Source organism: Coccidioides immitis (genome assembly GCF_000149335.2).
Source record: "Coccidioides immitis RS genomic scaffold supercont3.3, whole genome shotgun sequence".
Taxonomy (NCBI): domain Eukaryota; kingdom Fungi; phylum Ascomycota; class Eurotiomycetes; order Onygenales; family Onygenaceae; genus Coccidioides; species Coccidioides immitis.
The window spans coordinates 843,052-1,835,391 of record NW_004504308.1 but is presented as its reverse complement, the minus strand read 5'-3'; the positions used below and the strand labels follow the sequence as shown (position 1 = coordinate 1,835,391).

The following is a 992,340-nucleotide window of genomic DNA, read 5'->3' as shown; positions in this document are numbered from 1 at the left end:
CTTCTGTAGCATCTAGTCTTTGAAGCACTGTACTGTTAATATTGTTGATAAACTTATCTTAATTCTTGTAGACATTTAGAGTATGGCAAAGCTTTTGTATGGCCCACAGGCTCTCTACTTTTGGCTATATGGTATCAATTCTGTCTATCCCCCATGTAGTGACAAGCCTATTCTTGATCTTTTGTATATTAATGTGACATCATTCAACATTCAGAATAATCTTTTAAGCATCATGGAAATTGGCTTCAAAATTGGCATGTATAATATATTGCCAAGCTCTGGATCTTTCAATATATCAATAGAAATAAGTCACTAAGTCAGTGATCACATCAGTCACTCATATAAGTGTGTTCATCAGTTCAACTTGCAGACCATAGCAGTGGTGCAGAGCTTGGTTATCAATATATTCTATAGCTGCTGTTAGGTTATTAAAGAAATAGCTATTCAAGTTGACCCCACTGTCTCTGATAACAACCAGACCTTGGTTTTTGATTGCTGGTGCTAAAGAAGGCAGATTGCTTCATCCAGCTATTTTTAAAGAATATCAGGAATCAAAAAATTTGTAAATGAAATGTTGAATCTGTAAAAAGAATCAAGCTTGAATGTAAAAGAAAGTAAAAGCTCCAGAAAAGAAAAATTGACCTTTAAATATCTTTAAAAAATTCAGAAAAAGTGAAGACTTATGCAAATAACAAAGAAAGAGAAACTTTCTGAAAGAGCAAGTAAAAACTTCACTTTTGCAAACAAAACACAACAAATTAAACATCTTGTGGAGGTATAACAACAGCAAAGCTCCAGTCATCTGATATAATAGTTGGAAATCACATTTACTCCATTTCTTCTTAATCATTTTTATTTTCACTCTGATTTAAGAAGCTGACATTCAAGAAACTGCTAGAGAGAATATTAGATCAACTTCTGGTGGCATATTTTTGAGAGATGTTCTTCATCTCTACATCAGAATCTGCTGGGCTATTATTAAATGGCTTCATTCCAGGTTTTATAAGATACTTCTTTAATCTGTTTTCTGCAATAAATTCTTTGAGTTCAGTGCTGTCTAACTCTTCAAGATAATAGGCACCTAGTTCTTGATTGATGGACTTAACTCCATAGAATTCTAGTCATTAAAAGCACAGGGTGTTATTTCTAGACATATTCTGTTCTTCTTTAATATTGTGAAGCAAGACAAGGTCTCCAGGTAGAAGAGGGTTGGTCTGAATATTATGGATATTATTAAAGTATTTCTTTTTTCTAGTGTGCATTCAGAGCTGATAATAAGCTGCTTTCAGAATATTCTCATCTTATCTTTTAATTTGCTGTGCTTATATCAGAAGCAGATCTTTAGTTATTTAAATCTTTTACTAGAGAATTGTTTATCAAGTAGAAATCTCAAGTTCAATCAGAAAAACTGTCTCCTGGTCTATTAGCAATCTATAAGAGAAAACACCAGTACTAGCCTTAGTCATCATTCAATCTACTATCAGAATCACAGAAAGATATTTAATTCAATCTCTTTTAGTGTTATTGATAGCTTTAGCTAGCCTATCAGCTAAAGACTTATGGCCAACTTCCACCATACCATTTGCAGGAGAGTTATAGGACAAAATAATAATGCATTTAATGTTGAATTTCTTCAGTAAGATCTCTACAATATTCTTATTTTCTGGTCCTCTATTCATAACAAATTTAGCAGGCAGCCCCATTAACAGATGATATTCTTATAAAGAAATTTGGCCACAGCTTCAGCTGTTGCCTTTTTTAAGACTCTAGCTTCCATCTATTCAGTAAAGTCACATCTAGCAACAACCAAATAATTTTATTCTCAACAAAAAGGCATGTGCTTGATATCCACCCTAACTTTCTTTTAATAGGTAGAGATCCAGATAGAATAAAGCTGTTCACTCAATCTTTACAAATCTCTTTATTGATATTGAGAACAATACTTTACATAAGCAGATACATCTTTATACATCTCTGATCATCAGTATCAAGCTTGTAGAGCAGAGTATATTCTCTCTTACTCTTTATGATTAAATTTGTTGTGCATCATGTGTAAAATTTGTTCATGCTGATCTTTATTATCCACAACACATCTTAGAGACACACCAGATCCTGCTTGTTTAAATAGTTAATCAGCCTCCATCACATATTTAATTATCTTTCTTCAGAATTTTGCATACTCTTTCCCTTCTATGCTTAATGATTTTGATAGAGTGATTAGATATCATGCAATTTTCTCCAATTCTTCTGAATATGTGAAGTCCAGTATTCTAAGGTCTTCACTATCAAGAGCTCAGCCAGCTAAAACTCTTATAGAATTTATAAAGACAAACAGATCTTCATCTTTTTCAGATTCAGATTGTTCTTCAATATCTAGTTCTCAGCAAGATAGTTTATCAGCAGCTGTGTGTTTTGTCCCAGAAACATGTTTAACAGTAAAGTTAAAAAGATATATCCAAGCTATTCAATTGATAATCAAAGCTTCTGGAACATCTGTAGCAGTTCTATTAAGTTAGATGACAAGAGTTTTTGCATTAATTTCCAAAGTAAAGAACACTCCATATATATGATGTTGAAATTTCTTAAAGACTTTCAAAACAGCTCTGCATTCTTATTTGTCAGCATTATATGTTTTCTCTGAATCATTTTATACTTCAGATTCATATTATGCAGGATGTTGAGCTTCTTGTTGCTTCTGAATAATACATTCTTCCCATTTTAATTCACTGGCATTAACAGCCACAGTGATAAGCAAAGAATCTTGTTCATAATTAATTGAAAGAATAATAGAGAATAAATATAACTTTTCTTTCAAAAGCATAAAGATATTATTTTGCTCTTCAGTCCATGTCTATATAATATTTTGTTGAAGCAGATAATATAAAGATTCAGCTATCCAACTATAATGCTTTATAAGTATTCAGAAATATCCAGCTAGCTCTAGAAATTCTTGTAATTCTGTAATGCTTGTAGGAGTAGACCAATTCACAATTTTAGCTATCTTGACTTTCTCAGATTGTCATCTGTCATAATTGCAGACTCATCTAATAATATTAACTCCAGACATGCAGAATTGAGATTTGGTGCTGGAGATTCTGGCTCCAGAGATTTCAACAAGCCATAAAATATAGTTCAGATTCTGCAGATAATCATAAACAAATCTTCTTATTTCTGAGAGAACTTCAGTTTCATCTTTAACATGCAATTCTTTTATCTCAAGATCATTCATAAAGACTTAAGCAATCTCTGGAAAAACCTTATGTATTATCTTCATTATCCTGTGTTGGGCTTGAGCTGGCAAATTCATTGCCCCTTGGACTAAAGTTATATGGTGAAAGAGCTTAATAGAGATTGCAATAACTGTCATATCTCTGCTTTCTTCAGCTAACAGAAAATTATTGTATTCAGAGAATAAGTCATATAGACTAGCTATAACAAGTTCATTAAAGTCTTCAGCATATTCATCAACATTAGAAGAAATAAAAGTGTCTCAAATAGTAACTTTGTTGTACATATGTGCTGCATCAACTAAACAATATTCATCTTTCTGTTTCTTTGTGACCAGAAAATAGGAATTGGTATATAAATCATGACAAGGCTTCAATATTTTAGCTTTTAATCTGTTCTGAATAATTTTAATTAGCTTATTATGTAGAGCATGAGAAATTCAGTAAGTCTTAGTCTGCCAAGTCTCATAGGGCTCTGTCTGAATAATCTGGGGAGGCAAGTATTCAGAATAAACATTATATAGATCTTTGAATGATCAAGCCAATGCTTCTTCACATTTATAAAGAACTGATATGAAAAATTCCTTCTTCTGACTTGTCAGTTTGAATCCAATTTTAAGCTTCTCAATTCTCTTATTTGTTAGCCATTCTCCAACAGGAAAGGGTGTAATTCTAGGCCTAATATAATTATCAAATTCACAATTAAACACAACACATTTCTTCTTAGAGTAATACTTATTTAAATAAACATCCATCCAATTATCTAGATCTTCTGGCTTGCTTCCATCAGATTTTCCAGATGCTAATAATCTTATCTTATCAGCTTTCTGCTTATAAGCAGTGCACACTCTCCAGACCTCTGAAGAAGACAGTCTGATATTTCATTTACTATTGAAAATATCTGTCTGACACAATTTCTTCATGACAAAATCATAATTTTTATTCAGAGATGCATAAATTGATCAAGCACTTTATGAAATAGGTTTTCAAATTAAGCTGGAATTAATATCATATATGTAATGTTTGCAGTGAGCCATGATGCTATCTGAATTAGAAAGCAGAGATTGGAAAATCTGAACTCTCAATGCAAAATTATTCTTGTCTTCTGATTGGTCCATTTGATTCACCAGTACACTAGTTAATCTGATTAGGCTTAGCATGCTTTTGGATTCACCAATGCTGGAATTATATTTCTCCTCATCACTATAAGCACCAACACCAGTAATGCTGCCAATGCTCTCAACTTCTTTATTTTTTTCAATCTCCTGATCTTCAACCTTCTCATTATTAATTCTTATACCCATCATCTTCATCACATCTTCTTCATTCTTCTCAGGCCTTGTATCTACAGACACTTATCTAATTAAATGCCTGTTGAATCATTTAAATGATCACTGTTTAATTTATCAGTCATATATTTCATGTTGCTTGAGTTTAACTTAAAGCCTTCAAAAACTAGGCAACATATTTATTCTTCATTATAAATTTCACAGTTTGCTCTGCTGTTTTCTGAGGTGTTGCACCCTCAACAGGCAGCAAATTGCCAAGATCTTTCAAGAATAAGTTGCTGATTCCCTCCCTCAAATATAAGGAAAGGGGTATGTGTAACAATATCTCCAATTTGAACAGGCACTTTGTCACAAAACACATAAAAAGAAGCAACTTCTCCTGTTTGAACAACCATGGTCACTCACAGCTTATTTTTCATTAGCAGATTCAACATTTCAGCATACTTCTGAGATAACAAATTGATTTCTGAACCAGTATTAATCAATGCCATTAATTCTTATTGGTTTATAGTGACTGGTGCATATAATGAATGCATTCTATATGCTGTTTTAGATTTTGGCATCATAAGCTTTGATGTAAGTTGACCAGAATTAATGTTTAGCTCAGACTGAACTAGTTTGGAGACTCCAACCTTTGTATAACTTTTACTAGTACTGTTATTCCAGCCTGATCTGTAGAACACTTAATGAAGTTTTGGTGATATATCTATAAGCTTCTTGACTAATAATTCAATCTTTCCATTGAGAATTTGACCCATTAATTCATTGGCATCTGTTGAATCACAGATTTGAGAGAATAAGCAATCTGTTGCAGAATATCTTGATCTTTATTTCTCTGTGAACTTGTTCTGAATTTCAGACTTCTTCTGATTGATTGGTTCAATGTCTTTCATGATATCATCATCAACACTAGTCTGATTATTCTGGTAAGTAATAAATTGTCTAGTATGCTAAGTATAGAGTATTGCAATCTTAGCTCTTTGATTGTTCTTAGCTTCTTCAACTATTGGAACAGGGTACAATGGGATGCCTTGTCAAAGTAGGCGAGTTGGTTGATATGGTGAGAGCTCAAGAAAGGTGAAAAATCACCATATAGTAAGGGTATGATTGAGTAGTAAGTGTAGAGATAGACATGTCCTAACAGACACCTAAGCTTGCAGGAAGTAATAGTACTAAAGAGCTCCATACTAATACAGACAGCTTTAATGAGGAACAGTAGCAAGTTTCATGAACAAGAAATCTTCATATTTGCTAACTAATAACCAAACTGATAGTAAGAAACAAGTGTGCAGAAAAGAGCAATGGTGCATGAAGATAATAAGCAAGAAGCAGAGGCTACAGGTGGTTTATATAGCTCAAGAATAGTAGCTTGGAGTGGTTTGCATCTCAGACTGGAACAATCTTTGTTCTAATGAGATACTAGAATCCCCATTATATTTTCTCCTGGTCTTCAATATTGGTGTCCCCTGACAACAAGCAACATATAAAATAAAATAAAACCAATTTAGTAAAATAAGAGAATAATAAATAGTAATGAGCAGTCTGGTAAGAAAAAACATAGAAAATAAGAATAAGAAGAGTGATAGCAGCAATCTCTAATAGTAATTATCATAATTCTCTTCTTCCACCAAGTTCTTGAGAGAAGGAGAAGGCCAAACTGATGCTGAGTCAATGTTGTTGTGCACACAATGCTAATAGAATTTATTACCAAAAGCTTTCTTTTCAATTTAGTAAGTCTTGACAATGGCATCTAGAGCAATTCACATGGTCTTTAGATATCAGTTATTAATAAAGTCCTGAGTCTTTTTGTCATCAAGGCCAAAGAGAATATCAAGTTTCTCAATTATCATGAGATTGTCCCACCTAATTTATTCTACCAGGGCATCTGATATAGCTTCTAAGCCTTGTAATTGAATAGTGGTAGGGAATTAATATAGAATTAATGTGTAATAATTTGAATGGCTGGATGGAGCTGAAGATCCTGAAACTAGATCTCTATATGCAGCAGAGAGCTAAAATCATGTACCAGCTTTATTAACTTCTAGATGTTCATGGTTCTCTTGAATTGCCACATACCAGAGTAGCATAGTGCATTGAATCTTTTTGCATGGACCATGGGCTCCATGGGGTAGCAGAGAACTTGTAATTCAGATATCACCAGACTTGCAAATGATATCAGTTCATCTAATACCAAATTTTCTTTTGTTATCTTTGGTATACATTGTATCTTTAATGCAGTGAACATAGCCATTAGTGAATAAGTCTTGTTCTTTAACTAGTCCCCACTAATTCTCTAGATAATTATGCATTTCTGACAAGATTTCTGTACAGTCATCAGGCTCTTCTGCAGTTAAGATCAAGAATTCTTGTATCATGTTAACACCTCTTCCAGTAGTAATAGCATCTGGAACATTGATATTAATATGACAAAACCCAGTTTTATCCCCTGGCTTAGCATACTTGGTGTAGTATGGATAGAAGATTAATTTCCAAGTGTGGTCAAATCTTATCAGTATGTATTATAGATAGTATGCAGGGTCCTGGCATATAAGTTGTTGACCAATACTGTGATACATTAGTCTCAACCATCTGTAATTATCACAACCTCCCATTATTCACTAATGATGATAGTACATGTTGTATTTGCTGTTGATCTGGGTGAGTACTGTGGTAGTGGTATCTTGTAACTTATTGTTCCACCAGCATATTAGCTGAGAAATGACAACAGATCCAGTTGTTTCCCATTTCTTCTGAAGATTGCTGGTGGTGAACTTGTTAACTCCAGTTATTTACATATATCAGTTAAAGTCAAAGATCTTCATCTTTGCAATCAGAGAGATAATTGGCTGATGTTTGAATTTGTAAATGCCTAAAGCATCTTCAGCTCTAGCTGATTTATTTGTCAAATGGAACCAGAGATAGATGCTGTCATCAGTCTTGAGTGAGCCAATATTATGATGATTCCTATGAATGTAAGTTAAACAGTTGAGAAGCTTCTTTCTATTAAGTGTGCAAGTCTGTAAATCAAGTTTTGAAGCCATTAGTTTAGCATGGTCATAGTATAGATAGATGTCAGCTTTCTTATTACTAAAGGTCTTTCCTAACTGCTCCAGGATGTGAATAAGCTCCAACTCCAAATATATTTTAGTACTCTTTATCTTTTGGAGAAGCTGCTGTTTGAAACCACAGCAACAGCAAGTACCAGAGCATACTGTCATGACAGATTCTTCTTGTTCATGTTGGGGTATTTTCTAATCACTTTCAGGAGAAATAACAGACTCATCTTTATTGTCTAGGTCTTGAAGAATTTGATGTGCTGACATAACTGCAATTCTTTCACTGTGGTGCTTCAGAGCTTCTGATTGGCTGGGTGGATTGGCCAGCATGCTGGTGAATTCAAATAACAGCTGTGATTGGCCAGTTTCCAATCCATGTGATCTAATCAACATTGTACTATATATAGAGGCTCCCAATACATTGTAGCTATGCAATATTGACATCTCACTCATTGAAACATCTCTTGATGATCTTGGTGACTGTGATTCTTCTAGTAGATCTTGGGGGCTGCTTGCAGTGGGAGGGCTCCTAGTGATATCCTGAATTAAATGTTAGGAGCTAGATGACTGTGGAAGAGCCAACAGCTGTAGAAGACTATAGTTTCCAATAGTAAGTTCTTATCAGTATAGAGCATCTCTTGAAGAAAGTTTCCAAGCACAATTAACTTCTTTGTCAGCTGTAGTATAATTACCTGACAATATAGCTAAGCTTCAGCAATGTCCAGCTTCTGTAGTATCTAGTCTTCAGAGCACTGCACTGTTAATATTGTTGGTGAACTTATTCTAATTCTTGTAGACATTTAGAGTATGACAAAGCTTTTGTGCAGCTTACAGACTCTCTACTTTTAGCTATATAGCATCAATTCTGTCTATCCCCCATGTAGTGACAAGTCTATTCTTAATCTTTTGCATATTAATTCAATATTATTCAATATCCAGAATAATCTTTCAAGTATTATAGAAATCAGCTTCAAAATTAGCATGCATAACATGTTGTCAAGCTCTGGATCTTTCAACATATCAATAAAAATAAGTTACTAAGTCAGTGACCACATCAGTCACTCACATAAGTGCATTTATCAGCTCAACTTGTAAATCATATCAACAGTACAGAGCTTGGTTATCACTGTATTTCATAGCTGCTGTTAGATTATTGAAGAAATGGCTATTCAAGTTGACTCCACTATCTCTGGTAATAACCAGATCTTGGTTTTCAGTTGCTGATACTAAAGAAGGCAGATTGCTTCATCTAGCTATTTTTAAAGAATATCAGAGATCAAAAAATTTGTAAATGTCAGAATAACAGAATAGAAGAAAATGTTGAATCTGTAAAAAGAATCAAGCTTGAATATAAAAGAAAGTAAAAGCTTTAGCAAAGAAAAATTAATTTAAATATCTTCAGAAAAAGTGAATGCTAAGTAAATAATAAAGAAAGAGAAACTTTCTGAAAGAGCAAGCAAAAACTTCACTTTGCAGGCAAATAAAAGAAACTTCTCAAATAAGCAAGCAAAAAAACTTCACTTTTGCAAACAAAATACAACAAATTAAACATCTTGTGGAGGTATAACAACAGCAAAGCTTCAGTTATCTGATATAACAGTTAGAAATCATATTTGCTCTATTTCTTCTTGATCATTTTCATTTTCACTCTGATTCAAGAAGCTAACATTCAAGAAACTGCTAGAGAGCATGTTAGGTCAACTTCTGATAGCATATCTTTGAGAGATGTTCCCCATCTCTACATCAGAATCTGCTGGGCTATTATTGAATAACTCTATTCCAGATTTTATAAGATACTTCTTCAATCTGTTTCCTGCAATAGATTCTTTGAGTTCAGTACTATCTAACTCTTCAAGATGATAGGAATCTAGTTCTTGATTGGCAGACTTAACTCTATAGAGTTCTAGCTATCAAAAGCACAGAATATTATTTCTAGACATATTCTATTCTTCTTTGGTATTGTGAAGCAAGACAAGGTTTTCAGATAGAAGAGAGTTGGTCCAAATATTATGGGTATCATCAAAATATTTCTTATTTCTAGTATACATTCAGAGCTGATGATGAGCTGCTTTCAGAACATTTTCATCTTATCTTTTAATTTGCTATACTTACATCAGAAGCAGGTCTTCAGTTGTTCAAATCTTTTATCAGAGAATTATTTATCAAGTAGGAATCTTGAGTTCAATCAAAAGAACTGCCTCCTGGCTCATTAGCAATCTATAAGAGAAAACACCAGTACTAGCCTTAGTTATTATTCAGTCCACCATCAGAATTACAGAAAGATGTTTAATCTAATCTCTTTTAGTATCATTGGTAGCTTTAGCTAGCTCATCAGCCAAAGGCTTATGGCCAACTTCCACCATACCATTCACAGGAGGATTATAGGGCAAAATAACAATATATTTAATGTTGAATTTCTTCAGTAAGATCTCCACAACATTCTTATTTTCTGATTCTTCATTCATAATAAATTTGGCAGGCAGGCCCCATCAACAGATAATATTCTCATAAAGAAATTTGGCCACAGCTTCAGCTGTTGTCTTTTTCAAGACATTAGCTTCCACTTATTTAGTGAAGTCACATCTGGCAACAACCAAATAATTTTATTCTCAACAGAAAGGCATGTGCTTGATATCCATTCTAACTTTCTCTTAACAGATAGGGGCCTAGGTAGAATAAAGCTCTTTACTCAATCTTTATGAATCTCTTTATTAACATTGAAAACAGTACTTTACATAAGCAGACACATCTTTATATATTCCTGACCATTAGTATTGAGCTTGTAGAGCAGAGTATGTTCTCTCTCACTCTTTATGGTCAAATTTATCATGCATTATGTGTAAAATTTGTTCACACTGATCTTTGTTGTTCACAATATATCTTAGAGACACACCAGATCCTGCTTGCCTAAATAGCTGATTGGCCTCCACCACATATTTAATTACTTTTCTTCAGAATCGCATATACTCTTTTCCTTCCATGCCCAATGGTTTTGATAGAGTGGTTAGGTATTGTATAATTTTCTCCAATTCTTCTGAATATGTGGAGTCCAGTATTCTAAGATCTTCACTATCAAGAGCTCAGCCAGCTAAAACTCTTATAGAATTCATAAAGGCAAACAGATCTTCATCTTTTTCAGATTCAGGCTGTTCCCTAATATCTAGTTCTCAGCAAGATAGTTTGTCAGCAGCTGTGTGTTTTGTCCCAGGAACATGTTTAACAGTAAAGTTAAAGAGATATATTCAAGCTATTTAATTGGTAACCAAAGCTTCTGGAACATCTGTAGTAGTTTTATTAAGTTGGGTGACAAGAGTTTTTGCATCAATTTCCAAAGTAAAGAGCACTCCATATATATGGTGTCAGAATTTCTTAAAGATTTTTAAAACAGCTCTGCATTCTCATTTGCCAGTATTATATGTTTTCTCTAAATTATTCCATACTCCAGATTCATATTATGCAGAATGTCAAGCTTCTCATTGCTTCTAAATAATGCATTCTCCCCATTCTAATTTACTGGCATTAACAGCTACAGTGATAAGCAAAGAATCTTGTTCATAATTAATTGGAAGAACAATAGAGAATGAATATAACTTTTCTTTCAAAAGTATAAAGACATTATTTTGCTCTTCAGTTCATGTCTATATAACATTTCATTAAAGCAGATAATGTAAAGGTTCAGCTATCCAACTATAATGCTCTATAAGTATTCAGAAATATCCAGCTAGCTCTAGGAATTCTTGTAATTCTGTAACACTTATAGAAGTAGGCTAATTTGCAATTTTAGCCATCTTGGCTTTCTCAGGTTATCATCCATCATAGTCACAGACCTATCCAATGACATTGACTCCAGACATGCAGAATTGAGATTTGGCACCAGAGATTCTGGCTTCAGAGACTTTGACAAGCCATAGAACATAATTCAGATTCTGCAGATGGTCATAAACAAATCTTCTTATTTCTGAGAGGACTTCAGTTTCTGTAAGGATTTGCCGCGAAACCCTTACACAGACAAACAGCACCTGTGAAGGCCAGAGGCCTCAGCTCACAAGCTGCTGGGAGTTGCATGTGTCCTTGCGAGGCACTAAGTCACATGCTTGCGAGCACACATAAAAGACCATCACTGTGTGAACCCCTTGCTGGGAGCCAGTGGCAATCTTGTTTACAAGTTGTACATAGTTGCCAGAATACAGACCTTTTACCTTGTGTACTCTTTTTCCATGTATATTCCTCCTAGAGATTCATTGTCACGCTGATCCACACATACAATCCTCACAGTTTCATCTTTGACATACAATTCTTTTACCCCAAGATTATTCATAAAGGCTCAAGCAATCTCTGGAAAAACCTCACATATTATCTTTATTATCCTGCATTGGGCTTGAGCTGGTGAATTTGTTGCCCCTTGAACTAAAGTCATATGATGAAAGAGCCCAATAAGGATTGCAATGGCTGTTATATCTCTGCTTTCTTCAGCTAATGGAAAATTATCATATCCAGAGAATAAGTCACATAGGCTAGCCATAACAAGTCTGCCAAAGTCTTCAGTGTATTCATCAATATTAGAGGGAATAAAAGTGTTCTGAATAGTAACTTTGTTATATATATGTGCTGCATCAACTAAACAATATTTACCTTTCTGTTTCTTTGCAATCAGAAAATAGGAATTGGTATATGAATTATGGCAAGACTCCAATATTTTAGCTTTTAATCTGTCCTGAATGATTTTAATTAGCTTATTATGTAGAGCATGAGAAATTCAGTAAGTCTTAGTCTGCCAAGTCTCATGGAGCTCTGTTCAAATAATCTGAGAAGACAAGTATTCAGAATAAACACCATATAGATCTTTAAATGATTAAGCCAATGCTTCTTCATATTTATAAAGAACTGATATGAAAAATTCCTTCTTCTAATTTGTCAGTTTGAATCCAATTTTGAGCTTCTCAATTCTCTTATTTGTTAGCCATTCTTCAACAGGAAAGGGCACAATTCTAGATCTAATATAGTCATTAAATTCACAATTAAACACAATGCATTTCTTCTCAGAGTAATACTTATCCAAACAAACATCCACCCAATTATCTAGATCTTCCAGCTTGCTTCCATCAGATTTTCCAGGTGCTAATAGTCTTATCTTATCAGCTTTCCACTTATAAGCAGTGCACACTCTCTAGACCTCTGAAGAAGGCAGTCTGATGTCCCATTCACTATTGAAAATGTCTGTCTGATGCAATTTCTTCATGACAAAATCATGATTTTTGTTCAGAGATGTGTAAATTGATCAAGCACTTCATAAGATATGTTTTCAAATTAAGCTGGAATTAATATCACATGTGTAATATTTGCAGTGAGCCATGACACTGTCTGGATTAGGAAGCAGAGATCAGAAGATTCAAACTTCCAATGCAAAATTATTCTTGTCTTCTGATTAATTCATTTGATTCACCAGTGTGCTGGTTAATTCAATTAGACTTAGTGTGCTTTTGAATTCACCAACACCAGAATTATGTCTCTTCTCATCATCATAAGCACCAATACCAGCAATACTGCCATCAATCTCCTGATCTTCAATCTTTTCATTATTAATTCTTATACTTATCATCTTCATCACATCTTCTTCATTCTTCTCAGGCCTTGTATCCATGGGCACCTGCCTAATTAAATGCCCATTGAATTATTTAAATGATCACTGTTCAATTTATCAGTCATATATCTCATATTGCTCAAGTTTGGCTTAAAGTCTTCAAAAACTAGGCAACATATTTATTTCTCATTATAAATTTCACAGTTTACTCTGCCATCTTCTGAGATGTTGCATCCTTAACAGGCAGCAAATTGCCAAGATTTTCCAAGAATAATTTACTGATCCTCTTCCTCAAATATAAGGAAAGAGGTATGTGTAACAATATCTTCAATTTGAACAGGCACCTCATCACAAAACATATAAAAAAAAGCAACTTCTCCCATTTAAACAACCATGGTTACTTGTGGCTTATTTTCCATTAGCAGATTCAATATTTCAGTATACTTTCAAGACAACAAATTGATTTCTGAACCAGTATCAATCAACACTATTAATTCTTGTTGGTTTATAGTGACTGGCACATATAACAAACACATTCCATATGCTGTTTTGGATTTTGGCATCATAAGCTTTGAAGTAAGTTAACCAGAATTGATCTTTAGCTCAGGCTGAACTGGTTCAGAGACTCCAACCCTTGCATGGCTTTTGCTAGTACTGTTATTCCAGCCTGATTCAAAAAACACTCAATAAAGCTTTAGTGATACATCTATAAGCTTCTTGACTGATAATTCAACTTTTCCATTGAGAATTCAACTCATTAATTCATTGGTATCCATTGAATTACAGATCTGAGAGGATAAGTAATCTGTTGCAAAATATCTTAGTCTTTGTTTCTCTACAGACTTACTCTGAATTTCAGGCTTCTTCTGATTAATCAGTTCAACATCTTTTATGATATCATCATCAACACTAGTCTGATTATCTCAGTAAGTAATAAATTGTTCAGTACACTGAGTATGGGACATTGCAATCTTAGCTTTTTGATTATTCTTAGCTTTTCCAACTGTTTTAATATTGACTGATGTTCTTTCTTCCAATGGTTCATATTTCTTATTCAAATCAGATTCTCCATCAGATATTAGGTATGCAAGCTGTCCTGTTTGGACCTTCACACTGGTTGAATTTGCAGGAGATATCTCTTCTTACTGATTGACCTTCTTTTTAGGGCTTGTTAACTTCAGAATTACTCATTCATTCTCTTTTATAGATCATACAATATACATGTTTGGGATTCCAGATTTAGGAGTGACAGCTCAATAGTTTTGACTCTTAGAGTCTATGTGTAAGTTCCCTTTATTATCAATATGGCAGTATCCATTACTCATATTAGATTGGTATTCATAACACTGAGATTGATAATGTCCAGGTTTTCCACAGTAGAAGTATGAGAAATGTGTCAAAATTTCTTCAGTTTGAGCTTCTTCTCATTCACAAGCACTACTATAGCCTGTCATAGAAGAGTCATTTCAAGCCAAATAGAGGTTAACTGGCAGTTGAGTATTCTCTTGTACAGTTGTAGGATTAACAGTCACATTTGTTGGATAATTTAGTATAGATTTTGGAGGTTCTTCTCTCTGCAGTATATAATACTGATTGAGTTTCTCTTGTATCTGATTTGATTGTACTCTCATGACCAATGCCAAATTTGTGAACTTATTAGTCATCTTTTCAATAGCAGCTTCAATATTGGTGCTGTCAGAGCCCTTGGCTTTGACTTTCAATTCAGATTCTTTAGTCTTTGCAAAACTAGCTGTTTTCTTTAGAGCTTCAACTGTAGGGGGCTTGTTAGCTAATTGATATCACTCACTAAGCTTCTCTATTTTCTTTTGTTTTATTTCATCTTCTTTAAAGATCTTCTTATTTCCTTTATACTGGTTGATCAAATCCATGGTCACCCAAACAATCTTTCTAAAATTAATAGATGACATATCATCTGAAAGATTGAGCTTGGCCTTGTCAATAATCTTATTTCAGAGCTTCTCAGATAGCTCCTGAAGAAACCAAGACATCTTAGTGAATTTATCAAGTCTTCCATTTACTTGAACTGTACTGGCAATAGTAGTGTATTCTCAAATATAGATATGAATGTTGCCATTCCAAGCATGTGGTTTCTTTGTAATTGCCTGGAGGTAATCCCAATAGTAAATCTTGTAAGTAATGTCTTGATCACAAAATTCATGAATAATCTCTTTGAAGAATACTTCCCAATTATCTTCTTTGTAGTCTTTTAAGGTCTTCATCCATTCTCCAATCCATGTAACACAGTACCTAGCCAACCATTCAATAATATTTTTAGAGTCAATTACCCCATGATTCTTGCATATCTGATAAAACCTTTCAATAAACAGGATAGCATCTCTGCTGTCAAACCAAGATGTATTTGCTGTGCTAGGGAAAGACATAGGAATGTGGGAATGAACCACAATTCTCTTGTCCTCATCCTGTGATATAGTTACATATGATTCTGTAGTACCTTCAGCCATAGTTGATTCTGATTCCAATTTCTTGATTTCTTGATCTTTGATCATATCACACAGTATATTCTGTTTATTAGTCAATATCTTCCAAAAACCTGTTTATTGAGCAAGCTCTAGATAAGAGACATTCAAATCTAAGCTCCCTAATCTTATTTCTAAATAAAAAACCTGATTAGTACTGTGTTCCTAGTCTATAAGATCTTATCTTGAAATAGTGTATTGCTTTATATGTCTCAGAATTTGTTTTTCTCTTTCTTGATAGTCACCAAATCACTGCATTATTATCTTCAGGTCTCAGCTTGGTCATCAAATGGAACAGAGTACAATGGGATGCCTCATTAAAGTAGACAAGTTGGTTGATATGATGAGAGCTCAAGAAAGGTGAAAAATCACCACATAGTAAGGGTATGGTTGAGTAGTAAGTGTAGAGATAGACATGTCCTAACAGACATCTAAGCTTGCAAGAAGTAATAGTACTAAAGAGCCCTGTACTAACACAGGCAGCTCTAATAAGAAACAGTAGCAAGTTTTATGAACAAGAAATCTTCATATTTGCTAACTAATAACCAAACTGGTAGTAAGGAACAAGTGTGCAGAAAAGAGCAATGGTGCATGAAGATAATAGGCAAGAAGCAGGGGCTACAGGTGGTTTATATAGCTCAAGAATAGTAGCTTGGGGTGGTTTGTGTCTCAGGCTGGAACAATCTTTGTCCTAATGAGGTCCCAGAATCTCCACTACACTATCCTGATATTGACTGATGTTCTTTCTTCCAATGGTTTATATTTCTTATCTGAATCAGATTCTCTATCAGATATTAGATATGCAAGTCATTCTGCTTGGACCTTCACACTAGTTGAATTTGCAGAAAATGTCTCTTCTTGCTGATTGGTCTTCTTTTTAGAGCTTGTTGACTCCAGAATTGCCTATTCATTCTCTTCCATAGACTATACAATATACATGTTCAGGATTCCAGATTTAAAAGTGACAACTCAATAGTTTTGACTCTTAGAGCCCATGTGTAAGTTTTCTTTGTCATTAATATGGCAGTATCCATTACTCATATTGGATTGGTATTCATAACACTGAGATTGATGATGTCCAGGTTTTTCACAGTAGAAGCATGAGAAATATATTGAAATTCCTTCAGTTTGAGCTCCTTCTCATCCACAAGCACCACTATAGTCTGTTATAGAAGAGCCATTTCAAGTCAAATAGAGATTGACTGGTGGTCAAGTATTCTCTTATACAGTTGTAGAATTAACAGTCACATTAGTTGGATAATTTGATATAGGTTTTGAAGGTCCTTCTCTCTGCAGCATATAATACTGATCATAATTCTCTTGTATCTGATTTGATTGTACTTTCATGGCCAATGCCAAATTTGTGAACTCATTAATTAACTTTTCAATAGCAGCTTCAATATTGGTGCTGTCAGAGTTCTTGACTTTGAATTTCAATTCAGATTCTTTAGTCTTTGCAAAACTAGCTGTTTTCTTTGGAGCTTCAATTGTAGGGAGCTTGTTAGTTAATTAATATTGCTCATCAAGCTTCTTTATTTTCTTTTGTTTCATTTCATCTTCTTTAAAGATCTTCTTATTCCCTTCATATTGGTTGATCAAATCCATGATCATCTAAACAACCTTTCTAAAATCAATAGGCAATATATTGTCTGAAAGATTGAGCTTGATCTTGTCAATAATCTTATTCCAGAGCTTCTCAGGTAGTCTCTGAAGAAATCAAGACATCTTAGTGAATTTATCAAGTCTTCCATTTGCTTGAACTGTACTGGTGATAGTAGTGTATTCTCAAATATAGATATGAATGTTGCTATCCCAAGCACATGGTTTCTTTGTAATTGTCCAGAGATAATTCTGATGGTGAATCTTGTAAGTAATGTGTTGATCACAAAATTCATAAATAATCTCTTTGAAGAATACTTCCCAATTATCTTTTTTGTAGTCTTTCAAGATCTTCATTCATTCTTCAATTTATGTAACACAGTACCTAGCCAATCATTCAATAATGTTTTTAAGATCAATTATCTCATGATTCTTGCACATCTGATAAAACCTGTCAATAAACAGGGTAGTATCTCTACTGTCAAACCAAGATGCATTTGCCATGCCAGAGAAAGATATACAAATGTAGGAATGAACCACAATTCTCTTGTTCTCACTCTGTAACATAGTTGCATATGATTCTGTAGTATCTTCAGCTATAGTTGATTCTGATTTCAATTTCTTGATTTCTTGATCTTGATCATGTTACACAGTATGTTCTGTCTATTAGTCAATATCTTCTAAAAACCTGTTTATTGGGCAAGCTCTAGATAAGAGGCATTCAAATCTAAGCTCTCTAATCTTATTTCTAAATAAAAAACCTGATTAGTACTGTGTTCCTAGTTCATAAGATCTTATCTTGAAATAGTGTATTGCTTTATGTGTCTCAGAATTTGTTTTTCTCTTTCTTAGCAGTCAATAAATTACTGTATTATCATCTTCAAGTCTTAGCTTGGTCACCAAATAAAGTGGGGTACAATGAGATATCTTATCAAGATAGACAAGTTGGTTGATATGGTGAGAGAACAAGAAAGGTGAAAAATCACAATATAGTAAGAGTATGATCAAGTAGTAAGTGTAGAGATAGGTATGTCCTAACAGACATCTAAGCTTATAAGAAGTAATGGTACTAAAGAGCCCTGTAATAACACAGGCAGCTCTAATAAGAAACAGTAGCACATTTCATAAACAAGAAATCTTCATATTCTCTAACTAATAATCAAACTGGTAGTAAGGAACAAGTGTGTAAAAAAGAGCAATGGTGCATGAAGATAATAAGCAAGATGCAGGGGCTACAGGTGGTTTATATAGCTCAAGAATAGTAGCTTTGGTGTGGTTTGTGCCTCAGACCAGAACAACCTTTGTCCTAATGAGGTACCAGAATCCCCACTACAATAACTACATAAATTTTATAATCAAATTTCTTTACTTGACAGATGAAGCTAGAGTTAACAAAAAGAACTATAGAGATAACTTTCTAAACAAGATTTCAGAAAAATTAATTGTGCTGTCTATTATATTCCGCATGAATCTATCTATCTTTCAGAAAATTCAGAAAATATACTTCTAGCTAACTTATTCATTAAGTAAAATTAGTAGCTGAAGAAAATAATAGCAACACACACATAAAGCAAGCATGACAAGATCTATCTATATAAAGCTTGTTAGCTTGAAATCTGGTAATCTGAAGTTTACTGTTCTCTTATTCCATGCCACTATCTCTAAGCCAACAGATTTTTTTATAAAAAATAATTAAATTAAGAATGCAGTATACTATAAATACAAAAGAAAAGAACATCTCTCAAGAAACTGTATCTGAAGATCAAGTATACAAATAATTATACAAGAGATTAGCTTCAAATTCAAAATCAAGTCAGGAAAAGAAAAAGTCTGAGAGAAGTCTTTATCTCAAACTTAAAGATCTTTCTAGACAACTTAAACTTAAGCAGATTAATAGACAGAAGATTTTTTATTATATTTCATAAAGTAGTCTTTAATAGATATGCTATAACTATAAAATCTCTAGTCAACTCCAGAGCAAAGAGATATATATTTATTGATTAAAGTCTTATATTAAATCTCTGCACCAAATATAGATTGCATCTGAAGAGGCTTTCAGATAAGTATCAGATAAAGAACTTTAAAGAGAAGAAAAAAAGATCTATCACACATCTTATTCAGCTATATCTCTGAATTAATGGAAGAAGATTTCTGAATATTCCCATGCTGCTAGCAGATCTCAGAAGCTATTTAATGATTCTTGAAAGAGTCTGACTTGTGAAGTAAAGAATCTGACTTGATATAAGAAAACAGTAACTTGTCTGATCTGAACAGTAAAAAGTAAGCAATAAAGTAATTAAGAAGCTTTAAATTCCAGTATAGCAAGCAGACACAAGTTATCACAATCTGTTGATAGAGATCAAGAACATAAAGTTAAAAACAGCACTAAATTCAAAAGAATTAGCCAGTACACTGATGAATCAAACTGATTAATTAGAAGTCAGCAAGAGCCATACAGCTCCAGCTTCAAGCTATAGAGCTGACCTCTAGCAGATACAAATATCTCCAGTAGTAGATATAGTATTTATCAGCACAGCTTCTTTTTACAAAATAGTAAAGCAGCAGAAAGCAGTCATCTATATTATTAGTCTCTGTAAAATCAATAGTCTTCTCAAGAAGAAAAAGAAGAAGACTATTGTCAGAGCAGAAGAAGATAATGAGAGACTAATTAATAAGAACTTACTAGAATACTATAGAGAGTTCTAGAATATATTCTTTAAGATAGTATCAGACCAGCTGTTCTTTTTCAGACTTACTATTGACTACAAAATCAATCTGGTCAAAGAATCTAACTCTAACAGAGACATTAGCCATACACCACTTTACAAAATAAGCATGAAGAAGCTAGAGATAATTAAAAAGTATCTTGAAGCTAATCTGAATAAAGATTTTTTCTCTTCTACAGTAATATTATTCATCTCTTTAATTCTAATTGCACACACTGGCAGAAAGATAAGATTCTGCATAAATTATAGGAAGCTGAACACTATCTCAAAAAAAGACTGACACTCTCTTCTCTTGATTAACAAGATTATGAATCTTCCAAATAGAGTGAGATTCTTTACAAAGCTGGATATCCAGCAGAGCTTTTATTGAATTTTAGTGAATTTTGTCTCTCAAGATCTAACTAGTTTTCATACTTAATATAGAACTTACAAGTACAATATTGTTCTATTTGAGCTAAGTAATAGACTCTCTATCTTTCAGAGATTTATTAACACCATCTTTTTTAACTTTCTAGATAAATTCCTGGTTATTTATATAGATGATCTGCTGATCTTTAGCAGAACTCTCAAAAAGCATAAAGAGCATGTGCATCAGATGCTAGCTTGACTATGAAAAACATGTCTTCAAGCAAGCATTGTAAAATGCAAATTTCATGTTCAGAAGACAAGATTCTTAAGATTTATTATTAGCATCAATAGTGTGGAGATTAATTCAGAGAAAATCATTATCATCAGCAACTGAAAGATTTTCACCACAGTTTAAGAGATTCAATTCTTTTTAAACTTTTGCAATTTCTACCACAGATTTGTACAGTTATACAGTTTGATTTCTAAGCTGCTGTACTGGCTGATCTGAAAGAATCAACTATTTAAATAGATAAAACAATGCAGACAAGCCTTTAACTAGTTAAAGAAAGCACTAACTGAGGCTTCAGTTCTTTGATATTATAATTCAACCCTGAAAATAAAAGTGGAGACAGATACATCTGATAGTATAATTAGTAAAGTTCTCTTCCAGAAGTTTGAGAATAATCAGTAATATCTAGTAATCTTCTATTCAGCATCAATAAGTGAAGCAGAGCAAAATTACAAGATTCATGACAAAGAGATATTAGTAATAGTACATGCTCTAGCAGAATGGCATGTTAATACTGAACTGAAAGAATTACAACAGGAGAAGAGATTTAAGATCTTCACTAATTACAAAGTATTAAAGTACTTTATAATCAAGAAGAAGCTGAATATTCAACAGGCTTGTTGAATCAAATTTCTATTCTGATTCTACTTTGTTATTTAATATCAGTCTGAGAGACAGAACACTCTTACTGATATATTAAGCCGCTCTGAAATCCAGAAACATTTAAAAGATCTTTCTCTGCAACTGCTACTGAAGCCAGAATATATTAACTTTAGAATTCAAGAGAAACAGCCAAAGAAAGTTAACATGGCCACTCTGAAGAGAGAAGATATAGTGCTAATAAACCAGATTCTGACTGCAAATCACATCATCAAGTCATTCAAGAAATGGCAGAGCCAGATAAAGAAGAACAGTAAATAAAGTATGAAAAATAAGCTGTTGTACTTTAAAAGCTATCTTGTTATTTCAACAAAGAAGAATTCCAGCATGAGAATCTGTTTGCTTAAGAAGATTTATGATCAGCTCTTTGTAATACATTCAGAAAAGAAGAGAACTATAGAGCTAGTTAGCAGAAGATTCTATTAGCCTAATTACTAAAGAGATATAGAGCAGTTTGTAAGCAACTATCTGATCTGCAGAAGAAACAAAATACTCTGAGATAAAGCTTCAGAACTGTTGAAGCTACTACCAGTTTCTGAAAGACTCTGGCAGCATATCTTCATAAATTTTATAAAAACTTCTATAAGTAAACAGAGCCATAATGTTATTTTAATTATTATTTGCTGGCTGAGCAAGAAACCAATATTATTGTCAACAATCTGTCAAGTGAATGCTATAAAACTGGCCAAGCTATTTCTGGAAGAATACTACTGATATTATAGAGCATCTGATATCATTATCTCAGATTAGAGATCTTAGTTTGTTTTGAAATTCTGGAGAAAGATTATAAAGATTCTGTTATGAATATAGATCTAGGCCAACCAAGCATCAGACAATGTCAGGTGTTCAGGGGTATTCACATGACCCCAACTCTGAATATATAAGGATCACACAATTTGCAGAGATTGTGGGAACCCCAGTGTTCAGTCTCTGAGTGAGAGAATCTCTATATTCTATGCACAACTTCTTTTCATCAGTTGCAGGTATTGTATCTACTTAGCTCTTTTGTATCTCTAATTCTGGAAAAACCTATATGATCTATAACTGGTTCTCCTAATATTCTGAACACTTCAATATATAATTGCCTAAGTTAGTATGATGCCACCAAGATCTACAAGACAAACTATAACAATACTTCATATTGCAGACCCAACAGAGATAGACATTAATATGAAGAAGATGAACATTAATGAAGATACTGGTAGCAGTGAAGCCATCACCAGTAAGATATCAGCAAATAATATAGATAATAGAAATACACCCCTCAATATATTGAACAAAATCTGAAGAGAGAAGATCTTTGAAGAAAAAAAACATGTCTGCAAAAGAATCTAGCAGACATATATGAACAAAATAAGATACACAGACTGCAGAAGCAGATAGAATACAAGCAGAGAATAGTAAATAATAATTTTTCTTTAGAGTTTCTCTTACACATACAACCAATAGAGAAGTCAGATAATTTTGATGATGTGAAGTCTTTAAAAGCATCTTACTACCATAACAAATTACTTAGTGAGTGCAAATTGTAGCTAGCTTTAATAAGACAACAGTTTCATCTGAGAAAATTATTATAAAAGACATCAGATGCAGTCAGGATTGATTAAGTGTCTAGCTATTTTTGTGACAAATCTTAGATGCATTAGCAGATGTTGGAAATAGAGAGAGAATAACTACCCATATCATGAAATGAATTCAAGATGTGGTGTAAGAATAATATTAAATCTAAGATAACTTGTAGTTAAGGCACAATGCAGCATTATTATAATACTGTTCAACAAGAGAATCAATTCATACTCTCATTTTTCACATATATTGCTGAACTTAAACAGAATCTGAACAGTTTACTAGATAAATTCTTTTGTATATTCTTTCTACAGATAAAGCTCAGATCAATAATCTGGACTGAACTGGATACTGCAACACCAACTAAAAATAGTTGTGGAATTACAAGAACAAGCAATACTTATTGAGTTCATTCTAGAAAAGAAGAAGCAAAGTCAGTAGAACAAGAACCAAAATAAGAAGAAATAGAAAATCTCAATCTTTCAAGAGAAAGATGTGTTCCAACAAGATAATGAAAGAGATTATTCATAAACAAAGAAAACACTAGTGAAACTACTTCCAAAAATATTAGAAGAGAAACACAAATAATAAATGAATAAAGAGCTCTGTCTAAGATGTGGTTAATTAGACTATAGAGTGAAGTTCTGTATAAATAGCTCTAACAAGTTTCAATAAACAGACAAAAAGAATGAGAATTGGGTGCAAACTAGAATCACAAAACTCATGCAAGACTCAGGTCAAACATTAGAAAGACAGAGTGTTAATCTAATAGAGAAGGCAAGTAGGCACAGTATGTGTTTGTTGGCCACACTGACTACACTGTCAGATAATCTTATAAAGCAAGCTGTACTGTTGGACTCAGATACTACAATAGACAGTATCTTCTATAAACTGGTATCCCAATTGAACTGAGATCAACCAGAGATACTCATAAAAGTTATTGAGATGTTGAATGAAGCTGAGGCTGATTGATATAGTATTTACAAGGCCCAACTCACTATAATAGACTTCATGAGAATCACAAAGATAGTAAAATATATGTTCACAGTGATTGATATGATTGATGTGAATATAGTTCTAGACATGCTGTGGTTAGAAGATTTCAACCTGAATATAGACTGAAAGAACAAGATGTGATATTACTGATTCTCAGAGAAAACAGAGAAACTTCTGAATGCAGGTAGATTTCTCTAAGCAGTATATATCATGAATAAACTCTTTTATATTAGTTTTGCATCAGATGACAACCAAGTTCTGACAGAAGTGCCTGAGTGATTGAGAGACTATAAAAATATTTTCTCAGAAGACAAAGTGATGAAGTTACTGAAATTAATAAAGATCAGTTATCTGATTATTCTTAAAGATAGCTGTGAGCTTCTGTACATGCTAATCTATAAACTATTACTCAAGCAGATGGAGATTCTATAAGAGTACATCAAGAACAAGTTATGCAAGAGTTAAATATGTCTGTTACAAAGTCTGACAGAGACTCCAGTATTGTTTGCACTCAAGACTGATGAAGAACTCAGACTCTGTATTAATTATTGTGATCTCAATATAATCATGATAAAGAACTGCTACCTCTTCCTGTTAATAGACAAGATATTAAGCTGGTTGATGGAAGCATGCTACTTTTCCAAGATAGACCTATGTGATGCCTACCACTGAATTAGAATCAAAAAAGAAGACAAATGGAAGACTATATTTTGTACAAAGTTTGGAAGTTTTGAGTATCTTGTCATGTCTTTTGAATTGTCAAATGCACCAGCAATCTTCCAGTTCTATATTAATAGAGCACTGGCAGGCTTGGTTGATGTATGCTGTGTAGTTTATCTAGATAATATTCTTATCTTCTTGATCTCAGAGGAGGAGCATGAGAAGCATGTTAGATTAGTTATGAAGTGTCTAAGAGAATACCAGTTATTTGCAAAGCTTGCTAAGTGTGCTTTCAAAAAATAATAATCTTGTATCTTGAATATATTATTGATACTGAGAGTATTAAGATGGACTCAAAGCAGATACAGATAATTATAAAGTGGCTCTTATCATAAAGTTTCCATAATATTCAGATATTTCTGGGTTTTGCAAACTTCTATTGAAGATTCATACAAAAGTACTTAGTTATTGTGATGCTGTTGACAGATCTCTTGAAAGACAGTAAAAATAAATAAAAGAAGAAATTATTTCTTCTGATATCTGCTGTCAGAAAAGTATTTTGCATGTTAAAAGCAGTCTTCTCTGAAGAATCTGTCATCCATCACTACAATCCAGAATGTAGAATATGTCTGAAAATGAATGCTTTGAAATATACTGCAGATATAATATTGCTACAGCTGTTTGATGATGAGTGACATCTAGTTATCTACTGGTCATTCAAGTTTGACCAGATCCAACAAGCCTATAGCATGCTGGATAAGAAGATATTGGTCATTGTCTGAGTGTTTGTTCATTAGTAACAGTACTTAGAAGAAATAAAGTACTCTGTAGAGATTATTATAAATCATGCAAATCTTTGTTCATTTATAAAGTTCATGAACAAGATGGCATAATAACAACATATAAGATAGATAGAGATTCTTGAGATGTATAACTTTGAGATTCTCTACTGCTCTGAAAAGCATAATCCAGCAGACATATTATTACAAAGACCAGATTATATCAAACTAGAAGAAGACATTAATCTGCTGATATATATACTCAAACAACATTACATGAATGATGTTCCAGAGTGAGATCTATTTAAAGAAACTTTCTTTAATAAAGAAGATATTCAAGTATGTGCTGCTTGTGCTGTCCAAAGCAGTGGGGTAGAGATGATGCAGAAGAGATCTGATGGCACCAAGATAGTTAAGTTAGTTCAGAAAGCACTAGCCAGAGATGCTGGGGAGGCTCAACAAAAAAATTGCAGAAGATTCTGGATTCCCTATATATGCATAAACATGATAACAAAAGATAAAAAGATCTATAATAAATTAACTGTAAGTGTATTAGATCTGCTGCTAGAAGCATAGAGAAACAATCTCTCTGTACAAGCAAGATTTGCTGAGGCAGAATCTTAGCAGTCAGAGTGAAAAATAGACAAATAAGATCTTTTAACAAAAAGTAGCAGAATCTACATTTCTAATAATCCAGCTCTAAGACAGGAACTACTACAAGTCTATCACAACAACTTATTTGCAGGTTACTTTAGTATGGTGAAGATATTTGTCTTGCTCCAGCAAAAATACAATTAGTAATTAATAAGACAAGATATTCAGATATACATATATAAATGCCAAACCTGTTAATAAGAGAAGACTCCAACACACAAATTATATGAATTGCTCACATTATTATCAACACTTAGTGATTTCTGGTGTTCAATATTCATGAACTTTATAACAGACCTCTCTTCAAGTGAAGAGAAGAGAAATTCATATAATACAGTTCTGATTGTTGTGGATTGATTTATAAAGCTTGCATGTTTTCTTGCATGTAGAAAGAAAATTAACACATTAAAGATAGCAAATCTTCTGTTTAGAAGAATATTTAAAGACTTTGAATTTTCAAATAATATTATTTCAGATCAGGGATTTGTTTTCACAAGTAAATACTGGTCAGAGTTATGTTTTCACATGAAAGTTAGATAAAAACTTAGCATAGCATTCCACCCACAAACAGACAGCCAAATAAAGACACTGAACAAGATTTTGGAGAGATATCTTTGTGCTTATTATAGCTATAGATAAGATGATTAGAAGAAGTAACTTGTATATACAGAATTTGCATACAACAGATTAAAATACTCTGCAATGCACATGTCTCTGTTCAAAGCAATATATAGCTTTGAATCTAGAGAACCAGACAAAATCCAGAAGTTGGTCAACAATGACAACAACATACAGATAATGTCTGACAGGAGACTGAGAATAATCTTCACATTAAGAGATAGTCTGATAGAATATTTGATGAAAGTAAAAGAGAACCAAGCACAATTCTATAATCAAAGATATCAAGATAAAGTGTATGCATCTGGTGATGAAATAATGTTGTTATCAAGAAATCTATAAATAATATATTCTTGCAAGAAGTTAGATGACAAGTACTACAGATCTTTCTCAGTAATAGAGGCCATAGAAAATAATATATATTGACTGAAGCTCTCTTCACAGATTCACAACATTTTCCATGTCTCATTACTGAAATCATACTGTATGAGAACAGATAAGACACCAATGTGTTCTTCTGTGGTACTAGTGAATAACTATCATGAGTGAGAAGTAGACAAAATCTTGAATGACAAAGTATACTATTGTAAGAAATGTTATCTAGTGAAATAAAAGAGATTCTCTATTGAGAAATTAATATAAGAATCTGAGAAAAACCTTGAAAATGCACAAGAAGTTCTTAAGAATTATCTACAAAAGAAGTAAAGTCACTCTAAGACAAACAAATCTACATACAAAAAGAAGACTAGATATGCTAAAGACTATCACATGTAATGAAACTATACAACTAGTAATGAGAAGAGGTACTACAAGAACATCTGAAACACAGCCATAACAGAGATGAACCAGTCAAAGATGGATGTGATTCTGGAGTTGCCAGAACTGATAGTACAACAACAGACAGTATTGTAATAGAAGTAGGCTTAACAGATGAAGAACCACAAAAAGAACAAATTACATCTATAATACTCTGAAAACCAGAGAAGACAATGTTGGCCAGATAGTTAATGAAAGATGTAAGATTAATCTAGACAGAGATTAGTCTGATAACAAGAGAAAATAGTGAAGAAAATCTACAAGACTGCTTTCTGTAACACTTCAAAAAGCTTTGGCTTTATTCATTAAACAAGTGGTGAAATAATTAAGCAAAACTCAGATATTTCTGATTTCATTTTCTATCTGAGACAGAATAGTATAAACTGAAGTTATTAAATAAAGAAGCTTAAACAGATTATCTTTAATAGATTCTGTTTTGTACACAAGATTCATGATTTTGGTCTCATAATGTGATGCAGAACAACAGTGTTTTATAGAAGATTCTTCAAGATAAGAAGTAGTTTGATGGCAACAGTATTTGGCAGCTCCAGAGTCAAGCTCACAAAACTCTCACATAAGTACACTCATGCACTTTACATTGTATGGATGATGTGAATCAGCTATGTCAAAACTATAGTATTTTTCTTAAAGTTGCAAGAGCCAATAAACTAGTTTGATGGTGGATTCTGGAACCCACAATTATATCAGAACAACAAGAAGAATAAACAAAGATATACTTATATTATAACAGATACAGATTTGATATTCTAAATAATAAGAACAAGATTTCTTCTTGATACTCTATAGACAAGACTTACTTTCATCCAGACAGTCTGTAAATATTAAGTAAATGCAGACAAAGTACAGAAGAGTGTCTTCTTTGTTATATGCAACAGAGTCTTTTAACAATAATATTGTGATAAGTTACAAAATAAATAAGAAACAACATCTGAGCTTAAACAAAGCAGAAGAAAAAGAAGAAAGAAAAGAGCCAGAAACTTTTTATTTATACTCATACTACAATACATTAAAGTTGCTAGTCTTATGACTTGTTAATAAACAATATGACAACAGACAACAGATAATATAGTAATCAGACAAGCAAACAAACAAAGAAATGAGTACATGACAAAATACTGGATGTTTGTAATAAAATAATTACCATTCTACAACAAAGAATGTCTACTGCAACTGGTGGTGATACACATGCAGAATATCTATATAGATAAGCAGTAGTAATGCAGAAGCTTGCATATTCAAGAATCTATAATGCTCCACCAATGATAGAGAAGCTATAATGATGTATGAAAAACCACTTTAGTGGCTTTATGCCTCAGAGTTCAAGACCTCTGGGGAGAGAGATAGTGTTATAAATGTAGACCTAGACCAACCAAGCATTGAATGATGTTGGGTGTTCAGGGGTATTCATGTGACCCCAACTCTGAATGTATAAGAATCACACAATTTGCAGGAATTATAGGAACTCCAGTGTTCAGTCTCTGAGTGAGAGAACCTCTATATTCTACACACAACTCCCTTTCATCAGTTGCAGGCATTGTACCTACTTAGCTCTTTCATATCTCTAATTCTGGGAAAACCTACATGACCTACAACTGGTTCCCCTAACAGATTCTGAATATTAAGCTGAAGCTCTCCATAGCTCACCATACTCAAACAGATAAACAGACTAAGATTACAAACCAGCATCTTATCACATGTCTAAAGCTGTATATTAATTACTACCAGAATAATTGGAATGATCTTTTACTGATGATAGACCACACAGTAGCTACAGTTAGCATCAGTACTAGAATCTTATTATTTCAGATAATAAATAAATACAAATCAAGAATCTTTTTTGATTAAGAGAAGCAATCACTGGAGAATGCTTCATTATTTCAAAACAGAAGAATTAGTCAGAAAAAGACTTAGAAATAAATAAGATCTTTACAAAAGATGTGAAATAAGACTCAGTAAGATATAAAGAAGGCACAGAGAGTTATAATGATTTAAGCAAATAAGTACCACTGCAAATCTGATTTCAGTATTAGAGATAAGATATTCTTGTTATTAAAGAACTATAGTATTGACTAATCAAGCAGAAAGCTGGCAAAGCAGAACAAAGACTCTTTTAAAATATTGAATAAGATTGATAATAGCTACCAGCTCTAGCTATCAAGCTTTATAAAGATCTACTCTGTGTTCTCTCTGAATAAGCTAAGAAAAGCTGCAGATGACTCTTTTTCTGACTAGAGTACAGATTCTTCTGACCCTGTTATAATTCATGATAAGAATGAATGAGAAGTGAATGAAATTCTGGCAAGCTAGATCTATAAAAGAAAGCTTCAATACTGAATCAAATAACTAGAATTCAATTCAGACTATACATGGTATTCTACACAGAATCTAAAGAGTTGTTCACACAAGATTTGTATCTTTCATATGATAAATTCTACAAAGCCAGAATCACTGAAACAGTTAGAGTAATAACAGAGAGCATGAGAGGTTGGGGAATATCTTTCAGATGAGGCAGCTGATAATCTGCCAGCATGAGCATGCCTAGGCTGGTATTTGGGACCAGAATAGGATCCTATTTCCCATTAAAGCTAGTTCTGGTCCTGAATTTAGAACCAGCCAGGATCCTAAATATGAAATCTTAGTCCCATGTCCCATCCTACTCAAGAGCTTGAGATTTCATTCCTATTTCTATTCTATAAATTATTTCCTGGTCCCATTCTCAAATAGAAAATTATGTCTTACATCTCATTCCAGTAAAGAAGATAAACTTCTACTTTCTGTTCTGGCCAGATTCATATTAGAACCAGAATAGAATCAGGTTTTTCAGTTCAATTATGTTAAATTTATAGAGAAGAGTCAAACTAATTAAATTTTGTATAGACTGTTACCAAATTTCATTACTTTTTTGATGAAGATGAAACTTTTAGAAAAATCAATTTGATTGTTAAAACTCAAAAGAAATAAAGTATTAACACTAATTAATAATTAAAATCAGCAAATAATCAGAAACTGTTTAAATAGTAAGTTTATCATTATTATTATTATTCTCTTTCTTCTTTTCTTTCTTCTTCTTTTTTTCTTACTTCTTCTTCTTCTTCTTCTTCTTCTTCTTCTTCTTCTGCTACTTCTCCAGAACTGGCTTTATGAACCAGACAGGAGCTCTAATACCCATCATTTAATAGGTGGAGATTCTGACAGCACCAGAAAAAGATAGAGAGACAGTAGTGAGCAGTAACAGTGGTGGTGAAGTAGCAGTAGCAGTAGTTAGCCAAGTGAAAGCAGCATACAGATGACAGATAATAGCAGCAGAGACAAAGCAATCAAATGTATTAATCAGATCAAAATAGTTTAATCTAATCTTGATACTAATATCAAGCACAAGCTTTATATTATAAGCATTGATTATAACATACTTACAGTATACTATTTTTATAACAGAGTTTATATTACTCAGTATAATTATTAATACTATTGTCAATAATAACTTATACTTAATGTAAGGATTTGCCATGAACCTCTTACACAGACAAACAGCACCTATGAGGGCCAGAGAGCTTGGCTTGCAAGCTGCTAGAAGTTGCATGCATTCTTATGAGGCACTAAATCATATGCTTGGAAGCACATATAAAAGACTGTCACTGCACAAATCTCTTGCTGAAAGCCAGTGGCAATCTTGTTTACAAGTTGTACATAGTTGCCAGAATACAGATCTTTTACCTTGTGTACTCTTTTTTCATGTATATTCCTTCTAGAGATTCATTGTCATGCTGATCCACATGTATGATCCTCACACTTAAATAAAGTGTATAAGATTGCTTTAGCTATCTTCTGAAGTAACTTAATAACAGTATATTATCAGCAATATTTATATTCTTAATGACAAGATAAAGTAATTTTTCAAACTGATTACTGAAACAGAACTACCAGAAAGATTAGCTTAGTAGAGCTCTAAAAGTAATAGATTTTCTTGATAATATCTATTTTTACCAATTAGTATCAAGATCATTACCAAAAATTATTACTTTTTGACATACAAGTGCTGGTCTATTAATTTTGAATGAGAAAACAGAGATAGAGATTCTTCTAATTAAAGTTGATTAGATTAATATCTTTATTAGCTTTATATTAATTATTCTTCTTTAGAGCTCATTCTTTCAATGTGATCTTGTGCCACTTCTCTCTGACTGTGTGAAATGAACATGCACAGAGAAAACTAATATCTTATCAGTAAATAATATATATCAGAGCAGTATTCTGCAAGCACTTATCTCTTAATATAACTTATTGTGACAGCATAGTTTATTATATGAGAGGATATTAAAAAGTAGTAAATAAAAAGAAAAAGAGAGAAAAATCATCAATATTAGCTCTGAAGAGAAAGAAGAAGAAGAGAAAGAGAAAGAGAAGAAAAGAGAGACTAATCTAATATTATTATTCTGTAGCTAGTATAATAACAACACATTAAGCTTGCCTATAGTAACATGTCTGTAGAATATAAACAATGTGTATAGTAATTATTTTACAATACTTTATTAATACACTTTATAATCTCATTATTCTGTAACTAGTATAGCAATAATATATTAAGCTTGCCTATAGTAATGTGTCTGTAAAATGTAAATAATATGTATAGTAATCATTTTATATAAGTACTTAATTAATACACTCTATAATTTTATTATACAGTATCTCTAATTCAACTCATTATATATAATTATAAAAATAAAGCCAAAGTAATATTTAATAAGAGAGAAGACCTGTGCAGCGCAGAAGCACCACCAGATCTTAAAAAATTATTAAAAAAAATATATTCAAGACAGAAGAAATAGATCACAAGATATACTATAATATACTAAAGAGAATCTGAGTCAAATATAAGTAATATATACTCTTAGTAAGTTGCATTAAATTATATTAATATTTATTACAGACAGAATAGCAGTAAGGAGAATTACAAGATAATTAAAAATAAAGCTATTGAAGAGTTAATAATTAAGTAATTTGTTAAAAGCAAGTCAAAAAAGTATTATAAGCACCAGCTTATAATCTCTAAGCAAAAAAAGAGAAAGAAGAAGAAGAAGTATTATCAAGAAGAAACTACAGAGATCAAGAATAAAGCTTAACAGAAAAAGAAGATAGAATTTAAAAGTAACAAAATTTGATAATAATTCTAACAAATTTAAACTAAAACAAGTCAGATACAGTATTTTATTATTGCATGTAGAAAAATCTAATTCTGTCAAATAATAGTCAGACTTGAGATCAGAGTCATGGCTTATGATTATAATTATTTTGCTGCAGTTAGTATATTGAGAGAGAGGATTAAGAAAAAAATAAGAAAATTTCTGAGCTAATTACAAAGTCTGATTAAAGATAATAACAGCTTATCTACTTCAGAAAAGATAAAGAAAGATAATTTTAAGATTGTGATGTTCTCTGATAAGAATAATAAAAAGAACAATAAGATGGATGATAATTGAATTATTAATATCTAGAGAAGAAAGTTAGATTTTTAGTTCTTTTTTTATATTAATTTGAGAATGAGGTGCTATTAAATTAGCAAAATGTTTTATTTTCCTGAAGAAGAATATTCCATTTTGTAGATAATAATAATTTTTTGTAGTTTGATTACTGTATAGAGTAGAATGAATCTAACTAGCTGAAGATTATCAAATTTTGCTTGAACTATTATTGAATTTTATTACTTTTTTAACTAAGACAGAACTCTGAGAAAATTTAATTTAATTATAAAAAAAAAAAAACTTGATTAATGACTGAAGCCAGCAAACAAGCAAAATCTACAGAGATTTCTTCAGAATTAATCATAGTTTAACATGGTAAAAAATAATTTGTATTGTGAAAGAAGCTGCATTATAAGTTATTTGTTACTTGATGATTGACTACTGAAGCTGCTTAGTTAGTTAAGAATAAGAAGTATGATGATCTCAACTGAAAGATAAAGCAACATTATTCTGATTTTTGATCAAAATTTAATCAGATAGTAAAGCATTCTAAGAATACTTCAGAAATAATTTGCAAGCATTGTCAAATCTTTCTTAGTTATTCAAGCTTTTCTTGAAATAATACAAGTGGTCTAAAGAAGTATTTAATCAGCAAAAATTATATAAAAACTAATGACAGATAGAGTAACACTCTGATTAATATAATAATAGATTATAGATTTTAATTTTATAAATGTAACAAATTGTAGTAACAGTTCTGATATCTTAGCAACAGTTTTTAAAGCATTTTCAAACAGATTCAGATCTGTCTGTTTTCAAATGTAATCAAGATAATTTTCTTCAGCAGCTTGTGCAAACATTAATATTCTTGAATCTCTTATTTTATGTTATCAAGAATTCAGCATTCCACACATTAATAATTATGCTTGACTCTGCAATAGCATTACAGATACCCATACAAGAAATATTATATTAGATTATAAATAATATGTACAGTTAGCTATTTCAAAATCTTCTCTTTAACCATGACTCAACAATCAAGATATCTCTAACAGTAAATAATTAGACAAGTTCTAATAATCTTATCTTTATAGTAATTAATGATTATTATATTACAAAGAATTGGAAGTATTGTAAGCATTTACTCAGTTTTAAAAGTTTAGAGAGTGCATATACTAATAAGAATATAGCAGAGATTTTCCAATAATTGTTAGCAGCATGAAGACTTGAGAGCAATCTTCTTGCAATTACAAGTAACAATATATCAAATAATAGTATCATGCAAGTACTACATATTTTATATTAGTTAAGGCTAGAATTGTAGCAGTTGAACAAGACAACTGATTAGAATGCAGAGAATAAGACAATACTCTGTCTTGCTTAGACTGGTATTCAGAACCAGAATCGGATTCTATTTCCTATTGAAGCTGGTTCTGGTTCCAAATTTAGAACCAGCTGGAATTCCAAATATGAAATCTCAGTTCTATATCTTATTTCACCCAAGAGCTTGAGATTCTGTTCTTATTTCTATTCTACAAATTATTTCCTGGTCCCATTCTTAAATAGAAAATTATGTCCCACATTCTATTCTAGTAGAGAAGATAGACTCCCATTTCTCATTTCAGCCAGATCTATATTGAGACCAGAATAGAATCAGATTTTCTGGTCCCATTATATCAAATTTATAGAAAAGAGTTAAACTGATTAAATTTTATATAAACTATTACCAAATTTCACTACTTTTTTGATAAAGATAGAATTTTTAGAAAAATCAATTTAATTATCAAAACTTAAAAGAAACAAAGTATTGTAGTGGGGATTCTGGTACCTCATTAGGACAAAGGTTGTTCCAGTCCAAGGTGCAAACCACCCCAAGCTACTATTCTTGAGCTATATAAACCACCTGTAGCCTCTGCTTCTTGCTTATTACCTTCATGCACCATGGCTCTTTTCTATACACTAATTCCTTACTACCAGTTCAGTTATTAGTTAGCAAATATGAAGATTTCTTGTTCATGAAACTTGCTACTGTTTCTTATTAGAGCTGCCTGTGTTAGTACAGGGCTCTTTAGTACTATTACTTCTTGCAAGCTTAGGCATCTGTTAGAACATATCTATCTCTACACTTACTACTTGACCATACCCTTACTATATGGTGATTTTTCACCTTTCTTGAGCTCTCACCATATCAATCAACTTGCCTACTTTGACAAGGCATCTCATTGTACTCTGTTCCATTTGGTGACCAAGCTGAGACCTGAAGATAATAATGCAGTGATTTAGTAACTGCCAAGAAAGAGAAAAACAAATTCTGAGATACATGAAGCAATACACTATTTCAAGGTAAGATCTTATGGACTAGGAACACAGTACTAATCAGGTTTTTTATTTAGAAATAAGATTAGGGAGCTTAGATTTGAATGTCTCTTATCTAGAGCTTGCTCAATAAACAGGTTTTTGGAAGATATTGACTAATAAACAGAATATACTGTGTGATATGATCAAAGATCAAGAAATCAAGAAATTGGAATCAGAATCAACTATGGCTGAAGGTACTACAGAATCATATGTAACTATATCACAGGATGAGGACAAGAGAATTGTGGTTCATTCCCACATTCCTATGTCTTTCCCTAGCACAGCAAATACATCTTGGTTTGACAGCAGAGATGCTATCCTGTTTATTGAAAGGTTTTATCAGATATGCAAGAATCATGGGGTAATTGACTCTAAAAATATTATTGAATGATTGGCTAGGTACTGTGTTACATAAATTGGAGAATGGATGAAGACCTTGGAAGACTATAAAGAAGATAATTAGGAAGTATTCTCCAAAGAGATTATTTATAAATTTTGTGATCAAGATATTACTTACAAGATTTACTGTTGAGATTACCTCCAGGCAATTACAAAGAAACTGCATGCTTGAGATAGCAACATTCACATCTATATTCAAGAATACACTACTATTGCCAGTACAGTTCAAGCAAATGAAAGGCTTGATAAATTCATTAAGATGTCTTGATTTCTTCAGAAGCTACCTGAGAAGCTCTGAAATAAGATTATTGACAAGGCCAAGCTCAATCTTTCAGACAATATGTCACCTATTGATTTTAGGAAGGTTGTTCAGGTGACCATAGATTTGATTGACCAGTATGAAGGGAATAAGAAGATCTTTGAAGAAGATGAAATGAAACAAAAGAAAATAAAGAAGCTTGGCAAGTGATATTAATTAGCTAACAAGCTTTCTACAATTGAAGCTCCAAAGAAAACAGCTAGTTTTGTGAAGACTGAAGAATTCAAATCAAAATCCAAAGCCAAGAGCTCTGATAGTGCTAATATTGAAGCTGCTATTAAAAAGATGACTAATAAGTTCACAAATTTAGCATTGGCCATGAGAGTACAATCAAATGAGATACAAGAGAATTCTGATCAGTATTATATGCTGCAGAGAGAAGAATCTCCAAAATCTATACCAAATTATCCAATAAATGTGACTGTTAATTCTACAACTGTACAAGAGAATACTCAACTGCCAGTCAATCTTTATTTGACTTGAAATGGCTCTTCTATAACAGGCTATAGTGATGCTCATGGACAAGGAGAAGCTCAAACTGGAGGAATTTCAACATGTCTCTCATGCTTCTACTGTGGAAAACCTGGACATCATCAATCTCAGTGTTATGAATACCAATTCAATATGAGTAATAGATACTGCCATATTGATGACAAAGGAAACTTACACATGGGCTCTAAGAATCAAAACTATTGAGTTGTCACTTCTAAATCTGGAATCCCAAACATGTATATTGTACAGTCTATGGGAGAGAATGAATGGACAATCCCAGAGTTAACAAGCTCTAAAAAGAAGATCAATCAGCAAGAAGAGACATCTCCTGCAAATTCAATCAGTATAAAGATCCAAGCAGGACAGCTTGCATACCTAATATCTGATGGAGAATCTGATTCAGATAAGAAATATGAATCATTGAAAGAAAGAACATCAGTTAATGTTGGAACAGTTGAAGAAGCTAAGAACAATCAAAAAGCTAAGATTGCAACACCTCATACTCAGTATACTGGACAATTTATTACTTACTGGGATAATCAGACTAGTGTTAATGATAATGTCATGAAAGACATTGAACTGATTAATTAGAAGAAGTCTGAAATTCAGAGCAAGTCTGCAGAGAAATAAAGATTAAGATATTCTGCAACAGATTGCTTATTCTCTCAGATCTGTGATTCAACAGATGCTAATGAATTAATGAATCAAATTCTCAATAGAAAAGTTGAATTGTCAGTCAAGAAGCTTATAAATGTATTACTGAAACTTCATCAAGCATTCTTTGAATCAGACTGGAATAACAGTACTAGCAAAAGCCATACAAGAGTTGGAGTCTCTAAACCAGTTCAGTCTGAGCTAAAGATCAATTCCAGTCAACTTACTTCAAAGTCTATGGTGCCAAAATCCAAAACAGCATATGGAATATGTTCATTATATGCACCAGTCACTATAAACTAACAAGAATTAATGGCATTGATTGATACTGGTTCAGAAATCAATTTATTGTCTTGGAAGTATGCTGAAATGTTGAATCTGCCAATGGAAAATAAGCTGTGAGTGATCATGGTTGTTCAAACAGAAGAAGTTGCTTTTTTTTATGTGTTTTGTGATGAGGTACCTGTTCAAATTGGAGATATTGTTACACATACCTCTTTTCTTATATTTGAGAGAGAGGATCAGTAACTTATTCTTGAAAGATCTTGGTAATTTGCTGTCTGTTGAGGGTGCAATATCTCAGAAGATGGTGGAGTGAACTGTGAAATTTATAACAAGAAATGAATGTATTGTCTAGTTTTTGAAGACTTTAAGCCAAACTCAAGCAACATGAGATATGCAACTGATAAATCAAACAGTGATTATTTAAATAATTCAACAGACATTTAATCAGACAGGTGCCTGTGGATACAAGATCTGAGAAGAATGAAGAAGATGTGATGAAGATAATAAGTATAAGAATTAATAATGAGAAGGTTGAAGATCAGGAGATTGATGGCAGCATTGCTGGCATTGATGCTTACAGTGATGAGGAGAACCATAATTCCAGTATTGGTGAATTCAAAAGTATACTAAGTCTAATCAGATTGATCAGCACACTGGTGAATCAAATAGATTAATCAGAAGATAAGGATAATTTTGCATCAGGAGTTTGGATTTTCTGATCTCTGCTTCCCAATTCAGACAGTGTCACAGCTCACTGCAAACATTACACATGTGATATTAATTCCAGCTTAATTTGAAAATCTAACTCATGAAGTGCTTGATCAATTTACACATCTCTGAACAAAAATCATGATTTTGTCATGAAGAAATTGTGTCAGACAGACATTTTCAATAGTGGATGGGACATTGAGCTGTCTTCTTCAGAGGTCTGAAGAGTGTGCACTGCTTATAAGTGGAAAGCTGATAAGATAAGATCATTAGTACCTGGAAAATCTGATGGAAGCAAGCCAGAAGGCCTAGATAATTGAGTGGATGTTTGTTTAAATAAGTATTATTCTGAGGAGAAATATATTGTGTTTAATTGTGAATTTGTGTTATGAATATAGACCTAGACCAACCAAGCATCAGACCACATTGGATGTTCAGGGGTATTTACATGACCCCAACACTGAATGTATAAGAATCACACAATTCACATGAATCATGGGAACCCCAGCATTCAGTCTCCAAGTGAGAGAACTTCTATATTTTATGCATGACTCTCTCTCATCAGTTGCAGGCATCATATTCACTTAGCTCTTTTGTACCTCTAATCCTGGGAAAATCTATATAATCTATAACTGGTTCACCTAACATTCTGAACACTCCAACATACAATTGCCTAAGTCAGTACAATGCCACCAAGACCCACAAGATAAATCACAACAATACTCCACATTACAGACCTGACAGAGGTAGACACCAACATAAAGAAGATGAACATTAATGAAGATGCTGGTAGCAGTAAAGCCACCATTAGTGAGACACCAGCAGACAATACAGACAATAAAGATACACCCCTCAATATATTAAACAAAATCTGAAGAAAGAAGATCTTTGAAGAAAAGAAGATATATCTGCAAAAGAATCTAGCAGACATACATGAACAAAACAAGATACACAGGCTGCAGAAGCAGATAGAATACAAACAGAGAATAGCAAACAATAATTTTTCTTTAGAGTTCCCCTTACATACAAGACCAATAGAGGAGTCAGATGATTTCAACAATGTAAAGCCACCAAAAGCACCTTACTATCATGACAAATCACTTGGCAAGTGCAAATTATGGTTAGCTTCAATAAGACAGCAGTTTTGCCTGAGAAAATCATTACAAAAGACACCAGATGTGGTCAGAATTGATTAGGCATCCAGCCATTTTTATGATAAATCCCAGATGCATTGGCAGATGTTGGGAATAGAGAGAGAACAACTACTCATATCATGGAATGAATTTGAGATGTGGTGTAAGAACAACATTGAACTCAAGATAACTTATAGTTAAGACATGATGCAGCATTATCATGACACTATTTAACAAGAGAATCAACCCATACTCTCATTTTTTATGTACATTGCTGAACTCAAACAGGATCTGGACAGTTTACCAGATGAATTCTTTTGTGTACTCTTTCTATAGATGAAGCTCAGATCAATCATTCAGACTGAACTAGATAAACTGCAACACCAACCAAAAACAGTTGCAGAATTACAAGAACAAGCAATGCTTATTGAGTCCATTCTAGAAAAGAAGAAGCAAAGTCAGTGGGACAAGAACCAAAATGAGAAGAAATGAAAAATCTCAATCTCTCAAGAGAAAGATGTGTTTCAACAAGACAACAAAGAAGATTATCCATAAACAAAGAAGATACCAGTGAAACCACTTCCAAAAATATCAGAAGAGGAACATAAACAACAAATAGATGAAGAGCTCTGCTTAAGATGTAGCCAACCAGGCCATAAAGCAAAGTTCTGTACAAACAGCTTTAACAAGTTCCAGCAGACAGACAAAAAGAACAAGGATCAGGCAAAGGCTAGAGCTGCAAAGCTCATGCAAGATCCAGATCAAATATTAGAAAGACAGGGTGTTAATTCAATAGAGAAGGCAAGCAGGCACAGTATGTGTCTGTCAGCCACACTGACTACACTGTCAGGTGGTCTTACAGAGCAAGCTGCACTGTTGGACTCAGATATTACAGTAGACAGTATCTTCTATAAATTGACATCCCAATTGAACTGGGATCAACCAGAGACATCTATGGAAGTTATTAAGATGTTGAACAGAGCTGAGGCTGATTGGTACAGCATCTATAAGGCCCAACTCACTATAATGGACTCCATGGGAACCACAAAGATGATAAAATATACATTTACAGTGATTGATATAGTTGATGTGAATATAGTTCTAGACATGCCATGGTTAGAAGATTTCAACCCAGACATAGACTGAAAGAACAAGATATGGCATTATCAACTCTTAGAGAAAATGATAGAACTTCTGAATGCAGGTAGATTTCTCCAAGTGGTGCATATTAAGAATGAACTCTTTTATGTTATTTTTGTGTCAGATAACAATCAAGTCCTGACAGAAGTGCCTGAGTGATTGAGAGACTATAAAGATATTTTCTCAGAAGAAAAAGCAGCAGAGTTGCTGAAACTGATGAAGATCAGTCATCCAATTATTCTTAAAAACAGCCACAAGCCTCTGTACATGTGAATCTATGGACTATTGCTCAAGCAGACAGAGATTCTATGAGAGTACATCAAGAACAAGTTATACAAGAATTGGATATGTCTGTTATGAAGTCCAGCAGAGACTCCAGTGTTGTTTGCACTCAAAGCTGATGAAGAACTCAGACTCTGTATTGATTATTATGGTCTTAATACAATCACAGTGAAGAACCATTACCTCTTGCTGTTGATAGATAAGATGTTAAGCTGGTTGGTGGGAGCATGCTACTTTTTCAAGATAGACCTATGTAATGCCTACCACCAGATTAGAATCAAAGAAGAAGACAAATGGAAGACCATGTTTTGTACAAAGTTTAGAAGTTTTGAGTATCTTATCATGTCTTTCAGGTTGTCAAACACACCAGCAATCTTCCAGTCCTATATCAATAGAGTGCTGGCAGGCCTAGTTGACATATGCAGTGTAGTTTATCTAGATGATATTTTTATTTTCTCAGTCTCAGAGGGAGAGCACAAGAAACACATTAGACTAGTTATGAAGTATCTAAGGGAATATCAGTTGTTTGCAAAGCTTGCTAAGTGCACTTTCAAAAGACAAATGATCTCATATCTCAGATATATCATGGATAACAAAGATATTAAAATGGACCCAAAGCAGGTACAGATAATCACAAAGTGGCTCTTGTCACAAAGTTTTCATAATATTCAGGTATTCTTGAGTTTTGCAAACTTCTATCAGAGGTTCATACAAAAGTATTTGATTATCATGGCATTATTGACAGACCTCTTGAAGAGCAGTAAAAAGAGAAGGAAGAAAGAATCTTTTCTTCTGATATTCACTGTCAGAGAAGCATTTCATAAGTTGCAGGCAGTCTTCTCCAGAGAGCCTGTCATCTGGCACTATAATCCAGAATGTAGAATACATATGAAGACAGATACTTCAGAACATGCTGCAGGTATAATATTGCTACAGCTGTTTGAAGATGGGTGGCATCCAGTTGTCTACTGGTCATTCAAGTTTAATCAGACCCAACAAGCCTATGGCACACTGGATAAGAAGATGTTGGCCATTGTCTGAGTGTTTGTTCATTAACAGCAGTACTTAGAAGAAATAAAGTACTCTGTAGAGATTATTACAGATTATGCAAATCTTTGTTCATTTATGAAGTCCACAAACAAGATGACACAACAACAACACATAAGATGAATAGAGATTCTCAGAACATATGACTTTGAGATCCTCTACTGCTCTGGAAAGCATAATCCAGCCAACACATTATCACAAAGACCAGATTATATCAAACTAGAAGAAGATATTGGTCTGCCAATGTATATGCTCAAACAACATTATGCAGATGGTGTTCCAGAGTGGAACTCATTTGAAGAAACTTTCTTTGATAAAGAAGGTATTCAAGTATATACTGCTTACACTGTCCAAAGCAGTGAGGTAGAGATGGCACAGAGAAGACCTGGTGACACTAAGATGATTGAGTCAGTTCAGAAAGCACCAGTCAAAGATGCTGGGAAGGCTTAATAAAGGAATTACAGAAGATTCTAGATTCCCTGTGTATGTGCAAACATGGTGATGAAAAACAAAAAGACCTATAATGAATTAACTATAAGCATGTGGAATTTGCTGCTAGAAGCACAGAGAGATAATCCCTCTGTACAAGCAAGATTTGCCAAGACTGGATCTCAGCAGTCAGAGTGGAAAATAGATAAATAAGGTCTTTTGACAAAGAGTGGCAGGATCTACATCCCTAATAATCCAGCTCTAAGACAGGAACTACTACAAGTCCATCACAATGACTCATTTGCAGATTACTTTGGCATGGCAAAGATATTTATCTTGCTCTGGTGAAAATACATTTGGTAATTGATGAGACAAGATATCCAGACATACATATATGAATGCCAAACCTGCCAATAAGAGAAGACTCCAACACACAAATCATATAGGTTGCTCACATTATTGCTGACACCCAGTGGTCTCTGGTGTTCAATATTGATGAACTTTATAATGGACCTCTCTTCAAGTGGAGACAAGAGAAACCTATATAATGCAGTTCTGATTGTTGTGGATTGATTTATGAAGCTTGCATGTTTTCTTGCATGTAGAAAAAAGATTGACACACCAGAGATGGCAAATCTTCTGTTCAGAAGGGTGTTTAAAGACTTTGAATTTCCAAACAATATTGTTTCAGGCCAGAGATCTGTTTTCACAAGTGAATACTGGTCAGAGCTATATTTTCACATGAAAGTTAGATGAAAACTTAGCATGGCATTCCACCCACAAATGGACAGTCAAACAGAGGCACTGAACAAGATTTTGAAGAGATATCTTCATGCTTATTATAGCTATAGACAAGACAACTGAGAGAAGTGGCTTGTGTATGCAGAATTTGCATACAACAGATCAGAACACTCTGTAACACACATGTTCCTATTCAAAGTAATGTATGGCTTCAAATCTAGGGAACCAGACAAGATCCAGAAGTCAGTCAACAACAACAATGACACACAGATGGTGCCTGATGGAAGACTGAGAATAATCTCCATATTAAGAGATAGTCTGATAGAATGTTTGACAAAAGCAAAAGAGAACCAAGCACAGTTCTATAACTAAAGATATCAAGATAAAGTATATGCATCTGGTGATAAAGTGATGTTATCATCAAGAAATCTACAAACAATATATTCTTGCAAGAAGTTAGATGACAAGTACTATAGATCTTTCTCAGTAATAGAGACTATAGAAAATAATGCATATTAACTGAAGCTCTCTCTGAGCTATCAGATTCATGATGTTTTTCATGTCTCATTGTTGGAACTATACTGCATGAGAACAGATGAGGCACCAATGTGTCCTCCCACAGTACTGGTAGACAACTATCATGAGTGGAAAGTAGATGAAATCTTGAACAATAAAGCATGCTACTGCAAGAGATGTTATCTAGTGAAGTGGAAAGAATTCTCTATTGAGGAATCAATATGAGAACCTGAGAAAAATCTCAAAAATGCACAAGAAACTCTTAAGAATTATCTAAAGAAAAGATGAAATTACAAGAAGACAAATAAATCTATATACAGGAAGAAAGATAAATATGACATGAAACAAATATAAAGATCACAACACATCTATAAAATCAAGAATTTAACAGCAAGAAGACATACTACAAGAGTGCCTGACATGCAGCTGTAATGGTGATGAACTGGCCATAGACAAGCAAGACTTGAGAGTCACAGGTATGTTTGGTATGACAACAGACAGGATCACAACAGAAGATGCAGTCATAGAGAAAGGCATTACAGATAAAGAAGTATGAAGAGAACAAAATATTTCTACAACACTCTGAAAACCAGAAGAAACAATGTTGGTTAGATAATCAATAGAAGATGTGAGGTTGACCTAAGCAGAAGTTAGTCTGAGAACAAATAAGATGGTACAGAAGATCTATAAGACTGGTTTCTGTACTGCCTCAAAAAGCTTTGGTTCCACTTGTCAAACAAGTTATAAGATAGTCAAGTGAGACTCAGATGCTTGCAACTTTATTTTCTATCTGAGAGAGAACAGTATGAACTGGGCTTGATGAATGAGGAAACTCAGACAAGCTATCTTTAATAGATTCTGTCTTGAACACAAGATCCACAGTCTTGACTACATGGCATGAGGCAGAATGATGATGTTTCATGGAAGATTCTTTAACAATAGAAGTGGTCTGGCAGCAGTGATATTTAGTGACTCCTGAGTCAAGCTTACAAAATTCATGCACAAGTATACTCATGCACTTGATGTTATATGGACAATATAGATTGGCTGTGTCAAAACTATAGTATTCTTCTTGAAGTCACAAGAGCTGATGAACTAGTTTGATGGTGGATTCTGGAACCTACAGTCATATCAGAACAACAAGAAGAATAGATAAAGATGCACTTACATCACAACAGATATGAATTTAATATTCTAAATAATGAGAACAAGATTTCTTCTTGATATTCTATAGACAAGGCTTGTCTTCATTCAGGCAGTTCATAAACATTGAGTAAACACAGACAGAGTATGGAAGAGTGTCTTCTTTATTGTACACAACAGGGTCTTTCAACAACAATATTGTGATGAGTTATAAAATGAACAAGAAACAACACCTGAGCCCAAACAAAGCAGAAGAAAAGAAGAAAGAAGAGGGCCAGAAACTCTCTATTTATATCTGTTATAATGCATCAAGATTGCTAGTTCCACAACTTGTTGATAAACAATGTGACAATGGATAACAGATAATATAGCAACCAGACAAGCAAACAAACAAAGAAACAAGTACATGACAAAATGCTGAACTTTTGTAATAAAATGATTGCTGTCCTACAATAAAGAATGTCTACTGCAACTGGCAGCAATACACATGCAGGATGTCTATATAGACAAGCAGTGAGTAATGCAGAAGCTTACACATCCAAGAACCTACAATGCTCCACCAATAATAGGGGAGCTACAACAACATACAAAAAACCACTTTGGTGGCTCTATGTCTCAGAGTCTGAAGCCTCTGGGAGGGGGGATAGTGTTATGAATGTAGACCTAGACCAACCAAGCATCAGACAACATCAGATATTCAGAGATATTCATGTGACCCCAACACTGAACATATAAGGATCACATGATTTGCATGGATTATGGGAACCCCAGCATTCAGTCTCCAAGTGAGGGAACCCCTACATTTTATGCATGACTCTCTCCCATCAGTTGCAGGCATTGTACCTACTTAGCTCTTTCATACCCCTAATCCTGGGAAAACCTACATGACCTATGACCAGTTCACCTAACAATTTGATGATTATATTAGGCCTAGAATTGTGCTCTTTTCTGTTGGAGAATGGCTAACAAATGAGAGAATTGAGAAGCTCAAAATTGAATTTGAACTGACAAGTCAGAAGAAGAAATTTTTTATATCAGTTCTTTATAAATGTGAAGAGATGTTGGCTTAATCATTCAAAGACCTATATAGTATTTATTCTGAATGCTTGCCTCCCCAGATTATTTGGACAGAGCCCCATGAAACTTGACAGACTAAGACTTACTGAATTTCTTGTGCTCTACATAATAAGCTAATTAAAATCATTCAGGACAGGTTAGAAGCTAAAACATTGAAGCCTTGCTATAGTTCATATATCAATCTCTATTTTCTAGTCACAAAGAAACAGAAAGGCAAATATCATTTAGTTGATACAGCATATATGTACAACAAAGTTACTATTCAGAACACTTTTATTCCTTCTAATGTTAACAAATACACTGAAGACTTTGGTGGACTTGTTATAGCTAGTCTATGCAACTTATTCTCTGGATATGATAATTTTCTGTTAGCTGAAGAAAGCAGAGATATGACAGCCATTGCAATTTCTATTGGGCTCTTTCATTATATGACTTTAGTTCAAGAGGCAACAAATTTGCCAGCTCAAGCCCAATGTGGGATAATGAAGATAATATGTGAGGTTTTTCCAGAGATTGCTTGAGTCTTTATGGATGATCTTGGGGTAAAAGAATTGTGTGTCAAAAATGAAACTGATGTTCTCTCAGGAATAAGAAGATTTGTTTATAATCATCTGCAGAACCTGGACTACATTCTATGGCTTGTCAAAATCTCTGAAGCCAGAATCTCCAGCACCAAATCTTAATTCTGCATGTCTGGAGTCAATGTCATTGGATGGGTCTGTGACTATAATAAATAATGACCTGAGGAAGCCAAGGTGGCTAAAATTGCAAATTGGCCTACTTCTATAAGTGTTACAAAATTACAAGAATTTCTAGAGCTAGCTGGATATTTCTGAATACTTATAGAGCATTATAATTGGATAGCTGAACCTTTACATTATCTGCTTTGACAAAATATTATATGGACATGGACTGAAGAGCAAAATGATATCTTTATACTTTTGAAAGAAAAGTTATATTCATTCCCTATCATTCTTCCAATTAATTACAAACAAGATTCTTTGCTTATCACTGTGGCTGTTGATGCCAGTGGATTAGAATGGGAAGAATGCATTATTCAGAAGTAATAAGAAGCTTGACATTCTGCATCATACAAATCTGAAGTATGAAATGATTCAGAAAAAATATATGATACTGGCAAACAAGAATGCAGAGCTGTTTTGAAAGTCTTTAAGAAATTCTGATACCATATATATGAAGTGCTCTTTACTTTGAAAATCAATGCAAAAACTCTTGTCACCTAACTTAATAGAACTGCTACAGATGTTTCAGAAGCTTTGGTTACTAATTAAATAGCTTGGATATGTCTCTTTAACTTTACTGTTAAACATGTTCCTGGGACAAAACACACAGCTGCTAATGAACTATCTCACCAAGAACTAGATATTGAGAAACAGTCTGAATCTGAAGAAGATGAAGATCTGTTTGTCTTTATAAATTCTATAAGAGTTTTAGCTGGCTGAGCTCTTGATAGTGAAGACCTTAAGATACTGGACTTCACATATTCAGAAGAATCAGAGAAAATTGCATGATATCTAACCACTCTATCAAAATCATTAGGCATGGAAGGAAAAGAGTATGTGAGATTCTGAAGAAAAGTAATTAAATATGTGGTGGAGACTGATCAGCTATTTAGATGAGCAGGATCTGGTGTGTCTTTAAGATATGTTGTGGATAACAAAGATCAGCACAAACAAATTTTACATATAATGCATGATGAATTTGACTATAAAGAGTGAGAGAAAACATACTCTGCTCTACAAGCTCAATACTAATAGTCAGAGATGTATAAAGATGTGTCTGCTTATATGAAGTACTGTTCTTAATGTTAATAAAGAGATTTGTAAAGATTGAGTGAAGAGCTTTATTTTATCTGAGCCTTTATCTGTTGAGAGAAAGTTGAGATGAATATCAAGCACATGTCTTTCTGTTAAGAATGAAATTATTTGGTTGTTGCCAGATGTAACTTCACTAGATAAATGGAAGCTAAAGTCTTGAAAAAGACAACAGCTGAAGCTGTGGCCAAATTTCTTTATAAGAATATCATCTGTCAATAGGGCCTGCCTGCCAAATTTGTTATGGATGGAGAATCAGAAAATAAGAATGTTGTGGAGATCTTACTGAAGAAATTCAATATTAAACATATTATTATTTCACTCTATAACCCTTCTGTGAATGGTATGGTGAAAGTTGGTCATAAGTCTTTGGCTGATGGACTAGCTAAAGCTATCAATGACACTGAAAGAAATTGAATTAAACATCTTCCTGCAATTCTGATGGTGGATTGAATGATGACTAAGGCTAGTACTGGTGTTTCCTCTTATAGATTGCTAATGGGCCAGGAGGCAGTTCTTTCAATTGAACTTGAGATTTCTACTTGGCAAACAATTTTCTGGTGAAAGATTCAAACAACTGAAGACCTGCTTCTAATGCAAGCATGGTAAATCAAAAGATAAGATAAGAATGTCTTGGAAGCAGCTCATTATCAGCTCTGAATGCATGCTAGAAATAAGAAATACTTTAATAATACTTATAATATTTGGACCAATTCTCTTCTACCTGGAGATCTTGTCTTGCTTCACAATATTAAAGAAGAACAGAATATGTCTAGGAATAACACTCTGTGCTTTTGATAGCTAGAACTCTATAGAATTAAGTCTGCTAATCAAGAACTAGATTCCTATTATCTTGAAGAGTTAGACAGCACTGAACTCAAAGAATCTATTGCAGGAAACAGATTGAAGAAGTACCTTATGAAATCTGGAACAGAGTCATTCAATAATAGCCCAGCAGATTCTGATGTAGAGATGAGGAACATCTCTTAAAAATATGCCACCAGAAGTTGATCTAATATTTTCTCTAGCAGTTTCTTGAATGTTAGCTTCTTGAATCAGAGTGAAAATGAAAATGATCAAGAAAAAATGGAGCAAACACAATTTCCAACTGTTATATCAGATGACTGAAGCTTTGCTGTTGTTATATCTTTACAAGATGTTTAATTTGTTGTGTTTTGTTTGTAAAAGTGAAGTTTTTTGCTTGCTTATTCAGGAAGTTTCTTTTATTTGCCTGCAAAGTGAAGTTTTTGCTTGCTCTTTCAAAAAGTTTCTCTTTCTTTGTTATTTGCTTAGCATTCACTTTTTCTGAAGATATTTAAAGATTAATTTTTCTTTGCTGAAGCTTTTACTTTCTTTTACATTCAAGCTTGATTATTTTTACAGATTCAACATTTTCTTCTATTCTATTATTCTGACATTTGTAAATTTTTTGATCTCTGATATTCTTTAAAAATGACTGAATGAAGTAATCTGCCTTCTTTAGCACCAGTAACTGAAAACCAAGTCTCTGGTCATTACCAGAGACAGTGGAGTCAACTTGAATAGCCATTTCTTCAATAATCTAACAGCAGCTATGGAATATATTGATAATCAAGCTCTGCACTGTTGATATGATCTACAAGTCAAGCTGATGAATGCATTTATGTGAGTGACTGATGTGGTCACTGACTTAGTAGCCCATTTCTATCAATATGTTGAAAGATCCAGAGCTTGACAACATGTTATGCATGCCAATTTTGAAGCTGATTTCCATAATACTTGAAAGATTACCCTGGATGTTGAACAATGTTGCATTGATATACAAAAGATCAAGAATAGGCTTGTTGCTACATGGAGAATAGACAGAATTAATGTTATATGGCCAAAAGTGGAGAGCCTGTGAGCCACACAAAAGCTTTGCCATACTCTAAATATCTACAAGAATTAGAATAAGTTTGCCAACAATATTAACAGTGCAGTGCTCTAAAGACTAGATGCTACAGAAGCTAGACATTGTCAGAGCTTAGCTATATTACCAGATGATTATACTACAGCTGACAAAGAAGTTAATCACACTTGCAAACTTTCTTCAAGAGATGCTCTATACTAATAAGAACTTACTATTAGAAACTATGATCTTCTACAGCTGTTGGCTCTTTCACAGTTATCTAGCTTCCAATGTTCAATTTAGAATATTGCTAGAAGCCCTTCTACTGCAAGCAGCCCCTGAGATCTACTAGAAGAACTACAGTCACCAAGATCATTAAGAGATGTTCCAATGGGTGGAATGTTGATGCTGCATAGCTGTAATGTATTGGGAGCCTCTATATATAGTACAATGTTGATTAGATTGTGTGGATTGGAAACTGGTCAATCACAGCTGCCATTTGAATTCACCAGTGTGCTGGCCAATCTACCCAGCTAATCAGAAGCTCTAAAGCACTGCAGTAAAAGAATTACAGCTATATCAGCACACCAAACTCTTCAAGATCTAGATAATAAAGATGAGTCCATTATTTCTTCTGAAAGTGATGAGGAAATACCCCAACATGAATAAGAAGAATCTGTTATGGCAGTATGCTCTGGTACTTGCCATTGCTGTGGTTTCAAACAGCAGCTTCTCCAAAAGATAAAGAGTACTAAAACACATTCAGAATTGGAGCTTATTCATATTCTGAAGTAATTAGAAAAGATCTTTAGCAATAAGAAAGCTGATATATATCTATACTATAACCATGCAAAACTAATAGCTTCAAAACTTGGTTTGCAGACTTGCACACTTAATAAAGAGAAGCTTCTTAACTATTTGACTTACATTTATAGAAATCATTGCAATATTGGCTCAGTTAAGATTAATGACAGTATCTATCTCTGGTTCTGTTTAGCAAATAGACCAGCTAGAGCTGAAGATGCTTTAGGCATTTACAAATTTAAACATCAGCCAATTATCTCTCTGGTCACAAACATGAGAACATTTAACTTCAACCAATACATATGAATAACTGGAGTTAACAAGTTCACCACCAGTGATCATCAGAAGAAATGGGAAATAACTGAATCTGTTATCATTCCTCAGCTAATATACTGATGGAACAATAAATTACAAGGCACCACCACCACAGTACTCATCCAGGTCAACAGTAAATACAACATGTACTACTATCATCAGTAAATAATTGGAGGTTGTGACAATTATGGATGGTTGAGAATAATGTATTACAGTATCAGTCAACAACTTATATGCCAGGACTCTGTGTACTATCTATAGTATATACTGACAAGACCTGACCATGCTTGGAAATTAATCTTCTATCCATACTATATCAAGTATGCTAAGCCAGGGGATAAAACTGGGTTTCACCATATTAATGTCAATGTTCCAGATGCTATTACTACTAGAAGGGGTGTTAATATAATACAAGAATTCTTGATCTTAACTGCAGAAGAGCCCAGCAACTGTACAGAAAATCTTGCCAGAAATGCATAATTATCTAGAGAATTGGTGGGAACTAGTTAAAGAACAAGACTTATTCACTAATGGCTATATTCACCATATTAAAGATATAATGTATACCAAAGATAACAAAAGAAAATTTGGTATTAGATGGACCAACATCATTTGTAAGCCTGGCAATATCTGAATTACAAGCTCTCTGCTATCTCATGAAGTCTATGATCCATGCAAAAAGATCTGATGCACTATGCTACTCTGGTATGTGGTAATTCAAGAGAACCATGAATATCTAAAAGTCAATAAAGCTGGTATATGGTTTCAGCTCTCCACTGCATATAGAGATCTAGTTTCAGAGTCTTTGTCTTCATCTGGCCATTCAAATCATTATGCATTGGTTCCATATCAATTCCCTAGTACTATTCAATTACAAGATTGAGAAGCTATATCAGATGCCCTGGTAGAATGAATTAGATGAGACAACCCCATGGTAATTAAGGAACTCAATATTCTCTTTGGCCCTGATGACAAAAAGACTCAGAACTTTATTAATAACTGGTGTCTAAAGGCCACATGAATTACTCTGAATACTATTATCAAGACTTATCAAATTGAAAAGAAAGCTTTTGATAATAAATTCTATTGACATTGCATGCACAACAATATTAACTCAGCATTAGTTTGGTCTTCTTCTTCTTCTGAGAACTTGATGAAAGAAGAGAATTATAGTGATCACTATTAGAAATTACTGCTATCACTCTTCTTATTCTTATTTCCTATATTTTTTCTTACCAGACTGCTTATTACTATTTATTATTCTCTTATTTTACTAAATTAGTTTTATTTTATTTTATATGTTGTTTGTTGTCAGGGGACACCAATATTGAAGGCTAGGAGAAAAATGTAGTGGGGATTCCAGTATCTTATTAGAATAAAGATTGTTCTGGTCTGAGGTACAAACCACATCAAAGCTATTATTCTTGAGCTATATAAACCATCTGTAGCTTTTGCATCTTGCTTATTATCTTCATGCACCATTGCTCTTTTCTACACACTCATTTCTTACTACCAGTTTGGTTATTAGTTAGAGAATATGAAGATTTCTTGTTCATAAAACTTGCTACTGTTTCTCATTAGAGCTGTCTGTGTTAGTACAGAGCTCTTTAGTACTATTACTTCTTGCAAGCTTAGGTGTCTGTTAGGACATATCTATCTCTACACTTACTACTCAACCATACCCTTACTATGTGGTGATTTTTCACCTTTCTTGTGCTCTCACCATATCAACCAACTCACCTACTTTGACAAGGCATCCCATCATACCCTGTTCTAGTATGCTAAGCCAAGGGATAAAACTGGGTTTCACCATATTGATGTCAATATTCTAGATACTATTACTACTGGAAGGGGTATTAACATAATACAAGAATTCTTGATCTTAACTGCAGAAGAGCCCAGCAACTGTACAGAAATCTTGTCAGGAATGCATAACTATCTAGAAAATTAATGGAGACTAGTTGAAGAATAAGACTTATTCACTGATAGCTATGTTCACCACATTAAAGATACAATATATACCAAGAATGATGAAAGAAAATTTGGTATTAGGTGGACTGATGTCATTTGCAAACCTGGTGATATCTGAATTACAAGTCTTCTGCTATCCTATGGAGTCTATAGTTCATGCAAAAAGGTCTAATACACTATACTACCCTGGTATGTGGCAATTCAAGAGGATCATAAATATCTAGAAGTTAATAAAGCTGGTACATGGTCCAAGCTCTCTGCTGCATATAGAGATCTAGTTCCAGGGCCTTTGTCTTCATCCAGCCATTTGAATCATTACACATTAGTTTCATATTGATTCCCTACCACTATTTAATTACAAGACTTAGGAGCTATATCAGATGTCCTGGTAGAACAAATTAGATGGGACAATCCCATGATAATTGAGGAACTTGATATTCTCTTTGGCTCTGATGACAAAAAGACTCAGGACTTCATTAATAACTGATGTCTAAAGGCCACACAAATTGCTCTGAATGTCATTATCAAGACTTACCAAATTGAAAAGAAAGCTTTTGATAATAAATTTTATTGGCATTGTGTGCATAACAATATTGATCCAGCATCAGTTCAGCCTCCTCCTTCTTCTAAGAACTTGGTGAAAGAAGAGAATCATAATGATCACTATTAGGAATTACTGCTATCACTCTTCTTATTCTTATTTTCTATGTTTTTCCTTACCAGACTGCTCATTACTATTTAGTATTCTCTTATTTTACTAAATTGGTTTTATTTTATTTTATATGTTGCTTGTTGTCAGGGGACACCAATATTAAAGGTCAGGAGGAAATGTAGTGGGGATTCCAGTATCTTATTAGAATAAAGATTGTTCCAGTCCAAGGTGCAAACCATCTCAAGCTACTATTCTTGAGCTATATAAACCATCTGTAGTCCCTGCTTCTTGCTTATTATCTTCACACATCATTGCTCTTTTCTACACACTCATTTCTTACTACCAGTTCAGTTATTAGTTAGAGAATATGAAGATTTCTTGTTCATGACACATGCTACTGTTTCTCATTGAAGCTGCCTGTGTTAGTACAGGGCTCTTTAGTATCATTACTTCTTATGAGCTTAGGTGTTTGTTAGAACATACCTATCTCTACACTTACTACTTGACCATACCCTTACTATATTGTGATTTTTCACCTTTCTTGTGCTCTCACCATATCAACCAACTTGCCTACCTTAACAAGGCATCCCATCATACCCCACTTCAATACTTCTTAAAATATAGTCAAAATGCCTTCTACTTCTGATTCTTCTTCTGAATCTGAACAGCAAGATCTAAAGTCAATTCTTAAGCTTCTTGCTAAAGAATCTCAGAAGAAGAATCATATTCTTGTGCAAAAAGAACTAAATACTTGTATCTTGAGTATTCAAAAAATCTTTTCTTTTAAAGAAAAAGAAGATACTACTGTTTTTGAGAACTCTGAACTTCAAAATCTTGAGAAAAGAATTATACAGCTTGAACATCAGAAAAAGATGGCTACTGACAGTAGTAATACTTTATAAAGCTGCTCTCAAGAGAAAGTATCTACTAGTAATACTTCTAAATCATATTCTTCTGCTTTAAAAACTGGACTAAATACTAAATCTTCAGTTAAATCTTTTTTATTCTTTAAAGTAAATGGTAAAGAAGATAGAAAACAGTTCTCTGAGCCAAAACTCTTTAGAGAAAGAAGACTAATTCTCAAGATGAATACTTAAGTACTTGAAGAGATTAGTAACAAAGCTTTCTTCTTTAGAAATAGAATAAATATCAGCTTTACTGAAGCAAATATTACTGAAAAACCAGTTATTTCTTTAATTACTAAGTCATTTAGAGACCAATCTCTAATTCTAATGATAATAAAAGACTTTTCAGCTGATTTCCTTCAAAAACACAAGCAAACTTGGATATCTATATTCTCCAATCTAATGAACTTTGATATAGAGAGCATGAAAATTCACAAAGATGAGCACTGGAGAGTCTTTATAGTTCATGGTATCTCTACAGAGATCTTTAATATAGAGAATGGATTATCTCTTCTAAAAGAAGAGGTAGAAATCTTTAACTCTATCTCTTTAAAAAGAACCCCAATCTGGCTATCTTCTGCTGAAAATAGAATACAGAAAAGACATGCATCTGCTGTCTTTCATGTTCAAAATACTACAATAGCTGAAAATCTGAAAACAGTTGTGATTGCTAGACAGAACCTTAAAGTTTGTAAATACAAACAGTCAGAAAGATTTAGAAGCACAGTGCAATGCTTTAACTGTCAAATCTATGAATATACAGCACCAAATTGTAAAAAAAAAGCTAGATGTGGTATCTGTGCTCAAAAACATCAAACAAGTATGAATGAATGCTCAATTTGTAAGATTACTGGAAGAAAATGTATACACTCTACATTAAAATGTGCTAGTTGCCTAGAAAATCATGTGGCTAAAAGTACAGAGTGTGTTTTCTTTAAAAAATCCAACTATTCAGCACAAAATACTAGTAAATCAATGCAACTAGTAAGAGCTGAGCAGAATCTTTCCAGAACTAAACCTGTTTCTAAGAGATCTCATGAAACAGATTCTGAAGATGAAAATCAAGTTGTACTCTCTAAGAAGAAAATTGAAGTTAGACCACTATTTATTAATTTATGTTAAATAAAACTTCAAATACTTTTTCAAAATTGATCTTTCTTCAGAATAATGTTGGAAGAAATGAAAAGTCAATGCATACATGTCTTGATATTGGGTTTGAAAAAAAAATTGATTATATTTTATTTCAGAAACCATGGATGAGCTCAGATAATCAGTTTACAGTCTTTCATAATGCATATTATTGCATTCTTCCTGAGAATAAAGATTTGACATCTAGAGTAGCTATTTTTGCTAGAAAATAGTCCAGATATCAACCCTGCTTATGATCTGACATATGCTCTAGTAATGATCTTCTAGTTATAGATATTAAAGATAAATACAATCAGTTTGAAACCATACAACTGATAAATATCTATAATCAAAAAGATCTAGAGGACAACTCAAATCTTTGGACTATTGAGAGAGAAGTAGTAAATATCTCAGCTTCCTAATACTCTATTGTTACTGGAGATATGAATACTCACCATTCATGGTGGAATTCAAATATAATCAATTCAGTTAGAGCTGAAAAACTAGTAGAATGGCTTGAGAAGAATAATATAAATTTAATAAATGAGATAGACAAAGAAACTTTCTTCAGACCAAATCTATCATCTAAATCAATTATAGATTTGACCTTCTTCTCCACCAACTTAACTCAAAAGATACATGAGTGGTGGATTGATGAAGCTCTTCACTCTGGCTCTGATCATGAAATTATTCAATTTAGTATTGAACTAAATACTGAAAATCTTGTTGAAAATCCACTTTATTCAAATCAATATAACTTTCAGAAAGCTAATTGGGAGGAAGTAAATAAATCTCTTCTTCAAAATCTAGAAAAAGAAGAATTTCAATGGACTTCAATAGAAAATACTCCATCAGAACTTGAATTAAAAGCAATTAAATTAAGAAATCTAATTCAAATCTCTATTGAGAAACACATTCCCAAAAAGAGAATAACTGAAAGATCTAAGCCTTGGTGAAATAATGAGCTAAAAATCAAGAGAAAAGCTATAACAAAAGCCATTAGAGAACTGAAGAACAAGCAAGTTAGCTTAGAGTTCTTTCAACAAACTAGAAATGACTACTTTAATGCTATTAAAGAGGCAAAGTAATCTTGTTGGAATGAATTTCTGAAAAATGCTCAAGAAAAAGAGATTTTTAAAGCATATAAATATACCAAAGAAAAAAGAGTGAAAAAAAATCCTATTCTAGAATTCTCAAACTCTGAAAATGAAATAGAAAATAAAGGTATTTCTTTTAAAGAGAAATGCAATGCTTTTATAAAAACTCTTTTCAGAGAACTACCAAGTTATCCACCAATAAATTGGAATGAATATCATGAAAATCCAGATTGGGAATGACTTAATCTTCAAGAAATAGAGATCAAGAACTCTATTTTTTCAGGCTCTAAAACCAGTACACCTGGCCCAGATGGTATATCCTTTCTTATACTATAAAAAATCTATCCAGTACTTAAAGATAGATTTTTCAAGTTATACTCTATACTATTTGAAAAGGGATATCATCCAGAAATCTGGAGAGAAGCTACTGGAGTTATTCTAAAGAAACCAAATAGAAAGGCTTCCTTCATTACTAAAATCTTACAGAATCATCTCTCTACTTAACTGCTTGAGAAAAGTTATAGAGAGAGTTATTGCTTCTAGATTTTCTCATTGGGCCTCCTAAAATAAACTACTATATTTTGATCAGTTTGGAGGAAAGAAGCAATGCTCTGCTATAGATGCTGTAATGAGCTTAGTACATGATATTTAATTAGCAAAAGCCAATAAATTGGTAGCCTCAGCTCTTTTTATTGATATAAAAGAAGCATTTGACTATGTTTCACTAAATAGACTTTTAAAAGTCTTCTCTGATTTGCAACTACCTAAATCACTAGCTATATGGATTTTTCATTTTATGCAAACAAGAAAACTCCAACTGGTTTTTGATGGTGAGAAACAACAAGAAAAGATATCTATAAATATTGGAATTTCTCAAGGTTTACCTCTATCTCTAATACTTTTCTCTATATATACTATATTTCTCTTTAAGAATAATAATGATCTAGATCTTAAAGATATCAGAATTCCTAGTTATATAGATGATACTGGACTTGTTGTCTTCTCTTCCTTATTAGAGGAAAACTGCTTTAAGTTAGATAAAGCTTTACAAGCAATGTCTAATAGACAAGATTCTCATGTAGTTCAATTTGATATGGAAAAAACTGAGTTAATCCACTTTACTAAATTATTTAGTGAAGATAACTCAGTTAAACTACATGATCAAGTTTTTAAACCAAAAAAGCTAGTGAGATGGTTAGGTATTTGACTTGACAATACTCTTACTTTCAAGAACCATGTTGAAATTAAGATATCAGCTGCTGAAAGAGTTCTTAATTAAATAATCAGACTTTAAAATACTGAAAAAGGTCTTACTTTTCAAGCTATGAGACAACTTTATATAGCTTGTATTACTTCAGTAGCTGATTATGGTGTTCAGATTTGGTGGAAGAATCAAAAAAATCTTTTTTATAAGTATGAGAAACTTTAAAACTCTGCTTTAAAGAAGGTTCTAGGAGCTTTTAAAACTTCTTCAATTTATGCTATAGAGATTGAAGGTGCTATTCCTCCTGCTAAAGTAAGGTTTAATAGACTATGCAGAAACTATGCTTATAGACTATTAAAAATGCCAAAAGAATATGCAATTAGAAAAAAAGTATCTTCTAGCTTTCCACCTTATAATAATGGTGTTGATCTTGATTGGAAAAGGTTTTTAGATTGGAATCAATCAGAATTAAACAATGAATATGTTGTACAAACATCAACTGAAAGAAAAAGAAAAAGAAGAAAAATCAATAAACAAAAAAAGTATCCAAGTCAACTATTCAGAATTTGTTTAATGATTTCAAATATATTATCTTCTCTAAAAACAGAGAGAATCAAAGCAAAATGGAATGCACCTTGGTCTGAAAATCTAGCTGATTTGATAGATATTCAAATTGAAAATTCAGACAAGAAAACAGCTAAAGATAGTCACATAAATAGAATTAAAAATCTAGATAATAGATCTTTAATTCTCTATTCAGATGGATCCAAAGCTGAAGAAAGTCAATATGCTGGTGCTGGTGTATACAATCTACAAGATAATATTAGATTTTCATGGAATCTAGGAAAATATCTTGAAGTCTTTGATGCAGAACTGTTTGCTATAAATAAAGCATTTAAATTAGCAAGTTCTATCTCTCAGTCTCAATCAAGATCAATATCAGATATCTGGGTGTTTTCTGATAGTCAAGCTGCTATTTAGAGACTCATGAATCAAGATCTTAATTCTGGCTTATATTATCTTCAATCTATAAGTAAAACTGCTAAGTCTTTTAAAAATCAGCAAATTAATCTACATCTTCATTGGGTTCCTGCACATGTAAATATACATGGAAATGAAGAAGCTGATCTAGCAGTAAAGAAAGCTACAGAATTGAATCAAGTTTGTTCTGAAAGATATATATCTCTTACTTATATAAAAGAACAAATAAAAGAACAAGCAATAATAGAGTAGTTTGAAGATCTTTTTAATAGAGAAAGTTTTATAAATCACTACTCTCAATTCAAAATAAAACCCAGATGGAAAGCATCTACTCTTTCTATATCTAAGAAGATATGATCAACTATTTGCCAATTAAAGCTTGGTCATGGATATTTCAGATCTTATCTAATAAGATTATCTGACTACTTTTCCAATTTATGTCATTTCTGTAATTGTGTTGAAAATCCAAAGCATCTACTATTAGACTGCTCAGCTTATTATACTGAAAGAAGAAAAATTTAACAAGAACTTGATATTTCTCAACTATCTTTAAATTTTATTTTTGAAACTGAATTAGGCTTAAAATAGCTAGTTTTATTTCTGAAATGTACTGGAATAGCTACTAGACAGTGGCTTTCTGTTAGGAGAACTGGTCATAGGTCATGTAGGTTTTCCCAGGATTAGGGGTACAAAAGAGCTAAGTTGGTACAATGCCCACAACTGATGGGAGAGAGTTGTGCATAGAATGTAGGGGTTCTCTAACTAGAAGACTGAATGCTGGGGTTCCCATAATCTATGCAAATCATGTGATTCTTATACATTCAGAGTTAGGGTCACATGAATACTTCTGAACACCCAATATTATCTGATGCTTGATTGATCTAGATCTACATTCATAACACTATCCCCTTCTCCAGAGGTCTTGGACTCCAAGGCATAGAGCCACCAAAGTGGTTTTTCATACATTATTGTAGCTCCTCTATCATTGGTGGAGTATTATAGATTCTTGAATGTGCAAGCTTCTGCATTACTACTGCTTGTCTATATAGATATTCCATATGTGTATTACTGCCAGTTGCAGTAGACATTCTTTGTTATAGAACAGTAATTATTTTATTACAAACATCCAGCATTTTATCATATACTTATTTCTTTGTTTATTTGCTTGTCTGGTTGCTATGTTATCTGTTGTTCATTATCATATTGTCTATCAACAAGTCATGGGACTAGTAACTTTATTGTATTATAGTATAAGTATAAATAAAGAGTTTCTGACCCTCTTCTTTCTTCTTTTTCTTCTGCTTTGTTTAAGCTCAGACATCATTTCTTGTTTATTTTATAACTTACCACAATATTGTTATTAAAAGACTCTGTTATACATAATGAGGAAGATACTCTTCTGTGCTCCATCTATATTTACCTGATATTTACAGACTGTCTGAATGAAAGCAAGCCTTGTCTATGGAATGCTAAGAAGAAATCTTGTTCTTATTGTTTAGAACATCAAACCCATATCTGTTGTAATGTAAGTATATCTTTGTCCATTTCTCTTGTTGTTCTGATATGACTGTAGGTTTCAGAATCTGCTGTCAAACTAGTTTGTCAGCTCTTGCAACTTCAAGAAGAATACTATAGTTTTGATATAGCTGATTCACATCACCTGTACAACATAAAGTGCATGAGTGTACTCATGTGAGAGTTTTGTGAACTTGACTCTGGAGTCACTAAATACTGTCACTGCCAGGCTACTTCTCATCTTGAAGAATCTTCTACAAAATGCTGTTGTCTTGCATTACATCATGAAACTAAAACCATGAACCTCATATTCAAAACAGAATCTATTAAAGATAGTCTGTCTGAGCTTCTTTATTCAACAACCCCAGTTTGTACTATTCTGTTTCAGATAGAAAATGAAATCAGAAACATCTGAGTTTTACTTAATCATTTCACTACTTGTTTAACAGATGAAGTCAAAGCTCTTTAGAGTGTTACAGAAAGTAGTCTTGTAGATTTTCTTTATCATTTTCTCTTGTTATCAGACTAATCTCTGTCTAGGCCAATCTTATATCTTCCATTAACTGTCTGGTCAACATTATCTTCTCTGGTTTCCAGAGCATTGTAGATACAATTTATTCTACTTGTAACTCTTTATCTGTTAAGTCTACTTCTATTGCAGTACTGTCTGTCATTATACCACCAGTTCTGGTGACTTCAGAACCATGTCTGTCTTTGGCTGGTTTATTTCTATTATAGCTGTGTTTCAGACACCCTCATGGTACCCCTTCTCATCACTAGTTGTTTGGTTTTGTTATGTGTGATAATCTTTAGCCTGTCTAGTCTTCTTTTTGTATGTAGATTTATTCATCTTAGAATAACTTTGCTTTTTTTGTAGGTAATTCTTAAGAACTTCTTGTGTGTTTTCAAGATTTTTCTCAGGTTCCCACATTGATTTCTCAATAGGGAATCCCTTCCATTTCACTAGGTAGCATTTCTTATGATAGTACACTTTGTTGTTCAAGATTTTGTCTACTTCCCACTCATGATGGTCATTCACTAGTACTGCAGAAGGGCACATTAGTATCTCACCTGTTCTTGTGTGATATGGTTCCAGTAATAAGATATGGAAAATGTTGTAGATCTGATAGCTTGGAGGAAGCTTCAGTCAATATGTATTATTTTCTATAGTCTCTATTACTGAGAAAGGTCTGTAGTACTTGTTGTCTAACTTCTTGCAAGAATGTATTGTTTATAAATTTCTTGATGACAACATTACTTCATCACCAGATGCATATACTTTATCTTAATGTTTTTGATTATAGAACTGTGCTTGGTTCTCTTTTGCTTTTATCAAATATTCTACCAGATTATCTCTTAATACAGAGATTATTCTCAGTTTCTTGTTGAATATTGTCTGTATATCATTGTTGTCATCAATTAACTTCTGAATCTTGTCTGATTTTCTAGATTCAAAGCTGTACATTGCTTTGAATGAGAACATATGTATTGCAAAGTGTTCTGATCTGTTGTATACAAATTCTGCATACACAAGCCACTTCTCCTAATTATCTTGCTTATAGCTACAATAGATATAAAGATATCCCTCCAAAATCTTGTTTAGTATCTCTGTTTAGCTGTCTGTTTGTAGGTGGGATGCTATATTAAGTTTTTATCTAACTTTTATGTGAAAACATAGCTCTGATTAGTATTTACTTGTGAAAACAGGTCCCCAGTCCAAAACAATATTATTTAGAAATCTGAAGTCTTTAAATATTCTTCTGAATAGAAGATTTGCTATCTCTGGTGCATTAATCTTCTTTCTACATGCAAGAAAACATGCAAGCTTTGTAAATTAATTCACAATAACCAGGACTACATTATATAGATTTCTCTTCTCTTCACTCAGAGAGAGATCCATTATAAAGTTCATGGATATTGAACACTAGAGACCACTGGATGTTGGCAATAATGCAAGCAACTCATATAATTTGTGCATTGGAGTCTTCTCTTTTTAGTAGATTTAGCATTTATGTATGTATATCTGGATATCTTGTTTCATTAATTACCAATTGTATTTTTGCTGAAGCAAGACAAATATCTTTACCATACTAAAGTAATCTGTAAATAAGTTGTTGTAGTGGACTTATAGTAGTTCTTATCTTAGAGTCAGATCTTTAGAAATGTAGATTCTGCTGCTCTTTATCAAAAGACTCTGTTTATCTATTTTCCACTCTGACTGCTGGAATTCTGTCTTAGTAAATCTTGCTTGTACAGAGAGATTATCTTTCTGTGCTTCTAGCAGCAGATTTAACACACTCACAGTTGGTTTATTATAGATCTTTTTGTCTTTTATTACCATGTTCACACACACATGGGGAATCCAGAATCTCCTGTAATTTCTTTGTTGAGTCTCCCCAGCATCTCTGGCTAATGCTCTCCAGACTGACTTAACTGTCTTGGTGTTATCAGATCTTCTCTACACTATCTCTATCTCACTGCTTTAAATAGTATAAGCAGCACATACTTGAATACCTTCTTTATCAAAGAAAGTTTCTTTGAATAAGTTCCACTCTGAAATATTATCTGTGTAATATTGTTTAAGTATATACATCAGCAGACCAATGTCTTCTTCTAGTTTAATATAATCTGGTCTTCATAATAATGTATCAGCTGGGTTATGCTTTTCAGAGTGATAGAGAATCTCAAAGTCATATACTCTGAGAGCCTCTATCCATCTTATATATTATTATTGTGCCATCTTGTTTGTGGACTTCATAAATAAATGAAGATTTGCATAATCTGTAATAATCTCTACAGAGTACTTCATTTCTTCTAAGTACTGTCATCAATAAACAAATACTCAGATAATGACCAACATCTTCTTATCTGATGTATTATAGACTTGTTGAGCCTGATCAAACTTGAATAATTAGTAGACAACTGAGTGCCACCTATTTTTGAACAGCTGTAACAATAATATATCTGCAGCATGTTCTAAAGCATCTGTCTCCAGACATATTCTATATTCTGAATTATAGTGTTGAATGACAAGCTCTCTGGAGAAGACTGTTTGCAACTCACAAAATGCTTCTCTGACAGCAGATATCAGAAGAAAAGATTCTTTCTTTCTTCTCTTTTCACTGCTCTTTAAGAGATCTGTCAATAATGTTATGATAACTGAGTACTTTTGTATGAATCTTCAATAGAAGTTCACAAAACCCAGAAATATCTGAATATTATGAAAACTTCATGGCAAGAACTACTTTATGATTATCTGTATCTGCTTTGGGTCCATCTTAATATCTTCATTATTAATGATATATCTGAGGTATAAGATTGTTTATTTCTTGAAAGCATACTTAGCAAGCTTTGCAAACAACTAGTATTTTCTTAGATATTTCATAACTAGTCTAACATGTTTCTTGTGCTCTCTCTCTGAGACAGAGAAAATAAGAATATTGTCTAGGTAAACTATACAGCATATATTAACCAGGCCTGCCAGTGCTCTATTAATATAGGACTGAAAGATCACTGATGTATTTAATAATTCAAAAGACATGACAAGATACTCAAAACTCTCAAACTTTGTATAAAATGTGATCTTTTATTCATCTTCTTTTTTGATTCTAATCTGATGATAGACATTATGTAGATCTATCTTGAAAAAGTAGTGTGCTCCTGCCAACCAGCTTAACATCTTATCTATCAACAGCAAGAGATAACAGTTCTTCACTATGATTGTATTAAGATCATGATAATTAATGCAGAGTCTGAGTTCTTTATTAGTCTTGAGTGTAAATAACACTAAAGCCTCTGTTAGACTTTGTGATGGATATATTTAATTCTTGTATAACTTGTTCTTGATATACTCTTGTAGAATCTCCATCTGCTTGAATAATAGTTTATAGATTGGCATGTACAGAGACTTGCAGCCATCTTTAAGAATAATCAGATGACTGATCTTTATTAATTCTGGCAACTCTGCTACTTTTTCTTCTGAGAAAATATCTTTATAGTCCCTCAATTACTTAAGTACTTCTGTCAGGACTTGATTGTTGTCTGATATGAAAATAGTATAAGAGAATTTGTTCTTGATGTGCACTATTCAGAGAAATCTATCTGCATTCAGAAGTTTCACTGTTTTCTCTGAGAATCAGTAATGCTATATCTTGTTCTTCTAGTCTATATCTGGGTTGAAATCTTCTAATTACAGCATGTCTAGAACTATATTTATGTTAACTATATTGATTACTGCAAACATATGTCTTACCATCTTTGTGGTCCCCATGAAGTCTGTTATAGTGAGTTGGGTCTTGTAGATGCTGTACCAATCAGTCTCAGCTCTGTTTAACATCTTAATAACTTCCATGGATATCTCTGGTTGATCCCAGTCTAATTAGAACATCAGTTTGTAGAAGATACTGTCTACTGTGGTCTCTGAGTTCAAAAGTGCAGCTTGCTCTGTAAGATTATCTGATAATGTAGTCAGTGTGGCTGACAGACACATACTGTGTCTGCTTACCTTCTCTATTAAGTTAACATCCTGTCTTTCTAATGTTTAATCTGGGTCTTGCATGAGCTTTATAACTCTAGTCTTTGTCCAGTCCTCATTCTTTTTGTCTGTCTGCTGGAACTTGTTAGAGCTGTTCATACAGAACTTTGCTCTATAGTCTGGTTAATTATATCTTAGATAGAGCTCTTTATTCATTTGTTGTTTGTGTTTCTGTTCTAACATTTTTGGAAGTGGTTTCACTGGCATCTTTTTTGTTTGTGGATAATCTTCTTTGTTGTCTTGTTGGGATATATCTTTCTCTTAAGAGATTAAGATTTTCTGTTTCTTCTTATTTTAGTTCTTGTTCTACTGACTTTGCTTCTTCTTTTCTAGAATAAACTTAATAAGTGTTACTTGTTCTTGTAATTCTGCAATCATTTTTAATTAATATTGCAGTTTATTCAGTTCAGCCCAGATGATTAATCTGAGCTTTATCTGTAGAAAGAATATATAAAAAAATTCATCTAATAGACTGTCCAGATTCTGTTCAAGTTTAGCAATATACATAAAAAATAAGAGTATGAATTGATTCTCTTGTTAAACAGTGTCATGATAATACTGTATCATATCTTAACTATAAGTTATCTCAGATTTAATATTATTCTTACACCACATCTCAAATTTATTTTATGATGTAAGTAGTTGTTCTCTCTCTATTTCCAATATCTGTTAATGCATCTGAAGTTTGTCACAAAAATGGCTGGACATTTAATTAATTCTGACTGCATCTGGTACTTTTTGTAATAAATTTCTCAGATGAAACTGCTGTCTTATTAAAGCTAATCACAATTTGCACTCATTAAGTGATTTGCCATAATAGTAAGATACTTTTAAGAGCTTCATATTATCAAAATCATCTGACTTCTTTATCAGTTGTATCTGTAAGAGAAACTTTAAAGAGAAATTATTATTTATTATTCTCTGTTCATATTCTATCTGCTTCTGCAGTCTGTGTATCTTGTTTTGTTTATATATATCTGCTGGATTCTTTTGCAGATATGTCTTCTTTTCTTCAAAAATCTTCTCTCTTTGAGTTTTATCTAATATATTGAGGGGTATATCTCTGTTGTCTATATTGTCTGCTGATGTCTTGCTGGTGATAGCTTTACTGCTACCAGCATCTTCATCAATATTCATCTTCTCTATATTGGTGTCTATCTCTGTCAGGTCTGCAATGTGGGGTGTTGTTGTGATTTATCTCATAGATCTTGGTGGTATTGTACTGACTTAGACAATTGTATATCAGAGTATTCAGAATGTTAGAGGAACCAGTTATAGATCATGTAGATTTTTCCAGAATTAGAGATATGAAAGAGCTAAGTTGGTATGATGCCTGCAACTGATGGAAGAGAGTTATATATAGAATATAGAGATTCTCTAACTAGAAGACTGAACACTGGGGTTTTTATAATTCATGCAAATTGTGTGATTCTTATATGTTCAGAGTTGGGGTCATGTGAATACTCTTGAACACCCAACATCATCTGATACTTGGTTGGTCTAGATCTATATTTGTAACACTTTCCCAAATATGTTAATTTTATTTCTTTTTAATTTGTATCACATTGCTACAAGAATTATTATTTTTCTTTAAAATTAATATTATGCTCTATCTGCTATTTGACTTTTGTGGAGAAAGAACATCTCATATTGTCTTGAAATACTTTGAAATTTGTCCTTTATTCAGTTTCTACAATGTATACTAAGTAAATCCTAACAGAGAAGCTGTTAGGTAGTCTTCATAGTCACTGACTGCATAAGACTATAATGAATAATAATAATAATAATAATAATCATAACAATACTCTGAAAACCAGAGAAAATAACATCAGCTAGACAGTTAATGAAAGATGTAAGATTGACTTAGACAGAGATTAGTCTGATAATAAGAAAAAATAGTGAAGAAAATCTACAAGACTGCTTTCTATAATACTCTAAAGAGCTTTAGCTTCATTCATTAAACAAGTGATGAAATAATTAAGTGAAACTCAGATATTTCTAATTTTATTTTCTATCTGAGACAAGATAGTACAAACTGAGATTGTTGAATAAAGAAGCTCAGACAGACTGTCTTTAATAGATTTTGTTTTGAACACAAGATTCACAGTTTTGGTTTCACAACATGATACAGAATGATGGTATTTTATAGAAGATTCTTCAAGACAAGAAGTAACTTGACAGTAACAATATTTGGCAGCTTCAGAATTAAGCTTACAAAACTCTTGCACAAGTATACTCATGCACTTTATATTGTACAGATAACATGAATCAGCTATATTAAAATTATAATATTCTTCTTAAAGTTACAAGAGCTAACAAACTAGTTTAACAGCAGATTCTGAAATCTACAGCTATGTCAGAACAACAAGAAGAATAAATAAAGACATACTTATATTATAACAGATACAGATTTAATATTCTAAATAATAAGAACAAGATTTCTTCTCAGTATTTTATAGATAAGACTTGCTTTTATTCAGATAGTTCATAAACATCAAGTAAATATAGATAAAGCACAGAAGAGTGTCTTCTTTATTATATACAACAGAGTCTTTTAACAATAATATTATAACAAGTTATAAAATAAACAAGAAACAACATCTGAGCTCAAACAAAGTAGAAGAAAATGAAGAAAAAAGAAAATCAAAAACTCTTTATTTATACTTATACTACAATATATTAAAGTTGCTAGTTCTATAACTTGTTAATAGATAATATAACAACAGACAACAGATAATATAGTAATCAGACAAGCAAATAAAGAAAGAAACAAGTATATAACAAAATATTAAATATTTATAATAAAATAATTACTGTTCTACAACAAAGAATATCTACTGCAACCAGTAATAATATGCATGCAGAATATTTATATAGATAAGCAGTAGTAATGCAGAAGCTTGCACATTTAAGAATCTATAATACTTTACTAATAATAGAGAAGCTACAACAACATACAAAAAACCACTTTAATAGTTTTATACCTCAGAGTCTGAGGCCTCTGAAAGAGAGAATAGTGTTACAAATATAGATCTAAATTAATCAAGCATTGAATAATATCAGATGTTCAGAAGTATTCATGTGACTCCAACTCTGAATGTATAAGAATCACATAATTTATATGGATTGTAGAAACTTCAGTGTTCAGTCTTCTAGTTAGAGGACCTCTATATTCTACACATAATTTCCTTTCATCAGTTGCAGGCATTGTACCTACTTAGCTCTTTTGTACCCCCTAATTCTGGGAAAACCTACATGACCTACAACTGGTTCTCCTAACAAAAATCTACATGACCTATGACTGGTTCTTCTAATATTACCAGAGATCTCATGGACTTGTTCATTGTGATCAATCTCCCCACCTATCTTATAGATATCTTTGAATCAGATACCTTCATACCTTGGTTACTTTCCATACCATTGAAGTCCTATGATACTGTATGATTGTACCTGATTCCACTACTCTTGAGAAGGCACAATAGCCTTGCCCTGACTCTGATATACCTGCATGGAAACTCTTTGTCATCAGAGCAAGACTGCCTACTTAACCAGAGCACTATTAAACTATTGATCACTATCTCCAATCTGTTGTTACTCTCTTTGAGCTCTTTGATACCCTTCAAACCCTAAAGGACCCTGAGAGATGCCCAGTCATCAACACAACACTATATGGTGATTTTGGTGTCCCGCTTGCTTGGTTGTCCCACTTGGTTGTGGAATACATTATTTACTATATCAGCTGTTGCACTATCTTCTGTTGTTTTTGCATTATCTTCTGTTGATTTAGCATCATCTGTGCAATATTTAAAGTTCATTCTCCTCTCTAGACTTCTGCCCATTATCTGGTGAGTTGTCTCTAAGTCTATCTGATTATCTAAGCTTGATTTAGAATGTAATGTAATCTGCAAGCAAGTGAAATCCACAAGTGAGCGAAAGATTAAATTAATGCATCTCAACTAACTAGAATTTAACCCAAAATACTAACACTCAACAACCCCTAAATAAATTAAATTATATTGCAATAGAACTGGGGCAGCTTCTTCTTGTATAGTCTAAAATATAGCAGTTTGTATATCTTGGTGGTGTCTGTGAATGTGATGCAGACTCTGAGACTGCAGGCTCAGAAAGTTAAGCAACCAACTGTTCAACAGATTGAGCAGGTGGAATGGCAAGCTCAGTAATCTCTTCTCTAGTTAGATCTTCTTCATATTGAATTTGATGCTTAGATCTTGTACATTTTTGCTTCTCTTTTTTATTTACAGCAAATATATTCTGATATTGCTTTTTTATAATAGTAATGTTGACCATTTTATATTTGCAAGCTCTGATAATTTAATCAAATTCTTCCACTAAACTCTGAAGTGAGCTCTCAAGCCTCTGCTCTATAAGATTCTTGATCTTATCTACCTGCTTATGCAATTGCTGGAGGTTGTGAGATGTTTGTAAAATTCAGAATAATACTGAGTTGCTAGATTAGCTAGCTGGAAAAGTAGAGGTTTGGAGTTAAATATCCAGCTGCTGAAGAATCTGATCTGGATCAAATAGGGCTATTCCAGTAGCTATAAAGCTATTTTGAATGTTCTGAGTCTTGAAGATCTCTGTATATGCTGTAGAATAAACATTCAGAAAATCTGTCTTCTTAATAATGTTAATTTCAAGCTGCATTTGCTGTTTAACTAGACTGTCATATATTTACTTCAAAACTGCAAAAACACTCACATCAAGAGACTGCAAGAGATGGAATGAATATGGTGATATATATAGAGAAATAATCTTATTCTTCTTGCAGATATAGTTAAATTCTGGGGTAAGATAACTGCTGTATCTATCCAGAATAAGAAGTATATGAGTGCTAACTCTCTGTGGATTTGCAGTAGAAATAAATAGCCTAGTCAGCTATTTCATTTTTATCTCATCTGTAGTTCAGTTATTAGAACTAATATCAAGTCTCCAGCTAGCTGGAAGCCTATCAAACCAGCCTTTCTGTAGATTTTATTCTTTAAGAATGATGTATGGGGGCAAGACCTAGTCTGAGACATTGACTGATTCAATTACTGTGATTTATTCTTAATTTTCAGACTGTAGAAGCTTTGCTTGACTATAGTGCTCAGCACTAGTAATAATCTTGATAGTTGTGCAGAGGCCTATTGCAAATCCAGTCTTATTAAAGTTGTAGATATCTTTTATTAAAATTTTATACTCAGTAATTATATCTTTCAGAGTCTTAAATCAATTCTGAATAATCTTTCTATCCTTATATTTTGCTTGCTTGTGATTATAGTATCTGGAATAGCAGTATTTGAGCTCTTATAGAGTTTAATCAGATTTGACACCTATTTCTAGCTAACATGAGAGGGAGAAGAGGTAGGATCTCATATTGTAAGAAGATGATTGGCCGTATTCTCAACAAATACTGGTTGGGGGGGAATTCCTTGTTTAGCTAGGTCTAGAATTCATTAAACTAGCTGATTCTCTTCAGGCTCAGTCAATTTGGTTGAATTTGCATGTAGACTGATTTGTGCATGTCTTCCTTTTGCTTGATGATATAAGGTAGTATAAGATATATTAAATAGCTGTGCAGCTTCAGCAATTGAGCTAATTTCTTGCTTTTTAAGAGTAGAAATAGCAAGTTCAATCCTTCCCTCTATTTCTATAGAGGATCTTGCATTTTTATTGCGAATTGGTGGCATTCTGACGCGTTGAAGTGGATGGTTGAGGAAGTTGAAAAAAATCTTTCGCTCGCTTGCGGATTACGTTAGAGAGATTCATTGAAGTCTTCTGATTAGAAGTTCAGTGCTCCAGTTCATCCATATGATTTACCATGGCTTTGGCGTTGCCAGATGCTTGATTTGCTTGCTAGATACATTTAGTAGCTATTTTGCTCACTCTCTAATTAAGTGCCAGAAAGCTACAGGTTTTGACTCACTCTTTAGCTTGGTGCTAGAAGGCTACAGAAATTGCATGTATAGAAGATGTCTATCTCAACATACACTTTTTCTTGTACTCATAAAAACTCTTTATTCACAAGAATAACTGTTCAGAGTGTTAATTATAAGCTTTATTAATTAATTAAGCTGTAAACCAATCTTATACACTTGCTCTTCAGCACAAAGGGCTATAACCTGATGGAGGACTCATATGCTTGTCATTCACTAAGCTACCTAAAGGGGAATCTTGGCTAATCTATGTGGGTCACATGAGCAAGGTGCTAGTCCATACCGGAAAAATGAGCTTTTCGGGCAACCATCAGAAAATGTTTATCCAATGTGACCTGTTGAACCACAGATTGCAAGCTTGAAACTGTAGATCCACCATATATTTACAATGCACATATAAAGGGTCCAAAATGTATAGAATTTAGAATATATAATGCACTAATTGAGGGTTTTAAACCCAATTCAGAAGCTTTTTAATTGCTAGAAATTAACTACTAAGTGTTTACAGAACCACCTGCACAACCTGAATTGTAATGAATTTTTTTTTTTTTTTTAAATTTCAGGAGCCTTCTCACTGGTTGAAGTCTCTGGTTCAGAGACAAAATGTAAAGTGAGTGCAGAAGAATTATCAGGGCAAGCCTATTCAGACTGCTTGATTATACTTTCAAGCAAATCAGCTCTGCTGTCTCCAGTTGAAGACAAGCCTGACACAGATAGGTTCAGCTGCAACTAAATGAAGAGAGAAGATATGATTGGAGTGAAGAAGAAAGAGAGAGAAGCAGATACAGCAGAGAGCAGAGCAGCAGTAAATCAGTCTATCTTAATTACTGATTTGCAAATAATTTCTTCTGTCTTTTGCTTTTTCTGTCATCAAATATTAAAGTCAGTTTAATTTATTCTAACATTGCATCAAGTATACTGACTGCAGAAGATAAATAATTAAACTTTAAGTTCCAGCAGATATCAGTCAAGATCCTTTCAATATTCTATATATATAACTGCATTAGCATGAGTTAAATATATGATCTTCAATTAGTTTAATCTATCTTAACAGAGCAGAATGTGTTCTCTGCAAGCTCTTTTTATTTAACTTGAATAGACACAAGCTTTTTTAATACTGTTAAAGTGGCAGCACCAACTTCAGTATTAAAAGAGAGAAGAGAAGAAGAGTTGTCAGTTTGAACTGATAGAGATATTATTTTGGCAAGTATTTTACTGAGACCAGCAGTCTGTTCTGTCATGCTGGTTTTCAGTTCTTCTCAGAGCATCATGTTCTTAAGTCTGAGAAAATTATTATGGTTAAATAGCAATACTGCCACTTTCTTCTGCATCTCTGAAGAGACAGAAGCACAGGCTTTTTTATCTTCTGCATAATTAATGTAGGTCTTGATGATTTCTTGCTTGTGTGAACAAGGCTTGTTACTGTATGCTGTATATATGAATGTTAAACAGCAATTACAGAGTGTATTGTCTATAGTGAGCTCTTTTTTAACAGCTAAGAGCTTTCACTCTGGCTTCTTCTTTGCAGACATTAAGAAGTGCTCATTCTGAGCTGCTGCTAATTTATATGTTTGCAGAGCTATTTTTTGATATTTCTGCATATATTGTTCTTCAGTTTGCTGCAGTTCCTTATTTCATTTGAAATCCACCACTTACCTTAATATTGGAACAGGGGGAGAGAGGTGACAAGAAATATAATGAGCTTAAGAGAAGGAAAAAAAGAAAAGAAGAGAAGAAGAGAGAGATTTTGTGTGGGAAGAGATTATTATATCTAGTGTGTTCACTTGATTGTTTTGGATTTCCTAATTAGAATGTGTTTATTTATACATTACTAAGTGCTAACTTATTTTGCTTAGAGCTTTTATGGCTAATTACAGCAAACAATAAAGAGATATATATTGAATATAGCAAAATTCAGCTCTTGCAAGCATTGATATAACAGAGCATTGCATTGAAGTCTAGATATCAAACTCTGAAATCTATTTTGAAGCACAAACTAACAGTCAATTTTAATCTGAGAAGATATCTTTCATGTATTTAACTAGAATCTGTGTCTCTTTCAGAGTTTGCAACCAGTTGCAGCTGGCACAGGTCTCTTTGAACAGACAGGCTGATTTATTACAGTCTCAAAATAATTCTCTGTAATATTCTGCAAAGAATTCTGATTCTTCTTATTTGAATTATCATTCTCTAGCTTCTGCAGGGCTTGCACTACCTGAGCTGGATGTGAATTGGGTTCCCTGGGTGGCATACTAGATGTTAACAGAACTGCATTCAGAATTCCTGGCAAAGTCTCAATATAAATAATCTTTGGCTTTCTTGGTTGAATCTTCTGTTGGGTGAAGTTGTCTGAATTAATATCTCTCAGTTCTGGTTTCTGTGTCAAGCAGTCCCAGAGCTTGAGTACAGAATCCCAGGTGTAGATTAATGAGATGAATATGTTCTATTTTAGATTGTTGTCATCAAGATATAGCTTCATGTATGCTGCTAAATTTGCATACACCTCTATTGCCATAACTGTCAATCATGGCAATTAAGATTTACCATTAACTTATATTCAAAATATTATTTCTCTTGTGGAGCTGACTTCTCAAAATTGACATATGGCTTAACTCAGTAAAAGACTTTACAGAATTGGTCCCACTTGAATAATTAAGTAAAATAGCTGATCAGCTTTTGTTGATTGGTTATTTCATGAAGTCTGAAATTAGAATTCTCAGTTAAGCTGAGTTCAATATATTTTCTGATATGATCCTGCTAATGAGATCAGTTTATATTATAACTAGAAGTTTAGAGATGTTGTTCTAATCTTCAAGCTACTCAAGATCTTATATTTTCAATCTTTACAGAGGTCCAACATATATCTGGAAACTTCACAAAAATATGAGTTGTTTCTGGCTTTCCAGTTCTTAAGACTCAGCATCTTCTGGATGGTATCCAGAATCAGGTCAGTATTTAATGTTGATATATAGGCTTATTGCATCTGATTTTGTATCTTATGCTCCACCACTCAAACCCACTTTTCAATCTCTGTATAATTAGAGAATGCTTTGATTTGAGTACTTGTATTTAAATCAAACAATGTCTCTTGAGCCTTTGGCATGCTGTACAATTGAGGCCATGGGAATATGTAAGCTGTCTTTTTTGGCACTGGCATGCTCTGTGTCTCCAACATTTTGGCTATCAGATTGATATGGTTCAGAGTGAAGTGAGAATGAACAAGAGTAAATACTTGAATTTTGGAGGGGTTCACTATCTATTATATAGTTGACTCAGAGTGCATTCAACTACCCAAGTTGCTATTTGGATCTGTATCTATATTTCTCTACATTCTAAAATTCAACACCACTAAGTGATTGATTTCTTTGAAATAGATTAATTATCCAGAACAATGCAGATCATTACTGATCTTGCATCCCTTAGAGCTAATTACAGGTCTAGATAATCAGGATATTACAGTTGATCTGTAGCACAGTTAGCACATTTTGTGGCCGCTCTAACATTTAACTTTGCTATAATACATTCAATTCCCTAATTAAACAGCAATTTTCTTTCTAATTTCTATATACTTTGTCTCAAAGAAATTCTGCAGCAACCCTTACTGTTTCTGCAACTTGAAACTTAATTACTGTGGAAACCAGTGTATAAACCTCAAGCAAACATACAATATCTGAGGTATGTGAGGTGCATACAGAACTATATATTTTGAAGATGACTTTATTTATTATTTCCAGTCTTGCAGTTTTGAAGACACAGACAGCATGCTTATTTATTACAGAAATTGCAAGATTACAATCACATTTTATCTTCAGTAGAATCTGACATTCAGCCAAACAATCAAACTGAGAAGTCAGAGTTGAATGTAAGATCTTGAATTCTCTGTCAGTCTGCATCATTCTAATTACTGTGTACAGAATACAGTAAGTCTTTTAGATGTCTCTGATACTCTGTCTGACACTCTATTCAACACTCATTCTGAACCAGAAGATATCAGAGTGCAGGAGATTATACAAGAAGTAATGGCAGCTCTACCCATGGAATTAATTAATAACAATGAATCACAACAGTATGAAGAGCCTGAATCCAAACTCTGGTTACAGACTATATTACATCCAGTGCACCCAGTTAACAATGGAGATTCTGATTTTCATTCATAACTAGAGAATTCATTGGGCAACCAGCCAGCTGAGATCTACATTCTAACTATAATGAATGACCTGTTGAAGGTTCTAGTTCATGTGTGTGTGAAGTCTGATGAAATGCTGGACCACTTAATACTTGCTTTAGAATTATGGTGTGAAAAATTGGGAATATCTTGCCAACACTACAAGACACTGTGGGAAGTCTTACAGATTTCTGAAGATATTAGTGCACTGAGATCTCTATTATTAGAGCTGAGCACATTAAAGAAGAAATGCAGAGCTCAATTCTCTATGCTTCCCATTTGACAGGCATTCATACTGACTGTTTCATTGAAAATGCCAACTCTTTCATCTGCTGAGAAGCAACTAATACAGACATCTCTCACATTTAATTTATTCTTTCAGAATTCTGTGGCTCTTTTATTATTACTGGCAAGGTCTCCTGTATTTCACAAGAAGATATATATTGGTATGGCCAATCTAGTTAACAATCTGACTGAATTGTGACAATCATAAAGCTGGGGGAGCTTTATTAGATATTTATCAGGTGACTTTGCATGGTACTCTGACAGAACACCAGTCTTTTCTTTTGATTTTATTTGTTTTAGGTGCAACAATGCTGCATGTAGATGCACTTAAAATAAACAAGAAATTCATATCAGAAGAATTTAATTTGTGAGTTGGAATCAGAAACTGGCCTGCACAAAATCTGGTGAAATTGTTCTTATTATTCAGTACACTATTACTGCCAACAGCTTTGATAAAAGAATTCATTCTCTGAGATCTCTGCTTTGCCTGAACAAGCTGCTCTTACTGGAAGATCAGGAAACTCACATTATACATGAAGACAATATTCTAGCCTGACTAGATGTCCATCTTGACTATATCTTTAATGGATTGGGTAGCTACAAACCCTCAGAAACAAATGAGCTCTTTGTATAGTGAGTGATGAATACAATTCATGACACATTATCTGTACAAGAGCTCCAACTTAGCACTCCACTCCAGGGTGAACTGGAAATCACAGCATACAGAAGAAATATACTGATCAAGATGCTCTGCCCAGATGACTCTATCAAGAGAACTATATTCATTCTCTTCCAGCTGTTTATTGATGAATTTGATCTATATCAGAACATGTACCAAAATATAACTGACTTCTATATAATTCCTGCAGAACTTAATGATTCCAAAAAAAGATGATAAAACAATGTATATATAATTACTCTTAGGTCTCATGCTACAAATTTTTCTGATATTGTAGAGGCATTGGCTCCTGGTTTACAAGTAGTTGAAAGAGAATTTGACATTATAGTGAAGAAACTGTCAGAGTCATTGCTTCTTGTATTACTTATCTTGATAACATGCCACAGCAAAATAATAATGCTGAAATTAAATACTCTACTACAACAGTCTTCTGTCAGAGCTATACTGTCTCTGATGCAGAGAGATTCAATATAAATTTCAACTTGGTGAAACATGGCTGATATCATTATCAGTTACTCAATTTGCAGGCTAAAAGTGAGATGAAGTGGACTGTTCAGAAGTAAGAAGCACTGTGGAAGACCTATAAATTAATTAAGAAAAGTTCTCCAGTTTTGAAGATCTATCCAGTACTGAATCTGGTGACATTTTTTCTCTCTGACCCCTGTTATAGTGAATTTTCAGACCTGTCCAAAATTGCACATACATTATTGATATCACATATATTGATATCTGAGGGGCAGAAGAAATACTGCCAAATTCTACAGAAATTTCTATTTTGAAGATGCTGGGCCTGACTGCAGTTTCTAATTATTTATCTGAAGTTCTATCAAATTCAGAAACATACTCAAGCTTCAATTGTGATTCTAATTATACTCTGCTTTGCTCTAAAGTCTGACTGGATTTAGACTGTTGTTCAGCAGGCTCTCTATAACTTCTTTAATGAACAGTTAATTGATTCTGATATTCTGTGTTTGTTGCTTGCTAAAATCTTTGGTGCTATTGCAAGAAATAATTCACTATTAACTTCTCAGATATCTGTTGGGTATAATGAACTTAAAAGTGTGGTTGCCAATGCCTGAACTATACTTCAGAAAGTGATAGATACTACTATTATAGCTGCTGAAGCATCACAGTTGGCTAGTCAGACAGTATAAATACTAAGATTATAACAGAATTCACCAGTATTCAATCAGATTATTACACCCCTGACAGAGAATATTTCAATCAACACCATCAGTATTGCTCTGAAAGCAGATAAGATATTACATGCTTTGAAACACTGACCAAACATGCATATTGAGGTGCACTATACTAACCAGGCAAAGAAGTATGCTGTGCTAAATAACTGCAATATACTGATTGAGAAGAATAAATACTGTGAATATAAAGTATTTGTGCAGCAAACCAACAAGTATGATATTGAAAAGATTTTACTAATTTATAAGAGCTTCAAATGCACTATATTCTTGACTCTTGATGAGGCTCTTATGGAATTGAAACTCTATATCACCAGCTAGATGAAGCAACTTTATTGTGAATATCTGATTCTCATGCAAGATTTTATGTGATTGGAACACAATAAGCAACAAGATGATAATGAGAATGCTGATGAAGCTGATGACTCATATGCTATCACCCTCTTTCATATCTTAATCAATGCCTACTGCTAACTACCAGCTAGCTGTAAAGTTATAGAATTGCTTGATTTACAAAGCACACAGCTTTCTGAACTACCAGTTACATATTTCTTTTTGCAAAAGCTCCAACTTTCATACAGCAGTGATTGGGCATATTAACATATGCTTGACAGAGATTCAACTCTAATCTGATTGTTTTAAAAGCTAATCTTTATATTTAATAAAGATGTGCATTGCACTACATTGAAACTCAATAATCTGGTTGAGTATACTTGTGCATTGAGCATCAAGATCAGACAAATAAGATGTATATTCATTCACAACCAGGGCAGCAGCTGAAGGGTTTTTTTTGCTATATTCTCTGCTTATGAAATTCAGCACAAAGAGAGTACTAAATTTGCTGATTTTGCAGGTGAATTGGGATGAGATTCATATAATTGGTCTACCTGCAATTCACAAATCAAGCCTTTACACTATATCTGTCAGTAAAGATTCTGAAAGACTCAAACTAGATTCTGCTCTGCTGACTATCTTTCTCAACTGTACTTGGAGTGTTTTCTTTTTATAGATGGATTGGGTGGTTTGATGTATATAGTATTACATATTAGTTGAAATCCAATTTCTCTCTCCAGTGTCTGCTGGGGTAACTATACTATAATGATTTCTATACTATAATGGTTTCCCTCCACATTTATAAACCCAAAAAGGTATCCCAAACATTCCTAGATATATTTATTGATCAGGGGTTTCAACATTTCCTGATTTCTATGTTAAGGATTGGAAGCTATGTTTCCAAATTCAGAACATATATATTTTTAAACTTCCAAACAACTGTGGATTCAGATAAACATATATTCCGATGTAAACATATCAGGACTAGTGGATCTATGGTTTACAAATCCTCCCCATTTCTGCTATGGGTTGGATTACCTAACACAGCTGAACACTCCGTACTCCGCACAGAGCACCCTCTTTTGCATCATGCCACTGTGCTCAGGGCTGTACTTCATAACTTGTCAGTCCTGTCATTGTAAACTGAGATTGCTGACTTCGATTTTCAAGTCATATAGCGAAAATGAGGACTATCTTATAGATGGAAAACTTGAGGCTAACATTCGCTCGCAGACTTTGGTTTACCATTCGAGAGACTCAAAGTGGTGGATAAAAGAGGTTCACAACTTACAGAATGAACCGACAGTAAAACATAGGACCTTGAAAAAGAAACGTTCGCAAAGAATTCCGAAACTTTGTCAGGCTCATAGACTACAGTGCCAGAAAACTCGTTTGAAATCACGGACGGAGTCTTCCAAGTCCTCAACGTCAACAGCAAAACGCCATATATTCTCAAGATTGTGAACCGGCCCCTCTATAAGCCCTATGACACGGAGGTCATACGCGAAGAGCTCAAAAACCATGAAATATTCCGAGGCACGCCGTGTACGAGCAGCCGGTATCGCAGTATCTGCAAACCCTTATATGACATCGAACACAAGGGATCAACCTCTGATAGTCACTGGTATTGTGCTGGAATTCTACAGTGGTGGCTCTATCCAGAGAGCCTTGAACATACATCACCTGCTTGGATATTCCTGGAAACGGTGGCCAAAACAAATTGCTACTGCATTAGGCCGTTTCCACATGGCCGGAAAAACTCCCATGGATATCAAGCCTTCGAACGTTGTTCTGGATGCGGATGGAAATGCAGTGCTTATCGACATCAGTGGCATTGGTGGAATCACACAGGGGTGGCGTGCCCCGGAGATCCGAGACGGAATATCACTTAGCGAATTCCCGTATGAGGTGCGTAAATCGAATGACACTTGGGCTTACGGAAAGTTTCTGTCAGAACTATTCTACATGTAGAAGACAGCCCTACTGCGAAGACACTGGAGCGGATTGCTGGTTGCCTAATGGTAGAAAATGTGCATGCACGCATCACTTTGTTTGAAGCCATCACGGAACTGGAGCTTTCCGGTATTGACAACATTGAGGGCTCATGCAAGGAGGAACAATCCAACTAGAGCGATCACAAAATATTGTTTCTCCTTAATATCCTTGCCTTGATTTGCTTCAATAATCATCTTCTTCGTCGAATCCGCCACCTGTTCTGGGACCTTCACGAACGGCCAGAAAGCATTCGGAATGTTATGGCCATAGAAACCTAGCCCCTACCTGGACCTTCCCTCTTTAAATTTGGTTATTGTCACAGCCACTGATGCCACTGTTCGGCGAACTGCTGGTAGAGGCGTGCTTGCCTAACGATATGATTTTACGATGATAGAGATCTTGAGCCCAACAAGGTATCTTTTGCAGCCGCATGGTCCGTTTCCCGTCAGCTCGGTGTTTCCGCCTCACTGGAGGAGGCCATCCATCAACAGACAGCGATAGAGCCATATGATTGTTAGGCAGGAGTTGTTGATTCGACTGTAGATGGCTAGAAAATTTGGGTACACCTACACCCCAGCCGTCTATCCCTGCCTTTATCGGAATCGCAACCACCACGATCATGGTAGTAGCCAATTGACTTTGAAATTTGATGTGGCAGGCCTGCAGAGTCTACGCCAAACTGAGGGTAGAGGACCGTGCGGCTCCGGAAAACTGCCTGCTGGTTTGAAGATTTATATCGCCATTGAGCCAGAGCTCATCCACCCACGGCGCAGTTACCTGCATCCGGTGTTCAAGATGTCGATGTGGCGATGAATTTACCGAGTATTCCTACCGGCCTGGAATTCATGCATGCGCACGAGATGCTCGACAAATAGTTCCAGAATTAGGTAGCTTTAGCAATTAATAGCAAGCATATCCATTTGAGTTCCTCCATCAAATTTCCTCCTGTTCAACTGTCAAGACTAGTCATCAATGAACGGGCGTTGATTGGATAGGCTCTGATCTCTTGGCAGCAGAATGCGATTGGCCACCATGCGATGACATAAGCAGCTTCGGCTGCTTTGATGAAAAGTTGGCGAGTTGCCGCTTTCGGAAGTGCAGAAAGCCAGCAAGACAAAGAAAACCACCGGCGGGCAACAGGGAACATATGTAATTGCATAGGCAGAGCAGGTTGTCCTCTTGGTGAGCTAGTCATCAGCTATCCAGCATCGCTTCCGTCTGCCGTAGCCGGTCACTACATTGCGTGCAAGCTGTCGTCTTCGGCGCGACACTCTGTAGCTTTAGGTTTGCGTTTGGGCATCGGGATATTCCTGCGCGCCAGAACCGGGGACAAGGCTCGTATTTTTGCCGGTCTCTACGCAGGATTAGCTCTGTGGATCGTGTGGGCGTTTTAACGGGCAACCAACTAGCGGTGTCCGTCGTTCCTTCGCTGCATCGATGCTACCCCTCCATCATAGACATGTTCACTCTCTCGTGAATATCGTCAAACAACCCCAATCCTATACCCCTCGACTCCTCATTCCTTATCGAGCTACATCCGCCGCTACTCGATCCGCCAGAGCCAGTCTCAGATACCTTTCCACCTCCGTGGGCGCCAGATCTACTTCCCTCCAGATTAGCTCACCCCACCTCAGAGCTACCCCGCGTGTTCCCCTCTTTGGATCTCGCCGGTTCAAGAGATACTGCTCCTATCGAAAAATGTGTCGTGCAATGGGAGACGATGCCGCAGGAGGCGCCGCCTCCATCGCCGCCAACCGCGAGGTTCTCCCTACTAACGTGAAGCCCCGCCATTACGACCTGACTCTGGAGCCCAACTTCGAGACCTTCACCTTTGACGGGACAGTGGTCATCGAGTACGTTGCATTTCCCACGGAGATTCCTTCTCTTGCTGCTGCATGGATGCTGATATATACTGCCATTGTACAGTCTTGATGTCGTCGAGGACAGCACCTCTGTTACCCTTAACTCCGTGGACATTGACATCCATTCGTCAACCATCATCTTGGACGATGGAAGCGAAGTGTCTGCCTCTTCGCTTTCGCTGGACCAGGATAAACAGAGAGCGACCGTGAAGTTCAACCAGACCTTCGCCGCAGGCTCTAAAGCCAAGTTGAAGCAGACTTTCACCGGGAAATTGACTGACAACATGGCTGGTTTCTACCGATGTGCCTATAAGGACGCCAGTGGAAATAAAAAGTATATGGCTTCTACTCAGATGGAAGCGACCGACGCCCGACGAGCGTTCCCCTGCTTTGACGAGCCGGCATTGAAGGCTGAATTCACCATCACTCTCATCGCGGACAAGAACTTAACTTGCATCAGCAACATGAACGTGGCTCATGAAGAGGAAGTTCATTCCAAGATGAGTGGCGGTCCAAAAAAGGCCGTGAAATTCAACAAGTCACCGATCATGTCGACATACCTTGTTGCATTCATAGTGGGTGAGCTCAACTATATCGAAACCAACGCCTTCAGAGTCCCCATTCGCGTGTATGCGACTCCCGATCAAGACATCGAGCATGGTCGATTCTCCCTAGATCTCGCCGCCACAACGCTGAATTTCTATGAGAAAGCGTTTGACAGCGAGTTTCCTCTTCCAAAAATGGACATGGTCGCCGTCCCTGATTTTGCTGCTGGTGCCATGGAGAACTGGGGCTTGATCACCTATCGTATCGTGGATTTACTCTACGATGAAAAGACCACCGGCGCAGCAACAAAGGAGAGAATTGCTGAGACTGTCCAGCACGAGCTTGCTCATCAATGGTTCGGTAACTTGGTGACTATGGACTTCTGGGACGGCCTATGGCTCAACGAGGGATTCGCTACCTGGATGTCGTGGTACTCCTGCAACAAGTTCTTCCCTGAGTGGAAGGTTTGGCAGAGCTATGTTGTGAACGATCTTCAACAGGCGCTTGCACTTGACTCTTTGAGAAGCAGTCATCCCATCGAAGTTCCTGTCAAGCGTGCGGATGAGATCAATCAAATCTTTGACGCGATCTCTTACTCTAAGGGCTCTGCCGTTCTGCGCATGATTTCCATGTACATGGGCGAAGAGAAGTTCCTGGAAGGCATCCGGTTGTACCTCAAGAAGCATGCCTATGGCAACACAACAACGACGGACTTGTGGGCAGCCCTGAGTAAAGTGAGTGGCAAACCGATCGAGGCGGTTATGGAGGTTTGGACAAAGCAGGTCGGATATCCCGTCGTTACTGTGCAGGAAAAGCCTGACCAGAAGGCTATTTCCATTAAGCAAAACCGATTCCTTCGAACTGGAGACGTCAGGCCGGAAGAAGATGCAACAGTGTACCCGGTTGTTCTGCGACTTAAAGGCAAGGAAGGTGTTGACGAAAGCGTTATGTTGGCAGAACGGGAACGGGAAATCAAGCTTCCGGAGCTGGATTTCTTCAAACTCAATGCTGACCACTCAAGTATCTTCAGAACCCGTTATACCCCGGAAAGACTCGAAAAGTTGGGCGAGGCTGCCAAGGCGGGGCTTCTCAGCGTTGAGGATAGGGCTGGGATGATTGCTGATGCCGGGGTGCTTGCATCATCTGGATACCAGAAGACTTCAGGCAGCCTTTCCCTACTCAAAGGATTTGATAGCGAATCGGAATTCGTGGTGTGGAACGAGATCCTCACTCGACTGGGCTCCGTTCGCAGTGCATGGATTTTCGAGGATGCTCAGGTTAAGGACGCACTGAAGACCTTCCAGCGCAACCTTGTCAGCGCTAAGGCACATCAGCTCGGCTGGGAGTTCTCTGAGGAGGATGGCCACGTTTTGCAGCAATTCAAGGCTTTGATGTTCGGCGCTGCTGGAGCTGCCGGTGACCAAAAGGTCCTTGACGCTGCCAAGGATATGTTCAGTCGGTTCTCTGCTGGGGACTATTCGGCTATTCACCCTAATCTTCGCGGAAGCGTCTTTGACCTTGTTCTCCGCAATGGTGGAGAGGAAGAATACAATGTCATCCTTGATCGATACAGAAATGCCCCTACGTCCACCGAGAAGAATACAGCGCTTCGTTCCTTGGGAAGTGCTCAACAACCAGAACTGGTGCAGCGAACCCTTGCGCTGGCTCTTTCGGATGAAGTTAGGGTGCAGGATATCTATATGCCACTTTCTGGCGTTCGAATTCATGCCCCCAGCATCGTTGCGCGATGGGAATGGTTGAAGGCCAACTGGGAGACCGTGGTTAAGAGGCTGCCACCTACGTTCACCATGCTTAGCACCGTCGTACAGCTCTGCACTGCTAGCTTGTGCACCGAGGAGCAATTAAATGATGTGCAAGAGTTCTTCAAGGATAAGGACCAGAAGGTGAGTGTTTCCTCTTTGCTATCTAGGGAGGGCCTTGCTGGACTTTAATATCTGACAATGATGAATAGGGTTTCGACCGATCTCTGGAGCAAAGCTTGGATTCCGTCCGTGCGAAGACTGGTTGGCTGCAACGCGATAGGGAGGACGTCGAATCATGGCTCAAAGCGAATGGGTACCTTGGAGATTCGAAGCTGTAGGCGACTAGATTTTTCCGGCGTTGATGGCTCTCAACTCAGATGTCGAGTAGCTAGGAACATGGATATGGCTTTAAATTGTGTGTGTATAGTACTCGGATGGACTGGGTGCATATTAGCACGTAAAACAGTAGAGGGCAGTTGGTGTTTACTTTTGGAAGACGCGAGGACATTTCTCAACCTGAAAGCCGGAGCCAAGGACCTTTTTGGCCATCTTACTCCGTAGAGAGATGGTGAACTGGGTGGACGGTGACCATATTCGGCCGGAGCAAGTAGTCGTCAATCCGGCCTCCTTGTGTGCAGAGCACTAATGCAATCTTGGATAAGATTTCTGTACGGAGCGCGGGGTACGTATACTCCGCACTACACATACACAGTACAATGGTGTGTGCAGATCAACTTCTAGTGAGATGAGCTCACTGTTGTTGATGGCGATCGCCAGGGCGACCTCAGGTCCTTACCGGAATCGGGGAAGTTCAGGCAATGGTGGATCCATGGTGGAGCCACTGTTCTGATTAAGTTATTATCTCTTAATACAGTAAACCCTCGCTATAACGAACAAAAATCCTTTCCAAAATTAAATCCTCATACAAATATTCGTTAAATATCTTCAAAAATTTCCTTTATAATTCGTTATATCGAGTTAAAAATGCCACCCAAAAGGTAATTTTAAGGTTTGAGGGCCTCTAATTAGATACTGCTGAAATTGAGGAGGATGAGGTAAATATGGAAGTTCTTCCTCAGATTAACACTTCGGAGGCTATAGACCTGGTAAAAACGCTTCACTTGTACGAGGAGCAGCAGGATCAGGGTGATCAGAGCCTAATTCAACAGCTAAATTACTATGAGAGAAGATTAGGAGCACGGAGGGTTGAAAATCAGGAGCAGCAGGATATTTGAGCGTACTTTGGACGCTCAACTAATTAATACGCCTGGGCGAGAGTCTTGTGTTAGTGTCCGCAGTTATGGACCCGAACTCTGGAGCTTTACATTGCCAGCAGAAAATGTTACAATATCTCTGAAACGAAATTATTATTTATTGCGCTGACAATTCGCCATCCTCTTTTTCAAATATATTCCCTTTTTGCTCGCTCGAGCCACTTCAAACTGCATAACTGGAAAGGGACAGCTAGGAAAGCAGCGTCTATCCAAAGGTAGAAACGTTCCAAGTCTTGTTGTCGAATAAAAAGAGACTTTGTCTAGGGAGCAGGGAAGCTGTGTTTACAAGAGTTAAGGGATAGGGAAGGGTTGGTGAGGGAGAATGGGCGATATAGAAGACAGGGAGCAGGCCGTCCGATGCTAGCAATATTCCGGGGACTATCATATTCAAGGGGCTTAATCAATGTCGCAATCAGCAAACCAGGAATGCGCCAACACTTCACGCGCTGTTGCACGCTTCCGAGGATCCAAGTTCGTCATTCTCCGGATAAGGTCCTTGAAGTTGTCATCATCGACGTTCGGCCAGTCTGAAAAAGGTTTGTAGGGATGCTACTCTGCCACTCGATCATCCCAGAGACATCCTATGACTTGGCAGTTGACTTCCTCATCTCCAACGTGCTTCATGAGCCCGTTCAATCCTTCTCGGTCTCAAAAAAAGGAGACTTGACGTTGCAGGCGAATGATATGAGGGAATGCACCTTGTGATTCATGTTTCCGCAAATCGTCATCAGCTCCGAAGATAACTTGGCCAAGCATAGCGTAGATGCACTGAGTAAATTAGCTAGAGCCCACTCTCAAGTGGGACAACCTACCACAGCTGCGAAGGAAAAGATGTCAGTAGGCTTGTTAAGCTCTCCCTTAAAGTAACCCTCTGGACTACGCCAGCTATCATTGCCAGGTAACATCCCTTTAATGCACCTCCCTTTAGGGAGATAGGCTGCGTTTTCGAGATCAATGAGCTGAACCTGCTCAACAATAGTCTCTGGACCAGTACCACGATAGTTAACCATGATATTGTCAGGTTTGATATCTAGAGGGGATTAGGTCTAGGTTAGGCAACTGAAGAGTGCTCACTTCGCATCACCTAAGTGGACAATGTCATGGCTGTGCAGCTCAGCAATCCCACGTAATGTGGCTTTAAGAATCTGCTTCCGGGCTTGAATGGGTATTTGATTTCTAACAAGAGTCAGAATGTCATCATTCATGTACTTGTACACGAATATCCGCTGATCCGAAATGGTGTCATATGGTAATCGTAAAAACTGGCTTTCACGAAGTCGCGGGCGTATGTCCTCATTGAGGCTCGAGAAAATGGGCTTTGGGATATCTTTTAAGATAAATTTGTCTTGTCCGGATCTGGAACACTGTCAGTTGACCTGCTACACGAGGGAGCGGGCATGGCCGCACGTTGCCAACCAGACGCGGCCGAGATGCGGTCTCTCCTGAATCAGTTGCTTGAAGAGATAGCGGCGTCCAGCAGCACCTATCAATTCAGTGGGTGGAGGTGACATATTCGCGTTCCTTCTGATTGATCACGCCGAGTGACTCGAAAGTGTGAAAGGCCAGTCTTTTTTTTTCGTCAGCAGAAACTACTGTTGACGACGCGAATTGTTTCTCAGGTTTGATTCAGTGAACGTTTCACGAAGTTGGCTTCCTCCATCGCGTTAGACATCTTAGGTAAGCGGCCTGAAATCCCTTGATGTAACTAGTTAACTAACTATAAAGCTTCCCTAGTCGTCTCCTCGCCATATTCCCGCTCCAAATTCCTACGCGCGCTATCATGGCCCTTTCTACTTCGCAACCCACCCCCCTAAGAAACCTACCCATGTAACTCAACCTACTTCGTGGCTCCCTATGCTCGCTGTGTGTGCAAGGCTTTATGCAAATGAGATATTACTTGTGATGATGCCAAGTACTTCTGGCTCGGATGTTCCGGCTCGGATGTTTCGGCTCCCTAGTCAAGTGTAAGAGAAGTGGCTATAACCGTCGGACAGAGAACTCACTTCATGGCCACTTTGACTGTTTCGGTTCAGAGTATCATTGTACTTTTCTGCTACTACAAGAAACTCGTTTTGGACGGTCTGCGAAAGAAATGCGCGTTCCCAAGTATCGGTCTTCGTGACGTATGCAACGGCGATTTGTTTTCCGAGAGAGGTAGTAACATGCTTAATGATTTGGCATGCTCTAAACATCGTTGGCTAAGTGTCCGGGAGGGAAGTCGGGAATACACAGTTCGAGGCAAATACAGTTGTGAGGGAGTGAGGAGTAACGATAGACAGTTAGAATAGAAGAGGTATCTACCTCATGGCAGACGGGTCTCGTCTTTTTCTACCCGACAATACCACAGGAGTAAACGCCGCAACACACACCATACATCATTGCTGCCAATCATCCACTGTTTTGCTTCGCCTCTTGCTCTGCACCTTGCCAAGGCGGCTACGCCGTTTTCTGAGGACACAATCGGAGTGGTCTCGAGTTCCTGGTGGCCCCAGCACGTCCTTATTTGTAGCCCAAGCCTAGGATTCGAGTGTTCTGTCCGCAGACCACGTAATCGCAAAGAAGAAGTGGATGTACGAAATATCATTTTGATTGTAGATGAATTCATGGGTGATAGCGTGCCGGGTGCCTGTGATAAACTCAGCTTCGCTAGATGCTGATAAGATTGAAACGTACGTAGGCTGCTGGGAGACCTGCTCATCTCAATGACACCAAAGCTTTACCAGCCAGGATGCATCATTGGAGGACTGCGTCCTGAATTAAGCCATTGACAGGATATCAAAGAAGGTTTTAAAAAGTAGTGTTTTTTTTTTTTTATAAAAAAAAAAAAAAAAAAATTGGCTGTCAGTTGTAAGGGTGGGAACCAGAGCACTGTGTGATGCTGCCAAATGTCCCAAGTGAGTATGCAAGTCAGAATTAGAACTGACAAAACAGCCTTGCTGAAGGCGAAAAAGAATTCCTTTCCCAGCCACTCGATGAAAAAGAAACACGTTAACGAATGGTTAAGGAAGAATTGAAATGGGGTAGAGGCTCGCAAAGAGCACTCCTTGCCGAACGCTTGCACATTCAACACGATTCTTGGACTTGTCTGGGCGGGCCGATCCGCCGACGAGATATTCAATAGAATTGCAGTGAAAAGGGAATTTTGAGAAACACAAGATCGCAATTAGGGTATCTGGAAGAAACATCGGCGACAGATGGAGATCTATAGAGCCTAAATTTTGACCACTATTTTTGTGTCTGGTAGATGGTATCTGAAGCGTAGAGCTTGATATGGTTTGTAAATAGCAGCATGGATCTGGTGGAAACAGGAAATGGAGATTTTCAATCAATTCTCCTGCCTGAACATGGGACAAGAAAATAGAGGAATTAAGTTCTATGCCAGGTAGGGGGGGAAAAAAGAAAAGGAAAGGAAAAGAAAAGAAAAAGAAAAGAAAAGAAAAAGAAAAAGAAAAAGAAAAAGAAAAAGAAAAAGAAAAAGAAAAGAAAAGCCGGAACTTTCTAGCTGACTAGTTGTTCCTGTTGTTTCTGTATCAGGAGCGTTCGAGGTCCCAAATCCGGGGGGAGAAAGTCAATCCAGCCCAACAGCGACTTTCGAGGAGAAAGTATGTAGATAGTGAAGCCCAACCCACTGCGAACGATGCTGTGGAAGGCTGGGTGCCCGCCCTGACACCATGAAGCTAGCCGACAGCGACTTGTGAATTGTGGCCTTGGGAGTACAAGCCTTGTCAAGGAAGGCCAAGCATTTTCTGTTGGCTGTCACGCCTTTTGTTTGAGGGTTGCTCTCAAAATCCGCCTGCCACCTGGCAATAAATTTATTTATATCCCCAGCATTTCTCTCTTTTCGTCAATTGCCGATTCTGTTTCCTTCATTTAAATATACCCTCCCCCCCCGTTATTTATTTTATTTTTATATTTAGCCCACATCCACTACTGAGCTTCTGGACGTATGTTATTTCTCCCCTCCTGATCTATGACACAGACCACGAAGCAACGGTGAAATTCACCACTGGCTCACGGCAACAGAAGTTCTGGTCTCACGGCTTGCTTCCCGCCTTGAGTCGCCGCGCAGCCGTGCCTGTGTCGCCCGCACACACCCCCTCTTCCCCGGGACAACGTGCCCATCCTTCCTTCGCTGTCAATGGCTGCTGGTGCGGCTCTCGGGAGATCCTCAGTTGTGCTTATCTAATTGTACCAGCTGCCGACAGGGCCACGTGCTCCGGGGGGCGCCAATTAGCCAATCAGGGGCGAACGTGGCTGCGTCAATTGAACAGCCACCAGCATCATCAGTACTTGCCCGAGCCAGCACCGCGCTATTATCTCTCTCGCGCGCCCTCTCTGTGCCTGGCTTCACGCTCCCTTGTCACTCGCGTGGTGCGGGTGACCGGCGAGCCCTCGTCGTTCCTTTGGGCTTGGGATAAGGGTTGTAGGATCCCGGAGCAGAGCCGTTTATTTTAATATTTGTGTAACTTTTATTTTTTTTGTGTCTGACCTTTCCCTGGGTTTCTTGATATTGATGGTTTTTTGGTTAATGGCTGGCAGGTGACAGTATAGTTATCCGCACATCCCGTTCCCTTTCACATTTTAATTTCCTTTCTTTTGTTTTTTGGTTGCTTTTGATGATACCCCCGCTCTTTTGAGCATTTTTTTTCACTTTTTACCGTACGGTGTTTTTTTTGGAAGAAATTCCATCGTGGAAGGCTCCCGGATTCACCTCCTAATTGAAGTTGATCCGCGCTCAAAAAGTCAAGAACTCTTTCTCACGATGGAACAAGCTGGTGATCGTACGGCCTTGCTGTCGCATCGGGATGATGAAGAGTCAATTGGCCTGGGTTCTCATCCCGCCGACGTCTTGCCTGCATCTAACAATTCAGTGCACGGGGGACGCGGCATTACTTCGAAGCTTGGCAAGAAGAGTACTTTGGCCACGCTTCTCAAACTGAACCTGGTCACCGTCGTCACAACTCTGATGCTTCTGGTTCTTTTTGGCGGGATTTTTGCGCCGTTGTATGTATTCTGCTTTCCTTTCTTCTCCCTGAGGTTCATTTCGTTCCCATTCCAACCACAGCTACCCACTTGTAAATCAGGGGGAGGTCAGTTGGTCAAGTGAGGCTACTGGTGCTGACTGATTCAACGGCAGCCTCCATGGACGAGTGTTTCGGAGACGAGATCTTAAATGCACTAGTTTCAAGCTCGGATACCAGTGCAACCAGCCGTTTGCTCAGCTCTGGGGCCAATATTCCCCCTATTCTTCTCTGAAGTCCAAGTCTCCCATCTCTCCGGATGTACCGTCTGGGTGCACTATTACTTTTGCCCAAGTCCTGTCCCGGCATGGAGCAAGGTATCCCACGAAGAAGAAAACCGAGCTCTACGCAAAACTCTTTGATCGGATCAAGGAAACTAGCAAGTCTTATGAGGACGACTTCAAGTTCCTGAAAAACTTTGAGTATACGCTGAAGAGTGATGATATGACAGAATTCGGGAACACCCAACTCTTCAATTCTGGGGCAAAATTCTACGATCGCTATAGGGGTCTGGCGAAGGAGATACGACCGTTCGTTCGAGCTGCCGGGTCTCCGAGGGTGATCAAGTCAGCAGAGAGATTTATTCAAGGATTCCAGAAGTCCTTGGTCCTTGATCCTGATGGTGTCGAGAAGGATAGACCCCCTATCGTCAACTTGATCATCCCTGAAGGAGAGTCGAGTAACAATACACTTGACCACTCTTTATGCGAAAACTTCGAACAGGATAATTCAGGAAAAGAGAAGCAGAATAAATTCGTGGACCTATTTGCCCCTCCAATCCTTGAGCGTGTGAAAACTCACCTCCCTGGCGCCAATATTACGGTCACAGATGTGATCTATCTCATGGATATGTGCTCCTTCCACACCGTGATGTTGACGCCCGACGCGAGCAAACTATCTCCATTCTGCCAACTCTTCACTCCAGGCGAATGGGTTGACTATGACTACTACCAGTCTCTTGGGAAATATTACAGATATGGGCCAGGCAGCCCGCTCGGTGCTGAGCAAGGCATGGGATTCACCAACGAACTCATAGCCCGTCTCACAAACACCCCCGTCAATGACTCGACTTCCACCAACCGCACTCTTACCTCTAACCCGACCACCTTCCCGCTAAACGCCACTCTCTACGCAGACTTCAGCCATGATAACACTATGATAACGATCTTCACGGCCTTGGGACTGTTCAATAGCACGGGACCACTCCCCCTTGACCGCATCCGGACCCCCGTAGAGTCGGACGGATTTTCTGCGTCGTGGACGGTCCCGTTTGCCGGTAGGGCTTACGTTGAGAAGATGAAGTGTGACTGGTCGCCAAGGAAGGATGACGAGTTTGTGAGAATCTTGCTAAATGATCGTGTTTATCCGCTCCATGGGTGTAACGTGGACTCATTAGGCCGGTGCGAGCTTAATGATTTTGTTAAGGGGCTGAGCTATGCAGCGAGCAGGGGAATGTGGGACAGATGCTTTATTAAGAAATCGGGTAATAGTTAAGGGGGAGTGAAATGTTTCTTTTTTGGTGTTTCTTTTTACTTCGGGACCTTTTGATAGGAATGGGTGAATTTTGGGAACGACTTGATGATGTAATTATGATAGATGACATGAACAAGGACTAAGCGGGGCGAATGAGGTATTGCGACAAGGGATGATACGGTTTTCTTTTCAATTAATATGGTTACACATATCTCATCTGATAATGGAAATACTACGATAGAAATGCTTTGATCAGCATATGACCTCCCAGCTTTTCCACTGTTTGTCAAGTGCTTCCGGCATGTTTCTGATAACATCTTAACTGCCAAGAGCATATCAAAGCTATTGGTGACATGGATGAAAAGGTAAATCGAATTCGAGGAGTTGAAAAATGCAACATAGGAGAGGAGCGTCACACATACACATCAGCCACCGAACACCAAAGTCGCCTTATAGACCAAGCCCAATCCCTATATACACATGCGGGCAATAGCGCCTTAATAAGAGCGAGGATATGAAGTCGCTAACATAGAAGCCAAGGGGGGTATTTCTATACTCGAATCCTCATAAAAATAACAATGGAGCAAGCACTTTTTAATAGCGAGGAAGAAATATATAATACAAAGACCAAGAATTAGGGCGTAGAGCTGTCGTTGCTTGTCGCAGATTGGGGCATGAAGTCAGAAGGTTGATTTGACGATTCCGGCTGTGGAAAGGCGTTCACTCCCGGTAGACTTCGAGGCTCTTTATCATAGAATACTGCACAGAAGGCACTGGGTTAGCGTTTGCCCACTGAGCTGCGAGAGGATGGAATATAGCATTCTCACCTCTTTCGTACAACGCGTAGCTTGTATATAACAGAATAGGTAATGCGACGATCGTTGCTGTCCATCTAGTCCGTGAAAGAAACGCCTTAGATTAGCCGCTCGTCTGTTGGGAGTAAGAAAAATCGGGAGACAAATGCCTCTATATGTCAAACTATCACACACCTTCTCGCAAAACTTTTATATGGCTTTGAATTACGGATATCCTGCGCCGCCGCTTGTTGCCTTGACTGGGCTGGCATGCTCCGCTGGGCTCCGATCCTTGTGATTTGATCGAAATTTCGTACTGTGGGAGAGGACTGCCTTGCGCCGGGCTTGAAGCTATTAGTTGGGTCAGGGAGGACCTGTCGTGATTTGGATATTGAGGACGCCAGTTTGGATGCTGGCGTCTTGGGTGGTGTGGAAGTCGCTGGCATTACGTCTGGAATTGTAGCGCTGGGATCTTCGGCGGGCGGAGCGGAGGGGGAAGGGCACGCAAGTGACGCAGTGTGGTGCCGAGGAGTTGGCGGCGCAGAGAGTGGAAAGGATATTATAGTGTGCCGGGTGCGAGGATACAAATGTAATCCCCCGGGATGGGTTTCCTGCACGGGAGTTCTCCTCTGGAGGTTGGTTTTGTGGCACGTTTCCTTGTCTTTCACGCTGTTACTCTTTTTTTGTGATGCAATTGTCTTTCCTGGCCCCGAATTCCCGGAGCTTTGGATTCCCCGACACACCAAGCTAACTTAAACTAACTAGTTTAGTTAGCTCGGCGACCACTTTCAAAATGTCTCTTTAACCATCGTTCTCGCAACGTCGGCGGCAAAAAATTCTATCCTTCGGCATAGATCCTCAATTCGGCTGTTCTTTTACATCAGTAGCTGTTTTCTCAACGTCTCTGGTGCGCTTGTGCCTGTTTTTCTTGTTCTGCCCGCTTTCCTGGCCCGTCATTGGAGGTTTTGTGTCGCTATTCGAATCCCAGAACAGTTTTCGGGGCGTCCTTTTGAAAGAGGATAGCATGATGTCTGTCTTCTGGTACATATGACTGCAAATATATGTACAGTTGTCTCTTCTCCTATGGGAATCTCTGTTGAAGCATGATTTCTCGTCTCTGGCCCGCCAGGGTATTTCTACGTTGTAATGATTTTTCTCACTCTGACTTTCTATTCGGCTGCCTTTTTTCTGAAGCGCACCCCTTTGAACTGGATGCTCACGTCTGGAGAATCCCAAGGCGTGACTACAGGAGTATGGAGAAGGGAGCAGGAGTTCTCGTTTAAGGCCAATTCACCGTTGATTCCGACTTCAAGTCAACATACTTAAGATGCCTTTGAGGCATGCATAAGAAAATAAACACAAACCATATTCATGCATTGTGATAAACAAATTGCACCAAACCCCCACCAAACAAAATGAAAGAAGCAGGAAATAAAAGCACAACACAGGATCCTCTAGGACCTGGCCGCCCACCCGCCCGTCCTCCGAAACACCAACCCCCAACCGCCCAACGCCTGCTTTTATAAGTTAGCTCAGAACCAGGACTTGGTTTAAGTTGATTCACATACCACGCCTAATTCTGAAGTTTGGCGTAAAACGCCCTTCGGCGGGCCTCCAAATCCACCTCCACCTCCGGTTTGAAATCCGGAGCCAATGCTGCCGAGGCCAGCTCAAGCAGCAGGCAAACCGCCCGCTCGTCCTCTTCTCTGAGGACCGTTAAAAAAACTGGTCTTTCGACCACCTCTGTATAGAAGGAGGAAAACTGTTAGGTTTCGTTTTTCTGATTTAAGAAAAAAGATGGGCGTTATCTAGTTGATATGTGAGACACACACACCTTCTTTCTGCTTCCCCTTTCCCTTGCCACTTGCCGCCCGCGGCTTTCGTGGCTTCGGGGTTGTCTTTCGCTTCGCCAGCTCCCTTTTCTCGGCTACCTGGCTATGGGGAGCCGAGGTGTAACCGGCCTCCCTGGCCCGCTGGGAGGGCTTTCTTATTCGAGTCGAGGCTCGGACCATTTTTATTTATTTATTTTTAAAAAGTGAAAGGAGGATGAGAAGAGAGTCTGTGGCTTTTTGAAGTGAGCATGAAGTGGGAGGGGGTCAAGGCTCGAAGCAAAAAGAGAAAGAAACGAGAGAAGGGAGAGCGCTAAAGCTTGATATAGCCCTCGAGGGCAGTAGCACACTGCTTAATAGGCCATTCTGATGGTATTTATTCATTCAGCTGCCAATTCAGCATGTATGAATGATGCTTATCTTATTGTGTTAGTGAATATGTTGGTATTAGGCTATAAGGAAGTTCAATGGGATGTTCCGCTCAATATTGCCTTTTGACGGATACTATGTGAATTTGAAGCTCTTTTGGCCTATTTGGCTATCAATGGAATGGTATTCTTTTCAGTCATTGTTGAGTGGGTGATTTATTTGATAGCCTGATCAATAGTAGCATTCCCAAATCGCAAGAATATGGGCAAAGTACAGACTCTCATCAATGTGAGTGTCAAGTGAAGCTTGAGCCAAGCTCCCAAGAACCGACGAGAGACTTTAGGATTTCGTGCTAGGCTTGATTTCAAGGGCAACTTGTAGCATTATAATATTAGACTCCCAGGTCAATCTAGGGATGTCAACGCGACCGCGCGGCTGGATTGGAGCAAGCCCTTGACAAATTGCACAGAGCTAGTACTGCTCCCATTGCGCGATGCAACTGAGGTGAGATCATTCATGTGCATAGGTATTCTGGGGTCATCAATGGAGTAAGAGCTAGATGAAAGATAGAATGGGCTTTGAGCGGCGCATATGGCCCCTAATAAGGGCCAGTGTATGGTTAGATCACTCCTCTAGCATATCATGGCATAAAAATTGAAGATCTCAACTTTCACTTGTCTCGGATGCGCTAACCCCGTATTGGACTAGCTTAGGGCTGGAGTACGTGTATGTAAAGCTGGTAAACTTTGTATTTGGGTTACCGTAACTTACAGCCCAGTTACGCAAGCGCAACGCCGGAGCTCTGTATCGCCTGGGAGTCTGGCGTCGTGAAGTGCTAGCTAGGCCTGTCCATTGCGGCCACGATTTCCTGGGGGTTTGTCGGGTTGTCGTCACAACAGACTCGAGAATGCATTTTAGCACGCTAGTTCAATTCGGCCTTTTGGCCCTTTCTGCGTTTCCACCTTCTTTGGCCGCGGCGAGCTGGGGATTTGGTGACGCCACGCTGTCAATTCAACAGAAAGGTGCTGGCGTTGGCGGAGGGCTGAAAGAGAAGTCAGACTCCCCCGCGGATTTTCTCTTGGGATCATGTTAACGCTCTTGCGTAGATTCTCGGACAAGAAGCCACTGTCGAAGCCGGTTACGTTGGGAAAAGCTGACACGTTGAAGCTCTTCCTCACAGCCCAAGAAGGCCGCACCGCGAAGAAACCCCATCAGGCTTTCCTTCTCCTAAAAGACACCGCATCGAATCTGGATATTTCCTACCCGCTAACGATCAAAGATAGTGGAAAAGCAAGGCTGGAACTGGTTAGTATTTGGGCCATCTCCCGATCTCGGAACTAGGCGACTAAATGGCGGTTAATCTAGACGCACAAAGACCTTCCTGTCCAGCTGCTGAAATCCGAGAACCCGCTTGATGCAAATTTGGTAATTGCTTCGTTTGGTTCTGCCCCGGGATACAACAGTCCGGTATTTCGTCTTTTGATCAAGCGAGACCCGAACGATGCACTCCCGACTCCAAATACTCTCAGATATGGGAAGCTTGATGAGATCCATCATATCTTCAAGACGGACCCCAAGAGCCCGCCTATAGTTATTTCTCTTGCATTTATTATCGCCGTCCTCGCATCTTTGCCCGTGCTGGCAGGTTTGGTAAGTGGTACCGCATGGTCCTGCGTGAAAGCGCATCTACTGAACTAAGAATATAGTGGATGTACCTGGGTGTGAACCTCAATCAATTGCCAATGGCTCTAAAATCCTCGCCTATTTCCCATTCTATATTCGTGGCGTCGATATTTGGCTTAGAGGCCGTGTTCTTTATGTATTATACCTGCTGGAACCTTTTCCAGACTCTCCCCGTCGTCCTGGCTGTGGGTGGAGTGGCTGTTCTCAGCGGCAGTCGTGCTCTCAGCGAGGTTCAGGAAAGGCGGTTAGCCGGCCTACGATAATAGGAGACGGTTGTGGAATGCTCTGCGCTTTTTTTTTTTTTTTTTTTTTTTTTTAATGCGGAGATCATGTAAATTATTGGCTTTGCGTTTTCTCTTACAGTTATACCCTCGGAAATAGGCTTCAAAAGTGCTGGGGAGGGGTGTAGATTGAATTTACCATATGGATGATTTCCATGCACTTGTATCTCCAGAGCATGTTCGAGCAAGATTTCAGAACGAGAGCAGAGGTGTTGTGTTCCTGTCGTCGGCTTGGTTGCAATGCCCAAATAGCTCCATTGCTATCCCGTAGTGGCTTGCGAGCTCCGGACCAATCACATCTCGCACGAATAATGAATCGCGGAATCCAAGCAATTTCTCCGCCGACCATTCCGCCAGCCATTCTTGCAAGCACCGCAACGGCACACCACCCTCCTGGCCCGCGACATTCACATAACATGGGCGCGTCAGCATCAAAACCCGCTCGGGCCGCAGCCTCAGCGGCCACCAGACGACAGTATCCCAAACAGCCTTCCCCATCAACAACCACCTCACATGCCCAAGAACCCACCGCCCCGAAAAGAAAAGCGGGACCAGTCTACCACTCCAAAGAACAGGCCAGCCGGACAAAAACCGAAGGTATACACAAACATAGACACACCAGACTCCCCGACTTCAACCCCTACCCACCCCCCGAAGCCCCCGAAAAATAACGAACAATCTAACACTCAACAGCAATCGACCTCGACGCCCGCGACCCACACTTCGCCGCCTCCCTCCGCTCGATAGGCCCCGTAATCCCCAACCCAACCCTCTCTCACTCCAGCACCTTCAATCGTCCGCCCGCCACCACCACCAGCACTAGCATCAGCAGCAGCTCCTCCTCCTCTTCCACCTCTTCCTTTTCCGCAACCCCCTCTCCCCCCAACCCCGCCATCCAAATCCTCTCCGCCCGCTCCAACCTCGCCAAATTCGCCGAACAAGAACTCGAGTCCTTCGGCAAACAGAGCCACGCGGGCCGTCAATTCCTCGACGTCGTCACCATAAAGCAGATTCTCGGTATGAGGGACAGGGAGGGGATCGGCCCGGACATGATCGAGAGGCATTATAGGCTAAAGGCGGGATTGGTCGGCAGATTAGGGGCGAAGGGGGTTGTGGGCGAGGTTCGATAATGATAATCTTTTCCTTTTTTTTTTTTTTTTTTAAAAAAGAAAAGGGAACTCTAGGAACTCCTCTGAGGAGTCATGGTTCCCAACCGCCCTTCTCTAATCTGTTGGGGATTTCTTTGCATGGGTGGAAATATTTGGGCCTTTTTGTATATTCCATGGATATGGCGAAGGTGAAAGGCGCAAAGGTGATTTTGAAACCATCTCTATTTTACGCAATCATAGGCGCGATTGTATCTATGTGCTGTACGATATGGAGTCCATTTACGTCCCGATCTGCCAAAGGTGGAAAGCAAACATTGAGCAGCTAACAACGTGTAATTGTCGGTGAAAAACCGTACGTTGCTTCCATTTTCATGCAATTATATGCTACACATCAAACACCTTTTAAATCGATGCTCCGCCTAAGACTTGAATCCGTGTTGACCATGAAACTCTGTGAAAACCAGTGTATTCCAATCGCAATGCTATAAGCAAGAGGCTTTTTAAAAGTTATCCAAAATCCATTATAAAAAGGTACAATTTAAAAGAACAGATAAGCCAGGTTTCATACTGCGTAAGAGTGAGATGTCAATTTGAGAACAGATACAAATGAAACCACCAAATTCACGGCGCTAAGATCATTAAAGGTCAATAGTCTCAGATGTAAAACATCGAGTTTTCGAGGTTTGGGTGGATTCTCAGCTCATCCTCACTCGGACCCTGTCCAGTTTGTCCAGAAACAACGGTTTCCGATGGACTTGCGTCAAAATAGCTGCTGAGATAACGTCGCGCACGTTCGCAAGCAAGGTCAGCGTAGTATGCTGGCGGACAAACGCTGACCGCCTTAGTCGCACGGCCGAAGAGGTAACAAAGGTTATGAGTAAGATTCTCCAGGGCGTCGCTCGTCGCAGCTCCCGTTTTCCGTGCTCTAAAGATCTCATCCAAAATAACAAAGTAATGGGCCGGTTTGGCCGTCCCATGGAGAGCTGTATGGGCCTGCAAGTAGAAATCCCAATTCCGCGCCTCAGTGACTCCTCGGTCGACAATTGTTCCGTTGACTGGATTGGAGTTAGCATCAGCTTCGTTCAAAGTCACTGGGTAAAATCTCGTGCTATGGCGCTTGCCAACAACGATAATGGAAATCCGCGGAAGGTTCTTTTTTGTCCATGTTGCTGGATACAACCGTTCGCATGCTTTGCGTAATAAAGGCAGCTCTTCTTCTAGGACCCTATTATACTGCCCTTCGGATACTCCATCCCGATAAACGAGAAGATTCTCAGGTAAAGTTGCATTATTTCTCCTCTGCCAAAGTCGTAGGCGAGATTCGAGCATTTCTTGAAGTTTATCAACCATTTCCGCTTTTGGCTCTTGCTGCAGGCGAATTGACGCCGGCCATTGTGCCAAATATTTATCAACGTTTGCAACCACGGCCGCGACACTTGGTGCTTGCGAAGACGAGCCGGGAGAAGGATGAGTGACGTCGATACCAACAAGCATAGTCTTGCCTTCCCCAACGACCCCCAATTTTGAGGAGTCAAGAACATGATTCGTGCCACCCAGCTTCAAATTGAATTTCAAGGCGACATTCGCACAATATTGAATTCCTCGGAACTTATTCGCAAGCACACAGACGGTGTGAATTCCATTTTGAATATCACCCCGATACTTCACTCGGTTGTAAATGCTCGAGTCTTCAAGGGGTAGGATGACGAGCACAAATTTAACATACGGATGCCTTTCCAAAAGTCCGTCGAAAGCACGATCAACTTTGTCAGCAAGCGTCTCAGAATTATCTCTATCGTAGAAACGCTCCCCGAACCAGACTGGTGGAAGAGGATTCGAGACCTTGAGTCCGTGCTTTCCAGCGGTTGATATAAATTCTTTGATCTTCTCCGAGATATCTTGATCGGTTGCGCCTGGAAGATATAGGTATGTCCACTGCGATAGCGTGGACGCCTGCGGGAACTTTACACCTGTTAAATTCCAGCTTGCTCCCTTTGCATATTTTGAACTCTCTCCATAACGAATCACAGGTCCTTCCAAAACACGGCCATCAACCGCAATCAAATGGGGGCTGATCGAGAGACCCATGTTTGTCTGCTCAAGATATTAGTACCATACGCACGATTCTAAAAGGCTGTAACATGGCAAAGACGAAATCCAAAGAGCTTACCAGCACTTGCGGAGTATTTGGAGCGACGCCAATTACCTGGGTACCCCTCCCGGTGATGGATTTGGCATTCTCGTAAGGTGGTCTTACGGCAAATTTAATCATTGCCCGCGATTGCGTTGGAGTCAACTTGGTATTCGAAGGCTGACCTTCCTCAACATAGCAAACTTCGCCCGGTAGATAGCTTGGGTTTTGCTTGCTACCAACATTGACAACAGGCATTTTTAAGTCCATCACACTGATATTGTGCGCACGGCTGAAATATTCATAGACACTGATATACCCATGGTCAGGGACCGCCCCGGCTTTATCTTTTTCTTTGCCTTTGCCGCGTTTGCCTTTCTTACCACCTTTCCCTTCTGATTGGCTTTGGCCTTCTTTCAGAGGACCTTTGAGGTAAAAGTGTACCTTGTCTGGGCCAGCTGCGAAGTGTGCAACACGCGGAGGGTGTTCGAGACCACGTCCGTCATCTGTATTCGCGAAACCAGTGATCGTCTTCACCCTTGGAATTCGTTGATTTCCTTTAACTTTCTGAAGATGTAAGAGTTGAACTCTCTTGCCTTTCAAAAAAGTTTGTAGCCTCTTATAATTCCCGCCTATAGCTGTGATAACCATTTTTAACGGACCTTCATTTAAGCAAGCAATGTGTTTCACTTGTACATTCACAAGAAGCCGAGCGGTGGCAGCACGCACACTAACGAAGTAGCCTCTCAAGGCTTCAAGGCCACCTTGAAGATTCGATTTCTCGGCGCTCGGTCCCAGTTGAAAATGGCGGTTCGCGCCAACGGTGAGAATATTTCCCTTCGTCTTCGGGGAATGTCCCACGACTATGTTCAGCACTTGAAGGATTTCCTCCTTTCTATCATATCTTTCACTTAGGTTCGCAGACGACAAGTAATTGAGGATGTCCGCCACACCAATGGACCCTGTGGCAAGGACACGCACTTGATAAACATCTGGATCGGCTGGCGGCGTATCCTCATTGTCCGCGCGATATGCGACATCGAAAACCTGCGACTCAAATTGAAGCGAATCACGGCAGACGAGAGTTGCTTTGAAATCGGTTGCAATACGACCACGGAATTCCTGGAGATGATCTTCCAGTAGCAGCTCGATGATTCTTTTCACTTTTTTTCCCTTTGGTTCAGGGCACTTGCCTGGAGCCTTGATTTCAATGTTGTAACGGTAGAAGGCCGTATTCTGCTTGGCAACCAACTGGAAGTAATTTGCCCACAGAAGAACATGTCGACCTCGGGTTCCATATCCTGGGCGAAGCGGGAATTGGCGATCCAGGGAGAGCGCCTCCAGCCCTGGCTCCCGAACTTTACTATTATACTCGTTCTCTATGGTTTTTGTGCCTAGATCAAGTGTTGGCGCAACGGGCGGGCTTTACACGTGGTGAGCAGCCGTCGCGTGTTCCCATGCTGGGTAAAGTTGGAGAGATAAAACTTTGCCTACCTGAATACTTGCGGTTCAGCGTGAGGGCGACCACCACCACCACGGCCTCCTCTGCCACGTCCGCGGGCCTCGCCACCCCCGCCGCGACCCCCGCCGCGACCTCCGCCCTGACCTCCACTAAAGCCTCCGCGACCACCCCGATAGCCACCTTTAGGCGCTGGAGAAGACATTGCGGGTATGATAGATAAAGAAAAACTAAAGATTCGAGGAAGAATAGAGTGCGAAGGTGTAGTGAATGGGAAGAGCTAAGAATTGGTGATGAGTACAGATGGTCTCTGGGATAAGATTGCTGTGGGAGTAAGATATATGAGTTGCCAGAGAGGTTGAGAGCGGACGGGAAGCTGAATTTGTACTCCAGGAAACCTGGCAACAGGGAGGGAAATGCCGGGCGACCTGAAAGAAGAAGAAGAAGAAGAAGGAAGAAGTGGGTGATGAGAGCCAAAGACAACTGGAAGGTGCGAATGAAGCAGGCAAATTATGCGCTCATAAGCTTTGTGCGCGTGTGTTGTGTGTGTGTGTGTGTGTTATGTTTGTATATTTTGGGCCTGCTTTGTAGCATAGGAAGGAGCAATGGCTCTCGCACTCACAGGCGATTGCCAAATAAAGGGAAGTATTTAGATCTTGGTAATTGGAGTAAGCGCGATGGTGAGCTTTTTATCATGGAGAACTGGGAAGGGAAGTTCACTTTAGCTAGTGGGGCAGGAGCTGCCCAACCCCACATAGTACTCCCGATTGAGTATAAAAAAAGGGAAAAGAAAAACAAAAATTAACAAAGCACTCTGTACTCCGTACGGAGTACCCATACGGGAGTACATAGTTATGGAGTGCCCCATTCTCCTCCGGACTCTGTACGTGGCGTTTGGGTACTTGGCGGAGCCCTCAAGGTTGGTGAGTAAAAAAGTTAACTTCGCATGCTGCAAAAGAGAGGTCACTTTCCATTGTTTAGTTACTGGTCAATTGACTTTTTTCAAATCAAAAACAGGTCGCGTCCTGCAGAACAAGGCTGGGGAAACTGCACTCTTACCCTGTAATTACCCCTCCAATTTCCTCTTATCTCAAGCATCAATGGCATCATCTGGCATGGCAATTCCTCCCATCGTTGCCTATTGAGATTCTCTTTTATTTGCTGTTTATTTTTGGGGCCAAAAGGAACCTCCGTTGCCACCTTGCAAGGCGAACTCAACAGGAAAAGGCGGGTTATTCTGAAGCGAAACGCACGGAATCTTCCCTCTCTTTCATGCAAAGATGGGTTGAGAAGGAAACCTCCTATCCAATCGATGCAAAGGGCGACAAGTTTTTGCAAACTGCGCCCCTTTCCCCCAGTGGATTGCGCAGTGTCCTAGGCATTCGGACTGTTTTAAAATTGCGGCACCACTGAGGTGACTCACACATATCCATCCAGATCGTTTGTTGAGGGGAGGATTCTCCGCGTATTGTCTACCAATCCTCTCTTCTTCAACGTACCACAGAAGGTTCGATTGGACTGTCGTGTTCGTTTGTGATGTGGAGTCGTCATGGGTGAAAGCGCCGGAAGAGAGAACCCCTGTCCTTTTTTTTTTTTTTCCGGCTCGAGTCTTCTATCCCTGCATCTGCAGCACTCCTGGGTTCATGCAGCTCGAAAGGCTCCGCTAGACTCAAATTTGACAGTGAGCGAGAAACTAGATAACGCCATCTTCGCTTTGCTCGAGTATCCAATAAGGGAAAACATCCACAGAGAGTACTCCAAATATAGATACATACATACGCGGCTAAACAGTACATTTTCGCGTCGATCGTGACAAGGGAATAGAGAGAACTCGGACGGAGCATGCACCAGCGAATGAAATGATAACAAAACGCCCGCCTCCCCCGTATCCACCAGACAAATCCCAAACCGTTAATGATAAGAATCGCAAAAACAACAACCCCAATATCACCATGCAGCATGTCCCCCATCGATTCTCAAGTCACTCCCAGTCATGAAACTGCTTGCATCGCTGATTAAAAATACGGCTGCGCCCCGATATTCGGCCGGGTTGCTCAGCCGACCAAGCATATTTTCCTTGGGCCACTGGGTCTTGCGTTCTGGATATTCAAGGAAGAGTTGTTCGACCATAGCAGTGACGATATAGCCGGGGGATATCGTGTTGACACGAATTCCGTGCACACCCCATTCGGCGGCAAGGTTTCGACCCAGCTGGATCACGCCAGCCTTGCTCGCGTTGTACGCCGGACAAATCAAACCCTGCTCAACGTGGGAAACGATTAGCTGTTTGTGATGTTTGCATATGGGTTAAAAAGGTGGGGTAGGAATCCCAGATCGGGAAAGGATAGGCGGGGAAAACGCACTCTGTTCGCAACCGTGCCGCTCATGCTTGCGATCATGACAATGCTTCCGCCGTTTCCGAACCGAATCATCTGTTTTGCAACCGCCTGAGCAGTCATAAATACGCCCGTGATGTTCACCTCGAACATTGTGTTGGCGTCCTTGGCTGTGTATTCCAACGCGGGTGTCTCCTGTTGGATGCCGGCGGCTGCGATCAAGCCATCCAGACGGCCCTGTTCATTGGCGATGTCTTCGACAATTTTGTTGAGCTCCTCTGCATTGCGCACATCGATCTGGCGATAATGCAATTTCGTTCCGAGCTCCTCTATGGCTCGCTTCTGGATACGATAGAAGTCTGGTGACTGATACGAGATGATCGTAAGGGCAGGCCACCACGAAGCAGGGTCTTTACATGGTAAAAAGTAAAAACTTACTGGCTCCTCAAGCCTGTCGAGCGCATAAACAGTAGCGCCCGCTTCCAACAAGGCCTCCGCCTGGGTCAGACCGAGGCCCCTTGCGGCTCCGGAAACAAGGACGACTTTGTCGGTGAGGATGAATTCGGGGAGTCTTCTCTTGGTTCCTAGGAATAAGGGCCGTTGAGATGCATCGATGGGGTTCTTTTCTTCGTTTGGTGGGCTGCTTGGGCCGCGGGGCGCCATCCCTGGTCTCCCGGTGCCGTTTTGACCATGGTCTTCACTATCGTTTGTCATGGTGATATGCGAAACGGGCTATCGTTTACAAGAGGGAGAGCTGGAAGTATATAAAAGGCCGCTGGGTGCTGTTGCTTCCAGTCTTCAGTATCTAAGGAAGCGCGAAGGATTTCTCATGAAAATTTTCTGAAAACTAGAAGCCGAGTGATTTTTTTTTTTTTTAATATATAGAGTGCTCCCGCTGATCTCCAGGCTATGGTCGCCCATGGCCGGATGACAGCTTGAGTGGGGTTTGATGCCAATAGGTTAGATCATCGACGAGCATTCCGAGTCTACGCTGCTCGGTGTTTCCCAATTAGATGTATCGTGATTTTGGATCGCGCCTGGCCGTGGTTGGTGAGAACAACTAGTTCTGTGGAACTTCCAAGAGAGCGCGAATGATCCTGTGTATACGCGTGCGCTCGTGCTGGGGGGCATGGCTCGGCACCCATGGGCTAACTAACTACGCTGGGCCCCGTAGGTTGGTGGCGCGACCAACAACCAGCGACCAGCTTCAGCTCGTCAGATGGTCTCGTTTTTCTTTCCTTTTTTTTTCCTCTTCGAACAAGCATCCCGCTTCGTGGTTTGTGACAAACCTTGCGGCCAGTGAGACAATAGGCATTCGGGGGCGGAGGAGTACACCGTGGAAGAGAAAGGCTAGTGCCGTTTCGTTTGCGTTCACCGGAATCGGAGGATGCATTCAGCATTATCGACCTGGAGGACTGGCAGTGATAGCGCCAATCGATGGACGGAGGTCAGATGAAAGCGATCCTGATTAGGTCCCGTCAGGCGTCATAGACTCCGATTGTAAAATGGATACCGAGAGCTTGAAAGCCTCATCGGCCAGCCTTGGCGACACACACGATCTTGGTCTTGGTGGTCGTCGTCGTCAGTGACACGGAGTCGGGAAGCCAGGCTATCGGATATCCAAATCGGGTAAACCCGAAAACGAGACAACGCGGAAGCTCCGATGAGGTATGGTGGCCACGGGCAGCCGCCAAGCCAGCGGAGGGAGTGGTGATCTTGGGTGCCGCACTCAGAGAACAGTCGCGAATGACAGGATGTCGCAGCTATTGCTTAAATGTTGGGCGAGCATCATCATTTTGCTGGTGCGAATTAGTGTCTTTATGACTCGAAAGTGGTGTTATGATTCTGGGGCTCTAAGGGGCGACTAACATTCGAGCTGGTTGTCGAGGTTCGATCCTTCTCCCGGGAAATGCATCGGCGCTGACCCTCACACACCCCTCTTTCGCCGGCCCGAGATTTCTGCATGGAATTTCGATAGAAGCGCTAGTTAAGTCCTTGGGGGGAGTGGGCCAACCCGCAACCTAGAACCTTGAACACTGCCAACGCTGTGGGGGTGAAGTCCCTGCTTGTACGCATGATTTTTGTTTAGGCTGAACTACACTCTGAACTGCGAGGCCATCACTCCTTGCATTGGTGGCAGAACGATCTAGAGTGCGTTACCCTGGAGTAAAGCTCGGCTTACACCGGAGGCCCCTTTGGAGTCTCTTGTTTGTTTGCCGCCTTGAACTCGCTTTGATAAGAGCATAGATCCCCCAGTTTCTACAGCACTCGATGAGATTCTAAAGATTGGATGATTTAATTCCTTCCTCCCCGCTAGCTTTCTCCAGGACAATGACTCTTCCGGCCGCTTATGCCCACGCGTCTGAGGGGAGGGTTCGGAGATACACCGAGTGTGGTCATATTTAACAGCGCTCAGATAACGATAGATGTCCTCACGTAGTCTTCAAAAACAGTCACTGGATCTATCAAAGACTTCCGTTGCTATTTTTACCCTCCTAATCGATGTATTCCTCGTAGATGCCAAGGTGCCAATGTTTAAGAGCAGATATGGTATGGCTACTGCGTTGAACTTTCTGTAAGGCTGAAATCTAGCTCCGGTCCACGAAGAGTGGTAATGTTTTATCAAAAGCTTCTGTCTCCCTGGTGGCTGGTTTTTGAAGGGCCCGTCTGACACCTCCCTGCCACCCTCAGCATCAGAAAAGGTACGGCAAGGGATAGAAATCTGAGCTAGTGCTCCTGCTACCCTCAAGAGACTTTGTGTGGCCACATGGAAATGCCATTCGCGCCCCGGATCCCCTAACGAGGTGTTTAATTATCAGCCACAAGGGACACAATCTCCCCAGGGAGTGAATGTTAAATAGCATTAACTTAGTGAGTAATTTGGGTGAGGAAGTGGCTTCAGCCCTGCTCCTTATTTTTTTTTCCCTCTCCTCGAACATCCTACACTCAAAAGTCCAAAGACTAGAGTAAGGTACCGTATTTGAATTGCGAATGTATGGCGCTCGCCAGCCTCCAAGACCGTCGATCGAAAACCCCCAGAATCCAGGCAACAGTTAGGAATGATCAGAATCCCCATCACCTAACACAAACGCCACGAGGAGACATGCAGCCACGGCCACAGGTGATGCTATTTTCCACCTAGGTTTCGCACCAACCATCGGACAGCTTGCAGTCAACTGCAAGTCCAAGGACTTTTTCTCTTCTTTCGAGCTCCTCGTGGCAACAGAGGAAGATTCATGGAGCAGGAGATCGGGAAGAGGCATGTAAGCTAATTATGCAATGAATGTAGAAGCCGATTCAACAAACCCATCATCGAGGGTCAATCTTTGAACTTTTGCGGCTGGTGGGCTTGAGAGCTGCTTTGGTGAACATGGGATAGAGGCCGCGTTAGTTGGTGAACGTCAGTAAATCTCATCGGATCTCATTCGAAAGTTTCTTTGGGATTGAGCGAAAGTGTTTAAGAGTCTTTTGTTCTTATTTTTAAAACGCCTACCATTGAAATGGAACCTCTGATCTCGGTCCGCGTCCCAGCCGCTAGTTATATTTTCTTTTCCTCTCTTTTCTTTTTCTTTTTCCTTTTCTTCTTTACTGTATCGTTTCTTTTCTCTTTTGTGGCGAGGGCCCGGGGGGCATGCTTAAACGGATGGCTAACGGTGGATGCTAGTCCCTACCATGGTTGCGTCTCCGGAAGGTTGAAGATTCCATCAATATGATATTCGGGCGAGGAAGGCCACTTCTCTCGGGATTGGCTCGCGGGTTTTCCGTCGATCATCCCAAGACAACATTCGGGGGCTGTGGCTTATTTTCGGAGCTTTTGCCCAACTCATGCCGTGATGTGTCAGTGAAACAAAACAATTGCACCGAGGCTCACATGCTGGTAGAGCTGGATAACTACCAACGAGATCACCCTCACTCGACGCTGCGGTTCCGAGTTCGGAGTACAGAGGATTTCCCGCCTTCGCTGTGGCTGCGGTGGCTGGAACAACGGGATCTCTAGAAAGATCTGCAGTATGGGAGGGGTACCTCATATTGCTTTGTCGAAAAGCACCGAATTTGACAGCAAGCTGGGGAGGGGCAGGGAGCGCAGCAGCGCTCCGTCTGTCAAATTACATGAGCCCGATAAGGGCTGGAGTCAAAAAGCAAATGGGTATGTTGTGTTTACTGAGAGATTTGTATTCGTTACCCTCTCAATAGTGAATGGAATAGGGAATTATAGCCAATCCGGCCCAGCAGAAGCGTGGTCTTTCATGGGTGAAAACCCCCGTCCGAGTACCGAGTAGAAGAGAGTTGGGGGAAAGTTCACTATGTACCTTCGCGCAACCGAAACATCCGACGACCCGTGGCCGATCGCGCAGGATGACATACAGCTGTGACTTGTGTGCAGGGATGGGTTGACAGCCACTAAACTCATAGCTAAATCCGGCGAAAACTTTCCGAGATGCGTTGGGCACAAGCACCGCTGCAGGCTTGCGCTGTCACTTCGGCGCCCGGCTGGGGAATCAGGGTCGTACGTAACTACTGTGTGGCATAACTAACTAACTAGTTAATGCGGCCTGTCTCCCTCTTTTTTCGGTCGTGGTGCCCCATGGCTATCGATGTAACCATGGGATGTACGGAGTATGGACATAACTACAACAATACCACTTATTACTTGGTTTAACCAACTCCCTCCTCCCCCCTTTTCTTGGTATAGCTTCACTCCATTCCCAGACCCGTCCAACCGGTCTGAGGAGCCCTAAAGGCTGTTTCGATTTAGCTTTCATGACAGACCAGCCAACGGCCCCACCAAGAGCTCCTTTTGCGGTGATTGTTTAACTTGTTCAAGCTTTTTTTTGCAAAGTTCGGAGTTTCTGATGGAGATGTTGGTTCTGCAACGTTCCTCCCGCGTGGAGGAGACGATATTTTTATTTTTGCCTTTGGTATAATAAGAAGACATTGTCTTCCGCATCTAGAATGCTGTCTGTCGCTTTTTCCAGCCTTGTCAGCCACTTGCACGGCTATGATATAGAATCTTTCTGTTGTGCTTCTTTTGTTGCTGATTCCAATTGGCATAAAGCGTCATCATGAGACCTATCGGGGCCGCTGTCAATGCCCTCCTAACAGCAGCTCTGCTTGCAGGTTAGTTCTGTGACACCTTTGGGGATCTACGACCAATCAAAAAGAAGAATCTGACGTCAATGGCCAGGCACGGCTGGGGCATCCGCAATTCCATTGGATTCAGACGTACATATCCGAGCTCTGCCTAATGCTCCGAATGGCTATACTCCCGCGAATGTGCCTTGTCCCGCCAATCGTCCGACCGCTCGGAGTGCCGCCACCGTTTCTCCGGACGAAGCCCGTTGGCTGGAGAAGAGAAGGAAGAAGGCCATGTCGGCACTGGCTGGCTTCTTCGGTCATGTATTCATCCCCGATTTTGATGCAGTGGCCTATATCGGGAAGTATGCCGAAAATCTTGCTCAGCTGCCGAACATTGGGATCGCCGTGTCTGGAGGAGGATATAGAGCCTTGATGAATGGTGCCGGCGCCATAAAGGCGTTTGACTCTCGTACCGCGGGTTCGACATCTAAAGGTCACCTCGGTGGTCTTCTTCAGTCGGCGACCTATTTATCAGGTTTGAGTGGCGGAGGATGGTTGGTCGGCTCTCTGTATTTGAATAACGAGACATCCGTGGATGCCTTGACAAGTGGCATGGAGGGAAAGGCATGGGACTTTCACCGTTCTATCTTTCAGGGCCCCAAATTCACCAGTTCCACTTTCCTAGACATCCTCCGGTACTACGCGCAGCTTCAAAGCGCCGTGGCTGGGAAACAAGACGCCGGATATAAAGTTTCTATTACGGATTACTGGTATGCGGTGGAAATTCCTCTTTTTTCATCTTCAACTAAAATACTGATATCAGAAACAAAAATGTAGGGGGCGCGCTCTCTCCTACCAGTTTATCAATGCAAAAGAAGGTGGTCCTTCATATACGTGGTCTTCGATCTCACTGAGCTCAGATTTCCAGAATGCTGAATACCCAATGCCAATCATTCTCGCCGATGGACGGAACCCGGGAGAGAAGCTTATCCTCGGAAATGCTACTGTATTCGAGTTTAATCCGTGGGAGTTCGGTACTTTTGATCCAACAATTTTCGGCTTCGTCCCTCTTGAGTATCTTGGCTCCAAGTTTCAAGCTGGGGTCCTTCCTAGCAGCGAATCGTGTGTCCGCGGCTTTGACAATGCTGGGTATATAATGGGCACCTCTTCTTCACTCTTTAATGAATTTGCCCTTCGTCTGGACGAGGTCGACATACCCAAGTTCATCAAAGATGAGCTACGGAAGATTCTGAAGGCCCTTGGAGACGAAAATAATGACATCGCAGACTATAGCCCCAACCCGTTCTATCAATATGCGACTGGGACATCTCCGTTCGCTGGCGTGCTATCTCTCCCCCTTGTTGACGGTGGAGAGGATGGTCAAAATATCCCTCTTCATCCGCTAATTCAGCCGGCGAGAAATGTTGACGTGATCTTTGCCATCGACTCTTCTGCAAATACCAAGAACAATTGGCCAAACGGAAGTTCCCTAGTAGCTACTTATCAGAGAAGTTTGGACCCGTCTGGAATTGCCAACGGAACATCGTTCCCTGCAGTGCCGGACGTAAACACATTTGTGAACCTTGGGCTAAATACGAGGCCCACATTCTTCGGCTGCGATAGCTCGAACACCACCAAGCCTACCCCTCTCGTTGTTTATATTCCAAACTATCCGTACACGACCTTCTCTAACATTTCCACCTTTACCCTAGCTACCCCGAATGAGACTCGGGATGCAATCATCAAAAACGGCTATGATGTGGCTACCATGGGCGGCGGCACCGGAGAAAAGGAGTGGCCCACCTGCGTTGGATGCGCTATCTTGAGTCGGTCGTTTGAGAGGACAGGCACCGCGATTCCGGCTGCCTGCCAGGAATGCTTCAAGAAACATTGTTGGGATGGAACTGTCAATAGCGCCACTCCGGCGGACTATGCCCCGAGTGTGGGACCACCCAGCGCAGGTGCAAAGAGCGCCGCATCTGCCAGGATTCGCGCCTCTCCAAGTAAGCACAGTGTTGTTGTCTTTTCCGTTGTTGTTCTAGGCATTGCGGCGTCTTGGTGATACTAATTTCCACCCAGTGATCTAGCTTTCCTATATTTTCCTTTGGCTCCCTCTTTTGACCTCCCCGCATCTAGTTACAAATTTCCTATTTTCATCTCTCCTATACTTTGAATTCTTTTCCTCTTGATCGGATAAAGGGGCTCGACATGGGATTTTAGGTTTCGCTTATTCGGATATATACGCTAAGGGGGGGAGGGAGCTTCACTTTCTTTCAGTGGGATAAAAGCTTTTGGCTACGCTCCTTTTGTTTGTTAGGTTAGTGCTCCTAGGCAACAGGCTCAAGGCTTTTCAACTGCTTTCTTGAGAAATGGACGCCCTCTTGAGCGTAGTTCTATGGATCGTGAGCCCCCTAGGGCGACCCTACGCCAAGACCAGCCAGATCGCTCACTCTAGTTATCCGTTGCCCCGGCAACCGCTGAACGGCGACAAACAACAAACACAAACTCGGCTTTCGGCGAAACGACCGACGACGTCGCTCAACGCTCACCTCCAGATCTCCAGCTCTCCAGCTGTCCACGTCGCAACTGTTGCATCTATGCTACTTGTTCTAGTTCGTGTCCTAATACATATAGCTAATTATAGCTAGCTCTTATTCAATTCCATTCAGTCCTTCAGTATAACTCCATTTAGTATGCTCGAAAGCCCGGAATCCGGTTGAGATTCAAGTACAGCGGTGATAGTGAAAAGACCGTCTTAGACAGTACTTCCATACCCATTTCCATCATTAAGAGCTTTAGGTCGACAACATGGCTCGAAGAGCACCTGAGCCACCTTCCCCTCCGAAGCGTGTCACCCGAGCGAGAACGCGAACCGTGGCTGAGAAGGAAGAAGCTAATAAAGAAACAAACAACGCGATGGCTGCTTCGACGTCGATCACCACAGCGCCGAAGAGAGGAAGACCACGAAAGAATACAGCGGCCGTCGAGGTTCAGTCAAAGCCAACCACCAAACCCGCTGCGACTGACACGCAAGGGGGTGCCGCGAAACGACGAGGACCCAAAGCCAAACATGTCCAATTACCGGTCGACAACGACTCGAGCGACGATGAAGTTGATGTTGTTACTGTTAGAACGGCAGCTAAGCCTCTGTCAACCAAGACCTCAACTTCGTCCTGCACAAGGACCACACGAACGAGGAAAGAAACTCCCCGCTTGCCCGAGAACAGTGGGCATAGTGAAGACGACGATGATGAGCTTGCGCAGCCCCGCCAGCACAAAGGAAAAGTCGTCCGATCGAGAAAAACAGCGACTTTGGCTTCTAACAAAGGCGGGGCATCATCTACCGAATCCGCAAATCAGGCTATTGCTCGCCGAGGAAGAAAGGCAGCAAACGCAGGTGGTTCATCTCGGATGAAGCAATCCGTAGCCGCTCCAGCACGGACAGTTTCTACGCGGAGCAAGCCAACCACCAACGCTCCCAAGAAAAAGGTCGCCTTCTTGGATATGACAGAAGATTTTGATAAGGAGAACCAGCCTCTACCGCCCGAAATGACTGAGAAACAGAAGGGTAAGGCCGCACTTGGCCTAAAGGCGAAACCGGTTCGTCGGCCGGTTACCCCTGTTTCCCGGGACGAGGAGCAGGCCTCCAACGTCAAAGCCCAGGTTAAAAAAGAACCTCTATCGCCTAAAAAGCCAAATCAACTCGCCAGAACCAGTCCTTCAGGCAGTTCGGACGGTGCCTTCAGCGCCGCTAGCTGGACAGAATCGGCACCTTTTTTGAAGACGCCTCGGAAATCACCGGTCAAGCTTCCAACTTTGCGTCCATCTTTGGCATCTCCGGCGAAGAAAATAGATTTTAATGCCTCCCGAAGATTAACCGAACCGATACCTAGAGGAAAAAATCCAGCGGTTGATCAGGAAGATACGATGGCATGCGGAAGAGAGTTGATGTCCTTGAAAGACTCGATTATGATATCCACTCCTGCGCGCAGACCCCCACCATCTCCTTACAAAGACTCTATCAAAGAATCGCCGAGAAAGGCCCCCATCATGCTTGAACCAATTGATAGTACTCATCACCAAATGTCAGCCGCTCTTAAAATATCTCCTCTGAAAGTATCCGCGATAAAGCCAAAGGGTATGCCGATTCCTTTGCAATGGTCCGTTGCACCTTCGGAGTCGCTGATAAAAGAAAAGAAGTCTTTATTCCAATCTCCGGCGAAACGACTGATATCACCATCCAAGAGGTTTCCACCCATGCTCGATGGAGAACACAGTGAGTCGAGTGTGAACAACATTGGGCAAGATTCTTGCTCTGAATTTCGGGCTCTAGACACTCAATTTGGACAGAAGAGACAGGCCGAAAGTGGCGAATCAAACAGCCCTGCCCGAGAGGACATGAATGACGACGTAATGGTTGATGAAAATGAGCCAATGTTCAACGATGACGACCAACTTCAAGTGTCTGATATGGCAGAAGTTTCTCGAAAGCTGGACGTTCAACTATCAGCTCATATGGAGGATCCGTTTATAAGTCTAGGAGACAAATCTAACATTTCTACTCCAGCGCGTGGATATGAGGTTACGAGCGGAAATTCCAGCATCAGTTCTATTAGACATTTTTCTGGTGTTCCGCCTCCGGCACCGTCACCTCCGGTGTTCACATCTTATTCCCCTCGGCTGGATTATCGTGGTGACCTACCTGATGAAGAATCAGACGATGAATCCATGATTACTGTGACCCCCAGCAGAAGTCCAGCTAGGAGGCAGTCGATTCGTCTGGTGAATGGAGCGGACAGTTCTGAGAACATTGGATTTACGCCGTTGGCAAACAAACTTAGCCAATGGAAGCCAGATAATCAGGAAAGGAAGTATCCAAATCGCAGGGGAATGTTTTCAATCGGCGATGAGGAGCAGCTTGGTGCAAAGAGTGCTCGCCATTCGTTGGCCATGAGGCACCTGATATCCCAAGGCCCTAGAATCACATCTGTGGTTACCCAAGCTGAAGAAACTCTTTTTGAGGGCGAGACAGCTTTACATGAACCTGATACCACTATCGATGGCGATATGCTGAACGGTGATGATGGCAACTTCACGATCCTGGAAGACTGCGATGAGGATACTCTGACAGCCTTTCCTCTGGAGCATAAAGTAGACATAGTAGAGGATGGAAGTGAAGATTTGCGAAGTTGTGTGGATGAAAATATGGCTCCTCAGGAACCAACTATCACAATCAATGCTGCGTTTTTTGAAGAGACAGCACAGCATGAGCCCCAACCGCACAGCCCTCACCGGATGCTTCCTATGTCAGTGACACCTGTGAGATCGGGTCCACGGTATACACGCACTGTTCATACAGTGTCTAAAGTACCTTTAAAGAGTGAAGACGGATCTCTAAAAGTTCCCAGAAAAAGAACTCGATCCTTTTCGTCTGGGGCCAACTCGTCGCCACCATCTACCCCAATCGTCACCAGGAGCAAAACTCTACCTTCACCGCGCAAGGCTAGAAGCCCATTGAAACCATTCATTCCCGTTGAAGACGAACCTGATACCCCTCCTACGCTTGCACTGCCCGAAAGACCGAAATGTGCACCACCCTCGACAGCTTCTAGCCCATCTAAATCGCCACGCAAGCAGCCTCCAGGGCATGATGGCGTCTTACAGGGGGCTGTGGTCTACACAGATGTTCATACAAAGGAAGGAGCTGATGCAAGTGGCATATTTGTTGAGCTTCTTACTCAAATGGGTGCCCGATGTGTAAAGTCTTGGAACTGGAACCCAAGGACAAGTCTCTCCCCTGTGGATGGGGTCGAGCCAAAGGAGAGCAAAGTAGGGATCACCCATGTCGTTTTCAAAGACGGCGGAGTACGAACGCTAGAGAAAGTTAGAGAAGCTAACGGTGTCGTGAAATGTGTTGGGGTCAATTGGGTTCTTGAGTATGTCCCTCCCCACCCTTCCCCTGAATTTTCAAGGATGCAGTGCTAATTCTATCCCACCCCAGCTGCGAAAGGTCAAACAAATGGCTTGACGAGGCGGAATATGCTGTTGATATAAGCATGCTTCCGCGTGGTGGACAGAAACGGAGAAAGAGCATGGAGCCGAGAGCCCTTGGCAATGTCAATGGGACCGTAGTGACACTAGATTGCTCTTCTTCGTCTTCGGGTAGTGGCCGCTCCAGCGTCGACCCGGAAACAATGGAAGAGTTCATGAGACTCTCCCCAACGCCCACACCCCGGTCTTCACGAGATAGCTCGGTAGATTCAGATTATAACGACTCAGAAGACGTGTTGGCAACTCCCAAACCCAAGCGCCGGCCACGTTCATCAATGGCGCCACCTGAAACACCAGGGTATTCCTATGATTACGATCCGGCTACGTCGATGTCACCAACCACGCCATACCATCTATCTCAAGGGGCAAAACTGATGCAGCAGACTTGTCCGCCAAAGCAGTTACGTCAGGGGCTGTTTCCCGTGGATGGAAATAATGAGGAGCAAACCGAATCGTTGAGAATTCGACTCGACGCTGCAAGAAGGAAGAGCTTGATCTGGAAACCCAAAATTGGAAGTCCTCTAGGGCGGCAATTGTGAGCGGTCGCAGCTAGATTTTCCTTTTTTTTTTCCTTTTTTTTTCCTTTTTTTCCTTTTTCGTGGAAGAATACCCCGTTTAATGTTTTGAGTTATTGGAGTATAACTTGGTGCTTATGGCTCTAGGTTGGATTTTTGGGAATATTGATATCTGGTATGCTGGGGGGCTAATTTCGAGGTTGTATCCACCACCACAGGGCGGCCAAGTATTCTAATAGAGATGCATTTGGCGGCGATGTCTAGCTATATTTACTTTGGTCAATAATGGGAAATAGAATTTGTTCTATTGAAGCTTATGACTATTCTTATGCCGAAAAATGAGCTTTTCTAGACGAAATGGAAAGAAGGAGCCCGAAACCTGTACTCAGAGGCAGAGCCTGTATCCTTTTTGTTTGTTTTAAAAGATTGTGCTTCAAATGGTATTCGCAACCGGCTCATCCAATTCTTCACGGTAGAAACCGGCTACCAAAAATGCCAATTCCAAGGCTTGCTTTTCGTTCAATCTCGGGTCGCAGAACGTCTCGTATCGCTCGCTCAAGCCGTCTTCAGTCAAACCTGCTGCTCCGCCTACACACTCCGTTACCGCCTCTCCGGTTAATTCGAGGTGCATGCCTCCGAGGTAGGAGCCAAGAGAGCGGTGGATTTCCAGGGCCTGCTTTAATTCGGATAGGATATCGGTAAAATGTCTGGTTTTCACCCCCGATGGAGTCGCACGGGTGTTTCCATGCATAGGATCGCACTGCCAGACTGGTACGTGCCCCGAGGCCTGCACGGCTTTGATATGTGCGGGCAGATACTCTGCGATTTTTGATGCGCCGTAGCGAGATATTAGAGTGACTTTCCCGATTTCTCGGGATGGGTTGACGATGTCGAGGAGGGAGATTAGTTCGTCGGGTTGCATGGTAGGCCCGATTTTAATGCCGATTGGGTTGGATATACCGCGGAAGAACTCGACGTGCGCCCCGTCAAGTTGGCGGGTGCGATCACCGATCCAGAGGAAATGGGCAGATGTTGCGTAGTACCCAGTCGGCGAAGGTCTAGAGTGCATGCTGGCCCGCCGTGCGGTGGTGTTGTCCGACCCTGGAAGAGCTATCGCGGGGTGTTTTAAGAGTCTGGTTAGGCTTTGTTCGTATTCGAGCATGAGACCCTCGTGGCTGGCGTAGAAGTCTACGGTTTCAATGCCGCGGTCGGTATCAAGTCCGACCGTTTGCATGAAGCGGAGGGAGTCTGTGAGTCGGGAAACTATTCTTTCGTATTTTTCTTTGATCGCTGGGGTGGTGATGTGTCCTAGACCCCAGTCCAGAGGGGAGTGGAGATCCGCAAACCCGGACGAGAGTGCACTGCGAACGTAGTTGAGAGTCGCCGCGGAATGGAAATAGGCTGAAACCAGCCTTGACGGGTCAGGTTTACGAGATTCGGGCGTTGGGTCAAAGCCATTGACATTGTCTCCGCGGAAAGATGGCATTGTTACGCCATTTATCGTCTCACAGGGGCTTGATCGTGGTCTAGGAAATGTTAGAAGCCCGTCTTAGGTCAAGATAACAAAGGAAAGCCATACTTTGCGAATTGGCCAGCGATCCGGGCGATGCGAATAACTGGTTTATTCGATCCTAATGCCGCCGATTTAGCTAATATTCTCCCCTTTATCGGACGAAATATGCTAGCGGCAACTAACCCCAAATCAAAATCAAGCTCATTTGCAAAATCAACTTGATTTTGGATTCGATCATATCCTGGTTGCAATAGTCAAAGAGCTCAGCACAGTCACCACCTTGAAGGACAAACGCTCTTCCGAGCGCCGCATTTTTCAGACTGTCTTTAAGATTTGCAACCTACTGAATGATTAGCAAACGTCAAGGTAGCGAACGAGGAGAGGTAAAAGCAGTCAAATGATGCATACACATACCTCGTAAGGAGTCACCAAGGGCGGTAGTCTCTGCAATTTCTGCAGAGCAGCCTGAAAGCGCTCTTTGTCTTCATAGACAACCTCTTGCTTTACTGGCTTTAAAGTCCAGGCTAGGATATACAGCAGCAAGGTTAGACACAAGAGTGAACTACGGAAACACGGGAAGCTGTTCTCTTACACGATGGAGTCCAGTTGTCGTCCATTTTCAAGTTTCCCTAACCCAAGCCTTGCGCTTAGACACCCCTCCAGCGGAAAAAAAAGAAAAAAGGCGAGAATCAAAGAGAACGCAGATGAAGTGACACAAGACGGAGTCGCAATGGATTCTTCTTTAGAAAATTTATGATTATAAACACGTTTACATCCCCTTTCAAAGTTTCCGGCGTCGAGAATGCTTCACCGTCCGGCCGCGAATCACCAATGACTCATTCGAGAGTTATTTGACTCGGGGCGGAAAAGAGTCTTCAGGTTGAAAATTCTTTTTTCTGCGGCTTTTCAACCCCTGCACTTGTCAACGCAAAGGCGCATTCGATGTTTGCCCGTCTGATATGTGGCCCGAGTCGAAATCTAAGGCGAAGCTGATGAATGATTTGTGAGGGACACAGAAAAAGTCAATTTCGAGAAAACTTTCCTTGCGCGCGCACGCAGTCACTTCGTTAAATTTAGCTACACCCAGGCGAGCACTGCTCGCTCCTCGGCGGCCTCTTACGTTGTCTAAGACTTTGCGTTAAAATTGCATTGATAGGTATTCAAGATATAACTCGCGGGGGTCAATGGCAGGGAGATTTTGAAGATTTCCTTGATGGCATTCGTCTGGCGCGTCTTACATGTCACGGCGCCTTTTGAGAAGAATTTCCAAGTCGCATTGATGCCGATGAGTAGCAGTTACTTGGGAAGTTATATTCCTGACTGTCACGATGCATGGCAAAGGGATTCGAAAGGTCACACACATACGAGCCCCAAAGCCAGCTCGGACCAAGCCATGTGTTCTGCACAAAAGTTGCCTTTCTCGGGCAAAGGTGAATGACCAACGGCAGCAGGTCACTGACTAGTTCTCAGGCATGGGACAAAAGGGATCTGGCGATATCCTCTAGCCCCCTAAATACTCCGACCCTTGCACGAAGTAGTAGCCTTTCAACGAGGCTATGCGAAGCTCTCAACTTTCGTGAGGTTATCTATTTATTTATTGTATCCGCCCCTTGTTGGATCTTCTCATTGTCCATTGCTCCATCGTCTTGAGCCTTCGGTGGCAGATTTCTTTATCTAAAGCTATATCTTTTACCTTACCATACTTGCCTTGCCGGTCATGCCATTATTGCCCCCTTCGCTCGCACCAAGGGCGATAGTATCGCTACAATCCTCAAACTTGTCGCACACGCTCGGCTATGGCCAGCTTACTCGCATGGTAGCAGCTTCGGGTTTCCGACAGCGATCATTACGTCCCCGCGGCATGCCGCATTTCCGATGCATCAACGAGGGACGGAACGGCAATGCCTGGCCATCGGACACCACAAACAAACCGGGATCTCGCGCCACCACGGCATCGACGCCCCGGGTGCCCATTCTGGATCAACTAGGTGCTTCACGCCCCGTTAAGATCACGATCATCATTTGCCTCTGCATCTTCGGCACCATGGAGACCGTCTTCTACGCCAAAGCCGCAATGCGCTATTTTGACCCTCCCGAAGAGCACCAGGATGAAGAATCGGATTAAATCCTACAGAGATGTAGACGGTATGGTTTCTATGACTTCCTGTCATTGTTATCGCGGGGGCTGAGATCGCTTTGGCTTTAGTTCCGAGCCTTTTGAGTCATGCTAGCGCGCGCCTTGGGAAGCAAAGAAGAGCTCTCAACCTGGGATTTACTTGAATGTAGCAAAAATTGGGCGACGTATTGGTATCACCGGGTTCTACCTTTCTGGCCGTTTTTGATGATGGTTACTTTGTATTATAGAGTGGGTTTGGTTTTCGAGTTGGATTGGATGGCTTCGCAATTCCACTCTGTCAAGATCTCCCGGCATGTTCCGAAAAGTCATGGGATGTACTTCATTCTGTAGGGAGTACTCCGTATAGGCGTCGGATTGGGACAGAGCGCAACATGTGGAGTATGTTGCCGGGGGCCAGATCGCATGGTTTGGCATGCTTGGAGAGTCCAATCAACGAGCATTTCGGATCATAAGTTCTGTTGGTGGTGAGTTGGCTAACCAACGCCATCATAGCAAGGTTGCCACAGGGCTACATCCAATAATCCATCAGAGCCTTTTTGCTCCCCTGAAAAGAAGTTCCAGCATCATCACAAGATCATCCTGTGTTGATGGAACAATCTGAACACTGAGATTTTCTCTGATTTTGTGGTCAAGCTGCTCAGGATGTGCACCATAAAAGTGCATAGGCTTAGCACAGGTCAGCAACCCTTGTGAGGTTTACAAAAAAAATAATCTCCTCCAATGCATCTGGAATCACCAAAGTCATCTTCTATGATAGGGAGAGTTTGACCTCATAACTAGATTCTCATTAGATGCACGAGCATTTGTTTATTTAAATCTCCGGAAATCATCCTGAGTAAACTTAGGCGGTGGAAGAGAGCGTCGTGGACAAGGCAAATCTTTGATTTATTTCCTCCCGGATCTCTGGTATGGCTGGCATTCGTCCATTCGGGATACTCGTAGCCGTCACGATAGATGATATGGCCAATTAAAATGCTGATGGAAATTACGGTCGTAAGATTGATAGTGGTGCTTGTACTCCGTTTATGACCCAACAGCACCTTAATGAATAGCAGATACAATGACTTCTCGCTGTCCTCGCGGTTTGCGTAGTGGTCTTTTGTAACTACTGTGAAGGATCGACTCTTTTTTTAGCTCTGGTGTCGGTCACATGACTGGAGATACTGCCGGGACGCCTTCGGGTGGGTGTTTTAGGTACATAACTGTTGAACGCGACGGCCCCACGGCCTCTTGCGCAGACGACGTGAAACCAGTACGGAGGAGACCACGGACACAATGGCGGAACCTCTGCCTTCGGCCACGCAAGCAGCCAAAGCTGACAGCGCTTCAACCGCGCCCGATGACCTTCCCGCCAACGCTGAAGATCGCGCCGCTGTAGTCGCTCTCTCCTCTCTCAACACCACCGCCGCAGCCACCGAGGATGCCCAGACGGGGGTTGCTCTCCCCTCGAAAGCCGACCAGGAGGCGCTGGGCAAGGCGATGAGTCGGCTGGAGGCTCTTGCGAGTGCGACTGGGAAGGCTGGGGGCAGCGCTGCTGCGGCCACGGGTGCATCGAAGAAAGATACTACTCCCGCCGGAAAGAAGGAGGAAGAGAAGGTTGTCAAGAAGCCTGCAGTGAAGGTCAAGGCGGAAGATGTCAACATGTTGGTGAGTAACGGTGTCGCTTACACTTCTCTGGCCAACCCTCTTTTTCTTCTGGCTGGAATTTGGTTTGCTCGTTATTGGATAACCAACCTTGTTTCACTGCGAAATCTCCAACATATATAGGTTGAACAACTTGATCTTGCTAAACCAAAAGCTATTGAACTGTTGAAAACACATGAAAACGACCCTATCAGGGCCTTGCGTGCGTTTATAATGCCGCCTACATCTGCTGCGTGAAGTCCGCCAAACCCTGCCTTGTTTAAGAGCAGCTTCGGATACTCGGGAGGTTTTGGCCTGCATATCTTTCCAGGCCATATGGATGTAAAGCGTTGAAGTGCTCTTGTGACATTAAGGAAGTATGCTTCAAAAAGTATGAGGATCCACCAGGTTATCTCTCCATTGCCACCCCCACAATCCACAGAGAATGCTCGGCGATTAAAGCACTGGCTTCGGATTTAATAGCATATATGCGCGGATGTATGTATGTATGTATGTATGTATGTATGTATGTACATATAACCCGGATTGGATATATGTGTGGATCACATATACCAAAACATGCGATCACAAAATCAGACTTCTTTTACAGGATAGCCAAAACCAAAAGATCACGTTCAGGTCGGCACGGCATTCCCTTGCGATTGTTCATTGAGACGGAGAATGGTGTGTTTTATCTCCTTTTCCTTTCTCCGTATTTCCCTCAAATATGGTCCAAGTAAGAGCCCAATTGAGTATCGCTATCAAAGCTAGCGCCCACCAGACACCTCCCACAATGTTATTTTTCAACCCCAGGCCCAATCCCCATCCAGCAAGTAGCGGGCCTACTGCTCTTGCACCGCATGCGACACTTTGCGCTACACCATGTACCGTGGCTAGGACGCTGGGATCAGGCACAGAGTTATTAACCAGGATAACAGTCGCCGGAATAGAAAATGTCCTCGAAATGACCTGCAGGAATATCACAGCCGACAGGGCAGGCCAGATGACATACGATCGATCTGGTAACAGGACGAGAAAAGGTGCCAATGAGTAGGCCAGAGGAGAAAAAGGTAAAAATACCCTGAATGCTCTCAACGTGCCGAGGCGGAACTGCCATCGCGGGTAGACGAGTATCTGGAATGGCAGACCGATGATTCCAATTATGGCGGTTGCTAGGCCGACGCGAGAGCTGGGCATCCCTAGACCGCCTCCGAAGAGGAAAAGACCCTCGCGACTGTTTGGAGCGCGGGGCGCCGGCAGGAATAGGAAACATAGAGCATTGAAAGCGCTCGTGTGTAGTGGAAGCACGAAGTGGGTGAGCAGGGTAAGGAGAACGTTCCGGGTCCAAACTTGTCGAAACGGAGGGCGCTTGCGACGGATGGTGGGTGTTCGATTGGTCGTGGGACTCGCTGGTGCGGATCGAGATGGTTCACTGGGCTGTAAGTCGATGGAGTCCACTCTTTCTTCGTCGAACGTTTGGTTGAGCGGTCGATAAGTGTAAGAAGATGGCCGCCTTGCAACCTTTTTCCACAACCAGCGACCCCAATCGGAACGATGTCTGACAATCTCGTGTGTCTAGTGGTTGGAGGGGGGGGGGAAAGGTTAGCTCAAGGAATCCGAAATCCGTGGGCTCAGGGAAGAGCTTACTTCATCAAGTCCCAAGAACACTGCAACAAGTGCGATTAACATGAACAATGCACTGATGAAATTTGGTAATGCGTAGGGCCATTGCTTCATCCACCAGACACCATCTTTGCCACCGATCAGGGAGCCGGGACCAAATAATCCAGGGTAGTTCTTGACCGGGTCTGCTAGAATCCCACCAAGTATCGGTCCCAAGATCATGCCAGTGTTAAAGCACATAGGTAGAAGCAGAAACGCTCGCGACTGATACCTAGTAGATCTCTATCAGAAACGAAACAAAAACAAATTTACAAGGAGTGTACGGATATTTTGATAAACTTACTCTTTCCCTTCGATTATCTCTGCAATCATCGCTCTCATCACTCCCGCATTGCTATTCAATGCACCGCCTAGTATTCGGAAGACCACAGCGGCAGCGAAGGACTTAGAGAGACCAAAACCAACAGAGGATAAGCAGGCACCAAACAGTCCTATAAGCAACACCCGCTTCCTGCCAAAGAATTCGGTGTCTGCTAGCCGTCCCCATATCACACCCGTAGCAAACTGCGCAGCAGTAAAGCATCCTTGCAAGATACCTGCTTGTGTGGAAACCGTAGAGTCTGGAAGCGATGGATCGAAGGATTTCACCTGGTGGAACATATAGGCTTGAAGCGACGTCTGTGCAAGAGGCTCTGCTAGACGGGCAACGGTGATGATGGCCAACTGGCCCTTTTTCGGAAGCGAGCGCCACGACACCGGCTTCGCGCTAGGACCCTCAGCGCCATCGAGGGCAGTGGTCTCGTCTTCCTCGTTGTACGAGTATCGACGTCTGGGGCGGGAAGGAGAGAACGGAGGCTCGAGCGGAGGGCGTGACACTTCAGACATCACACCTGTTAGGTCCGGAGTGCCCGATTGCACGCTACGATGATCGTCATTACTCATCCGCCGCCGCTGGTCGCTGCCATCAGAAAATGGTCGGCTAAGCTCATCTTCAGATGAAGCGGACTCAGCGAGATCATCTCTCGATTCAAAACGCGATCCCATTCAAAAGGTGACGGGAACTTGGAGGCATGCCCTTTGCCAAGCGGCCTCGTGCAGACAAGCTTTTTTGATTGTTGCCGATTGCCGGGAAAAAAGCGCGGGCCAATAGTTAACTTAACTGCTAGGTTGCCCGGCTGGGTGGGCTGGTTTCTCAACTCTCACGATGCACTGAACAAAGTATATAGAGATCATGGAGTACAAACGGAGCTTTTATTCAAAAGATAACGCTTCGCAAAGCCTCTTGCTAATTCCATGCTTACCCAATCCTAAATCGCTGTTCGTGGCGATGACGATCCCGGCTCACTGTTGACGGAGGAATATATTCCGCTTTCTTTTGGATGGCGGAACCTTGATTGCATCGTTTAACGAAAACTGCTTCCTAGCGGCGGAAGCATTTGCGGAGTATTTCTTCAATGGTTCCCTGATATGATCATATTCGACAAATAACCGGGTGAATGCTATACCATGAATCTCAGTCGTGTGAAACGGTTAGTCCAATGTGAAGCAAACCGTCCAAGGTGACGACTTAACTGTGCCAAAACCCGGGATTACTTGCCTATAGGAAGTATGAAGGCCGTAGAATTACTTCAAGAGACAGTTCACTTACACAAGAGACCCGTATCGTCATCTGCACTCTTCTTGGAGTGTACTTCTTGTGCCGTTGGTGAATAGCGATAAAGGAAAAGGAGGACGAAAGGGGGTAAGACGGGGTATTAATTACAGCATGCGCTTCAGCGACTCGCAATATGACTGGAGATGGCAGACACGCTAGGAATATATGCTTAATTCTCGGATATCTACTGGTCCAACTCCAGGCCACATGGTAAAATTACACGTTTTCTTTGTTTCTGTAACCCCTATATGATGATTGATGGGGGCATATCAGGAGGAATATACACCCTGCAAAAATAATGATTTGAAGTCTAGAGTCAGAAAATTTGACAATTAGCATAGATTCTTTGAAGCTGATGGTATCCTGTCGTCAGTAACCGTCCTTGGAGAAAACTCCGCCCTTGACCCATCATGCGCTCGGAATATAATTAGGCCTGTAGAAAACTGGATGAAAGCCCAAATCGCCAGATCCCCTGTCACTGGTGCCATTTCTTTCAAGAAAGGAGAGAGAAAAGCGATGGAGCGAGATGTATCAAGGAAGGACGTAGTTGTGCTATACGAGATAGCAGCGCCACGTCTCTACCACTATAATTTGCACTCAATTGTCTGTCCACCTTCCCAGGTATCACCCGGCTCAAGGGTCTGCCAACCGACTACCGATCCCGCCTCAACACAGATCATATTTTTATATGCTTCGTCAGGAGCAAAATCGGCCATTCCCTTGGCCTTTTCAATCCACGGGTTCCACACAACGACGTCATTCAGCGACTCACGGGTAATAGAGAAGATCGGCTTGTCAGATTCCGACGCTATAACTATTGGCACTTTGGGGTCCAGAGACTGATAGACCCGGTCTACCTCCCCTTCAACTGCGAGTGCCGGGGATGATTCTGTGAAAATCTCAGCGTTCCGGACTTTATCAACGTATGTTTTCGACTGAAGGTTCTGGACTCGAATTTTGGAGATATCCTATTTAGAGCCCAAGTGTAAGCCACCTTGGAGGGGAATCCGTAATTCTACGGTGGGGATGGTGTGGCCCCTACCTCGACCTTAAAGTAAGAATGCAGCAGTGTCTGAAATTCAAACGATTTCAAGCCCTCGTTCTGTACCCGTAATGAGGTCTCCAGGCTTCGTTTGCTCAAAGTAACGCTGTAGACCAAGCCAAATTCATAGGGCCAGTCGCCTTTGAACTTGTCGCTAAGCATAGAGTTTGAGAGGCCAAAGTCAAGCTTAACGCTTGCTCCGCTCTCTGACTCGGATGTAGATTTACCAAGCAATTCCCATGAGGAATTACGCACGAAGCCGTGTTGTGGAAGGGCGGACGTGGCATGATTCTGCGGAGGAGGTCCAAACACCTAAGTCAAAAACATTGCGAGCCAAAGTCAGTTTATTGTCGTCTGTAGTAATCTAACGGATGGGATGTTTAGTCTCTCAGCGTACGGGGAAGACCAGTGGAATTCCACCACGAATAGGTTTTGAGCCGTCCAGATGGGCCTTTTCACTCAGGAACAGTAGCTCGTGTCCGTTGGCAAGCTTCCATGAGGTGACTGTGGCTCCAAAGAGATGAACTGTGACTGATTCCCCCGAAGCCAGCGAGGCCTCTACCCTCCCGTCCTGAACGGTGACCGACGGTTGCGGGAGAGAGGAGGTGACTGGAATGGCAGCGGGCTTGTTTGAACGGTCCATTGTCGCCGAGTTCAATTGCTTGCCAGCGAATGCAGGTCGAGAGATGAGTTGCAGGACAGAGAGCGAGCTGGCGTCCAATGGACCGATATGAGCTGGAGGGGCCAGTCGGTCTTGGGCTCAGACAATGCGTGTCTGAGCCAACAGCAAAATGACATAACACTGGCCGTTGTTTGGTGTTCGCCCCGCCGCCGCCACGGGTGCCTTCCAGCGGTGGTTGCCGCCCGGTGATTGGCTGGGCCGGGCGCTCGGCGGGTAGCCTAGCAATTTAGTGCGGGGTACGCAGTAGGGGCTTGCTGGGGGGCTCGCCGCAGGGAGGTCGCTGGGCATCGTGCAGCGCGCACTGCGATCCACGGACGGGGAGGATGGGATGAGCCCATTTCGCACCCAGGTCTCGAACAAGTCTGATGGTCGAGTGGGACCGCACATCGACACTAACCACCCTGACGGCGCTCCTTGTAAGCACCACTTAGACTACCTGCGCTTTCAGGGGGTCACACGCGGCCTACTGGTCGAGCATATAGTAAAATCAGGGCGTCGCTTAAAGAGCCGATGTACGTACGGAGTATATCGTGGCCTTATTGAGTGTAAATTAGTGGTAGGTACTCCGTACAAACGCTGTTCATGATGACTTTCCAGGTACACAGGCCCAACTATCAACGGCTAACTGAATCAAATCCCCTTCAATTCTCCTTCTCCTTGACGCTAGCAAATGGCAACAAACATGGCCTCGCTGTGTCACTTGTCTTCTTGAGATGAAGCTAGTTTTGCCCTCGCTTTGTTCCTATCTTGCTATCAAGCACAGCAATTAGAGCAGTGGTTGCCCACAGCCCGTAGTCAAAACATGTGCAACTACATCTCATCTCTAGAGAGAGGGGGTGATAATGCTCATCAAAACCAAACTTGAAATTGTACTTGTTGGCTGTCACAATCATTTTCCCTCACTTCTGCCATGGAAATCAAGTTGTGTGCAATTAGTAATAGAAGCTCATGGAAGTGTCCAAACTAGAGCTTAAGACTCTTAATGTTGTCGCCTTCCAGGGAAATTGTGTCATCATCGGAGTCGACCCAGCTTTCTGTGAGCATGGAGTGAAAGCTCTTGCTGCCTTCCATCAACTTGGCTTTGTCAATGTGAGTTGGCGCGAGCTTTTCTGACAATGTGTTTTATTTGTTTTCGGGTCAATTTCCATATCCCTTTCACGGTGGTATTCGATAACCTTCACTTGTAGATTGCCAGCGTCAGTTCCCACGTCTGATGCAAGGAGATGTTTGTTCAAAGCAGTGGATGGATGTGATGGAACGGTACCCAATTGTTTAGATTTGTTAAAGGTTGATAGAAGGAAATCTGGTCTGCTTCCTCCACTGAGCTTCCCAGTCATCATCTCAAGCACTGAATCCGGAGCAATGGATGTGAAGAAACATGTAGAAGCATAATAGAACTAGGTAAAGCTTGGTTGAAACAACGAGCACCTGAGATTACAGAAACAGGGATCCCAATACCAGCGCCATCCATATGCATAGTCCTAGTGTCAAGACATAATCAACAGAAGAATCGAGCACGCTCACCTGGAACACCAAAGGGTAACGCATAAAGATTTGATGAAAGAGTCCAGAGCGCCATCACATCTAGAATACAATAGGGATAATAATCATATATGCAAAGGGGGGGGGGAAGGGAAAAAAAGGAAGGTTCTCATCACCCAGCATGTCTTCTCACTGCTTCATGAGCTTCCATTTTAATATCAAACATAACATCGTCGATTTCCCGCAAAAAGGTCTTCTCGAAGGAAGCTCCTTTGATGCAGTCGAGAACGGATCGGAGAGATGCAAGGACAGAGACATTGAGAGTCTCCGGGCCATTCTCTACGAGAGGCTCACATGGAGTCGCCTTTACTTGTGGGATGTTGTCCTCTCCAGTACCGCCTTCTGATCCGGTCTGCTCGAACACTGCGACTCGCTCCACCTTCGAAACATTGTCCATCTCTGATCCTCCGCATCCAGAGGTTGCCTCGGCATCTTCAGTGGCCGGCCTTCCGCGAAGCCGGAGTGATCTTCGTTGAGGACATGTCTGCGAACCGGGAGAGCCTGGATTCGTCGCCTTTGGCTGGTTTTTGCGTGCGGATGGCCTGGTTGACTTACGACTCCGTTGTGATTTTGTTGACTGCATCTCACTCGTTAGACCGGGCGATTCCTGCAGGGCTGTCTGATCTGCAGAATTGGAGGTAAATCCGGAGAGGTCCGGGCCTGGGCATCTTCCAACCTCGACGGAGAGACCTGTACCACGAGTAAGTCGCTTTGTCCGGTCCTTCCGAGTGTCAGCAACGTCTCTTTTTCGCTTTTTCGCAGAGGTCGAAACCCGGGCTTTAGCATCAGATAACTCTAGGTCCATAGAAAGCTCTAGGTCTTGCTCAAGCTGGGAAGCAATCTGCTGTTCTAGCTGGTCGCTGAACGAATCGGGAACAAGGTCAACGTCCTTCTTCTGTTCCGCACTATCCTTACGTGCTTCGAGTAGGGCAGGTAAGGCCCGTCTATTTGTGCCGGGAGGGCCTTTAGCGATTGGCTTTTCGACGGGAGGATCGTCGGATGATGGTGACTGCGACTCCTGTGACTCCTGCGGGTCATGAAAGAAGGTGTCAACTGCGATTGTAGGACCTTTCTGGACACATGCACCGTTTCCTTGAATTTCAACGACATTATTTTGGTTGCCCGGTGGAGTTGGCCCCAATGCTACAGTTCCACTTCTGAACTGCGAGTGAGGAGTTGCTGACGATGATTTACTGCTCGGCTGATTGGGTTTCTTTGGTGTTTTAGTTTTCTGAGGCCTCGATGATGCTGAAGCAGCGTTGATGTTGGGTGAGGAGCTCCACTCAAATGCTGATAGAGAGAAATCGGTGAGCTCCTGTGCGCTCTGTTCTTTAGAGCCAGGTGTCGGGGAAGAAAATGTGAAATCATCCTCATTCGCGCCTGATTCCGCCGCAATAACGGGAGTAAGTGGCTCGCTGGCGAATTGGTCCGAATCCGGGTGGGTCTCCTTGGAGGCAGCACTCGGAATCTTGGGGGATATGGCAGCTGTGGGAGCACCGGGAAACAATGATGCATTTTCTAGACGCTGCCTTTCCCTCACATCCTTTTGACGCTCCGTAAGGAGTTGTGTTTCTGGCACAGCATTGGATGATGGAGAAGACTCCACAGGGACAAATTGTATTTGTGAACTATCGTGGCGTAACCGGGATTTTGGTGTTGCAGTTTTACTACTTTTAGGCGAACAAGCTCTCCGTTTAGTACGGCTATCCTTCTTCGAGGATGAGGGAGTAACCATCAGGGATGGTGAGCTTGAAGGTCTTTTATAAATCCTGTCGCGCCGGTTCATCGGTCCAAGTGGCGAGTCGATATTTGGCGACTCTTCTGGAGAACTTAGGAAATTATGTGGCGGAAAGGATTCCTGACCATTATTAGCAAATTAGGCGCAGACTGGGAACGTATTCGTGAATACCTTGAGTTCCATTTCATGCTGCCAGCCTGGGAGCCGGATGCTTGTAGATGCCCCCAACTTTCCCAACGCTGCCTCTAATCGAGCTGGGTACTTCAGAGTCTCCTGTAGCCCGAATGTCGAGTTCCATTCTCTAATAAAGCTGTTAACAATGGACTTATGGCGCGATTCAAATCCGGAGGCGATCATTGGAGTCAACTGATTCAATAGTTGGGAGTCAGTACTCCCAGAGGAGCGCAGGGACTGAAAACTAGCCAACACGATGTTCCGAACCTATAAACATGAACGTTAATTTTCAAACTAATTGGCATCGATAGCTTTTACCTACAGCCATGGCGAGGCACTTATCAGAGCCAGATGTGGCGCTATATTGGCCTTGAGCATCAGTGATCCACACGGAGAGGCCATTTTGAAGCTTCTCCAAGAGCGTTGATTGAAAGTCCGGAGGGCATTTGTCAAAGCAGCGCGCCACTGCTTCGAGCAAAGTAAGCGTATCGCTTTTGCTAAACTCCTTTTGCTTGACATAGGCATCCTGTAGGGCTCTTGTAACGAGCAACAGCAACTTTTCGCAAGAAATACTGTTAATGTTTTGATCCTTGGGGCCGGTAATTGTTTGCGCAAAGGGCGGCAATTGCTTTGCGGCATGGGTACCCGGAAAGACAATGGCTTCGAATAGCTTTACGACGCGTGGAATTGATAAAAAAGAGGCACTATTGCAATCTTCAGAGATTGCGTCAATCGCAGCAGATACAGCGGCGTCATCCCCTTCGGTTCGCACAACTGAGATCATAGATTGGAAGAGCTCGATCCATTCTGGCAAAGAACCCGGCAATTTATTTCCGACTTTCAAAATGGCAACAGCCTTGTTGAAATCGCCAACACTGATGTCATCTCGTCGCTTATTCGGTGTGCCCATATGAGCTTCCTTCAAGCACTCCGTTGTTACAGTGGATATAGCTTTCCAGGCATCTTGCACACGAGATATAGACTGTGGAATTTCCGTCCCGGCTTCTTCGAGGATTTCTGTGAATTGTCGAAGTATCTCCAATCGGGGGCTTCTTGAGGAGTGTCCAGATACAGCGAGCCGGATTAAGTCGTTGACAAGGTCATAGTATTCGGAAGTTGGTGCGGAAGGAAAGGAATTAAGGATCATATTAAATAAATGAAGAATAGGGGCCCGTGTGATTCCATCTTTTTGGTGTCGGTGGGTCGGAGTCTGCGCCGGTTGAAAGGTGTCTTGGGTGGTTCTCAAAAGTAACTTGTCAGTAAATGGAAACGGCGTGATAATTGATATCATGTTGGTTAATAAAAAGCGGAAGCGACTGAGGAATAAATCAAGTTTGTCTGTCAATTTTGCATTCAATGATGTTTGGGTTTCTCTCCAGACGCGTTGAAGCATGTCCAGTAGGGCTGCAATAGCTTTCATTAACTCTGAAGAGGGCTGAATTTCTTTGCTGGACGCGTCGGATAAGGCCTTCATCATATGAATCCAGGCAAGGCCTATCGGGGAGCCTGTAATGGCTTCGTCACTCCAGTCGGCGTTCTTGAAAAACGATTCAAAAATCGGAAGGATTACAGCAATCCTTGACCGCACCCATCTGCAATCCAGTCGTAGCAGGTCTTCTGGCTTGAACCTTGCGGTTTCAAGCACTTTTCCCTCAACCCAAACTTTAGGATGGGGATTCCAAAGGAGTTCCGCAAAGATTCTACATGCAAATCGCATGTTACTATGATTCGAATTCAATCGATGCTGGAACGGAGAAGATATATATTCTTGCCAGCAGGCATCCAGACGTTCATGCGAGGCGGAGGGTCGAAAGGAATAATAAAGTAAATTGCAATAGCTGGAAAGCGCCCGATCGATGAGCGGAGTAAAAGTCTCATCCTTTCTACGTTCTAGTTGTAGAAATATCGGCTTGCTCAGAAAGGTCAGATCCTTCCCAGCCGGCTCGTTTGTTTGCGATGCATATACCAAACGATCCCAGGCAACCAAAGCTTGAGTCTTCGTTGGCGTGTCACTGCAATTAAAGCACTTCTGTATAACCAAGATCCACCGCCTGAAACTTGCCCATCCGTTCAAAGACGCTCGTGGCTTCCGTAGGAGGAGAATAATAACGCTCCAGATCTGAGGCACATAAACGCTTCCATCTCGGCTTGTGACCATTGTTATCAATCGGCTGCATAGTTCGTCAGAAAACTTTGCACCATTTTCCATGGTCAAGTCTAAAGCATCTTGAGTAGCCTTTGAGATTGACGGGTTTGGACCAAATGACTTTGCAGCCTCCAATCCGAGTTTAATAGCTCGTACTCGGATGTCTTTCACTCGATGAAACATAGCCTTTATAACATGATCAATCCACAGGCACGCATAAGTTGCCATCAATGAGCGTGCTTGCTTCAGTAGACCTTCATAGATACCTAATCGCATCATAACTATTGATTTACCGCCGAGCCGGGTTGTGATATCCTCTAAAGTGTGCAAGAGCAGCGTGATTCTCGAGGAGGTGAAAAGCTTCGGCTGAAAACTCTGCACATATAAAATGCGCATATCGTCGATGACAATAGTCTTTGGTGTGGACGGGTTTTGAAGAGATCCAATGGCAAGATCGAGGACAAAGCTTTTGAACTCATCCGAAATACGTCCAGCGAACTTGGGGTTCCAAAGAAGCAAACACAGGAGGCTTGAAGCTTGGTGAAGAAGAGATATTTCAAGATGTTTGAATGCGCTTGATGTAATAGTGAGGTCTCGGCGAATATATTGCGTTAATAAAGGCATCTTCTCTACTAATGCAGCCGCATCGGGCAGGTCAGCGTATGCGGCCAGGCTGCCCAGTAACTGCATATATGCATCGGTTCTTGAAACGCGACAATCTCCTTCAAGCTGCTGCATAATGTAGTCCAACATGCTAGGCAGATCGTCCGTCGGACTCGACCGTGGTTCGTCTGGGGACTCGACATATGGTCTGCTCTTGAGAATGGACTTCGCTGGTTTGCATTGTTTTGAGGGACGTAAGCTCCGCAAAGGAGGCCTTGAATTCTTTGCAAGCGAGGCTGGAAACTCAGGTGCCTTGATATAACTTGTCAATGGAGAGAAATTCACGCGTTTCAAGCTTCTCGCTGAGAGTGGATGCGGGGAGATTAGAGACGTTGAGGGGCGTTCGTTGGCAGGAGGGGAGCATTGAAGTTCAGACGTCCGTCTAACTTGTTCTGTCCGTGAGACTGATGAAGATCGTGGAGGAGTTGGTGGGCGGGCTGGGAGGGCGCTCAGTCCGCCTTTGTCGACCATGCTTGCCAGGGAGAATAAAATGAAAAACGATCAAAACTGCCCAATTCAAATCAAAACATGCGAATAAAGAACATATCGAACATAAACTGTTGGGATTGAGTAATCCTCCAACTCGAGGCTATGGAAATTCATCCCGCGCGGTCTGCTTGGTAACTACCTTTTTTTGCCATGAGAATCGGCGGCAAGCGTTGGATGCTGAAAGCGCGAGCCGCGTGAGATCGCGGTCGTGTAGTCGACGCGTCGAGCATGATTATATAATAGATTCCAATTTAACACGCGGGTTCTTGGCGCTCTTCGGAGCGAGCAGGAGATCGTCTGCTCCGTAGCTCCGGCAAAGAGTTGCATTTCATCGCAAGCTCCCCCACATCAGCTCTCTATGCTCTCGGATGAAGGAGCTCCCAAAAGCATACTCTGTACTCCGTACTCCGTACAGAGTAGTTAACATGACTTCCTGGGGGAGAAAATGTGGTCAATGACTGCATTAACCTTTGCCTGCACCCCATATGGAGGATCTCCCATTCCAATTGTATTGTTTTGGTACAACAGGGCATCTCTACGGAGTACCCCAAGCAGTTTGACTTGAACTACCTCAATGCATCCCCCGTAGAAATCGAATTCCTTTTTGCCTTTTTTCCCTTTTTAAACTAACCTTTATGTCAGCATCTTGTCCCCTTCATTAGCAGCATGCCTCACCTGTCCACCCCAAAATCCCACTTTACTACATTTTCGCCGTAGCGCGACTTTATTGCCATCAATTTGAGCCTATTCATCAGCTTTAAACTATAATGGGCGGCATACTCCGTTTTAACATGGTTGATATGAGAAAGGGATCTACTCCGTACAGGATACTTCAAACCCGACGCCTTTCATGTCGCCAAGATGTGAATTTGTTGAGCGTGACTGTGTAATTTGCCCTAATCCTGGCACTACCTAAATGTTGATCTGTCAACTCGCTGCCAGTTGGAAGCTGGACTCTCTTGCTATCCAACCAACCTTCTCTATCCGTCCCCACCCCCTCCGGCCTCCTCTTTTTGTGTCTCTGTGCGTGCAAGAGTGTGTGCTGGATGCAGGCTCGTATCAGAAAACAAAGAGATGATATGAAAAACAGGGTGTTATTGGCTACAACTATGCAGCAAGCAGGGAAACAATTTGGATTATACAGTAGAGTGATTCACACCAAAATAGGAATTGTGCTGAAGTTTGAAGGATGGAGCAGTGCATGTAAAATTAACTAAGCAACAGTTTGGTGCATTGATAATGAGGAGCCATGGACTGTGCATTACATCGTGCGGGCTGCAAAGTCTAGAGGAGTGGTCCAGAATGAACAGTAGCCACATAGGTAATGGCTGCTTGGACGGTGCTGCACATTATCCTGGACGAGATCCTGGAGAATCCTGTAGTCTTTGTGTCCCTATGCCTTGGTTTTCTTCCTGTAGCGGTGGTAAAGCTAAAATTTCATAATGAGGACTGTTCACGGGGTAGATATCTAATCCATGCAATGGTCATTGAAGGAAAGTTTTGTCAAAATCCAGGCACCTGATGAATGACAGCTATCAGGTGATGATCTCGCAGCAGATTTCTTGCATGATGGTCAACTTCGTTTTTTCGGGCGCTTTGAACCTCACCCATCAATGGTGCACCGCAATTGGTGGGAGCTGGGTTGGAGGCGCCGGGACCGGTCAGCGGGACGATTTTTTTAGCTCATAAACTCTCGATTGAATGCGGGAAAAGCTCTTATCGGCCAGGCCAAAGCCCAGATATTTAGTAAGTAGTATTTATGCTGTAAATCCAAGCTAGGCTACTTCCTCCAATTTGCGCGCCCTAGAACTGAAGCACTGTCTTTGCGATCCGGCTATAAACGCCGGGGTGTTTGTTCGCGACTTTGTTTGAGGAGCTTCGGGTCGCAACCGATCATTGACCTTACCTAACTCCTGGCCCACCACGACGGCAGCTCAGTTGGGCCCCGAAACTTCTTAACGTTTCAACCTTCCTCCTCTTGACCGTAGCAGCTTGAGGAACAGCTTCGGACTTCACTCGAAGTCCTTCTCTATCGTCAGCATGGATACGCCCGAACTACATGGCCAAGGTGCGTTCTTTACAGGGTGGCGCAACGATGATGCTTTCCCCACCCATAATCTCTCCCAGGTCATCACTGCGGCTAACGCGGGGGGTAGAAAAGCTCGAAGAGGTCACACGGCTTCTTGACATCCTCAAGAGAGATTTCGGTGAGAGAAGACTCGAGCGTGCCAGTATGTGGATAGCGTATCGCCGAATATTTTGCATTTGCTAAGGCAGGTTTTCATAGGACGCATTGAAGTTCTTCAAAAGCTTCGCGTTCATGGGCGCAAACCCGAGAATGCTGGTCCCATTTTTGAAAAAGAGGCATGGAAATTATACGCAGACCCATCTGTCGCCGAATTAACCGGTGATTAGGGAATCGATGTTCTCTCCTCATACGGATTTGGGGAAAAGGACGTTGAAATATCTCGAGAAGCCCTTCGTTGTCTTGCGAATGCTCTCTTCCTCGAAAAAGAGACTCGTCAAATATTTGTGGACTTGGGAAATGGGCATAAGGCGGCTGAGAAGCTCAAAGTGAGTTCTGACAGGCGTGGTTGTTCCAACAAAGCTGCTAACTCATTATGGTGAAGGAAGACAATTCAGACGATGAATTCCTAGCCGCCCGTCTCCTATTTTTTACAACGTACGGTTCTAATTTGGATTTTAATAAGCTATTTGACGAGCACGCCTTAGGAGAAAGCATGAACAATGTATGTCTGGCGATGACGCTTTCGGCTTTTCTTCCATCTGCGGCTAACGTACATATCCAGCACATATATCGGCATTCAAAACAATTTTCTAAAGGCAAAAAGAAGGAACTGACGCAGATTGATGAGCTCGGTCTATCAGAAACTCTCAAGCTGATGTATAACGTGACTAGCTATTACCCTGACCAGGTCGATGCATTTTCTCCTTCGATTCCCCATATATTGAAGATTTTAAACCACATTGAGATACCCACGCCACCGCTCCAGGCACCTGTGAACTATTTAATCAACGCTTTACTTAATCTCGACCTTGAGGCCAAGAAAACCAACCATTTCAGCACGAATCCTCTCTTTCCGAAGTTTGATCAAAACTGCAACGTTGATAAGTTGATTAATATCTTGGACCAAGCCGTTGCGGTGCATAAACCTTCCCACTTGGATACGTTGGCGCTACCCCTTCTCACCCTCCTAAGGAAAATCTACGATATCGCACCTGAAGGGCCCCGGAAGTATATGGAATGGCTTCTTCTTCCAGACGACAGCGAGAGAGACCTACCAATTGGACAGTCGCATACGCTGTCTTCGAGACTTCTGCGTCTTTCGACATCCCCTGTTGCTCCTCAGCTAAGAGAAGGCATATCAGCGCTGATGTTTGAACTATCTGGCCGTAACGCCAGTGATTTTGTGAGGAATGTTGGTTACGGGTTTGCCGCGGGATTTCTTATGTCCCACAATATGTCTATCCCCGAAACTGCAAAGGAGGCATTCAGCACGAGACCCACGAAGCCAGGCGAGCAACCCGTCCCGATAAACCCGATCACTGGCCAAAGGCTTGATGCTGAGCCCCAGGATACCGGACCTCCAATGACAATGGAAGAAAAGGAAAGAGAGGCAGAAAGGCTCTTCGTCCTTTTTGAAAGGTAGCTCTTTGTCCCTCTAAAGTTTAGTCTGTTTCTAACTGACAACCGTAGGCTTCGAGCAACGGGCGTTGTTAACGTCGAAAACCCTGTCAAAACTGCACTTAGCGAGGGCCGCTTTGAAGAGCTGGACGATCTTGATTAACACTCGATGCAACCTATTATCTCATTTATTATCTCTGCCAATCGGCTATGAGCGCCTCTAACGCTTCCTGTTTTTGTTTGAATTTTGACAAATGTACGGAGTATGATACTGGGAGGAAATGTTGGCTTGGAAAGCAAGGTTTTTCCAATCTATTAATTCTAATTTCAATGCAAATATGGAATGCTCCGTAAGGGGCACTAACTAAAGAATGAGAACGCAATGACGATTGCAGTTTTTTCTCGGCAGAGATGTCAAGGCAAATTTTTCGGCCATCCAAGGCCAAAGAACCTGATTGTACGGAGTAGGTGTCATTATAACCGGAGATAGCCCGTGGTTCTCAACGGGAACCCGTGTAACTACGTCACTCTCGCCAATTTATCAAAGCTCCTTTGTTTTCACCTCCATTGCAGAACTTGGATTCCGCCGAATCCGGGGAATGGCGGCCAGCAGAAGCGCATTCAAAGATATGTCCGCTGTGGGGTTCCGTCAGCTGACTCCGGCCCAAAGCACAACTTCGAAGTTTCAGCTCCAGTTAACCAATGTAATCCACCCAAGCGAGACCGCCCCCCGAGTGAGACACCAAAATATACATACAAATCTCAACTTTGGCTCACTTACAACATTGTTCCAGTAAAAAGACAATAAAATACTATAACTTAAGAAATAATTATTATATTTAGATAATTCTTATAATTTACAAAGTTTATTATATCTGTATACGGAGTAGTACCTTCTTCATATTATAATGATCAGACATAAACTTGTTAAGATATAAGAGAGCAAAAAGTTGAGATTTGTATGTGCGGAGTATATTTTGGTTTCGCTCGGTGGTACGGAGTAGATTACGTGGTTGGTTAGTTAGTTATGTCATCTGTGGCGTCATCGAAAATAGTTTAGCACATGAGCCACATATGTGGCTTGAACCGTCCCGAAGCCACCTGCAGGTTCGTGAAGCTTCGTGGGGACGAGGGGCATTGGACGAGGGGCATTTATACACAGCGTGACGATTTTTGGTGTAAAGGTCGAAATATCCTACTAATTGGATTGCTATTTTTCCCTGGACCATTTGAATTGCTATATACCCCATTTAACTCAGCATTTGAATTTAAACGACTGTCACGATCGAATTGGCTGAGCGAACAGCTCCGTCTCGAAGGACTCTCTCCAACGAAAAAATCAAAATGTCACAACCAGTACCAGCAGGATTTGATCCAGAGAAGGCAGAGAACTTGGAAGATGTGTGTTATAAACAAGTGGCTTTGATTTTTCTTTTCCCCCTATTTTACATCAACAGTACTAACATAAAAATCCTTTTGCTTCTGCAGATTGAGAAGCAGTTTGCAGTGAAAGGTTCGTCAATGCCTACAACCAAAGGCTTTCCTTCCTCCCTTTAAGACCAGTAACAAGCATACTGAATTTTGGGCGCTTTCATTAGCTGTCCAGCAAATGGCAACATACTGGGCTATCCTCGAGAAAACACCTGGCTCCAAATTACGACTTACGAAATTGGATGACGAGATATATGAGCATTTCAGAAATGAATTTCCTGGCTTCGATGTCAAAGGCACTATTGATGAAGACCAAATGAAAAGCAAAGAAGGAAAAGAGAAGTGGCGCGATTTTGCTATGGCGTACGAGAAGAAGGTTAATGATTACAATTTTGGGACGTTGCTAAGGAAAAATCCGAAGTGGGAGTATGGTGAGAAGGAAACCATGTTCGGTATGTCCCACTGACCATCGGCTCTGACATGATAACCATGCGGTTTGCTGAGGCCCTTTTGGAAGACATTGCTAATGACGTTTTTGATCTTGGGAATTCCAGTGATTCGAATGCAATTCTATGCCATAGAGATCGCAAGGTGAGCAGGTCGACGGCTATCTGATATTTCTTCTTTCCGCTAAATTTTCCATTCTAGAAACCGAGAAGGCCTCAATGACTGGATTTACGAAGAGTCCCAAAAAGGGGCTTAGAATACTTCGTGCAGCTAATGGTGTTCAACTTAAACAGCTCCATCTACCTATTATACGTGCCTGGACTCTTGCACATCGATTGCTGAATTGAAAATTCAGCTTGAATTTGCATATGTTGCGATGCATTTTGAAGTCAGCATCAGTTTCACGAAACACCAGACTTGTACTCTATACACATACATGCCACACATAAGGTCGGCAGATACAGTTCTTGCTTTGCCATGCACTACACTGTGGATTTTAGTTTGATTCTGGAGCCCGGACTGAATATTGTCTATTGTACGGTCAGCCCGTCTCTGATAAGATCAATAGATTGTCCAACGAAGAGTCAAGTTACAGACCATGTAAATATACATACATGAATTGGCTACAGCACAATTATCCAAAGAGAGTCCATCGCTATGCCATACATATGCTAAAGAATGACAAACAAGCTAATCTAATGTAAGTCTAAGAGAGGGGGCTAATCCTCGGGAAATGATGCATGAAAAAGACAAAGAGGGACACATTTATGCCACATTGGCATTGCATATAAAAAATGTATGTATTTAATTTCAGTTCTGCAGTGTTCGACTCAACGCCCTTATCAAGCGGGGAGAAAAGAGGGTAAACATCTTTCTTAAACCTACGCTGAAGTTGACTTTATGAACATTTGTGATAATCATCGCTTTAATCATAATTCTTCTGTTCCGATGTTGGCGGGTTCAGATCAGCCTCTTCATGAGACGAGGCGTGAGAAGTGCCGGCCGTTCGATTTTCGAGAGGCAACTCCTCAACCGGCGGGAGTTCATATTTGGCACTCTGCCATGGTTTGACCCTGAGAATATACATCGTATCCAATTCTTCCAAGGTGCGGCCCGAGCCTTCAATAACCCCGAAATACACAGTGGCCGCTGCGAGAAACAGACATCCGGCGAAAACATAGCCGTATCTGAAATCAATCTTCTCGGTGATAAAGGGGGTAAAGAAGCCGATGAGGAAGTTCCAGAGCCAGTTAGACGCGGTGGCGAGAGCCATTGATCGTGCACGGTAGCGAGATGGGTATAATTCTGCGACGATGGCCCAGATCATGGGGCCCCATGTACTTGCGAATCCAAGAATGAACAGACAGGCGAAGACAACCATGGCAGTGCCTGCCTTGGGAGTGCTCTCGGGGCGCTCCAAATCCAGAGCGAAGTGGCCAACAGATGCAAAGATAAGGAAGCAAATGAACATCCACCCCGCACCCACGATCAAGGATTTGCGGCGGCCAAAGTGTTCAATGTTGTATAAACCGAGAAATGTACTGCCAAAATTGACAGCTCCGAGAATCATTTGAGTTACATAGCTGTTCTCGACGCCAGCGCCTTTAAAGATAACGGTGCCATAGTAGAAGAAGTAATTAGCACCGGTCAGCTGTTGAAGTGCTTGAAGGATGATGCCAAGCAGGAGCCTATATCTCATTCTGGGCGCACGGAACATTTGCCACCAACTTTCATCTTTGGCAGCCATATCCTCTTCGTACTTTTGCTGGATCTCGACGAATTCTTCATGTAGCCTTTTATGATTTTCAGGAATTCCGTAGAACTTCATCATTGTTCTCTTTGCTTCCGCGATCTTGCCTTGGCGGTAAGCATACCGTGGGGACTCGGGGAAGAACATCATTCCAAACCCTAGAATGAGAAGCCAAAGGAAAGTGACCGCCATCGGAATTCTCCACGAGCCAGTGTTGTCAATTCCCTCAGTTCCGTAGTTGATACAATTTGCGACGAATATACCTAAGGTAATAAAGAGTTGATAGGTACTAAAAATAAAATGTTAGCGTGGTGCTTTCGCCTCTTTGTGCTCGGTAGTATCCTACCTGATCATAGCACCCCTGATGTGCTTAGGGGCACTCTCACCCTGGTATAGGGGTACCAGGAGCGAGAGAGCACCGACTCCAAGACCAGCGATCCAACGACCAATAACAACTTGCCACCAGTCTGGTGCTTCTGAAGCCACTTGGACAATGATACCGACAGCGAGCACAATACACCATGAAGATATTGACCACTTCCGCCCCAGTCGGTCTGCAATGGGTCCAGCAATCAACGCGCCCATCAAAGTACCGACAGAAAGCTATACACGACACATATCGATCATTAGCTTTGTCCATCCGAAGCTCCACGACAATGCGCGAAGACACTTACTATTGCCACGATCAAACCAGACCTAACGTTGCTGAAATGATAGCCATCCCCGGTGGCGTCTTTCTCACCAAACCTTTTCAAGAAATCCTCCATGGCCAGGATTCCAGAAATCTGGCCGGTATCATAGCCAAAGAGAAATCCACCCATGGAGACGAACATCCCCATGATAACTGAGTGCAATGTCACCCATCGGATTGGAGTTTCCACGAACTGGCCGGCTTGGGCCTCTGCATGTTGAGCGGAGACATCCTTTTCCAATTCAGATGAGGCTCTATTTCGCCCAAAATGGATATAATCTCTAAGTTTTTCCATTTCTCACTTCTTGCGAGATATGTAAGAAGTTGGCAAATAGTTATATCTCCACTGATATATCAGATGCACACGAAGGTGTAGTGGAAGGGGTGTCAAGGGATGGAGGGCAAAAAAAAAAGGCAAAAAGAGGCAACTTCCCCGTAGCTAAGATGACGATCTTAGCCAACTTTTGCCGACGCATAATTTTATGTTCGACCGACGTGGAGCATCTGGAGCTTTTAAATCCCCCAGTATTGCAAACTCTGCGAGCTAGTATCTTTCGCCGTGCCAAACAAGGAAGATGGTCAGGCGTCTCATATCCCTGGCGCTCCGGCTCGAGTCAACTGACATAGTGGAAACTGGAAGCTCAAACCGCTCCACGAAGCCTTGGGAGGTCATGGCCGGCGAGAAAATCTCTGGGTCAGTCTCCATGGGGAACCCCAACACCTTGGATCAAGCGTCGGAGATCTTATCGGCGGGGCGAATAAGTGTACAGATGTACTCCGTACGGACTGCGTACTATGTAGAGATTGGGCTGCGCATCGGCAAGCCACTCCAGGATGAAAGCCGGGGTGTTTCAGTTCCATGGTTTCCATTTCACACATAGCAAATCGGACCACATACGTGCCACCGCATCAAAGTAAAATCAGTCAACGTTGGAAACTCTATGTAGCCCGGAACGCTGATAACCGATGTTCTTTTTTCCTTTTGCCTTTCGGACCTTGAGGAAAATCGGTGGAGAACATATGTGGAATCCCACCTATGACGTACCGACTGGGCAAGGTATCCAGCAAGCAGTGATGATCTTCGCCTTCGTTCCCTTTTGATAGCCGCTAGTTACCTTACTAGTGGCAACGAATATCGAAAATGTGGAAGCCTCATTCCTTCTACCAAGGCCGTACGCCTGAAGGACTCGCTTTATTGATAAGGCTATCTGTAGGGACGGGACCGAAAAGCTTGTATAGAGTAATTATGCAGTTAACTTTTCAGAACAAGATGCGGTCATATATTTCATGCACCTTTGGCATGGTGAGTGCGCCTCCACGCAGTGGAGACTGGCTACTCACGGAGGATTTTTTTTTTTTGGCCAGCACCGGACGATGGGCCTTGGGCTCGATGAGAACTTTTCTGGGCAGATGAAAGTTTAGTTCAAAGGTAAGCTACTTATTCTGTGTAGGGCTACTCCGTACCTAGTTGAAAAATCACTTTTGCTCGTTTGGAGATGTTTTTGGATGAATACGTTTGTTAGACTAGCAACTGCAAGTGGTCCGCTGGAATTCCAATCCTTTTCTCTTTGAAGTGCTTAGCCTACTCCTGATTCCATTTGATACTTGCTGAAAGGACGGGAGTTGACTGGAAACCCAAGGCAGCAAAGCAAAATTTTGGCCTTTTGGCTCTTTAAACTTAGCCGCGCAAAGCCTTTGAAAACCGTAGTGGTGTTATTGTCGGATCGAGTCCATGTTCAATTGCCATCACCTTATTCAAAAGCTACGTGGTTATAGCTTCATCATAACCGTGGGCTGAGATCGGCATCTAAGCTTAAAATAGTTGGTTAATATATGCCCCAGATGTAGTATATCATCCCCAATCAGCCGTCGCTGCTCCGAAGTTCATGATAGCTAGTTGTCTTTGGATGATGGGGTCTATTACCTCTCATCACCCATCCGGACTCTTCTAGGCTAGTTTGCCAAAATGATACTTGCCAGCCAACCTCTAATGCTTCCCATGACCTGGATAACTGCCTAGTGCCGAACTTCACAAAGTGACTTCGCCCTGACAAACATGGACCTTCTACCTACCATCGTAAAATCGAGATAACCGGCACCGAGCCACGACCTAAATGCCCAGGCAGATAACGATTTGCTTCAACCTGGCAAATTCCATACCGACGGGTTCAGTGCTGAGCGATTGAGGCAGCTGCTCGTCGTCACGGTGCGTTTGACCATGCCAGAGTTGTGAGAATTTGTCTTCATTTGGTGAATTAAAACTAGCGACATTTTCTCACTTGATCGAGCTGGCAATCAAGTCTAGCCCAGAGGGGAAGTTGTGGGGAGTAACTCAGTGAGTTCGAATCTGAGAGGTTCAGTCATTGATCGCTCGTGTGTATGCGTGTGTATTCTCAATTCGGTTAACTCCAACATCTTATGCTTCTTACATCTTTAAATAACGCAGCTGGATGCTTGTCTGGAGCGGTGCTCGTGCAGGTTTTGATGTATTTATTGCCATCCTAAGAGGCAACTCTGCTTTTTCGGCGTTTCTCTCCCATCAATTGACGTAAAATAATCAAAAACTTGCCCAAATCCAACTCTAATTTGCCTGCATGGATTCATCTTCACAAATAAATCTTCCTGAAGCTGATGGTTTGGATGGCCCCTTCAGCATGTTGAAAACGTAGATTTTGATGGCAGTGAGACAAATGCTCACTTGTTAAGAGCCGGCATGCGACGAAATTCCAGTAGGGCTGGATCGACAGTGCTTATCTACTTTGTATGCAGCTTGCAGTCGAGGTTTGCGCGGTGGCGTCTGGCTGTGCAAGGCTGGCGGCGAGGTAAAACACTTTTAAGGCGAACTCTTTTGGCCTGCAAACTGGGATTTGCTCGATTTTCGGGCCCATGCCTTCTCGTGGGCAATCCAGACATTTAACAGTCTCTTGTTCGCGGATTCCATGTAATTATAATCTCGTTGGATGGTCGTCGGACCACGAGAGAGAGATAGATGGATACCAGGAGTACCACGAGTCATAAAATCAAGTCCCCTGAGGCAGAAATCAAGCTCCTTGACGACCTAAAACCCACATCCAGAGGTACAGAGTGTGGATTAGAAAAGTTGGAATACCATGGACACTCACAATTTGGGTTGCAGCCCTGTCTTGGCTTCCAACCAAGGCTCGTCTCGGGAGCCGGACTCTGTGCTTCCGGCCGTGCGATTTTGATGGAGGACTTGTATGCTTGTCATTCGCTAAGCTACCTAAAGGGGAATCTCGGCTAATCTATGTGGGTCACGTGAGCGAGGTGCTAGTTGGATTACCTAACAGATTTGGACCTCACAAAACCTGCCCCAGGGCGAAAACAAATACCGTCTGGCATCGCTGACAGGGTGATATCACCTTGAAAGGCTCGTCGCGAGAGACTGCAGCTGGACGCGTGGGATCGACGTTTGTCGAGGCTAGGTGTAAGCCAGTGACACCGTTGCAGACAACCCCCTCTTTTTCTTGAGAATTCCCGTGGACTACTCCGTAAAAGACGGGGATTGAAGCATGGGCCTGTTGCGCCAACCTATCATCTTGCCAAACAGCTCGCCATGCACTGAGCGCCAAAAATGGCTTTGCGCCATTTCTTGGAGATAAGAAGTTTCCATTGGATAGTTTTTCCGTTTTGATGGGAAAATGCATATATGTCCTCCATATGGCTGACTCCATATATATCTATCGCTTCTGACGGCGTTTCTTTGTTACTGTGGTGCTTTGGAACAATATACGAGAACAATAGCAAGAGAGCCTCCAAGAACTCCTATTGACATACATTCCGCCATGTCTCTGGGATCATTATCTTCACTCTCCACCAATCTATTCTCATATCCATCCGGGATTTATTGTGTTGAATCCCACGCTCACGAGCAGAAAGGCTAACTGTCGCATGTTTTTACCTTCGTTTCCTCTTCAAATTAGCTTAAACCCGAACAATGATATCTGATTTCTGGCATGAGACAGTCCACTGGCATCAAGCATTTCCATGGCTTCAGAAACATTGGCAGGAGAGATGTTAGCAGAAAAAGTTTCTGTTTGCGACCCAGGACCGGAGAGGGCATGGATGTCGTTATTTTACTTCACAACAAGGAGGCATATCATACCCTTCCTTGCAGCAGTGATATTTGCCCTCGCGAGTGGACTCACATTTCCTCTTCTTGCAATCATACTTGGTCGCATCTTCAATGAGCTTACGAATTTTGGCGCCCATTCGATCGCCACAGCACAGCTGATGGATGCAATCTCCGTCAATTGCATATTCCTGTTTGCTTTGGGACTCTCCATTTGGTTTATCCAGTCTGCCTATCTTTCTTTATGGATTGCTTTTGGAGAATTGCAGGTAAAGAGAGCTCGCGACGAGCTTTTCAAAGAATTGCTCGCTAAGGAAACGAAATGGTTTGATTTGACTACAGATGGAGTCACTGCGCTTCTACCACGCATTCAATCGTAAGCGACCTTGTGCCAAATTGATTGAATGACAACTTTAAGCTGATAACTTTTCTAGACACATGCGAGATTTCCAGTTGGCAGTTTCTCAGCCTTTGGGCTCTGTATTCCAGGGCATGGTCGCGTCTCTCACTGGCCTCATACTGGCGCTTTATATCTCATGGAGCCTTACTCTTATCTCCCTTGCCACGGTTCCTGTCTGTGCTGTGGTCATATCCGTAATCTCGATGAAAATACAGCCGGAGATCAAAGCACAGCGGCAAGAATTGGATAGAGCCTCTAAATTTTCCAGCAACGCTGTTTACTCGATCGACATCGTTAAAGTAATGAATGGACAGGCCCTGGAAATAGAAAATTATATGTCTGCAATTCGCGCGGCTGCCCGTCACTACCTCAAACAAGTACGATTTACTGCTATCGAAATAGGATCTATCCACATGTTAACGTTTGGAATGTTCGTTCAGGGCTTTTGGTATGGAGCCTATCTTGTTTCAGTCGGAAAGTTGAATCCAGGACAAGTCTTAACCACATTCTGGGCATGCCTCCAGGCCACGCAGTCAATCGAGAATATCATTCCTCAGCTGCTTGTTCTTGAAAAGGGAAGGGCCGCGGCGACAGCCCTCAAGGACATTCTTGGCCATGTGCACCCGATCGACGGCTCGACTGGATTGATGAGCGAGAACAAAACTCCGCGATTTTGCGATGGGGACATAAAATTCGACAATGTAAGTTTCGATTCCGCTTTCCAAGGCATATGTTGACTCCTCTGAGGTCACCTTTGCGTATCCATTTCAACCCGATCGCTTGGTTTTGAACCGCTGCTCCTTCTTCTTTCCCGCTGGCAATATCACTTTTGTCGTTGGGAGGAGTGGATCAGGGAAAAGCACCCTAGGAAATCTATTGTTGAGGTTTTATGCTCCCGCTTCTGGGGAAATATTGATTGACGGTGTTCCAATTCATTCTTTGGACATCAACTGGATTCGGAACAATATCACTTTGGTACAGCAACAAAGCCCGCTCTTCAACGAATCCATCATTAGAAATATCGCTTTCGGTGCTCAAGACCCTGTCTGTGTTAGGCTGGATGATATTGTCGGCTGCGTCTCTTTTGCGCACTTGAAAGAAACTGTCCAGTCCATGCCTAACGGCCTTGATACCGTGGTTGGGCTGGGCGGTGACCGCCTTAGTGGCGGACAGCGACAGCGGGTGGCTTTAGCCAGGTCGCGTCTGAGGGATACGCCTATTCTTATCATGGATGAATCAACAAGCGCCTTGGACTATTATACACGAATAGCCATTATGGACTCCCTTCGGAAATGGAGAAAAGGAAAGACTACAGTTATTATCACGCATGATCTATCTCAGATAGACGAGCAAGACTTTGTCTATGTCGTGGATAATGGAAGAGTATCTTGTCAAGGATATAAGACAGGGCTCGATAGTCAACATCAGCCCATTATCATTCCTTCGCCAAAACGCGCTAGGATCAAGTCCAGCGGAGTGGGCGATATTACGTCAGGTCCCGTATCGTTTGTTGGCTATCCAGATGCCCAAAGGCCTTCGAGCTTTCTACCCCGGCCAATGAGCCCAGACTATTCAGTCAATAATTGCTCCCGTCTTGTCTTTTCCCCGGTGTCTTACTCCCCAGTATTTCGTCAGTCGCGCTATCATTTATCTTCAAATCAGCCTAGCCCAAGTCATTCGCTCGAACCGTCGGCCCATTTCCAAAGTTCAATGTCCCATTCAGGGGAACATGGCACCAGATTCACGGCACTATCGCCTTTGAGCAAGCATTCAGAAGTCGAGCAACTTAGGTATCAAGCTTCAATATCAGAGGCTTCACCGTCCATTCATCAACAAGGTTCCCTATTCCAAACCTTGCGTACTGTTGTGCCTTCTTTATCCAAGACAGAAAATATTCTCTTGACATTGGGGTTCATCGCTGCGTTCTTTCACGCTGCTGCCACCCCGGCATTTGCTTTTCTATTCTCTGAGTTGCTCAGCACATTCTACCTGACTGAAGACCGTCTTCCAGCTGCTCTACGTTATGCGCTGGGCATCCTTGGCGTGTCGATTGCAAATGGTATTGCGTCCTTCTGGCTGCACTACCTTTTAGAACGTTGCGGGCATGCTTGGGTCGATCGATTGCGTCACCAAGCAATCAGTCGGATCGTCCAACAGCCTAAAACTTGGTTTGAGAATTGTCCTAACAATGCTTCAAGCTTAGTTAATTGTTTAGATCGTAATGCCGAGGAAATGAGAAATCTTGTGGGGAGATTCTCTGGCTTTATGTTTGTTGCTGCCGTGATGATGGTGATGGGCACAGTATGGGGTCTGGCACTATGTTGGAGACTAACTTTGGTTAGCTGTGCATGTGCCCCGGTCCTTTATGCGCTTACAAGAGTGTTTGAGAAAGTAAGCGGGTATTGGGAAGCTCGCTGTAACAATGCAGCAGAGGTCGTGTCGGGTATATTCTCCGAGACGTTCTTGGATATTCGCAACGTTCGATCCCTGACTCTGGAGTCCTACTTCCACAGAAAGCATTTTCTGGCAAACTTGGAGACTCTAACTATAGGGATAAAGAGAGGGTGCTATACGGGCTTCATGTTTGGCTTGTCAGAGTCATCTATCGTATTTGTCTACGGTATGTGGCAAAGCTCTTTGCAGTTCACTACAGGCTCTAACAGTTTCACGCAGCTCTTGTATTTTACTATGGGGCATTATTGGTTTCTTCGATGCAGTACTCCACAAAGGCAATCTTGACTGTCTTTTCTATGTTGCTGTTTAGCATGGCCAATGTTAAAGCGGTCCTTTCCCTTGGTAAGAGCTAAATTCTTGCATACGATCTGCAACTCAATACCAACATTCTCTGCTAGTTCCACAGATCAGCTCTTCTAGAGATAGTGCCACTCAGGTTTTGCAGCTCGCAGGGCTACCGAGTGATCGGTCTCATGAGCACAAAGGCCATCTGCGTATCCTACATCCGGTACCAATCAAATTCACTGCTGTTAATTTCAGCTATCCATCCCAGCCAGACAAACTTGTTTTGCACAACTTCAACTTGACCATCAATGAAAACACCTGCACAGCCATTGTAGGTCGCTCTGGTTCGGGCAAGTCCACCATCGCATCCCTTCTTCTCGCACTTTACCCCATCAAGACCAGGAGAATTAGGCATCTAGGGCAAAAAGAGGGTTCAATATCCCTTGGAGGCCTAGACCTTCGAGAAATTCACGTCCCAACGCTCCGCTCACTGATATCCATCGTTCCCCAACGACCCGTGATATTCCCCATTTCCATCCGTGAAAACATCAGTTACGGGCTCGAGGAATCAAGTTTCTACAATACACTCGAGAACGTTCGTGCTGCCGCTAAGGCAGCTGGGATCGATGATTTTATCTCTTCCCTTCCATCAGGGTACGATACCATTGTCGGTGATGGAGGTGTTGGCTTGTCTGGCGGCCAAACGCAACGCTTGGTTATTGCCAGGGCACTCATCCGTCGGCCGCGAGTCTTGATTTTGGATGAGGCCACATCGAGCTTAGACGTTGAGAGTGCGGCAGCTATTAAACGCACGGTTAGTAGGTTGATGAGGGTGCGGGATGGCCGACGCGGTGGTGGCTTAACAGTGGTTATTATTACCCATGCGAAGGAGATGATGCAGGTGGCGGACAGGGTGGTGGTGGTTGATAAAGGGGAAGTGGTTGAGGAAGGACCTTTTGAGGACCTGGTAAATAAGCATGGTGGTGAGTTGAGAAGGCTGTTGAGAGTAAGTGAGTGCATGTGATTGAATGATTTCCAGATGAACATGTCATCAGCAGGCTGACATATCGGTTGGGTTACATTTTGGTGGGCATTTTGATCGCTTGCAAGGCCTTTTTATGCGATGATTAAATTGGTTTATGACGACCGGAATGTCTGGGGCCGGACATCATCCAATTGCAATGTATTAAATTCTGTATTAATATTCCATACAGATCAAGAAGTATAAAAAAATCCACTGAGAATATGATGCTTCGTAGAAATGGCTACCCTGGACCAATAGCCTTCAGAGAAACAGCGTTGTCCTTATTCACAAACACCAAGCCATGCCCTTTGAACAGAGCCCCATCAGCAATTTTCCTCCTCTTCCTTGCCCACGGGAATGCAATGTCGACAATCCTTTCCAGCAATCCACCAAGTTTGGTATTCTCTGCGTCTAACCACTCGACCTGCAGTGTCAGATCCTCGTGGGCTTCAGCAGTGCTCGGGATCAGAGCACTCCTTGCGGAGGTGCAGGAGGGGGAGAGCGAAGAGCCCTCCAAGGCGCAAGCTTGCTCGTACGATAAGTCTAGATGGATTCGTGGGGCCTGGAACTGGGCTACAGATCCGGGTGACATGGTGTAAGTCGTAGGGACTCCGCGGGTTAGAATTCTCGGTTGTTTTAGCGCACTTTGCGCATAGGTCTGGGAAGATGAAAGGGAAAGAGCACGCTTTGGTTTTGGTGGGCAAGGACAAGGTGTTGTATCAGACTGAACTGGAGATCTAAGTGGCCGTGATGACTTCGTTTCATCATCTTCTATCGTTGATGCCGGCAGCTTTGTCGATATTGAAGACACACGAGATCTTATCGAGGGTCGTGCGCTGGGAAAACCGCGATTTATCGGCACTTCCGGGTTTCCTTCAGATCCCTTCCCGGCTGTTGTCGGTGTTGGGACTGTAGATGAAGTGGAGTGATTGTATGATCTAAAGATAACGCTCTCCGGGGCGTTGGGTATGACACATTTTTGTGCCGCAAACTTTTTGATCTTGGTTTCAAGTGCGCGGTTGAACTGATCCAAACATTGCACCATTCGAGCTTTCGCAGGTGTCGGAAAACTCACTTCATCAGATCGGGGAATCCTCCACCGCGGGTAGAGAGTCCCATGGGAGCTAGGCGTATAGAAGTCCCCGTGGGTTTTTATCAACAAATCGCACAACAAGCATGCCTGTTTATTGGATACGATAACCCGGGGTTGAGTGACCGTATTCATTTGACATTCGTAATGAAACAGCAGCTGAATTTCGGCGTGCACTCGTTTGTCCAACTCGGGATGCTTCTGCAGTTCTTGTTCAATTTGACTTAAACTTTTCCCCGATTGCTCTTGAACCAAACGCACAAAATTCTTCTGTCTACGCGAAGTAAGAGAACGACTAAAGAGGCCTCGACGAACAGATAACGACTCGGCACCAGTCTTGCTCTCACCAAAAGGCTTGACCTCTTCTATGCGTAAGTCATGAAAAGCATGGAATTTCCGGGCCGCTGATAAGAGGTACCGTGCCGCATGGCGATACTGATGAAGTTTATTGAGGCTCCTGATCATGTCGTACCTGGGATGACTGGGGTTGTTCAAAATTAACCTGGTATCAATAGGACGAAGTACCCGCCCAACACGACGTATGATATCGTTAAGAATTGCCCTCCCTTGTTCTGATCTTGCATCACGAGATGGAAGGCTTTCAAGATCGCCAAACAAATCTATCAAAGAATCGACTTGCTGCCAATAGAAGTCAATATCTTTAGGTTGTTTTTGGTCCCAATCCAGCAGTTTTAGGTTATCACGAAGCTTGTGTATAAATGGCACTCTTCCCGATTGTCGCGAGGACTTCGCATGACGCGATCGGAGACGACCAAGTAATCGCAATTGGCAAGCGCCGATGATCTCGTTCAGCAGCACATCTTCTTGCTTTTTCAGGGGCTCTACACCACCATTAGTGATGAATATATTTCAGTCTTCACCGACAAACCTGAACATGAGGCCCTCCTCAAAGCACTGATTATTCTGGCGAATGCATCTTTTCGATCTGTCTGGGGTCCCGCATTTACAGCAGTCCGAATGGTAAGGCTGTGTCCATCGAGCGACTGCTCGACGCAAACAGCGCCCACCTTCCGAGGATTATCTGTGTTTGACAATAAAATGGCAAATGCCTCTGCTGTTCGCCGCTCGTCCTCGAATGACAATATGAAATGCGACGCACGGCCATCATCAATGAATTTAGATGGGATGGGGTTTTCCGGAACTGGCTCCCTCGGATTTAACAATGCCAGCAGGGCTATATTTTCCGCGATAGCGCCAAGGCGTGCCATTGTCTGTGACCCGGATCAAGAGAAGAGTTCGACATCTTGGACCATCCGGTGGGGCCTCCGGCTTGAATATGACTTCTTTTCTTGAGAGATGAACTGTTCTCCGTACATCAATGTGATATGACGTGGCGACCTTCGAGACACATGCAGGGCATCACGGCCGAATAGCAATGTATTTTGCATTTGACGCGTGCCGTTGGTCCAAGTACCAGCCAGGAAGGATGTGTTAGCAATTGGCCTATCAGGTTCACTAAGGCGTAGCTTTGCAGGAGTGCCAGCAAATCCAACGGTCAACCTGCTCAATGACTTGGCTTTGCAATTGGATGAGCCACATGTCCATGTTCATGAGGAGGTTCGGACTGCGCTCCGACATGCGATGGGAGTTCGCCGTCGGCCACTGGTTGGCTTAAATGCGGGGAAGCCCAGCCAACACCCCTGGTTTAGTACTCCGTCCCTCCATCTACTTCAGGCCCACGCTGCGGAAGACCAACTACCATCATAAAACAAGTCCTGGCAGAAGATGGTCCAGGGACAGCCGAAACCTTGTACCACGGCCGATACACCTTTCGCCGCGTCACTGGCATAGTTTACGAGTTGTGGTGTATATCGCGGCCTCGTGACACCCACTCAAACGCCGTGAGGCCATGTGTTCTACCTGATTTGCAGTGGTACTTGCTTTGAAGCAGTGGTCATTTCAGTTTTGTAAACATGCTTGTAGCCCAGAATGTCCGGCCTATGCGGAACGAACGTAGATATGAGTAGTGGAATCTCTATCACAGCCGGCTGCGCAACAAAGAATCCAAATCACAGTTCTATAGATTGAACACTTACCATGGCAAGGCATGCTGAGATCAGAGAAATTTTTCAGATCCGGCGTGTTTTGTAAAAAATTGACGAAGAACAGTGCAACAGATCCTCAAAAGGGATTAGTGTAGAATCAGAGTTTCCATACCCCAAAGGGGCTTGGAAACAAACACACCATATCGGAATTTTGTAGGCCCGAAAAACCGTGGAACCCTGATGAACCCACCATAAACAGCACCTGAAAGGTTCCTGCAGCAGGAATGACATGTTTACTGTTCCTGAATAGGAAATGGTTCTCATTTTTAAAGGTTCCCCTGCCTGAGAAATGTTCCTGATTGCTGTAGAATGATTTTGAAATGGCAGGAATGTTCTCAGAGTTGCTGAGAATGTTAGTAGAAACCCAGTTGGAATGCTGTTGGGAATTAACTACTACAATCCTAGTTCCAGGCATCATTCATTTCTAGTCCTTGATCAAATATGTACAAAGCAGGCAAATCTCAGAGAAATAAAACATCCCAGATGCATAGTAGAAAGGTTCTGGAATCATGACCACTGAAAACCAGATTGCTGCTGGCATCCAACACCTCACTAATCAGTACAGTATAAAGACTTGGCTTTTTAATTACAGAAAGTTCAATAATGGTATAGTTGCTGCCCTCTAGATCTATCTGCACAATTAGTAGATCTAAAACCCAATCTCTCATCATTTTCAATACTGGAATCACTAAAAAGAATACCCTTTCATTTGTATGCAATTCATGAATGAAAATGCTGGTAATTTGCCCAATGATGGGGCTGGTTCCATATATATACTCAATCAAATCATCAATTATTAGTTTGATTTGCTGGTCTCCAAGTGAGAAAGTAATATTCTTATAGAACTGTATTGTGGTTGAGCCTGGTTCCATCATGAATGGCTTATTCCAATCTTGCTTATATGCATTTTGAAGTTTCTGCAAAAATAGGTGGAGATTCAGTAATATAGATAGTCATGCATTCAGGATATCTAGCACTGGCACCATTTTTTCTGTAGATTGTTGTGCCCAGAGATTCAGAGAATACTCACCAGCAATATCTTTGTCTTCAGCATCCAGTGCCTCAAATTCATCTTCATGCAGATTGGTATTTAGTTAGAGTAAGTCCACAAAAAGAGTTGGGCAGTACTTATAGAGATTAGAGATATACTGGATCAAGAATAGCTTACTATTGACAAATACTTCTTCAAGTAGTAGAAGCAGTGTACATCTAAAGCTCTCTTGCATTAACAGAACCTTTTCAACATCTTACTTGTTTGTTCTCTGAATTAGCTTCTTGTATTTCTGATGCTTGTCCTCTCTAATAAGAATATTGCAATTGTTTGGAATTGCATATTCATTTGCTTGTGCTGGATAATGTATGCTGACATGCATATTTGGACAGTTTTTAAAGCTTCAAATTGTCTTTATCTTCTTCTTTAAATTAAAATTTTCTGCAATTGGAATGCCTGTCTCTTTGGCATATGAATCAAGTGCCAGGAGCTTAATTGAAATGGGAGATGGCCTTATACTAATTATAGAAGCTGCTCTAGATCCTGCTTGAGTGCCTGCTGGATGAATAGTCTCAACAGCTGATACAGCAGTATTAATTAAACTTTATAGATTCTGTCAGGCTGTTATGATAATCTCTTGTAATCCTGTGGAGGCAAATTAAGCTGGTGATTGGAATGTTAGAATGGAATTGCTGTGTATAATTCTAGTATAAATCTGAACAATCAAATTCTTTGTTAATCTTCCAGAGTGATCTTTAAATATTATGGGCATTATTTGTTGCACTGCTAGATTTATCCATTCCTGAATTATGTAGCATTGGAGAAGAAGTAAAATTATGATAGATGCTTGCACATACTTCTGTAATTAATAGGATTCCAAATGAATAAGTGAAGATTGAAGACAGATCTATCTCTGATGAAATGGAAACCTCTAAAGCAATTTACAGTATTCTTTTTGATTATGGGGTGTAAGAATTACTGAAACCAATAAATAGTGTGCCAGTTTTGATATTTCTGAAAATTCACTGTAACATGGATCAGAAGAAAAGAAGATCACCAGATTAAGAGATGAGCATATTTTGAGTAGGCTGGTATTCAGGACTGGGATGGGATCCCATTTCCCATTGAACCTGGTCCCTGTCCCAAATTTAGAAACAGCCAGGATCCCAAATATGAAATCTCAGTCCCATATTCCATCCCACTCAAGAGCTTGAGATCCTGTTCCCATCTCTATCTCAGAAATTATTTCCCAGTCCCATTCTCAAATAGAAAATTATGTCCCACATCCCATTCCAGCAGAGATGGTAGACTCCCATTTCCCATCCTGGCCAGGTCCATAGTGGGACTGGAATGGGACCAGGATTCCTGGTCCCATTATGTCAAATTTATAGAGAAGAGTCAAACTGATCAAATTTTGTGTGGACTGTTATCAAATTTTGTTACTTTTTTGATGAAGGCAGAACCCATAGAAAAATCAATTTGATTGTCAAAAGAAATCAAGTATTAAAACTAACTAATAGTCAAAGCCAGCAAACAAACAGGAACTGTCTAAATGACAAGTTAATCATTATCATCATCATCTTCATTATCATCATCATTCTTCTTCTCTCTCTTCTTCTCCTTCTTCTCCTTCTCCTCCTGCTCCTCCAGAACCAGCTTTGTGAACTGGACAGGGACTCTAATACCTGTCATTTGACAGGCAGAGACCCTGATGGCACCAGGGGAAGACAGGAAGATGGTGGTGGGCAGTAGTGGTGATGGTGAAGCAGCAGCAGTGATAGTTGGTGGAGCAGAGGCAGCATGCAGGCAGCAGATGGTAACAGCAGAGGCAGAGTGATCAGGTACATCAATCAGACTGAAATAGTTCAACCCAATTTTGGCACTGATGCCAAGAATAAGCTTCATATCATCAGCATTGACTGTAATATGCTTATAGTGTGCCATTGCCATAACAGAGCCTATATTACTCAGTATAATTGTTGGTGCCATTGCTAAGAGTAACTTACACTCAAACAGAGCACACAAGATTGCTTCAGCTGTCTTCTGAAGTGACTCAATAACAGTACATTGCCAGCAATATTCATGTCCTTGGTGACAGGACAAAGTAATTTCCCAAACCAATCACTGAAACAGGGCCACCAGCAAGATTAGCTCAGTAGAGCTCTGGAAGTGGCAGATTTCCTTGATGGCACCTATTTTCACCAATTAGCATCAAGACTGTTACCAAAAATCATTACTTTTTGACAACACAAATGGGACTGGAGTTTCTGGTCCCATCCTACACTTTACTGGTCCCATCCCATATACAATATTGAAATCCTGGTTCTATCCCATTTTGTCATGTCAGGTCCCGGGCCTGTCCTACTAGCTAGATTTTGATCCTGGTCCCAATCCCATCCCAATCCCAGTTCCCACAGAACTGTCCCAATATGCTGTTAAACAACCTGGTCCCATCCTATTAAGCTGAGCTTCAACCTGATCCCATCCTCGGGATGGGAATTGGGACAGGAATCTGGGACCAGGACAGGAAATCCCAGAACCAGATACCACTCTAATTTTGAGCAATGCTGTCTGCTCTTCAGCTATTCCATATTTCTTACAGAGGCTTTGCTTTAAAGCTTAAGTTTCTGTAGAGTTGATTTTTTCTCTCTGCTGCAGAATCTGAAAATGATAGTGTTCTTTAACAATGATATCAAAATTCATGTCATGTTGCTGATTCTCTGAAACCATGCAGCTCTGACAAGAACATGTTGCTGTAGACTCTTTTATTCTAGCATTAGCATTCTGTTGCAGTATATTCTCAAGAAAACAGAGACAAGAGAAAATAACTCTAGTGACTCTCTTACTAGAAATATTCACATTAATGCTCTTGTCAAGTAATGCTAAACTGGACTTCAAGACTTCAATCACATCAGGAAAATTGGTTCCATGTGGCCTGAAAGTAATTGTATAAATATTATTATGCTTGACTCTTTTGGTAGCTTTCATGCTGGCAGGTATCATGTAGACATTCATAAGACTTTAATACATGTTCTGGTATAGGCTGAATCCATTAATGAAAAGTTGGTAGAGAAGAGATATAATCTTTTTGCTGTTGGAAAATGTTTGCTTCAATACCTTTCTATCATATGCTGCTATTTCTAGCTCACCATGTAGTGAAGTACTTATATTAAGTGGTTGAGCTTCCAGTGTTCCTGATTTCAAAGTTAGCACTTGCCACATGAAATATTGGGCATTTGGAAGCTCATATCCTGAATTCTCCATATTGAATCCATAGTTCAGATATATGTCAACTTGGAAAAGAATATTGCCTGCCAAAACAAATGTTTCTTGACTTTCAAGAGCAAGAACTTCATTTGGGTGGTGCTGTAGATTTAGGCTGGTATTTGGGACCAGGACAGGATCCCATTTCCCATTGAACCTGGTCTCTGTCCCAAATTTAGAAACAGCCAGGATCCCAAATATGAAATCTCAGTCCCATGTCCCATCCCACTCAAGAGCTTGAGGTCCTGTTCTCATCTCTATTCCAGAAATTATTTCCCAGTCCCATTCTCAAATAGAAAATTATGTCCCACATCCCATTTCAGCAGAGATGGTAGACTCCCATTTTCTATCCTGGCCAGGTCCATAGTGGGACCAGGATGGGACCAGGATTCCTGGTCCCATCATGTCAAATTCATAGGGAAGAGTCAAACTGATCAAATTTTGTGTGGACTGTTACCAAATTTTGTTACTTTTTTGATGAAGGCAGAACCTATAGAAAAATCAATTTGATTGTCAAAAGAAACAAAGTATTAAAACTAACTAATGGCTGAAGCCAGCAAACAAACAGGAACTGTCTAAATAACAAGTTAATCATCATCATCATCATCTTCATTATCATTATTGTTCTTCTCCTCCCTCTTCTTCTTCTTCTCCTCCTCCTTCTTCTCCTGCTCCTCCAGAACTGGCTTTGTGAACTGGACAGGGGCTCTAATATCTGCCATTTGATGGGCAGAGACCCTGACAGCACCAGGGGGAGGCAGGAAGGTAGTGGTGGGCAGTAGTGGTGGTGGTGGAGTGGCAGCAGCAGTAGTTGGTGGGGTGGGAGCAGCATGCAGGCAGCAGATGGTGGTGACAGGGGTGGAGTGATCAGATGTATCAATCAGGCTGAAATAGTTTGACCCAATTTTAGCACTGATACCAAGAACAAGCTTCATATTGTTGATGTTAACTGTAACATGCTTATAGTGCACCATTGCCATAACAGAGCCTATATTACTCAGTATAATTGTTGGTGCCATTGCTAAGAGTGACTTACACTCAAACAGAGTGCACAAGATTGCTTCAGCTGTCTTCTGAAGTGACTTAATAGCAGTATGTTGCCAGCAATATTCATGTTCTTGATGACAGAACAAAGTAATTTCCCAAACCAATTGCTGGAACAGGGCCACCAGCAAGATTAGCTTGGTAGAGCTCTGGAAGTAGTGGATTTCCTTGATGGCACCTATTTTCACCAATTAGCATCAAGACTGTTATCAAAAATCATTACTTTTTGACATATGAGTGCCAGCCTTCCAATTTTGAATGGGGGGACAGGGGCAGGGATTCTCCTGGTCAAAGTTAGCCAGGTCAACATCTTTATTGACTTTATGCTAATTGCCCTTCTTCAGGGCTCATTCTTTCAATGCAGTCTTGTGCCACTCCTCTCCAGCTGTGTGAAATGAATGTGCACAAGGAAAACTAACATCTTGTCAGTAAATAATGTGCGCCAGAGCAGTATTCTGCAAGCACTCACCTCTTAACATGACCCATTTTGTCACAGTATATGTTTGTTGTACATGTGGATGTTGAAGCACAGTAAATAAAAAGATGGTGGGGAGAAGGGAGGGGGGGAATCATCAATGTTAGCCCTGAAGAGAAAGAAGAAGAAGAGGAAGAGAAAGAGAAGAGAAGAGAGACTGACCTGATGTTATTATCCTGTAGCCAGCATAGCAACAACATGTTGATCTTGCCCATAGCAACATGCCTGTAGAATGTAAACAATGTGTATAGTAACCATTCTACAGTACTTGGTCAATACACTCTATAATCTCATTATTCTGTAGTCAGCATAGCAACAACACATTGAGCTTGCCCATAGCAACATGCCTGTAGAATGTAAACAATGTGTATAGTAACCATTCTATGCAAGTACTTGATCAATATACTCTATAATCTCATTATCCTGTAGCCAGCAATTCAACTCATCACATACAATCATGAAGATGGGGTCAAAACAATATTCAATGAGAGAGAAGACCTGTGCAGCACAGAAGCACCACCAGGTCTTGGAAGATCATCAAAAAGACATATTCAAGGCAGGAGAGACAGATTGCAAGGCATGCCATGATGTGCTGAAGAGAATCTGAGCAAAACATGAGTGGTATGCATCCTCAGTAGTTTGTGTTGAATCATATTAACATCCATTGCAGGCAGAATAGCAGTGAGGAGGATCACAAGACAATTAAAGATAAAGCCATTGAAGAGTTGATGATCAAGCAATTTGCCAAGGGCAAGTCAAAAAAGTACCATGAGCACCAGCTCATGGTCTCTCAGCAAAAGAAGAGGGAGGAAGAGAAGAAGTGTTGCTGAGAAGAGGTTACAGAGACTGAGAATAAAGCTTGGCAGAAAAAGAAGATAGAATTCAAAAGTAATGAAATTTGGTAATGGTCCTGATATATTTAGGCCAAAACAAGCCAGATGCAGCATTCTATTGCTGCATGTAGGGAGGCCTGATTCTGCCAAATGATAGCCAGACTTGAGGCCAAGGTCATGACCCATGGTCATGATTATCTTGCTGCAGTTAGTGTGTCAAGAGAGAGGGTTGAGAAGAAGATGAGGGGATTCCTGGGCCAATTACAGGGTCTGAGTGAAGACAATAACAGTCCACCTGTTCCAGAGAAGGTGGAGAAAAATAATTTTGAGGTTGTGATGTTCTCTGATAAGAATGATGAGAAGGACAATGAGGCAGAGGATGATTGGATTATTAATATCTAGAGAAGGAAGTTAGGTTTTTAGTTCTTTTTTCATATTAATTTGAGAATGGGGTGCCATTAAATTGGCAAAATATTTTATTTTCCTGAAGAAGAATGTTCCATTTTGTAGAAGAAGAAGATTTTATAGTTGGTTGCTGTACTTACAGAGTAAAATGAGGCTAACTATCTAGAGATTATCAAATTTTGTGTGGGCTCTGACCACATTTTGTTACTTTTTTGACTAAGACAGAACTTAGAGAAAAATCAATTTGATTATGAAAAAAAAAAAAAAAAAAAGAAAAACCTAATGGCTGAAGCCAGCAAACAAGCAAAATCTACAGAGATTCCTTCAGAATTGACCATAGTTCAACATGAAAAAAAACAATTTGTATTGTGGAAGGAGCTGCATCATAAGTTGTTTGTTACTTGGTGGTTGACTACTGAAGCTGCTCAGTTGGTTAATGATAAGAAGTGTGGTGACCCCAACTGGAAGGCAAAGCAACACCATTCTGATTTTTGGTCAAAATTTGATCAGATGGCAGAGCATTCTAAGAGCACTTCAGAGATGATTTGCAAGCATTGTCAAACCTTTCTCAGCTATCCAAGCTTTTCTTGAAATGGTACAAGTGATCTGAAGAAGCATTTAACAAGCAAAGATTGTACAAAAACTGGTGATGGACAGAATAACACTCTGGTTAACATAATGGTAGGTCATGGATTCTAATTTCCCAAATGTAATGAATTTTAGTAACAGTCCTGATATCTTAGCAACAGTTTCTGAAGTGTTCTTGAACAGATTCAGATCTGCCTGTTTCTGAATGCAATTGAGACAATTTTCTCTGGCAGCTTGTGCAAACATTAATATTCTTGAATCTCTTATTTTGTGCTATTGAGAATCCAGCATTCTGCATATTAATAACCATGCTCAACCCTGCAATGGCTTTACAGATACCCACACAAGAAACATTATATCAGGTTATAAATGATATGTACAATCAGCTATTCTGAAATCTTCTCTTTGACCATGACCCAATAATTAAGGTATCTCTGGCAGTGAATAATTGGACAAGTCCCAATAACCTTGCCTTTATGGCAATTAATGGTTATTACATTACAAAGGATTGGGAGTACTGTAAGCATTTACTGGATTTTGAAAGTTTAGAGGGTGCTCATACTGGCAAGAATATGACAGAGATTCTCCAACAATCACTAGCAGCATGAAGGCTTGAGAGTAATCTTCTTGCAATTACAAGTGACAATATGTCAAACAATGGTACCATGCAAGCACATCTTACACATCAGTTGAGGCCAGCATTGCAGCAGTTGAACAAGACAACTGATTGAAATGCAGAGAGTGGGACAATACTCTGTCTTGCTCATGTGATTCAACTTGTGATTTGAGAGCTGGTTTGCAATCTCAAGATTCAGCCAGACAATGATACTCTACCCACTATCTTTAATGAGAGCTCAATTACTGATGATCTAGCATCAACAGACACATTTGCAAATACTCTTAGAAAGGTAACAAAATTTGGTAATGATCTTGATATACTTGAGTTGATTTACTAATCTTTGCTTGACAATAGATTTGTCTTGTTGCCAATGCAATCAATGCCTCCCCCCAACTTGCTGCATGTTTCTGAGAATATCAACAAGAGAACCAGCACAAGATGATTCAAGATGTTTGCACAAGATGGAATTCCATCTATAAGATGTGTGTTTGTGTCTTGTTGCTTTGACAAGCTGTGGACTCATGGATTCAGAACTCATCATCAAAATACCAAAGACTTTGCTTATTGGATCATGACTGGAAGCAGCTAGAGTATATGGTTGGACTGTTGCAGTTATTCAGTTGATTTACCAAGATACTGTCCAAAACAACAGGCCCAACAATTCATCTGGTATGGACAACATACAATCATCTTTTCCAGCATTTAGAAAGAGAGGAGGACAAGGTCCAACAGTTGATAACAAGAGAGAACATTCAAGAAGCTATCAAAACTGCCAACTTGAAATTCCAGAAATACTATAGTGATACTGAGCATCCAAAGGATGAGCTGCTAGCTGTAGCTGCTGCCCTCCATCCATCATGCTGCATGAGAGCATATGATTCAGAGAATTGGACCAGTAATGAGTGTGAAACATACTGACAATATATTTTGAGGTTTTACAAAAAGCATTATGAGAAATATGAACAGCCAAGAGAAGTAATACTTGATGTAAATGATGTATATTTGTTATAAGTATTATTCTGATTTCTTCTCTGCTAACTTCTCTAGGATATTGAGCAAATGATTTTTGAGAGACCCCATCAAAAACAAGCAAATTTCCAAAATGAAATGGAGCAATATTTAAATGATGAGAATTTGACATCATCTCAAGCTCTAATTCTGGAACAGTGGAGGATGCTAGAGCCTGATTTTTCAACTGTTGCTCAGATGGCAAGGAACATTCTGGCTATACCTTTAACAGGGGTTGGGATAGAATGGATTTTCAATATTACTTGGGATACATGTTATTATTAATGATTGCAGCTCCATGCATCTACAATCAAGAAGATCATGCTGCTTAAACATGAAGATAAGATGCATATGCTGGATGAAGCACTTATATCACATAAGGAGTTGGCCAAGAAAGTCATCCAAGACAATCAAGATGATCAAGATACCCCAGAGATTATATGGGAAGAGATTGCAAGCCTGCTAAATCCACTACTCAATCCAGATGAGGAACAGGAAATATGTTAATGTTATCAATAGATAGACTCAAGTAGCTAATAGCTTGCAATATGATCCAATTATGCAAAGAGCATTACCAAATTTTAGTACTTTTCTGAAGTTAAATAAATTGATAAAATTATGTTAGGACTGTTACCAAATTTTATTACTTTTTGACAACACAAATGGGACTGGGGTTCCTGGTTCCATTTTACACTTTACTGGTCCTGTCCCATATACAATATTGAAATCCTGGTCCTATTCTATTTTGTCATGTCAGGTCCCAGGCCCATTCTACTAGCCAGATTTTGATTCTGGTCCCAATCCCATTCCAATCCCAGTTCCCACAGAACTGTCCTAATATGCTGTTAAATAACCTGGTCCCATCCCATTAAGCTGAGCTTCAACCTGATCCTGTCCTCAGGACAGGAATTGGGACAGGAATCTGGGACTGGAATGGGAAATCCTGAAACTGGATACCACTCTATGTAGATTCAAATGGAATAATTTCCTGCCATAAAATGTTGGCATGAATTGGTATACTGGTTGAATTCAGAGAGTGATTGCATTTTCAGCAATTGAATTTGATTTTTTATTCTGATCAACAAATTAGACTTTTTCTAAATGATTATGGTTCATTAGATCTTTATTGCAGGGGCAGTCAGTATTATGGCATTGGTAGAGAATAAAGTCAGAGAGAAATATAGACTCACTATTGTGGTAATATGCAAATTCACTCAAGAAGTATTTAATGAAGCTTCCCCAGCTTTAAGATTGCCATAACTCTCTTGAGTTATCAACTAATTCAGCCATTTCTATATGCAGTTTCTTCTGGAAAATCAGCAATTTCACAAGTGTAGATATCAATGCAATAGAGTCCTGAAAATACATGTTTGTGCACAATGCCACTTGAGCAAGCCTTTTGTCTGCATCTGATAATGTCAGCATTTTCTTTGAAATGACAGACAGTAGTTTTTGATAGATAGATAGTATCAGAAATTGTGACTGGCATCTCTTCTTTAATGTTGATAGTTCAGTAGACATAAGTTTCAATAGCTTGATATCTGTCAGGTTCTGGAGAATTTCTCTCAGTGATTAATATTGCTGTCAGAATATGTCTGTATACTCATACCACAATACAAGAGACATTAGAAATTGATCTATTTAATTATATACTTTGGCCTGTAAGTGTGAAATAACTTCTGATGATTCATTCTCAAGAATTGGCATTGTTACTTGAGTATCTATTATTTCTGAATCTTTATCAATTTCTGGATCTTCTTCAATCAGAATTTTGTTTTCTAGATATGACAATTCTGCATCAGCTGCAGCATCTTTCAATATTTTATATAATTAATTGTCATCATCAGTATATGCTGGGCCAGCATCACCATTGCCAGTATCTAATGTAGACTATATAATATTAGCCTCAGCATTTAACAATTCTGATAAACAATTTTTCACACTATAAGATCAAATTCATCATCATTGGAAATTGATGCCAAATCCTCCAGCTGTTCTGACTGTAGTGGTGTCAGATAGATACTGCTTTCATGTTCAATTGACTGACAAATGCTCTCTCCACTTGCTTGACTCTGAGTCTGTTGTTCACCAGCAATTGAAGTATTATTGCTTGGATTTGAATCTTGAAGTGTGATTTTCTTGACTTTTCAGAGATTTAAACACAACATTTCAATGACAAGGCTATTATTGATTGTATGAAGTTGTAAAAGAAATGCATGGAATGCTCTTGAAGTGAAGTATCTTTGATTACTCTTTCAGGAAGCAAAGATTATCTGTTATCTATTAACAGAAAATGTGGGGAAAATTACTGATAGAATATGAAGTCAGGAATAACCACTTTCATGCTGGAGTCAGAAAGCTTGCAATTGATATAGATTATAGTATATTCAAAATTCTACAAGGGTTTTAGAGTTAAATTCTTCAATATAAATGATGAAGCTTTCTTTTTCAACAAATTCAATATGGGTAACTTTAATGACATTGCTGCCATGGGAACCAATGCAGACATACAGGGGGTGAATATACAAGATCAGAATTCTGAAAAAGACAAAGAGAATAAGAAAAGAGACAAGAAGCACAAGCAAAGAGTTCAGCATTCTGATGCAGAAGAATATAAGAGAGAGAATTAGCCAAAAGAGAAGACTCTGAAATGGTAAGTGAGATAAATGTATTTCACAACATTCAGCAAGGAAAAACTTCCTGAAATTATAGAGGAAGTATATAAAATAAATGATGAAGACTCATATGTCTTTAGTTCAGCAAGAGTATCTGCTCTGGAGTTTTTAAAGAGCTGGAAATGTAAAATATTGAGAAAGATGAGTGTTAGTATACTGCTCTGTAATATTGAGAGATCTTTTACTGACTGCTAGCAGAAGCATGTCAAGAATGTAAAGAAGATTGACCACAAGAATAATTCTGATATTAACATGCACTGTTACCAGAATCCTGACAAACTCTTTACATATTTTGCAAAGCACTTTGATCCTGAAAAATTCTTTGAGATTTTCTTCTGGGCAGAGCCAATTGTTGATTATGAGAAATCAAAGCAATTAGAATAATGGTATATCAAGTGTATGTCAGAATTGAAGACAAATATAAGATAATGAGCATTACTGACCTTAATTTAGAGATATATACTAATTTGATGGTGTAGATCAAACTGCATGATAATCTCATGAAGAAATTAGACTGTAAGAAGGAAGCCATCAGAGCATGACAGGAAATTCTTGAATTTTGAAACTATATAGAACAACATCTGCAATATGAGAATGTCAATAAAGAGAACTTTGTGGAAAAGAGAAAGAAAATCAAGAAGAAGACAAGAGCTTCAGCTTCTGAAGCTGATAAGTTAGCAATTCTTACAAAGATTTGATTTTCAGATGAGACTCTGCCAAAAGAGTGAACTGCAAAATACTGAATTAGTAATGTCAAGCTCTCTTGAAGCATCTGCACATTGATTAGCATGTATATATATATGATATAGAATCCAAACCTGAGCAGCACTGAAGCTGCAATAATTCTCACAATAATCCAACAGGTAAAGCAGCTGTATAGTAGAAATCAACTTTTCAAGAATTCCTGCCAAAAATCTGCTGGAGGATTGCTTGTCAGGGTTGTATAGATAATATAAAAATCAACACATCTAGTAGAGCACATGTCAATAAAGCTCTATCTAATTGAGACAGCTCTCACATATATAAACAATCTCTTCCACAACTTCTTCTCTTTCTCTTCTCTCTCTCTCTCTCTCTCTCTTTTCAAGTCTTTCTAACCTTCATTTCTCCACCCCCTCTTTCTCTCTTTCATTGGTATTTCTTTTTGAATTCATTAATATACTTTAATTTGCAGAGGTAGGTGATCTGAGATATATGAGATTAGCAAAAGCTGATGCATTTTGCAGAAAAACATGTTAAAATGATAAACACACATGAAACTTCAAAAGAGAACAAGCCAGACTGTAAACCAAAAGATAAAGCTTTAGATAAGCTATCAGTCTTCTGTCAACAATATGTTATAACATATATAACTCTGAAAAATCTTGGAAAGCCCTGTAATAATATCCAGGACTCTGGTAATACTTACTCAAACTACTTACAAGACAAGAAGCATTGCTGTAACTTTCCTGAGATAATGATTAATCAGATTCTTGAGTTACAAAGTGCATACTTCAAATAAGCAAATACAACAAATACTGTCATTAAAAATGCTCATGAAGTGGGTGTTGTTACTTTTGCTCAAGCTATCAATAAAGAGTTAAAAACTGTTCTTGCAAATATGCTGAAAGAGACTTCTTCTGTTGATGATAAGCCAGATGCATTAAATAACAAAGTCATTAAAGCTCTTCAAGAGATTTTCACAATCTTGAAAGAAATTCAGAAAATTCAAGAGATAAACTTCATTACAGTCTCCAACATAAAGAATGCTCTTAATATAAGTTTACTTCACTTCTTATCTTTAAGATAAAGATTCTAACTTTCAAAAGAATATGCCACAACTTATTAATTCAGATCTTCATGCAGCTCTTGCTACTTACTCAGCTTCACCTGCAAATAACTCCCTTCCTTCTCATGCTGTAAGATATTCTCTTAGAATTGAATTAGAAAAGGGATCTAATAAGAGTGAATTAGTTAAAATATTCCTTTAACAGTGCTTCTGATTCTGAAGCAAAAAGAACCTGCTTAAGCTTCTCACTGTCATAAACTGTTTCTGAAACTCCAACTCCAATCAGAAGTCTTTAATTTTCTCTGTTTTCAACTAGTATGTGTGCAAATAATATTTCTCAAAATATACTGACTGTTTACTCTGACAGAGCAACAAAGTATAGCACTAAAGAGTGCATCTTCTTCTCATAATGTAACTCTGACACAAACTGTTATTTCTGCAAAGCCAAGCACACCAGCAGTCAAAAATCCCAATGCCAACAAGAAGAATGCTGAAAAGAATGATGCTGACAACAAGAATGCTGATAACAAGAATATCAACAAGAATGATGCCAACAAGAATGCTAATAACAAGAATACAAACAAGAAGAATGCTGAAAATGAGAATGTCAAAAAAGCTGATGCAAATGTTACTTCTGATGTTAGCAGCAAAGATTTCCAAAACTGGTTTTTTGGTTGGGGTGATCTATAAAGCAGCAGAAATTGTGTCACTACAGTAGTTATCTAGTTTTCAAAATTAAGAAAAGGTTCTTTCAATTTGAAACAAAACCCCCAATCTCATGGTTCAAATTTCAGTTACATTCTAGAACTGAGCTCATTTCCTGAAAGGAAGCATTCTTGGAAAGGTAATAGGAATTCTACAGTGCTCCAACAGTTCTCTATTTAGATTATGGTTCTCGCACGATTCCTAATTAGGTTACTGTGAGATCTCGGAAACGTAAGGGTTTTTCGGACCAACGAAATCCCGATATGGCAGCTAGCGCGCAGGCGGAACAACCTAATTCCGGACTAGGGCTGAAATAACACCTTCACAGCGCGTTCAAGTTTAACATCTCATCTTCCTCCATCTCATCGTCTTCCACTGTGGAGGTTACCAGTGGCTACTGCTTCTCACTTTTCTCACCCGCTCTCATGTTGGGTCACACCAGTCGCCCATGTGGCCCAGAGGGTACCATTTACGAGAACGAGAAAGGATTTGACAACAATTTGAGGATTGAGATCGCTCCCACAAAGGTTGACTTTATTAAAACGCTGAAAAGATCAGACACGTCATTGATATTCCATGTGAACTATGATGGCAAGCCCCGCGTTCTGAAAGTTGTATGTGCCTTGACCATCGCTATATGCCAAACCTACCAATTTCTGACCATGCCCAGTTCCACAACGAAGAAGACGCCGGGTATGCTGATGATGGGATTCGTGATTTGAACCGTGCTCGCTGCGAAATCCGGGCCTACTGCAGTCTCAAGCGATCTGGTGTATGCGACAGGGGCTACGTACCACAGTTTTATGGATACACATTTTCTCTGAACCAAAAGGCCTTTGCCCCCTATCTGGATGCCTTTCAGCACGATGCTGGCCTTCCAAGTGCTATTTTGCTGGAATACCTCCCGAACGCCTTGTTAATGAACTGCGTCACGTACAGCGAAGAGCGAATGGCCAAGGCAGTCAATGGTATCCAACAGATCCATTCAGCTTTGGTTGAACACAATGATCCTTATCCCAAGAACATTATGATCGTTCCTGGTGACCCAGAAAGAGTTGTGTGGATAGATTTTGATGTTGCGATCACTTATCCCGACATCACTTATATCAGAGAGAGAGAACGTAACTGGTTCAAGTTTGAAACCAAATGCGTTGAGAGTGTTGGAGTGAAACTTGTTGTTGTCTCAAAAAAATTTCCCTGCTTATTTCCTTGTCACTGATAGGTTTTACAGGCAGATGATCAGAAACGAGGCCTCCCACCAAACACAAAATATTACTAGGCTGGTTATCACTTGACGTCCCAAGCATGTTGCGCAATTGCATTTCCTGCTTCGTTCTACAGCTGCTAGTCATCATCCGCAGCCCCCAACATCCCGAGATACCAAAGCCCGAGAAGAATGGTCAAACTTCCAGGCCCTGCTGCTGCCCATGGTATGGCCTGTGCTACCAACAGGTTACCATTTGAATCGAGTCTCTTAATAGGGACCAGCTCAGTATCAGTTAGGACAAAGCCATACCGCGCGTTGTGCTGTTTCATGTAATAGTTGACCTGTGGAAACTTAATTAACTAATTAGTTAAGAGGCCAACTAATTAACTCATGGCAGATGCGAGTGCGGAAGGGAGGCTCAATCGGTGAGACACATCCTGATTAGCTGCCCAAAATTCCGTCTGCTCAGAGAGGACATCATATGGAAAGAGGAAAGAAGGACAACAGACCTGAGAATAATGCTCTCACAGCAAAAGTACAGCATCAGGGCAGCCAGATTCATGATGGAGACTGGACTTCTTGGGCAATTCTGGCATATCAACACGGAGCCAGCAGAGCAATGAGTCCCCCTGAAGAGTGATACAGGACAAATAGATGCAGCAGCAGAGATGCGCGGCATCCTGGATGCACCAGCTAAATGGCATTGAGGGATCCATCTATATTTTCTATATACATTCCATTTCTTGCTTTTTTGACGTTATGGCGGTTGGGATGGAAAACCTGTATATCCGTGTTATTGTGTTTGTTTAGTTTGTATCTAGAGCACGTGACTGAGCTGGCGATCACGTGAGGACAAGCCCGCATAGCTGCTGACAAAGCGGCTGGGGCCGGTGGATGACATAATCAATCAATCAATCAATCAAACTAACTAACTAACTAGTTAACTTAACTCATGGCTTGGCTTTAAGCCGGTAACCTTAACCAAAATGCCCCTTAAAAAGCGCCCGCCGTGCAGGGCTGCTGGGTACGTATGAAAACTTCGCATGTGTACGGAGTAATTACTCGGAGTCTACGGAATATTGTGTCACTGGTTCCTCTTTCTTACTCTACCTATCGTACAGCATTGTAATAAGGCATACTTCATTCATACTATAGTCCTTAAGGCATTCCTGCTAGCCATATTTGCGAACCACGGAGGAGCACCCGTGATTTAGTATATTTTTTTCGCCGGCAAAAACTGAATGCGTATCAACCATAGAGGGGATTCGAAAAGACAAATATCTGATCTAATTGTGTACGGGGAGATGAATCAGCGGAAGGAATGCTCTCTTCCAAGCTCCAACCACAACTTTCCAATCTCTCTCTCAAAGATAGCATGTGAAGGGAGCAATCATCCAGGATAGGGGTGGGATGAACTCAGGGTCCTTTGTTGTTCCCTAGAGATGATCAAATATCTTCACAGGGCGAGTTGCGTGATGCAGTTGAAAATTGTCACCCCATCACTGAGGTAATAGAATCGAGCTCCCCGTGCTGAGGGCATGGATAGCACATTGAAAAGTACCCAAGAACTAGCAATGATAGTCACTTGTGAAAGACTGAAGAAACATGATGATAAAAAAGGTTACTGCAGAAAAGAGTGGACTTCAGCTCCGGGGAAAGGTGAAATTTTCCACAGGGTGCGAACATTGTGTGTGGTTCAGAATAACTGAAATCCTCCACAGACCTAGTGAATGCCACTTCAAGGCACTGCGCTGAAGTGCAGGACACACAAGTCTTTGTCTATTAGTCCTTGCATTTTGCAGTCATGGCCCTCTGTTAGAACTCTCTATCATTTTGCGTCTATTCCTCATGAAATACAGCCCATACGTCTATATGGGATCTGGGAATATTCCGAACGATAGGACTCCTTGAAGCAAACCTTCCAGAGGTTTGTAGCAGCGCCAACTCCATTAAGTGTCCTGGGTGGTGTCAATGTCCATCCGCAATTCCCGCGCACTATCATGGCTCATTGGCTTTACATGCGAGGAAAGCACGTAGCAGGGATAATGACCATCCGGATGCATCTCTATATAGAGAGCAGACAGAGACACTCAAGACATTCAGTGCAGCTGCCCTGGAACCGGACAGAAGGAAAATCTCTATCCAATGAGTGTTGCCCATTGGAAGAACCTGGCGCGTATGTCTTTCGAGAACCAGGAAGCGTTCAAGCCTCAAAACCCCAATCTGGGTCAAGGAGAAGTTCTAGAAACCGCCGATAATGACATTGACATATCGTCATCGATGGCAGATCTTGTGCGCCTGGAGAGCCGGGAAATATTTGTAGTGGAGAAGAACGGGCTGAATACCCCTGTGACCTGTTGGCCAGGCAATGTTAGAGCATGTACACTTCTCTCGGCTGACTTGATTTCCTCCACCCCCAAATGGCATGTGAGGTTGCATCTTGCGAGTGCGGTTCCCGTGGCTTAGAGTGAGGAGTTGGCTGAGGTGGTTGGCAAGTTAGCCAAAATCCAAGAAAAGCAGAGCTTAATGAAGGGAGGAGGATGGTGCTTAGCCATTGCACCCGTATTCCGAAGGTTTTGCACCCAAGGAACCGTTGCACTGCCCGCACGGCTTGTTTGCCGGAACTGGCCTGGCTAGCCGCTCGCCAAATTGCTGCTTTGAGGATCCCACCAACCAGCGCAGGCCATTGAAGCCACTCGCTGACTCGGACGCCGTGCAAATTCCGCTTTGCTTCCCCATAGGGCTGACCGAACCGTTTCGGTTGCCTCCTTGTCTCCCGTCGTCTTTTTCTCCTGGATTGATGGATAGTTATCGCCAAACACCGCTCGGAGGCAACACAAAACTTTTCTTTCCGTGGGCCAGTCTTCTCGAAACTTCTCCCCGTGTTTCCCAGTCGCAAGATACCAGTCGCAGCAACGGCAACAGGCCAATCATCGCGCGTTGTTTCGAGTGTCTGCAGTGTAGATATGTTTATCGCCTGAAAACGTTCGTTGCTTTTGCTTGCGCCTTACGGAGATATCCCTCTACAAGCTGTTGCAATGATAAGCGACGACGGTCGTCCGGGATCCAAAACTACAAACCTCATCGTGGTGGGTTGAGAGTCGTGCTCTGCACCCAGATCCCATCCTAACAACCGCCAAAGCTAATTTGCAATTGCTTTATACACTAGGGTTGTGTAATAGTCCTTGCTATCCTCTGCGTCATTATCCTGATATACTTCGTCCTGCGAAGCCTTCGTGCTCGAAACTACGAGCCAAAATTTATCCCAACAAAATTCTTGAAGCGCAAATGGAAGGAATGGGTGCCCCGTGCCGCTTATGGCCACGTTCCAAGCAACTCTGGAGCGGGACGAGACGGCTCATCGTCGCTCGATTTGGTGCAGAATACGGCCTATGCAGGTGCAGGAGCCGCGGAAATGGAGGCGACACAGGCGGCAATCGACCGACACACATCCATCCGATCTATAATAACCCTTCCTGCCTACTCACCCATCCCTAAGCCGTCCGAACAAGTGATCGGAAGGGAAGGAGAGCGGGCCGGTATGGATGTCGTGGTGGAGTTTCCGGAAACAATGGACGAAGAGGAGACCCGGAGAGAGGAAGAGATGGAGGCTCTGTATCAAATTCGACTACATCGCAGGCAGGAAATTGCGGAGCGAGAGGAAAGGCGGCGGATACGCCGGGAGGCGCGTGAACGTGGAGACTGGGTGCTTTTAGAGCAACTCCGTGCGGAGAGCAGCGCTAGGGTGCAGGCCCGCGCAAACAACGAGACAGTGTCCGCAGCCTCGCTCTTAGCGGAGCATCAGTCTCGGGGCCGTGAAAGACGCATATCAAGTGTATCATATGCCGCTGTTGGGCATGTCCGCCATGATGGCTCTCGTCTGCGCGCAAGTTCTCAGGGATCGGATTCCCGGCCCCTCCTAGATACCCCCGCGGCCATGGCCCAGGGCGGAAGTGGAATGCCGCCGATGCATCGTCGTACTTTGTCCAGCACATCTGTCCTGTCACAGTCTACAATCTCCGATGCTGAAAATGCACCCACTCCAGAAACTGACATTGCAGACTCTTCTATCCCACAACCTCCACCCTACGAAGATCTTGGCGAGGCTCCTCCGTACCCTGAATCACCGCAATTTGCTCACCAGCCGACCCAGCTCGCTCCAAATAGCAATGTACCTAGTATTGCTGTCGAGAATGCGACGCCACCCCCTAGCACTCCTCATTCGCCCGTTTTTCCTTCCAGAAGCGCTGTATCTGTTCCACCATAGCCTTCCCATAACTAATCATGCATATCCACCTCTCCTACTAGTCCTACTAGGATTAATGCTGCACCGATAAACTTCCGAGTCGGTATTTATACACCTACGGCCTCAGCCCTAACCCACTGCCCTTTTTTATCCGTTTCGTGTACTCCGAATAAATCCCATCTAACGAACTCATGACTCTTTGGCAAAATCTTCTACAAATCCTTGCTTAACATTTGGTTTTTGATTAATAGTTGGGTGCCTTGGTTTTCTTTCCTCCTCGCCTCCGGGTCTACGGCATACTCGGTTTGCTTTTGTATTGACCACATTGGCGTGCTGATTTGCCATAAGAATATCTTTTTTTGTTCACGGACAGAAGAACATAATTACATCAATTGTCCTGTATATTTGTCATTGTTAATATCTTGATATCACCCGTTTCTTGAACCTTGAGCAGTTATAATTGCCCTTTGGGCTTTGGGTTGTCAGTCCAATCGGTGTCGAGGAAAGACTCAGTTACAAAATTTTTGTCAGGCTTGTTTTTTCTGTCTGGAATTGTTATCGAGTTCTCATGGCAACACTGAGACATGACGGCCTGATCCTCAAAATTAACTTTGATTAACTAACCGGACCCGTCAGTTCATTTGTCTTCGCAAAGGCAGATAGGAACCTCCAGCTCCCTCTGCAAGGTAACGTTTGGGTTAGAGTTGAAAACGGCTCGTCGCCTTCGTTCAACAACAACAGAAGCACTCTCCGAGCCTCACGTCCGTCAACTAGGTTGAGAATAGTTCGAAGAATGTTAGCCGACCTCCGTTTGTTTTCGATGATGGCGCGGTTTTGGCTACTTTCGTTCATCATAGATCCGAGTTTCGACCATCCAGACGTCCCCACCGGTTCGCGGTGGTTCAGTCGAATCTTGTTCAGCAGGGCATGGACCCGTAAAAATTCCCATCTAACATTTCCTCTTATGCTCAGGGCGAAATAAATAAATTTTCTGAAGTTCAATTCATGCCTCAATTCAAGCTTAGAGCATGGGTATTGACATCTAACTTTACAGGGTTTACTTTAGGTAATATGCTCCCCGAGGTCTTCCTATTCCTAGGACTCGATCCGTATACGTCAGTGTCTTTGGGCCGCCCTGATTTTATCCCTTAATGCCGCCATTTTTGTGGTATCGGTCTCCGGTGATGCGCCGATAACTTTGACGGTTGCCTCCAATATCGGCTCTTCAATTTCGAGAAACTTTCCTTCCGCGGAGTAGATCAGCTGTCCATGGCGAGACTCGTCAGCCATCAAAATCACAGCAGAGCGAGCGACGTCCTCTGCAGATTGAACTTTCCATCCAACAGCCTCCAACAGGGCCCGGGGAACAATTGCTGTGTCCGTCCAGGCGGGAGCGAGTGAGTTTATACGAATGGAGAGGCCGGGATACAGATCGCGAGCCACAAGCCCACGCATGAAACCTTGTGAAACATTAGCGATGTGAAGCGCTAGGGCGAAAACGAAGCACAATGGGAAGTCTCGCTTACCTATAACTCCATGTTTTGAAGCGCCTTCACAGCGCTAGTTTCAGTATATATCCCCGGGAATATAGGGAAAATTTAAACTTTGCACTTACAATAGTCGACCATTCCGAATCTTTGGAAACCTAAGGCACCGTCAGGTTCCAACCCATTTTCCAGAGAAAACAGAAAAGGATTGTCAGGAAGCCCGAACACATACCACTAGCCGAGGCCGTGATGACGATACTTCCGCCACTCTCCTGTTTTCTCATATACCAGATAGCTAACTTCGTCATGTTAATGACGCCCATCAAGTTCACCTCCAATGTAAGTCTACTCGGCTCCAATGGGTCGCCATCATCGTCAACCCTTTCGTCAAAGTAGTCCGCCCGGTGGCTAATACCGGCATTGCAAAAAGCATGGTCAATCCGGCCGTATTTCTGCTTTGTCTCGCGAAACCAACCGCATAGATCTTTCCACTTCGTGACGTCAACAGGCGTGAATATCAAGCCATCGGCCTGAAGAACATCATCAGGCGGAGGTAAGAGATCGCCGATCGAGACCCTCGCTCCAAGAGATAGGAGGAGTTTAGCCGTTGCGAGACCGATTCCGGAAGAGCCGCCTGATATGATCATGTGTTAGCATGCGTTTAAGGAATAGATGTCGATGCGTTGAAAATGTGTTTCGCGCCACTAGGGCGACCATTATACTTACCTGAGATGGTGACCACTTTATCCTTGAGGCCCGTCAACGATTCGTCCGTGATAGTAATCGATGTCATTTTGAATGGCCTCCCGCAAGTAAATTATCATAAATCTGTTTCTATTTGATACGGCAGAAACGCTGTGATAAATGTTCTTGCCCGAAACCCAAGGGGGCGCGGCATGCACCGTTACCCTCGTCCGCTGCTAAGGTTTTAACGCGGGGTAACTTGTTATGTATGTCTTGAATACATGCATGCATCATGGGCTCAAGGCTCGTTCTCAGGGGATTGTTGACCAGCGCCCTGGTATTAACTACATACTATGAAGTGGAGTTGCTTTTCCCCACAGACTGGCCTTCTCCACTCGTCAATTAGATCCGAGGATCGCATTGCGTCGTTTGGGTGACTAGACTCTGATAAACGACTCCGCGATGCCTCGGAACGCTGAATTTTATTCAACCGACGATGCCAGAATTCAATCGGCGCCTTTTGGTGGTTGTTTGGCCTTAACATTTAAAACCTCCCATTCTCGGGCGGAAGTCGAGGTTACACCTCCTAGAAATCAACCGTCCTCCGAGAGAAACGCAGTGCTTTAACCGTAATGGCTGGCTTTCCGCTTGAGCTCCCCAGATCCCGAGAGTTTGCGGTGGCGACCTTCTGGCCCAGTCTCTGAAGTATTTAGGAGTTACAGATGTGTATGGGCTACATGGTGGTCATCTAGATGCATTTCTCATAGGATGTGAGTTCATTGGCATCAGGCTGATAGACACTCGACATGAAACCGTCGCAGTCCAGGCTGCAGAATGATACTCCAAGATCCCCAGCAAGGTTGGCGTCTGCTTTGTGACTGCCAATAGCGGGTGAGAAAGAAAACATCCACATGAGTTTCCAACGCTTTCGATCCTGTAATATTTACAGAGATTCCAGGTACAGCAATGGCCTGCCAGGATTGGCCACTGCATATGCAGATCGAAGTTCGATCTTTTGTATCACATCTTCGGCGCCACTGCGGGATGCAGAAAACAATTCTCTCCAGGGAAGCATAGATCAAGTCGTCGTGGCGAAGCCCTTGACCAAATTTGCACACCGTATCACGCACGCCGAGGATATTCCCCGTTTAGTTTCTCATGCATTTCGAAATTCCGTAGCTGGCCCAGCAGGTAGGGAAGAAATAGAATCACGGATGATATATATATCAAGGCTTACGGAGTATAGGTCCCGTATTGATTGACTTTCCGATCGATGTGCTGTTCTCTCCTGTTCACCAGTCAAGGATATCGTGGGGATCCATTTCTTCTCCGATTCCTTACCCCTCGGGTCCTCATAAGGATGCAATCGAAGAAGCACTTAATATCTTAAAGCAACCAACACGCCCTGTGATCATTGTTAGGACCGGTGCAAGGTCACAAAATGTGCGTAGGAACGATTGTACACAGTCTCGAGCTGACTCCTAGGGTGCAGTGCGCCCCAGAACTGCTCAAGTTATTCAAAGAAGTACTCGGCCTTCGTTCCTATTTCACAGCCTCTGAATGGTGGAAATGCAACAAATTTGGCGTTACTTCGGGCTATAGGGTACCCTCCGCCAGATGCAATTATCCTTCTTGGAGCAAGAACTGGAATGTACCTGGCTGGCCGCAGCGGGGCAATTATCCCTAAGGAAGGATGCAAGGTTATCCAAGTTGATCTTGACGGCGGTGAAATTGGTAGATCATTGCCTATTGATCTTGGGATCGTCTCCGATGTTGGCCAGGTTTTGATTGCATTGAACGAGGCGTTGTCCAAGTCCGAAATTCGAGTGCAAAAGGAATGGGTTAAGGTTGCCACCAGCATCAAATCTGTTCAAAGTCGACACGAGCAGGAACCAACGGGAATCAGCCCGGGCTGTCCACATCCATTTCACGCTCTTAAGCAATTTTTCAGTTCCCTCAAACCAGGGAGCATCATTTGCACCGATGGTGGTGAATGCGAACCCTGGGCTTCCCACTGTATTGCTTTGGCAAGTCCTCACGTAGTGCTCAGGTCAACCGGGTATCTTGGATTCCTAGGAAATGGATTTGGCTATGCTTTAGGCTGCAATTGCTGCTCCAGACCGCCAGATCATCAATGTCCAAGGCGATGGCTCCGCAGGATTCCACTTCATGGACCTGGACACGTATGCCAGGTTCCAGCTCAATATCATGACTGTTGTTATCAATAATTACTGTTGGGGGATGAGCTCAAACGGACAGGATCTCATTTATGGGACAGAAAACCCGGCCCGACCGATCAGCAGCCTCAGTCCCGCGACCGCCTTCGAAATTGTTGCAAAGGGGTTGGGAAATGAGTCCGCCCGGGTCGATTCAATCGATGACATCCAGAAACCCGTGGAGGAGTTATCCGCGGTTGAGGGGCCGTCATGTATCAACTTGATTGTCAGCAATAAGCCGACACATGCTTAGCACTGAACGTATGGTGGGTAATACACACAACCCGGAGATGGTTGTGATTCCATACTATGATAATATTCCTCGGGCATACTATAAATCGAAGTGACAGTTTGGAGATGAACAAGGGCGGCCGGAAACGGGCAATCAACCAGTGGCAGAAGCACCGATTTGTGATATAGAGCAGCTTAACCAAACAACTGGTGTACCAGTAAGTAGGGATTTAGTTAGCCACCAAGCAGTTTGTTTGCGGTCGTGGTGGGCCCCAGTGCATATTCCAGCTCGGAGATGTGGAGAGGTCCAGTCAGCCGGAGAAGGTTGTTCCGGCTCCCCGGCAGACCAGCGGATCGGGCTCAATGCAAATTATTTGTTACATAATCCGGCGCTGTGGGTCTGGGCCGGGACGGGCAAGAAGGGGGGGGGAATCGCGCTTTCCCGTTCCTGGATTTAGCGCGAGGTGAGCGCCCGGAACGTAAACAAACAGAGAGCTTGTCGTTCTTGTCCACCATCTGTCGGCAAACTCTTCCTCAAACTGAGAGGACTGCCATCGAAGCTTTGTCAAGCTTGCATATGGCATTTATATGTTTTCTTGGATACTGATTCAAGTCCTATACCCTGCATCCTTTCGTCTTATCTTGGATACGGCGCGAACCGGACGCGTAGACTTCGGGTATCAAGGGTATGTCTCTGAATCTATGAGGGCTGGCTTGGACCACCCAGCGATTTTTTGCACGCGTCCAACTAACCACGCCGAAATTTATTCAGAAGCGAAAATTTGTTTGTTGAGCTCCGATGTCTCCTAACGACCACACCAGTACCTCCGATGTGTTGGCTCGGAGCCAGCCATCGAGAGACTCCACCCTCTCAGACTTTGATCCTGACAACGATGTTCTGATATCAACTCAGCAATTAGCCAACGAGAACGCTCTCAAGGAAGCTGAGGACCTCGATTATGCCATCGACACCTCCGCCCTCCATAGAGCGCTACCCCATTTTACCGATGCTAGCAGTTCTGATGAATCGGAAGCCCTGTCGATCGAAATCGGCAGGGGAGGGAGAAACATCCCAAGAACTGATCATACTCATAGTTCTGTCCTATCGTTTGAGGATAGTAAATTAGCTACATCACCCGGGGCCCGGCGCGAGGACCTTCCTGAACCACAGTGCTCAAGGCCAGCATTACGGTCAATCTCTAATAGAACTGTGATGAGGAATCAGGACAATCTTCGGAAAGATGCTCAGATTCGGCATGCAAGCCACGTGTCACAAAAAGAGAATCTTGATCCGAAGGAGCTTAAAATTCGAAGTAGAAGACAGGCAAATTCGAGCCGGCGACCCTCAAGAACTCAACGTCGCACATTGTCTGATATGCATGCAAAGGTCCTGGAGAGCTATGAAGGCTCATATCTGAGCGATGAGCGTCCTCCAACTCTCGATGGGCAGTCTAAGAATACTCGGTTCGGAAGTAAGAAAGGTCAAAAACACGTCGAAAGTATAGCCCATGCTGTCAATAACGCCGCTGGCAAACCATACCCGGGGATTGGGCAGAATGTAGCGGATTTCACGGAAGAAAACAACACAGATATGACGGGAACGAATGACGCTTTACATGAAACTGCCAATCACGAATCATTTATCCTCCCGGACATGCCGGACATGTCTGAATTGGTGTCAGGTATTTACCACGAAGGTATGCCGGCAGGAACACGACAAGGCCGGTCGCGAACTACTCGTTTTGCCTCTCCACCTGCTGTGACTATTTCGGCGGCCTCCCAAGAACACGTTGCTTTTGATGGTGTTCCTATCCCAGAGGATGAGAAGGCGATATTCGCATCACTTAAGTTGCTCCAGAACAAGGTTTCTTCACTAGAGAAAGAAAATTTATTAGTAGAGAACCGACTGGAGGAACTTCAGCAAGAAAATCAAGTACTTCGAGCTGAACGATCTAGCCGCAAAAAAAGGGAGGAAGGAAAGTTACATATGTATAGAAGAACGGAGGATGAGTCAGGTCGAGGTGCGGCGACATTGGCCGTTGAGAGAAATAGTAAGTTCAGCAAGGAAATCCGCCTAGCCTGGCTAACTAGATGATTTAGGGCTGGAGACGGCCAACATGGCACTTCAGAATCGCCTCGATATTGCCAACCACAAAATTGCAGGCCATGATGGAAACATGCGAAGAGTAATGAAAGAGCGCGATACTGTGATGAATAAACTCGGTGTTGCGTATCTCAGCTGCCAGGAACTTCGTTCTCAGAATGAATCACTTCGCCGAGACAATGAAGAGCTTCGGAGCCAACTCTTATTATTAACGTCGATGCCAAACGTGGACGAATCGAACCCAGATGCTCTGTCGAAAGCCAAAGCACACAAAGAAGAGACGACGTCTAGGAGCGGATCTCGAAGGAGAAGAAACTCTGAATTACTTGATCTCGAATTCCTTGATGAAGGAGATTTGGGTGTCGAAGAAGGTCCCGAGGACCCTTGTAATGGACATCGAAAGCATCACAGATGTTGCCATACTCACGATCAAACCCTTGAATCGACCCAAGATGATGCCCTGAGATCGAAGCAACGTCAAAATCATTACGAAGATTTGTTTTCGCTTGACCTTTCTAAACGTTGTCGATCTAAGTCTCGGGAACGACGGCGCGGAAGCCGCTCTCAAACCGGAAAGGAAAAGAAAGAACCCAACACAAGCAAACAGCGTGTAAAGAGGGCAGTTATGGAAAATGATAGTGACCTGTCAGATGCCGAGATCACAGTAGAGTCGAAATATCCCCGCACAGATGGGAGAAACACCCAGGATTTAACGTTCCTTAGTTTCATCGATGTAAGTGCCCCTATGAAATTTCTTTAAGGTTGTCCTTTGCCCTGTTTCGACTAACAAGAGTCTAGCGCCATGAAATTGCACTCCTTCGAAAAACGCTCGAGGAAGAGCGCATCGCACGTAAACAGCGACGTGCAAAAGAAACAACCCAGGTTCCCTTAAAGGGTGCGGCTCGAGCCCATTTTGATCCCTTACAATTGGATAATTTGACAACAGGGTCGAACGTCCAAGAATCAAGGATAGAACCTCAAGCTGGAAGGGAACCAGCAACCAATGCGAAATTGAAGATCTCTGAGCCTGACACTGCCCAGGCCCGGGATGAAATGGCGGCCCCTGAAACAGCACAAAGCACTCGCTCCATGCCCGGGCGCCGACGATCTCAGAGCAAGGCAGGCGATATGACATCCGCCATTATTCTACCAGACATCACATTGCATGGCGTTACTAGCAAGTATGAGGCGATTAAGGTTTCTGCAGCTGCGCAACGTGTTCTTGATGAAGTCGCCAGCCACGAAAAAGAAAACTGTTTCGTTTGCCATGAATCTCAAAAGCACAATCCTGCACAAGAAAGTGTGAACCTTCCACCAATCAAAGTCCCTCGGCCAATCCCAGTCTCGCAACGTCGACCTGGACCGTCTGCCTGTGGTAATGAACCGACGCTGCGTCCATCCCAGAAACCGTCCATAGCCTTAGCCTCTGTTCTCAAAGCCCTTGAGGACGAACTAGCGCATTTGAAAATGCAACTGACAGTATTTCAAACCACCTACGCCAAGCACGATCCATCACTTAATAAACGGCAGCGGAAAGCCATGTGTCCAAAAATTGCAATCCTCATGACTGAAATTGAGAAAAAATCGGATCAAATATATTCTCTCTATGATGTTCTGGAAGGACAAAAGAAACATGGCGAGGAAATGACTGAGGAAGAGGTTGAGGTCACGCTGCATTCACTCGGAATTGCAGCCCCAGTCAGCCGGCAACCAAACCTCACTGAGCGACTGGGCCAAGATTTCCAGGAAGGAAAGCATAATACAGCTCATGAGGCTAAGCTGAGCGATAGCGATGACGAGGAATTGCCTTGGGAAGGGTTTGATGACACTATAGAATCAACCTCGAAAGCTTTCTCGGCTAAAAAGCCGAGTGGATATTGATCGAAGAAATGCACGCATACACTATGCCTTGCATATCGTTTTTGCATATCAGGATTGATAGTTCAGGGCATTACATTACCATTGGGTTTACACTCTATCCTCGGCCCTTGCATTTAATCAACGGCTATGGAGGATTCTTCAACCCCTTGATCCAGAAATCCTGTGATCTGTAGTCTCCTGCCCTTGATTCCCGTCCTGGTTTTTGACTGGCATGTTACCTGCATTGTGTCCCAGAATTGGTCGAGTCGGGTACGTTACATTGGTTCACCGCATTCAAATGGATGAAGACAGGGTTGCTGCGCTGGGTGTTTACTTTATCATTGCGGTACCATTTCTTCAAGCTTTTGGGTTCACCTTTGAGGCCATTGGCTTCGGCTACCCCTTTAACCCCTTTATCGCTGTATGGGAATAATTATATTACGCTTGGCTTTTTGTTGGGCTTTTATTTGTGATTGGTGATACAACCTGTATTTGACTCTTCGAGACGCTTTGGGATCGCGTCAGGTCGCTGGTCAAGTGGATTCGTTCGATTTTGTTTGGCTATCTTTTTTCTCCTTGCGGAATACTTTCAATATAAATTCTTTTACCTTCATCTGGGACACGCGAAAACTCGGTGGTGCATCAAACCCATCTATGGTTCCAAAACTGCGCCTGCATGCTGAAATTTCGTCACTGGAGAATAATAACGCCGCGCAATAACCATAAAACAACACCGACTTATAACCATAATATATAGAATGATGCAAACCCAAGATTAAAAAACGTCGTCGCTGGATATTGTAGGCCGATGAACGCCCTCCTCTGCAGCTTTACCAGTTGCCAAAGCTGAATGACTTTCGGACGAGAGCGACGAGGGCCCGATTGGCGCAGATGGCGGATCTTTTGCTAAGATTTCCTCCTCAATAAAGCACCCCAAACCTGCAAATGCTTCAAGAAGGGTTCTGGCGTAATATTCTTTGAGGTCATATCCTCCGGCAAGCATCCGAACATCATCCCTTATCGGGTCAAGGTACGGAGATGGATAGTGATCTTTTAGTGTGTAGTAGTCGTGATTAGTAAGAGATAATCCACCAGCGAAAGGATCGTATGGCTTCTCAGGTTCTGGAGTCTTGATTTTTCTGAGGCCTTTGATCAAGCACGGACCCGCGGCCGGGGTGGCACCAGTGTCTCCTGCAGGTAGAGCTTGAGCACCGGCCTTTCTAGATTCCGCCAGCAGGGCAGCCTGTTTGCGCTTGATGCGCTCTTCTTCGCTACGTCTAGCGGATGATTTCTTCAATAAGCCTCCGTGTTTGGCTTCGCGCGCGATTGCCTCTGCGTCCTCGTGGGTGCCAGTGGCGAGGCGTGTGATGATCTCTTGTCGTCCTGCAAGTTTGGCTCGTCGTGCTTCATCGTAGTCCTGCCTTGCGGCTTGACGGCGTTGTCGAAAAGCTTCTTGCTCGAGGGTTTGCTGTTGAAGGAGGAAAGCGGATTCTTGAGATTCGAGAGTCTTGTTGTGACGGATTGAAGCGGCATTTTGGGCAGCGTATTCAGCAAGTTGGGCTTCTGTCTTTGCGACGTCTGTACCGTAGACGAGGTTGGCTATGATCTCCTCACGCTGCTCGAGGAAGTCATCCCAGGCGCGTTTACTATCGAATTCCTCCTCGCGGCGGTTTAAGCTAGATAAAGTGATGGTTAGCTATCCCGTCCTTATGGCTTTGTGGGTCAGACAACAGAAGCGCTTTTTTCTCCGTACATTCCCATCACCCCCTTTCTTATATCAACCTCCCGCTCGACACCTATATCTTCAAATGTCTGCTTTCGAAACCGATTTTTGCGAAGGGTCTTATGGCATCCCGCTACGGGACACGGTGCAGGGCCGGCGGAGAATATTCGATCCACGCATGACTCGCACATCTTATGGTAGCATTCCGGATTGATGAGAAACAGCATGTCCGGGTTGAGATAACGTGAGGACTTGCAGACGGGGCATACTTCTAAAAGTGCGCGAAGGGTTAGCTAGAGAGCAAACGGCCAGCCTGCCGGGTAAAAGCATACCGTCGTCTTCGCCATGGCGGCTGGCGCCATTCAGTTGGGAAGGCATCTCTTGGAAATGAGGTAGTCTGTCCTTGGCCTCGCGACTGGGCAGACGCGGTTGAAAAGTGGTGAAGCTCAAGGCATCCTGCTGGCACTGGTGGATAAATGGTCTGCCATTTAGCTAGCTTAATGCCCGCCGAGTTGATAATCCCACCCCTTTTAACAAGAGCTCCGAGTAGAAAGCCAATCCCAGCAGTCCTTTTCACCAGCTCCAAGTCCGCCGTGCTTGGCAGCGGTGGAAGTGAGGTGCAGTCGGGCCGATGTATCACGTGACATAACTAGTTAACCTTCTCAACATTCCCGCTTCGTCTCGCATCCGCCGAACGGGATCGCCTGTTTTCGGATTCACGATTGCATCTCCATACCAGTGACATTGGAGGAGTGATGGAGCCTCGATATTACGGAGTACATGTGCCTGCGTCGATCGGAGCTGCGGATATAAGTGCCACTTTTTTGACGTGTCCTTGCGTCCCTTATCGCACCATGTGCCTTAATGCTTGACGTGGATCCTTCGTGGCCAGTGTGTGCCGGAATAAATCGAGTTTGGCGTGTTTCCTAGGGTTGCTCAAGCCGGACGACTTCGCGTATAACATCCATATCGTTCTCCTTCCCCCAGTTGCCACTTACACTAGGCGTTTTCTCCGGGTTGAAGGAGCTGGAACCAGGTTATTCAATGGTGGAATACAGTCACTCGAAAGGAATGGTGCTAGCCACTAGGTACGGCCCCAAGGTTCAGCCTTGGGGCCGATCTCCAAATATCAGCTGTGGTACCTTATCATGGACAAGTGGTCTGGGAAGGCAGTAAAGTCAAAAGGGTTCTTCTAACTCACGGCTACGTTCATAGACCATCGTCTACCTGGAAGGCCTTGTGTTTACTTCCAATTGTTATCTTATTCAACTAGTTTCTGAATCAGCCATCCAGGACTTCTATTTCATGTTACACGCCATTAATGCATTGAGAAATTCTAGGTGACTGCGGGGCTCACTGAAGCTATTCGCCCAGCTCCAGGGTGTATTCGAGATTGGTGGGTTATTCAGGAATGGGCAGCAGCTCAAATCGCAAGTATATCAAGTGCCAAGAGGCAGAGAAACCCTACCTCGAAAAATCCCTCTTTCTTCCATTCTTTACAGGTGGAAATTACCAACCACGTGAAGTTAAACTTTCGAGTACTGTACGCCCCTCCTATGACGCAGCTCTAAACCTGAAAGTTGGCCGATAAAAGTCAATGGCCATCCGCGTGCTGATCCTTTTTGTTCGGCTTGGGGGACCTCGAATTTTTGCCATCGAATGCCTCCTCTTCAAGTTCATTTCGACCAGATGCCATCAGAATGGATCCGGTGGCAGGAGCACCTCTAGTAATTGGCATCGAAGCCCTTCGCACCCTTGATGACTGGCTCGAGACAGAAGACATCGTCAAAGCATGGTACGGTGCAGATTGCAATACCTTCTGCGAACTTTCCGTTTCCAGAAGCACAGGAGAAGAAAAACCCAGGTTGGCTAAAGTTTTTGCCATTGACAATGAGCGGTGGCCCGATGTTATCAGAATTTCTCTCGAAAAGGCCCAGAATTGGTGGAGAGCCCATTCCAGTGGACAATGTTGCTGGTTACCGCTCTACAGATCACTTTCTGAGCAAATGCCCGGTGCCTTCATCAAGGGAGTAACAGACGGGATATCTTGTATTGGGATAGCAAATTCGCTGCCGGCAGCTCGAATGGACTTTTGGGGATTGGTGGTTTTGGGCTACGCAAACGGCGGCATTCCTCGAGTCGTACGAGACAGCGCCATGGCATCCTACAGGGCAACCTTCGACTGCAGGAATTTCACCTTGGTCATTTGGCAGAATTCTCTAAACTCCATGGCTGTCGCCCATATCATACCGAAAAGGCATACCTCGTTCGACCGGCATAGTTTAGATAGCAAGAAATGGCAGTTGCTACTGAACACCGGCACTACCGTGATCCAGCATGAGGATCCACTCACTCGGTGGATTGAGCAGGATGCTCCTAAGCCACCCTACGAGTTGCTCGGTAAAGATTGGGACCAAAATATTCAATGCACCATCTTTGATTATCGGTTTATTAAATATATGAAGGATAAACTGCGCCAAAGTATTTACTATGCTCATGGTGCATGGAGAGATGTTCAATCCCGATATCTGGACGACCTCTTTATTCAAAACCAAGCTTCACAAATCAGCAAAAATCTCCTCAAATCCAAAGTGATCTTGGATCTGGAGACCTGGAATTCTTTCTGTGATGAAATGGTTTCGAAGGAAGACGTTCTTCATTATTCTCAGAGGCAGTTACACCAACTCCAGGGTGAAGTTGAAAGAGGGAACATCAAGCTGAATAATCTCCTTCAATGGCACAAGAACATTTTCGCCTTTCACAAGCTCCTAATTATATCGCACCAAATACCTGAAGAGCTGGAGACCCGAGGGATGGGGAGAATGGTACTTCTAGCCGGCTCTTCGCACGGAATTTTAGAATGAGACGAATCGACATATAACTGCACAAGACCTTGATTTCGCGTTACTACTTTCATTTCGGCATATGTATGTACATTGTCCGTTAGCAGGCCATTCCATCGGCATGGGAACGAACAGTTTTTAAAACAAGAATTCGGTATTTCCCACTTCTATTCAAGATACTGCGCGGGGCAAACGCATCATCAAAATATCCAATCCGAGGCCGTGCTGATCTACAGTTACGGGCCAATAAGCGCGTTCGCAAATCAAGGGCAATGAATGACACCACCGTCATGTGTATGACAACCCTGAAACAATGGTGTTTAGCGCTTCATTCCTAAACTAGGGGGGTTTGCAATACTAACAGGTGGCACAGCGGCTGTCGTTGTCCCTGGAGGTTGCGAGGTAGTACTTGGCTTTGGGGAAGGAGTCCCTGCACATCCAATTCCCGGAACGGCTATGTCAAAACCATACACGTCCGCAGCGAAATATTGGAGGGCATTGCTATCACGGACGGCAAAAGAAGAGTTATGGGCTCCGAGCTCGAGCACATCCTCGTATGAATCGCTGAAATGTTCGATATGGCCCTCTCCGATTGCAGGGAGATGGTACAGCCGGTGCAGCAGGTCAGTACCGAAGTATGTATTGAGAGGTGAACCGGCAACGGTGTAACCTCTTGTACAGAAGTACTCAAGGAATAGCCGAGTTGTATATGACAGCGGGCAGATCACGGTTTCACCGGTAGCGTTAGACCCCCGCCAATGACCACCCCATTCTTTGAAGCATGTGAATTCAGTTTTCATTCATTCCGTGAAATGGAGTTTCTCGGGCGAATGTACTTACTTGGTAATTTGCAATTACCGTCGGGATTGTCGCAGCGGAATAGAGTGTTCGCCTTATTGGCATTGACGATTCTGTCCAAGTTGCCAATAACTTCTCCTGAGGGAGCATTACCAAAGTATTTCCGGTATATGGAAGAGCTATTGCTAAATCGGAGAACGTGCTCTTTTGCGTGGTTGGCTAGGGTGATGGCGTCTTGAAGTCCTCTCTCGATCAACCGCCTTTCAGTGACGTTGCAGGAATCATGGATAGGGTATTGAGTGACTGCGCCATGATTCCATGCAGGGAGATCATGACCAGGGTAAGAATTTCGCCCTGCGAGGGGAGCAGCATGAAGGGGGCTGACAACGGCCAAAAGGGAAACGAGATATAGTTGCATTTTGGAAAGCAAGGTCAAGGTCCCTGTTTCGATTGTGACTGGGGGGAGGAGAACTTGGGCCTGGATAGCTATTTAACGCATGTAAGTTTCCATCCACGCAAGGAGGATACAAAGATACATCCAGCCAGACTCTCTCTGGCCAACTCGCTCTGCACTGGCAGAGTTGGCCTTACACGCGCAAGGTTCTCAAATTGCACCGAACTAGTCAATTAGCCCAGTGTGTCCGGGTGCCGCATCTCGGGATGCTCCACAGTGAGCCGGCCCATATCTCCTGGACGTTGACGGCCTTCCCGTGGTCACGATGCCGGCGCGGTCCCCTCCCTTCCCCCGATTGCCACCATTGATGATGCGAGGTGGCCTGCGTAGCTGAGTCAGCACCCCAAGGTTCTTGATTGTCCAACTTTAATTCGACGTTCACACCGGACGTCCTCCATCCCATCCGCCTTCGTGATGTCAGGTGTTTCTGGCGGGCTGGCAGCTCGCTTACTGGAGCGATGGGGTTCGTTCTCTCTCCGAGTCCGTGCCCGTGCCCATCTTGGTGCTTCGTTTCCCGGCAATCGCGTGCCTTTTGCCTGGCTGTCAGACGTTGCCAAGCCCAAATATGGAGCTTCGCGCCAACAATGCTGTCTCCGAAGGTCCTCAGCAACCCGAATCCCGCTTCTCTCCCTTTTGGCGCTGCCTTGCCGAGTGGCTTCGGAGAAAAGACCACGTTCTTCTCAGTCAGCCTGGCTCGTGTCCACAGCGGCGTCGGCTAATGTTCCGGTGACTTTTCCACCAAAGTCCTCACATATGGATGCTTTAATTGGACGAGCAAGGTCTCAGCCAACTTGGCGGTAACATCCCGTTTTAATGTCTCTCAAGGTGGGATATGGCACTCCTTTGTATCTTGGCGATATATTTAATTTTTCCATCCGCGCTGTTGGATGCAGAGCGTTTGCCTGTTCTGGCGTTCTTCGGAGATCTTTCATTTCAAATACGACTCCATCTTGAACAGGATTCTCTCGTATTGCAGCGAGAGCATTGGTGGTTACTAGTTTTTTTTCTTTTTTGAATGAGAACCTTTGCCCGCGCGGCCCGACTTCCATTCGTATTTGAAGGCTGAGGACCTTCCCCCAGTACTCTGTATAGTCCACTGCCATTCGCAATACTTTCCGTGTTTCAAGCTCGTTGACCAGATATTTCTGTCTGGCTGTGCTTACGACATGTTTTCGAGAATCTTTTCCAGCATGTCTGGTTGGACTCAGATTTGTCTTATTACATCACTGCTAGCTCCGCAACTATACGCACAAAGCCTTTCTAATTGCCATCGCCACGGCTCAACTGAGTAAGTGGCCAGCCTTGGGGATCGGGGGACTTCATTAACACATTGTTCCAGATATTGCTACGGCCCTGATGGCCAAGAGACTCCTGTCACGACACATCTTTCGGCTCCTTCAACCGCACCAAATGCTGCAAGCGCAACTCCAACCGCTACAAATGCGGCTCAGACAACAGCCATCACGAGCTGCCACCTGCACGCCACCAAGACGTATGTAGTCCCTGTGCGAAATCACCGAAACTCCTTCTCACATATAGACAGTTTTTGTATCGCTGGAGACGGCAAAGAGGTTCAGGTAACGGGGCCGGCAGGGCCGAATACTACGCCACCTACTCAATATACCGATTGTCATCGACATGGATCTAAGTTGTACGTGCTTCTCGAAACTTCACCTTTATCAATCCCAACTACGGACGTCGAACAAGGATGCTGATTTCAATCCTAGGTACTGCGTAGGCCCTAACAATGAAGAAGTCGAGGTGTTGGCAGCAGAAGCCTCAAGTCCTACAGGAGGGCACGACGGCCACAACCATGGCAATGACCAGCAGGAGCTCGATTGCCACTTTCATGCAGGTGTAGAGTATGTTTTCTGAAATGATCTCTCCCACCAGCATAGTCGCTAACCGAACAAGACATTGTGTCCCAAAAGGCGGATCGGAAAACGAGCCACAATTAGTTTGTGACAGGATCGACCGCAATTACAACGTTCCTTACCGTATTGGTTCGCTTTTCGCTATTTTGATCACCAGCGGTATCGCCGTTTTCGCCCCCATACTTTGGAAGCGGTTTTCTCCTTCGACGGCAAGCGCATCGGCGTTTCTTATCATCAAGCAGTTCGGTACCGGTGTTATGGTTGCTACTGCCTTCATTCATGTTAGTTATCCACTTCCAGATCCCTTGAGTGTCTACATCTAATGTCATCATTAGCTTTTGACCCATGCGCAGCTTACGTTCGCGAACAGGTGTCTCGGACGCCTTCAATACGAAGCCACGGCTACCGCCATCATGATGGCGGGTCTGTTCTTAACTTTCTTGTTGGAGTACTTTGGCCATAGAGTGATGGCTTCGAGGATTCGTCCAGAGTCTGACCGGGAGGGCTCGGTATCTAGCTCAACACAGCAGGCAAACCAAAAGGATTCGTCAAGAACGTGTGCCGTTGCTCCCGAGATGTCCCATCAGCATGCACCACGAAGCGATAAACTGAGTGTCATTCTTATGGAAGCTGGAATTGTTTTCCATTCTATTAGTAAGTTTAACATCCAGGATAAGCGGCCCTCGTTTAGCAGAGGATAAATCTGACTCTGTATAGTTCTCGGTCTCACTCTCGTTGTTGCTGGAGATTCGGCATACACACCTCTGTTTATTGTGATTATATTTCACCAAATGTTCGAAGGCTTGGCCCTTGGGTCCAGAATTGCCGACCTTGCCAAGATGGCGACCGGTATGAAACTCATCATGGCAACTATATTTACACTCATCACTCCAATTGGTATGGCTATCGGACTTGGCGTCCGCAAGACGTTCAACGGAAACGATAGAAGCACCATTATTGCGATTGGAACTCTCGACTCTTTCTCTGCAGGCATTTTGACGTGGGCATCCCTTGTAAATATGTGGGGTCATGATTGGGTTTATGGGGAATTTAGACAGACTGGGGTTATGAAAACCTGTCTTGGAATGCTTTCTCTGCTTCTGGGTATGATTGCAATGGCTGTGCTAGGAAAATGGGCATAATGTTTATGTGAGATATTTGCTTTTTTTTTTTTTCTTTTGGTACTGGCGGAGGATTTTATGGGATTCATACTGCATTTCAAGCCTTTTAGACTTTTTTATCTTTTCACTCTCTCTCATGTCGTCCACACTCTCATTTTAATGTCACATGATAGTTATTTTAGTTCACAGTGAACTTGATCGTTATTCACATGATAAATCAAACACCAGTTAAAATTTCTTAATTTCAACCTTCATGCTCTGTACATTCGTCTATCCACAAATCATGAGTGCAAAGGCTTGCCAGTGTTTGATATATCACATGAATAAGTTGTTAAGTTCAACTCCATAGGAGTTCATAATACCTACTCTGTACGGGGTACGGAGTACGGAGTACAAACTAAATAACTAAGTTACTTAACTAGTTAACCTAGGTGCTTGGCTTTATTATATAATCAACTCTCTTGATTATGTAACTAAGTTGGATCCAAGGCGCGGTCTTCGGGCACTCCAGCAACTCAGCGTTTTTTCCTCTTCAAGCTCCAAGTCGTGAGCTCGAGCTAAACAAATACGATGTCTACATCAGAAGATATTCTCTCAAGTCTTGAGCGCCAACGTGCGGAGTTGGAGCATCAAATTTCCGATCTCCAGCAATCTCTGTACAAATGGCGTGTCTGGGATGCAGAATTCGACGGCTTAAAGGAAGAGTTATCCGCTCTCGATGATAACAGCTCAAAGGAAGATATTCTTCGCACTGCAAAGGATTATGGCGGATTGCTCGTTACTGAAAATGAGATCAAGAATTTGCTAGGCGAACCGCAGGGCGTGAATCGGAACCGACGGCAGGTCATCGAGGTGATTGGACGCCGTGTTGATTATGTACGAGATAATATCAGGACGTTGGAAAAGAGGATTGAGGTGGCTGAGAAAAAGTTACTGAAGATGCTGGTCGTTGAACAACCTGGTGGGGATCTTAATGAAGAAGGACTACCGATGACGGATATTGTGGAAGAGCTTGACGACGCAGGGAGGGTGATATCAGGTTCTACGACTACACCGGGAAGGTCAGCGGAGGAAATCTTAGAGGTTCTTAAAAGGGCAGGCGTGAAAGATATACCGGAGGGCAACATGGAAGATTCAAAGGCGATATCGGAAGCGGAAAGCAAAGAAGATCCTAATCCCATGGGCGTGGACGCGGGCCTCACGACGGATACAAAGGTGACCGATGCAAATGAAAGTACTGGACGGTTTGAACACCGTTTGGCTGATGGTGACGTGGCAAGTGGTTCGGTCTCCAACATTCCGACAGTTGGCTCGACTGTGAGTAGCCAATCTGTGTCTGAGCAAATGGACAGGGATGGTGATATTCAAATGCCAGAGATAGACGAATCTCCTGAAGACGCTGCATTGCGTAGAGAGATTCTCCAATATGGTCTTGAAGAAGTTGGAGCTGTGGTTGCGGAACTCGAAATAGACGAATCTGGCAGTGAGTTTTCCATATCCGACGAAGAATACGATGACTATATCATGAGTGATGAGTATGAAGAGGAGGATGAATATGGTCGGGCCACAAGGCGGGTTCTTTCCGATGAATATCACAGGCAAATGCGAGACCTCGAAAAGAAACTAAATGCCAAGAGTTTGCACAATATTGGTCCTGACCCCAGTATCCTCCCTCCTGAAGTTAGACGGGATCTGGAAGAACCTGACTTGAAGCCTGCAATATCTGGGAAAAATGAAGACAAACTGGCAAAGAAAAAAAAGGTTGCCTTTGCAGACGAGCTAGATATTGCACCAGATCCATCTACTCTCGCTCCAGCTGGCAACTCACCCGAAAGTCCTAGGAAGCGGAAGGCTCCTGAAACTCCAGCTATCCATGATGTAGTAATGGAACATTCTAGCGCACCGAATAACACTGCTATTTTCGAGTCGAAGCCAAGGAAAAAGGCATCGCGCTTCAAAATCGCCCGGGCAGGTGAAGGACATGTTCTGCCGGAACCCGTCTCTGTGCCTCTCACCACAAATTCGCAAACTTCACCCCCATTATTCCGCTCGAAAGCTCCTCCAGTCACGCCAACACTTTTCCCAGCTACGACTTCGGATCCAAAACCTTTTTCTCAGCCAATTGAAGACCCAGATTCCGATTTTTCCAGATCAAGCACGATCGCCGATAATCTCATTGAACGTGAAGTCAATGACACTTCAGCTCTCCCTCCAGATCCTGAGGACTTCGACGAGGCCTTTCTCAAGCGACAGATTGCAACGGAATTTTACAATCTTCGAAACAGGAAAATCCAGCAGGAGGGCGGATTCATGCGAGAAGAAGACGAACCTCAAATCATTCCTCTTGATGCCGAGTCAAATTCTAATAAACCGCGCATGAGTCGTTTTAAATCTGCCAGAGTGAAAGGGAATTCGGGGAGTTAACGTGGTATGTACTCTGCATCAGCATTACGTCATGCACATAAATCAGATGCATTCAAATTACAAAAATCTATTCGATAAATATTCTCTCCGTACTCCGTACCCACCAACCTATTCCCTTTAGATCTTTATGTTGCTTTATCTTTTTATCCCAGAGCATACCTCGAAAGGTATGTCTTTGAAAGCCAAGCTTTCTTGGAATTGTCAGAGGGGTAAACAGCCCGGTTGTTTATCACTGTCTCACCACATTTGATTAATCAACTTGGTTTGCCTCACATTTCGGCTGGTCCCAGGGATATCTGTTGATGGACCATGTTGAATACATTGACTTTCCAAAATCAACTTAAAAAACACCTCACATAATATAGGTGCTTCTTTAAGGGTGAGGTCTCTGACCACCTTTCCCCCGCTATCCCTCGAAGTCTTCTGAGAAGGCATCGGATGTGATGTGACCATGGGATTGTGGTTACGTTTCCCTCACTACACCCCATGCAAGTCAATTATCTCCGCCATAGGAATATAAACCTGAACCTTTATATGCGTACTTTAATTTTGTTACAATACATCATAGCTATAAACATTCGTAAAAATCATAAGCAAAATCAGGGCCTCTCTTTATCGAACTTACAAGCCAACATCAACCCCCGTTGGGTCATCACAGGTTTAGTGGGAAGTGTTGAAACTTACTCGCTCTAAGACAAAAAAAGTCCAAACGCAAAGCAAAAGCGGTAACGATCAAATGTATCACCAACGTTGAAACATGAATCCAGGTCCTGGTGGTCCCTAAATCTGATATAGCAAGAAGAAGAAGTGGGTAAAATATCCAAGTGTTCACTGCCAGAGGTGAACAAGGCCGGGTGATAGAGAGGATTTTGAGGAAAGCAAGTGTGATGGCAACATAATGGCCATTTATTCGGTGTCTAATGAGACTATAAAAAGAAAATCGTCGTGGAGGGGGCATGAGGAGATGGTTAGCTGCAGGTATCCGCTGGTGGTCTGGATGTAGAATGGAATGATCGGTGTCCGTAGGAGAGTGGATGAGTAGGGTATTTTCGGATGGCCGGATCTCTTCTCCCATTTCGGGAACTGGTTCAGAGGTGCGTCTAATGTCGATTGTTTTGTTGGTTCCGTAGCCATGCGCGTTACGGCTTGGGGTGATTCCGGTACCTAGTCCATTACTCGGACTTCGCATTTCTGGTGCAGGGTTCGGCGATTCAACGGGGAGGGCAAGTGATTTCGAACGTCTTTCTGCCGAACGGCCGTTTCTATGGTACCTGTGGCTATCGGAAGCACCTACACCAGTTTGTATTCCACTTAAAACATCTGCAGCGGTTGGGCGTTCATTAGGGTCAACGGAAAGCATTCTTTTCAAAAAGCTATAAAGCTTTTCGGGGAGTTCTGGTCTAAGGCGTCTTGCGTCATCAAATCCAGCCCACTGGCTTATTTCAGTGCGCAATTCATCTAAGTCCTCTTTGTCTTCATCAATGACATCGGCATTCCGATAAGGAAGTTCTGCAAAACAAAGAAAGTAGAGAATCATCCCCAGAGAAAACACGTCAGATTTGAATGTGAAATTTCCAAAAGGACCATTGGGGGAGAGACGCCGTAGCACTTCGGGTGCGCAGTAGGAAATGGTTCCTGTACTGCCAGTAGAATTTCGAATAGTGTTTTCCGACTGGACTTCCCCAAAATCACTGACCAAAACTCGGAGCTCGCGCCCAGTTTCATGGAGTAGGCAGTTGCTCGGTTTCAAATCACGATGAATGTAACCATTTTCATGTAGGTACTTCAGGCCTGAGGTTATGTCCTTGAAAAAAGAATATATCTCCTCAAACTGAAGCTTGACCGGACCGCCGAAGCTAGGGACTTCGGGCTCACCTTTGGATCTTCGGCGCAAGCGCTCTTTCAGTTGCTGTGGTGTTACGGCCGACTGAACCGAGCCACAGACATACTTTTGCAAATCTCCGGCGTTGCAGTACTGCTGTAATATAAAGGCACATGGCACGCTTGGACCAAAATTGCTCAGTTTCGCATTTTCAAGCCACACATGCCGGTATGGCACCAAGTTTTGATGCGACAGACCCTGGAGCAGCTGAACTTCAATTAATACCTTCTTTAGCCACTCATGGTCATCTCCTACTGGAACACGTTTGCAGGCAAATTGGCCCAATGGAACACCATCGAGGACGTGCTTAACGAGTAGTACAACACCCTTTCCGCCTCTACCGAGCACGCCTTCTTCGACAAAAAACCGCTTAAAATATCCCTGACTGAATGCGGTGGAAGAGATGCCAGGAGACGCCGGAGCTGTGGTATCATCACTGTACGAAGAGCCTAGGGGTGAACCCTCGAGCGGTATCGGTTGTACTAATCGCCTTCGGGGAGACGGGGGTCCAGATCGTTCGGAGGTGCCTGGTAGCGTCGCATCAAGCATACGAAAATACTCAGGGTTAACGAACCCATGCTGAGCAGCTGGAGTGTGCCCTCGTTCTCTGTTAGTGTGGTTTCCATCTCGCAGCCGCTGGTGACAGTAGGGACATTCTGGCGGTTCTATGTTCGTTGGTGCATTATCGGCGCTCTGGAGGACTAGCTGCTTGGAGGCACGGTCGAAGACTACCACTGCATCATTATGACGACTGCAGGTCATCAACATCAGCAAAAGAATCTGCTTCTCAACTTCTTCTCATTACCTCGGTTGAGGCGTCCTTACAGAACGACGTCACGACTGGAGGCGTATGGAACAATTGACATGCTCCGCTCGTCTCGATCAGACATTGTGTAACAACCGCCCAGTCGCTGAAGGCCGGGAGCAAAGATAGAGATGATGTATCATTTCCACTGTAAGGGGCCAAGGCAGTATTTGCCAGATTCTCCTTGTGGAGTGGCAATTAGGTCTTTGAAGCTGGGTGGTCTGGGGACATGATACTGGTTGGCAGGACAAAAGCCCGTTGGCAGCCACGTGACCGCGGCAAGCCTTTCCAAGACCCTGGACCTCCATGCTGGTGGTGACACGCACGGCTAAGTTAACGGCTTGAAGTTTGGTCTCTACGTCACGGGGGAAAACAAGTAGAAAGTAATTTATACAATTGGGTATCTAAGTTACTCATGGGGGTACGGGTCCATGGCGCCCGGGAGAGAGGTAGCTGCTTGTTAGAGCTCCTAAGAACATCATCCCGCTGGGGGGAAGAGATGGCTCCAATGGCCATTATAGCAAGCCGGGTGGCGATAGGACGTCCGCAATGGCGACGCCCCATGCAGGTAACGCGGGGCCAGTTGTCAGTCCAGACAGGAATCGACACAAAGCAGCCAGTGAAGGCCATGTGTCACCTGCAGACCGCCCTTGGGAGTCCTCCGAGAATTGCTTTCTGATGAAGCTGGTTCTTGCGATGCATGAGTAAATAACTGGCGAGCCGGGCTCAACCAAACTAGTTCCACTAGGATATATCCGAACTTTCCTATTAGGACTACTCTTCAACCCGTGGCATCGCCGGAGTCAGAAGAGGCCTCTTCTTCATTGCCAGACCCTTCCTCACTGTCGTCAAAACCGTTAAAACTATCGTCCTCATCCTCGGGATTCTCCGACGAAAGTTCTTCGGCGATATTGTCATCATGGCTCCCCAAGTTTTCGGCCTTTCTCTTACGGGAGATTTCTCCTAAACGACCATCACGTCCCTCGATCCTCTCGTTCTCTTCACCTGGTGTGTGGGGAGGAGGGGTGAACCACGGTATCTTCCCTCGGAGGAAATCATTTATAACCATCTTAGCTACACCGTCAAGATCAGGCTCCCCTCCTTTCAAGAGTCTGCCACCTTTTCGGGCTAGTATGCTAAGGAAGTCAATGGCATCCGTGTAGTTTTTGATTTCGTAAGTTCTTTCAATATGCTTCCGCTGCGTTCGTTTAAGAACACCAGGAATGTACTGCTCGGGATTTTGAACGTTTTCCACACGAACCACTCCACGGAGTAAGATGTCCTCCTCTGTGTCGGTGTTACTTGGTGGCACAACTCCGGGGCAATCAATCAGGTAAATACGCTTCATCAAGGTAATATACTGCCAAACTTTTGTTTCTCCAGGAATGGGAGCCACTGTGCAAACCTTTTTCTTTCTGAGAGTGTTGATTATGGAAGATTTTCCCGTGTTTGGATATCCGATAAACCCAACAGATATTTGTTTCCGGTCTGAGTGAAGGGATGAAAACTGGCGAAGAAGCTGGATCAGGGACCCCTTGCCGAAGGAATTATTGATAGAAGCATGGAATGCGAGTGTTGGGTAGTCTTTGGACAAAGCACGTACCCAAGACGCCTTTTATCAAAATAGAGTTAGCATCCGGAATATAGTGAGCTTCGTATAAATCGAGTATGCGAAGGATAAATGTGTGAAATGTAACTAAGAGAACTGCTATGAGATCACCCTAATGGTGAGAGCAGAGCTCAACTCAAAACAAAACACACCTGGCCCTGTACGACAGCGCTTTCAGAACAAAAGCAAGTCTAACCTCGAACCTCAGAAAGAGGCCAAGGCGGCGGGCGGAGTCAATCTGCCAAAGCTGTAACAGACAAACTTCCATCGAGAGAGCAGTGCTGTGCACCGGAAGGAGTCTTGACATGCGATGGCACTGGTTCCAGTGATTGGGAGATCATGGTAATGGGAAAGAGAAGCACAGAAAGGCTAGGGATAAACTCACAGCTACACCGGTTGGCACTAAATCGCATTTGTTCAACACGAAGATGAGATGTTTATGTGGCGCTTCCTCGCGGATGTACTTTTCAATACTTCTGCAGCGAGTTCCTTCGGGATCTCTGGCATCAAGAACATGAATGACAACATCGGATGAATCGATAACTTTATAAAGTTCATTCCAAATTCTCTTGCTCTGCCCTTTGGAAAAGACGGGCTCCCTGGCGGCTGTGAGTTCTCCATCTTGCTCTGTATTATCACCGGTTTCACCCGATGTTCCACTCAGCAATTTTGCTTGCTCAAGCCTTTCCAGATAAGTGTCGTGCATCTTCTCTGTCTCGCCGGCAAGCTCTTCCAACGTTCCCACACTAAGTTTGACCCGCTTCCTTTGTGCTTTCGGGCCAAATGTGTCACTGAATGGTGCAGCCTCCACTGCAACCTTCGCTTCATGCTGCTTCAAGCCGTTTGGAGCTTGTCCATCACGAATTAAACTCATTGGGAGCTTATTGGTTTTAAGGAGAACCTGGTAAGGATCGGACGCTCGTTCTGCAACGGCTTCTCGGAATGAATTCAAGGCCTCCTGCGAAATAACTCTGGTGTTCCCAAACCATTTCCTATTGGGTTCAATCCTTGCATTTGGTACCTCTCGAGATTGGTAGGAAGCAGCTTTCGTGACGTTGCCAAAGGCGTCTCGCTGTGCCCGACCCTCTTTGTACATATTAAGAGTCTTCACCTTCTTTGCATTTCTTTACAAGCGGTTAGCATGATCCAAGAACACAAGAAATGCTTTATATTAAGCAGATTGAGTCAGTGTTACCTATAGAAGTTTTCACCCTTGACCCGAACATTAGCCATTCCATCCCCCGTCTTCCCCTGCCGCTCTCGACGAGCAGCTTCCTTTTTGCCTGTGCCCATGATGCGGATCGATCAATCGATACTGCTCTAGAGGCAAGATGGCAATAAAACTTGGAGAAGTGGTTCAGGCCACTGTTGCTCCGCACTTTCAGCAGAAGGACAACAAACTTGCTGACGGACGAAAAGCAACAAAAAAGTCTGCGCAAGGAAATTTTCTGGTTGTGGGCTAAACGCCAAGCTTCCATCGTGCACGGACCAAGTCAAGAAATTTGCTTCAGCAACACCACAACCTCACGTCTTCTCCTCGACCACGAACCGCTAACGGAACATAGTGGTGTCCAATCCTCCAGGTGTCGCCATGGCGTCAATAATCGAGTCCGGCGTCAAGTCGACGATGTCTCTGTGTCGGACATGCCACACCACTCGAATCCAGGCGAGGCTGTTCTCCTCGTCTCCATCCTCAATGGTTGGTCCGGAATCTCCCAATTATATCGACATCCCTCGAACAATCCAACCCTACCTTCCTCGAAAAAAGAGAGCCAAGGGTGTGCTACCCGTTCCGCGTGAAATATTTCCGGCCCGACGACCGGACAAGCCTTCAGAGTCTTACATCGCCAACGCAACCCCCGAGCCAGCCAGCAACAAACCAAAAGTTGACAATGACCACCCTTTGTTCGAGCAGCTTGAGTGGAAACGCAGGATGGCAGCAGTGCGACGAAAGAATTTACGAGAAGGTCTCCTCGAGCTACACGAGCGAAAACAAAAAACGGAAAGCAAGGTTTTGGCCCGAAGCAAAGCACGACAGGCCCAGAACAGACAGGTCCTCAACCAGCCATCACGAGAGGATGAGCGCCTGACCAGTGCGACAATCGTGCAGGCCATGGTATCAAAGAAGAATCCTATTCTTCCCGACCCCAATGCCGAAGCCCGGCTTGCGAAGTCCTTGGCCAATGTCGCCATGAAACAGCAACTGAAAAGCGAGGAGAGAATGGACGCAATTCACTCACTGTACATGAATGCTCGCGATTTTATTATCACTGAAGAGCAGCTAAATGAGGAGATTGAGCGAGTTTTCCCTGCTGGAGATAACCCTGAATGGATGAACGACCAGAGAGCTGGTGAGAACGTCTGGAATCTGGGTCCCCCGCCAACCGTCAGTTCGTTGGTGCATAGGAAAGATGATGAAAACTCCAGATGGGATCTGGTGCAAGATCGGACGAAGAAGATTGCGGAGGCACTCACTGGAGGCAAGATCTAACCTGTATGCTGAGCGAATTGTCTATTCAACTAAGAGCATCCTGTACTATACATGTGTCACATTTTTCGAGTCTTCTCGTATATTTTCGTCAAAGTTTTACCCTGGGACAGCCAATTTTACTATTACCTTAGTTGCCACAGCTATGAAATCAAGTCGAATTCTCTTTTCCCTCCAGCTCTCTTAATAAACCGTATGCTACGAGGATTGATCCGGAATTTGGCTCTTAACCTTGTTATAAACCATGGGAGTAAGCAAAAAAGATCAATAGACTTCCACCACCGTACTTCTTTAATCGTACATGCCAATGCAGTAAGGTCTACTTCATAATTCGGTCGCTCGAAATCCATTGACAAAAATCCACTACCACCCAGAACCAGTCTTGGGCGCAGACATGCCGCCCTCGTCAAGCCTCTTCTGTCCACCGCCAGCCTTGGTAGGCTTGGACTGAGCCGCCTCATGCTTGCGGAGCTCCTCCGGAACTCGCGATATCGAGGACTTCATAAGCATCTGTTTAAGATCATACCTACGAAGTAGAGTATTGTTAGTCTCAAAAACCAATATATCACTTTGTAAATGAAGGAACAAAAGAGATCCACGTACATGACATCCGCATCCTCGTTTCCAAGGAACGTGATCGCCACACCACTCTTTCCAGCACGCCCAGTTCGTCCGATACGATGTGTGTAACTCTCAATATTTGTCGCCATGTTGAAGTTAACCACCAAACTAACGTCTGGCACATCAATACCACGTCCTGCGAGGTCTGTAGCGACAAGCACGTCCGTATTCCCATTACGAACGGACGCCAACGCTGCTTCTCTTTGTTCCTGGGTCTTGCTACCATGCAGAGTAACTGAAGAATATCCCATCTGTTTAATATCACGAGCAACAGCATCGCAATTTCTTTTAATATTAACGAAGACAATAATTGGAGGTCTGAATTCGCCTGACGCAAGGATATCTGCCAGTCTTTTCTTCCGTTTATCCTCACCAGAGATGAATTCAACTCGTTGCTCGACGGTATCAACGGCTTCGCCAATATTACCAATGGTGACAATTGCCGGCCTCCGAAGATACTTTCTCGCTATACGTTCCACGGCGGAAGGCATGGTTGCAGTATACATCATTGTCTGCCTGTAGCGATCTTTGCCTCCAAGATGCTGGCTCATAGCGCGCGCGTCTTCTGCTTCTTCTGTATCCGGCTTCTCGTTTGAAACCGGAAGAGCATCAAGGATTTTGTTGACAGGCTCCTCAAAACCAAGATCAATCATACGATCAGCCTCGTCCATGATCACGTAGCAACACTGGCTGAGAACAAGGATACGCCGTTCGATACAATCCACCAGACGACCAGGGGTAGCGATGATGATTTCAGCCCCGTTCCTGAGACTGAAGGACTGCTCTTCTAGGGAGTGCCCACCAACGATACTGACAACGTTGAATCCTAGTGGATTACAAAATTTCCTGGCTTCATTCTCAATTTGTTGCGCCAGTTCACGCGTAGGGGCCAATATGATAGCGTAAGGTCCATCGCTTTTCCTCCACTCGAACTCGTCGAGACGCGGTAACTCGGCGATGTAGACGAGAAGCGGAAGCAGAAAAGCGGCCGTTTTACCGGAACCAGTAACCGCAACTCCGATAAGGTCTCGATTTTGCAATGCAATAGGTATAGCTGCTCTCTGGATGGGTGACGGATCTTTGTACCCAACCTTATCAATGATCTCAAGCAAACGTTTCGGTAAACCGGATTCGCCCCACGATCGCATAGGATTCGGAATGCTGCCTCCTTTTGTGCTAATATTGAAGTCTTCTTTGAAAATTCTCCAATCTCTTTCACGCATCTGATCCAGCCGTTTCTGGCTCCAATGCAAATCCAACCCGTTTCGGCCACCTTCTTCTCTCCTGCGTCTTTCCATTTCAAGAATTTCCCGTGCTCTTGCGCTACCTGCCTCCAGGTCTCTATCCTCAAGAGCTTTCGCATATCTCTTCGCCGCGCTATCGACTACATCGTCAGAGAACCCAGCTAATCGACCTCGGCCAAAGAAGTTCATCTCAGACCGATTCTGGTACAGCGGGTTATAATCAGGGCTAGTGTCCTCATCCGCATTCCATTCAAAGTTGAACTTTCGTTCGGTTGTACGTCTTCTTTTCTTCTTGGCAGAGAAGCTAGATGTTTGGTCGGCGCCCATATATCGCTGTCTGGTGAGCAGGGCCTGAGCATCTTCAGGTGCCGTTCGTTTCTCGCCTGTGGCAGCCGAATCGGACGGTACTTTATTTCCTGGCCGCGGGTCATTATTCTTCGCCTGAGAGCTACGCATGGCAGCCGGGGCCGTGGGTATTTCTCCTCGTAGCGCACGCGGCGCAGTGGGAATTGAGGTCCTCGAGCTTCCATTTACATTATCATATCGGGTGGTCGGCGAAGCACGGCCATTCGAATTGCCACCCCCGCCATTAGAATCTGACATCATACTGCCGTTCGTACTTGCAGCTCTTATTCGTCTCTCATGCTCGATTTCTTTCGCTCTTTTCTCCAGTGCAAGTTTCTCACGTTGGGATTTTGTAAGAAATTTAGGCTATATATGCAGAACAAGCAGTTAGTTATAGTTCTGTAAGATCAAATTAATTTTGCAATACAATAAGCGGATATACAAGTTTGAGAACGAAGAGCGTACCCTTGAAGCTGCTTCATCCGCTTCCTTCTTCTTCCTTAATAGCTCCTCGACACTTAAAGGTGTAGTTGACTTTGAGCTTCCCCATCCTACTTTCTTCTTCTTTACCACCACCGGTACAGTATATGTAGACCTAGGAACATCTTCCGGCGGCGGGGGCGGTGCAAGGGAATCTGGCGGAGGTGGAGGAGGAGCCGGGTCCGTTGGTGGCGGAGGAAGGGCGGATTCGTCAGGAGGCAATGGAGGAGGGGTTGGCGGACGTTCAATAGGCTCCAGAGGGGGCTGTGGAGGAGGAATCGCAGAGGTGCCCTCAGTTAACATGCCATCCATGATGCTATTGCTTAAGTACATCCTACTGCTGTCTCGTTCGAAGCCAACGCGCTTGAGATAAGCCAAGGATTCGGGCAACTTACCTAAAGATTGCTATCACATGACCTTGTTAGTTATCGCCACTGTGATGACTAATAGATGCAAACGGTGCAAACACCAAAGCGAGGCCACTTATGGGCAAGGCTGCAAATGAATAGACCTCCAGGCCATTGAATTTCGAAAGTTATTCTAAGCATTGTTTCACCTTTATAAATCTTATGTATTGCAATCAAAAAACAGCTATGAATAAAAGCAAACAAATTAGTAGAGTACATGCCGAGAATTCAGACAAGGAGGGCCAGACGCTGTCCACCCTGATCGCAGAGCATCGTACACTCATCCCCACTGAAAGCCGTGCTGCTAATCCCCAATATACAGAGGCCGTCATTATTGTTCCATGATATGCCTGTCGCGTAGGCTTCGTCTATACACCAAATAACCTAACTTCCCCTAAGCAATTTTGGAAACTGTGGAATATACCTAACAGTATAACTACGGATACTTGACAGGCATGGCCTATATAAATGTCAGCAAGGTGGTCACCTAAAGTAGAGCCAAAGATAAAAACTTACGGCCCCATTAGATGAAACTGGTGGCTGGTAGTACTTGTTATAAGGATTATCAGGCACTTGGGTGGGAGGTTGAAGAGGGGACTGGACAGGAACCTCAGCAGACGTTTGGTTACCGTTTTCAACAGCTGTGGGTTTAGCAGTATTATCTTTCTGAGCTTCTGCATTCTTCATGATCGTTTGTACAGACTGGGGTCCGTTCACTTCACGATCGAGAGCCATGTATTCTTTCGCGGCATCCTTTGAACCTCGCTCCAACAGGTAGACCATGTAAATCTGAAGTAGTTCCTTGGCCACTTGTGTGGATAGGCTACTCTTTGTGCGGACATCCTCGATGACCTGCTTGATTCTTTCGTATTGAGTACCTTCCACATCAGCGCTTGTTGGTTGCTCGAGCTCAAAGGTCAAATAACTCATCCAGAACGGACGGCTATCAGGATACCAATGTTGGTTGTTTTGAAAGACTTGTCGAGCCTCCTCTGGTACTCCCTTAATCTTCCAGAGAAGATTAGCCCATTCGGCGACCAATGCAGATTTCGCCTGAATATCGCACTGGGTGGAATCAATCTGTGACTTATAAACGTCAATCGCAGCATCCAATCCTCCGTGACGTCGTGACATGTTTGCGAACGATATTATTGTTTCCACATGGCCAGGCAGCGAAACAAGGATCGCACTATGGACATCCTTGGCAATATCGGTTCTGCCACACATCTCTTCGAAGTAGGCGTAGTGCAACCGAATAGTGGGCCTCGAAATTGGGACATAAAGTGTGCTAGCGCGTTGGTATATATTTCGCACCTCTTCTTCTTTTCCGTCCTGGGCGGACATCCATCGGGCATAACGCATCCAAAATTCATCATAGTGGGCACAAGTGACGAGACATCTCTCATAGAGAAATTGCGTTCTTGCATACGATCCCTCCGATTCTTCGAAGTCAAGGTACTTCCTCCAGTTAGCCAACTGTCCATCGTCAAGTTCCGTTACATGGAAGTAAGGACGTTTAATCTCAGACTCGTAAGTCCATCGCTTGGTAGTCTCCGTTTGTGTCCGAGTGAAGGTTTCCAAATGATAGCCATCCACGCGCAATCGGACATCCCTTTCAATCTCTGCTTCACTTCTAGATCCCGGCGGGATGCCGGCTGCAGCGCCTTCAACCTCTGCTCTAAATTGAGCGATAGTCTCAGGAGGCGCAAGCTCCGTCAAGGGTCTAGCTTGTGCTAAGTGACGATACGTCTCGAAGTATCGCGCATACTGGTGCATAGGGATTTGGATGATTCGGCCCAAGATCGCAAATATCCTATTGTCGCCAGCCTCTAAGTTCTCTTCAAACTGGAGATACTTATCCCAGAAAGGGTGCGACAGAAAATCAAGGCCTACACAATTGGCACCACGCTCAAAGAGCCTGTTCATTAAACTGTCAGCGAACAATGATCACACAAAAAGGAGGGAGGGAGAGAGAGGGAGGGGAATTGGGGTGGAAAGGGGATAAAGGATGGCAAACATGGCATATGAATGGATCTGTAGGTATCAAAGTGCCGAATTGTTGCAACGTATCATGGTGCTTTCATATCATCGTGCGCAAAAGTAAGGAGCTATCTCCGAACTGGCCTAGTGGGTGGCACGATGAGAAAAAGAGATAACAGCCTGAAATTAAAGGGTGAGAAGTAGTTTCCAAGGAACCTGGGTAGCAGACGACTATCTCACCCACGGAGGAACCTTTGATGAATATTAATCTGCACCACATGTCCTCGCAATCACATCATGACTCTCTAACTATGGTTGGTATAGTTATAGGGGCAGGGAAACCAACGCATTGTGTATACTTACTCTCGAATGACATCTGGATCATGAGTGGTATCAACCTTAAAGGTACAGTAGTTTGTCCAAAGGTCTACTGAATTCGTGATGCTTGCGACACCTCTCTCATAAACCTAAGCCACAGCATCAGTTCCCCATCCATCAGGCAGACTGTTGACCAGAAGAGACACTAACCATTTCAGCGGACTCCGTACCAGCGATAGAAAACTCCAAGTCGGCATATTTTTTCCAGTATCCGAATAATAAGGGAAATTTGGCCAAGAACTTGTCGTATATTGCTCTCGTGGTGGTGATCGCCTGGGGACTGGAGTTCCGGTTGATGCCGCCTTCTTGGCTTTCGGCAGCCCGAACTAGTTTCTCCCAGTTCTCGAAATTATCGGTATCCTCAAGCTGTTGCAATAAGCAAATGGCCCGAGAATATATGGGAATCCCGAGTCGGCTTCTCAGGTTCACTTACCACCTCCGCATTCAGCTTCTTCAGCTCCGCGTTCTCTTCATCAGTACCAGCAAAGTGCAAGTCTGCCATGGCGGCAGGTACGTTAGGTGTGATATAAGGGAAAGAAATCAAGCTTCAGTGCCTATCAGGCTGTGAGAAGCGAATAAGGCGTGGTTGGGGATGGAGAAGAGGAGGGGAAGATTGAAAGAAAGGAAGCGGTTGCGGCTGGACAAGCGCCTCAAGTTCAGTGCACAAAACGCGGCAATACGTATTTTATTTCCAGCCCTCACACAGAACTCGTAAGTTACGGTACCCGTTGTAATGGATGCTCCCATCAAGCGCAAATACGTCAAAACATTCGTGGTCACATGATCTAGAATTTCCGCCGAAATCTTAAACGCTGAAATCAAGTTTGACAAAAGAAGAAACGGACAAAGCAGATCAGGCACAATGGCCACTAAACAAGCTGTAACGAGTCTCACGGAGACACTACCTGTCAGACTACGCAATTTTTTTGCCCGCTATCCTCCCCAATTCTACTCAGCTGCTGCGATCCCAAAACCCACGCCGCCCGCTGATGCAACTATTCCCGGTGCCGCTCCAAGCCCTTACACTCCGTCTCGGGACTCCAAGCCCTCCAAGATAGCTGAATTGTCCAAAAACTCATTCTCCCTAACCGACTCCCTTCTCCGATCGATCCCAGACTATCCAAATCCTTTTCTCCCATATAAGAACCCAGAGACCAACCGCTGGAGAGGTGCCGTGATATCTCTCCGCAGACAGAATGAATTGGTCAAATTAGCGCGAGAGCATGGGGTAGAAGAGTTATTACCGCCGGGAAAGAAGTCATCAGAATACCGTGAAGCGAGAGTGATTGAGAAAGGCTTGCGAATCAAGGGCACAGGTATTGGACAGAAGGTGAAGGGTCATAAATGGGAGAGGACGTTGAAGACCAGGTTGGAGGAGAGAAGGAAGGCAATGTTGGAGATGCCGGAGATGATAAGATTATGGAAACAGGTATGTTTGATGCTTCGGTTCCCTGGTTGTGTATGCGAGGATATGAGCAGGCTAACAGTAACCCTTCGTTTAACAGCGTGGACACGGAAGAGGATGGAAGAAATATCCCCGATAATAGGCGCATACGCAAAGCAATTCGGATGCTATGTTTTGTTAAAGATTTTTCCCTTTCAACCTGCGTTACGGTTTCATTTTTGGGCGACACATCGGGCGGTTGTACGAATACGGGCGCCAGCTTTTGAATATACTTACATCGTTCTGTCTCCTTTACTATCCTCATTCCTACTACAAATGTGTACAATATCAAAGAACAACTGAAAATCCACTAAACAGCTTTAGTCAGGCCTCACAGCCTCCCACATGGCGTCTCGAAAATAATGAGGCCTGTGCAAATTAATACTCTACCCGAATCCTAAGCAGATATATGCAGCAAGATTTTAGGAAAATAAATATCATTAACAAAGTTCAAGAGAAATGCGACCTTACGAACTCCCATAAAATGGTTCAACTCTATCCCCAACCTTCACGGTTGGACAAAGCCCCTGGCGTCCCGACGAAGCATTAGCCAAACAGATATGACGCCCAAAATACACCTTTCCATTGATCTTCCTTGTCTTCGCGAGCGTTGAATACGGCTCTTCGCTTCGAACACCCGTATCCTGGTCGATACACACCATCTGACACCGCTGACAGGATGAAAGGACATCGAACCTCCAATTTCCTATCCGGAAGCCGGACCAATGGTCTTCGATGTAAGGATGTTCTGTCAAGGATTCATTATCGCCGGTCCGCCTGTCCATTCTCGAAGGGGACAGGTCCTCAGAAACGATAATATTGGCACGAAAGACATTACAGGGTACTGTTTTGGCGTTGTTTTGGCGTGTCTTTATCTCCTCATTAAGTCTATTGACACTTGACCGGGAGACAAGAAGCATGGGGCTTTCGTTTGATAGAAGAATAGGGTTTCGGTGAAGTGAAGGTCTGGGCTTGGAAAATGTGGTCGACAGAATGCTTGATCGCTTATTCGTCTCGGTTGCAGGCAGGCGAGGCTTATAATATCGCATTGTAGACTGAGGAGGTAGTCTAGCGAGAGTGCAAGGGGTGGAGAGGAAATCCGAAAAGAAAGCTGTTACAGTTGGAGTCGAGTATACCCGTACGGTGACGGTATCTCCACAAACCGTCGCTGCCTTCGCATTCTGCTGCATCTGAACAGCTGTTTGCCCCTTCGTATCGTCAGGGAATAGGGGTATTTCGATTGAGTTCCAGTCCTCGGATCCAGTGGTCCCACAAGTAATTCGCAAGAAGCCTTTCTTGAAATCAATAATGGGGCGGATGAGAGCCATCCTGGGATACTTCTTTTGATTAAGCGCAGTGTTTGTCCCCAAATGTATAAGGCACCACTCCCTATCCCATGCGAGGCCCTCTGGCTTGACCTCCCATTGTTCACCCTCAGGAATGACAAGTGCTCCGCAGCTCTTAATCGGATAAACGTAAATTTGTTCAATATAAAACTCTGGATTCAGGGGGGTCGATGGGACCGGGGCTTCGGGCAGAGACGTACGCTTTTCTTTTTCGACATAGAAGTCGGAAATAAAATTAACAAAGGTATCGATATCTCGCATACTGCTCATCGCACCGAGACTAACTCGTATTGCTCCAGACGGCTTTTCGCCCATCAAATCAGTTTCATCGCCACAGCGCAAGCCAGAGGTATAGTTTCTCTTCATCTCTTCGGGGTTAAAATGAAGATATGATGCTATTCCGCCAGGGTTGCAAAGACCTCCGGAGCGAATATGAATGTCTTTGACGGCGGCGAGTTTCTCAACGTCCGAACTCCCTACCCACGACCCACGACTATCCTTCAAGTTGAATGCGACCACCGGTCCCTGTGTAGCTGGATCGCCATATGTAGAATACGACGATTTATATATTTCACAGACCTTTTCTCCGTTGGAATGTCTCAAACCTTCGAGGCGACAGTATAAATTCTTCGCTAGTGCGGCAGTGTGCCAAGACACATTTCGCATTGAACCATATAGTCGCTTATGTACATCAAGCGCAGAATGTACCGCCACGATACTGTGGAAAGGTAGCGTTCCATCCTCAAGTCCGTCATGGACGGCATCGTTTCGTTTGGCATGCCATTCCTCTCCGAGACTGATGACCATTCCGACCGTACCTCCACCAAAATAGGTTCTCTTTTCAAAGGTATGTCTTGCCTCCTTGCGAACGATAAGAACGCCGATGTCCGGAAACCCAAATATCTTGTAGAGGCTCAACACGGTGAAATCGGGAGCGGAGTCCGAGTCACTCAGATCCAATGGCGAACTGGAAACATGGGCTGCCGCATCATATAAAGTAAAGACATTCTGCTTTCCTCCTGTCTTCGCTCGAATGGATTTGCACCATTCAAGACCCAAACGCGATCCAGTCATGTTTGACTGGGCGGGATATGCGAACAGCTTGGGGTATGGTTTCTCCTCCTGTCCGCTCGGCGAAGCACCCAGACCATCAATCCACTCTTGTACGCCATTGGAGTCAAGGAAGCACCTGCTTCCTCGAGTCGCAACATTTCGCGGTCCAACCAGACTGGTATGCGAATCCAGATGATACCCATACCAAAAACCCCTTTGGTCATAGTCCCGCAAAGCCTCTGTAACGAGTTTGATGCCTGCAGTAGCATTGGCGACAAAGACAATATCAAAATCGTCCGGGCTTGCGTTAAAGAACTGTAACAACCTTAGCCGTGCATCGTCTACCCGCTGAGTAGACAGCTGAGAAGAAGAAGACGCAGAGTGCGGGTTCCCGAAAATGTGGGAGGTCATCTCCCGTGAAAAGTCATCGATGAGGCTTTTTGCATATAGCGTTGCACCTCCATGGTCGAGATAAGTCGTGCCTATAAAGGCACCGGTACAATTAGCAATCATCGCCATTCTACCAGCCCTGATGGATTATGGAGATGCTCACTTTTTAGCAGAGGAAACTCACGACTCCGTATCGTCTCCACGTTCTCCGGGTAGAGGTTTTCCGCACTCTCGCCATCCACGGCACCGGCGTCTACCGTCTTCTGCTTGCTAGACGATTTCTCACTTGTCTTCAAAAATGACGCATCATGTCTTTCTTTCCTAAGTCCAGAAATCCTCAAGAGTGTCGACAACGACATCTTCCCCAGCCACAATCTATAAAGGCAACAAGGTTAAATTGTAAATCCTAGCCAGTCATATATAAAAAAAAAAAAAAGAAAAAGAAAAAGACACTGCCGGTGGGTCCAAAGAAGGTGAACATACAAGAATATCCCCCAAAGCACCACGAAGCCCTCCATTATAAAGGTATCCCGGAGCTGATTAGACGCGAAAAGCCCCCGAGGGAAGCAGCGCAGTGCCCGCGTCCTCCAGGTTGAATCTGCATCCTAGCTCACCAGGCAGCGGGGGCGTAGTATCGCAAGTCATCCACCAACTTGGATTCTTTGCAAGAGGGCAGGTGGCCATTCAAAAAGTGAGGTCATCAGAGATATGTTTTCTTCTGAGGTATACTGAAAAGTGAACCAAGGTGCTTTGGTTAGTACAGAGTACAAGATGGCGAAACTTATATTACACTAGCTCAACTCCCGGCAACCTGGAAAGTGGGGCATTATTCAGGTCGCCGCCGTCAGAGCAACCCGAGGCCAGCTTGCAGTTAAAATGTAGGGTATTAAAGAGTTGTGCTGGGGATGATTCCCATGTAGTGGAATATTTACTCTCTTGGAACACAGAACTCGGTACGATATCGATTCGAATCAAGCCTATCAATTTAACTTGCACGGAGTTCAGGGTATGCTTGGCGCGGTACACGTAATTTCCTATTTTGGTTTAGCTTGCATATCTGGATAAAGTGTGGGAGGGTTTAACAAGATGAACCCAAGCCTCTCGGCCAAGGTGATGTACTCGCTGGCCCTGCCAGTGTAGCGTGCGTGCGGCCTCGCTCAGGCGGCTATCGATATATTCTACCATAACAAGTCTTATGAAGCAACTCTCTTAGGTCTTCATAAGCTCTTACTGTGATGCACCAGCTTATATCTACTTATTCTGATCTATCAAAACATTATATTGCAGTGAATACGCTAATATAGAATATCTATGGGTTAATTCTTATTTCTGATCTGTAGATATTTCCTTGATAGCTATGTTAACCATGCAGAACAAAATGGATTGTCTCAGACAAACTTGTTGCCCTTGGGTGGTTTGCTTGCACAAAGAACAGCACCCTCCCCCCAAACACAGCAAATATTTTCAATCAGCTTTATTAGTCCGCAAGCACACCCAGGATGATACACCTAAATATCACTGTCGCATTGATAGTCACAAGCAATCATTGGCAAGTGCACTCCTACCCCTTGCAACCGCATATGTTGGGTTGAAGAAAAGTGGAATGAACATGCTAACAAACATAAGAACAGCGCAACACTTAGGAGGTCCAGCCTCAATTCTTTGAAGGCTGGCACAATCCAGAGCCTGGTTATCTTTGACACAGGCAAGGATTGATAGTGAAGCACAGAAATGGCTTGAAAGGCGTTACGAGAAAGCTAATGCCCAGCACTGATCATCCGAACCCGGGTATGCAAGCCACCATTTACGGACATGCAGCCTTCATTGATCAGGGGATTCACACCCAGTTTTAGAGCAATTATCAGAGCAGGGAAAAAGAGATAACAGTGCAATCCATCCATGTGATCATACATACAGGGCATCTATACATAAAAAGAGATCATTAAAGTCGTAAACATAGCTGAAGGGCTATTGCAAAAAGGAAACGCATAAGTCATCAAATCATGTCACGGATATCCCGAGTCCTAGCCTTCCGGAGAATTAGCATGGAATCATCTCGGCAAGGCCTTCAAAAAGAGATTACTCTGCACCGTCGTGAGATAAGATCTTCCCAATATTATCTTCGGGGCCGGAAGAGCCATTACCATATTAGAAAAGAAAAAGAAGACACCGAAATCAAACATGATAATCACCCCGTCGACCAGAGCTGCTTCGATGGCGATGCTGGCTCCGTCTGCTGGAATGGCTATGCCGGCGCGATCTCTTCTCTCCCTGATGCTTAGTCTCATGCTGCCACAAGAAATACGCGAAAATGGCCGTGAAAAAGAACGACATCGTGTTCAGAATAGCAAACGCAAAGGAAGCCTTCAGCATCGAACAGACTTTCGTTGGGTCTTGGCTAAGGGGGTTATTTGTCCGCTGGCCCCAGAACCCAAATGGTCCTAGGGACTGAAGGAATTGGCTGCGGGTAAAGCTGTTACAGTTTTCGACAGCAATGCCCCGGAGAAGATAAACACTTGCGACGAAGGAGCCGAAGAAGCAGATGTCGACGAAGGAGACGAATATCGCGGATCGTTTGGTGCTATTGTAGCGGACGAGCGTTTCGACTGCCCATACGGAAGCAAGCACGGTGACGATGAATAGCACGAGGATGTAGGTTGGGGTGAGCATGTTGGCCTTTACGAAGCCATCGATGAACCAGGACTTTGGTGATAAAATCATGTCAGCAAGAATGGGAAAAGTCAAGTAACGACACATCTTCTTGGACATACCAGCATGCCCAAGGGTGGGATGAGAGTGACCAGCTGCCCTGCCCTCCAACAGATGAAAAAGAGTCCGGAAAACATGGCTATAGTAGGAGCGTGCAATGTGACAGAATTGATATCACTTCTCGAGGTTCAGGCGCAAATGGTTATCTCGAGTGAAGAGGATGTTGGACAGTGGCTCAAAGCCACTCACTGACTGCAGCAGAAGCAATGCAAAGCACTTGATCCTTGTAATTAATATTCAAAGAACAGAGTACTTCATAGCAATGGCTGGATGTTGTTTTCGCAGAATAAATTCTTTCAGCTCCTAGGCGAAGGAAGAACGGCAACAAGACCTCTGTCTTCTGTGTGCAACGTCACAGTAGGGAACAATCAGTGAACAAAAACTGTCCTAGCAACAGCTCACTTCTGCTGTCAACAAACCCCAAACACCCAGTTAAACGGTGATAAAGGAATATGACTTGCAGCAAGACAAATATAATTTTGACAGCAGTTCATATCTGTCCAGCCGTGCCTTCATAAGGCCGGGGGGAAAAGACATTGTGTGGGAGGCTGGGAGAACAAAAAAGAAAATACGATGGCGGGGATGGATGGACAAGATGCCACTAGTACGGCTTGGCCCTTTGGCAAAACACCCAATCATGAGGCCAAAGAGGGCCGCCAGCTTCGCTGTCGGCAAAGGTGTGGATGCCCATCGGCGTCATTGCTTGCAGGAACCAGCGTCGTTACTCCGTAGGGCTCGGGCGTTAATCCAACTGAAACCAATCGAGGCCCCCTCCCCACGCGAAATAGTATGCTGATCCCCCAGCATGTCAAGCGTTAAGCTACACGCGTACTCCGTACAGAGTACAGAATACAGAGTACGGCGTCCAGACAGTGATGCAGCCGTCCAATTTCAATCTTCTGGGTATATGCGTCATGCTTCATAGATAGAAATTTAAGTCTAGGGCTTGATTCAAAGGCGCTTCAACACTGGTCATAAAGGAAAAAGTTTACAACACACCCATAGCAATGTGCTGCTCATCAACCAGTCAACAAGGTCTTGAGAGGTGAACATAGTGCCCATAGAAACATCGACAGAGTTATCCTCAGCTTAATATTCCAAAAGTCATACAACAAAGAGCGTTCACCCAATACCTGATGCTTGTGATTCAAAAAAAGAAAATTCAACCTATGCTTTGGCGTACATACAGTAATAGGGTTAGACTTTGCAAGATCAAGGCTTCGTGCATCATAATGCTCAAAAAAGAGAGACACAAAATTCCCAATTTCGCAGCCCACGAAACCTTAAGCCGAAAATTGCAGTGTGAAAATAAGCAAGAAGAAGCGCCTGACAGTAAAAACTCCAGCTGCCGAATTATGTCTGAACTCATTTCCCAAAGACGGAACGAAATATAAGCAAATATAATATGCCATCATCGACGGAGTGGGCTGGGCGACGACGGCCTTCGTTGGGACGATGAATGAAAGGCGATATCTGTGGGACGGCCCGAATCCAAACGCTCTTGGGATTCGCTTGCTTGGGTTCCTCCCTTGTAAGCTGATTGCATCTCGTAGCCGCCATGTGAATCACCACTAGATGACGAGTAGTTAGGATCTACGTCATCATGTCTTCGTCTTGAGTACGCCCGTGGAGGTTGGAATGGATTGTCGCCGACGGCTGAAAACTCAGTCTCTCGTCGCTGTGAAGGAGACATTGGCGGCCTAGCGGACGTTACCCCCTGATACTCCTCGTCTCGTGGAGCCATGGGTTTAGCTTCGTCATCATCATCGTCGTCAAGTTCGAAACGACGTCGTTCGACTAATTCTGGAGGCTGAGGGATAGTTCCCCAGGTCCGAATGGGATGTGCTCTTCCCTTCTTCCATGCTTCCGTAATAGACGGGAAATACTGTCGGTAAGACATCCATGCGCATAAAATGCCCAGCAACGATCCTGATATCACGTCAAATGGGTGGTGGCGGGCGTCCATGATTCGCGACACGGAAACCAGCCCCGCGCCAAGTGTGGGCATTAGGACCACGAAGGTCTTCCAAACTTCTCCTCGACTATCCAAAACATGAAGCTTGCCCGCAAGGTAGAGCGAAAGGTAAAAGAGTCCGGCAAATGCGGCTAAATGAAGGGAAAATGTTAGAAAAATCAACAATGTAAGGTCACTGAGCAACTAGGGGAGGATTATCGTACAGCTACTGTGTCCTATAATGGAATAAACCCCGATTAGCCTGGTATATTAACGCGAGTAACGTCCTGTCTGACTTACCAGAAGGGAAGGATCTAAATCCATCTTTCATGATAGCGTTGTCAGTTTGGGTGCAGATAGTTGAATTCGACAGCCCAAAAACTGGTGCGTCCTCGCTCCCGGGCCGTGGGCGACAACGATCGATGAAGTCCGGTCGAGGCTTCCCCGCGGCATTCTTCAGGGCGCTAGTGATAACGAAAGCGGCGGCCTGGGACAGAAACAGGCCAAGAATCCCGCAGTTCAATTCCCAAAGGCGATCCTTCAGCCGATACTTCCCCATCACCTTCCTTCGTCCAGTGGCAGGATTGGTGGGCTTGTGGTGCGAAAACAGCCCATCTATGACAATCGTATATACTGCTATCACGACGATGGGGACACCGCCGGTGATGGCGAGGGCTAGATACATCGGGATGCTCTCATGTTCGGCGAAGGGATATTGAAGGGTGTAGTTTCGGAGGGAGAAGTGCTGATGGTGGGGCTCGACTTTATCGAGTATGAAGAAGCCGATGACAAGGGCACTACAGATTTGTTGGTGTTAGTCCTCGACGCCGAATGGGGAATTTGGTCACATGTGTATTCGCGGAGGAGCAGAGGGACGCACACTAGGATAACATAGTCTAGGATGTACCTGGGCACGCTGTCAGTAAGGTCCCATCCTCCTAGCAGGCCAGCCGAATCACTCACGATATAATCACCCTGGCGCGAAGTGGCTTTTTGGAGAAAGGGAGTTTGTTTGGGAGCTGGGACTCCATCACTTCGATCCTTTCGCACGGCGAAACACCAAAGTCCAGCTCATGAAAAGAAGGGGAAAGACAAGGAGATGTGAAAGAAAGACAGGTCAAGTATCAAGCATTCAAAGAATGAAGATTCTCGCTATCAAAAGTCAAGCAAAATATTACAGCTAAAATGCAAAAGAAAGGGAAAAAAAAAGAGAAAAAGAAAAAATAAGTATCACAGAGCAGGATGAAGAGAGTTGAGTCCTGTGCTGCAGCATTTCAAGAGGGTAAAATTAGCTTCTTGGTTGGCTGTGCCTTAACTGGGTTCGGGGACTCGCCCGCCCCATCAACCCCAAGAACGGACCAGAACCGTTGTCAGAGGCGCCCTGGATTTGCTGATACTGTACTCTGCTTGACAGCGCCGCTGCGTCTCCCACACACCGAGAGACCTCGAACCCGTTGGCCTCCGTACTGGCTGAGGAACTGTCTCTCTGTCTACTTACGACTCCTCCATGCTCCGTCGGCCGGTGTCTTTTCGTCAGTCTGCTTGACCTCGCGACCAGACTCCCCTTTCATGCGCTTCTCTCCTCGCTCAGAGTTTGGCGCCCAGCACAGTCCACGTAACCGCCAAGCATTCAGCCATCGACGATCCCTTATGTAATTGTGGCTGGTTTTCCCATCTGGGGTTGCTCCCAAACTCACTCCGAACTTATTGGCGCTGACGGGATGATGGACTGACGACGCCGTCACAAATATAGAAACGGTCAGGAGGTTCAACGGCTCCGAAACATCGCCGCTACGGAGGGAGATCCTTGAGCCTTGAGCTCGTCATCTTCTGGGGAGAACTCATACCGACCTCGAAGGACACGACGAGGCAGCACCCTGGGCCGGCCGTGAACCCTGCACGCCAGCCCTACCAACAGGAGCTGCAGGCCGCGCACATTCTGACACCATTCAGTTACCTCGGGGTAATTTCCTCGAAGATTGATGGTTCACGGCAGAATGGGTGTCTCAATAATGACCTTGCTCTCGACCAAGTGGCAGCCGGAGAAGCACACCGCTCCGCTTCCGTTACGCTATCAAGTATGCAGAAGTATCCACGCCCCAGCATTCACGTAGAATTCGCAATAGTTATTAGCCAGCAAGGGTGCTTTCTAGTCTCCCTACATCTTGACTTTGAAGTTTGCAGTCCCTGACATCCAGTGTTCTTCCGGGCTATGCAGGGAAGACTGTTGAGCTCAACACCAGGCGGTATCAATAAAACAAATAAATTTTTGAAGAAAAAAAATTCCTCTGCAAATAATAGCCAAAACATGGCCATAAACAGGTGCTGCCCTTTTCTTTCTTTTCCTTTTTTTTTTTTTTTTTTTTTTTTTTTTTTTTAATTTTTAAAGAAAAGAATTTTTTTAGGAAAAAGAGAGACTGCACAAGCTCGACTTTCCAGAGATCCGAAATTCTAGCATTCTCCCTGATTCAGATTTCCAAACAGCCCTTCTCGCCATCTCGGAACCCCAGCAACAAATCAGCCGGATTACCATTGTATATTCCCCAGTTCTTTGCAAGAGCGCACCTACCTAAGCGCCCAACTCTACTGGCCGGTGCAGCGGGTGATGAAGAGGCCGAATCTATTCGCTTTTCGTTAGCTATACAAAAATTTCGCCTTGATCCATCCATGCAAACTTACGGAGGGTCTCCATAATTTTGGAAGTAGCTCAGAACCGTCGACCCAGCATTTGACATTTGAAACGCAATTTTCTCTCCCATCGGACACTGGAAATTCGCAATACTATACGCATTTCCAGGCTGCATGGCAAAGCTTCCATAATCCTCACGCACCGGCGGTGCATTGTTGAACGTGGACGTGACCTGAGCTGGAGTCTCGAGCTTACCGAAGCGAATATTCCCATCCCCTTCGAAAGTGTAGTAGTTGGATGGGTGCTGCATCGTGCTTGGGAAGTGGAAAACGAGCGAGCAGGTCTTGAGCTCGCCGCCCGCGGGGATGTCAAAGTTGAATAACGACGAGATAGTCGATGACACTTGGCCATTGAATGAGGTGCCCAGCGCAGTGTCGGGTGCAGACGAGTTCACGGGGACAATCAAATGCGGGAACTCGAAATTGTCGGTGAGTTGGGTGCCGCAGATGGAGCTGTTTGCTGATCTCAATCTCAGATGATCCGGGGCCCCGATCGCCTCGGATTTGATGTACAAGGCATTCGCACCGATTGCGAGAAGACAACCAATAGCGAAGAACTTCATTTTGAGAAGATCAAACGGAATGTTATGATAGCTTAATAAAGAGAGCTGACTATGCGAGATCTCGGGATGCTGCACTGGAGTGCCTCTCAACGCCGGCATAGGATTCGGGAGATTAGACCTTTTTTATATTGCGATAGATAAACTGGAGGGTTCTCTCTGATCTTCCCCTCCCTTGCAGGTTGTTCTCAAGTTCGGATGAGCTGTTTCACGGGATGCCACAAAAGATAGTTAAACAAAGGTATCGAGAACCGGCAAAATTTCGGGTTCCCATCAGGCTATGGGTCATACTCGCTGGCCCTAGATGACAGGTGGCAGTCGAATTCAGGATAACAAACATGGCATGCATGTCAATGTAGCCAGATATGTACGACACGGCATACAAAATAATGCAAGCAACAATATTGGATATATGAGACCGGGAATTGTGTGATCTCGGGCCCTAGGAGCCCAAATTCAACATCTAAAAAAAATAATTTCAATTCAAAGGACTAGAAAATCCTTCGCACTAGACCAGGCTAATATTTGCGGTGTAGACACAATATGGCATGCTGAACACCTGTCTTCAAATACTCGGGTCCTAGAAACATGTTTCCAGAACAAGAGCAAAGTTGTGCCTGAATTCCCAGGAGATGTCAGACATTTGACGGACAGATCAATAGCACAAAGCATTTTCAAGATACTTACAACGCAAAAGTCCAAGTATCCCTGTAGATATGTGGTTCAGTGTCATGTAACATTGCCTCAAGCAAGCAAAGCCTATCACTAGCAATGAAGAACAGCAATAGGAACAACACAGCTTCATTACGGTTAGCTCTAGCAGATTGTATTATTAAACATGGAACATTCCTAATAAAATATGAAAGAAAAGTCCATGGATATCCTCAAAGACCTATTGTCCATCAGTTAAAACCTAGCTGCTATAGTTGTATTCGGGAAAGTAGCGTCTAAATGTGGTCCCGTTACACTGGACAGTGAGCTTCTGATAACAGTTGTAGTATATCTCTCTCAATGTGAAAGATTATTCAAGCTTCACAATGCAGAAAGCCTGCTCTGTCACTTGAGAGTCACATTTTGTGATCCGCCCGTGGCAGCCAACACCCGCAATTCTCGTGCAATTTCGCGGGGAATGGCTCGGCTCCAACAGTAGTGACCACAGAAAGTGATACTAGTTATGGATGTGATCTAAATGCAATGCAATCAAGTCATTATCTCCATATTGGACATGAATTGAATGCACGGCCAAGCTAACCCAAACGAGTGCTGGACAGGTTGCAGAATGAAACAGGGATTGAACTGGACTAAAGAGGCAGATGGGAAAGATAAATAGTAACTTTCCTCCCAGTTTTTGTTTTGTTGCATCGTAGCAGCCCGGAAATGAGATATCTCGTTCCAAATAGGATCGCTGTGAACTTGTGGCAGGTGTAAAGAACTATGATTTGCATCGCATGGTCTATATGCATGAGAGCGGAGGACACCGAATACATTCGCAGAGCCAGATCTCCTTCTGCAGCGTTAGCGTTGCCCAAGGTATCTGGAGCGCAGTGTAACTATGTCCGATGCACAGAGGCAACGTGGTTTGGGAGTACATCACTCATGTCAAAGAGAAATGGGCGTCGTTGTGGACCTGACATAAGGACAATCTATTTATCAAACTCGTTTCACCACAGGACACTTCACATAGGGTCAATGATCTTGGTATGTATGGGGGCAAAATGAACAGTTAAACCATTGAATAGACCATACGGCGTATATACTCCATGAAAGCCTATAAAGAGGGGTAAAGATTTGCAGGGCCATGCGACTCATCGTTCCTTGCAAATTCCACGTGTAGCTTGGAAAATGCGAGACCAGTACCAATGTCTATGACACACTTTCAACGGCTTCGAGTCGCACGGGCTGGAAGTCGAGTGCCTCCATTAGTTCCGCGAATACCGTGTCGTCCGCCCCCATGCGGGAACTTTCTAAAGAGTGATCAAAGTTCCCGACATAATCACGGCGCGTGGCATTCCAAAGCGTCGTAAATATGTACGGAGTACGGAGCACGTCGGCCAAAAAAAGGACTAGGAAGCTTCTGGAAGGTCCAGGCCCATTTCCACAAACTCCACAGCCGAACCGCTTCAAAGAGTAATCTGGAATTCGACTGTCCCACTAGACAGCAAGCTCTGTACGCAGCACTCCGTAGCGCAATCAGTTTACATTGCGTTCGTCGACCCATGCATGGTTTCAGACTTGCATATTTCCCGTCTGGTCTGTGCTTTCGATCGAATAGGAGTTCGGAGAGGCCGCATGTATGTCATAAGCCCATCCGAACCATTCTCTGTCCGGATATCTTCTCGTCAAACTGCAAAACATAGCCCGACCTTGGCGATTGCTGGATACTCAGCAATTCTATCAGCCCCCGAACAAGAGGCGGGTAACAAAAGACAATGTGGCTCAAATTACAGATGAAATCGACGTACTGCATCCCCCATCTTCAACTCACAAGTGTCCAAGGATATCTCGATAATGATAACCAACACACATCGCCATTGCTTCTGAGTCTGAGAGGCGTTGTCCATGTTCCCACCTAAGGCGGCAGCGTATGACATTCGAAGACAGGGGCTCAGGGGGTGGGTTGAGGAATATCATTTCTCCGTCGAAGCGTGCTGAAAATAAGGTTCGAAAGTCATCCGGGATTAAGCTTCTTTTTCCGCGCCCTTGATTGGCTACCAGCACCTGCGTAATTTAAAATACCGGGAACAGCCTAATTTACAGCCCCAAACCTGGTGAGCCGCTTGGCATTCCGTACTTTCAGACCGGTTGCTCACGTGACCGTTGACATCTGCGGCCCGAATCTCTGGATCATGGAACCAGATCGCGGGTGGTTAATCCGAAGGATGATTGGGTTCCTGGGCAAAAGCAAGCCATGCTTGAAAGGGGCCCAGAGTGGAGATGTGACCGGTCACAAAACTACTATCCCACTTGCGCATCACATTGTTTCCTACTCTGGTAAACAGTTGAATTTCTGCAGTAAAACTGGTGTGGATTCTCTTTCCTCCAGTAACATCCGCGCACTTATGTTGATATGTCATAAAGACCTGGAGGGTCTCTTTGGACCGATTCTTTCTTGATGCACCGTACATGCTAACCATGTGGACGTGTCCGTTTCGAATATGTGATACGTTCTTTTGATTGCGATCTCTTCAGCCTCATTGCTCTTCTCTGCCTTGGAAATTTCTCACTTCGAATATTTCTTTGTTGATTCGAAGTATCCGTATGTATTATACGGAGTAGGTACATGAGATATGTCCAAAATCACTGAAATTATTTTCAATCTGGTCAAACTATACAGCCAAAAAGAACCCCCCCACCAACTCCCCAAACCATAGAAGGCATAGAGGCACCCTTGGAAAGAAAGGAGCATGAAAAATTTCATGCCACACCTTGGCATGGCAGTGTAAAAGCGGTGTCCCACACTTCTCATCGGAGGGAGTCAACAAACTCCAGAGCACCAAACGCACCGATAGTAATATCCGGGCATCTCCCTATGACTCGCGACACATCTTAACCTTAGTAAAACGTATTTATTTGCATAAGCAATCCGAAGGCTTATATAACGAAAACAAGCAAAGGGTAGCAAAACTTAGAGAGCCCAAGGAAATGGAAATAGAACACAAATAGCAATGGTGCAACCGGCAGGATAAATGACAAAATGTGGAATAAGGAAAATGATTATGCTACGGGGCAAAGAATAAACTTTCAAGGAAGCATAGCGAAGAACTCGTGCCACCCAGGGTATCTTGAGGTAAAAATACAAACCAGACATTTGGACGGGGTTTGTGGTCCCCAGCCAGAACAAATAGTAACGATAGAATACGGATGCAAAGAAACGCAAAGGGTGTGTTGAAGAATGAAATTGGTCTTCCATGATCACGCATTATAAAACAATAGGAGAGTAAGACGTAGATTACGAGCATTGCCTAATCAACGCCTGCACACTCGGGTCGAAGTCGACCTCAAATTAAATACTTCCAGGTATTCGAATGAGCCAATCCAATCCGAAATATGCAATAAAGGCAGTCAATACAACCAAATCAATGGAGTCACCCTTTTGGAGGTTGTTGTTGATGGGTAAACATGGCGTCATGGCTCTGCGGTGATGCGGGAGGGTGAGCACGATAAGGAGCGTGGAAAGGTGGTTGAAATTGCTGTGAAGCCTCGGGAGTCGTTGCGGATGACGGGGGCCATGGGGACTGCTGAGCGGATTGATAGCCTGGAAGATTAAATGGTAGTGGTTGAAGAGTAGTCGGCAATGACACTCCCGAAGATGGAGGACCGGTTCGCGACCGGACATTGCGACGAGACGTTACCCGACCATCTGACTCTGATTCAGATGCCTGAGTAAGAATTACCGGGGCCTGCTCCGGAAATTGAGGAGAAGCAGGACGAGGAGGGATATGCACACCCGGTATCCTACTGATGTAGTCACGGAAATAATCGCGCTCACTTCGATAAAATGCGACCGCTTGCCTTAAAAATTTCATGTCCTCCTGCAGTTTTTCTAAGATGCGGGCTTTTTCATTTTCAGTTGCCTTTTTCCTTTGGCGGAATCTCCTTGAGGCGTGGCTGTTTTTCTTCCGCTTGTCGGACGCTTTTTTTGAACCAGAATCCATGTCAATGGTCACTGGTATCAGCCCCTGAGTGCTTTCCATTGCCATCTGATGAGCTATAAATGGAGGCAATCCCACTTGGGACAGTGGTAAAGGCTGTTGCAGCATATGCGCTGGCGACGCCTGCTGGAAGGGGCTGTAAGAAGAATGTGGAGTGCTTGGGGCAGTATCTTGTGAAGGTGGAAGAGTTGTTCGCTGTTCAGGGAGAAAGGAGGGTTGAGGGTGACTATAACTGCCCGGTAAAGTTGCACCGCTTTGTGGAGGCGGAGATTGGATGAAAGGGAATTGGGCTACATCCATGGTTCCTGGGTATGAAGCAAATCTGGTTCCCAAGCTCGCAGCACGAGAAGCGGGGGATCGAGGGGTCAATATTCGTCGTTGATGGAGCCTTGGAGACACGGATCTGTCGAGTCGAAAGCGCGCGGGGTCCGTTTGGGAAAGTGGTACAACTGGAGACGGGGAGGGAGAGGGGGATGTCGACGAAACGGGGGACTCTAGTGGGCCATTGCTGCCTTGGTGAGAGGGTGATTCGAGAGTCGGATTTGCGGGCGGATTCAGAATTGAATCCACTGCGATTGAGCGAGATGCTGCATGAACAGGAGTAGTATCACCGGCCGTGGAAGGGAATCTTTCTGGCTCATGCTGGAGCTGGCTGGAACCTTCAGTTGGCGAACTCTGATCGGGGATATCTGGCACATGCGACCGCTTCGACATAAGCTCCTGGTCTCCTCTGGAGAGCCGCGTCTCTGGGCATGGGTGGTCCTTCCCTCTCTCTGAAAGGCTATGCACCTCGAGCAGTCGAAGTTGAGAGAGGGAGGGAGAACCTCCTGGAAGGAGATCAGCCAATGAAATTGGTTTCGGATCACAAGTCGGTATGCGCGTCTGCCGCGAACAATCAGTCAAACGACACAGCTGAGATACTCCAAGGGCAGCCACGTTGACGGATTGAAAGAATGTTGAAGTAATGGACGAAAATTTGGGTGATCCAAAGGGATATAAGATTGAGAAGCAACTTTGAGTGAGGGATGGCCGCAGAGGGTGTTTCAAGGTGGAGGGATTGAATAGGATAACATGGAGGCTATGCTTCACCGGAAGAAAAGAAATATAAGAGTGATCACAGTCAAGCTTCCAGTCTCAAGGACGATTCGTAAAGTATATAGGAGAACCCTGACATTGGAGTCATCCGAAAGGCCTGACAGAGCAAAACATGCTCCACGCTTCTGTAGGCCACGAGCTCCACAACAGCAAGTTAAGCGTTGGTGAAAACAGGTTAATGGAACGGGGACCCACGGATTACTTGTTGATGGGGATACTACGAGAGATGGGGGGCAGAAGTTAACTAGTGTGGGATTTGGATCAGATTCTCCATCTCAGGTCACACGCTAACCGGCGAGAGTCGAGCACCCGTGAGAATGGTCGGATTCAAATGCTAGTGGATCACAGAGGGGATCAAGGGTGCTAGACTCGCAGGCCCAATTGGGCGAATCAATTTGTTGCACAGCCCGCCGCTTTTTTTTTTCCTTGTTCCAGGCTGTTTTGCAGTAATAATAGTCCAAAGTTGTCCCAACTCCAGAGAATCCTGACGGAGTCGATTCGACACAGTCTCCTGAATGGTCCACTTTCAAAAGTTAATACTAATAAGCTGTCGTAACGGCGATGGGATCCTGTACGGAAGAACATCGAAATCGTCGTCGGCTCGTAACTTGACTGCCGGGAATTGGACGAATCGCGACTCAGGGACTCCGAGTTAGTTAACCATCGCTAAAAGGCAACATCTCATGTTGGCGCTGACGGAACGCTGGAAAGCGGACTAAGTCACTGCCATGACCAGCATGACCTTTTGAAATCTCGCCATATTTCTCGTCAGAACGAGATTCGAGCAGGCCATATCAGAAGAAGTGGTGGCGGCTGCGACGGCCCCAAGCGCCTCCATCGTGGTGATGCCCAATAAAGCCATGCAAGGAGGTCAGTCAAATTTGCGTAATGTTAATCCGGAATATCAGTATTCATGTGCCGTAAGATTACTCTAGTTCATACTGAACGTACCGTACAAAGCTCCGCTCCAAACACGCCATGTATTACGGTATGATACATACGTCGTCATGCACAGCGACAGAACCCATGGAGGAATGAAATCCGCTTGGCGCAAGATCACACCTGTGACAGCGGCCCAACAAGGTTAATCTCCAAAGGCGCCGTTCTCTGAGAAATCTCTGGTTCCAATTTTATCCTTGTCAATATCAATCCTATTTCTGATGGCGCATAAAAGCACTGACGACTGACCCTGCAATCCTTGTCAAACGTGGGGAGGCGCTTCGCGCGCCGTTAAGCCAGGGCCGAAAGTCTACTCAGAACCATTCACGAAGTACATTCATTCTTTCCCACGAAGCAAACTTGCTGCACGAAAAAATACAACACTATGGATCGATGAAGTGTATATTTCGATCATTATACTCCGTACTCCTGAGCCAGAATAATATGCTTGAGATACAAGGCGATCAGGCCTCCTTGGGTTGAGAAGAGAATAAAGGTGTAATTCCCAAAGAAATGAAATTGGCAAAGTTCCAGGCAAACAACGTGCCTTTGAGCCACCAAAAGGATTTACCGAGGAGATACAGAGAGCGGCCTTGCAAGTTTCGGGCGCAGCTTCCAACAAACACTCCTCGATCGCAATTTGACCAGTTGTAGCGTCTCACTGCGTTTCCCATGCCATGGTCACGAACACATCACCAAACACATTTCACCAGTACCAAAAGGCATCCTCTGGGCACGCTGGATATTCCCCGCTGTCCATAAATTGGCTCCTGCCAAACCACATGAGCTAGCCGCTGAATAACTCGACTTTCCATTTCGGAATATTGTAAGGCGAATGGGCGTCATACGGCCCCATTTGCATTGGCATGGTGCAACGCGTATCAAAGTGCCCGATTGGGAAAGGGAAGCGCTCCGTTCCGGGGCGTCAGCATATCTGTCCAGCAATTTGTACCATTTTGAGCGTCTATTTTCGAACGTAACTACGGAGTAGAATTTCGTCTTATATAATTCTTGGTGGGCGTCAGTCCGTTCAGAAGAAGCTCGTGAATTCTGCCTGAGAGGACAAACCAATGCCTTGTTACCGCCCCCGGGATGCTCAAAGAGTTAGGCACGTAAGCAGCCGGAATGGTCAGTCACCCCCGATCGAAGCATCCTCCCCTTCAAGAGTCGACTTCTCCAGGCTCCAGGGCCAAAAGTCACATAAATTGTCTAGGCCGCCTCTGAAAGTTAGGATGGATACAGCGACGTACGAGTGCAAACCCCAGTTCAAGTTCAATCTGCCGTAACTGGTCTCGACTCCAATTGTCGAAGTGAGATCTCCAGCGGTCCTATTTCTTGCCCACCTTTTGGTATCCAGGATGCAACATTAGTAAGTATGCACTTCGTACAAGATACTTCCCTTCCAGGTTCGGAATAGCGGAAGCAGAGTTACCGTATGTAAACTATGCTTCCGTAACCAGGTGGTAATATGAGATTACTGGTGTTCCGTAATACTATTACTGTAATGGAACATCGCACTTGGTTGGCGGGAAACAAGCCTGAATGCGCTATCAACCTCGAAGTTTTACCAAAGCTCCAAATTTCGAGATCAATGCTTTTTCGACGCAATGCCATGCAGAAGAGTTTGGAACTGGTGGACATCCTGACCGCTGCCATTGCCCAGATTTAGTATCAAGCCATGCCATACCTCCCCAATGGCGCACTGCATAAAGCGCAAGAGACTCCCTTTCATTCCGTCGTCGGTCTCGAAAGATAGTCCTCCATCCTCCGTCGACTCCGTACCTCGACACGTCTTTGGCGCCAGCGGAAAATTGATTCTCCATTTTATAAGCTTCGTCGTCACTACAGAATTATCATGGAGAAAACTGCTGGAACGGAACAGGGATGTGGGGCCGAATGCTCGCCTCGCCTTGCAAAAGGGACGGCCAGTCTCAATTCTCGAAGCGCTCCCCGCAGCCTTTCTCGAAGCATTCCAGGCCCCAAGTCCAACGAGGCAGGGCTTTCTGGCTTTCTGGATGGCAGACGGATCTCTAACGCGGATGGGCTTGTTTCAGCCCAAGCTTCGGAGATAGATTGAATTTGTGAGGGAGTCGCGGGCCCCGCGGCGAGAATTGCTCCCCTTGGTACGGAGGAGCTAACGTGTTAAGTCACTGGCCACGCATTTCGTCCCTGGGGCTCGCCGAGACACAGTCAAAGCCCAGACTCTCAGTAACATGTTTGGGCTAAAGAAATTGCATTCCTTCTCACTGATACAGCTGTCTGCTGATCGCTTTGTTTTAAGCAGATATCCTCCGTTCCTTTGAGTCTGGCGCTGGTCCTGTCTCCATTTCACTGATACGATATCAGCGTTCCCTGAGTACAGATTGTCAGATCAATCCTGTTTAGGAAATTCCATGTCGATCTTCTTAGAATAGAGATCCGTGATTGGATTCCATCAAACAAACCCGGCCCCACGCAGGCCCTGATCATGTGTTTTCGTGGACACCGCGTCGCTGGTTTCAACGGCGGATAGTTCCGCGATTGAAGCGACATTGCAGCATACTTTTTTTTTTGGAAACTCAAAAGAAAGTATCGACGAGACTTCTCAGGGCCAAAAAGCCATCTCATCATACGGCACACTAAAATCCTGTTCTTGAAACGAAAGAGCCTCGTATCTGAGATGAATTTAAATGATAAACTCTGTGCTGGATACATCGAGGACATCGCGACTGCTTGGTGTCCTACGCAAGGGAAGACACCGAACCCCGCAAAATGCGGTTGCCGCACCGTGTGATGGCTCTCCAGCCTTGCCACAGGGTGACTTGCAGCAACCAGTTAATGTATGCACACAATACGCATATGCATCTGGTATGTCAGCCCCCGGAAAGTAATGTGTTGGCCGCTCTCATTCTCCGTCCATGTGGAGTTGGGAACCCGTACCGGTGCTTTTCCACAGCTCACCGTATTTTCAAAATGACGGAACTGCAACCAATGCGTGACGGCGACAAGTGAGATTGGTTGAATCTTATATATGTTTACCCGTTACTTCAGATACATAAATACCTTCAATCATGGTCTTATTCAGGCCTCCAGCCGTTCAAACAAATGTATGTCCGTACATACATACGGAGTGCATATGCTTCGTACCTCTTCGTTCACGACATGTGGCCGCCGATTTTTCAGAGATCCCGAGGAGGGACAAAGGGAGCCGTTATATCTCCCTGCTCTTTCCCCGTACAATACCTTACGTGGCTTAAAGAAACACCAATCCCATAGACCGGTTGCGTTCGAAATTCTCAACCCGTCAAATCAAATTTCCAGTCTTACTTGGCAGAAAGCGTACGCAGGACCACGGTATTACATGTATGTACGTATGTACTATACAGAGTACATCCCTACAATAACGATATACAAATATTGAAATGTGGAATGATAAAGCTCTCAACGCAAATGTTCCCCGTCACAGCATCACCTTTTTCCGTCTCTGGTATCAACTGGGGTTGATAAATAGTTAATGTTAATAACCAAGCAATTCAGATAGGAAGAACCGGCAGGCCTCCTAACCGGGCTTGTGGTCATATTTAAATTCTGACCAGGTGCTTCAAGGATGACGGAAGAAAGGACACTTCCTTGCAATGGCGATCCTCGATCTGAGCCATGTTATCGCCTCAACACACTTGAACGTCATGAGCTAGTTGAAGGAACATCCACTCAACACAAAGACAACGGTTGTGCTCAATTAGCGGTGGCCGGTCAGATCCGGAGCACAAACGTTCCACGCTCTCGGTTCATATCGTCCGCGAGCATTTCGGCCGGTGGACAATCGGTTTCTGCCAAGTAGTATTTGTTACGGCCTTCAATTGAAAATTTCCCCCATTGCGCGAGAGGATGCGATGAAGATATTTTACCTTGTTTTACTGCTCGCAGCTTCTCAGAGATGACGATCTTGCTGGTTGGAATTCCAAATCCGTCTGCAGCGCCCGTGAGCTGCCTCCAAAGAAAGCCCAGCTGGCGCTGATCTCTCTAGGAAAGTACAAGCTTGAAAGCTTCAAGAAAGGGAACGTTGGCGTCCATTTCTGGGCAAACCAGTCCCTAAATGGCTATTCCTAAGGAAGCGGGGATTATGCGGACATAGGACAAAGCACATATATGTGCAGGTCAAGCAGATGCATCCTATCTAGCAGTTTCCACATTATCAAAATGAAAGGCCATTGAGCCTACCAAATTAATGGTGTCACAATCATGGGTTGGGATATTCCGTCATCCGTTGTCCGGCCCCTTGCCCGAATAACAGCGAAGTCTCTGTTGGATTGATATGGCGCATCCTCGATCCTTTCGTCAACACGACAAGGTTTGTGTCGAATGCATCTTCAAACACGACATTATTAACAACGCATACATACCAATTTTCTTGAGGTTATTGTCTTGCATGGCTAGTTTCCGACTGTGGAAATAATTAGAGATAAGGGGCACCGAGTTGGTGACCAGCACAAATTACGGCCATCCACTCTTGGGGGGCAGAGCTCGGAGCAACAACAGCGAGCCTGGTTCGATGCGCCCCTGTTTAGCATCATCTGCATGAAGGCGAAACTTTAAGCTTTGAATCATCTGCACCAACGAAATCACCAACGGTTTGAACAGGGATTCTCCGTACAGAAGTACGGAAGACACCCTTATTAGCGCAATGCCTCTCGGGTATGAAAGAACCCGCCGCTTTTCATTATTCCCTGGTTTCCAATCCCAGGCACCCTTGCCATCCGAGCAAGGGAAGGACTGGTCTGGCTGCGATCACTTTTCAGCCCGTCGTCTCAATTTATTCCTGGGTCTGCCCCTGAATCTGACATCAAGTTGACACAATTTTCCTCCGAATACACAGATGCTTCACCATCCCTTGAAGTCGTGGTAAAGAAATTCCCTGTAAACTCGGGGCAAGCTACGCACTCTGGAGACTGTCCTCGGTACTCCGTAAGCCTCTACCTTTGAGTCGAGGACCCCGCAGCATCCTTATCATCCATGGCAAGCCCATCTAGCACAATGTCTGTGCCGGCGGTGAATGTTAGTAATTATCGTGTGGCTGAATGAGAGCCCAAGATCTAGCAGCTAGAAGACAGCTTCCGCCTGTCACCTTTGCCACTTCGGGATTGTTGATTTTGCTGAGCCAGAATCTCTGTTTGTTATTAACAACTCAATTCTTTAGCAAAGATTCAGAGGTATGAACCACAGACGCATATTATTAGCTTTCCTTTTTGAGTTGTCTGCTTCTGTTTCCCTGTCCACAGTTGCAAAGATTTGTTTAGTACAGGCAGAGCTGTAATATTTGCAGTCATTTTTTACTCTCACTCAGCAGTTCATCGCCTCAGAATAATGGATGGCAGATATTTGACGTGCTTAACCGAATCACTGGTACTGGCAGATCTAGGAGAATTTGGGCATATTTTCATGTTCAATACATGCAGTTTTCATTTGCGGATATACACCAATCCCGGCTTGTTTGCCTCTCTTAGTGAGATAAGCCCTCGAGCAGCGTCCGCCGAAGTGCAAGATAAAGCTGGATGGAGGGAACAAGTCCATAGATATGCACCGAGACAAATGAGTACTTTTAGATAGGGATCCTGCTGAAACAGCTAGAGTATTGACATCTTTTGTTTGCTAGTCATTTTCAACAAATATCTTGTCAAAATACTCATAAATAACAGTGAGGCTCCCCCGGTAAGATCGATACAAAGCCAGGAATACCGCAGAGGCACAGAATGCATGATTTCCTCTTGCCCGAGCTCCCTAGCAAATGGGATGATATCAACCTCTCAAATGACGTGGCCCTAATTCGCATTATTGTCCCCCGATCAAAAAGAAACACGGACCGCCATCCGGTTCAAGGGTCAAACGCTGGGTCGGTTGCATTCTCACAACAAACTCAAAATCGGAAAATTTCATGACGATCAGGCCTATGGTACGGAGTAATATGGCCGGGAACGTTCTTGACATGAAGCATGGCATTACCACTGATGCGAAGCATTCGATCGATGTGGGCGGCTTCGCAAACTGACGTCGATCGGGAGCTGCAAGATGTCTCACATCTCCGAGGGGGGGAGAGGGGGCCCAAGCACTTTGGGAGAACCCGATCAGACGGAACCTACATATTTCTGACCTGCCGATACGGTGAACCGGAAATGGAAACGTTACGTGCCTTTGAACAATTTTTACATCAGGGCTTTGACCCCATGGATCCTTCCGCTCTGCTAATTGGCATGGGTCTCACCTCCTTGGCATCACAACGAGGGACCCCAGGCCATAGTTATGCTGTAGTAAGTCCACTCATCACAAAAATAGTTTGTTGGTGCAGGGAGGAGGGAACTGGCAAGATCCATGCATCCGGATTCTCATCCCAAGGTAACCAGGAGTCCCTTGAGCGGTACCGAGAAGATGCTAGCCGTTCGAGAGAAGCAAACAGAAATTAACTTTAGCCTGGGCCGCAAACGCCTATCACAACTATTTACGGCAGTTGTTCAGGAAATTCCTGATTATATTCTTCTGGGAGGGGTTGAGTAGGACAAACGGCCAGTGACATGCTCGAGTGAATGGCCCACTGGCGCTCCAGCGTTGTATGTATATCGATTCTTGAGCCACAGCCTAAAGAGCGGGAAATACTCCGTGCTCTGCACATTTCACTAGGTGCATGATATGTATCCCTTCAACAAAAGGATCTGCGGCTCCTCAGCAGCTCGGAATTTCCTGATCTTCATCTGCACCCGCCTGAAGAAACGTTGGAAGGTTGATGCTGACTTCAACGGACCCTGTTGGGCACAAAAAACCAATGATTCCGCTATTCGGGATTTGATTTAAATCCCGAATTCACCAAGATCTGCCTTGTCTCCGCCGACTATCGGATCATGGCTGGGGAAAGACCTCCAGCTTTTACGGAGTGCCACTTTGGCAGAACGCTGCTGTTTGCCATGTGGCACAGTTGCAGCTTGGGCCGCCTCCCGAGGTTTCCTAGTCCCTGGCTCCTGGGCACGCCGGCGCCCATTTAGTCCAAGGGCGAGCCCGCCAGCAGAGTGGGGGGGTGCATCGGGTCGAACCTTCTTTCAGGGTTCTCTATGGGACTGGTCGCCGTCTTGTTTAAAAAAAAAAAAAAAGGGGCCCGCACAGTAAATTAAGAGGATTTGCCCCCTGTTTCTATTAATAATTTTTTGTTTGAAGAGAACGTATCTTACAAACTCTGCTAGAATCCGCTCAAAGCCCACTCGACAAGCCTGCAAAATTTGGACACGGGAACACTCACACTTCGCGTTTTCATATTCCCAGCACGCCAAGGACTTCTTGGTCGGGGATGTCCTGATAGTGACGGAGGCTTTGAAGTTCTATCCCCGTTGGCTGCAGATAGGGGGTGCAGAGCTCTCCATGACTGCGTGCTCCTTTTTGCTGAGAGGGGAAAAAAAATAAAAATAAAAAAAAAAATAAAAAGAAGGCGCAAAGTAACAACTTGGGTTGTGCATCATTATGGTGCAGCCTGTGTTTGGCTTTGCGGGTGTGCAGATGTCCCCAAAGAAGGTGATATGTGATACCAGGGGTGAGCTTGCTTCAAACTTCAAATACGGAGTGCATATTTTTCGTTGTTCAAGAACTATGTTCAAAATACGGTGTTGGATCCAGCACTTTGCCTCGTCAGCGCCCTGACGAACAGTATCCTGGATCAGATCCAATGGACCTCTTCGGTTCTCAAATATCTATGGCCACTTCGTAATGGCGATTATTTGGCACAAATTCAATCAACAAGTCTTCCAGAACCGCAAGGATGAGCTGGTTTGGAACTGGAGGCCCATATTTCTTTTCCTCTCAGTTTTAAGTCAACGACAGCAATCATACCACCGTGAAAAGGATTTTTGTATCCGCGTGTGTATACTCCTAATGTCATGTTACTTCTAACTCCCCACGGAGGTCTTTTCATGCTCGTATTGGAATATTGAGCTCTAACGGCATATCCCAGAATTTTTTTTTGAATCATTTCCTTGAGATAACTCCTTCCAGCACCTGCGAACAATCCCGATACACCCACCCATTTACTTGTCCATTCCGTCCCCATTTTCAAAGACACCGCTCCCTAGATTCTGCTAGCTAGAAGGTGCTCTCGTATGAAACAACACTTGATGAAACGTGGTACAAACCCATGAAGAGGAAGCGTGTCGGGAACTCTCTGCCTGTGACTTTCCGAGTAAGCATCCAACATGAAAGTGCTTATACTTATGTGTCAACCCGCCCCGCGATTACTGACAGTTGGCTCTTTTTTTTTTGCTGTAGATGCTGACAATACGTATCCGTGAGAGATTCGGAATGAACACCTTAGCTCCATCCTTTTTATTTTCGATTTGGATGCCCTCTTTTTGTAATTAATATGTTACGCTATTGTCGACTTGACGTCGAAAAGCCCTCCGAAGCTCTATTCAAATTGTACGGTACAAGGGGGTTTGCTGACCATGGAAAGCCTCAGATATCTCTGTGGATTCTGGATACCTGCATAATATTCCACTCGACCGGATTAATAAATCAGTACCCATGTCGAACCACCCTTTCCTATACCTCCGCCCTAGAAGTGAGACCTACGATTCTACAGCAGTATGCCCGATAGCATAGGTGCAGGGAAGACATGTATGTCTGACATATGAGCCCATGAGGGAGCCGATTTGGCTTTTTCAGCGGTGCTTTATGGATAGCATACTTCCCATTCCAATCGTCAAGACATATACTTGTTTTCTTCTTAGAGGTTTGGATTATGTTCATACAAATCGGTTCATTCGGACAATGTCAGGCTTATATCTTGTATTCTAGATCTAAAACTTAAGACTATCATGGTCACGTTCGATTGTATGTACTTGATGGCTATATGAATCTCCAGCTTCATTGTCTGACCGGCCTACCGCTACCACAATGACTTGGGGTCCCTGAGAAAAACAAGGAACATACAAAGAATTGTCAGTTTCTGACTGTCTCCGAGGCCCAATCATCAGGATGACTGGAGTACTTTACCCTATCTAGCGAAAGCAATCTTGTGCACCAAATCTGTCATTGGTTGTGGCTTGGAAACCGGTGCAAACATATAGAACGTGGATATTTTTGTACGTTCTCCATATATTTACAGCCAGTTTCAAGAATTAACCCGGACACTCTTTTGTCATTCAATTCTGCTCCTACTCATATGCATGATTTAGTGTTCATATGCACTCAAGTTTCTGAGCTTTTTCCATCTCTGGCAATCTCCACCTTATCCATTCAGAAAACATCGCCGACTCTGCCGTCGCTTGTTTCTCTGGCCTGAATTGGAGAACTAGGCGAAGAGTGGCTAGCATGGCTGCTGTCTTTTTCCCACCAAATTCATTTATTTTACCTTCCTGTTGCACAGCCTATATCTCCTGCTCAGTCGAATAGTCAAGAGATGGGCATAAACTTCGGCTTTGATTTGGCCGACTTGTCTCGTCAAAATATTTGCGACATGCCCTCCACGTGTACCACTCGAACGCTGGAAACGATGATAGCCCCAGGAAGTCTGCGTTCTGAGAGGCGATGTCGTTCCGCGACGCAAGCGTGCCATCAATGAAGGACCGTGTTCCAAGAATGGACCACATAGCGCAAGCGAGAGTCCAGGTATCAGATGGAAACGGAAGAGATCTTTTAGGCTTAAAAGGACATTAGATGGTAAGATAGGACGAAAGAGTGGCATGGCACCGATTGCCAGTGCACTGCTATATATGTAACAGCCAAAACTAACTGCGCAGCCAGAATTCGGGCTGTCATAACTTCAAAACATCAAGATAATCTTGCAGCCACACTATCACAGGCTGAGATGTCACATAGCATGTATGGCATCCATTAGGATCCAGAACTTCAAGTTGACCTTGAATTATAGGGATAACGGTCCGGCCTGGATGATTGGCCGTACTGTTTACCATGACGTGTGAAATCTCAGTCTTATGAGGAGGTGTATCTGCAATCTGATTTTGCCCGCAACATAGGCTGCCTGTTCTTGGTCCTGCCCAAGCTAGGCGGTGAAATATGTCCGATAAACCCAATATATGGACCAGTTGGTACCGGAAGAACATCCCCAGTGAATGTGCCAGGCTGATATTTTTCTAGCCTCCCCACGCCACCAATCCATTACGCCATCCAACACGTCCACGACGTCTTCCGCCCATCTTCCACTCCCCAAGGTCGATGCGGAGTATATGTACATATATGCTTATATCTATATAAGGATGGGGGGAATTTTAGCTGAGGACAAAGTGGGGTTGAACATTGCAAGCAATGCTAGATCTCCATAGCAATGAAATTAGATATGCAGGGTGGCATACAGCGATGAGTCAAGTACTCCATGGTACATATGGTAAGTACATACGACCATAGGAGGTGGAAAACAGGGCTTCCCGTCCGCTCAGCCGTACTTAAGGCACCTGCCGGCCGGCTAGTAGTTGGGTGGGTGACCACCAGCAAATCCCGGCTGTTGTATGTTGGTCTTAAATCTTTTTTGGACCCATTCTTGTGTAATCATGCTTCTTCCTGGGTAATCTTCCCTCACTGCTTTTCTTCACACATCTTTGCCTGAGCTTCCAGGATCTTCTGAGGTCTTCTGGGCTGCCTCACACAACAATCTCTTACTAGCATCCCCATTGACCCAGCCTCTGTGGACCCTCTGTTTCCTCATCTTGGTTGATGTTGTCTTTTCATTTGCATGTAACTAGTTATGGGAAGAATGTAAGTCAGCTGCTTCTGGTGTGCTAGTTGGCACTCTCCTGCACCAGATCACCACCAGTATGAATTGGATTCTCTTGAATGGCTGCTGGATATCATTAGGATGATGAGAGCAGAATAACACCAAAGTCTCATTTGTTTTCAGTCCAACAGAAGAATGGTTTCACCCTCCAGTCTGCCAGTTAAGCTCATCTTGCTTATCTTTAAAGAACTTAGTGATCTAGCTGATATTCTGCACCCTGTGCAATGCTGCTGGTGCTTGCACAGCATATTAGAACACAGCAATAATTAATTAGATGTTTTCAGAACAATCATTGTAAGATGGTTTAAGCATCTGTGTTTAGCTCTCACTGACAGTCTGCTTCAGGTCCACATGCCCCATCACAAGTATGATATCCAGTTATGCTTGTTCATCAAGGCAAACCAACATCATGCCATCCATTATTCCAACCATACTCAATTACCCCTGCCCTGCCAGCCAGAAAGCTCTGTCTTTCTTGGGCTATACAATGGTTCTGCCAATGTTCTGACAGAAGAATTTGTATGGTAGATTGCTTGCTGTTGGCAGGGGCTGCAAGTTCTGCAGGATCACTATCTACATCTGTCAGTTTGTACATTGTCTCACTGTTTGGTTTTTTCTATATGTGAAGACAACACTTCAAAGGCAATGTGTGACTTATTGGTAGTTGAGGGGTGTCTCTCTGCAGCTGAATGTTGATTATAAGGTGTCTGTTGAGTTGTCTGTGGTGTGTTTTAACTCAAGGCAGACCCAGTGATTTTATCAAGCTTTGACAGATATCTATCTGGCTTGCTATTGAGGCTGTGTCTCTGGCATGGGTGTCAGTGTGTCAGACAGACTCAGAGTAAGTGAAGGTGTTTGACTATGTAACTACTTTTTAGAAAGATAACAGCAAGAGAATAATTGTCTTACTCTTGTACTTGGATGCATTTCAGCATTTATGGAGAGTGTGAGAAGCCTGAGTGATGATACATCCTGATTCTTCTGTGAAATTGAAGGAAATTGAAGAGCAGGCAGGATTGTCAGAGGAGACCATGGCCATTTCATTAAGGTGGAGAAGACTCTACAAAGAATGAATTGAAGTGCTGGAGCACTTCTGAACTCTTTGATTACAATTGAGGTTGATAGGTGGAGCTGCCATTGGTAGCTTTGTTGAGAAAGGTGTGAGGGGAGACTGGTGCCAGGGTGTACAGATTTTGAACTCAATTAACTATCTGTTTCTGGATCTCAGACAACAATTCCTGCTACCTCAATACATTTCCAACAAACCCAACCCTCCAAAGTCTCGCAAATCTTCTAATATTATCTTGACAGACACTTCATATCTGCTGGATATCTTTTTCACTGTTTGTCCAGAGGACAGGATTGCAATGAAGCTGTTGGGGCTCACTGCCTTGTCCAGTCTGATTGGATCATCTAGAAGCTGTCAGAAATGCATTGCTTTGGGGTTGAATGGGAATGGATGACTTGTCTGAAGTTCCCAGTCTGTGATAGAGTGATGCTGACTTGTCATTCTTGATGTCCATTTTGCCTTCTACTTGATACTTCTCCTTTCTGTTTCTCCTTGATACAAGTCTGGCTATCTTCACTCAGGAGACCAGCAAGATAATGTACTCCATCTTCAAGTATGGTTTTACAATCTATAAAATGGAGAGAGATTGCCTTTCCTGCCACAGTAAACAGGGGAGAGAATGTTGTGACCTTTCAGCTGTTTGGTGCTTGGGGTCTGCTGGAGAACCTCTATGTATTCAACTGGCCAGACATCAAGCTCTGCCACCACATCATGCCACTCCTGAAATGATGGTGGCATGGCCAGTGCTAGCAGGGTAAATGCAACCACCCATGTGACTGCAGTACACTCAAAATCCTCTTCAAAGCCCTTATGAACATCCTGATTTGGCACACACACAGCATATTGAATGATGGATGGCTTATCAGGAATATGAAGAAAGATAAATGTCTCTCCAGTGCAAACATATCTATTTTGCACACCCTTGCCAACCATGTATGAGAAGAGCTGGGTGATCACAACTGTGACTAGATGCCTTGAATAGAACTCGGGCATATCTTGCTCCTTGTCAATCAAGGTATCCCCTGGAAATTAGATTCTTCCCAGGGGAGACCACTGCCAAAAGATGGTGGTGCCCCCTGGAAATTGGGAGAGGGAGAGAGAGAGAGCTAGATTTCTCTCAGGGGAGCCTGGAAAATAGATTCCTTCCAAGCAATCTGTACTTCTAAAAATAGTAAGCCATGCCAAAAATAAGAGTTTCAGGTGAATTTGGTTTATTTTTAGCATTGCTACAGATTTTGACATGCCTATTTTTGGGTCTTTGGTTTCAACCTGTAATCATGAGAGATTGCTTGAATTTCAGGATCACTGGAAATATATTGTTTTAGACTATGCCAGCAATCTTGGTCAATGAATGTGTCAGCAAATTAACACAAGATTCTAGATATATAAGGTAACAATGGCCGGACAGAGATCTAAACTTTAATCACTGTTAGTCAAGCTTGATTGAATTGACCCTGGCCTTTTGAATTTCAGCTGACCATGGAATCAACCCGACTGTCACTGCTTGCTAAGGAAACCATGGAAAAGATCATTGCCATTGCATCTCAGGCCATTCACAGAAAATGCAAAGCAAATGCAGGTATTGAGAATGTTAGGCCCAACAGTAACAAGCCCACAACAAATGTTCCAGAGCTGCAGAAAAACAATACAGCAGTCACAATTCCAGCAGTAATAATGCTCTAATAGGAATACATTCTTTGTGCAGATGCTGTCCAAATCATATATGAGTATCCACACTGGCAGAAACAGGGATTCTGGCGCAGTGTTGAGGAGTTTCTGCCCGCAGAAGACAATTCTCACCTGAACTCATTTCTCAAGATATCTTAGTGTATTGATATTCTTGACACAGAGGAGCAAACGCGGTTGGTACAGCTGTAATTAGCATGCATGTTCCAATATCAATGCTACCAGCAGGTGATCAATGACAATTTGATTTGATTGGTGGCTAAGGTCTGTGGGGGCACATTGGAGTTTGTGCTGAGGAAGATCTATAATGAAAACTGGGACACAATAGATAGCTGAGAAAAGGCAACATGTTGATGCAGATTGAAAAGATGTATTGAGCTGGGGAAAAGATGGCAGAATGTGTCTGACTGGTTGTCATTTGGTGCAGTTATTCTCTGTAGAAATAGACTGGCCACTATCATGTTGGTCCTTGGGCCCTGCACATTATGTTGGATGCTGACTGTCTGATAGACAATCCAGCAACCAACTGGTCTGTCATACTGTCTTTTCACATATCCTCATGGCTTTTCCTGATGCTGTTGAGATATTTAAGAAATTGGATTTTGGTCAAGATTTGCTTCATTCAAATGCTATACTTCCTGAGTTGGACACCACATGGATTGCGGAAAACATTATAAGGTATTTTCAAGGAATCCAGCAGCCATGTGAATCAAGAAAGAGGAGCTGGTTCTAGCAAAGTTGTCAGCTGGGGGTTTTCATTTTGGTTTGCTATTTCTTTACTTTGGTCCTGTCTATTTGCAGTGTTTTGAATTAGAGTAGTTCATCAAATGTCACTTGATTCCAGGAGGCCACCTTAAAGTAGCTTTGTGGCCATGCCACAAGCCAAATTAATCATGGCTACCTAGTTGATATAAAAATCAACAGGATATCATAGAGATGTCCTAGCAGGAGAATCATAGGAAAAACCATCTGAGCAAAATGATGCAGTACAATCACCTTTTGTGGCTTGAGTTGGTGAAAGAAGAAGTTGGACCCAAGGTTATTGATGGTTCAAGGCTTGCACACATGGTTGGAGAAATGCATGTGCCCTTGGAAAAATTTCCCCATCTGATAATTTTTTCTAGGCTGGAGGCACAAGGATGCGGCCCTATGGTGGATCAGTAAGAATGGATGCTGCAGTTCTTGGCAGCATTATGGGGTGATACATCTTTGGGCAGACAAAACTTCCCTGAAGTTAAGGCACCCGTGCATCTTTGTGGACTGTGATCCAACATATCACCCAGTCACTCCTGCCTTTGAAAGTTTGAAGATCTGCCACTGGAAAGAGACCCTTCCAGTCAACTGGCCCTCTCTATCTTTTGAGAAGTCTTGTGATATTATCCTCTCCTGTCTTCTCTTTCTTTTCTCTGATGTCATTTGTATCTTTACAGATAATGTTGGTGGCATAGAGGGTGTATGATCCCTGTTAACAACATGGGTGACCATTGAATCTGCTTCAAGCTTGCCTTGTTGCATCCACCCGTGGGTGATCATTGTCACTGGCGCCACACCCTATGACAGTGTGACCTGGCAGATGTTGGATGAAACTGATCTACTTCTTGATCTTCTACACCCTGAGAATGACTGCCTCTTTTTGTCTTTTGCTCACATTAAGATATCATGTCTGCAAGAAGTGTCCCCAGCTGACACTTGTTATGTGGATCTGGAGTGTGATATCACAGAGAAGTTGCATGTGATTTGTTGGGATTGAAAGGCCAACTGGCTTTCATTCTCAGTAGTACATCTAAACACATTCTTCCATGATGCATTACAGCACATGACCAAGGACTGTCTTGGCTCCTTCAATTTTCTACAGTCATTGAGGAGAGCAAATGCTGCCAATGGGTCAAGCATGTCACACCTCCAGGTGTTCTTCACAGAAGAGACAGCACAGCTGCATGTTTGTTATGATGAGCTTGTGTCATATGTGTCCTCCGCAATCCTGATGGATGCCTATCTCCCACATATGCACAGTATGTTGTCTTGACCTTCCATTTTCAGCCTGTAGCTCACCACCATCTAGAATTCTGCTCTTGTGCTGTCTTTTGTACCCTGTATTGGAATACAGTTTACAGTGCCCTGCAATAGGCTTCTTTCTCTCACACCTTTGCTAAGTTGCTGAGCCAGCACATTGAGGATAATCTTGCAGAGCTTTTTGAGTTAATGGAGATGAGTGGGGAGCCATCCCATCAGCTTCATTGATACAATATAACCTGCAGGAGGGAATGATGGCAGGCCTTGAAGTTCAATTCATCCTGCTTTGGCTGTATACTATGGCATTCACAGCACCCCCTGCTGTGTGGCTATTCCATGTGTGACACATGCGTGCAGATCCATGGTGAGAGAATTACTGGCGCATACAGTGAGTTTGTCACTTGGGAGTGCATTATTTGCCAAGACCCTGTTTCTCTGAAGGTCCAGATCAAACTATGTACTGCTGGACCCTGTGTGCTCAGCATTGATAGAGGTGGTTCCCGTGTCATAATTTCAATTCAAATTTTATACCTCATGCAGAAGCATCTGGGCCCTGATCTGCTGTTATTCATTATGGTAGACTTTAACATTGGAACTAGTTCGGGTATGTGTTGTTTTCTGCTAAAGGCCTACTTGCTGATTCTTGCAGGTGGTTATATTGTTCTGAATATCAACACTGGCAAATATGATATTGAGGAGACAAAAGATTTCTTTGTATGCCTTTTTGAAAAGTTTCTTAATGAACAGCAGGAGGGGTGCTGGATAACTTGATTTATATGGCCTTTGACATTGGATGGCAAGTATGATGGTGGGGCTTTGAATAATGTTCTTGCCAGACACTTTGGGCCCACTGTGCGGATGTTTGAAACACCATGGTTGATAGTGTTGGGTGGCAAGGTTGCTGTCATGGCTGCCACCATTGACAATGGGAGCCTGTTCCTTTTCACTAATTACAATGCTGAGATGCTCTTGAGGAAAAATCACAGTATGTTGTAACCCTGTTATATGTTTTCTTGCTGACTCTGGATGTAGGATACAGGTGCTTTGAAAGGGGGGGAAAGAGGGAACCTTTTATCTGGAAAGTGTAGGTCTTTGGTTGGACAGTCTTGTTTGAATTTTTCCACTAACTTCTACCCTCAGAGCCCAAGCCACTTCTGCTGCTCCACTGTATGATTCCCCTTTGATGATCTTCATTTACACTTCTAAGATATCAACAGGCTATTTCCCTCAATTATGGTTGACAGCATTAGCAGTTTCCAGGATGGTGGTGTGTGGCCACAGAACAACAATCCTGCTGTTCTAGGGCTGTTGGAGACTTGTTGTGTGTAGCCAGCAAAACTGATACTGGATGCCCTCATATTACTTGGCACAGGTTATCTGGTGGCCCCTTTCCCCAAGCAATTAGGCTTCTGTAATGCTATGGTAGATGGATGGGCCACCCATGGTTATCACACATTCATGTTCTTGTATGATGATGAGGGATCCATGGAAGGACTCTGGAGTGTAATGAATGATCAAATGTGAGAAAATTACATTTGAATAAATGTTCCTCTGAGTGCGCGCCTGCTGATGAACAGGGCCAATACCATGTATGTCTTATTCTGGTATTTCCAATGACTGCTGGTACAGTTGCAAGAAATGATCAAACATGGTGCTTTGTGTCTGTTGGTGTCCAGCTTTGTCTTTGAGCTGGATGCAAAGCCACAGTTTAGCTCTGGCCTTTTTCTTTGTCTCGGCACTATTTGATGCTGTAGTCCAGCACAGCCTACCATTCAGGTGTTGGCCTCCCTTTGCCCCGGCTGTCTAGATTATTATAAGGATGATTTGAATCTAGGTCTGAGTTTGTTGGAAGATGATGTCTGTACCCACTGTTGTTGCTACTACTGGCTGGTCTGGTTCTCTGTCTGACATCTGGATGAGCCAATCACACTGTCTTTACAAGGTGATGTTTCACATAGGCTAAGCAGCTTTCTGAATAGCCCCAAGTAGTTCATTGAACAGCAGGGCTCGGATAATGACTTTCGAGATGCTAACCATGGTATTCCTTGGTGTATCTACTGCAGCAGATGTGATGGAATGGTAATGGAAGAGTATATTGAGATCTGATGTTAAGCCCTATCTTTTCTGCTGTTCAATTTCCCGTGTTCTTTCTCTGACATCACCACCTTATTCAACTCCCCAATGCATTTTGTTGTTGTGTCAATGGAATTGTGGATTATTTTTTTGAGAGCCAAGAGCTGTTTTTGGAGTGCAACAATCTTATCTTCACAATTGGGGAATGATGTTTGCATTGAGGTATCTGTGACATTTGCGCTGCTAGAATCACCAGATTCAGTTGCCATTTCTATTATACATTAATATGCCAGCATTGAGCTCTATTTGAACCACTCACCTTGGTATTTCAGTCAAAGAGAAGACATTCAACCAAATGTGGGTAAACAGCAGAAGTAGGTATGGCTCTCTTAAGATAGCCTAAATCCTGTGTTATGTTGTTAAAAGACTGAGCTCAGAAGAGTACCCCACTGATAATAAAAACTGCCAAGTTATGTTTTATATGTTGATGGTGTGGGGGCAAGTAAGAATCCAAAGTCTATAAATAATGCATCTCCTGCCCATCTCCCTCTAGCTGTAAATGTTTTTCTTAACACAAAGGCACCTCTACCCATGATGAATACCTCCTCAGTTGAAGTGATTCAGAAAAATGAACCAGTGTCTGGAGCCCTCAAAAGCATGACCACACAAAAGCTGAAAAAGCTTCAGTGCTCTGTTCTTCCAAACAGGCTGGGAATGGAAATTTAAGCAAGCTCTTCAACTGTGGGCATATTCTCAAATATGATAAAATCTTCCCGACAAGCCTCAAGGAGACGCATACTTAATAGAGACCTTGCTGGTATCTCATAGAAAGGGAAAGATTTGGGCAGGTAACATGAGGTGAGGGCATTGACTGGACAGCTATACCAGAACACATTAAGAGTGACTTCAAATATCCCATGCTTTTCTTGGGGTTGTTTTTCTGAGTATTCCAAGACACCAGACATATTAATACTTCAATTTATTGCATGCTGGAAAAGGCAGCTCTCTTCAACTGAACATACAAAGTATTGTGTGAAGATAATGGTGTTGTATGTTGCAATGGTTCTATAATGTTGTGAGTGGGGAACTAATGGAGGAAGGAGGTAACTGACATCCAAGCCTGATGTCCTATTCTAGAGTCATTAATGAATGGCCAAACATTTCTATTCTCTGATCAGCCAAAATGTCAGAATAATGAGAGACAATGTCTTACATATCAATTGGAATTACAACAATGCACTTAGGGGGGATATATCTTAGAACTTCCACCACAATGGTTGCAGCATTATCATTATGCTTGAAGCCCTCTAGCCTGCACATTGCATTCTCAAAGTGATAAGTTTGATATGGAACATGTTGATGCTTTTCAGCAGGGCTCCTGATAGATGCTTGGGTACAGGTGCACCACTCTGCTTCCCTGGACTGCAGTGCAAAAGGAGCAATGTAAGTTGAGTGGCAGAACAGATAATGACACTTAATTACAGTGTTCTGTGCCTCAAAAGCTTTGTGATTCATGATTGTTCATGTGTTAGGAACAATCATGAGGAGAGAGCCAGAAACTTAGTGAGACAGAGTGGAAAGAGGAGCTTAATATGCATGAAAGGCCTTGTGTAGTCCATGGCTGGATAGAGCAGTTGATTTCCAGGGAGATATGGCTGTCTTTATAATGTTCAAAAGCAGCCTCGAACTGTGACTGTGGGCAGGGATGGAGAGAAGAACTGGTAGCTGGGAGCCTGACTAGGAAAGACAGACTAAGCCAGTGCTGAGGATAGCTGGCAGGATATCACAAACAGGGTGTATCCATTCTTGATCTTCCTCTCAAACTTCATTAGCATGGTCTTTGAATTCTGAGGGTAGCCCATTTATGCCATTGCTCTGGAGAACCATTTTTGTGGATGCAGCTACCAAGTAAATTCTGATTCAGGTGAAATGATTCCCTGAAGAGAGCAGGTTGAGCAATTTGCTAGTCAAAAGCCACACTTGCTGTATGTGCAAGACACATCAGGATTGTGATTACAATTAGTGACAAGTAGTCCATGCAATACTCAGTTGACATCTATTCATAACAACATGAGCAACCAATTCTCTGAGGTGTCAGCAGAGCAAGCGCATGTGGGGAATCACAGCAGCCTTTGCTGGTGGTGTGGATCCTGAGGACCACTAGCTGCAGAGATTTTGAAATTATCTCCTCCACAACTCAAACACTAGAATGTAGGACCAAGTCCAGGTCAAGTTGGCTGTCAATGTTCTTCAAGAAGCACCCAACAATATTCTTTTGGAGTTGTGATGCGAAGTCTTGACTGTAATTGCAAGCCTGAGGCAAAAACTCACCATTCCTTCAGATGGGTGCTTTGGTAATTGGTGCTCAGGAGCCTCAGAACTTTGGCACCCATCACCAGATCCACTCAAGAGGGCTGATCCTTGAACTAGCAGATCCACCAAAGTCATTCCTGGGAATGACATGTGGGTGATTTGCGAAGTGATCAATGAGTTGACACTTTGACACTTTTGTCAGGTCTTGGTGACAGAGAATTTCACCATCTTTCCTCCAAACCTCAGCAGAATGGTGAATCAAACATGAATCCCTCTCTATTTGATGCCTCATCTTCATACTCACTTCACTCACAATGTGTTTATTTGTGTTCTGTTGATTGGAAAAATGAAACTTTGCAAAAGAAGTTTGTGTTTGCAGAAGCTGGACCAGCTTTCAGTCACTTCATTCTTGATTTCAAAGGCCATCACATCTGTGTACAGATTTTGACCACACCTCTACACTTCTCTGAATATCCTGGCCAACTCTTTTATCCTTCTCATGTTCACTATTGATGGTGTTGTGGGAATGCGGAGAAGGATGGCCACAAGTGACCATTGCAGACAGCAGTCCAGCTTGTATATGACTCTCTCTTTCCCTTTCAAAAGTGGAACTTTAGCCTTGTTGAGTACTTGTAAGTCATCTGTTAAAAAAGACCCGAGCATGGCTGACCCTACAGTAGCACCAAAGAAGATGGATTTGAGAATGTACCATCTAGCTCTTTATGCATTTGACTGGCAGGAGCAGATATGATGCAATATTTATCAGAGGCTGCTGAGCAGGTCTTGAAAGCTGACAGTTGTTATGACAGTAATGATAACATGTTTGTAGCAGGCACTGTGCAGCCTCACTGTAATCAACAGCATCAAAAACATGATCAGGAAGGAGGCCAAGGGGTGGTTGTACAACAAGAAGACAAAAGAGCAGAGCAAGGCAACAATAGACTTGACACTCAGAAACAGCAGCATACTGAGCAGCAGTCTCAAGGCCACTGGACTGGTAGAAGCAGCAAAAATGTAAGGATTCGCCCGTGAACCCCTTACATGGATGAACAACACCTGCAAGGGCCCAGGGCCTGGGCTTGCAAGCTGTTGGGAGTATATGTGTCCTCACAAGGCACTAAGTCATGTGCTCGCGAGCACACATAAAAGGCTGCCACTGTGTGAACCCCTTGTTGGGAGCCAGTGGCAATCTTGTCTACAAGTTGTACATAGCTGCCAATACCAGACCATTTATCTTGTGTACTCTTTTCTATATACAATTCCTTCTATAGATTCATTGTCATGCTGATCCACATGTATAATCCTCACATTTTGCCACTCTTCTTTGGTGACACCTGACAATAGTATTAACATGAAGAAGCCAACCCCCTGAAGCTTGTGAACCTGGGACACCAGCAGAAAATCTATTTAAAGAACAAACTCAAGTTTGCAAGAAGATGACAAATCTTGAAACCATCTCAACTCTCTCAACTGTGGATGAAACTGAAACTAGCATTGTGATCTCAGAGAGAGAGTCTATCTTAGCATTAAGAGATGAAATCCAACAACTTCATGAGAAAACCAAACTACTAAAGAGAATGGTGAAATGGCAAGAAAAGTTAAATACTCTCCAGACCACCCAAAAGTACTTGTGAAGTAAATCTCTTGATATAGTTATCTCCAACCCAACATCTGTAAAGTATCTGTCAGTCTTGAGACTACCACAACACACAAAGCTCTATCAGACTGGCTTCTATATAAAATATCAGCAGTTCATCTCCAGCATTAAATCTACTCACAACATGAGCAAATTGAATGATGAGGAAACCCTCACATATGCTCTCACAGGACTTGATTACATTGAAAAAGATCTCTGAAAGATTTATCACAAAAACAACTCACTGAAGAATAACTGAAATGGTCTCAAGAAATTTCTACACATAAGACTAGGAGATCTAGTAAACTGTACACAAAACTCTTGGCAAGCAATCTTTAATCTTCACAAGAGTTTGGATGAAACTGACCAAGTCTACTGCCAACAATTTCTAGATCTCATAACAGAAATTGATGAAGAATTTGAAAGTTTTGAAAAAATGAAGAAGAACCTATATATAGAGAACTTGAATGAGCTCATGCAAGCTAAACTGAATGAACAGCTGGAAATACCAGATGATATTGATGAGATAATAGCACTGACTACTCAACTCTAATCAAGTGTGATAGCAGTTCTTGAAAAGAATGCCTTACACATGAAGTCTATCAATTCAGTTGGAAGTACTTACAGAGATATGAAGACTGATGACTCAAGACTGCAAACAGATAAGAGAAGTTAACTTCAGAGACCTGCTCAGAAGATGAAGAAAGATCTTATCAAGAATTATAAAGCTTTAAGAAAAGAAGAAAAGTACTTTGAGTATAACTAAAAGAGACATCTCACAAAAGACTGTCCCAAGAAGAAGAGTAGCAAATAGGAAATTGGGGAGCCACAAGTAGATAGAATCAATATAATGAAGTTGTTCAAGAAAAGTCTTCTTGCTCTCCCCCCCATTATTCTAGGCATGTGAAGCTCAACTGACAGAAGTATCACCTGGTCAGCACTAATAGACTCTGGTTATCAATCTCTAGTGATTAGTTCATGATTGGCCATGAAGCTAGCACTAGAGATGCACAAGATGCCTATAGAGATTGAAACTGCTATAAATCATGAGAATATCACTCTCACAGAAGAGATTGCAAATATATTCTTTGAAGCTTGTGACTCTCAGAAAAACTAACAGTTGTTCCATAAACAAGTGATGGTCACAAACATAAAAGATGAGATGCTAGTGGGTTTGAGCTAGCTGCAGTGACACAATCCCAAGATGTATTTCAGAGAACTAAGGCTAGAGTTTCAAACTGTATGTCACAATCCACTCACAAAGATTAAACCAGTTAATCTCTTGAAGCTAGTGAAGGGAGGGAAGCCCATCTACATGATAACTCTTCACAAATCAGAACAGGTGGTGACAGCAGATCTAGACCTCCAGATACTGAAAGCTTACTGCAAACTTGTGAAAGTATTTAGTGACAAGAGGGCTTGAGAGCTGCCACCACATCATGAAGATGATTTGGCTATAGATCTTGAGCTGGAAAAGCAGCCAGAATTTGAAAGAATGTACAGACTTTTGCAAGCTGAACAAGAGACTCTTCATGAATATCTGAGCAGTGCTCTAATTCATGGGTTCATCTGCTCTTTCAAGTTATCCACAGAAGCACCCATTCTGTTCACATCCAAGAAGAATGACAGACTAAGAATGTGTGTGAACTATTGCAATCTGAATTCAAAAATGGTCAAGAATAGATATCCCCTACTACTAATTAAAGATGTATTGTATAAGCTTGCAGGAGCTGCAATATTCACTCAGTTCGATGTCAAGAATGTCTATTATAGATTGAGAATTTGTGAAGAGAATGAGTGGAAGACTGCATTTTAGACTTCACAGAGGCTATTTGAGTACTTGATAGTATCTTTTGAACTTGTGAATGCACCAGCAGCCTTCCAATCATATATTATGAAGGCACTTAGTGAATATCTGGATGTATTTGTGGTGGCCTATCTTGATGATGTGGTTGTGTACTTGACTCACAAGAAAGATCATGAGAAGCATGTGAAATTGGTATTTAAGATACTCAAGAATGCAGGTCTTTATTGCAAGCTGGCAAAGTGCAAGTTCAATGCTTGCAAGATTGACTATCTTGAGTATGTTATAACACCAGAGAGTGTTCTTATGGAGAAGAGCTATGTGGACACTATTCTTGACTAGCCAGAGCCAACCAGTAAGAAAGAGATTCAGATCTTTTTAGAATTTGTGAACTTTTACAGGCACTTCATCCCAAGATTCTCTAAGATAGCCTGTGGCCTGACTGCTCTTCTAAAAAAAGAAGAAGCAAAGCTAAGCAGGCACACATGAAGAGAGATGAGAAGAGAGGCCAATACTTTCATGACTGAAGAAGGTCACAAAGTCTTTATAAATCTAAAAAGAGTGTTTACAGAAGCTGTTATGCTTCACCATTTTAATATAAAATAAAAGACCAGACTGGAAACAGATGCATCTGGCTTCACAGTGTATGGTATCCTATCACAACTGGCAAAGAATGATGTTTGAATTCCAGTTGAGTTTTATTTGCAGAAGATGCAATCTGCAGAGATGAATTATAGCATTCATAATCAAGAACTGCTTGTGATTGTGGAGTCATTTAGATATTAATACTGCTGGTTGAAAGACTTGTAAACACCAGTTCAAGTTCTTACAGATCATGATAGCTTGTGCTATTTCCAGACTGCTCAAGACCTCTTGCAAAGACAGATCTGCTAAGCACAAAGACTGACAGCCTTTTAATTCATGGTTGACCATGTGAAAGAAACCAAGAACCTGGCAGATGAACTCTCATAAAGACCTGATTATATCAAGAAGACTGGTCTAGATAACATGAAGAGTTGTGAGACTGCAAACCAACTGAGAGTGATGCTTGTGAAGGAGCAAGAGATTACAGAAAAGTTGGGACTGACAGCCCAAGTTTCTCCTAATCAGAGAGAGAAGAGAGGAGATGAGAACACACAACTCACCTCTGTAAAGCTTTGGATTGCAACCAAGAAACTACTTGTGAAGATTATCTTGAAAGACACATGCAAAGTGAAGAAGATTGTAATCCAGATTCAGAAGATCAAAGATCTGATTTGCAAGAAGAATTCTTATAAGAAGGGCAGCTCCAACCTGTTGGCATCATTACCAAATCTACTGCAAAGTGACAACTATGCAGCTGAAGTCCACAAAGACATTAAGACAGGCATGAAGAAATTTATGATGTGGAAAGAGAAGAAGAGCATCCTCTATAGAAATGGTTGTATATATATCTCTCAGAATAAGATCTTGCAAATAGAGCTGATCAGGCATCATCATGATCTATCTCTTGCAGGGCATTTTGCTACAGCAAGAACATACAAGCTTATAGCTCACAAATACTTTTAGCCAAGAATGAGAGAACTGGTAAAGAAGTGTTGTGAAGCCTGTAGGGTCTGCCAGGACTCAAGAAGAGTTTACAGAAAATCTCAAGAAGAACTATCACCCTTACTAATTCTGAACTGCTCTTGGAGATCTATTAGCATGGATGTTATTACAGATCTTCCTGCAAGCCTGAATTTTGAGAAGATGCAGTTTGACTGTATTCTGATTGTAGTGGACCAGCTCATAAAGATGGCTCACTTTATCCCTACAACAAAGAAGCTGACATCAAAGGAATTGGCTCATCTCTTTGTTCACAAAATAGTGAGATTACATGGATTACCCATGAGCATAGTAACAGATCAAGAATCTCTGTTTGTAAGTGAATTTTGGAGTAATTTAACTCACATCTTGAAGATCACAAGAGTAATAAGCATGGTGTTCCACCTGCAAACTGATGATTAAACTGAGAGACTGAATAGTGTGCTAGAGCAGTACCTGCAAAGCTATATCAGTTATGATCAAGATAACTGAATGATATAGTTGCCAATGGCAGAGTTCACATACAATAACTCATGGCAGGTCTCCACACAGAAATCATCTTTTCAGCTAATATATAGGTTGAATCTGTAAATAGATCTGTTGGATCCTGAGAAGTATGACTATGTGTACAAGAATTCAAAGAATCAGGTGGAGATAATGAGATTGCTCCATGAGAAGGCCAAGAAATCACTTATGAAGGCACAAGCCTACCAGAAGAAGTACTATGACCAGAAGCATACTGTAAAGACTTTTCAGATGGAAGACAAGATGTGGCTTGACCTTTGCAATATCAAGACCACACAGCCTAACAAAAAATTGAATTTATTGAGGCATGGGCCTTGTAGAATTGTGGAGAAGATAGGCTTGTGAGTCTACAGACTGGAGCTGCCTCCAGATCTGTAAACTCATGATATTTTTCATGTATTCCTGCTTTGCAAGCACAAGACCCACAAAGAAATTGATAGCTCACCTCATCATGAAGTTTGTGAGGTGAATGAGAATGAAAAAAAGTATTAGATCTGTAAGATAATTAACTTAAAGAGAGAGTGTTGTGAGCTGTGGTACAGAGTACATTAGAAAGATTATGATGATGAGAAGAACAAGATATGAGTGCCCACAAGCAATGTCTGTTTACTGAGAAAGCTACTCCAACAATTCCATAGTAGAAACCTGGACAAGTCTGGTTTGCAAAAAAGATGGATGGAGGTAGTAGAGCTAGAAAATGGGTTAGAGAGAGAAAAAATATAGTCTGAACTGAATTAAATTGATTTTAAAACAAGAAAAAGAACTAAGCTAAGAACTATATAAGAGTCTCCAGCTTTCTCTCATGAAGACCTGTAACAACTATCTATAATCTCACTGCTGGAAAGAGCAAGCAAGATGCTCATGATATAGACAATTGTTACACTTTTGACCCAAGTCTACAGAGATGCACTCTGTAAAGACTATATTACTATAGTCTTGCTGAGCTCTCTTGCAGGCAGAGCACTTCTGTCTTGATGGTGACTGGACCCCAGCTTGAATCATGAGAATACCCTCATAAAGCTAAGCATGCACAGTTAACTGATTTGAATTATTCAAACCAGCAATAAGCATGGATCTTTGAATAGGCTTGTGACACCATACTCTTTTGTGAGCAGACAAAGCTTGTGCCCCAGTATGAGGTGGGAGGCCTGGAAGAACCACTGAATTAGTCTGCAATACACCAGTAAAAGTACCAGCTGGTGGCAATTGAGTGAAGATGATCTGGAATCATCATTGTTAGTCTTGCAGAGAGAGTGCTGGACAATTTCAGGCATTCTGCAGAACTATAACATTCACAAATTCTGCCAGAGCAGGGGGAACAGCAACAACAATCTAGAGAGAATTAGCTGTAAACTGAAATATGATAGAGAATACTCACATTTCTAGCCAGAGCTGGTGCAATAACTGCAGAGAGGAGAGGCAGAGCAGCAAGACCCTAACTTTATCAGCACATGAACCAATGTTAGCTTGCAAGAAGTACTTACAGCTTGAGCTGGCAGAGAAGAAGCAGCAACAACTAGTGAAGAAGAGAAAGAGAAAGAAGCAATAATACTCTAGAACTGTCAGTTGCAAGCACTTCTCAATCTCTCAGAACTACTCACTAAAGGCCCAATATCTTCTATAAAGGGGGGGATGAGGGTTCTCTCAAGAGAGAAGAGAGAAGAGAAGTCATGAGAGAGAGAGAAGAAAGAGAGTAAACTGACAGCTTCTAGCAAGCATCAGCATCTCTGCAAACCAAACCCCACACAAAGACAAAATCTTATGATCATGTAAAGCAAAGACATAATTAGAGATGAACTTACCAACTTGTGATCTTACAGCCAGATGGGCAGAGCATTAAGATGTAGCTATAGTTTTCTTTCAAACATCAGAGATCTTCTGCAAGCCTGCCTCCCATACAAAGCAGTGCTTGAAGGGTTCACTTATCTTAGTAATAATAATATAGACTAGAGAAGGAAGAGAAGAAAAAAAGAGAAAGAGAAAGCAAGAGAAAGCTCTCTCTTAAGCTAGTGCTCATTATCTAATAATAACATGAAGCTAGTGAGAACAATAGAAACTCTCTACATATTGTTGTGTTATTGAGCTCTGTTGTGTTATTATGTTGTGTTATGTTATTAGAGTTGTGTTAATATTACATCTCTAGTGAGGCTGTACTCTTTTCCTTATAAGAAAATTTTTATTTTTCTCAAGAGGTTTTGTTTTTCTACTCATGAAGATTTTTAATGAGATAGCTGCCTTGAGAGATCAAGACTTACAAGAGAGGGAAATCTGTAAGAATTTGCCTGCAAACTTCTTACATGAACAAACAACATCTGTAAGGGCTCAGAATCTGGACTCACAAGCTGTTAGAAGTACATGTGTTCTTGCAAGACACTAAGTCATGTGCTCACAAGCACACATAAAAGACTGCCACTGCACAAATCTCTTGTTAGGAGCCAGTGGCAATCTTGTCTACAAGTTATACATAGCTGCCAATACCAGACCTTTTACCTCATGTACTCTTTTCTACATACAATTCCTTCTATAGATTCATTGTCACGCTAATCTACATGTACAATCCTCACAAAAAAAAAGCAAGCAGTACATGAAGACAACTGTAATAAAGACTGTAGCCCATTGATGAATGATATACAGGTGAAGAACCTCACCACCCCTTTCATTAAAACCCTCAAAGTCACTATATCTGATGTCACCAGAAGAGATACATTGGATCCAGTGCCAGACTTCCCACAAATGGATGAATCTCATGATCTTCATATGCAAGCAATAGAGTTATGTTCTATATTACAGAAAAGGGCAGCCCAATATAAAAGCATCTCAAGAGAGAAGATTTTTCTCTTATTTTGTTTCTTTCTTGTTGCAGAATATGTGATCCAATAGGACAAAGATGACAGAAAGGCCACAGTTGAGGTGAACTAACTTTTGAGAAACCACAGGTGGGATTATAAACCTTCATCTCTGGCAAATATATGAAAGGAGATCAAACTGGTAGACTGTATTGCTGCCTGTTTATATAATGTGTGGGGTCAAGACAGTGATCAGATTTATGAGGCAATCTTTAGTGAGTAGCCCATTGTTCCATACTTGGTGCCAAACTAATGAATTAGAGGATGAGGTGTACCAGCATGTTTGAGCAATTAGTTGATTATCACAGCAGGCACAGAAGCTCACAATCAACAAGATACACTGCAAATTTAAGATATGGAATTGATGCTTTGACCCTCAACAGTCTTTCAATCTAGTGACTATAATGGCAGAGCACCTTGGATACCCCTCTAATGCTGCCATGAACACCCAAATAAGTGAGGCCATCAGCTATTGGAGCTATCTTCCTAGTAGATCAAACAAATTGACCCCTCTGATCACAGATGATATCAGTGATGGGAGCATACATTTAGATAATGATGGTGATGACAACAGCCAGTCATGGTCTGAAGGCTCAACTTTAATTTTTTCTAGTGACCACAATAATGGCTCTGATGGAGAGGGAATTGAACCTCCGGGGCCCAAAAGGGGAAATGAAAGCTGTAGAGAAAATAGTCAAACAACATCACTCTCAACAGATGCACAGGGCGCACATGCCACCAAAAGTGTAAAGCCTGCCCTTTATTCTTAGGAAGGACTTCTATTAACCTATCTGCCTTTATATCAGCAACCACCAACTTCATATAACCTGTCTCAACCAGAGACCCTCAGCTGTACAGCAATTTCAAACAGCAGGGGATCAAGTGGAAGTGAGATTCAGCAATTGAATCTGTATTTAGGTGTCTATTGAAGACAGGATCAGTTGGCAATGATAAAATACATCAGTTTGAATCTGGATAGAATATTATTTTCTTGTATGGATTTGACTTCATTGTCATCTGTTGTGAATGTATATAAAACAACTATTTCTTTTCAGATTAGTGCTTTGGAGATCTCATCAGTTCTAATGATGATCCATGTCTGTAGTCACATTATGTTCATTGTGTAGATTCTGCCCTAGTGAGTTGCTGTTTGCAGCCCTAGAGCTCTTTTTTTGCTTTCTAATTTCTCTTTTATTACTACCATTAATTAGCATGGAATTTGTTGAAAGGTGGGCTATCATTAAAGCAAGTCTTGCATATCCAACAAAGAAAAGTTTAATGGGAAACTGCATAGTTACAGAGTTCCAGAACCTACAGGCATGTTGGTCAACAAGCAGACTGATGTTGTGCTGGAGAATATATTTGAATTAATGTACCTTATATGTCAATTTGACAGGCAAAGCCCTCCAGCATCAGTATTTATTTGGAGCTGCTAAGTTCATCTACAAGAATCTATAAGACAACACTGGGCCTGTACAGGCTAATCAGATTCAGCTAGCAGAGGGGAAAGTGTTGCTCTGCAGTTGAAAAAGATTTTATATGATATATGAGTTTCACCAACATTCTTAGCCTGTTAATTAATGGTATACTATAGACTTGCTCTTGTTTCCAATCTGAAATCAACATGATAGCTAGTGAGAAGGCTGAAAAAGACTCATTGAATTAAAATGATTGTCAATATATGGCAGTTCAAGTTGCTATTAGTGATTCTTGAGATAATTTAGTTGCCTTATAGATATCTATGCTGCTTTTCTGAGCCATTTTCTTTTTTTTAAGGTGTCTTGATTAAATAGTTGTCTTTTTTTGTGGTTTGCAAGAGATGCATGGATACACCAGCTTTAAATACTCTTTCTGCAATCTCTATTATTTATTCAAACAAGTCACTCCATCTTATTATTAAAACTTCTTCTCAAGAACTAGTCATTATGAATTCTTCTTCTGCAAAACAGACTGTAAGTTTGAAAACATCTATCAAGAAGTCAGATAATGAATAAGAGTTGGTTACCAGATAAGCATGCTTCATGTAAAGCAAAATCTGTTAGCTGAACCACATCAGATTATTATTCTTGTTTCAGAATCAGTCTTTTCTGGAAAAAAGCTAACAAGAATCTGCTCCAAGCTTACAGCCAAATAGCAATGTTAATAAGATCATTACCTGGATGCAAAATACTTACTGGAATCTTGCTCTTGCAGAGCAAACATGTATGGAAATTAACCATCAAACACCAATAATCCAACAGAAAATAAGAATTGAAAGACATATAAAGACATGCATATAAGTCTTCTAAAATATCACTATAGATTCTTTTTAGAGTCTCAACATCCTTCAGCTCTCTCTACCATTTATGAATTAGCTAATCATTACAGCATGCCTGCAAGAATGTAGAGACATGAAATTCATTACTTTCTGAATTATCTACAGTACAGGCTGCTCAAAACATTAAATCATCTTCATACATTTATAGATACTGTCTCTTTAATAATAATTTCTCTTTGTAAAGCTGCTTCAAATCTGAATAATACATGAATTGAGTGCTTAGAGAATCTGGCCCACTACAGAATGATTGTGGAAAAATCAGATCTTTATAGAGAGGTTTGGGCTGGAATGGCAAGATATTGATATAATAAAGCTGCTGATAAGTCTTCTCAAGTTAGGAAAATCCAGCATCATCTTGCTGTTCTTGCCAAATCTAATATTCTTCTTCAGTTGTTCTTTTTCTCCAAATCCCTGATCTGTGTTGAGTCATTCCCAAACACCAAAGAATCAATTTTATTATTGAACCCTCTTTTGAACTTTGAGAAACTGGGTCACTACCCTCCTATAATATTACTCTTTGTGAGAGCTCATTTAATTCTTTTTAACAGGGAGTTGATACTCTTCTTTCTCAAGTATGCACTTGAGTTTATATCTTGCTTGAAAATCTCAAAATTCAAATAGACAGAACAAGAAGTCTATATTACTTCTATCAACTTTGCTTCTCTTCTTGAGTTTGATGCTTGTTCTCTTCTCAGCAAACTGTTATCAGATGCAACCTAATTCTCTATTAATATATCTAATGTTAAAGATTTGTATCAGTCTCTTTCTGTTTTCCATCTGACTCTCCATCTCATTAACTCTAATTTTAAAGATTCCACTGAGACTATTTTCTATATCTCATGTTTTGCATTTCACATTCTTGCATTGACTCTCAAGTATAATAGCAGCAAAAATGTTCTCTCTCATATACATGTTTTCTTAGCTTTTCTTTGGTCTCTATTATTGGTTTCTAAAGCTATAACTTACATTGAATCACAAGTACTGTAGCAGGCCTTAATTATCTTTCTGAATGCACTAAGTACAGAGGGGTTGAATATATCTCATCTGAGAAGTGAGAATTTCTCTATAGCAGGAAATAAGATAAGCTGTCATCTCTCAGATAATTTCTTTATGTATAGTTTGAGCTGGAGCCAACTCTACTATTCTTCTGACTTCTTTGATTATCCATCTCTTGTGAGCTGTAATCAACAGTATTTGGAACTTTCTAGTGTCATAACATCTAGAACTGAAAGGTGCCTATGGCTTGACTGTCATCTTGCATCTGTAAGTAGGTCAATGGCAGCATTGTGAAAATTTATGCTAACTATTCAACTCAAAGTCAGATAGATGGATATCTTTTGATGAAGAAAAGAAATTCATGCTTACTGACTATAGCTTGAGGCTTGAGACTTATACAGAAACTTCTGGACTATTCAAAAAACCAGCCCACTTTGTTGATGAGAGGGAGAGGCTTCAGTTGATCCAGAAGATAAATGGTTCTTTAATAGTATTTTAGACTCAAGCTGACACCTTATCAGTTGCCAGGCTTTTTTCTTGATTAAGACAGATCCTACATCATTAGATGGACTTAGAAGTTCCTAACCAGAGCCATCTGAAACATAATACTAGGGGAATTTTGAATTCAATGGTTTTTGTGTTATGGGATACTGGTTCAGGTGGAATTATTATCAATGATAGACAACTATTATAAATACAATATTTCGGGTTGCACAATTTCATCTCTAATACAGCTAGTGGCTTGAAAATAACAAGGGCTTGCGGGATACCAGCAGCTGTTCTCCACACCTTTACAACCCCCACAGAATGGTGGTTCTGTGCGGCAGAAAGGATCACAAGCAAGCAATATATCTACATCACAACTACCGCCCGTGGCATTAAGTATGATATTCAATCGCGAAGAGAGAAATTTTACTAACTGCAGATGGCAGTCAAGCAGCTGGACAATCAGATAATTTTGACGAGGTGCAGCCAGCTGAATTTAGCCAACCTTCCAATCCACTCCTACAGCAATAACCTGCTTCAAATCCTCAGGCACAAACAGATTTGGCGACTAGAAATTCATTTGCCCAAAATGCCAGAGATCCTGGTGGGCTTCTTGATGTGCTCTTCCAGATGATGGAATCAGCAGAACATTAGACACCTGGCCTCTGGTTCTTTGGACTGCTAAGTTAGAGACAGGACCCAATCTTCCAGTGAATGCATGGCATCCTCTGCTGTTATTTCATGAGACACTTCTGGCTGAGAAATTGGATTCAAATCATCAGTTATCTATTCTGGGATATGAATATTTTTATGTCAATATTACCTGCAAAATTCACAACTGTCACATTAGTGCTATATACTTGGACATAAGAGCAATTTTATTGACTTTATGTGACACAAGGCCATCATCTCAAGTCACCTACTATTGCCAATACCTATGGGCAGCCAGCTGGGGCATGCTAAGCAGAAGTGTTTGGGTAACAATTGTTATATACAAAAAAAAGAAGAAAAGAAAAAAAAATACAGTGCTTCCTTCACTCCATCTCACCAATCAAAAACACAAAAAGACTGAGAGATGAATATTAATCAGATTTCTTCTAGAAATTACAAATACTGTTTTCTTTCTGTAAGTATTCAAGCATCTGCTATTTCAAGTTGCTGAGATTTAGAGAAATCATTACAGCTGATTATAATCTTCATCTGAGCTGGCAACAAATTGCAATTATAGTATAGTGCTAATTAATAATCTTCTTTAAGTTGAAAGAGAATAATGCAATCAAACTCAGTTTGTACTTTCTCAGATGTAATCTTCACACTCTTATACAGTAATGACAAGCAGAGCTGAGCAGTATAAGTCTTAAAGTTTATGTAGTGATGAATATCTTCATCTTCCTGCAGATCCATGATGTAAACCTCAAGACAGACACAAATTATTATGATGTTTGCAAAGACAGTAAATTCATCACTCTTTAATAGAATAGACATTAATTCATCAGCAATCACTCTCAGTTCTGCTTTTAACATCTCATGCTGATTCTTTAACTTTCTGTCTGTTAATTTAATGCTGTCAAACTGGTGAAAACTTGCTAGTACAGAGGCAACATCACTATATTCAGAATCAGAAAGATTATCAGATTGAGTCTATTTCTCTTTTCAGTTTATCTGCTTCCAGAAAATAACATTTTTATACTTTTTTTAAAGCTAGTCTATATCTGGAGAATCAAATGCAAGAAGAATCAAGTATAGATAGAGCAGACTCTGATGAAGAGCAAGACTTGAAGTCTATAAGAAAAGTAAGTCAAGAATCATATCAGAAGAAGAGATAATGTAATGTCTATCAGAGTTCTCTTCATGCAGTTCAGTGCTTTACTATTTATGTCCTGCAGTGCAATCACATAATCTTGCAATTTCTTTAACAAAAATAGACCATAATTTATGATTTCCAGCTCTTTCTTTACTTTTTCCACAGTAATTCACTCTAATTGATACAGTGGTGACTTTCTGAGCTGGAAGACATAATTCTTGAAGTCTATCAGATTTAGATTGTGGAGCTTTGGACAAATTACAAAGATATCAATACTTGCACAGAGTATCATGATGTTTGCAGCAGCATCAAACTTCAGAATTGGAAGATCAGGTATCTCTTTATTTATGTCAGCAAGTGTTCTCACTCTTGTCATTAAAGCTTTCTGCTGACTCTGAATGACTTGTGCATTTAATGAAGAATCAGTGAATTGCTTATAGTAGCTAAGTGTAATAGCAAGAGTTTCATAAGCAGAGCTTGAAAGCATATAGAGTATATCTAGTTTTCTTTCCCAATTCTCTTGTTTCCAAGACAGAATTTTCTTCTCTTGACCCTCAAGATTGCAGCAGGCACCAAGAAGCTGATATCAAGAACATCATTGTATTACCTGAGCATACTCATAAGCAAGAGTGAACATTGATAAGGAATACATATTTATACCCACCAGCAGTGCAACATTCAATAGAGCTATCCTTATACAGAAAATTCTTTTTGTGAAGAGGTGAGAGAGCACACTATCAGAAAACACACAAGTCCCAACAACCTATCCATTGGCGGGTTCCTGGAAAGAAAAGACAAATCAGGAGGATGAAACAAATGTCTCAAGAAAGAAGAGATTGCAGAAAAAGAACAACTACTTATATAGAAATTGTTGTACTTTTCATCCACAAGCTCAAATTAGTGTAAACTTGATAATATCTAGTACTGCATGTCCAAAGAAAAACCTTACTCATAGTTATAGATCACTCATGTCCTGCTTTTGATTGCATGACTATCTTGCACAGCAGGTGACTGTCTGGGTGGTTGGAGGATTGAGCAATGTTTTCTGGTGTGGAGACTCAATTGTATGCATGACACATATAGCACCTTTGCTAAAGTCCCTTCATTTCTTGTCTCTCAGAACTGCCAGGGGAGTACAGGTCCAGCTCACATGTTCACACCAAGTAAGGCTGTTAAGGGCAGGTCTTTGTATTCTATCACTTGTAATCTCTCACATAGTCATATAACAACAGAGATGGAGCCAAATTCCCCTCATTAAAGTATTCTGGTTATTGCTTTCAGGCCTGCTTGCCCTTGCCCAGACAGCACCTGTAGGAATAGAGATTGACTTTGATTTCTAAGGTCTATCAGACTAGAACATATTTAACATTCATTAGTTGACAGGCTTCTGCAGGTTATATAAGATTCCAGATATGTACAGCATCCAGTAATATTCCAATGAAGAGATCAGGCTTTATGAAGGAACAGTAGTTAGAGTGCACAGGTTAGAAAGACAGTCTAGATGACACACTTGAACTAGAACTAGAAAATATCTTTTCTGAGAGAAGTTAGTCATGGGGGAAGTGAACAAGAGCAATCAAGAATGAAATCTCAATATTAAGCTTGGTCAGCAGTTGAAAGCTAATGAAGCTTACAAGCAGTTTAAAATCTAATTGATTTAAGCCAGCCCTACTTGATGCAAGAACATGACCAATACAAATACAGTACTCCACAACCACAAGCGCCTGCAAGCCTTGAACCACAAAGCTGGTAGGGCCAGGGTAAAACATTGCAAGCTAATATGAGGTTTCTTTACATGCTGCCATGTATTCTGTCACAAAAAAGAGCCCCTATCAACCCTTTCATGTTTGAATGTGGCCTGTTTAGCACACCATGTGAGTGGCTGCCACCTGATATCACACTAGCTGAGAGAAGTCTCTTGCCTTGTCCCCCACTAATTCAACAATATCTCCCAAACCACAGAGAGTCTGATGGCAGAAACAATCAAAAATCAGGTTAAGAGAAACAGCCTCCTCTACAGTATTGAAAAAGTTCCAGACAGAAACACATTCTGGTGAACTGTTTCTGGCATTATTAACAGAATAGAATCTTTCCAGATTATTCTGCCAGCAGATGATAACTTCCTTCATCAAAATTTACAGAGTGTCCTGCATAATATCAGCCACTTCTGGTTGTGCACAGAGAACTGGAAACTGGTTTTTCACCTCATTTTATTTATAGAACAAGTCTGGAATCTCCTTTGCTTCTGTCATTCTAATTATAGTAATATGGTGTCCCTGTTCCTATATTTTATTAGTCAATAAAACCTTGCAGAGTGCATACTTTCAAAGCAGCTTGAAGCTTGTTCAAGTGCTGAATTATTTGTGGGTAGATACCTTCCACAAAGTGAAAGATATCATGCACCAGAGTCTGAGAATCTTCTGTAAAAGAGGAGCAGGCAAGCAGTTCAAAATGCATATTGTAGGATGTGCTTGTCAATGCAACTTGACAGACCAATGAGAGGCTAATTTGGTTGACTCACTACTTTATATACTATCACAAACAAACAAGGCAATGAAAATTCAAGCCAGAGACCTGCTTTCCCGCATTCATTTTGCTTTGGAATCAATTGATGTTTTGCAATTTGATACAGTGCCAAACTGGAATTTCAGCCATGTAAAATGGCCTGAGAGCTCTGCAATTAAACCATACCAGTGGACAGCTACCTGCATCCAAATAATCCACCTCCCAGGATCATATCTCTTGAGCTGATAGACTGCAGCTTCTGAGGGTGCAGGAGAGCAACAAATGAGTGCTGCCATACACATAATCTCATGGTCATTAATATTACCCCTATCAGATGATCAGATTGGCCTACCACAAATTGAAAGATGGTGCAACCAAATTCTACCACCAACAATACCACATAGAAAGCCTGGTCCCTCCTAAAGAGCTTGAGATATGTCTTCAAATCAGGGGCTTCAGGCATTGATTGACGCAAAAACCATTGTGACAGGATAAAGTCTAGACAGAATTCTTGGTGTTTTGGAATGAGTGAACACAAATGAGGGATTTGGAGTAGAAGAACAGCTGAAGAAGAATGTTAGGTCTGGCAAGAACAGCAAGATGATGCTGAATTCTCCCAACCATGGAAGACTTGTCAGCTGTCTTATTATATCAACATCTTGCCACTCCAGCCCAGATCTTCCTGTCACAAAGATCTGACTCTTCTACAGCTATTTTATATCAGGCTAAATCCTCCAAATATTTAATTCATGTATCCTCAAAGCTCAGAACACTCTCAAGAAGCAGGGCCATTATAGAATAGACAGTAGATATGAAGGCAAGCATTTAATCCAGCACCTCAGGAAGCCTGTAACACAAAAATTCCAGAAATGAATGAATTGCATGTCTCTACATTCTTGCAGGCATAATATAGCAACTGGCTAATCTCTGAAAGGCAGGGCTTGCTGACAGATGCTGGAATGTCAAAAAAAAATCATGATGCTTGTGTAGAAGGGTCCTATGCAAGGTCATGAGAGCCTGCCATTGCTCATTGGTCAGGGTTGAAGAGTTATTGGCTTGTTGGCAGTCAATCTTAATACATTTTCTTTTCACAAGAACAACACCAGCATAGATGATGCAAACTTTATTAATCAACTGCTCTTCTGTGATCTGATGGATCTCAGACTGCAGAATTAATGTGTTGACAGGTATCTCATTTGCAGGCTATGATCTCTTCTCTAATACTGATATTGTGGCAACAGGTAAGTCATAAGCTGTGTGCTTTCTGGCACCAGCAAAGACTCTGTGGGTTCCATCATCATAATTTGGAGTGAAGACATTGGGCTGGAGCTGTAGATGAATGGGAGTGCTGACAGCAGCAGCAGATTTGTGGGGCAATTGGTGTTTGCATGACTTTCCTGGGGTGAGAGATCTGTTCTGGAGCTGGAGGGAAGACAGCTTAGCTGTGTGGTTGGCAACACTTCTATAATATGTCAGGACAGCCTGCAATTGTGATAGAGTGACAGCAGAAAGAGGGTTGTTTCTTACTGTTGGGGCATAGCTGCAGTGGTGGCTGGTGATAATATTTGGTGGGTGAGGCAAAGGCACCAAGGGAAGAAAGTGAATACTGAGCACACTGTTGCTTTGTGATCTTGAATTGATGATGAGATTGATAATTTAATTCAGTCAAATCTGCACTTTTCTTAAATTTATATGGGATTTTTGTGTGAAGGATTACAGATTCATGGGCAGTGGCCTGATTATCAGGGTGCACCATTGCAAACTGGGTTCCAGCAGCTCGCGCCAGCTCAATCTGTGGCCCCAGTTAGGGGGAGATTTTTGCATGGAAGATATGCGGCTCGCCCAAAGGTCAGCCCATTTTGGGTGTGGACTAATAAGAAGGTCAGTTAAGAAAAATACCTTTTTGACTGACCACCATAGATTTTCAAGCTGCGCAGGTTGCTTCTCCAATTACCCTATTAGCTTAAGACAGGCTTGCACCCCCACATTATAGCTACAAGCCATGCATATAAGCTTGATGACAGTGGTCAGTGTTGATAGTGTGGCACTTTCACCTTCCCAGAAATGCATACCTTGTGCTGTACAAGATTCTCCTGTTATGCAATGAAGGTGAATTTGTGGATCAATCTATGCTACTGTTTTTCTGGGTGACCTTGTTTGCACTTTCATTATCTTCCAAAATTTTGTGCTGACAACCTTCTTTATTTATCTTTTCATGTGCCACAGTATTGATCTGGTTCATCCTTATACTATTGATGATGGCTCAGGCTAGAGCATTGTCTATAGCTGATAGTAGTGTATGTTCAAAATGGAGGCTCTAATCAGTGTATTGTCTATATTAACTTTAGTCTGAAGCATACAGGCTCTCTGATCAGTGAACTCCATCCAGCCAACATCAATTTATGCCAGCAGTCTCTCTCCATACCCAGTTTCTGAAGTGTTGACTATAACATGGAGTTCTTGTTTACCTCTGAAAAGACAGAATTAATTTAACTAGCACAGACTTTTCCAGAGATTCCATCTCTAGCAATCAAGTCTTTATCTCTTTTTGAGCATGTTTCAAGGTCACTCACTTTCAAGACAGATGAAGAACTACATATCCATTTACAAAGATTCATTGCAAAACAAGACAATATTACTGCAACTCATATACTAGTCTGTAAGCACCACAGAAAACTGAGATGTAAATATAATGGTATTATTAATCTGGAAGCAGAATTTATGAATAAACTGAACCAGCTACTTATTAATCATAAAGATAATCCTGCAAGACTAGATTCAGCACTTCTTACACTTTTTAAACAGTATCAAGATATCTAAAATAAATACTCTTCTTTTAAGAATAACTATAATCAATTGGAAGACCAGTTAGACAGAAAAGAATTTAAGCTTGAAGAAGTTATCAAGACTCTAAGAAAAACAGGAGACAGAGAAGAGAACAAAGATTTATTCAGTAGTTCTAAGAAATCAGTCAAGAATAATGCTCCAAACTTTACAGAGATATACCACTCACTAGTCATTCAGTACTATTTTCAGATAGGCAATATGAACTTACTGAAAGAGGAGCTTTGGAATCTATATACTGAATATGATATAGCACAGGAAGATCAAGCTACAAAACATAAATATGAAATGGCTGTACAGAACTCTAGTCTTCTGGAATTGCTACAAAATTTTGCAAAATATGAAGAGGAGATACTTGATGATCTTACTGCTGTAGATAATAATATCCAGCAATTGAAGATACAGTGTGACATACTTGACCTGCTTGACAATTCTCAAGAATCAACCTTATTAGATCTACTTGAAGTGATGGAAGATATTTCCAATCTTCAATAAAACAGAGAAAGATCTTTCTTCTTTAAGAAGAATCTGGATCTACAAACTTTTGCAGAGACAAAAATCAGCATAACAGAGTTCATTAATAAATAGCTCCTCCATCAGCTCTTTAAATTACTGCTTGACCAGCTCAGATCATTTACAGAACCAACAGAATTTCCAGTGTGCAAATCTCATCTGGCAAACAATAGCTGGATAAAATTGTCAGTGAATCTTGAAACTCCAGACTCCTACCTTTTTAAATCTGTGGCTCCAATTGGTAACAATATAACTCTTGATATGCTCTCTCCCAATGGGCACAATTCTGATTCTTGTACACCAAAAGATGAACTGTACCCACTGTTGATTTCAACTGCTCATGGGTTTTCTTAGAACAGATTTTGAACAATAACAGTTCTAATTCCATGCTGGCTGTTAAAAAGGCAACCCAAACAACAGTGCAATATCTTTGTATCAATATTTTTGAGCCTGATACAAAAACTGTTTTCATCTTACTAGAGCACTTTGGGAGAAAGAATGATGAATAGTGTTGTTGGGATTGATACTGCCTCTCAGGCCCAGATGTTTGTTCCATGGGATGGAAGTTTGGATTATGCTGTGACCCCAGGTTGTTATGGAGTTACACCATCAATATATTCCTTCAGTCCCTCCCTGCACTGTACCTTGCAGGAACCAGAATCCATTTCAGAATCTTCTGAGTAGTGGTCTTGTCATAGCAAGACATGCTGAGATTATAAAAAGCTCTGAGTGCAAATGTAAGAGAGGTGGATGTGTTTGATGGATTGCAAGTTGCCTGAACCACCCATACTTTGCCAGAAATAAAGGTCACAACTGTGGCCAAGAGAAATGTCAGTGTTGCATTCATCTAAAAAGGAAAATTAATGGGCAATGAACATACAATTAAAGGACCATCTGAGTATATTAATTCTGGCTCTGTATATTTGGATTTTGAGGGATCCCAATGTACTTCATTCATCTGGTGATATATGATCAAAGTGATTCCCATTATTTCACTTTGAAGAAGATAGTCCTTACAGCTCCTGTGCTGATTCAATGGTGAGTGATCTCAGATCATAATACCTCAGTGATCCAGCCAGTGTCAAAAGAGACAATGCACAAGAACACAGCAGTGGCGATCAGCAGCCAAGCCTTGACCAAGGATGGAAAACAATGGACCATCACACCTATGGGACAGGAAGAGGGATGGTAAGTCACAAAGTGTCACAATGTAGACAAATAGAGTTAAGAGATGAGAACTGTTTATTCTCTTACTTTGCTTCAGTTTTGATTGTAACTTCTTTTTTCAAGTCATCAATAGCTAATTTCATCCAACCAGTCCAACTATAGTTGGTGGGCGGGCAGAGGAAATACAGGGAGTCTGGAGAGTTGATCCTCACACATTTCTGGATAGCTTGTTCAAGACTTGATGGGGTTGAAATCCTAACCTCTTTCTTTATCATGTCTCTGCAAACCACTTCCAAATCCAACATTTTCTGTAGCCAGTCAAAGGAGATCAGATCTGGCATTTCTGATCTATACATGTGAAAAAGCGCACACATCAGTTCACTGAACTCACACAGGCCTGAAAAGGGCTTGTAGCTGACACATTCCATGATAATTGATGCTTGATGTTTTGACATGACACTGAAGTTGTTGATCCAGTCAAGCTTCATCTGCTTTGCCTCTTGCTCCACTTTGGCACATGACCCCAGCCTAATGTAGTTAGTACAGTACAGAGTACTCTGTACTGTATCACTTTTTATTGTCTTGTGACTTTTCACCTTTTTTTTTTTGACTGTGCACACTCTGGCATTGGATTCTATATCAGTAAGTACTTTTTCTTGTGAAGCATAAGCAGGATTGAAAAAGCTTGCTAGTCTTTGTGACTGTGGATCCTTCAAACCATAACCAACCACTCACGCGTCTATTCTTCAAAATGGCAGAGCTTCCTAGATGGAGGTGGAAGGCAGTTGATGGCCTGGATAAGATCCCATCCATCAAGCAGGAGTGGCTTGAAATGGTCACAATGTATAGCTTGATGGATGCCAAACTCCAAGACTTGTGCTTCTATGGTAGGCCACTCAGTATTTCAACAGAAGTTGGCAGTATTCCCTGACTTTATTTCTCTGGATAAGGTTCTTTCTCTGTGTCAACTGTATCTAAAGAAGCCTTCCTCACTGTCCAATGCATTTAGCCAGAAGTGATGGCTGTTGGGGATGCATTACCATATATTCTCAGGACAGGATCATACTTCAGTGAAGAACATGTTGCCCAGGCCACAAAGCTTATCAATAGGAAACTTCTCAGACTCAACAAGTTAGACACTCTGTTTGATGTCATCTGCTCCCAAACAAAGACACCTCACAAATAATTATGCACACTTGCAGATGGACTAGGCCCTTTCTCAATGCTTGTTAGTTTAAAAAGGCAAATTCTGGACAAAGAACTGCATACTACCCCAAGAGAAAAGTCTCTCCCTATAACTTACACACAAAAAAAAAAGGGACATTACAATGCTTCTCAAAGTTCATCAGGCCAAATGCCTGATTCTCCAACCCCCAGGCACCCTAAGTGCTTGCATCTAGGAGACTTTGATGCCATAGATGACCATCCAGCTCCAAGCAAGCCTTCTATTCTGCCTAACATTGAACTTCCAGAAGAAATCTTGGACAAAATTTCAGATGAAATCCCAGACCCATGGACTTGTACTGAGACTCTGGTGGTTGATTTTATGGTCAATCTTCTAGGGGGTTTAGCATGCCTCTTACAGCCCCTTGCTTACCAGACTGTCTGCATGGCTAATGCCTTTGAGACAACCTATCAATTTGGCCCACTTCTAAATGGTCCAACCACTTCAAATCATATACAGTTCCGAGCACACATAGACAGGAGCATCTCCTTTAGCCTGCCTCCAGATAAAAATCTTCCTGAAATGATAATATTTGAAGCCAAGCATGCCCATCATGAATCTGGCCAAGGTGTTCCTGTCATGGGACAGCAGTCAATGGAGCATGTTGCATATATCTGAAAATGACACAAAAATGATCAATTGGTGAATTTCCTCTCCCTCTCTCTTTTCTCAACAGAAGCTTTGATGGCTAATATCTTCTGTGTAGCTGAGGAACCCCAGAAGCTACCATACTTTCATGATTGCACAGGATTTCCTGTCCTTTCACAATCGCATTGGGACTTACAACAAAGAGTACCTTGACTATATTTTTAGCCCTGGTGATGTACCTGTTGTTTCTCAAAGGGGGAAAAAACACTTTCTTTGAATTCAGGAGTTTGGGCTGTTCCAAGTTGATGAGAGAGATAAGATGGAGCTTCTCATTCACATTATACTCTGCTTGATAATCTCACAACTTACACCAACCAATGAGAGTGATCTGATTCAAAAGGCTCTGAGTTGACCCCCCACCAGGGAAGGGGGAGGTGTACTAGCTCTCAGCAGTGATGGACAACCTTATCCTTTACATGTAGCCTAAATTTCTAATCTTATTTGAATCAACTGAGGTTCACAGGTGTGGATCTACAAACAAGCCTGTTTTGTTTGAAATGTGAGCTTCTACTTGATTACAGAAAGGCAGATAATTTCATGAATCAGCTTAGATAAAGAAACTAGTTCAACATGCTCTATTACAATTTCACTTCAATCATGCTCAGCATTTTCTAATTTGTCTATAACAGTGTGGTTGTAAGAAGAATGAATATGTGCTGTATCTGATACAATTTTTTGCAGGGAAAGAAAGGTTGGAAAGCACTCTATTGCAAACCACATGACTCAACTGATAAACCAGCATTTCAAAAATGGCCTTGTGCACTTTTTTTTTCCACACCCACAACATCAACACATTGTTGGAGGAAAACACCAAAACACTGACTAGGGTACTTCTCATATAGAGACCAATTCTTCTTGATGTAAGCCTTCAACTCAGCAAAGAATTTCTCTATTGGATTTAGACTTGATAAATAGGGTGGTAAGTATAGTAGTTTCACCCCAGCATCAGAGCACATCTGCTTTATTCTGGCCAAGTGGTGAAATGATATGTTATCCATAACTAGAACAGATTTTGGTTCTGGCCACTGCCCACAGTGCTGGAGCAGCTGCACAATAATCCTGTCTTCAATTATTGCAATTGCAATTATGGCCCGGGAGCCAGAAATCTTGTCACTTGAAAGTATGGAGTATAGCAGCTAGTAATCTTCCACCATGTGAAAGATTTGATTACAAGTGATGTTGACACTGATGGCAAGAAAGAATATACAGAACCTACCAATGTTCTGTCTCACCAATACTGTGTTCAACTGTTCATTCATCCAGCCCATTTAGAGTCTCACAAATTTTCTCTCATGCCCTGTGCCTTTTGTAAATGTATATAACATAACTATTCCTTTTCAGATTAGTGCTTTGGAGATCTCATTGATTCTAATAATGATCTGAGTCTGTTGTCATGTTATGTTCATTGTGTAGATTCTGCCCCCTAGAGCTCTTTTTTTGCTGTCTAATTTCTCTTTTATTACTACCATTAATTAGCATGGGATTTGTTGGAAAGTGGGCTATCATTAAAGCAAGTCTTGCATATCCAACAAAGAAAAGTTCAATGGGAAACTATATAGTTGCAGAGTTCCAGAACCTACAGGCATGTTAGTCAACAAGCAGACTGATATTGTGCCAGAGAATACATTTGGATTGATGTATCTTATATGTTAATTTGGCAGGCAAAGCCCTCCAGCATCAGTATCTATTTGGAGCTGCTAAGTCCATCTACAAGAATCTATAAGATAACACTGAACCTGTACAGACTAATCAGATCCAGCTAGCAGAGAAGAAAGTGTTGCTCTGCAGTTAAAAAAGATTTTATATGGTATATAAGTTTCACCAACATTCTTAGCCTGTTAATTAATGGTATGCCATAGACTTGCTCTTGTTTCTGACCCAAGATCAACATGACAGCTAGTGAGAAGACTGAAAAAGACTCATTGAGCTAAAATAATTATCAATATATGATAGTTCAAGTTGCTATTAGTGATTCTTGAGATAATTTGGTTGTCTTACAGATATCTATACTGCTTTTCCAAGCCATTTTCTTTTTTTTAAGACATCTTGATTGAATAGTCACCTTTTTTTGTGGTTTGCAAGAGATATATGGATACACTAGCTTTAAATACTCTTTCTGCAATCTCTATTGTTTATTCAAACAAGTCACTCCATCTCATTGTCAAAACTTCTTCTCAAGAACTAGTTATTATGGATTCTTCCCCTGCAAAACAGACTGTAAGTTTGGAAATATTTATCAAGAAGCCAGATGATGAATGAAAGTTGATTACCAGGTAAGTATGCTTCATGTAAAGCAAAATCTGTTAGCTGAACTGCATCAGATTATCATTCTCATTTCAGAATCAGTCTTCTCTAGAAAAAAGCCAACAAGAATCTGCCCCAAGCTTACAGCCAAATAGCAATGTTAATAAGATTATTATCTGGATGCAAAATACTTACTGGAATCTTGCTCTTGCAGAGCAAACATGTATGAAAATTAACCATCAACTCACCAATAATCCAACAGAAAATAAGAATTGAAAGACATATAAAGACATGCATATAAGTCTTCTAAAATATCACTAAAGATTCTTTTTAGAGTCTCAATATTCTTCAGCTCTCTCTATCATTTGTGAATTAGCTAATCATTACAGCATGCCTGCAAGAATGTAGAGACATGAAATTCATTACTTTCTGAATTATCTACAGTACAGGCTGCTCAAAACATTAAATCACCTTCATACATTTATAGATAATGTCTCTTTAATAATAATTTCCCTTTGTAAAGCTGCTTCAAATCTGAATAATACATGAATTGGGTGCTTAGAGAATCTGGCCCACTACAGAATGATTGTGGAAAAATCAGATCTTTATAGAGAGGTTTGGGCTGGAATGGCAAGATATTGATATAATAAAGCTGCTGATAAGTCTTCTCAAGTTAGGAAAATCCAGCATCATCTTGCTGTTCTTGCCAAATCTAATATTCTTCTTCAGTTGTTCTTTTTCTCCAAATCCCTGATCTGTATTGAGTCATTTTCAAACACCAAAGAATCAATTCTTTTATCTTTAAACCCTTTTTTGGACTTTGAGAAACTGGATCACTACTTCTCTATAATATTACTTTTTATGAGAGCTCATTTAATTCTTTTTAACAGGGAGTCAATACCCTTCTTTCTCAAGTATGCACTTGAGATTATATCTTGCTTGAAAACTCCAAAATTCAAATGAATAAAACAAGAAGTCTATATTACTTTTATTAACTTTGCTTCTGTTCTTGAGTTTGATGCTTGTTCTCTTATCAGCAAACTGTTATCAGATGCAATCTAATTCTCTATCAACATATCTAATGTTAAATATTTGTATCAGTCTCTTTCTGTTTTCTATCTGACTCTCCATCTTATTAACTCTAATTTTAAAGACTCCACTGAGATCATTTTCTATACTTCATGTTTTGCATTTCACATTCTTGCATTGGCTCTCAAGTACATTGACAACAAAAATGTTCTTTCTCATGTACATGTTTTCTTAGCTTTTCTTTGATCTCTATCATTGGTTCCTGAAGCTATAGCTTATATTAAATCATAAGTATCATGACAGGCCTTAGTTATCTTTCTGAATGCACTAAGTACAGAGGGGTTAAATATATCTTATCTGAGAAGTGAGGATTTCTCTATAACAGGAAATGGAATGAGCCACTATCTTCCAGACAATTTCTTTATACATGGTTTGAGCTGGAGCCAACTCTACTATTCTTCTAACTTCTTTGATTATCTATCTCTTGTGAGCTGTAATCAACAGTATTTGGAACTTTCTAGTGTCATGGCATTTAGAACTGAAAGATGTCTATGGCTCAGCTATCATCTTGCATCTGTAAGTAGGTCAATGGCAGCATTGTGAAAATTTATGCTAACTATTCAACTCAAAGTTGGATAGATGGATATCTTTTGATGAAGAAAGAAAATTCATGCTTACTGACTATGACTTGAGACTTGAAACCTATGCAGAAACCTCTGCACTATTCAAAAGAGCAGCTTACTTTGTTGATAAGAGAGAGGGGCTTTAGTTGATCTGGGAGGTAAATGATTCTTTAATAGTATTTTAGACTCAAGCTGACACCTCATCAGTTGCCAGATTATTTTTCTGATTAAAACAGGTCCTACCTCATTAGATGGACACAGGAAGTTTCTAACCAGGGCCACTATACAGCCCATGCAAGCATCTGAAACATAATACTAGGGAATTTTGAATTCAATGGTTATTGTGTTGTGTGATATGGTTCAGGTGGAATTATTATCAACTTAATATGTTTAATGATAGGCAGCTATTATAAATACAATGTTTTGGGTTGCCCAATTTCATTTCTAATACAGCCTGTCTCAGTGGATTCTTTAATGCTGTGGGTTTGTATCAAGACACTAGTCTCTATGTAGTTAGTCTCCAGACTAGTAGCTCGGATTCTCTTTGATCTGATGCAGAGTTTTTGTTAGGTAGTCCAACTAGGACCTTGCTCATGTGACCTACATAGATTAGCTGAGATTTCTCTTTAGGTAGCTTAGTGAATGACAAGCATACAAGTCCTCCATCAGGTTATAGCTCTTTGCACTGAAGAGCAAGCATATAAGATTGATTTACAGCTTAATTAGATATTGAAGCTTACAATTAACACTCTGAACAGTTATTCTTGTGGATAACAAGGTTTTACAAGCACTAAAGAGGGCATACATCAAAGTGAACACCTTCTATACATGCAAACTCCTGTAGCTTTCTGGCACTGAGCTGGAGAGCAAGTTGAACCCTGTAGCTTTCTGACACCTAACCAGAGAGTGAGCAAAACATCTGCTAAACACATCTAGCAAGCAAATCAAGCATCTGGCAACATCAAAGCCATGGTGAACTGTACAGATGAACCAGAGCACCAAACCCCCAACCAGAAGGCTCTGATAAATCTTTCTACACCCTAAATCAAGCTTAGATAGTTAAGTAGGCTCAGAGATGACTGGCCAAATGACAAGCAGAAGCCTAGAGAGGAGAGTGAACTTCAAATATTATACAGAATGATGCTGCAACAATAGAAGACAGTACAACAGCTGGCACAGCAAATAAGTCTCTTGTCAGACCAAGAAAGCCCTGCAAACACACCTGCAACAGTGCAGGAGAACCTGGAGCAAGAAGCTCAACAAGAAGAGAATCAAGAGATAGACTCTGAGAACAAACTAGAAGAATATGTCAGCAACCTTATAGACACAAATATGTGGACTGGCAGAGCAATCACCCAATTCATGAAGATCTCAAAAACAGTAAAGAAGTCTATGACCCTGGCTAGAGCCAGCAACTACCTAGCATAGAGCAAAGCCATTCTAAAGATAGCTCATCAAGTAGATACCAAGAAGATTATCCTGGAAAGACAAGAGATCTCATCATGGTCAGAGAACTCAAAGATTTCATAATACTGGAACATTCAGAATAAATAGCTACACAGTCTAATCAACAGTACAATATCTGTACAAGCTAGAGAATACTTCAAGAAATCAGATAGTCTTAGTGCTTACAAACTCTGGAAAGCTGTAAGAACAGCCTTCCAAGAAAAATCTGAGATACAGCAGGAAAGCCTATTGACAGAGTTAGTGAGAATGACACCACAGTCCACTGGCTCAGAAAAAAATTATATAGAGAGATTTCTAGCAATCTGAAAAGAATTTGAGAGATTAGAGTTCAAACAACTGGACCACACCCTACACAATATTTTGAAGATGAACATTACATCTTAATGGAGAGAGTTCATACAGAATCAATTTGATATGGCATGCCAGAGCAGAACAAATCTACCAGAGAAGAATTTGGAAGGCCTATTGAAGAATATTCTCCACCAAATCCTCAAGAAAGACCAGAAGAAAGACAGCAGATCTACAAGGCCAAATACAAATGCAATAACAAGCTCAGATCCCCAAAGATCTTATAAGAATGCAAACTCCAAATTCAATCCAGAGAAGGGCTCACTGCAAAACTGGAACTGCTATACCTGTGGCAAACCTGGCCACTTAGCTAAATTCTGCAGATCTAACAAGAATATAAAGCCTAACAAGTCTAAGAAAGACTCTAAAGACAAAAGCAAGAAAGCAACAACAGTTGCAACAGACAAGATTTATTCAGTTCACAGAGCAGCCTTTTCTACAAGAGAAGCCCACAAATCCACAAACAGATGAATTCTTGACTCTGGAGCTAGATCCCACATGACCTCATGTACAGATCTAGTTCAAATGGACCTAAAGAGCTATGCAACACAACTGCTTATAGCAAACAGTTTGAAATCAGTCACCAGAGGATTCAGCATGGCTAGTATCCAAACCAACAATAGTGAATTGAGTATTGGGGAGATTAGAATCATGCCTGACCTCCAGGTTAACCTCATAAGCTTTGGAAAGCTTATACAAGACAGCTTTACAGTGGAACAGCTCTATGTCAACAGAGAACACATCTTCCTACTAGAATCAGCAGATAAAATGCAGAGCTTCAAAGCCATGCTTAATAAGAATGACATTCTAGTTCTACAAACATCTAGAATAAACAACTTACTGGCATATGTGTTTCCAGTACCTACAAAACTTCTAGAGCCCTGCTATGTAACAGCAACTCTAGAGAATAAAGATGACACACTTTTGGCACCAAATCACCTGGCAAAGACACCAGAAATCAAGGAGAATACAATGGCCAATTGGCACAAACACTGGAGGCATCTGAACACCCACAATATAGCTATTTTAGCTAGAGATCTGAGAATGGCAATGCAAATAAAGGGAGTAAAGAAGCTAGAGTTCTGTGAAACCTGTACTAAAGCTAAGCAAGCTCACAATCCATTCAAATCTAGAACACACTCTATAAAGCCTGGAGCTAAAATTTTTATTGATATTGCAGGTGGCAGTCATACCCTATTCACAGACTCCAATCCTCCAAGCTATGGCAGAGTGAAGTATTTCCTACTTATAACAGACAATGCCACACAATACAGGTGAATCTACCTCCTGAAGAAGCAGATAGAAGCTCCAGAAACTCTGAAGAACTGGATCAACATAATTAAAGCATCTACTGAATGAAAGATTGGCACTATACTGTCCAATGGAGCTCCCAAATTAATGAGCCAACAACTGGCTGAATTCTACAGAAGCAAGAGTATACAACAGGAGATTACATGCTCATATACATCTCAACATGATGGAACAAGTAAACAAGAAATACAACTTCTTTATGAGCACACAAGAAGCATACTTATAGACTCAGGACTTTCTAATAAGTTATGGGGTGAAGCTCTCACTACAGTCTTCATGATGATGAATCTATCACCTACCTCAGTGCCTCTATACAGATGCAAGAACACAAAGCCATTGACACTGTTTGAAGTCTGGACAGGTCACCAACTCCATTGCAGATGAGTCTATAGATGAGGATGTAACACCTACATGAAGATTTTGAATGAATTCTCAAAGCTCTAATCTAGGTTCAAGAAGGTCAAATTTGTAGGATATCATGGCATGCACACCTACAGGCTTTGAGACCCAGAAACAAACAGTATAATGATCTCACAAGATGTTATATTTAACAAGAAATTGGATCAAATCCCTACAAATTCACTAATCAAAGCCAAATACATTGAACTCCTGGAGAAGTACAATTACATAGATCTATTGAACAGCTGGCAACACAAGCTACTAGCTTACCTTGCAAAAGAGAAGCCAGAAATCATAAAGAAACTTGTGGACAGCAAATTAGAGGCTTTAGAGCTCATATATCTGGATGAAGAGCAAGAAATCCTCTCAGATGCAACAGAAGAAGAAGAGACAAATGGAGCTGAGCTTCCAGTACTCAGCACACATACAGACATACCAAAATCTATCATCAAAGCCAAACACTCCAAAGAATGGCTTTATTGGAAGAAGGCTCTAGATGTTGAAGTCTCCAAACTATAAGAGAAAGGCACCTGAATTCTAGTTAAGAAGAAACTCAAAATGCAGATCCTCTCTGGCAAATGGGTATTCAATAGAAAGCTCAACAATACAGGTGGCACAGTACAATTCAAAGCCTGTTGGGTTGTACACAGATTCAAACAGCAAGAAGATGTTCACTACAAGAAAATCTATACAGCAGTTGTTAGTGGACCTACAACAAGAGTCTTCTTTGCTATCTCAACAGCCAAGAACTGGAAGGTCAGAGTCTTTGACTTCATGACAGCCTTCCTAAATGGCACTCTTTCAGAGGACAAACATGTATACATTCAACTACCCACTGGATTCAAGCACAGGCGGGGTAATCTAGTAGAACTCTTACACCAGGGACTCTACAGGTTGAAGCAAGCTGCTAGGCTCTGGTATCAAGCAGCTACTGACTATCTGAAATCTCTAGAATTCCAGATTTCTCCATACAACACAGGCTTACTCTACCACAAGAGGAAACAAATCTATCTAACCCTACACATCAACAACTGCTGTATAATGGGACCCAACAAAGCTGACATAGAATGGCTCATCAAGAAGCTTCAGGAACACTTCAAGATCAGGGAGGTTACAGAGCAAGGCCATTATCTAGACATGCGGGTTCAAAAGCAGCCAAATAGAGACTTTTTTGTGAACCAGGAACAGTATATTGAGGATCTACTGAGCGAACATATTGCATTTGCAGTCAATTATCTGGCGAGATTCAACAGCAGGCCCAATAGGGAGAGCTGGGCGGCATTCAAGCAGATCCTACACTACCTCAAGAGCACAAAATCAAAAGAAATAGTCTTCAAAAGGGATATGGATCCTGAAGACTTGAAACCAGCAGCCAGTTCAGATTCTGACTGGGCTGGAGCCGACCCTGCATACAAATCCACCAGCAGCTATATTATTACCATGAACAGAGCTCCAATCTTGTAGAGATCACAGCACCAGACATCAATCTCAAAATCTACAACCAAAGCAGAGTACTTGGCAGCTAGCAAAGCTGCTTGTGAACTGGTTTAGATCAACAACCTGTTGATAGACACCAGGGTAATTAGTGAAGGCTCAGCAAGGCTAAGGAGCTCAAAATTAAGTGTTGACAACAAGAGAGCTGTTGACTTAGCCAAAGCTGAAGCTATAATGTGAAAAGCATGCCATATTGAGATTCAGCACTATATGCTAAGACACTGGGTGCAAAAGAATGAAATCTTGATCAAGTATGTTAGAAGCAATGCAAATAAAGCTGACAGACTTATGAAGACTCTTGCAATGGATCCCTACACTCAATTCATGAGTGCAATAGGGGTGACAGGCTAATACAGCAAAATATGGAGGTTTATCTGTGAAGCCAGCAAAAATACTGTATTGTAGTGAATGGAGCTAAGCCTAAAGAAGAAATAAATCTGGATTTTGTAATTAATTTTTATCATGGATTTGAGAGATTTGGAAGCTTTGAATCTTTGTGGCTCTTGCTCACTGCTGGAGCTTGTTGCATAGGGGGGTGTTAGATAGTCCAACTAGCACTTCACTCATGTGACCCACATAGATTAGCCGAGATTCCCCTTTAGATAGCTTAGTGAATGACAAGCATACAAGTCCTCCATCAGTTTTCATCTTGCTTCTCATGATTCTCTTACAATAAGACAGCAAGAGCACACATCTATTGAGTTCATATTCTGTGGTTCCTATAGCTTCTGCTTATGGTTAGTAGCCTTGTAGGCCCTTTGAAAGTTTGAGATTTAAATGGTATAGGCCTCTGTCTCCACATTCATTCAACACTTCCCCTGTCAGAGTCATGTGATCTTGTAGAAAGCCCTGAACTGACACATAGTGTAAGGAAAGATCTTCAAAGAGATTCAAGGCTGTACCTTTCAAGGGACACACTGGAGCACACAGATAGGCACCATCTGTCAACACATCCTTGACCCTGCTAATAAAGGTAGCTTGGCAGCCAAACAGTGCTTCTGATGCCAGGAATACAGCTACATAGGCACTACATGAGAGCATGCATGAATAAAGAATCAGGCCCCAAGCCACCCCCAAAGTGCGCTCTCTGCAAAGAGCAGCATGTGGCATGGAGTAATGCCAGCTGGCACAAGTGAAACAGGCCAGGAGTACCAGGCCAGTCTTCTACCATGAACCTGATGGCTCAGAGACCCATCAGGCAATGACCACAAACCAGTTATACCCACCAGAATCTCAGAGCAATGGCTCTACAGCAGCTCAACAATCAGACATCATAGATCTGGAAGACACACCTACCCCTAGCCTAAACCCGAGCCAGTCTCAGTACAGATTACACAACTCCACCACAAACAGCAAAGGATGATGGTGGACAATATACTGGTCATGAAGATCCACATCACCACAAAAAGGGACCCAGAAAGAGAGGAGCCATAGCCCCTCAAGTCAACATTCACACTAGCCACTTGCAGCAAGAGACACTAATACAGTAATTAACCTACAGTACAGAGTACAATGTCATGAAATCTAAAGACAAGGTCATGGCAAGCCTTCTGAGAGACAAAATAATTACCAAATACAACATTGTGGCCATCCAGAAACTATGGAGAAACCCCTTCAGGAACACAACTCACAACCCTATCCCTCAATACTTTGAACTGGCCTACATGGATGATAGAAAGACAAGAGTATGCTTTTTCATTAACAGGCAAATCCCCAGCTGCCACTGGACAGTATCCTCCCTAGATCTCTCAACACTAGCTCAGAATGAGGGCTAGAGAAGAGGTTGTATGCATACACAATGTCTACAATCCAATTCCCAACTTGGAGCCAACAAACAGTGCAATCACAACTCTACAACAGGCCATGCTACAACACCAGGGCAAGGAGAAGATCATAGTAGAGGATTTTAACCTACACCACCCATACTGGAGAGGGGCAAACATATGCAAGGAGGACCCAGAATCAGAGAAACTGCTTCTCCTACTGAACAAATATAAACTAGGTCTGCTTTTCCAACTAGCAACCATCACATACCAGACCAAAAGAGCGGAAACAACAATTGACTTGGCCATGGCAATTCAAGATGCCCTTATTAGATGCTGTGTGACCTACAGGCTAGATCATGATTCAGATCACCTACTGATAGAGATGCTTCTCACTATAGATAACACTGGAAGAACAACCCCAGAGAGATGGCAATGGGAGAAAACTGATAAGAAACTTCTCTACAAGTAACTTTAGCAGCTCCTGCCAGAAACAAGCCCACTGGAGTCACCTGGAGATATAGATGCTAGGGTGGAGACCATGGTGGATGCAATCACCAAGGCAGTGGAGGAATCAACCTCCAAGGCCAGACCAGGATGGACCCCAGAGTGCAAAGAGGCCCGGATGGAAACCAGACAGTTGAGATGCCAATATTCAAGACTGCATACAGTTACTAATTATCAATAGACTCTCCCTACCTGTTTGGCTCCTATGGTTGAAATTCCCAAGGCAGCCAGAGACAACTATTGGCCCTATCTCAAAGATCCATCAAAGTGATGTTATGAAGCACATGAGCTAGTCTACCAGCTCAAAATGTTGAAAATTCCTGACAATCCATTCAAGACCAGAGCAATACAGGAGCATGTGGCCACCATTCAATGTTGTCTATCTTATATACATGGAAGGCCTTGCGCATGCTCCATAGCATCTCTATGGTTACTAAACAAGGAAATTGGTATAGCCCCACCAACTACAGGATTAAAGAAGATGATATAGAGTTTTACCTGGAAGGTAGAACAAGAGATACCTTTGACAGCTGGTATCAATTCCCAATTGATTCATTTGAGAGAATGTCTGACAAGAACTTTGGGAGAATCTTTCAACAAGAAAAGAATAGTATAGTAACTTTCAATAAGAAATTGATGGATGGATACTTGAAGCTAATTGAACAGATTTGTTGTCAACTGAAGATAATGGGCCTATGTCCATTCCCTTGGCCCTGTCAACAGGAGATAACAAGCATACATCCATTCCCTTTGAGCTATCAACTGGAGATAATAGGCCATTGACTGAAGATAATAGGCATAAGTTCACTGCCTTCCTGCCAACTGGAGACAATAGGCCTACTCCCTTCATCCTGTCAACTGAAGATAATTGGTCTACATCCATTCCCTTGGTTCCATCAGCAGTCAAGGAAGCACTGCTAGACTTTCATGAGTCTCCAAAGACACACAACTGAGGGGGATGTTATGTGTTGACAAGATCTTCAAGACAGCATAAGTGGCATCTGAGTTAAGGAATCAAGTCTGCACACCAACTGGTGACAGCAATGCTGAAAGACACATCCCAACATGAAGAAAGAGAGGGCTTGAAAATAGAATCTTTGAACTTTCAACTCATCACCCAGGAAGACAAGCAAATTTCTACTGCTGACCACACACCATGCACTTATGAATTCTCTCTCCCTAAATTGCTCTCTTTCTTCCTTACCTTATTTACCCACTCCTCTACATTGGCCACCACATCAGCAGCTATTTCCATTGGAATGTCCTTATTCATCATACAGGCTATTATTAAATGGCAGAGCACCCTTTATCGGGATAGTATACCCAATTGCTGTCAGGGCTGTTTGAATGTGAGTTGCACACAGCTTGGCACCACCATTTACAGAAACCTCATGTGCAATCTTCACAACATTTTTGATCTGGTTCAGTCAATGTGTTAGCATGTTCCCTGTCCTAATTGATGTTGTATACTTACCTGATGACCATTTAGACTAATTTCAGCAAATATGCTAAGCTCACTCTTCTCAACATCCGCCTTTGCTTCACTGAGAAAGTGGTTGAAAATACCTTGACAGGTGGTGAAATCTAAATTGTCATATCAGAGCTTTAGGTGGATTTGATCAAGAATAGCAGCATCAAAGTTGCTGAAAAGATTTGTGGTGAGAAAGAAAATTCTGCTATAGTATTTGAGTGTATGAAGAAATGTAGCAACAAGCCAGTTCCATTCCAGCTGAAGACCATGTTGCTGTTGTAGGTATACATCAGCCTCATCTAGTAAGAGGACTGCCCCCCAGTCACTGGCAATGTGAAAGGTATGGGTGAGTTGGACTTCAAGCTCCTCAGCATTTGCACTTAAATCCCCAGAAGAGATCTAAAAATAGTTAGCAGACAACTATTTTCAGGTAATGAAAACATACTGAGTAGAATGGCTGTTTGAGTTGTTCTGCAATGGCTTCTGCTGTAAGTGTCTTCCCCACTTCTGGCAGGCCACTATCTCATGATCAGCATGGTTCATATGCTACAACAAGCAAAGAAACATACTGCAAAAGTATGATGACACCTTGTCCCTTGCCTTTGATAATGTCATCAAAGTGTGCTGTATTTGTCACACAGACACAGCTCTCAATGAGAGATTTGATGACTGTTTTCTTGTCTTCAGGGATGGTTAACATGTCAAATGGGCTGTTTGAGAATCTGATCTCCTTGATATTCTCCACAGCAAATTCCCCTAGATCAGCAGTTAGTCTAATGTCAACATATCCCATGGGGTATAAATGCCCACCCCAAAGCTTCTCATTCAGGGAAAAGCCGAGCACTGTTGGACTGCATAGAGCTAGATCATTGTTGTGCATCTCACTAGAATCTATGCCATTGCTTTAGATGTGGTTGATGGTTTTGCTTTCCAGAACCTCACTGAACAAATCAGTGACATGTGGCTTTTTGGTCTCCAACCTGGTGTAGTTTGGGTTCATCTTGCAAAAAAGCCCAGCATCAACCATGATTCCACTGTTCACTTGAATTTTCACAAGTCTGTCCTTCTGAGAGACAAACAAGTGTCCCTGATACTGGCAATGATAGCAGCCCATTAGTGAGACAAATTTCCAACTGCTTGATACCAGGCGTGATTTGATTGCGGGGTCTGGGTGGTATCCCAGGGGATATGCAGGGAGATTTTTGATTTGCCTCACTCCTCAGAAAATCTCTATAGACAAAGTCTTGGTAGATTCACCAAACACCTCCCCATCAAAATCAAGATAGTGACCATGGATTTCAAAACAAATCCCCTTCATTGACTTTTTCTCCTTGCTGAAACTGTATTGAATGCATTGAGGTAAATCAGTTGAAGGACAGGTCACATAGACTAGTGTGCCTGATTTGAAAAAGATCCATAAGAGATTGAATGATATTTTCTGCTGACTCAAGAATAAGGCAAGTTGCTCTGAGATGGACTTATACACCTCCTTGAGATGCTGTACCAGCAAGTCTCAGTGAGCCATGGCCTCATCACCTTGGTCATTTTGCGCGGCACAGGGGCTGGAATACTTTCTCAACTTGGGGAGGAAATGATACAACAAGTCCTGCTTGACCTGTACCATGTCATTAGCTTAGGAGAACCTAGGGAAAGTACACATAACAATACCACAGGTTTGTCTATCCCAAGGTCAGCCATCCTGATATCTTTTAGAATGGCTCTCAAAATGTCTCGCAAACCTGATGACTTGATATTGATGTAGGTTGTGATCACACCAGTCTCATTATCTGAAGGATCATGTCAGCAGTATCACAATTAGGATTGTGTGCTACTTACAAATCTGTTTATGAACAATGAATACATATTTGTCCAATTCACTCATGTCTTGAGCAGGGGGTGAATCAACTATCTTGTAGTTATATGTCTTCTTGTCCCAGCTGTATTCTGTAAGTAAGGTCTGATATATTATATGGGTCTCAGCATACACTTTGTTGACAGTTTTGTATTTCATCTTGGAGGTGCAAACCCTTCCCTTCTCTTGATCCTTTTTGTTGCCATTTTCAGAAATGGTAGACCTGCTTGCTGAACTAGAACCAGGTGATGATCCCTTCATTTCAAGGACCTCTATTAGAAGGCTCCTGAGCTCTTCCCTTGTAACATACTGCTCTAGAGCTCTTGTGGTAGGGGTGTTTGGAGGAGTTAGGGCAGCAGTGGCCTTGTGATCAGGGTTCATTGCTTTGGGCATAGTGATAGTTAATGAAAAGTGGTGTTTGCAAATAGTGTCTGGGGCACTGGCTATTTGGGCTTTTTATGTTTTAAACATGTGTTCATTATCACCTCAGGATTTGGGGAAATCATGCCTTCTTATATGCCATTCTGTGGATAGTCACTGAATGATCTAGCTTCTGTTTCTGCTTGGGCCACCAATACAGATACAGGGGAAGGAGACCATTTTGATCTTGTTGAACTGAGGTGGATCAAGGGTGCGCAACTTGAAAGCTCGCCTGAGTGTCTGTATGCATTCTCATGTCCAATAACTGTGCAGATCTAATTCATCTTTGCATGAAGATACCTCATAATAGCACAGGAGAGTTTCAATTCTCATAATAAAACCCATGGCCTATATTGTCACGCTATCAAGATCACCAAATTCCTTGTTAGAAATGTAACAGTCAAAACAAATGCTTCCTGGTGATATTCTGAGTCTGGAGCCAATTAGAGTATGCCAGGTGATTTTTGCCTCATTCTGCTAAATCCTGTAAAATTTTGAAAATTTGCGGGGATGACAAGCATGTGAGGTTGGTTTTAAAATCCTGTGAAACCCTGCAAAATCTTGTAAAATCTTGCCATCTACCAGATTTTTCACAAGAATAAATGATAAAGAATTAAAGATAATGTCCACCAATGCTCAGCCAGCACTAAGCAGTGCATTTCCCTACATATCATTTCATACAGAGATGAATCCTGTATTTTCTTGGACAAGTGGCTTTACAGATTTGACAAACTCTGAACTTGAGTCCCTTCTTCTGCAATGCCACCATGCAGTTACATCACTTGAAGTCAAGCTTGAGCATCAGGAGCTCAAAAAACCATTGAACAGGAATTGTGACATTCACCACTATCATAGATGTCTTCAGGAACTGGCTAAGCAAATCCAAGTGCAAGGGTGACTTGAGGGAAGAGCTAAGCACCATGCTGAGACCACCATTGGGATCCTAGAATCAGAACAAACAAAACACAATGAAATAGTTTATTGAGAGTTTTTACAGGATATGCAGCATCACTGTGGTTATGATATTGCTTTGCTTTGTGCTGCATGCTTTAGAAAGCATAAGGTAGTGAGCCTTAAAGCCTCCAAGAGAGTGGTCCTTCTTGATCAAGTTAAGCAGGAGTCGCCCACACTGAAATGTCCTGAATTGAGCAATATCATGGATGGCTTTCAGACATCTGCTGTGGTGCCTCATCATAAAAGCAGTATGTAAACCTTTATTGCAGTGACTGCACCAAAGAAACTAATTTCACAATTTGGAACTGGTCAAAGAGCACTCCAGGAAGCATCCCTGCCATGAAAGTATGCTTTGCAGAATAGAACTAGATAATCTTAAGGATAACATTATCTTGAATGCAATAAACTGACAAAATAAAACAGTACAAGAACTGAAAGATGCTAAGAGCTTGCTTAACCTGGTCCCATTGCAGCAATCAATAGTGGAGCTGAAATTAATGAATCTTCTTTCCTTCTTTCAACAGTACCAGAGCAGTTGCCAAAAGCTTGAAATGGTATGTCCATGGGATGGAGATCCCCTACCATCAATCAATTTAACAGTGGAACCCTTCACCAAAATGCGCGCGAAAATAACATTCTCCATTGAACTGAGTAATGTATTTTGTTGATATATTTTTGATTCAAGAGTGAGATCAGAGGAAGTATCAAACTGATGGTTTGCCAAGGAACATGCAACTCAGGCCGCACTCCACAAGAATGATGACATGACCAGGTTTTTGGTTGGGACCTGTTTGTACAATCTTATCCTGCAACCAGATAGCTCCTGCTTCATCATCTCTTTTGACAAGCACTGTGCCAACATTCAAGACTGTAAAATCTGGGTCTTTCAAGTTTGCCTCCCCAGGTTCCAAGAAGACATCCTCCTGTAACTAGATATCATGAGCAAAGATGACCTTTCTTTTCACACACAAAAATGCCCTACCATTTCTCCTACTTTCTCCTCAAGCTGTTGATCATCATCCACTGAAGACTCTGTCTCTTCAAGATTGATTATTTGACCCTTTCCAGTCATAGCCATTGGAGGATTTGAGTGAGAGTAGATAGACAAAATTTAGAAGGGTGACAAAACTTCATGTTCCACAGTTAACTATGGGGTTGCTTTTTTCTCTATTAGCATTCATTTCTTTGATGGTGTCTTTGTTAGGTCCGGCTCACTGCAGTAAAATATGGTGAAATTTTCTGCATTTCCAACGCATGTCATGAAATCAATAAAATGATCATAAATAATGCCAGGCTTCTTCAAAAGTTGGGTAGCAACACATCCCACCAAGGAAAGGTGGGGTCAGGTGAACAATTTTCCTTCCTGAAAGGACAGAAATCTGTAAAATATCAAAAGATTTCATGAATATCTGTGGCCAGTTGACACATGATTGACAATCCAGTGTCAGATGTTGAGCACAATGATGACATTATTTCTTGACTCACTATAGTTGCTGCCTAAGCCTCTTGACTTTGTGCCGCCACATGACTAGGTGAGCTCAGCTTGGATTTACTATCTACCCACTACCACTTAACTCATTCCTCTCTCATTACAGATGATTACTTTATTGGAGGTGATTCTTGCTCAAGGCAATTAGATCAACTGGAATTCTTGCCAACAAATTTGTCACTTATTCAATTGTTTTGTGGGTGTCTCCAGATGTGCACAAAAAGCAATTTTGCTCAACAAAACCCTCTTTTTGACTATTATAAAACATTATTTCTGTAGAGTGGCTAATTACAAAAGATTCTACTGAAGGAAATCAACAATAATATCAACACCAGATATATGCTGTGGTTTTCCTTCTGTTCCAAAGGAACTGAGTGACAAACAGAAGGCTGCAATTGAGCATGACCCACAGCTTGTCAAGTTGTCTGGCCAGCAACAGTCTGAGTCCAGTGTATTATACTCAAACATAGAAACAAGTTTCATTGGTTTTTAAGCCTTGAGTCCTCAAAGATGGAAAACTGACACCATGTTACACCACAAGAGCCACAAACTGATCTTGTTCTCTGCTTGTATGCCTTGTGCATAGCAGTGCAGTTCCAACAATAGTATTCTCCCTCCAAAAAGCACTTCTGTTGCCTTGTATTCTTCAGGACCCTCTCCTTCTCCTTCTCCTGCTGCCACTGCCACTGCTGCTGCCACTGCGCACACAACAAGCTTGAATCAAATATTCCTGGGTATGCATGGTCTGCCTCCCACAAGGGCTCTTGAGTCCAGTTGACTCTCTTCTGGCTCTCTGTATTTTCTTGCAGCACCATCAAGCTTTATCTCTTATGGATCACATTTCCCAGCCTTAATTGCTGATCTGTCACGCATCCCAGTAAACAGGAATTAGTTGGCATTCCAGTAGTGCCAATGCATAGCAGTCCTTGGTTCCTACAGGGCCACATATACTGGATGAATAATCAACTAGTGCCTGGGAGCACTCAGGTCTCTCTTGGAAGGCTGTCCTTACAGCTTCCCAGAGTTTGTAGGCACTAAGGCTATCCAATTCCTTGAAGTGTTCTCTGGCTTGTGCAGATATTGTACTGTTGATTAGGCCATGTAGCCATTTATTCTGAACATTCCAGTATTGTGAAATCTTCAAGTTCTCTGGCTGTGGTGAGGTCTCTTGTCTTTCCAGAATAATCTTCTCAGTATCCACTTGACAAGCTACCTTTAGGGCTTTGCTCCATGCTAGGTAGTTGCTGGCCCCAGCCAGGGTCATAGGCTTCTTTACAGTCTTCATGATCTTCATGAATTGGGTGATTGCTCTGCTGGTTCGCATATTTGTATCTATAAGGTTGCCAACAAATTCTTCTAGTTCATCCTCAGAGTCTATTTCTCAGTCCTCTTCTTCTTGTTAAGCTTTCTTGCTCCAGGTTCTCCTGCACTGTTGCAGGCGTGTTTGCAGTGCTTGCTTGGCCTGACAAGAGGCTTATTTGCTGTGCCAGCTGTTGCACTGTCTTCTGTTGCTGCAGCATCATTCTGCACAATATTTGAAGTTCACTTTCCTCTCTAGACTGCTGCTCATCATTTGGCGGGTTGCCTCTGAGCCTACCTGACCACCTAAGCTCAGTTTGGAGTGTAGAAAGGTGCATTGAAGCCTCCTGGTCAGGAGTTCAGTGCTCTGGTTCATCTGTACAGTTCACCATGGCTTTGGTGTTGCCAGGTGCTTGATTTGCTTGCTAGATGCATTTAGCAGGCGTTTCACTCACTCTCTGATCAGGTGCCAGAAAGCTACAGGGTTCAACTTGCTCTCCAGCTCAGTGCTAGAAAGCTATGGGAGTTGCACATATAGGAGGTGCCTATCTCAATGTACACTCTCTTTAGTGCTTGTAAAACTTGTTATCCATAAGGATAACTGTTCAGGGTGTTGATTGTAAGCTTCAATATCCAATTGAGCTATAAATCAACCTTATACACTTGCTCTTCAGCACAAAGAGCTATAAGCTGATTGGCTTGGCTGGCCCAATTTATCAATTGGCGGGATTCTTGCAGCACATGACAGGTGTAGCATGTTTTCCACTTTGCAGCACTAGTCTCAAGAGAGAAAGAATTTGGTTAACTGATGTTTGTTAACAGAATGCAGCCAATCAGCATACAAATGGCTTTGTAAGAAGAGATTGTCAAGTTCTCTCCCTGGCTGCAGATATGCTAATGGGACGGCCTGTTGCTATTGTCTTGTGCTGCACCATTCATTACTGAAGGCCAATGTTTGACCACAACATCACTTGAGCCAACATGCCACAAGATTCTGGTGATGAAGTCATGCTCATTGAATGTTTCTGGCCCCACCAAACCACAAATGTTTGGTCCTATTACTCTGCTTGCAACCCTCATTGAAAATCAATAATTTGGCCAGTGAACTGAACAGAGCTCTCTTGAGGATTCTATGTGCCCCACTGCAAAATCCTTTGTGTCAGATGATTGTCTTGGCATAATAATGTTTGGCTTTACCTCTCTTAATGATGGCATTTCACTCTTCTGGAGATCCAAAAATTCGCACCAAAGCTACCACTTCTACAGTAAATATAAATGTCTTTTGGTTGGGCCTAGCAGGTAAGGATACTATTCCATCATGTGTCACAGATAATTTGACAAGACTTGCAAGCCTGTAGTCCAGTTCACCTGCAGCCAAAATGCCATGCCTGAAGATCCTGCTCTTAGCATAATTTCTTGCCTTCCAGCTGACAGCATTCTCATATGCTCCGCATTTGAAGAATACAAACATGCTCTAGAAGGGTCTATAAAGAAATCTTCTAATGAAGGCTGGGTTCCACTAGGGAAATTTGGGAAGCAATGCAAAGCCCTATTTCATTACAGAGTTGATGTAAGTTTGATTGTTCGAGAGCACAACATCTTACTGATACTTAATAGTTAGCAAGCAATCCATTCATCTCCCATCTGTGTGGTCTGTATGAAGAAGTGATGAAAGATACAGTAATACTGTCAATGGTGGAGAATGATATTCATCTTCTGCTCTGGAGAATACTACTGGGGAAGGTTTTGGTGATAAGGCCAGTGGACCATGCACTGTCCAAGAATGTTGGGTTCCCAAGATACATCAAAGATTCACACAAGATGCAGGATGTCAAAGAGATTATGCAAGCTCCAGAGGAGGGGTTGCACCTTGGTCTAAACCAGGTTCTGATAATGAATGGGGACTTGGTAATTAGATTTCCAAAGGCTGGAGGAGGTGTTTATATGATGAAGGCAATATACAAGAAATAAAAAACTGCAAGTTAAACTGGCTATCTCATGAGCATCAACCCTTATCTAGAGCAAGAAGACTCTCAGCAAATAGTGCACTGCTAAGGGTTTGATCTGATCTGATTCCGCCAGGATTGTTGAACAAGCTTAGTTGTAATGTGAGGTCCGCCTTGATCTGACTGAATAGACTAATACTCAAAGTCAGGTCAGATTGCAAGTTGGTTCTTGCTAATATGGCCTGCAAGTTACTGTTTTTGTAGAACTGTGAGACTTCTTGCTCCTGGGTAAGAGAAGTCTTGCTTTCACCCACTTCTAACTCCTGCATTCTGACTATGCTTGGTATGTCCAGTATGCCTGGATCCAACATATGGTGGGGTCTTCACTCTTTGCCTTCATCCTCTATAACTCTGGTGTTGGTCACAGTACTGGTGCCACTGGCTGAACAGCCTGAATCAGTGGTCTGGGCAGCAAGGCCAGGAGTAGAATTGGAACTGTTACCACTGACTGTTATTTGTCTTCTTGGCCATACATCATTGCCATCACCAATTTCCACACAGTGTTGCTTTCTAGAAAAATACCAGGGGTTTAGCAGTGAGGTTTCCTGAAAGCCAGGGGTCCTTTCCATGCTAGCTGTGACTGTTGATTTTTTGGTACCCAAGCCAGATGCAAAAGTGCCCTTGATTGAGAAACCATCACCTATAAAATTTATTAGCCCTGCAGCTCTGTATGTTGTTGGGTCAGAAGGGTGACTTGCTTTCTGAGTTGGTTGGAGTTGAGTGTTTGTATTCAGGCACACCCACTGAGCTTGGGCTAGTAATTGATGCTGCAAAGGAGAATGATCTCCCATTGCAGTTGAATTCACATGATTGAATCCTTAGTCATCTTTAGTGAATGCATGTCTTTTCTGGGTGATGTTTTACCTTGAACATCTAGACTAGTCAGTCTCAGAACATGATTGACTTCACCCCTCTTGCAGTTCATTGCTTCAGATGATCTTTTGTCAGCTATAATCCAGTGAGATAGTTCTGTTTTGGCCACATGAGCTAGTATATTAAGTCCCTCCAGATTGTAGTGAGCCATGTTCAGAGTATGCACAACTGGGTTTGGCAATGATTCATCATTAAAGGACACTTCAAAGGAAATGTCACCATGCTCTGCCAGTGGTTTGCAGGAATTGATACTGTCCAGTCCATTCTCACCAGCCATGATCTGAGGGTGTAGGCTTTCTGGATCTGGAGCTGGATGCTGAAAGAGATTCAGCATTCTAACTGCTAAACTGCTGTTAGCTATCCTCCTGACACCCGAGGATGATTCACTATGCCCTTCATGGTTCTTGGCTTTAGTAAAGCCTAGGTCAAATGGGAAAGGCAATGGCCAACCTTCATCATTGTCCACCACCCCAATGACTATACACATATTAGCACCAGAGTATTGAAACAGCATTCAAGACAATGAACAGTATTCACTGAATCCCTGTTCGCGTGGTGCAACTGAGTTGACATTTTGTTGACTAAACATGGTGCTGATTTGTGGGTCATCTTGTATATGTCTAATTATCTCATTCAAAGCTCCTGAATCTGTTAGAATTGAGACAATAGATTGACCAGTCCAGATGTGATACCTTCATAGACTGCTTGGGCCTGGTCCATTTGAGGAAATATAGTTTCAGCAACCAATTGTACAGAAGTATACTCCTCTTGTCAGATGAGTAGATCATAACAACTTTGAAGAGCAGGATACCTGATGTTTCTGAATAGTTCTGCAAAAAATGAAAACACTATCATGGATTCATGATAAGCAGGATATTGCCTCTCAGCAACAAGGTATTTCTGTCCCTGCTTGATTCCAAGGTACGTGGTCTTGTCATCAGGTATTCCTTTGTACTTGAGGAATTCATGAATAGTAGCAAACTTCTCGCGCGGTGGCTTGGGATTGGAATTGTTGGTTAGAATATCCACATGAGATGAGCCACATGTCTGTTTCTCCCATGCCTCCTTCTCCAAAGCCAGTGACCACTCAGTAAGAAAACATAGGTATTTCTCCTAGTTGGTTGAGTGTTTTGATGCCAAATGCAGGTCAGTGACATAGGGGTCTTTGTTTGTCCATGTTCTCTGAAGTAAATCCTCCACTGGAAGACTGAGAAAAGCATTGATTTTTTCTAAGATCTTCAATGAATGATCAAGGAGTTTGACAGTGGCTGGGGCATGATCTTCTGTGAGCTTCCTGTGAACTGACCCAACTGCCTTCCTAACAGATGCCTCTAAATGAAGAAGTGTAGCTGAAGAAGCTGAAGTTATCACTTCAAGAGCTTGACTGACTTCTGGCATGGAGGGCTGTATGTCCAGCATTTTCCATCAGTTTTGCAGATCTGGTGTGGAAGAGATCTGGCATGTTCTTGAGATCTCTGGTGAATGAGGGCATACACATAGAGTGTCAAACACTCTATGTATGGGGCCCCTATCACTGACTAACCCAATTCTAGAGCGGGGAGATCCCTTGGTGTTTTCTCTACAAGCTTGACTGGTAGGGAAAGTATGTGGTGTTCAGCTGTGTTCCTAAAATTTATGAGTGCACTGATCTCAGAATTCCACAGTAGTATAGAGAGGCTAAATTGTCTCTCTTGCTGAAGATATCAATTGCATTCTGGATTCTTGCCTCACTGTTGCTTTCTCACTGCTCTTGAGTTTAGTTTTGCTTGCTGTGTGTTGCAATACTTTCTCTGCAAATCACTCTTCCTTGATGGTGCAAGTCTCAGGGTTTGTGGAATGTTGTGGTTGTTTTGCATGTCATCCTCTCCGGACAGGAGCTTTGAGATTTCCATTGCTGAGCAGAGATGATCCAGCTCTTCCTGGAATACTGCTATTTTTATTGGCACTGACTGGGTATCTTCAGCTTTCTTCTGAGAGATAATAATCTGTGTTCTCTTGTCCTTTGACTCCTCTGAATACATTATAACCTTAAACTTCCTCAAAATTCTGCTCATAATAGAGCCACAGCCACCCTTCCTTCCTTGTTGAGCATCTTGTTTTGCAATATCACCCACTGGCTTAGAGTGGTATCCAGTTCCGGGATTTCCCATCCTGGTCCCAGATTCCCATCCCAATTCCTGTCCTGAGGACAGGATCAGGTTGAAGCTCAGCTTAATGGAATGGGACTGGGTTGTTTAACAGCATATTGGGACAGTTCCATGGGAACTGGAATTGGGATGGGATTGGGACCAGAATCAAAATCTAGCTAGTAGGACAGGCCCGAGACCTGACATGACAAAATGGGATAGGACTGGAATTTTAATATTGTATATGGGATGGAACCAGTAAAGTGTAGAATGGGACTGGAAACTCCAGTCTCATTTATGTTGTCAAAAAGTAATGAAATTTGGTAATAATTCTAACATAATTTTATTAATTTATTCAACTTCAGAAAAGTACCAAAATTTGATAATGCTCTTTACATAATTGGATCATATTGCAAGCTATTAGCTACTTGAGTCTATCTATTGATAATGTTGACATATTTTCTGTTTCTTATCTGAATTAAGTAGTGGATTTAGCAGGCTTGCAATCTCTTTCTGTATAATCTCTGAAGTATCTTGATGATCTTGATTATCTTGAATAACTTTCTTGACCAACTTCTCATGTAATATGAGTGCTTCATCTAGTATATGCATCTTATCTCCATGTTTAAGCAGCATGATCTTCTTGATTGTAGATGCATGAAGCCATGATTGTTGATAATAACATGTATTCTAAGTAATATTGAAAACCTGTTCTACCTCAACTTCTGTCAAAGATATAGCCAGAATATCTCTTGTTATTCAAGCAACAGTTGAAAAATCAGGCTCTAGTATTCTTCACTGTTCTAGAATTAGAGCTCAAGATGATATCAAATTCTTGTCATTTAAATATTACTTCATTTCATTTTGGAAATTTGCTTGTCTTTAATGGAGTCTCTCAAAAATCATTTGCTCAATATTCTAGAGAAGTTAGCAGAGAAGAAATCAGAATAATACTTATAACAAACATACATTATTCACATCAAGTATTACTTCTCTTGACTGTTCATATTTCTCATAATGCTTTTTGTAAAATCTCAAAATATATTATTAGTATGTTTCATGCTCATCACTGATCCAATTCTCTGAATCATATGCTCTCATGCAGTATGATGAATGGAGAGCAGTAGCTACAGCTAGCAGCTCACTCTTTATATGCTCAGTATCACTATAGTATTTCTGAAATTTCAAGTTGGCAGCTTTGATAGCTTCTTGAATATTCTCTCTTGTTGTCAACTGTTGGATCTTGTCCTTCTCTCTTTCTAAATGCTGGAAAAGATGATTGTACATTGCTCATACCAGATGAATTGTTAGATCTGTTGTTTTGAACAGTATCTTGATAAATTAACTGAATGGCTGCAACAGTTCAACCATATACTCTAGCTGCTTCCAGTCATGGTCCAATAAGTAAAGCCTTTAGTATTTTGATGATGAGTTCTAGATTCATAAGTTTACAGCTTATTGAAGCAACAAGGCACAAACATACATCTTATAGATGGAATTCCATCTTGTGTGAACATCTTGAATCATCTTGTGCTGGTTCTCTTGTTGATATTCTCAGAAACATGCAGCAAGTTGGGGGGAGGTATTGATTGCATTAGCAACAAGACAAATCTATTGTCAAGCAAAGATTAGTAAATCAACTCAAGTATATCAAGACTGTTATCAAATTTCATTATCTTTCTAAGAGTATTTGCAAATGTGTCTGTTGATGCTAGGTCATCAGTAATTAAGCTCTCATTAAAGATAGTGAATAGAGTATCATTGTCTGGCTGAATCTTGAGATTGCAAACCAGCTCTTGAATCACAAGTTAAATCACATAAGCAAGACAGAGTATTGTCCCACTCTCTGCATTCCAATCAGTTGTCTTGTTCAACTGCTGCAATGCTGACCTCAACTGATGTGTAAGATGTACTTATATAATACCATTGTTTGATACATTGTCACTTGTAATTGCAAGAAGATTGCTCTCAAGCCTTCATACTACTAGTAATTATTGCAAGTGATTTCAATAAGAAAAAGATAATATTCCTCTTTGACAAGGCATCTGAATTAATGGTCTCTTGCATATTATGAATTACATAAATGTTGATACATAGGATTTCCTGAATAGAGCAGAGCATTATTTGAGAAAAGCAAAAATTAGAATTAACTGTCTTGAGTTTAAAGAAAACACATCTTGTGTGTGAATAATCAATACTTGTCACATTTTCCATCTTGCCAATGTTTTCAAGAGCAAATGCTATCAGCTTCATTCTGAGAATTATATACCTGCTCTGGTAAATAGAGCTGTATTGATCTGTAGTCTTGAACTCTCTAGTCTGTAGCAGAGAGATCTTCTGCATGATAAGAAGCTATGTAAGCTTATACTTCTGAATAATGCAACTCTGATGGTACTGTATGGTCAGTATTAGCTGCTAGTGGTCAAGAAAGTCCTCTGGCTAACAGATCAATGGTGAGTAGTGGAGCTTTACAGCAGTGATAAGCTATCATTATTTTCAGTATCTAACAATCAATAAATCTGCAGAAATGCAGAAACATCTTATATATATATACATACATATATATATGTTTGTTCATGGCTGCAAGTGTCAACACACATCTATCTTAATTATGTATAGACAGAGCTGAAGTAAATTATTAAGAAAGAGTCTCTACTATCATTATGTCTTCTTGCAAGCATTAAGAATGAATTCATATGGTTCAAGACAATTACTCTGTTTTAGAGAATATAGGCTGCATGTGTCATCTGGTAAAGGAACTGCCTCAGGTATTACAGCAACATCTACAGCTGATACATTTTCTGAATAGAGATATAAAAGATGCTGCTATTCAACAGCTATTTCTCCAGCAATACCAGGAACAAAAAAACTTCTTAAAGAAAATTATACTGCAGTTGAATGATTCTACTGCTAGCAAGAATAGTTCTCTTATGTTTGTGGAGAGTAACTCTTTCTCTGCTACAAGCTGTACAACTAATCAGAACTTCTGCCATGAGAGTAAATTATATTCTTGCTTATGATCTGTAATTAATCATAATTTATCTGACATTATACATGCAAGACTGCTTTTTCTTTTCTGTAATGTGATCTGCATATTTGTCAATGATTTCTCTAGTCTAGATGTAGCAATCACCCAGGTGAAATCTTGAGCTGAGATTGGCAGTGCATTAACCCTGCCACCTGCCATTCATTCAATAATTATGATTATTATCTCTGAGACAAGTGGGTCAACAGCAGACATTCTTCCAGACAGCACATGTATTAATGCATTCTTCTTCTTTCTGAATGTAGTTCATTTCAACATCAACCAACAATTCTCAGTTCATTAGCTGAAAGAGAAGGTTTCTTACCAGGCTGCATTGACATATATTACACATCAGCAATACTACTGTTTATTTTCAGCACTGCATCTAACTGAATTATTTCAAGATGCAATAATATATACTTCTAACAGTACTATTGATCCATTTGATTTTGCATTAGCAGCTTGAAAACAGCTTAAAACTCAACAGAATAAAGTGGACCATCTTTCTATTTTTTTAAAGCTCACAATAGATAACAGACTATCTTATAATGCCATATCTTCTGTTGTTGCCTCAAGTATACTCATGGATGCATATTCAGAGAAGATACATTGTAAGATGATTTCAGATAACTTTTCAAGAACTTAGTTCACTCTAACCTGTAATATAGACTTTGATCTCCAAGTTATTTTTAATTCATTTTATCAGCCAAGATGTACAAAAACATTCATTCAGTTATCTAATAGTACAGATCACACAGGCTTCCAGTGTAATAATATTCAATACCATCTGAAAAAGTTCTTTTTCAAACTAAAGACTGGGAAGTAATCTGCTGCACAAATTCATACTGATAATCTAGACTCCCTCAAGAAAAACCTGAAGTTCTTTATATCAAACCAGACCTGCTTGATCTGTCTCCTTCAAGTATCAGAGTGTATACTCCAATATGGACACTTAACCTGTAATGTTTGTGTTCAGATCTTCAGCCATCTAGTTGTTGATCACAAAGACCATTTTGATATTAGAACTTGCATGCTCTGTAGTGACTTAAGTCCAAATCTGATCAATCTTAAACTAAAAACAGTCAGAGTAAGAATAATTGCAATTGCCAGAGGAGGCTGCAGAGACATTATATTATTAGAGATATTGAAGTCCCTACAGACTCTTCTTGGTGACTGTCTTTTGAACAAGATGTTTAACTTGACAGTTAGGACTAGCTCAGGTATACTTCTCTGACTATCATCTACAGTTGACAACCTCTCACTAATTTTGATATAGGAGGGCTGATTATTCTGGAGATATTTATATTAAAATGAAGTATTAAGTACTGCTCTACAGTATTTGAAGATCTTCTCAAGCAATATTTTCACCAGTTCAATGGTTCTCTCTGGCACCACACAAGATCTATCATGCAATGGCTTTTATTCAATGCCATGTATAATAAGAAAGTCTTAAAGAATTGCTTGCAACAAGTATTCAGCACAGTTTGGCAGCTCTTTAGACACATACATGATACTGTTTCAAGCACTAAAGTTGCTGTATCAATAATGAAGAACAGAAACATTCCAGCATTAATGGCAAACTACAACAGCTTCTCCTTCTATAAAAGAGGTCAAGGTGCATCTGAATCCATAATGGTTTACTACTTGACTTTCTAATTCAAGTTTGATGCAGGCTACACATTGGTCCAAGCAAAACATACTGATGATGAGTCATTTCTATAGAAAGCATGAATTTTCATCTGTCTTATATGTGATCAACTTCTACTGACTCTACATTAATAAAGAAAATACACAACATCTGCAGCTTCAGTGTACAATGACTGCTCTTTTATTAAGCTATTAGACTAATAATTGACTAGTTATTTCAAGCCACTACTTACTGCCAGAGAAACCTTTACTGATGAAGAACTCTGAGTTCCAAACTCATCTGATATAGCACACCAGAAAACAACAGAAATATGGCCAGACAATATTAGCACCAACATGATTCTTGTCCTCAGAACAGGTATGCCACACAAGAAGAACCAACAATATGGCCTGCAAGAAAACTTCATTATACAGCTCTGGAGATTTTTCATGAGTTATCTAGATGGAGTCAAAGCTTTAAGAAAGACTAAGTCAAACATCTTTTGAGTTAATCCTTCTGTTCCTGAACTATCTAGACTGAATGACTGGCATAGCTTATTCTTTCTTCATTACTCTGTTCATCTTTAGCCTCATTCCAAGCAAGAGCTTGTTGAGATAACAATCAAGTTACTGGCCTCTAGTCTCTTTTTTGTGCTTGATGTGCACCTACAGTTCAAGAAAGAACAGTATTACTGCCATGACTTCATCAGATGTTAAACAGACTGTCATACATTTATCAAGACTCTTAGCAAGCTAAATCTCTTGAATATCAAGTTTATTACAGCCTGTAAGATATTGACTAAGTGTGGTTTGGACAGTAATATCTGCAAGACCTGCTATTATTATTGTAAAAGTATCAGTTTTTATGTTCAACATTCAAGTAAAATAATCAGCTTATCACTACAAACAGCCAAAAATACATATCATAATCTGAGTGGGTTTTCTCAGAACATGAAGTGATTTGTCCAGCAACAAGATCTTGATGCTCACTTTAGCACTTACAGCACTTCTAGTACTCTCAAGTGCAGCATATGTAACCAGTGCCTCTATAAAATTTGTCTCAAGCAGAAATCAAATACATTGCCAAAAACAATGAGAAAGCATATACAGATTAGTTGACTTTCTTAAGAATATCAGTTCTATATTTTTAGGGAGCAGGTAGAGCTATTTTTTCAATAAATAGACTATATACCTTGAGAAAGAAATTTCATAATTTAATTTAAGCAGTCTCCAAAACTCCAGAAAAGTTCCCAAGTAAACAAGAGTGAATACTATAATAAAAGCTCTAGATGGATAAGTGGTGGAGAAGCCTGAGAAATAGTAAACTGAAAAAGTAGGAACACACAGAGCAATTAGCTCTGTAATCACACAGCTACACACCAGCAAGATTGGCCTCTGTGTGTACCTGCACCCCTACCTATGAATGTGAATGCAGAAGAACAATACTGAATGCAGGCAGGCTATAAATAAATAAATAAAGGGTTAAAAGCCCGGGGGGAATAAAAAGCCTGAGGGGGAAAAAATAAAAAGCCTGGGGGAAATAAAAAGCCTGGGGGGAATAAAAAGCCTGAGGGGGGAAAAAGCCTGGAGGGGATAAAAAGCCTGAGGGGAATAAAAAGCCTGAGGGGGGGAAAAGCCTGGGGGGAATAAAAAGTCTGAGGGGGGAAAAAAGCCCAGAGAGGGGGAAAAAAAGCCTCCAGAAGTGGTGAGGGGAGGGGGAGAAGCCCTACTGCATTTCTTCATTTTTGCATTTCTGCATTTCCACATATCTGCATTATAGTTAGAGCAATATAAAACCTCTCCTATTCCTCATGGAAATAACCAACATAAACATGAAAAAAATAAAGATACTCTTATTGCCAGGTGAAGTGCCACATGAAGGGCCAAGGCACTCATCTCAGAAGAAGAAATTCACATCCTCATATATTACCAACAGAGGTGGGACTGATTTTCAGCAGCACCATCTAATCAAGACAGCAGTAATCTCAGAAAAGAAGCCAATTGGGGAGATTTCAACCCAAACTGCTACTCTAGCTGCCAAACCACAGAAAGCATTCTCTGGTGTTCCAGCATCATCTATCAAGAAACATTCTATCAGAGAAGGAAATACTGAATCTTCCAATACAGTTTACACATCATCTAGTATACTCTAGCAAGATGACCAAGTGCACACAGAAGAAACCTCCAGCACACTTCAGAAGAATAAGAGAGAACATTCTCTTAAAGAAAGAGTTTTTGACTATTCTGATTTAGATCAGGCATCACCTACTACACCCTAGCAAGATAACCAGATACATGCAGGGGAAAGCTCCAGTACACTCCAATAGAATAAGAGGAAACATTCTCTCAAAAAAGAAGTTATTGAATATTCTAATCTTGAGCAGCTCTCAAGTGGAATAACCTTCACAGAAAAAGAGATCATGGACCCCATAAAGATCATCAAAAAAATCTATAAATTGAGGTCTTGGGAGAGTTCACAAGTAATGCAGGCACTTTTCATCTGGAAGTCAGATGAGCATCCAGATATAACTAATACAGTTGCTGATCTAATTCTTAAAATCAGAGATCACTCCAACAGAATAAAATATGATATCAAGAGCATTGCAGCATGACACAGCCTCCAGAAGAATATACTAGCTCATAATATTATTCTTGAACAGCTTGGAGCTCCAGAACAATAGAATTACTGCATTAATTATTTTCAGAAGACTACTGATCTCATAATGTCTGATAATTCAAGATACTTCTTCTCAACAAATAGTTTCAAGAAAGCTCATGAAGCTTCTCAGAATATCTACACTATTAATCTCAGAGTTAATAGTAGATATCTACAGCTTCATTACAATATTATTGCATGGGTTCAATCTTCTACAGCTGAGTGTCAGGTATTCATCATTTATGAACACCAGAGAATAAAAATAGCACTATTAAAGTCAAGCTAACAGCATTCTTTCAACAGATATCATCTCCCCTAAATGAGATATCATGACAGACTGACATCAGAAAGAAAAACCTGGCTCACAAATCAGGCATCACTTAACAGAATTCAACTTGTGACTAAAGACATTAATGAAGAAAGATACTGTATAAAAATAAAGTATCTTAACAGTCAAGTCAGTTATGAGTCATTAGCAAAACTATACATACTATTTTATCAGAGTCCAGTAACCATCAATCAACTGATTCAGAAGCAATACCTGAGACAGAAGCAAAGATTTCTCAAGGCACTCAAGATTAATGAGACTGCTAATGAAAATCTAGAAAGCTCTTTCAACTCTTTCTGCCCACAAAATCATGTCAATACTATATCATCACAACAACATCTTAAATTTGACCCATTTCATCCTCAGAAATTGGCAGTTACACAACATTCTAGCAGAAAGACCAGCAAATTTCTCAACAGAAGACAGTCAAGCTTACAGCAAGTCATAATAATTAGATCAAAGTCCAGTTAGAAGAAAGATTCAAAGCCACATGAACAGTTTCAGTTAGTAGAGAACATTTTTTTACTGGGGGAAGAGAGCTCAGTTGAGTTAGTCAAGAAAGATCTAGCAAGCTCAAGTTCAGACTAATATTAGTCAGCCAGAAATAATCAGCAGCAAGTTGCCAATAGCAAGACTTCTTCTTCAAGACATAGTTCAGTTACTGTTGAAACAGCATCTCACTCAAGACTGGAATGGAGCTTTATGAACTTCTTCTCAGTCAAGAAAGAGCAATGAGTTGGTTATTTTCACTAGTTTTCTCACTGATATAGTATCTTCTGTTTTTCTGTTTGCAGGCCATCTGATAGAGAGGGAAAGCTAGAAGATAGTTTGAGCTGGTCAATACATAAGACTTTTGAATTGGAGATTTTGCACATAATACTGTAGTACCATCAGATAATCTGTTTGTTCTAGCTATTAGTAAATTTAACATTGAATGCAGCTTCTTAGAGGCTGGTCAGAAAGAGGCTTCCAAATCCATTGAATTCATTATTAGTGATAACAGCAGTGGAAGTTGGTGTATAATATCAAAAATACAGATATCTGTCTGATTAATCTTCTGATCACAATGGTATGCAGTGCAATGGAATAAAACTGCATTTAATGGCAAATCAGACTTATTAACTGTCACACTATAAAGACCTGTTGATTTGATAAGTTTAAGACTCTTGATTTTCTATCTAAAAAAGTGATGAAAATCAGCTCCTTATACTTATATTCAGTTATAGGCAGCAGAGATAATCTGCAGGTAGTAGCTATGCTGTCTTGTGCTAGTCTTGATCACATTGTGTAAATCTGTTGACAATACCTGATCTTGACAATACTTGAAGAAACCTATACTTGGAGAACAGTTTTCAAATAGATGAGCATGTAAGATTTTTCTATATATAGTCAAAGACATCCAGATATCCATCAAGACCAATGTGGTGCATACCACCAGGATATGAAATATGGAATGAGAGCCCTATAGATTGAACTTGCCAGAATATTGACTTTTGGAAAACCTGGCCTTCAGAACCCCATGTATTAGGGTCAATCTCTCTCTTATGTGCTGAGTTAAAAAACTTACTGCATAAAATAAAGTTCCAGATAGCAGACAGCCTGCTTTTGCCAGAGTGAAGAGAAAAACTTTTTCTTATCATCACACATTCAATGCCATGATTATCCAGAAAGAGGAATCTGGCAGGATGCAAATGAAAATCAAGAGATGGTCAAGATATCCTGTCCCCAAGAATGATCTGTAGGTGGACTCTGGAGGTAGATGGTGATACTTTTACCACCACTCTTTTGAAATTTACAAATCAACTTCAGAACATGATCATGGCCTACAGAATCTGATTGTAAATATGATAATTCAACACTTGGCTATTTTGTGATGGGGAAATAGTAAAATGGCTTTCTCTGTTTGCAAACACAGAGTAATATCTTTTCAGATCTCAGTAGTCACCTGTGTGAGAACCTGCACATTTCTGACCAGGCCTGATTGCTCTTGATGTGGTGCATGCCTGTAGATATAAAGTCTGACTGATCTTCTGCTGTCTGAAAGAACTGTCTTCTTTTGTTTTCTCTCTCTCTCTCACTCTCTTTTTCTCTTGCTCTTCCTCTCTCTGTGCTTGCATAATCTTTACTCCAGTTGCATGCCACTCTTCTTGTCTGGTGCTCTGCTTATCTTGATTGTATACTTCCTGGCTTCCCAGCTTTCTGGCTCTCTGATCCACTGTCTAGCCAGCTTGTTCTCTTCTGTTCTCTGGATTGTCTGATTCTTTCTGTACTTGTGTGGGAGTGGTATTCTTTACTTTTGTTATCTGCTGACTGATCTGGCAGAGGCTTGCAGAACAAGCAGTTGTGTGAACTTTTTCATAATAGACAGAGCCAGCCAGCCCTTCTTCTTCTTGCTTTTCTCAGAACCTGTGTGTGAAATCATTTGATTCAGCTGCCTCTTCAGCTGCTGTATTGTCTTGCAGGGAAGACAGGCATACATGTCTTAGTTGGAGGTGTTGTGTGGTGAAGCGGGGTACGATGGGATGCCTTGTCAAAGTAGGCGAGTTGGTTGAGATGGTGAGAGCGCAAGAAGGATGAAAAATCACAACATAGTAAGGATGGTAATGGCCGAGTAGTAAGAACAGAGAAGCATGCCTTAACGGACGCCTAAGCTCATAAGGAATAATAGTACTAAAGAGCCTGTACTAACACAGGCAGCTCTAATGAGGAACAGTGGCAAGCTTCATGAACAAGAGATCTTCATATTCTCTAACTAATAACCAAACTAGCAATAAAGAATGAGTGTGTAGAAAAGTACAAAGGTGCGCGAAGGTATTGAGCGAGATACAGGGGCTATGGGTGGTTTATATAGCTCAGAGATAGTAGCTGAGGGGGTTTTGCGCCTCGGACTGGAACAACCTTTGTCCTAATATGGTACCGGAATCCCCACTACAGTGGTGATCTCTGGTGGTTTCAATTATAGCTGGTGCTGGAAGGGTGATCAGCTGGAACAGTGTTTTTGACTGCATTGTGCATGTCTGTTCAGGGGAAAATTCTCTCATGTGCTCTGATATGCATGGACTGGACTGACTAACTTTTTGACTTTTTGACTTTCCATGGCTTTCAATGACTTTAAGGGGACAGATCACAGAAGATGAGAATCAAGATAGAATGAAAAGGGCTCAGGAAAGTGGGGTGAGAGTTCTGAGCTAGCAGCCATGCTATACAATTGGTGAATCTCCTACAGTGGTACAGTTGGGAGAGAGAAGAAGAAGAGAGAGGAGAAAGCAGAAAGATGAGAGAGATCAAGAATATTTAAGAAAGTGATGTTTCTGTGCCTCTCAAGCTGGCCTTCTCTTTGAAATATCCACCATCTTATTGTCTGTCTTCCAACTTACCAGTGATTGCAACCAGTGGTCTCTACAACCTTTCCAGCCATCCACCAGCAATTTTGCTATGATTTCTCCCAGTGCCAGAACAATGAAGCCTTTTGATATCAACAACATAAATGTGGTGGATTTGACTGGTGACTCTGATGAGGAGGACACCATGAATGCAGATATGTTGCTGGATATGTTTGGAGTGTCTGGGCCTGAAATTACAGCCACTTCCACACTAGATATGATAGAAGAGTCACAGACCCTAAATCAAGCCTGGATATGTTATTCTGACCTTGACCTTTGTGGATAATGATCTGGGCAGCCAGATGGGTGATTGACTCCCACACCCCCCCAGGAGGTTGGTGGCTTTGTTGTCACTGGTCCCAGCACTGTCAGCACTGATGGCGCGGGCCATTGGTGCCAGTGGTGGGGAGTACTGGAGATGCTGGAACTGAATGTGTGTCCCCACTGCCACCTGATTGGGTGCTGTGCGAGCTCACAGTGCATGGTTATCTCTGAATAATGATGAGCAGTGTTGGGGATGTAGAGTATTATACTTTGACTTTCTTCAGTGTGGATGAAGCCCATGCCAATCACACACCACCAAAGCTGTAGATCACCATAGGATTGGCCCTGAAGCCACTTCCCCTCCTCCCCTGAAGAGATGTTGGGCTGGATAGCCCTCCTGCTGGATCTGATGCTGTGTGTGAGTGGCCTTACTCAGGTTGTATCTGTGTTTATTGTTTTCTTGCCTTGGTGGATGTAGTCCAATATGCATATCATACATGACCTTTTATTGGTAGACATGACTCTGACTTCCATCTTTTTCTATCAGCTCTTCATTGTTCCTATTGTCTTCATTGTTTGTGATCTAGACTGATATCAGAACTATCTAGATGTTGAGGCTTGATAAAGTAGAAATCTGACTTCTGCAAAAGTGACTCTGAGTCACAATCTTGGTGCTGCCTCTGAATATGCTCCTTGAAATTGTCCTTTCACAGCCATATCTTTCCTGAATTGCAATATTGTGCCGCACATCTATAAACTAGACTGCTGTCCAACACCCCATGAACAGATTTCTGATGCCTTTTAAGTTTGCTTTGAGTTGGAAAGTGTCTATTGCAGTTGCATATGTCATAACTGTATTTCTTGTCATGTTTCTTCATATGTTTTCTACTATTTCATGAGTCTTGATTGCCCAATAAGCCTGAGTGTGTGCTTATCTTTTGTCACTGGGAAGATACCCAGCCCATGGACATCCCAGGGCATCACATTTTAGAGTAGTATTTCCAGCCTGTATAAGATAACAATAGTGCTGGTAGCAGCTGGTGGAACTTCAGCCTGGTATGCTAAGATTATCCCATTTCTTGCTGCTCCCTTGAAGTTGGAGTAGCTCCTGATCTTTGTCTGTGGACCAGTATTTGCGGGTGTGGTTTCCAAGAGCCATCATCCCAGGCACGGGCATGACAGATGGCTGATTGCCTACTAGTGGAGAGGCATCTGCCAACTTCACCAATGGTTTGCAGCTTGATACCAAAATACCAGTGTGGTTTTAAGTCCTATCATCTAGCTGTAAGAGTGATGTGATGTCCATCTTGCTGTAACTTGGTTTCATGATGTGTTCTCCTATATAGCATTGATCATCAGTTCTGCACAGCAGTTTTGGGGAGATGGGACTCATACTGAGACTAAATATTTATGCAAGATAGGTGAAGCAGCACCAGGCAGAAAGAAGAGAAAAGGCAGAGGGAGCTGGAGCAATGGGTTTTAGTACAAACTAGAGATCTAAAACTGAACCTGTCCTTTCTCAGATACATCTACTTTTATGGATATGGTGGTTCTTGGTTTTCTTGTGTTAAAAGAGATAGCTTCAATGAATGTCCTCCAGAGGCAGCACTGACAGATTCCTGTGTGCCTACCTCTATATGTTCTAGGAAGAATGAAATCCACTGTCTCTTGGTCTAGGCATTTCTACATCTAGATTTGTATAGATTTTAGACTTGTATGAATGCTAAGGATGGAATTGGATGTTGACTAGTGGATGCAAGAGATAATCACTTGCATAGCCAAACAGACCCCTTTCAGTTCCCTTCAACCTGAATCTAACCTCATCCATGAATCTCAGCATGAACTTCTTTAAGAAAAGAATCAACAAATTTAATCTCCTCCACAATGTGATGCAAGTTGTTGTCATGAAGATCTTGTTGTTTCAGAGGATGGCTGTCCTGAGTATCTATCATGTGGTCCTTATCTACCTCAGCAAAGTTGTCACAGTCAAGAGGTATGAAATCTATATTGTTTGAATATAGGGTCATAGCAAATCATATTACACCTGGGAGAAAAACTATATTATTAAGTTGAGAAACCAGAGACACAGCTGGCTAGCAATAGTGAACTTGTTCAATGAAGCTGTTGATGCTGATTAACAATGGACAGAAAAAGCTATCAAATTACAGTAGAAGCACATCAGGTGGTGTAGAGATGATACATCAGGCTGTAAGACTGAGCATTGAGCTCCAAGCCACTTAATATAAGTACTAAATAAAGTTCTTCATACAAGCTTCTCTTGCAGACTCTCAAATAGAAACAATCTACTGTCAGTGGCCTGGATATCTTGATGCCCAGCTCTAATCTTAATCATCACACCAATTAAATGGAAATACAAACAGATAAATGTTGACAAGAGAACTGGATAGATGAATGTGGAGAGAGGGACAAGTACTTGATAGAAATGTTGGAGTATGTTTATTTGGTGCTTAGTGCTGTATATAATTAGCAGTCCTAAATTTATTCCAGTTCAGCTGCTGGAATAAGCATTCTTTAAGATATAAATACCAACCAAACCATTTCTCCACACCAGCAGGTAGGAACCACTGGAATGTCAAATAAATAAGACTTTTTAACTGAATTATAGGCTGGCATGTAGCAGATTATACTTGATATTCACTTTCTCTGGAGAATGTTTATGCAAGAGTCTTGAGATGCTCACTATATTGCTGACCTGCAGAGAATGCTAGCCAAAGTGGGTGAAGCAAATCAAAAAGCATAACTTACCTAAAATAAATTTCTGGAATGTTATAATTAGATAGAGACTAAGTACAAGCAGCTGGTAGAGCAATACAGGCAGCTGGCAGAGTAGTATAGGCATCTTGTAGAGAAGTATGGATAGCTCTGAAAGATGTACATTAAGTTGCTTGTGCTTAGAGAAGAGCTTGTAAGCAAGTTATCTGATACTGTTGAATTATAAAATGTAGTGAATACAACAATCATAATGCTGGAAGCTGAAATTGAAATCTACTGGTGGTGTTCATTTTCTACTCAGGATGACAGTAAGAAGACAGGTAATAAGGCTTAACATATTTTTCTACTGGTGGGTGGACATGTGATTTTTATCTGGATGATGTTTGTATTGGTCAGCTATTGCTTCTTCATGTGCAATTGGAAATGTATGGACAACCTGAAATGTATGTAAGTGCCTAGTGGAAAGCTGGTTGTTTAAATAAGGTTATTAAGGTTAACAGAACTGCTGCCTGCTGTGCTGTGGTTAAAATCACTTATCTACCTTAACACACACTAGTGACATCATGTTTTATTGGTAAAACAGCTACCCTAAGACTGAGAGAAGAGTTGGAAAAAGATCAAAATTGCCTCATACTAAGCTAAGTTTAACATGTCATAATTCAAAAAGCAACCAATAAGCAAGCATACACAGCAGGGAAAGCAACTAATGACAGGCATCCAGCACCATTTTCAATGGGGACAAAGAGTGTTGCTGTTGGAGAAATAGGAATATGGGTTGCATAACTGCTGTCAGAGCTTTGTAAAGTTCTTTGAGATGGCCTGGATATTTCTGTATAGAACACTCCTGATGATATTGTTGAGAGACCAGAAGATAGCTGGAGTAAAGCAGGAATGGTTGGTTGAATTATGCCTGTAGCTGTTGGCAGAAATATTAATGCCCTGTTGCTCTCTACTACAGTGATGTAGGTTGCATCCAAAGGCATATATAGTGAGAATGGATGTGTATATAGTGTCTTTATACCTGCTATAGAGTCAGAGGGGTGCTCTAATGTTGCTTGGGAGAAGCTCAGTGACATGCTTCCATCTGGTTGGCTTGCAAGAGAAAAAGCAGAAGCCAGAAAAAGTGTAACTGTCTGCATGTTTATTATTATAAGAGTTCAATATTGCTAATATGGCTAGCATCTGAAAACTGGCAAAAGTGTGGATATAAATACTAGTAGGCAAATTTCTTTGTATCAGGCTGATAAATCTTCAGATCTGATGAAATGTCAAATTGAAAATCAAGCACTGAAGCTTTAGCTGCCTGCTCTTTGACTTTTCCTGTACCCCTTTAGTACTGACTTTGCTAACCTAGATATAGAGTGCCCTTATTGTTCTTTTCCCTCTATCATTCCACCAATTATAATGTTGTAAGATGGTCTCTAAACATATCAGTAGGTCTCAAAATCAAACATCCCATACTAAGCTGAAGCTAAAGATGGTATGCTCAGAATTCAGATTCCATCAACTCAAACCTGCAATCTCTATTGAAAAATTCTGAATAAATCAAAGATAGCAACCTCCCATCTTGATATGCTTTTCACCAGATATCTCAGCAGCCACTTCAAACAGGCATTTGAATGATTATGCCAGAGAATTTGGAAGACTTTTTATGCTATTCTGGCATGTAACAGCAGCTTCAAAAATTTGGAATCTGTCTTACAAACAACCTTGAATAGAGAAAAATAAGATAGTGATGGCATTGAATCAGACTAAATCACATCTTTATGTCTGACAATAATTGCTTAAAAGAAATTTAACCTTTGGAAGAATATTGCAGAAAGTGAATGAGAGAATAATCAGAGGTAAACTGGAGTTGACTCAAGCAAAAGAGACAATTAGAAAGGTTGGCCAAAACATATTTCAGGGTTTTGAGAGCAAACTTCAGTTGTATATTATCCTCCAAGTGATGGGAAAATCCAGGAAACCTGCCATCTGGCAGTGCTCATGGTCATACTGCAGAGCATTGGGGTCAGATGTTTGAACATAAGCTGATTTGAAAATGATATCTTGGCTCTGGATTTTGTGAGTTTGCCTTTCTCAAGATTTGATTGTTCCTTTCACTTTAAGTTAGTAAACTGCTGAGAGAATGATTGTGAGTTCCAATTATCATCTTATTTCCAGTCCTTATTCACTCTCTCAATATTTCAGGTACCTTCAAGCTTCATCTTCTCTTTGAATCTCAGCATGAATTTATCTACACTCTTGTTTTCTGTGGTATCTAGTTCATTAATGCCCACTATAGACAGGTAGTAAGGAAATGAATGGTGGTTGTGGTGCCATCTGGATCTCCAGCTATCACAGTACTGCTAGTTCAACCTGGTGCCTCAACTCTGGTAGGTGGTGACTTGCTACTGTATTATTCAAAGACAATACTGGTAGTTTTATGTAATAATCTTGAGGATTACATTAAACAGCAAGTTTGTTTTTTTGGTTGCTATGCTGCATGGATTATCACAGACATTGAGGTAGTAGTTAATCCAGAGCATCCAGTCAATTTGAGAGGAACATGGTGCAATACGTTTATATGAATGGAAATTAAATACTGGCATTTTCCACAGAAATCTATAAATAATTAAATAAACTCCAAATTAAATAAGCTTCCAAATTGAGATTAAGATTATAAAAAGGTATTTCTGTATTCCTACTTCTTTATTTGTGCATTTCTACCTTTGGCTGATTTCTCAAAGTAAATATGAGCATGATGTAATTCTATTGATAGCTATTTGTACTTTATTGTAAAAAGAAACTATAGAGATTATGGACAGTCTGGAAAGTTCATTAAAGCAGAAATAACCAGACATCTTTGGAGTTACTGCAGAGAATAGACTACTGAAGTGAAGAAGAGCTTTTTCAAATCTCTAAATTTGGCTACCATCCACTGTATTATTTGTGGCTGATGTTCTGAGGAAAGCAAGTGTATTATGCTCTAGCATTTCAATTTGTTGAGTGGAATCAGACAGAAGATTTTCAAGAATTTTTCTTGCAAAAATAGCCTGCTTAGGTTGTCTCTGGTATTTGCATTTCTGTAGAATATAAGTTGTCTTTTTGCATCCATCCAAGAGTCTATAGTAAATGTGTTGAATTGCTTCACAAAAATTTGCTTTCACATAGAGTTGTTCTTGTTCATGGAGAATCTGGTCCCTGCTTGATGGAGGTAGGCTTTTTGAATATTTAAGAGCTCTTGAAAGTTGTTCAAGATTGAATGTTGTTCTGCTGCACTGCTGGACCTGAAGGTCCAGTGATGATATGGGAATTATTTCTCCTGAAGATGTAACAGAGGCAACTTTAATCTGATCAGATTGCTCCATTTTTTTTTAAGTCAATACTAGTAATCAAATAAATCATGTTAGAAACTACATATCTTGCAGAAAGTTTAGTATATAAAAAAGAATACTAGATAGTTCAAATTTTATAGTAAGAGGCTTCAAGACTTATATGAAGGATTTGATGAAGATATTTTGATATTTCTGTTAATCTTTATTTTTAAAGTGGTGCTACAAATATTCCACCTTTCCCCACACACATTGGAGTACAGAGACTGTTTGCTAAAATCTTTTAATTAATGCTGATCTTGATTGTATCTTCTCCCTATCAAATGAGAGGTGGCATGGGAAGCCAAGATAGCAGAATACATACTAGCCATGTTGAAGCACAGATTGTAGGTTGTGAGAAGTGTTCCAACAAAATTCTCCCTCAGCTTTTCAATCAGAAACACCATGATAAGCCAGAATAAACATGATAATGAGGTGCTTTTCCTTCATTTCTTCTCATTCTTGTCATTCTGTGCATTAAATTCTGCAACTGCCTCTTGAGGTAGCCCAGGCTGATCTGCACATATCAGAGAAAGCTCAGTATCACAAACAACAGACAATTCTGAATGATCAAGTCTTGAGTTCCATCATGTCACTATCTAGATGCTGTAACTTCTAGTTCTCAATAGCTAGTTCATCTACTAGGAGAATACCCAGCAGCTTCTTATCAATCATTAATTGTCTTACAGTATGAGTATCAGTGTGAGTAAGTAGCTTCTAAGATACTGATACCACAGGTCAGATTTCAATCTTGACCAGTCTACATTCTCATTCATTTTACTCTTGCAGAGTTTGGCAATAAAATTATGTGAATTCTGAATGAACTTCTCAAGATATGCCATAAGATAAAGGCCACAGTCAGAATTATTAGACTGCTTTGATATGCCTTTCACCATCATGTCTTTGACATTTTTGCTGTTAATATCAAGTGATTGTTTTGCCTTGCCTTCTTCCCTAAGATACTTTCAAAGAATGTCTATAGTTTATCATCATAAATATCTTAAGAAATCAATTAAACAAGAGAAATGCATATTTGAGCTAAAAGCCAAATAATCAAACAGCATATAAATTAATCATATACTTGTACACAAATCTTCTGAATATAGCATTACACCATCTTCTTCTTTGCAAAAGTCCCTCTTTATTGCATTGATTACAGCTAAATGCTCTCCATATCATCTGTAATGGACTACCTCCGGCAACCTGACAAGAAGCAGCTCAAAGCACTTGCAAAGAAACTGAACTAACTTCTCAAGAAAGACTTACCATTTTCCTGTCTGGATCCAGCTCTTCTTAATTCAGATTTCAATTTTAGTCAAGAGCCATTCTCAGATAGCACTACAAACTTATAGAGATTCCAGGCCCCATTTTGAATCTTTCTGAAGCACTATTAGAAAAAGTGGCCAAGAAAGTTGAAGATCTTTCTGAACAGATTCAGACTCTGAAAGCCAAGTGGATATTAATCATGAATAGCTAAGTAGTTAAACTGGAACTCAGTCTTCAGAATAAGAATGAGTGAATACTTCTCTTCTTCTTGTTATCAGCAGCTTGGTACTGACCCTTTCAGAAAAATTAACTACTTGACAAATTATATCAAGCAACGGCAGCCTTTCCTCCAGCATATCAGGAATGCTATTCATGATGTGTCAGTTAAATACAAGAAAAAGTAAGATTCAGAGAGACAGATAGCAAGAGTTTTTCATTTATTATAGCTATTTTCTATCTATTTTATTCAGTTGATAGTAATCTTGAACAACACTCTCCTGCACATATAATATTCCTGCTGCATCTCTCTTCTATCATGTGATTTTAGAGTTATTTTTATCTTCTGGATATACTGTGGATTTAGTCAGTTATATTACACTTATTACACCACTTTCTGCATTCTCTCTAAAAATTGCTCTTTAGTATCTTCATGACATTTCTGGCAAACTTCAAGCCCAAATCTTTCAAAATAAAAGGACACATCTACCTGCTTTATTATTGAATTTGCAAATTAAGGGCCTCATGACAGAAAATTCTAATCAGCTCTTACAGGTAAGTAGGACAAGAATAAGAAAAATATTATAGATGGTTAACCAGACTAACAATAGAAGATCTTATCCACTGTCAAAGCTTTTAACCAGAAGCTACTGGAACTCTAGATGCAAGAAAGATATTAAGATCATTCCAGCATACAAGAGACTTTAGATAGATTGCTCTTTCAATACACCATTATACTAAAGCCAGCTTGGAAAGACTAAATGAACTGATGGATATGCTCAAGCAACATAATGCCAGTTTGCTTATTATGGTAGAAGAGCAGGATAAACTAGTCAAGTCCCTAAAGTTGAATCTGGAGCACCACAAAGTGTCAAGAAATAGGAATCCAGATATCATGTAAAGTAACTTTCTGAAATTTGCTGTGGACCACTACCTATTTGGCTACATCTGATACACAATAAGCAGAGCACAAAGTGGGCAGTATTGCACCACTCTCATATCCAATCATGTTATCAACATGATATCTGAACTGTGCCTGGTAATAAAGAATGCAATCAGGGCAATTCCTCAATTAAATCATGCTGATAATAGTACAGCTCAATTCAGTCTATTCAAATTTGCCCTTGGTGTTGGAGCCCTGTCTTTGTTAAACACATGAATTCTCATCATGTGGGGCTGTGTCAGCACTGTTGAAAGACTAAGAATTAGATTGATGGAGTCTCGGAAGGACCTACAAGGCTACTAACCATATGCAGAAGCTATAGGAACCACAGAATGTGAACTCAATAGATGTGTGTGCTCCCCCTCCTCTCATCCCAAAGGATTGTGGGATGAGAAGCAAGATGAAAAACTCTGCATTGGATCAAAGAAGATCTGAGCCACTAAGCTGGAGACTAACTACATAGAGACTAGTGTCTCAACACTGCCCCCTAGACTCCAGCAAGTACTGGGAGAAGACAAATTTCTAAATATATAAATCCAACAAATTCAGGATCCAAGCTGATTCAATAACCAAATGAGTGGAATATTTCTTAGTAAATGGTAAGCAGAAGTCTAAATTGGAGGTTGAGCTCCAAATCTGTTGCTGGTGTAATGTTGTTGTAGGTTATGCCACTTCTGCTGGTGTTTGTGTTATCCTAATCAAGCAAGTGTGAATGTAGAATCCATGTTGTTGAGATTCAACATCTGTAAGAATTCTTTAAATTTTTGTTTTTCAAGTGACTTCATCAAGCTGTCTGCTGGATTCTCTGTTCCTGGTATATGGTAGAGCTTCACTCTTTCCTCTTTGAGAAGCTCCTTCATGAAGAACCAATGTGTATCCATTCACCTGGTGGCCAGTGTGTATGTTGGCTTGTGAGCTAGTGCTATAGCATTCACACTATCTGTATATATAGGAATCAGAGCTTTTGCTGGAAGGTTGAGATCTTGTAAGAGCTTCTGAATCCAGAGTGCTTCCTTCACAGCAGAATCAAGAGCACAAAATTCTGCTACTGTACTTGACAGTGCAACAATCTTTTGGCATTTTGAGCTTCATACAATGGGAGTTCCCATATAAAATACTACATATGCTTCTGTTGAGTGTCCTTCCTTGCAGTCTTGGTGACTAGCATCCATATAGACTTGTAATTCTGGGATTCCAGGCTTCAGGGTGCCTCCAAGGGTTAGGTCTAGCATGGGAGATTCTTTCAAATAACACAGTATTTGTTTGCTATATCCTAGGTACTCTAGTGTTGGCTTTGTAGTGAATTGTTGGAGTTTGTTGACAGCCAATGTAATATCAGGGTAGCTCTTTATCAAGAACCAATTGAGAGCTCCAAGAAGCTGTTGCAGCCAGTTCACAATGCTTTCAGCAACTACTGAACTAGGCTCAGGCTCCTGTGTAAGCTGTACTCCTTCTGCCATTGGGGTGGTCTGGATTATTAAGCCACTCATGTAGAATTTGGCAAGAACCTTTTGAACATATGATTCTTGAGAGAGATAGATTATTTGCTTTGTATGATCTTGTTCAATTTTGCAACCTAGAAATCCCAAAAGTTCACCTAGAGATTTTATAGGGAAGTAATTGGACAGCTTGTTTTTGAAATCAGTAATGGTTTCTTTTGTAGAAGCAGCAATAAGGGCATCATCAATGTAGATTATTAGTAGCAGGCCAGACTCTTTGTCTATAAATATACATGAATCTGTATTCTTTAGTGGCTTTAAACCAATCTCTATGAGAGCTTTTGTGAAGGTCTCCTGCTAAAGATGTTCTGCTTGCTTCAGTCTGTACAGAGCTTGCTGGAGTCTGCAGATAAAGTCTTTTCTTTCTGTTTCAGTTGGAAGACTCATGTAGATCTTATGGTGCTTAAGTATGGCATGCAAGTAGACTGTAACTATATCAACTTGTTCACAGTGCATATCCTTAACCACTATTTTTATAAGTGTGAGCTTGATAGCTGATTCAGTGACTACAGATGCAGCAGTCTTGTCAAAATTGAGGCCAGAGTGTTGGAAATTACCGCATATGACTTATCTAGCATGGAAGGAGATAATGTAGCCATCAGCATTCACTTTCAAGTCAAAAACCCATTTGCCAGGTAGGATTTTAGCTGTAGAATCTATTGAATTCATCTCAACTAGCTCCCAAGTATTGGCAGCTTCTAGCTTCTTAATTTGTTTTTCCATAGCACTCTTCCATTCACTGGTGTATTCACTAGTTATAGCTTCTTTGTAGTTGTGTGAAACCTTAACTTTGTAAGCTAGCAGGTTGGCTGTAAGATAGGAAGTGTAATCTCCATATAGCCTTCATGATTTGCCTTTAGTTGTACAGCTTGATATGTGTCTTGCGGGCTGAGGGTTTGGCTCTATTGAAGCTGTAGGTTCTGGTTCATATGTAGGTGTGGATTTGGTGCTCTGTCCTGGTTCTTCCAACACATCTCTGAACATCTTATTGTGGATTTGGCCCTTGATAAAGTCATTGTTGCTATCTCCATTATATGGAGGCTCTGGTGTTTCTTTGATAGTCTCATGGACAGGTTCTTGGAATCTCACCATGTGTTCAGGTGCTGAAGAAGTCTTCTGAGCTGATGATATTATTGTTTGAAGCTGTGGGCCATGCATTTGCTCCTGCATCCAGAAAGGTATTGGGATCTCAAAGTTCTTAATCAGGTTAGCTCCTTGAGCACATGCCTCTGTAGGCTCTTGTGTTGAAGCTGGTAGAAGCCTAGTAGCAGCTTGCTTCACTGCCCCCATAGCTTTCTGCTTTTGAAAGCTTGGAATCACAAAGAGTTCTGTAAATCTATTCTTCAGCTTAGAATCTTCCTTTTTTGGGAGATCTGGAATGGCATTGACATCCTCATTGAACTTGGCATTGTGTGTATGTATAATTTTGCCAGTCTCTGAGATTCAGATCTTATAAATATGTCCATTCTCACCTTCATATCTGACTAGGTAACTGAGTTGAGCCCTGGATTTCATTTTATATGCCTTATTGTAGTTTGCTCTATCCTCTAGCAAAATATGTGTGTAGGCTATACATCTGTAAGCTTGTAGATGCTGTAGGTTTGGCTTCTTTTTCCAAAAGAGCTTGTATGGTGATTCTCCACCTCCAGCCAGAGGAATTCTATTTATAATGTAGCAAGTGGTTTGCAAGGCCAGATCCCAGACTTCTTGTGGAAGCTTCACTTCTAAAATCATGACACAACTTATTTCTACTAAATAGCTGCTGATTCATTCTGCTACACCATTTTGCTGAGGTGTGTATGGAGTGGTCACTTCACATTTGATTCCACAGGCCGGGGCGAATTCCTTCTTAAATAGTGAAAATTTGGTGCCTCCATCCATTTGTATGGTATTCACATAGAAGTCTAGTAGATTCCTGAGCCTCTTGACATGCTTCTGGAGGCTACATGAAGCTTCAGCTTTATTCTTGAGTAGTATAACTCATTTAAAACACATACAGTCATTCACAATTATTAGAGCATATTTGAAGACTTGAAGACTTGTTAGCTTTATGGTTTGAAGATCAATATGAATCTTCTGCCCAGGAACTGTAGACTGAATCTGTGGTGTTCAGGATATCTGCCATTTTGATCTTTCTAGTGCACATGCTTTGCAATGGAAAGTATCTTGGCCTTCTATTTTGATTTCCTGGTCTTTTGCTGCTTTTTGTGTGGTAGGGAATACACAGTGTCCCAGCCATCTATGGAGAAGCTGTAGTGTGAGCTTTATAGTAGTGTATGTTTGTTGAATGACTTTCTCTTGCTGATGAAGTGACTCTGTCTTGAGGATTGTAACACCATCACTTTTCTTAGCATATCTTACTAGTTTGTGGTTTCTTTGTGTTTGCAGTGTGTGGTCTACTTCCATAAAGTAGAGATTCAACTTTTTGGTCAACTGGTTCATGGAAAGCAAATTCATGCCTAACTTTGGGTTATATCATGCATGTATATAGATCTTATTGACAATGCCATTCTGAATGATGCATCTAATGTGTACTATGCCACTACTCTTTATGGAAATGATTTCTCTATTTGAAGCTCTGTACCAATGGTCTGTAGTAGAATCAAAGCTAGTAAAGTAGGCTTTATTGCAACAAATCAAGTGGCTGCAGCATGTGTTAATGAGCCAGGTTTCCAGACCAACAGCTCTTTCAGATACAGATGCCATCAAGCCAGATCTGAATGTCATGCTGGTGAAGCTATTTTCAAATCTCATTATGAGATGATTTTCTCCTGTATAGGCTGGTATTTGGGACCAGGACAGGATCCCATTTCCCATTGAACCTGGTCCCAGTCCCAAATTTAGAAACAGCTGGGATCCCAAATATGAAATCTCAGTCACATGTCCCATCCCACTCAAGAGCTTGAGATCCTATTCCCATCCCTATTCCAGAAATTATTTCCTGGTCCCATCCTCAAATAGAAAATTATGTCCCACATTCCATTCCAGCAGAGATGGTAGACTCCCATTTCTCATTCCAGCCAGGTTCATAGTGGGACTGGAATGGGACCAGGATTCCTGGTCCTATCATGTCAAATTTATAGAAAAGAGTCAAACTGATCAAATTTTGTATGGACTGTTACCAAATTTTTTTACTTTTTTGATGAAGGCAGAATCTATAGAAAAATCAATTTGATTATCAAAAGAAACAAAGTATTAAAACTAACTAATAACTGAAGCCAGCAAACAAACAGAAACTGTCTAAATAATAAGTTAATTATCATTATCATCATCTTTATCATCATTATTGTTCTTCTTCTCTCTCTTCTTCTTCTTCTTTCACTCTTTCTCCTTCTTCTTCTCCTTCTTCTTCTCCTGCTCCTCCAGAACTGGCTTTGTGAACCAGACAGGGGCTCTAATACCTGCCATTTGATGGGTGGAGACCCTGACAGCACCAGAGAGGGGGCAGGGAGATGATGGTGGGCAGTGGCAGTGGTAATAGAGTGGTGGCAGTAGTAGTTGGCAGAGCAGGAGCAGCACACAGATAGTGAATGGTGGTGGCAGGGGTGGGGCAATCAGGCACATCAATCAGGCTGAAATAGTTCAACCTGATTTTGGCACTGATGTCAAGAACAAGCTTCATATTGTTAGTGTTGACTGTAACACATTTATGGTGTGTCATTGCCATAACAGAGCCTATATTACTCAATATAATTGTTGATGCTATTGCTAAGAGTAACTTACACTCAAATAGAGTGCACAAGATTGCTTCAGCTGTCTTCTGAAGTGACTTAATAGCAGTATATTGCCAGTGATATTCATGTTCTTGGTGACAGAACAAAGTAATTTCCTGAATCAATTACTAGAACAGGGCCACTGACAAGATTAGCTCAGTAGAGCTCTGGAAGTGGCAGATTTTCTTGATGGCACCTATTTTCACTAATTAGCATCAAGACTGTTACCAAAAATTGTTACTTTTTGACATATGAGTGCCAGTCTTCCAATTTTGAACAGAGGAGCAGGGGTGGGGATTCTCCTGATTAAAGTTGGCCAGATTAACATCTTTATTAGCTTTATGCCAATTGTTCTTCTTCAGGGCTCATTCTTTCAATGTGGCCTTGTGCTGCTCCTCTCCAGCTGTATGAAATGGACATGTACAGGGAAAACTAACATCTTGTCAGTAAATAATGTATGCCAGAGTAGTATTCTGCAAGCACTCATCTTTTAATGTGACCCATTTTGTTGCAGTATATGTTTGTTATATGTGTGGACATCAAAGTGCAGTAAATAAAAAGGTGGTGGGGGGGGGAGGGAAATTGTCAATGTTAGCTCTGAAGAGAAAGAAGAAGAAGAGAAAGAGAAAGAGAAGAGAAGAGAGACTGACCTGATATTATTATCCTGTAGCCAGTATAGTAACAACACATTGATCTTACCTATAGCAACATGTCTGTAGAATGTAAACAATGTGTATAGTAACCATTCTACAGTACTTGATCAATATACTCTATAATCTCATTATTCTGTAGCCAGCAATTCAACTCATTACATACAATTGTGAAGATGGGGCCAAAACAATATTCAATAAGAGAGAAGATCTGTGTGGCACAGAAGCACCACCAGGCCTTGAAAGATCATTAAAAAGACATATTCAAGACAGGAGAGGTGAATTGCAAGGCATGCCATAATATACTGAAGAGAATCTGAGCAAAACATGAGTGGTATACATTCTCAGTAGTTTGCATTAAATCATATTGACATTCATTGCAGGCAGAATAGCAGCAAAGAGAATTGCAAGATAATTGAAGATAAAGTCCCTAAAGAGTTAATAGCCAAGTGATTTGTCAAGAGCAAGTCAAAGAAGTACCATAAGCATCAGCTCATGGTCTCTCAGCAAAAGAAGAGAAAGAAAGAGAAGAAGTGTTGCTGAGAAGAGATTAAAGAGGCTGAGAATAAAGCTTGACAGAAAAAGAAGATAGAATTTAAAAGTAATAAAATTTGATAATAGTTCTGACATATTTAGATCAAAACAAGCCAGGTGCAGCATTCTATTGCTGCATATAGAAAGGCCCAATTCTGTCAAATAATAGCCAGGCTTGAGATCAAGATCATGGCCCATGGTCATAATTGTCTTGCTGTGGTTGGTGTATCAAGAGAGAGAGTTGAGAAGAAGATGAAGAGATTTCTGAGTCAATTACAGGATTCAAGTAAAGATAACAACAGCTCACCTGCTCTAGAGAAGGTGGAGGAAGATGATTTTAAGATTGTGGTATCCTCTGATAAGAATGATAAGAAGAATAATGAGATGGAGGATGATTGAATTATTGATATCTAGGGGAGGAAGTTAGGTTTCTAGTTCTTTTTTCATATTAATTTGAGAATGGGGTGCTATTAAATTGGCAAAATGTTTTATTTTCCTGAAGAAGAATGTTCCATTTTGTAGAAGAAGAAGATTTTGTAGTTGATTGCTGTACTTACAGAGTAAAATAAGACTAACTATCTAAAGATTGTCAAATTTTGTGTGGGCTCTGACCACATTTTATTACTTTTTTGACTAAGGCAGAACTTAGAGAAAAATCAATTTGATTGTGAAAAAAAAAAAAAAAAGAAAAATCTAATGGCTGAAGCCAGCAAACAAGCAAAATCTATAGAGGTTTATTCAGAATTGACCATAGTTCAACATGAAAAAAAACAATTTGTATTGTAGAAGGAGCTGCATTATAAGTTGTTTATTACTTGGTGGTTGACTACTGAAGCTACTCAGTTAGTTAATGATAAAAAGTGTAGTGACCCCAACTAGAAGGCAAAGCAACATCATTCTGATTTTTGGTCAAAATTTGATCAGATGGCAGAGCATTCTAAGAGTACTTTAGAGATGATTTGCAAGCATTATCAAATCTTTCTCAGTCATTCAAGCTTTTCTTGAAACAGTACAAGTGGTCTGAAGAAGCATTTAACAAGCAAAGATTGTACAAAAACTAGTGACAGACAGGGTAACACTCTGGTTAACATGATAGTAAGTCATGGATTCTAATTTCCCAAATATAACAAATTTTAGTAATGGTTCTGGTGTGTTAGCAACAGTTTTCAAAGCATTCTCAAACAGATTCAGATCTGCCTGTTCCTGAATGCAATCAAGACAATTTTCTCCAGCAGCTTGTGCAAACATTAATACTCTTAAATCTCTCATTTCATGCTATTGAGAATCCAGCATTCCACACATTAATAATCATGCTCAATCCTGCAATGGCTTTACAGATACCCACACAAGAAATATTATATTAGATTATGAATGATATGTACAATCAGCTATTTCAAAATCTTCTCTTTAACCATGACCCAACAATCAAGGTATCTCTGGCAGTGGATAATTGGACAAGTCCCAATAATCTTGTCTTTATGGCAATTAATGGTTATTACATTACAAAGAATTGGAAGTACTGTGAGCATTTACTGGATTTTGAAAGTTTAGAGGGTGCTCATACTGGCAAGAATATGGTAGAGATTCTCCAATAATTACTAGCAGTATGGAGGCTTGAGAGCAATCTTCTTGTAATTACAAGTAACAATGTGTCAAACAATGATACTATGCAAGCACATCTTATACATCAGTTGAGGCCAGCATTACAGCAGTTGAACAAGACAACTGATTGAGATGCAGAGAGTGAAACAATACTCTGTCTTGCTTATGTAATTCAACTTGTGGTTCAAGAGCTGGTTTGCAATCTCAAGATTCAGCCAGACAATAATACTCTACCCACTATTTTTGATGAGAGCTCAATTACTGATGATCTAGCATCAACAGACACATTTGCAAATACTCTTAAAAAGATAACAAAATTTGGTAACAGTCTTGATATACTTGAGTTGATTTACTAATTTTTGCTTGACAATAGATTTATCTTGTTGCTAATGCAATCAATGCCTCTCTCTAACTTGCTGCACATTTCCAAGAATATCAACAAGAGAATCAGCACAAGATGATCCAAGATGTTCACACAAGATGGAATTCCATCTATAAGATGTGTGTTCATGCCTTGTTGCTTCAACAAGCTGTGAACTCATGAATTCAGGACTCATCATCAAAATACCAAAGGCTTCACTTATTGAATCATGACTGAAAGCAGCTAGAGTATATGGTTGGACTGTTGCAGTCATTCAGTTGATTTATCAAGATACTGTCCAAAACAACAGGCCCAACAATTCATCTGGTATGGGCAACATACAATCATCTTTTCTAGCATTTAGAAAGAGAGAAGGACAAGGCCCAACAGTTAACAACAAGAGAGAACATTCAAGAAGCTATCAAAGCTGTTAACTTGAAATTCCAGAAATACTATAGTGATATTGAGCATTCAAAGAGTGAGCTGCTAGCTGTAGCTGCTGCTCTCCATCCATTACACCACATGAGAGCATATGATTCAGAGAATTGAACTAGTGATGAGCATGAAACATACTAACAATATATTTTGAGGTTTTACAAAAAGCATTATAAGAAATATGAACAGCCAAGAGAAGTAATACTTGATGTGAATGATGTATATTTGTTATAAGTATTATTCTGATTTCTTCTCTGCTCACTTCTCTAGAATATTAAGCAAATGATTTTTGAGAGACTCCATTAAAGACAAGCAAATTTCCAAAATGAAATAGAGTGATATTTAAATGACAAGAATTTGACATCATCTCAAGCTCTAATTCTGGAACAGTGGAGAATGCTAGAGCCTGATTTTTCAACTGTTGCTCAGATGGCAAGAGACATTCTGGCTATATCTTTAACAGGAGTTGGGATAGAATAGGTTTGTAATGTTGCTCAGGATACATGTCATTATTAATGATTGTGGCTCCATGCATCTACAATCAAGAAGATCATGCTGCTTAAACATGGAGATAAGATGCATATGCTGGATGAAGCACTCATATCACATAAGAAGTTGGTCAAGAAAGTCATTCAAGACAATCAAGATGATCAAGATACTTCAGAGATTGTACAGGAAGAGATTGCAAGCCTGCTAAATTCACTACTCAATTCAGATGAGGAACAGAAAATACATTAATGTTATCAATAGATAGACTCAAGTAGCTAATAGCTTGCAATATGATTCAATTATGCAAAGAGCATTACCAAATTTCAGTACTTTTCCAAAGTTGAATAAATTGATAAAATTATGTTAGAACTGTTACCAAATTTTGTTACTTTTGAACAACACAAATGGAATCAGAGTTCCCAGTCCCATCCTACACTTTACTGGTCCTGTCCCATATACAATATTGAAATCTCAGTTCTATCCCATTTTGTCATGTCAGGTTCTGGGCCTGTTCTACTAGCTAGATTTTAATCCCAATCCCAATTCCATCCCAATCACAGTTCCCACAGAACTGTCCCAATATGCTGTTAAACAACCCAGTCCCATCCCATTAAGCTGAGCTTCAACCTGATCCCATCCTCAGGATGGGAATTGGGACAGGAATCTGGGACCAGAATGGGAAATCCCGGAACCGGATACCACTCTACTCCTGTATTATTCTTAGCATCTTCACTGGAATTTAGTTGCTGAGATTTGAATTGACTCTGGTTTTTCTGTTCAGGATTTGTGTGCTATCTTCCTTTGTGCCTTGATCTCATCCATAAATATGGCTTTGGCTTCCATTCTTGATATCTCTTGTTGGTAAAAAGGTGAGGGCATTGTTGTATGGCATGACCCAGAGTCTCACAATATCTGTAGTTGTCACCTATTTTGCTAGATATTTTTTCACATAAGGATTTGACATGATCATCTCATGAGACTCCCTTTTGTGGAGCATATTTCCATATGATTTGCTTGTTGGGGGCAGTCTCTTTGAATTTAGTTTGTCCAGCCATATATATACTGCTCAGAGCTTCCACATATTTCTTTGCCTCCTGCACAAGATTCCTCATATCCTGATATGTTATGTCACTTGGGTTTGTATTTCAAACTATTGATAGCACACTATCCACATAGTTCTTATTAATCACTCATACACCCTCAATTATCTTGTTAATCACTAGGGAAGGATATAATGGATGAGGAGCTTACAATGTCTCCTGGTATCATTCAAGCAGTACATCAAGGTATTGCATAACTGACCTATAGTCATGTTAATGTGTGTAGAAATAATTCTCCACTGCATGAATGCATGTATTTTTATCAGGCTTTAGGAAGAGCTGCTTTGTATAGAATATCATGAGAGCAGGGTCATTAATGTTGTCTCTATAGTGCTTGCTAATTCAATCTCAAGCATCATCTTTCATGCTTAAGCTGAGCCATGTAGTGAAGAATGTCATGGTACTTCACCATTTGATTTGTATATCTTCAGAAGCCTCTGTAGGCTCTGGCACCACTGCATCATATAGAATCCCCCAGCCATAGTGGTTTAGCTGCAACCTGACAATGTTTAACCAAGTATTCACATTTTTCTTGCCTTGTAGCATGGGGATTGACTGAATTGTTGTTCCAGTGATGTCTGTAATCATTTTGTCTGCTATATTGAAATTCCTTTTGATTTGGGGAGTTGTTTCTCTGAACTGGTGGCCTGCAATGCCACCCTGTAGAAAGCCAACTCACTGTGTGATGCCTGCTGGCTGTGAATGTGAACCCACATTGGTGCTAGCATCCTCCATATGTCCTGCTGGACTCATATTTCTGGAGGTTGGATTGGGGGTTGGAGCTGAGGAGCTCTCCAGATCAATGTCCATCATTTCATCAAGAGTTTTTCCTCTTTTGGCAACTCCAAAGGCTTCAAAGATTCCTAAAGAAGGGCTCAGAACCTCTCAGAAGGACCTACAAGGCTACTAACCATATGTGGAAGCTATAGGAACCACAGAATGTGAACTCAATAGATGTGTGTGCTTCCCCTCCTCTCATCCCAAAGGATTGTAGGATGAGAAGCAAGACAAAAAACTCTGCATTGGATTAAAGAAGATCCAAGCCGCTAAGCTGGAGACTAACTACATAGAGACTAGTGTCTCAATATGGAGGCCTATCAGACTAGATTAGAAAGAAGTCTTGACAAATGCCAAGACCAGCCTTCAACCAGATCAAATAATTTATAGATTTCTCTCTTTCTGTCTTTCTGTTTTTTTGTGTATTTACATCAAATATATACTACAAACAAATAACTGATACTTGCCTGCTTGAAACAGACAAGCTCAGACTCTTTTTCACAATACTTACAAGCCAGCAGATGAAATTTTCTTTCCCTTCATATTTAATACTGAGCAAGATGCAGCTGCACTGCCTTCTAAACAAAATTCTTGATATAATATTATCAAATTTACTCTTCAATTCCATAATAAGATTGGCATATGCCAATAGGCAATTCAATCTTGTCACCTGAAGCCAGATTAGCTAATCAAGATATAAAACCTTTATACTTTACACTATCATTAAAGAAGGGCAAATGAAACTGTGCAAGAAGATTTTGACTAATAATTTGAATAACAGTAACATACCAGTGTCTAAACCATATTATCTTATGCTTGAAAGATATAATATTAAAGAGCTTTGGAAGTTTGTGAAGAGAAGGTCTGGCTATAGATCTGTTATCATGAATTTTGAATTCAGTAGCTCTACTCCCCTTATGTTAGCTGCTTAATATAACAGCAATAATATTATTGAATGGCTCCTCAAACATAACATAAGTGCTCCACAGAGAAACAGCATTATCTTAACAGCTCTAACTATTACTATATAGTATGAACAATTGTCAATTGTCAAGTTACTCTGCAGAAAGATTCCAGTACTTTCACAAGAAGTAAAAATAGTCAATACACTAGAGAGTCAGCCTGATGTTTTTGATATTTTGCTTGATGCTGGTGCAGCAATCTATAGAGGCACTCTACAGATATGGAGGCACTATCAAAACTGTGCAAGTCTCTCTATACTTGCTCACCATAAAATCAATCTTAGCTACAAAGATCACTATGGCAAGAGTGTGCTATATTATATAGTCTCAGGAAACCTGAAAGCTACCAGCTTTTTCATCACCCATGAACTTGACCACAATCTTCAAGATGAAAAATCAAGAACCTCTTTATACTATACAGTCAATGGGCTCAAAATCTATCAGTCATATGATAGATGGCTCTCTTTCTATATTCAAGTCATTAAGATTCTGATAGCTGCAGGTGCTGACCTGCTGCTTCCATGCAAGAATAAAGGAGACACCTTTCTAACACAAGCATACTAATACAAAAACTCTAGCAAAGTGGTGCACTGTTTGCTACCAGAGCTGGCAGTTATAGATACTCAAGCTCTTCAACAGAAGAAGAGAGAGTTGCTGAGCAGAACTTGTAGAGCTAGAAGTATTATATAATACCCCCCATGCTTTTCAGCTTACAGACTTCTCTCAAGCAAACTTCTTCCAGGCTCAATTTACTCAAAAACACAATAAAAAAAAAATTGCCAAATTGAATTCTAGTTTCTCTATTCAGACTAGTCCAAATATATTTCTTGTCACTGTTTGGCCTCTCTCTCATGTAAATAACTACTGATGTTGAAATCTCTTATATTGCAGTAATTATTTCACATTTATTAATTTCATACATTTACTTTTACTAACCCTCTGCCTCTCAAGTATTAGATATCTCATCAGTTCAGGCATTCATATTATATTACCAGGGATACAGTCACATACCATTTGTACTTTTACAGCAGTTACTGATGCTTGAGTTAATGATAATCTTAATGCCATTCATCTCCAGAATCACAGCATTCATGATTTTATTTACTTCTGCACCACTGCTGCCACCACTGGCTGCTGCAGCAGCAGCAGAGGCAAAGAAGACCTTGAGAATCTCCATTTATAGATGATAAACAAACTCTTTATAGAGGTCAGTCTCAAGCATCTTTATTGTTCCATTGGCCTTGTTCACAGCTGTACTAGTACATTAGTTAAGGGAAGAAAGTTTTATAGAGATCTAATACATATATATGTAGTTTCACTAGATGCCCCTCTCCCCTAGCTTTCTAATTCCCTCTCGACACATGATCAAGCAGCCTGATGCAGTTTGATATCATCACCATGAAATTTTTAATAATGTTTTGTTGTGCCAGTAGCTGTTTCTCTAGCAAGAAGAGCTGAATGGAAAGCATTAACATAATTCTACAGCCTCTGAGATGCTTGATTACATTGATTGACATTTTCTTCTGGCACCTATCAGTTCTAGCACATATTCTCAGAACCTATCTCTTTTATCTTTGACTTGATTGAATGAAATTCTGTACTTCTTCTCATCTAGTGCTGAACAGAAGGCCCATCTGATATCTCAGCTATATATTAGATTGGAATCATGATGCTACCACCAGAGGCAGAATTAATTAGAATGTCAGTTCATATGCAAGGTTCCAAGACATAATAAAAATAGAATCATGATGCTACCACTAGAGGCAATTCACATGGAAAATTCAAAGACATAAAAAGATTAGATTCTGCTGCAATATCTTTTCTCATCTTCAAACTTTACCACATTCTGCCCTTGAAGCTTTTGCCAGCTTTGCTACTTGCTATTCATATACACCATTCTCCCATGCTGATATATCTCCAACCATAATGAATGCAATCTTGTCTAGACTTCCTCTTCAGTTCTTTAATAAAAGCCTTTCTGAGCTTGCATATACTTCTTCTGAGCAACACACTACAGTGGAGCCTGTCTACAGCAACAAGAATAAAATCAAAGAACTTGAGGCCAAGTAAGCTAACTTCTTGTATATCAGAAGCTTTAAACTAACCTTCTTATAAAGTTGCCTTGTTAAAAGAGTAAGTACAGAACAGAATCTCTGGCATAGAACTAGCTAAACTTCCAGTATTGTGAAAGGACTGCAGAGATATTTGAATCATCTTAAGTCATGAATAAAGAAAGTTCATGCAGCTCTCTCAAAGTTGAGTAAAGAACTCCAGTCAGTATCATCAACACAATTTAGATTAAGTATGATACTACATTTGTATAGTTGAGAGAATTCTAGCAAGACAGAATATTAGTTAAGTCTTCTGTTGTTATAGATGGAGACTGTTTATTATTACATTGCATGGTTCTTTATGGTGCATGGATGACTTATTCCATGAGACTCAGAAAGAGAGAGGGGGGAATTTTAATATAGATATTCTACTTTATATTATATATATTAGCAATCATGTCTTCTTGAATAAGAGAAAATACCCAACCTTCAACAATGAAATTTCACCATTTTGAAAAGCTCATTCAGTCATTTCTCAGACTCTGATAAGAAAGTAATGCAAAGCTCTGTTGCTATATTCTTTTCAGAAAGTAATATTTTTCTGTTTCAAGCTCTTCTTAATAGCTTCTGTCTAGCAGATCTTGAAAGACAGTTGTTGCTGACACATTAATTTCTTGTTCTTTAATATCATGGATCAACTCACTCATCATTATCTTAATAATAGAGTTGGGGAGTTCATCAGACTGGTCAAGCTATCTTCCATCTGCAAGCTAGCTTCTTTCTTGCATTCTGAGAAGAAGCCATGTCAGATCTTCTCAGCTCTAATAAAAGAAAGCTATAATATCTGCTTTCTAGTCATTTTTACAGATATAGCTAACCAGAGTACTAATATTAAGCTCACTTAGAGTGCTGAATGATGGATAATTCAAATTTCTCTGCTTCTACATCTTGCCTTTTCTGAGGAAAAGATGTGAGGCAAGATAGGAACAATAAAGTAAGAAACTCAGCATATTTCTACTTGTTGACAGACTCTAATAATACTGCTCTGCTATATAAGTACATTTCTCAGAAGACTACTATCTCTATCTCATATCTTTTCAGATATTTTATTTACTAAGATAATGTTTTTGGTCTTTTCTTTATAACTGTTGAGTATATTACTGGCAAGACTCTTTATGAAATTAATGTGCTATATCTTTCAGATGAGCTGAGATTGCATCTGCTTGATCAGCTTACTGATATCTACATTCAACTCTATCACCAGCAGTTTAATCACATTAGGGCTCTCACACTTGATGATGATGATGAAAAGTGGGTATTCAAGCATAACCACTCTCTCACTATTGAGCTGAATGACTAGAAACTTAGCAGAATAAACAGTTCAGAGATCATTCCTGTCCACCAAATCTATAATTTCACTATTGATTATGTCTATGCCATTCTAAAATTAGTTTTCAATAACTTTTACCATGGGAGAGATAGTATTCTTAATGAGAAGAATGCATGGAATTATTTATACAGCATATTTGCATTTCAAGGCATTATAATGAAATGAATCAATCAAGAAGACAACTACAGGCTGTTCATTCTCATGCATGGGGATTTTTACCCCCCCAATATCTTTGTGGATGATAATTTGAACATTATCTCAGTCATCAATTGGAAGTGAAGTCACACAGTTCCACCACAAATGTTTGTTCTGCCATCTTGAATTACCAGCCAGAAGCTGCCAGCTGCCACAAGAAAGCTCTATAACTATAGTTTTATAGTACAGGCTTCCCACTTTGAGTGAGCTATAATGGAAAGAGAAGACAGATACTATAATCCAGAGAAGAGGTATAAATATACTCTTTCTATAGCTCAATGCTTGGCAACAAACCTCCTGCCAAAGAAGATGTTTATTGTGTATGTACTCTTGAAACTTGCATGTAAACTGGTGGTGGGCTAGTTGCTTGTGCTTCTCTAATTTTGTGTACTTGTGGTAGGTACAGCTGTACATATTCTGATTGCTAGAGGAGTCCTGGGGCTCCCTGCCTGACTTGCACAAGGGTAATATCAAGTCACTGGAAGATTAATATGTGAGAGAGAAAGAAATATCATTTGTTGTACTCAACAATTTGCTGTTGGTTTAATTCATCAATGGGGAATATTTGGGGATCTGGCACACTAGTCTATGGCTGTTACTAGTCTCTTTGGGCAGTTGAGAGTATAATGATGATGGCTTCAAGCTGTATTGCTTCTGGACCCTCACAAGAGTCTGTAAGAGGAAAAAATCATACTGTGCTGGCTGAGAGAACATTATAATGGTTCACTCTGGCATCTTCTGGCATTTAACAAACTCTGGGGGCCAGATAGTTTCAGGTTCTGCCCACTGCCCAGGCTGTAGTAGTTGCTTAGTGGACAAGAATGGAAAGGGCTGCTGTGGATGTGTGCTGTGGTGCATGAAAGAGGGCTGTATGTAGAGAAAGCCCTGCCAGAAGAGGCTTGTTGGCCTTTGACAAGCATCTTGCATGATGACATGTCTGAAGATGTTTGACAGGATTCTGGTAGAATTGGAAGAGCCTGGTAGTTGAACCGCGAGGGTAAACTGCAGTATGGCTATAACCATGTAGTTGGCCTGCTATTACTATTAAACTGTAAGCATCTATTGAGCTGGTGGCAATACTGTCTTCAGGAAGAAGGTTGCTGACTTAGCTATTTTGAAATTTCCCAAACATGCATAGCAAACACCAATGTTCTGACAAAATTGAGATTGAGAATTCATTGAGAAACTCAGCTTCAAGTCTGGTGAAGAGGAGGGTAATGCTTCTAATTAACCACAGCAAGCTCCAGTCACCAAGATCCAGGTTGACAGATTTGTGACATATCAAATTTATAGCTGCTATGCTTCCTCTGATGCTGTTTTGCAACCTGTTGGCATGCAGTTGTGGAACTTCCCAGATGGTGGAGTTAAGTAACAGATCAACTCAAGCATTACCAAGAGCTTGTGAGTGTTCAGTTTCTCATGCCTCATTGGAGGAGGCATCCAGCTTCAATTCATGTGACTTATTGATAGTTGACATAAATATTAGAATGCTGGGAGCATTGGGGCAACAAAGGTCATGGGTTGTGACAGGCTAAGTATCATTGCTGAGGTAAGACAAGGTTTCACCCAGAAAACTTTCTGCCACTGAAGAGTGTACTGAATGCATGTAGGACAACTCAAGGGGATGCAAATTGTTAGAGGGGCAACCATGGGCTGTGGAATTAGGAGTACTGGAGGCACTGGGGATGAGTGTATGCTGCTATCTAATATACAAGCAGCAAAAGAGGTGGAGTAATGTTTGCTGACAGACAACTCACCATCCAACTCCCAAAGTAAGTGGTGATGGATGGTGAACTTTGAATCCCAAAGGCATAATGGTTAAATGGGCTGTGGCAAAACTGAAGACTGATAGCAGTGTCTGGAAGGTAATCACACTGCAGCTGTGCCCCACTGCCATGCATGTCTACATTCAGAGGCTGGTTGGGAGGTAGCTTGATATTGCCTGATTCAGACAAGACTGGTGCTAAAACAAGAGATGAATGAAGTGCCTATTGTTCCATAGTCTGGACAACTCCACACAGCATTAGTGATTGTGACTGTGGCTTGAATTTCTGGGGGCTGGTTGCAGGCATAGAGCATGCGCTGACCAAGGTGTACTCTAAGTGTCCAAAGTTGGGTGGTATGGCAGATGGTATGAAGCAGAAGAAGAGGAGCTGGTCCCTGAGTTCAATATCAACCGCGCTCGTGATTGTGTCTGGCTCTAGGTCAGAGCTTGTTGGAGATATTACTCCTGCACTCAATAAGGAAACTTGCTTTTTTGACCTGTTGACAACATTGAAGCAATGAGCCACTACATAATTAATTGCTTCAGAATAGCTATGCTCAACTATGGACTTTCTCATTACAAACTTCTGATGACCCCCTCAAATGCCCTTACATGATCATTTTGCAAGCAAAGTGTGCAGATATATCTCTGCTTGATGTTAATGTAGTATAACCACATAATAAAAGATTATGAAGCAGAAGAGAAGTATCAGTCTGTCTGATTAATCTTCTGACTTGAAGAAGAGCCAGAGTCTTGTATCTTGTTACACTGTATTTTTGTAAAGTAATCTCTATAGTGGCTTTTGACTCTCAAACAAAAGTTTCTATTATGGGTGCAGAGCATGTGGGCAGCAATCAACTCAGTCTGTTGAAGAATTAGAGTTATCATTGGTTTAATGTACAGAAGCTAGCCACTGCTGTAAAATACTTATTATTTTGAAAGATCAGCTGATTAATCTTTGCACTTTCAGTGTGCCAATATAATAAAATAATGCATCTGAAACACCTCTACAGCCCTCTAAATGAAAAGAAGAGGCACACCAGGCATCTGAATGACATAATAATAGTGATCAACAGATGTGATAATACATTAAAGCTGAGAATTGATATAAGAGCTGTCTTCTCTTTCTCTGCTCTTCTTTCAGCTACTGAAATATTCTTGCTCAGGTCTGCTAAACACTGCATTTTATGGAGAACTGCTAACTAGAAAGCAGAAGTAATTAATAGAGAGCAAATAGAGAATTTAACAGTCTTTAAGAAAAAGAACTGGATTAAGTGCTGTTTGGCAGACAAAAATCTTTAATACAAGCTCTCTAGAAAGCAATTTCAAGAATCAAGAAAAACTCATGTATCTCAGATGGAGGCTGCTGCATAAAGTGGAAACATTACAGCAAATATATTATAGCAAAGCTTCTTATTTTCCTGTTGACTTCTCCACTATTGATGATAACTAGAAGAATGTGGTAGAAACTGTACTCCAGTTTCAAAAGATATCTCTAAAGATGCTACCCAGGCCACTCCAATAAATTTAAAATCAAGCAGTCACTAGAGAGATTCTAGACTGCAAGAAGCTCTGAAGAAAATTTATCTGCAAGAAACTGCAAACTATTTTTCAAGAGCTGGTTCAAGAACATAAAGTCAATCTGAGGTCATTCACTACTGGATACTCTTGTGTTCTGGAAACAGTTTTTTTGTGCAATAGAAATTTCTGATAGTGATTCTATTATTATTTAAGTAACTGGAATTGCCTTTTCAAATATGAACAGAGAGACCATATGTATTTTGACTAGAGAAGCATTTGCAATATTCAGAATGTCAAGATAATTACTCTTATATAGTCTTGACAGAGTGTTCCATCTTGGCCCTACATGTTAAACTATAGTTGATCTGAATATCACACAATCACTAATTTGCCAAATATCTGCTGTATTCAAGAAAGTAATTCTGTAAAATATTAGCTGGTTAAGGTCATGAGCCTTTTGAAGCACAATAGTGAAGGCAGAGTGAGAAAATTACTTTATATCATCTCAGAATTAAGTAATTCCTCCCTCACACCTGTGTGATGAAGAACTAGCTGCATGATAATATTTAAGAGAGAGATTAATCTTGTTTCTCAACATCCATATAATTTCATGTTTCCCATAGGGTAAGGCAACATGAAAGCACAAAAACAATAGTAAGCTAAAAAAAACAATAAGATTCTCAAGTTTTCTTTCTTCACACATTCCAATTCTTAACTAGCAGAGAATGACACTTGTTCTTTTAATGCATCAGCTGTATAGCAAACATGATGTATTTACAACTCCAGAAGATTCATATGCTACAAAACAGCATCTGTTCATTTGCACAAACATGTCTGTTTCTGAACATATTTGTATTATGTTGAATTAAGGAAATGAAGCTTCAATAGCTATACTGCTCTAGTGTTGTACACCATGAGATTCTTTATACCAGAGAGCCCATGTATTGAAGAGCAACTCATCTTGGCTCACCTCCTTCAACATGTCCCATGGGTGATGGAAGTCTATCACCATCCAGGTCAAAATTTGTTGGAGTTCTCTGATATCCATGTCATTCTGTTTAAGTCAAATCAGAAGCTCAGAGGCTGGCAAGACTGTAGACTTTGAATAAGAACACAAGATGAAGATGGCCACATTTTGGATTTGAGAAAGTAGTGACAGACTAACAGTAATAAAGGCACTGGAATATGACTATCTGTATACAACCAAACCCATCATGTCATTATTATTGCTCTTCAGAAACTTCTGTGATATAAGAGTATAGTTATTGTTAAGGCATTGATTTTGAGAAGCTCTTGTCTTGGTGGATGGACTCTATGACTGCAAAAAGAGAATAATATGGTAAAGCTTAATCACTATGCTCTTTGCAGTTACCTTCTTAGCTCTATACAGAGGTGATTGACTGAGCTCAGCAGCATGGGTTTTGAAATCTGTTTGGTTGTAGATATTGTTCTCTAGTAATGAAGTGATGGCAAAGATTCTGACATACATACAGAGAATCATGATGTTTGCAGCAACATCAAATTCATCACTCTTTAATGAAGTGGGCACCATTCTACTTGTGTTCTCACTGGCCATTACTCTAACTGCAGTCATTAAAGCTATAGTCTGATTTTTTATCTTCTTGCCTGTCAATTCAATAACTGAAAATGGTTCAAAATTTCTCAAGGTACAGGCAAGATTCTTGTAGTTGTCATCTGATAAATCATGCAGTTAGCTGTATCTCTCCTTCTATTTGCTTTCTTGCCAGGAAATTACATCTATCTCCTTTTTTCAAAGCCTGTAGATAACAGGTTCATCAGAGCTGAGGAGAATCAGGTATAAATACAGCAATATCTGTTAGACAGTCTATCTATACAGTAAGTAGAAAACAATAGTAGTAAAAGTAACATTGCATACCAGAACTAATTCTGTGTCATTAAAACATACTCTTGCTTCAAGTTCTCCCATGTTTTGCATTACAGTCACTATTACTGGTTAAATTAAAGATATGTCTGGATATGTGTGTATCTTGAACAAAGATTAATAGAGTCAAAGGATAAGAAGTGAACAATTTCACAAACTTGAGACAGAAATTTCCCTATATATATATACAGCAAGAGAGCCACTTCTTAAAGAACTCTTTTCTAACTCTGTATCTGATGAGTGCTGACAAAAATTTAGTATATGATATCTGATCTCCAGGCATTTACAGAGTCTGAAAAAAGATAATTGTCTGTGTATCATTCTGTCAAAGACATTACAGACATGTTTCATCTGAATACTGGAATCTATATCTGCTGATATACAGTACCCTATTTCTGAAGCTGCTCAGGCTGTAGTAGCTCTGGTTAGCCTGTTAACAAGACAAGAATATAAGAGATAATTCATCTTGCATTACCACCACTTCTAACTTCTTTCACAAAGCCAAGCTGTCTGTAATATTCTGTCAAGCTCAGATAGCTGAGATTTTAGTGCTCATCCAGAATGCAAGCCTTCCAAGTCCAGAAAACCTCTGTGCATTCTCAGGCAGATGCATCATGTTATCCAATCAATGCTGGTTTCTTTTTAATCTTGACAAGCATTAATGAGTGGATTGGTGCTGACAACAGGTAACTATGAAAGAACAAAAATATGAAAAGCTACTCAAACAGAGTTAGCTTCAAAATTCATGAGCTCATGAGTGTAGAATAATTTTGTCAAGATTTAAAAATACAGCACCATGACTGTTGGCAACTAATGTATATATTTGACAGAGGACTGTGATATTTTTGCATTAATCTAAAAGACATGATTATGAAACTGCTAGCCAGAAAAACCAAAATATCAAGAGTCTAAAAACCCACTTTATTAATCTTCTTGAGGTGGATATCACTGTTGTAATCACAAGTCAGAGTGCCCTATAATAAAGGGCAATTATATTACTCACAAGGCAAGAGTTGACTTAGGTGGGATCAGGTTTGAGAAGCCACTAGTCAGGTGATGTTAGTGCAAGAGCTGTTTGTTGTAACAAAAATTTGCAGTATATAGAGAACTTACCAAGGAATAATGATGCTACATTTTTCTTTCTTGACCAACTTCAATACTGCATTCTCAAAGCATAGAAGATAGCAGAAATTAAGTTAATGGAGTGAAGTAATTCCATAGGCAAATATATCCTATCTTTGATAACTAACATGCTACAGTGCCATCTAAGGTAGAAGTTTGCCTTGCATTTTACTGTAATGGTCTGTTTCTTGGTCATAAAGATATCTGGTGTATGCTACCATCACCTTATCTTCTTGAGTTGATCTGCTAACATTGTTTGCCTCTGCAGTAGCTGGCTTTGTATCTGGTCTGTGTTAGAGTCATAGAAACCAAAGAGATATATGAGATCATTGCCTTGAGCATTTCCAGGGGCTACTGACTGGCTAAGCAGCTGGATATTCTTGTTGGCCTGGTTGGAATTCTTCAGGCAACCACACATCTTATTGAAGGAAAGAGAGAGATCAGTCATGACTGTGGACTCTTGTAACAAAAATAATAAAATGAAAAACAAGAGAGTCAAGAGCATGAGAGCTTGATTTTTTGAAAATGCTTCAGTAAAAGTGAGATTCTTTTGATCTTTATATCTCTCTTTAATACTATCATTGATTATAAACAATTAGAAAGAAAGATGCAAAGGAAGTCATAAAGCTAATTCAGGAAAGAAGAGAAATCATAAGTGTGCCAATCATAAGCTATCAATGTATGGGTATAGATCCTGTAGTAGAACCAGAAATGAACACTCTAGTATACATGTGGACAGCTCTCTACATCCAAATAATCTATATCTCACAATTGTATCTCTTGAGCTGATGGACTGCTGCTGTTGAGAGTGTGGAAGAGCCACAAATAAGTGCTGCCAAGCACAGAATCCCATGGCCATTGGTATAACTGATATGGATGAAAAGATTTCCATGTAGTAAAAAGGCATAGTGGCACAGCAGGCCTTCAGTAGGTTTGAAAGCCAAATGCACTACTTGAGAAAAGAATAAAGCTGGGTCTGGAAGAGGCCATTGACAATACACTCCATTCAATATATCTGTGGATTAAGAGTTAACTTGGTATTAAAGGAAACAAGATGTGTCATACCTCATATTGTGGATGGAAGATGCTTGACAAGCCCAGCAGCAGTAAGCAAAATGAGTGATCTGGGAAGTTAGCCTTATTGAAAGCTCAAGTACATTGACCACTCACCATTGCCAACAAATTTCAAGACAATATAGGTGATGAGAGTCAGAGTATGGATGGTTTCTGCAATAACTAAGACCCAACTTAATTATTGATTATGCAGAAGTGAAATCGCAATCAGCAATGCACAGGCTGTATTGAAAAGTACATCAATAGGGAGCTCCTCTGGTATAATAGGCATTTTCATCAGGTTTTGCAGATTGAAGAGATCTGGCATGTTCTTGAGGGCTTTGGTGTGATTTGAGGCCCCACACATACAGTGTTTGAACACCTTATATGTGGGGCCTCAATCCCAGCTAACCCTTGGCCGGGCCAGAGTGGAGATGTCAGCACAATGCTCTCTTGACATTTTTTCTACAAGTTGATGCACACTTTTCTTGTAGATTCTTACCAGTGGCATTCAGCACATTCCCAGGATTATGAGCGCACCAATCTCAGAATTCTGCAGTGGCTTGCGGATTGCCCTGAAATGTTCAACCAGATGAAACATAAATGGGCTGGGGATGCAATTGGCAGGTATATAGAGAGGCTAAAGTGTCTCTTGCTGAAGATATCAGTCATGTTCTGGATTCTTGTGTTGCTGTTGCTTTATCTCACTGCCTACTAATTTCTCTTGACTCAATGCTTGTGTCAGCCTTATTGAGACATTGCTGCCTTATGGCTCTCTTCTGGTGCACTGTCAGAGATTGGCCTGAGTCCTGGGGCATGTGTTTTGTATTTGGTCATTGTCAACAGCATGAGGCTTATCTTCAGACCATTGGGGGGCTGGATTTCAAGCTATCAGACCAACCAGCCGAGCATCAGGGCTACACATGCAATATTGTGATGCAGTCACCAGACACCAATGAGGCTGTTAGAAAACATGGAGGGTCCTTAGGCAGTGCCAAACAGAAAGATGACAAGAAAAAGTGAGCTTACTTTATGTGTTGTCTTTGAGAATCTGGCTAAATAATTTCTTGTGAATGCAGTTCACTTACAGTGGCAAGTCTTTCATCTGGCCAGACTCTCTAAAACTTTAACCTATAACACAGCAAACTTCAAGAGAGCTCCTCCATCTATACCAGGTCAACCTGATACTGCCCAATCTAAAGCCAACAGTTTTGATTTCAACAGGGGGTCTTGCTATTATGCATTGCCTATAGGTGGTCATGGTCCTGGGGATTATGTTCAGAGACTGAATTCCTGTGTGAAGCCTCTGTCAACACCTTCACCAACACCTCCACCTTCACCAATAGGGTTGTCTTGATTCAGCTTCACTGATGATGAAGCAACTGTCTGGGGAAAAGCCCTCCAGAAATTCAACCACCACACTTTGTGCAATAATTGATTTCACAATCTTGACTACAGCACCTTTTCTTCAACTGTTTTGAGACAGTATGCCCTATCAAGCAATGGCCACCCTGTCATCCAGCACCAGCAGCAGAATTTCTTATATTCATTTGCCTACCACTTATCAAGTAAAAGGCACTAACACATATGTTTACCCTCCTTCTGGCCTTGTTCTCCCCTGAAGCCTTTCCATTTTTATTGATGCTTCCTTCCTAATTGCCTGCTTTTGTAGGACTCCATTCATTGACTGTTTTTCTTAAGACTCTTTCTAATGTTTTTCAGCGTGAAGAGGATGCCTTGCTAGCCCCACTTTCAAGTGGGTCTTCTGAGGTGGACTGTGAGTTTAAATTGAAAGACCCACACTTTACCACTACTCCAATCCTCTTCTCATTTCTTCTCTGCCCTTCTTTTTTCTTTTGTGTTAGTCTGGCGCTTCCCATGAAGATTTCCGGATTGGTTTTGTAATAGCTTGCTTTTTGGGTGCATGATCTCTGTATGTCATGCTTTTTTTTTAATGTACATCATTAATTGCAGGAGCTTCTGAAAGAGCTTAATGCCAGAGAGATTTGCCTCTAGCTATCTGTTTGAATATCAGGATTGGAATGCCAGTGAGCTTTTTGAAAGCTTCAGTGTTTTCTTTTATTGCTGCTTTTTTCACATCCAAGCTTCTGCATCTCACTGTTGTTTGAGGAGATGGCAGATCCTTGTCTAACATGATATCTCTTTGGTCACATGATACACTCAGAGCCTCTTTCAGCTCTTGAAACCATCTGGGTGCTGACTGGTGAAGGAGTGATGCAATATGGGGCATGTGGGCAGCCACCAGCCCTTCAACATCAACACTAACTGCTGCACATGGTGGTACATATGCTCCCCTTGTCCCTATGGCATGTATCAGCAGTCTTATGTTTTTTTGTGTTCTTCCCCACAGCATCAAACACAAGATTGACCAGCATCAGCACCTGGGTACCCACATTCTGATCTTGCAATGCTTTCACTGGTCTTAGTGCCAACATCTGGTCCTGGTTATGGGTTACAAGATTACACTTCTCCCCTGCAAGATACTGGAAAAGTGTCCTCTCATTCATCATATTACAATTTGTATGAGGCTGCTCTCAGTGGGTCAGCACTTCCATCCCCCAAAGATTTCATGGTATGGCTGTAATCATGTGACCATGGTGATTCCTTTAATGGCTTGGCAGGATGACCCTTACAGGACTCAGAATGGCAAGAAAGCTGCTAATTAGATTCAAGTACCTCAAAGCATTTCTTTCTATATTGAATAACTTGTCACCAGGCCTTGATGCGGATTAACAATGGTCTGATGTAGTACTGACAGAGAAAATACTTGTGTGACACCAGAAGTGAATTCTCTGCAGTACACTAGGTGGAAAGGTGGTCTTTCATACACCAGTCCCTATTTTAAGCTATAAGGGGATTTTCAAAGATCACCCTGATTGCATACAGGGCAAGCTATGGTACAAGAAAACTTGAAGTCAGAAAACATAAATGGCACTATCCCCGCACATATGCATCTGCACCAACCCGGCCTCTTATGGCTGTTTGGGATGCCATAACAGGCCTGGGAGTTACAGGCTCCCAGACTCTTTTGCCCCAAGAAGAAAATATATAAAGTGGTGTATCTTGAAATTTTTCCTTCTTGGTTTCTGAATACCATCTCCTACTGTCCTATATTGATAGCAAGATGCAGGGTAGAGTGATACTTGTAGAATTGCTCTATTCCTCCATACCTCTCCTCTTGTTCTTGTTTCTTTTCTCCATTGCCTGTTTCTGAAGGATTTCCTCTAAAGGTAGCGCGACTTCTGAAGCATTGGTACTGTGTTGGCGAGTTCTAATCTGCTGCTTGGTTGCAATTGTGATGTTGAGCTATATAAGAAACTCAACATCTTCTGGCTTATGACCACATCACTTACAGGCCTCAGGTGGTGGATGCGCTTATTCTCATCAGCTCTGCTGAATCAGAATCCAATGTTCCAGCAGTAGAGGCCAGACTTGTATGCCCTTTCTCTTTGATCTTTTGAGATTTCTTTTCTGCTGACTTAATTTATTTCCTACAGCTTTACCTATGGACCTCAAGCTTTACATGGCTGGTGACTTTGCTATTGTGTATTGATTCAAAGACAATTAGCTATTCATTCTACAGTACCTGGACAATATATTTGACTGCTGAATTTGTTTTTATTGTGGTGTCTGCTCTGCAGCGCATTCAACCTCAGTCTAGCAAGATTGCTTTTGAAGGCCTCAGACTCGCACTACTTATAATGCTTGTGATGTCAGCTGTTTATGCTTCACATACCTCACCAGCTAAGGGGAACTCTGATCTGGAGAGAGCACCACTCTTGGCACTGCAGGAAGAGCTAAATGGCCTTTACAAGATACAGAGCAGCTCTGGTGTATGCAGCTCTGCTTATAATATTCAGAATCATTGGAACTTCTTTAAGGCATGTGCCTATTTCCTGAGAGAGTGACTGTCACTAACTGCTCTGTGTCAGTTGATGTTTTGTTTCTTTTGGCCATCAGGAAAAAAATGTTACCAGCTCCTCCTGGGCATTGCAGGGTGCCTGGTTGCTGAATGAGTGGTGAACATCACCATCTCTTTAGTTTGGTCTAGTCACAGATTCACTAACAGGCTCCAATAGTAGGCCATCATCACCCATTTCACTTTGAATGTGTAAGTGTTGCTGATTATCCAAAGGAACTGTCCTGTGGAAACAAATATTAGTATTTATACTATTACAGTGGCTTGGTTCAAGTGGTGGTTTGGCATTGCTCACAACACACCTGTAGATACTTCTTGACAATTATGCATATCTCCAAATAACTATTGTGGCATTCAACCATATCATGTCTCTGTTGAGTGATTTTCATGACAAGAAGAACTCAACCGCTCTGGCACAAATTATTTTTTATGGTTAAGGAGCACAAAGTGTGGCCAAGCACATATGTTTTTATGTGGCCCTGATGATTGTGGATCTGGCCTTAGCCATGGGTACACTGTATTACATCTTTGGTTCCTATATGTTGTTAATTGTTGCCACTATAGCTGTAGTGTTAATGTGGACATCTAGCAAACTGATCCACTGTCAATGAGATGGATGGAAGTGCTGGACAGATAAATGGATACACAAGACAACCATCTTCCAAGAATCTCTCAGTCAATGAAGGACAGTGTTGTACTTCAATTGTGTACCATATGAACAATCTTGAGTCCAGTCTGCTGTTCAGGACCAGCTGAAGTCCAAGGCTGTGTCAAGGCTCTGGCATGATATGGGGACTGCTGCGCAATCAACAACTCTCCAGCTGGGGCTGGGAGCTGCCTTGACAATTGCTGCATACAAGATTTGCTCTGGTATGAAGCATGTTGGAAGCTTTGTAATGCTGCTCACTTACTGAGCTCAGCTCTCAAGCCCTCTACAGGTACTCATGAATGGATTTGGGGATTTGACAAAAGATATGGTGGAAGCTGAAGAGTTAATGGATGTTTTGCATCAGACATCAAGCATTACTGACTGATCAGGTGCTCAACATCTGGTTCTTAGACAAGGTCACATCGACTTTCAAGGGGTTAAATTCACATATGATGACAGGGAACTGGTCTTAAAAAATATCAGTTTCCATGTGCTGGCTGGCAAGAAGACTGCCATTGTTGGAGACTCTGGTGCAGGAAAATCAACAATTCTAGGTCTCCTCCACTGGTTGTATGACCCAAATGCTGGGGTTATCAGCATAGACAAACAAGACATATCCAAGGTTACACTTGACAGCCTGAGAGCAATCCTTGGAATTGTTCCTCAAAACATGACCTTGTTCCAGTGCTCAATTAAGGACAATGTTCACTACACAAGGTAAGATGCCAGTGACAAGAAAGTCAAGAACACGTGCAAAGCTGCTGCCATTCATGACAAAATCATGAGTCTCTCATGTGGTTATGACACTGTAGTTGGAGATGGTGGTGTAGGGCTGTCTGGTGGTGAACTGAAATGCATCACAATAGCACAAGCAATTCTCAGAAACCCAAAGATTGTTCTCCTGGACAAAGCTACCAGCAGTCTAGACAGCAAGACAGAAGCATGTGTCCAACAAGAATTGAAAAAACTTTGTGCTGGCCAGACTACAATTATTATCACATAAGTGTCTCTGGGCCTCAATCACTGCATCTACTAATAGTTTCCATCATAGGCATCACCTTTCCACCATCATGGATGCAGACCAGATTCTTGTGATGGAGGATGGGAGAATTGTTGAGAAGAGTACACATTCATATTTGCTGAATCACAAGGGCTCTTACTATCAGTTGTGTGAACTACAAGGTCTCTTATGATTAGCAGGACAGAGTACAAGAAACCATCAGATAATGCCCTAGATTAGAGCTCAATATGTAGCATTCTTCTCCTCTGTGTCTTTGCAGCTGCTACTACTTCTTTCTGACTTCATCCTGCCCTGTGATAACCAAGACCTGTGGCAAGGATCACCCGCTCACCAGATATCAACTCAACCCCTATTCCAAATAAATCAAGCAGGGAGGATGAGGACTCTTGGAGTAGAATTTTCCTTTTTTTCCCTTTTTTACTTTGTCTGGGTTGGTTCTTCTTTCTGAGAAGGAGGGAGAAAGTAGCTAGTTAATTTCCTGGTTCTCAAAGATCATGATAAGGGTGGTCTTTGCACCTTCATCTTCAACCTGGATAGGGTATGCACATCAGAAGAATCTACAAGAAATGTTTTGACAGTAGCTGTGTCACCAAAGAGGCAGCTTTTGATAGCTCTTTTCAATCTCTTCTTGGTCCAAGTGATAACTTCCCAATTTTCTGATATATGGGAGAATTCAACTTTCTCTGTGCTGTTGTCTAGTGATGTAATTGTGCTTCCCTCATTTGAAACATTTACTCAGTCCTTAAAGGACAATGCAAGTACATTGACATCTTGGTCCTCATCTGTGTTTATCTCTATGGTTACAAATCACTGCCCAAGTTCATCAATCTTGTATGCCACTCTTTTGGCCTGATGATCAAAGGTGAATACCAGTTGATACCTTCCACCATTGTATGTGGCACTAAGTAAATCATAGTGGCTGAGTACCATGTGAAGGAAGGTAATTGTTTTTTGTTCTGTTTTGCTTGAAGAGAAGTAAAACTAATGGGTGTATAGGACCAACTGCCAGAGATAGCCAAAGATCCACATGCTGTAGTGGTGTATGACAATTTCAACTTTAAGAATTCTGTGCGAGACCAAGCAATGGGCTTTTCCTGTTTTGTCATGCACAACCTGATGTCTGCTATCATAGTGGTGCCACCATTTCTTCCTGAGGGTGGTCTCTTGCAGTCTATGTTGAATGTCAGCAAGCTAGTGTGTCTTGAAGACATCATCAAGTCTGTTGGTATAACAAGAGATGAGACTTCAGTACAAATATTGTCTTATTTCATCACACACATGATTGCCACTGTCCATCTGTCTGCTGTCAAGTCTGTGTTTCACAGAAGCAACTCTATGCCATCCATGCCAGTTGTTGATTGCCTGCAACCCTCTGCAATGTTCAGTGCTATATTCTACAATAAGGGTACTATTGAAGGGACATGCAACATTCACAAGAAGGTACAGTTGAAGAAACTGGCAAGACTGATTTCTCTGAAAATTCAGCATGGAGTTGTTGATATTTATTCAGTGTTCCCCATTGTTCACACTTTAGTAACCCACCTCTCTATATTGGATATGGCATCCTTGAGTGAATGCTTACATTCCAAGAGAAAGAAAAGGATTTCTGCCAGGCTGAATTCATCCTCCAGAATCTTCAACAAAAATTCTGTTGTGAGTTGTTTGACTGCCTCATCATCAGACAGCTTACTCTAGATGCAGTAATCTTCACCTGAATGTGCAGAAGAGTCAGAAGCTCATCTCTCTATTGACCAGCTGAAAGTAGACCCTCCAGTCAACACAACCAGAGCAGATGAGTGCCTTGTCCAAGTGCTTGATGTAGTTCAATGTCATGATCAGCACTCAACCTTCCTGCAAAGATACACCATCAATGGTGTTGAGGAGACCTGAGAGAGATGAGCCTTGAAGATTGCCATTTTTCAGAGTGGCAGAGACCTGGCTGCCTTCTTCTGTGACTGGTTTATTCTTGGCTGCAAGGAGTAAAGAGAGTCTATCACAACTGGAAGACACTATATTGTGGATGATGCCAACTCAATTCTTGTCTTGTGTAGGTGATATATACTGTCAGGTATTCTCACGCAATGCTTGAGATGGTGTCAGATGTCATGACAATAAGTTTATGAGTATGTGTCATTAGATACAACAGATAGAAGTCTTCATGACACTATGGTATACCATCTGATATGGTGATGTTGGTTTAATCTGGTGTTTGGTCAACTCATTATGCGCGTGATTCTATGGGGCGGAACAATCCAATTATGGCATGGAGATGCTTCACCTGCAATGGCTACTTACCCCACAGCTCTCAACAGAGGAGCTGCAGCGTGCCATATTGGTGTCAAGTCTGGTTAATTTGAGTGGAAGGCCAAATGAGTTCAAGGCTATCAATGTTGCTTTAGAACACATCAATTGTTGTTACACCATCAACATGAAGATGCACAAAAACTCTATGTATGACTTTACTAAGATGTTTGACCAGTTAGCCCTAGCAAGCTCCTATGTTTTCAAGGTGCAGTCACTCCTGGAATATCATTTTGGTCAGACTTCCAACTCAAGACACTGCCGTCAATAACATACTGAGTCTTGGTGGCTCTGGTGGAGAGAAGCAGTATAAACCTTGCTGTGTCTGATGATGATTTGTTTTACCTTGCACAATCAGCATCTGACTAGCGCTGTGAATCATGGAGGCAAGATAGGATACACAAGGGATCTATTCAGTGCCTCAGGAAAGAGCAAGAGCAAAGAATGGTGTTTAGGTGGAGAATATAATGTGTACTAAATTATCTTGCCTTTCTTCACCTTTGATAACCAAACCCAATCACTGGCAGAAACCTTGTATTTAGTCTAGTGTACACATTTCCCCATCCTAGCTACCAACGCGACTCTGGTGTATACTGCAATATATGTTGGCGCATGAAATGCCCTCTTCATGACTCCAATTGCAATCTCCTTGAGTTCACAGCTGTTAGTGTATGGTAAATTTCTTCTTGAATATACTTACCACACTTCTTATCTGTGGCCCCCTTCCTGCTCCACATTAACTACAGGTCCAAGATCACAGCTGATTCAAGACTGGCAAATAAAACTCACTTCTATAACATTAGAATCACATTTCACTTGTGTTCTTTGGTATTCAATATGTCATGCCACCACAAGGCACCTTTCATGCCCACAGGAGTATTTCAGCTTTTTGTAATCACACATTTTGGAGATCAATGTGATAATAATGTATTTATGGTCTGATAGCAAGTGTGCTTAGTGAGTTTGAATAGACAATAGATGGTCTGGACCACCTGCAGTGTTCAGAAATATTACAGTACTAAATGATACTCAGCATCTTGCATTCTGAAGAATGGGTCAATGAACCAGACATAAACAGCAGAACTCTGTTGTTGATGCAGAAATGCTCTCTTGTGCATATAGAAGGCATCTTAATCTCCCCTCCTTCCTTTCTTTCTGTCTTTGTTTTTTTAACTGCTAGCCCTAATCCACCCACATGAGTTTGAACCCAGCCTGCCAACTGAGTCAAATCTTGCTGCCAGAAAATTGCTGATCAGGGCAGACCCTCTGTTGTCCACTCATGTAAATTTCCATTCCTGAAAGCCATGTCAAACATCATGTCTTTGCTTACCTGTCAGTAGACTTGCACAAAGAATCAGGTGAAACTGAGCAGGAAATAAAACAGCTCAGGTCAGTGGCATGGAGTGCCCATAGTTCTTATTGGCTGAGATACATGTCTGATCCCTCCAAGAGATCTTGTTGTGTGCCTGGAGATATAATACTTCTAGCATTCATGCTCTGATGTAAAAGAAATAAAGAATTAGGGAAAGCAGGAGTTACTGCCACCACATTGTGAAGGCAGGAGATGAATTGAATTTCTACCAGTGTTTTGAAAATCTCAACTGCATGTTGGCCACTATCAAGTCTGCAACTGGTACTGTATGACTTCCTAGTAAACCAAGCTGTCCTAACAAGTTATAGAAGAACTGGAAATCATGATGGAGATGCAAGATCCCAATGAATGGCCTACTTACCTTTCTATGTGTTTGCCAACAGTGCTGCTGGCACCACCAACACCATCAACCATTGAAACACTTGACAACATTCTTGAGGTTTTACCACATCCCACAGCAACAGAGAGCCAAGTTGGGGTTGATCAGATGCAACAAGAAACATTTTGGGTCAGGGACAGAATCCCAACTTGTTGCATGGTGGAAGAGAATCAGGTACTCAGTGAACCAAAAAGAATGAATGGAAATCAGCATGAGCCCATCACCAGGGTATTTAAATATTGGGTGGATGAAGAGAACAAAGCACTCCTTGAAGTGAGACAGGCATATCCTGACAAAAGCTGGAATGAGATTTCAAAACATGTTCACAATTGAACCCCTGGTGCTTGCAAGAACCAGTATGGCAAGCTGCACAAATCAAAATCTGTTGTCTGGAAAGGAAAAAGTTGGACAGCTGAAGAAAACAAAAAGCTCCTTGAACTGAGAGAGGCATATCCTGACAAAGACTGGTGTGATATTTTGGAACACTTTCACATTCAAAGTCTTTCTGCTTGCAAGGTCCATTATGAATGGATCATCAAGAGGAGATGAACCAATATCTCCTGAGGTCAAGTTGGAAATCAAAGAGGGGCTGAAACATGCCATGTAGACAGAGAATTCCCATAGTCAACATATTGATTGCATTGCTAGAACACAGACTTGATGTCTTTTTTGGGTTGTCTAGCAGAGTTTTGTAGACTGCATGTCAAAGGCACCAGGCAGCACATCAGATATCTCTAAGCTGGGTACTATTCATGGCACTTACATGATTCTCCTTCATTTAAATGAAGTGACAGACAACATGAAGCTGGAGAGACTAGCCATCCTTCCATGCCATGAGTGGGAAAGTGCATTGAGAGTTCAACCTGTTTTGAGCCCTAGACTGATACCAGCCTTTCTGATATCTACATTCTTGGACTAAGATGTAAATGTACTCCAAACTGGCAAGTGACCTCAGATCCTTTGGTGGCTGGCAGGCAGGTTGCTTTTGGAATTTGGGCTTTGTTTCTGGGTTAAATTTTCATCACCATTGGTGACAGAGAGCATTTACTCCAAGAAATTGACTCTTGTTTTGTATCCCATTTCAAAGTCCGCAGCAAACTGGATATGTATTGGTGATATGTCTGCAATCTGTATCCTTCTGATTCATGGAACTTAATGATCTCTGTGTAGAGCTTGAATTACTCAACCATCATTTAATCTCATTTCCACACATACATTTTGCTTGTGATAATAATTGGTACCATGTATACTCCATATGTCACTAATAGCAAGATATCCATTCTACACCTTATGTGGCTCATTTGGAAGACAGATACCTGATAAATTGGTCCATTTTGACCACAGATACTACTCTACAGAGGAAGCACACAACACCCTGGCTCAGCAAATCAAGAAGTGCGTCAAGCAAATTCGCGAAAGGAATAACAAGCAACACAAGAGGGACATCATTGTCTGGTAAGAAGGGCAGCTGAACTCAGAGATTGATTTTCTTAATCAAGAGTGATTTGAGAACTGGAATATAGCCATCTGGGCACCCATTACTACTGGTGAGAGAATAACTAAGGCAAAAGCCTACCTGCGGACCCTGAAGGAGCAGAATGCAAACATAGATTTGCCAGTCAAATGGATAGACTGCTGTACATCCAAAGAGAATCATACAGAGAGATGGGAAAGAGAAGCACTAATCCAAGTCTATACTACTGACAATGACCCTAACAACAATGAACTGCAGCTTGAAGAGTCACCACTGCCCAACAAAAACAATTTCTGATTAATGAAGATGCTCATTGGTATATGGCAGTCATATGCAATTTGCCAAATTTGAGGTGCTCTGTATCTGAGAGCCAGTTGGCTGAGAATACTTTGACAGAGGAACCACAAGGCCAAGCAGAGGAGGACAAGAAGGTATATTTCCTGCAGTCAACTGTAGTGAGTGTTGACAATGAGCCTTATGGAATTACTGTGGCCCAAGAAAGAAGTTTTTGTCTAACTCAAACCCAGGTTTCTGAGAGGGAAGACCTCAAGTCAGTAATGAAGAAACACCATCCACCCGCCCAGGAATATGACCCTCAGCAGCCCATCATCATTACATTCAAATGGTATTAGCTACCAGCAGATTTCTCTTCAAAATTCATGATATAATACTCTTACAATTTGTGTACTTTCTAGAATGATAAAAATAAGTTCATTAGAAATATAAAGAACTTGCTCATGGCAAGAGTTTGACTTGATGCTTTACTTCAAGAGAAAGAGTTAGTAATACACTTCCTGCAACATCATCAGCCCAATCAAGTTTCAACAATGGTGTTGGGTCATAGCAAACCATATTACACCTGGAAGAAAAACTATATTGTTGAGTTGAGAAACCAGGGACACAGCTGGCTAGCAATAGTGAACTTGTTCAATAAAGCTGTTGATGCCAATCAACAACAGACAGAAAAAGCTATCAAATTACAGTGGAAGCACATCAGATGGTGCAGAGGTGATATATCAGGCTGCAAGACTGAGCATTGAGCTCCAAGCCACCTAATGTAAGTACTAAATAAAGTTCTTCATGTGAGCTTTTCTTGCAGACTCTCAAATAGAAACAATCTACTGTCAGTGGTGTGAATATCTCAATGCCCAGCTCTAACCTCAATCATTGCACCAATTAAATGGAAATACAAACAGATAAATGTTGACAAGAGAACTGAGTAAATAAATGTGAGAGAAGAGATAAGTACTTGATGGAAATGTTGGAGTGTGTTTATTTGGCACTCAGTGCTGTATATAATTAGCAGTCTCAAATTTATTCCAGTTCAGCTGCCAGAATAAGCACTCTTTGAGATATAAATACCAACCAAACCATTTCTCTACACCAGCAGGTAGGAACTACTGGAATGTCAAATAAATAAGACTTTTTAACTGAATTATAGACTGGCATGTGGTAGATTATACTCAACACTCACTTCCTCTGAAGGGTATTTACACAAGAGTCTCAAGATGCTCACTATATTGCTGACCTGCAGAGAATGCTAGCCAAAGCAGGTGAAGCAAATCAAAGAGCATGACTTACCCAAAATGAATCTCTGGAATGTTATAATCAGACAGAGACTGAGTGCAAGCAGCTGGTAGAGCAATACAGACAGCTGGCAGAGCAGTATAGACATCTTGTAGAGAAGCATGAACAGCTCTGAAAGATGCACATCAAGTTACTTATGCTTAGAGAAGAGCTTGTAAGCAAGTTATCTGATGCTGTTGAATCACAAAATGTGGCAAATACAACAATTGTGATGCTGGAAGCTGAAATTAGAATCTACTAGCAGTGTTCATTTTCTACTCAGAATAACAGAGAGAAGGCAGGTGACAAGACTTGACACATTTTTCTACTGGTGGTTAGATGTGTGATTTTTATTCAGATGATGTTTATATTGGTCAGCTATTGCTTCTTTATATGCAATTGGAAATGTATGAACAATCTGAAATGTATGTAAGTGTCTAGTGGAAAGCTGGTCATTTAAATAAGATTATTAAGGTTCACAGAACTGCTGCCTACTGCACTGCAGTTAAAATTGCTTATCTTGAAGCCCTTAACATGTGCTAGTGACATCATGTTTCATTGGTGAAACAGCTACTTTAAGGCTAAGAGAAGAGTTGGAGAAAGATCAAGATCAGCTCATACTAAGCTAGATTTAACACACCATAATCCAAAAAGCAACTAATAAGCAAGCATATACAGCAGGAAAAGCAACCAATGACAGGCATCCAGCACTATTTTCAATGGGGACAAAGAGTGTTGCTGTTGGAGAAATAGAGATACAGATTATATGGCTGCTGCCAGAGCTTTGTAAAGTTCTTTGAGATGGCCTGGGTATTCCTGTATAGAATACCCCCAATAGTATTGTTGAGAGACCAGAAGATAGCTGGAGTGAAGCAGAGATGATCAGTTGAATTGTGCCTGTGGCTGTTGGCAGAAATATTGATGTCCTGTTGCTTTCTACTACAGTGACATAAGTTGCATCTGAAGACATATGTAGTGAGAATGGATGTGTGCAAAGTGCCTTCATGCCTGCTATAGAGCCAGAAGGGTGCCCTAATATTGCTTGAGAGAAGCCTGGTGACATGCTTTCATCTGATTGGCTTGCAAGGGAAAAAGCAGAAGCCAGAAAAAGTGTAACTGTCTGCATGTTTAGTATTATAAGAGTTCAATATTGCTAATATAGCTAGTATCTGAAAACTGGCAAAAGTGTGGGTATAAATACTAGTAGGCAAATTTCTTTGTATCAGGCTGATAAATCTTCAGATCTGATGAAATGCTAAATTGAGGATCAAGTGCTGAAGCTTTAGCTGCCTGTACCTCTTTAACACTGACTTTGCTAACCTAGATATAGAGTGCCCTTATTGATCTTTTTCCTCTATCATCCCATCAATTATGATGTTGTAAGATGGTCTCTAAACATATCAGTAGGCCTCAAAACTGAACATTCTATACTAAGCTGAAGCTAAAGATGGTATGCTCAGAATTCAGATTCCACCAAATCAAACCTGCAATTCCTATTGAAAAATCCTGAATAAACCAAAGATAGCAACCCCTCATCTTGATATGCTTTTCACCACACATCTCAGCAGCCACTTCAAACAGGCATTTGAACAATTACACCAGAGAATTTGAAAGACTTTTTATGCTGTCCTGGCATGCAACAGCAGCTTCAAAAATTCAGAATCTGTCTTACAAACAACCTCAAATAGAGAAAAATAAGATAGTGATGGTATCAAATCAGACTAAATTACATCTTTATGTCCAATAATAATTGCTTAAAAGAAATTTAACCTCTGGAAGAATATTACAGAAAGCAAACAGAAGAATAATCAGAGATAAACTGGAGTTGACTTAAGCAAAAGAGACAATTAGAAAGATTGGCCAAAACATATTTCAGAGTTTTGAGAGCAAACTTCAGTTATATATTATTCTTCAAGTGATGGAAAAATCCAGGAAACCAGTAGAGCTAAAAATGCATTCAAAATTTATGGTCAACATTGAAAGCCATATAGTTGTATATCCTGTTTGACAACCTGACCAGATGCAACATAAGCTCCTTTATGAAGGCTAACTCCCAGGTATATGATACATTCAGGGCCTACCCAACACTCCTGCTCTATGACAATGGAGTCTTGTGTTGGAACATGAAAGGGAATACTGGCTGTCAGTATCTGGACACCTGCTCCAATCCAAGTACATGCACCAATCCTGATAGGAAAGTTGTCAAGAAACTGGCAATTCTCACTTATCAGGACATCCTCCCCAATTTGAAGATTTTACCCATAAAGGCATTTGAAGGGCGATTCAATGAATAACTCCAGGTGACAGGGAAAGAGGGCCAGCATTTGGTCATGGCATCAGAATGTGTAGAAAGAGCTGATTCTGCTCCTGCTGGCAAATTGTGGAGTCAGGCTTACAGGCCTCATTAAATCTCCACAGTGCCATCCAGCAACACTCACAGTCATACTGCAGAGCATCAGAGTCAGATGTTTGAATATAAGCTGATTCAGAAATGATATCTTAGCTCTGGATTTTGTGAGTTTGCCTTTCTCAAGATTTGGTTGTTCCTTTCACTTTAAGTTAGTAAACTGCTGAGAGAATGATTGTGAGTTTCAATTATTATCTTATTTCCAGTTCTTATCCACTCTCTTAATATTCCAGATACCTTCAAGCTTCATCTTCTCTTTGAATCTCAGCATGAATTTATCCACACTCCCATTTTCTGCAGTGTCTAGTCCATTAATGCCCACTATAGACAGGTAGTAAGAAAATGAATGGTGGTTGCAGTGCTGCCTGGGTCTCCAGCTATTGCAGTGCTGCTAGCTCAATCTGGTGCCTCAACCCCAGTAGATGGTGACTTGCTACTGTATTATTCAAAAACAATACCAGTAGTGTCATGTAATAATTTTGAGGGTTACATTAAACAGCAAGTTTGTTTTTTCAGTTGCTATGCTGCACAGATTATCATGAACATCAAGATAGTAGTCAATCCAGAGCATCCAGTTAATTTGAGAGGAACATGGTGCAACACTTCTATATGAATGAAAATTAAATACTGGCATTTTTCACAGGAATCTATAAATAATTAAATAAACTTCAAATTAAATAAGCTTCCAAATCAAGATTAAGATTATAAAAAGATATTTCTGTATTTCTACTTCTTTATTTGTACATTTCTACCTTTGGCTGATTTCTCAAAGTAAATATGAGCATGATGTAATTCTATTGATAACCATTTATACTCTATTGTAAAAAGAAACTATAGAGATTATGGACAGCCTGAAAAGCCCATTAAAGCAGAAATAACCAGACATCTTTGAGGTTGCTGCAGAGAATAGACCACTGAAGTAAAGAAGAGCTTTTTCAAACCTCTAAATTTGGTCACTGTCCACTGTATCATTTGTGGCTGACACTCTGAGGAAAGCAAGTGTATCATGCTTTAGCATTTCAATTTGTTGAGTGGAATCAGACAGAAGATTTTCAAGAATTTCTCTTGCAAAAATAGCCTGCTTAGGTTGTCTCTGGTATTTGCATTTCTGTAGAATGTAGGTTATCTTCTTGTATCCATCCAAGAGTCTATAGTAAATGTGTTGAATTGCTTCACAAAAATTTGCTTTCACATAGAGTTGTTCTTGTTCATGGAGAATCTGGTTCCTGCTTGATGAAGGTAGGCTTTTTGAATGTTTAAGAGCTCTTGAAAGTTGTTCAAGATTGAATGTTGTTCTGCTGCACTGCTGGACCTGAAGATCCAGCAGTAATATGGAAATTATTTCTTCTGAAGGCATAACAGAGGCAACTCCAATCTGACCAGATTGCTCCATCTTTCTTTAAGTCAATACCAGTAATCAAATAAATCATGTTGGAAACTACATACCTTACAGAAAGTTTAGTATGTAAAAAAGAATACTAGATAGTTCAAAATTTATAGTAAGAGGCTTCAAGACTTATATGAAGAATTCAGTAAAGATATTTCAATATTTCTGTTGATCTTCATTTTTAAAGCAGCACTATAAATATTTCATCTTTCCCCACATGCATTGGAGTGCAGAGACTATTTGCTAAAATTTTTTAATTAATGCTGATCTTGATTGTATCTTCTCCCTACCAAATGAGAGGTGGCATGGGAAGCCAAGATAGCAGGATACATACTAGCCATGTTAAAGCACAGGTTGTAAATCATGAGAAGTGTGAGAAGGGTGTAGCATTCTTCTCCCTCAGATCATCACATAAACAAAATGCATTTCAACAAAATTCTTCCTCAGCTTTTCAATCAGAAATACAGTAATAAGACAGAATAAACACAACAATGAGGTGTTTTTCCTCTGTTTCTTCTCATTCTTGTCATTCTGTACATTAAATTTCACAACTATCTCTTGAGATAGCCCAGGCTGATCTGCACATATCAGAGAAAGCTCAGTATCACAAACAACAGACAATTCTGGATGATCAAATCTTGAGTTCCACCATATCACCATCTAGATGCTGTAACTTCTAGTCCTCAATAGCTGGTTCATTCACTAGAAGAATACCCAGCAGCTTCTTATCAATCATTAATTGTCTTACAGCATGAGTATTGGTGTCAGTAAGTAGCTTCTAAGATGCTGACACTACAGGTCAGATTTCAATCTTAGCCAGTCCATATTCTCATTCATTTTACTCTTGCAGAGTTTGGTGACAAAATCATGCAGATCTTGAATGAACTTCTCAAGATATGCCATAAGATAAAGACTGCAGTTAGAATTATTAGACTGCTTTGGTATGTCTTTCACTGTTATGTCTTTAATATTTTTGCTATTGATGTCAAGTGATTGTTTTGCCTTGCCTTCTTCCCTAAGATACTTTTAAAGAATGTCTATAGTTTGCTATCATAAACACTCTAAGGAATCAATTGAACAAGAGAAATGCATATTTGAGCCAAAGCTAAATAACCAAAGAGCATATAAATTCACCACACACTTGTACACAAACCTTCTGAATGTAGTATTGCATCATCTTCTTCTTTGTGAAATTCCCTCTTTATTACATTGATTACAGCCAAATGCCCTTCATATTACCTGTAATGGACTATCTCCAGCAACTTGATGAGAAGCAGCTCAAAGCACTTGCAAAGAAACTGGGCTAACTTTCTGAGGAAGACTTACCACTTTTCTGTCTGGATCCAGCTCTTCTTAATCTAGATTTCAATTTTAGCCAAGAGCCATTCTCAGACAGCACTACAAACTCCACACTTCTCTCCATGAATGAGGCTAAAACTTTTGAGAAAATGGAGATTCCAGGCCTCATTTCAGATCTTTCTGAAGCACCATTAGAAAAAGTGGCTGAGAAAGTTGAAGATCTCTCTGAACAGGTTCAGACTCTGAACACCAAGTAGATATTGATTATGAATAGCTAAGTGGCTAAACTGGAACTCAGTCTTCAGAATAAGAATGAGTGAATACTTCTTCTCTTCTTGTTACCAGCAGCTTGGTACTGACCCCTCCAGGAAAATCAACTGCTTGACAAATTATATCAAGCAACTGCAGCCTTTCCTCCAGCATATCAGAGATACTATTCATGATTTGTCAGTTAAATACAAGAAAAAGTGAGATCCAGAGGGACAGGCAGCAAGAGTTTTCTATTTATTCTAGCTGTTTTCTGTTCATTTTATCTAGTTGATAGTAACCTTGGACAACAACCTCTCTGTACATACAATGTTCCTGCTGCATCTCTCTTTTATTATGTGATTTTAGAGTTATTTTCATCTTCTGGATGTACTGTGGGTTTAGTCAGTTATATTACACTCATCACACCACTTTCTGCATTCTCCCTAAAAATTACTCTTTAGTGCCTTCATGACATTTCTGGCAAACTCCAAGCCCAAATCTTCCAAAATAAAAGGATGCGTCTACCTGCTTTATTATTGAATTTGTGAATTAAGGGCCTCATGGCAGAAAATTCTAATCAGCTCTTGCAGGTAAGTAGGACAAGAATAAGAAAAATATTATAGATGGTTAACCAGACTAACAATAGAAGATCTTATCTGCTGCCAAAGCTCTCAACCAGGAGCTACTAGAACTCCAGATGCAAGAAAGATATCAAGATCATTCCAGTGTGCAAGAGGCTTTGGATAGATTGCTCTTTCAATACACCACCATACTGAAGCCAGCTTGAAAAGACTAAATGAATTGATGGATATGCTCAAGCAACATAATGCCAGTTTGCTTATTATAGTAGAAGAGCAGGATAAACTAGTCAAGTCTCTAAAGTTGAATCTGAAGTGCCACAAAGTGTCAAGAAATAGGAAACCAGATATCATGTAAAGTAACTCCCTGAAATTTGCTGTAGATTACTACTTATCTATTTGGCTACATCTGATATACAATAAGCAGAGCACAAAGTGGGCAGTATTGTGCTGCTCTTGTATCCAATCACATTATCAACATAATACCTGGACTGTGCCTGGTAATAAAGGGTGCAATCAGGGTGATTCCTCAATTGAATTGTGCTGATAATAGTATGGCTTAATTCAGTTCATTTGAATTCACCCTCAGTGTGGGAGCCCTGTCTTTGTTAAACACATGAATTCTCATCATGTGGAGCTGTGTCAGTGCTGTTGGAAGAGTAAGAATTGGATTGGTAGAGATCTATCAGACTAGATTAGAAAGGAGTCTTGGTGAATGCCAAGACCAGCCTTCAACCAGATCAAATAATTCATAGATTTCTCTCTTTCTGCCTTTCTGCCTTTTTGTGTGTTTACATCAAATACATACTACAAACAGATAACTAACACTTGCCTGCTTGAAACAGACAAGCTCAGACTCTTTCTCACAACACTCATAAGCCAGCAGATGAAATTTTCTTTCTCTTCATATTTAATACTGAGCAAGATGCAGCTGCACTGTCTTTCAAATAAAATTCTTGATATAATATTATCAAATTTACCCTTCAATTCTGTAATAGCATTGGCATATGCTAATAGACAATTCAATCTTGCTGCCTGAAGCTGGATCAGCTGATCAAGATATAAAACTTTCATACTTCACACCATCACTAAAGAAGAGTGAATAAAACTGTTCAAGAAGATTTTGACTGATGATTTGAACAACAGTAGCATACCAGTGTCTAAACCATATTATCTTATGCTTGGAAGATATGGTACTAAAGAGCTTTGAGAGTTTGTGGAGAGAAGATCTGGCTATAAGTCTGTTATTATGGATTTTGAATTCAGTGGCTCTACTCCCCTGATGTTAGCTGCTTAATATAACAGCAATGATGTTGTTGAATGGCTTCTTGAACATAACATGAGTGCTGCATGGAGAAACAGCATTATCTTAACAGCCCTAACTATTGCTATGCAGTATGAACAATTGTTAATTGTCAAGTTACTCTGCAGAAAGGTTCTGGCACTTCCACAAGAAGTGGAAATAGCTAATACACTAAAGAGTCAGCCTGATGTTTTTGATGTTTTGCTTGATGCTGGTGTAGCAATCTATAGAGATACTCTACAGACATGGGGGCACTGCCAAAACTCCACAAGTCTCTTCATACTTGCTTGCCATAAAATCAATCTTAGCTACAAAGATCACTATGGCAAGAGTGTGCTACATTATGCAGCCTCAGGAAACCTGAAAGCTACCAGCTTTTTCATCACCCATGAACTTAATTCTGATCTTCAAGATGGAAAATCAAGAACCTCTTTATACTATGCAGTCAACAGGCTCAAAATCTATCAGCTATATAATAGATAGCCCTCTTCCTATATTCAAGTTATTGAGATTCTGATAGCTGCAGGTGCTGACCCACTGCTTCTATACAAGAATGAAGAAGACACTCCTCTAACACAAGCATATTAATGCAAAATCTCTAGCAAAGTGGTGTGCTGTTTGCTATCAGAGCTGGCAGTTATAGATACTCAAGCTCTTTAACAGAAGAAGAGAGAGTTGCTGAGCAAGACTTGTAGAGCTAGAAGTATTACATAATACTCTTCATACTTCACAGCTTGCAGGCTTCTCTCAAGCAAACTTCTTTCAGGCTCAATTCACTCAAAAACACAATAAAAAAAATAAATTACCAAATTGGATTCTAGTTTCTCTATTCAGACTAGTCCAAATATACCCCTCACTGCCATTTGGCCTCTCTCTTGTGTGAATAACTACTGATGTTGAAATCTCTCATATTACAGTAATTATTCCCCATTTACTGATTCCACATGTTCACTTTTACTAACTTTCTGTCTCTTGAGTGTTAGGTACCTCATCAGTTCAGACATTCATATTACATTGCCAGGGACACAGCTGTGTGCTGTCTGTGCTTTTCTGGCAGTTGCCAGTGCTTGAGTCAATAATAATCTCAATGCTATTTATCTCCAGAATTACAGTATTCATGATTTTATTCACTCCTGCACTACTGCTGTTGCTGCTGGCCACTACAGCAGCAGCAGAGACACAGAAGGCCTTGAGAGTCTTCATTTATAGATAATGAACAAACTTTTTATAGGAGTTGGCCCCAAGCACCTTTATCATTCTGTTGGCCTTGTTCATGGCTGTACTAGTATATTAGTTAAGAGAAGGAAGTTTTATAGAGATCTAATACATACATATGCAGTTCCACTAGATATCTCTCTCTTTTAGCTTCCTAATTCTCTCTTCTGACACATGGCTGAGCAGCCTAATGCAGTTTGACATCATCACTGTAAAATTTTTGATAATATTTTGTTGTGCCAGTAGCTGTTTCTCTAGCAAGAAGAGCTGAATGGGAAGCATCAATATAATTCCACAGCCTCTGAGATACTTGATTGCATTGATTGACATTTTCTTCTGGTGCCTATTAGTTCTAGCACATATTCTCAGAACCTATCTCTTTTATCTTTGGCTTGATTGAATGAGATTCTGTGCTTCTTCTCATCTGGTGCTGAACAGAAGGCCCATCTGATATGTCAGCTATATGTTGGGTTGGGATCATGATGCTACTGCTGGAGGTGGAGTCAATTAGAATGCCAGTTCATATGCAAGGTTCCAAGGCATAATAAAAATAGAACCATGATGCTACCACTGGAGGCAGTTTGCATGGAAAATTCAAAGACATAAAAAGGTCAGATTCTGCTGCAATATCTTTTCTCATCTCCAAACTTTACTACATTCTGCCCTTGAAGCTTTTGCCAGCTTTGCTACTTGCTATCCATACACACCATCCTCCCATTATAGTCTCAACCAGCAGCCCCTTCAGCCAGAGTATACCAACATGGCTGACATATCTCCAACTATAATGAATGCAATCTTGTCCAGGCTTCCTCTCCAGCTCTTTGATAAAAGTCTTTCTGAGCTTGCACATACTTCTTCTGAGCAATACACCACAGTGGAGCCTGCCTACAGCAATGAGAATAAAATTAAAGAACTTGAGGCTGAGTAAGCCAACTTCTTGCATATCAGAAGCTTTAAACTAACCTTCTCATAAGATTGTCTTGTTAAAAGGGTGAGTACAGAACAGAACCTCTGGTATAGAACTAGCTAAACTTCCAGTATTGTGAAAGGGCTGCAGAGACATTTGGATTGTCTTGAGTCATGAACAAAGAAAGTCCATGCAGCTCTCTCAAAGTTAGGTAAAGAACTTCAGTTAGTGTCACCAACACAATCTGAATTAAGTATGACACTACATTTGTATAGTTGAGAGAATTCTAGCAAGGCAGAATATTGGTTAAGCCTTCTGTTGTTATGAATGAAGACTGTTTATCATTACATTATATGGTTCTTTGTGGTGCATGGATGACTTATTTCATGAGACCCAGAAAGAGAGAGGGGGAGTTTCAATATGAATGTCCTACTTTATATTAATATATGTTAGCAATCATGTCTTCTTGAATGAGAGAAGATACCCAATCTTCAACAATAAAATTTCACTATTTCAAAAAGCTTATTCAGTTATTTCTCAGACCCTGATGAGAAAGCAATGCAAAGCTCTGTTGCCATATTCTTTTCAGAGAGTAATGTTTTTCTGTCCTGAGCTCTTCTTGACAGCTTCTGCCCAGCAGATCTTGAGAGACAGTTGTTGCTGACACATTAATTTCTTGTTCTTTAGTATTATGAATCAACTCACCTGTCATCATCTCAATAATAAGGTTGAGAAGTTCATCAGACTGGTCAAGCTATCTTCTATCTGCAAGCTAGCTTCTTTCTTGCACTCTGAGAAGAAGCCATGCTGGATCTTCTCAGCTCCAATGAAATGGAGCTATAATATCTGCTTTCCAGTTATTTTCATGAACATAGCTGACCAGAGTGCTAATATTGAGCCTACCCAGAGTGCTGAACAATAGATGATCCAAATTTCTCTGCTCCCACATCTTGCCTTCTCTGAGAAGAAGATGCAAGGCAAGATAGCAATAATAAAGTAAGAAACTCAGTATATTTCTGCTTGTTAACAGACTCTAACAACACTGTTCTGCTATATAGGTACATTTCTCAGAAGATCACCATTTCTATTCTACATCTTTTCAGATATTTCATCTATCAAGATAATGTTCTTGGCCTTCTCTTCATGACTGTTGAGTACATTACTGGCAAGACTCTTTATGAAATTGATGTGCTGTGCCTTTCAGATGAGCTGAGGTTGCATCTGCTCAACCAGCTTGCTGACATCTATATTCAACTTTATCACCAGCAATTTGATCACATCAGGGCTTTCATACTTGATGGCAATAATGAAAAGTGAGTATTTGATCATAATCACCCTCTCATCATTAAGCTGAATAACCAGGAACTCAGCAGGATGAACAGCTCAGAGATCATTCCTGCCTGCTAAACCTATAATTCCACCATCAATTACATCTATGCTGTTCTAAAATTAGTTTTCAATGACTTTTACCACAGGAGAGATAGTATCCTCAATGAGAAGGATGCACAGAATTATTTATACAGCATATTTGCATCCCAAGGCATCATGATGGAATGGGTCAATCAAGAAGACAACCACAGGCCATTCATTCTTATGCATGGGGATTTTTGCCCTCCTGCCCAATATCTTTATGGATGATGATCTGAACATCATCTCAGTCATCAATTGGGAGTGGAGTCACACAGTTCTGCTACAAATGTTTGTCCTGCTATCTTGGATTACTGGCCAGGAGCTGCCGGCTGCCACAAGAAAGCTCTATGACTATAGTTTTATAGTACAGGCTTCCTGCTTTGAGCAAGCTACAATAGAAAGAGAAGACAGATACTATAACCCAGAGAAGAGGTATAAATATACTCTTTCTATAGCTCAACACTTGACAACAAACCTCCTGCCAAAGAAGATGTTTATCGCGTACACACTCTTGAAACCATGCTATTTGGGGAATGTCTACTGGAACCTGTTAGATCAGGCATACTATGGTGAAGACAGCAGCAAGAGAGTAAAGAACTTCTTCAAGCTTCCTCTGCAGAAGCCACTAGTGGAAGAACTACAGAAAAAAATATCCAAATTTGAGGCTTTCAAGCAGGAATTGGAAGCAGCAGGATTAGAACCAATTGCACCCGAGCTAGCCAAACTGAAGAAACAAGACCTCCCATCTGTGAAACATGAGCCCGCTGCTCTACAGTAAATATGAGAGCACTTTGATGTTGAGAGTGTTGTTCCTTTCCTCCCTCATTGGTGGTATTGGTTGCTAGTTGGTGTCAGTGTCTCTGTCTGCTGCATTATGGTTAGACAGCAGCAATAATGTGTAATGCTCACCTAGTACCTTTTCTCTTCAGCCTTGCTGTGATAGCAATGTGATAGCTTGTTGTAAAACAAGAATCCTTTCCTTAATATCTTCCAATTCCACCTGATGCCTTTGTATTTCCTCATCAGTGAACATTGTTTCAGTGTGGTGGCACAAGTCCCACAAATGTTTTGCACTGGAGAAGAGTAGCTTTAAGTTTGCATCCTATTCTTTCAGAGATTTTATAGTCTTCAAGCTTAAGTGCCTGTTGTTGGAGTTGCTCTTGCTCCTTAAGTTTTGCTTGAAGCTCAGTACTGATATTATCAGAGAGAGTTCTGGTAGTCTGAGAAGCCATTTTATTTTACCTAGAGAAGTGGGGGCGGATTAGCATCCAGGCAAAATTAGGGAATGGATACAGATCCCTTACACATGGAATGGGTTTGCTGTATCAGAACAATTTGACCCTCAGCTCTGCAACTTCAAGAGGAAAGTATCTTGAGAGGAATGAGGAACTGATCTCATTTTTATGGTTGTTGGAGCAATCCTCCTGTTTCTGTCTGTCCTTTGATGCCAGTACATCCTGCAGAGAGTCAGAACAGATCAACCAATTGAGTAAGAAGGAACATGCTGGCATGCATGATTGCCTGATCTGAAGACCTCAGGCAAGGATTTGGGGACCACTCAGGCTTATCTTATTTGTTCTATCATCCTTTGTGCAGGCATCACATCCCACAAAACCCTTCACATGGCACTACCCCATTGTCTCTCAGCCAATCAAACCAAGAGCCATAATTCTGCAGCAGTGGCTGGTTTGCCATCCTCTTGACTGATTGGATTGATTAGGGCTCTCTGTCAACTCCAAGTGGTCTGATGTTCTTCCAATGACTTCTGCCTTCTGAGGTCAGTGCCCAGTGACTGCAATGGGGCTGAGATTATTCACACATCCACTCATATTTCTTCTGCCATCATCCTCTCACTCTGCAGAGCTCACCAGATGGAGACTGCCCAGAAATGAATGGAGCGCGGATATCCAAATATTAACTGGGATGGCCTTGATGAACATCTCAAACAAGACCATCTCCATCTGCAAGTTGTTCCTTTTTTGGAAGACCATGGCATTTTCCCAGCTATTATGGTTCAAGAGGGGATGAGCTGCTGTAAGTTTTCCTGTATCTACATGTTTCACCAGTAGAATATCACCTTAGCACACCACCTTTTGAGGCCTGGACTTGCTGGATCAAAGCTCAGCACAACAAGTCTCCTTCTATCAGTTAACAAAACACAGTTCCTATTGTTCATGTACAAGTGTTCTGGTGATTTGATTTCCACAATGACACTCTTGGGTTGCCAATATATTGTGTTCCCCCACTGTGTCTTAATCAATAAATAAAAGTCAAACTCCTTGCAGTCTGAAAACTCAACAAACATAGAATCTAGAGTACCAAACTCTTGTAGCCATGCCATCCAATTACTGGAGTCTGAAATTGAAGATTTAGGCTAAAGAGTTGCCCAAAGCCCATCCTCCTGTAACAGCATATCAGATTCAGGGAACCCCTCTCACCACAAGCCATCCTCATCTTCCCTGTCCAGTTGCTGGAGATAGTGTTTGTTGCTCCAGTGAACATAGTTCTGCTTTGTATGGCAATTCTCCACAATAAGAAGTTTTCTGGTGATGCAGTCAGCCATGAGCCTTAAACTGTCTGAGTAAAGCTCATTTACCATTGGTGGATGTTGATATATTGTCCACCTTGGAGAGACTTTCTTGCTTGCTGGTAAGACAAGGTATGTATACCAGGATGTCTGGCTGCCAGGTAGCATTCCAATTGAAACAGCATGAAGGCACCCATCTTGAACCTCAAAACAGATATCTTTCTCAATATCAAAGCTCAAGAAGTTGTGGAGTTGGACTGGCATTTTGGGGATGATTTTGCTAGTATCTAACCTGATGGCTTGTATGTACTACTCTCTGGTACCCGCAGCCTCTAGCTGATAGCCATACACAAGCAGTGTGCAATCATTTCAGATGAAAGTAGGGTGTTGGGTAGACAGAAGTGTTTTAACCCATGAGATGTTGGAGTAGATATTAATGATATTAAGTGCAAGGAGAGAGCATGACTCTGAAAAGCTCAGATAGGATATAAAGCCACTGCTATAATGCAGAAGCTCATATTGGCAGGGACCAGTCTCCAGAGAAAGATGTTTGATGTGATCCAGGGAGATATCCATCACACCAATACTACTGGTGTCTTGGTAGCAGAGAACACCATCTTTCATATGAAATCTGATTATATTGTCAATCTGACCCACAAAATAGAGGCAGCCTGTATCCATGGCATTCATTCTAAAAACAGTACAGTGTATGGCATCATAAAAGCTGATTTGCTTTTGATCCACCAACTTTGTGTCAAGAGTATGAGGAATGTGTGCCTAGGAGGAAGTCAGCATTACTTCTAATAATATCAGGCAGGGAGGTAGTACCTGAACAGCAATGCAAGCACAAGCATAATTCTGAGTTAAACTGTAAATTTCACAACAGCATTGGCTGAAGACATAGTAATTCTGGGGCTGAAGGTATGCTGCAATTTCACATATTAGTTCTCTTGGAAGAACTGCAAGTCTTGCATGCTTGTTTTGCTCCTGAATTTTGGCTTGCAATAATTTTGTCATACCTGCAACATGAGCTGCCACAGAATATTGAGAGAGTTGCTTGAAGAGGCAGCCCTGGCAAACCAGAAGCCTTTGGAGAAGTGCCAAGACCCTAAGCCCAGAAAGGGAGAATTGAAAGGGCAGGCACAGTGTTAGATAATCCAACTAGCACCTCACTCACATGACCCACATAGATTAGCCAAGATTCCCCTTTAGGTAGCTTAGTGAATGACAAGCATATGAGTCCTCCATCAGACACCAACATTTCAGTCCGCGCATTCACCATCTGAGAGCAACTAGATCAAGTGAATAGAGATGCAAGCAGAACAAGCAGTTGACAGAATAGCCCCTATCATTAACCTGTTCTTAATTGTCACCTTGTCCACAATCATCCAAAAGGAACATAGGTGATCATCTCTACCATTCACTCAGTATTCCACTATCCCTAGTCATTCACTTGTCCTAGTCATTTACTTGTCCCAGCCATTTGCTCATCCTAGTCATTCACTCAGCCTAGTCATTCACTCATTTTAGCCATTTACTCATCCTACATCTACAGAATGTTACTAGTCATTCACTCACTGACATTCACTCATTCTAGTGCCTGACTTGCTCTAGCCATTCAGCTCATTTCAGACTTTATATATAGTGGCCGAGAAAGACAAAATAGGAAGACAGTTACAGGTATTAGGCAAGAAAGCCCAAGACAAAGTTCCCTTGCCACAGACACCAAGACAACACTATATCTGAATTGGCATAGTGGTGCTAGGCCACTCTAGGAAATTAGGACCTTGCACCATCACAATTATCACTACATACAACAGTAAATCTATCTTGTCATTCTGATCCCCATTGGCCTGTGATATTCTTTGGCAAATCAGACTCTCTCATGAGCTTGTGCTTGACAGTTCCTCTTTATCTAAAGTAGAAAGGTCTTGCAAATCACAAAGATGGCAATAATAGCTGTTACATCTCAAAAGCTCTGTATGTATACCCCTTTTTATAATCTTGCTGTCACCTACTACAAGTATCTGGTCTGCCTTCTTGATGGTAGAAAGGCAGTGCCTGTGAGAATAGTTAGCAGCAACACTATGCCATCTTGAGAAATACTTATGCAATGATTATTGTGGTCTGACCAGTCAAGAGCTGCTGCAGACCCTGCTGAACTTGTGATTTTATCTCACTGTCCAAGCTGGCAGTGACTTCATCCAGAAGAACAATCTTTGGATTCTTAAGAATCACCTGTGCTATTGCAACATGCTGCTGTTCCCTGTGTGACAGGCTTGGCCCACTGTCTCCCATGACAGTATTGTAGCAATCAGGGAAACTCATAATCTTATCATGAATGGCAGCAGCTTTGCATGCATCTATGACCTCCTCATTAGTGGCATCCAGCCTCCCAAAGCAAACATTGGCCATGATCATGTTACTGAAGAGCTCTGGGCTCTGAAGAACAATGCTGAGTGTTGCTATCAGACTATCAAGAGTGACTTTGGAGATATCCTGCCCATCAATATAGATAGTTCCAGCTGTTGGATTGTAAAATTGGAGGAGCAAACCTAGAATTGTTGATTTTCCTTTTCCAGATTTTCCAACAATGGCTGTAATCCAGTTTGGAAAGGCTTCAAAATTCAGATCTTTTAAGACCTTTCTTCTGGGATCATATTTGACATTCTGGAATGCTACCTGTCCCTCTTTGTAAACCAGCTCTTGAGCACCAGACTTATTGATGATAGTTGGCTTCTGGTGCAGTAGGCCAAACAGAGCCTCAGCATCTATCATACCCTTGACAATATTTCTGAACCCAGCCATGAGCTGATTGAGAGGGCCAGAGAGCTAAGCCCAATAGATAAAAAGCATATCAGACAACAAAGAGACAATATCCTCCAAGAATTATCAAGGAGTAAGTTTGCCTTTCCTTTGCCCTTTCATGTAATGAGAGGACTAACCTGACTTAGGAAACACACAAAAAACCAGTGTAGTATGTGAAAATAAAACTGAGTTATCTCATTCTAATTGTGCCATCATAGGGGAATGCAGGGAGAACAGCCATTTGCCTGGGATGTCACTTGACAAAATGGAAGAAGTCATCTCACAGTGCTGGAAAGCCACAGAGGCCAAACCAAAGACTGGCTAGCAGGCAGGCTGTCTTGTGAACAGAGAAAACACTAGTGTGTTCATGGGAAAGTTTTGCAGTGATGGTGGGAACTGTTTTTGATTGTAGTGTCTTAGGTATAGTCAGGGGCTGTTTTGGAAGTGTCAGTATTAAAGGCTGGAACAAGATGTGGAACACAAATATATTACATATCATAATAAAATCCTGGGCCTGAGCCATTCCCTCCCTTGGAATAGAGCCTAGTCAGATTCAGATTGAGATTTGCTGCATCTATCAATGGCCTCTTTGCCCCTTTATCTCTGTCATTTTTCCTTGTTGGTGTTGTCAATACTGTTGTAGCTGGACCTTTTAAGAAGCCTCTGCCAACTGTGAGAGCCAACTGACAGACCATCTTTTGCTGTTTGGATGGAAAGATGTTGCAGCTCCAGAGAGAAGATAATGCTAGCAAGCTCATTTTTTGTGCTTTTTGCAGTAACAGCCATGTTCTGATACAGAGGTGACTGGCTGAGCTCAGTGGCATGATCTTTGGGATCTGTCCTGTAAAGTACATCATCTTCTAGCTCTGGAACAATAGCAAATATTCCAATGGGGGCGCAGAGTAGCATGATGTTTGCATGAATGCTGAACTCATCACTCACTCAGGAAGTGGATTCATTTTCATGAGTTATCTCACCTGCACTTGCCTTGAGTTTTGCCATCAGACCCATAACCTGATTCTTCACTTTCTTGCCTGTCAATTCAATGTTTTCAAATGAAGCAAAGTCCCTCAGAGTGCAAGCAAGATCTTTGTAGTCATCATCCAAGAGATGATTAAGTTGTCTGTATCTCTCTTTCCAGTCACTGTGCTGCCAGAAGACCACATCCATCTCTTTTTAAAGCCTGCAGACAACAGGATAGTTGCACCTGCAGAGAATCAAGCATAGATGAAGCAGGCTCTGGTACACAGTAGACCTCTCAGTCTAAAAAAGCAGTGAGTAGAGAATTCTAGCAGTGGACCTGAGAGTGCATACCAGGATAGGCCTTGTGCTGTGAGAATGCTGTCTTGCCCTGAGGCATGCAAGCCTTGCTTTAAGCTCTCTCATTTCCTCCTTGCACCTTCTCTAACAAGCTTAAGTGGCACCATTGAATGTTGAATATTGCCAGGAGTCTTGGGCCATGATGGGTCAGTTAGAAAAATTTGAATTCTCCCAACACAATCAGCAACTGCAGGCAGAGGAACATCAAGAATCACTCTCCAGCACTCAGGATGTTTGGTGATACCCCTTTGAATGATGTTGTGGATACAATATAGAGCCTTTTCTAGTAAATGCAAACTACCACATAAGCATTTCACAGGTGATTTGGGTGCCTGACACTCTATTTCATCCAGGGTAGTCATAATCTTCTACCACTCTACCACCACAGCCTCCAGATGGTCAATTATCACTGCATCTCGAGCCTTACAGATTGATTTGAATTGTTCCCCCATATCTCAGTCACTGATAATCCACAAATATGCTGTCTTGGTGTCCAGAGAGGTACACTGTGCAACTGCTGTGGCATAGAGGAAGCTTTCTATATCACAGGAAAATTCTACAGATATATTCTGAACTCCAGAAACCTGAGGCTCTATTGCAGCAACAGTAAGCCAGCCATCCTTGAATCAGAAAACATGAAAAATATTGGCAGGGCCTAATCCTGTAGAGGGAGCCATGGATGTGGGATCAGAGTCAGGAATAAAATAAATCTGTTTTGGGGTCGCCATTGCTGATAGTCTAACTCATTCTTTAGCAAAGCCCGTGACAATAATAGCTCTCACCTTACCTATCTATTGCTGCTCTTAGCAGTGTTTAATCAATAATGTAGAGTGTGGCTGAATGTCTGTGTACTGTCAGAATGTGGGGTTGATAGTCCTGGGGGTTAAGGGTCAAGTAACCTGCTGGTTTGAAGGGGAAAATCACCAGTATATATATTTGAACATCACCAATGCCTGCATAAGAGTTGATTCCATAGAACTGATAGTTCCCATGGGGTACCATGGTCATTATCCCTGCTCGCCTCCCAAAGGGGCGATGTCTCGGAAGGACCTACGAGGCTACTAACCATATGTGGAAGCTATAGGAACCACAGAACGTGAACTCAATAGATGTGCCTGCTCTCGCTCTCCTCCCATTCAAAAGATTGTGAGATCAGAAGCAAGACAAAAAACTCTGCATTGGATCAAAGAAGATCCGAGCCGCTAAGCTGGAGACTAACTACATAGAGACTAGTGTCTTGACACCGCCCCCTAGGCTCCAGCAAGTACTGGAAGAAGACAAATTTCTAAATACATAAATCCAACAAATCCAGAATCCAAGCTGATTCAATAACCAAATGAGTGGAATATTTCTTAGTAAATGGTAAGTGGAAGTCCAAATTGGAGGTTGAGCTCCAAATCTGTTGCTGGTGTAATGTTGTGGTAGGTTATGCCACTTCCACTGGTGTTTGTGTCATCCTAATCAAGTAAGTGTGAATGTAGGATCCATGTTGTTGAGATTCAACATCTGTAAGAATTCTTTAAATTTTTGTTTTCCAAGTGGCTTTATCAAGCTGTCTGCTGGATTCTCTGTTCCTGGTATATGGTAGAGCTTCACCCTTTCCTCTTTGAGAAGCTCCTTCACAAAGAACCAATGTGTATCTATCCACCTGGTGGCCAGTGTGTATGTCAGCTTGTGAGCTAGTGCTATAGTGTTCACACTATCCATATATATAGGAATCAGAGCTTTTGCTAGAAGATCAAGATCTTGTAAGAGCTTCTGAATACAGAGTGCTTCCTTCACAGCAGAATCAAGAGCACAAAATTCTGCTACTGTACTTGACAGTGCAACAATCTTTTGGCATTTTGAGCTCCATGCAATGGGAGTTCCCATATAAAATAATACATATGCTTCTGTTGAGCATCCTTCCTTGCAGTCTTGATGACTAGCATCTATATAGACTTGTAATTTTGGGATTCCAGGCTTCAGGGTGCCTTCAACAGTTAGATCTAGCATGGGAGATTCTTTCAAATAACACAGTATTTGTTTGCTATATCCTAGGTGCTCTAGTATTGGCTTTATAGCAAATTGTTGGAGTTTGTTGACAGCTAATATAATATCAGGGCAGCTCTTTATCAAGAGCCAATTGAGAGCTTCAAGAAGCTGTTGCAGCCAGTTCATAATGCTTTCAGCAACTACTGAACTAGGCTCAGACTTCTGTATAAGCCATACTCCTTCTGCCATAGAGATGGTCTGGATTATTGAGTCACTCATGTAGAATTTGGCAAGAACCTTTTGAATAGAGTGGTATCCAGTTCTGGAATTTCCTGTTCTGGTCCCAGATTTCCATCCCAATTCCTGTCCTGAGAATGGGATCAGGTTGAAGCTCAGCTTAATGGAATGGGACTGGATTGTTTAACAGCATATTGGGACAGTTCTGTGGGAACTGAAATTGAGATGGGATTGGGATCAGAATCAAAATCTAGCTAGTAGAATAGGCCCAGAACCTGACATGACAAAATAGAATAGGACCAGGATTTCAATATTATATATGGAATGGGACCAGTAAAGTGTAGAATGGGACTGGAAACCCCAGTTTCATTTATGTTGTCAAAAAGTAATGAAATTTGGTAATGGTCCTAACATAATTTTATTAATTTATTTAACTTTGGAAAAGTACTGAAATTTGGTAATGCTCTTTACATAATTGAATCATATTGCAAGCTATTAGCTACTTAAGTCTATCTATTGATAATGTTAATGTATTTTCTGTTTCTCATCTGGATTAAGTAGTGGATTTAGCAGGCTTGCAATTTCTTTCTGTACAATCTCTGGAGTATCTTGATCATCTTGATTATCTTGAATGACTTTCTTGACCAACTTCTCATGTAATATGAGTGCTTCATCCAGCATATGCATCTTATCTTCATGTTTAAGCAGCATAATCTTCTTAATTATAGATGCATGAAGCTGTAATTATTGATAATGACATGTATTCTGAGCAACATTGAAAACCTGTTCTATCCCAATCTCTGTTAAAGATATAGTCAGAATATTTCTTGCTATCTGAGCAACAGTTGGAAAATCAGACTCTAGCATTCTCCACTATTCCAGAATTGGAGCTTGAGATGATGTCAAATTCTTGTCATTTAAATATCACTCCATTTCATTTTGGAAATTTGCTTATCTTTAATGAGATCTCTCAAAAATCATTTGCTCAATATTCTAGAGAAGTTAGCAGAGAAGAAATCAGAATAATACTTATAACAAACATATATTATTTACATCAAGTATTACTTCTCTTGGCTGTTCATATTTCTCATAATGGTTTTTGTAAAATCTCAAAATATTTTATTAGTATGTTTCACACTCATTACTGGTCCAATTCTCTGAATCATATGCTCTTATATGATGTGATGGATGGAGGGCAGCAGCTACAGCTAGCAGCTCACTCTTTAGATGCTCAGTATCACTATAGTATTTCTGGAATTTCAAGTTGGCAGCTTTGATAGCTTCTTGAATGTTCTCTCTTGTTGTTAACTGTTGGATCTTGTCCTTCTCTCTTTCTAAATACTGGAAAAGATGACTGTATATTACTTATGCCAGATGAATTATTGAGCCTGTTGTTTTGGACAGTATCTTGGTAAATCAACTGAATGGCTGCAACAGTTCAATCATATACTCTAGCTGCTTTCAGTCATGATCCAATAAGCAAAGTCTTTAATATTTTGGTGATGAGTTCTGGATTCATGAGTCTACAGCTTGTCAAAGCAACAAGGCACAAATACACATCTTATAGATGGAATTCCATCTTGTGTGAACATCTTGAATCATCTTGCACTGGTTCTCTTGTTGATATTCTTGGAAATGTGCAGCAAGTGAGGGAGAAGTATTGATTGCATTGGCAACAAGACAAATCTATTGTCAAGCAAAGATTAGTAAATCAACTCAAGTATATCAAGACCATTACCAAATTTCATTACCTTTCTAAGAGTATTTGCAAATGTGTCTGTTGATGCTAGATTATCAGTAATTAAGCTCTCATTAAAGATAGTGGGTAGAGCATCATTATCTGGCTGAATCTTGAGATTGCAAACCAGCTCTTGAACCACAAGTTAAATTACATAAGCAAGACAGAGTATTATCTCACTCTCTGCATCTCAATCAGTTGTCTTGTTCAACTGCTGCAATGCTGGCCTCAACTGATGTGTAAGATGTGCTTGCATGGTATTATTGTTTGACACATTGTTACTTGTAATTACAAGAAGATTACTCTCAAGTCTTCATGCTGCTAGTAATTATTAGAGAATCTCTGTCATATTCTTGCCAGTATAAGCATCCTCTAAACTTTCAAAACCTAGTAAATGCTCACAGTACTTCCAATTCTTTGTAATATAATCATCATTAATTGCCATAAAGACAAGATTATTGGGACTTGTCCAACTATCTACTGCTAGAGATATCTTGGTTGTTGGGTCATGGTTAAAGAGAAGATTTTGAAATAGCTGATTGTACATATCATTCATAATCTGATATAATATTTCTCATGTGGGTATCTGTAAAGCCATTGCAGGATTGAGTATGGTTATTAATGTATAGAATGCTGGATTCTTAATAGCATAAAATGAGAGATTCAAGAATATTAATATTTGCACAAGCTGTCAGAGAAAATTATCTTGATTGCATTCAGAAACAGATAGATCTGAATCTGTTTAAGAATGCTTCAGAAACTGTTGCTAAGACACCAGAACTGTTACTAAAATTCATTACATTTGAGAAATTAGAATCCATGACCTACTATCATGTTAACCAGAGTGTTATCCTGTCTGTCACCAGTTTTTGTACAATTTTTGCTTATTAAATGCTTCTTCAGACCACTTGTGCTGTTTTGAGAAAAGCTTGAATAACTGAGAAAGATTTAGCAATGCTTGCAAATCACTTCTGGAGTGCTTTTAGAATGCTCTGCCACCTGATCAAATTTTGATCAAAAATCAGAATAGCATTGCTTTGCCTTCCAGTTGGGGTCACCATGCTTCTTATCATTAATCAACTGAGCAGCTTCAGTAGTCAACCACCAAGTAACAAACAACTTATAATGCAGCTTCTTCCATAATACAAATTGTTTTTTTCCATGTTGAACTATAGTTAATTCTGAAGAAATCTCTGTAGATTTTGCTTGTTTGCTGGCTTCAGCTATTAGATTTTTCTTTTTTTTTTTTTTTTTCACAATTAAATTGATTTTTCTCTAAGTTCTGCCTTAGCCAAAAAAGTAACAAAATGTGGTCAGAGCCCACACAAAATTTGACAATCTCTAGATAATTAGCCTTATTTTACTCTGTAAGTACAGCAACCAACTACAAAATTTTCTTCTTCTACAAAATGGAACATTCTTCTTCAGGAAAATAAAATATTTTGCCAATTTAATGGCACCTCATTCTCAAATTAATATAAAAAAAGAACTACAAACCTAACTTTCTCCTCTAGACATCAATAATTCAATTATTCTCTGTCTCATTATTCTCCTCATTATTCTTATTAGAGAACATCACAATCTCAAAATCATCTTTCTCCATCTTCTCTGAAGCAGGTAAGCTGTTGTTGTCTTCACTTGGACTCTGTAATTGACCCAGAAATCCTCTCATCTTCTTCTTAATCCTCTCTCTTGATATACTGACTGCCGCAAGACAATCATGATTATGGGCCATGATCTTGATCTCAAGTCTGACTATCATTTGGTAGAATCAGGCCTCTCTATATGCAGCAATAGAATGCTGTGCCTAGCTTGTTTTGGCCTAAATATGTCAGAACTGTTACCAAATTTTGTTACTTTTGGATTCTATCTTCTTTTTCTGCTGAACTTCATTCTCAGTCTCTGTAGTCTCTTCTTGACAATACTTCTTCTCTTTCTCCCTCTTCTTTTGCTGAGAGACCATGAGCTGGTACTCATGGTACTTCTTTAACTTGCTCTTGACAAATTACTTGGCCATCAACTCTTCAATAGCTTTATCTTTAATCATCTTGCAATTCTTCTTACTGCTATTCTGCCTGTAATGAATGTTAATATAATTCAATGCAAACTACTGAGAGTGCATACTACTCATGTTTTGCTTGAATTCTCTTCAGCATATTATAGCATATCTTGTAATCTGCCTCTCCTGTCTTGAATATGTCTTTTTGATGGCCTTTCAAGGCCTGGTGGTGCTCTCATGCTGTACAGGTCTTCTCTCTTATTGAATATTGTTTTGGCCCCATCTTTACAATTGTATGCAATGACTTAAATTGCTGGCTACAGAATAATAAGATTATAGAGTATATTGACCAAGTACTTGTATAGAATGGTTACTATACACATTGTTTATATTCTACAGGCACATTGCTATGGGCAAGCTCAATGCATTGTTGCTATGCTAGCTACAGAATAATGGGATTATAAAGTGTATTGATCAAGTACTGTAGAATGGTTACTATACACATTGTTTACATTCTACAGACATGTTGCTATGGACAAGATCAACATATTGTTGCTATGCTGGCTACAGAATAATAACATCAGGTCAGTCTCTTTTCTCTTCTCTTTCTCTTTCTCTTCTTCTTCTTTCTCTTCAGGGCTAACATTGACAATTCTCCTCCCTCTCTCCACCACCTTTTTATTTACTGCACTTCAACATCTATATGTACAATGAACATATACTGTGACAAAATAAGTTATGTTAAGAGATAAGTGCTTGCAGAATACTGCTCTGACACACATTGTTTACTAACAAGATGTTAGTTTTCCTCATGCATGTCCATTTTGCATAGCTGGAGAGGAGCAGCACAAGACTGCATTAAAAGAATGGGCTCTGAAGAAGAGCAATTGGCATAAAGTCAATAAAGATGTTGATCTGGCCAACTTTGATCAGGAGAATCCCCATTCCCACCCCCCTGTTCAAAATTGGAAGGCTGGCACTCATATGTCAAAAAGTAACAATTTTTGGTAATGGTCTTGATACTAATTGGTGAAAATAGGTACCATCAAGAAAATCTGCTACTTTCAGAGCTCTACTAAGCTAATCTTGCTGGTGGCCCTATTTCAGCAATTGGTTCAGGAAATTACTTTGTCCTGTCACCAAGAACATAAATATTACTGGCAACATACTGCCATTAAGTCATTTTAGAAGGTGACTGAAGCAATCTTGTGTGCTCTGTTTGAGTGTAAGTCACTCTTAGCAATAGCACCAATAATTATACTGAGTAATATAGGCTCTGTTATGGCAATGGCACACTGTAAGCACATTACAGTCAACACCAACAATATAAAGCTTGTTCTTGACATCAGTGCTAAAATCAGATCAAACTATTTCAGTCTGATTGATGCATCTGATCACTCCACCTCTGCTGTCACTATCTGTCACCTGTGTGCTGCTCCTCCCCTGCCAACTACCACTGCCACCACTTCACCACCACCACCACTGCCCATTACTGCCTTCCTGCCTTCCCCCAGCACCATCAGGGTCTCCACCCATCAAATGACAGGTATTAGAGCTCCTGTCTGGTTCACAAAGCTGGTTCTGGAGAAGCAGGAGGAGAAGAAGGAGAAGAAGAAGAAGAAGAAGTGGAAGAAGAAGAAGAAGGGGAAGAAGGAGAATGATGATAATGATAAAGATGATGATAATGATGATTAACTTGCCACTTAGACAGTTTCTGTTTATTTGCTGGCTTTGACCATTAGTTAGTTTTAATACTTTGTTTCTTTTGACAATCAAATTGATTTTTCTATGGGTTCTGCCTTCATCAAAAAAGTAACAAAATTTGATAATGGTTCACACAAAATTTGATCAGTTTGACTCTTCCCTATGAATTTAACATGATGGGACTGGAAATTCTGGTCCCATTCCAGTCCCACTATAGATCTGGCTGGAATGGGAAATGGGAGTCTACCATCTCTGCTGAAATGGGATATGGGACATAATTTTCTATTTGAGAATGGGACCAGGAAATAATTTCTGGAATAGGAATGGGAACAGGATCTCAAGCTCTTGAGTGGGATGGGACATGGGACTGAGATTTCATATTTGGGATCCCAGCTGTTTCTAAATTCAGGACCAGGAGCAGGTTTTAATGAGAAATGGGATCCTGTCCCAGTCCTGAATACCAGCCTACCTCTGTAGGCTCTGGCACCACTGCATCATATAGAATCCCCCAGCTATAGTGGTTTAGCTGCAACCTGACAATGTTTAACCAAGTATTCACATTTTTCTTGCCTTGTAGCATGAGGATTGACTGAATTGTTGTTCCAGTGATATATGTAATCATTTTGTCTGCTATATTGAAATTTCTTTTGATTTGGGGAGTTGTTTCTCTGAACTGATGGCCTGCAATGCCACCCTGTAGAAAGCCAACTCACTGTGTGATGCCTGCTGGCTGTGAATGTGCACCCACATTGGTGCTAGCATTCTCCATATGTCCTGCTGGACTCATATTTCTGGAGGTTGGATTGGGGGTTGGAGCTGAGGAGCTCTTCAGGTGAATGTCCATCATTCCATCAAGGGTTTTTCCTCTTTTGGCAACTCCAAAGCCTTCAAAGATTCCTAAAGAAGGGCTCAGAACCTCTTGGAAGGACCTATAAGACTACTAACCATATGCAGAAGCTACAGGAACCATGAAATGTGAACTCCATAGATGTGCATGCTCTCCCTCCTCTCATCCAAAGGATTGTGGGATGAGAAGCAAGATGAAAACTCTGCATCAGATCAAAAAAGGTCCGAGCTGCTAAGCTGGAGACTAACTACATAGAGACTAGTGTCTTGACAACTGGTCTATGGCTAGTTAATGTCTTATGTGCACAATTTCAGTTTTTCCTTTTCTCAGACCTTGTGCTTGAGTCTAACACTCTTCTTTTCTTGGTTGATAGATTGGAGTTTTTGGGGCGTTGACCATCTTCATGACAATGCATTCCAAGTTTCAGGGCCAAAAGTATCACCTCTTCCAAGCATTGCTGTTTGTGGTGACTGGCTTGTCTGGTGTTGCACCCTTGATCTATGGACTCAATGTGTTTGGCATGTTGCAGATGATGAGAAAAAGCTTTTCCCTTCACTCTGGCAAAAGCAGGCTGCCTGCTATCTGGAACGTTGTTTTATGCAGTAAGTCTTTTAACTCAGCACATAAGAGAGAGATTGACCCTAATACATAGGGTTCTGAAGACCAGGTTTCCCAAAAGTTAATATCCTGGCAAGTTCAACCTATGGGACTCTCATTCCATATTTCACATCCTGGTGGTATGCACCGCATTGGTCTTGATGGGTATCTGGATGCCTTTGACTATATGCAGACAAATCTTATGTGCTTGTCTATTTGAAAACTGTTCTCCAAGTGTAGGTTTCTTCAAGTATTGTCAAGGTCAGGTATTGTCAACAGATTCACACAATGTGATCAAGACTAGCACAAGACAGCACAGCTACTACCTGCAGATTATCTCTGCTGCCTATAACTGAACATAAGTATAAGGAGCTGATTTTCATTGCTTTTTTAGATAGAAAATCAAGAGTCTTAACCTTATCAGATCAACAGGTCTTCATAGTGTGACAGTTATAAGTTCAATTTGCCATTGAATGCAGTTTTATCCTATTGCACCACATACTGTTGTGATCAGAAGGTTAATCAGATGGATACCTGTATCTTTAATGTTATACACCAACTTCCACTGCTGTTATTGCCAACAATGGACCCAATGGATGTGAAAGCCTCTTCCTGACCAGTCTCTAAGAAGCTGCATTCAATGTTAAATTTACTAATAGCTAGAACAAACAGATTATCTGATGGTACTACAGTATTGTGCGCAAAACCTCCAATTCAAAAGCCTTGTGTATTAACCAGCTCAAACTGTCTTCTAGCTTTCTCTCCCTATCAGATGGCCTGCAAACAGAAAAACAGAAGACACTATATTAGTGAGAAAACTAGTAAAAATAACCAACTCATTGCTCTTTCTTGGCTGAGAAGAAGTTCATAAAGCTCCATTCTGATCTTGAGTGAGATGGTGTTTCAACAATAGCTGGACTATGTCTTGAAGAAGAAGTCTTGCTATCAGCAACTTGCTGCTGATTATCTCTGGCTGACTGGTGTTGGTCTGGGCTCAGGCTTGCTAGATCTTTCTTGGCTGGCTTAACTAGACTCTCTTCCCTCAGTGAAAAAATGTTCTCTACTGACTGAAACTGTTCATGTAGCTTTGAATCTTTCTTCTGACTGGACTTTGGTCTAGCCATTATGGCTTGCTGTGAGCTTGACTGTTTTCTGTTGAGAAATTTGCTGGCCTTTCTGTCAGGATGTTGTGTAACTGCCAATCTCTGGAGATAAAATGGCTTGAATTTGAGGTGCTGTTGTGATGACACAGTATCAACATGATTTTGTGAGCAGAAAGAGTTGAAGAGGCTTTCTAGATTTTTATTGACAGTCTCATCAGTCTCAAGTGTCTTGAGAAATCTTTGCTTTTGTCTCAGATATTGCTCTTAAATCAGTTGGTTGATGATTGCTGGGCTCTGATGAAATAGCATGTATAGTTTTGTCAATAGCTCATAACTGACTTGACTGTTGAGATACTTTATCTTTATACAGTATCTTTCTTCATTAATATCTTTAGCCACAAGTTGGATTCCATTAAGTAATACCTGATTTGCCAGCCAGATTTCCCTTTCTGGCATCAGTCTGTCATGATATCTCATTTGGGGGAGATGATATCTGTTGAAAGAATGCTGTTGGCTTGGCTTCAATAGTGCTGTTTTTATTCCCTGATATTCATAAATGATGAACACCTGACACTTAGCTGCAGAAGATTGGACCCATGCAACAACATTGCAATGAAGCTGTAAATGTCCACTATCAACTCTGAGATTAATAGTGCAGATATTCTGAGAAGCTTCATGAGCTTTCTTGAAACTATTTGCTGAGAAGAAGTATCTTGAATCATCAGACATTGTGAGACTGGTGATCTTCTGAAAATAATCAATAGAGTAATTTCATTGTTCTGGTGCTTCAAGCTGTTCAAGAATAATATTATAATCCAGTATATTCTTCTGGAGGCTGTGCCACACTGCAATGCTCTTAACATCATGTTTTATTCTGTCAGAGTGATCTCTGATTTTAAGAATTAGGCCAGCAACTGTGTTAGTTATACCTGGATGCCCATCTGACTTCCAGATGAAAAGTGCCTGCATTACTTGCAGACTCTTCTGAGATCTCAACTTATAGATTTTTTTAATGGCCTTTATAGAGTCCATGAACTCTTGTTCTGTGAAGGGTATTCTACTTGAGAGCTGCTTGTGATTAGAATATTCAATGACTTCTTCTTTAAGAGAATGTTTTCTCTTATTCTGTCAGAGTGTACCAGAGCTTTCCCCTGCATGTACCTGATTATCTTGCCAGAGTGTAGTAGGTGGTGAGTAATCTAAATTAGGATATTTAAAAACATCTTTTTTGAGAGAATGTTTCTCTTTATTCTTCTGGAGTGTGCTGAAAGTTTCTTCTGTGTGCACTTGATCATCTTGCTGGAATGTACTAGATAACACACAAACTATATTGGAAGATTCAGTGTTTTCTTCTCTGATAGAATGTTTCTCAGTAGGTGATGCTGGAACACTAGAGGATGCTTCCTGAGTTCCAGAGGTAGCAGCTGGAGTAATGGTTTGAGTTGAAGTCTCCTAAATTGGCTTTTCTTCTGGAGTTGCTGCTGTCTCAATTGGAGGGTGCTGCTGAAATCCAGTTCCATCTCTGTTGGTAACATATGAGGATGTGAAATTCTTCTTCTGAGGTGAGCATCTTGATGTTTTATGTGGCACTCCATCCAGCAATGAGGGGATCTTAATTTTTTCCATGCTTATGTTGGTTATTTCCATGAGGAGTGGGAGGGGTTTTATATTGCCCTAGCTATAATGCAGATATGCAGATATGCGGAAATGCAGAAATGCAGAAATGCAGAAATGCAGAAATGCATAGCCCCCCCCCCCCTTTTTGATTCCTGCGAGAGTTGTCCAGTTGTGCTGGTTACTCTTGCAGAATGCTTCCTTCCTCTGAGCTTCTTCTATTCATAGCCTTTCTATCTGTTCTGTGTCTCTGCCTTGTCAGGCCCTTCCTGGCCCTCCTCCTTCTTCTTCAATCTACTGGTTATACACTCATGCTAGTTGTATTGGAGTCTTGCCTGCCCACATTTGTTGCTGCTCTTCAGCCAATCACAGCATTCCAGAAGGATATGCTGGACGGTCAGCATTCCGTAGCCGCATTAGCACTTGTCAGTGTTGGCTCTCTTGTAGAGTGGTATCTGGTTCCGGGATTTCCTGTCCCAGTTCCAGATTTCCATCCCAATTCCCATCCCAAGGACAGGATCAGGTTGAAGCTCAGCTTAATGAGATAGGACCAGGTTGTTTAACAGCATATTGGGACAGTTCCATGGGAACTGGAATTGGGATGAGATTGGGACCAGAATCAAAATCTAGCTAGTAGGACAGGCCCGGGACCTGACATGACAAAATGAGATAGGACCAGAATTTCAATATTATATATGAGACAGGACCAGTAAAGTGTAGAATGAGACCAGGAATCTCAGTCTTATTTATGTTGTCAAAAAGTAACAAAATTTGGTAACAGTCCTAACATAATTTTATCAATTTATTCAACTTCAGAAAAGTACCAAAATTTGATAATGCTCTTTGCATAATTAGATCATATTGCAAGCTATTAGCTACTTGAATCTATCTATTGATAACATTGACATATTTTCTGTTCCTCATCTGGATTGAGTAGTGAATTTAGCAGGCTTGCAATTTCTTTCTGTACAATCTCTGGAGTATCTTGATCATCTTGATTATCTTGAATGACTTTCTTGACCAACTTCTCATGTAATATGAGTGCTTTATCTAGCATATGCATCTTATCTTTATGTTTAAGCAGCATGATCTTCTTGATTGTAGATGCATGGAGCTGCAATTATTAATAATGACATGTATTTCAAGCAATATTGAAAACCTGTTCTACCCCAACCTCTATTAAAGATATAGCCAGAATGTCTCTTGCCATTCAAGCAACAGTTGAAAAATCAGACTCTAGCATCCTCCACTGTTCCAGAATTGAAGCTCAAGATGATATCAAATTCTTGTCATTTAAATATCACTCCATTTCATTTTGGAAATTTGCTCATCTTTAATGGGGTCTCTCAAAAATCATTTGCTCAATATTCTAGAGAAGTTAGCAGAGAAGAAATCAGAATAATACTTATAACAAATGTATATCATTCACATCAAGTATTACTTCTCTTGGCTGTTCATATTTCTCATAATGCTTTTTGTAAAACCTCAAAATATATTGTCAGTATGTTTCATACTCATTACTGGTCCAATCCTCTGAATCATATGCTCTCATGCAGTATGATGGATGGAGGGCAGCAGCTACAGCTAGCAGCTCACTCTTTAGATGCTCAGTATCACTATAATATTTCTAGAATTTCAAGTTGGCAGCTTTGATAGCTTCTTGAATGTTCTCTCTTGTTGTTAACTGTTGGATCTTGTCCTTCTCTCTTTCTAAATGCTGGAAAAGATGATTGTACATTGCCCATCAAAAAAGTAACAAAATTTGGTAACAGTCCACACAAAATTTGATCAGTTTGACTCTTCCCTATGAATTTGACATGATGGGACCAGGAATCCTGGTCCCATTCCAGTCCCACTATGGACCTGGCCAGGATGGGAAATGGGAGTCTACCATCTCTGCTGGGATGGGATATGGGACATAATTTTCTATTTGAGAATGGGACCGGGAAATAATTTCTGGAATAGGGATAGGAACAGGATCTCAAGCTCTTGAGTGGGATGGGACATGGGACTAAGATTTCATATTTGGGATCCCAGCTGTTTCTAAATTTGGGACCAGGACCAGATTCAATGGGAAATGGGATCCCATCCCGGTCCCGAATACCAGCCTACTCTCTTGCTGTAATGGAGATACGCGCGGAGGCCAATCTTGCCTGTACGCATCTGGGTGATCACTGAGCTGATGGCTCTATGTATTGCTTTATGTGTGTTGAAGATTGCTTTTCTGAGTCAAGCCCTGAGTTGAAAGAGGGATCTTCCATATTTCTCATTTTCCCAAGCTATCTGCCACTCTTGCTTCATTCTTTGTCAGACAGTGGGTTTCATGGTCATCATCAATGTTTGCAATGAGTTTGGTTCAGGGGATTGTTCAGCTGTTGACTCTAGGTTAGGATTGGGCTGGAATCCATCAGAACTGCACTTCCCACCCAGATTCTCAAAGCTCTCAACAAGAATATACTGGCCTGATGTGTGCTTGGGGTTCTGGATTGCTTGAATGGTGGCTTGGTTGTCAGTGAAGATGACACATTTACTGAGGAAATATCCCCTGCCTGGACATCTAGCATCATTTGCATTGCTAGTTCTACCTTTGTTTATTTATTTATTTATTCATAGCCTGCACACATTCAGTGTTGTTCTTCTGCCCAGTTTTGGCACTCCAGAAGAATGTGCTGTATGGTCTGTGGCCTGTACCCGCATTCACATTCATGGGTAGGGGTGCAGGTATGCACAGAGGCCAATCTTGCTGGTGTGTAGCTGTGTGATCACAGAGCTAATTACTCTGTGTGTTCCTACTTTTTCAGTTTACTATTCTCCAGGCTTCTCCACCACTTACCTGTCTAGGACTTTTATTATACTAGTATTCACTCTTGTTTACTTGGGAACTTTTCTGGAGTTTCAGAGACTGCTTAAATTAAACCACAAAATTTCTTTCTCAAGATATATAGTCTATTTATTGAAAAAATAGCTCTACCTGCCCCCTAAAAATATAGAACTGATATCCTTAAGAAAGTCAACTAATTCACATGTGCTTTCTTATTGTTTTTGGCAACTTATTTGATTTCTGCTTGAGATAAATTTTATAGAGATACTGGTCACATGTACTGCACTTGAGAGTACTAGAAGCACTGTAAGTATCAAAGTGAGTATCAAGATCTTGTTACTGGACAAACCACTTCATGTTCTGAGGAAACCCACTCAGATTATGGTATGTATTTTTGGCTATTTGTAGTGATAAGCTGATTGTTTCACTTGAATGTCAAACACAAAAGCTAATGCTTTTATAATAATGATAGCAGGTCTTGCAGATATCACTGTCCAAACCACACTTAGTCAACATCTTACAGGCTGTAACAAACTCAATATTCAAGAGATTTAGCTTGCTAAGAGTCTTGATAAATGCACAATAGTCTGTTTGACATCTGATGAAGCTATAGCAGCAATACTGTTCTTTCTTGAACTGTGAGTGCACATCAAGCACAAAAAAGAGACTAGAGGCCAGTAACTTAATTGTTATCTCAACAAGCTCTTGCTTGAAATAAGGCTGAAGATGAACAGAGTGGTGAAGAAAGAATAAGCTATGCTAGTCATCCAGTCTAGACAGTTCAGGAACAGAAAAGTTGACTTAAAAGATGTTTGACTCAGTCTTTCTTGAAGCTTTGACTCCATCTAGATAACTCATGAAGAATCTCCAGAGCTGTGTAATGAAGTTCTCTTGCAGGCCATATTGTTAGTTCTTCTTGTGTATTCCAAGAACAAGAATCATATTGGCACTAATATTGTCTGGCCATATTTCTGTTGCTTTCTGGAGCACTACATCAGATGGGTTTGGAACCCAGAGTTCTCCATCAGTAAAGGTTCCTCTGGCAGTAAGTAGTGGCTTGAAATAACTAGTCAACTATTAGTCTAACATCTTAACAAAAGAGCAGTCATTGTACACTGGAGCTGCAGATGTCATGCATCCTCTTTATTAATATAGAGTCAGTGGAAGTTGATCACATACAAGACAGATGAAAACTCATGCTTCTTATAGAAATGGCTTATCATCAGTATGTTTTGCTTGAACCAATGTGTAGCCTGCATCAAACTTGAATTAGAAAGTCAAGTAGTAAACTATTGTGGATTCAGATGCACCTTGGCCTCTTTTATAGAAGAAGGAGCTATTGTAGTTTGCTATTAATGCCAGAATGTTTCCATTTTTCATTATTAATACAGCAACTCTAGTGCTTGAAATAGTATTATGTATGTGTTCAAACAGCTGCCAAACTGCACCAAATACTTGTTGCAAGCAATTCTCTAAGACTTTCTCATCATACATGACATCAAATAAAAGCCATTGCATGATAGATCTTGTGTAGTGCCAGAGAGAATCATTGGACTGGCAAAAACATTGCTTGAAAAGATCTTTAAATGCTGTAGAGCAGTACTTAATACTTTATTTTAACACAAATATCCCCAGAATAATCAGCTCTTCTATATCAAAATTAGCAAGAGGTCATCAACTGTAGATGATAGTCAGAGAAGTATACTTAACCTAGTTCCAACTGCCAAGTCAAACATCTCATTTAAAAGACAGTTATCAAGAAGAGCCTGTAGTAACTTCAATGTCTCTAATAATACAATGTCTCTGCAGCCTCCTCCAGCAATCATAATTATTCTTACTCCAGCTATCTTTAATTTAAAGTTGATCAGATTCAGACCCAAGCCACTACAGAGCATGCAAGTTCTAATATTAAAATAGTCTTCATGACCAGCAACTGGATGATTAAAGATCTGAACACAAACATTACAGATTAAGTGTTCACATTGGAGTATGTGCTCTAGTACTTAAAGAAGACAGATCAAGCAGGTCTGGTTTGATGTGAAGAACTTCAGGTTTTTCTTGAGAAAGTCTAGATTATCAGCATAAATTTGTGCAGCAGATCACTTTCCAGTCTTTAGTTTGAAAAAGAACTTTTTCAGGCAGTATTGAATATCATTATACTGGAAGCCTGTATAATCTGTACTATTAGATAACTGAATGAATGCTTTTATGCATCTTGGCTGATAAAATGAATTAAAAATAACTTGGGGATCAAAGTCTATATTACAGATTAAAGTGAACTGAGTTCTTGGAAAGTTATCTGGAATCATCTTAGAATGCATCTTCTCTGAATATGCATCCATGAGTATACTTGAGGCAACAACAGAAGATATGACATTATAAGATAGTCTGTTATCTATTGTGAGCTTTAAAAAAATGAAAAGATGATTCACTTTGTCCTGTTAAGTTTCAAGCTGTTTCCAAGCTGCTAATGCAAAATCAAATAGATTAATAGTACTGTTAGAAGTATGTGTTATTGCATCTTGAAATAATTCAGTCAGATGCAGCACTGAAAACAAATAGTGATATTGCTGGTGTATAATATGTGTCAATGCAGTCTGGCAAAGAATCTCCTCTTTCAGCTAATGAACTGAGGATTATTGGTTGATGTTGAAATGAACCACATTCAGAGAGAAGAAGAATATATTAATATATATACTGTCTGGAAGAATGTCTGCTGTTGGCCCACTTGTCTCAGAGGTAATAATCATAACTATTGAATGGATGGCAGGTGGCAGGGTCAATGCACTGTCAATCTCAGCTCAAGATTCTATCCAGATGATTGCTACACCTAGACTGGGGAAATCATTAACAAATATGCAGATCACATTACAGAAAAGAAAAAGCAGCCTTGCATGTATAATATCAGATAAATTGTGATTGGTTGCAGACCATGAGCAAGAATATAATTTGCTCTCATGGCAGAAGTTCTGATTAGTTATGCAGCTTGTGGCAGAGAAAGAGTTACTCTCTACAAACATAAGAGAACTATTCTTGCTAGCAGTAGAGTCATCCAACTGCAGCACAATTTTCTTTGAAAAGTCTTTTTGTTTCTGGTGTTGCTGGAGAAATAGCTGTTGAATAGCAGCATCTTTTATATCTCTATTCAGAAAATGTATCAGCTGTAGATGTTGCTGTAATACCTGAGGCAGTTCCTTTACCAGATGACACATGCAGCCTATATTCTCTAAAACAGAGTAATTGTCTTGAACCATATGAATTCATTCTTAATGCTTGCAAGAAGACATAATGATAGTAGAGACTCTTTCTTAATAATTTACTTCAGCTCTGTCTATACATAATTAAGATAGATGTGTGTTGACACTTGCAGCCATGAACAAACATATATATATGTATGTATATATATATAAGATGTTTCTGCATTTCTGCAGATTTATTGATTGTTAGATACTGAAAATATCAAGTGATTTCAATAAGAAAAAGATAATATTCCTCTTTGACAAGGCATCTGAATTAATGGTCTCTTGCATATTATGAATTACATAAATGTTAATACATAGGATTTCCTGAATAGAGCAGAGTATTATTTGAGAAAAGCAAAAATTAGAATTAACTGTCTTGAGTTTAAAGAAAACACATCTTGTGTGTGAATAATCAATACTTGTCACATTTTCCATCTTGCCAATGTTTTCAAGAGCAAATGCTATCAGCTTCATTCTGAGAATTATATACCTGCTCTGGTAAATAGAGCTGTATTGATCTGTAGTCTTGAACTCTCTAGTCTGTAGCAGAGAGATCTTCTGCATGATAAGAAGCTATGTAAGCTTATACTTCTGAATAATGCAACTCTGATGGTACTGTATGGTCAGTATTAGCTGCTAGTGGTCAAGAAAGTCCTCTGGCTAACAGATCAATGGTGAGTAGTGGAGCTTTACAGCAGTGATAAGCTATCATACTCAGCTTCATGCAAGATTAACACTAAAAGAAAGATGTTCCTGAAACCAGGCCTGTCTTCTTTAATCAAAGCTGCAATCTGTAAAGCATATTCCCATGAGCTATGTTTTTGCCATGATGATATCTACCACCAGCTTTGTTATCATGAAATGAACAGAGAGATAGAAGAGACAGCATAATAAAAGTGCAGATTCTCTAAAAATATCTGAGATGATATTGATAATTTCCAGTGGAAGCATGGCTGGATAACCAGAGAGTTTAATAGGCTTTTGTCTTTTGTTGGCCTTTGACCTGGTATTGAGCTTGAGGCATTCCACTGGTGGTTGTACTCAAAATGTGATGAGATAAGTCATAAGAAGAATGATAAGCTGTAAATACTCTGACTAAAGAACACAGGTGTATGTTCACTATCTTCAACATATGTTTGACAGTTAGTTGTTAATCTTTGAAGATCAAGAAGAGCTCTTCCCTCTGTTAGATTATAATACTGTCTTTCATTTTCAGACTCTTGCTCCAAGACATGCCATCTGGAATGCTGGAAAGATTCCAGAACTGATGCAGAAAGAATGGATTTTCTTGATGATTTATCATGATGAAGACTGCTGGATCATTCTTGAACAGCTTCTTGCAACCAATGAATGTATCTTGTTCTTTAAAACATTCCTGTAAGATACACTCTATCTCAAGCTCTGTATGAAAGTATTATAATATCTTCTTCTGTTCAAACTACCCAGCTTGTTGCAGAAGGCATTCTTCAGATTCTATACTGGAGTGAATCAGATACTAAAGGAGATTTGTATTTAAACAAGAAAGTCTGAAATAGTAGTATATCATGAAATACAGGCCACCAGCAGAATACTTGAATATGTACAGCTGGTGCTTACTGTTATGTGTGATTTTCCTCTCATGACTCATGTTGCCCCCTGTCAAGCTTCTGAGAAAGGAAAGCCTATCATTAAAGAGTGCAGTGAGGAATACTGGTATCAGCTGGCTATGCTAGTCTTTGAACTTGGTTTTGATACCACTGAGATTAGAAACCTGTAATCTGGCAATCCATTAGAGAACCTTGCCCATGTGTTCATAAGATGCTCACACCCACCAGAGTTATATGAAATCAATCAGCACCTGCTTGATAATCTAGCAAGCCAGTTTGCTGAGCAATTCCCAGTGATTGTGCAACTGCAGTATCATGCTGGATCTTCTGTATTCACAACAGACTTGAAAGCTATTGAAAAAACTGCCTGCTGGAACTGTTTATTAGATACACATTATCTGAAAGACAGAGAGTATATGTATCTTGATGTGATGTATAACTATCATCCTATTATGGCCTCATGTCTCATATCTTTAGCTTTCCAGAGAGATATCTTTGTGTCATTCTTTAGTGCTTTGCTGCTATATCTGGTAGGCAGTGGAGTTGAAGAACAAGATCCTCCACCATTATCAGTGCCTCTGTTGCCCCAGCTGCAAGATTATAGCCTGGTAAGAGTTGATAACAACCCAGGAAGCTCCATTTACAGTGACTGAGAAACAAAGCTCTATCTATTTCAACTACTTGATGGTGACATGTCACTGTTGAGTATAGCAAGAATGCTAGTTAAGAATGATTCTCTGGCCCTCTATAACTGGAAGAAATATCAGATTGCAAGATTCACAGATGATAATTGGAAAAGATTTTATTGTACTGTAAGCTTGCTTGCAGATAAAGATTATTGTTTTCTCAGACTAAATAATGAGGGTAGAGTGGCTGTCTATCTCTTACAGAATCTCTGGAACACACTGCAGAGTGAGAAAGCCATTTTAGCTGGATCTAAGAAGGATCTTGCCAACTTTGTGGGAAGAGTAGCTGAGATTTTGAACAATTTCACTAAATATGTCTTGAGGGAGAGTAGTTGAAATAATCAGAATACATTAGAACTTGACTTTGAGTGGCCAGCTGACCCAGAAGCCAAATTATTAGTTATCTAGTGTTGGATGAAGTGTTTAGAATACAGAAGGCCAGAAATCACTTGCTTTTTCCACTCTTTCACTTGCAGCAGCATTTAATCTTGTTGCTGATTTTTATCTTCTTTCTGTGTTGCCTCCATCTGGTATTGCCATGAAATCATCATAATTTTTGGTAATTAGTGGCAGTTGAGCTGTCTGATTGAGTCAGCAGAGTTTTTTTGATGTAATTCAGTGGCCACCTACAAGATCTTTACTTGAAAAATTTTTATTATTTTTGAAGCAATAAACCTTTCTGTCACAATTAGAGATAATGACCAATTCTTTGAGCTGAAAATTCCAGCAGAGTGAGTGAAATTTTTAAAATACTGTTCTTCTTTGCTTTATTTTGAATTCAACTGTATCTTGTTTGTCTTGAGCAGGTGTCATGGTTCTTTGCTTTTCTTTTCTTCTTTTCTGGATTTGAGACAATGAGTTATTTTCTGGGAAGAGAAGAATCAAATCTGCTTTGAAACAATAAGTCTGTGGTAGAAGAGAACTTTATAAATTACTTTCTGGTGCTAATTATAGAGTGATCTAGCTGCTGAATGTTGATAATGCTTCTCCTCTGTCCAATCCATATATAGTATTCATATTTAGTATCAATATGAATTGGACAGAAGAGAAGCATTACCAGAAAGTTTTCTTTTTAATTTAGCTGAAAACAATATATAATAAGTGTCTGTTCTATATGCATTCAGCCAAAAGTAGTGGCCACAATGGATTTTATACTTCTCTATATCTTGATTCTAGATGACTGCATGTTTGGGCTTCTTGTTCTTTAACTTATCACTCTCTCTAGAGAGTGTCTGACATATGTGTGTCTCAAGCTTTTTGTATATCTCAATGCTGTTTATTAATCCCACATCTTGCCTCCCATCACATGATATGGGCTCTTTTTGCAGGTTTCCTACTGGTCTGTCTCCCTCACATGCAACTTTGTTAGGGTCAAATCAATTGTGGAGATAGGTTCCCAAGCCAGCCATCTTTCCATGGTGAATATGATTTCTCTACTCTTCACTGGATGATTGAGTTTTGCTGCAGATTTTCTGGAGCTCTTGCTTCACCTATATCAACAGATGTACAGCAGTATTGGCCTGTTGGCTTCTCTCCAGACACTCACCCATATATTAGTGGTTTTGTATCAGCAAAACTTTAGGCTCAAAGATTTAATTTAATTTTATGGTTTTGTGGTATATCTTCTTGTTGATTTAGAGTATTTTCTGGCTAATATTTTCTCTAGAGCATCTTGTTTCTAGATTGCACTGTTCTGGTGAGCATACTCTGTGCATGAATCTTTAAAGTATATATTAAAGTGCACTACCTCTCTGTTTTGATGACAGTAGCTATGCTTTTCTATCATCTTTAGCTTCAGAGGTTATTCTCAAGATTCTTAATACTTATCAGTTTATTAGTTCTGCTGGCTAGCACAATTTTTTGCTTCTGTTTTTATTTGAGGCAAGCTGATACTCAAGTAATCATGAAAGACTCCATCTCAAGAATTATCATTCATTCTAAGAAGCTATTTCAGTTGCAAGCAGGACAGTATATCTATATCTAAATGCATTGCAGAAGCAACTAGTCCTTTTATCTCTTTATAATAGCTTGACAGAAGGCAGAAAGTGATGATAAGGTTATTCAGATTATGCTGCTGGCCTGAAGAAGAGCAGAATTCATATTAAAATTGCATGAACACATGTACAGCAATATAGTGCAGATGTGGATTGAAGGGCCTTACAGCAGGCCACTGAGAATACAAGACTATAACTGTGTACTGATAATTTGCACTGGTGTTGGAATTATCACCCATATTTCATATATCAAGAAGTTCTTAGATTACTATAAATGATGGAAGGTCCCTGGCCACAAGATTTTTTTAGCCTGGAAGGTGCATGAAAGGAGTAGAAACAGTTTAATCTTGACAAAGAATTCACTAATATAAATCTTGACAGCTCAATTAGACTGAATATGTGACTTGATAAATGAGCTGTTGAAACAAGATCAAGATGACTATATAAGTTTCTTATCTTCTACTCCAACAGTAAAACCTATTTCATCTCTGTTAGATTCTACAAATTGCTCTTTATCTGGTCTACTTACAGAGAAAAAAGAGAAAACTGCAGGGGGAACATAACTGTATCTGGAAGTTACTGAACTTCATAAATACTAAAAGAGTAGTGACTTGCCAGTTTTTGCAGTCTAAGAACTGACTGCTTGTTACTGGTATTTCTCTTTACTGTTTAAGCTGGTGAAGACTAACAGATCTAGTCTTGACTAATGATTGTATCTGTGATGGTGTAAGAGAGTTAATTAAGAGCAAGATGCAGACAGATATTAGAATAATTAATCTTGATTTCCAGCTGTAGGAGAAAAGCAAGCTCAAACAATTCACATCTCTCAGCACTACTGTGTAACCACATGGTTTGAAGATTGTGGAGAGGCATATGAGCATGGTCCACAGTATTTTAGAAAACCAGAATTATTGTTGCAACATGAAGAAAATCAAATATATGCAGTAGAAAAGTTTCCATGTCATCATACTACACTCTATGGGTCTAACTGTAGGTCCATACACCCAACTTTTAGACACCCTCAGACATATCTCATATAGATACCCCATATACATGTAGCTTAACTTAAGCATCTTCTTGAGATTTTAAAGATAACTGTCAGCATGGTTAATAGAAAGCACTCTGCTTCATCTAACAGATATAATTATTCATCCAGACAACACTTTTAAAGGAAATACTTGTGCCATCTGTGAGTAAAGTTAAGCAAGATCAGCTGTTTACAGCTAGATATGCACCCAATAATCATGAAAAGATTGTTAATTGATATAGAGAAAGCAATACTGCACTTGGGTTTCTTGTTCTGAAAAAAGTCAAGAATGCATCAATATAAGTTACTTACACTAGTACAAGTAGAGTTAGATTAAAATACCATCAAGTCTTATTTTTCTTTATAGTCTGCTCAACACAATTTCACCAGAACCAATCTCAAGACATCTATCTTCCAGTCATAAACTATCTAACCATCTCATTAAAAGTCACTTGCAAATCCTCTCCTTTTCCAAAATGTGCTTGTAGCTGGTCTTTCTTGATGTTCAATGCTGCATTAATAATCTTAGCAGCATGCTTTTTAAGCTTCCATCAGCATTTTTGTTTTGCTTCATCCTTTCAACTGTGGAGTTTGCTAACTGAGGTCAAGATGTCAAATACTTGAATGATTTCTTGGAAATATAAGAGGGTTTGGGCCAAGGCTTTGTTGAATAATATTGTATAGGCCTGTTGAAAACCTTCTTATACTCAGTGACATATGGCAACTTCTGCTCTTTGGCATATTGGATTGTCTCATGATATTGCTGATGATATCACCACTGTATGTAATCTTATTTTGAATACTTGTGGTTTCTGTCTTTGTGAATTTCTGGCCAGTTGAAAATTCATCTTATTCTCCAAAACCCCATGGTGTATTCTGATATGAATCTCTATTAAGATTGAAAGCTAATCAGAACAGTAGTTGCTCTTTATACAGTCAAGTATACTTCTTACTTTATTCTGAAGAGCTGCTGTTTTCTTTTCAAGTGCCATATTTTGCTCCTCAAGCATTATACTTTTCTCCTCAAGCATTGTGTTCTGTTTCTGAAGTGTTTTGATTTGATCTCTGATCTCTGAAAGTTTGTGTAGTACTTTTTCCATGTTTTTCTCCTGTAAATCTAACAAAGTGAGACTCTCTCTGTTGCCAAGTTGTTTTTTTGAAGTGCTGGATGCCAAAGTTGTGACAGTCAGATATTGTATTTTGTAATAGCTACTTGAGAGAATCATCTCTGCCTGAGAGTGAATACATTCTTTTATACAGAATGCCATTGTACTATTTAATCATCAGAAAAAGAATACCTTTGGCATAATTTCATTATCCCAAGTTTGGAAATAGACTACTTGCCATGTTGTCATCTGAAGAGTATTCAGAAACAGTAGCTGATACCATTCTTTAATTCTCTTGGCTTGTTACTTTGATTTGAATCTGTAGTCTGTAAAATGTATGAATCAAAGTACAGTATTTCTGGTTAGGGGAATTCTTCTTCATGACATCTGCATGCATGTTATATTCTCAGCTGTAGACAGTTTAATATCTATCTTTCTTCTCCAGTCTTTGTTGGTGAAGTAAAGTTAAGAGATTTAAAGAAGTTTCCAGCAGTTTCAAGTTTATCTGCTAGACAGTCTCCATCCCTTTCAATAATAAGAAAGAGATTATTTGCTTTTACCATCTTTTTGATCTCTTTAGAGCTAAAAGTATTGCTAATATTTTCTTCTTATTAAAGCTCTATCTCTAGATTTTATTGAGCAGTATCAATAATGATCTCTTTAAACACATTTCTCTTTCTCTTGTGTTGATTTCCATATTCTTCTGCCTTATCTTGGTCTTGGCCCATCTTTTTGGTACTCTAAGGACCTTTTCTGCAACTGCATTTTTCCACTTAAGCTAGATCAATGACCATAAAGAGTAAAAGTGACTCCATTTCTCTCATAAATCTAAGCTGAGTTGAGAGATTGAATAAGCAAAAATATCAGTGGATCTTTCTAGAATGTGCTTTAGCATGGCTTGGCACACTAGAAGTGTGTGACTTACTTGGTAGTTAGAATAATTAAATCTTGTCTTTCCCCCTTTTATATCTTCAATAACAAGAGGGAAATAGTCACTTCCATTCCAGAATCTGATTCATAGTTTGAAGAGAGGTTCTCTCATTTATTAGTGGAGATGATGTTCTGCAACATAATAAGACAAGGAGTAACTTATAATAAGTTACTTATGCAGATGAAAGATTCTTTAATTCGACTGATTTGTTAAAATGACAGATGTTCAGTTTGGCAATTTGATTCTCATTCTATTCACATATAAGCTCTTGCATAGCTCTTTTAAGATTTCAACACATTGCAATTCAAATTACTCTGTTTCCATGACAGAGCCAGAACAGACAGCTCCAGATGAAATTGAAACTCAATCTGCCTCTCTATCAGTGTGTGAACAAGTTTGCTTTTGTCTCTGCCATGCTCTATCTCTTGATATGCAGGATAATCAGATGAGTATTCATCTTCTTTAAAATCTTGATACTGGTACACTTGATGTTAATGCACTGCATTCACTTATTAAGAATTTCTATACTGAAGTTGCTTCTGGTAATGCTAATGAGGCTTTAAATATAGCAAGAAATCTTGCCTGACAGGATAATATCTCTATAGATAGTATCAAGCAGTCTCTCTGTGCAGACAGAAATGCTAGTTTTACTAGTGGAAGCAGTGCTGTTACTAGGTCTCTTGTACACCAAGAGCCCAGTGGCACTTGACATAGCTAGAAATCTGGTGATAATTCTGCTGCTACTCAGACACTTACAAGTCAAGAGCCCCATGGCATTCAGTGTAATCAGGAATCTGATGGCAACACACTTGATCTAGATGCTCTTAGTCAAGAATTTGCAAATCTGAATCTTATAAATAAAGACATTCACAATAAGTATGGAACTGCAACTGATGAAACTGTTCTAGCCTGGAATTATGCTGGCACAACAGGCTTCCAGATGTTTGTTGCCTATAAAAATAATGAAGCAGTAACAGCTAGACTTGAGCTAGACTGTTTTCATAGCTTTAATAAAGATATTCTCCCACAGATGACTTTAATCAAATGCAGGTGACTTTGAATAGACTGAACTGAGAAGTATTACTTCCAGTGTGGTGATATTCTTGGAATTGGCCTTGTTGCTCCCTATATTGATGAGAATAATGAGAAAGATTCAGTCAAAGCATTAGCACCAGAGCTCTAGAGAACAGTCTATCCTAAAGTTGTGGTTGAAGTTCTATATCACAATGGCCACATTGAATATGAACTAAAAGACAATCTCAGCTAGCTTCTTTGAAAATCAGAAAGTGAAGTGAATAAAGTTATTCACTTAATGTTCAGAAAACAAGAAGGGAACTACCAGAATCAAATTGCCCTGAATGACAATCTTCTTGAGGAAAGACTGAATAACACTTACTAAAGAAATACAGAATGACAGTATAATTAGCTGTGACAAGTGCTGCAATGGCAGGGCATTGTGCCATCCCAGGAGCTAGTTTCCTGGGACCAACAACTGCTACAGAGGTGGCTGGAGCAATCCAGCTTTGTGACTCAGCAGCAACTACTTGGAAGGCCAGCCCCTGCACAGCAATGGTCAGGTTGGCGCCAGCCTCCAATGCAGCAACAAGCTCCTACCACAGCACCAGACTTGCAGCAGCAGCTTTTAAATGTTCTGCAGCAGATAGAAGCCCAGCAACCATCTCAGACCCCTCAACTGCCTCAGGCTATGAGCAGGGCACCAGCTTCGCGGCAGCAGATCTTAAATCAATTGCAGCAGCTAGGAGCCCAGCAGTCATCTCAGTCTCTTCAACCACGCCAGGCTACTAGCGGGGCACCAGACTCATCACAGCAAGTTGTCAATATCTTACAGCAGCTAGAAGCTCAACAGTCATCTTGCAGTCAGCAACCCTGGAATCAACACAGAGTAGAGACTTTGAGTGCAAGCCTAAGTCCATTGGAGACACAACAACTTCTGCTGGAGGGGTCCCAGGCAACACCACAGCCAACAAATCCATTTGACATGCGCGCATCAAGCAGCCGTGCTGCCAGACAGGCCCAGCATAGTGGCAATTGAGGCGCCCAAGCATCATCATCAAGTAGCCACATTCCTGGACAGCCTGAGCAAAGTGGTAGCAGGACTGACAAGTGTCAACTGACATCTCACCTGACCTGATTGACACCACCATTGTTTCTAGCCCCAGGAAATTATCAATCACCCTCTGTTGAGCTGGAGGCAAAGGAGTAGAGTGTCCAGTTTGATTTCTTATATCTTTCTGCCATTATGTGAGTTTTATCAGCTATCAGAATGTATGTAACTCAGTAGCTAGTGAATTTAGTATATCTATACATTATTTCACAATCACTTTTCTTCTGGCATCTTCTTTTTCTGCACTTCACAACCAAGTTCTTCCAAATACTTGTGCTGTTCCTTCACTATTGTATGCAGTTTGGCATTTTGCTGCTCAAGTCTCTCTACCAACTCCATCAACCTTTTCCTATTGGCCTTGCTATAATGATAGGTCACAAGGGTATGCTTTAAATTATTTAAAGCTTCTTGCGCGGCAGGATTGATATGGTATCCTTGTACTTGGGAATCTTGCAGATCCTGAGAGGGAGTTTCAGTGCCAGAGGGGGCCTTGCTTTCCAGTCAAGTTAGCATGCTGATGTAGTGACTAGTATTTTTCTGTGCTTGCCTGTCGGAGCTGATTACTATCCATAGGTATTTTCCTAAGGGCAGAATATCTATTAGTACAGATTATGATTGTGTTTGGGAGTTGAAAAGAAATTCTACACACCCGCGAAGTTTGTTGACTGAGAAAGTGGTAATAAATGTCTAACTAACATGCAATATAGGAGATGAACACAGGATATATTTTGATCATACCAGTAGTACCTGCTGGAATAACAGAATGAGACTATAGTGTCACATGATGAAAGAGAGATGCAGAGGCATGCAATGGTCAGCACTAAACTGGGCATTTTATCCTTGCCATTACTCTTTCAGGAAAGGAGACAGCCAGGATGCAAGGATAATAGAGAGAGACACAAGAAAACAAAACATATCACTACCCAACTCCCAAAAATCAGTTCTGGTTTGACAAATCACTGACAGTTTCTCCAATATGCTCTAGGAAGGGTTGGAGTTGCTTGATATAATTTGTCAGCTGGGTGATTTCCCTACAGGCATCAGTATGTGATCACTGGAATATGACTGAAGTATTTACTCATCCATGTTCTGAAGTCTGATTTCATTAGTAAAGTAACAGTTTGTCCAAAATTTGGGAATAGATGCCTATCCAGTTGTTAGGAGTTGAACCTGTTCAGAGAGGTTCTCAACCCTCTGTAAGAGCTCTTTCAGTAAGATATCAGGTGTTTCTGTAATGAGATCTGGAACCTTGATTTTCTCAAGAACTTCAGTATCTTCTATAACAGAAAGCATGGGATCAGCAGCTCCAGCTGAAAAAGCTGTGCTGCCAAAATCAAAGTTTGGATCAAGGAAAGTGAGGTCAAGGCAAGGGATGCCTAGACCTTCCTCTGAAGTGTTACCCAGCTGAATTGTGAGTTCCTTGAGCTCCTCATTAGTTAACTTGTCAATGTATTCCATTGTGAAGAGGAAGATGATATAAAAAAAACTTGAAAAAGTGATTCTTGTAAAGTATCACTTTGAGTTGATCTGAGATTTCTCAACAAATCCAGTGCCTGATGCAGGTTTATATGCAATCTGCTATGAATCAAATATGCATTTCTCCTGTTTGTAGGTTTTCACCCCCTCCCTAAGGGAAGCAGTTGCAATGGTGGATTTTTACTAGACTCTGCCTCTTGATGAGTGGGTCAGACCAAGAAACTGGGTGACAGGGAAGCATTACAGATAGAACCAGTAACATTGATCAGTGGCATGTACTTCTTTGGGGATGGGATATCTATTCCAGAACTCTGTGAATTTTCCAGCACAAATGGAGGATGGCATGCTGAAAATATAATCTATTCATAGCCTGGAAGTTGCTGAGCAGGACTCTCTCAAGAGACACCAGCCAAACACTCCTACTGAAAAATTAACTCCTCCAATCATATGTCAAGAATGGCATCCAGTCACAACAAGTGGTATTATAAGTGGGAAAAACCTATCTTGTCTCTCTGGTAGCCCAATAGTACTCATGGGGAACCATAATGGAGCTCTTCAACAGCCATGTTGACCCTGATTACCAATGAGGAGAAAGACCTCTGAGATCCCAGTGAAAGTACATTCAAAAGCATGATGTTGATAAGTTGGCTCATGAATCTGATGGCTCTGAACAAACTGAGGTAAGTCCAAAACATGTTGACTACAAATGCTTCTTGCAGATTGCACTCAGCTATTGGCTTAGGAATTGCTCTCCCAGCATCAGGACCTGATCATCTGGTGAATTAGGTGGAAATATGAGTTAATGTGGTAGACAAACCAGGGGGGTGATGCTGTGTTTTGTAGGAGGAGAAGCATTTACAAATGTTTTGGAAGATATAAATAGACACCATGATCAGTAGATGGGTGGCTCCTGAATATAAATACAAGATCACCAACCATCTTCAAGCAGCAGAATAAAACTTATGTCCAACACATTATCCTACAATGGCAGCAAATCAGGCTATCACCACCCAGCATGTAAGAATTGTTGAACTTCTAGCCCAACTATTATTGCTGACTGTACTTCAAGATCCCTTCATGACAAGTTGTTCTTGATATTAGTTACCTCTGGGCAGTCTTCGCGCGGGAGTCTAAAAATGCCCAATATATCATCCACCTTGAGAGGTTGTTGAATAAAGCCAGAGAGACAAATCAGTGTACACAAATCACCCATAATGAACTCCTTAAGAGATACAACCAACTTGATGAACATCACAAGCAGCTGGCAGAGCAGCATGAACATCTTCAAGAGATACATGCCAAGTCTTTGGCTACTAGAGGTGAGATTATTGACAAACTATCTGATGCCCTCAAGGCTCAAAAGCTTGCGGATGCAATGATCAAAATTTTGGAAGAGAAAGTCCAAATGTGCCAACGCGCTGCATACATGCATGACAATGATATGGGCGATGAGAATGTCTGATATGGTTATATAGTGGGGAGAAAGTCCTATCTTGAATTGGTGTGCTTTAAAATTTCTGTATCAAAATCAATCTGAGCACTGATGGAACTGGGGAGAAGCACTTGTGGTTACAAGATCATCTAAATAAGGTTTTTTAGGTTACCTGCTCGCCTAAACCCACTTGAAGAGCCGCGCGCTACTAATAACAGATATCATTGGTCCAACTAGTTAAACTTAGAAATTCAGCCACCAAACTACCTCACATTTGGTAAGATAGCAAAGGAAGAAAAAACTATGCCATAATAATGCTGCACTGAGTTTAGCATATAATCCAGAATTCAACTAGCAAAATATATGCATAAACAGGAAAGGTAGTTAAAGATGGGCACCTCAGCATTCACAAATGGTATAAAAGGTGCTGCAGGTGGGAGCAGTTGGTATATGTGTTGTGGGAGTACTGTCTGTACTTCAGGGGAAAGTTCAAGATGGCCTAGGAGTTTCTGTATAGAATACTCCTGGCAATACTGTGGAGAGGCCAGAGAGCAGCTGGTGTTGGTAAGAATAAGAATATCCTGATGCTGTCCATCATGGCAAAGTAGGTTATGGCCAAAGGATTGGTATACAGAGATATATGGGTCAAAGTCATAGTACCAGTATTTGAAACCAAGGGAGATTGTGAGTCTAAGTAAAGATGGGCAAGTTAGTGTACTTGGAACTGCAGATCTGATGAACTGTTGAATTAAGGTTTTAGTGCCATAGCAATAACCACTTACCCTTTGAACTCACTCTTAAGTTAGTAACAAGTGTAGATTTTTCCCAATGCCATAATCTACAGTGTACAGCTATGCACATACAGAGCTTTTCACCTTCAACCACACTACCTGAAATCACACTACTGAAATGTCTACCAGAGCAAATGCAAAGTGTTCTGATCTAAGATGGGAATGCTTTAAGGAGCTCTCTAAACATATTGGCATGTTTAATCAACCTTCCATGATGCATTATCACTAACACATTAACTTAAGAGGATACACTTGGAATTTGAATACTGCCAGACAAGATTAGGCTTATGCCAGCAAGCCACAATTCTTATTGTTGGAGAATCCAGAAAAAGTCAACAACCACACCTTCTCATCTTGATATGCTTTTCACCAAGCATTTAAGCAGACACTCAATCCAGACATTCAAACTACTATGTGATGGTGTTGGAAAGGCCTTTTATGCTGTCCCCACAAATGACAGTAGCTCTGATTGCCTGGAGCCAATTATACAACTGAATTCTGATGAGAAACCATCTCCTACTGCACCTTTACTTGAGGACCAGAATGGCCATAGTTTAGATGATGAAATTAGTCAATGGAGAGATATTACAGAAACTGCACAGAAGAAAAACCAAGCACTAGAGAGAGAGTTACAGCAGGCAAGAGAAACAAATGGACAGTTACAGAAACTGGTTCAGATGTATTTTAGAAAGACTAAACTTCTGGAAGGTGAGTTCCAGTCACATGTCAAGAGAATGCTTCAAGTGATGGGAACTTCCAGAAAGCACAAAGAACTTGAACCTCTGAAGTTTGCATAGCTAACTATATTTCTTCCTCCATACATGTGACTACTCCAAAAACAATTCAGAGCACTGGTGATGGCATGAAAGGACTTGTCAAGATCTGAGGTTGCTAGAGTAAACTTCTTAAAGTAATATTCTTCAAGAGTAGATGTTCATTTATCAAGCAGGTATATGTTCTGTCTTGCTAAGTTCAACAAAAGTCTGTATACACAATGGAAGAAGAGCAGCTGGGAATGGAAGTCCTGGACAGCAACATCATTTGGTTCCAGGCCTGCTGGATAGTTAAGGGCTTTCTCCAGTGAGAGAGAAGCCATTACAAGAAGACCTAAGCAGCAGTAGCCAACTCAGCCACTCCAAGAGCACTTATGATGGTTGTGGCTGCCAAAGGATGGGATTCCCAGGTGGTTGATTTTGTTACAGCCTTTCTCAACAGCCTGAAGAAGTTGTTGATGTACAACTACCAAGCAGAATTAAACATGACTGAGGCAAGGTAGTTGGAAGGCTTTGCCAGAGCCTGTATGGTTTGAAGCAGTCAGTGTGACTATGGTATTTCACCACAGTGGAATATCTCAAAGAAATTGACTTTCGCGTCAGTCCCTATGATGCCAGAATGCTCATCCACAAGACTAGGGCTTTATACTTGATGCTTCATGTTGATGACTGCCAAATGACAGGTCCTAATATTGAAGACCTGAACTGCAATTTTAAAGAGATTTGAGGTCAAAGATGTTGTTCTGATACACCCTATTTAGGGATGGAACTTGTAGAGCAACCAGATGGCTCAATATTCATCAGCCAGAAATGCTATATTGACAAGATCCTCAGAGAATTCAGAATGGAGAAGTGTAATGCTGTCAAAGTCCCAATGAATAAAGGGATGAAGATCAAGTTTACCCCAGGCAAGGATCCCAGCCTAGATGACAAATTCACCCATGCAAACTACTGGAAGGGAACTGGAAGTTTTCAATATTCAGTTACAAACACCAGGCCTGACACTGCATTCACGGTTAACTACCTCACTCACCTTAACAAACATCTGAACAAGGACTGCTGGTCAGCACTTAAGCAAGTCCTACAATATTTACAAGGAACCAAAGGCCTAGGGCTTTGCTACTGTGTCAGAGAGAAAGAAGGCCTAACTAGTTAACTTAACTAACATAATGTCAAAGGCTTAGTCAGATTCCAATTGGGCTGGAGCACATCCCTCATTCAAGTCAACTTCAAGCTTTGTCATACTAATGAATGGAACGCCGGTCAGTTGGAGAACTGAGAAGCAAAAGAGTGTGTCAAAATCAAATACCAAGATTGAGTATATAAGTGCTTCTGACAAGCTGGAAGACACCAGACTAGTCCCCAGAGCCAAAGGCTCAATGCAATGACAGACCTACAAGTCAATAACCAAGGGTGCAATCAGTTTAACAAATACAGAAGCAGTGACTAGGAGGTCCTGTCATATTGAGATTTGCCACCACCTTATTATAGACTACATGTCCACCTTTCTGAATGGAACCCCTAACCGAGGATGAAGATATATATGTGAAACTACCTACTGGGGTTAAGCATGGCCGCAGCAAGCTTGTGGGACTCCTATGCCAAAGCCTGTACAGACTCAAGCAAGCTGCGCAAGTATGGTATCATACTGCCACTGAACACCTAAAGTCTATAGGATTTCAGATATCAACATATGATGCTGGACTACTGATTCACAAATCTAAGCTAATCTACATGGCGCTACATGTGGATGACTACCGCATAACTAGACCTAATCAAGAAGATATTGACTGGGTAGTACAGCAGATAGCTACTAAGTTTGAAATCAAGGATATCAACAGCAGCAAGCCTTACCTAGGCATGGAGATAGAGAAGCTAGCCAGTGGAGACCTAGCTATCTCACAGAAACAATATATTGACAAACTACTTACTGAGTTCAGCATGGAAGACTGTACACCAAAGGACACCCCTATAGAGAAAGGCCTGCAAATCAAATTCTCCCCGGATGAGAACTATCAAGACCTAGATAAAGATTTTACACCTACCAACTACCGCAAGGGGAGAGGTTCACTACAGTACCTAATAACCTGCCCACACCCGGATATAGCATATGCAACCAACTACCTAGCACACTTCAATTCCCAACCCAACCAAGCAGCCTGGCTGGCACTCAAGCGCGTCCTACAACACCTTAAAGGCACAAAGAATAAGGGAATAATATATAGAGCAAAAGAGAGTGAGAAGGACTACAACAAACAGCCTGCTCAGATTCAGACTGGGCAGGAGCTGACCCAGCCTACAAGTCAACCTCTGGCTATGTTATTACAATGAGCAGAGCCACTATCTTATGGCACTCACAGCAGCAGACCTCCATCTCTAAGTCCTCTACTGAAGCCAAGTATATCAGTGCATCTGAGGCCGCGTGTGAACTTGTATGGCTGAACAATCTACTACTCAATGCAGGGATTCTTACCCAGGCCCCTAGACCCCTACCCACCTCAAAGCTCCAAATTGACAATAAGGGAGCGGTTGACCTAGTAAAGACAGAAGCCCTGACTAGACACTCACAGAATATAGAGATCCACCACCATATAATCCGCAATTTGGCAAACAAGGGTGAAATTGAGGTTGAGCACATTGCGGGAACGGCCAACCAAGCTGATCTTGTGGTGATGAACCATCACTTCTCACTAAGAGTGCAAGGTTTTGAGATTCAAGGTTTGATATCTTCATCTCAGATGTCATTGCACCCTTTCCTTGATCTATTATCCATGCTGCCGCTGCCACTCCTCTGTGCATGTCTCACACCACTCAACAACCTTCACCAGGCCCGTCAAGTTTTGTTGTAGACAGTTCACTTGTTGTCAAGGCGCGCATGGCATTATCATCTCGCGCGGCATGAGATGTGCTTACTGGGAATCAATCTGCACCATACTGTTGACATCAAGCACATTCTAAGTCACACTGGATGAGTGCTATACCTGCTCTCTCCCTCTCGGACAATAGCATCCATCAGAGATTTATTTTTCACATTTATTGCATGTTTGAAATCTTGCATTTGCTTCACAGCATTTTTGTTCCTCTCATGGAGCACCATGTTTGTCTCTCCAAGATGATTGATACAAACCACAAGTTGTTCCCTTTGGCCACACTACTGTTTAGCTGAAGTGTCAAGTAGTTGCCATGCTGTTGCATGTCAACCATGGCCTTCTCAGCTTTGGCTGCCCGATTTTTGATAGTGTTATTGCACTGCTTCTGGTTTGCAAGCTCTTCCCTCAGAGAAATGATTTTGGCATCACATGACTGGACTCATTCTTTTGCGCTCTTTTTTCTCAACTTTGCCCCGCTTGTTGCCTTTGCCAATCTCAAACAAATATAAGAAAGCTCCTTGGCATGGCCGCTCAATGTTGCTTGTAATCTTGCCACTTCATCATAATGCAACTCCTCCAGACACTCAATCACTGCCAGCTGTTTGGTGGAGATATCACCATGAGGAGAGATCAACAGCACAGACACTGAGCATCACAAAGAGAGTGAGAGTTTTGCATTTGAACCAGACAGGCAATACTGTCCTGGTTGGTCCATCAGGGTAACAAAGCTTGAAGACAGCATGAAGCTTTACTACAAGGCATTGGAGGTTAGCAAAGTGATAAACTTTCTGGTTAACATGTTTGACACATCACAAAATAGAGTGGTTGGGGGTTTCTCATTGAGCATGAGCACAGGAATCAAGGAAAGAAGATGAAGGGCAGAATGAAGACCCTGAAATTGGCAGCACACCCAGGCATCTCTATAGGTCATGGGTTCCAAGACTATACCCACATGCAGCAGCCATTTTTCAAATGTGACATATTGCAAGTCCACTAACAGAGATGGGTAAGCAAAGGCATGATGCTTGACATGGCTTTCAGGAATGAAAATCTACATGAGTGGACAACAGAGAGTCCACCCTAATCAGCAATTTTCTGACAGCAACCAAAATTTATCCTGATTCATTGTTCTTTCCAGCTCAGTCCTATTTCCTGTTTCCTGGTATTCCCTCCAGTAGCACTGCAAATGTGGATTCCATACTCTCCAATGAGCATACTCTTTGGTTTGTGGACATGGGCGGTTTCATACCACTTCAATATCAAGCTGCTTGTTTCCAGAACTCAGCAGCTGTTGGAAATCATGGGGAAAAGCATCCATGCCTGCAGTTTGTCTTGTCAGCCTTGAAATGAAGATGAAGTTGTACAGAGTATGGAACTTCCAATAGTCAAACCTCTCTCTGGTCCAGTGTTCCAATCTCACCAACACTTCCACACCAAGTAAGATTTCACAGGCTGGGTCAGCACTGAATTCAGTGATGCTCTGAGGGGAGATCCCAAGGGTGCGTACAGAGTGCTGCAAGGTAGATAGTGGTCTTTCCTTTTGAATATCCGGGCTAAGGTTATTCCGACCAATCTAATGACAGCACTCATGGGGCACATCTTTGCTCTTTGAAAGAAACTTGGGACTCTAGTTTGTTTTCACAAAATTTGATGATTTAGATACTGTACTTACATCCCCAAGTTGAAATGTCAGACTGCAATCCATCTTTGTGTTGAGCCTCCAAAATGACCACCAATGACTACTAGCTATTACAGTTGAGCTTTCAATAAAGGCTCAAGGAAAATTAGGATATCCAAAGAAGCTGCAGCCCTTCGTTGCCTTTTAGAAGAAGAAAAGAGGTTACAAGAGGAAGAAACCAAGTTACAAGAGGAAGAAAAGAAGCAGCAGCTAGACACCAAACAACATTTACACACAACACAAGAGGAGTTGCAGAGCACAGCACAGAATCTTCAAGAAGAGAGAGAACAGAGAAAGTTACAAGAAGAACTACAACAGAAAACCACTATTTTCAAATTTCTTGACACATGCCATACCCATTTGTTCCTTGGCCTTACAGTTAGACACCCTAAAGACTCAACAAAGGGTGATCTGGCGAACCCAGTTGGCAGACTTTGACCAGAGAAAATTCAGAAATGGCTGGGTTTTGGGGCAGAACAAGAGGAAATTTGGCAGGGTCTTATGGACTCGAATTTTGTTCAAAATCAGCATTTCAAATCACTATCTTTATTAGCAGAATCCGGGGCAGAGTTGCATACTGAGAAAACAGGATCTGAATTAGATCTTCAACAGTTCCAGCATGAGACCCTCACACGGCCCATCCATTCAGTAATTGCAAAGCTATATTCAGATGAGCACATCCAGCAGCACTTTCAATTGCTTGGGGCAATCACCTTTGAGAATCATGGAAATACCCTAACTGAAGAGTCTCTTGAAGCTGCCCCATCCAACAAACCCTCATGGCCAGCAAAATTCCAAAAGACTGGCACCAGAGATGCCACGCCCGCCAGTACACCACAGTCATCTCGCTCATTGGCTGACAAATTTTGTGTATATAATAAAGGAGACAGTCAAAATGTTCCTGTATATATCATGGAGCTGAAGGCCCCTCATAAAGTTCCACAGTCAACAATCAAATCTACCCTGCAGGAAATGGACTTGGATGAAGTGATTGTGCACAGGCCAGATGAGCCCAATAAGGTTGCATGCCACCATGAGATGGCTGCTGATCACTCAGGCATTCTCCTACATGGTCAAATCCAGAGTAGGATACAGGTATGTGTGCACCGGGGAAGCTTTCATCTTCCTACACATGGGTTTGGATCCAAGTACCGTATTCTACTACCTCTCAACCCCAAAGAACAATGTGAGAGACACCAACAGATATACAGACCAAACTGATCAACCCAACCAGCTTCATCTAACTGCCATCAGTCAGGTGCTTGCTTTCACACTCAGGGCACTACAGGCAAAACTGTATCCCCAGTCTTGGCAAGATGGGGCAGAGTCTTGACTGAAGCACTGGTGTCTCATCTATCAGGATGAGACCATCCTGTCCTCCCCACAGACAGTGTCTACACAGGATTACACACCAGAATGGGAAAGTCAAGATGACTATCTCAAGCACTCTCCTATCATCACAAGGGCAAAGAAGGCTCCGTTGTTTCATCCTTCATCACCATGTAACCCACCTCAGGCGTCGCGAAGTCCTGCAAACAGCAGTGATGAAGATACTTCTGATCCAACAGGTTCCTTAAGCAAAGCGCCACAGCACTCAGCCAATGTTATGGTTGTAGTCCCCACTCACTCCAGCAAGATGTCATCCGAAAGAAACTCCACCAGCCAGATTAGATCACAGCCATACTGCACCCAATGGTGCCTCCTCAGACTCTCCAAAGGAGGGCCATTGGACCAGGATTGCCCCAATATTGCTGACCATGGCACTGACAAACATCCAATCAGTCTATCTGAATTTGTATCTCTCCTTCACAAAAGGCTTTCATACCAGGATAACCACCATTATGGTGCATACAAGTCCACTGGATGTGAATCTCTCCACATTCATGGCTCCCGCGGGGCATTGTTCGAGATCATCCTTATTCAATATGGGTATAAGCTGGTGGGGAAAGGCTTTCCAGCCAATTTCACTCAATATTTACAGCAGGAGGAAGCTGTTTACAAGCACCTTCTCCCCATACAGGGACAACACATCCCCATGTGTCTTGGTGTTCTGGATCTTTCCCAGCAACAGCTATTCTATAATGGAATTGCAAGAATACCCCATCTCCTTCTTCTCAGCCATGCTGGACTTCCCCTTCACCAGTCTGATATTGACCATGAACATCTCTTTCGGGCAGCCAAGGAGTCACTTCAAGCAATTCACAAGCTCAGGGTTCATCATTGCAATACCTATACCCATAACATGTTCTGGAACCCAGAGAATGAAAAGGTGATTTTTATTGACTTCAAGCAAGCAGAAATCCAGAATCTCAGATTCCTTTTCAAGACTACATCATTAGAACAAAGGTGGAAGGAGCAGGATACAACAAAACAAGCACAGACCACTGGAATGCTTAGTTATGAGATGCAGAGAATGTGTTTCAATCTCAAATGCAAACTTACATACCTTAGCTGATCACTGTGCCAGCCACAATGTCTGCATATAGAATTGAAGGATCTTCTCTCTGAACCCCAGGACATTGTTTTCTATTGTCAGATCATCAAATCAAACATTATCTCTACTGATGATGAAGAAAAATCAAAATATAATGCCACGCGCTTTGCTAGGTCAGCTATTGTACAGAAATACCATGTGATGATCCAAGAGGGCTTGAATACCCATATCTGACCACAGGCCTGGGGAATGTACAACTGCATGTCCTCTTCAATAATCCAACCACCCTTTATCATGATCTAAGCGCGCTTCACTTGGATATAAGCTAAAAACCAAGATTGAAAGAGTGATGCGCCTCTGCCTGATGAGTTGTGCAACTAAGAGTGATCAGGTCCAGGGGGGAATACCTGATCCCACCAAACCAAAGAAAGAAACTAACAGAGTCAAGAACAAGACCATGCATCCTGCTGGAATACAAAGATAGCACCAACTACTGTATCTTGCTGGAGAACAGAAGAATCATTGGGACTCCAAATGCTGAATTCCATGCAATCCTTACAACTCCCCCCACGCAGACAAGACAAGACATGGAAGCCAGACTGAACAGCTTACCTGAGGCAACAGCTGCTGCTGCAGGGGGGACCAAGACAACAGGACTACTGAACCAATCATCTGTAAGCATACAGCTCACATCCATACCAGCCTCTGGACACCCAATGTCAATGGCACCACCAGAGCAGATGCTGCCTCAGTTAAGTGATGATGACTCACAGCCCACTGCTGCTGAACAGGAAGATAGGACCTTGTCACCAGCACAGAGTGACACCTCTGGATCCTTCTCAGGAACAACCCCAGACATTTTCCAGAGAGATGACTCACCATCTAGCAGTGACCAGCAACAGGACAACACTGCACAATGAGTGCAGTCAAGTGACAATGACTCACTGCCCACCACTGCTGAACAGGGAGATAGAACCTTGTCATTTACACAGAGTGAGACCTCTGGATCCCCCTCAGGCACTGCATGAGATGGTCTCCAAAGGAACAACTCACTGTCCAGCAATGACCAGCAACAGGGCAACACTCAGTTATATCAAGCTTTGGAAAATTCAGAACTCCAACTTGACCAATCAACTCATGTCATGCAGCCAGAAGCACTAGAAAAACACCCTGAACTCAGGATTCATGACCCACAGGGCACAGAGGATATGCTCAACAATAGTGAGGAAAACCTTGCACTGATGAGCATACCCAAAGCAAATATAATCCCAACATTCTTAACCATGGCCACAGAGGAAACAGAACCCTTTGAACCAAAAATCATCCAGCATGCAAAGAACAACACAAGCTGGCCCAAATGGGAAAAAGCAATGCTTGAGGAAGTCAACTCACTCAGACAAAACAAGACATGGCAGCTCATCAAGCCTCCCAAAGACTGACAGACACTTAGCAGAAAGTGGGTCTTCAAAATCAAACAAGAACCAAACAGAGAAGTCATCCACCACAAGACAAGATGGGTGGTCAGAGGATTCACACAGGAAGAGGGTGTTGACTACAACAAAACTTTCACCTTGATTGTCAAGCCAATGAGCTACAAGACAATCTTTGCAATCAGCACTGCTCTAGGACTTGAGATCAAACAGATGGATGTCAAGACCACATTCCTGTACAGCAACCACAAGATCTACATCAAACAGCCTCACCACATGACCAACAACACCCCAAGGGTCTGCAAGCTTCAAAAGGCACTCTACAGTTTGAAGCAAGCACCCCATATCTGGTATCAGACACTCACAAACTTCTTGCACAATCTTGGCTTTGAACCAATCAGCACTGACCTCAGCATCTTCATGCAAAGCAATATGTACATCACAGTGTATGTCAATGACCTTCTGATTGTAGGACCAAGCATTGCAGAGATAAAGAAGATCAAGAGAGCCCTCAGGAACCATTTTCAGATGGCAGATCTTGGGCCCTGCAGTTACTATCTAGGGATGTCAGTCCAGCACAATCACCAAAATTAGATACTGTACCTGAGTCAAGAGGCCTACATCAACAAGGTGATTCACCAATTTGGAATCAGCAATTGCACTCCCATCAGCATGCCTGTTAAGACCTCACCACTGCCAGACAACAACCCAGGATACAGCTGCCCTCCAGGCCGAAGAACTGAATATCAGCACATCATAGGTTCGCTCATGTACATCATGCTTGGGATGAGGGGGGACATAGCATATGCAGTCTCCATGACAAGCAGACATCTGGCAAACCCCAGACCACAGCACATGAAACTCACACAGCACATCCTGCAGTACCTCAAAGGCACAAAGGGCCTCAGACTCACATACAAGGGCCATCCCCAGATGCTGAAAGGCTTCACAGACACAGACTAGGCCAGATGCCAGAACACATGCTGATTGATGGCTGGATATCTCTTCAACATCAGGAGCAGAGCAATCAGCTGGCAATCCAAGTGTCAGAGTGTTGTTGCACTATCAACCTGTGAGGCTGAATTCCTCAGACAGACCCAAGCAACTAAGGAAGCAGTCTGGCTGAGGAGACTCCTCAATGAATTGAATATGAGTCAAGAGAAAGCTGCAACAATTATCTGCAGTGACAACCAAGGAGCCATTGCTCTGGCCTCAAATCCACAATACCACTCACACACAAAACATATGGATATCCAGCAAAAGTGGCAAGGAGAACTACAAGATACTGAAATGGCTGAACTGAAGTACATCCCAACTGCAGAATAACTTGCTGATGGGTTCACCAAGCCCTTGCGCGAGATCACTTTGAATGGTTCTGGAAAGGGCTTGGCATTGAGTGACACCAATAACTAGACTAAAGGGTTCCCTTTCCTTCTTCAAAGCTTTTCCTTAAAAAGGTTTTTTCTTTGAAAAGATTTTAATGGGGCCCACTGCAACCATGATGAATTGTCACTGACATCCCTTAATGGGGGTTGCCATCAAGTGGGAGTGTTAAATATCACAGTGACTGTGATCAAGTCATTGTCACTCTAGATGGAACACATGATAGGATCTGAGACCATTGTGGGTTTCACATATATATATATATATAAGGTGGTCCCTCAACCAGAGAATAGATTAATCAATCCAACCATCACAATGAACACATTACTATCACTTATTTCAACAATTAACATCAAGCATCATTAATGTTGTTCTATAGATAACATTGAAACAATTATAATATTCTCTCCATAGAAATATTGTGAGACTGTTAATATTGAGCACCAGCAATGTTGTGCCATCATTAATATTATGCAGGCATTTTGTAAAATATTCTTCAAAAATTGTAAATTCTCAAAATGTGACAATGGTAGATGGTTTCATCATGCCCCAGCACAATTAGTAAGCACAGATGTAGAAATCACATGATAACTAACTAGTTACTAGGTGACTTTAGCATAAATAATATAGTAATCCATTTCTTCTGTTTCTTTGTTGACATGGCTTCATTAGTTATACATAAAGGTTGGTCATGGGAAAATAATGATATATAAGCTATCTCTAATGACATTTATTCCAGTACATTGTTAAGTGGTACCAGGCCTTACAAAATTGAAGCTGAGCTGATCTTGCTGCACAGATAAAACTACAAGATCCTTTCAGCAGTGATATTATGGACATTCAACACTTAGAATCAGTGCTATTTTTGATTCAACAGGAATTTCATAAAATATTATGTTATAATTGCAATTTTTGGAAAGTGAAATTGTCAAATTTTCTCTTTCACCACTACATGAGATTGACAAACAGGAAGAAGGCACACTATCTGCTTTATGGATCACAACATTTTTCAATGACTGGTATACAGGATCACAACAAATATCTATCTTGAAATAGCCCAGAATCTCTGCTTTATCAAGTTTATCATATTTTCTCATCAAGCTGTCAAGATTCTCTTCTGCACATATCTAAAACAATTGCACAATTATTTTATAGACTAGTAAAAAGATGAAAGGCACAGCAAGAATACATTTACTGGCAATTTTTTATTCTGTAATCAGCTATTATTGTCTGCAAATTTTCTGCTTTGATTTCTAGAGCTTGCTTGAGCTAGAATTATCCAGTCTAAAATTATTAGTGACACTTTTAATCATTACATTAAATAATAGACTGGTTTGGCCTGCAATTGTCATGGCCTTGCAAAGAAGAGAAAGTCAGGTGGCTGAGCTCAGATATAGACTATAAATACAAGTCACTTTCTTCTTAAATCTATCTTGCAATTCTCTTCTCACATCTGCCAGTCCAGTGGACTCTTTTCAACAATGGTAATAACATACAGCAAGTACAAGATAACTGGTCTTGCTTTGCTTTCTGACCATCTGTATGTCACAAAGTACATCAACTCTTAATATATCCAGCATGACAGTGACACTTCAATTAAATTCTAAAGTGGTGCTGGAGAAAGTGTGGGTATACAGATCATACAAGATAAGAAGCATTACCAGATTTTATGTTTCTTCAACAGTATACTGACATGCTACAGATGAATCAGAGAATGCTGTATTCTTGAAAACGAAAATAGAGTACAGTAAGTCTTTCTTATACAGTTACAGGCCACAAGCTAAAGATTTTCAGTGCATAAGATGATAGTATTCTTTAAAGACAATCAGAACAAATCTACCAGTCAGTCTACTAAAGCTGTTGAACCAGTTGAAGTTAAAACAGAGGGTACTGATGATCAAGAAGAAGCATCTATAGTTGATATTGATAATCAGAGTAGATTACATAGTTCTACCCCCCAGATCTGCACTGATGCACCTGCAGGTGATATTACTATTATAGTGAAAGAAATCTCTGATCCAGCTGAGTCAAGCCTTCATGAAGAAGAGTTCTCTTCTGATGAATTGCAGACCAATAATATTCTGCCTAAAATATATCTAGATAATGGGCAGGTTGAAGATCTGAACCTGAATATCATCACATGCTTGATTAGAAATGAATGAACAGTGGAGGTGGATAATTATTTCAAGCTGTGGCACTGCCCACACTATAACATTAAGAAAATTCTGTATACTGTCTCTGATGCTTGCTGAATGCTTCCAATGCATTTTGAGAACTGTAAAAAAGTAAAATAGAAGTTAAAAAAGATGATAGAATGTGCCTCTATTGAATAAGTAGCTGGTTGCTGTGCAAGCCTTCTCCAGCATGTTATCTCTGTAAAGCAGAAAGATTCAAACAAACTTGAGATCTAGTACTTTATGCACTGGAAAAAATACTGGTTTGCTGAGAGCTTCTTATATTATAATGCATACAGTTCATAATGACTATATTCATCTAATTGTGCAGTGCACAGACAATCTCCATTTAATTACTTTTATTGCATGCATGTGGTGTTTTTAGAAATTCTATTCTACAGTTTGGTGATATCTACAGCACCATAACTGAATACAGATTCACACAACTTTGTGTTTTATTCTATTTTACAGCTTCCATTCTTGAAGAATGAAGTTCATACAGCTTTTCTTCACATCTGTGATGATGCTTTTACAGCTTGCCTATATCTGTCACTTGAAGTCTTGGCTCATCTTGTTCAGCAAATAATAAGACTGTATGCTTCAAAATAGCTGCTTGATTTAACTGGCTCTCTAATTCTCTGAAAGTAAAGTGCATCAGAAAAGTAAATTTAATAATTTCAATGGTTACATACTTAGCAATTGATGGACAGTTATGTGCCTGGTAAAGCTCACCATCTGTAATTATACTTATAATTTGTCTCACTTGAAAGTGCCTGTAAATGTTTTGATATATTAAGACAAAGATATTAAAGAACAGACCTGTGAAGATCTTGCTTCTAATTGTTCTTCATTATGTCTGGAATCTGGTTGATAGCTTCCAAAAGTAGATATAATATTAGTTTGTGCATTTGTGGTAGTATTCTGTACTGAAGTGCTAGTTGCATTAGATATAGAAGTGTTCTGAGTGAAAATACTGTCATTATTAAATTGTGAATGAAGACATGTTTGCTACTGGTCAGTATACAGTCTAGATATGAGTGGTTACTCTTGCTATCTGGCATGTTCTCTTCTTTAGTGAAAGTGGACAGAGGACCTCAGTATATGTATATAGTTCATCTTGAATTCTAGTGTTGTAAGCTTTGTATTTTTGCACTCCTGCTTTCACTCCACCATGAATATATTATATGTTCTCACTCTATTGTCTCTGTCTTTGTGATGAATAATAGGATTTCTGATGCTATTTCATGTTGTCTGATGATTTGAATGCTCTCTTGCAGTCTGGATATTAATATGGTCACTCTTTTGAATCTGCATGAATATCAGACCTGTTTTTTTTTAGCAAGAGGGTGATTGCTTCTCTTACAGATTCCATATGCTGTTTCAAATTTCTTGAGTTTTTAAAAGCTCTTTTGCAGTCTGGGCATTAATATAATTGATTATTCAAATCTGCATGGGTGTCAAGCCTGCTTCCCCTATAACTTTACAGATGATCTCTCAAACAGAAGACTTGATCAGATGCTGATGTTATTGAGTGCTGGCTGTGCTGAACTGGTTGCTCATCAGAGTCTAGAAGTCAGAATGAGCTTGTAGACCATGCTAGCAGACAGCAGTTAGAACATACAGTAGATATTCAAAAGTGAAATGGCAAGACTCATCAAGCCTAAAACAGTATGGGCAGAAAGAAAAAAGAGATGCCCATCAGTAAAATTACTGCATCAAGAAGACATGGCCTGTACTGAGAGTGCTGGCTTAGAGAGAAGTCATTATCTACTCTGTCTGGATTCTATGTATTCAGTAGAATACAGATGTCATACTGATATGTCTTGCAGAAACATTCCACTCTTGTACTCATAATAAATTGAGAATTCTTCTTCTTTGAATGTAAGTCTTATACTTTTCACCTGAAATTAGCTTGAAATACTTCTTCTCTTCAGTACTTCTCTTGATACAATCTCATTTTCTTATTTCAATCTCATCTTGTACTCCACACATTTCAACCTGCAAGTCACATATAATGTGCAGAAGAGGTGTTTCTCATCACATTTTATATGTCACAAGTAACATGTCCAGCATCTAGTGTGAGAGCAGGTTCTAGACTTGAGGCTATTAGACAGATGCTAAGCATACATTGTCTAATAATAATGCTTGTCTGTTTCCATCTTACTTTATTGTATGTCAAGATAAGACTTGTCTGATGCCAGCAGCAGCAGTGATGGTGGACCTGAAGTTGATGCTGTAAATTCACTTTTAGAATCTGACAGTTCCAGATATGTGATAGAAAGAACCAGAAGAATATATGTTCTTTTGTTATACCAGTCTGTATCATAATAATTTATTGCAGTCAGAGAAATAGGTATTGATGTTTCTGAGATATGAAAGATAAGCTAGTAAAAATATGCAGCAGGGACATACAATGCTGAAGAAAACCAGTTATGAATCAGATAAGAAAAAAGATATAAATATTTCTTGTCACAGTTTAGAAGATTCTTGAGATTTGGAAACTTCTGTAATGTTATATGCAGCCCTGCTCATTCCTTATAGAGTCAAGAAGAGAATATTGTATCAGAATTGGTGAGACTCTACTCTTATAAAATCAAATTATCAATCACAATTCAGTCTGGATACTGAGAGCAGGATCCATCTTTATATGCAATCAGTCTGAACTTGGCACAGAGAATAATGCATGATGTAATCCAGCATCTTAAAGACAGGAAGCATTGCATATTGTTAGCTGATAAATCAATTAAATTGGTGAAACAAACCAGAGAAAAATAGCTTGTTCTTCAGATCAAAAGAGATAAAGAAAAGAGATATCTAGCCATGATTGAGAAGCAACACCCCCCATATCACAGTAGTCAAGAGAAGATCCAAAAAATTAAGCATCCACAAGCTAGACAGCATTACTCTACAGACTACAACTATCACCCAGCCTCTGAAAGACAGATTCTCAGACCTATAGAGCTTAGTTGAGTATCTCAGTAGTGTGACTATGAACTTGTCATTCATGGCTAGCATCACACAGTAAAAAACGCCAGCTGCATGAAGCATGAAGACTGTCAGCATTCTGGCAATAACTTGATGCAAAATATTGGGAACATGTTTAATAATACACCACTCATTGTAGAAGGAAGAAGTTGGTCCCAATAGAAGAAGATAAAATTATAGCAGAATCATCATAACTTCATATTAATGAAGATTTTGAAAGAACTCAGGCCTAATACTTCTGGCCAAAAAAGCATCTAAAGATAAAATCAACTTATAAAGAACTGAATCTGCATCTCTAAATTTCATTCTGCCCTTTATTCTGTTTCAAGCCACTCAGGAAAATCTTCTGAGGACTTTGCCTTCCAGAGAGAACAGCATCCCAAACTTAGAAATCATGAAATAATTCACAAATTATTTCTTCAACTCATCATCAGACTATAGATTGCACTCAAGATCCACCAGCAAGTTAACTGAACTGATTTAAATCACTCCAGTTGTTCAGGCATTCATAAGAGTGGTAGTTGCCAGAGTGCAGTTTCTAAATCCAGAGCTGAAATTTCTTGAAGCTCTTCAATGTCAAGAAAGTCAGAATGTACTGATAATTGAGAAATCAACACAGAAGAAAGAATTTTTTGAGTATAAGATGTAATTTTCCAGCAGATATCTGCTCAATTGTATATATTGATGAAGCTCAAGACAGCAAAAGATTCAAGCAGAGGTAGTAGAATAATGATGACTTGCTGAAACATGCTATAGTTGAAGAGGCAGGGTGGCTCCAAATTCATATTCATTAGAATTCCCATTGTTGCTCAAGCCTGTAGAATCTTGTTATTATCTATAGTTGAAGAGGGAGGTGAAGATGTTCTTTTCTTTGCTATATATTATGGCAGTCCAGCCAATTCTGCAGGGTAGTCTTTCATACTTGAGTGAAAGTAGAATAGATAGCTATTAGAAGAAGCATGAAGTGAACAACCTCAAGAAGCAAATTTAAGAGACTCATATACAATACAACAGCAACTTCTCTCCATCACAATTCTACTGTCTTGTAACAATATCTTGATTTCTGCAGTTGGAAGGCAGATCACATCAAGAAGCATATCACTCCAGTAATTCTGGCCACCAGAGTTGTGACACCAGAGAGCAACAAGATTGCTAATTATGAGGCCCTGAGTCTTCTCAAAATGGCAGTCCCATGGGTAATAATATGCTTTTTGAAGTGTTGTCTGCAGAAGTTGGGCAACATTATCCAAAACCTGCAGGAGAATTAGATGCATATGTTGCATGGATTTCAGCTGCATGAAGCCAGAAAGACATCAGATAATGGAGAATAATTTGAATGATTGGCAGCAGCAAATGCTGGAAGATGTGCTGTTGGATCTCTGACCACAATAAATGCTCTGTCATAAAACAGTCCAGGTGCTACAAGTGACAGCCATTCCAGCCCCTTGTTACCAAGTGCCTCCCATGGTATCAAAGTGTAGATGTCACCACCTGGGCCACTGGAAGGGGCCTGAACAGAACCTGTATGATGGCTGGAGTTGTTACTGCTGTGTTTGAGATCAGAATGTGATGTGGCCATCACAATGGCAGATCAGTTGGGATCAGAAAAGTTGTTTTAAGCTCAAAATCATGTAATGTATTAAGTAACATTTCAGGCTTTGGCACAAGTGACTGAGAAAACAACTAATGAAGGTTTATGAAAAGCAAGCATGCAAAAAGAAGACAACATCATCTATAAATAACTCCAGAGAATGAAAAAGAGCAAAGGAAATATAGTAATATATAAATTAGTATGTGTCTGGAGGAACACTAGACACAAGAGAATCTGCAGAAGGGACCTAAACCTAAATGAATAGAGTGAATATAACAAGATGTTAGTTCAGATATTTTAAATTAAATTAAACCTGAGAGAAACAAAAAGAGCTTGTGGAAAAGTATGGCTTAACATTGTCAATGGTGAATTCAAGATTACTAGATGAACATGAGAGACAATAGTAAAGTGGTAGTATTGCTAGAATCAGAATGCTGTCCCTGATCTTTTGTTGATAGCAACTGGATGGAACAATGCTAGCAGATGTAGAAAGCCATAGTGAATAATATCAGTCTAGCTGGATGATTGGACTCTATGCCTGCAAACTGAAAGGTAGTATAGCCAGTACTGAGGAAAATAAGTATGGCACAAAAGCTTCTGTCTCTTCAGAATATTCTGATTGCTGGTTGGAGAGTGAAGTTCTCAGAAGACAGCCAACATACTAGCCTCTGAGCAAAGCAGAAGAAGAGAACAGCTTCAAATCTGTGCAGTATCAAGATAAGAGTAAAAAGATTAGGGAAAAAGAACAGAGAGACCATAATACACACTCAGAGTTCTTCCAGAGCCCAAATGCTTTATTAGACTCAGAGATACAGCAAATCTTGGAGATTCAAACTGCTGGTTATGAGACTGAGGTTGAGAATCTGACATAAAGTTAACCTGATGTTATTGAGAAAAAGACAGATTGCACACACTTCACTCTGGAAGTGAAAGATGATGGAGAGCCCCAACAGCAGCTGACCTACTCAGGCATGCTCTAGTAGATTAGCATTAGTAGAGACAAAGCTGCTTCAAACTCACTTTTAACAAAATACAGCACAACATATGCAGCCAAATATATAATATGCAGAATTAATCTGAGATGAATAGTTCATCTGATGTGTTGACATTCAGAATATTACAGCAGGAAAATTGCAATCCACACAGCACAAAATACAGTGGCAACAGCTTTAATCAGAGCATGCAGGCTATACATGATGGCTTGAAATAGAAGATAGTCAGCTGATAGATTTTGCCTAAATATAAACAGACAGTGAGAGTCTTTTTATAATTTGTAGCTATAAATTATCCAAGTTAAGTGCAATTAATCATAAACCAGATTCAGATGCACCATATTATCTGAATTTCTCTTTAATCTTGGCAAGTAATTGAATCTAATATATTCTTCATCTGAAAATCATGAATAGTTGCATGGCTCAAGCATGTCCATGGCTCAAGCTATCTTTCTCAGAAGTAGCCAGAGATGAAGAACCATGCCATGAATCATTACTTGTTTTAATATTTCAAGAATAGTAAAATTAAGTTCAAGAGATGAAGCAAGTGGAGTACTGCTATACTATTGCAAGAGATACAGTCAATTTATGGAAAGATTGTTGAGATCTTAAGATTAAGAAGCAGGAATAGAAATGACATGAGAAGAGAACAAGAGTAGAGATAAAGTATGGACCTAATTTAAACTTACAGTCTGCTTGAAAGCCCTAATGTGCTCATATTCTGAAGAATATGCTATTTTCAGCTACAAGTTCTGACACTAGAGAAATAACACAGCAGAACAGAGTTGATTCAGCACATCTGATTGTGCAACTTTCAAGACAATTTAACATGGTTGGTTAGCTCACTGAGCATGGCACAGCATCACTAAAATGTCCAGAATAGCTGCCAGACCCTGATTTTGGTGGAAAACTGGAAAAGATATGCAGGCCTGAACTTTAATATAAGAAATATCACAATCAAGACAATGTGTTTGACACCATCTGCCAAAAACAACAGGGCTTGCTCCCTAGGAAAGCCCATGACATGATCAATCATCAGATAGTTCTTGTTATGAAGGCTGAGTGCAACTGAATTATTGAGATGCTGAGGCTCAGTTTCAATTGCCCATAGTATGATCTGTGCATGTGTATGGATCATATGAAAAGCTTTCCCCAAACCTCTCAAACACACTTGAACTTAATACTCTGTCTCCAAGACAGAATGGGATGAATTGGTGGGTACTCCAACCTGTGCTGACGAAATGGAAAGACTGGCGAAGAGAGAGGATGTTCAACAACAGCTATAGTAAAGACGGGCTATCTACATCCTGAACTGTACAACTTGTCTGCCTCTCCGTGACTATCCTTACAGAGTCTGTGGCGCCCTGATCCGATAGAGCGCTTGGGATAATTCTAAAGAAATACGGCAAATCTGTTTCTTTAAATTCTCAAGCATATGTAGTTGCAACTGAATCAAATTCGTCACCACAAAAATCAAGCCATACACTATTGCGCCTCCTTGGGCAGCCCATGCAGAGCAACTTAGAAATCATCCCTGCAATTTTTCCGGCACAACAACAAGGACAAAATCAGCAAATGTGTTCAGAACCTGAGAGTTTGTGGAACAGATATATTGTCCGGGTCAGAGAGCATGGCTGCCTATAGAGAACTCATGCAATAATGGGATGAAAATATTATCAAAACCAGGATCTTTCGCAACAGTTTCCTGTCCAGAAAGCCTGCACAATATAGGCCCATTGCCTCAATCTTATTGATCTCGCGGATCCTATCAATCTCACCAGTCATCTAAATTCATACTTGCATTGTTGTATGATCCACATACTTGACTCATCACAATGTCTGAGTACTTCTCCTGTATGGCAGGAATAAGCAGCTACTTCCCAGCATGGGTTGCCAAAGTTTTCCAAGACAAGAGGAGCAAAGCCAGCACGCGCACCAAGTCAGGTACAGAGCCTGAGCCAGATTACTCAATAGTCATGGCTCAACTTGTTCTTCCCCGCAGGTCATGTCACCCAATGAATCACAGTGAGGGCAGTCTCCAGAATTCTCTGAAGCCACAGCTAAGCCAGAACAGGATAACTCCCCTTCCATCCACTTTGCTATCAGACTCGCTAACCAGGGCAGGGTATAAAAGACCTGAGTGAGTTTCAGCAGAAGCATAAACATTGAAGGCCACTAATCAGAGTTGAAGGCTGCAATTGGCTGCTGGCCCTTACAATTTACTGTTAGATGGTATGGAAGAGCCATCATTGAGGAATTCAGAGATCTCCAGGTTCAGTGATGATGAAGTTATGGAACCTCAGCAGAGATGGTTTACAGGCAATACTTTGCACAGGAGATGAATATAGCTGACAATGGGGGTGTGGTTTTGGCCTGGAATCTCATGAACTATATACCACATACTCGCTAGGGGCATGATAGGAATCATGTAACAAAAGGGATCTCCAGGTCCACAGCCATCAAATAAAGTTGGATAACATTTTGCAGCAGGGCAGTGGCTGGCATTGATCATGCAATGTATACATAACCCTAGTGCGTAAAATTCAGATCCATTAGTAGCATAATGCAGTGGATCATTGTTTTTTCTCTTCAGTGCAGATTGTAATCAAGGGTTTCAGAATTCAGGCTGGTTGAAATCCAGAGCATTATATAACAGTCAGGTAAGCCCATTGCTAGAAGGGCCACCTCCAAGCTTACTTGACTTAACCCAAACACTTTTCACTATGGCATCTCACACCCAGCAGGAAGCTTGGTGTGATACAACATTCATTACATATGACCCCAATCTCACTGATCCCATCAACTGCTTTCACTGTATGTCAATTGCAGATGAGGATGCGATAGCAGATTACCAACAGCAAGCTGGCATTGCCTTGCACATATTGGATGAGGAATGGCAACAAGCAATTAATTCCAACATTGATAATCTCCAAAAGCAGAGAGAGTGTTTTGTTCAAGACAAGATTGATAGGATATTTGTGTCCTTTGAATTCCTCCACCTGCTGAAGCCACATAGATGGGAGTACCTATTGCTATGTCCATTCCCTCCCGGACAGTCAAATACATTGCTATTCTCAATTCTCTGCCCCAGAATCAACGCGGCAGCATAAACTCTCCACCGTGCAAAAGGTTGTGTGTGAATGGAAGCTGTTTGATGGGGAGGAGAGACCTCTAAGGGGGAGCTTGCGCTCCATCAAGTTCAAGTACAAGAACAGAGATCCGGTCAGTCACACTCTATCAAGGATAGATATAATCACCACCAAAGCTGCTGTGAATGCTCTTCAAAATCTCGGAGTTGCTCTGGCAGATGTTGATGGAAGTCCAGTCTACCATGGTTCAGTCATTTCATTGAAAGGGGAGCTCATTGGGAGCCAGCACTTACTGTATGATTCAAATGAAGATAACAACATCTCTCAAAGGTCTAACCAATAAACATAGTTCAGTGTTAATTTCATCTGTCTCAGAAACAAGAGGCTCAACATCTAGTACATGGAACGTGCCTCCGAGTGTGCATTTACACACTGAGTTCAACCTCAAATTTGCATCAATTGTTTTTGCGGGCGCAACAAAGGATTTAGGCAGATCAGTTGAGGAGCTGGATTATAAGAATCTTTTGTCATTGGTACCGGATGATTTCTTCAAGAAACACTATGCAAATGATGTGAATGATGAGTTAGAGCTTGCGAGGACATTCATTTTGAGAACAGAAAGTTCAAAGTTTGAGTTTAAATTGTTTTAACTTTAACTATGGAGGACATTAAGGGAATTTCAAGTCAAATATTACTCAGCAGCTGAAAACTAGCATTTTGTATCCTAACCAAGCTTGCTGACCAGGAAAAGTGAGAAAGGAACTGAGTTTTGAACCAAGCAAACAGCCACTAAAGCCTTACAAATTTCAGTCTCTGTCCTTGATCTTCAGAAGCAAATTCATTTGGCAAAATATCTACTGCACTTGGCCACCAGTCTGACTACACCTCACCACAAGAGCTATTGGAGGCTGGTATGTGCATTGCAGCCAATAAAGCACACAAACACTGACAAATGACAGATAATGATTGCGCTGAAGCTGCTAGAATGAGTTTGATGTCATCAGAATTGTGATGTTTTTCCATTTTAAGATTAGAGCCTGTCAACAGTCTCTATCATATGTGAGGAGCTGGCCTGCATGAATCTGGTAACACATTCAAATCTTTAACTTGCATACTTGTTGATCAAGAATGACAGGTCCAATGCTGAATCCTCCTTTTTTTTCTTTTTTGTAAGGCGTCGACTGCAGGAAAGCCATATGCACATGCCCAGGCTTCAAACTGTCCACAAGGAATAGCCTAGCTTACAACAAGCTGATTTGCCTTATTCCTGGGTTTGACAAGGCAACCAAATGCTACCCCTCATTCTTGGGTCCTTTGAATCTGAAGGCAATAAATACTCTCTCAGAATCATGACAGCTCTGTTTATGGAGTACTTGACAAACATACCTACCAGTTCTGCTCTGTCCTTGAAATTCCTCCACTGCAAAGAAGGCAATGCCTCCCTCAAGGATGGCAACCAAAGAAGTTAGCAATTGTGATGATAAGGATGGTAGCCTGCCAGGTGATGGAGGATTGACAGTGTGAGCACTCATTTTCAATTCATAGAGATGCTAAGCTCACATATCTGTCAAGCAGGAAGCAATTATCCTCATCCTTGAACCAGTCTACCCTGACCAAATGGCAAGCAGCGGCCGTTCTCCAATCATTGTCGCAGCGAGAAGCTATCCCAAACAACCAATCCGGCTCAGAACCACTATCTGAGGCTCAAGAGAAAATGGAGAGGCCTTCCTCTAGGGAAAAGGCTTCTCCAGTGAAATCCCTGCCCGCAAAACAACTTCAATCTTGTGAAAGTCCCATCATTCCCAATAAGTCACACAAACACCCTCTCCTACAGTCCAAGCAACAGCCTGAAATCCCTTTCCGCCAGCAGCCACAGCCAAATGTCTTCACCCCCAACTATGATGATGGAACTCACCACATCTGGGCCGGTGCCAAAAAACATACCGCCTATGACTTTGACTCGCCCGTGGCCTCAATGTCAGTGCTAAACAGTGAGGAGATGCCCGTCAATACCCTGACCCTGGAACCCAAAATACATCAAATCTCAGAAGAACAGCTGAGCAATGAAGTCCGCACTATCTATGCTGGCCTAGTTTTAGTGGAGAAAAAATGCATGGAGATTGACCGCCAAAAGCCAATAACCCTACTCACTTGAATCATGGACAATGGCAAGCACTCATAGCCTTGCATATGACCCTCCTCCATGAACATCATGATTTCTTCCTTGCATCACAGCACCCCTCTGCAAGCCCTGGCCTTCAGAAATTGGCCAGTCATTATTCAATGCCTGCCCGGATGTGGCAGCATGGAATCCACTTGTTCCTGGAACTTTTGCGCCATACACTCCCTGAGGCATTAGATCATATGCTGACCTTTGTATTGACTGCATATTCCATGATGACCCTGTTGCTTGAGAGTGTACCCAGCTTTGAAAACACCTGGATTGAATGCTTGGGGGATTTGGCCCAGTACAGGATGGCTGTGGAAGAGTCTGACTTTTGTGACAGGGAGATGTGGACTGATGTGGCAAGATACTGGTACAACAAAGCTGCAGACAAGTCTCCCCAGGCTGGGAGAATTCAGCATCATCTTGCTGTCCTTGCCAGGCCCAATATTCTTCAGCAGCTGTTCTTCTACTCCAAATCCCTGGTTTGTGTTCAGCCATTCCCTAATACTAAAGAATCCATTATGCTGCTTTTCAACTCCCTCTTGGACCAGAAGGAGTTAGCCCTAGCTCACTGTTCCCCTACAATGTTACCTTTTGTGAAAGCTCATGGAACTCTTTTCACCAAACAGTCAATACTCGCCTTCCTTGAGTATGGACTTGAGTACATGTCATACCTGAAGACCCAAGTTGATCACATCAGATCCAAATGGAGAGAACAGGAAGTCTACATTGCCTCTGCAAATTTTGCCTGTCTTCTTGAGTATGATGCTAGCTCACATCTCAGCAAACTGTTCCAGAAGGCCATTGAGTCCCCTGTCAGTATCTCTCATGTCAAAGCTTCCTATCAGTCTCTTGCCCCTTGCCAGCTGTATTTGCGCCCTGTTTCTGATGTTTCCTTTCAAACCTCTGCTGAAATTATTTCCTATACCTCCTGTTTTACCTTCCATATTCTCTCTCGCGTTCTGAAACATATTGGTGATAAAAATGTTTTACCTCATGTACATGTGTCTTTGGCCTTTCTTTGATCTGTCTCATTGGTTCCAGAAGCCATGTCCTACATCCAGTCTGAAGTGCCATGGGAGAGTTTGGTCACTTTCCTAAACACACTAAACAGACAGGTCCTGAATGAATCTCAGCTGAAAAATGAACATTTTCCTATGCCAGAAAGTGGCACAAAGCACCATTTGCCTGAAGATTTTTCAATGCATGGATTGGTGTGGAGTCAATTGTACTACCCTGCTGATTTCTTTAACTACCCCTTTCTTGAAGATGAGAAGGGAAGGTCTTTGGAACTCCCTAGTGTCACAGTGTCTTGGTTGGAATGATGTCTTTGGCTGGGACACCGCCTTGCATCTGTAAGTGAGGAAGAGGCATAAACAACCTAGAAGTGCATGGTGCTAACCTTATGGTTTTAGCTGGACCTCTGGATTTCATTTAATGAGAAGCCGAAGAAATTTGTCGTCACAGACTATGGCAAGCAAATTGAGGGCAAGGCTAGAAGGGTAACCCTCTTTAATGATGCAGCATGCTTCTTTGAGGAAAGAGACTATGTCAAGACATCATCAGAAGATGAGCATGATTTACAGATGGCAGACACTCAACCTGTACAGGCTGTTGATACTCAGTCAAAATGATGTGGAAGCAGCAAAGTGAGCTGCTTTTTTCTGAATCTTGATGAAAAATTGGGGAAGGCCATTTTTAATTTCTTTTTCCTGGAGCAGTGCTTGAGCAGGTTTCCATGTGGGATAATTGTAATCATAGCTTGACTGGTGAATTCTGTACTTTCAAGCTAGGGCTTCTTATCACACCAATTCTTTCCCACATGGCGCAGTTACCCCATCAATGACTGGCACTCTATTTCTGCCAAAGCTTACCGTCATGTTCAGCTCTAGGAGAGACGCTTCTTGCTGTCCCATTTGGCAGGTTTGGAGATAGGGTAAAGTTAATTTTGCTCCATGTCTGCCCCAAAGGAAATTATGCCAGGTCAATTTCTCAGGATGCCGGTTAATCGATGTAGTCACGTGATCTGAAACGTCAAGCCTGAATCGTGCCCACTGACTGTGTTCACGTCTCTCGAAGGTCTGAAGACCATCGGAAATCTAGCCTGTCGTCGACAGATGGGGAGCGAACTTGATCTGATGAGCTACGAGAGGTTTGCCGTCGAGGAGCAAGTGATTTCCATAGTTCAAGAGCTGGTAAAACTCAATACTGATTTCCTTCCAATTCTTGGTTTGGGGGTCTCTTTTTGAGAATCACGCCAACACTCTAGATGAAAACTTGGAACCCGCGGAACAAGCGCGTCACGGTTGGAGGCCTCATTCTGACCAACTCTGCGTCTTTCAACGAGATGGCGAGTCAGAATTGCTGCTGTTCATCATTGAGTATAAAGCAGGCCATAAGCTTCAGCCTGCCACCCTGAAGGATGGATTGCAGCCATGCAACTTCTGGGAAGACATCATACAGGCTCATGTCATTCCCAAAAGGGATAATGAAAAAGGAGAGGGCCATCTACAACGCGCGGCAGCTCTCCGGTGCGGCCATCACCCAAACATTTGACTACATGATCCGGGAAGGTGTCGAGTACGGGTATCTGACCATGGGTGAGTGTTTCGTCTTTCTTCTACTACCAGTCCTATCCGGTCAGTGATGTCACTGAGGATGGCGAATTTCATCTCTCACGCACTGCAATATCATCGGGCTCCTCCACAAGGGATCAAGCTTGGCGAGATTGCGCGTTTTCCACGCTCCACACCTGGGTTGTTGACGTCGAGTACGTCCTGCACAAATACTGGAAGATGAAATGCCTCACACGCCACCGGGATCGACCTACATCCCTTCCAGTCCGCTTTCTAGCGCCGGCAAAGACCAACCACGACAACCCCGCCGGTTGCGGAATCGCTGCGCGAGCCCTGATGACCTTCCCCACGACCCAGCGTCAGACAGCTCTGATGGAGGGAACAAAGGTTGGAAATGGGGAGACAAGTGACTTGCGGTGGTCATGTCTCCGCCGCAACCGCCTCCAGCCAAACGGCAACAGCCGGCGTACCAGTCACATGAGGAGCGCCGCCGTAACCACACAGCGCGGATGGAAACCATCTGTTGTCCAAGGGAGAGGTTGCCCAGCTCCTTGAAGCTCAACTGAACGATGATCGGGACAACGGGTGTAGGCCCCTCCGCCTCCACGGGGCCCGCGGCATCATGTTCAAGATGACACTAGCTCGATACGGCTACACCTTTGTTGGAAAAGGAACGAACAAAGGTTTCATCCCCGATCTCCAGCATGGGGCTCAAGTGTACGAGTATCTCAGGAAGCTCCAGGGAAATTTGATCCCGGTCTGCCTTGGGAGTGTAAACCTCAGGGAGCCGTTCATCACGGTCGGGTCGTCCACTACCTACTTCTCTCCTGGGCGGGAGATGGCATAGACCCAGAGCATTTCGACATCTACCGGGATGGAAAGCGATTACAGAAGGAGTTGGGCCAATATGGAGTGATCCATGGAGACATTCATCTAGCCAATGTTGTCTACAATGCAGAGCTGGGCAAACCAATGCTGATTGACTTTGATCAGGCGCGTCTCAATGCACGGGCACGCAAGAGAAAATCAATTGCAGGGTTCTCAAGGACCAAGCCCAAGCGACTCATGCAGAATTAAAACTTGAGAGTTGTACTAGAATTTTTGATGCAATTCTCACAACGAGATCTGATTCACGGAAAATATTGTAAAGGTTCGAAAAACCCTGAAAGGAACGAGTTTGATCGCTCGCTTGTTTAACTGATGAAGGGACAAAACTTCCGTAGAAATAATCTGTTGTGTACAACTTTTTTTCAGTCTTCGGGTTTGAATATTGGCAGAAGACTTTGGTTGACCTCTTTAAAATTGCAGCTGATGTCATTGCTAATACTTCGTGTGGTTCCTTGCGAGATACTCACATCTTCGAAGCCGTTTCAACAAAGCTGTTAGAAAACTACACAGCTAAGCAAGCATAATTATGCGGGGCATGACTCATGTATGAGGCCCAAACCTTAATGGAGCGTAACTTATGTATGTTTTGGCAGTTCCAGCCACAGGTGATCAATCATAGCCTGCAACTGTGATTCAGTCTGGCACATCCCACTAGACTGGGCATCCAGGTTGTGGGCCGAACAGGTGCGCAGAGGCCCATCAGCTAATTTTCAGGACTCAGATGTGCAACTATTAGCTGCATATGCGGCGGAGCGGTACGCAACATCGTTGATCAACCTAGACTCTATGGAAAGATGAAAGAGATTATTCAAATGGCACGGCGGAGTACCTTATATCGCGATTGGACTTCACCTTTCCTCGCTGCGATGCCTCGATCAGTACGCAAGATTACGCAACCCGAAATTAATCAACTCGACAGGGTGATCAAGGCAAGCTAGTTTTACCCACATTAGTTTCACGTGAAGGGTACCGGGCAGAGGCGGGGTAATCACGGTTTACCCCTCCTGGCTGTCATGTTCTTCCTCATGATACGAACCATTCCCTTCAGTACTTTGATATATTCCATGCTCTTCTGTCTTCACTTCTATTGCAAATTATGGCAAATGCTCTTGGATTCGAGATTGTTGAGGCTGTGGTCTCAAGTGCGCTTGCGAACGAGGCAGCGGATGCACTACTAAAACAAACTCAGCATCGCCGGGAGAAATATGATGCCTACAACGTACCTAATGAGTGTCTTTTAATAGTGAACAAATTTCTTGAGGTTAGGTGTATTGACTATGGAGGTCGTTTCGCGCTAACAGGTCTCAAAGAGCCCTGGCACGAGTGCCCTTGCTGAATTCTTGAAGCTGACCGCTCTACCATTGAGACCAACAAATGTCTTTGCTGGCATGTTCCGCGAAACAAACGCCGATCCGAACAAACTGAAGACTGCCGAAGAAGGCGAAGTCTACATTACTATCGCGCTGACTGATCTTTCTCCCAAAAACGGCTGGTATACTTTCTACCCCGGCTCGCGTAAAACGCAGCCTCTGACATCAATGGAACCTGTCGCTCTTGATCTCAAGGCGGGTGATGCTGTGATTTGGCGAGGCGATCTGGTCTATTTCCACACTCCCGGTGGAGGTGGCATGTTTCTGACTCTAGTTTATAATAAATGTGCTGCTACTTGACAACCGAGAGGATAGCATGATTGGAGTCATATCATTGATTAGGGTTATTGGAACGTGTCGCTATTCAAACAATGTATAATTCTGATCCCAACTCGAAAAGTTACCTTGCGTTATCTCACTTAACGACGGGCGAATGGTGTAATTCTGATCCCAACTGTCCAGCATCGGGTTGAAATTCCAATCCCAGTTTCCAGAATAAATGAGATTTGACGGATGAAGACTAGTGTTTGCATCTATTGAACCGCCGGATTCTGACTGGGGAAGTCCTGCATTATAGCTGGAACCCATATGGAGGTCGTGTGAAAGGCCAGTGTTCCGCCCCGGTGATTCAATATTCAGAACTGATGCCGTTTCGTTGCGTATTTGTAGTTCATTGCTGTCGGCTGATGGCCGGCTCGCCTGAGGAAAAATGTCAGTTACAGCACGAATCGACCGTACGCATATGTCTTACAGTCTCCCCCGGAGTCCAGGTATTGTTTTCTGGACTAAACTCTGCCCTTCTCGAAGCGCTTGCCTGTCCGCTTTCTGAACGCTTATCATGGGGTACGACTTGATGCAACATTTCAATTAATGGCGTTAGAGGTTGTGGGATGACTGTTCCCTCTGCAGGGGTGATAGCTTCAACAGAGTTTTCTGCTGGGGCATGTTCCGCTGCACTCGAGGGACTGGACTCATGGGAGGACTGCTCATTCCCAACATCATCCGTGTCGGATACCCTCCCATGACTTGCAGAAGTAAGTAGCCCATCCCGCCCTATCTCTTGCATCACGACATCCTCATCTCAGAATTGGAAGCGAGGCCGTTTGGATGCGGCCAACGCAAGCGCGGACGGCCTTTTTGAAGTATTGCGCAGCTGCTCTGTGTTGTCTATTGAATCTCCGTACCGCTGATGCCTTCCCATCCTCTCTGCCAGTGGCTCGGGCGAGAGAGTCACCCCATCACTAAGAACAGCATCGGTGCCTTCGCAGAAACATTGCTCTGGATGAAACCGGATTGAAAGGTGGTTCCAAGACAGTTGCAGACACCACAACTTCCTCAAATCGTGGATGATACTCGCAGCCTGCAACGTCCCGACAACAGCATTGAAAGCTGCTATCGGGAAGCGCCGTTGTTCGAATTCTGTAAACCACCGATTGTCACTCAGTATATGGCCGAAAGCCAGGACAATCGCGGGCTCTGTTAACGCAAGCCATTTCTCCCCATAGCCGCGCCATCGCGCGAGCTTTTCACATTTCTCTTTCCGGACCTTTGTGTCGAGGTGCGCCCAGCACTTTTCCGCAAAGTATGTTGTTATGTGTTTGTCCATGGGAATGCGGCTGCCCCCACAATGTTGGGCGGCCTCACTCTGCAACAATTGGAGTCTCAAGGCCAGCAGTTGCAACCTGAATACCCTATGAGCACCATTTGCATCTTTCTCAGCTGCAGTGAAGGCCTTTTCGGCCTCAATCAATTCATTGCCAGAATTCGACGGAGTGTTGACTTGATCAGGTTCAAAAAAGTCTCGGTCGTCCCTCAAACTCCGTTGTACTTTGTCCTTGAACTCTTGCAGTCTGCTGGATTCCATATCCCAATTGTCAGTTATGGAAAGAACGTCGTCACTTTCAAAGTCGGTTTCAGCCCGTTGTCTTGACAGATACGATGCATCGCTCCGAGCATTTCCCGTGCCCGTTGATAATCGTTTCTTAACATTCTGTAAAGCAACGACCCGTTTGTGACGATACCAGAATTGCTGAAATGGCTCGAAGTCCAAGGCTCCCGTTTGATCCAGCTCATTTCCCACACCTCTAAAGTAATCCGCCAGCGCCTAGATGAGAATTAGCAATCAACCTGAATAGCAACAAGGAAATAATAACAACTTTCGAGTCATTCTGTTGCTCAAAAGCTTGAACCAGTCCGTTCAAGTGTCGTTTGACATTGCTTTTCTGCTAACAATCATAAGCTTCGTGCCCACCAGGAGAAATGCTGAGAAAGTACCCACCCAAAGATCCCCTTCCATGTTGTCATGGTGAGGTTAAAGCTGGTTCCCAGAACCAAGATCACAAAGGGAGTCGAATTCGCGCTGGCTGCCTACAAAGCTGGATTTCCTCTTTTTCTTGGCAACCCCACTTCACCCGGGAAATTATCGAATGTTCAGGAGGCACATCCTGAACATTGATAATTCCCGGCTCACTGAGGAGCTCTGCCCTGTTAGTCTATTTCAAAATAAACTATTTCAAGACGGTTTTATTTCTGATCTGAACCACATGCTTTCCGTCTGTTTCAACCCCTAGAAATCCATGCGTGTTTTTATCTCAACGTGACGGGTAAAGGAGTTATCGCCTTTCTGGCCACGCTGCGGCCGGATTCGCCCGGGCACACTCTTGAATGATTGCTGTTGAGTCACAGGAATTCCCCCTTTCAGGGTTTCTCAATGCATGCCTGGTGGCATTGATTGTGTATTCACTTCTGCGCGAACATCATGGCCGCCGCTTGGCTCACCTGCTACGTCGGCGCAGCATTAGTCCAATTGTCATCTTGACAGCTTGATTGTCCTAAAGCTGCTTGCAGCCCATTGGTGACCAACCATGACCATTTGCAGCCGACTCTTCCCCCGAGAGGATGTTCTGCTCCAATTCCTATTGACGAGCGCATTTTTGCCCCCACTATGAGGTGAGAGGTCCGGCGCCACTTCGAGATGAGTGACCTATTTACCGGATGCCTCAAGGCTGCAGCTCTCGACTCCAGCATTGCACCTGTCAGAGATGGCACTGTCACCTGGGTTCTGCCTTTTGTTAAGTTGTGATTGAATATGACCACATCCTTGTTCACTATGCATCTACAACGGCTGCTATTCTCAGATCCATAAAGAAGGCAATAGTGTCCTCCTTGAGCCATAATAGTCTCATCCATCATGGTTTTCCTCGAGGTCGCTTTGATGGCTTCCCATCAAATGTACCACTTAATGGAATCCGTCCAAGTCAGAGAAAGATTTGAAGCATTCAAGGTTGCAGATATCAATGATAAGCATTATGAACCCGTCACTGGTGTATTGATGAAACAGCAGGTAAGTTTTTGTTGAGTATCCTTGGTCCAGATCGCTGATCATCCTACAGATGACAGACGCGATGATAACTATCGGACTCCAATTTATTCAGCAAAGCATTACAGCCGATACTATTCCTGGACACGAGGCAATTGATCTTTTACGTCCCTTGGATCGCATCATAGCGGAAGCTACTTCAATAATGGAAACCCAGAGCCTCAAAGAGCTACTTCAAGTTTTGCCGAAGCTCATTTCGAACATCACTGTACCTAAGGGCCGACAGGAATTGATGATTCGAGAAAGCCTCCAATGGCTATCGGATTTATATCCTGGCTGGACCTTCTGCGCGGAAAACAGAACTGGGGCAAAGGTCCAAATAACAAATCTCTGTTCCGAACCGGTAATGGAAGAATCAATGCAAGAAAAGCTCATGTGGCTAGCAAAAATGTATTTTGGTTGGACTTTCCGAATGATAGATGAAAGGCTACAAGTTCCCGGGGAAAAATCCCTCAAACTCTGGTGCACACACGACATAGAGAGTGATCGCAGTGGAGGGGAAAATGAGTACTTGTATCCTGTGTATTAATCACAAGTATAGCTTAGAAAGACAGTCTATCATCAAAGCTCATTTGGGAGGTTTCTCTGTGTTGGTTCTTGACAGGAACAGTCATTGGTGGGATGAGTGTAATCTCCTGAACTCATGAGCAGCCTACTAAGGACCTTTGTTGCTGATTTGGATAGGAATGGGACGGACTGCGGCTCCCGAACATCCCGCGGATTCGAAGGTGACAACATGAAAGCATGTAGCCTGGCGCCAGAAGTCTGAGGAACCGAGACAAGTGCAATGTCATGTGACTCCCCGTTGTACCCATAGCAGAAATGGGGAGGATTTGTAAACCGTAGATCCACTAGTCCTGATACATTTATGTTGGAATATACGTTTATCTGAATCCACGGTTGTTTGGAAGTTTAAAAATATATACATTCTGAATTCAGAAATGTAGCTTCCAATTCTCAACATAGAAATCAGGAAATGTTCAAACCCCTGATCAACAAATATATCTAGGAACATTTGGGATACCTTTTCAGGTTTATAAATGTTTATAGTATAGAAACCATTATAGTATAGAAACCATTATAGTATAGTTACCCCAGCAGACACTGGAGAGATTTCAACTAATGCACAATACTACATACATCAAACTGCCCAATCCACCTATAAAAAGAAAACACTCCAAGTGTAGTTGAGAAAGGTAGTTAGCAGAGCAGAATCCAGTTCAAGTTTTTCAGAATCTTTGCTGACAGATATTATGTAAAGGCTTGATTTGTGGATTACAGGTAGGCTAATTATATAAATCTCATTCTAATTCATCTGCAAAATCAGCAAATCCAGTATTCTCTTGTGCTGAATTTCATGAGCAGAGAACATGACAAAAAAAACCCTTCAGCAGCTGCTCTGGTTGTGGGTGAATATACATCTTATTTACCTGATCTTGATGTCCAACACACAAGTATACTCAACCAGGTTATCAAGTTTCAATGTAGTGCAATGCACATCTTTATTGAATGTAAAGATCAGCTTTTGAAATAATCAGACTAGAGTCAAACCTTTATCAAGCATATGTTAATATGCTTAATTACTGCTGTATAAAAGTTAGAGCTTTTGCAAAAAGAAATGCATAATTAGTAGTTCAGAAAGTCACATGCTTTATAAATCAAGTAATTTTATAACTTTGCAGCTAGCTGGTAGTCAGCAGTAGGCATTAATTAAGATATGAAAGAGAGTAATAGCATATGAATTATCAGCTTCATCAGCATTCTTATTATTATCTTGTTACTTATTGTGTTCCAATCACATGAGATCTTGCATGAGAATCAGATATTCACAATGAAGTTGCTTCATCTGGCTGCTGATATAAAGTTTCAATTTCATAAGAGCTTCATCAAGAACTAAGAATATAGTACATTTGAAGCTCTTATAAATCAGTAAAATCTTTTCAACATTATACTTGTTGGTTTGCTGCACAAATACTTTATATTTACAGTATTTATTCTCTCTAATCAGTACATTGTAGTTATTTGATACAGTATACTTCTTTGCCTAATCAGTATAGTGCATCTCAATATGCATATTTAATTAATATTTCAAAGCATGTAACATCTTACCTGCTTTCAGAGTAATACTGACAGTGTTGATCAAAATGTTCTCCATCAGGAATGTCATAATTTAATTAAATACTGGTGAATTCTGCTATGATCTCAGCATTTATACTGTCCAGCTAGCCAATTATAATGTCTCAGCAGTCATGACAGTAGCATCTATTACTTTCTGAAGTATAGTTCAGACATTAGTAACTATACTTTTAAGTTCATTGTACCTAACAGATATCTGAGAAGTTAATAGTAAATTGCTTCTTGCAATAGCATCAAAGATTTTAGCAAGCAATAAATACAGAATGTCAGAATTAATTAACTATTCACTAAAGAAGTTATAGAGAGCCTGCTGAATAACAGTCTGAATTCAGTCAGACTTTAGAGCAAAGCAGAGTATAATTGAAATCATAATTAAAGCTTGAGTGTATTTCTGAATTTGATAGAACTTCAGATGAGTAATTAGAGACTGCAGTCAGGCCCAGCATCTTCAAAATAAAAATCTCTGTAAAGTTTGGCAGTATTTGTTCTGCTTCTCAGATATTAATATATGTAATATCAATAATGTATGTGTAATTTTAGACAGGCATGAAAATTCATTATAACAGAGATCAGAGAGGAAAAATGTCATCAGATTCAGTACCAGACAGATCTTCAAAACTGGGAGACTTTTCTTGACTAATCTATAGGTCTTCTACAGTACTTCTTGCTTGCAAACAGTCTGCTTTACCTCAATTTCAGCCCACAAATTAAGTAGCTGGTAATAATATTGGCTGTATTTCATCAAGTCAAAATTCATATTGAATCTCTTCACATCAGAGACAGTACAGCTCCAACAGAAGACTGTTACAGTAAAGTATTTGATTCTAGCATTATCATTTTACTGTAGCATGTTATCAAGATAAGTAATACAAGAAGCAATAATCCTGACAGTTTCTTCATCAGTTACCACAATATCAAATTCTCTTTCAACTGCTTGTAAACCAGGAGCCAACACCTCCACAATATTGGAAAAATTTGTAGTATAAGGCCCAAGAGTAATTGTATATATATTATTTCATTATCTTCTTTCAGAATCATTAAGTCCCACAGAAATTATATAAAAGCTAGTTATATTTCAGTACATGTTCCAATATAGATTAAATTCATCAATGAACAGCAGGAAGGAAATAGATATAGTTCTCTTGATAGCATCACCTAAGCAGAGCATCTTGATCAGCATATCTCTCTTATATGCCACAATTTCCAGTTCACTCTGGAGCAGAGTGCTAAGTCAGAGCTCTTGTACAGATGATGTGTGGCAAATTGTATTTATTACTCACTATACAAAGAACTCATTTGTTTCTGAGGGTTTGTAGCTACCTAATTTATTAAAGATGTAGTCAAGATTGACATCCAGTTAGGCTAGAATGTTGTCTTTATATATGATGTGAGTTTTCTGGTCTTCCAGTAAGAGCAGCTTGTTCAGGCAAAGCAGAGATCTCAGCAAATGAATTCTTTTATCAAAGCTGCTGGCAGTAATAGTGTACTGGATAATAAGAACAATTTCACCAGGTTTTGTGCAGGCTAGTCTCCAGTCTCAACTCATAAATTGAATTCTTCCAATATAGATTTCTTGTTCATTTCAAGTACACTTATATGCAGTATTGTTGCACCTGAAACAAACAAAATCAGAAGAAAAGACTGGTGTCTCATCAGAATACCATGCAAAGTCACCCAACAAACATCTAATAGAGCTTCTCCAGCTCCATGATTGCCACAATTCAGTCAGATTATTAACTAGATCAGCTATACCAATATGTATCTTCTTGCAAAATACAGAAGACCTTGCCAGTAATAATAAAAGAGCCACAGGATTCTGAAAGAATAAATTAGATGTAAGAGATATCTGTATTAGTCACTTCTCAGCAGGTGAAAGAGTTGGCATTTTCAATGGAACAGCTGGTATAGATACCCATCAGATGGGAAGTATAGAGAATTAAGCTCTGCATTTCTTCTTTAACATGCTCAGCCTTAATGATAGAGATCTCAGTGCACCAATGTCTTCAGAAATCTGTAAGACTTTCCACAGTATCTTATAGTGTTGGTGAGATATTTCTGATTTTTTGCATCATAATTCTAAAGCAAGTATGAAGTGGTCCAGCATTTCATCAGACTTCACATGTGTATGGACTAGAATCTCCAACAGGTCATTCATTGTAGTTAGAATGTAGGTCTCAGCTGGCTGGTCACCCAATGAATTCTCTAGTTATGAATAAAAATTAGAATCTCCATTACTAACCAGATGCACTGAATATAATATAATCTGTAATCAGAATTCAGATTCAGGCTCTTCATACTATTGTGATTCATTGTTATCAACTGATTTCATGGGTAGAGCTGCTACTACTTCTTGTATAATCTTCTGTATTCTGATATCTTCTGATTCAGAATGAGTGTCAGATAGAGCATCAGATAGAGCATCAGAGATATCTGAAAGACTTGCTGCATTCTGTATACAGTAATTAGAATGATACAGACTGACAGAGAATTTAAGATCTTACACTTAATTCTGACTTCTTAGTTTGATTGTTCAGCTGAATGTCAGATTTTACTGAAGATAAAATACAATTGTAATCTTGCAATTTCTGTAACAAATAAGCAGACTATCTGCATCTTCAAAACTGCAAGACTGGAAATGACAAATAAAGTCATCTTCTCCAAAATATATAGTTCTTTATGTGCCTTAAGTATCTCAGATCTCACATGTTTGCTTGAGATTTATACACCAGTTTCTACAGTAGTTAAGTTTCAAGTTGCAGAAACAGTAAAGATTGCTGCAGAATTTCTTTAAGATAAAGTATATAGAAATTAGAAAGAAAATTGCTGTTCAATTAGAGAATCAGACATATTATAGCAAAGTTGAATGTTAGAGCAGCCATAAAATATGCTAACTGTGCCACAGACCAACTGTAATATTCTGATTATCTAGACCTGTAATTAGCTCTAAGAGATGCAAGATCAGTAATAATCTGCATTCTTCTGAATAATCAGCCTATTTCAAAGAAATCAATCACTTAGCAGCATTGAATTTTAGAATGTAGAGAAATATGAATACAGATCTGAATAGTAACTTGAGCAGTTGAATACACTTCAAGTAAATTATATAATAGATAGTAAATCTCTTTAAAATTCAAGCATTCACTCTCATTCATTCTCAACAGCAATCCAATAGTCAAAAAGTCAGAGACACAGAGCACACTAGCATCAAAAAAAACAGCTTACATCTTCTCATGAATTTAATTACATAACATGCTAAAGGCTCAAGAAGCATTATTCAGTTCAAATACAAGTACCCAAACTGAAGCATTCTCTGATTATACAGAGATTGAAAAGTGGGTTTGAGTGATGAAGCACAAGATATAAAATCAGGTGCAATGAACCTATATATTAACATTAAATACTGATCTGATTCCCAATACTATCCAGAAGATGCTGAGTCTTGAGAACTGGAAAGCCAGAAACAACTTATATCTTTATGAACTTTTCAGATGCATGTTGGATCTTTATAAAGATTGAAAATGTAAGATCTTGAGTAGCTTGAAGATTGGAACAACATCCCTAAACTTCTAGTTATAATATAAACTGATCTTATTTGCAGAATCATATCAGAAAATGTATTGAACTCAGCTTGACTGAGAATTCTAATTTCAGACTTCATAAAATAATTAATCAACAAAAGCTGATCAGCTATTTTGCTCAATTATTCAAGTGAGACCAATTCTGTAAAGTCTTTTACTGGGTCAAGCTGTATATTAATTTTGAGAAGTCAGCTTTATAAGAAAAATGGTATTTTGAATGTAAGTCAATAATAAATCTTAATTACCATGATTTCTGCTCTGATAGTTATGGCAATAAAGATGTATGCAAATTTAGCAGCATATATAAAGCTGTATCTTAATAACAACAGTTCAAAATAAAATGCATTTATCTTATTAATCTACATCTGGAATTCTGTACTCAAGCTCTGGAACTGCTTGATACAGAAATCAGAACTGAGAGATGTTAATTCAAACAACTTCATCTAACAGAAGGTCTAATCAAGAAAGCTAAAGACTATTTATATTGAGACTTTATCAGAAATTCTGAATGCAGTCCAGTTGATATCTAGTATGCCATTCAGGAAACTCAATTTATATCTGGCTCAGGCAGTGCAAGCTTTACAGAAGCTAGAGAATGACAATTCAGACAAGAAGAATCAGAATTCTTTACAGAACATTATAGAGAATTATTTTGAGACTATAACAAATTTGTCTGTCTGTTTAAAGAGACCTGTGCCAGCTGCAACTGGTCACATGCTCTAAAAGAGATGCAGATTCTAGTTGAATACATGAAAAGATATCTTCTTGAGTCAAAATTAGCTGTTAGTTTGTGCTTCAAAATAGATTTCAGGGTTTAATATCTAGACTTCAATGCAATGCTCTGTTATATCAATGCTTGCAAGAGCCAAATTTTACTATATTTAATATATATCTCTTTATTATTCACTGTAATCAGCTGTAGAAGCTCTAAGCAAAATAAGTTAGTACTTAGTAATGTATAAATAGACATGTTCTGATTAGAAAATCTAAAACAATCAAGCAGACATGCTAGATATAATAATCTCTTCTCACATAAAATCTCTCTATTCTTCTCTTCTTTTCTTTCTTTCCTTCTCTTGAGCTCATTATATTTCTTATTACCTCTCTTTCTCTATTTCAATATCAAGATAAGTGATGGATTTCAGAATGAAATAAGAAACTGCAGCAAACTGAAGAATAATATATGCAAAAATAGTAAAAAATGACTTTACAAACATATAAATTAGCAGCAGCTCAGAACAAGCACTCTCTGATGTTCACAAAGAAGAAGCCAGGGCAAAAGCTCTCAGCTGTTAAAGAAAAACTTACTATAATAAGTAATATACTCTATAGCCACTGTTTGACATTTGTATATACAATGTATATCAAAAAGTCTTGTTTCTGCAAGTGAGAAACCATAAAGACTTGCATCAATTATGCAAAAGATAAAAAAGCCTGTACTTCTGTTTCTTCAGAGCTGCAGAAGAAAGTAGCAGCATTACTGTCTGATTATAATAATTTTCTCAGACTTAAGAACACAACACTTCAAGAGAAATTGAAAGCCAGTATAGCAGAACAGACTGCTGATCTCAGTAAATTGCTTGCTAAAATAGCACTTCTATCAGTTTAAACTGATAAATCTTCCTCTTCTTCCCCCTTCAACACTGAAGTTGGTGCTGCCACTTTAACAGTATTAGAAAAGCTTGTGTTCATTCAAGTTAAACAAAAAGAGCTTACAGAGAATACATTTCACTCTGTCAAGATAGATTGAACTGATTAGAGATTATACATTCAACTCATGCTAATATAGTTATATATATAGAATATTGAAAGAACCTTGATTAACATTCACCAGAACTTAAAGTTTAATTGTTTATCTTCTGCAGTCAGTATACTTGATGCAATGTTAGGATAAATTAAACTGACTTTGATATTTGATGACAGAAAAAGCAAAAGATAGAAGAAATCATCTGCAAATCAGTAATTAAAATAGACTAATTTACTGCTGTCCTGCTCTCTGCTGCATCTGCTTCTCTCTTTCTCTCCCCCACTTCAATTACATCTTCTTCCTTCATTCAGTTACAGCCAAATATATCTGCATTGGGCCTGTCTCCAACTGGAGACAGTGGAGCCAATTTGCTTAAAAGTATAATCAGATGGCCTGAATGAGCTCACTCTGATAATTCTTCTGCACTGGTCTTACACCCTGTGCCCAAATCAGAGACTTCAACCAGTGAGAAGGCTCCTGAAATTTAAAAAAAAAAAAAACTTTATTATAATTCAGATTGTGCAGGTGGTTGTGTAATACTTAGTTAGTTTCTAGTAATTGAAAAGCTTCCAAATCAGGTTCAAAACCCTCAATTGGTGCATCATATGTTCCAAATTCTATACATTTCAGACTCTTTATACATGCATTGTAAATATATAGTTGATCTACAGTTTCAAGCTTGTGATCTGTGGTTCAACAGGTTGTGTCAGATAAACATTTTCTGACAGTTGCCTGAAAACATTTATCTGATGCAACCCATTGAATTACAGGTTGCAAGCTTGAAACCATAGATTAACTATATATTTACAATGCATGTATAAAGGGTCCAAAACATATAGAATTCAGAATGTATATATTTTTAAACTTGAGAATTTTGAACCCAACTCAGAAGCTTTTCAATTACTAGAAACTAACTAAGTATTACAAACCACCCACACAACCCAAATTGTAATAAAGTTTTTTTTTTTTTTTAAATTTGAGCCTCTCTGGTTGGAGTCTCTGGTTTGAGAACAGGGCATAAAACCAGCACAGAAGAATTATCAGAGCAAGCTCATTCAGGCTGCTTGATTATACTTTTAAGCAAATCAGCTCCACTGCCTCCAGTTGGAGACAGGCCTGATGCAGAGATATTTGGCTGTAACTAAATAAAGAGAGAAGACATGATCAGAGTGAAAGAGAAGAGAAGAGAAGTGAATGCAGCAGAGAGCAGAGCAGCAGCAAATGAGCTTATCTTGACTGCTGATTTATAAATAATTTCTTCTGTCTTTTGCTTTTTCTGTCATTAAATATGAAAGTCAGTTCAATTCATTCCAATATTATATCAAGTATACTGACTGCAGAAGATAAACAATTGAACTTTAAGTTCTGGTGAATATTGGCCAAGGTTCTTTCAATATTCTATATATATAACTACATTAGCATAAGTTGAATGTATAATATTCAATCAGTTCAATCTATCTTGACAGAATAGAATATATGCTTTACAAGCTCTTTTTATTCAGCTTGAATGGACACAAGCTTTTTCAATACTGTTAAAGTGACAGCACTAACTTCAGTATTGAAGAGAAGAAGAGAGGGGAATTTGTCAGTTTAAACTGATGAGAATGCCATTTTGACAAGTAATTTACTGAGACCAGCAGTCTGTTCCATCATACTGGCTTTCAATTTCTCTTGAAGCATCACATTCTTAAGTCTGAGGAAATTATCATGATCAGACAGTAATACTGTCACTTTCTTCTGCAGCTCTGAAGAAACAGAAGTACAGATTTTTTTATCTTCTGCATAATTGGTGCAGGTCTTTATAGTTTCTTGCTTGCAGAAACAAGACTTTTTTGATGTACACTATATACACAAATGTCAAACAGCAGCTACAGAGTATATTACTTATTATAGCAGGCTTTTCTTTAACAGTCAAGAGCTTTTGCTCTGGCTTCTTCTTTGTGGACATCAGAAAGTACTTGTTCTGAGCTGCTGCCAATTTACATATTTGCAGAGCTATTTTTTGCTATTTCTGCATATATTGTTCTTCAGTTTGCTGCAGTTCCTTATTTTATTCTAAAATCCACCACTTATCTTGATATTGAAATAGAGAGAGAGAAGCAACAAGAAATATAATAAGCTCAAGAGAAGAAAAGAGAGAGATTTTATGTAGAAAGAGATTATTATATCTAGTGTGTCTGCTTGATTGTTTTGAATTTCCTAATCAGAATGTATCTATTTATACATTACTAAGTGCTAACTCATTTTGCTTAGAGCTTCTACAGCTGATTACAGTAAACAATAAAGAGATATATATTAAATATAGCAAAATTCAGCTCTTGCAAGCATTAATATAACAGAGTATTGCATTGAAGTCTAGATATCAAACCCTAAAATCTATTTTGAAGTACAAACTAACAGTCAATTTTAATTCAAGAAGGCATCTTTTCATGTATTCAACTAGAATCTGCATCTCTTTCAGAACATGCAACCAGTTATGGCTGGCACAGATCTCTTTAAACAGGCAGGCCAATTTGTTGCAGTCTTAAAATAATTCTCTATAATGTTCTGCAAAGAATTCTAATTCTTCTTGTCTGAATTGTCATTCTCTGGCTTCTGCAGAGCTTGCATTGCCTGAGTCAGACATGAATTAGGTTTTCTGAATAATATACTAGATATTAACTAGACTGCATCTAGAATTTCTGGCAAAGTCTTAATATAAACAGTCTTTGACTTTCTTGATTAGATCTTTCATCAGGTAAAGTTGTCTGAATTAACATCTCTCAGTTCTGGTTTCTGTATCAAGCAGTTCCAGAGCTTGAGTACAGAATTCCAGATGTAGATTAATGAGATAAATGCATTCTATTTTGAACTGTTGTCATCAAGATACAGCTTTATATATGCTGCTAAATTTGTATACATCTCTATTGCCATAACTGTCAGAGCAGAAATCATGGCAATTAAGATTTATTATTGACTTACATTCAAAATACCATTTCTCTTGTGAAGCTGACTTTTCAAAATTAATATACAGCTTGACTCAGTAAAAGACTTTACAGAATTGGTTCCACTTAAACAATCAGGCAAAATAACTGATCAGCTTTTATTGATTGGTTATTTCATGGAGTTCAAAATCAGAATTCTCAGTCAAGCTGAGTTTAATATATTCTCTGACATAATTCTGCAAATGAGATCAGTTTATATCATAACTAGAAGTTTAGAGATGTTGTTCTGATCTTGAAGCTACTCAAGATCTTACATTTCCAATCTTTACAGAGGTCTAACATGTGTCTGAAAAGTTCATAAAAATATGAGTTATTTTCAGCTTTCCAGTTCTCAAGACTCAGTATCTTCTGAATAGTATCAGGAATTGGGTCAGTATTTAATGTTGATATATAGGCTCATTGCACCTGATTTCATATCTTGTGCTTCACTACTTGAACCCACTTTTCAATCTCTGTATAATCAGAGAATGCTTCAGTTCAGATACTTGTATTTTGAACTGAATGATGTCTCTTAAGTCTTTAGCATGTTGTGTAATTAAGCTCATAAGAAGATGTAAGCTGTTCTTTTTGATGCTAGTGTGCTCTGTGTCTCTGACATTTTGACTATTAGATTGCTGTTGAGAATGAATGAGAGTGAATGCTTGAATTTTAAAGAGGTTTACTATCTATTATATAGTTTACTTGAAGTGTATTCAACTGCCCAAGTTACTATTCAGATCTGTATTCATATTTCCCTACATTCTAAAATTCAATGCTGCTAAGTGATTGATTTCTTTGAAATAGGCTGATCACTCAGAAGAATGCAGATTATTGCTGATCTTGCATCTCTTAGAGCTAATTACAGGCCTAGATAATCAGAATATTACAGTTGGTCTGCAGTACAGTTAACACATTTTGCAGCTGCTCTAATATTTAACTTTGCTATAATATATTCAATTCCCTAATCAAACAGCAATTTTCTTTCTAATTTCTACATACTTTATTCTAAAGTAATTTTACAGCAACTCTTACTGTTCCTGCAACTTGAAACTCAACTACTGCAGAAACCAGCATATAAATCTCAAGCAAACATACAAGATTCAAGATACTTGAGACATATAAAGAACTATATATTTTAGAGAAGACAACTTTATTTGTCATTTCCAGCCTTACAGTTTCAAAGATACAGACAGTCTGCTTATTTGTTACAGAAATCACAAGATTGCAATCACATTTTATTTTCAGTGAAACTCAATATTCAGCCAAACAATCAAACTGAGAAGTCAGAGTTGAGTGTAAGATCTTGAATTCTCTGTCAGCCTGCATTATTCTAATTACTGTATACAGAATGCAGCAAGTCTTTCAGATATCTCTGATGCTTCACCTAATACTTTATTTAACACTCATTCTGAACTAGAAGACATTAGGGTGCAGAAGATTATACAAGAAGAAGTGGCAGCTCTACTCATGAAATCAGTTGATAATAATGAATCACAACAGTATGAAGAGCCTGAATTCAAACTCTGGTTACAGATTATATTACATCCAGTGCACCCAGTTAGCAATGGAGATTCCAATTTTCATTTACAACTAGAGGATTCATTAAGTAACCAGTCAGCTGAGATCTACATCCCAACTACAATAAATGATCTGTTGGAGGTTCTAGTCCATGTGCATGTGGAGCCTGATGAAATGCTGGATCACTTTACACTCACTTTAGAATTATGGTGCAAAAAATCAGAAATATCTCACCAATACTATGAGGTACTGCAGGAATTCTTACAGATTCCCAAAGACATTAGTGCACTGAGATCTCTATCATTGGAGCTGAGCACATTGAAGAAGAAATGCAGAGCTTAATTTTCTATACTTTTCATTCAACAGACATTCATACTGGCTGTTCCATTGAAAATGCCAACTCTTTCACCTGCCAAGAAGCAACTAATACAGACATCTCTCACATTTAATTTATTCTTTCAGAATCCTGTGGCTCTTTTGTCATTACTGGCAAGGTCTCCTGTATTTCACAAGAAGATACATATTGGTATGGCTGATCTAGTTGACAATCCAACCAAATTGTGGCAATCATGAAGCTGGGGAAGCTCTATTAGATATTCATCAGGTGACTTTGCATGGTATTCTGACAGAACATCAGTCTTTTCTTCCAATTTTGTTTGTTTCAGATATAATAATGCTGCATGTAAGTGCACTTGAAATGAACAAGAAATTCATATCAGAAGAATTTAATTTGTGGGTCAGAACCAGAGACTGGCCTGCACAAAACTCAGTGAAATTGTTCTTATTATCCAGTATACTATTACTGCCAGCAGCTTTGATAAAAGAATTCATTTACTGAGATCTCTGCTTTGCCTGAACAAGCTGCTCTTACTGGAAGATCAGAAAACTCACATCATACATGAAGATAATATTCTAGCTCAACTGGATGTCTATCTTGACTACACTTTTAACAGATTAGGTAGCTATAAACCCTCAGAAATAAATGAGTTCTTTGTACAGTAAGTAATAAATACAATTCACCACACATCATCTATACAAGAGCTCCAACTTAGCACTCCACTCCAGAATGAACTGGAAATTACAGTATACAGAAGAAATATGCTGATCAAGATGCTTTGTCCAGGCAACTCTATCAAGAGAACTATATCTATTCTCTTCCTGCTGTTCATTGACAGATTTGATCTATATTAGAATATGTACTGAAATATAACTGGCTTCTATGTGATCTCTGTGGAACTTAATGATTCTGAAAGAAGATGATAAAATAATGTAGAGTGGTATCTGGTTCCGGGATTTCCCGTCCTGGTCCCAGATTCCCGTCCCAATTCCTGTCCCGAGGACAGGATCAGGTTGAAGCTCAGCTTAATGGGATGGGACCGGGTTGTTTAACAGCATATTGGGACAGTTCTGTGGGAACTGGGATTGGGATGGGATTGGGACTGGAATCAAAATCTAGCTAGTAGAATGGGCCCGGGACCTGACATGACAAAATGGGATAGGACTGGAATTTCAATATTGTATATGAGACAGGACCAGTAAAGTGTAGAATGGGACTGGGAACCCCAGTCCCATTTGTGTTGTCAAAAAGTAATGATTTTTGGTAATGGTCTTGATGCTAATTAGTGAAAATAGGTGCCATCAAGAAAATCCACCACTTCCAGAGCTCTACCAAGCTAATCTTGCTGGTGGCCCTGTTCCAGTGATTGGTTCAGGAAATTACTTTGTCCTGTCACCAAGAACATGAATATTGCTGGCAATATACTGTCATTGAGTCACTTCAGGAGGTGACTGAAGCAATCTTGTGTGCTCTGTTTGAGTGTAAGTCACCCTTAGCAATGGCACCAACAATTATACTGAGTAATATAGACTCTATTATGGCAATGGTGCACTGTAAGTGTGTTATGGTCAATGCTGATGATATGAAGCTCATTCTTGGCATCAGTACCAAAATTGGATTGAACTATTTTGGCCTGATTGATGTGCCTGATTGCCCTGCCTCTGCTGCCACCACCTGCTGCCTGTGTGCTGCCTCTGCCCCACCAACTACTGCTGCTGCTGCTCCATCACCACTGCTACTGCCCACCACCACCTCCCTGCCTCCCCCTGGTGCTGTCAGGGTCTCTGCCTATCAAATGGTGGATATTAGAGCCTCTGTCTGGTTCACAAAGCTGGTTCTGGAGGAGCAGAAGGAGGAGGAGAAGAAGAAGAAGGAGAGAAAGAAGAAGAATAATAATAATGATGAAGATGATGATGATGATGATTAACTTGCCATTTAGGCAGTTTCTGTTTGTTTGCTGGCTTTGGCCATTAGTTAGTTTTAATACTTGGTTTCTTTTGACAATTAAATTGATTTTTCTATGGGTTCTGCCTTCATCAAAAAAGTAATGAAATTTGGTAATGGTCCACACAAAATTTGATCAGTTTGACTCTTTCCTATGAATTTGACATGATGGGACTGGGAATCCTGGTCCCATCCTGGTCCCACTATGGACCTGGCTGGAATGGGAAATGGGAGTCTACCATCTCTGCTGGAATGGGATGTGGAACATAATTTTCTATTTGAGGATGGGACCGGGAAATAATTTCTGGAATAGGGATGGGAACAGGACCTCAAGCTCTTGAGTGGGATGGGACATGAGACTGAGATTTCATATTTGGGATCCCAGCTGTTTCTAAATTTGGGACAGGGACCAGGTTTAATGGGAAATGGGATCCCATCCCGGTCCTGAATACCAGCCTAAAATAATGTATATACAATTGCTCTCAGACCTCATGCTATAAATTTTTCTGATGTTGTGGAGACATTAGCTCCCAGTTTACAAGCAGTTGAAAGAGAATTTGACATTGTGGTAACTGGTAAAGAAACTGTCAGGATTATTACTTCTTGTATTACTTATCTTGATGACATGCTACAGCAAAATAATAATGCTGAAATCAAACACTCTACTGTAACAGTCTTCTGTCAGAGCTGTACTGTCTCTAATGCAGAGAGATTCAATATAAATTTCAACTTGATGAAATACAGTCAATACTATTACCAGCTACTTAATTTACAGGCTGAAATTGAGGTGAAGCAGACTGTTTGTGAGTGAGAAGCACTGTAGAAGATCTATAAATTAATTAAGAAAAGTTCTCCAGTTTTGAAGATCTGTTCAGTACTGAATCTAGTGATATTTTGCCCCTCTGACTTCTGTCATAGTGAATTTTTAGGCCTGTTCAAAATTGCATATATATTATTGATATTACATATGTTAATATCTGAGAGGCAGAAGAAATACTGCCAAACTCTACAGAGATTTTTATTTTGAAGATACTGGGTCTGACTGCAGTCTCTAATTATCTATCTGAAGTTTTATTAAATTCAGAAATACATCTGAGCTTCAATTGTAATCTTAATTATACTCTGCTTTGCTTTAAAGTCTGACTGGATTCAGACTATTGTTTAGCAGACTCTTTATAACTTCTTTAGTGAACAGTCAATTAATTCTGACATTCTGTATTTGTTGCTTGCTAAAATCTTTAATACTATTACAAGAAGCAATTCACTATTGACTTCTCAGATATCTGTCAGATACAATGAACTTAAAAGTGTGGTTGCCAACACCTAAACTATACTTTAGAAAATAATAGATGCTACTGTCATGACTGCTGAGGCACTACAGTTGGCTAGCCAGACAGTATGAATGCTGAGATTACAGCAGAATTCATCAGTATTCAATCAGATTATGATACTTTCAACAGAGAACATTTCAATCAACACTATTAGTATTGCTCTGAAAGTAGATAAGATATTATATGCTTTGAAACACCAACCAAACATGCATATGGGGTGCACTATACTAATCAGGCAAAGAAGTATGCTGTACCAAATAACTGCAATATACTGATCAGAGAGAATAAACACCATGAATACAAAGCATTTGTGCAGCAAACCAACAAGCATGATGTTAAAAAAATTTTACTGATTCATGAGAGCTTCAAACACACTATATTCTTGGTTCTTGATGAGGCTCTTATGAAATTGAAACTCTATATCATTAGCCAGATAAAGCAACTTCATCACAAATGTCTGATTCTCATGCAAGATCTTATGCAATCAGAACACAATAAGCAACAAGATGATAATGAGAATGCTAATAAAGCTGATAATTCATATGCTACCATCTGCTTCCATATCTTAATCAATGCCTACTGCTGACTACCAGCTAGTCACAAAGTTATGAAATTGCTTGGTTTACAAAGTATGTAGCTTTCCAAACTATTAATTACATATTTCTTTTTGCAAAAGCTCTGACTTTCATACAGCAGTAATTGAACATATTAATATATGCTTAGCAGAGGTTCAACTCCAATCTGATTATTTCAAAAGCTGATCTTTACATTCAATAGAGATACACATTATACTATATTGAAACTTAATGATCTGGTTGAGTATACTCATGCATTGGGCACCAAGATCAGACAAATAAGATGTATATTCACCCACAACCAGGGCAGCTGCTGGAGGGTTTTTTTTGCCATGTTCTCTGCTTATGAAATTTGACATGAGAGAGTACTGGATTTGTCAATTTTACAGATGAATCAGAATGAGATTCATATAATTGGTCTACCTGCAATCTGCAAACCAAGTCTTTACACAATACCTGTCAGCAAAGATTTCAAAAGACTTGAACTGAATTCTGCTTTGCCAATTGTCTTTCTCAACTGCACTTGGAGTGTTTTCTTTTTATAGATGGATTGGGTGGTTTGATGTATATAGTATTGTGTATTAGTTGAAATCTCTCCAGTATCTGCTGAAGTAACTATACTATAATGGTTTCTATACTATAATGATTTCTATACTATAATAATTTCTATACTATAATAGTTTCTATACTATAATGATTTCTATACTATAATGGTTTCTATACTATAAACATTTATAAACCTGAAAAGGTATCTTGAATGTTCCTAGATATATTCATTAATCAGGAGTTTGAATATTTCCTGATTTCTACATTGAGGATCAGAAGCTATGTTTCTGAATTCAGAACATATATATTTTTAAACTTCCAAACAACTGTGGATTCAGATAAATGTATATTCTAACATAAACATATCAGGACTAGTGAATCTACAGTTTACAAATCCTCCCCATTTCTGCTATGGTAGTCAATCTTGGACATATTCTCGCCTTCCTATCTTACTTTACGACTTTTATCCATGGAATTCTGTGCTTGGCAGCACTCATTTGTGGCTCTTCCACACTCTCAACAGCAGCAGTCCATCAGCTCAAGAGATACAATTGTGGAACATAGATTATTTGGATGTAGAGAGCTGTCCACATGTATACTAGAGTGTTCATTTCTGGTTCTACTACAAGATCCATACCCATACATTAATAGCTCACAATTGGCAGACTTATGATTTCTCTTCTTTTCTGAATTAGCTTTATGACTTTCTTTGCATCTTTCTTTCTAATTGTTTATGATCAATAATAGTATCAAAGAGAGATATAAAGATCAAAAAAATCTCACTTTTACTGAAGTATTTTCAAAAAATCAAGCTCTCATGCTCTTGACTCTCTTGTTTTTTATTTTATTATTTTTGTTACAAGAGTTCACAGTCATAACTGATCTCTCTCTTTTCTTTAATAAGGTGTATGGTTGCCTGAAGAATCTCAACCAGGCTAACAAGAATATCCAGCTTCTTAGCCAGTCAGTAGCCCCTGGAAATGCTTAAGGCAATGATCTCATATATCTCTTTGATTTCTGTAACTCTAATGCAGACCAGATACAAAGCTGGCTACTGCAGAGATAAACAATGTTAGCAGACCAACTCAAGAAGATAAGGTGATGATAGCATACACTGGATATCTTTATAATCAAGAAACAGACTGTTATAGTAAAATGCAAGGCAAACTTCTACCTTAAATGATGCTGTAGCATGCTAATTGGCACACAGGATTGACACAACTGAAGAGTGAGGCAATCTTACTTTTTCTTTGAAGAAGAGAATAGTTATTAAAGATAGGAGACATTTGTCTATGAAATCACTTCACTCTGTTAACTTAATTTCTGCTATCTTCTATACTTTGAGAATGCAGTATTAAAGTTGGCCAAGAGAGAATAATGTAGTATCATTATTTCTTGGTAAGTTCTCTATATACTGCAAATTTTTATTATAATAAACAGCTCTTGCACTAACATCATCTGACTAGTGGCTTCTCAAATCTGATTCCACCTAAGTTAACTCTTGTCTTGTGAGTAATATAATCACTCTTCATTATAGAGCACTCTGACTCATGATTACAACAGTAATATCCATCTCAAGAAGATTTATAAAGCAGGTTTTTAGACTCTTGGTATTTTGGTTTTTCTGGCTAGCAATTTCATAATCATGTCTTTTAGGTTAATGTAAAAATATTACAGTCCTCTGTCAAATGTATACATTGGTTGCCAACAGTCATGATGCTGTATTTTCAAATCTTGGTAAAATTATTCTATGCTTGTGAGCTCATGAATTTTAGAGCTAACTCTTTTTAAGTGGCTTTTCATATTTTTGTTCTTCCATAGTTATCTGTTGTCAGTACTGATCTACTCATTAATGCTCATCAAGATTAAAGAGAAACCAGTATTAATTGAACAATATGGTGCATCTGCCTGAGAATGCATGGAGATTTTCTAGACTTGGAAGACTTGCATTCTGAATGAGTGCTAAAATCTCAGCTATCTGAGCTTGGCAGAATATTACAGACAGCTTGACTTTATGAAAGAAGTTAGAAGTAATGGTAATGCAAGATGAATCATCTCTTATATTCTTGTCTTGTCAACAGGCTAACCAGAGCTACCACAGCCTGAGCAGCTTCAGAAATAAGATACTGTATATCAGCAGATATAGATTCTAGCATCCAGATGGAACATGTCTGCAATATCTCTGACAGAATGACATGCAGACAATTGTCTTTTTTCAGACTCTGTGAATGCCTGGAGACTGAATATCATATGCTAAATTTTTATCAGCAATCACCAGATACAGAGTTAGGAAAGGGTTCTTTAAGAAGTGGCTCTCTTGTCATATATATATATAGGGAAATTTCTCCCTCAAGTTTGTAGAATTGTTTAATTCTTATTCTTTAACTTTATTAATCTTTGTTCAAGATACACACACATCTGAACATGTCTTTGATTTAATCAGCAATGGCAATCATAATGCAAAATATGGAAGAACTTGAAGCAAGAGTATATTTTAATGATACAGAATTAGTTCTGATATGTAATATTACTTCTATCACTATTATTCTCTACTCACTGTATAGATAGACTGTTCAACAGATATTGCTGCATTTATGCCTGATTCTTCTTGGCTCTGATGAATCTGTTATCTACAGACTTCAAAAAAAGAAGACAGATGTAATTTCCTGGCAAGAAAGTGAATAGAAGAAGAGATGCAGTCAACTGAATGATTTATCAGATGATAACTACAAGAGTCTTGCTCATATCTTGAGAAATTTTGAACCATTTTCAGTCATTGAATTGACAGGCAAGAAGATAAAAAATCAGGCTATAACTTTAATAGCTGCAGTTAGAGTGATGGCCAGTAAGAACATAAGTGGAATGGCATTCACTCTATTAAAGAGTGATAAATTTGATGTTGCTGCAAATATTATGATTCTCTGCATGTGTGTCAGAATCTTCATCATCACTTTATTGCTAGAAAACAATATCTACAACCAAACAGATTTTGAAACCTATACTGCTGAGCTTAGTCAATTATCTCTGTATAGAACTAAGAAGATAACTGTAAAGAGCATAGCAATCAAGCTTTATTACATTATTCTTTTTTTACAGCTACAGAGTTTATTCACCAAGACAAGAGCTTCTCAAAATCAATGTCTTGATGATAACTATGCTCTTATACTGCAGAAGTTTCTGAAAAGCAATAATAATAACATGATGAGTTTAGTTGTATACAGATAATCATATTCCAGTGTCTTTATTACTGTTAGTCTGTCACTACTTTCCCAAATTCAAAATGCAGCCATCTCCATCTTGTGTTCTTATCTGAAGTCTGCAGTCTTGCCAGTCTCTGAGCTTCTGATTTGACTTAAACAGAATGACATGAATATCAGAGAACTTCAACAAATCTTGATCTGGATGGTAATAGTCTTCTGTCACTTATAGAACATGTTAGAGAAGGTGAGTCAAGATGAGTTGCTCTTTAACACATGAGCTTTCTGATATAAAGAATCTTATGGTGAACAATACTAAGGCAGTATAGCTATTAAAGCTTCATTTTCTCAATCCAATACAATACAAATATATTCAGAGACAGGCATGTTTGTATAAATGAATAGATGCTGTTTTGTGGTATATAAATCTTCTGAAGTTGTAAATATACCATGTTTGCTACACAGCTGATATATTAAAAGGACAAGTGTCATCCCCTGCTAGTTGAGAATTGGAATGTGTGAAAGAAGAAAACTTGAGAATCTTATTATGTTTTTTAGCTTACTATTGTTTTTGTGCTTTCATGTTGCCTTGCTCTATAGAAAACATGAAATTATATGAATGTCAAGAAACAAGATTAATCTCTCTCTTGAATATTATCATGCAGCTAGTTCTCTATCACACAGGTACAGGGGAGAAATTACTTAATCTCAAGACAGTACCAAGTAATTTTCTCACTTCATCTTCACTATTGTACTTTAAAAGACTCACAACCTTAACTAGCTAATATTTTACAGAATTACTTTCTTGAATACAGCAGATATTTGGCAAATTAGTGATCATGCAATATTCAGATCAACTATAATTTAACATGTAGAGTCAAGATGGGACACTCTGTCAAGACTATATAAGAGTAATTATCTTGACATCCCAAATATTGCAAATGCTTCTCTAGCCAAAATACATATGGTCTCTTCATTCATGTTCAAAAAGGCAATTCCAGTTACTTAAATAACAATAGAATCACTACCAGAAATTTCTATCACACAAAAAAACTGTTTCCAGAACACAAGAGTATTCAGTAGTAAACAGCTCCAGATTGACTTTGTGTTCTTGAACCAGCTCTTGAGAAATAGTCTGCAGTTTCTTGTGAATAAATTCTCTTCAGAGCTTCTTGCAGTCTGGAATCTCTCTAGTGATTACTTGATTTTAAATCCATTGAAGCAGCCTGGGCAGCATTTTCAGGAATATCTTTTGGAACTGGAGTACAGTTTCTACTATATTCTCCCAGTCATCATCAATAGCAGAGGAGTCAACAGGGAAATAAGAAGCTTTGCTATGGCACATTTGCTGCAATATTTCCACTTTATGTGGCAGCCCCTGTCTGAGATGCATGGATTTTTCTTGACTCTTGAAATTGCTTCCCAGAGAACTTGTATTGAAGCTTTTTGCCTGCCAAACAGTACTTGACTCAGTTCTTTTTCTAAAAGACTGTTAGATTCTCTGTTCACTCTCTATTGATCACTCTCACTTTCTCAGAAGGACCTACAAGGCTACTAACCATATGTGGAAGCTATAGGAACCACGGAACATGAACTCCATAGATATGCATGCCCTCTCTCCTCTCATCCAAAGGATTGTGGGATGAGAAGCAAGACAAAAACTCTGCATTGGATCAAAGAAGATCCGAGCCACTAAGCTGGAGACTAACTACATAGAGACTAGTGTCTCAACACTGCCCCCTAGGCTCCAGCAAGTACTGGGAGAAGACAAATTTCTAAATACATAAATCCAACAAATCCAGGATCCAAGCTGATTCAATAACCAAATGAGTGGAATATTTCTTAGTAAATGGTAAGCAGAAGTCCAAATTGGAGATTGAGCTCCAAATCTGTTGCTGGTGTAATGTTGTTGTGGGTTATGCCACTTCTGCTGGTGTTTGTGTCATCCTAATCAAGCAAGTGTGAATGTAGAATCCACATTGTTGAGATTCAACATCTGTAAGAATTCTTTAAATTTTTGTTTTCCAAGTGGCTTCATCAAGCTGTCTGCTGGATTCTCCATTCCTGGTATATGGTAGAGTTTCACCCTTTCCTCTTTGAGAAGCTCCTTCACAAAGAACCAACACATATCCATCCACCTGGTGGCCAGTATGTATGTTGGCTTGAATTGATGACAAGTTTGATAATTCAATTCAGTCAAATCTGTACTTATCTTAAATTTATATGGGATTTTTGTGCAAAGGATTACAGATTCATGGGCAGTGGTCTGATTGTCAGGGTGCACCATTGTGAACTAGGCCCTGGCAGCTTGTGCTGGCTCAATCTGTGGCCCCAGTTAGGGGGAGATTTTTGCATGGAGGATATGCGGCTCGCCCAAAGGTCAGCCCATTTCCAAAGGTGGGTATCCTGGTACTGTTCCATTTCTTCTTTGAAGTAAATGGCGAAGATGTGGTCAGGGTGTGGACCAATGAGAAGGTCAGTTAAGAAAAATACCTTTTTGACTGACTGCCATATAGATTTTCAAGCTGCGCAGGTTGCCGCTCCACATTATAGCTATAAGCCATGCATATAAGCTTGATGACAGTGGTCAGCATTGATGGCATGGCACTATCACCTTCCTGGAAATGCATACCTTGTGCTGTACAAGATTCTCCTGTTATGCAATGAAGGCAAATTTGTGGATTGATCCTGCCTATACTACAGCCTGGCTCAAATGACAGTCAGACTCCACTTCAAGCTGGCATCCCCTTCACCCAAGCAGACAAAATATTTATGGAATCTGGTGACATTTGGAATTGCCTTGGATAAATAACAGTCCATAGAAGAGTTGTTTTTCTGGGCAATCTTGTTTGCACTTTCATTATCTTCCAAAATTTCATGCTGACAACCTTCTTTATTTATCTTTCCACATGCCACATTGACAATGGCTCAGGCTAGGGCATTGTCTATAGCTGATAGTAGTGTATGTCCAAAATGGAGGCTCTGATCAGTGTATTGTCTATGTTGACTTTAGTCTGAAGCATACAGGCTCTCTGATCAGTAAACTCCATCCAGCCAACATTAATTTATGCTGGTGGTCTCTCTCCATACCCAGTTTCCAAAGTGTTGACTATAACATGGAGTTCTTGTTTGCCTCTGAAAAGACAGAATCAATCTAACTAGTGCAGACTTTTTCAGAGATTTCATTTCCAGCAATCAAGCCTTTATCTCTTTTTGAGCATGTTTCAAGGTCACCCACTTTCAAGACAGATGAGGGACTACATACCCATTTACAAAGATTTATTACAAAACAAGACAATGTCATCACAACTTATATGCTAGCCTGTGAGCACCACAAGGAACTGAGATGTAAATACAATGATATTATTGATCTGGAAGCAGAATTTATGAATAAACTGAACCAGCTACTTATTAATTATAGAGACAACCCTGCAAGACTAGATTCAGCACTTCTTACACTTTTTGAACAGTATCAAGATGCCTGAAATGAATACTCTTCTTTTAAGAATAACTACAATTAATTGAAAGACCAGTTGGACAAGAAAGAATTTAAGCTTGAAGAAGTTATCAAGACTCTAAGAAAAGCAGAAGATAGAGAAGAAGATATAAGTTTATTAAGTGATTCTGAGAAATCAGTCAAGAACAACACTTCAAACTTTGCAGAGATATATCATCCACTTGTCATACAGTACTATTTCCAGATAGATGATATGAACTTACTGAAAGAGAAGCTTTGGAATCTACATGCAGAATATAATATGGCACAGGAAGATCAAGCCACAAAATACAAATATGAAATGGCTGTGCAGGACTCTAGTCTTCTGAAATTACTAGAAAACTTTGCAAAATATGAGGAGAAGATACTTGATAATCTTACTGCTGTAGACAATAATGTTCAGTAATTGAAGACACAATATGATGCACTTGGTCTGCTTGACAATCCTCAAGAATTAACTTTATTGAATTCACTTGAAGTAATAGAAGATATTTCCAATCTTCAATAGAACAGAAGAAGGTCTTCTTTCTTTAAGAAGAATCTGGGTCTACAAACTTCTGCAGAAGCAAAAATCAGCATGACAGAGTTTATTAATAAATAGCTCCTCCATCAGCTCTTTGAATCATCACTTGACCAGCTCAGATTGTCTCCAGAACTAACAGAATTTCCAGTGTGCAAACCTCATCTGGCAAACAATAGCTGGACAAAATTGTCAGTAAATCTTGAAACTCCAGACTTCTATCTTTTTAAATCTGCTGCTTCAATTGATAACAATATAATTCTTAATATGCTCTCTCCCAATGGGCACAATTCCAATTCTTGTACACCAAAAGATGAACCATACCCACTGCAATACAAATATGTGATTTCAACTGCCCATGGGTTCCTTAGGACAGATTTTGAACAATAACAGTCCCAATTCCATGCTGGCTGTTGAAAAGGCAACCCAAACAACAGCACAATATCTTTGTATTAATATTTTTGAGCCCGACACAAAAACTGTTTTCATGTTACTAGAGCACTGTTCAGGGATACTAGGGTGAATTGGTGATGTAGAGGAAGAAAGAAAACTTTGGGAGAAAGAAAGGCAGCATTGTCAACAGAATAGTACTCTAGACTTGTAACTAACCATAGCTATGAAGCTCATATGAAGCTTATATTGTTCCCTGCTGCATTTGGAAGGTTCCCTGCAACTTCTCCAATGTGAACTCCAAACCTGGAAGCAAGGAAGCTCCACATCAAACTATAATCAGGAAGGAAACAGCTCAGTTAAACAGGCCAAAAAGTGACATAATATCCTCAATCAGAGCTGTGTTGAATGAATATAGTGCAAGAGCAAAATTAAAAATCACAATCAAAGTTCCCAATATTCAACACAACAGTAGCATGAGCACATGGCTTCATGCCCACTAATCAAGAACAGAGGGAAATTACAGTTTTTCATCTATAGTAGTACAGTTTAAAATTTATTGTTAAGCAATCATCTTGAAAATGAATGTGTTATATTCAACAGTTGCAATAATTTGCACAATGGATCATGGTTGATGTGGAGAATGACAACCAAGTGATTCTAGTAAAAAGGTCAATCAAGAAAGACCACTGGGAAGAATTGTCATTGGATCAAAATAAAGATAAATCAGTTCTAAACAAATTTCAAGCAAATCTCAAATTTCATGAATTAATTGAAAGAAGTGTTAGGAAAAATCTAGTCCATCTTGCTATTCAGCACTGAGGAGATTTATAGTAACTCAAAGGGAAACACTTACCCCCATACTCAATGCTGCAGTTGCTACCATCAGCATCTCTATAATAACATTTATTGCTGTGACTGTGGTCAGCCAGGTCCTGATGGTTGAGACACAAATCAAAATGACTGGCAAAAAAGAAGCTTGTTGTGATCCTCTCCACACAATGTGGACTTTCCAAAGTTAACAAGGCAAAGGGCTGAATGAACTCAAAGTTGGAGTGCTCACCACTTGTGGTGTTTTAGCATTTTAACCTGACACAAAAGTTCTAATCTTCACTTCCATGCATCTGCAGGGCTTGAGGCGGGCACATAGTGAATTAAGTTCAACTCTTTCTGGAGCTTTCTGGTCTCCCTGTGGAAATCAAAATTGAAATCTTCCAAGCTGTCCAGGCTGTCCAGGCTGTCCCCAGCCCAAGAGAGCAGTAGGTAGTGGACAATAAGGTCCAGGCCATCTGTGATGAATGGTTGTCTCAGGTTGACACTTCCCAGGCACACTAGAATCAGGTTCCCTTGGAGCTTTCTTGATGTGAAGGAAAACAAACACCTCTCCAGTTGTCAAATACCCATATTCAACCCCTTCCTTGACCATGTAGTCAAACATTTGCGTGATGGCAGCACTGGTAATCTGCTTTGCATTGTAGATGAGTTTCTCTTCTGGATCAGTGGGGATCTGTTGGGCCTGCACAATATTCTCCCAGAAGTTCGATGGCTGCAATCCAGTCCGTAAGTTGGGAGGGAGAAGCTTATGGCCAGCCTTGTACCCGACATGATTTGCTGTCTTTCAACCATTAAATTGCTAATCACAGAGGGTATTGTAGGGCAACAGCCAGATCCTGAGCCAGGCTCTTCTGAAATCAATTCTAACACAGGATGCCAGCAGGACAAGACTATAATCAGACTTGACAACAGCTCAACAGAGATAATCAACACAGACATTGTTAAGCAAGCAGCAGCAGATTTCTGGGAACATGGAGAATGGATTAAGGAACAGTTCTGCAAGCAGCATCAAAGAAACAAATTTCTTGCTTGTAGCCCTAGTTCTTTCTGGGTGTTCCCATCTCAGTTTGACGCAGATGATGCTGAATATTTTCTGGCATTCTCCTTTGGAACACGCAGAAAGTGTCTCAGGCAAGTAGATTGCCAAGTTGAAGACCTTCTAGAGCATATTGAATGTGTGGAGAAAAGAGGCTACCATGATGAGCTTGGTGTTTGTACACCAGTTTGAAGCATTCAGCAATGCCTCCGCCAGATGGGTTGACTGGGGGTGAGCCTTGTTTTTTGCGACTGTTGAAAGTGCATACATCTTGCTGTATATTTCTCCAGTGTATTCATCATCCAAGTTATACAGAATCCATGAGTACAGATCACTTGAAAGAAATTGTTGGGGATTCTTATTCTGGGTTGCATTCAGGTCAGGCATCCACTAGAATATTGCAAACTGAATTGCCAGAAACAATGGAACCTTCTGCTTTTTGGGATTTCTGCCCAGGGTTTGAAACCAATCCTCTTCACCTGCAATAGGAGCCATGAAACTCCATTGTGCATCCTGATACTCTGTTTTGTTGGACACAGTTGATGCATCAGAACCCTGTGCAGCAACACTTGAAGCAGTTTGGTGTTCAGATTGAGCATCTGATAGGCACTCATTTGCTGTTGTAATAATGCTGTCCCTCATTTCCTTTGCTCAATCTCAAGCATTTCAGTAGGCAGATGCTCCCTGTCAAAAGGTCTCATGCCCCAAGTATTGATTGGCCAAGACCGGCCTCCAACACAAATTTCTTGACTTTCAAGGAGAAAGGTCTTCCACAAAATCCATCTCATATCATCACATCCACCGCGCTCAAAAAGCCTCCTACTTCACCCACTTTCCCAGCCGCAATGGCTAGCGATAGCTCACCAGATTATAAAGCCCTGTACTTCCAGGCAGAAGCACAGCACTTGCAAGCAGAATCACAGCACTTGCAAGCAGAAGCTCGCCTCCAGCAAACCACTTTTGGCAAATTTCTCAATACCTGTCACAGCTTACTGTCCCTTCCATTGGCAGTCACCCCTCTGTCAAGGTCCACAAAAGGCTCAATTCCTCCCCCAACTGGGAAATATTGCCTGTTGACACTTCACCCATGGTTGGACTGTATGGCTACACAACAACAAATCTTCATGTCTGTTTGCAGGCACCTACAGCCTATTGGAGAAAGCACACCACACCTATTTACACCACATCACCAGCTCAAAGGTTTTGGTGAAATGGTTGGTCAATGCCCAATCAGCAGCAAGAAGGATTTGGAGATCTATAAGTGAATTGCCATTGAAGACTGCATCCAGAGCATTATTGCTGTACTGTATAAGATACCAGAGGCATGTAAGGAATTCTGCCTTGATAATAGCATCCAGTTTGAGAATCATGCCAACACCTTGAACAAGATTGAGGACATTGGGATTGATGCACCTGACTTTTCCAGTACCCCAAATTCCAGAGCAGATCAGTTTTGTATCCACCAAATCAATGGGAGCACAGATACTCTTGTCACCACAGTCAAGTACAAACCATCTCACAAGCTTACTGTAGAAAATATCCGTGTGGGGCTTCAGTTAATGGATTTCTTGAAAACAGTAGTTAACATAGAGACTATTCCAACAGAGAAATCACAGAAATTAATATACAATGCAGAACAGCTCACAGAGTTGACAATTGCTCAGGAATATCATGTGATGATCCAGAAAGGTCTCAAGTATTCATATATAACAAATGGCTTCTCTCTTATATTTCTATACATTCCTGAAGATGATCCAAGCACACTTTACTATTATCTCTGTGAACCCAACATGGATGTTCAAAATGACAATATTTTGCAGTAGCCAAAAACAGCAGTTGCTCAGGTTCTATGTTTTTGCTTGATGAGTTTCAGTGAACAGCCACAAAGTAATGAATGGCAGTCTGCTGCCCAATCACAGCTACAAATGTGGATCACAAGTTTTCACTACATGCATTCTCAAATGCCTGTTGATGAATTAAGGCAAAGTCTCCCAAATTCAGAGTACAGACCACCCAACTATACAAGTTCTGAATATACAGCCTCTGAATATATACTCTTGTCCCCACTAAAGTCCAAAGGCAGATCAGTTTCAACATGATCATGCAGCACTTGTGCACCATCTGAATCAGTACAGGACACCAGGTTATCAGAGTCTTCAGACAGCAACTCAAATGTGGCATCAGGCCAGAAGCATGACTATAGCCAAATCATATCATCTCCACCCACCCAATGGGCAATGTGTCAATCTGGCACAAAAAATGTTCAAGCTGGTCCATGTCACCATGCAGCACAGTATTGCACACAGCACTGCCTGCATGGTCTAAAGCAAGGTATCTTATTGAATGAAAATTGCCCAAACATAAAGCTACACCAGCAAGGCCAGAGTGGTGAAAAACATCTTATAAGTGCAGAGCATCTAGTTAAGCTTATCAAACAGCAGGTTGATGCAAACATTGACTATAATTGCACTTCTTTCAGTTTTTGTGAGGGTTATGGAGCTTCATTCAAAATCACCAGTGCTGCATATGACTACACTCTTGTTGGAAAAGAAACAACATCCTGACTTTGAAGCCATGTCTCCTGCAAAGCAGAAGTCTATCAAGTTCTCTGGAAAGTACAGAGTTCTGCTGTTCCTGTCTTCCTCAGCAAAATTGATTTGGCAAAGATTTACTTCCTCCATGGTGCTGGCATGATTAGCCACATGCTACTCATGGCTTGGGGAGGCAAGAGCACATCTGATCTTGAGCAGACACCAGAGTTACAAAGAGAGATTTCAAAATCAAGCAGAGAAATTCTTGCCCTGGGTGTTGAGCATCTGGACCTTCAGCCAGACAATATTTTGTGGAATGAGGAGTTGAAACAGGTGCTGATTATTGATTTTCATCATTTCCAACTGGCTCATCAACCAATTGGGAAAAGGAGCAAATATCTGAAGAGACACAGATCCATTGATAGAGAGATTGAAGATCAACTGAAGAGGCAGCACTCTGCTATCCAAGATGCTTAACACAGTAAAGGCTTATGGAAGTTAGTTTTCTAGTATCTTCTTATATAATGACTTTGGTGTCACATTTCAGGGTTCACCATCCTTGCTCTTTTTTTTTTCTCTTAATGATATCTATGCATCCTCTCTGCCATAAATGACTCTTCCTCAAACTTCCATAGTCATCAATCCAATTTCTTCCTCACCATTACCCCTTCCTGGTTTCAGACCTACTGGTGGTGATGACTTTCTTCACCAGGAAAAAAGCTGAGCTGGAGTTGTTTTTTGTAACCCGGGAACCTCCTCTCCACAGTTGGTAGAGGGCACAGTTACCAGGATGATTCTGTACAACAGGTAGTTACATGGTCATCATTCTGTACTTCCCTCCTTAGGTAACAACTTCATATACAAACAATTGATAAGATCAGCTTTCCAACAGTTGACTATCTGTCAACATGGATCAGCCTAGTTGCAGAAATGCAACTATGCAGTGAGTCAGAAATACCAGAAACTGCCAAAATTGAAATCAAATCTTCATCATATGTCATGCCAAGCACTATTGGATTCACTTGGTTTTTGTTCCATTTTCTGCACACAAGTCCATGGCCTGTGTTACATTATCCCACTATACTTGATGCGCACTGTCATCTGTACTAGGCGAAAACAACCATAGGAATGATGTTAGCAGATTCCATGAAGAAACTACGCACGCAAGCAGCAGCTCTTTCCTGTAACAAATTCGTTAGCGTGTGGTGTAGATTTCTACGGATTTCCTATTATACATAGCTGTAACAAGACGCTTCAGCCAGGATTACAACAACTGAGACCGCGTAACCGCGGACCGTGGACGTCATAAGTGTGTCTCTTAAAATGCATAACGCTCTCGGGCACAAAGTGAATGTTCTGTCGAGCGCAAAGACCACATGGCTTCGTGCCACAAGAGTATGCCTGTAGCTCGTTTTGATGGACTCCGGCGCGCTTCCCGTCACTATCCACGACATTCCTCTCAACATGGTCCCACAGCTTATTGGCTCGATCCCAGATTTTCGACTGAGCTCTATGGTCAGCCCCGGGGTCGGCATTCCAGAACGGACATTGAAGTTCGTGAAGCCTCGTTGGAACCTCCCGTCGCACCGGAATCACTACCGCAAAATTAGCTGGCTTCAGCAGCAGAACGCCTAACAAAGCTTCAAGCTAGTTCCATCTTGGATCAATTAAGAAATCAGCTAGAACTATGCCAGAAAGCATTATCTCAGCTTAGTGTTTAAGAGCGCAATGTCTTGCAGTGAACTCAAATCATTGAATAATGGGAGACAGCATGGGACCCAAGAGCCTTTCAGTGCCACCACATTGGATACTTACTTACAATGAGCTTGTTATATGAGCCAGTTCTTTGTTTCCTACTTTCTTTGTCTGATTTGACAATCTGTCAATTATTGGTTTCTTTGTTTAGTTTCCTCACTTTTCTCTGTTTATGAAGACCATGGCCACAAAAAAAAACAATTTTCTGCTACTGTATAAACAACAATTTGTCCAAGCCAGTTTTTGCAAAGTAACTGATAATTAATAAGCTTTGAACTTTGGCCCTGGTGTTGCCCTCACAAGGCCTGAGTCACAGTAAGATACCACTACTCTACTTATTATATTCCTTCAGGACAAGTGTCCACTTGAATTTGCTGATGCTATTGGAGCAAGGGTGAAATATGTTGCTTGGTGAATACACGTGAGATAATTATCCACCATGTTCTGATGATTTCCAGCCTGTTCTTGTCTTCTGACCAGCAGATCACTGTGGAGTTTTTTCCTCAATGGTCACTTCAACTAGTGTCATGCACATCAATATATTGCAGATGATAATGAGAAAGGCCAGCATGAGGATGCTGATGGCTCAAATTGCAGTGTTGACTACAGTGATGGGTACTGATTGTTTGGGTGTGCAAAGTGTAACTGGAATTTAGCTGACCTGTCTTCAGACATCTCTGAATTAGCTATTGAGCATTAGAAAGCCAAGGGTCTGTTTGTGGGGCACTTTACTTGGAGCCCACTGGGGAACTTCCCTGCCATCAAGTGGAGAACACAAGACATCATTTACAGCTAAAGGATGAAGGAGAGGCAAAGACAAGCAAGCAGGCCAAGGAAGGTGTGGAGACAGCAGTAGACAATATAAGAGTCTACTGATATATATAGAGAGCATCTTATGACATTCCTGCCTTAAATCTGCATGTTTTGTGTTTGCCCTGGTAGACATATTTGGTGGGATGGTATAGGGAAAAGACAATAGGAGCACTACAGTATATATCTAGGTTGCCAAAGTAAATCATTACAAAGTTAAATGACAGGCAGCTAAAGCTGCAGCACTTCAATTCAGTATTTTGTCAGATCTGAATGCTAATAGAAAGAAACTTCTAGTATTTATACCCATACTTTCACCAGTCTCCAGATACTAGCCATATTAGCAACAACATTTAACTCTTATAATTCTAAGCATGCAGACAGTTACACTTTTTCTGGCTTCTGCTTTTTCTCTTACAAGCCAACTGGATGGAAGCACATCACCAGACTTCTCTCAAGCAACATTAGAGCACCTCTCTAGCTCTATAGCAGGCACTGGCACACTATACATGCATCCACTCTCATCTCATATGCCTTCTGATGCAACCTACATCACTATGATAGGGAGCAACAGCACATCAATATTTCTGCCAACAGTTACTGGCACAATTCAATCAATCATCCCTGCTTCACTCAAGCTACCTCCTGGTCTTTCAACAATACCATCAGGGGTGTTCTATACAGGAATATCCAGACCACCTTAAAGAATCTCACAAAGCTCTGGCAGTAGCCTTGCAACCTGTACTTCTCTTGCTTCAACAGCAATATCTTTTGTCTCAATCAAAAATGGTGCTGAACACCTGTCATTGGCTGCTTTCCCTGCTGTACATGCTTGCTTATTGGTTGCCTTTTGGATTATGGTGTGTTCAATCTAGCTTAGTAGTGGTTTGACCAATGAAACATGATATCACTAGCATGTGTCTAAGTATCCAGATCCTAAATAAGTGATGTTAACTGTGGCATGGCTGGTGGCTCTGTTAATCTTAATAACTTTAAATGACCAGCTTTCCACTAGATGCTTACACACCTTTCAGGTTGTACATACATTTCTAATTGCATATGAAGAAGCAATGATTGACCAATACAAACATTATCCAGATAGAAATCACACATCCACCTGCTAGTAGAAACACATGTCAAACCTCACCACCTGTCTCCTTACTGTCATTCTGAGCAGAAATTGAATGCCACCAGTGGATTCCAATTTCAGCTTCCAACATCACAATTGTTGTATTCACCACATTCTGTGATTCAACAGCATTGGATAATTCACCTATAAGCTCTTCTCTAAGCACAAGAGACTCAATGTGCATCTTTCAGAGCTTTTCATGCTGCTCTATAAGCTGTCTATACTGCTCTTCCAGCTGCTTGTGTTGATCTATCAGCTGGTTTCACTCCATGTCTGTCTGATTATAACATTCCAGAAGTTTATTTTGAGTAAGTCATGCTCTTTGATTTGCTTCACTTGCTTTGGCTAACATTCTCTGCAGGTCAGTAATATAGTGAGCATCTTGAGACTCTCACATAAACACCCCCCAGAGGAAGTTAATGTCAAGTATAACCTGACATGCACCAGTCTATAATTCAGTTAAATAATCTTATGGATTTGATGCTCTGGTGGCTCCTACCTACTGGTGGGGAGGAACAGTTTGGTTGCTTGCCATTCAAGTAGATGCTGTTGAATAGTAACTTGGAAAATGAGGATACTCCTAAAGCCCAAAGAGGGTATTGAATTGGTATTTATATCTCATTCAGAAGAATGCTTATTCTGATAGCCATCTGGAATAAATTTGGATTTGCTAATTATATCTAGCACTGAGCATCAAACAAACACACTCCAGCATTTCCAGCAAGTGCTTCTCCCTTCTCTTAGTGTTTGTCTACCCAGTTCTCTTGTCTGTTTGTATCTTCATTTAATTAGTGCAACAATTACAGTTAGAGCTAGGAATCAAGATGCTCAGGCCACTGATGGTAGACTGTTCCTATTTCAACAGTCTGCAAGGGAAGCTTGCATGGAGAATTTTTTTTTAGTACTTACATTAGGTGGCTTGGAGCTATGATTTCCTGTCTTACAGTCTGATGTATCACCTCCACACTGCCTGATGTGCTTTCACTGCAATTCAATAGCTTTTTCTGTCTGTTGTCAATCAGCATCAACAACTTCATTGAACAAGTTCACTATTGCTTGCCAGCTGTGTTCCTGGTTCCTCAACTCAATAATATAGTTTTTCTTCCAGATGTAATATGGTTTGCTGTGACCTGACACCATTGTTGAAACTTGATTGAGCTGATGATGTTGCAGGAAGTGTATTACTGACTCTTTCTCTTGAAGTGAAACATCAAGACAAACTCTTGTCATGAACAAATTCTTTATATTTCTGGTGAACTTATTTTTTATCATGCTAGAAAGTACACAAACTATAAGAAAATTATATCATGAATTTTGAAGAGAAATTTGCCTGTAACCAATATCTTTCTGTTTCAGAGCACTTCTCCCTCTTCCCTTGTCTGAGACCCACCTACCAGGGGAAAGCAATGGGATGCAGTCACAGGCTGGGAACAATTGAACTAGAGAAAGCCAAAGCTGAATAAATAGACAGCATATAAGTTGACCACACCTCTGTATATAATCTTCCCAGATGCAGCATTGCACTATCTTCCTCTTTGCAAAATACTCCTTTTATTGCATTGCTCACAACCAAATGCTCTCTGTCTTGTCTGTGATGGACTACCTCCAGCAACTTGATGATGAGCAGCTTGAAGCACTTGCAAAGGAACTGGGCCAACTTCTAGAGGAAGACTTGCCTCTTTTCTATCTGGATCCAGATTTCCTTAATCCAGTTCTTGATTTTGGCAAAGTAGTGTTCTTGGACAGCACTACAAACTCCACACTTCCTGCCATGGATGAGGCCAAAACTCTTGAGAAAATAGATATTCCAGACCTCATTCTGGATCTTTCTGAAGCACCATTGGAAAAAGTTCTCTGAAAAGTCAAAGATCTCTCTGAACAGGTTCAGACTCTGAAAGCTGAGTGAGTATTGATCATGAATAGCTAAGCAGTTATGATGCTAACATGAACTCAGTCTTCAAGATAAGAATGAGTGAATACTCCACCCCTTATTATTACCAGCAGCTTGGTACTGACCCCTCCAGGAAAATCAACCACTTGACAAATTATATCAAGCAACTGCAGCCTTTCCTCCAGCATATCAGGGATACCATTCATGATTTGTTGATCAAGTACAAGAAGAAGTGACATTCAAGAGACAGGTGGCAAGAATTTTTTGTTTATCCTAGCTGTTTCCTATCCTTTTTATCCAGTTGATAGTAGTCTTGGATGACACTCCCTACACATGCAATATCTCTGCTGCATCTCTTTTCCATCATGTGATTTTAGTGTCATTTTTGGTTTGTGGGTGTGCCTTAGTTTAGTCACTTATTTTGTGCTCAATCACACAGTTCATAGGCTGTAAGGTAGTTCACCACAAAACAAGCCACACATTCCACCACCAAATTCCTCCAATGTTCAACATTCAATATGCAACAACATGGTCAACAACACCTCAATTAGGCTTGCAATTGAAGATCTTGAATCACAAGAGGCCCCAAATTATGCTGTGACTGCGAGAAAGTACTTAGTCAACTGAGAGACCCTGTGTGGACAGCATAAAGGCTTGCAACTTGCTCAGGATGAAGTGGCCTCCTGATATAAGAAAAAGCTCTCTGATATACAGGAGGCAGAGCTCCTGAATTATATAAACAAGCTCTCTAGCTGCGGCCTTGCCATTACACCTCAGATTCTATGAAATATTGTACAAGAGATGACAGGAGAGGATGTTGGAATCAACTGGGTTAACCAATTTCATGAGTGGCATAATAACAAGATCAAATGCTTTTATCTCAAAGCAATTAATCAAAATAGGCAGATAGCAGATAACTATCAGTGCTTTAAGCACTTCTATATGCTTGTAATTGGATGATTTATTTGATTAATTGTGATTGCAGTTGTTGATGCTGGCTAACTAGTTGACTACTTAGTTGGAGCAGAAAATCAATCAATATAATCTTGAGCTTTCAAATATTTACAACTTTGATGAAAAAGGATTCCTTCTAGGCTCCTGCCATGCCTCAAAGTATAGTGTAGCCCAAGATCACCTGGAAAAACTGCTTCATGTTCTTATAGATATCAAGCATGCCAGAGCTGTAGGGCCTGGAGTAGTTGAACACCCAGGCCTCAAACTTGGTCCTGCAGACAGTGAATGCATGGACAAATAGCTGAGTTGGCTGGGTGATAAACACTTCCTGCACATAGAGTGCAAGCTGAAGCAGCATGTCTTTTGTCTGGATCTCATCCAATGACTGTTTCAACTTGCCTACCACATAGATATCCTTCCAGTCATGTTTTTCTCCCAAATCACCCTGAACTCAGGCCCTTAGCAAAGAATTGACTTGTTGCTCTGTGTCAGAGCTGACAAGATCTGCCTTGCTTGTTGTGGAGAAGCAAATGCTGCACACATCTGAGAGCAAATCATCTTGGAGCCAAAACCCCCATTTGAGGACATTCTTCTGTACCAGGGGATTGGGGAACTTAGCCCAATTACTGTCACTTGTGGGGTCCAGAATGTGTTGCCAGATGGCATCTGCTTGTGCACTCCAGTCCATCCTTTCAAAATATTTGATTAAGAACCCCTCCACACCTCAAAAGGTGCAGCTATGAATCTCTTCAAAGATTCTTTCTTCCACAAGCCAGCATGTCTGTTCAGGTTCTTTCTGTGACTACAACACAAATCTGACTGGTGAAGCATCAAATGAGGGCAGAACACTTGCTGGAGAAGTTTCTTGAGGAACAGTAGCAATAAGATTGAAGACAGTCTTTCATATGTCAATGTCAGGAGCCTTGTGGATGACAAGCTGGACTAGCAGTTGACAGTGATCATAGTGGAGGTGGCCTTGCCAGATGTGCTTGAATAGGTCTGCCAAATCTGAATCCACATTTTGATTGGCAATCTGTGAGTGAAGGTTGAAGGCTGCATCTGCTCCCAGAAGACCATGAAGGAGTTTTGAAAGCGCATTTTGATAGAGTCAGTCAAGACAATTAATGGTAGTGTTGGATGAGATTCAATGTGACTTGTACATTGGCTCTGCTTCTTGTAGCAAGCCGCATAAATCATCAAGTGAGCCCACTAAGGGGTAGTCCTTGATGATGGATTTTTCATCTGGCGAAAGCTCCGCCATCTGATAATGTAAGAAGATTGGCTTTGATATGTTAGCATGAACACTGTCACATATAGAAAGAATAGAAGAGAAACATCATCAGCACAGTTGCCTAGTTATCACGTGACCCCAGTTTATAACCATACTGGAAAAATGAGCTTTTCAGGCAACTGTCAGAAAATGTTTATCCAACACAACCTGTTGAACCACGGGTTGCAAGCTTGAAACTGTAGATCAATCATATATTTACAATGCATGTATAAAGGGTCTGAAACATATAGAATTCAGAACATATATATTTTTAAACTTGAGGGTTTTGAACCTGATTTGGAAGCTTTTCAATTACTAGAAACTAACTAAGTATTACAAACCACCTGCACAATCTGAATTAGGCTGGTATTCGGGACAGGGACGGGATCCTATTTCCCATTAAACCTGGTCCCCATCCTGAATTTAGAAACAGCTGGGATCCCAAATATGAAATCTCAGTCCCATATCCCATCCCACTCAAGAGCTTGAGGTCCTGTTCCCATCCCTATCCCAGAAATTATTTCCTGGTCCCATCCTCAAATAGAAAATTATGTCCCACATCCCATCCCAGCAGAGATGGTAGACTCCCATTTCCCATCCCAGCCAGGTCCATAGTGGGACTGGAATGGGACCAGGATTCCCAGTCCCATTGTGTCAAATTCATAGGGAAGAGTCAAACTGATCAAATTTTGTGTGGACCATTACCAAATTTCATTACTTTTTTGATGAAGGCAGAACCCATAGAAAAATCAATTTGATTGTCAAAAGAAACCAAGTATTAAAACTAACTAATAGTCAAAGCCAGCAAACAAACAGGAACTGCCTAAATGGCAAGTTAATCATCATTGTTATCATCTTCATCATCATTATTGTCCTCCTCCTCCCTCTCCTTCTTCTTCTCCTCCTCCTCCTCCTGCTCCTCCAGAACCAGCTTTATGAACTGGACAGGAGCTCTAATACCTGCTATTTGATGGGTGGAGATCCTGACAGCACCAGAAGAAGACAGAGAGGCAGTGGTGAGTGATGGCAGTGGTGGTGAAGTGGCAGCAGTGGTAGTTGGTGGGGCAGAGGCAGCACACAGGTGGCAGGTGATGACAGCAGGGGCAGAGCAATCAGGCACATCAATCAGGCTGAAATAGTTCAACCCAATTTTGACATCAATGCCAAGAATGAGCTTCATATCATTGGTGTTAACCATAATGTACTTACAGTGCACCATTGCCATAATAGAGCCTATATTACTCAGTATAATTGTTGGTGCCATTGCTAAGAGTGACTTACACTCAAACAGAGTGCACAAGATTGCTTCAGCCACCTCCTGAAGTAACTTAATGACAGTACATTGCCAGCAATATTCATGTTCTTGGTGACAAGACAAAGTAATTTCCCAAACCAATTGCTGGAATGGGGCCACCAGCAAGATTAGCTCAGTAGAGCTCTGGAAGTGGTGGATTTCCTTGATAGCATCTATTTTCACCAATTAGCATCAAGACTGTTACCAAAAATTGTTACTTTTTGACATACAAGTGCCAGCCTTCCAATTTTGAACAGGGGGGCAGGGGCAGGAATTCTTCTGGTCAAAGTTGGCCAGGTCAATATCTTTATTGGCTTTACACCAATTGCTCTTCTTCAGGGCCCATTCTTTCAATGCAGCCTTGTGCCACTCCTCTCCAGCTGTGCAAAATGGACATGCATGGGGAAAACTAACATCTTGTTAGTAAACAATATGCACCAGAGCAGTATTCTGCAAGCACTCACCTCTTAATATGACCCATTTTGTCACAGTATATGTTTGTTGTACACACAGACATTAAAGTACAGTAAATAAAAAGGTGGTGGGGGGGGGGGAAGAGGGAATTGTCAACATTAGCCCTGAAGAGAAAGAAGAAGAAGAGAAAGAGAAAGAGAAGAGAAGAGAGACTGACCTGATGTTATTATTCTGTAGCCAGCATAGCAACAACACATTGATCTTGCCCATAGCAACATGCCTGTAGAATGTAAACAATGTGTATAGTAACCATTCTACAGTACTTGGTCAATATACTCTATAATCTCATTATTCTGTAGCCAGTATAGCAACAACACATTGAGCTTGCCTATAGCAATGTGCCTGTAGAATGTAAACAATATGTATAGTAATCATTCTATGCAAGTACTTGATTAATATACTCTATAATCTCATTATTCTGTAGCCAGCAATTCAACTCATCACATACAATTGTGAAGATGGGGCCAAAACAATATTCAATGAGAGAGAAGATCCATGCAGCACAGGAGCACCACTAGGCCTTGGAAGGCCATTAAAAAGACATATTCAAGACAGGAGAGGTAGATTGCAAGGCACACCATGACATGCTGAAGAGGATTCAAGCAAAACATGAGTGGTATGCACCCTCAGTAGTTTGTGTTGAATTATATTAACATCTATTGCAGGCAGAATAGCAGCAAGGAGAATTGCAAGACAATTGAAGATAAAGCCATTGAAGAGTTGATGGTCAAGCAATTTGCCAAGGGCAAGTCAAAGAAGTACCATGAGCACCAGCTCATGGTCTCTCAGCAAAAGAAGAGGGAGGAAGAGAAGAAGCATTACCAAGAAGAGGCTACAGAAACTGAGAATGAAGCTTGGCAGAAAAAGAAGATAGGATCCAAAAGTAATGAAATTTGGTAACAGTTCTGACATATTTAGGCCAAAACAAGCCAGGCACAGCATCCTATTGCTGCACATAGGGAGGCCCAATTCTGCCAAATGATAGTCAGGCTTGAGGCCAAGGTCATGGCCCATGGTCATGATTGTCTTGCTGTAGTCAGTGTGTTGAGAGAGAGAGTTGAGGAGAAGATGAGAGAATTTCTGGGTCAATTACAGGGTCTGAGTGAAGACAACAACAGCCCACCTGCCCCAGAGGAGGTGGAGGAAGATGATTTTGAGGTTGTGGTGTCCTCTGATGAGGATGATGAGGAGAACAATGAGGTGGAGAATGATTGGATTATTGATATCTAGAGGAGGAAGTTAGGTTTTTAGTTCTTTTTTCATATTAATTTGAGAATGGGGTGCCATTAAATTGGCAAAATGTTTTATTTTCCTGAAGAAGAATGTTCCATTTTGTAGAAGAAGAAGATTTTGTAGTTGGTTGCTGTACTTACAGAGTAAAATGAGGCTAACTATCTAGAGATTGTCAAATTTTGTGTAGGCTCTGACCACATTTTGTTACTTTTTTGACTAAGGCAGAACTTAGAGAAAAATCAATTTGATTGTGAAAAAAAAAAAAAAAAAGAAAAACCTAATGGCTGAAGCTAGCAAACAAGCAAAATCTACAGAGATTCCTTCAGAATTGACCATAGTTCAACATGGAAAAAAACAATTTGTATTGTGGAAGGAGCTGCATCATAAGTTGTTTGTTACTTGATGATTGACTACTGAAGCTGCTCAGTTGATTAATGATAAGAAGCATGGTGACCCCAACTGGAAGGCAAAGCAACACCATTCTGATTTTTGGTCAAAATTTGATCAGGTGGCAGAGCATTCTAAGGGCACTCCAGAGGTGATTTGCAAGCATTGCTAAACCTTTCTCAGTCATTCAAGCTTTTCTCAAAATGGTACAAGTGGTCTGAAGAAGCATTTAATGAGCAAAGATTGTACAAAAACTGATGACAGACAGGGTAACACTCTGGTTAACATGATGGTAGGTCATGGATTCTAATTTCCCAAATGTAACAAATTTTAGTAACAGTCCTGGTGTCTTAGCAACAGTTTCTGAAGCATCCTCAAACAGATTCAGATCTGCCTGTTCCTGAATGCAATCAAGACAATTTTCTCCAGCAGCTTGTGCAAACATTAATATTCTTGAATCTCTCATTTTGTGCTATTGAGAATCCAGCATTCTGCACATTAATAACCATGCTCAATCCTGCAATGGCTTTACAGATACCCACATGAGGAACATTATATCAGGTCATGAATGATATGTACAATCAGCTATTCTGAAATCTTCTCTTTGACCATGACTCAACAACCAAGGTATCTCTGACAGTGGATAATTGGACAAGTCCCAATAACCTTGCCTTTATGGCAATTAATGGTTATTACATTACAAAGGATTGGGAGTACCATGAGCATTTACTGGATTTTGAAAGTTTAGAGAATGCTCATACTGGCAAGAATATGGCAGAGATTCTCCAACAATCACTAGCAGCATGGAGACTTGAAAGCAATCTTCTTGTAATTACAAGTGACAATACATCAAACAATGGTACCATGCAAGCACATCTTACACATCAGTTGAGGCCAGCATTGCAGCAGTTGAACAAGATAACTGATTAAAATGCAGAGAGTGAAACAATACTCTGTCTTGCTCATGTGATTCAACTTGTGGTTCAAGAGCTGGTTTGCAATCTCAAGATTCAGCCAGACAATAATACTCTACCCACTACCTTTGATGAGAGCTCAATTACTGATGACCTAGCATCAACAGACACATTTGCAAATACTCTTAGAAAGATAACAAAATTTGGTAATGATCTTGATATACTTGAGTTGATTTACTAATCTTTGCTTGACAATAGATTTATCTTGTTGCCAATGCAACCAATGCCTCCCCTCAACTTGCTGCATGTTTCTGAGAATATCAACAAGAGAACCAGCACAAGATGATTCAAGATGTTTGCACAAGATGGAATTTCACCTATAAGATGTGTGTTCATGTCTTGTTGCTTTGACAAGCTGTGGACTCATGGATCCAGAACTCATCACCAAAATACCAAAGACTTTGCTTATTGGACCATGACTGGAAGCAGCTAGAGTATATGGTTGGACTGTTGCAGCCATTCAGTCAATTTATCAAGGTACTGTCCAAAACAACAGGCCTAACAATTCATCTGGTATGGGCAACATACAATCATCTTTTCCAGCATTTAGAAAGAGAGAAGGACAAGGCCCAACAGTTGACAACAAGAGAGAACATTCAAGAAGCTATTAAAGCTGCCAACTTGAAATTCCAGAAATACTATGGTGATACTGAGCATCCAAAGAGTGAGCTGCTAGCTGTAGCTGCTGCCCTCCATCCATCACACCACATGAGAGCATATGATTCAGAGGATTGGACCAGTGATGAGCATGAAACATACCAACAATATATTTTGAGGTTTTACAAAAAGCATTATGAGAAATATGAACAGCCAAGAGAAGTAATACTTGATGTAAATGATGTATGTTTGTTATAAGTATTATTCTGATTTCTTCTCTGCTAACTTCTCTAGAATATTGAGCAAATGATTTTTGAGAGACCCCATCAAAGATGAGCAAATTTCCAAAATGAAATGGAGTGATATTTAAATGATGAGAATTTGACATCACCTCAAGCTCCAATTCTGGAACAGTAGAGGATGCTAGAGCCTGATTTTCCAACTGTTGCTTGAATGGCAAGAGACATTCTGGCTATATCTTTGACAGGAGTTGGGGTAGAATGGGTTTTCAATGTTGCTTGGGATACATGTCATTATTGATGATTGCAGCTCCATGCATCTACAATCAAGAAGATCATGCTGCTTAAACATGGAGATAAGGTGCATATGCTGGATGAAGCACTCATATCACATGAGGAGTTGGCCAAGGAAGTCATCCAAGACAATCAAGATGATCAAGATACTCCAGAGATTGTACAGGAAGAGATTGCAAGCCTGCTAAATCCACTACTCAATCCAGATGAGAAACAGAAAATACATCAACATTATCAATAGATAGACTCAAGTAGCTAATAGCTTGCAATATGATCCAATTATGTAAAGAGCATTATCAAATTTCAGTACTTTTCCAAAGTTGAATAAATTGATAAAATTATGTTAGGACCATTACCAAATTTCATTACTTTTTGACAACACAAATGGGACCAGGGTTCCCAGTCCCATCCTACACTTTACTGGTCCCATCCCATATACAATATTGAAATCCTGGTCCTATCCCATTTTGTCATGTCAGATCCCGGGCCTGTCCTACTAGCTAGATTTTGATTCTGGTCCCAATCCCATCCCAATCCCAGTTCCCACAAAACTGTCCCAATATGCTGTTAAACAACCCAGTCCCATCCCATTAAGCTGAGCTTCAACCTGATCCCATCCTCAGGACAGGAATTGGGACAGGAATCTGGGACCAGGACAGGAAATCCCGGAACCGGATACCACTCTAATCTGAATTGTAATGAATTTTTTTTTTTTTTTTTTTTAAATTTGAGCCTCCCTGGTTGGAGTCTCTAGTTCAGGGACAGGGTGTAAAACCAGTGCAGAAGAATTATCAGGGTGAGCTTATTTAGGCTGCTTGATTGTACTTTCAAGCAAATTGGCTACACTGCCTCCAGTTAGAGACAGGCCTGATGCAGAGATATTCAGCTGCAACTGAATAAAGAGAGAAGGTGTGATTGAAGTAGGGGAGAGAGAGAGAGAAGTGAATACAGCAAAGAGCAGAGCAGCAGCAAATCAGTCTATCTTGACTGCTGATTTATAAATGATTTCTTCTGTCTTTTGCTTTTTCTGTTATCAAATATTAAAGTCAGTTCAATTCATTCCAATATTGTATCAAGTATACTGACTACAGAAGATAAACAATTGAACTTTAAGTTCTGATGAATGTTGGCCAAGGTTCTTTCAATATTCTATATATATAACTACATTAGCATGAGTTAAATGTATGATATCCAATCAGTTCAACCTATCTTGACAGAGTGGAATGTATGCTCCACAAGCTCTTTTTGTTTGGCTTAAATGAACACAAGCTTTTTCAATACTGTTAAAGTGGCAGCACCAACTTCAGTATTGAAAGGGGGAGAAGAGAGAGATTCATCAGTTCAGACTGACAGAAGTGCCATTTTGGCAAGTAATTCATTAAGACTAGTGGCCTGTTCCACCATACTGGCTTTCAATTTCTCTTGAAGTATCACATTCTTAAGCCTGAGGAAATTATTATAATCAGACAGCAATACTGTCACTTTCTTCTGCAGCTCTGAAGAGACAGAAGTACAGGCTTTTTTATCTTCTGCACAATTGGTGCAGGTCTTTGTGATTTCTTGCTTGCAGGAACAAGACTTTTTGATGTGTACTGTATATACAAATGTTAAACAGTAGCCACAGAATATATTATCTATTATAGTAGGCTCCTCTTTAACAGTCAAGAGCTTTTGCTCTGATTTCTTCTTTGTGAACATTAAGAAGTACTTGTTCTGAGCTGCTGCCAATTTACATGTTTGTAGAGTTATTTTTTGCTATTTCTGCATATATTGTTCTTCAGTTTGCTGCAGTTCCTTATTTTATTCTGAAATCCACCACTTACCTTGATATTGGAATAGAGGGAGAGGGATAATAAGAAATATAATGAGCTCAAGAGAAGAAAAGAAAGAAAAAAAGAGAAGAAGAGAGAGATTTTGTGTAAAAAGAAATTATTATATCTAATGTGTCTGCTTGATTGTTTTGAATTTCCTAATTAGAATGTGTCTATTTATATATTACTAAGTACTAACTCATTTTGCTTAGAGCTCCTACAGCTAATTATGGTGAATGATAAAGAGATATATATTAAATATAGTGAAATTCAGCTCTTGCAAGCATTGATATAACAGAGCATTGCATTAAAGTCTAGATATTAAACCCTGAAATCTATTTTAAAGTACAAACTAACAGTCAATTTTAATTCAAGAAGGCATCTTTTTATGTATTCAACTAGAATCTGCATCTCTTTTGGAGCATGTGACCAGTTGTGGCTGATGCAGATCTCTTTAAACAGACAGGCTAATTTGTTACAGTCTTAAAATAATTCTCTGTAATGTTCTGCAAAGGATTCTGATTCTTCTTGTCTGAATTATCATTCTCTGGCTCCTGTGGAGCTTGCACTGTCTAAGCTGGATGTAAATCAGGTTCCCTGGACAGCATACTAGATATTAACTGGACTGCATCCAGAATTCCTGGCAAAGTCTCAACATAAACAGTCTTTGGCTTTCTTGATCAGACCTTCTGTTGGGCAAAGTTGTCTGAATTGATATCTCTCAGTTCTGGTTTCTGTGTCAAGCAGTTCTAGAGCTTGAGTACAGAATTCCAGATGTAGATTAATGGAGTGGATGCATCCCATTTCAGACTGTTGTCATTAAGATACAGCTTCATATATGCTGCTAAATTTGCATACATACCTATTGCCATAACTGTCAAAGCAGAAATCATGGTAATTAAGATTTATTATTAACTTATATTCAAAATACCATTTCTCTTGTAGAGCTGACTTCTTAAAATTAACACATGGCTTGATCCAGTAAAAGGCTTCACAGAATTGGTTCCACTTGAACAATTAGATAAAATAACTGATCAGCTTTTGTTGATCAGTTATTTCATAAAGTCTGAAATTGGGATTCTTAGTCAAGCTGAGTTCAATATATTTTCTGACATGATTCTGCAAATGAGGTCAGTTTATATCATAACTAGAAGTTTAGAAACATTGTTCTGATCTTCAAGCTACTCAAGATCTTACATTTTCAATCTTTACAGAGATTCAACATCTGCCTGGAAAGTTCACAAAAATATAAGTTGTTTCTTGCTTTCCAGTTCTCAAGACTCAGCATCTTCTGAATGGTATTGGGAATTGGGTCAGTATTTAATGTTAATATATAGGCCCATTGCATCTGATTTTGTATCTTGTGCTCCACTACTTGAACCTACTTTTTAATCTTTGTATGATCAGAGAATGCTTCAGTTCAGGTACTTGTATTTAAACTAAATGATGTCTCTTGAGCCTTTAGCATATTGTATAATTGAGCCCATGGGAAGATGCAAGCTGTTCTTTTTAATGCTAGTGTACTCTGTGTCTCTAACATTTTGGCTATTGGATTGCTGTTGAGAATGAATAAGAGTGAATGCTTGAATTTTAGAGGAGTTTGCTATCTATTATATAGTTGACTTGGAGCATATTTGACTGCTCAAGTTACTATTCAGATCTGTATCCATATTTCTCTACATTCTAAAATTTAATACTGCTAAGTGATTGATTTCTTTGAAATAGGCTGATTATCTAGAAGAATGCAGATTATTACTGATCTTGCATCTCTTAGAGCTAATTACAGATCTAGATAATCAGAATATTACAGTTGGTCTGTAGTACAGTTGACATATTTTGTAGCTGCTCTAACATTCAACTTTGCTATAATATATCTGATTCTCCAATTAAACAGCAATTTTCTCTCTAATTTCTATATACTTTGTTCTAAAGCAATTCTGCAGCAATCCTTACTGTTCTTGTAACTTAAAACTTAACTACTGCAGAAACCAGCATATAAACCTTAAGCAAATATGCAAGATCTGAAATACTTGAGGCACATAGAGAACTATATGTTTTGGAGAAGATGACTTTATTTGTCATTTCCAGTCTTGCAGTTTTAAAGGCACAGACAGTCTGCTTATTTATTGCAGGAATTGCAAGATTGCAATTATATTTTATCTTCAGTAGAACCCAATATTCAGCTGAACAATCAAACTAAGAAGTCAGAATTAAATGTAAGATCTTGAATTCTCTGTCAGTCTGCATCATTCTAATTACTGTATACAGAATGCAGCAAGTCTTTTAGATGCCTCTGATGCTCCACTCAATACTCTATTTGACACTCATTCTGAACCAGAAGATATCAGAATGCAGAAGATTATACAAGAAGTAGTGGCAGCTCTACCCATGAGATCAGTTGATAACAATAAATCACAACAGTATGAAGAGCCTGAATCCAAACCCTGGTTACAGACTATATTACATTCAGTGCATCTGATTGGCAATGGAGATTCTGATTTTCATTCACAACTAGAGAATTCATTAGGTAACCAGCCAGCTGAGATCTATATTCTGACTATAATAAATGACCTGTTGGAGGTTCTAGTCCATGCACATGCAGAGCCTGATGAAATGCTGGACCACTTCACACTCACTTTAGAATTATGGTGCAAAAAATTGGAAATATCTTGCTGACACTATAAGATACTGTGGAAAGTCTTACAGATTCTCAAAGATATTAGTGCACTGAGATCTCTATCATTAGAGCTGAGCATGTTGAAGAAGAAATGCAGAGCTCAATTCTCTATGCTTCCTATCTGATGGGCATTCATACCAGCTGTTTCATTGAAAATGCCAACTTTTTTGCCTGCTGAGAAGTGACTAATACAGACATCTCTCACATCTAATTTATTCTTTCAGAATCCTGTGGCTCTTTTGTCATTACTGGCAAGGTCTCCTTTATTTTGCAAGAAGATATATATTGGTATGGCTGACCTAGTTGACAACCCAACTGAATTGTGGCAATCATGAAGCTGGGGGAGCTCCATTAAATATTTCTCAGATGACTTTGCATGGTATTCTGACAGGACATCAGTCTTTTCTTCTGATTTTGTTTATTTCAGGTGCAACAATGCTGCATATAAGTGCACTTGGAATGAACAAGAAATCCATATTAAAAGAATTCAATTTATGGGTTGGAACTGGAGACTGGCCTGCACAAAATCCAGTGAAATTATTCTTATTGTTCAGTACACTATTACTGCCAGCAGCTTTAATAAAAGAATTCATTTACTGAGATCTTCACTTTGCCTGAACAAGCTGCTCTTACTGAAAGATCAGAAAACTCACATCATATATAAAGACAACATTCTAGCTCAACTGGATGTTCATCTTGACTACATCTTTGACAGATCAGATAGCTACAAATTCTCAGAAACAAATGAATTCTTTGTATGACAAGTAATGAATATAATTCATCACATATTATCTGTACAAGAGCTCTGACTTAGTACTCTGCTTCAGAGTGAACTGGAAATTACAGCATACAGAAGAAATATGCTGATCAAGATGCTCTGCTCAGATGACTCTATTAAGAGAACTATATCCATTCCCTTCCTGCTGTTTATTGATGGATTTAATCTATATTGAAACATGTACTGAAATGTAACTGGCTTCTATATAATTTCTGCAGGACTTAATAATTCTGAAAGAAGATAATAAAACAATATATATACAATTGCTCTCAGGCCTCATGCTACAAATTTTTCTGATATTATGGAGACATTGACTCCTGGTTTACAAGCAGTTGAAAGAGGATTTGACATTGTAATAACTGGTAAAGAAACTGTCAGGGTCATTACTTCTTGTATTGCTTATCTTGATGACATGCTGCAGCAAAATAACAATGCTGAAATCAAATGCTCTACTGTAACAGTCTTCTGTCAGAGCTGTACTATCTCTGATGTGAAGAGATTCAATATGAATTTCAACTTAATGAAATACAGTTAATACTATTACCAGCTACTCAATTTGCAGGCTGAAATTGAGATGAAGTGGACTGTTCACAAGCAAGAAGCACTGTGGAAGACCTATAGATTGGCCAAGAAAAGTCCTCCAGTTTTGAAGATCTGCCTGGCACTGAATCTGGTGACATTTTTCCTCTCTGATCTTTGTTATAGTGAATTTTCAGGCCTGTCCAAAATTGCACATACATTATTAATATCATATATATTGACATCTGAGGGGCAGAAGGAATATTGTCAAACTCTACAGAGATTTTTATTTTGAAGATGCTGAGCCTGACTGCAGTCCTCAATTACTTATCTGAAGTTTTACCAAATCCAGAAACATGTCTGAGCTTCAATTGTGATTCCAATTATACTCTACTTTGCTCTAAAGTCTGACTGAATTCAGACTGTTGTTCAGCAGGCTCTTTATAACTTCTTTAATGAACAGTTAATTGATCCTGACATTCTGTATTTGTTGCTTGCTAAAATCTTTAATGCTATTACAAGAAGTAATTCACTATTAACTTCTCAGACATCTGTCAGGTACAATAAACTTAAAAGTGTGATTGCCAACATCTGAACTATGCTTCAGAAAGTGATAGATGCTACTGTCATGACTGCTGAGGCACCACAGTCAGCTAGCTGGGCAGTATAGATGCTGAGATCATGGCAGAATTCACCAGTGTTCAATTGGATTATGACACTTCTGATAGAGAACATTTTGATCAACACTGTCAGTATTGTTCTGAAAGCAGGTAAGATGTTACATGCTTTAAAACACTGACCAAACATGCATATTAAGATGCACTATGCTGACCAGGCAAAGAAGTATGCTGTGCCAAATAACTGTAATATACTGATTGAGAAGAATAAATACTGTGAATACAAAGCATTTGTGCAGCAAATCAACAAGTGTAATGTTGAAAAGATTTTACTGATTCATGAGAGCTTCAAATGCACTATATTCTTGATTTTTGATAGGGCTCTTATAGAATTAGAACTCTATATTAGCAGCCAGATGAAGCAACTTCATCACAAATATTCAATTCTTATGCAAGACCTTGTGTAATTGGAACACAATGAGCAATAAGATGATGATGAGAATGCCAACAAAGTTAATAATTCATATGCTACCACCCCCTTCCATACCTTAATCAATGTCTATTGCTAACTACCAGCTAGCTGCAAAGTCATGAAATTGCTTGATTTACAAAGCATACAGCTTTCTGAACTACTAATTATGCATTTCTTTTTGCAAAAGCTCTGACTTTCATACAGCAGTGATTGGGCATATCAACATATGCTTGACAGAGATTTGATTCCAATCCAATTGTTTCAAAAGCTGATCTTTACATTCAATAGAGATGTGTATTGCACTACATTAAAACTCAATGATCTGGTTGAGTATACTCATGCATCAGGCATCAAGATCAGGCAAATAAGATGCATATTCACCCACAATCAGAGCAGCTGCTGGAGGGTTTTTTTTGCCATGTTCTCTGCTCATGAAATTTGGCATGAGAGGGTACTGGATTTGCTGATTTTGCAGATGAATTGGGATGAGATTCATATAATTAGCCTACCTGCAATCCACAAACCAAGCCTTTACACAATACCTGTCAGCCAAGATTCTGAAAGACTCAAACTAGATTCTGCTCTGCTGACTACCTTTCTCAACTGCACTTGAAGTGTTTCCTTTTTATAGGTGGATTGGGCAGTTTGATGTATGTAGTATTGCATATTAGTTGAAATCTCTCCAGTGTCTGCTGGAGTAACTATACTATAATGGTTTCTATACTATAATGGTTTCTATACTATAATGGTTTCTATACTATAATGGTTTCTATACTATAATGGTTTCTATACTATAATGGTTTCTATACTATAAACATTTATAAACCTGAAAAGGTATCCCAAATGTTCCTAGATATATTTGTTGATCAGGGGTTTAAATGTTTCCTGATTTCTACATTGAGGATCAGAAGCTATGTTTCTGAATTCAGAACATATATATTTTTAAACTTCCAAACAACCATGGATTTGGATAAATGTATATTCGAACATAAATGTATTGGGACTAGTGGATCTACAGTTTACAAATTCTCCCCATTTCTGCTATGGAAATAGTGAGCGATTTCCAATGGAAGAATATAGAAATTCCAACAATTTTCTAACAGATTTTCTTGATCCTATTCTCCCTCCAATACTATCAGTCAATTATGCAATGGCAATGCTCTTTAAAGCAGCAGAGACGATAAAATTATGAGGAAATATAAAGCCACATGAAGAAAACACATACAACAAGCATTTGCCTTGCTCACCAGGGAGCCCAAGCCTGTATCTAGTATGAAAACAGGGGAACAACAGGATACATTTTGAAATTTCTTAATGAAACTGAATGATCATGATTGTGCTCCACAGTTTGTCATACTCTGTGTGGTTGGCCTTGGTCAATCAGTGATCACATTTATGTTGCCCCAGCTGAATTCACCTACACCACTCCATGGTGGCAGCTTCTCAAAAGCCCTGAGGCTTGGGGATCAGACTTGAATGCCTTTCTAGCCCATTACAAACTGCATCTCAAACTCTTCCTCAAGGCGCTCCGAGATTGTGAGGACCGGCAAATACAGAAAGGCTCCATCATGGAGTGTCAATGCCTATCAGATTGAATAGTGCAATTAATTGAAAATGGACTTTTTTGGTTCTGCCTTGCAGCAAGGAAAAGCTTCATGTTTGACAACATTTACTGGATATTTCTTGACAAGAAGCATTTTGGCTCTCTGTGCTGCTTGAATGATAGAATCTCTCTTCTGTCTCAGCAGGAGCACAGTGAACTGGATGGATTCATCCAGAGGAAATGCAGCAAGCTGCAGAAAAGGATTTGGATGAACACTTGACTTATGATGAATTCATTGATCTTTAATGAGGGTATTTGGACATTCTAGATCATGAACACTTTGTAATGAGCATTACAGGCTAGGGTATGTTGACCCTAACCAAGAGGTGCCCTATCTCTCACCATGTTTACCATTCTGAAATGGATTTTGACTGTGTATAAAACAATTATGTATGTACTGTAAGTATCTCTTTAGACTAAAGTATTATTTTGAATAAGGTTCATGGATTGCTTAAAGATTCCCTAAAATTCTTTTTCCATAATCTTCATCTTTTTTTGGGGTTTATAATTGTTTGAACCCTTACCAACCCTGACTAGAAATTCTTGGTTCTTGTTCTGAATATATCCAGTACTCTGAATAGTACCATGGTAGGATTATAATGCTGTCTTTTGGCAGCTTGTGTCTGCTGATTTTGTAGAGCTAGTTTGGGACAAGGGGGTCAGTCTGGTCTAAATTCCATCTCCCAATTATACTCTAGATCAGAGTGATCATGACGCGCAACAATCTGAGCAGAAACATTCAGTTCCCCACAAGTGATTGAGCAGAAGTATTGCCACTCAGAGATTGTGGCTCCATCATCAAGTACAATGCCCCAATTGTTGAGTTTGATCAAGAATCCACAGGTAGGCATTCTATAAAATTTGCCACCAGCCTGAAGCCAATTGATTGCATCAATCATTTTATTAGCCATGCGTGGTGGAAGGCCGATAATAGGAGAATTCCCTATGTGAGTTTGTGATGTTGTTGGTGCTTCAGCTGGGTTTGAAATAAAAATAAAATGTGATACCAGATTGCAAGACTTATTGACCAACTTGTTGTTCAGATACTGAAATTCAGTTCTCCTCATCCAAGAATATTGGTTGCATTTAACTCATGTTGGCCAGAATAGCATGAAATAATAAGATTGATTAGGCATGAGCAAGTATGGTTTAAGTATTGCTGTAAGTCCATCTTTTAGGGTTTGGTCTGGATCATTCTCTTTTGTATCTGTTGCATTGACATCTTCCTCTTGCTTTATTGCTGGATTGAAAACACAGTTTGGATCTGGATCATTCACTTTTATTTCTGTTGCATTGATATCTTCCTCTTGCTTTATTGCCAGATTGCTAATGTGGTTTGGATCTGGTTTCATTCTGAACGCCATCTAGTTTGGCTTTGCCTTGTGAAGTTGCCTTGGTGGGGTGATGGGGAGGTTAGAAGGGAGGCATGAGGTTGAAAATGTGAGGCAGAGGCTTTGTTTCCAGTGCCGGGAACAGAGAGAAGACAAGTAAGGAAGGTGCTGGATGAAAAACTTGTCAAGAAACACATGCACTATAGCAGTGCATTCAGTCATGTGATACAGTATGACAATACCTTTCATTACAAAACATATTTAACTAGCAATATTAGCACTAGTATATCTTGGCACTATTTTAAAAGAAAGAGGAGAGTACAGAACTGTCAAGCTGGTTTTGCAAGCTTTTGTACTGTGTTGAATCCAAATGTTTGGATAAAGAATGGTCTTCCCATTCTCAACATGGACACTGAAATGCATTACTATGAAATAAGTGACCTGTACTGCAAATCAAACAAATACTACAAGAATCACTACACCTGTTTATGGGTAGTTGCAAAGTCTCTATGAATCCCTCCATGGAACAAACACCTCAACCAGATCACAAAATTTCTTTAATCTCTCTTAGGAATTAGTGGTAAAGAATAATTTTGAAGTACATGAGGAAGAACATTTATTATAGAAGAGCAGTATTGCTGTTCACCACTTCTGATACAATGGAGCAAGCTCTTCCAGGTGATTTTGGATAACCATCTTAACAAATCACATTCCCCCAAGCTGTTCTCTCAACTGCTCAATTGGCAGTTTATTCAACAAAAAAGTAAGAGGAGAAACAGGTTTATCATTGTTATTGTCACCATTGGCATCATTGTCAGTTTCCCACTCACTATCTTTCATCTCCTCATCCAATGCTCTCAGTTGCTTGAATGACAGAATTTCACCATCTTCAGTTAGCATGGCAAGATGTGAGGATCGTACGTGTGGATCGGCGTGACAATGAATCTATAGGAGGAATTGTACGTAGAAAAGAGTACACAAGGTAAAAGGTCTGGTATTGGCAGCTATGTATGACTTGTAGACAAGATTGCCACTGGCTCCCAACAAGGGGTTCGTGCAGTGGCGGCCTTTTATGTGTGCTCGCGAGCACGTGACTTAGTGCCTCACGAGGACACATGTACTCCCAACAGCTCACAAGCCCAGGCCCTGGGCCCTCGCGGGTGTTGTTTGTCCATGTAAGGGGTTCGCGGGCAAATCCTTACACAAGATCCAGATCATATACTGCATCAAGATCATCATAAAAAATATAGCCACCATCAAGATTTTGAAGTTTTACAAAGAAGATAATTAAAAAAAGAGCTTTTTTTTCCTTCTTTGTATGTTTACATCTGTCATTATTGACAAAGATATTATACTTAAATTCATATGCATCCAATCAGCAAAGAAGACATGTTATTTCTGCTAAAACTGCACTCTTGAGATGATCTCAAAGACATTCAAGATAAAATGTATGCTTGCAGGGTCCAAACTTTATTAACAAGAAGAAGCATCACCAGCAGATGACACAAGTATTGTTGTTAATATAGTTCAAGTCATGAATATGCTTCTCATGCAATTTGAAATCAGAATATCTCTTCTCAATCTGCTTCAAGAGTCAAGTTATTTCAGAGTGTAAATAGGTTGCTATTATATTCAATTTCAGATCTCAGAAGCAATTCTTCAACTTGAATACAGTATGCCTATTAGTTAATAATTTAAAACCAATTTAGCAGAATACTTACAAAATTCAAATTTAAGAAGGTGGTCTTGATATGCTACACCTAGTACCAGTTAGCACATCTTGAAGCATTCATGCTTAATGGCCTTTTCACTTACCTCTTGAACCAAGAAATTTTGTCAAGAGAAGAAAAAGAAGCTTCAGTGAGAAGAATTCAAATACTTTATATATTTTTTCAAATGACAGCTACAACACTTTACTTCACTAGAGCACTTTCCAAATCCCCAAATCTAATAATCTTATTGGCTAGATAGAAGAAATTTTTTTGTGTTGACTTTTATGTTGCAGAGGCTTTTCAGAATTCCATGTGTTTCTATCCTCTTTAACTAGCAGAACTGCTAGTTATCATGCAGGAGACAAAAATCTGGATTAGAAAATTTTCTACAATTTCAGTTCTCCATGCAACTATATCCAGTTATCTCTGATGCATTCTCATCCAAAACTGGGAAAGAATTCCAACAAGAAAGTCATTAATAAGATTCTCAGCATCTTCAGCACCTGTACTATAGTTATTTTGCCAGTGATAAAAGAAACCCTGTTCTGAAGTCACTCTTGAGCATCTAGTTTGCTTGGTTTTTAGCATTATCAATCTCAAGAATTTCACATTTTATATATCTCCACATCAAAATACAGTCACTGCAATGAACAGAGTCTCAAGGCTTCTTTTTCAATAGGCTCACCACACTTGCAAAAGCAAAATGAAGCATATAGAAATCTGGCCTATTGTCTAAGCAATGCAAATTGGAATCTTGAAGAGTGATAATACAGTTATCTCTCACAAGGTCAGCCCATCTATAACACATCTAGCCCTTCATGAATGACAAGAGAAAAGTGATAGTTGAATGCTGCTGAAACAACTAGCTCTAGCAGGTATAACAGAAGGCCCTTGACGCAGGAGTTCTGTACAAGCAATAGAAAAATTCCTGAAAGAGCATGCAGGCTTTTCAGATTTGTCACAAGTGCATGTATTTCCACAAACTAAGTAATTTGTAATAATCTGAAAAGCAAGTCTTTACTCACCAGCCTGCTGTTGGATGGACCATAGTTTGTAGTATTGATCTTTCAAATCAACAAGTTTCTCATGCTTCCCTTGCTCAACCACTCTCCCTTTATTAAGAAAGAAGATATGATGAACATTCTTAATCTTTCTGAGATTGTGTCTCAAGTAAATGTCAGTGAGGACAGAACAAGAGGGACTGAGTCTGACTTATGAAACTAAAATGATGATCCAACTATTAGTGCATGATTTCAGCACATTCAAGATACAAGAGGCTGTCTTGTTATTCTGGCTGTTTGTAAGTTCATTCAGAAGAAAAATGTGTGCATTCTGGGTTAAAGCACAAGTGATGGCCAATTGTTGCTGCTCTCCACCAGAGAATATAGCATCTTGATACCAGATGTTATAGCCTTCAGAGCATCATTGGATCCAGTTGTGGATTAACAATAAGTGGCAGATCTTGTGTATTTCTGCATTCTTGACATTGGGGTTGGTGTATTTGAGATTCTCCATAATACTGCAGTCACTAAAAAAGCTAGGTTTCTGGAGTACAAAGATAATTTCTTTCTTTTAGCTCTCCAAAATATTGCTTTTATTAATTTGAATGGAGCCATGTTGTGGGAAGTGGACTTGTAAAAGAAGATTTAGGATGATTGATTTTCCACTGCCAGACTCTCCAATAAATGCAATGGTTTTGCTGCCTGGCATCCTGAATGACAATTCTTCAAGAACTTGGCATTGTTTATTGTAAGAAAAGTCCATGCTCTTGAACTTAATACTTCAGTAGATGTTTCTCTGATTAACTAACAGCATCTTCTGCTGTTGATAACAGACTGATGTTTCTTTCTTGGAGATTTTAATAAGTGAATTAACTTTTGCAAGCTTCAAGTGGATAGCATTCAGAAAGCTTTGCATGTTTTTCAGAGTCTCTTGCAATTGTGTGAGAAAAATGAACATTGTTGTAATCTCACCATATTGCATGTTATCATGACACAGCCAGCTGGACCTCCTGTATAAACAAGAAATTGTAATGCTCCTCTCAGTATTGAAAGAGCAGCAGGATGTTGACTGGAATTCAAGCAGGCATCAACAGTATTTTGAAACCAGGTGATCTCCTGCTCCAGATGGCTGAAGCAAATTACTGTATGCCAGTTAAAAATAGAGTCATGACAGGCCTCCTTTTCTCTTCTGATGCTATCATGATATATCTTCCATCTATTATGTTGTTGGGACTGGAGCTTTCCTGAGAGGAAGATATAAGAGCCCATGATCACTGCAAAGGACACTGCTGCCTGGCTGCCAAGTTAGTAGTATATAGAAGTAAATGTCAAAATAGTATCAGAAAGTATGGGAATAAGCATAAAAATTGTTAGTGATATAACTGCTTCAAAACAGTTAACATCCAATATCACATCTGACAGAGTGGCAAAGTTCCAAGCTTCATCAAACTCACTTGGAAGACTCATGACTTTGGCAAAGGTATTAATTTTCAATCTGCAGTCCCAGTAATGCTCTAGTGAAAGCAGCAGATATGTCCTAACACTTGCAATTAAATATCCAGGTTCAAGAAAGTGAAGGAATGCAAGATGATAGATCTCCTCAGATAAGTCTGTTGATGGTTAGCTCAAGAAAATCAATACACCCTAACAGAAGAGAAAAATGAAACATACTGCTTGATTTGCTTAGTCTGCTCATAATCTGCCCAACCCTTAATGGCATCAGCACATTCAGAGCCTGTTCAGCCAGCAAGCACATCCCAACTCCAAGAAGTCAGAGTTGGAGTCTTGATTGTCCTACTGGCCAGGCATTCATCTGAAGCAATTACAGGAGGGAATTAGCAGCTTTCAGGTAACACACTAATCAGGGTTGACATAACAAACCCAGAAGAAAATGATACATCTGCACCATGATGTGAGTTACTTCTTTATGTTGAAAGAATGCCACCAAGACCCAAAGAGGTCAGAAGCTCATTGATTTGGAATATTATTATTTTCTAACTTTGATTCTCTTGTCACCATGTCTTGGGTTCCCCAAGATGTCTTGAGCCACAACAAGTTTGTCCATAGGCATCATTTGCCAAGTGAGAAGTGTAGAGCTTACAACATGAAGTGTACATGCTGCATAGACCTTGAGAATACTGTAAAAATAGCTAAACAAGACAGAAATTGGTATCAAGGCAATATTGAATGAGTTTTGCTTGAAATATTCTAAGAATTTGATAATCTTAGTGAGAAACATTCAAAAAAGAAGCAACCACAATACTTATTAATGCATGACAGAGTTGTTCTCTGTTGTCCTGTAGCACAGCCATATTAATGCAGATTCAACAAAGAATGCTGGTGACAAAAAAGTTATTAGAAAAACAGTATAAATGCTGTAGATGTGTCTTCTGTTTAAAGACCAGTTAGTTTATGAGCTACTGTATCTCATTCTGAACTGATCTCCAGATAAACTGCTTGCAGAACAAGCTGCACAGATTACTTCTCCAATTACTTTAAGATCAGCAGAGACACTGTTTCAGATACTTCCAATTATTCTTAAGTGTTGTCAAAACTAGGGCTTCTGAATAATATTGAAAATGCATGTTCCAGAAGTGTAAATCCAGCCAACATGTGATAAAATTATTGTTATCAGGCTAGAGTTGTTTGCCCTGCCAAGTTTCACCTCTAAAGATGTCAAGAAATTCAGAGTTCTGCAGAATCTCAGAGCAATATACAGCAGTTTGCCTGAAAATATATGGCATCTCTCTGTTCATATAAGTTATTGCAGCACAGTTAAAGTTCCTTTACTCAAGATACAATGCTCTGGAAAAACTTCAGATACATTATCACAGGCCCTGCAGCAGATCATGCTGAAGATACTGATATGTATCAACTTCTTTCATCTTCTCTCTCTTGAATGATGTGAGTATCTATTTGAGAAGATGAGAAGATTTTCAGATAACATCATTATCTGCAAGCACAGTAATATCAGTTGCAACAAGCTGAATTTCTGCCACCAACTGTCTTCTTTTACTATATTGTTGCACTGTGACTATCTGGAGTTCAACCCAACAGGGTCTGACCATTCTCATCACCTCTTCAGCCATGCTCTGCTTCTTCTTAACAGTTACCAAAATGACTTTCTGTAGATCATTTTAAGAATTGACTTGAGGGTCTCTGCCAGCCTTTGCCTGTCAATATTGAGACAGGGGATGACCACCATTACATCTGCAGGCCCCAGTGGGCTGGAGAGGGGGGGGGAATTGGTTTAAGCCAGTGATACACCCAGAGGTTAACAATAAGCCAGACATATTGATAGCAACTTGAAGTCGAGTGTTAGTTAAGGTGGGCAATTACTGACTGGTATAGGGCAGGTCAGAACTTATAAAATTAACCAAAAAGCTCAGAGATGAAAGATATCATCCTGACAGACCCTTGAGGAGGCATGTGTTGAAGAGGGATATGTTGCTATGGACAGATAGTGGGAAAGGTCTTGATATTTATTGTCCAACTTGCTTACTGACATTCCTGGGGCCAATGAGCACCTGTGCTGAATCTAGCCCTATTGTGGTGTTCTATCTGGTTGGATTTGGAGATGGATTTGGACATGAACTGTATGCACATGGTGATACACTTGGTGCATACTTTAATGTATGGGAAAATGTCAACAGTATTGACATTCAAAACTCTTCTAGGCAGCCTGTGAATGGGGCCTCTAACCCCACAGGGAAGTTTCACACACAGGTATTGCCAAGTCTCAAGGTTTGTCATTGTGTGCCTGTCTGATGAAAGGGCCTAATGCCTGTAAGTATTAATACCAATGCAATTCTCAGATTCATCAAACATTTCACTAGGGAAATTGGAATGTATTGCTTGATCATCTCTGTAGCTCTGGCAACAAAGGCATTTCACAGACTTGTGCCACATCCTTTTAGCCCATATGAAGGCAGATTTAAGAGAGAGTGTAAATGACATGGCAAGTTTCAGGCTTTTTGTGATAAGGTTTGGTGGAATTGCAAAGAGGAAAGAAGGTTACAAATGAACTCTTAGAGGTGTATACTACAATAATTGGTGAGTTTTTATACTAAACTGGAGCCAGAGTCCTAGTGGCCACTGCTGTGAGAAGCTGGTGCCAGAACCATTGATGACAATCATCTTTAAGGTGCGGCAAGTTGACTTGCAAGCTAGTTTTGTTTTGCAGGACTAAATTTTGTGTTACATGACAACATCTTAGAGTTCTGCTTCTTCAAGAAAAATGAACATATAAACACTCCAACTACAATAGTTTATTGGTACTAACTTATAAGTGGAAAAGAGTTCAAGAGTAGTACAAGCAAATCTGGTTGATTTCTTATATAGTTAAACTGAGAGTAGAAATAGGTTCAATAATAAGATAATTCAGAGTATTTATTGTCTTTATATTTCTTTCATTCCATCTGCCTACATCTTGTAAACATTTTCAGATCTCATCATTCACTCAATACACTTATCTAGAGTTAATACTCCCTTATACTTCTTATAGGTGAATGTATTACAGCTATGAATGATTCTTTCCAAGTTCTGTTTACAATCTGCAGCTTTAAAACTAGAAGAGTCTATCTTTAGGCCCCAACAATACAGCATCCTGACCTGAAATCTCACTTTGGCAGTGCAGAATGGACATGCCATGGCCATAATTGCAGCACCAGCTTAAGAAGAGATGAGTGAGGCAAGCTGATTCAAAACAGCTCAATTCTAAATTTCTGGAGTTCTGGGTTTGTGGAGTTTGAATCTCTAGATTTTTGGTTCTTGCAGTTCATTCAAAACAGCTTGCAACTCAAATTTTGTTTGCAGGATTTCATTGATTTTTCTGGCAACAGTTATTGGCTAAGACCACATGTGTTTTTCTTGAATATGCTGGTATCCATTCTCATATTAACTCCTACAGCAACAAGTTGTTTTCCTCATTAATTCATCTTTCCACACATTAAGAAACTGCTGTCTTCATTCCTGCATTTTTTCTGAATACTGTATCTCCAGCTTTTTACATCCATATCTGAATGCATTAGCAAGCAGTGATCAAATCTCCAACACTCTTTCTATAATTTTTTCATCAAACTTACAGTTCAGGAAGAATGTAAGTGATTGCTGATAAACATTAAGATCTTCTTCAAATGTCTCTTGAAGTCAAAAAAAGTATTAGAAATGAATGATCAGACTTTGGAACATAATACTAAGACTCTCTAGAGAGACAAAATTAACTCTGATCAAGATTCCACTTGCAATGGTGAAAGTAGCATGAATTCAGCCTGGAGGTAAGTAAATAATTCAGAAAGAGTTAATCTTCATTATATAATCTTCTTCAAGTTGATCTGAGATCTTGATTAAACATTCACTCTCATCAGACAACTGTACAAACATTTAGAGATTTGACTTTGTTGATGAATATACAAGCCAAATTTACTTGGAGTTTTCAATTAACTGTAAGAGCACATGTCAGTTCTGATCTGAGCCATATCAGTATAGTGTTGCACATGTATGCTAAATTGTACAAACCAATATGTATATCAACAAAAGTCTCTGCTGGAGCAAAATTTGCACTTAGTTCTAGCTTTGTGTCTTTAAGAATACATAGCTTGTTGCAGAGTGATCTTTCAGAACAGAGATGCCAGAGCTTCTTAGACAACCAGATATTCATTAATGAGTATTGGGCACCAGAGATGGCCTCAAGCAGCATAGTTTCTTGATATAAAGTAGTTGAAATTGTATAATTCTGCACATTTAGGTTGATACTTTGCTTCCCATCTCTTAGCACATCAAAGTCATCTTTCTGCTCAATACACATGCATATGATATGGCAGAATTTCTCTGGGGAAAATTGGCAATCCCAACAGTTCATCAGATTCATCAAGGCTGGCATGTTCCAGCATTGGTTTTCAGTAGTGGGAAGCAATTTGAGGTTTTGCAGATAACATCTAGAAAAATGTCCAGTGGCCTGGAGTTGTTCAAGCTTTGAACATAAAAGTAATAGTTCATGTTGATTCTCTGCTATAGATTTGCATCAGTCTTATTATTTTATATAGATAAAGAAGATGTTTATACCTTGCTGGAGTTTAAAAGTCTGTAATATCTTACTTTCCTTCTGTATGTCCATCTCTTCATGCTGTCAGCATGTACAGATTCTTTTATGGCATCAGATATTGAATTTCAGTAAAACTTCTCCACAGGTCTCACATTTGTGCTGTTTGCCTGTTGCACATTTATGCTGGGAATAATTTCTCCATATTATAGTTTGTCCACATTTATAACAGGATTGTATCCAGTCTCTCTTCAGGCAATACTGTCTTTAATGATGGAAAATACCAGTTCTGTGAATGTGCTTTTTACATGCAAGACATGCTATACTCTCCATGTTGAGTCAAAGGGATGAATGTTGAAGGGATGAACATTAAAGAGATGAACATTGAAGAGATGAACATTAAAAGAATAAACATCAAAAAAATGAACATCAAAGAGATGAACATCAAAGAGATGAACATCAAAGAGATGAACATTGAAGAAATGAATGTCAAAAGAATGAACATTGAAAGAATGAATGTTAAAGAGATAAATGTCAAAGAAATGAACATCAAAGAGATGAATGTCAAAGAGATGAACATCAAAGAGATGAACATTAAAGAGATAGGGTGCCTGTTTGGCAGAACTGCTAGCTTTTCTTGGCATGAAATTTAAAAAACAAGCCACTACTCTGTAGTGTGCTGTTAAGCTGATTTTGTAAGCCACTGCTGAATTGAGTGACAGGTGCTGACTTGCAAGCCAGTGTTGTCTTGCAGGACTAATTTTGTATTACCAGTCATATTCAGCTTGCAGAATGGGCTGTCCATGGCACACCTACTATCAAAAGCCTAGTCTCTGAGATTCAGAAATTACAACTTGATGTGCTTCATGAGTCAGAAAAGCAATAACTACTTGAGTTTGTAATCTGCTAGAGAAAGATTGCCTAATGGCTTCAAGCAGACAATAAACAACTGGAATGGTACTTGCAGCAGTGGAAACTGGTCACAACCTGTTCTTTTGGGAGTATACAAGATTGCTCACTATGTACAGCAGCTCAACTACTTTTAGCTCCATTTTTAACAATGGACTCACATATCTAAAATTGGCATGCCCACTCCAACATGTACAGTAGCTATGTTTTCATCTGTCCAGTGAAAAAGCCTCAGGCAATTGTACTTTGTAGAAAGTATGTGTGGGCCATCATTGGAAATGTCACCCTGATTTTGAAGGAACTTGATTGTCTTGCATCTGTGAGTCAGGAAGCAGTATTCCAAGTATTCCCATCATACTGACTATTGATTTTGCCTATTTCCTTAGCTTGATGTCTGGATCTCTTTTAATGAACAGAAGAAGAAATTTATTGTTAAAGACTTTGCTCTGGAGCTTGAAGTTTATACACAAGACTCAGCTCTTTTTGACACTGAGTTCAATATCAACCGCGCTCGTGATCATGTCTGGCTCTAGGTCGGAGCTTGTTGGAGATGTCACCCCCGCACTCGATGAGGAAACTCGCTTTTTTGACCTGTTGACAACATTTACCGTGGTATTGGCGTCTATTAACTGAACGTTAGTAGTTGATGAGGATATAGCGGAAGTACTCACCTATTTCCCCTCTTTCATAACGTTCCTCCATTCTCCGAACCATGCATATTTCTTCCAAAATCTCCCACCTCTCTACCGGTGTGATCTGGCGCCGGACATCCTTTCCAGCGTCTTCAAGCTGATCAGCGGTAACGGTACAGAGCTTCAAAATATGAACCAAGAGTTGAACACGACCTGTGGGGCAGTGGGTTAAGCATTAGTGGCCGCCGCTTGACATTCGCGTATATTGAACTTACAAGGTGTCTTCAAATGATCTGGTTCCCTGTGTTCCACGTCTGCAGGCCACCAAGGCGGCTTTGTGACCGGTCCTTTTTTATAAGGGTACATGGCCTGTTTCTTTGGTTCGATGAATCTGATCCAGGCTCTGGAGAGTGTTCGACAATTGATCTGTTGGAATCCACGAAAGGCTGCGTAATAATAGGCCTTGACCGTCTCTTTATCACCAATTCTGAGATCAACCCGACGTTCGTCAAGTTCAGAGTCTTTGTCAACTTCGGATAATGCACCCCGGCGGGTGTCAGCCAACTGAAGGAAGCGCTCCTTGACATCACGATCAAAAATGTGATAGCAGTCTCTTTCAGCAGAAAACGACGTATGGTATTTGATATCCCCGGCGTGGTCGATAGTGATCATGGCAAAATGTGGATATGGAATTTTTATTGGCTAGAGGAGAACAGTCAGATTTCCCCAATAGCCAGAATAGAGGACTAGTAGCCTTACAACAGGTACTCGAATCTGCGTAAGCTCCCGGCCCTTGCTATGGGGGCTCCCATCGGTCATTGTGGTAGATGTAGTCGAGATCTCTTAAGTTCAGCTGGGACTGATAAATCGCCAGTGGAGGAAGAATTTTTAATCGTTGTTGGCAAGGATGGGCATTGAACGGTCCATAAAACTGCTCGGACTAAGTCTCAAAGAATGGAAAGGGAAAGGAAGATATGGTTCTTTAATGGAGAAGGGCGGGTACAAATACCCTGATGCTCCAGCAAGAAACGGGCGCAACATTTTGATCAGCACACCCATGCTTTGATACGGAACTATTTGCGCGTTTCCCCATGCTTGATTGCACCTGCATTTAATCAGGGTCTAGAACGAAACATAACTGAGATCTGAATTCCTGATATTCTGTCGAGCTCGGACAGCTGAGGTTTGAGTGCGCTTCCAGGATGCAAGCCTCCCAAGCCCAGAAAGCCCCCGTGCATCCGCAGGCGGATGCACCATGTTGTCCAATAACTGCTGGTTCCTCTTTAATCTTGGCGAGGAAGGGCCAAATGTATTCTTCGTCTGGAAATCATGACAGTCACTTGGCCCAAGCGGTACATGGCTTGGTCTATCTCCCTCAGGGATAGCCAGGGATCGAGAACCACGCCCTGAACCATTGCTCGTTGTAAGATCCCAACTTTGACCTTCCAAGCCGAGTGTGGAGTGCTAGCGTCAAGAACACGAGCTTTAATGAGTGGGTTGTGCTGACGGGCACGGAAGAACAACTACGGAGAAGCTCACTCAAACAGAGTTTAGCTCCGAAATCCGCAAGCTCACGCAGCACAGGATAATTTTGCCAAGATCCGAGAATTCAGCGCCATGACCATTGACAACCGATGTATACATTTGACTGAAGACTGTGAAGTTTTTGCACGGCAGGACTGCTGAATTATGAATCTCCTTGAGGTGAATATCACTGTTGTAACACAAGTCAGATCGCCCTACAATGAAGGGCAACTATACTCACAAGGCAAGAGTTGAGTTGGGTGGAATTAGGCCCGGAAAGCCACTGATTAGGTGATGTTAGTGTAAGAGCTGTTCATTGTAACAAGGCGGCCATACCGATCCATATAAGCTTCCTCTCTGCGTCTGTTAGCCTTACCCTGACGAAAGTTGGTCACGTATAGAGAACTTACGGAGAAATAATGACACTACATGCTGCTCCCTTGGCCAAGCTCAGTACTGCGTTCTCAAAGCCTACAAGATTGTAGAGATTAACGTGACCGGAACGAAGTGATTCCAAAGGCAGATGTCCCCTACCTTGGATAACTTTTCCTGTCCCCAAATGGAAAGTAAAATCACCTCGCTCTTCGGTCGTGTCAATCCTATGTGCCAATTAGCATGCCATGGCTCCATCTAAGGTAGCAGTTTGCCTTACCTTTTACCGCGGCAGCCCGTTTTTCGGTCATAAAGATACCCGTTGTATGCTACCGTCACCTTATCTCCTCGAGTGGGTCTGCTAACATCGTTTATCTCTGTAGTAGTCGGCTTTGTCTGCGTACGGGGCCGATCTCCAGAAGCACCGTCAAATCTGTCGGATCCAGCATCTGACTGCTGACTATTCTTGTTGGCCTCGTCGGGATTTTTTAGGTGATTGCACACCTTATCGAGAGCAAGAGAGGGATCAGTCATGATTGTGGACTATCGAGTATGATCCTTAAAACTACTAAAATGAAAAACAAGGGAGTCAATTGCATGGGAGCTTAGTTCCTTGAAAGAGCTTCGGAGAAAGTGAAATTCTGTTGAGCTTTATATTCCTCCTTTGGTAGCACATACACGCGACTTGTTGTTCTCTGGGTGCCCTACTTTCTTTCTGCTCTGTCTCATTCATCTTATCTGTTGCAGAGCTAGCATCCGGCATCTGTTGTAATCCTCTATACTGCAAAATAATGCAACAGCTGTATCCGAGAATGTGGCGCGAATAATGCCAACGATAACATAATTTGTTCATTCCAATCGCCAATCATTTTCCCCACCAAAGTCTTAGTTATCTAGAACAAACAAAGGCACGCTACAGAGTACATGAGCAAAAATAGTGTTTGGAACTCGCTTCCACACGTCATCAAAGCAAACAGGCAAAAAGAGATAAGGAGACGAGCAGCAGTAAAGTATGGACCTGGTTTAAACTCACGGTCTGCTCAGAAGCCCCACTCAACAAGTGGGGCTAGCAAGACTTTCATCAGCCTTACATGGGGGCGTTCCAACTACAATTAATGCGCAAAACAATTGTATTCCAAGAATAAAACAGCTAATGAATGGATGTTTGTAAAAGGAGAGGAAGCAGTAATAGAGCAAACAGCTTTGGAGAAGGAAAAAGCTGACGGATACAAGAGAAGCTGCTGAGGGAGCAGAAGGAGCGGATCGCTGTTGCTCAACAGAATCTCCCTTGATCCGACATGGATATCCGCCACCTCGGGGGAAGCGGGTTACTGTTACTATGTTCTTTGGCCTTGAGCATTTCCACACTTCCGCCGATCCCATCAGCTGTCTATAGGCACCTCAGCAACTGGTGGATGCGCGAGGATCGAACGAGCCTGTCTGGCATTGCTGATAAAGCCTGCGAAAGACTCCTGCCGCAGCAGCCAAAACAGAAATTTTTAGAAAACAAATCACCAATTCAAAATACAGCAGTGAGCCATCAAACAGCAAGCCCTATAGCGGCGACAGAAAGTCCTGACCAATTTTCACCACTGCCCGAAAGTGAAAGTACTTGAGGTTAGTCAACTAATATGTTTTGGGTGAGGCCATTTTCTAACCTGCCTCTGGCAAGACATAGAACTTGCAACTACATCTATCCAGACAAACTGCTCTCAACACGCGAACGAGAAGGGCAGGACAACTGCCCAAGGCTATCCCGTTTCACATAAGGGCAATTTACCTGTTGGCGAGTGGAATTATGCTAACTAGATCATCAGAAAAAGGTAACCTGAGAGAGCCTGTTGTTGTTCCTCTCACATTACCCGCAGTCCAACTGCTCCTGGATATTGTAAAGGAGGGAGACAGTCATCAGTTACAAATTACCTTCCCAGATCCATATGTTCAACAGCCATTTATGCTTATTCCATTGGAGATAGGTAGTCAAATCATGCGAAAATACATGAGCTAAATCTAATCATCACTCTGGCTGCTTGATAAATTTTACTTGGGAACCTTTCATAATCCAGCAGTAAAAACCAGGCTCAAGAAACACCATTATAGCTTCCTTCACCAGGTCCTGATCAGGATAACTTTTAACACACTCATTGCCTTTCAGAATACTGACGATCCCTCCGTTTCCTTTAATAACAATAGCAGTTGTATATTTAAACGGGCCTATCACTAGGAATGGATTAGGCGAAATCCATTTTTCCTCTCCGACTCCAGCGTCCACTTCCGCGTCAGGGTAGTTGGTCTAATACAATATTAGCTCTCCTGCAATACCCCTTAATTGGAAATACAAACCTCCTTCTTATAGATTTGTTTGAGTTGTTTGTTATCTTCCGCCTCGCGATTTATGTCCAATGTATGTAAGGAAGCCATGCTGATGATAGAATCAATGGAGCCGGGAAGGAGAGACAAATTATTTCCGGGTTCTCCTAAGACATCAAACCGACAAATATCTGGTCGATAAATAATTAACATATAAGACTGTCTAACTTGAGAAGTAGGGACAAACCGAAGTACGCGGAAGAAACTTGTCGCAATGAATTATTTTGTGCCACTAAGAAAAGGTAGCTGAAAAGAAGGAAAGGAAAGTAAAGAAGGCCTCTGAGAGATATCCCAGAGTCAAGCACTGAGTGTCTGCTGTGGGAAAAATATGAATAGAAATGGTGGTTTCGGTGACGTGAAAAAGTTTCAGTTTGACATTCAGGAGATGGTGCCCGCATTCTCCATCTCAATGAGATCAGTAGGGCGCAGAGCGGGGCACAGGTAATCACGTGCGGACTCTGGCATCATGGTCACAAGCGGCCCTCTCTGTTGTACTGTGCTGTTCTGCCCTGTTCTGTCCTGTTCTGTCCTGTTCTGTCCTGTTCTGTCCTGGCATCCTGTTTTACTGCACCTTCCTTCGCAATCGGTGATGCATATATATATTGGAGCAATGAGCCGCTACACAATTGATTGCTTCAGAATAGCTATGCTCAACTACAGACTTTCTTATTATAAACTCCTGATGACCCCCTCAAATGCCCTTACATGATCATTTTGTGAGCAAAGTGCGCAGATATACCCCTGCTTGGCATTGATGCAGCATAACCATGTAACAGAAGATTATGAAGCAGAAGAGAAGTGTCAGTCTGTCTGGTCAATCTTCTGGCTTGAAGAAGGGCCAGAGTCTCATGTCTTGCCACACTGTGCCTTTGCAAAGTGATCTCTATGGCAGCTTTTGACTCTTAAATGAAAGTTCTTATCATGGGTGCAGAGCATGTGGGCAGCAATCAACTCAGTCTGTTGGAGAATTAGGGCCACCATTGGTCCAATGTGCAGAAGCTAGCTACTGCTGTGGGATACCCATCATCTTGAAAGATCAGCTGATTGACTTTTGCACTTTCAGTGCACCAATATGATGAGATAATGCACCTGAAATGCCCCCACAGCCCTCTGAATGGAAAGGAGGGGCACACCAGACACCTGAATGACATCATAATAGTGACCAACAGATGCAACAATACATTAAAGTCAAGAATTGATGTAAGAGCTGCCTTCTCTTTCTCTGCTCTCTTTTCAGCTACTGAAATATCCTTGCTCAGGTCTGCTAAACACTGCATTTTATGGAGAACTGCTGACTAGAAAGTGTGTCGAGACACTAGTCTCTATGTAGTTAGTCTCCAGCTTAGCGGCTCGGATCTTCTTTGATCTGATGCAGAGTTTTCATCTTGCTTCTCATCCCACAATCCTTTGGATGAGAGGAGAGAGGGCATGCATATCTATGGAGTTCATGTTCTGTGATTTCTATAGCTTTCACATATGATTAGTAGCCTTGTAGGTCCTTCCAAGAGATTCTGAGCCCTTCTTTAGGAATCTTTGAAGCCTTTGGAGTTGTCAAAAGAGGAAAAACTCTTGACAGAACAATAGACATTGACCTGGAGAGCTCCTCAGCTCCAACCCCCAATCCAACCTCCAGAAATATGAGTCCAGTGAAACATATGGAGGATGCTAGCACCAACACAGGTGCACATTCACAGCTAGTGGGCATCACATGGTGGGTTGGCTTTCTACAGAGCAGCATTGCAGGCTGCCAGTTCAGAGAAACAACTTCCTGAATTGAAAGAAATTTCAATATAGCAGACAAAATGGTTACAGACATCACTGGAACAACAATTTGGTTAATTCCCATGCTACAAGACAAGAAAAATGTGAATACTTGGTTAAACATTGTCAGGTTGCAGCTAAACCACTATGACTGGGGGATTCTATACAATGCAGTAGTGTCAGAGCCTACAGAGGCTTCTGAAGATATATAAATTAAATGGCAAAGTGCTATGACATCCTTCATTACATGGCTCAGCTTAAGCATGGAAGATGATGCTCAAGATTGAATCAGCAAGCACTATGAAGGCAATATTAATGATCCTGCTCTCATGATATTCTACACAAAGCAGCTCTTCCTAAAGCCTGATAAAAATACATGCATTCATGCAGCAGAGAATTATTTCTACACACATCAACACAACTATGGATCAGTTATGCAATACCTCAACATACTGCTTGAACAATATCAGAGAGCATTGCAAGCTCCTCATCCATTATATCCTTCCCTAGTGATTAACAAGATAATTGAGGGTGTACAAGTGATTAATGAGAACTATATAGATAGTGTGCTATCAATAGTTTGAAATACAAACCCAAGTGACATAACATATGAGGATATGAGAAATCTTGTGCAGGAGGTAAAGAAATATGTGGAAGCTCTGAGTGAGATATATATGGCCAGACAAATCAAATTCAAAGAGACTGCCCCCAACAAGCAAATTGTACAGAAATATGCTTCACAGAAGGGAGTCTTGTGGGATAACCATGTCAAATTCTTATGCAAAAAAATATCTAGCAAAATAGATGACAACTGTGGATATTGTGAGACTCCAGGTCATGCCATACAACAATGCCCTCACCTTTTTACTGACAAGAGATATCAAGGATGGAAGCCAAAGCCACATTTATGAATGAGACCAAGGCCCAAAGGAAGATGGCACATGAATCCTGAACAGAAAAACCAGAGTCAATTCAAATCTCAGCAACCAAATTCCAGTGAAGATGCTAAGGATAATACAGGAGAAAATCATCTCATAATAGAATTTGAAAATAGCTTTGCTGGCATGGCATTTGAATCTAGCTTGGTGGCATCTGTATCTGAAAGAGCTGTTGGTCTGGAAATCTGGCTTGTTGACACATGCTGCAGTCACTTGATTTGTTGCAATAAAGTCTACTTTACTAGCTTTGATTCTACTACAGATCATTGGTACAGGACTTCAAATGGAGAAATCATTTCCATAAAGGGTAGTGGCATAGTATGTGTTAGATGCATTGTCCAGAATGGCATTGTCAACAAGATCCATATATGTGCATGGTATAACCCAAAGTTGGGCACAAATTTGCTTTCCATGAACCAGTTGACTGAAAAGTTGAATCTCTACTTTACAGAAGTAGACCACATGCTGCAAACACAAAGAGACCACAAACTAGTGGGATATGCTAAGAAAAGTGATGGTGTTATAATCCTTGAGACAGAGCCACTTCATCAGCAAGAGAAAGCCATTCAACAGACATACACTACTATAAAGCTCATGCTGGAGCTTCTCCATAGATGGCTGGGACACTGCACATTCCCTACCACACAAAAAGCAGCAAAAGACCAGGAAATCAAAATAGAAGGCCAAGATACTTTCCATTGTGAAGCATGTGCACTAGAAAGGTCAAAATGGCAGATATCTCAAACACTACAGATCTGGTCTATGGTTCCTGGGCAGAAGATCCATATTGACCTTCAAATCATAAAGCCAATGAGTTTTCAAGCCTTCAAATATGCTCTAATAATTGTGGATGACTGCATGTGTTTTAAATGGGTTATACTACTCAAGAATAAAGCTGAAGCTTCACATAGTCTCCAGAAGCATGTCAAGAGGCTCAGAAATCTACTAGGCTTCTATATGGATACCATACAAATGGATGGAGGCACTGAATTTTCACTATTTAAGAAGGAATTTGCCCTGGCCTGTGGAATTGAATGCAAAGTGACTGCTCCATACACATCTGAGCAAAATGGTGTAGCAGAACAAATCAGCAGCTATTTAGTAGAAATAAGTTGTGTCATGATTTTAGAAGCAAAGCTTTCACAAGAAGTCTGGAATCTGGCCTTGCAAACTGCTTGCTACATTATGAATAGAATCTCTCTGGCTGGAGGTGGAGAATCATCATACAAGCTCTTTTGGAAAAAGAAGTCAAATCTACAGCACCTATGAGCTTACAGATGTATAGCCTACACACATATTTTGCCAGAGGATAGAGTGAACTACAATAAGGTATATAAAATGAAATCCAGGGCTCAACTTGGTTGCCTAGTTGGATATGAAGATGAGAATGGACATATTTATAAGATCTGGATCCTGGAGACTGGCAAAATTATACATACACACAATGCCAAGTTCAACAAGGATGTCAATGCCATTCCAGACCTCCTGAAAAAGGAAGATTCTAAGCTGAAGAATAGATTTACAGAACTCTTTGTGATTCCAAGCTTCTCAAAGCAGGAAGCTATGAGGGCAGTGAAGCAAGCTGCTACTAGGCTTCTACCAGCTTCAACACAAGAGCCTACAGAGGCACATGCTCAAGAAGCTAACCTGATTGAGAACTCTGAGATCCCAATACCTTTCTGGATGCAGGAGCAAATGCATGGCCTACAGCTTCAAACAATAACACTGTCACCTCAGAAGACTTCTTCAGCACCTGAATGCATGATGAGATTTCAAGAGCCTGTTCATGAGACTATTGAAGAAATGCCAGAGCCTCCATATAATGGAGATAGTGACAATGACTTGATTGAGGGCCAAATCCACAACAAGATGTTCAGAGATGTGTTGGAAGAACTGGAACAGAGCACTGAATCCATGCCTACACACAAACCAGAACCTACAGCTTCAATGGAGCTGAACCCTCAGCCTGCAAGACATGTATTGAGCTGTACAACTAAAGGCAAATCACCAAGACTATATGGAGATTACACTTTCTATCTTGCAGCTGACCTGCTAGCTTATAAAGTTAAGGTTTCATGCAACTACAAAGAAGCTATAACTAGCAAATATGCCAGTGAATGGAAGAGTGCTATGAAAAAACAAATTGAGAAGCTAGAAGCTGCCAATACTTGGGAGCTAGTTGAGATGGATTCAATAGATCCTACAGCTAAGATTCTACCTGGCAAATGGGTTTTTGACTTGAAAGTGAATGCTGACAGCTATGTTACCTCCTTCCATGCTAGATGGGTCATATGCGGTAATTTTCAATGTCCTGGCCTTGATTTTGATGAGACTGCTGCATCTGTAGTCACTGAATCAGCTATCAAGCTTGCACTTATAAAAATAGTGGTTGAAGATATGCACTGTAAACAAGTTGATATAGTTACAGCCTACTTGCATGCTATACTTAAGCACCATAAGATCTACATGAGCCTTCCAACTGGAACAGAAAGAAAAGGCTTCATCTGCAGACTCCAGCAAGCTCTGTACAGACTGAAGCAAGCAGAACATCTTTGGCAGAAGATCTTCACAAAAGCTCTCATGGAGATTAGTTTAAAGCCACTAAAGAATACAGATCCATGTGTATTTATAGATGAAGAGTCTGGCCTGCTACTAATAATCTATGTTGATGATGCTCTTATTGCTGCTCCTACAAAAGAAACTGTCACTGATTTCAAAAACAAGCTGTCCAACTGTTTCCCTATAAAATCTCTAGGTGAACTGTCAAGATTCCTAGATTGCAAAATTGAACAAGATCATACAAAGTGAATAATCTATCTCTTTCAAGAATTATATGTTCAAAAGGTTCTTGCCAAATTCTACATGAGTGGCTCAATAATCCAGACCACCCCTATGGCAGAAGGAGTATGACTTACACAGGAGCCTGAGCCTAGTTCAGTAGTTGCTGAAAGCATTGTGAACTGGCTGCAACAGCTTCTTGGAGCTCTCAATTGGCTCTTGATAAAGAGCTGCCCTGATATTATATTGGCTGTCAACAAACTCCAACAATTTGCTATGAAGCCAACACTAGAGCACCTAGAATATAGCAAACAAATACTGTGTTATTTGAAAGGATCTCCCATGCTAGGCCTAACCCTCAGAGGCACCCCAAAGCCTGGAATCCCAGAATTACAAGTCTATGTGGATGCTAGTCACCAAGACTGCAAGGAAGGACACTCAACAGAAGCATATGTATTATTTTATATGGGAACTCCCATTGCATGGAGCTCAAAATGCCAAAAGATTGTTGTGCTGTCAAGCACAGTAGCAGAATTTTGTGCTCTTGATTCTGCTGTGAAGAAAGCACTCTGGATTCAGAAGCTCTTACAAGATCTTGATCTTCCAGCAAAAGCTCCAATTCCTATATATACAGATAGTGTGAATGCTATAGCACTAGCTCACAAGATCATAAAGCAACAGCATGCTCAGTGTTCACTTCTTTTCTTAGTGTCTTTGCCTCACCCACCAAATGTCATTACCAGCCACTACTGCAGTCATGCCCCAACAGTAAGAAATAATCCTCTTTCTGCTGCTACTCTATTACAATTGCAGGCTGTTCTGACATATTATAAAAGTGTTGTCAACCACACAGCTGAGCTGTCTTCCCCTGCAAGCTGTCCTGAAACCCCTTGCTTGGAAGACCTCCAGCTTCAGAACAGGTCTCTCACCCCAGGAAAGTCATGCAAACACCAATTGCTCCAGAAATCTGCTGCTGCTATCAGTACTCCCATTCATTCACAGCCCCAGCCCAATGTCTTCACTCTAAATTATGATGATGGAACCCACAGAGTCTTTGCTGGTGCTGAAAAGCACACAGCTTATGACTTTGACTTACCTGTTACTGTAATGTCAGTGTTGGAGAAGAAATTACAGCCTGCAAATAAGATACCTGTCAACACATTAACCCTGCAGCCCAAGATCTATCAGATCACAGAAGAGCAGTTGAGAAATGAAGTTTGCACCATCTATACTGGCATTATTCTTGTGAAAAGAAAATGTATTAAGATTGACTGCCAACAAGCTAATAATTCTTCAACCCTGACCAATGAGCAATAGCAGGCTCTCATGACCTTGCATAGAACTCTTCTACATAAGCATTATAATTTTTTTTTTAGCATTCCAGCATCTGTCAGTAAGTCCTGCCCTCCAGAGATCAGCCAGTCACTATGCTATGCCTGCAAGAATGTGAAGACATGCAATTCATTCATTTCTGGAACTTTTGCACTACAGACTTTCTGAAATGCTGGACCAAATGCTTTCCTTCATATATACTGCCTATTCTATAATAGCCCTGCTTCTTGAGAGTGTTCCAAGCTTTAAGAATACATGGATTGAATGTTTGGGAGATTTGGCCTGGTATAAAATAGCTGTAGAAGAGTCAGATATTCATGACAGAGAGGTCTGAGCTAGAGTGGCAAGATATTAGTACAACAAGACAGCTGACAAGTCTTCTATAACTGGTAGAATTCAGCATCATCTTGCTGTTCTTGCCAGACCTAACATTCTTCTTCAGCTGTTCTATTACTTCAAATCTCTTATTTGTGTCCATCTATTCTCAAACACCAAGAATTCTATTCTTCTTCTTTTCAGCCTCTGTCTAGAATAAAAGGAACCACTTCACCATCCTTCTCTGATATTATTATTTGTGAGAGCTTACAGAGTTCTTTTCAACAAGCAGTCAATACTTTTATTTCTTGAGTATGGGTATGAATTCATATTCTTTCTGGAAACACAGATAAGCTGTATAAAGTCAAAATGAAGAGAACAGAAAATCTATTTTGCTTCTGCAAATTTTGTCTCTCTTTTTAAGTATGATCTTGGCTCTTTTATTGGCAAGACATTTATTAAGATCACTAATTTCTCTGTCAACATCTCTGAAATTAAAGATTCCTACTACATTCAATATAGTACTTCTGCTTCTAAACTATTCTTGCACCCTGTATCTCATTCTGGTCATTTCCAAACCTCTGTTGAAGTTATTTCTTATGTCTCTTGTTTTATATTCCACACTCTTGCATTAATGCTAAAACATATTGGTGATAAAAATGTTCTCTCTCATGTACATGTCTCTTTGGCATTTCTGTAATCTTTGGCATTGGTTTCTAAGACTATGTCATATGCTCAGTCTGAAATACCATGGCAGGCATTGGTGACATTCCTAAATACACTAAACATACAGAGCTTGAATGAATCTTGTTTAAAAAGTCAAAGTTTTCCCATGCCAGAAAGTAAAATAAAGTGCTATCTTCCAGAAGATTTCTCTATGCATAAATTGATTTGAAGCCAACTATATTATCCTTCTGGGTTTTTTAATTTTTCCATGTTGGAAGATGATAAGGAGTGGTCTTTAGAATCCCCCAGCATTACAGCACCAAGAACTGAAAGATGTCTCTGGATTGGCCATTGTCTTGCATCTGTGAGTTGGGAACTAGTATTCTAAGTATTCTCACCATGCTGACTATTGATTTTAACTATTTCCTTAGCTTGATATCTGGATCTCTTTTAATGAATAACAGAAGAAGTTTATTGTTAAAGATTTTGCTCTGGAGCTTGAAAATTATGCACAAGGCCTGGCACTTTTTGATGAAGCAGGTCAATTCTTTAGTGAAAGAGAGCGTGTGGAGATGAAACATGAAGGGACAAAAGGACAGAGAAGAAGGGCTTCTAGGGGAGAGAGCAGGAGAATGTCAAGCACAATTGGCCTGGATGATGAATTTGGTTGTGATGTAATTATGTAAGTTATTGTGTGGTTGATGTCATTCCACACACCACTGAGAAGTGGGGTGTGCAGTTGGGTCTCATTATGATTCTTTCAATGCAAAATTCCACAATCATCTTGTTCCACATTTCACTCTATATTCTCCAGGGCACAGTGACCTGATCCAAAGCCCCACATTGCCCTGCCATAGATACATGTCTTTTGTTTTTCATCATCCCAATAACATTGAGATTCCTATCACCAGTATTTAACACATGTGGACTGGATATATATAAGTGCAATAAACTGTAAAGTTGGTTAGTACTGCTTGTTGCTTTTCATTTGCTAGTCATGCAATTGTAAGGTAATGCCTTCTGCTGACAGAAAATGGTCTGCCCTAGCATCACACTTTTGAATCCTGTTTGAACAGCAGACAACATGTCTGACATCCCCCTGACTGATGATGCCAGAAAACTCTTGGAAAATTTATGAGATAGCCTCCTTGAAGCCGCATATGAAGAGGATGATAGGGGTAATTGAAAATACAAACATGAAGCTGTTGAGCCATATGTCATGCCACTACTGAAAGCAGCTGGCCTTGAGGTATGCATATTCTTCACCTGGTGTCTTTACTATGCTGAACAGAGGCTACAGGGCTGGAAATTTACTGTTTGGAGATTTCAGACATATCTTCATTGGGAAACTCTGCCTGGTGCTGTTAAGCTTTTTCCTATTTGGCTATTATCATCAGCTGCACACAGTGAGCCGGGGGGTTTGTTGACATATGGCATGGTGAGAACAATTGATGGTCCTGTATCTGTTGAACCAAGATTTGAGGCTGTTTTTGCTGTGCCTCCTGATAAATTTGGGGAGCAATCTGATAAATGATGCCTAAGCACTGTATCAAGACTATAGCTATCAGAATATAACCTTTATTCATCATGTATGCGGAAAAGGATCAAGGTAAACAGGTGCATTGGCATGTGATACTTCACTGGCCTGCGCATGTAAGAATGGGTTGAAGTTCAAGGAATTCTGTGCTACACTGCCAACCCGCGCATGTAAAAAAGGGGTTGAAATTCAAAGAGTTGAGATATTTATAGTGTTTGTATATGGTAGAGACAAGAGTAAAGTTGTAGCCAAGACAAGAACATATATCTGACAGCCTGCTTGGTAAGTTTGTTTCTTTAGCTGGAGATTTGGAGTCAGGCTTACTTGATTTCTTTCCTGGCCAAAATCTTGATAATACAGGGTATACAGTATGGTATAAACCTATTCTGAAAGATGAGTAGTTGTGCTCCTCCAATGCAGTCTATAAAAGCTTCATGACTTTATTTAGACTGGGAGAGACATCCATACTTCTGAATGAGTTGAGCACCTATAACTATCAGTAAGACCCAGAAGACTGCAGAAGAGAATTTCCAGAAAACAAACATAGAAGAAAGATTTCCCAGCTTACATGCTCTCAGCTCTTATGCAACAGTTGTGCAATGCAGGAATTCATCCAAATGCTTCTGGATTGAAGTTGTTTGAGATTCCTCTTATCTGAATGACTAATATATTGATGCATCATCCAGTTGACAGTATTCTTGGAATTTCCCATAAAGATCAGCACCGCGCAGTAGGACACAAATATGAGATCTTGGAATTTTGCCAGTAACACTGCAAATTCTCCATCTGTTTTAAGGTTGCATGCTGCAGAGGCATACTTGCAACCTCTCTTAATTAATTTCTTGGTGTCTTCAAGCAACAGTGGTATATCTGGAAGAGTAGGACTTTCGGAAATGCTTTGCATTGTTGTCAAGATATTTATAGTGTTTGTATATGGTAGAGACAAGAGTAAAGTCATAGCCAAGACAAGAACATATATCCAACAGCCTGCTCAGTAAGTTTGTTTCTTTAGCTGGAGATTCAGAGTCAGGCTTACTTGATTTCTTTCCCAGCCAAAATCTTGATAATACAGGGTATACAGTATGGTATAAACCCATCCTGAAAGATGGGTAGTTGTGCTCCTCCAATATAATCTATAAAAGCTTCATGACTTTATTTAGACTGGGAGAGATGTCCATACTTCTGAACAGGTTAAGCACCTATAACTATCAGTAAGACCCAGAAGACTGCAGAAGAGAATTTCCAGGGAACAAACATAGAAGAAAGATTTTCCAGCTTACATGCCCCCAGCTCTTATGCAACAGTTGTGCAATGCAGGAATTCACCTAAATGCTCCCAGATTGAAGTTGTTTGAGATTCCTCTCATCTGAATGGCTAATATATTGATGCATCATTCAGTTGACAGTATCCTTGGAATTTCCCACAAAGATCAGCACCACACAGTAGGACACAAATATGAGGTCTTGGAATTTTGCCAGTAATACTGCAAATTCTCCATCTGTTTTAAGATTGCATGCTGCAGAGGCATACTTGCAACCTCTCTTAATTAATTTCTTGGTGTCTTCAGGTGACAGTGGTATATCTGGAAGAGTAGGACTTTCAGAAATGCTTCACATTGTTGGGTGACCCAGCAGTATCCATATTGTCTGCTCATTTTTCTTGGGAGATTGAATCCAAATGTGATTTCTTTTCTCATCCCATTTGTGCATAGGTCCAATCTCTGCTAGAAATTGATCCAAATCTGTCTCCCACCGCGGCCTTCTGATATGTTGCCGCTTGAAGGGTCCGGGTGGTGTGTTACTCACAGGGAGAGAAGAGGATACTGGCCATTCTACATCTTTATTGTTGAGAGGATCATAATAAAAGACACATAACTCTGGGCCGGAATTGTCGTTCCTCAAGTTTGGAGAAGGTGGTGGGGAATTGGGAACAGGAGCTGCAGGGGGGGAGCTAGAATATTGGGCTTCTAGCAACTTTGTTTCAAGGTAGGTAATGTAGTCATCATCACTGCCTTCAAAGGGGAAAATTCGTTGTCTTCTCATTGTGTCTTTGTTAGGTGGTGAAAAAGTGAGGGAGGATGGAACAGGTAAATTTTATGGAAATTGCCCAATGCCAGTGGGTCAAGAAGGTCATTTGACTTGCGAACTGGATTTTTACACTAGCCCAAAAGTGGCAGCACAATATTATCATGTCCCTTTACTCATACCGCATTCCAGCTGATGCCCTGACAAAGCATTGCAATCCAATCTCAGGTTTCTAAAGATAATCTTTGCTGTGCTACCCTGGAATCACCTCTGCTGCTTCATGACACAGCTTGAAGTCCATGGTTTGGACCTAAGTTTCTAGGTTGTAGCTGCAAAACTACCTGATAATAGTCTTTCTAACACATCCCACCACCCCATGTGCATGAAGTTGCACTCTGGGCTAATATACAACTTGTGTCCTCTGGACCCTCTGCCTGGGAAGAACTGTTGGAAGCTGGTTTCTTCCCTATTATAGTGAATGAAGGGCTATGGGAAAGTGAGAAGAGGAGGATATATCTTGTTTTGCAGGCTTTGGATGCTGGAACTCATCCCTAACTAATTAGCTGCAGATGACTGTCTAATAGGTGATCATTCCACCATGAGGAATGAAACATGTCTGGAGGTTGTGATCACTTAACTCTTCTCTGTCAAGTGCTAGATTCTGTGATGATGGATCATGGGATCACCTGCAATGGCAGGATTGTGGCAGGTTATAAAGGGCTCTTACTGCTCTTTAGTTGCCTTCTGCTTGCACTGCCATGCTACTGCATGATTGGTCTTACTATCACAAGGCAACTGTCTTATTCTACAAATGATTGCCTATTATGCTGGAGGAACTCCCCATTGAGGTGCTTTTCAATGCAGCCTGTGTGTGGCTAATTGTGATTTTGCTTCTGCATGATGAAAGCAATTGGCATTTCAATTGGGTCTTGGTTGTTGCAGCAATTGTCCATACTCTGACTCTAATTATCTATGTTGTCTTGAAATTTGTCAGTAATGGTGAGTGGCTGATGTACTTGAGCTTTTGACAAGGCTAACTCCCCAGGCCACTCCTTGTTCTGGTTACTGCTACTGGGCTTGTTGAGCATCTTCCCCGCACAATATGAGGTGAGACACACCTTGTTTCCCTCAACACCCATGCTAATCCTTAATTTGCAGATCTCCTGAATGGGTTGTATTGTGGATGGCCTCTTCTTGACCCAGCTTTACTGTTTTCTCAAGTACTGCATTTGGCTTTCAAACCTGCTGAAAGCCTGCTGTGCCACTACCTCTTTCTACTGCACAAAGGTCTTTCCATCTATATCAGTCTTGCAGAGTCTAGATGTGGTGATGTTCTTTATCCTGTCACAATGGTTTTTGCGTCAATCAATGCCTGAAGCCCCCAATTTGGAGACATATCTCAAGCTCTTTAGAAGGGACCAGGGTTTCTATGTGGTATTGTTGGTGGTGGAATTCGGTTGCGCCATATTTCAATTTGTGGTGGGCCAATCTGATTATCTGATGGGGGTGATGTCAATGACCATGGAATTCTGCATGTGGCAGCACTCATTTGTTGCTCTCCTGCGCCCTCAAGAGCTGCAGTCCATTGGCTCAAGAGATATGATTCTAGGAGGTGGGTTATTTGGATGCGGGTAGCTGTCCACATATGTACACTATAGTTTCCATCTCTGCTTCTACCTCTGGCATGGGCATTTTGTCCCAAAGCTGACAGAGCCCGGTCTGGCTTGGATTTTCATTACCTTGTTTGTTTGTGATGGTATATAAAGTAGTGAGTCAACCAAATTGGCCTCTCATTGGTCTACCAAATTGCATCAACAAACACATTCTACAATATGCATTTCAAACTGCTTTTCTGCTCCTCTTTTACAGAAGATTCCCGGACTCTAGTGCATGATATCTTTCAATTTGTGGAGAGTATCTATCTGCAGACAATTCAACACTTGAACAAGCTTCAAGCTGCTTTGAAAGTATGCACTCTGCAAGGTTTTGTTGATACATACTAATAAAATATAGGAACAGGGACACCATGCTATCATGATTAGAATGACAGAAGCAAAGGAGATTCCAGACTTGTTCTATAAATGGAATGATGTGAAAAACCAGTTCCCAGTTCTCTGTGCACAACCAGAAGTGGCGGGTATTATGTGGGACACTCTGTGAATTTTGACAAAGGGAGTTATCATCTGCTGGCAGGATAACCTGGAAAGATTCTATTCTGTTAATAATGCCAGGAACAGTTCACCAGAATGTGTTTCTGTCTGGAACTTTCTTGATACTGTAGAGGAGGCTGTTTCTCTCAACCTGATTTTTGATTATTTCTGCTGTCAGACTCTGTGGTTTGGGAGATATAATTGTTGAATTAGTGGGGGACAAGGCAAGAGACTTCTCTCAGCTAGTGTGATATCAGGTGGCAGCCACTCGCATGGTGTGCTAAACAAGCCACATTCAAATGTGAAAGGGTTGGTAGGGGCTTTTATTAGCTTGCAATGTTTTACCCCTGGCCCTACCAGCTTCATGATTCAAGGCTTGCAGGTGCTTGTGGTCACAGAGTACTCTGTGCTGTATTTGTATTGGTCACATTCTTGCACCAAGTGGGGCTGGCTTAAACCAATTAGATTTTAAACTGCTTATAAGCTCCATTAGCTTTCAACCACTGACAGAGCTTAATGTTGAGATTTCATTCTTGATTGCTCTTGTTTGATTCCCCCATGGCTAACTTCTCTTAGGGAAGATATTTTCTAGTTCTAGTTCAAGTGCATCATCTAGACTGCCTTTCTAACCTGTGCACTCTAACTACTGTTCCTTCACAAAGCCCAACCTCCCTGTTGGAATGTTACTGAATGCTATCCATATCCAGAATCTTATATAACCCACAGAAGCCTGTCAACTAATCAATGTTGAACATGTCCTAGTCTGATAGGTCTTAGAAATCAAATTCAGTCTCTATTCCCACAGGTGCTGTCTGGGCAAGGGCAAGCAGGCCTGAAAGCAATAACCAGGATACTCTAATTAGGGGAATTGGCTCCATCTCTGTTGTTATGCAACTATGTGAGAGATCACAGGTGATAGAACACAAAGACCTGCTCTCAACAGTCTCACCTGGTGTGAACATGCAAGCTGGAACTGTACTCCCCTGGCATTTCTGAGAGACAAGGAATGAAGGGACTTCAGCAAAGGTGCTATATGTGTCATGCATATGACTGAGCCTCCACACCAGAAAACATTGCTCAATCCTCCAGCCAGCCAGGCAGTTTCACTGGAGCTTGGATGTTGCTCTCTGTTATTACTGTTTGGCCCCCTCCCACAGACAGCCACCTGCCGCGCAAGATAGTCATGCGGGCTGCAGGCAATCCATAACTGTGAGTGCAGCACTGGATATTATCAAGTTTACACTAATTTGAGCTTGTGGATGAAAAGTACAACAATTTCTGTATAAGTAGTTCTTTTTCTGCAATCTCTTCTTTCTTGAGACATTTGTTTCATCCTCCTGATTTGTCTTTTCTTCCCGGGAACCTGCCAACAGATAGGTTGTTGGGATTTGTGTGTTTTCTGATAGCATGCTCTCTCATCTCTTCACAAAAAGAATTTTCTGTATAAGGATAGCTCTAAATATCAAATGTTGCACCACTGGTGGGTATGAATACCCTTATCAATGTTCACTCTGCTCACAGGTATGCTCAGATAACATAATGATATCCTTGATATCAGCTTCTTGGTGCCTGCTTCATCTAAGTCTAATGCTCCTGAGATCTGAACCTGCTGTCATCTGCAATCTTGAGGGCCAAGAGAAGAAAATTCTGTCTTAGAAACAAGAGGATTAGGAAAGGAAACTGGATTTATCCCATACACTTCCAAGCTATGCTTATGAAACCCTCACTACTACACTTAGCTACTACAAGCAATTCACCAATACCCCATTAGATGCAAAAGTCATTCAGAGTCAGCAGAAAGCTTTGATGGTGAGAGTGAGAACACTTGCCAGCACAAATGAAGAGATACCTGATCTTTCAATTCTGAAGTTTGATGCTGCTGCAAACATTATAATACTCTGTGCAAGTGTTGGTGTCTTTGCAATTTGTCCAAAGCTCTACAATCTAAAGCTGATAGACTCTAAGAATTATGCCTTCCAGCTCAGAAAATCACCACTATACCAATTGAAGTGGATCACTGCAGACAAAGTAAAGGAAGAGCTGGAAATCATAAATTATGGTCTATTTTTGCCAAAGAAATTGCAAGATTATGTGATTGCACTGCAGGACATGGGTAGCAAAGCACTGAACCACATGGAGAGAACTCTGGTAGGTATTACATTATCTCTTTCCCTGATGTGATTCTTGACTTACTTTTCTCATAGGCTTCAAGTCTTGCTCTCCATCAGAGTCTGCTCCATCTATGCTTGGTCCTTCTTGCATTTGATCCTCCAGATGTAAACTGGCTTTGAAAAAAGTGTGAGAATGTTATTTTCTGGGAGCAGATAGACCAGGAAGAGAAATGGACCTAATCTGATAATCTTTCTGATTCTGAATATGGTGGTGTCACCTCTGTGCTAGCAAGTTTCTGCCAGTTTGATGGCATCAAATTAACAGACAGAAAGTTGAAGAATCAGCATGAGGTATTGAAAGCAGAGCTGAGAGTGATTGCTGGCAAATCAGCATCTATTCTATCAAAGAGTGATGAATTTACTGCCTTTGCAAACATCATGATAATTTGTGCCTGTCTTAGAGTTTACACCATGGATCCACAGGGAGATGAAGACATCTACCACTACATGAACTTTAAGACTCACACTGCTCAGCTTCACTTGTCACCACTGTATAAGAGCATGAAGATTACATCTGAGAAAGCACAAACCAAGTTTGATTGCATTATCCTCTTTCAACCTAAAGAAGATCATTGATTAGTACTATGCTATGATTGCAATTTGTTGCCAGCTCAGATGAAGATCATAACCAGCTGTGATGATTTCCCTAAACCTCAGCAACTTGAAATAGCAGATGCTAAAATACTCACAGGAAGGAGACAGCATTTGCAATTTCTAGGAGAAATCTGATTAATATTCATCTTTCAGCTCTTTTGTGTTTTTGATTGGTGGGATGGAATAAAGAAAGCACTGTATTTTTTTTTCTTTTCTTCTATTTTTTGTACATAACAATTTGTTACCCAAACACTTCTGCTTAGCATGCCCCAGCTGGTATCTATCCAGTAACCCATTTTCAAACTCATGAAACTTGTGGAGTGAGCCTGAGCTGTTCACAGGCTGCCCAGAAGAGGCTTGCATGTTGATACCATTGGTATTTTCTCATACATTAAAATATGCATGAAGTATATTACCATGTACATACTGACTGCCCAGATCCACTTCCAATACAACCAGATAGAATGCCATGATGGGACTAGGTCAAGGCCATGTGGTCATTGGTGTTAATGGCTGGAGGCCTATCACCTGGACTGTTGGTGAGAAAGTGGGATGATAAATATCAAGGTGTTTCCTGCAGTCCATCCATAGTAAAATATCCCTCTTCCACCACACATATCTCCTGAAATCTTGTCAGGATAATGTCCTTTCCATTTTGTTGTGTTTTTTGATTAATTTTGTAAGTTACAATCTGCACCAGTCAAAATCATCAACCATAACTAATGCTTGACTCCAAGCTGCTATTGATATGTCTGGCTTATCATTAATGTCTGGGCATATCATCAGCTCAAACCAATTCCCCCCTCTGGCTCACTGGGTTCTGCAGATGTAATGGTGGTCATCTTCTGCATCAATATCCACAGAGAGAAGCTGGCAGAGACCCTCAAGTCAATTCTCAAGAATGATCTACAGAAACTCATTTTGGTAACTGTTGAAGAGGAGCAGAGTGTGGCCAAAGAGATGATTGAGATGATCTGACTCTGTCAGGCTGAACTCCAGATTATTACAGTGCAAACACCTGGTAAAAGAAGACAGTTGACAGCAGGAATTCTGCTTGTTTCCACTGTTATCACTGTGCTTGCAGATGATGATATTATCTGGAAAACTCCTCATCTTCTTTAATGAATGCTTGTACCATTCAAGAAGAAAAGTATGGAAGAAGTTGGCACATGCCAGTGTCTTCAGCACTGTCTAATGCAGAGCTTGTGCCAGTGAATTTGAAGTTTTCTTGGGGCATTGTACCTTAAGTGGAGGAACTTTGACTGTACAGCAACAATCTATATGGATGGAGAGATGCCATGTATTTCCAGATGAACTGCAGCATATTGCACTTGAATTCTGCAGAATCCTGATTTTCTTGGAGCTTTCTGCACTGAATTCTGGCAGGGTAGTGGTCTTCAGCCTGATGATGACAATTTTATCACATGCTGGCTACATTCACACTTCTTGAATATGTATTTTCAGTATCATTCAGAAGTGTTGGTATTGACAACTCTTGAGAATAACTGTGGGTATCTGAAGCAATGTCTCCACTGGTCTCAAAGCAATTGGCAAAGCAACCTGCACAGCTTGTTCTGTAAGTAGTTGATCTGGAGGTCAGTTCTGAATAAGATAAAATAGCTTGTAAACTAATTAGCTTGGATTAGAAGACACCCCTACAGCACCTACACTGTTTATCTAACCACACTTTCACCACCAGCATTCTTTGTTGACTCTGCATTAATATGGCTTTGCCACAAGGCAATGGAAAACAACACTGTTGTGCACCAACAGTCATTGCAGTTGGTTCTTCTTTGGATGTTTCTCACCAAGATCATCAAATTCTTAGGATATTTCAGGCGAAATCCATCCAATATTGCCTTGATACCAATTTCTGTTGTTTTTGGCTATTTTCATGGCATTATCAAGGTGTATGTGGCATGTACGCTCCATGTGGTACACTCCTTCCTTCACTTGGCAAAGGGCTTGCCATGGGCTAACTTCTTGTGGCTCAAAAGACCTCGTGGGGAAACCAAGAACCGCCAAGAGAGCCACGGCTTGGGAATAATGATATTCCGAAGACACAGGTTTCTGACAGATAATCCAACTAGCACCTCGCTCACGTGAGGGAAGTGCTGGACAAAACACGGCAGAGAGAGGATGTGAATTACATTCAGTGACGTCATCAGCAGGTTCGCAGAGGCTATTGCTGCAGGTGTGAAGAAGAAACATGAAACAATGGTGAATGTAACAAGTGTGGACATGAATTAGTCTCATGTACGGAGTGCCTATACCAGGCCACGAAGAGAGAGGATGCAAGATTGAAAAATTCAGATGAAACTGAGCAGGGATTGAGAACAGGCAGGTGTGGTTTGATGAAGAGTCTTTGGTAAAGTACATTGTCACTTTGTTCTGCTCCTTTTCCGGGGCATATCACTTGCACCTACTAAGGAAGCTTTCAATGTGCATAGCTCTCCTTATTTGTGTATCTACTGCATAGAGATTGTTTCACCATCCATCAACCTACCAATCTCTGTGCTCTCTTCCAGAACCTGGAAAGCTTTTTCCTTCCCAATCATAAGATCCTCCTGCATTAACATGAGGAGCAAGATGGGAACTAGCTCCTCCCGTGCATATACCATACCACTGTATGGTCTTGGCGGCCGCGCGGCAGCAACGCGCTGGACCTCAGGGCCAAATTCACACATAATGTGCTCGAGCCTATGAAGGATTAGGACAAAGACTGTACATCTTGGAGTGAAAGTTGAGTCTTACAGAATATCAAACCCATGAAGTCCATAATACCCAGTCATCAAGGGCTGACCCCCCCATCCCCAGCAGTTGCAATGCTTTTCAGTAGTCTCTGGCGCGTTTCCCTGGAGGGTTGTTTGGAGGTTGACATCTAGCCGCTGTCTGAGGGGTTCATGGTGTCGCTCAAGATGCTTGTCCAGTGTAGCTCAGTCAATCATTGGATACCCGCGTTCAGCCTACATGCGATGAGCATCTTCTAACCGGTGCATTTCGCACAGGAGGATCTGCTGACGTGCCGGCATCCATGGCCCCCTTGTGCCATTCTGAGATAGGAGAGCTTCGCGAATGCGTTGCCCGCACAGAGGACAGGGTGCGAACCCAGCCGCATCCCCAGATTTGATGTTGCCGGCTAGGGATTCACCCAACAAGTAAGGCACGCGAGCGCCTGGATGAAATAGAGGCTGAAAAAGCTGATAAAATTGCTCAAACACAACAGGCAAAGCTTCAACAGGAGCTTCAAAAGAAGCAGGCTGCTAGGGATGCTGAAGAAAGGTGGATTGAATGGGAGGATGCCCATAAAAAGGCCCGCGAGCAACAAGAGGCCGAAAAAATCAAACATGCTAGAGAAAGAGAGGCACAACATGTTGCTCATGAGGAAAAGAAGGCTTTACAACTAGCAGAGAAGGAAAAACAGGCGGTTGAACATGCTACTAAACACCAGCAGTCAGGGCTTCAAGCACCGGCTTCAAAGCACCGTCGGAAGGACTCCCCTACTAAAGATCCTTATTGTGGAGAGCCTATACAACCTTCTAAAAGGGGAAGTAAGAGCTCTACAAGCCTCCCTAGCAAGGCATTAGGCTCCCTAGCCGAGAAATCTACTGTTGACATTCCTTTGAATTCTTTCCTGTCTACCCCCCGGATCTCTCGCTCTGGCCGCAATATTAGGCCGTCCACCCATTTATTTTCCTAACTACACTAATTTCTATGCTTCAAAGAACACATTCATTTAATATTTAATAGCTATTTAATAATAAAGATCTGGTTGTTGAGATATTTAATAAATTCGTTGCGTAGAGCGTTTGGCGAAATTTGGCTCGTTTAGTGGGGTGGCTCGTTTAGTGGTGAACTACCTTAATATCCGTCGTGGCAAAAAATGGCCGACGCCGATACATAGTCGCCACCTTTTGAAGCAGCGCATAGAAGAGCGAAAGAATCTAAAAACTTCCGTTTGAGAAAACGTTCTCTTTCTTGCAAAGCTCCATCAATTTCGAGACCATGAGTCGTGGGTTCTCCACGGACGGGGTCTAAGGCGTATAGCAAGATAGCGGTCTCCAAAAACCGATTCCGTAGTCGACCGGTAATCACCAACGAAGCCATTCTTGGGTCGGAATGGGTTCACGGTAAGCCAGCGGGGTCTGACCTGCGTTGAAGTTTTCTGACCAAATATATCACTTGTCTTGATATCGGAATATCCATGAGGCAAGGAGAAATCTCATTTTCAGGGACAAGTCTTCAGGCGAAGAATTAAAAACCCAGGTAAACCCTTCTTCCCACGTCATGGACGGACCAGTCCTAGATAGACCAATCACGACCCCAAGAATGCGCCCGAGACCAAGAGACAACTAAATTTCCTATGTACGTCTAACTACGGAGTATTCATCAGAAGTATGTGGGATGACTAAGTAATTCTTCTTTCGTCGTGTGCTACCAGATTTGTGAAGAGGGCGAGGGACTTGTCAAGGAAGTGAAATGTATCAGAATGTCGCTATAAAGCAACCCCCGCCCAGGGAAGATGTAGTGGATTTCCTGCTCCCGGTGATCCTCCTTCTTTCATTTTCTCGGAAGGATTGGCGTGAAAATTGTGAACCAAACCAGTTAGGGATCTACTAACAAATTGGACGACACGATCGAAGACCCTTCTACTCACCAAGTTAGACATCTGTCTGGCACTCATACACGAGTCAGAGCCACCCAGATGTCCTACACGCCCACACAGGCCTTGGGGGGCAAATGGCTAATAATCGGACGAGTGAGTAACTAGGAATAGTGGAATGCTAGGCCAAGCAAATGGCAACCACGAGTGAATGGCTAGGAATAGTGGAATGCCAGGATGAGTGAATGACGTAGCCTGGTCCAGGTAACTATCAAGATGCTCAGTGGAGTTTCGCGGTCCCAGTTGAACGTGGGGAAGAATATCACGCAGAGGTCGGCAGGCTAAGGATCCGTGCGAGTGAGTCTCTTGCTACAACCGGTGATGCGGCCAGCCAGACAACCAGTGATAAAGCCCCTAGACTCCAAAACTGACCCAACGTGATCTGTTCACACCCCCATAGCAGAAATGGGGAGGATTTGTAAACCGTAGATCCACTAGTCCCGATACGTTTACGTCGGAATATACGTTTATCTGAATCCATGGTTGTTTGGAAGTTTAAAAATATATACATTCTGAATTTGGAAATGTAGCTTCTGATCCTCAATGTAGAAATCGGGAAATGTTCAAACCCCTGATCAATGAATATATCTAGGAACGTTCAGGATACCTTTTTGGGTTTATAAATGTTTATAGTATAGAAACCATTATAGTATAGAAACCATTATAGTATAGAAACCATTATAGTATAGTTACTCCAGCAGACACTGGAGAGATTTCAACTAATGCACAATACTACATACATCAAACTGCCCAATCCATCTATAAAAAGGAAACACTCCAAGTGCAGTTGAGAAAGATAGTCAGCAGAGCAGAATCCAGTTCAAGCCTTTCAGAATCTTTACTGACAGATATTGTGTAAAGGCTTGGTTTGTGGATTGCAGGTAGGCTGATTATATGAATCTCATCCTAATTCACCTGCAAAATTGGCAAATCCAGTACCCTCTTGCACCAAATTTCATGAGCAGAGAATATGGCAAAAAAAACCCTCCAGCAGCTGCTCTGGTTGTGGGTGAATATGCATCTTATTTGCCTGATCTTGATGCCCAACACACAAGTATACTCAACCAGATCATTGAGTTTCAATGTAGTGCAATGTGCATCTCCATTGAATGTAAAGGTCAGCTTTTGAAACAATTGGATTGGGGTCAAACCTTCATCAAGTATATGTTGATATGCCCAATCACTGCTGTATGAAAGTTGGAGCTTTTGCAAAAAGAAATGCATAATTGATAGTTCAGAAAGCTGTATGCTTTGTAAATCAAGCAATTCCATGACTTTGCAGCTAGCTGGTAGTTGGCAGTAGGCATTGATTAAGATATGAAAGGGGGTAGTAGCATATGAATCATCAGCTTCATTGGCATTCTCATCATCATCTTGTTGCTTATTGTGTTCCAATCACACAAGGTCTTGCATGAGAATTGAACATTCATAATGAAGTTGCTTCATCTGGCTGCTGATATAGGGTTCTGATTTCATAAGAGCTCCATCAAGAACCAAGAATATAGTGTGTTTGAAGCTCTCATGAATCAGTAAAACCTTTTCAATATCATGCTTGTTAGTTTGCTGCACAAATGCTTTATATTCATGATGTTTATCCTTTCTGATCAGTACATTACAGTTATTTGGCACAGCATACTTCTTTGCCTGATCAGCATAGTGCACCCTGATATGCATGTTTAGTTGATGTTTCAAAGCATATAACATCTTATCTGCTTTTGGGGCAATACTGACAGTGTTGATTGAAATGTTCTCCATCAGAGGTGTTATAATCTGATTAAATACTGGTGAATTCTGCTGTGATCTCAGCATCCATACTGCCCAGCTAGCTGACCATGGTGCCTTGGCAGCCATGACAGTAGCATCTATCACTTTCTGAAGCATAGTTTGGGTGTTGGCAACCACACTTTTAAGTTCATTGTACCTGACAGATGTCTGAGAAGTCAATAGTGAATTGCTTCTTGCAATAGCACCAAAGATTTTAGCAAGCAACAAACATGAAATGTTGAGATCAATTAACTGTTCACCAAAGAAGTTATAGAGAGCCTGCTGAACAACAGTCTGAATCCAGTCAGGCTTTAGAGCAAAGCAGAGTATAATTGGGATCATAATTGAAGCTTGAGCATGTTCCTGGATTTAGTAGAACTCCAGATAGGTAATTGAGAACTGCAGTCAGGCCCAGCATCTCTGAAATAGAAACCTCTGTAGGGTTTGGCAGTATTCCTTCTGCCTCTCAGGTGTCAATATATATGATATCAATAATGTATGTGCAATTTTGGACAGGCCTGAAAATTCACTATGACAGGGGTCAGAGAAGAAAAATGTCATCAGATTTAGTGTCAGGCAGATCTTCAAAACTGGAGGACTTTTCTTGGCTAATTCATGGGTCTTCTACAGTGCTTCTTGCTTGTGAACAGTCCACTTCACCTCAATTTTGGCCTGCAAATTGAGTAGCTGGTAATGGTATCAGCTGTGTTTCACCAAGTCAAAATTCATATTAAACCTCTCTGTATTGGAGACAGTACAGCTTCAACAGAAGACTGTTGCAGTAGAGTATTTGATTTCAGCATTGTTATTTTACTGTGGCATGTCATCAAGATAAGCAATACAAGAAGTAATGACTCTGACAGTTCCTTCACCAGTTACCACAATGTCAAATCCTCTTTCAACTGCTTGTAAACTGGGAGCCAACACCCCCATAACATCAGGAAAATTTGTAGCATGAGGCCCAAGAGTAATTGTATATACATTGTTTTGTTGTCTTCTTTTGGAATCATTAAGTCCTGCAGAAATCATATAGAAGCCAGTTATATTTCAGTACATGTTCTGATATAGACTGAATCTGTCAATGAACAGCAGGAAGAGAATGGATATAGTTCTCTTGATAGCATTGCCTGGGCAGAGCATCTTGATCAGCATATCCCTTCTGTATGCTGTGATTTCCAGTTCACCCCAGAGTGAAGTGCTAAGTTGAAGCTCTTGTACAGATGATGTGTAGCAAATTGTATTCATCACTTGCTGTACAAAGAACCCATTTGTTTCTGAGGGTTTGTAGCTATCTGATCTGTCAAAGGTGTAGTCAAGATGGATATTCAGTTGGGCTAGAATATTGTCTTCATGTATAATGTGAGTTTTCTGGTCTTCCAGTAAGAGCAGCTTGTTCAGGCAAAGCAGAGGTCTCAGTAAATGAATTCTTTTATTAAAGCTGTTGGCAGTAATAGTGTACTGGACAATAAGAACAATTTCACCAGGTTTTGTGCAGGCCAGTCTCTGGTTCTGACCCACAAATTGAATTCTTCTGATATGAATTTCTTGTTCATTTTAAGTGCACTTACATGCAGCATTGTTGCACCTGAAATGAACAAAATTAGAAGAAAAGACTGGTGTTCTGTCAGAATATCATGCAAAGTCACCTGACAAACATCTAATGGAGCTCCCTCAGCTCCATGATTGTCACAATTTGGTCAGGTTGTCAACTAGGTCAGCCATACCAATATGTATCTTCTTGCAAAATACAGGAGACCTTGCCAGTAATGACAAAAGAGCCACAGGATCCTGAAAGAATAAATTAGATGTGAGAGATGTCTGTATTAGTTGCTTCTTGACAGGTGAAAGAGTTGGCATTTTCAATGAAACAGCTGGTATGGATGCCTGTTGGATGGGAAGTATAGGGAATTAAGCTCTGCATTTCTTCTTCAATGTGCTCAGCCCCAATGGTAGAGATCTCAGTGCATCAATATCTTTGGGAATCTGTAAGACTTCCTGCAGTGCCTTGTAGTGTTGGTGAGATATTTCTGATTTTTCACACCATAATTCTAAAGTGAGTGTAAAGTGGTCCAGCATTTCATCAGGCTTCACATGTGCATGGACTAGAATCTCTGATGGATCATTCATTATAGTCAGGATGTAGGTCTCAGCTGGCTGGTTGCCCAATGAATTCTCTAGTTGTGAATGAAAATTGGAATCTCCATTGCTAACTGGGTGCACTGGATGTAACATAGTCTGTAACCAGGGTTCAGATTCAGGCTCTTCATACTGTTGTGATTCATTGTTATTAACTGATTCCATGGGTAGAGCTGCTACTGCTTCTTGTATAATCTTCTGCACCCTGATGTCTTCTGGTTCAGAATGAGTGTTGGATAGAGTGTTGGATGAAGCATTAGAGATATCTGAAAGACTTGCTGCATCCTGTACACAGTGATTAGAATGATGCAGGCTGACAGAGAATTCAAGGTCTTACACTCAATCCTGACTTCTCAGTTTGATTGTTTGGCTGAATGTCAGGTTCCACTGAAGATAAAACACAATTGTAATCTTGCAATTTCTGCAACAAATAGACAGGCTGTCTGTATCTTTGAAACTGTGAGGCTGGAAATGGCAAATGAAGTTGCCTTCTCCAAAACATATAGTTCTCTATGTGCCTCAAGTATCTTCAACCTTGCATGTTTGCTTGAGGTTTATACACTGGTTTCTGCAGTGGTTGAGTTTCAAGTTGCAGGAACAGTGAGGGTTGCTGCAGAATTTCTTTGAAACAAAGTATGTAGAAATTAGAAAGAAAATTGCTGTTCAATTGGGGAATTGGACATATTATAGTAAAGTTGAATGTTAGAGCAGCCACAAAATGTGCCAACTGTGCTACAGACCAACTGTAATATTCTGATCATCTAGACCTGTAATTGGCTCTAAGAGATGCAAGATCAGTAATGATCTGCATCCTCCTGAGTGATCAGCCTATTTCAAAGAAATCAATCACTTAGCAGCATTGAATTTTAGAATGTAGGGGAATATGGATACAGATCTGAATAGCAACTTGAGCAGTTGAATGTGCTCCAAGTCCACTATATAATAGATAGTGAACCCCTCTGAAATTCAAGCATTCACTCTCATTCATTCTCAACAGCAATCCAATAGCCAAAATGTTGGAGACACAGAGCATGCCAGTGTCAAAAAGAACAGCTTGCATCTTCTCATGGGCCCAATTGCACAACATGCCAAAGGCTCAAGAGACATTGTTCAGTTTGAATACAAGTACCTGAACTGAAGCATTCTCTGATCATACAGAGATTGAAAAGCAGGTTCAAGTAGTGGAGCATGAGATACAAAATCAGGTGCAATGGGCCTATATATTGACATTAAATACTGACCCAATTCCCAATACCATCCAGAAGGTGCTGAGTCTTGAGAACTGGGAAGCCAGAAATGACTCATATTTTTGTGAACTTTCCAGACACATGTCAGATCTCTGTAAAGGTTGGAAATGTAAGATCTTGAGTAGCTTGAAGATCAGAACAATATCTCTAAACTCCTAGTTATGATATAAACTGATCTTATTTGTAGAATCATGTCAGGAAATGTATTGAACTCAGCTTGACTGAGAATTCTGATTTCAGACTCCATAAAATAACTGATCAATAAAAGCTGATCAGCTATTTTGCCTGATTGTTCAAGTGGGACCAATTCTGTAAAGTCTTTTACTGGATCAAGCTGTATATTGATTTTGAGAAGTCAGCTCCACAAGAGAAATGGTATTTTGAATGTAAGTCAATGGTAAATCTTAATTGTCATGATTTCTGCTCTGACAGTTATGGCAATAGAGGTGTATGCAAATTTAGCAGTATATGTGAAGCTGTATCTTGATGACAACAGTCTGAAATGGGATGCATTCACTCTGTTAATCTACACCTGGAATTCTGTACTCAAGCTCTGGGACTGCTTGACACAGAAACCAGGACTGAGAGATATCAATTTAGATGACTTTGTCCAACAGAAGATCCAACCAAGGAAGCCAAAGGCTGTTCATGTTGAGACTTTGCCAGGAATTCTGGATGCAGTTCAGTTAACATCTAGTATGCTGCCCAGGGAACCCAATTCATGTCCAGCTCAGACAGTGCAAGCTCTGCAGGAGTCAGAGAATGACAATTCAGACAAGAAGAATTGGAATTCTTTGCAGAACATTATGGAGAATTATTTTGAGACTGTGATAAATCAGCCTGCCTGTTCAAAGAGACCCATGCCAGCTGCAACTGGTTGCATGCCCTGAAAGAGACACAGATTCTAGTTGAATACATGAAAAGATGCCTTCTTGAGTCAAAATTGGCTGTTAGTTTGTGCTTCAAAATAGATTTCAGAGTTTGATATCTAGACTTCAATGCAATGCTCTGTTATATCAATACTTGCAAGAGCTGAATTTTGCTATATTCAATATATATCTCTTTATCATTCACTGTAATCAGCTGTAGGAGCTCTAAGCAAAATAAGTTAGCACTTAGTAATGTATAAATAGACATGTCCTGATTAGGAAATCCAAAACAATCAAGCAGACATGCTAGATATAATAATCTCTTTTCACACAAAATCTCTCTCTTCTTCTCTTCTTTTCTTTTTTTTCTTCTCTTGAGCTCATTATATTTCTTGTTGCCTCTCTTCTCTTATTTCAATATTGAGGTAAGTGATGGATTTCAGAATGAAATAAGGAACTGCAGCAAACTGAAGGACAATATATACAGAAATAGCAAAAAATGGCTCTGCAAACACATAAATTGGCAGCAGCTCAGAATAAGCACTCCCTGATGTTCATAAAGAAGAAGTCAGGGTGAAAGCTCTTGGCTGTTAAAGAAGAGCCCACTATGATGGATGATACACTCTGTGGCTGCTGTTTGACATTTGTGTATACAGCACATATTAAAAAGTCTTGTTCCTGCAAGCAAGAAACTGTAAAGGCCTGCACCAATTGTGCAGAAGATAAAAAAGTCTGTACTTCTGTCTCTTCAGAGCTGCAGAAGGAAGTGGCAGCATTACTGTCTGACCATGATAATTTTCTCAGACTTAAGAATGTGATGCTCTGAGAGGAATTGAAAGCCAGTATGATGGAACAGACTGCTGGTCTCAGTGAATTGCTTGCCAAAATAACACTTCTGTCAGTCTGAACTGACAAATTCCCCTCTCTTCCCCTCTTCAATGCTGAAGTTGGTGCTGTTACTTTGATAGTGTTAGAAAAGCTTGTGTCCATTCAAGCTGAACAAAAAGAGCTTGTGGAGCATACATTCTGCTCTGTCAAGATAGGTTGAACTGATTGAAGATCATACATTTAACTCATGCTAATATAGTTATATATATAGAATATTGAAAGGATCTTGGCTGACATCTGCCAGAACTTAAAGTTCAATTGTTTATCTTCTGCAGTCAGTATACTTGATGCAATGTTGGGATGAATTGAACTGACTTTGATATTTGATGACAGAAAAAGTGAAAGACAGAAGAAACTGTCTGCAAATCAGCAATCAAGATAGGCTGATTTGCTGCTGCCCTGCTCTCTGCTGCATCCACTCCTCTCCCCCCCTCCCCCACTCCAATCACACCTTCTCCCTTTGTTCAGTTGCAGCCAAATATATCTGTGTCAGGCCTGTCTCCAACTGGAGGCAGTGGAGCTGATTTGCTTGAAAGTATGAGGTGGCCTGAATGGGCTTGCCCTGATGATTCTTCTGTGCTGGTCTTATGCCCTGTCCCTGAACCAGAGACTCCAACCAGTGAGGAGGCTCCTGAAATTTAAAAAAAAAAAAAACTTCATTATGATTTGGGTTGTGCGGGTGGTTGTGTAATACTTAGTTAGTTCCTAGTAATTGAAAAGCTTCTGAATTGGGTTCAAAACCCTCAATTGGTGCATCATATGTTCTGAATTCTATATGTTTCGGACCCTTTATACGTGCATTGTAAATATATGGTTGATCTACAGTTTCAAGCTTGCGACCTGTGGTTCAACGGGTCGCGTCGGATAAACGTTTTCCGACGGTTGCCCGAAAAGCTCATTTTTCCGGTATGGCCCTTACTCGCTTGTTGTACATAATTTCAAATGGTTCAATAGTACCCTTTCGCTGGACCTGTCCTGGGTTTGTCACTTTGGCCATGTTTAGAAGAGGTCTCTTTTTCTTTAAAAAAAAAAAGAAAAAAAAAAACCTTGTGGATACATGTGGAAGCGGTATTGGACGAGGACGAGATGGACGTGGAGGAAAGGTGTTGCATTCCGTCAGGGAAGTGAATGGACAGAGCATTTTAGTCTGTCTTGGCAATGATCATCACAGTCCCAGCCATTACGGCCCGTTCCGCGCTGCTCCGTCTGCCAACGAAGTTTACGTCTGATTGGCCCTTTGTTTCGGGCAGTGTCAGCAACGCCTTCAAATGATGGTCTCAGAACGGCGCAACAATGCCTCGATTCGCTCAGGACATCCATGACATCAAAATGAGATATCAGTCCATCAGTTAGGCTCAATGAAACGTGAACGTCACCAGTGTATATTTCCTTTTATGAGAGTGGAGGGTTTGTTACATTGAATCTCCCTCGCCATTTTTGGAGGAGATGTTCTCACTGTCGTCTTCTCCCCGCAATGTTCGCCCAGAAATCTCGAGATCCGGAAGTGGCTTGTTGATTGGGTCAAGCGGTGGTGGCCCGACTCTCACCATCAAATTCTCGCGTCCAATGAGTGATGTTCCTGTCCACTTTCATCGTTCGACAGTGATTGGCTGATTAATCCCCGCATGCATCTCGAGTCAGACGATGAGTTGTTGCCTCGAGACCTTTGACCTGAGCCGCTGAGCCCCCCATTGCCATCTGCCATCCCGCCAATTTTGGAGGTCAGCGTCTAGTGTTGCGCAGACTACCTCCGGCCAACAACAAGGCTTTTAACGTGTTTAGTTTTGGGCTTTGCGAGTAAGTTCATGGATTTGACTGCAGCCGAATCTACTGTTGACTTTTTAGGTACAGCAGAACCTGAAACATTTGGATAGCGAGCTGGAATTGTCTGAGAGACAGGTGCGAATCATGACAATCTACATATCAAGCTGCCGTTTTAGCTGATGAACGCAAAGACCAGCCACCGGAGACACGTTAAGCGCCATGACTGCAAGCTCGGGGTTAACGGGGGAATGTAGAGTGTGCAAACACTTCAACGCTGCACACAACAAGTTTAAGTGTAAAGAATATGGCTGTCGAAAGCAATGGAAAATTTGTCAGACTGGCCTTCATCAAACAGTGTCCAGTGGAACTTATGCTATCTGCTCAAAATGTAAAGATCACCCTGCCGGGGGACCTGATGGTTTTGAAAGTTATATAGATCTAACAAGTTGATGAAAACTGTGGTATGTTTACCCTTTTGAGCAGTATACAATCCTCCAAGCCAATCCCAGACAGATTTCGACTCCGGAATGTAAGCTTGGTGTTCAGGCAGAGCTAACTTCGTCACAAGATTCTTCATCCGAGTCTCCCACGTCGAACCAAGGGTGCGTGCGGATGTCCTTCTCGCTTGGCGGATACCCTGTCATCCGTAACCAGCCAAATATGCTTCGCGTTGCGACCTCCGACACTGATTGAAGATTGAGTCTCCAAGATTTCCCAGACACCACCGGAGTGTTGTTGGATGGGGATACAATTTGTTTCGAACAGGCTGAATTTGTCTTCAACCCACTATCCTCAAGCTCCATACCATTGTCCAAATCCCATTTCCAAGTAGTGTACCGGAGGTCGTGCCCTCGACATCGTGCGTGAAGTCGAACTGCGATCTCTGTATCGCTAAGCGCGCTGCTGCCAAATGGCTTCCAAGGACACACTGGAACGCTTGAGAAGCCATCGCAGCCTGTAAGAAATAGTAAGCGGCATTCGTCATCGCGATTTATTCTAGATTGTTTGGCAGCACGTGGCCCTGAGAGTTTCGTAGTAAGAAATGATTGCTCAGTCCCAGTCCATGCAGCCGCATGAAGGTCAACCGCCCATTGACCGGATCGGATAGCATGGAGAATTGTCGTTGCTGTTCCTGTAAGAATTGCGCCTAGCCATAGTGGCCCAAGTACCGGCTGTCTCCGAGTCAGAAGAATGGTAAGTCCGGTATAGTCCTCGGCATCCAGGATAGGTTCAAGAGCCTCGAAGGCCGGCTCTAACCATGAGCCGACAAGGTTGCAGTACACGTCAGGATTGAAGAAAGTGCTGTGCAGTAGAGACCGTAGCGCCCACCCATTGCAGCTTAGGGTCATGTAGTATGGTAGCAGTTCTCTTTGTTCATAAATGTTATCGCGCGAAAAGGGCAACGGTGCTATATTTAGCTTCGATGACGATGGCCGAGTAAAAACCGCGGTAGGGGTATATGGCACAGGTAGAGGAAGAGTAATAGTTCTACCGCTGTTAAAAGGTATAAAGAGAGTCGCCATTAACGCAGTACAACATTGACCGCTAAGGTTGTGAGTGGCACAAAAGTCAGCGAGATATTTCAAGGCCTGCCTTGAGGAAGGTGGAGTGCTCCCGGGACAATGCTGGTCATAATTTCTGCGCAAAATGAACGGACGGGTATCGATGTTGCGAACGGACCATGGCGATTTGTAGATATGGCCATTGTGAAATACAGTAGCCTGCCACCCCGCCGGCGACAGTACTGCTGCCCACCATCTTGCGGCATCATCATCCATGGAACACAAATCAATCTCAAAGCCACCGCAGTGCTGTTGGGTATCATCAATATCAGATTCATTGGCCCGGCAATGCAAATATCTCATACGTCTAGTCTGCGCCAAAGTTGAAGGTTGTCTCTCCAGCCAAGTGCTTGACAAAATATAGGACCAAGCATAAAACAAAACCGCTAGATAATTACCCTGCTCAGCGTTATCCGGAGTATTGCATACTCCAGGCCAGTGTCTGAAACGTGAATCATCTGCGAAAACACATGTCGTGGAGCGCTGAACGCCTAAAAGAAGTCGGTGCGGGAGGACCTTCTGTTCCAGGTCACACTCTCCCTCGGACGTCGTCTGCCATATAGATTTCCCACTAATGAAGAGAGTTGATACTCCATCTAATGACGATGTATGGTGAAGGGATAAACTATCTTTTCGAGATTCGAAGTCGCGGCCAAGGTAAGCAGGAACCCTCCCCAGCATTTTCTGAGGTTGAATACACTGAAGCGGCAGCTCAGAACTTGTTGTCAGGGCATGCTGAGACCAGACAAGTTGGCTTGTTTTTCGCATGCGTTCAATAGCCTCCTTACTGGGTCGAACAGCGTCTTCCATCTCCGTCAGTGATAGCCACGACGCAGTTGTAAACGAATGGTAGAAATGAGAAGAGGTGGCGGCTGGCAAGGTTGATCCATCATGGCTGACATTCTAGCACGTGACACGTAAGGTGGCTCACCACTCAACGAGCCAAACCACTCAACGAGCCAAATTTTCGCACCATCAAATTTCTTCAACGCTCAACTTCAATATGTAATAGCATGGTCAACAACAAAGCAATTAAGCTTGCAATTGAAGATCTTGAATTGCAAGAGACTCCAAATTACAGTGCAACTGCAAAAAAATATTCAGTCAGCTGAGAGACCCTGTGCCAGCAGCATCAAGGCCTACAAGTTGATTTTCATGAAGCAACCTCCAGACATAAGAAGAAGCTCATCAATATACAGGAGGATGAGCTTCTAGAGTATATAAACAAGCTCTGCAACCACAGTCTTGCTTCTACATCTTAAATTCTTCAAAATGTTGTGCAAGAGATGACAGGAGAGAACATGGAAATCAACTGGATGATATAGTTTTGTGAGCATCACAAGAACAAGATCAAGTCTGTTTATCTCAAGCTACTTGACAAGAATAGACAGGTAGCAGATAATTACCACTGCTTTCAGCACTTCTATAGTCTTGTACTTGAATGCTTTTTTTGCTTCTTTGCAAGTACAGTTATTGAATTTGGCTAACTTTTTGTACTACTGCATTTAGTTGAGTGAGAAAATCAGTCAGTATAATATTACACCAGAAAACACATACAACTTTAATGAAAAAGAATTCCTTCTAGACTTCTGTCATGTCTTGAAGTGTCTTGTCTCTATTAAAGCTCTACAAGCTGGTAAAAGTGTTGCAACTCAGAATGGAAGTCAGAAATTTCTCTTACTACTCTGTTTAGTCTCTGCAGATGAGATTGCATTGTCTTCAGCTCTTGTTTATCAGAATGAATCTAGAGATCTTCAGAATATATGACTGGATGATTTTGACAGAAGCAAATATATCTACTTTACAGTCTTAGTAAATGGCTGGAGTAATAATAAATATGGCCTGAAGTGGTTGCAATGGGTTTTTAATTCACATACAAAGGCAAAAGCAGGTAGAGCAAGATGTCTGCTTCTACTAGATGGGCATTCTTCCCATATAAATATGAAATTTATTAAATATGCAAACTGTGAAAGAATTCTGCTGTTGATTCTTCCACTATACTCTATTCACTGTTTGCAGCCTCTTGATATTGGTGTTTTTGAGCTGCTGGACAAGACATATTCCAGTGAGCTGGAATTTCTACTATGCTGTGAACTGGGCTATATTTGAATAACAAAAAGGGATTTCTGAAGACTATTCAATGCAGCATGGAAGAAGGCTTTGACAGGTGATAATATATATGCTGGCTTTGCAAAGACTGGAATTTATCCTCTGAATCTCCAGTATCAACTAAGCTGATTTAAAACTGCTGATTAATAAGGCTCTGCATCACTAGTTAAGCCTTTCATCTCTACAAATATACAGGAGCTTTGTTAAGAGATTAAGAGTATTTATCTTTAGCACAGCTTAAATTTGCAGAGTATTAAATGGGTTATTAAAGCTAGCAAGCAATTTGCAATATGAAATGAACTGCTAGAGCATGAAAATTGAGCTCTAAAATCAACTATCATGACAGAGAAACAGCACTGCAAGTAAGACAAGCCCCTAGATCTACTTGATTATGATAAGCTGAGCCAGACCTAGTTCTGAAGTTCTACAAAAGTCCTGCAGGCTTGGGAATGCCAGAATGAAATAGAGGCTGAGAAAGCTCACAAAATTACTTAAACACAAGAGGCAAAGCTTCAATGAAAGCTTTAAAGAGAGCAGGCAGCTAGAGAGGCTGAAGAAAAATGAATTAAATGAGAGACTGTCTGTATAAAGATCTGCAAGTAATAAGAGACTGAAAAGCTTGAATGTACTATATAATGAAAGGCCCAGTGTATTACCTGTAAGAAGAAAAAGACTTTACAACAAGCAGAGAAGAAGAGACAGACTGTTGAATGTGCTAGTAAATGCTGACAGTCAGAGCTTCAAGCACTAGCTTCAAAGTGCTGTCAGCAGGGCCTCTCTATAAAAGAACCTCATTGCAGCAAGTCTATATAATCTTCCTAAAGCAGTAGTAAGAGCTCTACAAGCCTCTCTAACAAGTCTTTAGGCTCTCTAGCTGAGAAATCTACTGCTGACATTTCTTTACAATCTTTCCTATCCACCCCCCATATCTCTTGCTCTGGCCACAATATCAGGCCATCCACACATTTATTTTCATAGCCACACTAATTTCTATGCTTCAAAGAACACACTCATTTAATATTTAATAGCTAGTTTAATAATAATAATTCATTGTTGAGATAATTAATAAATTTATAGCGTGGAGCATTGGAAGGAATTTGGCTTGTTGAGTGGTGAGCCACCTTAAACTAAGGCACACCCACAAGCCAAAAATGACACTAAAATCACATGATGGAAAAGAGATGCAGCAGGGATATTGCATGTGTAGAGAGTGTCATCCAAGACTAAGAACCAGATCACCAGAATCAGAAATGGTGTCAATGACAGTAGAAAGGTGACCCCATCAATCACAGGTCAACAATGGTCCTAGCAAATGAATCATCAGAAGTCTTACAGAAAGGCCAACCTTTCACGTACAGCCACCATTTGCAGATCCCAGCAAATTGAATATTTATCCGCTCCGCTAAATCTTCTCCTTTGTGGGACTAGGTGACAAAGAGCTCTGGTTGCTGTGTGTCAAGACACTAGTCTCTATGTAGTTAGTCTCCAGCTTAGCGGCTCGGATCTTCTTTGATCCAATGCAGAGTTTTTGTCTCACTTCTCATCCCACAATCCTTTGGATGAGAGGAGAGAGGGGACATATATCTATGGAGTTCATGTTCTGTGGTTCCTATAGCTTCTGCATATGGTTAGTAGTCTTGTAGGTCCTTCCAAGAGATTCTGAGCCCTTCTTTAGAAATCTTTGAAGCCTTTGGAGTTGCCAAAAGAGAAAAAACTCTTGACAGAATGATGGACATTGATCTGAAGAGCTTCTCAGCTCCAACTCCCAATCCAACCTCCAGAAATATGAGTCCAGCAGGACATATGGAGGATGCTAGCACCAACACAGGTGCACATTCACAGCCAGCAGGCATCACATGGTGGGTTGGCTTTCTACAGAGTGACATTGCAGGCCACCAGTTCAGAGAAACAACTCCCTGAATTGAAAGGAATTTCAATATAGCAGACAAAATGGTTACAGACATCACTGGAACAACAATTTGGTTAATCCTCATGCTACAAGGCAAGAAAAATGTGAATACTTGGTTAAACATTGTCAGGTTGCAGCTAAACCACTATGGCTGGAGAATTCTATATGATGCAGTGGTGCCAGAGCCTACAGAGGCTTCTGAAGATATATAAATCAAATGGTGAAGTGCCATGACATTCTTTGCTACATGGCTCAGCTTAAGCATGGAAGATGATGCTTGAGATTGGATCAGCAAGCACTATAGAGGCAACATTAATGACCCTGCTCTCATAATATTCTACACAAAGCAGCTCTTTCTAAAGCCTGATAAAAATACATGCATCCATGCAGCAGAGAATTATTTCTACACACATCAACATGACTATGAATCAGTTACACAATACCTTGATGTACTGCTTGAATGATACCAGGGGGCATTGTGAGCTCCTCATCCATTACATTCTTCCCTAGTGATTAACAAGATAATTGAGGGTGTACAAGCAATTAATGAGAACTACACAGATAGTATGCTATTAATAGTTTGAAATACAAACCCAAGTGACATAACATATGAGAATATGAGGAATCTTGTGCAGGAGGCAAAGAAATATGTGGAAGCTCCAAGCAGAATATATATGGCTGGACAAATCAAATCCAAAGAGACTGCCCTCAACAAGCAAATTGTACAGAAATATGCTCCACAGAAGGGAGTCTTGTGGAATAATCATGTTAAATCCTTATGTGAAAAAATACCTAGCAAAATAGATGACAACTGTGAATATTGTGAGACTCCAGGTCATGTCATATGACAATGCCCTCACCTTTTTACCAACAAGAGATATCAAGGATGGAAGCCAAAGCCACATTTATGAATGAGACCAAGGCCCAAAGGAAGATGGCACACAAATTCTGAACAGAAAAACCAGAGCCAATTCAAATCTCAGCAACCAAATTCCAGTGAAGATGCTAAGAATAATACAGGAGAAAATCATCTCATAATGGAATTTGAAAATAGCTTCACCAGCATGGCATTCAGACCTGGCTTGGTGGCATTCATATCTAAAAGAGCTGTTGGTCCAGAAACCTGGCTTGTTGACACATGCTGCAGCCACTCAATTTGTTGCAATAAAGCCTACTTTACTAGCTTTGATCCTACTACAGACCATTGGTACAGGGCTTCAAATGGAGAAATCATTTCCATAAAGGGTAGTGGCACAGTACATGTTAGATGCATTATCCAGGATGGCATTGTCAACAAGATCCATATATGTGCATGGTATAACCTGAAGTTAGACACAAATTTGCTTTCCATAAACCAGTTGACTGAAAAGTTGAATCTCTACTTTACAGAAGTAGACCACACACTGCAAACACAAAGAGACCACAAACTAGTGGGATATGCTAAGAAAAGTGATGATGTTACAATCCTCAAGACAGAGCCACTTCATCAGCAAGAGAAAGCCATTCAACAGACATATGCTACTATAAAGCTCACACTGGAGCTTCTCCATAGACAGCTGGGACACTGCACATTCTCTACCACACAAAAAGCAGCAAAAGACCAGGAAATCAAAATAGAAGGCCAAGATACTTTCCATTGTGAAGCATGTGCACTAGAAAGATCAAAATGGCAGATATCCCAAACACCACAGATCCAGTCTACAGTTTCTGGGCAGAAGATCCACATTGATCTTCAAATCATAAAGCTAACAAGTTTTCAAGCCTTCAAATATACTCTAATAATTGTGGATGACTGCACATGTTTTAAATGGGTTATACTACTCAAGAATAAAGCTGAAGCTTCATGTAGCCTCCAGAAGCATGTTGAGAGGCTCAGGAATCTACTAGACTTCTACATGGATACTATACAAATGGATGGAGGCACTGAATTTTCACTATTTAAGAAGGAATTTGCCCTGGCCTGTGGAATCAAATGTGAAGTGACTGCTCCATACACACCTGAGCAAAATGGTGTAGCAGAACAAATCAGTGGCTATTTAGTAGAAATAAGTTGTGTCATGATTTTAGAAGTGAAGCTTCCACAAGAAGTCTGGAATCTGGCCTTGCAAACTGCTTGCTACATTACAAATAGAATCTCTCTGGCTGGAGGCAGAGAATCATCATACAAGCTCTTTTGGAAAAAGAAGCCAAATCTACAGCACCTACAAGCTTATGAATGTATAGCCTACACACATATTTTGCCAGAGGATAGAGCAAACTACAATAAGACATATAAAATGAAACCCAGGGCTCAACTCAGTTGCCTAGTCAGATATGAAGGCAAGAATGGACATATTTATAAGATCTGGATCCTGGAGACTGGCAAAATTATATGTACATGTGATGCCAAGTTCAACAAGAATGTTGATGCCATTCCAGACCTCTCAAAAAAGAAAGATCCTAAGCTGAAGGATAGATTTACAGAACTCTTTGTGATTTCAAGCTTCCCAAAGCAAGAAGCTATGGGGGCAGTAAAGCAAGCTGCTACTAGGCTTCTACCAGCTTCAACACAAGAGCCTATGGAGGCACATGCTCAAGAAGCTAACCTGATTGAGAACCCTGAGATCCCAATACCTTTCTGGATGCAGGAGCAAATGCACAGCCCATGGCTTCAAACAATAATACTGTCACCTCAGAAGACTTCTTTGGCACCTGAATGCATGGTGAGATTCCAAGAGCCTGTCCATGAGATTATTGAAGAAATGCCAAAGCCTCCATATAATGGAGATAGTGACAATGACTTGATCAAGAGCTAAATCCACAATAAGATGTTCAGAGATGCATTGGAAGAACTGGGACAGAGCACTGAATCCACACCTACATGTGAACCAGAACCTACAGCTTCAATGAAGCTGAACCCTCAGCCTGCAAGATGCATATTGAGCTGTACAACTAAAGGCAAATCACCAAGACTATATGGAAATTATGCTTCCTATCTTACAGCTGACCTGCTAGCTTACAAAGTTAAGGTTCCATGCAACTACAAAGAAGCTATAACTAGTGAATACACCAGCAAATGGAAGAGTGCTATAGAAAAACAAATTGAGAAGCTAGAAGCTGCCAATACTTGGGAGCTAGTTGAGATGGATTCAATAGATTCTACAGCTAAGATTCTACCTGGCAAATGGGTTTTTGACTTGAAAGTGAATGCTGACAGCTATGTTACCTCCTTCCATGCTAGATGGGTCATATGCGGTAATTTTCAATGCCCTGGCCTTGATTTTGATGAGACTGCTGCATCTGTAGTCACTGAATCAGCTATCAAGCTCATGCTTATAAAAATAGTGGTTGAAGATATGCACTGCAAACAAGTTGATATAGTTACAGCCTACTTGCATGCCATACTTAAATGCCATAAGATCTACATGAGTCTTCCAACTGGAACAGAAAGAAAAGGCTTTGTCTGCAGACTCTGGCAAGCTCTGTATGAACTGAAGCAAGCAGGACATCTTTGGCAGGAGACCTTCACAAAAGCTCTCATGAAGATTGGTTTAAAGCCACTAAAGGATACAGATCCATGTGTATTCATAGATGAAGAGTCTGGCCTGCTACTAATAATCTATATTGATGACACTCTTATTGCTGCTTCTACAAAAGAAACTGTCACTGATTTCAAAAACAAGCTGTCCAACTGTTTCCCTATAAAATCTCTAGGTGAACTGTTGAGATTCCTAGATTGCAAAATTGAATAAGATTGTACAAAGCAAATAATCTACCTCTCCCAAGAATCATATGTTCAAAAGTTTCTTGTCAAATTCTACATGAGTGGCTCAACAATCCAGACCACCTCTATAGCAGAAGGAGTACAGCTTACACAGGAGTCTGAGCCTAGTTCAGTAGTTACTGAAAGCATTGTGAACTGGCTGCAACAGCTTCTTGAAGCTCTCAATTGGCTCTTGATAAAGAGCTGCCCTGATATTACATTGGCTGTCAACAAACTCCAACAATTTGCTATGAAGCCAATACTAGAGCACCTAGAATATAGCAAATGAATACTGCATTATTTGAAAGGATCTTCCATGCTAGACCTAACCCTTGAAGGCACCCTGAAGCCTGAAATCCCAGAATTACAAGTCTATGTGGATGCTAGTCACCAAGACTGCAAGGAAGGACACTCAACAGAAGCATATGTATTATTTTATATGGGAACTCCCATTGCATGGAGCTCAAAATGCCAAAAGATTGTTGTGCTGTCAAGCACAGTAGCAGAATTTTGTGCTCTTGATTCTGCTGTGAAGGAAGCACTCTGGATTCAGAAGCTCTTACAAGATCTCAATCTTCCAGCAAAAGCTCTGATTCCTATATATATGGATAGTGCGAACACTATAGCACTAGCTCACAAGCCAACATACACACCAGCCACCAGATGGATGGATACACATTGGTTCTTTGTGAAGGAGCTTCTCAAAGAGAAAAGGGTGAAACTCTACCATATACCAGGAATGGAGAATCCAGCAGATGGCTTGATGAAGCCACTTGAAAAACAAAAATTTAAAGAATTCTTACAGATGTTGAATCTCAACAACATGGATCCTATATTCACACTCACTTGATTAGAATGACACAAACACTGGCAGAAGTGGCATAACCCACAACAACATTACACCAGCAACAGATTTGGAGCTCAACCTCCAATTTGGACTTCTGCTTACCATTTACTAAGAAATATTCCACTCATTTGGTTATTGAATCAGCTTGGATCCTGGATTTGTTGGATTTATGTATTTAGAAATTTGTCTTCTCCCAGTACTCACTGGAGCCTAGGGGGTGGTGTCAAGACACTAGTCTCTATGTAGTTAGTCTCCAGCTTAGTGGCTCGGATCTTCTTTGATCCAATGCAGAGTTTTTGTCTCACTTCTCATCCCACAATCCTTTGGATGAGAGGAGAGAGGGGACACATATCTATGGAGTTCATGTTCTGTGGTTCCTATAGCTTCTGCATATGGTTAGTAGCCTCGTAGGTCCTTCTGAGACTGTGTCCCAAGAATATCACTACCCAAAGGGCTTCCATTCTCTCTTTGAGAGGCACCCTGCGGACACTGCAGGAGGGCTGAGGCAGCCAGGCCCCGGAGAGTAGGCAAGAAAGACATGCTAGGGATATTAGTAAAGTAGCCTTTGGACTGCTGCTCATGGTTTCAAATACATTCAATAGGTCTGTTCCTGTTGAATTTTTGGTTTTCTCGAAAAATTCAAGTAATTCTAAGCTCCATTTCTCTGGTTTGTCAAGGGTGAATGTTTTTGGATTGAGGTAACTATGCCCGGGCTCCATTATCTCCCTCATAACAAACCCAACAGACTGAGTATCAATCTCTGGATTGTCTTTGGAGCCAGATAGCATACTTCCTCCAATATCTCCTAGTTAAACAGTCAGCTAGCTGCTCTCCAAGAACAAGCCAAGATGCTTACCAATCTTGATACAGCCAGTGAAAGAGACGAAAACATTTTGGCAGTTTATACTGCCATGTGTTATCTGTAGCTTGCAGTGAATGTATGCAATCCCTTGAAGAATCTCCATAGAGTCAGTACTTATAGAGCCAGTAAGCTATGAAGATAACTACCTCTTTGCAAACAGTTGCAATATGGAACTCATTTAAAGATGTACTCAAATGAACTTGCTCAAGTGACAGCTGCATGTATTCATAGACAAGAAACACTTGTCTTCCCTTGATAAAAGCATCTCTTAAATTAACAAGATTTGTATGAGATGTTCTAAGGAGATTCTTGCTTGAGTAGGCTTCTACTCCATGCTGCTTCTTTATTAATACAATGGGAAATGCCAGCAAGTGCTCATAAGCCAGATAGCTTGTTGAGGAGCCTTCATGTATGAAGCACTGATATTTTTGCCACAGCATTCCTCTCTGGCAGAATCAAACCAGAGGTGGGTTAGGCCTTAGGCTGTCATCACAGTGTGAGCACTTGACTGAAAGAGGGAGTGGTGGGGGCTTTCAAAGAGTCCATTTCTGAAGCTGTGTGGACTTGTCATTTGGTGCAGTTTTGTCACTCCCCCCACTGAAATCCGGCGCCTGTGAGGTGCCAGTGTCGCTGGAGCTATCACTGCCAGGGAAAGTGGTACATCACTTCTCCATGGTGGCCTTGGTGAGAGATCTATGAACATCTGTCATCATTAAATACCTAATGATACAAGATTGGGAACTGCATTTCTGCATTTCTGTCTAACTGTCTATTTTCACATTCAAGGAAACATGCAAAATCAAGGTCAGCGGAGGATGATAGCAGTGATTTTTTTGAGGTTTCACCTTGTCCAACCGCGGTCGGAACTACAACTCCAACAGAACTTGTCAGGCCACATGTGATATGTCTGTTTTCCCAAATAAAGAGCTGTATGCATATGGCCTTCCGAGTTCCACCCTGCCTCAATATCTAGGGAACCAAAACCATATCTATCTTGGTACAGCTTTCACTGCCAATGATGGCAAGGCTGATAAGCCACCAAACCCCAGAACACTCCATCTTGAATGAGATGGTCTAGAGTAAGCAGCCCGTGCAAAACTCAAATGTGATGGGTTTTCAGAGACACATAACAAAGGGGATCATTGTCAGCCAATCACATAGAGTGTTTTAGTGTATGAAAAGAAGCAACAAGGGCATCTGTACAGAGTTTAATTGACTGAGGAGGATCAACAAAAAGTCACCAGTGTAGAAATCCTTTAACAACCATGTTGTGAAAAGAACCAAAAGGTTGAGGGTCTGCCAAAGGTTGTGTGAGAAGAGAGTCCAACACATTTTTCCAAAGATGGTCTCTTTGAATGACACTCAGATGGAGTGTCTGGCAGGTGGCTCCAAGTTGTACTATGTCAACCAGGGAGAGATGGTCCATAATTTTGCAGAGTAGCTCAGGGGGAAGACAGAGGATATAACACTCCCTCAAGCCCCACTTGAAACACATGTTGAAGAGGAACCATCCCATTTATGTGAATGCTAAAGCTCCTTATAGTCCCCATCCGTATGTGCTGCTCATATTTCAAAAAAAGCAAGAGTATCCTGCTCAAAAGTTCTGTTTTGGCTGGCGGAATCAGATAGAAGGTCTCATAGCAGCCATTCCACATAAAGGCTCACTAGAATCTGATCTGGCTGTGCTGGATGATTGTTCTGTTGCAGCCCTCCTTGCAGAGATAGACTGCTGTTTTGCACCCGTCCAACAGCCTATAACACATTCATCAAAGCACTTCACAAGAATTGGCCTCCACACAGAGCCATCCGAGCTCGCGGAGGATCTGTTCCTTACTTGGTGGGGACAGCTGTTTTGACAGTTTCAGTGCTCCTGGCAGTCGCTCAAGGTTGGATGTTGTCCCTCCACACTGTTGGACCAGATGGTCAAGACATGTGATTGGGATTTCTTCCCCAACAGTGTCTCTCTAGGACATAAAACAGCCTCTGCACCTTACTTTGATCAATATCACAATGGATTAAATGGAAGCATTGCATACCTTGAAAGAGCTTTGGAGGAACATAGATAGTGAAAACAACCAGTACTCACTCCTAAGATTACTTAGATATTCTTATATGGGTGCTTGCACTTCAGCATTTTGACAGATTTGCCTTGAAGATGAGATTTTCCCACCCACTCTTGTCTCCTTTGAGGCAATTAGTGGATACTTCAGAGAATACTTTCAAAATAGATTTGAAGTTAAAAATGAAATTATTGTGTCCCCAGCTGTAAAAATTATGCACTTTATAACCCCAGAAGCTGATAATGATAAGATAGATGAAGTTTAATTAAGCGCCGCGCCGCGTGACAGTTAGCAATATATGATATGACATGTGATAGGAGTACAACACTAATTGAAGCTACTGAACTGAGGGGAGAAGAAGAGATGAGGAAGAAAGATATGTCCTCATCTTGAAGAGCTTTCCAAGATTGCTCTTAGAACTCACCCCTCATACTGTATCCTGTTGAATTTCACTGATCCCTTGGTGCCTGATTGTTGTGGCTGTTTCTGGTCAAGCTCTGATCAGGGGCTGTGACACGCTTCATCAGTTCACTAACCAAAGTTGAGAATCAATACAAGCTGTCTCAGTAGCAGAGTGGGTTCGTGGAAGTTTACACAGCCATTCCAGAGGTAGAGGCAAAGCTTGGTCATTCTTTGTCTCAGTAGACAATGAATTTAGGCATTTTCACTTTTGCTGCCAGAGAGAACAGTAACAATGCACATCTCTCAGATGGTGTCAGAGGCCATCAATAGTGTTGGCCTCAAAAGTGCATGCCAGATGGGAGCAAAAGGGAGTACTTTCCAGCTCAAGCTTGTGAAGATGATTTTCAATATGATTAAACCACTCCAAGCAGCTTTTCTCAGGAACATATTGATGCATGCATTGTGCCGGGCTGAGCATTGAGTTTCCCAGGCAAAAAGGGCAAAATCCTGCCTTTACCAGAGCATTGCAAAACACAATTGGGTCACATCAAAGCAGGTCCTTCAGTGTCTCCAGATGCTGCTTGCAATATTGGTTCCAGTCTTCTTCAGTTTGGTACCATGAGTCGCACTCAAAACACAGCTCAGCAAAGTTGCTGGGACCCATTTTTTGAACACACTTCTTGTAGCAACAGTACAGGTGTAGCCAATGCCAGTGTGGGTATAGTCTATTTTGAAAATAAGTGTTAGTGAGGACTAATTTACAGCTTGCCTCTAGGAACATCATACTTATTCATTGCTTGGCTGCATATGCAGTGCCCATCAATGGGTTTAAGGCTGGTGCAATAAGCAATCTCACATTCTTGCTTGCAGAGAGCCTCCATCGCGCGGAGAGCCTGGCATCCTTCAGGGCTTTGTAATTCAACTTTCATTGGTAGTATCTGAGCCAGTAAGTCACATTCTGGCATGACTCATCATGCATAGCTGAAGAATGTGTATTCCAATGTGCCTAGTGAGTCAACTTTCTCATGGCCAAACTTCTGGGGCTGATCCTTTTGGAACTCTTGAAGCACAGCAGTATACAACACCTGCCTCTTGTTAAGCAGCCAACATTTCTTCTTGTGGAGGCTGTGCCCATTGTCCTCCTCTTTTGTCTCAGCTATCCTATCATCAAGTTCTTCTATATCCCTACCCAGTGCGATAATATCTGCTCAGTGGTAGAATTCAATCTCCTCTTTGGCTGGGAGGGAGTGCCACAACACCAGCTGCTTGTAAATTGCCACTGATCACCAGGTTTTAATGTGCTTGTTACAGTGTTGTTTGATGCTGAGGAAGGTGGCTTGCCCATCAACTTCACAGAGCAGATGCATGTAGGATTTCTGAAACCAGTCACAATCAGTATGAGATGCAAGCTTCATTTTTGCTGACTCAGAATAACAAGTATCTATTGAAGAGGTTAGAAAGGCAGATTAGGGTTATTGCAGTCAAGCTCCATACCTGCTTCCATCAGTAGCCACCTCCTGCAACCCCGGGGCGTCAGGTTGCAAGTATAGTTACTTCAGCAACTGAGATCCACAAATTCTTTACCAAATGCATCAGCCCCCCTTGACTTTGCTGGCACTTTGCTAAGGGTCAGGTCTCCATATTGCCGAAATACTGGTGTTCCCTTGATATGCTCCTTGAAGTGAATGGTGAATAAAGTATCTTCTTGTTTGGGCTTGGCAGCCAGCTGTTCAACAGCATCCATGAGCTCATCAACAGCTGCAAAATCTCGAAAAGCATTGTCCCCAGGTGTCATTGATAAGAAGTAGAGGATGGGATTGAATAGTAAAGCCGTGCTTTCCATGTAGATCTTGTAAAAAGCATGGACTGAGAGCTCCCATGACTTTTTCTGCCAGTAGTTTTTCACAAATTCTCTTTGGTACATGAGAACCAGCATTGCCTTCCCATCAACTCTTTCCACAGTCAGAATGAAATGCTATTGTCATGTCAGCTACTATTGCAGTGTTGTAGTGGATGGCTAACCTTATAACATGCTGCAAGGACTTGTGCAGCCTGTTCCTCATCATCAACATTACTGCCATCTATCTTGTGTTGAGCAGTGCCTCTTCACACTGTTGATTCATGAATTTTGCCTGTTTGTGCAGATGTAAAACAATACATAAGAATTGCAGCAGCCATTTGGACTCTGCTCCAGTCTCTGGTTGTGCCTCTGTATTTCTTGAAGTCCTTGCACCATAGTTGCAGAAGAAGGGTCACAATGTTATTAGGTGATGTGTTTGCTCTCTCCATCTCTCCCTCCTTTAAGCCCAGCCCTTTATGAATGAACTAGTGTATCAGGTGTTAGCCTCACAGCATCATGGAGAGACTTCATATCAAATGTAGACACATACCTCTTTTATAGTGCGAGATACACTCTGGGGGAACTTGTAATTCTGATTCTGCTGAAATGCTGTTTCAAAATCCCTTTGCCATCTGTCCAAGCTCTCTGGCAACACTGTTTCATGAACTCAACTGGTGGTATTTGTAGCAACAAATTTCATGAATGCTTTGAAAGTCTGCACATCTGGAGGTGAAGGTGCCCCAGGGTGCATCTTGTGGAATCTGTCACTCAGCCATTGGAGTCAGTTGTGGCAAAGCCTCCTGTTGGTTGTGGTTATGATACTGACAGATCAAAGACCTTCAATGTCTTCGTGTATTTCAGCTCTGTGCCGCGAAGGACATGTCTTTTGGTTTTGGTATTATTGAAGTCGTCAAAGCAGACACTCTGAGTGAACTGTGCCCGCAGTCTATCCTCCATAATTGTGAAAAGAGAGGAGGGCTCTCTGAGAATTGACACGGGGTATCTGTGCCAAAACTTCTAGGGGGCATTGATGAGAATTTTGAAAGGAAAAGAAGGGCTTTGAGTACGCCATAGCCGCTCGTTAGAAGTTGCCAGTTGTATACTGGTCGAATATTCATCTGCATGATTCGCGTGAGGTGCTGGATGATTCCGTGAGGCCCCGGGAAGACGGGTGAAGACGGGTGAAGATGGGTGAAGATGGGTGAAGACGCTGGAATAAGGGCGGATAGGCGCTAACACCATTGCGACCTCTGGGGGTGACCACCACCACAGTCCGGCTGTTGTATGTTTTTTTGACTACTTTATTAGTAGCTTTTTGGACAGTGGATTGTGGCGGGCCTTAGGTAAAGATTTGGATATATGACAACCACATACGACCATAGGAAGTAGAAAATAGGGCTTCCCGTCCGCTCAGCCGTACTCAAGCTACTTGCCGGCTGGCTAGTAGTTGGGTGGGTGACCACCAGCGAATCCCAGCTGTTGTATGTTTTTTTTTGAGCTCGTCGTTGGTAGCTTTTTGGACAGGCGCAGTGGACTTCAGTTGGAGCCGGACATCAAGCACATACGACTATAGGAAGCAGACAACAGGGCTTCCGGTCCGCTCAGCCATACTTAGGCTTATCTCGAATTCCACTCGGGGAATTTTATGATCACCCTAGGCAGTGGCGGGCATTGCAATATCTACCGGAATCGCTCTCCCCAAGGAAGTTTCCAGTGGCTAATACGGAGTAGTCCAGACTTATTCCTGAGAATAAGACCAGTACTCCACAAGCAAGCCTCATCTTTCTTATTCACCGAATGAGTGTGTGCTCGAAAGACACACTGTCACATGCTTGCAAGCAACGCATAAAAAGATGGCCACCGTGTGAATCTCTTAAGAGAGCCCCAGTAGCAATCTTGTAAGTTGTGCGCACTCATAAAGCCTGTCAGAACAACAATAAGGTCACTTTTAGCTTCCACAAATTCCATATGTGGGTGTCATTGTCACACTGCCGCGAACCACAATCCTCACATAATTAGTTAAGAGAAGACTTCAGATTATCATCCTCAGCTGTCTAGCTGCAAAGATTACTCACTCATGTCTTAATCAATTTGTTTACTGGGAGAATGTGTTGACTATGAGCCAAATGCACATCTGGAGATTGAAAACCAGGATTTTGCGCTAACCTGATTTGAAAAAAACTGGCCCAACCATGCCAAGCCCAAGGAGACGAAGACCCTGTCGCGATAAATCAAAGATCACAACAAAGATAATTAAGTAGGTCACCCATAGCTGAAGCTAATATGGAGAGTACAAGTAACTTTTTAGCATCACTTTCTCATTTGAGAGTTAACCTGCTTCCGCCACACTTTGGCTCTAGCTAGCCTATTCAAAAATCCACGTCTGTTTGTTGAATATAACAGCAACAGCAGCTCAATGTTGCAAATTACTTGAAAACTCCATTTTTCCACCCGTCGAGACCCACAAGTTTCAATCATTTCATGAGGATGTGGGAAACGATGGACGCTCCCATTGACCTAGGTGCATTCACATTTATACGGCCGGGTTACCAGCCAATGCATCTTCAATGTCAAGCTTAATATCAAGCCTGTTGTTTTCCACCTTTTGGCAACTTCTTCCTCATGACTTACCGCCTCTAGAAAATGATATCAAGTTGACTTACCCATCCTGTACGAAGTAGACTTTTCAGCTTTGGACTCGTAGCGAATATAACTTGTTGAAACTTGAGACTCTATTATAACTCCCGCGCCATTAATTTCTTCGAATTCTCCATCTGTAGATCAAATGCACGTTGAACTTGATGCCCACTTCTGACCGCCCATCTAGATCTCTTACAGGTCAATCTTGACTGTACTCATCCATTCAATTTAATCGCGGCAGCCCTAAAAATATGCCCTCCCCCTTTTCCCCTCCTGCAGCCCCGCTCTCCCGGAGGGGTTTTTCTGTGTAGCTTGAGTTATTCAGCTGATATCCTCTTTCAACCCTCATCAGCTCCTATATTTTCCTTTTTCATTTTTGCTGTAAACATAACTGCCGGGACTCCCTCTTGACCATTGGCGATGAATATTTATTTTTTCACATCATCAGTGCATTGTCTGAACCTGGGTCAGGGCTGCTTACTTTCAGCGTGAGCTAGACGGACAAGGATGCGCAAGAATATGAACAGAGGCTGGGTAGCAAGTCAGTGGACCCCAAAAGTTGTAGGGTAAAGCTTCACTTTCCAAGGCACAATGTCAACCTGGCAGTGGAGATTCAGTAGACACACATCAAACACAGACATGCATCAGATGACAACTATCAAGGTCTGAGCCCTCAAGGCTCGTAAGGGTTATGAAAATGAGACCAAGGATCTCTATTGTGAGTTGATACAATGAAATTCTCACACATTTTGGGATGTGAACAACGATCAACACTTTCTGCAGGGATATATCTCAGATTGTTTGACACCACAATAAATGGCCTATTAATATTCTTGAAATCATCCACTTCAAGAAACCACCAGGTGTGGTGGTAGGTTTGATATGGCCAATTGGATGAAATTAGCTCATTGTGATGAGGCTTGGGAGTGTTGCTCAGCTATTAACTCCAACAAACTACTGCATGATATGTTCGGGTATCAATGTGTTTCTTCAGTGTCGCCAGAACATGGATGACTGTTGGAGTGAAAATATCATGCCAAAGTCTTGAGTCGCGCCATCGGTACAGGGAGCTCAACAGGTGTGGAATTCAATTGGCGTTGCAGTTGCATAGTAAGGATTAATATTTCTGCCTCCTCAGAATGACCAATAAAATTCTTTTGACGAGGGATAGTGTTCTGCAGGATGTGATAGCAAATCATCATGCTGGGTTGCAGGCAGAGGAGAGATATTTTACCCTGATCGCCATAGACTATGTGGCCGAAATACTAGGGACACTGCTAAGGATGCTGCAGGGAGAGAACCGCTACCAGCTCCTTAAGTCAGTTTCAACCCCGAGCTTTTCTTGGTAAATTTCCCATATATCTATTGAAAGAAATCCGTACCCTAGATTCAGTCAAGCAGCTATAATTTACACAGTATCTCTGATTCAATCGCAGAAGCATGCGCATCTCCCAACCAAAATTTAGACTTTTAGGCTCCCGTTGTGGGGCAACCTTAAAACTTAAAACTGAAGTTACTGAACTGTTCAAGTTCTCCTTGGCATATGATAGAAATCAATTTTCCTGTTCAAAATGCTAGGCAAGGCTGCCCTCGTGTTAGACATTAGGCTTTTTATGCATCTTCACGTTCTCATTTTGGAGCAAGAGGAAACATACTGTCGGTCTCTTTCAGTCCTTTATACGAAAGCCAATTGATTGGCTCGCTCAACGACCAATACAAAAGACTCTTTGTTCATTAGGTCGAAATTTCTTGGACCTCGGGCTGTGTTTCCGGTGGGACCTAAGCCTGCATTATCTCCGCAAAAAGACTTCCTCAGCCCCTTCTCTGGGTGCTCGCTGACCAGTTGGTCGATGAGATGGCCTGTGGCCTGCAAGTCAACCTGATCCATTTTACCGAGGGTGCCAGTGGAACCATATCAGGAGGGGAGAATCTCAGAATCTGGCAGAGTGTGGAATACAGACAGGCTTCTTACAATGTTGAAAAGAGGGAAGGACCCCGAATTATTTTTCTGTTTCCATTCAGAATTGATACTTTTATCACAACAGACTATTACCATACCTATTTCAGGACAGACCCTGTCCATACTCTATTCAACTTTCTCCAACATCCAGCCATGTCTCTCGATATTTATTTCACTGGCGATAACAATGTCAAAAATGACCTCGGCCCTGAGGTGAAAAGCATCACAATTTATTTCATTGAAGAAAGCCCAGTAGAGATCCCTACAGGTGAAAAGAGGATCTTAAAAGGCAGATCTGAGTGATGCATTGTCACATACAATGATTAAACCAGAAAGCGGTTTGATGCAAAAACTGGTTATCAGTTCAAGGAACTAGTTGACGTTACTATTACTCGTCAGTATCTCACCTTTTCTCAGTTGACTGGATCTGACTGATATCGTATGAAGAGTATGGTAACGATATCCGAGCAAAATTCCCGTCGGGAGTTGCTGGTGAATGGAAGCTTGTGGTGTAAATAGGCATGTAAGTGTATAATGAGCTACATATAATATGAGGTTGCTAATTTTTTCAACATCAGTCAAGGACAACTGTCAGGCATAAAAAAGTCACTTCAAAAAGTTACCAAATCTTGCGTGCTCAACCACGCTGAAAATAACGGAGGATTTGAACACAACTTGTGCCAGAATGTCAAGAGTCATGTCCGGGACTTTGCTTCAATTTCCTCTTGATGTTCGCTAATTTACCCTATGTTATCTCAATGTTGAAAACATCCCTTGTGACCTTCGACTGGTAGACTTATAAATGATCCTCGTAGCTCGATCAGTATAGAGGATAGTAGCCAGGATATGTATAAGTTGTCTCCATACTTTAAGTCGTCCCAGAAAGCTTAGTCCATGCTTCCTGGAGAGAATCGCTAATGCCCATAACCATGCTTTTCATACATGTAGGATGTCGCTATGTGTGACCCCGGAGCCCCGTGAATACGGAATTGCGCATTGGCTGCGCGTCCGTGACCAACTGTCTGCATGTGATTGGAAATTTTGACAGTGAACTGTTGGGCTTGGACACCCCGTTGCTATATAATTTCGTCTTTCCCCCCTCGTGCATTGACCTTGATGACGGAAACCAAAAAATTTTGGTGGTTTACTCGACATAACATTTGGTGCATAAAGCTCATCGTTCTCTACCTCCAGAAAGTCGTACAGTATCAGTTTAAGCATCGTCGATAGCACCGGTGACGAATTCAACGTTGTCGAGGAATCAGGCTGGCATTATGGGAACCGCGCACAATGGAAGAAATCTAGAGCCGGCTATATCCTATATATGGGAGGTAGCGGTACTTCTGGAATGCTACAATTCGAGTCGTCGACTGGAGAGACATTCTTATTAGCTATGGGTATTCACAGCTACAAGAGGTGGTGCAATTTTGTTGTCGATCTTGAAGATGATGCGACCGCCAAAGATTTTCATCCGAGATGCTATACTGGGGGCGGAGCGCAACAGCTTTGGGATCAATCCCTTAAGTGCAAGGCGACCATCAGTGATGGCACTGGTTATTAAACTCATTCTCTGTGACTGAAGGTAACCGGCTGCGCGCCGACCTCAAAATTAGTAAAGGCCCAATCTTCTTCTCCAGGCAAAACCATGTCAAAAATGACCTCAGCCCTGATGTGAAAAGTATCACAGTTTATTTCATCGAGAGAACTCCGGTGGAAATACCTACAGGTGCAGTTAAGATCTTGAAAGGCAGATCTAATCAGTGCATTGTCAAGTATAACAACGGAACAAGAAGGCGGTTTGACATAAGCACTGGCTATCAGTTCAAGGAGTTTGTTGATGTCTTAGTGTTTTGCCGCATCTCCTTTCAGTTGACCAGATCATACTGATGATATATTAAGCGTATGGTAATGATGCCCGAGCGAAATCCCCTGCAGGAATTGGTGGTGAATGGAAACTTGTGGTGTAATATAAGGATATCATAAAGCTATAAATAGTTGTGAGGTTGCTAATTTTTCTAGCATCAGTCACCAGTCAAGTATAATTGCTTCAAATGGATACAAGAGTCAAGACCTTGCGTGCTCAACCACGTTGAAAAGAACAAACAGAGGATCAGAAAACAAATTGTAGCCAGAATGTCAAGCACATCTCTCTTGATTTACACTCGCAAGCTGTTGTAAAGTTGACTAGCTTGAGACAATAGATGGATCACTTTCGCCTGTGCCAAATTTCTGCCATCTCTCGTGCAACTTTGCCGCTAATGTCATTCATTATGTTATTGTCATTCGAGTAGGTGACAGGGACAACCTCCAGCGCATGGACAGTCCAAAGTCCGTGGTGGATCTCTTTTCCAGCGATTGATATAGAATCGCAATTCGACCAACGAAAATTAGAGAGGACGACCTCGCCGTATCCCAACACGTCAATAAATGGGCCGCGAATGTACTTTTGATGCAACGCAACCGCTGAGAGTCGGATGAATTCATGCGTTGTCCGATTTCTGAAACCATTTCTTACTGCGTGGATAGAAATTGGACACGTCTTGATTCACCAACTGAGCTATCTCTGCCGGGATCGAGAGCAAGACGGAACAGAATGTGTGGGAATCCTGTCGTAGCCTGACTTATCCGTGTGTATCGAGCATCAGAAATCTCATATAGATTGGCAGGCCATTCGTTTTCATGTTGAGACAGCAACCCGTTGGGATACTCGATATTCCCCGCCCTCTTTGTATTCCATCACTCACACAAACCACAGGATTTCCAGGCTAGGAATTTAAGCAGCCCGCAAAATGTCTTGGGACTACAGGCCTTGCTGGCTGAAGGGTCAGATGGCTCACTGGCTGTAGGTCAGCGGCCAGAGGAAAGGAACAAAGCCCTCTTCGTGCATCGCCATTTCCATTCGATTTCCAGTCCAGTGCAGACTCGCCAAATTTTCTTGTGACGGGAAAGCGCCGGTCGCACACGGTATATGTGAGCTGCCCTTAATGTGACTGAAGCTGGGATGAAGGCGGGCGAATCGACCTGAAGTGGACCAAAAAAAGGTGGCACGACGAGACTCAGGGCACGGGTGAGCACGACCTTAGTATATCTGGATGCTTTTGTTGCTTTTTCTTTTCTTTTTTTACCAGTAACTTTTCTGGGCTTCATCATATTCGAATGAAATTCTGGATGAGCGGCAAGCATATACGACCAAGGGGAGTGGACATACAAAGAGGCAATACTCATGTGTACGGAGGACTGTGGCATGTCATATTTCCTAGCAGCCCAATGCGCATCGACCAAGTGGCTGAGAAAGCGTGTTTGTCAATGAGCATGCCTCGGAATAAGATCAATGAGTTCAGGATAAGAGAGCTATGATGCCTCTTTTGTTGTTCTTCGTCCACGCAAAATTGATTGGGCGGAAGGCCATGCAGGTGTAACTTATTACAGCCTAGTTATACGCCCTCAACATATCACAGTTGAAGGAGTTTGTCAGAAAGCCTTTAATCCCGGTAAAAGTTAACGGGACATAAGAATCAAAATGCGAAGGTACCATTCAAGGCCTATACATACATAGTATACGCCTGTACAGTAAAAGGAAATATTAGTATTAAATGAGGATCTAAGACATGCAAGCCAGGGATGTGATATATATGAAGCACATGTCCTCAACCCATTGGGCTTGGAAAGAGAAAGAAAACAGGAAAGTTAAAGAGAAAAGTCATCTTGAAGGAAACTCTCTAAAAGGGTCAGCTCAGAATCATCCACTATCTCGTCATGAATCTCATAATCGGATCACTCTGGTTTCCTTCCCACCATCAAGTACATGGGAGTGAAGAGCTTCATCTCACCACCCTTGACCAAGCAGTCGGCAGCATATGCTAAGCTGTCTGCTGTCTTCTGTGAACCCTTTGGGAACAAACCAATCGTCTCCATACCACCCATAAACTTATGAACCAAACCACGTCCCCACCATGTCATACGGGCAATGGTGAGTACATCCCAAAGGGAGGACATATGCTTCCAAGAACCTGCTAGAGGATAGTACCATGGAATATCATCTCCACGGTCTGCTAGATCCTCAGCTTTGATGAGTTCGAAACCGGCGGCCTTAAAGGCTTCAAGGGCTTCGGTTGCCCTGACCATGTTCGAAATTCCATCTCCTTGTTCGATACCAAGTCTGATCTCACGGTGGACGGGGTTGTCGTTATCATAAGCGTCGGTCATGACCCATTCGTATACACCAAAAACACCGCCGGGTTTTAATGAGTTGTAAATCTGTCTGTAGACGCCCTCAAGCGAAGGAGCGTGAACTGTAGCCTCAATGGCATATGCAGCATCAAATGTGTTTGGTTCAAAGGACATTTGCATAAAGTCACCCTTTGTGAAGCGGAGCTGCTTTGACAAGCCTTCCTTCGCCGCATATCGAGTTGCGCGTTCAATTTGATAGTCGTTGTTATTTAAACCAACAATATTGACACCGGCAAATTTGGCAATTTCTCTTGCGGGGCCACCAACGCCGCAGCCGACATCAAGAACCGTCTGGCCCTCCTGGAGGCCGATGGAGTGTGCGAGATAATGTTCGTGTCGAGCAATAGCCTGACGGAAAGGTTCGCCATACGCGAAACGACAGAAGTGGAAAGAACCGCCCCATCCATATTCGTACATATCCGTCGCCAGATTGTAGTAACTTGAAGCAGCAATCAGTTAGCCAACGTACCAACCTATCACTCCTTGGCGGCGATGGAACAGAAAGGGAGTTCAAGCTCGGGAGCTAGGTGTTCTAGGCATCAACTTACTGTCTTGTTAAGGTGGCATATTCCGCTCTTCTGGCCTACCAATTACGGAAGTTAGAAACGTCCCCTGGAGATAGGGGGTCGTAGGAACGGAGCTTACTTCTCTGATCTCTTCTGTCTCGTCTGCAGAGGGTTTCTTGTCCCAATGCTTGAAATATTCATCCAAAGCAGCTTCTTGCGCCGCCTTATCCTTGCTCATCATTGCTCGCAAGCCACCTCGGGCCTTGGCCGAGTCGCCATGAAGAGCCTTGTTAAACGCTGCATCACGAGCGTGATCTTCTCGTTCGAGCTTTGTTGAGGCCATTTCGGCAGGTTTGTGAGAGAGAATCGGGGTTTTAATGGAATAAAATAAATCTAATGTGTTGTTTCGAAAAACGTAAATTGGGAGAAAAGAAGATTGGAATGGGAGATAAAATGCCCGCTCAATTGAGACGAAAAGGCGGCAATCGGTTCAAAAACAAAGGTTCCTGTGTCTGGGTATTCGTAAGGTGAGGATGATTATGGAGTACTTATGAAGAGTCTCGAAAAAAAAAGTTGGAAGTTTCAGCACAGGGGGGCGAAGAATCTTTGTGGCGAGTGCTGGGCTGGCGATAGCGGACTCCAGGGGTAAACTGTGGCTTGGCTCGAAGCTCTCCGCCCAGCTCCCAAATTAAGTTGCGGCTTTGCACCAATCACGCGCTGTTGTGGCGGAATCCCACCCAACGCAATACCACCATTCCTAATTGAGAAAGGTTAATACAAATATTACGGGACGGAATTTCGAATTTCCATCGACTAAACCAGATCACGCCACATTCACGTGCAGCGGTTACGTAAGTTACTCGTTCCAAAGGTCTGTGTTACATAATCGAGCTCTGGTTCTTGGCAGATGGGTATTTTCATCATGACGGCAACAAAACGCAGCCTCTCGAGGTGGTCGGAAGCTCCAACATTCACCCCAGAACCGCGGTGAAGATGCCTCCACAAATAAAGCAAGATATCAATCGGTCTGGCTGGGAAACAACGGATTTCCCCTCCGTTTGCGAACAATGTTTACCCGATAATCCTTACGTCCAGATGCTCAAAGAAGACTATGCCGCGGAATGCAAGATATGTACGCGCCCCATGACAGTGTTTCGATGGAAGGCCGATCGAACCGCACGAACAAAGGCTACAAATATCTGTTTGACATGCGCGCGACTTAAGAACTGCTGCCAGTGCTGCATGCTCGATCTGTCGTTCGGTCTTCCGATCGTGGTACGTGATGCGGCGTTAAAGATGGTTGCGCCTGGCCCGCAGAGTTCGATAAACAGAGAATATTATGCGCAGGAGCACGAAAAAGAGCTTGAAGAAGGCCGTGGTGCGGTAGAAGAATACGAGAAAACCGATGAAAAGGCCCGCGAACTGTTACGGAGATTGGCAAGGAGTGAACCATATTACAAGAGACAACGTCGGCTGGAGGCGAGCGGGGCCACGGAGGACCCGGGCTCCGGAGGCGGACAAACAGGACAAAAGCAAATAGGATATGGATCGGGCCCTGGGCCTATTAGAACAAGCGACACTCGTCAAGGAGGCCACCCACCCGGACGTGGAAGAGGAAATGCGGGTCGCGGGCGTGGTGGCCGAGTGTTCCCAAGCGCCGCTCAGCTACCACCTGGACCACAAGATATACTCCCCCCAGCAGACCCGAACATCACATCCCTTTTCCTTAGCGGTGTCGAAGATGATCTGCCAGAACATGCGATCCGAAGTTTCTTCACCCCTTTTGGCACCATTCGCTCCCTTATTTGCTCACATCGATCTCACTGCGCCTTCGTTAACTATGCCACACGAGAAGCTGCAGAAGCTGCAGCCGCTCATTGCCAAGGAAAAGCAGTCATCCAAGGATGCCCGTTAAGAGTGAAGTGGGGCAAACCACGACCTCTAGATAGTATGGAACGGGAAGAGAGGATGCAATATGCGCGGGAAGGTAGACAGACGGCGGCTGCCGTCAAAGCTGCTGGTGGTGGGCAGAGGGCTGTCGAAGGTGCGCCAGTCAGCGGTGATTTGCAAGATGCTGCGGGATCAGGAGATAGACCTACCTACGCCGTGGCTCCTCCTCCCGGAAAAGAAGAGGTTCAGTATGCCAGTATGGCAGGCGACTGATGATATGGCTGAGTTTAGTTCTCATACGACTTGGCGTTATGGTTTGAAATGCATGTAGATTACACCAGGCGGCTTTCTTTTCTATATTTATTATATAATTAACCAAAGGGGGGATTATCCACATCCCCGGTATTTATGGTATCAAACAAAAAAAGACAAAGCCCGCAGTATATAACATTTGCCAGAAGTCCCATGCTAGAACGCCGTTCCAATGCCCCTGCAATCATATTTTGATCTCTATTTTCGTTGCGCAATTGCACTTGTTTTTAAATGTTTTCTACTACTTCGAGCAAGGCTTCACCTTCACCTTCTCTTTTCCAGCCGTCTTGACAGTATCGTTATCCCCACGCTCAATATGCTCATGTATCCTCAAAGCTATTGTCAAATCAGCGCCAACGCCTACCATATTCCGGAACTAAATTTGTTCCGGCGAGGAGAGCAAACCCACAGTAACGATCTACGGTCTCCCCCTTCTCATTCGTTGTTTCAACTTTTTCTCCCTGAACTATGTTTGTTTTCAAAATATGCGCTACTTCCAGCGCATTTTGGATCAGCGCGGGTGTGCCCTCTCCCAATTGGCGGTTCATGTCGAATTGCCTCCGAGCCTCGGTGCGAGCGGCGTGGTACGTTCGGAAGTCACCTATATGGGATCATTGTGAGTTTAAGAGCCCAGGCGAGAGGGTTTGAGCTTTATGGTACCTTCGAATGCGATGCGCATTGCGCGAAGAAGCTGGCGGTAAGCATTCATCCCGTTCACTGAAGATGCCATTTTGGAAGAAACGATTCGTTTGCAGGGGAAGGGAGATTGTGGCACGGTGGTAAAAGTTGAGTGGTAAATATAAATTCAATATAAGAAGCAGCAAGTCCTTATTCGGCGAATAGCACTGTGGATTTTCTCTTCAGAATAGTATCAGGACTTGACGATTCGAATCGCAAAATCCGGCGGAGCCGTCCCAGACAGGCTCGAATGAAGCTTGTCCCAAAATAGTCTAGTGCCGTCAAGCCGAGCTCCCTTGAAAAAAAAAATATTCCGCAAAAATTGTTTGTTGAAACTCAGCGCGACGCCCAACCAAATCTTCATAAGTACGGTTGTCGAAATAGTTATCGACATGGCGACTCCCGAAATTGTGCATCTCCCATTGCCTCACTTGCCTGATGGCTGGGATGGTGGTGAGAAGGGGTTCAAAGTCTTGGGAAGTTTGTCTGCTGCAAACCAACGGACCGTTGAGCCCGTTGGGCCACATTTTTTAGCTCATGCTCGGAGAGTGCGTTCTTCGACCCGAGCCTTTATGTCTTGCGATAATGTTCTGAGGACAAACTAACATTCTGGATCACTAGAAACGCCATAATCGCACTTTCTCCGAAGATGACCGCATCCTCGCGCAGGAAAATGTGAAGAAGGTTGAGGATGAAGACGATGGCGAGATCTCCGAGCCCGAAGACCCTATCATGCTCCAGAGGGATGCAAAGGACTGGAAGGTATGGACTCTTCGATCACACTTCTCAAAATTTCCGGTGATATACTTACAGCCTAACAGGGACAAGATCACTACGCAGTCCTCGGCTTAAGTAAATACCGCTACAAGGCCACCAATGAGCAAATCAAGCGTGCCCACCGCAAGAAGGTCCTCCGTCATCATCCTGACAAGAAGGCTGCTTCAGGTGACTCAGATGAGAATGACAACTTCTTCAAATGTATCCAGAAGGCTACAGAGATCCTCCTTGACCCAGTGCGCCGTCGACAATGGGATTCGGTCGATGAGTTGGCCAATGTTTCACCACCAGGCCCTAAGAAGAAGGGCGATTTCTTCAAACTCTGGTCCCCTTATTTCGAATCTGAAGCCCGATTTTCCAAGATCACACCAGTTCCTATGCTGGGCGACGAGAATAGTACAAAGGAAGAAGTTGAGGAGTTTTATAATTTCTGGTACAACTTCGACAGCTGGAGATCATTTGAATATGAAGACGAAGATGTCCCCGATGATAATGAAAACCGTGATCATAAACGCCACATTGAACGCAAGAATGCTAACGCTAGGCGGAAGAAGAAGACGGAAGATACTGCCCGTCTACGAAAAACAGTAGACGATGCTCTTGCAGCCGATGCTCGTATCAAGAAATTCCGTCGAGAAGAGCATGCAAACAAGAACAAGCGCAGACTAGAAAGGGAAGCTGAGGCCAAACGTCTTGCTGAGGAGAAGGAGAAAGCTAGGCTGGAAGAGGAGCGGCTGAAGAAAGAACGTGAAGAAGCCGCCAAGGCCGAAAAGGCTGAAGGGAAGAAAGCCAAGGAAGCTGCCAAGAATGCTGCGAAGAAGAACAAGCGTGTGCTGAAAGGAAGTGTGAAGGACGTCAATTACTTTGTCGAGTCTGGTGACGCGTCTGTGGCACAGATTGATAGTGTGCTTGGGGATGTGGAACAGATTATGAGCCAAATTAATAATGAGGAGCTTGCTGCGCTTGCTGGAAAGCTTGGCAAAGCCGGCAAGGATGCCGCTGCGGTCAAGGCGGTGTATGCCGAGGAGGCAGCGAGATTGGTCGGAGACGGAAAGATAAAAGATACAGATATCAAGATCTTCAGAACTTAAAAGAAAATTGGCTAGGGCCAAGTCATGTGTGACGAGGCAGAACTAGAATCTTCAAAAATGTTTTTCACCTTTCTTCGAAATCCTTGCGTACTCCGTACATTTCAGAAGAATTCTTGATGGCGATGAATGACGTCTTATGCTGAAGATCATTTGATATTCTGCTGATCGATCGCAACTATCTTGTACCGAGCGAGAGTCTCTCCTGATGTGCACCCCACTGATCATCGTAGTGTCAGTCATCGTCATTCGATCTCTGTATCAAACCACGGGGAATCTTACTAACCCGCTGTTTCTGCTTCTTAGCTTTACGCTCATACAAACCCTACAACATGTAAACGCACGAGTCAGCAAGAAAAAACCCAGACTTGGATAGACACCCACCTCGTACATGTAACCACGGACTCTTTCCGTTTTCTGCAGATTCCCACAATCCTCAAGTATCCAGCGCGATTTGCAACGTAAAATGTGTCGTTATGTAGTCACGACCCCCAGGGATTCGCACGTGTGGAAAACACTTTAATTCCCTTGGCATATTGAGAGACACAGATTTTATGTTTCATGGCCGGTTAGCCTAGGGTGATAAGAAAACGAAGTGGTATGAGAAGGGAGATCATATGCCAGACCCTAGTCGATATTCCAATACTCTTGAGCTAGGCTGCATATCGCAACGGCCGATACCGATCTCAGAACACTCCCACGGCAACGTTAATATAAACTAATGAGTCAGGCGAAATCCAAGGGCAGAGAGAGATATGCGCGTATTTAGGCTAAAGTTAGGTATAATAATAATGATGTATACGGAACATATACACACGGGTTTTGCGAGGAGGCGAAGAGTGTGGGGATCTAATGCAGTGATGCGCAAGCGACGGTGATCTGCAGATTGAGGTGATGGAGACAGTGGTGGATGTGTCACTGCTGTAACACCCTGTTTCAGTGGCAAAAGGCTCACTGGCAGCGCAAAAACTTAAGAACGCTCGGTTTGTTTCGACATATTTTGGAGGATATATGCGTGCATGCTTGAAGGTTGGGCATTCTGTCTTCACGACAGAACAGAGATCCTTGGGGTGTAACGACACTCGAGGGTCTAGATCCTCTAGCATTGAAATAATAGCAATGACCTGGCGGTGAAGCCGCAACATGATGCTAGACCCACCGGCGCACGTTCCGCGATTCAGGCTCAGCGATCACGGCCCCGGGTATCAGAGGAGACGGTGGAGACGCGGGCGACGCCAATCGGAATGTCGGGTCCATTTAGACGCGCGGGTTTTCTGGCCAATGGGAAAGGAGCCGATTAAGCGCCAAGCTTTTGGGCTCAAGAGCCGCTCTAGCCCTCTTGGGACTAGCATTGTCTTGAGGTACCCACGTGCTCAGGAACCCTCATAAATTTTTCACTTCGGATTTAGCATCCCAGTTTGATGCGACAATCCTGAATCACGGCGCAACGGGAAGAAAGTTTCATGAAGAGCGAACGGGAGCAGCACACGTATAACGAAAGAACTAAAGCAAGCCTTTACGGCTACAAGGGATATCATTTCCTGTTTCGGGCTGGGTGTTGTTTCCGTCTCGGATCTGCTCTTCCTCCTTCTCCGACCCTGAGCTGAAGCCAAGCGAGAAATCCCCAAGGCGAGGCGTCTTGCATCTTCATCACCAGACATAGGGACGCCTTTGGGGGCCAATAACGATTCATGGCTTGCGGCAGACTTCTTGGTTTGACTTCAAATCAAATTGGCAGTTCGAGGACACTCATCACATGAACAGGTGCTCCGGTAATGTACTGTAACGAACGGAAAGGCAGTTCTAGACTTGTAATTTTTATTGGTTTTCTTCTTTTTCCCCTTTGCAAAGTCGAAGCTTATATTGGCTTAAAGCCGGCCCTAAACCCTAAGAGTCCTTAGCCCCTGCGCAATTTAGCTTGCTGTTTGGCTTATTCCAAGCAGCAAAGTAGCCAGGAGGTGCCCGCGTCTTTGACCGATAAGACCCCGCAGAATTGAGATTAGAATCATACTCCATCACCATTTCCACACCGACATGCCAGCCTTGCCTCTAGGCACTCGCTATGAGCCAGGCATCGTATGCGCAAGTATTGTACATGTTCAGACATGTAAACTGACAAGTGTGACGATGGTTTCCAACGGTTCTCGAAGCCCCGTTTTCATGGTTTTGCTCCACTCCTACTAAGACGAGTGGGGCCAACCAGAACCGGTATTTGGTCATGCGCTCGTACTCCGTATTGTAAAGTAAGTTTTGTTTTTGCTCCCTTCGCTTCCATCCCAACTCTCCCAGCAACAGCCAGCGGTGATGTTTAAAGCAGCAAAGAATACTCCGTATGCTGGCCAAAATTACCCAGATGAGGAGCGAAAAGCCAGGAGAATGGCTTCCTTGCTGCTTATCATGAGATACGGGGTTCCGACGTCGGCGATCTGACTATGTTGGATCGACCCATCACGCAATTGGGCGGAGAAATCAACTGCTCCCGCCGTCCCTCCTTTGCCACTTGCCGAAGTTTCCAAGGATTGAATTGCATGGATCAACTGTTACTAGCTTGGGAATGGGAGAGCAAGCTCAGATGCTTGGCTCTGGTTCTCCTCGATTCGCATATAATCCCCTCCCATCTCCCGCATTCTTCCCCGTCTTTTGTTTCTCTCCTCTGTCAGCATCCTGCGCTATCTCTCCACTATCGTTCATCCAAGCCCTGAGACACCTTGTTTGACAGCCTGGCCTCTGCCTTTGTCTCTTCTTGAAGCTTTAGCGATTCTGATATATTTTTTTTCTTATTCTGTACCGCCGGTTCGAACGCCTGTTGTGCCTCTTTCGAAGCATCGCCACCTGAATATCATACTCAACTAACCCAAGAGGAAGAAGAAAGCAATCACGATGGCCACCACAAAAAAGCCTAACATCCTCTACATTATGGCAGACCAGATGGCTGCTCCGCTCCTTTCCATTTACGACCGTTCCTCCCCAATTAAGACCCCTAATATTGAGAAACTTGCAGAGTCTGGAGTTGTCTTTGAATCTGCATATTGCAACTCTCCACTCTGTGCCCCCTCACGCTTCACTATGGTCAGCGGGCAGCTGCCTTCGCGCATTGGCGGCTATGATAATGCTAGTGACCTTCCTGCTGATACGCCTACATACGCACACTATCTGCGTGCTCAAGGCTACCATACGGCACTCTCTGGAAAGATGCACTTTGCGGGTCCAGACCAACTGCATGGCTATGAAGAACGCCTAACCAGCGACATCTACCCGGGTGATTACGGGTGGACTGTGGATTGGGATCAGCCGGTGAGTGAGAATACAAAAGGCAGTGAAGTAATATGAAAAACTCCGATGTAATCCTTCGTTTCCTTTCTTGTAATTTTTTATTATGCCTGTGAAAATTTGTGGTTGGAACATCATACTAAAGGTAATGTGAGTAGGAACTTCGCAAAGATTGGTATCATGACATGTCGTCCGTGATGGAGGCAGGGCCGTGCGTCCGGAGCAACCAACTCGATTTCGACGATGAGGTTGTTCATCGGGCTTCGCAATACTTGTATGACCATGTCCGATATCGTACGGGTCAGCCCTTCTGCCTTACTGTCTCCATGACGCATCCCCATGATCCTTACACCATGACCAGGGATTATTGGGATATGTACGAGGACGTTGAGATCCCTCTTCCCAAGACCTCTGCGGTTTCCCAGGACAAGCTTGATCCTCATTCACAGCGCGTGCTGAAGATTATTGATTTATGGGGCAAGGAGATCCCGGAGGAGCGTGTCAAGGCTGCTCGTCGTGCTTATTTTGCTGCTTGTACCTATGTGGATACGCAAATAGGCAAGCTTATGAACGTTTTGAAGAATTGCGGATTGGCGGATGATACAATTGTTGTATTTACTGGCGACCATGGTGACATGCTGGGGGAGAAGGGGCTGTGGTATAAGATGGTGTGGTATGAAATGTCTGCAAGAGTGCCAATGATTGTACATGCACCTGCGAAATACCAGCCGAAACGGGTCAAGGAGAATGTATCTACTATGGATCTACTACCCACATTCGTTGCAATGAGTGGTAGCTCTGTTGACCCTTCTTTGCCCCTTGATGGTGTCTCTTTGATGCCTTATCTCGATGAGCGCTCTAGTGGTGAGAAGACCGACACAGTATTGGGAGAGTACATGGCAGAAGGTACACTGGCTCCGGTAGTCATGATCCGCCGCGGCCCATGGAAATTCATCTACTCACCCATCGATCCCCCGATGCTTTTCAATGTGGAAGCAGACCCCACCGAGTCCATTAACCTCGCCGAAGGAATCCCACTGCCATCACATCATGTGGTCGCCAAAGAAAGCCCCCAAGCAGCAGTTTCGAACCCCACTGGCCCGGTTCCTCTTCCAACACCAGTCACCTCTCCCAGCCCTGAAGCACTCCCGGTCCCATTTTTCTCTCAAGCAAACACTTCAAACCCATCCGTCTTCACACCACCCCGCAGCCCAAGCCCCAATAAGGCCACTACCGTTATTAACGGCGCTAAAACGTCCGTCGATATAACGAGCCTCCTGGCGTCATTCATCAAAGAAGTCCATGCCCGTTGGGACTTTAAGCGTCTCCAGGTAGAAGTCTTGCATTCTCAGCGCCGCCGTCGACTAGTCTACTCGGCTTTGATCAAAGGTAAGATCACAGCTTGGGATTATACGCCTATGTCGGATGGAAGTCAGATGTATATCCGCAATGTTGGACAGAGTGCCCTGGGCAATGTTGAGTATTTGAACCGCTGGCCCAGAGTGGGCAGGGAGGTGCAGTATCGTCCATAAAGACTGCATACAAAGGAAAACAAGCTAAAACCCGCTTGCTTTTCTACAAATGACTACGGGTACGGCAACTGGAATGACGACGGGCCGATTTTGTCCAAGGCGAATACTGGGAGGAGTTTAGGATGGCGAGTAACGGGCGCATCAAAAAATATTTCAAACCATCAAAAAAACACGGAAAACTTAAGAAAATGATTCAACACGCAATTTGAGGAGGAAAAAGCCCTCGAGAGATCGGGGAAAACAACAAGGTTGCACAAAAAAATGGGAAAAAATACTATCAATTAATACACTCAAAAGGGTCATCCTCCATCTCTCATCTCGTCCTGGGTTTCTAGAAGCGCAGAGAGGTGATGGTGTCTGGCGAGGTTGCTCTATATCCTCTAGTCCTGTCATCTAAAGCACTATGATTAGTTGGATGAAATGAAGAAGATTGTTATTTAGAGCCTCTTCCCCCCTTACATTTCCGTTCATCTCACTTCAACATATTGATATACGTAAAGATGGGGCGTCAAACAACGCTGTGGGCTGGCATTACCGTAGAGAAGAGCGTGTGATATTGACCAACAGTTCAAAATCCCCATTTCAGTCCACATGTAGCTTGCTACCCCCGTAGAGGCATGGATATCGTCGTGGGATTGGCTACTATTACTACAGTACGTTACGTTCCGAGATCTGAGCGCCGTGCTTCTGGTAATTTACAGTTATCTCAGATTGAAAAGGCAACCTTGAGCTCAATACTGGGAAGCGTATGCGGTTCAGGTCATGCTTTTAGTCTGGATAGAAACCAGTGATTTTACGTGACGATAGTCGTGTTCTCATCTGCTCAATGTCTTTGGCTAACTTTCCAGAACTAGGATTCGAGAGTAATCGCGGGAACCGAGATCATAGTACGGGTTCATCAAAGTGGTCATACCACCCGACCAGCTGCTCGACCTCACTCGAAAAGCCAGAATCGGGAGCATCGAAAGTTTCTTCGGAACGTACGGAGCAGTTGCCATCGATGTTTTGACCATCATACGCAGCCTCACACGCAGGGTAGGTGTCTGCGCAATGCATCTGAGAAGCAAACGGGATCTTCGCTGGAGGTATTGATCCTGCACATCGATTTAGGGGAATACTCGTGACGCTAGGGACCCTGGGAGCAGACAGGATTGCTCATATGGCAACAGCTCAGATACAATTCTTGGGTGTACTTGCGAGGTCTGATGCAGACTAGCGCAAGAAAAAGAAGAGATATTCTCGTCCTCTAGCCATGCTTCAAAGAAGAAAACCACCGTTAAACTCTCAGATGCGCTCGATATCTTCGAGAAAGGGGCTCTGGTCCTCCCGGGCACACCGCGTTGTTATCACGTCTGTTGGCGCTAAGATCAGGGACTTCTATCCCCAATCAACCAGCTACGCCGCATGAGATCTGGGGCTAAAGAATATTAAAAACCAAATTCTGGTGCATCGACAGGCTGTGCTAACCAAGGTATCTAGCAGATGGTCGGGACCCAGTTGGTAGGGCGGCAATGGACTCATTCTTGTTACACCAGAAGCCATTATGCTTGCAAAGACCGCCTACAATCAGTTTGCTTGATTAGCTTGCCTGGGGATGCCAGTTTTAACTGTGTGGAATCAGGACCGTTTAGCGCTGAGAAGGTGTGTTGGACATTCGAAGGAAGGCCGGTCAACCATGGAGCAACCGATATATCGACTAACTAACCATCACTCCTCCGGCATTACCAGGATCCTCAAAGTATTATCACACTCGCTTCGACGCGACACGGAGAGCCAGCGCCGCCATCGACGGTAATTCCCGATTCGACACCCTTAGGTAAGCAAGGCCTTCGGACCCCGCCGACATCCGTCGGGTCGGCTCAGCTCAGAGTGGCCGACGACACCGTCCGTATATAAGGAGTCGTTCACCCGTGGAATCCATCAACTTACGCCAGATCTCCTCAGGGTTTGGGCGCTGTTGGCGGCCGATCTGGTTTTAAGGAGAAACTCCCAGTCGTTTCATGTCGAGAGATTTGATTACCTATATTGTCACTTATTCGCCCTCATTTTTCAAAATATATCAGAGAACTCCGTATTGAATTTACAGCCCTTTTATCTATATTTGGATAGCTTTGGATATTTTCTTGATGCGGAGCGCTCTTCTCTAAGGGCGGGACATGGCACCAAACGTCATGACGAATGGATCCAACGGTTCGAAGAGTAACTACTCACGGACCATCTATTATGGGACATTCCTCCATCTTCCGCGCGTACCTGATATTTCGGCAACGCCAAACTCACCACCAAAGTATCGATTGATTGTCAATCATGGTGCTTTGTGGGTAAATGATGCGACTGGGAGAATCGAGGGATTCAACTGGAATTTGGAAAACGAAAGTGGATTGTACGACTTTATTGAGAGAAATGGTTGGAAATCAGATGGAAAGGGTCATCCAACAGAGTCTGTGCGGATAGTGAGGCAGAGACACGAGAAGAACGGGTTCTTTTTCCCCGGGTTTGTGGGTATGTTGGCTCTTCATTCCGTAGATAATCTAAATGAACGAAGAAAAGTTATGGCTTCCACCAAGTTTTCCATCTGTATAAGCATCAGTATCTGATAGGGAGATTTTGAACCTGCGGCCAGTCATGCAACCGTTATGAATTGGGCTGACATCTGAGATAGACACTCATATCCATGCACCGCAATACCCAAACTCTGGCATTTTTGGCTCGTCAACGCTCCTGGACTGGTTAGAAACCTATACGTTTCCGCTGGAATCATCGTTTGGAAACAAAGAAACCCCCGAGCTTGCTCCTCAAAGTGCACACACCGCATATAACCGTGTAGTATCCCGCACCTTGTCCCATGGCACCACCTGTGCCGCCTACTTCGCTACAATCCATGTCCCCGCTACCAACCTGCTAGCGGACATATGCCGTTCTCGCGGCCAAAGAGCATTTATAGGCCGTGTTTGCATGGACAACACCGAAACATGTCGTGATTACTACCGGGACGAATGTTCCGAGCAATCCATCACTGCCACGAAGGCCTCAATCGCCCATATCCGTTCTATAGATCCAGATGGTCACCTCGTCCGGCCAGTCATCACACCTCGTTTTGCGCTCTCCTGCACTGCCCAAGCCCTCTCCGAACTCGGTGCACTCGCTGCGTCAACTTCGCCGCCAACCTATATCCAAACCCACATCTCTGAAAACAAGGACGAGATCCAACGCGTCCTATCCCAATTCCCGGACTGCAGCAGCTACGCAGAGGTATACGACAAAGCCGCATTGCTCACCCCGCACACCATTCTCGCGCACGGTATCCATCTAACCAAGGCTGAGCGGGATTTAATTCGTTCCCGCGGTTCGTCAATATCCCACTGTCCTGCGTCAAACTCGGCCATTGGCTCTGGATTATGCCCTGTCCGGACGCTACTGGACGACGGCATACCTGTGGGTCTGGGAACGGATGTAAGTGGAGGTTATAGCCCGAGTATACTTGAGGCGGCGAGACAGGCATGCCTGGTGTCAAGGCTGCTTTCATTCCAAAACGGAAATTCTGGAGAGAAAACATCAAATACCAGTGGGCGGGAGAAATTGAGTGTTGAAGAGGTGCTCTATTTGGCGACGCGTGGTGGGGCTAAAGCAGTTAGGATGGAGGACGATATTGGTGGGTTTGAGGTGGGCATGTTGTGGGATGCGCAGATGATCGAGTTGGGTGCGATCGTGGGAGAGGACGATGATGGTGATGAAGGTAAAGGCAGCGTGGATCTTTTTGGATGGGAGAATTGGGAAGAGAAGCTTGCGAAGTGGATGTGGTCTGGTGACGATAGAAATGTCAAGGCCGTGTGGGTGGGAGGACAGCTGGTCCATGGGAATATATCCGACAGATGTACCCCATAAGACCCAGCTTTTTCGGGTTATTTGCTTGGAAACCATCCCTGACACATGGAGTAGAGGATTTCTGGTTGATTTGATAATTATTTTCGGATACTCTGTCATTGCGAATAGACTGCACCATACATGAGTATGCTATTAGATAATAGTGGCTATATAGAGCACAATAACTCCTTCATGTAATTGACTATAGCCATATATATGTGTCAACTAATTCCCGAACAAATCAAGTTGCGTAAACTAAAAGGTCTTGCGTCCACAGCGCACCCTATGCTTGACGCTGTAAGCGATTTCGGCAAGAAACGACAAGCCCAGACATTCAAACGTCTGTGGGGGGGACACTTAGGCGTACGTCCATCAACCAGTCTCATTCTTCATCGCCAGAGACATACGTAAACCATTATTATCCATCTGCATGGTTTGCTCCGAGAATACCTGGCTTTCTGTGGGAAACATTTTCGAATCCCAGCCTTTGCTTCTGCTCGGTCGTACAACAGAGTCCATTTCTCGCCATTATGCAAGAAACGTAGTTGCGAGAACCCGAAAAAAGAAAAAATATTTTCCCGACGTTTTGAAATGAGCCTGGAAACATACATGCATCAATCGCCGGAAACTGTGGTCTGCGTCACCCGGCACGGCTATGAAAGAGTGCCAGTTCTGATTAAAATGTGACAACTGCGTCGGTCGCGCAAGCCACCGCGAAGATGCGCAGTCGCCGAGTCCGGCTGAGAAATTCCGCAATCTTCGAGGTCTTATATAGACCTATCCTTTCCCCCCTCTTACCCCCGGAACCCCTCGACTTTAGCACCGAACCGACACGCATCGTGTTTCTCGCAGAAAGGCTGGCTGGGCGGAATAACCCCTGCCAAGACTCTTGGCATTGGTGATTTCAGGAGCCGGAATTGCCTGAAGGAAAAGGGAGTGGACGAGGCAAGGAAAAAAAAAAAAGAAAAAGAAAAAGAAAAAAATTGAGGAAAAATAAGGACAGACTTCAACTCTCAGGGACGCCGGCGTCTTCGACGACATCAAAACTTGACCCCGAAATATGGCAACGAAATTCAAAATACTCCCTGACAACCTAGAGTCGACTCTTCACCGAGAGTGGGTGGGAAATAAATCATGCCCAGAGTCAAATGATATTCACAAGAATTGGGAGTGGATATGCGTCTCATAATATGAAGACAAGGAATACATATCCGCGAAGATACAATGATGAGCACATGAAAAAATTCTTAAAAAGTCAGTATCAATTTCCTTTTTGGGTCACAAAAGTCACTCTATCATGAACAAGGAAACACAACACAACCAGGGTATTAATATCATATTTTTTCACACAGCAATCATCATGTGTTGAAACATTTTGTACTTCCAGACATTACAGGGTCATTTTTTTTCTTTTGGTGGGATGTTGTTTATTTGTACACGTGACAGAAGGGATAAGAAGGAAAAGATGGAGTCCAAGAGGTGCTTGTGGATGCAGTTGATGTCATTATGTGCGGAGGTATCCCAGGAGTATCAAAGGAATCGAGGTACGCATGCAGAATCGTGAGAAAGGGGTCAGAAATCACTCAGAGGTGTCTTCAACAGGACCACATGTGCAGAAGAGGTTTTGGTCACCAAAAGCTAATTAGGCAAATTAGTTAGCCAGGGCTTCAAAAAAGGGTCAAAAATCTTGAGAAAGGTTTTGGGGGGGCTTACCATCGTCAACTCTCGTCACGGTGGGCCAAAATTTCTTCTCCAGGAGCCACGGCAATGGGTATGCCGCCTTCTCTCGCGTGTATGGACGGTCCCAATCCCCAGTGAGCAAATCGCGCTGTGTGTGAGGTGCCATCTTCAACACGTTCTTATCTTTCGGCTGCTCTCCACGCTCAATGGCAGCGATTTCCTCCCGGATGGAGACGAGGGCATCACAGAACCGATCTAACTCGCCCTTGGGTTCTGATTCAGTTGGCTCGATCATCAGAGTGTTGGCAACGGGCCAGGACATGGTCGGTGCATGGAAACCATAGTCTTGAAGACGCTTGGCGATGTCGATCGCTTCAATGCCCGCGGTCGCCTTGAACTTACGGACATCCAAAATGAATTCGTGGGCACATCGGCCGTTCTCGTTGGTGTAAAGAATCGGATAATGTTGCTTTAGGCGGGAAAGGAGATAATTGGCGTTGAGGAGGGTGATCTTGGTGGCGTGCGTGAGGCCCTTAGATCCCATCATATTGATATAAGAGAACGTGATGGGTAAGATGCTTGCACTTCCGTATGGGGCGGCCGAGATCGGAGGGGAGTCAACAGATGCCGGGCGCTTCGCCAGGAGAGGCTCGCTCAAAGGATGGGATGGAAGGAAAGGTCGGAGATGTTCAGCAACACCGATGGGACCAACGCCTGGTCCACCGCCTCCATGGGGAATGCAGAAGGTCTTGTGAAGGTTAAGGTGGCAGACGTCGGCTCCAATCTCTCCGGGTGAGCAAAGACCGATCTGGGCGTTCATGTTGGCACCATCCATATACACCTGACCGCCGTATTCGTGGACAATGTCGCAAACTTCTTTGATGGTGGGCTCATAAACACCAAACGTGCTTGGATAGGTGATCATGATCGCTCCTAGCTCGTCTTTATGCTTCTGGCACTTGGCTCGAAGGTCCGCAACGTCGAGGTTTCCGGTACCGGTATCGCACTTCACCGGGACGACCTTCATTCCAGCCATTGCGGCGCTGGCAGGGTTGGTACCGTGGGCAGAAACAGGAATCAAGCAGATGTTCCTCTTTCCCGGCTCGCCAAGGCTATCCTGGTACATTTTAATTACGCGCAAGCCTGCAAACTCGCCCTGGGCTCCGGAGTTGGGTTGAATTGTAACTTCAGCCATACCGGTGATGTCGGCCAGCTGCTTCTCCAAGTCTTCGACCATGTTGACATAGCCCTCGACCTTCTGAGCAGGAGTAAACGGATGCATTGTCGAAAATTCGGGCCATGTGACGGGGACCATCTCAGTAGTGGCGTTCAATTTCATGGTACAAGAGCCAAGAGGGATCATCGAATGGGCGAGGGAAAGATCCTTTGAAACGAGGTGCTGCATGTATCGCAACATTTCCGTTTCTGAATGGTGTGTGTTGAACACGGGATGGGTGAGGTATGAAGAGGTTCTCCTAATGTCGACGGGCACGTCGACTGAGGGAATGTCTTTGCTAAGATCCAGAGTCTCAGCTCCCTTCTTGTCTGAAAGGTTTGCGAATACGGCAAGAAGCTCTTTCAGTTCGTCTACGCCGACAGCCTCATCAAGCGAGATGCCAACCTTCGTAGGGCTCACACGTCGAAGGTACAGGCCGGCGCTAAGGGCTGATCCGACGATTGCATCCGCCTCAGCGCTGCTCTTTGTCTCCACAACCAGGGTATCAAAGCTGGCATTTCCCCTCACAGGCACGTTGAAGCCAAGGAGCTGCAACTTAGTACGGAGAAGAGCAGTCAATGCCATGATACGTTCAGCGATGGCCTTTAAGCCCTGAGGGCCATGGTACACCGCATACATCGCGGTCATGTTGGCCAGGAGCGCCTGTGCCGTGCAAATATTGCTGGTGGCTTTTTCTCGGCGAATGTGCTGCTCACGAGTCTGAAGAGCCAGCCGCAGGGCACGGTTTCCAAGGCGATCTTTGGAAACACCAACGATGCGGCCAGGGATCTTACGCTTATACTTATCGGTGCAAGCGAAGAAAGCGGCGTGCGGGCCACCGAAACCCATAGGCACACCCAACCGCTGGGCGTTTCCGAATGCAATATCAGCGCCAAATTCCCCGGGGGCCTTCAGGACGGTCAAAGCCAAAAGGTCAGTGGCAACACAGAAGCTTCCGCCCTGTGCGTGGATGCTGTCGCTCAGGCTCTGGAAGTCAAAGACTCCTCCTTCGGTGTCAGGATACTGAGCTAGGACACCGATCAATCGATCTCCTTGGTCCTTGACCAGCTTGAAGTTGTCAGCCATGATGTCTCCGATCTCAAGTCTGATTCCGAATCCCTCGGCGCGGGATCTCATGACGGCAATGGTTTGAGGATGGCACAGGTGCGACACAACGAAGACCTTCCCATCTTGCTTCTGTTTATTCATGGGGAGTGTGGCCCAGGACATGGTCATTGCTTCGGCGGCGGCGGTTCCTTCGTCGAGGACGGACGCATTGCCGACGGGAAGACCGGTCAGATCGGCGGTCAGGGTCTGGAAGTTCAGGAGGGATTCGAGGCGACCCTGACTGATCTCGGCCTGGTAAGGGGTATAGCTGGTGTACCAGGCGGGGTTCTCGAGGACATTGCGCTGGATGACAGGCGGGACGACGGTTGAGTAGTATCCGCATCCGATGAACGATTTCCCCGTGGCATCGATTTTGTTCTTGTATGACTCCAGCAGCTTGACCATATCCTTCTCTCCTAGACCACCCAGGACACCATCCTTGCGAAGTTCCGCGGCGGCCTGCGGTTCTGAGACTGAAAGATTCTTGGCGGTCAAGATATCCGCCGGGAGCACCTGTTTCACGAACTCGTCCAGATTCTTCGCCGGAGGGTCCAGCACGGCGAGCATCTGCTCGGTGGCATCCGCACCGGGGCCAATGTGACGACGTGGGAAGGTATCAAGGGGGGAGTGAAGGTCGCGGGGCAGGAGGTTTTCGGTGTCTCCGCTGGAGCTCAGGTGGACGGCTCGGCGGTGGGATTGGGTCTGCTGGTAACGCACCAGCTGCAGGCATTGCCTGCAGGCGGTGAGCGGCGACACACGGGAGGGCCTGAGGGAAGCATTGCGCAGCGAGCTGGAGACCAGCTGGCGGGCCCCAAGTCGGACAACTGAGAACGGTGCCACCATTGTTGCAGGTCGGAGAATTTGCGTGCGAGTCTACTGCGGAGAGAGAGAGAGAGGCCAGTGACCGAGACTCGTCGTCTCGACACAGTCAGATTCGCCCCGAACAGCAATTGAATAACGAATGCAAAGTGCGACGGGTCAAAAAGAAAGACAATTGAAGCGGCGACAGGACGACAGCGAAGAGCAGTGCCACAGAAAAAACAAGAAAAAGAAAAAGAAAAAAAGGAAAAAAAGAAAAGAGGCCGGGAAGAGGAAGAAGAAGAAGAATGAGGTTGCAGGGGGGCCAGAGGGAGCGGGGAGTCTGCGAGGAGCGTGTGCAACTCGACCGCTGGCGTTAAGTTACCCAAAAATAAATTGCTGCCAAAAAAGTTCGTCCGCCCAGCGAAAGCCTGCGGCGAAAGCGGAGCGCAGCACGGCCTCCCATTGGCTGCGCGGCACAGGCACGCCTCGGCCGACAAGCGGCTGGTCACGTGCGATAATGGCGGCCCAAAAGTGGATATTACATAAGCAAGATTAGGGATTGCTGATTGGCTGGAACGGGGGGATTTTGGAGCAACCGTGTTCGACAGGCTAAACCCAATAGAGGCTAGATCATGGCCGGTCTTGGTTATGTCATCCGATGAGAAGATTTTGTCGTTCTCCGACGGGCAACTCAAACTCCGGTTGGGCGACGTTCCGCCCGCTGGCTCCCCGGTGCCAAACAAGACTCCAAAGACATGTCTTGCTACAGAATTGCGGTGCTTTAAGATGCCAGCATTTCTCCAAATCCCCCGTCCCCCGGACTTTGCTACAGAAAAGGTGGCCCAACTGAAGCTGCTCGTCACCTGAGTTGTTTCTAAGTACACTATACAAAACTTGTCGACATATTTTACGGAGTACGGAGTACAACCCGGGGGGAACTTTCAACGGGGAACTTTCAGGGCAACGTGTTCGAAATGCCAGAGGCCTAAACCTGTCTCTGCTCAGTCATTGCCACATGTTGATCCTCCTCTCACCTCCTGTACTACAAGACTATGTCTAGTCCGCGTCTTTTGCTTTTCGATGTGACAGCTCGTCTCCCAAGGCACTCGTATTTCATACCAAAGGACAGGACATCGCGAGCTACTTTCGCGCAACTGGAAGATGTCAGGAGAAGCATGGCCTTGCCCAATGCTGCAAGTGCTGAAGGGGACAGCAAGCGCCCCTGAGACATGTGTCTTTCAACACATAGCTCCCAAGGTTTCGGCACTTAATTTTTTTTTTTTTTTTTTTTTTTTTTTTTTTGGTTGTTTGGGGTGTTGGGGGGGGGGGGGGGGGGGGGGGGGGGGGAAATATATGAATGATGGAACTGGCACACCAAATGCCACAAAGTTATTCGGCCTAGTGTCCGCCAGAGCCGAGGTCTGTGCAGAATCCCCAGTGAGGTCCTCTGACCTGTGTGCATACAGGTGTCTCCCTTGCGTATCCATATCATGATCGTTGCAAGTGCATAGAGAATACGGAGTAGAGTTTACGACGATCGAAAATAAGCCCTGTCCAATTGAAAACTGGGTACGGAGTACTCCGTATGTGGTGGTGAATTTTATGTGCTTGAGAGCTGCGAGTGAAGTAAAATGGGAAAGCCACCCATTCAACCTTGATGGCCAAAAAAAAAAAAAAAAAAAGGAAAAAGAAAAAAGAAAAAAAAAGAAGAGTGGAACATTCATGTGCAAACTAACAGAAATGTTCCAGACCTTAGTATACCAGCCACCTCCGTCCACTAAATTCGCATAATTTTGAATACCTTTTTAAGACTATGGATTGATCTTCGACCACATTTACGGCATCGAGCACTGTCATGCGGCGACGGCTGAATTGCAGTGCAAACCGATCTAGCCAAATTGCTCGACGCATCATCGGTCGGATTGCCAACGCGCAAGAGTCGCCAGGAAAGTCGTTCAGTTCAGTTTCCTTTCCTTTTTCTGATTTTCATTCTATTTTAACTATTTTCAATTCCGCGTTCTCGAGTCTCGACAAGCCGTCTGTCAGCAAAGTGCGGAAATCGCAGCGGGCATTTATTGATCCGACGACCGGGCTTCTGGAACAAACTCAAAGTGCCGATCCTGCGGTCCTGTTGGTTCGCTCCAGGGCCTCCGATAATCGGGCCGTCCGGCTGAAGGCGGGGGAAAAGAAGCAGGGCAGGTGGACGAAGCGCCCTTTTGAATCAAGATCTTGCAAGCTTCATCCGGAGCGATTTTTGTCGTGGATAGAAAAAAAAAAACCGTTTCGTGTTTGCCTTCTGTTCAAAAAGATTTGATCTATTCTTTTTTTTTTTTTATTTTTATTTTTTTTGATTCAAATGATAATGCTTCTTTACGGGTTACAATAAATATTTTGCATGCTTCGTCCAAACATCCTGCCCCGGAGCATCCGTCATCGGCTTTTTAGACACTCGTCTCCTTACCGTTTATTTAGCAGCACGCGCTGTGTGTTCAACATGGACGCAGAACAGTTCCGGCAGGCTGCCCAGTCAGCCATTGAAGAAAGTGAGTAGTATCTCCCGCAAAGTTGAACGGACAAGGTGGAAAAAAGGCCGCTGACCCGGTAGTTGTCATTCAGTAATCGAACATTTCAATACCCTCCCCTCCCGCCGGGTTCTTCCAAACATTGAACCGGGATACCTCCGCCCACTTCTTCCGCAGTCCCCCCCGAAAGAACCTGAATCATGGGAACAGATACAGCTGGATATCGAATCCAAAATTAAGCCTGGCCTGACGCACTGGCAGTCCCCGCACTTCATGGCCTTCTTTCCGGCGCTGGTGACTTACCCTAGTATCCTGGGCGAAATGTATTCCGCAGCGTTCAGCGCCCCCGCTTTCAACTGGCTGTGCTCTCCCGCCTGCACAGAGCTGGAGATCGTGGTGTTGGATTGGGTCGCGCAGGCCATTGGACTGCCAGAATGCTTCCACAGCACTGGCCCAACCAAGGGCGGTGGTGTCATTCAGGGTAGCGCGAGCGAGGCTGTTGTCACAGTCATGGTCGCCGCGAGGGAGCGGATGCTTCGCGATCTCGCTGCAGCCGAGGGACTGAAGGAAGACACGCCCGAATGGGAGGATAAAGTTATGTCTATCCGCGGCAACCTCGTCGCGCTTGGTAGCGACCAGGCACATAGCTGCACCGCAAAAGGCGCTCGTATCGTCGGCACCCGCTACCGTTCCGTCCCCACGGCGCTTTCCGACAACTTTGAAGTGACTGGAGCCTCGCTCCGCAGGGTCCTCGAAGAATGTGAAGCTGCCGGGCTAGTCCCCTATTATCTCACCACCACCCTCGGAACGACCAGCACATGTGCCACTGACCGTTTCGCCGAGATCAAAGCCGTTCTCGCGTCCAAACCTTCCTGGCAAAAGATATGGGTACACATCGACGCAGCCTACGCCGGAGCCGCGCTCGTGACGCCAGAATACCAGCCAATCGCACGTGAATGGGATTCCGGCATCGACAGCTTCAACTTCAACATGCACAAATGGCTCCTCGTCAATTTTGACGCCAGCTGCCTATTCGTCCGCAACAGGACCGACGTCACTTCCGCCATGGACATCACGCCCGCGTACCTACGCAACCCTTACTCCGAGCTCCCGGACACCGTCGATTTTCGAAACTGGCAGATCCCGCTGGGCCGACGGTTCCGCGCCCTGAAGATCTGGTTCGTCATGCGCGCATATGGGCTGTCCGGGATGAGGGCGTTTATCTACAAGGGCTTACATCACGGCGATGTCTTTGTGGAGCTGTGCCGCGGCAGGAAGGATTTGTTCACAATAGTCACGCCACCAGCGTTCGGGCTGACTGTCTTCCGCGTCACGGATGAAGCGGCGGCGGCGGCGTGTGGAAGTACCAGTGCGGCGATTACGCGTGAGGTCTATGAAAAGATCAACGCGGGCGGTGAGATATTCATCACGTCTTCGGTGGTTGGAGGGATATATGTGATTCGCGTCGTGAGCGGGTCGTGGTTGTCGGAAGAGAAGTATGTGCGGAGGGCGTTCGATATCATTGCGAAGACAACAGAGGAGACTCTCGCGGGAAAGAAGACCAATGGGGTCGAGACTCTGAAAAATTGAGCTAGAAGTCCCGAGATGCTTTTGGGGGTCCTGGCTTCTCTTTCTTCTAGCCCGATTTGGCCGTGTGAACTTTTTTTTTTTTTTTTTCCTTTTTTGGGTCGTGTACTCCGTACTCCATATGGAGGCTGGAGTTGACGGGATTTGGCTTCTGTGATTGGATGTAAATGTACGCCTCATATCTGTATGCAGGATATACGGAGTACACTCCGTACACAAAGCACGTATAGCTCCCGATGCAGATCGAACTTCTCGGGGGAAAATAAAAGAGAGGAAAAAAATAAAAAAAAAAATACAAAAAAATAAAAATTGAAAAAGGAAATTAATTGAATCCCTAGCCCAAACGAAGATTTGGCTTAGACTCTTTGGTGCCACTTGATGTGTTGAATCGACGTTACTGCATGACTTGTCAGTTCGACCCGCATTCTTGTGATAATTGCCAAAAGTTGCTTTGCAGCTTTGATTCAATCCAGAGCTGGGAGGAAAATATCGTCAAGGGTACATGAACAAGCAGCAGCTTATTGATGAAGGGCGCTATGCAATTTCATTCGAGCCAGACGGGTAGGGAATCAAGCTTTGGATGATCGCCAGCCGGCCCAGACCCGCGACAATCAAGGATTGACGATCGGTAGATCGCTTGTGTCGACTCTCCCATCTCCTGAATAATGGGGGGCGCTGTTATGTACTCTGTACTCTGTATGTACGCAAGACATGTGTGCATGTCCACGGAACAAAGACTCGGCTAGAAAACCTCTGCAGATGCGAGAAAAGACGACAACATTTACTACAATTCAACCCGAATCTCTGAGCCGTTTTCTTGGTTCTTCAGGGCCAATCAAGGTTCTATCAAGGGTCTGAGTCTCATCCCCGTTGAAGGATGCGCACCCGTGAAAATCAGATATGAAATACGTGGAGAACCTTGAGATCCCGTGCCTTTCCAGAATGCTTGGCTTTTATTCAACAATGGAGTTGCATTTGGCTCGCAGATGGCGTCACAATGCGCGATATAGACATGGTCATTGTTGGGAGGATGCCACTGTACCGAGCTTTTGTTCGAGTGGGCTCGACCATTAACCGATCAACAAAAATGAAATGGCGCGGCACAACTTTCTTCAGTAGCGACAAGTGTGTCCCAGTGATGATGCTTCGAAAACTCCAACTGAAACCGGTGCCGATTTTTTCATACCAAAGACGCAAAAGGTACTCATGGATGTCCGTGTCAGAGCTTGGTCGCTTCCCTGGTCATTGCGACTTAGGTCTCCACATTGTCGAATGTGTGTCATATTAAGTTTCACTGGTGTCAAAAGCCAGGAACAAAGGGAAAAGTTGCATGCCGTGCCCAGGTCTCCCGCCTCGCTAACCGAACAATGCGAGCGAGCGATATTGAGCGCATGTCTGCAACATGCCTTTTGAAGATTGACCTTGACCCCACAGAGCGGCTAACCTCGCCCTTACCCCAGGGTACCCACGTGGAGCCTACAAATTTCGAGTCCTTGGGTAGGGACATGGTCTCCTGCCGATGTGTGAATCGAAGGCGCTGGTTCGCGGGATGGGAGCGCGCTTTGGGCCCTTGAAACGCTGGTCGAATAGGCGAGGTACGATACTCCAAGCATCCATCTGACCGTCAGTCCTGGTGAGACTCGAGTGCAACACCAGAGGAAAGGCATTCTGCATGATTGATTAAAAAAAAAAAAAAAAAAATGAAAAGGAAAAAAAAATAAAGATTGAGCCAGCGAATAATTGCTCGTTTGCGGATATGCTACTCCGCAGCGACTCCCGGATATGACTATATCCTTTTCTTTTTCCGTGGGACAGTGGCTTAAGGTAGGAACCGGGAGTCGGCCAATGAACTGCGCCGCCTGAAGCTATCAAATGTGATATCAACATGTGTATATTTTGTGTTTCCTGATTCCCTCTACGGAATAGCGAGTACGGAGTACAATTCAACATATCGGGTTGCTTTAGCGCCAAAAGCATGCTGCAGGCTCCCTTTCTTCCCAACAGGGAGGGATGTCAAGTCGAATGCGGTGGAGGTTTTGAAGTTGGGCCCACCCGTTATCGCAGGATGAAGATAGATGAGGTTGTAGCACGCGTGAGACCTGCCTTGGCGGTAGAAATCCGAGTAACTCCGGAGTACCCGATGTGCAAATTATGGCGCCTCTGTGAGACGCTGAGAGTTCACTTTTACGAGTAGCACCGTTGGGTTCACGAAGACAGCCGGCCCCATAACCTACTCCGAACAGGATGTATATTTTACCCCGTCCCTGGACATGAAAGGGATGCGGCCAAAGGACAAAGCAGGGAGGACATCCGGGCCCTGGGGCCAGAAGTTACGTAGCCAAACGCGGAGCAAGGGACGGAGAAAGGAGGGATCAGCGACGCAGCCGGCGCCCTGTTTTGCCCAGTCTTCCGTCGCCGCCACGGAGGACTTGCAGAGTGTTGTCTTGCAGGCGCAAAATCCAAAGCTTCAACCCAAGGTTCAGGGGCCCAACCGGACGAACCGGCAGACCTCAGACAAGGAGCGGGTTGCAGCCACTCAACGCACGCGAACGCCAGCCACGGGGGCTGGGGGGTGACTCTGCGCTAGGCTGCTTCGGGACTAGTCAGGTTACATTTAATTTTGGAAACACGCCAAGACTTCTCCTGGGAGGGAAGGGGCGATGCTTCACTCGCACGTGACTGGAGAGGCTGAATTAGGCCAGCGTGTCCTTTAAAAGGGAAGGCGCGCCCCCCCCCTTCCCAGCCCAGCGAGCGTCTTTTTTCGCACAAGCAACCGGGGAAAGAACAAGCTGGCCTCTTTTGTCGCCCTTCCGGCAACCCGATTGCTGCCTCTCGCTCTCACTGCCGGCGATCCCCCCGCCAGCCCGCCATGCCCTGCCCGCCCCCGTAGTGCCACCGTGTCCTTGACACCACCGCCTGACTTCGATCACTCTGCCCTCTCTGTTGTTCTCGAGCATTCGACTTCGCTCTCCCTCCCACTGCGAGTGTGACAGTCTCACACTCACACACGCACACGCACACATACACAGTATTCCACGATCGAAGGTATATTCCCTCTTTTCGTGGCAAGCAATACCCCACAGTCATGGATTCTACGTTTTCTACCACCTTCGACTCGATATCTTTCGCCTCTGGGGCCGATGTTCCTCAGCTCACAATCTCTCCGGCCGAAACTACCTTGAAGCTCGACGATTTAGCGCCGGAGCCCAAGGAGCAGCCTCCCAAGCCAGAGGAAAAGAAGCCTGTCAAAAAGAGAAAGTCATGGGGTCAAGAGCTGCCCATCCCCAAGACCAATCTGCCACCAAGGTATGCCGTGATCTACGTATGACCGGCGAGATGGTGAATCTGTGCTAACTAACAGGCGACAGGAAACGGGCCAAGACCGAAGATGAGAAGGAGCAGCGCAGAATCGAGCGCGTTCTCCGCAACCGCGCCGCCGCCCAGATCTCAAGGGAACGCAAGAGACTGGAGATCGAGAAGCTGGAAACCGAGAAGGCCAAGATGGAACAGCAGAATCGATTCCTCCTCCAACGCCTGGCGCAGATGGAAGCGGAGAACAACCGCCTGAGCCAACAGGTCGCCAAACTATCGACCGAAATCCGCAGCTCCCGCGGTGCTTCCCCACAGTCCGTATCGGCACCTTCCCCCACCCTCGCTCCCGTCCTCTTCAAACAGGAAGACGACGAGCTACCCCTTGAAAAAGTCCCAATCGCCTCCCCGCCCACCACCATCTACTCCCCCAGCGCGGCCGTCATCGATTCGATAGATGCCTCCGATCTGACACAACATCCTGCAGCGATGTTGTGCGACCTGCAGTGTCAATCGGAGGAATCGAAGAATCTGACGGCCTCTCTCAATCAGTATTCGACTCCGCATCCGACCTTTGCTCTGATGCTCCAGGTCATCATGCAGCACCTCTTTCTGATGATGACTTCCGCCGCCTATTCGACGGTGATTCTTCCACTAAGCCAGATCTTTCATTCCTTGAAGAAGGGTTCTCCTTTGACCTTTTCCCAGGAGGAGATCTGTCAACACTTGCCTTTGATTCTATGGTTGATTTCGACCCCGACCCTGTCAAAGTCGAACACCTCGATCCAGCGATCGGTCTTCCGGATCCAGCTTCTCACCCGACTCCTAGCGTGCAGCCCAGCTTTGGCGCGTCCACTAAGAGATGCGACGAGCAGGGCATTGCAGCTGGCAGTGCGTGATTTGCCACGATCCGCTAGCAATCGATCAATGGTCCAAGGTGGCCGGCCTAGCCAGGATTGGGAGTTGTTGATGACTACGGTCTGGGCAATTGATCGAATCGGAAGATCGCATGGCTACCACTATTCTAAACCGTCCCGAGCATTGCACGGAGCAGCTCGATCGGCACATCATGCCAGGGCGAAACAATTATCTCTACGTCGTTCGCGGAGTTCCAGGAGTACGGTGGACTACGATGGGTATAGCCATTCCTAGCGTTTTTTGTATCATTGAGCCCCTTTTTTTCGGAGGATTGGTTGCCTTCTTGATGTCTACCCTTTTGTGCCATTCAATGTACATGTAATTTTTAGATTCATTTGAATTCAAGTTTTACGTCTGAGACCCTATTTATTCTCTTGTCTGTAAGCTGTGCTCTTCGTAGTTACTCGGTCCATGCATCTGAACTCCGTCTGTTCTCCCGCCAAGCACTGTGTGCCATATACCCAACCACGTGATGCCAAGAAACGCATCATGACGCACTGGGCGGAATCAGGCGCCTTTCTAAACTTCACCACCCGCTGTGCGAGCATTTCCAAGTCGTTCTTTTCTTCCACATTGCTGTATTGCGAGATAGTCGTCAAGCCTCACGTACACTTTCACCCCGACACTGAGTTCATCCGCATCTCCTCTTTAAGCGCCAAACTTAAAATGGGCCCTCGAGATCCCCTCCTCGAGGCTATGGCCGAAGTTAAGGTATGTGCTCCTCGACGTACAAACCCGTTCCTCAAGTTCAAGATTCATTTCGATGAGCTGTCGCTCCGTTGTTCTCTTGAATACGTTAGCGCAGCTCTCTTGTGAAGAAAACCCTGTTTCATTCTGGTCCATCATTTTCTTTCTCCTTTCCCCTCCCCCCCCACCCCCCCCGCCCGGGACCTAATCTAACCGCTCAAATCGGATTTTAAGGTCAATGCCAACCAACTCCGCAAACAAGCTACCAAGGCCGAATCCATGTCGCGTGCCCAAGAAGACAAGGCCACCAAGGCCATGAAAAAGGGCCAGTTCCAAATCTCGCGCATCCACGCTGGCTCCGCGATCCGCGAAAAGCGCCGCTCCGTCACGTTGCTCTCCAAGGCCGCCGAGGCGGACGTGATATATTCCGATCTCGCGGCGGCCAAATCGACGCGGGACTCGACGCGGTCGCTGATGAAAGCGTCCAAGGCGCTGGATTCGGCGAGCAGGAGCATCAATCTTGAGAGAACGCTGGCGATCGCTAACGCCTTCGTGTCGAGGTCGGAGGATTTTAAGCTGGCGGGCTCTGCGCTGGAGGGGGTGTCGAGGGACGTGCAGATGGCGGAGTACGGGGCGGAGGGCGCCGAAGATGAGGTTGATAAGTTGATGGAGAGGTTGGCGGATAATGCTGGAGTGGATTTGAGGCAGAATTTGGAGGAGAATGCCGCGCCGAGCGATGAGATTGGCGTCAAGGCGGGGAAGCAGAAGGAACCGGATTTCGAGGATGGGTTGGCGGGCAGGCTGAGAGCGCTGAGGTCATAGATTGTGGCTCCCTTTTTGGTCTTCTTCTTTCTTGGAATTTCGCTGCATGCTCCTGCGCCCGCCCAGCTCCACTCCGCTGGGATAGATTGATGGGTGACGATGGATACGTCTTTCCCTTGTTTGTGATTTCTTCTTGTGTCTTCAGGAGTCCCGGGATGGCGTTTTGGGGGGGAGGGTTCTGTGTAGATTGGGCTTCGAACAATACACTATAATATCTCTACCTAGCCCTGATTAGTTTGCCCATCGGGTTCGCCGTTTATATCTCTCGTCAGCTCTAGGGCTGTGGACACAGCCAAATGAGCTCCAGATCCACCCGGCTCTTGCTGGTCTTGCCCCGCCACTTGCAGCTGACCCTCCATTGGCAGTCTGCTGCTCTGCTCTTTTGTGGCTTCTGGCCCCACACGGCTGTTGTCTTCAAGCACAGACCCCAGCATAGGTTCATCGTCATCCTGAATATTCTCCTGTACTTCCGGCTGATCGTCCCCCTTTGCTGATGTTTGATTCTCTTTCTGCTCCTTATTATGTACTAGCGCGGCGTTATGGCAGTCTTTTATCGTGATACACTGTCCGCCAGCAGCGGTTAAAATTTCCCGATTCTGTAGCAGCACCCTTTTCACCTCGGTGGGTCTGTATCCTTTGCCGATTTCGTTGCCAATCGCAAGCCTAACGGCGGAGTTGCGTTTGATCTGGTCCATCTCGTCCATTGAATGGCAGTGCTGATTGCATGTTCCGTGATTTGAGATCTCGACGGTGCCATCCCTCCAGAAGCGTTTCCGGAGCTTCATCTCGCATCCCACAGCGCTGCGAATGGAGCATTTTCGCTTTCGTAGTTCGGGGGGAACGGCGGATCTAGAAAATAGCGCGTAATCAGCATCGTTGTCCAGTAGCCGTTAAAAGCAATTAGCAGATAAACCAACTTTTGATCCTGCTTCCTGAACAATCGGCACCAGTAATACTCTGTCCTACAATCTGCAGAGTCTTTGACTTTGTTCCGCACCCAGAAGTTGTCCATGAACGGCCAGTATATCTCATGTTCGTAATGGGATTGGATTATTGGTGTCCCTAGAAGGAAAAATCGCCGTCTCATCTCTCCGATATTGTCCGGCGCATTGAGAATGTTATTGAATAGCGGTCTCACGGGGAACGGAATGGGAAGCATAAGATATCCGGGTGGCGGGTTTGGAGGTGGTGTGGGGTGCACATTCGGAGGATGGGCTTGTACGTGCATTGCGGGAGTATGATTCAAATTGGTGGGATGGTGGTACACCGGAGAAGGCCCTTGGGGCGGAGGAATCGCGGAAGTAATCTTGGGTGGAGCATGATGTGGTGGGTTAGGATGTGGATGAGGAGGTAGACTTGGAGGAGGGTGAGCAGGCGCGCGGTGCGGGTACGTCATGCTGCAGGAGCGTAGGTATGAATATAATCAAGAGATGAAAAGAGGAATACCCGTGTCTGCGGGCTCCAATCGTGGATTCACCAAAGCCATGAACCTCTTCTTCGGAGCTTTTTGACGATGGAAAATCGTTTGGCTGAGTTTTAGAGTCCGCTCTGCGGAACTGACTAAACTGTAGATCACATGACGTCGGCAAGCATCCATTTCCAAAGGGAGGTTTCCCGTCTCGTTCGGTCGGTCTGTATATTCTCATGACAGGTGGATATTCATCCGGCCCTTCTCTCGCTGCAGCGGCATAAATGTCCCTTCTACGGGAAGCGGAAAGATGTCTTGTTAACCAAAAGGCCTTTGCGAGCCTCAATGCCTTCGTAACGCCGCTCGATCGAGTCGGATCATGGATAGAACGTGTGAAAGACGCCGATGCTCGGCGGAAGCGAGGTGCGAAGCTATGGCATATCAGGGCGGTGATAATGAGCTTAATATTCATTTTTGGAGGTTATAGGCGCGCCGAAGTCATCATTAGACGGAAAACTCATCGCCATTAAAGATAACATCTGCACTCGTGATGTTCGAACGACATGTGCCTCTGCGATCCTCGAAAACTTCACGAGCCCGTTCAATGCCACAGTGGTGGAGCTTCTAGAGGAATCTGGTGCTATTGTTGCCGGGAAAACTAATCTGGATGAGTTTGGAATGGGGTATGCCGCTACACCCTGCTTCGGCACGATGTGCAATGGTTGATGGAATTTCAGGTCACACTCTACATACTCTCATTTTGGGCCAGTGAAAGGGCTTCGTGCGGATGACTTGGGCCATGTATCCGCGGGTGGGAGCTCTGGAGGTAGTGCGATTGCTGTAGCTACCGAACAGTGTTACGCGTATGTCCGGCTCCTGCCTCTCTATGTTCCACCGTCGCTAAACCCTTGCTAGAGCACTAGGAACTGATACGGGGGGTTCTGTTCGCTTGCCAGCTGCTTATACGGGAACTGTTGGTTTCAAGCCCTCGTATGGGTTATTATCGAGGTGGGGAGTGGTGGCGTACGCGAATTCCCTTGATACGGTTGGGATAATTGGAGCAAATACCTCCACGGTTAGTCAAGTTTTCGGTAAGGTTCAAATATACAACTATTTTCTACTATTCTCTCTAATGTATGCGATAGGAGTGTTAAATCGCTATGACCATCGAGATCCAACCAGTATCTCCAAGGCTACTCGTTCTCGTATCGACGAAATAATTGGGAGTACCTCGAAAACGCGGAGCGAAAGATTGCGCATTGGCGTTCCCATAGAGTATAATATTCTCGAACTAGACCCTTTTGTTCGCGAAACGTGGCGTAAATCGATCCAGCATCTGAAAAATCAAGGTCACACCGTTCATCCCGTTTCTCTTCCCGCAACAAAACAAGCATTGTCCGCATACTACGTGCTCGCGCCAGCTGAAGCATCTTCTAACCTTGCCAAATACGACGGTGTCCGCTATGGTACCCGTGACCTTGATTCCCCGGATAATACAGGAGGATATCTTTACGCAAGGAACCGCGGTTCAGGCTTCGGACCCGAGGTTAAGCGACGCATCGTTCTAGGCGCGTTTTCTCTCAGCGCTGAAGCGATAGATAACTACTTTATCCAAGCCCAAAAGGTCCGGCGACTGGTCCAATCGGACTTCAATAAAGTGTTCCGTCTTCACAATCCATTGCTCCAGGCAAACCTTACGTCTCACCCTAAAGCCCTGGAATCCGACGGTGATACGGCTGAGAAGGTAGATGTTCTTGTCTGCCCGACTGCTCCGTCACCTCCTCCTCTCCTAAGCTCCCTAGAGAATGCTGCGCCGACTGAAGCGTACACCAACGATGTCTTTACCGTCCCGGCTAGCTTGGCAGGTCTTCCTGCTTTGAGTGTCCCTGTTACTCCTGGAGATCGTGAGCAGGAGAGTCCTATCGGTATACAGGTCATTGGGCAGTTTGGAGATGACCAGCTAGTCTTGGATGTCGGGAACACACTCGAGAAGATGAATATAGAATAGGACGGTACGGAGTACTCCGTCCTAGTATGTAGTTATAGATCCATTCCTGTGTAAAATAGTAAGCGACATAATGTTTCAAGCGTGTTGGCACTTCATAAGGCTAGAAGCAGCCTGCTTTTGTAATTTCCGCTTTCATTATCAACATCGTTTCAAATTCACTTTTACTTACCTAGCCTCAATAAATGCATTGAAATTACAAAAAAGTTGTTTGGCAATGCTGCTACGGAGTAGTCCGTACAGTGCCTGTGCTTGGGAGGTAGAGCTAACCAGTTATCTTATCAGGCCGCGATAACAAAAGGACGAGCTGCTCAACCATCATATCTTGCTTCGAGCTGCATTTAGCCATGCGTGGCCCCGAACTGATCTACTAATCTCTACTGCCTTAATTTAAATCATTGAACATGGCAACTAGCACTGCACCCACCAATGGAAAAGGTAAACGATCCAAACGCGACGGTGGCGGCCGCGAGAAACGTGGCGCAAAGAGACAGGAGCTGGACGATGGCAGCCTTTCTTACAGCAAGAAGGTGACCTCGTCGGCTTCCAGCACAGCAATTCCATCGTCTGAACTATCGATGTCCATGCCCATTCCACTAGCAGACCCACGATCAATTGACGTATTGCCCCCAAGACCGCGACAGCTGAACCCCGTCTTCACCAGGCATTCCGACGTGCTAAAGCAGTCCTGGCCTTTTTTCGAGGTTGCAGACAAGTGAGTACCAGAGTTTTAGCGAGGAGTAATTAATATGCTAAGGGCACTATTCGACTAACATATTTTTTGCTCGTCCAGAGTGAGCAACCGGAACGGGTTTAGATACACCTACGCGGTCGCGGACCCTGGATTCCCACATATCCTCTACCGCCAGACCGATGTCCCTCCATATCACTCGAGATTCAGCTTTGAAGACTCTCCTTCATCAATTGCATTTACAAAAAGTGGGTTAGCGGTTAGCACAAACGACCCGTGGCATTCAGCCCGCGCCAATATTTGCGCGCGTGAAGGCACTTATTACTACGAAGCTCGGGTTATTAGCGGTATTGTCCCGAGTAAAAATGCTCTTCCCGGTCCGTCGCCTCGGGGTAACGTAAGGCTGGGGTTTGCGCGTCGGGAGGCAGACTTAGATGTCAACGTTGGCGTGGATTGCTACGGATACGGAATCCGGGACGTTAACGGCGAGGTTGTGAACCGCATGAGATGCGAGTATTTCTTTCCCAAGGATGAAGCTATAAATGAAGGAGACGTGATAGGAATGCTAATCACACTGCCACCGCTGGGCCTACACAAGAAAGTCGTGGCCGGCACGTATGACCCGGCAGTGGACGGCGACGGATCTGATCCTTCATCACACAGCAATTGCGCATCCCAACCAGCCTCCATCAATTTTATTCGGGATCGCATACCTTTCCACCTGAAATCAGACTTCCTTTACCAACAGAGTCACATCTTCCCGTCCAAACACCTCCGAGACTATGCTTTTAACCTCAAAGAAACACCAACATACGGCCCACCATCACCCGGAAACGCAGAGGACCCTTCTCTACGCACTCTTCCCGGATCTAGCATAACAATTTACAAGAATGGAGTCCGAATGGGTACTCCGTTCACTAACCTCTATGCCTTCCTCCCACCGGCTTCACGCGCCACCCAGCTGTCGAACAATCTTGGGATCGGCGAAAGAGAAAACGCAGATGACGGGATGATCGGGTATTATCCCATGGTGAGCTGCCATAACGGCGGAGCGGTAGAATGCCGATTTGAAGAACCATGGTGGGTTGGTCCGCCGATACAGGATTTCCCAGATGCTAAGCCGTTCGGGGAGAGATTCAATGATCAAATCGTGGAGGATGTGGTGGCTGATATTGTGGATGAGATTGAAGCTATGTTTATGGGCTGGAGTGTAACCGACGCTTTGGCTGGGTTGAAGAATATCGCTGGAGGTGGAACAGGAAATGGTACCGCGCCTGGCACTGCGACGGGAACGCCGAGAGCGCAGTCTGTGGCGGGCGATATCCGAATGCAAATAGATGGAGCTGGTGGGACACCAGCACCGGTGGATAGTTGAAAGGGCATAGAGTATAGCGAGTGGCATAAAATTCCCGACTGTGCTCAATATCCTTTCCAAAGGCCACGAAAAGCCATATTGATGGGACCGATAGATACAAAAAGTCATGAGAAGCGGATGCTAGGGATCCACGGGAGGTATCTGTACTTGCAAACCCGTGCATATTTCATAGCCTCGTCAAATTAATATGGTCCATTCATATTTTTTAAGGAACTAGGAAAAGGACGCCGATGCACATAAAGCGCTCTAAAATCAGAGCTATACCAAAATGCTAAGCACAGTGAAACCAAGACCAAACCCTTGTTGCCGAGTATTACTCGAGATAAATGTATTCACATGGTCACATCCATTGTATCATCTCCCCCATTATTTTGTTGCTGCAATTCTGGAGCCATGACGCCCCTCCCTCTACCTGCTAACAGCTCTCGTCTCACCTCTGGGCCAATGTCTTTATGTCCTGCAACAAGCAGTAGGTCTAATAGTGCCTCGCGCTGGTCCTCTGTGATATCATTTCTATACCTCTGGGCAAAGACGAGGAGAGACTGGTGCCATAAAACGGGTAATTTGTGTGCTTTGGCTGCCGAGGGATCGTTCATATCTGTGTCGCCATCGGTTTCCTGTGGCTGGACGGCACGGAAACGGAGGAAGTGAAATACGAGAGCGTCAATTACTTTATATGGTAGGGCATATTTCTTCTGCAGAAATACGCGAATAAAAATATTTGTAGCGCCCGTTCCCTCAGATGTGAGTGATGTAGAGGTTTGCTCTGCTGAAATTTCGCAAAGACGAAGGAGTGCGGCGGCGGAGTGAAGGACGGGAATGGACACGCGAGCAATCACACTGGATACAATATGGGCTTCCCTTAGGGTGCACGTGCCTCCGGCGACAAGTGGGAAGAGAAATCCCTTGAAGAAACAAGCAGGTTTGTAGAGAGCTTTCTTGAGTGCGTTATAGATGTGCACATGGAGCTTTTTGTTTTCACGGATTTCTTCCCGTACTCGGTCCAAAAGCACAACGGAGATAAAATGCTGTGCGATGTGCGGTTTGGCAGATATGAAAATCCGAGTCGCTGCGTATATCGAGTTTGAAGTCCACTTGTCAGGTTGTGTAATGTCGAGCAATGTATCCCAGTGAGGTAACGTGGGCAGGATTTTGAAGGGTTTCGGGAGAGGGCCGGACTTATATCGTGAAAGGAGGAAGCCGACTCTAAATACCGTTGGTTAATACAACGACGTGGGCTACGAAGAGTTAGATAAGGTTCATACGTACTTTTCATATACTTCTACTGCTTTGGCTGGCAGCTGCACCGCATCTTCCGGCAAACCTCCACCAATTATCTGTGGCTGACCCGATTGTTTTGCCTCGTATGCAGCGATCTTTTCTAAGATAAGATCTGCTAAATTCGTGCCCTCCCCTTCTTCCTCCTCACCAGGCTGTCTAGGGTTAAAAATAGGATCTTCATCGTCGCGGCCAACGAACTTGTGGAACATCTCAAGGTCATTCGGATCAACTTCCTAGAAAACACAATTATCGTCAGCCTTTTCCACACTATAGAAAAAAATGAGACCCGCGGGTTGATAAAACCGGAGAATAACGTACAATCTCTTCTACCTCTCCCTCATCTTCCCACTGGTCCTCCTCTTCTCCGAACTTTCCAAACTCTTCTTCATCGGAACCTTCTTCAAGATCTCTTCCAAATCGCGACTCAAAATCGAACGCTGAATTAGTAGCAGCAGGGCGCCTAGCTGCAGCCGCGGCGCGCTCTTCGGCAGCTTCTTCCTCAGCTAAATCCTGACCGATCTGGAGAATCTTCCTGGAGGATTTGGCGTCAATATAGTGATCATCGGCTTCAGCATCGTCGTCATGTCGAGATTTGCGCTTGTTAGCTTTTTTGGTGCGGAGATGGCCCGCATTAAGAATATCATCGGCGAGGGGAACATGTCGCCGCTCAGCGGCCGCGGTCGACGGCCGCGCAGCTGTTGTCCGAGGCATGGATATGGAAATCTCGTAGCTGGATTGGGCGTATTTTTTGATATAGGGTGCTCCTTATCGCATTAGTATCGGAAGTGACTCTTAGTATCAGGAGATTTGTAGTTTTTCTGCAGCAGATTTTGCGTAAGAAAACAGCAACGTTATGAATTCCTGACTTGTTTTATTCCACCCCTGTGTTAGGCGGCGCTGTGATTCGAATCTACAGAATTTCAGGTGGGATTGATAAACATTTTTGCGATGTGTGATAAGTGATTCCCAAATAGGATTAGCGCCATCGTTATCTGATCTCCACTAAGCTCCGCGAAAAAAATGCGCCAGCGAAACAGGATACATAGGCAAACACTGAACTGCACCTCAAGGGGGATTTAAGCTATGGTGGTGTATTGATAGAACGCTGACTAGGAGAAATACAGGTTGCAAACCCAACTCCAACCATCCTTTGCATCTTTTATTGCTCCCGTAATCTAAACACAATCTGAAGCCATCAAAAACAACGCGATATGGGGGAAAAAGGGACCCAAATCATCCGTATAGTATCGTCTGGGAGCTCAAGAAGCATTCGTAGAGTCGAAATAACTTTTATACCGAGTAGTCGTGAATCGCAGTGGGCCCTGCATCATTGTACTCAACACGACTCAGGAATCCTTTTGTCAAACCCTGGTCAATGACGAATATAACTTTTGCAGCGACCTGCGCTCCCAAGAATGTTGCCTCCTCCATACCAACGTTGTTAGAGCTAGTCGCTACACCCGTTACAGCTCCTCCAGAAGCAGGGACGTTATTTGCTGCCATTGACGCCGCGGAGCTCCCACCACTTCCTTGATCTTTCCATTCCGGAAAGTACTCCGGTGGCCTGAGAAGTTTGACGGAAGTCGGGGTTTGGGAATGCCCTGTTGACCTGTGGTGCGCAGAAGCGTTCGGGTCTGAGGGGTTGTTCATACTTGGATTTAGGTGATTAGGGGCAATCGGGTTATTTGCGTGAGTAGCAGCAACAAGAAGAGGGTTTACTCCATGGGCAGCGGGGTGTAGGAGTGGACTAGGGTTCGGTTGGTGTGCGGGGGTATTTGTGCCTCCTGTGGGAAGAGGAGTGGAGAGTGCAGACGGGATTTCGGAAGTGAATATGGTGCCTGAAGGCGATAGCACGTATTTCTGCGTTATTGTGGAAACAAGTGCTTGGGGGAATCCTGTAGCGTAGGGTTAGCATTCATGTTGCTCATTGAGATCCGCTAATAAATGCGCTGAGTTTGTGGGGAGGAGGCAATACAAACCTCGTATTTTGCTTCCATTTCCAAGGATGATCATGGAATCCCATAATTCGCTTCGCTTCGACGTGTCGGAGACAGAATGAATTGTATGATGTATCTGCGCTGCGAGCGTGTCGAGAATGCTATAGGAGCCGTGTTCGCTAGCCTTGGTGTCGCTTGGAGTTGTAGCCAAGAACCTTTCAGTCCCGACTTCGACGTCTCGTTTGTGTAAAACGAACTGCTTTGTTTTCTGGCCACTCTCATCTCTGGATTCAACGGGTTTGTACTCTTGAAATTGGAAAGTCGCCTTCTCTTTTTTGGAATTCGGAAGACGCACTTGTTTCGTAGTGGCACTTGAATCTCCGTGTCCTTTCCGGGTAGCGGCTTTCTCTGCCTTTTCTCTCTCTCTTTTTGCTAGGTACTCACTCGTATTCCCACTCACGATGGCAGCCACATCGAGAATACCCTCATCATCGTCAGCATCACCATTGCCAACATTTCGAGCGATATCCGGGCCCTTTCCAGGAGCAGACGGTGGCGGAGCTTTGGCCGGTTCCCGGTCCTGTCCACTTGTCGGCAGGGGAGTCCCGGTTGGAAGAATTTCGCATATATTGCTCCTTTTTAGCTGCTCACACATTTCTCGAGTAAACCCTTGAGACTGCAGCAACTCAAAAAGGCGGCTAGTCATGGCATCGCCACCGCAGCCTGCTAATGCGATTCCCCTTCCATATTCGCTGGCCATGAAATCTGTAACAGCCGTCACATCCGCCTTTTCGTGACCAATATCAACAACCGTGGCATTCGGGGTTCCATAGGCATAGCATACAGCCACGGCAGAATCCATCAAGCAAAATGCCGGCGTCTTAAACTTTTCAAATATAAACTGTGTGAGTGTCTCACGGTCGCGTAGGGTCCAGACCGGCTCCGCGATGAGCATAATCGGAGTATGGAATGGAGGGCTCAGCGTATTATAGATATGTGTTAACAAGGCGAAAAAGCACGTCCAATCGACAACGGCACCACCGCGTATGGGGTAGACGGCTCCTTCATCTGATGTTGGATCCTCTTCGTAAACGACCTGCTCTTCCTCCACCTCCACTAGTTCGGGCCGCGTGTCCTGTTCCTTTGCTGGTTGTTGCACACCGTCGGCGGCATCTTTCATTTCGGTATCCTCTGATTTCTCGGCGGCATTGGAGGTTCCTGTAGTAGGAGCGGCGGCATCATTGCGAGTGGCGGAGTCCTTAGGGGTAGTCTTTTTAACGGTGATAACCTTTTGACGTATCTTAAATGGCTCCCATTCTCCCTTCTTTTCAGCTGGGAACATGCGAGTCGGAAAACGAAACTTCGCCGGCGTGAACGAGTCCGGAAGCCCCAATTGCGCCAGGGTAGTTTGCGACCCTGGCGCAATAATCTAGAACAAATGCGATTGTTAGCGGTCTGTACGTGAGAGCCAGGTAGTGTCAACAGCTAGGAATCCATCCAAAGGAGGCGCATCCGTTCCATCCTTACCAGGATATGTTCATCTTTGAAAGACGGCATGTTGACGATCGATCACTAGAGAGGGCTTGCGGGTCATGGGCTGAAGCGCCTGCCAGAAACGCGTGGGAGATTCCTTATCTTCGGCTGACTAAGCGAATCCTCCAGCAACTTCGCCATCACGTCTGCCCAGAACTTCGGAGCTCTGCGTACGGAGTTCAATGGAGCAATTCAAGTGGTTATCATATCATAGGGATATATCCATGTTTGCGTCTTGTATGCCGCTGTCCTTCGAACGAACGGATTGAGGGGGTTAAGAATTGGTCTGCGATGTACTCCGTACGGAGTGCAATTTTTATATACAGTTGACGGGAGCCCTGTAAATTTGGGTGATAGCTCTCTCCGTAAAATATGAAATTATGAGAAAGAAAGTAGAAAATCCAGTGCATCACGCATTAAAATCATGTCTCATAAGTCTCCATATAGAAAACCAAACCTATCGGCTGAAATGTGTTTGAAGTGTCCCATGCCCATGCATAGCCCACGAAAGTCTCAAATCAAAACGCCATAGTTACCCATTCCTGGCATCCAGGACCTCGTATTGAAGTAATCGAAGCCAATGCCGAACGCCGCAAAGGGAAACCTCCAAGAACCTTTAACTACCTGCATGATATTTCTCACCAGCCGACCTGAAAAGCTCTTGCTGTAATTGATAAAGTTGTTCCTCAGACATCCCGCTCTGCTCGATTTTGTTTGTCCGCCTCTCGCGGGACTATAGATAAGTGACAAGGGTCAGTAAGATTCCATCCACTGTGCGAAGAAAGAACTATCGTCATCCCTGCCACGCGGAAGCGAAAGTTTGAACGAACCTTCAACTGCTCTTTGTGCTCCTCCGCCACGGCCAATACATCGGGCACATAATCTCCAAATCCAAGATCCGTAAGCGCTTTCTCAATGTGTTCGCAAGCAATCGTCTTTTTGGCTTCCTTTTCGCTAATTTCATTTGCTTCGGACGAGATCAGAGTTATGAACTCGACACAGCACTCGATAAGAAGATCCCGCGCATCTTTGGCGAAGTTTTGCCCTGACGATGGGGGCAGGATCTCGGTTATGATCTTTTGAACCGTAGCTACATTCAAATCATAGCCGTCAGACTCAGAATGTAGATAAAGCTCAGGAAAAGGGAGAACTTCTTGGAAAATTTGACCTCGCGAGGAATAAACTACACCGTTTATTGAGGACTGGGAGAAACCGTACCTTTAGGGAGTGAGAGGTCATCGTTACCTACACCTCCATCAGTCACGTCGGCGCTTGACAGAAAAGAGATACCGGGATACTTGACTTACTGGTAAACTCTCTATCAGACATAGTGAATATGGATGGTCCGCAACCCAAATACTATATCGTCACACCAAAGGAATTACAAATACGCCCAAGGATGACGAGCACGTTCGCCTGCTATTTATGCCTAAGTACTCCGTAGCCAGCACGGGAGTCGATATCACGTGATTACGCGATAAGTCAAACTCTGCTTAGTCAGTCAAGCAAACAACATAAACTAACTAAGTTAAGCTTTTTCGCGATGCCTTTAAATTCAACTTCCACAGAGAACTTCCAGCTTCTGTTTTTCTCTTGTTTCTTTTCCCAAGAAAACCCTCCGCCCAGGAATGTGAAATAACATGGCGGAAGCAGCAAACACCTTAAAGACTCTGGTGTGATGTAAAATGTGAGTGAATCATTTCTTGTTTGCTATCTCCTTCCATCTTTCTACCATGATGAACCTTGTTGTCGCCCCTATCATACAGTGGGCACTGCCCATGTGGTGATTTACCTGTCCAAGCCAAACGGACTTTCTGATAATGCTCCCTTGTCATAACTTCTGCCTCTTACGCCGCTCTTTGGAGTTGAATCAATTCTGACTCAAGCCAAAACTTAGGTTCCTCTTCTCGTTTTGCGTCCTGTAAATACATTGCTGTAAAAGGAATGTGCAAGCCTTCGTGGATTGTTTGATATGATGAACAAATGTTTGCCAATTATTCAATTCAAACAGCGGAAGACTATATATTTGCCTGTTGCCTCATCGACACAAGTCTTGGGGTCTCTTTTGATCGTGGATTCCCCGATGGATTTGAATTGACCCTGACAGCAGAGTATCATTCATAACAACGCTTGCTCTTTTACTTCCTTAAGTAGGTATGTCTTGCCATTATTACATTGTTCACTTCGAGATTCGAGTCCTGGCAAAATGATGAAAAAAAACATCACTCCATGCTAAATATGAAGGTGCTCTTTGCATCTGATGCTTAGCTACATGTATCCATTTAACCTTTCGACTGATGCATTCTATGGCTCTAATATACGATACCTGCTGTATTTTGTAGTTCGTCGAGGATAATGCTAACCTCATCAATTGGTCCTTAGTTCCTTAGCGTCATGCATCATCCTGGTAATCCTTCAATTCTTCCGAATTCCAACTACTCGAGTCAGCTTTGATGGATACTGCTACAGGAATAAACTGTACTTACGTTAGGAATTGGCCAGAGAGCTCGCGAGGGGCGCTAACCGCGAGCTTGGCAATTACGTGACCCGGCTTTTCGGGTGGCAGTAGCTTCCCTTCCTTGTGCGCAGTGATGAATCTCTGCCCATCATTGGGACCGAGTACATCTATATGTTCGGATCTTAGTTCTTCCTGCATCTGCGTGTCCACCATGCCTGGGCGGATCGCAATACAAGTGACTTCAGGCTCTTCCTTTGCTAAAGTAGCATTGAAATGGTTCATAGCAGCCTTGCTTGCGCCATAGAAGCCCCATCCGATTACAGCCGATGTAGCAGCGCCCGAGGAAGTGAAGATGATGTTTCCTCTTGATATGCGGATATGCGGAAGCGCTGCTTTGACCTGGCTGGCATTAGAAATCAGCTTAGTAGAATATATATTCCCTGCAACTTACAAATTCAACCGCGCTGAAAAAATTAATGTCAAACCCTTTCTTCCATGCTTCCATATCAGACTCTACCACTTTAGTCACGGGAGCCACGACCCCGTGGTTGACAATTAGGCCATCTATCCTGCCAAAGGCCGTAAGAGCTGCCTTGACCGCTTTGTCGGCTATGCCGCGCTCCGTCGCGTCGCCGCACACAATCTCAACTTGCCGCCCATACTGCTCCTTGAGCTTCAAGAGCGGTTGCTCGGAGCGAGCAATCGCTACAACATTGCTGGACAGCGGCGAACTCAAGAGGCAACGAGCTATTTCCCACCCGATTCCTGTAATGCCATTGATTAGAACTACATGAAACCATTTTTCCTAGCCGGGACAAGTGCTCTAAAACTCGCCTCGGGAAGCTCCAGTAAGAATAATAGTCCGGCCAGTTGCAAATTTCATTTTGAGAACGTTCGCGTGTTGATTGGTGTGAGAAGCTGCATCACGGCGGATGGTGAACCCCTCAAGGGGTTGGAGTTCCGGGACCTGGAGGCGGCCCCCCGGTGAAGGCGCTAAGCCATCTAGGGTTTAGTAGTTAAACTCGCCTTGGGATCTGCCGCAGAAGTTGCTTGGATGGCTCCGCGATGCATCTACGTCGCACATCTCACTTTTGTTGCTCCAATGTGCTCCTTAATATGCTGTGTAGTTTGGAATATTGGAGAGTTAACAGGGTGTGACTAATTTGCACATGCGATAAAGGGCTACACTGGCTCAAATTTGAGGTTAATCACCGATGACCCTACAAACGTGCAGAGAAGAATACAGTGATTCAATACCTATGACTCCACAGATAGCATGTTTGCCAATGGGTCTCAAGACTTGATATGCCAATATACTCCCAACCTCCTAGACAGGGTTACGGTTTTTATGGCCGGGGCATTACCAACCCTGATCAGGAGTCTGGTTCCTGCACCATATCTCCCTGGAGCCATTTGCGCTGACAATTAGTGCACCAACCGACACCTAGATGAGTTGCGAGCAACCATTGTTATTCGCCATGGATACGGTTTGATGATCAGTTGCTGGCCAGTAAAGCGTCGAACAGGAAGCGGGATTAAAACCCCAAACACAAAATATTGCCAGCATTTAACGCACATTTAGCCGTCTCGGTTCATACGTCAATGATATCTATCTAGCCCTTTTTACAGATCGGAGTACGGAGTAGAACAAGGCGGAATGAAAGTCCTGGAGCATTGCTCCACACCCATTCCCCCCACGGAACGGCCGCGTGGCCTAATGGTTAAGGCGCTGGTTTTCGGTTACTGAACCCACCAGCGATTCTGCGTTCGAATCGCAGCGTGGTCGGAAATTTTGAGAATCCCTTTTTTTTTTTACCCACCATACCTTACACTTCAAGCCAAGTTAGGCTTTTCCTGCTTCTGCCAAACAGTGATTCCTGACCTTGGGAAGAGAGGTGTTAGCTTACGTACCATATATTTTCAAAGCTTGATAATTTTCGATTCCGGTTCGCAAAATGGAAAGCCGACATCGGTGGAAGTTTTCCGCCGGGTCAACTCCCCGCACCAACTTTTCACCCTGATATTCCCCACGCGCGGGGACAGCCAGGTGCTGTGCTGGTCGCCGATGACCAAAGGGCGCAACGGAAAAGCTTCTAGACCCCCCATTGTGCAACCTTTGTCCGCCATTATCCATTCATTTCCACGGGAATTGACTCTCTAAGTGGAACCATTTATCGAGCTTGAGCGAGACCTGCGCTGGCCAGAATTCTTATCAGTCGAACGACTGGATAGCTGGGCTTTTATCATGCACGGTAATGACACTTGTACGTCAGTTGACCAAGGTCAAAGCAGATGATTTTCTGCTGCGCGTTTCCCTTGGTTCTGAGCCCGTTGCTATATATTGCTGAGAACACTCTGGGCTTTTGCACTTGATTGATGGTCAGAGAGGACTCGCATTCTCAAACGGAAAGTGATCAATTGAAGACTTCTGTTGAACAAACGCGGTCATGTCAACAGTCATTGTTGGTGGAGGGATAATTGGTGTCTCAACTGCGTATTACCTTTCAGACCCTCAGAGATCGCCAAGGCCGAAAGAGATTCACATTATCGACTCTTCCGCGGAACTGTTCGCCTCTGCATCTGGTTTTGCCGCAGGGTTCATCGCCAAAGATTGGTTCTCGCCCGAAATTGCACCACTGGGCGAATTGTCGTTTAATCTACATCGTCAGCTTGCGGAAGATAATCAGGGAGCTGAAAGATGGGGTTATATGACGAGCTCTGCACTCAGTTTGCAGGTTGTTGGAAAAGATGGGAAAAAGACTAAACGAGGAGACGATTGGCTCCGCCGCGGCGCAAGCAGAGCGGAGGTAGCAGTAAGAGACGAAGCAGCTGCTGACGATGGCGTTCCCTCTCCATTGTGGTTGACGGAACAAAGGGGGGGAACCATCGAAAAGATAAGTAACAATGGCAGCGTCGCTCAAGTGTCAGTTTACCTTAACTATGGCGGTTTCCGCACCGGAATATGGAGCTAATCTCCTAATATTAGTGATCCTCTACGGCTCTGCCAGTTTCTTATAAGAAAATGTCTCGAGAGAGGCGTTCGAGTTCATTATCCCGCCCACCCAGTCGCAATTTCCAAGAACGGTGCATCTGCAAAACTAGTTCTGCAACGCCTTGACACAAAGGGAGAATTGAGTGTCCCATGCGAAAATCTTATTCTCACGGCTGGAGCGTGGACACCCAGGGTTTTTAAAACATTATTTCCGAAATCAAACACGAGAATCCCCGTTGGGGCTCTATCCGGTTATTCACTCGTGTTTCGGTCACCTCGGCATACCTTGGAGCACGAACGAGAGAGATACGGCGGCAAATGCCACGCCATCTTCACTACTCACCCGAAATCTTGTGGTTTCGCTCCAGAGATTTTTTCCCGCCATAACGCTGAGATTTACATCGCCGGCTTGAATAGCCTCGATATTCCGCTCCCTGAGGTGGCGACAGACTCACACAGGATTATGGAGAAGGAGAAGTCAGACAGAGTGAAACGGGCGGCGGTGATGTTGATGGGGCGGGCCAATCCTGGTATCGCTGCCAACCTGCAGAGCGAGGCAGACAACATCAATGATCTTGAAGTCGTACGAGAAGCTCTCTGTTTCCGTCCCTGGACAGAGAGTGGAAGGCCGATCATTGGTAGAATTGAGGATAAGCAGCTCGACTCCGATGTTAGGTTCCCTGGGAATGTTTTCATTGCTACGGGCCATGGTCCCTGGGGGATTGCGCTCTCGCTGGGGACAGGGAAGGTTGTTTCAGACATGGTGACTGGCAAAAAAGCAAGTGCAGATGTTGGACAGTTAGGCCTTAATGCAGAGGCCGGGCTGATCTCTAGTCGCCTATAACCAGGAGTTCGTACCACCTGCCTTCGGTGTGTTTTCACAGACGGCAACACTTGGTGCTCTTTGAACCCAATAATCTAATCTCAGTATCATCGGTCATAATAAACATAATGAAATAGAATTAATCAGTAGACATGTCCATCGATCTCACTTTCTTCACACAGTCCCTGGGCAGCAGTGTTGCGCTTCCAAGTTGAATACTCCGCATGGAGTTCAAGCTACACGAAAGTTGAGGGGCAACGGGATCGCGTCGCAACGCGTTGTCAGATTGATTTAAAGTTCCAGCATGAATTGAACTTCTCACGTCTGACAGAAAACCATAATAGCTCAACGCTCAACTTCGACCACATTAGCCAGCCTCATTGAGGGTATTATACGAGAAACAATTGAATACTGCATCCATGCCAGTCGCTGGAGATGAAAATTATGATAACAGCCATCGGGCATTTTTGCAGGCTTTGATGGCTCGATCCACCATGACTCTTAACGAAGCAAAACCTATTTTAGCAGCTATCCTCTCTGTCAAAGGTATGGCAGTTATTTATTTATTTATTTTTTATTTTTATATTTATTTTTTTTTTAATTTTTTAGATGTTTCCGATGACAATATATCCCACATCTAACATTCGTTTATGTAGACGGCCGAGAAGTACTACCGGAAGATGTCACCCAAGCCGATCTATCAAATTACATTTCCTCAATTAACACTGCTATTTCACCTTTCGACTTCGAGATTCGCAATTCAGTGCATCAGACGAATCATACTCGAGTCTATGCTCTAGTTAACACCACCAGTGATCCTCTCATGCAGCTTGCGACCACCTACACGGCGGATGAAATCGCGTACGTGAAGCGACTTCTCGACGCCATGTTTGAGACAAATAACACATTACGCGAGGAAGCTATGGTAGTGTCCGCTATCAAAGCTGTGCAATTGGCAAAAGTTTCCAACAATAATAGTCGGCGAGAATCTCAGAGTGCAACACAGGGAGGCAATGCGCAGCCATTGAGTATGAGGGAAGCAGAAGATATGTTGCAGAGATTAGTCGACGAAGGGTGGTTTGAAAAGAGCCGCAAGGGCAATTATTCCTTGACACCACGCGCACTGATGGAGCTGCGAACATGGCTCATTGAATCTTATAATGATGATGTGGATGAAGACGAACAGGATAATGGACGAAGGCATGACAAAATAAAGTTTTGCTTTGCCTGCAAGGATTTGATAACTGTGGTAGGTTTTATATCATTATCAGGCGGCAATAGTCTGCGGGTTCAAATAGTTAAATTGGCGACTAATTTTAACATAGGGCCAACGGTGTTCTCAGCGTCAATGTCCAGCACGCTTACACAATATGTGTGTTCAAAATTTCTTTCGCCTGCAGAGAGCCGAAACCTGCCCTTTTTGCAAAACCAATTGGACAGAGAATAATTTTGTTGGCGAACGTGCTCTATCTAACCAGGCCTCGCGAGGTGCGGCCGGTGCTGCACCGCGTACCTCCCTGCGGACATCGACACCAATGGATATCGAACCCAATGCAGGTGGTTTTGAATAATCAAGAGTCACCTCTATGAGTGGCAAGCTCTCGAACGGGCCACCGTTTGCGCCCTTTCTCATATAAAGTTTGGGTGTGCTTTACCCATTTCCAGATAAAATCCCCCGCCACCCTTTTACCCGAGAATCGACAGGTAGGTCTACTATATATCCCACGCTTCACGCTGTGCTGTAGAAATTACTAGCCTGGATTCGAACGTGGCTTTGCGCCCGTAGTTCGAGTTTACACTTTATTACATACGACCGCCATCTAACGATGAATTATGGGTTCGGGTTAGAACCTCCATCGTACCACGTGCTACTTGTAATGCATCATTCAAGAGCACCAGAACATAAATTTGAGGTCGCAAGTGTTGTCTCTACATGGAGATATTCATTGATGTGAATAGCATTCATGTACAGCTACATCGTGACGTTTGGGTCCCGGTTTATCGACACCAGACCTAGGAACGGACTTGCTTGCTTCGTTGTTGGCTATCGAGCGATGGATTTTGTTCCTCCTGTCCGTGGGGCACCAAAACATCCCAATGTTAGAGATAATATAGATTTCGCTACATTATCCGTTATCACGCCAAGCATTATTCCGGGAGCTATTCCAAAGTTTTCGAAAGAAATTAGATGACCAAGTCTTAAGGCATTCCCATCTTCACGCTACATGCGGCATCAGCTAGGCAACTTGGAGAGTTTTAGTTTATGCGTAGCCGAGCAACACTCTCTAGAAAAGTGCTCGAAGCAAAAAGCCCCTATCTCCCACATAAACACACAAAATGTTGGTGCAGGCATTCAACCAGTCCCTTAAATGATGCTAATGTTGAATATTTATAAATGCAACCTTTAATCTACTTTTTCCTCTTCTCCCGGCAGCCTGTTCATCTCAGGGACTAAACTGATGGCCCAGCTCGTGCCAGAAGTTTTCTCGATCAAAATCATCTTCACTAGAAGAAAGAGCTCTGGGCTTGAGGCTACGTGATCCACCGAAATTTTTTGCACGCCGGATGCCGATAAAAGCTGCGGTTCTGCATCCTATAAGTGGAAGTGACATGTTTAAAGAGGCGAGCCTTGGTACCAGCTACTCCTACACTGGATAAAGGTCTCGGCACCTCCCAGCCATTCTGTGCATGACGAGATCCGTGACCATGTCCTGAACAAGATTATGAGTGGTAAGTCATATGACAGATTCTCAATTGATGGTGTTCCGGGAGAAGTTCAGTGGAATATCGTCGCTAGACTCTGATGATGGCCTTGAAGTGTGATATACGTCTACCAGCGAGGAGTTGTTGCACTCCGTTTGCAGTGCACTGTAACCGATAGGAAACATAAGAAGGTATCCCTAAATTCGATGACCATCACAATATCAGAGGGAGTACTCCGTAACCTATATCGATTTATCAGATAACCGACCCCAAGGTATGGCCGAGAACCTGCATCAGTTGCCTGTTCGCCTTGTATCTTGAAGAGACGGTGCTGGTATTCACCTAATAACTACTTGGTATGAAAGTTGGATGCTGCGCCAATCATGTGCGCTCGTGATGCCTTCAGGCGCTGCTTCTGGACCGAGCAGACTTTCATATTTGACTTCCCCCCTGACTCAATCCAAGCACTCTTTAGGTCCCGTGAATCAGCCAGCAGGTAGTGCTGGTCCGAGTTCAGTTAAAAGTAACTTGTTGAACTCATATCTCCTCTGGCATTTGAAGGTATGGAGGATATGGCCCAGCTTCCTGCTGATTTACAGGTTTGTTTCGAGCTCCTTTCTCTCTGGTCGACTGGAGATTCCTCGAGACCGACAGCAGCCTCTTGCGTCACCAGCTCTTGGCAGTTCCTTGGCACCAGACAACCTTATTCCAACGAGGTTTCTCCAGACTTGAAGCGCCCAGCGTCCGTGGTACAACGTTCGGCTTCAGGGGGGAGGGCATTTGCAGAGAGCAGACTTTTCTTTCTTGTTGGATGGGTGCTTGCCTGCGTCAAAGCATGAAGATGTCCACAGTCTTGAGTGAAGTTAAGCTCCCCATTGATGCCGATCACCGCGCACGATGACAGGTGCCATGGATTATCACACTGCAAGTGCAGGGGAAGGGCGCGCTCTCCCGTGTGGCTCGGAGCTCTCGAACGTGCTCCCCGCTTTTCAGGCCGTTCAACCAGCGATGTACCGATGACGCATAATGGATTGGAAAATGTACATACATTCTCCGACCAGTACCATGGACCCTCGACCACCTGGAGAAAAAAAAAAAGATTATTAAAAGCATTCTCACAGAACCTTTCGGCGTGGCCGTCCGCAACAATAATATCGATCAATCGATCACTGCTGTCCACGAGGTTGAGCATCCCCCGTGGCCGAGGGTCGTACAATCCATGCTGATATTCCGGGCGAGCACACATAATCAACCCGCACCCCCCACTCACAGCTTCGACATCCGGAAGACAGCTGGTCCCTTTTCATGGCGTAGCAACACGAGGTAGTATTGTGGTTTCTTCCTTGAAGGCTCTGTCGAAGTTCTCCGTTCTTTCGCCCCTATTTTAGATCTCACGCTCAACAAAGCGGATTTGATGATAGATATACGGCTGGTTACAACATTTTGCCCAAGAATTTTGAAACGAAACCCTCGCCTTGTCATCACATCTCTGGCTGAATTTTTCATAGACCGGCAACTGGGGCCTTCCTGTGCCAGATTATTGGAACGGGTGCCTGAAGGTATCCTTCAGTATTATGCATATAATTTTCCGCCAGAAATTGCACTTTGCTTGTGATACAGAATTTGTGATACCCTTGTTGTTTAGATCGAAAATCGGACGTTCCTAGAATGGTGCTTTGAAGGACTAATAGCACTTTGGGGTCAACTATCGCAATAATGTTTACAAATGTAAGTTTAAGGAGGATTCCATTCCCAGGACGCTGACAGGCTAATCTACAACAGACTCTCTTTGCTGGTCTCCTTTTCGCTGGCCAGGTTCTTGGTGTTGCTCATTCCCATGGCTCCAAGGCTTCGAAGATATTAGACCGCAATATTCTATCCCAACGTTTAGACAAGCGGGAATCGAATATCCAGGCTCCCATCTACCCGACAAAATTCAGTGGGGTAACCTGGGACAATACAAACTGGAGGTTAACGACAACGGTCCTTGACCAAGGTCACTATCAATCCCGTGGCTCGATCGCAAACGGTTACTTGGGTATCAGCGTTGCCGCAGTGGGGCCTTTTTTTGAGCTGGACGTGCCAGTCAACGGCGACGTGATCAATGGATGGCCTCTTTTCTCTCGACGGCAGACTTTTGCGACGATTTCCGGATTTCATGACCTACAACCCGAAACAAATGGTACTAACTTCCCCTGGATGAATCAATATGGAGGCGAAAGCGTCATCAGCGGCGTTCCACATTGGAGCGGAATGATCTTAGACCTCGGGCAGGACGGGTATCTGGACGCATCTGTGGAGAACAGTACAATTTCAGACTTTGTTTCCACGTTGGACATGAAGGCGGGGACTTTAACTTGGAAATATAAGTGGACCCCTGCGGGCCGTAATGACAGCTTTGATATCGCCTACCAACTATTTGCCCATAAACTACACGTCAACCAAGCAGTCGTTCATATGGAGATCACCCCATCGACTAATATAGATGCGACAGTCGTTAACATATTGGACGGTTACTCTGCTGTTCGCACCCAATTTGCTGGTTCCGGAACTGACGGGCAGGCTATTTACTCGTCTGTCCGGCCTGACGGTATTAGCAACGTTACCGCCTATATCTATGCTCAAATGGCAGGCACAGATGAGGTAGACATGTCTACCCTCTCTCTTATCACCGATAAGCCTTATATTCGGAGAAACGACTCGACAATTGCGCAGGCTGTGAGTGTCAGATTAAGAGCTGGGGTAACAACGGGGGTAACAAAATTTGTGGGAGCCACTTCGACAGACGGATTTGCAGACCCTCGGCTGGTGGCCAAAGATTCTTGTGCCAAGGCACTGAACAATGGATTTGAAACGTCCCTAAGGTCCCATATCGACGAATGGGCGACTGTGTTCCCGGATGATTCTGTTGATAGTTTCTCTTTGCCGGATACAGGTCACTTGCCGCTGGACAATCACATTATAGAATCTGCGATAACAGCAGTAGCCAACCCTTATTACCTACTTCAGACGACAGTCAGTACGAATGCAAGGAAAGCTGTCAACGATGCCCCAATAAATAGAGGAAGTATGGCTGTTGGTGGATTGACTTCAGATTCTTACGCAGGACTTGTCTTTTGGGATGCAGATATCTGGATGCAGCCAGGATTTGTACCCGCGTTCCCCGAAGCGGCTCAGTCCTTTACCAACTACCGGGTTGATAAATACGGACAAGCCTTAGCAAATGCTCAGACCGCTTTCACTTCGTCAAAGAACCGGACGCATATCTCCCCGGATGCTGCTATTTATTCCTGGACCAGTGGGCGCTTCGGAAATTGCACGGGAACAGGTCCCTGTTTCGATTACCAATATCATCTCAATGGAGATATTGGGCTGCAGCTCATCAACAATTGGGTTACGACTGGAGATACGGAATATTTTAAGTCGGACCTTTTTCCTCTCTATAACTCGATCGCTACCCTATTTGCCGATGTCTTGGAGAGAAACGGGTCGAAATGGACTCTTACGAATATGACGGATCCAGTATGAAATTTACACTACGAAATATTTACGTTTGATGTTTGCTAATCAAGCCTATTTCCAGGATGAATACGCTAATCACGTCGATGCTGGTGGCTTTACCATGCCGATGATTGCATCTACCCTGATATATGCGAACAGCTTTCGTCAAATGTTTGGACTTGAACAAAATCAGACATGGAATGATATGGCAGAGAACGTTCTTATATCTAGGGATCCTAGCTCTAGTATCACATTGGAATATACAACAATGAACGGGAGCACCCAGGTTAAGCAGGCAGATATCGTTCTTAATACTTTTCCTCTGCGGTATACCGAAAATTACTCGCCAGAGAATGCGCTACTAGATTTGGACTATGTATGTAGTCTCTTTTTGGTGCTTATGTTCTTTTAGTGTTAAGATTCTAACAGGAATCTGCAGTACGCCGCGAAGCAATCACCAGACGGTCCAGCCATGACATACGCGATTTTCTCCATCGTCGCAAACGAGGTATCTCCATCGGGCTGCTCCGCATACACCTATGCGCAATACTCGTTTAGCCCATACGTTCGAGCCCCTTTCTTCCAATTCTCGGAGCAGTTGGTTGATGACTGGTTAACCAACGGGGGCACTCATCCTGCTTTTCCATTTTTGACTGGAAAAGGTGGCGCGAATCAAGTTGTTCTGTTTGGATATCTCGGTTACCGCCTTCTGCCTGATTCCGTCCTTCACATCGATCCAAACCTACCTCCACAAATTCCGCATATTAATTATCGAACGTTCTATTGGCATGGTTGGCCGATTAAAGCTGAATCAAATTATACACATACGACAATCCGACGTGCGCAACATAGAACTGCCCGACCAACGGCTGACCAACGCTTTGCAGATGCACCCATCCCGGTCCATGTCGGCCCCGAAAGCAATGTGACAGTATACTCCTTGCCACCGTCTGGAGATTTAGTTATTCAGAACCGTCAGATTGGCTCTATCGATACATTTCCTGGAAATCTCGTGCAGTGCCAACCCGTCAGCTCCCCACATGAATACTTACCTGGCCAATTCCCCATCGCTGCGGTCGACGGGGCGGCATCGACCAAATGGCAGCCCACCCGTGCCAATATGACGGCTTCACTTACCGTTACCTTCCCAGAGTCTGCGCTCTCCTCCAGCATTTCTGGATTTGGATTTGATTGGGCCCAAGCGCCTCCCCAAAATGCCAAAGTCCTGCTGCACGATTTTCCACTACCGCCCGCGGTAGATATCTTTGCTGAGAGCCCACCAGGCTCCATCGTTGTAGCTGATCTTTCTGAGATAGCCGTGTCCGATCCCTACAAGCCAAACGTGACGGACCTGAATAAAATTATGCGCTACAAGGGCAATACTACAAATGTCACTCTGAGTTCACCGGTGCCAGTGACGAAGTTCGCGACACTCCTGATTAGTGGGAACCAGGGTCTTGGGGATGCTGAGATTAAAGCCGGTAACGGTACTGGAGCCACTGTTGCGGAGTGGTCCATTCTGGGTGAGAGGACAAACCGGCCGTAAATAAGTTCAGAATTCGGGGTGTGCCTTGGACAAACAAGGTATAGGATAAAGGATCTCGATATGCTTGTTGCAGCGATTTAGTCCGATAGCCCACGTCACTGAGGATTGTCTCACTGATAGCTCTAAAGCAAAACTAGAAGATTATTACATAGATCTGCCGCATCCATGGTGTTTTAATGGTAGTGAATTTTTTTCATAAACGGTTGATATGCAGTCTATATGAAAAAGCTCTCTGATGGTTTATGTAGAACACGGTTTGGAGGTAAAGAGTTCACTTTTGACGGAAACGGCGTTTTCTCGATACTCCGACTGCGAGAGACGGCTAGTTAATTAATATTTATAACCCCGCACACGCACCGTAGGGAGTGGTTGACTAGTTACCAACCAGAGAGCTGCAAAACCACCAGCCGGAGTGATTGAACCAACTCTCGCCCACGAGTCAACCAATCAACCATCTCCACAAACCACCCTCCGACCTTAAAAGTAAGCTTAAAGGGTGACGAAGGACTCTCCCCGCCGGAAACGAACGGCGCACGAATTCGAGCCCGCAGAAGCAAATCAGGTGCAGCCTAAACCGCCAGACCCTGCAATTCTGCATTCTTTGAAGTGCAGTGGGCAACTCAACGCCGATAGGGCGACGGGACAATGGATGTGGACTAAATTAGTTATTTCCCCATCTCGGTTGAGCGGGCTCAGCGGAGATGGCTGAATTTAAATACAAATTTGCCGATCACCCCGGTGGATTCGTTAAGAGAGGGCGAGTACTCCATACGGGGTACGCATTCATTTGCAGAAGCCAGAGAGCCTCTGGATACTGTGCTCCCTACCGTTCTGTTCTCTCCTGTCCTGTCCTGGTCTTCTGCAAACGTGCAAGGCAGCTGTCGGTGTGGATGCTGGGAGACCGATTCCGATGCTTCCGATCTTCCTACGCACTCCACAGAGAATGGAACTATGGATTTGGGATTGCCATATATATGTGATTTGCACGCCACCCAGGCCCGTTAGTTACTCGATTCCAGCAACAATGGTAACGCGTGAATTATTTATCTTGCCCCTCTTCCTCCCATATTCCCGTCGATTACTCCGTACATTGCTATTTTTGAGATATTTGGTCTCCTTGCCTGATGCGCTATCAAAATCTTAAAACTGAGTATAAGAACGTGGACCGAGGGGAGAGATTTCCTGCTTCGTCGCCTACGGTCGTCTCCCCAGTTGTCGGGCGCAGTCTTTAAGGAGTGTTGCCATGAGAGTCCTCCTAGGTCTTTGCGCCCCTTTACTCTTATTGTATGGTGTCTCGGCCGGGGGGAAACCCAGGGACTGCGCCTTACTTGGCCCAGCATTTCCCCGTCCAACGGACTTGCCTTCAAGTCAAACCTTCAAGAACGACCTAGATAGACTATCTCGGAGACTCGGAGAGGCGTTGGAATCGTCCACGATTAATGGAGCTGAGTCGTCGTTTTCTTTGAATATATTTACCGTCGAGGACGAAGCGCCGATCTGGGAGTACCATCATGTTGCGAGCCAGTTCAATGGAACCCTGCCGGCGGAGGGACTGGACGGAGACACAATATACCGCATAGCCAGCATTACCAAACTGCTCACTGTATATGTTTTGCTTATTGAGTCTGGATTTGAAGTACTCGATGAAAAGATCACAAAGTATATCCCGGAGCTTGCGGCTGTCCCAAAAGGGGTCGAGACCGACACCGTACAGTGGAACGATATTACTCTCGGAGCCCTAGCGACTCACCTGGCTGGGATTCTCCGTGCTGGTACCAATGAAATCGCCTGCTTTACGGAGTCATATTTTTCTAACACCGTATATAGCTACTTTCGGGGACCTGGCGCCCACCATTGAATCATCACACATTCCCGAAGGGTCATTCCCTCCATTAGATGGAGAAGATGCATTGTCGTGTGGATATTCACCCCAAAATGCTCCATGCTCGAGAAAGGGTGAGTTATACCATATATTACATGGAATATGATTCGAATGTCCACGTGCTTACTTTTGAACGGTAGCGCTGTTGGATGAAGTATTACTTCGCCATCCAGTTTATCCTCCTTTCAGCGCTCCTATTTACTCTAACACGGCGTTTACCCTCTTAGGCTTGGCCCTGGAACAGATCAAAGGTAGGCCACTAGAGGATATGATGAATGAATCTGTGTTTGTCCCGCTGGGCCTGTCGCGAACTAGTCTTCTCCAACCTAAAAATCATTCCTGGGGAATCGTCCCAGTGAGTCCTCTCAGTTCCTTCTGGAACGTTTCTTTTGGGCTAGAGGCGCCGTAAGCTCATCCTTGGATTCCCAAATTCGTATGTTCGGCAGCTAATTCAGTCCCAGGGGGATCAATGCTTATTCTACGGCTAATGATCTATCTCGGTTGGGCCGGGCCATTCTAAACGCTACTCTGCTCTCCGCAACTGACACGCGTCGTTGGATGAAACCGATGACGCACACTGGGTCGACTTCTTACTCAGTGGGTGCTCCGTGGGAGATTTTTCGTGTCGATTCTCCTCGCGTGATCGACATGTACTCGAAGAGTGGGAGTGTTGGATCCTACAAGTCTCTGCTCTTTTTACTGCCGGATCACAATGTGGGTTTCACCATCCTAGTTGCGGCTCCCGGCCCAAGCCCACTCTATCCCATTGCCTCGGTTATGACATCACAATTGATTCCTGCCTTGGAGAAGGAAGCTAGGAGACAGGCGCAGATGAACTTTGCAGGGACATATCGCGCCTCTGGCGTGAATTCATCAATCGTCCTGGACGCAAATGACAAACACCATGGAATTGGCATTTCTAGCTGGAATACTAATGGTACGGATGTCATTGAAATATTGAAAACCCTTGCTGGCTCCAGAAACTCTTCGGACATCGCAAGAGTCCGTTTGTTTCCGACACAGCTCACGAGGGATTCGATATGTCCTGGATCCCAGAGAAGTTGCATCGATGTTTCGTTCCGATTGGTAGTTGAAGTCGTACCAGCGGATGCCGATAATACAGGATACGAGGGACTGTTCTCGCGCAGGTGTGACCACTGGGTGCTCTTAGACGGACTATTATATAGCCACATCAGCATCGATGAGGTTATGATTACGGTCGAAAAAGTATCCGGGAGGGCTGTCGCTGTTGAACCGCGGGCATGGAGGTTCAGGATGGACAAGATTGAAGGCCCGGTTCTGTCAGTATATGAGCAGTCATTTCCTGAAAACGCCTTATCGCAAGGAGTGATGTCTTTTTGGGTTGTAAGAAAGCTTCGCCATTGCTTGACTCTGTGGCTGTGATACTTGGCGAAGTTAATCGGTGCGTTGATGAACGCAAAGAGATTTCTGTGTGTTTGTACGAAGGGATATGATCATCCATCAATTTTCTTTTTTTTTTATTTTGGGGTGAATGGATATGGAAATGATCTAAGGAGTAGGGGTATCTAGCATTGGAACACTCAGCCCAACATCCCTTGCGCTCATGGCCCATCTCTAACTTGAGTTTCTTCCACATCAACAACATCTAAGGTTTTAACAAGAGTCAAAACTTCTACTGACACTGGTCCCTTGGATATCAGCTAGGATGTCAAATATAAGAGCCCTTACATTCTTGTGCATACACTTTTAGATTCATGGATAGGATTTACCTTCCATCCTGCACATCCTAGCTTTGTCTTGAAGACGAATCTTAACACAGCTCGGATTGTAACACGCTCGGTCTTGATGATGTTTGGGTGTTTATACCCAGGTGTTTTCCTCTGCTGCTCAAGCACCTCTGATGCACCTTCATGGCCTCATCATATGTTCCTAGTAAATGAAGTGTGCCTGCCATGGAGATTCTAGTTCCCAACACATGTGGATTGTTCAGGGCCAAATAACTTAGTCTGTAACTTCAGTCTGCTGAAAAGTATCCAGTGGCTTTTCAGGAATGTCGATCCGACGAAACTCCTCCTCTACAAAGTATCCTTGTGAGACTTGTGTATCCCTGGAACCGTTAACTGATTTTTGCTGGAAGCTTGGGATGACATCATAATCGGGATCACACGGCCGGACCTCGGCCAAACAATAATGCACTCCGACATCAGCTTGCATTTTTGATGCACATCAACCAAGCCTGTCAGACAACAACCGCCGATTGTTGCTTCAGTTGAATGGTTGCGGATTGAGAGTGCTTCATTGGTGACTCAGGATGATATTGGTGAGGCCTGCTGTTCGCCTGCCTTTAGGTCGGCAGGTGCTGTCGTGCTCCCGGAATTCCCCCATCACAGTCAACTTCGACCGACGACGATACATCTCTGCCTTCGGGTATACGCAGTCCAAAGCCCTTGTATTTTCTAAATTCGGTGAACCAAAGGATGTTCTCAGGTTTGTCTACATGCTTTAATATTTTGTTCTTGCCAATTGACGTCGTGGTTGACGGCTATTCGCGCAGCCTACACTCGTACTCCATCTCCCCGCCCCACGATACTCAATGCACAGTCCGCCTCCTCACAGCTCCCCTAAATCCCGCCGATATTAACCAAATTCAAGGAGTTTACCCTATCAAACCACGTTTTACCACAGAGCTTAGCACGCCGGAGCCACATGCTGTTCCTGGCAACGAAGGAGCCTTCGAAGTCCTTTCCACTGGTGCGGGTGTAAAAAATATCAAGAAAGGAGACTGGGTTATTATGAAACGCACAGGAATGGGGACATGGCGCACACACGCCCAGTTTGATGAATCAGAGCTCCTCAAGGTCGATAACACTGGATTAACACCCTTACAAGTGGGTACTGTTGGTGTGAATCCTGTCACTGCTTACCGGATGATTAAAGACTTCTGCGAGTGGGATTGGATGCGTAGTGGTGAGGAGTGGCTTATTCAAAACGGCGCAAACTCTGGTGTCGGACGGGCAGTGATCCAACTAGCGCGTGAATGGGGTATCAAAACAATAAACGTGGTCCGCGAAAGAAAAACAGAGCCCGAGACCGAAGCTCTAAAGGATGATCTTCGGTCCCTTGGAGCAACAGTCGTTATTACCGAGTCAGAGCTTCTTTCTTCTTCTAAGCTGCGTGAGATCACCCAAGAGGCAACCCGGAAGGGTAAGGAGCCTATCCGTCTCGCGTTGAACTGCGTAGGGGGTGATAGTGCTACCGCTCTTGCTAAAGTCCTAGCGCCAAACTCGCGAGTTGTTACATATGGCGCGATGGCAAAGAAACCTCTCAGCCTTCCTTCCGGCCTTTTGATCTTCAAGAACATCAACTTCCAGGGCTTCTGGGTGTCGCAATGGGGAAATCAAAACCCTACGTTGAAAGAGAATACGATTAGAGATATTCTTCGGATGACTCGAGACGGTAAATTCAAGGATATTCCTGTCCAGGAGATCAAGTGGACGCGAGACACGAAGGGAGAAGATTTAGCGCAAGAGGTTCAGGGAACTTTGACTGGGTTTAGAAGTGGGAAGGGAGTGCTTGTGTATGAGGGAGACTAGAAGGCGAATCTATATCTTTTGATTGTTGTTGGTCCATGTAAATTACAGGTATCATAGCTGCATGGAATGGGTCATATCGGGTCCCGATGTAATTTCGAATATGAACGTCGTTACTAGGTGTTAAGGAGCCAAATATTGTCTTTGCATTTAGCCGCTGCTCTAAATTCTAAGAATAACCTAGCATTGGGATGCATCTGGTCTATTACCACTGGTGTAACTATTAGGCGTCTGAAAAGCAGAACGAGTGGCTACGAACATCCAAGGCTGAATAGAGTGGCGTCGTAATGTCAGCATCATCCTTCACACTTCCAATTGTGCTCGACCCAGTCAACAATAATCGATCTTAGGCTCGAGCCAGGTTTGTATTCCGCCGTGTCCCTCTTGACATCAAAATCCAACCCGACAAATTTGGCTGCTACATCGATAAACGGCTCGATGAACTCCAAGTATACTAGATCCACGGTATCGGGCTTCACAGTACGCTTCTCTTCCTTTACCACGGGAATGAACGCTTGTATACAATTCGGCAAGCGGTAGAAACATATTGGAGAGTGTATTGTGTCGTCTCCATCATTTCCGGCGGCGTCCTGAGTTGTGTAACCGGGTATTAAATCCATTTCATGAGATGAAAAGTCTGAAACTTCAAAAGGGACCTGATTATGTCGTAATGGACTTTTAATGTCACCGGAAGTAGCCAATTGTTCAGGTGAAACGAGTAAAGCTGAGGATGGAACGCCTGGTTGTTGAGAGAAAATGCGCGGTGCCTTATTCAAGACTTCTAAGATTTTGATAGATTTGTCATAAGGCACATTTTTGGTGAAGCGAAAACCCCCCGTAAAAGGTGATAGGTTGTAGGCTGACTCTTCGGTGACTCTCCCCTTAAACAAGTCGAACCGAATGGCTCCAGTGTTCAGAATGGCCATTGCTGGTCTGTCGCCACGGAGAGTGTCCGGGAGTACTTTCTCCTCTAGCCATGTGTATATACTGCTTTGCGAAGGATACTTAGCTCGAGACATCCACAGATTTTCGGGGCTGCAGCCGTAGATCCTGTCAAGGTTGAGAGCACGGCGGGCTTTCAAGATCATTTCAGAGACGGCATTTCCCTTTTCCGTGGGAAAAGTCGTTTCGTTATGGCTCGAGTGATAGTGGAATGACCAAAGATTGTTATCTATATATCTTCGGTTGAATGATAAAGATTCAGAAGACCTTTTGCCTCCAGCCGAGAGACCGCTGATTGACATGAAGCCGATTGTTTCCATGAAGCGACCACTCGCTAAGCCGTATGATTTTTCATCGTATTTGACATAATCTCGAATGTGGAAGTGTCCTCCGAAAAATTGAATTGGTACATCCCAGTTAGCACCTCGAATTGCTTTGAAAATGGTGTCATATTCCTTTGACTGAACGGGGACATGTCCGATGACTAGAAAGAGATCTACCTCTTTATCCTGGATGGCTTCATGGAACCATTCCTGTTTGACAGTCTCTTCCACAGGCTGCACAACGGTATTGTTAAAATTATCTTTGAAATTGAAAAGGAATCCAAATGCTACAATTCGGATTCCTTGCATTTGTGTGGTGAACTTCTTGAACCTGGGAGCCAATGGTACAATATCACCAGTCCTTGGATCAATTATGTCGATATTTGAGGAGATGTAGTGTCCTTTAAAATTGGGAACGGTGATGAAATATTCGTCCTCGGAGGACTGTCGTTTGTAGAGTTCGTGGTTCCCAGAACACAGAACGTCAATGTCTTGAGACTTGAATATATCTGCAGTATATCGCCCCTTCGGGTCTGACGCGTCATACAACCCATTTCCTTCTATTCTATCTCCTGTATCAATAAGTAGGAGGTCTGTTCCGGCCGCCTCGGCCTTCTTCCGCATATGGGCCGCGAACGACACATAGTCTCCCCAGTCTGCACCGTATTGAGCCCTGTTTAGAAAGCGTTCAGCGTCGGCGCTTGGATGGTTGAACTTGGATATCTCACTCATTCAAATGCCCTGCTAGCCAGCCATGAGTATCTGTCGTGTGAAGGAAGTTCAACTGGCCCCATGTCAGGTTTCGCAAGGGTGCGGGAATGGGATCTGGTGCGTTCGGCTGGGTCCCGAGGACGGACCCAGCAAGCCCCACAAGCACAGCGGTAAGGGATTTAAGCATATTTAAACATGCCGAACGGGGACTTAGTTCTTAGTTCATGAGGTCGGAGAGTCTGCACCGAGGATGACGCTCGATGTTTGGGGATGGCGCCATTTGCAGCTCTATCAGTGCTCGCGCCAAAACTGGCGGCGCTCGGGAATCGGCAAATCTAGCTCCGATGCAGCAGCTTGCCGACTAGTTAACTAAACTAATCTAACGCTCGGTGTCGAACCATATCTCTCATACAACTTTCGATCTGCTGCTGATCGGAAAATGTATTTCTCGTCCTCACGTTTGCACATAATCTCTGAGATGTCAGTTATATTTGGATCATTTAGCTATGTAGCTCGGCACGGGGTGACTCGACCTCGACATTTGGCTTAACACGATACTCGTCGCTTGAATATGGTAAAGCGGGTTTTGCTGAGGATTGAATGCTCGCAGAAACCCTCTCAACCTTCGATTAAATAGAAGCGTCATTTTCTTTTATATTCACCAAGAGCGGGCCGCACATGATATTCAACAAGCGGATATGTCATATAGACCCGGTGGACAGAGTTCTAGCAGCTGGATTCGAGGACTAATTGATCCCTCCCCTACAATGAAAAGTACCTTTGAAATTGCGAAATGTATGGAAATCAAGTTGGACCACATCTTCTTCATATCATGCTTCTCTGCCGGGGCCTGGTGGAATGTTCGGTAGGATCGTCCACATCCTCATGATCATCCTTCCCAGACGCTTTCGTTTGTATAATCCAGGTGCTCGGACTTGGTTCTGGAAAAAAAAAAAAAAAAAAAAAAAAAAAAAAAAAAAAGGTAGCTTTGCAGCTGATTCAAAGCTCGTCAAATGCAAACATACTTCGGGGGCTGTGTATTGAGCCCGGAATTCGTGCCTGTCTCCCAGGCTCGAAGCTGCTTGTAGCCTATGTATCTTCGACAAATTTTTAGTCCGTCAACGTGCCCCACAATTGCTTCTCGATGAAAGCTTAACAGAGAAGAATCGTTGCCCTACAAACTTCTCATGCAGGTTAGTCTCTCACCTTCTAGTATACGCTGTTGTCATGCGAGAAGACGCGAAAGCGAGGATCGATGGTGGTGTTTTCCCACCAGCATTGCTGGTTCGGCAGGCAACGAAGCGCTGAGCAGCTGTATCGATGATATCGTACGGACGGAAATACAGTACAGTGTATTCTTGGCGCGGATTAAAGTTTGGGATCACCCAACAAGAAGCTAAGCCAAAAGCAGCGCCGGCCAACCCCAAAGAAAGTCGTTGGTGGTTAAGTTAGTTGTCAACGACGGAGTTCAGGCCAAGCTCGCCTGTGAAAGGACAGTTTCTTTGCGCTTTAATCCGTTCTCGTTGATTGCACCTCTATTCAACCCTCCTTTACTCTCTGTCAATCCGAGTCTTATACAATTTCCATACTTTCCGGGTTCTCGCCACTCTTTGTCTTCGCAATGGCGGCTCACAGACTCTTCCGGCCAGCTTCCAGATTACTATCTTCCCGCTTGTGCTCCGCTCCGCTCCGTTCAACGTTTCAACCAACAGTTTGCACGCAATCCCTACACCAAAAGCGAACTTATGCCGATGCGACCGGCGTGAAAGAAGTTGCGGTCAGAGATGCTTTAAATGAAGCATTGGCCGAGGAACTGGCTTCTAACGACAAGGTCTTTATTCTCGGAGAAGAGGTTGCGCAATATAATGGAGCGTACGTAGTATCCCGGCCTGGGCTTACTAGAGCACATGTATCCATTCAATATACAGTCATGGCTGACTCTTTCACAGGTACAAAGTGACAAAAGGCCTTTTGGACCGCTTTGGCGATAAGCGTGTGATTGACACCCCGATTACAGAGGCTGGCTTCGCTGGATTGGCTGTAGGAGCTGCGTTGGCTGGTTTGCACCCAGTGGTAAGGAAATTCAAAGATTGGATTGAATAAATATATTCATATTTTGCCTTCTCCAAGCTCTTTCTAACTCCTGGTTGACCATAGTGCGAATTCATGACCTTCAACTTTGCCATGCAAGCGATCGACCAGATCATCAACTCTGCGGCGAAAACTCACTACATGTCTGGAGGTATCCAGCCCTGCAATATCACATTCAGAGGACCCAATGGCTTCGCTGCCGGTGTTGCCGCCCAGCACTCCCAAGATTACGCCGCCTGGTATGGAAGCATACCTGGATTGAAGGTTCTCGCACCTTGGAGCTCAGAAGACGCAAAAGGGCTTTTGAAAGCAGCAATTCGCGATCCTAACCCCGTTGTCTTCCTTGAAAACGAGTATGTTTGCTTTTAGCGGCTCCCACCGGCTTTAACAGCAGTCAAAACTAACATGCTCTAGGCTTATGTACGGCCAAGTTTTCCCTATGAGCGAAGCTGCTCAGAAAGATGACTTTGTCCTTCCCATCGGAAAGGCCAAGATTGAGCGACCAGGAAAGGACCTGACCATAGTAACATTGTCCCGATGTGTTGGTCTATCTCTCAACGTTGCGTCTCAGCTCAAGAGCAAATACGGAGTCGAAGCCGAAGTCATCAACTTGCGATCGGTTAAGCCGCTTGACATTGAAACAGTGATAAAATCCGTGAAGAAGACTGGCCATCTGATGGCTGTTGAATCTGGCTTTCCCATGTTTGGTGTTGCGTCAGAGATCTTAGCCTTGACTATGGAATATGGATTCGACTATCTCCAAGCACCTGCCATCCGAGTTACCGGCGCGGAGGTTCCCACCCCATATGCATTGAAACTGGAGGAGATGAGCTTCCCCCAGGAAGATACTATTCTATCGCAAGCCGCCAAACTCCTTCGTGTATAAGATTACGGCTGATACCACTTTCTGAGTTTTTTGGGCTATGCTGCCACTATTCTTTTTCCTCTTTCCACCTTTTACAAAATGTATTGACTGATAACCCACGTTTATTATGCAGCATTGCTCTCTTTTAGCTCCCGTCTTTTCCTTGAAACCTTTTCCAATGTATAACTAGAAATTTATACCGTCACACCATGCAGTATTTGAAGACCCATGGAATGCATTTAAGGCTGCAGCTCTATGACCTGAAATAGTCATCAGGTTCTACCCATTTTGCCAATTGCTGGTCTTCTGCGAAGTACGGAGTAGAGGGAAGTGCGTAATGGGCAGACTCCTGATGCCAAGCATCCGAGCGGCTGACATAATCATCATAGGGCTGACCCGCTTGAAACAACATCGGAGCTCGGCATGCTCTTTGTAGCCAGTCTGTACTTCGTAACTCCTCCAAAATCGTCGCTCAACAGTCAATATGCCACCAGTGAGTTATTATGGACTATCCTTTTGGTTCTAGCTTAGACAAGAATTGCGATTACTCATTCTCCCATGCAGCGCGGCTTCACCAATCCGGCTCCCAAGGTAAACCTCTCCTTCATACTCTTTGCGGCAGAAAACAGCGAATATTCTAACTATGTATATACTCGCAGACCGACTCTGCCCGCTCCGCATTGACCTCTTTTACCTGCACCCTCTGCAACAAATCATACTCCCGCCATCCAGAATACGAAGCTCACATCTCCTCATACGACCACCAGCATAAAAAGCGCCTACGTGACTTGAAGCAATTATCGCGTGACCCCAATGCCGCAGAAAGAGCGCGAAGAGCAGAACGCAAGGCCGATGCTGAGGCCGGACTAGTTGTTGTTGGTACGGCCCAAACCGCGGTTGGCGGGAAGGGAGGCGCTGGCGGCGGAGGCAGCGGTGGTGGGGGGTTTAAGAAAGGAGGGTTTAAGAGTTCATTTACAGTTGTTTCGGGGGGGAATACTGGTTCCAGTGGAGGTGGGGGTGCGGCGACGACGGGGCCAAGTTTGATAAAGAAGAATGTTTTGGGGGATGATGATGAGGACGAGCTGGAGTGCCCTGGACTTGAAAATACGTCACGAACAAAGAGTGGAACCGATTTGAAAAGATCTGGCGGCGATGTGGAAAGTGATACAGATGAAGACTATGGTGGAGATGATTTGACCGCGGGAGGAGGCTATTATGATCCTCGACGACCGACAGGCTGTTTCGCGGGTTGTAGAGGCGCACACAGCGTGCCGGTCAGTTAGATTCTGCCATTGCCCCCGCTTCAATTTCGTTTCTTTCTCTTTGTTGTTCGGTTTGGTAGCGAGGCGCCCGGCGTTCAACATTGTATTATATATAAAGTATCACAATTCAAATTTATCGAAAACCTTGACAACAAATGGATTGTCCCCTACGGAGTACAAAGTAAATTAGGGTGTTGCTAAAAGAGCTTATGAAAATTATGGCCTTTGAGTGTAATATAGTGATCCTTTTTTGGGTACAAAGGCAACTGATCCATGATGTTCCAGATACTCATGCCAGTCATGAAGAGGGAATTGCCCTTGACCGGAGCAAATGAAGGAGGATTGATGCGGAAGGACAAAATGCAGGGCCCATTCTAGTGTACCTTCAAGGGACGCCTAGAACTCACTACCTGAAATACAGCAACCGCCGGCTTCAAATATACGAGCACGAATAAGTGGCTCTATGCTCCGTCTGCATGGGAGACACCTGCCCTCTACGATGCCGCCACTGCGGATGGCGGCGCGAGAAGGAATGAGAGTCAGCAAACAGACACACACTGGGATTCCCAGGAGCAACAAATTAGAAGCCCACCCTCTCCCGATAGACGCGTATCTACCGCGGAGCCCCAGACGTTTAACCCCGAACATTATGGTCAAAACACTACGTGGCGGACTAGACGTTCAACCCTGCTGTGATCCGCGCAGTGTAACAGATGTTGAACCCCGAGAAATATGACCAAAACACCAATCTAACAGCCCCATAGCGGACCAGACATTTGACTCTGAGAGTTGCAACAACACCAGCCTACTCGAATGCTTTCCTCTTGATTGCTCCCTGGGTCACTCTCCTGGCCGTTCTCCTGGTCGCCCCCCTGGCCATTGCTGTCTTGATCACTCCTTGAGCCACTCACCTGCTCACTCTCTTGAACAATTTCCTCTCGATCGCTCCCTGGGTCACTTGCTTGTTCACCGTCTGATCACCCTCCCGGCCATCACGCTCCTAGTTATTCTCTTGGCCATTGCTCCCCCAGTTGCCCCTCAAGCCATCAGCAGATAGCTGTTCGTCCTCAGTGCTGTAAAGGACTGATTTATGTTGAACAAGACCAAGATCTTTCTTGGGGAGTGACTCAGGTCTTTATAGCCTTGTGGATGCCGCAAAACTTGCACGAACAAGGAGGCCAAATCTTGTCAAAACTGTAACCATAAGGCAACTCATCTACAGTGAGTTCTGCAACCAAGAGCTCCACTTGCGCTGGATCATTGCGCCTCATGTCTTGGCGCGTCCAGTCTCCCAAATTTTCGGGAGCAGCTTGACTGATGGGATTGGGGTCCTGGCAGATACATCGCGAGCCTGGGGTATTCATTCTTCAGAGAACCAGTTGGTTAATTTTAACCTTTGCCTCATCCCATCAGGAATCTCGATTCGCAGGGGCGCCCAATGTTTTGCAATATTTCTCACCACAAGCATGCCAACTATAATGGAGGATCTTCACTTTACCCCAGTATTTGCTGACTCACAAGAGCAGATTTAAGCAGGCTTTGAAGTTGTCCATCCCACTCATCACACACCAATGAATTGATTCCATTGAGCAATGTCATCAGCATAATGTCCATTGCAGCTTCTGCGCTCTTTGTACAGTTCACACACATTGGTAGATGTAAACATAGTGCTAGTAAGCTGTGTGACATGTTCCATAAGGTCGACCATATCAGCCACTACCAGCGGGATGATGGATCATTCAGCAACAAGGAGTGGTATGTGATTCCCAGGAAGCAGGCAACAAATGGGATGGAACAACATTGTTCAGGCTTCTCCTGGGGGCAGGAAACCAGGTGAAGGCAAAGGAATATGATTGGAGTTCACGTAGCAGGTGGTGCCTGAGCCTTTCTTAGTGCGAGACGTATTCAGACAAAGGAAAAGCAAGGAAATTTCCCTATAGTCATATCTTAGAGCCTGGCTTTTTAGTGTGATGGATGGAATGCAGCCTATTTGTAGCTCTTGCTCTGCCACCATGTGAAGTTCCCGGCCGTTCCGTCAGCCTGCCTGTCCGTCCTACTCGCCCACCTCCGTCCCGGGCAAGACAAGTTGAGGAAGGATGTCAATGGGACTCATGAGTCATCCAAATCATGCCTACTTGTGTGATCCGCTGATGTGCATCATCGGCCTTGCAACCGGCTTTCCTTGCAGCAGCGTCTCAACAATGTCTCTCATTGGTCAAAAAGAGAGATCCCAACAGAGCCCCTCTCTCAACCTGCGCAGGGAATGCAGGAGGTTTAAGAGTTTCCTAAGAGATTCCTGCGTCAGCAAGCTGTTGCTCCCTACCACGATGTCTACGATCTCGCCGCGTGATTCTTCCTCCTCTCTTGCTATGGACCCAGTGCCTACACTCTTCAGCTTCCTACCTTCAGTCCAGTTGCCCATTCAACCAAGGATCGTCAAGAAGTTCTTTGGCAGTCCTTCGCTCTTCAGGCAGCCACTTGTGCATGAACCGAATGAAGTTGAGAAATAATGTCTTCTCTGTTCCCTCTAGACTGTCTCGAGATCTTTTAATGAAACATTGGGTATCTTCAGACAGGCCGCCGCATTCTGTTAGCTTGCCGCAGGTATACCCAGCTAAGGAAAGAGATGTTTGGCCAGGAGCATGGTGGGCCAGACAGAGAAGAGGATCTGAAGAAGATCCTTAACATGCCAAAACTCACAATCAAGGCTGCCAAATTCATGATTAACACCAGGCTTCTTGGGCAATTTGAGGCCGTCAACAGAGATGAGATCACCTAGGCAAAGCACTGAGTTCCTTTGGGTATACAGCACTGTAAAATCAGGCTCAGGGGACCCCTAGAACATGCTAGGAGGAGCTGAGCCGGACATTAAATCATGAACTTGAAAGGATGCATGTAATATACATGCAGCACTAGCCTCTTTAAAGGCTAGCGAAATCCCGCATAGCTGCCCAATAGGCGGCGGGGACGGTGGATGACTAAAACCAAAACCAACCTTGGATTCCATCCGTCATTCTCCAGCAATCTTGAAAGAGTGAACGGAGACCTGCAAAGCACGATCGGTGCCCTAAATTAAGCTTTGTACTTCGGAGTAGCCTGTCAGGACTGTCATTGGAGTTTGTGGTAGCCCAGGACGTACTTGGCAACCTGGTTACAAAGAGACGAGCGTGCTAGGAGCTCTCCCGAGCCCTACATATCCCGTTACAAGTTACCTATAGTCTCTCTGGGCGCAGGGAACCGGGCGTTTGCTTATGTGGATGATGTACCCGGCTGCATCTTACGCATGATACTCGCATTCGAGTAAGAACAATTCTGCTTTCACAATGGGCGAGCCAGAAGATTCCTCGCCGTATCTCCACGAGTTAGAGCCGGTCCCCGACGAAGAAGTGTTATCTGCGCTTGAAAACGGACTGTACACTCCGAAACCACCGGAAAATAGCGTCGATGCTTCGCAAAGTGGACAAGTCGCGGGGACGCAGTTGGGTTTAAGCGGCCGTAGTTGGGAATATTGGTGTATGATTCTTCATCCTCCACGAGTTGAAAGGGACCGGGATTTAAAGCTGACGGACTCTCGGGAGAATTTAGTGTCCCAAGTTCAAAGATACTCCACCTACCCTCCGTCGATATTTTTTGGGCTGCACCTTGTCAATACCTCTTTAATACCTCTTGCTACTCAGTCGATCGAAGCCAGCGAAACCTACCTGCTTCTCACCCGCCCAATATATCAAGCTCCTGTCCTTGAACCGGCTTTACTTACGGTGCCCATTCTTGCACACATTGCTTCGGGAATCGCCCTCCGATTCGTCCGTCAATCCCGATGTGCGAGGCTCTATGGCGCGGAGACACGCCAGCAACGCAAAGCACTGAGAAGGTCCAATAGATCAAGCATTCAAGCAAAGCTGGGATATTTTTTCGTGCCGTTTTTAGGACTACATGTCCTTGTAAACCGTATTGGACCGTGGTACGTCGATGGAGGCAGCTCTAGTGTTGGACTGGGTTATGTAGCCCACGGAGTTGCCAGATCCCCCTGGACAGTGGGGGCATGGTACGTTGCATTTGTGGGAATCGGCGTGTGGCACTTTGTCGGTGGTTGGGCTCATTGGATGGGCTGGAGGGAAATGGCTACTTTGGACAGGGCAATGGAAAAACGCCGTGGTGCCACCGCGGGCTTTCTTGGAAACCCACAACAGGTTGAAAGGTTGCATAGGCAGAAACGGCGAAGATGGATCATCGCGGGAATTACAGTCGCTGGAACAGCCCTCTGGCTTTCAGGAGGGCTGGGAGTGGTTGGAAGAGGTGGTCTTGGGTCCGGATGGGAAGCTAAAACTTGGGATAACATATATTCCCAGATCCCGCTGCTTGGGCCATATTTGGTCAGCTGAAAGCGAAAGCTAATGTTGCGAGGCTAAACTCGTGTAGCTCATAAACACAGGAAAGTCGATAACAGCATGGAGCATCTTGTGCCCACAGTCATGTTCCCTGAAGGAGAACTGTGTTTCACGCCATGAGTTATCTGTGGATTCAGGAGAGATAATCTCAAGAATACAAGTTCGATCAAGAATTTGACTTGATACTATCCTCCAGAAGCTCTTCTTGCGGCTGTCCGCTGCTCAAAAAAACTCATAGTGAATCAGTTCATTACATCTCATCCAGAAACACAAGCCAGTGTTGCTACCCCTGAGAATGGAAGTGTTGATCAGTTCCTCTACCCCCCGTCAGTGTCATGCTTCCCATCTTTTTGTTTCTTCCTCAGATTGGTTGATTCATTGGGGTGACTGCATCATGACTTCCCTTGACCTATTTTGGAGGGTGACTGGAAGATGAATCCACTCTTTGCTCGCCCAGTACTTCCACCTTCCCTCAAAATGTGGCAGAGACCACTTTTTGTCTTCTCTCCTGGGGGAGAAAAAAGCTGGGCGCCTCTCTTCCTCTTTGTTCCCAACAGTATCTGAGGCAGGGCTATCTTTCCCGCCCACTATTCATGATATCTACTTGATGAACAGACTGTCTTGATTATCTGAGCGTGTTGGTTCTTCTTCTTATTTCTGGTGTCAATCATGGCTACCGATGGCCGGGTGCGTCACTGCTTCCCATTGGTGGTGAGTCACGTGCTGGGTGCCTGCTGCTGCTCTTCACGCCTTCATCAACACATCAAAAGACAACAGCTATCCATCAGAGTAAAAAGCAGCAGATATTTTCCATTGGCATCCTGTCATGCAGTCAGAAAGGTATCCACTGGATCACCCGGAGAAGGTTGGCTGGCTCATGATGGAACTTTTTACTCTGTACCTCTCCTACTCGTCAGACTCATTCCCCTTTGGGTGGCTGCAAAAGACAGAGGACCTCAAGGTGCATTGTAGGGACACCACCAGAGAGAAGGTGGCTTTTCAAACATCCCCATAGCTCCTAAAGGCCATCCGCCAATGCAAAAGAGTTACTGCCTCAGAGAAAGCTCAAGTGCATCCAGCAACTGGGGATTTTCTGGCTTCATGAAGACAGCTGCCCACCAGGTTCTAGACAAAGTTCCCGTTACTAAGGCTCAAGAGTAAGAAGATATAACTTTGATGCTGCTTTGTTAATTTTTGCCCATCTCCTCTGATGTTTTATCAGATTCCATAGTCCAGTCTTCTGTAGACTGGGCGTTGGTATCATAATTGACTCCTACACCCGCATTCAGGGGTTCCAGATTTTCCGTCTTCGACATACCAACCTGCAACCCTTCTGACTTGCCCGCTTTCTTTGCCACTGTTGTTCCACAGACCTATGAGATAGAAGATCGTTTCGCCCTTTCCATCTCGTCGTAGGGGAAACTGCTCAGCGGGGGTCCAAAGTGGAGGCCCATCCGACGCGGACATGGATTCTGCCGTTTATCATTTCAGAGCCATTGAGGCCCTTATATCGCCCGACCGGATCAATCTGCTTCTGTCGAGTGATGTTCTGCGACAGAAAATTTTCTCTCAGCTCTTCCTGGTCGATTCTGCCCGTCTCGGTCGAAGATAGGATACACCACACCGTACACTAGTTACTTTTTGGAATACTTCCATTACGCGCTAACCCTAGTGAGGTAACCTAATGCGAAAGTGGAGATTTACGGAGTATTGGACGCGGAGTTCAAGCATAAGCTCCTTTAAATCATTGCGGCCACCGCTTGTTCAGAGTCAAGGGTTAGGTCTGTCTTGCTGCAGCTAACTTCTCTCGAGGTTGCTGATCAATGAATTGTCAATCAACTTCCTCCCCAAACTAGCGGGTTTGTGAAATTTCGGTTCGTGTGCGCTGGGGCATTGGTCCTTGCCGTCACACTCACAGGGATACTAGATGGACGTTTGGAGGGCATTCATTTCCAAATTGTCGATCAATTTTTGGCATTTTGGCTTCAAGCATGTCAGCTGTGGACTCACTGACAAATACCTCGTTCCCGAGGCGGATGTAGTGAGATTTATATTCTTTTACCCACCAATGAAGTGGTAGACGATCTTGATTCTTGTCACCAGCGAGCTGAGATCCTGGACCACGAGGAAATGCTAAAGTGTGAGAGGGAGGAGGCCGAGGCTCTGACAAAGAGCGTCAGGTGGAGCTCTCAGAGTCGCAGAGCCGCAGAGCAGAATGGCGAGCAAACAACAAAGATATATAAAGCGGGTGCTGTTCCGCTCCGATGGCAAGTCAGACTGAGAGAATTTTCAAGCTTCAAGCTCGCTGCCTCTCCTTGACCTTCCCGGCTCCAGAGCAGTAAGTCAACTCCCGCAAAATATCCAGAAGCAGGCGCTAACTCGGCGTTTGAAGGGCCCTCAAGCATACCGTTTTCCTACAACCACCTTTACAAGACTTGAAATCCCCGAATACCTCGAACCGAAAAGCTCTTCCTACGGCTTCACCATGCGCCTCACCGTCATCGCGGTCATTGCCAGCGCGCTTACTCTCGTCACTGCATCCGTCACCCCCGATCGACTGGACGCTAGATCCTGCAAAACGGGTTGTAGATGTGCACCCGGTACAAAACCGGGACAATACTGCGGCTGTGAGACTCAGGTTGTGAAATATGGCCCCGGTGGAGACGGACGGGATTTCTATGAATGTGACGGAACCAAGTGCTGCCGATATGGCCCGCGGGATATATGCATGACCTGTCATCGTTGATTGATACGAAATACTTTTGGCACTCTTTACCAGGATTCTACCTGTATTTTCCTTGAGGACTATCATTTAAGTGATTTTAAATACTATAAGAGGCGAGACCTCCAGTGATCGGGACACAGCTCGATATGATGGACCTATCCGTTAGGCCACAAATGGTAGTGCGTCTGAAAGTCATTGAAAGAATCAAGGGGAAGCAATGGCAAATATTTTCATCGAACTAAATTTATTTTGATACTATAAGACCGGTGTAAGGCATGAATACCGTCCTGTGATACATGAAGCCTCATGCTGCACGCAACTTTTGAGAAGCAATCCTGCTTATGAATCAAATACACTCATCTGGAAACTATCTACTGAAATTTTGCCAAGTTTGCTACTAATTCACCATTCAGAAGATGTCTCGCATGAGATGATTACCCTGTACTCTGTAGTGTGACTAAGGATGGCAACCAAATACCCTTTTCTTGATCATCAAGTTAAACATCTGAAAATAGCCTCTCGGCAGCTTTGTGTTGATAGTAGCCTTAATAGAGCGGTGACCTCAGAAAGCTACTTAGAACTTAGTTTTTGAGGTACTGTAGTTTAACTACTCCGAACTATGTGTCAGAAGAGACAAGATAATCAACACAGAAAGTTGTTGGCAAAGTTTAACTTCTTGGGACGCGAAAAGGCTTGGCAAAGCTTGGCACCAGGGGCAGCTTCACACTGACTTCCTGGGGTTTCTTCCGCAAGCAAATCTCCCATTGACTAGCTGGTGAAGAGGTGTTGTATAGGGCATTTATTTGGAATATTGTGTTGTTCTATTGATTTATGTCTCGTGCCCGTCGTCTTCTCCGGGGAGAGATCACCTATTCCGAAGCTGAAAAGAAAGAAATCAATGTCCTCCACAAGCTGACATACTGGCCAGAACGGAACAAGTTCTTCAGCTACATTCAGCAGAATTGCAGCCAGGTTGAGGCTCTTGTTGTCAATCACCTCGGTTTGAAGGATTCAGCATCATGTATTGCTGCTCCAAGGGGCGAATGGATGCATGGAAGTTTCAATCTCTGCGTCCCCCGTGACCACACCGGCAAATCGTGTCCTTGTCCGATTACCTCTTCCCTACAGAGTCGGTGAATATGCTCGCCCTGGAAACAGTGATGAGAATGTCTGCTGTGAGGCGGGAACATATGCCTGGCTTCGGAGGGAGTGCCCAAGCGTACCTATTCCTCATCTCTATGGTTTTGTTCTGTCAAAGGGCCGACATGTAGGTCCACGCTTGATAAGACCAGTTGACCTGAGTTAACATGACCAGTTTACTGCAGTAGACCATTTATCACTGTTCCGACGTGTGTTCCATCATCTTCGATGTAAGCTGCGTTCCTTGCTAGGGCTTTCCATTCAGTCTGCTTACATTCCTCGACGGAACTTTAATCTAAGCGAGATCGGCCCGTACGTTATTGTGGAATACATAAAAAGAGAGGATGGCGTGATGCTCTCAAATACCTGGAATGCCCTCTGCAGCAATATACACTTGCGAAATAATCTCTTCCCAGATCTATCCCGAATTATGCTCACCTTGAGCCGCATTCCTCTCCCAAGGATACGATCATTTGTGGTCGACGACCAGGGCTTTCTACAGCTAACCAACCGACCAATTACCATGGAGCTACAAGACCTAGAGAATGAGAATATACCCATTGACATAAATCGAGGTCAGACATTCCCTACTGTTGACTCTTACGTCAATGCCTTATTATCGTGCCATGACAGCCGGCTACGCCACGAATAAAATGCCGCCAACGACTTCATTGACTGCGTAATGCAGATGTCCGCACTTACAACACTGCGCGCTGTGTCCCAGGAGCTTTTTGAGCAAGGACTCAACAGCGGGCCATTCATTTTTCAATTAACTGATATGCATGCGAGTAACATCCTCGTTGATAAGAATTGGAATATTGAATACATCATAGATCTGGAATGGGCTGCTTCACAGCCTCTTGAGTTTATGCAGCTTCCATATTGGCTCACCAGCCAAGCCGTGGACGTGATTGACCCCGAGGCTTACAATGCGCTTCGGCAGGAGTTCATGCAAATTTTTACAGAAGAGGAAAGAGATATATCTCATGCGCGGATACTTGAACATCACTCGGAGAAGGATTTCAACTGCTCATCGATAATGAATAAATGCTGGGAATCCGGCACTTTCTGGTATATCCTCGCCCTCCGAAGCCCAACAGGGCTGCATTCCATTTTTTATAAGCATATCCAACCGATCTTCGAGAAAGGCCATTTCCAAGACAGCAACTTCTTCCTCATGATGCATAAGTATTGGTCACGAGATGCATCTGACTTGCCAGTCCAAAAGATTACCGACAGAAAGGCATATCTAGACAAGCTTCAAGAGGCATTCGATCCCTCCTAATAGTTTATGAGATTCGACGCTTCATATAAACACAAACATGCTCCTTACCTGGAAACCCCAAACCTATTCCTTTCCTTCTTCTTTACTACCTCCTTGCGGTTTTTGATTATTTGCCTCACGCATGGAAGCATCATTTTTCCCTTTGCGCTCCTCTGCCTCCTGTTTCGCAACCTTTGCCGCGGCAGGTCCTTGTTTTGTCAATGTTCTTTCAACCATCTTTTCCACTAGCTGACTGAGAAAATAGTCAATCTTTCTTCGATAAATTATCGAGGAGTTTAACGATGGCTGGGTCCCTACTTTCTGCGAGCTACTTGTAACCATATTGACCGCTTTTCTCCGGCCGTGTCACTGACCTGAACATTGCGTCGAAACGCTGGATATACCAAGAGAAATGACATTGCTGCTTTCTCGCTGAAAGGTGACCCGTGTTGGAGAAAGGAGGCGTGGGAGAATTAGAAATATGGCTCGTCTCGTGTGGATGTTCTAGTCCACAACCTCAATCCGCCGTGCCAATAGATCGCTGCATTTCTCTATTTTTCAAGTACAAAGGAATGCGTAACAACAAGATCACATACGCTGGGATAAAACACGAGTAGAAATACCTCGTGTCTAAGAAGCGATATCCCATTTACCATGGAGACGTGGCGGTGTCTAATTTTGGGCAGAATGTTCAGAAGCCTCTCGTATCCTGCTCTTCCAACACTTTATGAACTACTTTTGCAATCAGGCTATACTCCTGGACGTTCGCTCGCGCAAAATGTATTTCCTATAGTGGGATGGCTTCAAGTGGCCTATGGTGGTATCATATCATCGGGTGGTTAATCTATTGCCTTGATTCTAACAGAATATAGAATCTCCAAATGCGATAACCAGGTGGATACGATGTGATTCGCAAATCGATGCCATATTTAGTCAACGGATGTCCATAAGGGGGCATAGTCCGGAAGCGATCGTGGATCAAAATGTTCAGTCGATAGCACCGGGCGAACCAATAGTCCATTGAGGATGATGAAGGTTTGCCACTGCCCTCTCCACTAGACCTGGGTTGTACTAGGACCGAGACACGCGTAGAATCTAGCGAGTTTCCATCAAACATTACAGACATAGGCAGCAGAGATTTAGCACTTGGACAGTTGAGCCTTCCTCCGCGTACCTTCCACAATGCGGTCACCGAGCCAGAGAGTATACGTTTTCATTCTGATATCAGATAACATTAAGTGCACAGCTAGCAAAAGAGAGCGTAGACATGAAATAAGAACCCCGTCCTTTCAACATCACCGCATTCCCACATCCATTGCCGTATTCCAATCTCAGAGAAACCATTATCGTAACTTATTATGGATCCTTCGAAATCAAAGTAATAGTAAAGTCGTCATTGCCATCTTCTTCATGCTTCAGCTGCTTCGGCCAATTCAGTTCGTCTGCAATCACAACTTTTTGGCGGTCACTATCCCATTTGAAATAGATAGATCCCTGAACAATGTAGATTCCTGTCCTCATATCTCGGACATACACGGCAGTCGTCACGGGCGGACCATCTTGCGGCATGGTACCAGCGATCGCGAATTGGTCGGACTCGTTGGAATATAAGGTGACTTGACCAATGTCGTGGATATTCAAGGTAAGAGAGTAGGCTTTCTGGGCACCCCCGGTGGCATCCTTGAATCTAAAGCCAATAACCCTCGTGGCGCCCGCGAGGACTTTATAGCACTGCTTGCCTGCTGGGAGGCTAGACTTGTCGCTAACCCATTGCTCCTGGTCGTAGTAGTTACTGTGATTCCACACAAGTAACTTAGTCCCGCTTCCGAGATGGTAGGACAAATATTTAGTCCCTAAGGCGAGGTGCTCGACTTTGTTGAGTTCGGAGGCTACAGCTGCACCTCCATAATCTTTTTCGGGGTAGAATTCAACCGTGTTAACAGCAACCATATTGTTGGATAGCAACTTTAAAGCTGATGTTGGCAAAACTGAACTGGATTTAGAAGAGAACCTTCTTGGCTTCAAATGGAGAAATGTAAAGAGATATGGTGTTGTTAAAGGAAATGGATAGCCTTGGGAAATGGGCACTATTTATATTCTTCTCTTTTAGCTAACTTTGCCACAGATTTCTCCGACGATTGATGGTGGGGGGCATGGAAGATCGGGGAGAAGTGCGTAAAAGCGCGGAAAAAGCATGCCAATGTCAGTTCTCAAGTGATATTGCTCAAGACACCTCCAATAGGGGTTAACAACTGAAAGAAAAAGGAAGGATATTGAGCAAGGTTGACGTTTGACAACAAAGTGGCAATGGCTGTTCAGCATCGCGAACCCCTGTTTGTCATGGGTGAATCACCTCTCGAGTGGCCTTGACAGCTAGCCACTTTCAAAACACCTGCCGTTGTATGTATATACATCGACAGTGTCTTGATCAGCCAGCCTCAAGACCCCCGCTGTTGTACGTACATACATTGACAGCGTTTTGGCCAGCCAGCCTCAAGATACCGTCGTTGTACATCCCGGAGCTTGGCCGAGCCAAATGAGCAGAACAAAAGCAAAATGGCCACCAAAAACAAATACAAGATCACACAAGTATCAAACCACTTCGAGAAAAGAGCAATGGCCACAACAAGATTAATTACTGTGGTAAACAGCAGGAAAAAATTTGGTCAATGACTGAGGAACTCCAGCCAGCTCATTGAATCATCCAAGATAACTTTGTAGGCCATTTGAAGGCTTCCAGAGCTGCTAGCAGGCTCGGTGTGACCGCTCCCGACACCACTATCGATCGTGGCGCTCTTCATGTGGAACGTAGCAAGTTCCAATGGTGTTGCCCCCCTTGGCCGATTCTCTGAGACCCCGACGTCAGACTCCATTGATGAACAGTGGCAAAGCCTCGGTCCCATACAAGGATTCCGTAACCGGGATTCAAGCCAGAATGAAACCAAGCAGCTCTTGGCCAGTACCTACCAAACGTGAAGTCTGTGCGTTTGGGTCAAGGATTTCGGACTGAGCGGGAGTCTCACGAAATGTACCCCTCAATGGAGTCCGAGTTGGTTGGAAAGAAAATCAGCAGCGATAGTTGAGCACTTCCAATTGATAATTCATTGGTGATAACGTGGGTCTGGAAGCAGTTGGTTTTCGAATGTGATGGTAGAACTCCACAGTACACGAAGTGCAGCAGCATCACGAGCACATCGGTTGTCCACGGAGGCTCCCACTTCACCAATCTCCGACACCACAGCGGAAGGTATGAGAGAGGCATGCGTAAACCTGTCCAGAGCACTTGTCGACCGAACGCTAGGATGGAGTTGAGGTAGAGTTCGTTCTTTGGGTCGCTCCCGGGAGTGACAGTGATCTCCGGCCTACCCAGGAATATCATCAGTTCTCAATGTTAGGACACAACACAATGCCACTGCCAAAGAGTTCTGTGTCAGACCAGTGTAGGCCTTAGCTACCGTCTAGTGGCTAGGGCCACCAGAGAATGTTCTCTTTTGGCCTAGTGGCATAGTGGTTAGCTTTTTTTCTCGCCCTAAAATCTCATGGCACCTCAATATCACCTGAAAAGCTATGTTAGCTAGACATCAACATTGGTGGAGCCGGACATCACAAACAGAATAATATTATGAGAAGAATATTATATCTGGGCCTTAGCACTGCTTGGCTAGTGATATCAACTGGGTATCAACATCAAAAGAAATCTGTGGAGCCGCTGAACGAGTCAGTATATCAAAAAACTCCTCTTTGAAGCAGCACCCAAAATTCGCAGATTGTTTTCTCTTAAATGGATGATGGCCCCCTTTAGGCAATATCAGCTTGCCATAAGCCTCACGACATCCTCAAAGAAAACATGGCATGATGTATGTCAAATGTCAATAATGGACTCCATACTGGTATGAAATAATTCACGATTCCTCTCCCCAGTGAGATAGGTAGACTGTAGTTGCAAGTGATGAGATCTGAAGTGCAGGGCTTGACTGTTTTGTGGTGCTAACAAGGTCCTCAGGACAGAACATCTCTTTTTCGGGGTTCTTCTGCGGGTTTCTCGGAGCTTTAACTGTCGGAATCCACATTGATCCAAGCCCTGAGGACATTCAAAGTCTTCACTGGACAGCCTTATGGAGCTGTTTGACTTTTCCCAGTTACCAACCCTCAAGACCTCACAAGCAGGTCCTGACGGCTTGGCACCGAGGGCAGAACAGGCGAATCCGCCTTCCTATTTTGGCAGGCCTTCCTAGAAGGTTCTCTCCTTGAAGATCCTCACACCTACAGGCCTGTCCTTCCTTATCTAGTTTGTTCTTCAGGCTTCTGAGCCTTTTCTTGGCTTCCTTCTTAGCTTGCTGCTTTTTGTCTCTACTTGGTTCCATGCTTGATATCTCTTTGCAGCATACGCTTTTATTCACCTTTATTTTTAATATGGTCTTGTGCTACAGGTACTTACCCTTTGACAATAACTTACCTATCAGACACAAGCTGTTAAGCAACTAGGTAAGCCACTCACTTAATCTGATTAGGTGCTAGACCAGTGCGCTGTTCCCTCACGTACAACAACACTGTCATGTGGGAGCTTTGTGTTTAGCAAGACATCAGGAACTTAAAATTCTTCTCAGACACGGAAAAAAGTGCATAACCCCATGATGCCATGACACAGTATCAGATGTGTTCCTAGCCATGACTTTACCGTACTGATATTTTGCTGCCAACTCTATAGAAGACTGGGTCAATGAAGCTGGAGAGGGCTTGCTCTATGAAACCAGTCCAGATAGTCGTCCCCCTTCACAAGAGTTCTTTACTATGAGAATAACATTGTGGCTAGTGGTACTTTCACCTGACACCCTATCAAAATTCTGATACTTTGATTGGCTCTTTTGATGTTTGCTATATTTGCAACTTATATTGGCTGCGCTCTCCCACAAACAATATCAACAAGCTGACATTTCATAATCCGAGCAAGAGCATAGGGAAAGGTAAGAGGTTCGAATGGTTCATATTTTCATATCATTGACGTTCCCGTAGTGCCAGCTATCAACTTGTACATATTACATGTCAAGAGCCGGAGTGGTCAAAGGTTAACCGACATGCGGTCAAGGCGTATTGGTATGCGAGGTGGTCTGTGCGCCGTTAAGAGTTTGAGCCGGAACTCTAAAAAGCGATCAAGAATTAAACCAAATTTTGCATTGAGATCAGCTCTAGGATGTTGAGGGCAGGCAGCCAATGTTTCGACTCAATTCGATCCCACAGCCGTTAGTTCATATAATATGGTCGCCTAGGACACTGATCTTGCCAAATATTCCTACCCCAATCTACCGTGAAAGCATCGTGCCTCTTCAACGTTTCGTCAGCGGACAGTCCACACGCAGAATGGCTTCGCAGGGCCCCTCAATCGGCACATTGTCATCCATCCCTCAGGTAGGGCAGATCGTACGGCATGGCGACAAAGAATATGAAACCGTGAAAGAGGGTCTTGCGTATATCCTTGTTCCTCGACAGTCCACGTCTTCGTCCGAAAAAGAGCGGAAAAACAGGCCTACTGAAGATAAAGATAGGCCGGCTGTTTTCTACAATCCCATTCAACAGTTTAACCGGGACCTAAGCGTGTTAGCGATTCGTGCGTATGGAGAGCATGCCATTGCCATGAAGACCGAGAAACACGAAAAGAAGCTGAAGCGGCGGGACAGTCACTGCAAGGGGAAAAAAAGAAAACGGGAAGCGCTTGACGGGGATACTGGAACGGGAAGCAAGAAATCGTGCGTCGATGAGAGATCGGATATACCTGCACCAGCGGTCTCGGAGGTTGCTCCCTCCGTCGCTGAGCAAGAGCAGCCCAATGCTCCAGAGAATAACGAGACACCATGGACACCATCCTTCACCATTCTCGACGCATTATCCGCAACGGGCTTACGAGCACTTCGTTATGCTAAAGAAATTCCATTTGCGACCCAAGTGGTGGCAAACGATCTCTCTGCGCTCGCAATTGCGTCGATGAAGAACAACATCAAACATAACAGAGTAGATGATATCGTTCGGCCAAACAACGGAGACGCATGCTCATACATGTATAGCATCCTCGGCCCTCAGAAGCCGCATAAAGATGGTTCGTATTTCGGTAAGTTCGACGTGGTTGATCTCGATCCTTATGGGACAGCAGCGCCATTCATGGACGCGGCTGTGCAAGCTGTCACCGATGGAGGAATGTTGTGCGTTACTTGTACAGACGCTGGAGTTTTTGCGGCTACTGGATATCCGGAGAAGGCATATGCCCTTTACGGTGGCATCCCGATTAAGGGAGTCCACTCGCACGAAGGTGGCTTACGTCTGATCTTGCATGCTCTAGCGACTAGCGCTGCGAAGTACGGTATTGCAATCGAGCCGTTGCTTTCTCTTTCTATCGATTTCTACGCGAGATTGTTTGTTCGTGTCCACAGATCTCCTTCTGAGGTGAAGTTCACTGCTGGAAAGTCGATGGTTGTGTATAATTGCGATAGCGGTTGCGGAGCCTGGTCAACGCAGCGCCTTTCATATACCCGGCAAAAGGAGGGGAAAAACGGTAATCCGTTTTACGTTTATCGCCTGAGCCAAGCTCCGATTGTGTCCCCTAACTGTGAACATTGCGGATTCAGGACTCACCTTGCTGGCCCAATGTGGGCGGGACCGCTGCATAACCCTCATTTCGTCCAACGGATTCTTGATTTACTTGGAGGAGCCGATCGGGAGACATATCCAACGTTTGGTCGCATAGAAGGGATGTTGACCACTGCTCTTGAAGAAGATTTGAATCTTGGAGGGTCATCGAAAGAACCTACCCCTGAGCCAGAATCGTCCACCAATGACCTTGACAGCAATACAGCTCCTTCTTTACTCATTCCACGAGTTGACCCGGCTCAAATTGAGCCGTACCCGTTCTTTTTTATAACTAGCGCCATTTCCAAAGTTCTTCACACCCAGACTATGCCCGAGAACTCGCTTCGTGGCGCTCTTCGCCACCTCGGCTACAAATCAACCCGCAGCCACGCCAAGCCTGGCTCAATCCGTACCGATGCGCCATGGAGTGTGATCTGGGAGATAATGCGTGAATGGGTACGCCAAAAATCTCCTGTCAAAGAAGGGGCCATTAATGAAGGAAGCCCCGGTGAGGGGATTATGAGGAGAGGTAGAGAAAAGCTTGGCATCGACGGCGAAGGTGCCGGGTTAAGATCACTTAAACGTGATATACTGAGTGCTGTTGAAGCTGGAAAGGACCTCTCGGACTTAACCACGAAGATTGAGGCTGCTCTTTATCGATCCGGTGTGTGTCGACTGCGGACAGAGAAGACTGGACCGGAGAATGGCGAACAGGGAGCAATAACTAACAAAACCGGTGAATCTTCGCTGGAACGGCCTGATCCGAGTACGTTGGATATAGTATTTGACGAAAGTCTCGGTAGAAAGGCCATGGATGCGCATCACAAGAAGCGTCTCATCCGTTATCAAACCAACCCGCGACCGAACTGGGGTCCTTTGGCTCGTGCACCAGTCACCAGTGCGAAGAAAGATTAATTGTGTTGGTATTGGCAGCAGGGAATTATACCCCGATACCTGTCCTGGGCACTTAATTGTCCGATATGCAAAGAGCTTCTTGAACAGAAGAATCCGAACTGAATATACTCGGTGTCACCACGAAAGGTATGATCTTTCTCGAGGACAAATTTCATTATCCATAAGGTATATGTAGTATACATCTCATTAAAAAAATATTTTGAAGCTTTATCTTTTTAATTTTTCTTTCCTCCCTTTTGGCCATTCGAGCATCTTTATATACTCAAAGATTTTTTGATGTGGGCCACAATAGCATTACCGACGTCGGTGGTTCCCGCCTTTCCTCCAAGGTCAGGTGTGCGAACGCCAGCCTCCAATGTGGCCGTGACAGCATTCTCGATGGCCTTTGCCTCAGGTTCCATGTTGAATGAGTACCGGAACATCATTGCAACGCAGAGAATCATGGCGAGTGGGTTTGCCACGTTTTTGCCGGCGATCCTACATTAATCGAGTCTGTTAGCTTTCCTAGCGGTGTTGATCATCCAAAGGTCGCAATTCACTCACGTTGGCGCAGAGCCATGCGTTGGCTCGTATAATGCGTATGACTTCTTGCCGTCTTTTCTCTCCTCGCCGGGAATACCGCTCAAACTAGCACTTGGTAGGACCCCCAAACTACCAACGATCGACCCAGCCTGATCGGAGAGCATGTCACCGAAAGTGTTATCGGCTAGGAGTACACCATTCAACGACCGTGGATTCGTAGCCATGATGAGTGAAGCAGAGTCAGCGAGCTGATGGGAGAATTTGACTTGTGGAAATTCGGTGGTGAGTGTCTTTTCCACGACGCGGCGCCAGAGACGGGAAGATGCGAGGACGTTGGCCTTATCCATGGAGATAACGGGCCAAGGAGGGTCGTGTCTGAGGGCGACGTGGGCTGCGAGACGGGCAATCCTCTGGACTTCTTGAGTTGAGTAGCCCCATTCATCCATCGCTGCCGGACAAACAAAATCAGTATTGGCTCTCTAAACCGCCCCAAAAAAAAAAAAAAAAAAAAAAAAAAAAAAGAGAAAACTTGTAGAACCCACCATAGTCCTCATCTTCAACTTTCTTCCCGAAATACGCCCCGCCGCAGTTTTCTCTTAAAACTACGAAGTCCACACCCTCAACGACTTCTGTCCGATACGGGCTGAATTCCCGACTCACACTCGCGCATACGTCCGTGCTGCACGGTCTCAGGTTGCCATAGACATCCAGCACCTTTCTGAGCTGCAACAAGCCACCCTCTGGACCCTCCAAACCTCTTCGGGAAGAGTCCCACTTTGGTCCACCGACGGAAGCAAATAGAACGGCATCGGATTCGAGAGCGGCCTGTTTGACTGCGTCCGTAATGGGTGTGCCATGGGCATCGATGCTGCAGCCGCCGATGAGTTCGTTACGCAGGTTGAAGCGGAGATTAGGCGAGGAGAAAGCCTGGAGAACCTTGATAGCTTCAGCCATGATTTCGGGACCGATCCCGTCTCCGGGGAGGGTAAGAATGTTGTATGTTTTGGAAGACATCCTTGTCCACTAATCCGACCTCTCTTATCTGGATCACCTCTTTGTTTATCTATCTGTCTGCCTTTCAAGAATAAAAATGAAAAGTAAAAAAAGGGACAGATAGTTCACGTATCCTCTGTAGGTATGTATGTCCAGATGGCTGCTACTCAGCAAATTTACTTTTAACAAAATCAACACAAACAAAACTATAACCAAATCGACGTCTTCTTTTTGCTCCAAAAGGCTTCTTATGTATTCCCCAACTGTCTCCAAGCATCTCTCCGTCTTCGGCGGCGTTCCCCAGCTTCAGATATCAGTCATTTCTCCAAATCACAACTTCACCCCGCGCGCATAGCTTCGGCATCGATTATCCCACTTCGGCGATTTAAGCTGGCGCCGGGAAAACAGCAAGCGACATGCCGAGCGGCTCAGAGCCGCACCCTATTGGTGGTTAATTTCCGATATCGCAAGGGAGCGGCTTATGTAAGGTTTGAGAGGGATCGGGCTATACCTAATTGGGACTAAACGGTTCCTGACGTCATTCATGCCATTTACGGCGAGCGAGGCAGCCCGAAGCGCTGTCCGACTAAGAAATCGCCGGAGAAGAGAGTGACTGCTCCATACCCCGGCCTTGATGTTTGTAAATATCTCAGAATTGACTTCTGACGAAGGCGGACTTTGGTGTCTTGCATCTATCTACTCACATAACCGGGAATTGTAGAAGATGTTTCGGCATGGAATTGAATCATCACACATATTAATGCATTGGGAATCTCAGGGACATCTCTTAACGTAACAGGGCAACTTTTTCAGCATCAACATACAGGGGATAAACAAACACAGAAGAATTAGGAACAATCATGCAAGAGTAAACATGGGAAAGAAAGAAAAGGAAATTATTATCATTGAAATTAATAGGGCTGTAAAAAGAAAACACACAAGACCACAGAAAAAAAAAAAAAAAAAAGAAGCAACAAGTATTCTGCGATCTTGATCGTTGTAAAGCAAGTTTCGGGTTGGGAGGAAATCAAGAGCTATGTGGTGGAAAAACAATTCACATCTAACGACTACCACAAAAATAAGGTTCTGAGTCCCAAATTTTAGTTGACAGTAGCCTGTGCGACAGCTACAGCCTGAGAATCACTGTGGCTAATGCTGACAGTAACGCCTACCACTCCAGCCTGCTTAGCGGCCGCCGCGGCATCACCGTGGAGCTAGGGAGACAAGTTAGTACACATAACAGGACGCGACAAGGTGAGATCTTGCTCTGGGATTAACTCACCGTGACAACAGGGGTTCCGTTGGTATCGTTGATGATTTCAATATCCTTCAATGCTGCTCCAGCACCTTTTCCACATACGCCAAGGGACTTGAACACCGCCTCCTTTGCACTCCACCGCCCCGCGAAGGACGCTTGGGGTGAAGCGGCTTGACGGCAGTACTTCTGCTCGGCTTCAGTGAAGTTGCGCTGAATGAACGTGTCGTTCTCGAGGTTAATCGCTTCGATGCTTTCGACATCAACGCCAACGCGTGTGTTGGCTGTCACTGTAGCCTTGGCCAAATACTCGACCATGTCCTTGGTGTTCTGATCTGTCTTGTGTACAGGAGCCTTGGTTGGGTAAGTCAACTGCGACGTTTTCTCGTTCAAAGCCACACGAGCATCCGGATTCAGAAGAACCTTCGACTCGAGAGTATCATCGTATGGCGATTTGTCCTTGGCAACAAACAGGCTGTTGTTGATCAAGCCGTTGTGGAAGTATCTATACGCCTTCTTCTGTCGGGCCTCAACCTTCACTTTGTACGCAGCGTATTGAGCCTGGTCTAGGGCGGCGAAAAGGTACTTGGGGTGGATACCAATGGCCTGAGCACCCTTTTGGCCGAAGCCAAACGACGTTACGGAGAATGCCTTGATGCCATCGGTTTGAATGCTTCGACTGGGGTACACGACGTAGTCGAACTTCTCCATAATCTTGTCGATATTGTCCGCGTTTCGGTTACCGGGAACAAGACCGGAATTCAAAACCTGTAAGCAGCCGTTGAACATAAAGCCACCAGCAGCACCCTTTGGATGACCAGTCAGGTACTTCTGGAAGATACCAAGAAGAGCGTTGCCCTTCTTTCTACCGAGGTGCTGCATCTGCTTGCACAAGACGTCGCACTCATTCTTATCGTTGGCGACGGTAGATGTTCCATGGAACGAAGCGACATCCAAATCGTCAATCGTAAGGCCCCAAGTTGCAAGAGCTCCACGAAGTGGAGCGATCCGAGAATCTTGCTTCCAGAAATTGTTGCCAAGGGCAAATTGAGCATCCTTCTCTTGTCGAATCGCCTCGCGCTGGATATGCTCCACACGCTCTTGCAGATACTCCTTCTCGTTGAACGGCTCAGTAGCCTGTGCCTTCATCGCGTCGACTTCCTCCTGGAGATAGAGGAGTTCCGACTCTTGCCACTGCTTGATTTGCGTACGTCGAAGTTCGAGTTGTCGTCGACGGTACTTGATATCCAGAAGTGGTGACGGGAACTTGCCGGGGTTCTCTCGAGCGGTGGTCAAAACACCCTGGCCTGGAGCAGGCACAGATCGACCAATCTTGTCAGTAGCCGTGGTGGTCAGGGCAAGGATGCCGTAGATAGGGACACCCATATCCAGAGCAAGCTGTGCACTCATGATTAGCTGCATGCCACATCCCTGGGATTCCATGAAACCGGCACGAGTTGTGGTGGTGGGGCGAGACATCTCTTGGGGAGTTCTTCCAAGAGCAAATTCAGATTCAGCGTTGCTTGTGGCTTTCATGTTGGCGAATTCGTACGACCCTTCTTCCTGGAAGTCGTCGAACCCACCGACGAAGCAGACTCGAGCCTTGCCTTCAACAATGGTCTCGTAACCAATGTCAATGGACTCGACAGCAGTTGCACAAGCACCGACTGGAGTCTTGATTGGACCGCTGGAGGAGAGAAGCAACATGTTTACCCATGCGCTCATAGTATTGATGAAAGACTCTTGGAGAATGTCCTTCTGAAGAGCCTTATCCAGGTAGCGATCCTTGTACATGCCCCTGAGAGCCCGGGAACCACCAATGCCGGAGCCAATGCAGTTACCAAGTTCAGAAACATGGACATATTTGTAGAATTCATAGGGATCCGTAATTCCGGAGGCGAGGAGGGTCTCGACTGTGCACACCAGAACGTACAGGGTAACGGGGTCGACCTGGCTGATAATATCATCGGGAATGCCGTAATTCTTGGGATTCCATCCAGTTGGGATCTGACCTGCAACAAGACGGTCGAATTTCAAGGCCTTGGGGATGAGGAGGGTCGCGCCCTTGAGCAAGCGGACCGTATATTCGCCGGACTCCTGGATCTCAAAAATTTCGACCTTGTCGCCGTGCTCGCGCTTGAATTCTTCAGCGGTCTCCTTGGAAGCCTCAAAGGTTTCTAGATCCTCCTGGAGAACGACTTCCTCAAGAAGTTGCTTCTTATTCGGATCGTAGCCTTCGAAGAGTTCAGGTTCGATGAGGCGGATACCGGAGTGTTCAAGGATGTATTTTTCATACTTAGCCTTGACGTCCTTGTCACTCACCGGCTCACCGGTCTTCGCGTCAACCCATCCGGAGTATGGCTGTCCCTTGATAGGTCCGTTATGATTCTTGATAAGGCCCATAATCCAAGCCATTTCGACACATCCTTCCAAAGAGAACCTGCCATAGGCCTCCATCTCCCAACGCGTTCTGGAGTTACCCCATGGACCGATTTCAGCGAAACCGGTCACGACGACAACTTTGTCCAAGTTGACCATGCCCTTGAGGTCCTGGTTGATTGGCTCCAAATCCTTCCATTCTGGCAGAGCTGGGAATTCAAACTTGATATTAGCTCTGGGTTCGGTCACAACCTTCTTGTAAAGAGCTTCGCTGTCCTCGCCGTTGACGACCTTGTTCTCCAAGGCGGTCTCTTTGATAACTGCCTGCCGGACGGCGCTTGTCTCAATCATCTCGCTTCGGAGTTTGCCCATAAGGGCGTTCAGGTCGGGAATGCATTGGAAACCACCGTTCAAATCTGCAAACACGGGGTTGCTCTGGCAGAGATCGACGATAGCAGGTGCCATCAATCCCAATAAATTGAAGGCCATTTCTTGCTGCGAGAATGTTCGAACACCAAGCTTCTCAACGCCTTCAGCGATCGTGTCGTTCGCGTTCATGATACCGGTGGAACGTGTCCATCCGATCACAGCACCACAAATGGTGAGATAATCAGCCCAATTCTCAGAGTACCAGCGATTGAACAGGGTTTCCAAGCCCAACTTGGACTCAGAGTAGAGACCGTCGTTTCCAAAAATTCCATGGTTAGGCGAAAGGGGTAAAATAACCTGTGCGGGACGTGTGGAGAATCCTCGTTCTTGTTTCTGCGTCTTGACGGAACCGATCAAGCGGTAAATATTCGTCAACATGAGACGGTGCGCCAATTCTGACTTGGAATCGATGCTATCGATTTCGCGTCCATTCTCCGAAATGGCGGCAAACGGCACGATGATATCAAGGTCCCAGCCCAAACCATTCTTTGTGTCGTAGACATAGTCCACTAGAGCCTCAACGTCTTGCTTACTGCCCTGGTTGAAAGGAACGACCACCAATTGAGAACCTCGAGCGCCGTAGCGGGTGTACATTGCCTGGTAATATTCTGTGACCTCACGGCTGAAGCGACTGGTTGTGACGACAACCTTAGCTCCGCCACTGATTAAACCTTGAAGCAGTGCTGCACCGATGGAACCAGCACCAGCACCGGTAATCAGTGCATTTTTCCCACTAAAAGTAAGGCCAGAACGAGCAGCAGACTCCAATCCATCAAGGTAAACGCCGGTTAGCTTCTTACTATATTCCCAACCGTGAGCCTTCTTCCTCCTCAAATGCAGGAAAGGAATCGTCTCAATCTTGCCCGGTTTCGTGGGCCCTCCATTAACTGGCGAGCGCGAGCCACTGCGGTTGCCTTTCTTTGAGTGCCCATTCTCCGGAGGGATGATCTGATTTTCATTCATGGCCAAGGCACGAAGAACCTCCCGGTATAAAGCATTGAATTGAAGCTGAGATGACTTGGATAATTTGTGCTGCTTGCGGATGAGTTTGTACACATTCCGCAGGTCATTCTGGACCTTTGTGCGATTGCTATATTCGGTGATCGGACCACCTTCAGCCATCTGCGCTACATAATGTTCAAGTTTCCGGACGCTTGGACGAGGGACTTCTTCATAATTGATGTTACCGCGGGAGTCAATAATAGTCTGTGGGCCGGTTGGGATCGCAACATCCTTGTAAACCGGGTCCGCATTCAGGACTTCTTTGCAGTTCTCAATGAGCTGCTGCCCGAGTTCTTTTGCCAATTTGTACGTCTCGCCGCGTTCCGTCGGGCAGTGATCAATGTGATACTGCATGAAATCGAGAAGGAGGGGGTTGGAACGATTCATGATGCGGATACATTGGCTGACGATTTCTCGATCCACAACCTTCAGGCGGCCGAAGATGATGTCAAAATACATGTTAAGAGCGTCTTGCCGTGCCCAGTTCCAGGATGAATCATAAACACGTGCCTTCAAGGGGTCGAAAGATGGTTGGATGCCGGAGGCATAAATATCGCCATGCTCAGCTTGCCACAGATCCAACTGAGCGTGAAGGGTAGATTGATACTGTTGTGAAGCAAGATGCGCCTTGTCACCCGCCCGTAGATCCATCTTCAAATAGCGCGCTATAATTTCGAGTTGCTGCTTGAAGAGCGCTCTCTGATCTTTGGTCAACGCATCGATAGCGGCGGGATCCATCATCATTCCACCGGCTCCAGCGGCGGAATCGTTACCGGCGCTGGCAGTGGAAAGGCTGATGCCCTGGATCGAGGCGTATTTGTTGGCGACGTCATCGAGATATGCTTTCGCGTCTTTTTCTGAGCCGAGACGCAAAGCAGGCTCCATGGTTAGTGCAAGCAGCAAGACGCCATCCTGGCGGCCTTGTCCCAGTCCCCATCTGGTCTCGAGATATTTCCGGACGGCAGTGATATTGAATCCACCAGGCATCTTTGAAGACACCAATCTGGCCACGAGTGAGGTGGATTGCTTGCCAAGCTGACCATTGAATGTGGCCTGGAGTGCAGAAGAGAGCTCATCTATTGGGGTATCTTCTGGTCTCTCTGGCGTCGAGCCAAATTCTTTGCCTAGGTCACCAAGGATCTCGTTCTGAAGAGTAGATTTACCTGCCGAGTCTCGGCGTCAGCCACGGAAACAGGGAGTGCATTGAGAGTGATATGCAGCTTACCTCCAACCAAATCCTTGATGGCCTTGGTAGGTGGAATGTCGAGGAGAGCTTTCTTCAACTTTTGTGCCACCAAAGCTCTCACTATGTCAAGGGCCGAGACTGGAGCATCAGCGACTGCCGCAGCAGGCCCGGCACTTGGTGGTGGGGGTGATGGTGCAGAGGCAGCAGCCTGTGCAGGAATGGCAGCAACAGCTGCCGGAGCCGGTGTGGAGTCAGCGACGGGGGCCTCCGGTTCTTCCTCCACAGGGTCAACATCGTAATAGATCTCCTTCGCGTCCTTGTTGTAGCAGAGAATCTGTCGCTGGACGGATGTTGCGGCGTCATAGGCTTCGTATTTCGAGGCGATTGTGCGCCTTGCCATTCCCCCGAGAGTATCGGCCGGGCCAATCTCGACAATACGCTCTGTTCTCTTCTCGGCGAGGATAACATCCTGGGTCTCGATCCATCTCACAGGGGAAGCAAACTGATATGCAAGAAGCTCAACAAGGAGCGTGTGGGCGAGCTCCTGCTCAACTTCGGGCCTCATGATGAAGATGTGGTGTAGAAGTCGCTCGTGGGGTTCTCGTGATTATGTGTAAGGATTAGACGGATAGAGGAGGGCGGAGATTCGAGCGCAATGGAGAGAGGTAGAGGAGTAAATAAAGTTTGTATGATTTTAATGCTGTGAGGCGTCAAACAGCTTTGAGGGCGAGGATGAGAGGATGCACGATTCACCAGATGGACACCACCGTGCAAGACGAGAGGTGTTCTTTTCTTCGGGAAGGTGAGAGAGACGGAATTGGGACGGCAGAAAACGACCGATGATGACAGGAAAGGGATCACTAATCCGAATTGAAGCCTGTCAAACTGACAAGCAGCAAAAAAACAACAGAAAAAAAAAAAAAGAGGAGCCCTGGTGATGTCGTCTGATGTTAGTGTCCGCCCGCTTGAGAGAGCTGGTGGTGAGCAGGATATGTTGGGGAGTTTGATGAGGCCTTCGCCCATGGAAATTTCAAGGTAAAGAAAAAAAATGCCCGTCGAGGAGCTGATACGCAGATCCGGGGGGGGAGCCAGGCTGGTAACTTTCCGTACGGTCAGGACGTCGTAATCTATCCGGCGAGCAGAAACTCTTTTTTTTTATCTTATCTCTGGCTGGGTCTGTGTGCCTGCGCCGGCGTAACTTTTGGTATTCGGGTCGTAAGGGGCGAGTTGGTGGGCCTTGGTTGGGAGCTTCCGGCGACGCCAGTGCGGCATCAGGGCGGTGACCCCCGTCCCTCACTGGCTGCGGCTGCAGGAATGTTTCCGTTGCCGGGACACCAATCATGGGAGCCAGATCGCGGACACGAGGGAGTTAGTCCCGTCTGTGAGTTACGGTGCGACCGCGACCGCAGACACTCACCCAGCACTGCCCGTGCGAACAATTCTCCGTTTCCGGCTAAATGTGCGATCCAGCCCCAATCCTTCAGCCCGAGTTCAGGTCGACCCCTGAGATCCTTTCTCTCGTGTTGAATTCCTTTTTCGACTATTTTTATTCCTCGTCGACGGAGTACTCCGTGCCTTGATCAAAGTTACGTCATTACTCCTAAGGTACAGTACGTGAAGCCGCAGCAGGGGACGGTATCGGTACGGTAATGTAAGCGCGCGTCCGTCGCTCCCGCCCAACCGTTTTGAATTCTTTGGGGTCAACGGTACGGCGCTAGGCCGTATCAGAGCTGCCTTGAACTCAACCAACCTTGCGGGCGCTCGGCACCGCCAGGGACCCAGACCACTGCCCCCAGCCCGACCAAGCTCCAATTTGCCCAAAAAAAAAAAAAAAAAAAAAAGGCCCTCCAGCGCGGTGAAAAAACAAAAATTTGTTGTGCTTGTCAGGACCCAAGGAGCGAGCTGCTTGTTCGGGCACACGGACCGGTCGTCCCTCATTCCCTCCTCATCTCCCACCTCTGCTGCTCTCTTCCGCCGTCTTCGTCTCTTTCTGCTTTCCTTCGCTTCTCTGCTTCGTTCTTGCTGCAAGATAGGAATTTAATAGTTGCAATTGCCCTTCTCCGCCCCGGTCCACCACCACCAAGACCTCAACCGCAACCAACAACCACATCCCTCACCACCACCACCACGGTCACATCCCTTTCTTCCCTCCCAACGACATCTCACCCCTCACACCCACGCAACATCGCTCTCTATCCCGGCCTCTGGTGGTTATTCTTACGGCTTCGACTGATTCTCACTTGACTGTGAGGACCTCCCCAGCCAAATCGAGGTGCTGGCGTGCTTGCTTCAACAACAGTTGGTATGTGGACTCCCTGACCCTTCTTCAGCAGACTGCAGCTGCCTAGCGAAATGCTCAGCACGACAATGCTTCTCTGATGGACCCTTTTCTTTTCTTTTCTTTTCTTTTCTTTTTGCTTTTTGTTTTATTTTTTTCTCCCTTTGCTGACCGGCAACCCTAGATGATATAGAGATACCTCGACGGCGCTTCTATTCTTAAAACTTTTAAACCATGTACGGCACTTCTACGGGCCCGCAGACGGGCATCAACACACCCCGCTCCTCGCAGTCCCTGAGGCCTCTTTTCCTCTCCCACGGGTCTCTCGAATTCTCCTTTCTCGTCCCAACCTCCCTCCACTTCCATGCATCACAGCTCAAAGATGCGTTCTCCGCGTCCCTCCCTGAACCCACAGACGAGCTCGCCCAGGATGATGAGCCATCTTCTGTTCCTGAACTCGTCGCTAGATATCTCGGTTTCGTTGCGCGACAGGTGGAGGAAGGCGAAGATGACGCCCAAGGCTCATACATAGACCTGCTTAAGCTGGCTCTGAACGAATTCGAGCGGGCGTTCATGCGAGGAAACGACGTGCATGCCGTCGCTGGCTCTCTGCCGGGTATCACCGCCAAAAAGCTGCTGGTCGTCGAGGCTTACTACGCGGCCCGCGCGTCTGCAGCCAGGCCCACAAAACCTCACGAGTCAGCTTTACTCAGGGCTGCCGCTGATGGTACTGCAACATTGTACAGTGTGTACGGCGGACAAGGCAACATCGAAGAGTATTTCGACGAACTTCGGGAAATCTATTCTACCTATCCTTCTTTCGTGGAAGATTTGATTTCGTCATCGGCTGAGCTACTTCAAACCTTGGCTCGGGACCCCGACGCGATCAAACAGTACTCGAAAGGAATGGACATCCTGCGGTGGCTTCACGATCGTGACACTCAGCCAGATACTGATTACCTTGTGTCAGCACCCGTCAGTCTCCCGTTGATCGGTTTGGTGCAACTTGCTCATTACATGGCCACCTGCAAGGCAATGGGCAAGCAGCCTGGTGAGATCTTGGAACGGTTCAGCGGTACCACCGGTCACTCTCAGGGTATCGTCACGGCTGCGGTAATTGCAACCGCAACGACATGGGAGTCTTTTGGAAAGGCCGCCAAGAATGCCTTGACGATGCTATTCTGGATTGGATTGCGTAGCCAGCAGGCTTATCCACGGACGTCATTGGCTCCTTCTACCCTCCAAGACTCGATTGAACACGGAGAAGGAGTCCCAACACCTATGCTGTCCATTCGTGACTTGCCCCGCGCAGCCGTTCAAGAGCACATCGATGCGACTAATCAGCACCTGCCCAAAGACCGCCACATTGCCATCTCTCTGGTTAATAGCGCCCGGAATTTCGTCGTTACCGGTCCTCCAATTTCCCTCTACGGTTTGAACTTGCGACTCCGAAAAGTCAAAGCCCCCACTGGATTGGATCAAAACCGGGTGCCCTTCACCCAGCGCAAAGTCCGCTTTGTCAACAGATTTTTGCCCATTACGGCGCCATTCCACAGCAAGTACCTCACCTCCGCTTTCGATATTATTGCAGAAGACCTCGAGGACATCCAAATCCCCGCAAGCTCACTTCGCATTCCTGTTTACGATACCAATACAGGTGTTGACTTGCGGCAAAGTGGGGATAAAGATGTTGTTCCCGCGCTGGTTCGCATGATCACAAGTGACCCTGTGAACTGGGAGAACGCCACCGTATTCGAGAATGCTACTCATATCGTTGACTTCGGTCCTGGCGGTATTTCAGGTCTTGGGGTTTTGACCAACCGCAACAAGGATGGTACCGGAGTTCGAGTCATTCTCGCAGGATCCATGGACGGTACAAACGCTGAAGTTGGCTATAAACCTGAGCTCTTTGATCGAGATGAGGAGCACGCGGTGAAATATGCGGTAAATTGGGTCAAAGAATTTGGTCCTCGTTTGGTCAAAACCTCTGTCGGTCAAACGTTTGTCGACACCAAGATGAGTAGGCTTCTGGGTGTTCCGCCTGTCATGGTTGCTGGTATGACACCCACCACCGTCCCGTGGGATTTCGTTGCTGCCACCATGACCGCTGGTTACCAGATTGAGCTTGCTGGGGGCGGTTATTACAATGCCAAAACTATGACAGAGGCTTTGCACAAAATCGAGAAAGCAATTCCTCCCGGCCGTGGTATCACTGTTAACTTAATTTACGTCAATCCCCGTGCGATGGGTTGGCAGATACCCTTGATCGGCAAACTCCGCGCTGATGGAGTCCCAATTGAAGGTCTCACGATTGGTGCCGGTGTTCCATCTATTGAAGTCGCAAACGAATATATCGAGACCCTTGGTATCAAACACATTGGCTTCAAGCCCGGTTCCATGGAGGCTATCCAGCAGGTCATTAATATCGCCAAAGCCAACCCAACTTTCCCAGTTATTCTACAATGGACTGGTGGTCGCGGCGGTGGTCACCATTCCTTTGAGGATTTCCACCAGCCGATCTTGCAGATGTACAGCCGTATCCGTCGATGTGATAATATAGTATTAGTTGCCGGTAGCGGCTTTGGTGGCGCTGAAGATACTTACCCATATTTGACCGGTACTTGGTCTAGACAGTTCGGCTATCCTTCCATGCCCTTTGATGGATGCATGTTTGGCAGTCGTATGATGACAGCGAAGGAAGCACACACCTCTAAGGCGGCGAAGGAAGCTATTGCTGCTGCCCCGGGTGTCGATGACAGTGAGTGGGAGAAGACCTATAATGGCCCTGCTGGCGGTGTCATCACGGTGCGATCTGAGATGGGCGAACCAATCCACAAGCTTGCAACTCGTGGTGTTTTGCTCTGGGCTGAGATGGACAAGAGAATCTTTGCTCTGGACAAAGCCAAGCGTCTTCCCGAACTTAAGAAGAATCGCGACTACATCATCAAAAAGTTGAATGACGACTTCCAGAAGGTTTGGTTCGGTCGTGACTCCTCCGGAAATACCGTCGATCTTGAAGATATGACTTATGCGGAGGTCGTCCACCGTATGGTTGATCTGATGTATGTGAAGCACCAGTCACGATGGATTGATGACTCTTTGAAACGCCTCACCGGCGACTTTATCCGTCGTGTCGAAGAACGGTTCACATCTACCGAAGGACAAGCATCTCTGCTTCAATCTTACTCTCAACTCGATAAGCCATACCCCGCTGTTAATGATATTCTCAAGGCATACCCCGAGGCTTCCTCCCAACTCATTAGCGCCCAAGATGTGCAACATTTCTTGCTGCTCTGTCAAAGACGAGGTCAAAAGCCAGTCCCATTTGTCCCTGCACTCGATGAAAACTTTGAGTTCTGGTTCAAGAAGGATTCCCTCTGGCAGTCTGAAGATCTTGAGGCTGTCGTGGGTCAAGATGTCGGCCGCGTTTGTATCTTGCAAGGCCCGATGGCGGCCAAATACTCGAATAGCGTCGACGAGCCGGTTAAAGACATTCTTGAGGGTATTCACCGCAATCACATCAAGGGTCTCATCCGCGATGTCTATCGCGGAGAAGAATCTAACGTCCCTGTTGTGGAATATTTCGGCGGTCGCTTGCTTCTTGAAAACGAGGATGACCGTGACATCGACGGCCTGACCGTTTCCGAAGACTCGACAAAGATTTCTTACAGGCTATCTTCCTCTCCTTCTGCAAATCTGCCTGATCTTGAGCGTTGGCTCCATCTCCTTGCCGGAAAAGCGTATTCCTGGAGACACGCCTTTTTCACCGCCGAGGTGTTCATCCAAGGCCATCGCTTCCAATCTAACCCAATGAAGCGCCTTCTTGCTCCTACACGTGGAATGTATATTGAAATTGCCAACCCGGATACGCCACAGAAGACGGTTATCAGCGTTCGAGAACCCTCCCAGTCTGGTAAATTAGTGAAAACCGTTGAAGTCCGGATGAGCAATAAAAATGAGATCTCTCTGACGCTCTACGAGGGAAGGACGGCCGAAAATGGCGTTGTTCCACTGGTGTTCCAATTCGTTTATCATCCGGAAACTGGCTATGCACCGATCAGAGAGATAATGGAAGGCCGCAATGATCGCATCAAGGAGTTCTATTATCGTATTTGGTTTGCCGAGAAATCTGTTCCATTTGCTACGCCTGCTACCAGCGTGTTTGATGGAGGATCCACAACCGTGGTCACCAAGGATATTGCTGACTTCGTGCATGCTGTCGGGAATACTGGTGAAGCCTTTGTTGACCGCCCGGGCAAGGAGGTATATGCTCCTATGGATTTCGCTATTGTTGTTGGATGGAAAGCAATCACAAAGCCAATTTTCCCTCGCGTCATTGATGGAGATCTTTTGAAGTTGGTGCATTTGTCAAATGGTTTTCGAATGGTTCCTGGGGCGGAGCCAATCAAAGTTGGCGACGTTTTGGAGACTACTGCTCAGATCAATGCGATTATCAACCAAGACTCCGGAAAGATGGTTGAGGTCTGTGGTACAATCAAGCGAGATGGCCAGGCGATAATGCATGTCACGAGTCAGTTCCTTTACAGAGGCACGTATACCGATTACGAGACGACATTCCAGCGCAAAGAGGAGGTGCCTATGCAGGTCCATCTGGCGTCAACCAAGGATGTCGCGGTTCTTCAGTCTAAGGAATGGTTCCGCCTTGATGACCCTGATGTGGAGCTTCTCGGGCAAACTCTCACTTTCCGCCTTCAGAGTACCGTTCGATTCGAGAACAAGACTGTCTTCCATAGCGTTGAGACAATGGGTCAAGTGCTCTTAGAACTGCCAACCAAGGAAATCATCCAGGTTGCGTCGGTCGAATACGAAGCTGGAACTTCCCATGGAAATCCTGTAATTGACTACTTGCAGCGCCACGGCCAGTCTATCGAGCAGCCCGTTCACTTCGAGAATCCCATCCCACTTAGCGGCAAGACACCACTTATCCTGAAAGCTCCTGCATCCAATGAAACCTATGCACGCGTCTCGGGAGATTACAATCCCATCCACGTTTCTCGTGTATTCTCTAGCTACGCAAATCTGCCTGGGACCATCACACATGGCATGTATACTAGTGCTGCAGTCCGAAGTTTAGTCGAAACCTGGGCCGCTGAAAACAATATTGGTCGTGTTCGCAGCTTCCATGCCTCCCTTGTTGGTATGGTTCTTCCCAATGATGACCTTGTTGTCAAGCTTCAGCATGTGGGTATGATTGCCGGACGAAAGATCATCAAGGTCGAGACGAGCAACCAAGCAACGGAAGACAAGGTCTTGCTTGGTGAGGCTGAAGTTGAGCAACCCGTCTCTGCTTATGTATTTACTGGCCAGGGTTCTCAAGAGCAAGGTATGGGTATGGATCTCTACAACTCGAGTCCTGTTGCGCAAGAGGTCTGGGACCGCGCCGACAAGCATTTCCTGGAGAATTATGGTTTCTCTATCATCAACATCGTCAAAAATAACCCGCGTGAATTGACCATTCACTTTGGTGGCCCACGAGGAAAGAAAATACGACAGAACTATATGTCCATGACTTTCGAATCGGTTAACGCTGATGGCACGATCAAGTCAGAGAAGATTTTCAAGGAAGTTAATGAACAGTCAACTTCTTACACGTATAGGTCGCCATCTGGCCTCCTCTCCGCGACACAATTCACCCAGCCTGCTCTGACCCTCATGGAAAAAGCCAGTTTCGAGGATATGCGGTCCAAGGGTTTGGTTCAGCGTGACAGTTCATTTGCTGGACACTCCCTTGGCGAATACTCTGCCCTTGCTGCCCTTGCTGACGTTATGCCCATCGAGAGTTTGGTGTCCGTTGTGTTCTACCGCGGATTGACCATGCAGGTGGCTGTCGAACGTGATGAGCAAGGTCGATCCAACTATTCCATGTGTGCTGTCAATCCAAGCCGCATCTCTCCGACATTCAACGAGCAGGCTCTTCAGTACGTGGTTGAGAATATTTCTCAGGAGTGTGGCTGGTTACTGGAGATTGTCAACTATAACGTCGCCAACATGCAATATGTTTGTGCTGGAGATGTATGTTTTTGTCCACCTTGTACTCCCGTGTTGCTGAGCTAGTGCACTAATAGTTTTACAGCTTCGAGCTCTTGACTGCCTTACGAATGTCCTTAATGTTCTCAAGGCTCAGAAGATCGACATCCAAGCGTTGATGAAGACCATGTCTCTGGAAGACGTCAAAGCCCATCTCGTCGAAATCATCAAGGAATGCAGAAAACAAACCGAAGCAAAGCCTAAGCCACTCACCCTTGAGCGTGGTTTCGCTACAATCCCTCTGAAGGGAATCGACGTGCCATTCCACAGTACCTTCCTTCGCTCTGGCGTGAAACCTTTCAGATCTTTCTTGCTCAAGAAGATTAATAAGTCCACCATCGATCCCAGCAAGTTGATCGGCAAATACATTCCCAACGTCACTGCACGTCCTTTCCAGATCACCAAAGAGTACTTCGAGGATGTGTACCGACTTACCAACTCTCCTCGCATCGGCCATGTATTGGCTAACTGGGACAAATACGAAGACCCCTTGGACGCTAGGAATTAAAAGCATCAAAGACGTCCAGTTCTTTCGTAATTTTTGATTACATGCCCCAACACCCCCTTTTTTTCCACCTTTCTTAATATTCCCTGCACTACGTATGAATATAGAGCTTCTTAATACAAAAATTATGGTACATGTGCGCTATCGATGTTTCTTTCCTACAGCTTTATTTTTCTGAATGCTCCCCTTTTGCCATTGATCTGGAACATGTTTTTTGACTGTGTTTGATTAAGTGTCTATGTGATTTTGAACTGTTGAAGAACGCCTGTGTAATGAGAATGAGATCATGCTCTGAGATAGATAAATAAAGAGTTCCCTGATTTTCAAAGCCTCATCATTGCTCAGCAAGAATTCAATATACATATAGGAATATCCCGTGAAAACCGCTAATCCATTAAAAATACAGTTGTTCCCATCTTGACTGTGGTTCAATCGGCTTTTCGAGCATTATAGGTAAGGTAGCTTTATGGTGACTAGCTACTTTTCTGCGAAGTGAAAACGCCCAAACTCCCAATAGTACGGAGTATATCAATCGAATACATGCGTACATTACATCATAGCATAACTGGTCCATGAATTGGCCTTAAACAAATGTCTTAATAGCAGGATGCGTCCACCATGCCAGCCATTAGCGCAAAGGAAGTTCATTTTAAAGCAAGGAGTAGATAAAGCATCTTTCCTATTTATCTCTTTTTATTTTATTTTAATTTTAATTTTTTTTTTTTTTTTTTTTTAATGCTCTTTTTCAAGAACCAGAAGGTTTGAAATTGGGCGCTGGTCTCAGTAATTTATCCTCCTTAGCGAACACGCCGACCTCTTTGACGATGGCGATGAATTTCGGATAGTTGGTTTTCATATCGCCTAGACGGTGACGGAAGAGTTTGAGCAGATCACCCGATGAAATACCGGTAGGAGGAATGGCAGCGTGGACCTCGGCGTGCGTGGGGAAGGATCCGACTGGGGCTACAGTTGTGGCTGTTGCGGGGGTAGATGGGCGGACTAGAAAGAGGTGAATTTTTGTTAGGACTTCTAGACAGATAGGCGATGGGAGGGAATCTAGGGGAAAGGAATGCCGATGATGATGAACGTACCAGGAGGACTACCGGCGCGGGAACCGGCTGGAGTGCCCCTCTTCGAAGACACGCCGGGAGGATTGATTTTCAGTTTCTTTGCTACTGCGCTGTCGCTCACTTCTGCACCGGAGGCGGCGCCTCGCTCTGCGTCACTACCAGAGCCCGCACCGCCGGTTCCACTCCGCATGCGTTTCTTCCCAGCTGGTTTTGTGGCATCTTGTTTTCGTTGAGTAGCGGAAGTAGTGGTCGACGGTGCAGGAGACATGGGTCTCGAACCAGGTTTGGAGGCTGTTGTAGACAATGGCTGGGCGATGTGTTTGTTCTTGGCTTTCTTGCGTGGAGTATCCGTGCCGCTGGCGTCGGAAACGTTCGGTGAACCGGGGCGTTTCTTCATTTGCTGCGTGGGACCCTTTTTCAACGCATCTGTGAATTTTCCCCGATCAGATGGTGTACTTGTACCCTTTGTTTGGGGCGCAGATGATTTTTCTCCTTCCTTCTTCTCGTCCTCCGCTCTAATTCGTTCGGCTTCAGACTCGTCCGTACTCTAGATTAAAATAATTAGACAAGGATGACTTGATAAGGATACTATGGTGCGAAAGAGCGAACTAACCTCATCTTCAGACCAGGGATTGGCATCAGACCCGCTACTATAGTCATAGTTCTTTTCGCGCCGCTGGAGGGCTTTCCGAACCTTCTTTCCAAACTCCTTAAGCGCCTCTTTCTCTCTTCGCTCCTGATTCTCCTCGGCCTCATAATCCCTTTCATCCCTTAAATTGAATACGTTAGCCTTTAATTGGTCTTTTTTGATACGCTTCTCCGCCAGCTTGGCTTCCTCATCTTCTTCCACCACAACATGTTCCTCATCATCAGCAAATCTGTCCTCCTCAAAGTCCATATCATCGCCTTCGCCACCTTCTCCAACACCAGAAGACACCACTCTTCCCGTATAAACTTTACGTTGTTTCGCAAAGTCTGCTAATTCCCGCTCTTGCTTTCGCTCCTGCTCCTTTTCCATGAACCACCGTGGATCTTTAATTTTCTTGGACATGTATTTTTCAGCTTCTTCAATGGTAAGAGCTTTGAAAGGATTTTTCCCACTAAATTTATACCACTTGTCTATTGGAACCAGCCGCAGCTTGCCATTCTTCTCTAGAACAAACATCGCATAGGTCTCAGACATGGCGGCCTCGTATTTACCAACCCAGGTATTCTTATTATCGAAGTCTTCTAAGTGCCAAGGGAGCGCTTCTTCGTATTTTACGCGAGCTTTCGCGATCTCCTCGGGTGTCATCTCCGATTTAAACACCTGCTGGATGCGCTGTTTCGGGACGTTTGTGCGTTTAGGGCCACCAGAAGCTGAAGGGGCAATTTGTGCCAGATTCTCTTCGCGTTCTTTGGCTCTAGCAGCCTTCTTGGCCTCTAACGCTTCTCGTTCGGCCTCAGTTAGATTTCCTTCTCGTCCCTTCTGCGCGTTCTGTTGTCTTTCGATCGGCGGCGGCTCAGTGGTAGCTCTCGGGTCACGACGTTGGAGTCGGACTGGACGTGTAAACTGCGATTCGTCTCTGGGATCAATATTCTTTTTCGACAAGAATTTGGCGACATGGTGTTTTAAGCCCTCCTTCAGAGCGCGTTTGGTAGTGACCAATGCAAAATCGACGTAATTCTGACAAAGGAGGGGCCCGCTGAAGCCATTCACAGTCATATCATCTGCACTAGGGATGGGAGGAGGCTTCGGGGTGGAGGTATTTGATTGAGGTTTCGGAGGAAGTTGTGGCGAAGGGCGTGGTTGTCCATTGGCAACAGGGGCACCACCCGGCGCCAGACCCTGAGAGCGTGGAATCGGTCTCTTTTTTGGACGCACTAGCGGGTCTGCGGGTTTTGGACGGCGAACCTTGATAAAAGGCCCAGCACGACCAGCTGGAGGTACTCGACCGGGCGGCCCGTTTGGCGGGACCGAGCTCATGATATGGGGATAGAGGAAATCGAGTATGTGAAAGACAAGAGTCCAGAGAATATAGTGATATTTTATCTGTGGAACTCGATCTCTCTTGGGACAGCCTAGAGAGCTTTGCTAGAGGGCCAATGGATGAGATTGTACTCCGTCAGTTGAGGATTGATGCTGGACGACGGTTTGATGAATAGAAAGAATAATGTAGACCAGGCATAGAATGCAGATTCAGGCGCTGCTGAAGAACACTTGAGCAGGATGGTTGAAGATGCTCCAGGAATCCCCCGAGCCAGCGCTGAGCAGGACGAGCAAAACAGAAGCAGCAATGAGGTCAGGGCCGGAAGCGCTTCAGGATGAGCAGCTTAGTCAGATGCCTTAATTACTAAGCAGTTTCCTGAACTACTAACCTAGAATGGTCTAGTGCATACGAAGCTCAGCAGCACGGAATAACTATTCCCCATGAATCACAACGTCAGTTCATCACCTCAAGGTCCAAATTTCACAGCTTTAAGAGATATCTACAGAGATATGATTACATTTGATGGCTGGCAGGTCGTTCTTGGACAGAGGGAGCACTGCTGTTTTGGCACATATGTTATAGGCCTTGTTGATATGTGCTTCTGTGCATTGATGGCACAATATCATCATTCTCCTAGTTCTCAACATGACAGGGGATTCAGATCCTCAGAAACGGGAGCATGGTCTAATCCAAAAGACCGTACCCTGTACATAATTTTTTTTTGCATTCGCTGTGGCAACAAACCAGGGCTTATCAGAGCTATGAGAGATCTGATTATATATCCATGCCACACTCCTCCCGGACGTGTTTCCCAGGTTTATTTCCTCTCCGTTGATACTCAAGGCCAGGGTGGTTGAGACTGGAAAACCGGAGTAAACACTCTATTTGATGTACATACATTGGAGCTTGTGCCACTATACCCGTATGCCCTATGAATCTGAAGGGGCCCTGATTAAGCTATTATTTCAAATCGTGGAAAATAAGACTCCAATCACGCCCTTATGGTCAACGGTGAATCATGGATATCGCTCAGGATTGGAACGTAGTGGCGCGGAAACCCGCACACGATACCAACTCTCTACATTGACCCAAGGCTATCAGACGTATCTCAGGATTGTATGCAGCGAAACATTGAAACGCATTAGAGATATACCTTCCTATACCAAGGCATTTTAGGATGCTCGGACTTCAGACTCACGGAGACGGCCGACGGACTTAGCTAATCTTGTGTCAGCGCAAGGAAACCTTTGACATCGAGGATTGCGTGCTCGTTCTTGTGTTATTGAAGGCAGTCGAAGCCCTACCCTCCAACCCCAGGTATATCTTCGGCAAGATTCCCACAGTGGTGGTCTTTCTTTATCCCTTTCCCAGCCACCTTCTAACTTTTCTCTTCTACTCATCGTTACCACCTTTCTGCTGCAATAGGCTTAAAACTGCACGAAATTACTTCTTATCAACCAAAATTTGTTTCCAAAGCCTTTTATTTTTATTTATTTATTTATTTATTTTTCTTTCTCCTATCATATTTTGGAATTGATGCATTTCTGCCACACTTGTCCAACATGGCAATGACTCGCTTGGCCCGTGTTCCCAAGCCTGAGCAGACTACCGAATGGGGAGGGCGTGGGACCATTGCTTACGTTTCGGAAGCCTCAAAGAAAGAATTCCTGAACCTCCCACCCGAAATCCATGCTCGTCTGCAGCTTGCAAGTGCCCAGCTTGACACCCAGAATTCCATCGTCCGTCGGGTCATCGTTGGGAGATTTACTCCGCCCAAGATTTCCACCGTTGAAAAGTATGAGCTGGCTCGCTACAATGTCGATTGGCCTTCTCCTACAGCTGAGCATGACGTCCTAGATCCTCCACGCAAAACCAGCCGCACCATGGTTGCCAGAATCCAATATAATAAGACTAAGACGGACTACATGGAATATCTTTGGTCTCACATTCCGCAGTGGGAAATGTCAGATGGTCAATTAAAGGAACGCGAGGTCACTCGGGTTGAGTTGGTCAAGATTGCAGCTAGGGCTATCAGGGAACGTATGGCTGATCTAGGCCTACCAACAAGCGATTTTACCGTGGCATTGCATTGTTTCGGCAGCTTCTGCTCTGGCTTTGCAATCCCTTCTTCCGAGATGGACCTGACTGTTGTCACTAGAGGTGTCCCTTCCATCCTGGACTCCGAGCTGCCACGCCTTTTCAAGGCGGCTTATATTGCGGCAGGTTTTAACGTGTATACGGAGCCGGAGGGGCCAATCGCCTTCACTGTCCAGGAGAAATGCGAGGACGAAACCTCCGAGTGCATCCCTTTATACAATATTCATTTCGAGAACGTTGCCTTGAAAATGCGAACCACGACTCTTTTGCGATGCTATCGGGCTTGTGACGATCGAGTCTACGAAATGGGTGTTTTCATTAAGTATTGGGCCCATGCTCGCCAGATCGATGATCCAAAGGCTGGCACCTTGCCGTCGTTCAACTACATCCTCATGCTCCTTCACTATTTGATGAAAGTTGCAACGCCACCCGTTATTCCCAACCTGCAGCTTTCAAACATTGGAATGCGGAATCTTGAATGGATCGAAGGACATGAAACATTCTTCTGGGATAACTTTGAAGAAATTGCTCGTGTTGCTGGCAAGGGAGTACTGACATCCAACCGCCAGTCAGCTGGTGAACTCCTCCGCGGCTTTTTCACTTACTACTCCCCAGTGGAATCGGGCAACCGGCGCTGGTCAACTAGATATTCTAAGTTTAACTGGAAGAATGACGTTGTCTCCATTCGCAACCCAAATTTGATTTCCAAAGAGGCGAAGCGCTGGGACTACAGCTTTTTCAACAAGGACGGCACTCGGACCTGGAACTTCCTCGCCATCGAAGATCCGTTCAACCCCAACAACAACTTGGCAAAGAGTATCTCCAAGGACTCGGTTTTTATCATTAGGCGCGAATTTGAACGTGTGAATATGATTATGAACTGTGCAGAATTTGTCCCTGGTTTCGGCTGGGAATGGGCTAACAACAATGATGAAGTTGGGGAAGACATTTTCGACGATCGGATCCCCGCTACGCTCAAACCTGCAGATTAAGTTCAATACAATATTGTTGATGTTCCTGATATTTTTTGCTCGAACTACCCTTTTTTTTTTTTTTTTTTTCTTTTCAGATTGGTCTGGTTTGTTATGTTTCTGTGTTATTATCAGTATCTGTGAAAATTGCTCATATTTATTACCTGTTCATGGTCATTGTTTTGTGAGCTTCCTTATAGAAAGTCACATCATTATGTTTTTGCAATGCACGGTATTATGAGATTGGAGATAAGGATTTGACGAAGCCAGTGGAAATTGGTGCCAGAGAAGGACTTTGCAACTTATCCCAACCCCCATTATCCTCCCTTCATAATCATCTACATGCCTTCCTCATATTCAAAAGAAAAGAGCAAAAAAGAAAAAAGATACGTTGTTCTTGTTGGTTTGGTCCAGTTCAGGTCTTGTCTAAACAGTTTCCCTCTTGTTGCAGGCCAGTAATTGCTGTTGGCTGCAAATTGTTTACCTCAGGTTTAACACCAACAGTGGTAGATGAAATTAGAGTAGTGTCAATATTAGATTTTCGACATGATTTTGTTTTCTTGAAATAGAAATGGATAGGATTCCTGCAAGTTTCAGTTCCCAGTTACACGGGCTGCGATGATTCCATCATCTTCCTGCCTCCGGAGATACCTTCATATCCGCGTTATGAGGAGGGTTTATTTGCTTCTACTTCTTCAAAGCGGCGCCTGTCTTCTTCAAGCTTCTTCTTCCTCTCTGTATCCCATTGCTCCCACCATTTCCTCATCCCCACAACATCGTATCCAGCATCTTCGAGCTTCCGTTTGTCACAAGTAAACCATTCCTTCCCGCCTCCGCAATCCTTTTCGTACGCATTCAAGCTTATACCTTCCCACTCGTGGGTCTTCAGACTCCTGAATAATGCCACTGTTCCGACGGGTGGACAGAATCGCTCCGCATCAACAAACACGCTCACCGATATACCGAGTTCTAACTTGGTATTACTAGGGTGCTGGTTGCGCTGGGGATGGGAGGTGAAACTTGAATCTACGATGCGTAGATCGCGCTTGGGAGGCATGTTGCGGCGAGTTATGGTGTTGGGCGAGGTCCAGGATACTACGCCGAAGACGTCAACAATATAGTTGCGTTTTGGAAGGGCACGAAGCGGATAGAGAAGCTCGTGGACAAGAAAGAGGTTGAGGGGACGAGTAATGGACAAAGATTGGATAGGCTGTGCGTGGGCATTGGGTGTTTTGGCCTGAGATTTGGTGGGGGGCAGCCATGTGCTTTCAAAAGGAAACATGGTGACGTCTGCTGCTCCAGGAGTCTGGGGCCTTATACCCTCAGCTGCTTCACAAGTCGATGCCCTAGCGCTAAGTCCCGGCGATTGCTCGCGTGTGTCTTCTAAAAGAAAGCCTGAAGCAAGCATTTCTGCATCGTCCAGGATACTCTCGTAAAATTCTTCGGTTTTGCAAATTCTGTCCTGAACTTGGGCTTTTGGTGGCGGAGATATATCTTTCGAAGTGTCGGATTTTTGATCAGGATCAGGAAGCCTAGCCTTCTTTGGCCGCAACGGCTCACTGGCGTCCAGCTCATCTCTGTCTCGCTTTTTGGCCACCATCTTTACCTTCAGAATTGGCATCCCAATTTGGATCTCGCCAATTTTTTGGTCAGGTCTGAGTCTTCCATCAACCGCCCGAAACCTTTCCACTGCGAGGAAGACAATCTGGCCTAAGCTTTCACTTTTATCTTTCGCATGGACATCAGCGCTAGAAAGCCTTTCCGCCTTCTTTATTTCAAATCTCTCCAGCCCAAGAACCGCTCCCGGCACAACCTCACCGGTGGACACGAAGTAGTGTAATTCCCGCTTTAACAGCGCTTGGATAACCAGCTCTCCATCGCTTAGGAAAATGCGATATGTCTTGCGTGTCGGGATTCGCTCTTCTTCACTCGAGCCTGGTACCACTAACGAGCATGATACCGAAGGTCCCGTGTCACCTATAAATTGGCGCGATGCGAGTATGATGGGAACCTCAATCACGCGCTCGACGCGTAGAATAAGCTCGGGTGGGTGGTACCCGGTTCGAAGGAGTTCGGCGATACATGGCTGGACTACTGGGTGTGTTATCGGAATCGAGATGTATTCCTTTTCAGCGAGTTCGCGTTAGATAATAGGTTCACTTGACAGAGCCAAAAGTAGATTTAATGTTGATGAGCGCGCGGTTTCATAGTTACCATGTCAATTGGCCCGGAGTACCCATGACGGCCGTCCTTTCATCCCAACGCTTGCCCTTTTGCTACGTTTCGGTTTGTTTGAGCTCCCAGAGTGGTGGTTTACTCCGTACTCGCGACTAGATGTTGAAGCGGAAGCGGTTCAATTGACTTTCGACGCGGAACCCCACGCGAACACGGTAAAAATTTAGCCGCTGCGGATCAGCCGAACCAACTTGCATGCGCAGTGCTTGGCAGGAGAGAGGTTGTTACGAGGGAGGTAAAGAGAACTTCTTTTCTGTTAGGAGTACTCCGTACTCCGTACAGAGTATAAACACACATGGATTGGAGCTTTTTTAATTGCTATTTTCAAAAAATTTCAACAATTTTGTCTTCGTCGTCTTCCCGAGGCGCCTCCTCTAAAGCTTTTGCCTTTGCTCTCTCCATCGCCTCTGCGTCCTTATCTTCGTCGCCTTCCTCGCCGCGCATAAGGACTTGCACCAATCGATCACACCCTTCCATCACCTTTGGGTCATCGATATGGGAATGGCATTCCCGGATCAAGGGATACACCTGAACATCTCTCATTATTTTTCTTCCTTCTTTGGTGGTTGTCAGCAGTAATAGCGTTTCCAAGTGTGTGGTGATGATTTCAGGGTCGCTATCTCGCTCCTTGTCTGGGGGCAGAAGCTGGAGATCCGGGAGCATTGCCGCACTTTCATCATCATCGAATTCTTCCGGTCCCGCAATAGGTAGCAGAATATACGGTAGGATATTAATCTGCGACTCTGACAACAAGCTCGGGTGTGCAGAAATCTCAAATGCAATGTTTTTAAGAGTTGAGGCCACGCCTTTTCTTCGGATGTGACTACGGTGCTCTGTGAAAACGGTGAGCTTTGTAATCGGAATGACTGAGTCGTATTCCTGCTCCGTGATAAAGTACGCACGGCCTTCTTCGTGCTTTGAAATATCTGCGAAGAAATAGGCGAGGTAATCGTAGTTTGTATCATTTGACTTGTTGAGTCCACCTTCATTGCCCTTGACGAAGCAGTCCATTAACTGATCCATCGCCTTCGAAGACTTGGAGGCTCCGGATGGCACGGCTCGGGTTAGGCTAATTATTCGCTTCATGCTATCGGACTTAGCCATGTTGGCAAGAAGCATCGTAATCTCACTCGCATTTGGCTCCTTCACGTTCTGTTGCTCAAACACCGTCAGCCCAAAGACCACGCCCAGGGGGGGAGGGGCCGGGGGAAAAGCTGCAGAAGCAGTAACCTACATACGGTTACTTTTACCAACAATGTCTCCAAAAAGCCATCATCCTCAGTTAATAACTTCAAAACCTCTTCGTCCCCTGAAAGATTAACCAACATGGTGAACGCATTCTTCGCGATGGGCTATTCGGAGTGCAAAGGTGTCAGCTATGTTATGTCCCACCCAAATGATCGAGCTCGGACATACAGCATAGTCCCTTGCAAGCAATTTAAGATCACGAATTGGTAACAGTTGCTGCCGTTTAAAGAGGGAGGGTTGGGACGTAGAGTATCCGACGAGATGCTCGCATGCTAAGGCGGTTCAGCATTGCCGTTCACGGACAATAGGGCGAAGGATGTCGCGGGGGAGCTATTTACCGATCTGTCTGATCTGCGAGTTCCCATGATGAAGGAACTCGACGAGCTACAATTAAAATATAAGTCGAAGCCACTTTCTTAAGGAAATAAATCCCCCGGGAGAGAGAGAGAAGGGAGAGAGGGGGGGGGGGCGTGGTTTTGGTTGTTTGATATACCTCCTCCAATTCAGTTGGCATGTTATTGCTAGAGCGCGGTGTGAATTAGCTGGGAGTATAGCAATGAATGGACGCGTACAGATGGTAAACAAAACACCATCAACCAGAGAGAAAGGGTTGCTCGCTGGCGGATCGATAATCTGGAGTGATCAAATTCCCGCCCGCCAAAAGAATGAAAAAAGTGTCCCCGCGCTCTCGGTTTCTATTTTGCCGACTCATCGGCCCGCGTTTAACTTAAGTAGTGCAGCCGCACCGGAAGACCACTTCGCGCCCCCGAAAGAGGCGGCTCCAGGAAGAAATCCATGAGATCTCCGGTTGGCGATCCTACCCGCTCAGCTCTTGTGCTACGAAGGGCTGTGAACACTCGGGCCATTATCCACGATTGGATTGTGGCGCGGAGATGAGAGTTGCTCAAAACAAAGAATGCCGAGTCCAGGCTCGGCATTTTTCCCGGAGTCGGCATTCTTTATTTACGGAGTAATTGGGCTTAAACATCCATCAAGAAAACGTCTCGTCATCAATCAGCAGCGTTTGGCTCTCAATTATCAGATTTCTCTATGTTACGGCTGAAAGTGCCCTGGTACACCTTTGTCGGTTGCCTTTCTTTCTTTTTCCTTCTCTTTGCTGGCCTTGCTGCCAGACAGCCTACATCATCTTCTTTTAGCCTCAGAGCCCTGGAATTCATGGGGAAGACAAACGCTCAGTTCTGGGCTAGCTTCTTGGGACCAATATTGTAAGGCGTCTGCAAAAATTGGGTCTAAGTCATGGGCAGCGCAGACTCGAAAGTCCCCCCTCTCCACGCGCTTCTTAGGTGATCCCGTGCAGCAACGTCGGTCTCGAAATTTCTCATTTCGTATACAAAGATGTGTAATCGATACCAAAGAGGCTTGTATATCGGCGACGGTGTATGTCTAAAGGACCTCCTGCTTTCTTCGATGATTCAGTTTGAAGAAGAGAGAATGGCACGGAGCGTTGAAGCGAAGTAAAGGGAAGGAAAAGATTGGAGCCTCAGGAGTTTTTATATTTGAAAAGTTCAACTTCGTTCCTGAGTCTCGAAGTCGCCAACGAGTCACCGGGGCTGTTGAGCCGGAATCTTTGGGGAGGAGGTAAATACAGATTACCCTGTAGGGTTTCCGGATACAATATTATGGCATAACAGGCCTATTTTTCCTTTGCAGCGTTTGACTTCATCGATTTTGGTTAGATATTTGGGTCAGGCCTAACCCCACCGATCATGGAATAGCATAATCCCCACGTTTTCTCTATCTACTATTACTTGATGACCGTGACTTGAGGGTCTTCGCGGATTGAGGATTCTTGCATTGAATGCACGTGGTAATCATTTAAAAGAAGGCATGTACATTCGTGTTTGCTGACAATAATGCAGTTTCTCCGCTCATGGTAACAGGAGGTGTTAGCAAAAGTCACACCCTTCGTCAAGCGGCACCCTGGGCTTCTTTGTTCAGTTAGCTGTCAGTGTTTGGGCGGTCAGCCATGCATGATGCATCCTGACTGGTGCGCCCTTGCGCAAGGGACATCAGGACCCGATTGGAGGGCTAATCATTGCCCCGAATGACAATGAATATGAGATATCAAATGCCATTTGGTGGTACGGTCTTTATTTACAGCTAACGCCTCCCGCCCCTCTCTTTAAATATTTTCCTTTTTGCCTCCTCCCTTCTCCTTCTATCTTGCGTCGATGTCGGAATGGCTGGTTCAGGTTCAGGTTCAGGTTCAGCACCTCACGCGCAAGCCTCTGGCTTAGTTAGGATTCCCGTCGTACGGTTTCCCCTAACGCAGGCAGTTTAATCTGACTGGGATTAGCTAACAGCTGGAGGGAGAATAGGACCCCGATTGTTGTGGGTTCTCAGATTATGGGGACTGGTAAGAAAACATTGTGCACAGCATAGATCGTACCGTGATTAACATGGACTGTTGTGCGGTCGATAAAGCGCGAGCGATACGACATCATTGTGTTTGGAATTATTTGAGGATCACTTCGAAAATGGCCGAAGGTACCATGGTTATAATAATGGTGCATACTGGTATGATGGGGGGGCTTCAAGGAAACATCTATGCTGTCTGACCGTTCGTCCGATTCTAGGGCACCGAACGATCAGCAACAGAATGAACAGCTCGTGCTCGCGTACAAATCCCCACTAGTGGCGTATGCACACATATACAGAAGGCTAGTTAACTAGGAGTATAGGCATCGTATATTCCGCTTAATGCTGAACGGTAGGCTCCTTCTCGCACCGGTTGATCGTGACATCGAAGTGAGCGAGTTATAGGTTGTTTGTAATCTTGAACATGCGCTGACGTTCAAGATAGAGAGTTCTCGATGTTGGAACCGGCACTGGAGTGGTACGTTCATGCTGCTTTGACATATGTGCCGTACAATACATTAACGTATGTCTCAATAGTGGGCAATGCAAGTATACGCAGATTTGTTTTCAAGGAAAGTAATCGCGGCCCTGACAATTCATTTTTAGCGACTTTGCCGACGAATATCCTTCAGCCGAAGTTATTGGTACCGATTTATCACCCATACAACCGGCCTTCGTTCCGCCAAATGTTAGATTCGAGATCGAGGATGCAACGCTTGAATGGACGTTCCCGCAAGACCATTTTGACTTGATTCATGTCCGCACTTTGTATGGCTCCGTTGGGGATTGGCCAGCGTTCTACCAGAGAACCCTTTCGTACGGACAACCCGGCTTAGAATCCATTTGCGCCTCCTTCTAATCTTATCATGGCTAGGCATTTGAAACCCGGAGGTTGGTTTGATCAACTGGAGATGTCCGTCCAGTTTCAGTCCGACGAAAGAAACTTAAAGGACCACCATATTCTCAGTGTCTGGTCTAAGCTGTTCATCAGAATGGGGGAAATGACAGGGAAGACGTTCCGTATCGCGGAACTCGCCAAAGGATACATGGAAAAGGCGGGCTTCCAGAACGTGACTGAAGTGAGATTTAAGCTTCCCGTCGGGACATGGAGTAGCGATAAGCATATGAAAGAACTTGGAGAGTGGAATCTGCTCCAGTGTGACCAGGGCATCGAGGGCTGGGCAATGGCTCTTCTGACGAGGGTGTTGAAGGTGCGCACTGCCTGCATAGCAAGATGTCGTCAGCGACTAATTTGGTATGCTGAAAACAGTGGTCAGTTGACGAGGTAAAGCTTTTTCTTGCTGAAATGAAAATCGGGCTTCAGGATAGCAAAGTCCGTGCGTATTTCAATGTGTGAGATTTTCTGGCCTCTGTCTTTTTCCACTTAATGGATCACCTTTTCGCTGACACGCTAATGCAGGGTTAGTGTCCACGGCCAGAAGCCGCCTGGATAGTGTGAGACGGACCGTTTTATTCTAAATATGTTACTCCGTACTTTCATTGCCTGTTGTATTTTCGGGATATTTATCTTTTCAAGGAGAATCCTGCTCTTGCAATTTCTGTGACAGTTTCACTCTGCTGCTGAATGTATTCTGGTCCCTGTTGTCCTGACTTTGTCGCGTGTGGCTGAAGCTAAATATCATTGCAACCTCAACAGCCCCGTCCTGTTCCTCGGATCTCAGGGACCTTGGAGGTGATCTCCATCGTGAAAAACCTCGCGCTCTTGGCAGTTACTTTTCTACATATAGATTGTGCTCCGTAGTCCGGAGACAAGGAAATAGTCACTTCATGCTCAGGATGTTAAAGCTAATTAGGTCTGCTTGTGCATGGGTTCCTCGTGCGAATAGAATTTTGCCAAGCCAGAGGGACTTGACAAGGCATGATTTTAGAAGTTGACTTGAATTTTCCCTTTTTCCGTGTCCCTGGGGGGCACAGCTCCTCTGCAACTAGTCTGCCAGCTAGCCACTGCTGAAGGACACGTTATTTAAAATAAGGTTACATAGTTTGAGAATCCAACTGCTCAGAGCCGGGCACTAACCACTATCTTCCATGATTACGGAGTACAGGCCTGCAAATAATGAACAGGCCACCAGGTCGCGGGACTGGAGATGTAACCGGCACATGTTGTGCAGGGAAGACCTCGTTCATGGTGCCCTAAGAGAAGGATGATCAATCGCACGATGTTCACCGCCAAGAAATCAAACCAATCCTGAGAAACATTTCGAGACTCACCTCTCATCAAAGAAATCTCTAATGAATCTCTTCTTGTCGTGTAGCTGACTGCATTTTCTGCTTCACCGCATCCTTCTACTCTCTTTTGCTTTCATTCACAATAGAATCATTGCAGGCTGACGACATAGTGCATTGGCACCTGCATGGTTAATCAACCTTACTTTTGTAGTTATTTAGTGGCTTTGATTGGCTTCACCTCCATAGACCGGGGGTTCATATAAAAAGTGCTTTCGTCCCTACCTTTTTTTATGACAATTGGGATCTTTTCTTGAACCAATTTGAATTCACTTCTGGTTATTTATCTCTCTTGGACACTTTGACCTCTTTTCCCCTTCCTGTCTTTCTTCGCTCTAAACCTCAAACAGAAAGGACGTGAAGAGTGCGATTTGAAAGTTATCAAACATAACAATGACGACTAGTACCAGTATCTCTCCTAATCTTCAAGAGATCCATGATTGCTTTATCGAATTGGCGAAGCAAGCCGGGGAGATGATCACAGGCGCAAAGCCCTTGGTCAACACAGTCGGGTCAAAGAAGAACAGTGTGTACTGCATATGAAGATGGGTTTGGGCCTTGAATGCTAACAGTAGCTATAGGCTCCGACCTCGTCACAGAAACGGACCGTGCTGTTGAGCAGATGGTCTCCAAGGCGTTAAGAAGTAAATATCCTGACTATGAGTATGCTTGCTGCCTACCCGTTTCTCTGGCTAAGAGCGCAGTAAGTTGACATGAGTACCCGCTATGATTATCCAGATTTATGGGTGAAGAGACCTATCAGCCCGGCATGCGCTTGACCAACGCGCCCACATTCATCGTCGATCCCATCGATGGCACAGTCAATTTTGTCCACAATTTTCCCAACGCATGTATTTCACTTGGGTTCGCGATTGAAAAGAAGCCAGTTGTCGGCGTTGTTTTCAATCCCTTTACGAAAACGTTGTATAGCGCCATCCGCGGAAAAGGAGCCTTTTTGAACCGCACAACCAAGTTGCCGCTGAAAGGAGACAATATAGAGCCATTGAAGGGCCTGTCTAGCGCTCTGGTGGGCGTGGAATGGGGATCTGACCGTCACGGCACCAACTGGGAGACGAAGATTCGTACCTTTGAGACCCTCGGAAAGGCGCGGGAAGAAGGCGGGGCGATGGTCCATTCGATGCGAAGCATGGGATCGGCCGCGTTGAATCTGTGCGCTGTTGCTTCGGGCTACATGGATCTTTACTGGGAAGGAGGATGCTGGGCATGGGACGTATGTGCTGGATGGGTCATTCTCACAGAAGCTGGCGGCATCATGGTTGATGGCAATCCCGGCGGGTGGAATGCAGCGGTTGATGGAAGACGCTACTTGGCCATCCGCGCATCTAAGAATGGGGAAGGACAGAAGGAGATCGTGGAGGAGTTCTGGGGTCAAATCAAGGGGAAGTTCGATTATGGCCAGTAAATCGGCTGTGGTTATTGACTGAAATCGCATGAGACGGCCTCCCTGGGCAGTTCAATCGACTTATATATTTCTTGAAATGATGGCGGTAGTGACTCGACCCTCAATTTACGCATGTAATAAAATCCATAGAGTATGATGTCAAATAAAAGCAATAATAGACTTGTTAACCAATTGCCTGGATAGATTGCTCCGTTCTTGAAACCCGTTGCTCAAATCCCAGACAGTTTGAGCTTGGGTTGCCTGTCTTTACGAATGAAGTTGAATGACTAGTAATGTTAAAGCCGGGGGCAATGCCGTAAATCAACCAAGTCCCATGGACTTGAGGCGCTGCATCTGATCCGCGGCGAAGCTCCTTCATCATCCAATGAATTTCCGGCACTGCAGTGATCAAAGGTCCAATAATAACGGCGGCGGTTGAATCCTAAGCTTCTTAATTTTTCTTAGTGTGAGCGACCACAGCAGCCTCACCATTTCAACCATCCATGCAAGGGCTCTCGCCGAATCCGCCTCGCAAAACTACGGCCTGGTCAGCGACTATTACCCCTCATATTCTTTGCCTATCAGGCTGTCTGCTCAGGGAGTCCATTTTCCAGGGATCTTAGCTCCGCCAGCTGGCTGGTTACTGTTGGTTTTCCGTGTCCAACCCTCAGAAGATGGTGGGCAACGCAAAGACACAAGCAAAGAAGCCCAAGCATTGCTAGTCGTAACCAATAGGAGATCCATCGGCCGGCTGATCTCTAGCCTGTCACTGTTTTGTGCACAGTTGGCCGTGGTGAAGACGAGGCTACTTCACAAACCCTGCACCGGCTGCATGTGAACCGGTTCATAAGTACACCCTTCGAAGAAACTGGAACGAGAACTGCCACGATCTGCGGTGAAGACAAAACCGAGAGAAACAAGAATTTGAGGGAGTGAAAGGAGTAACGAAATACCTACCAATCGAAGCGAACACATCGACTTTTCATTCCTCCAAGCCATCATGGAGGGTCGGCAGTGGTTGAGGTTTATTTCTGTCGACCTGCAGCCTTGCTGTATCGCGTAGGCTAAGGGAACTGCTCATACATGATTGCAATATCCGGCCCCAAACCCGCGGCCAAATCTTGCCTGATATAGTTACTCGACAGTTTCGCTTCGATCGCCGTATTCACCTCGAATTTACTCCGTACGCAGGTCGCATTAACCCCGAGGAGAATGCCAACGACTTCGCATTCCGCGTCTCAGATTAGTTTACCTGCGTCGGATTCGCGACATCGCAGGCGTAGGCGTTATAGAGATACTGAGGACAGAAATTACAGTCGCAAAAGCCGAGCTGTGGAAGATGAGGATCATAAAAGTGAAGGGACAAAGTCGCGATCAGGAACAAGATCTGGAAGAGAGGTGGAACTCCCTGACTCGCGATCCAAAATGCATGGAGGCGCAGAACGCAGGCACCGCAGGAGCACCACGGCCACCGGCAGCACTCCGGAAAGGAGCCGTGTAGGAACTACGTCAGAAACCAAAACCCAGCGCGCGTCGCAGACTCCGAAGACCAGGTATGCGCGTCAATCAATACAGCATAAAGTTTTGTGCCTCTACACGGAATAACGCTGATATGTGTGTTCTAGACCGGCGTCTGTCCATCGGCACTCTACGTCCTCTACAAAACCCCCGTCTTCCTCGAAGGAGAAAAAAACCTCCTCTAATAACCCTACTCCCGGTTCTCAAAAGACGAAGGAAGCTTCGAAAAACACATCATTGAAGCAACCACCTAGTGTAGAAGGGAAGCGTAACTCGAACTACAGGTTTCTAGGCAGCTTGTTCGGCAATCCGCATCCTCCAGTTGAAAAGAAGTGCGTGCATTTCTCTATCATTTGAGTCCGAATAAACTGACGCGCCCGTAGAATCACTTGCCTGACATGCTTGTCTGACGATGTTCCTATCAGCAAGTCCGCCAAACTTGCCTGCTCACACCGCATGTGCAACAAGTGTCTCAAGCGTATCTTTACCATGTCCGTGTCTGATCCACAGCATATGCCTCCTCGATGCTGTACGGACGATCATATTCCGCTTAAACACGTTGATAGGCTTTTCGATTCAAAATTTAAAAATACGTGGAATCGAAAGTACCAGGAATATACCACCAAAAACCGACTATACTGCCCGGCCCGTGGCTGTGGAGAATGGATAAAACCAAAAAACATCCAGCTAGATACTAGCAATGGGCCTACTTGTGGGCGCAAATACGGCAAATGCAGCAAATGCAAAACCAAAGTTTGTGTGCTCTGCAACCGCAAAATGCATCGTTCCAAGGACTGTCCGAACGACGAAGATACGAAGAGGTTCAATGAAATAGCCCAGGAGTCTGGATGGAAGCGTTGTTACAACTGTTCTGCGATGGTGGAATTAAAAGAAGGCTGCAACCACATGACATGCCGCTGCACAGCTGAATTCTGCATAATTTGCGGCTCGAAGTGGAAAACATGCGACTGTCCGTGGTTTAATTATCATACTCCTGGGGGTGGGGCCTATCCGGATATCCCTCAGGGAAGGATGATGGATGAGCAAGGGAATGAAGACGTTCGAGCGCCTATTCGATACCAGCAGGAGCTCGACATGCGACGTGCGCAGGAGCGACAAGATGAAGTCCTTGCTAGAAGATTGCAGCAAGTTCTCGGTCTTGATGACGACGATGACGGGAGCACTTATGACTACTCCCCAAACAACAGGTACACAACTAATATTGACCCTGCCGACGTGAACGACGCATTCCCTCCAATATACGATGATTTCTATCTTCCCAGCAGATTTGCCGGTACCCACACCCCACCTCCACCAGAAGACCGGATAACTCGAACTGATCTTCCACCCGACGATCCTCCCATGATGCCTCCAGATCAGGTGCCACGTTCGCCTAGAATGCGAACCCAGCCACCCGATTCCGCTCGACGTCGTCGACGGCGCAAGCAAGCCACTGCTCGTGATATGCCTTCAAGCTCATCGCGAGCTCAACAGTGGAGACTAGGCCTCGGCATGCTCCCCCGATAACAGCCCTCTTCGCACTTAGCCACGATATCCTTCCTTCCGGTAAATTCTTTGACACCCGATCCCCTTCAATCGATCGAGATGGAGGGAATGAAATTTGAATCTAAACGATCCATGGCGTTTCTATCTCCGACTGATCCTGCTTTTCCGGCCTTCCGGAATCTACCCTGTTTCCTGACCCACGATTTATTTATTTGTTTTTTTTTAACCATGATTGAACGACATGAGATAATGACCTGAAGTGAATGGCATGCACGCCATATTTGGAGGTATTTATAAGATCCATTCTACGTCGACATCTTTGCAGGGGGCCTGCCCAAACCAACCTCTTTTAAATTATTACTATACCATGTTTTATAACTACTAAGTTCCGTAGCTTCTTTTTCTCCCTTGTTTTACTTATTTATCGATTATGATTCAGTTTCCAGTATCGAAATGCTCTATATCCCGGCGACCTATCTCTTATTTGAATACTTTTCTTTCATATCCTATGGGGAACCCCCTTCGAAGTTCATAGGCGAGTATTTGTTGATTAAAATGCATACAAGCCTAGAATCTAGCTAAAATGCGAGAGTGGTAATCCAAACCGCCATTAAGAAATAATTAATTTCTTTCTATTAACCCGCTGGTCACAGACACCAAGACTCCATTCCGAGCGTAGCTGAACCTTGTGGAATCGAATTCAATAAATTATTTCAGTGATCTAAACATAGAAACAAACTTCTCTATGTAAAGGGCATGTGATGTGTGTATAGGCGCGTAGGTGTGGAATCCAAGGCGCAGAAAACAGAACAAGGGTATTACTGCAGCGTAAACCCCGTATGGTAGTCGGAGATACGTAAAATGAAATTCAAAGGGGTATATATATCTAATCTCAACCAGTTGGTCTTGCTTCTCACTTGTCCATCCTTCCATCCTAACCTTTGGTTGTCGTACTCGCATTTCCTAGGGTACTATCCGCAATATCGCTCCTACTACTCAAACTTCGTCTTCTGACATTCCCTCTCAACTCGTCATACATTTCCGCCTCATCAGAGTCATCATCATCGCCGTCTTCAAGGTACCTATCTGTCCATTGCGCTGAGCTTTGTCTCGACAATTTTGAGTGCAGCGAAGAGGCCCTAGAAGCAATAACTGGTCGGTGGGATCCTTCGTCGGCATCCTCCATGGGAACAGGGCTGGAGCACATTCTCGGACTCCCTATTCTCGGGCTATTTAGGCGTGAGTGCGCAATCATTTCGGGAACAGTATCATTTTCCTCGCTGCTGGCGTTCGTCGTATCATCATCCTTAATATCCCGATTGGGTGTGGGACAGAAACACGGGCGCGGGACATCGGTGGGTTTATCCGTTTGACCTCGAACCTCTTCGCCGTGCTCGCTAGCAGTGGCACTGAGTGGCAATGCCCTTTCTTCGCTACGCACCTTGTCATCTGCAGTTGTTGCAGCTTGTGTATACGCAAAGTGAGTGTCCACGAGATGTTTTACTACTGGCCACCCATATGCATTTGCAAACATGCGTCGGACGATGATATTGTTATGGGCATCGGGTTCTAATCGTACTAGAACCTTACGCCATGATACTTCGCGATGGTATGCTCTCGCGATCTTTTCTTCGACTTTCATCCCAGATCCTTGCGAATTGGTCCCAAGTTGAGGTACCTCAGTCCCACCATCGGCGCCATTAATATTACTGTTGGAGCTCGAAGTACGGAACATAGACCGAGGCTTGGCGGGTGGCGGCGGAGGAATGTCTTCGGGATGGTAGACACGGTCGTGGAAAATTGTTCTTGGGCGAGAGGAGGGGTCAAGAATGTATCCTAACGATGGTAAGGGCGGGCTGATCACGTCCCCGGCCGCTTCAAATAACGTTGTTTTTGGAGGAGCATAAAGCCCTCCATCCTCATACAACGAGTCCCCGCGAGCCCTACCGGGTTTGTGGGGTTGTGCTGGTGTGGTTGAGGCCCCTGAGCCAGCGTCTTCTGGAGGCGTAGCTCGGATTGTTTGGCTTCGTCTATAAATCTTAGTCGCCTTGGTTTCTCGAGAAGCTTTCTGAAACTTGAAAAAAGATATCAAGGCATTAAATGGATTGGGCGATGAAGGAGCCGATGCTGATTTGTTGGATTTTGCTCCTGGCTGTGGCCCATCTGCTTGCTGGAGTTGTTGAGTACTCAAGAACTGACTAGGCGCGGGAAGCTCAGGGGTAGTTTCAAGGCGTTGATCGTCAGAATTGGAATCGGGCTGTGATGAACTTGGGGTGGTCTCTAGCTCCCTTTGAACGTGTTGATTGACGGGAATTGTGGCAGCACGACCAGACCGCAGCTGGCTTGAAGAGCTACCAGTGAGCGCGGCCCAGCCCCATTCTGCTACAGTTCCAACAAGTCCGTTTTCCCTTCTAGCCTTTTCCACTCTATCCAGGCCTCTCCAGTCCAGAAACAATAAGCAAGACGTCCGCAGGGGAACAATTCCATCATTGACAACATTGCAATACAGTGTGCGGTTCTTAAACTTCTTCAACACCTGGTGAGCTGGCCCACTTGGTAAAATTCTCAAGAGAGGCTTTGCCCCGGGATCTGGGTTGCGCTGAGATTTATTTGCGTCGTTGCCCAGGCCTCCAATCATCGCTTCCCAGCCACTTCGCATTTTCGATGGGGCACTCCACGATAGCCCAAGGTCCTGCCCAGTCCGACCAACGAGGCCAAAGTCGAGAGCAAATTTGACATAAATCGGGTTCTCATTACTGAGTCCAAGGAAAGGGGACGCCAGTGCAACGAAATTTACCGGTTTGATGATATCGAAGAATTCGGGGGAGTGTTTCTGAATATAAGCAATGGCATATGTCTGAACAAGGCCGCCAAGAGAATGACCAATGAAGCTAATACTTGTTATTCGATATGCGAAATCCTTGTGTTCGGGCTCCCGGCGATAGATCGTGCTTCCAGAGTGAGACGCATGGGCTTTTGGGCTCTCGGAACCCTTACTAAGGCCGAACGTTTGGCTGAGAGACATCTTTCGCGTCTGTTTGATAGGAAGGTATGGCTGATCAGGATATGTCATCAAAAGGACATACTTGGCCAGCCGCTTCCCGAGATATTGTATACCTCTCTCTGTCCGTGCAGCATTGCCAGGAAAACCTCTCACAATGACCTCTTCCTCGTCATCACTGCCGCTTTCTTCGGAGCGGATTTGTGCGGAAGACTCCGCGTTCCTCCTTTTCTCCTGTTTAGCCTTTTTTCGATCCTCGCGCGCCCGCGATGCAGCAGCATCTATGCTCTCTTTCATGAACAACATGTCCGCACCAAGATTACTATGAAGGCCGTGCGTCAGGACAACAAAATGGACCTTTTTCTGTGTCCTGGCTCTCGTGATTATCCCATGGGGACCCTTCGGTGTATTTGACGAAGGGTTCAGATTTGCATTGTGCGTATGCTCGGTTCCGAGATTCTCCGGCGCATCTGTATCTGCTAAAGAAGGAAACCGGGGAGAGGTCCACAAAGTCGCTGTGTCGTCGACCTTCAGCTTCACGGATTCAGAATACACCCCTTTAACCGTCTCTGCGCGTCCCCTTTTACCTTCTTTTAGGCTCCGTTTGTGATCGCGAAGATTCCCCGGCGCGGGTAAATCAGCGATGCTTGCAGCACCCAGCTCAGTGGATTTCGCATCACGACCGACCAGCACTTCAAAAGTCACGCTTGCGGTATTCGAAAACACGACCTGGGAGGAAATTTCGACAATCCAAGAAATGCTTTTCTGGTCTGGTGACCTGGAATCCCCAGGTCTGGCGGGAGCTACATTGCGAACACGCTCGGGCACAGGTATTGTGGCATCCCAGGCTGCTCCCGGCTGGAGGTGGGGCTCAAACTGTGGAATCCCATCCGTCTGATGGTTGTCAAATTTGTTATGAGGATCGAATGTGGACGGATAACAGGATGTGTGGATAGTATAGGGTCCATGAAGATATGCCGCTCGTAATGCAATTGCAGAAGTATTCCTGATCTTAACGTATAATTCTGCAGGGTAAGGAAGTATCCGATCCGCCGAAGGGGTATACGTAAGGGTGTAACTATTGCAAGCAAACAAGTCAGCGATGACCCCTGAATTCGCGATCAGTCCGCATGTAAGCGGCCGCAAGCGGAAAATCTCACCGAACAACTTCCCCAATACGCACGCTCCCGACATGGTGTATGAGTAACATCTCCGCTGCCCGTCTAATCTCTTCTGGCGGAATACTCCACCCTCGAAGGGTCCGAAAAGTTGGAAAATTCTCTGGGGTGAGGGATAGTCCTTTGTTTGGAGTCTGAGACAGCTGATAAGTGCGCGGAGTTACGAGCATTGACGCTTCTCGACCTCATAGGCTGGGGTTCAGACAAGTTAGAGGCGTAGACATGCCTAGGCCCAAGATTTCAGGGTGCGGAGCGGAAAGCTTGAAGGCAGCTGCCAGGAGAAAGGACGTCATCCGCAAAAAGTGAGTGCGCTCAGGAACAGAAAGCTACAACACATCAAAGAAAGATTGCAGCAAGAAGGATAGTCCAGCAGAACAAATTCACAGACCGCAATGATGCCAAAGCGTCCCCTGCAGCATGTGAACAACGCCTTTGGTCACCTGCAAGTTCCGCCTCGACCAAGGTTGTATCCGTAATACCGAAAAGTTCCATTCCGGCCTTTCCTTTTTGGGTATAGTCACATAGTGCCACTGTCCAAGCTCCTTTTCGTCCAATCACCACCTTCAACGGAACATCCGGGACAAAACAGGTCAAATCATCAGCTCGTTTCGCCTCTCTCGCTCGGTTCTCAGCCCTGGCCATGGCCATAGTTTAGCTTCCTGGCTTTCTGGCATCTTGACAGCAATGGATGGTGTCCAGAAAGTGCAAAGTCCATGGTTGGTCGCATCTTGCTTTCCTTTCAATTCAGCGGCTCCATCTACAGCAGACAACAGCTAGATCCTGGAGAATTGTCATACAAAACGGAGGCTGAAGGATTTTCTAAAAGCAATTCCGCATGCGAATTATGTCTTGATCTTTTGCTGATCATCCTCCTCTGTCACCGGTGGGACTCTCATCTCTCGTCTTATCAATTCCACTTCCATCACCCTTCTGTCTAAGGGCACCTTCTCCCTCAACCCATCATCATCACAGTCAAAATACAGTGCCCATCCAAGCATTCTTCCGTCCGCATCCTTCTCCTCTGCAACTGCAAAACCTTCCCACCAGTCGAATGTCATCCGTCGATCAACAAGCGTGCAATCCCATGGCCCCATCATATGCCCTTCGGATTCCTTTTTGTTGCCATATTTCATTTCATAAGTGTCTTTATCAATATAGATCCAATTGAGAAGAGGCGGGTCGGCGGTTATGGTGCTTACCAACCCCTCTCCTTTGCGCCATTTATGCTCGGGATGTGGGAAGAAATAGCCTTCAAAATGATGACACTGGTGGAGGGAGGCTTTGAAGCGAGTGGCATCATCGGATGGCTCATTGGCCTCGCCATCGGAAGGTCGGGATGCAATCCATAACTGATATGGTTGAGCGAGCGTCAATCGCAAGCACAGAGTGTGTAGCCCATACGTACCTTATGGTTCCTCAACACCACGAAGCAGCCATCGACATCTTTACTCTTTCTGGAGGGATCGGAGCAGGAAACTATTAGGTTCATTTTCCTGCTTCGATGCTCCTGTCTTCTCTGGCTGCGCTGACTGGAACGTATGGCTTCTGTTGTGCCCACGATGGCGGGACAAGCAGCAACTGCTGTTATAATACCAAACACCATCTCCGCGTTCCCCTGGAGCTCTTGGTTTTACTTAAGCGTACCTCAGACGAAAGGGAATGCAGTGGACCAGAAAATGACGATGGGAGAGCTTGATGTTATGTAATGATATTTATCGAAGCGAACCAATACTCGAAGGAGAGAAACTCGCTATTGTCAAACACGCCTGGTTCATCCAACGTCTAAAGTTGCATATCGCCTGTCTTAGCAGTCGTTCGAGGGAGTTATTCGAACCCGAAAAATTTCCGCGCAAATATTCACTAATACGTTTCCCTCATGGGCCGAGTCAGTGGCTTTGCAACGCTTCGGATCTTGATCAGCAACTTCCAGTCGTCGAGGTCGACGTGACGCTCCTTTCATCCCATATGCCCTCCAGGTCTTGGCGTGCGCCACAACGGAGCGCCCTGACGTCATCCCGCTGCAGCTGGAACCCCCGTTCCGAGCCCAATACTCCGTACCGCTATCAGTTATCGTGAGTTGTCAGTGGCCCTGGGGGGTAGAAGCGACCAAGAAGATGGTTGAGGATTGAGGCAACGGAGAAAGCTGAATCTAGAGCTTTTACTCCCTTTTTATCCACCGTTCTGGACCAGATCGTTAACCGACTCTGCGTCTCATCCTGCCTCACTAACGTATGGTAGCTGTTTGATTCTATTCGCTCCTTGCTGTCATTGTCCCAACTCCGTCTCTTCATTTGGGTGTCATATTGGTCTCATCTCTGATTCACGGTTTCCCTATTCCCGAGCACACCTCACCTAATACATTGTTTGGGCTCCTGTATATATAGTCTACAGTAGTTGCGAATTCTGCTCAAATGGATCAGGATCAACCGATCATCATCGCCAACAAAAGAAATCGTCCTCTTAGCCTTGTAGTCACTGCAACCTTTTGGGACGCATTCTTTCGTCTAAAAAGGTCAATCGAAGGATCCCTATTCAAGAAATCATACTCAGAACCTCCCACACCACTTCCTCAGAGACAGTTCAGAATGGCCACCAAGTAAGCCCCCTTCCTTTTCGAGGCCGTTTCTGCGTCATTACTTACAGCATGCCATAGCGTTGAGCCAAACACAGACGCCTACGAGGTCCAATCTCAGGTCGGATCCGAGCATGAACAGGCATACCCGTATAACACCAACCAGCAGCTCACGCAGCAAAATGGTACCCTCCGGAAATCACGCATCAGAGACCGCCCAGAATCCAGAGCTTCCGAAAGCAGCAGCTTGAAGATCAAGATCGAACTAGATATTGAAGCTGAGGTTGACCTGTATGCTCGAGTGAAGGGCGATGTGACTATCGGGTTGCTATAAGAAGAGACCGCAGTAAGCTGCCACCCCAATCACAAGAGACCACTCGTAGTGGCTAATTGGCGCGCTCAACGCAACAGATGAATATAAAAGTAGGGTATTCCCCATTGTTATTTGCACAGAAACAAAACATCTACCAACCTATCTTTGAAATAAGAGCGCGGGAGGGTCTTAGGATGGCTGGACTGCGATTAGGCCTCTTCCTTGCAACATATGACGATTGATGCTGCTATTTTCTTGCAAATTTTCCTAAGTTCCAGAGATATAACTATCGATCGCCTAAATCTTAAACCCAAATTCCCATTGATGTTCAGTAAAATATATCAACTGTTGACGTCCTCTGAGGAATCAAGCAACGGAATAAAATCACACTTAACTGTCACTGTTTCTTATTCCTCATTTTATTGGATGATTAGTCCTGGGAAGCGCCAAATTAGATATCAGTCACCCCTCCTAATGTAAAAGAAGCCAACATGCACAGTGAGGAAAACGTAACATTTAGGGAATTGTCTCGTTGGTTACTCTTGTGATCAAAGAGCTTCTCCTCATTCAAGAGTAGCTGTCGGTTGCCAAAGCAAGATTTGCACAAACCCATTTAAAACCAAACTACATGTAACTAGTCTGATTAGGTGATAAAGTTAGTTGTCGAATCGGGCTGCAGCGGCGACACCCAATGTAGGGAGTACTCCGTAAAAAAAAGAAGCCTTCATCATTGACCAGGTGTACTCCATACAGATCACTTCACTATCCCTAGCAACATTGTGTGCTTGTCAATCACACCAATGTTGGAACCATCAAATCCAATAGATGGCGGCCAGACCTCTTAGCCTCCAACCATCCACCCTTCTCCACAGTAACCACCTTGCCGTCCACGCATACCCTTCTCCACGTCTCCTCGTCCTCATTAAATTGGATCCTTACTCGTTCAACAGCATCATACTCCACCCGTTCGTCTTCCACATGCTGCCCGCCCTGGTACGCCTTGGCCATCAGCCCCATGGCTTCATCGGGACTTAATGGTTTAAAATGAACAACATGCATCTGTCCATCTAACGGCTTCGATGAAGGGGAGATAGTGAACCCTTTCTCCAACTGAGAGACAAGCGTGGCCAGGACATACATGTGGCATTCCCTGTCAATTACTTGCTCCTTCGCTTGGCCAGATTCCGGATCCTTTTTGATGAGCGTCACACGGCCGCAGTATTGATGCGTTGGACTCCCATCGGACGGATAGAGAAGTTCTTTGGCTGCCATTTGGAATCTCTGTGCACCAAACTTGCGATAGTGGCTGGTATCACTATCCGCTACTAACGATGCGTGCATTCCCCAACTCAAGACCACTGCACCGTAGACTTCTGCTGCGGATCTCTCCCTGTCGAATTCGCTAACTAGGGGCTCTTTCCGTCGTCCTTCATCAGTAAGGTAAGCTGAGCTAGGCGAGAAATTTGCCTGGAACAGCGGTAGCATCCGTGGCTTTCCACGTAGTAAGGTCGACAATCCCCACGTGGCATCCTTAAACAATCCCGTAGAATTTGCGGTAGCATTCCCAGTCCCCATCGGAATAAGAGAAATGCGCGGTGGTACGAACTTCTTCCCATGGCTGCTGTCGTTCTCATCCACTCCCGAAAACACCTTGATGATATCCACAAGCCCGCCATCCCCAGAAAGTAGAATGATCGTTTGCTCCGTCCCGGCTTGTGCCCTGGGCAAGAAAATAGCCTGGCTTAATTCAATAATGCTGTTTGTCGATTGAGTCTTGTGGACATGGTAACCCGTAACGCTTATGGCCGAAAGTAAAGGCTTTAGCGCATGTTCGAAAAACAACGATGCTGCGTGGGTTCCCGAATGTGTGGATATCACGACATGCACATTCGAATCACCATCTGCAGGGAGGGCGAGATGCGCTGGCGGCACAAGCTGGTTACTTTTCCACAATGCACCAGGTATTTCCGACACTTCGAGGCATCTAAGCTTAACCTCTAAGTTGTTCGGGTTATCATGTTCGAGAAATAGAATTCTGGCCGTGGACTCATCGGAACCTTCCACCGGGGGAAGCGTGGCAATCACGCTGTTCAAGGGAAGCGATGATGTCTGCTTGGTCTCCAAGTCCTCGTAGTCAATGCTGCTGCTCTGTTCTGACAACCGAAAAGAAACGGGTCTTCCATCTATAGAACCATGAGAAAATGTAGACATTTTATCTCGTCGCTTGCTTGTCGCTCTATCTCCCAAAATTATACTGGGCCAAGCTCTTCTATCTATCCCACGATATATCTCCTGGTACGTAGGAATAAACAACGAGCGTCACAAAAATGACTGCGTAACTAAACTGCTCCATGCGCCGACTCCACTGAGGGATCAGCTCCACTTCACGAAATGCAACAAGATCACAATGCCCAGGTGCTATCCTGTGGAGCACCTGAAAATAAAGAACCGAGCCGAAGCCTAATAGAAACAATAATGATACCGTCTAATATTAATACGCACTGTGCTATGGAAGATAATGATACACATCTTCGAATAAACACCGATAAACATAGTCTCCGCTCACGTAGCTCCCACCGTATTCTCGTCTATTAGAGCTCTATCTTGGAAAGGACAAAAACAAACCCAACCAGACACTACACCAAAGAAATTTCTTTCACAGGAATGCCTCCCAGTATGATACATACTAAAACAATTTAACTCGTCTCTTCGTCACCGCGTCTAGCTGCCGCGTGCTTATCGCTGAGGTTAACGGCAATGAAGGACTTGGGCAATTTGACACTAGAAGTGATAGTCAGCTCATGTTAGGGCTAGGAGCAAACAATAAGGTTACTAACGTATCGAATTTGGCCTTCAGGGTCTCGATGACTTTCTTCCAGTCTTGATGAGCCGTAAGACTTCTTCTTGGAGCACATCCGATTGCGTGCCTCGAATCAAGCTGAACATCTAGGGGGTCAAAAGTGTGGCATCCAGGACTAATCGAAATCCTAATAGAATACGAGAATTTCTCTGACTCGCTGTCCCTGGACTCGTACAACTCAAAACAAATCTGTGAGAGGTAATCCAGTTCGGGAATGGCGCGTCGAGCAATCTTTGTCTGAATCCCTCCTTCGAGGATACAGTTGAGGAGAGTGTAGATGTGCGACTCCTTCGTAAAATAGAAGAAGGATTTAGCATCGGGGGATGCCTGTACTTCTTCCAGATCCATCACAATTTCACGAAGGAGAGGCAGGGAAGTTAATAAACCGATTTCGAGTTTCTCTTCATCTTCGATCCCGTATTCCTGAGGGGTGACAAAATCAAAGAGGATTTTAGCGAGATTATACAACTGCTTCAGTCTGGAGAGTCGTTTATCAATCTTTGGCTTTGACGGTGTAGATCCGGGGTAAAGTTTAAAGTACGAATCATAAGAATCCTCGATGGATCCGAGAGGCTGCATTAAACCAGCATGTCCTTCCTCATCGTAGACAAAATCATCGGTAGGCAGGAAAACCCATTCGAGGAATTGGCGGTTATGCAGAGCGTCGAACTTCATGCTGTCATATAACTCTGATAATTTGCTCGGATCAACCTTTTCGGTGTCACAGAACTCTTTGAATAACTTCTCCCACCGCTCTTTAAAAAGTTGCGAGTCTTCTCCAGCGCACCAACGACCTTGAATGTCGGATACATTGAGGGAGTCACTTGGTGCATCACCATCAGATGCTTTTTGAGCTTGTTCAATACGTTTGAAATTGTGGCGCATGACACTGCGGTGAAATTTCATGAGTTCAACGACGGTGGATAGCACAACAGAAGGCTCCGGAAAATTCTCTTTAGGCCAAGTAAACTGGGGAGGCGCGGAGTTCCCTTCACGGAGTAAAAGCTTCAGCTTCTTTTTCACCTTGTCCATGACATCTTTGGCTGCATTAGAGTCATCAAGTAAATCTTTTCTTACTTGAATGAAATCATCGGGCAACTCTTTCACATCGAGGAAAGCGGACGCAAATATTTGGGCTAGGCTATTGTTAAGACCAGAAAATTAAGATACTGGACGGAACCTACTTACCACTTGTACTAACTCGACGTTCAGAGCTGGTAAACATCCGGACATCGTTTAGGCACTCTTTATTCATGAGTTTCAAATCATCTCGCATATTAAGGCCCACATCCTGAGATTGGTATCTTGCCGCATGTGTTGGTTCTCCGCCCCATTTAATCACTAATTGCAATTTATCGAGAATCAGGTCATTTTCCACAGCAGAGAAACGCGAAAATGTCGGTCCCGATATAGAATCGCTTCTCGTCACTGGACGACGTTCACTTTCTCCTTCACCATCAACGACGGCTTCAACATTAGACGAACTGTCGACTGGGTTTTCGGGTCCTGGAACAGTAGGGCCCTGGTGCCTCCGCATTTCCTCTGCCGTGCGTCGGCGAAACATTGGCTTAATTTGCACCTTTGTGCCCGGCCATGAACCCTTATGATGCAGCGACGCCCGGAGAAGCTTAAGTTTCGCGACATCCTCAACTCCTTCCTTCATTGCAATATCGACAGCATCTGAGACGCTGCGCAATGCGGTTTCTCCTTTAATCACAACTTCTTCCTGATGACCTTTGAGCAAGTCAATAAATGGTTGGGTATGGAAAGTAAATTTAAATTTCTGTTTTGGGGTGCGATCCGCATGCCGAATCACAGCCACCATGCCTTTTAGCTTCCAGGAGTGTTTCGATGGTGGCCGTGGTGTACCCTGCGAGTTTGAATGGCTAGCGTCTTTTGGTGTAACTATATTGGCGGGCGGCGGTGTGCTGTTCTTGCATGGAGAGACACTTTTAGCTTGATGGGAAGCAGCGCAAGGTTCAGATCTGACCAGCGTTGGTGGACGATCCAAGGTGCCGTCACCGGAAACAGATGGATGCCCTTTACTTCCGTGGTTATGTAAACCTAGCATGCTGGGGGATTTCAGGATACTCTTGAATGCGCTGCGGTGCGAGCCCGGACTACCCTTTTGCGGAGAAGTGGTTTCACTCGATTGCATACCGGAAGGTTCCGATACTCCATCACGGCGCTGCTTTTCTTTGATGAACATGTCACGAAGAATCTTCGCACATTTATCATAGTAATCATTGTTATCCTTCACAAAGCTCCAGCCGTTGACATCAATGACATAGGAGTTATCGCGCACACGAAGCAAGTCAAAACCGCAGATTTTTTGACCAAAGCCGTTCGAAATCTTGGTAGCCATGGTTGCTTCTTCTTTAGTAAGTTTTGTAATGTACCTCAGTTCTTTACCATGGGTATTGCGACGCACAACACCGTCTACTACCGGTGACTTGCGGGTTTCAGCATGGCAGAAATCGGGGCCAACAGTATAGGCTTTGACATCTTCCGCGTTATCAACTCGGAGAAATTGTTCGTAGAGATAACTCCCATCAGGCTCAGTGATGGATCGCGGGATTTTCAGATCTGGATCATATTCTGAGCTTTTGTTTCCGACTTTTCGGAAGAGGCGACGTGCCCCTCCACCATAGTGCTGATCATCAGGGAAGTAAATGTGGATGTTGTGGTCTTCACCACTGACTGGTTTCTCAACGAATGGTTTCCTAAAAGCCTTGCCGTCCACGATAAGGGATTCGCCATCCTCGGACATGGTAACGCTTTGAGTTCGAGGAGCCCCGCCACCTGTACCATCGTCCGGGCCTTCCAGTTTCACTCCGGTTAAATTGTAAACATGTTGAGCAAGTTCGGGGGAAGCAAGTCGGGGGCCACCGTCTCGGTTTACTTCGACTCGTTTTGGAGTCGGGACTCCCATTTGATCTAGGATGCGAAGGCAAAGTCGGCGGTCCCAGAGGACTTCCTGCATTGGGAGGTCATTGATGCAAAATGGTTTCCGAAGATTTGCGTAAGCAATCGCCTTGTCCAACGGAAATCCATCTGAGAAGAAGGCGATTAGGAAATCACTATTGCAATTAGTACTGGTGTTATTAGGTACTTAAAGAATAACGAGCTGAATTACCATTCTGGCCAGTTTTCCACGTCTAGTAAACCAGTTAGCAGGTGTAAAAGCGCAGAGATACTGAGAGATGACGTGGCTCCTACCTTCATCAAGGATAACCTTATCACCGAAAACAATAACCTCGAATTCGCCGTTCGATTGCAATCTTGTAAGAATATTTTGACTCGGTTTGCTTCGAGCTTTAATATCCAGGGCACAAACACCAATCTTTCCAATCGTTGCGGGTTTGTCTGTTGGAACGATTCGGTTAGTTTGGGCCTAAACGAAGATAAGCGTGGGAGAAGAAACGGTAATCTTACATTCCACTTCACTGATACTGCTTGCCCCGGTACTGCCACTGAACCGCCGTGGAGTCCGGCTCGAAGATCTTCCAGGCCGGGACACCCAATTTGTAGCCAGGGCTTCCCCGGCCTCAGATCGTTGGGGGGAAGCAGCGTGAGCTAGAGGCCGTTTTAGTACTCATCAGAAGAAGCAACAAGAGGTTCAGAGAGACGGACCCTGAGCTCCCGATTCAGAGGAAGTAGATGGCACAGCATCAGTGGAGCTAGAAGATGGCTCGACGCGTGCTTTGGAGTCGCGCACCGACTCTAGAGTCGTTGATGGCTGCTTTGTGGAGTCCTCCATGTTGCTCTTCACGGACCCAGCAATGCTGGATACTGCAGTGCTTGGATACTTATCTGCTGCAGAAGAGTAGAAGCTTGAAGTGAGAGAGTAGAGTGAGGAAAAGGAAACACGGTGGCCTTCACGATCAGCAACGATGCGTTGTGGTTTATGAAGAGCGGGATCTTCCAGAGCAGCATTCGAGATAACGCCCTTGCCAGCGACGCTGCTTGGTTCTATCATCCCAGCAGAGGAATGGGATCTTGTGCCCAGGGTGTCTGAAGGCAGTAGGTCCCGGTTCCCTGGAGGAGTGGCGATTCCGGTCGACGTTGGCGGGTTGTCGCACAGCAAAGAGGAGGACGACGAGGAGGCAGCGAGACCGCGTGACGATGTGGCGGGAGGGGCTCCTTGCATACCCGATTTGGCAGCAGGTTCCCCCTGCACACCTGGCGCGCCCGGAGCACCCAAGCTGACTGCCAACGGGACGTTGCGCTGCGTGCCCGTGACGTCGTCGCTGTCCATCTTGATATCGCCGTTTGGGCACGCTCGGAGAACAGTAGCAACCACAGGCGGTGGTTAGGGGGTCTTGGTGACAGCAGCAGCCAATCTCAGAGAGAACAGACCCTCAACTGCTCAGCAAGGCTGTGCTCCCCGATGGAACAATGGTAGGTGCTGTGGAAAGTTAAAAGGCCAGACGGTTCTATTCCTTCTTCCTGATTGAGAGTATTTATATCTAGGCTGGAAAACTGTTTGGATCGCTGGACCCTTCTTACAGCAGTGAAGGGGTTTCAGTCACAGTTCCGCCACCAACTCCACTACTCCACGTGTGTTTGCTGTCAGATCTGCTGCTCTAATACGCAATCTCCGCTATTGACCCGCCACTTGATTGGCAAACGGCTTGATGAAAAGCATCGGGCTGAAAATATCTGTCGGTTTCTTCTCCAAGGGACGGGGGGCCTTACGGAAGGTACGTGGGAGAATCTGGGCTGTCAAAATTGTGGTTCCGAAAGCGGACTTAAGCTGTGAGACCCATATTGGCGGCGTTCGGGCTGGGGGAATGCTTAAGGCGGTGAAGCGGGATGAAAAGGCGGAGGACTCGTGGAAACTTCCTTATTCTTGCCCAGGCAGGGATGTTCTTTGAATTCGAAAGCAAGATGCCATGGCCAGTGAGGTGTCAAGGAAATCCATGGCTAATCGCAGCGGGTTCGGCTCTGATAACACAGCATTCGCAGAGGCAAAATTCCCGATTTTTTTCCTGGGAAACGTCCAGCCTGCAGGGAATCTTATCTTATCGATGCCGCACTAGAGCCTGTTTGAGTCTAGGGCGTTCGATTGCCAAGACCGATCGGCTGCTGAAAAAAGACTTCGATGTTTTCCAGCCGGAGCTTCGCGAGCACTCGCGACGCACAACTTTGACTGCAGCAATTGCGTTTGCCTGCCGGTCTGGGGGCCTTTGAGAATCATGCCTTCAATTGACGATGGCGTGTTCGGCCTTCCGTTAGCGAAGCGTCAGAAAGTTGTGCCTGAGCAGCATGCCGCTGAAGCAGCAGAACCCGCTAATCCAGCTGGGTCAAGAATATTCTCTCCATTTCGCGTAAGCTAACGGGCCCTCACTCATTTTACAAATGATGTTCTATGACCTGACAAGCTTGTGACTGAAGACGCTAGGTCTGGTGTCTCCGACTTCCGTTCCGTTTACTTCTGTCGCTCTGGGGAAAACCACATTTCAAATTACCACGTCCGTCGGCAAGAGCTTACAGACATACGATCTTCGTCGCGGCCTTAATCTGGTGTTCCTGACTCGTCCTCAGACGCCTTCAACGATCACAGCGACGTATGCATGGAAGGATCGTGTATTCGCTGCATGGGGAGGTTCTTTGCCCAATGAGCGCCGAGGCGTGTGGGTGTTCAAGCGGGGCAAAAAGATAGCGGAACTTGACCCTCCCGCCGGATTCAGCGAACCCATCGAGGAGCTTATGGTGTTTGGCTCTTGGATCGTAGGATGCGGGACTAAGACGATTCAGGTTTGGAAAACGACCAGCCTCGAACATTATACTACCCTGACTCCTCCTACACAACGGACAAGCTCAACGGGCCGTGTCTTGACGGGTAGAATCTGCAACATGCCCACTTATCTAAATAAGATATTTGTTGGTAGATGTGATGGAGGCGTGGATATATGGAATGTGTCAACTGGGAAACTGCTGTACACGATACTTCCCACTTTCCCTGATGCTGGAATGGTGACGGCGATGGAACCGAGCCCTGCTTTGTCGTTCATGGCTATTGCCTACAGCAGCGGTGCGCTGGTCATTCATAACATTCGAACTGACCAACCGGTCCTGCAATTGCGCTCTCCAACCACTACTTCTCTCCCAGTATATTCTATTTCTTTCCGGACTGATGACCTTGGAGCTGGAAACGATGGAAGAAAGGCTGGGGTAATGGCGACCGCTGGAAGCGATAGCGGAGATATTACTATGTGGGATCTGAACGACGGCGGACGGGTAACCGGTGTCTTACGAGATGCTCATGAAAGTTCCGGCAAAAGTCGACCACCTGGCATTAACAAGGTTAAGTTCCTTGGTGGCCAGCCTGTTTTAATATCCACGGGAACAGACAATGCGCTTCGTTCCTGGATATTTGACGAGATGCCATTTTCTCCTATTCCACGGCCTCTACACGCGAGGACCGGACATTCAGCCCCCATCACTACCATTGCTTTCTTACCACCAGGGTCTGATGGATCGGAGACTTCGGGAAAATGGTTGCTCAGCGCCAGCGAAGACCGTAGTCTTTACGGGTTGAGCCTGAGAAAGGATGCTCAAAACGCCGAACTCTCCCAGGGGAAGGTCAAGAGCAAGTCAAAGAAAATTGCTTCTGCTCAGGGTCCCGGGGAATATGTTGCAAGGTCGGAGACCTTGAAGTCTCCTGAAATCACATGTATGGCTTGCTCTCTTAACAGGGATGGAGGTATGGGGTCTGCTGCTGCCGGCCCCATATGGGCTAACGCCCAATCCGTAAATGCCGATAGTACGAATTCTACTGGTTGGGAGAGCGTTGTCACAGGCCACAAGGGGGATAAATTTGCACGCACCTGGCTCTGGGGGAAGAGGAAGGCTGGCCGCTGGGCACTGGAAACTGGCGATGGCACGGAAGTCAAGAGTGTTGCTGTCTCGCCTTGTGGAACGTTCGCTTTGGTGGGCTCGGACGGTGGCTCAATTCACATGTACAACCTACAGTCCGGCATGCATCGTCAATCGTTTCCTGCAAAACTCTCTCCCGCGCAAGCAAGGAGGGTAAAGCTACAGCAGCTGCAAGGTGAGAATATTTCGGGAGGAAGAATCTCGTCCCGGTCGGGGCAGGACAAGCATACCAAAGCTGTGACTGGCATCATGGTGGATGGCCTTAACACCACGGTTATCAGCTGTGGCTTGGATGGCAAAGTCAAGGTAGGTGTGTTCGTTTACAATGCTATTGCTCATGCTAACGGTCGACACTCGTTAGTTTTGGGAACTGCTTACCGGACGTCTTAAGCACGAGCTCGACTGGTATCCCATGTGCGCCATCACCGGACTTCGGTACAGCAGCTCCAGTGACTTGATTGCTTTTAGTTGTGATGACCTCTCTATCCGCGTTATTGACATAGGGACCAAAAAGCTTGTGAGAGAGCTCTGGGGATGTGTGGGTCAGGTAAACGATTTTTGTATTTCTCATGACGGACGATGGATTATTGCCGCCTCAATGGATTCGGTGATCAGAGTCTGGGATTTGCCAACAGGCCATCTTATCGATGCTTTTCGGCTGCAAAATACATGTACTTCTCTCGCGTTTTCGACTACCGGGGAGTTTTTAGCAACGGCTCATGCAGATGAGGTGGGCATCAATCTTTGGAACAATCAAAGCCTGTTTATGCACATTCCGACTAGACACATTGATGAGGACGCCATTGCTGAGATTGCTGCGCCTACTGCCTCTGGAGAAGGCGGAGTCGCTACAATCGAAGCCGCATTCAGGGAGGACGATAACGCGAATGAGAAAGATGGTCCGGTCATCTCAACTGAACAACTCGATAGCAATATGATGACACTGAGCATAACTCCCAAAAACAGATGGCAAACATTGCTCCATCTCGATTTGATCAAGGTAGGATCTCCTTTTCTCCCATCATCTTCATATTGCGCTCCATAATTAGACGGCGCTAACGACTATCTTAGCAACGCAACAAGCCTAAAGAAGCACCCAAGGCCCCCAAGAAGGCTCCCTTCTTTCTCCCTTCGACCCTCCCAAAGCTGGATCTCGCAGAGCAGATGTCTGGAGGCGCCACAGATGGCGCTGAAGAAGAACGAATTCGATCTACTAGGACCGAACGATCGCGAATAGCAAAACTACAAAAGCTGCACGGCGACACCTTGCACACATCCCAGTTTACCTCCCTCCTCCACTCCGGCAGCGACTCAGCCGACTATTCTCCTTTCATCGAGTATCTTAAGTCACTTTCGCCAGCCAAGGCTGACCTGGAGATCCGGTCCCTCGATCCTATTAATCGCGAATATGGAAACGAGCTAGCCATGTTTGTAGCAGCACTGACCTCCCGGCTAAAAGAGAAGCGCGACTTTGAGATGGTGAACACATGGATGGCAGTGTTTTTGAGAGTACATTGTGATGCCGTTGAGGCTACACGGTCTCAGGGTGATAGTAGTGAGGATGATATGAACATTGACAGTGGCATCGCTAGTGGGGCTATGACTTTGCAAACAGCCATGGTTGAGTGGAAGGCTGAGCAGGAAAGAGAAGGAAGAAGGCTAGCCGAGTTAGTTGGGTATTGTCGAGGCATAGTTGGATTTTTAAGGTCCACGAGATAGTTCTCGCTGTCAAAGACTCTCTCTGCATTCACGCACCTAAAACCTGTCATACCTTTGCGGAACGTATTCAAAGAGGATTGAGTAATTTGCATAAGATACTACATAACTAACTACGGAGCACATAGTTAAGAGTGGCGCACGCTCAACGTTGGGTCTTATGTAAGTGGGCTGGAAATGCACCGCCCAAGCGGCTGAAGTTGGTTGGTGAGAGCGCAGCCGCTAGTGAATCTCTTTAGGGCAGATCGCAACGGCCTGGATGAATCAACGACATGCACACCCGAATGCCGATCCTTTGAAATCAAGCAAATCCGTCGCATGTTCTCACAAGGCTCTCATCCATCATTTCTACCACTCTGCAGTCATCGAGGGGATTCTCGACTTTCTTTCCTCTCTCTGCTCTCCTCCCTGTTCTCCCATCTCCACCTGTCTCTTGCTCTTCGGCATTTTCCCAAAACCAGGATAAAGGCTGCCCCGTGTCTTAGGCTAATCAAAGACAGGAAGGTCAAAGACATTCGGAAATAGTACGCTGAACCTGCGTTCCTGGCCTACGTATTAAAAAAGACCCATGTAATTTCGTTCCTAAAGTCACGCAGCATCATTGACACCCATTTCCCTAACAATTTCGAGACACAAACGCGCGGTCCTAGGGGGAAAAAAGTCGAACTCGCGAACTCCGCTGCTTCAAGTTGCGCACATTGAGAGACTCTTTGAATCTTCTGCGGCCGAGTCTCTACCGACCTGTCCCTCGATTGACAACCATCACACTGATTTCAACCCCTTTTTCGGAGCGCCCATTCGAAAGTGGGCTTTCTACGTCTCACCTACCTCACTCGTGACACTATAACCCTCACACGCTCGTCGCCATGCGCTGGGGGCTCTTCTTCCTCCTAATTCTCTTCTTCGCCGTCATCGGCTGCATCGGCTGGGTCATATACACACAAGTGCGCGCCCGTCGCGCTGGCCTACCACCTCCCACGTGGAAATCATATATCCCGTTCACATCCGCCCCGGCTACATATCGAGATAGCAGTTTCCCGTCTCCTCGTCGCGGTGGAGTCGTCGGGTGGGTAAAAGACAAGATTGAGTCGTTGAGGAATAAGCGCACGTATCGCGGTGCGTATGAGGAACCGACGACTGGTGGTCCGGGGCCATACCGCGGCGCGGGTGCGGATCACGACGAGGCGTGGGATACTAGGGTGGGTGCGTTGGAGGATGGGCCATATGGTCATGCTCCAGGACCGTATGGGCACTATGACGAACAGGATTTTGGGAGGACTCCGAGACGGGAACCATATGATAGTGCGGGATATGATGCTGGTCTCACAAGGACGGACGAGGAGCCCGAAAGAGGGAGAAGTCGCAGTCGGGATCCAGGACCGCCGCAGGAGGGACTGAAGCTTGGAGATACAGGAAAGCCGTTGGAAAACCCTTTTGAAGACCACAATGCGAGCAGTTTGAGAGATGTAAGTCCTCGGCTGGAGCCGGACCCTCAAACTGGGAAATGAATTATGGAAACTTTGGGTTTTTGATGAAAGTTTAATGGGTCTATGGGCCTTCTTGAAGCATTAATGGACTGTATAGTGGCTCATAAGAGACGAATTTTGTATGCACATGTCTTATGCCTGTTCAGGCCATTCTTATATGATATGGGGGGCCGTTTTTGGTTTGATAGACAGGCTGGCTCCATGGGTATCATAACGTTAATTTGGCAGCTGGCGTTTGTTTTAGGGCGTATCAAAAATTTAGTCAATACCTTCAAGCATCTCATATGGGTTATTGGTCTTTTTTAGCCGTTTTGGTGGCTGCTCTTCGTTCCGATCTCTCGCTTTTTTGACACAATCTATGTCATCGTCACTGGCATTTTTGGGATTGATGTCCTCGTCAGGAAAATGGCCTTCATTTTGCTCCCTGATAGAGAATAATACAGCCACTGCATTCTTGATCAGGTCATTCGGGATGGGTTCGCTCATCGACATATCACCCATAGAATGTGAAAGGACCCGCATTGGCGGTAGGCTTCGCAGCAGCTGAAGAAGCATGACTGCTCTCTGTAAACCGAGTTCGCCAGGAAAAACTGAGACTTCCAACGATTGTCGCAACATTCTTAGCGAGTATAAAATAGATTGTATTTGGGCATTTAGGTGAATATCTTCCCAGTCCATCGTTTCTGCACATCGACCCGTTTCAAGAAATTTGCTGATACGGCCTGGGCTGGGCCAGGTGTCTTCATTCTTGCCCAAAAAGACCTCTTGCATTGCGAAAACCCTCCAAGGCAGTAGAGAGTCGCCGCAATTATCAAGAACAGCCTTTAACCTGTCATAGAGCCCAGGCACCTGATCCCGCAACTCATGTTCTTGTAATAGGTGGATAGAGGTGGGAACCACTCTTGTTCCACGTCGAGAGTACTCAAGAACCACATTTTTCCTGTTCTCTGGTGGAGCAAGAAGATTAAATATAGAAAAAGCAATGGCCCGTATCTCGCTTCCTTCGCGCCATGCACATCGTCGGAAATGATTTTCAACCATTATGGGGAGATATATTACCGGCTGTTCATTTTCAACGCCGAATTCCGGACACATATATTGCAAATAGAGCTCTGAAACTCTCGGATCAAGCAACTGGATGTTTTGATCTAGCCGCGTCGGGTGCTCCAAAGACGCATATTCCTGAACAAACGAGATATACGAATCATTGCTTTCTACTCCGCCAATATTCTCTTTGGCCCGCTGGACGACTTTGCCCAGGCTCAAGTACGGATCCCTCTTCAACTCGAACGCAAATCTCTGGACACTACTGACCCCTAGGTTCTTAGCTATTTTTTTCGGGCATATCTCCGTCGCACGAATCCGGATTGGTCCACTTTCGACATCATTTTCATTAGACTCGATCGAACTGAAGAATATGACGGTCCCATTTTGGCCCAAATCGTGGACAAGCAGGTCCGAATCTCCTGTCAACACAGCCGCGCCGAACTGCTTTGCTGCATGGGCACAATATTTGTCAGCTTCTCCGGGGACCAACTCTGTGATGTTTCCCCATATATATTCGGATCCCCGCGAGATATCGTGTGCGTGAGGCAGATACTGGGCAACAGCATCACCATTCCATCTTGTCTTCAAGTCCTCTATGACCGTTTGGACCATAAATGGGTTCTCCGGCAAACCACCCTGTCCTGCTTGAGGACCTCTTTTGTTGAAGACCATGTGCGCAGTGATGTCCAGAGGGCGTCGTCTTAGGCGGTGAGACCTAAACACTCGGTCTGAGAGCCCATTGAAAGTCTCAAGTTTTCGCCTAGACATTTCAAGGCGCTCTAGTCTCGTATCTCGCTTTGACAGAGGAAGGCCACCGTCAAAACAAATTTTCTTTCTAGTCAAAATTCAGCATCCATGGATATTGTATACAGCGGCGCGAATTCCAGAGAACGATAGGCACTAACATCGCAACATTCAGTTCCATGAGCTGAAAAAGGAATCTCATGACTCCAATGCTCACTTCATTGCTCGTAGGCTGCGCCGCGACGGCATTCAAGCCCGGAGGCATCCTTGATAGCAAGGAGTAATACACATGGTAAACTAAGGCAGGTCCATCGATTACCACAGAAGTGATCTGTCGACCATCTTTGGGGTTGACATCAGCGTCGCCGAGCCATACCACTTCTGCGTGTGGCAGCAAGTGCCTAGCCAGGTGCGGGATTCCCATTCGTACTATATTCGCACTAGCAACATGGGGCAAGGACAGGCGAAAAAAGAAACTGGCGGAAGAAGTGCGTTATCGAAAATTTTATCTCCTGAAGCTTGGGCGAACCATCCGTGTATAACCCCGCTCTGGCAAGGATTCTTGAAAGAATTTACTAAGAAGAGACCACAATTGATACCGTTGACATAGATAACAACATTGGTATCCTGCGGTGAGGTACGGAGTACACGGCCAGCCTTCCACCACCTGAAGCTTAGTCACCAGGGCTTCCGCCGCGCGCGAAGCCAACTTTTCCGCCCCACCAGGTGCGGAATCTTGGCACCAATTGGTTAAATCACGAACGCGACAGGCATGCGAGAATTCCAATCAAAAAAAAAAAATTACCAAAACAGACGATAATCGCCATGTTGTCAACATCGGGGAGGCCGGTGCTACGTCAGGATGGACTTCTCTTCGCTGTATTATGCCGGTGCATTGATGCTCGCAGTCTTTGGCAGTTCCGAACCCACAGCCGCTGTTGCGCCCGCGTCTACAGTTAATATGGTGCCCGTAATCCACCTCGCCTCTCCTCCGGCTAAAAACCGGACTGCGCTCCCACAATCCCATCCGTTGCCTTCTGTCTTTAGCAAGCTTCTTCCTTTCCGGGCCTCACGCGCTTCCTCACTCATCCCTGGCCCATACATCATAGGTGTATAGAGCATACCTGCATCATATAGTTAGCAAATTCCGAAGAAATTTCGAGCCTCGCCATTCTTACCTGGGCAAACACAATTAACCCTAATCCCATCGGGGGCGTGGTGTGCCGCCATCGCACGAGTCATATTCACGACTGCACCTTTACTTGTCGGGTAAAGCAAATGAGGCGTCCCTCCTCTTAAGCCAGCGACGCTGCCAACGTTGACAATGCTCCCTCGAACAGGGCCCTCATTCTTCTTCATTATAGGGATGACATATTTGGCCATCAGCACCATGCTCGACACGTTAACCTCCAGACCCCTTGCCCACTCTTCCATGTCTACATCAACGGCGGTTCCTCGAGGTCCTCCAATGCCAACATTATTCACCAGGACATCCACCCGGCCGAATTCTGAGACAGCGAGATCGACGACGCGTAAGCAATCCTCTGCCTGGCTGACGTCGGCTTTGAAAGCCAACCCCGTCCCTTTCGAGTCCTTTGTTATCATCTCGACCGTCCTCTCGGCCCATTCAAGGTTGGTGTCTACGCAGATGACAGCAGCTCCGTCTTCAGCCAAGAGGACCGCTGTCGCCCGCCCATTACCTATGCCGTCACCGAGACATCCCGCGCCAGTAACGACGGCCACTTTGCCAACCAAGGATCGGGAAGGTCGCCGAGGAATCTCTTCTCCAGCCATGATAGTATGAAGGAAGGGAGCAGTACCCCGCAAATGGTACCTAGATATATACTCCGTACTAGCTAAGTACTTCGTAGCCCGTAGCTATAATGTATATCGTCGACACGACTTCGGCGATGTTGCAACTTTGGATTGGCCACTTGTTTCCCATCGAATTATTAGTACTAAACTCACGATGGAGCGCAGTTTACGGAGTGCTCCTTACGGAGTACATATGCAGTCATTGATAACTAGTTAGGTTGTCGATCGCCAGCCTTGGGCCTCGGCAAATGGAACAACTGCCCCATGCGGAGTACTTGTCTCGGTGACGTCGTTAGCTTTCTCAGGGCTGGATCCTTTTGTTTGAGGAATATTGTTTCGCCGTCTCCGTGGCCAGCTCTGCCCGCATCCATGGTGGTCTACGGAGTATGTGCGGTTCTGCTCAGTATTAGATCTGGATATCGTCGATCGTCAAAATTTTTAAGAGGCTTTTTCGTTGACCGCACCCAGGGCATCTTCCCATTTGTCCCTTTGAGATGGAGTACAAGACTGCTGAACCCGGCAACGACGCAGGACCAGCAGGCAAATAATCAAGCCGGTTAATCCGTACACCCATAGCAAATAGCGCAGAAAAAAAAAAAAAAAAAGGAAAAAGGTGCCTACAACAAGTAATACCAGACTGTATGAAAATGACTTGTACATTTATTCAGAAATACCAATGGGCTGGATATTCTTCAAATATTTGAACAAACACAGCAGGAGATGCAAGACTGAGAGAAATGATGAAAGGGAAAGTCTGCTGATTATTGGAAGGCCGCAGCCTAAACCCAGAGCCTGCAACAAAGAAAATTGGCCTCCCTAATCCTTTCCCACCACCCCGAACAACACCAAAGTTCTTGTCCCCAAAAACCCCTAACACTCGGGTGCAATAACCATCCACACTAAATTATTCTTTGTGCGATGGCGGCAGTATTCCCACGAGAACAATAGCAGCCGGGGAAGTAACTGTGTGCAGAGTACGGAGTAGGCGATATGACAATGGAGCCACCCCGCCGAGTTCCTGGTGTTTTGGAAAAGACACCCCACCGACGAGACTCCGCTTGGCTCTAACTACATTTCAACTCTCACCGTGTTAGTTGTTGGCTCATCTTTGACAATGAGTCCCATGCGCACGGCCCAGTCGTCACGTTTTGTTTCATCAGTCAATTCCTTTGCAAGATCCAGGCGTCGGCCGTAACTCCTGCGCTCGCCAGTCACTCTGACCATGCGCCCATGCATGTGTAGCTCATGGGTCGCTGAATTTGCCAGCCCCAGGAGGCCCGCTGAGCCAATGAACAGACTGAGAAGAATAATCTTGCCGAACTGGGTGACATTGCTAGCCAATGCAGCGGCGAGGTACACGCAGACTTTGGCAATGGCAGTAAGCCAGCTTTCCACCGTCGTTTGATCCCGAAGCCATTTCCCAGAGGTCACTGCTTTCAGATCGTCCACAAGACCTTGTATTCGAATCCAACGGTCCTGGCTAAGCAGAATAAACAGATCTCCCACTTCGCCTGGCTCCGGTGCCCCAGCCCACGTCAGCTCGCTTCGACATCTAATCACCACAAAATTGATCAGGCGTGTTGTCATAAGGATTCCCACCACGGCGACTCCCCACCAATCTTCGGATAAAATGAGCAGGAGCAAGCCTGCGATTCCCCAGAGGACCGCCATGAAGTAGGTCACGACCGGAATAATGTTCATTTTGGAGGGTGAGATGAAGACTGATTTTAGTCTGTGGTGCCACTTTGCGGCGCTGTTTAACCTTGTGACGTTGAGAGTAGTCAACTTTCCGGTTCGTCCGACTCTTTGCAGGTAGAACACAGTTGCAGGATTCTCCACGCGGAAGACATAACCTGTAGTGAGAGCACCGCATGCTGGATACTCCCCCGTATTCAGTTCAACCGCTCTCTCCTGTACATGGAGACCGGGAGCCAAGATAAATATGTCCAGCAGGGAGGATGTCCCCGATAAAGCAGTCCTCTCCTGGATAGTTGTCAGCTCGGCAAGGGCAACAAGGCCCGCAGCTTCCAAGCCGACCGACGGTGTCTTAGGGTGTAACGGGGCCTCTGAAGTCACCATCTTGCGAAATGTCAGCTGTTTATAAGAAATGTCTCAGTAGCTGTTGTCAAAGGACATACCTTTGCTGGGATGTACATTATTGGTCGCTGTTGGACGTCTTCCACGGAACGATGAGCGCTTTGGAAGATCGTCTTGAAGTGGTGATAAATCCATGAAGGAGTCGCTGCAAGGCCCGGAAATGGCATTGCACGATGCGGCTCTTCGGAACTCAGGTTGAGTGACTATCCGAAAGATGTGGGCGGGTCGATTGGATGTGAAATCAGAGCCAACCAGGAATGAATCCAATCAAATTGGGATACCCCGGTGGTTAACTTGACTACGAACAGTCTCAACCCTCAACATGACGACAACGCCCGAGAAGGCTGATTTTGTCGCAACTGTCTAAGGCAGCCAATCCGGATGCAGCCCGACCAGTGGTAGTTATGCCACTCCAGTGCACCCAGTTGTATTTTAAATCCTGCGTCCTTGTCCAAAGCATCTCTATCGCCAGTAACATGTCGTGATTTTGGTTGATTACTCGCCACCCTTCGTACATTGGGTATCGCTACATATGCAAACTCAGTTGCGTTCTACTGACATGTCGTGATTTTGGTTGATTACTCGCCACCCTTCGTACATTGGGTATCGCTGCATATGCAAACTCAGTTGCGTTCTACTGACATGTCGTGTCGTTTGTTCCACCCTTCAAGGGGCCGCTGCGGCCCCCGCTTCCCCCCACCCCGCGATCGATGACACGCAAGCTATCGTCTTGGTTGCGTATTTATGGGGGACTCAATGGGATACCGGCTAGGAACTGGAGTATCTCTCTGGTTTCCAAGGCTTCTGTCGGTCTGAGGAATTGAGAGGGTTATCCATTCATATCAATGCCTCTCCGTCTCCCACTGCCTCTTCAGCAGTTTTTTCGGATCCTTTCCCGCTGCAAGCTTCGGAGGTATCTGAAGCGCTGGAAGACTTGGTTTTCTTTCAGGCCTTCGACACTCTGGAGAAAGTGGGGACGGAGAATGGATCTTAGAAACGAGATAAGATATATAGAGCGGTTACAGAAAATCTCCTCTGAGGATGCCCAACAACATATTGAGAGAATTCGACATGAGAAGGGACTCGGTCTCTCCAATCACCTCAGCCGGGATTTAGAAAATGCCTTGGTTATGTGAGTTACGACGTTGTGTTTCTCCCGGAACAAGAGCTGACGGTGGTGTCCTCGAGCCTTGCCAAACAATTATACAAAACGAACACTCGGTTTTTGATGGAACTTATCCAAAATGCGGATGATAACCGCTACCGAAGGGACGTCAGCCCTAGCCTAACACTAAGCTATAGGAAGATGCATCTGCGCGTGGACTGTAATGAGTTGGGGTTCGCTCCTGAAGATGTCGATTCCATCTGCCGGATTGGAGGAAGCCAGAAAGGAATTAGTGCAGACCGAATGGACTGCATCGGCGAGAAAGGGATTGGGTTCAAGTCAGTATTCAAGGTAGCTAGTGTTGTATGGATATCGTCCGGCAAATACTCTTTCAAATTCGACAACGCGACGCGACTCGGTATGATTGCCCCAATGTGGGCTCAATTTCCTGCAGAAGCTCCCGCTAGTGGTACTTCTATGCTCCTTCGACTTTTGAATAAGTCGGTTAGAGACGAGCTACTGAAGGAGATGCGAGTGTGCGACCCTAAGATCCTGATTTTTCTCAACCAAATTCGAGAATTAAAAGTGTGCATTGCGCAAGACAATGGCACCACGTTTGAACGGACCATTTCTAGAAAAGATGATAAAGATGTCGACAAACCGGGCCAATACGTCACCACGCTACGATATGGTGACTCTTCTCAGCAGTTCGTGGTCATTCGATATGTACCTAGCGGACGGTCGACGGACAAGGCGGAGATTCTGCTGGCATTTCCGATTAAAAACAACCAGGAGCCCGTTATTCAGTCGCAGTGCGTTTATACCTTTCTCCCAATCCGAGATTATGGCCTAAAGGTAACTTTACTTTCCATATCCCGAAGCTGCGCTCCCCCACCATGTGGTAACGTTATCTCTAGTTTCTCGTCCAGGGCCGGTTTTCCCTGATTGCCAGCCGTGAAGATATCAACGGTTCATCCGCTGAAAACCAACGGCTTCGGTCCTTGATACCAAAGGCATTCGTACAGGCAGTTGACTACTTTCAAGAAAGTGATTATTTCCGCTATATTTGGCCTAGGTATCTCCCCATTATACCTGAGGAGAACTTTTTCACTTCCTTGACAGAAGAAACAATATTCACCCTTTCTCAGCGGAAGTTACTCGAATCAGAATCTGGCGAACTGGCCACACCGGGAACTCTTTTCTATGTTCCTCCTCGTTTTCGAGACCCCAACGGGGACCCACTTCCTCTATGTTCCAGGACCGCCTTCCGGTACTTGTCACGGAAATATTTCGACGAAGACAGTGATCTTTTTCAATGTCTCGGTGTGCGTCATTTAAGCCTGCGTGACCTGCTTGTCGACGTTAAATCTGTTGTCAACCAATACCAAAATCACAGCAGAGAAGCCACTGAGTGGCACATACGACTCTCCAAAGCACTCAACCGGGAGGATATGTTAAGAGCGTACCGTCACACGCTCCGTTCCATTCCCCTTATTCCTCTACGTGATGGCCGATGGATCTCAGCAAGCGAGAGTGCAGGAATAATTTTTTTTCCTTCAGCGCTTGCAGATCTTTCCGTTCCAAGTGGTCTCGATTCAGTGGAGATTCATCCAGACGCCGCAAGTAACGTGGATAGGAGGCAATTGTACAGCTTTCTTGGCGCCGAAGAGTTTAATATTGAGAAGATCCAGAGACAGGTTGTTTCCAAACTCTCCACCCTCGCTTCTGCCCTGTCGCTCGCCCACCGGGACTTGATTTTGCTTGCGGCTTTCCTCTTCAAAACCAGTTGGATCTCGAGGTATAATACGAACATATACGTTGCCACAAATAGAGGAGATCTCTGTGTTTCATCTGCCGTTTATCTCGACTCTTCTTCCGCGTTTTCTGCGACGAGCCTGCTAAAGGACTGCAAGGATGTTCCGTATTTGCATTCCGATTATGATAGGGTGTGTGGTGAAGAAGAGCGAACCCAGAAGAGGTGGAGAAAGTGGTTACACGACTCCCTGGATATCTGGGAGTTCCCAAGACTTGTCGAACGTGGTAATCTGCGTCTTTCGTCTCATTTCAAATTCATAACTGAGAATGTCCCCTCGCCCACCTGGTTATTGCTCTTGAGGGAGAAATGGCCTGTTTACTCTACATGGATACAAAAGGGTCTTCGACCTACCGAGGAAGTATATCGGTACTTAGCGGCCCAAAAGGTTGCATGCGTTAGTGGTAGGCAGCATCCCCTCATGGAGACATATCTCCCCGACAAAGTGCTCACCGTGGACGGCAATACCTCTTTGCCATTCCTTGACCTCCCGGATCCTGAGCATGAAAGCTGGTCCTTTCTAGAACATTTGGGTGTCTCTATTAAGAGAGATATAAAGTTTTTTATTCACGCATTGAATAAGTTGAAAGCTGGTATCCCATCCAAAGAGCAAGTTTTTGGGCTCTACTTGAATATCCAAATTGAACTCAACATCCAGGACGCCCACCGTCAGGACAAAACTCGACTAGTGAGGTAAGGATATTTCTCTTCCCCCCCCTTCTTTCTCCTTTTTTTTTTCTTCTCCCTAGAAATTGACGAACGGCACAATCCTAGGAGCCGTTTTGAAGGAGATCGTTTGGTGTTCATACCATCTTCGGATGGAGAGAAGCCCGGTACTTGGCTTTCACCCGAGAACTGCGTATGGAACGGACCAGGCAGCCTTATACGAACCCCCCGATTGAAAAATTTATACCCAGATAACATCTATAAACTTTTCCGCGAGATTCTGGGTGTCAAAGATGCAACTTTGGAACACCTCCTATCCGAGATCGAAAATCTAAGCGAAAAAGAAGCCGCCCCATATGTAGTGCGACTTTTTCATGATGCAAACAAGCTATGTGAAGAGAGGGCCACTGAAACCCGCCTTTTATCCAATTGCTTTGACAGAAAAATATTTCCGGTCTATGGCACTAACGATCTATACCATATGAGTCGCATTTCCGATCAGAACTGGTTTATTGCTGATCGTGACCACTTGCGGCGTGCTTTCTCTGGCAGAGTGCCCTTGCTTGCGTTCAGCGTCGAAGAGATCAAAGGACTTGAACATTTGATGAAGTTACACCCCCTAAAAATGAGAAAATTATCATCCGTAACGACAGAGGTTCTCAGCTCCAAGGGAACCGAACTGTTACACAAGCAGTACACGAATTTAATCCGAAACAAAGGTGGAATCATTGCCCGGTATGTCCTTGCAGCCCTGGAGTACCGAGGTCAAGGCTGCAGTGCATGTTGCCTTTAAACTAAATTTGGCGCCAGTTTACTAATGCATGGCCTTATTGTAGCTTGATACCAGGGAAGAGTTTGAGCAGTGCGCTGCTTCAGATGCTATCAAATATTGAAGTATATCAGACGGATAAGGTAATCCTGCATTGGATATTAAAGCCACCTTTTCCAGGCAGCGGTGCAGAAATAATAAGCCATCCTGACCAAGGCGGTGCTTATGTGAAGAATTGCGGAGACTCAATTAAAATATACCTGGAAGAGCGGCATATTCGATTGAGATCTCTACCTTTCGAGTTGGTGGAGCAGCTGTCAGCTATCTGTTCCATCACAGACCCAACTCACCAGGGATTCTTGCAATTAATTTTGAGCCATGAAGATAGAGATTATCTTCATAGGATTTTGGACCGTCGAGGAGCTCCAAGATCCGAGGGAGATGTCCATAACTTCATAGGAAGTGAGTCTGTTATATTTACTTATTCCGGCAATTGAACAGGTCCGCTTACATACTCTTTTCGTGGGTACATAGAACCCTTAGAACCAAACAGAGAGCCCTCCACGCAGTTTCAACAACCTCCAGAACTTCGTGCAGCACCCATTCAGTCGAAGCGGTGGGAAAGTTCTTCCAGAAGTGATGGGACTTCATCCTCGGAGACGTCGACAAATAAGCCTTTAAATGACATCAATCCTACCAGCGAGTCCTCTGGGCAACCCACCAGAAGAAAAGACGCTAATCCCATTCTTCCGATATATATGAAACAGGCCAGTTCAGTCCCTATTCCATCGTGTTACAAAGGCGGCTTGGACGAAAACTCGGTGCGCAAGCTACTACGCCATGAGTCGAGCTCTCGAAATGAGGTTCATGATCCGTATTTGGTAAATGATCTGTATTTGGTAGATGAGCCTTTGTTGGTGGACCGCGGGCTGCCTGACCGCGCCTTGCGCCGTTTCATGAGAAACGACCAGGATCCAAATCCAAACCGCCGTGTAGCCAACGTCATCTTTGTTACGAGTCCACATAATCTGTGCGATGAAAACGGTCAGCAGTTGACAAGTCTTCCCGCGCGAATACACTTTGGTGAAGGGGGAACAAGCACGGTGTTCGTGCCATTGAATCCTAAGGATCGATTAGAGTTATGTTTTCTTGGGGAACTACTTGTCAGTCCGAATATCACATTATATGAAATCGCACGAATACCTATGACTAACCAAGCTATTGCCGTATGCAGGTTTCGAGACTTCTCGAAAGCCATCTGCGCGATGCGTACAATCCTAAAACCGATTGGACTAGTCCATTGCGGAGCCGGGCGGGCTATGCTCCATTTAATGATCCCGAGGGATGCTGGACTACTTTCACACTTCGAGACAAGACGAGCGCTTTCACGGAGTTTCTCACTCACAGGGTTGTTGAGCACGCAGGCGTACTAGCTTACAGCCACTCAACGTACCATATTGAGGTTCAGACTACCAAGGGAGGCATAAATGAGCCTTTCCAATTTAACTCAGCGAAGCTAGAGATGGTGAGATTTCAAACGTTCCTGTCTCCATTTCTGGGCTCGTGCGTTATCTGACATGATCCTATAGTGCCGCCGGTTCTCAAATCAGCAAACATCGCCCGGGGCTGACGTCTTCATCCTAGTCAGGATCTTCAACGTTGAGACCATTCCTAAAATCTCCTTTTTTATCGACCCTTGGACTCTGTATGCTAGAGGTCAGCTGGAATTATCAATTCAAAACGATGAGTATCGGGCAAAGTTTGAAACTATCCCATCCCAGATTCGATTTTCAATCTCCGAAAGCCACGGAGACTGTTTATACCGATATCAGCCATTATGCCCGAGCAAAAGCGAGATACGGTTATTGCGGCTTTTAGATGGTGATCCTGGGGCACCTCTGAGAGGTGAAATATTTCACGTACCACTGAATGACTGCGGCCCATTCACTGCGTTGTCTTACACCTGGGTGACGAGCTTGAAGCCGTACACATTACACACTTCAGACGGCAAGGTTCCTCTGACCGCTTCGCTGTACTTTGCATTACATCGCATACGCAAATCAAAGGCACCAGTTATCCTGTGGGCAGATGCTATTTGCATTAATCAGGATAACAGCAAAGAGAAAGAACATCAAATTACCATGATGCAGAGGATTTTCATGTCCGCTACGGGTGTCTTTGCGTGGCTTGGGGAAAAGTCGGATGACAGCGACATCGCGATGGAAATGCTCACCCAGCTTGCATTAAAGTTATCGCATAGTGACGAGTCCGGCCCGCAGAGTTCATTGCAATCGAGCATTCACACTGTCAGCAAGACTGCATTAGTTGCCATAAGCGACTTTCTCGGGCGGCCGTGGTTTCGCAGAGCGTGGATTGTACAGGAAGTTGTCTTTGCTCGTAATCTTACAGTTGCATGTGGCGATCGAGAGATGCCCTGGGATGATCTTTATCGGTCCGTTCAACATTGCATCGAAGAGGCAGAGAAGTCCGTCCTGGAACTCAACATCCCCGCCTTACGAAATACGAGCGCCATACCGAACCTCGGAAATGCCCGAATGGCATATCGAACCACCGGTAAGATTCAGGTCTCTCACGATTTCTTGACACTCTTTGAACTTTTCCAACATACGGAGGCTTCATTGCGGCGGGATAAATTATTTGCACTACGTGGGCTAGCTTCAGACGCTGAAGATCCGATTTTCGACCCGGATTATAGCGCCACTTTCGAGCGCGTTGCCCTGAGATACGCCACAGTGTTCATCAAGCGAGGCAGAACAGCAGATTTACTATACCGTGCCGGACGTGGTTCGAAACCTGGGGAACTTCCTTCATGGGTCCCTGACTGGACTTCTAGACCATTCCCAAAGACTATTACCTCGTGGAAAGCTGTTCGAAAACCGTTCTCTGCATCGGGTTCTTCTGTCTGCTGCAGCTTCGTGTCTCCCCAGGATGATAGGGTGCTCCTCATTAGAGGCTACATTGTCGACACAATCGATGGAGTCAGCCTCTATAACTCCGAAGAGGAAGACACATTGCGCTACCTTAAAAGTGTGTTTGACCTCTTTCGCAAGCGGGCTTCAAATTCCCCCGGGGATGATATCGGTAAGATGATATGGAAAACGCCAATCGGAGATGCCACGCCTCAGCACAAAGATGGCTCGACGGATAATACCTTTGAATCATCATATGAACAGTTGACTAAGTATCTGGAGCTGCGGTTCGGGTCCTCTGACTGGCGAACTTCCAAGGATACGGCCCTGGAGGACATCAAGCGTATGAAAGAGAAACTCTGGCCGTACGTTGTAACCGCATTCACATTCTCAGAGAAATTTCAACCGGCAATCGCAGGCGTCACGAAACGCGGATACTCTGGTCTGTTTCCCGGAACCGCAAGTACGGGTGACAGAGTCGCCATTTTCAACGGTTGCGCAGTTCCATTCTTGATTCGCGAGAAACAGGGGAAGAAGGGAATCTACCAGTTGCTCGGGGAAAGTTACATTCACGGTATGATGTACGGTGAGGCTCTTTCTTTTGATGGCATCCGAAGGGAAGACATTGGGCTTCGATAGTCAGCACAAAGAAAGCAGATGCGGCGAAGAGAATTTTGCCAACTCTGAGCGTCAAGCGAAGCCCCCGGATCTCGACGATATTGAGCTTGCAGAAGTTAGAATGTTGGAGTAGACTCTGCATGAATACGTAACGGCCAGATGGTGGAGTGTGGTGGGTAGATGACCTGCTGAGGGCTATTCCCTATCAGCGTATTCAAAAAGGTCCATTATGGATTGCCAATAATCTGCGGTTTCCAGATGGCTCTTGTTTTGCTGTGGCTCCTGCACAATCTGAGGAATATCTGAGGCATACTTTCCGCCTCTCACTTTTTCCCTTTTTAGGGTAGAGACACAACCACATGATCTGATTCCTGCTCAAAAACCCACAACTTGATTCTTCTCTTTCCTCTTCTTTTCTTCTCTCCATTTATTCACCAGCTGAACCTTGACTCACCAGTTGAAAATCCACCTCCTGAACCTTAACTCAGTGCTTGCAACCAGAGAGAAGACCAATCCAGAAGCGAAATGGCAGAAACTGGAAACATGTAGGTACTTCATCACCTTGATGATCCCTTTGACTGAAAAACTGACATCTACTGTGTTTGACCAAGCAATGACCCATCATACCTCAGGATATGGACGGAATCCAAGAACCTCGAGAAATATGTTGAAGCTTCTGTGACGCCCAACGAAGTAAGGCGAGTGAACCAAGTTACGGCAAGCAAGGCTGACTTCGCATAACTGTCTTATGAAGAGCTAATAATTTGGAGATTAGACTTCTGTTTCTTCATCCTCACTGGCTGGGGAGTATTGCAAGCCATAGCCATGCTTACCTCTGAGGCGCTTTTGGAAAGTGTCCTTAAGGAGAAGATGGCACCACTGTCCTAGTATTGCTAGGGGCAGTAACAAATATAACAGCGGCAGTCTTCCAGTGGCATGACGGGTTATTATTATTATTATTATTATTCATTATAGTCTTATGCAGTCAGTGACTATGAAGACTACGGCACGACGGGTGCAAGCCGACACCGCGAGCCAAGTTTTTCCACGGTGTGCTTTCCCTAGTTTCGGCTGTGCTGGATGTTGCTTTGGCAACGTATGACCTTGGGGGTGTCGGACATGGCAAATTTAAAACTATCCTGTCCACATTATGCACAACACTGGCTAGTTTATACCTTTCCGTTAACAGCCTGCGCTTGTTCCTCGGAGGAATGCTGGGGGCCTCAACATGGGCCGACTACCTTTTGCTGCTTTGGCACCAAATTCCCCCCCCGCGAGCTCGCTTGGAATTCTCTCTCGGATAGAGAAAAGAATTGGGCGTTGGAAACACGCATGGAATTGGTGGTCGCCGCCATTGACGCCGCAAACACAGCTACTGCTTCTTCCAATCCTCCTCCTAGCACTCTTACTGGTCCTCCGTCTGGTTCTCCATCCCCTCCTTCTACCCTTTTCTCTACACCTTTCTTCTACCCCTTTCTTCTACCCCCTGTTCTCCACCCTCTTCTCCCCTTCTTCTATCTCTCTTGACGCTCCACCCGTGAATGCAAGCAGCGGAGTATTCATGGGCGAACAGCCTAAAAATCCTAGGATGCTTTTCTTCTTGCTGCACGGCGCTAGGAGTCCTGCATCCAGTATTTCAAAGGATTGTTCAGAGTGTTAATGCTCTCGGTATCTGGAGTTGTCTTTTTTCGGGTGTTAGTCCAGGTCCTAAGCAAAGATGCCCTTACCAAAAACTGCCTTGAAGTCATCATCTCAGTAAATATTAGCCATGATAATGGAGAAAAGGTCATACATATTCCAAGTGGATGAGCACGGTTCTGTTTCTCCGTCTTCCTCCAAATGGTAAGACCTTCCATGACTTAACATGCTGGATTGGCCTGGCGCCCTTCGAGCCATTCCCGCAAGCATTGCAATCCTTGTGAAACGCGCTCCTCGGTCAGGTACATCCATCCATATTGTACCCCTTTCTCATGATGCAGCCTTATGCCCCAGAACTCTTTTTCCAGTTGTTCCGTGTCATACCATCTCTCCCATAACTTTAGCATGGTCTGTTCATGCTCAGGTGTAGCAAAAAATTCCCGATTGGGTACTTCCTTGTTTAACCAGACTATAAACACATCTTCGGGTCTACGTCCACCATGGTCATGACGAAGAGCCTTGAGAACTTGATCGACGAGTTCTGTGGCCTCGGTAGCATATTCGGGAAATTTTATTTTCACTTCAATCACGAACAACTCCAACCGGAGCCGCAGGTTTTCTGCATTTCCACCGGCTCGCAGGACCTCATAGTACGTAGGGCGTTCCTTAGTTGTCCAGTCTTCCCAACAACGCTTGGCCCACGCACTGATATCGCGTATGGCAAGCATGGTAGAAATCGAGCAGGGAGCAATGCCTTAAATTTCTTGGGGCAATATGATATAACAAGTGTCAGGCAGTTCAAGGTGATATGTTATCAGCCGACCATCGTTTTAGGTGTTCACACAGGAGAAAGGTTCAGCTCTGTAGGAATACTGGCAGGGAGGATCTCGTGTTCAAGAGTCAGTTAGTGGACTAGACGGCATGAGGTGGGAAATGAAACCAATAACCAAAACGATTTCTAAAGAGGGGATGAGGACGGGAGCCCCAGGAAGATCCAGAACATCCAGAACTGTGGGTAGACGTTAAACCTATTTAGGTTAGCTATGTATGACAAGCATGCCCCGCTAGGCCGCCCAGCAAATCCGGCAGCACGCTAAGGACCAGCTTATTTTGACCCCAAAAAAAAATTACCACGTGACTATGCTTAGTAATAAGAATTTAAAGAAATGTTTCAATTGCTTCAGCAGTGAACTCGAGCCCTCCTCACTTATTGGAAAAGCGTATCCGGAAACGCTACAAACTACGGGCTGCAGGGATGCCCTTACCTCTTTGTATTTTCTTTGCGGGCGGATTCTGGTGTTACAAACGACTTTCTAGGCAAACGAATGGGTTCTCAACCAACATCGCAGCAAGGTAGATGATGGTAGAGGATCAAGTAGTTAGCTAGGAGGGACCCAACGACAGAGCATACTTGGTCACAAGGGGTATGAAACAGAGAAGTTGGTGGGATCCAGATGCGGTATCACCGCCGAGTCGCTGAAACAGATCGAGCGAGAGTTTCGCATGTCAAGTCAAATAGCCATCATCTCCATTATTAGAAATAGGTATAATTCCTTAACTATTACTACTAACAGGCCAATAATGAGTACTTCTGAGAAACCTTTAATCCCCGAAATGTAACGAAAACGTATCTGAATCGAAACCTTTGGAGAGTTCATCTAGTGCGATGCTGCGAATGTATGGGATGCATCGTTCAGCTTTGCTTTCACATCTCAAGCTATCTCTGGCACCTAGATTGCCTAGGGTAGTGTCAATACGCCTCAGCCCCTATATTCGGTTGTCTTAGCAAGATTGAGGCCACGGAACAGGCGAGGACTGCGCCTGTTCCAACCAGGGGAAGCTGCAAGAACTGATAGCATTATACCTCGAAAGGTTGGGACTCGGAAATAGGTCACCGACGGTCACTGTGCACCGGAAATTGCTCTGGTGCGTTGTAACCGGTCCAAACAAATGGGTTTATTCGAACCCCCCTTTATTTTGTAGATATAAAAGGACTGAAGTCCGAGTACTCCAAGCATTCCCTCCTTCCAAGCTATAAGAAGGCCCCCCAACTATGTTAGTGTGCAATACCCGCTGAGAAGTAGGTAGCTTTCGCATCGGGAGTTCGGATTTTCCGACTTCCGCTTCCCGATCCGGACAGCGTCACGGCTCACTGCAAACGTTATACAAACAATATTAATTCCAGCCTAATTCAGAAACCTATTCCACAAAATGCACAATCTATTTACGCGTCTCTAAACAAGAATCATGACTTTATTACGAAGAAATCGCGTCAAATTGATATTTTCAACAGCGGATGGGACATTGGACTGCTGTTCTCAGAAGTCTGGAGGGTGTTCACTGCTTATAAGCGGAAGGCTGATATGCTAAGGCCCGGTCCAATGTCCCATCCGCTGTTGAAAATATCAATTTGACGCGATTTCTTCGTAATAAAGTCATGATTCTTGTTTAGAGACGCGTAAATAGATTGTGCATTTTGTGGAATAGGTTTCTGAATTAGGCTGGAATTAATATTGTTTGTATAACGTTGCAGTGAGCCGTGACGCTGTCCGGATCGGGAAGCGGAAACTTCTTTTATCTTCTAGGGGGAGTACCATTTGTCATGGTAGCCATGTACCCACCAAATATCGTACCAGGTGCCTTGGTAAAGGCTTCCCTGGCACACTCATTAATCATTCCCCACGTTCTTGCCAGGCATGTCCTACGCCGCGAAGACCCCAACGCCTTGGACGATAAATTTACGCCTTATCCAAATCTGGTCGCTGATATCAACGATGTTTCTATCAGACTATCACATCCAGCCCAGCTCTATGGGTGGAACGGCTGCAGCTCGGATGAACAAAACGCTATTAGTGAAGCATATCGTGATTTCGACCATTTGGCCAACCAACCAGATGTGTTCGCTGATATCGATTGGAACCATCAGGCCGCCAAAGACTTTTGGGGTCCGGTCAAGGGAGATGGAAATGTGTCCGACAAACGAAAGGAAGAAATCCAAGGTAATAGGCAGTTCAAAGATGTGTGGGACAGCGGAGCTGATTGGAGCGGTTGATAGGGGCTTTCAAATCCATGGGGCGGATCCATAGGAACTGGTAGTCATGGGAGCCGCTATCAATCCCGGGGCCTAAGTGTCCCTCTGGACCGAAGTCTGTTCCATTCCTCCCCATTCAGAGAACAAATTTGAAATACCAGCTAACTATTGGGCAGGTTGGTTGTAGCGGTAATGCCGGCAGCAATGACCCAGAAAATATTTGTGGGGACAAGGACGCCAAAACAGAGTGTCCAAGTTGACCAGACGGCTCAAAGGGCAGCCAGCCTCTCCATGGAGAAGATAGAAGACTCTTTGCATGGGGCGATGCGAGAGGGGACTTCAGTAAGATCGTCTTTTGCAATAAATTCTTCAAAGACCTGCCGTCTTCGAACAATGCTACTTCGGAGGGGAAATTCAAGTCGAAGGGGCTTCAGGATAATCTCGAACATTGGGATAATAGGGGTCGGGTGTTCTTCCATGAAGCTGTCCATATGGCCAGTTTGATATACCCACAAGACAAAACTCCAAGCGTGGAAGATGCTGAAATCAAATTTAAGGAAGGTGACAAGACAGCGACGAATTACGCGTATGGTCCCTACTACGCAAAGCTCCTCAGGAACTGGGTTCAAAAGGATAAGGGAGGCTTCTATACCCAGCGCAATGGTGAGATCACCTAACCTCGAAATAGACACCGCACGGTAGCTAATCAGATAATTTTAGCCGATTCATACGCCTTCTTTGCGCTCGCAAAATATGTAGAGAAGCAAATAAACCGGTACGTATCATGAAACCCTCCCGAGGTTCCTATAGCTAACCCAGAGACGCAGTTATCCTCATTTACCTACACCAGGCTCCAAAAAGGTAGAATCCGAACCCCAAATAGCCGGGCAGACCGCCAGGGATAGCGATGGCAAGAGGGCCAGATATGTCCCTCTCCATACACGGGGAGGCGACGATGGCTTGCTAGGCGATAAGGAGCTCGAATACAAGGATCAGCACATAAAAGAATTCTCCATCCCAGCATGTCCCGACTTTTACCCGCAAAGCTCCAAGCCGAAAGCAGAAGGGAAGAAGCCAAACCTTGTATGCGACAACAAATCACCAAGCAAAATCCCTCGTATCTACCTCGTCAATCTAGTCAACCAAATCGGCCACAAGTTTTGCGAGGCCGTTGATAAGGATAGGAACAAGCAGTTAACGTGGAACGTATCCACCAATGGAGAAGAGAGGAAGGCGAAACGAGGATTTCCGTTATTCCTTTGGGTATTCCAAAATAGCTTCAACCCAAAACCCTGGGCCCTTGAATTAAGCTGGGAGCCGAAGGATGTTAAAGAGAAATGCCATATCGAATGCAAAGATGCCTTCCGGACCATGTTCTTAGCGGATTGCGATGGTAAGCAGCCAAAAACCAACAACGATCGTGACTCTTTGCTGACATTAGACTCAGGCCAAAGACCTGGTTTGGTCGCATCCGCGTCTCTAGATGCAGATTGCGGGGTTTTCAAGTATAAAACGAAGTAACTTGAGGCTCTGACGGCCGGCGGAGATTTCTTTTCTCGAGTAACCAGTGATTTCCGATCATAGCTGATGATGGTAAATCAAGCCGCGATAGATGTGGGGTATCTATTAGAGTAATTTAATATGAGCCATTGTTGTATTATCTCTGATTTTCGAGCGTAACTCAGTACTCCCGTACTCAAAATTAGCCAGCACTGCTGTGCTGCTTTTGAGCTTGATGCGCTCAAATATGTACATAATTTTGCTTTGGCTCTCTGAGTAGCCATATCGCGTACCTCTTTTCAAGTCCTCTAGGGAAAACAGGTAGTGGCCTCTGAGGTTCCTCAGACTCTCAATTATGTCCTCTTTCGTCATCCGCACGAATAGCACCGTTCTGATGCTCGTGGTCTCTAGATAGAGACCAAAAACATAGACTAGGCGTCATCTCAAGGAAATGCTTCGGCATCCTCAACAAATGAATTCACATCCTCAGGGCGCGAGTCATCGAATAAAGTAATGATTAGACTCCACTCAATTTCACTTCTCAGGAGCATCAGGAAGTCTTTCAATGACGTATTTTGCTCTGGCAACGCTCATTATGGGAACACCCGGAATTTTTCTGAGATCAATGTTAGTATACCTCGCCAGACGATGATTCGTGATTGAATAACGAACCTAATCCTTCTTTTCAGGTCGCGATCGTTCGTAGCCACGATATAGATCCTATGTTTGATAACCCGATCGACGATACAGTCATCCGCGTATGTCCCCTTGTGATCGCATTTAACTCTTTCGAACCTCGGGTCCTTGGCAATTCTCAGAGCCAGGCGGTATTTCTGTCCCAGTTTCTCAAGTTCAGCCAAAACGCAGTCAGTGATGACAGGGATGCATTTTGCATAGAGACAGTCCATCATGGTCGGTATGAGTTCGAGTTTGTGTTGAACGGTATGGGAAAGGAAGTTGGTATCTACTAGGACGGAATATGGAGGCGCGAGAGCGGTGTTATACTGGAAGAAGAGGGCTGAAGAGACCTGAGGGCTGAAAGATTGATTCTGATTAGTAAAGCATGGGGCACGTCAGGAAAGATGACTGCTGGATCCTACATTTCGCGGATAACTTCATCCTGGGAGGGCTTTTTGGTTTTCGCTTCCTCCTTCGCCTGATTTTGTTTTCTATACCCAAGGCAATTAGCAAAGGTACTGGGACTTTCCAAGAGAAGCAGGGGATGAATACAGTCGGCTATCACGAAGTGAAATGGCACGTTTGACCTGACATCTGTTAGCGACGCAAATTTTTGATACTTTGACAGGGAATGACAAACCTGGCCAAACTTTCGGGTCTTTCTCTGCACTCCCATGATGATCGCAAAACAAAGATCGGGTACAATATGACAGGAAGACAGTAGTGATATCCTCTTGAACACTTCTGTGGCTGATGCAGCTTTGTGAAGCAAAATATCATCAATTGCTGTATCCTGTGAAAGAGCCAAGATAGCCCGGAGATACCAATCGACGAATTTCCGACAAAACGGATGGATGCAAAAGCCTATGTCAGGTGATATTCTATTTCTTGGCGTGCAGCTCAATTTGTTTCCCTGGCGGTTCCATCTCTCGGGTACCAACTAACCTCACGGAGTAAATAATTCTATATCCAAGAACAAAGCACTGCAAGGGCGCACGGGCCAAATCCACCAAGTTACGTGTGGGTATCGGGGTCGGATTTAAAAATTTGCAAGGTCAGGTATATGTGTTCCTGCTTCTCTCTGCCTCACGCACCCAAGATGCCGCGCCCAGAATCGAGCCCGGAAGTCGTGAGAGTTGCGAATGCGATTATGCTCTCCATTAAAATAGGATACCCTTTTCCAACGGCTTCGCTACTCCAGGCACCTTTACAAGCCAAAAGCCCCAATTTTTAACAACTTTGGTGGCAAGGTCACGCGCAGGAATCTACTGCGCTCCTGGTGTGCTCTAGATGGAGTCACTACATGAGTGCTCCGTTTCCGGGATCATGTGGACGGGCCTCGCGTTTGAATGGTACATAGTTAGCATGATTTACTCCTGAGTCGCAAATCAACTGAAATCCTGACCATCACCGTGACAATGCCATTTGGCAAACCTTTTTATTCTTCTCTACTTCAGTCCCGTACCGCACTGCATTCTATTTACAGGCTGATATTCCTGGTATTGTTGGCTAGTAGCTAGCGAATGCAGCCAGAATCAGTTGCAAACTGCCAGATAAGCAAGTCCTATTTTGTTGCAGATACTCTTACTCCAAGTCTCAACATGCAACGGGAACTTGTTGTCACCTTTCTTCTCCGTTCGTACTTTCAGTCTCAAGTTGTGCTCACAATCAGAGTCGATTTAGTTGATTGCAGCGTACACCCTCTTCGGTTGCCATATATCCAGATCGACCTCCTTTGACTCTAGCGTTCCTTCATCAAAGCTAAAACCAATGATTCCACTCGAGCAGTCGGGCTTGCTCCGAGGGTAGACGATCCATGATGCGTCCGCACCGTGAAGGTTTCCGTTCCCCCAGGTGTCGAATCGCAAGCAGAATCTGCTCTGAGTGATCTTCCTCGGTTCGACACTTAGCTTGGAATTTCCTTTTTTGCTAGGTGAAATTCCTGTAGCCAGGCAACTAAAGTTGGTATCTCCTCAAAGTGGTTCCGGAATTTCACTTCTTTGCTGTGAGACTTGACGTTCAGAGAATCCAACTTATCATCATATTATACGAGCCTGTCAGGAATTCATCAGTGTTTGAATCGGCTCCAAACCAGATCGCACTGCCCGAGTAGAGGATACTATCATTCCAGGTCTCGATGTGGAGATTCAGACTGCTCCCCGTTACTGGGTCAGCATATTCCCGGATTCGGACATCCTTGTCGCTATCCAGATCGAGTTGAATTAGCCCGATAGCCAGATTTGGCGGATCCGTGTAGCATTCGTGAAAGAAGAATGCCCCGGAGTGCTGTCCGCGCATCTCGTACAGGAAGGGATGGTTTGCGTGTCGAAAACACCTGTTTCAGGACTTCGGGCAACGGAAGGGTAAATCATGCGAATCATCCTGATGCCTTGATCGGGGAGTTCTTTGGGGAACTCGATATAGCTTCCATCGCTCGTCCATCCAGAACGGCATGATTGGCTAATCCCAACTGCAGTTTGCGGATGCGGTCGATGAGTTTACGAGTCGGGTCCTTCAGAAACATGAAGGTGAGAAAGCGAGATACATCGCAGTGTACAATTGTTTTGCTCAGCTTGTAGCAGAGGTATAATCACAGTCCCCCAATTCGCAATCAGGTTGAGAGACTAAACATAATTCAGAAAGGAGAAGCTGAAAAGCCGGCTGAACCCACTGCGGAGTTGATGGTGTACCAGCCTTCATGTGAGCAGTCTGCCAAGTTAGAGCCTGCCATGAAGATTCTTGTTGGCAATGTTTTGGAGAGGATGGAGCAATCTTCGTCTAAGTAGCCATGGATGCCCTAAATGTACCTAGGGTCTACACTATGATTTTGGAAAGTGTTTTAATTACATGAACACAGGAAGAAATTGGTACATGATCTTGAAGTGTGAATGTGAGTAGTTCTCTCAAAGAGAATATGTGTTAGGGCTTCACTAGGCAGTGGTCACAGTTACGAGACATAATCAATAAGGGATTAAAATTGGTTAGCTAGACCTTTAATACTTTATGGTATTTGGATCAAGAGAGCGTTCGCGAGAGGATAATGGTTGAAGCAGTCAGTACTAAAAGTAGAAAAGAGGGTAAATACTGCAGCAACATAGGAGAATATTGTGCATGATGCTCTAGCTTCACCAATCTAACAAAATGTGTATATGAAGTTACAGGTCATGAACAAATAATATCCAAGCTACTGATTCATGTAACTGTCCCGTCCTATTGGTCACTGGTCATAAATTTCTGGATTGCTTCATCACACATACTAGAATGACACACTTTGACATTCCTCTGTAATTCAGGAGGAGAAATCAGCGGGCGAAGTAACAGGAAACCAGCAAAGGAGAAAACGAAGATCGTTGAAGAGAATGCGCTAGTCTGCTAGCCTCCATCCTGCCATTGGCTAGTTAATTGACTGCTTAACGACGGAGAAACTTCCTCGTGAGCTGGTGAACTCGCTAGGCTTACGTTAATTAACCGGTAAACATGCTGACGTTCTCATCACTTCAGAACTCCAGGGTCCTTGATTCCCACCACGGATCTATCCTCCACAGAATCATGGCAGTGAAATCATCCCAGTGGAATATGCGCATGCTCCCAGAACCTACAGCAGGCCAGAACATAACGGCAAGCATCTTATCAGAATACAGAGCAGAGGGCGATGTAACTGCATGTGTACAGAGTACTTGACGGTTACTCCGTACTTTGCTGAGTTACACATTCCTTGCGCCATCGACGATCTCTTACTTCGCTGGAAAGGAGGTCTTACAAGGATCTACACCATTATATACAGGGACCGTACTCCCACTCCTAGCTCAATTTCGGTGCGTATGTTGTGAAACAGCGTCGACTGGACCGAGGAATACGTACTCACCCTGGGTATGATTCGATCTGCGCCGAAAAATGCGTTAATGCACAGGGGATACGGCATCGGGAAGTTGATCGGATATGTCCCCGAATCTTTCTGGGAGAAGAACGGCTAACGGCAACCCATGTTTACTGAATTGGTCAGAGATTTGTGATTCCCAAATCGCGCAGCTCACCACTGTATGAATGACAACGGTCTCGCATATCCCCCATGTTGGCTTCCTGTGCATGGGGTCAAAAGGGTGACATAAGACAAACCCTTCCAGCTGTATCGGAGATGCATGTTGTTGATGACACCCCACTCCGGCAGGGAACCGTGTTGGGTTGTTTGAGCTGCCGCCTACCTGCATGGGATGTCCACATCGAGAATGAATACATGTGTTCTACCATCCCAGTGAGCCGAACAGCCATAAGCTCGTGCAAGGTGCATAAAAGCCGATTGGCTCGGTCTTGCAACGGCATTCCCCCCTTAGAGGCCTGAATGGGGTGTGGAATGTGGGATAATAGATGATTAACATACTGGTATATTCGAAGCTTCCAACGGGCTTGCACTTACAGGCCCTCGTCCCCTTTTCAACTCTTATTTTCATCCTCCCTTTTTTCCTTTCAATTCATGTTTGTGTGTCTACTTTGGTATTGTTTATCGCTCTACTCATCAGTTTCGATGTAACAAATGGCGATTTACAATTGGTTTGGCCGCTGGCGTTGCTGGGTTTTCATTCTTTCCCCCATTCCCTTTATTATTCTGCTTCATCAGCTATTGACCTACCATGATCTACTTCAGCATCCCTTCATCAAAAATGCACCCAAAATCACCGAAAGCGGCTGCGATGCTGTTCCAGGAATGGAAGATATATTGGTCGTCATGAAAACCGGCGTTACAGAAGCTCTGGAGAAAGTTCCCATTCATTTGGAGACCACACTTAGTTGCGTGCCACACTTCGCTATATTTTCTGACTTTGAGGAGGATATTTCAGGAGTGCAGACCTACGATGTCCTGCGTACTGTCAGTAAAGATGTCAAACGCTTCAATCCAGACTTCGAACTCTACAACAGAATCAAAAAGTTAGGGAGGGACGGATTAAGGCCAAGCGACTTGATGATGGATGATGTGAGCGGGCCGTCCGGAAAACCGAACAATCCCGGGTGGAAGCTCGATAAGTGGAAATTCATCCCTATGATTGACGAGGCGCTAGAAGTTCGGCCGGATGCGAAATGGTTTGTTTTCATGGAAGCGGATACATATATAGTTTGGCAGAATCTCCTTGCTTGGCTTGAAAGGTTCGATCCTTCAAAACCGTATTATCTGGGCACAGAGATGCTGTTAGGAAACATATTATTTGGCTATGGCGGGTCTGGATTCGTCATTTCTAATTCAGCAATGGAGAAATTTTCGCAGTATCGGGCTTCTAGAGCTACACAGCTGGAAGATTACACCGCACATCAGTGGGCAGGAGATGGAATTTTGGGGAAAGCCATGGCAGATGCCGGTATCCCTCTTACCAAGTCATGGCCAATGCTGCAAACAGCAAGAGTATGGGATCTCAATCATTTTGCAGAGCCGTGGTGTTATCCCGTGGTCTCTTATCATCATATGACTCCAAGCGACGTGGAAATAATGTGGAGATTCAGCCAACAGTGGTTCAAAAACGTGAGTCTCGATGTCTTAAAATATGCATATACAATGCTGAGTCGTGGTTAGAACACCAGCTCGATTCTTCTCCACCAAGATGTGTTTACGCGCCTAATACAGCCCGGTCTGTCGTCCCCGCGGGATAACTGGGACAACTTCTCAGAAGAGGAACACAATGTACCGTCAGAGGATCAGTGCAAGGCGCTTTGCGTGGACAATTCGGCATGCCTGCAATACTCTCACAGGTCCGGTAAATGTTTCACTTCCAAAACGGCAAAGCGGGGGGCCTCGACCTCCTCTTGCAAATCAGGCTGGATACCGGACAGAATTAGACAGCACGCCGAGAAGATGGGGTCATGCGAGAAACTTGAATGGATTCGTTGACAAAATCAAAAAAGTCCGTGTATTTTTATTGCTCGGGATATACTGAATAAAGAGAAGCTTTGTCATGACGAAACTCAGTCCAGGCAGCAGTCGTACATATGTGGATGAGTGGGGTCAATACGAGCCACAAGTCGGAGCAGGTATATAAATCGATACATTTCACCAGGAAATATCGATATTTCCTGGACAACCAAATACTTCAAAAAAAAAAGAAAAGACGATAACTCGCGTCAGAAACGAAATTTTGTCTAACAGCGCTGAAGACCACAGTAACACTTCAAGCCATAGCACAGCATAGCAAGGAACTCCGCAACGCATTTTGCCATAACCTACCACAATGGCTTATGCCCCGTCCGAGCCGTTTATCCTTACAGGAGGATGCTTCTGCAAAGCCATTCGCTACACCATCAACGTTCCGCAACGCGAGGATCGTCCTATCCTCACAGGAGCGGTGGACACGCGCCTGCCACCGCTCCCGGGGCAACACAAGCACGACGATGACAGACGAAGCCAGCCCCGCGTTCCCACCACATTCCCATTAATTGGCTTCGATCATTGCTCAGACTGTCGCCATGCTGCGGGAACCGTCGTGCAGGCCTGGTGCATTTCCCCGCACAATTGGGTGGAATGGACCGTTCTTCCGTTGCACAAGAATGATGCTGGAGGAGATGTAGCCAAACCGGCCATTCACCTCACAACTTTGGAAGCCTGCGCATCCGACGGAAAATCTTCCGTGTGCCATGAGACGTATATTTCTCATTATAAATCGTCTCGCGACGTCACCCGGAGCTTTTGCTCCCGATGTGGGACAACCCTGACTTATTATTTCGAAAGACCGGCGTCATCGCCTATTTCACCACTGATCGATATAACCATGGGCAGTCTGGATGAGGAGAGTCTCGAAAAGATTCATCCTGAACGCCAGGTGTGGTGGGATTCTGGGATTGGGTGGATGAAGGGAATTATGACGTGGGGAGATGGGGGGGTAATGAGACATGCAAAGGGGACATTGATGGATGAAATAGCGTCAGGCTGATGGCAGCTGGAGCACTTGGATGTCGGTTACCTTATTAAGCAATGCAACTGTGACGTTCGATGTACGTGATAGAGCGCAAATGGCCCGTATGCCTTTAAGCGACCTCCCTGGTGGGTCGGATTTTGAATTAGCTATGCAAGGTCGGGCCGAGCTCTGGGCAGCAGTTTCTTGCTCGCGGCGTACGAAACCCAGCCACGTTAAAGCCACATCCCTAATCAGACAGATTAGTCTACAAGTTAGTTGAACTATTCCTAAACAGGTTAGCCAATTTCCTCGACATTGGTTGCAGTGGCTTGCTCAAAGTCAAAGTAACTTCGCGATCAGACGATAAATTGAGATTGAGCAATTGAACTGAACAAGAAGCAGCTTAATGAGCATGGAACGTTGAGATTAATGGTTTTATGGTGCGTTCGAAGATAGCGATTCCCACTCTCTGAAATATCATTGCAGATCGATCAAGGAATCGCAGAACCCGGTGCCTGGGTTTGGGCCGCATACCAAGGGATGTCCACGCAGCGGCTGCGACCGTCAGGGCTATTTTCATTATGGCAAAGCCCGCGACGGAATTTTATGGCTATCTACTCAATACCTCGCGGGTTTGCGGACATGCGCCAAACCTCACCGCCCACAGGATCCTCCATACACCACGAAACCGCATCCAGAAACGAAAGGAGCCGAGACACCGCCGGCGTCAATGACCAGAAAGATGAACCGAAGATGGGTTATGACCCCGAGCGCATGACGCGGGAGCGGTCCGAACTATTCGAACTCTTTTCGCTGTCCAGGATTCCTGATCCACGCACGGACCTAGGTGTCAAGATTGATGAACTGGGCCAATTGCAGATCACAGATCCTGTTGAGAGTCGACGAAAACATAAAACTGCCTTGGTACTGTCCGCTGTGCCGATTTCTCTGGTTGAACGTGATTTCAGGCGGCTCCTTGACCCGGGAAAACATATTGAAGGGTGGACAAGCGGTGGCGGACTGGAAGAAAGTGAGGAATACCACCTTTTGCGTAATTGACTTTACGTGCTGAACGATTTATACAGTCATCCCAGCACGAGACCCTCAAACACTCCGTCGTAAACATGGTTGGATTCTTATCTTTGCAACTCCTGCCGCAGCACAAGAATACCAGGCTCGCATTCACAATCTGCGAGTCCTCCTTCGCCATCATCTACCGATAACGTCTGAATCAAAACTACAACTCCCGCCGGCCTATACTGTTCACGGCTCTCGCGGCTTCACACTTCAAGACTACACAATCAGTAGCCCTTGGCAATACCCATCAGTGCTCGCTTACCTTGCGCCATTCAGCGACCATTTACAAGAAGTCATTAAGACACACAACAACATCCTCGCCCAAAAGCAAAAGGAACGCCGAACATACCCCGTCCAAATATCCCTCGACACCCGCCAGATACCCAATATATCCACACGGCATATCGTCTCCTTCGTTCACTGGGATGCTGAAAATCGCAGAGTACCGTGGCGCCTCGCTGAAACGCTGAGGCCTATCTCCCCTCTAACGAACGCCACGCCGCATAGGATCTTGGATTCTGAAGAAGACGCCAAGATTCTGAATGGAATAGGCAACTGGCGCATTTTGTTTGAGAACTCGTCGGAAGCAAGAAGATTTGTGCGGACCTGGCACCGGAGGCCGTTGCCGAAATTTACGGGATTACCGAACTGCGACCCTCCACCACTACTGCATGTTGAGTGTTTGTTCCGGGACGGGTATTGATAAATATAGCAATATCATACTCCTACACATTGCCATCCTTATTTATATGTGGATGTCCCAGATACAATTGTCAGACAGCTCCGATTGATATCTACTTCAAAATGTACGGAGTAGCGTATCTGTAATATGTAAGGTAAGGTACCCTATACTCTCTGGTGAAACATGCTTAAATTCATACTTGTTCACCTTCCTGTTGGAGGCTTACAGGCCGTTTGCAATGATTATTATGGATGCGACGCAGACGGCCCCATTTCTGGACAGCTAGGTCTGTTAGATGAAGATATAGGGGATGATCAGAGCTTCAGAAACCGCCGGGCACTTGCTGTAGAGGACATCTTTCTAGAATCTAGCAGGGTAACATCGCAAAAAAAAAAAAAAGAAAAGAAAAAGAAAAAGAAAAAGAAATGAAGCTATCCAAACCAAACTGTGGCCTAAGCAACTCAACAATGCTAAACTTCATCCTTGAAAACATATGGCCTGTCCGGATGCTATAACATCTCCATATACGGCGTGACCGAAGACGCCGTATGGGCATATTCAGTTTCAAACTGGGGTCGATAATCCCAGTTTACCCATTCCTTGAACTTGGCCAGCGGACACGATACCTCGTGTGACCGGAGCAATGGCGATATATAGGTTCCAGGTAGGGATTTCTGCTCTTGTTCAAGGCCTGGCTTGCAGTGCTGAGAAACCTTATTCCACTCAAAGTCCAGAAGGACGATCCTCCTGACCCTGTTTTTTATTACTTTTTTTTTTTTTTTTTTTTTTTTTTTTTTGCTTTGTTATCCCGCTCCACCACAACATTCCTTGGATGTAAATCAACAAGCCAGACCCACATCGCGGGCATACATAATTGATTCCTCATCAAATAATATGTTTCAGAATGAGTTTCCTCTCCCGCTGAGAAATCCTGTTGTTGACGCTCATGCGTGGAGGGTCCAGGAACCAACTCAATCAGGTCCCCGTTCTTAACAGATAGCTCAAGAGAGTGTGAGCCATAGTAAGTAGTAATCAATTTTCCCTTAGAGATCAGAGGGGTTGGTTTATGAGACTGTCTCGCACAAATAATCGTGGTTGACCGGAGAAAAGGGTCTGCATCATCCACACTATAGTTGACATACAGAGGGCCATACAACATAGCAATTGCCATGCTGCCACCCTAGGACGATTTGGGCTACTGGGGCAAGCACAATAATATTTACAGCAACAACCTGGGAGTTGTGGTTCTCTCTCTCCCCCTCTCTCTTATGCTGAGTGCTATCCTAAAAGCGACTTTGCAGTCCGCAACAATGCCACCTTGTCAGTGGTGCAGGCAACACCGCATTGGAAATTTAGTCACACATTCAATTTTAGTCTCCTCAGGAAGCTTACAGAACTCTTTGCGAGAGGCTGGGGGTGGCGGACTGTGTGAACGGGTAGTAAAGCAACGACCATCCACATAGGGCATCAGCGGCAGAGGGTTGTGAAACCCAAAAAATTCCAGTTTCGATAGCCTCGTAATACGGCATTGTATGATGGACTCGCCATAAACGATTGGCAGCCGCAGAGCCGTTACTTCGAAGATTTAAACCTTCTTTGCCTTTGTTGGTGAATTAATGAGAGTGTAATAAAATCAACGGCGAAAGAGAACAACGTGCGGTCTGGATGGTTTTGACGCTTGCTGAGGAACCTTGATCCATGAACAGGGCTCGAGGCTCTGGTGGGCGTGGATACCCGCCCGAGGGTTGCGGGAAATTGTCCCGGACTGATAAGATAAGATAACTTAAAGGCGTCCCGAGAGGGATCATCAAATCAACCACGAAGTACGGAGTACGGAGTACTCCGTATATGTATGTATATGCACATGCAGATCAGTTACGTGTTCTGAATATGGGGAGAACATGAGCGGAACAGGTACTAGAAGCATGCTGGTGGTATTCAGGTGGCTCTAGTCTCTGCGGGCCGGCTTAACCTAAAGCCTGGTCACGATGCACTTCCAAGTGTATGCCTGTACTCGTATTTAAGAGATCGGATGGACTCTATGAGAGTATCACCTACTTGTCCTGACATTATAGCCTAAATCACCTGCCTATAAGGCCTTAAACACTGCCGTAATATCGAAGACTCCCCTTCTATTAGTTTAGGAATATAGACTCATAGTCTGGCCAGGACAAAGGCGTTTCGAGACTTCTTCCTCCTGATCGTTGGAAGCACTGATACTCCTGCAACTGCGCTATATATATAGGAAGATCACCCTCGCTGCTCATCCATCAAGTGCGAGTAGCCTGCAAGCAAGTCCCCCTTCCCCGTGTTATATAGCGGCCATTAAGGTGACGGAACAACCTATTCTACTCCTTGGGCTATCGTCTTGTTGATCATAATAGAGTGTATGTATGTTTATACATACGGAGTATATTAAAAAGGCCTTTGGCTGGGGGCACGGATAATGAAGTCAATTGAGTTTTAAATTCTTCAGGTGTAAGACTCGTGAAAATGCAGACCAACACAGAACTGCTCCTGGGCACAGACTACCGAGGATGGTACCTCTGCCATGTTTAGAACCAATTCCATAAACACATTAAGTTAAAATATCCGTAATGAAAAGGACTCTTCGCCCTCGTGACCCTTGTGTGCCATCCAAAAGAACAGGTCCTGATTCAAGGCCACACAGGTACTCTTAACATTTGCCTGACATAACATTGGAAGCAGTAATCTATCCCGATCAGGGTAAAGCAGCAAACATCCATACCTAAGAGACACATCCTTGGAACATCATAGATAAAAAACAAATAACGAAGGGGACAGAATGAAGCGGCAAATGACACAAAAAAAGTAAAAAAAAAGGCGGGCAACCTGATCAACCTGACACAGGGCATAAAGTCTTGTCTCTTCAGGGGTAATCATACGCGATAAAAAGAAGAAGGATATAAAATTATACAGACAAATCATCTGCGAGGAAGGAACTGACATCAAATGCTCTCTCAACCCACCCTCTAGCACCCAACCCATTTAACAGCACTTGTTCGCGAGCCCAGTCCCGGACCCCGTGCCTTGATCTATACTGACGTTATGTGAAGCAGACTGCTCAGCCTTCGATGTATCCATGACCTTCTTTATCTCCGAAGCGAGGGTGTAAAATGCTTTGTCGACGTTGATGTTATTCTTCGCGGAAACTTCCAAAAAGGGGATGCCTAGCTCATCAGCCAGCTGCTGGCCTTGTTCGGTAGATACGGCTCGTTTCTCTTCCCAGTCACACTTGTTTCCAATCAACATCTTGTGTACGCCCTCGGAAGCGTGTTGCTCAACGTTGGAGAACCATGTTCGAATATCTATAGCAACAAATAGATCAGAAACTCAGATCCGACGGTCGAGGAAATAAATGTCGGAGAGTCACGACTCACTGTTAAAAGATCTTTCATCTGTAACATCGTAAACAAGCAATATACCCATCGCACCGCGATAATAAGCCGTTGTGATTGTCCGGAATCTCTCTTGACCCGCTGTATCCCATATTTGGAGTTTCACTCGCTTGCCTCCCAGGTCTATGGTGCGAATCTTGAAATCGATACCAATTGTGGTGATGAAAGAAGGTGTAAATGAGTCTTCGCTGAATCGTAGCAGGCAGCAGGATTTACCCACTCCTGAGTCTCCGATAAGCAGGAGCTTGATCTGTATGTGATCAGTTCTTGTTAGCATTCAAAGCAGGCCCAACCACAGAAACAGAAATATTAGAGAAGGCTATCTGCATACCAAAAAATCGTAGTTCCGTGTGCCAGCCATGGCGGCAAAGAGAAGGAAACAAGAACGGGGTTATGACGGTAGGAAGGGAAGTCGCCTATTAAATACGGCGACGGAACAGGGGAGGTCTGCAACGCAATATGCCAGGGGAAATCCGGCCTGCGAGTGAGGCAGCAATGCAGTCGGCCCGTATTGCGAGACGGGCGAGTCTTTCCAATGGTCCTGTGGCTAAGGAAATCCTAGCAGTTAAACTTTGGAAGCCAGTCTTTTGCTCCTTCACGCAGTGACTATTCAGACTGGCGATAACTCTGGTGTACGCGGAGAAATTTCTGGATGGCGTTGGGGTTTCGGCTTTGAAACATGTAAATGTCAAGCAGGGTAAGGGTGGAATGGAGTATAGGCACAGAGGAATGTTGGCGGGTAGCTAGGCAGGATTGGTAGGGTTCTTCGGCAACAATGCAGAGTATCGAAACGGTAACGGAGGATAATAGTGACAGTTGGACGGTTGACTTATTGTCCCACAGCAGAAAACCTCGGGAGATCTGTAAGGGACCAAATGTTCTCCGGAGACCGCGAGGTTATCAAGGACAACAGGGTTGAGTTGAAGGTTGTGACGTTGGGATTTGGGTCGGTTTCGAGACGGTCACATGACCTTGTAGCTAGCTGTAGCAGCTTTCGGCTTGTTGTCTTTCCCCCCTGAAAGCTTCTTCCTACTGTAGAGTCTGGGTGGCCATGGGCGCTTTACCAGCAACCAGCGGCTTGATCCTAACTGCTACTCTGCTAGGGGGCATGGACAGTGGTGGCAATACATAGCCTGCGACCAAAACATTAAACTCCAGCATGCATTGTTTATCACATCGGTGAAAAATATGTATAGTATGCTGTACATAAATACATACGCACATATGTAGCACATAGACTGATAAAAATCTACATCAACATCAACACCACAATGATCCTGCTAAGGACATATGCTATCGACCATCATGCCATGCAATGCTTGAATAAGAAACACCTTGAATCCTAAAAACTGGATGAACTGTTGGGCATGCCACATCTGAGTTCTGTCTGCGCCATTTTATTTTATTTTTTTTCCTTTGATACGTGAAGCGATATTTTCGTCATTTTACTAACAGATCCATCGGGAATACGCCCATCGGATTTGCTCTAAAACCCTCAATTGTTGGACGATACCAGAACTAACATTCAGAAGGTCGGTCAGGTCCTCATGGAACTCGTGATATATGTGTCCAGGTAAAACTGCATATGCTCTTCGACGAAGGATCTCCGCCTCGCAGATCAATAGGCCGTGGTCCTTATAAGATAATACTCCCGTTGGGGTAGGCACTGAAGAGGCCAGGATGCGATTGACCGCTCTAAACGCGACGAGAAATTAGTCATGTGCGGTTCTAGTCGATTAACAGAGGGACTAACCGTAGTGACCGTCTTGCTTCTTCACGCCTCTTACCCCGTCGTAGTCCCTTCTGACTACCAAAAACATTGGTGAGCCAGGTGATAGCCGAATAGGAGACAAGGATACCAGGAGTCAGGCCGATGAAACTAGACCAGCGGTTAGAATAAGAGTAGGTTTGTCTCCTGAACTGATAGAATAACGTACGCAAAAACTAGCTGTTGGCTTTGGAGGAGAGAATCAATCCCACTCATTGCAACTTCGACGTCCACCTTGGTTTTCTGAATCTGTATAAGCAAGGTTGTAATCAAGTCCCCTCGGACAGCACCCATAAAAGGGGTCTGCAAATCCCGCTCATAGGCCTTTAGGACGAGAGTGAGATCTCCTTCCCTGACACCTGACCGGATTTGCTCGAGCTCAGCATGAGTGAACGCGCGGTCGGGTCCATGCTCAGGATGCCGGATGGCGTAATCCACAACCATACGCTCCAGGCTAGCAAAGTCTGATTGCAGGCTGCCTTTGCTCATCAAGGCCACTTCGCTCTTCTCGTCATGGCGTATTGTTCCAACCAGTTGATTCAAGGGCTCAATGACCCAGTTCACCCAGAAATCTTTCATTGTAGTTCCCAGTTCTCGGACCCAAGTGACCAACTCTGCACGTCTATTTGTCAATATATTCAGAATGGTACTGGAAGAGAACAGAAATGCAGATGCAGGAAGCCAATAGCGAACGAGCCGAGAAGGACGCCCATACTGACGGGTAAGACCCCGTGACAAAAGCCGTTGGTGCGGCAATTGTTCTTCCAAAATATCTATAAGCTGCTGGATGACACTGAAAGCTTGATCAAACAAAGGCTTTTGGTGGCTCTCTTCAATAAATGGTGCGTCGACTGCATCAACACTGGCAAACACATTGTCTTCAAATCCGTTAAAATCATTGCTGAGATCATTAACATTATTGAGAATAGTTCGTATGAGTAGAGTCGTCCGGAAAACAGTATCTTGCCAGTCCTCTGGATTGGCATTGGCAGTGTTGGTATTGGTATCCTCTTCGTCGAAATCGAACAGCAGGGCTTCTTCCATCAAGAGGCCGACGGCACAAGCATTCAACTCCCGCATCTTCCTCAAGCTTCGCCTATTCCGCCTGGCCTCTGACCTACATAACTGGAAGGGAGACAGCATTAACTGCTTGGCTTGTGACATGCTCTGCTGCCTCACACTCTCTCGCACGAGCTGGTAAAACGTGCCCCAGCGCGCTGACAGGGTTGAACTGTCTAATTCGAAGCGCGACTGAGGTCGTAGCCGGCAGACATGGTGATAGATATCCTTGATCCTGTTGCCGAATCGTAATGGCGAGGTCTGAATGGCATACAGGCCACTATTGAAGTATGATCCCAGAACACCATCCCAGTACCAGATACCCTCACTCAGCGAAGCAGTCTCTTCCAATAACGCATTGACCACGATGGCGAATGCCTGAACGGTGGCCTTTGCCGCCACCATCCACACGAGGTCTGGGGCGTAACCATCATCCAACTCGGCTTCGCTGTGCTCCAGATCAGACCTCAGCCGGCAGACCTGGCGCAACAGATCCAGAAGTTTGGAGGGCTTCAAGAGCGGGCCGGAGGAAGATCCCGCCGACAAAGCTCTCGCGATTCCGGCGAGCGCGGCAACGGGCGGAGCGAATAGGTGATGGGCTATTTTTATGGACTCATCCTGGTCCGTGCTCGACGGCTGCGCTGAGTCCAACGCTCGTAATTGCAGCTTGTCGAGGTAGAGATCCAGACGTCGTACGTGACTATGTGATATGAATTGGAATCAGCCACATGGAACTGTGCACCAGAAAGTTTTCCCCGTATTGGGCCGATTGGCGGGATGTGGGAGGATGGCATGGTGTTCCAGAAGCTTACTCCTCGACGAGTGACATTTTCCACACCCAAAAATTTGAATCGTGCGTTACAGCCGGGGCAATTCCAGAACCCTGTCGATCATGTTATGCACATGGATAAAATATACCCGTGATTCTGGTAATTGGACGAGACCAAATCCCGATCTCAGCAGGACATCGAGCCTGAAACGACAGAAGGAGGGTGTTTCCGGAGGATTTGAGCTGCAAAGCCGTGATGGCTCGATCAGATAACAGATGACGTAGCGCCACTGATTGGCCTGGGCCACATTGCACGTGATCTCAGCCTGTGGCTTGGCGCTGGAAGATAACGCGCTGGTAATTACGGTATCAGGCCACGCCTGGTCGAACGATCCGGCTCGCAGCGTGTTTGGTTCCGGATCGACTGCAATACCGGGTACCTTACGCAATCCTCGCGTCCCATTGGCTGCTGCGCATGCGGCCCCGCCAGGCTGACAAAGCCGGTACCGAAATGAACCCCCTTACTCCCAAACTTCCAAACTCCCCCCAAGAATCCAATAATCCCTTCCCGGCTTCTTTATCTGATTTTATTTATTTCTTCCGCCAAACCCCCCCAAAGAGCACAACTCAACTGGCAGACAGCACTCTCCATCACCAGTTGATTCCGCTTCCACCGGCCTGCCCCTCCGCTGCTGGCTACGCTGATCAATTCGGGCAACCAAGATGTGAGTTGCTCTGCTCCCTTCTGCTCGCTGGCCCTGGCCCTGTCTGACTTACCGCCTGTTTTGCAGGAACTCGACCACCCTTCTCTCGCCGCCTCCCACCTCCTATTGGGGCCAGTTCGAGGAGATCTCGAAGTACAACACTCATCTGAACGTCGCTGAACGACTATGGGCGGCGTGGTACGCCTATATGCAGAATGATGTCCTTGCGACAGGCATCATGTCCTTCGTCATGCACGAGGTCGTCTACTTCGGCCGATCGCTACCTTGGATCATCATCGACAGAATAAAGTATTTCAACCGCTGGAAGATTCAGCACGTGAGTCAAAAATGTCATTGCACGCAAATTCTCTCGAACTCTAGCTGATGCCTCGTCAAGAACAAAATCCCAACAATCCAGGAACAATGGAACTGTGCGAAATTAGTCCTCCTCAGTCATTTTACTGTCGAGTTGCCTCAGATTTGGTACGTATATTGACCTAGGATAGCCGTTCCATCGACTCATCGCTAATTGATTTGGCAGGCTCTTCCACCCGATGGCTCAATATTTCGGTCTTGCAACCGGTGTCCCGTTCCCCTCGATCTGGAAGATGATGTATCAGATTGCTATATTCTTTGTGCTCGAAGATACATGGCATTATTTCTCTCACCGTGCCTTCCACTGGGGGCCACTCTACAAATCCGTGCACAAGATCCATCACCAGTACTCTGCCCCATTCGGACTTGCCGCTGAATACGCTTCTCCTATCGAAGTCATGGCTCTCGGATTTGGCACTGTCGGATGCCCGATCTTGTGGTGTGCATTCACCGGCGACCTCCACATCCTGACTATGTACATCTGGATCGTCCTTCGATTGTTCCAAGCCATTGACGCGCACAGCGGTTACGAGTTCCCATGGAGCTTGCATCACTTCCTCCCCTTCTGGGCGGGCGCTGACCATCATGACCTTCACCACGAAAAGTTTGTCGGGAACTACTCCAGCAGCTTCAGATGGTGGGACTACCTCCTTGATACCGAATATAGCCCCGAAGCTGTCCAGCGCCGGAGAGAGAAGTCAAAGGTCGCGAAAAAGACCGAGTGAAAAACTGAGAATAAACCCCGAATGAACCACGCTTTCGCTTCAATTTCGGCAATGGAGAGTGTTTCTAATCGATGCAGCTTCTACCATTACCACGTTTCGACTAACAAACCTTTTAATGTTTGGGTGCTAGGCGGAGTTTGCCGTTTATTATCCTTTTTTCTTGATTCTTATTCCGTCGTGCTCCCTTTTCGCGATAACGGCTCTTTTATACGTTCATAATGATTCCACCTTGTCTTGTACTTTTCTAAAACCTTTGCTCGAGGCGGCTAGTCATGGTTTTCCAGGGGATGTTGTTTTCCAGCACCTTACGTTGTAGCAAGCTACCTTGTTTCTTAGCTTCGCCCTGTTACCTATGATGTAGATAGATATTCCGTATACTTAATAATAACTACATGATGAAATCGTTAGTGTCGAAGAATCCCATTTTCAAATTGATCAAATCATATCTGATAGGGTCTTGCTACCACGCGCTAGGCGCCGTCACTGTGACTGCTCGGGGAACGGAGGAGGGACCACTATCTCCTCATGCAAGGATGCTTGCTCGTCGCAGAACCTGGCCATTCTCAGATCTTTGAGGCTAAGCCCGCGTGGACGGTGGGTGGTCCAGGTAATTGAAACCCGGTTATATACCTGGAAATAGAGAAGGAAGAGTAAGCCGGATATTGAAAAGCCTCGCGGCCGGATGAAAATGTCGAGGTACATACGTTGGTCCATTCAGGATGGTGTTTTTCGACACTGCATTGTTCCGCGACAGCCGACATGAAGGCCTATCCGTGACACGGGGCTAGATTAACCAACCAGCCTGCATCCATGCTAGAAGGTCATGAAAAGATCCCTTCGAGGGAGCGGAAGAGACGCACCCAGGCCTTTTTAAATGATTTGAACCTGTATTCCCTCTTAATGCCTTGAGCATCTTGGCATAGCTCCCATCTGCCTGCTTCTTTGCTGAGCAATGCCTCGAGCTCCGGCTGGGCGACGGACGGGTCGCATCCTTCTGAATATTGGATGCGGGGATTTGAAGATGGCCCGGAAGATGATGGAGCCAACGACATTGGCCTTGATTGCTTGACGTTGACAGTTGACAAGGGGCGATTTCTGAATGGGCTGGCCGTCGGCTTTGGGAAGATGTGAGGACGCAGCAGCAGGCGAATGGATGTCATCCGTACCACGGCCATTTTCGCTTAGCTACAGGTCTCCTTGCAATGCTGTGCAATGGCTGCTGGCCACCACCAAGGTCGATCGTGAACCGGGGGGAGAGGCTTTTTTGGGGCTATTGAGAAGGTTGGCCGAAGCCACTGAAACTCTGGAGCTTGATTATATCCAATCTGCGGCCGGCTCGTCACTCCGTAGTTATGTAGCTACATTACACTATCCGCCTGCGAAGAGGATATCTCAGTTTAGCAGGTTTGTACATGCATACGCAGTGCTACATTCGATATTTCCATCAAAAAGGTCCTTCTAAGACATTGCTTTCCGCTTACACAAGCGATGGAATTTGTGTCGCACTCGAGCCAGCAAAAAAGAAACTCGTCGTTGCGTGCCCCACCAGCGGAAAACCCTTCATTGGATGTCTGCATTCTCCAGGATACATTGCACCTCCAGAGAATGACAACTGTTGTCCGAACCCTGGCATCCGTTGCCAATGTGTTTTCTTCCCGTCTTCATCCACGACAAGAGATGATGAGATGACTTGCCGATGTTTTGATTTCGCCACCGTACAAAAAGCTAACTTAAATCCCCCTCCCCAAAGAGCAAACAACCACCAGCAAAAAGTCTCCCTGGACAGCACACGACTGCGCGTAGCTTCATACGCGCCCTGTTGGCGTCTGAAAGGGTACAATCCATCTTAAATCCCCCAAGTTGACTTCTTCCGTTCAAATCCCCTCTACGACTACCCCGAAGACTACGAAGCTTCTCTCAACATGGCAGAAGGGCCCAAATTCACAGTCCGCCCCGTGGCACGCCAGCCAAGGAACGACTCCAAGGATGCATTCCGGATTTTTATGTCCCCAGCGTCCCTTCTCCAGGTCCACTGCATAGTAGGGGAACCATGTCAACTGCGGCTCGATGGAGGTCCTCCCAAGACCGCAATTGCCTGGTCCGCCCCTGAAAGGATACACGACAATGTCGTCCAGACATCAAAACTCCTGCAGACGCTATACGGATTCAAACTCGGTGATAAGGTGACCGTCACCAGAGCCGAGGACTCGTTGAGGGACATAGGCGTCGTTCGTCTGGAAGAGTGCAGTGATCCGGCGGTGACTTCGACATGTGTAAAGCTGGACGAAAAAGATCAGCCGTACTGGGAATGGGCCCTGGAGCACCCCCTTTCCAAGTGTGAGATCCTGGCCGTAGATATGGTTTTTGAATGCGAGCTTAAGAAGTGCCGGAGGACCTTCAAAGTCGTGGAGATTGATCCTGGAAGGGAGCGGAGTGCAAACACCATTGCCCGTTTCACTTCAGAATCGAAAGTGAAGATTGGATCCGTGAAATTTGTATCTACGCCGAAGTCTGGACTTGAGGTCGATTCGTCTGGTTTGGGCGGCCTCGGTCCACAGATCAAACAGATCAACGAGAGACTGAGAGATTTTACGGCGGAGGCACAAAAGATTGATATGCCACCTTTTTTTAAAAATAGCGGTGGGATCCTCATTTACGGTTCGAAGGGAACCGGGAAGACTTCGCTGTTAGCTAAAATTGAAGCCGCCGGATGGAGAAACGTCTTTACCGTGAAAAGCTCCATAATCGGCCGATCAACGGTGGACGGGGAAGCTAAACTTCGGAAAATATTCGCTGAGGCACTCAAATCTCAGCCCAGCCTCATTGCTATAGACCAGCTGGACTTCCTTGCGCCAAGACGTGGTTCGAACGATGCTATGTCCATGGCATCCGTGCTGTGCGAAAACCTGGATTCACTTCAGAATAATCATGTCCTTGTGGTTGCATGCACCAGACATCCGAATGACGTGGATGACACCTTAAGAACTCCACATCGTTTAGGAATTGAAATTGAATTACCAGTACCAACCGGAAATGATCGAGCCGAGATCCTTAGGGCGCTGCGAGGATCGGCTGATCAGCCTTGTGATGATCTCCTGGCAAAAATAGCCGCTCAGACACATGGCTACGTTGGTGCGGATCTGTTTTCATTGCTGCAGCTTTCGTGTAGGAAAGCCCAGACGCGTCAGCTTTCCCAATCCGTCAAGGAAGAGGCAGGGCTAGATCAAAATCAGGCTCCGGCTGAGAATCCGGAGCTGGAGGAACCATCGAGGATTCCACTTGAGATACGGGAGGAAGATGTAGCGTTGGCATTACAAGAAACTCGGCCAACGGCCATGAGGGAGGTATTCTTGGAGACGCCTGCAGTAAGGTGGAAGGACATTGGCGGGCAGCGAGATATCAAGAGATATCTCCAGAAGGCTGTAGAACGGCCTCTGAGGGTACGTGATTCAATTCTGCCATACCAAGTTTGCATTTAGTTTATAACCCCTTTTACAGCATCCCGAGCGAATGAAGCGTTTCAATGTCAGCGGCAAGAAGGGTGTGCTACTATACGGGCCGCCAGGCTGCTCCAAGACACTAACTGTGAAGGCTCTCGCGACCGAGGCCGGATTGAACTTCTTGGCCGTCAAGGGTGCGGAAATCTTGAGTATGTACGTTGGTGAATCCGAGAGGGCACTGAGAGAAATATTCCGAAAGGCTCGAGCCGCCCGACCCAGCATTATCTTTTTCGACGAGATCGACGCCATCGCCGGGCGGCGAGGACCAGGCTCTCAGAGTGGCATTAATGTGCTCACAACTCTACTCAACGAAATGGATGGCATCGAGGAGTTGAAGAACGTCCTCGTTGTGGCAGCGACTAATAAGCCGGAGACTCTAGATCCAGCATTAATGCGACCGGGGAGATTAGATAACATTCTCTATGTTGGCCTGCCTGACATGGAGGCTCGCAAGGAGATACTCGACATCTGGTTCAGTAAATCCGAGGTTCACGACGAGGTTGACCCCATTGCACTGGCATCGCGGACCGAAGGATACTCGGGAGCAGAATTGGTGAATGTTTGTGAGACGGCGGCAGATGCTGCGCTAGATGAAGAAGAGGAGCTTGGTGAAGAGGGCAAGATAAAATGGGAGCATTTTGAGAAAGCGCTTGGACAGGTTCCAAAACAGATATCCCCGGCGGTAATCAGGGAGTACGATAGATGGAGCAAGGAATTTGGGAATAGATAGGCCCCCGTGTGCTCCATATCATGCGGACCGGAACCTCCATGGGGTCGGTGGCGCAATGCTTTAGCTTCCATGTTCTGTTGGAGACGAGCCTAAATTTATTTTTGAGTTGTTAGCTTGGGGTTATGAAGGCCGCACTGCAACAACAGCGCATAATATGTCAACTACTGATGAGCTTATGACAATTTCATGTGTAGGGTTAAGGTTTGCCTGGAGCCCAAGTAAATTACTCCGGGCAGTCTATTATTGGCGTGCCCCCCACAACGCACGGAGTACTTAGTGATACAAATGGGTCGGATTCGGACCTTGGACAAAAAGATCGAGTGATTCTTGTGAGTTCGTTACCGCATGAAGCGCTCTATGCTTGCGTGTAGGGAGTAGAAGACGTGTATGACTGCACAATTCATGGTGCTAGACTTGGTATGAGAAAAGAATGGTCATGTCGGCAATACTATGCCTGCTTTTTCCAAAAAAGAGGGAGGGAACAAAAAAGAAAAGAAAAGGAAAAAAAATTAAAAAATAAAAGGAGAAGTGGAATCGGACGAGTTCCAATTGCCCTTGTATGATGGATAGTTTTGCACCCACAGAGAGTCGAACTCTGGACCTCGTCATCACGGATTGATTCGTCCTACTAGTGACGCGCTCTACCAACTGAGCCATGAGTGCTGCTGGTGATTTGAAGTGACTGGAGTTCTGGGTGGGAAGGGTAGAGGGTTTGCGTCGGGAGCGAGAAGTAGCCAGGTAGTAAGTAGTTGGTTGTTGATGGCGATGCCGTGTGCTGCCTCACGTACGGGCGGACGGGGTGCCCTTATTAGTTGGCAGTTCGGGTCGACACACAGATAAAAAATTCGGCCCAAGGCCTCCGATGTTTCATTGCCCTCCCTCCCATTGTGAGAGGAAGAAGCCAGCCGTTAATCTCGGCTTCAAAAGAAAAGCTTTTAAAAAAAAGGAAATTTCAAGTGCTCCCACTCAGATTCGAACTGAGGACCTCATCATTACTAGTGATGCGCTCTACCAACTGAGCCATAGGAGCCGCTTTTGAGATGCTCTTCGACACTTTGCTTAATGAGGCAAAATATATATATATACTCATACATCGGCCGTCATCATCTCGACTCTTCATCCATCGGCCGGGTTTAAAAGTAGCTCTCGACAACTTCGACACAAAGCTTCAACGCAACCCAGTTTTGACGTAGCGCGGTCGACTGACTTAAATTTAAGCAAAGCTTGGCACGGAGCGTCAAACTGCAGAGAACCTAGCTAGTTGCTACTCAAAGCCAAAAGCAGCTGAGGCGAAACACGACTTTTGCTTCCAATCCTCCTTCGAATTTTAAACCCTCTTGAGCTCTACTTTCGGCGAAGATGCCGACGCGACGCTCTATTTCTCGCTCTATCTCGCCCTCGCGCAGCCGCTCCCCTCCTCCTCGAGACCGCTCTAGATCTGTCTCCTCTGGCCGCTCCCGATCAGCTTCACCGCGTCGTTCACCATCTCCTCGCGCACGCTCGCGCTCGCGCTCACGCTCTAGAACTCCCCGGTCGCGAACGAGATCATTGACACCTCGGTCTCGAAGCCCCAGTCCCAGGCGCAATGGACGTGGAAGAGGCAGATCGCTATCGAGAACAGACAGCAGAAGCCCGTACTCGTCCCGAACCCCGAGCAGAGATAGACATGGAGGAAGATATCGCGATAGGAGCTATTCACGAAGCCCAAGTCCGCCAAGACGGAGCACAAAGGTAATACTTTCTTGCAACGTCGCGAGCCGCGGAAATCTCGGTTGAGATGAGCACTGACGGTCGTGTTCAGATTGTCGTTGAGAAATTGACCAAGAACGTGAATGAGGATCACCTTCGTGAAATATTCGGTGCCTATGGTGACATTCAGAGCATTGACTTACCGATGAATCGCCAATGTATGCTCTTCCGTAGCCCTTTTGCTGGGTTTGCCCTTTCAATGTTAACAGACATGGCAGTTATGACAAACCGCGGGACAGCGTATATATGCTATTACGATGCCGCTGATGCCGAGTCAGCAATCGCCCACATGCACGAAGGCCAACTAGACGGCGCCGTCCTCAGTGTTTCCATCGTTCTTCCCCGCCGCACATTCTCCCGCTCACCACCTCCAGCACGGATATCCACGCGCCCCGAACCTCGACGACCGGTATACCCAGCACCTTCACGGTATCGATCTCCTCCACGTAGGCGATTCAGAGCGCCGCGAGGCATGGACAGACATGATTTGTATCGCCCAAGGTCTGTATCGAGGTCGAGATCGCGTACAAGGTCGCCACCACCACCGGCTAGATCTCCGTTATATTCATCACGATCACCGACTCCACCACCGCGAAGAAGAGGTAGAAGAGACAGCTATGATTCGCCTAGGCGAAGAAGACGGGGTTCAAGTTACGATAGCCTGAGCAACAGGAGTCGAAGCCCAAGTCGCTCAAGATACAGCCGGAGATGATTCAAGAAAAGTGCTTAGTCGTATTTTACAGTGCTTGAGACAAATGGAGTTTGACTGGGATTTTCTACTTCCTTTCTAGAGGTTTGGGTTGGTATCATGCGTTAGTAGCTTATTTCAAGCCGGGGCTTCTGTACACCAGGAGATTTCGAACATCGCAAGAAGCAAGGGGGGAAAAAAAAAAAAAGAAAAAAAAAGGAATAATCTTCATGGTATTTCAAACACTCCCACATGTACACAGCCATTAGTAGCTAGTTCGTTATTCGACTAAAATTCCTACAAATCATGTACTCTTGTGAAGAATATATGCAGTCCGCTTAGAAGAAAGCACACCATCCAATATACATCGCTGCCAAATTCCTTATGCTTGTTGCTTGTATTATTAACTCGTCTACCTGTCCGCCAACGGATAGGGGAACAGATTCGCCTGGTAACAGGCCGCGAAGTCTATTCCTGACAAACTCGAGAACGGCCTCAGGGGTATCAGGAACGCGTGGGTTGGTTCGTTTCTATTCCGCTTGTTAGCAAGCATGCTCATAATTTACGGATAAGGAGGGGAGGCTTACCTTCTTATCGATAAAATCTGTCGTCGGATCATGGAGGAATGTTTCGAGAATGGTCATTAGGGAGTCTTCATTTTGGCGTAGTAGACCCTGGGTAAGCTCGCAGGTCTTTCGAAACGGACCTAAGGCATCGTGCACTGATTAGTGAGAACAATTCTTTATGCTAACGACGGTTTGGAGAAGAACAACCATTATATCCATACGCTCCGAATGCATCAATCATATTATGAGTGAGTCGAAACGGTACCAATTCGGGCATCTCGAGTGTCAAACCCTGGTAAATATGAAAGTTAGGCAGACCATCATCTGAAAAATACAGCAGATAAAAACAGCGTACCTTGTCGAAAAGACAGTTGAAGTCAACATGAAGGATTTCTCCTGTTCCTTCTTCGAAGAGAATATTTTCTCCGTGTCTGTCCCCAAGCCTGTAATGCATGAGCTAAATGCAACGACTACCAACACAATCTCGGATACTCACCCTAATGAAGAACCAACCATAGACATTACAGCGCAGGATCTCGTATATCTCAGTCTGGCTGTAAGCCATGCTGACGGTTCGGGGAACATCTCAACAAACCACTCATGCAAAACGGGGGGATACCTAGCCAGTCATGTAAGCATATATTCCCTAAGGTCATTTCAAGAGCTGTAATTTACTTCGTCAAGAGCTTCGAGAATGCCGCAAGCTTTGAATCGCTTGAGGACGTTTCCGTCAAGTAATGCTTGATCTCAGTGTACTGTGACCTAGTTTTAGTCCGGGAGTCCTCGTCGTCGGATTTCGGAAAGCTTACATTTATCATAATGCCACGCGCCTTCAGCAGCTTTGTGACGATCTCTCTCAAAGGCCGCAGCCCATCAACCCATTCAATAAGGCCACACCGCTCGTTCAGCGGCGTAACAGCATATGTTTTGATATATAAGCGGCGCTTATTCGATTCTAAATCCCTCTTCAAGAATCGATTAATCATAGTATTGTACTCCATCAGGCGTTGATCTTTGCGGAGATCATCTTTCGGTTTGCAGAGAAGGCTATATACTTTGCCATCAGAGCCTCGAATGCTTATTTTCCGTGGTCTTTGCATTGAGAGAAGGACAAGGCCTTCGTCGAGCACCGCTGCAAAGAGAGTTAGTACTGGATATGTCAGCTAGAACAAGGTCACATAGCATACTTTCGATAGTTATTGGGTCGTTTGCAAACGCTCGGAATGTCTTTAAGAAGTTTGTCTCGTGACTCGCAGGTAAGATAGGAGTCAAGGTCGTTTCCAGAGGGATAACAAGTCGACAAGGAGCCACTCGATGATTAAAACCCAAATGACGAGCCAAACTAACTTTCATTACCCTATCTTCGACTGGTGCACCGCATAGTTTCAAAAGTTCGTCCGAGAATTTCTGCCCCTGATTCATGATTACCCGAATATCCGCTGCTGAGATATCTGTTTTCTGCTTTTTTGCAGTTTCCTGAGACCCGTCAGTAAAGTTAAGTATTAAAAGCTAACTGAAAATTACTAACGGTTATTTTATGAATGCAGGCCAACCCCCTAGAGGCGCGATCCTTCGTGGAAGATTTCAAGACCGCGAGAAGAGTCCACAACCCCTGCTGAGGAAACGCATGGACCGTCTTCACCACGATTTGTGTTAAAATGTTGTAGACCGTGTTATTCGAGTGGCATATGCGTGTGACAACTTGTGGCAGAATGGTAAATAACTTCTAACATTAGCTACCAAGAACTCGCCAGCTTGAGAAGAATACCATACCAGTGCAGCCGGGATTCTGTTGATATATTTGCGAAACTGGGCATTCATGTCATCGAGGCTTCTTTTGCGCTGTGTCATATTGTGCTTTTGGAATTCCCTTGTATAATCATTAGCATTTTGCAAAATTTCTATTTTTTGGTCCACCTACTCGTTATCCCCCCTTTTAGGATCAAATGGCAGGTTCACTGCGGATGCATGCTCAAGCCACAATGTTAGAGCCTTCGGTAAACTTTGGAACACATACTTATTCCCATGGGCAAGGGATCGTAGGTAGTTATCAATCACCAACTTGGCCGCTTCGCCACTCAGGCTATCCTTCGGATTAACAGAGGAACAGAAGGATTAAGGTGTATACGCACTATATTTGAGCTTCTTTTCCAATAGGCTTGGCTTTTTCGGAATCCAATATCTTTGCATAATGCTTTCCAAGGTAGTAATGAGCCTTTTCCCATCTAGAGGCTAGTTGTCAACAAAAATGCGGCTACATGAGCTGTGTTATTCAACCAACCTTGTATGAAACTTGATAGCCTGTCGATACTTTTGAATTATGACTTCTGATTGAGTCTGACCAGCGCTGTCCATCCATCTAGCGAGGAGAAGATGTGCCTGAGACTATTAGGATAACTTTTACACGCAATCTCCAGTTTCAACTTACCCGCGCAGTGAGCATGTTCTGTTTATGCTGATCGTCTGCAGTGGAAGTCTCAGTCAAATCTTCCCCGGGGCTTTTATCGAAGGATCCGAATGCGTTAGCCGCAATAGCACTTTCAAGAGTTCTGATTGCTTTCCTATGATGACCCTCCTTCCACAACAATCTGGCGTATTCAATAGTTGCAGATTTGTCCTTCAATTGGGCGGCATGAAGGACAGCGTTGAACGCTTGCTCTGTAGAGTTAGCTTTCCGTGCGAGCCTGGAGATGATCAACCAAATGGAGGCGACATCCAGCTCATTGAATGGAGGCCTTATCAACATGAGTTAGCTCCAAAACCACCTAGAAATAATACTTCTCATGAAGCCTAAGCAGCAAGCATGGATGTGGAACAGTACGCACAGTAATTCCATGATTGCTCGTCTGAGACCAAGAATATATTGCTTATCCGAAATGCAGCCCCCAAGAATCGCCAATCTTCGATCGAGAGTATCAAATAGCGTTTCGCGAGAGGGGGAAGACTCGGACTCCATATTGGTTAGGAGTTCCATCTCCGCAAGAACATGTAGTTTTGAGATGCTATCATGGCTTGCTTGAAACGAAGAAACTGAATTTGATGTCAGGCCTTTAGCAACATTTAGGCGCAACTCATTGATTTTGTTCTTAAATGATTGATCTCTCGCGCGAATTGCAGCCAACGCAGACCCAACACCAATCGTGAAATCCCCAACTCCATGTTTGGGGCGCTGTGCAAGGTAGGTTTCCAACCGGTCCCATTTGCTGGTTACCCACGAGGCCTCCACGGCAAATGGCAGCATCTTTGGCAGCGTGGCTTCGGTGGTTTTCAATGAACCAAATTGGTTTAGAAGGACGTCTATCAAAATGTAAGCATAATACTAGCTATATGATACCGCTAAGGATGCTTACCATGCTGCCCAGACTCCTTCAAACATGTTAACAAATTCATCTGAACATCAATATCTTCCGGTGTCTTATTTAGTTGAAGCTCGTACCAGGTTTGGGCGGCAACCCATCGCCCAGCTTTGCGGTGTTCGAGAATCTGTTGATCGATATTAAGGACATGGAGATGGGAGGAAATACCTTCAATGCCATCTGGTTCATCAATTTGTGTGTAGATATCCTGTAGCTTCTGATAAAGAGACTCCAACTCGGAAGAATCCGTTACCGTTTTGGACCTCTGCTGCCTAATGTACTGCTCCCAGTGAAAGAGCGCCCGGGCGTAAGATTTGCACTCAACAGCGCGTCGAGAAATAACTTCGGCCGGGATAGAAGATAGCAATGCTTCCACCCGTTTCACCTGGACCGTGCGTCCGTCCATTGTTTCTCTGCGATCACGACTTGTAGTGGAGCCTGTAAGCTCTCGCTTTTTGCCTTGTACCCAGCGCGACAAGTAGTCTAGCACACCGAATACACTCTACATAATATGGTTAGCAGCAGCCACAGCCAAATCCAATCCAAACGAACCTCACTGCACAACAAGATATTCTCTTGCATATGATGATTATGCTCCGGAAGTGTATATTCTAAGACATTGGCGAGTTCTTTTCGTATGCATTGTCGAATTTCATCGTCGTCACTGATTGCGGCATTAAGTGCAGCAAACGGGAGAAGGAAAGCTGCAATAGAGATATCCTGACTCCGAATAATCCGACTGCTTATATTGAAAATCATCCTAGTGTTTGTATCATTGCCTTTTTGTAACAGATCTAGCACAAATGTACGAAGCCACTCCGGGTGGCTAATATTGGACGAAAATAATGGATAGTTGCAGGATGTGCTGATAGCTCCTATGATCACCGTATATTTCGAGCTAAGGAAAGGCGTCAGAGTGTTTCTCACATATTCTGGAAGCGACAGCCAGCGTCGATACATCTCCCCCGATTCAAGGTCCTGAGTACGCGGTGGTACCACCGAAGTCAAGCCGCAGTATTTTAGGAGTGATTGCATGGCATAGGCAAGAAAACCCTGTGATCGAGTATTAGATGCAGAAAGGAAAGCTTCGACCAGGACATGCTGCAAGAAAAATAGTGCAAAATCAACCGTCTCATCCGCTCTTTGGAAATTGGAGAGGACGAGGATATCCTTTTTCTCTTTCACCAGATCAATGCGGCTAGGGTCGAGGCACCCGATAATACCGAGACATTTGGCGGATAATAACATGATATTTTCAGACGTCGGGTTGAATTTCGCACAACAATCGAGTAATGACCGTGTCAGCCGGCCGGCAATATTTTGATTCGGCTGCTCGTTGATTGCAGCTCGGTGAATAAATTCTTCATGTTTTCGCAGCTGTGGAACTAGCTCTTCAAGTGCTTGCTCGACAACAACTTGGTTTTCGTTCTGGCATCGAAGACAAAAAGTTTCGAACTGGCTCCGGATGTCCATTCCTTCTTTTAAATCCGAGATCTTTTTAGAGAGATTCGCCATTTCTGGTATTGACGCAAGAGACGGCATGGTGGTAAATGTATTTGCAACAAGCTCCTGGCAGTTTTCCAATATATGCTCAACAAGCTCAATTGCTTTTTGCCGAGACCGCGCCCGAAATTTTGTCCAGTTTTTTACGATTATCGCAAAACTTTGGTCAATCAAAGCTTCAACATCTATGTCGTCGAGTAAGGTGACCATGGTGCACCAAGAAGAAAAGGCGTGCTCCCGTAACTCTTCCATGTCAAGAGCTGAACGAAGGCAAGCACATATCTAGATATAATTTTAGTTCAACGCCAAAGGTTTCAAAGGAGCGGATTATCCCAATACTGACCTGTGGTAAGGCTATACTGATGCTGGCGCCAGCTATTTTTACCATTTGGCCTATCGCGATTACACTGCGTTTTTTCTCTACTATAGACTGTCGTATCTGAAAATCGTTAATCACATTCGCGAATTCGGTAATTATTCCAAGGACATGCCCTTCCAGAAAGGCAGTGAGTGGATTAATTATCCCGGAAGAACTCTCCTGGCCGGGTAGGAGGGGTGTAACCGACGCTACAAGCTCTAAAGCTTTGTAGTGCTGCGAAAAGCTTAGCGATAATTCGTAAATTAGTCTTGATTTCGTACCTTGGATTTTTCACCTGCTGAGGAATCGCCAATTCCCTTTAGAAGTTCACAGGCAATTAAGATCGGTTCCATTCTGACCAGGGCCGCGAGATCTTGATCTTTAAACCCTGGGGCCACTTCAGAGAGAATAGTTGGGACCATGGTTTCTAAGTCGGAAAACTCCTGAGTCAATAAAAGACACAGGATAGCCGCAATGTTGACACCACTAGTACAAAGTTGAAAAACGGTTTTGTCCTCGTAGGTCCGCGCAATTCTGGCGATGATATCTTTCTTGCGGGTCATAACAAGATATGGCAAGATGTGTACTTCTGTTAGTCGCAAAAAGTTATCGACTTTCATTCCGATTAAGTCACATAAAAGATCTGCCATATGCGGCCTTGTCTGCAGATGCTTTATGACTAGCACTGATAACGTTCTCCAGAAGGGTCGAAAAAGCGCGGCAGGAGTAAGTGCCAGGTGTTGGGCTAGTTTCGACAGCTTCAACTATCAGTGAACGCCAAAAGAAAAAGTAGAAGCTTAGACAGACTTACCTCGGTGTATGCGACTCCACTAATAAAAGGGCTGGTATGGCCCAAATACTCCAGAAGACGGAGAAGAACAATATTCATTTCCTCATCACCAGATACCCTAAAATTGTCAACGCACTGGGAAACTTTATTTCCACAAGATATCAACTCACTCTGCAATGCGCCGTAGCACCATAATACACGTTTCCTGTACAGATAGTTCATTCTTCTCTTGGAGCTGTTGGAGGTACTTCAATGCTATAACAAAATTATTCCGGCGAACGTCTTCATCGAGCGGCGCTCTTAAAAAGATGGCCATTGTTTTCCTAAACAAAGGTCAGAATTGAGAATCACCGATGTTGGAATAGGGTGATGCCTACCCGGCAGCGATTCTGAGCTCTCGCACGGAACTACAGAGAGATTGCAGGCAAAATTCTCCATATGGCGCCCCTCCCAGTTGCGAGCCTTCACTTTTCGAGTCATGGATCAATATGTTTTGCAGAGCTAGCATTCCCGCAACCCGACATTCTGCAGACCTGCGGAGCGTGGGTATCAAACTGGCCAGGGTTGCGCGTAACTCGTCAAACCTCTGCCTTTGTTTGCATATAGCACTTGCGGTTTTCCAACCACTACTGTCGCAAATTTCGCATCGATATATAGAAGTAGGTACATCCATACGCTCCTCAATAGTTATACTACCAGACAAGGCACAAGCAAGGTGACCAAGATGAAGCAGAGTTTCACATTTCTCATTAGCGGACAGGTCAGGAAAGGCATCCCTATGAAGGTTAGCAGAAATTGATGGTCAAGCAACACAACAACTTACATGATTGAAGGATCCATATCTTCGAGTCTATTTACGGGTAAAGATCCTACTATGGTACAGATAGCATTTGTAACTATCTGTGGAATGTCAAGTACGCTGTTGTTTTTTCCCATGTCCATAAGGCGGGGGCGTTTGCGAGCTCTCTCAGAGTCGGGGGTGCTAGGATTCAGCCCATTTTCGGGTGGAACAGGTTCATTGATCACAGTACTTTCCCGGGCACGAAGGACTGACTGAGAAGAGGTGCGCCGTTGAAATTTAGATGACGGTCCGGGAGCATAATAGTCCCCCTGCACTACCCTAACAGTTACGTGCTATTGAAGATATTAGCAGTGCTTTGAGAGAACGGACACCAGTGGATGCAACGCAACCTGAAAGGACTGATGCAACGCTGCAAACTTATCTGCATCTGACGTGAGTTCCTCCAAATCTTCAAGGAAATGCTCTGCAATGAGTTCGTGTGCTGTGGGACAGCTATGCGACGCTCGCATAACCTCACTCAACAGCTGGCTTAGAGCATGTTGTAGATCAAAGCTGCGTTGTAATTTGGTCGATGATAACATATCCGCGCCGTTTTGGACTAGCGCACGCATAACTCTCTCGTCAAGACCTAGACCCAGCCGTTGGGAGCATGAGAAACATCGTTTCGCGAGGAAAATCAAGTCTGTGAGAAGGTTCACGGCATGCTCCTCTTGCAGCTGGGTTTCTGCCAACTCAAACCATATAAAAATCGACTTCCATAATCTTTGATAGCATTGAAGATTCCATAGGATGCATTCTCGAAAAAAATAAGCACGTGAATGGAACGCTGGTGTCGAAATGGGGCTGCAAAATGATTCTAAAACTTGGAAACATGTCTTTGCGACGACGAAAAGACTACCAAGTGGTCGTCGAGTAACTGCAGACCGAGGGATATTGAGTGTCTCTAAGCAGTTGGCGAATACATTTGACCACGACGGAAAGTAGAGAGGTGTAATTGCAACCTCACGACCACCAGATGCGCCGGTATTTTCGATAGAGACAATCAGGTCTAAGCGACATCAGCAGCCATACCATAGCTATACCACACTAACAAATACTAACCTATCACACATGCTCTAAGAAACCAGATGATTGATCTAGAAGAGTGCCACGATCTGCTAGCCTTGAACTGGCAAGTATAAGTAATGGACAACACACGACAAATTTTTTCCCGCACAGCTTTTTCATCCCAGGCACAGAGAAAGGCTAGGTGAAAAGGAATAATCCAGGTAAACAAAGGCGCCCCAGCAGTATCCTGACCCAGAAAGCCAGGATCGCACGGCTCGCGTAAAACGTGCGGTGCCTTTTGTATGGCCATTTGCACGATATCGAGGCAATCCACAACTTGCCCGAGAACATCCCCTTTTGGCACATTGGCCTTCCGTCTTTTAAGCAACGGCTCAAGACCAGCTTTGATGACCACGCAAATCAAAGTATGGATATCACTTAGGTTGTCATCAAGATTAACCTGGCCGTTTTCATCTTGATCAAAGATTTCTCGGCGCAATTGAGAAAATGTTTCGCGCTCAATGCCATGATCCCCATTCCTCCCTGGCGCGAGGTGAGGTGCTAGGTGAGCGGCAATGAGTGAAGAGGCGGGCTCCCCAAGATTGCTCACAGAATGCTGTCCAGACCGACCCGGCTTCGTTTCATTATGTGCAGCCATGTGGATTCCATCGCATGCTACATCGAGAAGCGGAAAACTTCAAGCAGAGCAGTCAATAAAGAAAGGAAAACAATAGAATACAACGACCAAGAGAGGATGCGGGGTTGGGCGTGTGGGGAGAGATGCTGTCCAGCCTGATATTCTAAATTTGGTGGACTCGACGCTGCGAAATCGCGATAAGGCTGAGCCGCACCTACCATGACTAAGCAGCGCTTCCATCGATTTTCAGGAATGCATGGGCGATATTATCCAGCAAAATCCATGTTATATCGAGAAACGTCGCTTTTCTGGCATCTGAACAGATTAAATACAAGTAGAAGTATAAGGCGTATGACGACTGGGAGGCTACAAGCGAAACCGTCCCGTTCTTCAGCTTTGACCATGGCGGATACCAGCGCTGACAACCCGGCACATGAGCAATTCATGAGAGAGGCTTTGCAAATGGTACATTTTATCTAAATTTCTTTTTTTTTAAATCCAGCCATGACAGCGCAAATATGAACTAATGTAGGTGGAAAGGCCGAGCAAGCTCTTGCGATAGGCGAAACACCCGTTGGCTGCGTCCTGGTGCATGATGGCAAAGTAATTGGCCGCGGAATGAACGACACCAATAGGTCTTTGAATGTATGTATGACTATGCGTCGTGCATGTTGCTTTGAGAAGTCGCATACTTATCCTGAGCAGGGGACAAGACATGCTGAGTTCTTGGCCATTGAAGAGGCCTTGAGATCCTATCCACGATCCATATTTCGGACGACGGATCTTTACGTGACGGTTGAACCGTGTATCATGTGTGCCTCGTTGCTGAGGCAAAATTATATCCGACGTGTTTTCTTTGGCTGCGTAAATGATCGCTTCGGGGGAACTGGAGGAGTTTTAAATTTGCATTCAGAGTCAGGACTTTAATCTCTCCCCTCCTCTTTTTTTTTTTTTTTTTTTGCTCTGACGCTAACGATTAAAAAATAAAAATCAAAAGCCGGGCAATTGATCCGCCATATACAGTGTATGGCGGCATATTCCGCAACGAGGCGATCATGCTCCTACGCCGTTTTTATATCCAAGAAAATGAAAAAGGTCCGAAGACCTCTTTTTGTTTACACATAGCCGTTACTGATCCACCCCCCCCCCAGCACCCAATCCACGGCCAAAGTCCAACCGTGAATTGAAGAGGAAACTTGACGACGCTGATGAGCCGACGTCACTGGCACCATCTTTTCAGACACCATGATGTTGCACGTGGGGTGAAAATTCACCACCTGCATTGACACCGAACACAATTGCCCTTAACAAAGGAAAACTAGCATTTCGAGCCATGAAGGTATGTACAAGTACACAGAGGAATCTGAGCTTTTAGTAGAGAAAGGTGTAATATGTCTCTTTAGCTAATCGCATTCTAAAGGCCCTCCTTCTGCATGCGTTCGGCTTCTAGTTCCCGCTCCGCTTGGCGGTAGTATTTCGCAGTGTCGACACCATGCTGTTTAGTTGGTAGTTAGCAAACACTCCCAATAACGAATTATCCGGGATATTTACCTGGTTATGGTTCACAACATTGAACCAAGGAATGACATGGATAAACAAGCTCGAGTATCGCGAATTTCTCGCAGCGACACCCTGCATGTAAGGGGACAGCGAGGACTCTCCGTATAGAGGCTCTCCTCTCTTCACTTTATCAACCATTTCTCTCATATCCATTTCTTCTTCTCTCTTATTCTCCGAAAGTCCGTAGAATCGATCTAGCCACAATATGCCGCAATTAATTCCAACCCATTTCCCAGGAGAAGGCTTTCAGTAGGAAGCTCACTGCAAGATCTCTGATAAACTGTAATAGCACCGGCGACCAATCCTATACCACCCGCCAAGCGCATACATCTGGCGAAGTTGATTTTACCCGAGTGAGCCGGCTGTACTCTCTCCATAATGGCAAATGTGAGGGGGCCGAGGATGGCAGTAGCACCACCCAGCGCCCAATCGGACGTTCTGGCATATCCGAACACTCGTTTTACATGTCTGCAAATTTGGCATCGTTAGATATCGCTCGACGGGGGGCACGCCACAAAGGCAGAACATACGGATCAGAATCTATAAGCTATAATGGCAAACAAGTCAGCACTCCCGCATCAATGCGAACATTTCAATTGGTAAAACAATCCTATTCGTACCGGGTAGTCAGTTCTAAGTTGCTTGGGGGGTACAAGCGGCCTGCCATGGTCAGCAGCCATTTTGAAGTCGAACTAGAAAAGGCAATTGCTTTAGTAGACTGCCCCAGTTGTCTGCAATTGAGCAGCTGTCGTTGGCAATAATCGGATGTTCCTTGACGGCTTGAGATCGGCCAATTGGGTAAGGTTGGATATTGGCCCACGTGACAAGCTAATTGCCGCGTTATCGTCGTTGTGATTGGTTGAGTATAATGCATATCTATTGGTGGAAAATACTTAAATTCTAGCCAATAACAATCGTCATTGAGTTTACTCTTAACGCGTCGCGTCATCCGAGAAACGAGGAACCACCACGATGCTGGACAACGGCGACAAACGACTGCGGAGTTGCGCTGCTCTTATATGTGCGTGTAAGGTCGTCTATTCAATAAGGTCTAACCGACATCAACCCAATTAGCTTGCGTATCTCTCGTGGTCACAAAACTCGCCCCCGATACCCCTTTTGTCGCCGCGATGGCGGAAGACACAGCCTTTGATGACCTTTTTAACTACGATGCCGGGATCGAAGAGCTATTGCGCGATCCAGAAGAAGAGAAAAATGACAGGAGGGCTTCTGGAACGGGAACGGGGAGTACGGAGAATAAGAACGATGACCTAATTGGCCTCGAAGAAATTAAAATCACCAGGAAAAGAGCACCACCCGTGAAGCTCGATGAAAACCGGTATGTCCAGCTTACCCCCCGTCTGCAAATTATACATATGATATATCCGCTCAAAGGTTATTCAACGGCTCACCCCTTACAAAATAGACTACTTTCCCAGGCGGGAATCCCTAAGCTACGAAGATCTGCAAAAACGAAGCTAAAGTTTAAGGGAAAGCGTCACGAGGTTTGACTTCCTATTCTCTTCCTATCTCAACGCCACGTTTCTCTCCTTCTGACGATGTGCACTTGGTATAGTTTTCGGATGTTGCACGTCTTCTGAACTTCTACCAGCTTTGGCTAGACGACCTATACCCGCGCGCGAAGTTCGCGGACGGCCTGTCAATCATTGAAAAGCTGGGCCACACAAAACGCATGCAGGTCATGCGGAAAGAGTGGATTGATGAAGGCAAGCCCGGCCGAAATTTATACGACAGTAATGTCACCTACCTCGACCCCAATAGCGATAATAGAGGCGACAAAGACACGGCAGATCCAACAATTCCTTCCATCTTTCAACGAACACTGGAGCAGAGCGCTCCAGCTATGGAAGCTCATCGGAACGATCAAGCAGAGAGCACTCATAGCCCTAAGCGTCTTTCCGACTCAGAAATACCCATCTTTGGTGGTGGCAAGGCAATCTCATTAAGGAACAATGCCGACGACGATGATGATCTTTTCGTCCCTGGAAATGAAGGCATGGACATCGATCCTCCAGTCCAAGCCTCACAAGTACCCGAAGAAGATGACCTCGACACATTTCTTGCAGAGCAAGAAAGCACAATGCAAAATACGGCCCATGGGTTAGGAATACTAAAGCCAAACGCCCCCCCAGCGGACGAAGAGGACGACTTAGACGCCCTTCTCGCCGAGGCAGAAAATACACCTGCGCGTGCACCGAAAACTGGTCACCTAGAAGCGAATCGCCCAGCTGCGGATGATTTCGACGATGAATTACATATTTTGAATGAATTCGGATTGTAAGAGAGCTGGGATACTCTTATTCAATTAAATGTAACTCCTAATCCCAACGAAACACAAAATACGAAATATATCAATCAGAATCAAATCCATTTTTGCAGCATGTAGACGCCCAATAGAAAGCAGGAAATTTCTAAAGTCGCCAATTTAAAGTAGAAAATCAAATCAGATTCTAGAGCACACTAACGACAAGGGAACAAAGCACCGCAACCATCAAGAAAAAAATAGCAACGCAGCGCAAACGCAAGAAAGAAATTCAAAGAGCTTGCAGTGAGAAGGCCTCTGGAATCACAAGAAAAAGAAAGAGGATTAAAAAATCTTTGAAATAACAAATCAAACCAACCAGAACATTTTATCTGGACTCACAGCAAAGACAACCAGCAAACACTAAAGCAGCAAAAGGAGATATACGTTAAAGAGACAACTCAACCAGATAAAATAAACCATTCAAATAACATGCAGCACGAACAATCAACAGATGTCAAAACAAGTCCCGAAGAAACAAGGGAAGAGATATCCGAAAAAGGAAGGAAAAAAATGAAGGCAAAGAAACCCATCAAACCTTTAAGAGTCGAGAAATCTAGTTCGCTCCCTGAACGTTTCCATTCGGAGCATCAGCGTTTGCAGCAACGCCATTGATGGTAACTGCAGGTCCAGCAAGAACAGAATATTGTCCACCGGCACCAGCCCAGTTCAACATCTTGCCTCTCACAGCCGTATTATCAACGACAGTAGCAACCTCGATATCGTCATCAGTGCCCTGGCCGGTCTGGTAATTTGCAGAAAAGCCCCAAGTCCAGGCACGTCCATCTTTCGCAATAGCAATTGAATGATCCGCACCTGCAGCAACAAATTTGGCATCGATGCCAGGAACAGCGGTGGGGACAGAGAGAATACGGGCACGATCTCTATCATCCTTAATAACTGCATCATCAGGAAGACTTTTGATATCCAAGCCGGTCTGGAAGCCGTCGACGCGACCCCACACAAGACACTCTCCATCTTTGGTAACAGCAAGAGAATGATGGGAACCACCGCAAAGTTGGATAACATTTTTATCCTTCAAAGACTTCACAACCTCCGGGTGCAAAATGACTGCTTCGTCGGATCCAGCACCCTGAGGAATGCCAGTTTCGCCATAGGTATTCAAGCCCCAACTGTAAACTTTGCCAGTCTGGTGAATCGCAAAAGAGTGGAACGATCCACAGCCAATATAGGTGATATTCTTGGGCAATCCGAATTCACGTGGGTGAAGCCCGTTCAGCTTGGTACGCTCAACAATGCGACGACCAAGTTGGTTCTGCTGTCCAGAACCCCAAGCAAATACGGCACCTTTTGTATCTAGTGCGAGAGCGTGGTTATCACCACAAGCAATGTGTTTGATCTTCTTGAGAGATGGAATAAGTTTAGGAGTAGTCTGAACACGGGTGGTGGCGTCAAAACCTAGAATGCCTTCATTTCCCTAGAAGACATGTAACGTTAATAGGGGCACTAGACCATAATGATAGAGGCAGAACTTACGCGGAATGTACCCCAACCATAAACAAAACCATCATCAGTGAGAGCGAACGAAGAGCTATCTCCAGCAGCAACCTCAACAAAAATGGTTCCTTCCGGGAAATAATCAGCCGGGATTGGAGTTGGAGTGGCCTCCTTGGGGTTCATGCCGCTGTCGCTTCCATCGTCCGAGTCAGAATCGCTGCCAGCGTCGTCGATATCCTTTAACTTGCCCTCCCAGGTGGTGTCACGACCCAAAGCACCCTGATCATTGACCCCCCAGGTGTAGATTTTGTTGTCGTGGGTAAGCGCAACACAATGCATCCCACCGGTCGCAATTTGGACAACACCGATTGTATCAGCCAGCAAAAGTGGGTTAAGACGAGGTCTTTTCACGTCAACCGCATTCTTCGCGGTTCCGAGTCCGAGTTCACCAGAACTGCCTTCGCCAAAGACATAAATGTTCAATTTTTCGGTAGGGGCTTCGTTAATCACGACTTTTGGCTTAGGAGGTTTAAGAGCGGGCGACGCTGTGACGCGAGTCCTCTTCGGCTTGGGAACTTCTTCTTTGGCAGCCCGAGCTTTCTTGGGCCTTGGTTCGGTTTCATCTTCAGAGACAACCTTGCGCTTCTTGGAAACAGGGGCCTCATCAGCCTTTGCTTTGCGCGGAGCTTTGGTGGTTGTATCCTTGGCAGCAGTAGCCTTGGTGCTGGCAGCTTTAGTAGACTTGAGAGCAGCTGCACTCGCTTTCTGGTTCTTCGTAGCAGTGGGGACCGCAGTCGCTTTCTTGACGCCAGCCTTCTTTGGCACGATGGCAGTTGTAGTGGTTGGGGCGCTTTTGATACGCGTCGAAGATCTGGTCGCTGCGGCCTTCCGGGGCGCCATTGTAAACAAAGGCCGCGTGGGAAATGAAGCGGAGGCTCTTGAGAAAGGAAGAAAAGGTGTGGATATGACTCAAAAATCAAAAACTGAAGCCTTAGACACAAGAAGAATAGGTAAATGGTTGATGGTCTGTGAGATATTTTGGATTTTTTGTGTCTGTTGTGGTTGTTTTTTTTTTTTTTTTTTTTTTTTTTTTGACAGTTTTGGGGAGTGCAGCTTGTTTGGGTTTTTGGCAACCGGGGTTCTGCTTATATCATCCATCTTTGGACGCATATGGTGAGAAAATGCTTTCTTCTTTGATCCTATTCAAACGTGGACAAGGCATCTACCGCAGTTATGTTCATCGAGTAGTCCTGGTCCAATGGCGCCGCGGCTTGATGAAAGCGGCGACCCCAATGGATTCAACCCCGGAGAAATTCAAGAGTCCGTCGAAGGGCTCTCTTCGTTCTGGAGGCCGGGATGGAGCTCTCGTTACGAAGAACACAGTGTTTATATCAGGGTTCTCAGTGCTTCAGCTAGTTTGAAATACGTGGCTGGTCCCATTTCTTTTTAGCTTGCGAGCCCAGTCGAGAAGCCGCTTGGCCTTGGAGGCTGCTTGTTAACTTCTCTTTGAAATTACGATTTTTTACGGCATGGTAAGTATTTAATATGTACAGTGAAATGATATGACCCTATGGCGACCAATCCATTCAACGGCATCCCCATGTAGCCAGTATTACGAATGAGCCGCCGTCTCATGAAGTATGACAAGCTGAAGACGGCGATAGCCAATGTTCTATTTGGCAAGTATGATATTGAAAAAACACATGATAGTTACCGTCAGTCAGAGCTCAGCAGTATGAAGGATTAATCGATAAGTGAACGAATGGCTTCATGACGCTCCGTAAATCATCGGGACCAAAAAAGTAATTGATATGAGCAGTTGTACGTATGGAAGAGAAGCATCAGTGTTAGTCGATGAGCCTCACAATCTTTGTATCGCAAAGTTATGGGTGAAAGTTGGTTTTCAGGAATTTGATGTGATCGACAACCACCCCATCGCTGTAGATATCATGAACCACCCCTTCCGCTAATATCGAACATATGGTGAATCGACATCCCTACGTACACCTCACCTAGTCTAAGAAATATGCCTCAGATACAAGAGTTTGTGTCGAGTATTCATTCCTCTCTCTCCGCAGCCCACGGCTCAACGCCTCGGTAACACACTCCGCGTATTCCCCGCATTTCCCTTCTTCCCTTCGCCGAAAGATAGAGGGGAATATAAAAGCCCATAGACCGGCCACTTGCTCCAGCTGGTACTACTTGGCTCTATCTTCTACTTAGAAGCGTGAAACGTGAGTTCCTCAGTCTATAAACACCATGAGCGGGCGCCCAGCAAATCTTCCCAAATTCTCTGATCTTCCGCTGAACAAGGACGACCCGCCCTACTCAGCATGGGGCCTTTACGGCAAAGATGACCAGCTAGGTTTTTTGAATCGCCAGACCAATGAAACTGTCAAGGAGGCGGCGAAGGAAATTCAAAGCGGAGTTAGGTACGTTGGGAAACGGATTGTTGCCCCATCAACAACCAGATATTCTCATGCTCGCTTTCATTAATGGAATTCTATTTATGTATTTGTTTTTTCTTTTTTTCCTTTTTTTTTTTTTTTTTTTTTTTTTTGGTTATCGGATATTATCTGATATGATATGTGGCATATAGTGCATTGTGAATTTTAGAACACATGCACTTCCATGAATATGTACTTTCGCTGCGTTGGCAACTCAGCTGTGATATAAGCCGAGCTAACCTATGGCAGAGTCTCCATGAATTGGCCTCTTGATGCACAGGGTGACATTCCTTTGTTTGGACGACAGGTTTTTCAAAAGCAAATCGTCCAGAGATCCCCGAGAATAGTCTACGATGATGTTTGGACATTTAATACCCAGAGCAGCAGCCAATGTAAGTTCACCAGCCTATGGTGCCCCGTTGCCGGTGACAAGTACCGGATGGAGTTCTTCCAAGACGCTCCGGTAATCTGACGATCAGTGACACCTTAAGGGGATGGGCTGCGACATGTCGCATATCAAAAGGAGAAAAGATTCTATAACGGCGTCACCATGGATGATATCGCCGGACCCAATAAGAATAATGCGAATGGGGTTCAAGGTCCGTTTGGCTGCTGATATAACCTGGAAAAGTTCCCTAGCTGACTGCAATATCAATTTAGCCTGGGCGGAAAAGGGAATTGTTGGCCGTGGCATCCTCTTAGACTACCACAAGTGGCGACTGGCGAACAATATTGACATTGACATCTTCAAAACAAGCCCCATACCATTGAAACATTTGAAGGCGGTGGCGGAGTCCCAGGGAACAGAAATCAAATTCGGAGACATTCTTTTCATCCGAGTTGGCAAGCTTCACCCCATTTACATCGACAAGCAGTTCGCTTGAAACCAGGAGTCCATAATTGCTAATAATGAGACAGGGTATATGCTTGAATTCAACAAGCTGTCGACTGCAGAACTCAGTGAGCTTGCAAAGCAAAAGATGCATTCACTTATCGGTGTTGAGCAAACAGAAGACATGCTAGAGTGGATCTGGGAGAATTTTTCGGCAGTCGCTGGTGACCATCCCGCATTCGAAGCCTACCGTAGGAATTCCCAAATACTCAAAGGCCGACTTGACAAAGAGTGAATACTGATCATTTTCTCCTTCTACCAGCACCCCCGGAACATTTGAAATTGCACGAAGTCCTCCTTGCTGGGTGGGGGTGTCCCATTGGTGAGCTGTTTGATCTCGACAAGCTAGCAGAAGAATGTGAGAAGCATAAGAGGTGGTCGTTTTTCGTGACAAGCGAGGTATGCAATGTTCCTGGAGGCGTGGCAAGGTAAACCCAACAATCATACATTCTCCAAGCGTAGTTTGCTTTGACTGATAAGGACCAGTCCACCCAATATCTTGGCGATATTTTAGGAGAACCGACGCGACATGGTTCTTCACTCGCCCGAAAGCCCGAGGGCTGCATCTTCGATTCCTGGAAGGATTGGTGGAGGAGGAGGAGGAACCCGTACTTTGCTGCACATGATCACATCTTGACCCAGCGCGTGCCATTTCGGTTCTTTTGGTTTGAGCGAGACTTTCGGCTTTCCGTATTCATCTCTTTTAGAATCCGGGGCCACACCCACGCCGCCACGGCCTAGATAAGTTGGGGCAACAGTAACGATGACGGAATCAACGAAGTCCTCATATTCTGGGTTGAGTAATTCACTAAGAACCACTCCACCTCCTTCAACCATAATGCTGTTGATGCCTTCAGCAGCTAAAGCCCCAAATATCGTAGACCATTGCAAACGCCAGGATGGATTGAATTCCGAAATCCTTAGAAAATCACCCCCATGTTTCTTTAGAAGCAAGATTCGGTCAGCCGAGATATTCGCGCATGGCGAGACCACGACCCAGGGGGCCTTTCCCTTACCAGCCAACGCGGTTTTTAGGATTCTACATTCCGGGTTAATCGGCCACCGACCAGTGGGATCTACTATCACTGGCCTTGGTTGCCACATCTTGCCCAGGCCCCCATAACCGCCGGCGCCTTCTAAGCGACAGTTCAGTCCAGGATTGTCAGCAAGAGCGGTCCCAACTCCAATCAATATCGCATCATGACGTGAACGAAGATAATGCGTCATTAGCTTGGATTCTGGCCCTGATAGTACCGTCTGAACACCAGGCGCTAAAGAAATTTTCCCATCCATAGACTGCGCATAGGTCAGTGTAACGTGTGGGAACTTGCGGTTCTCCTCCCGAGTGGGAAGATATGGTTGCAGAAACTCCAATGAAAATGATGGGAACGCGAGTGCATCAGGGGCGTGGGATGTTAGTGTGATTTTGGGTTGCGGCGTAATTTGCGCGGCACCCGGGCGTGCTGGGCGAGAGCCAACTTTGTAGACACCGATTCCATTTTGAAACAAGTAGCCTTGATGTGTCTTCAGTTCTGCGTTGGGGTTTGCAGCGCGCCATTTGGCGCAGATATTGCGCACGTCCACCCCAGTCAGGAACCTGCCTCCGATAGCCGCTAACGCATCTGGATCCTCACGAAATTTCGCCAGGATTGAGGCTGGGATATATGCCTTCTCTGCCTCCTGTTTTATAAACGACAATAATCCAGAATTGCGCTTGACTTTATCCATGTGGTCCAAGTCATGCGAATGACTCGCACTGCAATTAGTTTGCCGGGAAATTGTAACGGACGCAAACGTGCCCTCAGTTTTGACAACTTTGATCTGAAAACCGCAGACAGGCCCCTCTCGCACTGCTCTCTGCCTCCTTCTCCCCTCAGGATATGGCTGGCCTTGTGCCTTTTCTTCATTGCGCCTGGCCGGCTGTTTGCGCTGGCGACAGCAATAGTAGTCTGACGTTGCAGTTTTATCACGCGTCGTGCTAGATCGCTGCTTCACCCACACATTATCAATGAATGGCCAGTAGAGGTTGTACTCCTCCAGACTCAACTCAATCGGCTGTCGCAGTTCGAACATCTCCTGTCTGATACGCGCAATGTTCGGAGGCACTTCGTAAGATTTTGCGCTATCGTGGTCCGTCGCTTCACTGACTACCAAGCCTGTTTGAGATGTTTCTTCGGATGTTGAGTTGGACGGCTGTGCAGCGGCGCTATCTTGCGTCTCCGCCGCGAGCTGCGCCTGTATATCACTCTGCAATTTTGAATCTTCGTCTTCCGAAGTGTCTCCAGCAGCCGCGGTGACATTTCCCATCTCAACATCCCCATCTGCCGTCGGTGGGCCGGTTTCCGGTTCCTTTTCTGTGCTAGCAGCTGCTTCCATGTCTATCTTTAATGTCAGTGCTCGGCTTTCTCTAGCTCCACCAGACGATAAGCGTACCGAACCGGGAGGTGACGATGGGGATGACGCGGGCCACAACTCCGACACCCTGAGTTTCGGCTGTAGATCAGGAGAGATCGGAGAAAAGAAATTTTGTTCTCGAAGACTATTGCATGTTAGACTGCATGGGCCTTTGAGGCTTTGGTGGACATGTAAACAAGCGTTCGTCCAGCATTCTGCAAGAAAGGAACCTGATTATTGTGGGTGCAACTAACACGCTGACTAATTGCCCCTCCACCGCAATCGGGTATTAGTAAGCCAGAGTCGACAAATCAGCTCGTCGGTTCTTGGTGACGCCCTGCAGGATCGATAGCCTAGAGGACAGTAGTGCAAGGCTTGGGCAAGTGAGTTGGCAATGTAATGACGACACAAGGCCAGGCTGTTCAAATAAAGGGACAAAAGCAGGGTGAGTGGGCAAATCAAAATAGTGAATTAAGAAAAAAAAAAAAAATGAATGGGGTGAGAATGAATTGAGATGGTAGATGTGGAGGAGAGGAAAGAAAATTGTCAGCGAGAGAAGTGAAAATGATGCGTCCAAAGCTCGCTTTGGGGAGAAGAGAAATGCGATCGCCAAACACCTTGAGCTGTCCTCAGTAAGCAGCTATTGTTTGTCGTAGTTTCCTGCTGTATTGCAATCTATTCACTTCAAAGAGCTACAATCGTGATGAGTGGAAATGGCCACCCGATTCGAAGATAAGGCAAAGAACTTGAAATGCAAGATGTCTCGTATATTCCCGCTAAACCAGTCAAGCAAATACGCTCTATTTCGGCGAACTCGAGCTACTCCAGAAATCAAGTCATGGACAATGGGGAATAAGTTGGGACCGATGCACTACACCCCCGCCATGTCGCCCGCTGCTTTCGCCAGTGCTTCGTACACACCAGGCGGCAGCTTATATTTGATCATACCTGCAAACACCATCAAATCCTTGGCCATGCTCAGAAGCTGGTCTGCCAAGCTCTGCCGCATATCATTCTCATACACGCCCTGTTGTAACCTTTCGCGCTCTCGGCTGATACATGTAATGCTCCACATGATAAGATTACCTCCGTTCCGTGCAATAACGGCCGGTAGAGCCGAAAACGCCTGTGCAGCACTTCGAATATACGCAACAGATCCGCGAGCGCTTAGCGGCAGGATTTGTAAATTGTTGATATCCTGGCAACGCAGTTAGGATCACACGCCATAAACATTTTATCTCGGGGGTGGCATTGGGAATCTTACATCGAGCGCTTGGGCCCACTTCCCTGCTTCGACTTTACTCTTCGCATCCATCATGCGAAGTAGTATGCCGCATGCTTCACGGTTAATCGGATGTATCTTCTGGTAATACATGGCATTGGTATTATAGAGGCCAATCATATTCTGCGCAAGAGTCACTGGATCTTCGACAGAAGTAAGGCTGAAGCTACTTGCGGCCTCGGCTGGGGTGACTTGCTGGCCATCTGTCTGTGTTTGCTGAGCTGCACCAGGTTTAGGCTGCTGAAGTCTCAGAGCCGCGCTACCTAGATTCACTGCCACTGCATCCGAAAGAGACCGGTTGAGGATCACCACGACATTATCATAATCTTCAGCCAAGTGATACAAGAGCACCGCATCCGCAGTGAGGCCTTTGTCGTCGGCAACGGCAGCCGCCTGGACTGTGATTGTTCTGAGAAACTCTTCCTGGTCGTCAAGTTTAATAAGTTTCAAGCGTTGCTCTATCGCGCCTCTGATTCTAGTACCGTCCGATTTGATATCTCCAAGTAATTTGGCAAAATCGCGAGTTTCCAGAATAAACTCCCGCAACGCTTCATGGCACACTGATGCCTGCGACTTCCCTAGTTCTCCTGGAAGATCTGCATTCAAACAGATCAAGGTGAAATAGTCAACGGCAGCTTCGACGTTGCCTGTGCGGAATTCCCGAGTATATTGGGTGATAAGGAAAGCAAAGTTGATCTGTGGTAGTTGTTTCGTAGTGAAGGACACTATAACAAAGTTAGCCAAACGTCTAGAATCCTCAATGTCCAAACTAGAAATTAACTTACGCAGTTCTTCGCCAGAAGTATAGTAGTCTGACACGCGAAGCAGGCCGTAATAGTCCAGCGCAATTCCGAAGTGGACGGCGTTAATAGGCGCATAGTTTCCGAGATAAGATACTGCATGTTCAAACATACCACCCAGGATCTGCAGCAAAAAGTAGGTCCCGTATCCGCCAGCCGCCTCCTGGCCTTTTACAAATATTCGCTGACCGATTTCCGAGATATCCTGCTGGATCTCTTGCAATCCAAACATATCGCCTGCGATTTCTTCAGCACGACTGTCCTCTCGAGCCAAGGTAAACTGCAACCACATCCAATCTTCCACTCCTTGGCTCATTCCCTCGAGTCGCCTCTGGCTAAGATCACATCGACCAATGATCTTGTAGCAAGCCATCCGATACGGGTCCACGGTATTCTCAGGGGCGTTTCGGAGTCGTTGTTGGTACTCTCCATTGATCTTCTGTTGTAGGTCTCTAGGCAGGCGGCGTTGCTGAGCATAGGTCGTCATATAAGTAACGAACTTGTAATCCATAGACCGGAACCCCTGGTCCGTGCTCACGTATTCAGCGGCCTCGGAGACAAACCCACACCGGAGGAGGTAGAATATGAGCACCCAACAATAGTCCTGGTCGACCATTTGCAGCTCTATTCCATCCGGTGCAAGGTCCTTCCGTGCAGCCTTCAGTCGAATGTAGGCTCGAATTTTGTTGGTTATGGATGGGATTCCGCCTAATTGGGCTTCTCTGGGGTTCTTGGCGATTGCATTCTCTATTTCCCTATAGAACGCCTGTTCCAAGTACCTTCTCGAGCCCTCCACAATCCTTTTCCTCATACGCACTGATTCATTGGAGTTCACATTCTCATCCAGATAATCCTGCGAAAACTGGCGCTCCTTTATTGCACCTGGCTCCGCAAAATCAACTATATTTGGATTTTCGTCAGTAATACTTATTAATGCTTGATAGGCTTCGAAAAGTTGGCGAGGAACCTAAACCAAGAGTCAATATAGAGCCAGCAAGGGGGGTTGTGGATTGTGATAAACATACGTCGGATATTGTCAGTTTTTCAGTCTCAGCAAACTCGTGCAGAACAGGAAACGCCTTCTCTTGAGACCTTGCTTCATTGAGGCGTTGAACCTTTGTTGCAAAATGTCCCATTTTCTCCCTTAAGAAGCGTGTATCCGCAGCCTGCAAACTCGAGGCGGTAGGAGAAAATATCTGTGCAACATCACCACCGCTGATGGTAGACCCAATTACAGACTTTGAAAGAGCCGAACGTCCAAATACGCTCCGTCTTGTGCTTGATGCCGGCCGTTGACCTAAATCTGCTCCAAATCTAACACTTTTTGACGCCCCGAATGCGCCACTGTCGCGCGTCGTTTCTCCGAGACGATCACCGCTTGCTTCACTCTTAGGAGCTAAACCAAAGTGCTCAAAGATCTTATGGCGTTGCTCATCCCAGTTCAAGTTGACCTTCTCCTCTAAAAATGCGTCGAAATCCCGTCGAACTCTCGCAAAGCTATCGGCGATCATAACATCCCGACCACGCTGTTGCATCCGTCGTAGGAACTTCTGATTATCCGGGTCAAAGGGCTCATCGTCTCTCATCACGTTGGGAGGCGGTCCTTGTTTATCCAACTCTCTCAAATCATGCAAAACCTGACCCGGAGATATTCCCGATGCGGTAAGTGAGTAGTGCCTAGACAACAGGTAGATAAAGCGTCAGTGCAATTTTCCGTTAAATGTAGCCTTATCAAATTTTTGAAGGTGATTTTACTCACGGTTTTGCATCAGCGCTCAGGCGGCCAGCTGCTTCTTTGACCCCTAGGCCACGAGCAGTTCTTCGAATATCATCGAGACCCAATTGTAGATTTGGAAGCTCCACTTGGGTGGTCTTGAGGCTCGATGGGTGAGGTCGTTTCTTCCCACGCTCCAACAAACTGCTGAAATACGCGGGCTGTGTAGTCTGGGTGGACAAGACGGACTGGCCTGCGAGCGCTGGGTTTACCGGCTGGCCCAGCTGTGATTGGCCACCTGGTGCAAATGATTGTCCCAGTATCGAGGAGCCAAATGTAGACTGCGTAGATGCGACATTGGTAGCTCCCGCGGGATTGGGATTGCCGCTGGAGTAGATGCTTGCGGCCCCAGGTGCGGATTGGGGTGCGCCGGGCCCGGCTCCAAGACCTAAACTTGTGCCCGTAGTTGCGAATGGGGATGGCTTGGCTGGTTGCGATGTAGTTGGGCTATCGAATAGCCCTCTTTTCGCAGGTTGTTGAGTGTTCGCAGTGGTCGTAAAGAGGGATCCAGCCGAAGAGGACTGGCCAAGTCCTTGAAACATGGTGGCAGGCGCAACTTCAGAATTGAGGCCTTAAAGATTCAAACAATCACAGATCAGTATCAAGTAATACTATTCGATCCAACCCCTTAGGAAGCCTGAGCGACAACGACCTCACTCTTCAGTGATGTGTTCCAGGCAGCTCACCAACCAAAGGCTGATCACGATTGTTTACTGGGCGACTGGAAGCTTCAGTTAAAGTTCGCTAGGCCACGGAATTACTATCACCCGACCATAGTTTCTTTTTCCATGAGCCTTGTCCATGAGTTCGGGGTCGAGCGGGAGACACCAACAGGGCAATCTATGGACTGACCATCAATTACCTATTTCCCTAGGAAGACCCTTTATTGCAAGTGCTATAAGTTCCAATTTAAGTCAGTTGTCCGATTAATCCGACCCAATAACCATGCCTGTTTTCCAAACAAAGCGGTTCAGGCCGTCGACATCCGCAGGTTCAACCCTCGGCGACCGGATCGGCCAAATGTACCGAGCACATTTATCCAAGCACCCATTTTTACTATTTGGTCTTCCGTTCCTTAGTCTGATGGTTGCCGGCTCTTTTGTTTTGACTCCTGCAACTGCTCTACGGTACGAGCGGCATGACCGGAAGGTCCAGCAAGTCAGCCAGCAAGAAGCATTGGCTCTTGGGATCAAGGGCCCCGACGGTGATGGGGAGAATGATATTAAAATGAATCCACGGAGAAGAGTTTTGGGCAGTGAAAAAGAAGAATATTACGTATGCCGGGAATTCCAGGCTCTCCCTAAATTCGAGATGAAATTGAAACGCTAACTATTCCCCTTTCCCTTTTTTTTTTAGAGACTAATGGCGAAAGATTTGGATAATTGGGAGCAAAAGCGAGTGCAGCGATGGAAGGGAGAACCCGATGGTAGGCTCAGTTAATTGAAGAGCGAACTCGAATACCAGATTCCGCCACTCCTCTCACTACCGCTCCACACGACCCGGAACATTTAGGGCGATTATAACAACTGCTTGCTTTGTCAATTGCCATAATTGTGGAGATGGGCGAAGGATCCCGTGAGAAACTCAGCAAGGCTGTTTCTTCCAAGGGCGTCAAAGCTCTTGCGGCCCGGTGCAACAATATCCGAAGCCACGCGACACCACAGCCGTTGCAATTGCGTCAGCTGAGAGCAGCTTATCTCTCTTTGCAAGCACCTCGGAATTTGGCAGTTCCCTGTTCGAAGCGGGCATGATCAACGAGAATAAATCAGGGCTAGTAGGTTTCTCTTGGCAGGATTGAATTCCTTGGAATGAAGATTTGTTGGTGTGTATGATATGCGGTACCTGCCTACGCTCAAGATGCATGTATGTACCTGATCTGCTGTATATTGCAAGACCAAATCGATAATCTCAAAATCTAGACAGGCGCCTTTGAAGCTAGCCGGGGTAAGGTTGTAGAGAGAAGGTTAGTTCTGAAACCAACCTCACAGTATCGTTCTGGCCGCCTCTTCTCCTCCTGCAAACAAGTTCTGGCTCTCGAAGGCGATAGGGACGGGGTGTTTGTTGCGTGGTTAGACGGCGAGACCTTTTAGGCTTTCACCCCTGGCAGCCGCGCCAAGTGACCAGGTTGATTGCTCATACCTGCGAATGAGACAGAAATGCATATAATTTCCTCCTCTGAAGATAGCACCTCGATAGACGGAGATCGAGACGAAGATGTAATGAAACGAAATAATAATAAAAAAAGAATAAAAAATAAACCAGTAGACCAACCGGGATTCGAACCCGGGACCCGTCCATGGCATGAGTATCGTGCCACGAAAAGTGAACTTATGGCAGGAGACACATAAGTGGACAACGCTAACCACTGCGCCACTGGTCTAAGATTTGCCCAAATTTTTCCAGTATTCGCTCAATGAACCAAGGTTTTCTGCACGCAGTGTACGGCCTTACGTTAATCCGCGAAACTGTTGATCCAGAAACCTGCCCGAAAGGTAAGGTTGAACTGAAGCTTCCCGCCCCGTCATGTACCTTTTTGAAGGTTCAGTACGTCAAGCCACCGATCTGTGGACGAAGAAGATGCGCCATACCAAGAGGGCATTTCTTGGAGGACCTTCTTTTCACTAGCGGGAATATTTTGACCAAACGACCCGAGTCGAAAGTGCAATGTCTCAATGCTGGCTGCGATTTTACCCTGTTTCTTTGGAAGTTGGATTACATATCGCCAAGGGGTATTGGTTGGTTATCGCATCAGGCCTCCCTAACTTGACTGACAAGATAATTCTAGGAATGCTCATCGGAGGAATGTAATTTGAAGTCAAGCTCACGTCTCTGAACGAGAGGCCCCGACATATGACTCTCTGGAAGTAGGTTTGTGGCGGCAAAGTTCTAGACATCTCCAAACTCTTGGAAGGTTTGGCTCGAGGCTTGGTTCCGAAATTGAAGACAAGTCAACCGCGCACTGACCCAGAAATGATAATAATCATTTCATTGCTTTTTGACTGACGGAGCCTTCCGACTACGTCACTCGCCTCGCGGAGAGGTCGAGCGGATCGCCCAGTAAAATGTACAAACGTTGTTCTTCCATCAATTCGGCACAGGGCGCTTTCTTTTCCATGATGCCGTGCGTGGGGGCGGTATGCAGATGATCCTCGAGGATACTCCGTACTCCGTTCTAATGCCCCGTACGGAGTGCAAGGGGTTCGTTACAATCAAGCCACGCTCCATACTCCATACTCTGGGGGTGGATACATCAAAACCGCGGCAACCCCAGACTCTGACCTGTCCTCCGCCTTTTAAAAAGAGAGTTGGAGTCGACGGCACACTATCAAGCACATAGCTCTGCCGAGTGTGCTGGACGAAAACCAAAGTGGCTGCATGTGGCGAGAGTAAGGTGTAGTTGTAACTTAGTGTACTCCGTAGTGGCTTTTGCCTGGACCCGAAGCTTCATCATGGGATCAGCCAGCAAAGGGCCGAAGCGCTCCGTGTACGGCAAGAATCCGCCGCCGAGAACGATCGAGCAGCGCCGCTTGCGGGCGAGAAGCAACTGGGATAGACTTTTTGGCGATTACCTAAGTTCAAGTTCAGGACAAATCTGGCTCGGCTGTGATTATGTAACTGACCGGCTGCGCTGGAGGGAACCTTCCCCTTTTTCTGCGCGCGCGGCTGGGAGGAAAATCTCTTCCCGCCGCCGGTCTGTCTTCGCTCCAGTTGGCGCCGTCTGCCGGTTTCTACCGTCGCGATATCGTGAAGGCCAAAGGAGTTGCTATTTCGATTCTCGAACCTACGAGTGCGGAGAAAAACGAGAAAAGAGCGTTGGGGCGAAGTCTTTTCCCTTTTTCCCTTTTTCTTTTTTTTTAATGTACAGTCCCTTCGTGCCGACTGCCGCTGCGTATTGCGCTTGTGCCTCGTAGGTCGAAGAAGAGCGACTTGGAAGTGAGGACAGAAGAGAATGGCTGCGATGGCTCCCGCGTGACAAGCCAGCTGCCTGCTCTGTGGTACGATTGCATTTCCATATTGCCATTACCCGCTCGCACTGCGACCGTGTGGTGCCTGGGAGGTACCCGGTATCCCACACTGCCTTGGTTCCTGCGTTCGTTCGTTGGTGGTTGGCGGTTGGTGGTGTCAGTGGCGAGAGTGGCTAGGCCCTGGCCATCGAAGCGCGGCCTTCGGCATAACGTCATAATAGCCAACCCGCAAACTAAACTTTGTTCACTAAACGATCTACAGTAACTTCCACGCCCACACCACCACCACCACCTCCTCCGCTGACACCGACCCCCCTATGTATCATCTAATTTTTTGGCTTCCTTCAACCCTCATCCCGTGGCAAGCCATTGTCCTTGCTTCTTCATCCTTTATATAACTTCACCATGCCTTTGTGACGCTCCTTCGTTGCTAACTCATGCCACCATCCTCAGTTATCGCTTTTTGTGTATCCACCTAATCCCCTCACTGTCGCACAAGACTCATTCTTTCCCCCCTCCCCCCTGGAAACAAAAGCAAAGACACCTCGAGTATCTTTCGACGCGGTTGGCCACAAATTCCAGCCGCAACCTAAAACGATTGGTTATCTCCTTCTGAGCGATATCCTGAAGCCCTCCCTCCACGGTTTCCTCGATTTCAAACCCAGGCCCTCACTCACCCGGACCCGGGCGATCGCTCCATATAAGATTGCACGCACCCGGTCACTACAACGTACCTGGTTTTAAGGAAGGAAGTATGGCGACAGCGCTGAATTATCAGCCTTGCATACTTCCTTAGTAGAGAATACGGCAGATAAAGCCTGGCTCTACATGCTGAATTACCTGATATGTCGACGACAACAGTTTCGAAACCTTCGCCTTCAGGGTCATGGAGCCCTGGAGGCTTCCCTTCGACCACACCCAGCGGAAAGCACGAAATTGCCACACCGCCTTCTGTGGGCCAAGCTGCAACGCCCTTCCGGGCTGGAAACAATAATATCGATTCGCAGCCATTACGTGACGCAAGTCCCAGCTACTTCAACATAGTCGGCGATACTAGCACATTTCATATTCATTTCCCCCCCCAGATCTCTAGAGATGCCACACCCCTGGTACATCCCAGCATCTATACAAGGGGTCAGAGGCCCTTCCAATCAACACCCGGGCCGGACGTTTCAGGCTCGAATATCCTCCCCGCGAGCTGGCAAAGTTTGAGTACATTGTCTACACAGCACCATGATAGTGACAAAACCTCCGGCGTGGCGGCGACACCGTTCTACACTCCCCCAGCGTGGCCATGGAAGGGGCAGTTTGGTAACGCTGAACAAACCCCAGTACGGGAAAGCCAAAAGTTGATTCAAAAAGAAGGACACCAGCTGAAATCCCCCCAGGACCGGAAATCTAGCCCACTTCAACCACCAATACCGACAGTCCATGTCACACGTCCTGGCCCATCACGCCCATTCGACCAGGGCAGCCTACCAGCAACGGCATCTGCGCCAGCGCTCTCCCCGTACGGTTCGGGCCTACCAAGTCTTCAACGATCCGAGACCTCTCCGGCGTCAGTTGACAATGGTAGCGTAAAGATGATTTCGAGTCAATGCTGCAAAGATTTGTTAAGCACCAAGTCGGACGTGACTCTGGTATTAGATATCCGCCCCTATCCACAGTATTCTCAGGGTAGAATTAAAGGTTCTCTGAACTTGTGCATTCCGACAACCTTACTTAAGAGGCCGTCATTCAATTTGGAGAAACTTAAAGATACCCTTGCAGGTGACGACGAAAAAGAAAAATTCTCCAATTGGCACAATAGCTCGCAGATTGTCGTGTACGACGCGGCTACAACCCTTATCAAAGATGCGTCTGCTCTGGTAAACGTCCTAAAGAAATTCACAAACGAAGGATGGAGTGGAGAACCAATGATTTTGCGGGGAGGATTCTCGCAGTTCTCCGTCCAGTTTCCGGACTTAGTCGAGAAAAAACCAGACGAAACTCCTATGAAACCACCAAAGCAACCTTTATCCATTAGTCTATCATTTTCAGGACCATCGTCAATATCGGGAGGATGTCTTATTCCCCCGTCTACACCCTCTCTCAATCCAATGTACAACAGTATTCGCCAGAGTACTGAATTGGTGAATGGAGTTGGGCAAATACCCATAAAGCTTCCATCAACACTGACAGAGCGAGCGAGGAACTCATTGCCTTCATGGCTCGCCAAGGCAGCTGATGTTCAGGACAATGGCAAATCAGTATCCAACAAATTTCTGGCGATTGAAAAAGCAGAGCAATGCCGCATGCAAGAAGCATTGTCGGATTCCGGGACATACGGCAGCGCGACAGCACAAGGCTCAAAGTCGTCCTATCGTATTGCAGGACTTGAACAGGGCAATAAGAATCGATATAACAATATTTATCCCTATGAACATTGTCGTGTTAGATTGGGAAGTACCGTCCAGGGGTCCTGCGACTATGTAAATGCGAGTTACGTGAAGGCCAGTCGGTCGAACAAGCTTTACATTGCCACGCAGGCGCCGCTTCCAAGCACATTCAAGGTGAGTTCCCCCCCCGGTCCCCATTTACCGGGCCGACCTCGGCCTCCTGGAACTGTCCTAACTGGTGAGTTTGAAGGACTTTTGGCACGTCGTTTGGGAGCAAGATGCTCGATTGATCGTCATGTTGACTGCCGAGTCGGAAGGGCTGCAACTGAAGTGCCATCCGTATTGGCAATCAAACGCTTATGGCCCATTTAGGGTGACACTGATGAATGAATATAAAGTCCCTCTACATGTCCCACCGCTATCTCCAAACAAACGCACACATAGCCGGCGGGAGTCAACAGGTCCGAGTTCGTTCGAGGAGCTCTATATGATCGTCCGGCACCTCACCATAATCCACGAATCTCTACCTTTTGAGCCCTTACGGGAAATCACACAGATCCAATACTCGCACTGGCCTGATTTCGGCACCCCTTCCCGGCCGGCGCATCTCCTTCGAGTCATTGAAGAGACGAACAAATTTTCAAACGCCAGTAATGGCAGAGGGCCGGAATGCATACAGGACCCCGAGCCTCCAGATCCACGAAAGATCGTCGTCCACTGTAGTGCAGGCTGTGGTCGAACAGGCACCTTCTGTACAATTGACAGTGTTATTGACATGCTCAAACGGCAAAGGAGACGTGGTGAAGGTGAAGATGGCTGGGTGTACCGTGATGACCTCGATTTGATAGCCAGCACAGTCGAAGATTTCCGTTGCCAACGACTGAGTATGGTGCAAAGCCTACGGCAGTTTGTATTATGCTATGAAAGTATTCTAGAATGGTTGGCGTCCCAGCCGGAAAATAAAGAGAATTGACAATAATCAGGTTAAAAGATTGGAGGATCGGTGTTCAGCATAATGATTTGTTCTTTTGGCAAAGGTATTGCATCTTTCTGGAAGCAGGATTGGTGGTGTTTGGGGAAGTGGGATCAAAAGACCTATGTTCAGCCTTGTTACCTACTACCTACTACCTACAGCATGCTCATGGAACCCAACGTGGGGTTTGATTCTGAGGGACGAATGTCCACCACCTGATGACGTTATGAACCTAGAATCCTTACAGTGTATTCAGCATTCTTTGCTATGTTTTTGCTTCTGTTCTTTGCTAGCAGCAGGACAGCTGGCTAGTTAAATAGTATTCTTTTCGGACGATTGCGAGGTATTGTTAGCTAATTAGTCGGATAGACTTGGGTGTCTAAACTCTGCGCGCTCATCCAGTGTTGCTCCAAAAAAAAAAAAAACCAAAAATTCACTGCCACATCAGAATTTGGAACCTTGCGCTTCACAGCTGTAAAACCCAGCTCTCTTGAAGAAGCCCCATCAGGCTCGGAGTGTGTTGCCTGGCCGATGCGGCGCTGGGAGCTCAGCCAGCGTTAGGCACTGCGGTGAGCCTCCCACCAATCAGGACCCCGGGTTGTTTCTGCCTGCGAAACTCTCCAGCGATCAACAAGACTCCCGTCAGCCTATAAATTGGGGGAACGGCCAGGAGGAGCTGCTCAGCTCTGAGGGGAGTTCCTAAGGCTCAGCATTTAATTGTGGCATGGAGATGCAGGTGGCTTGATCAACCTCACCATTTTCACCTCAGATTCCGCCTGACTGTGACATCCAACCTGTCAACAATCACTTGCATTGCTTTTGACACACGGCCCGGCAACTAGTCCTCTTACTCCTGTTATTATTTCTTCCAACCCTCGAGAATTTATCTACGAGTCTAAGCCCTTTTTGCTTGTGTTTCTACTTCTCTCCAGCATCATCCAGCATCATGGATCGCCTGCGCCCATTGGAGCTCCTTGATCTTCCACCCGAGTTGCTGCAGCTCATCTTATTTCATTGTTCCACCCCAAGCTTCCTTCAACTCTCTTCAACATGTCAGACACTATACACTATTGCTTCGTCATGTCGTGAAGTCATCAAGAACCACCTCAAGCGGACTCCTGGCGCCAGGACATCCCTCAATGACCTGAAGACCGAGGAGCTGTTCCGCGTCCTCAAGGCGCGCACAGCGGAACACTTATATGGTGCCAATTTCCACTCTGACTTGACCAATTATATCTTCAAATGTGGGATTATCGACAATTGCACTTCGGCGTTGCGCGAGGGCGAGGATCCCAATGCTGCCCTGGTCGAGAAGGGAGGCAGCCGTGTGCTGCTTTATCATATCCAGTCCAAGGAGGCAAAGCTACGAAGCATTCTCGAGGTGCCGTACGATCAACCTGGGCGTGTGGAGGTAATCAAGACGGTCTTTTGCAGGGATGGATCTCTCGCCGTTCTCCAGAAATACGAGCCGATCGAAGAGTCATGTCAAGCCGGACGCGCTCACCCATTTGCGAAGGAAGCTCTGGAATCTTATCGGCAGGCCGAGTTTCACCTTGTGACTTATCCCGATATATCCGGATTTGCCAGGGTGCCCCGGGTTACGGTGGGAGTGCTACAGCCTGTTGAAGGATTCCACCCTACCGCTATCGATGTTCAGAATCCGTCTATGGCAGTCATAGCGTGGCAGCATGAACGGTATCCCTTGCAGGGGCAGGTGCTTATGTATACTTTAGTTAAAGACGCGTCTGTCGAGGAAGATGGAAGGACCTGTGAGTACGACCGTTTGTGCAATTTTTCTTTTCGAGAACGCCGTGCTTGCGTCACCTGCTTGGCGTCCGATCGCTATCAAATGCTAATAAAGTTGATAGATGCAATGTACAGCTCTAAACCTATCATAGATGCAGACCCTGCCTCTAACATTTTGCAATGCATACCGCCCATCGTACGGCTTGAACTGAATGATAACGCGTCTCAGGTTCTTTATTACCATCCGTCATCTACGCTATACAACAGATACGGGGATTTGCTCGCTTTAGATACCGCAGCTCAACAACGACACAGCTGGATGAAGAACGCTTGCAACGTCACCTTGGGCCACAGACTACTTAGATTCTCCATCGGCATTCCCTTTTTCTGTACTCATGAAACCTACCAAGCAGACTCATACCGCCAAATGTGCCGCTGGCAATACCTCACCCTCGGCATAGCACGTCATGAATCGGAAAAGTGGACCATTGCTTGCCTGCTTCGCTCAGAAGCTCGTTGTCGCTCTTCCCGCTGCCAACATGTGCCCAACCTGGACCGCGGCAGACGTTTCAACCAGTGGGTTGTCATGGCCCGTCTTTGGGGCTACCAGAACACTGAAAGCTCCCTCTCCGGACTCGTTGCCACTTCGCCACGGGGAAAACGGATAGCCGTCGCAAACTGGAACGTGATCTACATTTGGGCGCTGAACCCCCAAGTAATCATTGAAGGCCAGCAGGGAAAGGAATGGGAATATTACCCGGAGAATATGAAATCAGAACACGGTTTCGTCGAGTTAAAACCGATTGTTCTTCAACCTGACGCGGTGTGTTTCAATTTGAAATTTTCGCAGAGTGAGGATGAACTTATTGCCTTGACTGATAAGGGGTTGATGAGGTGGGATCTGGGCCCCGCTGGGAAGGGCTTTAAGGTGAAGAAGTTTCTGGATATGGATGCTAAGATTTCAATGGGGGAGACAAGTAAGGGTACTGGTCCAGCAGTCGGTACCAGCAACCTACAGGATGTGGGAATGATTGATACTTGAGAGGCGGTTGGATTCATCCTAATAGAGAAAGATCCTTTTTCAAAGCTCGATTCCTTGAATATTTTTTCCATCGATTTGAAATCCCCGGACCGTGGCATGGAGGAGGGGGTGCATTGATCGATGGTGTTCCTTATCCTGTTAAGCATTGTATGTATGGAGTTTGAAGGAGAACAATACCCCAGAGGCATTAATTGCTAGAATTACACCTTTTCGTTCCTGCATCTCATTTTTGGGCTTGACTATCTTTCCGTGACCGATTCAGCGCATGCAACGCGCGGTACGTTGCTCCCAGCTCCGATTGGCAGCGCCCTGCAATGTATCTCAAACTGGGCTGTCCGCGATGATGGTTGGAATAGCGTGGCGCGCCTCCATGGGTCGCTTATCACGGGAATACCCACATCAGAGCCGCAGCTCCTTTCCCTTGCTGCCGGACGATGAGTCCAAAAGAGCAAAAGAAAATAAAAATAAAAATAAATATAAAAATAAAAAACAAAATAAAATATTGACTCGTCAGAAGTAGGCCCGCATCCTCTATAAGAGGAGGGAAGGACTTCGAAAGCAAAAAAAAGGTCGATAAATTCATTGCATATATCGAGAACTCCATATATGATTGATTTTATAAAGATAGCCCGGTCTTGCCCGCTTGATTCTAGGTTCTTGCTTTCTTAAAAAATACTATCGTCTTTTTAATCGTTGTCACGATGAATGGGGTCAATGATTTACCACAGAAGATTCTTCTGCAATCCGAAGATCATGCGAAGCTACTTAATGTGATCGACTCGCTTCGATCAGCGGGCATCGGTCGTTATGTTCATCTACTCCAACTCATAGTCTGTGGCGACCAATCATCCGGAAAGAGTTCTGTCCTCGAAGCCGTCTCTGGCATTCGATTTCCAACCAAAGAAAACCTCTGCACGCGTTTCGCAACTGAACTTGTTCTGCGTCGGGGAAATGAAGAAAAGCCGAAAGTGGAAATAATTCCTGGCAGTGAGAGACCAGATGACGAAAAGCAGAAGCTAAAAGCATTCAGTGCACCTATTGCAGATGTTGCGGATGTTCCTAATGTCATAGAGGCTGCAAAGACGGCGATGGGCCTTGATAAGGACGCGAGATCAATCAGCGACGACATACTTCGGGTTGAGATATGTGGGCCCCATCAGTCACACCTGACTCTTGTTGACCTGCCGGGGGTGGTTCATTCTGAGACGCGCCAGCACTCAGCATCGGATGTTGCCATGATATCTTCGCTCGTAAACTCATACATGAAGAATCGCCGCAGCATTATTCTTGCGGTGGTTTCTGCCAAAAATGACCTCGCCAACCAGATTATCACGAAACTTGCGAGGAATCATGATCCAAAAGGGCTTCGGACGCTTGGAATTATCACAAAGCCGGACACGCTCCACCGTGGATCTGAAAACGAAAAGAGTTTTGTTGACCTAGCAAGCAACGAAGACATCGTCTTTCGGCTTGGTTGGCACGTTTTGCGAAATCGCGACTATCAGACAAGAGATTCCACAGCCGAGGAACGCGACGAAAAGGAAAAGGAGTTCTTCTCTGAAGGAGCGTGGACTTCGCTTCCACCATCTATCCTGGGTATTGGCGCGTTGAAGCCCCGGCTGAGCGCCATCTTAAGAGATCAAATCATCTCCGAGCTACCTGATTTGAGGAAAGACGTGGAAGAGGGCATCAAGACCTGCGAGAGAACCTTAGAAAGACTTGGTCCATCGCGGTCCACCGTCAACGAACAGTGGCTGCATTTGATTCGCATCAGCCAGTTATTCACTTCGCTAGTGCAGGCTTCCATCGACGGCGTGTATAGCGACGATTTTTTTGGTGATGCGAGTTCTGAGACAGGATATAGCCATCGCCTCCGTGCAGTCGTGAGCAATATTCTAGGAGAGCTCGCCTCTGATATGCGGAAAAAGGGACACAAGCGAACCATCTTGGACGACGACAGTACGCCTGACGACTCAGCTTTTCCGCAGCAGATAAGAAGGGACGAATTCACCAGCGAAGTCCATGCCCTAATGAAACGAAGCAAGGGAAGGGAGTTACCCGGGACATTTAATCCTCTGATAATCGGTGATCTATTTTATGAACAAGCAAGTCAGTGGGAGCAAATCATCCTAGGCTATGCTGAAAGGATATTAGACGCGACCCAGCAGTTCCTCAAACTCACACTAGCGTATTGTGCAGATGATACGACACAGCAAGCTGTTCAGATGGAAATCATAGCACCAGCCATGGAGAGCTGCACCGACACCTTGAAAAAAAAAATCCTGGAGATTCTCCAGCCCCACAAAAAGGGTCACCCAATCACTTATAACCATTATTTCATAGATAATGTCCAAAAGATTCGTGAGAAGAGAAACAAAAGAGACACTGAGACTTGCTTACGTGACTTCTTTGCTTTGGGAAATTTCGATGGGAATCGGCGCATAGGAAAAGACTTTTCTCTAAACAACCTCTTGGCCGCCCTGTTCCGGCAAACAGAACAAGACATGGATCGGTACGCGGCATCGGAGGCGATATGCTACATGGAAGCCTATTACAAGGTTAGTATGGGAGCCCCCTCATATCCAAATATCTCAATATAACCCTACACATGTAGGTTGCGATGAAAACGGTCGTGGACAATTTTGCGGTTTTGGCCATTGAGCAATGTATTCTCAAGAAACTGCCTCTTATTTTCAACCCTGAAGTGGTAACGAATCTCGATGATAAGACCCTAGAAGCTATTGCAGCGGAAACGACGGAGTCAAAAGTTGAACGCAGTCATGCTTTAGAAAAGCTAAAATTTCTCAGCCCCGCGTTGCAAAATCTTAAACGTTTGGCCTTTCGTAGAGGTGGGCACTATTCAGATGTAATTCGAGTGAAGGGGAGCATCTGACACTCTGCCAGCAACGAGATCAGTCGAGCGGGTGGCCGACGGTGATGGCGAAATCATATCTACCAACCCTGGGACGGATGGAAGCCTCATGGTACAGACGGTGGCAAAGTAACCAGAACTAAATCCAGGCGCGACACTCGGGATGGGGCTGGAAGGACAAGAGATAGAACATTAACGACGACTTTCGAGGAGTGGAAACTCCATCGAAGTGAAGAAAAAACCAGAAGATGAAAAAAAATGGGTAGGGTGGCTTCCACACCCAGCCACCCCGAACAACCGGCCCTTGGGCTAGTCTATTCTCATCTTCGGAGGAGTAGTTAACTGTCCAGCTCTCTCAGTACAACTGGTAAAGGGAAAGGGGATTTCGAGGGTTTCCATCTACCTACAGAGTGCATCTGTGCTTGAGAAAAGGTAGTTCAGTTTCTTCTCGCAAATAACAATACTCATTCACAGAAAATGAAGAAATGTAGTAGTGCCATAGGATTTCATGACGCGGAGAGCATAAAATTTATCTCAGGTGAAAATATCCCGTGCAGGCTTCGGAATGCTTTACCACACCAGAAAATTTGAATTTCATGTCTTCTAGATTTATGAGTTATCCGCGTAGTATGTCGAGAAATCTCTCGCATATTCAACAGAATGGAATTCATTCAAGGCCAGACGATCTGCCCGAGAGGAAAGTTATCCAGCAGCTCTTAGTCGAATAGAGACCCCACGAAGCACAAAATGCAAGAAAGGAAAGATAAACTTGAAGTTTGCAGATATTGAAGAAATCATGAAGAAATCCAAAAAAATAAAAATAAAAATAAAAATAAAAATTAAAAAAAATTGAGCGAGAGGGCTCAACTATGAGACGGCAGCCGAAAGGAAGCTAAAATTGGCTGAGGGTTCAGCAATTATCTCTGAACTTCCGGATAGAAATTTAAGGTTGAGACAGATGGGGAGTCGGATCTTGACAGATTCATCTAGTGTTTGCCGTCCAAAGCCTGGAGAATGCTTTGGTCGAGTCTTCTATCACAAGACTTGGAAGGGTGAAGCCAGTGAACGAGTTTTTGCGTTTTGCAGTGTGTATGTGGTATCTCTGAGTTCTAGATCTGTAGCTCCATCGAACCAAGTTAATGCCCAAGAGGATCAATTGGTAACTTTTTTTGAATTCTGTTTATATCCACGCCTTTTGTGATGTAGATGGAAGGACCTGGCTCATTTCGCCTCGCCTCCACCCCCTATCACCAAGAACAATACAATTGGGATAGCCCACCAATACCTAAACGATACTTGTCAGACTTGCACAGAGGAAGCGTAGTTGAAGTGGTAGAATAAAGGGGAAAAAAAGCTGGTGAGCAGGTCCATACTTTTGTATAAATGATTTCTCAATAATCTCCTCGGTTTCCTTTCCATCCTCCTTCAGTACAATGGGTCTGTTTAAATGCGGTGTGGGGGCGGGAGTCGGTCTGACTATCTCGACATTGAGATTCTGATTCCCTTCGCTAGCTGTCAAGGCCGAAGCAGAAACCGCGACGCTATAAACCTCATTATCTAGGCTGAGATATAAGCTTAGATTGGGAGTGATTGCGCTGTTGTTGAATGCTGAAAAGGACGTTAAGCTTCCCACCCAGTGCTTCTGTGACGCATCGGTGAATAGGCCAATGCGCAGTAGGTCCTCATTTGACTGTTTTTGGGGTGGAGTATATGAGCGGACGGATGTTTGGAGAGTGACGGGATCGTAGGAAACTTCTGCGAGCCGGGAGGCTTGTGAGGGAGAGGATGCGGAGAGCGGCCAGTAGAATATGTCGGTGTTTTGGGGTGAAGTGGAAGTTGAGGCCGCCACGGAGGATACGAAGGAGAGGAGGGAAATGAGGAGGAACGAGAGCGCTTCAGGCCAGTGCATTCTAACTAATCACCGGGCAGCCTAATTGGCTGTCGAGATCCTTTGGAAGTTTCAAGGCAGCGGTGCTCGTGGGCTTCCCAGTCTCCCTCAGACTTGTATCCGACATCAGAGCTGCGAAGCTCTTCCCTCCTGTGTATTCCGTCTCTACGATATTTGGCCAATAAGCGCTAGTCTTAAAATGGAAAGGCATGATATTGCATTAGCTATTCCGGCTTTGGTCTAGCTGTCGAAATTTTCAGAATTTTACCGTATTGTATTGTATTGGAATTAGGCCGGGGGGACGGCGCCGGCAAAACAAGTCGCCGGGATTATCTTATCTAATCTTGCCTCCAAGCATGTTTTCTGGGGCGGACTTTGACGGAGCCAACGCGCACGCTTCCCCGGCCACGATGGTCGGCGCTGGAAAAGATATGGCCGTGATTGGCCTTGTCTGCGTTCCAGCCTTGCCTCGGGTCTCCGCCAGTGGGTCACCTGAACGCATTCGTGCCGCTGATCAGTTGAAGTGGCAGGGTTCGCTTGTGGAGAATGGTCCACATCAAGCTGCCCTCGAGTTCGGCCGCGAGCTCCGGAGAGGATGGATTGGGAAGTGCCGCTGGAGATCTGGGCTTGGGGCACTGGTTTGAGATAACATGTCGGTGTGCGTGACGAGCCCTGACTGGGCATTCGATACAACGCAATGCAGTGTAATGAAGTGCCTTATCTCGCATCATAGGGGCTGGGATTCACCATTTCCGCTGGCGGATTTGGGCTTCATCGCAGCCGCATCGACTGATGCAGACCCTTCGTCGAGCAGTGAATGCGTTGTGACATGGTAACTCCGGGAGGGGGCCCCTGCTCTTGGAAACGGAGTCCTCCAGTAGATGTCGGTCGAGATAAGCTTTTGCAGAAAGTGTGGATACTGATGCAAGCATCCACCGGGTTTGATACACTCAAATCTCTCTTCGGTGACCTGGCAGACAAAGACAGAGAAATTCCTTTTTAAAAAGCCCTTGGTAAGACATTGTTCTGGGCAAAAATCAGCCAAAGCAGCTGTCTCAGTACACATACAACGCAAGCAAATCCGTCCATCATTTGCTCAGTCAAGTCCATCGCTGCTTTGGATGTTGTTCTGACATTGGAGCTGGAACAGAGTAAACGTGAACTTACCAGAGGTACGTAGCGCAAAGACCGCGAGGGCTGCATGGGCGAATTACCTCACCCTCTGCCGCGTCCTCCTGACCGTCGACCCAAGGTTGCTCAAAGCTCGTATGTATCATGGACTTAGTTGGACACAGTCGCTCTAACAATTCGATCGCAGTTCCAGGCACACTTGGCAGCCAGCGGTCCACGCGGCACATTTCCAACTTCACTTCCGTCAGCGGCACTTGCCGAGCCAAATATCGACCCGAAACTCGACTACAAAACTTGCTCTCCCACCCTCTTTCAAAATGACAACATCCCTCCCCTACCGCCGCTCCTCTCGCCAGGCGTCGTCGAGGCAGGCGAGCATGGATCCTCGTAACGAGATCAGTGTCCAGATGGATCACTTTATCGGTGTCGACGTGGGAACTGGAAGCGCGCGCGCTTGCATCATCGATGATAAAGGTGACATCGTCGGCTTAGCCTCAGAAAACATTGGTTTATGGCAGCCCCAGCAGGGATACTATGTAGGTGTCCGCTCATCGTCATGATGGCACTCTCTCTCTCCAAGACTTGTGACCTAGCGCCTGATACTGGCATATGCTGATTGATCATCGAAACGTAGGAACAATCTACAACCGACATCTGGCGTTGCATCTGCATTTCAGTCCAGCGTGCTATAAGTCAGCACAACATTAACCCAGGATCAATCAAAGGTATCGCATTCGACGCCACTTGCTCCCTAGCAGTGTTTGCAGAGGATACCGACGAGCCCCTGTCCGTGACTGGTCCCAATTTCGATACCGAGCGCAACATCATCCTGTGGCTCGACCATCGACCCGTCCAAGAGACAGAAAAGATCAATGCTACAGGCCACAATTTGCTTCGCTATGTGGGAGGGAAGATGTCCATCGAGATGGAAATTCCTAAGGTTCTATGGCTGAAAAATAACATGCCGAAGGAGCTTTTCGACCGGTGCAAGTTCTACGATCTCGCCGATGCTTTGACCCACCTTGCCACAGGAAATGAAAAGAGGAGCTTTTGCAGTGTAGTCTGCAAGCAGGGATATGTCCCTGTCGGTGTGGATGGCAGCGTGAAGGGGTGGCAGGAAGATTTTCTGAAGGACATCGGGCTGGAGGACCTTACAAAGGACAATTTCAGGAGAATGGGCGGCGTCATTGGCCAAGTAAGTATTTACCTCTACCTTCTGACCAAGCACCCGCCAATATACTCCGTACAATATAGTAAATTCCAGCCTAACGACCTGCATAGAACGGAGAATATCTTAGTGCTGGAGAGTTGGTTGGTACGCTCTGTGAAAAGGCCGCGAGTGAGCTCGGTCTCCCTCCAGGAATCGCTGTTGGAAGTGGTGTCATTGATGCATACGCTGGGTGGATCGGTACCGTTGGTGCAAAGGTTCAACTGAGCGCTGATCTACTCAGCTCCGATGCGGCAAAGAATGACAAAACTCAAGCGTTCACACGACTTGCTGCCGTGGCTGGAACCTCTACATGCCATCTTGCCATGTCACCTAATCCGGTCTTTGTCCCTGGAGTGTGGGGTCCATATCGCGACACGATTATCCCGGGCTACTGGATGGCTGAAGGTGGCCAATCAGCCACTGGCGAACTGCTCAAGCACGTTATCGAAACCCATCCTGCATTCAATCAAGCGCTCTCGATCGCTGAGTCCTATCACACAAACATCTACGATTACCTCAACGAACATCTCAAAGAATTAGTTGCGGAGTCCAATGCTCCTAGTGTCTCTTACTTGGGTCGTCATTTCTTCTTTTACGGCGACCTCTTCGGCAACCGTTCGCCAATTGCAGATCCCACCATGTCAGGCTCCGTTATCGGTTTATCGAGCGATAAGTCAGTCAGCGGCCTTGCTCTCTACTACTATGCCACTCTAGAATTCATCGCCCTTCAGACACGGCAAATTGTCGAGACTATGAACAAAACTGGTCACAATATCACGTCCATTTTTATGTCTGGCTCCCAGTGCCAGAATGATATCCTTATGTCGCTTATTGCTTCGGCTTGTGACATGCCCGTGTTGATACCTCGATATGTGCATGCAGCTGTGTGTCACGGTGCTGCTATGCTTGGCGCTAAAGCTGCCAGTGCGGATAAAGACGGTAAAACTGAAGACTTGTGGGATATTATGGACCGAATGAGCAAGCCTGGTAAAGCAGTGCATCCGACAAAGGATAAGTTTGAAAAAGCATTGCTAGAGGTGAAGTATAAAGTGTTTTTGGAGCAGTGCTACCAGCAACAGGAATACCGGAAGAATGTGGATGCGGCAATCGTAGGCTGGAGTACTTAGCATCATCAGGACTTTGGACTGGTGGTCTTAGAGCATTATATGGAAGTCTCGAATTTGGGACCATGAGAAAACGAAACAATGCATACTTAGAAAATGAACGCCAAAAGTCTTTGTTGAGACCGGACTCTTAAAAGTAAAAATTAGCTATCATACAGAACAAGCCCCTTTGGATATGACCATAGTAAACCCCCCCACCAAAAAAAAAAAAAAAAGGTCATGTGCATCACCTTGTCTTAAGGTAACCTTCTCAAAAGATATACAGAGTGCCTCGGTCAGCACGCCGCAGCAAGACGTTCACCCTACACAACTTATCCTCACCAATGTCACCATCATATCATCCGCTTGCCCTCTGTGATACGCAAAGCTCACATTCCTTTACTTCCCGGAGAGGTAAGTAGTACAGCCCCTCTCCCCAAAGCCAAGGTATCGAACCGATCAACACCGTTGGCTTCCATGGTATTATACCTTGTCAAGAAGAACCCCATAATTACAAACAGATACGTAAGCAGTAAAATAGAGCCTTTGAAATAATTGCTTTTTCCTTCGCCGTAAACATACGAAAGCAGGAAAACGCAAAGAATCACGGTAATCATGTCCCATTGCGGGAAAATTAGACTGTTTAGTTCGAATGTTAGTGAGATAAAACGCGATGTAGGGCAGTACTCGAAGAAAGAGACAATTATTGTTTTGGGAGGGAGGAGCCGTACTTAAAACTATGGCTGAGGAGCTCAGACGGATCAACATAGAATCGGGTGTGGATAGCGCTGAATAAGACGAGAGCGGGGATCTGTAAAAGGCAGACTTGAAGGGCGTATGCGGAGCCGATTTCCATTGAGAGAGCGATATTGCCATTCATAGCGAAAGAAATAGCGTTCTACACAGTGCACAGGGTAGGTCAGTAAATCCTCCGTATATCGAATGGATTGGAACATGAGCGTTTACCAAAAATTCCGTTGTGTTGGGAATGAGTGAAAAGAGCGTAATCCCAAGGAACTTTTCATCTACATCAACGCTTTCAAGAACCACATCAACCGTATTGACAAGGATTTCTGCTATAATTGCATATAATAGTGTAGCACTGAGAAGTATAACGGAGCTTTTCAATTTGCTCCAGTTGGGCGCATCGTGCCCACCGGTTGGTGGATGTGGCTCATGGAAAACTGCAGCTTCATTGATATCTTCAGGGGCACTGCCAGGCTGGCCAACAACGGGCTTATGTCCATGTGGTCCGGAAGTATGAGCAGTAACCGAGGCCTTCCTTGGGTGTCGAGATGCATCACGAGCGGCGAAGGTTGCAGCTGTCGCTGCTACTTCGGTAACTTGGCGAACGAAGACTTCATTCTGCTCCTCAGATAGCCCTGGTAATCTCAGATTAAGAGAGTGGGGTTCGTTGCTCTTTGGGGGTACGACATGAGGAAGAGAGGCTTGTCCATCACTAGCTGGCTGCTGTTTGGGTTGCTGTAGTCCTTCATCATCGTCCTTGGGTGATAGGCCGACTTGTTTTAGGGATTGTCCCAGGATGCGAGCATAGAGCTGGGAGTCTCGAACAGACCCCTTGGTGTTGTGTCCTTGAGGCGGCTGTCGGCCATTAACAGCACCATGTGTTTTTTGGGGAGCCCCTGGAGGCTCTTGCGGAGGAGATACCTTTTTTTCATCAAGTTCAGTAGACCAAATTACTGCAGCATGTGTGCGCAGGGTAAACCAAAGACCAATGACATAGCAGAGGAATAACAATGTAGCAGCAAACCAAGAATAAGGTTGCACTGCTTGGATGAAGAACTTATTCTTAAAGGAAGGGAGTTCAGAGAAATAACATCGACGACAGTCTTTGTCACTTGGTAGACGTGGTGATGAGCATGGATGGCAGTAGAGTTCATGCTAAAAAATAAGCTATCAGTTTCGCAGCAAGGTAAACTTCAACATGTTTATGGACTTACACTTCCATATATCTGATAGAATAATGTCGGACCAAATGCAGCAACAGTAGCAAACAAAAGCATCGTTGAGGTAACACCAGCTGATTTGACATTAAATCGCTGAGTTTTGCGTTTGATGGCCCCAAAACACATGGACAGTCCTGGGAGAAAGAGAATTCCGGCGAAGATGCTGCCGACAATGCTACCTTCCACAAGCCGGGCTTTTCCTTCGGTGAGAGCAACACAGTAAAGATACACCTCCACAACGGTTGAGAAGAAGGCATTTACAGCCGCACCAAGACCCATTGATGACTGGGCAGAAATCGATGCTACGGCCTGTCCGATAAAGTATGCCAAGGGAATAATAGAAAGAAGCGCGAGCATGAATATCAGGCCAGTGTTGGTAACCCACGCCTCGATTTGAAGAGTCCGGTGGAGGAGCCAATAATCCAGAATGGAAAAAACGACAACCCCTAGCAGGTTGATGAAAAATATGTTCGTCCCGTCAACTGTATATTTCCAGTATTTGAGCCCGGCAGCTCGATATGTGCAGAGAAGAATGGACGAGGGTGGGTGCGTAGGGGATCTCGTGTATGTACTGTCCAAGTGGAATGAGACGGCCAGAGGATGTCGACGCAGATGGTGCAGTAGGATAATCATTACACGGCCCATTGGTATCCAGAAAACCAGCATCCAGCATGTGAGTGACACGACGAGCATTAGGGGTCCAACAAGCAAATAAAAGAAACTGTAGAATATGGCTCTTCCCAAGGTCCATTCCCCTCGGCCGAAGAAACGTCTTTTGTTCTTATGAGTTGGACTGTCGGATCGCTGGCCTCTTCCTGGACGACCAAGGAGACTCTCATATTCTCCTGAGGAGTCCAGGCTATTTCTTCGGCGACCAACTAGTGACCGACGGCCCACTGGACCAAAAAACAGCCTGCCGTGTTCTAGATCCCCACTTTGCCACTGTTCGTACTCACTGATGCTTCGGCCTTCACCTTCATCTTCCTCAGCATAGTTTTCATCGGACTGAAGACGGACAAAAGACCCGAAAGGGTACACTAGGTACCCCGAAAGGCCAAAGAATACTTTCCCATATGCGGCCGCGTCGGGCATAAAACCTACCAAAAAGCAGGCGCACGCGCCAAGCAAGGCAACTAGAGCTAGCCACCACCCGAAAAGAATTGTCCACAAGAGGTTGACAATAAAAAGCAAGTTATTTACCCCTTCTCCAGGCGCAGAATGGATGTCTCCTTCGGCAGTTCTCTGAACAGAGCGGAATTTCTTATATAGAGCAGGCTTCCAGATTCTAATGCCAAATGGGTGGGTTTGGTTAATTGCCTGCTGACGATCTTTGAGAGTAAAGCTTTCGGCATCACTAGTACTTCCCTCGTCTTCTTCACCATTGTCATCACCGCCGTTGTTTTCGGGCGATCCTGAATCATCTCTGTCATCCTGATTGTTCGCTTGGTCCTCATCTCCGGACTCGACTTGCTGCATGACAGGTGACTGCGGGTTGAGCCTCCTCCTTAATGTTCCATACGGCCTGGCTGGAGTCCTTGAAGATGCTTTCCGTAAGGCGTTATCTTCTTCATATTCGGAGACGTCGTCATCAACTGAAAATTCTTGACCTCTGTAGGGTTTAGACGACGCACGTCGCACTGTGGGGGGTTTTCTAGGTGTTCGTTCGGGATTTTGAGGGTCAAGTCCTGGACCTCGCAAGAAGTCAGGGACGCTTGATGACGCTTGAAAGCTTTGATACTCCGGCCCGCTTTCTAACGGTACAGCCAATGGGGACCGGTCAATGGTACCTGGATTCAAAACCATCAGCTAACAAATGTGATTAAGTCGCGAAAAAATGGATATCAAAAAGTCGCACCATAGGACGGTCCTGGGCGTGGTATGCTCGCCTCTCCCGATGAGCTGCCACGACCTTCGCTGATATATCTTTCGGTGGGGGATGCTGAAGAGGAACCAGAAATCTCGCGCAATGCGTCACTGTCACCATTGTGGGAAGCCATGGTCTCGCCCTGGAAATACGCTAAGTTCAGCTAGGAAGTAGGACGCGAGCCACGTCTGCAGACTGGGAATTTGATTCATACGCAAGCTTCAAGTTGTGCATATCAGAGGCGGTAACAGAAGATCTCAACTAATTCTTCAACATTGAAGAGAAACGAGTCCAGCTGAGTGGATAGACGCCCGGCAATGGTAGCTAAACTGCGGCTCTCAGTGGGCAGGGTTGTCGAGGAGACGCCGAAACCGAAGTGTTTATAGACGCCAGACAGCGTAACCGGCAGTCTTGGGGTCTGTTGCACAAACAGTTTCTTGGTTTACCCACAAAAGGAATCCGTCATGGATGCATGGTGCAATCCTTCAGTAAAACCTCCCGCATGACCTTCACGTCGTGATGGTTGCTGGTCATGCCGGCGAACGTCGATCAAGCCATAAACAAACGGGACAAACACATGCGCAAGGCTCGGATGTGAACGCCAGAAGCTCAAGGCGCCAAACTGCTTCTAGAATAGTGCCTGTGGCTAGTGTGCCGCTGGCAAAGCTCTTGTTGACTAATCATGACCTGAAGCTTCCAGCAACAGGCGGACAACAAGCATTCCATTGACATTCGCCTCTTGGGCTCCCATTCGACTTCGCGCTTCTCCTTCGCCAGCTATAGAGAAAGGACGGGCATAGTTTCACTTCTCTCGGTTCCTGTCGCTGGCATAGCCGCTTTTACTTCAGCCAACTCCCATATCACCCTTCCGCATCGTCGTCAAAATGGCGCTTGACAACTACTTCCGCAACAAGATAGAGAGCATGAAGCTCGAAATCATCAAGGGCCAGGCTGTTTTGAGACGATTAGAAGCACAGAGAAATGATTACAACTCGAGAGTACGGCTATTACGGGAGGAATTGGGCTTATTGCAACAGCCTGGTTCGTACGTCGGTGAGGTTGTGAAGGTGATGTCGACGAAAAAGGTTTTGGTCAAAGTCCATCCAGAAGGCAAATACGGTGAGTTCACATCTATTGAGTTTTCGCTTTTACAAGAGGCTAACAGGGTGCAGTCGTCGATGTTGCCGATGGTGTCGATATTGCAAAACTTACGGTTGGCAAACGTGTGTCATTAATGTCCGACTCGTACAAGCTAGAGAAGATGCTACCTTCGTCCGTTGACCCCCTCGTCTCCCTTATGATGGTCGAAAAAGTACCGGATAGTACATACGATATGATCGGAGGTCTTGACCAGCAAATCAAGGAGATTAAAGAAGTGATCGAGCTTGGTTTGAAGCACCCCGAGCTCTTTGAATCCTTAGGTATCGCCCAGCCAAAGGGTGTCCTGTTATATGGGCCCCCAGGAACTGGGAAAACGCTTCTGGCTCGAGCGGTTGCTCACCACACGGACTGCAAATTCATTCGCGTCAGTGGATCCGAGCTAGTGCAGAAGTATATTGGTGAGGGGAGTAGAATGGTCCGAGAGCTGTTTGTCATGGCAAGAGAACATGCACCCAGCATCATATTTATGGACGAAATCGATAGCATTGGATCGAGTCGTGTGGAAGGGAGCAGTGGAGGTGATTCTGAGGTACAGAGAACGATGTTGGAACTTCTCAACCAATTAGATGGTTTTGAGCCGACAAAGAACATTAAGGTTATTATGGCGACGAATCGCTTGGATATCCTTGACCCTGCCCTTCTCCGACCGGGACGGATCGATAGAAAGATTGAGTTCCCACCACCGAGGTAAGTGATCGCTAGATATTTGAAAATTTCCTCCTCTCGCATCTATCTCACCACCTGGGGCTTCATATAGTGTCGAGGCACGTGCAGACATCCTCCGAATCCACTCCCGCTCGATGAACCTTACCCGTGGAATAAATCTGACAAAGATAGCGGAGAAGATGAACGGGTGCTCAGGCGCAGAACTCAAGGGAGTTTGCACCGAAGCAGGGATGTATGCCCTACGAGAGCGACGTGTACATGTTACGCAAGAAGACTTCGACCTTGCGACAGCGAAGATCCTCAACAAGCATGACGACAAGGAGGTCAGTCTTGGAAAACTCTGGAAGTAGACAGCGTAGGTGGTACATGAATGGTATATTTGAAGCGAACAGGATCAATTATAATGCCTATCCCCCCGCGCGAGATGCTATGTTATTTCAGTATCGACCGAAAAGAACCAGATAAGTAGCTGCCACGAAAGCTAGAATGAACCAGGATTACATGCGTTTTGCCTCACGAGGCCATCTGTGGGGCAAGCGGGCTTCTCACTGTACATTATGAAATGATGCACATGGCACCTCTTGGGTTTCAAGGTTACGATCTCGTTGCTAGGATGAAAATCGAGCGGCATCCTGATGAGATTCTAAATTTTGCGGCAAATGAGGACTCGTTGAAACATGAGTAATGAACAATATCATCTAAATCATCTTGCGGGCTAGAGTAAAGCAATTTTCTATTATGAAAAGTAACACCACAATCCAGACGTGCCACTACCCATCAATTATGCACGCCTCTCGCAGCGCTGATGATGAATGGTCGGCCACCTTGGGGGGGTGTGGAAGCCAGGGCAGAGCAGGCGGTCGGGCTGACAGAGTGTCCACGCAAGCTGCGAACGGGAGGACATCAGGCAAAGCTTGACGGAGGTCGGGGTCCTGTTACTATTATCAGTCGGGTTTCCCTGTATACATTATGTATCCTGGAGGGGGTTCTCCGGACTCCATGGTTGGCAGTTGGCAGTTGGCAGTTTGGCGGTGGAGCCCGTTGCCCACTGTCTCAACAAGCGTGATGCCAAACTGTCCGCCCAGCGCAGGCGAAGCGGTATAAATTATGATGTACAGTAAGGATGCACGCCGAGAACCCCAGGCCCATCTGGTGTGTGGGATCGCTTGGGTGGTTTAGTGAGTTCGGTGTCTGCCGGCCCCTGTGGGTTTGTCTTGTCGCCTTATTTGGTTATGCCGGTCATTTCAAGATGCGGGAGATGCAACTGACCCGTTCTGCTGCATTTCGCCTCTTGAGATGAGTTACATGTCGCGCCCTTGTAGTTGCATGTGAAGGCTGAAGTTTATGCGGGAACAGACGCCTCCCGTGAGCATCCCAACTGTGTGTCCGGGACGACTCCATGGCCTCGATGTGTGTCTCTGTACGGAGTAACTTATACGGACAAGATGGGGCATCCTCGCGACGCCGGCATTCTGGCCAATACTGCCGCTGCACCATTTTGACAAGGGAGCTCCCCTTCCATTCAACCATCAAGTGAAACCATCCCGCCATCAGCTCACTAGCCCAGCGAGCTAGTTGATACATGCGTTAGTCTTGGTCGCATGCCGAGCTGGAGCTCCCCTTGATTGTTGAGAACCCACGTTGCTTCCACTGTTGCTGCCCCATGATCCTGGGCCTCTCTGCTGAACATTCCCTTTTCCTCTCACCGCAAAGGTTTTGGGTCTTTGTCCTCCCTTCTGGAGCAGATGCCAACCAACAGGTGACCTCTTTTCTGGCTTCCCAACCATCGCCTCGTTCATAGGCCAGTAGTTAATCATAATTTCTAATACGATCCAATTCTTCTTACGCTCCGCTATTACTCTTATCATCCCATCAAGCTTTATATTGCTTTTTTGCAGCTCTCTTGCAAACTCCCCCAGATTTCGCTTTGTTCCCCCCCAAAGTCTCCCTGATTTAATATCGCGTCGCCACCTGAGTCAAACTTCTCGGCTCTCGTCTTCTGCAACTGTTTCTACTCCGTACACGATCCTCAGCATCCTTTTCCACTTCATAATTGTTGACAACCTTTTTTTTTTCCCTTTTCTTTTCTTTTCTTTCTAATTTTTAGGCTCCTCTTCTCTGTCTGTTGTCATCATTTGGCCTGGAGCCCAAAGTTTTAACTTCAACAGCCATCCGGATACTTTTTTACACGTGACGAAGACTGGTCTTGTTAGAACCAGAAAGTTGACAAGCTCCTGCTCAACTCTCTGGCAGTTGTTGGTTTGCAGCTGCTGCTTACACTTCACCTCCCTGCTCGCCTTTGTTGCTGGAACAGAAGGGTGATATGGCACAGGGGGAGCTATGGGCTACTCTACTGACGGCTATTAACCCTATCAACGCCAGCGCAATGCCGGTTGTCCTGCAGTCTACTATCGATCTCCTGGAGGCTGAACTGGTCAAGGCGAGGGCCGCGCTTCAGCAAGTCCAAGCTGAACCGACGGTTCCCGTTGCCGAAAACGTCACCGCTGGTGCTATGGAAGCGTACAAAGTCCACTTGGTTGGATGTGCTTCACGCAAGCAAAGCAACCATTCTTTCCTGCCCTTGATAGATGATTCTTTTGTGCGCTATAGCAGCATGACTGCTCGAAAACCATCTCGAAACTGTACTGCCTTGGCGGACATTTTGTCGAATTCCCTTGTGATCGACCATCTGGCCCCGTACATGTCAGTCGCGTCATTGCTCTCCCTGGCATCGACCAACAGGACCATGAGATCTCTTGTCATGGATACGCCTTACGTCTTCCGTCATCTGGACTTGACCCAGTCTCGTGGTGCCCAAGTCCCGCTTATCAGCCCCATCGATCGCGGAGGCACCGTTTGGAGAAATGAACGCATCGACGAGTCTCTAACTGAAGATGAGTTCTACTCCGGCCCACTTCGAGGAATTTTCGACGACTTAGGACGAAGAGCTATCCTCCAAGATGTCCGCACCTTGATATTGGACGGTCTTTCTGTTCCAGCGGATTTAGTCGCCGAAATTGTTTTGAACGATCGTTTCAATGTTTCCATCCTGTCCATTCGTGGCTGTCTGAATTTGAACGAACGTAAATTGATGCAGACGCTGCAGTATGCGGTAAGACCTGGTCGCGCAAAGGGCACGCCAAGACTGAAGGGCATCTACCATTTCAGTCCGAAAGATTCTGATCAGCCTTCGTGCCACCAGACGACCCTTGGCAAGCGGCGTCGGCCCGACCTGGCCCAGACTGGCCACCACACAAACCACGCATATCACCCTCATCACTCGGAAAAGGATGTTCAGCATCGCCACGAATGGTATAAGCCTTCTGGTCAGGTACTCAAAGGCACAATAACCAATGGATGGGCCCAAACATTGCAACTCTGTGAAAGAATAATCTCATTCGATGCCGTTCTCTGCCGAAGCCCGAGACATGATCCGAATTCCTTCACTGGGGAAAATTCCAAGCGGATAGGTTCATACCTTCAACCAGCAATTGCTACCGTCGCGCTTGGGCCAAGAGGATGTGAAGGATGTGGCACTGCTCCTGAAGGCCCCGCTGTCTGGGGCTACTCTCCGGAAGAGTATTTCCCACTGCTTGCACCCCCTCCACTACATTCTTCTCGGATCGCCGTCGCCAAGAATCCCGCGGTGTACAAGAATGAATCACCTACGCTGATCATGCAATGCGAAGACTGCGTCCGGAATCGCTTGTGTCGCCGATGTAACCGATGGTGGTGCTCCGACTGCTTGCAAGACCCTGAGATTCTCAGAACCCCTGGTACTGCATATCAGCCGCCGGGTATGTTTGCTGGCATGGAACAATCCAAGGAGTGCGAATTTTTAAAGGTATTTGATGGTCTCTGTATTGAATGTCGAAATTAGCTCGTCGATCCGTGACCGGAGGCTGGAATATTCGCTCTCACTTCCCAGGCTCCTTCCACATGAAGTGGAAATGAAGAGTATGCCTCGTTGCCCTTTGCTGGAGCGCTATCTCTACATTTCTCACAGCCCCTGCCGCTACAATACCTTAGCGACGGGCACGGATTTCCTTACAGCATAGACTCTGCACATCTCCTTGATAACTGTGAGCTGACTATCTTGACAGCATCCTAGGCAATGTGTTGCCAGAGACTGCTGGGAGTGCGGGCCCACGGTAAGTTATAGTTCCATGCATGTCATTAATAGGATGCACGACTTTCTAATCAAACTCCTCCTGCCAGTGCACTCGCTGTATGATCGAGGTTATTCGCACCTGCGAAATCTGCCAAGGAGGATTTTGCCTAGACCACAACGATGGCTGTTCCCAGACCAAGGTACGCTTTGGGCAAATCTCCCTATCAACGGCCGGCGGGATAGTACTGATATCACTTAGTGCGACTGGTGTAATACACCAAGACGTGGTGGCAGGGTCTAACCCTGTAAAAGGGGTTGATGTCATTAACATCACCAGCGAATAGTGGCCGTCCTTTCTACCCGCATTTGGCCCAGATATCACGTTCTACACCATATCCAATGGGGGGTAATACCGAACGCGAAGTTAGACCCAGATCCCAACAATCAACCCGCGTTCGACTTGACTCTTTTGTTTCTTTCATCAAGGGCCACCGAATTGAGCGATTCGCCCATTATGCCCCCGCGCACTATACCCATCGTTTCTTCTTATCGTCTCTTCGCTTTGATTCCTTTTACTGCTTTTTTCATCGGCCTTTTGTCTCCACGCTATTCTCCACTCTCGGATACGACTATTCATTTTCTACCGACTCTGTCAATGTTCACTCGATACTCGTTTAATCAATGACTCCTTCTACGGACAATTCGCGCTCATGATGTTTCCAAATCGGACTTAAGAGGTTCTTGAATTTTTTTTTTTTTTTTTTTCCTTCGTTTCCTTTTTAGCCTTATCGTTTTTACGGATTATTAGCATGACGTCGTGGGTGGAATAGGTATTTCGGCTGTGTGGTTTGTTTTGTCACGGGGGAGCAGAGTAACATTTGTTGGAGCACGATTGGAGCGGATGCTTGTTCGGTCTCGGTGCTACTACCTAGATACATCTCCATTCTTCTTATTTCGGTACAGGAGTTCCTCGGGCTATGCGCTTCTTCTATTGCTTTCGGATGGAGAGGCGCTGACTTTTTTACATACATAACATTCATACATACCTCACTCAGTCAAACCTTTCTATATTCAGATACCAAATACGGAGAGGCATTATGCCCATCTTGGGGGAACGATTGTATCAAATCATGACCAAGATCATGCAAAGTATTAATTTCGCGATTCAACAGGGATCCAGAAAAGCAAAATTAGCAAAATGGATTTTTACGGGCTCAGCTGTCCTTGATCTGGTCGCAATTTGTAGAAATTAAGTGATAACTGCTTTGGTTTCCTAGTTTTGGTCAGCACCTGAACATTGCTAGCTATGTTCACTCCAAAACCGCTAATGCGTATGTTAGGAATACAGGTTCAACAAGTGTTGTTTGACGAGCATAGGAAAACACATTTGTAATCATGGAACAGTTTAAGCCAAAATTAGGAATTAGTGAGAGGCTCTGTATTGAATTTAACAAGCCGCCGAAGTGAAAGAAGGTTCACAATAAAGACGTTGAATGGATACACTGGGGTAAGCCCTGGCTCTGATAGATTCACGTGATCTCTACTTTACACTTGTAAGGAATTGCAAACAAAGCAAACAGCCGATAAGCGGAGCCGCTGATTACATCATCTTGGCGATGAGATGCTTCTGGAAGTTTGTCGCAGCATCGCTGTCGAGGGTGATTTTGGCAAAGCATAGCGGTCGATGAAGATGATGGCCGGGCTGGAACCCTGCTCATACCTTCCGATTCTATAATCCTTCCTTTGTCTCACCTCATAGCACACGCCTGCGCGAGCCCAACCCATGGAGAACCCGCTGAAGTGGTCTGCTTCTTACTTCGTCGCGCCGCCGAATCGCTCCCCAAAGAAGCTCCGTGGTGATAAAATATGTCTGCCTCCTTCAGCCCTGGAGAGCATTCTGAGTGCTCTCCCCGCCCCGTCCTCTTCACGCGACTATAACCCTTCTGTGTTTGAATCCTTCAACCGTTATACACCCTCCACCTCCTTCGTCAACAATGAAGGCCGCAACCAAGGTCGGGAGCTTCCGTACCCTCTCACATTCCGTATAGTGAACCCCAAAAATGGCCGCGTCATTCATTCGGGTATCCTCGAATTCTCCGCCGAAGAGAACGAAGTTGCCCTGAGCCCCTTCCTACTTCAAAGTCTTGGAATACACCAGCCGGAACTCGAGTCGCATCCCCGCTTATCGGACCTTGGACAAGGCGAGCATGCTGCTGAAGACAGTGGCCGAATATTGGGCCATGATCATCCCAGACTTACTATCCATGCCGTACAGCTTCCCAAGGGAACGTATGTTCGATTACGCCCCTTAGAACCGGGATATGATATCGACGATTGGAAAGCTCTGCTGGAGCGTTATCTGGGAGCAAATTTTACTACTCTAACCGTCGGGGAGTCATTGGCAGTCCATGGGCGCCCTGACGAGGTATTTCAACTCCTTGTGGACAAGGTACAACCGGAGGGTGACGCCATCTGCGTTGTTGATACGGACTTGGAAGTCGACATAGAACCCCTGGACGAAGAGCAAGCTCTGGAGTCAGAGAGAAGGCGCAGGGAAAAACTGAGGACCAAATCTTTGGCTAAAGGTGGAAAATTACAATTTGGGAAGCGGCTTAGTGCCGAGATAGTCGTGGGCCAATACGTTGACTATGAATTACCGGAATGGGACCGCTCAGAGCCCATTGAAATCGAGTTGGATGCGGAGGACAATACCGACATTGACCTCTTCGTTAGCCCCTTTTCTTCTCGGCAGAGAAATCGGCCTAGAGAAGATGAGCACGTCTTTGGTGATTTCTCAACCGAGTTTCCGAAACACGTTCAGATTCAACCCACTAATATTGAACTTGAGGGTGCGGAGGCGATCTACATCTCGATATTTGCCCGCCCACCGGAGGAGGGAGTGGGCAAGGAAGGTCAAGCCTGGAACTTTTCCTTGCGTACTAGCGCGTCTACAAAGGCAGAGCAGCTAGGGCTTTCCGACCCTCAGTTTGGCTCCCAGAATACTGAAGACGAGCAATGCCTAAATTGTCATCAGTGGGTCCCCAAAACAACCATAGTCTTGCACGAAAATTTTTGTCTCCGGAATAATGTATTATGCCCGAAATGTCAAAAAGTTTTCCAGAAACGATCCGCAGAGTGGCAGAGCCATTGGCATTGCCCTCATGATGAAGCCAACGGAAATGATGCATATAGTAAGGCAAAACATGATACTATCTTCCATACAGAAGAGCCGTGCTCGAAATGTCATTATAAAGCCCGGAATTTGCCCGACCTCGCTCACCATCGCACCACAGTTTGTCCAGAGAAGCTTATTCTCTGCCAATTCTGTCACCTCGTCGTCCCACAAAAGGGCGACACTGACCCGGACGTCCTCGATCCCGAGGTTCTTTTATCGAACTTGACACCGCATGAATTCGTCGACGGCACGCGTACGACGGAGTGCCATCTATGCAATAGAATTATCCGCCTCCGAGACATGAACACCCATCTGCGCCACCATGACCTTGAACGCCTTTCCCGCCCCCCACCCCGAGTATGCAATAATCCCAACTGCTGCAGCACCTTGGATGACCCGGTCAAAAGAGGTAAAGTAGCCGACAATTCCCTAGGCCTATGCAACGTCTGCTTCGGCCCTCTTTACGTCGATTTGTACGATCCAGAAGGCAAAGCATTACGGCGCCGCATAGAGAGGCGATACTTGTCCCAAATGCTTAGTGGCTGCGGCAAATCCTGGTGTCGAAACGAGTACTGCAAGACTGGCCGGGCAAACATGGGCATCAGCAGCGTGTCCGCGAAGGAGGCGCTGGCGTTGGTTAAGCCATTGATCAACGCAGTTTCGATTCCCGTAGGCGGCCAAGATCTGGAGAATACTTCGCCTTTGTATTTCTGCTCTGATGAAAATAATCAGACGAGGAGGAAATTGGCGGAGTTACTTGCTTCGGAGGCGGGTTACGAATTGGGCTGGGGCGTTGCGGCGATTCAGGAAGCTGGCGGTGATATTGATCGGGCAAAGGATTGGTTAAAGAAGTGGGCGCCGAAGAAAGGCGAGAAATTTGGTGATCAGAAGTAATTGAGTGGCAAGCACACACTTTGAAATGGTAGTTACGGATATATCCCAGCATGGAATTTTTTGTGATGATGATATGACAGTTTGCATAAATATTGCATTAGATATGTTGGGCATCTGGCGAAAAATATCTCTTTGCATTAGAAATAGAGTACAAAGTCCAAGTATATCATTATCACATAGTATTTGGGTATACATATACGCGGAAATACCAGATGCAAGGACACCATATAATAGGAGATCCGTACATATATCCACGCCAACATCACCTGTAAAACTCCAACAGAATTTACCTATAATATGCCCCTTTGTTTTTCGATCTCGCTGGTCCGCCATCGATTCTTGTCCGTCATATCACAACACGGCGAGACTCATATTCTCGGCGAACCCGAGGTAAACATTCTCTGACCAATTTTCGAAGAAACCGATGCGTTCCCCGCTATAAAATCGACAACCCCCCCCCCCCCCCCCCCCCCCCCCCCCCAACCAAAAAAAAAAAAAAAAAAGGAAAAAAAGAAAATGCTGTGGGTAAACCACCCTCCTTTTTTAATTCTTCTTCAAGTGCCAGCGGTTGTCGCGGCCAAAGTACCACTTCCTCTCGACGAGAAGATTCCCATAATCCCAAACACCACGTAAAACAGCGCCAACGGATAAGCCACCAAAGCTCTCATGCCTCTCATCCTCGCAACAGCGCAAAACATTCCTGAACTACTATACGTACACCACCCCACGGCGGCGGTGGTGAGGAGATATCCGAACATCGTATCCATAGGAATGAGAATGCCCACTAGGCTTGTTAGCACTAGTGGAAGGAAGCAATAACCCAGCACGCTGGCGGAACGAGGGAATGTTAACGTCGATGAGAAATGTCCTGCGTTAGGATTTGGTTTGTGGTGTGGGTGGTAGCCGCTGGGGTCGGCGGATGAGACGTCGGTGGGACTGGGGGTGTCGAGGGTGGGAGACATAAGGCTGAGAATGACATGAAGGGCAACGGTGCCGAAGACAGCGACGCCGTAGATGTAGCCGTAGAACACTTTACCGGAGAGAAGGAGGAATGTGCCGTAAAGTAGGATGTAGAGGAGGGCACCGTAGAGGTCGCTGTCGTCCATCAGGTGTTGATCGATGTGGGCAAAGGGATTCAAGACGGTGAGTGTCTGATAGATGGTCAGCGATTTGGTGCATTGGTAAAATGCAAGACATGTAATTCCATTGTCGAGGTCGAAAGCAGGTTTCGAAACTTGACTTCGCGCTCCCAGACAGCTCAACTGAGCTCAACCAACCTTTGTTCTTATATGCTCAAAATTGACCCCCAGTTCTTCCAACAAGGGTGGCTCTCCTTCATATCCTTCCGTTCCAAAAGCTGCCAGCCATCCCATTCTCAAACCACCCTGCTCGCCCATCCTTCCACTGACACCAGCCGCTGAGCCTCCGTAACCACCAGCGCCGTAGCCGCCTGCTCCACCACCGACGGGGAACGCGGGGGCGGAACTAGATGTCATGCCATAGCCGCCATATGTTGCCTGTGACGGTGTGGTGTGTCCGGAGACTGATGAGTACGATGTAGAGTAGAATTGAAGGTTCTGTGCGGATTGTTGGGGGGGAACGCCGTAGGGCTGTTGTGGTTGCTGGGAGTAGAATTGGGCCATTGCGGCCGAGGTTGGTTATAGGGAGCTAGTGCGACGGTTGATCGAGGGGGATCGCGAGAGCGAGTATCGGCGATATGTATTCTAAATGAGATGGTTCAGTTGCTTTGAGGGTAAATGGCGTGGTGGGAATCAGGTTTGAAGCGGGTGTTCGAAGCTTGATGAACGAACTTGTGTGGTTGTTGGTGAAGTGATGTGTGCCACGGTGGAAACTCGAAAAGCAAGTCAGCTCAGGCACGCAGGCAACCCCCTTTTTGTTGCTGCGATAGAAATAGCAACAGGCTGTTGGCTCTATTGTTTCTAATTATTAAAAACTTGTTTGTAGCAACCCTGGCGCTGTTTATGACTTTATCTCGACGACACACCACCGACACGGCATTTGAAGGTAGAACGGTAACGGAAAGCCTTCAGGAAGAATTTAGGTTTGCCATGTATTTTTTTTAAAGTACAAGATTACAGCATATTCTACAGGAAGCTGATTCCAATACCAAGCTGTAGCCCCTTCCTACCCTCCTCCCCCTTTCGTAAGACAAGAGGCAAGGAGAAATTCAGCTCAAACCTTGCCACTGGGTGAGCATACACCAGCCCGACACCGGCGGCCGTGCTGGGAAGGCCATTTGCGAGCTCCGAAAGCGTGCTAGCTACGCTCTCTCTGACCTCTTGTGGAGAGGTGGGAGAGGCACCTTGCGGTGTCTTCAGAGCCAGTAACCGCCCGGCATTGACAAAGGCTTGGAGCCGGAAAGGCTTGTCAGCACCGACGCGTGGAAGAGGACAGAGCAAATTAGCACTGCCGGCAGCGTAAACGTCACCGCCTAGCGCGTCTGGACCTTCGCGCGGACCAAGTCCTGAAATTCTGAAACCTCGTACATCCGTCGGACCTCCTAGCTGGAATCGGTCGTTGATCCGAGAGAGTTGGGGCTTGGAGTTGGAGTCCATGCCTAGCGGATAAATAAGGCCGGCACGGAAGCCAGTGGTGAAACTGATGCCGCTATCGCCCTTGAGTCCTGGAATCGGTACGGGGACCGCTGCCTGGGTCTCTATCTCTGATTTCCAAAATGAGACATCACCTTTCAAGGGGCCCCATCCCGCTAGTTCACTTAATGTTTTAGCGTAGAAACCCTTTGTCGGCAGGATGGGATTGTCTCGCTGATCCTTAGTCCAAGTGTGTGAAATGCTTGTTTTCACGCTGTCGCCGGCATTTTCGCGCACGGACGGAGAGGCGTTGCCTGCAAGGCCCGTAACCTGCCTCCAGAATCCATTCAATCCTAGCTCATGGCGATGACCGGCGGCACTCATCCAACGGAGTCTGCTCCATGCACCCTTGACCACTTCCTCATGACTAGCCCATGACTTTTGTGTGTCACTTGCAAGGGCACCGATTTCAAATCGAAAGTCAGGGTCACTGAGGATAGGAGTTTCAAACGTCGCTTGGTAAGCCGACCTTGTTCGGGTTCCCAAGGAGGCATTGAGGTTTAGCGTTTCCGCTCCGCCAAATATGTTGCGCCATAGAGCGTTTGCGTACGCGGAGCCCTCGGCGTTTCCTAGATCCGTGCCGGTTTTGAGAAGAAATCGAGATCTCTCCTTGACGGATAGGTAAACGTCCAGGTCGGTCGGTGTGGTGGACGGGTCAGTCTGGGAGGGCTTGTCGAGGTATACGGATATCGGCTGCTGAAAGATATCTGAAGTCCGAATTATTTAATATCAAAAGCAGGTGATTACAGCGATATATGAGCTTCCAATGGCTCAACTTACCAAACTTGTGGAGTTTATCAGTGCAGGCGCCAACTTCCTGGAGAGCTTCGGCGAGAGTGTAGGGATGGTCCTTATTGGAGCTTAACAGAGGACTGAGGACCTTCTCCAGAAAGCCTTTCCGAGTATGCGAGGCATTTAGTACTTGGACCGACGAAATAGTGCATGGTAGGGTGGAATTTTGATCAATCTAGAGGCGGGTATGAAAGTAAGATCTTAATGGCCGTATTTCATAGCAATCAGGCGGGTAAAACATCCGGGAGTTCTAACCAGCTCTGCTAATCTCGTTTGCGCTTTTTGATATATGGTATGTATCCTCTCATTCACAGCCTGCTGCCGTTCCTCCAAGACTTTCGGATCTTCGTTCTGTTTCCGAAGCCGCTCGAAAATCTATTTGGTCAGACTGCCGTCAGCGCATCGAACCAGTCCCGTCGGAACGAGAATAGAGATTAAAACAAAGTGACACATACGCCGTCGTCATCTTGAAGTGGTGACGCCATTTCGGCTCCGTCAATGGCTCAATGTCTGCGCAAAGTCGCACTCTTGGAGCCATCACCACCAGATGTTCCCAATAACTTCCTGTCCGCTCACGTGACACCGGCCCTCTTAGCCCTGTAAGGACCAACTTCTTCGGGGATGCTACAAGTAAGATGGATTTACATCACGCTTCATCGAACAACCGCCGCTATTCACTCCTTTGTCAGTCTTTCATTTTTCTGGGGCAAAGATTGGACATCTCGTCTCCATTCCCAAAATCAGAAACTGTTTGTTGACAGCCACCCCCGAAACCCCTCGTCCAATCTGCCGGCATGGCAAACAAGGCGGCGACTAAGCGGGTCAGTTCACCAAAGGCAAGGCCATCACGGAGAGGCTAACACTTTGTTCTATCAGTTGACGCGCGAATACCAAAACATTCAAAAGAACCCTCCGCCCTATATCACTGCTCATCCCTCAGAGTCAAACATCCTAGAGTGAGAAATTCCCAACGCCCATTTCTCTCGAATCTGGTCTCTAATCATATCGCTTCATAGATGGCACTACATCCTTCAAGGTCCCCCGCAGACACCATATGAAAATGGCCAGTACTGGGGAACGTTGATGTTCCCACCAGACTATCCATTTGCGCCGCCTGCCATCCGCATGCACACCCCGAGCGGTCGGTTCCAGCCCTCCTCTCGACTCTGTCTCAGTATCAGCGATTTCCATCCCAAGTCATTCAACCCAGCGTGGGAAGTTTCGACGATCTTGATAGGACTCTTGTCCTTCATGACCAGTGAGGAAATGACGACAGGAAGCGTCAGTGCATCTGATCCGGAACGCAAACTACTCGCTGCACGGTCACGATGGTGGAATTCAACGGGCGGGGGATCCCATTCTAATGCCGTTCCCGGCGTGACGTCGACCATCAAAGGCATCGCAAACATCAAAGCGGGAGACGGTGGGAAAAAGTTTCGGGCAGAATGGCCCGAGCTGGACGAGGAGAATTGGAAGTGGATGAAAGACAACCGTATTGACGTCGCCACCGGCCAGATCCTCCCTGATCCCAACGCCGCAGCCACGAGCTGCGCTCCAGAGACAAGTGCGCTGCGTCGTCGGCCCGCGGGGAGCACTGCAAGCATAGGGGCTGTCATGGAGGGAGGGCAAGTCGCCCGTGATGTCGGTCAAAGCTGGTTCCGTCGGCACAAGGTTTGGGTTGGAGTCCTGATGGTCCTAGGCTACGCCTTGTTAGCACGGCTGTTCGACGACATTCGTGTCTAAAGCACTGTTCGTAGCGCATTTTTGTGCGCCGGGAGCCTTTCTTTCCTTTCGCCTATTCAAACGGAGCCAGGACTGCACAGCAACCGGACTCCACACCTCTTCATGTCCACTGCGACATTCGGCAATATTTCATGTGGTTGGGACTGGGATGGAAAGAGTTGAAATTCAGCGATGGGATTCGGATGCATCTAGCGTTTTATTTTATTTTATTTTTCCTTTTTTCCTTTTTTTTTTTTCTTGTTTTTGTTAATGGATTGTAGACCGAATTTTTTTTTTTTTTTTTTTTTTTTTTTTTTTTTTTTTTGATAATTTTTCGTGCTGCCACGACGATATACCCTTGTCGTAGCCTACGGAGTCGTGCATGTATTTCATGTGTGTACTGTATCTACAGAGAATCCATCGAAAGGCTGTAGATTTATTTATTTATTTTTTATAATCGCGATACAGTCAATAAGTCAGTTAAATATGGTCTTTGGAGAAAGGGAGACGTGACGACATTTTATATTTGCGAGAGGAGGGGATGGGAGCAAGCTCAGGGGAAGGTTACTTCCGAGGTGCAAATCCGATTCTCGATGGGCCCCAGGCGCGAGACATTGCATGTCAGCGGGTGATTCGAGCGAGGATCCTTGCCTACTTGCATCTGCCGGGATGGTGGCTGTTCGTGATGATGGTTCATTATTCATTGTTCATTGTTCATTGTTCACTGTTCATTGTTCGGCTTCGGACACGCGAAGAGCCTGGAGCGTCCCGATCGGGCAACCGTTGGAGGTGGCGAATGATCTGTGAGAAACAGAAACAGGCCGCGTTAGGCGCAGGCTATGAGATTTTCGCTTGGAGTCGAGCATCCACTTCGCCAGGCCATTCCGTCTGCAGGGTCGACAGAAGGGCTTTGCTCGTCGATCCATTGGATGTCCCCCCGGGGCGAGGACTTCGACTCAAAACGGCCTTCTGGCGCAAGAGCCGACAGCGGGCGTGGAGTTGATGTCGAGAAGAGAAAAAGCAAGTCCTCCGTGCGCCGCCAGCGAGTCAGCAGCCACTCCAGCAATGGGATCTTCGTCCGGGATGGCTCGAGTCAAACTAAATCCTAACCCTACCCAAACATCATCCAACTCCCGTTCTCCATCCCTTCACCGTCTTCTTCGCTGCCGAGAGCTTTCATCGTATGTATCGTCAATCACCTTAGTCATTTGTCGAACACTCCATTATTGTGTACACCCCCACCCCCACACAACCGGTCAGTTCCCTCCAGGCATCTCGTCCCCCTCCGCGACACCCTGGTCCATCCCAACTCTCCCCCAATCCAGGCCTCCGGAGTAATGCACTACTCCGCTTAGGGCTATCGCAGGTTGCTAGCCGTGTTCATCTCCCGTGCAGGCACAAACGGTGCAACGGAGCAAACGGGGCCACATGGCCGTTCACTCCCGGTCTCCGTTTGACGTATCGCAAGGAACGCTCCTCTACTGCATAACTCTGGGCCTTGGCTGACGCTGAGATCTCTCTTTTTGTCTGGCCACGATGGACCAGCCCGCCAGGCAAGGGAACAGCAGCGCGTCATCCCGTCAAGCTCCCTGTACGTTTGGTCAAGATACATGTCTCTGTCTCATTCTTTGGCCTCTCCGTGTTCTCCGTCCCGGGTAGTGGTATAGCACAAATTTTGAGCGCCTTTTTTGTCTCAATCTGGACCATTACGCCGATTGCCGGATCTTCCCTTCTAGCCCCTTTTCCCTTTCTTATTTTTACGAGTCACCTGGTTTTTGCTCTTGAGTATTGTCTTTGCCCCCAGCACAGTTCCCCCAACGGGCCATTTCGTCTCGATAAGTCGGGGTTCACAGGAATTCATTGGTGGGTCTTCGGAGACTTAACCTTAAGAACCGCTGCAACCACAAAAAAAAAAAAAAAGGGATCAGAAACAACAAACACACCAAAGATCTTTCTCCATATTTAGTTTTCTTATCTCAATTGGAGAATGTAACACCCAGATCCACTAACGTTGAAATCGCGCTTTTTCCCGGTTTAGGTCCAAAAAAGCCAATCCCTGCTAACGACTTACCCTCCTTTACGTTTATCGACCACGATGACAACTTAGCTTCTAAACGCATCAAGGATGCGAACGCCAGAAAGGCGATTCGATCCCATGTAATGCGCGACGTCCGCCGGCGAGAACGACTTGCCGGCTTAAAACGAGTTTCTAGAAGAGACAAAAAGGTTCAGGCAAGCCCCGATGCCAAATCTCCCGACTCCGGTAAACAGTTACTACGGCCCCGTTCAGGTGCACCGCTTGGTGTTGGGTCAACTATTGTAATACCCACAAGGTCAAGAAAACCTCCCTCATGGAATCCACCCATTATTGGCTCCCTGTCGGACCACGTTCCGAGCCCGTTCTCGGAACCGGGGGTATCATACTTTGATCCCTTCTGGAGCCTACCCGGCTTTGATGACATCAAACCCGTTGTTGACAGGCTTATGAAGCATTGTAAGTTGCAAGAGGACTTTCCTTCTTTCTGTTTTTCTGACCCTTTTCTTTAATTATCAGAACTTGATAAAAACCTTATGGATTAAGTACACTCAATACAGTGGATTAGTCCGGGTTGTTCTGATACTTGTTCATCTTGATCTATTACAAACAAGTTGACACAGGACACATCCCCTACCTTGGTTGGATACATTTCCATTTCCGGCAATATGGAAAGGAATATAGAAGCATATCGTCTTCGCATACTTTACCTCTTCATATCACCTCTTTTATTTCTTTACGTTTATTGTAATTGTCTGCTGTGACCATCACTTACAAGGCAAAGTGGCGCTTGTAATGCTACCGATGACATTCCCGGTCGAGGCGAGACATCCTAAAGAAGCCCACACCAGGGTAGGACTCTTTGTCGCGAATGCAATGGCTGAGCCTGGGCCATTTTTCTCGAATCTATGCCTGGCCGCGGCACACAAAGCCATTCTTCGTACGGAGATCGTTGATTATTCGCAGATGGACAACAGGGTTGTGCCTGAGGCAGATCTATATGTCATGAAGGCGCAGGCCCTTAGGGAAATGAACAAAAAGCTACACAATCCTGAGACCGCTGCAGATCCCGCGGCCTTCGAGACTGTCATATTTTTAATATCTGCTGCTGTGCGTTTCTTCTTTGCCGCGGTTGTTATCGAGCCACATTCACTCCTTTCTCTCTATGGCCCTTTCGTCTTCGTCGACTGACTTTGGCGTAGGTAACGATTGGATTGTTTAATGAGGCTCAAATGCATTTTGAGGGTGTGAAGAAGATGGTGGAATCCAGAGGAGGAATTGCGTCGCCGAGCTTCGAAGCAACTCGCACTCTCGGCGGTGTTTTGCTGTTAGTAGTTTCCATTAAGTGCGTATTTGGTTCCATATCTGACTGGCGATTCTAGGTGCGATGTTAAAATTGCATGCGGACTGTTGCGTCGTCCATACTACCCGATAACGTGGCATATACAGCCAATGTCCCCTGCTCTTGCGTCCCGAATAGCTCCCGCTAAAAAGTCCCCTTTAAACCGGGTAACGTCTAGGTTACAGAACAGTCCCTACCTTAGCGATACGCTGAAGGCAGTAATTGCAAAAATACGTGAGATGGTGCTTCTTGAGAATTTTAACCGCGAAGACCCCATAGGCCTTACGAGTGAAGAGCTTGAGTTTTACCGCCTTCGTGTCCATGAACTAGAGCACGAGCTCCTGGATTATCCCTATCGGATATTCAGCAAGGCCGGCACCAAGAACGACGTCACCATACCCCCGGTAGAAAACGTTGCCCGCTTAGCTTGTATCTGCTACATTAGCACCGGTTGCGTAGTTGCACCGCCCAATTCCGGCGTTGGAAGAGCCATAACAACCCATGTAAAGGCGGTTCTTGAGAGGTGTCCACCAGACAGGCCGACTAGACTGGGTGATGATTTACTCGACCTCTTAGCGTGGGCTGCCTTCCTCGGTGCCTTTCAATCAGGCGACCAGTTGGAGCGTCCGTGGTTTTTGCATAGAATTAGGCATATCGCGATGCTACGGGGCTGGAAGGACTGGAACAAAGTCGAGGAGGTGCTTCGTGGGCATATTTATGTGCCTCATTGCCATTTGGGATTTTGGAGAAGGATATGGAACGATGCTATGACTATTTCGGTGGTTTTTGAAGAGGATACTGAAATCAAAAATGAATAGAGACGATGCTGCAGCAGTAGTTGTCTGACATTCCTCGTGATCCTTAAGATTCGTACAGCGAACGGTGGTGTCTTATTTCTTGGAATGTAGTGAATTGGCTCTGAGCACTACGGTCCAAATGCGCCTTCTCCCGAAATTTCCTCCTTCGTTCCTTTTCTTCACTGGGTGACCTTAGCGGGACTCCAGGGCTTGACTGATGTCCTACCTTAACTAATGTAATAGCGTGTGTAGCTTTTACGTCTTGACTACGGAGTACTCCCGAAATCACTTTGCGTATCACGTCAGTTACGGAGTAGTTAGTCACTTCAACGACATTCTCTTGGGGCCTTATGTCATATCACGTGAACGTAGCTTAATATCTAATCGAAGATCTTTTTTTGGACCGACTCGATCGTGAATTTGTCCAGATTTCCTTCAACACACTAGGTTTAGGGGTTTTACCAAGAATAGCAACAGCTCTTATCTTATCAAGAATTGGATATTTGAAATAATTACAATGGGATGGTTTTGGGCTTCACCTTCTGGTGGGCACACTCCCACCGCGCAGACCCAAGTTGCTCCATCAAATTCGCGCCAGGTGAGCACGGCATACACAAATTTTTCTCAGAAATGATATTCGGATCACTTATGGGGAAATTAACTTAGTCCACATGCCCGGTAATGCATAATACACCCGATCAGAACCAGTCCCAATCCTCATGTCCCGTTCGCGCATCCGACTCCCCCTTCTACGTCGCTCCGTCGTCCGCGAAATCCGATTCGCCTCCATCTGCCTCATATCCAGAAGAACAGCAATCAACCCTTTCAAAGTTAAATCCCTTGAATTACATGTTCTCGAATATCTCGCAATCCCGCGCGCCTAACCAGTCCGTTGACTTGCCCGTTGAGCGAGAGCTTTCTTCGATTCCTCGTGCTGATGGCGCAGGCGGGAACTGGGAGTATCCCTCCCCGCAACAGATGTATAACGCCATGCTGCGTAAGGGATACACAGACACACCGCAGCATGCGGTCGAAGCGATGGTTGCGGTGCATAATTTTTTGAATGAGGGTGCATGGGAAGAGATTGTGCAGTGGGAGAATACGTTTTCCAATGGGTTGAAGAGTGGGTGGGACAAATGTCGGCGTGGTTCGGAGAATTTGGAGATGGAGTTGGAGAAGGAGAGAGTCCTGGGGGTATCAGCTGAGCAACCGAAGTTGGTGAGGTTTATGGGACGGCCGCAGGAGAGGACGCCTAAGGCTTCGATCTTGCAGTTGTTGGGATGGGTGTATCCAGCGAAGTTTGGGTAAGTGCTCAACTCTCCCCCTTGAAGAGTGGGCGGTTTTTCTTTTTCCGAGAAAAGTTTAGTCTGACCTGGTTGAACTTGGTAGCACTCCTCCGCCATTCGATCGTCATGACTGGTACGTCTTGCGCAACACGCCGTGGGGACCGAAAGAGGTTCGCTACGTGATTGATTATTACTCTGGTCCACCTGAGCCAACTGGCGAGCCGGTGTTCTACCTCGATATCCGACCCGCTCTTGATTCACCTACCGCTGCTGTCGAGCGATTAATGAAATGGGGCGGCGATGTATGGTGGAGAGCTAGCGGAGGCTCCGTGAGAGAGTCACACTAAAAGAAATCTCAAATATATACCCAACTTTCGATCATGATTGTAAGCCCGATAAGTCATTCTCAGGGCTTCAAAGCACAAGAGCAAAATGGGGTACGGTGTCTTAGCCTTGGGTCTTTGGATCTCATTTTTGTATTTTCTTTCCCTCCATTGTCTTAATAGTGTGATGTTTCTATTTTGTCAGAGGCATGCCATTTGACCTCTCGGAGCTTTCATATGTTCCTCCTTATCTTTCTCAGGCCGGATCAAAACAAGCCTGACTTGGAGTTTTCGCAGTGGTTGAAGGGAATGGGTGCATAACGATGACCGCCAGGCCTGGTTCTCCTCTCTCAGTTCTTTTCTTGTTTGTATAGGTATATATGTTATCCATTTGTCCCCAAGTAATGTTACATTAAGCCATAAGATTAATTTGCCTCACACCCATATTATTTCGGCGAGAAGTAGCGACGATACAGTCTTTCAACACCACAACAGTCGCATGAGGAAGAATCCATCACATGGACACAGTTATGCTGGACACTGCAGATAAGAATTTAAATGATCGACAGCCCCAAGGCAACGGTGCCCTGCCAACTTCAGCCTTATGCTCGCCAGGGTAAAGGAGAGTCCGGCCTCCAATTTGTCTATTCCGTACTACAGAGGATTGGAAATGAATATAATAGCCTGGCTTTATGACACTCTCCAGATGTAACGGATGCCCATACGATGGGGCTGGGTTTGTAATATGTCGCCTTGATATGGTGATCGATTCGGAGAGGTCATCTGAGCATATAACGATTTGCTTATTTTACTGTACTAGTTGACTTGACAGATCGGATGAGTTGGACGTTATCTTATTTTAGAGAGTGCCATTCCCGAATACTCCTAAGATACGGTAGCCAATGCCTAAAAGTTTTGAGGAAAAAGCAAGTCCATTTCCTTAAAAGCTTGAAGGCTCGTCGCTTCTTCGAGAGACGTCCTAAATCCTTCAAAGTCGAAGCCTCACGGCAGCAGCTTCTGCAAATTAGCCGTTACTTTTAATATTTGCAATAAGTCCAGGACTGCTTAGGAGATAGCTTTGAGCAATGTCTGAGTTCCGGACACCATCAGAAACCCGCAGGCCGCGACGGCATCGCGTTTGTTACATTCCAGAACAGATCGACAAAACCGCTCTCACGAGTCCACCAACAACGCGAAACAACCCCGTCGCCTTGATGTGCCGAGACGTGCGGACCTTGACTGGCGTCTTACCGCTTCTACCAAACCTTTTTCGGCCGTTTTCCACCGGCCGAAACACCGATGAGCTGAGTTTGAAAGGCCGAAATTCGATCAATCTCGTAGTTTTGGTAGTCGTGACCGTCTTGGAGTCCTTGGTCTTTACTCTGATGAGCCTGTCGTATTGGGTGCTTCCTGGATTGCTCAGTATTCCTGTAGCTGGGCTCCTCCTAGGGCTAGTCTGGCTGTTGTGTGCTCCGTTGCGTGGGCCGGATATTGTATATTCGAGCCTGGAGGGTGACAATATCATAAACGCAGCGAGACGGAAAAAAGAACGCTGGGTCTTTGTTAATGGAATTCTTCAATCGTAGGCTCCCATCCTGCTTATGACAGATTTTAACATTCGCACTAATCATTCTTTTCAGTCATTACGGGCTCAAGCAGAACTGTGACCGCCTTGCAGCAATTTTTGGCCGTCCTATAATTGGCATACACAATGCCACGTACGGACTCGTTGGTGACCTGCTCGAATGCATTATCCAACGATCGTTTTCATTCAATACCTATAGCATCCGATTTACCTATGATCAGGTAAAGGCGTTCTTGGTCGATCCAACCGTTCACAAGGTTGTCCTCATCGGTCATTCTCAAGGAGGGATTATCTTATCCATGGTCCTCGACCTGCTGTTCACGGACGTTCCTGCAGAGAACATGGCAAAGCTGGAAGTATACACGTTTGGGTCGGCGGCATCTCATTTCAACAATCCTCTCCGTGCAATTAACCGTTGCTCTAGTACTGCTCGCACCGGGGTGATACCATATATCGAGCATTATGTCAATAGTGAAGACCTTGTTCCTAGATGGGGAGTTTTGTACAATGTTCGCACAATTTTGGAGAATAGATTTGCCGGCAAAATTTTCATCCGCATGGGTGCCACGGGTCATATGTTAAACCAGCATTACCTGGACTTCATGTTTCCTCCCCTCGAAGCTCAACATAATAACGAGGAGCTAGGGTTTTTAGACCAGGTCGTTGAGGTGGATGAAGCAACGCCAGACGCACGAGACCAGTTCGCCCACCGGGTATTGAATGTTCCTGCGAGGGCATGTTTTGCGGAGAACGGCCGTTGCATGTCAATTAATGAGGATATAGTTAGCACCGTGGGAACGACTTTCAAAACCGTTCGCGAAATTAGCAGGCTCTGGAGATATATGGAAGGGAACGACCCGGATGACTTGGGGGGTTGCCCATGCGTCAATTAATGTCAAGCAGAATCACATAAATTCCCAACTAGTCGTAGAGAGCAACATACTGCAATGTCGATCCCTCTGGGCCGGTGCATCGCCGTAGTGACAATATACTCTGTACTCCATATGTTTACCGATGAATTCGCGCAGAAAGCGTAGAGCCAAGATGCCTCTGAACTAGTTTTCGGGACGGAATAACTTTCGACCGGCTATCAACCTGGATGGATGGACGCCGCCAGCGTTGAGCGGATCTTGAATTTCTGGAATGATGCTTGGGTTTGAGGGGTGAAGAGACAATAGTGGAGATGGTAGCTTTTTGCCATTAATCCTATGACTTTCGAAAATTGTCGCCTGGCGAAGCTGAGACTCGGATGAAAGGAGGGTCTTGGTGGAATTTTAATGCTAAAACTGGGCGAGATGCAAACGGCTGTGGTGAGCGCGTTCTACTTTCGAATGCCACCGTGTATTGGGAGGTCTAACTGAAATTCTGTCAATTAGCGCCGCCTGCATCGTTGTCCTCGAAGATGTCCGACCCCATGGCGTTCGATGCGTTCTCCAGACTCTATTCCCGCCACACGTTCCCTCGCAGTGAGTTCGGCCAGACGCAGCTTGCGGTCGGGACTCATTCCGGTTTCAAAGGGACATTGGAGCTCCAAACATTTGTTGAACCGGAAATATAGTGCTGTATCGAAAGGTATATTTAATGATGATGTCACCGCGGACATGCTTCGCGAATTCCACCAGGCGCATGATCAACGCTTGAAATGGGCAGAGGCCTCCAACGGAGTGGAAACCCCCATTGGATTCGCAAATGTCGACGATTATCCTGCCCTAAAGGGTATCGAAGCTAACCCAGTTCGCATTCGTGAACTACTGGAATCGGCTGTCAGCGCGGAGTTCCAAATGGAATTTCGGGCGCTTGGGCCTGTTGATGTTATGTGCTTGGTTACGTGTTCCATACCGCTTCTTCGCACAGTGATCAAAGTTTCCGGAAAAGGGGACTCAGAGGTGGGTGGCTGTTAACCCTTTTATCCCGGTTACTCGGGACCGCCAGAGTTAATACACATGCTAGGCGAATGCAAAACATGTCGCATTTACATATTTAGTCTCAGAACTCCACAATCGTCGTCTTCTGAAAGCCATATTCGATCATAAGGCCAGCCTAGCTGACTTGAAAGGAATATACGATTATGCTGCCCGTTTCCTATGCGTTCCTATATTTCAATTTAGGATGGTGCGTGACTCTTTGCAAAGCGACGGCTACAACTTTGAAGTTACGATTTCGCTCGAGGAACAATCTTTAAGTGTTACCACCACCGCCAACTCGTTTGATGAAGCAGTAAAACGGGCAATCCATGATTTCAACAAGAAAAGGGCAATTTTCTCTGTGATAAACAGCACGAAGCAAACTTGCAGTGATTCGATTGCTGCGTGGGAAGTTGAGGGCTTTATTGACTTCTACGAATTCTCCAAAAGCTTACGGAACTGCGTTCGTGTCAAAGTGGATAAGCAACCCATTAGTCCTGAGAAATCTGCGTACATTGCCTCAGTATATGTTCGAAATGAGCTTATCCCTGAGCCTGTTATTGCTTTTGAGGACAGACAGGTCCGTAAAATTGCAAATTTAGCCGCGGCGATTACACTTATCCGGCAAGATCCGAGTCTTTGGGATGTGTATTACCGAAAATACGCAAGAAGACGAAAGAAGCTTTCAATGAATCGGAGTGTTGTCGAGGAAATGAAGTTTCTGTCGAAGAATCTGAATTATTCCCGGCGCAAGATGGTTGACAGGGTACAAAATATCGAACCAAGTAATCTGAAAGGAGAACTCCGCTTTGGCAACGTTCTTCATTCCGATCTCGAGCAGAGGTCACACCACCTTAGGAATCACCTTTCTTGGCTGGAGGAACAACAAAGCCCTCATCCCCGTACTCTGTCGCGGAGGCTACCTGTTTATCGCTACAAAACAGATATCATTCAGATGGTAGACCAAAATGACTATAGCTTTATCACGGGCGCCTTTGGAAGCGGAAAGTCTACTCAGGTTCCGCAGATCCTTTTTGATCACGCTATAATGCAGGGAGCAGGAGCTTTGTGTAATATCTTTGTCTCTAAGGATAGACTATCCACTGTGAAAGGAAATGCTGGGCGAGTTGCCTTGGAGCGTTCTCAAACACTGGGCAGCACAGTCGGATACGGTGACTCATTTGGCCCTAAGCTCCCAACGCTAGCTGGCAGCATCTCATACTACACGCATGAAATGCTTTTGGATCTGCTAAGCGATGAATCGAATGGAATTTTTGAGACCGCTTCTCATGTGATCATAGATGATGTTGAGAAGCGAACTATCTCAACCGATCTTCTACTAGCGTACGTGAAGTCGAAAGTCTCGGAGAGAGTAAATCAAGGAAAGCCAGTTCCTAAATTGATCGTTATGGGCTTGGATTTTGACGTTGAGTTATTCGCGAGTTATTTTCAGGTCCAACCATCTAGGGAGGACTTTGCTTGTCCGTCTGTCCGTATTCAAAGCAATGATCATCCGGCTGATAAGGTTTACTTGAATAGCATACTGGAGCAGTTGGGTTCGGTTCGTGGCTATCATTCTTTATTATCTGAGCCTCAGACCGCTCGATATCTGTCCCTTGAGAATATTGAAGTTGCGCGGCCATTACCATATGAAGAGGGCCTTCGGATGTGTGAAGAGAACTCACCTATTAATGGAGAACAAGATATTATACCTGGCTCTTTGTGGGAAGAGGGTCTCTGGCTAAATGATGACAATTCGCATATCAGTGGAGAACAGGAGAGTATACCAGAGTCTTGGTGGGAAGAGGTTCTTCAGACGAGCAAGGAAAACCTGTCTATCAATGAAGGACAAGAGATCATGCGTGACTCTTGGTGGGAAGATGGTCTCCAACTAAGTGAGGACAATTCTCCTGTCAATGGAGAGCAAGATATTGTACCTCACCTTCAGGAAGAGGTTCCCCCAACCCCTATTGGATTGGTGGCAGCTGCTGTTGACCACATCGCCCAAACTACAGAAACGGGTGCAATTCTAGCCCTTCTTCCGGACCAAGATGATATTGAACGTGTGAATCAGTTGCTGGTCAGGATGATAGAGAACGATACGAGCAATAGGGGTAAATACCGAATATTCAAGCATTCTCCCGACAAAAGTGGTGGATCCTCCGCAGATGATCGGACCAGTCGAACGATCATTCTTTCAACTGGCACGGCTGGTTTTCCCCTTGCCGAACGTGTCCGTTTTGTAGTGGATGCCGGTTTCATGACGGAAAAACTGCATCATCCGTGGAGTTCAACCACGTCACAGGTCCGCCGCTGGATCTATAAATCTTGGCTACAAGACCGAGTGATGCTTGCAAGCCACAAAGAAAATGGGAAATACTATGCCCTGTTCAGCAAGGAGAGAGAAGCATCGTTACAGCCGCATTCAACCCCTCATATCCGTCGCCTCGAGTTTGATCGGGCGTGTCTACATGCAAAAGTCCTCTTCCCTTCGAGAGGATCTATATCTGATATTCTATCGGGATTAATAGAGCCACCATCGCGAGAGCACATCTTTGAAATGACTCGTAAACTTCAGGCATTGAATCTCATTGACCAATGGGACAGGTTGACTCCATTAGGGCGAATTGTTTCATCGCTTCCACTATCGCCCATAGCGGGCAAACTAGTTGTTCTAGGTGTCATATTTCGCTGTCTTGAGCCCTTACTCATATCTGCTGCTGCTGTGGATTTGACCTCCGATAAGGCGTCTATTTTCGACCGCCGACGTGCCCACACTGAATCGGCCCAAGGTCCATTTTTTCAATTCATCAGGGATAGCGTCAGTGACCACATTGGCGTCATCAATGCATTCAAGTACACCAATGAGCAATGGAATAAGCATGGCGAATCCAAGGCTCAACTTGCCTGCAGATCCAAATTCATTAGATACCCCATGTTTTTGAAGATATGGGAGTCCGTCCTCCGGGTGGAAGAGATGCTTTTCGATGCGGGAATTATCCCCAACCCTTCTCGAAGCAACGTGATTGGCGGACACGCATTGAATATGAATTCCACTTCGCAGTCTCTCATAAAAAGCCTTCTACTGCGTGCGTTGCTTCCAAACATCGCAGAGAGGGAGCAAAGGGGTATATGGAACACAGCAACAACAAGTGAAATACAAGCCCTGCCAGGAACGGCTCTTCGGAATATAAGCCTGAGGGTCAACGGCGTCGCCATATTCTCATCGCTCCTAACGTCGGGCCGGTCTGGAAATGTATATCTTGACACTGCAACGTTGATTCCATCAATGATGGCCTGTTTGTTTGCGGAAAACCTGAAACAGAATGAGAATATGTTGTACTTATACCCATGGCTGCAATATAGCTTGCCCGAAGATCATCCGTTCGACATCAGGCAGAGTTCTAGTCGAGTATTTTCGACGTGTAAATCATTCTTGGACGAAGTATTTTTACCCCCAATGTTCTAAATCGTTCGCGAAAGTGGCTAACGGATTCTCATTTTAGTTTATCAACTTGGCTGTGAAGGACCTTGCGGCTTACAAGCTACGGAGAGCCGTCTGCTTCTATCGGGGTGGGTTGAAAGGTGAATCACGAGACGTGTCCGCGAAAAGGCGCAGACTCCTGTACCGGTTTCCTTATATGAATGATAGGGTGTCCAAGACTTTTGTCAGCGCCCTTCATAAGGTATTCGACGGAAGCATGGGCCCGGTGAGAGGAGACACACGGGTGGCGCCGCGTTGGCCATCGGGTGATATCTCGAAAGATCCTGCTACGAATTCGGAAACCGACTGCTGCATAGATTCTTGATAGAATTTCAAAACTAAAAGCTCATATAGACGGAGTTAGGGGTTCGCTTGGTTTGGCATAGCATGCATTTGGGTGAGGCCGGCGTCGGGAATTTTTTCTTTTTTTTTTTTTTGTGTTTCCAATCGAACACGGTCGCCCACATATATTCAGACATGTGTATTATTTAAATATCTATTTATCTTGAGTGTAGTTACTCCGTAGACAACAATGCTCTGCCGTGATCGCGCTGGATATATCAGCTAATATGAGCCTCCAGAAAAAGCTTGGACGAAGGAACATGTGACGTAAGTAACTAGTTAACTAGCGGGTTAGATTTGACTCTCGGCCAAGCTTTGCTCTTCACAAGCTAAAAAAGCACACCTGCTCGCCCGCCGCAGAGGACGGACGGCCAACGTCCTTGAATTTCTTCATACACACGACGAAATACCCGAGCATTGTCGCCGCATCGGTGACCATTGGTTACACTCATCTCATGAGAACATGAAAACGGCCCTCACCGCCGGCCGATTTTGCATCCGTCATCAATGTTTTCGAAGCCTGCCTAGAGCTACTCCGCGGTGTCGATATTTCCACCCCAACCCGTCTACTCGGTTCATATTTCCGCCTTCTCCGGTACACAGTCCCGTCTGGAAATGGCGATTCGTATGGAAGCGCAATTGGGACCGCTCTTCAGCGATAAGCGCTGCGCTGCTGGCTACGCTGACTCCCGTTGCTCTTCTCGATATTGCGGAAAATGGAAATGGTGACGATGATACAACGGGTGAGCTAGAGATGCTTGCCGCGTCCAGTGAGGAGGCCCAGAAATCCGTACCAGAGGACGCGAATGCCATAATGAGGGGCCTGTGGCATGTGTATATATTCCTGGAGAGATATGTGTTTGAGGTGGCTGCGACTGGAATGCGGTTCTTACATCTGGTGGCTATATTCGTACCCGTGATTGTGACGGTTCCCATAATATGGTTTGGACGGAGGATAAGAGATCGGGATGATGAGAGGACCGGTACCCTATGGTGGTACGAGTTCCTAGTGTCGGCGATGGAGCGCGCAGGTCCTGCGTTTATCAAGGTGTGAATGCCCTCTACGTCACGATTAGGCAAGCCTGAAGGGATGGAGCGTATGCTAATATTCCTTCTCAATGGACTCCAGCTGGGGCAATGGGCAGCGTCGAGGTCTGACATATTCCCGCCAGAATTATGTGCACTGATGTCTTCTCTGCATTCCCACGCACCAGCGCATTCATTTCATGTTACCAAGCGGACCATTCGGAAAGCTTTCAATGGGCTTCCATTTGAAGATATATTCGAAGAGTTTGATATGGAACCTCTGGGTGTGGGTGCCATTGCACAGGTCTACAAGGCTAAGCTTCGGCCTGACCTCTCGGCCCTGAACGAGAGGAATATAGCCGATAAGCCTGTAAAATTACGCGAAAAGGTTCGCAAGAATGTCGACGTCTTGGTGAAAAGCACTCCGCAGCGGGTCCCTTCTTCCTATGTCGCAGTCAAGGTGCTTCATCCTCGAGTGGACAGGATCGTTCGACGCGATTTGCAAATAATGATGTTTTTCGCCCGTGTGATTAATGCCATTCCAACTATGGAATGGTTATCATTGCCTGATGAAGTTCAGAAATTTGGCGAGATGATGAAATTACAATTGGACCTCCGGATTGAGGCGAGCAATTTATCTCTATTTCGAGAGCATTTCAAGTCACGAACTACGGCCTGGTTCCCCTATCCGTATGTAGAATATACCACGAGAGAGGTACTTGTCGAGGAGTTTGCACAAGGAATTCCTCTCACAACGTTCCTCAAAAACGGAGGTGGTGTCTATGACCGTGAAATTTCTCGTGAAGGCCTTGATGCATTCTTACACATGCTCCTTATCGACAACTTTGTCCATGCCGATCTTCATCCAGGCAACATCATGGTTCGCTTCTATAAGCCTGGGCAACTAGACTTGTCCATCAGAGGCCACCAACTGGCCCCAAGTACCAGACATGATGCTCGCCCCGATGCACCAGAGAAGGTCCTTTCCAGGCTTGCAACATGGGAGGGCAACCCTGAAGCCTGGACTCGCGAACTTGAGAAGATAGATGCTGAAGGCTACAGACCGCAGATCATATTTATCGACACGGGTCTGGTAACCCAGCTTAACAGCGCGAACCGGCGCAATTTTCTAGATTTATTCCGGGCCATCGCCGAGTTCGACGGGTATAAAGCAGGTCATCTCATGGTTGAGCGTTCCAGACAGCCGGATGCGGTTCTCAACCCAGAAATCTTCGCCTTGAAGATGCAACATCTTGTTCTTGGGGTCAAGGGCCGGACATTTGCATTGGGCAATGTCAAAATCGGAGACGTTTTGAGTGAAGTTTTGTATCTAGTTCGAGCACACCACGTACGACTTGAAGGGGACTTTGTGAATGTTGTCATTTCCATTTTGCTGCTGGAGGGAATCGGAAGAAGCTTGGATCCGGACCTTGATTTATTCAAGAGGTGTGTCACATCTTCGCGGCCCTCACCTGTTTTTCTTCTTGGCTGACATTCGGTCTCTTGAATAGTGCCCTCCCCATCCTCCGCCAACTTGGCTCCGGTACAACCCTTCTTAAGTCTGTTCGTGAAGGTGACACTTCAATGCTCCGTGTCTGGATGGGTCTCGAGGCTCGTAGCTTCCTGCAGGCTAGCATTAGCAGTGTTGAGTGGTGCGTTAAGTACGACCAATTATCCCCGAACATATGATTCCGAATAGTCATAACTGCCTTGTGACAACACGCCCCTATTTAGGTTTTGCGATGCACATATTAATTCCCATACACTTTTTAAGTGACCCTTTTCTTTCTTTCTTTTCTTTTCTTTTCTTTTTTTTGGTTTCCTTTTTTTGTTTAAACAATACGACTTTAGGATGTTGGCATATTGGTTTGGCATTGATGTCTTTTGCTTATGGGGCTATTTGCTCTGCTGCATGTATGGACATACACCGTCGTCGTCGTCTTTTTTTCCTTTTCCTTTTTCTTTCCTTTTTTTTTTTTTTCTTTTTTTTTTCTTTTTTTTTTCCGCAGATTTATTTTCTTCGTGGTAGCTATAGAGGAGACCGGTAGTCGAGAACGGTTATTGGTGCACATACGCGATATATCTCTACTTTAGATACCGAGGTGGATGGCAGTTCCACTAATATGTCCAGAGCGCAGGAGACCTCTCCTTGCGACTGTCCTGCACTCTCCAAGTCCAGACAAGATCATCACCTCCCGGCGGGAAGCCTCTGTCCTACTCTGGGGTGCGCAACGAGGGACTAAGCCTCGATCACCAGGAAATGTAGGGCAACCTTGATAACCAAGTATGAGAAAGAGAAAAAAAAAATTGGCCGTCGCGGGAAGCGTTTTTGGTTTTAAACATCGATATACTACCGCGTTTGACAGCAGCTTGATGACCCTTCAGAGATCTTGGTGGAACTACGTTCGAATCAAGCTTGCTATCTTACAATCCCTGCATGAGAGTCATTATTCAGAGTCCCCGACCAGCAACACGATTCAGCTGATGGTCCTCGCCATTGATACAAATTGAGGTCCTTGTCGTGTGGGTACGCGACTTTCCTTCCGGCCCGAATCAAGATTGGCCACGCAATTGGCCGTCTCAAATCCCTTCAACGCATATTCCATTTGGAGACGAACATTTAGTTAAGATGCTGATCTGTTTGCCCGATTCATGGAGAGCGGTCATGCCTCTATCTCTTGGTGTGCAGTTGTCGGATGCATTCGTCAGACAGCCACAGGTAACCCCAGTGAATGGTTACCCACTTGCCTGTAAAAAACCATCCGCATGTCGCCAACTGAACTGACCGTCCTTATGCACGAACGCCATATCACTTGGCACCTCCACGCCTGTGCATCAACACAAGCCAAAACCTTAGGCTTCAGCCTTTTCCAGAGACGATCAAGCCTAATTCATAGCAATGATGGCTGTCAATATTCAAATGAACTGCAATGATCATCCTGTCCAATCAGCTTCGGACAGTACTGAGTAAGCCATTTTCACACCCGTGCAGATATTCGCCAGGATTTTTTTCCTGTCATCACAGATATCACCATGTGCGCAGATGAATGACTATGAGGAGCTGATCCTGCGATTGTGCTGGTTTATGCTGAAACTTCTTAGTCGCACAGAAGGCTTGCTGCCGGACCTGACAATTGTGTCCCCAGACAGAGATCTTCCCACCTTGGCGGGCTGGAAGGTACGAAACACCTTACAAGTGGCTTGATACGTTGCGCTACGTTATTCCCGAGGGATTCAAGTCAATGTATCGGATTCTTACCGAGACGGGTTTTGTTGAACCGGGACGAAATGGATATAAAAACGGAAGTTCCATCAGGAGCAAACTCGAACCTTGAGATCCCAAGTTACAAACATCCGTGAACCCTTCCTGTGATTTTCACGTCCGAGCCCTTGTTTACCTGCTCTTAGTTGAAATCAGGTTAGATATGGAACGAAGACCCTTCTCGAAAACCCGTTCTTGTCCGACATCTCTGCCTAAGGAACCTCTCCTGATCAGTGAGGATTTCTTTGCAGGCCGTGAAACACTTCATACGGCAACACCTTCATCTCCTCATATTTTGATCATCGGTGGAGGAGTGACAGGCCTGACGACGGCATGGCTGCTTTTAGATCGCGGTTATCGTGTCACGATCGTGTCCAAAGAATGGGCAACGTTCGGTTCTGAACAACGACTCACTTCCCAGATTGCAGGTGCGCTCTGGGAATTGCCTCCAGCCGGTTGCGGCCCCCAGGCAGTTCAGGAGAAACTTGAAATGGTGCAAAAATGGGCACTGGAAAGCCTGAAAATCTACTGCAAAATGACAGAGAGCGAAGAGCTCGCTGCAGCGTTCGGTATAAAAGTGACCATGTGCACTTCCTTCCACACAAACCGTATCGTGGACGATGTGGTGAAGTCCAAGAAGATGGAACTTGTTTTGGGCAGCAAGCTGGAAGGATTCCATTGGGGAATGGAATTGCTGGACAAATATGGAGCGAACGTGAATTCCCATGGTGGCTTAAAGGACGCCTACGAGCATATGGCACCGATTATCGACACAGATGTAGCGATGTCCTTTTTGATGAGGCTAGTCAAAAGCAAAGGAGCGCAATTGCACACTGACACAATCCATGGCGATCTACTCGACCAGGAACGACATCTCTTACGAACCTATCACGCCGACGCGATTGTGAACGCAACAGGGGTTATGGGATCAGAGACGGCTTCCGACAACACAGTTTACCACCTCCGTGGTGCAGTACTGCGGGTCATCAATGACGGAACGGACTTCCCGCGGGTCAATAATGCTATGCTTGTGTCTACGGAGAGCAGGGCGGATGGGAATTTCAAAGATATGGCTTTTATTGTACCTAGAAACGACAACATCCTTATCCTCGGGTCCATTACACAGCCCAACCAATGGCGGGTTGACTTGACACCTGAATCCCGCGATATACAGGACATGCGTAAACGGTGCGAGGACTTGCTTCCCGTTTTGAAAAATGCACGACTGGATCCAAAATACCCGTTGGCGCAAGGAACTCGTCCATATCGAATGAAAAATGTTCGCGTGGAGCACGAAACGAGGAAAACAGGTAGTGGAAGGCCAAGCAAGGTCGTTCACGCATATGGACATGGTGGCGCGGGGTGGTCTCTCGCATTTGGCTCTGCAAGGCAAGTTGGACGGCTCGTAGACGGGGTTTTGAGAAATAAACATGCGGCGGAAAATGAAATTATGGCGAGATTGTGATTGGTTCTTAGAGGGCTGTAACTACGGAGTAGAAGTTAGTCGAATCGGAGAGCACCGGAAAAAGGTCTTTGTCGAATGACCATGGCTCCAACTCTCTGTAATGATTTGATACCGGGCTTTCGTCCACAAAAGCCGGCCCCTAAACGAAATGCATGCAGCCCCTGGCATACGAAGGCTAATCTTGCCTTACTGCCAAGGACTGTCACGCCCGGAAACAAGAAGCAGCATAGAGGGCGGCCTCGCGATGACGCACTCCGCGGTGACACGGGCTTAGACTAGAAATACAAAGTCCGATGCCATCTACGGAGTAGTCACTGTGACTTTTCTGGATATTGATTTATTGAGACATAGTTACCAGCTTCCATCGGTTTCACAGTCTTCAATTTGCTCCAGAGGTTCCTCGGCTGGTTTTGAACTTCGGGATGGAATATAATTGGAACCCGATCTCATCCAAGAGAATCAAGATGAAAGTCAATTGCTGTTCAGGTTCAGAACAAAGGCCTCGCGTCCCAACTATGCTCAAAAGGCTCTTGAAATGCTACGGTGAACTGGCCGATACCCTGGGATTTGCTGTTGTTGCTATTACGAGTGGCCGCATACCAAATGTGTGCCGACCTACAAGTCGCCCGGGCCGTTTCTCGGACGAGATGGATTATTCTGTGCCATGTGCTGCAGTATATAGTCAACCGTGGCATCGTCGTCTCGTGCATGATGAATATTCCATTCTGACCCAACGGGACTACCGTACGGAACGAGGCGGTGTTTTGCGGGTAAATATGTGTGATACCATAAAACATACAATTTAATCCATGAGTCATTATATCCCTAATAGCTGCCACCTCACATTGACATTCTCTAATGCGTCTTCTAGTTATCAATACATGCAGTGAGCATATCCGTCGCCTTTTTCGCTTCCGCAACTGTATGATCAATGAGCCCTCTATCGGAAGGGAAAAGTTGAGTTGAATGCGGAAAACAATGAAGCCACCAAGGGCGTTGTTTCGATGTTGCATAGGGGCTACGGTAGAACCGTTGGTTGCTGTGGAATGATGGCTTAGAACTTCTGATACCATCGCTTTGACTGCATTTTCATCATCCCCAGTAAACCGAACTCATTCTTCGAGGCTGGGGATCGAGACCCTAAGCTGCCGTGGATCCCGCTTACTTTATCAGCAGGACAAACTGGAGTACAAGAGGCAGAACTAACCGATCCTCTTTGACCGTGTGACCTTGCCTGACTAGACTTCATTCAAACTTGCTGTTAATATTTCCCCCTTAAATCCACGATTCTCGGGGCAGATTCCGAACCGCAGTCTTGGTTTCATGTCAACCCTGTTCTGACATGGTAGTTGGTAGTACACGTGAGCGCTTTGATTGAATATGGCTTGCGAATCAGATATCATGGGGTCGACATCATTGCGTCAGTGGACACGGGGGTTGCTGCTGTGGAAGCGACAGACAAAATCTTTGCTTGTCAATGAAGTGCAGCCTTTCAATTGAGAATCCTCCCTAACGCCCGGTGCAGAGAAGCAGAGATAACCAAATCCATCTGTTTGCATCTCGAAGCGCCATGGATAAAACGTAGGACGCCGCAAGAGCCTGGTGTTCCCACTGGAAACGAAAGCACCAGCCTGCTATCAGGTGTAAATGTTTCCCAACTCTCCGTACTAATAATGCTCTTGTGTGTTCGGCTCTGCCCAGTCCGCACTGCACATCAGATCCTCCTGTTTCCGCAGTAGACTTCCGATGGGGTGGGGAACTTTTGTAGGCTGCGTGTTCGGAGCTTTGAAAGCTGTCTGCGCGTACTCCATACATGTTCTCATATGGAGTACAGACGACATCATCACAATCGCTCTTCCGTACGGAGGAGAGTGCCTCTGTAGATCACGCACAAAGTTGTGCAGATCGCACTCCACTAGGATCTACAGTGCAATATGCAAAGCAGATCTCATGCATCCGAAGATCATGGCTCTGCGGTGTTGTGCAACGGAAGGGTGGTCAGTGCCTCATTCGCGAAAGAGTCCTCCGCAAGAACCCCTTTTCTCTACTCTGTATTTGAGCCGAAACCTCTCGGGTTATATCCCTTGGTTTGACAACTTTCTCGGCATTTTATAAAAACGGCTGGTTCCACGGACAAAGCCGGTGTTTCCCACAAACGAATTGAGATATTGGGTGATGGGTTCGTAGACGCGCGTATGTGGCGTGCTGATAGAGCGCAAATATACGAAATTTTCTGTCATTCAATTCAAGCCCTTGGCAGTCCTCTATCCCCTGCACAAGACCCATCATTCTTAAGGGCTGTCAGGTGAATTTTGCCGGGAAATTTTCAGCTCAGCCTTTGTTCGCATGGGGATGACCCGACACCATAAACAAAGATTAACCACCTCGGATGACAGGGTTGTTCGCCACTGTCAACACCTACTTATGCACGTCTAGTCGGGGTGGTAATGTTGTACCCGATCTTTAATAGCTCTATGTCATTCCGTGCTTAAGCGGCTTCCAGGAGTACTGACGGTGGCGTATTTGTGCTCATCGCTGGCCGGTGTAGTATACGGAAGACAAAGTAGACGGTGTTATTTTTATTTTTCATTTTTTTTCTTTTCGTTTTCCCAAACAAAGAATTGGGCTACGAATCCTCTGTCTTCCAGACTGACTTGAAGAAGAAATCGAGGACTACAACCCGACGTGTCTACTGTCGTTGAATGGTCCATCACTTCAAAATTCTAATTGGAACGCCGATGGTAAAGAAGCATCGGAAATGCCCACTGAAACATCACCTCTCCTTTCATCCCACTGCGAAAATGGTACTTGTCCAGCCGACGGCGCAGTCCAGCAAAGTTCAGAAAGGAAGGGTCCAAATCCCGATGTCGCCAGAAGCGTCTGGTGGACAATGCCTGCCCTGGCAATCGGGATATTCCTCTCAGCAGCGGATCAAACCCTTGTTGTTGCATCGTATGGGAAGATTGGCAACGAGTTTTCTGCCTTGAATCAGACAAGCTGGATAGCTACTGCGTGAATAAGCTCTCATTTCCTAAACGCAGGAGTAAATACGGGCTGACGGGGTGGAACAGATATTTCCTCACGCTGACCGCTTTTCAGCCTCTCTACGGGAGGATCAGCGATCTATTTGGGCGCAAGGCAGCGTTATGTTTCTCCTTTGGCCTGTTCGCAGTGGGCTGCTTGTGGTGCGGCCTTGCTAGATCAATGAAAGACTTGATTATAGCTCGCGCCTTTACAGGCATTGGAGGAGGTGGGATGACCACGGTAGTAGCTATATTGCTCTCAGATGTGGTACCCCTTCGAGATCGTGGTACGTGGCAGGGATATAACAACATTGTGTATGCATCGGGAGCAGGGTTGGGAGCTCCTCTAGGCGGTGCATTAGCCGACACCTTGGGATGGAGATGGTAGGTCAGTGCCCCGGGCGCCGTTTGCGAGCAGAGTGGTGGCTGACTTTTAGTGATTGAAGGTCGTTCCTTTTGCAGGTCCCTGTGAGCATGCTTGCGTTCTTGAACGTTCTATTTGTTCTGCGAGAACGCCCTTTGGACCACCATTGGAGACAAAATCTAAAGCAGGTCGATTTTCTGGGAGCTCTTCTCTTGGTAATCGCCATATCGACGTTGTTTCTTGGTCTAGATCGAGGAAGCAACGACTCCTGGGGAGATCCGATGGCATACGGAAATGTAGTCGCATCCATTGTCTTTTTCGGGCTATTCCTCTTCAATGAGGCCAAAACGACGTGTCAACCCTTTGCTCCACTGCAAATTGTATTTTCACGTCCCATATTGGCATGCCTATTGTGTAACTTCTTCGCGTTTGGCACGTATATAGCCTTGACATACAATCTCCCATTGTATTGGCAAGCCGTGGAGTCACTATCCGCAACGGCAGCAGGAGTGCGTTTATTGCCTGGTATCCTTGCAAACGTTTGCGGTTCTCTCTTCGCAGGATGGGTGAGTATAAACGACCACGTCCTCGAAAAATGCATCAACCTCGATTTCTAATCAGTTCCACGGCATTTGCAGATCATGCGTCGAACATGCCGCTACCGGTGGCTCACAATTTGCTGCTACCTCATGTTCCTGATCGGAACTGTTCCCGTCATACTTTTCACCGGCCTTGTTGGGGCAAGTATATGGGGTATTTGGGTCGGAATGGTTGTATACGGGTTTGGTAATGGTATAGGGGGAACAAGCACACTGGTTGCTCTGAGTAAGGCCTTTCCCTATTGAAAACTTCCTTTCCCCGAGCTCACAGCCCTAATGCAGTTGCCAATGCCGTGCCGGAAGACCAGGCAGTTGGAATCGCGTGTCTCTATCTCTTCCGGTCTCTAGGCTCCGGGATTGGAGTCTCGATTTCCGCAACAGTCATACAGGCTCTTCTGAAAACATACTTGTTTGAAAGGCTGCATGGTATCGGAGACGCCGAGGAGATAGCTCGCAAAGTCAGGGAGAGCTTAAGCTATATTGACGAACTCTCTGATGCAGCACTCCGGGAGGCGGTAAGAATGTGTTATGGCTGGGCAGTCCAGGCCAGCTTCTGGCTCATGGGGGTATTTGTATGTGGAGCACTTCTTGGAGCAATCCTGATTCGGGAGGCGAAGCTAGGGGAATAACTAAATAGCTAGTGTGGTAAATATCACACCTGCTAGGTTAGACTGAAATCTCACATTTCCATGCACAGAGATCCGGGTAAATATCAATTATGTTTTCAGAACATATTTATGTTTTGGTCCAAAAATCTTGGTCTAGTAGTCAGGAATTCCCTAATGTGCTATAAAAGCTAGGTTTTTGGGTGAATCGTGATGTTTTTGGTTGGCGGTGCGCTTTTTTTTCGAACGAGGGTAGTGATCTGTGCCCAGAAGCAATGTGGCGTGGAAATAAAAAAGAAAAAGGAAAATAAATGTAAGTGGCTGGTCTATTTTTGCCATATGCGGTCCATCTTTTTTATAATCACGCCAGGAGACCTCAATTAGCACGACCACGACTTCGCGATCGCGAAACCCCTTCCGCGTGGAATGGGAGGGCAGCCAGCTGGAATAAAAGCGATCCCGCCATCGACCTCCAAACGTGAACCGCGGCAGCGCACTCCGCAAATCCCGTCATCCGCAAAAATCGCATGAATGAATTCCGGCGTGTGGGGTATCCCTCGTCGCCTAGTCCCAAACACGAAGAACTGGCGAGGATGGTGTCATTTCAGCTCTTCTCCGGTCAGCGAACTGCAGGCCTGGAATTGCGGTCTTGTTGGGGCTCTGAGGCCATAGAGGCACTAGAGCACGCGATTTGGAGTAGTACGGAGCTCACAGGAACTGGAGAAGTATGACATGTGTTTGAGACGCCGCTCGGACATTTCAGGCAACACGTATCACTCTTGACTCCGGCCCTTTCCTTTGAAAGAATACGCCATAGTATGCGTAGATATACATATATATATCTCCAACTTCCAACTGCTGGGTCCTTAAACCTTTCAAAAGACGAAGAGCACGATTCAATTCACTCAATACATACTTCTTTTAGACATCTATCGGACGGATCGGAACACAAAATGGCAACACCAATTCAACTGAACCTGCAAGCCAAAAACGCAGAATATGCCTCGAAGTTTGACAAAGGCCATCTTGCCTTACCTCCAGCAAAGCATTACCTTGTCCGTGGGTGACCCCGGAATAGGCCGTTTTCAATCAATACCAAGATTACCTAACCTAGTTCCCCAGTGACATGTATGGATGCTCGAATCGACCCAGCAGCAGCTTTTGGCATTGATCTCGGCGACGCCCACGTCATCCGAAACGCAGGCGCTAACTCCCGTGATGCATTGCGTTCAATTATCATCTCCCAGCAATTGCTCAACACAAAAGAAATTCTCCTCGTCAAGCACACCGGTTGTGGAATGCTGACATTCACCAACGACGCCGCACGCGCTGTCACGGAAAATAATCTTGGTTCTCATGTCAAATCGGAAGTTGAGGTGTTAGACTTTCAACCGTTCCCGGATTTGGAGGAGGCAGTCAAGGCCGATGTGAAATGGCTGAAGGAACAGACCCTAGTGATTCCCGGTATTCCTATCACTGGGTGGGTGTATGAAGTAGAGACGGGAAAGGTTCGGCAGGTGGTCTGAATTTTTTTTCATTTTTTTTTCATTTTTTGTTTTAATCCTTCCATGATTGTAAAGATGGTCCAACCAGTGATGACTCTGAAACCAGGATAGGACAGCTCCGGAGATATGCTCACCTTTGATATTCATATGTTTCCTGTTCGAACATCAAGCCTCAAATGGCCGTGGTAGATCAACTTAGAAGGCTTTGTAGATAGAGTAACTTAGATTCCAGGTATAAAACCGGATTTTGCGCCCTCAAATTGACACGAGATTAGCTGGGGCCATGAGGGCCGACGGTCCTAAATCCTCCTTCATCTCTGTCTTCACCTTTCTGAGGCCATAAGATGTGCCGCAATTTTATCGCTCGAATCATCATAAAAACGACAAAGAAATACGTGCAAAACAGCATGACAGTCATCACGCAACCAATAATATTTATAGCGCGGCTTGAGAATGCTTCTCCGATTGCAAATGTAGCAGCCACCAAGGCAGTGTTCGGGAACACAAAGGAGAACCAAGTCATAGAGAATATCATCGTCGAGCTTCCGACGGTTGAAGTATGAGCGAATACCGCAATGAAGAAAAAGAAAATCGCGAGCCTGTAGAAAGCGATTAGCTAGAGACATATCGCACTGGTTGTAACAAGAACCTACCCCCAAAGCCAGAGGGATGCGAAATAAGCTGTGAGGCAAATAATTTTTCCACTAAGCGCCGCGTCTCCCAGAAATCCTTCCGGAACGGCCCGATGAGCACTACTTCCCATGCTAACAAGACCGACGACGGTGAACGCACTCGGGCCGACAGAGACAAACATGCCGGGCCTCAAATTTTCTTTGGGCAGCTTTTGCGTCATCAGACGATAGATAAAAGCGGAATACACCATCATGGACACTAAAAAGCCAACGCCTTGGATGGTGTTGCCTCCAATGATGATGCGCCATGCGTTCTCCTGGGCCAACTTTGTGCTTAACGTACCGGCATGTGTACCGATGATCAGCATGGGATAGGCAGGAAATATCCAAATAGGGGTCATTTGAGCAATGGTGAATGTCTGCGTTGACCATCTACCTCAAAATTAGCATTGGGTGTAACCATAGATAGCGATAAAATCCAAGGCATACAGAACAAGGTATATCCCAGAAGATGCAGCCACAGCCAGGGCTGCATAAAACCAAAACAGAATAACTACGGCGTTCTCGAGCCACTTTCCCGTGTGGGACAGTCCATATTGCGCGATGTTGATGAGGATGGTACCAAAGGACACAATAGTCGCAGGAACAAACAGGGACTCCGTCGGATGGAGAAATGACGCTTTGAATGTATATGGAAACAGATAAAACCGCAGCAGTAATAATGCCCATATAATCACATATAGTGCCATATTCGTGATGAATACTATGATGGCGATGGTATCCAAACCATAAAATCGATAAGGAACTAAAGACCTTTAGCGATCCTTACATCTACATATGGCTGTGGCACCGTCAACGGTAGGGAAGGACACACCTTTGTAGAGCACGTTTGCCAGACCACCTGTTGCCATGGTCAGGGTGAAATATGCCCAAGTAAAGTGCCTCATTCTCTCTTTCCAAGAGAGCTTAGTTGGAAAACTGTCAACGAGGGCTAAGGAAGCGCCTGTGACAGAATGGTCTGCGCCCGGCACGGAAGGCCTTCGTTCATCCCCGGTAAGATGATGTCCATCAGCCTGAGAGACATAGCTTCGACGATATCGTGACATGACGGTTGGCACTGGCGTTAACTCAGTATCGAACGACTCTGGCGGCAATGCCACAGCCGAGGCGGAATCCTCCTCCACATCTTCAATGGTTGGTGTCCTGTACCCATCATCACCAGGCCTGCGAAGATGCCTTGGTAATTGACATGAACTCTGCATCTTTCAGCGGGAGATGCAGGGGCATCGGCATTGTGGAGCACATCAAAGTCGGGTGAGATCGAGAGTTGTCCTTGGGGCGAATGAATGACCGTGGGAGAATCTCGCACAAATCTAATTATGCTGAGCAGCCCCCGGGTCATTTGACTATATCGAAATGTACAGGAGGCGAAAACCGTGCCCGCCCGGTTAATCGATTCGGAAAAAAGTTTTTGGTGCGGAGGGATCGAGACCAAGGTTGGGTTCGCCAGAAGCCAAGCCCGTTGAAGCTCCAACTCTGCAAAGGCGGAGATCCACAGGAGCCAGCCGTCGAGCAGAACTCATATCCGGGCCCGTCAACCCGCTCCACACCGTTGCTGAGTTCCAACGGCCGCCAGATAAATCCCTATACAAAACAGGATTGAAGACGACCAGCTGTCGGCAGCGGAAACGGCTGGATTATCTGACAAGTCGGCGGGTGTGTCCCGTCCGAACCGGAGAATCGTCTATGACTTATGAAAGAGCGTCTCGGCGGCTCTGGTCTGGTCTGGGGTCGCGCATGTGAATCAGTGGCGGCGAAAGTTGACACCCGAGGAGGCACGAGGTTCAACGCCCGCGCCAGGGCTCAGGGCGGTGCTTTTGATCAACGACGAAGCAATCTCCTCTATTTAATTGTGCTACTCTGCAGTTAACTAATTGACCGGACATCGCTGCACTACAATGGACAATCGCAAATCAGCCCTTATCACCGGGTGAGCTCTCATATTCGTGTCCGGCCGTATTTACAAGAGAAAGCCAGGAAGCTAACCTGGTTTCGACTTCAGGTGTTCGCCCGGTGGCATCGGCCACTCGCTAGCTCTAGAGTTCCAGCGGCATGGCCTTAGGGTCTTCGCGACCGCGAGAAACAAAAATACTATCGCAGATTTGAACGATCGAGGAATTGAGACGTTGAGTCTGGAGGTCGACCAGGAGAGAAGCGTACTAGCTTGCCGCGACGAGGTGGCTTCGCTGCTGGGACCAGATAAGGGACTGGATTATCTTGTCAATAATGCGTTAGTGGCTCCCTGTCGTCTGGCATCATTTGTTTTGAAGCTCAGGTGTCATACTAACGAGACATTCATCACGAGTCACAGTGGCCAGAGTATGTAGACATCTATCTCCAGTTGGTCGCTACATATCGTTAAACCATCAACCAGACTATACCGTTCCAGCCCTAGATGCGGATATCAATGAGGCGCGACAGGTTTTCGAAACGAACTTTTTCGGCGTCATAATGATGTGCCAGGCTTTTGTCCCTCTTCTCATAAAAGCCCAAGGCACAATCGTGCAGATTGGCTCGCTTGCAGGGGTATCATCGTTCTTGTATATTCTAGAAGCCAGAGCAGTAACCAAAGATTCGCAGATAATACCTTACGTCTTCGGCTCTGTATACAATGCTTCTAAAGCAGCCCTGCATTCCTTCAGTGACACTCTGAGAGCAGAATTGGCGCCACTCGGGTTCGTATTCCCTATTCATTTCCACTCGATCCTCCATCCCCCGTTATGAATCTCAGGGTTCAGATACAAATAGCTAATATCCTAATCAGCGTCCACGTAACAACCATCATCACCGGTGGCGTAAAATCCCGCATAGCGCGCGTTGAACGAACCCTCTTACCCACCTCCCTCTACCAGCCCATTCGCAACGACTATGCGCGGCGCGTCACCCACAGCCAACACGGCGCTATGCCCAACGAAGCTTATGCCAAAACCGTTGTCACACAGATATTGTATGGCTCAGCGCCCTGGAGATGGATATGGCCCTGGAGCAGAGGGCCGGGACGGAAGAAGTGGATTTGGGCTGGAAACAAAGCAAACTTGGTGTGGTTCCTGAGCGCTGGATGGGCCTGGATAGGACTATTTCAGTGGGCGCTAAGTCGGATGTTTAACTTGGGAAAGTTGAGGAAGGCCTTCTTGGAGGAAAAGAAAAAGGCGAAGAAAACATAGAGCGACTACTTTGCAAACATGAGCAGTGTCAGAGAAAAGTGGCACCCATAAGGTGTACAATTATGGCTGAAGTGCGCCTAATAATAAATTTTCGGAGTATAGAAAAAGAAAAGTATTGAGCAATTTTCCAAAACTCTACCTGATCGAAAAAGAAATCCTATACAATGAGTAGGAAAATGACGGGAAGTACGAGTAAAATACATCAGGGTAAACGAATGCCATTATCGGCCATTTGGATCACGGATATCACGGAGGAAGGAAAGTTGGGCAAAGGGAAATCTGGAGTATCCATTGCGTGGATATTCCCTGGCTACCAAATCTGCCTCTATTAGAACAAATTCTCTTATCTCTGTGGCAAGGATCTCCATTCAACCATAGCCCCTAGAATCCGGGGCGACGGCTGTCGCCAACCATTGAGGTCCTTCTTCGTCTGACAGAATGCGAAGGAGAAGTTAGCAGCACAGAGAAACAGTTGCGGCGTTGCATGGATTCGTTTGGAAATGTGTCGAGGTATAGATAGGGAGTAAGGAGATAGCAACTAGCCACTGTGCGCTTAAATACCAAGCGTGAATTCGACCCCAACATCAATATCACGAGCCATCTTGACAACCTTTGAGAACTGGACCGACTTTTCGGCCGCATTCTGAAGGTCCTCAATGGAGAATATCTTCAGTCCCGAATCGTTGATCTGAAAGCATACGTTAGCAACCACCGGTCAAATCTGCAGGAGATAAACATTTACCAGTTGATGAGCTTTCTCCATGTTCGTGCCCTGTAAACGGGCGACGATAGGAGTACGAAGGTTCATGTCACGGACCACGTTGATAAGTCCTTGGGCAATGGCGTCGCATCGCACAATACCTCCGAAGATGTTAACAAAGATGGCAGTAACCTTCGGGTCACTAGTGATAAGCTCGAAGGCCGATTTAATGGCGGATGGGGTAGCACCACCGCCAACGTCCAAGAAATTAGCCGGATTGCCTCCGTTGAGCTTGATGATATCCATGGTGGCCATGGCCAAACCGGCTCCGTTGACTTGACGAGGTTAGAATATGGAATGTATACGAATAGAATCAATTCAACTTACCCAAGCAGCCAATGTCACCATCCAGCTTAATGAAGTTCAATCCAAACTCAGCCGCCTTGACCTCGTCGGGATCTTCTTGAGTGGTGTCTCTCCAAGAAAAGACCTCCTTTTGTCTGAATTCGGCGTTATCGTCAAAGTTGAGCTTTGCATCCATGGCAAGAACTCTGTAGTCTGTAGTCTCAGCGAGGGGGTTGATCTCAATCTGGGTAGCATCCCTCTCCATGAAAACCTTGTATAATTTCTGGATAGTGTCCTTTGCCTCCTCGAGACATTGCTCCGAGAAGCCTAAGCCGGCGGCGATTTTGCGAGCGATTTCGTCGGTGACTCCGACGTTGATATCGATCTTTGTGGTAGTGATAGCCTCTGGGTTTTCTTTCGCAACAGCTTCGATATCCATACCACCCTGCGAAGAAGAAACAATCACCGGGGATTGAGAAGCGCGGTCCATAAGAACGGCGAGATAAAATTCCCTGCGAGCATATTTGCGCTCGCAAATGTAAACAGCGTTGCAGATGCGCCCGCGAGCTCCGGTTTGTTTAGTGACGAGTTTATGTCCGATCATTTGACCTGCAAACATTCGGGCTTCGGTGGGCCTGCGCTGGACGTCAGGACGGGGTGTGCACGACAGAAGATAAGGCGATTCCACTTACGAGTAAAGGATACGAACACCTCCCTTCAAACCATTGTCGAAAGTACCTTTACCTCGACCGCCGGCTAGAACTTGGGCTTTGATGACCACATCCTCCCCACCTAACGCAGTGTATTAGAGCTGGGAGGTTTAAAAAAAAAAAAAAAAAGGAGCTGGGAGAGTGCATACCGAGCTGTTTAGCAACAGCTTCAGCCTCATCCGCAGTGCGTGCGACCTCGCCTTTGGGAACTCCGATTCCGTACTATTGTGGTTGTTAGCGTCGAGCCCACTCCTTACAGGGCTGGAGTGGATCTATGTTTACGAACAGATTTCAACAAGTTGGCGGAAAGGTATTCGTGGATGGAGAGGTTTCTTTTTTGGCTTTGAAGGGCGCTTCTGAGAGGTGTTTCCTAGAGGCGGATTGATGTCAGCGTTGCGGTCTTTGCAAAGCGGGATCTCATGAAAGAGGACATGTTACAGAAAGGCGGCAACAGTGTACTTACCACGATAGGCCTGAGGGCCGCAGCAATTGGTCTGCTGCGCGCGAGCTTAAACATGATGAAAAAGACAATCTAAATAACACAAACCAAGAGAAGGGCTGGAGAAGAACTGTGGAAGTTGAAGAAAATTGAGAGGCCGGAGGACGATGAGACAACTGCGTCTGAATGATTACCCCAAGATTTTCCCGCGACACGTCCTGGTTGCCCAATTGGGTGAAGTGCTCGGGAAGGCGTCCCGATCTTGTCAGGGCCAGTGCGCTAAGCCGCCTTGGGACTAGTGACGCAAAAGCATTAGTCCGGCGACCCAAACTTATCGGGCGGGCTGATCCACGCCTGCGAGATATCGGCAGCCAGAGCGACTGCTGCCGGAGCCTGACCTACGGACGAACTACGATAAAAGAGCTAGCTGTGAATTGATCTTCTGGCGGCATGGCGAGCTCGACGACAGAGGCCGATGTCATCTTTAACCGGGCAAGTGTTGCATTGGCTCGAAGTCAGAGACTGATCGCATCCTGGCTCCCTCCGAAAACCCAAGAAGAGATAGCACATGAAAAGACGGAGGAAGAGCTACAGCGAGAGGAAGATGAGATATTTACTCCAGTGCCGGAAAAGTACGTCAACAAAATAATGACTTAACATCTGTATGGAGCCCCCTCAATAGCTAATACGTTCTCCTGTTCATCAGACTTGGGCTCGGTGCTCCATTGCCAAATAGCCAGTCTGATGGTTGTCGCAACCGCGCGGAGCTCAATTCCAACGACAAATTAAGAAAACAGCTCTTGGGTAGAAATTCGAAGACAATCACTCCATCACGGAATCCCAGCGGACAGCAGACAAAACAAAAGAGAACCAACAAACCGATTCCATCCCCTACTTCGGATTCTGAAACCGAAGAGGAAAGCAGATCGTCCTTGGTCACACGGAATAAGAAGAAAACATCGCATTCAAAGAATGTCGCCAATACAGTAGAACCTGACGGAGACATTGAGCCAACAAGGAAGAAGTTAGGCACAAAGAGAGCAGGAAGCTACCTCGACGAACTTCTATCCACCAGAACGAAAAAGAAAAAAGCGAAAAGAGGCGGTGACTGAGGCATATCCGCGAAGCCGTCTATTTCCCATTCAACTGGCGAAAGCTGTTACGAAGCTCAGGGTAACTTTTCAGGTTGGATATATGTGCCATCGTTGCGCCGGAGTTCAGGGTTGTTTCTTTGGCCTGAGGTGTGAACTCCCCAAATCGTCGCTGTCGTTTATTCTCCTGCTTTCCAGCGATATGCCCTTTCTCGGAACTACCTTCGATCTTTTGAAGCAATTGACCTTGGACGTCAATTACATGTAAAAATTCGGGATTCAGATCCTCCTTTGGCCCAGCGATGGCTCCCGTAGCGTATATATTCGCCGCCCAGAGTTTCAATTTCGACCCTGGAGCAGCCGATCCGTACATCTGTTGAATGAGACTCGACGGAATTTTTGAATCGCCCTTTGAAGCTAGTCCTTGAATCTTCGCTTCGATTTTGCTTTTGATGGCCTCGACGCCCAATTTATCCCCCAGTAAATACAATTCTATCAGTTATTGGTATTGAGTCGGGTCCGCCTCATTTTCCTGACTCGGGAGGCAATCACGATAAAGCCAGTCGACGAAGGTGCAAAACAGATCAGGCTGGACATCCGCGAGCTCCAATGTTTTCGTCGAAGGAGATTGCAGACGCGTGTTAAACAATTTCGACTCTTTGATGAGGAAATGCGGATGAATCAAGAATTCTTCTGGTGCGCTGCCAATGCGAACTCCAATAACTGAGCGAAATGGATGCCTATTAAACATTAGTCGCGAACGAATGAGTTATGACGCGTGTCACCACAAGATGTCGCTCTAAGAGTACTTACATGCTTGATTTTGCAGTAATGCACTATGTGGGCGGGTTCTCTGGCTCTTGTTCACTTAGATGTCTTTCTCTCGCGAGAGATTGTGTCCCCGTTGTCAACTCTTTCCTCCTTGATCTTCGTCTACGTATCAATGGCTTGTCGTCATCATCACTTGAAATAGTGTTGTCCAACTTGCCCAGAGCGGGCTGATCTCTATCTCTTTGGGGATATCGCGAAGACATTCTGATAAGATGTCACTATGTAAAGGGAGGAGACAACATGAGATCTTTGATCTTGGGAGGAAGGCTTTGGGCTAAAAGAAGGGCCTTAGGAAGGAGTAAGCAATATGTCAGAGCTGAAAAAGTAGAGCAACATAAAGTGTTTGAATTCAGTCACGTTAAAGGACAGGTTTCTTACTAGAATGGATTTGAGCAACACTCACACGTAAAAACACTTCAGTCAGTCATGTGAACAGGGCTAGAACACTTTCTATGGGCTTGACCCTTCATAATTGATCAAGAAAGAGTGCTCCTATATGCTGGGCTGCTTGGATTGCCAAAGTGGTCACCCATGAAGAGTTGTAGTGGTAGGATGGGCGGGGGTGGGCAAAACAGTCAGGTCAGAGTGGCCAGGACAGTTCTCATGCCTCTTAGTTATGAATAATATCTACAGAGGTATTTGTCGCCGGGACAGTGCCTTCATCGATGGTTGCTGATAGGACTTCCTACCTTCAATACATTGACAAATTGGTAAATTGGGCTATAGCCAATGTACCTAGCTTTGTATCCAACTTATATCAGCCTTAGCACTCAATGTTGATGGGAAACCACTGTTTCCTCGAGCATCTTATAGGGTATGCGCTCCGGAAATGATATAGGTACACTCATCCAGCAAAAACCCCGCCAATCTAAAACGTGGATGATATGGGGCACCAGCCAGGCAGATGCTCCTGGCTTGACAAAAAGGAGCATCAACAATCTGCCATGCATATTAAAGCACAAAGGTTAAGATCTTAGCTCTGAAGTTTTTGGCAATTGAACTCCGCCCTCTTTTGCTGAGTCAAACCAGAAACACTGAGTCAAGCATCTGGATGAAAACCTTAAGTGGTACATACAAAAGAAAGAAATGATGCAGTTGTCGGATCAATACAAACGCCTCACATGTTGGGGTCCAAATTCACATAACTGCCACGTCATTGTGGTGTCAGTTACTCCAACTCCTCCAAAATGAAGGGACGGCACCAATGGAGAAACAAGCAGACAGAGAAACAAGGTATTCGAAGGGATAGCTAGGTATGAACCACTCTCAATTACAAAAGAATACTACACCAACACAATAGACTCACACAACTTGAACACATACACATGGACAAAAGTTCCAATGATTTTTTTCCTTTCTTTTTTTTTGGTGAGAAATCCGTGAGAAGTGAAAACAATCAGGGCAGCGCCATCAGATGTGGAAAAGTAAGGCACAGGAAACTGATATGATTACAGGGAAAAAAAGTCTGATAGCGAGGCGGCATATTGTTGGTGACTGGAGACCAAGAAATTTTGAGAAATGAAAATAGAAGAAAACAATGTTGGGAACTCCCTAACAGTTTGGCAGGATAAGAGCAGATTGTGGTTAGTCAGCAACAGCGACTGGCCACTTCTCACCTTTCATTCAGGGTTGGGACGAGCGTTTTTTGTGGTTTAATTCACACACAAGTACAGCATGAAAACATGCGACGAAAGCCAGATGTAGGGTATTCAAACATGGCTTATGAACCTTGCACTAGTGAATGAAAGGAGGCCAAGAGGTCAGGCCATTGAAAGCGGCCTTTGCAGAGCAAAAGCATACTTGAATAATCAAGTCATAGTTTCATGGAACAGAGCTGGTTGGCATGCGACTATATTGAGATATAATTCGCATTTTTCAAATAGCAGGTGATTCGACTGGTGCGATAGAAAAAACACACCGTAGATGATAATTCATTTGGTGAAGAATATCAATCACTGAAGTCGCTGGCGTTTCCGATCCTCGCATGTTGCAGCATCCTCTTCCTCTGCACGTTCTCTAGTCTCCGCTGGGTTGAGGAGAGAATGCACGTTGCTAGCCATACTTGATCGTCTCGTGGCTGGAAGGGACTCTGTAGGACGGAGAAATTTGGAACCTCCAGTCGGCCATCCACCTTCCGAAGGCTGGGCGGGATCTAGTGATAGCGGTGGCGTCGCGTGTCTTGGAGTACCTGGCTGTTGTCGTGGTTTCCCCATTTCATATTTGGCGAGCACATCGCGGACCTGTTGATCAGCTGCATTGGGTGCTCGTTGAGGTGACGATGGCCATTGAAAGGACGTTGCACCAGCGGAAAATGGCGAAGGCCCGGGAGTTGGCCAGCCATGCTGCCGAATATCGGCTGAAGTATGACGTCTACCCATATTTGCGCCGGGTGGTGAGGAGACAGACAGAGGGTGTGGTCCCGACGGGTGCGGTGAGACTTGCGGCCTAGTATAACTAGCAGAATTACTCGCGCCACCAATAGACCCATATCGATGCGGGGAGATAGAGATATGGGGCGGTATTGGTGGGCGAGCAAGAGAGGTTCTTCGAGAGTCTTGAGCAACTTGGCGGGGAGACAGCGGAGGGCCGGTGTCAACGGTCAAGTTTTGGAAATAAGGCTGTCGTCCCGGCATGAGCATATCATTCGGCGATTCGGGTGCACGCGCAAGTTCAAGCTGTCTGGCAACTTCTCGTTGCATATTGGCGGCTTTTTGACAGAATTAGAATGGATCTTCGTCGATTGCAACACAACCAGACTTACCTTCTCGGTGAATGGGGTTATCTGCATCTGGAACCAGTGATGTGATAAAGCGAGACATCAAGTTTATCCACTAATGATACAACTTAATTTTTATTGCCAAAACCCAATTGAATGGATACGGAATACATACCTGATGACAACGGATTAAACTCTCTGTGAGTGCTTGGCATCTTGAGCTCAGTAAACTGTGCTGATCTTCCATACGGGTTAGTCGCGAGTGCACTTCATAGAGGGAATGTTCGAGATTGACAACTCGGTCGGGAACCTCTGGGACGGTCTCCGCAGGGGTGCCTGGTTGAGAGGCGTTGTTGTTCTTATGCGCTGAGAACGAATCGCGATGGATCAATGCATGTCTTGACGCGCGCCTTTTGATTTCGCGCAAGCCTGACAAGTCTCCTTTTCTAAAACTTCCATTTCCATGTCGAAACTCCCACATCGGCGAATCGGGCGAACCGGTATGGAAAACATCGCTCACTTGGCGGGCAAGTTAGCAAAGACTCTCCGAGAAATGTGATGGTGACTTTACCTTTGTGAAACCCGTACATGTTCAATTGTCTAACAAACGAGGAAATATTCGTGTGCTTGAAATATTGTCTGGTGCAAATGAGTCAACATGATCCTCCGAGAGAAGTGTGCTGGGCGACGTACGAGAGAACCTTTGAAAAGTCCGACGATGGGGACATGACAAAGCTCTCGTTTGAGCTCGACCAGGATATTAAATGCTGAATGCTCGGATCTTGCAGCATGCTGCCAGATTCGTGTTAGAGAAATTCGAAAACAAACGGCTCCAGCAGTGTGAGTGCACGTCCTACCTGTAAAGCTTGTGTATGAATGCCGTTTGTACCACTTTGGGCTGCTGCGCCGCAGCTGCAGCACCAGTGGGTTGTCCAGAGGCATTGTTTTGGGATGCATTTGATTCTGCTGTATTCCCATTGGTATGATTGGTCGGCGCTTGCTCGATTTCAGGGCTGCTTTGCGACGGCGGGCCCATTGCAGCGGAAGCGGGCGGGCTGACGTCCATAGGATCACCTGGGGAAGGGTCGGAGGGCGAGATAGAGGCAGAGAGGACGGGGATGGTTCTGGGTTCGGTCGACATCTCCACTGGCCTTGTGAAAGGATTTCTTGATGGGGGTTCGAGGACTCGACTCATCGCAGCGATGTAGAATGGCGGTAACGGAGGACGGGAGAGGAGCAGACCGCTGGAAAGCAAGCCGCACGGGGAGAAAAGGGAACCGAAGAAAAATTCAAATTCACTTCTAGTCAATTACAGCAACCGACAGCGATGAAACCACGCTCAAGACAACCGCGGCGGCCTCGATGGCGATATTCACCATGCACACTGCACGGTTGCGGAAGACTGGATTGTTGCGCCCGCTCGGGTGGGGATGTGGCACTGGGGAAAGCTGGACCCACAAAACGCTGGGATAACTGCTCCGTAGGCGAGGAATAATCGGTACATTGGCATTCAACCGCGTGTAAGAGCCGGAGCCGTGGCCATATTTCGACTGTCAAGCTCTCGAATCGAGGCGGCAGAGGGAGGACTCGAGATGGCAGGCGAATCCGGTCCGGGATGGAATTAGTTCACCAACCGACCAGTTGGAAACCTTCAGGCTAACCGTGGGAAGAGGTGACAATCAACCACAAACAATCGCGATAACGACAGTGTGGAGCGGCGCGAGTCGCGTAGAGAGTGGTTGTGTGCTGTAAGATCACGTTAATAATAACAATGACGTTGCTCGAGGACAGCCACTGAGGAGGAGACAAGGAAAAGTGACTTGTGGAGGGGAATAAAGTCCTCTGTTGCCAAAAACAACGTGACACGATGAAAATGCGACTCCAGGCGACAAGCAAGTTTCTGGGCTTTTGCTCCTCGAAGGCAAGGAAGCGCAAGGAGCGACAGTCAGAGGGGGGAAACGAAAATAAAAATTCAAAAATTCAAATAAAAAAGCAAGGCGAATGAGGGCGCGCGCCGGGGTTGGAGAGCGGGTGTGCAGGCGAACAGGTGAGTTTGAGTGGAGATCCCCGGGAAGTAAGTTCGCTAGGACCTGCAGAAGGACTATCGACCGACGGCGACAAAGGTGCTTCACTATACTCGTTTCCGACGGTCCTTTGTCCCCGGACGCATTCTCGAAAAGGGCAAGCTGCAGCACACATCCCTGATTGGAGATGGAAGCACCTTGACTTTTTACAAGGGCAGATGGAAGGCTGAGCGAATGCTGCGGAAGCTATTTCTGGAATTGCAAAAGAGGGAAAAAGAAAAAGAAAGGAAAAAAAAGGGAATACCTGGGGCGTCGGAAGCAGAAGTCAGCTCACATGGTTACCGAATAACCCATACACCAAGAAGTATTCTTCTTTCAGGCTGAAGGTTGCAGGATCCTGAAGCTTTGTCGTGCTCGAGGGCGAGGAGAGATGGCGGTTGGTCGCTTGGGAGCTGTCGAAGTCGAAGCCGAGCAGCCAACTAACGAGTGACTAGCGGAGACGGGAAGATCTGTAACCTTCCTCGTTGCCTGCTTGATTTTAATAGTGCTTACTGGACGACCTGTTGTTTTTAGGAACTGCAACAGGTCCCTGTCAAAGGCGATCCCGAGGGTCACCAAGATGGCACACGAAGCACATCTCCATCCACCATTGCTGCAGGACATGCATGGTTGTGGGGAGATCCCTTGCGACCTGCATGTCATGTTGAACCTCGTTTTCCCACTCCTCTTCTCTTCTCTTCAACCGCATTGCGCCCCCCCCTTTACCCAAGGTTACTCCGCTCTCCTTAAAATTAGAATCACATACTCTGTAGAGTGTCCTGTATTGGGTTTCTATAAACTTAGAAGGGACGGTGGTACCTAGTTATTTCAGCTGCCCAAACTTTCCATCCTCCAGGCTCTCATAGTTACTCTCAGCTCTCTACTTTGCATGGAGGCGAGCAAGGATAATGGTTGCCCCTCCGCCACCAACCTTCCACTCGATCAACAATAAAACACTTCTACATATGCCTGTGTTCGAGAATTGATGACAGGGGCATGAGTTCAAACCCAACATAGTATCTCCACATAACACTTGCTGTTGAAACACACCATCCAGATCGAAGGATCAACCAAAATTGCGGGAGATCTAAAGATACGTAGTTAATCCCATTGCGATGATGCGCCCTAGTAGATAACCTTATGCCGCGGAGCAAGAGCTGTACCTGATATGGAATGCCCGTGGAACGTTCTTCGACACTATAAACTAGGTCTGGACATCGGTCCACCAAAGCTCGGCCAAATGGAGGAAAGGGGACTTGACGAACCAAGGTTGCCGTGGGGGCTCATGGAATAGGTGAGGTTAATCCGAGGACCAAGGAGCATTTGGTTCGAGACAAGTCATCAAGCCAATTTATAAATATTTGAAACTTCCGTTCGATCTCAGGGGATAGAGAGACTTGTGCGTTAGAATATAAATGGATCGAGAGCGGCAGGTCAGAAGAAAGGAGGTAATGTTGAATCCTGATCTGCGCATTCCAGCCAGTTCTGACGCGCCACATGCTTTTCTCCCCGGTCAGCGAATTGACAGTCTTCTCATCACTGTGTCCTTCGGGCCAAAGGCCATTGTATGTATTCCGTACTGTACTATATGAAGCACACATTCAAAATACCTTTTCTTTCATTGGCCTCAACCGTATCGTCAACGTAAGGGATCACGCGGGTATCCGTGTGGGCTCAGCTTGGTTTCGAGACACAGATTCACGGAACTCCCTAGAAATGTCGGCTTTAAACTTCCGGCCTTGCCGGGTCCGTCTTAAACCAAAAAAATAAAAGAAAGTTATTTACTATATCACCCTCCTCAGGTTCAACAGAGAGGGATGATGCGATAGATCAAAGGGAGCGGCAACGCAGTTACCAAGTGAGATGGTCAAAAGGCGTAGTTCAGGCTACACCCAAAGAGAATTGAACTGTCAGTTGATCAAGCACCCGGAAAACGCTAGTAAGCTTGGCGACATTTTAGCACCGAGGTAAATTTCAGACATTTTAGGAGACCGTTGAGTGTGGTTCTGGTGGAAGCCCCCGAAGTTAAAGGGCCTTGATAGGCGCGCCAGTTTTCCTAACATCCACTCAGCCCCCCAAGCAAAATCACTAGCTTTCTCTGTACTCCGTACTGTACTGTACTGAAATTTCAGCCAAACGGACAGAAATACAACCTTTTGAAACTTTGGCCGCCTCTCCTTCATTGAATCAGCAATCTGTTGTTTGTATATGTTTTGTTATAGGGTTGAACAGCAGACAATGCAAGTGGAATGGGGAGTCATTGAAGCATTCTGCTAAACCTTGGAAGTGCTAAGTGGCAACTCCTTGAAATTGCCAAACTGTCTCAAGCTTGCTCAGTGGTTGCATGCTTCTGACGGTGGAATGGTGGTCATGCGATCACCCGTCCCCATCTCATTGCATGTCATATTGAGCCTGCATAGACACAACTTCATGGTCACACATCTGGTGACTTATCCTCTTCGTGCATTTTTGCTTTGTTGAAGCCTCCATCTGGTCTTTGTTTTCGGCAGGTGGTGCCTCTATATTCCTTTTTTTCTACCGCAGCCAGCTTCACGAAGGCACCCGGGAGACCGGCTGTTGATTGACTTACCGGGAGGAATGTGTTCCGCACATTTCGTGTAACCTCCCAGACGAGTCTTTGTGTCGCAACGGCGTCTAACACCACGGGTTGGTTGGCGCAAAGGTGGTACAATGGATCAATATCCTTCAAGTTCCGTGGATGTGATTGACGCCTTTCGAGCATTGACTGCCGAAGCGCGCAGAAATGTGTATGCACAACACCCCCTTTTCGGGTTGTGAAAGTCTCTCGCAGCAGAGATTTTTCACACATGCCTGCTCTGTCTGGAGTCGAAGTTACCCCAGAGTACGGTGCTAATCTTCTGCAGATGCCGTACTTTAGTGGCTGAATTCAGCCATGCCGAATGCCATGAAGTGTGGGATTTGATTTTCAACCGATTTCACTTTGATGTTCTTGAAAACCTGCCTTTGGAACTGTCTGCACGCGTTGCGGGTTATCTCGAACCTTCGGAAACATTTAGGTTACGTCAGGTAAGAGAGCACAAGCTGCTGCAGGATAATATTGGTGTCATCCAGTAACCCTGATTCCCTACAAATTAGGTCTCAAGGCGATGGAATGAATTGTTTTCAACACCAGCAATTTGCGGTAGCAGTTTCCGCTCTTTTAATTCCCACCAGATCCTCAACACAAGTGCTGCTGAATGGAAACAGAGTTATTCGAGATATGCAAAATGTCAGTTGGCTTTGAGGACAGGCAGGCCAGCAGGAGAAGCTCTCTACAGTGATATATCCAGTGACTGGTCGCAATGCAACGACAATACCATATCTTACTCTGACGGAATGATAGCATGGGCTAAGAATCAAGTGATCCTTTTACTCTGCCTACGAAGCGGGCGTGCTAGATACTTTAATACAGCAAACCGTCAAGTTGTTGTGTGTGTTCGGGTGTCCAGTAGGATCATAGCTGCCCTCACTTCTCATGGGTATTAATCCCTTTGTCTCTTATTGTGTCTCAACCCACATGCAAGCTAACCTATCCCACTTGCAGCTCTTGCCAGGTATGGAACCATAAGTCGGGCAAAGAGGGCATGCTACGCTTGCCTTCTGCCAACTACAAAGTCTCGCTTGGTTATATAAGACATAATTTCCTTGTCGACGAAGACACTATTGCCGTTTATCTAGCTGGTAGCCAATCCATAATCGTTTGGGACTTACAAACCGAAACGTCTCGGCAAATTTATATTGGCGCGGAACCCTTCCATATATTTCTCGATGCAAAAGGGAAAACCTTGACCGTGATGCGTCTTGAGGATGCTCATGAGAATCTGGTATACCGTCATGGTGACCACATTTCACAGATAGTTGGCGTAACTTATTCCATTGATCGGAATAGCCGCAGTGATCAGCGTTCCTTCTCCTTTCCCCTTCCAAACTCCGTGATGTCCGTCGATTTACGCCTTCATTCATGTCTCAATAACATCAAGAGTTGTTGTTTTCGGCTTAGCACGACGATATCCCACGATAAGAAAGACGATGCCCAGCCCTTAGCTGTCGGGGAATTCATCACATTTATCTCATATAGCAACATCCTGAACAGACCAGTTGCTAGGTTTTATCCGGAAATACCTTGTGGCGAGATGGATAAACGGTGCCTTGCGACGGTAATGTCTGAAGGTCTGGTATACTATTTAGCCGAAAACGACACAGATTCTTCAGCCATTGTCTTGGACTATCGCCGTGGAGAAGCCATTCAGGCTCCCGGAATAAACCTTGCAAGCGGAGTTTTCGGCGGCAACTCCCAATACCCCTGTTATTGTTTCGGTGACACCTTCATTTATGGAATCGGCCTTTCCGACGTGGTTCGTGTTTGGTGTTTCGACGAAGATGTGATGGCGGGTGGAGGAATAGGTCGCCACGAGATATTTAGAGACCGAAGAGATCTTGAGAGCTGAACTTGCCAATGTGAATGGCAAGTGATTACAAGCTCATCCGGAAAGGGAGAGGGAATTCGTGAAGCTGGGTGTTCCATTTTTAGATTTCAGGGTACCTTTGGTTGCACCCTTCGAGGCTGTTCCATCCTCAGCCGAAGCGTAATTATTCATCATCTCTCCTTGTGCCCCTTTTGCTGGCACAGAGGTGGGAACTTTTCTTGATGCGACGAGTGAATCTCATTGCTCATGTACGAAGGCCTCGTAAATCATGATCTTCATCATCAGGAGGTCATTTCTGACACGAAAAGAAGCTAAACCGAAATTCTCGGCACTGTCGAGTCGACAACATTTCGCTGGTAGATACTTTTCATGCATGAACCGATCTACTCCGTACATCCATATACCCCAAAATGCGGACTATTCAAGATGGTTTTGCACATCAGGCAGATATATATCTGAAGCTGGTGAAGACTACCATAATTTTCAGGCTGGACGAAGCCTGAAGGATTCGTTTCGCGGCTGAGAAATTAGTTGGTATATTATGACGGAAGCATCGATAAAGTTACATTCCATCTTCCAAGAGCACACTCGGTATCCCTTCCGTGGCCTTCTCAAAGAGGCTGCAGGGATGGCCCCAGACAGCTCGAATAACTCAGTCAATCCCCAAAGTAATGGGAATTTTTATCACCCATGCCTGCGTCCTTCAAACATCACAGGCATGAAAATGTCTGAGCTTGGACTGTGGAGATCCCCAGGCACTGTTCAAACCCAGCATTGGTTTTCTGGACCCAGCTGCATCATTGTCATCTTTGGTGCAAAGCGGACCGGGCTGACAAAGGGAAAGTTATCCCTGTTTGGCAGGCGATGATGAATTTTGAGTTGATGAGGCAAACGAGCTAAGTTAGTGGAATATCTCGCCAGCCAACCAGGCCGATCAACCCCAGTTAGTTCACCCGTTCACTGGAGCGAAGTTAATTGACGAGGTTGTGAGAACAAACCTTTTTGGGTCAACTCCCTTTCAAAATTTCCAAAAAGGAAAATTATGCTTCCTGAAGGTCTACTCGTCAGTATTTCAATCGGAGAAGCAACTCCGGGCCTTCAGCCTTCTCATGAGGTGAAGATGGATCAGGCTTGCGAGTCCGAAGTTTCTCAGACTCCATTCGAGGGTCCAGCATTGACCTTCCCCCCCGCAACCTCAGTCTTGTTGGTCTCGGAGTGGAGACGAAACCTATCCCAGCCATTGACTCGGGGGACTCGCATCAAAAAGAAGGTTCATAACCTCATGCTAGTCTCGTGCCCGCCCCTCTTCATGGACCGTAATCCCTGTCATCAGCGTACCGAGAGGCCAACAGCCAGTTCTAGCTTCGATGGAGATAGATCGCTGATGCTCTCCATTCCGTGTTGGACGTCAAAGCCCATGTGGCGTATGGAGATCAAAGCTCGAATTGCTGCCAAATCTTTCAAACGCATAGGAGATACGGAGAAGGTTTTTCCATCCAGAAAAAAACATTCTCCTTTGGAGAATTCAATTTCAGCCACTGCACGGCATACTTTTCAAGCACAATGCCATGATTTGGTGAAGAAAAGGGATGATGCTTCGCCCGTTGAATATATGTATTCTTTCTACGAGCCGGTGATTGTCGACGTGTTGAAATGCATAATTTGTTCGAATATTATTTTCGGTTACGCTCGAGAATGGACGAATCGCTACCAACACTCGAAGCGACTACTGAAATTTTCATTGCTGAACGAACCCTCAACATTCTTATTATCTTCCTGACAGTCCTGGGCTCGGTTATACTCATTCCAACCGCATACCTTCGATGGAGACATGGAAGACTCAAGGAGACCGAAGTCATCTTTATCGTGGCAGGATATCTCTTTTTCCTTGCACATGAGATTCTTCTTCTCCAGATCCTGCCGATGATATATCGTCTGGGATATGTTGCCAATAGATTAATGGACCCGTATCCGGCCATACTCGAGGAAAGGCACTCGGCTGTCCTTTTGACGATTGTATCAACCATCATCTTCTTTTCCGCCCTCTGGTGCATAAAAATCTCACTCCTTTTCTTCTTCCGCCAGTTGATGAAGGGACTACCGAACGAGTTGATCTTGTGGGGGGTGGTTTTTGCCTATACAATAGTTACCTATATTTTCTCTTTTCTCATGGCCTTAATGGCATGCGGCGGGCCTTCCCAGATTAGCAAGACGCTCAACCGTTCGTCGAGCCTGGCTCCCATGTTACACGATTTCGAAGAGAGATCCGCTTACAACAGATAGGATATTGTACCAAGCCACACGAGAGTTTGACGCGCAACATCAGCTTGTTCGGTGGATTCGCCGCTGATTTGTCCACTGATATACTGAGTGAGTGTTCTCTGTAATGCTTGAATTTGCCGAATTAAACGCTGATCGGGTTTTCTGCAGTTACGATTCTGCCATTACGGCTTATCTGGGGACTACATATTTCCAGACAACGCAAAATCGCAGTCTGCGCGATGTTCTCCGTTGCCATCTTGTGCATGATAACGGCGATAATTCGTCTAGTTCAAATCAACTCCAAGACGGGAATCACGAATCCGAATGTCCAATGGGTCGCTCTTTGGGGTACGGTAGAAGCGACTACTGGTAAGTGATCGATGATGAACCTCATATCCCCCTTCCCCCATGATTTCCCTTTTACAGAGGGCCTTTGTCGTACTAAGTCTCTTTTTGTTACCTGTAGCTATAATCGTTGGCTGCCTTCCCACGTTCCGCTTCCTCCGTAAGACTTCCAGAGCTACCGGTGCCTACTATTCACAGAAAGGCTCTGGTCAGAGCTCGGGGCAGCGACCAACAGGGAATACCCCGAGTATTCCGTTGAAGACATACATACCCCGAAACAGCCTTCGACATAGTGCTCTAGAGGTCTCATCGTCAATGGAGAGCTTAGCTCCGACCAACAGAACCCCTAGTGCCCCATCTCATTTACGACAAAGAGCTGATATTTAGATTGCGTTATGTCCTTGACCTCTTTCTCTTTAATCCGACTACCTAGTTTCAAAAAGCAAATTTATACCACTATTAGCTTTGCGACTGCCTGATTGCATATACTTGGCGGTTCAGACAGGAAGCTCTCAATGTGATATCGCAGAGGTGATATTATTGTCTCATATGGAAGAGACTTGCCCAGTACTGTGATTATTTATCTTTGATGCCACCTATATAAACCTGGGGAATGCAAGTGCCTAGGGGAATTATTATTATGACTGGCTTTCAGACGTCTATTATCTGACGACAAGCCTTATCTTCATGATACAAAATATATTTATTTACAAAATTATAAACTACTTTATAGATTTTCTGTAAAATACAAGGCCAAAGGATTGTTGCTCCTTCATTGTCCAAGCTGACATCCGGTTGCATCAGCCAATTATTATTCAACATGTATAAACCATCGGACACATAATGTACGGCTATCTTGGTCTCTTCTGTGACCCATTATTCAAATTGCCAGGTCTGCGATCTTGAATTCCGCATTGCCTATCGTTACACACATCCCCCATTCAAAATCAACACACAAGGTTAAAATTGGTTCTTGATTCACACGTCTGATCTAAAGGGGCCCAATCACTGACTCCAGCGACACACATGGGATACGAATGTACTGCTATCGCTGATCATGGTTCAACAGAAGACATATCCAAGGCCAACTTTCTCTGCGTTCTCATCGAGATAGAATCCATCGCGCAGGCCAAACACGGTCAGGTCGATGAGATTATCCACTCATGTGATACGAATGTCAATTCGATTCCTGTACTCCGTAATTACATGTAGAATGTGGTTGTATACTTTCCCGCAGAAGCTGGTCCAGAACGGGATAGTTAATGTGACGGCCTCGTGCAGCTGCAGCAGTGGTGCATGTCTGTTGAGAAGAAATAGAACGCTGGGGCTGCGTACGATGTCCAGCCACATTCTGTCAAGTCGAAGGCCTACTCTTAATTGAGCCTATTGCCTTTTTTTAATTTATTTATTATTATTATTTTTTTTTTTTTCTTCCGCAATGGTGCATGCGATATTGAACCCCTAGACTAATGCTATCGGATCACGAATAAATATGTTCGAGGGTGTGGAGATGGAGGCATTTCTATGGGGAGGCCCTGTCAGCCTTGATGGTGTTCGGTAGCTGTACGGAGTACTCCGTAACGTCCAAAGGTTTCTATAATCCGACAGGAGTTCTGCTCTTTTAACTAATGGACCTGGCGTTTTTTGGGTAATTTCTCTGCTGAGTTGAGTCGTTTCTGGAGACTGCTGAAAGGATAGCTTTGTATGCAGGTGATATCACAGTCCTGCCGCTCCAACAGTAGCCTCAATCTCATCCTTGCCGCCAATTACCTTTCCCAGAGCTCGTGTTATTACTTAGCCGCGGACAAACATCCCCATGCTTTTGAAGCCTGTGATGACTTGTTTGTGCTGTTTGCACGGATGATAAAGCCTCGGCATTGGGTGAACAAAGTTCCGAGTTATTCTCAGCTCTGATTGGACAGGGCCTCCCCAAGGCATCCACTGGGCTAGGGCTTTGCCCTTATCAAGCCAAGGCCGGCCGTTATCACGTTCTGCCCTTGATATTCTTGCGAGGCCGATCCCGCCCCGCGAACATCAGAGAAATATTTCCTTGCGTTGCCCTTTGATATTTTCCTTTCTTGGAGTAGATAAAGTCTCCTGATTCCGTCAAGCTAGATAGTAGAATCGGTCATAGCGCTGTGATTTACTCTCTTTTAGAGGCAGTTGTCTTTCGGTTGTCCAGTATGGCTTCTGACCCCCCCACTATGACCTGCAGAGAGAAACTGCGTCAGAAGCGACCGCTCGAGATCTTGACGCTTACTGAGTGTTTATCCAGGTCGATATATTAATCAACAGGTTTTTTTTTTTTTTTTTTTTTCCGAGTTTAGCAAGATACCTAGAAAGTCCAAACCCCTCCACTTGGACGCGCATTCGGACAAGATGTCGGAAAAATTCTACGTTACATATAACCAGGTACGCCCAAAGATCGGTTGCGCTGTCGAACTTCGAACGGCGATGAAGAATCTAGCCCGTAGTTTGCAGTGCTATAGTTACACAAAATGTACTTTCTTCGGCCGCCGGAAATACCGAACTGACCATACCCTTTTCTAGGTGCATAAACTATGCCAGCAGTCGGCGGATAGAATCCTAAAGGATTTTCGCCCCAATCTTATGATCGCCATTGGAGGAGGAGGATACGTACCAGCGAGAATATTGAGGTCTGTGTCATCTCGCTGCAGTCCATGATAGACAATCTCCGCACCGGCGCAAAAGATCGCGACGCCGCATAGTAGCCAGACACCTCTAACAGATCTCAAACCTTCAGATCGTTCCTTAAGCAACCTGGCGCTCCTAATATTCCTATCCAAGCCATCGGTCTCTCCCTCTACGAGGATCTAGGCAAAGGTGATATCGAAGCTCCGGGTACCAAGGTTACAAGAACACAATGGCTTGATATGAGCTCCCTGGAGATGGCAAACTTGATTGGGAAAAATGTCTTGATTGTAGACGAAGTTGACGATACTCGGACGACTTTAGAGTACGCAGTCAGGGAGCTAGAGAAGGACGTGGAGCTCGCACAAAAGCAACTTGGTCGCCAGGGAGAGAAGACCACATTTTCGATATTTGTTCTTCATGTGAGTGAATCTCGGACCATTACAGGACATCGAAGTCTTGTTGAAGTATGGCGCGTTTTGTTGCTAACTTGGGCCCCTAGAATAAAAATAAAGAGAAGAAGGGGAAGCTACCCCCAGAAATGTTGAAAGAAGACAGATATCTTGCTGCTGTCACCACAGATGATGTCTGGATATGTTATCCATGGGAAGCTAAGTAAGTTTAGCCCATGCATCCTTGCACCCTTAAAACAGCTCAATCTTTCGATCGAATCTTGGCGCCTATTTTGCGAGTGAAGGCTTGGTGATTAGCGCTCGTCGTCTTCTACCGTTGGATTAGATTTTCGCTAACCCCGGGTGTACTAACAGGGACATCGAAGAGCACGACAGACTCGCTGTGGAACACCCATTGGTGTCATAACTTATCAAAAACAAGGAACCATTGATTTCGTGTTCGCTCAAGCTGTCTTCGTAGATACTCCGAGCCTGGGAGATATCAAACTTCCAACGGAACAGGAAGTGCCGTATATACTGCGGTCCAAACACCAGGCCTCATGTGTGTCCTCTCTGGGGACTTTGATGGAGGCTGCGGGTAGTTGGTGTTTGTTTCACCGAAGCAGTTCTGTGAACCATATACCAATCATATTTGAGGTAAATAAAAATAAAAATAAAGCAACATAGAGACAAGGTATTTCTGATCTTGATGTTATTGGTGTGCCACAAACATATGCTGTATCTCAGTCAAGGCTGCAGCATTGCTAGATCGGTTTTCGTCGCATGTTTCTCACCAGCTTTAGCGAAGCACCGGACCCTGTTTCATGGCTGCATGCCTGGGAACACCTGCAGAACTAGATGAACACAGCACTAGGAAGTATGATTTTGTGAAATAGCCCATCCAGGCCAGTAAGAGTGGGCATTGTGGAGAGGATTCACCAACTCGCCATCCATAAAAGAGCCCTCCCATTGGGGGGTAGAATAAAATTCATGAAAGCCAGCGAATAAATGGGGACAAAAAATAAAAATAAAAATAAAAAGCCAATGCTGTCGACTCCGTCGTAATCCGAATAAATTTACAATATTAAATATTCAAACCGATCCCTCATGTCTCAGTCCCCATTAAATGCATCGACCCCTTTCCTCAAAAGCATAGCAGATGAAGACCCTGTTTAATCAACTTGTACTTTTGCTGCTCGGAGTTGAGCTTTCGCGGTGGTAATCTCTGCTTGCAACGATTTATGAGCGGCCGGAACGTCGTTGAAGGTAAACACCCCCCAGCCGAGTCGGAAGAGTAGGTACGAGCCGAACGCCATGATTGTGTATGCGGGAAGCTATAAGCCCGTCGCTGCTGTTAGAGGGTACATAAAGGAATAGGCGGTCGAGGGCTGGGAACACATACATATGGAATGATTTGCTCTTGGATTACGCCATTCATGGGAACGAGACCGAGATAGAGGGCGAGGTAGAGCTGTTGGGTAAGATAAATGGTTAGCAGAGATTTCGTAGACAAGTCAACGGGCTTGAAGGTTCAGGCTTACTGATGTCAAAAGGAGAATGATAGAGAGAGATTGCTGGGCACGTGTCATCTCGAGTATATTTTGGCGGGGAGGACCTCAAAAAGGGGGACAGCTCTCGAAGGAATGAAGGTGAGGGCGCTGTGACTGCTGTAGTGAGGTGAGCTAGAAAATATGAAGACCACAAATGTGAATTAGTTATATATAACGAGAGAAAAAGAACAAAGTCCGCAGTTCCAGTTTTACAGATGGCCTCAGAGAAGATATCCTTCTCTGCAAGTTGATTGATAGAGGCGATGGTGGTGGACATTGCTCCTTGTCACGTGACAATTAAGTAAAGGTTGGAAGGTTATCCCCGATTCTCAAGTTCTCCCAGAGAACAATCCTTGGCCGGTCACCAACTGACTAGTCATACCTAAGAAGAATTTTTACTATTCGAGCTGGTTGTGATCTCATTTTGAACATGTTCTTGCTTTTTATCACCCAAAATTTGAAGTTGATTTCATGTATGTTGTTAACCAAGAAGATTAGCTCAGTATCGAATCTTCTACGTTGGTTTGTACGGCTAAACCATATCGAAGAAGGCGTAACTGTCGATTTCAGTTTAAATCTAGAGGCGCTTCGCGTGTCCTCTTGATTATTTCCGTCTCTATTTTATTTTTATTTTGCATACTAGGATGAGGGCGAGAGTAGCCTCTGCTGACGCCCCTCGTCCTGATCATACCCTTTGTCGCTCCTTATATCGGTTCGCTACCGTGACATGTGCTGAATGGCGTTTTGTTGAAGCTGAGAATGAGAATCCTTTGTTATGGATGCCGATCTAGGGCTTGGGACGGTCGCTCCTTCCCGCTGGATCTTGTTGATCTGGTATGAATCATTGGCTTTACACGGTGGCGGAACTGACTTTGATTCCAATCAAAATTCAAGTTCAATGCAAAGGAGACTATTGTGCAGTGCTCCAAGACATCCAAGCTGAGCTTTCAACAGTGGATCTAGTTTCAGTTTGGGAACTTCCTGGCCAGACGGGCTGATATGCGCAGAGTTTCAAAAGAGAATGATCGCATGAAGCTTCGATCTCCCATCGCATCAGTCTAATGGCCGAAAATCAACTTTGGATAAGAATCGGCTTTTTATGCTCCATTCCGGTGTACCCTGTCCGGACGTGGGATTTTCTAGGGATGAAGCAAAATGTGTCGGTCTTGAGCCTCTCATCACCGGTCGCGAGTAACCTTTCAGCCACCTACCACCACGGCACTTTTCCGAAATGCCGAAACTCAATTGCCACAACACAATATCGTAAAACAGCTCTTTTTTTGTGTTTGATGAAAAATCTAAGGTATTTACTCTAGCGCACATTTTATCATCCTTGAGCAATGAGCTAAATGTGCGTCGATAGCGCTGCTAATATTGTGCTAGGTAGTCTTACTGGGCACTCTTTATGTGCTCGAGCCCTTTAATAAAGTATTCTAGGAAGACTGTTGGATTCTCAGTCATTGGGAAATGCCCAAGATCCCTCATCACTTCGAACTTCGCTCCTGGAATCTTGCATGCCGTTTCCCGGCTTAGCTCTGGTGTACACGAATAATCATACACGCCGGTGAGCATATAGACAGGACAAATTTTCGTGTTGATGAGATGCATTCGATCCCGTCCATCCCAGCCCTGAAAGTAAAATTTCAGGTCTCCATGGAACATTTGTACAGCTTGGGATGAATATATCCACCAGATTAGTTTCCTGTTCGACATGGGAGCTGTCGGAGAGATCATTCCACAGACTCTTTCAGCGTTAAGAATGGCCTCATTTTGATCCCCCGGTAAGTGATATATCGGCTGAGTGAGTGGCAGGTGATCGCAAGCCTCACATGGAATAACGCCGCTGACGCCTAGTTCTTCCGCACGCAGCGCCACTGCAAGACACACCTGCCCCCCCATACTGGCACCTGACACTATAGGGCGGTGAAGTTTTAGTTTCTCGATGACTTGCTTGATCGCACTAACGTATTGCTCCTCATCGTTTACGAAGCCCTCGGGTTGCGTTTTTGAACCTGGGTATGAGCGTCCGTGGCCCGGAAGATCGAAGGCGAACATCGTACAGCGTTGCTGCAACTCACAATTATTCATCAAAGCGTGGAACTGGCGGGAATCTGCGCCTGCTGTGTGGAGAAATAAAACATGTTGCGGGCCTGTGCCGGCAGATTCGCAGAAGACTTTACTCTTTCCCCAGCCAACAGAGTCTAACCAGACGTACCGACCGATTATGCTATCTTCTTCTGTTATTTCCTCATATTCGACGTGATCTGCGGAAAGTGGCCTTGAATGAATGGCGTCTCGAATTCGATCAAGGGATATCCTCCATAAACGAGCGTGTCGAATGAACGATGCCATATCTCCTAGTACCTGCATACCGGGATTATGCCCCAAGACCCGCAACATGCCCCAATACGACTGCCATGGCGCGCGGGGAACAGCCGCGAAAAATTCCTTCCAGTCATCTTGGCGTGCTGAGAGTGTAAATTCGGCATCCCCTGCAGGCTGAGCTATCTGCGCCTCGGTAACTAGGCCATCATGGATTGAGATTTGTAGCGCAGTCTCTGAACCGGCATCTTGGATGGCGAACTTCGCGGTTACTCCATTGGCCGATGTTTGAAATTCCAAGTCGGCGTTGATGGCGGCTGGAATATCCGCAAGGGCGGGCTGTAGGACTGCTGGGATCATGCTGACGCTAAAGAGGAAAGCGCGATAGGTATACGAGAGACCGGATTTTGCGAAAGGCGAGCTTCGAGATTTGGTCGACCAGTCGTAATCATGCCGCATATGTACTCTCAATATGTATCCCTTGTCAATATGCCCAGTGGAGGAGCTCTAACCTCCGTGATTATCTTGCAGTTGGGAACTGTGGGGCATAGTTCGAGCAGGGCTCTGTTGACTGGATGCGTGCCCTGCGCGCGGAGGTTGAACTTCCGCGAAGTCATGGGGTACTCCGTAGTCCGAGGGATTCTCGTTATCCTCAGCACACTGGCTTTCGAGAGCGAACACGTCTCATGCAGAGGACTCACGGGCCTCATTATCTGAGTAGTTCTCCCGTTGCTTCTATTCCTCTTCTCCTTACGGGCCTTGATACAGCCCGATCTACGGAAGACAAGAACAAGCGCCACTCTGATTTTTATCTAGTCAACTCGAGGAGTATGTCCGAGAGCCACAGCAAGTTATGTAGCATAGCCCGAAGGTCTCTCGGAAGTCGACGCCACTACCCCAGATTTTCGAAATGCCAACCCTCGTCGCAAGCCCCAAAGCCATTTGGCGTCGGCTAACCGAACCTGTCCATCGGGATTTATTATCCCGGCCGTTGCCACGATTCCGAGATTACAGGTCAGTAACGGTATCAATACAGGATTACAATGTTCTATTGGCTTGAGTCTTAGCTGTACGGTTTCAGTACCGTAAAGCTCTATCTCGAAACCAGCTCGCAGACCAGTTACGGTTTCGAGAATAGCGCCATCGTGTCGCTGCTCCACGCGGCCGAGAAACATCGCAGCAGGCGGGGAGAGTGGAGTCGGCGAGGTTCCAGAAACAACCCGTCCATCATCCGCACCGCGCTGCGAAGTGCGGAGTAATTTCCTGGAATTCGTTGAGCGCCTTGCCCAGGCATTATGCGGGAAACGGAGAATGAGTTCAGTCGATGGAAGGAACCTTGATGGCCCAAAGAGGGCAGCATGATGGGTAAGGATGCTATAGAAGATACATTTGTAAGGCAGTTTAAGCATAGTACTCGGTACACACGGAATGATTAAACTTCCAACGTTTGAGACATAGAATTCAACATAGTCAAACGAGCTGGAACAGAGAGTCTTCGCCACCAAAGTCAATCAACGAATCAAACGTCTCCTCGAAGTCTTCACCCCGCCCACCGAGACCATCATTCAAACCGTCCAGTGCGCCCTCCGGCTTCGCAGGAAGTCCGTTCTGCTGGCTCTGCGGATTGCGGTAGTCCGTGTGACTGGGCGCAGGATCCCTCTGTGCTGCTGGCGCGAATAACTTCTCCAGCTGCTGCAACGTCTGTATACTCATCGCGTACGCGCTCTGATTCTCGGGCGGAGGCGTTAGTGTCTGTGGGGTCTTTTTGGTGCTTGCCAAGGAATGTGGGAATGCACATGTCGGGGGAGCAACGCGGCAGTTTGGAGGAGACGAGCCAAAGCGGGGTTCTCGCCGGTTGGTGAGTTGGGCGTCGACCTTGCGGATGGTTGCTTCCAGGGTGCTCATCGTGCGACTGGCGGCCGCGTGGCTGTCGCGGAGCTGCTTAAGGAGGGATATGTTCCTTTGTGGGTCGTGTAGGGCTAGCTGGCACGCGTCTTCAGTGGGAGACTGTGGTGAGGGCGGCTCCAGAGGGCGTGAGGAGGGATATAGATTTTGTTGAGATGCTATGTGATATCGGAGGTGATCTTGAACTTCGGGGCTGAGAGTTTTGCGCTTAGTGCTATTACCCGGCGGGATGAGTCGGACCTTTTCATTGGGTTTGAATTTTGGATGCTGTGGCCTGGGTGATAATGAATCCCCCTGGCCGTATTGACTGAGAAGAGTCAAGTACTCAAACATCTTGTCCACCACACGAGCCGGCATCACACTAAACCAGCGTGCTAGCTCTTCGTCGCAAGGTGGTAGTTCAACAAACTCAGTTTTCTCGAGCTCGGTATGTTCTGAGGCAAAGTGGGCAGGAGATCCTGTTGAGTTCGGAGGTGTACCAATGCTGTATCCAAAATTCCCTTCCCAGTCGTCTGGAATGGTAGCAGACGACGGTCTGCGCACAATGTCTGACGGGACGCTTCCAGCGTCTGGCGTGGAGCTGTCCATGCGTAGAACGGCTTCAGAAATCACTGCGCCCAAGGATTTACTACAATCGAGTCCGATTAGCCAGCGTTTTCGATCTATAGGGTATTGAACCACTTACTCCCTCTTCGCCGTCCGTGTTGGTCTCTTGCGCTCCGGGATGATACATTCTAGCTCATCCAGTTTGCAATTGTAACATGGCACTCCATGATCGGAGACACTGCATCGAACCTTGCGCGATCTGCAAGACTGGCAGGCTTTGGCAGCTCTCTTCCTCGTCGCTCTTCCGTCATTGTTGTCCAAGGCGGCTTCAGATGCCGTGCGCTTCTGAGGACTATCGTGCTGAGAAGATTCTGGCTCCGGAGAGCTATGTTTGTAGCCCATAGTTTCGTCCATTTTCGAAATTTTGTTTAAACAAAGCTTTATGCTGACTGAAACGTCCTTGACAAGCAATCGAGCTGACGTTGAAAATTCTGGAGAACGGCCAGAAGAAATATAAACCACAAAGACCCATAACTACCCCTCAAAATCTCAAGCTCCTCTTCCTATACGATGCAGGAGCCAGGGCCCAGCTCGTAATCCAAGCCGTGGCGTTGATTCGACCAAAGCCCCGACCCATTGGTGCCCTTGAATGGCAGTGGAGCGCAGAGGGAGAAAGGGATTGGGGCCTTTCTGTAAGCGGAACATACCCGAGACCAAACTCAGAAGTATGGGGTGCAGAACCACGGACTCTTCCCCATCCTCGGCCCCAGAGCATGCTTAGAGGAGCCCCAGGAGTGGGATCCCAACCATGGAATGGCTAATTAAACTCAAGCCGGCTGGAGCCAAAATGCGAATGCCGGTATTCGGCGCTTTCGAGTTCGAGATAGTGCCGAAGTGCCGACCCGCTTGAGCACCAAAATACCAGCCGACCTCAACGAGGAACGGGACATCTCGTGGAGCAAATCTGAACGGCAAAGGATTCCCCAGTCACAATGAAATATATGATGACCAAGCTGTTCCTTCAACGATTCTTGACTCTTCGGATGCGAGAAAATCCTGATCGTGATCTGTGCGATTAGGACCTAGTGACTTCAACGGGGGGTAGCAACAGGAGCCGGACAGGCAGGTAACTATTTAAACAGTTGGCAAAATTGGTCAAAGCGCCAATTCCTGCGTCAGCAGTCCTTTCGACCGTGCCAGTGGTCTGACGGGTAAGAGTTCAAACCAGCCCATGGACTCCGTGGTTGGGTCCCGTCAGCCGAAGGGCTCTGGTTAGCTTAATGTGCGAACTATTTTAACTAGTTAAGGTAGTTCACCACTAAGCGAGCCACACCACTAAACAAGCCAAATCTTCCACCACCAAAATTCCTCCAACATTCAACATTCAATATGTGACAACATGGTCAACAACACCTTAATTAGGCTTGCAATTGAAGATCTTGAATTACAAGAGATCCTAAATTATGCTGCAACTGTGAGAAAGTACTCAGTTAATCAAGAGATTCTGTGCTGATAACATAAAGACTTGCAACTTACTCAGAATGAAGCAGCCTTCTGATATAAGAAAAAGCTCTCTGATATACAGGAGGCAGAGCTTCTGAATTATATAAACAAGCTCTCTAGCTACAGCCTTGCCATTACATCTCAGATCTTATGAAATATTGTACAAGAGATAACAGAAGAGAATATTAGGATCAACTGGATTAATTAATTTTACAAGCAGCATAATGACAAGATTAAATGCATTTATCTCAAAGCAATTAATTAAAATAGGCAGGTAGCAGATAATTATCAGTGCTTTAAGTACTTCTATATGCTTGTAATTTGATGATTTATTTAATTACTTGTGATTGCAGTTGTTGATGCTGGCTAACTATTTGACTACTACTTATAGAATAGTTGGAGCAGAAAATTAATCAATATAATCTTAAGCCCTCAAACATCTATAACTTTAATAAAAAAGGATTCCTTCTAGGCTCCTGTTATGTCTCAAAGTGATTAGTCTCTATTGAAGCTCTACAAACTGGAAAGAATACTGTCACTCAGAATAATAGTTGAGAATTTCTCTTATTGCTCTGCTCAGTCTCTGCTGAAGGAATTGCACTATCTCCAGCTCTTATTTACCAGAGCAAATCACAAGATCTCCAGAATATATGACTAGATGATTATAATGGAAGTGAATGAGTCTACTTTGCAGCTTCAACAAATGGTTGAAGCAATAATAAATATAGACTGGAGTGATTGAAATGAGTTTTCAATTGACATACTAAGAAACAAGCTGGTTAAGAAAGATGTTTGCTTCTACTAGATAGTCATTCCTCTCATATAAATATGAAATTTATTGAATATACTGACTGTAAAAAGATTCTTCTTATAATTCTCCTGCTGCATTCAACCCACTGTTTGCAATCTCTTGATGTTGGAATCTTTGGGCTGCTGGGCAAGGCATATTCCAATGAGCTGGAAGCATTACTATATCAAGAAATGAGCTATATTTAAATAACAAAAAGGGATTTCTGAAGACTATTTAATATGGCTTGGAAGAAGGCTTTGACAGTTGAAAATATACTTGCTGACTTTGCAAAGACTGGAATTAACTCTCTGAATTCTTAATATTAACTATACTGATTTGAAACTGCTCAAGCCCCTATACTGTCAGTTAAATCTTCTATTTCTAGCAATATGCACCAGCTCTGACAAGAGATTAAGAGTATATGTCTCTGGCACAGTCTAAATTTGCAGAGCATTAGATGAGTTATTCAAGCCAGTAAGCAGTTTGCTCTTTGTAATGAACTGCTGGAACATAAGAATCAGTGACTAAGATCAACTCTAGTGATGGAGAAGCAACACTGCAAGCCCCTAGGCCTACTCAATAGAAATAATCCTAGTCAAGCACAGTTCTGGTCTCCAACAAAAGTTCTTAAGACACACAAGCATCTGAATGAAATAAAGACTGAAAAAGCTGATAAAATTACTCAAACACAAGAGACAAAACTTCAATAAGAGCTTCAAAAGAAGCAGACTGCTAGAGATGTTGAAAAAAGATAGATTGAATGAGAGGATGTCTGTAAAAAGACCCAGAAGCAATAAGAGGCCAAAAAAATTAAATGTGCTAGGCAAAGAGAGACACAATATGTTGTTTGTGAGGAGAAGAAGACTTTACAACTAGCAGAGAAGAAAAAATAAGTGGTTGAATGTGCTAATAAATGCTGGCAGTCAGGGCTTCAAGTGCTGGCTTCAAAGTGCTGTTGGAAGGACTCCCCTACTAAAGAGTCTCATTACAGAGAGTCTATACAACCTTCCAAAAGAGAAAGTAAGAGCTCTACAAGCATTCCTAGCAAGACATTAGACTCCCTAGCCAAGAAATCTACTGTTGACATTCTTTTGAATTCTTTCCTATCTACCCCCCAAATCTCTCACTCTGGCTGTAATATTAGGCTGTCCACCTATTTATTTTCCTAACTATACTAATTTCTATGCTTTAAAGAATACATTTATTTAATATTTAATAGCTATTTAATAATAAAGATCTGGTTGTTGAGATATTTAATAAATTTGTTGCGTGGAGCATTTGGCGAAATTTGGCTCGTTTAGTGGTGTGGCTCGTTTAGTGGTGAACTACCTTAACTAGTTTTTTATGTTTGTATTGTTTGCTTAGAATCTGAAGCTATTTTATCATGACAGAGCGACCGAGCCATGGCCTTGGGAGAGACATACACTTATTACAAGATAGACTTTTTGCAGAACATCCACATTGAGAATGAAACCCGAACAAGTATCAAAATAGGATATGGACCAGCCTGACGATGCCAAACAATTCTCTCGCTCCTTGATCCCTCTTCTATTGCAATATACTCTATATGATGCGTTTGACCCCCGGGAAAAAAAGAGTTTCCATTACGCCCTCGACTTTATGTCTGTCTTAAATTTATGATACGGGTCGCATAACAATATTATAGAGAACGTTAACCCTAGTCAAGAAACGCTAGCCAACCACTCGACAGCGAGCGCTATCTCGGAAGAGACACTGGTCGTTACGGGAATTTCATGACCACCTCCATGATCGTATACCCGTCTGATTTCTGGCTTGCTGAAGTGTGCCAGCTGAATCGAGCAGGGATAACGAGGGTCCTTGCTGCCATAGATGTGGACAGTGGGAATGTTGATTCGCAGACAGTCAGGGATAAGGGTTATGTCTAGACCATAGACATTATGAAGGCCAAACTCCGGTAACAGGTGCGGCTTGCCCGTATCCCGGCGGCGTGTGCGCTCCAATCCTCGTGCTTCCAAATTCTCATCCGGGAGCTTCTGGCGGGTACGTGGTCTGCTCTTAGTCTGGACAATTTCCTCAACTTCAGACTGCAGAGTGTGGATTTGAGTGGACATGGCTTCTGCAGTTTGGTTGTGGATTTGCCACGCCCGTTCGGGCACATGGATTCCAATGTGCTCCAAAGCTGGGAGTGGGATCCCTCCGCATATGAAAACGACGGACTTGAACGGAAGAGGCTCCTCTGGGTGTTCGTTCTGGTGGAAGATAATTAGAGAGGAAATCACGGCACAGCCCTGAGAGAAACAGAGCACGCCGTCGTAGGGCTGAGGTTGCCGTCGCATAAAATCAAGAAGCCATATGTGCGCATCGGCTATGCTGGGCGGGCTGATGTCTTCCCAAAAAGTGTAATTTGGAGGGAAGAATAGGGCATCGAGGCCCCATGCGGGATCTGTCTTGTGCGGTGCATCGATAAAGTCGAATGTGTACTTGTCGGGGTCTAGATACGACCGGAACGTAGCTATAGTTATAAATGAGAGTCCCCGCGAGCCTCAGTTAGTGAAAATGGTTAAACGGCAGCCTCTGCAACGAGTAACTATTCTCGTAGAGAGAGAAAATTTGCAACAAAGGGAGAAAGAGGCTTACCAGTCTGATTGCGGAAGATAGCGCCGCTGGTGCCCTTACCGTGCAGGCAGAGAAATCGCATGATGGTTTCTTCCAAATGATAGCTTTCTCATCCCTCGCCCGCCAGAACAAAGGAAATAGAAGTACTCCCTAAGTTTATTCTTTTAATTTTTTAATTTTGTTAATTTTTCTTCTCTGGTGCAAAAAGAGACTGGTGCAAGCCTTTCAAGAACAATGCCTCACTCTTCCAACCACAGACCAGTGTAAGCCATACGGGTATGTGCGCTCCGTTGGCATTCTGCTCAGCCCAGTTAAAATAAACCTATTTCCCCGATTCCCGTTGTCGAAGCCAATTTACATGAAAATAGCAATCCGACAGCTTGCTTACCGGGACATTTAGCGGATAACTAGCTATCAGCAGAGAGGTATTTGAATGCAATACTCCGTACATGTTGCTGGTGCCTAACTGCTGGAAATTCTTCCCCAAAAATCTTGACTTTTGGTCCCGACCGGGGAGCGAACAAAAATAACTATCCGCTGCCGAATGTCGATCGATTGGGGGAAGTGCGCTTGTTGGCCGGGCTGCAGCAAGAACAGGGATCGGGAGGACAAGGATTGTCCCGATCTAAAGAAAGACGGCTGCGTGTGTAGGGGTCGAGGTAGAATTGCTGTGAGTATGTAATTATGTTTGAAATGAGCTTGATTTCCAGTCAACTTGTATAATGCGTTCTTCATCTCAATTATCCCGTTGATTTTGCAGTTGTCTCAATATGTGTGAAATTTCTGAACTTCAGGCGCTGGCTAGGGAGATATGCGCGGCGACAAACCTCATCACAGGGCATGATGCCCTCGCCGGAGACTCTCATTCATCATCATCTGATGATGCTCCCCTTAATGTACGAGATGCCAGACAAAGAGTCCTCAACTCCGCCGCAAAAATCCAGCAGTTGATCAGCGAACCTACAGAATTCCTTGTCAACCTATCGGTTGAGGTATTTTCTTCTCTAGACACCTTTTGGTCAACGATACAAGTAGAGCTAAAGGAAGCCCACATAGTACCAATTAATTGCAAGTATTCAATGGCTCTGTCACTTCCAGGTGCTCGCGGCGATTCCTCTGCAAGGTTCAGTCCCATTCTCCGACTTGGCCAGTGTCTGTACACTGCCTGAACGCCGCCTTCGTAGTGTGGCACGCATGGCAATGACAAGAAACTTCTTGTGTGAGCCAGTTCCGGGCCATGTCGCCCACAACGCCGTTTCCCGCCTGTTTGTCACCAATCCTGCCTATCTGGGATGGACAAGGTTTATGACCGAATTCTACATGCCGGTCGCGTCTAAGTTCTCCGAAGCCACTGAGAAATGGGGAGACACAGTTGCCGGGAACCAAACCGCAGTCAACTTGGCCATGAACACCCAATTGACAGCGTTCGACTTTATCACCCAATCTCGCGAATGGGGCAGGTTATTCTCCGCGTATATGAAGGGTGTTCAAGCAAGCAGGGCGACAAATGTGAAGCATGTGGTCGCGGACTATGACTGGGAAGCCATGGGGAAGGCACTAGTGGTACATGTAAGGCTCTAAAATGCGAGTTCACGCGCAGAGATGCTAACTTTCTTCTAGATAGATGGTGCTCCGGGGAATGTCTGCATCGCTTTGGCAGAAAGTTATCCTGCACTTAGCTTCATAATTCAAGACACACCAGAGACTGTGGGAAACTGTCGAGGCCTTCTCCGTTCTCAGCCAGAGAACGTTCGCAAGCGCATCACGACCGCTGCACACCGTGCTCTGGAGCCACAGACCGTGACAAACGCCGACGTATATCTCCTTCGTATGGTGCTTCACAATCACACTGACGACGAAGCGTCTCGTATTCTCGCCAATCTGGTCCCGGCATTGAAGCAGAACCCCTCTGCGCGAATTTTGATTGTCGACACTCTACTCCCCGAGCCCGGGAGCATTGGAATCGTGGATGAAGGTCTTGCACGCTACCGGGACATGACGATGATGGAAGTTTTCAATACAAAGGAGCGTGACAGGCAGGAGTTTGAGGATATTCTAAACAAGGCCTCTGACGGGGAGGGAAAACTGGGTATTGTGGGTGTGCGAAGGTCACCCGGGAGTACATTGTCCGCCATTGAGGTCTCATACCATGCCTACAATGCAGGCAATGCTTTGTGATGGCCTCGACGGACACGCCATTATTTGCTTATGTAGTTATTATAGTGACAATTATTGAAACATTGGCGTTCGATTCCGAGGAATAAACAATGCACAGTTACAAATGGTTGTTCCTATACTTCGTAGTGTCATGTTTCCATTCATCAAGCTTAAAAAAACAGGACTCACATAAGCTAACTCATTCTTTTCATAGTGCCACGCACGGTGCCAGGATGACCAGTTACTTTGGGCCAACAAGGCACAGGCTACGAGCAGGAGGCGTTGTCACTATTTCTGCAACTGCGCCAAAGGCGTTTAGGCAAAAAAGTCCCCAGCCACCTGACCTCAGGGGCCAACCGGGAGGGAAAAACCTCACCGCCGGTATGTCGTATAAATACTTTATCCGGTCTGATAAGCAGACTAGCCATAAACAGACTAGCGTGATGGACACCGCATCCCTGACGACCGAGCAAGGTTGGGGAGAGTTTTTGACATCGCCAACTCACGCGATTGTGTAGCTCAAGTGGCCCTTGCAGCACCGATCAGGGTCAGGATGGGTACAGCATGCATGGTTGGTGGGCCGTCCATACATATATTTTTCATTGGACTCCCAAAAATGAATACGGGGCACTCCGTGATGTTGGCCCCAAGGCCCATATGTAGGGAGCCTCAGCCTTGTAAGTGAAAGCCCTCGAAACACGGTCGGTGGAGAGCTGATTACAAGTTTATTTATATCTTCGGTCGTCTTGGAGGCTGACCACTGATCGAAATCGCTTTGTTTCTCTGCGAGGAAGGCCTTCCAAGCCTGCATCTTCTTTGTACTCGTATAGAAGCCGGCCATACGCAGTATACACCCATTAATTCTCAAACTTTAGCAATGAGTCCCGTTTAGAGGCTTCGGCCCGGTTTGAGGATATTTCCGTCCTGAAACGAGAAAGAGCAAGACCCATATTTCATGCTTGGCATGTTTCGATTTGCAGAGAACGCCACTCGCTGTCTTCGCCGTTATGGGTTCTCTGGCTGTTAAGCTGACAGGATGGCATGGTTTCTACCGTGAACAACTTCGGTTGACTCACCTGAGCTAGTGTTTCAATGAACCTTGCCCTATACTGGACTCCGGCAGGACGGCCTTGTTTGGTGACTAGAGTCCACAAAAAGGACCCAGTGGCCTGCCTGAGGTATTACCCTTGCACAGGATGCTATCGTGGAATCTCGACCAACCTTTGATTAGGATGACCAAGGCGCTGCGCGAAGTGATGCTCGTATGCCGACGCTGCGGTAAATCCACGAGAGTTATGCAAGTTTTTTGTTTGATATCCCCAGTGGGCCCGCGTTCTAATATTAACACCCAATTTTTGGGAACTCACAGCTCCATGGTACTTCCCCACACGGCTAACAACCAAACATGGAGGTTGAGGCTTGACCGCGTTGGATCAGCCCGGCAGCGGCTCACGCTGCCTAGATCCAAGCCATTCCGAAAATTGGTTGATCCCGAAACTCCATTAACTACTTGGCTTCTAAAACAGGCTTCGTGTTCAATGACTAAGGATGCTTATTCTGCTCCCGACCATCGTGGTAAACCGTGTCTGCATCTTTGCCTACACCTTTCCTTGAGTTGACCACGGTATACTCGGCTAGGCCGGCGAGAGTAATCATTAACTTTCTTCCATAGACCCTTGCTATCAATCCAGTCGTCGACTTTCGCCCCTCGGCTTTAGTTCACAATATATTCACAAAAGAGAGGGGTGTCCATTCTTACCATTGATGACACGCATGGTTGGTCTATGAAAACTGTCACACTCATTGTGGATGGCCCAACGGCTCTACTCCGCCTACTGAAAAGTCCTGCGTCAAGCCCAGCCCAGTGCAAGCAACCCTCTGGAACCTTATGCACATCAGCAATCGAGCTTATCGTTGAAGCTTTCCAAGGCCCTTCATATCCGGCTCCCGTCCAGTCCCGAGCGAGAGGTAACCACGCCAAGTTTCGCAGAGGACTGGGAGTAGTGTACCTCAAGTATTTTTTTTTTTTTAATGCATTCTCGCGTCTTCTGGCCCCCTATTGAACGAAGTCGCAACTGTATGTCGTCCATATATGCCTAAGTTGTCTGCAATGCCATCCTACACAAAAGCACTAACTGATTAATCTTGTTTGTTTGATCCTATCAAAAGCATATAGGGTCCTGCCGATCACGGCCCGAGTGGAAAAGCACATATTAATGCGATAGGAAATAATGTAAGATCCACACCCAGCTGCAGCGCTGCCAATAGCGACATAATGTAGACATCCAGGGTAAGTTTCACGTCGTAAACACAGACAATGTGGATGCGGAAATGGGTTTTGAACATATTACTCCGAATACGCGGATGAAGCGGGGTGGCAGGATGTTTTGTTGCCTTGAATTTGTGTATTTTGATGATTGCAATTGACGGCACGAAGATGTGGCAAACGTGCTGTAGCCATTATCAAATCAAAGAACTATTAGCATCGGAAAAATAAGACGAAGTCGACCAGACACGAGGTTTCCGACAACACGACGCGGGGAGTTTACTAATGGTTCGAGGCCCTGGTCACGACAAGCAGGCAGGTTGGTGGCTTAGACGTGCGATTTAACAGGACAAGCTGAAGTGCATTGAACACCGCTTCAGCTGTTGGATGGAACGAGGCTGGCAAAGCGGACTGCAGTAACTAACTGGCTGTGGCACGGAGTAAAGAAAGCATACATTCAATCTCGGCCTGGTTATATGTCTACGCTTTACCCGTTCGCATGCATACGTAGGTGGTCTAATCCCAACGAGCTCGCTCATAATATAATCTTTTCAAGCCCTTTTTCCTAATGAGACGAGTCGACAAGATATCACCCCGCACCGAGTTGATAATGAACCGTCCACCAAGGTCCAAACAGAAACTAAAGGATAGCTGCAACAACTGCGCTTTTGCAAAAGTGAAGTGCAACAGAGCCAAACCAGTCTGCTCCCGCTGCGAGGACCGAGATCTGGTTTGCTTCTATGGGCCATCCCATCGATTTGGGAGACGGCCTGCAGCCAGCAGGATCGCTGAGAAGCGTGAATCCAATAAGAATGCGCTGGAAAAAGTCGTCCCATTGGCTCCCGCGCCGTCGCTGCCACCGCCGCCGCCGTACAGTCTCGAAATCCCACCTCCACTCACAGCGCCCGCTGGAACTCCGTCGATATATGAATCCACCCTCATCACAGATCTCTCCATGGTAGAATCCTCTCTACCGTTTGGATCGCACAACGAGACCTTTCCCTTGGCCTGGGATGAGCCGCTTTTGACGGCAGCGACGTGTCAATTCTCTGGCATAAATGAGTTTAACGATCCCAATGGATTCTGGAACGCGATGGATTCTTCGTACTATTCTCTCATGGACACTTCTTTGAACGCCCTGCAGACTCCGCCAGAGGATGAACCGGCAAAATCGCTTTTTCCCAGTGAGCCAGCAATTTCAATGCCCCCAGTGTTGAATCGCGCAGCGACAGGAGACATCCAGCATCCGTGGATGGGGATCAGAACCGCTCCAGACTCGCCCTCAGTGTTGCAATCGACCACAAATCCGGGACACGATCCTCATAAGTGTCCTGGAGCGGGAAGCCATAGCTCTCAATGCATGCCCGCTATCCAGTCCTGTCTTGCCAATCTTGACAAAGCCGCCTCCGATCTCGACATAGAAACAATTATCCGCACCAACAGAGAGGTCTTAGAGCAAATCATGGAAGTTCTGGACTGCTCGTGTTTCGCCAGCAATGAACAGCTCCAACTATTAGCTGTTGTCCTGGCGTTTAAAGTCATGTCTCGATACGCGGTGGCTGCGCTGGACGGACAGCCTTCTGCGTCAGCGTCTACGGGCACTGGGCTCTCTTCGCCAGTGAATCGTGGAATACATGAGCGTGCCCGCCTGGTGCTGGGTGAGCTGTACCGGGTTGTGCGGCTGGTTAACCGCCTGTCCGGATGCTTCAAAAAGGAAAAAATTGCCGAAACAAGTCCTTCACCCAAGCTAGCTGGGTCTGAGGCGTCGTCTACCGAATTCTCAGGGATGGGTGGGCATCATGTCTCCGCATCCGTTTTTGTCCAGCTGGAGGAAGACCTCCACCGTCGCTTCCGAGTTCTAAGGGATGATATCATTGCTGTGTTACGATCTCTATGAAATGATGGGTTATGGGATATTCATGGAGCGGGCGTTCAGCCTTTGCATTTGTTGGTTGTATTGAGTTATTGTTGTCTTCTTCCCTATGCGACAGGCGCATTGGGGGAATTCGCTGTGAATATGTGCCTTGAGCTTTGATGTATATGCATGATAGTTAAGAGTTGTAGATACCAATATATGAAGACAAAAGCATGGGCTTTCTAGTGATACAGTTCATCTGTCTGATCGTTCGCAGACTCAAAAAAATAACTACGTAACTACTTGCAAAGTGCCTGTTCAGCAACTGATGACCGCCCCGGATGGAGTAAGGCCGATATGGGCAAACCGATTTCCCCGAATGCTGAGTGTCGGCAGACGGATGAGAGATTCGGGATCCTTCAATGTTGGTATTAATAGAAGGAGCCCGTGCGGGACGATGATCTCATCCGATCGAGATAAATTGCCATGCAGCCGTTGGGAGCGAGTTGGTGCGGGTTCGGAATTGGTCCTTCGTTCGGCCGCAGTCTGTCCGCAGCACTTGCAGGGATGCCGGATCGACCCCCTGATTTGATTGGCCTTTTGGACTCCGAAGATCCCTGCAGCGCATCGAGTCGGCGAGACTCAAGTCCGTCAACCACCGTCGTGAAGAGCGAATCTCCAGATCAAGCTTCTCATTCAGATTTGTTAGTCCGGTGTTGGCAGCATGGGTTGGATGATCTACCCGTAGTCCGTTGCTTGCAGAAAAAATGAAATGAGATAAAACATGGCCGGCGAGCCGGTGTGCTCGTCGCTACGTGCTTGCTTCATCGTGCCAGTCTGCGCGTGATCTCTTGAATCCTTTCCTCTTACACGCTTCCATCTAGAGACAAAAAAATATCCAAAAATGTCTTTATCACCGCAAGATGGCAGAGAAGCTGACAACAACAGCACGTCCGTGCTGAGTTCTTTGGATGGCTCTCCGCTCAGCAGTGAGAACGAAAAGTCATCCATTGACGAGAAGGGCGATGGAGTCGACTACCTGCCCATCGGCCTACGGCTGATCGGGATCGTCGTTAGTCTCATGCTGGGCGTGTTCTGCATGGCCTTGGATAACACTGTGAGCTCCCGGTTTCATTTCCTATACCTCCGTCTCTCAGGCCCTTTCCCATGGGTGGTTTTGAGTTCATTTCACCCGATTTCCGCTAACTTATTCTTCTCTAGATCATTTCCGTGGCCATTCCCAAAATCACAGACGAGTTTCACAATCTCAATGACGTGGGCTGGTATGCGTCTGCGTACTTGCTGACAGGTTGCTGTAAGTGGGAAGAAGCGATCACCACCTGGTTTGCTTGATACATGGGCTGGGTGCTAATGTGAATCGGTCAACAGCCTTCCAACTTTTATTTGGCAAGCTGTACACATATTTTAGCATCAAATGGGTCTTCCTGATCGCTCTTTTCATCTTCGAGCTGGGCTCCTTGGTCTGCGGAGTCGCACCCACGTCCACAGCTCTGATTATCGGTCGAGCGATTGCAGGTCTTGGCAGCGCTGGTTTATTCACGGGCGCGCTGGTCACGATTGCGCATACGGTGTCACTGGACAAGCGACCGATGTTCTTCGGATTGATTGGGGGTGTTTATGGCGTAGCGTCGGTGGCGGGGCCACTGATGGGCGGCGCGTTCACCGACCATCTCACCTGGCGATGGTGCTTCTATATCAATCTCCCTCTCGGAGCTGTCACCGCTGTCGGGCTTGTGTTCCTTCTGAAACTAAAAGAGAAGAAGAAGGAGTCGCTTCGAAACCTCTTCTGGCGCCTTGATCCAATTGGGAGCGTCGTTTTCGTTCCCGCCATTGTCTGTCTGTTGCTCGCCTTGCAATGGGGAGGTGTCAATTACCCCTGGTCGAATGGTCGGATTATTGCACTGTTTATCATCTTCGGGCTCACCCTTATTGGTTTCTGTATCTTGCAGGTATACCTGAAGGAAAATGCCACTGTCCCAGCTCGCATTGCCAGACAACGATCAATCGCATCTGCATCCTTATTCGGGCTCTGCATTGGCGGGTCGTTCTTCATCTATATCTATTTCATTCCAATTTGGGTATGTTATACCCCCCCGGATTGCTTCGCTCGAGCCCAAATAAATTAAACTAACGTGACTGGGGATAAAACAGTTCCAAGCCATCCGAAATACCAGTGCCGTGACTGCTGGCGTCTATTCGTTACCACTCATCCTAGCTGAGATCGTGGCCATCGTGGTGTCAGGAGCTCTGGTCACTCATCTTGGCTATTTTGCTCCGTTCTTTATCGGCAGCAGCGTACTTATGAGCGTGGGTGCAGGCCTTCTGACACTCTTCACAGTCGACACCCCGCAGAAGGAATGGGTCGGATATCAATTTCTGTACGGCTTCGGAGTCGGGCTCGGATTCCAACAAGGTGGTGTCGCGGCCCAGGCCGTCCTAAACCTGAACGATGTCTCGATCGGCACAGCAATGGTGCTCTTCCTTCAAATTCTGGGCGGATCCGTGTTTGTCTCCGTCGCTCAGAATCTGTTCACCAACCGCTTGGTTGAAGGTATTGTGAAGCTGAATCTGCCTGGACTGAATCCAGAGGCGATCGTACACGCCGGAGCGACTGGCCTTCGCCGTGTAGTCGACCCAGACTATCTCCCTCAAGTTCTTGTGGTGTACAACGATGCGATCCTGAGAACCTTCCAGGTCGGGTTGATTTTGAGCTGTCTGAGTATCTTGGGGGCCGTGGGCATTGAGTGGCGTAGTGTCAAGGGGAAGAAGACTGCAGGTCCCGGGGCAGCATAACTAAGGGGTGTGTGTTGGATGTGTGTTCGATTTAGGGACGGTTGAAGGTTAAGTTATGAATTGGTTCGGCATGTATTGTTCAAGCGGGTTTAATGTTTATGAGAATAGATTTTCATTATGTGGAGTTGGTCTGTCTTTTCCTTTTCCCCTTTTCGTTTTCTTGTTTTCGTTTCTTTCGTTCGGGCTTTGCTGGCAAACTTCCCCCACTTGTGCTGTTTAGGATTTGAGACAAGCAGCATACTCTATTTGGTGTCTGGAGTTCAGAGGAGTTAATATGGATTCATGGACCTGAGTTATGTGTGCATAGTTCTTGATATCCGAGAAGTTGGTTGTATATACAGGAATTCTTACATGTTCAAGCATTCGAAGTGCTTTTGAGTCCTGAACCCCGGCATCTTGAAGTATATTTATTCGTTACCTGAACTCAATGGTGGATTCTTGATAAATTATATATGTCCATGTGTCACGTCAAACGAATAATGGAAATGTGAAGGCAAATGTAAGTTCTATTATGACTATCTAGTAACACATAATATCCAAGAATTCAAGTATAGATTGCAAAGTCAGAGTGACTCGGGTGTGTTCAAAGACACTGCCACTGCAATAACGTTCCCTTCGCTGTATGAGAGACTAACAATCACATTGCTTATGTTCGCCTGTCTGGCGGTACGTAGGGCTGCACCATGTAACTAAGGTAAACAGATCCACATGTTATTAAGGGGCTCTAAAAGTGAAATCAAGGATACAAATAGAAAGAAGATAAACTTACAACCACTTTAGGTGCCCCATTCCTATCACTTTTTACCTCAATTTCTTTCATCGGTGCCCCTGCCCCTTTGGACTTGACCCCAAGGCTCTTGAAAACGGCTTCCTTTGCGCACCAGCGCCCGATCAATGCCATATGCGGGTCCCGACATGCCTGGGCGAACGCCTGTTCGGCGGGAGTGAAGTTTCGTTGTATAAATAACGGGTTAGAGTCGTAGTCAAAGGTGCTTACGGCCTCAATGTCGACACCAATTGAGCGGATTTTCACATCTTGTGGAAGGGAGCGCAGGACATCACCAGTGATATCAGAAATGGAGATTTTGGCGGCAGGTACATCGTTTATCGGTGACGGCTCTGGTAGAGTAATATGATCCTGCGGGGGTTGCTCCGGCCTGACCATGACAGGCTGGGTACCATGGAGATTGGCGGGATCGAAATAGATCTTCTTGGACGTGGGATTAGTGGATACGCGAGCCAACGGATCTAGAAGTACTCTGGACTCATCCCGTTTCTCATACGGCGGCTGAGTTTGAGCCTTGACTAGAGAATCAGACATGACAGCATGTGCAAACGCTTGATTCGCTTGTCGCTTCCTGGTGGCGCACTTTTCTGCATACACTTGGTACACATCTTTCTCAAGTGTCCCGAGGAGATATTTTGGTGCCACTCCGACCATCTGGGCCCCTTTTTGCCCGAAGCCAAATGAATCCAGCAAAAAGGCATTGATCTCAGGGACATGAATCGTCTCTGTCGTGACCAAGATGTGCGGGAAGTCCCGGAGAGCAGGATCGATATTATCGCAATTGAAATTTCCAGGGACTGTGCCTGTATTCATAGCTTGCAGGCATCCGTTCAGCATCCACGCTGCAGCGGGGGCTTTTGGATGCCCTGTGACAGATTTCTGACACATAGCTAAAAGGGGCGGACCTTTACGACCGAGATGGTCCATTTGCTTGTTTAATGCATCGAGTTCGTTAACATCATTAGCTTTCGTAGAAGTTCCATGCAACGATACAATTCCAATATCATCAATACCGAGTCCCCAGGTGGCCAACGACGCTCGCATGGGTGAGATTGTAGGGCAAAATTGTCGAAACTGATTCCCCCACTGGCGGCGGAGCGCATTGATCTGTGCCGGAAGAGTAGACTCTTTTGCAAGATCGAAGCCATCGATACTGTTCTGGTATGACTCTAGACTATCCGAGTCTGGTACTGAATCTCCTGATGAACCAGAAGGAGAAACAAATCCAGGGGTTAGAGTGGGTGAAAGCAACTCTGTCTCATCGTCGCTGTCATGGCCTATTTTCTTGTCATTAGAACCAGAGAGAAGTTGAGAAATGGATGCATTCAACTTCTCGCGGCGGTATTCTAGATTTAGAAGCGGGGATTGAAGAGCTTCTGGGGCCTCTCGCGCGAATGTAAGAACGCCTTGACCGGGAGCTGGAACGGAGCGACTGATTTTGTCTGCTGCCATAGCGGAGCCTGAGACGACAGCGTAGATGGGCAGCCCCATAGAAATGGCCAGCTCCGCTGTGCATAGAATTTGGACACCTCCACCAAGAGCTTCAACAAATCCCCCCCGTGATTCAGCGGTGGGTCGAGACATCTCTGCAGGAGTGCGACCTTGTGCAAACTGGTCTTCGGTGTCGACTGTGGCCTTCATCATCGTAAAAGCGTGGGCCTCGTCCTCATGGAAGTTATCCACACCACCAACAAGACACATCTTGGTCTTTCCAGCGAGAAGAGAATCTACCCCAATGTCCAGTGATTCGAGGCTGGTAGCACAGGCCCCAACCGGGGTTTTAATAGGGCCACTGCTTCCGAGCAAAAGCATGTTGACCCACGCTGCGGGAGTATTGAGGTTGGTCTCCTGGAGCACATCCCCGGGCACTGTCTTGTCCAGGTACACATCCCTAAACATCTCGCGGTTCTTTTCTGTTCCACCTAGCGAGGACCCAATGAAGTTGCCCACTTCAGATACATGGATATGGTGAAATATCTCCATGGGATTCTTTATTCCTGCGCTGAGAAACGCATCTGACACGCAACATAGCGCAAACAATGTCACTGGATCCACTTGATTCACAATGTCTTCTGGTATACCGTATCGGGCTGGCGTCCATCCACTCGGAAGTTGACCAGCAACATAATTCGCGGGTACAGGGGATTTCTTTGGAATCATGATCCGCGCACCAGCCTTGATCTGAACACGGAAGGAGTCCGGCTCTTCCAGTTGTCGGATCACAGCATAGTCGCCATGCTTCTGTTTGAACGCTGTAGCGGTAGCCAGAGTTGCGTCGAACTCGGGTAGGTCTTCCTCCACTGCAATTTCTTGTAAGGACTCCTTACCGTGAGGATCGTATCCTCCTGCCATCTCCGGTTCAATGATTCGAATTCCACAATGCTGTTGAATATGATCCCCAAATCTCTGGGCAACCTGCCCATCAGATAAGCGCTCTTGCGACTTCGCGTCCACCCAGCCTACATAATGCCCAGTGGGAGGGTTAATGTCAACATGTTTGATCAAGCCCATCAGCCATGCAAGCTCGATATAGCCCTCAGTAGAGAGCTGTTGTTGACTCTCCATTTCGAAACGAGTCCGGGAGCTACCCCAGGGGCCCAACTCTGAAAACCCCACGATAACAACGGTACTGGAATGGTCCACCATGCCAGTTAGGTGCTTTAGGGGTTCTAAGTCCTGATGGTAGTCGAGCTCGCGAGGAAATTCCATTTGCAATGTGCACCGGCTCATACGGTCCTTGCTATGTAGTCCATCTTCACTTTCCGTCTCCGTTGTCGCCATCGAGCGTTCACGACGATCTTCTTCATAGATAGCCTTGGCAATATCCGCACGCTGACGTAGGGACTGACGGGCGTCCTTAAGAATGCTTTCCAGCCCATTTAACCTCTGAAGATTTCCCCCAAGATCTACCAAAATGGGCTTGTCCTCGCTCATCCTAGCTACGTCTGGAGAGAGAAGGGATAGTATATTCAACGCCATCTCCTCCTGGGAGAATGTCAACCCACCATGGGCTTCGATGGTCTCCGCCAGGGTGTCATTAGATTCCATGAGTCCTGTGCCCCGGGTCCAGCCTATCACGACGCCACATAACGACACCTGCTTTCCCCACGACTCAGAAGAAATTCGGTTAAGCAGACTCTCCAAGCCCAACTTTGTCTCGGAATAGAGTCCATCGCCGCCAAAGGTCCCGTGATTTGGAGAAAGAGGTAGAAGAACCTGTGTTGGGTTGCAATCAATCTTTTCCGCACTCTTCATCTGAGCAATGTGGCCAATTAGTCGGAGAACGTTGACTAGCATCGCACGATGGGCAAATTCGGATTCTGCACCTATGCCATCGACTTCAATCCCTTTCTCCGGAATGGCAGCGAACGGAATGAGGATGTCGATATTTTTTGCTAACCCAGATGGGCTGTAGATGTATTGGATCAATTCAGCACAATCACGCATGCTGCCTTGGTTGAATGGCAAGAGATACAATTCAGAGCCTCTGCTTCCAAACTCTGCGTACATCTTGCGAAAGTATGCTTGGCTGTCGGCAATAGCGCGGCTTGTGGTGACAATGACAGCAGCTCCCCCCATAATGAGTCCCTTGACAAGCTCAGCGCCAATAGAACCGGGGCCTGCTCCGGTTACAAGAGCAACCTTGCCAGCGAAAGAAATTCCGTATGTCAAGACCCGTGAGATAACTCGGAAGAATTCCTCTGTCATCCTGCTTTTGACTTTCCAATGACCAGCGACACGTGTTTTCAGAGAAGCAAATTGTAGAGCGCGTCCTGACTTTAGAAGAGAGACATAGTCCGAGAAGCCATCACGTGGGACTTCGGTGCAGCGAATGGAGCCATCCTCCCCTATGATAGTCCGTGGTTTAGTCAACGGCAGCGAAAAGCTTGCTCGCGGTGGATGCGACGCTGACGAAGCAATTAAACACTTTACTCGTTCACCAAGATGAAATAGTCGAGGATGAAATTCACCAGTCCTGTCAGAGTGGTCTATGAGCCGCTTGACCAGATCAATAGTCTCTTCATTCGATCTGTTCGCAATCCGGCGCCACATATTTATATCTGCTCGAACTTCCGGCTGACCTTTAACTTGGCCACTGAGAAGACTAATCCAGCTCTTGATAACGTCCATGCGAACTTGGTTCCACCAGAAATTGAACCTCCTCTGGTGGCGGCGGTTAAAACGAGGTTGAATCCGACGTTCAAAATCTTCGTTAAACTCCGATATCCAAAGATTGAGCCGAGACTGGTGTATGTTATCCGATTCGGAAAGGGGATCTCGGTGGGCGCACGTTTCAATCCCCAGGTACGATGCAAGGGCCTTATGCTGCACCATGGCAAGGCGTTTCTGCTCGTGTGTCAACTTATCCAGTGTAGCGGTATCCAGCACAATGTCGGCCGAAGGTACGGTGCTTGTGGACGCCTGTTCCTGTAAATTAAGCCCGCAAGCCTTAGCATACGAGCTGGTGACCGTATCCAGTAACTCTTTAGCAGCGTCAATTGACGGGAACTGGCCCATGGACTCAGCCACTGCCTTTGTCATAGTGATCAAAACGACTGTAGTTTGTCGGCCGGGACCCAAACCCCAACGACGTTGTAGATGCTCTCGGATGGAGTTTAGGTTGAACCGTGCCGGCATCGTTGATGAAACCCATCGGGATATCAACGTGGATATCGTTTTCCCCAGATGATCCGGGGAGCTATTGAAGGATTCTGCCAGCGCATTAAGAGGAAGGTCCTCGGCACCGTCAGGGGTGTTACCAAACTCGTTGGAAAGGTCTGCCAAAAACTCATTTTGCAGAGTAGATTTTCCTAGATGATGTCAGGCTGGAAGTTTATTTCGCGAAAAGGACATTTACCTGCAGCTAGATCTTTGATGGTCTTGGTTGAGGGCACTTGAGGAATTGACTTCCGGAGCTTGCAGCCTATGATGGCCTGAATTATCTCTAATGCGGTGGCAGGGACATCGGGGATGCTGTTAGCGACGGGAGCGGATGGTGAAGGTTTTCTATCAACTGGTGGCTGTGAGGGAGCACTGGTCGTCAACTCCGGTGTAGATACAGAAGTCGCCTGCGACTCCACTAGAGTTTCAGAAGCTGTCGTCTGCTCGTCAGTACTGTATTGGTACTGGATCAATTTTGAATCCTGGGTGCTGGCGAGAAAAAGACGCTCAATGCCAAGAAGCGTGTCTTGAAACGTGAATTTAGCATCTTTCGTTCTCCGAGCCATATTCACTAAGATATTTGACGGTCCCAGCTCCACAAGGCGTGAGATGCTTCTCTCTCTATCAAATAAGACATTCTGAGTATCTATCCTACCTTAGAGGTTAGCATTTTCAGCCGATTGAAGAAAAATGTAGGAGAAAGTACGTACCATTGTACTGGAAAGGCAAATTGGTGGCTACCGTCCTGGTGTATTAGCAGGGCGCTTAGACATATGGCCAACAAACGGGTCATTGGTACACACGCGAGTAACTCAACAAGTAAATGGTAGGCAATTTTCCGGCTGTCGACACCGTTGCCTAAATCAATGCTTCCAGCAGAAGAAATAGACATAATTCTGGAAGAGACGCAACACTGCGAATCAACCAATCTGTTCTAGAGCACCGAAGTCTCGGTGGGATTTGAGATCAGGCTAAGTAGAAAGCATGGAGCAAGCGAAAGTTTCTAGGAAATAGATAGTATTTGATAAGGATAGAGTATCTTGAGAGAAATAAGAAGCAATCGACCAGCATACAGAGATATAGCATGCGGTCGTTCATGCCTCCAATATGAGAGAGTGGCCATTATAGCCAGAAGTTATGCTGATATCACCGTGATGTCAGGGGCCGGATTCAAGCTGCGCCCATCCAAGCACCAGGCTGAAACCCGAGCACCCATTTTCACAAGTCGCTTTCCGAGAGATGTTGTCTCGCGAGGGCGATTTACTCAGAAGCAGTTAAGCCACCCAACAATGTAAACCGTTCTGTTTAGCTCCTCACAAGACACACAAGCAGAAAGAGAGGGAGATATTTTTAGGGCGGAGGTTCTTCGGAGTCCGGATGTTGAAATAAAGTTGGGTAGCGGTATTTTATGGTCGTTTCAATACGGGGAATTACAAAGTTACATACAAACAACCGCAGCATCAGAGAGATTGCGGCTCCAAGCCAATGTGTCTGACCAACACCATAAGCCTAGCCATGTAGCAAGTCACTTATCTAGCCCCGTGAAGGGACCTGTCGAGATGGATTTATCAGTATTCTCATGTTTCTCCTTGGATTCCATATCCCACTCCAGAAACCACTTTTTGCCGTGGCGGAGTGACTGCATGTTGGTGTGTGCTAGATATGTCTCATGATCAGGATATTCGATGGACTTTCAAGTCCCTAGGAGAAGAGAAGGATTTATTGATATCGTACTTTACTTCTTTGAGGGGATCTGCACAGAGCGCCGATTTGATACCCACGTTTTCATCTCACGACGATATTTGCTTATCTTTAAATCAAACTCTGGCGTTGCTCGACTTCATTTCGACGAACCCACCGGACGATACGATTCTACAGCTACTCCACCGAGCCTTTAAGTGTGAGCTTCTCTGCGGCGGTGATATTCATTCTCTGGCGTTAAAACTGGAACCATCCTCCAGCAGAAAGCTCATCGAGGCATATTTTCGCACCATCGGCCGTTTCAGGGAGATGTCGACATCGGCGCTTTTTGAAAGGGCCAACATCGACGATATATCGTTGTTGGCGGTCTTTGGAGGCCAAGGAATTCACAATCTTGACTGTTTGACTGAGTTACGGAACATCTACCACACATATAAGCCTCTAATCGGAGACTTCATCCAGCGGGCCGCATTAAACTTGCAAAATATTGCCCTCAGATGCTCCGACTCTGCAGACGGCCCTTTTTATGCAAAGCTTGATATCCATGACTGGCTCTTTGGTCCTTCCGAGAAATGCCCGGGGCGCGAGCATATTGCAACTGCACCCATCAGCTTTCCCATCAACGGGCTCACCAGCTTTGCACACTACGCAATTGCCTGTCATGTGCTCAACCTTCACCCGGGAGAAATGAGAGTCCGATTTTCGGGCGCAGCGGGGCACTCACAGGGTGTAATAGTTGCCGCTGCAATAGCTGGTTCGGACTCTTGGTCTAGGTTCCATGATCTGGTGGATAGGTCGCTGGAGCTGCTATTTTGGATCGGGCTTAAAAGCCACCAGTCCTTTAATCACTCTGTGCTCCAACCTGCAGTTGTTTCAAGCGATGGTAACCAGAATGCTGTTGCACACTCGATGCTTAGTATACGTGGAATGCGGAAAGTGAAGTTGCAAGAGCTCCTACAGCAGAGTAATTCTTGCTTGGGAGAATCGGAAGCCGCATACTTGAGTCTTCAAAATTCTGACGATGCTTTCGTGGTTGCGGGCCCCACGAAAACATTACGAGGAATATGTCAACTACTGGAAAAACGCAAGGTCGCGCCCAACGAGTCCCAGGCGAAAATCCCGTTCCCTGATCGCGCTCCCAACATCGATTACCAGCTCTTGCCTATTTCAGCTCCGTTTCACTCCCCTCACCTGCAGAATGTAACTCAGGAAGTTCTCCAGCAGGTCGGAGCAGAACTTTTGGCGGAACTTGACCTCCGCATACCGGTATATCACACCCGGACAGGAGCTGATCTCAGGGACATCACCGGGACGGATCTCACAGCAGAACTTGTACGAATGATCACATGCGAACAGGTTTTCTGGCGTGAGGCATGTCTTAAGGACGATATTACACACATTATAGACTTTGGACCTGGTCGAAGCAGCTGTCTACTCCTCAACCAGATTCAGGGCTCTGGGACACGTATCATTCTTGTATCGGAACCGACAGATTCCACGAGCTTGTATGGCGGCAAACATGAATTCTTCTCCAGTGAAAAGCCCTTTTTCGCTCCTAAGTGGTCGCATATACATCGCGCCAAGCTGATTCGGGATGAGGGGAATTTAAAGATAAGAACGCCGATGACGGAAATATTTGGAACTCCACCCGTTATGGTAGGTGGAATGACACCAACAACCGTTGCGTGGGACTTTGTGTCTCATGTGATGAATGCTGGTTACCACATCGAACTGGCCGCCGGCGGCTATGCGAAACCCGAAGACCTCGAATTCGCTATCAGGAGACTCGCGACATCTATACCGCCACATCGAGGAATTACCCTTAACGTCATCTATGCCAACCCCAAGGCAATATTGTGGCAAATTCCGCTGATCCGCCAATTGATCTCTGACGGCCTCCCAGTTGAGGGCTTGACGATTGGGGCCGGTATCCCTTCATTGGAAGTCGCATCCGAATATATCCATACATTGGGCTTGAAGCATATTTCATTCAAGCCCGGATCGGTGGATGCGATTGATCAAGTGATCAAGATTGCAGAGGCAAATGAGTCATTTCCAATAGCCCTGCAATGGACTGGAGGGCGGGGCGGTGGCCACCACTCCTATGAGGATGTGCATGCTCCTATCTTGAAAACATATGCACGAATCCGGAAAAGAAAGAACATTATTCTCATTATAGGTAGCGGATTTGGGGATGCGCAAGGAATGCTACCTTACCTTACTGGCTCCTGGAGCGAAACCTTTGATTACCCCCCCATGCCATTTGACGGTGTGCTGCTTGGTAGCCGTATGATGGTCTCCAAAGAGGCTCACACTTCCCCGCGAGTTAAAGATTTAATTGTCCAGACTAAGGGCACCAGCGACGCCGACTGGTTCGCCACCTACTCTGGTTCAGCAGGAGGAGTGATCACAGTTAAATCGGAAATGGGAGAGCCCATCCATAAACTGGCCACACGAGCGGTCCTTTTATGGAATGATCTGGACCGAACCGTCTTTCGCATCAAGGAACCCGCGAAGCGACTTGAGGCCCTTCTCGCCCGGCGAGAGTCCATAATTTCTCGCTTGAACACAGATTACTGCCGACCATGGTTTGCAATAGACTCGAGCGGCAATGCAGTGGAGCTTGAGGATCTAACCTATGCGGGTTGTTTGCTTAGGGTAGTGAATTTGATGTATTTGCCACAACAACGGCGTTGGGTGCATCCATCGTACTTGAGGTTCTTCCTTGACTTTTTACGCCGTGTTGAAGAACGATTATGCCACTCTACTTCATCTGTCGTTGCAAAGGAGTCGTCGAATCCTTTCAAGCTCGTGGATAGCCTCCACAGAGATTGTCCGATGCTTAGCACTGAGCTCATTTATCCAGAAGATGTATCGTACTTTCTGGCACTCTGTCGTCGTCGAGGCCAAAAGCCCGTCAATTTCATTCCAAGACTTGACGAAAATTTTGAAGAGTACTTCAAAAAGGATAGCTTGTGGCAAATGGAGAACTTGGAAGCAGTGATAGACCAAGACCCTCAGCGGGTATGCATAATTCATGGCCCAGTGGCTGCAAAATACTCGACCTCGACTGAGGAATCTGCGGGACAAATTCTGGATGGAATCTGCAATGATTTATTATCTTCCCTTGCTTCGGGTCAACATGAGAACCGGGAAAATCTTACCGCCTTGTCGAAGACCCCAACAGAACAGCCTCTTGCGGGTATATTTCCCTGCGCCAGTTTCACCTCAGACCAGATGCACAATGTGTATACTTTTACATCTTCAGTGACCGACATTGAAAGGAACCGGATCCTCGAACACGCTTTGGGAGGAGTAAATCAGTGGCTACAGGCCTGCTTTTCTGAGCAATATATTCGCCGCGCGAACATTCAGGAGCACAACCCTCTCCCAATCGCATTTCGTCCTGTCACAGGTGATGCTCTGATAGTCCGATATCACGGATCCACTAGACAGGTGAGAAGTGTCACATTATCTAGGAACTCTCCGTGGCAAAACACCCCATATCCAGCGTTGTCTCTCTCTTCATCCGATGGGAAGCAGGTTCGCGTTACAATTCAAACACCCCCTGACTTGTCTCGACGAGTCAGCCATCTGCGTTATGAGCTTCATCTTACCGAAGCAGGAGGTCGGTTCGTGATCAATGATAAGACGGGACAGAGATTGGAGCGAATCCGGAAATTTTATGCGTCCCGATGGATGCTTGAATACGGGGCATGTGCAAATACGGACATCACCTTGCCCTTTTTCCAGGAGGAAATGACGCTGTCCCAGAAGATGGTGGACAGCTTTGCGGCCGTCGTTGCAGGGGCCCAAGGAAATTATAGTCCTCCTTTATCGACTCAACGTCTCGCACCGCTTGATTTGGGAATAGTCTGTGCATGGTCTGTGCTAATGAAGCCATTACTAGCCACAGGAGTTGGTGGTGACCTTTTCCGGCTCTTGCACCGATCCAACACCTTCGAGATGTTTCCCGATGCGAAGCCCCTAGAGATTGGGGACGTTGTCCAGGCGAATTCACGAGTTACTGCGATACGTGCCCAACCTAAAGGAAAGCTAGTAGAAGTCAGCGCAACCATTACAAGGCGACAAGAGCCTGTCATGACCGTAACTTCAGCTTTCTTTATCCAGGGGGAAAGCCAGCCCAGTGGCCCTATGTTCCAGCGACTCCAGGAACCCGAAATGATTGTACGGGTTACGACTCAGAAACTTGAGGCGTTGTTACACAGTAGAAAGTGGATCAAATTCGACGACGGCCCCAAGACTAAGTTACACCACAAATGCCTCGCTTTCCGCACTGAGTCTTATAGTATCTATGCCCAGTCCTCCGCCTCCTATGGCTTGGAGGTCACAGGGACAATTTCCTGCATGGTAGATGGGAAACAACTGTCTCGCGTTGGTGAAATCAACTATTCACATCCACACTGCCATGGAAACCCTGTGACTGAATTTCTTAATCGCTATGGAGAGCCATTGAAGCAGCGCCAACATCTAGAACGCCCTGGGTGGGACAAGTCAGCGTCATGGGTTATGGAAATCCCTGCATTTGCCAGTCGAGACTATGCGACAGTGTCTACCGATAATAATCCTATCCATGTGTGTTCCATCTTTGCAGGTTTGGCACGACTTTCACAACCCATTGTTCATGGCATGTATACATCGGCCTTTGTGCGAAGAGAACTGGAGAATCGCCTGGCAGAGTCTGACCGTTCCCGTTTCCGCCGGTGGTACACATCATTTGAAAGCCCTGTCCATGAAGGTGATGCCCTGCGCGTCGAGGTCGAGCATACTTCGATGGTTCAAGGGCGCATGGTCTTCAATGTGCATGTTTTCAATAATGCCAGCAATGAAATTGTGATGAAAGCTGAAGCTGAAGTTGAGCAACCGCCGACAGCCTATCTTTTCTGTGGCCAGGGAAGCCAGGAAAAGGGCATGGGGATGACACTATATGACAATGATGAGGCAGCACGAGAAATTTGGGACAGAGGGGATCGTTACCTTCTTGATCGTTATGGTAAGAGATGGCCAGCCACCGGCCCTCCTATCAAATTCTTTAATTTGGTGGATTATTGCTCACACTTCCGCGCGATTAGGTTTCTCCGTGATTGATGTCATCCGGCAAAATCCATCGAAATTGACCGTACACTTCCGAACTGCAAAAGGACGCCGCGTGCGTGAGAACTATCTTGCGATTACCCGTCGAGTAGTCGAGAATGGGCGTGAAGTTCAGGTTCCCATTATGGCGGGATTGACCCCTGAATCCGAATCGTATACATTTCACAACCCAACTGGGCTGCTCTTCTCCACCCAATTCGCCCAACCTGCCATCAGTTTGATGAATCTTGCCGAGATGGCCCGACTTGAATCAAGAGGGCTGGTACAAAGTGATGCTACCTTCGCTGGACACTCTCTAGGCGAATACAGTGCGCTTGCTGCTTGTGCTGGCATCCTGTCGGTGGAGGATCTGATTGCCCTTACCTTTTACCGTGGTGTGGTGATGCAAAATATGATGGATGGTGATACCACGGGGCAAACGGACTTTTCTATGGTCGCCGTTAACCCGTCAAGGGTCAAAAAAGGTATGTGTCCCGTATCATGATGTTGCATAAGAAAATAGCCCTCACACCTATATTAGATTTTACACAGGAGTCTCTCATTATCCTCACCAAACAAATAAGTTCCACCATGGGTCTCCTTCTCGAAGTTGTCAACTACAATGTCTATCAACAACAATATGTCTGCGCTGGTCACGTAAGTGTTCCTTCCATAAATATCAGTCTCATAGTTTTAGACGCTAATTTTGTCATCAGCTACAAGCCCTTTGGCTACTGGGAAAAGTCTGTGATCACTTAGCCAATGATACAAGAGCTGGGACAGACACCCCTGAGGCTCTACTTGAAATTGTACAGCGACATGAGCCAGCAGCCAGAAGCCAAAAAGCCCCTGTCCAGCTTGATCGTGGAAAGGCAACTGTCCCTCTCCTTGGTATTAATGTTCCCTTCCACTCTAGCTATCTACAGGGCGGCATTGACACTTACCGGGAATACCTTAAAGACAAGATTAAGGAGGAGAAGATTGACCCTCTTCGGCTGGTAGGCAAATTCGTTCCAAACGTGATGGGAAAGCCATTTTCTGTACAAAAGCCCTATGTTGAGGATGTGGCTCGGGTTACAGGGAGTCGGGTCTTGCAGCAGATGCTGGAGAGCTGGGCTTAATATTGCTAGAGTTTATTGTTCTCCGTTTCTTCGATTTAGATATAACATTGGTTAGGTATCGACGGAGTAGTTTCATATCCAATACATAGAACATAAAGGAATGAGATTTATATGAATAAAAGAAAGTCAGACCTACAAAATAGCATTGGGGGACACTTGGAGATTTCAATGAAAATGGTCACGCGGCTTAAAACCTTGTTACTCTCTCGCTCATGGCTTTTTGACTTCCTTTCCAGTAGGCAGTTTTGGAAAATGACATGAAAGGGACTTTAGGTATATGTAGGTACCTGCCTAGGTACCTGGCAGGATACGGAAAACGGAGAATCAATTTTGCGTCGGTTTACAGGAGAATTATTAATCCGGGCGTGAGGTTCATTTTGATGGAGGACTTGTATGCTTGTCATTCACTAAGCTACCTAAAGGGGAATCTCGGCTAATCTATGTGGGTCACGTGAGCGAGGTGCTAGTTGGATTACCTAACACCCCCCCATGCAACAATCTCCAGCAGTGAGTGAGAGCCACAAAGATCCAAAGCTTCCAAATCTCTCAAATCCGTGATAAAAATTAATTACAAAATCCAGATTTATTCCTTCTTTAGGCTTAGCTCTGTTTGCTGTGATATGGTATTTTTGCCGGCTTCACTGATAAACCTCTATATTTTCCTGTATCAACTCGTCACTCCTATTGTGCTCATGAATTGAGTGTAGGGATCCATTGTGAGAGTCTTTGTGAGCCCATCAGCTTTATTTGCATTGCTTCCAACATACTTGATCAAGATTTTGTTCTTTTGCACCCAGTCTCTTAGCATATGGTGCTGAATCTCAATATGGTGTGCTCTTCACATTATAGCTTCAGCTTTGGCTAAGTCAACTGCTCCCTTGTTGTCAACACTTAATTTTGAGCTTCTTAGCCTTGCTGAGCCTTCACTAATTACCCCAGCATCTATCAACAGGTTGTTGATCCAAACCAGTTCACAAGCAGCTTTGCTAGCTGCCAAATACTTCACTTCAGTCATAGATTTTGAGATGGATGTCTGGCACTGTGATCTCCATGATATTGGAGCTCTGTTCATGGTAATAATATAGCCACTGGTGGATTTGTATGCAGGGTTGGCTCCAGCCCAGTCAGAATTCAAACTGGCTGCCAGTTTCAAGCCTTCAGAATCCATATCTCTTTTGAAGACTATTCCTTTCAATTTTGTGTCCTTGAGGTAGCATAGGATCTGCTTGAATGCTGCCCAGCTCTCCCTATTGGGCCTGCTGTTGAATCTCACCAGATAATTGACTGTGAATGCAATATCCAGCCTCATACACATAACTAGGAACTGTAGAGAGCCCAGGCCTTTCCTGTAATTCATAGGCATAGCCTGCTTGTCAACTCCATCTTTGAGGGTCTGATCTGGTGTGAATTCAATGCTTATTCCTTTCTTTATTGGCATTTTGGAAGGTTTGCAGTCTTCCATTCCATATTCAGTCAGTAGATCCTCAATATACTGTTCCTGGTTCACAAAAAGGTCTCCATTTGGCTGCTTTTGAACCCACATGCCTAGGTAACAGCCCTGTTCTGTAATCTTCTTGATCTTGAAGCATTCCTGAAGCTTCTTGATGAGCCATTCTGTTTTGGCTTTGTTGGGTCCCATTATACAGCAGTCATTAATGTGTAGGGTTAGATAGATTTGCTTCCTCTTGTGGTAGAGTAGGCCTGCATTGTATAGAGAGATCTGGAATCCTAGAGATTTCAGATAGTCAGTAGCTGCTTGATACCAAAGTCTAGCAGCTTGCTTCAACCTGTAGAGTCCCTGGTGTAAGAGCCCTACTAGGTTACTCCACCCATGCTTGAATCCAGTGGGTAGTTGAATGTATACACATTCATCCTCTGGAAGAGTTCCATTTAGGAAGGCTGTCACAAAGTCAAAGACTCTGACCTTCCAGTTCTTGGCTGTTGAGATAGCAAAGAAGGCTCTTATTGTAGATTCACTGACAACTGCTGCATAGGTCTTCTTGTAGTGAACACCTTCTTGCTGTTTGAATCTGCATACAACCCAACAGGCTTTGAATCATACTGTGCCACCTGTGTTGTTGAGCTTCCTATCAAATACCCATTTGCCAGAGAGGATCTGCATTTTAGATTCCTTCTTGACTAGAATTCAGGTGCCTTTCTCTTGTAGTTTGGAGACTTCAACATCTAGAGCCTTCTTCCAATAAAGCCACTCTTCAGAGCATTTGGCTTCAGCAATGGATTTTGGTATGTCTGTACATATACTGAGCACTGGAAGCTCAGCTCCATTTGTCTCTTCTTCCTCCATAGCATCTGAGAGAATTTCTTGCTCTTCACCCAGGTATGTGGGCTCTAAAGCCTCTAATTCACCATCCACAAGCTTCTTCATGATTTCTGGCTTCTCCTTTGCAAGATAAGCTAGTAGCTTGTGTTGCCAGCCATTCAATGGATCTATATAATCATACTCCTCTGGGAGTTCAACATATTCAGCTTTGGTTAGCAAATTCATAGGGATTTGATCCAATTTCTCATCAAATATAACATCTCGCGAGATCATTATACTGTTTGTTTCTGGATCCCAAAGCCTGTAGGTGTACATGCCACAATATCCTACAAATTTGATCTTCTTGGACCTAGGTTGGAGCTTCAAGGATTCATTCAAAATCTTCATATAGATATTACATCCCCATCTATGGACCCATCTGCAATGGGGTTGGTGACCTGTCCAGGCTTCAAAGGGTGTCGACAGCTTCATGTTCTTGCATTCATATAGAGACACTGAGGTAGGCAATAGATTCACCATCATGAAGACTGTAGTGAGAGCTTCACCCCATAACTTATTGGGAAGTCCTGAGTCTATAAGTATGCTTCTTGTGCACTTGCAAAGAAGTCATATTCCTTGTTTGCTTGTTCCATCTTGTTAAGATATATATGGGCACATAATCTTCTGTTGTATACCCTTGCTCCTGTAGAATTCAGCCAGTTGTTGGCTCATCAATTCAGGAGCTCCATCAGACAGTATAGTGCTGATTTTTCATTTGGTAGACACTTCAATCATGTTGATCCAGTTCTTTAGGGTTTCTGGAGCTTCTACCTGCTCCTTCAGGAGGTAGATCCACCTGTATCATGTGGCATCATCCATTATAAGTAGGAAATACTTCACTCCACTGTAGCTTGGAGAATCAGAGTCTGTAAATAGGGTATGGCTGCCACCTGCAATATCAATAAAAATTTTAGCTCCAGGCTTTGTAGAGCATGTTCTAGGTTCAAATGGGTTGCAAGCTTGCTTAGCTTTAGCACAGGTTTCACAGAACCCTAGCTTCTTTACTCTCTTTATTCACATTGCCATTCTCAGATCTCTAGCTAGAATAGCTATATTGTGGGTGTTGAGATGCCCCCAGCATTTGTGCCAATTGGCCATTGTATCCTTCTTGATTTCTGGTGTCTTTGCCAGGTGATTCAGTGCCAAAAGCACATCATCTTTATTCTCTAGAGTTGCTGTTACATAGCAGGGCTCTAGAAGTTTCATAGGTACTGGAAACACATATGCCAGTAAATTGCATATCCTAGACATTCATAGAACTAGGATGTCATTCTTGTTAAGCATGGCTTCAAAGCTCTGCATTTTATCTGCTGATTCTAGTAGAAAGATGTGTTCTCCATTGACATAGAGCTGTTCCACTGTAAAGCTGTCTTGTATAAGCTTCCCAAAGCTTATGAGGTTAACCTGGAGGTCAGGCATGATTCTAACCCCCCCAATGCTCAATTCTCCATTGTCAGTTTGGATACTGGCCATGCCAAATCCTCTGGTGACTGATTTTGAACCATTCACCATAAGCAGTTGTGTTGCATAGCTCTTTGGGTCCATTTGAACTAGATCTGTACATGAGGTCACATGAGATCTGGCTCCAGAGTCAAGAATCCATTTGTCTGTGGATTCACATGCTTCTTTTATAGAGAAGGCTGCTTCATGAATCAAATGGATCTTGTCCATTGCAACTGTAGTTGTTTTCTTGCCTTTGCCTTTAGAGTCTTCCTTAGGCTCATTAGGCTTCAAATTCTTGTTAGATTTGCAAAATTTAGCCAAATGGCCAGGTTTGCCACAAATATAGCAGTTTCAGTTCTGCAGTGAGCTCTTCTCTGAATTGGATTCAGAGTTTGTATTTTTGTAAGACTTTTGAGAATCCAAGCTTGTTACATTTGTATTTGGCTTTGTAAATCTGCCTTTCTTCAGATCTTTCTTGGGGATTCAGTGGAGGATATCCTTCAGTAGGCCTTTCAAATTCTTCTTCAGTAGGTTTGTTCTGCTCTGGCATGCCATATCAAATCAGTTCTGTATGAACTCTCTTCATCAGGACATAATGTTCATCTTCAAAATATCATGTAGGGTGTGGTCCAGTTGCTTGAACCCTAATCTCTCAAATTCCCCACAGATTGCTAGGAATCTCTCTATATAATTTCTTTCTGAGCCAGCAGACTGTGGTGTCATTCTCACTAACTCTGTCAATAGGCTTTCCTGCTGTATCTCAGGTCTCTCTTGGAAGGCTGTTCTTACAGCTTCCCAGAGTTTGTAAGCACTAAGACTATCCAATTCCTCAAAGTGTTCTCTGGCTTGTGCAGATATCATACTGTCAATTAGGCTGTGTAGCTATTTATTCTGAATGTTCCAGTATTGTGAAATCTTCAAGTTCTCTGGCTGTAGTGAGGTCTCTTGTCTTTCCAGAATAATCTTCTCAGTATCTACTTGACAAGCTACCTTTAGAATGGCTTTGCTTCATGCTAGGTAGTTGCTGGCCCCAGCCAGGGTCATAGGCTTCTTTACTGTTTTCAAGATCTTCATGAATTGATTGATTGCTCTGCCAGTTCACATATTTATATTTATAAGGTTGCTGACAAATTCTTCTAGTTTGTTCTCAGAGTCTATTTCTCAGTCCCCTTCTTCTTGTTAAGCTTCTTGCTCTGGGTTTTCCTGCACTGTTGCAGGTGTGTTTGCTTGACCTGATAAGAGACTCATTTGCTGTGCCAGCTGTTGTACTGTCTTCTGTTGCCTTTGCATCATCTTCTGTTGATTCAGCATCATTCTGTGCAACATTTGGAGTTCACTCTTCTCCCTAGGCTCCTGCTCATCATTTGGTGGGCTGCCTCTGAGCCTACTCAACTGCCTAAGCTCAGTTTGGGGTGTAGGGAGGTTTGTTGGAGCTTCCTGGTCAGGAGTTCAGTGCTCTGGTTTGTCTGTATGGTTCACCATGGCTTTGGCATTGCCAGGTGCTTGATTTGCTTGCTAGATGTGTTTAGCAGGCATTTCACTCACTCTCTGGTTGTGTGCCAGAAAGCTACAGGGTTCAACTTGCTCTTCAGCTCAGTGCTAGAAAGCTACAGGGGTTTGCACATATAGGAGGTGTCTATCTCAACATATGCTCTCTTTAGTGCTCATAAAACCTCATTATCCACAAGAATAACCATTCAGGGTGTTGATTGTAAGCTTCAATAACCAATTAAGCTGTAAATCAACCTTATACGCTTGCTCTTCAGCACAAAGGGCTATAACCTGATGGAGGACTTGTATGCTTGTCATTCACTAAGCTACCTAAAGGGGAATCTCGGCTAATCTATGTGGGTCACGTGAGCGAGGTGCTAGTTGGATTACCTAACACATTTCGCACTAATCCCTTTATAGTTAAAGTCTTTCTAAATTTAAATAAACTCGGATCGTCTTGGCCCCGACGCAACTTGACACCAGAGTCAACTCTATTGGATCGCTCGGCTTCCGCTCGCGTGCTCTGGCGTCAGCCTTGACATCCTCCGTACCTGATTCCAGGTGGCCTTTTCTTTACTTAGATACATAGCTTCTTCTCATTAATTCTTGTTGACTAGCCTCCCGAGACAAGTGGAGGTCAAACCACTACCGCCCAGATCCCACTTCTCACTTTGCATCTAACACGGAGTGACAGGCAATTCGGATCTGGCAAGCGTTTGAACAGACTTCCCCTTCCGGAGTCCTATATTCCATAAATATCCGGCATTCCAATTTTGCTCTCGCAGTTACCAAAGCTGCATACAGAAATTATGGTGTTCTCGTATCATTTAGATGACCTCGAGTCCTATTTCCACCGTAACAGCCTAACAGTTGGCTTTAGCGAGTGGCTGAGCGAGCTCTTCACTACATGAGTCGTTCCGGACCCCGAACGCTCCAGTGGGCTCTTTCATTCTTCTTATTTTTTGTACAGCATTCTAGCTGAACCGGAGAAAAAGTGCGTTCCCCATAGGAGAAGTGGCTCTGCAGTCGATGAAGCCTAGAAACGCGAGACATGGCGAAGTACGGAGACCTAACGGATGTAGACCATGATGATGGCCTGCGGGCTGAGCAGGCCGGCGATATGGGCTCTGCTTAAAGACACTTAATTGAAGATGAAGTCTACATATCTGCTGAGTCTATCTGTTCCTTTGTCGATGGCTAATCTCAACCAGCGCTCTGATAGAAGTACTTAACCGGTGCAACCATCTTGTATCATATATTATTATTATCGTTATTTTCTTCTTCTTTCCTTTCACGAACCTCCCTAAGTAAGGAGAACAGACACTATGGCTCAGGACATGCAGGTCTTCCTCTTTGGAGACCAAACATATGATCTCGTACCTGATCTTCGACAGCTACTACGCTGCAATACAAAGCCAATTCTCAGTGCCTTTTTGGAACAATCTCACTATGTGATCCGAGCCCAATCTGCTACTTGGCTGTCTCCGGAGGAGCAACAGAGGTCGAGAAGTTCGAACCTCGCCCATCTTTTGCAGAAGTATTCCGACGGTGATTTAAACCCTGCATTCCAGGTGGCTCTGCATTCATTGACGCAGCTGGCCTGCTTTATTAAGTAAGCTATTCACAGAAAGGCTTCCTTCCGGTGCTACTGCGATGTCTCTCTGACCGCTTGAATATAGTCATTATGAGGAGCCCGGACGTCCGTATCCAAGCCCTGGCCGAAAATATGTTGTCGGCCTCTGCACTGGTGCTTTGGCGGCAGCCGCTATCAGTTCCTCCAGCTCTCTTTCCGAACTACTACCCGCAGCAGTCCACACAGTCCAAGTTGCCCTGCGCCTCGGCTTGCTCGCTAATGACATGAAAGACCGTATCGAAACACCCACGCAAGAGTCTCCTCGAGAGTGGTCCGCCGCGTTCTTTGACATGACTGAAGCCGCAGCTGTGTCCGCTCTTGTAGAGTTTGATAGCGTAACGGTAAGATCTTTTGCTCTCTGTACGAACATTGCAAGCACGCTAATCAGGAAACAATAGCCGGTCCCGTGCAAGCTACGCCCGTGGATTGGAGCGACATCTTCAAAGGCGATTACAATTAGTGGTCCGCCGTCTGTTCTGCGACGTCTCATTAAAGGTCGGGCTCTTGGACAATATAAATCCAGAACTCTCCCCATCTTCCTTCCCTCCCATACTCCTCAACTATTTTCCATCCAGGATGTGGAAAAAGTTCTTGAAGCCACAAATCCCGTAACATGGTCTAGATATAACGCTAAATTGCCTGTGCTATCGGGCGCCACGGGGAAGTCCGACTGGGGAGGCAGCTTTGTGTCCCTTCTCCACCGAGCAGTGCGTGAATGCCTCATGGAGCCTGTTCGATGGGACGGGGTGTCCGACAGCGTGACCAAGATCGCTCGATCGCTAGAAGTAAAGTGCGTGGCTGTCACTCCGGTTGGAACGAATCTCGAACACAGCATGTCATCTTCTCTGAAAGATATTACAAAGGTACAGATCGAGCCGCTCAAAAGCTCAGACTCACCCTTATTCGACACCGTACCCGTGGGAAAGGCAAAGCTGGCCATTGTCGGGATGTCTGGTCGCTTCCCGGAAGCCCCAACTCCGGAAGCATTTTGGGATCTTCTGTATGAGGGCTTGGATGTCTGTAAAGAAGTCCCGGCCAAGCGATGGGATTGGCGCACTCACGTTACTCCAGACGGCAAAGGCCATAATCTAGGGGGTTCAAAGTGGGGATGTTGGCTCGATTACGCGGACCAGTTTGATCCCCGTTTTTTCAGCATTTCCCCGAAGGAAGCGCCCCAGATGGACCCTGCGCAACGTATGGCACTAATGACTACATGGGAGGCTCTCGAACAGTCTGGATTCGTATCCAATACTACCCCTTCGACCCAGAATGATCGAGTCGGAGTATTCCATGGCGTTACCAGTAATGATTACTTGGAATGCAATAGCGGCCAGTACATTGACACGTATTTCATCACTGGCGGCAATCGTGGATTTATCCCTGGCAGAATCAACTTTTGCTTTGAATTCTGTGGACCCAGTTACACGAACGACACGGCATGTTCTTCGAGCTTGGCTGCTATTCATCTAGCCTGTAACTCCCTTTGGCGAGGAGACTGCGATACAGCCGTTGCGGGAGGGACTAACATGTGCATCAATCCAGACGGGCACACAGGTTTAGATAAAGGATTTTTCCTGTCCCGAACAGGCAACTGCAAACCGTTTGATGACCAGGCAGATGGATACTGCCGCGGTGAAGGGGTAGCGACTGTGATTATCAAGCGGTTGGATGACGCGATTGCCGAGAACGACCCAATCTTAGCCGTCATTCTTGATGCCAAAACGAACCACTCAGCGCTGTCGGAGTCAATGACGCGACCCCATGTGGGAGCACAGGTTGAGAACATGCGTGCGGTGCTCAACACTTCAGGGCTAGATCCAAGGGAGCTGAGCTACGTTGAAATGCATGGGACAGGGACCCAAGTCGGCGATGCGGTTGAAATGCAATCTGTTCTGAATGTCTTCGCTCCTGACAACGAGTTCCGAGGGCGCGACAAGCCTTTGTATGTGGGATCTGCAAAAGCAAACGTTGGGCACGGGGAGGGAGTGTCTGGGATTACGAGTCTGGCTAAAGTGCTTTTGATGATGAAGCATGACACCATCCCACCCCATTGTGGAATCAAGCCTGGTAGCAGGATCAATCGCAACTACCCAGACCTGAAAGCCCGAAATGTGCATATTGCTTCCGAACCTGTGCCTTGGACTCGGGGTTCTGAGCCACGCCGAGTCTTGATCAATAACTTCAGTGCGGCGGGAGGCAACACTGCTCTTCTCCTTGAAGATGCGCCCCTAAAACCTGTGCTAGCTGACAAAGACCCTCGCAGCAGCCACATTGTGACGGTCTCCGGACATGTTGTTGCTTCCCTAAAGGAGAATGCCCAACGGTTAATCGACTTTATTGGGAAGAGCGGGTCAAATGAGTACTCACTCTCCCAGCTTTCCTGGACCACAACCGCAAGACGCGCTCATCACCTGTTCAAAATTGCAGTGGCTGGTTCCACCCCAATGGAGGTCAGGCAACGTCTGCAGGAAGCCCTCGCTAGCGGGGACGGAACTACAAGGCCTAAGAATAAACCCAAAATACTATTTGCGTTCACTGGGCAGGGCTCTCAATACATCGGCATGGCAAAAAGTCTATTCCATGCCTTCCCGAGTTTCCGATCAGATATCTGCAATTTTGACCGACTAGCTCACCATACCATGGGCTTTCCTTCGTTTCTCCATATTATCACATCGAACACTGGAGACATGAATGACCAGTCACCGGTAGTGGTTCAGCTTGCAATTGTATCATTGGAAATTGCTCTTGCACGGCTTTTGCAGTCTCTTGGGGTGGTTCCCAGTGCCGTTGTTGGCCATAGCTTGGGAGAGTATGCCGCACTCCACATCGCAGGTGTCATGACTCTGTTTGATACTCTGTATTTGGTTGGCCGCCGAGCCGAGTTCATTCAGGAGCTATGCGATCGTGGAACTCAGGCGATGCTTGCAATTAAAGCCTCACATTCAACTATCAGAAAACTCCTCAACGGCAAAGCGTACGAGGTTGCATGCGTTAATGGGCCCGAGGATACCGTCATTAGCGCAGCCAATGATGTAATTGATGGTGCCAAAGCGGTGCTCAATCACAATGGTATTAAGAGCACGGTTCTGCAGACGCCTTTTGCATTCCATTCCGCCCAGGTTGCACCTATTATGGACCTCTACACCAAAACAGCGGAAGGTGTTACCTTTCACAAGCCATCTGTACCGGTACTATGTCCGCTCACCGGCAAGGTGGTCCAAGAAGAAGGGGTGTTCAGTGCCCATTATCTGGTTCGCCATCTCCGTGAACCGGTGAATATGGCAGCTGCTCTTGGGACTGCCTATGAATCTCGGGTATTAGATGACAGTACTTTCACTATCGAGATAGGCCCTCATCCTGTTGTGTGTGGTATGGTTAAAGCGACCCTCGGGTCTCAGATGCCAACATTAGCCATACTCTCACGTGGAAAGGATGTATGGCCATTGATGACTGAAGCTCTGGCAGCACTTTACAGGCAAGGGTATAACATCATATGGGGGGTCTATCATGCTCCTTTCAAATCCTCCCATCGGGTTGTCGAACTTCCAGCCTATGGATGGGATTTGAAGGAATATTGGATTCCATACGAGAACGACTGGTGCATATATAAGCCGTACGGCCGACCCGGTTATGCTGGCCATAAAGCTCAGTCCGGCAATCCAATCGTACTTGTGGATGAGCCGCAGTCAAAGACTCTCCCCGCTCCGTCTGTGTCCATACGGAAACCTCAGACAACAACAATACAGACAATGATTTCCGAAGATATTCATAATACAGGAGCTACTCTAGTGTATGAGATGGACTTGAACCGACCTGATGCAAGCAATGTTGCTGGTGGTCACATTGTTAGCAACATTCCATTCACCACGCCATCCGTCTTTGCAGATATGGCATTTGTGCTTGGGAAATATGTTGTGGAACGCTTCTTCAAGCGTCCCACCGTCATTGATGTGGCCAATATTGTGGCAGACAAGGTCTTGATCCCGCGCGGGAATGGACCCCAACCTATCCGGGTGTCAATGACAATGACATGGGAACCGGGTCAACCGCAGACTTTGCAAGCAGCGCAATGCGAATTTTACAGTGTAGATGTATGTTTCCACAGGATACCAAATTATTATGAGTTTTCCCGCTAACATATTCTAGGCCAAGGGAAAAACGACAGCTCGACACTCGTGGTGCACTGTCTACTTCCATGATGGTACCCAAAGAAAGAAGCTTGCCAGTGAAGTTCCACTTATCCTATCCAGAATCCAACGCCTCCGCGATGGCGTAGACAATGGACAGTTTGTGAGATACAATCGAGCAAGCGGGTACAGACTGATGAGTTCTGTTGCACACTTCCACCCAGACTACAAAGTTTTAGATGATATGGTTATGGATGATGAGACGCTCGAGGCGACCTGCACGCTCAATTTCGGATTGCTTTCATCCGGAGGGTGCTTCGCAGCACATCCTGCATTCGTTGATTGCATGACACAGTTGGGTGGATTTACTGTCAATGCACAAGAGAGCCTAGACTTATCTGCCGAGGTCTACATTAGCCATGGATGGGACTCACTCCAAATCTACGACAGCTTTAAGGCTGAAAGAAAGTATCAACTTTACGCCCAGATGAAGCGGGACGGAAGCGAGTTCTACCACGGCGATACCTGCCTTCTAGATGGAAGCACCATTATAGCGTACTTCAAGAATGTCACAGTACGAGATTTTCTCTATTACCAAACTACCTTATAATCTGCTAACAAGAACGTTTAGGTCCGACGAGTCTCGAGGAAAATCCACCGCGCCGTTATGCAGACTCTCGTGCAGCGTAATACCAATGCAGCAGCATCAAAGGGTTCGGCTGACCACAAGGCTGCTGTTCATAGCCCCCCTGTGCCGAAAAAGCCCATTGCGGTTTCTGCATCGAAGGCCCTGCCAGCGGTGCCATCACCTACGCCCAAAAAGGCTGCTGAGTTGTCCGCGCCAAAGGCCATGCCAGCAGCTGCTCCATTGCCTGTACCATTAGTGGCCAAGACAAGAAATAAAAAACCTGCGCCACAAGATACCATTTCAGAACCCCAGAAGAAGGCAAGAAATGTTCCAACAGAGCAGAGAACCATTTCAGCGGGTGGCGCCCGTGCGAAGCAGAAGATCGCGGAGTGTCTGCAGGTAATTGCAGAAGAAAGTGGCATCGCTGTGGACGATCTTACCGACGATAGCAACTTTGCCGATATCGGTGTCGACTCACTGTTGTCAATGGTCATTGCCAGCCGCTTCCGTGAAAACCTCGGTCTAGACCTCGATGCCAACTTTGCATTATTCGCTGAATGCCCCACGGTCAAGAAACTCAAGGAATTCATTGCAAATTTCCTTGGTGAGCCCTTGGAAACACAAGCGTCACAGCTGCGGGACGATAATGATGAGCGGCTGCAGGAGATTCCACCACCGGATACGAAGGCAATGCTAGATACTAGCTATAGTACGCCGCTGGAACCGATTCCCGCAGAGTCCTCATCCAGCGCTCCATCCACGGGCCATACATCTGAAACATTGGTTGAAATGCCCTCGTTCATCAAGGAGGACGATTCTTTTTTAGGAGTTCGAGCCGGCGGAATATGCTCCGCTGGTTTAGCGATCGTGTCCGAAGAAAGCGGCATCGCAATTTCCGACCTTACTGACGAAACAAACTTTGCGGACATTGGAGTAGACTCCCTTTTATCCATGGTCATTGGCAGTCGGTTCCGTGAGGAGCTCGGTTTGGACTTGGGTGCTGACTTCTCCATTTTTGTGAATTGCCCTACAGTGAAGAAGCTCAAGGTATTTTTAAATAGCCACGATGCATCCAGCGAAGATGATGGATCGTCAGATGATGCGTTTGGCTCGTCTACTTCTGTATCAAGCATGGAGGAATATGCCGATACCAAGAAAGCGGAGTTCACTCAGTTGCTCGACGACGACTGCCGACCAGCAACATCCGTTATCCTTCAGGGTATTCCGAAATTGGCCCGCAAGACTCTTTTCTTACTCCCAGACGGAAGTGGCTCAGCATCGTCATACGTGCCAATTCCAAAGCTTAATAGGGATGTTGCTATTGTCGGTCTCAACTGCCCTTATGTCCGCGACCCCGAGAACATGAACTGCACTCACACCGCCCTTCTATCAAGCTACTACAACGAAATCCGACGACGGCAACCCAAGGGCCCCTACCACCTAGGCGGCTGGTCCGCTGGTGGAGGTTTTGCCTTCGCATGCGCCGAGCTCCTTATCCGCGACGGTGAGGAGGTGCAGAGCTTGATCATTATCGACTCTCCTCTCCCCCAACAGATGGAGACCCTTCCTGTCGAATTTTATGAGCACTGTGCTACTCTTGGATTGTACGGTAATGAGAAACCCCCCAGCTATCTCATTCCTCATTTCCTTCGCACCCTGGAGACCATGCTTCCGTACCAGGCAACACCTTTGAAAACCAGAAGGTTGCCTAAGGTTGGAATCCTGTGGGCCTGCGAGACGGTTATGGATGCTGCCGGCGCGCCTGATATTGGCGAGAGAAACCATTTCATGCTGCGACGGAGGCAGGATTTTGGGCCCGATGGATGGGACACAGTCCTCCCAGGGGCGGAATTTGTGCTAGGCAAAGCTGTCGGCGCGAATCACTTTACAATGATGGTAAGTAATCCCTAACACCTCGAAATTCCCGCATCATCGTTTTGAGTTGTTCTCGGCTGACGTCGATACCTTGGATTAGCAAAAGGATCATAACCAACATATTGCACGATTGATTGAGAAAGTCGTAGGTTAGTGTTAAGAACATTACTTTGTATTGAGAATAGATATTAGGTTTAATTTATTCCGTGTACTTTGTACTCTGTACTCTCCAGGTACACTTAATTCCCCCTTCCAGTTTAATGTCCTTGTTTGAGTATAGTGCAGGGCCTAGCTCAAGTAGGGTATGTAAGAGTGCTTCTTATCTCTCTTTTCAGACTTTACAATCTTTCTACTTTTTCTTCTGCTTATCTTTTCTGCTTTTTATCTTTTTATCTCCTGCTCTGTTACAGCAATGCTCAGTAGTCTTGATTTTGATTATCATCTCTTGCTTTTTCTCTGTTAAATCAGTAGCAGCACTGCTGTCATCTGCAAATAATATAACTAATAAGTTCTGACACTGTCTGATCACTTCCACTCATTGCTCCAGATTTTCTTAGCTGTATTCAGAAGACTTATATGCTTTTTCTTTGTTCAGTATTTTGCTCTCTCAGCAACTTTTGCTCTCTTGCTATCAGAAAATATGTGGGAATGATAGCTAGTGCTCTGTAAGAAAAAACAACTCTTTCTCACTCTAATCTATTATTGTATTGCTGTCTATAAATTATACCAACACCACCATCAAGTCTGATTTGACAAAGATTATATCAGAAGTATACCATCTTCCAATCCCTGCAGTCAATAATATAATCTTAGTACACTGATAATGCTGCAGTACTGGATAATGCTGCAGTACTGGATAATGCTGCAGTACTGGATAATGCTGTAGTACTGCAGTCTTTTCTCTTCTGATTTACTAAATTGAGATTGTCTATAAGATAATCCTGAATACAACAGAAGAAGCTTTTATATGCTGTTGTGACAGGCAGTTTTTATTGATTTCTGAAGTTTACTATTATAGCAGCTATTGTGGTAGCTAGAAGATAATCTAATTATCCAATTTGCACATGCAAACTGTCAAACTGTGTGTACTCTCTTACATCTTTATGGTAAAAAAGACAATAGTGTTGAATGAGAACTAATGAACCAGTCCAACAGCTAACTATAGAGTTGTTTATTCCCTATCTTATTACTCTGCTGCTCTTTATATTTAGCACTAGCACCTTAATTACTACATTCTCATATTTTATAATCTTCTTTACAGTTCAGTGCAGTGCAGTACAGCAATCTTAATAGCAGCACAATCAGTAATCCAGTATAGAATTATACTTTCTGATAAGCAGGCTCTTTTTTATTAAACCTACTGAAGAGCATGTTCTGACTGTTTAATAAATCTATATCTGTGTTTATTGGTTATTTTAAAGTCACCAGAAACCCTTGCTGTAAGTAGGAGCTTTTGTGATTTTATGCAAGCAGCTAGTTGCACTTGCAGACTAGCTGCAGTTCATTTTAAGTATACTATATTCATCAATCACAGTAATGTTCTAATGAAGGATCTTGGGCTCTTTTTGATGAGAACAGTGTCTCCTGTTGTAGTGGAGATTCTGGTACTGTAAGGATTCGCCGCGAACCCCTTACATGGATGAACAGCACCTGTGAAGGCCAGAGGCCTCAGCTTGTGAGCTGCTGGGAGTTGCATGTGTCCTTGTGAGGCACTACATCACATGCTTGCAAGCACATATAAAAGACTGTCACTGTGTGAATCTCTTGCTGGGAGCCAGTGGCAATCTTGTTTACAAGTTGTACATAGTTGCCAGAATACAAACCTTTTATCTTGTGTACTCTTTTTCCATGTATATTCCTCCTAGAGATTCATTGTCACACTGATCCACACATACAATCCTCACAGGTATCTTATTAGAACAAATGTTGTTCCAGTCTGAGGCACAAACCATCTTAAAGCTACTATCTCTAAGCTATATAAACTATCTGTAGTCTCTGCATTCTGCTTATTACCTTTACACATCATTGCACTTTTCTACACACTCATTCTTTATTACTAGTTTGGTTATTAGTTAGAGAATATGAAGATCTCTTGTTTATAAAACTTGTTACTATTTTTTATTAGAGCTGTCTGTATTAGTATAGAACTCTTTAGTACTATTACTTCTTATAAGCTTAAGTGTCTGATAGAACATACCTATCTTTACACTTACTACTCAACCATACCCTTACTATATTGTGATTTTTTACCTTTCTTGTGCTCTCACCATATCAACCAACTTGCCTACCTTGACAAGGCATCCCATTGTACCCTGCTTCATTTGGTGACCAAGCTGAGACCTGAAGATGATGATGTGGTGATTTAATGACTGTCAAGAAAGAAAAACAAATTCTGAGACACATAAAGCAATACACTATTTCAAGATAAGATCTTATGAACTAGGAACATAGTACTAATCAGGTTTTTTATTTAGAAATAAGATTAGAGAGCTTAAATTTGAATATCTTTTATCTAGAGCTTGCCTGATAAATAGATTTTTGAAAGATATTGACTTATAGACAGAACTTAATGTGTGACATGATCAAAAATCAAGAAATCAAGAAATCAGAATCAGAATTAACTATGGCTGAAGATACTACAAGATCATATGTAACTATGTTACAGAGTGAAAACAAGAGAATTGTGGTTTATTTCTACATTTTTATGCCTTTTCCTGATATGGCAAATATATCTTGGTTTGACAGCAGAGATGCTACTCTGTTTATTAAAAGATTTTGTCAGATGTGCAAGAATTATAAGATAATTGTTATGAATATAGATCTAGATCAACCAAGCATTGAATGACATTGAATGTTCAGAAGTATTCATGTGACCCCAACTCTGAATATATAAGAATCACATAATTTGCATAAATCATGGAAACTCCAGTATTTAGTGTTCTAGTTAGAGAATCTCTACATTCTATGCATGACTTTCTTTTATCAGTTGCAGGCATCATATTGACTTAGCTCTTTTGTATCTCTAATTCTGGGAAAATCTATATAATCTATAACTGGTTCTTCTAACATTCTGAATACTCAGACATATGATTGCCTAAGTTGATACAATGCCATCAAGATCTATAAGATGAACCACAACAACATTTTATGTTGCAGATGTAACAGAGATAGACATCAATATAAAGAATATGAACATTAATAAAGATACTGGTAGTAGTGGAGCTACTATCAGTAAGACACCAGCAGATGATATGGATAATGAAGATATATCTCTTAATATATTAAATAAAATCTGAAAAGAGAAGATCTTTAAAGAAAAAAAATATGTCTGCAAAAGAATCTAGTAGATATATGTAAATAAAACAAGATATGCAGACTGCAGAAGCAGATAGAATATAAAGAGAGAATAGTAAATGATGATTTCTCTTTAAAGTTCTTCTTATGCACATGACTAATAAAGAAGTTAGATAATTTCAATAATGTGAAGCTCTCAAAAGCATCTTATTATCATGATAAATCACTTAACAAGTGCAAATTATGATTAGCTTTAATGAGACAGCAGTTTTATCTGAGGAAATTATTATAAAAGATATCAGATGTGGTCAGAATTAATTAGATGTTCAGTTATTTTTGTGATAAATCTCAGATACATTAGCAGATGTTAGAAATAGAGAAAGAATAACTACTCATGTTATAAAATAAATTCAAGATATGATGTAAGAATAATGTTGAATCTAAGATAACTTATAGTTAAGGTATAATGCAGTATTATTATGATACTGTTTAACAAGAGAACTAATTCATACTTTTATTTTTTATGTATATTACTGAACTTGAACAGAATCTGAACAGTCTATTAGATGAATTCTTTTATGTATTCTTTCTACAGATAAAGCTCAGATTAATTATCTGAACTAAATTAGATAAACTGCAACATCAATCAAAAATAGTTACAGAATTACAAGAACAAGCAATACTTATTAAGTTTATTCTAGAAAAGAAGAAGCAAAGTCAGTGGAACAAGAATCAAAATAAGAAGAAATAGAAAATCTTAATCTCTCAAGAGAAAGATGTGTCTTAACAAGATAATGAAGAAGATTATCTATAAATAAAGAAGACACCAGTGAAACCACTTTCAAAAATATTGAAAGAGAAACACAAATAATAAATAAATAAGGAGCTTTGTCTAAAATATAGTCAACCAGATTATAGAGTAAAGTTCTGTACAAACAGGTTTAACAAGTTCCAGCAGACAGACAAAAAAATAAAAATTAGATAAAAACTAGAGCTGCAAAGCTCATGCAAGATCTAGATCAAATATTAGAAAGACAGAATGTTAATTTAATAGAGAAGGCAAGCAGACACAGTATATGTCTGTCAACTACACTGACTATATCATCAGATGGTCTTATGGAGCAAGCTGTACTGTTGAACTCAGATACTACAGTGGATAGTATCTTCTACAAATGGGTGTTCCAATTGAACTGAAATCAATCAGAGATGCCTATAGAAGTCATTAAGATATTGAATGAAGCTGAGGCTGATTGATATAGTATTTACAAGACCCAACTCACTATAACAGACTTCATGAGAATTATAAAGGTGGTAAGATATATGTTCACAGTAATTAATATGATTGATATAAATATAGTTCTAGATGTATTATAATTAGAAGATTTCAATCTGAACATAAACTGAAAGAACAAGATATAATATTACTGACTCTTAGAGAAAATAGTAAAACTTCTGAATGCAGATAGATTTCTCTGAGTAGTGTGTATTAAGAACAAACTCTCTTATATTATTTTTGTGTTAAATAACAATCAAGTTCTGACAGAAGTGCCTGAGTAATTAAGAAACTATAAAGATATTTTCTCAGAAGAAAAAGTAGCAGAGTTGCTGGAATTAATAAAGATTAGTTACTTAATTATTCTTAAAGACAGCTGCAAGTCTCTATACATATCAATCTATAGACTATTACTCAAACAGACAGAGATTCTACAAGAGTATATCAAGAATAAGTTATGCAAGAGTTAAATATATTTATTATAAAGTTCAGCAGAGGCTTTAGTATTGTTTGCACCCAAGACTAATAAAGAACTCAGACTCTATATTAATTATTATAGTCTTAATATAATTACAGTGAAGAATCATTACTCTTTGCCATTGATAGATGAGATGTTAAGCTGGTTGGCAGAAGCATACTACTTTTCCAAGATAAATCTATATAATGTCTACCACCAGATTAGAATCAAAAAAGAAGATGAATGGAAAACCACATTTTATATAAAGTTTGGAAGTTTTGAGTATCTTGTTATGTCTTTCAGATTGTTAAATACAGCAGTGATCTTTTGGTTTTATATTAATAAAGTGCTGGCAGGCCTGGTTGACATATGCTGTATAGTTTATCTAGATAATATTCTTATTTTCTGTAAGGATTCACCGCGAACCCCTTACACAGATGAACAGCACCCATGAGGGCCAGAGGCCTCAGCTTGCAAGCTGCTGGAAGTTGCATGTGTTCTTGCAAGGCACTAAGTCACATGCTCACAAGCACACATAAAAGACTGTCACTGTGTGAATCTCTTGCTGGAAGCCAGTGGCAATCTTGTTTACAAGTTGTACATAGTTGCCAGAATACAGATCTTTTACCTCATGTACTCTTTTTCCATGTATATTCCTCCTAGAGATTCATTGTCACGCTGATCCACACATACGATCCTCACATTTTCTCTGCCTCAGAGGGAGAGCACAAGAAATATATTAGACTAGTTATGAAGTATTTAAGAAGATACCAGTTGTTTGCAAAGCTTGCTAAGTGCACTTTCAAAAGATAAATAATCTCATACCTTGGATATATTATTGATAATGAAGATATTAAGATGGACCCAAAGCAGGTACAAATAATTATAGAGTGATCTCTGCCATGAAGTTTCTATAATATTCAGGTATTTCTGAGTTTTGCAAACTTCTATTGAAGATTCATACAAAAATACTTAGTTATCATGATACTGTTGACAGATCTCTTGAAAGACAGTAAAAATAAGTAAAAAAAGAGATTATTTCTTCTAATATTTACTGTTAGACAAGTATTTTGTATATTAAAAGCAGTCTTCTTCAGAGAATCTGTCATCTGTCACTATAATTCAGAATGTAGAATACATCTGGAAACAGATACTTCAGAACATACTGCAGATATGATATTGCTACAACTGTTTAACAACAGATAGTATTTAGTTGTTTACTGATTATTCAAGTTTGATCAAACTTAACAAGTCTATAATATACTGAATAAGAAGATGTTAGCCATCATCTGAGTATTTATTTATTAGCAGCAGTACTTAGAAGAAATGAAGTACTCTGTAGAGATTATTATAAAATATGCAAATCTTTGTTCATTTATAAAGTTCACAAACAAGATGGCACAATAATAATATGTAAAATGGATAGAGATTCTTGAAGTATATAACTTTAAGATTCTCTACCACTCTGAAAAGCATAATCCAGCTAATATATTATCATGAAGATCAGATTATATTAAACTAGAAGAAGACATTGGTCTGCTGATGTATATACTTAAATAATGTTACACAAATAGTGTTCCAGAGTGGAACTTATTTAAAAAAACTTTTTTTAATAAAGAAGATATTCAAGTATATACTGCTTATGCTGTTCAAAGCAGTGAGATAGAGATAGTGCAGAGAAGATCTGATAACATTAAGATAATTAAGTCAGTTCAGAAAGCACCAGCCAGAGATACTAAGGAGACTTAATAAAGAAATTACAGAAGATTTGTGAGAATCATACATGTAGATCAGCATGAAAATAAATCTCTAGAAGAAATATACATGAAAAAAGAGTACACAAGATAAAAAATCTGTATTCTGGCAACTATATATAACTTGTAAACAAGATTGTTACTAGCTTCCAGTAAGAGATTTGTACAGTGATGGCCTTTTATATATACTTGCAAGTATGTAACTTAGTGTCTTGTGAGAACACATGCAACTTTCAGCAGCTTGCAAGTCAAGCTCTCTGACTCTTACAGATGCTGTTTATCTGTATAAGAGATTTGCAGTAAATTCTTACAGATTTCTCTCTCTTGTAAGTCTTGATCTCTCAAGATGACTGTCTTATTAAAAACCTTCATAAGTAGAAAAACAAAAAAACTCTTGGAAAAAATAAAAATTTCCTCATAAGGAAAAGAGTACTAGAGATGTGATATCAACACAACTCTAATAACACAACAGAACCCAATAATACAACAATGTGTAGAGAGTCTCTATTGTTCACACTAGCTCTGTGTCACTATTAGATAATAAACACTAGCTTAAGAGAGAGCTTTCTCTTGCTTTCTCTTTCTCTTCTTTTCTTTTCTTTCTTCTCTAGCCTATATCACTATTACCAAGGTAAGTGAACTCTTCAAGCACTGCTTTGTGTGGGAGACAGGCTTGTGGAAGGTCTCTGATGTTCTGGAAGAAAAATGGCTTCACTTCAACATTCCACACAATTGGCTGAAAGGCCACAAGCTGGTGAGTTCACCTCTGGTTGTGCCTTTGCTTCGCGTGGCCATTAGGTTTTGTCTTCGCGTACTTGGGTTTGTTCTTCAGGTAGGTTTTTGGCTGGTGTCCCAGGTTCGTGAGTTTCAGGGGGTTGGCTTCTTTGTGTTGATACCATTGTCGGGCGTCACCAAAGAAGAGTGGCAAAATGTGAGAATTGTACATGTGAATCAGCATGATAATGAATCTCTAGAAGAAATATACATAGAAAAAGAGTACACAAGGTAAAAGGTCTGTATTCTGGCAACTATGTATGACTTGTAAACAAGATTGCCACTGACTCTTAGCAAGAGGTTCATACAGTGACAGTTTTTTATATGTGCTTGCAAGCATATGACTTAGTGTCTTGCAAGAATGCATGCAACTTCCAGCAGCTTGTGAGCCAAGCTCTCTGGCTCTTGTGAGTGCTATTTATCTGTGTAAGGGGTTCACAGTGAATTCTTACAAGATTCTGGATTCTCTGTGTGCACATGAATATAGTGATAAAAGATGAAAACATCTATAAGAAATCAACTGTAAGTGTGTTGAATCTGCTGCTAGAAGCACAGAGAGATAATTTCTCTGTACAAGCAAGATTTATCAAGACAGAATTTCAGCAGCCAGAGTGAAAAATAGATAAATAAGATCTTTTAACAAAGAGTAGCAGAATCTATATTCTTAATAATCCAGCTTTAAGGCAGAAACTACTATAAGTTCACTATAATAATTTATTTACAGATTACTTTAGTGTGGTGAAGATGTTTATCTTGCTCTGATGAAAATATAATTAGTAATTGATAAGATAAGATGTTCAGATGTACATATATAAATGCCAAACCTGCCAACAAGAAAAGACTTTAACACACAAACTATATAGATTGCTTGTATCTTTACTGATATCTAGTGATCTCTGATATTCAATATTTATCAACTTTATAACAGACCTCTTTCTAAGTGAAGAGAAGAGAAATCTATATAATATAGTTCTGGTTATTGTGAATCAATTTACAAAGCTTGCATGTTTTCTTGCATGTAAAAAGAAGATTGATATGCCAGAGATGGCAAATCTTCTGTTCAGAAGAGTGTTTAAAAACTTCAGATTTTCAAATAACATTATTTTGAACTGGAAATCTATTTTCACAAGTAAATACTGGTCAGAGCTATGTTTTCACATGAAAGTTAGACAAAAACTTAGCATAGCATTCCACCTACAAATAAACAGCCAAACAGAGACACTGAACAAGATTTTGAAGAAATATCTTATATCTATTGTAGTTATAAACAAGATAATTGGGAGAAGTAGCTTGTGTATGCAGAATTTATATACAACAGATTAGAACACTCTGCAATGCATATATTTCCATTCAAAATAATGTACAGCTTCAAATCTAGAGAACCAGATAAGATCCAGAAGTTGATTGATGATAACAATAATATACAGACAGCATTCAATAAAAAACTGAGAATGATCTCTGTGTTAAGAGATAGTCTGGTAGAACATTCAGTGATGAAAGTAAAAGAGAATCAAGCATGGTTCTATAATCAAAGATATCAAGATAAAGTATATATATCTGATGACAAAGTGATGTTGTTATCAAGAAATCTATAAATAATATGTTCTTGCAAGAAGTTAGACAACAAGTACTATAAATCTTTCTCAGTAATAAAGATTATAGAAAATAATGCATACTAATTAAAGCTCTTTCTGAGCTATCAGATTTATAATGTTTTTCATGTCTCATTGTTGGAACTGTACCACACAAGAACAGATAAGGCACTAATATGTTCTCCTACAGTACTGGTAGACAACCATCATAAGTGGGAAGTAGATGAAATCTTGGACAACAAAACATGCTACCACAAGAGATATTATCTAGTGAAGTGGAAAGGATTCTCTACTGAGGAATTGACATGAGAATCTAAGAAAAATCTTGAAAATGCACAAGAGACTCTTAAGAATTACCTAAGAAAAAGACATAATTACAAGAAGATGAACAAATCTATATATAGAAAGAAAGATAGTGAAGCAGGATATGATGGAATGTCTTGCCAAGATAGACAAGTTGGTTGATATAGTGAGAGCACAAGAAAGGTGAAAAATCACAACATAGTAAGAGTATGGTTAAGTAGTAAGTGTAGAAATAGTGTTAGGAGAACCAGTTGTAGGTCACATAGGTTTTCCCAGGATTAGAAGTACAAAAGAGCTAAGTAGGTACAATACCTGCAACTAATAGAAGAGAGTCATGTGTAGAATATAGAGGTTCTCTAACTAGAAGACTGAATGCTGGGGTTTCCACAATCTATGCAAATTGTGTGATTTTTATATGTTCAGAGGTGGTGTTATAAATGTAGATCTAGACCAACCAAGCATTGGATGATGTCAGATATTCAGAGGTATTCACATGACCCCAACTCTGAATATATAAGAATTACATGATTTGCATGAATTATGGAAACCCCAGCATTCAGTCTTCTAGTTAGAGAATCTCTATGTTCTACACATGACTTCCTTCTATCAGTTGTGGACATCATACCTACTTAGCTCTTTCATACCTCTAATTTTGGGAAAACCTACATGATCTACAATCAGTTCTTCTAACATTTTGAATGCTCTAACATACAATTGCCTAAGTCAGTACAATGGCACCAAGACCCACAAGATGAACCACAACAACACCCCACATTGCAGATCTGACAGAGGTAGACACCAATATGGAGAAGATGAACATTAATGAAGATGCTGGTAGTAGTGGAGCCACCACCAGTGAGGTATCAGCAGATGATATGGACAATGAAGATACACCTCTTCATACATTAAATGAAATCTTGTTGTGTTTAGATTTTTTATAACTGGAAACCTCCCTGGATTCTTTGGGGTCTTGAGGATATCAAAGAGCTCAAAGAGAACAACAACAGATTGGAGGTAGTGATCAATAATCCAATAGTGCTCCAGTTGAGTAGGCAGTCTTGCTCTGATGACAAAGGGTTTCTGTACAGGTATATCAGAGTCAGGGCAAGGCTATCATGTCTTCTCAAGAGTAGCAGAATCAGATACAATCATACAGTATCACAAGACTTCAGTAGTATGAAAAGTAACCAAGATATGAAAGTGTCTGATTCAAAGATATCTGTAAGATAGATAAGAAGATTAATCACAATGAACAAGTTCATCAGATCTCTGATAATAAGCATTCTTATATACATAATACTCTTCTGGTGATACTCACAATACTTTCTTCCAGATTGCTTGTGTTATAGTATCATAATACATGATACTCTCTTTCTTATATCTCATCTCACTCATATTACTTTCTGATCATATGACTTCCTATCTTAAGGTTTCTCCACAACAGTTTATGATTCCACTTTGCCAGATCTTATTCAATCATCCTGTGTTCTTGACTACTGTGCCACAAGTTTCATAACATCATCCTCTTCTTTTACAGCATGTTGTCCTCAACCACTCTGCTTTCTTTTCTAAGATATAAAAGAGTGCTCTTCTCTTCTTGTATTTTTCTGTGTTCCTCTTTCTTAAGTAAGTATCTTTATGGCTTAATCATGGCTTCCAAGTCTGCCATTCACAAGAATGCTCTAATCACTAATATTGAGAAATCAGGCTTTATTATGGTCTTCTCTTGTGTTCATTGTTCTTCTCTTAATAAGACATGCATTATATCTTCTCATTCTTCTCAGTGTAGTAAGTGCATGCATTCTGGTTGTTCATGTGTTTATGATAATGATTCTTCTGCCAAGAAGTGGCATTCCCTTGAAAAGACTCAGAAGAAACTGAAGTCAGAGAAACACTAAGCTCTCAAGAAACAGATTTATATCTTCTCAAAACTTCTTTATCTTTAAAAACAAGAGTCTCTTCTTAAACATTGTGGTAGCAATATGATAGTTTGGGGTCTTTCTTCTTTAGAGAAATTAAAGCACCTGGAAGAAGAAGAACAGAAAAAAGTAGCTAAGCAGACAGAGATCTAGAATCTGCTTGCTTTATTAAATAATCTTTCTTCTTCAGACTCTCTTCTGGTTATTTCCAATTTGTTTATTAATGCTTTGCTGAGTGAGAGCATCATCAATAATACATCTCAATAATTATCCAGATGTTCTTGAGGTTTTCTGTTGGTTCTCAGATGTTTTTCAAGATATTGCACTCTTTTCATTTCACTAAGTAGTGAAGTTTTCTGCTGATCTTCTGATGATCTAGTATTTATTTAACTTTGTATTCTTGTTCTTCATTGATCTCTGTGGGCATTTCTTTGGTGTGTAGCAGTGCTTTCTCCAATAATAAGACATGAAATACTGGGTGTATTCTCATCTTCTTGGGTAGCTGGAGTTTGTAGTTGACTTTTCCAATCTGCTTTGTGATTCTGTATAGTCCCAATTTTTTGAAATCAAGTTTTTTGCTTGATTGTTTGATTTTGATATTTCATCAAATTAGAAATACTTTTTCTCTCTCTTTCAGAGTTGGTGCCTTCTGGCATTTTCTGTTGTAGTAGTGCTTCATTCTTTCATTCAGGAATTCAATGTCCAGTTTTATCTGATTCTGCAGTTCTTGTAGTTATATTACTGTAAGTTCTGCTTCTTAAGTCTTCTGTCATGCAATTCTTGATTGTTTCTGTATTTCCAGTTCTCTGCTATAGTTTATGTAGAATGGTGTCATTTCTGTAGTGGCATTTTTACTTCATTGTATGTTAATTATGTTATAGGTAGTAGTGTAATTCAATTGTTCTGTTGATAGTTGACATATTCTCACAGATATTGCTTCAAGATTTGATTCAGTTGCTCTGTCTGTCCATCTGTCTGTAGATGATAGACTGTTGATATTTTCTGTTCAATTCCCAATTGTGTCATTAATGTTGTTCAGAATTTGCTTGTGAATCTGGTGTCTTAGTCTGTAATTATTTCTTCTGGCATTCTGTGGTTGGCAAGCATGTTTCACAGTACTGTCAGTGCTGTATCTGGTGCTGTTGTTGCTTCTCTGAACAGTATAAAATATCTGTACTTTGTCAATCTGTTGGTGACCACTAGTATTGAGTTGTACTTCTTCTCTTCCATATCCTTCAAATTTGGGAGTTTTGTGATGAAATCCATTGCTATGAATCTTCATGGTCCTCACAGTTGCAGTATTGGCTGTAGTTTTCTGTATGATCAGTGTTTGTTGGCTTTGCTTCATGCACATGTCTCACATTCTTTAACATGTTGTTGAATATCCATCCACATTCCTGACTAATAGTAGGTTCTCATGATTTTCTCCATTATCTTGTTGATCTCAAAATGTCCTGCAGTGATTGTGTCATGTTCTTATACCATCACTTGTTTTCTGACTTCTCTGAATATATATATCAGTCCATAATATAGTATCATTCCATCTTCTTTTTTGAAGTTTTTATTTTTCTTGTTAATCTTTTTTACATATTCATCTTTCTTTATTGCTTTTTTGATCTTTTCTTCAATATCTGATTCTTCTGTGATGATTCTTGTCACTCTCAATGTTTGTTGGTCCAGAATCATATTCTTTGTTTCTTTCAACTCTTTGAAGAGTGTTCTTGAATCTTGTTCTTTTCTTATCAGGTCCAGTCTTTAGCTTAATGCATCCACTCAGGCATTTTCTGTGTCTTTGCAGTGTTGTATTCTAAAGTTATAGTATACCAGTACATCTGCATACCATCTGGCTTGTTGTCTTGTAAGTTCTTTGGTTGTCATAAAGTATTGCAGGTTGTCATGGTCTGAGATAATTTCTATCTAGTGTTGATTTTCTTGTAGTTCAATTTTCAATTTCTTCAGTAATGCCACTATTACAAGTAGTTTCTTGTTGTGAATATTGTAGTTTTGTTTGGCTGATGTTATTGTTCTTGCATAGCATGTAACTAGTTGTAGTTTTCTGTGCTTATCTGATTATTGTAATCTTCCTGCTATTGCACAGTCTGATGCATCTGTATCAATCATACATCTCTTTATCAGATTATAGTGTTGTCTTATTTCTTCTTTTCTGAATTTATCTTTTATTGCTTCAAATGCTTGTTGGCACTCTGTTGTCTATTTGAACACTTTGTCTTTCTTGAATAGCTATATGAGTAGTCTTGCTTTCTTTGAAAATCTATATATGAACTGTTGGTAGTAATTCACTAGTCTGTAAAACATCTGAACTTCTTTAACTTTCTTTAATGTTGATTATTGTAGTATTTTGTTGATTTTTTCTAGCTCCATTCATATTTCTTCTGTTGACATGATGTGTTCAAGGTATCTGATTTTCTTCTTGAAGAAGTCACACTTCTTTAGTTTTGCTGGTAGATTGTATCTTTGTAGTTTTTCCAGTACTTTCTTGACTTTTCTAGTGTGATTCTTTCAGTCTTCTTTGGTAAATATAACCACATCATCAAGGTATGCAATGACAAAATCATCTAGATATTCTTGCAGTACATTATTGATAAGCACTTGGAATATTGCCAGTGTATTTGTTAATTCAAATGGCATGACATTGTATTCATATAGTCTGTATTGTGTTCTGAATGCTGTTTTCCATTTGTTGCCTTCTTTGATTCATATTTGGTGGTAGGCATTCTTGATATTAATTAAAGTAAATCATGTTACTCCCCTTAATCTGTCTTGCACTTCTTTAATCAGTGGTATTGGGTAGCAGTTCTTGACTGTAATGCTGTTCAACTATCTGTAATTCACATATAGTTATAGAGTTCTGTTCTTCTTTAGTGCAAACAGTATTGGATATTCTGCTGATGATGTTGACTCTCTGATATAATCTTTCTTAAGATTATTCTTGATGTATTTCTTTACTTCAGCTGATTCTTTTTCATTCAATCTGTATATTGGTAATTTTGCTGGTTGTTTTCCTTCTTGTAGTTTTAACTTATGATTCCAGGGTTTGTGTTTTGGTAGACTGTTGCTTTGATCTCTTTTCCTGAATACATTGATGTATTTCTAGAATTCTTCTGGTAGAGTTTTGTTGATCTTTTCATTCTGGTTGTTCTTTTGTACTTACAGCTGCTTCAAGTTATTGAGATTCTCTGTGGCTTGATTCACTTTGTTATTATAGATTGGGTTTTCATGAATTTCTTTAGTGTTAATCAATCATTCTTTATGCAGTATCTTTCTGTTGATCTGACTTATTATGGTCAGTGTCTTGTCTAAGTTGTTTCTGAGTGTGAGTCTTCAATTATGGTATGCTGGTTCAAGAGAGCATTTACAGTTTGTCAGTCTAATCTTTTCTTCTTGCCAGTTAATTTCTGGATTGTGCTGTTTTAATCAAGGGTATCTCAAGACTATATTATAGTTCTCTAGATTCATCACTTCAAAATGTACTTTCTTATGGTGCTGTCCTATTCTTATTCTAATAAGATATGTCTCTTCTTCAACTCTATTAAGAGTTTCTTCTTCCAGTTCTGATAACTGGTAGGAATATTTCTTTATTCATTTTACAATGTCAGCTTGTTTGATGAATCTTCTGTCAATAAACAGTTCAGTCACTTCTGAGTCCACTAGAACTGTTATGCACTTTGATCCAAGTAAGATTGCTGTAACTCTGAGATAACAGATTTGTCTGTTAGTATCTAACAGTTTTGCTTGCCTATTCATGCTGCTTACAGACTCTTGTTTGTGGCAGCTCTCTTGTTTTCTGAATTAACAAGAGTCATCTTGAGTGCTTGTTTGTGTATTTTGCAATTATTTCTGTTGGTACATTATTTCTTGTGTATTTTCTGCACATACTTGTTGTCTTTGTATTCTGCATAGTTTTCACATTCTTTCAAATCATGCAGAGATCTTGTTATTTTCCAAAATCTTGTGTCTTTCTGAAATTTGCATTGGCATTTGTACTCAAATTTATTATGGCATGGGTGGTTTGATTCTTCTATCTCTTTCTGTTTTTCATTCCAGTGCTGTCCACACATCATTATTGTTAGTAATTCATTTTCTTCTTTGCATGTGGTCCAGTGCAATTAGTTGTCTTGAATCTGTAATGTTCTTGCTCTTGGGCATCTTGCCTCTTCAGATATCATGCTTTTTATGAGACTGAGTTTCTTCAAGATATTCTCTTCATGTTTCTCAAATTCTAGTATCTCCTAACTTAGTTCTTTCTTCAGCTTTAGTGTAATTGTCTGTTCTTTACTTGATCAATATTCTTTATTATTGCTGTGGTCTTGTTTCTGGATTATTTGCAACTTTTTTGGTGGTTGTGAGTAGTATCTACTGTTCTTTCTGTCTCTGTAAATAGGGCAATTATCATTATAGCAAAAGCTCCAATGAATTCTGGTGTAATTTGAGTGTTCCATGAATGAGGTATTCTGTGGGTCTGGCAATTTCCATTCTTCTTTCTCAGTATCACATTTGCAACACTGGCAATTCTTGATGTCATAATTATAGTCTCCATGATACATGAAGTCTTCTGTAATTTATATTTATTATTTGAACTCTTCTTATTGTTTCTGGTGAAGCTTGCATGAACATTTATAGATTAGATACTGAGCATGTTTCTTGTGCTTTGGATTCTGAATTTTGTTTATTTTCTTTTTGTAGTGGTATTTGTAGTCAAGTGGTCAAATTTCTTAATCATCACTTGATTTACTTCTCATTCTCACACATAATTCTTCATATAACTCTCATTTTTCATTCTCCAGCTGTTTTCAGTATTTCAGTTCATCTTTCAGCTGCTGGAGTAGCTTTAGATAAGCTTTCTTAACTTGTTTTTTGAATATCTTTCTGAACTGTTGTTGAAGTTCTTCTTCAGTTTGCTCTTTCTGAGTTATTGCTTAGAGATATTATTTAACTTCAGAGTTATTTTTATTTTCTTGTAAGATTGCTCTGAGTTTCTTGTCTCTTTAATCTGCTTTTTTTGCTCTGCACTGTCTTGCTTAATGTTCAGACTTGACATAATAGAAGTATAATTTCTCTTTCTTTCTCTGCTCTTTTTCTTTTTCATTGAGCATGTTAAACTTTTGTTATGTCCAGCTTCATGGGTGTGTTTTTGTAAGAGTCTGATTGTATGTGTTTGCTCCACTCTTAACTTCTAGTGTGATTCAATAAACTAGGTTGCTTTCATGGCACTTTTTCTTGCTTTTCTATCTTTTGTTTGTAAAGTTGGTTTTCAATCCTGACTGTCACTTCAATTATCTTGATCAGAATGCATGGTTGTTTCTTCAATTGCACTATTTTATCTTTAATCTTATTAAATAGTTCTTGATAGTAGATGTTAGCTAAGGCTTCATCATCCCAATCAGTATTGACACAGATTTGCTGGAATCTTATAGCATATTCTTGTGATGATATCTTTTATTATATGTAGTGTAACTGCTGGGCTGCTGTATTTTGTTTCTTGACTTCTCTGAAAGTGGTTTTCAATATCTGAATAAAGATGTTGTAGCTGTTAATAATCTTTAGCATGTTGTTATTCTGATTAACTTTGTCTTTTTTGTAATAATTCTGCAAGTAAGCATTGAACTAATCAAATGCTGCTCTGTGAAAATATAATACTGTTATTATTATCTTGTTCTTATTGTTACTGAGTTCTTTGCCTTTTATATTTATGTAGATGCACAGTTGTTTCAAGAAAGCTTGTAATTTTTCTTGTTCATTCTTGAAGAATTCTGGTAGATTGACTTTGGCTTTATCTTTCTTTTTCTGTTGTCCAGTGGATGGAATAGCCATGATCTGGGTCTCAAGCTGCTTGTTATGATCTTTTAATTCATGATTCTGCTCTCCAAGTCTCTTGATAATCTGTTTGAGCTGCAAGATTCTATTTATAAGATCTTGAGTGTTGATGGCTGATGCTTTGAATGCAGACATGGTTTCTATACTTTATTAGATCTTGATGTGGGGTGGAGATTGTATCTTTATGCTTGACATGACACAGAAAGTTCTTTCTTTGTATGTAATCTCTGGAGTCTCAGGTGTATTCTCTTCTGAGTCAGGGATGCTCAATATGTTGTGTTTAGATTTTGTATGACTGGGAACCTCCCTGGGTTTTTTGGGGTCTTGAGAGTATCAAAGAACTCAAAGAGAATAACAACAGATTGAAGATAGTGATCAATAATCCAATAATGCTCTGGTTGAGTGAGCAGTCTTGCTCTGATGACAAAGAGTTTCTGTACAGGTATACCAGAGTCAGGGCAAGGCTATTATGCCTTCTCAAGAGTAGTGGGATCAGATACAATCATACAGTATTACAAGACTTCAATGGTATGAAAAGTAATCAAGATATGAAAGTATCTGATTCAAGGTATCTGTAAGATAGATAAGAAGATTGATCATGATGAACAAGTCCATCAGATCTCTGGTAATGAGCATTCTTATATACATGATGCTCTTCTGGTAATACTCATGATACTTTCTTCCAGATTGCTTATGTTATAGTATCATAATACATGATAATCTCTTTCTTATATCTTATCTTGCTTATATCACTTCCTGATCATGTGACTTCCTGTCTTAAGATTTCTCCACAATGATCTGTGATTCCATCTTGCCAGGTCTCATCCAATCATCCTGTGTTCTTGGCTGCTGTGCCACAAGTTTCATAGCAAATCTGAAGGAAGAATATCTTTGAAAAAAAAAAAGACATGTCTGCAAAAGAATCTAGCAGACATATGTGAATAAAATAAGATATGCAGGCTGCAGAAGCAGATAGAATACAAACAGAGAATAGTGAATGATGATTTCTCTTTAGAGTTCCCCTTACACGCACAACTGATAGAGAAGTCAGATAATTTTGATGATGTGAAGCTTCTAAAAGCATCTTACTACCATGGCAAATTACTTAATAAGTGCAAATTGTGATTAGCTTTAATAAGACAGCAGTTTTGTCTGAGAAAATCATTATAAAAAGCACCAGATGTAGTCAGAATTAATTGGGTGTCCAGTTATTTTTGTGACAAACCCCAGATGTATTAACAGATGTTGAGAATAGAGAGAGAACAACTACCCATATCATGAAATAAATTCAAGATGTGGTGTAAGAACAACATTAAATCTGAGATAACTTGTAGTTGAGGCATGATGCAGCATTATCATAACACTGTCCAACAAGAGAACTAATTTATACTCTTGTTTTTTACATATCTTGCTGAACTCAAACAGAATCTGAATAGTCTAGCAGATGAATTCTTTTGTGTACTCTTTCTACAGACAAAGCTCAGACCAATCATCCAGACTGAACTGAATAACCTGCAACACCAACTAAAAATAATTGCAGAATTACAAGAACAAGCGATGCTTATTGAGTTCATTCTAGAAAAGAAGAAGCAAAGTCAGTGGGACAAGAACCAAAATAAGAAGAAATGAAAAATCTCAACCTCTCAAGAGAAAGGTGCATTCTAACAAGACAATAAAGAAGGTTATCTATAAATAAAGAAGATGCTGATGAAACCACTTCCAAAAATATTGGAAGAGAAACACAAATAATGAATGAACAAAGAACTCTGCCTAAATATGAGGATTATACATGTGAATCAGCATGACAATAAATCTCTAGAAGAAATATACATGGAAAAGAGTACACAAGATAAAAGATCTGTATTCTGGCAACTATATACAACTTGTAAACAAGATTGCCACTAGCTCTCAGCAAGAAGTTTATACAGTGACAGTCTTTTATGTGTGCTTATAAGCATGTGACTTAGTGTCTTGCAAGAACACATGCAACTTTCAGCAGCTTGCAAGCTGAGGTCTCTGATCTTTACAAATGCTATTTATCTGTGTAAGAGGTTTACAGTAAATTCTTACAAATTCCCTTCTCTTATAAGTCTTGGTCTCTCAAGGTAGCTATTTCATTAAAAATCTTCATAAGTAGAAAAACAAAAAATCTCTTGGGAAAAATAAAAATTTCTTTATAAGAAAAAGAGTACAGTCTCACTAGAGATGTGATATTAACACAACTCTAATAATACAACAGAACCTAATAATACAACAATGTGTAGAGAGTCTCTATTATTCTTGCTAGCTCTGTGTCACTATTAGATAATAAACACTAGCTTAAGAGAGAGCTTTCTCTTGCTTTCTCTTTCTCTTCTTTTCTTCTCTTTCTTCTCTAGTCTATATCACTATTATCAAGATAAGTGAACTCTTCAAGCACTGCTTCATGTGGAAGACACACTTGTGGGAGATCTCTGATATTCTGAAAGAAAAATGACTTCACTTTGATGTTTTATATGATTGGCTGAAAGATCACAAGCTGGTGAGTTCACCTCTGGTTATGTCTTTGCTTTGTGTGGTCATTAGGTTTTATCTTCACATGGGGTTTGGTTTGTGGAGAGACTGATGCTTGCTAGCAGTTGCTGCTGGTGTGCAGTCTCCTCCCCCTTTCTCTTGTGACTTGTCTCTGCTTTTCTCTCTTGAGATAACCCCCACCCCTTCTTTTGTAGATGAGATTGGGCCTTTGATGAGTAGTTACAAGAAGTTTGAGAAGTGTTTGTAACTGATAGTTCTAGAGTGTTGTTGTTTTCTCTTTCTTCTCTCCATCAGTTATCACTATCTCTCCAGCACTAGCTCAAGCTGTAAGTGCTTCTTACAAGCTGACATTAATTTATATGCTGATGAAGTTAGGGTTCTGCTGCTCTGTCTCTTCTCTCTGTAGTTGTTGTTCTGACCCTGACTGAAAATATGAGTATTCTCTATCACATTTCAGTTTGTGGCTAATCTTCTTTAGATTGTTGTTGTTGTTCTCTCTGCACCAGCAGGGTTTATGAATACCATGATTCTGTAAAGTGCTTGAGACTGCCCAGCACTCTCTCTGTGAGACTGACAATGATGGTTCCAGACCATCTTCACTCAAATACCATCAGCTGCTACTTTTACTGGTGTATTGTGGGCCAATTCAGTGATTCTTTCAGATCTCCCCTCTCATACAGAGACACAAGCTTTGTCTGTCTGCAAAAGAGCATGGTGTTGTGAGTCTATTCAAAAATCTGTACTTATTGCTGGTTTAAATAATTTAAACTAGTTAACTGTGCATACTCAGCTCTGTAAGAGAATTCTTGTGACTTGAGCTGAGATCTAGCTACTATCTGAACAGAAGTACTCTGTCTGCAAGAGAGCTTAGTAAGATTATAGTAATATAATCTTTGCAGAGTGCATCTCTGCAGACTTGAATCAAAAATATAATAACTGTCTATACTGTAGATATCTTGCTTGCTCTTTTCAGCAGTGAGATTATGAATTATTGTTACAGATCTTTACAGAAGAAGCTGAAGACTCTAATTATATAATCTTAGTTTAGTTTTTTCTTCTTTTGTTTTGAAATCAATTGAATTCAGTTCAGTTTGACTATATTTTTTCTCTTTCTAATCCATTTTCTAGTTCTACTATCTCCATCCATCTCTTTTGTGAACCAGGCTTGTCCAGGTTCCTACTATGGAATTGTTGGAGTAGCTTTCTCAGTAGACAGATATTACTTGCAAAAATGCATATCTTGTTCTTCTTATTATTATATTCTTCCCAATGTACTCTGTACCACAGCTTGTAACCCTCTCTTTTTAAGTTAATTATCTTATGAACCTGGTACTTCTTTTCATTCTTGTCTGTCTTGTAAACTTCATGATGAGATAAGCTATTAATTTCTTTGTGGGTCTTGTGTTTGCAGAGCAAAGATATATAAAAGATATCATGGGTTTGCAGACCTGGAGGCAGTTCCAGTCTGTAGACTCACAAGCCTATCTTCTTCATAATTCTATAAGATTCATGCCTCAACAAATTCAGTTTTTTGTTAGACTGTGTGGTCTTGATATTGCAAAGATCAAGCCATATCTTGTCTCTTATCTGAAAGATCTTTACAGTGTACTTCTGGTTATAGTATTTCTTCTGATAGACTTGTGTTTTTGCAAGCAATTTCTTAATCTCTTTGTGGAGCAATCTTATTGTCTCCACCTGATCCCTTGAATTCTTACACACATAGCCATACTCATTAGAGTCCAAAAATTCTGTTTGTGGATTCAGCTTATATGTCAGCTGGAAAGATAATTTCTGTGTGGAAGTCTGTTGTGAGTTATTGTATGCAAACTCAGTCATTGGCAATCACATCACCCAGTCATCTTAATCATAATTAATATAGCTTTGCAGATACTACTCCAGCACACTATTCAGTCTCTTAGTCTGACTATCAGTTTGCAGGTGGAATGCTGTGCTTATTGCTCTTGTGATCTTCAAGATATAAATCAAATTACCCCAAAATTCACTTGTGAACAGAGATTCTCAATCTGTTACTATGCTTGTAGATAATCCATGCAATTTCACTATCTCACAAATAAAGAGATGGGCCAATTTCTCTGATGTCAGCTTCTTTGTTGTAGGGATAAAGTGAATCATCTTTGTGAATCAGTCTACTATAATCAGAATACAGTCAAACTATATCTTTTCAAAATTCAGGCTTGTGGGGAGATCTGTAATAACATCCATACTAATGAATTCCCAAGAGTAATTTGGGATTGGTAAGAGTGATAGTTCTTTTTGAAACTTTCTGTAAACTCTTCTTGAGCTCTGGCAGATTCTACAGGCTTTGCAACACTCCTTCACTAGCTCTCTCATTCTTGGCCAAAAGTATTTGTAAGTTATAAGCTTGTATGTTCTTGCTGTAGCAAAATGCACTGCAAGAAGTAGATTATGATAATGTCTAATCAGTTGTATTTGCAGAGCCTTATTCTGAGAAATGTACATATAACTATCTCTATAGAGAATATCTTTCTTCTCTTTCCACATTGTGAATTTCTTTGTGCCCACTTTAATGTCTTTGCAGATCTCAGCTGCATAGTCATCATTTTGTAGTAGATTTGACAGTGATGCTAACAGATTAGAGCTGCCCTTTTCATAAGAATTCTTCTTGTGAATCAGGTCTTTAGTCTTCTGGACCTGTATTATGATCTTCTTCACTTTGCACACATCTCTCAAGATAATCTTTGTGAGTAGTTTCTTGATCTTAATCTGAAGCTTTATAGAGATGAGTTGTGCATTCTTATCTTCTTCCTCCCCTCTCTGGTTGAAAGAAACTTAAGCTGTTAATTTCAATTTTTCTGTGATTTCTTGCTTTTTTGTAAGCATTACTCTTAGTTGATTTGCAGTCTTGTGATTCTTCTTATTATCTAGACCAGTCTTCTTAGTATAGTCAGGTCTTTGTGAGAGTTCATCTGCTGGGTTCTTAGTTTCTTTCACATGGTTAACTATGAACTAAAAAACTGTCAGTCTTTATATCCAGCAGACCTGTCTTCACAAGAGATCTTGAGCAGTCTGAAAGTAGCACAAGCTATCATAATCTGTAAGAACTTGAACTGATGTTTGCAAGTCTTTCAACCAGCAGTGTTAATATCTAAATAACTCTATAATTGTGAGCAGTTTCTGATTATGAATGTTGTAGTTCATCTCTGTAGGTTGCATCTTCTGCAAATAAAATCCAACTGGAACCCAGATGCTATTCTTTGCCAGCTGTGATAGAATACCACACACTGTGAAGCCAGATGCATCTGTTTCCAATCTGGTCTTCCATTTTATGTCAAAATAGTGAAGCATAACAGCTTCTGTAAATACTCTTTTCAGACTTATGAAGACTTCACAATCTTTCTTAGTCATGAAAGTGTTGACTTCTCTTCTCATCTCTCTTTGTATATGTCTGCTTAGCTTTGCTTCTCCTCTTTTTAGAAGAGCAGTCAGGCTGTGAGCTATCTTAGAGAATCTTGGGATAAAGTGTCTGTAAAAGTTTGTGAATTCTAAGAAGATCTGGATCTCTTTCTTACTGATTGGCTCTGGCCATTTAAGAATAGTGTTCACATGGCTTTTCTCCATAAGAACACCCTCTAGTGTTATGATATACCCAAGATAGTCAATCTTGTGGGCATTGAACTTGCACTTTACCAGCTTGTAATAAAGATCTGTATTTTTGAGTATCTTAAGTATTAATTTCACATGCTTCTCATGGTTCTTCTTGTGAGCTGAGTACACAACAACATTATCAAGATAGACCATCACAAACACATTCAGATATTCACTAAGTGCTTTATAATATATGATTGGAAAGCTGCTGGTGCATTTGTGAGTTTAAAGAGCACTATCAAGTACTTAAATAGCTTCTGTGGAGTCTGAAATGCAGTCTTCCACTCATTCTCTTCACAAATTCTCAGTCTATGGTAGGTGTTCTTGACATCCAACTGAGTGAATATTGCAGCTCCTGTGAGCTTATACAATATATCTTCAATCAGTAGTAGGGGATATCTATTCTTAACTATTTTTGAATTCAGGTTGTGATAGTCTACACACATTCTTAGTCCATCATCTTTTTTAAATGCAAACAGAATAGGTGCTCCTGCAGATAACTTGAAAGATCAGATGAACTCATGAATTAGAGCACTGCTCAGATATTTATAAAGAGTCTCTTGCTCAGCTTATGAAAATCTGTATGTTCTTTCAAATTCTGACTGCTTTTCTGATTCAAGGTCTATGGCCAAATCATCTTCACAGTGTGGTGGCAGCTCTCAAGTTCTCTTATTGCTAAACACTTCTGTAAGTTCACAGTAGACTTTCAGTATCTGGAGATCTAGGTCCACTGTCACCATCTGTTCTGATTTACAGAGAGTTATCATATAAATGAGCTTCCCTTCTTTCACAAGCTCTGAGAGATTAACTGGTTTAATCTTTGCAAGCAGATTACAACACACAGTTTGAAACTCTAGTCTTAGTTTCTTGAAACATATCTTGAGATTGTGTTGTTGCAGCCAGCTCAAACTTACTAGTATTTCATCTCTTATGTTTATAATTATCACTTGTTTATAGAACAACTGCCAGTTTCCCTGAGAGTCACAGACTTTAAAAAATATATTTGCAATTCCTTCTGCAAGAGTGATATTTTTATGATCTATAGCAGTTTTGATCTCTATAGGTATCTTGTGCATCTCTAGGTCTAGCTTTGCAGCTAATTGTGAACTGATCACTAGAGATTGACAGCCTGAATCTATTAGTGCTGACCAGATAATACTTCTGTCAGTTAAACTTTACACACCTAGAACAATAGAGAGAAGAGCAAGAAGACTGTTCTTGAACAACTTCATTATATTGATTCTATCTACTTGCAGCCCTCTAACTTTCTATTTGCTACTCTTCTTCTTCTTGAGACAGTTTTTTGTGAGATGATTCTTTTGGCCACACTCAAAGCATCTTCTATTCTTTTTCAAGACTTTGTGATTCTTAGTAAGATTCTTCCCCATCTTCTGAGCAGGCCTCTGGGGTTGGCTCCTCTTATCTATTTATGATCTTAAGTTATTGATCTTCATATCTCCACAAGCACTTCCAACTGAATTAGTAGACTTTATGTGTGAGGCATTCTTCACATAGACTACTGACACACTTGGTTGGAGCTGGGTGGCCAGTGCTATATCATTAATGTTATCTGGTATCTTCAGCTGTTCATCCAGTTTGATTCACATAGGCTTATCCAAGCCCCATATAAACAGATTCTTCTTTATTTTTACAGAATCTTCAAATTCTTTGCCAATCTCTGTTATGAGCTCTAGGAATTATTAGTGATAGATATAATCAGTTTCATTCAAACTTTTGTGAAGACCAAAGATTGCTTGTCAAGAGTTTTATGTGTAGTTTGCTGGATCTTCTAGCCTTGTGTGTAGAAATTCTTTAAGGCCAGTCCAGTTGTTTTTTGATGGATTGTCTTTGTAGTGGGCCTCTCAAAGGTCTTTCTCAATATAACCAAGTCCTGTGAGAGCATATGCAAGGGTATCTTCATCATTTAGTTTGCTTGTGTTGTGAATAAATTTAATATTTGAGATGAACTGATGATATTCTGTGTAGGTTCTAGTCTGGTAGTGCTTTGTGTGTTGTGGTGATCTCAAGATTAACAGATGCTTTACAGGTGTTGGGTTGGAGATAATTATATCAAGAGATTTACTTTACAAGTACTTTTGGGTGTTCTGGAGAGTATTTAACTTCTCTTGCCATTTTACTATTTTCTTTAGTAGCTTGGTCTTCTTGTGAAGCTGTTGAATTTTGTTTTTTAGTATTGGGGTAGACTCTCTCTCTAAGTTTGTGGTGCTTTTTTCATTGACAGTTGAGAGAGATGAGATATCAAGATTGATTATCTCTTTGCAAACTTGGGTTTGTTCTTCAGATAGGCTTTTGGCTGGTATCCCAGATTTGTGAGTTTCAGGGGGTTGGCTTCTTCATGTTAATACTATTGTTGGGTGTCACCAAAGAAGAGTGGCAAAATGTGAGAATTGTATGTGTAGATCAGCATGATAATAAATCTCTAGAAGAAATATACATAAAAAAGAGTACACAAGATAAAAGATCTGTATTCTGGCAACTATGTACAACTTATAAACAAGATTGCCACTGACTTCCAGCAAGAGATTTGCACAGTGATAGTCTTTTATATGTGCTTGTGAGCATGTGACTTAGTGTCTTGTAAGGACACATGCAACTTCCAGCAGCTTGTGAGCTGAGGCCTCTGGCCTTCACAGGTGCTGTTCATCTGTGTAAGGGGTTTGTGGTGAATCCTTACACTAAAATATGGTCAACCAAGCCATAAGGCAAAGTTCTGTATGAACAGCTCCAACAAGTCCCAGCAGACAGATGAAAAGAATGAGGACCAGGTGAAGGCTAGAGCTGTAATGCTCATGCAAGACCCAGGTCAAACATTAGAAAGACAGGGTGTTAACCTAATAGAGAAGGCAAGCAGATACAGTATGTGCCTGTTGGCCACACTGACTATACTATCAGATGGTCTTACAGAGCAAGCTGCACTTTTGAACTCAGGTACCACAGTGGACAGTATCTTCTATAAACTGGCATTCTAATTAGACTGGGATCAACCAGAGACACCCATGGAAGTCATTGTGATGTTGAATGGAGCTGAGGCTGATTGGTATGGCACCTACAAGGCCCAACTCACTATAATAGACTTCATAAGAACCACAAAGATGGTAAGACATACATTCATGGTGATTGATATGGTTGATGTGAATATAGTTCTAGGCATGCTATAGTTAGAAGATTTCAATCTAGATATAGACTGGAAGAACAAGATATAGCATTACTGACTTTCAGAAAAGATGGTAGAACTTCTGAATGCAGATAGATTTCTCTAAGTGATGTGTATCAAGAATAAACTCTCTTATGCTATTTTTGTATCAGATAACAACCAAGTCCTGACAAAAGTATCTGAGTAGTTGAGAGACTATAAAGATATTTTCTCAGAAGAAAAAGCAGCAGAGTTGCTGGAATTGATGAAGATCAGTCATCTAATTATTCTTAAAGACAGCTGCAAGCCTCTGTACATGCCAATCTATAAACTATTACTTAAGCAGACAGAGATTCTACAAGAGTATATCAAGAACAAGTTATGTAAGAGTTGAATATATCTGTCATAAAGTCTGGCAGAGGCTCCAGTGTTGTTTGTATCTAAGACTGATGAAGGACTCAGGCTCTGTGTTGATTATTGTGGTCTTAACATAATCACAGTGAAGAACTGTTACCCCTTGCTGTTGATAGACAAGATGTTAAGCTGATTGGCAGGAGCATGCTACTTTTCCAAGATAGATCTATATAATGCCTACCACTAGATTAGAATTAAAGAAGAAGATGAATGGAAGACCACATTTCATATAAAGTTTGGAAGTTTTGAGTACCTTATCATGTCTTTTGGATTGTTAAATGCACCAGTAACCTTCCAGTCCTATATCAATAGAGTGCTGGCAGGCCTGATTGACATATACTGTGTAGTTTATCTAGATGATATTCTTATTTTCTCTGTCTCAGAGAGAGAGCACAAGAAACATGTTAAACAGTTATGAAATATCTAAGAGAATACTAGTTGTTTGCAAAGCTTGCTAAGTGTACTTTCAAAAGATAAATGATCTCATATCTCAGATATATCATTGATAATGAAGGTATTAAGATGGACCCAAAGCAGGTACAGATGATCATGGAGTAGCCCTTGCCACAAAGCTTCTATAATATTCAGGTATTTCTAAGTTTTGTGAACTTCTATTGGAGGTTCATACAAAAGTACTCAGTTATTGTGATGCTGTTAACAGATCTCTTGAAGAGCAGTAAAAAGAGAAGAAAGAAAGAATCTTTTCTTCTGACATTTACTGCCAGAGAAGTATTTCACAAGTTGCAGGCAGTCTTCTCCAGAGAGCCTGTCATCTGGCATTATGATCCAGAATGTAGAATATATCTGGAGATAGATGCTTTGAAACATGCTGCAGATATGTTATTGCTACATGTTATAAAACTTGTGGCACAGCAGCCAAAGACACAGAATGATTGAATGAAACCTGACAAGGCAGAGTCACAGACCATTGTGGAGAAATCTTAAGATAGGAAGTCACATGATTAAGAAGTGATACAAGCAAGACAAGATATAAGAAAGAGAGTATCACATATCATAATACTATAACACAAGCAATCTGGAAGAAAGTATTGTGAGTATCACCAGGAGAGCATCATGTATATAAGAATGCTTATTACCAGAGATTCAATGAACTTGTTCATTGTGATTAATCTTCTTACCTATCTTACAGATATCTTTAAATCAGATACCTTCATATCTTGATTACTTTCCATACTATTGAAGTCTTGTAATACTGTATAATTGTACCTGATTCTGTTACTCTTGAGAAGGCACAATAATCTTGTTCTGACTCTGATATTGTAGTGGGGATTTCGGTACCTCATTAGGACAAAGGTTGTTCTGGTCCGAGGCGCAAACCACCCCAAAGCTACTATCCTTGAGCTATATAAACCACCTGTAGCCCCTGCATCTGGCTTATTATCTTCATGCACAATGGCTCTTTTCTACACACTCATTCCTTACTACCAGTTCAGTTATTAGTTAGAGAATATGAAGATTTCTTGTTCATAAAACTTGCTACTATTTCTCATTAGAGCTGCCTGTGTTAGTATGGGGCTCTTTAGTACTATTACTCCTTGCAAGCTTAGGTGTCTGTTAGGACATATCTATCTCTACACTTACTACTTGACCATACCCTTACTATGTGGTGATTTTTCACCTTTCTTGAGCTTTCACCATATCAACCAACTCGCCTACTTTGACAAGGCATCCCATTGTACCCCGCTCCAGTAATCTTTAATATTACAACTGTAGTCTCTGTAATACATGAAGTCTTCTATAATCTGTGTTTATTATTTAAACTCTTCTTGTTGTTTCTGGTGAAGCTTGCATGAATATTTATAAGTTAGATACTGAGCATGTTTCTTGTGCTTTGGGTCCTGAATTTTATCTATTTTCTTTTTGTATTGATATTTACAGTTAAGTAGTTGAATTTCTCAATCATCACTTGGTTTACTTCTTGTTCTCACACATAATTCTTTATATAACTTCTATTTTTCATTGTCCAGCTGGTTTTGGCATTTTAGTTCATCTTTCAGTTGCTAGAGTAGCTTCAAATAAGTTTTTATAACTTGTTCTTCAAATATCTCTCTGAACTATTATTGAAGTTCTTTTTTAATTTGCTTTTTCTGAGTTGTTACTCAGAGATATTATTTAACTTCAGAGTCTTCTTTATTTTCTTTTAAGATTGCTCTGAGTTTCTTGTCTTTTTGATCTGCTTTCTTTACTCTGCACTGTCTTGCTTGATGTCCAGGCTTAGTGTAATAGAAGTATAATTTCTCTTTCTTTCTTCACTCTTTTTCTTTCTCATCATGCATGTCAACTTTTATTATGTCCAGCTCTATAGATGTGTGTTTATAAGAGTCTGGTTGTACATGTTTGCTCTGATCTTGACTTCCAGTGTGATTTAATAAACTGGATTACTTTTATAGTACTTTTTCTTGCTTTTCTATCTTTTATTTGTAGAGTCAGTTTCCAATCCTGACTGTCACTTTAATTATCTTGATCAGAGTGTGTGATTGTTTCTTCAGTTATACTATTTCATCTTTAATCTTATTAAATAGTTCTTGGTAGTAGATATCAGCTAAGACTTCATTATTCTAATCAGTATTGACACAGATTTGCTGGAATCTTATAGTATATTCTTGTGGTGATATCTTTTATTGTATGTGATGTAACTGCTGAGCTGCTGTATTTTATTTTTTAACTTCTTCAAAAGTGATTTTTAATATCTGAATAAAGATGTCATAACTGTTAATAATCTTAAGCATATCATCATTCTAATTAACTTTATCTCTTTTATAATAATTCTGCAGGTAGATATCAAATCAATTAAATACTGCTCTACAAAGATATAATACTGTCATTATTATTTTGTCTTTATTGTTGCTAAGTTCTTTGTCTTTCATATTCATATAAATACACAGTTGTCTCAAGAAAGCTTGTAATTTTTCTTGTTTACTCTTGAAGAGTTTCAGTGAATTAACTTTAGCTTTATCTTTCTTTTTCTGTTGTTCAGTGAATGGAATAACCATAATCTGAGCCTCAAGCTACTTGTTATAGTCTTTTAATTTGTGGTTCTGCTCTTCAAGTTTCTCAGTAATCTGTTTAAGCTGCAAGATTTTATTTATAAGATCTTGAGCATTGATGGCTGGTGCTTTAGATGCAGACATGATTTCTATATTTTGTTAGATCTTGATATAAAGTGAGAGTTGTATTTTTATACTTGACATAATGCAGAAAGTTCTTTCTTTGTATGTAATCTCTGAGATCTCAGATATATTCTCTTCTGAGTCAGAGATAATTAATGTGTTGTGTTGAGTTTTTGATAACTGGGAACCTTTCTGAGTTCTTTGAGATCTTGAGAGTATTAAAGAACTTAAAGAGGGCACAACAGATTGAAGATAGTAATCAATAATTCAATAGTACTTCAGTTAAGTGGGCAGTCTTGCTCTGATGACAAAGGGTTTCTGTACAGTCTTGTCAGTACATACTATAGATAGTACACAGGATTCTGGTATATAAGTTGTTGACTGATACTGTGATACATTGTTCTCAACCATCTGTAATTGTCACAACCTCCCATTATTTACTGATAATAGTAGTACATGTCATATTCATTATTGACCTGGGTGAGTACTGTGATGGTGGCACCTTGTAACTTATTGTTCCACCAGCACATTAGCTGAAGAATAACAACAAATTCAGTTGTTTCCCATTTCTTCTGAAGATTGCTGGTGGTGAACTTGTTAACTCCAGTTATTCACATATATTGGTTGAAGTCAAATGTTCTCATGTTTGTGACCAGAGGAATAATTAGCTGATATTTGAATTTGTAAATGCCTAAAGCATCTTCAGCTCTAGCTGGTCTATTTGCCAAACAGAACCAGAGATAGATGCTGTCATTGGTCTTGACTGAGCCAATGTTGTGATGATTTCTATGGATGTAAGCTAAACAGTTGAGAAGCTTCTCTCTATTAAGTATGTGAGTCTGTAAACCAAGTTTTGAAGCCATTAGTTTAGCATGGTTATAGTATAGGTAGATGTCAGCTTTCTTATCACTAAAGACCTTTTCTAACTACTTCAGGATGCAAATAAGCTCCAACTCTGAACATGTTTTAGTACTCTTTATCTTTTAGAGAAGCTGCTGTTTGAAACCACAGCAACAGCAAGTACCAGAGTGTACTGCCATAACAGATTCTTCTCATTTATGTTGGGGTATTTTCTTGTCACTTTCAGGAGGAATAACAGACTCATCTTTGTTGCCTAGGCCTTGGAGAATTTGATATGCTGACAGGACTGTAATTCTTTCACTGTGGTGCTTTGAAGCTTCTGATTGACTGGATGGATTGGCCAGCACACTAGTGAATCTAAATAGCAGCTGTGATTGGCCAGTTTCCAATCCATGTAATCTAATCAACATTGTACTATGTATAGAGACTTCCAATACATTGTGGCTATGTGGCATCAACATCCCATCCATTAGAACATCTCTTGATAATCTTGGTGACTGTGGTTCTTCTAGTAGACCTCAGGGGCTGCTTGCAGTAGGAGGGCTCCTAGTAATATTCTGAATTAAACATTGGGAGCTAGATGACTGTAGAAGAGCTAACAGCTGTAGAAGACTATAGTTTCCAATAGTAAGTTCTTATCAGTATAGAGTATCTCTTGAAGAAAGTTTGCAAGCACAATTGACTTCTTTATCAGCTGTAGTATAATCATCTGACAATATAGCTAAGCTCTGGCAATGTCCAGCTTCTGTAGCATCTAGTCTTTGGAGCACTATGCTATTAATATTGTTGGTGAACTTATCTTAATTCTTGTAGATATTTAGAGTATAATGAAGCTTTTGTGTGGCCCACAGGCTCTTTACTTTTGACTATATGGCATCAATCCTGTCTATCCTCTATGTAGTGACAAGCCTATTCTTGATCTTTTGCATATCAATGTGATATTATTTGACATCCAGAGTAATCTTTCAAGTATTATAGAAATCAGCTTCAAAATTAGCATGCATACCATATTGCCAAGCTCTGAATCTTTTAACATATTAATAGAAATGGGCCACTAAGTCAGTGACCACATCAGTCACTCACATAAGTGTGTTCATCAGCTTGACTTGCAGACCATAGTGGTAGTGTGAAGCTTGATTATTGATGTATTCTATAGCTGCTTTTAGATTATTGAAGAAATGGTCATTCAAGTTGACCCCACTGTCTCTGATAATGACCAGACCTTGATTTTTGATTGCTGGTGCTAAAGAAGGCAGGTTGCTTCATCCAGTCATTTTTAAAGAATATCAGAGATCAAAAATTTGTAAATGTCAGAATAACAGAATAGAAGGAAATGTTGAATCTGTAAAAAGAATCAAGCTTGAATGTAAAAGAAAGTAAAAGCTTCAGCAAAGAAAAATTAATCTTTAAATATCTCCAGAAAAAGTGAATGCTAAGCAAATAACAAAGAAAGAGAAACTTTCTGAAAAAGCAAGCAAAAACTTCACTTTACAGACAAATAAAAGAAACTTCCTGAATAAGCAAGCAAAAAACTTCACTTTTGCAAACAAAACACAACAAATTAAACATCTTGTGAAGGTATAACAACAGCAAAGCTCCAGTCATCTAGTATAACAGTTGGAGATTGTGTTTGCTTCATTTCTTCTTGATTATTTTTATTTTCACTCTGATCCAAGAAGCTAACATTCAAGAAACTGCTAGAGGAAATGTTAGATTAACATCTGATGGCATATCTTTGAGAGATGTTCTCCATCTCTATATTAGAATCTGCTGAGCTATTATTGAATGACTTCATTCCAGATTTCATAAAATACTTCTTTAATCTGTTTCCTGCAATAGATTCTTTGAGTTCAGTGCTGTCTAACTCTTCAAGATGATAGACACCTAGTTCTTGATTGGCAGACTTAACCCTATAGAGTCCTAGCTATTGAAAGTGCAGAATATTATTTCTAGATATATTCTGTTCTTCTTTGGTATTGTGAAGCAAGACAAGGTCTCCAGGTAGAAGAGGGTTGATCTAAATATTATGGATATCATCAAAGTATTTCTTATTTCTAGTATGCATTCAGAGTTGATGATGAGCTGCTTCCAGAACATTCTTATCTTATCTTTCAATTTGCTGTGCTTGCATCAGAAGCAGATCTTTATTTATTTAAATCTTTTGCCAGAGAATCATTTGTCAAGTAGAAATCTTGAGTTTAATTGGAAGAACTGCCTTCTGGCCCATTAGCAATCTATAAGAGGAAACATCAGTACTAGCCTTAGTTGTCATTTAATCTGTCATCAGAATCACAGGAAGATATTTAATTCAATTTCTTTCAGTGCCATTAGTAGCTTTAGCTAGCCCATCAGTCAAAGACTTATGGCCAACTTCCACCATATCATTCACAGGAGGGTTATAGAGTGAAATAACAATACATTTAATATTGAATTTCTTTAGTAAGGTCTCCACAACATTCTTATTTTCTGGTTCTCCATCCATAACAAATTTGGCAGGCAGGCCTCATCAACAGATGATATTCTCATAAAGAAATTTGGCCACAGCTTCAGCTGTTGTCTTTTTCAAGACTCTAGCTTTCATTCATCCAGTGAAGTCACATCTGGCAACAATCAAATAATTTTGTCCTTGACAGAAAGACATGTGCTTGATATTTACCCCAACTTTCTTCTAACAAATAGAGGCTCAGGTAAAATGAAGCTCTTCACTCAATCTTTGTGAATCTCTTTATTAACATTGAGAATAGTGCTTCACATAAGCAGACACATCTTTATACATTCCTGACCATCAGTATCAAGCTTGTAGAGCAAAGTATATTCTCTCTCACTCTTTATAACTAAATTCATCATGTATCATGTGTAAAATTTGTTCATACTAATCTTTGTTGTCCACAACACATCTTAGAGACACACTAGATTCCACTCATCTAAATAGCTGATCAGCCTCCACCACATATTTAATTGCTTTTCTTCAGAATCTTGTGTACTCTTTTCCTTCCATACCTAATGGTTTTGATAGGGTGGTTAGATATCATGCAATTTTCTCCAATTCTTCTGAATATGTGGAGTCCAGTATCCTAAGGTCTTCACTATCAAGAGCTCAGCCAGCTAAAACTCTTATAGAATTTATAAAGGCAAACAGATCTTCATTTTCTTCAGATTCGGACTGTTCCCTAATACCTAGTTCTTAGTAAGATAGTCTGTCAGCAGCTGTGTGTTTTGTCTCAGAAACATGTTTAACAGTAAAGTTAAAGAGACATATTCAAGCTATCTAATTGGTAACCAAAGCTCCTGGAACATCTGTAGTAGTTCTATTAAGTTGGGCAACAAGAGTTTTTGCATCAATTTTCAAAGTAAAGAGCAATCCATAGATATGATGTTGAAATTTCTTGAAGACTTTCAAAACAGCTCTGCATTCTTGTTTGCCAGCATCATATATTTTCTCTGAATTACTCCATACTCTGGATTTATATTGTGCAGAATGTCAAGCTTCTTGTTGCTTCTGAATAATGCATCCTCTCTATTCTAATTCACTGGCATCAACAGCCACAGTGATAAGCAAAGAATCCTGTTTGTAATTGATTAGAAGAATGATAGAGAATGAACATAATCTTTCTTTTAAAAGCATAAAGATGTTATTTTGCTCTTCAGTCCATGTTTATGTAACATTTTGTTGAAGCAGATAATGTAAAGATTTGATTATCTAACTATAATGCTCTATAAGTATTTGGAAATATCCAGCAAGCCCTAGAAATTCTTGTAATTCTGTAATGCTTGTAGAAGTAGGCTAATTTGCAATTTTAGTCATCTTGACCTCCTCAGATTGTTGTCTGTTATAGTCACAGACCCATTCAATGACATTAACTCCAGACATGCAGAATTAAGATTTGGTGCTGGAGATTCTGGCCCCAGAGATTTTGACAAGCAATAGAATATAGTTCAGATTCTGCAGATGATTCTAAACAAATCTTCTTATTCCTGAAAGAACTTCAGTTTTATCTTTAACACATGATTCTTTTATCTCAAGATCATTCATAAAGGCTTGAGCAATCTCTGGAAAAATCTTTTGTATTATCTTCATTATTCTGTGTTGGGCTTGAGCTGGCAAATTTGTTATCTCTTAAACTAAAGTTGTATAGTAAAAAAGCTCAATAGGAATTGCAATGGCTGTCATATCTCTGCTTTCTTCAGCTAATAGAAAATTATTGTATCCAGAGAATAAGTTACATAGACTAGCCATAACAAGTCCATTAAAGTCTTCAGTGTATTTATCAACATTAGGAGGAATAAAAGCATTCTGAATAGTAACTTTGTTGTACATATGTGCTATATTAACTAAATGATATTTGTCTTTCTGTTTCTTTGTGACCAGAAAATAGAGATTAGTATATGAACTATGGCAAGACTTCAATGTTTTAGCTTCTAACCTGTTCTGAATGATTTTAATTAGCTTATTATGTAGAGCATGAGAAATTTGGTAAGTCTTAGTCTGCCAAGTCTCATGGGGCTCTGTCTGAATAACCTGAGAAGGCAAGCATTCAGAATGAATGTCATATAGGTCTTTAAATGACCAAGTCAACATATCTTCATGTTTATAAAGGACTGATATGAAAAATTTCTTCTTCTGACTTATCAGTTTGAATCCAATTTTGAGCTTCTCAATTCTCTTATTTGTTAGCTGTTCTCCAACAGAAAAGAGCACAATTCTAGGCCTAATATAGTCATCAAATTCACAATTAAATATAATGCATTTTTTCTCAGAGTAATACTTATCCAAACAAACATCCATCTAATTATCTAGATCTTCTGGCTTGCTTTCATCAGATTTTCCAGGTGCTAATAATCTTATCTTATCAGCTTTCTGCTTATAAGCAGTGCACACTCTCCAGACCTCTGAAGAAGATGATCTGATGTCCCATCTACTATTGAAAATATCTGTCTGACACAATTTCTTTGTGACAAAATTGTGATTTTTGTTCAGAGATGTGTAAATTGGTCAAGCACTTTATAAAATAGGTTTGTAAATTAAGCTGGAATTAATATTGTGTGTGTAATGTTTGCAGTGAGCCATGATGCTATCTGGATCAGAAAGTGGAGATTGGAAAATCTGAACTTCTGATGCAAAATTATCTTTGTCTTCTGATTGGTTCATTTAATTCACCAGCACACTGGTCAATCTGATTAGACTTAGTGTGCTTTTGAATTCATCAATGCTGAAATTATGTTTTTTCTTATTGACATAAGCACCAACACTAGCAATGCTGCCAATGCTTCTGACTTTTCTATTCTTCTTAATTTCCTGACCTTCAATCTTCTCATTATTAATTCATATACTTATTGTCTTTATCACATCTTCTTCATTCCTCCCAGGCCTTGTATTTATGGGCATCCATCTGATTAAATGTCTATTAAATTGTTTAAATGATTGCTGTTCAATTTATCAGTTGCATATCTTATATTGCTTGAGTTTGGCTTAAAGTCTTTGAAAACTAGATGATGTGTTTGTTCTTTATTATAAATTTCACAGTTCACTCTGCCATCTTCTGAGATGTTGCACCCCCAACAGACAGCAAATTGCCAAAGTCTTTCAAGAATAAGTTGCTGATCCCCTCTCTTGAATATAAGAAAAGGGATATATGTAACAATATCTTTAATTTGAACAGACACTTCATTATAAAATGCATAAAAAGAAGTGACTTCTCCTGTTTAAACAACCATGGTCACTCACAGCTTATTTTTTATTGGCAATTTCAACATTTCAGTGTACTTCCAAGACAACAAATTGATTTCTGAACTAGTATTGATCAACACCATTAATTCTTGTTGATTTATAGTAACTGGTGCATATAATAAACACATTCCATATACTGTTTTGGATTTTGGCACCATGGGCTTTGAAGTAAGTCAACCAGAATTGATCTTTAGCTCAGGCTGAACTGGTTCAGAGACTCCAACTCTTGCATGGCTTTTGCTAGTACTGTTATTCCAGCCTGATCTAAAGAATGCTTGATGAAGCTTTAATGATACATCTATAAGCTTCTTGACTGACAATTTGACTTTTCCATTGAGAATTTAACCCATTAATTCATTGGCATCTGTTGAATCACAGATCTGAGAGAATAAGTAATCTGTTACAGAATATCTTGATTTTTGTTTCTCTGCAGACTTGTTCTGAATTTCAGGCTTCTTCTGATTAATTGGTTCAACATCTTTTATGACATTGTTATTAATACTAGCCTGATTATTCTGGTAAGTAATAAATTATCCAGTATACTGAGTATGGGGCATTGCAATCTTAGCTTTTTGATTGTTCTTAGCTTCTCCAACTGTTCCAATATTAACTGATGTTCTTTCTTTCAATAGTTCATATTTCTTATCTGAATCAGATTCTCCATCAGATATTAGATATGCAAGCCATTCTGCTTGGACCTTTATACTGATTGAATTTGCAGGAGGTGTCTCTTCTTGCTGATTGATCTTCTTTTTAGGGCTTGTCAACTCTGGAATTGCCCATTCATCCTCTTCCATAGACCACACAATATACATGTTCAGAATTCCAGATTTAGAAGTGACAGCTTGATAGTTTTGATTCTTAGAGCTCATGTGTAAGTTCTCTTTGTCATCAATATGGCAGTATCCATTACTCATATTGGATTGGTATTCATAACTCTGAGATTGATGATGTCCAGGTTTTCCACAGTAGAAGCATGAGAGATGTGTTAAAATTCCTCCAGTTTGAGCTTCTTCTTGTTCATGAGCACTACTATAGCTTGTCATAGGAGAGCCATTTCAAGCCAAATAGAGGTTGACTGGCAGTTAAGTATTCTCTTGTACAGTTGTAGAATTAACAGTTACATTTGTTGAATAATTTAGTATAGATTTTGGAGGTCCTTCTCTCTGCAGCATATAATACTGATTGGAATTCTCTTGTATCTGATTTGATTGTACTCTCATGGCCAATGCCAAATTTGTGAACTTGTTGGTCATCTTTTCAATAGCAGCTTCAATATTGGTGCTGTCAGAGCTCTTGGCTTTGGCTTTTGATTTGAATTCTTCAGTCTTTGCAAAACTAGCTGTTTTCTTTGGAGCTTCAACTGTAGGGAGCTTGTTAGCCCATTGATATTGCTCACCAAGCTTCTTCATTTTCTTTTGTTTCATTTCATCTTCTTTAAAGATCTTCTTATTCCCTTCATACTGGTTGATCAAATTCATGGTCACCTGAACAACTTTTCTAAAATCAATAGGTGACATATCATCTCAAAGATTGAGCTTGGCCTTGTCAATAATCTTATTTCAGAGCTTCTCAGGTAGCCCCTGAAGAAATCAAGACACCTTAGTGAATTCATCAAGTCTTCTATTTGCTTGAACTGTACTGGTGATAGTAGTGTATTCTCAAACATAGGCACAAATGTTGCCATTCCAAGCATGTGGTTTCTTTGTAATTGCCTGAAGGTAATCCTGACAGTGAATCTTGTAAGTAATGTCTTGATCATGAAATTCATAAATAATCTCTTTGGAGAATACTTTCCAATTATCTTCTTTGTAGCCTTTCAAGGTCTTCATCCATTCTCCAATCCATGTAACACAGTACCTAGCCAACCATTCAATAATGTTTTTAGGGTCAATTACCCTATGATTCTTGCACATCTGATAAAATCTTTCAATAAACAGGGTAGCATCTCTGCTGTCAAACCAAGGTGCATTTGCCATGCCAGGGGAAGGCATAGGAATGTGGGAATGAACCACAATTCTCTTGTTCTCACTCTGTAATATAGTTGCATATGATCCTGTAGTACCTTCAGCCATAGTTGATTCTGATTCTGATTTCTTGGTTTCTTGATCTTTGGTCATGTCACACAGTATGTTCTGTTTATTAGTCAATATCTTCCAAAAACCTGTTTATCAGGCTAGCTTTAGATAAGAGGCATTCAAATCTAAGCTCCCTAATCTTATTTCTAAATAAAAAAACTGATTAGTACTGTGTTCCTAGTCCATAAGATCTTACCTTGAAATAGTGTATTGCTTCATGTGTCTCACAATTTATTTTTCTCTTTCTTGGCAGTCACCAAATCACCACATCATCATCTTCAGGTCTCAGCTTGGTCACCAAATGGAGCAGGGTACAATGGGATGCCTTGTCAAAGTAGGCAAGTTGGTTGATATGGTGAGAGCTCAAGAAAGATGAAAAATCACCATATAGTAAGAGTATGGTCAAGTAGTAAGTGTAGAGATAGATATGTCCTAACAGACACCTAAGCTTGCAAGGAGTAATAGTACTAAAGAGCCCCATACTAACACAGGCAGCTCTAATGAGGAACAGTAGCAAGTTTCATAAACAAGAAATCTTCATATTCTCTAACTAATAACTGAACTGGTAGTAAGGAATGAGTGTGTAGAAAAGAGCCATGGTGCGTGAAGGTAATAAGCAAGATGCAGGGGCTACAGGTGGTTTATATAGCTCAAGAATAGTAGCTTTAGGGTGGCTTGTGCCTCAGATCAAAACAACCTTTGTCCTAATGAGGTACCAGAATCCCCACTACAACAGCTTAGCAGAACTATTACCAGAGAGCATCATATATATAAGAATGCTCATTACCAGAGATCTGATGAACTTGTTCATTATGATCAATCTTCTTATCTATCTTACAGATATTTTTGAATCAGATACTTTCATATCTTGATTACTTTCCATACTATTAAAGTCTTGTGATACTGTACAATTATACCTGATTCTGCTACCCTTGAGAAGGTATAATAGTCTTGCCCTGACTCTGATATATCTGTATGGAAACTCTTTGTTATCAGAGCAAGACTGCCTACTTAATCAGAGTATTATTGGATTATTAATTACTATCTCCAATCTGTTGTGCTCTCTTTAAGTTCTTTGACACTCTCAAGACCCTAAAGAATCCAGAGAGATTTCCAGTTGTAAAAACTGTATGCAACATATTAATCACCCCTGACTCAGAAGAGAATACATCTGAGACTCTAGAAATTATGTATAAAGAAAGAACTTTCTGTGTCACATCAAGCATAAAAATATGACCTCTATTTCATGTCAAGATCTAATAAAGTATAGAAACTATATCTGCATCTAAAGCACCAGCCATCAACACTCAAGATCTTATAAATAAAATCTTGCAGCTTGAACAAATTACTGGGAAACTTGAAGAACAGAACTGCAAATTAAAAGATTATAACAAGCAGCTTGAGGTTCAGATCATGGCCATTCTATTCACTGGACAACAGAAAAAGAAAGATAAAGTCAAAGTTAATTCACCAGAATTCTTTAAGAATAAATAAGAAAAATTACAAGCTTTCTTGGGACAACTGCACATCTATATAAATATGAAAGACAAAGAACTCAGCAATAATAAGAATAAGATAATAATGACAGTATTATATCTTTACAGCACAGCATTTAATTACTTCAATGTCTATCTGCAGAATTATTATAAAAGAGATAAAGCTGATCAGAACAACAATATACTCAAGATTATTGACAGTTACAACATCTTTATTCAGACATTGAAAATCACTTTTGGAGAAGCTAAGAAATGAAATATAGCAGTCCAGCAGTTACACTACATATGACAAAAGATATTATTACAAGAATATACTATAAGATTCCAGCAGATCTGTGTCAATACTGATTAGGATAATAAAGTCTTAGCTAATATCTACTACCAAGAACTATTTGATGAGATTAAAGGTAAAATAATGTAATTGGAAAAACAACCACACACTCTGATCAAGATAATTAAAATGGCAGTCAGAATTGGGAACTGGCTTCACAAATGAAAGATAAAAAAGCAAGAAAAAGTGCTATAAAAGCAATTCAGTTTATTAAATTATACTGGAAGTTGAGACTGGAGCAAATATGTACAACTGAATTCTTACAGACACATATTCATAAAGCTGGATGTGACAAAAGTTGACATGCTTGATAAGAAAGAAAAAGAGTGAAGAAAGAAAGAGAAACTATACTTCTATTGTGTTAAGCTCAGATACTGAGCAAGACAGTGCAGAGCAAGAAAAGTAGATTAAAGAGATAAGAAACTCAGAGCAATCTTAAAAGAAAATAAAGAAAACTCTAAAGTTAAATAACATCTCTAAGCAACAACTCAGAAAGAGCAAATCAAAAAAGAACTCCAACAATAGTTCAGAAAGATATTTGAAGAACAAGTTATGAGAGCTTATCTGAAGCTACTTCAGCAGCTGGAAGATAAACTGAGATGCCAAAATCAGCTGAATGATAAAAAATGAGAGTTATGCAAAGAATTATGTGTAAAAATCAGGAGCAAACCAAGTGATGATTGGGGAATTTAATTACTTGACTGTAAATATCACTATAAAAAGAAAATAGATGAAATTCAAGACCTAAAATACAAGAAATATGCTCAGTACCTGATCTACAGATGTTCATGTGAGCTTCATCAGAAATAACAAGAAGAGTTTAAATAATAGATATAGATTACAGAAGTCTTCATGTATTATGAAGACTATAATTATGATATCAAGAATTGCCAGCATTGCAAACATAATACTGAGAAAGAAGAATGAGAAATGCCAGACTCACAGAATATCTTATCCACAAAACATTCAGATTATGCTAGAATGTATTAAAGCTTTTACTACAATAATAATTGCTCTATCTATAGAGATGAAAAGAACAGCAGATATTGCTTATAATCACTAAAAAAGTTACAAGTAACTCAGAAACAAGACTACAGTAATAACAAGAAATATTAATCAAGTAAAGAATGAACCACCACACCAAAGCTGAAGAAAGAATCAAGTTGAAAGATACTAGAATTTGAGAAACACAAAGAAGATATCTTAAAGAAACTCAGTCTTATGAAAAGCATGACACCTGAAGAGGTAAAATACCCAACAGCAAGAATATTATAAATTCAAGATAATCAGTTGCACTGGACCATATGCAAAGAAGAAAACAGATTACTAGTGATAATAATATATGAACAGCATTGGAATGAAAAACAGAAAGAGACAGAAAAACCAAACCACTTATGTTATAATAAATTCAAGTATAAATGCCAATGCAAATTTCACAAAGACAAAAGATTTTGGAAAATAATGAGATTTCTGTATGATTTGAAAAAATGTGAAAACTGTACAGAATGTAAAGACAACAAGTATATACAGAAAATACACAAGAAATAATATATTGATGAAAATAATTGCAAAATACACAAACAGGTACTCAAGACAACTCTTATTAATTTGGAAAACAAGCAAGCTGCCATAAACAAGAGTCTGTAAGTAGTATGAATAGGCAAGCAAAACTGTTAGCTACTAATAAACAAATCTGTTATCTCAGAGTTACAGCAATCTTGCTTGAATCAAAGCATGCAATGGTTCTAGTGAACTCAGAAGTGACTGAACTATTTATTGACAGAAGATTCATTAAACAAGCTAGCATTATAAAGTAAATAAAGAAATATCTCTACCAGTTATCAGGACTGGAAGAAGGAACTTTCAATAGAGTTGAAGAAGAGACATACTTCATCAGAATAAGAATAAAACAACACTACAAGAAAGTATGTTTTGAAGTGATGAATCTAAGAAACTATAATATAGTCTTAAGATACTCTTGATTGAAACAACATAATTCAGAAATTAACTGGCAAGAAGAAAAGATTAGGCTGATAAACTGTAGATGCTCTCTTGAACTAGTATGCTATGATTAGAGACTTATACTCAGAAATGACTTAGATAAGACACTGGCTGTAATAAGTCAGATTAACAGGAAGATACTGCATAAAAAACAATCAATTAATACTGAAGAAATTCATGGAAACTCAACTCATGATAACAAAGCAGATCAAGTTATAAAGAACTTCAACAACTTGAAGCAGCTGTAAGTACAAAAGAATAACCAGAATAAAAAGATTAAAGAAACTCTACCAGAAGAGTTCTGGAAATATATTAATATATTTAGAAAAAGAGATCAAAGCAACAGTTTACCAAAGCATAAATTCTGAGACCATAAGATAAAACTACAAGAAGAGAAATAATCAGCAAAATTGCCAATATATAGATTGAATAAGAAAGAATCAGCTGAAGTGAAAAAATATATCAAGAATAATCTCAAGAAAGATTATATTAGAGAGTCAACATCACTGGCAAAATATTTAATACTGTTTGCATTAAAGAAAGATGGAACTTTATAACTATATATGGATTACAGACAGTTGAACAGCATTACAGTCAAGAACTGCTATTCAATACTACTGATTGAAGAAGTATAAGACAGATTAAGAAGAGTAACATGGTTTACTCTAATCAATATCAAAGACATCTACCATCAGATACAAATTAAAGTAGATGATGAATGGAAAACAGTGTTCAGAATATGATACAGACTATACAAGTACAACATCATGCTATTTAGATTAACAAACATACCAGCAATGTTTCAAGCACTCATCAATAACATATTGCAAGAATATCTAGATGACTTTGTCATCATATATCTAGATAATGTGGTTATATTCACCAAAGAAGACTGAAAAGATTATACTGGAAAAGTCAAGAAAGTACTGGAAAAACTACAAGAATACAATCTACCAGTAAAACTAAAGAAGTGTAACTTCTTCAAGAAGAAAATTAAATACTTTGGACACATTATGTCAACAGAAGAAATATAAATAAAGCTAGAAAAAATCAACAAAATACTACAATGATCAATATCAAAGAAAGTTAAAGAAGCTCAGATGTTTTACAAACTAGTAAATTATTACTGATAGTTCATACACAGATTTTCAAAGAAAGTGAGACTGCTTATATAGTTATTCAAGAAAGACAAAATATTCAAATGAATAACAGAGTATCAATAAGTATTTGAAGCAATAAAAAACAAGTTCAGAAAAGAAGAAATAAGATAACACTACAATCTGATAAAGAGATGTGTGATTAATATGAATGCATCAGACTATATAATAGCAGAAAGACTACAACAATCAGATAAGCAAGAAAGACTATAACTAGTTGCATGCTACACAAGAATAATGACATCAGCTGAACAAAACTATAATATTCATGACAAGAAACTACTTGCAATAGTGGTATTACTAAAGAAATGAAAGATTGAACTACAAGAAAATTAACATCAGATAAAGATTATCTCAGATCACAACAACCTGTAATACTTTATGACAACTAAAGAGCTTATAAGACAACAAGCCAGATAGTATACAGATGTACTGGTACACTACAACTTCAGAATACAATACTGCAAAGGCACAGAAAATGCCTGGGTGAATATATTAACTTGAAGATCAGATCTTATAATAAAAGAACAAGATTCAAGAACACTCTTCAAAGAGTTAGAAGAAATAAAGAATATGATTCTGAACCAACAAACATTAAGAGTAACAAGAATCATCACAGAAGAATTAGATATTGAAGAAAAGATTAAAGAAGTAATGAAGAAAGATAAATATACAAGAAAGATTGACAGGGAAAATAAGAACTTCAAAAAAGAAGATAAAATAATACTATATCACAGACTGATATATGTATCCAGAGAAGTCAGAAAGCAAGTGATGGTACAAGAACATGACACAATTACTGCAGAACATTTTGAGATTAACAAGATAATAAAGAAAATCATGAGAATCTACTATTGGTCAGAAATGTGGATGGACATTTGACAACATATTAAAGAATATAAGATATGTGCATGAAGCAAAGTTAACAAACACTAATTATATAAGAAGCTACAGCCAATACTGCAACTGTAAGAATCATAGAGATTTATAGCAATAAATTTCATCATGAAACTCCTGAATTTGAAGGATATGGAAGAGAAGAAGTATAACTCAATACTAGTAGTTACTGACAGACTGATAAAGTATGAATACTTCATACTGTTCAGAGAAGCAATAACAGCATCAGATATAGCACTGATAGTACTGTAAAATGTGCTTGCCAACTACAGAATATCAGAAGAAATAATTACAGACTGAGACATCAGATTTATGAGTAAATTCTGAATAATATTGATAGTATAATTGAGAATTGAACAGAAGATATCAACAGTCTATTATCTACAGACAAATGGACAGACAGAGTGACTGAATCAAATCTTGAAGCAATATCTGTAAGAATATGTTAACTATCAACAGAATAATTAAGTTACACTACTACTCATGACATAATTAGCATACAATAGAGCAAAGAATACCACTACAAAAATGACACCATTCTACATGAACTATAGTAGAGAACCAGAAATACAGAAATAACTAAGAATTACATGACAGAAGACTCAAGAAACAAAACTTACAGTAATATAACTACAAGAACTGCAGAACTAGATGAAACTGGATATTGAATTTCTGAATAAGAGAATGAAGCATTATTATAACAGAAGATGCCAGAAGGCACTAACTCTGAAAAAGAAAGAAAAAATATTTCTAATTCAACAGAATATCAAAACCAAATAACCAAACAAAAAACTTGATTTCAAAAAATTAGAATCATACAAAATTATAAAGTAGATTGGAAAAGCTAACTACAAACTTCAGCTATTCAAGAAGATGAGAATACATTCAGTATTTTATATCTCATTGTTGAAAAAAGCACTGCTACACACCAAAGAAATGCCCATGGAAATTGATGAAGAACAAGAATACAAAGTTAAACAGATACTAGATTATCAGAAGATCAGTGGAAAACTTTACTATCTAGTAAAATGAAAAGAGTATGATATCTTGAAAAACACCTGAAAACTGACAGAAAATCTCAAGAACACCTAGACAATTGTTGAGATATATTATTAATAATGCTCTCACTTAGCAAAGTATTAACAAATAAATCAGAAACAACCAGAAGAAAACTCAAGAAGAGAAAATTAATTAATAAAGCAAGCAGATTTTGAATCTCTGTCTGCTCAGTCACTCTTTTCTGCTTCTTCTTCTCAAGATGTTCCAGATCTTCTACAGACTTTAATTCAGACTTGAGAAATTTACCAGCCTGATTGCAGAGTAACTTTTTCTGCTTTTGAAGATAGAGAAGATGAGAGAGAGTTTCTTGCTCAGTGTACTCAAGCTTATTCTGAGTCTTGAACAGTTTCTGCCAATTAACAGTAGAAGAATTAGCACCAACATGAAAAGAAGGCCCCAATCATCGGCTAAGAAAACAACACGGGCTAAACCTGCGTGGTGACTAGACAAGAGTATTTATTGGCAAGGTGTCAGAGCAACCACGAATCTCCAAGCAGCTGTTTTGCTGTGCTGCGTTCCTCTGGTAGCCACTTGAGCATTGACCTCATAAACTGGATAAATGTTGCTTTCTCTTGCCCAGAGAGTCGCCTCTCCAAGCCCTCCAGGGAGATCGATGGTATCATTGCGTCTGCATGGGCAATCCAGGCACCTACATGTGCGTCAGCGCTGAGGCTGTGGTCAGAATCTTCAAGACTTTACTAACTCACCACTGGAGTTAAAACACTGCGTTGTCGTCTCACTACGTCTAACAAATTCCCTCGGCGGTGGCCCAATCAAAGCGACCATGAGTGCCAGATGCTTGAAAGGGTCATGACGACCTTCTGCATCAAATATATCTTTAAATAGATGCTCGCCTTCAAAGAGATCCCAGATCTACTAAGCGATTAGCAAGATGGTACAGTATGACGGCCGCACGATCCCTGTATGTACCAGGCCCGCCAGGTTCCAAATATCGACAGCACTCCCCCACGACATTTCGAATATGATCTCTGGTGCTCTATAAATATCCGGTTGGACGAACGGGCTGGACTCATGTTTCTTTCCAATTCGTGCTTCGCCAAAGTCACACAGAACCGGGAGCCCGTAACCTTTGCCTCCGGTGGGCGGACGGAATCTTCGGCTTTGATAGATAATATGCGACCCGTCAACCTTCCGAGGGCTTGGATCCTTGGCTTCTGCTCTCGCGAAATCTGCCAGCATGGTGCTATCCTCCAGGGTAAGCATCAGATTGTCGGTTTTTAGATCTATACCTAGTCAGTAACGAGTCTCGTGCGAGAAATCAACCAGCTGAATACCAGCATGAATTATCTCGGCTTCTGTGTGCAAAAAATCAAGGGCGAGTAGAATTCGTTTAACCGTCATTTTTAGGAGGGGGAGATCAAACGGCCTCGGACTTAGTCTCATCATTTCGAGAAGTGTCATGTGCATCGGTTGCAGAACTAGACAGCGATGTTTGCCCACAGGCCCTTGAAGGTCAAATGAATCATAAAGCTCTCGGATCAGCGATTGACCTCGGTGCTTGGAATTGATGTTCGTGAGATGTTCGTAGATCCTGAACTCGCGGTCGGCCGCATTGGGAAAATTTGGCAGTGAGGTAGATACTTTCAGTACACTGTGCTTCTTGTCTCTATAAATCGAAATTTGTTACTGTAAGGGGGAAACTGTTGAAGTTGGCCACAATGGATGCACGCACCGAAGATCCCAGCATAGCCAACTCGTTGAGTACGCGCCATAGCCAATTTTGCCCGCGACCTGGTACCTGCCATTGTATACATCTCCAATGTTGACTGGGTAGTAATACTCGGGCTTATAGTGTGGCAAAGTCTCCTCCTCCATGGGTGTTTCTTGAGGCAGAATATGAAATAATCTATTGTGAGTTTTTGTTGATAGCTTTTGCCAAAGGGTAGTTCTCCACGCACGCAAGTATAATGTCATGTTTGTATTACAAGACCAGTTAACAGTGTAGTCTCGTAGGTGGGAGCATGGCATCCAGTATAGTTCATAAGAGAAAACTTGAGACTTCTTTGTGGAGAGTGGATGAGATGAGGACAAAGTCATATGACCAATGATGGTGGTTCATGTGATTCTTGGCGAGGTTTATATAAGAAACTCTCGGGTCGGCCCGCGTAGAGAATGCTACCCTCACAAAATGGGGCTATGTTAACTATAAATGGCATATAGGTGAGATGGGAAAGAGACAAGTATGTTGTACAACACAATGACACAGCTTTCTGGCTCACAGTTTATCAAAAGAAGAAGAAAAGAGTAAAAGATAAAAGCCAGCGATCAAGATGCAGGACAATTGCGTGATGTAGATACAGACTTTTGCTTATATTTCATCAATTGTTAGACCAGCACGCCGAAAATGGCCTTTGGCACTCTCTTCCCTTTTGCCCACTATATCAACGCACCATTCAAGAAAACTATCAAATCCTTGAGCAGGATCTTCCTCATACACCTGCCAGTTTCGCCTAATAAAGGCCTTCATCTCAGCAAAGAACTCCTCGATCGGATTTAGGTCCGGAGAGTATGGTGGTAAGTTGTCGAGACACTAGCCTCTATGTAGTTAGTCTCCAGCTTAGCGGCTCGGATCTTCTTTGATCCGATGCAGAGCTTTCATCTCGCTTCTCATCCCACAATCCTTGAGATGGGAAGAGGGAGAGCATGCAGATCTATTGAGTTTATATTCTGTGGTTCCTATAGCTTCTGCATATGGTTAGTAGCCTTGTAGATCCTTTGAAAGGTTCTGAGCTTTTCTTTAGGAATCTTCAAAGCCTTTAAAGTTGACAAAAGAGGAAAAGCTCTTGTGTTAAGAGAACCAGTCATAGGTCACATAGGTTTTCCCAGAATTAAATGTACAAAAGAGCTAAGTAGGTACAATGCCCACAACTGATGGAAGAGAGTCATGCATAGAATGTAGAGGTCCTCTAACTAGAAGACTAAATGCTGAGGTTCTCTGAACATTTAATATTATCTGATACTTGATTGATCTAGATCTATAAAGGTGTGGAATAAAAGTTCCCAGAAAGCTTATACAGACAATACTGTTTTACAAATACCTACTACCCTACTAAATTTGCTAGAAAACTCAAAGTACCTCTGAAATTAACTAGTTACTCTTATCTGAATCCTGTTCCAAATTCTCACAAGAATTCTCTTTACTTAAATTATATAGAGTAGCTAGAGCTTCAGCAGCTTTCAAAGTCTCTAGACCAGCTGCCCAAGAATCTGTCTCAAGATTCTGCTGTTAAGAGAGCTTTCTCTTAAGCTGTTGACTCTTCCATACACAAGATATCTTATAATCACTTTCTCTATACTTATTTGTTATGAAACTTGTGGCACAGCAGCCAAAGACACAGGACAATTAGATAAAACCTGACAAGACAGAATCATGGACCATTGTGGAGAAGCCTTAGAACAGGAAGGCATGTGATCAGCAATAGAACTGATAAGCTGACCAATTACACCAAGTGCAATAGAACTGATCAGAGAATATAGCAGGCATACTGTGATAGAACAGATAGAATAGCTTAGCAAGACTATCACCAGAGAGCATTATGTATATAAGAATGCTTATTACCAGAGATTCAATAAACTTGTTCATCATAATCAATCTTTTTATCTATCTTACAGATATCTTTGAATCAGATACTTTCATATCTTGATTACTTTTTATATTATTGAAATCTTGTGATACTGTATAATTGTATCTGATTCTGCTACTCTTGAGAAGACATAATAATCTTGCTCTGTTTGACTTCAGAATCTTCTTTATTTTCTTGTGAGATTGCTCTGAGTTTCTTGTCTCTTTAATCTACTTTCTTTGCTCTGCACTGTCTTGCTCAGTATCCAGACTTAGTATAATAAAAGTATAATTTCTCTTTCTTTCTTCACTCTTTTTCTTTTTCATTGAGCATGTCAACTTTTATTACATTCAGCTCCATGGATGTGTGTTCATAAGAGTCTGGTTGTATGTGTTTGCTCCACTCTCAGCTTCCAGTGTGATTCAATAAACTGGGTTGCTTTCATGATGCTTTTTCTTGCTTTTCTATCTTTTGTTTGTAAAGTCAGTTTTTAATCCTGACTGCCACTTTAATTATCTTGGTCAGAGTGCATGATTATTTCTTCAATTATACTATTTTGTCTTTAATCTTATCAAATAGTTCTTGATAGTGGATGTCAGCTAAGGCTTCATCATCTCAATCAGTGTTGACACAGATTTGCTGGAATCTTATAGTATATTCTTGTAGTGATGTCTTTTATTGTATGTGGTGTAACTGCTGGGCTGCTGTATTTTATTCCTCAACTTCTTTAAAAGTGGTTTTTAATGTCTGAATAAAGATGTTGTAGCTATTAATAATCTTTAGCATGTTATTGTCCTGATCAACTTTGTCTCTTTTATAATAATTTCACAAGTAGATATTGAATCAATCAAATGCTGCTCTGTAAAGATATAATGCTGTCATTATTATCTTGTTCTTATTGTTGCTGAGTTCTTTGTCTTTTATATTCATGTAGATGTGCAGTTGTCTCAAGAAAGCTTGTAATTTTTCTTATTCACTCTTGAAGAGTTCTGGTGAATTGATTTTAGCTTTACCTTTTTTTTTCTGTTGTTCAGTGGATGGGATGGCCATGATCTGAATCTCAAGCTACTTGTTATAATCTTTCAATTTGCAGTTCTGCTCTCCAAGTCTCTCAGTAATCTGTTTGAGCTGCAAGATTCTATTCATAAGATTTTGAGTGTTGATAGCTGGTGCTTTGAATGCAGACATGATTTCTATACTTTGTTAGGTCTTGATGTGGGGTGGGGGTCATATCTTTATGCTTGATGTGATGCAGAAAGTTCTTTCTTTGTATGTAATCTCTGAAGTTTCAGATATATTCTCTTCTGAGTCAGGGGTAATCAATATGTTGTGTTTAGATTTTTTATGACTGGAAATCTTCCTGAGTTCTTTGGGGTCTTAAGAGTATCAAAAAGCTTAAAGAGGGCAACAACAGATTGGAGATAGTGATCAACAATTTAATAATGCTCCAGTTGAATAGACAGTCTTGCTCTGATGACAAAAAGTTTCCATACAGGTATATCAGAGTCAGAGCAAGACTATTGTGTCTTCTCAAGAGTAGCAGAATCAGATATAATTATACAGTATCACAAGACTTCAATGGTATGAAAAGTAATCAAGATATGAAAGTATCTGATTCAAAGATATCTGTAAGATAGGTAAGAAGATTAATCACAATAAACAAGTTCATCAGATCTCTGGTAATGAGCATTCTTATATATATATGATGCTCTTCTGGTGATACTTGTGATACTTTCTTCCAGATTGCTTATGTCATAGTATTATGATACATGATACTTTCTTTCTTATATCTTATCTTGCTTGTATCACTTCCTGATCACATGACTTCCCATCTTAAGGTTTCTCCACAACAGTCTGTGATTCTGTCTTGCCAGGTCTCATCCAATCATTCTGTGTTCTTGGCTGCCATGCCACAAGTTTCACAATACTTTTCTATCATTGGTGGAGCATTATAGATTCTTGAATGTACAAGCTTCTGCATTACTACTGCTTGTCTATATAGATATTCTGCATGCATATCACTGCTGGTTGTAGTAGACATTCTTTATCATAGAACAGCAATTATTCTATTACAAAAGTCTAGCATTTTATTATATACTCATTTCTCTGTTTGTTTGCTTGTCTGGTTGCTATATTGTCTGTTGTCTATTGTCATATTGTTTATTAATAAGTTATGGAACTAGCAATCTTAGTGCATTACAATACAGATATAAATAGAGTTCTTCTCATTCTTGTTCTTCTCTTCTTCTTCTTCTACTATATCTTGATGAGAGTGTTGTTGACTTAGAGTGGTATCTGGTTCCAGGATTTCCTGTCCTGGTCCCAGATTCCTGTCCCAATTCCTGTCCTGAGGACAGGATCAGGTTGAAGCTCAGCTTAATGAGATGGGATCAGGTTGTTTAACAGCATATTGGGACAGTTCTGTGGGAACTGGGATTGGGATGGGATTGGGACCAGGATCAAAATCTAGCTAGTAGGATGGGCCCAGGATCTGACATGATAAAATGGGATAGGACTGGAATTTTAATATTGTATATGGGATGGGACCAGTAAAGTGTAGAATGGGACTGGGAACCCTGGTCCCATTTGTGTTGTCAAAAAGTAACAAAATTTGGTAATGGTCCTAACATAATTTTATCAATTTATTCAACTTCAGAAAAGTACTGAAATTTGGTAATGCTCTTTGCATAATTGAATCATATTGCAAGCTATTAGCTACTTGAGTCTATCTATTGATAATATTGATGTATTTCCTGTTTCTCATCTGGATTGAGTAGTGGATTTAGCAGGCTTGCAATCTCTTCCTGTACAATCTCTGAAGTATCTTGATCATCTTGATTGTCTTGAATGACTTTCTTGGCCAACTTCTCATGCAATATGAGTACTTCATCCAGCATATGCATCTTATCTCCATGTTTAAGCAGCATGATCTTCTTGATTATAGATGCATGGAGCCACAATCATCAATAATGACATGTATCCTGAGCAATATTGAAAACCTGTTCTACCCCAACCTCTGTTAAAGATATAGCCAGAATGTCTCTTGCCATCCAAGCAACAGTTGGAAAATCAGGCTCTAGCATTCTCCACTGTTCCAGAATTGAAGCTCAAGATGATGTCAAATTCTCATCATTTAAATATTGCTCCATTTCATTTTGGAAATTTGCTTGTCTTTAATGAGGTCTCTCAAAAATCATTTGCTCAATATTCTAGAGAAGTTAGCAGAGAAGAAATCAGAATAATACTTATAACAAACATACATCATTCACATCAAGTATTACTTCTCTTGGCTGTTCATATTTCTTATAATGCTTTTTGTAAAACCTCAAAATATATTGTTGGTATGTTTCATGCTCATCACTGGTCCAATTCTCTGAATCATATGCTCTCATGCAGCATGATGGATGGAGGGCAGCAGCTACAGCTAGCAGCTCACCCTTTGGATGCTCAGTATCACTATAGTATTTCTGGAATTTCAAGTTGGCAGCTTTAATAGCTTCTTGAATGTTCTCTCTTGTTGTTAACTGTTGGGCCTTGTCCTTCTCTCTTTCTAAATGCTGGAAAAGATGATTGTATGTTGCTCATACCAGATGAATTGTTGGGCCTGTTGTTTTGAACAGTATCTTGGTAAATTAACTGAATGGCTGCAACAGTCCAATCATATACTCTAGCTGCTTCCAGTCATGGTCCAATAAGTGAAGTCTTTGGTATTTTGGTGATGAGTTCTGGATTCATGAGTTCACAGCTTGTTGAAGCAACAAGGCATAAACATACATCTTATAGGTGGAATTCCATCTTGTGCAAACATCTTGGATCATCTTGTGCTGGTTCTCTTGTTGATATTCTTGGAAATGTGCAGCAAGTTGGGAGGAGGCATTGGTTGCATTGGCAACAAGACAAATTTATTGTCAAGCAAAGATTAGTAAATCAACTCAAGTATATCAAGACTATTACCAAATTTTGTTACCTTTCTAAGAGTATTTGCAAATGTGTCTGTTGATGCTAGGTCATCAGTAATTGAGCTCTCATCAAAGGTAGTGGGTAGAGTATTATTGTCTGGCTGAATCTTGAGATTGCAAACCAGCTCTTGAACCACAAGTTGAATTACATGAGCAAGACAGAGTATTGTTCCACTCTCTGCATCCCAATCAGTTGTCTTGTTCAACTGCTGCAATGCTGGCCTCAACTGATGTGTAAGATGTGCTTGCATGATACTATTGTTTGACACATTATCACTTGTAATTGCAAGAAGATTGCTCTCAAGCCTCTATACTGCTAGTGATTGTTGGAGAATCTCTGCCATATTCTTGCCAGTATAAGCACCCTCTAAACTTTCAAAATTCAGTAAATGCTCATGGTACTCCCAATCCTTTGTAATGTAATAATCATTAATTGTCATAAAGACAAGATTATTGGGACTTGTCCAATTATCTACTGCCAGAGATATCTTGGTTGTTGGGTCATGATTAAAGAGAAGATTTCAGAATAGCTGATTGTACATATTATTCATGATCTGATATAATGTTTCTTGTGTGGGTATCTGTAAAGCCATTGCAGGGTTGAGCATGGTTATTAATGTGTGGAATGCTGGATTCTCAATAGCATGAAATGAGAGATTCAAGAATATTAATGTTTGCACAAGCTGCTGGAGGAAATTGTCTCAATTGCATTCAGGAACAGGCAGATCTGAATCTGTTTGAGGATGCTTCAGAAACTGTTGCTAAGACACCAGAACTGTTACTAAAATTTGTTACATTTGGGAAATTAGAATCCATGACCTACCATCATGTTAATCAGAGTGTTATCTTGTCTGTCACCAGTTTTTGTACAATCTTTGCTTGTTAAATGCTTCTTCAGACCACTTGTACTGTTTCAAGAAAAGCTTGGATGACTGAGAAAGGTTTGGCAATGCTTGCAAATTATCTCTGGAGTGCTCTTAGAATGCTCTGCCACCTGATCAAATTTTGACCAAAAATCAGAATGGTGTTGCTTTGCCTTCCAGTTGGGGTCACCATGCTTCTTATCATTAATCAACTGAGCAGCTTCAGTAGTCAACCACCAAGTAACAAACAACTTATGATGCAGCTCCTTCCACAATACAAATTGTTTTTTTCCATGTTGAACTATGGTTAATTCTGAAGAAACCTCTGTAGATTTTGCTTGTTTGCTGGCTTCAGCCATTAGATTTTTCTTTTTTTTTTTTTTTTTTTCACAATCAAATTGATTTTTCTCTAAGTTCTGCCTTAGTCAAAAAAGTAACAAAATGTGGTCAGAGCCCACACAAAATTTGATAATCTCTAGATAGTTAGCCTTATTTTACTCTGTAAGTACAGTAATCAACTACAAAATCTTCTTCTTCTACAAAATGGAACATTCTTCTTCAGGAAAATAAAACATTTTGTCAATTTAATGGCACCCCATTCTCAAATTAATATGAAAAAAAGAACTAAAAACCTAACTTTCTCCCCTAGATATTAATAATCCAATCATCCTCTGCCTCATTGTCCTCCTCATCATCCTCATCAGAGGACACCACAATCTCAAAATCATCTTTCTCCACCTCCTCTGGGGCAGGTGGCCTGTTGTTATCTTCACTCAGACCCTGTAATTGGCCCAGGAATCTCCTCATCTTCTTCTTAATCCCCTCTCTCAACACACCAATCACAGTAAGATAATCATGACCATGGGCCATGATCTTGGCCTCAAGTCTGGCTATCATTTGGCAGAATTGGGCCTCCCTACATGCAGTAATAGGATGCTGTGCCTGGCTTGTTTTGATCTAAATATGTCAGAACTGTTACCAAATTTCATTACTTTTGGATTCTACCTTCTTTTTCTGCTGAGCTTCATTCTCAGCCTCTGTAGCCTCTTCTTGGCAATGCTTCTTCTCTTCCTCCCTCTTCTTTTGCTGAGAGATCATGAGCTGGTGCTCATGGTACTTCTTTAACTTGCCCTTGGCAAATCACTTGGCCATCAACTCTTCAATAGCTTTATCTTCAATCATCTTGCAATCCTTCTTGCTGCTATTCTGCCTGTAATGAATGTCAATATGATTTAACACAAACCACTGAGGGTGCATACCACTCATGTTTTGCTCAGATCCTCTTCAGCACATCATGGTGTGTCTTGTGATCCATCTCTTCTGCCTTGAATATGTCTTTTTGATGGCCTTCCAAGACCTGGCAGTACTCCCATGCTGCACAGGTCTTCTCTCTCATTGAATATTGTTTTGGCCCCATCTTCACAATTGTATGCAATGAGTTGAATTGCTGGCTACAGAATAATAAGATTATAGAGTATATTGACCAAGTACTTGCATAGAATGGTTACTATACACATTGTTTACATTCTACAGGCACATTGCTATGGGCAAGCTCAACACATTGTTGCTATGCTGGCTACAGGATAATGGAATTATAGAGTGTATTGACCAAGTACTGTAGGATGATTACTATACACATTGTTTACATTCTACAGGCATGTTGCTATAGGCAAGATCAACATGTTGTTGCTATGCTGGCTACAGGATAATAACATCAGGTCAGTCTCTCTTCTCTTCTCTTTCTCTTTCTCTTCTTCTTCTTTCTCTTCAGAGCTAACATTGACAATTTCCTTCCCTCTTCCCTCTTCCCCCCCACCACCTTTTTATTTACTGCACTTCAACATCCACACATACAACAAACATATACTGTGACAAAATGGGTTGTGTTAAGAGGTGAGTGCTTGCAGAATACTGCTCTGGCGCACATTATTTACTGACAAGATGTTAGTTTTCCCCATGCATGTCCATTTTGCACAGCTGGAGAGGAGCAGCACAAGGCTGCATTGAAAGAATGGGCCCTGAAGAAGGGCAATTGGCATAAAGCCAATAAAGATGTTGACCTGGCCAACTTTGACCAGGAGAATCTCCACTCCTGCCCCCCCATTCAAAATTAGAAGGCTGGCACTTGTATGTCAAAAAGTAATGATTTTTAGTAATGGTCTTGATGCTAATTGGTGAAAATAGATGCCATTAAGGAAATCCACCACTTTCAGAGCTCTACTGAGCTAATCTTGCCAGTAGCCCCATTCCAGTGATTGATTCAGGAAATTACTTTGTCCTGTCACCAAGAACATGAATATTGCTGGCAATGTACTGCCATTGAGTCACTTCAGAAGGTGGCTGAAGCAATCTTGTACACTCTGTTTGAGTGTAAGTCACTCTTAGCAATGGCACCAACAATTATACTGAGTAATATAGGCTCTGTTATGGCAATGTTGCACTGTAAGCACATTATGGTCAACACCAATAATATGAAGCTCATTCTTGGCATTGGTGCCAAAATCAGGTTGAACTATTTCAGTCTGATTGATGCACCTGATCACCCCACCCCTGCTACCACCACTCACCACCTGTGTGCTGCCCCCACCCCACTAACTACCACTGCTGCCACTCCACCACCACCACCACTGCCCACCACTGCCTTCCTGCCTCCCTCCAGCACCATCAGGGTCTCTGCCTGTCAAATGGCAGGTATTAGAGCCCCTGTCCAGTTCACAAAGCCAGTTCTGGAGGAGCAGGAGGAGAAAGAGGAGAAGAAGAAGAAGAAGAGGGAGGAGAAGAACAATGATAATGATGAAGATGATGATGATGATGATTAACTTGCCATTTAGGCAGTTCCTGTTTGTTTGCTGGCTTTGGCCATTAGTTAGTTTTAATACTTTGTTTCTTTTGACAATCAAATTGATTTTTCTATGGGTTCCGCCTTCATCAAAAAAGTAACAAAATTTGGTAACAGTCCACACAAAATTTGATCAGTTTGACTCTTCCCTATGAATTTGACACAATGGGACTGGAAATCCTGGTCCCATTCCAGTCCCACTATGGACCCGGCTGGGATGGGAAATGGGAGTCTACCATCTCTGCTGGGATGGGATGTGGGACATAATTTTCTATTTGAGGATGGGACCGGGAAATACTTTCTGGAATAGAAATGGGAACAGGACCTCAAGCTCTTGAGTGGGATGGGACATGGGACTGAGATTTCATATTTGGGATTCCAGCTGTTTCTAAATTCAGGACAGGGACCAGGTTCAATGGGAAATGGGATCCCGTCCCGGTCCTGAATACCAGCCTAGTTGTTGTTTCTTCTATGCTACTCTTTATTATCATGTCTTCTTCAAAGAATCCTGTCCCCAATATCAAAGAGAAGATGTTTTCTTGCTCAGTATATGTATATTTAATGTTCACTAATTGTTTGGATGAAGTGGAGCCCTGTATATAGAACTCTGAAAAAGAATCTTGTGCTTATTATTTAAAGTACCAAATCTATACTTGTTGTGATGTAAGTGTGTCTTCATCTGTTCTTTCTTGTTGGTCTGATATAGTTATAGATATCTGAATCTGCTTTTAATGTTGTACATCAGCTCTTACATTTTCAAGAGAAGTATTATTTTTTCAATGCTGCAGACTCTTGCTGTTTATACAACATGAAGTATATGAGTGTACTTGTATGAGAATTTTATGGGCTTGACTTCAGGGCTGCCAAATATTATCATTACCAGATTACTTCTGTTCTTGAAGAATCTTCTATAAAATATCATCATCCTGCATCACATTAATAAACTAAAACCATGGATCTTGTGTTGAAAGTCAGGTCTGTTAAGAATAATTCATCTGAACTTCTTTATTTATTAAGTTCACTTCATGCCATCTTGTCTCAGGTTGAGAATGAGATTGGAAACATTCATGTCTTGCTTGACTATCTTATCACTCATTTAACAAGTAAGATCAAGACTCTTCAAGACAGTATAGAAGTCAGTTTTGTAGATCTTCTTTACTGTCTTTACTCATTCTCAGACTAACTTCTGCTTAGACCAATCTCACATCTTCTATTGACTATCTAACTAATACTGTTTCTTCTGGTTTTTATAGTGTTGTGAAAGCACTTTGTTCTTGTTATAGTTTTTTATCTGTTATGTCTTCTTCTGTGACTGTACTGTCTGTTGTGGCTCCATCTATTATTATATTAAATATATCTGTGACTTCTGAGTCTTGCTTGTCTATGGCTAGTTTGCTACTGTTGTGGCTGTGTCTCAGACACTTTCATAGTATGTCTTCTTGCTGTTAACTTCTTGATTTTGTAGATGTTGTGATCTTTATATTTGTTTTGTGTTATACTTATCTTTCTTTCTCTATATAGGTTCATTTATCTTCTTGTAATTATATCTTTTTCTTAGATAATTCTTAAGAGTCTCTTGTGCATTTTCAAGATTTTTCTCAGATTCCCATATCAATTTCTTAATAGGGAATCCCTTTCACTTCACTAGATAATGTCTCTTGCAGTAGTGTGTTTTGTTGTCCAAGATCTTGTCTACTTCTCACTTATGATGATCATCTACTAGTACTGTAGAAGAATGTGTTGGTGCCTCACCCTTTCTTGTGTAATATGGTTCCAATAATGAGACATGGAAAACATTGTGGATCTGATAGCTTGAGGAGAGCTTCAGTCAATATGTGTTATTTTCTATAATCTCTATTACTGAAAAAGATCTATAGTACTTGTTGTCTAACTTCTTGCAAGAACATATTGTTCATAGGTTTCTTGATGACAACATTATCACCAGGTGCATACAGTTTATCTTGATATCTTTGATTATAAAATCATACTTGGTTCTCTTTTGCTTTCATCAAATGTTCTACCAGACTATTTCTTAATACAGAGATTATTCTCAGTCTCTCATCAGATGTTATCTGTGTGTTATCATTGTTGTTAATCAACTTCTGGATCTTGTCTGATCTTTTAGATTTGAAGCTCTATATTGCTTTAAATAAGAACATGTACATTACAGAGTGTTCTGATCTGTTGTATGCAAATTCTGCATACACAAGCCACTTCTCCCAATCATCTTGCCTATAACTACAATAGATGTGGAGGTATCTCTTCAAGATCTTGTTCAGTACCTCTGTTTGGCTGTCTGTTTGTGAATGGAATACTGTGCTAAGTTTTTATATAACTTTCATGTGAAAATATAGCTCTGACCAGTATTTACTTGTGAAAACAGATCTCTGGTCCAAAACAATATTATTTGAAAATTCAAAGTCTTTAAATATTCTTCTGAACAGAAGATTTGCCATCTCTGGTGTGTTAATCTTCTTTCTACATGCAAGAAAACATGTGAGCTTTGTAAATTAATCTACAACAACCAGAACTGTGTTGTATAGATTTCTCTTCTCTTCACTCAGAGAGAGATCTGTTATAAAGTCCATGGATATTAAACACCAGAGACTACTAGATGTTGACAATAATGTGAGCAATCTATATAGTTTGTGTGTTGAAGTCTTCTCTTGTTAACAGATTTGGCATTTGTGTATGTATGTCTGGATATCTTGTCTTATTAATTATTAATTGTATTTTTACTGGAGCAAGATAAACATCTTCACTATGTCAAAGTGACCTGCAAATGAGTCATTGTGGTGGACTTATAGTAGTTCCTGTCTTAGAGCTAGATTATTAGGAATGTAGATTCTGCTGCTCTTTATCAAAAGATCTTATTTATTTATTTTTCACTCTGACTGCTGAGATCCTGCCTTAGTGAATCTTGCTTGTACATAGAGATTATCTCTCTGTGCTTCTAGCAGCAGGTCCAACATGCTTACAGTTAATTTGTTATAGATCTTTTTGTTTTTTGTTACTGTGTTCATATGCATATGGGGAATTCAGGATCTTCTGTAATTTCTTTGTTGAGCCTTCCCAGCATCTTTGGCTGGTGCTCTCTGAACTGACTCAACCATCTTGATGCCACCAGGTCTCCCCTGCACCACCTCTACCCCACTGCTTTGGACAGTACAAGCAGCACATACTTGAATATCTTCTTCATTAAAGAAAGTTCCTTCAAATGGGTCCCACTCTGAAACACCATCTGTGTAATGTTGTTTGAGCATATATATTGGCAGACCAATGTCTTCTTCTAGTTTGATATAATCTGGTCTTTATGATAATGTGTTGGCTGGGTTATGCTTCCCAGGGCAGTAGAGAATCTCAAAGTCATACACTCTGAGAACCTCTATCCATCTTATATGTTGTCATTGTGCCACCTTGTTTGTGGAATTCATAAATGAATGAAGATTTGCATGATCTGTAATAACCTCTACAGAGTACTTTATTTCTTCTAAGTACTGCTGCCAATGAACAAACACTTAGATAATGGCTAACATCTTCTTATCTGGTGTACCATAGACTTGTTGGGTCTGGTCAAACTTGAATGACCAGTAGACAACTGGATGCCACCCATCTTTAAACAGCTGTAGTAATATTGTATCTGCAGCATGTTCTGAAGCATCTGTATCCAGATGTATTCTACATTCTGAATTATAGTGCTGGATGACAGACTTTCTGAAGAAGACTGCCTGCAACTCACAAAACACTTTCCTGGCAGCAGATATCAGAAGAAAACATTTTTTCTTTCTTTTCTTTTCACTGCTCTTCAAGAGATCTGTCAACAGCACCATGATAATCAAGTACTTTTGTATGAACCTCTAATAGAAGTTCACAAAACCCAGAAATACCTGAATATTATGGAAACTTCATGGCAAGAGTCACTCTGTAATTATCTGTACCTGCTTTGGGTCCATCTTAATATCTTTGTTATTAATGATATATCTGAGGTATGAGATCATTTGTCTTTTGAAAGTGCACTTAGCAAGCTTTGCAAACAACTGGTATTCCCTTAGATGCTCCATAACTAGTCTAACATGTTTCTCATGCTCTCTCTCTGAGACTGAGAAAATAAGAATATTATCTAGGTAAACTACACAGCATATGTCAACCAGGCCTGCCAGTGCCCTATTGATATAGAACTGGAAGGTTGCTGGTGTGTTTGACAACCTGAAAGGCATGACAAGATACTCAAAACTCTCAAACTTTGTACAAAACATGGTCTTCCATTCATCTCCTTCTTTGATTCTAATCCAGTGGTAGACATCACATAGATCTATCTTGAAAAAGTAGCATGCTTCTGCCAACCAGCTTAACATCTCATCTATCAACAGCAAGAGGTAATGGTTCTTCACTGTAATTATGTTAAGACCACAATAATTAACACAGAGTCTGAGTTCTCCATTAGCTTTAGGTGCAAACAACACTGGAGCCCCTGCTGAACTTTATGATGAACATATCCAACTCTTGCATAACTTGTCCTTGATGTACTCTTATAGAACCTCTGTCTGCTTGGGTGATAGTCCATAGATTGGCATGTACAGGGGCTGACAGCTGTTTTTAAAGATAATCAGGTGACTGACCTTTGTCAATTCTGGCAACTCTGCTGCTTTTTCTTCTGAGAAAACATCTTTATAGTCCCTCAACCACTCAGGTACTTCTGTCAGGACTTGGTTATCATCTGACACAAAAATGACATAAGAGGGTTCATTCTTGATGCACACTACTCAGAGAAATCTACCTGCATTCAGAAGTTCCACTGTCTTCTCTGAGAATCAGTAACATCACATCTTGTTCTTCCAGTCTATATCTGGGTTGAAATCTTCTAACCATAGCATGCCTAGAACTATGTTCATGTTGACCATGTCAATCACCATGAATGTATGTTTTACCACCTTTGTGGTCCTCATGGAGTCTATTATAGTGAGTTGGGCCTTGTAGGTGCTGTACTAATCAGCCTCAGCTCCATTTAACATCTCAATAACTCCCATGGGTGTCTCTGGTTGATCCCAGTCCAATTGAAATGCCAGTTTGTAGGAGATACTGTCCACTGTGGTACCTGAGTCCAACAGTGCAGCTTGCTCCATAAGACCACCTGATGGTGTAGTCAGTGTGGCTGACAGGCACATACTGTGCCTGCTTGCATTCTCTATTAAGTTAACACCCCATCTTTCTAATGTTTGACCTGGGTCTTGCATGGGCTTTGTGGTTCTAGCCTTCATCTGATCCTCATCCTTTTTGTCTGTCCACTGGGACTTGTTGGAGCTGTTTGTACAGAACTTTGCTCTATGGCCTGATTGGCCACATTTTAGACAGAGCCCTTCATCCATTTATTATTTGTGTTCCTCTTCCAACATTTTTGGAAGTGGTTTCACTGGTGTCTTCTTTATTCATGGATAACCTTCTTCATTATCTTGTTGGGATGCATCTTTCTCTTGAGAGGTTGAGATTTTCTGTTTCTTCTCATTTTGATTCTTGTCCCACTGACTTTGCTTCTTCTTTTCTAGAATGGACTCAATAAGCATCATTTGTTCTCATAATTCTGCAATCATTTTTGGTTGGTGTTGCAGTTTATCTAGTTCAGCCCAGATGATTGATCTGAGTTTTGTCTGTAGAAAGAGTACATGAAAGAATTCATCTGGTAAACTGTTCAGGTTCTGTTTGAGTTCAGCAATGTACATGAAAAACAAGAGTATGAATTAGTTCTCTTGTTGGATGGTGTCATGATAATGCTGCATCATGCCTCAACTACAAGTTATCTTGGGTTCAATGTCATTCTTACACCACATCTTGAATTTGTTCCATGACATGGGTAGTTGTTCTCTCTCTATTCCCAACATCTGCCAATGCATCTGGGGTTTGTTATAAAAATGGCTGGACACCCAATCAATTCTGACTACATCTAATGCCTTTTGTAATGATTTCCTCAGATGAAACTGCTGTCTTATTAAAGCTAACCACAATTTACACTCATTAAGTGATTTGCCATAGTAGTAAGGTGCTTTTGATGGCTTCACATCATCAAAATCATCTGACTCCTCTATTGGTCTTGTGTGTAAGAGAAACTCTAAAGAAAAATTATCATTCACTATTCTCTGTTTGTATTCTATCTGCTTCTGCAGCCTGCATATCTTATTTTGTTCATGTATGTCTGCTAGATTCTTTTGCAGACATGTCTTCTTTTCTTCAAAGGTCTTCTCCCTTCAGGTTTTGTCTAATATATTAAGGGGTGTACCTCTGTTGCCTGTATTATCTGCTGGTGTCTCACTGGTGATGGCTTCACTACTACCAGCACCTTCATCAATATTCATCTCCTCTATATTGGTGTCTACCTCTGTCAGATCCACAACATAGGATGTTGTTGTGATTCATCTTGTGAGTCTTGGTGGCATCATATCAACTTAGGCAATCATATGTCAGAGTGTTCAGAATGTTAGGTGAACCAGTCATAGATCATGTAGGTTTTCCCAGGATTAGGGATACAAAAGAGCTAAGTAGGTACAATGCCTGCAACTGATGAGAGAGAGTCATGCATAAAATGTAGGGGTTCTCTCACTCAGAGACTGAATGCTGGGGTTCCCACAATCCATGCAAATTGTGTGATCCTTATACATTCAGCATTGGGGTCACATGAATACCCCTGAACATCCAACATCATCCAATGCTTGGTTGGTCTAGGTCTACATTCATAACATCTTGTGTATTTTCCACATGTACTTGTTGTCTTTGCATTCTGTGCAGTTTTCATATTCTTTTAAACCATGCAGAAATCTTATCATTTTTCAAAATCTTTTATCTTTATGAAATTCACATTGGTATTTGTACTTAAATTTGTTGTAGCATGAATGATTTAGTTTTTCTATCTCTTTCTGTTTTTTATTTCAGTGCTGTCTATATATTATTATTACTAGTAATCTGTTTTCTTCTTCACATGTGGTCCAGTGCAACTGGTTGTCTTGGATTTATAATATTCTTACTATTGAACATTTTGTCTCTTCAGATATCATGCTTTCTATAAGACTGAGTTTCTTCAAGACATCTTCTTCATATTTCTTAAATTCTAGTATCTTCCAACTTGGTTCTTTCTTCAGCTTTGGTGTAGTGGTCTGTTCTTTACTTGATCAATATTTCTTATTATTACTGTAATCTTGTTTCTGAGTTGCTCACAACTTCTTCAGTAGTTATGAGCAATATCTACTGTTCTTTCCATCTCTATAGATAGAGCAATTGTTGTTATAGCAAAAGCTTTAATAAATTCTGGTATGACCTGAGTGTCCTATAGATGAGATATTCTGTAGGTCTAGCATTTCCCATTCTTCTTTCTTAGTGTTGTGTTTGCAATACTAATAATTCTTGATATCACAATTATAATCTCTGTAATACATGAAATCTTCTGTAACTTATGTTTATCATTCAAACTCTTCTTGTTGTTTCTGGTGAAGCTTGTATGAATATTTATAGATCAGATACTGAGCATATTTCTTGTGTTTTAGGTTCTGAATTTCATCTATTTTCTTTTTGTAGTGATATTTGCAGTCAAGTGGTTGAATTCCCCAATTATCACTTGATTTGCTTCTTGTTGTTACACATAATTCTTCACATAACTCTTATTTTTTATCATCCAGCTGGTTTCAGCATCTCAGTTTATCTTTTAGCTGCTGGGGTAGCTTTAGATAAGCTCTTATAACTTGTTCTTTAAATATCTTTCTGAACTGTTGTTGGAGTTCTTCTTCAGTTTGCTCTTTCTAAGTTGTTACTTAAAGATATTGTTTGACTTCAGAGTCTTCTCTATTTTCTTTTAAGATTGCTCTGAGTTTCTTATCTCTTTGATCTGCTTTTCTTGCTCTGCACTGCCTTGCTTGATATCTGAGCTTGATATAATAAAAGTATAGTTTCTCTTTCTTCCTCCACTCTTTTTCTTTCTTATCAAGTATGTCAACTTTCATTGTGTCCAGCTTTATAGATGTATATCTATAAGAGTCCAGTTGTACATATTTGCTTCAGTCTCAACTTTCAGTGTAGTTTAATAAACTGGGCTATCTTTATGGCACTTTTTCTTGCTTTTCCATGTTTCATTTATAAAGTCAGTTCTCAATCCTGACTGCTACTTCAATCATCTTAATCAGAGTGTGTGGTTGTTTTTCCAATTACATTATTTCATTTTTGATTTCATCAAATAGTTCTTGGTAGTAGATGTTAGCTAAGGCTTCATCATCTCAATCAGTATTGACACAGATCTGCTGAAATCTTATAGCATATTCTTATAGTGATATCTTTTATCATATGTGATGTAACTGCTGGACTGCCATATTTTGTTTCTTGACTTCTCTAAAAGCGATTTTCAATGTTCAAATAAAGATGTTATAACTGTTAATGATCTTGAGCATGTTGTTGTCCTAATTGGCTTCATCTTTTTTGTAATAATTTTACAGATAGATGTTGAACTAATTAAATACTGCTCTGTAAAGATATAATACTATCATCATTATCTTGTTCTTATTATTGCTAAGTTCTTTGTCTTTCATATTTATGTAGATATGCAGTTGTTCCAAGAAAGCTTATAATTTTTCTTGTTCACTCTTGAAGAGTTCTGATGAGTTGACTTTAGCTTTATCTTTCTTTTTCTCTTGTCTGGTGAATGAAATGGCCATGATCTGGGTCTCAAGCTGCTTGTTATAGTCTTTTAATTTGTGATTCTGCTCTTCAAGTCTCTCAGTAATCTGTTCAAGCTGCAAGATTCTATTTATAAGATCTTAAGTATTGATAACTGGTGCTTTGAATGCAGACATAGTTTCTATACTTTATTAGATCTTGATGTAGAATAGAGGTTGTATCTTTATACTTGATGTGATGCAGAAAGTTCTTTCTTTGTATATAATCTCTGGGGTCTCAGGTGTATTCTCTTCTGAGTCAGAGGTGATTAATATATTGTGTATGATTTTTATAACTGGAAATCTCTCTGAATTCTTTAGAATCTTGAGAGTATCAAAGAGCTTAAAGAGAGTACAACAGATTGAAGATAGTGATTAATAATTTAATAATACTCTAGTTGAGTGAGTAGTCTTGCTCTGATGACAAAGAGTTTCTGTACAGATATATCAGAGTCAACATCTTTAAGTAAGAACTTAGAAAGAGCAAATGAAAGAAGAACTCCAACAATAGTTCAGAGAGATATTCAAAGAACAAGTTATAAAAGCTTATCTGAAGCTACCCCAGTAGCTGAAAGATGAACTGAAATGCTGAAAACAGCTGAACAATGAAAAATAAGAGTTATGCAAAGAATTATGTGTGAGAATGAAAAGTGAACCAAGTGATGATTGGGGAATTTGACCACTTGACTGTGAATATCACTACAAAAAGAAAATGAATGAAATTCAGAACCCAAAGCACAAGAAACATGCTCAGTACCCAATCTACAGATGTTTATGCAAGCTTCACCAGAAACAACAAGAAGAGTTTAAATAATGAACACAGATTACAGAAGACTTTATATATCATAAAGACTATAGTTATGACATCAAGAATTGCCAGTGTTGCAAATGTGACACTGAGAAAGAAGAATAGAAAATGCCAGACCCACAGAATATCTCATTCATAAAACACCCAAATTACACCAGAATTCATTAGAGCTTTTGCTATGACAATAATTGTTCTATTCACAGAGACAGAAAGAATAGTAGATACTACTTATAATCACTGAAGAAGTTGTAAGCAACCCAGAAACAAGACCATAGTAATAATGAAGAATATTGGTCAAGTGAAGAACAGCCAACCACACTAAAGCTAAAGAAAGAACTAAGTTGAGAGATACTAAAATTTAAGAAACATGAAGGAGATATCTTGAAGAAACTCAGTCTTATAAAAAGTGTAACATCTGAAGAGGCAAGATGCCTAATGGCAAGAACATTACAGATTCAAGACAACTAATTGCACTGGACCACATGTGAAGAAGAAAACAGATTACTAGTGATAATGATGTGTGGACAGCACTGGAACAAAAAACAGAAAGAGATGAAAGAACTAAGTTGAGAGATACTAAAATTTAAGAAACATGAAGGAGATATCTTGAAGAAACTCAGTCTTATAAAAAGTGTAACATCTGAAGAGGCAAGATGCCTAATGGCAAGAACATTACAGATTCAAGACAACTAATTGCACTGGACCACATGTGAAGAAGAAAACAGATTACTAGTGATAATGATGTGTGGACAGCACTGGAACAAAAAACAGAAAGAGATGAAAGAACTAAGTTGAGAGATACTAAAATTTAAGAAACATGAAGGAGATATCTTGAAGAAACTCAGTCTTATAAAAAGTGTAACATCTGAAGAGGCAAGATGCCTAATGGCAAGAACATTACAGATTCAAGACAACTAATTGCACTGGACCACATGTGAAGAAGAAAACAGATTACTAGTGATAATGATATGTGGACAGCACTGGAACAAAAAACAGAAAGAGATGAAAGAACTAAATCACCCATGCCATGATAAATTTGAGTATGAATGTCAATACAAATTTCATAAAGACAAAAGATTTTGAAAAATAATGAGATTCCTGCATGGTTTGAAAGAATGTGAAAACTGCACAGAATGTAAAGACAACAAGTATGTGTGGAAAATACATAAGAAATAATATACCAACAGAAATAATTGCAAAATACATGAACAAGCACTTAAGATGACTCTTATTGATTTGGGAAACAAGAGAGCTGCCACAAACAAGAGCCTGTGAGCAGCATGAATAGGCAAGCAAAACTGTTACTCATCAATAAATAAATCTGTTACCTCAGAGTTACAGCAATCTTACTTGAATCAAAGCACACAACAGTCCTAGTAAACTCAAAAGTGACTGAACTATTTATTGACAGAAGATTCACCAAACAAGCTGACATCATGAAATGAATAAAGAAATATCCCTACCAGTTATCAGAACTGGGAGAAGGAACTCTTGATAGAGTTAAAGAAGAGACATACTCTATTGAAATAAGAATAGAACAGCACCACAAGAAAGTGTGTTTTGAAGTGATAAATCTAGAGAACTATAATATAGTCTTAGGATACTTTTGGTTAAAACAGCACAATCCAGAAATTAACTGATGAAAAGAGAAGATTAAACTGACAAACTGTAAATGCTCTCTTAAACCAGCACACCATGATTGAAGACCCACACTCAGAAACAACTTAGACAAGACACTAGCTGTAATAAGTTGAATCAACAGAAAGATACTGCATAAAGAATAATTAATTAACACTAAAGAAATTCATAAAAATCTGACCCATGATAACAAAGCAGATCAAGCTACAGAGAACTCCAATAACTTGAAGCATCTGCAAGTATGAAAGAATAATCAGAATGAAAAGATCAAGAAAATCCTACCAGAAGAATTCTGAGAATACATCAATATATTCAGAAAAAGAGATTAAAGCAACAGTCTACTGAAACATGAACTCTGAGACCACAAGATAAAACTACAAGAAGAAAAACAATCAGCAAAATTGTCAATATACAGATTGAATAAAAAAGAATCAGCTGAAGTAAAGAAATACATCAAGAATAATCTCAAGAAATATTACATTAGAGAGTTGATGTCACCAGTAGAATATCCAATACTGTTTGCACCAAAGAAGAACAGAACCCTATAACTATGCATAAATTACAGACAGTTAAACAGTATCACAGTCAAGAACTGCTACCCAATACCACTGATCAAAGAAGTGCAAGACAGATTGAGAGAAGTAACATGGTTTACTCTAATTAATATCAAGAATGCCTACCACCAAATATGAATCAAAGAAGGCAACAAATGGAAATCAGTGTTCAGAACATGATATGAACTATATAAATATAATGTCATGCTGTTTGAATTAACAAACACACCAGCAATGTTTCAAGTGCTCATCAACAATGTACTGTGAGAATATCTAGACAATTTTGTCATCACATATCTTGATGATATAGTTATATTCACCAAAGAAGATCAAAAGAATCACACTGGAAAAGTCAAGAAAGTACTGAAAAAACTACAAAGATACAATCTACCAGCAAAACTAAAGAAGTATAACTTCTTCAAAAAGAAAATCAGATATCTTGAACACATCATGTCAACAGAAGAAATATGAATAGAGCCAGGAAAAATCAATAAAATACTACAATAGCCAACACTAAAGAAAGTTAAAGAAGTTCAGATATTTCACAGACTAGTGAATTACTACTGACAGTTCATACACAGATTTTTAAAGAAAGTAAGATCACTCAGACAGCTATTCAAGAAAGACAAAGTGTTCAAATGAACAATAGAGTGTCAACAAGTATTTGAAGCAATAAAAGACAAATTCAGAAAAGAAAAAATGAGATAACACTACAATCTGATAAAGAGATGTGTGATTGATACAGATACATCAGACTGTGTGATAGCAGAAAGATTACAACAACCAGATAAGCACAGAAGACTACAACTAGTCACATGCTATGTAAGAACAATAACACCAGCTAAACAAAACTACAATATCCACAACAAGAAACTACTTGCAATAGTGGCATCACTAAAGAAATGGAAAATCAAATTACAAGAAAATCAACACCAGACAGAAATTATCTCAGACCATGACAACCTGTGATACTTTATAATGATCAAAGAACTTATAAGACAACAAGCCAGATGGTATGCAGATGTACTGGTACACTACAACTTCAGAATACAACACTGCAAAGACACAGAAAATACCTGAGTGGATATATTAAGCTGAAGAGCAGATCTTATAGAAAAAGAACAAGATTCAAGAACACTCTTTAAAGAGTTGAAAGAAACAAAGAATATGGTTCTGGACTGACAAACATTGAGAGTAACAAGAATCACCACAGAAGAATCAGATATCAAAGAAAAGATTAAAAAAGTAATGAAGAAAGATGAATATGCAAAAAAGATTGACAAGACAATTAAAAACTTCAAAAAAGAAGATAGAATAATACTATATCATGAACTGATATACATACCCAGAGAAGTCAGAAAACAAGTGATGGTACAAGAATATGACACAATCACTGCAGAACATTTTAGAATTGACAAGACAATGGAGAAAATCATGAGAATCTACTATTGATCAGGAATGTGGATGGATATTTAACAACATGTCAAAGAATATAAGATGTGTGCACAAAGCAAAGCTAACAAACACCAATCATATAGGAAACTACAGCCAATACTGCAACTGCAAGGGCCATGGAGATCTATAGTGATGGATTTTATTATGAAACTTCTGAATTTGAAGAATATAGAAGGGAAGAAGTATGACTTGATACTAGTGGTCATTAACAGATTGATAAAGTACAGATATTTCATACTGTTCAGAGAAGCAATGACAGCACCAGATATAGTACTAACAGTACTGTAAAATATGCTTGCCAACCACAGAATGTCAGAAGAAATAATCACAGACTGAGACACCAGATTCATAAGCAAATTCTGAATGACATTAATGGCACAATTGGAAATTGAACGGAAAATGTCAACAGCCTATCATTCACAGACAGATGGACAGACAAAGCAACTGAACTAAATCTTGAAGTAATATCTGTAAGAATATATCAACTATCAACAGAACAATTGAGTTACACTACTACTCATAGCACAATTGGCATACAACAAAGCAAAAAACACCACTACAGAAATGACACTGTTTTACATAAACTATAGCAGAGAACTGGAAATACAGAAACAATCAAGAATTGCACAACAAAAGACTTAAGAAGCAGAACTTACAGCAATACAACTACAAGAACTGCAGAACCAAATGAAACTGGACATCAAATTTCTGAATGAAAGAATAAAGCACTACTACAACAGAAGATGCCAGAAGACACTAACTCTGAAAGAGAGGAAAAAAGTATTTCTAATTTAATAGAATATCAAAACCAAATGACCAAGTGAAAAACTCAATTTCAAAAAATTGGGACCATACAGAATCATGAAGTGGATTGGAAAAGTCAACTACAAACTCCAGTTACCCAAGAAGATAAGAATACACCCAGTATTTCATATCTCATTATTGGAGAAAACACCACTACACATCAAAGAAATGCCCATGGAGATTGATGAAGAACAAGAATACAAAGTTGAATGGATACTAGATCATCAGAAGATCAGCAGAAAACTTCACTACTTAGTTAAATAGAAAGAGTATAATACCTCAGAAAACACCTGAGAACCAACAGAAAACCTCAACAATGCCTGAATGATTGTTAAGACATATTATTAACAACACCCTCACTCAGCAAAGCATTAATGAACAAATCAGAAATAACTGGAAGAGAGCTTAAAGAAGGAAGATTATTTAATAAAGCAAGCAGATTCTAGATCTCTGCCTGCTCAGTCACTCTTTTCTGTTCTTCTTCTTCCAGGCACTCCAATTTCTCTAAAGAAGAAAGACCCTAAACTATCATATCACTACCACAATATTTAAGAAGGGACTCTTGTTTTTGAAGATGAAGAAGTTTTGAGAAGATGTAAATCTGTTTCTCAAGAGCTTGATGTTTCTCTGACTCTAGTTTCTCCTGAGCCTTTTCAAGAGAATGTCACTTCTTGACAGAAGAACCATTGTCACAAACATACAAACAACCAGAACACACACACTCACTACACTGAGAAGAACAAGAAGACATAATATATATCTTGTTAAGAAAAGAATAATGAACACAAGAGAAGACCATGATAAAGCCTGATTTCTTAATATTAGTGATCAGAGCATTCTTGCAAATGGCAGACTTGGAAGTCATGGTTAAGCCATGAAGACACTCACTTAAGAAAGAGAAACACAGAAAAATACAAGAAGAAGAGAACACTCTTTTATATCTCAGAAAAGAAAGCAGAGTGGTTGAGAACAACATACTGCAAAAGAAGAGAATGATGTTATGAAACTTGTGGCACAGCAGTCAAGAATACAGAATAATTGAATGAGATCTGGCAAGGCAGAATCATGAATTATTGTGGAGAAACCTTAGAACAGAAAGTCATATAATCAGAAAGTAATATAAGTGAGATGAGATATAAGAAAGAGAGTATCACATATTGTGATACTACAACACAAGCAATCTGGAAGAAAGTATCACAAGTATCACCAGAAGAGCATTATGTATATAAGAATGCTCATTACTAGAGATTCAATAAACTTGTTTATTGTAATTAATCTTTGTATCTATCTTACAGATATCTTTGAATCAGATACTTTCATATCTTAATTACTTTTCATATTATTGAAGTCTTGTGATACTGTATGATTGTACCTAATCTCACTACTCTTGAGAAAACATGATAGTCTTGCCCTGACTCTGATATACCTGTACAGAAACCCTTTGTCATCAGAGCAAAACTGCTCACTCAACTAAAGCACCATTGAATTATTAATTACTACCTCCAATCTGTTGTTGCTCTCTTTAAGGTCTTTGATACCCTCAAGACCCCAAAGAACCCAGGGAGGTTCCCAGTCATAAAAAACCTAAACACAACAAAAAGCTACAACAACATACAAAAATCCACTTCAGTGACCCTATGCCTCAGAGTTCAAGACCTCTGGGGGGGGGATAGTGTTACAAATATAGACCTAGACCAATCAAGCATCAGATAATATCAGATATTCAGAAGTATTCACATGACCCCAACTCTGAATATATAAGAATCACACAATTTGCATGGATTATGAGAACCCCAGCATTCAGTCTTCTAGTTGAAGGACCCCTACATTCTATACATAACTCCCTTCCATCAGTTGCAGGCATTATACCTACTTAGCTCTTTCATACCCCTAATCCTGAGAAAACCTACATGACCTATAACTGGTTCTCCTAACATGAACAGACAAAAAGAATAAGGACTGGGCAAAGACTAGAGCTGTAAAGCTTATGCAAGACTCAGATCAAATATTAGAAAAATAGAATATTAACTTAATAGAGAAGATAAGCAGGTACAGTATGTATCTGTCAGCTATACTGACTATACTGTCAGATAATCTTATAAAGCAAGCTATACTGTTGAACTCAGATACTACAGTAGATAGTATCTTCTATAAACTGATGTTTCAATTGGACTGGGATCAACCAGAGACACTCATGAGAGTTATTAAGATGTTGAATGAAGCTGAGACTGATTAATACAGCATCTACAAGACTTAACTCATTATAATAAACTTCATGAAAACCTCAAAGATGATAAGATGTATATTCACAGTAATTGATATGGTTAACATAAATATAGTTCTAGACATGCTGTGGTTAGAAGATTTCAATCTGAATATAGACTGGAAGAACAAGATGTTGTGTTACTGACTCTTAGAGAAAATGAAGAAACTTCTGAATGCAGATAGATTTCTCTGAGTGATGTGCATCAAGAATAAATTCTTTTATGCTATTTTTGTGTCAGATAATAATTAAGTTCTGACAGAAGTGTCTAAGTAGTTGAGAGACTATAAAGTTGTTTTCTCAGAAGAAAAAGTAGCAGAGTTACTGGAATTAATGAAGATCAGTTATCTTGTTAGGAGAACCAGTCATAGATCATGTAGATTTTCCTAGAATTAGATGTATGAAAGAGCTAAGTAGGTACAATGCCTGCAACTAATGAAAGGAAGTTGTGTGTAGAATGTAGAGATTCTCTAACTAGAAGACTGAACACTGGTGTTTCCACAATCTATATAAATTGTATGATTCTTATATATTCAGAGTTGGGGTTACATGAATACTTCTAAACATCTGATGTTGTCTGATGCTTGGTTGATCTAGGTCTACATTCATAACACTATCCCCCCCCAGAGGCCTTGAACTCCAAGGCATAGAGCTATTAAAGTGGTTTTTTGTACATTATTGTAGCTCCCCTATAATTGGCAGAGCATTGTAGATTCTTGAATATACAAGCTTCTGCATTACTACTGCTTGTCTATATAAATATTCTACATGTATATCACCATCAGTTACAGTAGATATTCTTCATTATAGAACAGCAATTATTTTATTACAAAAGTCCAGCATTTTATTATATACTTATTTCTTTATTTATTTACTTGTCTGATTGCTATGTCATCTGTTGTCTATTGTCACATTGTTTATCAACAAGTTATGAAACTAGCAACCTTAGTGTATTATAATACTGATATAAATAGAGGTCTTCTCATTCTTGTTCTTCTTTTCTTCTTCTTCTACCATATCTTGATAAGAGTGTCATCATTTCTTCTATACTACTCTTTGTTACCATATCTTCTTCAAAGAATCCTGTCCCCAATGTTGAAGAGAAGGTGCTTCCCTGCTCAGTATGCATATATTTAATATTTACTAATCATTTGAACAAAGCAGAGCCCTATATATAGAACTCTGAAAAAGAATCTTGTGCTTATTGTTTAGAGCACCAAATCTATACTTATTATAATGTAAGTGTGTCTTCATCTGTTTCTTCTTGTTAGTCTAACATGATTATAGATATCTGAATCTGCTTTTAATATTATACATCAGCTCTTACATCTTCAAGAGAAGTATTACTTCTTCAATAATGCAGATTCTTGCCATTCATACAACATGAAGTGTATGAGTATACTCATGCAAGAATTTTATGAGCTTGACTTCAGAGCCACCAAATATTATTATTGCCAGATCACTTCTGTTCTTGAAGAATCTTCTATAAAACATCATCATTCTGCATCATGTCAACAAACTAAAATCATGAATCTTGTGTCTGAAGCTAGATCTGTCAAGAATAATTTATCTGAACTTTTTTATTTACCAAATCCAGTTTATACCATCTTGTCTCAAGTTAAAAATGAGATTGAAAATGTCAGTATCTTACTTGATCATCTTATTACTTATTTAACAAGTAAGATAAAGACTCTTTAAGACAGTACAGAAGCCAGTCTTATAGATCTTCTTTACTATCTTTATTTATTCTCAGACTAACTTCTGCTTAAGCCAATCTCACATCTTCTATTAACTATCTAATCAACACTGTTTCTTCTGATTTTTATAGCATTATGAAAGCACTTCATTCTTGTTATGATTTTTTATCTATTATGTCTTCTTCTGTAACTACATCTTTCATTGTAGCTTTATTTATTATTGTACCAAACATACCTGCAACTTCTGAGCCTCACTTATCTATGGCTGGTTTACTATCATCACAGCCATATCTCAGATGCCCTCACAGTACATCTTCTCACTGTTAACTTCTTGATTTTATAGATATTGTGATCTTTATATTTGTTTCATGTCACATCTATCTTTCTTTCTGTACATAGATTCATTCATCTTCTTGTAATTACATCTTTTTCTTAGGTAATTCTTAAGAGCCTCTTGTGTGTTTTTGAGGTTTTTCTCAGATTCCCACATCAATTTCTCAATAGAGAATTCTTTCCACTTCACTAGATAATATCTCTTGCAGTAGCATGTTTTGTCATCCAAGATCTCATCTACTTCCCACTCATGATAGTTATCTACCAGTACTACAGAAGAATATGTTGGCACCTTACTCATTCTCATATGGTATGGTTTAGAGTGGTATCTGGTTCCAGGATTTCCCATCCCAGTCCCAGATTTCTGTCCCAATTCCTGTTCTGAGAATGGGATCAGGTTGAAGCTCAGCTTAATAAGATGGGACTGGGTTGTTTAACAGCATATTGGGACAGTTCTGTAGGAACTGGGATTGGGATAGAATTGGGACCAGGATCAAAATCTAGCTAGTAGGATGAGCCTGGGACCTGACATGACAAAATAGAATAGAACTGGGATTTCAATATTGTATATGGGACAGAACTAGTAAAGTGTAGAATGAGACTGAGAACTCTGATCTCATTTGTGTTGTCAAAAAGTAATAAAATTTGGTAATAGTTCTAACATAATTTTATTAATTTATTCAACTTCAGAAAAGTACTGAAATTTAGTAATGCTTTTTGCATAATTGGATCATATTGCAAGCTATTAGCTACTTGAGTCTATCTATTGATAATATTGATGTATTTTCTGTTTCTCATCTGGATTGAGTAGTAGATTTAGCAGGCTTGCAATCTCTTCCTGTACAATCTTTAGAGTATCTTGATCATCTTGATTATCTTGTATAACTTTCTTGGCCAACTTCTCATGTGATATGAGTGCTTCATCTAGCATATGCATCTTATTTCTATGTTTAAGCAGCATAATCTTCTTGATTATAAATGCATGGAGCTGTGATTATTAATAATAACATGTATCCCAAGCAACATTGAAAATCTGTTCTACCCCAACTTCTGTTAAATATATAGCCAGAATGTTTCTTGCCATCTGAGCAACAGTTGGAAAATCAGACTCTAGCATTCTCCACTGTTCCAGAATTGGAGCTTGAGATGATGTTAAATTCTTGTCATTTAAATATTGCTTCATTTCATTTTGGAAATTTGGTTGTCTTTAATGAGGTCTCTCAAAAATCATTTGGTTAATATTCTAGAGAAGTTAGCAGAGAAGAAATCACAATAATACTTATAACAAACATACATCAAACTTGCAGAAGTATTTAGTGACAAGAGAGCTTGAGAGCTGCCACCACACTGTGAAGATGATTTGGCTATAAATCTTGAACCAGAGAAGCAGCCAGAATTTGAAAAAACATACAAACTTTTGCAAGCTAAGCAAGAGACTCTTTGTAAATATCTGAGCAATGCTCTAATCTATAGGTTCATCCAGTCTTCTAAGTCATCTGCAGGAGCATCTATCCTGTTCACATTCAAGAAGAATGGCAGACTAAGAATGTGTGTGAACTATTGTGATCTGAATTCAAAAACAGTCAAGAATAGATATCCTCTACCACTAATTGAAGATGTGTTGTATAAGCATTTCACATGCTTCTCATGGTCCTTCTCACAAGCCAAGTACACAACCACATTATCAAGATAGGCCACTGCAAACACATTCAGATATTCACTAAGTGCTTTTGTGATATATGATTGGAAAGCTGCCAGTGCATTCACAAGTTCAAAAAGTACTATCAAGTACTTAAATAGCTTCTGTAAAGTCTGAAATGCAGTCTTCCACTTATTCTCTTTGTGAATTCTCAATCTATAATAGACATTCTTGACATTCAACTAAGTGAATATTGCAGCTCCTGTGGCAGAATAGCAGCAAGAAGAATTGCAAGATGATTAAAGATAAAGCTATTAAAGAGTTGATGGTTAAGTAATTTGTCAAAGGCAAGTCAAAGAAGTATTATAAGTACCAGCTCATAATCTCTCAGCAAAAGAAGAGAAAGAAGAAGAAGAACTATTGCTGAGAAGAGGCCACAGAAATCAAGAATAACACTTGACAGAAAAAGAAGATAGAATTCAAAAGTAATGAAATTTGGTAATGGTTCTGATATATTTAGATCAAAACAAGCCAGATGCAGCATTTTATTGCTGCATATAGAGAGACCTGATTCTGCCAAATGATAGTCAGGCTTGAGGTCAAGATCATAGCTTATGATCATGATTGTCTTGCTGTGATTGGTGTATTGAGAGAGGAGGTTGAGAAGAAGATGAGAGAATTTCTGGATTAATTACAGGGTCTGAGTGAAGACAACAACAGCTCACCTGTCTCAGAGAAGATAGAGAAAGATGATTTTGAGATTGTGGTATTCTCTGATAAGAATGATGAGAAGAACAATAAGATGGAGAATAATTAGATTATTGATATCTAGAGAAGAAAGTTAGATTTTTAATTCTTTTTTTATATTAATTTGAGAATGGGGTGCCATTAAATTGGTAAAATGTTTTATTTTCCTGAAGAAGAATGTTCCATTTTATAGATGAAGAAGATTTTGTAGTTAGTTGCTGTACTTACAGAGTAAAATAAGACTAACTATTCAGAGATTATCAAATTTTACTTGGGCTCTGACCACATTTTGTTACTTTTTTAACTAAGGCAGAACTTAGAGAAAAATCAATTTGATTATGAAAAAAAAAAAAAGAATCTAATAGCTGAAGCCAGCAAACAAGCAAAATCTACAGAGGTTTCTTCAGAATTGACTATAGTTCAACATGGAAAAAAACAATTTGTATTGTGGAAGGAGCTGCATTATAAGTTGTTTGTTACTTGATGGTTGACTACTGAAGCTGCTCAGTTAGTTAATGATAAGAAGTGTGATGACCTCAACTAGAAGACAAAGCAATACCATTCTGATTTTTGATCAAAATTTAATCAGGTGGCAGAGCATTCTAAGAGTACTTCAGGAGTGATTTGTAAGCATTGCCAAATCTTTCTTAGTTATTCAAGCTTTTCTTCAAATAGTACAAGTGGTCTGAAGAAGCATTTAATAAGCAAAGATTATACAAAAACTAGTGATGAACAGAGTAACACTCTGGTTAATATGATAGTAGGTCATGGATTCTAATTTTTCAAATATAATAAATTTTAATAATAGTTCTGGTGTATTAGCAACAGTTTCTGAAGCATTCTTAAACAGATTCAGATCTGCCCATTTCTGAATGCAATCAAGATAATTTTCTCTGGCAGCTTGTACAAACATTAATATTCTTGAATCTCTCATTTTGTGCTATTGAGAATCTAGCATTCCACACATTAATAACCATGCTCAACTTTGCAATGGCTTTACAGATACCCACACAAGAAACATTATATCAGATTATGAATAATATGTACAATCAGCTATTCTGAAATCTTCTCTTTGATTATGATCCAACAACTAAGATATCTCTGGCAGTGGATAATTGGACAAGTCCCAATAACCTTGCCTTTATGATAATTAATAATTATTACATTACAAAGAATTGGGAGTACTATAAGCATTTACTAGATTTTGAAAGTTTAGAGAGTACTCATACTGGCAAGAATATAGCAGAGATTCTTCAATAATCACTAGTAGCATGAAGGCTTGAGAGCAATCTTCTTGCAATTACAAGTAACAATATGTTAAACAATAATACTATACAAGCACATCTTACATATTAATTGAGGCTAGCATTGCAGTAGTTGAACAAGGCAACTGATTGAAATGCAGTGAGTAAGATAATACTCTGTCTCACTTATATGATTCAACTTGTGGTTCAAGAGCTGGTTTGCAATCTCAAGATTCAGCCAGACAATAATACTCTACCTACTATCTTTAATAAGAGCTTAATTACTGATGATCTAGCATCAACAGACACATTTGTAAATACTCTTAGAAAGATAATGAAATTTAGTAACAGTCTTGATATACTTAAGGTAATTTACTAATTTTTGCTTGACAATAAATTCATCTTGTTGCTAATGCAACCAATGTCTCCCCCCAACTTACTGCATATTTCTAAGAATATCAACAAGAGAACCAGTGGAAGATGATTCAAGATGTTTGCACAAGATGAAATTCCATCTATAAGATATGTGTTCATGTCTTGTTGCTTCAACAAGCTGTGAACTCATGGATTCAGAACTCATCATCAAAATACCAAAGACTTTACTTATTGAACCATGACTGAAAGCAGCTAGAGTATATAATTGAACTGTTGCAGCTATTCAGTCAATTTATCAAGATACTGTTCAAAACAACAGGCTTAATAATTTATCTGATATGGGCAACATACAATCATCTTTTCCAGTATTTAGAAAGAGAGAAGGACAAGACCCAATAATTAATAACAAGAAAGAACATTCAAGAAGCTATTAAAGCTGCTAACTTGAAATTCCAGAAATACTATAGTGATATTAAGTATTCAAAGAGTGAGCTGCTAGCTGTAGCTGCTGCCCTCTATTCATCATACTGCATGAGAGCATATGATTCAGAGAATTGGACCAGTGATGAGCATAAAACATACCAACAATATATTTTGAGATTTTACAAAAAGCATTATAAGAAATATGAATAGTCAAGAGAAGTAATACTTGATTGCTACTTTCAGACTGCTTAAGATCTCTCACAAAGACAGATTCACTGGGCACAAAGACTGACAGTCTTTTGGTTCACAGTTAACCATGTGAAAGAAACTAAGAACCCAGCAGATGAACTTTCACAAAGACCTGACTATACTAAGAAGACTGATCTAGATGATAAGAAGGGTCACAAGACTGCAAACCAACTAAGAGTAATGCTTATGAAGAAGCAAGAGACCACAGAAAAGTTAGAACTGACAGCTCAAGTTTCTCTTAACCAGAGAGAGAAGAAAGAAGATGAGAATGCACAACTCATCTCCATAAAGCTTCAGACTGAGACCAAGAAACTACTTGTGAAGATTGTCTTAGGAGGCACATGCAAAGTAAAGAAGATCACAATGCAGGTTCAGAAGACTAAAGATCTGATTCACAAGAAAGATTCTTATGAAAAGAACAGCTTCAATCTGTTGGCATCACTGCCAAATCTACTGCAAAGTAATGACTATGCAGCTGAGGTCTGCAAAGATATTAAGATAGGCACAAAGAAATTCATGATGTGGAAAGAGAAGAAGAGTATTCTCTATAGAGATAGTTGTGTGTACATCTCTCAGAATGAGGCTCTGTAAATAGAGCTGATTAGATATCATCATGACCTACCCCTCACAGGGCATTTTGCTATAGCAAGAATATATGAGCTTATAGCTCACAAATACTTTTGATCAAGAATGAGAGAACTAGTGAAGAAGTATTGCAAAGTCTGTAAAGTCTGCCAGAGTCCAAGAAGAGTTTGTGAAAAGTCTTAAGAAGAACTATCACTCTTATCAATCCTAAATTACTCTTGAAAATTTATTAGTATGAATGTTATTACAGATCTCTCTGCAAGCCTGAATTTTAAGAAGATGCAGTTTGACTGTATTCTGATTGTAGTGAACCAGTTCATAAAGATAACTCACTTTATTCCTATAATAAAGAAGCTGACATCAGAGAAATTAGCTCATCTCTTTATTTACAAGATAGTGAGATTGCACAGATTACCTGCAAGTATAGTAACAGATTAAGAATCTCTGTTCACAAGTAAATTTTGGAGTGATTTAACTCACATCTTGAAAATTACAAGAGCAATAAGCACAGCATTCCACCCACAAACTGATGGTCAGACTGAGAGACTGAATAGTGTGCTGGAGCAGTACCTGCAAAGCTATGTTAATTATAATTAAGATAACTGAATGATGTGGTTGCCAATGGCTGAGTTTGTGTACAATAACTCACAACAGACTTCCACACAGAAATCATCTTTCCAGCTGATATATAAGCTGAATCCACAGATAGAATTCTTGAACACTGATAAGTATAACTATGTGTGCAAGAATTTAAGAGATCAGACAGAGGCAATGAGATTGCTCTGCAAAGAGATCAAGAAATTGCTCACAAAAACACAAGTCTATCAGAAGAAGTATTATAACCAGAACCACACTATAAAGATCTTTCAGATAAGAGACAAGATGTAGCTTGATCTTCACAATATCAAGATCACACAGCCTAACAAAAAACTGAATTTGTTGAGACATGGGCCTTGTAGAATTATGAAGAAGATAGACTTACAAGTCTACAGACTGAAACTGTCTCCAGGTCTGTAAACTTATAATATCTTTCATATATCCCTGCTCCACAAATACAAGACTCACAAAGAAATCAATAGCTCACCTCATCACAAAGTTTACAAGACAGATGAGAATGAAAAGAAGTACCAGATCTACAAGCTAATTAACTTAAAGAGAGAGAGTTACAAGCTGTGGTACAGAGTATATTAGAAAGAATATAATAATAAGAAGAACAAGATATGAGTTCCTGCAAGTAATATCTGTCCACTGAGAAAGCTACTCCAACAATTTTATAGTAGAAACCTGAACAAGTCTGATTCACAAAAGAGATAGATGGAGATAGTGAAACTAGAAAATAAGTTAGAGAGAGAAAAGATATAGTCAAACTGAACTGAATTTAATTGATTTCAAAACAAAAGAAGAAAAAACTAAACTAAGACTATATAATTAAAGTCTTCAGCCCCTCCTGCAAAGATCTGTAACAACTATTTATAATCTTACTGCTGAAAAGAGCAAGCAAGATGCCTACAGTATAGACAGTTATTATATTTTTGACTCAAGTCTGCAGAGATGCACTCTGTAAAGACTATATTGCTATAGCTCTGCTAAGCTCTCTTGCAGACAGAGCACTTCTGTTCTGGTGGTGGCTGGGCCTCAGCTCTAGTTACAAGAATACTCTTGTAAAGCTGGGCACAGATAGTTAACTAATTTAAATTATTCAAACCAGCAATAAGTACAGATCTTTAAATAGGCTCACAACACCATGCTCTTTTATAGACAGACAAAGCTTGTGCCCCTGTGTGGGGGGGGAGATCTGGAAGAACCATCAGATTAACCTGCAATGCACCAGCAAAAGTAGCAGCTGGCAGCAATTGGGTGAAGATGGTCTGGGACCACCATTATCAATCTCATGAAGGGGGTACTGGATAGTTCCAAGCACTCCACAAGATCATGGTACCTACAAACCCTGCCAGAGCAGGGGGAACAGTAACAATAATGTAGAGAAGATTAGCTGTAAACTGAAATGTGATAGAGAATACTCACATTTCCAGCTGGGGCTGAAGCAGTGACAATTACAGAAAGGAAAGACAGAGTGGCAGAACTCTAACTTCATCAGCACACAAATCAGTATCAGCTTGTGAAAGACACTTACAGCTTGAGCTGACACAGAGAGAATAACAGTGACTGATGGAGAAGAAGAAGAAGAAGCAACAATACTCTAGAACTGTTAGTCACAAACACTTCCCAAGTTCACAAGAAATACTCACTGAAGGCCTGGATATCTCTTTTTTGAAGAGAAGGGGTGTGGGCATTCTCCCAAGAGAGAAAAGTGGAGACAACTCACAAGAGAAGAGAGAGAGAGAGAGAATAAATCAGCAGCAACTAGCATGCATCAGTCTCTCCACAAACTAAACCTCACATGAAGGCAAATCTTATAATCACATAAAGCAAAGACACAACCAGAGATGAACTTATCAACTTGTAATCTCACAGCCAGACAGATGAAGTATCAAGATGTAGCCATTTTTTCTTCCAGAACATTAGAGACCTTCCACAAGTCTGTTTCCCATGTGAAGCAGTGCTTGAAGGATTCACTTACCTTGATAATAATAATATAGACTAGAGAAGAAAGAGAAGAAAAGAAGAGAAAGGGAAAGCAAGAGAAAGCTCTCTCTTAAGCTAGTGTTCATTATCTAATAATAATACAGAGATAGCAAGAACAATAGAGACTTTTTACACATTATTGTGTTATTGGGTTCTATTGTATTATTAGAGTTGTGTTGATATTATATCTCTAGTGAGGCTGTACTCTTTTTCTTATGAGGAAATTTTTATTTTTCCCAAGAGGTTTTTTGTTTTTCTACTCATGAAGGTTTTTAATGAGACAGCCACCTTGAGAAACCAAGACTTACAAGAGAGGGAAATCTGTAAGAATTCATCACAAACCTCTTACACAGACAAACAGCACCTGTGAAGATCAGAGACCTCAGCTTACAAGCTGCTAGAAGTTGCATGTGTTCTCACAAGGCACTAAGTTACATGCTCACAAGCATATATAAAAGATCATCACTATGCAAACCCCTTGCTGGAAGCCAGTGACAATCTTGTTTACAAGTTATATATAGTTGCCAGAATACAGATCTTTTATCTTACATACTCTTCTTCTATGTATATTTCTTCTAGAGATTCATTGTCACACTGATTTACAATTCTCACACTCTCCCCCTCTACCATCTTTTTATTTACTGTGCTTCAACATCCACACATACAACAAACATATACTATAACAAAATGAGTTATATTAATAAATGAGTGCTTGCAGAATACTGCTCTGGCATATATTATTTACTGACAAGATGTTAGTTTTCTCTATGCACATCCATTTCACACAGCTGGAGAGAAGCAGCACAAGACTATATTGAAAGAATGGACCCTGAAGAAGAGCAATTGATGTAAAGCTAATAAAGATATTAATCTAATTAACTTTAACCAGAAGAATCTCCACCCCTGCCTCTCTGTTCAAAATTAAAAGGCCAGCACTTGTATATTAAAAAGTAACAATTTTTGATAATAGTCTTGATACTAATTAGTGAAAATAGATGCTATCAAGAAAATTCATCACTTCCAGAGCTCTATCAAGCTAATCTTACCAGTGGCCCCATTCCAGTAATTGATTCAGAAAATTACTTTGTTCTGTTATCAAGAACATGAATATTGCTAGCAATATACTGTTATTAAGTTACTTTAGAAGACAGCTAAAGTAATTTTGTGTACTTTGTTTAAGTGTAAGTCACTCTTAGCAATGGTACTAATAATTATACTAAGTAATATAGACTCTGTTATGGCAATGGTGCACTATAAGTGTGTTATAGTCAACATCAACAATACAAAGCTCATTCTTAGCATCAGTGCCAAAATCAAATCAAACTATTTCAGCTCAATTAATATATCTGATTACCTCATCTCTGCTGCCACCACCCATCACCTGTATACTGCCCCCATTCCACCAACTACTGCTGCTGCTGCTCCATCACTACCACTACCACTCACCACTGCCTCTCTGCTTCTCTCTGGTGCCATCAGGGTCTCTGCCTGTCAAATGTTAGGTATTAGAGCTCCTGCCTAGTTCATAAAGCCAGTTCTGGAGAAGCAGAAGGAGAAGAAGAAGAAGAAGAAGAAGAAAAAGTAAAAGAAGAAGAAGAAGAGAAAGAAGAAGAACAATAATAATAATAAAGATAATAACAATAATAATTAACTTGCTATTTAGGTAGTTTCTGTTTGTTTGCTGGCTTCAGCCATTAGTTAGTTTTAATACTTTATTTCTTTTGATAATCAAATTGATTTTTCTATAAGTTCCACCTTTATCAAAAAAGTAATAAAATTTGGTAACAGTTCACACAAAATTTCATCAGTTTGACTCTTCCCTATAAATTTAACATGATGGAATCAGGAATTCTGGTCCCATTCTGGTTCCACTATAAACCTGGCCAGAATGGGAAATAGGAGTCTACCATCTCTGCTGGAATAGAATGTGGAACATAATTTTTTATTTGAAAATAGGACCAGGAAATAATTTCTGGGATAGAAATGGGAACAGGATCTCAAGCTCTTGAGTAGAATGGGACATGGGACTGAGATTTTATATTTGGGATCCTGGGTGTTTCTAAATTTGGGATCAGAACCAGGTTCAATAGAAAATAAGATCCTGTCCCAGTCCTGAATACCAGCCTACTACAGTCATGTTATGTTATGAAACTTGTGGCACGGCAGCTAAAGACACAGGACAATTGGATGAAACCTGACAAGGCAGAGTCACAGACCATTGTGGAGAAACCTTAAGGCAGAAAATCATGTGACCAGGAAGTGATACAAGCAAGACAAGATATGAGAAAGAGAGTATCACATATCATGATACTACAACACAAGCAATCTGGAAGAAAGTATCACAAGTATTACCAGAAGAGCATCATGTATATAAGAACACTTATTACCAGAGATCTGATGGACTTGTTCATCATAATTAATCTTCTTACCTATCTTACAGATATCTTTGAATCAGATACTTTCATATCTTGGTTACTTTCTATACTACTGAAGTCTTGTGATACTGTACAATTGTACCTGATCCCACTACTCTTAAGAAGATATAATAGCCTTGTTCTAACTCTGATATATCTGTATAGAAACTCTTTGTTATCAGAGCAAGACTACCTACTCAACCAGAGCATTATTGAATTATTGATCACTATCTTCAATCTGTTATGCTCTCTTTGAGCTCTTTAATACTCTCAAGATCTCAAAGAACCCAGAGAAATTCCCAGTCACCAAAAACCCAACACAACATATTAATTACTTCTGACTCAGAAGAGAATACACCTGAGATTCCAGAGATTGCATACAAAGAAAGAACTTTCTACATTATATCAAGTATAAAGATACAACCTCCACCCCATATCAAGATCTAACAAAGTATAGAAACCATGTCTGCATCCAAAGCATCAGCTATTAATACTCAAGATCTTATGAATAGAATCTTGCAGCTTGAACAGATTACTGAAAAACATAGAGAGCAGAACCACAAATTGAAAAACTATAATAAGCAGCTTGAGGCTCAGGTCATGGCTATTTTATTCACTGGACAACAGAAAAAGAAAGATAAAGTTAAAGTTAATTCACTGGAATTCTTCAAGAGTAAACAAGAAAAATTACAAGCTTTCTTGAGACAACTGCATATTTACATGAATATGAAAGGCAAACAACTCAGTAATAATAAAGACAAGATAATAATAGCAGCATTATATCTTCACAGAGCAGTATTTGATTGGTTTTACATCTATCTGTGGAATTATTATAAAAGAGATGAAGTCAATCAGGACAACAATATACTTAAGATTATTGACAGTTATAATATCTTTATTCAGACATTGAAAATCACTTTTGAAGAAGTTGAAGAACAAAACATAGCAGCCCAGCAGTTATATTACATACAACAAAAGATATCACCACAAGAATATGCTATAAGATTCCAGCAAATCTGTGTCAACACTGATTAGAACAATAAAGTCTTAGCTAATATCTACTATCAAGAACTATTCAATAAGATTAAAGATAAAATAGTGTGATTGGAGAAATAACCACACACCCTGACCAAGATAATCAAAGTGGCAGTCAGGATTGGAAACCAACTTTACAAACAAAAGATAGAAAAGCAAGAAAAAGCACCATGGAAGTAATCCAGTTTATTGAACCATACTGAAAGTTAAGACTGAAGCAAATATGTATAATCAGACTCTTACAGACACACACTCATGGAGCTGGACATAATGAAAGTTGACATGCTTGATGAGAAAGAAAAAGAGCAGAGAAAGAAAGAAAATTATGCTTCTATTATGCTAAGCCTGGACACTAAGCAAGGCAGTACAGAGCAAAGAAAGCAGATCAAAGAGACAAGAAACTCAGAACAATCTTAAAAGAAAATGAAGAAGACTCTGAAGTTAAACAACATCTCCAAGCAATAACTCAGAAAGAATAAATCAAAAAAGAACTTTAACAACAGTTCAGAGAGATATTCAAAGAACAAGTTATAAAAGCTTATCTGAAGCTACTCCAGCAATCAGAAGATGAACTAAAATATCAAAACCAGCTGAATAATGAAAAATGGAAGTTATGCAAAGAATTATGTGTGAGAACAAGAAGCAAATCAAGTGATGATTAGGGAATTTGACTACTTGACTGCAAATACTGCTATAAAAAGAAAATAGATGAAATTCAGAACCCAAAGCATAAGAAACATGCTCAGTAGCCAATCTATAGATATTCATGCAAGCTTCACCAGAAACAACAAGAAGAGTTTGAATGATAGATACAAATTACAGAAAACTTCATGTATTACAGAGACTACAGTTATGATATCAAAAATTATTAGTGTTGCGGATGTAATACTGAGAAATAAGAATAGAAAATATCAGATCTACAGAATACCTCATCTATAGAACATCCAGATCACATCAGAATTTATTGAAGATTTTGCTACAACAATAATTGCTCTATCTACAGAGATGAAAAGAACAGCAGATACTATCTACAATCACCAAAGAAGTTATGAGCAACTCAGAAACAAGACCACAGTAATAACAAAGAATATTGGTCAAGCAAAGAACAGACAACCACACTAAAGCTGAAGAAAGAATCAAGTTGGGAAATACTAGAATTTGAGAAATATAAAGAAGATGTCTTGAAGAAACTCAGTCTTATAGAAAGCATAATATCTGAAGAGGCAAGATATCCAACAGCAAGAACATTACAGATTCAAGACAACTAATTACACTGGACCACATGTGAAGAAGAAAACAGATTACTAGTAATAATAATATACAGACAGCACTGGAATGAAAAACAGAAAGAGATAAAAAAACTAAATTGTCTATGCCACAACAAATTCAAGTACAAATGCCAATGTGAATTCCATGAAGACAAAAGATTTTGGAAAATGATAAGATCTCTGTATAATTTGAAAAAATGTGAAAACTACACAGAATGCAAAGACAATAAGTATATACAGAAAATATATAAGAAATAATGTACCAACAAAAATAATTACAAAATACATAATCAGGCATCTAAGACAACTCTTATTGATTCAGGAAACAAGCAGACTATCACAAATAATAGCTTGTAAGCAGTATGAATAGACAAGTAAAACTGTTGACTATCAACAAACAAATCTGTCATCTCAGAGTTACAGCATTCTTACTTGAATCAAAGCACACAACAGTTCTAGTGGACTTAGAAGCAACCAGACTATTCATCAACAGAAGATTCACTAAACAAGCTGGTATCATAAAGCAAATAAAGAAATATCTCTATCAGTTATCAGAACTGGGAGGAGGAGCCCTCAATAGAGTTGAAAAAGAGACATATCTCATCAGAATGAGAATAGAATAATACCACAAGAAAGTGTGTTTCAAAGTGACAAATCTAGAGAACTATAATATAGTCTTGGGATACTCTTGATTAAAACAGCACAAGCCAGAAATCAACTGGCAAGAAGAAAAGATTAGACTGACAAACTGTAGATACTCTCCCAAATCAGTACACCACAATCAGAGACCCACACTCAGAAACAACTTAGGCAAGACACTGGCCATAATAAGTCAGATCAACAGAAAGATACTGCATAGAGAACAATCAATCAATACCAAAAAAACCCATGAAAGCTCAACTCATGATGACAAAGCAGATCAAGCCATAAAGAACCTTAATAACTTAAAGCAGCTGCAAGTATAAAAGAATAACCAGGATAAAAAAATCAAGAAAATTCTATTAGAGAAATTCTGGAAATACATTAATATATTCAGAGAAAGAGATCAAAGCAACAGTCTACTAAAGCACAAACTTTGGGACCATAAGATAAAACTACAAGAAGGAAAACAACCAGCAAAATTGTCAATATACAGGTTGAATGAGAAAGAATCAGCTGAAGTGAAGAAATACATCAAGAATAATCTCAAGAAAGATTACATCAGAGAGTCAACATCACTGGCAGGATATCCAATACTGTTTGCATTAAAGAAGATCAGAACCTTACAACTATACATGGATTACAGATAGTTGAACAGCATTACAGTTAAAAACTGCTACCCAATACCACTAATCAAAGAAGTGCAAGACAGATTGAGGGAAGTAACATGATTTACTCTAATCAACATCAAAGACACCTACTACCAAATACAAATCAAAAAAGACAATGAATGGAAAACAGACCCCAGAACAAAATACCTTGATGATGTGGTTATATTCACTAAAGAAGACTGAAAGAATCACACTGGAAAACTCAAGAAAGTACTGGAAAAACTATAAGAATACAACTTACCAGCAAAACTAAAGAAGTGTGACTTCTTCAAGAAGAAAATCAGATATCTTGGACACATTATGTCAACAGAAGGAATATGAATGAAGCCAGAAAAAATCAACAAAATACTACAATGGTCAACATTAAAGAAAGTCAAAGAAGTTCAGATGTTCCACAGACTAGCAAATTACTACTGATAGTTTATACACAGATTTTCAAAAGAAGCAAGACCACTTACACAGTTATTCAAGAAGAATAAAGTGTTTAAATGGACAGCAGAGTGTCAACAAGTATTTGAAGCAATAAAAGACAAGTTCAGAAAAGAAGAAATAAGACAACACTACAACTCACAAAGAGATGTGTAATTGATACAGATGCATCAGACTGTATAATAGTGAGAAGATTACAACAACCAGATAAGCAAGAAAGACTACAACTAGTTATATACTACATAAGAACAATGACACCAGCTGAACAAAACTACAATATTTACAACAAGAAACTACTTGCAATAATAGTATCACTGAAGAAATAAAAGATCAAACTACAAGAAAATCAACACCAGACAGAAATTATCTCAGATTACAACAACCTGTAATACTTTATAACAACTAAAGAACTTACAAGATAACAAGCCAGATGATACACAGATGTACTGGTACACTACAACTTCAGAATATAACACTGTAAAGATACAGAAAATGCCTGAGTGTATGCATTAAGCTAAAGACTAAACCTTATAAGAAAAGAACAAGATTCAAGAACACTCTTTAAAAAGTTGGAAGAAACAAAGAATATAATTCTAGATTAACAAACATTAAGAGCAACAAGAATCACCACAGAAGGATTGAATATCAAAGAAAAGATCAAAGAAGCAATGAAGAAAGATGAATATGCAAAAAAGATTAACAAGAAAAATGAGAACTTCAAGAAAGAAGATGAAATGATACTATATCATAAACTGATATACATATTCAGAGAAGTCAGAAAGCAAGTGATGGTACAAGAATATAACACAATCACTGCAGGACATTTTGGGACCAACAAGACAATGAAGAAAATCACAAGAATCTACTATTGGCTAGAAATGTGGATGGATATTCAACAACATGTCAAAGAATGTGAGATATATATGTGAAGCAAAGCCAATAAACACCAACTATACAGGAAGCTACAGCCAATACTGCAACTGCAAGAACCATGAAGATTTATAGCAATGGATTTCATCATAAAACTTCCAAATTTGAAGAATATGGAAGGGAAGAAGTACAACTCAATACTAGTGATCACTAACAGATTAACAAAGTACAGATACTTCATACTGTTCAGAGAAGCAACAACAGCACCAGATACAGCACTGATAGTACTGCAAAACATGCTTGCCATTGCCAGAAGAAATAATTACAGATCAAGACACCAGATTCACAAGCAAATTCTGGACAATACTGATGGCACAATTGAGAATTGAACAGAAAATATCAACAGTCTATCACCCACAGACAGATGAACAAACAGAGCAACTGAATCAAATCTTGAAGCAATATCTGTAAGAATATGTCAACTATCAACAGAACAATTGAGTTACACTACTATCCATGGCACAATTAATATACAATGAAGCAAAGAACACTACTATAGAAATAACACCATTCTACATGAACTACAGCAGAGAACCAGAAATACAGAAATAACTGAGGATTACATAATAAAAGACTCAAGAAGCAGAACTTACAGCAATACAACTACATGAACTGCAGAACCAGATGAAACTAGACATTGAATTTCTGAACAAGAGAATGAAGTATTACTACAACAGAAGATACCAGAAGGCACCAATCCTGAAAGAGAGAGAAAAAATATTTCTAATTCAACAGAATATCAAAATTAAACAACCAAGCAAAAAACTTAATTTCAAAAAATTAGGATCATACAAAATCACAAAGCAGATCAAAAAAGTCAACTACAAACTTCAGCTACCCAAGAAGATAAGAATACACCCAGTATTTCATATCTTATTATTGAAGAAAGCACCACTACACACCAAAGAAATGCCCACAAAAATCAACAAAGAACAAGAATACAAAGTCAAATGAATACTAGATCATCAGAAGATCAGCAGAAAACTTCACTACTTGATGAAATGAAAAGAGTATAATATCTTAAAAAATACCTGGGAACCAACAGAAAATCTCAAGAACACCCAGATAATTGTTAAGATGTATTATTAATAATGCTCTCACTCAGCAAAGCATTAACAAATAAATCAGAAATAATCAGAAGAGAGTCTGAAGAAGAAAGATTATTTAATAAAGTAAGCAGATTCTGAATCTCTGTCTGCTCAGCCACTTTTTTCTGCTCTTTCTCTTTCAGACACTCCAATTTCTTGAAAGAAGAAAGACCCTGAACTATCATATTACTACCACAATATTTAAGAAGGGACTCTTGTTTTTGAAGATGAAGAAGTTTCAAGAAGATACAAATCTGTTTTTCAAGAGCTTGATGTTTCTCTAACTCTAGTTTCTCCTGAGCTTTTTCAAGAGAACACCACTTCTCAGCAGAAGAATCATTATTACAAACACACAAACAACCAGAACACACACACTCACTGCACTGAGAAGAACAAGAAGATATAATAGACATCTTGTTAAGAGAAGAATAACAAACACAAGAGAAGAACATGATGAAGCCTGATTTTTCAATATTAGTAATCAGAGCATTCTTGCAAATGGCAGATTTAGAAGCCATAGTTAAGCTATAAAGACACTTACTTAAGAAAGAAGAGTACAGAAAAATATAAGAAGAAAAAATCACTCTTTTATACTCCAGAAAAGAAAGCAGAGCAGTTGGGGACAACACACTGTAAAAGAAGAAAATGATATTATAAAACTTATGGCACAGCAGCCAAAGACACAGAACAATTGAATGAAATCTAACAAGATAGAGTTATGGACTGTTGTAAAGAAATCTTAAGATAGAAAGTCACATGACCAGAAAGTAATACAAGCAAGACAAGATATAAGAAAGAAAGTATCATATATTATGATACTACAACACAAGCAATCTGGAAGAAAGTATTGTAAGTATCACCAGAAGAGCATCATGTATATAAGAATACTTATTATCAGAGATCTGATGGACTTGTTCATCATGATCAATCTTCTTACCTATCTTACAGATATCTTTGAATCAGATACTTTTATATCTTGATTACTTTCCATACTACTGAAGTCTTGTGATACTGTACAATTGTACCTAATCCCACTACTCTTGAGAAGATATAATAGCCTTGCCCTGACTCTAATATACCTGTACAGAAACTCTTTATTATCAGAGTAAGACTGCTCACTCAACCAGAGCACCATTGAATTATTGATTACTACCTCCAATCTGTTGTGCTCTCTTTGAGCTTTTTGATACCCTCAAGACCCCAAAGGACCCAGGAAGGTTTCCAGTCACTAAAAATTCAACACAACATGTCAGAATAACAAGAAGAACAAACAAAGATATACTTATATTATAACAGATATAGATTTGATATTCTAAATAATAAGAACAAGATTTCTTCTTGATATTCTATAGACAAGACTCATCTTCATTCAGGCAGTCTGTAAATATTAAGTAAATATAGATAAAGTACAGAAGAGTGTCTTCTTTATTATATATAACAGAGTCTTTCAATAATAATATCATGATAAGTTATAAAATAAATAAGAAATGATGCCTGAGCCCAAACAAAACAGAAGAAAAAGAAGAAAAAAGAGAGTTAGAAACTCTTTATTTATACTTATACCATGATACACTAAAGTTACTAGTTCCATGACTTGTTAATAGACAATATAACAACAGACAATAGATAATATAGCAATCAGACAAGCAAACAAATAAAGAAATAAGTATATGACAAAATACTGGATGTTTGTAATAAAATAATTACCATTCTACAACAAAGAATGTCTACTGGAACCAGCAGTAATACACATGCAGAATATCTATATAAACAAGCAGTAGTAATGCAGAAGCTTGCATATTCAAGAATCTATAATACTTCACCAATGATAGGGGAGCTGCAATAATGTATGAAAAACCACTTTGATGGCTCTATACCTTGAAGTCTGAGGCCTCTGAGGGGGGAGATAGTGTTATAAATGTAGATCTAGACCAACCAAGCATCAGATAACATCAGATGTTCAGAGGTATTCATATAACCCCAACTCTGAATGTATAAGAATTACACAATTCACATAAATCATAAGAACCCCAGTGTTCAGTCTTCTAGTTGGAGAACCTCTATATTCTACACACAACTTTCTTCCATCAGTTGTGGGCATTATATCTACTTAGCTCTTTTGTACCTCTAACTCTCAGAAAACCTATGCAACCTATGACCAGTTCTCCTAACAGTGTTATAAATGTAGACCTAGACCAATCAAGCATCAGATAATATTAGATATTCAGAGGTACTTATGTGACCCCAACTCTAAATATATAAGAATCACATAATCTGCACAGATCATGAGAATCTCAGTATTCAGTCTTCTAGTTAGAGAACCTCTATATTCTATGCATGACTTCTTCTCATCAGTTGCAGGCATTGTATCTACTTAGCTTTTTGTGAGAATTGTACATGTGAATCAGTGTGACAATGAATCTCTAGAAGAAATATACATGGCAAAAGAGTACACAAGATAAAAGATCTGTATTCTGGCAACTATGTATAACTTGTAAACAAGATTGCCACTAGCTTCCAGCAAGAGATTCACACAGTGATGGTCTTTTATGTGTGCTTACAAGCATGTGACTTAGTGTCTTGTGAGAATGGATGCAACTTCCAGCAGCTTACAAGTCAAGCTCTCTAACTCTTACAGATGCTGTTTATCTGTATAAGAGATTTGTGGTGAATTCTTACAGATTTCTCTCTCTTGTAAGTCTTGATTTCTCAAGACAGCTGTCTCATTAAAAATCTTCATAAGTAGAAAAACAAAAAATCTCTTGAGAAAAATAAAAATTTTCTTATAAGAAAAAGAGTACAGTCTTACTAGAGATGTGATATCAACACAACTCTAATAACACAACAGAACCCAATAATACAACAATGTGTAGAGAGTCTCTATTATTCTCACTAGTCTTGTGTTATTATTAGATAATAAATACTAGCTTAAGAGAGAGCTTTCTCTTGCTTTCTCTTTTTCTTCTTTTCTTCTCTTTCTTCTCTAGTCTATATTATTATTATCAAGATAAGTGAATCCTTCAAGCACTACTTTGTATAGAAGGCAGGCTTGTGAAAGATCTTTAATATTCTGAAAGAAAAATAACTTCACTTTAATATTCTGTGTGATTTGCTGAAAGATTACAAGCTGGTGAGTTCATCTCTAGTTATGTCTTTGCTTCACATGGTCATTAGATTTTGTCTTTGTGTGGGGTTTGGTTTGTGGAGAAACTGATGCTTGCTAGCAGTTGCTGCTGATATGCAGTTCTCTCTTTCTCTCTCTAACAACTTGTCTCTACTTTTCTTTCTTAAGAGAACCCCCACCCTCTCTTTTGTGAATGAGATTGGGTCTTTGATAAGTAGTCATGAGAAGTTTGAAAAGTGTTTGTAACTAACAGTTCTAGAGTGTTGTTATTTCTTTTTTTTCTTCTTCATCAGTTGTTGCTGCTCTCTTTATGCCAGCTCAAGCTGTAAGTACTTCTTGTAAGCTGATATTAATTCATATGCTGATGAAGTTAGAGTTCTGCTGCTCTGTCTTCTCTTTGTAAGGATTCACCGCGAACCTCTTACACAGACAAACAGCATCTGTGAAGGCCAGAGGCCTCAGCTTGCAAGCTGCTGGAAGTTGCATGTGTTCTTGCAAGGCACTAAGTCACATACTCACAAGCACATATAAAAGACTGTCACTGTGTGAACCTCTTGCTGGGAGCCAGTGGCAATCTTGTTTGCAAGTTGTACATAGTTGCCAGAATACAGATCTTTTACCTCACATACTCTTTTTCTATTTATATTTCTTCTAGAGATTCATTGTCATGCTGATCCACACATACAATCCTTACACTCTCTCTGTAGTTATTGCTCTGACCCTGGCTGGAAATATAAGTATTCTGTATCACATTTCAGTTTGTGACTAATTTTCTTTAGATTGTTGTTGTTGTTCTCTCTGTATCAGTAGAGTTTGTGAGTGCTGTAGTTTTGTGGAGTGCTTGAGACTGCTCAGCATCTCTTTTGTAACATCAACAATAGTGATTCCAGATCATCTTTATTCAAATGCCACCAGCTGCTACTTTTGCTGATATATCATGGGTCAATCCAGTGATTCTCCCAGATCTCCCCCTCTATACAGAGGCACAAGCTTTGTCTATCTGTAAAAGAGCATGGTGTCACAAGTCTATTTAAAGATCTGTGCTTATTGCTGATTTAAATAATTTAAACTAGTTAACTATATACACTCAGCTCTGCAAGAGAATTTTTATAACTTGAGCTGAGATTCAGTCACTATTTGGATAGAAGTACTCTGCCTGCAAGAGAGCTCAGCAAGATTATAACAATATAGTCTTTGCAGAGTGCATCTCTGTAGACTTGAGTCAAAAATATAATAACTGTCTATACTGTGAGCATCTTGCTTGCTCTTTCTAGCAGTAAGATTATAAATAGTTATTACAGATCTTTGTGAAAGGAGCTGGAGACTCTAATTATATAGTCTTAGTTTAATTTTTTCTTTTTTTGTTTTGAAATTAATTAAATTTAGTTTAGTTTAACTATATCTTTTCTCTCTCTAACTCATTTTCTAGTTCCACTATCTCCATTTATCTCTTTTGTGAACCAGACTTGTACAGGTTTCTACTATAAAATTATTAAAGTAGCTTTCTTAGTAAACAGATATTGCTTGCAGAAACTTATATCTTGTTCTTCTTATCATTATATTCTTTCTAATGTACTCTGTACCACAGCTTGTGACTCTCTCTCTTTAAGTTAATTATCTTATAGATCTGGTACTTCTTTTCATTCTTATCTGTCTCACAAACTTTATTATAAGATAAGCTATTAATTTCTTTAGAGGTCTTGTGTTTACAGAGCAGAGATACATAAAAGATATTATAAGTTTACAGATCTGGAGACAGTTTCAGTCTGTAGACTCACAAGCCTATTTTCTTCACAATTCTACAAGATTCATATCTCAACAAATCTAGTTTTTTGTTAGGCTGTGTGGTCTTGATATTATGAAGATCAAGCTACATCTTGTCTTCCATCTGGAAGATCTTTATAATGTGCTTCTGGTTATAGTATTTCTTCTGGTAGGCTTGTATCTTCATAAGTGATTTCTTGATCTTTTTGTAAAGCAATCTCATTGTCTTCATCTGATCTCTTGAATTCTTGCACACATAGCTATACTTATCAGAGTCCAAGAATTCTGTTTGTAGATTCAACTCATATATCAGCTAGAAAGATGATTTCTGTGTAGAAGTCTGTTGTAAGTTATTGTACACAAACTCAGTTATTGATAACCACATCACCCAGTTATCTTGATTATAATTAATATAGCTTTACAGATACTGCTCCAGCACACTATTCAGTCTCTTAGTCTGATCATCAGTTTGTGAGTGAAATACTGTGCTTATTGCTCTTGTGATCTTCAAGATATAAGTTAAATCACTTTAAAATTCACTCACAAATAAAGATTCTTAAACTGTTATTATGCTTGCAGATAATCTGTGCAATCTCACTATCTTGTGAATAAAGAGATAGGCCAATTTCTCTAATGTCAGCTTCTTTATTGTAGAGATAAAGTGAGTCATCTTTATGAACCAGTTTACTACAATCAAGATACAGTCAAACTGTATCTTCTCAAAATTCAGACTTACAGAGAGATCTGTAATAATATTTATGCTAATAGATTTTCAAAAGTAATTTGAAATTGATAAGAGTGATAGTTCTTAAAGCTTTTTATAAACTCTTTTTAAGCTCTGGCAGACCTTACAGACTTTATAATACTTCTTTATCAGTTCTCTTATTTTTAATCAAAAGTATTTGCAAGCTATAAGCTTGTATGTTCTTGCTGTAGCAAAATGCTCTGTAAGAGATAGATTATAATAATATCTAATCAGCTCTATTTGCAGAGCCTTATTTTGAGAGATATATATATGACTATTTCTATAGAGAATATCTTTCTTCTCTTTCCACATCACAAATTTCTTTGTATCTGTCTTAATGCCTTTGCAGATCTCAGCTATATAGTCATTACTTTGCAGTAGATTTGGCAGTAATGCCAACAGATTGAAGCTGCTCTTTTTATAAGAATTCTTCTTGTGGACCAGATCTTTAATCTTCTGAATCTGTATTATAATCTTCTTTACTTTGCATGTGTCTTCCAAGACAATCTTTATAAGTAGTTTCTTGATCTTAATCTGAAGCTTTGTAGAGATGAGTTGTGCATTCTCATCTTCTCTCTTCTCTCTCTGGTTGAAAGAAACTTGAGCTATTAATTTCAAACTTTTTGTGATCTCTTGCTTTTTTGCAAGTATTACTCTTAGTTAGTTTGCAGTCTTGCAACTCTTCTTATTATCTAGATCAGTCTTCTTGATATAGTCAGATCTTTATAAGAGTCCATCTGCTAGGTTCTTAGTTTCTTTCATATAGTTAACTGTGAATCAAAAGACTGTCAGTCTTTGCACCCAGTGGACCTATCTTTACAAGAGATCTTGAGCAGTCTGAAAGTAGTGCAAGCTATTATGATCTGTAAGAACTTGAACTGATGTTCACAAGCCTTCCAATCAGCAGTGCTAATATCTAAATAACTTCACAATTACAAGCAGTTTCTGATTATGAATGCTATAGTTTATCTTTGTGGGTTGCATTTTCTATAAATAAAACTCAACTGAAACCCAGATGCTATTCTTCACCAGCTGTAATAGAATATCATACACTGTGAAGCCAGATACATCTATTTCCAATCTGGTCTTCTGTTCCATATTAAAATAATGAAGTATAACAATTTCTGTGAATGCCCTCTTCAGACTTATAAAGACTTTGTGATCTTTCTCAGTTATAAAAGTATTGGCTTTTCTTCTTATTTCTCTTTATGTATGTCTGCTTAGCTTTGCTTCTTTTTTCTTTAGAAGAGCAGTCAGGCTGTGGGCTATCTTAGAGAATCTTGGGATGAAGTGCCTGTAAAAGTTCATGAATTTTAAGAAGATCTGAATCTCTTTCTTACTGATTAGCTCTGGCCAGTCAAGAATAGTATCCATATGACTCTTCTCCATAAGAACATTTTCTGATATTATGACATACTCAAGGTAATCAATCTTGTAAGTATTGAACTTGCACTTTGCCAGCTTGCAATAAAGATTTGTATTCTTGAGTATTTTAAGTATTAATTTCACATGCTTCTCATGATCTTTCTTGCAAGCTGAGTACATAATCATATTATCAAGATAGGCTACTGTGAACACATCTAGATATTTGCTAATTGTCTTTGTAATATATGATTAGAAGACTGCTGGTGTGTTTGTAAGTTTAAAAAGTACTATCAAGTACTTAAATAGTCTCTGTAAAGTCTGAAATGCAGTCTTCTACTCATTCTCTTTACAAATTCTCAGTCTATAATAGGTATTCTTGATATTTAACTGAGTGAATATTATAGCTCTGACAAGCTTATACAACATATCTTTAATCAGTAGTAGAGAATATCTATTCTTGACTGTTTTTGAATTCAGATTGTGATAGTCTACACACATTCTTAGTTCATTATTCTTCTTGAACATGAACAGAATAGATGCTCCTGCAGATGACTTGAAAGACTGAATAAACTTATAAGTTAAAGTATTGCTCAGATATTTATGAAGAGTCTCTTGCTCAGCTTGCAAAAGTCTGTATATTCTTTTAAATTCTGGCTGCTTCTCTGGTTCAAGATCTATAACCAAATTATTTTTGCAGTATAGTGGCAGCTCTCAAGCTTTCTTGTTATTAAACACTTCTGTAAGTTTGTAGTAGACTTCTGGTATCTGAAGATCTAGATCTGCTGTCACCATCTGTTCTGATTTGTGAAGAATTATTATATAGATAGGCTTCTCTTTTTTCACAAGCTCTGAGAAATTAACTGGTTTAATCTTCACAAGCAGGTCACAACATACAGTTTGAAACTCTAGTCTTAGTTTCTTGAAATATATCTTGAAATTATGTTACTGCAGCCAGCTCAAACTCACTAGCATCTCATCTCTTATATTTACAACCATTACTTGTTTATGGAACAACTGCTAGTTTCTCTGAGAGTCACAGGCTTTAAAGAATATATTCACAATCTCTTCTATAAGAGTGATATTCTTATGATTTATAGCAGTTTCAATCTCTATAGACATCTTGTGCATCTCTAGATCTAGCTTTGCAGCCAATCACAAACTGATCACTAGAGATTGACAGTCTGAATCTATTAGTACTGACCAGATAATACTTCTGTCAGTTGGACTTTATATGTCTAGAATAATAAGAGGGAGAGCAAGAAGACTGTTCTTGAACAACTTTATTATATTAATTCTATCTACTTGTGGCCTCTTAACTTTCTATTTACTACTCTTCTTTTTCTTGAAACAGTCTTTTATGAGATGATTTTTTTAGTCACACTTAAAGCATCTTTCATTCTTTTTTAAGACTTTATAATTCTTGATAAGATTCTTTCTTATCTTCTGAGCAGACCTCTGAAGTTAACTTCTCTTATTTATTTGTAGTCTTGAGTTATTAGTTTTTATATCTCTGTAAGCACTTTCAACTGGATTGATAGACTTCATGTGTGAGATATTCTTTATGTAGACTACTAATATACTTAGTCAGAGCTGGGTGGCCAGTACTACTATATCATTAATATTATCTGGTATCTGCAGCTATTCATCCAGTTTGATTTGCATGAGCTTATTCAAACCTCATATAAACAGATTCTTCTTTATTTTTGTGGAATCTTTAAATTCTTCACTAATCTTTGTTGTGAGCTCTAGAAATTATTGATGATAGGTATAATCAGTTTCATTCAAACTTTTATAAAGATCAAAGATTACTTGCTAAAAGTTTTATATGTGATTTGCTAAGTCTTTTAGTCTTGTGTGTAGAAAGTCTTTAAGACTAGTTTAGTTATTTTTTAATAGATTGTCTTTGCAGTGAGTCTTTCAAAGATCTTTCTCAATATAATCAAGTTCTGTAAGAATATATGTGAGGGTATTCTCATTATTTAGTTTGCTTGTATTGTGAATGAATTTAATATCTGAGATAAACTAGTAATATTCTGTGTAGGTTCCAGTCTGGTAGCACTTTATGTATTGTGGTGGTCTCAAGATCAACAGATGCTTCATAAGTGTTGAGTTGAAGATAGCTATCTTAAGAGATTTACTTTGTAAGTGCTTTTGAGTATTCTAAAGAGCATTTAACTTCTCTTGCCATTTCATTATTTTCTTTAGTAGTTTGGTCTTCTTATGAAGCTGTTAAAATTTGTCTTTTAATATTGGGGTAGACTTTCTTTCTGAGTTTGTGGTGCTTGTTTTATCAACAGTTAAGAGAGATAAGATATCAAGATTAATTGTCTTTTTGCAAACTTGGGTTTGTTCTTCAGGTAGATTTTCAGCTGGTATTCCAGATTTGTGAGTTTCAGAGGGTTGACTTCTTTGTGTTGATACCATTGTTGGGTGTCATCAAGAAAGAGTGGCAAAATGTGAGAATTATATGTGTGGATTAGTATGACAATGAATCTCTAGAAGAAATATACATGAAAAAAGAGTATATAAGATAAAAGATCTGTATTCTGACAATTATATATAACTTGTAAACAAGATTATTACTGACTTCCAGCAAGAAGTTCACACAATAATGGTCTTTTATGTGTGCTTGCAAGTATGTGACTTAGTGCCTTGCAAGAATGCATGCAACTTCCAGCAGCTCACAAGCTGAGCCCCCTGGCCCTTATAGGTGCTGTTTGTCTGTGTAAGGGGTTTGTGGTGAATCCTTACACTTTTTTGTACCCCTAATTCTGGGAAAATCTATATGACCTACAACTGGTTCTCCTAACAGTAAGATGATAGAATCTTAACATCTTCTGGTACCTATACCAATTAACTTCCTTCTTGTCTCATCAAACAAGCTTGCCTGTTTTCACAGTGAATTTGAAAGTTGGCTTTCTTCCATGGTTTGGGTGAATTTGTAGGCAGTGAATTCCATTGACAAGCTTTTATTTCTCTCTTGCTTTTATCTTATAATCAATATTCAAGGCATTCAGTTTCTTTTAAGCTTGATATTTGGCTTCTGCAGTCTCTGGTTCCCAAATATGACAGGGTCTCTTCTTCTTGTATGTAAAGCAGCTCCAAAACATAACATTTGAGGACTTCTTTTATTGCTGGTGTATGCAGATAGAATTATAAGCTTCTGAGAATCTTCTCTATACATGAACTGCTTCTCTTCTATGTTCAAGAACTACAGAAGTTTCATCAGTTCAGAGAACATTTTTCCAGTTCTCTAGAGTTCAGTTCTTATGGGCAAGGCAGAATCTGAGTTTTTTTTTTTTCTTGCAGATTTAGTTAGACCTGGTTTCCAAGTTGGTTTGGCAATAACAAAGGGTAAGGATTTGCCGCGAACCCCTTACATGGACAAACAGCACCCATGAAGGCCAGAGGCCTCAGCTTGCAAGCTGCTGGGAGTTGCATGTGTTCTTATGAGACACTAAGTCACATGCTTGCAAGCACACATAAAAGGCCATCACTGTGTGAACTTCTTGCTGGAAGTCAGTGGCAATCTTGTTTACAAGTTGTATATAGTTGCCAGAATACAGATTTTTATCTCACATACTCTTTTCCATGTATATTCCTCCTAGAGATTCATTGTCATGCTGATCCACACATATGATCCTCATATTTTGCCACTCTTCTTTGGTGATGCCTGACAATGGTATTGTAGTGGGGATTCCAGTACCTCATTAGGACAAAGGTTGTTCCAGTCTGAGGTGCAAACCACTTCAAGCTACTAATGTAGTGGGGATTCCAGTACCTCATTAGGACAAAGATTGTTCTGGTCTGAGGCGCAAACCACCCCAAGCTACTATTCTTGAGCTATATAAACCACCTGTAGCCCCTGCTTCTTGCTTATTACCTTCACGCATCATTTGCTCTTTTCTACACACTCATTCCTTACTATCAGTTCAGTTATTAGTTAGAGAATATGAAGATTTCTTGTTCATGAAACTTGCTACTGTTACTTATTAGAGCTGTCTGTATTAGTACAGGGCTCTTTAGTACTATTACTCCTTGCAAGTAATCTGAGAAAGCCAAGATAACTAAAATTATAAATTGGCCTACTTCTATAAGTGTTACAGAATTACAAGAATTTCTAGAGCTTGCTGGATATTTTCAAATACTTATAGAGCATTATAGTTGAATAATCAAACCTTTACACTATCTGCTTCAACAAAATGTTACATGAATATGGACTGAAGAGCAAAATAATATCTTTATGCTTTTGAAAAAAAAGTTATGTTCATTCTCTATCATTCTTCCAATCAATTACAAACAGAATTCTTTGCTTATCACTGTGGCTGCTGATGCCAGTGGATTAGAATGGAGAGAATGCATTATTCAGAAGCAACAAGAAGCTTGACATTCTGCATAATACAAATCTGAAGTATGGAGTAATTCAGAGAAAATATATAATGCTGGCAAACAAGAATACAGAGCTGTTTTAAAAGTCTTCAAGAAATTCCAACACTATATCTATAAAGTGCTCTTTACTTTGGAAATTGATGCAAAAACTCTTGTCACCCAACTTAATAGAACTGCTACAGATGTTCCAGAAGCTTTGATTATTAATTAGATAGCTTGGATACACCTCTTCAACTTTACTGTTAAATATGTTCCTGGGACAAAACACACAGCTGCTGATAGACTATCTTACTAAGGACTAGATATTAGGGAACAGCCTGAATCTGAAGAAGATGAAGATCTGTTTGTCTTTATGGATTCTATAAGAGTTTTAGCTGGCTGAGCTCTCAATAGTGAAGATCTTAGAATACTGGACTTCACATATTCAGAAGAATCAGAGAAAATTGCATGATATTTAACTACTCTATCAAAACTATTGGGCATGGAAGAAAAAGAGTGTGTAAGATTCCAAAGAAAAGCAATTAAATATGTGGTGGAGGTCAATCAGCTATTTAGGTAAGCAGGATCTGGTGTGTCTCTAAGATATATTGTGGACAACAAAGAACAGCACAAACAAATTTTACATATAATGCATAACAAATTTGGCCATAAAGAATGAGAGAGAACATACTCTGCCCTAGAAGCTCAATACTGGTGGTCAGAGATGGATAAAGATATGTCTGCTTATGTGAAGCACTGTTCTCAATGTTAACAAAGAGATTTATAAAGATTAAGTGAAGAGCTTCATTCTATCTGAGCTTCTATCTGTTAGAAGAAAGTTGGGGTAGATATCAAGCACATGCCTTTCTGTTGAGAATGAAATTATTTGGTTGTTGCCAGATGTGACTTTACTGGATGAGTGGAAGCTAGAGCATTGAAAAAAGCAACAGCTAAAGCTGTGGCCAAATTTCTTTATAAGAATATCATCTGTCAATGGGGCCTGCCTGCCAAATTTGTTATGGATGGAGAATCAGAGAATAAGAACATTGTAGAGACCTTACTAAAGAAATTCAACATTAAATACATTGTTATTTCACCTTATAATTCTCCTGCAAATGATATGGTGGAAGTTGGCCATAAGCCTTTGGCTGATGAGCTAGCTAAAGCTATTAATGGTACTGGGAGAGATTAAATTAAACATCTTCCTGTAATTCTAATGACAGATCAAATGACAACTAAGACTAGTACTGGTGTCTCCTTTTATAGATTGCTAATAGGCCAGAAGACAGTTCTTCTAATTGAACTCAAGATTTCTACTTGACAAACAATTCTCTGACAAAAGATTCAAATAACTGAAGATCTGCTTCTGATGCAAGCACAGCAAATTGAAAGATAAGATAAGAATATTCTGAAAGCAGCTCATCATCAGCTCTAAATGCACACTAGAAATAAGAAATACTTTAATGATATCTATAATATTCACACCAACCCTCTTCTACCTGGAGACCTTGTCTTGCTTCATAATGTTAAGAGAGAACAGAATATGTCTAGGAATAACACCCTGCACTTTTGATAGCTAGAACCCTATAGAGTTAAGTCTGCCAATCAAGAACTAGATTCTTATCATCTTGAAGAGTTAGACAGCACTGAACTCAAAGAATCTATTGCAGGAAACAGATTGAAGAAGTATCTTATGAAACCTGGAATGGAGCTATTTAATGATAGTCCAGCAGATTCTGCTGTAGAGATGGGGAACATCTCTTAAAGATATGTCACTAGAAGTCAATCTAATATTCTCTCTAGCAGTTTCTCAGATGTTAGCTTCTTGGATCAGAGTGAAAATAAAAATAATCAAGAAGAAATGGAGCAAACAAAATTTCCAACTATTATACCAGATGACTGGAGCTTTGCTGTTGTTATATCTTCACAAGATGTTTAATTTGTTGTGTTTTGTTTGCAAAAGTGAAGTTTTTTGCTTGCTCTTTCAGGAAGTTTCTTTTATTTATCTGTAAAGTAAAGTTTTTGCTTGCTCTTTTAGAAAGTTTCTCTTTCTTTATTATTTGCTTAGCATTTACTTTTTCTGGAGATATTTAAAGATCAATTTTTCTTTGCTGGAGCTTTTACTTTCTTTTGCATTCAAGCTTGATTCTTTTTTACAGATTTAACATTTTCTTCTATTCTGTTATTCTGACATTTGCAAATTTTTTAATCTCTGATATTCTTCAAAAATGGCTGAACAAAGCAACCTTCCTTCTTTAGCATCAGCAACTGAAAACCAAGGTCTGGTTATTATCAGAGACAGTGGAGTCAACTTGAATGGCTATTTCTTTAATAATCTAACAGCAGCTATGGAATACATTAATAATCAAGCTCTGCACCATCAATATGGTCTACAAGTCAAGCTGATGAACACACTTATGCAAGTGACTGATGTAGTCACTGACTTAGTGGCCCATTTCTATCAATATGTTGAAAGATCCAGAGCTTGGCAACATGTTACATACACCAATTTTGAAGCCAATTTCTATAATGCTCAAAAGATTACCCTGAATATCAAACAACATCACATTGATATGCAAAAGATCAAGAATAGGCTTGTTGCTACATAAGAAATAGACAGAATTGATGCTATATGGCCAAAAGTGAAGAGTCTGTAGACCACACAAAAGCTTTGCCATATTCTAAATATCTACAAGAATTGGGATAAGTTTGTCAATAATATTAACAGCACAGTGCTCTGAAGACTAGATGCTACAGAAGCTGGATATCACCAGAGCTTAGCTATATTGTCAGGTAATTATACTACAGCTGACAAAGAAGTTAATTACACTTGCAAACTTTCTTCAAGAGATGCTCTACACTGATAAGAACTTACTATTGGAGCAGGGTATGATGGGATGCCTTGTCAAAGTAGGCGAGTTGGTTGATATGGTGAGAGCTCAAGAAAGGTGAAAAATCACCACATAGTAAGGGTATGGTCAAGTAGTAAGTGTAGAGATAGATATGTCCTAACAGATGCCTAAGCTTGCAAGGAGTAATAGTACTAAAGAGCTCTGTACTAATACAGGCAGCTCTAATGAGAAACAGTAGTAAGTTTCATAAACAAGAAATCTTCATATTCTCTAACTAATAACTGAACTGGTAGTAAGGAATGAGTGTGTAGAAAAGAGCCATGGTGCATGAAGGTAATAAGCAAGATATAGAGGCTACAGGTGGTTTATATAGCTCAAGAATAGTAGCTCTGGAGTGGTTTGTGCCTCAGACCAGAACAATCTTTGTCCTAATAAGATACTAAAATCCCCACTACATTTTCTCCTGATCTTTAATGTTGACATCCCCTGACAACAAACAACATATAAAATAAAATAAAACCAATTTAGTAAAATAAGAGAATAATAAATAGTAATGAGCAGTCTGGTAAGGAAAAACATAGAAAATAAGAATAAGAAGAGTGATAGCAGCAATCCCTAATAGTAATTATCATAATTCTCTTCTTTCATCAAGTTCTCAGAAGAAGGAGATGGCCAAACTGACACTGGGTCAATGTTGTTGTGCACACAATACCAATAAAATTTATTACCAAAAGCTTTCTTTTTAATTTGGTAAGTCTTGACAATGGCATTCAGAGCAATTTGTGTGATCTTTAGGCACCAGTTATTAATGAAGTTCTGAGTCTTTTTGTCATCAGGGCCAAAGAGAATATCAAGTTCCTTAATTACCATGGGATTGTCCCATCTAATTCATCCTACCAGAGCATTCAATATAGCTCCTAAGCCTTGTAATTGAATAGTGGTAGGGAATCAATATGGAACTGATGTGTAACAATTTGAATGGCCAAATGAAGACAAAGGCCCTGGAACTAGATCTCTATATGCAGTGGAGAGCTGGGACCATGTACCAGCTTTATTGACTTCTAGATGTTCATGGTTCTCTTGGATTGCCACATACCAGAATAGCATAGTGCATCAGACCTTTTTGCATGGACCATGGGCTTCATGAAGTAGCAGAGAGCTTGTAATTCAGACATTGCCAGACTTGCAAATGACATCAGTCCACCTAATACCAAATTTCCTTTTGTTGTCTTTGGTATACATTGTATCTTTAATGCAGTGAACATAGCTATTAGTGAATAAGTCTTGTTCTTTGACTAGTCTCCATCAATTCTCTAGGTGGTTATGCATTTCTGACAAGATTTCTGTACAGTTGCTGGGCTCTTCTGCAGTTAAGATCAAGAATCCTTGTATCATGTCAATGCCCCTTCCAGTAGTAATAGCATCTGGAACATTAATATTGATATGGTGAAACCCAGTTTTATCCTCTGGCTTAGCATACTTGGTGTAGTATAGATAGGAGATCAATTTCCAAGCATGGTCAGGTCTTGTCAGTACATACCATAGATAGTATGCAGAGTCCTGATGCATAAGTTGTTGGCTGATACTGTGATATATTGTTCTCAACCATCTATAATTGTTGCAACCTCCCATCATTCACTAATAATGGTAGTACATGTTGTATTTGCTGTTGACCTGGGTGAGTACTGTGGTGGTGGCATCTTGTAACTTATTGTTCCACCAGTGCATTAACTAGAAAATGATAACAGATCCAGTTGTTTCCCATTTCTTCTGAAGATCACTGGTGGTGAACTTGTTAACTCCAGTTATTCACATGTATTGGTTGAAGTTGAATGTTCTCATGTTTGTGACCAGAGAGATAATTAGCTGATGTTTGAATTTGTAAATGCCTAAAGCATCTTCAGCTCTAGCTGGTCTATTTGCCAAACAGAACCAGAGATAGATGCTGTCATCAGTCTTGACTGAGCTAATATTGTGATGATTCCTATGAATGTAAGCCAAACAGTTGAGAAGCTCCTCCCTATTAAGTGTGCAAGTCTGTAAACCAAGTTTTGAAGCCATTAGTTTAGTATGGTTATAGTATAGATAGATGTCAGCTTTCTTATTGCTAAAGGCCTTTCCTAACTGCTCCAGAATGCAAATAAGCTCCAACTTCAAACACATTTTAGTACTCTTTATCTTTTAAAGAAGCTGCTGTTTGAAACTATAGCAACAGCAAGTACCAGAGCATACTGCCATGATAGATTCTTCTTGTTCATGTTGGGGTATTTCCTCATCACTTTCAGAAGAAATAACAGACTCATCTTTGTTGCCTAGGTCTTGAAGAGTTTGGTGTGCTGACATGGCTGCAATTCTTTCACTGCAGTGCTTTGGAGCTTCTGATTGGCTGGGTGGATTGGCCAGCATGCTGGTGAATCCAAATGGCAGCTGTGATTGGCCAGTTTCCAATCCATGTGATCTAATCAACATTGTACTATGTATAGAGACTCCTGATACATTGTGGCTATGCAGCATCAACATCCCACCCATTGGAACATCTCTTGATGATCTTGATAACTGTAGTCCTTCTAGTAGACCTCAGGGGCTGCTTGCAGTGGGAGGGCTCCTAGCAATATCCTGAATTGAACATTGGGAGCTAGATGACTGTGGAAGAGCCAACAGCTGTAGAAGACCATAGTTTCCAATAGTAAGTTCTTGTTGGTGTAGGGCATCTCTTGAAGAAAGTTTGCAAGCACAATTAACTTCTTTGTCAGCTGTAGTATAATTGCCTGACAATATAGCTAAGCTCCAGCAATGTTCAGTTCCTGTAGTATTGGAACGGGGTATGATGGGATGCCTTGTCAAAGTAGGCGAGTTGGTTGATATGGTGAGAGCTCAAGAAAGGTGAAAAATCACCACATAGTAAGGGTATGGTTGAGTAGTAAGTGTAGAGATAGATATGTCCTAACAGATGCCTAAGCTTGCAAGGAGTAATAGTACTAAAGAGCCCTGTACTAACACAGGCAGCTCTAATGAGAAACAGTAGCAAGTTTCATGAACAAGAAATCTTCAGATTTGCTAACTAATAATCAAACTGGTAGTAAGGAATGAGTGTGTAGAAAAGAGCAATGATGTGTGAAGGTAATAAGCAAGATGCAGGGGCTACAGATAGTTTATATAGCTCAAGAATCATAGCTTTGAGGTGGTTTGTACCTTGGACTGGAACAACCTTTGTTCTAATAAGGTACTGGAATCCCCACTACATTTTCTCCTGGCCTTCAATGTTGGCGTCCCCTGACAACAAACAACATATAAAATAAAACAAAACCAATTTAGTAAAATAAGAGAATAATAAATAGTAATGAGCAGTCTGGTAAGGAAAAACATAGGAAATAAGAATAAGGAGAGTGATAGCAGCAATCTCTAATAGTGATCACCATGATTCTCTTCTTCCACCAAGTTCTCAGGAGGAGAAGGCTGAACTGATGCTGGGTCAATGTTGTTGTGCACGCAATGCCAATAGGATTTATTACCAAAAGCTTTCTTTTCAATTTGGTAAGTCTTGACAATGGCATCCAGAGCAATTCACATGGCCTTTAGGCACCAGTTATTAATGAAGTTCTGAGCCTTTTTGTCATCAGGGCCAAAGAGAATATTGAGTTCCTCAATTACCATGGGGTTGTCCCACCTAATTCATCATACCAGGGCATCTGATATAGCTCCTAAGCCTTGTAATTGAATAGTGGTAGGCAATCAATATGGAACCAATGTGTAATGATTTGAATGGCTGGATGGAGATAAAGGCCCTGGAACTAGATCTCTATGTGCAGCAGAGAGCTGGGACCATGTACCAGCTTCATTGACTTCTAGATGTTCATGGTCCTCTTGGATTGCCACATACCAGGATAGCATAGTGTGTCAGACCTTCTTGCATGGACCATGGGCTTCATGGGGTAGCAGAGGGCTTGTAATTTGGATATCACCAGGCTTGCAAATGACATCAGTCCACCTAATACCAAATTTTCTTTTGTTGTCTTTGGTATACATTGTATCTTTAATGTGGTGAACATAGCCATCAGTGGATACGCCTCATTCTTTGACTAGTCCCCACCAATCCTCTAGGTGGTTATGCATTCCTGGCAAGATGGATGTAAGCCAAACGGTTGAGAAGCTCCTCCCTATTAAGTGTGCGAGTCTGCAAACCAAGTTTTGAAGCTATTAGTTTTGCATGGTCATAGCATAGGTAGATATCAGCTTTCTTATTGCTAAAGGCCTTTCCTAATTGCTCCAGGATGCGAATAAGCTCCAATTCTGAATGTGTTTTAGTACTCTTTATCTTTTGGAGAAGCTGCTGTTTGAAACCATGGCAATGGCAAGTACCAGAGTGTACTGCCATGACAGATTCTTCTTGTTCATGTTGGAGTATTTCCTCATCACTTTCAGAAGGAATAATGGACTCATCTTCATTGCCTAGGCCTTGGAGGGTTTGGTGTGCTGACATGGCTGTGATTCTTTCACTGGTGCTTCAGAGCTTCTGATTGGCTGGGTGGATTGGCCAGTGTGCTAGTGAATCCAAATGGCGGCTGTGTTGGCCAGTTTCCAATCCATGCAATCTAATTGACATTGTACTATGTATAGAGGCTCCTGATACATTGTGGCTATGCAGCATCAACATCCCACCCATTGGAACATCTCTTGATGATCTTGGTAACTGTGGTTCTTCTAGTAGACCTCAGGAGCTGCTTGCAGTGGGAGGGCTCCTAGTGATATTCTGAATTGAACATTGGGAGCTAGATGACTGTAGAAGAGCCAACAGCTGTAGAAGACTATAGTTTCCAATAGTAAGTCCTCATCAGTGTAGGGCATCTCTTGAAGAAAGTTCACAAGTGTGATCAACTTCTTTGTCAGCTGTAGTATAATCACCTGGCAATATAGCTAAGCTCTGGTGATGTCCAGCTCCTGTAGCATCTAGTCTTCAGAGCACTGTGCTGTTAATATTGTT

General features: G+C 42.9%; 272 protein-coding genes and 6 non-coding genes across 280 annotated transcripts; 140 read left to right on the top strand and 138 right to left on the bottom strand.

Annotated features, from left to right (window-relative positions):
* Positions 1 to 14,619: 14,619 nt before the first annotated feature.
* CIMG_13245 (uncharacterized protein) lies at positions 14,620 to 15,681 on the bottom strand (the record flags this gene model as incomplete). Its single annotated transcript, XM_001241110.2, has 4 exons — positions 14,620 to 14,924; positions 14,961 to 15,061; positions 15,193 to 15,377; positions 15,460 to 15,681. 4 exons carry the CDS (start codon positions 15,679 to 15,681, stop codon positions 14,620 to 14,622), a joined length of 813 nt encoding a protein of 270 aa, XP_001241111.2.
* Positions 15,682 to 65,156: 49,475 nt separating this feature from the next.
* On the bottom strand, positions 65,157 to 65,510 carry CIMG_13244 (uncharacterized protein; the record flags this gene model as incomplete). The annotated part of the gene is made up of 1 exon (XM_001241122.1): positions 65,157 to 65,510. One exon carries the CDS (start codon positions 65,508 to 65,510, stop codon positions 65,157 to 65,159), a length of 354 nt encoding a protein of 117 aa, XP_001241123.1.
* Positions 65,511 to 78,452: 12,942 nt separating this feature from the next.
* CIMG_08287 (protein kinase) lies at positions 78,453 to 79,096 on the top strand (the record flags this gene model as incomplete). The annotated part of the gene is made up of 2 exons (XM_001241123.2): positions 78,453 to 78,879; positions 78,939 to 79,096. The coding sequence occupies 2 exons, from the start codon at positions 78,453 to 78,455 to the stop codon at positions 79,094 to 79,096; spliced, it is 585 nt and encodes a 194-aa protein (XP_001241124.2).
* A 166-nt stretch (positions 79,097 to 79,262) lies between these two features.
* CIMG_13243 (uncharacterized protein) lies at positions 79,263 to 79,583 on the bottom strand (the record flags this gene model as incomplete). The annotated part of the gene is made up of 1 exon (XM_004445008.1): positions 79,263 to 79,583. One exon carries the CDS (start codon positions 79,581 to 79,583, stop codon positions 79,263 to 79,265), a length of 321 nt encoding a protein of 106 aa, XP_004445065.1.
* A 510-nt stretch (positions 79,584 to 80,093) lies between these two features.
* CIMG_08288 (aminopeptidase) lies at positions 80,094 to 83,484 on the top strand. Its single transcript, XM_001241124.2, has 3 exons — positions 80,094 to 80,815; positions 80,889 to 83,274; positions 83,343 to 83,484. Exons 1-3 carry the CDS (start codon positions 80,400 to 80,402, stop codon positions 83,469 to 83,471), a joined length of 2,931 nt encoding a protein of 976 aa, XP_001241125.1. The 5' UTR covers positions 80,094 to 80,399; the 3' UTR covers positions 83,472 to 83,484.
* A 1,555-nt stretch (positions 83,485 to 85,039) lies between these two features.
* CIMG_08289 (serine/threonine protein kinase) lies at positions 85,040 to 86,026 on the bottom strand. Its single transcript, XM_001241125.2, has 4 exons — positions 85,815 to 86,026; positions 85,492 to 85,763; positions 85,220 to 85,437; positions 85,040 to 85,175 (listed from the first exon to the last, which is right to left on the bottom strand). The coding sequence occupies exons 1-4, from the start codon at positions 85,916 to 85,918 to the stop codon at positions 85,056 to 85,058; spliced, it is 714 nt and encodes a 237-aa protein (XP_001241126.1). The 5' UTR covers positions 85,919 to 86,026; the 3' UTR covers positions 85,040 to 85,055.
* Positions 86,027 to 86,259: 233 nt separating this feature from the next.
* On the bottom strand, positions 86,260 to 86,599 carry CIMG_13242 (uncharacterized protein; the record flags this gene model as incomplete). The annotated part of the gene is made up of 2 exons (XM_004445007.1): positions 86,260 to 86,361; positions 86,411 to 86,599. 2 exons carry the CDS (start codon positions 86,597 to 86,599, stop codon positions 86,260 to 86,262), a joined length of 291 nt encoding a protein of 96 aa, XP_004445064.1.
* Positions 86,600 to 86,655: 56 nt separating this feature from the next.
* CIMG_13241 (uncharacterized protein) lies at positions 86,656 to 87,493 on the bottom strand. The gene is made up of 2 exons (XM_004445006.1): positions 87,081 to 87,493; positions 86,656 to 87,033 (listed from the first exon to the last, which is right to left on the bottom strand). The coding sequence occupies exon 2, from the start codon at positions 87,010 to 87,012 to the stop codon at positions 86,710 to 86,712; it is 303 nt and encodes a 100-aa protein (XP_004445063.1). The 5' UTR covers positions 87,013 to 87,033; positions 87,081 to 87,493; the 3' UTR covers positions 86,656 to 86,709.
* A 1,612-nt stretch (positions 87,494 to 89,105) lies between these two features.
* CIMG_08290 (phytase) lies at positions 89,106 to 91,152 on the top strand. Its single transcript, XM_001241126.2, has 2 exons — positions 89,106 to 89,411; positions 89,545 to 91,152. Exons 1-2 carry the CDS (start codon positions 89,170 to 89,172, stop codon positions 90,920 to 90,922), a joined length of 1,620 nt encoding a protein of 539 aa, XP_001241127.2. The 5' UTR covers positions 89,106 to 89,169; the 3' UTR covers positions 90,923 to 91,152.
* Positions 91,153 to 91,283: 131 nt separating this feature from the next.
* CIMG_08291 (uncharacterized protein) lies at positions 91,284 to 92,340 on the bottom strand. The gene is made up of 3 exons (XM_001241127.2): positions 91,891 to 92,340; positions 91,729 to 91,793; positions 91,284 to 91,660 (listed from the first exon to the last, which is right to left on the bottom strand). The coding sequence occupies exons 1-3, from the start codon at positions 92,139 to 92,141 to the stop codon at positions 91,536 to 91,538; spliced, it is 441 nt and encodes a 146-aa protein (XP_001241128.2). The 5' UTR covers positions 92,142 to 92,340; the 3' UTR covers positions 91,284 to 91,535.
* A 928-nt stretch (positions 92,341 to 93,268) lies between these two features.
* CIMG_08292 (uncharacterized protein) lies at positions 93,269 to 93,707 on the bottom strand (the record flags this gene model as incomplete). The annotated part of the gene is made up of 2 exons (XM_001241128.1): positions 93,269 to 93,438; positions 93,530 to 93,707. 2 exons carry the CDS (start codon positions 93,705 to 93,707, stop codon positions 93,269 to 93,271), a joined length of 348 nt encoding a protein of 115 aa, XP_001241129.1.
* Positions 93,708 to 94,763: 1,056 nt separating this feature from the next.
* On the top strand, positions 94,764 to 95,839 carry CIMG_08293 (oligosaccharyltransferase subunit ribophorin II; the record flags this gene model as incomplete). Its single annotated transcript, XM_001241129.2, has 4 exons — positions 94,764 to 94,946; positions 95,000 to 95,198; positions 95,259 to 95,543; positions 95,600 to 95,839. Exons 1-4 carry the CDS (start codon positions 94,801 to 94,803, stop codon positions 95,837 to 95,839), a joined length of 870 nt encoding a protein of 289 aa, XP_001241130.2. The 5' UTR covers positions 94,764 to 94,800.
* A 329-nt stretch (positions 95,840 to 96,168) lies between these two features.
* On the top strand, positions 96,169 to 97,248 carry CIMG_08294 (uncharacterized protein; the record flags this gene model as incomplete). Its single annotated transcript, XM_001241130.2, has 2 exons — positions 96,169 to 96,454; positions 96,551 to 97,248. The coding sequence occupies 2 exons, from the start codon at positions 96,169 to 96,171 to the stop codon at positions 96,985 to 96,987; spliced, it is 723 nt and encodes a 240-aa protein (XP_001241131.1). The 3' UTR covers positions 96,988 to 97,248.
* A 10-nt stretch (positions 97,249 to 97,258) lies between these two features.
* CIMG_08295 (RNA interference and silencing protein) lies at positions 97,259 to 100,761 on the bottom strand (the record flags this gene model as incomplete). The annotated part of the gene is made up of 3 exons (XM_001241131.2): positions 97,259 to 99,060; positions 99,137 to 100,520; positions 100,592 to 100,761. The coding sequence occupies 3 exons, from the start codon at positions 100,759 to 100,761 to the stop codon at positions 97,621 to 97,623; spliced, it is 2,994 nt and encodes a 997-aa protein (XP_001241132.1). The 3' UTR covers positions 97,259 to 97,620.
* Positions 100,762 to 102,503: 1,742 nt separating this feature from the next.
* CIMG_08296 (short chain dehydrogenase) lies at positions 102,504 to 103,731 on the bottom strand (the record flags this gene model as incomplete). The annotated part of the gene is made up of 3 exons (XM_001241132.2): positions 103,331 to 103,731; positions 102,920 to 103,258; positions 102,504 to 102,815 (listed from the first exon to the last, which is right to left on the bottom strand). Exons 1-3 carry the CDS (start codon positions 103,604 to 103,606, stop codon positions 102,504 to 102,506), a joined length of 927 nt encoding a protein of 308 aa, XP_001241133.2. The 5' UTR covers positions 103,607 to 103,731.
* Positions 103,732 to 104,421: 690 nt separating this feature from the next.
* Positions 104,422 to 104,857, bottom strand: CIMG_08297 (uncharacterized protein; the record flags this gene model as incomplete). The annotated part of the gene is made up of 2 exons (XM_001241133.2): positions 104,422 to 104,655; positions 104,762 to 104,857. 2 exons carry the CDS (start codon positions 104,855 to 104,857, stop codon positions 104,422 to 104,424), a joined length of 330 nt encoding a protein of 109 aa, XP_001241134.2.
* A 2,648-nt stretch (positions 104,858 to 107,505) lies between these two features.
* On the top strand, positions 107,506 to 110,644 carry CIMG_08300 (phospholipase B). The gene is made up of 4 exons (XM_001241136.2): positions 107,506 to 108,010; positions 108,078 to 108,738; positions 108,806 to 109,971; positions 110,048 to 110,644. The coding sequence occupies exons 1-4, from the start codon at positions 107,956 to 107,958 to the stop codon at positions 110,053 to 110,055; spliced, it is 1,890 nt and encodes a 629-aa protein (XP_001241137.2). The 5' UTR covers positions 107,506 to 107,955; the 3' UTR covers positions 110,056 to 110,644.
* Positions 110,645 to 110,776: 132 nt separating this feature from the next.
* CIMG_08301 (uncharacterized protein) lies at positions 110,777 to 114,777 on the top strand (the record flags this gene model as incomplete). The annotated part of the gene is made up of 2 exons (XM_001241137.2): positions 110,777 to 113,904; positions 113,970 to 114,777. 2 exons carry the CDS (start codon positions 110,777 to 110,779, stop codon positions 114,556 to 114,558), a joined length of 3,717 nt encoding a protein of 1,238 aa, XP_001241138.1. The 3' UTR covers positions 114,559 to 114,777.
* Positions 114,778 to 114,812: 35 nt separating this feature from the next.
* Positions 114,813 to 116,968, bottom strand: CIMG_08302 (3-deoxy-7-phosphoheptulonate synthase). Its single transcript, XM_001241138.2, has 5 exons — positions 116,640 to 116,968; positions 116,462 to 116,571; positions 116,231 to 116,387; positions 116,114 to 116,165; positions 114,813 to 116,060 (listed from the first exon to the last, which is right to left on the bottom strand). The coding sequence occupies exons 1-5, from the start codon at positions 116,662 to 116,664 to the stop codon at positions 114,968 to 114,970; spliced, it is 1,437 nt and encodes a 478-aa protein (XP_001241139.1). The 5' UTR covers positions 116,665 to 116,968; the 3' UTR covers positions 114,813 to 114,967.
* A 724-nt stretch (positions 116,969 to 117,692) lies between these two features.
* Positions 117,693 to 118,738, top strand: CIMG_12134 (uncharacterized protein). The gene is made up of 2 exons (XM_012358568.1): positions 117,693 to 118,192; positions 118,254 to 118,738. Exon 1 carries the CDS (start codon positions 117,765 to 117,767, stop codon positions 118,170 to 118,172), a length of 408 nt encoding a protein of 135 aa, XP_012213991.1. The 5' UTR covers positions 117,693 to 117,764; the 3' UTR covers positions 118,173 to 118,192; positions 118,254 to 118,738.
* A 667-nt stretch (positions 118,739 to 119,405) lies between these two features.
* Positions 119,406 to 120,428, top strand: CIMG_08303 (uncharacterized protein). The gene is made up of 2 exons (XM_001241139.2): positions 119,406 to 119,831; positions 119,952 to 120,428. The coding sequence occupies exons 1-2, from the start codon at positions 119,460 to 119,462 to the stop codon at positions 120,063 to 120,065; spliced, it is 486 nt and encodes a 161-aa protein (XP_001241140.1). The 5' UTR covers positions 119,406 to 119,459; the 3' UTR covers positions 120,066 to 120,428.
* CIMG_08304 (MFS multidrug transporter) lies at positions 120,277 to 122,516 on the bottom strand. Its single transcript, XM_001241140.2, has 3 exons — positions 121,774 to 122,516; positions 121,455 to 121,701; positions 120,277 to 121,382 (listed from the first exon to the last, which is right to left on the bottom strand). The coding sequence occupies exons 1-3, from the start codon at positions 122,472 to 122,474 to the stop codon at positions 120,474 to 120,476; spliced, it is 1,857 nt and encodes a 618-aa protein (XP_001241141.1). The 5' UTR covers positions 122,475 to 122,516; the 3' UTR covers positions 120,277 to 120,473.
* Positions 122,517 to 123,288: 772 nt separating this feature from the next.
* Positions 123,289 to 124,873, bottom strand: CIMG_08305 (glucose-6-phosphate 1-epimerase). The gene is made up of 3 exons (XM_001241141.2): positions 124,524 to 124,873; positions 124,127 to 124,438; positions 123,289 to 124,052 (listed from the first exon to the last, which is right to left on the bottom strand). Exons 1-3 carry the CDS (start codon positions 124,767 to 124,769, stop codon positions 123,669 to 123,671), a joined length of 942 nt encoding a protein of 313 aa, XP_001241142.2. The 5' UTR covers positions 124,770 to 124,873; the 3' UTR covers positions 123,289 to 123,668.
* Positions 124,874 to 126,058: 1,185 nt separating this feature from the next.
* CIMG_08307 (uncharacterized protein) lies at positions 126,059 to 131,578 on the bottom strand. The gene is made up of 3 exons (XM_001241143.2): positions 128,585 to 131,578; positions 128,260 to 128,529; positions 126,059 to 128,208 (listed from the first exon to the last, which is right to left on the bottom strand). Exons 1-3 carry the CDS (start codon positions 131,540 to 131,542, stop codon positions 126,463 to 126,465), a joined length of 4,974 nt encoding a protein of 1,657 aa, XP_001241144.2. The 5' UTR covers positions 131,543 to 131,578; the 3' UTR covers positions 126,059 to 126,462.
* A 1,910-nt stretch (positions 131,579 to 133,488) lies between these two features.
* CIMG_08308 (uncharacterized protein) lies at positions 133,489 to 135,575 on the top strand. Its single transcript, XM_001241144.2, has 7 exons — positions 133,489 to 133,628; positions 133,717 to 133,791; positions 133,848 to 133,924; positions 133,976 to 134,134; positions 134,191 to 134,310; positions 134,371 to 135,227; positions 135,279 to 135,575. The coding sequence occupies exons 1-7, from the start codon at positions 133,601 to 133,603 to the stop codon at positions 135,367 to 135,369; spliced, it is 1,407 nt and encodes a 468-aa protein (XP_001241145.2). The 5' UTR covers positions 133,489 to 133,600; the 3' UTR covers positions 135,370 to 135,575.
* Positions 135,576 to 136,381: 806 nt separating this feature from the next.
* Positions 136,382 to 137,697, top strand: CIMG_08309 (uncharacterized protein). Its single transcript, XM_001241145.2, has 5 exons — positions 136,382 to 136,607; positions 136,695 to 136,719; positions 136,805 to 137,089; positions 137,192 to 137,228; positions 137,286 to 137,697. The coding sequence occupies exons 1-5, from the start codon at positions 136,551 to 136,553 to the stop codon at positions 137,338 to 137,340; spliced, it is 459 nt and encodes a 152-aa protein (XP_001241146.2). The 5' UTR covers positions 136,382 to 136,550; the 3' UTR covers positions 137,341 to 137,697.
* Positions 137,635 to 139,989, bottom strand: CIMG_08310 (sugar porter (SP) family MFS transporter). Its single transcript, XM_001241146.2, has 3 exons — positions 139,509 to 139,989; positions 139,181 to 139,437; positions 137,635 to 139,123 (listed from the first exon to the last, which is right to left on the bottom strand). Exons 1-3 carry the CDS (start codon positions 139,818 to 139,820, stop codon positions 138,010 to 138,012), a joined length of 1,683 nt encoding a protein of 560 aa, XP_001241147.2. The 5' UTR covers positions 139,821 to 139,989; the 3' UTR covers positions 137,635 to 138,009.
* A 2,369-nt stretch (positions 139,990 to 142,358) lies between these two features.
* CIMG_12136 (uncharacterized protein) lies at positions 142,359 to 142,885 on the bottom strand (the record flags this gene model as incomplete). The annotated part of the gene is made up of 3 exons (XM_012358569.1): positions 142,359 to 142,583; positions 142,648 to 142,788; positions 142,847 to 142,885. 3 exons carry the CDS (start codon positions 142,883 to 142,885, stop codon positions 142,359 to 142,361), a joined length of 405 nt encoding a protein of 134 aa, XP_012213992.1.
* Positions 142,886 to 143,262: 377 nt separating this feature from the next.
* Positions 143,263 to 147,990, top strand: CIMG_08312 (ABC a-pheromone efflux pump AtrD). Its single transcript, XM_001241148.2, has 5 exons — positions 143,263 to 143,991; positions 144,050 to 144,716; positions 144,763 to 146,635; positions 146,689 to 146,811; positions 146,868 to 147,990. The coding sequence occupies exons 1-5, from the start codon at positions 143,531 to 143,533 to the stop codon at positions 147,776 to 147,778; spliced, it is 4,035 nt and encodes a 1,344-aa protein (XP_001241149.2). The 5' UTR covers positions 143,263 to 143,530; the 3' UTR covers positions 147,779 to 147,990.
* On the bottom strand, positions 147,966 to 150,292 carry CIMG_08313 (uncharacterized protein). The gene is made up of 2 exons (XM_001241149.2): positions 149,758 to 150,292; positions 147,966 to 149,710 (listed from the first exon to the last, which is right to left on the bottom strand). The coding sequence occupies exons 1-2, from the start codon at positions 150,095 to 150,097 to the stop codon at positions 148,020 to 148,022; spliced, it is 2,031 nt and encodes a 676-aa protein (XP_001241150.2). The 5' UTR covers positions 150,098 to 150,292; the 3' UTR covers positions 147,966 to 148,019.
* Positions 150,293 to 155,776: 5,484 nt separating this feature from the next.
* Positions 155,777 to 156,719, bottom strand: CIMG_13240 (uncharacterized protein; the record flags this gene model as incomplete). Its single annotated transcript, XM_001241152.2, has 4 exons — positions 155,777 to 156,177; positions 156,226 to 156,411; positions 156,465 to 156,517; positions 156,703 to 156,719. The coding sequence occupies 4 exons, from the start codon at positions 156,717 to 156,719 to the stop codon at positions 155,777 to 155,779; spliced, it is 657 nt and encodes a 218-aa protein (XP_001241153.2).
* An 893-nt stretch (positions 156,720 to 157,612) lies between these two features.
* Positions 157,613 to 157,943, top strand: CIMG_13239 (uncharacterized protein; the record flags this gene model as incomplete). The annotated part of the gene is made up of 2 exons (XM_001241153.2): positions 157,613 to 157,668; positions 157,703 to 157,943. 2 exons carry the CDS (start codon positions 157,613 to 157,615, stop codon positions 157,941 to 157,943), a joined length of 297 nt encoding a protein of 98 aa, XP_001241154.2.
* A 285-nt stretch (positions 157,944 to 158,228) lies between these two features.
* Positions 158,229 to 158,537, top strand: CIMG_13238 (uncharacterized protein; the record flags this gene model as incomplete). The annotated part of the gene is made up of 1 exon (XM_001241154.1): positions 158,229 to 158,537. One exon carries the CDS (start codon positions 158,229 to 158,231, stop codon positions 158,535 to 158,537), a length of 309 nt encoding a protein of 102 aa, XP_001241155.1.
* A 5,899-nt stretch (positions 158,538 to 164,436) lies between these two features.
* CIMG_13237 (uncharacterized protein) lies at positions 164,437 to 165,294 on the top strand (the record flags this gene model as incomplete). Its single annotated transcript, XM_004445001.1, has 2 exons — positions 164,437 to 164,596; positions 164,972 to 165,294. The coding sequence occupies 2 exons, from the start codon at positions 164,437 to 164,439 to the stop codon at positions 165,292 to 165,294; spliced, it is 483 nt and encodes a 160-aa protein (XP_004445058.1).
* Positions 165,295 to 165,653: 359 nt separating this feature from the next.
* Positions 165,654 to 167,460, top strand: CIMG_08321 (uncharacterized protein). Its single transcript, XM_001241157.2, has 3 exons — positions 165,654 to 165,923; positions 165,980 to 166,483; positions 166,541 to 167,460. The coding sequence occupies exons 1-3, from the start codon at positions 165,735 to 165,737 to the stop codon at positions 166,586 to 166,588; spliced, it is 741 nt and encodes a 246-aa protein (XP_001241158.1). The 5' UTR covers positions 165,654 to 165,734; the 3' UTR covers positions 166,589 to 167,460.
* Positions 167,461 to 168,661: 1,201 nt separating this feature from the next.
* CIMG_13236 (uncharacterized protein) lies at positions 168,662 to 169,153 on the top strand (the record flags this gene model as incomplete). Its single annotated transcript, XM_001241158.2, has 2 exons — positions 168,662 to 168,943; positions 168,983 to 169,153. 2 exons carry the CDS (start codon positions 168,662 to 168,664, stop codon positions 169,151 to 169,153), a joined length of 453 nt encoding a protein of 150 aa, XP_001241159.2.
* CIMG_08323 (uncharacterized protein) lies at positions 168,899 to 171,381 on the top strand. Its single transcript, XM_001241159.2, has 2 exons — positions 168,899 to 169,605; positions 169,686 to 171,381. Exons 1-2 carry the CDS (start codon positions 169,555 to 169,557, stop codon positions 170,781 to 170,783), a joined length of 1,149 nt encoding a protein of 382 aa, XP_001241160.1. The 5' UTR covers positions 168,899 to 169,554; the 3' UTR covers positions 170,784 to 171,381.
* A 357-nt stretch (positions 171,382 to 171,738) lies between these two features.
* Positions 171,739 to 173,421, bottom strand: CIMG_08324 (uncharacterized protein). The gene is made up of 5 exons (XM_001241160.2): positions 172,976 to 173,421; positions 172,476 to 172,883; positions 172,378 to 172,407; positions 172,289 to 172,312; positions 171,739 to 172,222 (listed from the first exon to the last, which is right to left on the bottom strand). Exons 1-5 carry the CDS (start codon positions 173,040 to 173,042, stop codon positions 171,879 to 171,881), a joined length of 873 nt encoding a protein of 290 aa, XP_001241161.1. The 5' UTR covers positions 173,043 to 173,421; the 3' UTR covers positions 171,739 to 171,878.
* Positions 173,422 to 173,739: 318 nt separating this feature from the next.
* On the top strand, positions 173,740 to 175,402 carry CIMG_08325 (benzaldehyde lyase; the record flags this gene model as incomplete). The annotated part of the gene is made up of 5 exons (XM_001241161.2): positions 173,740 to 173,792; positions 173,892 to 174,124; positions 174,180 to 174,366; positions 174,426 to 174,972; positions 175,034 to 175,402. The coding sequence occupies 5 exons, from the start codon at positions 173,740 to 173,742 to the stop codon at positions 175,400 to 175,402; spliced, it is 1,389 nt and encodes a 462-aa protein (XP_001241162.2).
* Positions 175,403 to 175,894: 492 nt separating this feature from the next.
* On the top strand, positions 175,895 to 179,365 carry CIMG_08326 (uncharacterized protein; the record flags this gene model as incomplete). The annotated part of the gene is made up of 4 exons (XM_001241162.2): positions 175,895 to 176,066; positions 176,153 to 177,431; positions 177,472 to 178,217; positions 178,283 to 179,365. The coding sequence occupies exons 2-4, from the start codon at positions 176,180 to 176,182 to the stop codon at positions 179,363 to 179,365; spliced, it is 3,081 nt and encodes a 1,026-aa protein (XP_001241163.2). The 5' UTR covers positions 175,895 to 176,066; positions 176,153 to 176,179.
* On the bottom strand, positions 178,682 to 181,629 carry CIMG_08327 (CDK-activating kinase assembly factor MAT1). The gene is made up of 3 exons (XM_001241163.2): positions 181,400 to 181,629; positions 181,098 to 181,338; positions 178,682 to 181,020 (listed from the first exon to the last, which is right to left on the bottom strand). Exons 1-3 carry the CDS (start codon positions 181,443 to 181,445, stop codon positions 180,120 to 180,122), a joined length of 1,188 nt encoding a protein of 395 aa, XP_001241164.2. The 5' UTR covers positions 181,446 to 181,629; the 3' UTR covers positions 178,682 to 180,119.
* A 1,062-nt stretch (positions 181,630 to 182,691) lies between these two features.
* Positions 182,692 to 184,083, top strand: CIMG_08328 (uncharacterized protein). Its single transcript, XM_001241164.2, has one exon. The coding sequence runs from the start codon at positions 182,768 to 182,770 to the stop codon at positions 183,929 to 183,931; it is 1,164 nt and encodes a 387-aa protein (XP_001241165.1). The 5' UTR covers positions 182,692 to 182,767; the 3' UTR covers positions 183,932 to 184,083.
* On the bottom strand, positions 183,965 to 186,216 carry CIMG_08329 (uncharacterized protein). Its single transcript, XM_001241165.2, has 3 exons — positions 184,751 to 186,216; positions 184,273 to 184,682; positions 183,965 to 184,215 (listed from the first exon to the last, which is right to left on the bottom strand). The coding sequence occupies exons 1-3, from the start codon at positions 185,124 to 185,126 to the stop codon at positions 184,174 to 184,176; spliced, it is 828 nt and encodes a 275-aa protein (XP_001241166.1). The 5' UTR covers positions 185,127 to 186,216; the 3' UTR covers positions 183,965 to 184,173.
* Positions 186,129 to 188,338, top strand: CIMG_08330 (ZIP zinc/iron transporter). The gene is made up of 7 exons (XM_001241166.2): positions 186,129 to 186,450; positions 186,502 to 186,654; positions 186,706 to 186,813; positions 186,890 to 187,024; positions 187,077 to 187,317; positions 187,372 to 187,690; positions 187,754 to 188,338. The coding sequence occupies exons 1-7, from the start codon at positions 186,329 to 186,331 to the stop codon at positions 188,176 to 188,178; spliced, it is 1,503 nt and encodes a 500-aa protein (XP_001241167.2). The 5' UTR covers positions 186,129 to 186,328; the 3' UTR covers positions 188,179 to 188,338.
* Positions 188,339 to 188,708: 370 nt separating this feature from the next.
* CIMG_08331 (uncharacterized protein) lies at positions 188,709 to 190,662 on the top strand. Its single transcript, XM_001241167.2, has one exon. It carries the CDS (start codon positions 188,728 to 188,730, stop codon positions 190,579 to 190,581), a length of 1,854 nt encoding a protein of 617 aa, XP_001241168.1. The 5' UTR covers positions 188,709 to 188,727; the 3' UTR covers positions 190,582 to 190,662.
* A 434-nt stretch (positions 190,663 to 191,096) lies between these two features.
* Positions 191,097 to 193,468, bottom strand: CIMG_13235 (IKS protein kinase). Its single transcript, XM_001241168.2, has 2 exons — positions 193,289 to 193,468; positions 191,097 to 193,214 (listed from the first exon to the last, which is right to left on the bottom strand). The coding sequence occupies exons 1-2, from the start codon at positions 193,351 to 193,353 to the stop codon at positions 191,234 to 191,236; spliced, it is 2,046 nt and encodes a 681-aa protein (XP_001241169.2). The 5' UTR covers positions 193,354 to 193,468; the 3' UTR covers positions 191,097 to 191,233.
* Positions 193,469 to 193,645: 177 nt separating this feature from the next.
* Positions 193,646 to 196,282, bottom strand: CIMG_08333 (nuclear/nucleolar GTP-binding protein family member). Its single transcript, XM_001241169.2, has 3 exons — positions 196,073 to 196,282; positions 195,263 to 196,001; positions 193,646 to 194,880 (listed from the first exon to the last, which is right to left on the bottom strand). Exons 1-3 carry the CDS (start codon positions 196,168 to 196,170, stop codon positions 194,050 to 194,052), a joined length of 1,668 nt encoding a protein of 555 aa, XP_001241170.2. The 5' UTR covers positions 196,171 to 196,282; the 3' UTR covers positions 193,646 to 194,049.
* Positions 196,283 to 196,421: 139 nt separating this feature from the next.
* On the top strand, positions 196,422 to 197,538 carry CIMG_08334 (uncharacterized protein). The gene has a single exon (XM_001241170.2). The coding sequence runs from the start codon at positions 196,469 to 196,471 to the stop codon at positions 197,366 to 197,368; it is 900 nt and encodes a 299-aa protein (XP_001241171.1). The 5' UTR covers positions 196,422 to 196,468; the 3' UTR covers positions 197,369 to 197,538.
* Positions 197,539 to 197,574: 36 nt separating this feature from the next.
* On the bottom strand, positions 197,575 to 200,403 carry CIMG_08335 (pre-mRNA-splicing ATP-dependent RNA helicase PRP28). The gene is made up of 3 exons (XM_001241171.2): positions 200,041 to 200,403; positions 197,969 to 199,941; positions 197,575 to 197,891 (listed from the first exon to the last, which is right to left on the bottom strand). Exons 1-3 carry the CDS (start codon positions 200,386 to 200,388, stop codon positions 197,729 to 197,731), a joined length of 2,484 nt encoding a protein of 827 aa, XP_001241172.2. The 5' UTR covers positions 200,389 to 200,403; the 3' UTR covers positions 197,575 to 197,728.
* A 202-nt stretch (positions 200,404 to 200,605) lies between these two features.
* Positions 200,606 to 203,403, bottom strand: CIMG_12139 (mRNA splicing protein). The gene is made up of 5 exons (XM_004444997.1): positions 203,254 to 203,403; positions 202,971 to 203,186; positions 202,806 to 202,909; positions 200,979 to 202,380; positions 200,606 to 200,922 (listed from the first exon to the last, which is right to left on the bottom strand). Exons 1-5 carry the CDS (start codon positions 203,320 to 203,322, stop codon positions 200,899 to 200,901), a joined length of 1,815 nt encoding a protein of 604 aa, XP_004445054.1. The 5' UTR covers positions 203,323 to 203,403; the 3' UTR covers positions 200,606 to 200,898.
* Positions 203,404 to 203,664: 261 nt separating this feature from the next.
* CIMG_08336 (60S ribosomal protein L25) lies at positions 203,665 to 205,676 on the top strand. Its single transcript, XM_001241172.2, has 2 exons — positions 203,665 to 204,249; positions 204,326 to 205,676. The coding sequence occupies exons 1-2, from the start codon at positions 203,683 to 203,685 to the stop codon at positions 204,362 to 204,364; spliced, it is 606 nt and encodes a 201-aa protein (XP_001241173.1). The 5' UTR covers positions 203,665 to 203,682; the 3' UTR covers positions 204,365 to 205,676.
* CIMG_08337 (molybdenum cofactor sulfurase) lies at positions 204,651 to 207,963 on the bottom strand (the record flags this gene model as incomplete). The annotated part of the gene is made up of 4 exons (XM_001241173.2): positions 207,537 to 207,963; positions 207,217 to 207,428; positions 204,740 to 207,145; positions 204,651 to 204,661 (listed from the first exon to the last, which is right to left on the bottom strand). The coding sequence occupies exons 1-4, from the start codon at positions 207,569 to 207,571 to the stop codon at positions 204,651 to 204,653; spliced, it is 2,664 nt and encodes an 887-aa protein (XP_001241174.1). The 5' UTR covers positions 207,572 to 207,963.
* Positions 207,964 to 208,934: 971 nt separating this feature from the next.
* Positions 208,935 to 209,977, bottom strand: CIMG_08338 (uncharacterized protein). The gene is made up of 2 exons (XM_001241174.2): positions 209,825 to 209,977; positions 208,935 to 209,756 (listed from the first exon to the last, which is right to left on the bottom strand). The coding sequence occupies exons 1-2, from the start codon at positions 209,897 to 209,899 to the stop codon at positions 209,229 to 209,231; spliced, it is 603 nt and encodes a 200-aa protein (XP_001241175.1). The 5' UTR covers positions 209,900 to 209,977; the 3' UTR covers positions 208,935 to 209,228.
* A 916-nt stretch (positions 209,978 to 210,893) lies between these two features.
* CIMG_08339 (PAP2 domain-containing protein) lies at positions 210,894 to 212,960 on the bottom strand. Its single transcript, XM_001241175.2, has 5 exons — positions 212,740 to 212,960; positions 212,657 to 212,683; positions 212,077 to 212,573; positions 212,001 to 212,012; positions 210,894 to 211,928 (listed from the first exon to the last, which is right to left on the bottom strand). The coding sequence occupies exons 1-5, from the start codon at positions 212,805 to 212,807 to the stop codon at positions 211,234 to 211,236; spliced, it is 1,299 nt and encodes a 432-aa protein (XP_001241176.2). The 5' UTR covers positions 212,808 to 212,960; the 3' UTR covers positions 210,894 to 211,233.
* Positions 212,961 to 213,266: 306 nt separating this feature from the next.
* Positions 213,267 to 213,882, bottom strand: CIMG_13234 (uncharacterized protein; the record flags this gene model as incomplete). Its single annotated transcript, XM_004444996.1, has 3 exons — positions 213,267 to 213,567; positions 213,628 to 213,684; positions 213,734 to 213,882. 3 exons carry the CDS (start codon positions 213,880 to 213,882, stop codon positions 213,267 to 213,269), a joined length of 507 nt encoding a protein of 168 aa, XP_004445053.1.
* A 477-nt stretch (positions 213,883 to 214,359) lies between these two features.
* On the bottom strand, positions 214,360 to 215,435 carry CIMG_08340 (uncharacterized protein; the record flags this gene model as incomplete). Its single annotated transcript, XM_001241176.2, has 2 exons — positions 214,456 to 215,435; positions 214,360 to 214,396 (listed from the first exon to the last, which is right to left on the bottom strand). The coding sequence occupies exons 1-2, from the start codon at positions 215,025 to 215,027 to the stop codon at positions 214,360 to 214,362; spliced, it is 609 nt and encodes a 202-aa protein (XP_001241177.1). The 5' UTR covers positions 215,028 to 215,435.
* Positions 215,436 to 216,887: 1,452 nt separating this feature from the next.
* On the bottom strand, positions 216,888 to 217,585 carry CIMG_12141 (uncharacterized protein; the record flags this gene model as incomplete). The annotated part of the gene is made up of 2 exons (XM_012358570.1): positions 216,888 to 217,175; positions 217,487 to 217,585. 2 exons carry the CDS (start codon positions 217,583 to 217,585, stop codon positions 216,888 to 216,890), a joined length of 387 nt encoding a protein of 128 aa, XP_012213993.1.
* Positions 217,586 to 218,574: 989 nt separating this feature from the next.
* On the bottom strand, positions 218,575 to 220,893 carry CIMG_08341 (uncharacterized protein). Its single transcript, XM_001241177.2, has one exon. It carries the CDS (start codon positions 220,388 to 220,390, stop codon positions 219,110 to 219,112), a length of 1,281 nt encoding a protein of 426 aa, XP_001241178.2. The 5' UTR covers positions 220,391 to 220,893; the 3' UTR covers positions 218,575 to 219,109.
* A 1,193-nt stretch (positions 220,894 to 222,086) lies between these two features.
* CIMG_12142 (uncharacterized protein) lies at positions 222,087 to 223,067 on the bottom strand. The gene is made up of 2 exons (XM_012358571.1): positions 222,779 to 223,067; positions 222,087 to 222,720 (listed from the first exon to the last, which is right to left on the bottom strand). Exon 2 carries the CDS (start codon positions 222,382 to 222,384, stop codon positions 222,175 to 222,177), a length of 210 nt encoding a protein of 69 aa, XP_012213994.1. The 5' UTR covers positions 222,385 to 222,720; positions 222,779 to 223,067; the 3' UTR covers positions 222,087 to 222,174.
* A 267-nt stretch (positions 223,068 to 223,334) lies between these two features.
* On the top strand, positions 223,335 to 224,819 carry CIMG_12143 (uncharacterized protein). The gene has a single exon (XM_012358572.1). The coding sequence runs from the start codon at positions 223,405 to 223,407 to the stop codon at positions 223,780 to 223,782; it is 378 nt and encodes a 125-aa protein (XP_012213995.1). The 5' UTR covers positions 223,335 to 223,404; the 3' UTR covers positions 223,783 to 224,819.
* Positions 224,359 to 225,908, top strand: CIMG_08342 (uncharacterized protein). Its single transcript, XM_001241178.2, has 2 exons — positions 224,359 to 224,557; positions 224,741 to 225,908. The coding sequence occupies exons 1-2, from the start codon at positions 224,462 to 224,464 to the stop codon at positions 224,963 to 224,965; spliced, it is 321 nt and encodes a 106-aa protein (XP_001241179.2). The 5' UTR covers positions 224,359 to 224,461; the 3' UTR covers positions 224,966 to 225,908.
* Positions 225,909 to 227,679: 1,771 nt separating this feature from the next.
* Positions 227,680 to 228,238, top strand: CIMG_12144 (uncharacterized protein; the record flags this gene model as incomplete). The annotated part of the gene is made up of 2 exons (XM_012358573.1): positions 227,680 to 227,994; positions 228,020 to 228,238. The coding sequence occupies 2 exons, from the start codon at positions 227,680 to 227,682 to the stop codon at positions 228,236 to 228,238; spliced, it is 534 nt and encodes a 177-aa protein (XP_012213996.1).
* A 3,836-nt stretch (positions 228,239 to 232,074) lies between these two features.
* Positions 232,075 to 232,190, top strand: CIMG_15509. The gene has a single exon (XR_001099889.1). It is a non-coding gene; the product is annotated as a 5S ribosomal RNA (ribosomal RNA).
* A 1,767-nt stretch (positions 232,191 to 233,957) lies between these two features.
* CIMG_08344 (uncharacterized protein) lies at positions 233,958 to 235,058 on the bottom strand (the record flags this gene model as incomplete). The annotated part of the gene is made up of 4 exons (XM_001241180.2): positions 233,958 to 234,088; positions 234,150 to 234,542; positions 234,681 to 234,789; positions 234,999 to 235,058. 4 exons carry the CDS (start codon positions 235,056 to 235,058, stop codon positions 233,958 to 233,960), a joined length of 693 nt encoding a protein of 230 aa, XP_001241181.2.
* A 2,522-nt stretch (positions 235,059 to 237,580) lies between these two features.
* On the top strand, positions 237,581 to 238,836 carry CIMG_08346 (uncharacterized protein; the record flags this gene model as incomplete). Its single annotated transcript, XM_001241182.2, has 9 exons — positions 237,581 to 237,607; positions 237,667 to 237,823; positions 237,869 to 237,933; positions 238,021 to 238,204; positions 238,252 to 238,303; positions 238,360 to 238,386; positions 238,437 to 238,540; positions 238,592 to 238,739; positions 238,797 to 238,836. 9 exons carry the CDS (start codon positions 237,581 to 237,583, stop codon positions 238,834 to 238,836), a joined length of 804 nt encoding a protein of 267 aa, XP_001241183.2.
* A 9,317-nt stretch (positions 238,837 to 248,153) lies between these two features.
* Positions 248,154 to 248,970, bottom strand: CIMG_13233 (uncharacterized protein; the record flags this gene model as incomplete). Its single annotated transcript, XM_001241187.2, has 6 exons — positions 248,154 to 248,354; positions 248,430 to 248,465; positions 248,512 to 248,568; positions 248,618 to 248,686; positions 248,735 to 248,831; positions 248,936 to 248,970. The coding sequence occupies 6 exons, from the start codon at positions 248,968 to 248,970 to the stop codon at positions 248,154 to 248,156; spliced, it is 495 nt and encodes a 164-aa protein (XP_001241188.2).
* An 8,822-nt stretch (positions 248,971 to 257,792) lies between these two features.
* Positions 257,793 to 258,550, bottom strand: CIMG_13232 (uncharacterized protein; the record flags this gene model as incomplete). Its single annotated transcript, XM_004444994.1, has 4 exons — positions 257,793 to 257,864; positions 257,905 to 258,085; positions 258,274 to 258,414; positions 258,480 to 258,550. The coding sequence occupies 4 exons, from the start codon at positions 258,548 to 258,550 to the stop codon at positions 257,793 to 257,795; spliced, it is 465 nt and encodes a 154-aa protein (XP_004445051.1).
* A 4,812-nt stretch (positions 258,551 to 263,362) lies between these two features.
* On the top strand, positions 263,363 to 264,454 carry CIMG_13231 (uncharacterized protein; the record flags this gene model as incomplete). The annotated part of the gene is made up of 2 exons (XM_001241192.2): positions 263,363 to 263,498; positions 264,012 to 264,454. 2 exons carry the CDS (start codon positions 263,363 to 263,365, stop codon positions 264,452 to 264,454), a joined length of 579 nt encoding a protein of 192 aa, XP_001241193.2.
* Positions 264,455 to 276,934: 12,480 nt separating this feature from the next.
* CIMG_08361 (uncharacterized protein) lies at positions 276,935 to 279,385 on the bottom strand (the record flags this gene model as incomplete). The annotated part of the gene is made up of 8 exons (XM_001241197.2): positions 276,935 to 277,087; positions 277,144 to 277,253; positions 277,407 to 277,539; positions 277,586 to 277,658; positions 277,710 to 277,896; positions 278,677 to 278,755; positions 278,809 to 278,927; positions 278,977 to 279,385. 8 exons carry the CDS (start codon positions 279,383 to 279,385, stop codon positions 276,935 to 276,937), a joined length of 1,263 nt encoding a protein of 420 aa, XP_001241198.2.
* A 1,685-nt stretch (positions 279,386 to 281,070) lies between these two features.
* CIMG_13230 (uncharacterized protein) lies at positions 281,071 to 281,444 on the bottom strand (the record flags this gene model as incomplete). Its single annotated transcript, XM_004444992.1, has 2 exons — positions 281,071 to 281,289; positions 281,349 to 281,444. The coding sequence occupies 2 exons, from the start codon at positions 281,442 to 281,444 to the stop codon at positions 281,071 to 281,073; spliced, it is 315 nt and encodes a 104-aa protein (XP_004445049.1).
* Positions 281,445 to 282,743: 1,299 nt separating this feature from the next.
* CIMG_13229 (uncharacterized protein) lies at positions 282,744 to 283,149 on the bottom strand (the record flags this gene model as incomplete). Its single annotated transcript, XM_001241199.2, has 2 exons — positions 282,744 to 282,788; positions 282,868 to 283,149. The coding sequence occupies 2 exons, from the start codon at positions 283,147 to 283,149 to the stop codon at positions 282,744 to 282,746; spliced, it is 327 nt and encodes a 108-aa protein (XP_001241200.2).
* Positions 283,150 to 284,538: 1,389 nt separating this feature from the next.
* Positions 284,539 to 285,125, top strand: CIMG_08364 (uncharacterized protein; the record flags this gene model as incomplete). Its single annotated transcript, XM_001241200.2, has 2 exons — positions 284,539 to 284,724; positions 284,772 to 285,125. 2 exons carry the CDS (start codon positions 284,539 to 284,541, stop codon positions 285,123 to 285,125), a joined length of 540 nt encoding a protein of 179 aa, XP_001241201.2.
* An 837-nt stretch (positions 285,126 to 285,962) lies between these two features.
* CIMG_08365 (uncharacterized protein) lies at positions 285,963 to 286,753 on the bottom strand (the record flags this gene model as incomplete). The annotated part of the gene is made up of 3 exons (XM_012358518.1): positions 285,963 to 286,510; positions 286,571 to 286,675; positions 286,726 to 286,753. The coding sequence occupies 3 exons, from the start codon at positions 286,751 to 286,753 to the stop codon at positions 285,963 to 285,965; spliced, it is 681 nt and encodes a 226-aa protein (XP_012213941.1).
* A 652-nt stretch (positions 286,754 to 287,405) lies between these two features.
* Positions 287,406 to 288,183, bottom strand: CIMG_13228 (uncharacterized protein; the record flags this gene model as incomplete). Its single annotated transcript, XM_004444990.1, has 2 exons — positions 287,406 to 287,508; positions 287,765 to 288,183. 2 exons carry the CDS (start codon positions 288,181 to 288,183, stop codon positions 287,406 to 287,408), a joined length of 522 nt encoding a protein of 173 aa, XP_004445047.1.
* Positions 288,184 to 298,899: 10,716 nt separating this feature from the next.
* CIMG_13227 (uncharacterized protein) lies at positions 298,900 to 299,463 on the top strand (the record flags this gene model as incomplete). Its single annotated transcript, XM_004444989.1, has 2 exons — positions 298,900 to 298,968; positions 299,209 to 299,463. The coding sequence occupies 2 exons, from the start codon at positions 298,900 to 298,902 to the stop codon at positions 299,461 to 299,463; spliced, it is 324 nt and encodes a 107-aa protein (XP_004445046.1).
* Positions 299,464 to 305,074: 5,611 nt separating this feature from the next.
* Positions 305,075 to 305,524, bottom strand: CIMG_13226 (uncharacterized protein; the record flags this gene model as incomplete). The annotated part of the gene is made up of 1 exon (XM_001241202.2): positions 305,075 to 305,524. One exon carries the CDS (start codon positions 305,522 to 305,524, stop codon positions 305,075 to 305,077), a length of 450 nt encoding a protein of 149 aa, XP_001241203.2.
* Positions 305,525 to 305,973: 449 nt separating this feature from the next.
* On the bottom strand, positions 305,974 to 307,167 carry CIMG_13225 (uncharacterized protein; the record flags this gene model as incomplete). Its single annotated transcript, XM_001241203.2, has 6 exons — positions 305,974 to 306,044; positions 306,181 to 306,244; positions 306,292 to 306,481; positions 306,609 to 306,686; positions 306,874 to 306,914; positions 307,087 to 307,167. The coding sequence occupies 6 exons, from the start codon at positions 307,165 to 307,167 to the stop codon at positions 305,974 to 305,976; spliced, it is 525 nt and encodes a 174-aa protein (XP_001241204.2).
* Positions 307,168 to 314,537: 7,370 nt separating this feature from the next.
* Positions 314,538 to 314,747, top strand: CIMG_13224 (uncharacterized protein; the record flags this gene model as incomplete). The annotated part of the gene is made up of 1 exon (XM_004444986.1): positions 314,538 to 314,747. The coding sequence occupies one exon, from the start codon at positions 314,538 to 314,540 to the stop codon at positions 314,745 to 314,747; it is 210 nt and encodes a 69-aa protein (XP_004445043.1).
* Positions 314,748 to 327,894: 13,147 nt separating this feature from the next.
* On the bottom strand, positions 327,895 to 328,572 carry CIMG_12152 (uncharacterized protein; the record flags this gene model as incomplete). The annotated part of the gene is made up of 3 exons (XM_012358574.1): positions 327,895 to 328,050; positions 328,198 to 328,308; positions 328,369 to 328,572. The coding sequence occupies 3 exons, from the start codon at positions 328,570 to 328,572 to the stop codon at positions 327,895 to 327,897; spliced, it is 471 nt and encodes a 156-aa protein (XP_012213997.1).
* A 969-nt stretch (positions 328,573 to 329,541) lies between these two features.
* Positions 329,542 to 331,366, bottom strand: CIMG_12153 (uncharacterized protein; the record flags this gene model as incomplete). The annotated part of the gene is made up of 10 exons (XM_012358575.1): positions 329,542 to 329,589; positions 329,820 to 329,847; positions 329,903 to 329,944; positions 330,013 to 330,058; positions 330,194 to 330,309; positions 330,381 to 330,596; positions 330,791 to 330,888; positions 331,087 to 331,145; positions 331,192 to 331,257; positions 331,315 to 331,366. 10 exons carry the CDS (start codon positions 331,364 to 331,366, stop codon positions 329,542 to 329,544), a joined length of 771 nt encoding a protein of 256 aa, XP_012213998.1.
* Positions 331,367 to 333,064: 1,698 nt separating this feature from the next.
* CIMG_12155 (uncharacterized protein) lies at positions 333,065 to 335,192 on the bottom strand (the record flags this gene model as incomplete). Its single annotated transcript, XM_012358576.1, has 11 exons — positions 333,065 to 333,396; positions 333,485 to 333,623; positions 333,729 to 333,753; positions 333,852 to 333,931; positions 334,060 to 334,181; positions 334,266 to 334,401; positions 334,449 to 334,488; positions 334,599 to 334,663; positions 334,832 to 334,856; positions 334,915 to 335,003; positions 335,163 to 335,192. 11 exons carry the CDS (start codon positions 335,190 to 335,192, stop codon positions 333,065 to 333,067), a joined length of 1,083 nt encoding a protein of 360 aa, XP_012213999.1.
* A 2,344-nt stretch (positions 335,193 to 337,536) lies between these two features.
* On the top strand, positions 337,537 to 338,590 carry CIMG_12157 (uncharacterized protein; the record flags this gene model as incomplete). The annotated part of the gene is made up of 3 exons (XM_001241209.2): positions 337,537 to 337,575; positions 337,681 to 338,337; positions 338,507 to 338,590. 3 exons carry the CDS (start codon positions 337,537 to 337,539, stop codon positions 338,588 to 338,590), a joined length of 780 nt encoding a protein of 259 aa, XP_001241210.2.
* Positions 338,591 to 340,301: 1,711 nt separating this feature from the next.
* Positions 340,302 to 341,285, top strand: CIMG_08374 (uncharacterized protein; the record flags this gene model as incomplete). Its single annotated transcript, XM_001241210.2, has 4 exons — positions 340,302 to 340,321; positions 340,509 to 340,618; positions 340,666 to 341,009; positions 341,094 to 341,285. The coding sequence occupies 4 exons, from the start codon at positions 340,302 to 340,304 to the stop codon at positions 341,283 to 341,285; spliced, it is 666 nt and encodes a 221-aa protein (XP_001241211.2).
* Positions 341,286 to 347,126: 5,841 nt separating this feature from the next.
* CIMG_13223 (uncharacterized protein) lies at positions 347,127 to 347,576 on the bottom strand (the record flags this gene model as incomplete). Its single annotated transcript, XM_001241211.2, has 1 exon — positions 347,127 to 347,576. One exon carries the CDS (start codon positions 347,574 to 347,576, stop codon positions 347,127 to 347,129), a length of 450 nt encoding a protein of 149 aa, XP_001241212.2.
* A 786-nt stretch (positions 347,577 to 348,362) lies between these two features.
* Positions 348,363 to 349,038, bottom strand: CIMG_13222 (uncharacterized protein; the record flags this gene model as incomplete). The annotated part of the gene is made up of 4 exons (XM_004444984.1): positions 348,363 to 348,585; positions 348,788 to 348,809; positions 348,897 to 348,928; positions 348,977 to 349,038. The coding sequence occupies 4 exons, from the start codon at positions 349,036 to 349,038 to the stop codon at positions 348,363 to 348,365; spliced, it is 339 nt and encodes a 112-aa protein (XP_004445041.1).
* A 1,997-nt stretch (positions 349,039 to 351,035) lies between these two features.
* Positions 351,036 to 351,482, top strand: CIMG_08377 (uncharacterized protein; the record flags this gene model as incomplete). Its single annotated transcript, XM_001241213.1, has 1 exon — positions 351,036 to 351,482. One exon carries the CDS (start codon positions 351,036 to 351,038, stop codon positions 351,480 to 351,482), a length of 447 nt encoding a protein of 148 aa, XP_001241214.1.
* A 2,609-nt stretch (positions 351,483 to 354,091) lies between these two features.
* On the top strand, positions 354,092 to 355,309 carry CIMG_13221 (uncharacterized protein; the record flags this gene model as incomplete). Its single annotated transcript, XM_001241214.2, has 3 exons — positions 354,092 to 354,117; positions 354,180 to 354,434; positions 354,889 to 355,309. 3 exons carry the CDS (start codon positions 354,092 to 354,094, stop codon positions 355,307 to 355,309), a joined length of 702 nt encoding a protein of 233 aa, XP_001241215.2.
* A 1,193-nt stretch (positions 355,310 to 356,502) lies between these two features.
* On the bottom strand, positions 356,503 to 358,084 carry CIMG_13220 (uncharacterized protein). The gene is made up of 2 exons (XM_004444982.1): positions 357,887 to 358,084; positions 356,503 to 357,835 (listed from the first exon to the last, which is right to left on the bottom strand). The coding sequence occupies exons 1-2, from the start codon at positions 358,073 to 358,075 to the stop codon at positions 357,428 to 357,430; spliced, it is 597 nt and encodes a 198-aa protein (XP_004445039.1). The 5' UTR covers positions 358,076 to 358,084; the 3' UTR covers positions 356,503 to 357,427.
* A 991-nt stretch (positions 358,085 to 359,075) lies between these two features.
* CIMG_08380 (uncharacterized protein) lies at positions 359,076 to 360,375 on the bottom strand (the record flags this gene model as incomplete). Its single annotated transcript, XM_001241216.2, has 3 exons — positions 360,359 to 360,375; positions 359,191 to 360,299; positions 359,076 to 359,119 (listed from the first exon to the last, which is right to left on the bottom strand). Exons 2-3 carry the CDS (start codon positions 359,864 to 359,866, stop codon positions 359,076 to 359,078), a joined length of 720 nt encoding a protein of 239 aa, XP_001241217.2. The 5' UTR covers positions 359,867 to 360,299; positions 360,359 to 360,375.
* A 7,290-nt stretch (positions 360,376 to 367,665) lies between these two features.
* CIMG_13219 (uncharacterized protein) lies at positions 367,666 to 368,829 on the top strand (the record flags this gene model as incomplete). The annotated part of the gene is made up of 3 exons (XM_001241219.2): positions 367,666 to 367,718; positions 367,938 to 368,128; positions 368,408 to 368,829. 3 exons carry the CDS (start codon positions 367,666 to 367,668, stop codon positions 368,827 to 368,829), a joined length of 666 nt encoding a protein of 221 aa, XP_001241220.2.
* A 384-nt stretch (positions 368,830 to 369,213) lies between these two features.
* CIMG_13218 (uncharacterized protein) lies at positions 369,214 to 369,808 on the bottom strand (the record flags this gene model as incomplete). Its single annotated transcript, XM_004444980.1, has 4 exons — positions 369,214 to 369,237; positions 369,308 to 369,532; positions 369,587 to 369,735; positions 369,784 to 369,808. 4 exons carry the CDS (start codon positions 369,806 to 369,808, stop codon positions 369,214 to 369,216), a joined length of 423 nt encoding a protein of 140 aa, XP_004445037.1.
* A 1,310-nt stretch (positions 369,809 to 371,118) lies between these two features.
* On the bottom strand, positions 371,119 to 372,114 carry CIMG_08385 (uncharacterized protein; the record flags this gene model as incomplete). The annotated part of the gene is made up of 3 exons (XM_001241221.1): positions 371,119 to 371,200; positions 371,351 to 371,628; positions 371,725 to 372,114. The coding sequence occupies 3 exons, from the start codon at positions 372,112 to 372,114 to the stop codon at positions 371,119 to 371,121; spliced, it is 750 nt and encodes a 249-aa protein (XP_001241222.1).
* A 12,545-nt stretch (positions 372,115 to 384,659) lies between these two features.
* Positions 384,660 to 385,623, bottom strand: CIMG_08387 (uncharacterized protein; the record flags this gene model as incomplete). The annotated part of the gene is made up of 4 exons (XM_001241223.2): positions 384,660 to 384,668; positions 384,790 to 384,900; positions 385,053 to 385,118; positions 385,309 to 385,623. 4 exons carry the CDS (start codon positions 385,621 to 385,623, stop codon positions 384,660 to 384,662), a joined length of 501 nt encoding a protein of 166 aa, XP_001241224.2.
* Positions 385,624 to 390,955: 5,332 nt separating this feature from the next.
* CIMG_08389 (uncharacterized protein) lies at positions 390,956 to 391,455 on the top strand (the record flags this gene model as incomplete). The annotated part of the gene is made up of 2 exons (XM_001241225.2): positions 390,956 to 391,010; positions 391,109 to 391,455. The coding sequence occupies 2 exons, from the start codon at positions 390,956 to 390,958 to the stop codon at positions 391,453 to 391,455; spliced, it is 402 nt and encodes a 133-aa protein (XP_001241226.2).
* Positions 391,456 to 397,228: 5,773 nt separating this feature from the next.
* On the top strand, positions 397,229 to 399,992 carry CIMG_13217 (uncharacterized protein; the record flags this gene model as incomplete). Its single annotated transcript, XM_001241228.2, has 5 exons — positions 397,229 to 397,296; positions 397,443 to 397,489; positions 397,686 to 397,960; positions 398,033 to 398,632; positions 398,877 to 399,992. The coding sequence occupies 5 exons, from the start codon at positions 397,229 to 397,231 to the stop codon at positions 399,990 to 399,992; spliced, it is 2,106 nt and encodes a 701-aa protein (XP_001241229.2).
* A 4,273-nt stretch (positions 399,993 to 404,265) lies between these two features.
* CIMG_08394 (uncharacterized protein) lies at positions 404,266 to 404,946 on the top strand (the record flags this gene model as incomplete). The annotated part of the gene is made up of 5 exons (XM_001241230.2): positions 404,266 to 404,324; positions 404,394 to 404,413; positions 404,487 to 404,531; positions 404,579 to 404,719; positions 404,768 to 404,946. 5 exons carry the CDS (start codon positions 404,266 to 404,268, stop codon positions 404,944 to 404,946), a joined length of 444 nt encoding a protein of 147 aa, XP_001241231.2.
* A 7,415-nt stretch (positions 404,947 to 412,361) lies between these two features.
* Positions 412,362 to 412,868, top strand: CIMG_08395 (uncharacterized protein; the record flags this gene model as incomplete). The annotated part of the gene is made up of 2 exons (XM_001241231.1): positions 412,362 to 412,666; positions 412,718 to 412,868. 2 exons carry the CDS (start codon positions 412,362 to 412,364, stop codon positions 412,866 to 412,868), a joined length of 456 nt encoding a protein of 151 aa, XP_001241232.1.
* Positions 412,869 to 413,249: 381 nt separating this feature from the next.
* CIMG_08396 (uncharacterized protein) lies at positions 413,250 to 414,388 on the top strand (the record flags this gene model as incomplete). The annotated part of the gene is made up of 4 exons (XM_001241232.2): positions 413,250 to 413,340; positions 413,543 to 413,909; positions 413,965 to 414,198; positions 414,361 to 414,388. The coding sequence occupies 4 exons, from the start codon at positions 413,250 to 413,252 to the stop codon at positions 414,386 to 414,388; spliced, it is 720 nt and encodes a 239-aa protein (XP_001241233.2).
* Positions 414,389 to 415,064: 676 nt separating this feature from the next.
* On the top strand, positions 415,065 to 417,486 carry CIMG_08398 (uncharacterized protein; the record flags this gene model as incomplete). Its single annotated transcript, XM_012358519.1, has 4 exons — positions 415,065 to 415,135; positions 415,191 to 415,606; positions 415,750 to 417,137; positions 417,198 to 417,486. The coding sequence occupies 3 exons, from the start codon at positions 415,065 to 415,067 to the stop codon at positions 416,805 to 416,807; spliced, it is 1,545 nt and encodes a 514-aa protein (XP_012213942.1). The 3' UTR covers positions 416,808 to 417,137; positions 417,198 to 417,486.
* Positions 417,487 to 418,249: 763 nt separating this feature from the next.
* CIMG_08399 (uncharacterized protein) lies at positions 418,250 to 419,435 on the top strand (the record flags this gene model as incomplete). The annotated part of the gene is made up of 3 exons (XM_001241235.2): positions 418,250 to 418,362; positions 418,427 to 418,850; positions 418,950 to 419,435. The coding sequence occupies 3 exons, from the start codon at positions 418,250 to 418,252 to the stop codon at positions 419,433 to 419,435; spliced, it is 1,023 nt and encodes a 340-aa protein (XP_001241236.2).
* Positions 419,436 to 419,922: 487 nt separating this feature from the next.
* On the top strand, positions 419,923 to 421,011 carry CIMG_08400 (uncharacterized protein). The gene is made up of 2 exons (XM_001241236.2): positions 419,923 to 420,507; positions 420,557 to 421,011. The coding sequence occupies exons 1-2, from the start codon at positions 420,343 to 420,345 to the stop codon at positions 420,914 to 420,916; spliced, it is 525 nt and encodes a 174-aa protein (XP_001241237.2). The 5' UTR covers positions 419,923 to 420,342; the 3' UTR covers positions 420,917 to 421,011.
* CIMG_08401 (uncharacterized protein) lies at positions 420,931 to 422,934 on the bottom strand. The gene is made up of 5 exons (XM_001241237.2): positions 422,895 to 422,934; positions 422,773 to 422,838; positions 421,801 to 422,720; positions 421,368 to 421,641; positions 420,931 to 421,315 (listed from the first exon to the last, which is right to left on the bottom strand). Exons 1-5 carry the CDS (start codon positions 422,910 to 422,912, stop codon positions 420,977 to 420,979), a joined length of 1,617 nt encoding a protein of 538 aa, XP_001241238.2. The 5' UTR covers positions 422,913 to 422,934; the 3' UTR covers positions 420,931 to 420,976.
* Positions 422,935 to 423,202: 268 nt separating this feature from the next.
* CIMG_08402 (uncharacterized protein) lies at positions 423,203 to 424,575 on the top strand. Its single transcript, XM_001241238.2, has 3 exons — positions 423,203 to 423,565; positions 423,628 to 423,959; positions 424,009 to 424,575. Exons 2-3 carry the CDS (start codon positions 423,807 to 423,809, stop codon positions 424,522 to 424,524), a joined length of 669 nt encoding a protein of 222 aa, XP_001241239.2. The 5' UTR covers positions 423,203 to 423,565; positions 423,628 to 423,806; the 3' UTR covers positions 424,525 to 424,575.
* Positions 424,576 to 435,886: 11,311 nt separating this feature from the next.
* On the top strand, positions 435,887 to 437,109 carry CIMG_13216 (uncharacterized protein; the record flags this gene model as incomplete). Its single annotated transcript, XM_001241239.2, has 5 exons — positions 435,887 to 436,183; positions 436,370 to 436,463; positions 436,567 to 436,619; positions 436,685 to 436,935; positions 437,061 to 437,109. 5 exons carry the CDS (start codon positions 435,887 to 435,889, stop codon positions 437,107 to 437,109), a joined length of 744 nt encoding a protein of 247 aa, XP_001241240.2.
* Positions 437,110 to 443,115: 6,006 nt separating this feature from the next.
* CIMG_13215 (uncharacterized protein) lies at positions 443,116 to 443,895 on the top strand (the record flags this gene model as incomplete). The annotated part of the gene is made up of 2 exons (XM_004444976.1): positions 443,116 to 443,191; positions 443,390 to 443,895. 2 exons carry the CDS (start codon positions 443,116 to 443,118, stop codon positions 443,893 to 443,895), a joined length of 582 nt encoding a protein of 193 aa, XP_004445033.1.
* Positions 443,896 to 445,938: 2,043 nt separating this feature from the next.
* Positions 445,939 to 446,464, top strand: CIMG_08406 (uncharacterized protein; the record flags this gene model as incomplete). The annotated part of the gene is made up of 3 exons (XM_001241242.1): positions 445,939 to 446,015; positions 446,165 to 446,342; positions 446,384 to 446,464. 3 exons carry the CDS (start codon positions 445,939 to 445,941, stop codon positions 446,462 to 446,464), a joined length of 336 nt encoding a protein of 111 aa, XP_001241243.1.
* A 326-nt stretch (positions 446,465 to 446,790) lies between these two features.
* On the top strand, positions 446,791 to 447,769 carry CIMG_08407 (uncharacterized protein; the record flags this gene model as incomplete). Its single annotated transcript, XM_001241243.2, has 3 exons — positions 446,791 to 446,829; positions 447,035 to 447,215; positions 447,396 to 447,769. 3 exons carry the CDS (start codon positions 446,791 to 446,793, stop codon positions 447,767 to 447,769), a joined length of 594 nt encoding a protein of 197 aa, XP_001241244.2.
* A 2,046-nt stretch (positions 447,770 to 449,815) lies between these two features.
* On the top strand, positions 449,816 to 450,454 carry CIMG_08408 (uncharacterized protein; the record flags this gene model as incomplete). Its single annotated transcript, XM_001241244.2, has 2 exons — positions 449,816 to 449,833; positions 449,937 to 450,454. 2 exons carry the CDS (start codon positions 449,816 to 449,818, stop codon positions 450,333 to 450,335), a joined length of 417 nt encoding a protein of 138 aa, XP_001241245.1. The 3' UTR covers positions 450,336 to 450,454.
* Positions 450,455 to 450,820: 366 nt separating this feature from the next.
* CIMG_08409 (uncharacterized protein) lies at positions 450,821 to 451,966 on the top strand (the record flags this gene model as incomplete). Its single annotated transcript, XM_001241245.2, has 2 exons — positions 450,821 to 451,357; positions 451,433 to 451,966. The coding sequence occupies 2 exons, from the start codon at positions 450,821 to 450,823 to the stop codon at positions 451,964 to 451,966; spliced, it is 1,071 nt and encodes a 356-aa protein (XP_001241246.2).
* A 1,962-nt stretch (positions 451,967 to 453,928) lies between these two features.
* CIMG_13214 (uncharacterized protein) lies at positions 453,929 to 454,612 on the bottom strand (the record flags this gene model as incomplete). The annotated part of the gene is made up of 3 exons (XM_001241247.2): positions 453,929 to 454,269; positions 454,490 to 454,527; positions 454,590 to 454,612. 3 exons carry the CDS (start codon positions 454,610 to 454,612, stop codon positions 453,929 to 453,931), a joined length of 402 nt encoding a protein of 133 aa, XP_001241248.2.
* Positions 454,613 to 456,375: 1,763 nt separating this feature from the next.
* CIMG_13213 (uncharacterized protein) lies at positions 456,376 to 457,598 on the bottom strand (the record flags this gene model as incomplete). Its single annotated transcript, XM_004444974.1, has 7 exons — positions 456,376 to 456,512; positions 456,593 to 456,617; positions 456,657 to 456,713; positions 456,872 to 456,948; positions 457,124 to 457,146; positions 457,278 to 457,376; positions 457,558 to 457,598. The coding sequence occupies 7 exons, from the start codon at positions 457,596 to 457,598 to the stop codon at positions 456,376 to 456,378; spliced, it is 459 nt and encodes a 152-aa protein (XP_004445031.1).
* A 364-nt stretch (positions 457,599 to 457,962) lies between these two features.
* CIMG_12163 (uncharacterized protein) lies at positions 457,963 to 458,495 on the top strand (the record flags this gene model as incomplete). Its single annotated transcript, XM_012358577.1, has 2 exons — positions 457,963 to 458,217; positions 458,292 to 458,495. 2 exons carry the CDS (start codon positions 457,963 to 457,965, stop codon positions 458,493 to 458,495), a joined length of 459 nt encoding a protein of 152 aa, XP_012214000.1.
* An 872-nt stretch (positions 458,496 to 459,367) lies between these two features.
* CIMG_13212 (uncharacterized protein) lies at positions 459,368 to 459,901 on the bottom strand (the record flags this gene model as incomplete). Its single annotated transcript, XM_004444973.1, has 2 exons — positions 459,368 to 459,658; positions 459,755 to 459,901. 2 exons carry the CDS (start codon positions 459,899 to 459,901, stop codon positions 459,368 to 459,370), a joined length of 438 nt encoding a protein of 145 aa, XP_004445030.1.
* A 1,417-nt stretch (positions 459,902 to 461,318) lies between these two features.
* Positions 461,319 to 462,258, bottom strand: CIMG_13211 (uncharacterized protein; the record flags this gene model as incomplete). The annotated part of the gene is made up of 4 exons (XM_001241249.2): positions 461,319 to 461,716; positions 461,765 to 461,950; positions 462,008 to 462,186; positions 462,242 to 462,258. The coding sequence occupies 4 exons, from the start codon at positions 462,256 to 462,258 to the stop codon at positions 461,319 to 461,321; spliced, it is 780 nt and encodes a 259-aa protein (XP_001241250.2).
* Positions 462,259 to 467,316: 5,058 nt separating this feature from the next.
* On the bottom strand, positions 467,317 to 467,989 carry CIMG_13210 (uncharacterized protein; the record flags this gene model as incomplete). The annotated part of the gene is made up of 2 exons (XM_004444971.1): positions 467,317 to 467,696; positions 467,986 to 467,989. The coding sequence occupies 2 exons, from the start codon at positions 467,987 to 467,989 to the stop codon at positions 467,317 to 467,319; spliced, it is 384 nt and encodes a 127-aa protein (XP_004445028.1).
* Positions 467,990 to 474,817: 6,828 nt separating this feature from the next.
* On the bottom strand, positions 474,818 to 475,938 carry CIMG_13209 (uncharacterized protein). Its single transcript, XM_004444970.1, has one exon. It carries the CDS (start codon positions 475,802 to 475,804, stop codon positions 475,544 to 475,546), a length of 261 nt encoding a protein of 86 aa, XP_004445027.1. The 5' UTR covers positions 475,805 to 475,938; the 3' UTR covers positions 474,818 to 475,543.
* Positions 475,939 to 479,478: 3,540 nt separating this feature from the next.
* On the bottom strand, positions 479,479 to 480,703 carry CIMG_13208 (uncharacterized protein). Its single transcript, XM_001241253.2, has 4 exons — positions 480,598 to 480,703; positions 480,378 to 480,536; positions 480,168 to 480,309; positions 479,479 to 480,106 (listed from the first exon to the last, which is right to left on the bottom strand). Exons 3-4 carry the CDS (start codon positions 480,250 to 480,252, stop codon positions 479,802 to 479,804), a joined length of 390 nt encoding a protein of 129 aa, XP_001241254.2. The 5' UTR covers positions 480,253 to 480,309; positions 480,378 to 480,536; positions 480,598 to 480,703; the 3' UTR covers positions 479,479 to 479,801.
* Positions 480,704 to 482,015: 1,312 nt separating this feature from the next.
* CIMG_13207 (uncharacterized protein) lies at positions 482,016 to 482,520 on the top strand (the record flags this gene model as incomplete). The annotated part of the gene is made up of 3 exons (XM_001241254.2): positions 482,016 to 482,092; positions 482,206 to 482,282; positions 482,414 to 482,520. The coding sequence occupies 3 exons, from the start codon at positions 482,016 to 482,018 to the stop codon at positions 482,518 to 482,520; spliced, it is 261 nt and encodes an 86-aa protein (XP_001241255.2).
* A 1,410-nt stretch (positions 482,521 to 483,930) lies between these two features.
* CIMG_08419 (uncharacterized protein) lies at positions 483,931 to 484,611 on the bottom strand (the record flags this gene model as incomplete). Its single annotated transcript, XM_001241255.2, has 3 exons — positions 483,931 to 483,938; positions 484,014 to 484,505; positions 484,593 to 484,611. 3 exons carry the CDS (start codon positions 484,609 to 484,611, stop codon positions 483,931 to 483,933), a joined length of 519 nt encoding a protein of 172 aa, XP_001241256.2.
* Positions 484,612 to 484,883: 272 nt separating this feature from the next.
* CIMG_08420 (uncharacterized protein) lies at positions 484,884 to 485,422 on the top strand (the record flags this gene model as incomplete). The annotated part of the gene is made up of 2 exons (XM_001241256.1): positions 484,884 to 485,143; positions 485,311 to 485,422. 2 exons carry the CDS (start codon positions 484,884 to 484,886, stop codon positions 485,420 to 485,422), a joined length of 372 nt encoding a protein of 123 aa, XP_001241257.1.
* Positions 485,423 to 485,918: 496 nt separating this feature from the next.
* On the bottom strand, positions 485,919 to 487,475 carry CIMG_08421 (uncharacterized protein; the record flags this gene model as incomplete). The annotated part of the gene is made up of 4 exons (XM_001241257.2): positions 486,837 to 487,475; positions 486,353 to 486,779; positions 486,117 to 486,290; positions 485,919 to 486,067 (listed from the first exon to the last, which is right to left on the bottom strand). The coding sequence occupies exons 1-4, from the start codon at positions 486,894 to 486,896 to the stop codon at positions 485,919 to 485,921; spliced, it is 810 nt and encodes a 269-aa protein (XP_001241258.1). The 5' UTR covers positions 486,897 to 487,475.
* A 532-nt stretch (positions 487,476 to 488,007) lies between these two features.
* On the bottom strand, positions 488,008 to 488,507 carry CIMG_08422 (uncharacterized protein; the record flags this gene model as incomplete). The annotated part of the gene is made up of 2 exons (XM_001241258.2): positions 488,008 to 488,200; positions 488,254 to 488,507. The coding sequence occupies 2 exons, from the start codon at positions 488,505 to 488,507 to the stop codon at positions 488,008 to 488,010; spliced, it is 447 nt and encodes a 148-aa protein (XP_001241259.2).
* Positions 488,508 to 489,271: 764 nt separating this feature from the next.
* Positions 489,272 to 489,782, top strand: CIMG_12164 (uncharacterized protein; the record flags this gene model as incomplete). Its single annotated transcript, XM_012358578.1, has 2 exons — positions 489,272 to 489,581; positions 489,652 to 489,782. The coding sequence occupies 2 exons, from the start codon at positions 489,272 to 489,274 to the stop codon at positions 489,780 to 489,782; spliced, it is 441 nt and encodes a 146-aa protein (XP_012214001.1).
* Positions 489,783 to 489,990: 208 nt separating this feature from the next.
* Positions 489,991 to 490,394, bottom strand: CIMG_08423 (uncharacterized protein; the record flags this gene model as incomplete). The annotated part of the gene is made up of 2 exons (XM_001241259.2): positions 489,991 to 490,266; positions 490,317 to 490,394. The coding sequence occupies 2 exons, from the start codon at positions 490,392 to 490,394 to the stop codon at positions 489,991 to 489,993; spliced, it is 354 nt and encodes a 117-aa protein (XP_001241260.2).
* Positions 490,395 to 500,803: 10,409 nt separating this feature from the next.
* Positions 500,804 to 501,712, bottom strand: CIMG_12165 (uncharacterized protein; the record flags this gene model as incomplete). The annotated part of the gene is made up of 4 exons (XM_012358579.1): positions 500,804 to 500,869; positions 500,951 to 500,995; positions 501,155 to 501,252; positions 501,472 to 501,712. 4 exons carry the CDS (start codon positions 501,710 to 501,712, stop codon positions 500,804 to 500,806), a joined length of 450 nt encoding a protein of 149 aa, XP_012214002.1.
* A 1,814-nt stretch (positions 501,713 to 503,526) lies between these two features.
* Positions 503,527 to 503,854, top strand: CIMG_08430 (uncharacterized protein; the record flags this gene model as incomplete). The annotated part of the gene is made up of 2 exons (XM_001241266.2): positions 503,527 to 503,661; positions 503,708 to 503,854. 2 exons carry the CDS (start codon positions 503,527 to 503,529, stop codon positions 503,852 to 503,854), a joined length of 282 nt encoding a protein of 93 aa, XP_001241267.2.
* A 1,796-nt stretch (positions 503,855 to 505,650) lies between these two features.
* Positions 505,651 to 506,591, top strand: CIMG_13206 (uncharacterized protein; the record flags this gene model as incomplete). The annotated part of the gene is made up of 3 exons (XM_001241267.2): positions 505,651 to 505,992; positions 506,049 to 506,073; positions 506,281 to 506,591. The coding sequence occupies 3 exons, from the start codon at positions 505,651 to 505,653 to the stop codon at positions 506,589 to 506,591; spliced, it is 678 nt and encodes a 225-aa protein (XP_001241268.2).
* Positions 506,592 to 508,941: 2,350 nt separating this feature from the next.
* On the bottom strand, positions 508,942 to 509,742 carry CIMG_13205 (uncharacterized protein). Its single transcript, XM_004444967.1, has 2 exons — positions 509,364 to 509,742; positions 508,942 to 509,309 (listed from the first exon to the last, which is right to left on the bottom strand). The coding sequence occupies exons 1-2, from the start codon at positions 509,399 to 509,401 to the stop codon at positions 509,078 to 509,080; spliced, it is 270 nt and encodes an 89-aa protein (XP_004445024.1). The 5' UTR covers positions 509,402 to 509,742; the 3' UTR covers positions 508,942 to 509,077.
* CIMG_13204 (uncharacterized protein) lies at positions 509,250 to 510,309 on the top strand (the record flags this gene model as incomplete). The annotated part of the gene is made up of 3 exons (XM_001241270.2): positions 509,250 to 509,351; positions 509,430 to 509,709; positions 509,836 to 510,309. Exons 2-3 carry the CDS (start codon positions 509,644 to 509,646, stop codon positions 510,307 to 510,309), a joined length of 540 nt encoding a protein of 179 aa, XP_001241271.1. The 5' UTR covers positions 509,250 to 509,351; positions 509,430 to 509,643.
* Positions 510,310 to 516,853: 6,544 nt separating this feature from the next.
* CIMG_13203 (uncharacterized protein) lies at positions 516,854 to 517,309 on the top strand (the record flags this gene model as incomplete). The annotated part of the gene is made up of 1 exon (XM_001241273.1): positions 516,854 to 517,309. One exon carries the CDS (start codon positions 516,854 to 516,856, stop codon positions 517,307 to 517,309), a length of 456 nt encoding a protein of 151 aa, XP_001241274.1.
* A 1,312-nt stretch (positions 517,310 to 518,621) lies between these two features.
* CIMG_13202 (uncharacterized protein) lies at positions 518,622 to 519,173 on the bottom strand (the record flags this gene model as incomplete). The annotated part of the gene is made up of 2 exons (XM_001241274.2): positions 518,622 to 518,807; positions 519,096 to 519,173. 2 exons carry the CDS (start codon positions 519,171 to 519,173, stop codon positions 518,622 to 518,624), a joined length of 264 nt encoding a protein of 87 aa, XP_001241275.2.
* Positions 519,174 to 520,384: 1,211 nt separating this feature from the next.
* On the bottom strand, positions 520,385 to 522,325 carry CIMG_08439 (uncharacterized protein). Its single transcript, XM_001241275.2, has one exon. The coding sequence runs from the start codon at positions 522,310 to 522,312 to the stop codon at positions 520,483 to 520,485; it is 1,830 nt and encodes a 609-aa protein (XP_001241276.1). The 5' UTR covers positions 522,313 to 522,325; the 3' UTR covers positions 520,385 to 520,482.
* An 8,226-nt stretch (positions 522,326 to 530,551) lies between these two features.
* On the bottom strand, positions 530,552 to 531,074 carry CIMG_13201 (uncharacterized protein; the record flags this gene model as incomplete). Its single annotated transcript, XM_001241278.2, has 3 exons — positions 530,552 to 530,650; positions 530,703 to 530,914; positions 530,966 to 531,074. The coding sequence occupies 3 exons, from the start codon at positions 531,072 to 531,074 to the stop codon at positions 530,552 to 530,554; spliced, it is 420 nt and encodes a 139-aa protein (XP_001241279.2).
* Positions 531,075 to 533,519: 2,445 nt separating this feature from the next.
* CIMG_12167 (uncharacterized protein) lies at positions 533,520 to 534,533 on the bottom strand. Its single transcript, XM_012358580.1, has 2 exons — positions 534,220 to 534,533; positions 533,520 to 534,158 (listed from the first exon to the last, which is right to left on the bottom strand). Exons 1-2 carry the CDS (start codon positions 534,396 to 534,398, stop codon positions 533,981 to 533,983), a joined length of 357 nt encoding a protein of 118 aa, XP_012214003.1. The 5' UTR covers positions 534,399 to 534,533; the 3' UTR covers positions 533,520 to 533,980.
* Positions 534,534 to 534,716: 183 nt separating this feature from the next.
* Positions 534,717 to 536,230, bottom strand: CIMG_08443 (uncharacterized protein; the record flags this gene model as incomplete). Its single annotated transcript, XM_001241279.2, has 7 exons — positions 534,717 to 534,874; positions 535,018 to 535,408; positions 535,456 to 535,507; positions 535,592 to 535,758; positions 535,824 to 535,882; positions 535,946 to 536,034; positions 536,100 to 536,230. The coding sequence occupies 7 exons, from the start codon at positions 536,228 to 536,230 to the stop codon at positions 534,717 to 534,719; spliced, it is 1,047 nt and encodes a 348-aa protein (XP_001241280.2).
* Positions 536,231 to 536,645: 415 nt separating this feature from the next.
* Positions 536,646 to 536,761, top strand: CIMG_15508. Its single transcript, XR_001099888.1, has one exon. It is a non-coding gene; the product is annotated as a 5S ribosomal RNA (ribosomal RNA).
* A 2,751-nt stretch (positions 536,762 to 539,512) lies between these two features.
* CIMG_13200 (uncharacterized protein) lies at positions 539,513 to 540,643 on the top strand. Its single transcript, XM_004444962.1, has 2 exons — positions 539,513 to 540,267; positions 540,321 to 540,643. The coding sequence occupies exon 1, from the start codon at positions 539,769 to 539,771 to the stop codon at positions 540,174 to 540,176; it is 408 nt and encodes a 135-aa protein (XP_004445019.1). The 5' UTR covers positions 539,513 to 539,768; the 3' UTR covers positions 540,177 to 540,267; positions 540,321 to 540,643.
* Positions 540,644 to 540,822: 179 nt separating this feature from the next.
* On the top strand, positions 540,823 to 541,434 carry CIMG_12169 (lectin 1c; the record flags this gene model as incomplete). The annotated part of the gene is made up of 2 exons (XM_012358581.1): positions 540,823 to 540,893; positions 541,080 to 541,434. 2 exons carry the CDS (start codon positions 540,823 to 540,825, stop codon positions 541,432 to 541,434), a joined length of 426 nt encoding a protein of 141 aa, XP_012214004.1.
* Positions 541,435 to 543,064: 1,630 nt separating this feature from the next.
* On the bottom strand, positions 543,065 to 545,182 carry CIMG_08444 (sterol 24-C-methyltransferase). The gene is made up of 3 exons (XM_001241280.2): positions 544,749 to 545,182; positions 544,652 to 544,686; positions 543,065 to 544,542 (listed from the first exon to the last, which is right to left on the bottom strand). The coding sequence occupies exons 1-3, from the start codon at positions 544,950 to 544,952 to the stop codon at positions 543,648 to 543,650; spliced, it is 1,134 nt and encodes a 377-aa protein (XP_001241281.1). The 5' UTR covers positions 544,953 to 545,182; the 3' UTR covers positions 543,065 to 543,647.
* Positions 545,183 to 545,602: 420 nt separating this feature from the next.
* On the top strand, positions 545,603 to 546,772 carry CIMG_08445 (pre-mRNA-splicing factor slt11; the record flags this gene model as incomplete). Its single annotated transcript, XM_001241281.1, has 1 exon — positions 545,603 to 546,772. The coding sequence occupies one exon, from the start codon at positions 545,603 to 545,605 to the stop codon at positions 546,770 to 546,772; it is 1,170 nt and encodes a 389-aa protein (XP_001241282.1).
* Positions 546,773 to 546,817: 45 nt separating this feature from the next.
* On the bottom strand, positions 546,818 to 547,656 carry CIMG_08446 (uncharacterized protein). The gene is made up of 3 exons (XM_001241282.2): positions 547,472 to 547,656; positions 547,221 to 547,412; positions 546,818 to 547,147 (listed from the first exon to the last, which is right to left on the bottom strand). Exons 1-3 carry the CDS (start codon positions 547,539 to 547,541, stop codon positions 547,053 to 547,055), a joined length of 357 nt encoding a protein of 118 aa, XP_001241283.1. The 5' UTR covers positions 547,542 to 547,656; the 3' UTR covers positions 546,818 to 547,052.
* A 178-nt stretch (positions 547,657 to 547,834) lies between these two features.
* CIMG_08447 (ribosome associated DnaJ chaperone Zuotin) lies at positions 547,835 to 549,690 on the top strand. The gene is made up of 3 exons (XM_001241283.2): positions 547,835 to 548,037; positions 548,111 to 548,251; positions 548,311 to 549,690. The coding sequence occupies exons 1-3, from the start codon at positions 547,882 to 547,884 to the stop codon at positions 549,355 to 549,357; spliced, it is 1,344 nt and encodes a 447-aa protein (XP_001241284.1). The 5' UTR covers positions 547,835 to 547,881; the 3' UTR covers positions 549,358 to 549,690.
* A 2,040-nt stretch (positions 549,691 to 551,730) lies between these two features.
* CIMG_08449 (choline-sulfatase) lies at positions 551,731 to 554,567 on the top strand. The gene is made up of 2 exons (XM_001241285.2): positions 551,731 to 552,648; positions 552,783 to 554,567. The coding sequence occupies exons 1-2, from the start codon at positions 552,235 to 552,237 to the stop codon at positions 554,154 to 554,156; spliced, it is 1,788 nt and encodes a 595-aa protein (XP_001241286.1). The 5' UTR covers positions 551,731 to 552,234; the 3' UTR covers positions 554,157 to 554,567.
* Positions 554,568 to 554,948: 381 nt separating this feature from the next.
* CIMG_13199 (uncharacterized protein) lies at positions 554,949 to 555,874 on the bottom strand. The gene is made up of 3 exons (XM_004444961.1): positions 555,781 to 555,874; positions 555,624 to 555,716; positions 554,949 to 555,573 (listed from the first exon to the last, which is right to left on the bottom strand). Exon 3 carries the CDS (start codon positions 555,170 to 555,172, stop codon positions 554,993 to 554,995), a length of 180 nt encoding a protein of 59 aa, XP_004445018.1. The 5' UTR covers positions 555,173 to 555,573; positions 555,624 to 555,716; positions 555,781 to 555,874; the 3' UTR covers positions 554,949 to 554,992.
* A 219-nt stretch (positions 555,875 to 556,093) lies between these two features.
* CIMG_08451 (guanine deaminase) lies at positions 556,094 to 558,235 on the top strand. Its single transcript, XM_001241287.2, has 2 exons — positions 556,094 to 556,658; positions 556,819 to 558,235. Exons 1-2 carry the CDS (start codon positions 556,313 to 556,315, stop codon positions 558,039 to 558,041), a joined length of 1,569 nt encoding a protein of 522 aa, XP_001241288.1. The 5' UTR covers positions 556,094 to 556,312; the 3' UTR covers positions 558,042 to 558,235.
* Positions 558,236 to 559,264: 1,029 nt separating this feature from the next.
* CIMG_08452 (glycine dehydrogenase) lies at positions 559,265 to 563,056 on the bottom strand. The gene is made up of 2 exons (XM_001241288.2): positions 559,734 to 563,056; positions 559,265 to 559,658 (listed from the first exon to the last, which is right to left on the bottom strand). The coding sequence occupies exons 1-2, from the start codon at positions 562,864 to 562,866 to the stop codon at positions 559,600 to 559,602; spliced, it is 3,192 nt and encodes a 1,063-aa protein (XP_001241289.1). The 5' UTR covers positions 562,867 to 563,056; the 3' UTR covers positions 559,265 to 559,599.
* Positions 563,057 to 565,173: 2,117 nt separating this feature from the next.
* CIMG_08453 (aromatic-L-amino acid decarboxylase) lies at positions 565,174 to 566,936 on the top strand (the record flags this gene model as incomplete). Its single annotated transcript, XM_001241289.2, has 2 exons — positions 565,174 to 565,367; positions 565,441 to 566,936. The coding sequence occupies exons 1-2, from the start codon at positions 565,220 to 565,222 to the stop codon at positions 566,934 to 566,936; spliced, it is 1,644 nt and encodes a 547-aa protein (XP_001241290.2). The 5' UTR covers positions 565,174 to 565,219.
* A 1,096-nt stretch (positions 566,937 to 568,032) lies between these two features.
* On the bottom strand, positions 568,033 to 568,642 carry CIMG_13198 (uncharacterized protein). The gene has a single exon (XM_004444960.1). The coding sequence runs from the start codon at positions 568,438 to 568,440 to the stop codon at positions 568,234 to 568,236; it is 207 nt and encodes a 68-aa protein (XP_004445017.1). The 5' UTR covers positions 568,441 to 568,642; the 3' UTR covers positions 568,033 to 568,233.
* Positions 568,643 to 569,708: 1,066 nt separating this feature from the next.
* On the top strand, positions 569,709 to 571,525 carry CIMG_08455 (bZIP transcription factor HacA). Its single transcript, XM_001241291.2, has 2 exons — positions 569,709 to 570,239; positions 570,302 to 571,525. Exons 1-2 carry the CDS (start codon positions 570,019 to 570,021, stop codon positions 571,392 to 571,394), a joined length of 1,314 nt encoding a protein of 437 aa, XP_001241292.2. The 5' UTR covers positions 569,709 to 570,018; the 3' UTR covers positions 571,395 to 571,525.
* Positions 571,526 to 571,713: 188 nt separating this feature from the next.
* On the top strand, positions 571,714 to 572,900 carry CIMG_08456 (SNF7 family protein Fti1/Did2). Its single transcript, XM_001241292.2, has 2 exons — positions 571,714 to 571,871; positions 572,082 to 572,900. Exons 1-2 carry the CDS (start codon positions 571,827 to 571,829, stop codon positions 572,667 to 572,669), a joined length of 633 nt encoding a protein of 210 aa, XP_001241293.2. The 5' UTR covers positions 571,714 to 571,826; the 3' UTR covers positions 572,670 to 572,900.
* On the bottom strand, positions 572,891 to 574,065 carry CIMG_08457 (uncharacterized protein; the record flags this gene model as incomplete). The annotated part of the gene is made up of 2 exons (XM_001241293.2): positions 572,891 to 573,518; positions 573,587 to 574,065. 2 exons carry the CDS (start codon positions 574,063 to 574,065, stop codon positions 572,891 to 572,893), a joined length of 1,107 nt encoding a protein of 368 aa, XP_001241294.2.
* A 267-nt stretch (positions 574,066 to 574,332) lies between these two features.
* On the top strand, positions 574,333 to 576,175 carry CIMG_08458 (glutamyl-tRNA(Gln) amidotransferase subunit A, mitochondrial). Its single transcript, XM_001241294.2, has 5 exons — positions 574,333 to 574,500; positions 574,565 to 574,760; positions 574,815 to 574,940; positions 574,993 to 575,168; positions 575,223 to 576,175. Exons 1-5 carry the CDS (start codon positions 574,362 to 574,364, stop codon positions 576,083 to 576,085), a joined length of 1,500 nt encoding a protein of 499 aa, XP_001241295.1. The 5' UTR covers positions 574,333 to 574,361; the 3' UTR covers positions 576,086 to 576,175.
* Positions 576,176 to 576,486: 311 nt separating this feature from the next.
* CIMG_08459 (histone-lysine N-methyltransferase) lies at positions 576,487 to 578,148 on the top strand (the record flags this gene model as incomplete). Its single annotated transcript, XM_001241295.1, has 2 exons — positions 576,487 to 576,797; positions 576,876 to 578,148. The coding sequence occupies 2 exons, from the start codon at positions 576,487 to 576,489 to the stop codon at positions 578,146 to 578,148; spliced, it is 1,584 nt and encodes a 527-aa protein (XP_001241296.1).
* CIMG_12174 (bystin) lies at positions 576,908 to 580,140 on the bottom strand (the record flags this gene model as incomplete). The annotated part of the gene is made up of 3 exons (XM_012358582.1): positions 576,908 to 579,354; positions 579,418 to 579,662; positions 579,748 to 580,140. The coding sequence occupies 3 exons, from the start codon at positions 580,138 to 580,140 to the stop codon at positions 578,481 to 578,483; spliced, it is 1,512 nt and encodes a 503-aa protein (XP_012214005.1). The 3' UTR covers positions 576,908 to 578,480.
* A 363-nt stretch (positions 580,141 to 580,503) lies between these two features.
* Positions 580,504 to 582,923, bottom strand: CIMG_12175 (chromatin remodeling complex subunit; the record flags this gene model as incomplete). Its single annotated transcript, XM_012358583.1, has 3 exons — positions 580,504 to 581,324; positions 581,409 to 582,795; positions 582,894 to 582,923. 3 exons carry the CDS (start codon positions 582,921 to 582,923, stop codon positions 580,720 to 580,722), a joined length of 2,022 nt encoding a protein of 673 aa, XP_012214006.1. The 3' UTR covers positions 580,504 to 580,719.
* A 273-nt stretch (positions 582,924 to 583,196) lies between these two features.
* Positions 583,197 to 584,286, bottom strand: CIMG_08461 (CBF/NF-Y family transcription factor). Its single transcript, XM_001241297.2, has 4 exons — positions 584,207 to 584,286; positions 584,118 to 584,144; positions 583,730 to 583,989; positions 583,197 to 583,632 (listed from the first exon to the last, which is right to left on the bottom strand). The coding sequence occupies exons 1-4, from the start codon at positions 584,226 to 584,228 to the stop codon at positions 583,516 to 583,518; spliced, it is 426 nt and encodes a 141-aa protein (XP_001241298.1). The 5' UTR covers positions 584,229 to 584,286; the 3' UTR covers positions 583,197 to 583,515.
* Positions 584,287 to 585,106: 820 nt separating this feature from the next.
* CIMG_08462 (short chain dehydrogenase/reductase) lies at positions 585,107 to 586,860 on the bottom strand. Its single transcript, XM_001241298.2, has 5 exons — positions 586,615 to 586,860; positions 586,192 to 586,539; positions 585,809 to 586,122; positions 585,386 to 585,756; positions 585,107 to 585,334 (listed from the first exon to the last, which is right to left on the bottom strand). Exons 2-5 carry the CDS (start codon positions 586,238 to 586,240, stop codon positions 585,292 to 585,294), a joined length of 777 nt encoding a protein of 258 aa, XP_001241299.1. The 5' UTR covers positions 586,241 to 586,539; positions 586,615 to 586,860; the 3' UTR covers positions 585,107 to 585,291.
* A 200-nt stretch (positions 586,861 to 587,060) lies between these two features.
* CIMG_15071 lies at positions 587,061 to 587,143 on the top strand. Its single transcript has one exon. It is a non-coding gene; the product is annotated as a tRNA-Arg (tRNA).
* Positions 587,144 to 587,639: 496 nt separating this feature from the next.
* On the top strand, positions 587,640 to 589,388 carry CIMG_08463 (FAD dependent oxidoreductase superfamily protein). The gene is made up of 2 exons (XM_001241299.2): positions 587,640 to 588,280; positions 588,344 to 589,388. The coding sequence occupies exons 1-2, from the start codon at positions 587,805 to 587,807 to the stop codon at positions 589,191 to 589,193; spliced, it is 1,326 nt and encodes a 441-aa protein (XP_001241300.2). The 5' UTR covers positions 587,640 to 587,804; the 3' UTR covers positions 589,194 to 589,388.
* A 177-nt stretch (positions 589,389 to 589,565) lies between these two features.
* CIMG_12176 (DNA repair protein Nse1) lies at positions 589,566 to 592,052 on the top strand. Its single transcript, XM_012358584.1, has 3 exons — positions 589,566 to 589,718; positions 589,829 to 590,421; positions 590,498 to 592,052. The coding sequence occupies exons 1-3, from the start codon at positions 589,592 to 589,594 to the stop codon at positions 590,741 to 590,743; spliced, it is 966 nt and encodes a 321-aa protein (XP_012214007.1). The 5' UTR covers positions 589,566 to 589,591; the 3' UTR covers positions 590,744 to 592,052.
* Positions 592,053 to 593,054: 1,002 nt separating this feature from the next.
* CIMG_08465 (acid trehalase) lies at positions 593,055 to 597,119 on the top strand. The gene is made up of 4 exons (XM_001241301.2): positions 593,055 to 593,603; positions 593,658 to 595,397; positions 595,459 to 595,752; positions 595,816 to 597,119. Exons 1-4 carry the CDS (start codon positions 593,592 to 593,594, stop codon positions 596,920 to 596,922), a joined length of 3,153 nt encoding a protein of 1,050 aa, XP_001241302.1. The 5' UTR covers positions 593,055 to 593,591; the 3' UTR covers positions 596,923 to 597,119.
* Positions 597,120 to 598,165: 1,046 nt separating this feature from the next.
* CIMG_12178 (uncharacterized protein) lies at positions 598,166 to 600,208 on the top strand (the record flags this gene model as incomplete). The annotated part of the gene is made up of 4 exons (XM_012358585.1): positions 598,166 to 598,694; positions 598,750 to 598,878; positions 598,945 to 599,209; positions 599,266 to 600,208. 4 exons carry the CDS (start codon positions 598,166 to 598,168, stop codon positions 600,206 to 600,208), a joined length of 1,866 nt encoding a protein of 621 aa, XP_012214008.1.
* Positions 600,209 to 601,049: 841 nt separating this feature from the next.
* On the top strand, positions 601,050 to 602,483 carry CIMG_08466 (mitochondrial enoyl reductase). The gene is made up of 2 exons (XM_001241302.2): positions 601,050 to 601,273; positions 601,341 to 602,483. Exons 1-2 carry the CDS (start codon positions 601,098 to 601,100, stop codon positions 602,377 to 602,379), a joined length of 1,215 nt encoding a protein of 404 aa, XP_001241303.1. The 5' UTR covers positions 601,050 to 601,097; the 3' UTR covers positions 602,380 to 602,483.
* Positions 602,484 to 602,672: 189 nt separating this feature from the next.
* Positions 602,673 to 604,539, bottom strand: CIMG_08467 (Ser/Thr protein phosphatase; the record flags this gene model as incomplete). The annotated part of the gene is made up of 2 exons (XM_001241303.2): positions 602,673 to 604,314; positions 604,370 to 604,539. The coding sequence occupies 2 exons, from the start codon at positions 604,537 to 604,539 to the stop codon at positions 602,673 to 602,675; spliced, it is 1,812 nt and encodes a 603-aa protein (XP_001241304.2).
* A 1,397-nt stretch (positions 604,540 to 605,936) lies between these two features.
* Positions 605,937 to 607,638, top strand: CIMG_08468 (pyruvate dehydrogenase E1 component). Its single transcript, XM_001241304.2, has 4 exons — positions 605,937 to 606,224; positions 606,302 to 606,425; positions 606,510 to 606,796; positions 606,858 to 607,638. The coding sequence occupies exons 1-4, from the start codon at positions 605,974 to 605,976 to the stop codon at positions 607,327 to 607,329; spliced, it is 1,134 nt and encodes a 377-aa protein (XP_001241305.1). The 5' UTR covers positions 605,937 to 605,973; the 3' UTR covers positions 607,330 to 607,638.
* Positions 607,167 to 608,690, top strand: CIMG_08469 (uncharacterized protein). The gene is made up of 3 exons (XM_001241305.2): positions 607,167 to 607,638; positions 607,698 to 607,899; positions 607,968 to 608,690. Exons 2-3 carry the CDS (start codon positions 607,867 to 607,869, stop codon positions 608,589 to 608,591), a joined length of 657 nt encoding a protein of 218 aa, XP_001241306.2. The 5' UTR covers positions 607,167 to 607,638; positions 607,698 to 607,866; the 3' UTR covers positions 608,592 to 608,690.
* Positions 608,691 to 610,370: 1,680 nt separating this feature from the next.
* Positions 610,371 to 611,431, bottom strand: CIMG_12180 (uncharacterized protein). The gene is made up of 3 exons (XM_012358586.1): positions 611,271 to 611,431; positions 610,974 to 611,136; positions 610,371 to 610,855 (listed from the first exon to the last, which is right to left on the bottom strand). Exon 3 carries the CDS (start codon positions 610,582 to 610,584, stop codon positions 610,375 to 610,377), a length of 210 nt encoding a protein of 69 aa, XP_012214009.1. The 5' UTR covers positions 610,585 to 610,855; positions 610,974 to 611,136; positions 611,271 to 611,431; the 3' UTR covers positions 610,371 to 610,374.
* Positions 611,432 to 611,616: 185 nt separating this feature from the next.
* Positions 611,617 to 613,156, top strand: CIMG_08470 (uncharacterized protein). Its single transcript, XM_001241306.2, has 2 exons — positions 611,617 to 612,083; positions 612,156 to 613,156. Exons 1-2 carry the CDS (start codon positions 611,894 to 611,896, stop codon positions 612,950 to 612,952), a joined length of 987 nt encoding a protein of 328 aa, XP_001241307.2. The 5' UTR covers positions 611,617 to 611,893; the 3' UTR covers positions 612,953 to 613,156.
* Positions 613,157 to 613,627: 471 nt separating this feature from the next.
* CIMG_12181 (uncharacterized protein) lies at positions 613,628 to 614,665 on the top strand (the record flags this gene model as incomplete). The annotated part of the gene is made up of 4 exons (XM_012358587.1): positions 613,628 to 613,669; positions 613,791 to 613,926; positions 613,974 to 614,115; positions 614,181 to 614,665. The coding sequence occupies 4 exons, from the start codon at positions 613,628 to 613,630 to the stop codon at positions 614,293 to 614,295; spliced, it is 435 nt and encodes a 144-aa protein (XP_012214010.1). The 3' UTR covers positions 614,296 to 614,665.
* A 423-nt stretch (positions 614,666 to 615,088) lies between these two features.
* On the top strand, positions 615,089 to 615,704 carry CIMG_08471 (uncharacterized protein; the record flags this gene model as incomplete). Its single annotated transcript, XM_001241307.2, has 2 exons — positions 615,089 to 615,229; positions 615,351 to 615,704. The coding sequence occupies 2 exons, from the start codon at positions 615,089 to 615,091 to the stop codon at positions 615,702 to 615,704; spliced, it is 495 nt and encodes a 164-aa protein (XP_001241308.2).
* A 611-nt stretch (positions 615,705 to 616,315) lies between these two features.
* On the top strand, positions 616,316 to 618,108 carry CIMG_08472 (uncharacterized protein; the record flags this gene model as incomplete). Its single annotated transcript, XM_001241308.2, has 3 exons — positions 616,316 to 616,950; positions 616,999 to 617,427; positions 617,512 to 618,108. Exons 1-3 carry the CDS (start codon positions 616,735 to 616,737, stop codon positions 618,106 to 618,108), a joined length of 1,242 nt encoding a protein of 413 aa, XP_001241309.2. The 5' UTR covers positions 616,316 to 616,734.
* Positions 618,109 to 619,443: 1,335 nt separating this feature from the next.
* CIMG_08473 (uncharacterized protein) lies at positions 619,444 to 620,037 on the bottom strand (the record flags this gene model as incomplete). Its single annotated transcript, XM_001241309.1, has 1 exon — positions 619,444 to 620,037. The coding sequence occupies one exon, from the start codon at positions 620,035 to 620,037 to the stop codon at positions 619,444 to 619,446; it is 594 nt and encodes a 197-aa protein (XP_001241310.1).
* A 118-nt stretch (positions 620,038 to 620,155) lies between these two features.
* Positions 620,156 to 622,155, bottom strand: CIMG_08474 (uncharacterized protein). Its single transcript, XM_001241310.2, has 3 exons — positions 621,976 to 622,155; positions 621,699 to 621,883; positions 620,156 to 621,644 (listed from the first exon to the last, which is right to left on the bottom strand). Exon 3 carries the CDS (start codon positions 621,464 to 621,466, stop codon positions 621,107 to 621,109), a length of 360 nt encoding a protein of 119 aa, XP_001241311.2. The 5' UTR covers positions 621,467 to 621,644; positions 621,699 to 621,883; positions 621,976 to 622,155; the 3' UTR covers positions 620,156 to 621,106.
* Positions 622,156 to 623,298: 1,143 nt separating this feature from the next.
* CIMG_08475 (N2,N2-dimethylguanosine tRNA methyltransferase) lies at positions 623,299 to 625,620 on the top strand (the record flags this gene model as incomplete). Its single annotated transcript, XM_001241311.2, has 1 exon — positions 623,299 to 625,620. The coding sequence occupies one exon, from the start codon at positions 623,299 to 623,301 to the stop codon at positions 625,618 to 625,620; it is 2,322 nt and encodes a 773-aa protein (XP_001241312.2).
* Positions 625,621 to 625,754: 134 nt separating this feature from the next.
* CIMG_08476 (3-isopropylmalate dehydrogenase B) lies at positions 625,755 to 627,342 on the bottom strand. Its single transcript, XM_001241312.2, has 3 exons — positions 626,685 to 627,342; positions 626,164 to 626,590; positions 625,755 to 626,097 (listed from the first exon to the last, which is right to left on the bottom strand). Exons 1-3 carry the CDS (start codon positions 627,154 to 627,156, stop codon positions 625,875 to 625,877), a joined length of 1,122 nt encoding a protein of 373 aa, XP_001241313.2. The 5' UTR covers positions 627,157 to 627,342; the 3' UTR covers positions 625,755 to 625,874.
* An 893-nt stretch (positions 627,343 to 628,235) lies between these two features.
* CIMG_08477 (fatty acid synthase subunit alpha) lies at positions 628,236 to 634,283 on the bottom strand (the record flags this gene model as incomplete). Its single annotated transcript, XM_001241313.2, has 3 exons — positions 633,426 to 634,283; positions 628,418 to 633,363; positions 628,236 to 628,349 (listed from the first exon to the last, which is right to left on the bottom strand). Exons 1-3 carry the CDS (start codon positions 633,949 to 633,951, stop codon positions 628,236 to 628,238), a joined length of 5,586 nt encoding a protein of 1,861 aa, XP_001241314.1. The 5' UTR covers positions 633,952 to 634,283.
* Positions 634,284 to 634,657: 374 nt separating this feature from the next.
* CIMG_13197 (uncharacterized protein) lies at positions 634,658 to 635,496 on the bottom strand (the record flags this gene model as incomplete). Its single annotated transcript, XM_004444959.1, has 3 exons — positions 634,658 to 634,926; positions 635,137 to 635,172; positions 635,343 to 635,496. 3 exons carry the CDS (start codon positions 635,494 to 635,496, stop codon positions 634,658 to 634,660), a joined length of 459 nt encoding a protein of 152 aa, XP_004445016.1.
* Positions 635,227 to 642,596, top strand: CIMG_08479. 2 transcript variants are annotated; one of them, XM_004444957.1, is made up of 3 exons: positions 635,227 to 635,688; positions 635,849 to 641,697; positions 641,759 to 642,596. In XM_004444957.1, the coding sequence occupies exons 2-3, from the start codon at positions 635,899 to 635,901 to the stop codon at positions 642,218 to 642,220; spliced, it is 6,261 nt and encodes a 2,086-aa protein (XP_004445014.1). In that variant the 5' UTR covers positions 635,227 to 635,688; positions 635,849 to 635,898; the 3' UTR covers positions 642,221 to 642,596. The 2 variants fall into 2 exon arrangements, with proteins under 2 accessions (XP_004445014.1, XP_004445015.1); XM_004444958.1 differs by having other exon boundaries at positions 635,849 to 642,596.
* Positions 642,597 to 642,942: 346 nt separating this feature from the next.
* Positions 642,943 to 645,363, bottom strand: CIMG_08480 (transcription initiation factor IIF subunit alpha). The gene is made up of 3 exons (XM_001241316.2): positions 643,901 to 645,363; positions 643,309 to 643,834; positions 642,943 to 643,216 (listed from the first exon to the last, which is right to left on the bottom strand). The coding sequence occupies exons 1-3, from the start codon at positions 645,251 to 645,253 to the stop codon at positions 642,963 to 642,965; spliced, it is 2,133 nt and encodes a 710-aa protein (XP_001241317.1). The 5' UTR covers positions 645,254 to 645,363; the 3' UTR covers positions 642,943 to 642,962.
* Positions 645,364 to 646,819: 1,456 nt separating this feature from the next.
* CIMG_08481 (uncharacterized protein) lies at positions 646,820 to 648,346 on the top strand (the record flags this gene model as incomplete). Its single annotated transcript, XM_001241317.1, has 1 exon — positions 646,820 to 648,346. One exon carries the CDS (start codon positions 646,820 to 646,822, stop codon positions 648,344 to 648,346), a length of 1,527 nt encoding a protein of 508 aa, XP_001241318.1.
* A 490-nt stretch (positions 648,347 to 648,836) lies between these two features.
* On the bottom strand, positions 648,837 to 650,619 carry CIMG_08482 (uncharacterized protein). The gene is made up of 2 exons (XM_001241318.2): positions 650,540 to 650,619; positions 648,837 to 650,450 (listed from the first exon to the last, which is right to left on the bottom strand). The coding sequence occupies exons 1-2, from the start codon at positions 650,540 to 650,542 to the stop codon at positions 648,990 to 648,992; spliced, it is 1,464 nt and encodes a 487-aa protein (XP_001241319.1). The 5' UTR covers positions 650,543 to 650,619; the 3' UTR covers positions 648,837 to 648,989.
* Positions 650,620 to 650,809: 190 nt separating this feature from the next.
* CIMG_08483 (uncharacterized protein) lies at positions 650,810 to 652,322 on the bottom strand (the record flags this gene model as incomplete). The annotated part of the gene is made up of 5 exons (XM_001241319.2): positions 650,810 to 651,712; positions 651,799 to 651,912; positions 651,977 to 652,080; positions 652,147 to 652,192; positions 652,302 to 652,322. The coding sequence occupies 5 exons, from the start codon at positions 652,320 to 652,322 to the stop codon at positions 650,885 to 650,887; spliced, it is 1,113 nt and encodes a 370-aa protein (XP_001241320.2). The 3' UTR covers positions 650,810 to 650,884.
* Positions 652,323 to 652,984: 662 nt separating this feature from the next.
* On the top strand, positions 652,985 to 653,411 carry CIMG_08484 (uncharacterized protein; the record flags this gene model as incomplete). The annotated part of the gene is made up of 2 exons (XM_001241320.2): positions 652,985 to 653,034; positions 653,246 to 653,411. 2 exons carry the CDS (start codon positions 652,985 to 652,987, stop codon positions 653,409 to 653,411), a joined length of 216 nt encoding a protein of 71 aa, XP_001241321.2.
* Positions 653,412 to 654,008: 597 nt separating this feature from the next.
* On the top strand, positions 654,009 to 655,544 carry CIMG_08485 (methyltransferase; the record flags this gene model as incomplete). Its single annotated transcript, XM_001241321.2, has 9 exons — positions 654,009 to 654,080; positions 654,148 to 654,185; positions 654,254 to 654,346; positions 654,406 to 654,468; positions 654,544 to 654,585; positions 654,633 to 654,710; positions 654,794 to 655,003; positions 655,062 to 655,398; positions 655,458 to 655,544. The coding sequence occupies 9 exons, from the start codon at positions 654,009 to 654,011 to the stop codon at positions 655,542 to 655,544; spliced, it is 1,020 nt and encodes a 339-aa protein (XP_001241322.2).
* A 717-nt stretch (positions 655,545 to 656,261) lies between these two features.
* CIMG_08486 (inositol monophosphatase) lies at positions 656,262 to 658,037 on the top strand. The gene is made up of 3 exons (XM_001241322.2): positions 656,262 to 656,960; positions 657,016 to 657,097; positions 657,173 to 658,037. The coding sequence occupies exons 1-3, from the start codon at positions 656,828 to 656,830 to the stop codon at positions 657,855 to 657,857; spliced, it is 900 nt and encodes a 299-aa protein (XP_001241323.1). The 5' UTR covers positions 656,262 to 656,827; the 3' UTR covers positions 657,858 to 658,037.
* Positions 658,038 to 659,048: 1,011 nt separating this feature from the next.
* On the top strand, positions 659,049 to 661,461 carry CIMG_08487 (uncharacterized protein; the record flags this gene model as incomplete). Its single annotated transcript, XM_001241323.2, has 3 exons — positions 659,049 to 659,389; positions 659,462 to 659,686; positions 659,738 to 661,461. 3 exons carry the CDS (start codon positions 659,049 to 659,051, stop codon positions 660,879 to 660,881), a joined length of 1,710 nt encoding a protein of 569 aa, XP_001241324.2. The 3' UTR covers positions 660,882 to 661,461.
* Positions 661,462 to 661,703: 242 nt separating this feature from the next.
* On the bottom strand, positions 661,704 to 665,447 carry CIMG_08488 (lipase/serine esterase). Its single transcript, XM_001241324.2, has 2 exons — positions 665,022 to 665,447; positions 661,704 to 664,939 (listed from the first exon to the last, which is right to left on the bottom strand). Exons 1-2 carry the CDS (start codon positions 665,207 to 665,209, stop codon positions 661,795 to 661,797), a joined length of 3,333 nt encoding a protein of 1,110 aa, XP_001241325.2. The 5' UTR covers positions 665,210 to 665,447; the 3' UTR covers positions 661,704 to 661,794.
* Positions 665,448 to 665,881: 434 nt separating this feature from the next.
* On the bottom strand, positions 665,882 to 666,954 carry CIMG_08489 (uncharacterized protein; the record flags this gene model as incomplete). Its single annotated transcript, XM_001241325.2, has 2 exons — positions 666,445 to 666,954; positions 665,882 to 666,388 (listed from the first exon to the last, which is right to left on the bottom strand). Exons 1-2 carry the CDS (start codon positions 666,640 to 666,642, stop codon positions 665,882 to 665,884), a joined length of 705 nt encoding a protein of 234 aa, XP_001241326.2. The 5' UTR covers positions 666,643 to 666,954.
* A 670-nt stretch (positions 666,955 to 667,624) lies between these two features.
* On the top strand, positions 667,625 to 668,166 carry CIMG_08490 (uncharacterized protein; the record flags this gene model as incomplete). The annotated part of the gene is made up of 3 exons (XM_001241326.1): positions 667,625 to 667,635; positions 667,693 to 667,924; positions 668,023 to 668,166. The coding sequence occupies 3 exons, from the start codon at positions 667,625 to 667,627 to the stop codon at positions 668,164 to 668,166; spliced, it is 387 nt and encodes a 128-aa protein (XP_001241327.1).
* A 288-nt stretch (positions 668,167 to 668,454) lies between these two features.
* On the bottom strand, positions 668,455 to 670,195 carry CIMG_08491 (uncharacterized protein). The gene has a single exon (XM_001241327.2). It carries the CDS (start codon positions 670,133 to 670,135, stop codon positions 668,717 to 668,719), a length of 1,419 nt encoding a protein of 472 aa, XP_001241328.1. The 5' UTR covers positions 670,136 to 670,195; the 3' UTR covers positions 668,455 to 668,716.
* A 216-nt stretch (positions 670,196 to 670,411) lies between these two features.
* CIMG_08492 (inositol pyrophosphate synthase) lies at positions 670,412 to 675,730 on the bottom strand. Its single transcript, XM_001241328.2, has 7 exons — positions 674,418 to 675,730; positions 674,220 to 674,360; positions 674,004 to 674,150; positions 673,921 to 673,942; positions 671,973 to 673,864; positions 670,762 to 671,920; positions 670,412 to 670,705 (listed from the first exon to the last, which is right to left on the bottom strand). Exons 1-7 carry the CDS (start codon positions 675,040 to 675,042, stop codon positions 670,621 to 670,623), a joined length of 4,071 nt encoding a protein of 1,356 aa, XP_001241329.1. The 5' UTR covers positions 675,043 to 675,730; the 3' UTR covers positions 670,412 to 670,620.
* A 180-nt stretch (positions 675,731 to 675,910) lies between these two features.
* CIMG_08493 (snoRNA binding protein) lies at positions 675,911 to 679,487 on the top strand. The gene is made up of 4 exons (XM_001241329.2): positions 675,911 to 676,114; positions 676,182 to 677,972; positions 678,028 to 678,666; positions 678,738 to 679,487. The coding sequence occupies exons 1-4, from the start codon at positions 675,983 to 675,985 to the stop codon at positions 679,383 to 679,385; spliced, it is 3,210 nt and encodes a 1,069-aa protein (XP_001241330.2). The 5' UTR covers positions 675,911 to 675,982; the 3' UTR covers positions 679,386 to 679,487.
* A 193-nt stretch (positions 679,488 to 679,680) lies between these two features.
* CIMG_08494 (uncharacterized protein) lies at positions 679,681 to 681,327 on the top strand. Its single transcript, XM_001241330.2, has 2 exons — positions 679,681 to 679,952; positions 680,013 to 681,327. The coding sequence occupies exon 2, from the start codon at positions 680,249 to 680,251 to the stop codon at positions 680,888 to 680,890; it is 642 nt and encodes a 213-aa protein (XP_001241331.1). The 5' UTR covers positions 679,681 to 679,952; positions 680,013 to 680,248; the 3' UTR covers positions 680,891 to 681,327.
* On the bottom strand, positions 681,128 to 683,126 carry CIMG_08495 (uncharacterized protein; the record flags this gene model as incomplete). The annotated part of the gene is made up of 2 exons (XM_001241331.2): positions 682,822 to 683,126; positions 681,128 to 682,751 (listed from the first exon to the last, which is right to left on the bottom strand). The coding sequence occupies exons 1-2, from the start codon at positions 683,082 to 683,084 to the stop codon at positions 681,128 to 681,130; spliced, it is 1,887 nt and encodes a 628-aa protein (XP_001241332.2). The 5' UTR covers positions 683,085 to 683,126.
* A 78-nt stretch (positions 683,127 to 683,204) lies between these two features.
* CIMG_08496 (short chain dehydrogenase/reductase SDR) lies at positions 683,205 to 684,556 on the bottom strand. Its single transcript, XM_001241332.2, has 2 exons — positions 683,839 to 684,556; positions 683,205 to 683,784 (listed from the first exon to the last, which is right to left on the bottom strand). The coding sequence occupies exons 1-2, from the start codon at positions 684,452 to 684,454 to the stop codon at positions 683,543 to 683,545; spliced, it is 858 nt and encodes a 285-aa protein (XP_001241333.1). The 5' UTR covers positions 684,455 to 684,556; the 3' UTR covers positions 683,205 to 683,542.
* Positions 684,557 to 685,118: 562 nt separating this feature from the next.
* On the bottom strand, positions 685,119 to 686,819 carry CIMG_08497 (uncharacterized protein). The gene is made up of 2 exons (XM_001241333.2): positions 686,614 to 686,819; positions 685,119 to 686,554 (listed from the first exon to the last, which is right to left on the bottom strand). Exons 1-2 carry the CDS (start codon positions 686,737 to 686,739, stop codon positions 685,544 to 685,546), a joined length of 1,137 nt encoding a protein of 378 aa, XP_001241334.2. The 5' UTR covers positions 686,740 to 686,819; the 3' UTR covers positions 685,119 to 685,543.
* A 736-nt stretch (positions 686,820 to 687,555) lies between these two features.
* On the top strand, positions 687,556 to 694,518 carry CIMG_08498 (uncharacterized protein; the record flags this gene model as incomplete). The annotated part of the gene is made up of 8 exons (XM_001241334.2): positions 687,556 to 687,704; positions 687,761 to 688,532; positions 688,595 to 690,183; positions 690,265 to 690,891; positions 690,993 to 691,387; positions 691,460 to 692,088; positions 692,160 to 692,450; positions 692,515 to 694,518. The coding sequence occupies 8 exons, from the start codon at positions 687,556 to 687,558 to the stop codon at positions 694,492 to 694,494; spliced, it is 6,432 nt and encodes a 2,143-aa protein (XP_001241335.2). The 3' UTR covers positions 694,495 to 694,518.
* A 480-nt stretch (positions 694,519 to 694,998) lies between these two features.
* CIMG_08499 (uncharacterized protein) lies at positions 694,999 to 695,214 on the top strand (the record flags this gene model as incomplete). Its single annotated transcript, XM_001241335.2, has 2 exons — positions 694,999 to 695,018; positions 695,085 to 695,214. 2 exons carry the CDS (start codon positions 694,999 to 695,001, stop codon positions 695,212 to 695,214), a joined length of 150 nt encoding a protein of 49 aa, XP_001241336.2.
* Positions 695,215 to 695,837: 623 nt separating this feature from the next.
* Positions 695,838 to 696,839, bottom strand: CIMG_08500 (uncharacterized protein; the record flags this gene model as incomplete). Its single annotated transcript, XM_001241336.2, has 2 exons — positions 695,838 to 696,155; positions 696,266 to 696,839. The coding sequence occupies one exon, from the start codon at positions 696,837 to 696,839 to the stop codon at positions 696,333 to 696,335; it is 507 nt and encodes a 168-aa protein (XP_001241337.1). The 3' UTR covers positions 695,838 to 696,155; positions 696,266 to 696,332.
* Positions 696,840 to 698,713: 1,874 nt separating this feature from the next.
* On the top strand, positions 698,714 to 700,802 carry CIMG_13196 (uncharacterized protein; the record flags this gene model as incomplete). The annotated part of the gene is made up of 7 exons (XM_001241337.2): positions 698,714 to 699,110; positions 699,167 to 699,203; positions 699,319 to 699,364; positions 699,418 to 699,805; positions 699,863 to 699,917; positions 699,970 to 700,535; positions 700,590 to 700,802. The coding sequence occupies 7 exons, from the start codon at positions 698,714 to 698,716 to the stop codon at positions 700,661 to 700,663; spliced, it is 1,563 nt and encodes a 520-aa protein (XP_001241338.2). The 3' UTR covers positions 700,664 to 700,802.
* Positions 700,771 to 702,138, bottom strand: CIMG_08502 (U3 small nucleolar RNA-associated protein 24). The gene is made up of 5 exons (XM_001241338.2): positions 701,961 to 702,138; positions 701,873 to 701,907; positions 701,743 to 701,811; positions 701,315 to 701,677; positions 700,771 to 701,258 (listed from the first exon to the last, which is right to left on the bottom strand). Exons 1-5 carry the CDS (start codon positions 701,994 to 701,996, stop codon positions 701,177 to 701,179), a joined length of 585 nt encoding a protein of 194 aa, XP_001241339.1. The 5' UTR covers positions 701,997 to 702,138; the 3' UTR covers positions 700,771 to 701,176.
* Positions 702,139 to 702,999: 861 nt separating this feature from the next.
* Positions 703,000 to 703,618, bottom strand: CIMG_13195 (uncharacterized protein; the record flags this gene model as incomplete). The annotated part of the gene is made up of 2 exons (XM_004444954.1): positions 703,000 to 703,262; positions 703,354 to 703,618. The coding sequence occupies 2 exons, from the start codon at positions 703,616 to 703,618 to the stop codon at positions 703,000 to 703,002; spliced, it is 528 nt and encodes a 175-aa protein (XP_004445011.1).
* Positions 703,619 to 704,574: 956 nt separating this feature from the next.
* CIMG_12185 (uncharacterized protein) lies at positions 704,575 to 705,644 on the bottom strand. Its single transcript, XM_012358588.1, has one exon. It carries the CDS (start codon positions 705,526 to 705,528, stop codon positions 705,220 to 705,222), a length of 309 nt encoding a protein of 102 aa, XP_012214011.1. The 5' UTR covers positions 705,529 to 705,644; the 3' UTR covers positions 704,575 to 705,219.
* A 207-nt stretch (positions 705,645 to 705,851) lies between these two features.
* On the top strand, positions 705,852 to 707,195 carry CIMG_08504 (uncharacterized protein; the record flags this gene model as incomplete). Its single annotated transcript, XM_001241340.2, has 2 exons — positions 705,852 to 706,829; positions 706,881 to 707,195. The coding sequence occupies 2 exons, from the start codon at positions 705,852 to 705,854 to the stop codon at positions 707,193 to 707,195; spliced, it is 1,293 nt and encodes a 430-aa protein (XP_001241341.2).
* On the top strand, positions 707,171 to 708,484 carry CIMG_12186 (uncharacterized protein). The gene has a single exon (XM_012358589.1). The coding sequence runs from the start codon at positions 707,533 to 707,535 to the stop codon at positions 708,229 to 708,231; it is 699 nt and encodes a 232-aa protein (XP_012214012.1). The 5' UTR covers positions 707,171 to 707,532; the 3' UTR covers positions 708,232 to 708,484.
* A 90-nt stretch (positions 708,485 to 708,574) lies between these two features.
* On the top strand, positions 708,575 to 710,208 carry CIMG_12187 (uncharacterized protein). Its single transcript, XM_004444953.1, has 2 exons — positions 708,575 to 709,225; positions 709,281 to 710,208. The coding sequence occupies exons 1-2, from the start codon at positions 708,736 to 708,738 to the stop codon at positions 709,973 to 709,975; spliced, it is 1,185 nt and encodes a 394-aa protein (XP_004445010.1). The 5' UTR covers positions 708,575 to 708,735; the 3' UTR covers positions 709,976 to 710,208.
* Positions 710,209 to 710,463: 255 nt separating this feature from the next.
* On the bottom strand, positions 710,464 to 711,409 carry CIMG_12188 (uncharacterized protein; the record flags this gene model as incomplete). Its single annotated transcript, XM_012358590.1, has 3 exons — positions 710,464 to 710,707; positions 710,812 to 711,134; positions 711,347 to 711,409. 3 exons carry the CDS (start codon positions 711,407 to 711,409, stop codon positions 710,464 to 710,466), a joined length of 630 nt encoding a protein of 209 aa, XP_012214013.1.
* Positions 711,410 to 712,386: 977 nt separating this feature from the next.
* Positions 712,387 to 714,278, bottom strand: CIMG_08506 (GTP-binding protein ypt2). Its single transcript, XM_001241342.2, has 3 exons — positions 713,705 to 714,278; positions 713,356 to 713,623; positions 712,387 to 713,283 (listed from the first exon to the last, which is right to left on the bottom strand). The coding sequence occupies exons 1-3, from the start codon at positions 713,732 to 713,734 to the stop codon at positions 712,964 to 712,966; spliced, it is 618 nt and encodes a 205-aa protein (XP_001241343.1). The 5' UTR covers positions 713,735 to 714,278; the 3' UTR covers positions 712,387 to 712,963.
* Positions 714,279 to 714,585: 307 nt separating this feature from the next.
* Positions 714,586 to 717,166, bottom strand: CIMG_08507 (uncharacterized protein). Its single transcript, XM_001241343.2, has 4 exons — positions 717,013 to 717,166; positions 715,311 to 716,900; positions 715,127 to 715,252; positions 714,586 to 715,068 (listed from the first exon to the last, which is right to left on the bottom strand). Exons 1-4 carry the CDS (start codon positions 717,027 to 717,029, stop codon positions 714,822 to 714,824), a joined length of 1,980 nt encoding a protein of 659 aa, XP_001241344.2. The 5' UTR covers positions 717,030 to 717,166; the 3' UTR covers positions 714,586 to 714,821.
* A 278-nt stretch (positions 717,167 to 717,444) lies between these two features.
* On the top strand, positions 717,445 to 719,183 carry CIMG_08508 (C-4 methyl sterol oxidase Erg25; the record flags this gene model as incomplete). The annotated part of the gene is made up of 4 exons (XM_001241344.2): positions 717,445 to 717,698; positions 717,761 to 718,010; positions 718,071 to 718,156; positions 718,215 to 719,183. The coding sequence occupies 4 exons, from the start codon at positions 717,445 to 717,447 to the stop codon at positions 718,771 to 718,773; spliced, it is 1,149 nt and encodes a 382-aa protein (XP_001241345.2). The 3' UTR covers positions 718,774 to 719,183.
* Positions 719,184 to 719,253: 70 nt separating this feature from the next.
* CIMG_08509 (4a-hydroxytetrahydrobiopterin dehydratase) lies at positions 719,254 to 719,948 on the bottom strand (the record flags this gene model as incomplete). Its single annotated transcript, XM_001241345.1, has 3 exons — positions 719,254 to 719,403; positions 719,478 to 719,540; positions 719,634 to 719,948. The coding sequence occupies 3 exons, from the start codon at positions 719,946 to 719,948 to the stop codon at positions 719,254 to 719,256; spliced, it is 528 nt and encodes a 175-aa protein (XP_001241346.1).
* A 747-nt stretch (positions 719,949 to 720,695) lies between these two features.
* Positions 720,696 to 723,226, top strand: CIMG_08510 (AAA family ATPase; the record flags this gene model as incomplete). The annotated part of the gene is made up of 2 exons (XM_001241346.2): positions 720,696 to 722,213; positions 722,272 to 723,226. 2 exons carry the CDS (start codon positions 720,696 to 720,698, stop codon positions 723,001 to 723,003), a joined length of 2,250 nt encoding a protein of 749 aa, XP_001241347.1. The 3' UTR covers positions 723,004 to 723,226.
* A 350-nt stretch (positions 723,227 to 723,576) lies between these two features.
* On the bottom strand, positions 723,577 to 723,666 carry CIMG_15070. Its single transcript has one exon. It is a non-coding gene; the product is annotated as a tRNA-Thr (tRNA).
* A 294-nt stretch (positions 723,667 to 723,960) lies between these two features.
* CIMG_15069 lies at positions 723,961 to 724,033 on the bottom strand. Its single transcript has one exon. It is a non-coding gene; the product is annotated as a tRNA-Thr (tRNA).
* A 131-nt stretch (positions 724,034 to 724,164) lies between these two features.
* Positions 724,165 to 725,744, top strand: CIMG_12189 (RNA-binding protein with serine-rich domain 1). The gene is made up of 3 exons (XM_012358591.1): positions 724,165 to 724,734; positions 724,805 to 724,910; positions 724,971 to 725,744. The coding sequence occupies exons 1-3, from the start codon at positions 724,363 to 724,365 to the stop codon at positions 725,462 to 725,464; spliced, it is 972 nt and encodes a 323-aa protein (XP_012214014.1). The 5' UTR covers positions 724,165 to 724,362; the 3' UTR covers positions 725,465 to 725,744.
* CIMG_08512 (UVSB PI-3 kinase) lies at positions 725,653 to 734,572 on the bottom strand. The gene is made up of 25 exons (XM_001241348.2): positions 733,917 to 734,572; positions 733,205 to 733,863; positions 732,837 to 733,147; positions 732,391 to 732,789; positions 732,184 to 732,336; positions 732,035 to 732,131; positions 731,505 to 731,981; positions 731,209 to 731,457; positions 729,915 to 731,147; positions 729,357 to 729,864; positions 728,832 to 729,303; positions 728,435 to 728,741; positions 728,288 to 728,385; positions 728,139 to 728,231; positions 727,928 to 728,089; positions 727,780 to 727,876; positions 727,535 to 727,729; positions 727,194 to 727,482; positions 726,816 to 727,138; positions 726,682 to 726,761; positions 726,503 to 726,625; positions 726,362 to 726,449; positions 726,214 to 726,298; positions 726,028 to 726,146; positions 725,653 to 725,970 (listed from the first exon to the last, which is right to left on the bottom strand). The coding sequence occupies exons 1-25, from the start codon at positions 734,518 to 734,520 to the stop codon at positions 725,779 to 725,781; spliced, it is 7,413 nt and encodes a 2,470-aa protein (XP_001241349.2). The 5' UTR covers positions 734,521 to 734,572; the 3' UTR covers positions 725,653 to 725,778.
* A 209-nt stretch (positions 734,573 to 734,781) lies between these two features.
* CIMG_08513 (tRNA specific adenosine deaminase) lies at positions 734,782 to 736,207 on the top strand (the record flags this gene model as incomplete). The annotated part of the gene is made up of 6 exons (XM_001241349.2): positions 734,782 to 734,964; positions 735,040 to 735,144; positions 735,205 to 735,413; positions 735,497 to 735,594; positions 735,651 to 735,838; positions 735,920 to 736,207. 5 exons carry the CDS (start codon positions 734,782 to 734,784, stop codon positions 735,746 to 735,748), a joined length of 693 nt encoding a protein of 230 aa, XP_001241350.1. The 3' UTR covers positions 735,749 to 735,838; positions 735,920 to 736,207.
* CIMG_08514 (NADH-ubiquinone oxidoreductase 21 kDa subunit) lies at positions 735,789 to 736,816 on the bottom strand. The gene is made up of 5 exons (XM_001241350.2): positions 736,680 to 736,816; positions 736,590 to 736,606; positions 736,322 to 736,527; positions 736,051 to 736,253; positions 735,789 to 735,994 (listed from the first exon to the last, which is right to left on the bottom strand). The coding sequence occupies exons 1-5, from the start codon at positions 736,737 to 736,739 to the stop codon at positions 735,914 to 735,916; spliced, it is 567 nt and encodes a 188-aa protein (XP_001241351.1). The 5' UTR covers positions 736,740 to 736,816; the 3' UTR covers positions 735,789 to 735,913.
* Positions 736,817 to 737,052: 236 nt separating this feature from the next.
* CIMG_08515 (chromosome segregation in meiosis protein 3) lies at positions 737,053 to 739,467 on the top strand. The gene is made up of 3 exons (XM_001241351.2): positions 737,053 to 737,398; positions 737,486 to 737,564; positions 737,636 to 739,467. The coding sequence occupies exons 1-3, from the start codon at positions 737,190 to 737,192 to the stop codon at positions 738,359 to 738,361; spliced, it is 1,014 nt and encodes a 337-aa protein (XP_001241352.2). The 5' UTR covers positions 737,053 to 737,189; the 3' UTR covers positions 738,362 to 739,467.
* CIMG_08516 (ran exchange factor Prp20/Pim1) lies at positions 738,939 to 740,896 on the bottom strand (the record flags this gene model as incomplete). The annotated part of the gene is made up of 2 exons (XM_001241352.2): positions 739,880 to 740,896; positions 738,939 to 739,820 (listed from the first exon to the last, which is right to left on the bottom strand). The coding sequence occupies exons 1-2, from the start codon at positions 740,738 to 740,740 to the stop codon at positions 738,939 to 738,941; spliced, it is 1,743 nt and encodes a 580-aa protein (XP_001241353.1). The 5' UTR covers positions 740,741 to 740,896.
* A 1,198-nt stretch (positions 740,897 to 742,094) lies between these two features.
* CIMG_08517 (uncharacterized protein) lies at positions 742,095 to 743,974 on the top strand. The gene is made up of 7 exons (XM_001241353.2): positions 742,095 to 742,272; positions 742,537 to 742,679; positions 742,779 to 742,886; positions 742,948 to 743,130; positions 743,206 to 743,370; positions 743,442 to 743,607; positions 743,666 to 743,974. Exons 1-7 carry the CDS (start codon positions 742,100 to 742,102, stop codon positions 743,691 to 743,693), a joined length of 966 nt encoding a protein of 321 aa, XP_001241354.2. The 5' UTR covers positions 742,095 to 742,099; the 3' UTR covers positions 743,694 to 743,974.
* Positions 742,410 to 745,759, bottom strand: CIMG_08518 (riboflavin-specific deaminase domain-containing protein). The gene is made up of 2 exons (XM_001241354.2): positions 745,613 to 745,759; positions 742,410 to 745,557 (listed from the first exon to the last, which is right to left on the bottom strand). Exon 2 carries the CDS (start codon positions 745,553 to 745,555, stop codon positions 743,717 to 743,719), a length of 1,839 nt encoding a protein of 612 aa, XP_001241355.1. The 5' UTR covers positions 745,556 to 745,557; positions 745,613 to 745,759; the 3' UTR covers positions 742,410 to 743,716.
* A 605-nt stretch (positions 745,760 to 746,364) lies between these two features.
* Positions 746,365 to 750,104, bottom strand: CIMG_08519 (nuclear pore protein). The gene is made up of 5 exons (XM_001241355.2): positions 749,415 to 750,104; positions 748,681 to 749,332; positions 747,641 to 748,622; positions 746,838 to 747,580; positions 746,365 to 746,771 (listed from the first exon to the last, which is right to left on the bottom strand). Exons 1-5 carry the CDS (start codon positions 749,969 to 749,971, stop codon positions 746,445 to 746,447), a joined length of 3,261 nt encoding a protein of 1,086 aa, XP_001241356.2. The 5' UTR covers positions 749,972 to 750,104; the 3' UTR covers positions 746,365 to 746,444.
* A 150-nt stretch (positions 750,105 to 750,254) lies between these two features.
* Positions 750,255 to 751,604, top strand: CIMG_08520 (cytochrome c oxidase assembly protein COX16, mitochondrial). Its single transcript, XM_001241356.2, has 2 exons — positions 750,255 to 750,704; positions 750,786 to 751,604. Exons 1-2 carry the CDS (start codon positions 750,375 to 750,377, stop codon positions 750,867 to 750,869), a joined length of 414 nt encoding a protein of 137 aa, XP_001241357.1. The 5' UTR covers positions 750,255 to 750,374; the 3' UTR covers positions 750,870 to 751,604.
* Positions 751,605 to 751,691: 87 nt separating this feature from the next.
* On the bottom strand, positions 751,692 to 751,809 carry CIMG_15068. The gene has a single exon. It is a non-coding gene; the product is annotated as a tRNA-Ile (tRNA).
* Positions 751,810 to 751,842: 33 nt separating this feature from the next.
* CIMG_12190 (uncharacterized protein) lies at positions 751,843 to 752,392 on the top strand (the record flags this gene model as incomplete). Its single annotated transcript, XM_012358592.1, has 3 exons — positions 751,843 to 752,164; positions 752,215 to 752,233; positions 752,320 to 752,392. The coding sequence occupies 3 exons, from the start codon at positions 751,843 to 751,845 to the stop codon at positions 752,390 to 752,392; spliced, it is 414 nt and encodes a 137-aa protein (XP_012214015.1).
* Positions 752,393 to 752,884: 492 nt separating this feature from the next.
* CIMG_13194 (uncharacterized protein) lies at positions 752,885 to 753,610 on the bottom strand (the record flags this gene model as incomplete). Its single annotated transcript, XM_004444951.1, has 3 exons — positions 752,885 to 752,998; positions 753,050 to 753,157; positions 753,293 to 753,610. The coding sequence occupies 3 exons, from the start codon at positions 753,608 to 753,610 to the stop codon at positions 752,885 to 752,887; spliced, it is 540 nt and encodes a 179-aa protein (XP_004445008.1).
* Positions 753,611 to 753,859: 249 nt separating this feature from the next.
* CIMG_08522 (protein tyrosine phosphatase) lies at positions 753,860 to 757,156 on the top strand. The gene is made up of 2 exons (XM_001241358.2): positions 753,860 to 755,946; positions 756,023 to 757,156. Exons 1-2 carry the CDS (start codon positions 754,240 to 754,242, stop codon positions 756,743 to 756,745), a joined length of 2,430 nt encoding a protein of 809 aa, XP_001241359.1. The 5' UTR covers positions 753,860 to 754,239; the 3' UTR covers positions 756,746 to 757,156.
* A 288-nt stretch (positions 757,157 to 757,444) lies between these two features.
* CIMG_08523 (F-box domain-containing protein) lies at positions 757,445 to 759,753 on the top strand. Its single transcript, XM_001241359.2, has 2 exons — positions 757,445 to 758,514; positions 758,614 to 759,753. Exons 1-2 carry the CDS (start codon positions 757,692 to 757,694, stop codon positions 759,531 to 759,533), a joined length of 1,743 nt encoding a protein of 580 aa, XP_001241360.1. The 5' UTR covers positions 757,445 to 757,691; the 3' UTR covers positions 759,534 to 759,753.
* Positions 759,754 to 760,234: 481 nt separating this feature from the next.
* Positions 760,235 to 762,426, top strand: CIMG_08524 (dynamin family protein; the record flags this gene model as incomplete). The annotated part of the gene is made up of 2 exons (XM_001241360.2): positions 760,235 to 762,091; positions 762,148 to 762,426. The coding sequence occupies 2 exons, from the start codon at positions 760,235 to 760,237 to the stop codon at positions 762,424 to 762,426; spliced, it is 2,136 nt and encodes a 711-aa protein (XP_001241361.2).
* Positions 762,427 to 763,423: 997 nt separating this feature from the next.
* CIMG_08525 (uncharacterized protein) lies at positions 763,424 to 764,437 on the bottom strand. The gene is made up of 2 exons (XM_001241361.2): positions 763,779 to 764,437; positions 763,424 to 763,690 (listed from the first exon to the last, which is right to left on the bottom strand). Exons 1-2 carry the CDS (start codon positions 764,312 to 764,314, stop codon positions 763,627 to 763,629), a joined length of 600 nt encoding a protein of 199 aa, XP_001241362.1. The 5' UTR covers positions 764,315 to 764,437; the 3' UTR covers positions 763,424 to 763,626.
* A 144-nt stretch (positions 764,438 to 764,581) lies between these two features.
* Positions 764,582 to 765,403, bottom strand: CIMG_08526 (uncharacterized protein; the record flags this gene model as incomplete). The annotated part of the gene is made up of 3 exons (XM_001241362.2): positions 764,582 to 764,928; positions 765,041 to 765,263; positions 765,362 to 765,403. 3 exons carry the CDS (start codon positions 765,401 to 765,403, stop codon positions 764,582 to 764,584), a joined length of 612 nt encoding a protein of 203 aa, XP_001241363.2.
* CIMG_08527 (FGGY-family pentulose kinase) lies at positions 765,177 to 767,885 on the top strand. Its single transcript, XM_001241363.2, has 4 exons — positions 765,177 to 765,465; positions 765,612 to 765,960; positions 766,059 to 766,619; positions 766,706 to 767,885. Exons 2-4 carry the CDS (start codon positions 765,742 to 765,744, stop codon positions 767,759 to 767,761), a joined length of 1,836 nt encoding a protein of 611 aa, XP_001241364.1. The 5' UTR covers positions 765,177 to 765,465; positions 765,612 to 765,741; the 3' UTR covers positions 767,762 to 767,885.
* On the bottom strand, positions 767,849 to 772,068 carry CIMG_08528 (calcium/proton exchanger). The gene is made up of 6 exons (XM_001241364.2): positions 771,783 to 772,068; positions 771,560 to 771,710; positions 769,699 to 771,491; positions 768,704 to 769,639; positions 768,469 to 768,635; positions 767,849 to 768,376 (listed from the first exon to the last, which is right to left on the bottom strand). The coding sequence occupies exons 2-6, from the start codon at positions 771,699 to 771,701 to the stop codon at positions 768,127 to 768,129; spliced, it is 3,288 nt and encodes a 1,095-aa protein (XP_001241365.1). The 5' UTR covers positions 771,702 to 771,710; positions 771,783 to 772,068; the 3' UTR covers positions 767,849 to 768,126.
* Positions 772,069 to 772,293: 225 nt separating this feature from the next.
* On the top strand, positions 772,294 to 773,795 carry CIMG_08529 (26S protease regulatory subunit 8). The gene is made up of 3 exons (XM_001241365.2): positions 772,294 to 772,687; positions 772,741 to 773,416; positions 773,487 to 773,795. Exons 1-3 carry the CDS (start codon positions 772,453 to 772,455, stop codon positions 773,743 to 773,745), a joined length of 1,170 nt encoding a protein of 389 aa, XP_001241366.1. The 5' UTR covers positions 772,294 to 772,452; the 3' UTR covers positions 773,746 to 773,795.
* A 705-nt stretch (positions 773,796 to 774,500) lies between these two features.
* On the bottom strand, positions 774,501 to 775,060 carry CIMG_08530 (uncharacterized protein; the record flags this gene model as incomplete). Its single annotated transcript, XM_001241366.2, has 3 exons — positions 774,501 to 774,596; positions 774,665 to 774,966; positions 775,036 to 775,060. 3 exons carry the CDS (start codon positions 775,058 to 775,060, stop codon positions 774,501 to 774,503), a joined length of 423 nt encoding a protein of 140 aa, XP_001241367.2.
* A 658-nt stretch (positions 775,061 to 775,718) lies between these two features.
* Positions 775,719 to 778,589, top strand: CIMG_08531 (uncharacterized protein; the record flags this gene model as incomplete). The annotated part of the gene is made up of 4 exons (XM_001241367.2): positions 775,719 to 777,239; positions 777,499 to 777,546; positions 777,614 to 777,706; positions 777,766 to 778,589. The coding sequence occupies 4 exons, from the start codon at positions 775,719 to 775,721 to the stop codon at positions 777,805 to 777,807; spliced, it is 1,704 nt and encodes a 567-aa protein (XP_001241368.2). The 3' UTR covers positions 777,808 to 778,589.
* A 612-nt stretch (positions 778,590 to 779,201) lies between these two features.
* CIMG_08532 (ubiquitin fusion degradation protein) lies at positions 779,202 to 781,773 on the top strand. Its single transcript, XM_001241368.2, has one exon. The coding sequence runs from the start codon at positions 779,290 to 779,292 to the stop codon at positions 781,573 to 781,575; it is 2,286 nt and encodes a 761-aa protein (XP_001241369.1). The 5' UTR covers positions 779,202 to 779,289; the 3' UTR covers positions 781,576 to 781,773.
* Positions 781,774 to 782,129: 356 nt separating this feature from the next.
* On the bottom strand, positions 782,130 to 783,218 carry CIMG_08533 (golgi membrane protein; the record flags this gene model as incomplete). Its single annotated transcript, XM_001241369.1, has 2 exons — positions 782,130 to 782,726; positions 782,853 to 783,218. 2 exons carry the CDS (start codon positions 783,216 to 783,218, stop codon positions 782,130 to 782,132), a joined length of 963 nt encoding a protein of 320 aa, XP_001241370.1.
* A 395-nt stretch (positions 783,219 to 783,613) lies between these two features.
* On the bottom strand, positions 783,614 to 785,492 carry CIMG_08534 (mitochondrial outer membrane protein). Its single transcript, XM_001241370.2, has 4 exons — positions 785,435 to 785,492; positions 785,235 to 785,354; positions 784,968 to 785,154; positions 783,614 to 784,894 (listed from the first exon to the last, which is right to left on the bottom strand). Exons 1-4 carry the CDS (start codon positions 785,462 to 785,464, stop codon positions 783,681 to 783,683), a joined length of 1,551 nt encoding a protein of 516 aa, XP_001241371.1. The 5' UTR covers positions 785,465 to 785,492; the 3' UTR covers positions 783,614 to 783,680.
* A 182-nt stretch (positions 785,493 to 785,674) lies between these two features.
* Positions 785,675 to 786,722, top strand: CIMG_08535 (ubiquitin-conjugating enzyme E2 6; the record flags this gene model as incomplete). Its single annotated transcript, XM_001241371.2, has 3 exons — positions 785,675 to 785,800; positions 785,856 to 785,935; positions 785,996 to 786,722. Exons 1-3 carry the CDS (start codon positions 785,774 to 785,776, stop codon positions 786,720 to 786,722), a joined length of 834 nt encoding a protein of 277 aa, XP_001241372.2. The 5' UTR covers positions 785,675 to 785,773.
* A 943-nt stretch (positions 786,723 to 787,665) lies between these two features.
* On the top strand, positions 787,666 to 790,896 carry CIMG_13193 (the record flags this gene model as incomplete). Of its 2 annotated transcripts, XM_004444949.1 has the most annotated exons (5): positions 787,666 to 788,292; positions 788,740 to 789,195; positions 789,521 to 789,846; positions 789,939 to 790,063; positions 790,119 to 790,896. In XM_004444949.1, exons 1-5 carry the CDS (start codon positions 788,238 to 788,240, stop codon positions 790,894 to 790,896), a joined length of 1,740 nt encoding a protein of 579 aa, XP_004445006.1. In that variant the 5' UTR covers positions 787,666 to 788,237. The 2 variants fall into 2 exon arrangements, with proteins under 2 accessions (XP_004445006.1, XP_004445007.1); XM_004444950.1 differs by lacking the exons at positions 789,521 to 789,846; positions 789,939 to 790,063; positions 790,119 to 790,896 and having other exon boundaries at positions 788,740 to 789,470.
* A 409-nt stretch (positions 790,897 to 791,305) lies between these two features.
* Positions 791,306 to 792,913, top strand: CIMG_08537 (cytochrome c heme lyase). Its single transcript, XM_001241373.2, has 3 exons — positions 791,306 to 791,473; positions 791,542 to 792,179; positions 792,265 to 792,913. The coding sequence occupies exons 1-3, from the start codon at positions 791,393 to 791,395 to the stop codon at positions 792,506 to 792,508; spliced, it is 963 nt and encodes a 320-aa protein (XP_001241374.1). The 5' UTR covers positions 791,306 to 791,392; the 3' UTR covers positions 792,509 to 792,913.
* A 656-nt stretch (positions 792,914 to 793,569) lies between these two features.
* CIMG_08538 (uncharacterized protein) lies at positions 793,570 to 794,962 on the top strand (the record flags this gene model as incomplete). Its single annotated transcript, XM_001241374.1, has 2 exons — positions 793,570 to 794,066; positions 794,125 to 794,962. The coding sequence occupies 2 exons, from the start codon at positions 793,570 to 793,572 to the stop codon at positions 794,960 to 794,962; spliced, it is 1,335 nt and encodes a 444-aa protein (XP_001241375.1).
* A 267-nt stretch (positions 794,963 to 795,229) lies between these two features.
* Positions 795,230 to 799,782, top strand: CIMG_08539 (uncharacterized protein; the record flags this gene model as incomplete). The annotated part of the gene is made up of 4 exons (XM_001241375.2): positions 795,230 to 795,379; positions 795,446 to 795,955; positions 796,020 to 799,418; positions 799,480 to 799,782. Exons 1-4 carry the CDS (start codon positions 795,347 to 795,349, stop codon positions 799,780 to 799,782), a joined length of 4,245 nt encoding a protein of 1,414 aa, XP_001241376.2. The 5' UTR covers positions 795,230 to 795,346.
* Positions 799,783 to 800,143: 361 nt separating this feature from the next.
* CIMG_08540 (Atypical/ABC1/ABC1-C protein kinase) lies at positions 800,144 to 802,514 on the top strand (the record flags this gene model as incomplete). The annotated part of the gene is made up of 3 exons (XM_001241376.2): positions 800,144 to 800,847; positions 800,929 to 802,271; positions 802,337 to 802,514. The coding sequence occupies exons 1-3, from the start codon at positions 800,263 to 800,265 to the stop codon at positions 802,512 to 802,514; spliced, it is 2,106 nt and encodes a 701-aa protein (XP_001241377.2). The 5' UTR covers positions 800,144 to 800,262.
* Positions 802,515 to 803,387: 873 nt separating this feature from the next.
* On the top strand, positions 803,388 to 805,630 carry CIMG_08541 (uncharacterized protein). Its single transcript, XM_001241377.2, has 2 exons — positions 803,388 to 803,792; positions 803,928 to 805,630. Exon 2 carries the CDS (start codon positions 804,251 to 804,253, stop codon positions 805,550 to 805,552), a length of 1,302 nt encoding a protein of 433 aa, XP_001241378.2. The 5' UTR covers positions 803,388 to 803,792; positions 803,928 to 804,250; the 3' UTR covers positions 805,553 to 805,630.
* Positions 805,631 to 808,310: 2,680 nt separating this feature from the next.
* Positions 808,311 to 810,167, top strand: CIMG_08542 (MFS multidrug transporter; the record flags this gene model as incomplete). Its single annotated transcript, XM_001241378.2, has 5 exons — positions 808,311 to 808,564; positions 808,624 to 808,959; positions 809,022 to 809,505; positions 809,578 to 809,764; positions 809,821 to 810,167. The coding sequence occupies 5 exons, from the start codon at positions 808,311 to 808,313 to the stop codon at positions 810,165 to 810,167; spliced, it is 1,608 nt and encodes a 535-aa protein (XP_001241379.2).
* Positions 810,168 to 811,078: 911 nt separating this feature from the next.
* Positions 811,079 to 812,146, top strand: CIMG_08543 (carbonate dehydratase). Its single transcript, XM_001241379.2, has 2 exons — positions 811,079 to 811,202; positions 811,266 to 812,146. Exons 1-2 carry the CDS (start codon positions 811,097 to 811,099, stop codon positions 811,667 to 811,669), a joined length of 510 nt encoding a protein of 169 aa, XP_001241380.1. The 5' UTR covers positions 811,079 to 811,096; the 3' UTR covers positions 811,670 to 812,146.
* On the bottom strand, positions 811,875 to 813,907 carry CIMG_08544 (C4-dicarboxylate transporter/malic acid transporter). The gene is made up of 4 exons (XM_001241380.2): positions 813,155 to 813,907; positions 812,770 to 813,085; positions 812,302 to 812,712; positions 811,875 to 812,247 (listed from the first exon to the last, which is right to left on the bottom strand). The coding sequence occupies exons 1-4, from the start codon at positions 813,540 to 813,542 to the stop codon at positions 811,920 to 811,922; spliced, it is 1,443 nt and encodes a 480-aa protein (XP_001241381.1). The 5' UTR covers positions 813,543 to 813,907; the 3' UTR covers positions 811,875 to 811,919.
* A 15-nt stretch (positions 813,908 to 813,922) lies between these two features.
* On the top strand, positions 813,923 to 815,637 carry CIMG_08545 (short chain dehydrogenase/reductase). The gene is made up of 6 exons (XM_001241381.2): positions 813,923 to 814,270; positions 814,343 to 814,570; positions 814,652 to 814,659; positions 814,715 to 814,866; positions 814,921 to 815,015; positions 815,105 to 815,637. The coding sequence occupies exons 1-6, from the start codon at positions 814,239 to 814,241 to the stop codon at positions 815,502 to 815,504; spliced, it is 915 nt and encodes a 304-aa protein (XP_001241382.2). The 5' UTR covers positions 813,923 to 814,238; the 3' UTR covers positions 815,505 to 815,637.
* On the bottom strand, positions 815,158 to 817,843 carry CIMG_08546 (succinate-CoA ligase, beta subunit). Its single transcript, XM_001241382.2, has 7 exons — positions 817,723 to 817,843; positions 817,546 to 817,629; positions 817,409 to 817,481; positions 817,242 to 817,341; positions 816,592 to 817,184; positions 816,247 to 816,539; positions 815,158 to 816,192 (listed from the first exon to the last, which is right to left on the bottom strand). Exons 1-7 carry the CDS (start codon positions 817,774 to 817,776, stop codon positions 816,058 to 816,060), a joined length of 1,332 nt encoding a protein of 443 aa, XP_001241383.1. The 5' UTR covers positions 817,777 to 817,843; the 3' UTR covers positions 815,158 to 816,057.
* A 228-nt stretch (positions 817,844 to 818,071) lies between these two features.
* CIMG_08547 (uncharacterized protein) lies at positions 818,072 to 819,784 on the top strand. Its single transcript, XM_001241383.2, has 2 exons — positions 818,072 to 818,330; positions 818,405 to 819,784. Exons 1-2 carry the CDS (start codon positions 818,149 to 818,151, stop codon positions 818,808 to 818,810), a joined length of 588 nt encoding a protein of 195 aa, XP_001241384.1. The 5' UTR covers positions 818,072 to 818,148; the 3' UTR covers positions 818,811 to 819,784.
* Positions 819,289 to 819,823, bottom strand: CIMG_08548 (uncharacterized protein; the record flags this gene model as incomplete). The annotated part of the gene is made up of 2 exons (XM_001241384.1): positions 819,289 to 819,512; positions 819,658 to 819,823. 2 exons carry the CDS (start codon positions 819,821 to 819,823, stop codon positions 819,289 to 819,291), a joined length of 390 nt encoding a protein of 129 aa, XP_001241385.1.
* Positions 819,824 to 820,545: 722 nt separating this feature from the next.
* CIMG_08549 (HSF-type DNA-binding domain-containing protein) lies at positions 820,546 to 824,322 on the bottom strand. Its single transcript, XM_001241385.2, has 6 exons — positions 823,194 to 824,322; positions 823,030 to 823,128; positions 822,908 to 822,975; positions 822,512 to 822,855; positions 822,382 to 822,451; positions 820,546 to 822,327 (listed from the first exon to the last, which is right to left on the bottom strand). Exons 1-6 carry the CDS (start codon positions 823,529 to 823,531, stop codon positions 821,573 to 821,575), a joined length of 1,674 nt encoding a protein of 557 aa, XP_001241386.1. The 5' UTR covers positions 823,532 to 824,322; the 3' UTR covers positions 820,546 to 821,572.
* A 2,276-nt stretch (positions 824,323 to 826,598) lies between these two features.
* Positions 826,599 to 829,531, top strand: CIMG_08551 (uncharacterized protein). The gene is made up of 4 exons (XM_001241387.2): positions 826,599 to 827,167; positions 827,285 to 827,447; positions 827,517 to 827,899; positions 827,965 to 829,531. Exons 1-4 carry the CDS (start codon positions 827,091 to 827,093, stop codon positions 828,866 to 828,868), a joined length of 1,527 nt encoding a protein of 508 aa, XP_001241388.2. The 5' UTR covers positions 826,599 to 827,090; the 3' UTR covers positions 828,869 to 829,531.
* A 750-nt stretch (positions 829,532 to 830,281) lies between these two features.
* On the top strand, positions 830,282 to 831,850 carry CIMG_08552 (uncharacterized protein). Its single transcript, XM_001241388.2, has 4 exons — positions 830,282 to 831,068; positions 831,131 to 831,217; positions 831,278 to 831,478; positions 831,576 to 831,850. Exons 1-4 carry the CDS (start codon positions 830,501 to 830,503, stop codon positions 831,839 to 831,841), a joined length of 1,122 nt encoding a protein of 373 aa, XP_001241389.2. The 5' UTR covers positions 830,282 to 830,500; the 3' UTR covers positions 831,842 to 831,850.
* Positions 831,851 to 833,514: 1,664 nt separating this feature from the next.
* Positions 833,515 to 835,679, top strand: CIMG_08553 (xanthine-guanine phosphoribosyl transferase). Its single transcript, XM_001241389.2, has 6 exons — positions 833,515 to 833,635; positions 833,730 to 833,866; positions 834,005 to 834,111; positions 834,219 to 834,528; positions 834,609 to 834,721; positions 834,874 to 835,679. Exons 2-6 carry the CDS (start codon positions 833,834 to 833,836, stop codon positions 834,923 to 834,925), a joined length of 615 nt encoding a protein of 204 aa, XP_001241390.1. The 5' UTR covers positions 833,515 to 833,635; positions 833,730 to 833,833; the 3' UTR covers positions 834,926 to 835,679.
* On the bottom strand, positions 835,128 to 836,261 carry CIMG_08554 (dolichyl-phosphate mannosyltransferase polypeptide 3). Its single transcript, XM_001241390.2, has 3 exons — positions 836,040 to 836,261; positions 835,901 to 835,969; positions 835,128 to 835,832 (listed from the first exon to the last, which is right to left on the bottom strand). The coding sequence occupies exons 1-3, from the start codon at positions 836,085 to 836,087 to the stop codon at positions 835,671 to 835,673; spliced, it is 279 nt and encodes a 92-aa protein (XP_001241391.1). The 5' UTR covers positions 836,088 to 836,261; the 3' UTR covers positions 835,128 to 835,670.
* Positions 836,262 to 837,101: 840 nt separating this feature from the next.
* On the bottom strand, positions 837,102 to 838,987 carry CIMG_08555 (uncharacterized protein; the record flags this gene model as incomplete). The annotated part of the gene is made up of 3 exons (XM_001241391.2): positions 837,102 to 837,393; positions 837,442 to 838,850; positions 838,883 to 838,987. 3 exons carry the CDS (start codon positions 838,985 to 838,987, stop codon positions 837,102 to 837,104), a joined length of 1,806 nt encoding a protein of 601 aa, XP_001241392.2.
* Positions 838,988 to 839,221: 234 nt separating this feature from the next.
* On the bottom strand, positions 839,222 to 841,271 carry CIMG_13192 (uncharacterized protein; the record flags this gene model as incomplete). The annotated part of the gene is made up of 3 exons (XM_001241392.2): positions 840,961 to 841,271; positions 839,857 to 840,903; positions 839,222 to 839,744 (listed from the first exon to the last, which is right to left on the bottom strand). The coding sequence occupies exons 1-3, from the start codon at positions 841,233 to 841,235 to the stop codon at positions 839,222 to 839,224; spliced, it is 1,845 nt and encodes a 614-aa protein (XP_001241393.2). The 5' UTR covers positions 841,236 to 841,271.
* A 25-nt stretch (positions 841,272 to 841,296) lies between these two features.
* CIMG_13191 (uncharacterized protein) lies at positions 841,297 to 841,884 on the bottom strand. The gene has a single exon (XM_001241393.2). The coding sequence runs from the start codon at positions 841,594 to 841,596 to the stop codon at positions 841,363 to 841,365; it is 234 nt and encodes a 77-aa protein (XP_001241394.2). The 5' UTR covers positions 841,597 to 841,884; the 3' UTR covers positions 841,297 to 841,362.
* A 2,912-nt stretch (positions 841,885 to 844,796) lies between these two features.
* CIMG_08559 (EF-hand calcium-binding domain-containing protein) lies at positions 844,797 to 845,794 on the bottom strand (the record flags this gene model as incomplete). The annotated part of the gene is made up of 2 exons (XM_001241395.1): positions 844,797 to 845,608; positions 845,734 to 845,794. The coding sequence occupies 2 exons, from the start codon at positions 845,792 to 845,794 to the stop codon at positions 844,797 to 844,799; spliced, it is 873 nt and encodes a 290-aa protein (XP_001241396.1).
* Positions 845,795 to 846,482: 688 nt separating this feature from the next.
* CIMG_08560 (uncharacterized protein) lies at positions 846,483 to 847,890 on the top strand (the record flags this gene model as incomplete). The annotated part of the gene is made up of 3 exons (XM_001241396.2): positions 846,483 to 846,704; positions 846,769 to 847,281; positions 847,333 to 847,890. The coding sequence occupies 3 exons, from the start codon at positions 846,483 to 846,485 to the stop codon at positions 847,888 to 847,890; spliced, it is 1,293 nt and encodes a 430-aa protein (XP_001241397.2).
* A 504-nt stretch (positions 847,891 to 848,394) lies between these two features.
* On the top strand, positions 848,395 to 850,026 carry CIMG_08561 (uncharacterized protein). Its single transcript, XM_001241397.2, has 2 exons — positions 848,395 to 849,047; positions 849,101 to 850,026. Exons 1-2 carry the CDS (start codon positions 848,962 to 848,964, stop codon positions 849,486 to 849,488), a joined length of 474 nt encoding a protein of 157 aa, XP_001241398.1. The 5' UTR covers positions 848,395 to 848,961; the 3' UTR covers positions 849,489 to 850,026.
* Positions 850,027 to 850,703: 677 nt separating this feature from the next.
* Positions 850,704 to 852,241, top strand: CIMG_08562 (uncharacterized protein; the record flags this gene model as incomplete). Its single annotated transcript, XM_001241398.2, has 1 exon — positions 850,704 to 852,241. The coding sequence occupies one exon, from the start codon at positions 850,704 to 850,706 to the stop codon at positions 852,030 to 852,032; it is 1,329 nt and encodes a 442-aa protein (XP_001241399.2). The 3' UTR covers positions 852,033 to 852,241.
* A 467-nt stretch (positions 852,242 to 852,708) lies between these two features.
* Positions 852,709 to 855,166, top strand: CIMG_08563 (drug:H+ antiporter-2). The gene is made up of 4 exons (XM_001241399.2): positions 852,709 to 853,107; positions 853,212 to 853,305; positions 853,380 to 854,089; positions 854,163 to 855,166. The coding sequence occupies exons 1-4, from the start codon at positions 852,895 to 852,897 to the stop codon at positions 854,802 to 854,804; spliced, it is 1,659 nt and encodes a 552-aa protein (XP_001241400.2). The 5' UTR covers positions 852,709 to 852,894; the 3' UTR covers positions 854,805 to 855,166.
* Positions 855,167 to 855,293: 127 nt separating this feature from the next.
* Positions 855,294 to 861,492, bottom strand: CIMG_08564 (phosphopantetheine-protein transferase). The gene is made up of 5 exons (XM_001241400.2): positions 861,057 to 861,492; positions 860,964 to 860,990; positions 860,450 to 860,904; positions 855,574 to 860,402; positions 855,294 to 855,493 (listed from the first exon to the last, which is right to left on the bottom strand). The coding sequence occupies exons 1-5, from the start codon at positions 861,143 to 861,145 to the stop codon at positions 855,368 to 855,370; spliced, it is 5,526 nt and encodes a 1,841-aa protein (XP_001241401.2). The 5' UTR covers positions 861,146 to 861,492; the 3' UTR covers positions 855,294 to 855,367.
* Positions 861,493 to 861,915: 423 nt separating this feature from the next.
* CIMG_08565 (fatty acid synthase beta subunit) lies at positions 861,916 to 868,169 on the top strand (the record flags this gene model as incomplete). Its single annotated transcript, XM_001241401.1, has 4 exons — positions 861,916 to 866,968; positions 867,048 to 867,533; positions 867,590 to 867,705; positions 867,765 to 868,169. The coding sequence occupies 4 exons, from the start codon at positions 861,916 to 861,918 to the stop codon at positions 868,167 to 868,169; spliced, it is 6,060 nt and encodes a 2,019-aa protein (XP_001241402.1).
* Positions 868,170 to 874,748: 6,579 nt separating this feature from the next.
* CIMG_08569 (polyketide synthase) lies at positions 874,749 to 881,905 on the top strand (the record flags this gene model as incomplete). Its single annotated transcript, XM_001241405.2, has 6 exons — positions 874,749 to 875,035; positions 875,103 to 875,397; positions 875,455 to 879,147; positions 879,203 to 879,757; positions 879,815 to 881,707; positions 881,787 to 881,905. 6 exons carry the CDS (start codon positions 874,749 to 874,751, stop codon positions 881,838 to 881,840), a joined length of 6,777 nt encoding a protein of 2,258 aa, XP_001241406.2. The 3' UTR covers positions 881,841 to 881,905.
* Positions 881,906 to 898,512: 16,607 nt separating this feature from the next.
* CIMG_13190 (uncharacterized protein) lies at positions 898,513 to 899,022 on the bottom strand (the record flags this gene model as incomplete). The annotated part of the gene is made up of 2 exons (XM_001241409.2): positions 898,513 to 898,659; positions 898,711 to 899,022. The coding sequence occupies 2 exons, from the start codon at positions 899,020 to 899,022 to the stop codon at positions 898,513 to 898,515; spliced, it is 459 nt and encodes a 152-aa protein (XP_001241410.2).
* A 28,612-nt stretch (positions 899,023 to 927,634) lies between these two features.
* On the bottom strand, positions 927,635 to 929,286 carry CIMG_08586 (CMGC/SRPK protein kinase). The gene is made up of 6 exons (XM_001241422.2): positions 929,255 to 929,286; positions 929,029 to 929,179; positions 928,631 to 928,962; positions 928,266 to 928,579; positions 928,043 to 928,208; positions 927,635 to 927,984 (listed from the first exon to the last, which is right to left on the bottom strand). Exons 1-6 carry the CDS (start codon positions 929,268 to 929,270, stop codon positions 927,806 to 927,808), a joined length of 1,158 nt encoding a protein of 385 aa, XP_001241423.2. The 5' UTR covers positions 929,271 to 929,286; the 3' UTR covers positions 927,635 to 927,805.
* Positions 929,287 to 935,791: 6,505 nt separating this feature from the next.
* CIMG_13189 (uncharacterized protein) lies at positions 935,792 to 936,100 on the bottom strand (the record flags this gene model as incomplete). Its single annotated transcript, XM_001241425.1, has 1 exon — positions 935,792 to 936,100. One exon carries the CDS (start codon positions 936,098 to 936,100, stop codon positions 935,792 to 935,794), a length of 309 nt encoding a protein of 102 aa, XP_001241426.1.
* Positions 936,101 to 938,033: 1,933 nt separating this feature from the next.
* Positions 938,034 to 938,560, top strand: CIMG_13188 (uncharacterized protein; the record flags this gene model as incomplete). The annotated part of the gene is made up of 2 exons (XM_001241427.2): positions 938,034 to 938,111; positions 938,189 to 938,560. The coding sequence occupies 2 exons, from the start codon at positions 938,034 to 938,036 to the stop codon at positions 938,558 to 938,560; spliced, it is 450 nt and encodes a 149-aa protein (XP_001241428.2).
* Positions 938,561 to 944,196: 5,636 nt separating this feature from the next.
* Positions 944,197 to 945,206, bottom strand: CIMG_13187 (uncharacterized protein; the record flags this gene model as incomplete). The annotated part of the gene is made up of 4 exons (XM_001241429.2): positions 944,197 to 944,225; positions 944,399 to 944,656; positions 944,852 to 944,932; positions 945,173 to 945,206. 4 exons carry the CDS (start codon positions 945,204 to 945,206, stop codon positions 944,197 to 944,199), a joined length of 402 nt encoding a protein of 133 aa, XP_001241430.2.
* A 22,337-nt stretch (positions 945,207 to 967,543) lies between these two features.
* On the top strand, positions 967,544 to 968,116 carry CIMG_13186 (uncharacterized protein; the record flags this gene model as incomplete). The annotated part of the gene is made up of 1 exon (XM_001241432.1): positions 967,544 to 968,116. One exon carries the CDS (start codon positions 967,544 to 967,546, stop codon positions 968,114 to 968,116), a length of 573 nt encoding a protein of 190 aa, XP_001241433.1.
* An 18,619-nt stretch (positions 968,117 to 986,735) lies between these two features.
* On the top strand, positions 986,736 to 987,116 carry CIMG_13185 (uncharacterized protein; the record flags this gene model as incomplete). The annotated part of the gene is made up of 2 exons (XM_004444940.1): positions 986,736 to 986,787; positions 986,854 to 987,116. The coding sequence occupies 2 exons, from the start codon at positions 986,736 to 986,738 to the stop codon at positions 987,114 to 987,116; spliced, it is 315 nt and encodes a 104-aa protein (XP_004444997.1).
* Positions 987,117 to 987,608: 492 nt separating this feature from the next.
* CIMG_13184 (uncharacterized protein) lies at positions 987,609 to 988,754 on the bottom strand (the record flags this gene model as incomplete). The annotated part of the gene is made up of 3 exons (XM_004444939.1): positions 987,609 to 988,242; positions 988,479 to 988,626; positions 988,709 to 988,754. 3 exons carry the CDS (start codon positions 988,752 to 988,754, stop codon positions 987,975 to 987,977), a joined length of 462 nt encoding a protein of 153 aa, XP_004444996.1. The 3' UTR covers positions 987,609 to 987,974.
* Between the last annotated feature and the right edge of the window lie 3,586 nt (positions 988,755 to 992,340).

Excerpts from the sequence above, each read along its gene's own strand:
- CIMG_08288 (XM_001241124.2), top strand. The coding sequence starts at position 80,400 with ATGCTACCCCTCCATCATAGACATGTTCACTCTCTCGTGAATATCGTC. Across the intron at positions 80,816-80,888 it reads GACGGGACAGTGGTCATCGA|TCTTGATGTCGTCGAGGACA; the intron begins GTACGTTGCATT and ends GCCATTGTACAG. Across the intron at positions 83,275-83,342 it reads TCAAGGATAAGGACCAGAAG|GGTTTCGACCGATCTCTGGA; the intron begins GTGAGTGTTTCC and ends AATGATGAATAG.
- CIMG_08289 (XM_001241125.2), bottom strand. The coding sequence starts at position 85,918 with ATGTCACCTCCACCCACTGAATTGATAGGTGCTGCTGGACGCCGCTAT. Across the intron at positions 85,438-85,491 it reads CCATGACATTGTCCACTTAG|ATATCAAACCTGACAATATC; the intron begins GTGATGCGAAGT and ends AATCCCCTCTAG. Across the intron at positions 85,176-85,219 it reads TCTTTTCCTTCGCAGCTGTG|TGCATCTACGCTATGCTTGG; the intron begins GTAGGTTGTCCC and ends TAATTTACTCAG.
- CIMG_13241 (XM_004445006.1), bottom strand. The coding sequence starts at position 87,012 with ATGAATTCATCTACAATCAAAATGATATTTCGTACATCCACTTCTTCT.
- CIMG_08290 (XM_001241126.2), top strand. The coding sequence starts at position 89,170 with ATGGAACAAGCTGGTGATCGTACGGCCTTGCTGTCGCATCGGGATGAT. Across the intron at positions 89,412-89,544 it reads GGCGGGATTTTTGCGCCGTT|CCTCCATGGACGAGTGTTTC; the intron begins GTATGTATTCTG and ends ATTCAACGGCAG.
- CIMG_08291 (XM_001241127.2), bottom strand. The coding sequence starts at position 92,141 with ATGCCAGCGACTTCCACACCACCCAAGACGCCAGCATCCAAACTGGCG. Across the intron at positions 91,794-91,890 it reads TATAAAAGTTTTGCGAGAAG|ATGGACAGCAACGATCGTCG; the intron begins GTGTGTGATAGT and ends TTCACGGACTAG. Across the intron at positions 91,661-91,728 it reads CTACGCGTTGTACGAAAGAG|TATTCTATGATAAAGAGCCT; the intron begins GTGAGAATGCTA and ends CCTTCTGTGCAG.
- CIMG_08300 (XM_001241136.2), top strand. The coding sequence starts at position 107,956 with ATGAGACCTATCGGGGCCGCTGTCAATGCCCTCCTAACAGCAGCTCTG. Across the intron at positions 108,011-108,077 it reads AACAGCAGCTCTGCTTGCAG|GCACGGCTGGGGCATCCGCA; the intron begins GTTAGTTCTGTG and ends GTCAATGGCCAG. Across the intron at positions 108,739-108,805 it reads GTTTCTATTACGGATTACTG|GGGGCGCGCTCTCTCCTACC; the intron begins GTATGCGGTGGA and ends ACAAAAATGTAG.
- CIMG_08302 (XM_001241138.2), bottom strand. The coding sequence starts at position 116,664 with ATGGACGACAACTGGACTCCATCGT. Across the intron at positions 116,166-116,230 it reads GAGCTTGATTTTGATTTGGG|GATCGAATAAACCAGTTATT; the intron begins GTTAGTTGCCGC and ends CGGCGGCATTAG. Across the intron at positions 116,061-116,113 it reads ATCGCTGGCCAATTCGCAAA|ACCACGATCAAGCCCCTGTG; the intron begins GTATGGCTTTCC and ends AACATTTCCTAG.
- CIMG_12134 (XM_012358568.1), top strand. The coding sequence starts at position 117,765 with ATGCCATTATTGCCCCCTTCGCTCGCACCAAGGGCGATAGTATCGCTA.
- CIMG_08303 (XM_001241139.2), top strand. The coding sequence starts at position 119,460 with ATGGCGGAACCTCTGCCTTCGGCCACGCAAGCAGCCAAAGCTGACAGC. Across the intron at positions 119,832-119,951 it reads CGGAAGATGTCAACATGTTG|GTTGAACAACTTGATCTTGC; the intron begins GTGAGTAACGGT and ends CAACATATATAG.
- CIMG_08304 (XM_001241140.2), bottom strand. The coding sequence starts at position 122,474 with ATGGGATCGCGTTTTGAATCGAGAGATGATCTCGCTGAGTCCGCTTCA. Across the intron at positions 121,702-121,773 it reads GAGATAATCGAAGGGAAAGA|GTATCAGTCGCGAGCGTTTC; the intron begins GTAAGTTTATCA and ends GAGATCTACTAG. Across the intron at positions 121,383-121,454 it reads TGTTCTTGGGACTTGATGAA|ACACACGAGATTGTCAGACA; the intron begins GTAAGCTCTTCC and ends TCCAACCACTAG.
- CIMG_08305 (XM_001241141.2), bottom strand. The coding sequence starts at position 124,769 with ATGGACCGTTCAAACAAGCCCGCTGCCATTCCAGTCACCTCCTCTCTC. Across the intron at positions 124,439-124,523 it reads GAATTCCACTGGTCTTCCCC|GTGTTTGGACCTCCTCCGCA; the intron begins GTACGCTGAGAG and ends TTTTTGACTTAG. Across the intron at positions 124,053-124,126 it reads ATTCTTACTTTAAGGTCGAG|GATATCTCCAAAATTCGAGT; the intron begins GTAGGGGCCACA and ends GGCTCTAAATAG.
- CIMG_08307 (XM_001241143.2), bottom strand. The coding sequence starts at position 131,542 with ATGGTCGACAAAGGCGGACTGAGCGCCCTCCCAGCCCGCCCACCAACT. Across the intron at positions 128,530-128,584 it reads ATAAGTGCCTCGCCATGGCT|GTTCGGAACATCGTGTTGGC; the intron begins GTAGGTAAAAGC and ends TCATGTTTATAG. Across the intron at positions 128,209-128,259 it reads AGCATGAAATGGAACTCAAG|GAATCCTTTCCGCCACATAA; the intron begins GTATTCACGAAT and ends AATAATGGTCAG.
- CIMG_08308 (XM_001241144.2), top strand. The coding sequence starts at position 133,601 with ATGGATACGCCCGAACTACATGGCCAAG. Across the intron at positions 133,792-133,847 it reads GAGAAGACTCGAGCGTGCCA|GACGCATTGAAGTTCTTCAA; the intron begins GTATGTGGATAG and ends AGGTTTTCATAG. Across the intron at positions 134,135-134,190 it reads AGGCGGCTGAGAAGCTCAAA|GAAGACAATTCAGACGATGA; the intron begins GTGAGTTCTGAC and ends ATTATGGTGAAG.
- CIMG_08309 (XM_001241145.2), top strand. The coding sequence starts at position 136,551 with ATGTCACAACCAGTACCAGCAGGATTTGATCCAGAGAAGGCAGAGAAC. Across the intron at positions 136,608-136,694 it reads AGGCAGAGAACTTGGAAGAT|ATTGAGAAGCAGTTTGCAGT; the intron begins GTGTGTTATAAA and ends TTGCTTCTGCAG. Across the intron at positions 137,090-137,191 it reads TGAGAAGGAAACCATGTTCG|TGATTCGAATGCAATTCTAT; the intron begins GTATGTCCCACT and ends TGGGAATTCCAG.
- CIMG_08310 (XM_001241146.2), bottom strand. The coding sequence starts at position 139,820 with ATGGAAAAACTTAGAGATTATATCCATTTTGGGCGAAATAGAGCCTCA. Across the intron at positions 139,438-139,508 it reads CTGGTTTGATCGTGGCAATA|CTTTCTGTCGGTACTTTGAT; the intron begins GTAAGTGTCTTC and ends TGTCGTGTATAG. Across the intron at positions 139,124-139,180 it reads ATCAGGGGTGCTATGATCAG|TACCTATCAACTCTTTATTA; the intron begins GTAGGATACTAC and ends TTTTATTTTTAG.
- CIMG_08312 (XM_001241148.2), top strand. The coding sequence starts at position 143,531 with ATGGCTTCAGAAACATTGGCAGGAGAGATGTTAGCAGAAAAAGTTTCT. Across the intron at positions 146,636-146,688 it reads ATCTATCGTATTTGTCTACG|CTCTTGTATTTTACTATGGG; the intron begins GTATGTGGCAAA and ends AGTTTCACGCAG. Across the intron at positions 146,812-146,867 it reads TAAAGCGGTCCTTTCCCTTG|TTCCACAGATCAGCTCTTCT; the intron begins GTAAGAGCTAAA and ends ATTCTCTGCTAG.
- CIMG_08313 (XM_001241149.2), bottom strand. The coding sequence starts at position 150,097 with ATGGCACGCCTTGGCGCTATCGCGGAAAATATAGCCCTGCTGGCATTG. Across the intron at positions 149,711-149,757 it reads GAGGAGGGCCTCATGTTCAG|AGCCCCTGAAAAAGCAAGAA; the intron begins GTTTGTCGGTGA and ends ATGGTGGTGTAG.
- CIMG_08321 (XM_001241157.2), top strand. The coding sequence starts at position 165,735 with ATGTTGGGTCACACCAGTCGCCCATGTGGCCCAGAGGGTACCATTTAC. Across the intron at positions 165,924-165,979 it reads AGCCCCGCGTTCTGAAAGTT|TTCCACAACGAAGAAGACGC; the intron begins GTATGTGCCTTG and ends GACCATGCCCAG. Across the intron at positions 166,484-166,540 it reads AGAGTGTTGGAGTGAAACTT|GCAGATGATCAGAAACGAGG; the intron begins GTTGTTGTCTCA and ends TAGGTTTTACAG.
- CIMG_08323 (XM_001241159.2), top strand. The coding sequence starts at position 169,555 with ATGATAAGCGACGACGGTCGTCCGGGATCCAAAACTACAAACCTCATC. Across the intron at positions 169,606-169,685 it reads AAACTACAAACCTCATCGTG|GGTTGTGTAATAGTCCTTGC; the intron begins GTGGGTTGAGAG and ends TTTATACACTAG.
- CIMG_08324 (XM_001241160.2), bottom strand. The coding sequence starts at position 173,042 with ATGACATCGATTACTATCACGGACGAATCGTTGACGGGCCTCAAGGAT. Across the intron at positions 172,884-172,975 it reads TAAAGTGGTCACCATCTCAG|GCGGCTCTTCCGGAATCGGT; the intron begins GTAAGTATAATG and ends TGATCATATCAG. Across the intron at positions 172,408-172,475 it reads GGCCTCGGCTAGTGGTATGT|GTTTCCAAAGATTCGGAATG; the intron begins GTTCGGGCTTCC and ends ACGGTGCCTTAG.
- CIMG_08327 (XM_001241163.2), bottom strand. The coding sequence starts at position 181,445 with ATGCCTTCCCAACTGAATGGCGCCAGCCGCCATGGCGAAGACGACG. Across the intron at positions 181,339-181,399 it reads CCGCCATGGCGAAGACGACG|AAGTATGCCCCGTCTGCAAG; the intron begins GTATGCTTTTAC and ends GCGCACTTTTAG. Across the intron at positions 181,021-181,097 it reads AGAAAGGGGGTGATGGGAAT|CTTAAACCGCCGCGAGGAGG; the intron begins GTACGGAGAAAA and ends CACTTTATCTAG.
- CIMG_08328 (XM_001241164.2), top strand. The coding sequence starts at position 182,768 with ATGGATCCGGTGGCAGGAGCACCTCTAGTAATTGGCATCGAAGCCCTT.
- CIMG_08329 (XM_001241165.2), bottom strand. The coding sequence starts at position 185,126 with ATGCAACTATATCTCGTTTCCCTTTTGGCCGTTGTCAGCCCCCTTCAT. Across the intron at positions 184,683-184,750 it reads CGGTAATTGCAAATTACCAA|AATGGGGTGGTCATTGGCGG; the intron begins GTAAGTACATTC and ends CATGCTTCAAAG. Across the intron at positions 184,216-184,272 it reads CGACAGCCGCTGTGCCACCT|GGTTGTCATACACATGACGG; the intron begins GTTAGTATTGCA and ends CCATTGTTTCAG.
- CIMG_08330 (XM_001241166.2), top strand. The coding sequence starts at position 186,329 with ATGTTTTCGAGAATCTTTTCCAGCATGTCTGGTTGGACTCAGATTTGT. Across the intron at positions 187,025-187,076 it reads CACTTTCATGCAGGTGTAGA|ACATTGTGTCCCAAAAGGCG; the intron begins GTATGTTTTCTG and ends TAACCGAACAAG. Across the intron at positions 187,691-187,753 it reads AATTGTTTTCCATTCTATTA|TTCTCGGTCTCACTCTCGTT; the intron begins GTAAGTTTAACA and ends GACTCTGTATAG.
- CIMG_08331 (XM_001241167.2), top strand. The coding sequence starts at position 188,728 with ATGTCTACATCAGAAGATATTCTCTCAAGTCTTGAGCGCCAACGTGCG.
- CIMG_13235 (XM_001241168.2), bottom strand. The coding sequence starts at position 193,353 with ATGTCTGATCGAGACGAGCGGAGCATGTCAATTGTTCCATACGCCTCC. Across the intron at positions 193,215-193,288 it reads TCCAGTCGTGACGTCGTTCT|TCGTCATAATGATGCAGTGG; the intron begins GTAAGGACGCCT and ends GATGACCTGCAG.
- CIMG_08333 (XM_001241169.2), bottom strand. The coding sequence starts at position 196,170 with ATGGGCACAGGCAAAAAGGAAGCTGCTCGTCGAGAGCGGCAGGGGAAG. Across the intron at positions 196,002-196,072 it reads AAGGGTGAAAACTTCTATAG|AAATGCAAAGAAGGTGAAGA; the intron begins GTAACACTGACT and ends CCGCTTGTAAAG. Across the intron at positions 194,881-195,262 it reads TAGTGCCAACCGGTGTAGCT|GCGTCTTGGGTACGTGCTTT; the intron begins GTGAGTTTATCC and ends TTTTGATAAAAG.
- CIMG_08334 (XM_001241170.2), top strand. The coding sequence starts at position 196,469 with ATGGCGTCAATAATCGAGTCCGGCGTCAAGTCGACGATGTCTCTGTGT.
- CIMG_08335 (XM_001241171.2), bottom strand. The coding sequence starts at position 200,388 with ATGTACTTAAGCAATAGCATCATGGATGGCATGTTAACTGAGGGCACC. Across the intron at positions 199,942-200,040 it reads CGGATGAAGCAGCTTCAAGG|CCTAAATTTCTTACAAAATC; the intron begins GTACGCTCTTCG and ends CTGCATATATAG. Across the intron at positions 197,892-197,968 it reads AACGAGGATGCGGATGTCAT|GTATGATCTTAAACAGATGC; the intron begins GTACGTGGATCT and ends TCTACTTCGTAG.
- CIMG_12139 (XM_004444997.1), bottom strand. The coding sequence starts at position 203,322 with ATGGCAGACTTGCACTTTGCTGGTACTGATGAAGAGAACGCGGAGCTG. Across the intron at positions 203,187-203,253 it reads AGAAGCTGAATGCGGAGGTG|CTTGAGGATACCGATAATTT; the intron begins GTAAGTGAACCT and ends TTATTGCAACAG. Across the intron at positions 200,923-200,978 it reads CAGTTTCATCTAATGGGGCC|GCCATGCCTGTCAAGTATCC; the intron begins GTAAGTTTTTAT and ends ACATTTATATAG.
- CIMG_08336 (XM_001241172.2), top strand. The coding sequence starts at position 203,683 with ATGGCCACTAAACAAGCTGTAACGAGTCTCACGGAGACACTACCTGTC. Across the intron at positions 204,250-204,325 it reads TGATAAGATTATGGAAACAG|CGTGGACACGGAAGAGGATG; the intron begins GTATGTTTGATG and ends TTCGTTTAACAG.
- CIMG_08338 (XM_001241174.2), bottom strand. The coding sequence starts at position 209,899 with ATGTTTTCCGGACTCTTTTTCATCTGTTGGAGGGCAGGGCAGCTGGTC. Across the intron at positions 209,757-209,824 it reads TCCCACCCTTGGGCATGCTG|TCCTGGTTCATCGATGGCTT; the intron begins GTATGTCCAAGA and ends TTATCACCAAAG.
- CIMG_08339 (XM_001241175.2), bottom strand. The coding sequence starts at position 212,807 with ATGGAGTCCCAGCTCCCAAACAAACTCCCTTTCTCCAAAAAGCCACTT. Across the intron at positions 212,684-212,739 it reads CGCGCCAGGGTGATTATATC|GTACATCCTAGACTATGTTA; the intron begins GTGAGTGATTCG and ends CAGCGTGCCCAG. Across the intron at positions 212,574-212,656 it reads CTAGACTATGTTATCCTAGT|TGCCCTTGTCATCGGCTTCT; the intron begins GTGCGTCCCTCT and ends ACAAATCTGTAG.
- CIMG_08341 (XM_001241177.2), bottom strand. The coding sequence starts at position 220,390 with ATGTCGAAGCGGTCGCATGTGCCAGATATCCCCGATCAGAGTTCGCCA.
- CIMG_12142 (XM_012358571.1), bottom strand. The coding sequence starts at position 222,384 with ATGGGAAACGCAGTGAGACGCTACAACTGGTCAAATTGCGATCGAGGA.
- CIMG_12143 (XM_012358572.1), top strand. The coding sequence starts at position 223,405 with ATGGCGCACTGCATAAAGCGCAAGAGACTCCCTTTCATTCCGTCGTCG.
- CIMG_08342 (XM_001241178.2), top strand. The coding sequence starts at position 224,462 with ATGCGGTTGCCGCACCGTGTGATGGCTCTCCAGCCTTGCCACAGGGTG. Across the intron at positions 224,558-224,740 it reads ACAATACGCATATGCATCTG|ATACATAAATACCTTCAATC; the intron begins GTATGTCAGCCC and ends CCGTTACTTCAG.
- CIMG_13220 (XM_004444982.1), bottom strand. The coding sequence starts at position 358,075 with ATGACAAAATTATTGCAAGCCAAAATTCAGGAGCAAAACAAGCATGCA. Across the intron at positions 357,836-357,886 it reads GTGCTTGCATTGCTGTTCAG|GCACACATTCCTCATACTCT; the intron begins GTACTACCTCCC and ends ACTTCCTCCTAG.
- CIMG_08400 (XM_001241236.2), top strand. The coding sequence starts at position 420,343 with ATGGCAAATGCTCTTGGATTCGAGATTGTTGAGGCTGTGGTCTCAAGT. Across the intron at positions 420,508-420,556 it reads TAGTGAACAAATTTCTTGAG|AGCCCTGGCACGAGTGCCCT; the intron begins GTTAGGTGTATT and ends CAGGTCTCAAAG.
- CIMG_08401 (XM_001241237.2), bottom strand. Across the intron at positions 422,721-422,772 it reads AGCAACAGAATGACTCGAAA|GCGCTGGCGGATTACTTTAG; the intron begins GTTGTTATTATT and ends ATTCTCATCTAG. Across the intron at positions 421,642-421,800 it reads AGGATGGGAAGGCATCAGCG|TCATGGGAGGGTATCCGACA; the intron begins GTACGGAGATTC and ends TACTTCTGCAAG.
- CIMG_08402 (XM_001241238.2), top strand. The coding sequence starts at position 423,807 with ATGGTTTTCCTCGAGGTCGCTTTGATGGCTTCCCATCAAATGTACCAC. Across the intron at positions 423,960-424,008 it reads GTGTATTGATGAAACAGCAG|ATGACAGACGCGATGATAAC; the intron begins GTAAGTTTTTGT and ends ATCATCCTACAG.
- CIMG_13209 (XM_004444970.1), bottom strand. The coding sequence starts at position 475,804 with ATGAAACCAGATCCAAACCACATTAGCAATCTGGCAATAAAGCAAGAG.
- CIMG_13208 (XM_001241253.2), bottom strand. The coding sequence starts at position 480,252 with ATGTGCTTGCTGGCTGAACAGGCTCTGAATGTGCTGATGCCATTAAGG. Across the intron at positions 480,107-480,167 it reads CAGACTAAGCAAATCAAGCA|ACTTATCTGAGGAGATCTAT; the intron begins GTATGTTTCATT and ends AACCATCAACAG.
- CIMG_13205 (XM_004444967.1), bottom strand. The coding sequence starts at position 509,401 with ATGACTGGGTATTATGGACTTCATGGGTTTGATATTCT. Across the intron at positions 509,310-509,363 it reads CTTCATGGGTTTGATATTCT|GCTCGAGCACATTATGTGTG; the intron begins GTAAGACTCAAC and ends AATCCTTCATAG.
- CIMG_08439 (XM_001241275.2), bottom strand. The coding sequence starts at position 522,312 with ATGGAAGACGCTGTTCGACCCAGTAAGGAGGCTATTGAACGCATGCGA.
- CIMG_12167 (XM_012358580.1), bottom strand. The coding sequence starts at position 534,398 with ATGCCAGAATGTGACTTACTGGCTCAGATACTACCAATGAAAGTTGAA. Across the intron at positions 534,159-534,219 it reads TGCAGCCAAGCAATGAATAA|ACTATACCCACACTGGCATT; the intron begins GTATGATGTTCC and ends TTTTCAAAATAG.
- CIMG_13200 (XM_004444962.1), top strand. The coding sequence starts at position 539,769 with ATGGCCTGTGGCCTGCAAGTCAACCTGATCCATTTTACCGAGGGTGCC.
- CIMG_08444 (XM_001241280.2), bottom strand. The coding sequence starts at position 544,952 with ATGGCCTCAACAAAGCTCGAACGAGAAGATCACGCTCGTGATGCAGCG. Across the intron at positions 544,687-544,748 it reads AGACAGAAGAGATCAGAGAA|GCCAGAAGAGCGGAATATGC; the intron begins GTAAGCTCCGTT and ends CGTAATTGGTAG. Across the intron at positions 544,543-544,651 it reads TATGCCACCTTAACAAGACA|TTACTACAATCTGGCGACGG; the intron begins GTAAGTTGATGC and ends TGCTGCTTCAAG.
- CIMG_08446 (XM_001241282.2), bottom strand. The coding sequence starts at position 547,541 with ATGGCATCTTCAGTGAACGGGATGAATGCTTACCGCCAGCTTCTTCGC. Across the intron at positions 547,413-547,471 it reads AATGCGCATCGCATTCGAAG|GTGACTTCCGAACGTACCAC; the intron begins GTACCATAAAGC and ends GATCCCATATAG. Across the intron at positions 547,148-547,220 it reads GGAGACCGTAGATCGTTACT|CTTTGAGGATACATGAGCAT; the intron begins GTGGGTTTGCTC and ends ATTTGACAATAG.
- CIMG_08447 (XM_001241283.2), top strand. The coding sequence starts at position 547,882 with ATGGCGACTCCCGAAATTGTGCATCTCCCATTGCCTCACTTGCCTGAT. Across the intron at positions 548,038-548,110 it reads TTTTAGCTCATGCTCGGAGA|AAACGCCATAATCGCACTTT; the intron begins GTGCGTTCTTCG and ends CTGGATCACTAG. Across the intron at positions 548,252-548,310 it reads GGGATGCAAAGGACTGGAAG|GGACAAGATCACTACGCAGT; the intron begins GTATGGACTCTT and ends ACAGCCTAACAG.
- CIMG_08449 (XM_001241285.2), top strand. The coding sequence starts at position 552,235 with ATGGCCACCACAAAAAAGCCTAACATCCTCTACATTATGGCAGACCAG. Across the intron at positions 552,649-552,782 it reads CTGTGGATTGGGATCAGCCG|GAACTTCGCAAAGATTGGTA; the intron begins GTGAGTGAGAAT and ends TAATGTGAGTAG.
- CIMG_13199 (XM_004444961.1), bottom strand. The coding sequence starts at position 555,172 with ATGATGGTCAAAACATCGATGGCAACTGCTCCGTACGTTCCGAAGAAA.
- CIMG_08451 (XM_001241287.2), top strand. The coding sequence starts at position 556,313 with ATGGCACCAAACGTCATGACGAATGGATCCAACGGTTCGAAGAGTAAC. Across the intron at positions 556,659-556,818 it reads CTTTTTCCCCGGGTTTGTGG|ACACTCATATCCATGCACCG; the intron begins GTATGTTGGCTC and ends CATCTGAGATAG.
- CIMG_08452 (XM_001241288.2), bottom strand. The coding sequence starts at position 562,866 with ATGGTGGCACCGTTCTCAGTTGTCCGACTTGGGGCCCGCCAGCTGGTC. Across the intron at positions 559,659-559,733 it reads CGTGACGAGAGTTGACGATG|CTTTTGGTGACCAAAACCTC; the intron begins GTAAGCCCCCCC and ends TTGCCTAATTAG.
- CIMG_13198 (XM_004444960.1), bottom strand. The coding sequence starts at position 568,440 with ATGTCCCTACCCAAGGACTCGAAATTTGTAGGCTCCACGTGGGTACCC.
- CIMG_08455 (XM_001241291.2), top strand. The coding sequence starts at position 570,019 with ATGGATTCTACGTTTTCTACCACCTTCGACTCGATATCTTTCGCCTCT. Across the intron at positions 570,240-570,301 it reads AAGACCAATCTGCCACCAAG|GAAACGGGCCAAGACCGAAG; the intron begins GTATGCCGTGAT and ends AACAGGCGACAG.
- CIMG_08456 (XM_001241292.2), top strand. The coding sequence starts at position 571,827 with ATGGGCCCTCGAGATCCCCTCCTCGAGGCTATGGCCGAAGTTAAG. Across the intron at positions 571,872-572,081 it reads AGGCTATGGCCGAAGTTAAG|GTCAATGCCAACCAACTCCG; the intron begins GTATGTGCTCCT and ends TCGGATTTTAAG.
- CIMG_08458 (XM_001241294.2), top strand. The coding sequence starts at position 574,362 with ATGTCCCTTCTACGGGAAGCGGAAAGATGTCTTGTTAACCAAAAGGCC. Across the intron at positions 574,941-574,992 it reads GCTACCGAACAGTGTTACGC|AGCACTAGGAACTGATACGG; the intron begins GTATGTCCGGCT and ends AACCCTTGCTAG. Across the intron at positions 575,169-575,222 it reads CACGGTTAGTCAAGTTTTCG|GAGTGTTAAATCGCTATGAC; the intron begins GTAAGGTTCAAA and ends TGTATGCGATAG.
- CIMG_08461 (XM_001241297.2), bottom strand. The coding sequence starts at position 584,228 with ATGTCTGATAGAGAGTTTACCA. Across the intron at positions 583,990-584,117 it reads TGACCTCTCACTCCCTAAAG|CTACGGTTCAAAAGATCATA; the intron begins GTACGGTTTCTC and ends ATTTGAATGTAG. Across the intron at positions 583,633-583,729 it reads AGCACAAAGAGCAGTTGAAG|TCCCGCGAGAGGCGGACAAA; the intron begins GTTCGTTCAAAC and ends ACTTATCTATAG.
- CIMG_08462 (XM_001241298.2), bottom strand. The coding sequence starts at position 586,240 with ATGAAATTTGCAACTGGCCGGACTATTATTCTTACTGGAGCTTCCCGA. Across the intron at positions 586,123-586,191 it reads TCTTACTGGAGCTTCCCGAG|GAATCGGGTGGGAAATAGCT; the intron begins GCGAGTTTTAGA and ends ATGGCATTACAG. Across the intron at positions 585,757-585,808 it reads TTTTCAGCGCGGTTGAATTT|GTCAAAGCAGCGCTTCCGCA; the intron begins GTAAGTTGCAGG and ends AATGCCAGCCAG.
- CIMG_08463 (XM_001241299.2), top strand. The coding sequence starts at position 587,805 with ATGTCAACAGTCATTGTTGGTGGAGGGATAATTGGTGTCTCAACTGCG. Across the intron at positions 588,281-588,343 it reads AATGGCAGCGTCGCTCAAGT|TGATCCTCTACGGCTCTGCC; the intron begins GTCAGTTTACCT and ends TCCTAATATTAG.
- CIMG_12176 (XM_012358584.1), top strand. The coding sequence starts at position 589,592 with ATGCCAGTCGCTGGAGATGAAAATTATGATAACAGCCATCGGGCATTT. Across the intron at positions 589,719-589,828 it reads AGCTATCCTCTCTGTCAAAG|ACGGCCGAGAAGTACTACCG; the intron begins GTATGGCAGTTA and ends TCGTTTATGTAG. Across the intron at positions 590,422-590,497 it reads GCAAGGATTTGATAACTGTG|GGCCAACGGTGTTCTCAGCG; the intron begins GTAGGTTTTATA and ends ATTTTAACATAG.
- CIMG_08465 (XM_001241301.2), top strand. Across the intron at positions 595,398-595,458 it reads TTACGAATATGACGGATCCA|GATGAATACGCTAATCACGT; the intron begins GTATGAAATTTA and ends GCCTATTTCCAG. Across the intron at positions 595,753-595,815 it reads CGCTACTAGATTTGGACTAT|TACGCCGCGAAGCAATCACC; the intron begins GTATGTAGTCTC and ends AGGAATCTGCAG.
- CIMG_08466 (XM_001241302.2), top strand. The coding sequence starts at position 601,098 with ATGATATTGGTGAGGCCTGCTGTTCGCCTGCCTTTAGGTCGGCAGGTG. Across the intron at positions 601,274-601,340 it reads GAACCAAAGGATGTTCTCAG|CCTACACTCGTACTCCATCT; the intron begins GTTTGTCTACAT and ends CTATTCGCGCAG.
- CIMG_08468 (XM_001241304.2), top strand. The coding sequence starts at position 605,974 with ATGGCGGCTCACAGACTCTTCCGGCCAGCTTCCAGATTACTATCTTCC. Across the intron at positions 606,426-606,509 it reads TGGCTGGTTTGCACCCAGTG|TGCGAATTCATGACCTTCAA; the intron begins GTAAGGAAATTC and ends GGTTGACCATAG. Across the intron at positions 606,797-606,857 it reads GTTGTCTTCCTTGAAAACGA|GCTTATGTACGGCCAAGTTT; the intron begins GTATGTTTGCTT and ends AACATGCTCTAG.
- CIMG_08469 (XM_001241305.2), top strand. The coding sequence starts at position 607,867 with ATGCAGCGCGGCTTCACCAATCCGGCTCCCAAG. Across the intron at positions 607,900-607,967 it reads TCACCAATCCGGCTCCCAAG|ACCGACTCTGCCCGCTCCGC; the intron begins GTAAACCTCTCC and ends ATATACTCGCAG.
- CIMG_12180 (XM_012358586.1), bottom strand. The coding sequence starts at position 610,584 with ATGGTGGCAGAGCAAGAGCTACAAATAGGCTGCATTCCATCCATCACA.
- CIMG_08470 (XM_001241306.2), top strand. The coding sequence starts at position 611,894 with ATGGGCGAGCCAGAAGATTCCTCGCCGTATCTCCACGAGTTAGAGCCG. Across the intron at positions 612,084-612,155 it reads CCGTAGTTGGGAATATTGGT|TGTCCCAAGTTCAAAGATAC; the intron begins GTATGATTCTTC and ends GGGAGAATTTAG.
- CIMG_08474 (XM_001241310.2), bottom strand. The coding sequence starts at position 621,466 with ATGATATTCCTGGGTAGGCCGGAGATCACTGTCACTCCCGGGAGCGAC.
- CIMG_08476 (XM_001241312.2), bottom strand. The coding sequence starts at position 627,156 with ATGTCTTCCAAAACATACAACATTCTTACCCTCCCCGGAGACGGGATC. Across the intron at positions 626,591-626,684 it reads AGTTGAAGATGAGGACTATG|CGATGGATGAATGGGGCTAC; the intron begins GTGGGTTCTACA and ends TTTGTCCGGCAG. Across the intron at positions 626,098-626,163 it reads ACGCATGGCTCTGCGCCAAC|GATCGCCGGCAAAAACGTGG; the intron begins GTGAGTGAATTG and ends CGATTAATGTAG.
- CIMG_08479 (XM_004444957.1), top strand. The coding sequence starts at position 635,899 with ATGTACGGCACTTCTACGGGCCCGCAGACGGGCATCAACACACCCCGC. Across the intron at positions 641,698-641,758 it reads AATATGTTTGTGCTGGAGAT|CTTCGAGCTCTTGACTGCCT; the intron begins GTATGTTTTTGT and ends ATAGTTTTACAG.
- CIMG_08480 (XM_001241316.2), bottom strand. The coding sequence starts at position 645,253 with ATGAGCTCGGTCCCGCCAAACGGGCCGCCCGGTCGAGTACCTCCAGCT. Across the intron at positions 643,835-643,900 it reads ATCCCTGGTCTGAAGATGAG|AGTACGGACGAGTCTGAAGC; the intron begins GTTAGTTCGCTC and ends ATTTTAATCTAG. Across the intron at positions 643,217-643,308 it reads CCGCGCCGGTAGTCCTCCTG|TCCGCCCATCTACCCCCGCA; the intron begins GTACGTTCATCA and ends ACCTCTTTCTAG.
- CIMG_08486 (XM_001241322.2), top strand. The coding sequence starts at position 656,828 with ATGACGACTAGTACCAGTATCTCTCCTAATCTTCAAGAGATCCATGAT. Across the intron at positions 656,961-657,015 it reads AGTCGGGTCAAAGAAGAACA|GCTCCGACCTCGTCACAGAA; the intron begins GTGTGTACTGCA and ends CAGTAGCTATAG. Across the intron at positions 657,098-657,172 it reads AGTAAATATCCTGACTATGA|ATTTATGGGTGAAGAGACCT; the intron begins GTATGCTTGCTG and ends ATGATTATCCAG.
- CIMG_08488 (XM_001241324.2), bottom strand. The coding sequence starts at position 665,209 with ATGCTCGTAACTCCGCGCACTTATCAGCTGTCTCAGACTCCAAACAAA. Across the intron at positions 664,940-665,021 it reads CGTATTGGGGAAGTTGTTCG|TTACACCCTTACGTATACCC; the intron begins GTGAGATTTTCC and ends TGCTTGCAATAG.
- CIMG_08491 (XM_001241327.2), bottom strand. The coding sequence starts at position 670,135 with ATGTCTACATTTTCTCATGGTTCTATAGATGGAAGACCCGTTTCTTTT.
- CIMG_08492 (XM_001241328.2), bottom strand. The coding sequence starts at position 675,042 with ATGGACAGCGACGACGTCACGGGCACGCAGCGCAACGTCCCGTTGGCA. Across the intron at positions 673,943-674,003 it reads TAAGGTTATCCTTGATGAAG|ACGTGGAAAACTGGCCAGAA; the intron begins GTAGGAGCCACG and ends CTGGTTTACTAG. Across the intron at positions 673,865-673,920 it reads GTGGAAAACTGGCCAGAATG|TGATTTCCTAATCGCCTTCT; the intron begins GTAATTCAGCTC and ends TAATTGCAATAG.
- CIMG_08493 (XM_001241329.2), top strand. The coding sequence starts at position 675,983 with ATGCCTTCAATTGACGATGGCGTGTTCGGCCTTCCGTTAGCGAAGCGT. Across the intron at positions 676,115-676,181 it reads GAATATTCTCTCCATTTCGC|ACGCTAGGTCTGGTGTCTCC; the intron begins GTAAGCTAACGG and ends TTGTGACTGAAG. Across the intron at positions 677,973-678,027 it reads GCTTGGATGGCAAAGTCAAG|TTTTGGGAACTGCTTACCGG; the intron begins GTAGGTGTGTTC and ends GACACTCGTTAG.
- CIMG_08494 (XM_001241330.2), top strand. The coding sequence starts at position 680,249 with ATGCGCTGGGGGCTCTTCTTCCTCCTAATTCTCTTCTTCGCCGTCATC.
- CIMG_08496 (XM_001241332.2), bottom strand. The coding sequence starts at position 684,454 with ATGGCTGGAGAAGAGATTCCTCGGCGACCTTCCCGATCCTTGGTTGGC. Across the intron at positions 683,785-683,838 it reads GGTTAATTGTGTTTGCCCAG|GTATGCTCTATACACCTATG; the intron begins GTAAGAATGGCG and ends TATATGATGCAG.
- CIMG_08497 (XM_001241333.2), bottom strand. The coding sequence starts at position 686,739 with ATGCCATTTCCGGGCCTTGCAGCGACTCCTTCATGGATTTATCACCAC. Across the intron at positions 686,555-686,613 it reads TAATGTACATCCCAGCAAAG|ATGGTGACTTCAGAGGCCCC; the intron begins GTATGTCCTTTG and ends ACATTTCGCAAG.
- CIMG_08502 (XM_001241338.2), bottom strand. The coding sequence starts at position 701,996 with ATGGGAGTGCAGAGAAAGACCCGAAAGTTTGGCCAG. Across the intron at positions 701,812-701,872 it reads TCACTTCGTGATAGCCGACT|AAAACAAAATCAGGCGAAGG; the intron begins GTATTCATCCCC and ends CCTTGGGTATAG. Across the intron at positions 701,678-701,742 it reads GATGAAGTTATCCGCGAAAT|CCCTCAGGTCTCTTCAGCCC; the intron begins GTAGGATCCAGC and ends TCAATCTTTCAG.
- CIMG_12185 (XM_012358588.1), bottom strand. The coding sequence starts at position 705,528 with ATGCAGGTAGGCGGCAGCTCAAACAACCCAACACGGTTCCCTGCCGGA.
- CIMG_12186 (XM_012358589.1), top strand. The coding sequence starts at position 707,533 with ATGGCTTATGCCCCGTCCGAGCCGTTTATCCTTACAGGAGGATGCTTC.
- CIMG_12187 (XM_004444953.1), top strand. The coding sequence starts at position 708,736 with ATGTCCACGCAGCGGCTGCGACCGTCAGGGCTATTTTCATTATGGCAA. Across the intron at positions 709,226-709,280 it reads CGGTGGCGGACTGGAAGAAA|TCATCCCAGCACGAGACCCT; the intron begins GTGAGGAATACC and ends CGATTTATACAG.
- CIMG_08506 (XM_001241342.2), bottom strand. The coding sequence starts at position 713,734 with ATGGCTGGCACACGGAACTACGATTTTTTG. Across the intron at positions 713,624-713,704 it reads CACGGAACTACGATTTTTTG|ATCAAGCTCCTGCTTATCGG; the intron begins GTATGCAGATAG and ends GATCACATACAG. Across the intron at positions 713,284-713,355 it reads AGATGAAAGATCTTTTAACA|ATATTCGAACATGGTTCTCC; the intron begins GTGAGTCGTGAC and ends TTGTTGCTATAG.
- CIMG_08507 (XM_001241343.2), bottom strand. Across the intron at positions 715,253-715,310 it reads AGCCAACAGCTAGTTTTTGC|TTTCATCGGCCTGACTCCTG; the intron begins GTACGTTATTCT and ends CCGCTGGTCTAG. Across the intron at positions 715,069-715,126 it reads GAAGCAAGACGGTCACTACG|AGCGGTCAATCGCATCCTGG; the intron begins GTTAGTCCCTCT and ends CGTCGCGTTTAG.
- CIMG_12189 (XM_012358591.1), top strand. The coding sequence starts at position 724,363 with ATGCCGACGCGACGCTCTATTTCTCGCTCTATCTCGCCCTCGCGCAGC. Across the intron at positions 724,735-724,804 it reads CGCCAAGACGGAGCACAAAG|ATTGTCGTTGAGAAATTGAC; the intron begins GTAATACTTTCT and ends GGTCGTGTTCAG. Across the intron at positions 724,911-724,970 it reads CTTACCGATGAATCGCCAAT|TTATGACAAACCGCGGGACA; the intron begins GTATGCTCTTCC and ends CAGACATGGCAG.
- CIMG_08512 (XM_001241348.2), bottom strand. The coding sequence starts at position 734,520 with ATGGCTGCACATAATGAAACGAAGCCGGGTCGGTCTGGACAGCATTCT. Across the intron at positions 732,132-732,183 it reads GTGCTACGGCGCATTGCAGA|GGTATCTGGTGATGAGGAAA; the intron begins GTGAGTTGATAT and ends TGACAATTTTAG. Across the intron at positions 728,090-728,138 it reads GGAAAAGAAGCTCAAATATA|CCTGAGTGGCGAAGCGGCCA; the intron begins GTGCGTATACAC and ends TCCGAAGGATAG.
- CIMG_08514 (XM_001241350.2), bottom strand. The coding sequence starts at position 736,739 with ATGGCTGCTGACCATGGCAGGCCGCTTGTACCCCCCAAGCAACTTAGA. Across the intron at positions 736,254-736,321 it reads AGTTTATCAGAGATCTTGCA|ATCGATTCTACGGACTTTCG; the intron begins GTGAGCTTCCTA and ends TATTGTGGCTAG. Across the intron at positions 735,995-736,050 it reads ATGTTGTGAACCATAACCAG|CATGGTGTCGACACTGCGAA; the intron begins GTAAATATCCCG and ends CCAACTAAACAG.
- CIMG_08515 (XM_001241351.2), top strand. The coding sequence starts at position 737,190 with ATGGCGGAAGACACAGCCTTTGATGACCTTTTTAACTACGATGCCGGG. Across the intron at positions 737,399-737,485 it reads GTGAAGCTCGATGAAAACCG|ACTACTTTCCCAGGCGGGAA; the intron begins GTATGTCCAGCT and ends CTTACAAAATAG. Across the intron at positions 737,565-737,635 it reads TTAAGGGAAAGCGTCACGAG|TTTTCGGATGTTGCACGTCT; the intron begins GTTTGACTTCCT and ends CACTTGGTATAG.
- CIMG_08517 (XM_001241353.2), top strand. The coding sequence starts at position 742,100 with ATGAGCGGGCGCCCAGCAAATCTTCCCAAATTCTCTGATCTTCCGCTG. Across the intron at positions 742,273-742,536 it reads GAAATTCAAAGCGGAGTTAG|AGTCTCCATGAATTGGCCTC; the intron begins GTACGTTGGGAA and ends AACCTATGGCAG. Across the intron at positions 743,608-743,665 it reads GTTCCTGGAGGCGTGGCAAG|TCCACCCAATATCTTGGCGA; the intron begins GTAAACCCAACA and ends GATAAGGACCAG.
- CIMG_08518 (XM_001241354.2), bottom strand. The coding sequence starts at position 745,555 with ATGGAAGCAGCTGCTAGCACAGAAAAGGAACCGGAAACCGGCCCACCG.
- CIMG_08519 (XM_001241355.2), bottom strand. The coding sequence starts at position 749,971 with ATGTTTCAAGGACTTGGCCAGTCCTCTTCGGCTGGATCCCTCTTTACG. Across the intron at positions 748,623-748,680 it reads AAAAACTGACAATATCCGAC|GTTCCTCGCCAACTTTTCGA; the intron begins GTATGTTTATCA and ends CTCTTGGTTTAG. Across the intron at positions 747,581-747,640 it reads TACTTCTGGCGAAGAACTGC|TGTCCTTCACTACGAAACAA; the intron begins GTAAGTTAATTT and ends ACTTTGTTATAG.
- CIMG_08520 (XM_001241356.2), top strand. The coding sequence starts at position 750,375 with ATGCCTGTTTTCCAAACAAAGCGGTTCAGGCCGTCGACATCCGCAGGT. Across the intron at positions 750,705-750,785 it reads GTGAAAAAGAAGAATATTAC|AGACTAATGGCGAAAGATTT; the intron begins GTATGCCGGGAA and ends TTTTTTTTTTAG.
- CIMG_08522 (XM_001241358.2), top strand. The coding sequence starts at position 754,240 with ATGTCGACGACAACAGTTTCGAAACCTTCGCCTTCAGGGTCATGGAGC. Across the intron at positions 755,947-756,022 it reads CGCTTCCAAGCACATTCAAG|GACTTTTGGCACGTCGTTTG; the intron begins GTGAGTTCCCCC and ends GTGAGTTTGAAG.
- CIMG_08523 (XM_001241359.2), top strand. The coding sequence starts at position 757,692 with ATGGATCGCCTGCGCCCATTGGAGCTCCTTGATCTTCCACCCGAGTTG. Across the intron at positions 758,515-758,613 it reads CGAGGAAGATGGAAGGACCT|ATGCAATGTACAGCTCTAAA; the intron begins GTGAGTACGACC and ends TAAAGTTGATAG.
- CIMG_08525 (XM_001241361.2), bottom strand. The coding sequence starts at position 764,314 with ATGCACTGGCCTGAAGCGCTCTCGTTCCTCCTCATTTCCCTCCTCTCC. Across the intron at positions 763,691-763,778 it reads GAGAAATCATTTATACAAAA|GTATTGGTGGGCTATCCCAA; the intron begins GTATGGACCTGC and ends AGTATCGTTTAG.
- CIMG_08527 (XM_001241363.2), top strand. The coding sequence starts at position 765,742 with ATGACAACATCCCTCCCCTACCGCCGCTCCTCTCGCCAGGCGTCGTCG. Across the intron at positions 765,961-766,058 it reads AGCCCCAGCAGGGATACTAT|GAACAATCTACAACCGACAT; the intron begins GTAGGTGTCCGC and ends ATCGAAACGTAG. Across the intron at positions 766,620-766,705 it reads TGGGCGGCGTCATTGGCCAA|AACGGAGAATATCTTAGTGC; the intron begins GTAAGTATTTAC and ends CGACCTGCATAG.
- CIMG_08528 (XM_001241364.2), bottom strand. The coding sequence starts at position 771,701 with ATGGCTTCCCACAATGGTGACAGTGACGCATTGCGCGAGATTTCTGGT. Across the intron at positions 769,640-769,698 it reads TCTATCAGATATATGGAAGT|CATGAACTCTACTGCCATCC; the intron begins GTAAGTCCATAA and ends CTTATTTTTTAG. Across the intron at positions 768,636-768,703 it reads CCAACACAACGGAATTTTTG|AACGCTATTTCTTTCGCTAT; the intron begins GTAAACGCTCAT and ends TGCACTGTGTAG.
- CIMG_08529 (XM_001241365.2), top strand. The coding sequence starts at position 772,453 with ATGGCGCTTGACAACTACTTCCGCAACAAGATAGAGAGCATGAAGCTC. Across the intron at positions 772,688-772,740 it reads CCATCCAGAAGGCAAATACG|TCGTCGATGTTGCCGATGGT; the intron begins GTGAGTTCACAT and ends AACAGGGTGCAG. Across the intron at positions 773,417-773,486 it reads ATTGAGTTCCCACCACCGAG|TGTCGAGGCACGTGCAGACA; the intron begins GTAAGTGATCGC and ends GGCTTCATATAG.
- CIMG_08532 (XM_001241368.2), top strand. The coding sequence starts at position 779,290 with ATGGAGAACCCGCTGAAGTGGTCTGCTTCTTACTTCGTCGCGCCGCCG.
- CIMG_08534 (XM_001241370.2), bottom strand. The coding sequence starts at position 785,464 with ATGGCGTCACCACTTCAAGATGACGACGGC. Across the intron at positions 785,155-785,234 it reads AAACGAGATTAGCAGAGCTG|ATTGATCAAAATTCCACCCT; the intron begins GTTAGAACTCCC and ends ACCCGCCTCTAG. Across the intron at positions 784,895-784,967 it reads TGATAAACTCCACAAGTTTG|ATATCTTTCAGCAGCCGATA; the intron begins GTAAGTTGAGCC and ends TTCGGACTTCAG.
- CIMG_08537 (XM_001241373.2), top strand. The coding sequence starts at position 791,393 with ATGGGATGGTTTTGGGCTTCACCTTCTGGTGGGCACACTCCCACCGCG. Across the intron at positions 791,474-791,541 it reads CTCCATCAAATTCGCGCCAG|TCCACATGCCCGGTAATGCA; the intron begins GTGAGCACGGCA and ends AAATTAACTTAG. Across the intron at positions 792,180-792,264 it reads GTGTATCCAGCGAAGTTTGG|CACTCCTCCGCCATTCGATC; the intron begins GTAAGTGCTCAA and ends TGAACTTGGTAG.
- CIMG_08541 (XM_001241377.2), top strand. The coding sequence starts at position 804,251 with ATGGAACGAAGACCCTTCTCGAAAACCCGTTCTTGTCCGACATCTCTG.
- CIMG_08543 (XM_001241379.2), top strand. The coding sequence starts at position 811,097 with ATGGCAACACCAATTCAACTGAACCTGCAAGCCAAAAACGCAGAATAT. Across the intron at positions 811,203-811,265 it reads AGCAAAGCATTACCTTGTCC|TGACATGTATGGATGCTCGA; the intron begins GTGGGTGACCCC and ends CTAGTTCCCCAG.
- CIMG_08544 (XM_001241380.2), bottom strand. The coding sequence starts at position 813,542 with ATGCAGAGTTCATGTCAATTACCAAGGCATCTTCGCAGGCCTGGTGAT. Across the intron at positions 812,713-812,769 it reads TCTGGGATATACCTTGTTCT|ATGGTCAACGCAGACATTCA; the intron begins GTATGCCTTGGA and ends ATTTTGAGGTAG. Across the intron at positions 812,248-812,301 it reads GCATCCCTCTGGCTTTGGGG|GCTCGCGATTTTCTTTTTCT; the intron begins GTAGGTTCTTGT and ends CGCTTTCTACAG.
- CIMG_08545 (XM_001241381.2), top strand. The coding sequence starts at position 814,239 with ATGGACAATCGCAAATCAGCCCTTATCACCGG. Across the intron at positions 814,271-814,342 it reads AAATCAGCCCTTATCACCGG|GTGTTCGCCCGGTGGCATCG; the intron begins GTGAGCTCTCAT and ends TTTCGACTTCAG. Across the intron at positions 815,016-815,104 it reads GCAGAATTGGCGCCACTCGG|CGTCCACGTAACAACCATCA; the intron begins GTTCGTATTCCC and ends TATCCTAATCAG.
- CIMG_08546 (XM_001241382.2), bottom strand. The coding sequence starts at position 817,776 with ATGTTTAAGCTCGCGCGCAGCAGACCAATTGCTGCGGCCCTCAGGCCT. Across the intron at positions 817,482-817,545 it reads CCGCCAACTTGTTGAAATCT|TACGGAATCGGAGTTCCCAA; the intron begins GTTCGTAAACAT and ends CAACCACAATAG. Across the intron at positions 816,193-816,246 it reads TGGAGAAAGCTCATCAACTG|ATCAACGATTCGGGACTGAA; the intron begins GTAAATGTTTAT and ends GTATGCTTTCAG.
- CIMG_08547 (XM_001241383.2), top strand. The coding sequence starts at position 818,149 with ATGGCGAGCTCGACGACAGAGGCCGATGTCATCTTTAACCGGGCAAGT. Across the intron at positions 818,331-818,404 it reads TTTACTCCAGTGCCGGAAAA|ACTTGGGCTCGGTGCTCCAT; the intron begins GTACGTCAACAA and ends CCTGTTCATCAG.
- CIMG_08549 (XM_001241385.2), bottom strand. The coding sequence starts at position 823,531 with ATGAGTCGAGTCCTCGAACCCCCATCAAGAAATCCTTTCACAAGGCCA. Across the intron at positions 823,129-823,193 it reads TTCATACACAAGCTTTACAG|CATGCTGCAAGATCCGAGCA; the intron begins GTAGGACGTGCA and ends CGAATCTGGCAG. Across the intron at positions 822,452-822,511 it reads GTTTAATCCGTTGTCATCAG|TGGATAAACTTGATGTCTCG; the intron begins GTATGTATTCCG and ends TTGTATCATTAG.
- CIMG_08551 (XM_001241387.2), top strand. The coding sequence starts at position 827,091 with ATGGATCAATATCCTTCAAGTTCCGTGGATGTGATTGACGCCTTTCGA. Across the intron at positions 827,168-827,284 it reads GCCGAAGCGCGCAGAAATGT|ATGCCGTACTTTAGTGGCTG; the intron begins GTATGCACAACA and ends AATCTTCTGCAG. Across the intron at positions 827,448-827,516 it reads AAACATTTAGGTTACGTCAG|GTCTCAAGGCGATGGAATGA; the intron begins GTAAGAGAGCAC and ends CCTACAAATTAG.
- CIMG_08552 (XM_001241388.2), top strand. The coding sequence starts at position 830,501 with ATGCATAATTTGTTCGAATATTATTTTCGGTTACGCTCGAGAATGGAC. Across the intron at positions 831,069-831,130 it reads GATTAGCAAGACGCTCAACC|GATATTGTACCAAGCCACAC; the intron begins GTTCGTCGAGCC and ends TACAACAGATAG. Across the intron at positions 831,479-831,575 it reads TACGGTAGAAGCGACTACTG|CTATAATCGTTGGCTGCCTT; the intron begins GTAAGTGATCGA and ends TGTTACCTGTAG.
- CIMG_08553 (XM_001241389.2), top strand. The coding sequence starts at position 833,834 with ATGTCGGAAAAATTCTACGTTACATATAACCAG. Across the intron at positions 833,867-834,004 it reads TCTACGTTACATATAACCAG|GTGCATAAACTATGCCAGCA; the intron begins GTACGCCCAAAG and ends ACCCTTTTCTAG. Across the intron at positions 834,529-834,608 it reads TTTCGATATTTGTTCTTCAT|AATAAAAATAAAGAGAAGAA; the intron begins GTGAGTGAATCT and ends TTGGGCCCCTAG.
- CIMG_08554 (XM_001241390.2), bottom strand. The coding sequence starts at position 836,087 with ATGACACGTGCCCAGCAATCTCTCTCTATCATTCTCCTTTTGACATCA. Across the intron at positions 835,970-836,039 it reads TCATTCTCCTTTTGACATCA|CTCTACCTCGCCCTCTATCT; the intron begins GTAAGCCTGAAC and ends CTTACCCAACAG. Across the intron at positions 835,833-835,900 it reads AAGAGCAAATCATTCCATAT|CTTCCCGCATACACAATCAT; the intron begins GTATGTGTTCCC and ends ACGGGCTTATAG.
- CIMG_13191 (XM_001241393.2), bottom strand. The coding sequence starts at position 841,596 with ATGCTCTGGGGCCGAGGATGGGGAAGAGTCCGTGGTTCTGCACCCCAT.
- CIMG_08561 (XM_001241397.2), top strand. The coding sequence starts at position 848,962 with ATGAACCTTGCCCTATACTGGACTCCGGCAGGACGGCCTTGTTTGGTG. Across the intron at positions 849,048-849,100 it reads GACCCAGTGGCCTGCCTGAG|GATGACCAAGGCGCTGCGCG; the intron begins GTATTACCCTTG and ends ACCTTTGATTAG.
- CIMG_08563 (XM_001241399.2), top strand. The coding sequence starts at position 852,895 with ATGTCTTTATCACCGCAAGATGGCAGAGAAGCTGACAACAACAGCACG. Across the intron at positions 853,108-853,211 it reads GCATGGCCTTGGATAACACT|ATCATTTCCGTGGCCATTCC; the intron begins GTGAGCTCCCGG and ends ATTCTTCTCTAG. Across the intron at positions 853,306-853,379 it reads GTACTTGCTGACAGGTTGCT|CCTTCCAACTTTTATTTGGC; the intron begins GTAAGTGGGAAG and ends ATCGGTCAACAG.
- CIMG_08564 (XM_001241400.2), bottom strand. The coding sequence starts at position 861,145 with ATGTCTATTTCTTCTGCTGGAAGCATTGATTTAGGCAACGGTGTCGAC. Across the intron at positions 860,991-861,056 it reads TTACTTGTTGAGTTACTCGC|CCACCAATTTGCCTTTCCAG; the intron begins GTGTGTACCAAT and ends CCAGGACGGTAG. Across the intron at positions 860,403-860,449 it reads CATCAAAGATCTAGCTGCAG|GAAAATCTACTCTGCAAAAT; the intron begins GTAAATGTCCTT and ends GACATCATCTAG.
- CIMG_08586 (XM_001241422.2), bottom strand. Across the intron at positions 928,209-928,265 it reads TTTGGAACCTGGCGGGCCTG|ATCTGGGATCTCTTTGAAGG; the intron begins GTACATACAGGG and ends ATCGCTTAGTAG. Across the intron at positions 927,985-928,042 it reads GCAGTGTTTTAACTCCAGTG|GTGCCTGGATTGCCCATGCA; the intron begins GTGAGTTAGTAA and ends ACGCACATGTAG.